Below are 1,033,339 nucleotides of genomic sequence, written 5' to 3' on the forward strand. Positions count from 1 at the left end.
AGATCATCAAGTCCAACCTGTCATCCAACATCTCATGACTAAACCATGGCACCAAGTGCCACGTCCAATCCTTTCTTGAATACTTCCAGGGACAGTGACTCCACCACCTCTCTGGGCAGCCCATTCCAATGGCTAACAACTCTGTGAAGAACTTTCTCCTCACCTCGAGCCTAAACTTCCCCTGGTGCAGCTTGAGACTGTGTCATCTTGTTCTGGTGCTGGTTGCCTGGGAGAAGAGACCAACTCCCTCCTGGCTACAACCTCCCTTCAGGTAGTTGTAGAGAGCAATAAGGTCTGCCCTGAGCCTCCTCTTCTCCAGGCTAAACAATCCCAGCTCCTTCAGCCTCTCCTTGTAGGGCTTGTGCTTGAGGCCTCTCACCAGCCTCATTGCCCTTCTCTGGACAGGATCAAGAGTCTCAATGTCCTTCTTAAACTGAGGGGCCCAGAACTGGACACAGTACTCAAGGCGTGGCCTAACCAGTGCTGAGTATAAGGGCACAATGACCTCCCTGCTCCTGCTGGCCACACTATTCTTGATGCAGGCCAAGTTCTAAGTTTTTAACTAGTAAAATGTGCTATGTGCCCATAGTTCTGTACCTTGTTATGACTAGAATTGTCCGGGCTCTTTTCTACTTCTCACTATTCCCACAAAGTATATTGATTTTATTTTATTTCTTGAGAAGCATTTGAACCAATTTTTGACCACAGCAAACCCATACTATAACATTTAATTAATCTCAGAGTAACAGTCACATCAGTTTTTGTGTAAATCTGTGGTGGAATTACACCTGGTAATATATAAGTATAGCAATAGGGTTGCAGTCCTGTTTTGTGCTCAGTTGTGCATAATTGATTATTTATTGGGTAGAGCTGATGTTCAAGATAGAAAAACACTAGATTCTGTGTCCCCTTAAGTCTCTAAATACTTTCTGTGGATTCAGATCTTAATTTCTCCTTTCTCAAGAGAAGAACATAAACACCAGCCTGGGAAAGAAGGAATGTATGTTCTCCACATTTGCTAAATCTGTAGAATCATTCGGAAAAACACAAAAGTCACATCCTGGGCTGCATCAAATGAAATGTGGCCAGCAGGTCAAGAAAGGTGATTCTGCCATTCTTCACAGATCTGATGACACCTCACCTGGAGTACTGTGTGCTGCTCTGGCACTCCAACATAACAGAGGCATGGACCTGCTGGAGCAGGTCCAGAGGGAGGCCACAAAGATGATCAGAGGACTGGAGCACCTATCCTATGAAGACAAGCTGAAAAAACTGGAGCTATTCAGCCTGGAGAAAAGAAGGCTAAGGGGACACCTTATAGCTACATTTCAATATCTGAAGGGGACCTACAGTAAGGCTGGGGAAGGACTGCTAAGAAGAGCTTGTACTGATAGGGCAAGGGGCCATGGTTTTAAACTGGAGCAGGGCAGATTTCGATTTGACATAAGGAAGAAGTGCCTTACAGTGAGAGTTGTAAAATACTGGAACAGGCTGCCCAGTGAAGTGTTTGAGACCCTGTCCCTGGAAACATTCAAGATCAGACTTGATGTGGCCCTAGGCAGCCTGATCTAATTGGAGGTGTCCCTGCTCCTGAAGGGGCTTTGGACAAGATGACTTTTGAGGGTCCCTTTGAATCCAATGCAATCTGTAAATCTGTGAAAGACTCTTGGGAACATAGGGAAGGCAGAAAAGGGAGAATCACCTAGTAGCCTGATAATTGGACTACTCCTTTGGGATCAAATCCTTAAATCTAATTTCTGCTCCTACAACTGCTTACACATTTTCCATTTCATATTATACAAATAAAATGCAAAAGACACTTCCTCAGATAAATGGTCCCATCAGTTGGTTAAGAGTCAAGGTACTTCTTATATTTTGTTTCATCCTAAAATCTTAAATTCTCAGCTGCAGTGTCAAAGCTCTGTCAGAACAGCTGAAGAGAAAGTTCCCTCCCTTTCCACTGGTTAAGTCACTCTCCAGGGAAATGCAGGTTTGAACTGCCTCAGGCTGAGGAAGGCACAGAAATGAGATCTGTTACATTTTGAATGTGTGCTCTAGGCTGTGATATTAAAGGTGGACAACACTGACACTTCCAGACATGTTTCAAAGGAGGCAGAAGGGAGAAAAGATCTATTTCTCCACACAGAGAAAGACTGTCAGTCTAAAATGGAAAATTTTCACCCTGCAAATCACCATCTTAAATAACCATTGAATTTTGGCAGTGAAGGAGATGACTGAGTTCCCTCTGCTGTTGACTAATTTGTGTGTTCCCCTGATTACTGTGCTAGTTAATGGAAAACTTGTTTCCTAGCCTTGAATTCTTTCCCTAAATTGTATATCAAAGTTTAGCAGCTGATGAGAGATTATATATTTCATTCTGGGAGCTAAATGGGCCTTCTCTCTTCCCCCCCACCCCCCCTTTTTTCCATGTGCATTTTATCACAAGTCTGAAGATTTCACAATGTACCTCTAGGTCCACTTTCTTTCCCTGACAGATTATGTCTCACAAAAACTCTACCTATCTAACCAGGACTGGATTTCCTGCTACCTCTCTAATTAATGGAGAACAGACTGTCCACCAGAAAGGAAGTCACCTCACCAGTAGATTATAGAAGTCACTGTTCAGATATGCCTAGGTCTCTTTTGGGACTATGGAGAGAATATAGATATTTCAACTATGAATGTATGAGTTACTAAATAAGTTCATATACAAACTGTGACCTGATAAAACAAAATCTGAAATTAATCTGTGCATAAATGGTTCAGAACACTCAGTTCTGATATACTGGAGTAGTTAACTAGCACCTCTGTACAGGGAGGTGGTGGAGTCACCATCCCTGGAGGTGTTCAAGAGGGGATTGGACGTGGTGCTTGGTGCCATGGTCTAGTCATGAGGTCAGTGGTGACAGGTTGGACGCGATGATATTTGAGATCTCTTCCAACCTTGGTGATACTGTGATACTGTGAAATATATAATCAATTGACATAAAACCAGAAATATTATATGGTAGTTGGAGATGCTCTGCCTTTGGTACATAATATTGTTTTTTAGAGTTTGTTGTCTAACTAGTAATGAAATAAAATAAATAAATAAACCCCAAACACAAAACAGAAAACAAAACAATAGACAAAAAGCCTAACAAGCACAAACATAAGAAGAATGTGCTATTGCCTCTGTTTCACCAGGAATGAGTAAAAGAAAACTAACATTCTTTTTACAGCAAAGTCATGTCTATTTCTTAACCACTGATGAAAACAATTTTTCTAAATTTTAAGCAGAAATATATGAAAAGCCAAATTTCATGAGATGGACTTGATGCATTAAGACATTCTTTACTCTCTGCTAGTTCTTTTCTACATTGTTTACTATTATGAGTGTTGAAATTCTACTTTTTCATAGTTTCATATAATTGTTCAAATGTAATCAAATGCCTTCAAATGTAATCAAATGTAATCAAATCAGTCTTCATCAGCAGGAACAGCAGTGACACTGCTCTGTCACTACACAGTACTAAAATTGTATGTGCCAGATGCTTATTTTGCACTTGGTCCTGAACACTTTCTTTATGTGAGAGAAGGATATCTCAAACAAAAAGTTTTAAACACAGTTTATTAGTGTGGCAGTGATGGTAGTGATAGAAAAGAGGGAACTGCCTCAAGCTGCTACTGGATAGGTTTAGACTGGATATTAAGAAAAAAGAATTCATGGAAAGAGTGGTCAGGCATTGGAATGGGCTGCCCAGGGAGGTGGTTGAGTCACCAACCTTGGATGTTTTTAAGGGTCATTTGGATGTGGTAGTTGGGGATATGGTTTAGGGGTGAACCTTGTAGAGTAGGGTTATCAGTTGGACTTGGTGATCCTGAGGGTCCTTTCCAACCTAAATGTTTCTGTGATTTCATGATATTCCAGACTGCAATGGCTTTCGAATAAAGCAAAGTCAAGCATCAACTATGATGTTATTAAAGGCAGCCTAGCCAAATTATGAGTGATACAGCATTAGCCTGTCTACACCTCCACCCCAGTATGAAATCTGAGAGTTCTATGTGAGATGATGTATTGTACTTAATTTTGAAATGCCAAGAAAAAAATTATTGAAGAATCATTTTTCAGGAGTAAATTTATCTCATGTTAAAAATAAATACACAAAACCCACAAACAAACACAACAACAAACAAACAAAACCCCAAACCAAACGACTTCTGAACAACAGAAGTTTTTAAAATAAGTTTGTCTTAGATGGTGAAGAAACTCTTCTGTAGGCATCATTCTCAATTTCTTTTTATCCATTTCTGCAAACCTTTATTCAAGCTCAGTGTCTATGAATTGCTGGAGTACTGAATAAAGGCACCCCTCTATACCTGAAAATTAAAAAATAAGGAAAGCAAAAGTGGAAAAAGGCTGTCACTTCTACATCACTTAACATGTTTTTTTATTACAAGTATGAAGGTACAATACTAAAATAAGAAAAAGGCCAGGATTTTTTCCAGTCAGTTGGTTAACATCAATGGATCTCTATCTGGAGATTGAGTTTTTGTACACATAGTCAGCCAGTAAGGCAGAGGGAACACAAAACTGCATTTCTGTCTTGGTCATATCCCGTGGTCAGAAGGCATCAAATAATAAGTGACAATCATGAGAGCACCGGGAGCTTAGATCAAACCCTATCTGCAACGTGTAGATGGTGATCACCCCTGTGGATTCTTCCACAGATGTTTTCTAGCAGGTACCCTTCTTCTGAGGCCACTTCTATTACCTAGTCTTGCACACAGCTTGAAAAAAGTCCAACTGAACAGCAGTGAGAATTGTGACTTGCAAAACTGTGAGTAGGCAGCTTGAAAAAAAGGGCAGTACTACCATCCTCATACATTGCCCAAATGTACACAGATGTGTATACACCCAAACTCTTCTCTTTCACAAGAACTTTACGATATATTTTCTCTAATAAAGTTAAACAGACAAGCAAACAAACATACAAAAAGTAAGAAATGGAAAACATATTTAATTTAATTTCTTATGATTGTGACACTTTTGCTTAGTTCTGCACATGAATATGTAGAATTGGTGAAGCATGTTGTTCACAGTAAATGAGTAATATAATTAGAATCAGCTTCTGCTTCCCAATAATTTTACTGATTTCAGGAGCAGAGATGTATCATTTCTAACAATACAAATGAATAATACAAACCTGTCCTCAGACAGTTAGACTTTAGATGATAGCTAGGTGATACTTAGATATTTAGATTATTTGATGACTATATCTGAGCTCATTGTCTGCAGTTCAGTTGTGGACAATGAAGAAAGGTTCACTTAGAGACACTAGCATATTTAATTTTAAAATGGGCATATTAAAACCACTTCTGTGAGAATTCTGGAGAATTCTGTTTCTCTTCACAAATAATAAAGAGAGCTCATTTCATTTGCACTCCTGACTATACCTGCATCATGGGTTTGTAAAATAGTTTGCAATAAATTGCACTCTAAACTGAGATTGTTTTATTTTCTCCCATTATTAAACTAGTAAGCTGTCATCACTCTACAAAAAAACTACTGCTCTCTATCTTAGTTTGAACTCTCTCCAAAAGTACTTTCCATTGCTTTTAATTTACTTATTCAAAAGGGATCACATAATTTTAAACTGCTTTCCCATCTTGATTTTCTAGGTCATATATCACTAGTTTGTGCTTTCTCTCTTAAGGGAGTTCTTCTGATTCTTTTGCTTATCACTTCTGCCCAATATTTATTTTATTTCTTGAAGTTCACTCTGAGTTGAGATGAATTTACTATCAAGTGATTATTCATACAAATGTAGAAACTTAACCAGCCGATTAACAGCTAATCACCCAGATCAGCTAAACTTTAGTTAGTTTCTGCACCATATGCATTCATTGTTTAGCACAAAAAGCAGACTATAAACTAACTAGTCATAACTGAATGCTAATCTGCACTTTTCTGGAGAAAAAAATATCTTAGGATTTTGCGACTATTATCTCCTCAGTTCCTTGCCTATAGAAAATAGCACTGCTACAGGGAAGGTAAAAGATGTCGTCTGTCTTCTCTCCACTTCTTTCAAGAAGAGAAGAAAAACATATCTGTCACAAAGCAATATTTGGCTGTTTGAAAACATCAGAGACTCTTCTTGTCAGTTTTCATTTAGAGGAATCCAAAGTTTTAAATACTTTAAAAAGTACATTATTTAGAAATGTGTCAGCATTTTTTAACTTTTTATACCAGTTATGTTTTCCTGTAAGAAACAGAAAAACTCAAATTAATATTGCACTGTCCATAAGTAGGGCATAAACCGAAGCCCGCAGATTAGCTCTTCATTAAAGACTTAGCTATGATTTCTATAATTCATTGTGGACAACAGGACATTAAAAAAACACCAACCAACCAACCAACCAACCAACCAACCAACCAACCAAAATAAACCCAGAAATGCCAGATAAACTTGGTCTCTTTTTTATGTGATGATAGATAAATTGAGATCAAATATGTTGTGACGATAATTCACTCAGACTATGTTAATGCTTGACAGAAGTGAACATGCTGTTGCAATTAAAAATATACACACAGTTCATGCACTGTATTTTAAATGAATTAAATTTAATGAATTTAAATTTAAATTAATTTTAAATTCCCTCACTGGTAGAGCTTGAAACATAACTAATTAGGAAATTATCATAACATCAACTATTTTTACTAGAAATCTGCAATAATCTGTGCTTTTCCCAGTGTTAGCCCACTTTTTCTTAATTGCAAAAATTGTGTATCAACTGTTGGACTCCATGATCTTAAAGACCTTTTCCAACTAAAACAATTCTATGCAAAGTTGACAAAAATATTCATAGAGTTGGAATACCAGGAAATATAAAACATATATTTAAACGGATGGAATCCCACCTAGCTCTTCACAGTTGTACAGTCTTACAAATCATCACACTGAATTACAAATCATCAAACTCTCCATGTCATTGTACTATGCTGTATTGTCTACTGCTTTCCACCAGGCCAAAGAACGTGACATGGCATCAATGTTCATTTATTTAATTTGTGATGTATTCTTTTGTGATTGCTACAGAAATCACTGTACTATCTCATTTTAAATTCCTAGGTATTTGGGTGATTGTTTTCTTAAAGCTTTTCATATTTGATACATGAAGACACATTATATACATATCTTGAGTAGTCTGAATTCTGGGGTTAGCAAATTCTTATAAGCATATAGGAAGATATAATAAGTATATTCCTTTGAAGATACTCAGTAACAGTGGTGTCAGATGAATACTGGTCATGAGCTCTTCAGATAATATGTACCACCACAAACTTTTCAGTTCAGTCCTTCACACCATAATTAAAGCTTTCTTTGTCTTTAAAAGGTAATAAATTGATTATAATACTGCTGATATGACCTAGAATGATGACAATGGCATGCACTTAATAATTACAAGCTAGACTTGCAATAGTTTAGAACTGTATAAATTTTGCAGCTTGCAGAACACCACCAACAACAACAAAATGGAAACATCAAAGTTCACAATTATCCTGATAATTGCTAGTGTTGGAATCAAACCTACATATAAATTGCAGGCACCTAGTAAACCATTTCACCCACAATTAATGGCTAAGTTCCCCCTGTCTGCCAAGGAAGAGGGCAGGAGTATTGATTATTGCATTCACCTAGCTTGAAAATATGAATGAGGAGTGCTGTTTCCCTCTATGTAATATTAAATAACTATTTTAATATGTCAGAAGATAAGGTGTTACAGAAAATGCTTCAGTAGCTATATTATATTCATGAATTTGGTTATTTAAAATTTAGAATAAATTCTTCATGTGTCTGTTCAGATCTGGATCAATATTTTTCTGTTGTTCTACATTATTTAGTTTACATAGCTTTTAAAATACAGTCCATTATGGCAAAACTATAGATTAAGCAAAATGATAAAACTCTAAAAAAATAAGGTTCTCTTTAAGCAGCTGGTCAGAGATATAATTATCTGTTATGATGCTAGTTTGTTTTTCATAAAGGAAAGTCTACATTTTATTTGTGGATCATTTAGCAAATTGGCATAAACTGGTATGTATATTTCAAGTGCATTAGTTTTAGACAGTGATTAATTCTACTGATCCACGTTGAAAGAGTTTTATAATGACCACATTATAAATAGGAGGAAAATAACCTTATATTTCTAGCTATTTCAATAATCTGAGTCTGGATATTTTTGGACATGAAGTATGAGCAATTATATAAACAATATTTTTACTGTGAAGTGTCTTAGTGCAAGAATGTGTAATGCCCTTAGTCAAGCAACCAGCACCAGAACAAGAGGACACAATCTCAAGCTGTACCAGAGGAAGTTTAGGCTCGAGGTGAGGAGAAAGTCCTTCACTGAGAGAATTGTTAGCCATTGGAATGGGCTGCCCAGGGTGGTGGTGGAGTCACCATCCCTGGAGGTGATCAAGAGGAGATTGGACATGGCACTTGGTGCCATGGTTTAGTCATGAGGTCTGTGGTGACAGGCTGGACTTGATGATCTTTGAGGTCTCTTCCAACCTTGGTAATTCTGTGATTCTATGAATTTACACAACTGCCACTGAAATAACCAGCATTTCTATTGTGGTTAGGGATGAGAGAGAGCATTGTTTGCAACATTAACAACAATGTTACAGAAACTTTTGTACTGTAAAAGGGGAAATGAAAAAAAAATGACATTAAGCCTCTAAAATTGCATATACTTTTGTCAGCCCCAAAGAATAAAAACATCTATATTCATGTGGGACTTCTTCTGATGTTATTTCATGTAATAGATAGCCATGAAAAACATTCCTCATCCATATTTGAATCTTGTATCTGGAATGAAGTCTTGCATATTAAAATATTTACTAAATAAACCAAGCCAATATTACTAATTGTAATTCCTAATTTCCTCACTTTTACTTATTTTCTTTATGAAGCTTGGGGAGGGTTGAAGGAGGGGAGAAAGAAAATTAAGTTTCCTTTAGAAAAGAAACTCCCTCAAAGCTAATATTGACAGGAAATAACAAAAAAATGTTTTTCAAAATACTGTGGAAAGTTTTGTCCATGTGCAGTTCTCCAAATGAATCAAGTGTGTCAAAAGTGATCATATTCTGTTAGGTTTGGAATTTGGGCAAATCCTTTTTATCTTTTTTTTAATATTTAGGCAAGGGCATTAAACCAAAGTGGCATAAGAAGCTGCAAATTACAGTGGCGTTACCTCTGTCATTATTTACTATAGACGTTTTCATTAGTCCATCATCATTTCCATTTAAATAATCTGTCCTTCACACTTTTGTATATTTGGATTTATTTTTACCAGGTAAGGTTTCACACTTTTGGTGACTGCTTTCTCAGTTAGAAGATTGCATGGATTAACTGTTCCAGACTTAGTTTACATCAAAATTAATGTCACATCTGTAACAAAATAGTACACTCTCCCATTGTCAAACACTGTAGGGCCAAGGTTGGCAAATTAGTTAGTATTAGCATATAGACCTTCTGGCAGCAAAAGAAAGCTTTCTGCTTGGAACTGGGCACTCAGCTGGGTCTGTCGGCTTAAAGCTGCCACTTGCTCATTATCTCATTTGTCTTAGTTAGGTTAAATTGGCAGTTATATCTTCATGGCAAATGTTTGTTTTTACAAATTAGCAATAGAGCAGTGAGTAGAAGACAAAGCAAGAGGTCTTTTTTCCTGAAATTTAAATGGAGAATGTTATAACTAGTGGCAGGCATCTCTGATTTTAATTCCCAAGCAGTTTTGAGAGTTATCCTTCTCTTTCACAACTCGGTAAATGTACTGTAAAGTTATGGAAAGAGAAGTTATGAAACTAATGTGAAATACATTTATTTTCTCTCTCTTTTGTATTTTTTTTTTTTAATAATGTCAACATGTTTTACAATGAAGTATTTTGGAAACCATAACTAGATCAACAAAAAATATTGCCACAGTCATGATAATGTATGTACACCCCATTTAACAGTGTCAACAAGAACAGGCAGGCAGGAAGGTTATACATCTTGTTAAATAACATCACATTACACTTTGGGCCACGAAATGACAATGATAGAATTTTCCAGTTAATCATCATCGAAAGGCATTGCACAAAAGAGAGCTATAAAAGTTACATAATATGCTTTTATGCTTAGTGATATCTGGCTCTGCGATCTCACTTCTAGTCATGTTCTGAAAATGACATTTCTAAAGCTCATTTTAAGTCCTAAGAACAATTTCCTAGCCTAAGAAAAGCCCTTCCTCCCTGATTTCAAATTTGCACACATCTTCCTTTGGAATGATGAGGGCTCTCTGGATGATGGACCGACCATCTTTCTGGACAACTATGTACAACAAAAAAAGTGAAAATGATTATGCAAACCAAAACTTATTGACCACATTTTTGGAAATATTTAATAATGGTGGAGTAGGGTTGTTTTGGGCTATTTTTCCTTTTTCCAAAGTTACAAAATAATGCACTAAGGAAATAAGTATTTACCCTTTATTTGAATAACTTAAATTAATATTTACCTTTTATAAAATATTTCCATGGTTTTATCATTTTTCCTCTTAAGAATACTCTGCTGCCTAAGAGCTGAATCATAGACCTGTCAATCAGGTTTATTTCTGTTTTTCATCCAGTAAGTGCTTAATACAAAACTCATACTGTGCCCAGAAAGCACAGCTGCACTTTCCAAGCAGAGTAGACTAAATATGCTGCTGAATTAGGCTTGGACATTCCCATCACAGGCCTATGAAATTGGAAGGTCTGGAATCAAACAGAATACTATTCCAGTTCAGCCTTCATGACCACTGACAGCATAAATTTTTGAAAGTGAAAAGGTCTCCTTGTCTGTGTTTATTATATATTTCTTATATATTGTATCTACAACTGCCTATTATGAGAGAACCAATTCGATTAAGGTTTATTAGATATGTTGTCAAATTATCTATAAATTTAGGTCAGAATAGAGTAGAGTAGAGTAGAGTAGAATAAACTAGACTAGACTGGACTAGACTAGACTAGAATAGAATAGAAGAGAATAGAATAGAATAAACCAGGTTGGAAAAGACCTTTGAGATCATCAAGTCCAACCTATCATCTAACACTATCTAATCAATTAAACCATGGCACCAAACACCCCATCCAGTCTCTTCCTAAACACCTCAGTGATGGTGACTCCACCACCTCCACGGGCAGCCCATTCCAATGGCCAATCAGTCTTTTTGTGAAGAACTTCTTCCTAACATCCAGCCTAAACCTCCCCTGCTGCAGCTTGAGGCTGTGTCCTCTTGTTCTGGTGCTGGTTGACTGGGAGAAGAGACCAGCCTCCACCTGGCTACAACCTCTCTTCAAGTAGTTGTAGACAGCAAAAAGGTCTCCCCTGAGCCTCCTCTTCTCCAGGCTAAACAACCCCAGCTCACTCAGCCTCTCCTCATATACTTTGTCTAATTTATAAACAAAACTGAAATTCAGTCTAAGAGACCCTTGACTCCTTACATGGCAATATGTAGAGGGAGAAAATTAAGTAACCAATAAATTTGGAAGTCTGAAAGGAGGAAACATAAGTCATGTAAGACCCAGAGGAAAGGAAGATAGAAGGTAGATTTTAGCTTTTCTACTTGACTTCTAAAATGTCTTGGAATTTCTTGAAGCTACTAACAAATGACATTACTGAACAATTTCCTTAATATTTCTTTAATAGTAATGTTTCCTTGATGTTATTTGCATATAACTTATTTCATGGATTAATTCTGTAATTCATAAACAGTACTTTACAGCTTTATTGAAAGGTATGCATACTCTGTTATTGGGCTGAAAAATTATAAATGATGTTTCTTCTAAAATAATTGAACAGCTAATAGGAATTGCATGAAATTTAAGACATTTCAGCACTTTTACTATCTAGAAAAGCTAAGTTTGCTAACTGTAATTGACATTAAGACAAATAATTCAATTTCTTAATTTGTGACACTAGTATTTTTACACAGCTAATTTTTTTGAATGTCATTAATTTAGTATATGTGTATTTAAAATATATATGCATAAGTGTGATACATAAGAAAAACCCTTGAACTGAAACAATTAATATGGGCTGTGCTATTTGCAACTACCACCATTTTCAACAAAACAGGCTTTAAGCGGTTTGACAGTAAAAAATATTATCTGATGATTTGTTACAGAAAAAAAATTGTCAAAGCTGAGGCCAAAATAAATGTTTAACATTTATTAACCTGTTTTATGAACTGATTCCTTAATAGCATGTCCATTATGATTTGTACTCCCTGACTTCTGACCCTCTGGCTAATTTTTTAGAAGCAGCACCAAATACAAAAAGGAACAATACAAGAGGTGGAAGCAGGAAAATGTACACCAGGAGTAATATAGAGACAGCATCCAAGTATAGAGGACTGAATCTGACAAAGCCATAGCCCACCTGAAGTTGAATCTAGTGAACAATACCATGAAGGGCAACAAGAAGACCTGCACGTCTATCCTGAGCAAAAGGAAGACTAGGAAAACTGTGATCCCACTACTGAACTGGGTAAGGAATCTGATGATAAAGTATAAAAATGAGTCCTACATTTTCAATATCTCTTTATCTTAGTTAATTTTTTTCCTGGGGATTCTTAGATGCAAGAGACTTGCGTGACAGGGCAAGGAAGTCTCTCAGCATAAGAGTTTAGGGATTTATTTATTTATTTGTTTGTTTTAATTTTCAGTGACACCTGATGGGCCTGAAACCATTAAGTACTGAGGGAGCTGCTTGATGACATTTCAAGGTCATTCTTGATTATCTTTAAAAAGTTATAGCAAAGTTCCTAAGGACTGGAGTAAAGCAAATGTTGCATCCATATTCAAGAACGGCAAAAGTGATGACTGAGGCCATTCAGTCTCATATTGTTCCCTGAGAAGGTGATAGAGCAAATCATCTTGGAAGGGGTTTTCAGACGCAAGTTTGAGATGACTGGGAGCAGTCAGTCTGGATTCACAAAATCAAAATCACATGTGACCAACCTGATAGCTTTCTATTGATCAGATGAATTGTTTGATGGATGAGGGAAGAACACTGAATGTTGTATTTTGTGTCTTCAGTAGGGCTCTTGACCCTCTCCTATAATATCCTAATAGACAAGCTGATGAAGTATGATAGTTACACAAAAAGTGAGGTGAATTAAAAACTGCCAGAATTGCTGGGCTCAGAGGATTGTGATCAAACACATGAAGTGCCTCTGGAAGTCAGTCACTAGTGATGTACCCCAAGTATCAATGCTGGGGCAATGATATTTAAGAACTTCATTGATAATGCTGATGATGAGACAGAGCACACCTTTGGCAAGTTTGCAGACAATACAAAAGTGAGAGGAGCAGCTGATGCACCAGATGGTTGTTCTGTCATTCAGAGGGACCTGGGCAAGCTAGAGAATTAGGTTAGAAGAAACTTATGAAGTTCAAGAAAGGCAAACAAGTCCTTCAAGTGGGCAAGAATAACCCCATCCACCAGCACATGCTGAGGGACAAAAAAGTGAAATGTTGCTTTCCAGAAAAGGACTTGGATGTCCTGGAGGACACCAAATTGATCACAAGTGAGTAATGTGCATTTGAAGCAAGGAAAGCCAATAGTGTCCTGGACGCATTAGGAAGAGCAGCAGCAGCAGACTGAAGCAGATGATCCTTTGTCTCTTCCCTGACCTGCTCAGACACATATAGAGTACTGTGTTCAATTCTAGGCTCCCTACTGCAAGAGAGATATGGATATGCTGACACTAATCCAGCAAAGGGCACAAAGATTTTTAAGACACTGGAACATCAGACATAAGAGGAGGATATGAGAGAGCTGAGATTGTTCAGCCTGGAGAAAAGAAGGCTCATTGAGGATCTTATCTATGTACACAAGTATCTGATTGTAGACACAAAACATTAGTTTAAAATGTAATCTCTAAGTGGATATTGGATCCAAGAGTAGTATGTCATTGTTCAAATTTGTAAGAAGCAATTGAATACAATTTTGATGCTGGACACTCCACAGAACAGATCTTGACCTCTGAAAAATGTTGGTTGGCAAAACAACAGGATGTAAAGGCTACCTATTGACCTGAGAAGCACTAGTGGACTACAGATTAGGATCAAGTTAAGTTGTTATTGAACTTCTGATTTAAATAGTAGCATTAGTAATCTCTATTCCTTCTCTTTTCTGCCATCTAGTAAATATTTCCTATGTAGCAAGATGCACAGTATTACTGAGCAATTCTGTGGCTTATAGAATTTGAAGTACCTTCAGAATTTGTCTCCAAATCATTCTGTGCCTGGTACTTCATTAAACTCAATGAGTACTTCACTGTATGAAGGCACTAACAAATGCTAATACTTTCAGAATGTTTCTCAAAACAGGGAGGAAATGAATGAATTGTACAATTGTTAAGAAATTGTTGAACTGGTAACCATGTAAAGTAAACCTCTTGTCAGAGAGGGCTTATATCTGTATTCCAATACAAGTTACATCTCCACAAAGTCTGTCTTCATTAAAGACAAAACAGCAATTTCCATATTGATCATATGTCTTATCACTGCCAAAAGGAAACATATTTACAGAAGAGAGAACTGTGCTTAATGAATCTTTACTTTCTCTGAGAGCACTGCCAAAACCAAATGTGCGAGTTCTTTGTGATGTGAGCATAAATAAAGAAGAATCTCACATTGAAACACTGTCATCGCTTGGTTTCATGCAAAGAAAGGAAAGTCATCCAGTGACAAGGACTTGTAGTCAATAACAACTCCTTTAAACAGGTAACAGAAGGTTGGAATATCCAAGATCCCACTTTTCAATATCTTGAATCATTATGTGTTGGTTGTTTTTTTTTTCTTATAGAAAGAAAGCATTGAGACATCATAAAATTTGGAATTGTTTATCTTGGGAAATACAATACTGGAAAATATAAGTCCGTGTGCTAAAATAGTTCTCTTCATTGGAGCAGAAAAGATAGCCAAAACAAAAGGTCCTGTTGCAAATTTCAAACCCCAGATCCTGCTACTTTTATTGCCCTTCCACTATCACTGTATTGGTCTTTGGTGATTTTAGGTTATGCCTTTAAATTTTTTTCACAGATCTTGAGCAGAAAAGTAGTAAAATCTAAATAATTCTCTATTGGGTGTAAAAAGGAAAATAATGATAATTCTGAACAAACCTATTGGAAAAGATAAGGGACTAAAATTAGCTGTACCAAAACAATCTCTTTTCCTTCTTGCTTTTTCACTCTGAGAGAGATTCTAACTTGTTTCTGCTTGACCTTGGCTGCATTGTTTTGGTTAAGTCTAACATCTCTCTGCTCGTCTCTCTTGTTCCTTTTGTAGAGGGGGTAAGGGGGAGGCAGAGAGGGAGAAGCTAGTAGCTTTGATGGGCCACTTGGTGCCATGGTTTTGTTGATTAGATGGTGTTGGGTGGTAGGTTGGACTCGATGATCTTGAAGGTCTTTTCCAAACTGTTTAATTCTATTCTATTCTATTCTATTCTATTCTATTCTATTCTATTCTATTCTATTCTATTCTATTCTATTCTACTCCCCTGGTCCTTGGCCAGGGGGGTTCTTGTGCTGTTTATTAATTTTAAGTACCTGTAAATATTGTAATTACTGTATATTTGTAGATATTCATTGCATTTCATTGTAGATTGTAGTTTTGCTTGTAAATATAGCTTTCATTTGTTTCCAACTGAGCTGGTCTGGCAAATTCAACATTGGGGAGAAATTTCGACCCACCACACAGGCTTTGCTTTAGACAATGTCTACAAATTTTAATTCTTTTATATTTTGATCTTTTCAGAAGACTTCTGAGTTTTGAGAATTTTTTCCTTCTTCTGCAAATGTTAGAATGTTCTAGGCCTTATTGTATGTTTTTGTTTGGTTGGTTGTTGGTTGTGGGTTTTTTTTGTTGTTTGTGTATTAAGAATGAGTTTCTCTTAATGTCATTGACCACAGTGTTTTGGATACGTTAAAGGACTATGTCATGTTTTGTCAGCTGTAACTGATGTATTAACTGCAGTCTTCAGAAGGCCCCCCAGAGCTGTGTTCTTACTAAAGAAGAACTGTGAAAAGCCTGTGTTCACTGTGGTCATTTTATTCATTCCCTCTGTTGTTGCTGTTCTAATAATTATTTGCAGTACTGCACAAAATACTATAAATAAACCAACAGTCTGTGCTACTAGAGGACAATAAGATATTGGATTCAACCCCCAAAATCTTTTTCTTGTATGAAGTTAGTATTTCATTTTAATTTATGACATAGTCTTTAAAGACAGACATTAGGCATTAGTTCTGCTGGGGTGGAGGATTTAATTTTCTACTTGTTCAGTATCCATTCCAGTATGGACATCTCCAGTGTCCAATATCTCTTTATGCAAATGCTTGAGCAATGAAGTGAGGAATTCTGTAATTCTTCATTCCCAGCAATGTCTCTTATAACAGACCCAAGGTATTCAAGTTTTCATTCTGTCTAAATTACTATTTTCTATTTATTGTTTTATCCTTCTCTCATCAGTGATAAATTACTTTCTGACTCTTGCTAAGATTTTGACCTTGATGATATAATAATCCTCATTACATAAAGTTCTTTTTCTATGTAGTCAGCTGCAATCCAATTTGAGATGTTACACTATGAATGTGTGCCTATTTGCATATGCATATATTATTACTATCATTATTTTTTAATATTGTTGCAGACAGAATGGAACCTTGTGTTTTGTTTTAACCTTTCTGTAAGAGTGAGCTCTTGCAGTGCCTTAACAGTAGTTCTTCAAAGAAAAATAACCTTCCTTTACTCCTGAAAGAAAGGCTTACTTTTACGCTCTCTGAACATACTTGCAGAAATATCAGCAGAAATAAAGGAAATAAAAATAGTCATGCAAATTCCAGTTCTGGAGCCCCTATTACAAGAAGCATATGGACATGCTGGAACGTATCCAGAGAAGGGCCACGAGGATGATCAGAGGGCTGGAGCACCTCTCCTATGAGGACAGACTGAAAGAGTTGGGGCTGTTCAGTCTGGAGAAGAGAAGGCTCTGAGGTGGCCTTATTGTGGCCTTCCAGTATCTGAAGGGGGCCTACAAGAAGGCTGGGGAGGGACTTCTCAGGATATCAGGTAGTGATAGGACTAGGGGGAATGGAATGGGAAGATTCAGGCTGGACATGAGGAAGAAGTTCTTCACCATGAGAGTGGTGAAGTCCTGGAATGGGTTGTCCAGGGAGGTGGTTGAGGCTCCATCCCTGGAGGTGTTTAAGACCAGGCTGGATGAGGCTCTGGCCAGCCTGATCTAGTGTGGGGTGTCCCTGTCCATGGCAGGGGGGTTGGAACTAGATGATCCTTGTGGTTTCTTCCAACTCTGACTGATTCTGTGATTCTAAATTCTGTTTAAGACTCCTCTGAAAGAAAAAAATATAACTCAGAAGAAAACCTACTGTTCTCCATCAGACTTTTTTGACATTCGTATGACAAATGTTCACTTACTTTGCAATAATATTTTTCAGTTTAAAACTTCTGATTTTCCACTTTCCAATTAACTAAAGGTACCTTTGAGAGCCCAAAACCGTTTCTGCTCATACAAACTTTTCTACACTATTCACTGTTTAACATCTACTGATTTGTCCCCACTTCAATAATTAATAAACTTAAGGTTGAATGATGCATAAACCAGAGATATATTATTTAAAAAAATCTGCTCATGATCTGCATGCCTATCTCATGACAAGAAGTACCTCACTTCTCCGACTCCAGAGAAATCAAGGAAAATGTATATAAAATTAATTACTATTCATGATAAACCATAAAGAAATAATGTATGAAAAATGTTTATGTGGAAATAATTGATTTATCTGACTTTTTAAAATATAAGTGCTGAAAGTATTTTATATATTAGGCATAACCTTTTGGATCAGTAATAAAATGTTCTACAAATTAACTGTACATGAAAGTAGTTCTCAGAACCAAGAGTGAGCATTGCCGTTCTTAAGCACAATTGGACAAATCTCAATTTGAGTATTTCGTATAGTTTGGATTAGCTATGGAAGAGAACATTAATGAGAATTAGAAAGCTGTAGCATGTGATTGTCCTGGTTTGAGCTAGAATAGAATCAATTCTGTTCTGTGATTTTAACACTCAGCTTAGTCTCTTCTAAATAACTGCAGTTTCTGAAGTTAATGGTATATTTTTGCACACAATGTCTGCTTCTAGAAGTGATAACCTTTGATGTTTATTGCTGCTGCTAAGGATTGGTATGCAGAAAGTCTCTTGCTTATACTTGCTGCTATGGAGACCAAGGCCACTGCTAAATCCTGTGTGCCATATTGGGATGCCCTAAAGTAAAAAGCTGCACCTGTGAGGAGGAGAGGACAGATGACCCAAAACTGACTGACAAGGTATTCCATGTTATACATGGAATATACAGAATCACAGAATCAGCAGGTTGGAAGAGACCTTTGAGATCATCAAGTCCAACAGATCACCCATCCCTTAACTAATCAACCAGACCATGGGACTAATTGCCCCATCCAGTCTTTTCTTAAACACCTAGAGACATGTTGATCCCACCACCTCCCTGGGCAGCCCATTCCAATGGCCAATCACTCTTTCTGTGAAGAACTTCTTTCCAAGATCAAGCTTAAACTTCCCCTTGCACAGCTTGAGACTGTGTCCTCTTGTTCTGGTGCTGGTTGCCTGGGAGAAGAGATCAACCCTCACCTGGCTACAACCTCCCTTCAGGTAGTTGTAGGGAGCAATATGGTCTCTCATGAGCCTCCTCTTCTCCAGGCTAAACAACCCCAGCTCCCTCAGCTGCTCCTCACAGGGCTTGTGTACCAAACCCCTCACCAGCTTTGTTGCCCTCCCCTGGACATATTCCAGGAACTCAACATCTTTCCTAAACTGAGGGGCCCAGAACTGGACACAGGACTGAGGGTGTGGTCTAACCAGTGCTGAGTCCAGGGGGAGAACAACCTCCCTGCTCCTGCTGGTCACACTATTCCTTATGCAGACCAGGATGCCATTGGCCTTCTTGGCCCCCTGGGCACAGTGCTGGCTCATGTTCAGAGTGCTGTGATGGTGGCTACATCATAGTTTTCCTGTGGCACCAAGGCTTCCAGCTCCTCTTGTTTATTACCCATAGTGAGTGCATTAATGCACATGCACTTCAGCTGGGCTGCTGGTTTCACCCCTGGCTCCCACTTACCACCCTCAGACTCCTGCCTGGAGAGACTGGTTTCAACTCCTTCCCCCTTCAAATCCAGTTTAAAACCCAGTACAAAGCCCAGTACTAAGCTGAGTCATCGTAACGGTTGCATCCTCTTTTCCAAAGGCTGGTGTCGCAGTTTTTGTGACTGCAATCCCACTCTGTGCATTCCTGAATCCAGCTACTCAGTGCAGTTCCTGTTTGCCAACCAGTCCAGTTTGAGACTTCCTCAGTGCCTGTCCTGCAGCATCAGTGATGACAGTGACATGATTGCCATCTGAGGAACATTGGGCTCAATATTAGCCTTGTATACATTTAATTGTTTTCATTATTTATGAAAGCTGGTTCAGTTTCCTTTTTCCAGTTCATAAATCTCATTCCCTTATCCCCTTCCTCTGCACTTTCAAAAATAAAGATTATCAGCCATCAAAAATAGTGTATCTAGTGGCCAGCCCTAATTCTTGACAGTGACATAACTACATGAACAGCTCATTATGTGTGGTGGTTTTAGGCTACGCCTTCAAACAGCCTAACTACACTAACTACGCTTTGGAAGAACAGAATTCCTTCCAAAGCTTTATTATGAAAATATTTCTCATACCAAACTGTAAGTACTTTAAAGAAAATTGAAGAATATCTACCCAATGTTGGTAGTAAGAATTTTTGCATTGGCAAACACAAACTTCTCCCATTTTGAAACGTTCCTAATATGGAAGGTCAGATAATCACATGTTTACATACACATATACTTATATACCAGAACACCTTCTTATATGAAAAAACAAGCCTGAATATCAGGTAAAATGGTATTAGAGATGTTTATGTTTTCCTTTGTAGTGCTAGGCAACCATTGTCCTCTGTCTACTGACCTTTACACTGTCATTAAACTCTTTTATATCTGTTTCTGTACTGGTTCTCTCTAAATTGCATCTTCTGACTCATATATCCTTTTGACTGCTGAGCTTTTTGAATGTATTCTCTGGATGTTTCATCAAGATGGGGTCATCTTGCTACTGCATTACTCAAAAAAATCAAAATCAGACCACCAACTTAATCTAACTACAGGTGGTACCAGTAGTGTTTCCCTCTTGAACTTTGCCTTTGGAGGGAATTAGCTAAGTCCTCCTTTTCATAATGTTCTGGCAGCTTGCAGTTTTAATAGGAAATAGGATATCAAAACTAAAGAATCAGCAATTTTAGACTGTGGTAAACTTTCACATCTTCTCTGTTATTGAAAAGGAAGTTTTCTTCTACCAACTTCTAACCACATGATTACTGTCACTTTAAATCTATTCCCTATAATCACATGTAATATGTGCAAGCTAGCCTTTCATCAGTCTCTAGTACTCTCACTATATGCTTTTTACTTAAATGCAGTTTGGACAGCTATTCCACAGTACCACAGTAGCAAGTCTTCATGTGAAATGAATTCTGCCTAATTTAGGAAGCTACCATTCACTTATGTTTAACATGTAGAAAATATCTGTTACTTTTCTACACTGACAGATGAAACAAGCAGTTATTTCTGAGCACCACAAAACAAGAACCTGTATAGCTATATTTAAATACCAAAATGTAGATGTTTGGGTGGGTTTTAATTAATGGAGAATCAAAAACTGCAGATGAACAAAAATAACTGTTTTTCAGTAAATTGGATAGCTGTCTAAACTCCCTTCACTAGTTACTGCTACATCTTTATTGACTGTAATGGTAATGAAAATGCCTAGATAAATGTAGACTTGCCCACTGAGACAATTCAATTTAATTATATGCAATCAACATCTGCAGTCTACAATTTGGGAGCAGGATCTAGTCCCAGGTATGAGAAAAAGCTGCTAAAGAATAGTATTCAACCCTCTCAACCTTTAGATGTATACAGTAAAGATTTCATCTTGAAATCTTGTCAATAAACCCACAGCAAAGTTTAGATTCTAGATGAATCTGGGTATGAATATGAAACTGGGATACCTCCATAGTTAGTGCACAAGATTATTGTTTGTGATGTTCATATTGATTGATAAGAAAAAGAACAGTAGGAAAAGTAGGAACTGGAGACTATGAATGCTGATGTATTAGTGCTAGAGAAAATGGTATAAATCATAACGTAAAACTGTTCAAAAGTAATGTAGTTCACCATTTAAAATCATCTTGTACTCTGCAGAGTTTATAACATCCTATTTTGATCACAGTTTAATACTTTATCCTGGGTGTTTTATGTCTAGAACATCTTATACAGGCTTTGCCCTAATTACCAAAAATAGTTCCCCCCATATTAATGTAAGGATTTCAATTTTACACCTAGGGGATTAAAAAGCCACAACAGCATGCTCTGTGTGTGTGATTATTTCCTCAAACTGGATTTTAAATAATTTTAAGCCAGGCTTAGTCAGTTATTGTGACTGCATTTCTTCTAAATTGTTATAATTAGTACTGCTACTCCTCTTATCAATTCGAGTAGTCATTTTCTGTCATTTTATACATATTGTTCAGTCTTGCTTCTTCCAGAATGTAATGGACAAATATGCAACAGAGAGCAGTGTATAGAGTTATACATTTTCTGTAATATTTCACAATAATACACTGCAAAATTATTTAAGGTTTTGTAATTTCCCTCCCTGATCTGAGGAAATTGAGGCACCAATGTCTAAAGGAGACATTGTCAACCATTAAGCTATTGGATAAGACAGGACAAGATCTCTTTTGTTCTCAGTCTGAGAATAAAGTTTTCTTTATGAGTTGCATCTCATGGCCTTGAGATATCTGTCTCTGGTTTCCTTATCAACACTTTTTTCTTCATCATCTTCTCTGTATCTATCTTTTCAAGTTCTGATATTAAAATTAATTAATTATATCAATTGCCTCTCTTTAGACCCATAAATTGATATGACAATGCCCTGCTCACAGCCCTAGCAATGCCACTCAACCTCATGCTTCAGAAGAATCATGACTTTTAAGTGCTGGTGCCTACCAATTAGCCTATGCTTGTTTTACAATGGAGAGAAATAGACACTTGACCGCTTTCAGAGCTCCATTAGTGGAAAAAATTCTTCACAAGGAGAAGTGCTTTCTGTCTCCCTCAATAATAAAGTGAGTTTAAAGTATCTAGCACAGGTGTAGATGTCCACAATGTATCTATTTTCATGTATCTAAAATTACAACCTGTATTTTCTCTCTATCAAAGTTGCCTAAGCACAGTAATTGACAACCATCTGAGACACCCAGAGGTATATGGTACATGGGCCTGACCCCTCTGTTACACAAGACCTACAAGACACCCTATAACCTACTGCAGTAGCTGCTGGCAGCCAGACTGGTGGCCTCTGCATGTTCTCCAATAACAGTGGTCTCTGTAGGCAACTGAACTGAGCCCAATTAATCTCCTATTTATCACTCCCAGTACTGTAAATGTCTTGCAATCTGTACTCAGCAAATATGTAAACGGTCATGCATCCCTTTTCTCCTTCTTCAACTAGCTGAGCTTCAGATTTTCCTATCTGGTCTCAAAATGAAAATTTGTTCTCTTCCAATCTCAGCTCCCCCCCTGAAATGTTTATACACCAATGGACACAGCATGGGCAACAAACAGGAGGAGCTGGAGGCCATTGTGCTACAGGTAAACTATGATATAGCAACCATCCCAGAAACTGGTAGTATGACTCCCACAGCCGAACTGCTGCAATTGATGAGTACCAACTTTTCAGAAAGGATAGGCAAAGAAGAGGTCGTGGAGTGGCCCTCTTTGTAAGGTAGACATATGAAACCATGCAGGTGAATGAAGGTTGAGTCCTTATGGGTAAGAATCAGGTGTATTGCCAGCAAGAGTGATACCATGGTGGGAATCTCATATAGACCACCCAAGCAGGATGAAGAGGTAGAATACATTTTTTATAGCAGTTGAGAGAGGTTTCACAATCACTGCCCCTTGTTCTCATGGGAGACTTCAACTTCTTGGATATCTGCTGGGAATACAGTATAGCAGGGAGACAGCAGTCCTGAAGGTTCCTGGAGTGTGTGGTTCCTGATGCAACTAGTGAGGGAGCCAACCAGGGAGGGTGCCCTCCTGGGCCTGTTCTGGGAAACTATAGACCTGTCAGTCTGACCTCAGTACCAGGAAGGTCATGGAGCAGGCTATCTCAAGCACTATTACACGTCATTGTGGTGGGATGAAATTACTCTCCCACTAATTTGGAGAATTGCCCTCCAAAATGAAAATTGCCAGACTAGCTCAGAAGGTTTTGGAAGCAAATGAAGTTATATTTACAAGCAAACTACAATCTAGAAATATGGAATGCAATGAATATGTACAAAATATACAATATATGTACTCTCTATATATTTATATATAATTTATAAACAGCACAAATACTCCTCAGACCCCCCTGGACAGATCCAGGGGACCCATTCACCTCTTCCCCCACTCCCTCTCTCTTTCCCATTACCTCACACAGTAATCGAAACAGAGATACTCTGGCAAGGCCACAGAATAGAGAGAGGGGAATGTTGCAAGCAGAAGTGACAGGAGAAGAAAAGAGAGAAAGAACTGTTTATGCCTCTGTTCTATATTCCCATTAGCAATCCAATGAATTATACAGACCTTGTAATTATTTTCCTTTCACATCCAATGGTAATTTATTTTACTTCTTTGCAGTCAAGGACTACAGTAAAATTCCCCCTTCAAACTGTAACAGTCATATAGAGGACAACCACAGGATCAGGCCCAGTCAGCATGGGTTTATAGGCAACGAAAACAGCAGGCCCTGTCTGACAAACCTGATCTCCCTCTATGACAGAATGACCTGACCAGATGACATGAAGGCTGTCTAGTCTACCTTGACTTTTGAAAACCCTTTACTACTGTTTCTCACAGAATTGTCATAGACAAACTGGCTGCTCGTGGCTTGGATGAGCACACACTCTGCTGGATACATACACCTGCTGGGGGAATGGGCCCAAAAAGTGGTGATCAATGGAGATAAATCCAGCTGGCAGATGGTCACAAGTGGTGTTCCTTAGGGCTCAGTGTTGGAACCACTTGTATTTAACATCTTTATTGATGACCTTGATGAAGACATAGAGTGCATCATCAGTAAGTTTACAGATGACACCAAGTTAGGTGAGAGTGTTGATCTGCATGAGGGTAGGGAGGCTCTACAGAGGGACTTGGATAGATTAGATCAATGGGCCAATGTTAACAGGATGAGCTTCAGGAAGGCCAAATGCAGGTTCTGCACTTGGGTTACAGCAACCCCAAGCAATGCTGGAGGCTTAGGGAAGTGTAGTTGGAAAGCTGCCCGGAAGAAAGAGACCTGGGGCTTCTAATCGAAAAGCTGAATATGAGCAAGCAGTGTGCCCATGTAGCCAAGAAAGCCAATGGCATTCTGGCTTGTATTAGAAATGCTGTGCCCAGCAGAAAAAGGGAGGTGATTGTAACCTGATATTTGGCACTGGTGTGGCCCAAATTCAAGTACTGTGGACAATTTTGGGCACCTCAATACAGGAGAGATGTGGAGGTGCTGCAGCGAGTGCAGGTGAGGGCAATGAAGTTGGTGAAGGACCTGAAGAATAAATCTTACAAAGAGCAACTGAAGGAGCTGGGTCTGTTGAGTTTGAAAAAGAGGAGGCTGAGGGGAGACCTCATCACTCTCTACAGCTACCTGGAAGGATGTTGTGGAGAAGTTGGTGCTGATCTCTTCTCACAAGTAATTAGTGATAGAACAAGAGGGAACTGCCTCAAGCTGCTACTGGGTAGGTTTAAACTGGACATTAGGAAAAAAAAATTCACAGAGTGGTCAGGCATTGGAATGTGCTGCCCAGGGAGGTGGTTGAGTCACCAACCCTGGATGTGTTTAAGGCTCATTTGAATGTGGTGCTTGAGAATACAGTTTAGGAGTGAACTTCACAGAGCAGGGTTATTGGTTCGACTTGGTGATCCCAAGGGTTTTTTACAACCTGAATGTTTCTGTGATTCTGGTGAGAACTGAATTCTCTTTGGTTAACTTTTTCTATTCTTCAGACTTCAGATTGGATACCATCTATGGAGCCACTACATGAATATAAACTGGTTTAATGTTCCTCATTCTGTCCCCTCTCTCACCCTTTGCCTTGCGCTGAAGGCAAAAAAAAAGGAACATCAAATCTTTGGAGATTTTGCAGCTCTTACCCTTGAAACAGATCAGGTATACAGGGCACTAAAATGAAACCTCTAATGGCTCTTTACATTGTAAAAGCTGTGCAAATTCTTGAACCACCAGACCATGAGTCATACACTATTTTAAAGACAGGCGTTAATGTTGTTACTGCTTTTTCCATTGTATGTGCCTGTGCCCATTAATTGTTATAAGTTCTCATTTTTTTCCTTCTGCTGGTTTTGTATTACATATTCATTAGTTTCTGATATTGTTTCTGCTTTTTAATTTTTTTATAAAGCCCAAAAACCTAATGTTTCTCTTTCAAGTTATCTTTTATGGAATTTTTTTTCACTATTTTGCTTCCTAATCACACTCCTAAGTTATTTTCTTAATTTTCAAGTTATGCAGTGATATTTTACAGAATAAGCTCAGAAACTTTCTAATTTAAATATCTTTGCACTAAAGAATTTCCTATTTTAAAGGGCAGATATTATACTTGCTGCTGTCTCTTTGATCAGTCTTGCAATATGTGATGCTCATTCTGAGTTGATCAGTAATTTCTGTCTCTTGTAAAGGATTGTTTTATTCATTTCAAAAGTTTTGGGATTTGTATTTCATCAAACTATTTATTGTAGATCTACAAGCTTGATGGAAATTATTTGACTCACATAATTTATATAGACTTGATTGCCTTATCCAACACAATTTTGAAATATGGGAAAGAGAGGATCATGTTCAAAAATCCAGTTCCATAGGGGAATGATTTTTCATGAGTTAGAGGGCAGGAAAGAAGGTAAATGTTGGTTCTGTGGGAAGACTGAGTCTGGATTCCTTTACTTATGGAGTGGATTGACCCCAGCTGGACACCCAATAACTACCAAGCCACTCTATCACTCTCCCATCTCAGATGGAAAGTCATGAAAAATATGACAAAAGGCTCTTGGGTTGAGATAAGGACAGAGAGATTAATTGCTAGTTATCATCACAAGCAAGACAGACTTAACTTTGGGAAATAAAATTATTAGTAATGAAACCTGTGCAGGATAATAAGAAATAAAATCAAATGTTGGAACACCTTTCCCCACCTCTCACCTCTTCTTGGCAAGTTCCTCATGAACTGCTCCAGCACAGACCCTTCCCAAGGGGTGAAGTCCTTCAGGAACAGACTGCTCCTGCACAGGTCCCCATGGGATCACAGGCTTCTTCAGGTGTATCTACATGCTCCAACATGGGGTCCTTTATAGGCTGCAGGTGGATATGTGCTACACAGTGGATGTACATGGGCTGTGTGAGGACAGCCTGCTTCACCATGGTCTTCACCGTGAGCTACAATGTAATCTCTGCTCTGCTGCCTGGAGCACCTCCTCCACCTCCTTATTCATTGACCTTGTTATTTGTAGGGCTGTTTCTCTGATATTCTCTCTTGTCTCCCAACCACAGTTGTGCAGTTTGTTTGGGTTTTCCACTTTCTTAAATATCACAGAGTTGCTACCACAATCTCTGATTGGCATAGCCTTAGCCAGTGGTGTGTCCATTTTGGAGCCAGCTGGCGACTTCCAGCACTTTCTCACAGAAGTCACCTTTACAGCCAAAATCTTGCTACCTAACCAAATACAACTAAATATATTACTCATCTATTCAGCTGCCTTTGTAATCTCTCTGTATGAGGTCCTATGTACTGTACCTTCCTCTGAAATGACATCAACCTGCAAATCATCTCATAAAGATCTTGCAGTTTGGGAGGTTTAGGGCAAAAGCTACACCAGAAGAAAATAGTTTGAAATAAACTATAGCTGAAGAAGTTTTTAGCACTGACCCAGTTTCCCTGCCTTTTGACAAAAATACTTTAGTTATATCTGCCTTTGATCTATAGGAATTTACATAACTCATATAAATGAACAGACATTTGTTGGCCTAAACTTGAATGATACTGAGAGAGATTATCATAGATTCATAGACTTGTTTATATTGGTTAAGACCCTCAGGATCATCAAGTCCAACACAAAAAACATTAAAACATAAAAAAACATTAAAACAATGTCCACATGGAAACCAGTGACAAGCGGAGTTCCTCAGGGATCTGTACTGGATCCAGCGCTGTTTAACGTCTTTGTCAGCAAGATGGACAGTGACATCAAGTGCACTGTCAGCAAGTTTGCTGATGACACCAAACTGTGTGGTGCTGTGGACTCACTTGAGGGAAAAAATTCCATCCAGAAGGATCTTGATAGGCTTGAGTAGAGGGTCAGTGCCAATTACACGAGGTTCAACAAAAGTGCATGGTCCTTCATCTGGGTCAAGCCAATCCCAGGCACAATGTAGCAGTTTGGGCTGGGTGCCTTCTCTTGTGTTTATATAAGGGACACTTCCCGTGTTCTGAAGGAGTCTAGCCCAGTGGGTGGACACAGGAAGCCAGGTATTTCATCCCATAATACCCTGCTCCCCTATAAGATCTCAGTGGGGGTCCTGGCACTTCCTTTTTCCTTCCCTTACCACCACCTGGTAACTGCAGGGGGGGATGTCCCCCAGCCTTTTGGGCCTAGCTAGGCCCAAGGCTGAGGGGATGGGCAGACTTGATAGGGTGCTTGGTTGCATGGTTTAGTTGATTAGGTGGTGTTGGATGATAGGTTGGACACGATGATCTTGAAGGTCTCTTCCAACCTGGTTTATTCTATTCTATCCTATTCTATTCTATTCTATTCTATTCTATTCTATTCTATTCTATTCTATTCTATTCTATTCTATTCTATTCTATTCTATCTCAGATCTGGCCAGCTGAGATTAGCCTAGCCGTGGAGTGGCGTGGGGAAGAAGGAGCCCTTGGGGTTATAGGTGTGCCCCCAGGTGGGGATGGGATATTTCTGGGTATGCTTTGGGATCTCATTTGTCACTGTGCTTCTGGCTCTCTGTAAACATTCACCACTTTCTATTTAAACTCTCCACCACTTTTGCAATCTGTTTGTCTGAGTCATTATTTTTGCCCATGGTGGGGAGGGGGGTCTGCCTCAACCCATCACACACAAATACAGGCTGAGTGCAGAGTGGGTTGACAGTAGCTCGGAAGAAAGAGACTTAGGTGTATTGGTTGATGAGAAGCTCAACATGAGCCAGCAGTATATTCATGCAACCCAGAAGTCAAAGTGCATCCTAGGATGCATCAAGAGAACTGTGGCCAGCAGGTCAAGAGGGTGATTCTTCCCCTTTATTCCACTCTTGCGAGACCCCACCTTGAATATTGCATCCAGTTCTGGTGTTCCCATTCTAAGAAGTACACAGAGCTCTTGGAGTAAATCCAGAGGAGGGCCACAAAGATGGCCAAGGGCTGGAAAACCTCTGCATAGCTCACTACAAATCTCAGAGAAAGTCAGGAAATTTTCTTTCCATCATGATGAAGTTTGTGTCCTGGTTCCCTCAGAATATAACTGGCTCTGTGGTAAAATCTTTGGGGCCTTATTCCAGACTCTGAGCACATCTATTCAAGCACATTTGCTGTGGTCTAACCCCAGACAGCAGCTAAGCACCACATAGGCAGTTGGGAGTTAAGAACAGTTTAATAACTGCAAGAAACAAAAATAGACAAATAACAATAATAATTAAAAAATAATAGTAGTAAAAATAATTAAAATTAATATGGGGGGGGGGGAAATGGTGAGAGAAATAAAACACAAGAAAAGCCAAGTTTCATATTGCTTACCACGCACTGATCAGTCCCCAGTTGATCCACCCATCCCAGTCAACTCCTCCCAGTTTATATACTGAGCCAGATGTTCTGCGGTATGGAATATCCCTTTTGGTTAGTTCAGGTCAGCTGTTCTATCTATGCTCCCTCCCAGCTTCTTGTACATCTGCTTACTGGCAGAGCATGTGAAGCTGAAAAATCCTTAACTTTGGATAATTACTTAGCAACAACCAACATATCAATGTCATTCTCAGACTAAATCCAAAACACAGCACTAAGTTAACTATTAGGAAGAAAATTAACTCTCTCCAAGATAAAAGCAGAATAGGGATTACTGTAAGAGTTAAAGCATATTGTGTCATTTACTTTCATTTATTCAATATTTAAAGGATAGTCCTCTGAAGCATCTCATATAAAATTATCATCAAGCCCTTAAGTCATTTGGGATACTACCAATAATTACAGTCTTGTTTCATTGCAATAAATGTCAAAAAAACCCGAAGAAATATCATCTTATGTATGAGTTCCTTTCACAAACCTAATCTCTGAGTTAGTGCTAAACAAGAGATTCAGGTCCTACTTACTGAGTCAACAGCACTGTCAATGTGAAAGCATTTTTTTCTCTCTTTGAGTTTTCCAAGAACATTCTAGTAGTGTCAAACTTTAATGTTAGCTAACCTACACTATTGACTGAAATGAAAAAGACAGAATCATTGAAGCTGTGAACCTTCAGAGCCAATTACTACTTCTTGGAAACCCTAAACCAAGTCAGTCCCAGGCACAAATACAGGCTGGGGAGTGGCTGGCTGGAAAGCAGCCCAGAGAAGAGAGACTTGGGAGTGCTAGTGGACGATAAGCTCAACATGAGCTCTCAATGTGCACTTGCAGCCCAGAAAGGCAGTCAGACCCTGGGCTGCATCAAGAGAAGTGTGGCCAGCAGGTCAAAGAAGGTGATTCTTCCCCTCTACTCAGCTCTGGTAGAGACCCCACCTGGAGTACTGTGTCCAGTTCTGGAGCCCCTGTTACAAGAGGGATATGGACATGCTGGAACATGTCCAGAGAAGGGCCATGAGGATTATCAGAGGGCTGGAGCACCTCTCCTATGAGGACAGACTGAAGGAGTTGGGGCTGTTCAGTCTGGGGAAGAGAAGGCTCCGAGGGACCTAATTGTGGCCTTCCAGTATCTGAAGGGGACCTACAAGAAGCCTGGGGAGGGACTATTTAGGATATCAGGTAGTGATAGGACTAGGGGGAATGGAATGAAGGTGGAGGTGGGGAGATTCAGACTGGACAAGAGAAAGAAGGTCTTCACTGTGAGAGTGGTGAAGCCGTGGAATGGGTTGTCCAGGGAGGTGGTTGAGGCTCCATCCCTGGAGGTGTTTAAGACCAGGCTGGATGAGGCTCTGGCCAGCCTGATCTAGTGTGAGTTGTCCCTGCCGACGGCAGGGGGGTTGAAACTAGATGATCCTTGTGGTTTCTTCCAACCCTGACTGATTCTATGAAGTCTGAATTCCTATTTATATTATCATAAAATTACCTTCTGACCCAAACAGAACACTGAATTAAAACCTGCACTGATTAACAGTGTATTGTTAACCCACCAAAATAAATGGGAAAATTGTCATTTATTTCAAGATGATTTTTGGACTAGATCAAAAAAGCCTAATTTTCACCATCTTACAAACAAGAAGTAGTTCTTCATGCAGGAATGAATTTCTCAGTTTCATTGAAGGTTCTGAATGTTATCCTGTACATAGTATATAAAATGTTATTCTGTATACATTGCTGGATCCAGGTCAGCTTGTTGTTCACCAGAACCCCTAGGTCCAGGTGCTGTGTCTCTGACCACATTTCAAATTACAATAATTTTGTTTCACTAATTTTTAAGAAAATTGTCTGCACTAAACATCTGAAAAGTTCTTAATTTTCATTCTAGATGGAAATTAATAAATTTCATGAAGGGTTAGATGTCCTGCCTGTCAGCCTGTGAGAAGTTTCAATGATAGAAAGATCATCAGTTTCATATATTTGAATGACAAATTACATCATCAAGGGTGTATCTGTTCTGTCTCCCACCAGACATATGTGAACCGGATGTTTTGAACAGTGAGAAACAGGGAAATCTGACCACATCAGTCTTAACCTACTGAATATAAATGAATTACTCTAAGGATCTGTCATGTGAGGACAGAGAAGTGGGAATTCAGAGTGGATGTAGAGCCTAAGACTTATTTAAGAACCAAGCAGATTAGAGCCTTTACTTCACATTTACTTGCCCTGTCCCTCCCTCCATCCCTTCCTCCTCCTTTTCACTCTTCCTCCTTCCTTCCATCCCTTTTTACCTCCCTCTCCTCCAGCATTATGTTCAATTTGACATCCCTTTCCTGCAGGCAGGTCACTTATGGTCCAGGAACGTTGGACAGAAACTTGTGTTGGTTCATACTATGTTGCTGCTCACAATCACAAGCCTCATGTGTTACTTCTCAAAGTCCCTGTCTATCCCTGAGCATTTGTTTCCACTCAGCTCTGTGATCTCTGGGGTCTTCCTCCATTTCCCTGGTCTTTCCTTCAACCAAGATTTTCACCTTCTTTCAGAGCTCACTTCTTTGTAAATCTACATAGTCAGCACATAAAAGCACAATATATGATCAGTCTCCTGACTTGTAGTTTTGTCTCATGGCACTGTCAGCTGGAGAATTCAGGGTATGCCACCTTTGCTGAGTCCAAATTTTATGGAAATTTTTGCATTCATATTTTAAACTGATTTTTGACCTGTAACAAGGCCTTGCAAGAAATACTAGGGTTTTCACAGTTTCCAATCATAACACAGTATGAACAACTGGGAAAGAAATGCCAGTATTTACAGGAGATTCCTCTATCTTCAGAATTTGCTTTTGACTTTGGCAAGATATATATAATTTTCTAAAACTTCAAAATGCAAGTACTTTTGGAATATTCATATTACAAACTTTCCTTTTGCCTGTGCCAGATAATGTAGTTATATACTCGTAACAAGACGATTTATCAAAATGAAAGTCATTAACACATTTCAATATTTAATCACTGAATAAAAACTGTGTAAGCAGAACAGCAGTTAAAAAAAAACCAAACAAAATAACATCAAAACAAACCAAAACAATAACAACAAAAAAACCAGCAAACACCAAAGATAAAAAATAAGTTATTTTGTTTCAATACAGTGATTCCATTTATAAGCCAAGAGTGAGGATATAACTTGTACTGGAGTGCTTAACCTTTTGGTAAGTGCTCTGTAGGGCACTATTTTAACAATAATAAGGAAGGGCTCCAGCTACTAAAACCCAAACCTGTGTGTTCAGGTTTAGGGGTTATAAAGGAATGATTTGTGATAAATGTCAGCTCAAAATCTATTTGTAACTTTGAATTACATCATGACAAATTTACAAGATAATACAGAATATTGCATGGAAGAACAGTCACATTTTACAAAATTCTGTGTTACCAAAGCTGGACAGTTTCATATACTAGAAAGTTCATATACTAGAAGTTTCATTTTTCTCTTAAAAAAATTCTAGTTCTTTTGTCACATTCTAGTGCCTCAATTTTCAACAGTAAGACAGGAGGACTTCAGGATAACTGGCCTCCTGAACTGGTTGATGGGGTCAAGGAACAGTGTAGTACCCCTGAAATCCATGTGGAATTAGTTCAGGACTTGCTGAACCACTTGGATACTCAGGAGTCCATGAGACCAGATAGGATCCATCCTAGGGTACTGAAAGAGTTGGCAGATGAGCTGGACAATACTCTCTCTCTCATTTCTCACCAGTCCTGGCTCACCGGAGAGATCCCAGATGATTGGAAGCTGGCCAATGTGATGCCCATTCACAAGAAGGGCTAGATGGAGGAACCTGGAAACTCCAGGCCTGTCAGCCTGACCTCAGTGCCTGGAAAGATTATGGAGCAGATCACCTTGGGGACAATCACTGCGCACCTGAGGGATGGCCAAGGGATCAGGCCCAGCCAGCATGGATTTAGGAAGGGCAGGTCCTGCCTGACCAACCTGATCTCCTTCTATGATCAGGTGACCTGCATGGTGGATGTGGGGCAGGCTGTGGATGTAGTCTACTTGGACTTCAGCAAGGCCTTTGGCACTGTCCCCCACAGCAAACTCCTGACCAAGCTGTCAGCCCATGGCTTGAACAGGGACACTGTGCTGGGTTAGGAAGTGGCTGGAGGGCTGAGCCCAGAGAGTGGTGGTGAATGGTGCCACATCCAGCTGGCAGCCAGTCACTAGTGGTGTGCCCCAGGGATCAGTTCTGGGCCCCATCATGTTCAATATCTTCATCAATGATCTAAATGAGGGGATTGATTCCACCATTAGTAAGTTTGCAGACGACACCAAGCTGGGGGCTGGAGTTGATCTATTAGAGTGTAGGAGAGCTCTGCAGGGGGATTTTGACTGGCTAGACAGTTGTGCAGAGTCCAACATGATGGTATTCAACAAGTCCAAGTGCCGGCTTCTGCACTTTGGTCGCAGCAACCCCAAGAAGTTCTACAGGCTGGGGTCAGAGTGGCTGGAGAGCAACCAACCAGAAAGGGACTTGGGGGTACTGGTTGACAGCTCGCTGAACATGAGCCAGCAGTGTGCCCAGGTGGCCAAGAAGGACAATGGCATCCTGGCCTGAATCAGGAGTAGTGTGGCAGGAGCAGGGAAGTCATTGTGCCCCTGTACTCTACATTGGTTAGGCCACACCTTGAGTACTGAGTCCAGTTCTGGGGCCCTCAAATTAAGAAGGATATTGAGACTCTTGAATGTGTCCAGAGAAGGGCAATAAGGCTGGGGAGAGGCCTCGAGCACAAGCCCTATGAGGAGAGGCTGAGGGAGCTGGGATTGTTTAGCCTGGAGAAGAGGAGGCTCAGGGGAGACCTTCTTGCTCTCTACAACTACCTGAAGAGAGGTTGTAGCCAGGAGGGGCTTGGTCTATTCTTCCAGGCAACCAGCACCAGAACAAGAGGATGCAGTCTCAAGCTGCACCAGGGGAAGTTTAGGCTGGATGTTAGGAAGAAATTCTTCATAGAAAGAGTGGTTGCCCATTGGAATGGGCTGCCCTAGGAGGTGGTGGAGTCACCATCCCTGGAGGTGTTCAAGAGGGGATTGGATGTGGCACTCTGTGCCATGGTTTAGTAGTCATGAGGTCTTGGGTGACAGGTTGAACTTGATCTTTGAGGTCTTTCCCAACCTTATTGATTCTATGATTCTATGAACTCTGAAAACACAAGTCACTGTATGATTGAGTGGTCTGCAGGTGAGAAATTCTCTTTGCTGAAAATACAATTACTGCATGGAAGCAATATTGAAAAAAAGAGTCAGAATAGTGTGATGGAAAGTCAGTTTGCTTGATGAGGTTCAGTGCAGGTCAAACACATTTATGTGTATTCAGGGATCATAATTACTCTGAAGCCAATAAGCATCTCTCTGCTTTTTAAAAAACCTTCTTAAGCAGAGCTGATGAGAAATTTATATTGTCCATCTTAGAAAGAGACTTATTTTCTGTATCTTGTAGTCATCCTGAATTAGAAATGTTTAAGGTGATTTTACTTGCAAGGTCACTCAAAGCATCCAGCCAACACTAGAAAAGTTCAAGAAAACCACTTTGCTTCTGTGTTCTCTACCTTATACAACCACAGTATTGTGTGTTCTTGTTTTATTAATCACTTTTATAGACAAGTGCACCATAAGTATTTCTCCTTAAAACTGTCACTGCTTTAAGCATTGTAAATGAATCATAACTAAGTGCTTGGTGTAAATGCTAGGTACACAAGTACCTGTGTTTGGATTCTTCCTCTCTTCTTTCAAACTTTTTGAAAACTTCCAGACTGGCCCCTAAAAAATGACAGATATGTTTTGGGACAGATACATAATTTATTATTCTTATGCTTACCATTGACAATAGAGAGTTTGACTGGAGGAAAGCACATATGGGGTACTCGCAATGCCTCTTCATAGAGAAAACTATAAAAGCTGTGCATTTCAAATAGCACTCTTCAACAGGTCATTTACCTGGCATAAATATCAACTGAAATAAGTTACCAATGTAAATCAAATTCATTTTAGCTTTGTACATATATGCCACAAACATTTCACAATTTAAAGTGATGGGTAATTTTAGTGGGTTATTGTAATGAATATTGACTATTACCAACATAAGCCAGATAAAATTAGTTTAGAAATGTTTAAAGTATGACAGTCAGAATTACTAGTATTTTTAGTGGTTTATTTTTATCTAGAAATGTCTGACTTCTAATAACTCATGGATACATATGCTGGTGGTGTGAATGTGTCCATCCCCTCTGGGGCTGGAAAACCTTCTTTTCTCATCAAAGAACTTTATTCGCCTGCTGAGACATTAAAGTTTACACTGAAAGCTGATAATGAGAGAGAAATAGTTAGAAACATATCTTTGTGTTGGAGTGTTTGTTTACTCTATTACATATATGCCTCATTCAGGTCTCATTCTTGCAATCAAGAGGTTCATTTTACATTTCCGTTTCAGAGATCTATTTGTTGATGAAATATTTAAAATTCAATGCTCTTGAGTGTTACAGAATTATAGAATTGTTAGGGCTGGAAGGGACCTCAAGAATCATCTAGTTCTGAGCCCCCTGAGATAGAACTGTCCTATCTGAGAGATAGGACTGGGGGGAATGGAGCAAAAATAGAATGGGTAGATGCATATGGGATGTTAGGAAGAAGTTCTTCACTATGAGGGTGGTGAGACACTGGAACAGGTTGCCCAGGGAGGTGGTAGAAGCCCCATTCCTGGAACTTTTTAAAGCCAGGCTGGATGTGACTCTGGGCAACCTGTTCCAGTGTCTCACCATCCTCATAGTAAAGAACTTCTTCCTAACATCCCATATGCATCTACCCATTCTATTTTTGCTCCATTCCCCCCAGTCCTATCTCTACCTGACACCCTAAAAAGTCCCTCACCAGATTTCCTGTGGGCCTCCTTAAGATACTAGAAGGCCACAATCAGGTCTCCTCAGAGCCTTCTCTTCTCCAAACTGAACCACCCTAACTCTCTCAGTCTGTCTCCATAGGAGATGAGCTCCAGCTTTCTATCTGTGGCACTTCTCTGGACATGTTCCAGCACCTCCAGATCTGTCTTTTAATAGGGGCTACAGAACTGGATGCAGTACTCCAGGTGGGGTCTCACCAGAGTGGAGTAGAGGGGGAGATTCACCTCCCTTGACCTGCTGGCCACACTTCTCTTGATCTGATTTATTACCAAGAAAAACATATTCATAAGCTCTTAAACAAAAAAAAAAAACAGGGCCAGCAGTGCATCAGAGACTCAGGAAAGATAAACTGTCTCATTTTTTTTGGAATGGGATGGTCACATGAGGGAAGAGAGGATTGCATGTGGAAGGGTGAAGGGGAATTGGGTGAGCTTCTGGAAGATTTAGAAGGCTTGGTCATTAGCTTAGTAATCCTTTTGGTTTCACTGCAGAAAAATGTTTTAACACCTTGTCAGATTTGTTCTATCATGCCTCCTGCCCTTTCAGGATGTGCACTTCAATAACACTTTGAAAGGCAGTGTGAGGAAACAAGGTTCATGCTAATGCAACCTTAGCTCTTCCTCCTGGGATGGGCTGTAATCATAGGATGTTAGGGGTTGGAAGGGACCCTCGAAGATCACAGAATACAATTCTACTGCCAGTGCAGACCACAGAATCTAACATAAGCCACACAGGAATGCATCCAGATGGGTACTGAATATCTCCAGAGAAGGAAACTCTATACCCACTCTGGGGAGCCAGCTCCAGTGCTCTGCAACCCCCACAGTGAAGAACTTCCTCCTCATGCTGAGGTGGAACTTCCTGTGCTGTATTTTATACCCATTGCCCCTTGTCCTATCACAGGGTGCAAATGAGCAGAGCCAGTCCCCTCCCTTTTGACACCCAGCCTTCAGATATTTATAAACATTTATGAAATCCCCTCTCAGTTTTCTTTTCTCCAGACTAAAAAGCCTCAGTGCTCTCAGCCTCCTCACAGGGCATATGCTCCAGTCCCTTCGTGCTCTCAGCCTTCTCACAGGGCATATGCTCCAATCCCTTCATCGTCCTGCTGTTTTCTGCTGGTATCCAGCAGAAAATTCACTCTTGGAGAACTTTTTCTGTTTGTTGGTTAAAACTTGTTATTTTGATCTGAAAAGCACAAATTTTCCTGCCAAGCAAAATGACAATTATGGAAAGATTTCATGGTAATAGCCACCATTGTACTACGTCTTATGAAGTATTGATGGGTTTGTTCTTTTTGCATGGACCAAAGCAAACCATGAACTGCAGTTATGCATTATGGAATATTTTTGGAAAATAAAATTATTTTAAAATCCCCTTCTTTCACCACCACCTCCCCTTTCCCACCACATCTACGCTTTTTCCACCCCACCTGCCCCATTTTCCCCCTTTTTTCCCCTCAAATCCCAGAGCACCTGGACAATGTTGGAGTCTCCTCCCACCCCAAGTGTGGCCACTTTGCCTTCCCTGCCCACTCTGCTTTTTAATCCCCCCCAGGAAAAGCAGAAGCCCCAGGTTGAGCCCAACTGGGCTGAAGGATCCCTTGCTCATCACTGGTGAGTCCCCATGGTGCACACTGGAGTGAGGGGGTGGGGACAAAGGCTGGGGGGCCTGGTGGCCCCCCAGTCAGGTAGGAATAGGGTTGATGGCCCCTCCAATGTCATCCATGGGTGCTGGCTGGGCCTCCTTACTTGGGCTGAGCTCCTCTGTGTGGTATCTTGGCTGGTTGAGGGTCTCGCCCCCAGCTCTGGAATAAGTGCAAAAATGGTGGTGGTGGAGCAGGAGCTGTTTAGGCAGGGTGGAGGATGGTGTAGAGGGAGCAGGAGCTGCTTTGGGAAGATGAAGGCTGGTGGTGGGGGAAGCAGGGCTGTTAAACTGGATGACCTTTGGAGGCCACTTCCAACTCTGGTGATTCTATGATCTAGTTTCATCCCCCTTGCCATCAGCAGGGACACTTTCCACTAGACTGAGTCAGCATCTTTAAGGACTTTCTTTTATTATTATATTTTTACTGTACATAGAGTAGAATAGAATAAACCAGGTTGGAAGAGACCTTCAAGATCATCGCATCTAATCAACTAAACCATGCAACCAAGAACCTCATCAAGACTCCTCCTAAACACCTCCAATGATGACGACTCCATCAGCTCCCCGGGCAGCCCATTCCAATGGGCAATCACTCTCTCTATGAAGAATTTCTTCCTAACATCCAGTCTAAACCTCCCTTGGCGCAGCTTGAGACTGTGTCCTCTGAAAGGGACTTAATCAATGAACGCTTATGACCCGCACTTACTAGGAATTCCTCATTCACGGGGAACAATTGCAATCCCCAATCCCCATCACAAATGGGGTTCAATGGGTTACCCGTGCCTGCCGGCAGAGGGTAGGCACAAGCTGAGCCAGTTAGTGTAGCGTGCGTGCGGCCCCAGACATCTAAGGGCATCACAGACGTGTTATTGCTCAATCTCAGATGGCTGAAAGCCACTTGTTCCTCAAGAATCATAGAATTGTTAGGGTTGGAAGGGCCCTCAAGGATCACCTAGTTCCAACCCTCCTACCATGGGCAGGGACACCTCACACTAGATCAGGTTGCTCAGAGCCACATCAGGCCTGGCCTTAAAAACCTCCAGGCATGGAGCATCTACCACCTCCCAGGGCAACCTGTTCCAGTGTCTCAGGTTCCTCCCTCTCTTCAGGTCTTGCTGGTTTTACTACTGGCTTTTAAGAATTAGAAGTTGAAATACATTCATTGACAAAACCAACCTTGTGAAATACCTTCAGCTTTGAAGAGCACTTGTAATATTGAAGATCTGAATAGATTTCATCTCAAATAATATTTCAGTAGGTAAGTGGTTGAATCAGATCAAACAAAATAAAATATAGGAAACAAAGCAAATCAATAAAAAGATTTAATTGTGAAACAATTTCATACAATTTATTTTTGCAGTGCTTCATGTTATCAATATATGAGGGGCACTTGTTTATACATTTCATTTTCTAATGAATGGATATTGCATGGAGAACAAAACCATGTGAAAACCACTACGAGTACTTTATTATTTTTACTTATGTAGAAAGCATACATATAATAAAGAACAACAGCAGCAGTATTCAGGGCTATACTCACAATGGTCAAACAGTAGAATCATAAACTTAAAATCACAAACAGAAGATGGCACAAGTTCAAAATTGTATTCCTAGGGAGAATAATTTAAAAATCACAGATCCAGTGATTATTCATATTTAAAAGACATACTTTAAATGATTAATTAGATCTGATCTGGAAAGCTTAACTTCTTGCAAGTTCAAGTTCTTAACACAAATTGTTTCCTATAAGACCTCTAAGAAAAGAACTACAATTTAAGAATGAAACTGTTCAAGTATAAACATGATTTAAACTTCAAAAGTGAACTAAAATAGTGAATCACAAATTTCCCACTTTCTTTCTAAAATTCATTTTGTACTAGACCTTCACACAATAAGTGATGTGAGTTCAGAATTTCACAGTTTTTCATACTTTATCCAAAGCCAGTGCTCAAAGAGGACTAAGTCCTTAAAATTATTAAATCATAAGGATAAAAACTAATCCATTGATTGCTAATGTACTTTTCATTATTTCAAATTCTATAAATTTGTTATTTTAATTTATTTTTTTTAATGAACACTGAATGCGATTGCAGACTTTGAATTCTTTCCTATAGCTACTCAAAATTTGCTGTAGATGATTAGTCATCACCGACACATGGTGTTGCTTCTAGTTCTGGTATATTGACTCTAAAGAAAACAATAGAGAACAATAAACAGTATATAAAAAATACACATGTCCATAAGTGAATGCCTTTCTTCTTTAACACATCCAAGTGCCGGGTTCTGCACTTTGGCCACAACAACCCCATGCAGAGCTACAGGCTGGGGTCAGAGTGGCTGGAGAGCAGTCAGGTGGAAAGGGACCTGGGGGTGCTGGTTGATGGTAGGCTGAACACGAGCCTGCAGTGTGCCCAGGGAGCCAGGAGGGCCAATGGCATCCTGGCCTGCATCAGGAACAGTGTGGCCAGCAGGAGCAGAGAGGTCATTCTGCCCCTGTACACTGCACTGGTTAGGCCACATTTTGAGTACTGTGTCCAGTTCTTGGACCCTCAGTTTAGGAAGGATGTTGACTTGCTGGAGCATGTCCAGAGAAGGGCAACAAGGTTGGTGATGGGCTTGGAGCACAAGCCCTGTGAGGAGAGACTGAGGGAGCTGGGGTTGCTTAGCCTGGAGAGGAGGAGACTCAGGTGTGCTCTCTACAACTACCTGAAGGGGGGTTGTAGTGAGGCAGAGGTTGGTCTCTTCTCCCAGGCAAGCAGTACCAGAACAAGAGGACACAGTCTCAGGCTGCATCAGGGGAGGTTTAGGCTGGAGGTTAGAAGGAAGTTTTACACAGAGAGAGTGATTACCCACTGGAATGGGCTGCCCAAGGAGGTGGTGGGGTCGCCGTCGCTGGGGGTGTTTAGGGCAAGGCTTGACAGGATGCTTGGTTGCATGGTTTAGTTGATTGGGTGGTGTTGGATGATAGGTTGGACACGATGATCTCGAAGGTCTCTTCCAACCTGGTTAATTCTATTCTATTCTATTCTATTCTATTCTATTCTATTCTATTCTATTCTATTCTATTCTATTCTATTCTATTCTCATGTGAGTGAGTGTCTACAGAAACATGGTCATTCCCCAGGAATCCTTGCAAGTGAAAACTTCTTCCTGTAAATATTTGCAGTTTGCAAATAAAAGCGGTATGAGAATAGCCAAACCAAGCACCCATCTGGAATTGAAGCAAATATTGATAAATACTATTTTAACACGTTTCTCCATATCTGTTTGCATACATATTTTTGCATACATATTTAACCCTTTTGTACTCTTTTAGTGCAGAATGGAGGTTGTCAAACATTTTTTTTTCAAATTTGCCTCATTCAGTATATGAAATAGATCAAAGGTTTTCTACTAGGGGTCTTGATTGTATTTTTTTTTTCATTCACTAATCTTATGTTTTTAAAACCCATAGCAAACACACCATATCTCTCTGAATGTTATTGTTTTATTCCCTGATTGTTTTCTTATGTAATATGGAAAGTAGTTAAGTCTCCAATTATTGTTGAAAAAAATAAAAATGATGTCATGCAAGATACAAGAAGGGAATTCCTGAATTCATTGACCTTTCAATGGATATCATAACACAACATGATCACTAGACATTCAAATTAGCAATGCAACTCAAAATAGACAGGTAACAGTGAAACTTCAAGGGTTTGTTGCTTGAACAAGTCCACAGCATTCTGGCTAAAAGGGTAAATATGCCTCATGTTTAGGGATGACCTTTAAGTTCCACAGCTGTCTATCATACACCTTGTTAATCAGCACTGGTTTTGGGTTCATCTGCTTATTTTATCCTTCTTTTATGTGAAAGAAGTGTAGTTTTCAGTTAGGTCTGGCATTTCTGCCATGAATGTGGCACAGCTCTGCATGTTCTATTTTATCTTAATCTGGGCTTGCATTCTTGTCTGAGTACAATGTTCAGGTACCAAAACAAAAAACTCTTAAAAACTTTATACTTTAAATGAAATGCAAAATACAAGGGAAATTTCATAATGCTCATTCTTTGATTACATGTATTTCACAGAATCAATAAGGTTGGAAAAGACCTCAAAGATCATCAAGTCCAACCTGTCACCACAGACGTCATGACTACTAAACCATGGCACAGAGTGCCACATCCAATCCCCTCTTGAACACCTCCAGGGATGGTGACTCCACCACCTCCCTGGGCATCCCATTCCAATGGCTAATAATTCTCTCTGTGAAGAACTTTCTCCTCACCTCAAGCCTAAACTTCCCCTGGCACAGCTTGAGACTGTGTCCTCTTGTTCTGGTGCTAGCCACCAAGGAGAAGAGACCAACTCCCTCCTGGCTACAACCTCCCTTCAGGCAGTTGTAGAGAGCAAGAAGGTCTCCCCTGAGACTCCTCTTCTCCAGGCTGAACAATCCCAGCTCCCTCAGCCTCTCCTCATAGGGCTTGTGCTTGAGGCCTCTCACCAGCCTTGTTGCCCTTCTCTGGGCACATTCAAGAGTCTCAGTGTCCTTCTTAAATTGAGGGCCCCAGAACTGGACGCAGTACTCAAGGTGTGGCCTAACCACTGCTGAGTACAGGGGCAATATGATTTCCCTACTCCTGCTGGCCACACTATTTCTGATACAGGCCAGGATGCCATTGTCCTTCTTGGCCACCTGGGCACACTGCTGGCTCATTTTCAGCCAGCTGTCAATCTGTACCCCTAAGTCCCTTTCTGGTTGGTTGCTCTCCAGCCACTCCAACCCCAACCTGTAGCTGTGCATGGGGTAGTTGTGGCCAAAGTGCAGCACCCGGCACTTGGACTTGTTAAATGATACCATGTTGGACTCTGCCCATCAGGATTCATCTGACAGAATTTTAACTTTCTTAAGGTTAACCATCTGAAGAGTCACCAAAGGATTGACACTCCCAACTTATTCAGGGTATTTTACTGTTTGACAAAAGATGAGGCAAAAGAATTTCTGCATAAAGTAGTCTCTTCCTTTCTTTACTGAAGACAAGCAGCAGCCGTCTCTCTGGTGATGGGGAGGAGATCTCAAGGGCAAGCAGGGAGAAGATCTCCAGGAAAAGCTTTTAGAAGAGGTCGCTTCTGAGTGAAGAATTCAAGGCTTACAAAACTTTGTTTTTACAGTGCCTCTTCTATTTGCACTTTCAGACTGCCTGTGGAGGTCAAAGTGCAGCTGTATAATTTCCTTTTTCTGAATCCACAAGATCAGAGGTTTTTGGTCTGTGTGCCTTTGAAATTATGTATTTGTGTATACAGAGACCAGATGCATCTCGTAGGAGCACAGTTCCCCTCTAATCCTGTTCCATGAAAACAAAGGAGACTAATTAATGAAAACCAAAATTGTATCAGAACAAAACAAAGCAACTGATTGACTTAACCAGCTCTTAATATTATGAGGTCAAATTCCACAGGCATTGACTAGAGAAAGTTTGGAAGAACAAGGTCACAACAAACCTAAGGATGCTTGTTTCATGAAGGTCTGGAAAATGTGATTAATTGGTTCCTGGCACTGTTGTTTGAAATGGGTTTGGGATTGCTCTCCAATCCTTAGCAGTCAAATGTCCACACCACTGAAAACCCTTGGCACCAACAAGATGTTAAGGACTGAATGTAATAGGACTGAATGTTGGACAAATTCTTATCCTATGAATTACCTCTTCTGGGCATCCACAGACATATTATTGATCCAGATGAATTTCTACTGTTATTACTACTTTTAAAAGAATGAATTCTTGGTAATATAAATAAAACCTAGTAACTCAGTACTAGCTACTGATTAGCTGACAATCTGAGAACTGCCAAAATAAAATCCCACATCAGCTGACAATATATGACTCTACCTAGCCTGCACAGGGATACAAGAATGCTCCTCTTTAAGGAACACAAGTTAAGTGAGAAAATTTGAGTTAGTTTTCCTTTTAACTGGGGAAACAACTATGGCTTTGTGTACATAAATGACTCTGTTCTTCTAATGTACTTTTTTCCCCCTTCACTGACATACTAACTTTTCTAAAATAAATAATTTTCAAGGTTTATAACATTCATTATCCCCTCTGCTTATCTTGTGTAGCAGGCTTGTGCTTTTTAAAAGGACGTTTTTCTTCTTGCATTGCTGTTTACTTCTCACACAGGATTTTTACAGAGAAAATCTCATGTTGTGAAGCCTCCAGGTAACCTCCATATGATTATTTTTTTTAACCACAACTTTATTTTACAAAAGGGTCTTTTAACAGCAAGCCCAGTTCAGAGCACTGTGGAGTCTGGAAAGAAAACAAAAGTTCCAGACTGAAGAAAAATCAATGATTTTTCAAATAAATCAAGACTAAATCAAATAAATCCAGTTTTAAAAAAGGATTTTAAAGCCAGTGGCTTGGCTTACTTGCTACACAACCATGTGTACAGCAGATCAGATGAATGTAAAATCAGGAGTAAATGGCAGTACCCTCTCCAGCCACATGCTATTAACAAATATATAAACATTGACCTAGCTCCTGCTACCTTCATTCACTGTTGACAACCAATTATTTAACAGGATGTATTTCTAAGTTCCGTGGGACTAGACTTAAAATGAGGTGCTATTTTATATGAGATTGCAGAAATTTGCTTTTATCATCAATCAAATATAACGCTGAGTAGCTGTGAAGTACTGAAAGTCAATAGATATATTCAACATCTCAGTAAAATATTATAATGGCTAAATTGAAATTCAGTAAACTGTTTCAAAATATGCGGCCCTTAACTACTTTCTTTTGCACAGAACACATGCTAGATAATTCTTTAGAATAATATGTCTCATTACACACTGTATTTATTCATCAGTGCTAGTTAGGGCAAAGGTTTATAGCACATAGTCAGCAGTAGGAGAAAAAATATTTGACTTGAACTTGTACATTTGTTCTTACACTGTAAGTGACTTTGTCATTTATAAACTGATTCTTGCTCTGGGCTCTTTAAATCTTAGCTAAGATGCCAAGCTAGTCATTAGCCATATATTTCCCTTTCAACCAAGTGCTCTGCCTGATGTGGAACTTGACACATTAGAGAGTATGGTGAAATTGTGCATACGTGCACAGTCTTGGCTTATTGTTTTAGTTGACATCTAAGCATGGCTAGCTTTTTGAACAAAATAGCACATCTGCTTTGTCAATTCAGTCATCAAAAAATATGTGACCATCAAATCTGAAAGATGTGATGGGTGTTTGCTTTTTTTAAGCTACCTCCAACATTGTTAGCAGACAGCTAGCTCATAGCAGCAAAATATTAAGTTCCAACCCTCTGCTGACAGTTCATAGTTTACAATCTGTCTTGGGTAGTCTAATTTGTTAAATGATCATGACCAGAGTTTACCTTACAAGAGGGAACAGAAGAGATAAGCCCACATTTCACTAATAAAATACTGCTCAAATGTTGCCAGTGAATTCACCAGCCTCCTTAAAAGCTGTCAAGCTGAAAAATATCTGGGTATCTTTAGCCATACAAAAATTTAACATGGAATGTGGGATTCATCACACTTAACTTTATTAATATAAAAAGTCAAGCATCTAACTTTGAGATAGACATCCACTGTATGTTTGGTAGTCCTCCATGACAAGAAAGAAAGAAGGATTAACTTTAGATATCTCATTTTCATATATTAGAATGCAGATAATAAGAAGAATCCTGTCCTTCATTGACATTCTCTTATGGGTCTAGTACACACACAGGTGTTGTGTGTCAAGAAGCTTTTTTACTTTTTTTCAAAATGATATTAGTTTCTCTCAAATTGTAAAGTTCATTTTCAACACATCTATATGCATCTATCTGCATGATTTTCAATAATTTCATCTGGTTAGCCCCTTAAAGCAACAGGAGACACTGTATGAGTGTCAGCAGTGTGCCCAAGTGGCCAAGAAGGCCAATGGCATACTGTGGCCAGCAGAAGCAGGGAGGTCATTCTGACCCTGTATTCAGCACTGGTTAGGTCACACCTTGAGTCCTGTGTCCAGTTCTGGACACCTCAGTTTAGGAAAGATGTTGAGTTGCTGGAATGTGTCCAGAGAAGGGCAACAAAGCTGGGGAGGGGTTTGGAGCACAAGCCCTGTGAGGAGAGGCTGAGGGAGCTGGGGTTGCTTAGCCTGGAGAAGAGGAGGCTCAGGGGAGACCTCTTTGCTCTCTACAACTCCCTGAAGGGAGGTTGTAGACAGGTGAGGGTCGGTCTCTTCTTCCAGGCAACCAACACCAGAACAAGAGGATGCAGTCTCAAGCTGCACCAGGGGAAGTTTAGGCTGGATGTTAGGAAGAAATTCTTCATAGAAAGAGTGGTTGCCCATTGGAATGGGCTGCCTGTGGAGGTGGTGGAGTCACCATCACTGAAGGTGTTTAGGAAGAGACTGGATAGGGTGCTTGGTGTCATGGATTAGTTGATTAGATGGTGTTGGGTGATGGGTTGGACTTGATGATCTTGAAGTTCTTTTCCAACCTAGTGTATTCTATTCTATTCTAACTATCATGGTGCCTCTATGACAATTTGCTATGTGATTATAGGTTGGACATGATGATCTCTGATGTCTTTTCCAACCTTATTGATTCTATGATTCTATGATTAGTAGTAACTTCAGAACAAAAATCCTTGACTTCTTGCAGAAAATACTTCTAAATGCCAGTGTATTCCCAAAGCTTCTGCTCATTGGTGCCTTTTTTCAGTTCAATTTTCCAATGCAGATCATCTTCACAACAGCTGCACTAATAGCCAATACTCCATGCCAGGTCTTATTTTCTGATCCATAGAACACATTAAATCACTTTTACTCACTAGTTTGCCAATTAGGGTTTTTCCACTGGATGAGTTTTCTTCATCAATTAAAATTATTGGTGATCATCTAAAGTCATTTTCCTAGTTCATTGCCTCTGTTTCTGTGCCACTATTAAAGCTGGCACATTATGTCTTTGCCAGCTGCCTTTAATCTATCTACTGGTCTAAACAGAACAATGCCAATATTTAAGTTACAATGCCATATCTCCGTCATGCACTCAGTAACAATTTGGGATCCCCTCAGAATTTACCTTTTTATTCCCTTTATTCCTTTCAGTGGCTGGGTCCTTTTCCCTCCCACATTCTAGATTCTGTCTAGCTTTGATCATGTTAACCAGATTGATCTTTTATCCCATCTCGATTTTTCTCTGATGTGTTTGCTGTGTGATGCAGAGAATACTCTCTGTGATTTAGAATACTCTAAAATTTCTTTTGTATAAATCTTACCTACAAATTTCATGACATGCACAATCAACATTACAAGCAAATACTAATAACATAAAAATCATTGTTTACTCTCATTTTTCTCTTTAATGAAGCCAGCCATAAAAAAAAAAAAAAAAGAAAAAAGCTTGAGTTATAATGATAGTGTTAGTTGAGTACAACTGAAACATGTGTGACTGATCAATAAGTAGTCTCTATTGATGAATCACAGAATAAGAATACATGGTAAGTGTTGCTCTAGGCCCATGCCTAATGAGATGGGGTTTATAGATTCATTTTGGTTGGTTGTTTTTTGTTGGGCTTTTCTTGTTGTTAGCCTTGTTTCTTTGTTTGTGGGTTGTTTTTTTGGGGAGTTGGTTTGTTTTATTTGTTTGTTTGGGATTTTTCTGTTGTTTTCTTGCTTGTCATTTGTTTGTTTGTTTTCCTGAAGCACTTTCAAAGTTCGTCCTATTTTAGCTTTGGTTTTGTTTTGTTTGGTTGGTTTGTTTTTTTATGGTGGTGGGCTTTTTTGTTGTTTGTTTGGGGTGTTTTGTTTTGTTTTAATCTCTTTAGAGATCACTGTGTGGTCTTGGTGCTTCAGGAATCTGCAGCATCAGTGCTTGAACTGAGAGGGGGAAAAAATGGAGGAGAGTATCATTGAGCTATTTATCATTGAAAATGCAGTCAAGCAGCACTGTTCCTTACCTACTGCTTCTGAAATTCATGATAAAACTATATAATAATAAAAATTCCATGAGAGAGAAAAATTAACCTTGATCAAACTGTTTTACATGAATAAATAGCAACCACATGAAGACCACAGGGCAGGTGTGCTCTACAACCTTGGATCTAGAAGCATCCCAGATTTGTGCCAGAAAGACATCTGGATATGCATTGTGCCTCTGTACACTAAAGTTTCCTTTAGAAGAAAACAGTCACACACAGAGTACTACAATGTGTTCCAGTCCAGATGATTGGATGATCTGAATCACTGATACATGACAGAGCACATTTGCTCAGCAATACAGACTAGAGTACAACCAATTGCATCCAAATCCTCCACAGAGGTTACAGACATTTTTGTCTTATCTTGACTGAGCTTCCAATCTTCTTTCCAAAGAAGAAGATAATTGGCTTTGCCATTAATCAAGACATCTTTTTCTGTTATATTTTTAGTTTCTAACCATGAGCAGAAATATTGGGAGATAGAGAGGGTAGTTTAATTCATTTATTGCAGAACTGAAACTCCTAATATTACTTGCAAAGCATATACGAGTGAGATGAAAGTCTTCTTTTTTTAGGATCACGAAGATTACCAAAGGGCTGGAGTACCTCTCCTATGAAGACAGGCTTGAAGAATGGGGGAGACATTTCAATATCTGAAGGGGATCTGCAGTAAGGCTTGGGAAGGACTATGCAGAAGGGCTTGTAGCAATAAGATGAAGGACAATGGCTTTAAACTGGAGCAGGGTAGATTTAGGTTGGAGATAAGGAAGAAGCTCTTTACAGTGTGAGTGGTAAAATACAGGAACAGGTTGCCCAGGGATGTGGTTGAGACCCTGTTTATGGATACGTTGAAGATGAGATAATGTTGCCCTGGGCAGTCAGATCTAGTTGGAGGTGTCACTGCTTACCACTGGGACATTAGACAACTTGATCTTTGAGGTTCCCTTCCAACTCAATGAAATCTGTGAATTTGTAAAATATTGCTGGTGTGTGAGTTTTTATTTTCACTTGTGAAGCATTACTTGTAGGGCAGACTGGAAGTTGTTAATACTGACACAGATCAATAATCTGATTCAATTTAAAATATATATAAAAACAGGTATTTATAAAAAATATGTAATAGAAATCTTTAATGAAGTAGTTTAGCTTCTCATGAAAGTGAAGTTTGTTTCCTCCTTTCTCTTTTTTAAACATTTATACCATTCAATGGCATAGGATAAATACAGTACTAATCAAAACATTTTTTTCCCCTTTTCCAATATGACAAACTGCTTATGAGTGAAGATGAGGACAGGGAGATTACACAGCAGCTCCTATCATGGGCAAAACAAACTCAGCTTGGGGAAATTAATTCAATTTATTACAAGTCAAATCAGAGTAGGATAATAAAAAAATTAACCCAGATCTTAAAACAACTTCCCCTCACCCCTCCCTTCTTCCCAGGCTCAACTTACTAATTGATTTATCTATCTTCTCTCTTTGAGTGGCATGTCGAATGATAAGCAGAGGTTGCAGTCAGTTCATCACACATTGTCTTTTCCATTTCTTCCTTCTCACTTTCATCTCTGCACCAGTGCTGGATCCTTCCCACAGGAGTCAGTCCTCTCTGGACTTCTCCAACGCGGGTCCTTCCCACAGGCTGCATTTCTTCATGAATTTTGCAAACACGGGTCCTTCCAATGCAGTGCAGTGTGTGCTTCTCTCCACAGGGCCACAGGTTCTGGTAGAAGTCTGCTCCAGCATGAGCTTCCCACACCAACTCCTTCAGGTGTTTCCACATGCTTCACCATGGCTGTCCATAGACTGCAGGGGGACAGCCTACCTCATCATGGACTACAGGAGAATCTATGCTTCAGTGCCTGGAGCACCTACTCTGCTCCTTCATTGATCTTGGTTTCCACAGAGCTGTTTTTTTCTCACACTTTCTTACTTCTTTCTTCCAGCTCATGATGTACACAAAATGTTTCCATTTCTTAAATTTCACAGAGGTGCTGCCACATCACTGACTGGCTCAGTTTAAATGAGCAGCTATACTGGACAGAGGCAGCTGCAAGCATCTTCTCACAAAAGTTAATCCTTGTAGCCCCACTGCTACCAAAACCTTGTCACGAAATCAAAATACATCACAACACTTCAGAGCAGAACAATTTTGGTAATGTTCTAAACAGACAAACAAATGCCCTTATTTTTCACTTAGGATGAACACTAACAATGTTAGCCTTGAGTGTCAGGTCTCAGACTGTTGCACAGACATTGGGCCTCCATTCAAAAAACTTCATAAACACTAAACAGTATAAGGCCTAAAAAGTTACATTCTTGATCAGTAATCAAATATTAAGCACTGATTTATGTAATTCCTTTTCACTTATATTGAGTATAGGATCTGGAATTCACAGCAGCCACTGGGGTAGTATTCAACAGAACCCTAGTTAACAATGGTTAAGTGCACAGAAAAGATTTTTCAGATCTCTCCCACATCAACTTTCACAGATCATCAAAAAATACATATTTTTATTCTTCTCAAAAAGGGGTTTAAAATTTGAAATGTAATATTCCTTCAGGACCTCAGGCACTTAAGTGATGCTTCTAAATACAGCAGATGGATCACTATTTCTCTTAAATACAGTTCAGCATATATTCTTACATGGTACCCTTTGTCATATCTATATATCACTCTGTTAGTGTTAGTTCAGTAAACTCTTTATTGACCTTAGATTCATTTTATGTTACATTATTATTAGTTTTTCATGGAATCATAAAATCATAAAATTATAGAATAATTTGGGTTGTAAAGGGTCTTTAAAGGTCATCTTGTCTAACCTCCCTGCAGTGATCAGGGACATCATAAACATCTGACCTGATCTTGAATTTTTTTCATGTTTTTAGTATCTTAGATCCTATTTCTCCCTTTAGTTCTCTCATTGTTAGGTTAAATCTATTATGAATAAACTGCAAGAAATAAAGAAAGAAGGTCCCCATTACAGCTTACTTCAATTTTCAACACATTTTTAGGATTAATCTTTCCCAGGATGATAAAATTTAGATTAAGATTTTTAATACTTGTAAACAACAAGTAGAAATGAGAATTAGAACATTTTTACAGCATGGCAAAGCTACTGCATATATCTGAGGTATTCTAGGAATACTAAGGATTTATTAGGTTATCCTGTCATGTTGCACAATCCCAAGATATAAGTAAGCATTGTCAACTGTCTATTTTAATTTCTTGTAAAAATACTAAATTTTACTGGCTCATGATGAAGAACATACAGTTTTCAAGCATTTTTAAAATAGAAATTGTCTTAGAGATGGTATCTTAAAATATATTAGAATATATTGTGAAGCTACTCTGGGAATGGAGAGTCTGGTCTTAATATCAAAGATCAATTCAAAACCTACATCTACTTTTTTAGTGTTTCTCAAACTAAGACAAATTTTTGTCTGTCTGAATTGATGTGCTTTATAAATTCAAAAATTCTGCTGTACTGGCACAGATACCAAACAGCACTTTATGGGACTCTTAGATTTTACTCTTCAGAATGAGAGAAAATTCCTTTCACTTACTCCATTGAAACTTTGTATTTTGGTGTGAGTGTGACTTACAAGGACTAAGAGGGTGAAAAAGGTAGGATCGAAGTGGATACCATTTTGAGGGGGAAACTAAAGAGCTCAGATCAACATTTCTATATGGGAAAATAAGTCTGTTGATTAGTTCAGTAATCTTCTAATATTCAATATTAGAATCTTAGACTTCATGTTTTCTTTTAAAAGCAAAAGCAAATTTCATGAATAACAAGTCATAAATCCATGAAATAACTATTCTATAGCACTTTGCATGCATCTGTCCTAGAGAATGTAATAAATGTCAGCATGAGAAACACTTTTTCACCAATAAGAACACAGAGGCACCAAAAAAGGAAGCGAGCAACAGTAATTGGTGAGATAAACATGGATGTCAAAGTCCTGTACTAGAAAACCAATTTATAGATGTCACCGAACCAGTTTAGTTACATAATGATTCTTAACAGTGAATAGAAAAAACAAAACAAAACAACACCACAACACTTTTTCTGAAGCAGAGATTCTGAACAATTTTAATGCCTGCCTGACTCCACTGACCATATCAACTAGATTTTATTGACTATGAAATAAGGCCTGCATGAAAAGCTCAGAAGGACACAAGTAAATTCTCCAATTAGTGAGAAAAATCTCACCTGAAGACTTTGAAATCATTATGAAACAGATTAAAGACTTTTTAGATTCATTTATTTTCTTAAAAGAAAAAATAAATTGAAGTTATTGTAAGAAGCATCTTGTTTACTTGAAAGCTTTATGTTGCTGTAGCCTCTGTGGTTATTAGTTTAATTGTTGGTTGCAATATTTTTAACTTCTTTAAATTTTTACCAAGAAATTAATAGCCTAAGAAAATCTAGAGGAAGTGAGAGGGGATGGTAAAGCAAAGCAATTTTAGATCTTTCAGTAATGACTTGATATATACTTTCCTTATGAAATTTTTAGTTTACCATAGTTTGCTAGATAGTTATAACAACAAATTAATGTGATTATTAGTACTGCTTGCTCCTCTTTCTATATGCTTTGTTCCCCTCGTGGATTGCAATATATGCAAATATCAGCCTATAATTTCTCTATGCACCATGAAAGTCATATCCTGTGATAGAATGCTAATTTAATTGAACTTCGAAGTGGATGTTAAGCTGTCATTCCAACAGAAGTTTCAATAAATCTTGTCTAAATCCTCTGTAGTTCCTCAAAGAATAGTCTTCGCAAGCTCAGAAACTTCTCAATTTATTTTTATAGATTTAGACATCACATGAAAACTCTTTGTATCAAAAACTTGTTCAAATATAGATTGTAACCCTAGGGGGCAGGGGGAAGGGAAACCAAAAAACCCTTCAACTATTTTTTTTTTAAATTTTTGTTTAGTTCAGTGATTTCAAGAATATGAGCATTATAAATGGTCTTATCTTGGAAGATTTTGCATGACCCTGCCTCATAATGGTTGCGTTCCCCTGTCCTGGTGTCATTTTCTAGGACTGGCTGGCTTTATCATGAAAGTGTGACTGACTGACAGCACCAAGTATTCATGAGTCTTGGAAAGGTCAACAAGATGCATCTGGAATATATATTTGCAATTGAACTTCTGCTTGAAAGGTGAATTAAAATAATGGAACTGTAAACAAGAAGGCGCAACAGAATATAAATAAGCAAGAAACTCTGAAAGACTTCTGAGAAGTTTCTTCAGTAGGACAGAAAAATGACTTGAATATATGGCATCTATACAAGGATTTATTTCAAAAAGTTTCAGACTGACTCAAGCCTCTGAAACATGGTGTTTACCATTCCTTTTTTTTTCTGCCACAGCATTTTTTTCTGTCATAGTCATAAAATATCTCTCCTTTAATATTCCTATAATTATATGATTTTTCATGCTCAGTTTTGTGGCCTAAAATAGAGAAAACTGTAAGAATGAGAGACTTCATTCCCAAACAATTCTCAGAATATACAGATTTTATGACTGTGGTGGTTTGGCCCTGGCCTGGAGGCCAGATGCCCACCAAAGCTGCTCTATCACTTCCCCTCTTAAATGGACAGGGGGAGAGGGGGTGGAAATATAACAAAAGCCAGTAATAGGATAGAAGCAATTTTAATAACACTAATAAGCAAACATCAATAGACCGCATGGAAGCAAAAAGCAGAGAGAGAGATGTTAGTCTCCACTTTCCATCAGCAGGAGAATGGTCAGCCTCGGGAAGCAGGGCTCTCTAAGCTTGTTGGCTACTCAGGAGGATAGGTACCATGTACGTATCCCCCCATTTCCTTCTTTCACTTCATTCTTATATCTGAACTGACATCATATGGCATGGAATACCCCTTTGGCAAGTCTGGGTCAGCTGTCTCAGCTATGACCCCCCTGAAGATCTTGCCCACCCCTCAAAGTACTCTTGGGGCAGGGAAATGTTGAAAGGACACAGCCTGGATACCTATTCAACAGTAGCTGTGTTATAAAGTACTGCTGCAAAACACAGCACTAGAAAGATGCTGTGAGGAGAATTAACTCCAGCTCAGTCCAACCCTATACAATGACTGAAAGGCTCCATGCTTAAATTGAAAGCAGTACATCCAGAGGAGAGGATGATCTGAGAGACATACTGGTATCTTACAGACACTTCCAGGATAAGTAGCCGTCTCTGTACTTAATGTGATCCTCTTGCAACAAGATCAGCATAAACCAAAATTAATACATTTGTGAACTTGGACATATGAAGTTCCATCTAAACATGAGGTAGAACTTCTTTATGCTGAGGGTGGTGAAGCCCTGGAACAGGCTGCCCAGACAGGTGGTGTAGTCTCTGTCTCTGACCTGGACACCATCCTGTGTAACCTGCTCTAGGTGAACCTGTTCTAGCAAGGAGGTTAGACTTAGATGATCTCCAGAGGTCACTTCCAACACCTGTCATTCTGTGATTTTTGTGTGTTTGTCCTCAAATAAATACAACAGAGATGAGTTAGAAACAGACTCCTGAGAAAGACTGAGAAATAGAAAGGAGAGAATAAAAAACAAGCCCTAAAAGTGCATTTGTATCATTATTACATAAAGTCTACAGAGTTACAGTTACATAAAAGTGCAACTTTCACACTGTCTGACACAGAATCTTCAGTGTCAAGACAGCGTGAACAGGACTTGGTGTCCCTGTCCATGGCAAAGGGGTTTGAACTAGATGATCCCTTCCAACACAAACCATTCTATGATTTAACAACTTCAGATACCTCCTACGATAACTGAATAGCAAGCTGTTTACCCTCAGTTCATCTGTGATATGAGTCAGCTCTGGCAGGACTTGAATCTGTGATCAAAGGGAGAACTTAAATGAAAGTTATTAATGGTACAACTGAAGCAAGTACAAACAAATCTAAGTATTTCCTCATTGAGTTTTTGGGGGGTGGGGGGAGGGGGGGGGGGGGGGGAAGGGGAAGGGAGGGAACACAACTGAAAAAGCCACAGAATAAAAAGCAATGGTTTCCAGTTTCAAAACCTTAGCAAGACCTTATCAAAACCTTCCAAAACCTTACCAAGACCTGACTGCATGTGTAAAAGGTTTATTCTGAGAACACTATAATGTGGATTATTATTATTATATCTTTCCACATCTATTCTGTTCTATTCTATTCTATTTATGTTATTTGACTTCATATGTAGTTGGATGTGTGGATCTTTCACATTTTATGTAGACTAATAGATATAAAAGAATTTGCTTCTGCCTGTTGCAAACTATTCTTGAAATCCCAAATATTTACATTATTTCAAGGCTTAATATCCAAAAACTAAGAAAGATACATTTATTCTTGCTAGTTTCTTATTGAATCTCTTTAATTAAATGCAGCTCCACTCTAGTCAAACATGCTCCAGGGAGCACAGATTTGGATGACTTGAACAGAATCTGGATTTCATATATTGATATTTTCTCATCATCACACTTACTATTGACACTATCTTACACTGAAATTAAAAGCTAAACTTTTCTAGGATGCATATACAGCTGGCAGTTTCTAAACTGCAGTGAGATTACACCCTGTGTCCCGTGGACTTGGTGTTTTCATTTTTCAGATGATTGCTCTCTTCTTGCTAACTTCTTTTGCCTTCTTGTCAGTAATTCCAGCTCACTGCTGATATTTTATGCATTCATATCAGTAAAATTAAATATTATAATTTAATAAAAGTAAATATTTATGAATTTCACCTGGACTAAAATTGTTGTAGATGCTGCAATATACTGTCTCATATTATATAACAAAATTTTGTTTTCATTGCATACATTTCTGAAATTTCTTGGTTTGCATTCTTGAAAGTTTTGAGCAAATGCACAATTACTTCCATGATGATTTTTATTCAGCATAATCAATAGGCATTTTTCTAGACTTCTACTCCTTTCTATATTGTCTCAAAGTGGAGTGCAGCTTTCTAGACATATGGTAACTAAAATGAGACAAAATTCAGCTATGTCATATATCTTATGGATTAAGTGATTCATAGACCAAATATGATATTAAGAGGTTTTTATCCAAGAGCATATTTTTTTTCCATGTGTGTTCAGCTTGTGATCCACAATAACCCCATCATATTTTGCTGTAATACATTGAACCTCTTTCTATGAAATATTACTCTGTTTTTTGGAGCAAAACATCAAGATTTTCCCAAACCACAGTTACCACATGCACACACAGACACATATATAATTAATTCTAACAATTAAGTAATAAATGAAATTATTAAGCTGCTTGAAACTGATAAGATATCATGCATAGTTCATCCTAAGAACAATATGTTGTTATATATGAACATTTACCTTCAGTTAACATACAGACAAGTTGAGGTTGGAATGGACCTCTGGATGCCATCTTCTCCAGCCTCTTACTCAAGCAGGGAGACCTAGAACAGACTGCCCAGGATAGATTTTTACCTGACAGATTTTTAGTATCTCGAAGAAGATGACTTCTAACCTCACTGGGTAACCTGCACCAGCTCTCAGCTACCAGCTGCAGATGTTCAGAGGGAACCTCCTGTGTTTCAGCTTGTGTCCCTTGTGCCCATTGCTTATGGTGCTGTCACTGGAAACCATTTGGAAAGTGTTAGGTTCTGTCTTCTCTGTACACTGCCTTTAGGTATTTATATATCTTAGTAAGATTTCCCCTGAGGCTTCTCTACTCTAAGCAGTCTCAGCTCTTTCATCCTTTCCTCACATGAAAGATGATCTATTCCCTTAATCCTCTGGGGTCTGGAGCATACGTGCTATGAGGAGAGGCTGAGGGAGCTGGGCTTGTGTCTCGGTCCAGAGAGAGAAAGAAGCTCAGTTATTTGAAGATTCCCATGTTATGAAATTAGAGGCACAAACAAGGCCAAAATATCAACAGTGAGTCTATTTACAGAATAAAGTGGATGGATCAGAAGAAGAGAGATAGAAAAGAGAGAGAGAGAAAAGAGGAAAGGAATTATAGTACCACCCCCCAACCCCAAGACAGTTTGGGTCTGTGGAGGAAGAGTGATGCCTTGTTGGCTGTGTTGTCCTCTGCTGGAGGAGGGGAGGGAGAGATACCAAAGTCCAAGTCCAAGTCCTTCTCTGAGCAGCCTCTTCAGCTCCATGAGTTGCAGCAAGTGGAACTTAGGACATGGAGAGAGGGTTCCTCCTGGTCTGTTGCCTCCAGTATACATGGTGATGTCTCTGTCCTTTTCTCTCCTGGTATTTTCTTCATTTTCCTTCAGAGCAGCATTGCCCAGGTCTTTTCCTTCTTCTGAGACACTTGTTGCTCAGGTCTTTTATACAGTTTTTTTATGTATGTGTCCAGGTGGTGAAACCATTGTCCTTTTAACCATCTTCCCTTTCTGAGGTAGCTGATGAGTAGAGATGATCTTGTCTGTGCACTTTTCAGAGAGTCATTATCCAGTGGCACCTGCCCAATATACATCAGCTATTATCTGGGCAAGCAGCAAAGGTGATTTTATCTTTGTTGATTCACATCAAGAGAGACAAGATTTAGTCTCTTACAGCTTGTTTAGCCTAGAGAAGAGGATGCTCAGGGGAGGCCTTGTTGCCATCTGCAACTACATGAAAGGTGGTTGTAGCCAGGTGGGGGAGAGTCTCTTCTCTCGGGCTGCCAGCAACAGAACAAGAGGAAACAGTCTCAAGCTGTGCAAGGGGAAATTTAGGCTTGATCTTAGAAAGAAGTTCTTCACAGAAAGAGTGATTACCTACTGGAATGGGCTGCCCAGGGAGGTGTTGGCATCAACATCCCTGGAGGTGTTTAAGAAAATACTAAATGAGGCACTTAGTGCCACGGTCTAGTTGATTAGTTAGGGTTGGTTGATCAGTTGGACTTGATGATCTTGGGGGTCTCTTCCAACCTGGCTGATTCTATGTGATCATAGAAGGTGATAAAGTTGGTTGATCTTGACTTTCTCTAGGTGAGTCCATGCTGACTGCTTCTGATTATTTTGTTTCCTTTAATGTGCCTGGAAATGGTTTCCAGGGTTAGCTTCCTGGAAATGGTTTCCAGGATTAATGACTTTACTACCTTTCCAGGAACTGAGGTGAAGCTAACCAGTCTATAGGTTCCCAGAATAACTATAACAAGTTTCTCCAAAGAAAGAACAAAATTAATGGCAACCATACAATTATACTTCCCCAGAATAGTCTCCCATATTGAAACAGCTGGTAGCTCAGAAACCTCCTGAATGAGGGATGATGTCTTACTACCTAATACCACACAACAGAATTTTCTGCCATAGATTGTTTTTTTCACATTTTGAACCTGAGTGACAATCACAGACCCTGTAGCACATTCTTAGATTTTGGCAATGAACCATTTAAATATATTCTCTGATAGCATCTGACCAAAAAGTTTCACGTGTGAAGCATATAATCTATAATTTAGACATAAGGCATTGTGTAGAAGACATTACTTTCCTCCCTCCCTTCTGAGAATACTAGAAGAAAAAGAACAACACCATGCCTATTGAGGATTTTGAGTTTTCTACCTACAAGGAATATCAACTTATTTTTAGGGAAAATGAGAATAAGAAATCTTATTTCACCACATCCATGTGGATTATTGCTCATCTGATTTTACTTCTAAGTTCTTGAAAGCAGTTACTGATTTTAATCTTCCTTATCAAGGTCTGCAAGATCAATTGGTAAAAGCAGACTATGTAGGAGTGTGGTAGCAAAAACTATTTTCAATTGCTGTTTAGGTTTTCCCTTGTGCTTCTAATGGATTGCTAGGTGAATGCAGGGAGACATTAGTACTGGATAAGTAAGATCTCTATCAGTAACATATATGAACAAGGATACATTAATTCCATTACTTCTATCATAGTTGTGATTTCAAAAATGTTAAAAATCAATTAGAGCAACTAATAATACTCATAGCTTGTACATAGCTGTTCAGGCTCTGGCTATTCCCTTGGGTATCCTTCACATGCTTGTAATTGTGTAAAGGAAAAAAGGCATGGATATAACAATAAGACTGGAATTCTAATTCAAGAATAGAACTGAATATAGAACAGTGAGGCAAAGGTAGGTGTAGTGGGTTGGGAGACCAATTCTTCCACCACAGGCAAAAGAAAGATTCAGACAAAACAGATTGCAAAAAATGATGGAAAGTTTAAATGAAAAAACAATGAAAGTTTTACAGACAACCACAAGCACCGTGACAAAGAGAGAGATATCCCAAAATATACCCAAGAATGTCCCATCCCCACCTGGGGGTACACCCACACCCCACACCTCCCCTCCCAGGGCTTTTTCTTTTCCCCCAACCCAGCCTTGGGCCTGGGCTGGCCCAAGGGAGGCAGCTCACGCCATTTTACCTAGGCAGAGGCGAGGGAGGAAAGAGAGCGAGAGGACCCCGCGCTTGATGCTTTATAGGGGAGCAGGGCATTATGGGATGAAATACCTGGCTTCCAGTGACCACCCACTGGGCTGGGACCCCTTTTGGAACATCCCAGCTGTGTCCTGTGCAGTGGCATCTGGGCCGGCACCCAGCCTAAACCACCACAGTAGGAAATCTAGGGAGAAATTATATTTACTGGGACTCAGACAGATTAAGAAGTTCACAGCAAACCCCAAACTCTTACCTTCCCAGAGGTATTTTATCAGATATTTCTACATATCTGAGAAGTAAGTTCATTTAATAAGAAAGTTATTGGTGGGAGAAGAACTGAAAAAAAAAGGTGTCTTTCCTCTGTTTAATCCTACTTTATTACTTATTGCATAGACATACTGCATTTTGTTGAATTCACAAATAACCTTCAAATTTCATTGGAAATCCTGCTCAACTGTACATCTTTACAGCCACTGGTATGAGTAGAGTGCTCCTGTAAATAGATGTAGAAGAAAAATGAAACCATTTCTGACCGCTTTGTTGAACTAATAAAATTAACAGAGACATATAATCTCAGCTGTGATGCATTTGATCCTAAAGCATACATGAAACTTTGCACAGCAAGAATGCAATAGTAACAATGACTAATTATTTCAGAAAGCAACAGTCTTACATGACTTATAAAATACAAAAATGGCAGATCAACTAGGAAACAACACTTAGACGATGTGTGCTTTTGCAGGGAAACAACATTGCAGCGTGTACAGGTGTGGTTTATTTACCAAAGGATTTCTACATAACCTTGTAAATGACAACACAGAGTCCACTGAAAAATTATAGCAGCTCTGCAGCTGTTTAATTTAGGATATGATAAATAGCATGCTGTTTGGATTTATTTGCAGCTAGAAAGGACGAGATTCAAAATCAGGATGAGTATCTGCCTGCTCTGCTCTTTCTGTAATTTCACAATAAGGCTATCAGAGACAATTCAGTCTGGACCAATTGAAGAAAGGTTCAGTGTTGTCAAAAATAGGTATCTCTAAAGAAATATTTCATTTCAATCTATAAAGATTTCATTTCAACCAGGACAACAAGTTGTTCTTTGTCTTATACTTGAAATAATCACCAGTAACACATCTACAGAAATGAAATAGTATATGAAAATACTCAGTTAAGTGTGATACATGGTAAGTTCTCCACAGGAACCTACAGGCATCCAGACAACAAGATCTACATGAAAGACAGTGATAATTGTGATGACATTCCTTAGCAACTGCTGTGCAATGGCAAGACTGGCAAAGAACTGAGAATATATAAAAAAAAAAAGTCATGCTTTGCAATAATCAAAAAGAATGTTACATTCTTCTCCCAGGCAGCCAGCACCAGAACAAGAAAACACAGTCTCAAGCTGCACTAGGGGAAGTTTGGGATGGAGGTGAGGAGAAAGTTCCTTGCAGAGAGAGCTGTTAGCCATTGGAATGTGCTGCCCAGGGGGGTGGTGGAGTCACTGTCCCTGGAGGTGTTCAAGAGGGGATTGGACGCGGCACTTGGTGCCATGGTCTAGTAGTCATGACGTCTGTGGTGACAGGTTGGACTTGATGATCTTTGAGGTCTTTTCCAACCTTATTGATTCTATGATTCTTGGGAATAACAACCATCTCTCCAGATTTACTTTATTTTGGTTTTGTTGTGTTTTTTTTTTATCAATATCAAATTATGATGATTATATTTTTACAAGCCTAGAACATGCAGTCTGCCTATACCTCTAATCACTTAATACAAAGAAGAGCATAGACAATCTGAGTATAAGATATCTTCAAAGAAGTTATGTATGGAAGACAAGTTTGGATTCTCCATATATTGGAATGGAGACTGCATATCCTAGCTATCTATTTCTAAATGTCAATTATATGAGGTTTTTCACATATAGAAGTAAAACCACTTTGAAGGGTTTGAAGAATTCTCTTTCCACCTTTATTGAAGCCTTTGTTTAGAAGTGCCTATATATATTTTTGAACAACTGGACTTTACCCCATCAAGATCTAGTTGTTTGAATATTTATAATCACCTTCTAAAACAGAGATATGGTTAGTGTCTCTTCATTATCTGCTGATTTCTGCCAGACACTTTCACTCTTGATAGAGTTGGATGAGTAAATGTTATGAACATTGAGATAAAAACTTGAGTTATATTTTATGCTATTTTCAGATTGCTACAAAATATCTGAAATTCTTTCCTAAGAGAAAGGCATTTTCATAGGAATATGCCTCTGCTTGAAATGGCTGCTTTGTAGCAGTAAACAAATGCGTAGACTAGCACAAAATAATATTGACCTATTATTTGTCTCCATTCTTCATTTGTTTGTCATATTTGTATAAAGCAGTACGAGATAATTAAACTCTAACTCTTTGATCCTTGATCCTGACTGCAACAGACCCCAAGAACTGAAGAAAAGGTTTCTATCAGAATTAACAATTATGACATAAAGAAAGTGTAGTATTTCAGAAAAATGTTTATTTTCACACTGTACTGCTGCAGCTTCTGAAAAAGCATTAGCACAAAAGATCTGTTTCACATTCTTAGAAATCAAATGGCTTCATTATTTAAATTTGGCCAAGGCCTAATAAAAAACTGTCTGCCTAGAGTACCAGCAACCACACATGCACATCTGGGTCTTACTCAAATCTCAATTACATCTCTAAATTAAAAATAACATGATTGGGGTCATTACATTTAGAGCAATTTAAAATCAATATGAGTAGAATTAGGCCAGTCATAAAAAAAAAAAATGCATCTAGTAAGAGTATATAGATTATTTTTATACTCTTTTGACTGACTTCTTAAGTCATAAAGGTATATTTATGCAACATTTATACATTATACTATAGTGTAACACACATCAGGCTCTTTTGTTTGAAGATCTCTAATTCTAAATCAGCTAGAAGGCAACATACACTTTGTTCCTTCTTTAAAGCAGATCTTAGTATTCCTCAGCTGAAAATTACATAAATTACAATTTTAGCTCTAGATCAAAACATGCAATAAAAAGGTATATTAGAGTTCAGATATAGAAAACTTGCCTTGGCCAGCAATAAAGTAAATATTTAATTTTATCTGAAAAAGTATGTTTATATCAAACCTGTGCTTTGACCCCTTATTTCACTGCTATCCATTCTGTCCACAAAACTGCCCTTCAAAAGTAGCGTGTGGTGAAAAACCTGCATCATTTCCCATTTCAATATAGCACTTTTACCAGCTTTTAAAATGTGGAATAAGTGATACAGTGGTCTATGTTTCAAAATATCCTTGCTTTTTTATAAACAGTAATTTTTTATAATTAAAACTTTTTATACTGACTAAGCTCTTTGGTAAATGAAGACTCATTACTCAATGAAAATTCTCTGCAAACATTCAGAGAGAGCATCAACTTCCAATGGCATGAGATTTAACACATCCAAGTGCCGGGTTCTGCACATTGGCCACAACAACCCCATGCAGTGCCACAGGCTGGGGTCACAGTGGCTAGAGAGCAGCCAGTCAGAGAGGGACCTGGGGGTGCTGGTTGATGGTAGGCTGAACATGAGCCTGCAGTGTGCCTAGGCAGCCAAGAGGGCCAATGACATCCTGGCGTGCATCAGGAACAGTGTGGCCAGCAGGAGCAGGGAAGTCATTCTGTCCCTGTACTCAACACTGGTTAGGCCACACCTTGAGTCCTGTGTCCAGTTCTGGGCCCCTCAGTTTAGGAAAGATGTTGACTTGCTGGAACATGTCCAGGGGTGGGCAACAAAGCTGGGGAGGGGTTTGGAGCACAAGCCCTATAAGGAGAGGCTGAAGGAGCTGGGATTGTTTAGACTGGAAAAGGGGAGGCTGGGGGGAGATGTTACTGCTGTCTACAACTTCCTGAAGGGAGGTTGTAGCCAGGAGGGCATTGGTCTCTTCTCCCAGGCAACCAGTACCAGAACAAGAGGACACAGTCTCAGGATGCACCAAGGGAGGTTCAGACTAGATGTTAGGAAGAAATTCTTCACAGAGAGAGTGATTGCCCATTGGAATGGGCTGCCTGGGGAGGTTGTGGAGTTGCCAACATTGGAGGTGTTTCGGAGGATACTGGATAGGGTGCTTGGTTGCATGGTTTAGTTGATTAGGTGGTGTTGGATGATAGGTTGGGGGCGATGACCTTGAAGGTCTCTTCCAGCCTGGTTTATTCTATTCTATTCTATACCTTTGTAGCTGTCATCCTCGGATTTCTGGGGTCCTATGAAGTGATGTGTCCTGCCTTCATCTTTCAACACATGCACACAGATTATATTCACATGCAGAACAATTTATCACGGCTTGAAACTTATCTTTTTCTTCTTTGCTTACCCTAAATCAGTTAATCAGTTATTCCATTACTGAAGCATAGCTACAGTAACAGTTGCAGTACAGTTGAAACGGAGTTGTAGTAAGCTACCTTACAAAGGCCATTGGAATGGGCTGCCCAGGGAGGCGGTTGAGTCACCATCACTGGAAGTGTTTAGGAGAAGACTTGATGGGGTGCTTGGTGCCACAGTTTAGTTGATTAGGTGGTGTTGGATGATAGGTTGGAGGCGATGATCTTGAAGGTCTCTTCCAACCTGGTTTATTCTATTCTATTCTATTCTATTCCATTCCATTCCATTCCATTCCATTCCATTCCTGTGTCCAGTTCTGGGCCCCTCAGTTTAGGAAGGATATTGACTTGCTGGAACGAGTCCAGAGAAGGGCAACGAAGTTGGTGAGGGATTTGGAACACAAGCCTATGAGGAGAGGCTGAGGGAGCTGGGGTTGTTTAGCCTGGAGAAGAGGAGACTCAGGGGTGACCTTATTATTCTCTACAATTACCTGTAGACAGGCGGAGGTTGGTCTCTTCTCCCAGGCAGCCAGTACAGAACAAGAGGACACAGTCTCAGGCTGTGCCAGGGGAGGTTTAGACTGGATGTTAGGAAGTTCTATACAGAGAGAGTGATTGCCCATTGGAATGGGCTGCCCGGGGTGGTGGTTGAGTCACCATCATTGGAGGTGTTCAGGAGGAGACTTGATGGGGTGCTTGGTGCCATGGTTTAGTTGTTTAGGTAGGTTGGATTGATTGATGGGTTGGATGCGATGATCTCGAAGGTCTCTTCCAACCTGGTCTATTCTATTCTATTCTATTCTATTCTATTCTATTCTATTCTATTCTATTCTATTCTATTCTATACTTCACTGTCCTTTCCAGCCTATCATATCTCAGCCACAGCAACATAAAATTAATAATAATATCATTTAAATTGCTGGTTTACTGTACCTGAAACACACAGATGAGTTAAGGCATCATCCCAGTTACCAGACGAAACTTGAAGAGCTAGTGAATATGGCTACAGAGTATATGCAGCCTTCTAGAATATTTGTAGAGGTTTGCCCAGGTCAAAAAGAAGAGCACAGTACATACCCCACATATCTGATATCTATCCAGACACAGGTGGTGTCTATGAAGAGCAGTCACTACTGAAAGCTAAAATTTAAAGCATGCCCAAATTTTACTCCAAAGACAGCTAGCTGACTCTATCAGAACAGAGAAAGCCAGGAATAAATCTTGAGTGTAATTTGCACAGTCAAGAGACCAGTTACTAGAAGCAAAACTGGGAAAGAAACTAACCATAAGGGTTTGTATTGGGTTGGGCTGAGCTGGAGTTAATTCTCCTCAAAAGCATCTTTCTTTTGCTGTGCTTTGCAGCTGCAGTTGATAATACACCAGTGTTTTAGATACTTTTGAACAAGTGTCCAAGCTGTGTTCTTCCAACATTTCCCCACCCCAAGAGTACACTGTGGGGTGGCAAGATCTTGGGATGGGACATAGCTGTGCCAGCTAACTCAAACTGGCCAAAGGGGTATTCCACTCCATATGACATCAGCTCAGATACAAGAATGAAGTGAAAGAAGGAAGTGGGGGGAGATTTGTCCATGCTGTCTGTCCTCCAAAGGAACCAACAAGTGTCGAGATCCCTGCTTCCTGAGACTGACCACTGTCCTTGCTGATGGGAAGCTAACACTAACATCTCTGTGCACTTGGTCTATCACTATCTCTTATCATCATTATTAAATTGCTTCTATTGTATAGCTGTCTTTTGTTATATTTTCCCCTCTCCCCTATCCATTTAAGGGGGAGTGATAGAGTGGCTTTTGTGAGCATCTGACTCCTAGCCAGGGCCAAAACCACCACATTTATTCTTTGTCTTCATGCTGTATCTACTACCTTGGAGTTTAAGACAGCATTTAAGATATCTGCTGCAACTGATGAAGTAATTGATATACAAAGTCACTGACTGAAACAGAATGATGAATCTAGTGAGTCTTAAGAAGCTTCAGCTACTGTGGATAATTTTTGAGAAAATTGACAACTCTTCTGGAGGCTGAATAGATGAAAAATCAACTCTCCCATAATATGAGAAAAATCACATAGCTCCTCAAAGTACAAGATGCAGGTAAGATCTCTTGTTTTCTTTAACAGAAATATGCAGAATGTTTATTCTAGATGTGAGTATGTAGCATCATACATGAGGGTAAAAGAGAAAATGCACATCACTGAAAGAGTCAGGCATAAAAATCAACTACATAATATAGACTAAATAATTAGCAGTTGTACCAATTATTTAAGTAAGATTTTGTACTTTTGATAATCACTGTGCACTGGCAAAAAACCAGGATGTTAAAACCATGTAGGCATCATTTCAGTAATGACTCATGCCATTTCTCTGGTGTTCTGACCTCACTGTACTTCCCTAGATCAAGTCTGGCATTATGACACTGATATCTTTAACACTAACAGCCCTCTTGAGACCAATTGAGGCAGCTTGAGATGATCTCAGAATATTCAGCATCCAGGTCTCAAATATCTTCTGATTCATGAGAAGGATACTTCTGAGACTTGAGCACTCTCCTCAAAAGTGAGCTCTAAGTCTCAGAGGTGGTTAAAAAGTGAAAAATGCAGGTAAAAGTCAGAAAAGCTTGAACCTTCTTTCTATGACACTTGGCCCAGTTAATGTTAGTGAATATGTTATGAACATACAGCAGTCACAAATTCGCAATGCTCTGGTTTTGTGTTCTTCCTATGAGGTTAGAATAGCTTTGTTCATTCCAATTTGGAGGGAGGGGAGGAGGAAGATGCCATAGAAAACTTACATAAGTTCTTTATCACATTAGTGGAGAGACACAAATGATGAGGTTTTCAGCTTTCCATTTGTGTAACTCAAGACCTTGACCTAAATGAAAGTTGCAGTGTAGTTTCCTGTATACTAATAATGAAGACATTTCAACTGAAATATAGAAGTCAAAACAGAATAAAATCAAGACACTTAGTTTGGGGAATTTTTGCAGGCAGATGAAAAAGTACAAAGTAAATAGCAGAAGGCTGAAAAAGATTTTGTCTCCGAGCCAGATATTAAAAAAAAATTATGCTAAATGACCCAAAAATGGGGCATGTGGGAGAATTCATCAGTACTGTGTTGTAGAATATATTTAGCTCGTTGTCTTTAAAAGTGCCAAGAGGTTAGTACAGGCTTTTCCAGTGGTTAGCTCTCTAGAACTTTTAATTATCTTCTCACAATAAGAAACCAAAGCTCAATTTTAGGTGCTCCTATGAGAATGGATGCCTGAAAGGATTACTATGGGTTTTGAAGACAGTGACCTCTTGGCCATCTATTTGAATCTAATTTGGTTAAGTAATAGCAATAAACTGCAACAATCCAATGAACTGCAACAATCCAATGAATGTTTAATGGCATAAATGAAATTACACGTGTATTGTTATTTTTGATTAATGGTCTAATTCTGGTCCTCCTTGATTCTTGGGAAAAAAACAGTTACATATCCATATCAACATTTATGTGCAAATACATTTTAAAAGATAAGTCTATTACATTCTAAATTAGACATAACAAGGACATATAAAGGCAAGGGTAATACACTAAAGAAAAATGGGTGTCATTTCCTCTATACTCCAATGTCTTATAAACAAGTGCTGAGAGTGCTCTGTAACTGAGTAGTAACATCATAATCATGAACTCTTGCTCCTCCTCAAATTCTTTGAGATCATTAACCAATACATCCTAGGAATTAGTCTTATAATAGAGGGATAGCAACAGAATGAGGAGGCTCTTAATTCGCTCTTCACAACTACTCAGCCAGCTGAAAACAAATGTTAAATTAAACCCAGTGAATACACTTATCATATAGGCCATAATTAATTGAAGGTCCAGTCTTAAAGAGGCTGTCTTTCAGGGATCAAAGGTTTCAGCTATTAGAGCCTTTTCAAACTTCATTGCTGCTTAGATGAAAATGACTAAGAAAACATTTAACCCACCTATTTCTGCCTTTTATTGTGACAGACATCCTCGGAGAACTGCAGTGGCTATTGACTTGACTTTTCTCTATATAAAATTTCAATACAATTGTCTGAGGTGATTAATAAAATAAAATATTGATAAAGCTTAAAAAGCTACTTCTGGGACCTTGATGTTGCTGCAAAATATGGTTGCATAACAAAACAAAACAGATGAACATAATTCTTAGACATTTAAGTAGATCAAAGTTTTCTCAATGTTTCAAACCAGCTGACTGCAAATGTCACTTCTTTAATATTTTATTTGCATAAGCAGAAAAGGCCTAGGGGTTTGCTTATACCAGCAACAAATAGAAAGAAAATTATTGTGCTTCTTTATTTGTTTATAACATCTTTTTCAGAGATGGGTAGGAGGCTCCATCAAATTTATCCAGGAAACTCCAATATCATAGAGGTTTTGCTTACCATTGTATCTTTGATTACAATTAAAAACACAAGCAAGTTTCAGTATTTCTTCTTTTTTGAAAGTCAGGAGAAAACAGTGTATCACTCACAGTCTCCGTACAACTTGCTTCTTACATTCATCCAGCTGTTCAACCACTGACATAAGAGTTTGGTAAGCTTTCTCATACATCCTGGATCACTTAGTTCCACATGAAAGCATGAGTTAAAGTCTTGAGCTTTTAAAATTCAAGACTGTTTGAATCCCAAATATATTTTAAAACAAACCTTTGTAAATTTCCTAATTGCATTTACTTAGCCTTGAAAATAGTGAATTATGCTGATCAGAAATCACTAAAAGCTAAGACTGTCAGCATACTGCTTCACTTAGTACATGAAATTTGGTGGCCTGTACTTAGCATGAGCCTCTGGATAATAGCAAGTATAGTCCAGCAGATATTTGACAGATCAGTTATGCTGTCTTAAAACACCCTTTTGGGGTATATAGTCTTAACTAGTAATACACAATATTGATTTTTTCAAAACATACTTTCTTTTACAAGCATGTAGTTTGTCTGTGACTTAAAACTACCTAGGAATGTGAAAGCAGTTTCTCAGGTGTATGCTACTATCATAAGTATGGGAGGAACTTCCTTTAAAAAATTAAATAAAATAATAATAGTAATAAACAAACAAAACCAGAAAAGGGCAACAAGGTTGGTGAGGGGCTTGGAGCACAAGCCCTGTGAGGAGAGATTGAGGGAGCTGGGGTTGCTTAGTCTGGAGAAGAGGAGACTCAGGGGTGACCTTATTGCTCTCTACAACTACCTGAAGGGGAGTTGTAGATAGGCAGAGGTTGGTCTCTTCTCCCAGGCAACCAGTACCAGAACAAGAGGGCACAGTCTTAGGCTGCGTCAGGGGAGGTTTAGGCTGGAGGTTAGGAGGAAGTTTTACACAGAGAGAGTAATTGCCCACTGGAATGGGCTGCCTGAGGAGGTGGTGGGGTCGCCATCGCTGGGAGTGTTCAGGGCGAGGCTTGACAGGATGCTTGGTTGTATGGTTTAGTTGATTGGGTAGTGTTGGATGATAGGTTGGACACGATGATCTCGAAGGTCTCTTCCAACCTGGTTTATTCTATTCTATTCTATTCTATTCTATTCTATTCTATTCTATTCTATTCTAAACAGCTGCTGTTACATAGTAGCTCCATTGTTTCTGATATTGACTGGAATTCTGCTGTCAAAAAGGACAAAATATTAACAGATCCCTAGGTCTTCTTATCCCTCTGGATGATGTTTTCTACAGCTGGATTCTCCTCTGCAGTCTCTCTGTTTGAGACTGATCTACCTTGGAAACCTCTTTTTCTAGTGAGACTTTATGCAAGGCATTGCAAAGTATTTGCTTCATTTCCTGGACTCAGAAAAAAATCCTTTTAATTATCTTCTTCATTTTTCCATACTAGAGTATTTCAGGGTAAAAGTAATATAAATAATTTTACATTTCTTACCCTAGGATGAAATGGAATTTGACTTTAAAAGTTTTTTCTACACTGTTCAACTCAGAAGGCTGTGGGGAGACCTCATAGTGATCTTGCAGTACCTTAAAGGGGCTGACTAGAAAGCTGGGAAGGTACTTTTTACAAAAGCTTGTAGTGGTAGGACAAGAGGGAATGTATTTAAGCTTGAGAAAGGTAGATTTAGACTAGATATTAGAAAGAAATTCCTTACAGTGAGGGTGGTGAGACACTGGAACAAGTTGCCCAGGGAGGTCATGGATGCCTCCATCCTAAAGGTGTTCAAAGTCAGGTTGGATGAGGCCTTGAGCAATCTGGTCGAGTGGAGGGTGTCCCTGCCAAAGGCAGGGGATTTGGAAGTAGATTATGTTTAGGGTACTTTCCAACCCAAATCCTTCCATGATTCTATGAATATATGACATTGATGGTACATTGAGGCTAGGTAACAGAAATTCCACCTGAAGATCCATCTGAGTTCTTACTGGCATTCTACAGGACTAATGGATTGTATTACAAGCCATACATAATCATCTGTTTACTCATCTCCCTAAAAAAAATTAAGTAGCAAGAGGTTATTGAGGTTACTGTAACATGAGATTAAGCAGAAAAACTTGTGTGTTTTTAAGTATCTTTTAAGTTTTACTTGCATTCAATTTGTATAGGTAATGAATTCTAAGATTACACCTTGTCTTGTTCCTAATGAATATGATCCTTGCTCCTAATTAATATGATCAATCTTTTCAGGTAATAGGACATATAAATGTAACCTAAAAATCAATGAAGAATACACAACCATTTACCTGAAAACTGCGTTAAAATAAAGATTAAAAAGTAATATTTGAAGCTACATTTAAATGAACATTTATGTTCCTGTGACTAAAAATCATAAAAAATATTTAAAGCATGGTATAAGATGGGGTTTAGATGTTTCATAAAGATTGGGTGGACACTGTTTTTCAAAAATAGCTAAATAGTGCCCTGGAAATTGGATCTGGAAGTCCAGAATCTATCAGATCTTTGAGCTTAAGATGGAAATCAACGCATTTATAGTAAAAGATGTCTGCCAACACAATTTGAAATTCAGGAATGAGTAGCAGAAACTGGCAGTAAGCAGCTTACGGTCACTTCTAGCTACCAATTTCCCTCTAGAATTAAAGTGGAGCTATTCATGCCTAACACTAAGAACAGGTTTATCTTCTTTATTTGAACACAATAGAACATAGCTGTTTAAATAATCTATGACATGTCTAACAAGCTACTATGAAGCATTGTTTTTTATAAATGCATGTATTGCTATGAATTAGTTAAGGTATGACTGCAATGCAAACAGAGCAGAAAGTCAAGTGCAGTGTAAAAAATTACTAGGTAGCAAGCCTACTACCATGTAGCCTGTAAAGATACATATTCTATATTACAGCAGGCAAACATCTTTAGCGTTCGGTTTACCACAACAGCCATAAAGGGCTAAAGTTCACCAAGCTTTTTGAACATTTATGTAATGCTATGCAATACTACAAAAACAATACAAGTAAGCAAATAAATAAATAAATATTGTAATTATTTAAATGCTTTCTTAGAATGCTTTTGTCAGCTTTATTAAGCAATTTTTCATGGTAGCACTCTGGAGTGAGGTGGGTTGGAAATTCCCCCCCAACATTAAATTTGCCAGATCAGCTCAGTTGGAAGCAAATGAAAGCTGTATTTACAAACAAAACTACAATCTACAATGGGATTGTTTAGAACTATAATTATTTTTCCTTTATACATCCAATAGTGATTTATTTACATTCTGTCACTTTCTGTTCAAGATCTGTGAAAAATTTTTAAAGGCATATCCTAAAACTAGCACATGGAGTTACTGATATAGCCATAAAATTCCAGTCTTTAACCATGAAGTATCCTTTCCTGTCTGGTATGGTAGGCACATTCAGGATGAAAACAGTCACATTCTCTTACACTTTAATTTCTTCCAGGGTATATTTGCATATTTCCAATAATGAAAGCTTAATTTCGGTTTGGTTTGGTTTGGTTTGGCTCTAGCCCAGAAAATATGTCTTTCTCCAGGACTATGTGGAGACTTTGGCCACACTCTTTTACTGACACTTTCCAGAACAAACTATAACCTGTCCTGGAATTACCTATCTCTATGCAACAAAATCAATTTGTTGCATTTCCTAGTGACAAGTGACAAGTGCTGAGCATCATGCAGTAGTCAAAGGAAACGGTACTTTCCAGGAAAATATTTTTTCAGTGTGCATAAACATTAACTCTAATATTCTGTGTTCATATGGTAGCACTTGGATACTGAATCAAAATAAAATATACCTACCATCGGTCATCTGTCAAAAGATGTTTCTTTATAGCTAAATGAATTAGTTTTCTAGATATTTGCCTCTTTGAGTATCTTGTTCTGTTCTACATTTCTCCATGATTTTGCATTTTTCCAGTGGTTCAATAACAAAAATATATATGAAGCAACTATACATTTTTTTTTTCTGGTAACAACATTAAAACAATATGTTCTCTTTAAATTCTACTTCTTTATATGGTGAATTTTCCCCATCTTCACCTGTGTTGTCTGCACACTCGGTGTTGGCTGGTTTTTGTTTGTTTGTTCAGTTTTTCTTTCGTTTACATTGAAGTCAAGTGAGTGACTATGTATAATCCAATTATTTGTGGTACAGTCAACAGTAGAAATTAAAAAATGAAACTTGTTCTATATATTGGCATATATATATATATATATCTCACATTTTTCTGAACAAAAGGATCAGATTAAGACACAAGTCATTATTGTCCTTGTTGTTACCTATGGATCTCTTTAACAGTACTATTGTTGTTATTTCTGGCACTAGAATGCCTTTTATATCAATTTATATCAATTGCATAGTTTCTATGCAATTGTCAGCCATTCCTTCCTCACTAGAGCATCTTATGAATAATTCTTCAGAAACAACAGTGTTTTATCCACTTTGTCAGTTATACACATTCTGTTCTGACACTTGAAATCTTTAATCACTTCCTCTGTTCTTTTGCAGATGTTAAGTGTTGGCTTGGTCCTCTGCTGTGCAGAGTTTTGGATGGACTTAAGCTTTGAATTTCCCATATGTCTCTGTTTCAGTTAAGGAATCCTATCCATTTCCTTTGATTAGCAAATTTTACTTATTTTAATATCATCAGTTTGGTTTCATCCCAGTTTTTTAATGTTTGTTTGTCTTGTATTTTTTAATGACTTTTTGCATTGTATTTCTATTTTATAATAGGAGATTCCAATTACTCTCTCAATTGCAAGACAAGATCTCATCCATAGATGCATTACAAATTTCTCTCTGCCTATTTTAATAAACTCTATTAAAAGCATCTTTCCATCTATTTTACATGAAATGCAGTACTTCTCATTTCTATAGTTATACAGTTAGCCTCCTCTGCATGAATTAACTGAGCAGTATTAAAATCAGGTAATGCTTCAGAAATAGCTGCTTTAGTGCTAAGACTGCCTCTAAATGTCTTCCTTTCTGCATTCTCCCATTTATTACACCTTTCAAGTGAGGTTTAAATCTTTCACACTTCCAAATACTTTTAAATGTAGTGAAATCTTTCATGACTCCACTCTTCTTCTGCAATTCTTGTTTTAAGAAGGGTAGAAAGGAAGACCATGTGAACTATTGACCTTTCAGCCTCACCTCTGTGCCTGGGAAGTCCATGGAACAAATCCACCTAGCAGTTATGCTAAGACAAATGGATGACAGGGAGGTGATTCAAGACAGTCATCATGGCTTCATCAAGTCTTACGTGACTAACCTAACAGCCATCTATCATGGCCTTCTAAATCAGTGGATCATGGAAGGTGTACTCACCCTGACAAAGCTTTCTGGCTGTTGAAACATAACAGCTTCTGATAGTTTTCACATCCTTATTTCTGTGCCCTTATTTTCATGCCTTTACAGTAGCTGGATTCCTTAGCCAATAAGAACCAATATGACCACAGTTCAGACTCAAATGTGGTATAAATGAAGCCCTGCTGTAGAGCTGATTTGAACTGTTTTTTCTTGAAGGAGAAAGTTATACACTCCTCTTGGATCAGAATGCTGCCCAGGATTGACTGACCATTCATCCCCCATTTGGTGACTGAATACTCCTTCTGGATATATCCTTGAGTGAGACCTTTCCCCCTTTTGGGTGAGGGATCCCCTTCTCTGGGTACCCTTGGGTGGGAGGTTTGCCTTTTTTTGCGTGTGTGCACATTTTTGGTCATCTTTCTAAAAGAGGCATTTGTAAAACTTAGAAATTCTTAAGTCAGGTTGTGGACAGTTATATTCCTACCTGATGTATGAATTTGTGGTCTCCTTTGATGTATCAGAGTTCTGGTTAATCTTTTGTTGGAGTAAATGTCATATTCTTGTTTGACATTTACTCTGCTTTGTGGGTTCCTCCACAACATGGACTGGGAAAGGAGCTATGAATATCATCTATATGAACTTCTATAAGGCTTTTGTCATAGTTCCCCACAACATCATTCTCCCTGAATTGGAGAGAGAGATTTCATAAGTGGACTGTTCAGTGGATGAGGAGTTTGTTATATGGTCACATCCAGAGTTAGTGGTCAATGGCTCAGTATCCAAATGAAGATCTGTGACAAATGGTGTTTCTCAGGGGTCTATACTGGGACCAGTGCTGTTCAATATCTTAATCAATGACAGAGACAGCTTGAGAAGTGGACCTGTGTGGACCTTATGAGATTTCAAGTACAAGGACTTGTACCTGGCTTGATGTAATCATTAACATCAATGCAGGCTGGAGGATGCAGGGATTGAGTGCAGCCCTGGTGAGGATTTGAGGATGCTTATTGATGAAAAGCTGGGCATGATTCAACAATGTGAACTTGCAACCCAGAAATCCAAGTATCCTGGGGTGCATCAAAAGAAAGGTGACCAGCAGGTCAAGAGTGGTGATTCTACCCCTCTACTCTTCTCTGGTGAGACTCTACATGGAGTACTGCATCCAGCTCTTGGAGACCTTGGAGTAGAAAAGACATGGACATGGAGTTAGTCCAGAAGAGGGTCCAAAAACTATCAAAGAGCTGGAAAGGGTGAGAAAGTTGGAACTATTAGGCCTGGAGAAGACAAGGTTCCAGTATGACTTTATTGAGGCCTAGAAATACTTTAAGGGAGCTTATAATAAAGATGAGACAAACTTTTCAGTAGGGCCTGCTACAGAACAAGGAGTGATGGTTTTAAACTAGAAGACAGCAGGTGTAGACTGGATAAAAGGAAGCCTTTTTTTACAATGAAAGTGATTTAACACTGGAACAGGTTGCCCAGAAAGGTGAGAGATGACCAATCCCTGGAAATATTTATGGTCAGGTTGTACAGTGCTCTGAGGAACCTAATCTAGTTGAAAATGTGTCTGCTTATTTAGGAAGGATAGGCTAGATGATCTTGAAAAGTTCACTCCAATACAAACTATTCTATGATTCTGTGATTCTGTAAGCTTTTAAAGTAGAAAAACTTTTTTTTTACATGAAGACTATATATATGTTGTAATATCACATAAAAGTATTTATTGAGAACAGTAGACTAAGACATTCCTCAAAACCTGGGTAGAGTGTCAGAAATCTCTCTTGTTGTTTTGTCTTGATCTTATTTTCTCAAAGCCACTTGAGGTAGGTTTATTCTGAGCAATTTTAAGTAGCCAACAATCAGGTTGAAAATACATACACTAATAAGAATATTGGCTACAAAACCCTGTCTTTTCATCCAGAGAACTGTTTACCAAGTGTCAACAAATTTACATGAAGAACATCTAGTGAGGATGAGATCACACAGTTTCTCAGTCAAATATTAATTTAGAAATTTACAAGAACTGATACAAATAATCTTTTTCTGCCAACAAGCCAACTTAAACATTCACTTCATTTAGGAATACTTGGTAGGAAGCAGCAAATGGTGTAGAGTCTAACAGTATTGTCTCTCTTGCTTTTATTCAGTAGTGTGGCATCTGCTACATTTGACTATCTGCAAGTCATAAAATTTTTTACCACTTCTGCATAATGTTTTTTGGAACAATATGAAGCATCATTAGTGTATTTCAGTTCCCAACATTATTGTCTCATGTTGCTTTATTACCATAATAAACTCGCGAATCATAGTAACTAACACAGTAGGGCTCCCATAGTGAATTCATTTTCATAACCTTTTTTGTTATCATAAATGTGATCCAGAAAATTGTAAAGTCAGCAGTTCTATACAGCTTATTAATAAAGCACATTACAGGGATGCATTAAACCCTCAACAGCTGTATTATAATGAAACACTCTACTTATAATTACAATTATGCTAACACTTAATAATAATTGGGCCTCAGTGTCTGTAGCTCATTTGCTCAATAGGAGATTGGGTCTTGTCAGAAGTAGCCATTCCCTCAGCAGGTGACCTGGTTGCAAATATAACAGAGTTTAAACAGTGCATGAAGTTAGTAATGGCATGAAAAGGGCAGATCTGCAGGTGGGGTTACCATCTGTGAGGAGGAAAATGTGAAATAATGAGATATATGGGCTTCTCTCTTAGTTGAGATCATCTATCCAAGGGTGAAAAGAGGAGAAACAAAGATAATGGATGAAAGACAGAACAAGGTAGACAGGTGAAGAAATATCCTGACATGCAATGCACAGCTTGCCACCACTAACAATATGTAGGAATACAATGTCAGGAGTAAACAACTAGTTACGTATGTCCCTGTAATGCTACAAACATTTCTTCTGAAACAGAAAAGTGGTTTGAGAAATCTAGTTTGTTGTTGAATCCCAAATTTAAGGATGACAGCAGGGATCTTGGAGATAGCTAGACTATTGTCTATTACAGCTACTTGGCCTCCACCAAAAAGACACTGATTCACTATTATCTTAAGAAACAACAGCAGGAGTCATGCTGCAAAGCTGCTTCTTGAAGTCTAGAAGTGTAGCCATGTAGTCCAGAAACTCTTATATTATGGGTAGTAGGTTCTTCACAAGAAGCACTTCTCCAGTATGAAAAGGAGTGCTTTGCATCCAAGAATTAAAAGGAGCAGAGACAACTGAAGTTGGTATTCCTCATTATTACCATCCTTACCAAATTACCAGAAGCAGAGGTGGTACACAGTCTTGCAAAATGAGATGAAGTCACAGTTCCTATTGCTGTTTCAGCCTAGATCAGGGCTGCATCTCCTTTTGGAATCATGGTGGAAAGAGTAAGGCAATTCTTATTTCCAGTAGGAGGATATTTACATGGATTTATCCTTTCCCTGGTATTACAAATAAGTTTATGTTGTTTGCATTGTGGAGAAATACACACATTTTGAACTCTTTCAGACAACAGGTGGAAATAATGACTACAGAAATATATCCTCTTGCACTATATTCTACAATTACTGATCTGTCCAAGAAAGGTCTTTCCTATCTTGTGGAAGAGTGATTGAGAGTCGCTGGAGCATAATCAGCTACACATCTGTTGATAATGGGACAAAAATGTCCCTTCCAAAGTCATTATTCAAAACACAGTAAATGTGGTTTGCTGGATTCAGACCTTCTCAGTGTATGTGGAATGGGAAGAGAAACAGAATGTGTCCTGTGCAGAATCTTCCATTTCAGGTATAGGCTTGTTGTCCATAGGGAGAAAGAAAAATTGAGTTCAACATGAAATACTGGTGAATCTCTGAATCACGAAAGGAAAGCAAGCTGACAGCTTGCTTGTAATTTGCAGTTACTTTAAGAAAAAGTGGAAATAATTAGTAAGAGGTTTTCTGCTCCTCATATGTTTCTTCCTGACAAATTGTCTTGGAAAAATGTAAGAGCATATAATTTTGGCTTGGGAAAGTATGAAGAAGTATGTCATGGATTGAGTTGAATCTGCCACTGTTATTCATACCATGTTGAAGTCATGCCAGCATCAAAACAATGAAAGTACTGGAGCAAAGTATTATGGGGCTTGAAGTTCAGACTGTATCATAGTATCATAGTATCAGTCACGATTGGAAGGGACCACAAGGATCATCTAGTTCCAACCCCCTGCCATGGGCAGAGACACCCCACACTAGATCAGCCTGGCCAGAGCCTCATCCAGCCTGGTCTTAAACACCTCCAGGGACGGGGCCCTAACCACCTCCCCGGACAACCCATTCCCAGGCTTCACCACTCTCATGGTGAAGAACTTCCTCCTCATGTCCAGCCTGAATCTCCCCACCTCCAGCTTCATTCCATTCCCCCTAGTCCTATCACTACCTGACATCCTGAGAAGTCCCTCCCCAGCCCTCTTGTAACATGGAAGGCTTCCTGTTCTGGTTTCTGCTTCTGTGTTCCAAGTTCTTTGGTGTTGGGTCTTTTTCTGCAGTCATGGTGGTAGAATGGATGGGAGTTAGGTAGCTGCTGGGTTTGGTTTTCTGTTTTATGATGGGTTTTGTGCTGTATTTCACTGTGCTGCTTCTGCCAATAGACTAAGCAAAGGTAATCATGCATTGTATTATTAGATTAATTAGATTATTAGCTAAGGTAATTGTACATTCTGATAATGATCTCTTATGTTATATTAAACTCTTGTCTCTTTATCTCGACCCTAAGTTGTATGTATTACTTTCCCCTCACTTTTGTGTTGGGGGAACAGGCAGTTTAGCACATGCACTAAACCATTTCAAAGTAAAGTGGGAGCTCAGGAGTTTTTAAGCACTTAATTTCAAGCATATGGAGGCTGGATCACTGGAATAGAATCAAACATACAACTTGAGATGAGTGTTATGTGCCACAGATGCAGAAAGAGAAACATCTGCTTTGACATTTGCCAATTTAGTTAGGATGAATGCTCCTTTGGAGGCATGATTTCCCCTTCTTGGGGAGGTTTATAGAAGTAGCTTAGATTATTGTTTACCTGTTTAGCAGTACATGAATTGAATCTCACACCAGGAACATTGTTGAAGGATGATACATTAATTTATCCCTAGCAAAGAAAAATGCAGGAAAAGTGGCCTTCTGATACTGTAAGGACAGAAATGAATAGAATAGAATAGAATAGAATAGAATAGAATAGAATAGAATAGAATAGAATAGACCAGGTTGGAGGCCATGAGAACCCAAGTATTGATTGTCATCTCAGACTTTCCAAGAGATTTTGAATTAAATAACCTGAATGTGCTAATGCTGGTTTATGTTCGCCCTAAAATGTTTCATAATGCCTCAGCTGTATCCCTTTCTAGTGGAATATTCAGAGCTAGAGAGATCTGGGGCCTTTATTTAGGGTAGTGACTTAGGCACCTTTAAAAGATGAATCTGTACTCCTACATGATGCTCCCACCTAGAACTAGAGTTGTGAAGACACAGTTGGTAATCCCTCTTAGACCCTGTTCAGTTAAACCCACAGTGTGCCTTTCTTAGGATATATGAAGATTATGATTCAAAAAAAGCATGCTAGTGATATGTTACTTCGATGGAACTTTTGAGTCCATCAAAAATTACTGTCAAGTATTTTAATTTTTGTAAGAGGTGGATATAGCAAAAGTGTCACACTTTTTCAGTAGAAAATATTTCTAAGGACAGATTCTGTGTGACAATCAGTGCAATGCTAAGGACTTGGGAAAATCAGAATACTTTAGAGGTATGAGTGCTCTTGTAGGGAACTAACCTAAAAAACTCTTCCCTGGAAAGGGGTATCTGAACTTAACAAAAAATGTATTGAGAGTGTAAGTTAAGAGGAAATGAAGAATGGGGTTTGTTCATAGAGAAAAGTTTTCAAAATATGGACCCTCTAAAATGACTAATATAGTCACATTTTTATTTATCACCATTTTGATCTTGGTTTTATTAGTTAAGCTTTCTTATCACATCAGAAGCAATTGTATAAGAAAAAAAGAAATTATCTAGTAGAATAACTTAGGAAATTCTTTTACCATAAAATTTCTGTATTCAGAAACTGTGCTACCTACTTCTGTGAAGCTTCTCATGTAGTAATCATGGAATCACTGAAACATAGAATAATTCAGTTTGGAAAAGGCCTTTAAGATCATGGAGTTCAGCAGTAAATGCCACCAAGTCTGCAACTAAGCCATTTCCTTAAGCAACACAGCTACATGCCTTTTAAATACCTTTAGGGATGGTGACTCAAGCACTTCCCTGGACAGCCTGTTTCAGTGCTTAACGATCCTTTCTAATATCCAAACTAAACTTCCTCTGGCACAATCTGAGGCCATTTTCTGTTGTCCTGACATTTGTTACTTGGGGGGAGAAACTGACACCAACCTCACTACAATCTCTTTTGAGGTAGTTGCAGAGAACAATAAGGTCTCCCCTCAGCCTTCTCCAGGATAAACAATCCCAGTTCCCTCATCCATTCTTCATAAGATATGTTCTCTAGATCCTTCATCAGCTTTGTTGCTCTACTATTTCACTATTTTATGTGATTTAGGATGCAACACACACAAAGAAAACAAACAACAAGCCAATAACCAAATTACCAAATAAGCAAAACCAATTAACTAATACTAAACCATATATAAGAGCATTGTCCAGATGTTTGAACTCTGACAGGCTTGCTGCCATGGCTACTTCTCTGGGGAGCCTACTTGAGTAGCTAATTCTTAGCAAAGAATGCCCAGTCTGAACTTCCCTGCTGCAACTTCATTCCGTTTCCTCATGTCATAACAATGGTGACTAGAGGGAAGTCAGCAGCTCCCACTCAGCTGACCCCCTGAGGAAGATGTAGTCTGTGACAAAGTCACCCCTCAGCCTTCCCTTCTCCAAACTAAACATGGTAAGTGACCTCAGGTGCTCCTCAAAAGTCCTGCCCCCAAGACTTCTAACAACCTTTGTTGTCCTTCTCTGGACACAATGTCTTTACATTGAAGCTGTCAAACCTCACATACTACATGTGGTGGGGCTGCATCAGTGCAGTGTAGAGTGGGACTATCACCTCCCTTGACCAACTAGCTATGCTGTGTTTAATGCACCAGGTGTCCCTTTTGGTTGCCATCAACCCAAAACACCAGATCTATTTTTGTGGGGCTCCTCTCCAGCCTGCCATCCTCTAATTTGTATATACAACTAGAATTACCCTGACCCAGATGGAAAATCCTGCACTTGTTGTCTTTGAATTTCATATAATTAGTGATTATTCAGCTTTTTAGATTATCCAGGTCTCTTTCTAAGACTTCTGTACCCCTGAGGAAGTCCACAGCTCCTTTTAGTTTAGTATCATCATCAGACTTAATATGCACCTGATTCCTGAATCCAGATCAGTTACAAAAATATTGAAGTGCACTAGCTCCAAAATTGGGCCCTGGAGAAAACAGCTAGTGACTAGACAGCAGTCTGATGTACCCCCATTTAATATAACTCCTGGAACCAACTATTCACTCAACATAACATGGACTTGCCTGACTGTATACTGGGCATTTTGTCCAGATGGATACTGTGAGAAACGGTATACATAATAGACACTGAAATACACTACTGGAATATATGTTCTAAATTTTAGAATAGAATAGAATAGAATAGAATGGAATGGAATGGAATGGAATGGAATGGAATGGAATAGAATAGAATTAATCAGGTTGGAAGAGATCTTTGAGATCGTTGAGTCAAACCTATCATCCAACACTCTAATCAACTAAACCATAGCACCAAGCACCCCAATAAGTCTCTTCCTAAACACCTCCCATGATGGTGACTCCACCACCTCCCTGGGCAGCCCATTCCAATAGGCAATCACTCTTTCTATGAAGAACTTCTTCCTAACATCCAGCCTAAACCTCCCCTGGCACAGCTTGAGACTGTGTCCTCTTATTCTGGTGCTGGTTGCCTGGCAGAAGAGACCAACCCCCACCTGGCTACAACCTCCCTTCAGGTAGTTGGAGAGAGCAAGAAGGTCTCCCCTGAGTCTCCTCTTCTCCAGGCTAAGCAACCCCAGCTCCCTCAGCCTCTCCTCATAGGGCTTGTGTTCCAAACCCCTCACTAACTTTGTTGCCCTTCTCTGGACACATTCCAGCAAGTCAACATCTTTCCTAAACTGAGGGGCCCAGAACTGGACACAGGACTCAAGGTGTGGCCTAACCAGTGCTGAGTCCAGGGGCAGAATGACCTCCCTGCTCCTGCTGGCCACACTGTTCAGAATGCAGGCCAGGATTCTATTGGCTTTCTTGGCCCCCTGGGCACACTGATGGCTCATGTTCAGCTTGCTATTGACCAGTACCCCTAGGTCCCTTTCTGCCTGGCTGCTCTCCAGCCACTCTGACTCCAGCCTGTAGCACTGCATGGGGTTGTTGTGGCCAGTGTGTAGAACCCAGCACTTGGATGTGTTAAATCTCATACCATTGGACTCTGCCCATCTGTCCAGCCTGTCAAGGTCCCTCTGCAGATCTCTCCTACCCTCAAACAGATCAACACCTGCCCCCAGACTAGTGTCATCTGCAAACTTACTGATGATGGACTCAATCCCCTCATCCAGGTCATCAATAAAGATATTAAAGAGCATGGGGCCCAGTACTGATCCCTAGGGGACACCACTAGTGACTGGCTACCAGCTATATGCGGCACCACACTCTGGGCTCGGCCCTCCAGCCAGTTCCTAACCCAGCACAGAGTCCTCATGTCCAAGCCATGAGCTGACATCTTTCTTCATCATGATTATTTTCACTAATGCTTTAATGAATTATCAGAATAGATTTGAGCAAAATTACATAAAATGGTACTTGCTGTGATTAAATTTAGCCTAAACAAGAAATAACACTGTCACAAAAATGTCTTCCATCTGATCAAAATAAGTTATCTTCAGGATTGAATGATTAAGCCTGATTTATCAAAGCTGTAATCAAATTGTCTTCTTTTGATTTTAAGGTATTAGGGAAATTTATTTGAAGATTGTATGACACTACATGGGTTTCTTTATGGTTTTATGGATATTACAACATTTTAATACATCCTTAAGCTTTTTAGATTTAGACTGGCTTGCCTGATATAAAGCCCTTCTTTGAAATGTGCCAGTGTTCAGTTTCGATTCTTCATTTAGTAGATTTAGCATTGAAGAAAACATTTTCTTATTAGCTGGACTGCTTCACTCAGGGTATTGAAATTCCATCTCAGAACTCTCAATATTACTAGATCATCATTCATACATTATTATTGATTATATAATTCAGGGTCAGTATATGGTCCTTATGTTTTAAATCTTCAAAATACATTGTCAAGCATTTCACTGTTATGATTCATACTTCTGCAATATGGTCAACTGCTTTCTATTACTTAAGTCCATCCAAACTCAATATATTTTTATCCAGAATTTGTAATGACCTCTTCTGCTATTGCTTGAAGAAGTGGAAAATGGTTAGCTCAATAAATAGATTCTACATCATTCAATAGGTGAAAATATCTGTTACTATGTTCTAAACGGTGTCCTCTAACATTCAATAGTGTCCTCATAACAAGGAAAAATGGTTATGCATTTCACTGCTCAGCTTTAATATTGAAAATTAATACAGATTCTAAGGAAAATGTGTGCCATATTCTACTGAATTTCAGATTAAATTATCTCATTACTTAAAACTGTTTGCAAGATGATGTGTCCTCAGTGTCCTCACGTTGCAAAGAAACTTTCCCCAGAGTTATCCAAATATCTTATGTTTAACTTTTAGAATAATATATTACTCAGTACACATAAAAACATCAATATGTAGGAAAGTAAAAACCAGGCATTTTTAAATGTCTAAATCACTAAATAATTAATAAAAATGTTTTCTAGCTCTTGACTTTTCTTCATTTTCCTAGGAATTAATTCTTGAAGAATATCTGTGTTTTTTCAATATCGCTGGCTACATCATTGTACTTTCTTCTGCTGAAGCTAAACAGCTATTTGTTATTCTGTTGAAGAGATGGCTGTCATTTGTTTCATCCTTTCACAGCTTGGAAGGAAGGTTTTGTAGTTGACACTAGCCAATTTTTTAAAATTTATATATAGAATCATAGAATTGTCAGGTCTAGAAGGGACCTCAAGGATCATCTAGTTCCAACCCCCTCTGCCATGAGTAGGGACAGCTCACACTACGTCAGGTTGCTCAGAGCCACACCCAGCCTGGCCTTAAAAACCTCCAGGGATGGGGCTTCTACCACCTGCCTGGACAACTTGTTCCAGGGTTTCACCACCCTCATGGTGAAAAAATTCTTCCTAACATCCAATCTGAATCTACCCATTTCTATTTTTGCTCCATTCCCCCTAGTCCTATCACTACCTGACACCATAAAAGGTCCCTACCAGCTTTCCTGTAGGCCCCCTTAAAATACTGGAAGGTGACAATACGGTCTCCTTGGAGCATTGTCTTCTTCAGACTGAACAGCCCCAACTCTCTCAGTCTGTCCTCATAGGACAGGCGCTCCAGCCCTCTGATCATTCTCCTGCCCTTTTTCTGGACATATTCCAGTATGTCCATATCCTTCCTGTAATAGAGGCTCCAGAACTGGATGCAGTACTCCAGGTGGGGTCTCACCAGAGTGGAGTAGAGGGGGACAGTAATCTCCCTTGACCTGCTGGCTGTGCAGCCTAGGATGTGATTGGCTTTCAGGGCTGCAAGCCTACACTGGTGGCTCATGTTGAATTTCTTGTCAACCAGTATGCCAAAGCTCTTTTCTTCAGGATGGCTCCCAAGCCAGTCACCTCCCAGCCTATATAGGAGCTTGGGATTGCTCTGACCCAGATTCAGGAACTAGATGATCCTTGAGGTCTCTTCCAATCCTAATGATTCTATGACTCGGTGTCACTGTCCATGTCACCATCAAAGATGTTATACAAGACTGGTCTCAGTACTGATCTCTGAGGAACTCCACTCGTCACTGGCCTCCACTTGGACATGGACCCCTTGACAGCCACTCTTTGGGTGTGCCCATCAAGCCAGTTCTTTATCCACTGAATTGTCCATTCATTAAACCCATACAGCACCAGCCTGGAGACCAGGATGTTGTGCAGGACAGTGTCAAAGGCTTAGCTCAGGTCCAGGTAAATAATGTCAGTTCTTTGTCTATTAATGTTGTGACCAGGTATGTCAGGCAGGATTTGCTCTTGGTGAATCCATGTTGATTGTGCCTCCAGGGAGATCTGTTCTATGATCTTACCAGGCACAGAGGTGGAACTGACTGGTCTATATTTCTATGGGTTCTCTCTCCTTCCCTTTTTGAAAATGGGGGTTATGTTTCCCCTTTTTCAGTCAGTGGGGATTTCACTGGGCTGCCACAACTTTTGGAATATGATAGACAGAAATTTAGCAACCTCATCTGCCAGTTCCCTCAGCACCCATGGGTGTATCCCACCAGGTCCCATGGACTGGAACTCTTTCAGGTTCATCAGAAGTGTTTTTTTAATTCAAGTAGCATATTACAGCTGGAATGTGTCTTACCTTAGTAGAAACGTTAAAATTAGTTTATTGTATTGTACAGAAATTGTCATCATGCAAATCCAAGGAAGCAGGAAAAACTGTTAAGAAGTACATACAGATATATAGTTTTTCTCCTTACATCTTACAAGAGCAAATCAGATATGGCTTGTATAACTAAATTTTGGTCACAAGGAGCCCACCAATAATGGTGCAGCTCAGATGAAAGATGAATTATTTGGCATTCTTTGAAAAACAGTTTCTAGTCAGTAATATTTTATTACAGTTTTAAGGAATAATCTTTTTTATTAATTAAAATATTTTAATAATAAAATCTTTCAAAAAAAAGATTATTTTTTATCATTTTAGTGAATTGAAGGTTTATCTGCAGTATGTGAAAGTAGTATTTTACTATATAGTGTGGCACTGTAATGATTCCCTAAATTTCTTATAATTCCTGAAGAGTATAATACATTGTTTTAAGATTATTATTAGTTATATATATATCTCACTGGTATTTATAAAATATTAATGTTATGTAGGGCTCACTTTCATGAATTTTCTATTAAAATAGTGACTCACACAGAAGACACCATGTCTTTTTAAAAGAATTATGATTTGATTGGTCAAATTGTAACATATTCAAAAAGCTTTCATGAAATAGATTTGACCATTTGAATATTCTAATGGCATCGCTTACACATAGTTTACAAAATGCTCTGGACAATATTACAGAAAGTTAAAGTGTGAGAAACATTATGAACATCCTAGAATGCATACAAAAATTACTGAGATTTCATCATTATAAATGTCACCTCTTTAAATATACAAGATTTTCTGCACAGTGTCTGAAAACATAAAGACCAAAATTTTGTGGTCATTTGGATCATTTAATAATAATAAAAAACTATGCCTATTTGCAAGCATCACATGTTTCTCTTAAAATTCAGGAGAAGTATGGGTAAACTCATAATAGTATTGCATGATCTGAATATATTACAATTATTGCATTAACAAGTAGTCTTGAATCAAAATTGAAGTTTTCCACTTCTGCAAGAATTTGAATCCTAACAAAATATGCATACTTAACTATGTGTGGTGGGTTGAAGGGCTGATCCTTCCTTCCCTCCCACCATGGGCAGAAAAAATGAGACTCAGGCAAATGGACTGCAGAAGTGGTGGAAAGTTTAAATGGAAAAGCAGTGAATATTTTACAGAGAACCACAAGCACAGTGACAAAAGAGATCCCAAAGCATACCCAGAAGCATCCCAACATTTCCCTCTTCCCACCTGAGGGTGCATGCAAAACCCTCAGGGCTCTTTCTTCCCCGACACTCCTCCATCGTTAGGCTAATCTCAGCTGGCCCAAGAGGCCTCGAGATGACTCCCAGATGACATTACCAGACAGGGACCATCTCCATAGGAGTGGTGAGGGAAGAAAGAGGAAGTGCAGGACTTTGCAGGTGGTTTTTGTAGGGAGCAGGACATTATGGGATGAAATACACAGCTTCCATGTGTCCACCCACTGGGCTGGACCCTCGGGACACTGGAGGTGTGTCTTATGTGGCAGCAGCAGGGGGGCACCCAGCCTGAACCGCCGCACTATGTAAGATCTAAAGAGCAATTCACTGATACTACAACACAGTTACTTAATAGCTTGCTTTTCTCTGTTATGTAGATGTTCAAGAGACAACTTCAGAAACCTATCTGTTAAGTAGATTTACCGTCATAATAAATGATCAGGTTAATAGCAAGTCTGCTTGGAACACGCTTTTTAAAGTTCCTTGTCTGACAGTACACTCTCCTAGCTTCTGAATTTAAATATTTTATATGAAAAAAAGAAGCTTGTATCAGAAAATAAATGCACCATGATTGTTATTTATAGCAGTTTCATATTAATTCTTCAAATTAATCAATGAGTATTTAAACTGGAAGTGGCAAAACAAGTTCACACTTCTTCCTCCTTTCAAAATACAAACAGTAAATCATAACCACGCATAATTTCTGCTGTTATATATTGTAAAGGTTATGTTTATACTATGAGCTGTGAATTAGATTAATGAGGTTTTTCAGCACCATAAACCTCCTCCACCAAAACCACGAGCTAAATTGCAATAAATCACTGTTTATGTTCACATATTTATGGAATGGCTGAGATTTAGAGTTTCTCTATAGGGAAAACTACCCCAATACAAGAAGGAAAAAAACCCAAGCAGCTTCTCTATTGTAAGGTGGATGAACAGGTGCAAACACATGAACATTGTTTTCACTTCACTACAATAATGCCTGTAATTTGTTAAAAATATTTGCTAGAGCAAAGCTTTTTGCCAATGCTTCAGCCAAAGTGGCAATGCACCAACCTAATATGTTTTCTCTTTCTGTGGCACTGAAGATCAAAACTCTAAAAATATAAATCTTTTTACATTATTCTCAGATTATTTTTTGTCAAAAAATATTACTGATGGCATAAGTGAGCTGTATTCTTTACATACTGCATATATTAAAAACTACTTATATGATCTTAAATAGTATTATTTACTTACATAAATTTACAATAGAGTTCAGATTTTTGTGACCATGCTTTCTAAGTACTCTACTTTCTGCATTTTCAGCATTTATTTTCACCATTCTTTCATTCTATATTATTATCTGTCTGAAAGAATAATCTTACGAAGCTCTCTTCAATTTTCAAATAATTTCCCCTCCCTGATTTTTAAGAAATGTATAGTATTTTATTATCTGGTCTTTAAAAAACCAACCAACCAAAAACCAAGACACACAGAGGGAAAAAAATATTCACCTTATTTATTTTCATAGGAATCTTATGCAAATATACTACCTTCAAACATGTATTTTCTATTTATTTATTATTTATGGAGAAGAACCTGAAATTAAAAGAAGAATGTTTTGTGGCACTGCTACTTCTTATTTCTTCCAGCAGCTTTGGAAGGAGCAGTGAATGTTCACTTCCCTGCCCAGATATAAATGCTAGTGACAACAATTAAGGGTAGTTAACAACCACTCCTTTAACATAAACAGTTTCAGAGAAGTTTTCAAAACAATGAAGGAGGACATTCTTATCACAATCATATATTTGTAAACTGTGAAAGTGTTTTTTCTATAATGTAGCAGATGGCAAAAACTTATATGAAATATAAAATCCATCATATATGTTGAAAAACAGATGAATATGCATTAATAGAAATCTTTGCTACTAGAAGTTATATGTTCTTCCTACGCTATAGCTTTGTGTTACAAAACTCTTCTCTGAAACATTTATTATCTGCTATCAGCAGAAAGGAAGTATGAATCTATATGGTCCTTAATTTACATGTTTCTTAACCATACAATAGTTATTATGGCTCTTATTTTGCATTCTTATGCAATGACATTGACTTCTTCATTCAATAACCTGCAGAAACCAATCTGCTGCCCCTCATCTGGCTAACGGTAGTTACAGAGCTTTTTATGCAAGTGGGAAATTGAATGCAAGATCTTTCCTAGAAATAAAAGTATTCATTTTCAATTAAAATAATTGGTTAATAGAAAGTAAGGTTTTGAAGGAAAGATTATTTATTTTGGATTTATATGCAGGTGACAAATGAAGACATATGGTGCTGCTGAGGTGGATTTAATTTTCAAAACTTTGAGAACCACTGTATGCATGGAAATGTGTTGCTATGCTATAGATACTATTTCAGGTTTGTAGTTTATTAGGGACTAGTCATATCTTAGAAAAAAAAAACCAAAATCACAGACCCTTAGAATCTATACTTTTTAGGAAGAAAACAAATCTGTTGCTTAGTGCAATGCATTTCTGTTATTATTCTGTCCCCCTTGAAAATCCTCAGAAAGTTTACACATCATAATTTGATAATTTTAGAAGACTGGAAATTTTAACTTATAGTTAATGAAGAGAGATAAGACCTTCTAGTACACAGTCAGTCTGAGCTCTGATAATTGTATACTTCAGGATGCTCTACCCATGCCCTAGAAGTGCCTGTTCCTGTTCACGATCATAATGTGAGCATACATTCACTATTTCAGACATAGTTGTCTTCAACTGTAGCAGTTTACATATAGTCAAGTGATGACTCCCACCTGAGGAACAGTAGCTGTTTGATATGCTATGTAATCTTACTCATTACAAAAACACAAAGCAAGAAAAAAAAACCTCACTTAATCACCAACGTCAAATATTCTTATGTAGGTCACTTAGTCAGAATAGTGTCTGGCACAGGTAAATTTATGGCTACAGAGGAAGTCAGAGAAAAAAATCTAGTGAAATTTAATTCCTGAGAAACACTACAAATTGCAATATTCAGCTACTCAGTTCATAATTGTTAGGGGGAGGGGGCGTAAGTTACTTCTAAGCCCCTGCACATGAGAAGAAACAGAAGGAATAGAATATTTTCAATTAAATGATTCATTGTCCTGTAAATATAATACAATAGGATCACTCTAAAGGATTGATACTTCTTATCAGTTTTCAAATTAATTTTCTTCTTGGAGATAGTGTCTGCCATGCTGAAAAGCTGTGTAGACAGCTTGAGGTAAGGGACCAATTTATGGATCCCTGTTCGTACTGCATAAACCACACTTCTTGAGCAGAGATCATCCTTACATACTAAATCTATATTATATTGAACAAGTCTTGCCACAGATGTCATAATTTCTATTCTACAGCTAGTGTTCCCACACACAGCAATGTGCATGTTTCAAATTCAATTTTCATCAAAATAGCTGGCAAATTCTGGAAACATCCAGCTCCTTATGGTTTAATTAAGATACTTGTTAGTCATCTGGATACACAGTTACTCATCTCTGCAGTTTTTCTGTAAAAGAGTTAACCACCCAGGCTCTTGGAGTTTTTAGCATATAAAGGCTTGCAAATGTATTCATCACATTAAAAGCAAAATTTCAGGAATATTTAGACTTACCAAATTTCCAAGCTGTGATTTTTCTTCCCCTGGGATGAAGAATCAGTAATTGAATTCTCTATCCTCAAAAGAAGCCTTAAGTAAACTAGGCTTTTCCAATTTTTTTCCCAGTCCTTAAGCTGTTTGTGCACAAATGATGATCTGCCTCCTAGTAGTTTGGTGAAATAAATTTTAATTTTTGTTTTAAAGCCAGTAACATTGTAACTGTTTCATAACATTTTTATTCTCTTTCTCCAAGTAAAACATAATTTTAATTTTTATTATATTGCATAAGAAAGAAGCAGTTGCTTCCACGATACAGAAAACAAAGGAAAATATACTAATGGCAAGGAGGAAAAAAACATGGAAGTTCTGTTTGGTGATTAAATTCCATTAGTTCTGCAACGTCTCTTGGTGTTTTTCTTTACTTTGCTAATCCTATAGCTACTACATAGCTACTATTAATTACTTTGACTAAAATCATGTTAAACTTGCCCCTGCCTAACAAGTCTTCATTTTACTGCTAAAATCACATGCAAAAGTGCTAAAATAATTTCATTTCCTTAGTAACAAGATTTTTTAAATTATTTTTTAAAAAAGAGATATATCAGTACCTATAGCTGATAACATTTGTGTTGTTTCAACATAAAATCATTACATTACTTGGCCTATTTTTCTAATCTTCAAAAAGCATTACACTCAGAAAATACTCCACACCCATTTGTCATGAGGACATAAAGGATTTTATAAGACAAAAGTTATTTCCCTAATTATTTCTTTGTGCATGTTTGCAATTGTATCCCAGTTACTATCTGGACAACTAGGCCATTTCTTAGATAATGGAAAACCACATGCAATTTAAATGTCCAGATTGCCTCATCAGATAACTCAGGTATTACACTAAACCCTAGATGTTATGTGACATATTTTATTATGATTTATGGACAATCACTTGCAGCTAGCTGTAGTTTGAATTGTAATGTACTGATATACTGACAGGTAAATAGGAGGAAGGATAAACAGTCACAGGATGACATTGCATATAGAGAATACAAGTTTTCATCTAAACAATAGTAACCATTCTCTACCTATCCTTTCTTATGGAGGGGTAAAAAAAAAAAAAGGATAATGTACCTATGTAAAGTATTCTCCAGAGAACTACAAATAGAATAGAAGAGTATAGAATAGAATAGAATAGAATAGAATAGAATAGAATAGAATAGAATAGAATAGAATAGAATAGAATAGAATAGAACAGAATAGACCAGACCAGGTTGGAAGAGACCTTCAAGATCATCAAGTCCAACCTATCATCCAACACCACCTAGTCAACTAAACCATGTCACCAAGCACCCCATCAAGTCTCTTCCTAAACACCTCCACTGATGGCAACTCCACCACCTGCCTGGGCAACCCAATCACTCTTTCCATGAAGAACCTCTTCCTAACATTCAGCCTAAACCTCCCCTGGCACAGCTCGAGAGTGTGTCCTCTTGTTCTGGTGTTGGTTGCATGAGAGAAAAGACCACCTGGCTACAACCTCCCTTCAGGGACTTGTAGAGAGCAATAAGGTCTCCCCTTAGCCTCCTCTTCTCCAGGCTAAGCAACCCCAGCTCCCTCAGCCTCTCCTCATAGGGCTTGTGCTCCAAACCCCTCACCAGCTTTGTTGCCCTTCTCTGGACATGTTCCAGAAAGTCAACATCTCTCCTAAACTGAGGGCCCCTGAACTGGACACAGTAATTCATTAAGAAATTGTTTATAAATACTTTATTAGATTTGTAAAAAGAAAAGTCCCCTTTTTTCCTAATTTTGTTTGTATTTAGTTACTCTGGTGAAATAGTGCTGGTAAGTTGTGCTTTAATGTGAACTTGATTATATCTCTTTCTGAAGCACAACTGGCAAAAATCTAAATAGATAGCCAATAGTAGAACAATTTGAAACAGTCTGTCAAAATCATATTCAATTCATGTATTGGAGTTTTTAATTATATTAAGTACCCTCAGCATTTAACAAATCCAAGTGCTGGGTGCTGCACTTTGGCCACAACAACCCTATGTAGAGCTACAGGCTGGGGTCGGAGTGGCAGGAGAGTTGCCAAACAGAAAGGGACCTGGGGGTGCTGATTGACAGCTGCCTAAATATGAGCCAGCAGTGTGCCCAGGGGGCCAAGAAGGCCAATGACATCCTGGCATGCATCAAGAATAGTGCGGCCAGCAGGACTAGGGAAGTCATTGTACCCCTGTACACAGCACGGGTTAGGCCACACCTTGAGTACTGTGTCCGGTTCTGGGCCCCTCAGTTTAAGAAGCACATTGAGGTACTTGAATGTGTCCAGAGAAGGGCAACGAGGCTGGTGAGAGGCCTCAAGCACAAGCCCTACAAGAAGAGGCTGAGGGAGCTGGGGTTGTTTAGCCTAGAGAAGAGGAGGCTCAGGGCAGACCTTATTGCTCTCTACAACTACCAGAAAGGAGGTTGTAGCCAAGAGGGGGTTGGTCTCTTCTCCCAGGCAACCAGCACCAGAACAAGAGGACATAGTCTCAAGCTGTGCCAGGGGAAGTTTTGGCTCAAGTTGAGGAGAAAGATCTTCACTATGAGAATTGTTAGCCATTGGAATGGGCTGCCCAGGGAGGTGGTGGAGTCACTGTCCCTGGAGGTGTTCAAGAGGGGATTGGACGTGGCACTTGGTGCCATGGTTTAGTCATGAGGTCTTGGGTGACAGGTTGGACTTGATGATCTTTGAGGTCTCTTTCAACCTTGGTGATTCTGTGATTCTGTTATTCTCTGTTTGTACCACAATCCTCTTTGTCTAGAAGGAAGTAGTTTGTAACTTACTTTATATAAAAAGGTGATCAGAGCTGCCACCATGCTGATATCATCTTTGGCCAAGCAAGGATCTTTCTCACATTGTTTTTTACCAGCAATGTTTTTTAAGTGGAATAGAATTCCATAAATTTTCATTTACTTTCAGTAAAATCTTTTGAAAACAGAAACATTTAGGGCCTCTGTAAAATGTGCTATGAGGGAATTAGATCATTTTTCAGCTGATATTTTTACCTTCACGCCAGATAAAATCACTAGATGATAACTATTGTACTATTTTGATTTAACTGACTCATCTAACTACTTGACAGAGACATTTTTTTGACATGTTTATGAGTTCTGGAAGCTAGAGGATTTTCTCTTTTTCAACATTTATAACTACAGTTAAGACACTTCCTAGCAAAGTCTTTCTGGATTGTCTGTTTTCCCATGGAACACTCTCTATGGGGAGTATTCATGGCTTCTGTTCTGCTGCTTTATTTATCATCAGTTTGTTCTGGACAAGGAACTATTAGACAATCTGGCCAAACTGTAACAAGTCTGATTAATTTACTGTGATGATTAACTTACAATAACTACATGAAAGATTCGACTTCTTATTTTAACTATTCTCACTCTCTGAGAAAGCAGAGATAAATAAATATGCAAAGAAGCTGATTTATCTCCTCTTAAAAGAGATGCCTAAGTTGGATAACATGTCACCGAGGTGGCCTATCTTCCTCCATTAACCAACCACAGTGGTAACTAAGATAAATACCTTAGGGCAAACTCTTTGGAGCTTTCTGTGGAGTGCTATTTATACACCATAACATTCTGTTCCAACAAGCTTCTTGCAAGTATAAACTTAAAGCAAAAGATGAACCCAGTATTGTTCTTAAACTTTATGATTGGACAGGGAATTTGCTTTAATTTAATTCTGAAGTAACTTGCTATTTTTTTTCTGTAGTGCAGACAGTGATTTTTTAACAACGTGCAACAAAACTAAGCTAGTAACATGCATAATCAACACTTTACAACCTGACAGCTGGCAAATTCTTGAAGCTCAACCCATGTAACTGAGTAGCCTTTCTGAAAAGTACAGTTATGATTATAAGACTCCTCATTCTTTAACACAGATTTTGGGTTTTGTTCTGTTTTCACAGAGACCACAAATTACATGAATTATACAGTTGCTAGATTTGGCATTTGAAGTATTTTGTCTCTGGCTTTCGCTACCTTTGGGACTCATGCTGTCTTAAAGAAGCAGATCAGGTGTGAGAGAGAGTAAAATACAAAGAGCATGAAATAATTGTACTAGCCCTCCAGACTTAAATTACAAATGATGCTAAAGAGATAGAAAATACCTGTGTGAAAGGAGAATCTTAATTGTGACCTAGTTGGTTTTATTAGAGTTAATTATGTCAGTGGAGCTGACCTAATTTTTTAATTAATAAATTGATTCCAAAGGAACACATGAAAATATTGCCAGACTTTCATAAGCCAGGCAGGATAATTACATTTTATAGATTACAAACCCAGTTTGCAAACACTGATTTTTCATTTGATTAACTAGGTTCTTACGCAACAGATTTCAGCTATGCTGTAGTGTAGCTACAGTGTGGGTGGTACTTCTTATGGAGTTTATATAGATATAAACCAGCAACTATGCATTTTTTCATCTACCAGATTCTGTACTCTGTACCACTTGGGAAAATTTCTAAACATATACTTTTAATATCTTTCCTGTATATTTCCAAATAGAAAATACAAATAATTTTAGGAACCAGAGGATATTACCCAAACTGTTGATAAATTTCTCAGGTTTTTTCCCTAATAATGTCTTTAAATAGTAGTTCTTCTTTATACTCAATTTCTCTGCTATTTAATTATTTTCATTTTTATGTTGCCTTAGAGAATATTATATATTCCTAATAATTAGAGGACATTTTAATTGGTTTTCAATCTTATAGATAATCAGCAAGATACTTCCCTGAGGAAAACAAAAAAATGTACACCTGATGAGGTGTTTTGTATTACCAAAGGGGTTCTGAACTTATCTAGGTTATGTTACCACTGAGGCTAAACATAAGTTTTTTACATGTCTTACAATTTGAGAATTACTTATAAAGAAACCATAGGTGGGGAAGTTTGATAATCTGAGTAAGAATGTTCATCTCAAGCGTTATTAAATGCCATTTAGAGAACAACTAGAGGATCAGGCCCAGTCAGCATGGGCTTATGAAGGCCAGGTCCTGCCTGACCCACCTAATCTCCTTCTATGACAGGATGACCTGACTATTGGATGAGGGAAAGGCTGTGGATATTGTCTACCTAGACTTTCAAAAAGCCTTTGACATTGTTTCCCACAGAATTCTTGCAGCCAAACTGGCTGCTCTTGGTTTGGATGATCACACACTCTGCTGGATAAAGCACTGGCTGGCTGAAAGGGTCCAAAAAGTGGTGGTCAATGGAGTTAAATCCAGCTGGCAGCCAGGCACAAGTCGTGTTTTTCTAAGTCTGGAGGAGGAGAGAATTATTAGTTCTTTCTATTAAAACATTTCTGTGTTGTGAAAATAAAGCACAAATGAGTTCAAATATCAAAAGTAAGGCTATTTATTAAAGGATAAAATTAACAAAACAGAAGAAGAGAGAAAATAGAGAAAGAGAGAGAGCAGGAAAATAATTATATTATCACCCTTACACCCTGCACAACACTTTCTGGTTTTGTCTGGAGGAGGTCTGAGGAAGGGTGCTGCCACTTTGCCTTGGAGGAGAGGAGCGAGAAAGAGAGGTCCCAGAGTTTGTGTTTCCTTGTTGGTTTGTGGTGTCCTCTGATGGAGAAAGGCAGGGATTTGCAAAAGAGATCCTAAAGTCCAAGTCCTTTTCAGATTATGTTGTCCAGTAATGTTTCCAGCTTGTGATGTCTTCAGTGGAGTTCTTCTCTCTCAAAGCAGGCAGATCTTAAGGTATGGCATGGTCCTATGGAGGGGGGTGGTTAGGGTTGGGGTGGGAAGGGAGAGGCAGCAGGGGGCAAAGGCATTCCTGGGCTGCTGCTTCCAGGCTGCATGGTGATGTTCCCCCACAAAAGCTGGCATGGCTCAATGTCTTCTGTTCAGTTCTTTTAATGGCAGCTTCCTCCTGGTCCACACCCTAGTCACATTAATGCATGTGTGACTGTCAGGTGTGCCATCTGGTGGGCAGTGCTGACACATCAGGCGGGTCATTCACAACAATCTTATCTTTTTGGCACCTTTCCAGGGGGTCAGTTCCAGAGTGGCCTCTATACCTCTGACTTTTCACCTGTTCACACCACAATACACATCTCTGGGCAGGCCAGGAAGTGCTCTGTCGCATCTTCCCACCATTCTCCCCTTCTGTGGCAGCTGCAGTCTTGATCGGCAGAGGTGACCTTAAAGATAAGGTGACCTTATCTTTAACTGGGTCAAAACAACCCCACGCACCAATACAGGCTTGGGGAAGTATGGCTGGAAAGCTTTCTTGCAGAAAGGGACCTGGCAGGTTCTAACTGAAAAGCAGCTGAATATCAGTGTGTCCAGGTGGCCAAGAAAACAAACAGCATCCTGGCTTGTATTAGAAATGTTGTGTCCAGCAGAAGGGAAGTGATTGGGAAGTGGCCCACCCTTGAGTATTGTGTTCAGTTTTGGGCACTTCACTGCAGGAGAGTGAGTGCAGAGGAGGGCAACAAAGCTGGTGAAGGGCCTGGAGAATAAGTCTTATGACAAGTGACTGAATGAACTGGGGCTGTTTAATTTGAAAAAGAGAAAGCCGAGGGGAGACTTCATCTCTCTCTACAGCTACCTGTAAGCTGTCTGTCTTGCACATCACCTCAGAAGAGACAGCTATTTTCAGAAAGATGTAAGAGATGTTGCCTGCAATATTTCCATAAGAAAAAGTCCAAAAATCAAGAAATCTAAATTCACATAAAAGTTAACATGTACTTGTTATCTTAATTTGTTACACTATCTCTGCTAAGAACTGATATATATATAAAAATATAAGGATGAAAGTTACTTGGTTAAGAGTAAGGAATAATGAATTCTAAGTATATCACAGATATAGTGATATAATGCAAAAAGCACTATGTTCTGAGTCAGGAGAGAAATGCTACCTCCCAGGATGGCTGTTTGTGGTGGTTTGAGCCTTAGCTGGGAGTTAAAAGCCCAGATAGGGGAAAGGCTGAGAATCTCTCCCCCACTTCCCCTTCTCCCCCCAAAACAGAGAGGCGGGGAAGAAAAGGGTAAGGAGCAAATCCACTAAACAATAATCTGGAGTCGGCTTGGAAGTAGAGAGGTGAAGAATTTTCTTTAAACTATATATATATATATGTATATAACAATAACAGGAAAGGTTCACAAGGGGCAAGGAACAAGGATGGATGGGAAAGGGGACAAGAAAAAATAATACAAAACCAGTCCTTCTCTGAGGAGGTGTGGAGGCAGCAGGGAGAAGGATCAGGTCCTGCCACGTGGCTGAGGAGCAGGAGGGCAAATGCAGCAGCTCTCATCCAGCAGAAGCAGGAGCCAAAAAGAGACCCAACAGCTATGATGTCCTGCTTTTTATACCCTAGCTGGGCAGGGAGGGGGGAGTGGAACAGACTCAGCTTCCTAGGGGAAAACGCCCTGCAGGGGAGGGTAAAGTACCCGCAAGCCCTCCACCCAGCTTTGTTTTCAGGAAAAGGCGCTAACCCATCACACTGTTATCCAACACAAAAAGTTGAGGTCACTTTACCACTCTGTGCCTTGGTTTAATTGATTATAAACTGAAACTTGTCTGTATAAACCAGATGTACAGTCAGATAACCATTTACTGCACTACTTCTAGACTGATTGTTATAGTGGTAGTAGCAGTATAAATTCCTGGATATAAACTCACAAAAATTAAAATTAATCTATGAATCCATGATTATCAAAAGACAATAACACTCAGTGAATCAAATTAAGATTTAATTTATTTCCCTTACAAAATCAGGAAATTATAATATGAATCTGATGATAGTGACATTGATCTAAGCTCCTTTAGTATCTTAATAATTTTAAATCTCTGGTAATGCTTTGGGAGTTAGGAACCAACAGCTGTTTCTAGGATGAGGACATGCTCTAGTTTATGCCTTCCCAGTTCTTCAGATTATCCTCCTGACACTCCAAAATATCACTGATACAGTTAAAAGTTGTAATTCATTGTAACATGGCAACAAGCAGTATGTTGGTTTAGACATGTACTATGAGTCAAACCTACCCAAAAGAACTACTTGGACAAAAGGAATCTAGAATTGTATCTGCTCATTATTAGCTCTTAAGATTGCTCTGTCATGCACTGTGAAAAATAAAGAGGCATTGGTAGTTGTCACGGATAGACCTATCTGAAAGCACTAGCCTGGACAACATTGTCCTTGCTGTAACAGTTTAAATCTGCACAGGAAAGACACAAAGAATCATAGCTGAATGGTTAACAAAGTTAGTTCCTTGCAACACTCTTGAGGAGAGACCACAGTATGACAACATCCATGCATCAATTGCTTTAATGTTTTAAGATGTGGGGAAAGTCAAGGGCGCTGGCCTGGGGACACATGAGAGACCTATGTCAGGTGCTATCCAAAACAGTAAGCACTTACATCATTAGTTCCTTGGAGAGGAACTTATCCATGGATGTTAAACACCACACAGAAATCTTATCTAGAGTAGGAACAGCTCCATAGAGAGGCCAGGCTGCTTGCCAGCCCACATTGCCATAAAAATATCAGAATATGTGTCTTGGTTCTGCAATTTTATGGTGCCAGACATAGCTGGACCAGAGGAGCAAGAGTCTTGGCTGGCATGAGCACATTTGTACAGAATGAATGCTTGTCCCATAAATCGTAGAACAGAAATTACTATACACTCACTATACCTCTCATGCTTATCATGAATGGTGTGGTTTGTTCTTGTAGCCACTCCATCTTGCTCCCCTACAATGGCACACTGCTACATGTTGTGCACTTCAAGAAGTACACCTGTAGAGAAAGGAACAATATGGAATTAACGCCATGTAGCTAAACAAAATGCCATCCCAAAACCATTTAAAGGCTCAACGGTTTTTCCCAGTTTTCAGATAAAAGTTCCCCTTGGAACTGAGTCCTGGTGCTATTACCTGGTGCTATTGCTTGCCAGCAAGTTTGTGGTCTAATGCCATTGTTGATGATAAGACCATAGATCTTTTGTGAGATTCATTTATGATAGAAAGGTGTGGTGGGTTTATATTGGCTGGTTGCCAGATGCCCATCAAAGCAATTCTATTCCTCCACTTCTCAGATGGCCAGGGGAGAGAGAATACAATGAAAGGAGTGGGGATTGAGATAAGAACAGGCAGATTATTGAGTAATTATCATCACAGGCAAAACAGACATGATGGGGGGGAGGGGGGGTGCAGAGGGGGGAATTATTTATTACCAGTCAAATCAGAGTAGGATAATGACAAGTAAAACCAAATCTTTGAAAAGAAAGGAGGGGAAAAAAGACGCATGAAAAATTCTTCCCCTCATCCCTGCTTTCTTCTCATGTTCAATTTCACTCTTGAAATTTTTCTTCCCGCTCCGTGGCACAAAGAGATGGGGACTGAGGGTTGTGAACTGTTCATCACACATTGTCACTGCTGCTCCTTCTTCCTCAGGGAGAAGACTCCTTACACTCTTCTCATGCCCTTCAACAATCAGAACCTCCCATGAGAGACAGTCCTCCATGAACTTGTTGAACATAAGTCTTTCCCACAGGAGGCATTTCTTCAGGAGTTATTTATCACTGGCCCTTTCCACAGAGTGAAATACTTCAGGAACAGACTGCTTCAGCATGTGTCCCACCCTGGGTCACACTTCCTGTCAGCAAACCAGCTTTGGCATGAGCTTCTCTCTTCACAAGTCTCAGATCCTGCCAGAAGCCTGCTCCAATACAGGTTTCACGTGGGGTCACAGCCTCCATCTGCTCAAGTGTGGTGTCCTCCACAGGCTTAAAGTGGATGTCTGCTCCACTATGGATCTCCATGGGCTGCAGGGTGACAGGATGCCTCACCATGGTCTTCACTCCAGGTTGAAGGGGAATTTCTGCTCCAGCACCTGCTACACCTCCTCCCACTCCTTACTGACTGACCGTGGTGTTTGCAGTTATCTCACATGTTCTCACTGCTCTCTCCAGCTGCAATTGTCATTACATTTTTTTTACCCTTTCTTAAATATGTTACCGCAGAGGCACTACAACCATTGCCACTGGCTTGGTCAGCAGTGGGTCTGCCTTGGAGTCAGCTAGCACTGGCTCTATTAGACATGGGGGAAGCTTCTATCAGCTTCTCACAGAAGCCACCCCTGTGGCTCTCCTGCTACCAAAACCTTGTGATGGAAACTCAATACAAAAGCCAAAGAGACATCACACAGCCTTTAGAATCTTATTGATTTCTTTTAATCAGTTTTCTTCAAGATAAGCCTTTGAGGGAAACAAAACCATGTTTTCTTTCATAAATCTCACTATGCTTACTAGTACAATTTTTCACTATCTTCCCCTGACTTCTGATTGCATTGTTCCCAAGTTCGTGAGCTCTAAATTTTATTTGTAACCCCTTGGTTACAAAAAGTATTCCTAATCAACAACTAAATATAAAGCTGAGGGAAAATGAAATGCAACAGGGTAAAAAGAGAAAGCTTCAAAAGTCTAGCTGAATGTTATCCTTGGAGCAAAGTGTTACCCTTCACTAGCTATCCATTTCAGTTCTGTAAGATTCTTAAATGTAGGGTTTCTTTTACCCTCATCTCCTCCTTGCAAATTATGACAGCTTTTCCTAAAAACTTTAATTTTTTAATTATTTTTACATCATCTGCTCTCTTACATTTGGGAGACAATAAAGTTCCAAGTTTCTTTCTGCATAGTGTTTCAGATCACACTATACAACAACTCAGGAAATGTTTGTATTAGCATTGGTTAAAAACAATAATCTTTTCTTTCTTAATATACTAAATTAATGAAATTTAATTATTAGAAAAAAAAGATAGAATGTAAACATGATGTGAGAAGGTGCTAACATAGAGAAAAATAGCAAGAAAAGGGAGTGAGGGGTTTATGGGGGTAACAATGGTTAATTTTTGATGGGGAAAAGTCTTGCAAAGTAGGTACAGCTGTAGTTTCTAACCATGAGCCAATGTCCTGGATCACAAGACATTGCGAGAGATAACTAGAGACCATACCATATAGAATAGAATAGAATAGAATAGAATAGAATAGAATAGAATAGAATAGAATAGAATAGAATTAACCAAGTTGGAAAAGACCTTCAAGATCACTGAGTCTAATCTATCACTCAACACTATCTAATCAACTAAACCATGGCAACAAGTACCCCATCAAGTCTCTTCTTAAACACCTCCAGTAATGGTGACTCCACCACCTCCCCAGGCAGCCCATTCCAATGGCCAGTCACTCTTTCTGGGAAGAATTTCTTCCTAACATCCAGCCTAAACCTCCCCTGGTGCAGCCTGAGACTGTGTCCTCTTGTTCTGGTGCTGGTTGCCTGGGAGAAGAGACCAACCCCCACCTGGTTACAACCATCTATCACTCATTTAGTGGCTGGCCCAGCCCTCACCCAATAAGAAATGTCAGTAAGTTATAGCATGTGTTGGGAAAGAGCTAGAGAGTATAGAGAAAACAATTCTATTCCAGATAGTTGTGGAGTTAATTGGTATGGGGAAAGTTTAGAAATTATGGGAAAGCTAAGTAAATTGCATCAAGTATTCATAGATACTAATTTTTTCTTCTTTTTTTTTCCTTTCTTTCACATTCCAGGAGCTTTGGGTGAACCAGTACATTAGATTTGGTTTTGCAAGAGAGATTTTTTTTTGCCTTTCACAATCAACAACTAGCATCAGTGCAAAAGATATCACACGTGCAAAGCTCTACTGTGCCTGTTGTGTCAGCATGATCAGGAAATAGGACGTGTGGTGTAGAGATCAGGCCTACCAGTTCAGAATGGTTTAATTTCTGTCTGAAAAGGAATGAAGTGGCATAAAATCTTTCCCAAAGGACTGTACTTTTAAAGAACTGAATGACTCTAAAGTTGTGTCTGTACAGGGATATGCTAATGGTAATTTCCTTGCTAGTGCCACCTCAAATAGTACACTTGTCACCGCAGTGCTGAATAGCAACTGCCAAAATCAATGCCACTTTTCAGTCACTGACAAAAAGCACTGCTTTGAGCCAGTTTGCAGAACAATGGACCAATGAGGTCAGCAGCAATAAGAAGCTTAAAAGCAGTGAGGAATGGAGTTTCTCCTTGTGCTGTTTTGCAACTCTTTTCATGCCTTTCTGATGTGATGGGAACATTTGAAAAAAAAAATACATAGATCATTTGGCAATCATGCAAAGACTCCAACTGACCTGGGTACCCAAGTATTTATTTTCACTAGGTAAGAACATGAGCCTCCTGATTCATGGAACAATATGTTGCTGTCCTCTAATAAAAATTTTCACTGTCGCCAGTGACAACACAATTTGAAACCCGTGCAAGTCTACATGAGAGTTCTAATTGTTGTGTTCAGCAGCGAATTAAAATAACAAAAATAACAACTTGTATCTGAAATAGACAGGATCAAACAAACAAAGATCACAAACCAAACCAAAATCAAAAAACCACCATTTTTTTCAAGAGCAACTGTACCTTTTTACATTATGCTTTACGGACTCTGGCATTCTGTTAGTTTCCGAATGAAAATTATTAAAGATTACCTTATTAATGGGACAATATATACAACAAATGAAACATCAAAAGAACAGCCCTCTGTAGCAGATCATATTGTAATGCCTGCAAATACTTTGGTACAGTCTAAGATTTTCATACCTATATCTTCATTTTACAGGCAAGGTTGATAATGACTCTGCATATAATGTATTTTATTTGGATTTGTAGCAGGCCTTTGATCAAGTTTTATATGACAGGCTTCAGCTTAAAACTGCAAGCTTCAGAGATCCAGATTAAGACACAGAAAAGGATAAAGAACTAGTTAACAAATAGACTAGTGATTATGTGGTGGGAATAAAAATAACTTACTGTGGTTTTGCATGGGTCACATCTGAAAGCATTAACATGTACAGAACACCTAATTAGCTGCCCTTAAATGCAAGGGTGGCACAGTTGCATGGAAAGGTGGATGGCAGCTTTTCAGGGGGGTGGCAGTGTGAAGGGAGTTGTGGCATATCTCTCTCAAGAAGCACAGTCACCTTTTCCCTCAGTTAATTTGGCTGATACAGACCCAATGCTGGACTCAGGTGTGCCAACAAGTATATTGGACAGCCACATTTTATGACTGAACACCAGGTTATCACTATGAAAAGTTGTTACCTCTGTATGTGCTTAAACCATTTGCTTTCCTGCACACTTTCTCATAACCCCATATCACTCACATGGCCACGAGCGCTGTCCCATATGCTCTGCAGTGGTGCAAGAAGGGAGATAAGGATTTGTGCTGTCACTGAATTACTTCTCCTGAGGGAATAACCTTCAGCAATCTGGATAAAGTATGTTAGTTTATGGCTCAGGGAAAAAAAAAAAAAAAAAGGAAAAAATAAAAAAAAAGAAAAAGAAAAAAGGCAGCACAATAAATTATATCAACATCTACAAGCCTTTTAAAAAATGCTAACCATTCTGAGACCTTACAGTTCTGTTTCTCATTCGTTTATTCATTTATGTGCATTTCTTCAACATAGATTAAGCTCATACATCCAAATGTAAAAATGTGAATAAAAGTAGGCCAGTTGTAAAGAGGTAAAGCTTTTTCACCTTGCACCAGTTTCATCTGTGGGTACCTAGTTCTTAAGAAAAACAAATAATTCTAGTGTAATATTGAGGTACTTAAGCCAAATCACAGAGCTTAAGAGAGCAATTGATCTTTAACATTTGCACTATATTTCACAAGTATGCTATGGTAAAAGACATCACACACACCTCTGTTGTGTGTCTTTTCTGCCAGTTGGGCCTGTCCCAGGGTATCATTCTAGTAGTTTCCCTATGTCTTGCACTCCCCTATAGTCCTCAACCTACCTTTCTTGTGCACTCTCCTGAACTGTTGTGATAACTGCCATGTCATGCCCTGGCTGATGTCTTGTTTGCTCACCCTGACATGTCACACTGTTTGCCACACTCGTGGTTTTTAGCACTCCCTATTTCGTATGTGTGGAGGGGCTTGGCCACCACTACTCCTGGCCTCTCCCAGATCCTACCCACTGCTGCTGCACAAGCTGCACCTCGTGGTGGCTCTCTTGGCTCTCCCTGAGGTTCTCCCCATTTGGAAAACCTTCCTGTACAGCTACTTCACCAGAGCAATCAGCTGCAGATCATGTTGGTACTGGAACTGCTTGCCTCAGCAAATTTGGTTTAGGACTTTCAGAGAACTTTATAAATACATTTTTTTTTTTCCAGCCCAATCAAATAATAAACACAGGAATAAAGATTGACTACAAATCTTTGCAGGTGTCCGCCAATTTGTCAGACAAAAATATGTCCATACATGCTATGTAGCTTATGCACAACGTGTCTCACCCCACCAAGATGGTGTGCAATCTGCTGCCTACAGATAGCCTGTTCATTCACAGCAAACCTTATGTGTCTTGAAAATCATATACATGTGATGGGTAGACCTTGGCTGGCTGCCAGACTCCCATCCATCTGTGCTGTCACTCCCCGCTCTTTAACAGAACAGTGGGAGAAAGTAAGATGAGAAAACTCACAGGTCAAGTTAAAGATAGAGAGAGCACTTACCATGGGCACCACCATGGGCAAAAAAGCCTTGAGCTGGGGAAAATAAACTTAATTTATTGCTAACTAAAATAGAGTTGATTAGTGAAAAATAAAGACAAAAACCCCCAACCAAACAAAAAAAACACTGTAGCTGTCCCCACTGTCCCTTTCTATCAGGTTCAACTTCATTCCTTCCATCCAGCCTTCTCTACATACACTTGTAATGGTGCTGGGGGATGGGAAATGAGAGTTATGATCAGTTCATAACACTTTGTCTCTGCCACTTCTACCTCTTCATGCTGTTCCTCTGTGCCAGTGCATAATTTCTCTCACAGAATGCAGTATTTCACAAACTTTTTCCAGTGTGAGTCCTTTCCCTGGGCTGCAGTTCTTCAAGAGCTGCTCCAGTGTGAATCTTTTCCATGGGTGTAGTCCTTCAGGAACAGACTATTCCAGTGTGGGTCCCAAAGGGCCATGATTCCTGCCAGAAAACATGCTCACTTCATGAGTTTCTCTCCATGAGTTGCAGCTCCAACAACTTCCTCTAAGGGCAAATTCACCTGCTCAGTCATGGGGTCTTTCAATGGCTGCAGATGATAACTTCTCTATTGTTAACCTCCAGGGGCTGCAGTGGGAGGGGCTGCAGTGGGACAACCTGCATCACCAGGATCTTCACCATGGGCTACAGGGGAACCTATGCCTGGAGCACCTCCTCCACCTCCTTCTTCTGTCACTTTGGTGTCTGCAGAGCTATTTCTCACACTTTTTTTATTCTCTTCTCACTTCCTGTGTAACACTTTGCACCTCTTGAGTACGTTTTCCCTGGGGCATCAGTGGCTGTGTGCAGCACAGGGTAGATCCAGCCTCTTCAAGACAGGCTGCCCCTATATCCCTTGAATGCCAACACCCGGGCACCTGCACACAGTAAACATATTGATTCCTCGTGTTGAACATCTTTACTGTACAGACACAGTAATCCAAAGTATTTGTGAACTTCTACCTGCATAATGCATGTGTATTACAAGTATTATAGTATATATTATTACACTTATATGCATTTTATAATGTATGTGCATAAAGCAGATCATTTGTATAATGAATGTGTGAGAAGTAAAACTGAATTGTGCCCTTGTGATAGATATGGCTGACATTGCTGATTGTTTAAAGTTCTCAGATACTTCATGGATCATATTTTGGAGTAGGAAAAAGAAAATTGTGAAAAATAGTCTTCCTTTTCAAGGGTCTGAGCCAAAGAGCTCTTATTTCTCAATGAATAGTCCAAACCTGGAACACTTCAGTATTCCCTTTATCTTCTGAGTTTTTCTTGTCAGAGTACATTCAGTTCCTTTCTTGAACATCATAAATGGTTGTCCTTATCTCCAGATGCTTACCATATTAGCCATTCATTAAAATGTGAATATTTGCACATTTTATTGTTCAATCCAACCTATTCTGTATGATTGTTCCTGTAGTCCTTGTCTCCATCAAAATGACATCATCTCATATAGATTTTTATTTCCCAAATAAATATTTCCTCCATACACTGTGAAAATTTTATTTTCCTTGTTTTTTATCTATTGATTTTCAATATTGCTGGTTGTTCACAAGTCCTTGACTGTGATATCAGGTCGTATTTAAGAATCTATTATATTTTTTCTTTACTGTTATTGTATGTGTTCCTTTCAATTCATTATTAGCCAAAACTGCACTATCCCACTGGACTTCTCAAATGCCTCTAGGTAAATTTCTCTCTGCTTTACAATACTTGCACTTCATGCAAGAGATATATTTCAATTTCTCCTATAGAACTATACCAAATTCTACAGAGGTTAATTACTTTATGTACATTTTCTTTGAAATTCTTTTGGATTTCTTTAAATCATAGTGCAGATATTTTCATCTCTGAGTTTCCACACAATCAATGTCCTTAACACTCTTAAAACTAAAGGAACATCAATATACAGAGAATTAGAACAGAACAGAACAGAACAGAACAGAACAGAACAGAATAGAATAGAATAGAATAGAATAGAATAGAATAGAATAGAATAGAATAGAATAGAATAGAATAGAATAGAATAGGACCAGGTTGGAAGAGACCTTCGAGATCATTGTGTCCAACCTATCATCCACCACTACCTAATCAACTAAACCATGGCAACAAGCACCCCATCAAGTCTCTTCCTAAACACCTCCAGTGATGGTGACTCCACCATCTCCCCAGGCAGCACATTCCAATGGGCAATCAGTCTCTCTATGAAGAATTTCCTCCTAACATCCAGCCAAAACCTCCCCTGGCACAGCTTGAGACTCTGTCCTCTTGTTCTGACTAACTCACTTAGGCCCAGAGTCTACATTTATGCTATTGTACAGAAGCCTGAGACATGTTAAACATTCATATCATTACTGTCATTGCCCATTCTGCCTTTTTTATTTTTACCCTGAGGAAAAAAAAAAAACAAAACCAGCAGAATGTTTAATACCACAGGTCATGGAACAGTGTTGTATTGTCACACATACAATAATTGGAGAAGTATCTACTTAACAAAAAGATACTGGGAAAACATTGATAGGGGTTTGATTAAACCTCTCCAACTCAGTAGGATAAATTGCATCTTTTGTGAAAAATAGCAGAAATTATTAAACTTATTAGGGAAGCCTCCAAATCGAGATAAAATAATCGTAGTCACTTAGCCACTTGAGTTTTCTGGACAGAAGTCCAATGGGATATAATGCTAAAATTATAGAAGTCAGAAAGAATTGAGAAGGATAAAACCAGACAATAGCAAAAATGGTGGGAGGAGAAGGAAAGACACAATCTAACTATCAGATTAAATGCAATTCTGAGAAAGGACTATAAAGATTTTAGGGCACAGTAAGTGACGGAATCATTTTTCAGTAAGAAAGGAAATTGTCTTTTGCAATTTCATTTCTCATACTGTTCAGCAAGTCAACATTTTGTATGGATTTCTGGAAATACAGATTCCTAAATGTAATAACTTATATCATCCCAGACCTTTTAGTGTCTCAGGCAAGAAAAGGGTAGTATTACAATTAAAAAAAAAAAAATCAGAAGACAATATTTTTTGATCCTCTGCAGCATTTATATAAGAAAAGTGTTTTGCACCTGCATTTGGATTCTCATAGGATTTATTCCTCCTCCATATTTGCCAATGTTAATCCGATGAGCATTAACAAGCTAAGATTAACATCTTTTCATGTACAGCAACAAAGAGTTCTTCAGTATAAAGACATATAAAAAGCAGAACATATTTTTATCCTGACAGAATCAGTAATAAGTGAGGGGCAACCAAGACTTCAAACCAGAGCGCAATAATTTTTCAGAACTCTGTCCAGCAAACTAAGTCTTTGCACTATGACACCTGTCCTTCAGTCCTGCCCTCAATCTAGCAACTATTCAGGGGTTCTGTTGTGCATTGTCTTCTCTGAATCTCTAGGAAAAGGGTTGTTTTTTCGCTCTCTTATGAGGAGTGATTATGCATCTATTCTCTGCTCTTCCAAAATATCTATCATCTTGGAGAACTGTGGTAATGGGTTGGACTTGATGATCTTTGAGGTCTCTTCCAGCCGTGGTGATTCTGTGATTCTGTGATTCTTACTTTAGAAGCCATTATTTGGTCTCCTTTTTGGCCTCTTGTCATACTGTTCTGAGCTGCAGGTGCCTCATTATTCCAATTGCACTAATGTTAACATTTCTAAGTCAAATCATACACAGGCAGAATGACATAGACCCAAACTGTAGTATCTACCCCTTTCTCTGGCATTATGCTTAGGCTTCTGCTGCTCTGTATCCTATGGTTAATGTCATAGAATCACAGAATTGTAGAATCATAGAATCAAAAAGACCTCAGAAATCATTAAGTCCAACCTATCACCCAACACCTCATGATGAACTAAACCATGGCTTTAAGTGCCGTGTCTAATCTTCTTTTGAACACCTCCAGGGATGAGGACTCCACCACCAGTCACTCCACTCCAATCGCTCTTTCTGTGAAGAACTTTCTCTTCATCTCGAGCCTAAACTTCCCCTGGTGCAGCTTTAGACTGTGTCCTCTTGCTGGTTGCCTGGGAAAAGAGACCAACCCCCACCTGGCTACAACCTCATTTCAAGTAGTTGTAGAGCGCAAGAAGGTCTCCGCTGAGCCTCCTCTTCTCCAGGCTGAACAACCCCAGCTCTCTCAGCCTCTCCTCATAGATCTCGTGCTCGAGACCTCTCACCAGCCTCGTTGCCCTTCTCTGGACACCTTCAAGTGTCTCAATATTGTTCTTAAATTGAGAGTCCCAGAAATGTCCTCCACTCTTTGGGGTCATAAGTATAGCATGTCCCTTGAAGGAAGAAGTATGATTCTAATGTTAATGGTTTCTCCCTCATCACTCTAGAATCCACTTGGGGTAATTTTTGTACATATATCATCACATTCTACACACCTCTTTTAGCTGCAAGTCCACTATACATATATTATGCAGTGTCATTTACATATAATGGAGACTTTCTTCTTTTTTTTTCTTTTTTTTTTTTTTTTTTTTTTACCTTCCACCCCTGTAACTACTTTTTTCCAACATTCAGGGTTACATTCTTTTGAAGACCAGTAGCCAAGCACTGGTAATTATTTTAAGGACATTGGAGTCTGCTTTCACCTTGTGCCAGTATTTTCCAGGTCATCAACTATGTCTGTATTTCCCCTTCTATTCTAGGTCTGCAGCCTGTCACAGACAACAGCAATAATGTATTTACTGGGCTACAATGCTGCAGATTTGCAACACAGGAATTTCTGATCCAATTTCACATTGAGTAAAAAGGTAGCTGTCCACAAAAAGAATACAGTACTTTGTCTAAAAGAGAAATATTGAATGGTTTTGATGGTGGTTTAATAACATATTAACACTTCCAATTTCAACATTTTTCTCATCTAGCTGACTGTGGTAGCTCAATGTTTTTCAACTATAAATTTTAATCTGTTAATAGGTAATTAAAAATGTATTTCAATGATATTCCATATAATTGTCAAACAAGTCTCCTAAAAAAATGAAGGCTATGCTCTGTTTCTTGATAACAATCATATATTTTTTGTGTTCCCCACAAGTGTAAAAAAGCTATGACAAATATATTTACTAGAAGTTTCTAAGATCTGTTACCCTTCTTGTGCTTCTTTCTCAGTGAGCTTTAGTGTCACTTTCTTTAACTGATAATTTCTAAAAGGGGGGTAATTTTAAAATACACATTTTATTCAGAAAACCTCAAATTCAACAGGTGAACAAAAATGTGAAATGTTTTATTCAATACTTTTGTCTTATAACATCTTTATGCAAATGTCTTTTTATTGATCATGGCTGCCTATGATCTTTCCCATTGAATGCATAAAGCTGGACACACTACCTGCTGTGATTACACAATGATATGGAGCACCAGAGTGGCACTGTATAATGGTAACCGTTGGGTAAACAGAATTTCATTTATGGCGTTTCAAGATAAAACCAAACAATCCTTCATATTTTACAAATCACCAGCAATACTATTTCAGCAGCTTTACACTATTCTTTCAAAAATGGCTGTACTTGCAGAGAGTTGGGGGTTTTTTTATCACTTTGCTCTGGTGATAAAGAAAATCTTCACAATTACAGTCCTTGGTTCAGAGTATTATAGAGCCTCTGAAATAAAAAAGTCAATGCTTATTAAGCAGATGACAGAAAAGAAATGAAAAGAAACTAAAGATAAGGGAAACAACAGGAGGTTGCTTGTGGAACCTAGTGACCTTATTTGCTGCTCTTAATATGCTAAAAAAAAGCGTGGGGGTGAGGAATCCTTTAAAATTCAGGTTTTCAGCACAGTGTTTGGGTATTGTCAGGGTTTTGTTTCCTGCATCTGTTTTTAGCACTTTTATTTTTCTTCCCTCGGGGTAACACTTAAAAATGCAACATGGTGGAAGCCAAAATGAAAGAAAAAACCTGATTATACATCTGTAAGTTATTATTACTGACATGTATGCAAACTGCTAACTAGTGCTGTGTGCCTTTCATTCAGGTTGTATTATTTCCTTGACAAGCAGCACCAAAATTACTTGGGAAGAGTGAAATATAGCCTTGAACTAGTCTCAGAGCTTATTAAATATTTAATAAGCAATAAGAATCCATCAAAGGATGGACTTTACCTTACCTGTGACAGCTGGAGGCAAGAACTGTTTTACAACTTGCCCTGAAAAGTGATTCTGTATGGAAATGACATGACCATAAGAGGCAGGAAAAGAGGAAAAACTATCCTATTACTATCATTTAAACATAGACTAATCTACAAGTAGCAACTTATTGGCTTTTACATTTATTATTATGGGACTCCAGGAGCTAGGAGCTATGACTGCAGACTTAGTTATGTGCACTTATCTGTGTGCATGAGCATGGCTTGAGTAATATGGAAGGCTTTGATCCTGTTTCAGCTGAAGTTTCATCTTTCCTGCTTTTGCCCCTAATGATTTAGACACCATAATATCTGAAGATTTTTAGTGCTGATACTTTGCACTTAATTAAGAGAGAATATGTAGTTCAAAGGTATTTTTGTCGAAACATACATGCAGTCAGTATGGCACCCTTTTCCTAAACAAAAAAAGAAGCCCATGTTTCAGTGAATGTGTCAAATTTTGAATTCATTTGCCATAATTCCTTATCTTTTATAAATCCAGATTATCAATTCTAAGAACTACTTGCAGCTTTTGTAGTATTGGAACATGTTCTTTTAATTACTTTTGTCTGGAGGGGTTAAAAAATGAAGAGAGATGGAAATTTCACCCAAATTAGCAACTTCAAAGTATCCTGATGGAGAGGAAACAGTGGCTAAAAATTATACCTGTGCAGAAAAATCCTTGCAGAAGATAAACAGGCGACTCAGTGCTTCAGTTAGGATTTCTGAGCAACAAGCATCGGTGTTGAAGAATATAAAGCAATCAATCTTATATCATATCATCACAGCTTCCATTGCATTTGTTACATTTCTTTTTCCCATTAAATCAGACAAGGGCTATTTAACAAGCACAGCATTTTAGAACTCTGGCATTCTGCATATAAATAGCAATGTGGGAGGCAGATTTCAAAGACAGATATTAAAAAAAGAAGTATAACAAATTTTTTTTAATGCCATAACTCAAGAGATGGTAGAAGTCATGTATCTCTCACAAGTGATAATAATTGAGGGTGCACTGCAAAAGGGTCTGAGCGTGATGACTGATTGTTTAAAGTGAGGTCGACAATGCTTACTTTAGGATAAGATGGTCTCAGAAACAGGAGATGAAGTTATGCTAATACTGTCTACTTTAAGATGAGTATACTGAGACAATTGGTTCCAGGTGAAACCTTATGAAGGATGGAATCTAAGAGATTCCCAAAACACTGGACCTGCATCCTTGAGCACTAACATGGTTTGGTAAAGTCAGTGAAGACCCCCTGACTGGGGACCTAATATTGAACTTATCTCATTATAATATCATTATAATGTGAAAAACATGCCCCTCCTAACTGGAGAAGCCCCTTACTCAAGTAAGCCACTTACCCTCTGAGGATGCACAGCAAATGGGTTTAGGTTGGATGTTAGGAAGAAGTTCTTCATGGAAAGAGTGAATGGGCTGCCTGGGGAGGTGGTGCAGTCACCACCACTGGAGGTGTTTAGGAAGAGACTGGATGGGGCACATGGAGCCATGGTTTAATTGATTAGCTAGTGTTGGATGATAGGTTGGACTCAATGATTTCAAAGGTCTTTTCCAACCTGGTTAATTCTATTCTATTCTATTCTATTCTATTCAGATGAAGCAAGAAAGAAACTAACCAATGGCTAATTACTAGGCATTGACATTACTCATAGCTAATAAAATTTACTGTACAAATACTTGCTGCATATTTCAAGAACTAGCTTTGCAAACTATTGCCTAGCACCTGTTTCTGCACAGAAGTGCAATAAAAAATTTATATCAACTCCATGTTGACTGGCTTTTGCTTGATGGGTAAATAATCCAGATCCTGGACAATAATTGAGTCTGGAATTAAAATTAGCCCGTAGCAAAGTAACCTTATATTCATCAAGTAAATTAAATTATAATAAATAAATGCATAGAAAGTCCAAAAAATAAACTGACGAGACCTTAAATCATAATTTAATTGAAGAAAAGTCACACAACGTCAAATGAATGCACAGTTCAGAGCTCATGAACACCATCAGTACACCAATTTTATCAAAATGAGGACAGGTTAAGACAATGTATGTAAATAAAAAATGGGAACAAATGCTGTCAAGAATCTCCATTTGTCAACATCTACAGTGAACGTTATGGAAGAAAAAAGGACAGCTGCAGCACCTCTAGCATAGGCGAAATGTATGATGAAGCAATGGAAAACTTCATACGGGTGAACTACCACGCTAACAAAAACCTTTTTTTAAAGCCACCTTTTACTTATTGAAATGAGATAAAGGTATGCAGAATACTGTTACAGCAGAAGTATAATTAATGCTAAAATAAAACTAATCATAGAATCATAGAATCAAGAAGGTTGGAAAAGACCTCAAACATCATCAAGTCCAACCTGTCACCCAAGACCTCTTGCCTGCTAGACCATGGCACCAAGTGCCACGTCCAATCCCCTCTTGAACACCTCCAGGGATGGTGACTCCACCACCTCCCTGGGCAGCCCGTTCCAAAGGCCAACAACTCTCTCAGTGAAGGACTTTCTCCTCAACTCCACCCTAAACTTCCCCTGTCACAGCTTGAGACTGTGTCCTCTTGTTCTGGTGCTGATTGCCTGGGAGAAGAGACCAACCCCCTCCTGGCTAAAACTTCCCTTCAGGTAGTTGTAGACAGCAAGAAGGTCTCCCCTGAGACTCCTCTTCTCCAGGCTAAACAATCCCAGCTCCCTCAGCCTCTCTTCGTAGGGCTTGTGCTCGAGGCCTCTCATCAGCCTCATTGCCCTTCTCTGAATGCGTTCAAGAGTCTCAATGTCCTTCTTAAACTGAGGGGCCCAGAACTGGACACAGTACTCAAGGTGTGGCCTAACCACTGCTGAGTACAGGGACACATTGACTTCCCTGCTCCTGCTGGCCACACTATTCCTGATGCATGCCAGCATGCCATTGGCCTTCTTGGCCCCCTGGGCACACTGCTGGCTCATGTTCAGCCAGCTGTCAATCTCCCAGGTCCCTTTCTGTTTGGCAACTCTCCTGCCACTCTGACCCCAGCCTGTAGTGCTGCAAGGAGTTGTTGTTACCAAAGTGCAGCACCCAGCACTTGCATTTGTTGAATGCCATAATGTTGGACTCTGCCCGTCTGTCCAGCTGGTCAAGATTCCTCTGGAGAGCCTTCTAACAGATCAACTCCTGCCCCCAACTTGGTGTCATCCACAAATTTACTGATGACCGACTCAATCCCCTCATCCAGATCATCAGTGAAGATATTGAACAGGATGGGGCCCAGCACTGATCCCTGGGGGACACCACTAGTGACTGGCTGCCAGCTGGATGTGGCACCATTCACCACCACTCTGTGGGCTCAGCCCTCCAGCCAGTTCCTAACCCAGCACAGAGTGCTGCTGTCCAAGCCACAGGCTGACATCTGACATCTTGGCCAGGAGTTTGCTATGGGGGACGGTGTCAAAGGCCTTGCTGAAGTCCAGGTAGACTACATCCACAGCCTTGCCCACATCCTCTGGGTGGGTCACCTGATCATAGAAGGAGATCAGATTCGTCAGGCAGGACCTGCCCTTCCTAAATCCATGTTGGCTGGGCCTGATTCCTTGGCCATCCTTCAGGTGTGCAGTGATTGCCCCCAAGATGATCTGCTCCATCACTTTCCATGGCACTGAGGTCAGGCTGCCAGGCCTGTAGTTTCCAGGTTCCTCCATCCAAACCTTCTTGTGGATGGGGATCACATTGGCCAGTTTCCATGAATGAAATGTGAATTAAATGTGAAATACAAAATTCCAAACTTCCAATGGTATGCTTATTACTACTAAATGTATGTATAACAAAGATGCATGAGGAAATAAAAAATAAGAAAGACTTTAGTAAACTAGGGAAAAAGGGTGTTATTGGGCTAAAAATACATCTGGCCAGCTAAAACCCTTGATTGATTTTCATATTTGGTACTGTAAAGTTTATATTTTAAATACATATATCCCAGATTCATGTTCCTTGCAGAAGGGACATGTCTTCAAAGAAGTGTTAAAAGTTAATATTCATTGGGTTGACTACACACACACACAAAATGTGTGAGCAGTATGCTATAGTTTTATTTTCTGCTAATATAGATAGCTTTCTAATGAAATAAAGAGTATTTCAGATCTTTGGCAGAGGTTTCCAGAAGTCTCTGTTGTATTCATAATGCAGGTGGAAAGATCAAATTCTCACTGTAAAAAAAAAAAGAGAAGAGACCATGATGAGGGTCAAATAGACATTGTTTTAATTGGTTTCTTCTTTACTGTCCTCTCTTGATGAAGGTGTTAGCAAAGAGAGCTGATAACACAGAGCCATATCCCACAATTCCAACAATAATTTTTAAGGGGAGAATAATAGATCAGTGTTTAATTTCTATTCCCTATATCAAACGTGGCACAATATGTCTGAATAAATATTATATGTTGCATATTCCAGTAAACTGAACTTTTATGTATTTCAGAAGACATAAATGTAAGCTCTAAGAAAAGCAGTACTGTCCTTTTTGCTGGTTTTACCTTTACAAAAGAGCATCTTTCAGTGCCAAGAATGAAAATGTTGTTTGTTCATTGTTGTTTTCTCTTTGTTTTACCCATGTACCAAGGACAACCTTTGTTAGAGAAGCAGGTGTGGTGTAAAGAATAACTAATGAATTCAGGAGGAAGGATTCATTGTGTACCTTCAGTAAAAGGGACTTTCTTATTCAGTCATTCAGGATCTGATCCAAGTCTCATTGAAGTCTGTTTCATTCTTTACTCTGATTATTCAATACAGAATCAGCAGAGACAAAGTAAACAAGACACATCCTAATAAGTTCTACAGGAACTACAGCCTTGCCTAAGGAAATCAATATAACTGCCTGTCTGGTTGTCTCTCATCATAGCCATTGTGGAACAAATACCTTCTGCCCTTCAGATTTAGACACTGAGAACACTGATTTAAGCTAGACATTAGTGCCCCAAGTTCTCCCTGTCTGCTGAGAAATCCCAAATACAGATGATCTTCACAACCTGCAGCCTTCCAGCATCTTCTGTATCTTTAAGCTTCTATTGAAGTGTTTTTTATCTTACAGAAAATGTAGAACTTCAGCTGATTAAGAAGCATAAGTCTTAGATATTGCAGTATCCAGTTACTTGGGATATGGACCACCAAGACTTATTACCTCACATTGCCTATTTATATTTGGCTTGACAACATAATATAAGTCAGTAATTAAATGTGGTGGTTGACCATAGCCAGCAACATGCATGTTGATATGCAGATTAAACAGTTTGTGGAAAGAATGTTTTATTTTAGTAGACAAATCAAGAGCATTTGTCTTTGAAGAGGCACATGGCTCAGAGTTTACCCACACAAACTACACTTCAAATGGTTTTATCAGTCTTAATTTATTGCCTTATTTCATGTTAAATCAAGTACAGGGAACTATCTCTTTTGGTAATAACATAATTTGATAATAGATTTTGTCTTATTCTGAACTGAACCATTGCTCAGAAACAATAGAACTATGTCAGCTGCTCATTATTTCTTTTTTGTCTCCCTTTGAGCCTATGTAAAAGATCCAGGGACAGTCTAGCTCTTAATTCTTGTCTAGGTAATTACTTCCTAAATAAGTTAATCAGCTTTCTTACCTACTAAAGGCATGTATGAGTAAAGGGCAAATTTTGACACTAACACCTTGACATGAGGGATAATGTAAAGTGAACAACATATATAGCAATAAGCCAGTAAGCTGATTCACTTTCTCATTCTTGTAAATGTGATTTTAGATCATTTACAGTTTCTTTTCTTGAACTACAATTCTTTTCTTTTTTTGGCTCCACAAAAACTTATGAAGTACAATTTCTGTGTCTTTGACAGGTAATGATGCTGTATGATGTCTTTTGCTGCTCATTATCTAGTATAACTTTCCAGGTACTTTAAGACTACTTACAGTATTACTATATTGAATCCCTGTTTTCAGATACATTTTTTTGTTAATTTCAATTGCTGCATAACAGTAACAATATTTTGAATGTTTGCATAGAGTAAACTTTATTGGTGGCTGTCAGAAAGACTCTATTCCTATCACAAAAGAGCTGATTACTTCTGTGTTGTACCTTGACTGTACCTTGGTTTGACTCTGATGAACACCAGTAAGACACAGGTGGCACTGCTGGTAGCAGTACACCTGCTAAACAAGACAAGCTAATGAGAATATCTCACACTATCTTGTATTCCTTTATAGTGGATAATATACCTCTTCAGCAGGGGGAATGTGCTTGTCTCTTTTTGAAAAGTCCAAACTCTGTGCAGATTTGTCACAAGCCTGTTCATTGTTTGCCTTGAATTAACAGCTGCAGTTATCGTGCAGCATTGTATAGTCAAACCCTGTATTTATTTATTTGCCTTCCAAATGATACTTTTCAATTCTTTGTATGCTTTTTTAATGCAATTTAAAAATGCTGCTGCACAAACTATACATCTCTTGCTACTTTACCTCCAGACGTGCAAGATGTTCTGACTATTCCTCTCAGATTGCGAGTACACAGCTTGTCGCCATGGATTATGAAAATGATCAGTTAATATTTGCTCACTTTCATGTGAGGAATCATAGACTAGTTAAAAATTAGATAGCCCCAGGAGACTCTTCCATGGTACTTGTCAATCAGCTCTAAAGAGGCATTAGAAAAGTTACACCACGTGAAGTGTCACAGCCTTTGGACAAAGTGTGCTTTTTGTAAAGGACTTCTATATTATGTATGGATATATTTTACAAAACAAACACTTTATTAAATATGCATTGAATAAAATGTGTACGGATTTTTCATTTTCTAACAAACAACTACTGGCAACATTTTATTCTTGTAAGAAAATAGACTATGAATACCTAAGATTTTGGTTAAAAATTGTTTGGCGTCTGAGTATGTGATAAAACCACTTTCCCAATGAATTTTTCACATTAGGGAACTCTAGATATTTTTTATTTACGTAAGTTTTGTGTATGTTGCTTATTTTACCTGATTTCTTACCATTAGTCCTGCATCCAGACTGTTAATAACTAACAAACCCTTCTCATATTTTCAATGAGAATTAACTAGTAGAACAATTTATAGTCTTTATGGGAAATGAGAAACCATTAGTATTTATGTGTACAAACTTTGAATTATAGCTCTAGCAAAAGGGTAAATATAATGGATTTGTAAATTGAACTGTCTAACATTTTCTTTTACATGATTCACCCTAATTACCCAGGCTTTCAGTGTTAATTGCCTGGTATTTCATGTGCAGATTGATTATGACAATATTTTTGTAGAATCATAGAATCATTTTGGTTGGAAAAGACCTTTAAAGTCGTCAAGTCCAACCGTTATCTAACTCTACCAAGTTCAGTGCTAAACTGTTTCCCTTAGCACCATATCCATGTGTCTTTTAAACACCGCCCGAGATGGAGATTCAACCACCTCCCTGGGGAACTTCTTCCAGTGTTTGATAGCCCTTTCTGTGAAGAGTTTCTTCTAATATCCAATGTAAACGTCCCTTGGTGCAACTTAAGACCACTTTCACTAGTATTATCACTTGCTACTAGGGAGAAGGGACTACACCCACCTTACTACAACTTCCTTTCAGGTAGCTGTTGAGAGCAGTCTCCCTTCAGCCTCCTTTTCTCTAGACTAAAGTCCAGATCCCTCAGCAGCTCCATGGTGCTCTCCAGACCTTTCACCAGTTTCATTGCCTTTCTCTGAACCCACCCCAGCAATCCAATGTCTTTCTTGTAGTGACAGCCCAAAAACTGAATACAGCACTCAAAGTGTGGCCTCACCAGTGCTGAATACAGGGCAACAATCAGTTCCCTGGTCCTTGTCACCACACTATTCCTGATACAGGCCTGTTTGATGTTGGTTTTATCAGCCATCTGGGCATATTTCTGGCTCATATTCAGCCAGATGTCAATCAAGACCTTTTCTGATGGGCAGGTTTCCAGCCACCCTTCCCCAAGCCTGTAGAGTTGCATGGGGTTTTCATTATCCAAGTTCAGGACGTGGCACTTAGCCTTGCTGAATCTCATACAACTGACCTTAGCACATCAGTCCAGCCTCCGTAGATCTCTGCATAGAGGCTTCCTACCCTCAAGCAGATCAACATTCCCTCCTAGTTTGGTGCCATTTGCAAACTTACTAAGGATGCTCCCAACTACTTTGTCCAGACTATTGATAAAGGTATTAAAAAGATCTGGCCCCAAAACTGGGCCCCATGGAAAACCACTTGTGACAGACCACCAACTGGGTTTAACTCCATTTATCATTCTTTGGACCTGGACAGCCAGCCAGTTTTTCACCCAGTGAAACTTTCACCCACCCAAGACATGAGCAGCCATTTTCTCCAGAAGGATGCTGTGGGAGACAGTGTCAAAGGCTTTATTCCAGTAAAAAACATCCACAGCTCTTTCTTTATACCCTAACCAGGTCACTTTGTTGTAGATCAGGTTCATTAAGCAGAACCTACCCCTCAGGAACTCTCTGGAATTCTTCTGTATCAGCTTCTGATTTTTGTCTTTCTTTTATAATTTTTCAGCATTAGAAAGCTCTGAAAATTAAAAAAAAAAAATATGGCCAACTTATTGACAGGAGTTTCATAACTTCCAAAATGATTTTTTTTCCCTTGATGCTGTGTAAAGTGGTAGAGGAAAAGATTATAAAAGTTCTTATTAACATACATTAGCTGACAATTACTAAGTTCAGAATGTCATTCTCTAAAGTGATACTTTGAAATCACTTTGGTAACTTAAATTTGAATTTAAATCCATACAGGTCCTGTAAAGATGATTATTGGTTATTAAATAAGTTAGATATATATTTGAAAGTAAAACTTTACACAAATCTTTGAACCTTAACATAACTTACTTGAAATGTATGTATATATATTTAAGGTTTTTATTCTGGAAAATCATTTCAATTTTAATACTAAAGAAGAACCTAGAAACTTAATGACTTGTTAATAGTTACTCCAAACCTGTATTGAGGGAAAAAATAATCTACTTATGTGTAGTTCAGTTCATGGCTTTAGAATAGAATAGAATAGAATAGAATAGAATAGAATAGAATAGAATAGACCAGATTGGAAGAGACCTTCAAGATCATCATGTCCAACCCATCATCCAACACCACCTAATCAACTAAACCATGCAACCAAGCACTCTATCAAGTCTCCTCCTAAACACCTCCAATGATGGTGACTCCACCACCTCCACGGGCAGCCCATTCCAATGGCAACACTCTTTCTATGAAGAATTTCTTCCTGACATAGTCTAAACGTCCCCTGGTGCAGCCTGAGACTGTGTCCTCTTGTTCTGGTGCTGGTTGCCTGGGAGAAGAGACCAGCCCCCACCTGTCTACGATCTCACTTCAGGTAGTTGTAGACAGCAATAAGGTCTCCCCTGAGCCTCCTCTTCTCCAGGGTAAGCAAACCCAGCTCCCTCAACCTCTCCTCATAGGGCTTGTTCTCCAAACCCCTCACCAACTTTGTTGCTTTGTTGCAGCTCTGCTGCCTTGAAAATTCTTCCCCATAACCTTTTAAAATATTGAAATATTAATAGTTTTGTATCACATTTGAGGATATTTTTGTAAAGATAAGGATGTGAATTGAAGAAAACATAGTTTTTCTATGTTTAATGCTTCTAAAGCCTTTTTGAATCCCTAGGAAAATAGCACTGCAGCTAGAACATGACTGCTGCTACACTTGCTTGTGCTTAGCAAATTTTAGGACCTGCCATCACCAACATGAAGTCTGTGTCACTGCATTTGACTAAACAGAAAAACTATCATAGATTTTGTGTCTTCCTGAAAAAATAAGGAGCAAAACATCAATGTAGCAATTATGGCATAAATTGATAACCAGACAATATTTACATTGCAGATCTAGGCTGGATGCAGGTTTTTGAATCACAGAATTACAGAATCACAGAATGTTAAGGGTGGAAAAGAACCTCCAGAAATGACCGAGTTCAATCCAATCTGCCATAGAAGGATCACCTAGGGCATGCCACACAGGAACTCATCCAGGCAGGTTTTGAAAGTGACCAGAGAAGTAGGCTCCACAACCTTGCTAGACAGTCTGTTCCAGTGCCCTGTCACCCTCATCATAAAGAAGTGTCTCCTCATGCTGAGGAAACTCCTGTGTTCTAGCTTGTAACCAATGTACCTTGTCCTATCACTGGGCACCACCAAAAGGAGACTGTCACCTTCACATTGACTCCAGCTCTCAGATATTTATAGACATTAATAAAATCCTCTCCCAGATTTCTCTTCTCAAGACTAAACAGCATCAGTTCTTTCAGTCTTTCTTCAGAAGAGAGATGTTTAAGTCCCTTAATCATTCTTATATCTCTGCATTGGACTTGCTCAAGTAGATGCCTGTCTGTCTTACTGAACTTCATGAAGTTCACTTTTGTCTAGCTGTCTAGCCTGTCCAGATCTCATTGGATGGCAGCTCAGCCTTCTACTGTATCATCCACCCCTTCCAGCTTGCTGTCATCAGTGAACTTGCTGAGGGTACACTCTATCCCTTCATCCAGGTCACTGATGAAGTTATTGAACAAAACTGGACCCAGTATTGATCTCTGTGGAACACCACTGGCCACAGGCCTCTAAATGGACTTTGTACCACTGATGACAACTCTCCCAACTCTGTTGTTAAGCCAGTTTCCAATCTACCTCACAGTCCAACAATCCAACCCACTTTTTTTGAGTTTACCTACAAGGATGATATGGGAAATGGTATCAAAAGCCTTGTGAAGTCAAGGTAGATGATATCCACTGCTCTTCCTTCATCTACCCATTTGATCAAACCTTCTTATAAGGCTATCAGATTACTCAAGCAAGAATTCCTCTTGGTAAATCCTTTCCGGCTACTCTTGATAACCTTCTTTTCTTCCATGCACAGGAACTGGCAGTTCCCATGTGCCAAAAGATGAGCCAGCAGAGAAGGTGACCAGCCTGGATGGGCAAGCAGCTCTTGAAGGAATTAAGGGGAAAAAAGAGGCTGTATCACCTTTGGAAAGGGGGGGAGGCAACTTGTGATATGCTTAAGGATGTAGAAGGAAAAATCAGAGAGGCAAAAGCCCAGTTAGAACTCAAGCTGGCCACTTCTGAGAAAGACAATAAAAAGCATTTTATAAATATATTAATGCTAAAAAGAAGGGTAAAAAGAACCTCCACTCTTTATTGGACCTGGAGGGGAAGCTTATAACTAAAGATGAGGAAAAAGCTGAGGTACTAAATACCTTCTTTGCCTCATGAGGGGATTGATTCCACCATTAGTAAGTGTGCAGATGACACCAAGCTGGGGGCAGGTGTTGATCTGTTGGAGTGTAGGAGAGATCTTCACAGGGACCTTGACCAGCTGGACAGACAGGAAGAGTCCAACATGATGGTATTCAACAAGTCCAAGTGCCAGGTGCTGCACTTTGATCACAAGAACCCCATGCAGCTCTACAGGCTGGGGTCAGTGTGGCTGGAAAGCAGCCAGACAGAAAGGGACCTGGGGGTACTGGTTGACAGCTGACTTAATATGAGCCAGCAGTGTGCCCAGGTGGCCAAAAGGGTCAATGGCATCATGGCCTGCATCAGGTATAGTGTGGCCAGCAGGAGCAGGGAAGTCATTGTGTCCCTGTACTCAGCACTGTTTAGGCCACACCTTGAGTCCTGTGTCCAGTTCTGGACTCCTCAATTTAAGAAGGACATTGAGACTCTTGAATGTGTCCAGAGAAGGGCAATGAGGCTGGTGAGAGGCCTCGAGCACAAACCCTATGAGGAGAGGCTGAGGGAGCTGGGATTGTTTAGCCTGGAGAAGAGGAGGCTCAGGGCAGACCTTATTGCTCTCTACAACTACCTGAAAGGAGGAGGTAGCAAGGAGGTTTTTGGTCTCTTCTCCCAGGCAACCAGCACCAGAACAAGAGCATAGTCTCAAACTGCACCAGAGGAGGTTTAGGCTCAAGGTGAGAAGAAGGTTCTTCACAGAATGAGTGACTGGCCATTGGAATGGGCTGCCCAGGGAGGTGGTGGAGTCACCACCCATGGAGATGTTCAAAAAGGGATTGGACGTGGCACCTGAAGCCATGGTTTAGTAGTCATGATGTGTTGGGTGACAGATTGGACTTGATGATGTTTGAGGTCTTTTCCAACCTTACTAATTCTGTGATTCTATGATTTAAAATGTATATGAAGGGAGTTAGGATTTTTTTTTTTCTGTTGAAATTAACACCATCAATTAAACAACAAATATGAGCATTTGTGACTTCTCAAAAATGAAGTCATGTTTGTGACACTGAGAATTAAATATTAATTAGGATGCATATTTTAGTGATGGCTGTAATTTTCTGCATTTGTTATATATCCCTTCCACATGTTCACAGCAAGCAAGATCAACAAACTATTTGTAGTTGCATCTTCTCAGCCTGATTTGAAATTTATTAAATGAGTATTAATACATTCAGAAAACTCCTAGCTGGTTTTCCAGTAAGCCAGGGTGTATAAGAATAGTAAACAGAGATTTCATTTCATAAACAAGTTCCCACAATTTTAATTAAAGAATTTTCCATCATATGTAAATTAAAAAGAAAAGGTGTCATAAGATCAATCCTTTCAGCTCCTGAATGCTGATAGAAAGAAACATGATAAACTGAAGTGTAAGAATTCTGGTGTGCAATGTGAAATCCAGTTTCATTATAATCAATGAAAAGCTTTGTTATTGATTTCATACATCCCAGGTTTCTCCAGACTCCATTTGTTAAGTACCTGTGCTAATAGGCTCTTACATAGCAGGGGAGATGTGCACTGTCACCAAAAGAGTAAGCAAAGCTGCACTCTTGTCACTGAATAGAGCATAGGTGAGTGGGAAGCAGCCTGAAATGCAGTTCAAACAGCACAAGACCCAGAGAGGCTTTGTGTGAACCTACTGAATGCACTAAGATGCAGCAAAGTAATGTTTAGATTTTCATTTTCTCCCACTGACAAACACTATTTGACAACACTTTCTGTGTGCTTTCAAATTCAGGTGCAGGAGCAATCACGAGTTATTGACATACAGTGACATACAGCATGTTGCCAATGAAACATAGACTCTCTGAAGCAGCTTCTGAAAGCCTCATGGCTTTCATTGGCCTCAGCTTCTGAAACACTAAGCTTCTCTGTTCAGGTATGTTTTTCTTGTAAAATGTTCTATAGAACAGTATCTTGAAGAGTCTTACTTGTGCCTTTGTTATTATTCCCCTGCAACCCTGGGTGGAGCACTTCAAAAATCTTTTATTTTCTCAGCTTGCATCACACACTTAGAAGATGAATGTAAGCAGCACTAGCTCCAGCTCCAAATATTCTTAGCTTACTATTCAAATTACTCCAGATATGCTCTACTTCATTTAAAGCAGCCTACACTTTCCTCTTTAGGAAATAAAAGGGTTTTTATAATGAGATGAGGGAGAAGACATTGTTAATTACTCATTTTCATTTACAATAACTTTGGTTCGCTCTGGGCAAGGGCAACTGTTGTTTACAAAAGAAATAGGTACTTATTTTTAGCTTCAAGTAAGCATAGCATGAACACCTTTGAAAGACCCATTTCAGTATAAACAAACCTTTTAGATGTTCTCACAGAGAGATGGAAAAGTTGAGTTACACCAGAGTATTTCACCAGAGTGTTTGGTGTCAAACAATCAGTTTCTATTTTGGAAAGTGTCTTTACAAATATTTGACTTTACTGGCAGTCTTTGCATATTCTCAAGGTGCTAGCAGGTTTCCATATCTAATTTTTTCATCTTTGATGATATAGGAATCACCATGTTATGATGACTGAAAGAAAGCAAATGTCACTCCAGTCTTTAAAAAAGGCAAGAAGGAGCACCCAGGCAACTACAGACCAGCCAGCCTCAACTCTATCTCTGGAAAGATGATGGAGCAGCTCATCTAGCAGGACATCTCTAACTATATGGAAGACAAGAAGGTTATCAGGAGTAGCCAACATGGATTTACCAAGGGGAGACCCGCCTGATTAATCTGATAGCCTTCTATGAAATTATGATTAAATGGGTAGATGAGGAAAGAGCAGTGGATGTCACATACCTTGACTTCAGTAAAGCTTTTGACACTGTCTCCTATAACATCCTCAAAGAAAAGATCATGAAATGTGGCATAGAGACTGGTAAGTGTGGTGAATTGAAAACTGGATCAACAACAGAGTTCAGAGGATCATCATCAGTGGCACAGTCAACTTGGAGGCCTGTGGCCAGTGGTGTTTCCCAGGGATCAGTTTTATTCAATATCTTTATCAAGGACTTGGATGTGGGGACTGAGAGTACCTTCAGCAAGTTCACTGATGATACAAAACTGGGGGGATTGGCTGACAACCTGTCAGGCTGTGCAGCCATCCAATGACATCTGGACAGGCTGGAGAGCTGGGTGTAGGCAAACCTCATGAATTTTCATAAGGACAGATGTTGGGTCCTGCATCTGGGGAGGAAAAACAGCAGGCACCAGTACAGGTTAGTGGCTGCCCTGCTGGAAAGCAGCTCCATGGAGAAAGAACCTGGAGTGCTTGTGGACACCAAGCTCTCCATGGAACAACAATGTGCCCTTGTAGACAAGAGGGCCAATGGTATCCTGGGATGCATCAAGACGGGTGTGTCCAGCAGGTCTAGGGAAGTTCTTCTACCTCTCTACTCTGCCCTGGTGAGACCACACCTGGAATACCGCATCCAGTTTTGGGCTCAGAGAAAGACAGAAAACTGCTGGAGAGAATCTAATAGGGATGCCATTCTGGAAGAGGCATTAACAAGCCAGCTAGACCTGTTTGAGCCACTGCCCTCTCTCCTCCCTCTCTGTTGCAGCATCTGGATTGAGGTCAAGGAGCCAATAGGCAGGTGACATTAAGGCTACCTGGAGGGGGTGGAAGCTGGACCCCGAGCCTCACGTTTCAGAGAGGCAACTGCACATGCCAGAGGCTATGAGAGAAGGTATGTGCAGTTTTGCTTGCCAGACAAATATTTTGAACTGACTGGCAGGATTTGAACAGCTAATGTGCCATTGGGCTGTTCTGTTTTCAAAAAGGGAATTTATATGGGAAGATTTTGAGAGTCCACATGCTCCTTGTTCATTGTTCTTTTATCTCGCTCATCTTCTCCTCCCCTGCTTGTTAATGGCATTCAAGGTGGCTGCAAGCACCTACTTGCTCCTGTCTTCAGGGCAATTAGCTTCTTTTGCCCTAGCAGGTAGTGCCCAGATCTTCACCACAGCAGCATGTCTCCCTCTTTCTCACTTCCTCTAATTTTGGGTACTGCCCTTTTGGACTATGAATACGAACTCAGAGCATCGCTTCATTCAGCAAAGGTTTTGGTAGTCAGCAGCTCTGCAGTCCATGAGTAACTTATGCTAATTTACCTGATTATTTCTAAGGTTCATAGCTTGTTTGACTATTGGTTAGCTCTGTTGTGAACCCAAGATGGTCCATCTCACCACCCCGGGATAGCATTGCGGTTTGTTTCACATGTATAAGAAGTTTCCAGCTTGTCCCTCTGTATTCCAAGTTCTGATTCTTCTAGACTGTTATTCTCCTGTTTATTAGCCTCCTATTGTGTGTAATTAACCTATTACTGACCAGGCAAATGAACCTGAATCAAATTGGCTTGGAAAAATATTTTTTTATATTTAACAAATCATATTCACATTTTATCATATTTCCAGTTTAGCAATTTGATATAAAACTAAATCACAAAGTTTCAAGTAATTCAATTTTTTTACTTGGATGCATATACCAATAAATATTCTTACTTAAAGTATGAGATTCACTTTACCATACAATCTACTCTGAAATTATTCTTTTTATGCCTTTACTGCTAGTGATAAGCCATTATGAAATATTCTGTATTTATAAATACATGTAAACTTTAGAGTGTTCCATTTAAAATATTTGAGTCAGATAATTTTGAAAATTGTTAAATGGAGTAATGAAAGGAGGAGAACAGTCTTGATTCTGTGCTTGATTCAAGAGCAGCATATTTCCACACAAGAGAATTCAGACACTGGGATGTCTTCTCAACTGATTCTGCTAGCTACAACTTCAACATATTGTTTCAGCTAGCTAGTCCAGACTCTTTTCCAAGTTAACAGAAAGAAAAATAGAAATTTTAGGATGTAATTTGTGTGACCACAGGTGATCCAATGTCTCAAACTGTAAATGTCTTTGCTTATTGTCCACTGATATTTCAGATGTAAATGTGCAGATTTTAAAGATTAACTCTGTTGGCCCCCGTACACCTTCATTTATGCAAGCTATTACAATGAACACTGTTGTACAAATGCCAAAGGCCTTCATTGACACATTAGAATAGAATAGAATAGAATAGAATAGAATAGAATAGAATAGAATAGAATAGAATAGAATAGAATAGAATAGAATAGAATAGAATAGACTAGACACCAGTGACCCACATGTGAAGGCATGGAAGGAGGCAGTATGGCAGCAAATATCTAATTTAACTAAGGATAGACACTCAGGTTCTCAAAGGACTGGATAACAGACACATCATGTAGTGAAGTGCAGAGCTGTGTAACTGCACAGAAACTGCTGCAGAAACTACTTTCCTTTACTTCAAGTTACACCAGGACAGAAAGGCCTGGCCCTTATTGTACCATGATGTTAATACAGATTAACACAGGAATAGACTTATATTTGAGAGCAGCTTGGCTTATCTTAAAGGTAAGTTGTATCTTACTACTAGAAAGTCAATGAAGGCCTGGGGAAGATTTATTTAGAGGGGTTTTGTTTGTTTGTTTGGTTGGTTGTTGTTGTTTTGGTTTGGGGTTTTTTTTTAGAGGGATGCATATTATTTAGACCTAGTTGAAAATGTTTTCAATGCACTAATACCAAGCTAGGAATCTTTGGGGGAGACAGCAAAATTTCAAAGGGTGGCATACATTTCCAACCAAATAGGTGCAAATATATTAAATATATCTCTTAATATGACTGAAAATTTCATTTTAGCTTTTCCTATTTACAGTTAACAGGCACCTTTCACTCAAAGACTAATCTTAGCCCTTAATAGCGCTTCACTGCAACATGAATAACACTTTCCTTTCTTATCCCTAGCAATGGAAATGTGAATTAGAATTATTGGAATAAGAAAATTATAGGCATTTTATATTTGCTGTAGTCTTGTTTTCATGATTTTGAGAGAAGATGGCCATAATTTGTAGCCCTGGTAACAGGGACTACACACCCATTTGTTAAAGCTGACCCAATAAACTGCTTGTCCCTCTGTATATTGGTTGAAGAAAAAAAAAAGAGACAGAGAGGAAAAAAAAGGAGGAAAAGATTAGCACATCATTTGGGAATGTTCTTCTTGCTGTTATTGTTTAATCATTCCAGCAACATTAGAGAATTAAATATTATGGAAGGATTTAATTAATGACTGATTCTGATGAAGCTATTCTCAATCTTAAAATAAAATAATTGTTTTTTAAAAAATAATTTCAATAATGTTTCTGGCATATTCAGAGGGTAACCTCAAAAATCATCATTCATTTAGGAACATATCTGATTTCATCATATGCCTAATATTGTCTATTCAGATTGTTACCTAAGAGCTTATATTTATAATAGTGGTGAATTCAGACCAGTGAGAGTACCTGAATATTATCTGAAAAAGCCCTGTAAAAACATGTGGAAAAAGATGTGGATCATGACTCTGTGTTCCCATTGTGTAGTAAACAGAAATCAAAGTTCATAAGCTCAAGCTTACAAGAGGTGCATCTTGTCTTTGATTAGCATCAGTTTACAGATGAAACATTAGTCTGCTAATTGAAATTGATTTGATGTGATGGAGCAGACTGTATTCTAAATGCTTTTTTCTAAATTACACTCAATTAAATAGAAACTTGTGATGTGTTGATGTGATATCAGTGTCCACAAGCTGTAGGGTTTGTCTGTATTATATAAATGCTTCTTTTTAAAAATAAAACGTCAACCTCTGTACTTCTCTCCTTTGAATACCACTGTTCTATCCCCTGAAATGTTTCCATTGTAATGACCACATTCCATTATCCACCTTTAGTCTCAAGCGTGTTGTTCTCTCTGTGAATCTGTTGTAGCTTTTACCCATTACCTCCCTGCACACATCCAATTTCTCAGTCATTTTGCAAGTAGTGAATTTCATCCTCAAAATTCATTTACCATGTATTTCTTCAGCTCTTAAATAAAACATTCAGTTACCTAAGCAACTGTCAAATCACTGAATTTTGCTAGCCAGAAGAAAATGCATGCACCTATGAACAACCTGCTACACTTTGTCTTTTCTCCCCTGCCTTTTTTTTTTTTTCCCCAGGTAAACAAACCCAAAATTCCTCTACTGATACATATTTTTTTTTTTTTTCAAGACCATATCTTTCTATACCTCTTAATCCTTGTCAACAGCTGATCAGAAATTGCAGAAACCTTTCTTGGACAAATTTGTCCAGGACAAAAATCAAGTTAGATTCTCTTCATGTAATAAAACGCTGAATTTGGTGTGACTGCTAACACTGTAAAAGCTGTGCCTCCTTGAGACACAGCTTTTCACCTAAAAATTGACTTTTAAATTTTGGACAAAAATTTCTGTGCTGCAGTGTAGTGTGGTTCCACAATGACAACGCTCAGGGACAATGCACAGGAAACAGAAGAACCATTGGCTCAGCTATGCAGTTTCTTACATATACCTTCACGGTTTCATATTAAAAAATTAAAGGACAAATTTGTCTAAACCGAAACATCCCAGAAACCATTTACTACTCCTGTTCCTTCAGCAGCGGAATGGCTTCAGGGTTTAGGCTGTATCTTCGAGACAAACAACCTCCTGGCTTTGTTGAACTGCTCACCTGGCTACAGAAGAACAAATTTCCCTGTCTGCACAGAGAACTTTCCCCGTTTAAAACAGCCTGTGACTCCTTTCAACCCCTTGCGCTTATGCCACCAATTTTCCATCTCTGACATGAACACACGCCCTTTCAGCTTCTAGGCAGAGAGTTGTTCAAAGTCAATGGCCCTGCTGCTAGCAAGCCCATTGATCCACTGGTGTAGAGCCATTAAGTGTTGATGGCCCTTGATTGCTCTATCAAAGCTTCCCTGCTATAGTCACTTCACTATGTGTCAACCTCCTGCTTTAAAATTAATGCTCTAAGCTGCACTTAACGTTACCTTCAAAATGAAGTGTAAAACACAACAGGGAATTATACACTGACAACGACATAACCCCAAATCCTCGCCACTTTTCTTGCGAATTAAAAGAATGTCACCTACTCTTTCCGTCAATTAAAAAAACTTTAAAATCTATCAGAAAAAGCACAGTAGAGCGTTTGAAAGAGTACCGCGTGTGTGAGAATGGAACAGAAAAGTGAATCTCTGAGAAAATTGATGGATAATTGTGCTCTGAGTTCATAGCCAAAAGAACAATCTCGTACTAAGGCTGAGCTAAGCGAAGGGCTACAAGCATCTTAAATACTGTCAATCATGTGACGGAACTATCCTAAGGAGTCGAATTTTACATAAGACTTTTTAATGAGCTCAGCTCGCCTGACTCTTTGGCACTGCTCACATGATTACTGATGATTTGCACACTAAATCGATGAGTAAATTTTCATAATAAATTATTGATTTATTTCATCCCATTTCACCCAGTCAGGCATATAATTGCTCACAGTTCTGCAAAAAAAACCCAACACAGACTTGTTAAAATCCAAATATGTATGTAATCACCAGGGCTTCTCAGATTAGTTTTAATCTGCTAACTAATAATGTGCAGGTTGATATTCCAACTCAAACAGCCCTCTCTTCATTGGAAGTATAGATGTACATTGAAAAAGCAAAGGGATTTTATATTTTATCCTCTTAAATAGATGCCAGATGCTCAGCCGGTGTCATCTGCTATAGCTCTATTAAAGGCAATGTCAATTTATACCAGCTGGTCCATGTGACTACATGTCTAGGTGAAAGTGAAATTTTGTTATTTGTATACAGTTCTTTGCTCCACTTAACTTGATTTTTCTGTAATGACAGAAAATTAGAGTCAGCTGCATATGTTGTTTAGGTTTAAAAATAAAAGGTACAGCCTAACGTTGCTTTTATATTTGTCAAAATAGCGAGAAAGGGACAGTTATTTCCCCATGAGAAGTAGTTTTCAACTGAGTTAAAAAGGCAAGCAAAAAGAAAAAGGGAAAAAAAAAAAAAAAAAGGCAGGGGAAAGCACCAGAAATTCTAGGGCTAAAACTCAAGAGTAGAGAAATTTATGCAAAAAGAGTTTCAGTAACGAGCAATTACAGTTACAATGAGCTGCAACCTCAGATGTTTCCATATATTATTTTTTTTCCCCTCTCTGCTTTCAAGAACGACATGAATATATACAATAGACCAGTCTATCCCAGCCCTGTATATGAGGTTGGGTAGGTAGCTTCTTGTTACTGCTTTGCAGTTGCTGTTTTCAAGCTGCTTTTATGTCTCATTTTGATATGCAAATAGCAGAGGCTCAAATGTTAAATCACCAACCAAAAAACATGACAATCTTATTTCGTTCTACCTTTCAAAACATTTTTTTTTCTTTGCTTGTTCCTCTTTACAGGCAAAAAAGCTCTTCCATTCACATGAGAAGCAGAGCTCCAAAGTAGGCTATGCAAACTAATGTTCTGATTTTGAGATTAAGCCAAGTCAAGAATTAAAACACTTTTTGAACAGTATTTTGATAAACACCAAGGTTTTCACAAATATAATAATAATAATAATAATAATAATAATAATAATAATAATAATAATAATAATAATATATTTGAGTTATCTAAACATTGTGTAAGACTGCACTAAGATCATGCCCTAAGATCAAGGCAAGTTCTCCTTAGCAGAATTTTTCTTCCTCTAGCTTTTAAGATATTATTTGCATATACATACAGCGATTTATGATAATGCATCTGCAAGTGGTGTGGCCAGCCAGAAGTGTAAAGTAAATGCATCTGTTCCCTCCTGATATGAAGAAATGCCATGTCAGCCAATGCCTGATAACCAGACAATCACTACACTACAGTGTGAGAAACTACCCCTGACATAAGGCCTGAGTGAGTGGAAGTGAAAAGGCTTTCACAGCTCAGTATCAGATGAACCTGTGTGCTGGGAGAACCTCTTCAAAACCACTCTCAATATCATTCTCAACCAATACTTGCACCAACAGAGGTAAGTTACCAAGAACTATAGTCACAGGTCAATGTGCCTTTGACTGTATATATATGACACACATACACATATATATATTCCTCTGGCTATATATCATAGACTCATAGAATCATAGAATCAATACGTTTGGAAAAGACCTCAGAGATCATCAACTCCAACCTGTCACCCAACACCTCATGACTAACTAAACCATGGCTTCAAGTGCCATGTCCAATTCTTTTTTGAACACCTCCAGGGATTGGGACTCCACCACTTCCCTGGGCAGCCCATTCCAATTACTCTTTCTGTGAAGAACTTTCTCCTCACCTTGAGCCTAAACTTCCCCTGGCACAGCTTGAGACTGTGTCCTCTTGTCACAGGTTGCCTGGGAGAAGAGACCAACCCCCACCTGGCTACAACCTCCATTCAGGTAGTTGTAGACAGCAATAAGGTCTCCCCTGAGCCTCCTCTTCTCCAAGCTAAACACCCCCAGTTCCTTCAGCCTCTCTTCGTAGTGCTTGTGCTCGAGGCCTCTTATCAGCCTTTTGCCCTTCTCTGGACACGTTCATGAGTTTCAATGTCCTTCTTAAACTGAGGGGCTCAGAATGGACACAGTACCCAAGGTGTGAACTAACCAGTGCTGAGTACAGGGGCAGAAGGACTTCTCTGCTCCTGCTGGCCACACTATTTCTGATCCATGCCAGCATGCCATTGGCCTTCTTGACTGCCTGGGCACACTGATGGCTCATGTTCAGCTGGCTGTCATCCAGTACCCCTAGGTCCCTTTGTGTTTGGCTGCTCTCCAGACACTCTGACCCCATCCTGTAGCGCTGCATGGGGTTGTTGTGACCAAAGTGCTGCACCCAGCACTTGGACTTGTTGAACTCTGAGAGAGCCCTTCTACCCTCTAACAAATCTACACCTGCACGCAACTTGGTGTCATCTGCAGACTTAGTAATGGTGGACTCAATCCCCTCATCTAGATCATTAATAAATATATTGAACAGGATGGGGCCCAGAACTGATCCCTGGGAGACACCACTAGTGACTGGCTGCCAGCCAGATGTGGCACCATTCACCACCACTCTCTGGGCTTGGCCCTCCAGCCAGTTCCCTAACCCAGCACAGAGTGCTGCTGTCCAAGCCATGGGCTGACAGCTTGGCCAGGAGTTTGCTATGGGGGACAGTGTCAAAAGCCTTGCTGAAGTCCAGGTAGACTACATCCACAGCCTTGCCCACATCCACCAGGCGGGCCACCTGATCATAGAAGAAGATCAGGTTGGTCAGGCAGGACCTGCCCTTCCTAAATCCAAGTTGGCTGGGCCTGATCCGTTGGCCGTCCTGCAGATACACTGTGATTGCCTCCAAGATGATCAGCTCCATAATCTTTCCTTGCACTGAGGTCAGGCTGCCAGGCCTGCAGTTTGCAGGTTCCTCCATCCGGCCCCTCTTGTGGATGCGCATCACACTGACCAGCTTCCAGTCATCTGCGAACTCTCTGGTAAGGCAGGACTGGTGGTAAATGATGGGTAGCGGCTTGTCCAGCTCATCTGCCAGCTCTCTCAGCACCCTAGGATGGATCCCATCTGGTCCCATGGACTTGTGAGTATCCAAGTGGCTCACCAAGTCCCTAATTACTTCCTCAATGATTTCAGGGGCACTACACTGCTCCCTGACCCCATCTACCAGTTCAGGAGGCCAGTTATCCTGAAGTCCTCCTGCCTTACTGTTGAAAATTGAGACAATGAAGGTATTTAGTACCTCAGCCTTTTCCCCACCTTTACTTACAATGTTCCTCTCCAGGTCCAATAAAGAATGGATGTTCTTCTTGCCCCTCTTTTTATCATTTATATATATATATAAATGCTTTTTATTGTCTTTCTCAAAAGTGGCCAGCTTGAGTTCTAACTGGACTTTTGCCTCTCTAATTTTTCTCTGACATGATCTAACAACATCCTTAAATGTATCACGAGTTGACTCCCCCCATTCCAAAGGTAATACAGCCTCTTTTTCCCCTTATTTCCTTCAAGAGATGCTTGCCCATCCAGGCCAGTCGCCTTCCCCACCGGCTTTTCTGTTGGCACATGGGCACAGCTTGTTCCTGTGCCTTCAAGTGCTCCTGTTTGAAGTAGGTCCAACCATTCTGGATCCCTTTGTTCTTAAGGGCTGCTACCCAGGGCACCCCCCAAATTAGTTGCTTAAATAAGCTGAAGTCTGCCCTCTAGAAGTCCAAAGTAAGGGTTTTGTTGTTGCTCCTCCTTGTTTCCCTGCATATTGAAAACACTCTCATGGTTGCTGCACCCTACCTACCATCTCATGGTTGCTACACACCTCCTACCAACACATCTCCCACCAACCCTTCTCTATTTGAGAACAGCAGGTCAAGCAGAGCCTGACCCTGGGTAGGCTCACTTAACAGCTGCATCAGGAAGCTGTTCTCCATACACTCTAAGAGCCTTCTGCACACAGGAAATTTCACTGTAGCACATGCTGAAAAATCATGCTCCCACAGTTGGTTTATGTTGCCTTTTCTTTTTAAAATGAGAACTGGACTACATATTCTGCTTGAAAGATCTATAAATTCTATAACTGTAATTAGGCAACAGAGGCAGAATAGTTATCAACTATGCCACAATTTACCAGAAATCAGTGCCTATGACATTAAGGTTTTATTCTTTCTCTTGAGTCGTTCACATACCACAACACGCTAATGACTGGCAAATACTATTTGCTCCCCTTTATAAATAGGAGAATAAGTACAGTGGCTCACACAGAGAAAATATTAAATAGGAAATAATTAGCCACAGCAGAACAATACTTATATAAACAAATCACAACAAGCAAGGTTCCACCACCTCTGGAAAGGATCCTAGAACATACTTGATAGCACTAAGCAAACCATCTGTCTGGACAGAAAAAGAAGACTAATGATTTATTTGGTTAAAATTAGGAGATGAGTTTCAGAAGGTAGAAAGTAATTATTTGATTTGGATGGTTTAGCCATGCCCCAGTTATGTGACAGTACTATAGATCTTCTGTTGTCACTAACAAGCAAAGGCAGTCTTGCAATTCACAGATCTGTGCTGGGAGTACAGTATCTGCTTATAATCTTTGTGGGTACTTTACAGACTGTACCAACACTGAAATTCCGAAGCAACTTGAAGATCAGTGCATTAAAATTTTATGAAAGTGGATCGAGAAGATTATTTTAAAAGTTCTTCTGAGAAATGTTTATAAGTATATTCAACATTACAATATAAATTACTGAAAATGAATTTAAGAGTCCAAACAAAGAGCAAACCAAATGCTCAAAAATAATTCATTTTCCTGTATCACTCCCTGTTCAAGAAGTGCACCTCCCTTGATTTTTTTAAGTGTAGTTGACAACTAGTAAAATATTTCATAGCACAGGCCCAGTTGTGCTCTTCTGTCAAAGAAAAATCACTGACTTCAAATAAGCTTGCCAAATTTAGATCAGCAGTGTCAGGAGTAGGAACTGAATCTCAGATACCAGAAAATTTCTTAGAATTACTTAAAATAAAACCCCACCACAGCAATTTTTGGCAATCACAACTCAGATTTGATGATTTCCCTGTGGAGGAAAAGAGAAGAGAAAAGAGAAAAGAGAAAAGAGAAAAGAGAAAAGAGAAAAGAGAAAAGAGAAAAGAGAAAAGAGAAAGAGAAGAGAAGAGAAGAGAAGAGAAGAGAAGAGAAGAGAAGAGAAGAGAAGAGAAGAGAAGAGAAGAGAAGAGAGAAGAGAAGAGAAGAGAAGAGAAGAGAAGAGAAGAGAAGAGAGAAAAGAAAAGAAAAGAAAAGAAAAGAAAAGAAAAGAAAAGAAAAGAAAAGAAAAGAAAAGAAAAGAAAAGAAAAGAAAAGAAAAGAAAAAAGAAAAGAAAAGAAAAAAAGGAAAGAAAATAGCAAAAAGTGGAGAGAGAGAAAGATATGTCTAATTATAGTATCTGAAAAGTGAGTGCTGGTGAGGTAAACCAGACAAAACATAAGGGCAACAGGCTGCACAAAGGATGATGCAGTATACCACCAAGGAAGGAAAAAGAGAGTGAATTTTGAAATTCCGCATCCATATCACTTAGTTAAATTCCAAGCTATGGACCACATCCAATTACCCAAAGAGCTGCATGAAACTAGATAAATGGGTCTGAACAGAGTCAGATTGCAACTTTACTCAGGTATTTTAGTAAACATGTTTTCACATGCAGTTTTTGACTACTCTGTTTCAGGGTCTGGGGGAGAGTGAGACCAGAGACTGTAAATATGCCTAGTGCAATCGCAACAGTGATTCAGGTAATTTCTGTGTTGATGTACCTGACTTATGTGTGATGTCCAGACTGACTACTAAGAATGAAATCTTACTGAGATTGTGTCTTCTAGTCTAAATGGATCAAGATAGCAGGATAGTCAGAAAAAGCCTGTTGTGGGTATTATTAGTAGAGACAGTTTCAAGTTAGATGCTTAGAACTTAGCCTATTTTAAACCACTGCGAATATAGCCATAAACCCTTCTCACTTGTGCTAGAATGCTTTTATATGACCATGTAAACATTTCTGTTGTTATTCTATTCTACAGAACAGAAGCAATACATCTGCAGCATGGTAGCTAGCTAGAGTGCATTGGAATGGGCTGCCGGGGGAGGTGGTGGAGTCGCCATCATTGGAGGTTTTCAGGAGAAGACTTGATGGGGTGCTTGGTGCCACGGGTTAGTTGTTTAGGTGCGTTGGATTGGTTGATGGGTTGGATGTGATGATCTTGAAGGTCTCTTCCAACCTGGTTTATTCTATGTATATTCTATGTACATTGTGATATACACACTGAGTATGACACAACAAAGATTTGACCCACTTGGCAGTCTGCACCTGCCTGATGCAGGATTGATCCACAAAATATCAGAGAACCATCAATTCTCTATCTAAATCTGACTGAAACTGGGAACCCTCGGCAGGATTTTTTCTGCTTTATCTTAGGTGCCTATCATTGGGTGGGATGAATTCCTTTTTGGAGCTCTTTGCAAAGTAAGCTTGGATTACTACCACAGATAGAACGAACATGCCTAGACTAGTGCAAATAAATTCTATTCCTATTGCAAACTCCTCTCTGCTCCCCCATACCCAAAATTATTCAAATGTTTAAACTTCCTCCATGAAGCCTATATGCAGCTTGGCATCATTCTATCATTTAGCCTTCAATTTTGAAATGTCTTCCTTTTCTAAACTGTTATTCTTACAGGAACCCTGTGATCCCTGTGACTGGTGTGATATTAGAAATAACAATATCAAAGGACTTAACACTTTTTTTTTTTTTCCCACCTAATGCATTAGGAGTGAGACAGATTCCTCTGGAAAAGAAAACCTGCCCAAAAGGTTGCAGAGTGAGTATATATAACATAATAGCTGTAGAATCTGCCTTTTTTTTTTTTTTTAAATTGAATAGGCAATAGAGGGAAAATTACTCAGCAATAAAGTTAACTAGGAGTAATCCCAAATGGCAGGCAGAAGGGCACTTCATAGCCTCATAATCAAGTGAAACAGCATTTAGAAAGAACAGACAGCTGGCCCAGTCCAAACATCAGCAGCCAAGTGGGAGAGTTTGTCATTCTGTAAATGGCAAAACAACAAATACCTGACCTGAAGATAATAGGTTAATTACTTTAATATTACATTTTGCATTGATATTTGTTTTAATGTTGTGAGGGATGAAAAGAGAGTTTTTTTGTTGTGTTTTTGGTTTGGGTTTTTTTTTAACGCAGGCCTTCCAGAACTGTAAATGTCTGCCCAGTAGCCTGATGGAAAACATCTCTTAGGTAATAAAATGAGTTGCATGCAAATGACAAGTAGGCTTGATGTGCCCTGAAAATATTCAACTTGGAGTGACCTGTGATCATAAATTACTGGCATGCTGCATCAGATCCTAGACTTGTAATTTCATCAAGATCAACAAGATGCAATCTTGAAAACTGTTTGCATGATGTGAGGACAAATTGATGTCCTTGTCCTTCCAGACTGTTGGATCTGATGCTCAGGAGTCTGACTACTTTGTGTCTCTAAGTAGCAGTATAGGGCCGTTGTAAATAATTAAGTAGAAATTTGTTACCCTTTTGTCAAATGTATTTCTGCTGCTTCTCTTCCTTTGCCTCCATTAAGAAATCCCTTGATTAAATTTTAAAGTCTTAAACAATTTGAAGGGCTGAGAGCACAGGACACAAACTACAGTCTGAATGTTATGCACAGGAAAGTCATATTCTCTCTGGGAGAAAAGACAATAATGTCAAGTATTTAATATGCCATTCTGTGATTCTCTTTCAAGACATGATGCTATAGATCTGATTACCAACTCAGTGGCTGATACTTGTAGGTCACTTATTTTCTCATCTATTTGCTTTTAGAGATTCAGAGTTTCTCTCTCAATACAATTTACAAATGTTTCTGTATAAATAGAATTTATAGCTGAAAACTTAATCTCATATAGCTACATCAAGGGATCAAGTTCATGCAAATGTGGACTCTTCAGAATAAGTACTGCTGTTCATAACTTAAAAGCCACAATTGCACCAATAACCCTATTCTAAGTTTTCTGAAAGAGACATAATATTTGTAGTGGCAAAACCCATTTACTGTGAACTGAATAGAGAACACAATCTACACTCAAGGAAGGAAAAAAAAAGCATTATCAGGGAGGAGTATATATTGTCAGAGCAGAGAGCATAATTCTGGGGCAGAGGACATATTATTAATGGTGACCTATTAATAATATAAAAAACATTGTTGTGCAGGCTGAACTGCTCTCACACAAATACATGATTAAGCATTATATTTTTATTCTGATTCTTTTTTAATGCTTGTACACTCAGTTACAAACAGCTTCTATCTCTTAAAGCTAGATATCATTTGTCACCTCACTGCAGTGAAGCACTAAAAAAATAAAATCATCCTAGTACAGTATAACATTTAAAAAACACTCCCATGAGTGACAGCTCCTCAGTCATAATATCATATTTGCACTCCCTAACTAGAATGCTATGAAAACTGACACTCCCTGTTACAGTTTGATTTATTCCCCCAGTAATATTTGGACACCCATTTAGAAGATTATAGTCATTAATGTATATTGCAGACTGTGTATGTGCTACTTAGACATTGTATTTGCAATATACATGCACTAATTACTTGCTTACAGAAAACTATGACTCATGCAGTTTGTATATCAGAGAGATCTAGTTACATTTCATAGAATCACAGAATCATTTTCCTAACTACATGTTCCCATTTCAAAATTTTGCAGTGTCAGATTAGATACTTCCCCTAGTTAAATACTGTAATACAAACTCGAGAAAACAAATGTCTCTGATTCCTTCTCTACCAGGATTTCAGTATCCCCTGAGTTTAATCCACACTGTCCCTCCAGCTGAGAAGTGTGTATAGTTTCTTCTGAAACAAAGATTTGCTGTTTATAAGAAAACCCTAAGAATACATACATATGTACCACTAGGTATATCTACATCTTCTGACTAAATTACCTGTCTCCTTGGTCAGCATTTTCATCCACTATAATTAGACATATCTTTCTCTCTCTCCACTTTTTGCTATTCTATGTAACAAAGAAGCAGCTCAACCAAACTTTTAGTCTTGTCATCAAGTTAAACACAACAGAGGGGGGAAAAAAAATTCACCTCTCCTTCCTTTACACTCCCAAAACTGTCATACAGATTTATAACCTGGGTCATATAATTTCCTGCAGAACATTTTCTGCAACATTCAAGGGAGATGAAAGTTCAAAGAGTATTCAAGGGTATATGGTCACCTATAGTTGAAATCCAAATTAGTCTATCAAAAGTGTAAGCTTTGTTCCTAGTTATTGCTTTTTCTAAGGGAAAGACCAAGTATGTTTGGACAAAGAAGTTACTTCTAAACTCCAGCAAATGCAAATAGGTATTACAAGAAAAATCTGAGCAACAGTGCCAATTAAAATAACCGTAAAAGCTTGACATTTAATGTTGAAACAGGTAATAAGTGAACACAAGTGAAACCTTTGAGGGGAGTGAGGAAACTGAAGGTGAGTCATAGCACCTGGAAACATCCGTTGATTCTGCATGAGACTTAAAGGACAAATTACATACAGATTATAAAAATATAATTTTGTAATGGATACAGCAACTTGGGTGCTGCAGAGCCATACATCTGTTTTATAGACTGCTGAATAATTTAGTAATGAATTTTAAAATTAGAATGCGTTACAAAGGTCCATTTATATTGCATGAAGCATTGTTGAATTAGATAGTATCAAAATTACATTGTTACAAGATGTTTATTCCAGTAACAGTCAACTATGTTTATACATAGTCACTGCTTTTCTTAATTGTAAGTATTTTAGTGATGTTCTGGAGAGTGAAATCAGCAGATGTTATTTGGTATATCGCTCTTCCAGATGGAGGACACTCCTGCTTTAATAGACTAAATCAGCCTTTTTTCCCCCTTTGTTGTTGTTGGGTTTGTTGTTTTTTTTTTTTTTAAATCAATAAAACCTAAAGCATCACTACAAAACTCTGAGTTTTATTTTCTTGCAACTATTAACTTGGAAAAAGCTTGTAAATGTTTCAGTCTGCCCTCAGAAAGATGACAAACACCAAAACCTTAATCCTGTAAATTTGTACTTGATTACGGTACCCATCTGATTTTCTTTGACATTCCCCAGGAAAAGGTTTGGAAAGTGTGAAAACTACTGCTGTTGAAGAGAACTGGGCCCTGTTTCTTTCTGTATCTTACCAAGTGTCACCATTTTTATTTTTAAAACTGCCATGTTTATGTGTTAGAAAAAAAACACAAGGCCTTCTGAAACAGCGAGAGGAGAATAAAATTTCCTCTTTGATATCCGGATATAGAAGCATGTCTTATGCAGTAAATGGCATTCTAGTAATATGACACACAGTATTATTCTTTAAGAATTATATTGACCACTCTTTATTGATACTATTTATACTGATTAAAAAATAAAAAATCATATATTGTTTTAGTGAATGCCATCTTCATAATATAGCATAATTACTAAAACAGTCTTTTAGATGCTGATAGACTCTTTAATTAGTATTTTCAAAGTAATAAAACGCTTTACATCTGACCCTTTTGGTTCAGAAAGCAGCAACCCTTGGCACAGCAGTGTTGTAAACAGCTACCACTAAGTACTTTCCTTATTGAAGCCTAATTACAGAGATTTAAGTATCTGCCTTCCCAAATAGAAACCTATATTCATTTTGCTGCAATATTACTGTCAATCTCAGCACAGCTGTGAAATATAACAAGCCAGCTTGCTTTACTAATGAAGAAAAGAGCTTTAATTAAAAAAAAAAAAAAAGGCTAAAAATTATACTCAAGCCCAGATTTTGCAGTTGGTATTAGGGTGATGTTATGGAATTTATTGAATAATTAATTAAGATATGGCAAATGTATATTAACAAATACATTAATAGCATTCTTATTAATAAGAAAAATTGTCAAAACTGCATTAAATAGGTTTGGTGTACAGTTAGAATATACATTTACAGTGGGAATGTACAGTATCCAGGCAAATATAACAATTTTACCTGTTTTAAGCAAACCGGAAGGAATAATCACAAGGAGAGAATCCTTGGGAGTGAAACGGCACTCGACCACATGGGGGGAGACTTGACAAGAACCATTAAGCCAAAGAGACAATGAATTAATTACTCACAGCGGGTTCCACCCAAGCAGGGAGTGCTGCTGCTATGTATTAGCTGTTGAGGTTTTTGTGGCGCTCTTGTGCGCCAAGCTTGTCTGGTTGCCCACAGGAATGCCACGCAGTCTCGGGGCTGGTCTGGCTTCAGCAGGACGGTGGGCTGTTTTACAACACTGTCACGAAGGGCTCTTGGCTTTCCTGGGTAAACAGAGGCACAGCAAAATTCCAGTTGCAAGGGGAAGCAAGGCTTGCCTCCAGCTCCTAAGTCCATGGTTTCTCTAGCTTGCAGTGGGTAGGCTTGTGGCTTTTTTCCCAGGTACTGGACCGGGCAACTCAAGGAGAGACAACCTGAGGCAACTTCAAGGAAGGCAGGTCCAAGGTGAAGCAGATTCAAGCAAGGCAAGGCAAAGGTGATGTGGTGGTTTGGAATTTCCCACTACATTAACAAAAGCATGTCTGGCTCAGTCAGAAAGCAAATGGAAGCCGTATTTACAAAGTAAAATCTACACTCTACAATGGAATGCAATGATTATGTACAAATATACAGTATTTACAATATTATACAAGTATTTACAATCAGAAAACAGCACAGAATGCCCCCCTGGTCAAAATAACCAGGGGAAGCTGCTCCACTCCCCCCAAAACCACTTCCTTTCCCCCTATAATTAGAAGAAAAGAAGAGAGTTGTTAAGAGGAATGTTAGTTCTTATCTGCAAGGTCAGCTAGCAGCTATTAAATCTTCCCCAGCCGAGCAGAAACAGCCAAACAGCCAGAGAAGAAGGAAAGGAATGAAGTGGAATGTGTGAGATTGGTAGGGTACATCTCGCACATTTGGCCAATGACATTAGTTTAGAATAATCTTTTGTTTTCCTTTTTGCACCCAACTGTGAATTGTTTCTATTTCTCCACTTTTCTGCTAGAAATATGCAGCTGACTTTGAAAGGCATAGCCTAAAACTGCCACAGGCGACTAGAAATCAGCCTGTGTATATATCTTGCTTGAGATTCAATCGGGCCAATCGTGCAAATGAAGCCAGCATATAGTTACCCAATGAAAAGGGACTCTGCCAGGCTGTGGCCATAAAAGGCAGAAACATAGGCCTGGTCAGGAAGCAGTGGCCAGTACACATGCTCTTACCCCAGAAATAGACTTGTTTACCCAGACATGTTGAGGCCTCTCTTTTGTTCCTCTTCCCACATTATCCTGATTTCTGCAGGAAGGAGGGGAGGGAGAGGGAGCCATGTCTAGACACATCAGGGTTTGTCTGGGTTTGTGCTTGGGCTTGTTTGGCCCTACCATGACAGGTGACTTCCACATTTTCTCACCAGCTAACTACTTGAACCACTTTCTGTTTCTCCAGAGCTCACTGAATCAAATTGACTTTGTAGGCTTCCAGATAGATATCTAGGCATGGCTGCACACTCGTGGGTTTTTTCCCCATACTCCTGCCTCAAAATACAAGGTTGTATCTCCACTCTTCTGTCCCTTGATGGGTCCATGATATAGTGTTTGATCAAACTGATAAGCCAGAAATATGATAAAATACCAATATGATTTAATAGATATCAAAAATTGTTTTTCCAAGCCAATTTGATCCAGGTTCATCTGCCCAGTCGATGATAGGTTGATTACACACAATAGTATGCTAGTAACATGTGGAGTAACACTCTAGGAAAATCAGTACTTGGAATACAGAGAAACAAACTGGAAACTTCTTATAAGCACAAAACAAACAACAGTGCCACCCTGGGTGGCAAGATGGACCACTACGGGTTCACAACAGAGCTAACCAACAGGTATACAAGCTATAAACTGTAGAAATAACCAGGTATATTAGAATAAGTTACTCATGAACTGAGTGAGCTGTTAACTACCAAAACCTTTGCTGAATGAAGCAATGCTCTGAGTTCACAGTTGTAATCCTAAAGGCAGGAATAATCCAAAAGGTAGAATCTAAAATTAGAGGAAGTGAGAAAGAGGGAGAGCACGCTGCTGTGATGGAGATCTATGACTGAAACACTATGCTGCCAGGACAAAAGAAGCTAATTGCCCTGAAGACCGGAGCAGGAAGTAGGTGCTTGTTGCTGCCTTGAATTCCATTAACAAACAGGGTGGGCTCTGAAATCATCGGTCTCAAGCTTTGCCAGGGGAAATTTAGGCTTGAGATGAGGGGAAAGTTCTTCACAGAAAGTTGTTGGCCTTTGATATGGGCTGCCTAGGGAGGTGGTGGAGTCACCGTCCCTGGAGGTGTTCAAAAAGGGATTGGACTTGGCACCTGAAGCCATGGTTTAGTAGTCATGAGGTGTTGGGTGACAGGTTGGACTTGATGATCTTTGAGATCTTTTCCAATCTTATTGATTCTATGATGCTATGATCCCCTATAAAGTCCCATTTTGAAAACTGAATGGCCTAATTGCAGATCACCTATTCAAGTCCCACCAATCAGTTAAAAATGTTGTATGGCAGGCAAAACTGCACACACCTTCTCAAATAGCCTCTGACACGTGCAGTTGCCTCTCTGAAACATAAGGCTCAGGGTTCAGCTTCCATCCCCTCCAGGCAGCCTCAAAGGCGCTTGCCTATTGGCTCCTCAAACCTGGACCCTGCAATGGAGAAGGAAGAAAAGGGCAGTGTCCAAACAGGTTTAGCTGGCTTGTTAATGCCTCTTCCAGGACAGTTCTGCTTATTAACTACCATCATTCTCAAAATACATCTGTAAAGGATTCTATTATTTTTTTTTTTAGAGATTCTACCTAGCACTTGAGAAAAACAACCTTCATTTTCTGCACCCCTGTCTTGACAGTGCATTACCTCTACCTTCTGCCTATTTTGACCTTCCTTATTGAGCAAATATTGATTTTTTTTTCCTTTGCATTTCTTGAGTGAATAGTGAAGGTTCCTCTGTTTCATGTGTACTGTCTGTACTCCAAAGTCCTTGCTGATACAATTATTGTGGTAATGTATCCAAGACTTTCTAAAAGCTGTTTTCTTTCTCCTGTCTGTGACTGAATGCATACCAAGAATAAAGGATTAAAGAATTGTAGTGCTAACAGAGTTCTATATTTTGTAAATTGAACAGAATCTTTAGGATATTGTAAAGGTTCTTTACTGATACAAGAGGAGTAGAAGGGGAAATAAAAAGAACAAATTGTTTTTGTGATGCTAAAATCTCGGAAACTGAATTTGTCCCTAGTATTAAAATTATGAAAGCTCTTTCATCTGTTTGGTCTGATATATATATATGTGTGTATATATGTGTGTGTGTTTATAAGTACATACACACACAGAGAAAAGATGGCAACAGGCAATGGAAAACATAATGTGCAGATTCCTTCAGGTTCTGCAGTTTGCAATATATTGATTCATAGGTGCCACTTAGTTACCATCTTTGTCTGAAAGTAGATATTATGCACCATACATTTTGAAAGTGACAGAAGTTGGAGGAAGAAAGGGAGGGAATGAAAACTTCCAAGCATAATTCTGGTGCAGACAGGAGTTTTAGCAGTAACTTACAAGAATGACTGTGAAAAACAGATGAAGAGCTCATTTGCATCCTGCTACAGCCTGGGAATCTCAAATTTTAAGCCAGTGAGAGAGTTTAGCTTAAAAAAATATATTACTAATGTTAGAACCAGGTGTCTGGTTGATAGAAAGAAATAGGCATTAGTTATAAAACAGGTGTTTAAGATCAGCAGCATTGCTAACTTTAGAGGTCAGACCATAAAATAGATGTCTGTGAAAGAGTTAAATAGACAGTAAGATATAGTGAATACACTAGAGCCATATTTATAGCTAATACAACAAAGTAATTACTGTGGCAGGTAAATTACTGACAATCCCATGTCTTACATAAGTGTGTCAGAGTATGGGTAAATTATCCAAATAGGCTGTCGAGATATTCTGTGAGTCATTCTAGTTAAGCCCTGCTGTAGGAGAGAGAAGGTGGATGGTGCATGCTACAGATACTGACAAAATCCGTTCTTATATTCTTCCTTATTCAGGATGTTTCTAGCTAATCCACAGTTTAATGACATCCTGAATGTGAATGTCTCCTATACTGCAGCTTAAAGCATCATGTAGTCATATAAACATCTTGTAGCTATGTATAATATAGATTACACAGTAATTGTTATATTGCATTAGAAGCACTGTAATCAGGGTAGAAATGATCAAGAATTTGACATTTTTGTATCCCATACCAATAATCCAGTGTTTCTAAATTTTAAGTCTGTGGAATAAAATATGATTTTCAGAAAGATTATTCACATAGCCAAGGCCTGACACTCCCAAAGGCACCAGTTGTAGACACCAATCTAAATGATATGAAATATAACTGAGATAAAATATATGAGAACACCAGGGAGAAATAAAGATATCTCTAGTCACAGATATGTTTTTATGTGCAAAAATTACAGTAAAACTCTATTGAACACTTTTAGAATATCCTTAATTGTAACTCTTTCATGTTAATTCCTAAATGAAAAAGACATCAGTGATGTCTGTACTGTTGTTTATTTAGTACAGGTCCATAGCCTTTGTTATATTTCAAAGCATTATTTGCTGCTTTCTAGATTTGAATTACTCTCTCAATCTTCCTCCAACAGAAATCTACCAGCTGTGACCATCAGTAATTCCTCTTTTTGTCATACCAAAACATGTAGTGCCATATCCACAGATAAATTAGTCTGGTGGGTTCAAAGATTGGAGTCAGCAAAGTTAAAGAAGGAATGAAATACTATGAGTAGAATAACAAGGCTGAGAAAAGACCCATGCTGAGAGTGCTGTGGCACTGATAGATGTACAATGTAATCAGCATAACAAAAATAAATGCTGTACTTTCATCTGAAGTGACTCCAAAACTTCTGTCAAAGCAGTATCAATGAAAACTGCATCTTTTTTAAGGTCCAGACTTTTTCTACCTTCTTGCAAGTTAAAGTATCACTTAGTATTAAAATTATCTCAAATTTTAGAAGACAGTTTATTATTTTTTGTTTCCATTAACCTCAACAGATACATGTTTTGTATACCTACAAGAAGTGATATCCAGTTATGAAAAAATAAGTATGCTATGTTTAAGAGAAATAATATTTTACATATCTGTCAGCTTTGGAGATCAGTTTCAGAGATGACGTCTTTATGGACAGAATTTACCTCAAAAATTTTGTCCATGACATAAAGAACTATACTGATTTACACTCAATGGGTATCTACTGTATTTTTTGATGGAAGAATTCCTCATGCCATTGGGGATGACAGACAGATCTATGATTTTATAGAAAGCAAGCTGAAGTATTTGAAAAATAAGACAAAAAACTACATGAATTGGAATAAAGACAGGGAGATCACTTCCACAGGCAAACTTGATTTGGTATGAGAAAAATAATATATTGCCAACTAAAATAAAGCAGGGTGGTGAGAACCACATAAAAATACCAAAACAATCTTCTCCTTCTGTCTCCTCTTCTGTCTTTTTTCCAAGCTCAATCTGACTCCTTTGTTCTTGATGTGTGGATTAACATGCTCTTCTCTGTTCTTGTCCAGGGGCTGCAGCGGAGTCCCTGGCTCCAGCACCTGGAACTCCTCCTCCCACACCTGCTCTCATCTTGATGTCTGCAGGGCTGTTTCTTCCACTTATTTTCACTCACTCCTCACTGCCAGTGTATCATTTTGCCCTTTCTGGAAACTCTTTTCCCAACTGATCCACAACCTTGGCTGCTGGCCTCAGCCAAACCGTGCAGTGGGTCCCTTGAAGAAATCTGGAATTGGCTGCGTCCAGCAAGGAGGCTGAGGTATGACCCAGTTTCTCCTCACAGAAGTCACCCCTGCAGCCCTGCCCTGCTTGCACCAGTGCACCGACATAGGCTGCAAACAGAAGGAAAGGATTTTCACTATCCAAACTCCACCAGATGTGTACCACTGACACTGCTTATACACATACACATGCTCACTCACAAAGTAGTCCTACAAAGGAAGACAAAGTAATTGCATTAGTTCATTATCAGGATCCAGCAACTAGCACTCATTACTTAGCACTGTTAGGGCCTCATAGTCTTTCAGAGTGGCACTTTGCCTGAACTCATGTCAAAAGTTACATTCAGCCTCTGTCTAACACTGACACCATAGCGCAGTGCACACATCTCACCTGTAAAGAAACATAGAGGAGAGCAGAATGTCTCACTGGACTTCTGAAACATAAGTTGTTGCTCACTAAGGATGTTACCTGACTTCACCAGTTTTATAACTCTAAAGTATAGATATTTACATCTTACCTGAACACATTTGTCACCCTTTACAGTAAATGAGATAAATGGGCACTCTTCAGGTACAAGCCATCTTAACATTGAATAGACCCATTGGCTAGCATTATAATAAGAAATATTCTCTATTTACCTAGAGCTGATCTGGAGTTAGCCTAAAACAAGAAATAAAGTATTGAAATATAACCCAGAAAATTAATGAAATACAAGAAGAAAAAATCTTGTACTATTTCTATAGGGACAGTGCCTCAATAAAACTGAGTAACTAGCTAATTGAAATTCTCATTTTGTTCACTTGTTCACATGCTGCAAGAGTGCATTGAATCCATTAGCAATGTTCAGGTATGACAAAGAGACTATCACAGTCACCGCTGTGTAATTACTTAAGCAGCAAAACCCATTATCTTCATCATGTGCTACCCAGAAGTTCCTAAATTTCTACAGGCTGCATCTTTCTTCCATTCCACCTGTCTTAAAAATGCATAAAACAGAACAAAACAAAACAATTATATTAAAAATATTAAAGATTCAATCTCAAACTGAGAAAGAAGCAGTGAGTCCATTGGTCAGCAACTCTGAAAGACACTGTGAGAAAGAGATGCTTTGAGACACATTTCTGTGCTACTCAGCTCATTCAATAGGATAACAAATTTCTGTTGGTCTAATTCTGCATCAAATGGCAAAATCCTTTGCAAGACTGTGCTGTCTTGGACACTGCACTGAGAAGTGAAGTTCACTCTGCTTTCTTCCTATTCACTTGTTGCCTGACTTGGGAGAACTAGGCATGTAACCCCGATAGTTTTAGGACCTTGACTAAAAATGGTCTCCCAAGGCCAAATTTTGGGCATAAAGTCTAGGAAGGAAGCTGTCTACTGCCATGGGAAAATTTTCTTTCCAAGACATCCAGATGTGTTATAAAACAAATGCTTATGAATGTGTAGAAATACAGAGCTGGACCAGCTGTGAAAAGTGATGGTGCCTTTCAATTATATATGTTGTGTAACTGATAACACAAAATAACTTATCTGGCTTAAGTAAACATGATCCCCAAAGTACCTTGCCTTCACACGTTTATCAATATAAATATGGGCAATTGCTAGCCAACACAATAATGGGATTTTTTTTTCTTGATATACAATAAATGCAATATCAGCATTGTGATAAACATAGACATGTCTTGGATAGTATTTCTGCTCTCAGTTTCTGAATACTTTTCCAGACTGCCTGTCTAAAGCTTTCTGAATTTCTGAAATGGATAATACCATAGAGCTGTGGTAGTTATTACATGGCTAAGGTTATAAGTACCTTCTTGCTTATATATAAGCACCTTCCTTTATAAGCTCACTTAGGCCATTCCATCTAATTTTAACATCAGACCATTCTATTAGAAATTTCTCTTGTGTAATGTTCTGAAAGAAGATGATTTTTTTTCCCCCTAGAAAGTCTGAGGGTAATTGCACAAAGCATTTGTGAGATTTGAGAAGCTGTAAAATCAGTGGCAATTTGTATTTGTTACATTATCCTAATGTATTTCAGAACATCATATCCCTAAAACAGCATGTAGAAACAGCGAATGTGGGTTTATTCTCCTGTCTTTGCTGAGGAGTGAGGAGTTGATGATCTTTACAGGACTAGATAGAACTACCAGGGCTAGGGAAGGAGAAGAGCTTAAAAAGTTCCCAGGAGCTGGGTTGCTGTCAGAGCTTTTGTTTAGCAGGTACTCAGCAAAAACAGGACTTCAGAACATCTTCCTACCTGAAAATATTTTAAAAGACAGAATTAGAAGTGTTAATAATTAGAAAATTAGAAAGATCAATTAGTTAGATTAAGAAAACCTAAAAATCAGAAACTTTAACGTTCTTATGTAACATACTAACACCTCACTTACTTCTTTCTCCTATTCTTAATCACCATCATGTAGCTTTCAGGTCTAGTTCAAATACCATGTATTGACCCAGATTTTTAGGTTATGGTCACCTACTAAGTAATAAAACACAACTGCCAAAATATGATATTAAAATATATACCATAAAGTACTGGGAAAAAATATTACAAATTTAAGCAAGAAAAAAAAAATCACACTTTTATGTTGTTCATTCTCTCTTCCATAGCTTATGAAGAATTCTCTGTAAAGTTCTCAGAACACACACACACACACACACACATATATATATATATATATATATATATAAAGATTGCATAGACATATCTTTATTCTCTAAGGTAGTTAATATACTTGCTAATGTAAATCTCATGGATTCATTTTTTTGAAACAGAGATTTAGAGCAAATGCCATATTATAAGTCTGTAAACTGGGCAACGAAACAGGTATTACAAGTTGAAGACCAGAATTGCCCTCCAACTTACACACAGATAAAAGGTTATATTCAACACACTATTCTTCAATATTAATATTTTATATAACTTACTGCAGGTTTTAATGTACTGTATTTCATATACTTTTCAGTATTATTCATAGAAGATGTAATTATGTCACAGAACTGAGACCAATTATTAATCTACCTAGTATGGAAGGCATGGATAAGAAATTATTTCACTTCAATTCAGTCACCTAAAATTTATTCACCATGTCTAAAGTAGTTATCAAAAAGAGTCAGAGATCATAGAATCATAGAATCAATAAGGTTGGAAAAGACCTCAAAGATCATCAGCTCCAACCTGTCAACTAGGACCTCATGACTACTAAACAATGGCACCAAGCACCACGTCCAATCCCCTCTTGAACACCTCCAGGGATGGTGACTCCACCACCTCCCTGGGCAGCACATTCCAACAGCTAACAACTCTCTCTGTGAAGAATTTTCTCTTCACCTTGAGCCTAAACTTTCCCTGGTGCAGTTTGAGACTGTCCTCTTGTTCTGGTGCTGATTGCCTGGGAGAAAAGACCAACCCCTCCTGGCTACAACCTCCCTTCAGGTAGTTGTAGACAGCAATGAGATGAAGTTCCATTGCCTCAAAGTAGTGATTCTCTGTTTCAAGTGGTTTAGGATACCTGAGACATAAAGATGGGGTTGGTAAACATGATAAAATCTCGCTTATAGAGCCCCCTTTGGAGCTGTTGTTGAAAGCAAAACAAGGCATACCAAGATATTTTAAATGTCACTAGATTAAATGTTTTGGGAACTGTATTAGAACAGAACGGAACGGAACGGAACAGAATGGAATGGAATGGAGTAGAATAAACCATGTTGGAAGAGACCTTTGAGATCATCATGTTTCAACCTATCATCCAGCACTATCTAATCAACTAAACCATGGCACCAAGCACCCCATCAAGTCTCATCCTAAACGCCTCAGGTGATGGTGACTCCACCACCTCCCCGGGCAGCCCATTCCAATGGCTAATCATTCTCTCTATGAAGAATTTCTTCCTAACACCCAGCCTAAACCTTCCCAGGCACAGCCTGAGACTGCGTCCTCTTGTTCTGGTGCTGGTTGCCTGGGAGAAGAGACCAGCCCCCACCTGGCTAGAACCTCCATTCAGGTAGTTGTAGAGAGCAAGAAGGTCACCCCTGAGCCTCCTCTTCTCCAGGCTAAGCAACCCCAGCTCCCTCAGCCTCTCCTCATAGGGCTTGCACTCCAAACCCCTCACCACTTTGTTGTCCTTCCCTGGACACATTCCAGCAACTCAACATCTTTCCTAACCTGAGAGGTCCAGAACTGGACACAGGGCTCAAGGTGTGGCGTACCCAGTGCTGAGTCCAGGGGCAGAATGACCTCCCTGCTCCTGCTGGCCACACTGTTCCTGAAACAGGCCAGGATGTCATTGGCCTTCTTGGCCACCTGGGCACACTGCAGGCTCATGTTCAGCCTACTATCGACCAGTACCCCCAGGTGCCTAGTCCACCCAGCTGTCATGTTTAAAATAAATACAAGCTGCCTTGATTACTTCAGTTATGTAAGGATATTGCCACTCACTCACAGACATAAAGCATAAGCCTAACAGGTGGGTTTGCTGGCCACATGACTTCTTTTGTAAAAATTGTGTTGCCTGAAGAAGAATTAGCACAGGTCTGTCCACCTATGTTGCAGATGTTGTATGATTATTCTGTCACAGTGATACAATGAAAGTATAAAGAATGACTTTTACATCAAGAACAAGCACAGACAGTTTTCAGTCCTTAAATTGTGAAAATATTACTATTTGGCAAAGTGATAAATGACATTCTAAAAACATGTTTTGCAGTCTCATCTGCTTTAAGTATATGCTTAACCTTAGCAATTGCCAAGCTTTTTCTGAGTGAGAGCTTAAAAGATGAAGGATAAACATATGAGAGATAAAAAGAGATCACTGGGAAGAAAAGAAGATAAGAAAGCTAAAAATATTTTCTCTCTGGAGTAATAAATTTTCTTGGAAATACATAATGATCTAACTAGAGTGACGCTCCTCTTACAATGAAAATTTGTTCTTAAATGATTTAGCAATGGCAGTGCATGATGAATAAATTATACATGAAGATTAAGTAAGGCAGCATTAGAGTGGCAACTGCACCATTTTTTTTTTAAACAGAATGAAGTTGAGGGTACTTTAATGAACATTCTAATGTCTGAAAAAGTTGTGAACAATCTAATAGCTCCAATGCACATATGCAGTTTTACACATAGAATTTCACAGTACTCCGTTCTGGGTTCCAGGTTCTTGAGTGTGGGGTCTTTTGTGCAGGCATGACAGCAGAAAGAGCAGGAGTCAGGTAGCTGCTAGCTTTGATTTTCTGTTTTATGCTGGTTTTTTCCCCCCAGTGTATTTTACTGCATTTTTTCAGCAAATGAGCTAAGACAAGGTAATAATGCATTGTATTATTAGATTAATTAGATTACTAGCTAAGGTAATTACTCATTGTGCTTATGAATTTTTTATGTTATATTAAACTCTTCTCTCTTTATCTCAACCCTGAGTTGTGTGTGTTACTTTTCCCCTCACTTCTGTGTTGGAGGAGCAGGCAGGTTAGCCCTTGTGCTAAACCATTACATTATCTCCTATCAAAAGAAGCACTTCAAATCATTTTTTAATGACAGATACTTTTAATGATTGCAATCCACAGTACACAGATTTTGTTTGTTAAGCTGACACATAAAATTGCCTCTACTTTTGCCTTTAAATTCTCTCCTGCAAGCAAATCAAATGACAATAAGTATCAGATAGGAAAATTGTAAGGATAGCCTGAGAAACTAGGATTATTTTAAAAAACATATATTTGCTAGACATTAAAAGGATTATTAAATCCTTCTTCTTTTGCCATTTGGCATAAGCAGTCAAATGCATTTCGTTTTAATCCTTTTTATTTTTCTTTTTTTTTTTTTTTTTTCCTGTACATTAAATGAAACTGAAAAAATGCAGGACAGACAACTCCTCATTCAGGAAACTAATCTGTTCACTGAGCCATAGACCCTGTCTCAAATGAGGTATTTTTTTTCACTTTTCTTACACATCTGAGAGGAATTAAGCAATTTTTCCTACAAAGTGGACTTCCCCGATCCAACAGAAGTACTTTCATTGTATAATGCCAAAATAGCAAGTTACTTTAAGAGAATTATAAGTCAAGGAAGTGCTACATGCAAGTTACATGTGGGCAAAAGTCCATCATAAAAATTCTACTTCTCAAATATCCTCTGACTGCGGGAGTCCTGGACATGGATAGAAAGGGAATTATTTTTTTTGGTCTGGTTTGGGTTTTTGTTTATTTTGATTCTTCAGTAATGCATGGTTGAGAGTTTTAATCTTTGTTAAAGGATATAGTATTTCATGAATGGAATGGAATGGAATGGAATGGAATGGAATGGAATGGAATAGAATAGAATAGAATAGAATAGAATAGAATAGAATAGAATAGATAGAAATTAACGAGGTTGGAAGAGACCTTTGAGATCATCAAGTCCAACCTATCATCCAACATCATCTAATCAACTAAACCATGACACCAAGCACCCCATCAAGTCTCTTCCTAAACACCTCCAGTGATGGTGACTCAACCACCTCCCCGGGCAGCCCATTCCAAAGGCCAATCACTCTTTCTGTGAAGAACTTCTTCCTAACCTCCAGCCTAAACATCCCCTGGCACAGCTTGAGACTGTGTCCTCTTGTTCTGGTGCTGGTTGCCTGGGAGAAGAGACCAACCTTTATTTATAAATGATATGGCAAATATTAATACAGATATTAACAACCTTTTATTAATATAAAAATTGCCAAAATGTATCAAGAGGTGTGATGTACGGCTAGAATATATTTTCAATGGGAATGTACAGTATTTGGACAACTACAACAATTTAAACAATTTTATGTAAACCAGGAGGAATTAACAGAAAAGAGAAAACCCAGGGAGCAAAATGGCACTCGACCGTAGTGGGGGGGGAGACTCAACAAGAACTGTTAAGCCAAAGAGTCAATGAATTGATTACTCACAGCTGGTTGTACCCAAGTGGGGAGTGCTGCTGCTGTGCATTAGAGGCTTTGGGGCGCTCATGCACCAGGCACGGCTGGTTGCCATCAGGAAGGCCATGCAGTCTTTCATGGCTGGTCTGGCTTCAGCAGACAGTGGGCTGTTAATGATGCTATCACATTGGACACTTGCTTTGTCCTGGGGAAACTGAGGTATGGCAAAATCCTGCTTGGTTCCAGCTCCAAGGCTTATGGCTTCTGTCATAGCTTGCAGTGTGTAAACTCATGGTTTTAGTCCAGGCTCTGGCACTCAAGGAAATGCAACTCAAGGCAAAGCAACTCAAGGCACCTTCACACCAGACAAGGTCCAAACAGGTTCAAGCAGACAAGGCTTGAGCAAGGGCAAGGCACCTAGAAATCAGCCTGTATATAACTCTTCCCCAAGATTTGATTGGGCCAATAGGGAAACTGAAGCCAGCACACAGTTACCCAATGATAAGGGGTTCTGCTAGACTATGGCCAGATCACATGCCCTTACTCCAGATACAAGGTTGTTTACCAGACATACATGGTCCTGTTCCCTTTGTTCCTTTTCCTGTGTTACCCTGACTTTCTGAGGAAAGGAGGGTGGGAGTGGGGCCATGTCTAGACATCTTAGGGTCTGTCTGGGTTTGTGCTGGGGCTGTTTGGCCCCACTACAACAATCTTTTACTATAAATCTTCACTTTGTAAGAGGATGTTAGAAAGTGATATACGGTCTGTGAAATGCAGGGTCATATAAAGTAGATGTTCTGTAGACTCTGTACAGGACACCTACCTACAGCTGACAGGGTTTGAACTGAAGTATTTCCAGGTCTTTTCCCATACTATTTCACCTCCAGATGACAGGAAGTGAGATCAGTTCCAAAGATTAATCTCTAATACCCATAAAATATCTGAGTCCAAGTTTTCAGTCCTATCATTGCACCATGAGTCCGAAGAAAACTGTAAATATAAATAACTGAAGCTTTGATGAAGTACTTGAATTAGAGCTGAATCTGAAGAGACAATATGGCATTGATACTGAGGAATGTGAAATTCCACATCTGATGAGGATGAGGAGATAGCTGGCTATCAGTGCTGATTAAAAAGACTTTTTACAGTGAGGCACAGAACTCCATTGCTCTGTATTCATTGCTGAACATGTATTTTGTTAAAAAAGAAATAATATTCTTGTTTATTCCAGTGATTGTTGACTAAAGTCCTGAGAGGACACTTGTACTCTTTAAATACAGAGTAAACCTTCTCAACAGCACAAACTTCCATTTACAATTTTCAGAAGATATTATGTCTTAAATTACAAAGGAAAGTTTAGTCTCAGACATGATAATTGAGCTGTATGTAGCAGAGAACGCATGAAAAGGAAATGCCACAGCAAGAATATAAAGGCTACCCAATACATGATATCTTTCTCTCTGTCAAGGAACTTCTTGTGAAATACTTAAGTAAATTAGTATGAATTATAGTCATGGGGAGCAGAGGGAAAGAAAGATTTTACACTTGTCTTTCTTGCTTTAAAGGTTATTTCTGATTTTTCATTTGATCTCCTTAATGAGATCGTTGTTGTAACCCTAGACATACTTGCCTGTATCAACAAGTGACAGTTTGAACCCCAAACTTCAAATACCAGAAGACAATTGCTAGTGACAAATCTTTTAATGTGAATCATAAAGAAAAAAACCTATCTCAAAGTGTTCAGAGAATTAAAAATGTTCAGAACCAAGTGACCCATTCCTGAGTTTTAAATGTTAATTTCATACAGCTAATTTTCAAAATAAACATATATATGCTCCAACATAAGGCATTAGATACATATTAAATAGATTTACCAGTGAATATATGAGGATATTAAGAACTCATATTCAGTGTTAGTACATAGTTCTAGTACTGTCAGGTGCAAACACCACTTTGAACATGGGCTTTGCATGTCTTTTCTGCTGACTTTCCACTGAGCATTCAGCTAAATCCCATGGGTGGTGTTATGAGAATATTTTGCTTTTATCACAGAGCAGACAACAAGAGTCATTAAACTTTGATTATTTAAATGGGATAATATTCAACAATGAGGTGCATGCAACTCCAAATATATTTGAGTGTGAAAGATAGCATTACTAGGTAACAAATTAACCCATAAAGGCTTTGGTAAAATGTTTGAGAATTATCAGAAAAAGAAAAATCAGTTGAGTTATAGCAAACAATTTTGCCAAGAATCTTCTTTCCAGGATGGGTGCACAACATAATAAACCTCATAGTCCTTGCCCACCAGTTATCCACAGGAAGGTACCTGGCGAAGAGTACAGGAGTTTTCTCTAACCATTCAATTAACTTTCATGCACAACAGCAGATGTATTGGTGAGTCAAGGCCACGCACCCAGGACGACTTCTACTTCTACATGAGAATCTTTCTTGGGTTATTCAGTTCCCATACAGTCTTGTATGACTAGAGTGGGAGACCGAAAGGAAAAACTCATCTACAGAAATTCAAGGATATTTTATGGCCTGGAGGAAATACTGTATGCCAGAAGAAATGTAAAGGAGAGCCTTACACTCTTCTACAAGTGTTTTCCCGAGACTTAAGGACGCTTACCAGTCATGAAAAAACTGAGACAGAGAAGTATGTGTGGGTATTCTTCTATGTGATATGGTTTTCCATTAGCACAGTATAACATGTTTTTATGTATCTCTGAAGACTGACTGTAAACCCAGAATGTACTGTTATGTTTTTGTGGGAAAAGGTACTTACATGACAGCAGAGGTTGTCACCAAACAGAGCAATGACACCAAGCAATGTTACATCCTGCTTATGTGAAGCAATTACAGAAAGAGATGCCAGTGCCCTGAAAGGGTGACAGAGATTATATCTATACTGCTGAATGCACCCACCCCAGGGACTGACCCTGCCTACAGATCAAGAGTTACTGCTTCACACTGCTGAGCATTAGAGCAGACTGGCTATATCCATACAGAGAGAAATCAGTGCTGCATCTTCTCTGAGACTCCTGTAGGCAAGGTGTAATGATTTTTTTTCCTTCCCAGGACAAAGCAAACAATATAAGGACTCTGCTGCAACTCACCAAAGTAATGTTTCTACAGCATGGAAGTGAGGCCCAGCAGCGCAGTTAGGACATCTATGAAATCAGGATAAAACTGAAGGGAGGAGAGAAAGCTGCTTCACATTTGTCTACCACACTTTAAAAAGTAAATAAAAATAAATAAATTCTGGATCTGTTTGGAGGTTGGTGGCTTGATGCATTGTGAGCTTCAGCATGAGTTACCATGCATGCAATCTGGAATGACATGGGACCTGCACACTGGAAAGAACTTGGAGCTGAAACTGATTTAAACCAGAGCTTCATTCACAGTGGGCAATAGGGGAACATTCAAGCTAAGAGAAGTATAGGAGTTCCTATTCCCCTGTGTGTCGGGGGAAAATGTACCTGGAATAGTTAATAACTAATTATCCTTTCAACATGTATCCATTTCATTTTAATTCAGTCTTTCTTAATACTAAGTGATTCCTTTTCCATGGTGACATGAGGTAAAGTTTAATCCTGCCAGAACAGGTACTAAGCCTTGGAGAGGAAATAGCGATTATTATCACTTATAATATTTTGTAACAAAGTACAAGAGCTTTTTGGATATATCTTTTAAAAAAAAAATCTTATAAAGTTTCATGACATAGTAACTGCATTTTATCTCCTTGCCTTGTCACCATATATTCAAAACTTCTCTCTGCATTCATCCATTAAGCATTTAGGTTTAAGATGACATTCATGGTTAAAAAATATTTTCCTCTCTTTTTTTCTTTTTTTAAGAAAGCACAGTTTCTGCATATTAACATTAAATAGAGATAGCCTCTTCTTATTGAGAACGCCCTGATCAATACAAAAGTCCTTTTTGCCAGTAGACATCTCTTCTGTTTCCATTCTTATCTCTAAAATGAGATAATAATAATAAAATGCCTTTTTAAAAAAGGAATCTGCACTGCTCTGACACTGTACTCCCTTTTGACACCAAATGATCATAAATGAGAATGACTTGGGGGAATATGAAAGAGCAAAGGCTTCAGAGTGAATAATTTGATAACATTTAACCTCTTTTCTGTGTGTCAAATGCCCACAAATATCTTAATACTTTCTCAACTATATTCATTACCTTTGACTGATCACCATGTATTTTCTCCAAATATTTATCACATTTTAAATTGTTATTTGAACTGCGTGTTCAAATGCATTATTTTCTTTGACGTAAAAATTATGTTCAATGAATGGATAAGTTCAAATGAAGTCAGATATCTGTTGGAAATAGATTAAAAATTAATAATTTACTCTCTCAAATATTTGCTATGTGAGCAGTAAACATATTTTGTGTAGTAAGTTTTAAGTGGAGTGTTTGCAAATATTGTGAGCAAACTAGAAGACGTTTAATAGCTATATTTTGTTTGTTAAGGTAGTCTCCTAGAATGGGAAACCAAATCAAATCAGATTAACCTAATTCTCCCTTCAGTCTCAGAAAAATACCCCGCCCCCCCAAAAAAAAATATTCATGGCAATATTAAAAGAAACAGGTCTGATATTAATTTTTCTCTTAAAGCAATTTCTTCTGGGTAGTATTTAAGGTTTGGTGATAAATTCTGATGTCTCTGTTTGCCATCTCTTTCTCTAAAGCACTGACATACACACTGAGCAACCTGATCTGTGAAAAGCTGTCTATAGAAGCACAGAGGTCAGCCCCACACTTTGGGCAGGAGTCCTTCGAACAGTACTTTTAAAAGTGCAGTCTGGGTTTTTTTTTGTAGTGTGGGTTTTTGTTTGTTTGTTTGTTTTTATTAGCATATGTGACAGTCCTTTGGCACAACTCTCATAAGCTGTCTCTGCATTTCAAAGCCTTTTACTACATGCTACATATTCTTTCACTAAAACCTAGTTCAGCAGGAATCATCAAAACAAATATTAAAGCCATTTACCTGTTCTGTGGTTGTGCAGTATTGCATGATGGCAACAAGGCTGAAGACTGAAGACTACTGAGCTTTTACAGTGTTTACTAGTACCTACTGCTTTTCAGTTGTATTTCTCTTTTTTATGCTGAACTCATTGATCACGCATTTGTATTGCACATGGACTCAATCAAGCATACACAAGGTTGAATTCCTCCAGGCATTACTACCATGCTTGACCTAAAATGATAAATATATTGCTCATGTGTGTCACTTGCACCCCGTACCCCTTCCTGCCAAGTCTCCTCCCAACCCTCTTTATGTAACTGTGATGCCTGTGGCATTATTTTTCTTTAAATTGTCTGTTAGGAAGACTGAAGTTTGTTTCACCATAAATGCCAAATTCACTGTAAAGCTAGATATGGATATCTGCAACTGATGGACACAAGGTTAGTAAGAGAGAGAGAGGCTGATACAGGTCATTCATTGAATGCACTGTGTGGAGAAGAAGGCAGCTACTGATGCTGTCAACTGACATGCTGACTAAGGCTTAAACTGTTGCTCAGTTTCTTTTTTGTAGGTATATTCACAACATTTAAGTTGCTGAGATTGGTTCCCCTTTCCTTTCACTCCTTTTATTTTATCCTTATCACATCAGTATCTTTTCTTGAGAGATTTGCAGATAGGCTATCACTGCAGCTGAATTCTCAGCATCGCTCTGTTCTTATTGTGTCTATACCTCTACTCTCCAAAATTGAAAATAACCATTTTCAGACCAGAAGAACAGGTCTGAAGGTAATAACCAGGATCAGCCAAGATTCCAGGTCCCTAGACAAGTCTGTAGGGATGGGGAACATTCAAAGTCAAGCTGGGAAATCATCAGCAAGCCAGAGTCAGGATCATGTCTGGAGACAAGAACGTCAGACATATCCCAACAATTTTTGGGCAGGAATACCGTGATGAGACTGGTCTGAGATCAAGCCAGAAATTCAGGTCTCCACTATGTTCTATTTACCCTTTTTATCACTAAACTTTTTGTTCATTAGCTATTTACTCAAATTATAATCATCAGCACCTACAAATTGGGAAATCCAAACAAACAGTTTGACCTGATAAATGAACTCCTTTTTTCTTATCATGTATCTAGCCATACCCTGTGGTAGCTACAATGTGAAAGAAAAGTGTGAACTTTCTCAAGAACATATCTTCTGTATAAGATATTCACAAAGCAAATACTAGAGGCCTGTTTCCCTGCTAGCAGGTACTGCATTTATTTTAGGTCTGTGTTTTGCCTGATTCATAGCCATGTTCTGTATGCTTTTCCCTAAGTATCTTCAGTATTATCCTGCGGAATATTTATTCTGAAGCAAGGGTTCCTCTTCCACTGTAAGCTTCCACTTACTCTGCTTCTTATGCTGTCCCCAAAGTCATTCTCTATTGCAGTTACTGTATTTTATAAACAGCAGATGCTCTGTGCTCCTTGTCTATCTTAAACAACTGTTGTCAAGATGTAGCATCAGAATAGGCCACCTTAGCAACAAAGAAACATAAAATCCCCCCTTCCAAAGTCTATAGGTCATGTTTTTCAGTACTAACTGTTCTGATGAGAGATGGTTCCAGCTATTCTGACTTTTCTCTGTGTTTAAAGAAACAGTGTTCCCAGAAGGCTTGTAATTCTGACACAAGAATTCATGTAATGGATTATGCTCCTACTAAACAAAATCATACATGTCATTAATGGGTAAGAGTCATACTCATACGAATGCAAAAGAACAGTAGAGTGCAAAATATACTGTTTTGCCTTGCTTTCATTCTTCCTAGATTTGTTTTGACCGTGAACTGAAAACCAAAAACAAATCCAAAAAAACCAAACACCAAATTCCAGCATAAGAATAGCTTTTAATCCATCTTCTGCCAGAGGAATTCAAGAGGCTGTATTTGTTAATTATAGGCCAAGTTTTTAAAAGGCATTTGGGGATGCATCAGATTCCCTCCTACGAAGACAGGCTGAGAGAGCTGGGGTTGTTCAGCCTGGAGAAGAGGAGGCTTCAAGAACACGTTATAACAGCCTTTCAGTACTTAAAGGGGGCCTACATCAAAGATAGAGAGGGAGTTATTACAAGGGCATATAATAACAGGACAAAGAGTAATGACTGTAAGCTGAAAGAGGTAAAATTTATTAGATGTAAGGAAGAAGTTCTTCACTGTGAGGGTGGAGAGGCACTGAAACAGGTTGCTCAGAGAAGTTGTGAATACCCCACCCCTGGAAGAGCTCAAGTTCAGGCAGCATGGGACTTAAACTTATCTAGTGGAGGGTGCCCTTACCTATGGCAAGGAGGTTGGAACAAGGTGATCTTTAAGGTCCCTTTCAACCCAAACAATTCTATGATTCTATGAAATTCTCTTACTGACTTATCCTTAGTTTATGCTGGTACTATGAAATTTTACTGGTTTAATTAGTTCTGTTTTCCCCCAGGATTTATCATGGAATCATAGAATGTGTTGGGTTGGAAGGGACCTTTAAAGGTTGTCTAGTCCAACGCCTTGAAGTAAGCAGGGACATCTTTAACTAGATCAAGTTGCTCAGAGACCCGTCAAACCTGACCTAAATGTTGTATTTGATACTTTATTTTCTCAGTGGAAAATTTAAAAGAAAATTGTATATTTTTCTCTTAAGATCTATGTTCCAGCAGTGTACTTCTCAGCATCTACTTCACAGACATTTGCAAATTCAGAAGAGTTAGATAAGAGAAGCAATCTGTGATGTCAGAGAGTTTAATTCTGGACTTTGCATTTTTATTCTGAAAGTGTGGAAGGGGATGAAAATCATTAAAAATCACTGTCACTTTATTCCTTCAGCTATATATCTATTACAGTTGAATCAAAAATTAGTTTGAAGAGTCCCATAGCCTGTGTTAAGTCTGGCAAGATGATTAAGATCTTATTTCCTGGCCTTGGAAGGTACGAACCTATGAGATTACTTATGTGTGGCAAATTATGCCAGTGTAAACCTTGTACCAGCAAACTGAGTTTAGATACAAGAATATTTTTTGTTGTACAGATATACAGTTGTGTATTTCATTTAAAGTTGACAGGAGAAAGCTGATTTTCATGTTTGCATGTGAAGGACTCTGAAGACAATACAGGTCAAATAGACAACTAGCTTGCTTGCACCCTCTTCTTGTCTCCTGGCACAGTGATTGCATCAATTTACAGTCCTTTATACAACACTAGAATTAAAGCAAGCAAAAAAAGGTTCCAAAAGAGTTTAATGGGAAGGGCTCTAATTTAGACAACCTTATGAATAATTTTCGGACTTTGCCCATGGAAATTAATGATGTGGAATGTCTATTAATTTACCTGCTCTGTCTCCTGAAGTACAGTAAATCTACCCTGGCCTTACATAGGTCTGTCTTAGATGAGAAAGTACTGAGAAGCTTGCCTGGCTCACCTATGATTTGGGATAAATTTCTGATGATGCAGAAGTAGAAATACAAAACAGATTCAGATGTGACTCAAAAGTAATTTGCCATTCAAGAGTAAAATATACATAGTGATAGAAGCCCTTCTAATGTGCCGAATTTTGCTATAACATTCATAACAGGGATTACACACAAAAATAATCCATTTCCACCCATTTCTAATTTTCTAACAAGCAGGTGCCCCAATGATTTCACTTATAGAATATTACTGTGAGCTTTTTATTTTACAGTATTTTAGAATATGCTAATTTATAAAGCAAGAGGTGGTTATGTGGTCATCTGTCTTCTGAAATACTTGCCCTAGGAAGCTGCACTGTAGCAGCTGCTTGACCGTTGCTATATGTAGAGTACTAACATTAGCTCAATATTGCCCTGCTTATATATTCAATAGTCACACCAGTTCTTTCAGTTCAATTGTCTTAATGGGAGCTTACATGCAGCTGATGAATCCTTTGATAACTGAAATTATTTTTTCCCAGTCACATACGTCCTGGAACATAATCTCTTACCTTTAATTTATTCAGTCCGTGGCTACAAGTTTGGGTATACTGAAAACATAAATTTGTTTGTGTGTTCCTAGTTTAGAAGCATTCACATACCATTCTAACAAGATATCATTCTTTCCATATTTCTCAGTCTTTATCAGACAATTTTTATTCCATATTGTAATAGTAATGTGAAATAGATGTGTGCAAAAAACCTAAGACCCTATCTATACATAAGGTGATCAGGGGCAGATCTCTGGTCTCTCCAAGCCAAGTCTAATGACAAGACTGCTTAAACATAGCCTCTTGTATAGCAGCTTGTCTACATTCACAGTTTGTGTTATTCCTCTGTCCCTAAGACATAACCACCATTACTATTTGGAGTAAAAAATTCAATTCGAGTATCTGAAGTAATGTGAGAATTGTTTTGCACAGTTGCTTAAGAAGGGGAATGGCCTAGTCAATAGTTACATCCAGTTTGGTAGTATCCTTTGTTCTTTCAGACATAGTAATAATTATTTGGCACTGCACTCTATAAATTTATTAAAAATCAAATAAGCAACAAACAAACAAAACCCCAAACAGACAAACAACCCTCCCCCCCAAAAAACAAACCACAATATCTGTGTAGTCTGGCACCTTCTTTTTTAAGATTATCATTATCGTTGGACTTCATGATCTTTGAGGTCCCTTCCAACCTTGGTGATTCTGTGATTCTAGATTTTTTTTAATTACTGCAGAATCAGCAACTGTATCCATATATTACTTCTAATTCCAGTCTACAGCTACTGTTTATTAATAAGAAGATTAAAAACCAAACCAAACCAAAACACACCCCACATCAACAATGTCCTTCAAAGCTAAAAAATTACTGGAGGCTTTTAAAGCAGTTGGGTGTTTTGCAGTAAATGAAGTGTACTGCTTAGAGAAAAGTAAACGAAGCTAAACGTGTACTTGATATCGATTCGGTCTACACAACAGATGGCAACATGGATGCAAATAAAGTGCTTGTCTTTTTACTATTGCTAGTTAATATTTACATCACTGGAATGCCCAAAGGCCTTAGTCAGAAGCAGAGACCCATTATGCTAGACACTACACAAATATGCACCGGAACATTTTGTTCCAGTATCATCTTTTTCCTGCTTCAAACTAAACTCATTGATGACTCATTTGTATTGCCCAGAGAGTCATTCAGACATACAGAGGGTTGATTTTCCCCAGCTGCGCTGAAAAGTTTATAACCTAAGCAATAAAAGCAGGAAGGAAGAGAAGAAAGCAAATATCTGAAATTAAAAACTTCACTTTGAGGGTTTTGCCTTGTATTTCTGATTGAACAGATGTGTTGGCATACCACTTCATTTTCTTGTCTCTCATATTTCCTTAGTTTTTCACTCTTTCACTGTCCTCTTTCTCTATCCTGTCTCCTTCCAGTTACTGCATTTTCCTTGTATTCTCTACTGCTTACACAGTGTATGTCCCATATCCTCCAAGCCTGGTAAGATACGAGGAGCTACCTAGGAATTACAAAGCATGCAGCATTCATTGGCCAACTGGATACATGCATTCCATTTTCAAATTCAAAATGTTCCACTGACTGTTTCAACCAGTGTGAAGTATTTTAATTATGACAATTGATGTATTACTGCATCATACATGATCAGTTCTACATTACGATTAATTACCACATGAAATCAGTTTTCCTCAGAAAAGTGTCTCGGGCAGTAAGGTTTTGTCTGAGGACCCTTTCTAACAGGTAACAGGAGTGAGTCCCTCCCCTACTTAATCCTTTCCCTCATCAGGTGCATCATTCTGCCTCTCACAATTAAGCCCTAGAGGAGTTTAAAAATAGATTTCAATCAGATGGTCTCTGATCCTGGGGATGGTGTGCCCAGATGGCCAAGAAAGCCAATGGCATGCTGGCATGCATCAAGAATAGTGTGGCCAGCAGGAGCAGGGAAGTCCTTGTACCCCTGGACTCAACACTGGTTAGGCCACACCTTGAGTACTGTGTCCAGTTCTGGGCCTCTCAGCTTAAGGACATTGAGATACTTGAACGTGTCCAGAGAAGGGCAACAATGCTGGTGAGAGGCCTTGAGCACAAGCCCTATGAGGAGAGGCTGAGGGAGCTGGGATTGTTTAGCCTGGAGAAGAGGAGGCTCAGGACAGACCTTATTGCTGTGTATAACTACCTGAAGGGAGGTTGTAGCCAGGTGAGGGTTGTTCTCTTCTCCCAGGCAACCAACACCAGAACAAGAGGACACAGTCTCAAGCTGTGCCAGGGGAAGTTTAGGCTCGAGCTGAGGAGAAAGTTCTTCACTGAGAGAGTTGTTAGCCATTGGAATGGGCTGCCCAGGGAGGTGGTGGAGTCACCATCCCTGGAGGTGTTCAAGAGGGGACTGGATGTGGCACTTGGTGCCATGGTCTAATCATGAGGTCTGTGGTGACAGGTTGGACTTGATGATCTTTGAATTCTCTTCCAACTATGGTGATTCTGTGATTCTGTGAACTACACTGAAATACAAGGGGTTTTTCTCTCCTCTTTTCCTTCTTTCTCACCTCTTGGAAGGAAAAGTTGAAAGACTTTTTTAAAAAGTCTACTGAATGTTTTAATTTTTAGGATCAAAATAAGTATGCACTGCTTGTCAAGTATGGTAGAAATCCATCTGTCTTAAAAGAAGAATAGTTATTATGAATTTAAAATTGAAAAGATGGAAAAAATCAGGCTTCATGTGGAACTCCTGTTGCAGCATAAATGACAAAGTCCTGTGGCAATATCATTGCTAAAAAAATAAATAAATTTAAAAAATCCAAATCTTTAATGCAAAATAAAGTATTCCTTTACAAAATAAAATATTTTTTTTAAATTCAATTATTTTTAAAGAAATATTTCCAATATAATTTTGATATCTTATAAGAAAATGAAGCAAATGTGGGAAACACTTAAAGTATTGTTTAGATGTAATTTTATATACTTCCAAAAGTAGTTAAGTGTTTCTGATAAAATTTAAAGGAACAAAAGCTATTGTATTTGTAGTTAGTCATCATTAGAATTCAGTGTTAATAGCCATACTACTACCTTATACCTCTTAAAAATAGTCACAGATGATGATTTGTGCACAGAATTTATTTGATGAAATTTTCATTAGTTTTACTGCTAGTAGCATCTCTCATTAGTAAATCTTGGGGCTAAAAGAAATATGCATGCATAGACTGCTGATCAGCACATCTTAGTCTCAACTTACACTCTTAGATTAATTAAAACCAGTTAATAAGTATATTCACACTGTGTTTCTTCAGGAACTATTAGCTAACATCAGGAAGTACTGAGATCTACCAATGGTAATTACTGAGGTGATTGTTTGACTAATTTTTGAAAAGAGAAAAACATGTTAAGTAATATCAAACCCAAGGATAATAGATCATGCACAACCTTGATGTAGAAGGTTGAGCCTTCACTATCAGTCCCCTATGCAAGACCTGTAACCTTGTCTCAGTATTATTGTGCTGCACTATTACAGAAAATGAGAATTACTGCAATATTACTCCAAAGAAGACAAGAATGTGCTGTTCCATGCAAATACTTCCCTTTTACTCATACTACCTTTTATTAGGGGCTGTTGCTTCTAAAATAGTTCTGGTAGAACTATATAGTTCACTTTAAGTCAAAGGGAAACACTAGATCAAGTTCTCATCTGGAAAACTGGGGGAAAGTTATATTAATTACCTGTGTTTGATAAGTAATAATTCCTGATTTGGGAGTAATAATTTCAGTTTAGAAAGGAACAAGAAGTTGTGAATGCAAAAATTAACCTAGAAGTTAAGCTAACAGGAGTGGAAAGTTGATTAATAATGGACTGGTAAATAACAGAACAATATTGTTTGTGAAAGTTGCCACCTTGGGATGTTTTGGCAACCTCTACAGGTTCATGACTGTGAAGAGCTGTTGCCATTCAGGCATTATACATCAACTATCCTTCCTTGTAGTTCCCATAGCTTATTCTCAAGTATTGATAATCTGGACAACACCATCTCTTGTCCTTCCAAAAACATGAAGCTCCAGAAAATGAAGTAAAATGATTATAACTATCTGGCAAGGCTGCCTATAGAGAGTTTTCTGTCTTCAAATTAAGCACTCTCAATTTGTTTGAATATTGCATTATAATACTGTCCTCTTATTCATGACCAAAGCCTTTATTACAATACCAAGTGAATGAATAGAATAGAATAGAATAGAATAGAATAGAATAGAATAGAATAGAATAGAATAGAATAGACCAGGTTGGAAGAGACCTTCAAGATCATCACGTCCAACCTATCAACTAATCCAACCCACCTAATCAACTAAACCATGGCACCAAGCACCCTATCAAGTCTCCTCCTAAACACCTCCAATGATGGTGACTCCACCACCTCCCCCGGCAGCCCGTTCCAATGGGCAATCACTCTTTCTGTGTAGAACTTCTTCCTAACATCCAGCCTAAACCTCCCCTGGTGCAGCTGGAGACTGTGTCCTCTTGTTCTGCTGCTGGCTGCCTGGGAGAAGAGACCAACATCCGCCTGTCTACAACCTCCCTTAAGGTAGTTGTAGAGAGCAATAAGGTCACCCCTGAGTCTCCTCTTCGTCAATAGACACATGAGTTATACATGCTCCTAACTAATGAGATAAAAATTTCTCATCACTTCTGGAATAAAGCTTTGGATCAAATCCCATCAAGTATTTCTGGTGTTATCAGTTACAAAACTAGATTTTATGGCCTAGGTCTTTGATTTATCTTCAATTTTGATGCAAGCAACAGTTCTGGAATTCATTTCCAAGCCTTGATTTTTGTAATCAAGTGTGAATTTGGTGGTCTGACTGCTACAAAGGTGCCTTAGAACATGTGCTGTGAGCTGCACATGGTCTCTGTAAGCATTTTGGTAGCACAATATGAGTGCTATAGTAATTGCAACTGTACAGTCAGGCACCTATCATCTATTTCAGAGAAGTAGTCTGAACTCTGTTCAGATGGCATTTTTGGCAGTGGCACATATCTAATCAGAAGTTCTTGCTCCCTAGCTCATGCCAGCTATGGTAATGCCATGACCTCTCACTGACAGTGTTGATGACCTTCCTTTATAGGCAGTCCGATTACAAAAGGCAAAAAACAGGAATGACAAGAACATTGTATAAGGTCACAAATTCAGGTACTAGCAGTAAATCATAGGCTTAAAATGCCAAAAAGCTAGAAATAATAAATGCCACTAATAGCAGCTCTCAATATGAAAAGTTATTTTTAATGTTTTTTAAAACAATGTAAGCATGACTTTAGCACATCATGCAAGCTTATTCTGGTGATGCAGATAGTAGCAGCCTCTGTAGCAAGGACACAAAATTCTATACTGGTTTATGTCAAGAACTCAAAACAATATTCCAGGTTGACACTGGGGGTAAGGAAGGAAGAATCTGACAATTAAAAGCTTGTATTAAAGACAGAACGAATAGTTCCTTGTTAAAGACCTTGGTTTCGATTTGTGTGTAGCTTAGTCTATATTGTCGACATAAAAATATCACTCTTTTGCACTCCACTATGGCTTACTTTAGCTTTATTACAAACCATGTGTAACTAATGTTGTCTTCTTCAACATGGATAAAGAGGACCAGATAGATTTTTGAAATATCTGTTCTGTATTGGTCTAGGACTGCTCTGCTTTTTTATTAACACAGTTCAGCTATATACTGATGAATAACTTACTTTAGGCTAGGATATATGAAAAAAAGGAAGGTTCAAACAGTATGAAAAGGCAAATATAAGGCAGCTGTTGCTACAATGGGTTAGAGGGATTTGTGTATATATTTTGTCATCTTTTTGGAAAGAAAAATGACAAAAAAAAAGACAAAAGTTTTAATATGTTTTTCTGATGAAGAGAGGATTGTTTTCTGTTATGGTACTTTCTGAGCCACCTAATTTGCCATGTGTCACATTTCTCAAATAATGCTTATTAATAAAGTTAATCTTGACTATTGGCTAATTAATCTGAAAATTTTTATCACCCACACATGACATAACCTTTTTCTAAATGTGAGTCATTCACTTAAACTAGGGAAATGTTTGTGGCAGTGTAAAACATTAATTAGTTATCAGTCTAAGATGATCTCAGGAATGACTGTTCAAATTTCTTGTATTCTAACAGATGACAAAGAGATTCAGTCAAATAATTAGCCTTCATATGACAAAAAATGTCAGAGAGGAGAACAAGTCTTTGGTGTATCCATTAAACACAGAGAAATAACTTACAAAAGCAAATATAAATCTAATCAGCAAAACGAGATACAATTATTTCTATACAAAAATGTATTTTGTATTGGATGTCACTCTAGGTACTCTTAGCCCTCAGTCCATGATCCACATGGGTTTTGCAGCATGTGCTAGTGCCAATACAAATCCATTCCTTTTATCATGGCCTGTAATAAAGCATGTTTTGAGGCATGGTCATAGTTTACTAACCCCTATTAAATAATACTATGAAGCAGTGACTCCACATTCCCTTTTCCTTGGTTAAATAATACCCTTGAAAAACTGCAAGGCAAAAATAAACTGTTTCTTCTTAACTAAACAGAGATAGCCCTGTGATGTGAAATTACTGAAAAGATGTGATTTAGGGAAATTACAGTTCCTTGCTTAGTATGTATTGTGCATGCCCTACAGCCTTCCCTAACGAGTAGCTCCCAATTTCATTTAAATTGTAATGATTTCCTTTAAGGACAATTACGTTGCCTAAGAGCAATGCATGCATAATAATGCTGCTTTGGCATGGTTCAGTATGGAACAAGAGTAATAACTGTTTATTAATATGATAATTAACTGTTAATGCTTAGCAACCTAATTATGTCTGTTAAATAACTTACATTTTGAAGCCAAATTCTAGCAAAAATAATTCTATCAAAAACAATAAAAACCTATGAATATCATAGTAAAGTCACAGTTACAGTTGAAGGTGTTGGATTTTGACTTCACTTATATGAAAAAGATTCTCTATTTCTACATACTGTGAACAAAAGAGGCTATGAAGCCTTCCTTGTTCTCATAGGAGATGGCTCAATGATAGAATTTGGAGTGAATTTCAGGGAATGCATGAAAGAACTATGAGTAACATAAAAGAAGAGGAAATTATTGAAAGTGTGTGCAATCTATAGGGCTATTAGAAAGCATTTAAAAGGAGAAAAAGTTCTTTAGCAAGAGCTGCACAAGTGTCACTGATGGCAAATTTTAGTAAATTTTACTATTACTTTTTCACTCTTTGGTCTCCCAACAAAAATGCCTTGATATTAAAAACCCACAAGGACAAACACAGCCCTGGCAAGGTCTTGGCTAGAAGAAATAAAATTCCATGTTGTACCACAATAAGGTGGACTAATTTGTGCCCAGGTGGCCAAGAAGGCCAATGGCATCCTGGCCTGCATCAGGAACAGTGTGGCCAGCAGGGGCAGGGAGGCCATTCTGCCCCTGTACTCAGCATTGGTTATGTCACACCTTGAGTACTGTGTCCAGTTCTGAGGCCCTCCGTTTAGGGAAGATGTTGACTTGCTGGAACGTGTCCAGAGAAGGGCAACAAAGCTGGTGAGGGGTTTGGAGCACAAGGCCTATAAGGAGAGGCTGAGGGAGCTGGGGTTGCTTAGCCTGGAGAAGAGGAGGCTCAGGGGAAACCTTCTTGCTCTCTCCAACTACCTGAAGGGAGGTTGTAGCCAGGTGCTGGTTGGTCTCTTCTCCCAGGCACCAAGAACAAGAGAACACAGTCCCAGGCTGCACCAGGCTTAGGCTAGATGTTAGGAAGAAGTTCTTCATAGAAAGAGTGATTGCCCATTAGAATGGACTGCCCAGGGAGGTGGTGGAGTCACCATCACTGGAGGTGTTTAGGAAGAGACCAGATGGGGTGCTTGGTGCCATGGTTTAGTTGATTAGATAGTGTTGGATGGTAGGTTGGAATCAATGATCTCAAAGGTCTCTTCCAACCTGGTTAATTCTATTCTATTCTATTCTATTCTATTCTATTCTATTCTATTCTATTCTATTCTCATTTGTGATAGTCCGAAAGAAAAATAAGAACGATCAAATACCTAAATGGTACAACCTGCGACAGAAACACTTTTTTTTAGCCTGAAGAAGAAAAAAAAAACTGAGGAGGAACATGACAGTCAAGTCTGAAGTAGGACTGAGCATGAATTGAATTGAGTAGAATTAGAGCACTTACCATGAATAATCATCTTTAACTGAAGAAATACATGTTGAGGCAAGACATTAGAGCATATTTCTAATGATAAGCATATCAAACTCACATAATACTTTTTTCTGAAAAAATGTAAAGCCTCCATCGTTGGAAGCTAGCAGCTCTTAGGAATTACACAGGCTCAAATGACTCTTGAATCAACAGGATGGGTCAGTCAACTGCTAGAGACTCTCCCTGTTCTGAGACACGGATGCATTTTTCCCTCCAGAGCAGCACATTAAGATTGTATTCTGTTTCATATAGTCAAAATTTTGAGTAGCGGCCTATGAGTGGATAGTTTGCATTAATTTAGCCAGTATGTTCTCTGAAATACTGTCACTGCTCTAAAGATATATATATCATTTAATTATCTCTTACTATTCATTAAACCTGCAACCTCTACAGCAAAAGTAACATTTTCCTAATTGTGGCTGATAAATTTTTATTTTTCTTCTTATTATTTCTTGACCATACAACACCTAAACACATTCTGACAGCAATTTTGTTATTCCTGTTCTATAGACTTTGGAACAAAAACTCAGGAAATCACAGAATCACAGAATCACCAAGGTTGAAAGAGACCTCAAAGATCAAGTCCATCCTGTCACCACAGACCTCATGACTAAACCATGGCACCAAGTGCCATGTCCAGTCCCCTCTTGAACACATCTAGGGATGGTGACTCCACCACTTCCCTGGGTAGCCCATTCCAATGGCTAACAACTCTCGCAGTGAATAACTTTTTCCTCAACTCGAGCCTAAACTTCCCCTGGCACAACTCGAGACTATGTCCTCTTGTTCTGTCACAGGTTGCCTGGGAGAAGAGACCAACTCCCTCCTGGCTAAAACTACCCTTCAGGTAGTTGTAGAGAGCAATAAGGTCTGCCCTGAGCCTCCTCTTCTCCAGGCTAAACAATCCCAGCTCCCTCAGCCTCTCCTCATAGGGCTTGTTCTCGAGGCCTCACACGAGTCTCGTTGCCCTTCTCTGGACACTTTCAAGTGTCTCAATGTCCTTCTTAAATTGTGGGGTCCAGAACTAGATACAGTACTCAAGGTGTGGCCTAACCAGTGTTGAGTTAGAAGGGCACAATGACTTCCCTGCTCCTGCTGGCCACACTATTCTTGATGCATGCCAGCGTGCCATTATGCCATTGGCCTTCATTGCCACCTGGGCACACTGCTGGCTCACGTTCATCCAGCTGTCACTCAGCACCCCCAGGTCCCTCTCTGTTTGGCAGCTCTCCACCCACTCTGACCCCAGCCTGTAGGTCTTCATGGGGTTATTGTGGCCAAAGTGCAGCACTTGGACTTGTATGCCATCATGTTGGACTCTGCCCGTCTATCCAGTCAGTTGAGGTCCTTCTGCAGAGCCGTTATGCCCTCTAACAGATCAACATCTGCTCCTAACTTGGTGTCATCTGCAAAGTTGCTGATGACTGACTCAATCCCCTCATCCAGATTGTCAGTGAAGATATTGAACAGGATGGGGCCCAGCACTGATCCCTGGGGGACACCACTGGCCCTCCAGCCAGTTCCTAACCCAGCACAGAGTGTTGCTGTCCAAGCCACGAGCACAGATAAGAATGAATCTTGGTATCTCAAAGGCAATACCATTATCATAGGATTCTGTTCTCTTTCTGGAAACACTTGTTTAAGATGGAAGTGGAAATTCTCCACCTAATTTTGCTTCCTACAGCATCTTCTGCCCTCAAATTTGAGGACTATTATTGTTCACATGTTTGGTCTCACACTAAGCCTTGGTCCAGAATGTCATATTATAAGAAAAAGTCTATTTCAAACTGACAATCCCTATAAAGCCCAGCAAGAATATTATGTGTTTTCCTTTCCCCATCCATTTCCTCTGCTCATTATTATTAAGGTAAATGAGATTATAATGTAGATTAGCATTCATGGGGTTCTTTTTGATCTACTTTGAATAGGATTTTCATAACTCAGATGCTGGTTTTATAACCTACCTCCTATCATCTTAGTTATCATAATCTATAATTCCATTCTTGAGGATACAGAACACAAATGCATTCAGTATATTACAGAATAACAGAATAATAAGGATTGGAAGGGATCTTTGGAGGTCACCTGCTAAAGCAGGTTTACATAGTGCAGGTTGCACAGGATCACATCCAGACAGATTTTGAATCTTGCCAGAGGAGATTCTGTAAACTCCTGTTCCAGTGCTTTGCCACCCTCAAAGTAAAGAAGTTTTTCATCATATTCAGATCGAACTTCCTGTGTTCCAGTTTGTGCCTGTTGCCTCTTATCCTGCTGCTGGGCCTCACTGACATCTGCTCTTTATAGGCATTGAGATTTCCTCTCAGTCTTTTCTCCAAGTTAAAAAGACCCAGGTGGTTTATGGGACTTTCCTTGTGAGAGAGATGCTCCAGTCCCCTTTGCTGGACTCTCTCCAGCAGTTTCTGGTCTCTCCTGAATTGGGGACCCCAGAACTGGACACAGTACTCCAGATGTGACATCACTAGGGCAGAGCAGAGTGGGAGGATAACCTCACTGAAGGTTTTAATAACCAACAACAAATATTTCAATTTAGTTTTGTTTCTGAATGAAGACCAACTGTAATTTGCAGAATAGAGTGTCATACTAGCAAATGTGACTTTGCCAGCAGATAGACACATACCGAACCAGTGTACATTTTCCCTAGGAATTCATTGGAATGCAAATGCCAACATAGAAGGGGCATGCTGAAGAAGATTAAGGACAGTAGGTGATACAGGGTTTGATTCAGAATCCATTGTAGTGATCCAGAAGTTTTACATTCATTCAGTGGATGCTAGATTGGACACTTTACAATATAGACAGTAAAACTGTGCAAAATTAAGATATATCTTAATAATGGTCATTTGAATCACAAAGATAATAGTAGGGGAACTGTCTGACACAAAGTGTACTCTCAGATGTCTTATTAGCCTTAGTGAAGAGACCTTCATTTGTAAGAATTGAAGAAAGCAAAAAGGAACACTGAAATTTGTGACCTTTCATCACAACTGGAATAAATCAACTCTAAAATAAAAGGGCATAACACTAGCACTCTGTATTCTCCACAGTGAGGAACCTCATCTATCTCTTAGAAGAGAAATGGATTCTTGGCAAACCGAGCTGTCTGACAGTGTTCTGATTTGTTTGAGCCAGCTATTTCAGGGTGATTCATAAAGATCTATTAACACAAAATTTAAGATCTCTGACTTTTCGCTTTTTATTTCAGAATTAGAAATTCTGCTGCAGAGAGGTCAATTAAACCCTGTATTATTACCAAGCTGATAAAGTTAAAAAAGACTTTTATTTTCCTTTAACTGATTTATGGATGGTGCAGGCAGATGATACTGAAAACTAGAACTCCAGTCAGAATAAGGAGATTCAGAAATCACTAAACTTATGTCCATGAAACATATATATGCACAAATAAAAATATATACAAAATAATTATGATTAGCATGAATAGCAGCATAATGTGAGTGTTTACCCCTGAAATGGAATTTTGTTTGCATTCCTTCAGTCACTGTGATGCAAAGAGAAAAAGCACTTAGCAGTACATTGCAGATTAGTGTCTATACACCTTGATGACTTGTCCCCACTGGTCTTATTTCATGCCAGATACAGACACCTGGTGCTAGCGGAGTGGCTCACAGATCCTGACTGAAGCATCTTCACAGTCTGTTTTGAAATTACTTGATACAGCCTGAGAAAGATGATCTACAAAGTCATCTTGCATTTGTTAGGGAGCTCCATAAATATGGTCAATAGAAAATACACCGTACATATTTCTGGATGTAGACTTCCCTTCTCATATACAAAAAGTCTCTATCAATCCAGGATCAGAGTCTAAGACTGTTGCTGAAGGTTTGGAGGCTTAACTGAGCAGGCTTATATTCATTAAAGAGTAGATGCCAACAGTGCTCTCTGACTGCATGCACTAACCTCGTAGCTAAGTGCACTTGCTGAAACAGTGAGGGACCTCTGTGGAATTTGCAACACACTCTAAGGAAATTCACATCCACATTTTAGCCTGCATGAGAAGAATTTTGGCTTTTATGTACAGCTGGATGGCTATATAAAAAGGAATGCAAAACCTGTGCTGGCAAGTGAACAGGAGAGAAAGATGACTCATCAGTTAGGTAGGTTTTGAGTGTCTGCTGCTTTTGTGTAGAGAAAGTTGAAATCTGGTCATTGTCACTCTGCTTCTGGTTTTCTAATCCAGCCATCATGCAGTGTCAAATGCATAAACAGTGCAGGACACAGGGATTTTTATGCAAATCTCTTTATCGACCATGTCTCTCATCCATTTATCTGCAAAATCCAGTTTCCTAAATTGTCCCCGTATGGTCCCAGGAATGTCACGTATTTTTTGTACATTGGTGCAGCTGCAACAGTGGGAAATATTAATGACAGAAGAAGATACCATCGCTCTTCCTTCACCTGGAAACTGGAGATATGTCTTAGGAGGATTGAATGGTTTAAATATTAAGCAGAGGGGGAAAAGAAAGAAGGAAGGAAGGAAGGAAGGAAGGAAGGAAGGAAGGAAGGAAGGAAGGAAGGAAGGAAGGAAGGAAGGAAGGAAGGAGGGAAGGAAGGAGGGAAGGAAGGAAGGAAGGAAGGAAGGAAGGAAGGAAGGAAGGAAGGAAGGAAGGAAGGAAGGAAGGAAGGAAGGAAGGAAAGAAAGGAAGAAAGGAAGAAAGGAAGAAAGAAAGAAAAGGAAGAAGAAAGGAAGAAAGGAAGGAAGAAAGAAAGAAAGAAAGAAAGAAAGAGAAAGAAAGAAAGAAAGAAAGAAAGAAAGAAAGAAAGAAAGAAAGAAAGAAAGAAAGAAAGAAAGAAAGAAAAGAAAGAAAGAAAGAAAGAATGAACTAGTTTCGCATTTCTTCTCTAAACTACAAGCTGTTCAAACTAGAAACTACCTGTCTGAGTACTGCCAAAGGGGCACCTTTCCCCTAGCTCTGCCTTTCAGTGGAAATGCGCTGCTTTCTCCAGAGAAGGCTCATACCCTAGGTGTTCTTCAGAAATGCTTTGGGCATGGCTATGTGGCTGGGATTGCCTGAGGTGCCCATTTACCACAAGCCCTGGTTAGGATAGAGCACAGGTGAGTGCTAGTTACTTCACTCCCCAGGAAGTGCTTGTCCTCTGCATATAATGAGCACCCATGACATTTTAAAAGTCAAGCTAAACAAGTGACTAATTGTGTGCTTTTGAGATACATTTCTGCATAGAGTGGGGGTTCTTTTTGGTGCTTACTCTTCTTGGTTTGCACCAGATCAGTATTTTAATCTCCAGACAATGGCCTAATGCTCTTCCTACAAATATAAGAAAAGATTTTGAGTGTATATATACACTCATAATCACAGATGAAGTAATTTTTTTGTAACTTGTCTGTAAAGTACCAGTGGAGTGATATAAATATCTGGGAGAAGGCAAAAATGAAAATCACTTAGTGGTTGATATATTCTTCTCCCCTTTGGTTTGTATCATTGAAAATAGTTTGTCCCTTGGCATTTTTTTCCTAAAAATAGGGGACACCTTATTGCAACTACCTGAAAGCAGTTTGTAGCCTGGTGGGGGTTGGTCTCTTCTCTCAGGCAACCAGTGACAGAACAAGAGGATACAGTCTCAAGCTGCATCAGAGGAAGTTTAGGCTCAAGGTGAGGAGAAAGCTCTTCACAGAAAGAGGAACTGTCCAGTGGAATGGGCTAGTCCAGGCCTGGAGTAGATGGAGTCACCACCCCTGCAGGTGTTCATAAAAGGATTGGATGCGGCACCTGAAGCCATGGTTTAGTTGTCAAGTGGTGTTAGATATTAGGTAATAGGTTAGACTTGATGATCTCTGAGGGCTTTTCCAACCTAGTTTATTCTAATATTCTATGATTCTAATTAGTAAAGTGGAGAAACAGACTTCTCTAACAGACTTGCTCACTTTCATTTAGTGAATGACAAGTGATCCCAAATCATATTCTCTCTTAGGGTCACGTTATTATTTATTGTTGGCTAGAGCTTGTACACAGCAGTTTGTAGAGTACAAATGCAAGCCTGCTTGACACTCCTCAGGGAAACAAAAATCATGTTAATAAATTAATATTAAAATAATATATATAACTCCCAGTTTAAAAAGAAAAAAACCCACTGCTTTATTATTTGGTTTTTTTCTCATAATGTTTTTCTGTCTTGACAGAATTTTCATAGCAAACATATAAAAATAGACATGATTGAAATCATGGGCAACAAAAATTGTGTAAGAAAATTGTGAAGCAGCAGACTATAAGGTTACCTAAAGAGACTGGGCAATAATTGTAGGAAAGGTATATAGAAGTAAAACTACATGGAAGGTAAAATTACTTAAAGGTTTACGAAGCAGTATCCTTGTGAGTGACACATTTTCCATAAATTTATATTTATATATCTAAGTAAACTCCATGTAAACAACAAAAATTAATACTGAGCCATTATTATCATTGATTTCACGCTGTTGAAACAGTTTAGAATAAAAGCAATATGTTCCTCAAACTTGGGAAGAAGAAATATCGTACAACAACCCAGATAAAACAAGGAGAAGCGTATAGCACTTAAAAAAATTAACAAAAGCAAGCCTTCACAGAGAAAGTATTTCCAGTCTGCAAAATGGCAGAGCAGACTGTATAAAACATAAAAATTAATTTAAAAATAAAAGTATTCATGATGATGTGTGTCTACGTACAAAATCTTGAGGTGTTAGCAAAACATTTTCAGTGTGTCATTGTTAATTTTCTACCATCACTGTAAATTAGTACCAAGCCTTTTTTTTTTTTTTTGGAAAAAAAAGTGATATCATAGGTAACAGTGTGTGGAATAATTGTCTTTACACAACTGAAATTGACTTTATCATCAATCAATGTCACATTTGAGCCATAAATATTTGTACAATGTCACAGCTGTTAAATGATATCACAGCAACACATTAACATCATGCAATGCTAAAGAGCACAGGGTCACCAAAGAGTTTTGAGGCTTTACATTTACAGCACAACTTTTTCATCACTTAGAGTGATTTGATATTATGTATTGTTGTGACCCATCCACAAATATGAAAGAAATACACTGATATCTGAACCTGAGTTAATCACACTCCCTAGTCTTGCTTTAGAACCAGTAGAGAAAACCGTAAACTTTCAGCCTGTAATTCATCTCATTTTAAGGTAATGGTCTTATTTCTATGCCTTGGTTAGAAAAGGAGCCTACAAAAGCTGCATCACACATAGGTATCTCCACTGTATATATCTAAAGTGAGATTGATTCCACTAATATATTTGAAATCTTTGTTTTTCTGTATAAAATCCTGGTTACCTGTGTCCAAAAGTACAAATAATGGTCCTGTGAGCACCAGTATTCATTCTGCTTGCTTCATCAAATCTTCCAAGATTCTGCCAAAGCAGCATATAATATTCCAAATACATGTGCATTGAATGGTCTTTAACATTCCAGGTCTCAGTCAAAACACTATTGTTTTCAAGGTAATATTTTCTGAAGAAAATTAATTATTGATATCCTCAGAAAATGATATGATAAGAAAGAACATCTTATGTCACTTGGCTTCAGATATCTAAAAGTTACAGATATAAGACCCTAAATTCCCTTGATAGTCACTGGAAAGAAACTGGCATCTCCAAAGGGTGATCCATCTGACCTATCCTAGGTACTGATCTTAGGATGAGATGAATCATTCCCTTGCAGAGCCTATTTCTCTTCATTGGCCATAAAGGAAGAACAGGATGAATTCAATGGAGAAGTTTATTTTATTTTTTAAATGCTTAAACTAGGGCAGATTAATCTTACCCTAAGAGGAAAAACATTAGGCTGCTTCATAGAGAAAGCTCATAAGTATATGAGGACCCAAACTGAATTCTGTTCAAAACAGAGCAACAGCACAGAATTTCTTAATGTGTACAAAGTGGAATATATATTTAGTATAACAGAACACTTAATAAAACTTGGGAAAACTGTAAACAAAATGGACTTTCTGATCAAACACAAAAAGAAAGCATCTGTCCCAAGGCAGCCACATATTTCATATTCCATACTAAGAATATTTTTTATACCTGAGACTTGAAAATAAAAAATAATAGGCTGAATTGACTTACACTTTCAGAGTAATAAATTAATCCTTCTGGTGCTGGCGCCATACCCATAGGAAAGACTAAAGTAAACATCCTCCCTACATGTAGGAGACTTTCAATAAAAAGACGTGAACTTAAGAACAAATTCAGAGCCTGACCTACAGTGAATGCATATTTGGAAGCCAGTCAGGTTTGAGTGGAGAGAAACAGTAGATTTGGAAGAAACTGACTGGAATATAAAAGGAATAACAATTTTTTGCTCAATTAATTTACAAGAACAATCCTATATCAAATAAATATGTATTTAAAACTTGTAATTGAAATTGCTCCTAAAATATGGAAATTGCTTGTAAGGTAGGAAAATTTATTTTGCCCTATCATGAATTTCCATTGCTGTAACTTGCCAAACTGGGCATGAAATTATTTAAAGCTTTTTGTATGGTTTTGTGGTTGGGTTTCTTTTGGTAATACTAGCTTAAAATACAAATATGACACCTTCATACCAAGTGCAAATGAAACAAAAGCATTCCGAAACTTTCTTTTACCATCAAAAGGAAAAAAAAAAAAAAAAAGATAATATTAAACCAGCTATAATAAAGAATAATGTATGGAGGAATAAAGAAGAAGAATTCTTTACATTGTTCATCTAGATAGTACATAAGGTCACTTTGGACATGTTTCTGAGCAACTTGATTTGTTTGAAGGTGTTCTTGCACATTGCAGGGGAAAGGGTTGACTAGATGACCTTTAAATATCCCTTCCTGCCTAAACTATTCTATGATTCTGTATGTTAATACTTTCATAAATGTACTCTGCAGAGCAAACATATAGAATTGTTGTTGTGAAGTCAGTAGGAACATTTCCAAAAAGTTGTTCAGAGTCAGGTTTTCAAATTGTTCTGGATGTATTTGGACTTTATTTTCTGAACTATTGCTCTCTTCCTTCAATCATTCTGTTCATTATACTGGCTTCTATTTGCACAATGCAAGTAGTGTATCTGATATTTTACTGAAAAGAGACAAGATTTTCTTTAGTCAGGCATGGGGCAGGAAAGAAGGGACACATGCATAAGCATTAGCAGGTGAGAAAGTATAGGAGGAATGACAAAGACCAGGCTGTGAAAAGTGACATCAAGGGAAGTACAAGACTAGCACCATAAATACTTCGACATCTCAAAAACCTTCAGTATCATTTGGTTTTAAAGCATATTCAATTGCATTTAGAATCACGATATAAATGCAGTGTCAGCAACCTATACTGGAAAAAAAATGAAGTGTATATGATTTTACAAACACATTTCTCTGATGGAAAATTAATACTTTAAGAAGTTCTTGGAAACCTCATTACATAATCTTTTAAAATCAGTATCAGATAGGAATGAAATCTACATTTTTCTTTTTCCTTTTATTCTTCTCTTTTTTTCTTTCCCCCCCTATGAAAATCAAGTTTTGTTTTTAAACCCTGACAAACATAACTATGCTTGCAAAAAGTTGCCTAGAGTGTAAGACAAAGGACAGAAGAAAAAGACTTTATCAAAACCTTGAATATATGAAGGAAAGACAGCCTTATACTATGATCCTGTGTTTGGGAGTACCACAGGGACACAGGAACTATGTACAATATGAAAGGCATGACTCAGGATTCTATATTTTCACTCTGGAGCTTATCAAAACTTGTATCAATGCTAACTAAATGAGACGAGGAGTAAAATTTTCCATAGCAATAATCTTGTTTCATGTTTCTTTTTAAGTGACCACAGGGGACACTAGAAGGTGAACACCAGGTCAGATAAGCCACAAGTCAGATACAGTAGTTACTTTAATGGTGCAATAAGTCAGACAGATATGTTTGAGAAGCATAGAGTTCCCCCAGTCCATAGTGGTGCAGGAGCTGAACAGAGCAAGGTAGGGAAACCTGAAAGAAGGATAAAGAGTATATTTGGAAAACATATCAATGTTACATATTTTAACATATAACATTCAAAATAGTCCAGGTGGGACTATTTACTTAACTGAAAACATGTACTTTTATGTAAAATATGTGGGGCCTTTTCTGACTGGACTCAATAAAAGAATCTAACAACATAACATTTCCATTTTACAGATATCACTGCTTTCACAAATCTTTCTTTTACTTTTTACCTACATACTGTATTCAACAGAATGATCCACGGTCTTTCATAGTGGATAAGCACACAAAGGTCATAGACTCAGGCTCCACACCTGGCTGAACCACTCAGCAGAAATGCAGCTGGGCTGTGGAAACCAATTCTGTTAAATTCAGCAGGTGTCCTCCAAAGTAAGTAGCTGGGAACTACTTATTTCACTGAGACCAGTTTCTTTAATTTTCTTCTTCCTGTGCACCACTGATTCTCACAGGCCACACAAACAACCTCCTATAATGGCGAAGACTTAATGAGAAAATGAAACCAATGTTCTGGATTAATGCCTTCCAAAGTCACAGGCTGTTAAGTAGTGCCCAGAACAATTTTCAGACACGTTCTCTAATCATCAAAAGGTCCTTAGTACCTAAGCAATGACCTCAAGCATGGTTTTATTAATGCTTTTCATTAACTTACTGCTACTGCATTCAGTTTTTGAACTGAATGTTGCTGCCAATCAGCCTTAAAATAAGCTTTAAAAATCTTCCTGTTTGTATGAATGTCAGTTAAACTGCTTACAATATTTGATAGAAGGTTTTGACTATGAAATTGGAAAAGCATTGGATGATGATATACCAGAAAACACAGGGCACATAATGACAGTATTTGCTATTGTAAGTGCTAGGGTATACAATCAAACACCAAAATCCAGGGTGAGACCTTAAGAAGGAAAGATAAGAAGTATATTCTTTTCTTAAATAATGTACACTCTTTTAAGTGTAATATACATTTCTTACGATCACTATAGAAGAAGTTGTTTTCTAAAGGAATTTGAATACATAAGAGCTGGTGGTTAAAGATTTGCTGATACTTGAAAATCCAAACATGAGTATTGGTTGGAAAAAGAATAAGAAGATTAGTGCAAGAAGGGAATGAACTAGGTATGAAGGTTAGAGCAGAAAATTGGGGGCAATTAGTCTGGAACACTGTAGAGAAACCATTGTTCCTGGCTAGGCTATTTGCTGAGACTGCAAATCACATATTTATTTATTTCTGCTGAACTAGCCTCCCACGTAATAAAGTGCTGCAAGGGCAAAGCCCAAGAACAGTAACATAATTCATTTGAAATTAAGTCACAGCAACCAGCTTATAGATAAATGGATAAAGAGCTACATATTCGCTGGGCATAAATTGGGTGTAACGTCACTGGAGTCAATAGAATACTGTCATTTTACATCAGGAGAGAATTTGTCCTATGATACAAGCAATAGTTTTGGCAGTTAAGTTCCATTTTCAGTATCACCAAAGCTACAGAAAAATCCCATTTGCAGATTCTTGTTGATTTGTCTAGTCATTCTGTTCAACGTCTGGAAGGGTCCCACAAGAATTAAAAAACAGAAATCAATTTCCCTGCAGGTGACACCCAAAGACAAAGGTATGAAATGAAATTGTGACACCTTTTACACCTGGAAATTCCACTGAGCTCAATGACAACATTTTATGACACACAAATTTAGTACATTCTTTCCTATAGTTCTTTGTCATTTAAATGTCTGAGTATTTGTGTAGTAATAAATACAATATCTGCATAAATGAAGATTTTTTGACACCTTCAACACTGACATTTCCTCCACACAGAGATTGATGAATAAAGTAATGAGCTGGGACACCTTGTCCAGATTGAACATTTAAACAGTTTTATTTCTTAATGAAATTTCCATACTGTTTTCTGTTTAGGCATTTAGAAATTATGTTTCAACTTTAAAAAGTCATAATTCTTTATTTCACAGATTGAAGAATTTTCCAGGAATCCCAAAATGCTTCAAAAAATAATTTAAATGCTTATCTCTGCAGAAGCATTGCAGCACTGTGTTGCTCATATCTTGTTATGTACTTGTTTCTTTCTTGTTATCTTTTTTCCATTGTTATTCATTCTGATATTTTTTGGGTGAAGAAAGAAACTAAATATCCTTGGGAAGGCAGATGAATGTATAAGCAGTATAAGTGTTGATAAGAATATGCCTTTTATTTTAAAGTATTTCTGGTTTTAATTGATATTTCTGACAGCACTTAGAATGCAATAGGAAAACAAAAATGGCTTTTACCAAAAGGGAAGACTTTCACACAGAATCAGGCAGGTTGGAAAAGACCTCAGAGATCATGAAGTCCAATCTATTACCTAATATCTAACACCACTTGACAACTAAACCATGACTCTGAGTGCCACATCCAATCTTTTTTTGAACACCTCCAGGGGTGGCGACTCCACCATCTCCCTGGGCAGTCCATTCCAATGGCCAATTACTCCTTCTGTGAAGAACTTTCTCCTCACCTCGAGCCTTCTGGACTGCCTCCTTTCTGCTGTGTTAAGTTCCTAGCAGAAATATGGCAGGTTGAGTCACCCAGAACAAGGGCTGTTGATCTTGAGATGACCTCGAGGTGTTTGTAGAGTACTTCATCTACCTCTTCATCCTGGTTGGGTGGTCTATAACAGACTCCAACCAGGATGTCAGTTTTGTTAGCCTTCCCTCTGATTTTAACCCACAGGCACACAATCCTTTCATAGAATACATAGAATACATAGAATAAACCAGGTTGGAAGAGACCTTCAAGATCATCGCGTCCAACCCATCAACCAATCCAACACCGCCCAAACAACTAACCCACGGCACCAAGCACCCCATCAAGTCTCCTCCTGAAAACCTCCAGTGATGGCGACTCCACCACCTCCCCAGGCAGCCCATTCCAATGGGCAATCACTCTTTCTGTATAGAACTTTTTTCTAACATCCAGCCTGAACCTCCCCTGGCGCAGCCTGAGACTGTGTCCTCTTGTTCTGGTACTGCTTGCCTGGGAGAAGAGACCAACATCCGTCTGTCTACAACCTCCCTTCAGGTAGTTGTAGAGAGTAATAAGGTCACCCCTCAGTCTCCTCTTCTCCAGGCTAAGCAACCCCAGCTCCCTCAGCCTCTCCTCGTAGGGCTTATGTTCCAAACCCCTCACCAACTTTGTTGCTCTTCTCTGGACTCGTTCCAGCAAGTCAACATCCTTCCTAAACTGAGGGGCCCAGAACTGGACACAGTACTCGTGGTGCGGCCTAACCAGTGCAGTGTACAGGGGCAGAATGACCTCCCTGCTCCTGCTTGCCACACTGTTCCTGATGCAGGCCAGGATGCCATTGGCCCTCTTAGCTGCCTGGGCACGCTGCAGGCTCATGTTCAGTCTACTGTCAACCAGCACCCCCAGGTCCCTCTCAGCCTGACTGCTCTCCAGCCACTCTGACCCCAGCCTGTAGCTCTGCATGGGGTTGCTGTGGCCAATGTGCAGAACCCGGCACTTGGATGTGTTAAATCTCATGCTGTTGGACTCTGCCCATCTGCCCAGCCTGTCGAGGTCCCTCTGCAGAGCCTCTCTACCCTCCAGCAGATCAACTCCTGCCTCCAGCTTGGTGTCGTCAGCAAATTTACTGATGATGGACTCGATGCCCTCGTCCAGATCATCAATAAAGATGTTAAAGAGCATGGGGCCCAGTACTGATCCCTGGGGCACACCACTGGTGACTGGCTGCCAGCTGGATGTGGCACCATTCACCACCACTCTCTGGGCTCGGCCCTCCAGCCAGTTCCTAACCCATCGCAGTGTGCTCCCATCCAAGCCATGGGCTGACAGCTTGGCCAGGAGTTTGCTATGGGGAACGGCGTCAAAGGCCTTGCTGAGGTCCAGGTAGACTACATCCACAGGCCTCCCCACATCCACCAGGCGGGTCACCTGATCATAGAAGGAGATCAGGTTGGTCAGGCAGGACCTGCCCTTCCTAAACCCATGCTGGCTGGGCCTGATCCCTTGGCCATCCTCTAAGTGTTGTGTGATTGCACTCAGGATGACCTGCTCCATAATCTTTCCTGGCACTGAGGTCAGGCTGACAGGCCTGTAATTCCCTGGCTCATCCAACCGGCCCTTCTTGTGGATGGGTACCACGTTGGCCAGCTTCCAGTCATCTGGGATCTCTCCAGTGAGCCAGGACTGATGAAAAATAATGGAGAGTGGCTTGGCCAGCTCATCTGCCAGCTCTCTCAGCACCCTAGGATGAATCCCATCTGGTCCCATGGACTTGTGGGGGTCTAAGCTGCTGAGGAGAGCTCCTATCACTTGCTCATGGAACACAGGGAAACTATGCAGCTCCCTGGCTCCTTCTGCCAGCTCTGCAGGCCAGCTGTCTGGTAGACGTTCTTTCCAGCTAGTAAAAATTGAGGTAAAGAAGGTGTTAAGTACCTCTGCCTTTTCCTCATCCTGTGTTACAACATTTCCCTCCATGTCAACCAAGGAGTGGAGGTCATCCTCTACCTCAAGTTCTGTGGCATTGAGAGATTCCCTAACATAGAGGGCCATAAGGTTTTAGTAATTTCCTAAATATTGCTACACATTTCTTCATGATCTTTCAACAAGATACATGGACACCTGAGAGTCTTGTACAAGCTTTATATTTCTGGTTCATTCTGTTTAAATGCAGATAAAATAGGAAAAGAACAGGAATTTTTCACTGGCAATGCTTCTTGGATCACAGTCAGCTACTTAAAATTATGACAAGCATTTTTTCATATTTTCAGTAAACCAGAAGTCTTAAACTGAGGCTAACCATACCCTGATGTGTAACATTAATGACAGGATAACAGCTTACACTGGAGCCTTCTGGAACCTGGAAACTTGGGGTGGGGCGGGGAAGGTAAATTTGCAATAAATTTAGACTATGCTAGTGATCTGCAACAAACTTATTTGGTGCTGGAAGCACTGTGCCTGTGTTACTGACATACGAGGCTATAGCTGAAAAAGGACTTGCACGCTGAGCACTGACATAATAGAGGTTCTGATGCTACCACACTGCTTTGTTCCTCAGCCCTAGTAAGGCTGTTAAATAGCTGGTCTTACCAGGGACTTCAGATATGGTCAGGTCTCTTATATATTTGAGCAGCATCACACAAAATGCTCTTTTTTTCAGTATCTTAGTAGTCTCCCAGGACAGAGACTCTGAGAACTGAATCCTCACCTCTAACCTGAGAATCCTTTGAGATGAGTATTCTATTACTATATTGACAGTTGCTGGGACTTTTCTGTAGGCTTTCTTGTTGTTCACTTTTTATTTGTCAGCTTTTGGGTAGCAGTGTGCAAAAAAGATGTAGCAGGCTTACAAAAGAGAATTCTTGTATTAGAAAAATTACTATGTCTTCTTGAGGAAGGAGTAGAAGTTCCACGCTTCTCTATCTTCAGTATTTTCTGAGTTTGACTACTTCAGCTTGTAAGTTTCTGTGACACCTCACTCTTTCCACGCATTGAAAAGGGAGAAAATATAATTTGTCTGCAGAGCTTTCAGAAATTAGGCATTGCAGTACCTGAATTCTCTGGATCCCTATCTCTCTGATGACCCAGGGAAGAAGCAAATGGTGCTGTATTTATAGCTGAATTTCAGCAAGATACTATACTATAATTACAGTTTGCTATACAGAGGTGCAGATTGAAGCTATACATTTCTGCCTCACATCTGCATGGAGATCTAAGTGAAATGTCATAGCTGTGCATAATATGCTTCCTCTTTATTAGTGAACAATACACAGTATTAATGAACATTAAACTACATTATTTCCAGTCCTTCTTTAGGTAATATTGATTTTCAAAGTATTACATTGAATTTACGCTCTTGAAGTGTGATAAACCCAGGAATGTATCTGATTTGGCAACAATAACAACAACAACAACTTTTATCTACGTTTCATTCATATCAAATAATCCAAACTCCTTTATAAACAAAGAAAAGAGTTCAGATATTAATGAACTGCAATCACCCATGGGTGAAATGCAGCAGATTTCCTCTTTAAAAAAAAATATAAAATAATTAAAACTTACATAATTATCACAGTATCACCAAGGTTGGAAGAGACCTCAAAGATCATCAAGTCCAACCTGTCTCCACAGACCTCATGACTAGACCATGGCACCAAGTGCCACATCCAATCCCCTCTTGAACACCTCCAGGGATGGTAACTCCATCACCTCCCTGGGCAGCCCATTCCAATGACAAATGACTCTCTCCATGAAGAACTCTCTCCTCACCTCCATCCTAAACTTCCCCTGGCACAGCTTGAGGCTGTGTCCCCTTGTTCTGGTGCTGGTTGCCTGGGAGAAGAGACCAACCCCTTCCTGGCTACAACCACCTTTCAGGTAGTTGTAGAGAGCAATGAGGTCACCACTGAGCCTCCTCTTCCCCAGGCTAAACAATCCCAGCTCCCTCAGCCTCTCCTCATAGGGCTTGTGCTCAAGGCCTCTCACCAGCCTCGTTGCCCTTCTCTGGACATGTTCAAGTGTCTCAATGTTCTTCTTAAACTGAGGGGCCCAGAACTGGACACAGTACTCCAGGTGTGGCCTAACCAATGCAGAGTACAGGGGCACAATGACTTCCCTGCTCCTGCTGGCCACACTATTCCTAATGCAGGCCAGGATGCCATTGGCCTTCTTGGCCACCTGGGCACACTGCTAGCCCATGTTTAGGTGGCTGTCAATCAGCACCCCTAGGTCCCTCTCTGTTTGGCAGCTCTCCAGCCACTCTGACCCCAGCCTGTATCTCTGCATGGGGTTGCCATGGCCAAAGTGCAGCACCCAGCACTTGGATTTGTTGAATGCCATCCCGTTGGACTCTGCCCATCTGTCCAGTCAGTTGAGGTCCCTCTGCAGAGCCCTTCAACGCTCTAACTGACCAACATCTGCTCCCAACTTGGTGTCATCTGCAAATTTGCTGATGATTGTCTCAATCCCCTAATTGTTCAGAACTGGCAATGGAAAAGAATCTTTGAGATGAGAAAAATTTTCTGCAATTGATTTTCCACCCCCCCCCTCTCCTGAGCACAGCAAAACATGTTGTGAAGTTTCAGTGTGAACTAAAGCCATAGTTTCAGAAAAAAGGAAGGCTGGCTAAATTAGGCTCTCCACATAAACAAATGTATGGGAAAAAATGACTTTAAAAAATGCTGATCATTTACAGTTTCTGCTAGCTTGGGAGCTACTTGATGAGCCACTTACCTGGGTAGGGACATGGGACTGTTATTAATAGAGGTATATGCAAAGAAAGAAAAAACATTCTTGTAATGAAAGAGTTTAAGACATCAGTAAGGCCCATGTTTACAGAAGTAACATTAAGCAGTTAACTGTGATTCACGGTTTTAAAAGCAGAAGTAATTTAGCTTGCTAATTAGAATAACAGCTGCAAAATTGAAGAATTCTTCAACTGTTTATGAGGTACGAAGACAAAGCACGGAGATAATGCACTAGAACATTTGACATCCAAACATGAAGCATTTCCTATTAAAACAGTCTCATCTGAGTCCAGCAGAGTCTCACCAAAGGGATGTTAGAGGTAGCATCATGCTTTTCTATTCAGTCCTCTGTCTTGCGTTACAGGTTTAGAATGCTGCTGGTCCTCCAGTTGACTGTTTTAGCACTTTGGCCAGGTGTTCAGCATGTGAAAGGCCTTGACTGGATATTGTGAATTGAATTCTTATATGCCTGCAGAAAGTTTGATTCAATGAAATATCAAGCTCTTTCACAGGATGACCAGGCCACAAACCACAGATGTCAAACAATTCATCTGTGCTGTGGCTTCTCACAACTTTTCTGCACATACCACAACCACAAGAGAGTGGGCTGTGACCTGAGCAACAATTCCTGATGGTCCATATCCAGGTCTATTTTGTCCTACTTTCTTTTCTGAAATGCACTGTTTCTCCTTCATTTTCTCTACAGATGTGAATCTGTTTTCAGTCAAAATATATCATACTATATAAACAAGTAGATGAAAAGCTGTTTCTGTGGTAGGGTAGTCCACATATGTACATTTGTTCACACCCCTACAAATATGCCAGAGATGGTCTGCACACACTTTATGCTTAATAGGGCTTTGAAAATTTCCCTGTATATTTGTCAGCAAAGGCGTGAGATTTCTTTCTCAGAAAAATATAAAAGGTTCATTACTCTGGTTTTGATGCATATACAGATAGAAAAATCTAGGAAGCTACCCTCTGCATAAGGAAGCAATAGTTAAACAGTGCCAAAGAACGTGAAGACACTTTTACATAAAGCTGATCTGAGTCAATCTCACAGGATTGCAAGTTATATTAAAAAGTAGTGCAGGGAAATGAAAACCAAGGCAAGATATACATCAAAGTACTGTTGCAAACTACATAGCCCTTTGACAGCTATCAAGCTTGGGATGCCACTGAAATGGCACTCTCACTAAATACAATAAAACCTTCTAGTGGTCATCCACTGTCATGTGTTGGACAGTCTCATACTAAGTGGTATTGTGTATGCTGTGCTGTCCTTAGGAGAATGCAAACAACTCTTCACAGTCTTTTTCTTCCTGTTTCCCTTATGAAAAAGATTTCTGGGGGGAGAATGTGATAGAAGCTGCTCCTACAAGCTGCTCTGGCCAATACATGGAGTTGCTCTTCTATGCAATAAGTAAGGCAAAGGAAAGAGGTAGCTGGCAGATGCTACCCTTGTGTCTGGGCAAGAGTACCTGGAAATCAGGTTTCACTCAATTTATTACCTGTTGCCTATCTGCCACATTAGCACATTTTTCTTGACAACAATTAACTTTTCTGCCTCAGGAATGAAGATTGTAATTAAATCCACCTTGGAAATAGTCCTTGCCCTTTCATTTTGCATCCTCATTGGTTAAACATTTTGGCTGGGAAGGGCACCTCCACTGAACTTCCTTTTCTGTCCTTTGTACATCTCTATTTTGCCCACCAGCCAGCCTATCTACATGAATAAAATGCACATTAAATATGCAATGGTTAGCAGAGAAGTACTCAGAATTTGCCACTAAACAATGTCACTTAGCTAATTAAGTTAGACTGCTAATAAAGCTAATGATAGAAACAATAGCTTTGGCAACGAGAGACAGGAACTGTGGAGGAGAATGTGATTGTTGCTTGGATCATATTCACCTTTTAAAGTGCCATTTTGATGTTCATAAAGCAAGGACTGCTTGGTGGAAAAAGAGAGTGCTCTCAGAGCTGCATAGATCAGTAATAACTACAGAATCAGCAGATAAAAAAAGCTATTTAAGATTCTGGGTGTCTCTCATGCCAAGAGAGTTCAGAAGCTCACAAACAGGGGCTTCTGGAAAGGTGTCACCTTTGGCTGCTATTGATCAGTACTTACCTACTATTGTGCTAGAAATTCAGCTCACCAGCAACAAAGTGTTGTTGGCACCAAGGGTGTTGCACAACAGTGTACAAAGCTCTGTGATCACTAAGGTAAAGAAACAGAGATCTTTGAAAAAAGGTCAGGAATGACTCAAGGATAACATGTTTTCATGTTAACTGTGAAAGCATCACTATGGCTCAGCTGACAGAGGTGAGAGACTTCTCCAAAACACTGAGAAACATTCACATAGGCTAGTTTGTTTCTTTTTAATACTGAAGAAAATAACTTTCTCTTGTTTATATCTCATAAGTGAACTTGTACTATGTTACTTAAGTTTTATATAATAATACTTTGTGAAGTGATTTGTTTCCAATGTGCCAGAAAAATATTTCCAAAAGGAAGTCTTTCTAAAGTACCAAAACTAGAAGGATATAATAATTTATATTAAAAAAATGAAAATAGTCTGAGCTGACAGTACAATAAAAAAGTTAAACCTATGCAAACAAAACAAAACAGTACGACAAATGGGATTTACATGAGTCACTCAAGTACATACATGCACATTGATTCACTTTACAGTCTAGTCAAACTACAGACTTTCTGCCTAACTTCTTTCCTGGAAACCTATGGACTGTAAGTCTATGCAGTCTAGTCCTCCTTGAATTCAAAGTCCGAAGCACAACTATAAGAAACTATTATTTTTTCTGTATACTCAGTGGAGGGAAAAATCTGTGCAGGTTGCACTTACCTGTTCTCTGCAGCCCCTGAAATCATGGCAATGGTCTATTCAGTCAGTCCTCTGGCAGGCACTAGAATGGTCATTTTGAGATTATCACCTTATCATACTCAAATGGAAGAAATCCTTCATGCTTTGAGTAAACATCTGATTGTTTCCTTGAGAAATCACTTGCAAACCCATACATCTCCACAAAACAAACAACCACAACCCAAAACCCCCAACCAAACAATAAAAACCCAAGCCCAACCCAACCCAACCCAAACAAACCCAAACCAACCACCAAACACACAAAAAGAACAAAAACAAACAAACAAAACCCCACACACCACTACCACCCCATCCCCAGCATGGGACAGAGGGGACTGTAGAAAAAACAATGTTGAAGTGTTCTGGTTTGAGGCCAGGCAGATCCTCTCTTGCCCTTGAGAGGGGCAAAAGAATGACACTAACACAAATGGATTGCAAAGAGATGGAAAGTTTAATGGAAAAGCATCAAGTGTTTTACACAAGCTACAAACATAGTGACAAAAGAATCCCAAAGCGTACAGAATCCCCTATAGCACACCCAAAAGCCCCCTAACATTTCCCATCTCTCCACCTGAGGGTATACCCACGACCCTCCAGGCCTCTTTCTTCCCCCCACCCCTCACTGCTAGGATGGTCTCAGGCTGGACAGGTCTGAGACTGCCCCTCCCCCTTCTCCTCCTGACATTAAGCCTATCCAGGCCTGAGAGGGCTTGAGATACTCCCCCACTGTTTCCTGATAGGGAGCATCTCCCACAGGAGCAGAGAGGGAAGAAAGAGGAAGTGAAAGACTTCGCAGATGGATTTATAGGGAGCAGGACATTATGGGTATGAAATACGCAGCTTCCTGTGTCCACCTACTGGGCTGGACACTTGGGACACTGGAGGTATAACCTATGTGGCAGTAACAGGAGGCACCCAGCCTAAACAGTCACATGAAGTAAGGAGAGAAGACACCATTACTATGTATACACACAGTAGTATGATGTATAGGTACTTTATCTTAGGCCAGAGCTGCACTAGAATAGATTATTCCATCCATCTATTGTGGACTTCAGAAGGATGTATCAGCATGGACATTACTCTTTTTTGTCCAAGTTTCTGCAGATATTTCCCATGTGGTTTCCTCCAACATTTAAAAAAAACACATTCAAATTAGAATCATGTTAGCATAGTCCCCTCAGTTTAAGAAGGACATCGAGACACTTGAACGTGTCCAGAGAAGGGCAACGAGGCTGGTGAGAGGCCTTGAGCACAAGCCCTATGAGGAGAGGCTGAGGGAGCTGGGATTGTTTAGCCTGGAGAAGAGGAGGCTCAGGGGTGACCTCATTGCCCTCTACAACTGCCTGAAAGGTGGTTGTAGCCAGGAAGGGGTTGGTCTCTTCTCCCAGGCAACCAGCACCAGAACAAGGGGACACAGTCTCAAGCTGCACCAGGGGAGGTTTAGACTCGAAGTGAGGAGAAAGTTCTTCACTGAGAGACGCATTCGTCATTGGAATGGGCTGCCCAGGGAGGTGGTGGAGTCACCAGCCCTGGAGGTGTTCAAGAGGAGACTGGATGTGGCACTTGGTGCCATGGTCTAGTCATGAGGTCTGTGGAGACAGGTTGGACTTGATGATCCTTGGGGTCTCTTCCAACCTTAGTGATACTGTGATACTGTGATACTGTGATAGTCATTGTCTAAGTGGTTAGGCTTAACTTTGGGAAAGGCAAAATTACTGAACAGCAGTATTTTTCTTTCCTGTCAACCTCATTTTTCTGACCAGCAATAAACTGACTTCAGTTTGCTTTTTTCAAGGGTATTTTCACTTTGATTCACATTTCTAACTTTCCAACAGCAATTAGAAATGGTTGGACAAAATTTACATCAATGTCAGGCTATTAGTATGTAATTAGTAAAGGCATGTGTGCTTGAGAGCACCTATCTGTGGGAAACCAGGTAATGGGGGTAAGGTTCTTAAAGCCTAAGGCCCAGTCAAACATATGCTGTGTATTTACTTAATGGGGGAAACACTGAGCTATTTACATAATCTGGAAAGTTCTGTAGCCTGCTATTGCAGGAGGCAATTTTCAGCAGGCTTAATAAAAAGATGTGCCCTTCAGACCACTCTCAGTTCGTCCTATCATGTCTTTTTCCATCTTCTGCTTTATAACATTTTCTATGCCTTGTAAAAGGATAGGAGTTCATTTCTCAGTGGTCATACACAGAGGTTAATAAGCTCCCAGCAGCAGCTGACTTGGCACTAGAGAAGAATTACTCTCCCCTACATCCAGTTTAGAAATGTTACCTTCATATCCCCTTCCCTGTTTTGGGAAACCATAGTGATACTAAGTCTTTTTCCACCTCAGTTCTTCTGGATGTAGACTGGCAAAGCAGTAAGTTATACCTCTTGTCCTGTACCTGAGAGGCTGTTTATTGTGCAAGTTGCTGGTCAGTATGATGTGACAGTGAATTGGTCAGAGAAATAAGGTAGGTATACCAACATTATTATTTATGTCAAACTACAAAATATGGCTTCTAGTGTTACAAATAATTCATTATGTCACAGAGTAGGATAACATAACTATTACAATAGAGAAAATAAAAATATTTTGTAAAGGAAGCAGCTTAAAACATCTGCACACAAGTCTCTCCCCTATTCACTGTGTCTGTCTTTCCTTCTGAGCTTTTTCTTCACCCAGCAGTTTTCACTGTGCATTGCATCAGACTCCTTCTGACTGTCTCAGGAACTTTCCTCTATTACCAATGTGTCTGTGCTCTCTGCTTTTTTGCTGGCTTGCACATCAGCTGCAGGCTCCCTGCCCACTTCACCCTGCTCTTGCCAAAGGTTTTCCAGTAAAACCTCTAAGCTCTCTTTCAGAGATAGCACCATCTCTCCTTCCCTTCAGAGGGTTTCAAAATCCAAGACAAAAAAATGCAGCAGCTTTTGACCTTGCTGTCCAGTGCAGCCTTTCAAGAAAACACCCTGCACATGGAAACCACGAACAAACAAGTAACTCAGTCTGTTTAACATGTCACAGTGACAGGGTGGTGAATGTTTGGAAAGGCTAAAAGAATTTAAGAGATTATTGGAGGACAAGAAACTATTCCTATGTGTATTTCTCCCATGTTTCTTACATTGTAAAATGACATTCACTTGTGTAGCCAGGAAACAGAGAACTTGCTTGTTTAAGAAGGTACTGAGGATTTTTATTACTCAGAAGGATTCCTTCGAAGGTGATAAAGGGACATAGTTATCTATACTGGCACAAACAGCAAGGTGTCTCTGCCTTGTAATATTAGCACCAAAATATGACATTTTCTGTGCCTTGAATTATATTTTATTTCTATCTTTGGGAGACATGTTCAAATTCCACTATAAAACAGAGTTTTGAACTGACTGTTGAGAATGTTAGAGGTTAAAAATGTTATTTACCTCCTGCCTCATATATGCCCTGTATCTCTTCACATGCAAGTTTATGCCATAAAATGTTCATAGTAAGAATTTGCTGTTAAGAATGCTATGCATTATACCTGATAAAATGGAATTACAAACAGCTGTGACATACACCTTGAACAGTGCATGACACTGCACTAGGAAAGGTACCTCACAGAAAACTGTAAAACATGTAACGTGAAGCATGGCACCAAACAATCTATGAAGAAGAGTAATACACACGGTGTCTGGCTTTTGTGTAGTTACTGAGCATACTCACATAATAAGGGGCTTTATCATTTCAATGTACTGCACCAGAAAGAAAAGGATAAAAAGCACCCTGTCACCAATTTGGAATGAGGTCTGCTGGAAAGGAAGCAGACCATAAACAGGAGAAAGTGAGATGTCTAAATGGGCAAGGCTTTCTGAAACAAAAATAAAAATAAAATCACCTGGAGGAATAAAGATAATGCTATAGGTTTTTAAGTTTTTTTATCTTTGCTTTTGTTTTTTTTGCTATACTTTTTATTTTTTCTATTGTAGTCCTCAAAAGATTTGGAGACAGCAATTAATGTAAATGTTGAAATGTCCTCAGTTTATTTTTATTTTCTTGCTCCTTGCAGTTTAATACAATAATATAAGCAATGTTGAAGAATTTTTTCCACATTTTCCACTAGTCCAGATCCTCATTTCCTTAAACAATTGTGAAAGCACCAAAAGAAATATTAACCCTTGTAATTTTTCTAGTCTGCCACTCTTCCAACACTCTGTTTTTTAAAGGATTCTTTCTTTCACTGTTCCGAAGCTTTCATAGGTGCAAAGTACAAAAAATTAAACCCTACCTGAACTATCACTCAGTGCATTGAGCCAAATGATAAAAACAGGGTAGAAAGGACAAGGAAGAGACATTTAAAAAAAATAAATAAATAAGATATGATCCTTTTTTTCCAAATGAGATGCTTTTAAAAATGCATGTATACATGGTTTGGTTTGGTTAGGTTTGGTTTGGTTTGGTTCAGTTCAGTGTTTTTTTTGTTATGTCTTCTTTTTTCTAGCTTGATCTTTATAGCACTTAGAAACACTGCAGTATGCCATTTATTTATGGCTTTGGCTTTGCACAAGTGTTTCTCTGCGTTCCAATAAATTCTACTCATAACATGTAAATATCTGGGGCAAAGACCATCTCCCTGGGGTGATGCAGGATGCATTGCTAAGCAACATTTTTTTGAGTTTGCTTTGGTTCTGTCCTTTTGTTCTTGCTTTGAGTTCTTTCTGTATTTTGCTTTCTTACAGTATGAATGCAGAGGGGAGTTCCACTATTTCTGCAAATAATATGCACACAGCTACGTAAAGACTTCAGATTTAAGATAGCCTATGACAAAGATCATGGCATTAATTAATTAATTTTGAATCTGATGCTCAGGAATAGAATTCCACCAAAATCCAGAGTATTTCCACTCTAGATTACTATTAGTCTCTGGGAAATGGGTCTGCTCCAGGCTCAATTCCACAGCAGAAAATTAGGAACTTCTCCACCTTTTCTCCTTTCTCTGCACTTTTCACTTTTTGTGAAAGAAAGCTGACCATGCAGACTACATAGGAGCTGCTGAGCACTCAAGAAGCAAGGACCCTTAACTAGGTGATCAGAGGTGAGGACTTGAAGACATACTGGATTATTCAGTCTTTGACTAACTGTTGAAAACCCCAGCTTGTCTGAGTCTCATCTAACAAAAGATAGAACATGTAGAACAGAGCTCCTTGTATCACTGAAAAACAAGCATAAGTCTGTAGGTGTAAATTTGTATCTCCTTGCTTAAAGCATTCAAAAAGTATTAATGGACTTGTAAGCTATAAAACTGACAACTCAAACAGCAGAAATACAAATTCTCTAATGTTCATGAGTTTGTGGATGTGCAAAATGTTCCCAGTACAGAATACTCTGACAAAAGCTGAAAACACAAACCCAAACTTTTTGGCATATTCCTTACTGGGAAAATAATAATAATAATAATAAAGTACAATTTGCTTCCAAAGCCATATGAGAATAGAACACTTGCAATCATAGTATGTCTTCCTGCCTTGCACTTTTGCAAGGCACTTGTGTTTTTGTTGAAGCCAATATTAGGCATGCATTTTCAAATGGGTTTACGACTAACCAGTAGCAGTCAGAAATGGTGAAGTTCCAAATGTTCATGATAAAATGCATCTCTACAAACAAAGAGAGCTTACATTGGTATTATACCAGCAACTCCAAGGCAACCTTCACATAAATTTCCAGTAAACATATTCTTGCCATTGCTAGCTGTGCTATCCCATCAATTCAGTGCAATTATCTAGTCCAATATCAGGAATCCACATTTAATAGATGGTTCCAGCAGCAATCCTCTGACACCACCAGCGAAAGCTTGTTCTCACTATTTTCTTTACCCTCATCTTTATTTCTGTCTGCAAGAGAGCTTCCTAGTTCCATGAATTGGTATGTAAGGGCAGGTATTTTCTTCATAAACTCCTGCTGTTCCTCAACTGTTTGTCAGTGCAATGGAGGATTTCCAATACAGCATGTAATTAACTATTACTCAGCAAGTAAAAACTGTGGTGAGAAATGTTTGTTGTTGAAGTGTGGCAGAGAAAAATGTGATTTGTCAGGGCTGTTCCTTCCTACAGTTTTTAAATTGCACCATGTCTCTCCTGACAACGAATTCATGGAAGATTATGGTATTTTTACCATTGATCTCTGCTTGTGGAAATGGGAATGCCTGGCTGACATCCAGAAAAGTAAACTCTCTATGAACAGAAACAACCCCAAACATTGCATATGACAGGGCAGTATTGAAGATGATTACAGGATGCTTCAGCATTGCAATAATCCAGGGAGATCCCTACCTGTTTCCATACAAATATTCATTTGTAATGAGCAAACAAAACTGATTTGGGGCAAAAGTTACATTTTAAGAAGTAGTTACATCAAGAAATTTACTCTGAGGCTTTACACTTTGGGCAATTGTATTGGCATGATCTCTCCCAGTGATCAGAGAAAACATTTTTGCAAGCACTGAAGCTATTGGGTGGCAATGGCCTGAGGCTGTAGCAGTGCCTTTAACACTGAACTGTATTGTACTTTAAGGACCCTGGAGGTCAAGGCCACTGACAACTAGATGACTGTGCAACTTCACTCTGAAACTATGAAATACCAACACGGATTAGTTGTAAATATTCACACTAGTAATTAAGCTTGAAAATATGGTTGTATAACCAGTCAAAAATCCTATTTTAATTATACCAAACTTACATAAATGCTGTGCTTTTTCTCTTCCCTCCCCCCCCCCCCAAATTTATATCCTCTCTCTTGGTGTTGCCTTTGTTTCAGCTTCATTCTTGACCTTCCTGACTATAGCCCTTTCTTGTCAGAATACTCCCACATCTTTTGCTACCTAGTGCTTCCTAATCTTTCTATCATCTTTACAGCTACACTGCATAAAGCACTACTTTGCCACCAGAAAAAAAAAATATATTTAAAATCTACTGTGAGCAATCACATTTTCCTATTCGATGCTCCTACAGACCATTTCCTTTTCCCCAGCTATCTAGAGATAGGAAGCCCAGCTGTTTGCTTTTTTCACTTCTTTCATTATAGTTCACACTTTACCTCCAGATATCCTACTAGAGCAACTGCATCTTCCTACACTATAACCCTCTGGAGATGCATAAACATTAGTTATCATGTTAGAAGTACTAACATGCAGAAACTTACCCTGTGTTGTGTCTGCTGCCTCTCACGTTCTGCACAGGGAGCAGTCAGTCTCACATTGCTCCTCTGTCTGAAAATAAAAGAGAATGGATAAAATAAGAAAGCTTCTCTGCAACCGCAGGAACACGTTTGTTTTCTCCTTATAAACACATTTACCAGGCAAACATCCAAATTCAGTGGAGTTCTGCCTGACAAAGCACCTGTCTCTATGGGGGCCATGTTTGCTCTTTCTTCAGGAAGAAGCTCTGAATGCTGCACACTTTCCTCATCCTCTCAACCTTTCCCCTTGTAAATGGGTGTGCTATGAGGTCTTTTCCTTACCTGAGAAAGCAGTCTTTTGGTGATGCAAATGTGTTTTAAATAGCATTCTTCGCTATATTAATTACTGTTACTTTATCACAAAGATGCTTAGCATCCTTGTCACCAAAGTTTGTGAGAGACTCAGGGCAATAGGAAAAGCATCACTTGGTGGGCATCATCTTTCCTCTAACTTCATACATGTTTGCAACTTTGTTTGTCAGGCAATATATGTTGGATGCAGTGGGGTTTTTAATTACCTCAGTCAGCATTCTAATACTACAATTACTCCCATAATATATATCTACATAAACATAAGATTATTGTTGAATGGAAGTGATGTCAACCTTTAATTATAACAGAATTAGAACAGGAAACATGCTTTTCAGCCAGTATTGCCCTGTCAAAGACTTTAACTAGTTAGCTTGACAGCTTTACTGAAACTTTGTAATAATTAAATTCCTGTATTATGTTACTGTTTTGTTTTATTTTATTTCATATTAGAGTTTTTAATAAATTTAATTAACATTATAGCCTCATTAAGCATTATAGCCTCATTAAGCAATTGTATGTTTTTAATGCAGCTCATTTGTAAAACAGATACCAAGCAACATCATAATAGACCCATTGCACTCTAGTTCTAAACAGATTGCACTCTTGCCTGACCCATGACTGAAATGAGAAATAGCCTTAGATGTTTCAATTCTTGCAAATTAATGTGAAGCTATGACAAGAAGAAAGGAATAACACATGAAATTTATAAATCCTTCTTTGTGAAGCAGGAATAGCAGAGAGCTTCAGGATGCTAAGATGTTTGTGGTCTAGATAGAAAGAAAGCAACTTCAATTAAGGTAAAATAACAATTTTCTTGGCAATTTGTTATTTACATGTAGGTGTGGTTTTGTTGGTTTTTGTTTATTTGTTTTTTGTTTGTTTGGGTTTGTTGATTTTTGGGGTTTGGTTGGTTGTTGGGTTTTTTTTGGTTGGTTGGTCCTGGGTTTTGGTGTTTTTTTGGTGCATTTAGTGTTTTGTTTTGGTTTTGGGTTTTAGTAGAAATTGATTATAAAAAAAGGGAGATGAAATGTCAGGTAATTTGTGACCTGATGATGGAATGGGGTTATGTTTATTGTTGCCATTCACTGCATCTAAGATTGGAAATAGAATACTCTCAGTAATGTTATCAATATAAGATGATATTCAAAATGGACTTCTCTTAAATCCTATCAAAGAGCTCATTTCCTACCATAGGCCCCATAATACTGTTTGATGGATTAATATTTACTTGCTCTGTTTAATTATGTTTAAAAAATATTTTTAATGCATTTCTTAGTGCAACACGAATTGCATTATATTAAGCACATTTAAGTAAAGTCAATTATGCACTGGTCAGAACTACATGATAATACAAATTATTCCCTTGTTTTCTGATACAAAATAATATTTCTTCTCCTTAACTGAAGTAAACCAAAGATTCCCAGTAATAGTGGTTATTAGCTTGATTTCTTTAAATGCCTGTGATTAAATGAACAAACAGCCTTAAGACATCCAAGAAGTTTGTTGTGACAGGCTTTCTGGTGTTCTGAAAGCACAGTGCACTCAATAATATTGTCTAGCTTGATGCTTTCACTTTGCTTGTTGAAATCTCTGTAGGAGAGAAGTTGGTTCGGAGGTGACATGCAGTACTTAAAAATATCCTCTAGATGACACTGTTTACTGCATTTAGAAGATGTGCAGGCGTTTATAGTTCAGCTGTGCAGGCTGTAAAATTGAACGAAATGTATTTAACAAGTATTGTTTGAGTTTAACCCTGCTCTCTTGACGTCAGTGGGCAAGATTTCAGCAGGTTCAGTGACAACAAGAAGACCTTCTATATTTATCTAGAAAGCTAAACAAAAATCTCATATTTCTCTTTCAACAGAAAGAACTGCTCTTTAAAATGCAATTAAAATAGCTTTCATTGCATCCTAAGTTATAAAACACACCACAGGAATGCTTCCTATCTACTGAAATTCCTTCTTACATACATACACATACTCAATTATTCTGGATGGCTTTGTTTAAAAATTACACTGTATAAATATTAATCTTTTTTCCCCCCAACTATTCTTTGTTCCATGATCTACACTCATTGTAGCACAGTAAATTTGAGTTCATTAGATCAGTTATTGCTATTTAGATGTAAATGTCTTCAAGGAGGATTAATCACTCTCTAATTCTGACTTTTTTTTTTTTTTTTCTTAAATCAGGATAATGAAGACATTTTCTGTCATTTTTTCTCATTAAAAATCCTCTAGAAACTCCCCTTGATCCTCTGTATAAGACAGTTGATAGTAGGTAGAATGTTGGAAAGCGTCTGGGTAATTTTTATGGGACTTGAGGTAGTAAAGTAGGTTAGACTGAGCTCTAGCAAGCCATTTAGTGGTTAAAATGTCCATGCTCAAGTTGTCTGTCTCTCACAAGGACATCTTCGTTGCCTCTAAAACGTGTAGAGAGAGTGAAAAATTCCAGAGTGCTCTCCTTCAAAAATTAATGGGAATGAAGCCACTCTTTCCTTTAAACTAGGCAGAGAAGAAGGAACTACAACTACTATAGTCATTTCTCTGCAAGCGTATGTAAGGCGTGTAGCTGTACATGTTGCAGCAGTATTTTAAACAACCCCTCTACAGATTCTCTTAAAGAACAAGAAAGCCCTGTTTGGGAAACTGAAAGGAATGCTTTTGAATTACCTGCCTTTCAGAAATGGCAAATTAACCACTAAGGTCACTTGAATCACTGGCTAAAAATTCCTGACAGCTCTTTAAAGCAAATAGTTTGTTTTTCTTCCCCGCTCTGTTGTGTATGATTTCAGCATGTACCATCCTTATATTAGCAGACTATTTTAATCTGCAACTCATTGGTTATTCATGATGGTCAGGCAGGATTTCCTTCAATGACTTTTTCATGCAAGGGACAGACAACAACATTCATAGAGCATGGAATATAAACCAAGAGTCTTATCCGTTGTGCTTGGGAGTCAGCATACGCAACATAACCTGTCCCATTAGGACTTTAACTGTACTATCTGGTACATTTAAATACAAATTTCATGGTTGTGCTTAAGACTAAGGTAAAACAAAATATGTTGCATTTTACACAAAGCTTGATTTTGTAGGCATGAACCATTCTATCCAGTGAAAAGAAGAAAGGAATCTTATTTGTAGATCCTGATAGGCTTGAGATACACATTGCCTGACAGGCCAAGACTAAGAAGCTTTTGAACAGTTCAGCTTCTTACAAAATTTAACTATGTAAATTGAAGCAAGTTATGGGAAGCCTCCTCCACTTTGATGACATATGATTTCAAACTTTCAGGATCAGATGACTATATTTTGTCCATAACATACTTTCAACAGTTAAGATCTTTTTAGACCTGCTTTTAACTATGTATTTCTCAGTGGTCTTATAGTGTTAGGCAAGATCTACTTCAGATCAGAAAAAGCAGTATCAATGTTAAGGAGAACAGAATTTGTGACAGTATACTTTAAATCAGAGATGCCTTAGGCTATATAGGAACACTGACATAATAATTTGTCATGCTAACTTCATACAATTAAAGAAAGAATTATGAGCAAGAGTCTCATGTCTGTCTTTTGTGGGGACAAGATGGGTTTTCAATATCACTTCCTCTTAATACTACTAACACATGCAGTTGTGGCAGGAGCTTCCAAGTGACAGATGGGGCTGGCAGAGGAGTATCAAGGTAGTTGTTCCATAAAGTATAAAGCACTGAAGAATAAAGCGTGGTAACAATCATGTTTATTAGTGGAATGGAGATTGTCATTCATGTTCAAAAACTTAGATTCAAGACCAACTACTTAATGGAGAAGAAAACTGAAGGTTCAGATCTCACCTGGTTTTCTTGTAGTAGCATAGGTACGTGAACAGAGAAAGATTCCTGTAATACCACATGTAAAAAAACCACACATCTCTAGGGCTAGCAGACATTCTCCTCATTCATTTAAATGTAATCATATTAATAAGAATTTAATAGTTTCCTTATTTAAAAAAAAAAAAATATTATTTCTGCCAGTAATGAGCAGCACATTATTCTGTTGAGTACAACTAGCTACTCTCTGCATATCCTGAAGCCTTCTGGCACTCACACTTTAAAAAACCCCAACCAAACCCAAACCTCTTCAGTACGATTTGAGAAATTTCTCAGTCAAGGAGCATCTGACCAGTAATGAATACCAAGCAACAGATGATGTTCATCTTTGAAATGACTGGTGTTCAGTATATGAAGTTTACTAAATCTCACAGGTGTTTTGGGGGATTGATAGCAGTGCAACAGTGGGGGGGAAAAAAAAGGTTTTGCAATTATTTCTCCTCACTGGTATGATAATAGCATAGGCAGGGTTGATCTGAGTTTACAGTGCCTGACATACTTTGCAATGCTTGAAAGTAAAAGTCCTACCAATTAAAACACAGAGATAAACTTACAATTTTTGTACTACCCTTTGTGAGTTTTCTCTTAGCATCATATGTATGTCATCTGAGCTTTTAAGTTCAAGAAAATCTGTAGGTTTCTTTCTGCCTTTTTTTTTTTTATCATACAAATGCAATGTCTTCAGTGAAAAACAGTTACATAGATACCCTCTATACAGAAAAAGAATGTCTAAACAGGACTCTGAATAAACCTGAGTTGCTGTTTTCAAAAAAATTGTATCTCTGAAACAAGTATCCTCTCCTCATCACAGGCCTGAGTTTGCAAGCATGGATATAAGCTAATCAGCCAGAAGGCCTTCAGTCTATCCAAGCTTTAAAAAGATAAAGGGGAAAGACAGAGATATGAAAGGGAATCTAAGCACTGATCCCTGTAAATCCATTTGAAAATAACAACTTTCTGGCATATGTCAGAACAAACTTTCTCAGGAAAAAAACCTCCAACACTTCCAAATGATTCCTAATATTGCATTTTCTGATCCTAAGGTGTTCTCTCTGGGAGGGAGTAATTTCCTTGCTTACATAGCCTGAGTCTGTCCAAGCCCAGTTATTGGGCAGAGGGAAATGGGTGCCTTCTAAGACTTTGGTGTGGACCATTGTGGCACCCCTCTGCCTCTGTTAGGACTAAAAGTAATCTAATCTAGCTGTCTAGACGAGACTTTGCTCTGGTCTGATCCCTCTCTTTGGTGTTGCTTGTGACATCCAGAAATTTGACAAGGAAAGCAATTATTGATCAGTCTGAGGTGTGTTTTGCTGTGATAATTGTCTAAGCATGACTGAGTGATGCCCCTATAGATAGGTGCTTACTTATTTCCTGAGGCATGTCATCCTCAGAGAGACAGAAACATTGATAAGCAAGAGGACAAAATGACTAACTTTGATTGAGTTTGTGTTGAAACATCTGCTGCTTGTCAACATGGGAGGCAGAATCAGTGATTTATTAGTAGTAAAAAAGGAAAATCAATGAAACTGTCTGTCTTATTCTTCCCCTAAACTATTTTCTGACTATGAATGCCAGTAAGTTCCAAGGAAGAGAAAGTACTGCCCCATCATCTGTATATTTCTACTTTGCTTATGTTATAATTTACTGCACACATGATAACATCTTACTCACTTTAAGACTTAGAGTAACTTCTGCCTATTAAAGAACCTGGAAAATAAAGTCACTGAATGGAACACTGAAAAATCTATGGATAAGCCTTTTGTCTAGAAACCAAATATTTTTAGGAAACTAAACAGAACGTAAATGAATGCAAAGATATTCTGTGACATTTCCTATTCCATGAATGCATACCAAACATAGACCTGCAATTTCCCCCCATTGTTTTAATGAGAGTAATTTCATTTGGATTAATCCTTTCTTTCAGGCTCAGCTCTGCATGGTCACTGCACAATTCTGGCTTCCACATCAAGAGGAGGTCTGAGAGAAAGCAGCCTCAAGAAAGCCAAAATTTTATCAAAGTAGAACATGGTGGCATGTACAGAGCTGGGGTACTACTGCCCACAAGAAGAAGACATGCACCTCTTTTATGGCTCTTGAGCCCTGAAGAACAAAGATTCTTTGAGAATCACAGCCATGCCACTGGGACACAGAAAAGCAATGCAGTTCAGGAATCCGTTCTCTTCCCTTCAGTGACTATGCATGGTAAATAGATGGGCATAATCTGCTCAACAAAAGGGTGTGGCTTTTGCAGTCTTTCTACCATGAGAATGCAAAACATACCATCCCTCAAAAGAGAAAACTTCAAAGCCATACATTCCTTGGTTTAACTAAAACATTTAGAAAAAAGAAATACGCAGCAATCGCCACAGCACAATGCTTTTAAACAGAAATTAGTCATTGGTCTGCCTATCTGCAATTTAAAGAATGAAGCTATGTCAAATGAGTATTATTTTTTTCCCTCAGAGGACACAGAGTTTAATCAAGCTTCACTACCTTAGTAACCTTTTGTAAATGGTGAGGCATGACTGACATCAGAGTAGGACTGAAAAACAGAAGATACTGAGGTTCAAATGTGGATGCAAAGATGTCAATCTCACTAATGCAAGTTAGTGTATATATTGATTTAAATTGAGCATTTTCTTTTTCTTGTTCTTTTTTTTTTTTCCCTGTGCAAGCAAGGAGCAGGTCAGAAGCTGAAAACAGAAAAACAAATGCCTGAAGGAGGTCTCATTCTGATCCTGTCAACACTGCGTCAGCATAACTCCATCAATCAGATTTACATTACTGCTTTGATGGAAATGAAAATGCTTTATTAAAGCTTTCCCTTTCAGCCCCCCATCTTTTCCTTTTCACATTTTTAAACAATAAAGCATTGATAAGACATAGGGTTATTTTCAGGTCTCGGAATATTTTCACCTTGCACAAAAGTACACTGTTTGGAATCTGGTTTTGTATTCTGATTCATCAGATACTTTAATTGTAATAAATAACAGGATGACAGCAAAGAATGAAATGTTTTTTCCCCCCTGTTTGTGTCATATGTGACTGCATCTCTTTTAAGTGGACCAATAATTGCATCTTAAATGGCACTTATTTATTATTCTCTTTTTGTCAGATCAAAATTTATTTCTATTTACTAAATAGTTCCCAAAGTCCTGTGAGGAAGAAAAACACTTTGTAAGCTTTCAATCAAGCAATCGAAATCTGTATGTAAATCTGTACCTTAAAAATAACCAAAGCAATAATTAATGGGAGTTTGTCACCTCGCTGTATTGTACTGACAGGGATTAAACACTGGCATTGCGAAATGCCAGTTCTCAGCTTGCGCATTTGTAGATCCTTCAGAGCCATGAACTGACATTTGCAACCTTTGTCAGTCGAAAATAAGTAAATCAATTTTTAAAAAAATTCAAATTCAGTTAAATTTAGTTCTGCCATTCATATGAAATTATCATCTGCTCCTTTCATGATTTGGTTATCCAGAGATTGAGTTCATTTTCCTGAAGAAAGACACATTAAAAGGGCCCAATTCTGCAACTCTTGTCCCATCTGTGCAGCTCAATTGGCTTAAATTATTTATCATTAACTGACTTGGCTACTGCAGTTTGTTTAAGAGCACAGGTTAACATATAGCCATGAACTGTTTGCTTAAGTGTTTTCCCTTTCCTAGAGTGCTCACAACCATTCTGAAAAACAATGAAAGACATTTCAACATAATAAAAAAATAAATAAAATAAATAAATAATTTCTAATTCAATTGCATGGCTTTTTGGAATGCTGTGTTTATGTATGATATGCATTACCCAAAATATTTTTATCAACCTCTTTTGAACTGCTCATGTAATATATACTACAGGTTTAATCCCTACACCACAGAAGAAAAGGAAACCCTGAATCCAAATCACTGGCTGCATAAAGTCTGGACAAAAGCAGCATGCCTCTAAGTAGAAACATGCTTGTATGAATATGCAGAAAAGGCAGAGTTCACAATACTCTCTGTATGCTGCTCCTACTTTTGTGGCATTTTCACCCCTTGTCTTCATAGGTTCTCTGAAGTTTAGAGGGTTAGGAGCACAGTAGATGATAAGCATCACTTTTTGGACCAGCACTCTCGTAAGAAATCAATTTCCTGATGTTACTGTTGAGTGTATTGTGGCAGAATCCCAAGACAAGGACAGAGTAATGGCAGTACTAGTTTGACTAGAACAAGTGCTTTCTCCATGGAAGTGGTCTGCTTCATGGATTAGATACTGCCTATTATAGGGGGAGTCCTTGTTTCTTACATGCCACACTGAACTGCAAACCTCTTATTTTTCCAGGGAAAGATCATGGCAGCACCAGCCGTTTGGTCTTTAATATCTCCTACTGGAGATGAGAACGAGGCTGTATTTGTTTATGATTAAAGCAACATTTAAGAAACAAGGCCTCTAGGGATTATATTAAGGATTGCTAAAGACTTGTTAGTTGAACACACAAGTGAATATTTATAACACATTTTTTCACTGTCCTGCACTAAATGGGTCATGCTACAGGTGCACCACAGGTCAGGTTCCAGTGTTGCAGTGTGAAGGCATGAAGTAAAAGATCAGATTCATTAGCATATGAATCAGCTCTCCATAGAAAGTGGTAGAACTGCAGGAGAGGAAAAGCCATTTTGCTTTAATAATAACAGCCGGTAAGAGGCAATCCCAGGTACAAAATGATCAAGTAACCAGAGCCAGTTCAGCGAAGAACGATAGCATTTTATGCTCAACACTTCAAGATTAAAGTCTTTAGTTAGCTAAGCATAATGTGAATCAGTTTCATGTATAATGTATTGTGTGAGCCTGTAGCCAGTATGATACAATGTAAGCAATTCCATTTACTGCAATTTGGCTATAGCTAGTACAGAATAATTGGAGCCAGTTTCTAGCATGCTAGAATTTGAGTCAGATATGATACGGAAAAGAATTTGATACATAATAATATGGAGGCGAAGATAACAAGCAATGATGCGGATGAATAGTTAATACGCTATAATACAGAAGTCATTTTAATAGGTTATGATGTGATTAGGAGTCCAGTGTTCATATATGCAGACAAAAGCCTAATACATCACAGTAAAGAAAGGAGACCATTAAGGAACACTATAAATAATGGTACATAGCTGCATTTGAGGAGAGTGTAACATCAAATACCACAGTTTTCTCAAATGTAACACTGAGTGAATAAACATTTACTGGAGGATAAAACATGGCTACTCAAGTGAACACGGGGAATGTTTCAGAGTAGCTCCTCACATTTTGGGGAGCGGAATGCTGCATTAGGCAATTCTAGCTCCTGCTCAGGAACTCAGCCCCTTCTATTCATTTATTCTCATCATTAGAAGCACTTGTGACAGTTCTAGCCCTTTTGGTACTCCAGGCCTTTATTTTACAATCTGTTGTGCAAACACTACAGCCTCAAGATCGGTCTCTTCCATGAGGTTAATAATGTACAATTAAAGAACTACAGCATTTTAAAGGGAGCACATAAACATGACTGATCTGCATGCAAACATCTTTGACTTTCTAAAATAACTTTACAAAACAGCAAAAAATACGCTATTATTGTGGCTTCAGACCATGTTTGGTATAAATACAATTCACTGAAATGTTACTTTATTTTTTCTAACTTTTCATGAGACAAACCCTGTGTACATGAAAAGAACTCATTTATGAGCATGTGCTAATCAGTTCTGACTACAAGTTAAAGTCATCCCTGAGCAAACAGAAAACTATTCAGCTTAGCAATAAAGTTAAATAATTATTACCAGGCTATGTGATGCGACTACAATGTGACATTGAAATTACTATGGTGTGATTAGAATAAGAATGTTATATGTCTGTGATGTTACTAGAATGAGGCTATAAAATGTCTGGGATGCCATGCTGCTGTGATATGACTACTGTCAGGAAAAATGTGTGCATTATTAACGCATACATAAACATGCTGTATTTCAGACTCAGGCTGCATTACACAGAATGCTAGTGGTTCCAATTACCTTCTTTATTAATGGCTGTTCTGCTTTGTATTTTAAAAGACAAAAGAATTGCATACTTAATTCATTCATAGAGTTCTTTTTCTAAGTGGTTTGGCATTAAGGTTGCTCCTTCATGTCACTTGCTTGACTTTCAATGCTGGGGCTGTAGCCATCCTTTCTGTACTACAAAATGAACATTTTTCTTAAACTATTATTAGATTCAGTTCCGTTTGCTAACCGTACTTGATGCCATCAAAACCAGGATCAATTTTTTTTCTGTAGCTATAACAGGAGTTTTTTGGACAGAAATACAAAGCACAGCAAAACTAAAGAGTGTTTAATCTTTACACATCATGGGATTACAGGATGCATGATGCTCACACACAGAATGGGTATAACTAGCAAGGGTATGTACATTTATCAGTATGTACTACACAATACCAGGCCATGCAAATTACTGACCTCTGACTGATACAAGCAGCTTCCAGCATTAGTTAATGGTGTGTCATAAGTACAGATGCATATGGAGTCTGAAAGCTGGAGACTGCATCTGAAAATGTAAAATCTTCAAGGTAGGAACTCTTTAGCTGGCCAGTGCTATCAGCTGAAAACATGTAAATTATCTATATAGAGTACTGTGTATACACACACCAAAAAATAATATGCTGATGTTATCTTTGGTTTTTGAATGCATATGTATTTGAAAGGCTTAACCAGAAACAGCAGCCAGCATGGCCAAGTACCTGGGCATGCTGAATCAGATAGGCAGTGTCATACGGCTTGCAAGTTCAAGCTGAGAAAAGCTAGCAACAAAAGCAATCAAATGAAGGTTCATTCATGCTTTAGAACACGTTGAAAAAGGCACTACATATAATGCAGTATAATCACCTACTTGTCACACTTTTGAGGTCACTCCTATCGTAACACATTGGCATTTTATTATACTGGCTTCCAGGCATGTGATGCTTCTTTGGGGCTAGATGGATAATTTACGTGTGTCATTTGCAGGGAAGGTGAAAGTATCACTTTTATTATTTATCAAACCACTGAAGAGGAATGTTTTCCAGCTCGATGTTTAAGCAGATAAACCCCAAACTAGCAGAGCAGCTCTCTCCCTCCTTCTCCAAGTGTCTCGGCTGACCCTTCGGGAAGGGGAAGGAGAAAGGTGTGCAGGCGTAAATGGGAGCTCAGACAGGGCTGGAGTCAGAGCAGCGTGAATTATAGATGAAAAGGCATGTATTAAATATAAAGTCGAAACGCGCGGAGGAGGGCCAGGGCAAGGTGCTTCCTCCGGAGCTGCTCTGCGCGGCGCCAGGCTGCGGCTCTGGGCCCGGCCGCGGAGAATGCGCGGCCACCAGCGCTCCGCGCCAGACACGCAACCGCGGCTCGGAGGTCTGCCTTTCCTGCGAGCTTTCCCCGCGCATGGGGGACAGCGCGCTCTGAAGCACACCACGAAACAGCTCCCTTCCAGCCCACCTCACCAACCCAAACCCGTATCGAACCCTGATCTTTTCCGCAGTGCCCTGATAATCCCTTCTGCCTGTCTCCGCGCCCCGGCGCCTGCTGCGTCCCCAGCTCGGGGCGCTGCGCCCCCGACCACGAAGAGCTGTCTTCGGGTCGCCGTGTCACATGCGCCGCACCTGCCCCCGCACCCACGTCCGTCTCCCCTTCTCCTTCTCCTCCCCTCTCTTCCCCCCCGCCTCCCCCCCCCAGTCCCTACGGCTCCGTACTGCGCGTCCCTCCTGACCCTTCCGCGCGGCGCAGACCCGTTCTGCCGCGCGGCCGCCCCCGCCGCCCGGCCGCCCGGGGAACGACGTGCCCGGCGGCCAATGCCAGGGCCGCGCTCCGCCAGCCCCCGCCCCTGCCGGAGCGGGCCAATGCGGAGCGGCGAGGGGGGGGGCTTAGCGGCGCTCACACCCTCCCTCTGGGCTTATTGAGAGTTATATCAAGAATTTCAGTTCAGAGAGAGAGAAGAGAGTGTGTGCGAGGGAGAGAGGCTGGGAGGGAGGAGGGAAAGCGCCGTCGCTTTCTCCCGTCACTAAAGCAATAACCTATTAGGTTGTGGGTTGGTGGTTTTTTTTTTTCCTGGGTTCCTTTTTTTTTTTTCTTTTTTTTTTTTTTTTTTCCTCTGTTACCCCAGAGAGAAAGGAGAGAGAAGCACCGCCAGACCAACTCTTGTCATTTCCAGTAAGAAGTTGCAGACTTCATGTAGCTGTCTGCTCAGCGGAGAGAGGAATGGGAACCGTGTGCAGTGCAGAGCGGAAAATACCCCCGCTCTGAAGAAGTGCACCGAATTTTGCTTGCTGTTTGTTTGGGTTGTTGCGTGCACGTTAAACACCAGAAGGATCGCCGCTTGAGAGAAATGAAACGTGGAGAGGATGACTAACGACAGAACTGTGAATTTGTTCCCTGGAGTTGCTAATTTGCCATCCCGAAGCAACACATATCTCAGGGAGGAAGCGTTTGGCTGCTGCTGATTTCTCCAAATCTGGTGGTTTACCAGATGCATTGTGCTGTATCTGCTGGAACAGATCATTGCTTAGCTGCAGCAGATCGTCAAAGGTAGACAACCAACGTAAGTGCAAAGTTACCTATACACTGTGATGCATTGCTTTTTAAGGGGGGGGGGGGGGGGAAGGGGGGGGGAAGGGGGGGTTGGGAAACGCACCAAACACGCAGTATTTATCTAGGGAAAGAAACAGTGTTTCAGATTCAGTTGATGTTAGTGGCAAAGGCTCACCTACTCGCTGTCTCTGCATCCCTACCTGCATCACTCTGCTGGAAGTAATCACGGGCATCAGCTATCGAGCAGCTTAATGCAGATAAGATTAGTGCTTAGGGGCTGCCCAGTTCCGCCAAACTGTAGCTGCTGGCAGCCTTGCACCCGGATCATTGGCGGTTAGCAGAGCATGCAAACCAGAAGTCTGTCTGTCGCTTTCCTTTTTTTCCATTTTTTTTTTAACCTGCATTATTAGTCTGCAGTATTTATGTGTGGCAACTGCTAATAACATCCTGAAGAAGGTCAGTGTCAATGGGGAAAGGCTGTACCTCTCTCCTCACCAGAAAATAGATTCTTCCCCCCCTCCCCTAAAAACGTGCTGGCTACTCCTAAGTTGGAATTGGAATTTCCAGCCTCCTGATTTAGGCTGTGTTTAAAAATAAATAAAGAAAGTTTAAGATTGTTAAACAGAAAGAGAAGTATCCAACATCTGGAGAGGAAACATTGAGCTGAGAGTGTAAGAAACTGTAAGTCCTGTTATTGTCTCATCAGTTAACAGGGATGTGAAGTAGCCAGTGACGACTGCTGCAGCAGCAGCACGTCCGGGTGGTTATTTCCCCGTACCATAGCTGTAGAGGGGAATGCGAGGCACAGGGAGCAGAGAAAAATCTGGTTTGCAAGAGCTAAAAAATACGTTCGGAAGCAAACAACAAATTACATTTGGCAGCTGACATAGCAGTTAGAATCCAGAAGTAGTGAAGAAAGATTTTTCACTTGCACCAAACAACTGGCTGGAGGAGGGAAGGGGGAGAAAGCACGTTACAGATTAGAGTGTACCAAGACGTTATTCAGAAAGTATGTGTTGAAACAGTAGCTACCCTTAATCCTGCAAGTAGTTATTTCCATTCTTGCTCTGTGCAAATGCAGCCGATGGGATATTGGTGCATTTGTCCAGAGGGATTGCTTGTGGAAGGAAGCAGTAGGAAAACGTACAGCTCTAAGTGTGCATTGCAAAAAAACAAGTCATAGTTGGAGATTGTGGATTTGTCATGCCTAAAAACAATAACGCTGTTCTGTGTGGTTGTGTTGACAGTGCTGTCTCCAAATAAGAAATGAGATGTAATGCATCCTGCAGTCCATGCATGCTTCCTCTTGCAAATCGCGCATCTTTCCTTTCTGGAAACCTTTAAGTCCTAAAATCAGTGAAAAGAGAGTTAAAACATTATCATGGACCTGAGGGATTTTTACCTGTTGGCTGCTTTGATTGCCTGTTTAAGGCTGGATTCTGCTGTAGCTCAAGAACTTATTTACACTATTAGAGAGGAGCTGCCTGAAAACGTGCCCATAGGGAACATACCAAAGGACCTGAACATTTCTCACATCAATGCTGCCACGGGGACCGGTGCCAGCCTTGTCTACAGACTGGTGTCTAAAGCAGGGGATGCCCCTCTGGTCAAAGTGTCCAGTAACACTGGGGAAATCTTTACGACATCCAACAGAATAGACAGAGAAAAACTCTGTGCTGGAGCTTCCTATGCAGAAGAAAATGAATGTTTCTTTGAACTTGAAGTGGTGATTCTCCCCAATGACTTTTTTAGGCTGATCAAAATAAAAATTATTGTAAAGGATACTAATGACAATGCACCTATGTTTCCATCCCCTGTCATCAATATCTCCATCCCAGAAAACACTCTGATCAACAGTCGCTTTCCAATTCCATCAGCAACAGATCCTGACACAGGTTTCAACGGTGTGCAGCACTACGAGTTGCTAAATGGGCAGAGTGTCTTTGGACTGGATATTGTAGAAACTCCAGAAGGAGAGAAATGGCCTCAGCTGATCGTTCAGCAGAACTTGGACAGAGAGCAAAAGGATACGTACGTGATGAAAATAAAAGTGGAGGATGGAGGCACTCCCCAGAAATCCAGCACAGCCATCCTGCAAGTCACAGTAAGTGATGTCAATGATAACAGGCCAGTTTTTAAAGAGAGCCAAGTAGAGGTCCATATACCAGAGAATGCTCCTGTAGGCACTTCAGTAATTCAGCTTCATGCTACAGATGCAGATATAGGAAGCAATGCAGAAATCAAATATATTTTTGGTGCCCAAGTCGCCCCTGCAACCAAAAGATTTTTTGCTTTAAACAACACCACAGGGCTGATTACAGTTCAGAGGTCCTTAGATCGAGAAGAAACTGCTATTCACAAAGTGACAGTGCTGGCTAGTGATGGTAGCTCTACACCAGCCAGGGCAACTGTTACCATCAATGTCACTGATGTAAATGATAACCCTCCTAACATAGACCTCAGGTACATAATAAGTCCCATCAATGGCACAGTGTACTTATCTGAGAAAGATCCTGTCAATACAAAGATTGCCCTAATTACAGTTTCAGATAAGGACACTGATGTGAATGGCAAAGTGATCTGTTTCATTGAGAGAGAGGTTCCCTTCCACTTAAAGGCAGTTTACGACAACCAGTATTTGTTAGAGACCTCTTCCTTGTTGGACTATGAGGGCACCAAAGAATTCAGCTTTAAGATTGTTGCCTCTGATTCTGGCAAGCCCAGTTTGAACCAGACTGCCCTGGTAAGAGTTAAACTGGAGGATGAAAATGACAACCCTCCAATTTTCAGCCAGCCTGTAATTGAGCTGTCAGTTTCTGAAAACAACCGTCGTGGTCTATACTTAACAACTATTAGTGCCACAGATGAAGACAGTGGGAAAAATGCAGACATTGTTTATCAGCTTGGCCCTAATGCCTCCTTTTTTGATCTGGATCGAAAGACAGGAGTTTTGACAGCCTCCAGAGTTTTTGACAGAGAAGAGCAGGAACGTTTCATTTTTACTGTTACAGCCCGAGACAATGGCACCCCTCCTTTGCAGAGTCAAGCAGCTGTAATTGTTACCGTGTTGGATGAAAATGACAACAGTCCCAAATTTACTCATAATCACTTTCAGTTTTTTGTCTCAGAGAACTTACCAAAGTATAGCACTGTGGGGGTGATCACGGTGACTGATGCAGATGCTGGGGAAAATAAAGCAGTGACCCTTTCCATCCTGAATGACAATGAAAACTTTGTGCTGGATCCGTACTCTGGAGTTATAAAGTCCAATGTTTCTTTTGATCGAGAACAGCAGAGCTCCTATACCTTTGATGTTAAGGCAGTGGATGGAGGACAACCTCCTCGCTCTTCTACAGCAAAAGTAACCATAAACGTCATGGATGTTAATGACAACAGCCCTGTTGTCATCTACCCACCTTCTAATACTTCTTTTAAGCTAGTGCCACTCTCAGCAATTCCAGGATCAGTAGTAGCTGAGGTCTTTGCTGTGGATATAGACACTGGCATGAATGCTGAGCTGAAGTACACAATTGTAAGTGGAAATAACAAGGGGTTGTTCCGGATTGATCCAGTGACAGGTAATATCACTCTGGAAGAAAAACCAACTCCTAACGATGTGGGGCTGCATCGCTTAGTTGTCAACATAAGTGATTTGGGTTATCCTAAATCCCTGCATACTCTTGTACTTGTATTTTTGTATGTAAATGATACCGCTGGAAATGCCTCTTACATTTATGACTTGATACGCAGGACTATGGAAACACCTTTGGACCGGAACATAGGCGACAGTAGCCAACCCTATCAAAATGAGGACTATCTCACAATCATGATTGCTATTGTGGCAGGTGCCATGGTTGTCATAGTGGTGATATTTGTAACAGTTCTTGTTCGTTGTCGGCATGCATCCAGATTTAAAGCTGCCCAGAGGAGCAAGCAAGGTGCTGAGTGGATGTCTCCCAATCAGGAGAACAAACAAAACAAGAAAAAGAAAAGGAAGAAAAGGAAATCTCCAAAGAGTTCTCTTTTGAACTTTGTGACCATTGAGGAGTCCAAACCAGATGATGCAGTTCATGAACCTATCAACGGGACAATAAGCCTTCCAGCAGAGCTGGAGGAGCAAAGTATAGGAAGATTTGACTGGGGCACAGCACCACCAACAACCTTTAAGCCTAACAGTCCTGATCTTGCCAAGCATTACAAATCTGCTTCTCCGCAGTCTGCTTTTCATCTCAAACCTGACACTCCAGTTTCAGTGAAAAAGCACCATGTGATTCAGGAGCTCCCGTTGGACAACACCTTTGTTGGTGGTTGTGACACCCTTTCCAAACGCTCTTCCACTAGTTCAGATCACTTCAGTGCCTCAGAGTGCAGTTCCCAAGGAGGCTTCAAGACAAAGGGCCCCTTACACACCAGACAGGTAAACGAGCACTTTTACTGGTCTATAAGTACTGCATACAAGTGCCCGATCAACCAGTATTAAAAGTGCCACTGTATTGTGGTTTGGTTTGTTTTCTTTTGTTTTTGTTTTAGTCTAATATAACTTGGTTACGTTACGGGAGGAACAAAAAAACAAAACCAAACAGAGTAAAACTTGACCCCATTATTATTTATCTGGGGCTTAAACACTTGCAAAATTCCTGTGATACTTTGATTTTTGAAAGATACTGATTGGTAAAGGACACTTATGCCTCTGTGCCTGTGCACATACAGGTGCGCTTTCAAAAGTGAAAAAACGTGTTTTTTTTTTCTCCCTGCTGTTTGACTGTCTCCACATGTAAAAGTTATTGAAGAAGAAAAGCTGTTTCTTTATATGCTAAATTTCAGTCCGAGGATCTGTGTTTCAAGACTGAAGGGATATGTACATTCAGTTTCAAGTGAATTGGCTTGAGGTTCTTTTATAGTTCAAGCTGATTTGGAACCTTGCGAAGTTAGTGTTACTAAAGGGGTTAATGTTTGGGTTGGTTTTTTTTTTCCCTAAGAAAGACAACTGAATTTTAAAGCTACTTCATCTGTGAAGCATGTGGTTTGTTGGTAGGGTATAACTAAGCCATACGGAAGTCTTCCTCTGTTTTGAGCTCACAATGATTTTGTTGTAACAGATGAAAGTTGATATTGCATAGATGGTTTGTTTCATATTTTTAAAAATGGCCAAAACATGCTTTTGAAAAGAATGAGTTTTCTGAATACGTCTGAATTATGCAGGAAAAAAAAGAAAAGAAAAAAAAAAAAGCCCATTGTAAATATTTTCTCATCTTAGTAATGCATAAGTGATCTGTCATAACTCATTTTAAACTGTGAAATACACCATATGAAGAGGGATTAGGAGGCTGAGAAACTCATATTTCAACCAAATCCAGCATTAGTTTTTCTTAGGTCTAATAATTCCTTGCTAATAAAGATTTAAATGCGGTGCTGTCTAATTTATTTTATCGGTGCTTGTCTTTTGCCACTGAATTGGTGTGTCAGTGTAGCCTGTAGATGGCACTAAGGTACTATGTCGCTTACGCTGGCCCGGTGCCAGCCCTGCAGTAGCTAGGAAAAGGCGGGGGGAGGGAAGGATCCAGCTGATATTGCAGCCAAAGAACCTTTTATTTAATGATAGTTGCACTGGAGTGGTCAGTAGTTAAGTTTGAATGCTTGCAAGGCAGCTTCCTTCGTGCTTCACTTTTGCTGCATCGACTTTGTAGGTGTTGGAAGTTGTGTTCATATTCCTGCTGGTGCTGTACCCTCCAAGTGATGGTGATTTGTTTGAATTTATTAGGTATATGAATCCTAGGGAATCAAGTGAGACACATTTAGGCTTGTCTTTGCAAGAAGATTTTGACAGTAGCCAGGCTTGGGATAAAGTCATTCTCTTGCTGTTGCATTAGCCTTATCTGAGATGAATGTGATGTTCCCAGAGCTGTGTCTTGACTTTGGGTGTCTGTAAGGTGTCACACTAACAAGATGCTAAGAATAAAACAAGCACTTTTTAGACAGTTCTGCTAAAGTGACTGCTCTAAAACAACTCGTACTTACAACAAGACACTGAAAGCATCACAGAAGATTCTCTCAAAACCTTAACCTTTCTAAGGATTTTAAAGCGTATACTCCCAGAGCCATCTCCAGTCTGTCACACCGCACCATGCACATACTATTAGTGTAAGTTAAAAAAAGAACTTGTTAGAAAAAACAAACAAACCAAACCAAACAAATCTATAGAAAAAGCTCTGGATAGTCTGTGGTTACTCACTTGAAGTTTTCTTCCCAGTTTTAGTTACAAAATATAACACCCACAACCCACACAGTCGGTTTCTGTTCTGAGATATTGTTAATTTAGCTTCAATTAGCTTTCCAAACTCTTAGGAAACAAACTTAACCCCCCATAGCACCTTGAGGCACCTAAGAACCCCCAAATTCTTTACCTGATACAATGTACAAGCCCTGTATAGTGAAACTGAGTATGAGGTTAAAGAAAACCTACCAACAACAACAAAAAAACCCCCAAAACAAAACCCAAACAAAAACTGCTGGCAGTGTTTTCAGTTACCTGTATTCCTCATGTTAAATACATTGGTTTCAGTCCAATAATAATACCAGTCATTATACCTGTATATGAACCTGATTCAAACTCCGCTGAAGTCTTGCTGAATCTTTTTTGAACTCACAGGATTTGGATCACTCTGTGCAAAAGTTGTACTATTATATGTAACTGAAAATCTAACTCTTTTGTAGGTAGACATTTTTCTAAACTGAGGCTGTGTAATTTTATTCTGTGGCACAGAAGACAGTGTTTGTTTTCTTTTTCCCAATGATGACTGTTACGGGATATAACCTTTTTATACCCCCTTGTCACTTTTGTCTGGAGCATCCAGCAATGGTAGTAATCATTAGGGTTATTCTGTTTGTAATTCCTGAAATTAAGATGCCTTTTAGCTAATATTCAGTGGCACAGGAGTTAAACACTCTTTCATAGTGTGGAGTTGTTTGGGGGGTTTTGGATTGGTTTTTTTTTTCTAGGTTTGTGATAGGGTATGGCCTTTAAGCAAAGTATTCAGATTTTAAAGTCTCACTGAATAGTGGTGTGTGCTAATGCCACAGTACCTGAAAAACATTTCCTTAAAATTCCTTTCAGAAGAGGTACTTAATTCTGTTCCAGTGTACTGTTTCCTTGAGGTTTAACATAATTAATTTCTCTGTATCTAATGTTAGAAGTTGTATTAAGTTACCTGTATATTCAGCAAATTTCCTTCATGTGGTTTTCAAAGGGTGGAGGAATTGCTGTGGAGGATGTTGAGATAGGGAAAGAAGAAATACAGAATTAATACGCTTTTAAGAAATACTATCGTTCTCCATTTTTACTTGCAGTTTATTTCAGTCCAAGGTAAATACACATGTAATTTATCTTGCAGATACATTAATAGCTGAGACCTAAGTCCACACTCAGATGCCATGCAAGCAAAATCCCATTACTTTTAATTGGAGCTTGGCCCTAGAAATCTGCTAGAACAGGGTTCTAAGTGAGAAAGCTTTTAGAATTCAAAAATAGATTGTTCAGTACAAATTTCTTACTATTTTTTTTTTCTGGGCAATTTCTGTGCAATTGTCAATAAATTTAGTGGAATTTCTGTGGTTAAGTCTTCACATGTCACTTTGAATTGCACAACCTGATGTTTCAGAAGTACTTAGTATAAAAACCAAAGCCTTCTTCAAGTGCCTATCTTGCAGTAAACCTGGTGGATGCTCCAAAAAGAGCATTTTTGAATACTTGAATTTGGGATTGTTCTAAATGCTAATTCACATAATTAGGAGTATGGAAAGGATGTTACACACCACCAGCTTATATAGCTAAGCTTCCAAAATCAGTGTTATGACTCATAAAGAATATTGAAATCTATGCAGGCTTCTCAATCAGTGTTCTTTTCAATATTTGATTGAACTTTAAAATGCACTTCAAATTAGAAAGTTGCTACAGCAAATAGCTACATAGAAATACAGTAGAAGTCGACATGTTTTATTGTTCTGTGTGAAAGGCCTCTTATAAAAAGCAAATAAACAGACAAAAACTCCTACTCAGTATCATCAGATTAGCAGCAGATTAAATAATAAAAGAAATTAGGGTAAATTTACTGTGGTTATCCCAGTTTTAAATTATAACAACTTAATCAGATTTGAATTGCAGCAGTGACAAACAACAGAGGTTTAAAAATATGTATCAGTATGGGTTATGAGTAAAACCTTCAGTCTTCATTCCTCATCATCCGCATTTAGGCATGTGTTTAACTTTCATTTTAAGTGGTATGACTGAAGCAGATCCTTAAAGTCCAAATGACTGTCTTTGAGAAAGATGGCCATAAGCACACTCTAAGCACGTCTCTGAATCAAGGTGACGATTTATACATTTCAGAAATGTCTACAGTTCTCGTATGTTCATGGAAGCAAAATATGTGTTAACACTGTTTATTTCTGTGCTGGGATGGCAGAAATTAAAGATTTGTGACTTGACTAACACATTAAATGCACTCCATACTAAGGTATATTTTTGATCGTCTAGTCAGTAGCGTAAGCTCTGCTTGCTTTACTCCTTTTTCAGTCAATGGACTTCTTTCGTGCCCTAGGAACGAGTAGACAGGCTTCTGCTGATCAATGCACATCACTTAAGCTTTCTGTGGCAAATGTAATTGATGTTATCTTACTCTGGAGTGTTTAAATTTGTAATTTTGGGGTTTATGTAAGAGAAGAGAAAAGCTGAAAACACTAATGACTTTTCATTTGATACGCCGAGAGTGACAATTTCAAGGTCCATAAGTTGATGGACATCTGCATTGGAACAGCAGTGCAGAGTCTACATCACCTGAAAATGTTAAAATTCCATAACCATAGCATTCCATAAGTCTGTGTATGGTATTATTTTTGGTGGCCTTGTTTTACTGTTTAGTATAAAAAACACAATTTAATTGTTTCATATGCTAGCATGGATATTAGTCTTGGGTGAGGACTAGTCACCTGGAAAAATATCTGCATGGAAAATTTAATTGTTTTCTAGTTCTGTATATTTATATATTTATATACCTAAAATATTAGAAATGGTGAAAATGTACAGTGTATTTTTTTTTCTGTCCTTGTATAACTGAAAAAAATAGGTTAACAGATTTTGCTCCACTGTCTAAAGAAATTCATCTTTGAGCTGAGACCAAGCATGGAAAATTTCAGCTGAAAAGAAGAATTTTTCAGAAAGTTAAGAGCATGTGAAAACTGAGGGTTATAATGGAAATCTGAACATAACCCTAAGCTATAATACCATTTTCAATAGTGACAGCAGAAATGCTAAACTAGAGTAGGGAACATTTTGTGTACAGATACAGACAGTAAAAGCTTAGCAAGCTTCATTTCTCTTGAAATGTTTCCCATGCAAAAGATTTTTATCAGAATCACTGGCATCTCATCTGTCCTGAGTGTACAAAGCCAAAGTTTTACAAATGCTAATAAATTTTTGCCACACATGGAAATGAGAAACGGATCCTGAGAGTTGAATACTATTGGAATTTTGCGATAATGTTCTTTTGTATTTAGGAACAAGGGAGGATCTTTTTAGTTTCCATTTCATATTTTCAATTCCAAAGAATCTATTCTTCTAGCACTGCAAAACCATATCAGCCACACTTTATTGACAGCAATTTTATTGTAGCTAGAGGCTTACAGTAAGCTGTTTATTGCTGTTCCCTAACTCAGTTGACAGCAATTGGGGAATTAATTTTCTTGCCCCTGATGTGCTTTCTTGGGTATAAACAGCAGATGTTAAAGATATGAAAACTGTGACCTATTTACATTCAGTCTACCTGTCTGAAGAGCAAGTTCCAAGTTGTGAGTAAGATTGCTTCATTAGTTCTAGGATTATTATTTTTGTAATAGAACTGCTCAACTATATGTGTTGTGCATAGGGACAAATACCTAATACCTCGTGGACCAACCCTTGTCTAGGCAAATTCCCTTCAAGAATAGCTGAGTTTGTTTCATTTATTTCAGAAGATACTCTATCTTCTTACTCTAGTATTTAATTGCAGCAGTCATGCAGAATATAATTGACAAAGTGGTTGTACCATGTTCTGGAAGATCTAATGGGAATTAGAGGCAGTACATGATTTTTTGGTATTTCTTCTCCCACAAAATGCTATGATGATAAAATCTATACTCAGAGGTTTCCTCAGTTGCTGCTCAAGTACAGCCATCTCTTGCATACATTCTGTAACGTCCAGGAAAAACAAACACAATACCTTACTTTCTTTTTCTTTTATTATTACTTTGACTTTTCAGCCTGTGTTGGAATGTACATAAAGCTATTTATCCCAATAGAGTGATCTGGGTATTTAATCAGTTCATTTCTGGTTTACATGAGATAGCATTTCAATCACTTGGAAAAAAAAAAGAAAAAAGAAGATTTTCCAGACTGTAGATAAGAAATTAATGGATGCTGTCATACTTTACTGAAGTTTGGGGAGGGCTACATCTTTTGTTCATTTTGATTGGCAACTTTTATCAAGGCACTTGCAACATTATGGGCTTTAGCATCTTGCCTAACTGAGATTTTACATGCTTGTCTAAATGCAAAATGCATATCATCTTCATGGGTTCTTTATAATTAAAGTATCATACAGAAACGTTCTTTTAGTATAGGTGCAATGATTTTGTTGTAGTGGATTGTATTTTAGCAAGCTATGAACTCCCACTGGAAACAGCAATAACCATTACTGACAGGAAACACCTTAAATTGGTGTTGCTGCAGTATTGCATTGATCATACAATTATGAAATTTGAAATAAATGAAAAAATAAGTATCTTTTGTATAGCAATATTGTCATAACCATACAAAACCATGTGTTGGTTATTTCTAGTACCTAGGGATTCAGGGAAGCATTGAAGTGATTATGATTTGAGTATTAAATTCATACTGATCCTACTAAAAAGTCCAAACATTGAAATCTTGTAATGGTCCAGTCTGCATTCTCAATTTAGTTTTCTCTTTTCATGAGTACCATGAATTATGTTTCACAATACAGAGAAAGGTGTTTAAAAATTTGATTTGTAGCCACACTGCGTTGTCTAAATTGTACCTGTCTCAATGGCTATCCACTGTGTGTTTCTTGTTGTTTTGCAGCTAGTGAGTTGGAGGGGAAATTTAGTTTAAAATCTTGGCACGGGTTGGCCTGCATCCTCTGTTGCACAGAGGGAAAAATGAGTAATTCAGCATTTGTCAAGGTTTGTTGATGTGTAGCATCTGTAGCCTCCTTTAAGCTGATGTTGTAACTTTGCCATGTATTTTGTGAAATGCTAAACTGATTTTTTTTTTTTGTGCACAAATACTAATTTTATTACATGACAGTCGTTCAGGAATATGCACACTTCTTGCTGCAAGAGGAATACAAGGAACCCTTTCTTGAGTAAGAGGTCAGCATGTGAAGCTAGATCCAAACTGACATAAATCTTCAAATTTACACCATCTGCAGTTCTTCCTGATGTTATCTTCTTTATAAAAGCAATAGGATGATGTTGAGATAATATTTCTAAAAGAAAACAAAAAATATGAAAAAATAATTGAGAGTCAAGTGAATTAGAAGTAATTCTATTTTGAGCTGTATTTGATAAAATGTGGAGGATCAGCTGTCCCTCACATTTGCAGAAACAAGAGCTAGGTAGCGTTTTAGTATAGCAACCTCTCCCCACTCCAAAAGTATTATATTGTATATTCTTGCTGGCTGATAGCTGAAAGAGGATAGCTATTGGTACTGATTTGTGAAATACTTAGGAGCCTCACACTGATAATCATCCATTGTCTCTCATTCCTTCTATCCAAATTAAGCGTTAGATGCAACTCAACTACCTTTATTAGTAATACATTGTAATGTTGTTAGTACCTTCAGGGCTTTCATGTGTTACTAGTAAGAAAATTTCTGTGATTGGTTTTCCTAATTATTAAAAGTTATTAAATACCTGCCTGTACAATATTTTTGATCAGATGAGCTACTTCAGCTTGTGCCTTGTATGGTCATACAGCCTCTAAACCACAAAAAAAAATATTAAGAGGAATGTTTCACTTTTTAATGGTATTTGACATTCTTGTATCCTCTTGTTGATTGGTAGCTAGCAGCTATGTCTTAAATGGTTAAACTTGATAGACGAAAATTTCTTCTCATAGTCTGTGCTCCTTCAAAACACAGAAGGTTCTGGAGGCAATTGTGTTTTGAATGTAAAAGTGGTTGTAGGATACATATATGTTCGTATATATTATCTATAAATCGGATTATTACAGGGAGTGTTTGTTCAGATTCCTTAAAGAAATAAAAGATTTGCTACTTCTGGAGTACATCCAGCACTGAGGTTTTTTTTGGAGTCTCCATCTTCTATCAGTATGTTTAGGAAGATACTTATTATAAAGTTGGTTTTACAGGAAAGGGTCTTAAGAGTTCCAGAAAATGGTGTAAACTTCTGAATTTTGATGTAAAAGAACACTTTCTCCCTATTTAGAATAAGGTCCAGAGTGTGAAGGGAAGTGATGTTTAACCCCTGGTTTTAGTAGTTTTGCATTCAGTAGGGTATGCCAGTCCCTCTCCTTGCCGCATGTAATTAATGTATCTTAACATTACGGTTGCTTCAAGTGCCCAAGTTCTGACTGTGGATCTAGACTAATTTCTATAAAGAATGTTCCCCAAAATTATGATTTGTATACTTTTCAACACTATGCTTATTTGGGCGTACCTGTTCATACAGTATCTGATTTTCCTTCTATTGACATTATGGTGGGATTCATCTTGTCTAGCTTCTAATTGTATATAAAATCCAATCTGCTTCATTGGGTTCATGATTTACTGCACCCTAAAGAAAACATGCTGGTTTAAATGGGTTGCAAAAGCTAATGGATACAGTTGGATGAGATGCATCCCACACCAGTGAAGAGTATGATCAAGTGAAGGGCATGATCCAGTCGAGTTTTCTCACTGAAGCTGGGAGGAAGGTTTTAAAGGTATGTCGTTCAGTATTATTTGAATGGTATATATTTACACATATGGGGAAAGTCTTACAGCTTAAATTCAAAGGTTCCCAAATAATCAGAAAGTCTTTTACTGACTTTTAATTAAATTATCTGTCCATTTGTACAACTGTCTATTTCAAGAAGACAGTGCAATGGAACTCTAGTTCCTGTGTTTTGTTGCTGCTCCCAGTATTTCTGGTTTTTTGTTGGGTTTTTTTTGGTGTTTTTTGTTTCCCCCCTCAGTGCTGTATGTTTCTTGATGCCTCCTTTTGTGAATGTGAGCAGAGGAAAAGGAAGTTGTAAACTTTTGAACTCTACCCTTGGTTGTATCTGGCCGTCCACATTATATTGTAAAACCTCTTCCTTTACCTCTCTGGTTTAGGTATGTGTCTATCACAGCAGGAAATTTTGGTCACTTGTCAGATTGTGTCACTTTAGCCATTTCAAAAATACAGGTCAAAATATCAGTGACGTGCTAGCATTCACAGTAAGAGAATTTGAAGATGCTCTCAGTTTGTGACAACAGTACCCTGAAACATGGATTGTATTGAAGTCTGTGGCATATAGAGCAGCAGGAGGTAGACTGTGTACCAATAGCAAAGCTCTAGTTGTCTCCCGTATTTTTAACAACTGCCAGATAAATAAAAAAAAAAAAAAAATAAATGAAATCTGCATCTGTCTAAGGGTAGTAAACTTCTCATGTTGAAATCTGATCTCTCCCCTGTACAGGAAATGAACTTTTCTATTTGAAGTTTCATCAGTTTCATTTCAGAAAGCTGTTACATCTGTCAAACTTTTCACTTTGAAATGAATGCCTGATTTTATTTTACTTTTTTTTTTTTGCCTTTGTATGCTACAAGAGCACTAGGTTGTCAATCAGCAGAAATACAGAATGAGACAAGATAGGTGATCCACTACTGTGATTGGCATTTTATTTTTATTGTACAACACCTATTTTCTTCCTCAAACTGCAATAACTTAAAAATGGCAGTGCTTGTCCCTGTTGTGGAATCAGATGAGAAACATGGACATAGTGAACGGAAGCCACCCTTGGTTCATCCTGATCTATTTTGTCTTCACTTCTAATAGCCATTCTTTAGAGAGTACTGGTACAGTTCAGGTACACAATGAAGTTGAAGGAGACTATTGCAATGAATTACATGAAGCTCATGTGAATGAGATGAAAATACATTGTGGAGATGAGATTTACATACTTCCTTTTTATTTTTCTTGATTTCTTCTCTAGAATTAATACATTGCAACAAACCACATGCAGTCCATAACATTTAATTGGTAGAGCAGGACCACATCTGGGTGGGCTGTGTAGTCTTTCAGAGTACCTCCAGGCAAAGGGGTATTACAGAACCTTCTGCAAGTAATTTGAATCTCATAACATTTTTTGTTGTTATTTTCATTGTTGTTTTAATCTGCTTCCCTGATTACAAATCAAAACTTTTATTTCTTAATGCAATTTTTCAAAATCTCAACTGAAAATGCTAGGTGCTGTTCAGGAGTTTTAAGAGTGATGAACTTCTGTGCTTCTATGATGTGTCTGTTGACAGGATCCCTGGATATCACTACTATTAAGCTTTGGTCAAATCTAGGCTTTGGCCTTCTGTGCTTTAGCAGTTGATTAAGAAATATTATAATCTGATTTAGAGTACCAAGAAACCAATGGCTTGTGGAGTATTTCAGTCTTCGAGTTTCCACTATAAATGATATGAAAAACAGTATAATTTGACTGATGCTTAAATATATTTTTTCCACTTATGAGCTATTGTGGTTATCCTTTCCTGTTTAACTTTTAAATCTCATCCTCTGAGCACATTTTTCATAAAACATATGTGATCTGAGGGAATCTGAGATTTCACTTTAAATGAATACTATCACAGTAAAGAAGTAGCACATTTTGTGTACTTTCTGTTGTAACATACCCAACTCTTAACCATGCATTGCTGTAGGTAAGGACTTTTAATGAACCAACTGGTTTCATTAAGATTCAAAGATTTGAAGCATTTGGAAGTGTATCTGGGTAGAAGCATAATATAGGAAGTAAAACATTTTCTAAACTAGATAAATACTTGCTTTGATTTGTTCTAGTAGACTTAAGAGAATCAAATCAGAATGAATGATAGTTATTAATACAAATCTGAGAAGAAAATGTATTCCTGCAATATGTAACACACATTTTCCCTCTGTAGCTTGGTGGCATGCTATATTTGGATTGCAAAACTGAGCTGAAGGTTTGGCAGAGGAGAAACTAGGGCCTAACTTCATAAGCATGGATTTTTAGAGAAGGTAGCTAGGATGGCTCCTTCTGGTTGTAATGGAGAGCATTGCTGAGGGACTAAATGTATCTAGCCTGAATGTGGATGTCAAAATCTGAAATACATTCCATTTAGTCAACTTGTAGGTACTCCAAGCAGGTATAGGGTGAACAGAGGTTACTGGTTTTGCACTCTTATGCACTTGCATTTGAATATCGAACAAACCACAGAATCACAGAATGTTAGGGTTTGGAAGGGACCTCAAAAGGTCATCTAGTCCAACCCCCCTGCTAGAGTGATCACCTAGTGTAGGTCAGACTGGAACACATCCAGGCACGTTTTGAGTATCTCCAGAGGACACTCCACAAACACCCAGGCAGCCTGTTTCAGTATTCTCTCACCCTCACAGTGAAAAAAAATTTCCTTATGTTTAAATGAAATCAGATTCGCTTGTAATTGATATTATATAGGCATCCCAGATGTGTTTTACAGAGGCATGAAACTGTGGTGTAATGCCTAGTATGAGTCATTTCCTTCAGAGTAGTTAACATCTGTATTATCTACAGCCTCCAAGTCCTCCATATCTATCTTCACCTACAGCTGCTGGAGTACTATGCAATCCTGTGGTACCAGCTAGCCTGCTGGATTTTACCAGCAATTTTTGTAGCCATCTGGTATCTGTCAGAGTTAAAACAAGTAAGCAAAGTAATTCTTATATTATGTTTTGCCTTTTTTTTTTTAAGTTCATAGTTTTCTTACAGATGGCATAATGTATTCACAATTTGTAATTGGTGTGGTATCTCACCAAAACTTGTGATAGAAAATTCATTCTTAAAAGAACAGCAAAAAATGTAAATCAGAAAGCAGAGCAGTGGAGATTACAACTCAGTAACAGGATAGTGCTTTTTGAATTCAGCAATTTGAAAGGGAGATTGGGATGAGAGAAGAAAACATTTCAAAATGGTTAAAAGCTCAGTGTGGATGTCTGGACTTGTAGAAAAACTTACTCTTTTAAAAAGAAACCTGGCAGTGCTGCTGTGATATACAGAATGTCAGTGATCCTTGTGTCTGCTTGTTTAAAGCAGCATGCTGAGCACATTTCAGCAGAGTGGTTTCATGCAATGCTTACTAAGATGCTTTATACATAGTGCAGATCAGCTCCAGACAAAGTACTTCTTGTTGCCATTTATGATTTTTATCTGTCATAAATATGTCATAGGAGTAATTCCCAATTTCAGAACTTTCATTCTTGGATCTGTGGTGACCCCATTAAAACACATTTCTGCATTCACTATCTTGTACTTGGTATTTTTTAACATTTTTGTGTCCTAGTGCTAAATGTAAGGCTAGATTGTATTCAGTGCTCTTGAAGTTCATTTTGGGACGCCTCTAGCTACTGAAGAGTGCCATACCTACTTCCCGCTGTCTTCAGTCAAGATAGTTGGGGGTCAAAAGAGCCCTCTGCACTGTGTGCTGCTGCTTGCTACTGCTCATGACATTTGGAGTCTGAGAGGGATGCTGAGATAGCACCTTCAGTTAAATGCTATAGGCAACATGGCATAACAAAAATACACTTTAAGACTGTTCAACATCATACCAGTGTCTTGACTAGAGTAAAACTAGCGTAAGAATAAACTGGCTATGTTAGCTTAATTGAGATCTTCACCTAAGTGCTGCCCACAAATTTTTAAAACTAGCAGAAAAGCCTAGATGAAATACAGAGGGGCTTTGGTTAAATTTATCACATTTGTACTGGGAAACACTAACAATTCTATGCCAGTTTTAAAGCCTTAAGCATTTGCTGCCTGTTTTGGGTTTTCATTACTTCTATGTGTATACAGTTACACATATGATGAGAAACCCACAAAACCTGCATATCACTGCGTGTAACATCGCTCTGCAACTATTTACCACTTCATTATTTTTTTCACTAGCAAAGATAAATTAGCATTTTGTCATGAGATTTCAGCTGCCACCACATCCATTTGAAGATAAGCCCACAGCATAATAACTTTCACAAAGTGCATTAACTCGTGCACCAGAAGATGCAGTCTTGTAAACACAAAAAAAAAATGATTTTTTATATCTCTGAAGCAAATTTGTTTGGCATTTTCCCCTGTAAATTTTGCTGCTCTTTGAAGTCATTTAAAATACAGAGAGAAATTTAGGCTTTGTGTTATTCTACACAGTTGATACAGATAGATTTGATCTCATTTATGTATGGACTGTTCTATACACTCGTTACTCTTTAAACATGCTGTGCCTTTTTCTCATTTTTGTTAAGATTCTGTCTTTACTGAAAAAAAACGTGTTTTACAACAAGATTGTTATTGTGGGGCATCTGTTTAAATGTAAAATTCTTGTGGAGAGAAGCAGATCTTTCATACCTTGATGTAGCTGGTCGAGGTCAACCCCGAACAATACACCTGGGGTTGGTCTCAACTGGCTAGGTACAGGTGAAGCTACAATACCTTATCATTAGCAGGATTTTATACTGAATTACCTACTTCAGTGTAGAATCACGTTACACTATCTTGCAATGTAAAGGTGCCTTTGAGGATATGAATTACAGGTGAGTCTCTGCCCTACTGTCTGGCAAAACCATGCAATTTAGTCCTGTGGTTGAATTCAAGTCCTTATTGGACTTTCACATGTATCTGTGGTGGTAATACAGGCAGTGGCACCACTACCAGACTTGAATTACCATCTGGTATACTTCCAGCACATTTTCATACCTTATTCAGTGTTGATGCTACCATTTTGCAAACTATGCATGACTGCATCAATGATTGCAGCTGCGCACAATTGCTGTAACTCTGTTATCCCCCCCAAAGTAGAGTAATATGAAGCATCAAAATCAGACATTAAATCAGCACAGGCCATTAAATCATGATCATGATAGCATAGATGTGCCTGTATTCAATTTTTACTTCAGTACATTATGGTATTGTATAGGAAGCATGATCAGAATAAAGCATTTCTTCCACAGTCTGCTCTGTAGAATGAGTAGAATAGGAGTAAATGGTTCTTTGTAAGCTCGGTGAGCAGTCCTGAACATGAGTTGCCTTTACCAGTGCTGTAATTTGAGTCTGGTTGCTCCTAAGAAGGCACTTCTCAGCATATGCCTTCTGCCTTTGCTCAAGTGTCTCCTGAAATTGTTCATGGATTTAGATTGCTGTCAACCACAGGGTTACCATTCCTTTAGGATTTGCTGTTTATTTTAGGTAAGCAGTCTGGATAAATAGTTGTTTGCACTTCTTAAAATGTTCCTTTGCCAGTTTCTCATCTCTTCATTTTTGATCTAAATGCAATGACTTATTTTTTTGCTTTGTACTTCCTACTTTTGAACTTTCTCGGTTATTCAGTTGCCTCACATCCTGCACAGGTATTCCATCTAAGGTTCCTCTCACTTTCAATACATTTTTTTTTAATTATTCCTTTCCTCCACAAACCTGCCTACAAGACCATGTGTTTGGTTCACAGTCAGTAGTTACTCAGTGTGAGACATTTCCTATTCACATGTGATACCTGCTGGCTGCTGCTTCCAATTATGCCATATGCTGATAAGCCAAGCTGTTGAAGTACTGGAGTCAATGTTGTAATCAACTAGTTAAGAAGGTAGCAGTGTGTCTCTTGAAGGATTCTGGACAATGTCTGATTTCTGCCACAAGCAAAATACTGACAGGTCCTGCTTTGTTTTGCTGCTCTTTCAGGTGGCAAAAAACTAGACATACATTCATTATATTGTAAAATCACAACCTTCGAAATCTTGCTGAATCTGCCCTAGAGCTATTTATCACATGATTGCAGGGAATGAAAATAACATTTTCCCTTCTACTAGGAATATGCTGCTAACCTTGAGGCAAGATAGTGCATAATTTTGTGTGCCTAGTCTTGCTGTTATATGTAGACTGTTTTGAGATGAATCAATGTTACCATTTCCGAGAATTTAGCACTAGTGCTTTGCCAGAGCCAAGGAAATTTCATATACTTAGGATTTTGGCTACGACAGTGACCAGGGATCCCAAGTCTGAGTCACATGTACACTAATGCCATTTTATAGTCATGGAAAAAGGCCAAGAAGATGCTAATATATTTACTTCCAAGTTAATCTTTTTTTTTGTGAGGTTAGAACTGCATGTGTAAAAGCTATCTGAGCCCAGTTCTGTGAAATTACAGATTTTTCACTGATGCCTTTGCTTGTAATCAAGAGCTGCGTCCACCTCCTCATGTCTGTATGATAATTCCTGTTTCTTCTTCCCACAAGCAAAGGTCTGTGGAAGACTCAGAGACTTTTTTTTTTCCCTTTCTTGCATCACCCATCATTCTCTTGCAGCTTGTTGAGTAATCTCTTTTAGTATGAGGCATTTATTCACTTCAAATAGGAAGAATTAGGGATCTCAGTCCCTCTCCACAATTTCCAGTTTCACCATCAAGTTGCTTATCTGATGCTGTTACCAGTACGGCTGTAAGGTAGTTGTGTACCTAATAAGTAGCTCTGAGTTTACCAGTTTACTTTGTTCACAGGGTGACCTGCAGCAAGTAGTTTTAAGCACACTGAAATAATTTCTGTTACTGCATGGACCCTTTATGTTGTGGCCCACTTTTAAGCCACTTACACATGTAAACATCACTTTTTAGGTGTTGTCTAGCAATAGACATTTCTAGAATGCTCTTTCCAAGCTGCATAAATTGCATTTCAGATTTTAATCTTTGTGATACTTTTAACATCTTAATTTGTAGAAATTTGTAGAAATAAACTGAGGCATACACTAATGAAAACAGTTGAATATGCAACTCAAGTTACCTCCCTTTTTTAATAGAATAAAACACTTCTGAGCGTAGTTCTTAGGATTGTCTCTCCCCTTAACAGGAACTTGTACAGTTACAAAGTAAGTGCCATTATTTTCTAAGCACAGGGGACAAAAGAATCTCATTTCTAGTCCATGGATCTGTGGTACTTTGAGGTAGTTTAATAGAAGGGTGAGATGTGTAATACTTAAACCCACTAAAGCTTGAGGTAATGCTGTTCTAAGTTGCTGTGTGAATTTTCTTTAGGGGATTCCTAACTGATTAAACTTTGATACAAACAAACATCAGAAGGGGAGAAGTTTGTTTCTACTACCTTATGGGTTGGGATAGCTGTCCTAAAATAATATGTACAAAATCAATAATCCTCTTTTGCAGACTTAGCTGAGGCAAGAAAGATGATAAATTCTGAAGATCATGCTTAGGTAAAATGCCTGTTTTGTTGTGAATTTTTCCTGATTAACACTTGTTTTCCCCTTACCTCTGAATTTCTTAGACAAACTGTGTTGAGTCTCATCTGGTAAAGTAGAGCAAGCTTTTTAATCTGGCACATTAAATAAAAACTCAGCTGGGAAAGGAACGTCTTTATATTTCAGTTGAGTTGAAACTTATTTTAAGCTTGAGCTGTGAGAATCATATGCAAGCAATGTAACATTTATAAAGTCAGGTGACAGATGCTTGGACTGAATACAAGTGTGTGATGGGATATCTCTTTGATGTTAATTTAAAATAAATAAATAAATAAAGTTAAAGTTCAGGCTTCCTTATTCAGTTCTTTGAAGCAACTCAATTCTGACTTCAGCACTCCTGCTGTTTCAAGTCATGGACCTTTCTTTTAGCACAGGCAGTGTATTATGCTAATCTGCATGCTGGGCAAAAGCCCAGCTGAGACTATCTGAAAGTCTGAAAGAAGTCTAACTTTTGATCAGATCCTTGTTTTGAACCAAGATTGATAATGTAGAAAGAAAAGCTCTACAGGTGTGGAGAGGGTCTTGAACCTTTTCGTTACAACTCCAGGCTCTTTTTTTTTTTCCTCTCATTTTGCTTCCTTTCCTCTAGAAAAATTACTTGTATTTTTACCAGTGTAATAAAATGTTGCACTTCTTACTTATAAAACAAATGACCTTTTTTTTCCCCCCCCCACTTGTACTAAGACTTCAGTCTCTGCCAAAAAATCTGAAAAGAAATCACCAACTGTTCTGTAACTCTAAGTAATTATCATTGAATTCACACACTTCGGTTCAAAATGCAATGCATACATAAAACTTCAGTAAGGAAAATCTAGCACAGATCATAAACAAGTAATTGATACAAGTATTAACATACATATTTTTGGTGTTATTACATACAAATTATGAAATACAATGACATGGTTAGTAATCTCATGAGTGCTCTAGTGTATTGTCTTACCACAGGGTGAATGAAGGGCGGCTGCATGTATACTGAATGCTTATAACCTAATTTATCTCCCAGGAACACTGGAAATACTCACTTTAATATATAGAAGTATTTGTTAAGAAGCTTACTAAAACAATATGGTGGGCTTAAACTAAGATCATACCAGAAGGTTCATCTTTCAGTTCTCTCTTTCTGAGTCATAAGAAGAAACAGATTGTGTCAAATAGGAAGCAAGAAATAATGTAATCTAACCAGCACTTTGACAAACTCATTGTGGGCTGGCTGGGGTTCCCTGTCTATTCTCAGCTAATATAAGTACTTGACACAGTACTGAAGAACTAACCATTTTAACTATGAACACATTTTCCCAGAAAGAAAATACCTCAGTACGTTCAGAGGAGTCTTTATTGGTAGGCTGGTCACATAATGCCTCTCAGGGTCAACCAGCAGAGTGAACCACTTGGTTGCATCAGTACTTGCAACACTCATTTAGGAACTGCAGTATTTAAGAGAGTGCAGGAAGAAATAGATACTTCCGTCATAGTTTTTACTGCTTCCCCTGAAGCCTTCTGTCCATGATTCCTTTACATCTCTGACGTCCATTAAGGTTTTTTTCAGAGGCTTGGGAGCTGTGACTTTTTAGAAATCTGTTGATAAAAGTTTTGCAACTCCCACTGTTTTTGCTGAGACTGCACTCTTAGCTTTTCCATCTTAGGTGCTTTGTCTTCTCTTCCTAAATGTAAGTGTTTCAAAACAGAGAACTATTATTGCTATTTCAGGACATGTATTTCAGATATAGAGAAAGAACATCTTAAATGTGACACTTATTTTCAAAACCAAGAGCAGAATGTGGATTAAAGACTATGTATATTAGGTGTGGTGGCCCTTATGTAGCATAGTTGCTGAATTAGATACAACATTGTGATATTTTAGTGGAGGAAAACCTAACAGCTTTAGAAAGCTGAGAATGCCAATACATCAGCAGTTATTTGCATAGTATTGCCAGGGACAACTATTCTGGAGACAATTCAGTGAATCAGAGCTGTTTGTTTAATCAAATCAAGTCTCTGTTGTAGCAATGCAAAGAGGTTATGTCTGCTGGCAATCTGATTTGAAATAAAATGTTTATGGATTAATGAACACAAGACAATTGCTACTAAGCCTCTTTTCAAGAAAAATCTTAGATCTTTAGAAATGTGGATAAGTAGGGAATGATTAACCAGGCCTGACAGTACAAGTGAGAATTTATCCCCTCAAACGTACAATCTTTACAATTAAAGAAAATCTAAGCAATTAAAAGCAGCCAAAATAAAGCAAAGAACAAAACTTACAAATTGTGTTTGTTATTTTATTAGCATATGGTAATGTAAGCAAATTGTTGTCATAGTTCCATTACATTTTAATTGAACAATACACTTAACAGAGCTATGTAATTTCATAACAACCGAGGATCTATCTCACAATCTGCTTTCCAAAAAGCATTCCAGGCCTCATCTTCAGATGGCACTTGCACTTTAATGTGCTGAAAAAGAAATTTTTATTTTTTTTTTCCCCCTAGCAGTTCTTGTTGATTTTAAAGCTGTGAATAACGTGCATATTATAAAAGGAAGTGTGTAATCAATTTAAACATAAGAGAAAGCTGTTTTTATAGAAATTACTTCAGAAATAATTTAGGCACAATTTTGTGTTCCCTTCGGTCTCTTTCTCCTCCAAGAAAGCTCACTGGTTTGGTTTGATACTAAATTATTTGTATCTAAAAGCCACCTTCATTTCTGCCCCCATTGAGCTTAACAGTTAATTTTCCAAGCTAGAATGAAGAAATCTTTACTTTCATATTTTATCCCATCCCCATGGCGCAGTAAACCAATAAGAAGCATGTAGTCCTTACCCAGTTAAGAGAATACGAACACTTCTCTGAAGGAAATTAGCTGGCTTTCACTCGCTACATAAAACCCCTATCAATTAAAAATGGAACCAGCTGCAAATTGCCATCCTCCTTTTGTCAAGGGTGAATATTAAACTGCTCCCTCTTTAGACTTTCCCTTTCTTTAAAGTTTTGTTCAGGTAGTAGTGATAACATTACCTGCACTGGCTTGTTTTTGGAAGACTTGACTATGCTAATATTTGATCTATAAACAGCGGTACTGGCTTTTGAGCACAAGGTTGCAGAATGCTAAATTCACAGAGGGGTGAGACTTTGGAACAGTTTATGGTTAGAAAAGACTTTCATTAAAATCTGTGAGAATTTTACAATTAATAACAAGTATTTTTGAAAAATCTACTTGTGCCTTATGTTAAACTCAAAAGAATCAGAGAACTAAATCCTAAGGGTATTTGTCTGCTTCTTCACCTGAAAGGTGATCTAACTTGGAGCTTAGAACATTTCAAATGGAAATGTTAGTGATACCAGTAGTTATTCTGGAAAAAAACAAATAAACAAACAAACACACAAACAAAAATCAAGACATCAGCCACAGTCATAAAAGTGTAACAAGTAGATGCTGTTTTGTGCAAGGAGAAACTCCATGAACTTTGATCAAGGCTCATAATATCTCATCATCTCAAAGTCATCAAGCTTTTAGTGTGTAATAGTGATTCATTTTCTAAGTGTTTCCTTGATTTCTGGTAATTTTGTTTGCTTGTTTTAGCTATTTTGGTTGTATTTGTTTAGTTAGCCTAAAATAATTCAAGCAAGAATATGATGTCACTCATCATGTTACCTTGTCATGATGTATGTGCATGTCTACATCTATATACACATATGTTTGTATGTACAGGATTATATATACACTTATTGAAATATACTGAGCATTCTGCCTTAAGGAAAAGACACAATGCTGGCTGAAGGTATTATTCATGTTGCCTAAAGAACACATGCAGGTATATAGTTAATAGCATTAAGAGTCATAGGGAGGAAGTTCAAAGTGATTTGCAATATTTTCTAAAAGACCAGCATTACCTCCTTTATGACTGCTGGACAATTTCTTTGTTTATGAAAACAGCTAAGTATCTAATTTAACAACATTTGAAGATTTATTTTGCAAGATAAAACATATGCCCAACATTATAGTGAACTTTCTGAAAATGTAGTGCAATTGCAGTCCAAATCAACATGAAGCTTATCACGCAGAGGCCTATTGCTCGTGTGTGTATGAGGTGAATATATTCTGTAGGAATGTCCTTAGACAAAAGCATGATAGAAGATACAGAGAAGAACAGTTTGCGACTGCCAGGCTCCTCCTTAGCAATCAGTTCCCTAACTGTATCCCTGTTACTTACAGCCTAAATGGAAATTTAAAACAGCTAGGAATATGATAGGAAAGTTTCTAACTTGAAGAGTTCAAGAAGTACTTCTACATGAATATTCCTTTACCTATTAGGTTTACTTGCATGATTTGTATTTGTTTCTTGATATGAAAATCTTTGGGTTTGCAAATACATAATCTTTGCCCTTTCGGTGTTGGGCAGGTATTTTCAAAATCCAGTTAGAGAAACACTACACTGGTACCAAGAGTGAGCTGGCATGTATCACAATTTCCATGTGTCTGAGTGTAGCTCTCTTGCATTGTGCTAGAAGGTAAATTCTTGTCATTAGCATGGCCTTTATGATTGGTTGCAACATGATTGGATCCTGACTGTGATGATGAGAAGGCCTGTCCTGAACATCTATTTAGGTAAAGACTAATGTAGGCAGCTAATATAGGCAGCAGTGCAGACTGCTGTGACTTGTTTTGAAGTGCATGGTCTGCTACTACTGGTATGACCTTTAAAGAGTAGCTGGGGTAAGTATTAGACACCTAAACCTTCTTACCCAGACAGATTTCTCTATCAGATGTTGAATGTGCATCATAGCTCAGTATAGATTAAGACCTCAGACATTAATAGCACTAAGCCTTTCATTTTCATGTAAGAATTTGTATTTTGCAGTTTTACCATAAGAATATTCCACTATTTTGAACAGTGTTACAAGCATATGGCTGTTACTACTAGATAATTTCTGATTTTCTTTAGGATTATAGATGTTGAAATTCAGCAGTGAAATCTCAGCTATTCTTAAAACAAGGCAAAGAAAATTATTCCAATTTGTCTTTAAGTACGGAATATAAGTTTGAGTTAAACTTCAGTACATCTGAAGAAGCTAAAATATGGTTCTTCTGCACAGAATTTTCCACATGCTATGCTCTGTGTACATCCAGACAAACAAAACCAGCTCAGTGGTCTGGAGGCAGTATACGCTGCCCTATGAGTGAGTAAGACTGATTCATGCAGCAGTATGCTAAGAAGCGTTAAGTAATGTGTGGCAAGCATATAGATTGTGTAATCACACTCATCACTGCTGTTCTAGAGGAAAGGATAAGATCTAGCTGGACTCTGAAGGATGAGTATAATACTTCCAAGGACAAGTCAGATTCTAGCTATAAATGTTATAACTTTAAATATCTATCGTAACTAAGAGGGGGTTTATTTCCTCTGTTTTGTGGTTGGTCTTGAAGCTTTGGCTGTTTCACATGTTTTTGTGATGTATTTGATTATTTATTTCCCTATTTCTTTTATTCTGAAATTAAAACAGCTATTTTTTTTTCTTTAATTAAAGATTGTGATTGGATGTATTACTGAATTCAGACCTTAGTGCAACTAGTAAGTAAACAAGCTTTTTTGTAAAGGTTTCACTACATAATCACAAATCTTGGCTGGGAGCTTGTAGCTGTTACTTTTTCATGTCAGTAGAATTAAACCAAGGTTTACAGGTTTTAATTAAGCCGATGAAAGGCTGGGTTTTGTTTGTCTGTTTGTTTTCTTAGAATACAAATGCATTTGACTTTTGTCTGTGTGGACAATAAAGATAGGCATACACATACTTGATTTGGGATAGAAACCCTGTGGCTTTGTGCATGTGTGTGTGTGCACACATGTATGTATGAGGGAGAGAGAGAAGATACAGACAAATTATTTTGCAGTGTAAAAATGTTGAATAAAATAGAGAAATTCTGATGTTTATAGAGAATCTTTTATTTAACAAGAGCAGCCCTGGAAAGGAGCGTTCCCTGTAATCTCTCTTTAGCAGAGTCAAGTGGAAGAAAGCCAAGTTCTTCAGTTGCACAATAGGTTGCAATCATGTGGGAGAGTTCCCAGTTGGGAGTTGAAAACCGAAAACCTGACATGCATAAGTGAATGAAACATCACCGTACGTGATGTGTTGATTTAAGACTTTTTTTTCCCCACTCCCTAAAAATACATCTGGGCTTCCACCTGTGTCTGGGTACTGAAAAGGCAACACGGTGATACACAAAGTTAGTTAAAAATTGACATTTTGGATGTCAGTGATAATTTGTCCTGATGTTATGGCTACTGGTTGTGATTGTGACAAGTGAGTGTGATCCAACCAGGCACTGTAAGAGCCAAATTTAATAGACAACCATTGTAATTTTCTGCCTTGCAGACAGCAGAGACTTTCCAATGTTCCTTCACCACCACAATCAGGGATTACTACATAACAAGGCCACAGGACTGGGGGAGGATTGAAAGGATTAATGGACTATGACAAAATTGCACCTGAGGGGGAAAATCTGTAGCAGTTTTTGTATGGTAATGTGGTACATGAGGCAAATTGGCAATTGAGACTGATCTTTACACATGCATGTCTTCAAATAAAGTGTGTGAAAGTCAAGCAGATACAACTATGTGGCTAAGGCTGTCATAAACATTTATGTCATCAACTGCATAAAACACTTAATGCTAGAGTTTTAAGTATTTTGATGATCAACTGTATTAAGCATCAGTGGATTTTAGGCACTGTACTAAATACTTTTTTATTCTGCTACAACCTCTTATCCTTCTAAAATAAATCCTAAAATAATGATTGAGATAGAGGGTTAGTCTAACCTTTCTCTTCAAAGATAATTAAGGAATACAGTCCCTGTTTAGAAATAATGTTTCTAGCTTTACAACTTAAAAATTGTTTGCAGATTGCATTTGTGTGCTGACTTGATGTTAAACCTCTGTCCCTTTGATAAATATCAATTTAAAACCAACAATATTATCCCCATGTTCCTATGGGAGAGATATATATATATTTAAAAACCATATTTTAAACTGTTTAGCACTGTAAAACATCTAAATTTGGTTAACAGATGCTTGGCTTCTTTTCACACTAGTTTAAACCAAGAGCCCCACCATCGATGACAGTGGTTTTATATGAAGTAGATCCAAGAATTCTGTAAAACACAAAAAGAGATCCATTCATCTTTAGTTTTTTACACTGTAACTTTTCTTTGGAAAGGAACTTATCTATCAGACATGGTTTATTTTGTCTCTAAGAAAAATCTAGACTTGAGAGTATTTTATGACTGAAGTGGAAAGGCTAGCGTTTGTGATAGCTGACCTTAGCCTTTAGAGCAAGATACTTTCCCATTAGGGAAAATAGCAACTAGTGCAAATGGTTAGACTTCTATCTATGTAATCTACACAAGAGAGAGATCATTAAAAAATAGTTGCTGTCTGAGGTCATCTTTAGTGTGCTGTGAATTGTTTAAGGAAATGCTTCTAGATAACAGCATTGACTGAAGGTCATGTTGTTATTTAGATTTTTCACTAGTGGAAAAGCAAATGATTCATTAATCCCATTAGCCATCCTTTCTACACACTGGGAAAAGCACATGTAATTGTCAACTATTCCTACTGTATACTTAAGCTGTCAAGGATCTTGGAAGGCTTCAGTTATCTTCTTTGAAGATAGCAAAGGAAAGGGTGGGCTATTTTGTGTCTTTAAAACAGAAATAAGGGGGGAAAAGTGACAAATAATGCAAGCTACAAGATTCATTTTTAACCTAAAGTGATGCTCTAACACAGAATCACTGGGCAAGCTTCTGACTGGTAAAGCTTCTGGTTATTATTGTTATTTTTTTTTTAAAGAAGTCTTAAAGCACAGCCTGTCAGCATGTCGTTAGTGTTGGCTCTAAACCTCTCGTCTCCAGGAGCCATGCCAGGGACTTCTTGTTTCCCTTCCCTTTGGATCCGGAGGCAATCCATAGGTCTCACCATGCACGCTGCTGTGTGTGGTAGACAAGCAAGCATAGCGTGACTGAAGTCGGTAGGCATGCTGCACTCTTCTTGCATGGTTATTAGGCAAAATGGAGTGCATATTTTTATAGCTTTTCACCATGAAGTTTCTGGTGGGTTAGTGTACAGCAGAAGTCAAAACATCAGGTACCTCTGCAAAACTATTAGCATTTTTTCCTGCTGTTATCAGGGATGACAGCTGAAAGCCTAGTCTACTACATTTAACATGAAAAAGCAAAGAGAGATTCCAAGATTAGCAGCTCAGCCAAAAGTGGATTATGTCTGAACTGGAGTGTTTGCCCATGAACTGATCACTGCTATTAGGTGCTGTTTTTCTGAGAGAGATTATTTTTTTTTTCTCCATAGCAGAGACAGTTATATTGAAAAGAAAGTGAGGCTCTTTGGTGTAAGAGGTTTCAGTTTAGCTATGATAAAGAAGTCCAAGTAAAGTAGGTAAGCAAATCCATGCAGGGTGGATTTTTGTCCACCCTACCTGTGTGTTTAAAAGAAATAGCATGCTCTCTTTTGCAGACCTTAATGTTCCAAGCATCCTTGGTGGTGGTAAAAAACCCCACTGTTAATTACGTATTTTAGCATATTCCTTTTATTCTGGCAATAATGAATGCAAAGCTTTCTTGTCCTTTGCAATACTTTGAGCTGTTCAGATAACACATTGCAGAATGGATGGACACAAATCACATAACCCTACTGTGCTCTGTTTGAAAGGAAAGTACAATTTCTAATTCATTATCGGCTAAATAATTTTCTTGTATGCTTTTCCCACAGTTTTAAATGACAGTCCCACATTCCCAATCATGATTTGTTTATTTGTGATGCAAAAATGTGACTTTCTCTTTAAAGACGTAATTTTACATCCTGATTGTAAAGTAATAGTTCGCTGCTCACTATTCTATCCTGACAAAGGAAATACATTTCACATACTTCTCAAGACATAACTTTGTCAATTGTGCGATGATTTTTCTCTAAAACGTCAAAAACTGTGGAAAAAGAGGTCCATCTGCTGAGGAAAGTTTTGCTCTGTGTGTGATATAATGTAATGAGTAATCATAAATGTAAAAGATTTGATGTGACGATTTCCTATATAATGATTATGCAGTAGATAGTAGCCACAGTATACTATATTACTCCTGTTATGTATTTTGGAGGTGGACGCTATGGGTTCATCATATGGTTTAACTTGTGTAAGTAGTATCAGTCCATCTGAGGGATACTCTTCCCCCAGGCTGGGAGTTACGAATCTACAGTGTTGATTTTTTTGAATCTTAAGAGCCACTACAGAGTGGAAAATATTTAAGGATAGCAGTGTATGTACTTCTGTATGTTACTGAGTGTTAAAGTAAGCAATCAGTTGATTGTTAAATAAACCAATTTATATATAATGCATTATATTTATGCAAAGAATAGCTGCAAAAATCAGGTGAAGTGTTTTCACTTTTATTGTAGTAATAGGCACCATTGCTATGTATTTATCTATGCATAGTTTAGGAGAAAAGAAGATGCTGTCAATATTCTGTAATATTTTCTTCATTGTAGTGGCCATTGAATTGACTAAGAGTTCACTGGTATGTATAGTAATGACTCTTTAAAACTATCATTTCTAATCAGCATTCGACAGTGAAGCAAACAGATGTCCTTTAAAAAAACCAATAAAAATGGACCTTTGTACACTTTGAGTAAAGAACTACCTAAAAAGATTATAAAGTAGTTGTACATTCAAAATGTATTAAATTTCATTTTCCTTTGCTCTATTTTGTAAAACATTTTCATTGTAAACAGTATGCCTCTCACACATGTCAAATCAAAACTCTTTATTTAAAAATTATATATCTAATGTAATTGGAAGCTTATTGCACTCTCATGCAATGTATATATTGTGACTTCAAAAAAGTCTGTACTGAACTTTGCTTAAACTACTAGTATGTGAGTTTCTTTCAAATTTATTTTTAATTAATGATATTGAGGATAAGATCCTTTCTAAATGTACTTTAAAATTCACAATAAAGTTTCAGAAGTTGTTTTGTACAATGTTGAGGCTTTGTGTTGAATTTTCTTGTTGAAATTCTTTTAAACTGCTCCCTTGGCTAAGTCCCACATTCCTGAGTATGTGTAAATCTGTGTTTAATACCATTATGGTTTAATTCAGGTGTGCCATATCACAAAATACAGCATCTCGATTTACTTAAGAGCTGTCTTCAATAAGTGAGGATTTGCTTCTCTGCTGGGCACAGCATCTTCTGGTACCTCCATAATTTCTACTGGAAATGTGGTCTCGATTCAAGAAGCTTACTGTATTGTACTTGAAGGATGAGATAAACTATGTGATGTATGTTGTGTATCAGCTCAATTCAGGAGACAATACAAAATGAGCTGGATGAAATAATGGGGAAAACATGAAGGAAAACATATGCTTAGTTTATAGTATCTAAAAATCTGGCTTATAGCTCCCAATAGAAACAAACAAACAAACAAAAAAAGACAATGTTGGAGAAAGATGCGGTGGAACAGTATACATTCAAATCTGTCTCAAGCTTTTATTTTTATTGCCTTTGCCACTTGTTTTTAATGCTATTTTATGGTTACATAATTCAAGTTATTGAGGTTAAAATCTTGGTGGCCTCCATGGGGAATTTCCCTGAGGAAAGAGGTAATTAAGTTCTGTAGACCTTGGAATAATGATTTTTTTTCTTCATTTCTGTCCTTCCCCATATGCAGAAAAAAGTGACAACAGCTTTTTTTCAGTAACAGAAGTTTCTGTTTAGCTACCTGTTTAGCAGTAAGTGAAAAGGATAAGGAATAAATTGATTTATTTCTTTTGAGGATAAAATATCCTGTTCCTGTAAAATCTACTAGTATTTAGCCGTTTACTTATTTGGAAGAGGATTAGGCTTTTAACTTTATGGATGAAATAAAAAAAAATAAAAATTGTTGTCACTATGAAAATTGTTAGTAGCACAGTTTTAGCTCTGGTGTACATGTTTGACAACCCCATATGGCACACCTGTACTATCATGAGATTGTAATTTTTTCAAGATGCTTTTACTGGCACAGTAGATGTGCATATCTGAAAACATATATAGCTTGATAGTTCCCATTCAGAAATCCCAATATAGCTCCTTAACTGTGGTTAGCTAAATTTTTGTGCATTAAAACTGTAATTCTAATGTCAAGTAAATCTGATTTGAGAATGAGCTAGAAATCCATATCTTTCAAAATTCCCTATTTAACTTGCCTGTTTAAATAGGTAAAAACTCTTCCAGAAATTATTTCCCACTGCAAAGCTTCAACTAAGGTCCAAGGCAAAATTAGACCTAATTATCTTAATGGCAGATAATACTCAGTTGAATACTTTACTTAAGAAATGCCTTAAATTTAATGGTGCTATTCCTACAGAAAATCAGATCTTTCTTTTCAAGTGACTCCTTCATAAAAGACTGAAGAACAGTTCTGAATTATCTTCAAAAAAGAATCTGAAAATCAGGCTCTAAAGAGAGTCCTCAGATCTCTAAAGAGATAGCTTCACCATACTCAACTTTTTTTTTCCCCTTTTTTCCCCAATCTTTAATAACACTTATCTCATTAAAGATCTGCTGTAGGGCTAACTCAACACTCAGTTACGGTGAAGCACTGATACTCCAAATGTGAGAACCATTTTCACTTTTAATTCTGGAAATGGGAGTGGATGTTCAAGTACTCTCATGTGAGGAAACACTGATGACCAAAAGGAGGTAGGATTGTGTACTTTTCTTGTGAATATAACCAGAGACCAGAAATAGTACACCAACATTATCACACAACAGAATAAATAAAACATTCACTGTCATCAGGAATGGAAGTCGCCTCATTGTCTGTTGCCTGTGTTGACACTAGGTATTGCCTACTTTGCTTGTTGGTATTTAAGACCCATAATTGTCTCTTGATGTATGACTTTGTGTCTTTTTGCTAAGTTCACATCTTCACCTTCTCCATTATGAATGATGAATCTTTTTCTTGCAATACTACTGCCAAAGTTAAGTGATTAGTCTAATTTAGAACCTGATTGTGTAACCCGGGCTCGTGTTAGCTGGCAGCAAAATGGGTGAGGGGCCCTGTTAGTTTCAGTAGTACACAATATGCTTAAGTGCTCAATGGCATGCCAGGGGTTGTGTCATCCAGTGCTGAATAGGTGGATTCCCCTATGCAGTATCTGAATTTGGCTGAGATTGAGGGCCCCTGCATTCCTTTTCAAAGACTTTGATCTCAATGACATAAAAATGATCCTAAGTGTCCATAAATGGAAGTCCCATACTGACATTAATTTTATAAAGTTTTGTAATACTGTGATACCTTTGTAAATTCATAGTGAAAACAAAGTTGTATTCAAATTAGGGTATGGTAACTTTCCTCACATAGGACAAAGGTCATGTAGTGGGATTTTTTTTTTGAGAGCTACATGTGAGACTGATGAGTATCAGTTTCTATGCCATATATTCATACCTAATACCATGCGCCAACATGACCGCTATCTAGCTTAATAAGAACCAGTTTCTGGACAAACAATCAAACAAAAGCCTTAGATGTAAGCTATCTGTTGCAGAAGTTGGGGAAGGATGAATAAAAATTTCTTCACTAATAGACAGCAACAAAGGAAAAAAGGAAAACCACAGTTTATTATGAACTCAGGGGAGCAATTTAATTTCTTTTCTGAACATCGATATAACCAATACCCTACAGAAAGAGCTCTAAATTAAATCTTATTTTGATCATATGAACATTACAGTTTTTTTAGGTGATGCAGTTTTTTGTATATCAAGCAACACAACCAATCCCTGAAGTTAGATGTTAAAAGGCATTTAACAGCCAGACTCAGTCCGTTATTTCTGTATGCATGTATTTGTTTCAAATTTCTTAACAGAAGGCACTCTTTTGCTGATGAAATGTCAGAAAGTGCTGCAGTATCTTTACTTTACAGCCTTCTTGAAGAAAGAGTGAATTTTCCAACTGCCAATGTCTAAGTATCTGATAAGAGGCTGCTCCATAAGAAATGAAATAAAATGCTTTTGTCTTTCAAAAAAGGCTTCCCCTAGATTTTTGATGCAGAGCAAGGCTGCTGGAGGAACTTGCTCAATTTCATTCTTGCATATTAACTTTGCATTTAATACAAAATGTTTTCTTGCATGCAACATGAAGTGGGATCTTGTCACAACACTGCAAAGGAAAATACATTAGTGGGCTTGGCATTCCCTGACAATATGCTTTCATTAAAGCTTTCAAATGTAAATGTATGGAGAAAGGCATGTCATATCCCATCACAGCTTCACAGCTATTGCATTTGTTGCCACTAGTATGTGGCAGAGTTGTTTTTCTTTTAATAGCTTGCTTCCCTTGTAAATGTAACTGTATACAGGGGGTTATATTCGAGAGTGAGTGTTTTGCCAATCTTAGTAGTCACTAGGAGTTTTAGTTACAGCTTCATTTAAATTAGTAACTAGTGGTTAACAGGTTTTTAACACTGTAATTTTTATCCCCCCCCCCACCCCCCCTTCTTTCTCAAACTTCTTTTCAGCACTATTTTCAGGTCACTACTCAATGTCTTATCAAAAGGAGTGGGTGGATTAGAATTCAGATACATGAGACATGTTAAATGAATGGAAATTGCTCAGTACTGCTTTGACTATGGCCAGAAATATGTTAATTAAAAACAGTAGAAAACATAATCCTTTTCTGAATCCAAATGGCTATGACAGTTCCTGCAGTTGGGAGGCATGGGACAATCTTTAACCAGCTACAAAGCTATTTAGATGGATCAGAAAATATAGTGTAGAAAGATTATCCTGGTGAATCCAATTCCAGAAGTGTCACATCATCCCTCCTTTTGCTTTTAGTTTCTTATTTTAATGTTAAATACTTGAAACACAATCTATCATTTTGAATGTATGTTAATTACAAAAGATAAAAGCTTATTTTGCTGTCAGAATCGTTACTTTTTTGGTCTGAAAGTACACAGCAATATGCCTGACAATAGCATTAGCAGAAGTTTGTAAAGCTTCAAACAAGCCTTTCCAAAGGCATGTTCAGTTATCACAAAAACAAGTCTTGTTTTGTGCCATAAAATCATACATTCCTTACTAAGAGAGGGTGAGCAGAGGCCATCTATCAGCAACACCTGTCTTAGGACCCTAGTACAGTTTTTCTTCACAAACAGTAATGTCACTGTTCTGTCCTTTGTGGGGGATACTAGTGGATGGAACTGGATTTGCAGTGACAGGACTATGAGACATCATTTTGCAATGAGTACAGACAGTTTTTTATCTCATGTTCACTTTTAAACTATGGTTGTAAAACAATCAGTTTTGCAGTTGATATGCTGCTTCTGAGATAAGACTTACATCTCTGTGGTCGTATACCTTGAGGGTGGTGGACCAGTGGACTGGGTTGCCCAGGGAGGTGGTTGAGGCCCTATCCAAGGTGAGGCTTGAGAGGGCTCTATGCAACCTGATCTAGTTGAGGATGTCCCTGCTTACTGCAGTGGGCATTGAACTAGATGATCTTCAGAGCTCCCATCCAACCCAAACCATTCTATTATTCAATGATTCTGTGATATACCTGCATACCACAGGGCTGGAGTAAGAAAGCCTTTGTGCTTCTTTGTGTTTCCATGTTTTATTTTAAAAAGTGTTTTGAGATAGTTTTTTTTGTTTGCAGGTTTGATTTGTTTGTGGGTTTTGGTGTTAGTTTTTTTCACCTTGTCTCAGGCTGGTCCAGTCTTTCCAGACTTGAGAAGTTATCAATTTATTTGTTTTTCTTTCTAATTAATATTCTTTCTTAAAACAGTCTCTTTTGCTGATACAGCTCTTTTTCAGATGACACAGTGTTATCTTGTTGGTTGGAAATATTGTCTTCAACTCGACTTATGCCTTTAAAAATGGTAATAGTATACTACTATTCTGATCCAAATCACTTTACAAATACCATTGTAAACCTCTTTGCTATAGACCATGACAAGAAATTAGGCAGTCTGTCTTTATGAGTATGGCCCAAATGTCAAGGTAGTGTAGAAATAAATGGTGAATCAGCATTATTTAAGAGAAAAAGAAAAAAATATTCATTCTCACATCCAAAAATAGCTGGTTGCCAAAACCAAATATTTCACTTAAATAAAGACTCCAAGCCTTCTTTAAGTAGATCTATTTTAAGAAAACAAAACAAAACAAAACAAAACACCCCAAAAGAACCCACCCCCCAAAAAAATCCTAAACAAATCTAACAAAAAAGCCCCAAACCCCTAAAGCAATCAGAATTGCCAATAAAAATACAAACTTCAGTAAAAAAAATAAATAAATTTTAAAGCATATTTTCCCTCAAGAGCTCATGACATAAAATGCTATGCAAGTGGAATAGTTTATGTGGAATAGATACTCTTTGCGAGTGCTATCAGTTATCTGATTCTGCAGTTGTCATGTATTAAATTAATCTCACTGAATCATCGAATCACCTGGACACCCTTTATAGTTAGTGGAGAAAAAAAATAAACAATCTGGGGGGTTGATTGATCCCATTTTATCCTGAAGTAAGTCCTCAAAATCAGCCCTGTGAATTTAAGCCTAAATGTCAAGTAGCTCATGTGTAGACATGAACCCTAGCTAGATGAGGTCAGGTTTTTTTAAGATCTCCTGTTTCTTTGAGTGTTCCAAGTATTTCCAGCCTTGACATTTCTTTGTCCAAGGCTGCAAATTCAATATATATAATCAAAGTGATTATTTTCAGTGTGCTTCATTTGGAAATGTCTAAGGAATAGAATTAAATGAAGCTGAATGTTTTCAGTGATGGCAGGCTGAAGTCTTGAGAATCATGGTGATTGCAGTATCTTAACAAAAAGTGTAAGTGATGATCCTGGCATTTCAGTTATTCAACAGTAATATAAAGTAATATGTTTTAATGCCAGTTGACCACATAATGAAAAGTGATTTATATGTTTGTTATTATCTCCTTTGAAGCAGGTGAAGGAGTTAATTTGTAGGATATTTCTGAGAGCAAGCCCTCTAGCCACCTACTTTGACCTATTTTTTAGTTAGGAAAAAAAAAGTCATTACAATAAAATTTTATGCTGAAGAATGGCTCTTTTACCTCTGTTGCCTGCAGTCATTGTCTTGCAGCCACTTGTGTCTGACATGTGTCTTATCTTACTCTATAAATTGGTATTTTTCTAATAGCTAGCCCACAAAACTGAAATCTGAATGACAGGTTAGAATCCTTTCTTATGCATCATCACTAATTACATGTGAGTCAGACTAAATTCTGCAATTAGGTTTATGTGTTTTCCTACTTCTCTGAGGAATTTGTGCCTGTGTGAGGGTTTCCTTGAGATTAATTTTGTTTACTTATTCTAAATGGGTAGGATTTTCTTCATTACTAAACCAGAATGAAAGAAGCTTTACTGAAATATTTCTGGAACTTTCTTTCAAATGTCTCCTTACTGTAACATCACTCCAGAGGGTATGGAGTGGCAGCACAGCCCTGGCCAAGCCCCATCTTCATAACACCTTAACGTACTTAACACCTTTGGTCCAGATGGGTTTCTTTAGGTGTCAAGAATGCTGGAGACAGGGCTACCTTGGTTTCTTTGTTGCTCTCAGTATTGCAGCTTTGAATCCACTTCTTCCATTCTTTTTGTCTCTGAGGTGACAAAGTGGCTTTTGATGACAGTAGCAAAAACCATAATGATAAAGAAATGAAAACGGAAAGAGAAATACAATTTCAAGCATAAATTCTAGAGAGAACAACAAGCCTATAGATATATAATTTCAAAGACCTATAGATTTTCAATAAATGTACTATCAAAATATTTATTTCACAGTGAGATAGGATCAACAGTCTGGAATTTATAGAAGACTCTCAATCCAATCTTTTTTTCCCATCTGTTCTGCCTTTGGGAGCAGTGGATCATTCTGGAAGAAACTGCAGCAGGTGAATCCAACGACTCCTTTAGGGGCATAGCAATGAGCAAGATATATCACCATTTATCTACTGACAATATGCAGTAGGTGATCTTTTTCAAAACTCTGTTACACAGCATTAAAAAGACATACAAAAGCTTAGCATGCCCATGGGGCTGGAGAGTCAGATTATTTCTCTCAGTGAGTTTGTATCCCTAACTTAAGGGCTGTATTCTGGATGTTAGCTTTGTTGGTATAATAAAGTCTCATAAAAGAGAAATATATAAAACTAGATCCATTACCATGGAAATAGTGAAAGGTCATTTCCATGGAAACCATGGGAAGCTCTCATATTATAATTTTGAAGAAGCCTGTCTTGGAAGGTATGATACATTTATACAATGAGCCATGTTTTAAATTAAATCTGTATATGCACAGTGATAGATATTTTGAAAATTCTAACTTAGTACAGCTATTTCTTGGAAAGAGAATGTCAAAGCCAGATGCATTACTTGTTTTTGCTATGGAGAAACTGTTTGGTATCTTTTTACACCTCATGTTGTAAATAGTTGAGCTTTTTCACTGAGAACAGTAACCTTTCAGGATTCAACACTCTTTCTGTGTTCCATGATTTTGTTTCCTGTCTAAGCCTGATGCCAGAACTTCAGCCTCAGGACAATGCTTTCTGGTATATATGTATATATTTGTAATTGGAGAGCTCATTCAGGCACAATGATGAGAAAATTTGCAAGGATCTACCTTTATGAAGAAATTCTAGTAAATTAGTACAAAGAGCACAGTTCTGTAGAAATGGATGTGAAGTACCATGCCAGTTAATTTATCTTAATTATTTTTTCCTCATTATCCATCATCATAATATTTTTTTCAGACAGCCCTATGGGTAGTCTTTTGAGAGACTTTTGATAACATTTCATAACAACTAAATAGAAAATCAGCCTATGCATGTGGTAAAAAAAATCTTACCTGAATAAGTAATTCTCCAATGTGATCTTTTTTTTAATGAGAGAAAATTCACTCTTTCTATAATGCAAGTATAGAGAAGTAGATGGAAAAAAGATGAACACTAGGATGTTTAAAAGTGTGGGGTTTTTTAATTATACTAGAATGCATGCACACCTTCACTGTGGATTTCCAAGCAAATAGGAAGTATGATTGTAAAAATCTTTGAAAGTTTGCTAAACTAGCTTTAAAAAGTAATTCAACTTCAGGATCCTTGAGCACTGCAGGTTAAGAATCCTTACTAAAAATAATTTACATAAAATCATAATGCAGGTTGAAGCCAGACTACTTTCTTTTTATCTTATCTCATCAGAATCACTGAAGCAAAAGTCAGGGCATCTACTTTAACATACCTGCTTTATATTTGAAACAGGAGTAAGCTTTCAGACATCCTACTCCCTAGGGTTGCCTATGAAGTCGATGGAAAGACTTAGTGGTATCTAAGGTTAGGCAGACTGCACTACAGATCCTGCCCACAAAAGTATTTAGGAATCTTTGCCCCATTAAAATCATGGGAATGCAATCATTTAAATGTGCTCTTCATTCTGACTGTGAAGTTTACTTGATTGCAGAAGTGTCACATCCTGGGAGTGCCATCTGAAGCACACTTTATCTTAGAAATAACAGTAGTTGTAGGGCTGTGACTGTGCTTTTCTAGAGGAAGCTCTGGATACTGTCCATGCTTCCTTTCCTGGCAGGTTTTCAAAATGCTTTCTGTTCTGTTAAACCTTTTATCTTTCTGTGTTTGAGGGAGCTAAGGATCAAAAACGTCAAGGCCAGAATTTCTAAGTTTCCATTAATTTAATGAAGATTTATCAGCACTAGTTTTCAAAATGTTTAGGCTTGACATTAGTTTTAAAGCCTAGGAGCTTAGAACAGGTTGTTCTTGCTGAAAGTATTACCTGCTACCGTCTGCATTAACTGAAAATCAATCTAAGTTGTTTATCAAAAGTCTTTTCCACTTGGAAAGGAAGAAGTAATGTAGTGGTCTAATGAATGGATAACTATGAGTAAGGATTTGTTGATTTGACATCTTGCCTTTCAATGTGTGGTTAAACTGAAAGATAAACAAAACCACTGTGAGTTTTCTGCATTATTTGTCATGACAAGGGCACAGCCTTGGTTGGAGTCATCATGGAGTTTGTCACAAACTGTTGTGCAGGCATGCAGTTCAGGCTTCAAAAGTGGGTATTTTTCCAATCAAAACATTTGCACTTTTTGGAAGTAATATTCAGTGAGATGATTGCAATGCAAAGTCTTGCCAGGAACTAGCTGGTGTCATGAAATACTCTACATACAGGGAATACCATTATATTTTTTTAATTTTTTTTTTCTGCATATATGTAATTCTTTCCATTTGGGAAAACAAATATTTGAACTCAGTCAGAGCATGCATTTAATTTATATTAATTTAGTTCACTGATACTCTCCAGGATCTCTCTTTTTTCCTTGGCTTGTCCCAGGATAGCCAGATGAAGAGGTGTGGATGCTGTTATGTAGAAAGTCTGCTATGCTCCTTGATTGACAGAAGGAGTTTCCTAAACATTGTAATGGTGCTTTTTAAATTCTTTCTCAGTGCTACTAATCTGTGCTGCTGAGCAGAAGATTCTTTTGACATGAGGCCATTCAGCTGGGATCTTTCAAAAAGTTCTGCTCCAATCTGACCTTTATTCACTTGATTTAGTTTCATATATGATACAGTAGTCTCCTTTCTTTTTCAAATTATTGAGGTGCCACCACAATCCTGTGGCATTTATCAAAACGTGTCCTGCTCTACAGACCTTCTGGAAATCAACCCAAAATATATTAAAAAATTTAGTCAACAACAACTAAAAATCAGTCTATCCCCTATCTTTTGTCATAACTCTCAGGTATCCACTTTTCTGCACAAAGAAGTTATTTTTAAATTTAGATTTTTTTTTTTTGGCAGGAAAGTTCTGAGCTACATTCAATTGGAAGTGTATCTATACTTTTAAATTTATTCATTTTATTAAACCATCTACTGTTGGCAAGGAGCTCTAGCTGTCCAGTATGTGTTTTCTACATTTGGTCGGATCTGGGGCAAAGTCAAGGGAAGACTCAGAGAAGTTTCAGAGGGCTTTGGAAAGAACTTGTTTCATCTGTGTGCAGCTAGAAATATCAGAGAGTACTATTTGTAAGGGCTTCAGATGACATGAAACCTGGAAAGCCAATCAGATCCTGGGCTGCATCAAGAGAAGTGTGGCCAGCAGGTCAAGGGAGGTGATTCTCCCCCTCTACTCAGCTCTGGTGAGACCCCACCTGGAGGACTGCATCCAGTTCTGGAGCTCCTATTACAAGAGGGATATGGAGGTGCTGGAATGTGTCCAGAGAAGGGCCACGAGGATGATCAGAGGGCTGGAGCACCTCTCCTATGAGGACAGACTGAAAGAGTTGGGGCTGTTCAGTCTGGAGAAGAGGAGGCTCTGAAGTGACCTAATTGTGGCCTTCCAGTATGTGAAGGGGGCCTCCAAGAAGGCTGGGGAGGGACTTCTCAGGATATCAGGTAGTGATAGGACTAGGGGGAATGGAATGAGGAAGTTCTTCACCATGAGAGTGGTGAAGCTCTGGAATGGGTTGTCCAGGGAGGTGGTTGAGGCCCCGTCCCTGGAGGTGTTTAAGCCCAGGCTGGACGAGGCTCTGGCCATCCTGATCTAGTGTGGGATGTCCCTGCCCATGGCAGGGGGGTTGGAAGTAGATGATCCTTGCGGTCCTTTCCAACCCTGACTGATACAATGATACTATGAATCAATCAAAAGGTAAATATTGCAATTATGGAATTTCAGTTAATTTCATACTTGTGAAAAATGGCCTTGAAGTCAGTTGGGATGGGGGAGATGGGAAGAGACACATCAATGAGCGTTCATGTGAGATTTCCTTTGTATCATCTCATAAGTCAGCTTTTAAATACACGGGTGACTTTCCCACTTTGTAAATTATGACTAATTCTAAATCACAATTTGGCTACTTTCAACCTTCCCCACTCCTCTCTCCATCTCTCCCTCCCTCCTCTCCCCCTTTTTTTTTTAAATTCCAGTTATGTATTTAGAAGACTAAAATTAGCACAGTGAGTCACCAGCTAGCCATCATGAGTCACCATCAGTTGGCCCAAGCCTCTGAATTTTACCATTTTCACTGGCGTAGAGGTAGTACTTTAAGTAGCATTATTCCAGCCATTAAAAAAAGGAAGTGAAGCAGAACCAGACCCATTTGGTTTAAACTTATGGGCCTAGTCCAAATCTTCCACAGATCTTCTTTGTGACAATATGGATACCATGATGTACTCTTCACTTTTGGTATTTGGAAATACTAGATCAATTCCATTGCTTACCAGGTTGTTTTTGTTGTTGTTGTTGGTGGTGGTGTTTTTTTAAGGATATGATTAATAAATGCATAAAAATGGTTCTGCATTTCTAAACTAATCATTTTCATCAAAGGAAGTAGTATATGTCATTTGATATCATTATAACTGACTATTTAATTGACATTCTGAGATTAAAAGAAAAATAGTTTTAAATCATTAAAATGGGTCAAATGGTAATTTAGTGATCAGAGCTCAGGAACAAGAACCAGAACAGTATTTCTTTGTATAATTCCTGCCTTTGATGATATGAAAGTGGGAAATTGGAAAATAAAAGTTCGATTTCGTTGGAGGATATTTGTCTGCTGAAAGGTCAAATAAAAGGTTCTCCTGAGATGACATTTTTTGAGCATTATATGAAAAGAGGGATGATAATGATTGTAGAAGGAAATGCAAGGTCTGAAGAAGGTTTATGAAAAGCATAAAAAGAGAATTTATCCATAATTTCAGGGTTTCAGGAGAATATATGCAAAATTGTCAGAAGGATATTCAGAAGGATATTCATTTTAATTATCATTTTATTAGGAAAAGAGATTAAAACCACCATTTTTTCACCTTTTCCCCCCCTTTTTTTTTCTTTTTGGTCTAATTTTGTATTTTGATTACAGGCACTGTTTATATAAACAACAATTTCAAGAGCATACTGTCACAGCCAGATCCCATGTGCCTTGCTCTCTGCATTTGCAGAACATTTTACAGCACTGGCATCAATTCTACAGACAATCACTTTTAGCAAATTAAAGATACTTCTGTGTATGTGTTTCAAGATCAAGTCCCCAGATAAGAAGTAACTCAGGAAAGCAGAGACAGAATTTTGAGTATGTCAGGCAGCAAACAAAACTGTAGGAAGATGCAGCTGGCAGAGAATTTTAAACTAAAAGCTGTCTTCAGTGTGTATTGTATCATATGAATATCAAAAGTGGAAATTGGAGAGGACTGGGCATAAAACAGAGGTTTATTGGTATCTTGGAGTGTAAAGCATAATGAAACAACACCACCAAAAAATGATAGTCATGCCAACATATAAAATCTAGTCTCACTCTAATTAGAGGAGTTTATCAATTACTGCCAGTATTATTTTCTGATAGTAATAATAAATAAACATAGATTTTATATACATATATATTAAACCTGCCTGGATGTGTTCCTGTGCAGCATGCCCTACTTGATCCTACTTTGGCTGGGGGTTTTGACTGACTGGTATCTGGAGGTCTCTTCCAACCCCTAATATTCTGTAATTCTGTGTTATCCAAAGATTAACAGGTGTGATAACTTAATGATATTCAAAAGGATCTAAAGAATATCAAACAAGTCCCTTCAGCTCCAAATGTGACACTGGACTCCTTAGGAGTGTTCTGCATGCAGAAGGGCAGAAATGGGAGCAACCGATAGTGGATCCATTCATCCTCAACTCATGAAAAGCCTTTTGTCAGTGACACAAATTTGAGCTGCCTGGGGAGCACTTGATAAGAGGCTGATGTTGAGAAAGAACCAGGACCATGTTTTTTGTCACCTTCCATATCCTCCCAAGACCGGAGGAAGGATCAAAGCCAAACTAATTGCTTATATAGTATGCACAGTTACTGACACTAGAAAGACCAGCCCAGTTCTCCTCTGACATAATGTGCTGCCAAAAATCCAGGTCAAGTGTAAATATTGAATATGCAACTAAAATATACCAAGACTTCAAAGTTACCCATTAATGGACAATCATCTCATTGTTTGTGAAGATAAGAGATCTTGCTTTTCTATAACACTGACCCCACTGCTTATAGTACTGATAGTAAGATCATAATATAATCAATGATAATACAAAACATAAGGCCCATTTCTTCCATCACTAAAAGATCTGCTGAAGTTAATAAAACTATATCAAGGAAATGTTGGCTTTTCCTGTCCTTTCACAATATAAAAAGGACACAAAATGTCCTGCTCAAGGATCCTGAGGATAAAATTCTGCCAAAGAACTTTCAGCTCTTTTATAAATCATGAATATTGCTGTGCATAAACTATATAGCACAAGATTTGTCTTATTTAATGTTTAGTGTACTTTAAGTTTTCCTTTAATTAATAAAGAACCACTCAGAAGTTTGGTTTATGGAGTATTCCTTAATCTTAGCCTTCAGATCTTAATTCCACTTTGATTTTATTTTAAGTCTTTTTGTCCTTTATATTCTTCTAATAATCCATTTATTTACAAGATTTTACAATTATGGCTTTACCAGGAAAATGACCAAACATGTAGGAAATTAGTAGTTGATGTCTTATATATATCTTATATATCCTTGTATATAATAAACTTGCATAGAACACCCTTTTAAAATCTATGTGAGTGTGAGTCAAAAGTTCCCTGTTCAGGTGAGTAGTTTACCTACATTTTTTTTCTCCCAGAAAATTGTTACATACTTTTGTGTGACTTCCTCCTATAAAATCCCAGCTCACCTTAATTATTTTGTAGTTTTTGTTGTGCAGATATTATAGGTCATTATTAGAACTAGAATTAGAATTAGAATTAGGATTAGAATTGGTATTAGAATTAACCAGGTTGGAATAGAATAGAATAGAATAGAATAGACCAGACCAGACCAGACCAGACCAGGTTGGAAGAGACTTTCAAGATCATCATGTCCAGCCTATCATCCAACACCACCTAATCAACTAAACCATGCAACCAAGCACCCTATCAAGTCTCCTCCTGAACACCTCCAGTGATGGTGACTCCACCACCTCCTTGGGCAGCTCATTCCAATGGGCAATCACGCTCTCTGTGTAGAACTTCCTCCTAACATCCAGCCTAAACCTCCCCTGGTGCATCTTGAGACTGTGTCCTCTTTTTCTGTCACAGATTGCCTGGGAGAAGAGACCAGCCCCCAAATGTCTACAACCTCCCTTAAGGTAGTTGTAGAGAGCAATAAGGTCACCCCGAGCCTCCTCTCTCCAGGCTAAGCAACCCGAGCTCCCTCACCCTCTCCTCCTAGGGCTTGTGCTCCAGGTCTTAGAAATACTGAAGACTTTAAAAAGCACTTTGTTGTTTTTATTTTCAAAAGGAAGAAATAACTATCATGTTCCCATTGATAATAACAGAGATTTTGTGAATGATTACTGTGGGGGCTGGCATACAGGTGTAATACATCTATCCAGATCATCCAAACAGCATTCAGAATCCAGAGTTTGTTGGATCAATCTCCAAGCCAAATTGCACAGTGCAATCAGATATTTAGAACTAACTACACTGAAATCACTGATTTTGTGGAGCATTGAGCTGATAAGTGCACAAAGAGCTAACATATCCTTGTAAATAAGTATTAGAGTAACTGCATTTGGGATATTTTACATCCTTCTTAATATTGGTGTTCATTTCCATCACTCCAAGCAGCAAGCAAATATTTTAGAGAGATAAGATTGCTGGTAATACAATCAGAAAAGTGACTCTGAAAAGCCTGTAAAGTCCTGTACTTCCTTTCAATGACATTCCTGTCAGTGCAGGTAGGAAGTCAAAGATTGCTTTTCTAATTGCCAGCTCTGTGAATACAATATCTAAAAATCGATGTTTCTGACTTCCACATTTAGCTTACTAATAAAAATTCTGTAGTTCAGATTTAGAGAAATAATTTTTCTGCTGATGTATAAGATAGAACAGCTCACTTTTAAATGAGGCATAATCCTGATAGTAAAAACTTGGTATTTATTGTTAAAAGAGACTTAACATGATTTTCACAATGGCTGGGTAGATAGATCCTTATGAGGGGGAAGGTCAAGAATTATTCAGTGACTTTCCCAAGTATACTTTTAAGTACTGAATGTAAAAGACCTGACCTTAAGCCTATTCAAAAGAAGAAAGTCCTGTCTAATTTCAGTCACCTTTGAATGTTGTGCTAATTATAGATTATGAAGCATTTACTCCTTGGTTCTTGAAAGTTCCCTACATAGAATACATACATAGAATAAACCAGGTTGGAAGAGACCTTCAAGACCATCGCGTCCAACCCATCAACCAATCTAACACCACCTAAACAACTAACCCATGGCACCAAGCACCCCATCAAGTCTTCTCCTGAAAACCTCCAGTGATGGCGATTCCACCACCTCCCCAGGCAGCCCATTCCAATGGGCAATCACTCTCTCTGTATAGAACTTCTTCCTAACATCCAGCCTGAACCTCCCCTGGTGCAGCCTGAGACTGTGTCCTCTTGTTCTGGTACTGGCTGCCTGGGAGAAGAGACCAACATCCATCTGTCTACAACCTCCCTTCAGATAGTTGTAGAGAGTAATAAGGTCACCCCTCAGTCTCCTCTTCTCCAGGCTAAGCAACCCCAGCTCCCTCAGCCTCTCCTTGTAGGGCTTGTGTTCCAAACTCCTCCGTTGTACTTATTGACTATGCAGACGTGAGGTCCAGTTACCACATGGTCATGCCTTTTTCAACTTTAGAAACATCTCCATCATATTTTCAACTTAATATATTCCAATTTCATTATTCTGTGAGAAAATAAATTTGCTAATTAGCACACAAGCTTTTCATGCCCTGAAGGAGAGCAACTTTGAATTGAGTGTAGGAGGAAGGTATGAAAGGCAAAAAGTCCTTATAAATAAACTTTTATGCTTCAAAATAGTTTGATGAAATCAAACACTTCTTTGAAATAAAGCTCAAATATGCATTTGATACAATTTTTAATGGCTAGAATCCATGAGTGTCATGAGACATCCCATTTCCCGTTCCTTGGCAGTTTATAACAACTGATGCTGTGTAAGTCAAATCCATCAGAGGACACCTTTCTGCAAATTTCTACCCTGTGCCATTGCAGAGCTCCCTGAGGGCACTGGAGAGACATGAGAAGGGATGTTTATTAAGAGTTTCACTTATTGAAGAAAACAGATCTTGAATTTAGTGGGAGGATCACAAAGACACAGTAAAACTCATAGAAGTCCTTCAGCTCTAAATTTTAAACCTCCCAAGCTTACTTGTTCTTTTATTTGCCTGTCATTGTGCATAGAACAGCATGACTACTGTTTGCCTCCCAAGCCGCAGCTGCTGACAAGGGATAAGTGAGAGGCCCCGCGCAGCACAGGGGAGAGTAGATGTTTACTCAAATCCAGTCTGCTTGAAGTTTATGCAGGAGAAACTGCTATTAGAAATGTATAAAAATGTTAAAAGGCAGGATTGCTTGTCATCTGATGGGGAACTTTCTTAACTTCCACCCTGCTGTCTTTCTGTCTCACAGAGCAAGGGATTCTCCAGATCTCTACAGCTCCACTGAATTTTCTTCAGCTAAAGCTGAACTGGTCAGGTGCCTGACCATGGGCAATCTAGTTAAAGGTTAAAACAGGCCATGTTTGTGGTCCAGTGAGTTGTTTATGAACTTTCTGTGAAGCATGGGCTGCCATTGCTGCTCAGCTGCATTTACTCACCTTTTTAACATCACGTCAGAGTTGTTTTGCCATCAGTGTTCAGGTCACTCTGCAAATGCAGACAGGTCCCCCAGCCTTTCTGGAACTTTCATCCAGGATGGTCACTAGAGATTATGCAGCAATTGCATAATTGTACTCAGCACTGGTTAGGCCACACCTTGAGTACTTTGTCCAGTTCTGGGTCCCTCAGTTTAGGAAAGATGTTGAGTTGCTGGAACATGTCCAGAGAAGGGCAACAAAGCTGGTGAGGGTTTGGAGCACAAGCCCTATGAGGAGAGGCTGAGGGAGCTGGGGTTGCTTAGCCTGGAGGAGGCTCAGAGGAGACCTTCTTGCTCTCTACAACTACCTGAAGGGAGGTTGTAGCCAGGTCAGGGTTGGTCTCTTCTCCCAGGCAGCCAGCGCCAGAACAAGAGGACACAGTCTCAAGCTGTGCCAGGGGAGGTTTAGGCTGGATGTTAGGAAGAAGTTCTTCATAGAGTGATTTGCCATTGGAATGGGCTGCCCCAGGAGGTGGTGGAGTCACCATCACTGGAGGTGTTTAGGAAGAGACTGGATGGGGTGCTTGGTGCCATGGTTTAGTTGATTAGATAGTGTTGGGTGATAGGTTGGACTCGGTGATCTCAATGGTCTTTTCCAAACTGGTCGGGGCTATTCTATTCTATTCTGTTCTATTCTACTCTATTCTAATTGCTTAAGTGCAATCTTCAGATTGCTGTCTGGTTTCTTGTGAGATGGTCACTTTTGAATACACATTACAGGATGTTGGGTGGTACACAGTGTGTCAGTCTTCAAAAAGGTATAATTCACTTCTCCATAGTCACTCAGCAGCTCTAGGGGGCTCTCATAATCTTTCGTGGACCTCCAGCAGTGTAAATAAACATCATTCTCTGTGCTTCCCTGTGACACCTTGATTACTGCCGTGGGTGTGCAAGGAACAGGAGAAACCTTGCATGTAATCTCATGGATGCTTCAGCTGCAGCCTGACCTGTTGTCTCTTTGGATTATCAAACATTATGTGTATAAATATTTGTATTTTTTCTCTAATATGCTAATTTAGAGAATTAGCACATGTGAGCATGTGAAATCCTACTCAGACGTTCTATCACCCAAAAGACAATAACCATGTTCAGGGTGGGGTTCATTTCACCTAAACCTAAAACGACATAGATACTACATCTAAGGTCCATATATGGTAGGTATATACATTTAAGGTCTGTATTACATCTGAGATCTGTATATAGCTGGAAAGAAACAGAGGATAAGATGTTGCAATCCATTTGGAATTTTTACAGCACAAGGTGATCTACAATTCCTTATTTTCCTCCACTGCCTAGCATACTAATGCTGCTGCACACTAATAATTCTTGCAGGATCAGATTATTTGGATTTGATATATTTGATCAGAGAAGGAACTGATTCAGTACAACACATATATGGCATAACAAATTCCCCTAGGCAATGTTAATTGCTTTTATATAAAAAAGTTTGGTGGTTTTGGTTGAGTTGTTTGTTTGTTTTTTAAGAAAACATGTTTGTAATCTAGAGCAGCTATCTTATATACATACATTTTCCTTTATAGCATACATGGTACTTTAAAATACACTACTAGAAACAGTATTTTTATAGCCTAGCACAAGTGTTTCCTCAAATTGCATTGCTTTTTTGTCTCTGTAGTTATTTCTTTTCAAGAGTATTTGTCTCTTTCATACCTGACTGTGTATTTTATTTGCCTATGGTTTATTTCTGTCAGTTTTATCTGCCAGTCTAATCTGTCTAACCTATTTTAGGCTTTTATGGCAGGCTTATCACTACAGTATCTAGGCATTAAATGCTTCAATGCATTTCTGAAGGCTTTCATTTTACTCAAATGCTTTTGAACACACTTAGGAAGTGTTATTAATTAGAATCAGCAGCCTGGTACAACTTCAGGTACTAATTAGACATTATCCTTCCATGAATTCTTTATAACTTTCCTTCCCCCCCATCCGCGCCCCCCCCCCCCCCCCCCCCCCCCCCTTCCGAACGTTTTAGCTAACTGAATAATTTGGAGATGGAGGAAATGATTATATGTGCTTTTGTAAATTGTTACTGTGTACAGACTGAGTATGACATGGTTAGTTTGTTTGTGGGGTTTTTGTTGTCATTGGGTGGTTTTTTTGTTTTGTTTTGTTTTGTTTTTCATACAGAAAGCAAACACGAATCTTAAAGTTCTGTGTTGCCTATTGTGTATACTTCAGTAATTTCTGTCTTTGGACCCTTTCATGGGGAATTTAATGAAGACAGTGAACTTTAAAAGCAGTCATCCAGTGACAGTTTAATTCTAACGTTTTGTTTCCTTTCATGTTTGGTACTGTTTAAAGGGTTTGTTTGTTTTATCTCTTTTATCTCGTAGAAACAAATTATCCAGAATATTTTAAACAACATTTTTCTTCAAAACAACATGAATGTTCTTATACAAGTCCTGTAATTTTGAAGCTGAAATCTCAATAGTGGAACAGTAAATAAAATGTGTAACCTTTTGTGTGAGTATGACAAATTGTTTCATGTGCCTGGTTTTGTATCAGTGTTCCTAGCACAAAACCCTGTGAGAAAGAATTTAAATACTTTAAATATCTTAGAAGATATCATTCTGTTTATTGAAAGCTATGCTGTCACTGGGAACTCGCTTCACTGGAAAGAAAAACCTCCTTTGCATTGCTACAGCAGTTAGAGCTGCAGAGCTTGGATGCACCTTTTGCCACTCAAGGGCTGTATGAGTTATGGATAGCATAATGCTGTTAGGCAAGACTGTCTTATCCTTGATCTCATCACTTGAGCTACATCTGCATGTTCATCCTTTCCCCAGAGGTTCAGTGTCAGGGTTGTTACTACTGATCAAGCATCTGCAATTGTACTTTGCTGGCCTTCTCACAAGATAGAGTGTGGATATTGCATTCTCCTGGTAGTTGTTCAGATAACAAAACCTGAAGTCAAATATGAGAGACTTCAGACATAAATGCTTTCCTTGGCATTTTTTTAACGTGGTAGAAGTACTTGCAGGACACTTCAACAGATCATAAGCACTTAAGAAAATAAATTGACCTTAGGTTATAAACTCGGTGGGGAAAAATACATTATGTTCTTAATATGAACTGCTTTATGTCTAATTCTGCACTAATAGATTTGTGCTGTAAATTGTGAACTGCATTTTTTAACTTTGAGATTGTTACAATGAGAATGAAAATTAGCTGTTACAGTAAATGTGAGGCTGTTTATGAGATGAAACTAAGATAGATTTGCTTAACTTAAAAATCTTTTATTTGCACTGCATTGATCTTTATACCAGAAGTCAATTTTTGCCTTGTTTTTCTAATGTGAGCCCTCAATATTTTTTCCTCCAAACAATTCTGTGAAAACCTGAGCCAGCTTGCTACATTTGAACAACATTGTTTCTTATGATGCATTTTTATGACTTTCTCCTTTTCAATAGGCCTTGTAAAGAACCTTATAAAGTCAGACAAAAATGAGTATATTCTGTGATTAAAATTGAAGCTAATATAGTTTAGCCTCTTGACACAAGATTAAAATGAACGAGTTTCTCAAGTTATTTTACTTTCCATTACTTAAGGTGCTGAAAAAAAGAACAAGAAGATGTGCTCAATTTATTATTTTGCATGAATCAACATTGCAGTGAGGCATAGCCCCAATGTTTAAGCAGAAGCAAAAAAAGAAAGTCCTTCCAACAGTAACACTTAACTGGGCTTGAAAAGTCATAAGAAATTCTTCCCATTATGTTTACAACAGAGTTCAAGGAAAAAGCTTGCAAGACATTCTAGCCTTTCTCAGATTCTGACTAGAAATTCAGCACCAGGAATTTGTTAGCAATGGACTCAGAGCGTTTGGAGAGGCCATATCAAATGCAGTAATTGCTGAGACCATGTTTAAAATTTCATCTGTATAATACCTGAAATTATTATATGAATCTCTAAGGAAAGTGATAGTGCACTTGATGAACACAACTCAAGAGTCAACTGTCTCCAGAAAGGTTTATCTCAGCAGGCTGACTGCTCTACCCTAAAATAAAAGTATGTTAGAAAGGTAGCACAGTCATTTATGAAATATAACAGGAACTGAATTTCATATCTCAGAAATCTTCACATAACCTCTACAGCTATCCCTGAAGTCATGATGCTGAATCCTAAAGAGCTAGGAAAGAAAGCAAGCTCTTTTCAGATGCAGAGGCTTTGCAGTTCTTCAGGAAGGGAGCTTTTGTTCAGCTCAGTGCAGTGAGTTGCAGCTCAGCAGAACTTTTTGTACTTTTTTTTGGCTGACATTGGACTGCAGCTGTGATACCTTTTCAATGCGTCTTTGCTGAACAAAATTAAAGGTTGAGACAGGGCAAATATTTTTATGATATCTCTGGGGGAAGTAGGATCCCTGGAGCAAAAGGAGTGATGATCATAAATTCACATAGTAATCTGACATTCACAGTTCACCTGAAATCTGAACTTTAAACTAAAGGACATATGGGTCACACTTAGTATGAGAAGTGTCATGGCCACAGCATTCCTCTTCTTTCCTCATTACTTCCAGTACAGCATACCATATACACAGCAAGATAAGTGAATCATAGCTTCTTAGAGAGTCAGGTTCCTATGAAATAGCAACTTTTCTTTTAAATTGTCTTAGAATGAGTTCCTTTGCCAGCAGACTACCGACTCTATGTGTCATTCATACAAAGGGATATATGAAGGAGTGATCTGGAAGTCTGAACTGGGTATGTATAAGTTACAGTACAATGCACCATGTGTGCTTCTAGTTGCGTCATTTGACACCAAAGCATGTGTTACTTCATTTTATGTTCAGAATCCATACTAATGAAGAAATAAATGCTACTATTTTCAAAGTGGACATTTAATTCATATTTGTATGTGAAGATCAGCATTTCAGATATAATTTAAGAACTAATGGGAATTAGCTATGTGAAATGAAAAAAAATCATTGCATTAATAAAAATGTAAGCTTAGAAATACCTCACTCTTTCAGAAGACTGCAATTGCATGTATATTTTAAATGTGGAAACCTCTCACTACTGAAAACTTGGTTGATGACAGGCTGCAATGCAGTCTGGGACAAATTCATTCTCTGGGGGTGAAAATTATCTAACTGGTAAGAAAGTTTTCTTTGTTAGAACTGATTGCTTTATTTATTCAGTTTAGTTCAGAAAGTCTTTATTGTTCAAACTGCATGCAAGTTGTTTGTGCTACCATTTTTGTATTCCATCAAGATTTCTCATGGTTTTTTTTCTTGTGTGTTTTGGTTGGGTTTGGTTTTGGTAGTTTTTGTTGTTGTTTGTTTGTGTTTGTCTTCTTAAAAAAAACCCCAACAACACAACAAAAGAAAAAATCAAACCCCAACCTTTTTCTAAAGAGAAATAAATAAATAAAGCAAAATTAGTTCTCCATTTCATCTGTTCCACCATAGTATAGTAGTTTCTCTTGAGCTGAACTTTTAGTGCAGGTTGAAAGAGTAAATCTTCCTTTATTGAAGACAGTAATTTTAATTTTGAAAATGCATTATGAGAAAAAATTGTTTTACAGCTCAATCCACATCCATCTAAGCATTGCAGGGTTGCTGTCCTTCAAGTGTGGATGAAATTCCTTACATTTTAATGGCAAATATGTTAGAAATATGTGGGTTCAATGCCCTGTGCTTTTTCCAAGGCAAGTGATTTACACAACTCTTTTTTCTGGATCTCTCCAGGGATCACTCAGTGAGAAAGATGACAGGTCTAAGCATCCTTTTGGAAACATGAGTTGTTAGCCACTCCATTCTGACTACTTCGCTTCTAGGCATCATAGTCCTTGTAAGCAGAAGTTTGCAAACTCTGAGGTGAACATGACTGAAAAAGATTCACTTTCTTCTGTGTGTCATAGATACCAGAAATTCCTACTGACAAAAGGTTTTCTCTCTGTGTAGACCTAGCTTCTTTATAACTTAAGAAAAAGGGAACTTTCATCCTCTTTGGTTTTGCTTTCGGTTGGTTGGTTGGTTTGGCTTTTGTTTGCTTGGTTGCTTGGTTTGTTGTTGATGTTGTCGATTTTGGAGTTTGGGGGTTTTAATAATTTATTTATTTTATTTTTGCTTAAAAGACAGGAATGGGATGAATATACAACACTTTACAAAGGACTCTCATGGAACTCTAAAACTTTCTGATATCACTTCATTAAAAAACTCATCAGTTCTCTGTTTATCTTGTATAGCATATGGAAGAAACAGTTTACAGCATCATTCCAATTTTCATACTTGTGTCCAGCCCATTATACACTTAATTCCTCAGCATGAGAATTTAATGCCTAGAAATTTTGGATTAAAAGCAGTAACTATTTGACTCCTGCTGCCCCTTTCAGACATTCTCCAGATATTGTAGTATCTCTTAGTTGACATCACCCTAAAAATATACCTTGGATTTTTTAATTTATTTTTTTTTTAGGTGATGGTTTTCTGCTTCATTCTGGATCAAATTCAGTGCAAAGGATGATAATTTATCATTCTGTAGACTGATTTCATAAGATGTCACAGGTCATCTCCTGTGAAGTCAAAATTACTGCAGTGTCTGCAAATATTAGCATCTGGAAGTGATGGGCTTGCAGTGATCTCAAGCCTAGTGAATTAGTATTAGTATTTTTCCCATTCTAGAATTCTCTAAGGCACACTCATCTTCCAGTCTTTTCCCCAAAATCTTGAGGCTTCAAAGAGAGTACATTGTTGCTGAGAAAACAGCTATGTTTCCAAAACAGACACAGTGGCATCATGCCATTGCATCTCGATGGATAAGAGGTCACTTCCACTGTTCTGGGCTGTCACTACGAGGCCTCCCCTTCCTAAGAGGCAAAATGCCCACACTCTCTCTGTCCACTGTTCATCTTAGAAAGGAGGGAGCATGACAATGTCTAAGATGACTCTCTTATTAAAGTCTGGGAAGATCTGTTGTCTTCACTGAATGGTAAAGGAAAGAGAATACTTGCTGTTTATGTGACTAAGGGTGGTTATGAAAGATCCTTCTTCTATCTAGCAGTTATTAGAAATGGTTGCTCTCAGTGCTTTTTCTTGTATGGCAGCAAAGCCATCACACATTTTGTTTCCCAACAATTTTGGCTTGTATCAAATGTGAAGCTGGCTCAGAAATAGCTTGTAAAAGAGAGAAAAGTAAGACTCTTAGCTTCAATGAGTGCCTGAACACTTTTTCTCATTAACTTGGCACGACTATGATGGTATTTCAACTTGACATTGACATGAACATTTCAATGGCTGGACACTAAGCTCTCTGATAAAGCCATTGTTTGACTAGGAAACAAGGCTCTTTTACAAGGCAGCCTCTTCATAGCAATTATAGTAAAAATTAACCTTTCAGAAGTTAAGTTGCTGTTTGAGGGGCCAAAACAAGGAGTGAAAGCAAGGATTAATTTCCCAGCAACAATCTAAGCTCTTTCCTTTCTAAATGAGAATAAAACTCAGACAGGATTTTATGAGGGCTATTTAGATGTATATGAAAATATCAGTCTTTTAGTTTTCCTAATTAGGCTTTGCTTCCAGATATGAACTGAAAGAGCTCTACATGTAGAAACAAGCCTTTCCCAAAATTTGGAAAATACAGTAAAATTAAAGGGAAAGACACACAGAAAGCAGTGGGTTTTTACGATATGACAAGCTTGTATTTTAGGAATAGTCTTTGATAGGAGCTGGAATTGCCTCATTATGCTTGGTATTTTTTGGCATGCAATTTCAATATAGTACTCTTTTGGGGTACACTGCATAAAAACAGAGCTATGATGTGGCTTAGGATGCCTGCTCTGCGGTTCTCTGAATATTTATTAGTTTTGTGTTAGTTGACATTGGGTGCTTTTCCAAAATGTATAAGCAACTCTTTTCATCTGTTTTTCCTTCTTCCTGTTTCCCTTTGTTTCCTTTCCTTTGGTTATAAGCATTTTATATCATCAGCCTTCTGAATCTTTGTTACAATACTAGAGCAGTGCCATAAAGTGGTATCATCTGGAGGTTAAGTAGAGGCATTATGTATTGAAATGATTTCTAAATCATGTGCTCCACATTAAGAAAAATCTGGGGGAATAAAATTTGTGTCATGGCTTGTAACTAATGTGTGAAAAGCTTGCTCAGTACTGTCAGAGAGTAAGTGATAGCCACGGTGAGAGTCCATCAAATTCAGATTATTGGTTTGCAATTTTTTTTTTCCTTTTGAAGGTTTATTAGCAGTTGTTGTACATTCATCCACTTATTTAGGATTAAGTCATCTTCTCTCTGAATATGTGATCTTAAACCATTTATTAATCTGAAGGTTAATCTGCTTTTAAAGAGTACTTTTCCCCTGATTAGCATCAAGCCTTATTCCTTGCTGCTATAGATGAATGCTAATTGTTTTGGTTAGGACTTCTGCCAGTTCCCTTGTTAGTTTTAGAGAAATTCCAGACAGCTCCTTAATGCATGTTTAGTACTGTACATCTTCTATTGATGGTGCATTAATAGCTGTCATCAGAAGTATCGTATAAAAACAGTGATGTCAGCAGTGCTATGCCTAATAGCACTCTGCTTGTGAACAGTCTACAGAGAGAGGTGAAAAGGGAGAGATGATTGTTTTAGGTCCTTGTCCTTTATTTAGAGGAAAATAGGGGTGAGCCTGTCACTTTAAATAATAATTTTCTACTTCATGAGATAGTTTGTTGGTTATTCTCTCTTCATGTTATGCCAAAGTTGATTTATGTGTACTGGAGACAATATGTGGGAACCTGATACATATTCATAATTTTGCTCTAAGGCTAAAGTGCTTTCCTTGTAAATTCATCTAGCTACAGATATCGTGAACACCAAAAGCAATTACTTCACCCCATCAGTTTGCTATAAAAAAAAGAATACCATTAGACTCCTTGTTCTATATTTATTGTTCTAACAGGGAACAAGAACATTCTGCTGAGACACCAATGCAACAACCAAAATTAGGATGCTTTTATTTAATTATATTTGACAAAGCTGGACACCATTTTTTCAATCTGTAATGTAGTAAATTTATATACATATCAAAAAGAATTCATAGAGATCTCCAGTGTTAAACGGTAGGTAAAAAGGGAAGGCCAGGCAAATTTAGAAAAAGAATGCTATGCTTTCAGTTTGCAAAGGAAGACATGAGACTCAAGAAAGAATGCTTTTTTTTTTCTCTTTTATTTCCCTCCACCCCCAAGTTGATATTTCTATTATCTGTTTTATCATTATATAACACCTGGAAACAGGAATCCATTGACTGGGTTCTGTACAGAGATCAGAAAGATACCCTGAATGAAACACTTACACACCGTGAGTGCTGTGTCCAGTTCTGAGGCCCTCAGTTTAGGAAAGACGTTGACTTGCTGGAATGTGTCCACAGAAGGGCAACAAAGTTGGTGAGGGGTTTGGAGCACAAGCCCTATGAGGAGAGGCTGAGGGAGCTAGGGCTGCTTAGCCTGGAGAAGAGGAGGCTCAGGGGACACCTTCTTGCTCTCTACAACCACCTGAAGGGAGACTGTAGCCAGGTGGGGGCTCGTCTCTTCTTCCAGGCAACCTGTGACAGAACAAGAGGACACAGTCTCAAGCTGTGCCAGGAGAGGTTTAGACTGGATGTTAGGAAGAAATTCTTCATAGAGAGAGTGAATGCCCATTGGAATGGGCTGCCTGGGGAGGTGGTAGAGTCACCATCATTGGAGGTGTTCAGGAAGAGACTTGATAGGGTGCTTGGTGCCATGGTTTAGTTGATCGGATGGTGTTGGATGATAGGTTGGATGCGATGATCTTGAAGGTCTCTTCCAACCTGGTCTGGTCTATTGTATTCTATTGTATTCTATTGTATTCTATTCTATTCTATTCTATGCTATTCTATAACAGAATTAAAATCTGAGTAAAATCAAAGGGACAGTAGAAAAAAACACACAACAAAACAAAACCCCAACAGAGCTGTTATTTTATGGTAAAGAGCAGTTATAACTGAAAATTCAAAAAAGAAGAAGAATGGACTAGCTTTCCAAGTGGGTACCTAAGAGCTAAACATACATCTAGAAAGCTATTTGTTTGAAAGTGAACAGAACACAAATGTTGGGCTCATAGGCTCATCAGAGACAGAGGTCAAATTCTTACTATGGAATTACAGTTGCTGTAAAGGTGCAATGTCTGCTGTGAAAGTTCTTGAACATTAAAAAAAAAAATTAATTTATATGGCAAAGTAAATACAGATGAGACAACCTTTAAAAGGCATAAAACAAAGAACATTATGAAAAGCATCAGATCAAGTAAATTTTCATTTGCATAAGTATTTGGTAGTGTGTCAAGATCACAGTTTTTGAGGCAAGGAGGGATTGTGAAGATGTGAGATGAAAAGAAATTATATGATGATTTTTCCTATGTGCTTCAGGAGTTATAATGTACAGATGCTGGTCTGGAGCTAACCTAATTCATGGAGCTGCCTACATTAATAATATAGTGGTTACTGATTCAGTATGTAGTCAGTGGACTGAGGCGTCTCCAAAGCATCATCCACTCTAAATCAAGCAGGTGGAAGAAATTAGTTGAATCATTTTTCAGGGATTGCTAGTGGCATTGCTATACAACTTAACATAAACATCTTGTCATAACATTACGAAAGATGAAAGGTCAGTGTAGATTTTTACTGCAGTAATGCCGAAAGATTCCACACTGTCTTAAAGCCTTGTTGTGCAGGTGCTGTAAAACACAGTCCTTTATAGAAAGCAGCATGTATCTTCCTGCTCATGCATCACACATCTTACCTGAAGACTTCTGAAGCGGGAGGCTTGTGGACCAGAGGCAGGAACTTTATGAGGTGTACCACAAAGAGCTTTTGAAACGTTTCTAAATGGGCTGAATTTTATCCAAAGTTGTTGACAGACCTTGTTTCTTCTTAATTTAGTATAAATTTAAGAAATATTTTTTCTGTCTGGTAATGTAGACAATGTGATCTGCTGTAAAATAAATTTCATTAAATATATCTATATACCATATTGAAATATATTTAAAGTTACATATATATACTATAAAAATGATAGTGAAAAAGAAAATTAATTTTAGAACTAATTTAACTTACTTTGGTTCTTAGCAAGTGTGGGCAGTCTAGAACTGGTGGATACAGACCTAATATCTACAGTTATTGCTTTCTAAAATGTGCTCTAAACAGTCTGAGAGTGTCTATAAATGAATACTTGCAGCTGAAGAAGAATTAAATGCATGTGGAAAGAACATATATCAAATTACACACCAGATAAACTCCTGCCTCAAAGACAAAAAGATTTGCTCTGGGAAATCGGAATTTTCATAATCAATAGTCTTACTGTTTTAAAAATTAACCTCAGGACAAAGTAGCTTCCTGGGCAGCACTCCCAGGTTTATTTTAACTGCTGTGTATGACAGAGATTGTATCACATAGATCTGGTATCTCAAGAAAGGACCCTCCAGAAGCTGAGCTGCTACATGATGGTGAGGAAGCGTGTGCCAACTTGGTGGCATCAGAAATATGGTTAGAAGCTGTTGTTGCCTTTATCACTTTCTCAGCATGACAGTTTGAATTCAGCTATCATTACTGTCTTCTGTGAAACAGGAAGTTGTCCATTCCTCTGAGCTGGCAAACATGCTGGATTAAGTGATTTGGCCAAGATGACATCTGAAATGTGTAGCTATAGTAGAAAATGAACACATCTCCTTAAGCCTATTCAGTTACTTAAGAAGTAAGATCACTTTCTTTATTCCCCTCCATTGTACTCAGTTTTTATTAGGACAGGTATCTTAGTACTATGCATGGAGAAAAGATTTAAACTCAGCTGAAGCTGGGGCTATATCTCACACAATTCACAGAACATAGTAGCAAGGATATAATTTTATAAGATTGGTTAATTTAGGAGAAATGTTTCTACTTAATGTGATGCCTGTAGAAAGGAAGTATTAACTGGAAAGAGCAACATGAAGTACAGGGCCTTCACACTGGAAACTCTCACAGTTCATGTTAGGAAGGAAAGACGTCTTCATCTTTTTGTCATGTTTGGTTGCTGGGTTTTTTATTTCTTATTTAAGGTTCTCATTTGTTTTGGGGGGTTCATTTGTTTGTTTTATGCCAGCTTTCAAAACATAATTTCAAATCCTGATTGGCTTCTCTGTTCCTGACAAAGCTTCCTGCCCAACACATTATGATCTCAACATGCTCTCTGCCTGGACACTCATTACGAGATCTCCTCCACATGGTAGGACACATTGCAGATGGATGAAGGAACATCTTCATCCATCCATGAACCTAAAGACTTTTGTTCCTGCAAGTACTTTTTTCTTTTTAAACAAATTCTTGTCAAGGTCAACAGTTTCTGCCCATGTCAGGGCAGGAATGAGAAATAGATTTGGCTCTGGATGTCTACCTGAAGTATGTACTTCAAAGTTTGGCTTCTATTAATCAACATTAATATTCAGGATATATTTTGTGCATTAACCTCATGCTTTAGTTACATCTGTACTAATGAAAATTCCTCTAAAAGTTTCACGGGAAAAACTATCATTGGTAAATTTGAGATAGGGAAGCTTTCCATTCAGAGCTTCTAATAAATTCAATATTAAAGAAATTAAATGAAATTAGGTCTTTCCTGTGAAGATGCTGCAGTGCAAATAGGGTAGTTACAATAAGCTATTGCAGCCATTGCCAAAAGCCCTTTGAAATAAGATTAGACAATTTCATTGTCGTGCCACTTTCAGTTGGTGAAGGGTAGCTCTGTTTTATGAGGCCTATTTAATATAAAACTTTCACTGGAATTTGAAGGAGTGAAGTAGTAGTTGTGATGATTCAAGATTAGAAATATTTGAATAAACATAGATGATATTTGTGATAGATCAGAATTGTCATTTGAGATTATGTAATCTGATTTATCATTTCACTACAGAATTGCACATAATAGTTCACAATATATATTCATATGTGGTCTTGTTATTGTTTCCCTTCATAAATTATGCTCCTCTATATAAATAGAAATGAGAGTTTTATTTTGCCTGAGGACATGTAAGATTTATGGAAGATAGTTATTTTCTAGGTAGAACTAATACTATTGCCTCATTCACATTGATACATGGAGGGACAGTGACGGTTTTCATGTACTTACTTATATTTAATGCAGTTTGTTTCTCCTTCATGTTCTGGACTTGCTAGAGTAACTGTATTTGTGAAAACTTGCAGTTAATTTAATTTTCAGTTGCCAAAGTTAATAAAACCACTCTAGGAAAATTGCTTGTTTGTTGACCTTTTCTAATGATTATGCTGAATAGACAGGTCATGTCTCAGCTTCTGGAATCAGAGGGAGACAACAAAGGATTCTGCTAGAACATTATAGTTCTCAGGATCACAGGATGTTAGGGGTTGGAAAGGACTTCTGAAGGTCACTGAGTCCAACTCCCCTGCCAGAGCAGGACCGTATAACCATATAATCTAGTGCAGGTCCCACAGGAATGCATCCAGATGGGTCTTGAAAGTCTTCAGAGAAGGAGACTCCATAACCTCTTTGGGGAACCTGTTGCAGTGCTGCATGACCCTCACAATAAAGTTCCTCCTCGTGTTGAGGTGGAACTTCCTGCGCTGTAGTTTGTATCCATTACCTCTTGTCTTATCACAGGGTGCAACTGAGAGGAGCCTGTCCCCCCTCTCTTAACACCCAGCCCTCATATGTTTATGAATATTTATTAAATCCCCTCTCAGTCTTCTCTGGAAAAAAAAAGCCCCAGGTCTCTCAGCCTTTATGCATAGGGCACATGCTTCAGTCCCTTAACCATCCTTATAGCCCTCTGCTGGGCTCTGAAGCAGATCCATGTCCCAGTTGAACTGGGGAGCCCAGAACAGGGTGTAATATTCCAGGTGATCTCAATAGGGCAGAGTAGATGGGAGAGGAGAACCTCCCTCAATTTGTTGGACACACTCTTCTTAATGCACCCCAGGATACTGTTGGCCCTCCTGGCCACAAGGGCACATTGCTGTCCCATGGATAACTTGTTATCCACCAGGACTCCCAGAACCCTCTCCATGGGGCTGCTTTCCAGTTTCTGCATGAGTGGTTTTGCTCAAGTATTTTTACATAGATTTCCCAGTCAACTTTTCAAAACTTTACTCTTAAAATTTAATGGCTTGTTTAACAAAGATTTTCTGGTTTGGTGGTCATGAGTCAGATAGCTATTTTCCCTGCTTGAAGCAGCATTTTGTTTGACAGAGAAGATCTTTTTATCTGAATTCATAATCACAGAGAGATTACTGCAGACAAACGTGCAGTCACTTTCTATCCTCCTGCTACACTTACAGCGGTGCACAGACAATGTTGCACCTTATTTTCCTGATCTACTCAGGCCTGTACCTTTTCATCAAGGGCATCAAAGTACGTCCAATTTTTATTTTCTGATGCAGTCTCCTGCTAACTGAAATCTAGGTCAAAACCCTGTGACCTTACTCTACGTGAATAGTTTTTATGCTTCTGTGCTGTTCGATGGCTGCACCACAAGCCCATAGATCATCTGCTGAGGGGCATGTGGCACCAAATAGCTATGATTGTGTGTGAAATGGTTGTTATAAACCTTTCTTATGCAAAAGCTCAGGAGTTAATATGTTGTCTGTTTAAAAACACCATAGGCCTCCACAGGCTCTGATGCATTTCAGTAGTGATCCAGCAGTGTCTCCTAGAAGAGGAAAATAGCTTTCTAGTATTACAGAAAAGGTTCTGTTTCTGGCAGTGGACAGCAGTCTGTCATGGGAGATCATGGAGATGACCTTCTGAGGTGGGGGTTATTTATTTTGTGCTGCTCCATTCAGAGCAGTTAGCAGTTATTACAGGTAGGAATCAGACCTTCATTTGATAGCACAGGCAGAAGGAGTTAACATGAAATAATGGGAAGTAGAATATGAATCAAGCAGGAGAAATATAGCTTGAGTATCAATGAAACTACTTAGTGGTAAGCTCTATTGCAGAATCAGGCAGCATCTCAAGAAGAGGTGACGGATTTTTATTGCTTGTGGCATTTAAAAGTGAGCTGCACATAACACATGAACCACGTTAAGAGGGATCTCATCATCTCTAGCAGAATGATGTATTAGATGAACATCTCTAGATACAAATGCATCCAAATAATTTCCAGAATAGCTTAAATAAACACCACAGAAACAAAATGTACTAGCTAGTCTTTGTGATTACAACAAGACATTTAGAGGGTTTTTTTTATTATTACTATTCTTGTTTGTCATACAGAAATTACCTTCCTTCTGTGAACTTAGTTTTGCATGTGTATCTTAACCTCTCTAATGGTTGTTTAGTGTTATAAAGGTCATACAATAATCTGTATTCAGTTACATGCTGCTAGATGTGTACTTAAAATATATATGCACTTTTAGAGAACTAGGTGACTGAAAATATCTTGCATAATTTTATTTTACAAAACTAAACTCGTGTGTACTGTATTCTAGCTAATGCCAAACAGTATTTTACACCAACTCTAGCATACTGTTCAATCTAAATAAGTGCTTCATAGCCTAGCCTCTCATTTTAACTAGTCAAATGCATCTTCCTTATGTCATTTAATGAATAATTTGTCCAGAAAGACATACACTGCACAGTGAATTAAAGTCAGAAAAATATGAAACACCTACTGTTAAAAATCTTTAATATGCAGCTACCTACTAAAGTATATAGCAAATCCCCATGTGATGCTATGAGGTAGAAATAAGGCATTTTGGAACTTCCAAGACATCACGGATTTGCCATTGAAGACTGTTTAATGCTTTAGGCACTTAAGTAACTTAATTTTTATATGAGGGAAGAAAGAGATTTAGGTATTGAGAAGATGATGAAGTCAGAGAGTGCTGTGCCAGGTGTTTCAGCTATAGGAAAACTTAAAGCATAGAAGGAACAATGTAGCAGCAAAGCAGACCTGCTGAATAATTCATCACTGTCTTACACACTTCTCCTGCTGTACCATTATTTAGGGAAGAATACTATATTGTTATTGATTACAGCGCTTGCTGACACGTTTCATTTGCTTGGAGGTGTGTGTGCATGCTTTGTATTTCCAATGCTTACACCATTACCAGAGAAACTTTACGTATGAGCTTGATTAAAATTTAAGAGGCTGGATATTATATATACACACACACATGCACAAAGATACTGAGCTTTTACCCCTAACATTCCCAGTTTGGGGAGGGAGAGCTTGATTCATATGTCAGAGGAACAATCTTCCCACAGACAGTGTTTCTGAAGTGATTAAAAACATTTCCTAAGGGAGTAGAAGTGATTTTGCCTTTACCATAACGGCACTGGGAAAACGACTCCTTCATTATACCAACCTGCCACCCTGCAGCCCTACGGGAGCACACAGGAAAGGACCCAGAAGCACCCTCTGCCATGAAAGGCAGCCTCACTGTGCCGTAATCACACAGAGCCCCATTTACACAAGTCAAACCCCGAGGGTGCTCTTTGCTTAGGCTGCTGCAGTTGCTGATACAAATAAACTTTTGCCTGTAGTTGGATAAAGGCCAGAGAAACTTGATGGCTGTTGCAGCTACTACATATTATTTGAACAATGAAATGAAATTTCATTCCTTACACTCCTGAAAACAAATGTAGATAGATGTATATGTGCATGTTTATCTATAGGGAAAGAACTGAATATCTACATAAAATATAGACAGCAGTATTTACAAGTGAAGATAACTGCCATTATTTATGTTTTCAGAGTTATATTGGAATGTTGCAAAATATTTTGTTTTTAGACATCTAAACCAATGAAAGATATTTTTCCTCAGTTAAGGAGAGGGAAAGGGAAGAAACAGGCCAAAAATTATTTTTCTGAATTTTGTGTATGTTTAAGGAAAGTGTGGTACATGTGAAAAAGGCATTGTGACAAAATCCAGATTGTCTAGAAATAGCAATGAGAACATCCCAAGGGGCTGTGGACAGCTTTCCTCTCAAGTGTGAAGCTTGTGGGGGATCCTGTGCCAAAATCTGAACTACAATAGAAGACGACATAGAACAAGCTACTTGTGCCCTGAAGAAAACCCTTTCCTTACCTCTTTTTGCATTTCTAAATCCATAAATAGAAAGAAAAAAAAAAAAAAAAAAGAGAAAAGGGGGGAAAACAATAACACAGAAGACCCTGAATACTTTACTAAAAGAATAAATGGGTTTATTTCCCCTTTTGTAAATCAACTTGTTGGGAATAAAAAAAAAATTATACCAAGATTAATTCAAAATAAGATACTGCTCAAGCAAATATCTACCCTCTCAGTGATTTCAGGAGTCAGAGCTCACTCCTAATGGCCAGTTTCCTCAGGTGACGAACAGTGATTAGAATCATAAATATTTGTTTCATAAATGTTTACTTCTGCTCAGATTTTGGAAGACCAACTCACATTAGGAAGTCTGATTTACTAGATTACACAGTCCCCAAGCCATCAGTCATATGGACACACCGTATCCCCATTTGATGTATGCAAACTGATTTTGCATAGCTTGAATATTTGTAACTCTTGAAATTCTAAATGACAAAGGTTCAGTAGAATATTCAGTGATACCACTAGCAAGTGCTACTTAGAGATTTGCTTTTAGTATAGGGTGACCTTATTGCTCTCTACAACTACCTTAAGGAGGGTTGTAGATAGGCAGAGGTTGGTGTCTTCTCCCAGGCAACCAGTACCAAAAGAAGAGGACACAGTCTCAGGATGCACCAGGGGAGGTTTAGGCTGGAGGTTAGGAAAAAGTTCTACACAGAGAGAGTGATTGCCCATTGGAATGAGCTGCCTGAGGAGGTGGTGGAGTCACCATCACAGTATCACAGTATCACAGTAACTAAGGTTGGAAGAGACCCCAAGGATCATCAAGTCCAACCTGTTCCAACAGAGCTCACAACTAGACCATGGCACCAAGTGCCACGTCCAATCTCCCCTTGAACACCTCCAGGGACGGCGACTCCACCACCTCCCTGGGCAGCCCATTCCAATGACGAATGACTCGCTCAGTGAAGAACTTTTTCCTCACCTCGAGTCTAAACCTCCCCTGGCACAGCTTGAGACTGTGTCCCCTTGTTCTGGTGCTGGTTGCCTGGGAGAAGAGACCAACCCCCTCCTGTCTACAACCACCTTTCAGGTAGCTGTAGAGGGCAATGAGGTCACCTCTGATCCTTCTCTTCTCCAGGCTAAACAATCCCAGCTCCCTCAGCCTCTCCTCATAGGGCTTGTGCTCAAGGCCTCTCACCAGCCTTGTTGCCCTTTTCTGGAGGTGTTCACTGGAGGTGTTCAGGAGGAGACTTGATGGGGTGCTTCGTTGCATGGTTTAGTTGATTAGGTGGTGTTGGATGATAGGTCTCTTCCAACCTGGTCTATTCTATTCTATTCTATTCTATTCTATTCTATTCTATTCTATTCTATTATTATTGTTTGCTTTTTTATTTTTCCTCTCTTTCCTTCTTTGCCAGGAGGAAAATTAGATGGTCAGTTACTATTTGGTTTTGTAGATTATTTAATTGCTTAAGAGTGAGATGACAAGACTGGAAAGAAAGTGGTGTACTTGTAAGAGAAATTTTGAATAGATTTGTCTTGGTCTGAGTATGTAGTGACTCTGTATTGATATTAGATCAATATTTGAATAGAAAATTTGTGAGTTAAATTTTACAAAACTATTATTCAAAATACTTGGCCTTTACTATACCACAGATCCAGAAAAAGGTTCTTCCAGGTTTTGATGTTTATGCATCAAATGTATCTCTTACTTTCACTGATCAGTTATACTGATTTACCTAGAAGAAATTAATGCATAGATTTAATGGGAAGTAGTTAAAATGAAAAGAAATAAATCCCTGAAAGGAAAGGTACATTTTAATCATTGTTTGTTGTCTAGGGCTTTTGATATGCATGATTCATATTCAAGATAAGTGCTGGAAAAAAGGAATGACATGTATCTTTTACAAAATGTTCAGGAAAACTCACAATAATATGGTAGTGATTAGTGCAGAGCAATGCTTACAGCAGTCATATAGTGCCAGAGATTATACTTCGGATCCACTAAAAAAACAAGCTGTTCCTGATGTGCTCCTCAAAAGTAGGACAAAATGTTCTCTATTAGTCTGTTGCTACTTAACATCTTTCTCTACGTCACTTCTTAATTTTTCTCTCATGCCATCTGCAGAAAAACATGTCTCTCAACCCTCTAGATCCTGAGATGGTAATATTCAGAGCTGTAAGAGGAACTGGGCCATGTGAGAAGAGAATCTTTTGATGATGGTATTGTAGAGGGTTTTAAAAGCACACAGATAAAGAACAGTTGTTGGCACTGTTTTTTGTCTTCAGTAAAAAGTAATTATAGCATCATTCACATATCAAATCAAATATAAATTCACATGTAAAATTAACATGTAAAACTTGGGGTTTTATTTTGATCTATTTTAGCTGCCAAACTGTTTATACCTTTTATCCTGGCCTTGCTTACTAATTTTCGGAGAATTGTGAGAGCAGAATGCATGTTGGGGCCAGCTGAATCGTTTTTTCTAGAAATGAAAGTACTTCCTAAATGATTACACATAAAAATGTACTTATTGAGAAACACAGTCCTCTACATGTGTATACCTTGTATTCCACAAACAGGGCTCCTACTAGGTAGGGAGCATCATGGGTCAAACTGATAATCTGGTGTATGCTCCCTTGCCAGTGCAATTCTCATCAGCAGCATGCTGATGAGATGAGCCTGGATCCAGGTGTCCTTCTGGAATGACACCATGGTGCTGAGTGTCCCAGCAGCGCTGGACGCCTCCAGGGACAGCCATGTACATTTTCAGCTCCTTTTATAGCAGTTGAACAAAGAGCAGGAGTATGCTTCTGCTGCAGAGCAGCACTGGGATATCTAGGCAGGTTCATGATGAATATGGAGAGGTAGAAGTGCGGGAAGGACTTGAGTAACACACCAAAATTCACTGGGCTTCTCAGAAAGGGGAGCACTTGTGACCTAGTGACACAGTGAATGGTGGCATTTTTCTATAACATAAGCTGCTGTCTGACATGGTAATGCAGTCTGTGCCTTAAAATCTAATGCTGCTTAGCTACACAGAACAACTTGGCTTGAAAAGCTCACGGTATTACGCTACCTATGCGTAAGAGGGATGATTTGGAAAGGGTTAGAGGCCTTACAGAAGCTCAAGACTGTAGTCCCTAATGCAATGATATAGCTTCACAGTGAAATGTAGTTGTGGTGATGGTAAGGAAGCACTTATGGGCAAAGAGGCAAGGCATCTAGAAAACTTCAAATGGGTTTAACTAAGAAGAGAGAGAGCAAAATATGATGGGAGATGCATCTGAGGATATTATGATGAGCTGAGACATGGTATGATATGAAGTTCAGTTGAAGTCAGTGAAAACTAGTGCTGCTGAGCATTAAAGGAATGTCTTACCTTGCATTCATGTGTCATGTGGCAAATCCCTGAGACTTCTAGAAAATACAGTATTCTCCTCCTTTGGCTCTCTTTTGTATTTCAAACACTCTCAATTTCTCTCTCCCATGTGCCTACAGTTTTCTTTTTACAGTGAGTTTCTTCTCTTACTTAACAGGGAATATTTGATTAGCAGCTACTCAAGTACCATCCAACTTCCACTTCAGGTAGCAGCAGTCTTTTTGTCCTTTTTTATTTTTCTTTTTCCCCCACATCTTTCACACTGGCTTTTCGTCCTGAAAGTTTTTATCAATGCTGCATTTTTGTAATTCTCAGTGGCATCACTATTTTCTTTTTCCACATGCCATTTTATTTTCCGTTCTGCATTTCATTCTGTACTGAGAAGGGAGATTGGCAGATATTTTGTGCCAAAAAAATAAAGGGTAGGAAACAAAGTGCCTTACAGAGGTAGATAGAATTATTTATTGTTGTAAAAATATCAGCAATCTTTTACAATTAATTGAAATACCTTCAGTACTGGAAGTCCAAATATCACAAGGTTATGAAAGAGCTTAGCCTAAAGCAGACTGATGTCAATAGGAGGATCACAAGTGACTTATAGTCAATTGATATTAGAGCTGATTGGAATCTGTGACACTTTGGTGAAAAATGTCCCTCTTTCTGGGATTAACTAGCCTTAATTTATATTTAGAGAGTGACTATAGCTGCTGTTGTCATAGAGTATGATTACCTTTCATATTCTACAATGTACTATGTCATATACTGTACTATATCATACAGCATGATTTTAAAGATTTTTCTGTTTTTCATTTTACACCTTAGAACTGAGGCACATACTGCTCCTATGACATCCTCAGGGTAATATGTGGAAGTCTGTTTCAGTGCAAGGACTTGAATTTCAGTCTTGTGAGTCAGTGCTTTAGCACTCATTTGCTACTCTCTGACACCTCTCAAAGACCAAAAAGTGAAGGGTAAAATGCCTATGGTATATCAATCTTCATCTTGAACAAGAAACAGAAGGAAAGAACCTAAAAAAATAATAATAATAAAAAATCCATCTCATATGTTCTTATTCTGTTGAAACTGGGCCACTTTTGCACCCAGGGATTCAAGATTCATGGATTTAGGATAGCAAACATAAAGGTGCTTGCTGTATATCCTAGTGGTTGAACAACTCCTGAGGATATGGAAGTCTTAGAGATGCACTGTTCAGGCATTTTATATTTGGAAGTTGTAAGGTAAAGAAAAAAGAAGAAGAAGAATGGAAATTAATTCCCACTCCCTGCCTTGAAATATGCTCAAGTTAAATTTTAGGGATAAATGTAAGTTTTATTCTGCATTATCCCTGTGGAAAGTAGGTATCTAAGACTGTTTAAAAGCAAAGTTGAAGACATGCTCACAACAAATGCCTAGGACATGGTGTGACATATACTCATAGTATAGATAAGCCTGATCAATTTAGGCTTTTTAAAAATCCTTTATGTAAATATTGTATTCTTCATTTATTTTCAGTAAAGTTATTTGTGTTTGCTGTGCAGAGAAGAGGTACAATTATGCGTATCCGAGTGACAGCTCTCTGCAGTTTACTGTGTTACTGTGCTTGTGAACATGATGGATAATGGATGCAGAGAGAAAATATGGTTTGCAATAATATTGTCTCTTTAATTAATTTTGCATCAATACAAGAACACATGGACGTGATTCCCACATAAGCTGTAGAGCTACATAGGAGAAATGTTACTGCTTTAAATTCCACTGTCTTATAATAAAGTAGACATGAAAATTGAGAGCCTTAACAAATGTGTACAGCAGCCTTACTTAAGAACTTGGTGTTGTTACAGAAAATGGAGTTTCAACCTCTGAAACAGTATGTTTAGCAAACCTTGGAGGGTGACACTGTTCTTTTGAGCACAATGATCTAGAAAGGTGTGTCAGGAAGTTGAGACACAACCATGTAAAAACTTCACTGAGAAGATAGTTATTTACTGACTCTCTAATTAAAAAAAACACACTAATGCTGTTGTGCTTTTTTTTTTCTTTTCTTTTTCTTCTGTGAATTGTGGCAATATTTGAATATTTATAGAATTAAACAGAACTGGTTGATTTCGCCTTCCCTTTCACTGCTACCTTCTATGTAAGGTGCTTTCCCCCTCCTATGTTATTGTGGTTACTCCTTTAGCAAATTTCATCAAATATTGCTTTGCCAGGATTCTTGACAAGTTTTATTGCTACACTTCAACCTCTTCCTCCACGTAGAGGTAGAATAATGTCAATCATCTTGCTTTCAAACACAATAAGGTAAATGTAATTTCTTTCTTTATTCTTCCTTTGGCAATGTGAAGTTCTCTGTTTTCACGGTGAAAAAAGTGGCTACATCTTGGAGAATGGCCCTGTTTAGGAAGATTTAATACAGAATAGAGGATCATGGATTTTATCGATTTGGACAAAGGACAGGATGATCTGGAATGATACAGTGAGGATCCAAGCAATTACTTGAGTAGATGTGCCTACACTTATATGCATCTGTAATTTTGATGAGTCACTCAGAATGAAAAAAAACAATGCTCAATATCTCTTTCAAGACTAGTAAATAAGGCCCTTTAAGATCATCAAGTCCAATCATTAGCACTTCCAAGTCCACCATTAAACTATGTCCGGAAGTGCCACATCAACACATCTGTTAAATACCTGCAGAGAGGAAGCTATGCCCATTTCCTTGGGCAGCTTGTTTCAATGCTTGACAATCCTTTTGTGAAGAATTTTTTTCCCCTAATATCTAGTCTAAACCTCCCCTAGCACAACTTAAGGCCATTTTGTCTTGTTCTATCACATGTTATTTGGGAAAAGAAATCAACACTCACCTGGCTATAACCTCCTTGCAGGTAGTTGTAGAGAGCAATAAAATAAAAATAAGTAAGATAAAAATAAATAAGAATGCTAAAGACTCTTCTTTATCTCTAAGGACAAGCACAGTTCATGTCAATGAAGCTAGACTGTCTTTCCTGAAGTCAAAATGACCACTATCCCACAGTCTGGGAAGTGTGTCCATTCCAAAGGAACCCCTGAACTATGCCACAGTGTTGACTATGATAGCAGTAGTTGCCCTAAAATTTGCAAGGTCTGTGTCACTAAACATATTGAATGTGCCCTATTCCTGTTTAGTTTATGAAGCTGGGTGAACCTTTCATTTTGTATGGTTCATTGACAGTGAGAGAAGACACACTGCTTACTGAGAAATGAGCTACATATATTATTACAGTTTTCTGTCTGCTACACTGAATCTCAGGAGTATCTGTCTTCTATAGTGGTTGATCCCAGAGGAATTATAATTCCTGGGATTAATCATGGATATTCAGAACTTGTTCTGTAGATGCCAATGCAACTGGGAAGGAGGCTTCCTGCTTCCATAGTGGTTGATCCCAGAGGAATTATAATCCCTGGAATTCATCATGGATATTCAGAACTTGTTCTGTAGTTGCCAACACAAGTGGGAAACAGGCCCCAAAGGGCCACTGCGTTACAGGATAAAACAAGCATGACTGATTCTAACACACCACGTGTGTTTAAAAAGTTGCTAGGAGAATTGTTAGGAGTGCATATTAAGCATTAATATGTCACTATTAAAAAAGAGAGCTTTTTTTTCCATTTAGCTGAATATGTGCATGCAACTAGGGTGCATTAAATTGGTAGAGGTTTCGATAAGTGAAAATTAGTGAATAGCAATCAGAGAGCTATCTTCTGTATATGCTTTTTTTTTTAATTTGAAAGTGGAAAGTGTTACTCAATTTCAGACTTTGAGATGTTTCATCTAATTATATTCTATTGCTTTTTCAGAAGTATCCCCTATTTCTTGTCTTTCCTATTCAATGTTACAAAACACACCAATATTACCAACATTTATTGATGAATATTCCCATGTACCCCAGGCTGCTTCTAAAATAATAATGTCTATTAAAATTCTTATTTAAAAATGTATTTTTTGTCCATAAGTATACATGCATGCTGATGTAGGAACACACTGTGTATCTTCCTTCTTCCTTCTTTCCTTCCTCCCCTTTTTCCTTTCTCCCCTCCTTCCTTCCTTCTCTCCCGGCTCTCTTTCTTTCTTCCTTCAGACATAACCACTTGCACATAGCTTTCCTGTCACACCATTCAGAAGAGACATTAATAATTTTGAAGCTGAAGTTATTTTGAGGAAAAGGCTCAGGACTTTTCATACTGAAAGAAGCTTGATTTAATCAGAGAATTGAAAACTTCTTTTGTCAGCCCATAGATTTGACTCTCCTTATATTGTCACTGTAAAATAAAATTAAAAAATAAAATAGATAAAGAGTTTGTTAAAGAGACATTCCTTCAGTTTTACCTTTTTAGTGATAAAACAGCTTCAATGGCACAACAGGTTCAGAAATAGAAGATATATAACTATGAGAAGTATAATTTTATCATCTCAGACAGAACCAGGCCCACAATTTATTATTCCATTTTGGTACTGGAGCAGAGAGGTTGGCTGAGGCTGGCTTCTGTGTCTTCTTGAAGCCTCCTGAAAACACTCAGGACTTCATCTCTGAATCTGAGAGATGATACTCTCAAACCAAAGGAAGCAGACTATTTATACCTTTTATGCGTTTGGTGTGCTGACTTTTCTTCTGAATGTGAGTCAAAGGAGGCAGAGACAGGACCATTATAAGCTTGGTGACATGGTGTGGCTCTTTAGTTTATCTAAGATCATATTTACATAAGCAAGCTTGATTTTATCAAGCGCACATCTTATATTCATATCCTGGCAGAAAAAAACCCAGAATGTCTAACTGCTTGCGGCTGTGCTGTAAGTCATGTAAGTCCATCCTAATATGCCGTTCCTAGAAGTATTTCCATTATTGACCTCTACATGCCTTTGTTTTCTGACTGAGCTCTTCCTGAAAGTACATGCTTTTCCAAACTAGCATAAAGTCCCTCAAAAACAAACAAGCAAAACCAACCAACCAACCAACCAAAACCAAACACAAACAAACAAACAAAAAACCCCACCCAAACCCAAATAGTTATGGAAGCTTTAAAATAAAGTCAAAACAGGAACCTGTGCAACTAAAGTAGAGTTCTGCCCACTGCTATTCTATGCTAATGCCTTCTTGTTCTGTGCCTGTTGTGTTTCCAGACTAGAAACTCCTGGGGTGAAAAAGCTGTTTCTGTTGTTGCTGTCACTGTGAGCAGTGATAAGTAATAATAGCCACTGATTTGGAAAAGAAAACTCAGCACTGTGATTCCAGATTTCGGCAGACTGCTGTTATGCTAGATTGAAATCCTTCCAATTATTTAATTGTGATGAGTATTGACTTATTTCATGGCACATACTAAAGATTATTTTCCCCATTTTACAAATGACAAAAATTAAAGCTGGGAGGTTAAATGCCTTATGTTCAGCCACAGGCAAAAAAAAAACAGGGAAAAATTAGGAGGCTCAGGGGCTCTTGATGGTTAAGTCTAAACTGAACCTTCCATAAATTTGATAGATACAGCCGACTGCTGATGAGAAAGGAAGCTGAAGGTGCAAGGAAATTCACACAGATTCTTAGTGGATTAAGTGAAGCATGGGCTAAATAAAAATAAAATAAAATAAAAGCCAAGAAAAAATTCCATGCCTTGAAACAGCAGTATATGCTGTTCCTAATGGAGGCATGGAAGACCCCCTTCAAAGTCAGGACCTCTGCGTGTCAGACCTCTGGCTAGAGATCCTGATTGTCACATTTCCTAATTGATGAGATTTGACAGGGTCATCCGTTGCTTCACGGTCACAGTAGGAATTAAAATTACAATGTATAGGTACAGAAGCACCGAGTGGGCCTGCCTATATAGCCTGTTTAGGGAGACCAAGACTGATTTAATCAAGTTTGTCTAGATAACAAAGTAAGTGAAGAAGCTGAGTGAGCAGGCTAGTGGCCCTTTTAACCTTAGAACATAAAACCTTTTGCACTGATCAGCTTTTCCAGAAGGTCTTCCAATGAAAGAGAAAATTTCTTTAGTATTAAATGGTGTAGCCAGCAGGGTGCACAGCACAAGGAAGAGGATTTTGTTAGCCTTTTGCCTAGACTACCTGTTTGGAGTTTCTGCAGAAGGGAAAAGAGGCACAGAATAACAGCTACAGAAGTTGCACAAGCTAAACTGATGTTTCAGAGTTCTACTTTTCTTTCATGAATATTCTAGTTTACAGTAAAAATTATCTATCACATTAAAATAAGTGGTAAAGATTAGTAAGGATTACTTAAAGAAGGTATATAGAATGAACACAGTGTGCTTGCCTCAAATTCCTCACTACATGTGTAGCATTCCTGTTACCTAGGAGAGAATCAGGCACTTATGTAAGGTATAGAAATTAGAAGGAGATGGCAAATACCTATAATTGGTCCCTAGCTGTTTGCAAAAAGAAGGATTTCAGAAAAGAATGATGATCTTGTTAGGCAGTGGCTTTGCATTTTCATTATTAGAGAAAAGGAGAGAAGAAAACAAACAAAAAACAAACCCCAAAGCCACAAACCACAGAAACTACAATTCTTTTGAAAAAAAAAGTCAGAAATACAGTAATCAGCTATAAAGTGTGATGTGCATTCCATATATCTCTATAGATAGACAGATAGATGCATGCATGACTCTATAAATCCTCAGTAGCACTGAGATCTACTGGGCTCCTGAGGACTTACGTTAAAAAGATAGACTTGCATTTAAATGCTGATCTCAACTTTCCACTAGGGACCACTAAAAAGTCTTTCTGTAGAAAAGGCTGGGATCAGCAAAACATGAAATCATTATAGCTGCAGACTTTCTAGACCAGCTTTGTATTAAGCTTTTGAAAGGGACATTTGTTTAAAGATAATGTAGTTTTATCTTGCCTTGAATGTTTAATCTTCCCCTGTGGTAGAATCCCCATATTCCCACTGCAAGGCCACTGAACAAGGACTGAGGTACATACCTGTCTGCCCCTTCCAAACTGACATCCAGCATGTGCTGCTGTAATCCGACTCTTAAGGATGCCTACTTTAGGACTGGTTCCTTTGCTGTGCACATTATTGTCAATGTCTTAAGTTTTAACATGGATTTAACACAGGTGTGGAGGGCAGCCAGGTGAGAACTTACATGGGTGAGTGCCTTAGGGGATATGACAACTTTTTATTCTTTGCTTCCTTTACTGCAAGTAAAGTGAATGTAATACATACATTCTCATAGACTGAGTACAACTTTTCCAGTTTATCAGGATCTTTTTTAATTCCATCATAAATTTGGCCATGCAATGATGATGTAATTTCCCTGTGTCAGCTGAATGAGAGGCTAGCTTAAAGTGACCTCCAGCAGCAGGGTAACCTGTTACTACACATCAGAGTACGTAGCTCCACAAAGAAGGAAACATCTAGATTCCCTAGATGCAGTTATGACAAAAAAAATTAAAGTATCCACATACATAGTAAATTTTTTGGGGCTTTTTGTTTGTTTGGGATTTTTTTGTGTGTGTATGTGTGTGGGGGTTTGTTTTGTTTTGTTTCTTTTAATTGCACAATATGAAGTGTTACTGAGGAATTACACAGAAGCACAAAAGGTATCTCATACCAATATAATCCTGTACAAATTTGAATGAAGAATTGCAGATATTTTTCTGGACTTCACCTGTGGATTGTTTTATCCTTCAGCTGCACTTACGTCATTAAGATGATTTCCAGATCAGGGTGGTCCCTATAGTCTGCAAGTTCCAGAAGATAGAGACAGTGCTGTGAAAAGACAGTTGGTAAGGTGATTTGCAACAGGATTTGTAGAGAGAAAAAAAACATTCAGAAAAGCTGTACTATGAAAGTCAGTACTGTTAAGAGTAACTTTGTTTTCCCCTAGCATGTATTTTTGGAGTTATAGAAACTCTTTCTCCTGACATCTTGCTACATATCCCTTTCACCCGTCAAGAGAGAACTCCACGTTCTTTTCCCACTTCTTCACGATTCTTGAAGGAGTAGCACACTCCAAGGAGCTTTTTTTATACATCCCTTCTGCATCTTTTTATGCTATTTACCTTAGTTATTAGGTTCTTATAAAAACGAATTTTCTGTAGGCAACTTGCCAAATTCATCCATCTCATAAACAACAAAAGTAAGCAAAGCCACAGTAATCACCATGGCTTCATAAGCAAGCTGGTGAGGGATTTGGAGCACAAGCCCTATGAGGAGAGGCTGAGGGAGCTGAGGTTGCTTAGCCTGGAGAAGAGGAGGCTCAGAGGAGACCACCTTTCTGTCTACAACTACCTGAAGAGAGGTTGCAGCCAGGTGGGGGCTGGTCTCTTCTTCCAGGCAACGAGCACCAAAACAAGAGGACACAGTCTCAAGCTGCACCAGGGGAGGTTTTGGCTGGATGTTAGGAAGAAATTCTTCACAGGAAGAGTGACTGGCCATTGGAATGGGCTGCCCCAGGATGTGGTGGAGTCACCATCACTGGAGGTGTTTAAGAAGAGACTGGATGAGGCACTTGGTGCCATGGTTTAGTTGATTAGATGGTGTTGGGTGATAGGTTGGACTCGATAAATTTGAAGGTATTTTCCAACCTGGTTAATTCTATTCTATTCTATTCTATTCTATTCTATTCTATTCTATTCTATTCTATTCTATTCTATTCTATTCTATTCTATTCTATTCTATTCTATTCTTGCTCCATTCTTCTAATGTAACAGTGGATGGACTTCTTCTGAAGTAAAAATGGTGAATTTGAATTACAGATATAGTAAAGCTAAAAGAAGTTGTTGCATGTATGTCATAAGCATAGACATCAAAGAATGAATCTGTTTTCTCATAACAGCCATACACAAGGTCTCTGATTTGTTCACATACAGAACAAGACTAGGAATTCAACATGTTGAAAGGGTCAGAAACGAACTTAAAATCAGTTGCCTGTTTAATATCAGCATGTATTAAAAATAACAGCATAGAAGTGGATTGTTGAAGCTACTCAGTGATGCATGCCATGTATCTGAGTCTATAATTTGACATCTGGTATATAAAAACTGTTCTCACTAGAAGATTTGCTTATAATCCAATGATAAATAGCATAAGAAATGTCTTTTCCTAGAAATGAAGGGTGGTCAAGGAAACAAATCTGAAATCCTTATTCTCTTCCTCCTTTTTTAAAAATAGATGGAATTTCACTGAAGTATTTATGTACCTGATGAATGCTGAACAGGAATATTGTGACAGAAAGTGCTCTGCTTGTTAATCCAACTACTTGGAGGTAGATCATATCTCCTGAGCTTCTGAATTTTAGCTATGTGTAGGTGGAATGTAACAAAACAATGTCCATGTACTATATGCACCAGTGTATAAATAGCCAAGTACTTAAGCTTTTCCTTTTATTTTTTCATCTTTTATATGTGGTAAGCAACATTCTGGATGTAAAAATGAGACAAAGTGCTCTCTAAAATTCTTTCAGAGCATTTGCATTTATAGAGATGTCAGAGAGCTTTTTTTGTTGTAGTTCTGAGGAACATGAATGTCTCAGCCTCTGAACTGATAACATCTCATGCATGCAAATCTAACACAAAAGAATCTATTTACAGCTTGACTTCACAGCAGATTGCTACCATATTAGCAAACACCTTTAAATAGTTTGGAAAAGTGATGATCTGTTATTTCCTCTGGCTGTGCATGTCTCACTTATATATGGCTGTTTTTTTCTCTCTTTTAATGCTCTCCCCATGATCACTGCCACCAAAAAAATTAAAAATGAAACCACAACCTTTAATAACTGCTTCCAGTGCTCCCCCTGTTAATGGATAATGTACACAAAAATCATTTCAAGTGTTGCATAAAAACCCACTACTTTGTCTGTGATTGTTTTTAAGATTTTACAGATGGCTGTGAGACAACCTGTAGAATCTAAATTAGAATGAGAATTTCAATGTGAATATAACTGAATATAAATAGAGTGTGTAACCAAACACACCAGAATAAATTAGTGAATAAAACAGTTTTGCAAAGATTTCCTACATAAAATTTTGTTTAGCTGTCTCTGCTATACATATATTCCAAATTTAATATTGGATCAATTCAACTTCTGCAGTATGGGTAAAAATTTATGTGCATTAATTAGCTTACAGACAACAATAAAAGGAAAGCTGAATGAGCACTGAGACTACTCTCATGGCTAGGAGTGGTTATTTTGGGTCAAGGATATTGTGAAGGAGAGAGCAAGCAAGGACAAACAAGAAAGCTTGCTCATTGCTCCTGTGTTGTGCCTGTTCTAAATTTGGCTGTTTTCAGGGAATTTAATCCTAGAGCATTCAAAAGCAGTGCTGAATGAATAAAAGCATGTCTGGGAAAAAGGGACAAGATTCTTATTTGATGTGAAATATCATGGCTGCATTGACATCAGTTGGCTGGTGACAATATACAATGTTCTAAAAATCACATGCATGTACATATATATTATATATATCTTTAGGCTAAGATAGTTACATTAATAGAGGGGAAGCGGAAAGAGGAATCAGATAAATATTTGCATTTGTAGTAGGCATGGAGATAAAATTTACTCAAAAGTAACACAAAAATATTCTTATAGCTAAATATAGCCTTAGAAATTGAAAAAAAATGCTAAATGTTTCATAATAGAGTTCTAACTTAGTAGAAATTTCACAGTGAAATAGAGGAGAGATTACTTAAATCCTAACTTTCGTGAGCTGGTTCAAATCTGTCCAAAACAATATGTTGTGAGGAATTCTTTGGTGTATGACCTATGAGGAGTGTCTGAGGGAGATGGGATTGTTCAGTCTGGAGAAGAAGAGGCTGAGGGGAGACCTCATCTCTCTCTACAATTACTTGAAGGGATGGTGGAGTGAGGAGGCCACCCTCTTTTTGGTGGCAAGCAACAGGACTAGGGGAAATGGTTTCAAGCTGCACCAGAGGAGGTTTTGGCTGATTTCTCTTATATGAGAAGAAATTGTTTCAAGCTGCGCCATAGGACGTTTAGGCTGATTCCACTTATATTAGAGGAAACAAACCTGGTGAAAATGAAAACTAAAATTAGAGACTTCACAAGAACACAAAAACATTGCAAGGCTGTGGGGAGCCTGTGTTTCTAAGTAGGATGTGAAACAGACAGAACTGAAACTAGTCTGTGCTTGAATTTGAACTTATAATTACTCTTTAATTAAGGTCTAAGTTCAGTAGATGATGCCATTGAGACCATTCTGTGGTAATAAGATGATATAAAAACATTGCATCCTGTGAAGTACTGGTTGCATGTGTGAGTTTCTATTCCCTCTCCTCCCAATACTTCTACTCGTGAACTACCTTAAATTATAAAATATTAAGAGTAGGATGGAAAGAGCAGTCAGAAGGAGAAAAGCTTATGTGAGAGGCTGACATCACAGCTTTTTCAGATATCTCCTGAAGAGACTGAATATGGAAGGGAAGAGCAGGTGTTCATCTGAAATAAGGTCACCAACGAATAGAATACCAGACACAGTTTAACTAAAATTGGGTCTGACTCATTTTGGAACAGTATGAAACATTTTTTTCTCAAAAGGACCAGTTCTCAAAAGGATTTTTCTATGAAGAACTGTTTGGTCAGTCTGCTTTTAGAACATATGAAGGGATGAGGAGTTGAGAAGTGCTGTCATTAAGCCATTCAAGTTTTCATTATAAAACCTGTGCTCTTGCTGTCTTTGTAAGAGTAGCGAAGGTTTGCTAGCATGGTAAAATGATGCTCAAGTATTTTGTCTTTTCAGTTCTTTTATATTCTGTTCTTCCACTCTTCAATCTATTGTATGCCTACAGAGCATTATAAATGTATCAGAATATAATTTACATCTTATCATTGCCAAAACATAGTGCAGCTGTGGTTAGTACAATAAATGTTGGAAACATTAAAATCCGGTACATAATAACAAATCTTTAACAAAATTCCAGATTAAGACTTTCTAGTTGTTTATAAAATGTGATCCTGTGTTTATTGTCATACACAGGCATGATGCCAAACAATTTGTAACATGAACAGACCTTAATGATCAGAGATTTAACAAAGAAGGATATATTAGACTGCCTTTTAAAAGATAATTTCTTCACAGTGCCTGTCTGAAAAGTATGGCTATTAATCAGCCAGACATTGTGAGTAACCTAAACTTCAAATTAAGTCAGGGAACAGAGAAAATACACTCTAGCATGGGAGGTAAAAGAGTTTTGGCATCTTGTGGTACAGTGAAAAAAAAATGATTAGGAGGTTTTGGGAGTTACAGTATCAAAGTATCACAGTATAACTAAGGTTGGAAGAGACCCCAAGGATCATCGAGTCCAACCTGTCTCCACAGACCTCACGACTAGACCATGGCACCAAGTGCCACGTCCAATCTCCTCTTGAACACCTCCAGGGATGGTGACTCCACCACCACCCTGGGCAGCCCATTCCAATAACGAACCACTTGCTCTGTGATGAACTTTCTCCGCACCTCAAGCCTAAACTTCCCCTGGCACAGCTTGAGACTGTGTCCTCTTGTTCTGGTGCTGGTTGCCTGGGAGAGGAGACCAACCCCCTCCTGTATACAACCACCCTTCAGGTAGTTGTATAACAGCAATAAGGTCTCCCCTGAGCCTCCTCTTCTCCAGGCTAGATAATCCCAGCTCCCTCAGCCTCTCCTCATAGGGTTTGTGCTCGAGGCCTCTCCCCAGCCTCATTACCCTTTTCTGGATACGTTGAAGAGTCTGAATGTCATTCTTAAATTGAGGGGCCCAGAACTGGACAAAGAAAGGGTAGGAGGTAGTTGTTCTCAATAAAGATGTTCAAGATGCTTATGTTACATTTCTTGGCTTATTCCATCCCAGTTAATCTCAAACAGCTGTTTCTCATGTTGACCTCAGCCATTATTTATCTTTCATGCTCACACTTTCATTTTTTCCTATCTGTCTTCTCTTTCAAAAGAATTGACTAATGTCTGTTTAGCAAAGAAAAAGCAAATGGAGCACATTAAAGCAAGGTAGATAGTTGGGGAGGTTGGGGGTTTTTTTGCTCCATTACAGCAATATCAGATCATTTGTTAAACAGCTCTTTAAAAATCATGGTGATATGGCTGACATCACCTTTAAAATTGGAATAATTTTAGCTACTTTTGTTTTATTACTTGTTTCCAAATGGAAGGCACACATCCTTTGGAAAACTGTAAAACTGGAACAGTAGAGAGGGAAGGGAACCCATGGCTCTACAGTTTCCTGCAAATCCTACAAAACAAACAAACACACAAAAAAGGCAAATGCAAACTCCTTTCCTTGAAGACTTTGACATTTTTTACATTGAGACCATTTTTGCATTTCAGTTTTGCATTGATTTGCAATTTGCCTACAATTTTGATGTTTTAAAAACATTTAAATTAGCTACTAATACATTTATGTTACACCCATGAATATTTTCAGTTCTGTTGATGCATGTGCAGTTACTGATAAATTATAAAGGAGAACATCCCACGTATAATGTCTTTTACTTCTGATTAGAAAATATGGCTCTATGGTTTACACCCAGATAAAATAAATATCTGTATACTCCACTAGGGGATTTTCTTGCTAGCATTTTGGAGAAATCTGTAGTGTTTATGTTAAAGACATTCAAGTCATTCATAAAGTTGGTGATGTTACCCATATATAAGATTAATTTGCCTTGCAAAATACTAAGGACAAAAGTCCATTTCCAGATATTAAAATACCCAAAATGTTCTGTCACCATTGAATCAGAGAATACTCCGTTGCAAGGGACCTTAAAGATCATTGTGTTCCAGACCCCCTGCCATGGCCAGGGGGTTCTGCTAGACCAAGTTGCTCAAAGCCCTATCCAAGCTGTCCTTGAACATTTCCAGGGGAGAAGCTTCTATGACCTCTTTGCATAACCTGACACATTGGTATCACCACCCTCACAGTAAATAATTCACTTCTAATACCTACCCTAAATCTACTCTTAGTTCAAAACTGTTACCCCTCACATTATCACTTCACTCTCTGATAAAGAGTCTGTCCCCATCTTTCCTGTAGGCTTGCTTTAAGTACCATTTTCAGGAGTAAATCTTTGTGGCTTGAGCTATTTTCCTAACAATCTCAAGGAATTTTAGTATGAACTTGATGTAAAACTTCAAGCATGATTTACCTTCTTTAATTCTTTTATCTTTGTCCGTGTATTTCAGTCAGCCATATCCTCAGCCTGCATTCTGTGTCACAATGTTGGTTTCAATCAGGAGATATGGCTTGTTTAGTTAGAAAAAGCACTCATCTGTATGCCAAAAGCTCTGGTTATTATTTAGAATTAATAATGTTGGAAATGCAATGCGTGGATTTTTCAGGACTTATTTTGGCTCTATTTGAAGGCACTGGGACAAAATCAGGAACGATATGAAAAGCTGTAATTCTATTGAAGCTGGTATATTCAATCCTCTAACTCTGAGGCTAGATTGGCCCATTGCCTATACATTTTACCTTTCAGAGAATCTAATCTCAGAGCCATAGACACAGAAAGCATTTGCCTCTTTCAATTACTTGAGAGTCAGTATAGTATAGTCCTCTATAGCTGTAATTATATTTCTCAAGGGATAGTCAAGACACAGAGCTTTCCTTTCAGGCAAATCTTGTTGCCTCAGGGAGGAACAATAAGCATGCAGATATTCTTAGGCAGCCACTGCCACTCACAATAGCTGTTCCTAGATGTATAGGACCATAATGCTGAGGAATTGCATGTTTTGTTGTAAGGATTTTTTTATGTAGTTGCCAGCCACCCAAAACTGCAAACTAGTCCAAAGATGGTATTCATCTAAGCTCGTATCAGTAACCTATTAAAATGGTAAAGAGAGATGCAAAATAAGTTCATAAATATGCAAGCATTGCACAATTAATTTCAAAATTAGTCTTATATGCCTGACTTTTCTCTTTTAAGAAACATTTTTAGATTAGTGAGAGTTGGAATCTGCTGAGGGTTCCCTTCTCCTGGGTCAGAACTTGCCTACACACTGAGAAAAGCATAAGTAAATCCATCAAAACTACAGAATCACAGAATGGTAGTGGTTGGAAAGTACCTCTGAAGACCATTTAGTCCAAACCCATGCTAGTGAATGATCATCTAGAGTAAATCAACCAAATGTTGATGTTCCTCTGGTGCATGCTTACATTCTCTCTAAGGATCAGCCAAATTTGCTCCTAATTAACTAGGAGCAGATGCCTGAACACCTTAGCACAAAGAACCATGGGCTGTGTCCTCGTCAAATACAGCTTATTGCAGAAATAACAGTTATTAATGGAATTTCTTTGCTACAGGATGCTCACAAGTGGGCAAGGTGGGCCGGGATGCTCAGTCTTGAGTGCCAGCCCATCAGCTCTCTGGCAACTGCAGATAAGACCTTGGATCAAGAATGAGCTGCCCTCACCCTCTGCATGTGACAGTATGACCTGGCAACAGGAAAGAGATAGAAATGGAAATGATCTGTCATTCCTTGTCATAGGCAAATGCTGTTCAGAAATAAGAAAAAAGGTTTCTAAAGTAGAGGCAAAAGTGCATTCCTATTATAAATGTCATTTATTGAAATAGCAGGATCACTGAAAGGGTATTTTATTCATTTTCTTGCTTTTGAAAAATTAAAGGAATATGTCTGAGAGTTTCACCTCAGTGATCAGAGTACAGAAAGCAAGGAAACAGAGGTCAGCTGTTAGTTGTTGGTTTTCCCATTACGTTATACATCAGAAAATTAAGCTCTCTGTGTTTTACCATTTATTTTGTTTATTGCTTTCTTCCAGTTTTGGAAGATCTGTTTGGGATTTTGTTTGTTTGTTTTTAATAGTGTTAAAATGACAGAATCCTTTATTCTGTCAGAGTGTAATTAATTTAGCAGAATTCATAATCAAATTGTTATGATTCTTGGTTCTGAAGGTACCTCGAGTACTGCTGCTAAGCCATACCTTCAGGTAATGTACTGATTATTGGTAGTAGACTCTTTATCCAGTAACTTTTGTAAAGGTCTTTGCTCATTTTATAAAGATAGGAATCTGAGGAACCGATTGCTTTCATCATTAGGTAGAAATTGCTAAATGGATGACAATATTTTTCAGAATTGTATTTTAGTAAGTTTGAACTCTCTTTACAGGATTCAAAACATTTTCCATTCACAGAATTCCCACAGAAGAAATTACCTTAGTAATTTTAACTCCTTAAATTTACTTGAATGACTGGTTTCACATTTGTCCTAAGATCTTACTGTGATTAGCCAAGCCTCTGTGTGCCTAGAGTGAAGGAAGAGTGAAAGGTCTCTGGCATATTCTCTTCAAAACAGTACATCTTCCTCTTCATGTGACTTTATGTGTATGTCTTTGTGTTCAGGACCAAAATGGTTTGAGGATGAATGCATCCTGGCAAAGGAAAGAGGGATTGTCTGGGGAAGGAAAGAAGGATTGTCTGGGGGCCCCATGTGGCCTACATTTATAAAAATGATGACAAAAATGAGGACAGACATGAAAAAAAAAAGTCTCAGGTATATTTAGGGACATATAATTGCTTCACTCACTACTTCTTCTATGGTTATCTATGAATGAAAAGGTGTAAGATTTGAGTTTGAATATTCAATATTGCAGCTCTTCCACTGTAAACTCTCATCTGTGGGTTGTCTGCTATTGTTCTGCTGAGGCAAAAGAGAAGAGGGAAGGCGAATAATTTAGAGGTCTGCTGTGAAAAAATAATGAGCATAATATAGATCTTCTTCAAATCTGGATATGTAGTGCTGCATTGAACATCCTTGTCTGAAAGATGAGCTTTGGAACAGGTAAGCTTGTTTCACAGCTGAAAGGTGAGGGAGATCAAATTAGGAACTCCTGAGAGAAATATAAGTATCTGTCTGTCATCAAAATTCATCTGCCTTGTCTAAACCTGGAAGAAAACATTAACTCAGTCCTGCCTGTCAGAAACATAGTGGAAGGATTTAAGGTTAATTATTCTTAATTTGTGACATATTTTTAACTGCTGAGTGTAAGTTTTTAGTTAATGGGAGCATAATAAACATGCTTCCCTAGATTTGTCCTCATCAAGCAAGTCTTTAGAGGATATATATGCTGTAGGAAGGAAACTAAGATTATTACACTCATTGTTTATGAATTGGACAGAATAACCCAATGAGCATCTCATGCTCTTTAAATGAAGAGGAATAACAAGTTGGGTTTTTTTTCTGGGAGGTTGTTGGGTTTTTGGTGTTTGGATTTATTTTTTTTTTTTCTCCTTTATTTATTTATTTATTCATTTATTATTTAGCCTGAATGGTTCTGGAGCCTTATTGATCACTCATAGTTGAAGTTCTGTTTTACATGTTTATTCCTTTAAATCACTCCGTTTCTTTTTTTATCAGGGTCAGATGAGTGCTGGCTGACAGCGAAACTGTGAGACAAAGACAGATGTTTCTCAAAATTACTTTGTAAAAAATATATGGATTCCCATGGAATTAAAATGCACAGAACTTGCAGTAAATGCATCCTTTATTTTTGAATACCAGTTTAGAGTATCTAGTAAGGAGAAAAAAAAAAAAGAAAAGATATATCAACAGAATTTTAATCTTTTGGTAGGTGTTAGTTTTCTTTATGAGCTTCTTCAAATGTTTCTAACAATTTACAATTAAAATTTCAAATTATATTCTGAGTGTATATCATTTAGATAACACCAGAGCTTTTCTTTCTTTGCATTCATTCACGCCTCTTCTCCATGGTTTGCTGAATGTTTCAGTGCTGTAAAGATCTATTTTACCCCACATCTCTCCTCTCTCAGATGTGCTCTTCGGTCAGTCTTAGTGAGTACGCATAACTAACTTCCTTCACTTTGTTACAAATAAAATAAACTGCTGGAGCCTTTATTTCCTCAAGTCGATAGCTGTATAACTGCATGCTTTCTCCTATTTATCTGATTGTACCTATTGCTTTATTCATAAATACCTACTTTATAGTCTTATCTTCTCAAATATATTTTTATTTTGTCTTCCCAAGTCTTAAGCCGTATACATATTACTTCTCAGACATAATCTGCCAGAGAGAACTAGTTTCGTTAAGAGCTGCCCCTTTCAAGGTGACTCACTGCAGACTCAGCGACTAATTTGTCTTTACCTTCCTCAGGCAAAACAGAGATCACAATTCAGTAGTCTGCTGGCAAGAAAAACAAACAGTGACAACCTCAAGCACTCCAGACTTCTCAGAGAGCATTCGGTGTATAAAAATAACCAAGTTCATGTTTATTTTGTTTGCCTTTTGGTTTTAGAGCATTTTAAGCCCACCTGGGTGATATTTTCAAACTCTTCTCTGCAACTAGGGAGCATGTATATTTTATTTACAAGCCACATGGCCTTCCTCCCTCAAAATGCTCACGGATTCTTATTACTGAGAAACAAAGACCATAGAAGAGGCTACAAACTGTGTGACAGTCCCTGAAACATGATCCAAAGCAAATTTGAAATATGCCACTTCCCTTTACTGAGGAAGGAAAAATAAAGAAGAGGGCATATTTGCAGTCCTTCACTCTTTTTATTCTCACTTCTCTTCCATCAAAGGTGAGACAAAGGACAATTTATCACAACTAAAAATTCGTTGCCATGACAGGAATCTTCACTTAGTTCAATTGGTCTCTTATACAAAACAGACATTAAAGTTCCCTTTTGCAGGTATTGCTTATCCTCATTGTATGAGCCCTTTTTATTTCACTTATGTGACTTTGGGAATAAGCCAGAAATGAATAAAGTCAATATGAGTGAGGATATACATATTTCAAATGGAAGACATTTGTAGGAAAAAGGCTATTTACTCTCTCATTGTATGTACAACTGAAGTGGGGGCAGTTACAATAATGCTGCCTCTTCTGTTGCAGAATTGGAGCAGGGTGTGAGGGTGGAGTGGACTCTACAGAAAACAAAAGTTGGAATCTCTTTAGCTAGCAGAGCCTATGGAAGATAACTTGCATAGCAGAGTGGAACTGTGTAGACATTTCAAGATATGCAGCCCTCTAGTGTTTTAAGATCAAATGCTGTGAATAGTGGGACTCAAAAGCTTTTCTCCAGCTAAGGGAGCTTTTAGCATTTTTGTAATTATCTGAAGTGGAGCAATAAGAAAACTTGATTCAAATAAATTACACATCAGATGCTTGCATGTATGTTACTTACATGGAACAAGTTATAAGTTCCAGCAGCAATATCGATATCAATATCAATGCAGCGGCTCACTGAAGAGGACACTTTGTACAGACAGATTTTTTCATTTATTGTGTCAGTTTCATAGTTGCCAGATATGGTATATTTCGTAATACCTTTTCATATTATAGTGCTTTATGCTAATGCTGGTTTTCATTGAATTTCATTGAAAACAATAGAATTGTGCCCTTTTACTTTCAATATGAATTTGACCCATTAATCTGATTTGGTCCATTCTATTTCATCAGCCACTTCATGCACCAGCTTCTTGAGGCAGAACTTTACCACTGAGGTGCCTGCATTCACATTCTGGAAACTTAACTCAGAGAATACAAACAATCCCCTCACGAAGCCCATAAACCCCCACAATATAGAATTTTACCTACATAAAAAATCACCGGATGGAAAAGTAAAGCAGGAGACTGACATGACACATTTTCTTTCTTGCCTCAGAGTGAAAAGGACACAGTCTCATGGCAGAGCCTGAGGCTCTGAATGTGGTGTTTAAAGGATTATATACAGTTAGACTATTATGTGCTTTAAATAGACCTGAACTGAAAAATAAACAAAAGGACACTTTTAAGTATCAAATCAGAGAAATTTTGAGTAGCGCAAAACAAGCGTGATTGCCTAAATAAACACACAGAGATAATAATCTCCAGTGTTAAAATAAATAACATAAAATAAAATAAATCTTTGGAAGCTTTGGCTTTATTAATTTTGAAAGTAGCCAAGGGTCATATGGCACCATAACAGGGAGTATATGAGTATATATGAAAAAGATGTGATTAACTAATACATTAAGAATGCTTTGTTTCCAACATTTATCTGTAAGTCAGTGGCTGAAAAGCATCTACACATCATATTACTGCAAGTGAAAAAGGTGCTGAAGAAGCTAGGAAGAGAAAAATAAAGCAGCTTTGATTTTTCTCTAGGTTCAGCTGAGAAACTGAAGCCCTCTCAAGTTCCCAAGTGTGCTATGTGTGTTGGTTCTGCTTGTGGAGTGTTTTATCTGTGATGCTGGTAACCTAATGATAAACATTATAAAAGCTGTACAATAAGAAACCAACCAAACCAAACAAACAAAAAATCCCCAAAACAAAACAAAATAATTGTTGGCAGAGCATATGCAGTCACCCAGAGCAACAGAGGGGATTGTTCTAGGAGAAGTAACAAAGTTTCTCCTGCTGTATACTGATTTGTCACTTCCCTTGGGAAATAAATACGTCAATGCACTTACCACCTTATGTGTAGTAAAATACCCTTCCAGCAAAAGAAACAAATAAATACTGTCCTCCTCCTTTCTTCTCCAGATAATAATCAAAACTGAAGTCAAACTCACTTTTTGTCTCCCAAAAATTCCTTCAATAAGAAGTAATACCCTGTAATTTGATTAATTTAAAAAACTGACTTCCATTCTTTCATTCAGTGAGGTAAAATCTAAGCTTATGGGAGAAGGATTTCGAGCGAGACTGTCTTTTTATGTGAGTACAGTTTATTTTGTTTTTACATGCAAGAGAATGAAAAGTCAGGGACAGCAAATTTGAAGTCAGTGTGTGATCTGTGTGTGGGCTTGCACCTCTGCACAGCATGCACAGTATGTACAGTCCATACAACAGGACGGAGTCACACACTACCAAACAGTGTGTTCATTGAGTACTCACTGCAAAGTGTACTCCTCAGGGGTCCAGCAAAACTACACAATCAAGCTTTATGTTCCAACATGACGCATTGCAGAGTTGCCTCACAATATCCATTGCTTGATCTGGGGTATCTCTCTTGCACTTAATTATTTGTGGGGTGGAGGAATCTGGGGTGGAGGAATTTATGCAAAGATGATTTGTGACTCTTTTAGTCTTGCCACACTGAGTTTCCATCTGTTCTATTCCTGTACACAAACACATATTACTGCTATCCCCAATTAAGATATGTAACTGTGATTTCAGCCTGGTTCTTCAGGTGTGCTTTATGGGAAGTGTCTGGCTGTGCTGTAGCACTTCAGGTTACCTCCGTTCGGTCATTTCCATATTGCTGTCTTTAAGGAAACTTTTGGTGGAGTTTGGTGTGTCTGCCAGTTAATCTCTGGGGCTATTTGCAGTTATTTCCATTGCTAAAAATGAAAGCACATACTGAAAACTTGTCTCAAAAATTGTATTCTCTATAAAATGTTTGTTATGAAGGATCAATCTGACATTCAAAATTTTTTAAGACAATTCTGTATTCTCTTGTTCAGAAAAGTGTAACTAGCAGCCATTTTCTTGCACGCTTGCATTAAAAAAAAAACACTAAAAAAAAAAAGTAAAAAAAAAAAAAAAAAAAAAAAAAAGTAAAAAAAAAAAAAATTAAAAAAAAAAAAAAATCTGGGTGGGGAGAGAACTTCTCTGTTTAGTGCCAATCATTTATTCTGGTGTTTCTGCTATACTCAGGAGATAAGTTCTGCCTTTCCACTTATGACTTGTTATTTGACAGTGTCTTAGTTCGGAGTGTTGCATCTTGAAAGCTCTACAGTCATTTTAGACCTTGGAAATCTCTTCATGAATACTTAATTCTGCATTTGTAGGAGAAGAGTCTGTGCTGGAGAGATCTGTAGTACCATTCAATCTGTTGCCGCTAGCTCTCAGTGCAGATTGTGCAAGGCTGCAGAATAAATTAGTATTATTTTGAAACACCATTTGTCCACTGGAATGTCACCTCGTCAGCTCCTTGCATGGAGCATATGAAATAGCACAAGATGAAGACAGTGATGACTGTTTGAGTGTGGCTCTCGCAATTATCGTCATGAAGCTCTCTTGCCTGCATTGATGTATTGTGAGAAGAACAGAGAACAGTGTTGGTTCTTGAATATATATGTGTAATGGATGGCATTTATTTTCATTTCCTTGTTCCTCTAAAAAGGAATTGACTGGGTAGAAGGGAGCTAGTTTTATTTACTTTTGTAAGGGACATCCCAGAGCAGAGGGCAGAGACCACGTAGCAGGAGCCTGTAGCATGAGGACAGGGCAGGAAGCTGGTGCAAAGTGCAAGGAACTGATGTACTACAGAAATGGGGAGGTGATAGGGAAAAAACAACCAACAACCACAAAAAACCAAAACCAAACTTTTAAAGGACCTGCACAGAGTATGATGCCATCCAGATTGAGCAGTTCCATCTGAACCCAAGATCAGATCTGGGATACACTGAAGGGAACACTTTTTATAATCCCAAATCTGAATTTTCTTGGTTAAAAAAATATTTGCTCTAGTGTTAGTTCAAATACAAACTTGCTTTAATGATTAAAAACCTGTTGGAGTTTTTTGAATATTCCTTACATTGAAAGGAAGTACCATTTCAGCACAAGTAAAGGGAGTACTTCAGAGGTCTGCCTGCCTTTGGCTCTTGTCACAACAAATTGATTTTTTCAGAACAGAAATGAATATTTATTTTTTTAAAGAACCTCCCTGAATTACTTGTTCTAAAAATGGATTCTGTAATCATTGAGCTATCAGAGTTGGGCAGATGTAAATCAAGAATGGCATAGCCTCTGCCCTAGATTACTTTTCTTTTTCTCCCCCACCTCTCCTTTTTCTTTTAACTATTTAGAGTTCTGCAACAGAAAATCAAACAAAACAACAACAACAACAAAACCCACACCAAAACCAAGCAACCAACCAAAAACCCAAAACAAAACAAAAAACCACCACCCCAACACACAAAAAAGACCAACCAACACCCAACCCAATGCCAAGTCAGCATGCAAGGTATTGCATTTTATGCCTCTTAGAAGTTGTGCCTTGAAGACACTAATTTGCTTCTGGAAACTGTACAAATAAGCAGTAAGAGGGGAAAAGGGGGGTAAAAAAGAGTGTTGCATTGTTTTCTATTTTTTCCATCTCTACAATAGGAATATCAGAATTAACTGGCTTGTGTTACCTGTGTATGGCATACTTCACATACTGAATGCCACAATCTTAAGGGAAACTGGAACCCATCCTAAAATAATTTAATTAGACAAGACACTTAACCACTTTACCCTTAAGTGTAAATTGTTATGTCAGCTAAACTCAGTGGAATTTTCTGTTTGAGCTCAGTAGTGCTGGTATAGATAAAATGTTACTAGTTTGTGTACAGGTCTTAAAAGTGAGAAGGTTTGACAGCAATTCTGGCAAACATTCCATTTCACCTTCATTCAGAAGTGAATTTCCTGAGGGTCCCATTTGATAGTTTGTACAAAAAGCAGTCAGTCTGTTGGCATCCCTAATGGACTTCCCTTACAAGGGAGACCAAATTGCCTTTTCCTGATACTCAGTTTATTGGTCACAATATCTGGTTTGGATCTGATTTTTTTAAAATTATTTTAATTTTTTTCAGGATTTCTGTAATTATAAACTTCTTGCTAGATAACTCCATTTTCTAAATTTCATACTGAATTATTTAGCTTTTCTACAATTATGTCCTTTTAGTTAGGGGGCTCTGCAGTCACAAATCTTATCTTGGGTCACAACCAAGAATCTAGCTTCTTAGTGATGACACTTGAGAGATATACAGGCCAATATATTTACAGAAAATGCTAACTATACCTGTAAAATATCGGATAATCAGCAGAGCTTAAATATAACCTTGGGGTTGGCTCTGTAAGAATGGCTTGTTTAAAGGCTCTAAGTGATTAAAGCAATAAATACTTAGTTCTTATTTCGGCATTCGTTTGAGTAGATCTAAAAGCTTTTTAGAGGAGATAACCTCGACTAACTGTGTTTTACAGATGGGAAGAGAATGTTGCAGCTCTCTGAACTTCACTGAACAAACCAGTAGCAAAGTTACAATTAGAAATTCAGGCTTGTGGGCTGCCTGTGGGGGCCATCTATGCTAGGTCCTACTTACAGGCAGCAATGTAAAATGAAAGTTGTCTCAGTGTCTGTTCTGGGTGGACAATTATGCTAGTGTCATGTGTTTAGAGAGGTTTGTATCCTTTGACATTTACACAAAAGCATCACAGTTTGTAACATGTGCAAAGGCACCCTGGCGTGTATCAGGAATAGTATGGCCAGAAGGAGCAGGGAAGTCTTTCTGCCCATGTATGCAGCACTGGTTAGGCCACACCTTGAGTGCTGTGTCCAGTTCTGGGCCCCTCAATTCAAGAAAAATGTTGAGTTGCTCAAATGTGTCCAGAGAAGGGCAACAAAGTTGGTGAGGGGTCCAGAGCACAGCCCTATGAGGAGTGTCTGAGGGAGCTGGGATTGCTTAGTCTGGAGAAGAGGAGGCTCAGGGGAGACCTTATTGCTGTCTATAACTACCTGAAGGGAGTTTGTAGCCAAGTAGGGTTCGGTCTCTTCTCCCAGACAACCAGTAGCAGAACAAGAAGACACAGTATCAGACTGTGCAGGGGAAAGTTTAGGCTTGATTTTAGAAGTTCTTCACAGAAAGAGTGATTGGCCATTGGAAAGGGCTGCCCAGGGAGGTGGTGGGGTGAACGACCATGGAGGTGTTTAAGAAATGCCTGGATGAGGCACTTAGTGCCATGGTATAGTTGATTAGTCAGGGTTGGGTGATCGGATAGACTTGATGATCTTGGAGGTCTCTTCCAACCTGGTTGGGATTTGGGAATGTTTAAGTAATCACAGGGAGAGGTGGGAAGTACATCGATACTGCAGCATTATTTGAGTAAGAAGAGTGAGGAGATCAGAGTGGAAGATTGACATGAACTCTCTGGTTTAAATCAAACTGAGAAATGAAAAGATAAATGCAGCAACTAATATTTTCCTAAAAAGGTTAATTTTAATATGAATCAGAGTAGATCCCAATGTAAATATTTTCCATGGAAATTTTAACTAAATCAATGCTAAATTTAAGTTCAGTTACAGTAATTTTTCTGTACAAAGCAAGAGTGATCTTTGGGGCATTCCTGCCCAAAACCCAGGTGGTGAGGAAGTGACTGCTAGTAGACAGAAGACAGTGGATTTTAATCTTGTAGTGTGACTGGGATGTGAATGTGAATTGAAGAAGTCGGATTCAGTGCACAGCCGGTTGCTGATAGACATCTGGACTGCATCTCAAGAGGAAGATGAAGTATGCAGCAGTGGAAGAGAGAAATGGTTTACTATGGGAGGCTTAAAACTGTATTCAATTTAGGATCTCTTGAACCTTCAGGACTTTTGTGAAGACAAAAGACAGAAAGTAAGGAGTGAACAAAAAGTGATGGGAGAGGAAGGATAACTGATTAAAGTGGATACAGATAAAATTGATTAGGACATGAGAGACGATGAAGTGGAGGAAGGATGGCACAAAAGAGAGAGGGGACCATCTTCTGGTAGGGGAAAAATGTAGAAGATTAATTTTAATTTTCCACCCAGCAGTATCTAAGGCCCATGATAAAGATTGCATTATTTGTTTTACTTTTAGAAGTAAGTTCCAAGACTTATATCATTTTAGCACCTGGGCTTGAGCCTGCCCATGTGGTGAGTAATGAGATGAAGGTGGATAGCTCCCAGTGCCTCCTCTCTTTCCACTATGTGGCAGTTTGTGCCATGTAGCAGGCAGAGCACTAGGGGGATGTGGCCACAAGTGGTGCAGGGCTGTAAACCATGTGAGAACTGAAGCTTTGGATGGACTCTGTGAGTCAGGGCTCTTGCAGAGGTGAGGTGCTAGGGCACTTCTTAGAGGTACAATTCGAAAGCGGAAAGGAAGCAGAAGTGCTTGCTAGGTTAGTGATTCAGGGAGGCCATTCATACGTCTGTTCCATCCTTTCTCCCAACACAAGAGCTGTAATATTTTAAACCATCTTCATTATTTTGCTGCTTTCCTCTGAATGGACCTTTTTTTTTTTTTTAAATTAAAAAAAAGGAAATAAATTTCTGCTTTTTGTGACAAGGCCAAAACACAGACTATTTAAGGTTGCTGTATTTAAAGGCTTTATTTTCATTATTGTTCTCTCTTAGTACTCTCAATTCTGCAGGCCTTAATAATATTGTTGGGCTTTTTGACTAGCATTCTACATGGAACAAATGGTCTTATTGAACTGTCCAAAATACTTTCCACATCTTTTTCTCTGAATAGGTGCACTTAATTTAGAACCCATTTATACACAGGAGCAATTCACATTATTTCATCCAGTGTATATTGCCTCTTGTCTACACTGAATTTTATCTGTGGAGTTTCTTTAATGCATAACTTTGTTTAGCTTTTCTGAAGTTCTCCCTGGCCTTCTCTAATCTTGAGTAACCTCCGTCACTTTGAATGTGAGTTTTAAAGGATCCATTAATACTTTAAATGGTTTTTAATTTTTTGTTTTGTTTTGGGATTGGCAAGGCGGTATCAGAGGTATATTGAGAATACCTTTGTTCAGCAGAGCTGCAGTAATTGCTTCTGTCTCTTGTAGTTTCAAGAAAGTGAAATAAAGTGAAAATACCCATTCATAACAAGAAAATGTAAAGTCAAATAGGCACAAAGTTTTTAATATTTAATTTTCCACATTATAAAGCAGACTCTTCTTCTCTGCCTTCCCATAAATGCAGAAATGGATGGGATTAATTAAACATTAAACCATTATTCTTCCCAGAAGAAAAGTCCTTGCTGGTCATGTTTGATACGATATATTCCCAAGGTGATCTTTCCCCCCTTCTGAAGTTTCTCTATCGTTGATTTTAAAATATCAGTGTAAAAAAAAAACAAAACACGCTTTTCTGTCTTGTTGTTCACATATTTTTACTGGAGGAGAAAGAAGAATTATTTGGTACATCTTCCTTTAATTAAATAATTGACTGGAGGACTGATTCCATAATGGAAATGTTGTGTGACATTCAGTGCAGGCAGTGATTCAGAAATGAGACAGTGAATCTGTGGAAGGAAAAAAGTTTCCAGGTCCTTGGGCTCCAGGCATGAAGTATATTTACTTTCTAGACTGTTTGCCTTCTAGAAAAGTAGGAGGAGCAAGGAATGAAACCAACAGAACAGGGCCACTAGCATTTTTAGCTAATGATATGCAGTGTCAAGAAGGTGCTATTTGTATCTGTGATATATTGCTGTGGGCTGACAGAATAAGAAAACAAGAAACATATGAAGTAAACTCAAGAAAGCAATAATATGCCATCCAGGAAGAAGAAATAAAGCAGATGATTCCTTTTCTCCCTCTCTCTCTTTTCTATTTTTTTTTTTAATAAAAGTAAGTCATGCTTGTTTAAATTGCATAAGGATTGCATTTTGTAACTGTAAGCACATGACCATGACTATTGCATTGAGTCTATCCTGTATTCTTTAGTTTATCTCTATTACTAGCTTTTTTATTTTGCAGAGTGTGCTTAGACTAAATGGATATCTCTGGTCTACAATTTAACTATGATATCACTGAATAAAAATGCTAGTAACTGGCATACCTACAGAAGGTAGAGAAAGGCAGAGAAAAAATAAATGTCTTTACAGAACTACCAAATTAGGAGATGGATGGGGTGATAATAGAAGGAGATGTGTCCATGTATTGTATTTCCTGATTTTAAACTGATAAAGAATGAGTTGTCAGGAACTCTCTGGGTTTAGGAAGATAGGAAACATTGAAAAATAATCTGAGCATGCATCTACTGTCTTAATTGTTCCATAGAAGCTCAGAGGATTTCTGCTGATTCTTTAACTCAGAATCTACCTAGTCTCTTTTGAGCAATAACTGCAATTTGTAGTGCTTTCCATTAATCTCCCAATGGAATACTTGCTATCTTAGATCATACGTTAACAGCACAGTGAGTCCCAGAGGAGGAAAAAGGAGGCCTATCATTATTCAGGTGTATAAAACCTTCTCTCAGGTGACTTCCACCAAGATCTTTCTGAAGTGAAACCCAAAGAAGAGTGGACAAATGATACAAACCTGGGGTGAAAATGTCAGTGGGAGAGGAAGTGAAAAGGAGATAGTAGCCCAATCACTGCTGTGACTACAAGAATTCAATCTGAGGTAGGGTCTTTTCAGCTCCCGTCTGCCATAACTTTGATTAACCTTGCAGTGTTTCAGCACAGGGTCATGCTATCCTGTTGACACTTTTTCTTTGAGATGTCAGTCACATTTCAATAACTTTCCAGTGTGGGCTTGTAAGTCCTGTCTCTTCATTGACTTTGAATGAGGGAAGTTGCTTATGAATGCAGCTTGAAATGTCACTCAGATATTCTTGCATGGTGTTATCTTTGATTGACATGTCTGGAGTGGCAGAAGATTCAGGGTATCTAACTGCCCCTGTTTTGACAGTGAGGACCCTCCTTCTTTTAATTTTTATTTTTAATTCCTGAGACTCTTTTGCCCTTCTGATGATAATGAGATTTGGTACCACTTCTTCTATTGCACTATTAACAAGCACAGGAGAGTCCGATCCTGCAGAAGCAGCATTTCTATCTGGAGTTTAGGTTCTCTCATCATGAAAAACATAAGATGCACTAATGGAAAATATACATTAATGATAGCAGAGTGTCATGAGTTGAGCTGAACCTGCTGCTGTTATTGATACCATGCTGCAGTCATACCAGCTTCAAAAATGAAAGTACTTGCTGGAATAAGCTATTTCAGGGTTTGAAGTTGAGATAGTAACACGTGAGGTTTACTGTTCTGGTTGCTACTTCTGAGTTCTGCTTCTTGGGTGTTGGTCATTTCCACTGGGGTGGTAGCAGGACAAGGAGAGGTAGGGGCTTGAGCTTTTGGCTCACTTGCTTCTGTTCCTTGCCTCTTTGTGATGTTCTTTTTTCTACAAATAGGCTAAGGTAATTATGCATTTTGTACTATATTTATCTGATTTTGATCACTAAACTCTATTCTTATCTCACTCTTTTTGTCTCAATCCCAAGTTTTCGTATGTTACTCTTCCCCTCACTTTTATATTGGGGGAGCAGTGAGTTTAGCCCTGATTCAAACCATTTCCACAGAGAAAGTGCTGGTTCAGGAAAGGGCATAAAAGAAATTCCTATCAGTTTAGCCTTCAAAAGCTTTTAGTTTATGTCTGGCTAGTGTAATTCCTAAGATTTAGGCCCAAAGCTATCTGTAAAGGATCAGCAAGAAGGATGGAAAAGCATTTCTAGTTTTTCAATGTTTATTATTGGCAACATAGCCTGTAACTGTTTTTGTGGAAGTTTCACTATGCAGTAGAGAGCTGTGTCCCAGAACAGTGATTGTTCCAAGCCTGTGTTATTCAATAAGCTGATTTATAACATATGACTCAAGTTATAATCCAAGAGTTTCTCCATTTATTTTGAACAAAATAAATATTTCTTTTCTGTAGCCACTTGAGGTTTATAATCTTGTTTTCACAAGCACCCTGGCTCACATAAAAATACTTACCCTCCTTCCAGTGCTAAGAGAAAATACAGGGTCCATGATGGAGGAGGGGAAAATTCTGTAATATAAAATAGTTCATATCTGTTTCATAGCATTTCATAAATCTGGTTCCCAGGCAGTGGAGGAAAATGAATAAGAAGCAGTTTCTTTTCCCCTTTTTTTTTTTTTTTTCGAAGCTACTGCTACAGCTTTTTTGCTCAGCTGAGTGGAAAGGAGTGTATAAAAAGAGCTAGCGCTGGAAACTAGATGTAAAACAATAGCAAACAAAAAACTCTTTAACAAGCATAATCTGTAGTCAGTGAAAGGCGAAGACATCATTAAATTCACAATAGTGCTTATTTTTCTGATGTAAGTTGTGGAGGAAGCAGTCATGCTGAGATGTGAAAAAGGAAGCAAGGGCTGTATCCTGAACATTACTATGCCAAACTCTTGCATGTTTGTGTGTCTTCAAGGCTGAACCTTGGCTAAATCTGTAGCCACCCATGTAGTACACGGGGAAAACACTTTATCTGGGGTGGAGAAAACCATTTAAGCAAGCTAATAGCAGGGAGAATGGGTGCCTTATGTATCTTCATATATGGTTTCAGCAATAGGGATGAAAAATATCCTACCATAACTGATAATCTGATGGTTACAACACTTGGCAATCTGGGTTGGAATACTCTTGAAAGATGATTGAACTGTGTCCTCTCATGTTATGTCAGTGCTTGAGCTACTGGATTATTGGGACCAATGATTCTTTCTGCAGACAGGCTTTATTTTTTAAGTGGCACTTGCAGTGGCATGCTGTACAGACCTTGACCTTCTCCAGGTGCTTGAGAGTGCCTTGATCAAGTCCTCAAAAAAAAGGAGTCAGAAGAACCTCTAGCTTGTTGATCCTGATGGGACTTAAGTCTGTTCTGGGTGTAAAACTGTTGAACTCTGTCAAAACTGAGGGTTTTCTCTATATCTTCAGAAGCAGAATATTAAAGATGTGAAAATCATCAGTGTATGAATTGTGGCAGGTTGATCTTGGCTAGATGCCAGACACCCACCCAGTGGTTCTCTCACTCCTCCTCAGGACAGAAGGAAACTAAGATGAAAAAGCTCATGGATCAAGGTAAAGATGCTTACCAATTACCATCATAGGTGAAACAGACTCGACTGAGAGAAAAGAAATTTGGTTAATTGCCAATCAACATAGAATTGGATGGTGAAAAACAAAGACAAAATCAAACAAACAAACAACAAAAAACCCACAACAAACAAAACCCCACTTTTCTTCCATCCCCACTGAGCAGTGCAGGAGTATGAGGAATGAGAGATATGGTTCACTTGATACCAGCTCTTATGTGTCACTTCTTCCTCTTCACATTTTTTGCTCTTCTTCAATGTGGGTACATTCCATGTGATGTAGTATTTTAGGATTAACTTGCTCTGGCACAAAGCTCTCCACAGGCTGCTCAGATGTGTTTTTCTCCATGGGTTGCAGGGCAATTTCTGTGGCAGAACCAGGAGCTTGTCCTTTGCCTTCTCTTACCTTGATGTCTGCAGGGCTGTTTCTCACACATATTTGTCCCTTGCTCTTTGATGCTTGTCCAACATTTTACCCTTTTTGAAACATGTGCTCTCTGGCATGCAACCATCTTGGCTGCTAGGCACAGCCATGCCCTGCAGTGGCATAGTTGGAGTTGATTTGAACTAGTCATGTCCAGCATGGGGCAGCTCCAGCTTCTCCTTGCAGAGTTTGCTCCTGTAGCCCTCCAGTATCTAAGCCTTGGCACATACTGATGGGACACCCAATAGAACAAGATATAGCATCTGAGAAAGGTAAATGGGTTTTAGATTATTATTTTGTCTTACCTACCAATGAATAATTGTCCAAATTTTGTCTTGGGATCAGGAGAATGCATCTGTAAGAAATGAGGAGACAATATTTTAATTACCTTGCCTTTAACTTACAATAAGATGTTGGACTAATCATTTAACAATGCTCTTTGCAGGTCTATTCTTTTCAGAAGTCTGATTGAATCTAACTCATATGTGCTAAGTGTCTGTGTCTAAGTTATTCTTGTCAGGAGATCAAATCTAGCAGACTTGGTATCATTAGGAAGTTTTCCCTGATATTTTACCAGCAAGGTTCTACAAAGTCTTGCAAGGCAGTGCTGTAGCTACAGGCCTGTGAAACTGTACCACATGCAAGCAGGAGTGAGGTGGTATAATGACAAAAAACATTTCATAATCACTCTGGAAATGAGGGATTCAAAAAACCCAAACCAAACCAAACAAAGAAACAAAACCCATCCAACCTAACAAACAAACAAACACACAAAACAAACAAGCAAACAAACCAAAACCCCACCATTTTATTCTGTCTGACCATGTGTAAATGTTCTTTGACCACTGGCAGACGTCTCTGAGTTGATGACTCTGGAGTTTTATCCTGCTTTTCCAACTACCTCTCATTTGTTCCTCTCCTAATTCAGTAATGATATAGTCATGAAATGCTATTATTGGGTTAAGTTTTTCTTATTTAATTCCACTTTACTTCACTGTATAGGTCATATAATTTCAGCATGAATATCTGCCTGAGAAGGTGGGAAATGGTCACTTCTGATTCTCATCAAGAAAAAAATCACTCCAGCCTAGTTTAGAATCTAGTCTGCTAACCCATTAGATGAAACCTTAACAACTATTCATGCATAGTCAGATTTTTTTGGTGTGATTCAGCAGTGCTTACCAGGGAAACTGTGCTATCAAGCCTCCTTTATGTGTTTGGGTGGACTAGAGAATGTGATACTTGAGAAGGCAAGGAAGTAGATTCCATGCTCAGATCAGATATATGACCTGGATTAAAACAGCCTGCTCTCACAAGCCCCTCTCACCCCACACAGACGGGAGGGAAAGTAACACACACAAAAGTACACCTCTGGGTTGAGATAAGGAGTTTACTGGAAATGATCCAATGCACAATTTACTTAGCTTATTTGCAGAAAAGCACAGCAAAAAACAAAAGCAGTAGCTGAAGACAATGACTTCCCCCACTCCCCATCCCACAGCCCACCCAGTGGAAAATACCAACACTCAAAATTCAGAAACTGGAAGGCGCAACCAGAATGGGAAGCCTCTGATGCTGGAATATGAACTTCAAGACCCATGATACTTTGCTCCAGCCAGCACTTTAATTTTAAAGCTGGCACATGGGAACACAGTATTGAATATTATCAACAGAGTCAACTCAGCCCATGACACTGAGTTACAGAAGGTTTATGATCACTGCACATTCTTTGAGCTTCAACAGAAGCTCAAAGTACTCTTAGCCAGTGTTAATTGCAGTATAATTAGACATGATCTGTTGATGTTGCTCAAATAATTTGTGGTATGTCTCTATAACAAGGTCACTTGAAAGTGTGACACTAGAGAGAATAGCTATGAAGAGTATACTTTTCCTGTAAGTCACACAGGCAGTTCTGGCTGGAGTTTTAGTGACACAGTCATTCCTGGCTTGATTCTCAGCATGCATTTACCCAGGAGCAAATATGGTTTTAATTTCAATAACATTTGCCTTTTATGAATTTTATGTTATTGTATATTGTCACTAATTTTATTTGGACTTTCTTTTCCTACAGAAAAGGTACGTGGAAAATAGAAAATAAATTAAAAAGAATCACACTAGGAGACACAGCTCAATAACTCATTAGGGTTTAGAGATGCTTATTACACATATTCTCAATTTTCATTCACCACATGCAAAGTGCAAACTTCATCTCTCTTTTGACTGCACTGTTGGCAAAATGGATTACATTTCTTCCTTGCACAGGATATATTGTCTATGGAGATCCATGAAAATACAATAATTCCAATGAAATGTTATTGTATCGAGTAAGTGGTTGCTTTTAAAGCCCCACTATTTCAGCTGCATTAATTGCAAAAGCTGCAGAGTTTAATATTTTTTGAAGGGAAAAAAATGGAACTTGTTTGAATTATTCATGTTTTGCAAATGGCCTCTATGACAGCTATTTCTATAACTCATTTTTACTGCAAGTTAGCACATACCAAAACTACTACTGAATTGAGAAATTAGGATAGTTATAATTTTATGCAATGTATTTTCATGTTTTCTTTTACAGAAGAACCTCCCCTATGGGGACAGTCTATGAGAGTTTTGGATGTTCAGCTTGCAGAAAAGAAGGCTCTGGGGAGATCTTATAGTGGCCTTCTAGTAGCTGAATGGGGCCTACAAGAAAGCTGGGAAGAGACTTTTTACAGTGGCTTGTTGTGATAGGATGAAAGGCAATGGATTGAAGCTTGAGGAGGGTAGATTTAGACTTAGATATTAAGCTGGAATTCTTTACATTAAGGGTATTGAGACATTGAAATACATTGCCCAGGGAGGCTGGATTCCTGCCCTGGAATGTTGGATTGAGGCCTTGAGAAACCTGGTCTAGTGGAAGGTGTCCCTGTCCATGGTAGGGGAGGCTGGTACTAGACGATCTTTAAGGTTGCTTCCAAATCAAACCATTCTATGAATCTATGAATAAATAGCTCCCTTACTATTAATATGCTGCACATTGCCATGAATGGGGAACTGCAGATGTATGAAATCCTGTTCACGCTACAAGATTTTGCCTTGCTTAACAAATGGGATAGTTTTCTAACTAAAAAGGTTGGGTTTGGTTGTTTTTTTGTTTGGTAGGTGTTGTTTTGTGGGTTTATTTATTTATTTGGTTGGTTTGGTTTTGTTGGTTTTGTTTGTTTGTTTGTTTTAATTTCTCTTTCCCATTCAGGGGCAAACCTAGAACCCCATGTAAACACTAGATTTGTAATATACAACAAGGAAACTAGTAGCAATATCAAGACCAAGATTTTTTTTCTGGTTTTGTCTGTAGAATGGAAAAGTTGGAAAATTAAACTTATCTTGTCCTCCTATCTTTTGTCCCTCCTTGGACTGCATGAAAATTATTTGATACAAGATCTTGAGCACCTTGGGTACAAAGAGGGAGAACAGCTGAGGAGCAGGACTTTTCTTTTCAGGGTTTGCCTAATCCATCCAGATTAGCGTGGATCTTGGTTCATGCTCCTCATAGTCTGAATCAAACAGCAGCTGGTACTCTAATAGCCTTCTTAGAAAAATGATGCTTGATCCATATTTATTTGATACCTTCTTAGGAGTCTGATTTATGGAGTCAGGATACTGCATAACAGCTTGCTGTTCCTCTGTTGGAGCAGAAATTGGTTTTTGTCCCTGAGTACAGCCAATTTAATAATTTCTTGATATATGCCAGGTTATATTGCTCTTTCCTGACCAAATAAACTAATTTAAATATGTTGCTTGTAATACACTTGGATGCTGACCCTAGTAAGTTGTGGTGACATCCAGAAAATTACTCATTAGGAAGAGGTGTTTAGAATAAATGAGCTGTAGATAGAAGGAGCAAGTGTGCTATAAATCTCTTTTTTAATGTTTGATTTATTTTACAGTCCTGGTTCTGGTCCATCTTTGTCAGGATATTACTTTTGTCTTAAAAGGTTTTTGAACCAAATATACATCCACTTAGCAGTATACTGTGAATATGTACTTACCTTTGACAGACCCTTTAAAGGAAAATAGGAAAACCATGTTTGCCCTAATAAAGAGATTTTTAAAAAGAAAAATAAACCACTAATTTCTAATGAAAAACTGCTAAACATTACAAAAAATCATGCCATATGGCAATTATGCCAAAAGATTGAATTTATTACCAAATAAAACTGTTGGCTTGTGCATTTCACAGTTCCCTACCAGTGTGTTTTTAGAGGTTTTCTGTAGGGTTAGTTGCCCAGACTTCTGTAACAACAACAGTTTGTCCTTATTGCAGGAGGTGTTAGGAAATCAAATCCAACTGGAGCACCAAAGGAAATTACAGACTGGTTTTGTCCCAACTGCATGGCACGTGCCAAGAGCTGATTTTTCAGTACTAACATTTAAAGAAATGAATATGAATTTTTAAGTGTTCTCCAACTGACTCAATTATCCTTATTGTGTTTTTCATCCTTCAGTGTGCTATTTAATATTTCAGCACAGTCACTGTTTGATTTCACCTCAGTGAAAATGTTTTTATGTCATGTTTGCTTTTAGTAAGTAATCTTTTAAGGGAAAAATAACAAATTCTGTAAATCTTGAGTTGGATAACTAAGCATTTGTGTGACTTATTCTATCAGTGATAGCGAGATGATAGACATAATGACATAGCAGCTTCAGATGTGACATATTATATTGTTGCTGTTTTACTGAATGGCATTTTTTTCTTAAACACTATGGGATTTCCAGGCAAAGCAGTCACCAGCATTACAGAAAATTTATGTGAAACTTCTTTAACGTTTGCTGGTCTCACACAGCCTCATCATGAATACTCACATCTCAGCATGATTTTTAATCTTTAAAAATGTGGTTAGGATCTAAACTTCATTGCCATCAATTTCCTTTATTGCCTACAGTTTTAATTAGGTCACACAATGGAAAGTATTTCCCTTCTTTCTCCCCCTCCCACCTACTGCAGTTGTTCATCTGTGAAAGTGGCCATTTGCATTATCACCTCAGATAAGATTTGTACTCTGAAGTTGTGAGGCTAAGATGCAGTTGTTATGCATTTGCCATGCATATTTAGATGACACACGTGTACTTTGCATCCAAATTGTGAAGTGACTTGATTTTTTCATGCAGGCACCTATTGAATGAAGTTTCTCAGTGTGTTCTGCAGTGCTCACTGCATTTAAATTCTATTGACAAAAAGAGGGTGAAGGGATAAATCTGAAAATGTGAGATCCTCTCACTTCCACTTGGGCATGCAGCATGACTCTTGCAACTAAGTTGGCAGAGATCCTTCAGATGTGAAAGGGAATTCTTAAGCAAAGACAATGGTGTTTTTATTTGGCAGTAGGGAAAGATGTGAGGGAATAAAATTAAGGTCCATATTCTTGTGGTAAATGGCTTAATTCAGCTATGTTCATTCACCAATATTTCACTCCTATTTCTGTGATTGACATGGGGAGGGATACAGGAAAACAAGTCCACAGAAGCTCTCTTCTCAAGGACAACTTACTTATCTATAACCTGTCAAATCTGCCAACAGCTTATGCCAGTTTATTAAACCCTTTCTGAACATACTTGCTCAGTTTGTTCATCAGATTGGTTCTGTGAATAGAACTCATCTTTGAATCTCTCCCCTCTCAGGCCTCTCCTAATTTGAAGTCTTTGGCATTTAATGTCAAGGAAATAGTATAATGCGGATTTGTGAAAAATACTGTCAGCAAGTTCATGCTGATAGAGAATTTCCCTGAGAGGCAACATTAATAATGGGTTGGCACAACACATTTACTGGAGTGGATTTGATGCCTTGATTGAGTTTCCGTGGTGCGTTTGTTGTTGCTTTGGGGAACGTGCAGATATTGGGTTCAACAGACCATAGAATTTTGAATTAACCTCTCTTTTTCTCTTCATGAATATAATGGCTTCACAATCTGTTCTTGCTTTAGCCTTTTATTTAAGGGAAGAAGAGAACTTTGATTTAAAAGGGAAAAAAATAATATTCTGCCGTTTTGAGTGTTGTGAAGAAAAATATACATAAGGAAGCATTGATTCATAAGAATCCTTTATGCTAATTTCCCTTGAGTTTCCTACAGTTTCTCTATAAAATATTCAGTTTACCCCTAAAGTGCAAAAGATGAAAGCCATTAGCACTAAGTTCAGATAAAGCAGCTCCAGTTACACCCTTTGTTTAGGAGAAGCCTGTGAAGATTCTCAAGACTTCTGTTAAACTGTGTCAGCCATCTCATTTTAGGTAAATTTATCTTTTTCTTTAGACTGGTAGTTGAATCATAAAATTTTACAAGATGAATATTGAAAAAAAAAGTAATATTTTTTTATCCCCTGTTGCTGTACTTGGAGTATGTTCTGCTTGCCTTTTCAGTCAAGGAATGTGCTTTGAGACTCTCAAAACACTGGAGTAACAGTCTGATCTTTGCATTATTTCCAAAGCCTAAGACACTTCTTTTGTGTGTTTGTCTGAGAGACCTACACACTTGAGTGGGGGAGAGGATAGCTGCTAATAGTAGTTAGAGTGTATCTACATTACAAGGTGAAAAATGTACTCAGGATTATCTTAAGGGAAAGCTGACATAATGCCTCCTAATATCATGATTTCTAAATTGAGGTGCAGGGAGAGTATGAAATCTGGTATTTAAAAATGCCATAACTGCCAAAGTATATCACCTTCTTTGCATACTATTTTTGCTCTTTAGATTGTTATATTGCAAAGAAGAAAAACATTAAGCTTATTCTATCCTCAATATTTCACCACATTTACTCTCTATGCCCTGTTTGCTTATCAAGACACAGGTTCAAATTAATTTACTAGCTGCCTGCTTTAGCTCAATCTCAGTATTTTGGTTGTTTGTCTCAGAAGCAAATATTTATATCTAAGATTTTAATTCAACATTAAGAAAGTAAAATAGCCTCAGATTATATTTAGTTGATTAGATAGTGTTGGATGATAGGTTGGACTAGATGATCTCAAAGGTCTCTTCCAACCTGGTTAATTCTATTCTATTCTAGTCTAGTCTCGTCTACATATATAGTGGTGAACTAGTATCAACAGAGGAGGAGAAGGCAGAGAGTCTCAACAACTTCTTTTCTCTCAGTCTTCACTAAAATCCCCTCTCCTCGTAGCTCTCATGTTCATGGCCCGAAAGATGGAGACCAGGGAGACAAAGACCTTTCCACTGTAACTGAAGACAAGGTACATGATCATCTGAGAAACGTGAAGATATACAAGTCCACAGGACCTGGTGAAATGCATCCCAGAGTCCTGAGGGCATTAGCTGAAGTAGTTGCCAAGCTACTCTCCGTGATGTTGAAAAGTCGTGGCAGTCAGGTGAAGTCCCTGGTGACTGGAAGAAAGGAAATATTACACCCATTCTTAAAAAGGGTTAAAAGGAGGACCCTGGGAACTACCAACCTGTCAGCCTCACCTCTGTGCCTGGGGAGATCATGAAACAGATCCTCCTAGATGCCATGTTAAGGTATATGGAGGACAGGCAGGTGATTCAAGATAGCCAGCATGGCTCCATTAGGGGCAAATCCTGCTTGACTAATCTTTCTATGATAAAGTGACCATGTGAGTAGATAAGGGATGACCTATTGATGTGATCTATCTGAACTTCTGCAAGGCCTTTAACACGGTCCCCCACAACATCCTACTTGCCAAGCAGGAGAGATATAGATTTGATGGATGGACTGTTCAGTGGATAAGGAATGGCTGGATGGTTGCGTGCAGAGGGTGGTGCTCAATGGCTTGAAGTCCAGATGTAGAGCAGTGACAAGTGGTGTCCACAGGGGTCCATACTGGGACATGTACTGTTAATATTTTTATCAGTGATGTAGACAGTAGGATCGAGAGCACCATCAGCAAGTTTGCAGATGACACCAAGCTGAGTGATGCTGTCAATACTCCAGAGGGATGGGATATGATCCAGAGAGACCTTGACAAGCAGGAGAGGTGGGCCCAGGTGAACTTCATGAGGTTTGACAAGAGCAAGTACAGGGTTCTGCACCTGGGCCAGAACAATCCTCCCTATCAATACAGACTGGGGGATGAGGTGATAGAAAGCAGCCCTGAGGAAAAGGACTTGGGAGTGCTGGCAGACAAAGAGCTGGACATGAGCTTAATGCCCAGAAGGCAAATCTCATCCTGGGCTGCATCAAAAGATGTGGGGCCAGCAGATCCAGAGAGGTGATCCTACCACTTTACTCTGGTGAAACTTCACCTGGAGTACTGTGTCCAAGTCTGGAGCGCTCAATACAGGAGGGACATGGACCTGATGGAACGGGTCCAGAGGAGGGTCATAAAAATGATCAGGGGGTTGGAGCACCTCTGCTATAAGGACAAGCTGAGGGAGCTGGGGCTGTGCAGCCTGGAAAAGAGGATACTCCAGGGACACTTAATAACAGCCTCCCAGTACCTAAAGGGGGCCTACAAAAAGGCTGAAGAGAGACTGTGTACAAAGGCCTGTAGTGGTAGGACAAGGGGCAATGTCTTCAAACTAGAGGAGAGCAGATTTAGATAGGATGTTAGGAACAAGTGCTTTACCACGAGGGTGGTGGAACACTGGAAAAGGTTGCCCAGGGAGGTGGTTTGGGCCCCATCCCTGGAGATATTCAAAGTGAGGTTTGACATGGCTCTGGGCAACCGGATCTAGTTGAGGATGCCCCTGCTTACTGCAGACTGGCTTGGATGAGATGACCTTCAGAGGTCCCTTCCAACCCAGACCATTCTATGATTCTACAACTCTATGGTTCTATGATTCTATATTTAAGTGTCTGATATTTAGTTTTAAAAATATCTGATACGAACAGTTTTTCAAGTTTGGTAGTTTTATTTTACCTTAACAGCAAGCCATCGGCACATTCCTGAATGTTCTTTCTACTCAAGTGCTAGTCAGGATTACAAAGAATTAATAAAGCTGGTTTGTACTTTACTGATTTGTTTCCTGACATCCTTGTTCAAAGTTGTGTGGTTTTAGAAAGCAAGTTAAATTGGGGAAAATTAAATTGACCCTTGGGATAGTCTGTATTCCAGCCTTGCAGTAAATAACTTTGGTGAAATTTATTTGCTCTAGGAATTAGCTGAAATTATGCTGACCATAGTTTAGCTCGTAGGAAAATTGCATTTAAGACTTACCATGCTTGCATGGGCTTTTTTGTTTGTTTTTTGTTTGCTTGTTTGTTTGTTTTGATGTGTGGTTTTTTTATTGCTATTATTTTTTATTGGACAGGCCCAAAAAATGGAAGTTTCCCCACTTTGTTTCAAAAACACTTTTCAAGGGTTATTGCATGCACTAGGATTTTTTCAGATTTTCTTATTCTTACTAGTTTGTCTCCATTTTTGGTAATAGTGAGGAAAGGAAGAAACAAATAGGTCTTAGCAGCAAGGTAAGCTTGAAGTAGTATAAGAGTAGGGTGAAGTGGGAGGAGTAGGGGGCACTGTTTTATTATCTAATGGCTTAACATTCCTGCTTTTCTTGCCTTTGCCCCTACCAGCTCCACAGGCAATAACCAGAATTTGTTGTTGGATGGAACTCATTTTCTGAATGGTCACCACCTCTTACTCTAGGGCACAGATAACTGGGAATTCCAACAATCCTGTAAAAAGATCCAATTATTTTAATGCTGCTTTTTCCACTATTTTTATCTCAGCTCTAATAGTGACACAGGAAAATTTTAGCAGAAGTTCTCATGATGCTGCCAAGCCCACACAACTGCTCTTGATTTGGTAATCCAACTTCTTGTGTGACACTATGTGGGCAGTTTTAGTATCCAAAGATCATGCTGCTTTTTTATATGTAAATAGAAGGCAGTTAGCTTGTCACCATATGGAAAAAAAGTAATTACTGAGGATGAAAGGCAAAGCAAGACAATTAGCATTCTTTATCAGGAAGCAACCTTCTATATCTCAGAATGCTGTAATTCAGGTTTCATGATGAAGGTTTTTTGAATGCACCAGAAGTGGTGATTTCAAAGATTTATTCATTTATTGTAGTGATAAATACAATGGAAACGTGTTTCGAGTCTTGCTTTATACTCAATTGCTTCTTGTAACTGATTCATTTATCAGGTATTTGACTAGGAGAAACTCTGTATAACATATTGATGCAGTTCAGTGCAGAACAAAATGTGTTGAATTTCATAGACTTTTCTATGTAACAGAACTGATTATCACTGGATCATAAATGCCAAGTATCGTCTTTGTTTGTACTTACCACCTGCTGAACGTGGTCTTTCTGTTGTGGTCTTACTGCATAGTACTGCAAAATTATAAATGAAAGACAATGTAGGTATGTAGAAGCAATGTAAGGAGATGATTCCTAATTTTCTGTCTTCTGTCATCTGATTTTGGTCAAGGATACAAGACAGGCTATCCATTTGTCCAAGGCAGAGTATTAAAAAGGTGTATCTTCACCTTTTTTAAAAATCTAGATTCAGGAAGACTGGTTCATCTACATAGATTAATTCAAGTCAACAGTTGCATTGCCCTCTTGTTTTCTTCTTAAGCCATAAAGAAAGTGGCCTCACCAAAAGTCCCAGCAGAAGAGTTTGTAACTGGCCACACAAAGAGAGATGTTTAGTCTTGAGAAGGCTGAGAGGGGAATTGATTCAATGTCTAAAAAAATCTGAGGGTAGGGTGTCAAGATGACGGCAATAGTCTCTTTTCAGTGGATACAGGCTAGAGCACAGAACATTCCACCTCAACATGAGGAGACACTTCCTTATGGTGATGGAACACTGGAAGAGGTTATGGAATCTTCTCTGGAGACTTTCAAAACCCATGTGTGTGAGTTCCTGTGTGTCCTGCCCTAGGTGATCCTTCACAGTATCACAGTATCACAGTATAACTAAGGTTGGAAGAGACCCCAAGGATCACCGAGTCCAACCTGTCTCCACAGACCACATGACTAGACCATGGCACCAAGTGCCACATCCAATCTCCTCTTGAACACCTCCAGGGCTGGTGACTCCACCACCTCCCTGGGCAGCCCATTCCAATGATGAACGACTTGCTCAGTGAAGAACTTTCTCCTCATTTCGAGTCTAAACCTCCCCTGGCACAGCTTGAGACTGTGTCCCCTTGTTCTAGTGCTGGTTGCCTGGGAGAAGAGACCAACCCCTTCCTGGCTACAATCACCTTTCAGGTAGTTGTAGAGGGCAATGAGGTCACCCCTGAACCTTCTCTTCTCCAGGCTTCTTTGGCAGGGGGTGTGGACTTGATGAGCTCTAGGGATTCCCTTCCAACCCTTAACAATCTGTGATTCTGTGATTTTTGTTTCGTACCTTTTTCTTCACATTTTTAATATAAAAATAATCTCCATATAAATATGCAGTTTCTGTTAAAGGCTGGCATTTTGCAGCCCTCATGGCCCACATTGCAAGCTTTGATGCATCTCTGTGAGAATTAGGGATCCCGTTAAACTCTTTCTTGCCACAGGTTCTTTAATTCTGAATGAAAAAATTCTTGCTGTGGCATGAAATTCATTTATATCTGGGTTGAAGTCTATCCATTTACTCCCTGTGCAGGGAACATTCTGGCGTTTTCTCTGCCCTCTGTGTTACTTTGCTTCCTGTTCAAGACTCAATGTACTGGATAAGGAATCTAGGGACAATGAGAAATCTGGAATCCAATGTATGTACTTAAATGTTTTAGAAGTCTCCATGTCATATTTCTAGAATATATATTTTGTTGTTGTTGTTGCTTTCTGAAAAATCCTTTCTAATTTTAGTATAATGAATATTCAAGCCTTGTGTTTAGACATTACTATGCTATCTTACTCTGTTTCCTTTCTTGACACAAAATTCTTCAGAGGTGCAAGGTTTGCATGATACTCCCCTGTGACCATTTCGTGTATATGCGTAAATAAGAAGGTGTAAAATAACACAGCAGAAATGTATTTATTTTGAATGTTTCTTATCCAGGAGACCATTTTAAATTTATGGAGTATGTTCATAAAATATGGTCTGCTAGTTATGAAATAACTGAAATATTCTGGGAAAAAAAAGAGACTGTGAACTTAAGTAAAACAATGGGTTTATTTAAAAACAACCCCCCAAAAAATTACCAACCTTGATTGCCTTCAAGAAAATTTGGTTTTATTTCTCAAGCTGCTTCAGCCCATTTGTATACCTGCATTTATATATATATAAAACTTATGTATTAATTATAATACTATAATTAGAAGCCAGGGAGGATATGTTACACACCAAAAAAAAAAAAAAAAAAGAGTTATTTTGTAGTTGACCTAGGTAGAGTAACTAACGACAGAGAAGTTGCCAGCAGAAATACAGTTCAGTTTTACGACTGGCTTTTATGAGAATAGCAGCAACTTGTCCAAAGATTGGGTTTTTTGTTTTCCATTTGTATTTCTAAGACTGCAGCTTTAATTAAGATTTGCAGGATGACTTAGCTGATTTGTTCTTCATTTAGTTAAATTTCTTAATAGTGCTGTTTATAATATAGTAATTTGAGTTAGTTAATTTTACTGCAGTAGAGGATACACTGATTTAGAAATCTGTGTAATAGTCCAATTTTGAGTGGAAAGAGACCCTTTTTTCTAGGCATGTATTGTCAGTGCTGACCTGCAATTCATGTAATAAATCATTTTTAATGCTGGCACAGGTGTCCTTTTGAGTCTAAGTATTCTTTCTGTTCATATTGTCTGCTATAATTTATTATTTTTTTTTCTGATGTAGGGCTCATTATCACATCATTCTGTGCATGCAAGTATTTTTTGTAGCTTCAGCTGTTGTAGCAGTTTCTTATTTCACAGCCGAATTTCCTATACTCGGTTTCTTTAGTATTCAAACTGTATGCGTGAGCTTTAAAATGCCATATTTGAATCACTCTTGCAATTTTTCAGTGAAATTTCAATCTGTCTGAACCTGATTTATTCTCCAGTCTGAAAACAAATGATCTGATCAAGTAATGGTTGAGAAAGTAGCATAGAATTCCAGAGTTCTCTGTAATTTCATATATAGATAGCTACCTATTGTATTACAGTGTTGAGGGCTTGACTCTGCAGAAATTATTTATAGTAATTCTTAAACATACAGGTAGTATTTCTGGTAGATTGTGTGTTTGAAGGAGTATGATACTTATTGGCCACAGCAACCCCATGCAGTGCTACAGGCTGGGGTCAGAGTGGCTGGAGGCAGAGAGGGACCTGGGGGTACTGGTCGATGGGAGGCTGAACATGAGCCTGCAGTGTGTCCAGGCAGCCAAGAGGGCCAATGGCATCCTGGCCTGTATCACGAACAGTGTGGCCAGCAGGAGCAGGGAGGTCGTTCTGCCTCTGTACACTGCACTGGTTGGGCCACACCTTGAGTACTGTGTCCAGTTCTGGGCCCCTCCGTTTAGGAAAGATGTTGACTTGCTGGAACGCATCCAGAGAAGGACAACAAAGTTGGTGAGGGGTTTGGAGCAAAGCCCTATCAGGAGAGGCTGAGGGAGCTGGGGTTGCTTAGCCTGGAGAAAAGGAGGCTTAGGGGAGACCTTATTGCTGTCTACAACTACCTGAAGGGAAGTTGTAGACAGGCGGAGGTTGGTCTCTTCTGCCAGGCAGCCAGCACCAGAACAAGAGGACACAGTCTCAGGCTGCACCAGGGGAGGTTTAGGCTGGGGGCTAGGAAGAAATTCTACACAGAGAGAGTGATTGCCCATTGGAATGGGCTGCCCAGGGAGGTGGTGGAGTCACCGTCATTGGAGGTGTTCAGGAGGAGACTTGATGGGGTGCTTGGTTGCATGGTTTAGTTGATTAGATGGTGTTGGATAATAGGTTGGACACAATGATCTCGAAGGTCTCTTCCAACCTGGTTAATTCTATTCTATTCTATTCTATTCTATTCTATTCTATTCTATTCTATTCTATTCTATTCTATTCTATTCTATTCTATTCTAAAAAAAGTAAATTTTTCTTCCCTCCAATTTGAAATAGAAAAACAAAAAAAATTAGGAAAAATAATAGGGTGATGACCCAGTCCCTTCCAAAGCAAGATCAGCTAGACACCTAGGTCATTCCTGACAGATATTAAAGACACCCAACTGTGGGAACTGCACATCTTGCTTATCAATTGCTGTTAGTGTTTTGATCACCTTCCTTACTGTTAAGTTATCAGCACATTGCTATGATATAATTTCACTTGTTCTTTGTCATGCACAAAACATTTCTCTTTAGACCTGCCTTTTGTATTTTAAAAGATTAATATAATCTTTACCCTCAGTCTTGTCATCTTGAGCTATAAAACTTGCATGTTAAATACCAGATCTTCCCTTGATCAGCCTCACAGTTCTAGGACTTGCATTTGTACAGATTTGTTCCTGCCTTTTAGAATTTTGCATTCTAACTGACCTTCCAACGTACTGGTGAGCCCAGTTATGTCTCTTCTTTAACTGCAGTAAGAACATTCTCTATTACTTGCCTTGTTAAAACTTTAAACAGGCCTGCTAGTGGAAGAAGAATAATAAGAATTTTTAGCTATAGTTATATATGATATATATGAATTTATCTAATCAGTTTTGCATCAACACTATAATAGTACCACTTAGACAAGCTTTTCCTTTTCTCTTTTTTTGTGTATTTGAGAATTTTCTAATACAAGAACAACGCAAATGACCATGCTTGCAACTCACCTCTTCACAAAGCCTGTTATCCTTTTGTGGAGAGATTTAATTCCATTGATATGATTTGTTCTTAAATGTATAATTCAGAACTAATTGATTTTTGCATGTTCCTTACCTACTTTTTGTATTTCCAGCTACTTACAAATCATGTCACTCATTTGTTCTAGAACTTTTCTAAGACTTAATAACATGCAGCCAGATTGGACATTCCTAAACTCCCTGCTTCTTTACTCTTTTAAAGACTAGTATTGAATTTTCATTTTTTCCATTTTATTGATACCTCATGTCCTTCACAGACTGCTTTTCTGATGGCAGCATGGTTCTGAGATGGCTTTACAAGTTCTTCCAATACCCTAGGAGGAAGTTCATCAGGCACATCTGTTCCAAAACCTAATTTACTTAAGTAAGCTTTTATGTCTGTATTCTTACTTGAAATAATTTCTTTCTGGTCTGTATTAATGATAATAGTCACCTCTCTTTGTTGACCTTTTTTATTATAAGTAATGCAAAACAGAAATTAAATACTTTGGCCTTCACAGTGTCACCTGTCAGTAACTTTTTGCTCTATCGAACAGCAAAACAACATCTTCCTTTGTCCTCCTATTAAGCAGTTTGAATAGAGCCAGTTTGATTATTGCAGGATATGGATATCTTAATTATGTTTCATCTTTCTGGTAGGTCAGTTTAAATTTCCATGAAAGAGATTCCTGGAAAGTTTGATACTAGTAAGAAACACTGTACTCCAGAGACTTGACAGTTTTGACTGACACATTCAGTCCCTCATTCAGACACAATGAAAACCACTTCAGCAATTCAAAATCTCTTTGGCATGATCAGTTTGAGGCTTTGGTGGTGTGAACACTCCAGATTCAATTGTCTGCTATAGAGAGCCTCTCATATGCTAGAATTTCTTTTAGCACGTCCAGCAATTTTCAGCCGTAACAGTTGTACCACTAGGTATCATGAAATGTTACAGTACCATGAAAATGGTAAAAAAAAAATAAGAAAATACAAATAACATCCCAATCTTATTTCTGTCAGAGTTAACTCGAGCTGATTTTCCTCCACTTTTTAAAACTTCAGAATTTGTTAATAACCTCCTTTTGGATTTACCCACTACTAAATACTAAGCAGACATTCTTCCTGGTATCTAATGATAGAACATATAGTAATGGTTCAAAGCTGCACAAGGAGAAACTTAGATTGGACATTAGAAAGTATCTTTATTCAGAGAGTAGTCAAACACTAGAGTAGATTTCCTAGAGAGGTTGATTCCCCAGGCCTGCCAGTGTTTATGGATCATTTGGACCATGTCCTTAGCATACTTTAACTTTTGGTAAACCCTGAATGAGTCATGCAGTTGGACTAGATGATTGTTGTAGGTCCCTTCCAACTAAAATATTCTATTCTGTTCTCCCAGCACATTATCTGGCCACAGTTAAGGCCTTCTGCGCTCAAATTAATATGTGTGCAGTACGTTATTGCAAATACATTTATCAAGTTATCACTCGATTGGCATGATCTCAGAATGCTTCTTACAAGAAATTCTCACTAGAGATTTAAAATTCTAAAAAAAAATGCAACCTGGTAATATCTGTGACAACACTTTCTATATCACTTTAATAACATCTGATATTCTAGAAGCAACTGTTCCTTATGCATGCTGACATCACCACAAGTTGGCTGGATATGGTTTAAAGCAGTTAAGTGGGGACACCTGGGGAATTTTCATGAAGAGAGTCCTTCAAATATTTCTCTACCAGTTGAAGCAAAATGAGGTTTTATCACTGTATTTTCAGGCTGCCTATGAGTTGAAGAATAGGAAAGTTGGCAACTGGAATATACTGCTGTGTCCTTTTGTCTTCGGTGTTGAACATGATGATATGGACTCTATTCATATTTACCATTAGTCACTGAAGATGAGCTTTCTGGCTAGAGGAAACTGAAATTTACAGTACTGAAAATGTATTAAATCTGCCCTGGGGAACTTAAAGAAAGACTTCACAGCCAGAGAAGAAATTTGTGTTTTGGTGTCTGTAGGAGGGAAACAACTGGAAGAATGTACTTAAGAGTCGAGCTGAGTCTTCCAACTTACAATATGAGGGCTTCAGGATTAATATATTGACAGGTTTTTATTGGACATATAAGTACAAGGAAATAGAGCATCAGATAGCAGAATATTTTGCATGGACAACGAGGTCATAGGAGATTTCAAGATGCTTTGTTGTAATTAGACAACTTGGAAGAAAAAATTGCCCTTTGTTGGTTGTCAGCAATGCCAGGGCTTTTAATGTACCATAAGCACTTAGAGGCAATTTACTAAAGCTGTGATAACTAGCTTTCATGCCAAGCGTATCTAAATTATTTGTGAGATTTTTAACAGCCTATATATAACTACAATATTTTCTAGGGAGTAGAAAACAGAAGTGATGGTAAATGTAGTCTAAGGGGAAAAAAAAATAATTCAGTAATATCTAAGTAGCATATAGTTATCGCTAATAGGGTGGGGCTTTATTTTATGGTTTTGGTTGAATGCCCTGTATTGCTTGCTGTTGCTTGGTTAGGTGTACCAGGTGCTAACTTGGTGTAGGCAGTGCAGTGAAATGAGTGAGATGCTGTTACAGTCTTTGGCACCTAACATCCATTCTGTTTGTTAGCAGATAGTTAACTGACTGTAGATGATACTAACTTATCACAGCCCCACATATTGCAAGAATGAAATTGATCTCTCCAAGAGAATTCTGAAACAGTTGACAACATATGTTGAACTGTATGTGTTGTAGCTTTCACCTTGCTGTTAATCAAACGCTGTGTACAATTACAGGCAAACAAAATAAATCAATTAAATACAAAATAAACAACAGTTTATTTTATTTAATGGCTTTATTTCATAAAGCACATGTTTTTCAAACCCTCCATCATTCTATTTATAACTTTCTTCCATCATCTTTCAGAAAATACAACCTTTCCAATAGATTTCAGAACTGAGTAAAGGCAACAGAACCATTATCTGTGTTAAAACTGAAAACAATCTACCTTGCCTAAACAAAGTCCCAAATTCGCTTATCTGGGGGCAATGTAGCATAAGACTTGCAAAAACCTCCATTCTTCTTAACCTTGCTTGTCACTTTATTAACTGTTTCAATGTAAATAAAATTCTTTTGAATTAATCTGTTGATTAAATTGCAAGTTTGTGCAAATGCTGAGTGAAGCTAAGCCAATGCTGAAACCTGCAGATAGTGAGCTTTGGGGCCAGTGTAATTCCTTCAGTTGAACTTGATGCTAAAACTGCTTGGAAATCAAAATAAAATCCAAAATTTTCAAGGGGTTAGTAACTATCCAGTATGCGACATGGCACTTGTGTCCAGAGAAGGGCAACAAGGCTGGTGAGAGGCCTTGAGCACAAGCCCTATGAGGAGAGGCTGAGAGAGCTGGGATTGTTTAGCATGGAGAAGAGGAGGCTCAGGGGTGACCTCATTGCTCTCTACAACTAGCTGAAAGTTGGTTGTAGCCAGGAAGAGGTTGGTCTCTTCTCCCAGGCAACCAGCACTAGAACAGGGGGGACAGTCTCAAGCTGCGCCAGGGGAGTTTAGGCTTGAGGGGAGGAGAAAGTTCTTCTCGGAGTCATTCGTCATTGGAATGAGCTGCCCAGGAAGGTGGTAGAGTCACCATCCCTGGAGGTGTTCAAGAGAGGTTTGGACATGGCATTTGGTGCCATGGTCTAGTCATGAGGTCTGTGGTGACAGGTTGGACTCAATGATCTTGGAGGTCTCTTCCAACCTTAGTGATGCTGTGATACTGTGCTGTGATATTATTAGAAAAACATTAATTTTAGTAACCAGTTTTCCTTCACAATATTACCTTTTCCTGTTATTGCATATAATTAGTTTATCAACCTTATTGTCTAGGTATTATTAATATTAATAATAGTAATAATTATTATTATTATTTTGTATTCACAAATTAATTGAGTAACCTCAAAACCAGATAATATTGCATTTTTCACTTTTAAAAAGGAAATGGTCGAAGACAACATATTTGTAACAAGTAGCTTGTTCTAGATGTTGGAGTGTAAATGACAGTTGTTATGGACAGATTATTACAAAGAAGATTGAATAAACTCTACTAGTTCTTTGGTCCTTTTTTGGTCAGGCTAAGACAGGTAGCTTAGTGGTTTAGCAGAACTCTGGAAATTAGGAGGAATCCATCTAGGTGATGCTATCAGGTCCACGCTTGTTCAATATTTTTGAAAAGGACTGAAGTTATTGGATCCTTCACCTACATTCCTAGGATCTGTCCACCTAACACCCATCCCTACAGCAGTTGTGTCACAGTTTAATTTTAATTAAAAACCAAAACAAAACAGCACAACTTAATACATTTCTCTTTGCTTCTGGAGGTTTTTGCATTTCTGTAGTCTCAGTTCATTATTCTAACTTTCCAAGGTAATTCTGAGTGAGAAATATCACAAACCAAACTGCATGGAAAATTACAGTAGATATCGAACATGCTATGTGTGGCATTAGCAGTGCATAGGTCACCATCTTAAGAAGATTTTATTGTCATAGGCTAGGATTTAGTGAAGTAAACTTTAGCACTTTGAATGGTGAAGCATTAAGTCTTGCTACTTGTATTTAGAAATCCTTCCTCTTATTGATTTTTACTTTTCTTGGAGAAAAATAGTGGTAGAAATGGTTTCTAGAATAAATGTAATTTGCAGAGTTTTTCTCCACTGCATAAAATCATCCATTTTTAACTGTTAAATAGCTGGTCGTCTTATCCACGTTATGGAAACAGAATGCTGTGCTGTTAAATTGCAGTTAAATCTCTGGCATAACTGTGTCTTCATGGAGGTAAAAAAGACAGCTAGTTGAATTGGAAATGAGAGAACTTTTTTTTCTTTTTGTGATGATACAGAGGACTCATTAAATCTCATATCAGGCTTGCAGGCACTGTAGAAGGACAGACATTTTGGAGATCTTCAGCCTCTTAGGAACTTTGGAAGTTAATGAGCCAGCCCATAGTTATTATTTTGTGGTTTATTAAGGGTTTGCTCTGGGCTTTTATTTGATTTTCAAATTGTAGTGTGATCTGTGTGTGAGCACTGGATGACATCAGCTCTAGAACTTCTGTGTTTTCTTCTAGTGATGGGCTATACCAAAGTCTTTTGATGCTATTTGAGACTTTTCTCAATACTTTCCAAGTATTTCAACACCATTAAACATTTCAGGCAACAATCCACAGGGTTTTGTTGAGTTCTTCCAAAAACCAAGAGACACTTGGGCCATGGTGAAATCTGTAGCACTGGCTTATGTCAGGTGTACCAGGACCTCCAAACATTCTGGTATCTAGCTGTAGCATAAATAATGTTGCATTTCCTTCAGAGCCTCCACGTTACCTTTGGTCCCATGCTTATCTCAGAAGTGCCTTGTTTGAGGCTTTTTGATGAAAGGCAAGCAGTAAATATTGGGAGGGGGGGGAGGGGAAGGGGTGTGGAATGGGGGGGAGCATAGCTGCCTCCAGTTCATCCTCCTCTTTCCTGGCAGTCTGAAGAAGCCATTATTGGTGCCTGAAGGCCATTGGGGAAATGTCTGTAGTCTAGAGAAAGAAATAGAGAATAAGAAGAAAGTAAAAAGAAGAATACCAGAAAACCTGTATTGTGATATTACTGAAGAATATGATTTTTTTTTATCATTTAGGGCTGTTCACTTGTTTTACTTTCTTGTTTATTTCTCCCTTTGAGACAGAGAGATTAAAAAAAAAAAAAGAAAAAGGCTTCTTCTCTACCTAAAATTATAAGGCCATCAGAATAATATTCTAAGAAAAGATTCCAGTGAAGATATATATCAGAAGAAATGTGAGCATCTGGCAGATGTGAACGTAACCCCTCTAAGGCTAACTAAGAGCACCACTATAGTCACTGGCATTGCACTATTAGTGTAGCTTGATTTGTCCAAGTTGTTCATGTAGACGCAAACCACAACAGCAGCATAACCACTGAAAATGATGCTTTGCCTTGCCTGTACTATGTGTCTGAACTAGCAGGTCTATGTCAGAGGAAGCTGAAGTTCATTCCCACATTAAACCAGGTCCTTTAGACACAACACTTAGAAGTCAGTGGCAAACTTACTACCATCTCCTTGTCTGTGCTTTTAATCAGAAACTCAAGGTTAATTTTCTTCAGCTGTAGGCATACTTGTGGAAGATTTCAGACAAAACTCAAAACTGTTCCTTTCTCTCCTACCCTGCAAAAGTCTGTCCTTTATTCAGAGACTGGTTCTATATTTTGTTCTTAACTGTTTTTGATTACTTAAAACCAGAAGAGCGAAAAACCATGCTTTTATTCGGAAAATATATTTATATATGAGGCAAAATGAGTAGTGGACTTCACTGGGGGTTTTTGAATGTAAATAAGAAGTTGAAGAATGAGAGAGGGTTAAGGAGGTGAGAAACTAAAAAGACATTTATTTTACAGCAATCAGGCCTTCTCATGCTGACATACAGAGTTTTTCCACTCCAACTGACGTGGTTAGACATCCTTGACACCTTAGGGGATGTAAATCAGAGACTCAGAGTTTTAGACTTTTTACTCTCTGGAGAAATGTATCCAGTATTTTAATGATTATTTATCTTTCCCAACTCTGTATTTGTGTAGATGCATGGAGGTTTAAATACATATAAATATGTATCCCCTCTCAAATCTTCAGAAGACAAAAAAAAACCCACAACACTTTATGTATGGCTTGTTATCATTTTCCTATACGTTTTCTAGAGGTGTACTAGGAACAGCCTGCTGTACAGCTGTTCTGCTCCAGCTGAACAGGTTCATAGGGAATGAAGAGCTTAGAGCAATTTGTAGGCAATGAAGCAAAAAGAAAAACCACAAAAAAAGCAGCTGATGTTAGCAGCTTTTAAAGAGATTGAAAGAATAGGGAGTTGAATGTAGAACAGAGAGAGAGAACACGATTTTGGAAGAAATCTGAATTGCTATTTTTCAAAGCCAAGGAGAAGCTACAGTGCTTACCTTATAAGCTGTACTTTATCCTTTCATGCTTCTTTACTGCTTGCTGAATAATATCTTTGCTTAAAATATGCAGACATTAGCCAACTCTTTACCTTATTACACAAGTGGCATGGAGCTTGAAACTGGCAGTCGAAGTTTTGTTACAGCTTTATCACTGACACACCTAGGTCTCAGTTAGAAAAGTGTCTAGGATACGTGAAATTTTAAGCATGTGTTTAAATCCCACTGCTTGTAGTATTAACTTTTGGAATGGAACCTGCAAACCAGTCTTGCAGTGCCTATTTTCCTATTTGTAAGGCAGGAATAATAAAACCCAGTTCCTGTGTGTGTTTTGAAGCTTAACTCAAGACGTTGATATACCACTCTAAGCAAAATTCAGAATCACGATTTATTAGTATATTTCATTAGCATTATAAGAATTGTGTGCATAGTTCAATGAGATGGATGTGCAAATTTTCATGGAATGACACACTACTAAGAATCTTAAAGGAAATACCAACAGTATTAATTGTCACTAAATTAATATCAAAGAGTCAAGTTCGGTTATGTAGATCACATCAAATCACGTGGGGATCATTTCAAGAGACTCTTCAGTGCATTTTGTATGCTTTAGCTATTTACTCTCATATGAAGTAGGTGTAAAATATTAAGAATTAAAATTATATATCAATAAACTGTTTACTTTCCAAAGGGGCCAAGGAACTAAGGAAATAAGGATGAGGTGAGAAAAATTGCGAACAAGGTGTAAGAGCAGCTGTGAGAATCCTAGCTATTTTTATTTATATGTTTTCAAATGGACGTTGCTTGGAAGGGAAATAAATACTTCATGATGTACAGATAACCTGATAAATCATTAAAGCAAAAAAAACTCCAACAACCCCCCCAAACAAATAACAAACCAACAACAAAAAAAGTGAGAGAAAAAATAAAGAAAATCACATTAAAATATTGTGACTGCTGCATTTTTACAATGCATGTTAGTGATTTTAAACTCCCTGTAAGAGTGTGTTTGATTTCCCTGAGCTGTGTAATGGTTATGATGCAGTGTCATGGCACAGAGGGACCCATTATTGTATTTCACTGGTCCTTTTATTACCTAAGGGGGAGCACAGGCAATAAGGTGTCAAACTTGCTTTTAACCTTTGGTCTTGGAAGATGCTAAATTAAGAGCTTAAGTATTTAAGTTATTATCCTTAGAGGAGTCTCTCTCCCTCTCTCTTTGTGAGTGGTGAACATGAATGTTACCCTGTTTGCAATGTCAGCCCCTTACGTTGTACTTTTTCCTTTGCTTTGTGTAATGAGCTATAGGTTGTTTCAGATAACTTCAGCATGATTCCTGCTTAAGGGAGAAAAAATGTTAAAAAATACAAAATTCTCTTCTGAATGACTAGCACATTTTTTTTTTTTTAAACATACACAGGCCATAGATCAGACAGAATTGATACCTATGATTAGGAAGATGAATACACTGTTGTTAAATAGTGAAGAATAAAATATTAGAAACGAGGTGGCAGAATATTCTTCTGTTACAGAGAAATTGTAAGTGTATGTTTGTACGTGCAGTGCTGCTAAAGCTAATGTTGCTAACTGAGCTTCAGATATAAAATGTTTGTGGAGGTTAGACAGAGGGTAAACCAGGCTAAATCATGCCTCTGCTTTAGAGCAGGTCACAACATCTGTGGGGCAGGAGAGCAGGGTAATTAATTTTTTCTTTTTATTTATTTTTATTGGCCATTGGAATGGGCTGCCCAGGGAGGTGGTGGAGTCACCATTACTGGAGGTGTTTAGGAAGAGACTTGATGGGGCGCTCAGTGATTAGATAGTGTTGGATGATAGGTTGGACTCGATGATCTCCTATTCTATTCTATTCTATTCTATTCTATTCTATTCTATTCTATTCTATTCTATTCTATTCTATTCTATTCTAAATTTACTATAAATTTGTAATGCAATCTGAACTATGCATTTTCTCACACTTTTCTACCTGCATCCTCTGCCACACACTCTCCAGTCATCAAATAATGTGAAAAGAACTAATGGAGGCAGATGGAGCTGGGACCACTGTGCTGATAGACTTCTCTTTCTCATCCCTGAGAAATTTGTGTTCACAGTAAGATATGACTTTAACATTAGAAAGCCCTGGAGGTGCTCATAGCACTAAGCAAAGTGATAATATTTTATTACTGCTAACTATTTATCTCAATTTTGTATTCTAGCATTTACATCCATTATTTTATTTTCCTTGACCGACATTTGTTTTGGAGTGGTGAACGATGTAAAGCACTGAACTGTCTACTCACTGAGGCTGATGTCATTAAGTGTGCTAGTCTTTATACCACACACATAATTCTGCCTGTAGTTTTGAGTAAAGCTAGCTCAGCAACAATTATTTTGAGACAACCTTTATGTACAGCTCTTTATTTTACTACTGAGGGCTCTCTGTGTTTAGTGACTCCATCTTGGGACTCCACCTCATTTCTTGGCTGCAATGACCTTTGTGTTTATAATGTTTCATCAGTTTCCAAGCAGCCAGCTGGAGGTGAATGCTGTAGTATTAATGCATTTATCACCAATTCATGTGACCTGAACATAATTCCTTACACCCATCTCCTTCCACCCCTACCCCGCCACCCCAGCCCCTTTCCCTTTTAAGCTTTGCTGTAATGCATTTTGTTGAAATCCAGAGGAACTATTCAGTTCATTGCTTTTCAGACAAAAGTATGGGTTTATGATTTTAGGTTTTGATTGCAAATATATCAGTTTGCACTTTATATAGTTGTACACTATTCTTTCCCCTACTAGTAGTTTGAACATATGCAGTAGCTGTTGATTGTATCATTGTCACAGTGTTTTATCCTTAATATTAAAATAGCAATACATTATTCTGCTTTTCTTAATGCTTTTAAACTTAGATCTGGGAGCAATTACAAAGGAGTTCAATATTTTTAGCCACAGCTTACATATTGGGAAAATGAGGTGCAGGAAGGATATTTGCACCACAGCAAACTCAGAAAGCTAAGTTAGGTCTTGGGGACGGAAGGCACATTTCCTAATGCTCATTACCCTCTTCTGCTTTCAAAACATTGAGATTATTATGTTCTCCTGCAGAAATGCAAGAAGAATCACTCCTTAAATATATGAGAATCCATTTGAACCACATCCCATTGCTTAATTTTGTCCCTAAGTAGAATAGAGTATCCTTGCTTATTTCTAAGGAAATTAAGCACAGGTTATTTAAAAACAGAAACAGAAGATTGTATCTCTATGGATTTTTCCAAATATTTACACATTCAGTTTGAATTATCTGGGTTTGTTTGTTTGTTTCTTTTTAATACTGGAAAATATCCAGGATTTTAGCTTTGTTTTTCATCTGAGTCTGGCTTTTTGCTGCTTTAACAGGGTAAAGTGCTTTGCTATGAAGCACTAAGAATGTTCCTTGTGTATTTAATAAATAACGTTTTATAGCACAAGAAAAAAAGCCATTTCACAATCAACTGCAAAAACATGCACACTTCTTTTTGATGTGACAATGCTTCTAAACTATTACTTTAAATAAGTTATCCATGAAAAAACAAGACTATTTAGTTTTTTAAATAGACAGCCAGTTTACTAGTGACATTTAAAAGGATTAGTGCCATGTTGTCTCTGTGATAGATTCTGGCAGTCAAAGTTCAACAAGAAAATGCATACCAAAACACAATCTGTGTTTGAAACAGAATGAGGTTTTGGTAATAATTTACTGAACTACATTTAGTTAACTGAAAGCTTATTTATATGGAGACTTTCAGGAAAATTAATCTGCAAAAACGAATTTAAAGTGGATTAGTTAAACTTAATTAAGTCCCCGTATAGATGTTCATTCAGAATAAAAATTGTCTTGATTTGGTTTAACTTAACTCCCTTCCAAATGAATTACAACTACCAGAGACTTAATGTAGTTTAAATAATCTACTTTAAAAATTAAATATAGAAAAATATATTGCTGCATGTCTCTGTGTAGACAAGGTCTCTGGGAGAAATCTCTCTGTCTGACCCTTTCCCAGATGTTAACATAGGTGTAGCCATTAACTGAATTTTAAAGGTAATCAGAAATCTTGCAAAAGGTTTTAAATCACTCCATTTCAGAAAGTATCTTTTAGGAAAGGACAGGATACAGACAAATAAGCTGTTTAGCCAGTGTGAACTTCTGGTATGAGGCAAGGAGTATCTTCTGATGGCACTTGATTCCATTACCATGGAGGAAAAGGTAAACATCAGTTTTCAGCCTAACTTTTGGTGAGGTGAACATAGCCCACTCCCCTGAGTTGGAATAAATTTGATAGGATCATCCTCTAAGGGGTGATATCAAGTTTGATATAGTAATTTTCATAACTGTCATCTGTTTATAATGTTCTAACTTCCTTACTCTGAGAATCCTGTTTTGATACATCCTAGTAACCTCTCTATTACCAATTAAGTTATTATATGATTCAGTGTCTGTGTCTTTTAAGACGTTGGCATTTCTTTTGAAATTTTAGACTATCACCCTATACCAGTTTCTGAGTGATGAATGACTTAAGCAGGCACAAGGCCAGACAGATTCCTATAGAAAAAAATAACTCATATTTCTGCCATAGCAGTGCTTGAATGAATGAATATGGAAGCTTGGAGCAATGTAGAAGCATGATCAAAATGAATTTTGAAAAGACATCTCTCATGAATGAGCTTCTCATTGTTTGAAAATAAAGTCTTTTATAGACAAGGAGAGACTTGAAAATGATGATGATCCCTTTTGTGCAAAAGGTCTCATTTGGAGCATTGTATTGAAGTTCTTTCTGTCGTAATCTTTCTCTCCCAGTTGTGCAAGATGTTGCACGATTCCCACACTTTGGCTTGTGGATTCTATTTTTTCACAAGGAGCTTAGGAACCAGAATTACTTAATGCTAAAATATTTTGATCAGTGGTAGATTATCTCCCCTAACTTAAAGCAACAGAAGAATGATGCTTTGGTAAGACCTAAAAATGAGCCAGCAGTGTGCCCAGGTGGCCAAGAAGACCAACAGCAGCCTGGCCTGCATTAGGAATAGTGTGGCCAGCAGGAGCAGGGAAGTCATTGTGCCCCTGTACTCTGCATTGGTTAGGCCACACCTTGAGTACTGTGTCCAGTTCTGGGCCCCTCAGTTTAGGAAGGACATCAAGACACTTGAACATGTCCAGAGAAGAGCAATGAGGCTGGTGAGAGGCCTTGAGCACAAGCCCTATGAGGAGAGGCTGAGGGAGCTGGGATTGTTTAGCGTGGAGAAGAGGAGGCTCAGGGGTGACCTCATTGCTCTCTACAACTACCTGAAAGGTGGTTGTAGCTAGGAAGGGCTTGGTCTCTTCTCTCTAGCAACCAGCACCAGAACAAGGGGACACAGTCTCAAGCTGCGCCAAGGGAAGTTTAGGCTCGAGGTGAGGAGAAAGTTCTTCACGGAGAGAGTCATTCGTCATTGGAATGGGCTGCCCAGGGAGGTGGTGGAGTCACCATCCCTGGAGGTGTTTAAGAGGGGATTGGACATGGCACTTGGTGCCATGGTCTAGTCATGAGGTCTGTGGTGACAGGTTGGACTTGATGATCTTGGAGGTCTCTTCCAACCTTGGTGGTACTGTGATACTGTGTGATACTGTGATACCTCAAGGTGATAAATTTCCAGTACACTGAAGATGTTATCAGAACAACTTTAAGTTAAAAGTACTGTAGGAGGGGGGAAAATTACTGAAACTTAACAGAAAAACCAATGGTTCTACTTATGCAGTAAGTAACACAATGATACCAGATAAAGATGATTTCATTTTCAAAACATCAGCAGTATTATTGTTCTCTTCAATTGATTTTTACATGGCACAGTTTAAAAGCTAGGTTTGTTTCTTTTTGCCTGCTTAGTAGCAAACATCAGTTGAGAGCAAGCTTCCAATTGCTATAACATGAAGTTTCACAGAAATGCTCATTTCAACAGTTATAATTTTACACACTGATTGTACTATTGAATTTTGAAAGAAGAGGAAGTGGAAAAACGTAGAATAGTAAAAGAAGGAAACAACAGAACAATTTCCAGAACTGGGAACTACCTGCTAATGTCCTCCCCATTTCACCTTTATGTGAAACAGACCACAGAACTGTAATGAAAGCCATTACTGTTGCACAAATGTACTTCTCCACACATACGGATCAGCACTGTAGTAACTGCAAACAAAATATAATGGGGAAAAACAAAGTTAAATTGTGCAACTGCAGAACTGCAAACAAACAACTGACCCGTTCAGAAAAGCATCTTCTCTGCTGAGGGTCCCTGGCAGTATGAACCAGCAAAATCTGCCCTCCTTCACCCCCAGGTGCAAGTCCCTAACCTGCTCTGTCTGACCTCTTTGAGCTGTTGCCCTTTGCAGTGTCCACAGGAAACAAGCCATACTGAAACAAAGTAAATAATTCTATTCTGAGTGAGATAAATATGCTTCCTGGGGGGTCAGATGAATACTAGTACCTGCAGGCAAGCTGGAATGGGAATATGTGCCCTGAGTGAAGGGGGAATTAAACTGCTTTTGAATATATCTGAATATTAAGGTCAGGTACAAATAAGAAAATGTTTGTTGTCTGCATAGGTGCATGTTTTGATTGTTCTTAAACAATCAGGCAGCACATCTGAAGTGATGGATCTGCTTACTTCATAACTTTGGAATTGAAAATCCTTTTTCCCTTGGTTTTTGTTTGCTTCATTGTTTTTTTATTGCTGTTGGCTTTTTTTTGGTCTTTTTTTTTTTTTTTATTTAGTTTTAGTTCAGCATCTATGGTAGGTATTGCTCTGCTAAATATTTTCTGAAACTTCTGAATTATTAAGGGATAAATTAGATGATTTAAGAGCAGAACATCACTTGTAAAAGTGCACTTGTCAGTGCTGTGGAGGTAAAAAGAATTAATCCTACCATGACAGTACTCTCTAGGGAAAACCCTACCTTCCTGATACAATCCATGTTTCTTGCAGTTCAGAACACTTGTTAACTGAAATGGGGGGAAAGAGAAGTGCATGGCATTTAAACTTGTTGTAACATAAACCATTTCTTATCTCTTCCCTCGGTCCCTCTCCTCTGCCTCCCTTCTGTCTCCATTTACAACTTCACTATGCCTTCTGCCTCCTGGGACCATAACCTCAACGTAATCTTTGTTCTTTTCGCTTCCCTCTGCATATCTAAGGCAAACGGTTTCTCTTTCTTTTCTTTCTTTCTTTCTTTAAGTCTAAAAAAAAATAAAAAATCCACATTTCTCTCAATGTTTGTGCTGCCACAAGCCCTGTTCATTTTTTTTTTTCCTTCCAGACTAAATTTTCTCCTGTCTTATCTCTCTGCCTCACAATTCCCATATCATCCAGTCTACAGGGCTAAAATCCCAGGCGACACTATCAATTCTACTGCTAGTGACAGCATGTTTGGTTTTTGGTTCTTTTTTGTTGTCATAAGGTGGGTATTGTCCCACTGGGTAGTAGAACTGAACACCTTTATTTCTATTCTTTTCCCCAAAAGACAACTTGAGAGATAATTATGGCCAAATGCATTGGTCTTCTAATCTAGATTGTTTTTTAGTAAACCTGGAAAGCATGTCTATGCCATTATCAATGTATCATTTTACTCACACTTCTTAGCATATTTCATGTTAATTAGACATTTGGTGGTAGTGTAGATATTTGCTTTTTGGATTCCCAACTGAACGGAAAGGTCTTTCTCAGGATTTTCCCAGAAACACTACTATCTTGGAAGAACATTCCAACTTGCACTTTTAGATTGACAAAGTAAGCGTCCTTGTGCCTAAATCCCATCATAGTCTGGTCTGGATAGGTGCTCTGCAAGAGAGCTTAGCACATACAGATAGTGAGTTTAGCTGCAAGTAATCATGACTGAAGCTACTTTCATTCCAAACATGTTTAGAATATAAAGTGCTGTCTTCCTTTTGGAGCATTTGCTCAGGAAGTGACAGAACTTCCATTATGTATTTCACAACATTATTTGCATGTTTTGCAAGTTTTGAGATGTCCTAGTGAAAATACTGTTTAAAAAGATCATAGAATCATAGTACCAATAATGTTGGAAAAGACCTAAAAGATCATCAAGTCCAGCCTGTCACCCAAGACCTCATGACTACTAAACCATGGCACCAAGTGCCATGTCCAATCCCCTCTTAAACACCTCCAGGGATGGAGCCTATTCCAATGGCTAACAACTCTCTCCATGAAGAACTTTCTCCTCACCTCGAGCCTAAATTTCCTCTGGTGCAGTTTGAGACTGTCCTCTTGTTCAGGTGCTGGTTGCCTGGGAGAAGAGACCAACCCCCTCCTGGCTACAACCATGCTTCAGGTAGTTGTAGACAGCAGATGTACAGATTTTAAAAGAAGCTTTGAAGTCTCCACAGTTTTGCATTAATAGTTCTGTATTAATAATTTTGAGGTTCAAATTGATGCTGTTATAAATGGCACCACTTAGATATACCTTCTATGTTCCTAACTGTGCAAGCACCAAGCAAATGCAGCAGTTAGATATCGTATGGCAATTCTATGTGGGAGAACAATGAAAAGTATGAAGTTAATGCAGCTAAATTAAGGACCATTAAGCCCCTATAGGAAAACTTTTTTTGAGAACTAGAGTGCTTAAGGGAAGATTAAACTACAAAAAATAAAGGCATTTTAATTCAGAATGAAAGTATCTACATATAGTTTAATGTGTTTTAATCTCCCTGCATTAACTTCATCATTTTAGTTGATTCATTATAACCTTCCCAACTAGAGAGTCACACATATTACTACTTTTTCCACAGAAGTGTATCCTTGGAAGCCTTCTCCTTAAAATTTTATAGTCTTTTACCCCACTTCTTGGTAGTAACACAAGAAGATATATTTTGGGTGGAAAAAAAAAAAAAGTCAAGTGAAAAAATACTTAGATGTAAGAAATATATAAGCTAAAATTAAATTCATATTTTACAAGTAGAGATTAAAAGTTTAAGGGGAATACAAAAGTTCATGAGTGGACACAAATAACAAAGACAGCAAAAGAAAGACCAAGTTAATAAAAGGCATGATGTACTTGCCCACTGAAATGGAATAGTTGAGTTCAAACATGATTATGGCTGAAGATTTTTGTGTGGTTGCCATCCTATGATAAAAAAGTACACAAAACTGTGCTCTGTTAAAGCTGGATTTCATCCTGTTACTCCATGCAACTTGTCTCAAAAGAAAATTTATCATCTTTACATGGCATCTCCTCAAGCACAAATATCTTACATAGAATGCAAGAAGAGTATTTTCTGATGTGATTTGCCACTTCTGTGAAATATGAAAGTCCTCCTAGTCATTATTGCTGATTTTAGATTGTGAAGAACCTTGCTCTAATGTATTATAATGCTGTTGTTTTGTGAAGGGCAACAAAGTTGGTGAGGGGTTTGGAACACAAGCCCTATGAAGAGAGGATGAGGGAGCTGGGATTGATTAGCCTGGAGAAGAGGAGGCTCAGGGGAGATCTTATTGCTCTCTACAGCTACCTGAAGGGAGGTTGTAGCCAGGTGGGGGCTGGTCTCTTTTCCCAGGCAACCAGCACCAGAACAAGAGGACACAGTCTCAAACTGCACCAGGGGAGGTGCAGGATGTTAGGAAGAAATTCTACACAGAGAGAGTGATTTGCCATTGGAATGTGCTGCTTGGGGAGGTGGTGGAGTCACTGTCATTGGAGATGTTTAGGAGGAGACTTGACAGGATGCTTGGTTGCATGGTTTAGTTGATTAGGTGGTGTTGGATGATAGGTTGGATGTGATGATCTCGAAGGTCTCTTCCAACCTGGTTAATTCTATTCTATTCTAAAAACAATAGCCTATAAAATTAAGATTAGAAAATTTAAATTTTCTATAGTTGCTAGAGATGTTTCTTACTATGCAGTTTGGATAAAGTTGACTCTAAGTAGATTTATGTAATTTGCTCATTATTATTTTTAAACATTTAATTAGACATTAACATTAGGCAATGTGGAGTAATATTTTAAATGTAGTGATGCATTTCATTTTAGGATGACATAACTAAAGTTCAGGGCAGAGTTTTACAGCAGTGTCCTGCTACAAGGAGAAAAGCTAAACAGTTTTCATAGATATATGCCAAACAAAATGCATTTACTTTATCATGAGTTACAGTGGACTGCCAGTCCTGGGGGCTAGTGATTTTTCTTGTTCACTCGTGCATTTTGTTTTTAGAATGTGTTCTCCTTTTAGAGAAATCAATGCTTCCTTCCATCCCCCCCCTTTTCTCCAACTGCTGACCATTTTTCTTGTCAGTTTGCTTTCCCCATTGCTGGGTGAACAGCTTATGAGAAATAAACTACCGAGGCACATCAAACCTTATAAGAAGGCCAGGGCAGTAATTCAGTGGCTGAGTTTTTCCAATCCATTCTCTTTCAAGTGGCTTGTTTAAAAACAACAGAAAAACCTTACAGTGTCTCTTGTTGATATTTAACAGACTATAGAAAGACCTTTTGCCTTAATAATGCCAGTGACATGCATTTTGTTTATCATTCTAATTATTTATTTATAGTTGACATGAAAATGCTTCCCACTAGACATTGCTAACTGCACCAAGCCCAGTTGTGTATTGCTTTTGTGAGACTTTCATTATTATAGCATGATTAAACTAGTACATTAATTATGCATCCTACTGTAAAACTGGATAGAGCAGAGGAAATAAATACCTATTAATAATACATTAGTTATTTATGTGCATACTTGTCATCTGAATGCGATGCAAGCTACTGCATCTTCAGTTTATGAAGACCACCACTCATCTGCTTTTTAAGTCCATGCACATCTCGGTACGATGGAAGGACAAGCTTTTGTTAAACGTCATCTTGTGCTACAAATGAGTAGCCACAAGGTTAAGTGGCCCAAACAACTATATTGCAAAGCTAAAATGTCACTTGATTGTGATATATGGCATTAGCATAACAAAATAGATTGGCCACTGACTAGGCTATAAGCAGTCAACTATTAATCATTAAAAGTGGTATAGTTTATGATCATTACAAGGAAAATACCTTCCTGAAGCAATAGGAGTAATTGTGACCTCATTCAGGAGTTTCCTTGTACTATTGGAAAGAAAACTTTTATACTGAAGGGAAGCCAGGTACAGTTTCCTGAATGGATTAAAAATATTATAGTCTACAGTATTAAAAAACCCCAGTATGTCTTTTAAAGTACATCATGTGACAGAATTGCCTTAATAGATTGTAAGATTGCTGGGGGGGTGGGGAGGAGGAGTGGGTGTTTGGTTGGGTTTTTTTTCCCCTTTTTTATTTTTTTTTGTTTGTTTTTTTTTGTTCAAGGTAGAATAAAAATTAGTTTATGTAATGTAAGAGCTACTTGGCAAGATTTGCACTAGGAAATTAAATGTGCCTGGGACTCTTGATGCCAGTAAGGTCAGCTGTCATGGGGTGACCCATGTCCATATCATTAAAATTTGCTAGTCTGCAAACGAAGGTGAGTAAAGACAAATTGACTGTGGAGAATACTGTTAGCTCCTAATGTCTGTCTAAAATATAATTTTGGAGAGGCCTAGTTGGCCAGGAACAAAACCATGCGAGGGAGTATTTTTGTAATTTAACAGGTGGTTGAGTTTCAGTCCCTCGGTGCCTTTGCTCGTACTGATTATTTTCCTAGTAGCAGCAGTGTTGTTGAATGAATGCTCAGAAGACAGAGTTGTCCAAAGATGTATTTTTTGCTTTCCTCATTAAATGTCTCACATATATCACTTCTGCATTGCACAGAAGTTTTAGATATATTGTAATTATTGGGCCAATGCATATGAAGGGGAAGTTAGATACTTCTGCTGAGACTAAGTTAAAAACAGACAAAATGCTTAGGCTGTCACATACATTATGGTTATGTTTTCACATCATATCTAACATGGAAAAATAGACACCTCCATAATGGATGCACAGTTTTAGAAGTTGATTGGCTTGGTGTAAGAGTTGTGCCAGCCAAGACATGTTAAAATAATTACTATTATTAATAACAATACAACAACAGCAATAACATTATGTAACTTTAACTTGGAATTCGCACCAACAGATCTAGAAGCACATGAACAAGGAAGTAAATATTTTATGGACTGTAAAAGTGAGACAGAATCTAATGAAGTGTCATGACCAGAATCACCTTTTGGGTCATGGACATCAGGAATACGGTGTGGATCTCTTGAATCCCCCAGTAAAGCTCCATTGACAGTTCACTGTTACAGCACCCATGTTTGTCACATAGGTTTAAATTTTGCCCAGATGTTAAGAGAAATATATTAATTATTTATTAATACCAAAAAAAACCCCTCGCTGAAACATATTTGCAATTTATATTTACAGGTTTGGGTATTCGATTATGGTTGATGTTTTGACAAAATGTACATATAAACAATTTAAAACAATGTAAGCAAAAGTCAGACATTTACAAACAGTAATTTAAATTAGGAAAGAGATTTGCAGCAAGCCTGGCTTGCCCACAAGGGGAACTCGATGGCCACAAAACAAAAGTGGCTAGCAAGAGCCTTTGCAGAGACTTCATAGAAACATGGCCAGTCATGACCTGAGCTTTCTGTAGTCTTTCCAGGGATGCAATTTTTATTATCCAAAATACAGTGCAGATGCATGCATGAGGCAAAGCAAAATGGCTCTTTGCTTCATGGTGGCTTTGCTCTAGAAAACTTTCTGGAGTTTTGCAGTTTGGCTTTCTTGGAGCAGTCTTGCTTCCAGAAAGTGGTCTCAGGGAAAGTTTTACTGCCAAGGGCTTTGTAGAGTGCAGCGAGGTGTCTTTCCCAGCTAGCAGAGCGGTGCACACAGAGCTGCTGCAGTTTGGCAGCTTTCGGCAGCTTTGGCTACAGCGTGGCTTTCTTGTGGCCGGTGGAAGCTGCAGCAAGTTCTGCTTGCCAGCTGAGCAAGTGGCTCTTGGCTCATGGGCCTCAGCAGTGGGCTTCTTTCGTGGTTTGTGAAGCCACTGAATCTTTTGCCTTTCAGTAGAGCTTTTCCAGCAGCAGCCTGTCAGAGGCTTCTCTCGCAGGCGGCAGCTGGCACAGTAACTTTGCCAGCTAGGAGAGGCAGCTTTCTTTTGTCTCGGAAAGGTGGCTTTGGCTTGCTGGCTGGGCTTTTCACTGCAACTTTGGCAGTGATGTGCACAGGGACTGCCATGAATATACATACAGAATTAATAAGATTGGAAAAGACCTTTGACATCATCAAGTCCAACCTATCACCCAACACCATCTAATCAACTAAACCATGGCACTAAGTGCCTCATCCAGTCTTTTTTTTAAACACTTCCAGTGATGGTGACTCTACCACCTCCCTGGGCAGCCCATTCCAATGGCAAATCACTCTGTCTGTGAAGAACTTCTTCCTAACATCCAGCTTAAACCTCCCCTGGTGCAGCTTGAGACTGCGTCCTCTTGTTCTGTCATAGGTTGTCTGGGAGAAGAAACTGACCCCTACCTGGCTACAGCCACCCTTCAGGTAGTTGTATGTGGCAATATGACCTCCCCTGTGCCTCCTCTTCTCCAGGCTAAACAACCCCAGCTCCCTCAGCCTCTCCTCAGAGTGCTTGTGCTCCAAACCCCTCCCCAGCTTTGTTGCCCTTCTCTGGACATGTTCCAGCAAGTCAACATCTTTCCTAAACTGAGGGGCCCAGAACTGGACACAGGACTCAAGGTGTGACCTAACCAGTGCTGAGTCCAGGGGCAGAATGACTTCCCTGCTCCTGCTGCCTACACTATTCCTGATCCAGGCCAGGATGCCATTGGCCTTCTTGGCTACCTGGGCACACTACTGGCTTATGTTCAGCCAGCTGTCAAACAGTACCCCCAGGTCCCTTTCTGTCTGGCTGCTCTCCAGCCACTCTGTTCCCAGCCTGTAGTGCTGCATGGGGTTTTTGTGGCCAATGTGTAGAACCCGGCACTTAGATATGAGAAGGTATCACCAGTTTTATCTATGGTGTGACCAGGATTTCCAGGTGGACAAGGCGAGAGCATGCAAGGCAAGAAAAGGATATGCTCTTGTGCTTTCTGGGTAAACAAGGCAAGTAATTTACCATCTCAGTTTCTATTAAATATCTGCCAAGCACTATGTTGGCCAATAGCATTAGAGAAAAACAACAAAATTGAGCCTATAGAATAAAATTTGCCCAAACATTGGAAATTCAAAAGCACGGCACATGGCAAGCCACAGGTGAGTTGCATGCTTCTTGTTTACCAAAACAAGGGACAAGTACAAAACAAGCTCAGGCAAACCCCTGTTTACAGAGACTTGTAGGTGCCTGGCTTTTGTTTACTTTCATGCCAGAAATCCCAGCTCCAAAGGGAGGGGGTAAATGGAGGTTTGTGTTTGGACATGTTTGGACTTGTTTGCCCTCCACCACACATGGACAAGTCATCTTTAAGGGCAGTGTTTCAGATAAATCTTCCTGTCCATTCTTTCTTGTATATTCATATCTTCTTGAAATCATAGAATATAGAATTGTTCTGGTTGGAAGACACTTCTAAGGTCAATGATTGACCTAACACCACCACAGCTGTTAAAACCACATCCAAATGTGCCATGTCCACAGGTTTCTTGAACACCTCCAGGGACAGTGAATCCACCAGCTCCCTGGGCAACCTATTCTAATGCCTGGCCACTCCTTCTGTAAAAATGTTTTTCCTAATATCCAATGTAAACCTCCCTGTCATGATTTTAGGCCATTGCCTCTTGTCCTAGCACCTGATACTAGTGAGAAGAGACCAACACCCAACCTCACTACGACCTTCTTTCAGGTAGTGGTAGAGAGCAAGGATGTCACTTCTCAGTCTGCTATTTCCATGCTAAACTATCCCAGTTCCCTCATTTGCTCCTTGTAAGACCCTTCACCAGCTTTGTTGTCCTTCTTTGAACATGCTCCAACAACTGCAGAACAAAGGCCAGTGATAGCAAGACTTCTGCCAGATGCTTAAAGAATATTTTATCTCTCTTTTCAACCTGGTTGGATAGTCTATAACAGACTTCCACCAGGATATCTGCCATGTTGGCCTTCCCCATGATTCTTGCCCATAAACACTCAACTGTGTCATCAACAGCATCAAATTCAATAAAATCAAAACATGCCCTGATATACAGGACCATACCACTGCCTCTCATTTCTTGCCTATCCCTTCTGAAGAGTTTATAGCCATCAGTTGTGGCAATCCAGTGGTGTGAGAAATCCCACCCCATTTTTATAATGGCAACCAGATCATACCTTTTCTGATAGACAGTGGCTTCCAGCTCCTCCTGTTTTTTTCCCATGCTCTGTGCATTAGCGCAGATGCACTTCAGTTGGTCTAAAGGTCTTGCCACCTTTTTGTAATGAGAAGTCCCAATTTCTGCCCAGCTGCTCTCAGGTGTTTCAGTTCTGTCCTTGGGCTTATTTCTAGACAGCCCAGTTTTGTGCCCTTTCCCCCTTCAAATATAGTTTAAAGTTCTTTCAATGAGCCCTGCTAGCTCCTGGGCAGGATCCTTTCCGGCTTCTGAGACAGGCATACCCTGTCTGTTGCCAGCCAGCCGGTGTCCTGTAAATCAACCCATGATTAACCCAAAGTTGAAAGTTTTCTCTTACAGGAGACTGAGAAGATCATGCAGTCAGGAAAGATGTCTGCCCAGAGACAAGTCTCCTGTCTTATAAACCCTTCCTGATAAGTAATTTATGTGCATTTTTCAGACAAATATCCAGTGATGGAAAATAACAGTCTCTTTTTATCTAATCTTTCCAGTCCGTCATTACCCCTAGTCTTGGAAATTTGTTTCTGGGCTTAATACCTAAGCTGCATTTTCTTTGCTTTGAGTCCATAGCACCCACTTCACAGTTGGTTCTCTTCTTTCTAAATCCATTGTCTTCTCTTTTATGGCAACTGATAACGCATTTGAAAAATGTTAATGAACTTCGGTATGGAAAAATGTGACTTTCAAGTATACCAATAGTAGATCTATTCCTTCTTTCCCCACTATTTGCAAACCTTTTTCTTCACTTTCATTAAAACATTCCAGAAACCTCTTGGTATTTTTCCTTGGTTATCTTCCTACCTTCTGAAAAAACACTCAGTTCCTTACAGTGTAGACCACTCTAGTAAGTGAGATGAAAACACATGAATAGTAGTGAATACCAGCTTGCAAAGAAGGAAAAAATCAAGCTGAAAAACCCCTACATCATAGGGCAGTAACCATTCAGCTGTTGTACTGTTAAATTTCCTTAATTTTAAAACAATGTTGCACAATTATATATTTCCTGTTTGCTTTGTTTTGTAAAAACCCTGGAGTGATTTCTGTGAGAGGAAATTAAATGGTCTGGCTGGCTGCTGAATGCTTCAGCTGCTTTAGGGCATCTTGGTAGAAGTGGGTTTGCATTAGCTGTTTGGATTTTTTTTCCCTTTGTTATTCTCATCCTTTCCTTTTTTTTTTTTTTCCTTTTAAATCGTGTTCGTGCTGTTTGCTAACTTGTATAGCAACAGTGCATTCATTCAATTAGTTTATAGAGATGCTTTGGAAGTGCAGTATTTTCATAAATTCATGCAAATCCATCTGTTTAGAGTGCTAGGCTTTCCTAACTCTCAAAATATGCTAATGGTGCTGTAGCTGACAGGACACAGAAAAATCAAACAGTATCATACAAGTTATACCCTAAGCTGTACACTGCTGCATAGATGCTTTCCTTGTTTAAACTAACTTTTTAGTTGTGCTTAATGTTTATATTTATAATGAAAGCCATTCACAGTTTTTCCATAGGCTGTTGTTTATGCTGCACTCAGTCCTCAAGGTTGATAAGCTATAGAGAAAAAAGCCCAGACAGTTTTAGGGAATCGGTGGTGGAGGGGAAGTTGCAGCCATTTCCTATAAGATGTGGGTAAAAGAACAATGTGTCCTAAGCAAACTTGAATCCTTTCTGTAATTTCAATTTATATCTATACATCTATACATCTGTATCTATATCTATGTCATCTCTATCTAAGATGTATCTCAAGACAGCACAGCTTTGATACATCTTTTCAAAATGCACTTTGAGGGGGAGCTCTGTGGCATAGGTTAAATGACTATGGTGAAAGGAACAGTCTGCAAAGTAATCTGTAGGGTCTGGAGAGAGTAATTTAATTTTATTTTTTTTTATGAAGCTAGTAGAAAGGTGAACTGGAGTTTGACAGGGTTCCTACTTTATACGCTGAACTGAATTACAAGATACTTGTTTTATAATATAGAGCAGCAGAATAAACTTCAGGAGTTAAAGGTTAGGTGGTGGTCATATATGAGATATGAACTTAAGAAATAAGGTTTCTTGATAATTTAGGGTGATTGTTGTCCTCCTTCCCTTCCTTGGCAGCAACTTAGCTTTCTTTCTTTATAACATCTGCGTCTTCAAGGGTTTATGTGGCTGGTAAGGTCACAGATATTTTTAGCTGGGCATCATCGTTACATGTACACACATATATGCAGGTACATAAGCACAGAATGTCTCTGTCTGCTTAGCAACCATAGAGGAGATGTCCACTTGGTCTAATGACAAACAGTCCTATACAAGTGAAGCTACTACTTTGTGCTTTCTTCATACTAGTATTTGGATGGTATGCCAAGGCATTGCCACCCAGGCCTGAGACACAAAGCCTGGAGTGAAAAAGGACAGGGAAAAAAGCCTGATAATGTAACAATGAAGTGAGCTGAATGATATTCCAAGAGGTTCTAGCAGCCAAGAAAATAAACAATGGTGTAATATTCCTCTTTCATTTTCTATTCTTGCTTGTTATCTTTCATGTTTGCTTGGAACTTCTTTTTATGAGGGAGATAAACAAGGAAATGATGATAAGCAAAGTAGCACTGCAGCAGAGCACAAAGTAATCATTGCCCTCACTTATCCTCACTGCGCTTTCAGACTGTTCAGAATGAAACATAAGAATTACACTTAAGATCTCACCTTTGTGCTTTCTGCAGTAGTGCCATACTTGAAGAGTGATGAGCCCTGCTAAAGCACAGCAAAATATTAGGTAATTTTCCTAACATCACTCTAAACAGACACATCTCATTGTTTCTCATTGTGTAGGAAGGTTAAGAGACTAGTTTCAGCTCTAACAATAAGGCAGTGGTTGATTATGAGCTTGAATTTGTGTAGGGTTGGGGTTTTTTTGGCACTTAGTTTATTTGAAAGAACATTATAATATTAACAAACATAGAAAATAACTGTGTTTGGCAGTTGAGGCAAATTATGAGACTGTGGTAACTAATTTTAGAATCATTTACACAAGCAAATCACTTACCTGTATATTCCTTTTCTATTAATATTGAGATTTCTTTATCCAATTCCTTCTCTTTCCACAAGAGACCATCTTTTTGTAGCAGACACCAGTTCCAGTATTGTAAACAGAAAGTCCCCATGACAACTGATTCATCCCCCACATAGATCACACATAGTACATATGAAATGTCTGAACTTACAAAGAGTGCATCCTGTCTCCAGCTCAGGTTTGCAGCACAGTACCAGAGCAGGTGCCAAGAGAATGTGTTCTGGCTTGAACTTTATGGATGAACTAATGTATGATGAGGAATGCAGGTCCCATTGATGTTGCTGTCTTCATTCTCACTACTTAAAGAACAGAGGATCAAGCTTCAGTCCGTAACATGTGATCATTTCCCCCAATACCTGATTTAATGGGAGTAATTTCTACTTACACTGTGCCTTCCTTTTGAGAACCTCACACATTTACATTAATTAAGCTTTATATTCCCTCTGTGCAGCACAGGTAGACTCAGAAATGGAGTGCTTTAACATTATACTAGTGTATCAGTTGGGAAATACCAGAATCTTACTTTCCATATGCCCTGGGGCAGATTCAATGCATGCCTTAAATGCAGAGACTGAAAAAGACCATGTGGTATTGATAGTGCCACTGGGAGCCCTGCTTAGAAGAGCTGGAGTGTATATGGCAATGAAGCAAAGGCAGATTCTTTGTGGAAAGGTGTACACTAGAGCCTGCTGAGGTTCACAGCCTTTCTGGTAGGCCCTGTAGAGACTGTTGAAGTGCCCTGTACAGGTCTAGTCCTGCCTTGTTGCCTTCTCTCAATTCAAACCAAGTAAATTAGAGATATATCATTCTATAATGATTTTCCTAAGATCAAAATGGTGACTGTGTGCAGGTATGGATTTTCTGGTGTGTCTGAAAGGCTAGAAGCATTTGCGTTTGGCATCATGTACTATAGCATATACTCCTTGTCCTGGTTGGACATGACTAGGAGCTGGGGGAGATAGACAAAGGAAAACATGTACCAATAAAAGGCCAGCCAAACCTGTTTGGCCAGTATCCTGACCACTCACCGCTGTGCTGATGCCCAGAAGGTGACTGGCGAAGTTTCAAATTACTTTTCTGCCAGTGGTCAGTTTTGTTTCAAAACAGCAGTTAAATAGAGGGGTTCTTCAGTAACCCGGCCCCCTTTTTCTTCCTTTGGCCCTGGCTCGTCTCCTGCTGGCGAGGTGTGTGCTACTCGCCCAACTCTCTCCACCAGCATCCACCACGTGTACTCCAGTTTCGCTTTCAGTGTTGGGCAACGTGCTTGGATCCTATTTTTTCCTTTTACTTTTCCTTGGCTTTACAAAATTATACCGAGAACAGAGTTCTGGATTACAAACTTCTCTAACCGCTGCTCTCAACATCACATCTTGGACTGGTTCGGAATCTCCGGACTGAATATCGCTTCATAAGTGATTCTGATTATTGAATTCATATAGCATATTGGACATTAATTTCCCTCCTACCCCCTGCCTTTGCTCCACCAGGGAGCAAAGGAGACCAAGTTTGTTACTGGATCAAGAATTGCAGCTCCTCGCTCTCCCTTCGACTGTGAGTTTGATATCAGGAGTGTAGTTACTCTAGATCCAACTAAAGTGTTCACAGCATTAGAATTACCAACATTTTGTGTAAGTTATTCCCTACCGGATACCCGAACCTAAACACATTGTAAATAAGTTTATTAACGTTTGGCGCGGAAAATTGTTATTAATCAATCGATCCCGTCTGTTAATTGATTATCCCGCTTATCAAGCGTTGGTAGCCTTATTTTTTGAATTAATTTAATTCACTCCTGAGGTATGTGACAGCCATCATAGCTCTGGCTAGTCAGGCTGAGTATACACCCTAGTATGGGACAGCCAGTTGAGCTAGGAAACCTGTCTTTCAGTTCTATTACTATTAAAAGTTGTCTAATAAATACTATTTTTTGTTGTTGTTGTTTTTTTTTCCCTCTTTGAAGTCCTGTTTTCCAATGTGCATTAACTTTTGGTTTTGTTTTCTGCAGTAGAAGCTCTTCACAGTATAAATTATTACCTCAGGCACTAGGACACTGTTGCTAAGAAATCAAAAAGACTGTAAATAGGTGTGAGAAAGAAAGGGTTTCTGCATTTTAAGAGAAATGGTTAGAAGACAATTAAGGCCTAGCTTTTCAATCATAGGGCTAGGCCAGTGTATACTGGGACCACAAACTGGAAACGCTGCATTATTTTTAAATGGCTGAATACCTGCTATGGCATCCATAACAATTGCTATTTCTTTAAAGCTGCAAAACTTACTGCAGTGGAAAAAAAAATCTACCTAAAGAGAATATATCTTGACATTTACCCACCATTAAGTATATATCCATACACTTTGGTTTACAAACAAATGACTCAATTAATGTCTCCTTAAAGCCTTCTGGGAGAGAGAGTGGAGGACATGCACTGCTTGAGCAATGGTTGCTGAAGGCGTTTTGATTACTTAAGCTTGGAGAGGCATAATATCTCAGTGTGGGGGGTCCTTATGCCCTGGCAGTGCTTTCTCTTCTCCTTCTGGAAAGTGTTTGCATGCTCCTGCAGTAACTCAGGCTGTTTACTAATCCCCAGGGGAAGGCTGTGGTGGTGCTGCCACCCAAGGAAATACAAGCTCCTCAAGTCTCTCAGTGCCTACAGAAACATTAGGTGCTCTCCTTCTTAATTTTGTGCTTACCCAGGAACCCTGTACAAATATCTCTTTCCTCCAGCATGTACAGGAGCAGTGGAAGACTTTAAAAAAAAATCCCTGGGTAAAATCAAGTTATTTCATTTTTTTTTGGCCTTTAAAAGTCATCAGGGATTGAATTCCTGAGACTAGTATTGATCCACAGCTAGTGTTTCAGAGGTCTGGAAGCCAATGATTTCTGAGACATAGAAGCAGGTTCCAATCTTACCTTCTCCCATTTTTCCCATGTGAAGGGGATCCTCTGCTTTTGCAAGGCTTTTCCACTTTTTTTAACAAGCAGCAGAAAGCTGTTTGCTATTGGCTTTGGAAGTGTCTCTCCCACTGCTGCCCAGTTTGTTGTTCCAATTGGCCAATTATATGTTGTTAGCTTGTCTGTCCTCTTATTACCTCCAGCTAGCAGAAGGAACATCCAAAGATGCAAAACCTGTCTTGAAAACTCTAGTATGCATCTAGCAGACAGTTAGGATTAGCAGAGGCAAACTATTCTGAGTCAGGGCAAACTATTCAGAGCTGCATGCTCTTTAATATCTTTATTGATGATCTGAATGAGGGGATTGAGTCCATCATCAGGAAGTTTGCAGATGACACCAAGCTGGGGGCAGGTGTTGATCTGTTAGAGGCTAGGAGAGCTCTGCAGAGGGACCTAGACAGGCTGGACAGATGGGCAGAGGCCAACAGCATGAGATTTAACACATCTGTGTCACGGGTTCTACACACTGGCCACAACAACCCCATGCAGTGCTACAGGCAGGGGTCAGAGTGGCTGGAGAGTGGCCAGGCAGAAAGGGACCTAGGGGTACTGGTTAATAGTAGGCTGAACATGAGACAGCAGTGTGCCCAGGAGGCCAAGAAGGCCAATGGCATCCTGGCCTGGATCAGGAACAGTCAGCCAGCAGGAGTAGGGAGGTCACTGTGCCCCTGTACTCAACACTGGTTGGGCCACACCTTGAGTACTGTGTGCAGTTCTGAACCCCTCAGTTTAGGAAAGATGTTGACTTGCTGGAATGCATCCAGAGAAGGGCAACAAAGCTGGTGAGGGGTTTGGAGCACAAGCCCTGTGAGGAGAGGCTGAAGGAGCTGGGGTTGCTTAGCCTGGAGAAAAGGAGGCTCAGGGCAGACCTTATTGCTCTCTACAGCTACATGAAGGGAGGTTGTGGCTGGGTGGGGGTGAGTCTCTTCTGCCAGGCAACCAGCACCAGAACAAGAGGACACAGTCACAAGCTGCACCAGGGGAGGTTTAGGCTGGATGTTAGGAAGAACTTCATAGAGAGAGTGATTGGCCATTGGAATGTGCTGCCCAGGGAGGTGGTGGAGTCGCCATCACTGGAGGTGTTTAGGAAGAGACTTGATGGGTTGTTTGGTGCCATGGCTTATTTGATTAGATAGCGTTGGATGATAGGTTGGACTCAATGATCTCAAAGGTCTCTTCCAACCTGATTAATTTCTATTCTATTCTATTCTATTCTATTCTATTCTATTCTATTCTATTCTATTCTATTCTATATCTGAAGTCTGTTTGTGATTCAGAGTCTAGGCACAACTTCGTGGTACAATTAAGGATGGGAAAAAATGGAATTGTTCTGCTACCAGCCCATCCAACATTTCCATAAAAGTGAATTGACTTGTCAGTTTGCTTTGTTAAGGATTTTGCTCATCCTAAAAGGAGACCATTGGTCTAAATTGGGGTATACCAGGCTTTAATATTAACGATTACTGCGGTCATGGAATGAATCCTCTGAGGTAAGTGGAACTCAGAAGGGAAATTACTACTTTTGAAGCCCTCTATCTGCACATGTCATCACTGGCAAAATTCTTGAAAAAAACAACAGAAATCTTTCCAGAACCTTTTGCAAATTCTAATTGTAGTATTAGTGAAACTGTTTTTTTCATACTTCCAGAGCTTCTTGAACAAGGGATTCCTTGTAGTACTCTGCAGATTGCTTGTTTAGATTATGCAGATTCACTAATGTAGATTGTTCCTAGCTGAAAAAAAACCCACACCACAAACAAAACAACAACCACCAAAAAAAAATGTATTTTGATTTCCTCAAGTTACTTCTATGTGAAAGTTTCGTCAGTCTAGTCATCTCCTTTCAGTTTAGTTTGCTGTTTGGTAAGCAATAGAATCAGCAGAGAGGTTTGCATTTGGCAGAAAGTAAATTTAGTATTGTATCTGTGCCATGCTGAAAAGGACTGAAGTAGTACAAAATGAAGGACAAACAAACAAACAAACAAACAAACCCCAAAAACCAAAAAACAAGAGGTTATAAAGTCAAATTCCTCATCTGACTTTGAATTAGAAGCAGAAACATGTTTTGGTTTATCATCATGGTTCAGTTCCACTACTCCAGTCCCCACCTCAGAGATGACTCTATTAATTTTGTTGAAATACAGAAAACTGAAAATACATTTTTGTATTGTAGGAGGAATAAAAATAGCTGAAAGATTAATAATAGAATGTCAATGTGTACATGCAATCCAGGATTGAACCTGAGGGCAGTCCTTTCAAGGAGTTTAATGACATCTGTGTGTAATTTAATAAATGACTGTTGTAAGACAAGTGGAGAAGCTCTCAAACATTGTTTTTGTGTTGATTGCTCTGTTCAATTACTGTAAACAAATAATCTAATGTTATAATAGTCACTGAAATAAATCTAGCCTAAAAGGGTTGGGAAAAGGTTGGAAATATCAAAGCCACATTTATCCATAATTCAATAATTTGGTGCCAGATTCACCTAAAAATAAAAGGCCATCCTTCTATAAGCATATCAGCAACAAGGCAGTAGTAGTGCAAGTGTAGTACTGCAAGTGTAATACTGCAAGTGTAGTACTGCAGATAAACCCTTCACATGAAGAGCAAAATTAGAACAGAACAGAACAGAACAGAATAGAATAGAATAGAATAGAATAGAATAGAATAGACCAGGTTGGAAGAGACCTTCAAGATCATCGTGTCCAGCCCATCATCCAACACCACCTAATCAACTAAACCATGCAACCAAGCACCCTATCAAGTCTCCTCCTGAACACCTCCAATGATGGCGACTCCACCACCTCCCCAGGCAGCCCATTCCAATGGCCAATCACTCTTTCTATGAACAACTTCTTCCTAACACCCAGCCTAAACCTCCCCTGACACAGCTTGAGACTGTGTCCTCTTGTTCTGGTGCTGGTTGCCTGGCAGAAGAGACCAACCCCCACACAGCTACAACTTCCCTTCCCTTCCCTTTAGTTGCAGACAGCAAGAAGTCTCCTCTGAGCCTCCTCTTCCAAAGTAAGTTGCAGGTAACAGTGGCAATTTTTACCTGATGGTTAAAAAGGATTTTTTTTTTTTTCAGCATACATATCCATAAATTGCAGTATCCACAGAAACACTTAGCAACAGGTAGAGATTAAATATATTAATTGGTAGGCTCTTATTTCTATTTACAGTCACTCCTATAAAGAGATGAATGTACAAAGAAAAGATAGATGAACTAAACTGTCATTTAAAATTAAGCTTCTATTTATTTATTTTTTTTTATCTGAAGTAGCCATGTGATTCATTAGATAATAAGCCACATTCCCCTGGAAAGCCCAGTTTTGAGACTTAACACAGTGCTCCAGTTTTTCTTTTTATTTATTTATTTATTTATTTATTAAGTTCTGATTTTCCCACAGACTACAGCTGCTGTCTTCTAATAAAAAGGTATTGTTAGTTGGGTGGATCTCCATGTGCCTGACTTTTTCGTGCCCTTTCACCCAATATTTTCCTGAAACCTCTTACATAATTTGGTTACTTCATATCCCCAGCTTTTTCAGAAGCAGCAGCAGCCTTCCCTCCTTCCCACAAGCTAGCCTTACCCAGAGCAATGTGTTAAGGGTGAGAGAACAGGATGCAGCTGCTCCTAAAAGCCTGTCAATGATGCTTCTTTTTAAGCCACTAAGAACTGCTAGCACAGCTGCACAGTGAGGTGGATTTACACTTTATACTTTTTTCTATATGAGAAATTTCTGAAAAGCTGTGTAGAATAATGAGTTAACTGCTGATGCATGAAGGCAAACGAAGACGCTGCCTTATACTTACTGGTATCTTATGGACAGCCATTTTAGAGACACTATTTCTGAGGAGACATTGTATAGGTCAGGTGGTGGGGACATGTTTTATGGGTAATTTGAGGAGATTCTTAATTTCAGATGTGACAGTCCTAGAGAAGGAACAAATTTAGCATTAAATCTACAGCTTGTATCTTATTTCCTTTAAACACATAATTGCTTCAATCTTGACAGCTCACAGTGTCAGTAGACTGCAGCAAAACAGTTAATTTGGGTCTGTAATTTATGAGTTCTGATGCATTGTAACATCAGCACAGAATCTTTCTATGCAGATCAGTAGCTGGTGGCCTTAGTGACCAGTGTGCCCCCTTTTCACAGCACTCCTCTTTTCCCTGCAGGCTCCATTAGTTTCCAGTTTCATCCAGTCTGAGAAAAGCAAAAGACAAGGAAGCAAACTTGCAAGGCTGCAAGCTGTTGTTTCTTTGCTTGTTTGCTTCCACTCTACCCTTTTTCTTTTTGTTTATTAAAGTTGTAGCTGTCATCCACATGGCAGCTATGCATGGCTGGAGGAGGGCAGCAAGGACAGAGGAAGACCCAGGCAGTAACAGAAGCGATAGTAGAGGCCGATGGATTTTTGTTGCTGTTGTTAAAAATGCCAAGTTAAAAACATATCTTAACATTGCAAATGAAAACAAGTCATTGTGACCTTTGTGCTGGTTTTGCTGGGACAGAACCACAGGCAAGCCATGGGCTATTTGCAGTTCAGGGTCAGTCAGGACAGCTGCCCTGAGTTGGCTCAGAGTTGTAGCCTATACCATGAGCATCACACTTAGAATAGAGGAAGAAATTTGCTATGAGGAGGGGAGTCTCGTGCCAGAAATTTTTTACGCACTCTGTCTTCTCTCTGGGATGAGTATAACTTTATATACTTTGTATTGATGTTGGAACCAGTTTGGCTATTTGATAAATTCCATTTTAGTTTCAAACTGTGTCTCTCCTTTTCCCAATTCCCCTTCTCTGGTGCAGGGAGGTGTTATCAGGTGATAGAGCAACTGCTTTACTTTAGCCCCAGATATGGGCTAAACATAGAGATCTTTCTGTAATTTTCTGCTAGGCTGGTTGCAAAAGAATGAAACATACATTTGATGCAGTAACCCCTGTCTACATTATAGGAAGAGTAGGTGTACAGTTTGGTAATGACTGACATAATGTCTTGAATATTACCTAATGCAGATATTTGGACAGAGGGTTGGGTTGTCCCTGCCTGCATTCTTTCAATACTGAAGCCAGATCGTCAAAATTGGATTCTCATCATGAAAAACTCATGAGCTTGTGAGTTTTGCAAGGAATTATATTAAAGGATTGTATTAAATTCTCTTAATTTCACAAACATCATTACTGTAAGAGAATTGGTTTGGTTTTCTGTTTCTAAACTTGTGTTGAATACATTTATGCTTTTCCATACGTATCATTATTTTTTTTGTTATTTATGTCCTTGTGCTACTGTTTGTGATCGAGGAAGTCACCACTTTTAAATGGGATAATGATTTAATTTAAAAATCTTCTATTGCAGAGATCAAACCCTTTACCTTGAGAAAAGGCTGGAGAAAATTTTCTCTAAATGATTAAAAGATCTTTGAAAATGCCATTCTAACCATTGAAAACAAATTAACTAGTGGCTAACATGATTATGTGTGTTAAAAAGTCAGTGTAAAGTGTGAAACCAGCAACTTCATATAAGGAGACATCAAAGAAACCCAAAACCTCAAAATGTTAAGGAAGTATTTGGAAAATGAATTTAGGGTTGTACTGTAGGTGACTAGAATGCATTTGAAAATTTGTTAAAAGAGATGTGTTGACTTGATTTCAATGAAAGCACTTGCTTTGGTGGCTTTAAGAAATTGGGATTAGCTGGTAAGAAAATATGAAATGTCAGATGCTCTGATGTGATAGAAAATATCACCTTTCAAACACCCATTGGAATTTTAGAGTAGCTACTAATCTGTTACGTTGTCAGCGTTGGGAAGTGATTGCTGTATTTCCAAATGTCATCAGAGTAGTTTTGAGTCATGCCATACACAAGTGAATTTCTGAATATTCTTATGAGCTGTTTCAAACAAGTGAGTTCCTGTGGCTTTGTCAGAGTTTAAATATCCCACAAAGTCACTGAGAGTTTTGGGCTAAAGGACTTTAATCCCTTAAATCACAGATTATGTGAGTATGTTCAGCACTTAGAGGGGAATGAAATCTTGAAAACTCTTCATAGCTGTCATTGTGTTCAAGCCTTTTTGTGCCAAAATATTTGCTGCTGATAAAACCTCCAACACTGCTTCATCAATATATGCATACACTTGTTCATGTACTAAAGCTTCTGGCTTGCTAAAATCCCTGTCTCTTGCATGTGCTATTTTCAAAGCAGGTATTCCTCCTGGGCCACTCTCGTGTTGTCTTTCTTAGATAAGATAAACTAAGCCTCTACTCACCTGTCCAGAGAGTCTGTCACTAGAGCCCCTGCTCAGTATGTGCTATGCATGCTTGCATGGAGAGGTAGAAATAGCATAGACAGTTGACATTCTATATTCCTTAGTTTTGCTGAAGAATTAGAGATGTAACTCCTACTCCTTTTGGAGCACTTGACTGCAGAAGAGGGAGGGCCACACTTTGAGTATTGTGTCCAGTTTTGGGCTCCTCAATATAAGAGAGATGTTGAGGTTCTGGAGTGAGTGCAGAGGAGGGCAATGAAACTGGTGAAGCGTCTGGAGAATAAATCTTACGAAGAGTGAGTGGAGGACCTGGGGCTGTTTAGTTTGGAAAAGAGAAGGCTGAGGGGAGACCTCATTGCTCTCTGTGGCTACCTGAAATAACATTGTAGAGAGGCTGGTGCTGGTTTCTTCTCACAGGTAATTAGTAACAGAACAAGAGGGAATGGCCTCAAGCTATGACTTGGTAGGTTTAGACTGGACATTAGGGAAAAAAAATAATGGAAAGAGTGATCAGGAGTTGGAATGGGCTGCCCAGAGAGGTGGTTGGGTCACCAACCCTGGATGTGTTTAAAGGTCATTTGTATGTGGTGCTTGAGGATATGGTTTAGGAGTGAACTTGTAGAGTAGGGCTGTTGGTTGGACTTGGTGATCCTGAGGGTCTTTTCCAACCTGAATGTTTCTGTGATTCTGTGAGGGAGTGTGCTAGGTACTACCAGCTGAATCTGCGTGGCAGTGCTCTGTCACTCTCACCGTAAAGAAGTTTCTGCTCATATTGAGGTATAACCTCTTATGTTCTAGCTTGTAGCTGCTCCTTGTACTATCACTGCACACCACAGAAAAGAGACTGTCACCTTCATCTTGACAACCACCCCTCAGATATAGACATTAGTAAGATCCCAACTCAGTCTTCTTGGCTATACAGCCTCAGTTGTCTTAGTCTTTCTTCACAGGAGAGAGGTTCAAGTCCCGCAGTCATCCTTATACCTCTCTGTTGGACTCTCTGCAGTAGATCTCTTGACCTGGGGAGGCCAAAACTGGATACAGTATTCCAGGTGTGGTCTCAACAGGGCAGAGTGGAGGGAGAGCAGAACCTCCTGGACACATTCTTCTGGATTCACCCCACAATGTTGTTGGCCCTTTTGGCCACAAGGGCACACTGCTGTCCCATGGATAACTTGCTGTCCACTAGGACTCCAAGGTCTTTTTTCAGGGAGCTACTTTTAAGCAGGACAAGCCCTAGTCTGTGCTGGTGCTAGATGCAGGACTCTACACGTCTTTCGTCTAGCTCTCTAGTCCATATCTCTTTGGATGGTAGCACATCCTTCCATTGTATGTCCACCCTTCCCAGTTTTGCATCATCAGTGAACTTGCTGAGGGTACACTCAATCCCCTCATCCAGGTCCTTGATGAAGATGTAGAATAAAAGGGGACCCACTAATGACCCCTGTGGAACACCACTGGCCATAGGCTTTCAACTGGATGCTGTGCTGCCGATCGTGATTCTCTGAACTCTGTTGTTGAGCCAGTTACCAATCCACCTTACAGGCCAATCACCTAGCACACTTTTCTTGAGTTTACCTATGGGGTTGTTATAGTAGACAGTATCAAAAGCTTTACTGAAGTCAAGATAGATGACATCCACTGCTCTCCTTTCACCTACCCACTTGGTCATACTTTCACCTACCCACTTGGTCATACTTTCATAGAAGGCTATCAGATTAGTCAAGCACGATTTCCCCTTAGTAAATCCTTCCTGGCTACTCCTGATAACCTCCTTTTCTTTTGTGTCATTAAGGGATTACCTCCCAAATTAGTTGCTCCATCACCTTTCCATGGATGGAGGTGAAACCAACTAGTCTGTAGTTGTCTGGGTCTTCTTTCTTGCCCTTTTTGAAGACTGGGGTGACATTGGTCCTCTTCTAGTCCTCAACCACCTCTCTCATTCTCCATGATTTTTCAAAAATGATGGAGAACAGTACAGCAACGTCATGCAGCTCCCTCAGCACTTGTGGATGCACTCTGTCAGGGCCCAAGGATTTCTGCATTTTCAGTTCATACAAGCAATCTCTATCCCAATCCTCACAAGAGAAAGTATATCCTTCACCATTAAACCTTGATTGAAAAAGGCAGCTTTAACTGGCATGTGTTTAAACAACCCAGTGTCCTTTTTCATGGAACAGCATTATGTGATGTTTTGGCAATTCTAGAACCTGCTGAGAAAGGGCTGAATGGGATTTGTGTGGGGCAGTTACCTTATACAATTAACCTGGGAGAAGAGAAATAGTTAAAACTTTCAAGTTTGATACACAGTATTCCCAGAGGCACACATCACTAGAAAAAGGGCTCAAGTTTCATATACAGTCATATTAATTTTGGATTGCTCTATTGATAAATTAGGTACTCACTAGGATGAAGGTTTTTCTTTCAAGGATTTGGTGTATACTTTTGTCTGGAACAGATGAGAAATATGATTTCACGGAGGTAATGTAATCTCATCTTAAATATTTACAGAATGCTAATTTATGCTTAAAAGTTGGCACGAAACCAGAACAGCATTAATTAGTCTGAATTATTTTAAGACAGAGACATGTTCTGTCCTGTTGGCTGCGATGGCATTAGTAAAAGCTTAATCAGACCCGTTCTTTGGCCCTCAGATAATGCAACACAGTTTGCATCTATGTGGCTAAATTCTCCCCTGTCCATTAACGCTTTTGCAAAGAAAGATGGCTTGCTTTGTACCACCCGGAAGTTGCTACTGGTTCCTCCTATTTCTCATGCAATTTTTAGGCACTACCTGGGAGATCCTATTTGGCATGATTAATGTATTGATAGTTGTGTGTAAGTGCTTGACTCCAGATGTTTTATATTACAACTATGAAGAGAACTTATCAAACCAGCACTCAAGGCCAATAGTAAAGGAATAGTTATGGACTTATACTGAATGCAGTATTTAATTCACTGGTTGCCTACATAAAAGCTAGACAAAATTGCATCAGTATGCTATCTCTTTAACTAAAATGACTTTCCAAGAATTATTGTGGATTATGCAATAGGCTATGAAATGCCTATTTCCTCAAGTTACATATTGGTGAGGTTAGGCAGGTTCTACTAAGGATACTTAATCCTGCCTCACATTAGGGAGATGGACCACCTGATATCCTGAGATTCTAACAGTAGTAATTTACCAGAATGCTGTGATATTCGGATGTTTCTTTGAGGCATGTTTGGTATGTATAGGAAAATATTTTCAAGTCTTTCTAGGTTCCAGGGGTTGTTTTTGTGCTGTTCTGGACTTCCAAAATAGTGACCTCTTTTATTTTTTAATCTAAGAAATACTGATGTAAGAAGAGATTCAGGATGGATGCAGATTAACTATTTATATATACATATTATATATATATATACAGAGAGAGTGATTGCCCATTGGAATGGGCTGCCCAGGGAGATGGTGGAGTCACTGTCATTTGAGGTGTTCAGGAGGAGACTTGATAGGATGCTTGGTTTCATGGTTTAGTTGATTAGGTGGATTGGATAATAGGTTGGATGCAATGACCTTGAAGATCTCTTCCAACCTGGTTTATTCTATTCTAGTCTAGTCTAGTCTAGTCTAGTCTATTAAATAGCAAAAAAGAAATTTAGAATTATATGTGTGCATTTTTCTTTGATAACTTAAGGCTGTCCAATGGAATATTTCCTGTTCACAAGAAATTCTGAAAAAGATAAAATGATCAACGAATACTTTCAGAGAAGAAGCCATGTAAACATTTGAATTCATACATATTCAGTATAACAGTTTATGATTCATAAATTTAAATCTCTTAATGTTAATCTCTTGTCTCCTCTTTCTGCTTCCCTCCCTTCAGACACGCTTAGACTGTCTCATAGGAGTATCTCGGGATACACGATACTAGAAAATAAGTGTTGCTCTCCCCTTATAAAATTATCAGAATTTTGGGATGTGACTAATGTGACATCATGATTTATATTTTCCTGATTTACAGAAAGATGGCTTGAAAACTCAGTTGTAGATTCAATGAAAAAAAAGGGCCCTTGGAATGCTAAGCACCAAATCTTATTCAAAATCAGCATAAAAAATGAACATTCATTTTCTTGTTAGTTAAACATCTGACACATTCTATTGCATTATTTCTTTTGTGATCATAAAAAGTTAGAAGCTTCTCAGATGGTGTTTAGTGTTTATAATGCATTTGTCTGGGCAGATGTGCTAGTAAAATTACCAAAGCATTCGAAGTTATAAACATAGTTCAAATAAAGCTTGTTTCAGCTGTGTGAAGGAGACTGATTCATTCTTCTCTGGATTTTCTATAACACAAACATTATTACTGCAGTTTAATGGATGCCACTGTTGTATGTGGAGTGTGACTGCTGCTTCTCCTTGCTTTTTTTATTCCTTGGTATGTTTATTTATAGGGGAGTTATAAGACTGTGATTGAAGTTGGAAAAGACGGTCCCCTTGGGCTTGAAAAGTGACTGACCCCAATCAGCAGGGCTTGTTGTCAGTGATGCTGGAATCTCTTCATGAGTGAGTGGAAAGTAGTTTCCTGTCAAGTTTAGTTAGGATTGTTTGGGGTTTTTTTTCTTTTTCTTTTCTTTTTTTTTTTCCCCCTTTTTTTTTTTTTTCATCATAGCCAGTCTTTCTTTTTATGTACACTGTGATTCTTGCACTGCTTTAAAGAAACAGAGAAGAAAGACTGTGTTTAAAAGAGACTATTACAGCTAAATTTTGGTTCAATGGAGTTGTCACGTAAAAGCTTTCTATGCATCAAGAGACAGATTTCTCCAACAGTGAGTCCTATAAGGGACCCTTAAAAAGCAGAGACATATGATTGAGTTTCCATCACAGCCCGATTTACTTTATCTTCTGCCTCTCCAGTTTGAAACTAACCTTGATTGTGTCTGCATGATATGTTGTACAGGTGATACGTGAGGCTACACAGGTAGAGAGTAGATATGTCTGAAGACAATGTAGTTGGATGAAGGCAGAAAAAAATTGTCTTCTTTCTCCAGTGAAGCAGATGAAGGGGTGTGTGTGTTGGAAAATCAACCAAAAACCCACTCCTCTTCAGTTTTCCATGGACAATTAATAAATGTGACTTCAGGGTTGTGGACAATCTAGAGAGGTAAGCCCAGGTGAACCTCATGAGGTTCAACAAGAGCAAGTGCAGGACTCTGCATCTAGGCCAGAACAATCCTCACTATCAATGAGGTGATAGAGAGCAGCCATGTGGAAAACAACTTGGGAATGCTGATGCACGAGAAGCTGAACAACAGGCAGTGTGCACTTTGCAGCCCAGAAAGCCAATCGTGTCGTGGTCCAGCAGATTGAGTGAGGTGATTTTGCCAATTTGCTCTGGTGAGACCTCACCTGGAGTACTGTGTACAGGTCTGGAGTCCTCAATATAGGAAGGACATGAACCTAGTGGAGCGGGTCCAGAGGAGGGCCGCAAAAATGATCAGGGGTTGGAGAATCTCTGCTACAAAGACAGGCTGAGGGAGCTGAGCTTCTTCAGCCTGGAGAAGAGAAGGCTCCAGGGAGACCTAATGGCAGCCTTCCAGTTCCTGAAGGGGGCCTACAAGAAGGATGGAGAGAGACTGATTACGAAGGCCTGTAGTGGTATAATGAGGGTCAGTGTTTATAAATTGGGGAAAAGTAGATTTAGACTGGATCCTAGCAACAAGTTCTTTAGCATGAGGGTAGTGGAGCACCGTAACAGATTACCCAGGGAGGTGGTTTGGGGCCCCATCCATGGAGATATACAAAATGAGGCTCAACAAAGCTCTGGGCAACCTGATCTGGTTGAGGATGTCCCTTCTTGCTGCAAGGGGCTTAGACTAGATTACCTTTGGAGGTCCCTTCCAACCCAGACCACTCTGTGATTCTGTCTGCCTTTTTCAATTTTATTTTGTTGAATAAGTTTACAGAAACATGCTTTAGTTGGGGGGGTTGGATCCCTTTTTGACAAGACCCCTTTCTAAGAGAGACTTTTCCTTTCAACATTCCTTCTGTAAAATATTTTTTTCTCAGTATGATGATCTGGCATTGACCCTTTACATTTGGCAGAACCAAGCAGAGAGTTCTCAAGTAGCCATTTTATTTCTGGGTGTTGCTGGCTTTTGTTCCTTTTATTGTTCCAGTGGTGAACAACTTTAACTTCTGTCATTTTCCCTCACTAACTTCTGCTTTGGGGAAAAAAAAAAAAAGAGAGAGAGAGAGAGAGAATGAAATTACTGAAGGAGAATGACATTTTTTGCACTTACTTTTGATGGTCAGAGAATGTATTGAAGTGCTGTTCTTGACAGGACAGCTTCAATTGCAATTCAAGTCTGGTCTCACATCTTAGCCAGAGCCTGGATCTGACCAGAACAGAGGGAGTTTTGCCTAAAACCTTCTTGCAGTTCTAACTACACTAGCTACAATCACAGTTTCCTGTTGTGAAGACTGTTATGAGACTTGGTTATTACATTAAAGCACTCCCAGATAAATGATGCTCTGTTGTAGAACTGCCAAGTGTTAATTATTAGTAGAAATATTTAATTAGAACCCACCTTGCTGGTAGTGATCATCTGCAAATCCAGGGGGCACACTCAGATGATTGGTATATAAAATGATTTGAAATTATTTCCCACCCCCCCACACCCTCTCCCCAGGATTTTGACCCATTGTCACCAGGAATTGTACTGCTTTACAAAAAAGCCAAAATACTACAGTATGTCAAAGGATTGCTTTTGTTTCCTGCACATCTCAAAGTAACTGCTTTCCTCTCCCTTTGTTTGCTATCTTTTGACATGCTTACAGTGAGGAATGATTTAATATCTGATTAACATCGCGTAAGAAGCATTTTTGCCCAGTTTTCTGACAAGATGCCAAACCAGTCCAAATCCCTTGAGTCTTATGAGGGAGGTAATCCCACGATCCAATGTCAGCATAATCCCCCCAAGACAGCTTAAATATTTGTAGTTCTTTCTTAAATCAAGAAATCCCTTGAGGTTTATAGCAATCCCAATTTAAAAAAATGACTTGACCTGAAAACCCTGGAGGAATGTTTGAATGAGGTTGTCTTGCCTCTGGCTTCTTGGCCAACTTGCTCTAATAAGATATGAATGAGATATACAAGGTCATAATTTATAATATGATATGAATATTATGCATCCAGTGAAAGGCTAGGAAGAAAAAATAAGGGGTGGCAATGGAAGCAGAGACAGCATTTATTGTGATTACTAGAAAGGGGCCTTAGTGGGCTGGGATTATTGTACTTTAAGTGAAATTGATTTTGTTCATGATTTGATTTTAATCTAGTTTAGATGAATCAAATTCTACAAGGAGCAGATATTTAATTTAGTACATTAGGATGAAAAGGACATCAGTTTAGAGAAGTTTAATGCATATGATGTGATAAAAGCAGTATCTGATTATGAGAGTGTTTTTTATAGTAATTCCCTGTTATTTCATTACTTGGAATTTGGTTTTTTCCTCTCCACATAATATTTTTATTAAACTCAGGCAAGATTCTAGTCTCCTTAATGATCCTTAGGCTGATTGCCTGAACAAAATAAAAAAAAGGTAAAAATTGGAGGAATATAGGAATAAGACAGAATTTCAGATTACCACACTGATTTTTGGTAGAGATCTACTATTGGAACAAACAGAAGATTCTTGCACCCCTCCGAGGCAATTGCTGCAGGCGAGCTCCTTTGCAGAACGAGTCATAGCTGTCTTGTTACAGACTGCAGTTGTAAACAGAAAGTCTGTAGAAACCAATCTCCTGCAATTTTCCAGTCTACTGTTTTCTAATCTAGAGGAGCACAAATGCTTTGCAATTCAGGAGAAGGTGGTTGCTGTTGAAGGGATGTCTCCTGCACTTTAACAGTTAGGACCAAATGAATCTGTTTTCTTAGGTTACACCAGATGTGGGAAAGCCATCCAAGCTGAGAATGCAGAAGAAGTTCATCTGTTGTGTGTATTTTATATATATATATATATGTATATATATACAGACACAAATTTATTTTTCTTACAGAATGATTTCTGTGAAAATATTCCTCTTCCTTCCTTCCTTCCTTCCTTCCTTCCTTCCTTCCTTCCTTCCTTCCTTCCTTCCTTCCTTCCTTCCTTCCTTTCTTTCTTTTTCTTTCTTTCTTTCTTTCTTTTTCTTTCTTTCTTTCTTTCTTTCTTTCTTTCTTTCTTTCTTTCTTTCTTTCTTTCTTTCTTATTTCAAGTGGCCTCTTATTGAAAAAAGGAAATACTGCTGATTCACTGTTGTCCTTGCACCTTTTTCATATTGTTCTTTGGGTTATTATAGATAAATCAGAACTAGTTTCCTCACTGAGGAGTATTTTCTAGTTGGATATTTAGTGAACAAACCTTTTATATGCTTAAGAAAAAGATTTGCTGTGATTGAAAGGACTTCCTATTACCATCTACTGTCACAAAATTCAGCATGGGTCACAGTGATCTGCATGAGAAAACAATAAAAAGAAATTCTGGAGGAGCATTCTTACACCATAGATATAGGGCAGGAATTGGCAGAAAAATACCAGTCTGGGAATACTTGATTATATGTCAGCTTGCTGCTTATGCTTGCATTAAAACAAATTCTGAGTGGTTTTGCCCTCTGTGGGAAAAAAGAAAAGTAAGATTTTTTTTTTTTTCTCATTTGCTGAAATGCTTTTCAGCAAAAGACAAAACAGGAGGAAGTAGAAAGAAATTAATACAAAACAAAAACAAACAACAACGACGACAACCACACAAAAACAAGCAAACGAAAAAGAGGGGGGACTCTATGGGTCTGTCAGCCTGTGCCCAGAGTATGGGACCTTCCCTTTCAATGTTTAAATCTAATCACATGTCTCAGGCAAAAATACATCCCCCTCCAACTCCCCCTTTTGTATAACAAGTTGTTCCAATTTAAAACCAATTTACTCAAACTGGGACACTAGTGGATAATTGTTATATGCCTTCTATTTGGAGATAGAATTCACTCCAGAGAATTCTCTGGAGATAGGTTTACACTGACATAAATGAAATTAAAATTTTAAAAGATTGTTCATCATCTGTAGAATATGAATTATTTTCCCACCTTCTACTATTTTAATGCTGGTACCTACCATCTACTGCCCTGGTCCTAGAGCTGTAGACATTGTGGTTCCCATCAGAAGCTGAGTGTCACCATAGAAACTGGTTGAAGGACATATTGAGAATGTGGTCTGTTATGGTAGACACTGTTTCACTTCCTGGTTTGGAGGCTTCTCTCCTTTTTGGAACATTTAGTAAATAACACTCTGAGGGACTTAAAATCAGCAAAAGTAGCTTGTGTGTGTCTGTGTGTCTTATACAGACACTGTGCCAACAAGTAGATGCATTGTTTCATTCTATCCTTAAATACTTTTGTGCTGTAGGCAACAGCTGCAATTTTATCTTGTTGTTTTAAAGTATAATGCCTTTATCCATTTACATTGCTTTATTTTCTGTCATTGAATAACAGCCATTGGCAAATAAGGCTGAATTGTTTTGGATCACATGAAGTCCACCTGAGGTTTGAATGAAGCAGTGTTAGACATAGTAAGGGATAGAGCACTGAGTTTGGTCTGTGCCTTATCAATAATCTTGGATTTCTACCACCTGTAATAACTATAGTTTCATTCCCTCTCTTGCTTTTTCTTTGAGATACTGGGAACAATCAGCATTTTGTTGTCATTGCTAACAAGTTCTGTTTTGGGATTGCATTAGTTCATTCAGCAAAAGCTTTTTGAGGGACCTAATGGCAGGAACTGATTTCCTTATCTTGGTCTTATTTTGTGGATTCAACCCAAAAACCAGTGAAGGAGGTTGTATGCTCTTATATCTATTTTTAAAAATGACCAGAACATTTTATACTAGAGAATCAAATTTTCTTCATATGTAAAGGTATTTTAAATGTGCTGAATGCTTTAAAAACATTTTTTTTTTCATATTGTAGTGCTAACTGGTATGTCTTTAGGAAGAAAAGGCAGCAAATCAAACACAGATCTGGACATTGAATTGGTGAGATAAACTAATCTGGTGCAATTAAAAATCTGGAGTATATTCTTATTTTTCTGAAGTGGTATTTTGTAACTCTTACTAGGCCTTAAACTGCCTGAAAACTGTGAAAGGCTATATTCAGTGTCACAGATGTGTGCGGGAGAATGCAAACGGGTTGACATGTACTTGTCAGTGTCAGCTGAGAAAAGAGCTGGTGTGGATTGTTTGGTGGAACAATGAGGGAGGTGGCGTCTCTGGGACAATAGCATTAGCTGGCAGAGCAGATGGACTGCTAGCTTGGGAGGTCTAACTAATCCTCTGTCAGAACAAAGAAGTTTATGCTTTACTTGGCTAAACTCCACGAAAGTGAAACAGAAAAATGGATGCATCAGGAATCTGGAGTTAGTGCTTTTTGAAATGCTCCAGAACAAGTAAGTGTATCAGCAGAGGGATTCATTGCTGTTAAGCAAATCCAGAAAATTTCATCACATGGGCAAACTCTCATAAATGAAGTGGTAACATAATTTCTTGAATAAAGAACCTTTCAATAGGGGACTGTTTTCAGTTCCTTATAACTTTGCCAAAATTAAGTTATCTGACATTTTCCCTTGCCAAGATCTGCCTAGGCAAAAATGTCTAGAGGCAAAGTATATTATTAAAATAAAATTTAGAAACCTCTCTTGTAACTCTCTGCTTTGGAAAATGAACCTGGAATTGCAAAAAATATATCTTTCTTTGGGAAAACAACCCACATTTAGTGGGTTATGCACATTTTAAAAATACCCCAGTTTGCCCTGGCTCAGTAACAACATTAGCATTTGGCAGCTAAAGTCTGTGATTTGTGTCTGAATTGATCTTGCTTTATCTCTCAGAAATCAGTGGTGTGACCTGACTGCACATGAACCATCCCTAAATATCTATATCCATGTATATTAGGGTGAGCAGTACTTTTCTTCCAGTACAGTGCTTGCAGAGGGCTCTTGGTCTCCACAGGGAGATTTTTGTATGTGTTTTCGGTATTTGTCCACTTTATGGCCAAACAGAACTGAGAATTACAGTCTGGCTTGGTTGCAGAGAGGTGAGGAGCAGGCATGGAGTGGTAAATGACTAAGGAGCTCCTAGACAAGCTGGCACACAAAAAGAAACAAGGAGTGGAAGAAAAGACAGCTAGAATGGGGGGACATGTAAGGAAGCTGCCTGAGCAGCAAGAGACCTGGTTATAAAAGCTAAAGCTCAGTTAGAGCTTTAGCCAAGGAGATCAAGGATACAGTAACAATTTCTACAGGTATATTAATGGTAAAAAGAAGACTAGGGAAGGTGTGGGCCCCCTCAGAAAGGAAACAGGTGAACTGGTGACATGGAGAAGGCTGAGGTTCTCAATGACAACTTTACCTCAGTCTTCACTAGCAAGTACTCCAGCCGCACTCCTGGAGTATCAGAGGATAATGGCAGGGACTGGAAGAAAGAACTGCCCATTGTGAGTGAAGATCAGGTTTGTAACCATCTGAAGAATCTGAAAGTGTTCAAGTCCATGGGACTCGATACACCCTCGGGTGCTGAGAGAACTGGCAGATGAGGTTGTTAAACCGCTCCATTATATTCCAAAAGCCCTGGCAGTCTGGGGAAGTCCCCACTGACTGGAAAAGGGGAAATATAACCCCATTTTCAAAAAGGGAAGAAGGATGACCCAGAGAAGGCTGTGAGGAGACCTTATTGTGGCCTTCCAGTATCTTAAGGAGTCCTACAAGAAAGCTGGTGAGGGACCTTTTAGGGTGTCAGGTAATGATGGAACTAGGGGGAATGAAAAAAAAAATAGTGAAATGGGTGGATTCAGATTGGATGTTAGGAAGAAGTTCTTCACCATGAGGGTGGTGAGACACTGCAACCACACAGGGAGGTGGTAGAAACCCCATCCCTGGAGGTTTTTAAGGCCAGTCTGGATATGGCTCTGAGCAACCTGATCTATCTGGGAGAGAAGTAGTGGAGATTGGACAAGAACAGTTACTGAGGAAAATGCAAGTAGTCTGGTTGATGAGAAGCTCAGAGTTGAAAAAAAATGAACTCCATCATGTCTACGTGCTTCCTGTGTTGAGGGGACTAGGGCTGGATGCAGTACTCCAGGTGAGCTCTTATCAGAGCTGAGTAAAGTGACAGAATCGCCTCTCTTGATCTGCTGGCTCCACATGTTTTGATACAGCTTAGTGGGTGATTGGTCTTCTGGGCTGCAAGTGCACATTGTTCGCTCATGTCCAGCTTCTCATCCACCAGCACCCTCCAATCCTTCAAAAACTAGAAGTTTTCCTCTGTAGCATCCCTCTGATATTGATAGTGAGAAAGCCAGATCAGCTGCCTGCACCAGATATGCTGTCATCCTCTTCAATGTCTGGAAAGGAAATCTAGGGAAGAACTTTTTTCATGCCTGAAATTAGCGTGGTCATATGTGACTTAACTGAAGCTTTCAGCAAAGTCTTGCTCATTGTGTGTTTGGTATTATCTGTGTGACAGCTTGCAATGCACCAACTCAGATGTGCAGAGTGCCTTGCCTTGTAGCGGCAGCCAAGGCCCAGGGCTATCTGTTCAGAGCCTGTGGGAGGCTGTGGAGTGCTAACTGCTGGAAAAAGAAAGACCCTAGAGCTCTGAAATTTGTTTCACACCTCTCTGGTTTTGGTTTCAGCAGATGCACGTTAGCTTTCCTTTGTGAAACATGCTCAAACATGCTCAACAATGCTACTGCATGCTGCACAGTGTTGTTATGTGAATAAATTGTTCACATTTAGAACTAAAAAGCTGTAGCGGATGAAACAAGAACTCTTGAGGAAGTTAATATTTTGGTATCAAGACATGATCTGAACACAATTTTGGGAAGGATGTGTGGTGTGTTCACTGAATAATGAGGATAAAGTAAACACAGAATAGCTGCTATTTAACTAGCAGTGTCTGATTTGTACATTCAGTGAGGAGAAGCTGCAGATGTCATTACAATAGTTATGTACAGGGTGGGCAGAAGAAAACAGAGCAATTGCTATTTCAGCTTTCCCTGATTTCTCTTACCTGATTTTGTGGTGCTAAAAGTCTGTGTGTTTCCACAGTGTAGTTTTCACTAATATTCAGGCTAGGAGCACAAGCCCTATGAGGAGAGATTGAGGGAGCTGGGGTTGCTTAGTCTGGAGAAGAGGAGACTCAGGGGTGACCTTATTGCTCTCTACAACTACCTGAAGGGGGGTTGTAGTGAAGCGGAGGTTGGTCTCTTCTCCCAGGCAACCAGTACCAGAACAAGAGGGCACAGTCTCAGGCTGCATCAGGGGAGGTTTAGGCTGGAGGTTAGGAGGAAGTTTTACACAGAGAGAGTGATTGCCCACTGGAATGGGCTGCCTGAGGAGGTGGTGGGGTCGCCGTCGCTGGGGGTGTTCAGGGCGAGGCTTGACAGGATGCTTGGTTGTATGGTTTAGTTGATTAGGTGGTGTCGGATGATAGGTTGGACATGATGATCTCGAAGGTCTCTTCCAACCTGGTTAATTCTATTCTATTCTATTCTATTCTATTCTATTCATCTTCCTTACTTCTGACACCTTTCTTACCAACTAATCAAACAAATGAGGGGAAAAAAAAACCCAAACAACAACAACCCAAAATGGCAACCAAACCAACAAACAAAAAAAAACCCCAAAACACAAACCAACAACCCCCAAAAAGAACAGCCCCCACCCAAGAAATAAAAAACAACAAAATGAATAAAAAAACAACAGCAACACAAGACCACCACCAATAAAAGGCCCAAACCCAAAACAATAAAGCAAAACAAAACAAAACAAAAAACCACAAAAAAGCTCCAATCCACCCTGAAACAAACAAACAAGGCCTAGCAGAAGAATGTGTATCTGCTGGGAAGGGGTTAAATAATGCAAGCTTTTTTTTTTTCCTCCGTCTAGTTTGCTAATCTGGACACCATGTTAGATTCACAATTGCCTATAAGGTTATCTCCCCAGCTGAAGCTCAGGAATTTTCAGTGGCACTCATTTGTAGTAATATCTGTTGGGGGAAAGAAAGAGCTTGTGCAATTACAACTTCTCTTCTAGCCATTGCTTATCTGAGTCTGCCTCTGAGTCAGGAAGCCTTTTCTGGCTTGAGCAGTGCAGTGAAGAATGACTCTGCTGCCAACAGAATGGAAACTCAAAATGAGATTGAGTTTAAATCCAGAGCTGGGACTTGAGGGATCATAAGGTCATTGCAGTAAGACAGGGAACGTTCAAGTGTAGTGTGTAAGAAACACATATGGCTTATACTAGATAGTGGAAATCTGTCATGTGCTCTTCAATAGATGTCCATCTTTTCAACCTGCAAATAATCCTCAAGTCCTATGTTTTGTTTTGGTTTAGTTTGGGGTTTTTGGGGGGTGAGGGGAATTTGATATTTTGATTTTTTTTGTTTGTTTGTTTTGTTGTTTTAATGGTCAGCCAAAAATATTTACCTGAATTTAATAGTTATTTATTGAAACTGTCACTTCCAACACAGTGGGAAATGGATTTTCATATTCTTTTCAACCGCGTCCCATGAAATAAGATTACATTGCTCAGGATATCAAAACTCACATCACTGAAGACACATTTTTATTTTTTTTTTAATTAAAAAAAAAAACACCCAGCATTTGGGATTCATTTATATATTTTAATGTCTTGCACATTCAAGATTACATGGTCACTGCAGTTGTTAAAAATACTACAGTAAATAGAAAGGATTGTTTGCAAAGGCAAAGCTATAGTAATAGATAGCTGCAATCTTATAGATTATTTCATTTTTGTAATTCTTGATAAATTCAAATGACCAAAAGAAAAAATACTTCTTTTTAAAGAGTCATTGTAGCCTCTGAAACCAGAGGTGCGTATTAATCCTACAGCAAATGATCCTGCCTGAAAAATACATTAAATGCATTTTAATAGAATCCAAGGTAATAATTTCTAGCTGTGAAGGAAAAGTGAAAGCCTCACTGAGGCAGAAAGCAGAAACTAGTCTGGCTTCAAGGACTTAGGGTAAAACTTGGTACTCTACAGGGAAACAGACACAGGAGCAGATTTGGGAAACTGTAGAGGACTGTGATTGCAGAAATGTAATTTATTAATGAGAGAAGAAAAATCATTGTCACTCTATATAAGGTCTTTGTAACTTCTATAATTATTAATGCACTAATCTCCTAGACATTGGATATGTTTTGTCTGCAGATAATTTATGACACATTTTTCAGATATTAGATACATGTGCAGATGTATGTACTTTATACAATATATAAACTATACTTTCAGACGTCTGAGTTCTCACAAGAGAGCTGTTGAACCCCCTAAGCTTTAAAAAACAGAGCTTGCATGGGATAATTGAAATGCCAGACGTAAAGCCATATTAAACCGGCCTTCATGGGTTTAAGCTTCTCAGAGCTGTGTAAAAGCTAGCAAACCAAGCAACTGGTATTTGAACTTTCCTTTTAAATGACATGATTGATTGTTTTTGTTTTGTTTTTAATTGTAAATAGGGAATAACTAGGAGCTAATAATGCAAAAAATGCACACCAAGGATGGACTAAATGTCTAAAGAACACCATAACAACTACAAAAGGTAGAGCTGAAACCTCTATTGTTTGATTTCAATAGCCTGTAACATTGGAGACTGTTAAAGAAAGGAATTCAGGTTTGGGAATCTTTTTGTTTGCTAAAAAAATCAGTTTGAGCTGGACGAAAAACAAACCCTTTTTCAATTCGCTGAATCAAAAATGAATAAATTTTTAAAAAAAGTCAAGAGTGCTGGCACGTAGTGTTTTGAATTTAAACAGGCTTCCTGCAGTTGCTCAGTGAAGCTGGCATTCTTAACAGACCAGCAAATTCAGTTTAGTGATCAGCTACTTTGAGTTTCAGGATCTGTGGGCCTGATAGGAATCGGGATACTTGAGGTTGTCACTACTGCAGAATGGGAGATAAATACAGCGAGAATCAGACCTCCCAGTGCTTTAAGTCTCCAGGCTTCTTCACAGAGCACCCATGGCATGACTAATTGCCATGGTGGGAGCCCTTAAAATTCACTTTTGGAATTTTCAGCTATTCATCTATTGCAGTAAGCGTGGACCCAAATATTTTGCAGGGTCAATGAATACACAGTCAGAGGAAATCTTAAGGGAAGCTGAATGGAACTCACAGTAATAAGGAATATGTCACTTTTAAATGACTTCCCTGTCTCCAATCCCCCCCCCCCCCCCCCCCCCCTTGTCTTGCAGTAGTGTTTTCTTAGCTTTTCTTGACAAAACTTCCCATCTAGTCCAAGACTATTCTTGAAATTTTACTTTAAATTACACTGATATATTTTTGACTGCCAAATGCAGAGTTTATCCAGTAACAAAAATTTTGGGCCATGCTAATGTTGTCTCTTTTTTTTTTCCCCTGATTCAGAGCTGAAAGGTTATACTCCCCCCTTCAATTAAGTGGTTTATCCATTCTTTATCACAAGATATGATCATATCTAAGTGGAAGCAGAGTGGGAAACTGTTACATAGACCTATGCAGCATCATTCATGGACGACCAAGAATCCTCAAACTCAGTTTAACCTTCACTTTACACAATGTTCTTACCTAACATGTTTTGATATTTTAAGGGTTGTTCTGCCAAGTGAATAGCATGCAACATATTCATAAGGGATATTAAAGCTAGAAATATGGACCTGTGTTTACTTGGCACTACATTTACCTTGGCAAAAATAAGATGAGGTTCTTAAAATATGCTAAGACAATGACCATTAAGCTCCCACCTCTTAACCTTCTATTCTGTCTTTCTATCTTCATGCATTAAGCCCAGTGCTTTCGTTCATTCTGATTCATTTTCATTGTATTTTCCCAGCAGGGTTACAGTAATGCTGCTTTCTGTGGGTATTTTGTGTGTAAAACATGCACTCTTGCAATAACCCAAATTTTATTTATTCCATTTCAGGGCAAGTGTCTTTGAAGAAAAGTACCATGATGGCTAGTTCTCTTATAGCAGGTTGCAAATTATCTTTGAACACTACTGTAGGCAGAAGTGTACTACAACAACAAAAAAGTATTGTTATATGAAGGAATCCATGAAATGTTTTTCTCATTATTTGCGTGCATGTTTCAATACATACTCTGCTCAACAAACTCGTAACTTGTACACAATATGTACCAGCCTTCTGCACTAGCCTTCTGCTTATACACTTGTAAGATCATGATAAATTCCCTTTAAACTGGATTTTCTTTTTCTTCCTTGCTTCCTCACTCTCTTCCTTTTTCCCCCCTTGCTTGTAAGGGTTTAATTTTCACTAGCTTGCCAAAAGAATAATTATGCTTGCTGAATATAAATACCCAATGGAGATCAGAAGAGATGACAGAGAAGGTAATTTTTAGAATTCTTTAAAAAAATTGCAAATATGAACTGAAAGTGCCAACAGGACTGGAAGTGTGTGGGCTGGATCACTGATTTCCACTAGGGCAGGATTCATTCAAGGGGAAAGCTTGGTTAAATTAGGCACACTTAGGTAATGAATTACTTGCATATCTCTAATGAGCACTTGTATTACCTGCTATTAGAATTCTAGTATTCCCAACCTAAATTTGGATGGGATAGTGCCTATAGTATGCTCAGTTTCAGTAAAAATAGAATTACATTTACTTTTTAGCATGCAGGCACTTCATTTGATTGTAGGCTGTTATATGTCTTAATATAAAATGCTGTTTGTCTAGGATTTAACTATATATATACACAGAAAATACGTGCTGGATTGCATGGAGAATCCTTGTTCTGAGAGTTAATTGTGATTCACTGAATTCTGGTGAGCCAGCATTGGCATTGGTATAGCAACATCCCCCCCGAACTTTTAGCAAGCTTGATAATTTTTGTTTGGAAAACAACAAAATAGTTCTCTGTGTTAGTACATACTACTTCTAAAGTTTTCAGGGCATTCATTTATCAATTGTGTAATCTCTGATGGATAGTCAGGACTGTAGACTGGACAGTGAAGTCACAGGCAGTTTATGTTATTTAGAGTTATGATGATCTTTTGAAACACGCTGTATTCCTGTTATCATAGCTTAAATAAAAAGAAAGTGCCTTCAGATCATCAAGGCAGAATTTGTATGGTCTCATCAGAAATCCCCTGTAGTCAATGAAAAGACTCCTGTGAATGCAAAAGGACTTTATATTAGACTGAAAACCTTCTTCAAAGGTCTTCCCAGCTCTGTGGTTTCTCATTTTTATAGATTTTTTTTTTCCTAATTCTCTTTACTACAGAGTGTCTCTTACTGATCTCTTGTTCTCTGTTTTGTCCTAATAACTTTCTCCTTTTGGGCTTTTATTCTAGATCTCACTATTAACTTTTGTAGACTTCTATGCATGAGTTAAGCCACTGTCTTTATTCAAGTAACTCTTCAAAACTCATCCTTTTTATGGAGCCTCTAGGGAGAATCTATTGACTTGAAGAAATCTGCAATGAAAATAATATACTTGGTAAATATATGATATAGTTAATCCCTTTCACTGGAAAACTGTGGTTTTCTATCATAGTTGGGAATATTCTTCTTTCCATTGTGATTTTTCCATATGCCGCTTATTTATTTTTTTTTCCCCTATTCCCTACTGTTTCTTTTGTTCATTGTCATTAAAGAACTTCTGTATTGGATTTATTATCAGTAAGATTTTACAATCTTGCACAAGGTTGCTGACCTTATTTCCCTACAATGTGTGTGGTTCACACATAGGGTTAATATATCTGTGCATATAGAAACCCATTAGATGTTCTTCCTAAAAACGCTGAAATGATGATGTACTGTTATTTTTCACTTTTAGCAAGGAATCATATTTGAAAACATGTACACAAATTTACCTAAATATCTGCCCAAGGTCAGAACTAAAATGCATGTTGCCGTTAGAAACACTAATACATTGTCCTGTAGTCTTTTCAGATTTTTGAACACGCGTTTTATGTTGCTCCATGCAAGTATAATGAACCTTTTCCATTACCTGCTGAAGGGTTCATTAGAACACTGACAGATGGATGGGAATGCATTTTCAACCTCTCTGAATGTACAAAAATGAATAAACTAGTTGAAGGCAAAATATTTCTCAGGCCTTTCTGTATGCTTTTAAATGTATGTCAACCTTTCCCTGTCTGTGTCGGGTCATGAGTGACATTTGAACAGCAATTTCTGTTCACGTGGCATATCTAGGCTCTCTTTGTATTCCCTTTAAATAAAAAGAACAGCCTCTTCTCTCCTCTGCAAACCCAGATCAATTCCATAATGATGCCACTTCCAAAGCCCTTTGTGTTGCTATTAGAAGCAAATATCCAAGTAATTATCTTGTTTTATAGAATAAATACTGTATCTTATTTGCAAGAATTTTGTATACATATAAAGATTATTTTGTTAGAAACAAAGACAATCATCATCCATGTACTGATAAAATGTTTCAAATGTAATTTGTCTGTTATCACCAGAATACTATAATCAATGTCACTCTGTTTTAAACAACTCCAGTAAGATGCTAGATGCTGGCATATACCACCAACAGGAAGGAAAACGGCACTAATTTGCACAAATTCTTTCTGCACATATAATGCTTAAATGTTAAGTAACTTATTTCTACTGATATTTTGCTATGAAAGTTAAAAGTAATAATTTCATAAATTAAATTTAGAAATATTTGAAATGACAGGCTCAGATTCCTCTCAGCTGAGTTAGAGCTCAGAGTTAAATACAAAGAGGTTCTTATGAATCTGCTTATCACAAGTACAAAGAGTAATTGTTATATTTACTTTGCATATGGGTCCTCACAAAACAGCGTGCTATCTCAGGACCCATGTGCAAAGCAAATATAACAGGGTAGTTACTTTAATAAGGCTTACTGAGTCTACTCCAGCAACATTCTTTTTTATCAAATATGTGAAACCAAACGCTTATCTATGACGAAAATATAATGAGAAGAAAAAGTAGGGCTCCTTGGCATAAGATAATATTAAATGCAAGACACTCGCATGATGTTCTCTTCAAGATCAGAAACTTGTTGGTTATCGTTGGGTACATTTCAACAGGAGGTCTGTTTTTTATTTTTGTCTTGAGAGATGTTTCCCTTTACAGCTGACATCAAGCTTTCACATCAAAACTTCACATGAATAAACAAGATCAAAAGTTTTGAAAAACTTTAAATTCTTCAGTCAGCATCTCTTTTTATGAGCTCAGTCATAATGCTGCTTTACACAGTGTGGTATGGCTGTTTTCCCCAGTTTCTTTTAGTTATTTTTCATAACCATGTGTTGTTCTTACAACTTGAGAAATGGAACAGCGTCAGAAACAGGGGTGAAAGAATGGACTGGATCAAAAGGTCTGGATGTAAAGGAATGGTTTTCATGGATTGATAAGGAATAGACAAAATAATTGGAATTGTTGTGCTCTTCCTTTTTACTCTTCAAACTGATATATTTTTTAAGTTCAAAGAAGAGTGGATCTTCATGAGTAAACCTGATACTTAGGTAATCTGTGCAAAACCACAGCTAGAGGCCCGGGGATCAGCAGCAGGGGTGCTCCTGGGAAGCAAAGGAAGTGAGCTGTAAGGGATTGACAGGAAAGATACTAAGGAAGGGGAGTCTTTGTGTTAAATCCTTCTTGTGGGATCACACTAGGTACTTTGCAGAATCCCTTGTTTCATTTTGGTTTCCTTGCTGTATAGATAACCACGGGATCAGAAAATGAAAAATCAGTAAACCTTTACAAATTATATGATGTTTTTGGAATACTACATCATTTCTTCTGTCACTCACAGACCAGATTTTTTGTTAGTGTGACCCAATATGGTTCTATCGACCTGATGGAGTAACTGGCAGCATCGGCAACGGTGGGATTCCAGGGATTTACATCACTTAAAACAATTTCAGACTGAATTCCCTAGTTTTGTTTTATTTTGCCTTCATCTTTACAGACTGTTTTAAGTACTCCTTGATGTTTCTTCCCTGTGACTGTCGCATTTGTCTGACCTTAGAAAAATTAAAGTTGACACTCAAATAGGATTTTTTTTTTTCTTGGTGCACAAGGAACTGTGATACGTGTTGTCTGCTTCCGTTTTTCTAACTTGCTGTATAGTTCATCTAACTTCTCTGAGTTGAGCTGAAAGCCTTGTATCTGGAGCTGTAGCTATCAGCGGAAGTAAATGAGTTGCCACTAGTTACAACACTTCTTTTTTTTCTTCCCTTAAGCAGCAGTAGTCAGGAAGCCAGGGACAGGATGAAAAAAATCAAAATAATTGGATGTTAGAAATCTGAAGGTACAGCAGAGATGTCATTTTTTTTTTTCCTTTTTACAGGTGACTGTAGAATTTGAATAATTTAACCTTTAAAATGTTGTTTATTCTGTTGTGATCAAGAGGAAAAAATGTCACTCCTTTCTTTTGCTGATGCCATTTACAGGGTATGATTACAGATGCATGGTGTAGGTGCTTGTGTACAAGAAGCCTTCATCTCAGTGAGGAGCTTTGCTGTGCAAAAGAAATCAACAAGCACAATTAAAAAAAAAAACAAACAAAGAATCACATGCAGATTTTCTTAGCATCACTCTGGGCATTTTTACAAAGTGGAAAGTTTGATTTGTGAAATTAGACAGGGAAAATCTTGCATAAACTAAGAAGTTTGGGGGTTGTAGTAAAAATCATGGCCATTTCTTTACTTTGTTGCATAGATATTTCTGGCACCCCACCCTTTGTGCTTTGGAATTGGTTGCTGTCTGGGTATTACATGGGAAAGCATCTCTCTGTGGACTGAGTCTGGCAGCTGGAGTCGTCCTCTTGAGAATAGCAGAGCAGAGCCCTACTACCCCAGCTAGGAGCAGGGCAGCTGGAAGGTAGTGGCAGCAACCCTAGCCCTAGGCATCTCACTGGGAACTGAATGAGGCCAAGCTGGGAGTCAGGGCAAAGTCTCAACCAGTGGGAAGAGAGTTGCATGCAGGCAGGGCAGTTGACACAAATACTGATAATGAGAGGTAGCAAAGAGTGCCGGTGAACAGAATAAAAAGTAGTGGTGAGCAGAATAAAATCTGGCTGATGTCACTAGTAGTGTCCCCCAGGGTTCAGTACTGGGGCCAGGTCTCCTTAATATTTTTATTAGTGATCTGGATGGGGGGATTGAGTGCACCCTCAGTAAATTTGCAGATGACACCAAGCTGAGTGGGTGTGCCAGTCTTCTAGAGGGTAGGGAAGCTTTAAAGCATGATCTGGAAAGGTTAGAGCAATGGGCCAAGGTTAATTATATGAGGTTCAGTAAGGCCAAGTGCCAGGTCACTTGGGTCACTGCAACCCCATGGTAAGCTACAGACAGGGATGTGTGGTTGCAAAGTTGCAAGTTGGAGAGAGATCTGGGGGTATTGGTTGACAGTCAGCTAAATATGAGTCAGCAGTCTGCTCAGGTGGCCAAGAAGACAAATGGCATCCTAACTTGTATTAGAACCACTGTGGCCAGAAGGAATAGGGGGGTGATTGTGCCCCTGTACTCAGTGGTGGTGAGGCTGCACCTCGAGAATAGAATAGAATAGAATAGAATAGAATAGAATAGAATAGAATAGAATAGAATAGAATAGAATAGAATGGAATGGAATGGAATGGAATAGAATAGACCATGTTGGAAGAGACCTTCAAGATCATCACGTCCAACCTGTCATCCAACACCACCTAATCAACTAAACCATGCAACCAAGAACCCCATCAAGTCTCCTCCTAAACACCTCCAATGATGGTGATGCCACCACCTCCTTGGGCAGCCCATTCCAATGGGCAATCTCTCTCTCTCTGTAGAATTTCTTCCTAACCTCCAGCCTAAGCCTCCACTATCACTAAAGGAAGGATGTTGAGGTGCTGCAGTTTATCCACAGACGGGCAAGGCTCATGAAGAACCTTGAGCACATGTTGTATGGGGAGCTGCTGAGGGAGCTGGGGTTGTTCAGTCTGGAGAAGGGGATGCTGAGGAGAAACCTTATTGCTCTCTGCAACTACATGAAGGGAGGCTGGAGTGAGGAGGGAACCAGCCTCTTCACCTTGGTGGCAGGTGACAAGGCTAGAGGAAATGATTTATAAGCTGTGCCAGGAAAGATTTAGGCTGGATATTAGAAAATATGTAGGAAAAGTTTATCAAACATTTAAATATTCTGCCCAGGGTAGTGGTGGAGTCACCATTTCAGGAGGTGTTCAAGCACCATATGGACATGGTGCTTAGGGAAAGGGTGCTTAGGGACATGGCTTAGTGTTGACCCTTCAGTGCTGGGTCAGGGGTTGGGCTGGATGGTCTTAAAGGTCTCTTCCAACCAGATATATTCTGGTTATTCTGATACTGTGATTGGCTGCAAGTGCATTAAAATGGTCTGGTTTACATTTTGCAACCTCCTGAATATGGAAAGTTACTATTCTTTTGCCTTTGCTTGAGGAGATGCAGTTCAGACTTTCATTGTATGTTACACTGTGAATTGCCAGTGCTATGTGCTGCCTGGTACTAATCATTGTGGATCTGGGAAGATCTTTACTACAAAGACCCTTATTCATATATTCATACCCATATTGTGCTTTGACACTACTACGTCACCACTGGTGGGAAGATGGAGATGTGGGGCCTATCTTTAATATTCCTATTTTGAGAAAGCAAATAAATGCATTCATGAAAATGTGAGAATAAATCAAGGAATAGATCTCTTACTGAGAACTTTCTACTGGAACTTTGTGTGCTTTGAAATGTGACTGATAGATTGAAAAATGACCTCAAAAAGTGTTATGCTTGTGCCTTCCAGAAAAAATGTTTTATTTTCTGGAACATATTGCTTCACCAGGTCTAGAATAGATTCTGTTATATTCTATGCCACTGCAGATAGCCCACTGAAAATACTTTGCTTGCCTTATGAAGCATGGCCTGTAGCATGCCTTAGGGCATGGCACTTGTGGGGCTCAAGTGATAGCTGAGTTACTGTATACGTACAGTATAGTTGCTTATACTTACTTCAACATAAAACAGTACATTTACACATTAGACAAGCACAAAATGGTCCATGTGGAACTACTTTCACTTGAGGCAAAGTGTCCTTGTAGAGGTTTGAAGTGTGAAGTGAATTTTATCATTTTATATTGTACAAATAAGCAGAAAAGAAAGTTAATTTATATTCTTTTTCCTGTTTCAGGGCAGTCAAGGGGAAGGTTTTCCCTTTTTGTCTGCTTCTTTGGGTGTTTTTAAAATGTTTTAGGGAGAATAGGAGGGCTAAGACAAGTTATCTTTTTTCTTAAGGATGTAAGCCAAAGGAATATAAAATAAAGTACATAGGAGAGTAAGCCTCTCAAACCTACCTTGGCATGTATGATGAGTAAATATATTTTGTGTTTTATTATGTGGAATTTTTGTTTAGATGGGTGGAAAGGGAAAAGGAAATAACTGTGTTGGGTTCATTGTCTATTGGAAAAAGTGCTGTGCATTTGTCTACCCTAGGAAAGCCCTAGCTTTTGGGCATCTAGTTTGTATATTTGAATATATTTCAAGATCAGTCTTACAGGTTCTGTCATTTGCATCCTACTCAAAACACTGGCATGTACAGAGGGGTCGTGCAGCATGGAATTTATTGCTTTAGCTTACAGGTTCTTGGGCAAGCTTGTTGTTCCAGAGAGTTTTTAAAAAAGTTTTGCACATCTTACAGCCTAGCTCATTTCATTCTAAATTCTCACCAAAACATAGTAAACAAGAATTATTTGCATTTAGTGATTCAGGTGTAAGTATCACCAGTGGCAGTGGTGATACTTATGAGAAGATTGTTACCCATTGCTGGTAATCCAAGCTGGCAGCAACGAGCTTGATAAGAAAGGCACCAGGACAATCAAAAAGGAATTCAATGCCCTTGGACAATTGATTGATGGGGCAGGAGTTCAAGTGGTGTTCTGCTCAGCTCTCTTAGTGGCAGCGGTGTACACTGAAAAGAACAGGAGAGCCCATGCCATCAACAAATGGCTCTAGGGATGGTGCCAGCAGCAGAATTTTTGGTTCTTTGATCAAGGGGCAACTTTTACTGCACCTGACCTGCTGGACAGGTGATGGGGTGAATCTATGAAAGACAGGTGGGGGATGGTCTCTTCTCCCAGGCAGCCAGCAACCAAACAAGAGGACACAGTCTCAAGCTGTGCCAGGGGAAGTTTAGGCTCGAGGTGAGGAGAAGGTTCTTCACAGAAAGAGTAATTGGCCATTGGAATGTGCTGCCTACCACAGATGTTTAAAAAAGGATTGGATGTGGCACTTGAAGCCATGGTTCAGTTAGTCATGAGGTGTTAGGTATTAGGTAATAGGTTGGACTTGATGATCTCTGAGGTCTTTTCCAACCTGGTTGATTCTATGATTCTAAGACTGTGATTCATGAACAGCAGCAGTAATTCAGAGGCCAAAATCTGGTCCTTTGATCTTGCAACACATTATGACTTGCAGAGGAGTAATACTGAAGTTTCTCTGTGGAAGGCATTGGAACTACATCTGGGAATGAAGCCACTCTGTCACAGTTATCATACTACAATAGTATGCTGCAAGTAAAATGCCAAATGAAACAGAAGAGTTTTTTTTTTTTTATTTTCATTCCCCCCATGACTATGAAAGCTTTGGCAGTTGCCTTTTCAAATTTGGAATATCTGAATTTCATGGAGAGCTTAGAACTGCTTAATGAGAGGTGGTGTCTACAGCTGACTGGGCCTGAATAGACATGGCAATCTGAAAATAAGCCTCTCTAGCATGTAGTTCACTATGTGTTAAGGCTTCATTTTAATTTACAGTCCATAATATATTTTCTTTGGCAGGGATTCATAAATCTCTATTTCATCCATATGACTGCTGCATGATAATGGAGCTTTCTCTGGTGCTGCCTCTATGTCCACAAAGCCTGCTTCTTAGGGCATGCAGATTTCAGCAGCAGGAATATCATCTGATGCCAGTCCTCTCAGTGTTACTGAAAATGTGCTGGTGCCTCACATAGCTGTGCAAGTCCATGGTCATTAAAGTTTTAAGATATAAACCCTACCATCTGCACTGAAGAGGAATTGAAAGCCTTAGCAGAGGATGATCATGCATTTTATCAGATTCTTCTGAAAGGAAAAAAAAAAAAGCATGGTCAGAGCAGGAAGGTATCAGAATAGCATTCCCTTCAATTTAAATGTAGTATAATGTCAAACCCCTTGAAACTGACATTTATCTACTGTAGTTCATTTTAACAATTTCCCCAAAGTGGCTCAGTGTCTTATGGTTGCATGAGAGTTCAAACCAGTTGCACATGATGTAATTTTCATATGTTTCTCCTGCAAGGAAGATATTCATCAAGTATTTAACAGACAGCTAAAGCAAAGGACATCAAGCTATAGAATATAACATTCATTTATCAGGGGTCAGACTGGCAAATTAGTAGGTTTAGAGGCTAGGCCATTTGTGCTTCCAAGCACTGATTCAGGTAGAAACTGCAGGCAGACAATTAGCCAGAGTATTCCACAGGTAAAACTAAGAAGTTGCAGTTTTTAAAAAGCAAATTACCTAAGCCATTTATTAGACAAACTCTTTTGGTTTGTTGTTAGGAAAGGATCAAATGAAAGGAATTTGGCCTGCTTGTGGTTTTACGAGAATCCTTACTTATCCTTAGTATTTTGCTGTTGTACGTATGGTTTGCTTTTCATTTACAATTAAAAAGAAATTAGATAAATAACAGTGCAAAATCAATTACTGTATTAATATGTAGGAAATGTTTAGAAAGTTATTATTCTTGATTCACTTGAAAAAATATGAAAAAGGTGAGTTTAAGCTAAGTTTTTTGAAGTGATTACCCCTTTTCCCCTACTACCTAAATGTGTATCTTGAGATAACTGGTATACAGAAATTGCACCTAGCTTCCACTGAGGACAGCAAGAGTCTTTCTGAGTTTCTCAGCACTTTTTATATTAGGATACACTTCCCACAGAAGGCATACTCAAAATATAATACTTTGGATCCACAGCTCATTGGCAATTTCAGATTCGCTGATTTGCTCCTAAAGAGAGGTCCATAAGCAAAATTTTCTGGCCTATAACTTACATACTTGTTCCTGAAATGAACAAAGATAAAGACAAAAATAGATCTACTGGAAGTAAAAAATGTTTTCATTCTCATATTTTGTACATGCACAAATTATTTTGGTATTAGGTGAACTTCAATGATTAATGAAATCAGGAAAGGCAAACTCCAATTTTCCTAGAAGGCTGGTATCTAACTGTACTTGCTTTAAAATCTGAAAAGGGGATTCTTCTTTTTTTTTCAGTAAAGCATTAGAACTAGTGCCAAACACTTCAAAGGTACTTAAAAGAAACACAAGTTTTCTCATTATTTGGTGAAATAAAGAAGCGAAATTACTTGTGGTGGGTTTGTGGGGTTTTTTGGGGGGATTTTGGGGTTTTTTTGCTTGTTTGTTTGTATTATTGAGAAGCAATGTTTATGCCTGTGGATAAACAGTGGATATTGTATGAATGTTTCTTCTGGATTTCTTCTTGCTCTTTAATCATAGAATCATAGAATCAATAAGGTTGGAAAAGACCTCAAAGATCATCAAGTCCAACCTGTCACCACAGACCTCATGACTACTAAACCATGGCACCAAGTGCCACATCCAATCCCCTCTTGAACACCTCCAGGGATGGTGACTCCACCACCTCCCTGGGCAGCCCATTCCAATGACTAACAACTCTTTCTGTGAAGAACTTTCTCCTCACCTTGAGCCTAAACTTCCCCTGGTGCAGCTTGAGACTGTGTCCTCTTGTTCTGTTGCTAGTTGCCTGGGAGAAGAGACCAAACCCCTCCTGGCTACAACCACCCTTCAGGTAGCAAGTTCCTACCTTTTTAACCATACATAATAACACAGTGATTTTGTCACTTATGAATTCAAAATGCTTGTGTTTTTCAGCTCTTGGCTTTTTTAATTGTTGTTTTTTGGTTTTTGTTTTTTTAAGAGATGAGCTCACATTGGTTTATTTTTGTCAAGCTAGCTTTCTCTAAACAGAAGTGCTTCGCTTTGTTGGCTTGCCCCAAGTTTACACCTTTGGCAATGGTTTACTTGAGAGAGGGTCTGGCACTATAATGAGAAGATGTGAGGAACCTTCAGACAAACCAAGATATTCATAAAACTATCTGTCCCCTCAGAAAAACAAAACACAACAGAACAAAACAACACCACCAAAAAAACCCCACCCACTTTATATTCTGAACTATGAGGTTTTTTCCTTTCCTAGATTTTTTATAAGAGAGCACTTTTAAGATTTTCTTGAAGCTCAATAAAGGGGATGAAAATGGCAAAAGGGCTGTAGAGCCACCATCTGTGAAAAGAGGAACTGCTTCTTCCAGTGTGAAAATCTCCATAGCTTCATCTTTGTCCACTCTTGCCTTCTACAGTTCAAGCTGTGTGAGGGAGGAGGGTGGCAGTTAGACCATGGAGTAGGCTTCTGCAAGGGCCATCTTTTGGAATTGTTTTTGCAGGTTGCTGAGCCTCAAGCAATAGGAATCTGTGGATTCAAATGTATTAGAAATAAATGAACAAGGAATTTTTGCATTATATATTTCAGTATACTTTTTGTCTTTTTGAGTGCTTTGGATGATCTAGATTTTTATAGGGATAGTAATAGTATCAACCACAAGGATCATCTAGTTCCAACCCCCCTGCCATGGGCAGGGACACCCACACTAGATCAGGCTGGCCAGAGCCTCATCCAGCCTGGTCTTAAACACCTCCAGGGACGGGGCCTCAACCACCTCCCTGGACAACCCATTCCAGGGCTTTACCACTCTCATGGTGAAGAACTTCCTCCTCACATCCAGCCTGAATCTCCCCACCTCCAGCTTCATTCCATTCCCCCTAGTCCTATCACTACCTGATATCCTGAGAAGTCCCTCCCCAGCCTTCTTGTAGGCCCCCTTCAGATACTGGAAGGCCACAATTAGGTAATCATCTAGGTAAGTATTATGAGTCACCTACTGAAAAATAACGGGCTGCTCTTATATGTTAAAAGTATCTGCTATCCTTTCTGAATATGAAGAGACTATATGAAATTCTACCATATGCCAACTTTCTATAAAAATCACTGATCTAATCACTAATCTCTGATTAGCACTTGTTGACAGGGTTGCTATTAAGAGTTTTAAATGAAAAATTTAAAAATATTTCAGCACTGTCAAAGTTGCTCTCCAAATATTGAGAATATTTTTCCCACATGTGCTTGTAGGAATATTTCATATACTTGTGTGCTTGTAGGAATATTTCATATACTTGTAGATGAAGTCTGCTTCCTTACAAAAGAGATATGCCCTATTTTCTTAATGCATATAACCTTTTGAAACTTGTAACTTGATGAAATCTATTTTGGTATTGTTTTCATGGATCTAGATCCATGGTCTCCATACTCTTTCTTTGCTTAGTAACAAGCTGTAGCTCAAAGTCTTCATGAAGCCCTTCAAAGAAAGTACTAGGAGAATTCTCATTATGAATGAGAGATGAAAAATTACTTTATTCAGATTTTAAAACCAGTAAGTATTACACCAAAATATTTGGTAAAGTCACATCAATGTAACAACTGAGTCATCAGTTAATAAAACCCCTGATATGGTCTGACTCAGATGACAAGGTTAATTCTGATTTCATACAATAAAAGTTACACTGAAGTGTAAGTAAATGAGAACACAGCTTTCCCTGCTTTCCATGAAACTTGGCAGCCTTTACTAGGGGTATTTCTACCAAATGCAATTGTCATATTACTATTTCTTGTATTCCCTTAGCTGTGGGAAACAAGATGAGTAAGAGCAGCCTCATAATGTTGAGCACACAAATATTAATCTCTTGAACAATATTTACCATTTGCTTATCACTTTTCTTTAAACATGAAAGCACTTCTAAAAGACTAAGTGGGTCTGTATTTTTCCACTTTACTTATGGAGAAAATGATATAAAGGTTGGGTAAGTGACTTTCTTGAGTCATGACCCCTGCATGGTGAACAAAGTAATCTGGGGAGCCACATACATGGCAGCTGGTGGGTGCCACTTTGACCAGTTTTAGTCAAAGTGGCACCCACCAGCTGCCATGTATGTGGCTCCAAACTGACCTGCAATCACACAGTCTTTACTCATCCCAATGGCAAAGGATGCAGGATGGCCACTAGTGAGAATCTGAGGGGCAGAAGCTCTTGTTGACACAAGTTTGGAGCAATCAAGTCTGAGTGAGAAGCACCAGGGAGGTTGGAACAGGTGATCAATACGGTCCCTTTCAACCTAAGCTATTCTATGATTCTGTGAAGTTCACAGTAGGTATGGGGGTTGCTGCAGTGAGATGAGTAGACAACTGTTGTGAAGGAAGGCAGGCAAACAGCATAACCATACAAATAAAACAGAAATAAACTCATACACACCTTGCTGTTTACTTAGGAAGCCACGCTACACTTGAAGCCATGGTTTAGTAGTCATGAGGTGTTGGGTGATAGGTTGGACTTGATGATATTTGGGGTCTTTTTCTGTGATTCTATGATTCATGCTCCAAGGGTTAAAATCATAGAATCATAGAATTAGAATTGGTTGGAAGAGGAGAGAACTTGGCCAATTTCTCCAACTGTGGTCGTGCCTGCTATTTCTATAAAAGCACTTTTATTTTGGTGTGAGTTCCCCTCTAAATATTTATTTTCTGAAAATACCAGCTTCTATGTTTGTCCTTGTCACAGCTTTTTCATTTCTACCCAGGTTTGTGCCATTTCTACACCTGAAAACCACATACACACAAATTGACCACTGACGATTTCTAGGGCTGAATATGAGGTTTTTGTGTTTATCCTCTTGGTCATGGTGTACAGTCAATCTTAGGAAAAGGTGCTTGTAGGGGAGTCTAGTTCCATACTTCAGCTTTACCAGATGTAGTACTTCATTTTTATCTCTTTCTGCCAGTGCTCCAGTAGTTTTCCAGGGGGCTAGGACAGTGTTTTGTGAGAGATAAGATAATACAGTACACACAGGGTTTCCTAAAAAGTATGCTTTCTAGCATGCCACGTTGATAGCACAGCAAGTAAACAACAATAACTATTTCTCTAGCATACATAACTGCAGCTATCACTAAGGGACACTGCCACCCTAAATGTCTCTTTCCATACAATGCTACACAGCTGGGCATGGGCACTGTAAACTTATGGTCCACTGACTGCAGTTCTAGTTAGCCTCCTTTGAAACAAATCTTGCTTTTAAACACCCAGTTTCTGTTTTGCTCTTCGGGAAAACAAAACAAAACAACAACAACAACAACAAAGCACAAAACCCCCAACCAAACGGGGGGGGGGGGGGGGGAAATTCCACCAGATTTGAGAAGTTCTAAATCCCTTTGTTTCAGTGACAAATATGTCTTCCATTGAGCCCTTTTACATGTCAGGGTGGAACCATACCCAGGCTGATTTAAAGGCAGAAGACAGAAATGGGCCACTCCAGGCTTCCTGTAAACAGTTTAGATGGGAACAATGTGCTAACAGTTCCATGCAGTTTTCAGAGGATGCTGAATTTGCTGGGTTGCTGAGTCACTGACAAGCTGTTGAGTGAATGAGACAATAATTTCTTTCAATTAGGAACTCATACAAGCAGGAATATCTGTCAGATATCACAGAGGTAAAATGGAAATTCAGCTCCATTTCATTTACTAATTCCTCTGCTGCCACAGAGCACACAGCAGGCAATGGAACGGTGCATGTACTTACTATACACATGAAACTTCTTTCCTTTTCATTTGCTTTCTTCCTTTCAGTATTTCCTAACTATCTTTCCTAAATTCATTTTAGTGTTGGCTGTCACTGGTTACCATGGCAACAACCTCTGGTAGCAGCAAGTCTGGGATGCCCGATGTGAGCATCTTCACATCTGAGCCTTGCCAAGGCTAGCTATTAATCCAGGGTTATACATTGGCTCAACACTGTAAGATTGCTCTATTTTTCTTCCCCTTTAGCTGCCTGCCAGTCTGCTTTGTCTGAGTTAGTTGCTTCTCTTTCCTCACATATCTATTAGCCAATCCAGTGATCTCATGTCAATTATTTTGGAGGGCTGGTTAGCTTAAATATATTTTAGCAAAATAACATACTGCCTGACTGCATTAAAGGATCTCTTTTTCAGTATGGTTCTTAATGAAAAAGGAGGATTTGAGGTAATCTTGTTCTTTGGACAAGTATTCACCGTTTATTAGAACAAATTTCAGTTGCAATCTATTTAAATGCTTTGCATTGCATAAAAATGATTATTTTTTTACCAGGTGAAGGACAGATAAATATGTTTAATGGTGGCATGTTCAGAGACAGGCAACTAGTATAGAACAAATGTGAATGATGCAGCACTTAGTGGCAAGTGGAAGGTTATAACAGTCCTTAGGATTTTTTAAACAGGGTTTACTCTCATCGTAAAGCAACCCCTAACAGCAGTTGAAACTTTACTGTAAAGTAAAAGTAGCAAAGTGGTTAAGAGTAGTTGGTTGGGAAATGAGAGCTGAAAGAGAAAACTGCAGTGCAGTGATTGGTTTGATTTGCTGAATAAATTGCTGTGCTCAGTTTCAATTTGTATCAATAAGCAAAACACTGTACACCTCTGCAGATCCTGTCACACTTGGTATCCAAAACTCTGACACAGCTAGTCTTAAACAATCTTTTTACTATTGTCAATAATTAAAGCCAAAACCCCACCGATTCACCCCACAAAAAAAAACCACCCAAACAAACCTCAGCCACTAAACTTACAGTATTCATGGGTTTATTCCATATACATGAAAAAAAGAGTTATGTTTTGTGGGGCTGCTTCCTTAAAGAAACACAATACTTTTTAAAAATATATGGAAATGTTCTGGTATTCTCAATAGATTATTTTAAAAGTAGCCATGGGGCAGTGTTCATTCAGTAGAAGGATTTATCTTTATTAAACGTGACTGAAAGCTAGAAGCATAATATGCTGTCACCTTAGTACAATGGAAATTACACTTTGATAATTTGCAGCTGTGATGTAAAGTGGGTAAATGTGAAGGCTTTTACATTTGCATCCAGGCAAGTCATGTTTATCCCTGTCTGCAATCCCTAAAGCTTTTCAGGACTGGGAATAACTGGTTTCTAGACAGTGTGTTTCCTGGGATTTGTTCTGTTTCATTATTTTTGGTCTCAAACCTTTTTGGGTAGGTTTTGCAGTGAGCAATTAACTCAAAATCTGAACTCTGAACTCTCCATTTTGGGGTGGGTTGTGGCATTTTTGTTGTTGGTTTTGTTTGTTTTGTGGTGCTTGAGGGTTTTTTGGTTTGTTTTGGTTTTTTTATGTGTGGTGAGTTTTTTTACTGAGTTTGGAAAAATTCCTGTTTGGGGTTTGGTTGGAAGTTTGAGTTAAAACTGCTGTGGTGGAAGTTTTCAGGAGAAACAGGACCGAACACTTACAAATGATAGATGAATGATATTTCTGGAGAAGGATGAATTTTGAGAGAAGGTATAATGGCTCCCAGGTGTAGAAGCTTATTCCTCAGGCATTTCAAAAGTTGCAGACCTGACTGAGAGGCCTATCAGCTTAATATTTTCTTTTAGGGAACTTCATTTATTTGAAAGAGTAAGTAGAGTGAGTCTCTGCTGAGTATTTTTAGTCCTGACTCATTGAGCTGTTACACTCATACCTGATTTCAGTCAGAATCCCGTATGTTCTGTTTCTCGTGGTAAACATTGCAGCCCAGCACGAAGTACAAGCTTTGCTTAATTAATTATGGTTGACATTCCTGAGCTTGGGGTTAGGCTACTTTTTGAAAAAAAAAAAAAAAATGCCTACACAGCAAACTTCAAAAAGCATTTTTGGCAGTTGCAACACAAAAGACCTAGGAACAGTTCTATAAACTCATCTTCAGCTTTCCTTAATATTAATTTAAGACTCTAATGTTTAATCGAAGTGTTTGATATTTAAATATTAAACATAGTCATTTTCCTCCGGACACTTAAACCAATATTAAAACAGTGTGAACATGAGCATCTTGTTTAATTATTGTTAAGGATCCAGGCAAATTCCACAACCGAAATATCAGCAGTTCTTGCACATCTGAAGGATATACAATTCTATTTGTTCTTGGTATCAGGTATTTCCACTATATTTTGAGCTGCTCTAGGTTTTTTTTCAGTAGATAATTCCTCTACACTGGAGGGAAGTTTGGTGTCAGGATGAAAGTGATGCTCAGATTTTGATGATTGACAGAAAGTCTCCTTCCTAGTATAGATAGGAGTGACAGCCTGTGATCAGAAGTATACTGTCAATTTGAAATAAATATCGCTGAATAGTCTGGGCTAAATTTTTCAAGACATGTCGTTTTACCCTGTACCTAATGTGAGAATTTCAGATTATATGTTAATAGCCTCAAAAAATATCCAAAATATTATGGAAAATTAGTCTTCAAAATTTGTGCTTCCAAGCAAAACAATATATTTTAGAAGTCATGTGTAACTATTTGGATTTACTGGATCTTCTGCATTTGTAGGGGAAGGAAACAAAACAAAAGCAAGCAACCAACCACCACCAACAAATCAAACAAACAAACAAAAAAGCCAAAAAAAAAAACCCCAGTACCAAAACAACCAAACCAAACATAAAAAAAAAAAAAAGGGAAGAAAAAAACCCAAAAGTCTGGGTTTCAGCAGCGGATGATATCAAGAAGGTAATCTAAGAATAAGAATTAAAAATAAGGGACAATAAAGGGTACAGAGGAAAGTGGGTCTGACCAATCTGTTCAAATGGGTTACACTAAGTTCTTTAACCTCTATCTCTAGCTTTGTTCACAGACCTAGTTAAAATTTTTTGGGTAGGCTGGCTCACCATATTTCCTTCAGGCTACACAGAAGGAACAATTAAACACTCTTTCATGTAGTCACTGCTGGAAACAATGAAGCTGTGCCACAAAGTGTTTGGCTGCATGGCAGAACTTGTACCAACCCACTTGAAGAAATAGAATGTGATTCTGAAACAGAAATTTAGAGGCCAGTGGATTTATCGTTTGCAGCTGTGAAGGTGAGTGGTTAAAAGCAAGAGCAGTAGTCACGGCCATTCAGCTGTGCAGATGACAAAAAAACCCTAAACCAAACTCTTTCTGTGTTCTAGAGACTTCTATATTTTTCTGATAATGTTTATTTCTGTACAAAAGCTGTAATTTGCATCTAGTTTTTAGGTAATGTCAGGTGTCCTGACATTTACTGTAAGTAAACACAATTGTGTGAAGGACATTTCTGATGACTTTTGTTTCATCTAACAGAAACAGCAGGCAAGTTCTCCAGTAATGGCAAAACATTCAAGATAAAATATGCATGACAGTATTAATTGTTGCAATATATTAAAACCTAGACGATTTGTTGTACTTGTGTCATGCTTCAAAAGCATGGTCTTTTCTTACATCATTTTTAATGCATCACTTTGTTAGAAATGCCATGGATATTCAGCACTTGCTGCACACAGAGGTTTGCTTCGCTTTCTGTCAAATCTGTCCATTTATACAAGTCTTTAAGGCACTTTAGCCAAAAGGGATTTGGTCTTGTGGTGCCAGCATGTGCTGTCAGCTTTTATTGTTTGACACTATGTTCTTTGCGAACGAGCTGTCCCCATCCACCTGTGCTTTCAGGGAACTTTGCTCCTTTCAACCAAGTTTAATGAAGGTGAGGAATCTTCCTACACATCTTTACTGACTCTTAAGCTTTTGAATAGAGGAGTAGTGTGCTGAGTTTTGATTTATTATTGTTTTTAGAGCACAAAGACAAGAAGCTAAGACTTACTGAACAAAAGCAATTGGATTTAGATGATGATGCAAATGATTATTTAGAAGAGGTTTTAAATGAAATGCCAATAAATATGATCACAGGTCATACCTCCTCAGCTATTTCATGATCAGTTGGCACAACTCCGTGCATGTTTGCTACACAAAGCCATTAAGCAATTTGTTTGCAGTGAAGATGGTTAAACTGTAAATGCCAAATGCCTGAAATAGAGTTGCTATGCTAGTCATGCAAATCTTCCTTGGTATGGAGACAGCTTCCTAAGGCTGTGGCTTCTTGATAGGTAGGTAAAGAACTACAAGTCAAGAAGAAATAGAGAGGATATTCAAGAACCTTTTTGTTTTTCATGATTATGAGGGAAAAGATAAATGATGAAGAATAGCAAAATAGCTCTAGCAATAAAAGGCAAGTGGCTTTTTCTGCTATGAGATGAACATTTGCTTCATTCATGCATCACAAGTCTGAAGATTGTTGTGAATGTTTTCCTCAGCTTTCCAGTACAAAGCCCTGGAGCATATTCACACTACTTGTTCTTGGAAGTATATTGCAATAATGATTGTGGTTCAGGCTGAGGCAAACAGAAAAGGAAGAGACTTCTAATTTGTAGTGATGAGATAAGCACTGTTCATGAGCTTGCTTCATGAGCTTTTTTATTACCTCCTTCCCTCTTCTTTGCTCCTTCCCTCTTCTTTCCTCCTTCCCTTTTCCTTCTTTTTTCCTTTTTTTTTTTTTTTTCCTTGTTTTTCCTCTGCCCTCTGGTTGTTGGCAAAATTTGAAGGCATTCAAAAGATATTCTTCTTCCTTCAAGGGGTTACCCTTCCTGTGTCACTTCTTCCATTAAACCAGATAGAACCACTCACATCACAGGGAGCTTATGACAAACAATTCTTAAAGTCTGATTTGCTACTGGCTTCCTTTGACACAGAGTTATATAAAAAACCTAACAGGTCTAAATGGTGTGCCCCAGGGCACAGTACTGGGGCAGTACTCAGTACTCAGTTCTATTCTCTTTAATATTTTTATCATTGATCTGGATGAAGGGATCTGCACCCTCAGTAAGCATGTAGATGACACCAAACAGGATGGGTCTATCAATCTTCTAGAGGGATCTGGAAAAGTTAGACTGATGAGCCAAGGTTAATTGTATGAGATCCAAGAAGGTCAAAAGGTCAAGTGCCAGGTTCTGCACATGGGCCACAGCAGCCCCATGGTAATCTACAGACTTGAGGATGTGTGGCTGGATATCTGCAACTTGGAAGGGGAGCTGGGGGTTTTGGTTGACTACATGAGTCAGCAAAATGCCCACATGACCAAGAAGGCCTATGGAATCCTAGTTTGTATTGGAACCACAGTGGCCAGCAGGAACAGGCAGGTGATCATGTCCATGAATTTGGCACATTGAAGCCACACCTTGAATATTGTGTTCCCTTTTGGGCCCCTGACTACTAGAAGAACATAGAAGTCCTGGAGTGTGTCCAGAGAAGGGCAACTAGACTCATGGAGGCCCTAGAGCACATGTCCTGTAAGAATCTTCTGGTGTTGTTGAGTCTGAAGAAGAGGACACTGACGGGAGACCCTATCATGGTCTACAACTACCTGAAAGGAGATTGGAGCAAGGAGGGGTACAGCCTCTTCTCCCTGGTGGCAGTGACAGGACTAGATAAAATGGATACAAACTGTGCCAAAGGAGGTTTATGTTTAATATTAGGAAATATTTCTTCACTGAAAGGGTTATCAAACATCAGAATAGTCTGCCCAGGGCAGCGGTGGACATTGTGCTTAGGGACATGCTTTAGTGTAGACCTTGCCGTGCTGGGTTCAAGATTGGCCTGGATGATCTTGAAAATTACTTGCAACCAAATATATTCTTTGTGATTCTGTGTGAATGATAAGACATATATCTGCTCTTGCAGAGACTGGGGCTTGTAGTTCTAGAGGATGTTTACCTAACCAATAATGTTTCAATACACTTGGCAGATGAATTAGTGAGCTTTCTAAGGTGGATGGCTATAAGAGGATGTGTTGCTTTCTCTCTTTGTTTTTGGATCTGGGAATGGTTGCAGCTGTTAATCTTCCCCTAAAGTCTGTCCCTCAGGTAGCTAGTGTTACTGCCATGCAAAACTTTGGTTGCACTTTTCCACAGGCATTTTGGGATGGAGTCACCTGGTAGTTCTCATTGACTCCCCCGAGAACTCATTTGCAACACACAGTCATTTTAGGTACTTGACAATGATTTGATTGGTTTTTATTTTGCTTCAATCACATCACGTATTGCATGTCACAGCAAATTGAAAAGATTGCATAAACACCTGTTCCAAATTGTGGGTTTATGAGTAAAATGTAGATCTAAAATATTTTTAACCATGATGTTTTCTTCTTATCTGTGGCTGTTTTCTTCTCTTCTTTCTTAATGGGACTCTTTTTTTTTTTGCTGTTTGTTTTGCTGGGATCTTTCTCAATTTCCATTAACTAGATGGGATTTAAGTATAAATTGAGTAATAGAGTTACTCGTTTATGGATGTTAGAGATCTCAGGTGATGGCCACCTGATTATTATTTTTTTTATGTTGTATCACTCTTAATTTGTGTTTTGTTTCTGGTTTTGTTTTTCATTTTAGTCTATATCCTCAATTACCAGATAACATTATTTGCGGTAAGTGGTGAAGGTTGTGGGTCCCACTAGTGGCCATTACCTGCAACTTTTGCCCAGTTTGCATTCTAATCCCTTACAAGCAAATGATTTTTTTAAGTTCATTTTATGTTAAGTGGTTATTGTATTTCAAAATTTAGAGAATATAGGAATTTGCAAAATCTAATGCTTTAAAAATGAAGGGGGAAGCTTTCTGAGTTTCTTTTCATGCTGCTCCTTGCAGAGTGTGAAAACAAACTACACACACATCAAGAAAGCAGTGTATGATAGACATCAAGAAAAAAAATGGATTTTTTTTTTTATCAGATGGTTTGAAAATGTCAAATAAAGGACATATGGTTCTTTTCAATTTAACTGGAAAATTCTCAGCAGTACCAAGGTAGAAAGAAGAAAATATTCATGGGTTGTTGCATTAAAGTCACAGTTTCTCTCATTTCCCAAAATGCACAGCTGCTGTGTCATTTTAGGATTTAGAAGTCACTGCATTTACGTTTTTATGATCAATGGCAGCTGTTGATCTGAGTCATTAATGAGATTTTGACTGCATCTGCATTTAGACTTTGTATATACTGCAAAAGGCAGAGTATGCTTGGAAAATGAAATTTCTGTCATGGTAATAATACAGAGTTTTTTCATGCTTGGGCCGAGAGGATTGACTCTCATGAATCCTCTGCTCTACCCTGTGGAAGGTTACACAGTACAAACTTTCTGTTAAATGAGAAGGAGCAGAGGGAGAACTCTTGTTGCAATTTCAAAAGGAGCCCTTTGGTCTACAAGCACATAGAAAATGGCCTCTGGGTGAAGTATCTGCCACTTCTGTGTTGAGGATAAAATTGTAGGAAAGTCTCCTTAAAGTGAAATGAGATTTTGTAGTTTGCTCATTTATTAAAATGCCATCTATTACTTCCTTTAAGGGCAGTAGAGTACCTTGAGAATGACAGATTGAGTGCATGCAGTTTCGCTTGGAGGATGTTTAATATAATGTCATAGATATTTGGGTGTAGTTAAGCTGCTCTTAAAAATGGCAAATGATGACCTTCCCAAACAATGTCTAAGTTGTAATTCTGATCCATAAAATGCCTTCTTATAATTAGTATGTTCTTGTGTTATTTTAAATTGGAGGTATCAGTGGGTTTCTGTATCAGTAATAACTTGCTTACAGGTCAGTACAGAAAAATATAAATCTTTTCCAAGCAATAGAGTGAATGTCTGACAGGATTTGCCTTCTTGCATACTGCCTATTCTGATGCATGTATTTCATTAGCCTTTGTATCTTTTCACTCAGAGACTTATTATGTCTATTTCATACCCTTGGGAAATTGTTCTGGTTAATTTCTCCTTGCTGATAGGTGGAATTAAAATCCCAATATACCAAAAAGACAGAATTTTCCAAACTAGAACTTGGTGAATATCTCCAAACAAACAGAGTGAACCATGATAAAGTTTTCATGTAGAAGTTCTAGAATGTTGGATTTAGTCCTCTTGAACAAGGAGTATTTATAGGTACCTCATTAGGTCCTTACAAAGCCATATGTTTTTCAGGTGATTGCTAATTATAGTCTAACATGGCCAATTGCTGTTGCAAAGCCCAAATACTGCCCATTAGGGCATGTGAAAAGTATCTTGGAAATCTGTGTGAGGATGATGCCGGGTGCTGCACTTTGGCCACAACAACCCCATGCAGCACTCTGAAAAACAACATTTCTTGCCAGCTACCAACTGGATTTAATTCCATTCACAGAACTCTTTGGGTCTGGCCATCCAGCGAATTTTTTACCCAGCAAACTGTATACTTGTCCAAGCCATGATCAGGTTTCTCCAGGAGAATGCTGTGGGAATCAGTGTTAACAGCTTTACTAATGTCTAGGTAGACACCATCCACAGCCTTTCCCTCATCCACTAAGTGGGTTACTTTGTCTCAGAAGATTGGGTTCATTGAGCAGGGCCTGTCGTTCATAAACCCATGCTAACTGGGTCTCGTCACCTGTTTGTCCTGTAGGTGCCACATGATAACACTCAAGATGATTTGCTCCATAAGCACCAATGTCAGACTAACTGGTCTGTAGTTTCCCAGATCCTCCTTACAGCAGATTTGATATTCTTCTCATTGTTACTTCTTCCAAACCTAATTTTCAAGTATAAAGTTATATCAAAAAACCCCAGTGTGTCCTTTCTTTAGGTGAGATGCTAAAATCTATCCCATTCATATTTCATTCCATGCACAATTCTACCTAATCAAATTATATCTGAAATCCTGACATGGGAAGTTTGTTTTAATGGTAGGGAAAGTGTATTTATTTGCTCATACCAGACACAATGTATAATGATATGTATATGCAATAGGAGGTATAGAAAAATAAGCATAATATATTGTTTAGATTTAATACTCAAAACAAGAACATTTCTGTAACATGTGTAAGGTAAATGTATTGTGGGAAGCCTAATTTTATATAGCCATAATGAAATATTTTATCTTTTATTGTAATAGTTGGCTGACATTTGTGCTTCTTTGCTAAGAAAAGGAAACTAAATTAGTTGGAATAGTTTTCAGTAATTGTGTAGATTTTTCAAATTAATAAAATATTTGACTTCAGGCCACACTTCTAACTGATGAAAAAAATAAGAACAGAGAACTTGACTTGAAAAGGTAGCATGCACATCTAGGTGAAAATTTTCTGTTGCAAAATAGTGATCATTTAACTAAGTCTGCTCTTCCTGATAAGATGTTCTTCTACTTCTTTCACAGTATGAAACATTATGGAAGATGCTAACTTAAAACTAAATAATTATTAATAAAATAAAATAGTCAAAATATGGCTGAAAATAGAGTATTTATGCAACATTAGATAATATCTTTTGCTTTTGTGTAGTATTTAGTATGAAAAAAACCAACAATGCATATTTTCCCAGTAGGTGGCTTTCAAATTAAAGGTATCTTATTGCTTCATGATTGTGGAATTGTTATCAATAAGAATTAAGTCTTAATAAACACTATCCCCCACAGCATCCTTGCAGCTAAACTGAGAAAGTGTGGTCTGGATGATCCAGTAGTGAGATGGATTATGAACTGGTTGAAGGAAAGAAGTCAGAGAGTTGTGGTCAGTGGGACGGAGTCTAGTTGGAGGCCTGCATCTAGTGGAGTCCCTTAGGGGTTGGTACTGGGACCAGTACTATTCAATATATTCATCAATGACCTGAATGAGGAAGCAGAGTGAACTGTCAGCAGTTTTGCTGACAACACAAAACTGGGTGGACTGGCTGACACACAAGTACCTGTCAGCAAGACTTAGGCTGGATAGTTGGGCAGGGAGAAATTGAATGAAGTTCAACAAGGGCAAGTGCAGAATCTTGCCTCTGGGTAAGAACAACCCAGGTGAGGGACTGACCTGCTAGAGAGCAGTGAAGGGGAAAGGGACCCCTTTAGTGTGGGGTGTCCCTGCCCATGGCAGGGAGGTTGGAACTAGATGATCCTTGTGGTCCCTTCCAACCCTGACTGATACTATGATGCTATGATACTATGATACCTGGGGGTCCTAGTGGGTGGAAGGATAACCATGAACCAGCAATGTGCTCTTGTGGCCAAGAAGGCCAATGCCGTTCTGAGGTGTATAAGAAGGGGTATGGTTAGTAGGTTGAGAGATGTTCTCTTTCCCTTCTACTGTGCCCTGGTGAGGCTGCATCTGGAATATTATGTCTGGTTCTGGGCCTCTCAGTTCAAGAAGGACAGGAAACTCCTTAAAAGAGTCCAGCACAGAGCCACAAAAATGATTAAGGGTGTGGAAGATCTTCCTTACAAGGAGAGACTGATGGAGCTGGTTCTCCTTAGTTTGGAGATGACTAAGGAATGGCCTCATTAATGTTTATAAATATGTAAAGGGTAAGTGCCAAGAAGATGGAGTCAGGCTCTTCTTGGTGATGACCAATGACAGGACAAGGGGCAATGAGTGGAAGTTGAGGCATAGGAAGTTCCATGTAAACATGAGGAAAAATGTTTCACTATGAGGGTGACAGAACACTAGAACAAGCTGCCCAGGGAGGTTGTGGAGTCCCCTTCTGTGGAGATATTTGAAATCTGCCTGGATGTGTTCCTGTGTGATCTGGTATAGGTGTAATACTGCTCTGGCAGGAGGGTTGGACTAGATGATCTTCTGAGGTCTCTTCCAACCCCTAACGTTCTGTGATTCTGTTCAAAATTTAAAAGGTGAAGAACAATATCTTGATTGTCTTTAACTCATGTTTGTAAATATTCATAGGCTGGAAACACCTTTCGTATTCCTGTGAGACCATCAGTATTCATGCTTCTTATTATCCCACATAATATAGGGTCCATTTCTTCTAGAATTTTAAAATTCTTTTGCTACTGAATGTTGTACTGCAATAACATATTTATGCCAGAGTGTGTTCAGGGCATGTCCTGTGGGCTAAAAAACACTCTTGCAGACTAGCTGTAAACCCTCAGACATGTCTGAACCATGTAGTGAGTGCAATGCGGATGCCTCAAAACCCATCACTAACACAAATATGTAATCCTCAGAGTCCTTTGCAGTGCTGGCAGTATATACCAGCTCAAGATGGGAAAGGTAGAACATAATTTTTGTGTTCTACTTTAATATTTTTTCCTGGGGGAGAAAAAAAAATAAAGGGAGAGAAAATAATTGTAGAACCATATCTGATTAGTGAGATGTGAGTATGAAAGTTGAAAAAAATGAACAATACAAAAGCAGAGTCAGTGCACAGAATTGCTCAGATTGGACAAGACCTTGAAAGAACATCTGGTCCAAACTTTTGTAGGAAAGGGAGCCTTGATGGTATTATCTAACACCCTGTCCAACTGCATCTTGAAAACCTCCAGAGAAGGAAGTTATTGGGAAAGGAGTACACAACATCTTTGTTTGTAGTGGCCAGTCACATCTGTTAGCTCAACTGGTGGCGGCACATTTCTCTCAAGTATTATCCCTTATTCAGGCATTGTCAGTCTCACTGCAGTGTTCATTTTGTGAGCTCTGTCCGAATTCAGCATCTCTAAAAGGCAGGTACAACCCTCTAGAATTTTGTTCACCCAGCAAGCCCTACAAATGCAGCTGCTCTATGTGCCCTTACCCCAATATCTTCCCTTGCTTTGTATCTACCCTCAAACCTCCAGAGAACCTACCAGGTTTTGTGCTGGGTGCATGTCAGACAATAGTAGCAGGCAACTGAGTCTCTCTAAAGGTACCAGTATTGTTTATCTCCCTGATACCTAGTTTAATAGCTTCTGTTGAATGAGGCTTCTGACAAGTTGGTTAAGTCTGAATCTTTGAAAATTGTAGGTGGTTTTAATGCTATATAATTAAATTTGCTTTTAGTATAATATCAATAATAAATAGACTATAACTGTTTTCCTCCAAAACCTTTAACAGATACTTAAAATACTTACAGGTTTTATTGTGCATCCCATCTTTGAGAATGTAACAGAATTAATAACAGTGGAAGGAAGAATTACCTGAAAATACTTTCCAAATCAATGATCCTGCTTCTACCATGTCTCTTTCACAATATTTTTGATTTGGTTTTCAGTTAACAGCAGACCTGATCTGAGGAGGAGCTCTTTTATTCTTCTGCCTATCATTATTTGCTTCCACTGAAAATCTTCATACAGAAAAAAAAATAAAGAAAAAAAGAAAAAAAAAATCCAACAACCTAGGGAAAGACAAACTACGAAACAGGGGAGAAGAATACCTTGTCTATCTAAGCAGAAGTAGAAAAGAGAAAAATGTGGTAAGGAAACTGCAGAGCAGGAAGCAAGAAGCAAAGTATCTCTTGTTTGGAGGTGCTGCAAAATGTCAATGTCATAGCTGGAAGGTTAAGATAGGGTTTGAAGACAACTAGGACACATGGAATCAATTACATAGCTGCCACAGGAGAAAAAAAAAACCAACAAACAACAAAAAGGCTTCTCTCTCTAGAAATTTTGCAATTAGTCCAGAACATGCCCGGACAATGGTTGTATTTATTGACTAGGGTAACAAATTCAGTCAGCCAGCTCAAGTAAAGTGGAATACAGTAGAACACAGAGAGTGAGCAAAAGGCCAAAGTCCTGATACTAGGTTTTCATGGGAGTTACTAAGGTACTAAGTAGTACTAGGGTAATAGTAAATGAATCTGTATAGTAAGTCGTTATGACAGTCTCCCTCCAAGACTGCCCAGATGACTCAAGGAAAAGTGCAAACAAAACAAGCAAACCAAAGAATGAAATAATTAAATAGCCAGAGATGGGAAAATCAACTTCCAGGAAACTTTTCTCTGAATTCTTTTTTAAAAGTGCTGTCTTTTAAATCATGAAGCATGGCACATAACCTCTTTCTCAAAACTTTCTTAACAGTTATTCTGCATAACATTCCCAAGAATATCAAAAGTTGTAAGTGCCAAGTCCTTCTTTGAATCTTGGTGAAGTCTTGACATCAGTGACACCCTGTGGCATTGAGTTCCATAATCTAATTATGTGATGCATTAAAAAGTATGTCCTTTTATCAGATTTGGAGCTGCTGCTTTTCACTTTCACTTAATGTCCTTTTGTTCTTGAATTATGAGATTACAGAAGCTCCTGATCTATTTTCTCTTTGCCACTTACCATTTTTATACTTTCATCATATCCCTTCCTATTCATCTTTTTTTCTAAGGTTAACAATTCCAATTTTTTTCATTCTTTTCATATGAAGGCTTCTGTATGTGCCTAATTATCACAATCACTCTTCTCTGAATACCTTCTAATTCACTAATGTCTTTTTTGTGATGGGGTGACCAGTACTTCACACTATTACACAGGATGGAAAATTATGACATTATATTTTATTTATTATGCATCTTAACTTTTTACTCTCCTTTTTCCTTACTGCAGCTTCACTTCACTGAAGTGAAGCCCAGATGGTTTTTGTAAGCTGGTGCTCTTAATTGAGACCTCTGGTAAAGTCAATGATTTGCTACAGGGTTTTTTCTTTTTCACCTGTGTACATTACTTTGCATTCAAAATAATTTTCATCTCTTTCAAGATGGCCAATCCATCTAGCTTGGTCATTTACTTCTGTCTTCTCAATATTCAGTTAACAGAATTTTCTTGTGTTATCTGCAAATTTTTGCCACATTGCTGTTAACTATTCTCTCCCCCCCCACACACATTAGTACATTTTGAACACCTGGTCTTTCCAAGGTGCCTTAAACATCCTACTGTTAACTTTTTGCTATAATGAAAATTGACAATTTATATATATATATCATTTATGAGCAAAATTTTACTTCATTTTGCATCCTGTCCCAAATTTATTTAGTCTCAGACTGAGAAGGAGACTAAGTTAGTATCTTGAGAGGAACATTGTTTTCGACACATGTATTCAGTTACTCTAACAAGGTTAAGGAACAAAACTAAAACTTTGAGAGACTGCTAGGTTCTTTGTGACCAAACAAATGGAAATTAAATAGAGAATGGAGAAGTAGTTAATTCATTTGGTATTTGAAACTACAATGGGAACATGCTTTTAGCATATTTCCTTCCACTGTCTTGGTGACAGTAATAAAAACCAGGAATATAATCAGTCTAAATAGACAGGAGCATATGAGTCTACTTCTTCCATCTCAGACTTTGTGTGCAAATAAGGAGGAAAAGGGTAGTTGTTAATTTTCTAGACTTTCTTTCAATATCTGATATGAACAAAGATATTTTAAGATTTGGGATCCCTAAAGTGCTTGCAGAAAAGGGAAGAGGCAAACTTATTTTGAGGCTTAATATGACATCCTCTAGGGCTGCTTATTTCCTGGTATCTCTCTCTCTTTCTCTCAAGTGTTCCCCATCCTCTCCCTGAGAGAGTCTGTCTGCTTCATCAACACTGACTGCCTACAGTATGCAACATACTCCACCACCTTTCTTCACAAAGAAGATTGCTTGCATAGAGGAAGGCTCCTCAGACTGCCTGGGACACCTTGCACAGATGCATGCCACTGCCTTGAATTCAGAACGGCCACTAAAAGCGATCCTGAACATATTGGTGGGAATGTGATCAATCACCTCAGACACTGCCTGTTTGGTAAAAGAGCTATAAGGACAACTAGAACTTCTCACATTATTGCCAAAATTTTATCTGAAGGAAACACAGTATTTCTCATGCCATAGTCCACCCAATCCTACAACCAAACTATTTGGGTGGAATGGAGGTTGGCAACAGGTATCAAGTCTTTCTTCTCTGAATAAGCTTATTAAAATGCTAGTAACCTCTCTACAGCTAGTACTGGAGACTAGTAATATTTGAGGGCAGAACGTGGAATATAATATACACCTGTCTGTGGACCCATTATGCATATGTAAATATACACATATAAAATACCTCTGTGTGTAGATAAGTATATCCACTATATATATTCTTTCTCTTTGAATAAGCTGTTTTGATATAGACAAGTATAGGATGCTGGATTACAAGAGAGTAATGTTAAAACTACCCACCATGACCATTTTTTTATGCACAGTGACACAAAAAATATAAGTGTAATATAGTAAAATCCAAAATATAAGTAGTTTCTTATTAAAAGGAATAATAGAAAGAAAATGAGATGCTCTAATTTTGGAAGGTTCTAAAATACTACAGTGCTTGTACAGCGTAAGACAGTGACAGGAATAGAACATAAACTGTACAGTCACACTCATTAATTAACATAATGCTATATTAATGATGCTTTGGCATAAAATATGAGAATAAAAACTATACTGTCTGCCATTTAGTTAATCTAGAGGCAAAAAAAAAATAATAGTATATACCAAAAAAATATGAGCTTGCTGCAGTGAGCAATTCAGAGCTGAATGCTTTTCACAATATATTTGCAAAATAAGTAGCAACCTAATAAAAAGTTATGCAAGTCTTTATAGTTTGCCAGCCAAACCTAAGAAAACAACTTAACATTAAGTGATTGAAGACTTGAGTTTTGCAGAAACAATGTTTATGGAAAACAGTGAGAATACTATGTCTGCTGCTGGCTTCATACTGAAAATATTCATGCTTTGCACTTGCTGTGGGTTAATCTATCTCTTGAAATGTGTGTGTATTCAGATAATATTGAGAGACAAATATATGCCTTTTTAATGGTGTGTTGCCATTTGGGAAAAAATCACAGAATACTTTTCAACATCTCTAGCAGTCACTAGTTAAATGCAGCCTGTAGCCTGCTATTTTTCATGTAAACCCACCATGATGGAATGTATCAATAAATAAGCATTAAAACACTGTTTCTGAAATAAATTGGTATCCTGGTAATATTCCAGTACATAATCAGTGCATTTTTTCACTTTTTTAAGTTCTCTAGAACCTGCATTAAAAACTAATGGGAACATAGAACAGATCCAGCAGTGTTTTTCAGGCAGGTTTCTTGGTTCTTTCCTTTCCTTAAAACAATGTGCGTCCAGCTGTGTTCTCCATATTTTAGTAGGCTAAACCTATGAGAGATGCTGCATGTTTCAAATGAAATGTTTTAATACCTTTCCTCCCTCCATCCTATTAGTTCCTGGTAATGACTTCTTCATGGGGTGTGGTACCAATGGTTATAATTTCAGTGTACAAGAGAGTAAGTGTAGCAGCACAATTGGAATAAGCCATGACTAGATGATCATTGAGGTGCCTTCCAACCCTAACAATTCTATGATTCTATGAGGGATTGTATGAGCTAACTTACCTTTTTCTTTGTAAGGTCCCAGTTTATAGTATTAAGTTAGTGGAAAGCAACCCATCAGCTTCAGGTCATGGGAGTTTCTGTAACCATTGGGAGCAGGCTTGGGTGGTGTTTGTAGTACCTCTGCAGTTCAAGTACATTGAAATCCTAAAAATCATAATGTTTGGGGTTTTGGGGGTTGGTGCTTTTTTTAGTTTGGTTGGTTTGGTTGTTTTTTATTTGCTTGTTTGTTTTGGTTTGGGTTTTTTTGCTCTAGACTAAGAAAATTAATAGGATTAGGAGGCTGCATTCTTTTTATTCTACTCTTAATCAAATACATACATAGAATACATACATAGAATAAACCAAGTTGGAAGAGACCTTCAAGATCATCGCGTCCAACCCATCAACCAATCCAACACCACCTAAACAACTAACCCATGGCACCAAGCACCCCATCAAGTCTTCTCCTGAAAACCTCCAATGATGGTGACTCCACCACCTCCCCAGGCAGCCCATTCCAATGGGCAATCACTCTTTCTGTATAGAACTTTTTCCTAACATCTAGCCTGAACCTTCCCTGGCGCAACCTGAGACTGTGTCCTCTTGTCCTGGTACTGGCCGCCTGGGAGAAGAGACCAACCTCCGTCTGGCTACAACCTCCCTTCAGGTAGTTGTAGAGAGTAATAAGGTCACCCCTGAGTCTCCTCTTCTCCAGGCTAAGCAACCCCAGCTCCCTCAGCCTCTCCTCGTAGGGCTTATGTTCCAAACCCCTCACCAACTTTGTTGCTCTTCTCTGGACTCGTGGGACAATGTATTGTTCCTGCCCTTACTGGGGATTGTCTGCATATGTACGATCATAAAGACAAACATGGGATTCTTGTACGTAATTCTTACCATTTTTACCTTTAAGTGAATTTGTACTAGTAAAATTCAATAGGGTTTTATTTTTATTATTAGTTCAATGGAACTCAGATTTCATCCACATGTGACAAGGATATAGTTGAAAAGCTGTTTTTATGAACATTTTCAAGTCACTTGTGATTGTGATTTTTTTTTTGGCGATGGCACTCTATTTTTCAAACACATTGATTTTTTTTTTTTCCTGACACATTTAATTATACTTGTCTATATAAGACAAACTGTCATCTTCAAACCATCCAGTCAAAACTCTTAGAGCAGAATTATATATGGTTCCCAGAAGGAAACAGATGAAAACACTAAAGCTAGATGGATGGATACATTAATTATTACATTAACTTAAAATATACTTTTCCCCCATACCAATTCTACATTGAGAAATAGAGAATCTATCAAATCAAGTATTTGACAGGTAATGTACAAAATATCATGCTATGTATCTGTTAGAGGAGAAAATGCTCTCTTATTTGATTAGTTCTAAAAGAAACTTCTGTCTTCAAACTGACATAGATTTCACAAAATACTTAGGTCCTTCCTATGCACAAGATGTGCATATCCTGTTCCTGAATATTAAGAATTATTTCAAGTGTTGATAGCAACATGTGAATGTCAGCAATTGTGAATGTTATGCTTCCCTAGAGTGGATTGCCTTTTAAAAACACAACTATCACAGTGCTTCCTTTGAATTTTCCTCATTGATTTGGAGGTCCAGGCTGAATCAGTGAACTATAGTATTAAATATAGTATTTCAAACTCCTGTGTTGTATTCCCAAGATTTTACTGACCATTCACTGTAAAAGTACCCCAAACAAAAGTGTCATTAGAATTGAAATTCTGGCCTGAAGATTTAAATATTGTATTTATCTTTACATTTTAATGGTGAGTCTTTTTTGTGTAACTTGAAAGAAATTAACTGCCTTGTTTGTTTAAATGCAGTAGTAACTGTCATGGCTTCACTCTAATTTGTTGTGTTTTCATCTGTTTTGGTTTTTTTTTGTGTGTGTAATTTCAGATTTCAGTGATTTTGAACAGTGAAATCAGACTGGCCTTTAACTTTTATGTTCCGTTTCATATTGCATTCAGCAGGTAAAGCACGGTGCCAGTCATGCAATAGTAAGTTAAGGTTGCAGGAGAAAAAACAACAACAGAGCACCTCAAAACAGCAAAAAAATAAAGTTTGCAATGTCTTTTCCCCTAACATTTAAAAGTATATTAATTCAGTGAATTTGTATTTCTAACTTCCAAAGTATGTGCCTGTTCAAGGTGCTGGAGTTTTTTTGTCCCAGATTTATTTTAGGAAAACAATTTCAAGATTTAGAGTACAGCCAGAAGTGATGATAATAGTATCTATGTAACATCACAGCTTGCTGTTTTACAATGCATTTTTTTCTCAACAAAGGGGGTGCGGGAAAAAAAAAGGGGGGGGAAGGGGGAAAGAAGCCACAACTTCATTTATGAAGGAGACAACTGCTAAAGAAATGCTTTAATCCTGTGCCTAACTGTAAAAGAAAACAAAAATAAAAATGAAGCACTAGTTAGCTTGCATGCAAACATCTCTGAACTACTCTGTAAATTTTAGTGAAATGTTTGAAGTTTGTCCATAACATTAACGGAGAAATATGTGGTTTAAAATAGGGTATGTTATGTAATTTCTTCCCACCTACCAGGAACTGGTAAATCTAATTAAGTAGTGTTCATACAGATGCAATTTTAAATAGTTTTGTTCTACTTAAAACCTGCATGGACAGATCTTGCATCTTTCCATGTCCTTGTGGTTCTCTCTAAATGGTTAGTTCCTAGTAATTACTGTGGTGGAAAGCAGAACTAATTAGGAAGGGAAAACAATATTGTGTTGAGTAAAACTAATTCCAGTAATTTTAATTAAACCTTTGATACATAGGAATAAATCATAATTGAAAGATGTAAATTTAAGGAACCATGTGTAGAAATGCTTTATTTCTTTCAAAATCATTCTTTGCATGCCTCTGTCAGCTAAACATTTCCCTGTACACTTAAAATAGATTTTTAGTCTTTGTATTGTCTATGAGATCACCAACATGTCGCCTTTTAATAGAACTCCATGGCAAAGCTTAATGTCATTCCCATGTCTTTTCCCTACCATTAATACACATTTTTATACTGTTTACAGTTCATATTCCACTACATATTGTGTCCTTCTTGTCTCTGTATGTTTTGTTTAAATTACATGCATTCATTTTGCAAGTGAGACAGTAAAAAGAAAGAAGTTCTTTTTCTATCATCACCTTATCACATTTAATGTTTTTTAATTAACTAAATGGATAGTTGATACATATGTTAGCCTAGCCTTTTTTTATGGTTTGCTTATGACTTTCAGAAGCTGATCTTGAAACACCTGGTCTACAGGTGTCGGTATGTTGAATTAGGATATAATTTATAACCAATGTAATTAATTGTGATGTAGAAACAAATAGTTTTAACATTAGATCCTGATATAAAAGGAACTTTCTAAATTTTTAGATCACTTAATTTCCATGAGAGATGATAAAATCAACAATGTACAAGGAGATCATTTAGACACTTACAGCATAAGCTTTCCTGTGTCCCAAGAGTTCAGAAGAAAAATATGCTGGTGGTGCACTTACCACCTTCTCATCTTGAGGCTTACCCAAGTAGTTGTCAGTAGAAGATCTATGTTGAGCCAGTCAGGAAGCCAGTGTCAAGCAAAATGTATGATCTTTGTTCCCTTGGTAACAGTTGTGTTTAGCACAATACAAAATACGTTGCTTTAATCATTGTTCTAATTGTCACCTTTGTTGACAGTCTCATTAAGAAAGGTCAAGATGTGGTTAGGCATGGGATTGATGTACTGTGTTACAGTTGCAGCCTCCTTGGCTAAACACTGCAATTTAGTGTGCCACTATATTCTTTTAAAATTCTACTAATGTTTTACCAAATTTCGTGGGTGAATATCATCTGCATTTCATATTTTTCTCTTCTCTTTTCTCCTTTTCTGTCATATTCTTTCCCCCCCTTTTTTTCATTTTTTTCTTTTCTTTTGTTTTTCTTTTCTTTTCTTTTCCTTTCTTTTCTTTTCTTTTCTTTTCTTTTCTCTTTTCTTTTCTTTTCTTTTCTTTTCTTTTCTTTTCTTTTCCCTTCCTTTCCATTCCCTTCCCTTCCCTTCCCTTCCCTTCCCTTCCCTTCCCTTCCCTTCCCTTCCCTTCCCTTCCCTTCCCTTCCCTTCCCTTCCCTTCCCTTCCCTTCCCTTCCCTTCCCTTCCCTTCCCTTCCCTTCCCTTCCCTTCCCTTCCCTTCCCTTCCCTTCCCTTCCCTTCCCTTCCCTTCCCTTCCCTTCCCTTCCCTTCCCTTCCCTTCCCTTCCCTTCCCTTCCCTTCCCTTCCCTTCTCTTCTCCTTGTTTTCTTTTTGTTTTCTTTAAATTTGTGCTTTCCTACATGTAGTGTGCTTACTGTGTTAAATCTAGGTGAGAGAAAATTGAAGTGAGGTGCTAAGCTAGTTGAAACATAACTGCAACCCGAACACTTCATAAATTCATTTACTCTTGACAGGCAGTGTTCTATACAGTGGAATATTAACACCACCTAGGCCAAGCTACTTTGGATATTTGAAGAAAGTACACATTAAAACACCTAACTTCAAAAATGTCTATTCCATATATAGTCATATTTTATGAAGTAGGCACTCCTAGAGGGTGATTCAGAGCCCTAAATTAGTTGACTAAAGTTAGACAGTGTGAATACCTCCCACAGGAGCAATATGTTGCAAAGGGACAGAAAGGAGACAAGTGAAGGGAGAAAAGGAGGAATGGAGTGATAAGGACTATAAATGAAGTAAGTCTATAGTGAACTTCAGAAACTCTTAGAAAGTAGCAGAATTTTTTTTTTTTTTTTTTTTTGAGAAAAGAGAGATGATTGTACTTGGTATAGCATGTACTCCAAGTAGCATCTTCATAAGTAACTGTAACAGCAGAGTAGGTATGACACTTTCACCTGTAAATATCTGTACATACATTTATTATGTCTGTATCACAATTGTTCCTGGAGTCCCTAGTCAAGACTGGAGAACCAAAGTACCTGTATAAATAATTCCTGCTTCAAAGAGCTTACAAGAAAAATAGGATTCATAGAAAAAACAATAGGAAGGGGAGAAAGAAGAATGAAATTACTTGCACAAGTCACCAAGGATAATAATTCTTTCTCACTATAACATGGTCTGTAATTTATAATCTCAGTGGTTTCCATATGTGAAAGCATTTATAACATGTGCAACTTTTGAGAATTCATTTATTTAAAACCTGTTTGCCTTTAGTAAAAGAGCAAGTATTTACACTCACAAGATACAGTACCACAGCAAACAGCCTCATTAATGTTCATAAGGGTTGGGTAGAGCTCTTGAAAATGTAGCCCTTTCACAGTATTTATGGCTCTTCTGGTTTTGATTAAAATAATTAATTTGGGTTGTAGGCACCTTTTTAAAGAGAAATCAAGTATTCTGCATTCATCTGTCTGTAAATTTATTAGCTCATTAGTCACTGTAAGAGTGGATGGCAAATCTCAATTTTTTATCCTCAAAACCAAAGGTTACTAAAGGACAGACTTCCTACATGTCACAGACTCTTGATTTTTTTAATTTGTATTTAGCATCCATTTAGAAGTTTTTCTGCCATTTAATGGTATTGCCAAGGAACTTTCTAGTCATGGATGGATATGTATGCACACGCACACTAAGGCTTTGTATCTATCCATTTACCTATTTACCTATCCATCTGCTATGGTGTATGGGACAAAAACTTTTGACAGGAAATGATCTATGGGCATTCATATATTTCTGAGAAATTTTCTGTTAGATATGAATATTTTTGTGCACCTTAAAAAAAATAGTTACAGTTTGGGGTGACCTTGAAAGCAAATTTATTAGCAGTTAAAATTGGTAAGACATTATTTCAGCTTCTGTTCTCTTTGGACTTTCACTTTGCTGTCTCACCTTAAAACAGGCTCAGTTGATAATTTTCTAAGTTTATATCCTTAGTTTTGGTAAAGCTAATATGCGAGTCATAGGTTGTAGATTCAGGTTTCTGATTTAAGTACTGGTAGTACAGATGGTCTGATATTGGTCTGTATCTAGTGGATACTTCTGCAGAAGTATACTATATTGGAGTAGAGCAATATATTCTTGACAGTATGTGACTTTCCTAAATTGCATGATATTTTAGTGTTTCAATTTGGCTTAGGCCAGTTGTTGTACACATAATGGGACTGTATATAACATATTGTGGATAAAATTGAGCATCCTATGCCCATTATTACAAGTCCAATCTTAATGAACAGGAAACTTCAGCTTTATCCCTGCTTACTAGCAGAGAACCGTGAATTGCATCTTGAGTTCTTTTATTTGATAACAAGAAAAATATCTAGGTAAGTTATCTTCTACCTGGAAAAAATGAAATAAATGTATATGACCATTTACCCTAGTCAGCAAGAATATATGATCTTGTGGTTGGCTACAGAAAAGGCACAGCCTGTATTTAATATCCGATGGCAAATTTTCTTTAGACAGGCTCATAAATTTTGCTTCTTAATAGAGAGAATATGAACTAGCACATTGTAGTGTCACATACATAGCAATGTGAACTTTAGAACTACTGAATACCAAGATTTTTACAGTTGTAGAAAAAGCATTAAATGTTAAAGCACTAGGAAAAGATTAAAATTTACTTATTATTGTAGCTATCACATTGTAGTCCTTCCTCTGCCTAACTTCTTGTGCTTTTTTTGTCATTTTAATAGAGTACTCAGATATATTGGATTGAGAGTGTATCCTTGGGTAACAAGAGATGCATTCCATCACAATTTGTTCTGGAATAATGATACAAGCCCTTTCATTTTGCCACTATTAAATTTCTCTTCACTCTGGTGAAGATACTATGGATATATCTGTAGAACTGGGCATACCAGCCCTGTAAGTGTTCAAGTCTGACAGCATGTGCCCAACAGGATGCAAATGTTGTATTTTGTCAACAGAAGGACATCTGCTATGTATCTCTTCTCAGTATCCTGATAATCCTTGAAAGGAAATCAGGGCATATGGACAGGACAGAGTATGGAGTTGTCCAAGAGGGTAAGTGTAGATGCAGTAGAAACATTTTGAGCTACTTATAATGTGATTGATTTTCTGCTCCTTTGTAACATATTTATTTGCTTGCTTACGCACACAATCTTGCTTAAAATTAACAGTTTTATAGGCCTGAGTTTCAAAGGAATGCAGTTAAAATGCAGTAGTTTCTTAGAAAGTGCTAAAGCAACCAGTTTCTCTTAGTAGCTGAAACTTTGTCTACAAGAATTTCTGTTAAAAGAAATTCCTTTAAGACTGAATGTCTTCCTTCCTGCCACCAAAGAAAGGTGGGTTGGTAATAAAGCACAAAGAAGGAAACCACTTGTGAAATGGAAGTGGACATTGCAAAGTAAAAAACAACCAACCAACCAAACAACAACAAAAAAAACCACAAAACCCCCCAAAACCCAACCACTCAACCATCCAACCAACCAAAACCCATTGGCAAAAACACCAACAAAACCCAAAACTAAGCACCAAAAAACCCAACCAACCAAAAAACAACAACAAAACTCCATAAACCCAACAGTGTACATCAACCAAAGAAAAGTAGTTTATCTGTTAATTAAAAATTTTATTGTGGCTATCCCCAGCAGGCAGCTCATTCCCACATATCCACACGATCACTCACCCACAGTGGGATAGGGAATTGAATAGGACGGGTTAAAGTATAAAATCTCATGGGTTGAAACAAAGCAAATTTAACAAGTTAGCCAAAATCTGCACACACAAGCAGGGCAAAATAAGGAATTCATTCACTATTTCCCATCATCAGGCAGATGGTCAGCTATCTCCAGGAAAACAGGGCTTCATCAAAGGCTTTCTCAAAGTGATCTGGAAAGAGAAATGCCACAACTCTGAATGTCCTCCCCTTCCTTCTTCCTTCATTTTTAATTTATTGCTGACTATGATGTGATACAGTATGAGATATCACTTTGGTCAGCTGGAGTCAACTGTCTCAGCTGTATCCCCTCCAATCTTTTTGTGCATGCCCAGACTACTTGCTGTTGGGGTGGTGTGAGAAACAGAAAAGGCCTTAAAACTGCTCAGAAATAGTTAAAACACCTGGGTGTTAACAATACTTTTTTGTTCACAAATTCAAAACATAGCACCTTACAGGCCACTATGAAGAAAATTAACTCTGTCCCAGACTGAACCAGCACAAAACTAAACTTCAGGATATTATTGATCTCATCTATTTGCTAAACTTTGTGTATTCTTCAAATAAATATGTACTGCATTACAGTTTTAACACCGGCTTCCTCTCTTAGAGGCAGTGCTGTACATTTCAGCAAAGTTTACTATGTCCAAGTTACTATCCTAATAAAATGAAAGAGAGTAAAAAAAAGGACATTTTATACCTGTTCCCTACATTTTAAGTGGGAAAAAAAACTCCATATAAATATGCAGTTTCTTATATAAGCTATGACTACTTGTCTGAGCGCAATGTATTTTCTTGGGTGAGCTAAAGTCAGATAGTATTAAATATAGTGCAGTTCAAATGTGGTTCTTTTGTCATATTTACAGACAGCAAATTGATCTCACTGCTTATGTTTCCATGCAACCCTGTACCTATGTGAAGTTACATCTGATTTTTTGATTAATAAAGTCCTGGTTTCCTCTCACATGAGCTGTAGGACTCGTAAGTGAGGTGGCAAGTGTCATTAGTTAAGAATATCGTGTATTTAAAACTTATAAGCACAATCATGCATTTTGTTTTGATATTCACTTTCCTTTATATTGTTTACATGCTGGGAAGTTGCATCTCAACTTTCTGGAGAAATGCCAAGCTCAAAGGAAGTTTCATAGTCATTTTTCCTTTTTACCTTCTCATTCAAATGCTCTTGTGCATTCAGCAGAGGGATGCCAGCTGCATGAATTCAAGAGGCACAGGCTGCAGAAGATGTTTTTAGCATAACTCACTGCTCACTGTGGTTTTGTGTTTTGCTTATTGGAACTAGTTCTTATGCTGGCTAACAGCATAACATGTCAATGTGAGGTGGCTACCTATTAAACACCAGCTTTTTAGAGGTCTAGGAAAAAAGGCATGCTAAGTATTTTTTTATTATTAGTCTACAAAGGGGAGATGGGGACGTTTCTGGCAGTTTTAATGGTCATTTGCAATCATTTAGTTTAATGTCTGTGAAATATGTAGTGCAGCTCAGTTACGCTGTGAAAGCCTTTCATTGCTGGAGTGGTAGTGTTGTGCTGTCCTGCCTTACATAAGCCAAATGTTTTTGAAATGGAGCCACTTATGTCTTAGGATGTCTCTGGAGCGATGCACCAGGGCAGGGGCATATTGGTTTTGACTAAGGAACTTGTGACCATTTTTCTTAGCCCAATTAGATATTACTGATGACGGCAATTCTAGGGGGAAACACAAATGAAGGTGTTGCATATAACTGCAGAGGAAGGAAAGAATATATCATCTATCTGCCTTTTACTTTTCGAAGTTTTGCCTTAGAAAATTAAAGGACAGGAGAAAAATAAATTATTAATACTGCTCATGAAATTTTAAACATACAAACATATCCTGAAATACAGTGGCAGGAGGGTGATAAACCCACACCCTTTCTACTTTTTTTTTCCAGCAGTGGACATGTTTGTGCAACAGCACTCAAGCATAGCTTCTTACTGCAGGTGCTTTTCCCATTTTGGGAGTTCACTGCCCTTGTTTTGTTAGCCTCAGCATTTTGAAAGTGTTGGCTCACCCGCAGTGCTTGCAAATATATCACTGTCTGTGCTGCCTTTGCTCTTTGTATTTGCGGGTGTCTTATGCTTCAGGGTTTCTGATGCCCTTGAGAAGCTGTGACCATTCTTTACATCTGAAGGAGTGCCAATTCATTTGCTAAGACAGTCTGTGAGGCCTGGATAAATTTATTCTAACATTTAATAAAACATTAAATTAAAAATGTGAATTATGCTGTGACATAGTCAGCATTACCCTTCCAAGGTTTATATTTGAGTGTTGCAGGGCCTCTCTCTCCAGAAGGTAACATGCTATCAATCTAGCTCTGAGGTGACAAGGCCACTAATGTTTTCCTGTGGTGGTTATTTAATAATTAATTTTTCATTGCTACTGTGTTCAATAAATAGATTGCAACATTTAAGACCAGTTTAATAGGTTTATAGGTTCCTTAAATTTCAATAATGATAATAGTTAATAAGAGAATAATGAATTTGTGCTTGAAGATCTCAAGATCAATCAAGCAAATTAAATTTGGTCTAAGCTGTGGCTGCTGGGGTTGAGAGACGGGGTGGATTTGTTTGTTTGGGATGGTTTGTTTTTTTCCTATAAAATGTAGCCTGTGTGGATAAGCCTTTCTGGTGATTTATTACATTTCTTAGTGTTTAACTTGTCATATTAATTTAAATCTTTAATCTGAGGACGTGGCAGGCATATGAAGTGGCACATTAAATCAATATTATGTTGAAGGCATTGTCTCTGAAGAGGTTGCCATTGTGTTGAGGAATGCAATAATAGGAATAATAAAAAGAAATTGCATTTTGATCTTTCCATATGTATTATTACAATGTTGTTCACTTGGTTTAAAAAAATAGCTCTGCTTGTAAAGGCAATGCCCTGCACAGCACTTTGTCACATACTCAAAAGTGAAAACACAGAATGCAACAACAACAAAGAAACAAACAAAACCAAACCAAAACACAACCACAAAATTCAGAAACAATAAAACTACAACAAAAAGAACTCAGATGGGGAGGGCTTGTCAATTACTGTTAGGTTTTGAGAGCATCAGCCCTAGGAAGAGGGCGTCTATTGCTTAACAGGCATTAGCTTGGCATTTAAAATAGATGGCTGTTGGTCTCGTTAGAGTTCCTGATGGTCAGAGATAACCTCATTAAGGAAGTTAATAAAGGAGGAATGTACATTTGGTTTATCTATTTACTTTATAGCTCATCCAGGGACTGGTTTTCCACTTCTTCTGAAACTTTTCTATATAAACACTTGAAGTGGGCCGATTCTGTTGTTTCACAACCATCTACACAGCTCTTCATTGTGGTAAACAGAGTATGCTGGGAAGGAATTCAAAGTACTGTTATTCATTCCTGGCTCTGAAACAACCTCACTGAGCATCTATGCACTGCAGTATCCATTTTCAGTAAAATACAAATCAAACTGATGACCTCACTAGGATGTTTGGATTAAACATGCTGGATAAAACCATATTATGTGAGATGCAAAACAGTGGGAAATGGGGACATTTATTTTTCCAGAACTTTTGGATCTCACTTAAGATCTTTTAATACCACCATTGATGGTGATGGTGTAAAAGATGTAATACACAAGCTAGCTAAGGTTTTGAAATGGGAGGAGAGAAGAAAGGAGGTAGGAATAGGGAATTAGAAGTCCGGAAAACTTAGATTGAAATTTCAGGTGGCTCACCCATTAATTTGCCTCATGGACTCACATTTAGAGAATCTTGACATTGCTGTGACTGAAATCCACTTAATATTTATTCTCTGAAGACCCATGCAATTTCAGTGAAGTAATTCCTGAAACACAGTGGGAGATTCAAACTCCGTGCATGTGTGTCTACAGAACAGTCACTAAATCCCAAGAAATGTTGTTTTCTACAGGATCGAAGACACAGGGGTGGGTGTCTTGACTGAACATAAGCATATGAAACAGACATAACAAGATTTCTTTTTTTATGTACAACAGGTACATAGAAAAAAACAGCAACAACGAACCTATAGGGAGTATTCACTGGAAAATCAGAAGGTGTAACAGGCAACCAGAAACAGAACAAGAGGACACAGTCTCAAGCTGTGCCAGGGGAAGTTTAGGCTGAAGGTTAGGAGAAAGTTCTTCACAGAAAGAGTAGTTGGCCGTTGAAATGTGCTGCCCAGGGAGGTGGTGAAGTCACCGTCCCTGGAGGTATTCAAAAAAGGACTGGATGTGGCACTTGGAGCCATAGTTTAGTTGTCATGAGGTATTAGGTATTGAATAATAGGTTGGACTTGATGATCTCAGGTTTCTTCCAACCTGGTTGATTCTATGATTCTATGAATTTTTTCTCTACCCCAGAAACTGCAGGAAAAAAATAAATATTAAAGTAGTACTTACTGAGCACAATAATTTGTTGATTTTGGGGGTATTTTTTTTGCTTTATGAAGTTAGCAATAACACTGCAGTGACGTGGGATGATACGTGCAAATGTTCACTTGAATCAGTGGCCCTTTAAAATTCATCCTGATCCTACAGAAGGCAGGCAGGCAGGCATTTATTACTGCATTCCTTATTATTGAAGAGAATTTTACTTGATGAGTAAGATATCCTTTTGCAGCCCAAAATAAATTTTGAAGAGGGGGTGACTAAGAAGTTGTATTTTTGTACCTGTTAGAATTGCAATGAAATAACCCTTAAGAAATCAGCAAGGTATGAGGCTTTTTAAAAATGTAAACTGAGTCGATTCCCATTTCCTACGTACAGAAGTCTCATGCACAATTGATGTTACCTCAGTTACAGTCTGGTGACCTCTAACTCTCCCTCCCTTGGAATTAGTTATTTCAGTGAATCTGGGAGTGGCCAGAGGATACAGTCTCAAGCTACACCAGGGGAAGTTTAGGCTCAAGGTGAGGAGAAAATTCTTCACTGAGAGAGTCGTTAGCCATTAGAATGTGCTGCCCAGGGATGTGGTGGAGTCACCATCCCTGGAGGTGTTCAAGAGGGGATTGGACGTGGCACTCGGTGCCATGGTCTAGTCATGAGGTCTGTGGTGACAGGTTGGACTTGATGATCTTTGAAGTCTCTTCCAACCTTGGTGATTCTGTGATTCTGTGAAATCCCATTGTTGCTGCTACTGACTAAAAGCCATTCTTTTCTCTTAGAGCACTCAGTCCATCATAACCTTCAAGTCAATATTAATTCGTTTAGGGCATGGAATCCTCTGTCACTCCTTAAATACTTTCTGTGGTTGCACATGCTATTTAAACACCTGGGCTTGTTAATAAAATATGGTATGTGAGGTCTCAGTTCACTCTGTTTCAAGTTTATGAAAAATACCATTTCACATCAACAGTATGGTAACATTTGGAAAATGCTGACTTGTTACAGATAACCATTGCATATTGCTGCAAAGAATGCTTTGAAGACATTTTCTTTTAGAAGAACAATCAGGCTTTAGAAAGAAGAAATAGTTCTCCTAACTCCCTCTAAATTATTTCTTCATGTTAGTTCTAGTTTCAGGGACTCTGGAGGTGTTTATGTGCCTACATGAGAAATTTCATGTGGGTTGTTGATGCTTCACTATAAACTTGGCATCAACACAGTGGTTTATTTTTCAAAAATATATTTGCAAGAGAATTTTGCATTGAGTCAGGTTTTCCTTCTGTGACTGGATTCCTGATTTTCAGGCTGTGCCATGGAGGATCACAGCACTATTCTCTCAGGGTCTTTTTTTAACAGTAGACAATGTAAGGGAGAAGTTAAGGGAACTACAGAAAGATCCAAAATGGAAATGTAGCAACAGTTCCACTGAGCTTGTTTTTATCTCACATTTCTAGTATTAGGGTCATGCACGGAAATGTGAGAGTTAATTTTCTTACAAAAAATGAATATATACTGCCCAGTGTAGCAGTTGATGGTCTTGTTACCCACATATAAACATCAAAACCTCCTTTGAATCCTGCTGTCCTCTTAATATCAGTGTTGTCTTGAAGGAATAAGATAAAACATGCTTCCCAACAGGAACTTTATCTCCACTTGGGACTAAGCTACTCATTATTATGAGAAGGTATTCACCATGGTCTTCTGGCTCTGACAGACATAATCAAATACCTTCCTACCAGAGGTGGCCAGCCTCATATTCCCTGGGATAGAAAAAATATGCTTCACCCTCTCCACTCTATTAATAGTGTTTAGATACTAATGGATTGGTCTTGTGAAATTGAATTCATACCTGCTGACAGCTACCCGTTCAGGCTTGATTCAGTCAGCCATACAGATCATTTATGGACCATGGACAGATTCAGGGCAATGCTTCTTCAAAAATAAGTAAGAAATTATGTTATGAACTCTGCATAAATCCACATCAGACTTATAACAGGTGGGTTGAAGTAAAAGTAATTTACAAAAAAGATTGGTGTGCACTGCAGGAATATGCAGATTAATGAAGTAATAAGGACAGAGGGCCAGATCCTTGGGGCGTTATAAATCATTATCACTTAGCTGAAGTTACTGAAGCTATGCTGATTTACAACACCTACAGAATTGATCCAGTAGCAAATCCTGGTAACAGAGTTGCAGGCATCAGAGATGACAGCTGGTTTGTGGGGCAAACTTAGAAAAGAATATAGAGAAAAGACAACATGCGTCTTTACAGAATGTGGGCAACTTAAGGCTGGAGAAGACCTTCTGGAGTTTCTGTGTTCAGTTACTTTTCACTGTTGCAAGCAATGACATCTTATCATACCATTCCATTTTTTTTCTTAGAAAGGAAGTAGTTAGTTGAAGAAGAATGATATTTTAAGCACAGCTTTACTCTGAAAAACAGATTGAATAGAACTTTTATCACATGCTGCCCTCTGGTTTCTATTATGATCACTTTCACATCTTTCATTTGAAGAAAGAAAATTACATACGAAAAGGGAAGGATTTAATTTGTGTGGTGTTTTGTTATTGGCTTGTTGGGCCCACTTTGCTCTTAGAGAGGCTGGGGTTATTTTTGTTTTATTGAGTGTTGGGTGTTGGGGTTTTTTTTGACTGGGCATGTTTGGGGTTTTTGGGTGGTTTTGTTTGTTTTGGTTTGGTTTGTTGATTTGTTTTTTCTTTTTCTCTCCTTAATAACCCTGTAAATCTGGGGGAGTTGTGGAAGAACAAAGTGAAAGGACTTCTGGTTTATTCATCTTTCAGAATGTTTAATAATTATTCTCTTTTTAGAGCATATTTTTATAAAGGCTCAAGACCTACATACACTGTTTATGTAGCTAGAACTGTTAACATCAAGGAACACGTATGAACACACTACAGCTGGAAAATTGACTTGATGGTGCTTTTTACTGCAGAGTGGTTCTGCACTTAACTTTACTGTATAGAGTAAGTTAATGTGGGAACATCCAGCACACCCCACTCCTTTGTGTTGTGTGTACTGAGCAAGGAATTTTTTCTGCCAAAATCTTTAGTGCTAGCAGCAATGTACAAAGCCTGCAGGATGACAGCTTGGCCTGCAAGTAGTGTGCTGAGTCTGCAAGGATCAGATAGATTGAAAAACTGTCTATGGACTTACAACTTCAGAAGATTTGATAGTGAATCCTGTGGCACACTGAAAATGCAAAAGTGTTCTATGCTGTTTATGAATGTGATGTGCAGAATAAAATTGCACTTTAGGTGAACATCGGCTTGTTATGCAGAACTACTTAATAAACTCTGAAAATGCTTCATTAGTCATGAAGTGTAACTTCAACAAAAAAAAAATTGTTTGTGGATGCTTTTAGCTAAAAAATTTCACTTGCTGCAGACAGTTACTATAAGGGTGCTCATGGGATGGTGATGAGCCAGGGTGAGAGCGCAGTGAGGTGGGGGGTTTATGAGGATATGAGAGAAGGACGGAAAGGAGGGCTTTTTGTAATCTTCCAAAATGCAGTTTCCCATAACTGACAGAGAAGATAGCATGGATAAGCGTTTGGTGTTCATTCCCTAAACTAAATCTGTTTTATTTGAATTTATCAAACTTTCCCCATCTCTAGACAAGAATGAAAATGAACATTTTTCTGAGAAATGTTTTGTGATATTTCTAGATGCATTTTTTTTCCCTTGCTAGCTTTGAGAGCCTCTGGGGTGTCTTTTCCTGGTATTTATCAAATTCAGTTAAGGTATCATCAAATCTTTGCAAGGCAATGTATACAGAAATTGACTGTTGTGAAAGACTAATAAAAGTTATCAAGCTTGTTGTCTTTCCAAAACCCTGTGTTCTTATTTTCTTGAACAAATACAGTATTGTGAATGAAAGCTCCTTTATTTATTCAACTAAATTGTTTTGAGACAACAATAATAACAAAAGATTTCTGGGAGCTGTTTTGCTGGAAAACTACATTTACTCCTTCTAGGAAAATATGTAGTCTGCAGAAGAATAGTTATCAACTGTTTGAAGTTTGATGCTAAAGCATTAAAGACAGCATTATTATGGTAAGCAGGTTTAAATAGCTCCATATTTAACTGGTGAGTTTTGGTTGAGTTTATTTATATGGTTTTGGTTTGGATTTTGTGGGGTTTTGCTGTGGTCTGGTGTTTGTTTTTTTTTTTTTGAAGGAGAAAGTGATATTGTTATTTGGCTTTTTGTTGTTGTTTGGATGGGCTTTTTTTTGTTTGGTTTGGTTTTTTCTGTTGTTTTTTTTTTTTGTTTGTTTGTTTTTTAATAACAGACCAAGGAATTCAGGGCACAAGGAAGTTGATAGCAGTAACTGCTAAATAGGAGTTTGAAGACACTGTGTCACATGCAAGAATAACACAAATTCAGGAAACATTTTAACTATTACTAGCACGCATTTTCATTGGCTTGGTACTCCTGAGGAGGGTGCACCAAAGCAAAAAAAATCACACAGGTATTTAGGCACATGGCAGTGTGAAGGAACTTTAAAGGGATATGGGCTAATTTTATAAAGTTCAAGAATAGAATAGAATAGAATAGAATAGAATAGAATAGAATTGAATTGAATTGAATTGAATTGAATTGAATTGAATTGATCAGGTTGGAAAAGACTTTTGAGTTCATTGTGTCCAATCTATCATCCAACACCATCTAATCAACATAACCGTGGCACCAAGTGCCCCATCCAGTCCTTCCTAAACACCACCAGTGATGGTGATTCCACCACCTCCCTGGGCAGCACATTCCAATGGGCAATCACTCTTTCTGTGAAGAACTTCTTCCTAACATACAGCCTAAACCTCTCCTGGCACAGCTTGACAGCTGGTTGCCTGGAAAAAGAGACCAACCCCCACCTGGCTACAACTTCCCTTCAGGTAGTTGTAGACAGCAATAAGGTCTCCTCTGAGCTTCGTCTTCTCCAGGCTAAGCAACCCCAGCTCCCTCAGCCTCTCCTCATAGGGCTTGTGCTTCAAACCCCTCACCAGCTTTGTTGCCCTTCTCTGGATACGTTCCAGCAAGTCAACACTTTTCCTAAACTGAGGGGTCCAGAACTGGACACGGGACTCAAGCTGTGGCCTAACCAGTGTTGAGTACAGGGGCAGAATGACTTCCCTGCTCCTGCTGTCCACACTATTCCTCATACAGGCCAGGATGCCATTGGCCTTCTTGGCCACCTGGGTAAACTGCTGGCTCATGTTCAGCCTACTGTCAACCAGTACCCCCAGGTCTCTTGCTGCCTGGCCACTCTCCAGCCACTCTGCCCCCAGCCTGTAGCACTGCATGGGGTTGCTGTGGCCAATGCATAGAACCCAGCACTTAAATGTGATAAATGTCATTGCCTTGGACTCTGCCCATCTGTCCAGCCTGTCAAGGTCCCTGTGCAGAGCTCTCCTACCCTCAAACAGATCAACACCTGCCCCTGGCTTGGTCTAATCTGCAAATTTGCTGATGATGGACTCAATCCCCTTGTCCAGATCATCAATAAAGTTATTGAACAGGATGGGGCCCAGCACTGATCCCTGGGGAACACCAGCAGTGACTGGCTGCTGACCACCACTCTCTGGGCTCAGCCCTCCAGCCAGTTCCTGACCCAGCGCAGATTGCTATTTCCATTATCAGATGGTTCCATTCATTACTACAAAAAATTAGTTGAGAAATTAATTGCATAGTTTCTTAAAGAGCTTGCACAGATGAAAATACAATTTGTGTAATGAAATCTAAGCTTTGGAATCTGTTTACTAGCTATAGTATTTAACGAATAGCAATAGCAACACCAACAGCCAAAGTTGTTTCAGGATACTGACAAATAAAGGCACTTTTTGCACTTATACTGTGGCATTAAAAGGCTTAATTGAACTGCATTAACCACACCAAGGAACATGAGATTAAATTTAAATCCATGACTACTACATGGATATAGGAATATACTCATTATTATAAACTGCAAACTTTCATAATACGTTGCACTAATGTGAAGCTGTCCTGGTTTGCAGTCTCATGCAAAAACTGTCATCAGTTCCCCTAGTTAGTGAGAATCTCTCTTTGGATGTACTTCTCTCTGTGGTTTATATTGTTCAAGACAACAGCTGGAATAGTTCTGCTGTATGTTGTCTATAGTGCAGAGTACTGATGTGTAAATAGTTTTTTTGAAATAGCACGGGTCGTTTATGTATGGAAAATCTTAGATCATAGACTCATAGAATCATAGAATCAATAAGGTTGGAAAAGACCTCCAAGATCATTAAGTCCAACCTGTCACCCAACACCTCATGACTACTAAACCATGGTACCAAGTGCCGTGTCCTATGCCCTCTTGAACAGCTCCATGGATGGTGACTCCACCACTTCCCTGGGCAGCCCATTCCAATGGCGAACGACTCTCTGTGAAGAATTTTCTCCTCACCTCGAGTCTAAACTTCCCCTGGCACAGCTTGAGACTGTGTCCTCACGTTCTGGTGCTGGTTGCCTGGGAGAAGAAACCAACCTCTTCCTGGCTACAACCACCCTTCAGGTAGTTGTAGACAGCAATAAGGTCTCCCCTGAGCCTCCTCTTCTCCAGGCTGAAGAATCCCAGCTCCCTCAGCCTCTCCTCATAGGGCTTGTGCTCAAGGCCTCTCCCCAGCCTCGTTGCCCTTCTCTGGACACGTTCAAGAGTCTCAATGTCCTTCTTAAATTGGTGCTTGGTCCAGTTGCTTTGTGATGATCTTGTTAAAAAGAAAATAAATAAATAAATTAGCCAGTACGAAACTGATGCTACAAATCTGAGAAAAATACACAAACCAAGTCAAAACCCCCTGAGAAAAACAGGTCAAAACCTTCAAAGAATTAAACTAGGATAAGTAAAGAAAACAAAACAAAGCAAAACAAACAACAATCAAGCAAACAAAAATAGACTCCACAACTTAATACTTTGTAATCATGTAGATCTGTGAATTTGATACCATATTTACTAGATTTAGAACAAGTTATATGATGGAGTCACTGTAGTAAATGTTGATATTAAAAGCACTACAAAGAAAAAGAAAAATCTAGAGCCCTTACACTAAATGTCCGTGGAAAAGTACTTAGACTATTTCTATTTTATTTATTGTAATTCACCATAATATGTTTCTTTAAAATTATACTAACTGGCAACTGAGAAAAATACTTATTTCACATTGATCTGGTCTCTGCCCTTTGGCTCAGGCAAATATCTGCAGAGAGTGTTCACATCACTTTCTGGGAGCTGTTGGACTTTGGGTTGGAGTTGAGAGAGGACAGGGAAAGTGAAAATGAAGAATGGAACTTGCCACATAACCTAGACCTGGAGTTTGCTGGGCACAGCATGGAACAGGTGTGCAGCCAAGTTGTAGGAGGGATTTTGGAAAGGTTGTTCTTTTCTGTTTGTTTGTTTGTTTTCCCCTCTTTATTTTCTTTTCTAAGGGATAATCACTTCTACCATTTTGGGTTTTTTGGTGATGTGATGAGCTATGAAAAGGTAGCTGATCTGAGAAGAAAGCATGTGGAAGAAACACAGCAGGAAAGAGAGATATTTGTCTATGGTCTTTTTTCTGTCACATTCTGAGTTTTTCCCATGTCAATGTATTTGTTTGTTTCTCCAACTTATTTTCTAGTGTCGCACCCAGAGCAGGGTGGAAGAAAAAAAGCCTAATTTTGCCTTGCTTGTAGAATTCACCTGAAGGCAAATGAATTCTTACTTCCAAACTGTTGCTGACTGAAGTCTAAGCATAGACAAAATAAACCAACCCACAAACCCAAACTTGTTAGAGATGTGATGCAAAAGATTCCAGATGGTGAACCCTGACAGCTTTTAGGCTGATATAAGCAGTATGGATCAATGATAGTTACCAAAACATACTAGCCTTTGCATCTAGTGACGTGTTTGTTCTAGATGTAGGTGGAGAATGGGGCCAGTCTTACTGCCTTATTCCATTGTTGGAGGTGTTGCATGTTTCCCTTAGAGAATGGACCACTGAAGGTTTTTTTCTTTCATGAACAGATCTGTATGTGACACTTCAGGATGTCACCATCCCTGGAGATGTTCAAGAGGGGATTGGATGTGGCACTTGGTGCCATGATTCAGTCATGAGGTCTGTGGTGACAGGTTGGACTTGATGATCTCTGAGGTCTCTTCCAACCTTGGTGATTCTTAGTGATTCTATTATTCTCTGATGTCAGGGAATTGTCTAGCTCAAAAATCCAAATTTTATGTTAGCCAGTTTGATGCTATATGCAATGCATGTTGACAGCAATTAGCCATGTCTGATAACCACAATAACAAGCATGATAACTTGGAAGGAGTTTTAACAGTGTATGTGCAGCAGTTTTGAAGTAATTTATGTGGTGCAACTTTGGGAACAGTGACTATATAGCCACCTAGTAAGGAAATATTTTGGATAACAACAACAGCAGGTGAGTTACTGAGTCTGAAAGTCCCTCTGATGAGACCTTAACATAATGTAGTGTATGTGTAGATGAATATTCTAAAATCAGGACTGAAGATTCAGAGTGCATGTGGATGTATATCTTTCTTTCCATAAATGCGAGATTTAGGAAATGTTCTCAGACTTATTCTCTCACTGGAACTGTTCTTTTTAAGACTGAAACAGAATAGAAAATACCAAAATTTCTACCTTCCTGTGCACTCCAGGCAAGTTCACAAGGGCAGGCCACTCTTTGAAAGGTATTTGAATTAATACTTCTATTTACCTTAGGTATTTACATGATTTCTAAAGCGCTGTATTGAGTGGATTTAATGTATTTTATTACAAATAAATCTTCATTTGGATATAGATTGGCAACTAAGGGGAATGAAAACGCAGGACAATTTTATATCATTTGCAGATAGACAATCAGGGCGGTTGAGTAGGGAATGATAAGATTTGCTTCATTTTTTTTCTATATAGTATATTCAGTCCAGAATGGCTTTGTGGCTTAAAGCCTTTTCCAGCCATCTATGAACAGCAATTTTCATTCACCGTGATTAGGTCTGAGTTTGATATGAGGTCAGCAGCTGATTCACTAAGTTGCTTGACCTCCTTTCAGTGTCTTATTTCAATACTGAATCCTGTCCTTTTTATCTTTTGCACTGAGCATCTGAGTTCATATCTCTTTGTTAAGCTTAAAGGCTTTTCTAGTACTTTGTGCTTTTGTTTAGTCAACAGTACTTCCATTTATGTATGCATGACTATAAATATGGCAGCGATTGGCAGGGAGTGGAGCGGGGGAGGTGGCAGTTGCAAGCAGACCAGAGTCGGCTTGTCCTGCAGTGGTGGGGGCTAGCCGCAGCGGGCGGGCAAGTGGTGGCTCCAGCAATCCAAGAAGGTGAGTGGTGGCTTTAGCTGAAAGCTGCTCCTGAGGCTCTGCGAGCGAGTGGATGGCTTTGGCTGGAAAAGTCACTTTGTGGCCCAAGGGGCAGCAGCGGCTTTGATCTGTACTGTGACAGCAGAGGCGACGGTGGCCCTGCCATTCCGTGTATCAGGTGGCAGCGGTTGTGACCTCTCCCCTGATTTTTGGACTCATTCCAAAAATAGCACCTAGCGCCTGGCTTCACCTCTCTTCTTGGCAGGTTGTAGCGCAGCCACTCCCTCTCTTGGGGGAAGGCTGTGTAACTGGATGCGGCTATGCCTCAGTACGCTAATGATCATCAAGGAGTGGAGTGCCTGTGTATGATGCGCATCCATGTAGCTGGGGCTGCAGCAGGAAATGGTCAGCACTGGGCTTGGGACAGGTCCATGCAGCAACTTATGGAAGTCTCAGCATGCTTTTTCCTGGAGGAGTGGAAAAGGAGTTGAAGAGCCTGATTGTTCTGACTCAGTTGCCCAAAGGGTGAAAACATGCAGCTGAGTAGATGTGGATGGAAATAAAGGTTTGGTTGAGAAGTTATGAGGTTTTTCCAGGTGACCAGGATGTCCGTGAAGAGCTTGCGCTGCATCTCTGGGAGGTTCCATCAGAAGAGGGACAAGAACTGGAACAAACCTGAGCCTAAATGAGAGACTGTTTAGCAGCATGGCCAGATGAAGACATGGACTTTGTTAGACATGTCATCTGAAGATTTCTAATTTGATGATATGTTTTGGGTGCAGGAATTATGGTATGAAATAAGGGGTGGCAGTTTAGACTGGGTGCCTCCTGTTCCTGCCACATCAGTTACACCTCTGGTGTCCCGAGGGTCCAACCCAGTAGGTGGACACAGGAAGCTGCATATTTCATACCCATAATATCCTGCTCCCTATAAATCCATCAGCAAAGTATTTCTCTTCCTCTTTCTTCCCTCTCTACTCCTGTGGGAGAGGCTCCTTATTAGATAATGATAGGGGAGTATCTCAAGGCCTCTTAGACCTGACTAGGCTTAATGCCAGTGGGGGAAGGGACAGCCTGAGACTGGCCTTGCAGTGATGAGGGGAATAAAAAGCCCTGGGGGTTTTGGGTGTACCCTCAGGTGGGGAGATGGGAAATGTTGGGCACCTTTGGGTGCACTGGAAGGGACTCTGTATGCTTTGGGGTATCTTCATCACTGTGCTTGTAGTTTCTGTAAAACTCTAATTGCTTTTCCATTTAAACTTTCCATCACTTTTGCAATCCATTTGTGTGAGTGTAATTCTTTTGTCCCTCTCAAGGGCAAGAGAGGATCTGCCTGGCCTCAAACCAGGACAAGCCAGGTAGGGGTTGGTCTCTTCTCCCAGGCAACCAGCACCAGAACAAGAGGACAGTCTCAAGCTGCACCAGGGGACGTTTAGGCTGGATGTTAGGAAGAAATTCTTCATAGAGAGAGTGATTGCCCATTGGAATGGGCTGCCCCTGGAGGTGGTGGAGTCACCATCACTGGAGGTGTTTAGGAAGAGACTTGATAGGGTGCTTTGTGCCATGGTTTAGCTGTTTAGATGGTGTTGGATGATAGGTTGGACACGATGATCTTGAAGGGCTTTTCCAACCTGGTTTATTCTATTCTATTCTATTCTATTCTATTCTATTCTATTCTATTCTAATTTGCAAACACCAAATTACTTCTATTATGACATTATATTTTGTATATTAACTGGCATTTTTCTCTAGACAAAAGAGTCAAGCTCAGGTCCAATAGATGTTTCTTACGGTGACCACATATCTGTGTTAAATTTCTTGATACTTACAAGGGAAAAAAATTGCAATTTATATTTTCAAAATGATTTTGGAAGATTCAAGTTCAATATTTTTAAGATTGACAGTGTCAGGGCAATCTGGCATGATGCTATTTTATGATCCTTTACCAGCATGCCTAGATTTCATACTTTTTTCTTTTTCCTGAATGATTTAATGTTTTTGACCGTAGGTACATTTGAATAAGCATTACAGGTCTTATTCTTCCAGTTTATTTTTATTATAGCTTGTGATGCTCAGAAGTCTAATATTGTGCAGATACAGATTGTATTTTGGATATTCAAAGTCTTGAATATCTGGGCAATGTTTTGCTCTGTAAAATCAGTCTTAGTGAAATCAATAAGACTACCTGTGTGAAGGTATTAGTTGTGTTCTTCTTCTTTTTTTATTACATATATCTATTGTAGTATTAATGAATATAGTTTAGGTTATTGAACCTGGTAATTATTTGTGGGAGTTCACAAAAAGGGCACACTGGGCTGAATGAAATGTTGTAAAACTTTAAAGCAGTCAATAAGCCAAATACTGTACTAACAGTATGTACTGTTAAGCAGCAGTACAGTAACACTGATCATACAGCAGTCATTAATCTGGAAGAGGAATAAGATATTATTGTCTGGGTTGGTTTTTGTTTGTTTGTGGTGGTTTTGTTTTTTAATTAATTGATATGAGTGTTGTGGAAGGTAAGAGCAAGTTTCTTTAAATTATTCTTTTGAAGTAAATCACTTCTAAATAGGTCCCAGCTTAAAAAAAACCCAACAAATACAAACAATGGACATAGGGTAATTTAAGAGATTACTCCAGCTTCTTAAAACACAGTTTGTTTAGGAAATTAAATGCCTATTATACTATTCTGAGTGCTATCAATGGAATTAAGTGACGTTTTTGTTTTCAGTAAATTACAAACTGTGGAGCAGTCTGTGCCACACCCTGCAGTTTCTCTCCCCCTCTGTTTTAAGATTAAGAGCTTCAAGTATCATTAACAATCAAGGCAGGCTTTCCTACAGGAACAGTATCATTACAAACAAGTAGCTTAACACTCTGTGCACGTTAATGCTCAGGACAAATCCTAGCACTGATTTGCTAGCACTAAAACCCATTAGAACACTGCCCCCAAAAGGGACAAATCATTGAAAATGTACTAATTATCAGTCAGGCTCTTCAAAGAGATTTTGGGTCAATGCCAGGCAGTAAAGGTTTTCAGAAAGTTTAGACTGAGTTTTCTGTTTGGTTCTCTGAAAGAAACTTGTAGGTGGAGAATGTGTTTTATGCATATGTAAATTGAAACCTATGGATTTATGGATTTTTTGTGTGTTAAAAAAAATAATCCATATTTAGTGAGTTACAGTGTACTGCTGGGGTAAGAAATGCTAACACACTGTGCTATCTCTGGAACCTATATTTAGCCTACCGTTGGATCTTGAACCTGGCCCAGGTTATATTACCATTGTTACTTGGCTGTCCTTTGTCAGGAAGCCAAAGAACAATCAGCATAAAATAATGGATGAGTAAATGTTTACACCAATGTCATGGCTGGTGCATTGCAGACTGTCTTGGGAAGCGGGGGGAGGGGTTGTCTGTGAGAATGGACAGCATGTGAATTTATGGCTCTGTCAGGTCATTTTCATGGTGAAGGGAATGGGTATAGCGGTTATCGACCAGTGAAGGATTTATATTTAGGATTGGCTATCGTTGTTCAGTACAATGGATTGTTTCTCACATGTCTCATAAATAATGTGCAGCTTTTCATTCAAACTGGTGAGTATACCAAAAAGTTGTATTTTCTGTTTCCCTCTACACGGTATTGAAACCTTGATGACATCTGGCTGCATTCTTCTGCTGCTTTTACATCTAGGTCTGAGAGAGAAATGAACGTAAACAATGAAAGAAGTGAAGCACCTACTTTTTGTTTTGTTTTGTTTTGTTTTGTTTTGTTTTGTTTTGTTTTGTTTTGTTTTGTTTTGTTTGTTGTTTTAAATCAGTCAGAAGCCATCTGTTTCAGTATGAGTACCTACACTCTTATCCCTGGCTGAAGCAGTGGTGGGACTGGGTTCTCTGCACTTTGGCATCTCAAGATGAAAATGGTCCAGAGCAGACGCAGAAACTGAAGGTTCTATTAAGTAAATGGGATGCCCATTAGCTTCAATCAAACTTAATTATTTTTACAGTGCTAGATAGCCTGGCAGGTTCTTTAAAGTACATATTCCTTCAAATAAGCAAAGAAAAAAAAAATCATCCTATAGCTGTTTGCATGTATGAACTGATAAAGGCTCATTGTCAGGTAAGCTCATGCTACCTTTTGGTGAGAAGACCATCTCCTCCACTACTACTCCTTTGGGCTGTGTTCATGGGAGCAGATGAGAGTGGGAGAAGACAGAAGGTGCTTCAAATAGTTGTGGAAATTCAGAGCAGGCTTTTCCAGCCTCTGTTCTTTACTTGTAAGTAGTGCCATGTAGTGGCACGTGTAGTGGCAGAAAATGTTGACAGTGAAACTTGTGTCACTCAGGAGTTACTGGGGATCTCAGATGTCAGTGTTGAAGATCTGGAGCTTCCTCTGATGTGACTGTCCTTCTGTCCTCTTCAGAGCCAAGGCAGTATTCATTCATTTTCTATGCTAATAGGGTCAAATCTCAGATCTTTCTGTCCACTTATTGCTTGCCTAACAATTGTATACCCTGGCAGGCCACCTCTGTGGCAATACTGCAACTGAAGTAAACATTCCCAATTAGCTTGAAGTGAAGGAGCTTTGCTTTTGCTAGCAATGCAGCCATGGGCAGCACGGTGGGAGCTATTTCCAGAAGTGCTTACTCAGCATCTGCTAGATGGGGCAGTCCTTAATGGACTGGTATAATGGATACAGTTATGTAAAAATGTCAGCAGTAGCAACAGTGGTATAGTTTACACCACAGTGGTAATAAGTTTCCTGGGAATTTGCACCTCAAAATACACTTAGGGAGGGCTTTTAGGAGTTTGGTTTGGATTTGGTGTTTATTTTGTTGTGGGGTTTTTGTTTGTTGGTTTATTTTGTGTTTTGTTTGGGTTTTTTTGGGGTGGTTTTTTACTTCTTTTTGTTTGTTTCTCTGTTTGTTTTACTCTTTTGGCTTCATTTTTCCTCTGAATAAAGGCACACTTATTCATAAGTTTATAGAACTGTAGAATTGTTTTGGTGGGAAAAGACCTTTAAAATTGATTCCAGTCATTATCGAATTTGACCAAGTCTGGTGCTAAACCATGTCCCTTACCACCATATCTATGTGTCTTTTAGACACCTTCAGGGTTGGTGATTTAACCATCTCCCTGGGGAAATGTGTTTAATAGCTTCACCAGTGAAGAAGTTTCTTCTAATATCCAATCTAAACCTCCCCTGGTGCCACTTGATGCCATTTCTTCTTATTCTATCACTTGTTGCTAGGGACAAGAGACTAACAACCACCTCACTACAATCTCCTTTTAGATACTTTAGAGTGTGATAAGCTCTCCACTCAGCTTCCTTTTGTACAGACTAAACAAGCCCAGTTCCTTCAGCAGCTTCTCATAAGATTTGTTCTCTAGACCCTTCATATGCTGTGTTGCCCTTCTCTGGACCCACTCTAGCAACTTATGTTTTTCTTGTAGTGAGGTCCCCAAAGATGAATAGAGCACTCAAGCTGCTGTTTGACTGCTTGGCCACCTGGGCACATCCAACTCTTGGTCAATACCCACGAGTCTTTCACTACTAGGCACCTTTACAGCATGTAGCATTACATGGAGTTGTGACCCAAGTGCAGGACCTGGCACTCAGCCTTGTTGAATCTGATACAGTTGGCTTTGGCTTATCAAGCCAGCCTGACCAGGTTGCTCTGCAGAGCCTTCATAGCCTCAAGCAGATCAATATTCCCTCATAGCTTAGTGTCATTTGCAAGCTTACCAAGGGAGTACTCAGTTCCCTCATCCAGATCATTGATAAAGATGCAAAAAAAACCTGGCCCAAATATTGAGCCCTGTGGAACGCTGCTTGTGACTGACTGCCAAATGAATTTAACTCCCTGTATTCCCATCCTTTGGGCCTGGCCATCCAGACAGTGAATAATCCACCCTTCCAAAGCATGAGCAGACAGTTCCTCCAGGAGAATGCTGTGGGAGACAGTGTCAAAGCCAGATAGACAACATCTATAGTCTTTCCTTTGATTATATGGCATCCAGCCCCATAGACTTGTGTATGTTTAAGCTAGATGTAAAGCAGTAGCCTGTTGTGTTCTTCTTAGGAAGAAAATGCCTTTCTACTAATTTCTAATGCTCTGCTTATAGTATTGTGCTTATAGTATTTAAGTACTTCATGGGTTTATATTAGAAGTCATTCCTCTTCATAAGAACAAGTTTGATTTTTAAAAGGCCTGAAGTGGGTTTTAAAACATAGTATTTCCCCCCCTATTTTTAGTAGTAGCTTTAGTTTAGTATTTCTCAGGCATGCTTCCACTGTTGTGTATTAATTTGGATTGTTATTTTTTTCTGTATCTTTGTGAGGACAGTTTGTGGTTGCAGTTGCATTAGATTACTAATCAACATTAAAATGTTTTGCCTGGATTTTGAACTCTTTAATTTTGGGGTTAAAGAATATTTGGATTTGGTTTGGTTCAAATTATTTATTCCTGCTGTTTGAGTAGAATACAATTAAGGCTGAAGCATGATATTCTTTGCTTAATACAGGAAGAACAGTGCGTTCAATATGTGTATCTTTATTCTCAGAGTCTCAGAAGTGAATTCATTAAAAAGGAAACTAAACTAATGATTCAGTGAAAAGGTAGCATGCTTCCACATTGAATATTTAAATTCTTATCTACTGCTTTTTTTTTTCATGTTTTGGAGTAGCTCTTATTAAGCAGATATACTATAATTTCTTAACTGTTTTCCCCTTGTCATACACTGAATTCCTGCAAATGAAAATGAATGCAGAATCTCTATTCAAAGTATGTAACCTATCCAGGAGTTCCTGCACCACGTGTCTGCTTGTCCCATGAGAAAGGGTCATGTTAATAGAAATGCTGGGCAAAACTATTTCTGAATGCGGGTCCAATGTCAACTTTAATGTTAGCATTTTTATGTTTGAATCTGGAGTTTAGTTTTTGTTGTGTTTTCACTTGGAAATATAACCTAACTGAGTTGAACCATAATACTTCACAAGGCCTTGCTGGCTATAGCCTGCTAGACATAGACAGTTCCCTTGGGAACAGCAAACTTCCCTCAGATGCCCCTGAACAGCCAAAATCTCTTTTCTTTGACTTATGGGTTTGATCCCAATCAACAGGGATCCCGGAGCGTAACTGATACTCTTGCCCTTTATCCATCTGGAAGCAAATCTTGCTTCTATACAGCTGGTGGGCTTAGACAATGTATACACATAGAAAGGCTCAAATAAAAGTCATTACTGACCATGTTTGCTTTTCTTAGCGTGATTATTACTTATCTGTATGAAACTGAGATCAAATGCACAGTAGGGCTGTGGACAACCAGGGTCATGTGTCTTCAATGATGAAGGTCAGTAAAAGAGCTGCATCCTGCTAATTGGATGTGGAGGTAAATATGACTTGAGCCCCCATATATTTGATCAACAAAGAGGCTTGGTCATTCTTCGTGAGCCACATCCTTTATGAATTGATATAGTTTTGCCCAGGATAGTACTTCCTCACTGCATAATCAACATCAGTGTAAGTTTTATGTTTAATTCTTTGGATTCTACCAGTGTGTAAGAAATGCATCACATTAGCTCTGTGAAAGCATGCAACCAGTATTTTGAATAAGTAGGATTTATTGAACAGTACTTGTAAGAATCCCCATGCATGGTTATGTGGTCAAAATTGTGTTAGCATACCAATTTCTGAAGAGAAGAAAGATTATGTTCACGATTGACTCTTCTCTCTCCTCATATTTATTTGTGAATTGTTTGTTTCCCAATAGAATAGGTTGTGTATTTAGATGCTGTAATTATATGGATTTTTAATAATAGATCTGATGTTGTGCCACTCATAAAAATAATATGCTGGTTACACACTGCTCTGAGATCTGGTGTTCAGTTCTTAACTTCTTTAAAGATTTTGAATAACCCTTGGTAACTCACTTATCTCTGTAATTAGTTTCACATCTGCAAAGTAAAAGAGAGTCTTATTTTTCTTATATATTTCACTATTAAGATTTATGAAAGAAAGATTATTTTTTTAAAGCATATTTCTATTGAACAGATTGAAAGAACTGTATCTTATCTGGATTTTCGAGTTAATCCTCTAATTTAGTGAAATGAGAATATTAAAAATAAGAATAAGCCCCATTTTTTACTGTTGTGAAACACCAAGTACAAATATAGTCTAATATAATATAAGTGGGAATAATTACTGGGTTTTGTTTGTTTGTTTGTTTTCTTTCTTTTCTTTTTTGTTAAATAGACACCCTTATTTGTACATCAGGATAAGGACAAATCTTACTTTTTTTCCCTTCTTCTTTTTTTTCTTCTTTATTTTTTTTCTCTTTTCCAAAGTCAAAACCACTTTTCCATTTGTACCCCATTAATCAGTTTGGTTTTTACACACAAAAGGCTAGTGCTTGCTAAGATTAATGTGTATTTGCATTATATAGAACAACATATACATTTTTAATGCCTTGCATTCAAATTCTAGCTTAGACTATTTTTATAGCCCTACTTACTATGAAACTCATGTGCCATTTCATCCCATGAGTGATTTAATCAATACAGTCTGATGAAGAAAACAACTAACGTCATAATCAGCAACAACATTGTATCTTCCAGAAGAGCAGTATTATCCTTAAATCACAAGTCTGTCTTCAGAAGACTCGATACAAAATAATGCACTGTATTTGCATCTCAGTGCGTATTGTTGGTAAAGTGAATTTTCAGGCAGCTAAGTAGTTGAGTAAGAGAAAAGCAAAGTGCCAGTATGCTGTCCCAAAATCTAGCAAATATGTTCCTAAATAATCAAATCTTGTGGTAAAATCTGGGAACAATTAATGATCTCTATAGTGGAGGTTCTGCCATAGCTATGCAATGTGGATGCTTGCAGGGTTTGTGATCATCTGAGAAATTTTTTCTTTTTTATAAATTGTACCAAGACACCTGCCTTTTACAATTAAAAAATACAACAATGCCTTTTATTTACTTATTGAGATACACAACCCACTTCAGCTTCCAGCATAGCCTGCAAATAAACATTTTATTTTCAATGTACAGTTTCTTTGCCTTTGAATATAGAGTGTGTCTGAATAAAAGTGGGTTTGGTGACTTAAACTATTAGAAGTACCCCAAAGTATGATTTGAGTTATTATATAATTTCTGGATATTAGTCTGAGAGACAAATAAAAATTCCAGAGCTGACAGAGCTGAACTTTCTAAGATCTTTCATCCTATTTGGCAATAGTGTATCTATATGGTTGTCAGAGCTTGACTTTTAATCTGCTGCTATTCAATACCAGCTTGCCTCATGCCAGCTTCAAAAGGAAAGTGCTGGCTGGAGCAAAGTATTATGGAGCTTGAAGTTCAGATTATACCATGAGAGGCTTCCTGTTCCAGTTGCTGCTTTTGGGTTCTGGGATTTTGGCTGTTGGCTCTCTTCCACTGGGGCGACAGCTGGACAGGGAGGGGTGGGGGAGTAGCTCTCTGGCTTGGGTTTTTAGCTTGCTGTCTTCTGCTTGCTGCTGCCTTCTGATGTTCTTTTTCTACAAATAGTCTAAAGTAATTGTGCAGTATGTTATCTCATTTATATTAAACTCTTATCTAAAATCTTTATCTCAAATCAGAGGTTGTTTTTTTCATGTGTGTAGCTTTCCCTCACATCTATATTGCAGGAAAAAGACTGTGTTAAACTGCCACAATGCTTCAATTTCTAAATCTTGGGACATGCAAAATCCTATATGAAAAGCACTTACTCTGTATGCTCATTGATCAACACTTTCACTGCTAGGACTGCAATAACAATTATCAATGCAAACATTATAGAATAGAATAGTTCAGTTGAAAGGGACCTACAATCAAGTCCAACTGCCTGTTGGACTAAGGTTTGTTCTGGAAGAACTGAATAAATACTTAAAATAGGTAAAAACAGTATTTTAAACATAACTTCATAGAACGATAGATGTCATACATATATATGGATAGTATTTGCAATTTGTGAATTTTATGCTAACCCAGAAGCCAGGATATCTCCAGTATATACCCGTTGGCAAGGCCAAATTGCACAAACAATCTTGGGCTAATTGGAAAAAGGGAACAGATCCAACAGCAAACTGTTTACCTTGCTAAATCAGTTAGTTACTCTGCTAAAGGCAGTGAAAGACTTCTGGGCACATCATGATGTAAAGATTCCCTAAAGCTAGACTAGGATTTGAAAACTAGAACTGGATTTGTCATTTTTAGTTTTTGGTGACTTTTGATTGTGTAAATGCCAGCTTCTCAAACTTCCTGTTGTTTGTTACAGAAGATTAATCCTCATCTTTCATTGCAATAACTATTTCTATTTTCATGCATGTCAGAGCCTTCCAAATCCTTGCTGCATTAAAAGTGTCCTTCCTCTTCTCTTTCCTCCTTTCTTTCTCTCTTTTCATTGTTTCTAAAATATTTACTTCTTTGATCTTCATTACCATGCACAAGCTGAGAGTTGCTACTGTCATCTTTATGAATTTCTGTGATTCTTAGTGCTACAACAGACAGACAATTTAAAGGACCAGAAGAAGGTTTTCTTCTTAAATTGATTAAGGATTAAATTGATTTAGGTGATCTCTTCTGCTAGCACTTCTGTGGGATGCTGAGATCTTAAACCATTGAATCTGTTAGTAAAGTAGTTACAACTAACTTTGCAATGCAAAAAGCTTAATGTATGAGAACAAATAATCACTTCAATTTTTTTAAGGTATTTTTAATAGTTATAGAGATTATTTTTATTTCCTTTGTACCAACTTTATATTTTGCAGGTAAGTTTTTGCCGATATCTTATTTTTTTGGGGGGGGGAATGCTTTACTTTGGGGGGGGGGTTTGAGATTTGTTTGTTTGTTTGTTTTTGTGTGTGCTTTATTATATTTTTCTGGAACAAGACAAAAATGGGAGGCTAGCTTTGAAATTGACCAAGTTTATAGTATGATGAGACTAGAATAGAATAGAAGAATAGAATAGAATAGAATAGAATAGAATAGAATAGAATAGAATAGAATAGAATAGAATAGAATAGAATAGAATTAACCAGGTTGGAAGAGACCTTTGAGATCAAGTCTAACCTATCATCCAACATTATCTAATCAACTAAACCATGGCACCAAGCACCCCATCAAGTCTCTTCCTAAACACCTTCAGTGATGGTGACTCCACCACCTCCCCAGGCAGCCCATTCCAATGGGCAATCACTCTTTCTATGAAGAATTTCTTCCTAATATCCAGCCTAAATGTCCCCTGTTGCAGCTTGAGACTGTGTCTTCTTGTTCTGTTGGTGGTTGCCTGGGAGAAGAGAACAACCCCCACCTGGCTACAACCTCCCTTCAGGTAGTTGTAGACAGCAATAAGGTCTCCCCTGAGCCTCCTCGTCTCCAGCCTAAACAACCCCAGCTCCTTCAGCCTCTCCTCATAGGGCTTGTATCCAAACCCCTCACCAGCTTTGTTGCCCTTCTTTGGACATATTTCAGCAACTCAACGTCTTTCATGAACTGAAGGGCCCAGAACTGGGTGCAGTACTCAAGGCATGGCCCAACCAGTGTTGAGAACAGGGGCAGAATGACCTCCCTGCTCCTGCTGGCACTGTTCCTGCTACAGGCCAGATTGCCATTGGCCACCACTGCTGGCTCATGTTCAGCCTACTATCAACCAGTACCCCTAGGTCCCTTTCTGCCTGGCTGCTCTCCAGCCACTCTGCCCCCAGCCTGTAGCACTGCATGGGGTTGTTGTGGCCAAACGTCACTAAGAAACATAGCTGAAAACAGACTCATACGATCTTACTTGTTATGATGGGTAAAAATAGAGGAACTATCTTAGTAATTTTTCTTTGGGCAAACATTATAGAATGGAATAAGAGATTTAAGAAGCTGCTTAGAAAACAAGCATTAATGTAGTCAACAGATTTTACAGCAAAGTATTTTCTTGCGTAGAGGCTTTTTTGTTGGCTTTTGTTACCATACATCAAGATAGGATAGATAGTTGGTGTCTAGCCTGCCTATCATCTTTCTGGGCAAAATCATATGAGCCTATTTTCAGCTGTGTTTCTTAGTGACGTTTATGGATTTTTCTGTTTTTCATTTTGCAGGTAGAGAGATAGAATGTCTTTCTTGCTTTAGCTGAAGGTAATTATATTGAATCAGATTCACGAAAAACAATTGTATACAAGCCCAACATCACCTACAGCCAAAGTCAGAGTCCTTTAGACTTTCAAGTTTTCTCTCTTATAGTAACTTCTATGTATTTTCTCTGGCAACGTTTAAGATAGCATAACATTGTGTCAAAAGCAAGTGGGAGATTTTGAAATGTGCCTGTAAGTCCCTATTTGCCAAGTGCATAACTTAGTATCAATCTATAGTACAGACAACTGGAGAACTGAGTTGCGAGCATAAAAGAGACACGTGTTGGTGCATTCTGTGAAGCTATACAAGCATGTAAGTTGTAGTCCATGGTCCCTAGCCAAGATGAGAAGTGACATCGCTTTATAACTGTGCAATTGCACTTTTTGTTTTCCATTATGTTTCAATCTGTTTTGAGAATTAATTAGATGAATATTTCAGCGATGCAATTTTTTTTCAGCATCGATGATCTCTCACACATAGCCAACTTTAAAATAGCTGTAACACTGGTTTGATGGACAGGAATGTGATAGGAAAACCTAGATTAGCTTGAATTTTGCAATTAAATAGTGTAATGGAGAACTTTAAGGACAGTGATATCAACCTAGGGCTATATTAGGAGTGACTTCAAAGAATATGTGACATCTTATTTCCAGTCATTTCTGTAGACTCCAGGACCGGTTTCCCCATGTTTGCATATGCTGAGTAAATTTGAGTCCCTAGATATTTTGTCATTATTCATTCTTCTAGAAACTTGAAATTGCTGTTTCTCTTCAAATTTGGCACGATCTTTTGCACAGTTTAGCAGTGCTCTGTTGTCTTCACTGCTGTTTTTTGTTTACCAATATTCTTTCTTCTTCTTCTTTTGTTACTCTATAAATGATGAATTTCAGAAGGTTTTTGAGAAATTAAACCCTAAAAATTGTTCTTTGTAGGGTTAATTATTGTTCCTCTTCCTGTGTCCTCTCTACTGTGGATAGTGTGAGATTATTTTTTTTGAATAGAACACTTGAAAGTGTTGCTGAGGGGCACATACCATGCTGCCTGTTCCTCTTTTGTCTGTGGGAAGTCCTAGTTAGGCCTCAGGCTCATCTCACACATGCACCAAATTATCATCCAGAAGAAGAAAACAATGAGTTTGCTGTTGCTCAGAGTTAGGTTACATTTTAGCATCCTTCAGTTGGAGGTGCTCTGATTCCCACTAACTTGGTGGGCATTTTTATGTAGAATCATAAAAATCAAGACGTGTAAAAGTCTGTTGGATTGTGTAGCATTATCTTCTGCTGTAGCAGGAATTTTCTAGACTAGTTTGAAGAAGTAAAATGTCAAATCAAGTAGCCTTTGCCTTTCACCTTACTAGATCTTGGTTTTTTATATGTGAAATATGGGTTTGTTTGGGGGTTTCTGGTTTTTGTGTGTTGTTGTTTGTTTGTTTGTTTGTTTTTAATGTGAAATCTGGTTATTTGCCCTGTATTTTTTGCTTTTTTTTTTTTTTTTTCATTCTTTGTTTTACTCTTCAAATGACTTTTGTTATATATCTTAACTTTGTCTTAGAGTTTTAAGCCTCCCTCTTATATCGTGATATTGCAAAGCAATGTATTAACAAGAGCTGAAAACATTCTTAGGTATTGGAATGCTTGGAGCAGGGGGTGAGATGTAATTTTCCTCAGTTCAGGGGAACTAGCAGTTATTATTACCAGCTGAAGTAGTGTGTGTGTGTATTTTAGTACATTAAAAACTTTTATTTAAAAAACATGTGTGCTTTCACAGTACATTAAGTAGTATGTAAACCTATCAGGTATTAGTGGAAATGTTAAAGTTGTCATATATTTTGAATTTTCTAGTGCTGATGAAATGAGATAATTGATGAGGCAATTTGTGCTATAGCATAAATATGTAGCGTTCATCAGATGAAAAAGGGTTGCTGAGGAATTATATGATATTTAGCATCATTAACTTTTTTGCCCTTTATATAATGGCATAAAAATGCTTATGGAATGAAAATGGGCCTTTCCTTGAAATATATCCTCCATTAATATTGCTTATAATTTCTGTTATGTATCACCAATTACATCTTGGCACTTTGCCTATCATAGTGGTTATGCTGTTGCAGTTGCAAAACCGTTTCATCTGGAAGACCTGATGGCCTGGAACAGTGCATTACAGTTACAGCTGAGAGAGAGAATTTAGGGAGAAACACAATTTTCCAGAAACTCTTGCTAATGGAGGTTGGATGCCTACCAGAAATGATGCTAAGGAGATTTGAGGTATCAGAGAGCCAGAAAGAGACAGAGACCTTCTGCTCAGTTGCCATTCAAGTTGTAACCTGCTATGACAGTTGTCAACATTGCCCTTTCTGATTTCTCCCTGTTGTATTCCATTTGTTGTAAGCACTTCAAAGAGATGCCTGCTGGGGAATCCAGAGAAGAGTCACTGCAGGAGTCTGGCTAACAGATTTAGTCAAAGATATCTTTGCCCCCTGCTATGAGCAATAATTTAATGATCACTTCACAACAACAATATCAAAATAGGCATGCCCTTTGCTTTCAGCAGAGGGAACAGGTGAGAAGAGTGGGTTTCCAACATGAATCCTGTGTTTTTGCAGCTGGGGTCTGGGCCTTTGTCTTTTTGCCTTGTTACAGTGAACAGAGAGCAGAAGTTAGTTAAAAGCTTGACCTGTTATACAGGATGCATAATGTTTGAAAGCAAATATTGCAGGGTTTTTTAACTGGGTCTCCAAAGATTTTTTTTAAATTTATTATTCTCTTTGAAAGTGAAAGAGATGTGAGAAGCCCTGTATCTATGCAGCTTACTGTAATTTTGAATGGAACATGCATATTGCTAAAACAATAGGCAAAAGCTAATGGACAAATCTCAAGACTGTTTTGTGGAATGTCAGGTAATAATGTTTGGAATAAATGAATACAAAAGTCTCAGGCTGTACCAGGGGAGGTTTAGGCTGGATCTTAGGAAGAAATTCTTCATAGAGAGAGTGATTGCCCATTGGAATGGGCTACCTGGGGAGGTGGTGGAGTTGCCATCACTGGAGGTGTTTAGAAGGAGACTTGATGGAGTGCTTGGTGCCATGGTTTAGTTGATTAGATGGTGTTGGATGATGGGTTGGACACAATGATTTCGAAGGTCTCTTCCAACCTGGCCTGGCCTATTCTATTCTATTCTATGCCTGTAGAATGTGGGAGAGATCTTTTCATAAGATTAGTAATTCTTCTCATGAGACATCTGAGTGGTTTACTCTGCCTGATTTAGAGAGAGGATTCTTATACCCTCTACCAGTACAACCTCTTGCAACTCCATTTTGCTATAGTGGAAAAAATATATAAAATAATGATGATGATGATGATAATAATAATAAATATTGTCTGAGAGTGGCTAAACACAACTGTCTGTGGTACTTCCTAGTAGTGTAATATTCTCCCTTCATTCAAAAAGACACTTCTTAAAAGCACATTTGCACTTCAGTTGAAGGAGTGAGGCTTGATGATACAGTAGTTCTCCAAATATTGTGCAATAATAGTTCCTCCAAACTCAGGTAAAACAACTAAATAACTACTAAAGCAATGCACAAAATACTCATGCACAGATGAATCATCCACTGGAGTAACAAGAAAATAGCATTACCTGGTGAATGGTTATGTATTTTTGTAAAGAGATGGTATTTGCATGCAGAAATATTTATTTGCACTTCTAGTTAACTGTCTAAAATATAAAAAGATGTTAATAAGTGGCATACATTTCAGAGGCACAGACTTGATTAACTTTTGAACCACAAAATTATCCTTGTATCAGATGCCCTATATATTCGTTATAGATCAGTGCCTGCCTTTCTGATTATTCACTAGAGTTTACAAAATCTGTTGTTCTATGATCCTAATCTAGTTTCTTTTCAAAGAGAAACTGTAGGAGGCCATCACCAGTACACTAATATGGGGCAAGCTGTTACTAATATCAAATCAGAACTCATTAAAACACAATGTTGGCGATACCAGTCCGTTATTAAAGTCAGGTTACACCAGTGCACTTCTGTCAATGAAGAAGGTGAATAGTTCACTCAGAATTATGAGCGCAGTTGCTTGTAATTAGCCTACAGGATGTTGAATGTCAGTTTGTTAAGTCCTTAGTCAATTTATGCTCTGGTTGCCTGAACATTCATTTAACATATATAATGGACCCTCCTATTACATACTGCCTTATGTGTTTCCTGGTTCTTTGTTGGTTTGTTGTTTGTTGGCTTGTTGGGGTTTTTTTGTGTGGTTGGTTGGTTGGTTTGGGTTTGTTTGTGGGGTTTTTGTGTGTGTGTGCATTGGTTTGTTTGCGTGCTTGTGTGTTTTTGTTATTGTTGGTTGTTTTCTGGTGGTGGTGGTGGCGTAATTTTTCTTTCAGTGAAGAAAGAAACCTCTTCTTTAGTTGCTTAACAAAAAAAGTCTTTTTTAATGTAAAACAGTATTATTGCAATGAATCTGATCAGTCTGATTTTCTCACTTTTTCTGGGTCCTACTATGACTTTTCAGCTTCACAGAGAACAGACATCTAGCTTTGTAGCTTGTAGGAGTGTGGATATCACTGAGGTCTAGATAACATTAATGTGACTGGGAGTTAATTTGCTTGTCTACGTGCTCTGCATTGTGGGGTGCATCTTTAGGTTTAACAGTTGTGCTGTAAAAGCAGTCTGCCTTCAGAGCTGGGTAGTATGAATAAGAGGAGATAAGAGGATTCACAGCCAGAGTAATTTCTAACTGATGCTGTTAAACCTTGATTTAGGATATTTCTGCACAGCTTGGCCCAGGCTCACAAAATGAAACTGGTGGACTGTGCTGAGATCATAGGCAGCGATTAAACATTTATAGTTAACCGTAGTACACTATGGTATTGCTGCTGCCCAGAGGCAAAGCATTGTAATGCAGATTCAGTATAGCTGCTGCAAGAACTCGGAAACAAAAGGCGACATGGAGCATCTTCTGCAGTACTGGCTCCTGGCTGTTCTCAGAACTACATGTATTCTCATCTATTCTTTATTATTTTGGGGGCAGAAGGAAGAGTAAGTGGAGGCTGCTAACAATGCTTTACGAACTGCAGTTTCCATCCTTTGTCCTTTGCATATGTCCTCTGCTTAAAGTTTACTCCTGTGTACGTTAGGTTACTCTGCTTTTGTCAGCTGCTTTCTGTAATTAAATTCTGTAACCCTAATGCAAGTATGTAGCTGTGCTGGTGGTGATGGCTCAGTCGCAAGAGAGATTAATTAGAATGTCTTCTTGTAGAGGGCCACCATTTGTTAAAGAAACGGGTGCAGAGATTTGGATTTTAAATGCATTCCTGTCATCCAAGGTCCCTTTAGGTGTATATGACAATCATGTTTAAAACTAGGGGGTCTTGTTTGTTTTCAGATGATTATAAGAAATTATTTCTTGACTGCCAGCCGCAGCTGCTATTATTCAAGATTTCTGTGTTTTGCTTTGTTTGTGTTTATTTGCATAGTAGAGACTCCTCTTTGCATAATAAAACCAAATTGAGTTTAAGTCCCTGTATAGCTGATTGCACACACATCACAACGTGGTAGGTTTTTCATGCTGTGTTGAGATCCAGTTCAGCTTTCCGTTTTGCAAAGTGTTGACTTGGAAATGTTCACTGTATTTGAAGTAAATAGCAGGGTCACAGCAACATGCTTTTGATAACTAAGTGTCATAATTGTGTTGTGAATTTCCTGATGCTGGCGGGTCATGGAAGAAGGAGAAAGAAAGGGACTTAAAGGACATAGATAATCACATCTTCACTAAGTACATGTAGCAGTTCAGATAAACAAGCGCTAGTTTGCTGCAACAAAAGACACTGAGGAAAGAAAAATGATTCTCTGCTAAAGTCTGTCAGAGGAGGAAATTCTAAGATGTGCTCCTGTGGGACATACAGAAAATACTTAAACATGGTTTACTCTGCATTTACTTCCACGACATTGGAATTACACTTTTAAAAGTCCCTGTAAGTGTGCATATGATGTTCTTAAAGAGGACTTTTATGATGTGATGATATAACCTGTGATATGATTAGCTAGTACCACTCTTGGACCTAATAATCAATGTGATTTAAAAAGAAGTACCTGCTGGGAAGGCACCTACTGAAGGGGTAACAATGATTTGGTAAGTTCTTTATTCACATACAGCTGAATATAAGCATGTCTGAAAGCTGAGCCTGACCTTTTCTCTGAAAGGTTGGGGATTTCAGCTGGTGTCTTTGAGGAAAACATGGTCTGATTGGCTCCTAAATCGCACAAATGACACCATCATATGAAAGAAATGCTGCTGCTATCCTTACTGGTATTTGTATTTTCTAGGGAATTTAGCTGCCAAGAATTGAGTGGCAACTGTGTTTCACAAACACTTAACTCATGTCACCATTTGAAAAAGGAAGAAATACATATTTGTTGGCTAAAAAAAAGGCAATTAAAGGCAACATCTTGTTCTAATGCAGAGTTTTGAAAACAGGGATGACCTTTGAAAGTTGTATTGTCTTTTTTTTTTAGCTTGTGACAGAATCTATACAAGTCTGACATGTCACATAGCAGTTTCATGTGTTGAGGAGGATTGTGGAACTGCTTGCTGTTGCTTATCTTGCTCTTTTTCATCTTTCTTATTACTTCTTTTTCTGTTTACCCTTTCATTCAACATAAAAAACATCTTAAGCTTTACTGACTTGGAGAAAAAGTGAAGAAGAGTTACAAACTCACATCTAGATGAACATCAGCATGTCAGCAAAACAGACATTCGCATCAGAGGAGGATTAACCTCTGTTTTCTAGGGTTTGGGGAGAAGGGGAAAGAGAGATAAAGCAGCTGCAATACATAGAAAATTAAATGAGGACCTTTACTAATAATGCTATTGCAAAGTATGGGTGTGGTTTAAGGCTTAGGCCAGGGATTTAGGAATTAGATCTTCTGGACATGAAAGTTTCTTCAGCTGATTTACCCTTCACCTTAGACAGTATTTTTGTGTCTTGATTTGCTTGACTATATAATGATTTAGGTGGTTTCTCTTTTGTGTGGATGTGGAGGGAATTGTTTGTTTGAAAAATGCTTTGAAATTCTCAGATGGAGCTAAGTGACTCTTACTGGAGGTGGCTGGCAACATTTTTACACTTGTGTTCTGCGGAGAAATGGCAAAGGTCAGGCAAAAAGTAACGCCTTTCAAATCTGACTTTCACTGCCTCACAATGTGTGTAATCGTTTACTGTAGTGCAAAGTGAGTGTAAAAATGCTACTGAACTAGAAGAAAACAGCATTTTATGCTCATTCCATACAGGCACAGATCACTACACAATGATCAAGACAGTAGCAAATCAGACTTTTGTGGCAGATAGAGGATATCCATGCTAGATAGAGTATGCTGTTCTGGCCTCAAATTCCCCAGAGGAAACATTTGTCTCCTATAAGAAGACAATTCTTGTAGGAAGCCTCTAAGCAATCAGACATTTTTCATTGAATCGTAGAATTGCATAATGAATTAGGTTGGAAAGGATCTCTAAAGGTCATCCAGTTCAACCCCCCTGAAGGGGGGACATCCCCAACTAGATCAGGTTGCTCAAGACTGTCAAGACTGACCTTCAGTGTCTCCAGCCATGGAGCCTCTACCACCTCCTTTGACAACCTGCTCTGGTGTGTCACCACCTTCATAGTAACAAACTTCTAATGTCCACTCTAAATCTACCCTTCTCTAGTTTAAAACCATTGTTCTTTGTCCTGTTGCTACATGGCTTTGTAACCAGTCCCTATCCAGCTTTCTTGGAGGTCCATTCCAGGCTGCTATAAAGTCTCTCCAGAGCCTTGTCTTTTCCAGGCCAACTCTAACAGCCTGTGTTTGTAGGACAGGTGCTCCAATTTTTGATCATCTTTGTGGCCTTCCTCTGGACTCTCTCCATCAGGCTCATGTCCTTCTGGGGTTGAGGACCCCAGAGCTGGTGAGGTCTCACCAGAGCAGAGTGGCAGATTCACCTCTCTCAACCTGCTGGGCATGCTTCTATTGATGTAGCCCCAGATGCCATTGGCCTTCTGGTTGTTGACTCATGTCCAGCTTCTTGTCCACCAGTATCTCCAAGTCTTTCTCTGCAGGGTTGCTCTTTCCTAGCCTGTATTAATAACAGGGATTGTCCCAACCCAGGTGCAGGACCTTGCACTTGGTTTTGTTGAATCTCGTGAGGTTTACCTGGGCCCACTTCTCCAGCTTGTCCAAGTCCCTCTGGATGACATCCTGTCTCTCTGACATATCAGCTGCACCACTCAGCTTAGTGTCACCTGCAAACTTTCTGAATGTGCACTTGATCCCACTGTCTTTATCATTGATGAAAATATTAAACAGCATTGGACCCGGCACTGACGTCTGAGGGATACTACTTGTTGCCATCTCCATCTAAACACTGAGCCATTGATCACTACCATCCAGCCAATTCCTTATCCACTGAGCAGTCCACCCATTGAATCCATATCTCTCCAACTTACAGAGAAGGGTGTCGTGGGGGACCATGCAGAAGTCCAGATAGGTGACATCCATTGCCCTTCCCTTGTGCACTGTCACTCCATTGTAGAAAGGTACTAGTTTGGTCAGGGAGGACTTGCCCTTAGTAAAGCCATTCTTGCTGTCTCAAATCACCTCCTTGTCCTCCATGTGCCTTATTAGAGCTTTTAGGAGGATCTGTTCCATGATCTTCCCAGACACAGAGATGAGGCTGAGAGGTCAGTAGCCTCTCCTCATAGGGCTTGTGCTCCAAACCCCTCACCAGCTTTGTTGCCCTTCTCTGGACACATTCTAGCAACTCAACATCTTTCCTAAACTGAGGAGCCCAGAACTGGACACTGTACTCAAGGTGTGACCTAACCAGTGCTGAGTACAGGGGTGGAATGACCTCCCTGCTCCTGCTGGCTGCACTGTATGTAGTGATTTATTTATTTATTTCTATAACCTGTCATGAGATGGCTCCCAATATGATCAGAAATAGAAAATGACTCGAGGTTTTTACTTTTCAGCAACATCATTGATAGGCTCTGTAAGATGGGGTAATTCCAGTGAAGCTCCATTTGTATAAGAGGTTGTTAAAGACTGAACTTTCTCAACCTAAAGTTGCAGTGCATTCTTTGGGCAATGCAAATTTCAAAAGCTTGGTAGGTGAATTTCAAGCCAATAGGCAATATTTAGAACACATGCCTATGCTATAATCTCTGTATTTTTTTTAAATGACACATAGTAGAGCCATGTTAGGAGAAAGACAGGTGATGGACGCTCTTGATCAAAGAACTGATATTTACATGTGTCTTCTCTGTAAAGGCCCCTTTGAAGTTGGTGTTCTTGCTAATTCAACCCACCCTTTCCTTAGAAGGCAGCTTTGAGAATATCAGTGTTTAACTCTGAGTGAACAATATTTTGTTTGGTTATGACTGGGTCTCAAACATGATAGGATCTCAGTCCTGGAGTCAGATTTTTTTTTTGGCCAATTACTGACTCTAGTTGACTGCTTTCTTCTGTGATGCTGTGAACCATATCAGTATTGATTCATGTCTGCAGTCTCTGACTGTGCTGTAGAATAACTTATTTTAGCCAAAATGTGCCTGGGTTATTCGCCAAAATAAATTTTATTTTAAAAAAATAATCAAATAAAATCAGATAAAATAATCTTGCTTTTGTATGCTATCTGGCAATATAGCCTGTGTGTTATTTGCAGGTTAGGCCTAGTTTTATCAAGCTCTCCTAGTTAGGATGGTAAAAACATCACATTCTCCTTGATTTGTTGCATTTGGTCTGGCTGAGATGGAGTGTTTTCCTCTTAGCAGCTCTCACAGTGGTGTACTTTGTGTTGGTGGATAGAAAGGTATTGATAAAGCACCATTGCTTTTCCTACTGCGGAGCAGTACTGGCACAGAACCAAGGCTGTCTCTCCTGTTCCCCCTCACCAGTAAGCTGGAGTTGGGCAAGACCATGAGAGGGGACAAAGCGAAGACAATTGACCCAAACTGACCATATGAATACTGCTCAATAATACATGCTTACACAAAGGAGGAGGAGGAGGGGGGTGGCATTTGTAACTATGACATTTGTCTTCCTGAGCAACCACTATGTGTACTGAAGCCATACTTCCCAGGAAGTGGATGAACATTGAGTGCCAATAATAAGTAGAGGATAAATCTTTTGTTTTCATTTGTTTCCATGTGTGACCTTTGGCTTCACTTTATTAATCTGCCTTTATGTTGACCTACAAGTTTTTTTCCATCTTATTTTCTAGCCCCTCAGCCTGCTGTGGTTGGGAGCAATAGCTCAACTTGGTGTGTACCTGACACTCAGCCAAGGTCAATCCACCACTGTCATCAGTGTCCAGTTGTAAATATTCTGAGGAGGTTTAGGAAAATCCTGTTAAAAGATAAAGGTGGCACTTGCAGCCAAGTAGTTTTTGGTGTCTGTGGAAAGCTGTGTGTGCCAAAATTACCTGTTATGAAAGTGAGAGAGAAGAAAAAAAAATGTTATGCAGTGCAAATCTGTGCAGTACGATGCCTACAGGAATATAATGCAAGATTTAAGGAGATATTTAATGAACCCACTCGCCTTCTGGGGTATCAGGTTTACCAGCAATAGTCAAGGTCAAATTTTGGCACGATCAATAAATCTTTCTGTCTGTGTAGGAGGGGAGTGTGTGGCTTTTCACTTACATGTATAATGGCCTGAGTTGGAAACTACACCATTTTTTAGGTGGCAAATTTAAATAGGGCTGATTATGAAAACGTGCTCCTGAGGAAATTGAAAATTTGGATAGTCCTCAGATAGAAAATGGTTGTCAGTAGCTTCAGGGATGTTTTAGAAATCACCTGTGCCACGTTTAATGAAACTCTTTGAACTCACTGGCTGAGAAACATCAGACCAAAAAAGGCGGAAGAGACAGGGCAAGCCTACTCAAGTTGTTCAGATACAGTTTTGTGACTAATTTATTGCATTTCTTCAACTCCTTTAAAGGAACACTTTGAGAATTTGCTAGAATAGACTAGAATTAACCAGGTTGGAAAAGACCTTCGAGGAGATCAAGTCCAACACCCAACACCATCCAATCAACTAAACCATGGCACCAAGAGCCTCATCCAGTCTCAAACACCTCCAGTGATGGTGACTCCACCACCTCCTTGAGCAGCCCATTCCAATGGCCAATAACTCTTTCTGTGAAGAAATGTGTATTCTCACAGTGTATGGTTAGCTGTGTTATGTTGATATATGAGCAAATATTATTCTTTAATTTCTTTTTATTCTTAAGAGAGTCTAAGAGATATGGCCCAGAAGAGTTTATTTATCTTTTTTTTTTTTTTAAGTCAAAATAAATTGAAAAGGTAGCAATTTAAAACAAGTTGCATGTCTATATATTAAAAAAAACCCAAAACACCAAAAAAAACCACCAAAAACAACAACAACAACAACAAACCCGCAAAAAAAACTTCAAAGAAGAAATTTGATCAGTTATTTAAAAGTGAGATACTTTGTAAATAGATACAGGACTTGCTATTAAAATAACAAGGCTAAACAAAATACTCCTTTTACTCAAGCATTGGAAATATCTAAAGAAATTGTTATTGTCTCTTAGCTTCCTATCAAAATATGCAGCTCTTTCCTAATCGGTGTGGTTTACAGCTCACAGGTAACAGCAGCATCCTTCTTCTTGTAGAGCAGAAATCTATCTTTTACAGCCCTAAGTAAAGCAAATGGCAACAACAGACAGCGATAAAACAGGCAAGGGTGGTGATTTTTTTTCCAATAAGAACGCCTTTTCAACTTTATACTGATAAAATAATACACTTTCATATAATACAAATACTGTAAGATTTTTTTTTTTGCCAATACAAGGAAGGGGATTATAACTGAATGTCAGTGAAACGACTGCATGCCATTATTAACACTCCATGACAAAATATGTGTTATTGTAACTATATTGTAAATACACTGGATTTTAATAATTTTTTTTTCAAAAGCTTCTTCAGCTTTGTAGAGGTGTAATGGTCTGTGCATGTAGCTAGTGGAGAATCTTATCCTTAGGAATGCAGTTCATTAAACAAGAAGTGGTATAGTAGTCAGTTGTGTACATGGATGTGACATAAGTACATATTTTTTATTATTATTATTATTCATGGCTTTCTTTAATGAGACAATAAAAATTCCACCATTTTATTCTTTTCTGTTTTAAGAGTGATTGTGGGGGGATGTTGCCTCCCTGTGCTTTGCTATTTATTTGTTGTCTTACTTTCTTCTAAGGGTAGTGAGCTAGGAGATACATAGTGCCTGCTATGCTGTGTTTTCAGCTACTATTTTTCAGATGATCTTCATACAGGTCAGACAAAAAGTGGATGCCAATGAGCCACACATGAAGAAGCGGGTCAAGTGAATTAAAAACAAAATACATACACAAATATTCCAGACTTGTAAATAGCTGTCTTTAATCTCTCAACCTCCTTTACTGCTTTTCTTCTCCTCACACACAGAGCTCTTTCTGCACTGGCAGTTACATGGCACAATATAGGAACACTTCATTAAGATATTAGTTAAGATTTATTCATACATATTGAAAATGTCACCATATTCACAACTTTATAGTCTTACACATTAAAAATTATTTTTCTTCATATTTTGCCTCTTAAATATCTCTACATTGTTTTGCATCCAATAAACTTCTTATAATTTTTTTGAGTTTTTAGGAAAATCCAGTATTTCACTTCTGCTTTGCGTACTTTGAGCAAAATATGTGTTCAAACATTTCTTAATCAGTTAATATGAAAATCTCAGTTTTCCAGTGAAGAATTACATATTTCTATGTACATATTTACACCACTTAATCCTAGGAAAAATGCTTTGCATAAAAATTAATTTGGATATTTCTGATTCTGCTTATCTAGGAAGCATGCACAGCAAATAGTGTTTAGATGAAATATAGCGACTTACCTTTCTATCCTTTCTTTTACCTTTCCTTTCCCTCTCCCCTTCCCTTCCCTTCCCTTCCCTTCCCTTCCCTTCCCTTCCCTTCCCTTCCCTTCCCTTCCCTTCCCTTCCCTTCCCTTCCCTTCCCCTTCCCCTTCCCCTTCCCCTTCCCCTTCCCCTTCCCCTTCCCCTTCCCCTTCCCCTTCCCCTTCCCCTTCCCCTTCCCCTTCCCCTTCCCCTTCCCTTTCCCCTTCCCCTTCCCCTTCCCCTTCCCCTTCCCCTTCCCCTTCCCCTTCCCCTTCCCCTTCCCCTTCCCCTTCTTTCTGGCTACGGTACCAAAGCAGAATTTTCAAAATCACAGAAACTGATATCTGTTGGCCATGCCTCACTGTGATTGCCACCTTACAAAGTTCTGTGAGAGTTTTTTTCGTACAAAAAGCATCCTTGGTCATTCTCCTGTGTCATATATATTAACATATTGAGAGAATTTCTGCCCAAATAGTGTCTGAATTCTGAAAGAATACAGTGATCAGAATCCCACCAGAGAAAATAATTGTGATATTTTCACATAGCCTGTGTAAATGAAACATCTGCAGTGGTATGGCTCACAATCTGCAGTAGCTATAGATTAAACACACATCCAGATGAGAAGAAGGTTATCCTTAAATGCTCTTTTTGCAAGTAGTCTGCTGCTTCTGATCCTCCGTAGTCTGCTCCCTCTATTGCAGTGACCTCTTTTGCTATGATTGATTTTATAGTTTTTAAATAAGTAGGTTATCTGAAGTACTGGCTGTAAGGAAAATAGTATGTTTTTAAGATAAGGAGTTCATAAATGTAAAATACTGCCAGGTTCAAGAAGTTGTTGTGGGTTGTGGTTTCTTTTTTGGTTTTAAATTTACATGAACTCGTTTCTCAGAGGATAATTTAAATTCTGTACTATGGAAATACAGCAGAAAACATGTGTTATGGGATGTTTACAACTCTTAAAAGTGTGATGCCTCTATCTTGACAAAAAGAAACTTTCTTTAAGAAATAGGATACCTTTTCCTTACTATATTTGGGGTTGATAAATTTATTCTCCCTTCTGGATCAGAGATAGATTTTACATAAAATGAAACAGATATATTTTTATTGGCTAAATGAAGATAGACCTACCTGAAATTTCAACTATCAAGATGAGTCAGAATGAACATCCAAGTAGAACCTGCTTCTCTTTTATTCTACCAGTGTGACAAAAGAAAGTAACAATTCATTGTGAAACTGGCACACAAAAGTATCTTTAATGTTTGTATTTTATTTGATTTGACAAAGGTGGAAGACTGCTGTGCTTGTAAGCTTATGTCGTCTTCTGCTTTCTCTTTTAGCGTGGAAACATAAGTGGTTAAACATCATCAGTTTCCACAGCTTATTGTTCTTTTATGAACAATGAGATCTATAGCACTGAACAGTGGAATGAAACTCTCTCTCCTGCCTTAAATGTAGGACACTAAGGCTCTGTGCTGTAAATCTCTGACCAACTGCCTTCAAACATACAGTTACAAACTGACTCATATTGTTGTTAGATGATGAGTCTAGCACAAGATTTATGAAGATAAAAGAGTATGACAAAAGTCCCGAACTACTTGGTTTCCTTAGATGAGAAGGAGCCTGCATTTCAAGCAGGCTCTCATCTACCACCAGGTAATTGAAATGGTCTTTATTTTAGGTTGGATTGGTACAATCATTCATTCCTTTGTCATTATAGTGTAGTCATTTTTTAAAAGCAATCATTTTATCTGAAGAGGTTAGCATTTAGGAAACTTTCAGCATTTTATAAGTTTTTAGAGACAGATGTGTCCACTGTGGAGCTGAATATGAAGAAAACTGAGAAGTGTCTGTTTGCTTGTTTTTACTGGAATCCCCCACTTCATAGAAAATTGTGCAATTCCACAGTTGGGTAAGCATAAGTAGCTATTATGTCTGGGGACTTCCTGTAAACATTTTCCCTTCAGTTGTGCTTGCCTCAGTTTGATGTTTCAGCATGTTTTTGAAATCTTAGAAAACTAGTCTGAAGAAGGAGAAGATATGAGTGAAAATTTGAGTGAGATAGAAGATAGAGAAGACACAGGAAATAGAACAGATAGGACATATTAAATATTTTATAGGGCTGTCTGAATCCTCATACATTTACTCTTTTGCAGTCTTTCCAGTAAGTAGCTCTTGATGTGTAAAAACTTGGCACCATGAGTTTATTAACTTGCTTATATTCATAATGGGAAACAGATGCAGTTCCTCAAAGACAAACATCATGAAGGTTTGAATACTTCTCTGCTGTTGCTGGTAGCAGAAACTCCAGTGAGGTAGAAAATATGAGTTGCTATCCAACCATCACAAATTCATGAGTATGACAAGGAGCTTGCACTTGCAATGTATACTTCTTGTCCAATTTATATCATCTTTAGAGCACAATAATTTTTTAAACTTCTTTTCTCACTTATTAAGTACTTAAAGTACATTTCAAAACAGATTTGAAGATAGAGATGTTTTAGATGTTTATAGAAGTCTGAAGCCGAGGATGTGCTGAATATTAAATATTGAATGCAGTGTTGTTCTGGCATACTGAAGCTAGAAATCTTACTCATTTTCCTCATAAAATATTAGTAATCTACAATTAGTACATCAATAATCTACCAGATTTCTGCCACCTCCTAACTGTTTAAGTAAGGTCAGATTTGATTTCTTTAGTGAAAGGCTCATGTATGAATAATGTGAACCTTAGAAGTGGAAGTTTAAACAGGACAGCTTAAAACCAGAAATATACATTAAGCTAATAGCCCAGTGTATTAAACAGAGGTTTTTTGTACATCAAGGTTGATGCCTTCAGATACCATGTTAATTCATTTTAAGCAGGTAACTAATCATTCAGTATTGTGGTTAAAGCTTCTGAAGTGCATCTTGCACTGCTCATTACTTTTAAAGTGGCAGTTGGTATTTTATTTACTATGATTTATGAAGATGCAAAAAATAAAAAAGCAGCCTTCACAACTATTTTCCTTTTACAATAGTATTGACAATCACCTTTTCTGTCACTGGAATCCTGTTCCTGCTGTAAGAATCCTATACCTGTAAAGCCCTACACCTGGCTCAGGGCAAGCCCAAGCACAAATATACGCTGGACAAAGAGTTGCTCGACAGCAGTATCAAGGAGAGGGACTTGAGGTGTCAGCCGATGAGAAAGTCAGCATGAGATGTTCATGTTCTCTTGCAGCCCAGGAGGCCAAACATATCCTGGGATTCATCAAAAGAAATGTGACCAGCAGGACGAGGCAGGTGATTCTCCCCCTCTACTCTATTCATGTGAGAGCTCATTTGGCATACTGTATTCAGTGATGGAGCCTCCAGCATATGAAGGACATCAGACTGCTGGAGTGGGTCCAGAGGAGGGCCACAAAGATGATCAGAGGGCTGGAACACTTCCCCAGGCTGAGAGAGCTGAGGCTGTTCAGCCTGAAAAAAAGAAGGCTCCTGGGAGACCATATAGCATCCTTCCAGTATCTGAAGGGGGCCTATGAGAAAGGCAGGAAAGACTTTTCACAGGGGCATGTAATGACAAGACAAGAGGGAATGGTTTTGAACTTGAGAAGGGTAGATTTAGACTAGATATTAGGAAGAAATTCTTTACAGTGAGGGTGATGAGACACTGGAATAGATTTCCCATGAAGGTCTTCAATTCACCCTCCCTGGAGGTGTTCAATTCCAGGCTAGATGAGGCCTTCAGTGACCTGGTCTAGTGGAAGATGTCCCTGCCCATTTCAGGGGGATTGGAACTAGGTCATCTCTGAAGTCCCTTCCAGCCTAAACCATTCTATAAATCTATGAAGTCAGTAACTGTAAAAGGTGGTAGTCAATATTAATGTAAACAGTTTCACAAAGGATAGACTCATATGAATACTTGGTGAAAAGATGAGTTGTACAAGTGGCTGGGTAGAAAAGCCATAAATTCTATCAAGGAAAGGTAAGGAAAGATTTTACATTGCTGTGCTACATCATCTGTTACTCTTCACCCTTCTTAGGACAGAATGTCAGAACAATTCATTTCTAGAAATTTGTGGTTAGTAGATTGAGATACTTCAAAGTAAAAATAGATTCTTTTTGGAATAAGAATACTTAACTCTTAAACCATAGTCTTGTAATCAAATTCACATAGATGGGAGACTGAGGAAATTTATTTTGAGGATTTTTTTTCAGCTACTGTAAAAATAATAACAATTCAGGATTGTTAACCTGTTCCTTAATCAAACCAAATGCTTTGGTTTAGGAGCTGCAAACAATCACATTGATTCCTGACTGAGCTATTGCTAGGGTAGCATCTTCACTCCAACTACTTTTGGAAATGAGCTGTTTATTCTTGTAAATTTTTATCTAAAATACGTTTTTGCCTCTTCAGCTTGTGGATTCCAAAACAATTCATGTTTTTGTTTTTGGGTTTTGTTGCTTTTTTTTTATCAGACTGAAAGCTTGTGAGGCCTCATTTGGTGCTAACCTGTTAGATATCTTACACAAATATCATTCTTTTATTGCTTTTTTTTTTTTCAAGGGGAAACAGTATCTTCTGCATACTCTCTGTGCATTAGTTGCAAAGAGACTTTTGTACATTAGAAATTAATGACTCCAAGACTTTTCCACTTTTTTTAACCAGAGGAAGATTATTAGAATTCATGTAAACAGACCAGCTGAGGAAACAACATGAAATCTGAGTAACACAAATTTGCATTTACAATAATAACAACATTGTTATAAGTATAAACCCTGAGGTCTTTATTTTAGTATTAAAACCAGAAAATAACCACCAGGTATTAGTGTTCCCAAGAGGCTGTCAGTAAGGGTTTCTAATAAAGTAAATGACTGTGTATATAAACCCATACTTTCCCCTGGCGCATTAGGCAGTGAATGGGAAGGATTTATTGCTCAGCAGTCCACGTGGGAAAGAGAAGCAAGGATTTGGTTAAACAGCTTACGACAATGTTTCCAAAAGCCAGTAACTTCCTTAGCTCTTCTTCCTGGTTTTCTGAAAGGCTGTGCATTATAGTTGCAAAAAGATTGCTTCTGACAGCAATGTTCTTCATATTAGAGCATTGTCAAAACAGGTATATACACAAGGACAAGAAACAGCTGAAATGCATCACTTGCTGAACATGCTTCTGGGCATGCTCAATCTGGCTATACAACTGCACAGCAAAGCTCAAGGCAGTTACACAGCAGATGTAGTGACTATGGGCAATGAATCTATACTGTTGGAATTTTTTTTTTCTAATAACTTTTAGTTAAGAAGGAGAAATTAATCTTCTTATTCACATGAACTGACATTCAACTTTTGTATTTTGACTGGCATCTTTGTACATTCAAATGATGGTTCAAAGTATATTTATATGTATATATATATATAAAAATGTGGCCTGTCTTGCATTCAGTTTCTGAGTTGAATTCATAACTTCAGCTATGAGTCCTTATCTCAGGCTCATGTGGCAAGATTACAGAACAGGTCATCTTGAGTGCAATCACTCAGCACTTACAGGATGGCCAAGGGATCAGCCATCAGCATGGATTTAGGAAGGGCAGGTCCTGCCTCACCAACCTGATCTCCTACGATCAAGTGACCTGCCTGGTGGATGTGGGGAAGGCTGTGGATGCAGTCTACCTGGACTTCAGCAAGGACCTTGACACAGTCCCCCACAGTAAACTCCTGACCAAGCTGTCAGCCCGTGGCTTGGACAGGAGCATACTCCATTAGGTTAGGAACTGGCTGGAGGGCCGAGCCGAAAGAGTGATGGTGAATGGTGCCACATCCAGCTGGCAGGCAGTCACTAGTGGTGTCCCCCAAGGGTCAGTGCTGGGCTACATGCTCTTTAATATCTTTACTGAAGATCTGGAGGAGGGCATTGAGTCCATCATCAGTAAATTTGCAGATGACACCATGCTGGGGGCAGGTGTTGATCTGTCAGAGGGTAGGAGAGCTGTACAGAGGGACCTTGACAGGCTGGGCAGATGGGCAGAGTCCAAGGGCATGAGATTTAACACATCCAAGAGCCGGGTTCTACACATTAGCCACAACAACCCCATGCAGTGCTACAGGCTGGGGACAGAGTAGCTGGAGAGTGGCCAGGCAGAAAAGGACCTGGGGGTAGTGGTTGACAGCAGGCTGAACATGAGCCTGCAGCGTGCTCAGGTGGCCAAGAAGGCCAATGTCATCCTGGCCTGTATCAGGAATATTGTGGTCAGCAGGAGCAGGGAGGTCATTCTCCCCCTGGACTCAGCACTGGTTTGGCCACTCCTTGAGTACAGTGTCCAGTTCTGGGCCCCTCAGTTTAGGAAAGATGTTGAATTGCTGGAAGGGCAGAGAAGGGCAGCAAAGCTGGAGGAGAGGCTGAGGAAGTTGGGGTTGCTTAGCCTGGAGAGAAGGAGGCTCAGGGGAGACCTTATTTCTGTCTACAGCTACCTGAAGGGTGTCTGTAGACAGGTGGGCGCTGGTCTCTTCTCCCAGGCAACCAGCACCAGAACAAGAGGACACAGTCTCAAGCTGTGCCAGGGGAAGGTTTAGGCTAGATGTTATGAAGAAATTCTTCATAGAGAGAGTGATTGGCCATTGGAATGGACTGCCCAGGGAGGTGGTGGAGTCGCCATCACTGGAGATGTTTAGGAGGAGACATGATAGGGTGCTTGGTTGCATGGTTTAGTTGATTAAATGGTGTTGGATGATGGGTTGGACACAATGATCTCGAAGGTCTCTTCCAACCTGTTTTGTTCCCCTTCCCTCCCCTCCCCTAATTCCCAAAATATTCTTCTAATCTCTTCCTTGATCTTTTTCTGCCTCAGTCTACAGATCTGTAGTATCATCAGCAGTAATGACTGTGGGGTGTTTTGAAGTGCTGTTAGGGCACTAATTCTTTGAGGAAGGCACAGAATGTATAGATTACTCATTGTTTGACAGGATTTGTGTGCCCTACTTAACATGGGAAGAAACAACCCGTGTTCTTCCTTGAATCTGATTTACTTGGGAACTGTAATAGCAAAAGCAGACACTTTTCCTGAAGAGATGCTCTTCCTACCTCGCCAGAGCAGACTTTTGTCTATTGCATATGACCATTCCTATTTCTCTTCCCTGCTCTATCATATCCAGGCAAAAGTTGAGCTGCCTGGTGCAGCATATCTGCAGGAATCAATTTTCATTTTCTGCTGGCATGTGAGCATTCACTTGCAAGGTGAGTCAGTGGAAGCTGGCCGTTCCTCTCTTGGAATCAGTGCATGAAGTGTAAAGTGTTGCTGCAGTGTTGTGGCGTGGGGGAAGGAGGGGTCATATAAGTGTAAAAATGTCTGGTTTGCAAGCGGTTTTACTGTAGTTAGCAGAAAGTCACACCACAGTAAAAAAGAGGGGTTTGTATCACTGACTTTCCAGCCTGTGAAAGGCTTTGTGCTTTTGCTCTGTAAGAATGGAGAGCATGGTATGGCCACCTGTCAGCAGCCTGCTACTCCCTGCAAGAGTAGCTGGTGAAGTCAGTATTCATCTGTGAGAACATCTGTGTAATTAAGCTGAATGCCGAAGCGCATGAGAGTTCAAATGATAGTAGAAAGCTTCAAATAAATACATCCTTAAAGAGATTTGATTATCACATGATCTTCCCAGACTTGGCTACGTAATTCAATAGACATTGATCAGTTGATAGGTGCATATGCCAAATGCATTAGGATCTATTATACTGAAGTCAGGATAGAGAAAGAAAGACCTAATCTCTTTAACAGATACTTTCTTGTAAATACTCATCATCCTCACCTTCTGTTCAAATGGGGATTATATGGCTTTGTACTTTCTGTTCCCAGTCACAATTAAAAATAAAATAAAATTTTAAAACCCATATGATTTGTGATATAAAATAAGGATTTAGTTATACTAATCCTTTTTCTTCTTACCAATAAAAGTGTTGTCAAGTAAAAAAAAGTATTCTAATTATATTAATAACTTGTAGGGGGTGCATGCTCTCATTATAACAGTATTAGGTTAAGTATTGGCATGCTCTGCATAAGATGAGAATACCAATGTGTATGATGCTTGATTGCAATATGTTGGCCTTTGCGGAATGTAATTTTCTATATAATGCCTACAGATGTTGTTTTAAAAACAAGCATGGTTCTCAGAGCACATGCTTTCCTGAAGATTAAAAGTGCATACAGCTGTTGAGGCTTGTGCTTATTGGGGCTTGTTTTGTTGTCCTTTTTTTTTCTTCTTTTTCTTTTTAAATCACATTTTTATTTTTAAGAGATTGTGAAAGTCTTGCATTAAGGATTAAACTGAGCTTAATATTAAATGAGAGTCATTGTTTTCTTAAAAATAAACCAAACTAAACCCCAAACCAGTGTTTATCTAAAAGCATGAATTTTCACTTTCTTTTACAATGTGTCAGATTCAGCTGGGAAGCTACTGAATGTGAACAGATGTGAGATAACTTTTGTGCGACTCTGAAGTTTTGTTGGGAACTTTCAATGGCAGCCCATTTAGAAGAAAGGCTACATGATTATTCACTTATTGCATTTTTCTATCATATTGCAATGATACTATTCATGTCACAACTCAATTTCTACTATTTACATTTTAACCTCTAAATATAGTCGATTTTGCTACTGAAAAACACAATTGTGTAGTGTTCCAATAACTTGTCTGCTAGCATAGTTGCTTGCTTTTGATGAATGGACTCAGTCTAAAGGATTCTCTACTATGATGTGTGATACTTCAAATAAATAGAAATATGTTTTTCATCAACACATTGGAAGGAATCATTTATATTGTCACATATGAATGACTCGCTCAGAATGTTATGTTTCCTCTGTCACACTGAGCTGCTCATTTAAAGTGTGCAGGGAGAATTTACTGTGTGAAAACTGTTTTTCAGCAGAACATCCTCAGATATTTAAAGCAAATCAGTGCAGCGTGGCTTTGTGTTGTTTTTGCTTTTAATGGCAATAATACTTCTGGTTTCACTAGCATTCTCAGTAGTGTTGAAAACTAAGAGCAGTGGACAGTCTTTTAATGTCAAAGTATTAAAACTTAAATACTCTGAAAACCATAACAGGCAAAAAAATGTTTCTACCTTAAATGCATTAACATTACTCAGAAGTGCTTGTTAATTAGCACTGTTGAGGGCCAGTTGTTTTTCTTTTTTTATGAAGGCATAACTTGACCTGTAAAAATGTTTGTGTCTGTGTTTCTTTTGTTAGTGGAAGAAAAGTCTAATGTATGCACATGATATTTCTTGTGCAATTAATTAATTCCCTCTTCCTGGTGTGGGGTAGAATTTCTTAAAAACACACATACATCCTCGTCAGATTTGCCTCTCATTTCAATACTTGCATAAAGATTCTCTAGGCTTTCTGATCTTCTCTTTTACATATTTCATTTTCCTCAGATTCTGAGAACTCATTGTATTAAGGGACTCAACTGGCACAATGCCTGCAATTAATGATAAGCCTTTCCTTGTCATTCTTTCTTTGCATCATTGTAGGCATTCATGAGTAAAGTAAAAGAACATAGTATATCTGTGCTTCTGAATGCAAAATCCATCACTTCACCTTTTCTTCCAGGGAGTAGACATGTGTAGTTGAAGGGACAGAGCAGGACAATTGATGCCACTAACAAATGCATAGAAAGCTTTTTTCTTTCTTTTTCTCTTCCATATTTATTTGTTCCTAGGTTGTTTGGGTTTTTTTGTGTGTGTGTATTTTGTTGGGTTTTGGGTTTGTTTTTTTCTGTTGTTGTTGTTTTGTGGTTGGGTGTTTTTGGTTGTTTGGTTGTACTTTTACCTACATTCTTTCCCCTCATAATTAGAAAAAAAGCTTCTGTAGCATGTAGTTTTAGCACACTTACAGAATGTTTTTGTATGAGTCTGTGATTGAGCCTTCACAGGCATTTAAATAGTACAGACTCGTGTCGACAGAGTATCTCAGTAGATTCGGCTTAATAATGCTAAATGCAGGATCATAATTTTTGTGCAGTTGTTAAATATTTGCCTGAAGATCCTGTGGTGTATCTCCTCAATGTCTTCTCTTATAAACAGAATAAATAAATAAATAAATAAGTATTGACCTGCCTAATCTTAGTGTGGTTTGTAGCTCTCTCTGCTTCACAAAAAAAAAGCTCTGAATGATGCTTGTATAGAGAAAAGTTCTGAATAATATACTGCTTGTGGCTTTATGCAATGTCACTTCCATTGTACTTGTCTTCAAGGTCTAGATTCAAATGCAGTGAAGTCAGTAAAAAGCTTTCTTTGTGTTTCAGGAGATTTTTTTATTTTTTTAATTGGCATACTCAGATTTGAATGCTTCTCCTGGGATTGAAATTTAAAGCTCTACAACCAGACTTCAACAGAGAGTCTTTAAGGTGACAGGAGATTTCTTGCATTCTAGCAGCTACTGCAGCTTAAGGTTAATTAGCACTGGATTTCAGATTTTACCCTGTAGATTCAGGGTAATGAATACATGAACATAGTATATGATAACTTTGATTTTTCTGCTGTGAATTATAACAAAGGCCAATAGAAGGATATTTCCCAACTGTAGAATGTGATTTTGGTAGAAGATGATAGAGTTGAAGATGGTAGAGCTGATGATAGAGTCCTTCACTAGGGCAAGGGAATTTTTTCTGACTTTTCTTACCCTTTGAAGAAGAGGGACTGTCTCTTAATGGTTTCACAATTGTGTGATGGTGCTAAGACACCTGTTACACAAAAGAATAGAACTGTTACTAGAAGTATAGCATGAGTTGTCAAAAGCTTAATTTTCAGTAGATTTAATAGATTTCTCGGTTGAAATATGGATAGGTGCTGGATCTGTCAAACTACTAATGTAACCTTGTTGACACCTGGATATGTTATACAGGCTGTGAGGCAAAAGGGATATAAACCCTCCACCCCCAAAACAAACAAACAAACAAACAAAAAAGGAAGAAAGAAAATGAGAGAATTCCCCTACTATGACTTAGCTTCTCTGGAAAAACAATAAGAAATATATATTGTTTTCCAAAATATGTATTGAGGCATGCAGAAAGGGAAGCTTTCATAAATGCCCATCATATGTTCAATATAAACAGAGAAATAAGGTGATACTAGTTAAAGATTCAGTCTTCTCCAGATTGTGATAGTTCAAAATGGTCTTAAAAATAAAATTCCATGGAGTTACTAGGATGCAGAATTTGGAAATAATTTATTTCTTAACATTTTATCAAATCTGAAGTATTATAAGCCACATGTCCAGAGAAGCCACATGTCCAGAGAAGGGCAACATAGTTGGTGAGGGGTTTGGAATACAAGCCCTATGAGGAGAGACTGAGGGAGTTGGGGTTGCTTAGCCTGGAGAAGAGGAGCCTCAGAGGAGACCTTATTGCTCTCTACAACTACCTGAAGGGAGGTTGTAGCCAGGCGGAGGTTGGTCTCTTCTCCCAGGCAACCAGCACCAGAACAAGAGGACACAGTCTCAAGCTGCACCTGGCGAGGTTTAGGCTGGAGGAAGAAATTCTACAGAGAGAGTGTGATTGGCCTTTGGAATGGGCTGCCCAGGGAGGTGGTGGAGTTGCCATCACTGGAGGTCTTTAGGAGGAGACATGATGGGGTGCTTGGTTGCATGGTTTAGTTGATTAGATGGTGTTGGATGATGGGTTGGACACAGTGATCTTGAAGGTCTCTTCCAACCTGGTTTATTCGATTCTATTTAGATTGCCTACTACTATACATGTCTAAGATTTTACTTTGTTGAATACATATGTAGGGACAGTCATAGATAGATTTCAGTGACTTGCTCTACTGAATTGAATATCTACTTGTGGAGGAAATACTACCGGAGTACCACACCTAGCACTGTGTTGTTGTATAATCTATAATCCTGTTGGAAAATTAAGTAGGTAGATTTAAAAGATGCCCATACACCACAGTTATTTTGTTCATTAAAAAAAAAAAAAAAAGATTCCTGTAGAACTGTATTTTTATTTGAACTAAATTCTGTTGAGTTTTTCCACTGGAGCATTTTTTTGCCAGTTGGTCACTGTCGCAGATTTGATAGAACTGTCAATCAATGGAAAATAAAAAAGCAAACAAAGCACAGCAGAACTGTCTGTGAACAAAACCTATGGCCATTCTGATATGATTTTTGTATACTGTGGAAAGGACACCAATCAGAATGCCCTCAATTGGGTGCAGCTGGGTTTCAGAAGGGCAAGGCAGGTGTCTTTCAGGGATCTTAATTTATTATGTGACACAGGTCACGAACTAGTGCAGAAACGTGAGAACAGGGGGCACAGCTCAAAATATCTTTAGTTTCCCCAGAAATGAAAATATTTCATAATTTTTTAGTACTGTTAACCTTCCACACTTGAGATACTGCAGCATCATAGCAGAGTGGAGAGCCTTTTCTGAGAGATGTGAGAGGATGCTATCTGGTTGAATGGGATAACTCAGTGCTATAAAACCCTGGGCAGAAAGGGTGCCATCTCATGACAGGTAGCATTCTACTGGGCTTCAAAAGGAGCTAAGAACTGAAGGTGAGGGCACTGTGTTGAGCTTATATACTAGTTTTGCTTCTAGCTTGAGTTAACAGCAAATGAGAATATGATGGCACAGAAAAAAACAAAGCAAAGCAAACCACCACCAACAATGCCCCCAAAATAAACAAACAAACCCCAAACCAAAACACCAAATCAAAATAAAATTAATACACCCCTTTCCCCAAGACCAAGCAAACAAAACCTCCCACCCTCAAAACCCAACAAAATAGCCCCCAGAAATTACTAGGAAGCTAAGGAGAACTTGGTTAAAAAAAGCAAAACCAAAACAACAGACTCTTGTGGTGTGTCTTTCAAACCTTCATGTTGACAGGTTTTTAGGTTTTAGAGGTAGGAAAAGTCTTTGAATAGACCTGTACATCTCTTCCATTGTTCTTCTCTCTGTGTCTGCTCCTACATTTTCTGTGTGTAAAAGTGTACAGAAAAAACTTTCTCATTCCCCTGGATATCAATTCTATTCTGGTTTTGTGGCATTGTATATTGTTCCTATACAAATCCTAATGTATTTTCCTGTTTCTGTGGCTTTTATTGAAACATGAGCTGTGTTTCCTATACTTAGTTTGTTCTTTCTGTGCTATTCACCAGCACAGCTCTTTTTTCTCTTTTTAAAGCATTTGTATAGAAACAAATCCACTGCATACAAATGGATCTGTGGTGGTGTACGTTCTGCTTGCAAACAGCATAAGGCAGCCAAATCTGTACAAGAGATCAAAGAGTTAGATTATGTGGGTAAAGGTGTGCACTGGAGACAGCATCTGCTTCAGAGTCTTTTGAACTTTCATTTACCACCTCCTATTCACAAGCCATCAGAGACTGTTCTTTCACAAACTGTTATCAGATGTCTGGTGTAAGACCTCAGGCTGTATAATTACAATTGAGCATGGTTAGGGTTTCCACAAGGTATGGTGGTTTGGCCCTAGCTGAGGGCCATATGCCCAGCAAAACCCCTCTGTCACTCCCCTGCTTAGATGGACAAGGGAGAGGGAAAACACAACAAAGGGCCCATGAGTCAAGATTGAAGCAATTTAATTTGTTGAAAAGCAAAAGCAAAGGCCACACTTTGAAGCAAGACCAAGCAAAAGTATTATTCTATACCTCCCATCAGCAGACAATGTCAGTCCACTCCCTGGGAAGCAGGGTTTCAATTCATGATATGTTGCTCTGGAGGACTGACACCATCAACAAATGCCTCCATACTTCTTTCTTTCATTTAATTTTTCCATCTGAGCTGATGTCACATGCTATGGAATACTCCTTTGGTTAGTTCAGGTCAGCTGGCCCTGCCATGTCCCCTGCCAAGATCCTGCCCATCCCTCAGCCTGCTGTTGACGGGGTGGGTGGACTGTTGGAAAAGCACAACCTTGCTGCTTTGTGAGTAGTGTTCAGCATCAGACAAAACACTGATGTGTTACAGAACTAACTCCAGCCTTGCAAGCCCAATACAACAGGTCAAAGTGCTACATGTTGAGTACTAAGTTTGGCACTTGCCAAGTGAAGTTGCTGAAAGCAGATCATGTTCCCATGGGGGAATGGCTCAGTATCCATTTGCTTAGCTAACAAGAAGTAACTTCCTCCTTGTGCCCTGGTTATAACAGTTCTGAGTTGTTGGAAGGAAGTGATATTAAAAAATATCCCTCTGTATTCTAAATTGTTATTTCATTTTCTTGCCCTAGTTGAAATTTTGAAAGAAACTGGAAAGCTGTAACCTCTTTCCTGAGTGACTTGTGCCTATAGCACATTCCAGTGGCTCACACATGTGACATGTGTGCCCAGCTGATTGTGACCGGAGATGAAGATGACTCTTTGTCTCTTCTGTCATGTTGAATTCTAGGACTTGGCATTTAAGAAGCCTTTTTGAATGAGTAGCTTCAAATTGATTCAGTTTGTTGAAAAGCTTGAGACCCACTGAATTGAAAAATAGCATTTAGATGGGAAAAAATGATATATTTCAAGCCGGTATGCAAGCTTTGTGAAACTGGATTTTGCATTGCAGCTGTCATTTAGAGTAACTGCTTGTTTCAGCATTCTTTCAATTTAGTGGCTTTTCCCCCACTAAACTTAGGAAAAATGCCTCAGCATGTATGTGTGTATGTATGTTTCTCTGTGTATGCATGTACATATTAGTAACAGCCGTATGTAAGAGACAATTAATTAGGATATCTTCTAATGTTTAAAAAGGGTTAGAATCCATTTCAATCTATTTTCTGAGCATGTTGCAGTTGTGAATGCTATGTGTATGGATGGTTTTTATACAAATATGTAAAAGCTGCAGTAAATGGCTGAAGCCCATGGTCCCAACTCTAAAAGCTGAATTATAAAATCTGTAGATAATTGATTACCATGAATTACAGATCTATTAAGACATTTCTTTTCCAAGTTTTATTATTTTTCCTTTCCGGAGGTCTTATGGCTGCAGTCTTAGAACATTTTTCTAAGACTGCCATTATCAATCTGCAATTAGCCTTCTGTTTGCAGAAAACCTTGAAGCTGTGCACTTCAAAATGCGAGGTGTAAGTTTTTTTAGCAAGATTACACAATGCATTTATTCTCTTTTTTGGGAAAAGAATCTAGGTGTGATGAGGACCATTAAGGCTTACTGCTTAAAAGTTGATTTAAATCACATATTTTCATGTGCTGTCCATTTCTCTAGAATTTGCTAATTAGAATGAGAGGTTTAAAATAGGATTTGAAAATTCTGTTCTTCAAATGTCAAGGCAATCATCACAGCCATACATCTAACTAAACATTTATTATCCCCATTCCCTGTCCCTCTGTTCTCCTGCCCCAAAAAGGTTGCCTGCTGGGGCAGTAGTCTCAGGCCATGATGACAGTTTGAACTCTGTTGAAGGATTGTAAGAAGTTTTCACATTACAAACGGTGGACAGTTTACAGGCTAGTGAACAATTTGACCATGTGGTTATATGTGTGCCAGAGTTCAAGGCTGTGACCTGCTGCTGTTCACATTACTAGGAATACGTAGCCATTGGGACCAGGATTAGCCATCTAATTAGAACACCGTGTAAAATGCATGTACTGTGTCATTTGCTGAATAAGACCTATATCATTATGCATCTATTATATCACAGTTAAGGAAAAGGAAAGTCATGTAGTATTTATATAGACAATGTAATTAGAATAAGACCTATATCATTATGCATCGATTATATCACAGTTAAGGAAAAGAAAAGTCATGTAGCATTTATGTAGACAATGTAATTAGAATTTTGCAGGTTTGGGGAAGCCACATCATAATTTTTAGTTGTTATAATTTTCATGGGTTGTCTATGTTCAATCACATTAACAGACTCCAGGGTGATATACTTTGAGCACAAACAGTAACAGTTTGGCACTGTCATGTATTACAATTTGATAAAATAAAAACCAGAAGAACAAGGTTATGATGAGTAATGACAGCATGAATAACGTTTGGGATAGAATTCCCCATTTCAAGGCTTATACTAATTCCTCTTTTTTTAAATTTAGGATCAAAATAGGATAGGGAAGAGATGACCAAAAAGATGCCCTGTGGGTGCAGTGGGTTTATTCTGCATGCTACTGGAAACACAATATTAGATTTAAATGAAACATATATTTGCCTGAAATTTTCTTATCAGTTTCCACATTCCAGAATTGAGTCATGTTCTTTTTTTCCAAGGTGGGCCAGTAAGTTTTATAGCCTGCAGACTGTTTCTCTAGATTAAATACCAAGGCTATTCAGACTTCCAGCTGCTAACAGAGGGTGAAGCTTTTGTCTGTCCTCAGACGTTAGTGATGTCTGGTCCAAAGTAATGCTTACACAGAAGAGAGGGGAAAAGCAGGATTATAAGAAAGAAAACAGAATAGTTGCAATAAAGTGCTAGTTTACTTTGGCTACAGAATGTGTATTACAAAAACTGTAACTGTAGTTGCTTGTACTGTAGGTTTTTGTGCATTTATAGATGCAGTGTGCCTAAGAAGCTGATCTAGGCTTGCATTCTTATGCTTATTTTACGGGAAAAATTCAGAATTCACATAAATATGAATAGAATAATTTTCTCCAAAGAAAAAGTGTCATACTTTAAGTTTTATATTTTTCTTTTCAAAATGAAAGAAGCCCTTGGCATAAAATTTATTCAGGGTCACATTTCACCCATAACATGTTTGTTTTCTTTCTTTTTCAAACCTTTACCTAGTTACACTTTAATATTTGCAGTCTCTTTAGATTGTCAACATCATTGTATAATAACTAACTTATTATTGAAAGCAGCAAATGCCATGCTGCCAATCACTTGTCCATCACGTTAACAGGTGCACTGCCACTGTCAGTGTCAGGCTGAATACTGGGGATCAGTTAGACAGGTTGAGTAATTTACTCATCTTGTAGTGGCAGAAGGGGACACCTTATCAAGGAAAAAAGAGAAGTGGCTTCCCTTGGTGCATTTGGTATGTGGCTATATAGCTCAAATTTATAGTCTCTGTGTAAAAACTGATGCTCTAAAGGAGCAGGGTGGGGGGATAGGCAGGATGTTCTTTTAGGTTATTATGCAAGAATATGTTTTTTCTTTCTCTTTACCTTACCCACTCTCATTCTTCCCCTCTCCCCTTTGCCCTCAATCTTGAACCTTTTACTATTGTCAGGTTAGCAGACTGATAAATGCTAAGTCCTTGAAAGATCTGTCAGGGAAAAAAAAAAAAAAAGACAAAAGAAGACAATCTACAATGAAAAGTAGGAATTTTGTGGAGTGAAATATTTCCCATTGTCACTGGGAAATATTTTTGGCAGTGTTTGGAAGAAAGGTGGCCAAAGCATGGTTTGTCATCTCATTAAAAGGATATCAAATGTAGGAGTTATTATAGCGGTACCAATGCCAGTTTTCACCTGTCCAAATCTCTGCAGCCATGACAGCTACTCAGAAACCTGTTTCTAAGGGCAGCAGAGAAAAAGCTGCTTTATTTACCTGTCTTTCTCTGTTACTGTTGGTGTGCTGGACAAATTTTCCAGTATCATCTGTGATCTCCTGACTGGAGTTTTACACATGAGACTTAGGCCTGGTGTGTTTGCACTTGTAGCTTCTGTGGTCAGGTACAACCAGTAATTTCCCAGGCCAGTAAATAAAGCTATTACTTGTAACAGGAATCTATGAATCTTCAAAGTTAGAATGGTAGAAGCAGCCTCAGACTACATAGCAGGAAGTAATAATTCATGGTAATGGTTTCAAAACCTCATTTTTATTGCATCATAGAGAGCAGTGTCTGGTTGGCAGATGAGATACATGGGAAGATAATTGTAATTTATTCACAGAAGCATTGCTGAGAGTACATGTACCCTAGATGGTTTAAATGAACTTTAGCTTGGTAAGTGTTAAGTTTGTTTCGTGTTTTTTATTAGGATAGTGCTAGTAATAGGCTTGACCTGTGGACTGGAGGGGGGATTTGTGTGTGCACTGACTGCCTACTTTAGAAAATGGCTACTATAATCTCCAATTCCATCATCTAGATTTGTAGTTCAGCAATTTTTGTAAAGAGCAGAGCTTTCCCTTCTCTCTTCTCTGTCTACCAAAATGTAAGGGACAGTGCTAAAACTTCAAATGGCCTTGGGCTTGGTATCACATTATTGTTGCAATTACAGGCTCCTGCCAACAAGAATGCTCCCAGCCCTTATGCCCTTGTGTTTCCTGTTGCTTATCTTGCATCCCTTAAAAAGAAAGAAAGGGGGAAAAAAAGTGTTGTTTTCCACTAATCAGTGAGAACCAACTATCTTCTAGCTGCAGGAGTGCTGTGAGTTGAAGAGGACCAGGATTATCTTTTTCAGTGGCAGGCAGCAATTAGGTGAAGGGTGTAACTGCATTCCTTTCCTGTTCTGCTTGCAACCCTTGGGGACTGGCACTCTGTGGAATTCCCCATAATGTGATGCAAGCTGATGACCATCATGCTTTAACTTCTGTGATGAGATTTATTTTTGTTTTTATAATGTTATGAGATTTAACTGTAGTGTTATCACTGTTTATCTAGTATGACATTTACTGCTATTAAAAAGCATTAACCCACCTGAACATTCTTTTATTAGAGCAGCAAGCAACCCCAAAGCCTATGACTGTGACAGATATTTACATTATATTTGTGTGTGTGTGTGTTTGTTCTAATTTATAACATTCAGAACACTTGACAAATTTGAAGGATTGGATCCAGAGTATTTTCTTTTAGGCTAGTATCTTAAAATCCAAGTTACTAGCCAGGATAAACAGCGGAGTGTTTTGCATAGATGAAAAGATGAAGCAAAAGCCCAACAATGATGAAAATAGCTTTTTATACTGGACACTTAAATAAAACATTTTGTTTTCTCTTGAATCCACTTTGTATTTTAAGTTGATATTCTTGCACCATTAAAAAAAACCTGGTCTCAGAAATCATAGATCAAGTTCAGGTTCTATAAAGGAACCCAAGGCTTACGCAAAGCTGCAGGGCTGAACACAATGACTGGTCACGTTCTGACTCTGCAACTAATGCAAGAACTCCATATTCTAGGCTTTCCTCTTTTCTGACCCCTTTATTCCTAAAGCAAGAAAGTGTGGGTCCCCACCCTGACTGGGTGCTGATCTGTATGATAATTTGATAAATCAGCCCCCCAAGACATGCCTAAATGTATGCACCTGCAATTTCTCTCAACATCAGGACTTTTATCTCTGCATCAAGAAAACAAAAAGGGAGGTGATCCCCAGCTCCAGATGGTTTCCACAACAGGGTTGCCAATATGGAACTGAAGTTTAGTGGAACACAAGACTTAGAAATAGGAGAAACTTGGTTTTGGTTAAATGCCATTTTGGCAAAATACATGTTTTAGCAAATGTCACTGCTACTCCTGTTTGAGAAAGTATTTGATGTCTGAGAAATTAAACACTAAGAATGCCCTATAAAGGCATAGAACAGGAAATGCGTTTGCTGTTATTTATTCATAATAAAATGTTCAACAACAAAATAACTACATTTATTTACATTAGACAAGGAACTTCTGCAGTGAAAGACCAAAGGTTTAGATTTTTCTCTTTCACTTGTAAAGAGATTTCAAAGATTAGTGAAGCTATCACAGCTATATTTTCAGATATATTTTGAAAGGTAAATTATGCTGTTCACTGACAATAAACATGCTAGTGTTCTTTGCTGCTTGCAGCTGTCTATAAATGAAAACTGCCTCTAACACTGGCAGTCCAGCTCTTTGCATGACAGCTAAATTCCTCTTTTCTCTCACACAGTTCAATTTCTCAAAAATCCCACCAACCAACCAACCAACCAAAAACAAATACAAAAACCAAAACATACACACACACAAAAACCCAAAACACAAAACCCACACCACCTTTCTTTCAATGCCTTTAAAATATTTCTTCAGTTTCTGCTGTGTAGTACAATCTTTCACCAGTTCTAATATTATGGTTTCCCAACCAGAGATACAATTTTGTCTGAAGTATAACCAATGCTTTCAGATCTGCTGTGTAAAGCTGAGTGTCTGTGCCCACAGTGAATTGAATAAAAATTGCAGTTAAATATACCCCATGTGGATTCTGGAGCTGAGCTGTTAAGTGTCAGGTCTGAAAGTGTTGGTCTCTGTGTTCTGTAGCAATGAAGAGGAGAAGAAAAGGATAATGTTGAGGAAAAATAATGAGGACACTTTGTGTTTTATATTATCAGAATACATTTATGGTGCTCTCATCAAAGTGTTCGTGTGGAAGCATCTCTAGGAAAAAGATTCTTTAACTACGTGCTGCTGCTGCACTAGCAAAGCTGCACTGTAAAATGCTAGAAGTTCTTCCTTCAAGACTGGTTTGCTTTTATGTGTTCACAGAAACTCTAATAATAACTTCATTTTTTTGAGCTCCGTACACATTGCAGGATGCAAGTAGTGCTTTCCACACTTCTAAGGAGCAGTATATAATGTGACATGTTCAGACACTGTTTTATGTGAGGGGTTTTTGTTTGTTTCGGTTTTGTCGGTTTTGTTTTGGTTTGTTTGGTTGGTTTGGGGGTTTGTTTTGTGTGTGAGCTTTTTGTTTTGTTTTGTTTTCTTTGTTTGTTAGAGCAGTGACTAGAGAACACAACTTTCAAAGCATTTAAAGAGTGAATACCTGTCTCTGCTTAAAAATTTGTATTTCTAAGTCTTGGCATAATAGGGAAATCAAAACACTCAGGATATGCAACTTTCCTGATAAAGATATTCTTACCTCCTAAAAACTTCATCTGGTTTTGGGAGTACAGAAGGCTGAAATTTTGCTTCTACAGATGAGATTGTTGCAAGATTGAAACCCCAGAGTCCAGCTTCATGGAGGAATGGTGTGCTCAGGTTGTGGATGTGTGGTGGCTCATTTTTCAACAATTTTTTCAACAACTTGCCATTTAAATGTTATCACATAAAGGCACAGGGGATTTCTCATCTTCCATTGTTAACTTGAGGTGCCATACTGTACCAGCTCCCTATTTTTAGAGTGTATTTAAAAAAGAGATGTCTCGATGGTTTTTGGGCAAAGGTTTGTATTGCTGCCAGCTTACATCTCCCACTGGGAGCCACTGTGGAGCAAGGATTACCTCGAATAGGTTTTAGCAGATTAAACAAGCCACCAAGAAAGCCTGTCTTTGTTTTTTTCTCACTGTCTCTACAAATAACGCAGCAGACAGAAGGGGATGAATTGCAATTTAGTATGTCAACCATAACCAGCCTGTATCTCAGGAGGCTGTTTTTTTGTGTTTTTTGTTTGTTTGTTGTTTTTTTTCCCCAGCTTTACTAACATATGAGTAAGGTATCTGAAAATTCCTAAAGTTAATAGCAAATATGTGTATGATATCAAACTTGCAGGAGCATGCCACTTTTGCTGAGTTTCTGCACTGTTACTACATTGTCATTTTACATTTCTGTTCTCAGCCAAATGTTCTCTTTCTGTTTGCCTCTGTTTTCTTGGACTGAAAAGCATTTAAATTTTGAAGTAGTGTATACTGCCACAAACCAGTTACACTAAACAAGATTTTTGCTAAACAACAGGTTTTGCTTGCTCTTACATTGAAGATGCAGTTGTGACTTTTCGCTTGTTTGTCTCTGACAGCTGTTGAATTCACATGGTATTTTTGGATTTAAGTTGATCATTGAGTTTTAAGACCAAGAAAATGTTGTATATGTGTACTTGGAGCCCACACTTCACCTGGTGTAGAGAAATGTACCTATATAGTCTCTCCTGGTGTGAAGACATGGATCATTGCCGAGCTTCTACCTTTAAATGTCACTCTGTATGAATGAAGCAGAAAGAGCAGAGCATGTTGGAAATTCTACACGGAGAGTAAAATTCTAGTTGAAGGATAGGCCACATGCAACAGATGATATCATGTTGATTTGTTGCCTCATCCTATCCGTGTGTAAGCCCAAGCATTTTTCCACATCATACTGCTACCTTCACTGCTATAGCTGATTCCCTGTTAGAATTCGTAGTCACTCTCACATTTGATTCCAACCAAAATCTCATCTTTCAGTATCTCCATCCATTAAAGGTGAAGTGATGCAGTTTGTTTCACTGATGTCTGATTACCTATTAATCATGTAATACAAAGTCATATTGCTTCAGACACTCTATAGGATTGCTGACATTTCCCCCCTCCATTGAACAAGGATGGGTATATCTTCTTTCTTTTACAAGCTTCATAAACAAATTATTAAAAAAAAAATAAAATTCCTAACTCTAGGAGAAAGCAATTGCATTTCATTTGACTTACAAAAGTGTGTTTAAAGCATATGCTTAAAGTCTAGCTGAAGATTCTCACTTTTCCCCCACCCCACCGCCCCCCAAGGGAAAAGCAATAACTTAATGTTTTCCAGCCCTGAATTACTATAACAAGTACCCAGCAAACAATATTAGTTCCTCTCAACCTTTGTATTTGCTCACTCTGCGTATTTTATAACAGCATTCTTTATGCTGTTGTTTGTGATATTTTATACTGTAAGCAAGAAGAAATGTAAAGCATGATTGCTTGTTGTGACTGAAGTGGGGAAAAACAGTTAATTTCCCCCAAAACTTGGACTAAGCTTCTGAATTCAAACAAACAAACAAACAAAACAAAACAAACACCACCACCCCAACATTAGAAAAATTCCTGCATATTATTTAGGAACTAAATTAACCTTTACAGCAATATAGTTTATTGTGGATTGTACTAAAGGGATACACAGAAAACATGATGCTAAATCATGTTATTCTTGAATGCAGTTGCCGTTAGAAAGATAACTATGTGCTTCCATATTTATTCTTTCTTGCTGATTTCCTTAATAAATATGTTTTACTTCCAAGTCAAAAAATGTATCTTTTTTCCTAACTGCTAGCTGTTGAAACTGAACCTGAGATCTTAAATCTGTCTCTCATCTCTTGCCCACGGAACACTTGTTGAAGCTTAGAAGCCAGTCCTTATTTTGGTGATGGAAGAGAGAGAATCGGACACAGCTCATTCTTCCATGGGGTAGCTGGAGTGACATTACAACTTCCAACTAATTATGACAACTTTATTAGATGAGGAAACAGATGCAATTCTGTAAATAGAAGTTATGTGAACTGAAAATATGTAGTTTTTGCATCTTACATTTTGTCTGTGCATACCAAAGCAGGTTAGAACAAATGTCATGATCTTTCCTTAATTAAAGAGAGAAAAATACAGGTGAGGAGTTGGAAGCTGGGTTATCCAAAGCCACAAAGTTGTCTCATAGTCTAATGCACATCACTGTAATATGGATTCTCTTATCTGTATGGCTCATTACAATCAAATATTTTAACTCCCTGAGTAGTTGTCACACAAGACAGCCCAGCTCCAAGTTGAAAGGTTGTCAAATGGTACTTGTTTATCTGAAAAGGTTATCTTAAAACTCATTTTCATGTACACTGAGTTGTTTGTTCTTTTTTTTTTTTTTCCTATTTTGTTCCTTTCCCATTCCTTACTAATTTTCCTCCAAAACAGAAACTATGAACATCTTTTTAACTTGTCTTTCCTAGAGAAGCCAGAGCCTCTAGGTCTGAGTATGACCAGAGTTATGGACCTGTGTAATGTCTACCAGCTGGTATAATGTACATCATATTTGAAGTCTCCTTTTCTCCCTGCCACCTATCTTTTCTTCCATGTAGAATAATGGGACCTGTGGTGGATTCAGTAAAATGTAAAGATTTAAAATGAAACTTTCAGTTCACACGTTTTCTAAATATTTTGCTTGGCAGAAGCTTCATTACACAATAAATGGGTCTTCTGGAAACAGCCAACTGCTTCACATAAAAACAAGCTCCTGTTCCTTTATTGCTTTCAGGAGAGAACAATGAAAATTCACTGTTACTGGCCACATCAACCTGAATGAAAGCCAAAGAGGAAAATTGAAAATGATTGTCAAGTTCATCATATCTAATACAATAGATGCAAATTAGAGTTATCTACAGCAGCAGAAGTAGCAGCAGATTGCATTATAAATCATCATATCATTGACAGTCAATTACATTCAAAACTTTTCAAGCATGAGGTAGTGGCAGTGTTTATCTACCAACAAACTTATTCAAGCCAGAAAAGACAGTGTGGGTACATGAAGAGAATTTGTCTGGGGTCTTAAGAGTTCCCATTAAACCCCCAAAATTTTTGTCAAAAACATATTCCATGAAAGTTAAGAGAGGATGAAGCCTAGCTTTTTTGTGAAATTACAGCTTTAAACCAGTTTTGCCTTTCTTCCACTGCAGTAAACTCACATTTGCCTGTTGCCTGGGAGAGCCCTCCAGTAATGTCAACATCTCTTCTGTCTTCTCTGCTTCATTACATCTTCTACTTTCACAATACTTCTAGCTCCCCCTGAGTTCCCAGCATTTGCCCTCTTCCCATGTTCTTTTGTTTGTTTATATTTAATTGCAATTTGTCTCCTTCAGGAATGAAGAGTTTTCTCTAAGTTATTCAAAATAGGTAATCTTGTGGTTTGGGGAATTGGTGATTTACATAATGGCTAATGTGATTTTAATTTAATAAATTATATTTAAAAATACAGAATAGAATACAGAATACAGAATTAACCAGGTTGGAAAAGACCTTTGAGATCATTGAGTCCAACCTATCACCCAACACCCTCTAATAAACTAAACCCATGGCACTAAGTGCCTCATCCAGTCTCTTTTTAAACACTTCCAGTGATGGTGACTCCACCACCTCTCTGGGCAACACATTCCAATGGCTCTTTCTGGCACACTCCATTCACTCTTTCTGTGAAGAGCTTCTTCCTAACATCCAGCCTAAACCTCCCCTGGTGCAGCTTGAGACTGTGTCCTCTTGTTCTGGTCATCCTGTAAGTGCTGTGTGTTTGCACTCAAGATGACCTGTTCCATAATCTTGTCTGGCACTGAGGTCAGGCCGACAGGTCTGTAATTCCTTGCCCCTCCTTTTGCCATTAATATATTTATAAAAGCATTTTTTGTTGTTGTTGTCCTTCACAGCAGTGGCCAGTCTAAGCTCTAAATAGGCTTTTACCTCTCTCTTTTTTTTTTCCTACGTGATCTAGCAACTTCCTTAAACATTCCATGGGTTACCTCACCTTTCTTCCAAAGATGATACATCCTCTTTTTTCCCCTTAATTCATTCAGAAGTTCATTGCCCAACCAGGCTGGCCATTTGCCCCGGCGGCTCATCTTCCGGCACATTGGCACAGCCTGTTCCTATGCCTTAAAGATTTCTTTCTTGAAGTAGGTCCAGCTCTCCTGGACCCCTTTGCTTTTGAGGGCTGTTTTCCAAGGTACCTTCTGAGTTAGTTCCTTAAGTAATCTGAAGTCCACCCTCCGGAAGTCCAGAGTGGAGGTTTTGTTGCTGCCCCTCTTAGCTTGACTGCATATTGAAAACTCAATTATGTCATTGTCGCTGGACCCCAGAAAGCCTCCAACCACCACATCTCCCACCAGCCCTTCTCTGTTTGTAAAAAGGTCAAGCAAAACCTTACCCCTGGTAGGCTCATGCAGCAGCTGGGATAAGAAGCTGTGCTCCATACACTCTAAGAACCTTCTAGACTGCCTCCTCTCTGCTGTGTTGAGATCCCAGCAGATATCAGGCAGGTTAAAATTGCCCATAAGAACAAGGTCTGGTGATCTTGAGACAGCCTCTAGCTGCCTAGAGAATAATTCATCAACCTCTTCCTCCTGGTTGGGTGGTCTATAACAGACTCCAACCAGGATGTCAGTCTTGTTGGCCTTCCCTCTAATTCTCACCCACAGGCACTCAACTTGATCATCCTTGATCTCTAGTTCCATGGAGTCTAGAGCCTCCCCGATGTATTGTATAAAAAATACTAAGTTGAGAGAAAAGTGCTGACTGTACTTTAACAGTCAGTTTATTGTACAAACTCTAAGAATTATACTGAACCCTCAGAATTAAATGCATTTTTTTTTTCTCCACTTGAAGTTAAAATGGTTATACTTTATGTATTTTATCACTGTTCCTGTGCACACTCGGAAGAGCCCAGAGCAAGAGCAAAAACTTCAGGCTCTGAGAGGGGGTTTGTGATTTTGCTGTAGTGCAGAAGAAGTGGAAAGTTCTCCATATGATGCTCCATCTACTTTTTTTTAATAGGCATAGAAGCAGTACCAGAGGGCCACGCAGGGGTTAGTATTGATCTTATGGTGTGGGAGATGTTGTCAGGCTTTGGGAAGAAGGTCTTATGTTTTGGGTTTTACTTCTATTTGGACTTGGGTAAATCTCCATAGACTCTTTTTTAAGATCCTTTCAGGACTCTTGATATTTTCAAAATTACTGGAGAAAAATATCAGGCAATAGAACAATGAATTGATGTGATATTAAGTTGGGTAAAGTGTTAAGGTTGAAGGCTGTGTTGGTGTTTTGCAAAATAAATGCTTTTATTTTAAATAAGAGATTTCAGGCCTGAGGTCTTCCTCCTGCAAGAGCTTGCCTTTGTACTCTGAGTGCCACTGTGTCCACTGCAGTTGGATGACTCCAATTATACTGCATGGACACATGCCTGCAATTCATTCTCAGTTCCAGTCCTAAACAATCATTGTCATTAGATACCCAGCCCTTGAGATATCTGAGGGGAGCATGAAGGTGAAGACCCAGCTTCTTGCAGCTACCACACATATCTGCTGAATTTTAGCTTTGCCACACCTAAGAACGGATCTGTTGGCCCCTCTAACATTAAGTAGACAGCTGAAGTGCTGAACAGCTGGATGGTTAAAAGGAAAACAGAGGCAGTTACAGAAGGTGGGTTAAATCATGCTAAGAATCTAGAGCAAAATCTGAATTAATGTAGGTACCTGAAGATAGGTGGGATAGGTGGGGCTAAGATCAAAATGAACACAAACTAAGATTGTTACACTGACATTTCAGTCTGAAGAAAAGGCTCTGAGATGGCCTCGCAGTATCTGAAGGGAGCCTACTAGAAAGCTGTTCAGGGATTTTTTTAGGATATGAGGTAGTGACAGAACTAGGGGGAATGGATCCAAGCTAGAGGAGGGTAGGTTTATATTAGATGTTGAGACAAAGCTCTTCACCATAAGGCTGGTGAGACACAGGAACAGGTCACCCAAAGAGGTGGTGGAAGCCCCATGACTGGAATTTTTTAAGGCCAGTCTGTATGTGGCTCTGGCCAGCTTGATCTAGTGTGAGGTATCCCTGCCCATTGCAGGGGGGTTGGAACTAGATGATCCTTGAGGTCCCTTCCAACCCTGACATTTATGTGATTATTTTTAAATGGCAACAAATTAGCTGAACAAGTGAAAAAGGCTTATGTATATTATCAAAGATTTTTCAGTTTTACTGTGTTCTTCATATAATTCTAGCTGTAAATCATGTATTTATCTATCTCATCTGCCTCTTTAAGCTCTTCATGAAACATCCTTGCACCCACTACTGAAGCACTGAATATTAAACTTAGTGTTTCAGTAGTTTTGTAAAGGATTATATTCCCTATCATATTAAGAAACTGCGACATCTGGCTTGCTTGCTTGCTTTCAATGCTCCTTGACAGCTGGGGTATGACAAAAAAGCTTTTCTGTATGGTTGTTCTGAAATTTTTTTTTAACTTACTTTATCCATTGGCAATAGACAAGCCCTATTGCCCTGGGTTATCTTATATTTGCTTTCACACATTTCACATATTGAGTTCTGTTGTGTGCTTTATTCCAAAGGACTATATCAAGGTTAGGAAACTGATGGATGATATTCTGAGAATGAGTTAAGTCAGAAGAACTTGATAAGAAGAACTTTACAAAGGTATATTTCAGTAACCACCATTAAAAAAAGAAAAAATACTAGATTTCAAATTATGCTTTTGATTTCTGGCAACTGAAAGTTATTACCATTGCATTATCATCAATATAAAAGCAAAATTGTGATAGAAACTTTAGTTACTGTGATTTGATCTCAATAGACTATGCAAATCAGGTTTTTGGTTTTGTTTTTGTTTTCCTTATAAATCCATCATTCAACATCATTAATCCTTTGGGACTGCTTCTCAGCAGTTTTTTTCAGCTGTGCTCATTAAAAAAAAAAATCTTATTTTTTTTTTTCACCTGTACTGAGCTACATGATCCTGCTAGTATTGGCTGAAATTATCAGGATACCCATCTTACTTACTGCTGCCTATGTTCTTTATTTTAAATACAGGTACTGGGTTTGAAAAGCTAATTTTCTGCTTACTAGCTTTAAATGTTTGGGTTGATTTAACGTTCTAATCAGACACAAACATGGAGTTTGCAAAGCAGTTCTGACATTAATTTAGTATTTAGACTGCGGGAATTCATCTGGCAATTTGTTCTTGCTCTCTTACTGAAGTCTGCATATGGCTAATATTTGGGATTATATTCAAATTCTTGAACATATTGAAACCTCAGAATTGTCCTATTTCATATTAATTCATCCCAAATTTCAACCATATTATATGACTTTGTATTATAGTAGTACCTTTCCTACAGCTGCAGGTTCCTGACATTCATCTTTACTAATTGAACATGACCCAATTCCTGTACTTTCAAGGAAAAGTTTTAAAAAGCTCTTCTGTTTAGTAAACTTATGCCATCTTTGTGCGTTTATTTTGGATTTCTTGGTGGATTGGCGTCATGATGGGTTGGGGACAATTGCTTGTTTGCTTTTAACTGCTTCCCAGAGAGAAATGTTTTATCTGTAAAAGGCCCAATTAGCAGCTATGGAAATACATCTATTCTCAGAATTCTGTAGTGTGTAGACAACATGCATAATTCATGTTACACATTTAGGATTTGCACCTTCTTTCTATTATTTCATAGGAAAGGAAAATGATGGATTGTCAAATCATGCTCTGTGTTTAAATTTTTGATAGAAAGAGTGAATATGTTTATACAAGGTCACTCAGCTCCTGTAAGAAAGGTTATTAATGTGAGAAATTATTTGCTGAGGTAAACCACCTCTGTTGGACAGTGAAATTCATCACTCCAGTCTTGTTTAGGCACATACAAGATACACTGTAAATGCTACAACTTCAAGGGAATCAATGCTTTAGCCAAAATGTTTTCAGGCTATCCTAACAGTGAAGCTGGGAATCAATGAGAGCTGGTTTTGGTGATGACACAAACAGTTCCTCTCATGTGATCCAGGCTTTAGGTTGCCAGATAGCAGTTAGAGTATGCTGATATGACTGAGTGTTCTATGACCCCATAGTGTTTCCCCTCCTCCTGTTTACCAAAAAGTAAGACCAGGCTTGCAGTTTGTTATTGTAAATGTGTGATGTGTCATTTTGACATTCTGAAGGCCTGGGTTTATTAGCGTGTGACAAAGGTTTGTGATCCTATCCAACTATCTCAGACTCAAATTTTGAACATGTTTGAATAAAGACCTAGAACATATATTTCACTCATTTGTCATAGAGAATGAGGATAATGGACTTTGACAGACTCTGCATTCTGGTTGAATGCAGTTGCAAACCCTTTTAAGAGATGCAAAAGGGACAGGCAACACCTTAAAATACCATTATGGCTGCATCAGAAGCTCTTTGATTACGTGAATCAGAAAGAAATCATATGAAAATGGAAGAAAGGTATAAATAACTAGGCATAAGAACAGAAATATAAATATAATAAATATCTAATAAAGAAAATAAAGATATAATAAAGTAGTGCAAACTGAAAACACTATGTTAGAAAGTTGGGGGAGGGAGGAAACAAAAACCCAACAAAGTCAATCTCATAGTCATGTAAAAATAAAAGACTAGCACCTTCCCATGACAAAATAAAGAGAAGAAATAAGGAAGAGAGCAAATATAGGATAATGTAGAGAAAGATGAAGAATTCAGTACTGTTATTTGCTTCAGTTTTCACTTACCATCATACAGAATTATTTGACTACATGACCAAGGAAATGTTTTAATGGGTGTATAATGCACATGACAAACCTGAGGACACAGTGTATGATGAGGCACGTGTTGAATTATGGCTGCATAAATGAAAGACTTTAACAGAAAAATACATGAATAAAAGTAAAAATTAATGAATAAGAGCTTCCTCTGAATATTCTACACACTGAGAATTATTGGACTTTGAGAGAGTCCTTGGGGGTTACAGAAATGTATATATATTACTGGGCTTCAAAATAAGAAAAGGTTTCATGGCCAGTCTAACCTGAATTCTTGGGAATAGTCTAGAGCAAGTTATTAATATCTACAAGAAGTGAATTTAACTCTAGAATGGTTTGGACAGACTAGCAGAGCTATAGAAATCTATAGGTGTAACAAACCTTGAGTTCAGTACACCCTTTCATCCTGTCCCGTGTGACGTTTCTATAGGCAGACTTGGACTCATTTTTTCAATGTCATGTTATGTATAAGAATTTACCAGTTACTGTTAGTTTTCCTTCAGATTATGAAGACATGCCAATAGAGTCCTCAGTTCATCTGTTGCCGACAGAATATGCTTTTCTGTGTTTTCATTAATAATTTTAATAACAGGCTACTGCATCCTTGTAAATCTCGCAGATAAAATACAGAGTTCACGTGTTTAGGTGGCTTGTTGGGAATCCGTATTCAATATTTTGGAGAACACCTTCAAAGTCACCAGTTGATATTAATTCAAATATTGTAGGAAATATTATACTTGAAGAGGAGAAATTAACTGCACTAAGCCAAAAATATCTGACTAATTAGGTGATAGTTGATCAGAAATGAAGCAGTAATTCACAATATGATCCTGTAAAATACATGAACAAGATTGCTGTGCGCAAAGATGTGAAAAATAATTACTGAAGCCACTGCTTTTGAGGTCATATGTAATATGTTGTTTAGTTTTGGTCATCATGGTTTGAGGAAGAGCTGAGCAAGCTAGAAAAAGTTCAAAAGAGAAGAGTAACAGAAATGTTGATAGAATTCATTTTATTTAATCTAGACAAAAGAATTGGAGAAAATATGAGATCCCACTTATGCAAAAATTTGTGGCAAACAGGACAACGATCAATGGCCACCGAATGAAAGAGAAGAATAAATTGGGTTAATATATAGATTAAGGTTAGAGTAACAGACATAAGTGCTTATTAGGCAGTAAACCACTGAAATAACTTATTCACAGTTTTTTTTTTTCTTTCCTTGAGTTTTCCTCAAGTTTGACAAATGTCTGACAAGCCAGTCAAGTATAATTGCTTTTCTTCTTTTTTTATGTAGTTGAAGTAGATGGTTTGTGAGATCTATTTGTCATTCATTAATATGAATCCATAATATGTATGTTTATTATGACAGGTTTATTTTGAACTTTTGTGCCTCAGTTTCTTAGATTTAAATTACAATGGTAATTTTTCTGCATTTGGTAGTCATCATGGGAGTATGTGTACGTGAAATATTGAGATTGCTTGGATGCTCTGACAATGGAAGCCATATACACTTGCACTGTAGAGTGATAGACAGCTACTCTATGAAGTCATTGTGACAATGGAATCTCTTTGTCTTGAATTCTTACTTTCTATTTCTGGAAGAATGGAAGATACAGTGGCTTCAGAGTTTTAAAGGAAGTATCTAACCTAACTTGTGCCTCTTGGGACCCCTTGGACAATTTTTGGAGAAGTGTTATTTGCATATCTCCAATCAACTCTTTGGCAAGCATGGGAAAAGTTCCTAGCTGCCAGTTTTGACAGCCACAATTCTGGCAGCTGTAAGTCTTGAAGGGGAGAGAGGAAAGGGAAAAAAAAAAAAAAAAAGTAATAGCATTGGTATTTTTGTAGAGCTTGGGTGACATTTAATATTACCTGCTGAAAAAAATAATAATAAAAAAAGGCACAAATCAGAAGGATAGAAAAGGGTTCCAACTCAGAACATGGATAATAGCAATTTAGTATTTTAAAGCAACTCCGTGACTTAATCTCTGAAAAGTTCTACTTGCAGCTTGTTAAATTGAAAATGGAAATAATAAATTACAGGCTGAAGAAATGGCATTTAAAAGAAATCCTTAAGTGGGCTGACATGATGCAACTTCTTGGGGAAAAGAAGTTTAGCTAATGTCAGTTTTCTGTTGTAATTTTCACAACAAAAGGCCTCGTACTGTTAAGTATTTCTCAAAAGGGAAATTACTTCATTATATAGGTAAAATGTATAATAATAATAATAACACATATTTTAGATATTTGAAGGATTTAAAGACCAAACTTTATGAAAGAGAAAGATAATGCTTCGTACATTTCATTTGTACTTGCAATATTTTGATTGTGATTCTAAACAATAGAACACACTTTCTTTAACTTTTCAATTAACTGCATGGTAATTTTGAAGAAATGATGATGTGACTTGGCACTGGTTGCTGGCCATGTTAGTGGGATTTGTATTTTCATAGTATCATAGTATCAGTCAGGATTGGAAGAAACCACAAGGATCATCTAGTTCCAACCCCCCTGCCATGGGCAGGGACACCCCACACTAGATCAGGCTGGCCAGAGCCTCATCCAGCCTGATCTTAAACACCTCCAGGGACAGGGCCTCAACCACTTCCCTGGACAACCCATTCCAGGGCTTCACCACTCTCATGGAGAAGAACTTCTTCCTCACATCCAGCCTGAATCTCCCCACCTCCAGCTTCATTCCATTCCCCCTAGTCTTATCACTACCTGAGAAGTCCCTCCCCAGCCTTCTTGTAGGTGCCCTTCAGATACTGGAATGCCACAATAAGGTCACCTCAGAACCTTCTATTCTCCAGAATGAACAGCCCCAACTCTTTCAGTCTGTCCTCACAGGAGAGGTGCTCCAGCCCTCTGATCATCCTCGTGGCCCTTCTCTGGACACCTTCCAGCACGTCCATATCCCTCTTGTAATAGGAGCTCCAGAACTGGACGCAGTACTCCAGGTGGGGTCTCCCCAGAGCTGAGTAGAGAGGGAGAATCACCTTCCTTGACCTGCTGGCCACACTTCTCTTGATGCAGCCCAGGATTTTAATTCACTAGGAAACTACAGTTTTCTGAATGTGAATCAGATGTTTTAAGAAATTTTCCTTATATTGGAACCACATAATTTGGCCTGGAGGTCACACTAGATTTTCTCTTGTATTAAAGTATCATGGACAGTATTAATCTGTATTTGTCTTTTGTTTTCTGTTATATGTTAGCATGATGAGTTGCCATTATAATAATAAATAGCCTGTCACCACATTTACTGGACCGCAACCCTCTTGGGATAATCACTGAATTTTCATCAAGACCGCAATGATTAGTGTTTCTGATTATGATAATCAAATAACTAATTAGCTATCATGTTCCAGTAAAGACAGAAAATTAAAAATGTTTTCAGAGTATGGTAAGACTCAAGGTTTTTGTTACTTCTCCTTTTTTGTTTGTTTGTTTTTTAATGAGTTTTAAAGCATGTAAGAAAGTTGCTAATTTTTAATGAAAAAGGAGCTGACTTTATTATTCTGTCTTGATATCTGAAGACTCGTGCTCATATTTCCTCCCTCTGTTTTTGAGCAAAGCTGATTTTAGAATATGGTGAAATTACTACTGGACTGTGTTAACACAAGATAACACATTTTGTTTCTGGGGTTTGTATGTTTCTTTTCTCTTTTCTTTATTTAATGCCCTGTTTTGCAAATTTTCAGAAGTGTTAAAGTACAATTGGAAGTCAGTGTAGAGGCAGAGAGAGATCTCATCTTCACAGATTGCCTCACAGCAGTGCTGCCTAGTGGTGCTGAGATGGTGTTCTTCTCACCTTTATTTTCTCTATATTTTCTCCTTTTCTATTTGTACATGATGAAACCTTGTGGTGTTGTTTCACTCAGATTTCCTGCCTCCAGGAGCGTCTGACTGAAATTTCTGGGGTTTGTGTATTCTGGTTTGTTTTGTTTAATGGTATGACAGAGAGAGAAGGCAACACAAGGAACACTGGATTTTGTTAAAGGATTCGTACAGTTCCAGGTCCTTGCTCGTTCCCAGAACTATTGTTGGATCCAGATACTTGTAATTGCATTGTTTTCCATGCTGTCCTTCATCTGTGCTCATTTTAAATGTCACAGAGAGAGGTGGTGACATTATGCTAATTTGTAATGGATTCCAGTGTTACATTGCCCTATTTCTTTGACCTCAGCAAAGAGCACTTGCTGAGAAGAACAGAGGATGATTACCTCCCCTCTGAGCATGAGCTAGCTGCTATGACTACATGACCTTGGATTTAAAGAATAAACTCTAAAATTGCTGTGCTGAGATTGTACAGATTTTGTGCCTAAAACACAGAAAGGATTTCAAAGAGAAATTTTCCCCATCTGTGGCTGAGTTTATAGATTCTTCCTCATGCAATATATCTCTCATTCAGAAATTCCCCCATCTAAGCTTGTGAGATCAGTTTTCAGTGAATGTGAAAGGAAATGTAGCTCATGTGTATTTAGGATATGGACTTTAAGAGATATCAAGCTTTTATAGGAGAATTAGATGAAAGACTAAGCATTGCAGTTTATTATGAGTTCATGTCTGGAGTTAGACCATACCTGTATCAAGATAAGATCTTGCCTGAAAGATTGCTGTGGTTTGATCCTCCTGTAGCCTAAATGCAGGAATTATTGAGCTCCCAACTACAAAAAGACTCTCAAAGCAGACCCTGAAACTATATCAGTTCTATACAGCTAGAATATAAAAAAATGGTGGCAGGATCAAAGGCATAGTTCAACCATTTCTGCTCTTTTTAAAAGAGAACTCAACAGGGTCATGTGGGAGGACCCTATGAATGGTGGAATTGAAGGAAGATTTCAATCTCCTTTGAAAATACTCTGGCATTAATATGATTTTGATGAACATGAATAAGAAGCTCTATAGTTAAAGCACTGCTGCAGGAACAGTTTTTTTGGCCTTTTTCACATCAGTTACAATTACACTGGAGCTCCAAATAAGAGGTAAGTCAAGCCAGAGGACATGATTCTGCATTCATTCCTCACCCTAAATTCTCCATTATGCTTGGTGGGAACATATGGGGTAGTTTTGTACTATGTGACACTGCTTCACTTCTTGATTCTGGGAAAATAAATCTATTGTGCACTTCCTAATTTATCCTGAATTGACCAAATCAGTACCAAAGAAAGGGGGTGGGGGGGTGGGCAGGGTAGGTGGGGAAGCCCAGTAAGCATGTTAGAATTCCTTTTGGGAACAATGATCTGATTTTCTCCAGAGGTGTTCTGGTACTTTGATTTCAAAAGATTAGCCACTTCACACTTGGTGAAAGTTAAAGGTCGATGAGCTCTGTCCAAGGAATAACTGACACTTTTATGTAATACCCTTGCTTTTGGGTCCTAATTATTGAAACTTATTATTTTATTTTCTCTTGAAAATAGAATAGAATAGAATTAAGCAGGTTGGAAAAGACCTTTGAGATCATCAAGTCCAACCTATCACCCAAAACCACCTTATCGACTAAACCATGGCACCAAGTGCCTCATCCAGTCTCCTCTTAAACAGCCCCAGCGATGGTGACTCCACCACTTCTGGTGGTTATCAGATTGTTAATAGTCCTGAACTGAAATCTTTAGGACTATCAACAACTTGATGACAGTTCCAACCTCTAATGTACTGGGATACTGTGATACTTTTGTTGTTCTTGTTTTATTTTTCTGTCAGCAGAAGAGGAAAAGTAAAATTGTGTCCTGAACAGATGCAGACTGAATGTTTCCCTCCATCTTAAAGACAGATTTTATTTGTCTTTGAGGGAGCTGACCTTAGCTTTGGTACCCCTTTGGGCTTAAAAGACTTTAAAATTGCAGAGAGGGCTAGAATGTTTTGTGGATTGAAAATGAGAGGAAAACAGTGATTTTATTGAAGAACAAACAAGACCCCCAGGCTTTTCAGTCATACTGAACACCTTCTAGTCTTTATAATCAGGATCTTTTTCCCCTCCTGAAAATTATTTGTCATTTCTTGTTCTACAAAGTTGGCAGAGAAAAAAGCTCAAGACAGTATAATAAGATTATTTTGATACTCATTATATTGTTATATTACAACCCATGTTCACAAAACAACTTATTTCAAAATATCATCTTTATCCCTATCTTATCACATTCACTGTCCTAAGATCCAAATAAATAATATGCTCTGTGTCTAAAATCTAAAATGAACACTTCTGTGGGAATGCACAGGCTATGACAGGGGAGGTTTAGGTTGGATGTTAGGAAGAAGTTCTATACAGAGAGAGTGATTGCCCATTGGAATGGGCTGCCCGGGGAGGTGGTGGAGTCATCATCATTGGAGGTGTTCAGAAGGAGACTGGATGGGGTGCTTGGTGCCATGGTTTAGTTGTTTAGGTGGGTTGGATTGGTTGAGGGGTTGGATGCAATGATCTCGAAGGTCTCTTCCAACCTGGTTGTATTATTATTATTATTATTATTATTATTATTATTATTATTATTATTATTATTATTATTATTATTATTATTGTTAGCTTACTATTTACATAAATTTCTAAATATATTTGAAGAAAAAATGTAGTTTACTTACATCTGATCAAATCCATATCAGCTGCTGAAATGCATCTGCTTTTGGGTGGCTTGTGACTTGTGCTTAGAAAGGTATTTTCCATTAAAATTTCATTGCAATTTTATAATGAGAGGTAAGTTTGAACTCTGAGCTAAAATAAAGCTAGTTTCCATATTTAGGCAGGCAATCACTTAATTTAATCAGATATCAATATGACAGTGTTGTACTCAGCTCTCAGAAATAATTTTTTTGTTGAAATACATGACACGGGAGGTTGGAGCCTTTATAGCAGTGCAGTAACATCATATTTCATATTAAGTATATTAAAAAAAATGTACAATACAGATAGTATGTTCACTCTGCTTACAACACTTCAGTTCTTTAGTAGCAGAGTCAGTGTATTTAGAAGCAAATAGAATCAATTCCTTCGGCTATTAATGAAAACTTCTGATGTATTCTTCCTAGGGCAGTCTTTGGACCAAAAGGGCATTCATCTTCATAAGGTTACTAATGCCTACATTTCTTGTCTCAATTTATTTAAAGCATAATGTTGAGGAAATCACAGTGGCCTGTAATGTAGGTCTGTAGAGCCAATCCAGCATGTTATCCTATTGTAATGTGAAGCCTTTAATTGTACTGTTCTTCTATGAAATGCCTTTTTTTTTGTTTTTTTGGCAAGACAATACCTGTATGTGAGGAAGCAGCAAGAAAGATCCTGAGGGCAACAAGGCTGGTGAGAGGCCTTGAGCACAAGCCCAATGAGGAGAGGCTGAGGGAGCTGGGATTATTTAGCCTGGAAAAGAGGAGGCTCAGGGGAGACCTCATTGCTCTCTACAGCTACCTGAAAGGTGGCTGTAGCCAGGAAGGGGTTGGTCTCTTCTCTCTAGCAACCAGCACCAGAACAAGAGGACACAGTCTCAAGCTGTGCCAGGGGAAGTTTAGGCTCAAAGTGAGGAGAAAGTTCTTCACTGAGAGAGTTTTTCGCCATTGGAATGGGCTGCCCAGAGAGGTGGTGAAGTCACCATCCCTGGAGGTGTTCAAGAGGGGATTGGACGTGGCACTTGGTGCCATGGTCTAGTCATGAGGTCTGTGGTGACAGGTTGGACTTGATGATCTTTGAGGTCTCTTTCAACATTGTTGATACTGTGATACTGTGATACTGTGAAAGTATGTTTTGATAAGAATTTTGTTACCCATGCATACCCATGTCAAATTGGTCAGAACAGGGGTATAAAATGCAAATATATTGGTTATGGACCATTTAAACCTGAGAAACATGCACAGGACATCTAAAAAGTGTGATCCTGTTTTAATTTATATTGCTTTGTTGGCTGGAAATATGATAAAATATAAATATGATTTATTACATATTAAAAAAAAAAGTTTTCCCGAGCCAATTTGATTTAGGTTCATTTGTCTGGTCGATTATAGGTTGATTACACATGGTAGAAGGCCAATAAACAGTAGAATAACAGTCTAGAACAATCAGAACTTGGAATACAGAGGAACAAACTGGATTCTCCCTATGCGCGCGAAACCAAACAGCAATACCGCCTCGGGTGGCATAGACGAACCACCTCGAGTTCACAAGAGAGCTAACCAACAGGTAACAGGCTATAAACCGTGGGAATAACCAGGTAAATTAGAGTAATTTACTCATGAACTGCCGAGCTGCTAACTACCAAAACCTTTGCTGAATGAAGAGATGCTTGAGTTCGTAGTTATAGTCCAAAGGGCAGTATCCAAAAATTATAGGAAATGAGAGAGGAGGCTGCTGTAGTGGAGGCCCAACTCGAGCACTATGCAAGCAGGGGGCTTGTCACCACCTTGAATCCCATTAACAAATGGGGGGGAGAGAGATAAGAGAATATGAGCATGCGAGGAATGAGTGTAACAAGCAACAAGTATACAAGGTATTCCCTTATAAATTCCCCTTTTGAAAACTGAATGGCCCAATGGCACATTAGCCATTCAAATCCTGACAATCAATTGAAAATGTTTATATGGTGAGTGAACTGCACACGCCTTCTCTCATGGCGTCTGACACGTGCAGTCACCACTCTGAAACATGAGGCGTGGGGATTGGGTTCAGCTTCCACTCCCCACCAGGCAGCCTTAGTGGCACCTGCCTGATAGGCTCCTTGACCTCAATCCAGACCCTGCAACAGTGAGGGAGGAGAGAGGGGCAGTGGCTCAAAACAGATTTAGCTGTCTTGTTAATGCCTCTTCCAGGACAGATCCATACCACAGTGTTTCTGTGTGCCCTCTGGTTTCTGTTTGAAATTTCATTCAGTTCAGATATAGTAAGAAGTAGAGATGGATAGTAATTGAGTGTGAATGATCTTTGCAGTTGGTTGTTGAAATATAAGATTATCTTTCCTAAGTGTTAGGTTTTGCTTACTATTCTCCAATCACTTGATTCTCTGCAATTATTTTTTTTTTCTTAGCACACTTAATGCCTTGTTGGATATTAGCTGAAATAGTCTGCCTTATATACTGCACATCATTTACTAGGAACCTGCTGTGTTACTTTCAAGATGGGTGCTGTTCTTCAGTTCTTAATTAAATCACCAACAATTTCATTGTAGTCATACATGCAATATATTATTTGCAAACCTTTGCCAGATTATTTTCAATAACTGACAGAAATAGTACTTTATTTTATGTTTCTGCTGTATGATGACTGTTACTAGTGTAAGAAAAACACTGTTAAATTCGAGTCAGTTCTAATTTACTTATTATGAAGTAATACTAGTTTATTTTTTCACTGTTCTTATTCATTTAAAACAAGACATTTTAAAATAGACCTGGTTTAAGAGTAATTTTTTTCTGATATTTTTAGATGTGTTTAATTATGCACATATGCTGTGGAGCTCAATATTCTAAAGATACTCTAATTCAAATGCAGAATGCAATGGAAAAACCCATATCAATATTTGATATCTTTATGTCTCCACTCAGTTTTACTATCACAATTGCAAAGTTAAAGGGACAGAATTGCTCTTCGCATGACATATATCCCTGACTTGATCCTCACCTGCTGCATTATTCCATAACAGTTCCAAATTATCTTGTTTACTCTTTTACTATCAGCATCATAGTAGAAATTTTTCTTGTTGCCCTTGATGTCCATTGCAAGTGTTAGCTTTGGGTGGGCTTTTGCTCTCCTAACACCAGCCTTTTGCATACTGGAAATGGTTCTAAATCGCTCCTGTTGAAGCTTGTCCCTGCTCCAATCTCTTGTATGTTGCCTTTTTCACACTCAAAAAGGGACTGGATGTGGCACTTGGAGCCATGGTTTAGTTGTCAGGAGGTGTTAGGTATTAGGCAATAGGTTGGACTTGATGATCTCTGAGGTCTTTTCCAGCCTGGCTGATTCTGTGATTCTGTGAATATAGTGTTGTACATCTATAAAAGTCGTGCAATGTTTAATTATGCAAGTTTATGCTAATAAATATATTTATTTAAGATGAGAATCTGCTGGTAAAATTGCTTCAGGCAGAAATGAAAACAAGCAAACAAACCCCAGCCCCCCCCCAAAAAAACCAAAAAACAACCACCCACCCACCCTGGAATACCCCAAAACCAAACCAAAAAAACCCTCTGACATTTGTTTATTTGACTTCACTTTGGTGCTAAATTCTTTACAATCATTTTCCATACAAATACACTATTTATTTTTAAGTGTCCTCTAGTGATATATCACTAAAACAAACAAACAAAACCCCCCAAACAGCAGTCATTTTTCACAATGGAATATAATACATTTTTATGGCAACATGTACAGTTGTAAGTTTGACAGGCTTAATTGTTTGGAAAATGTATGGTATTTTTCTGTGATTCATCCTATTTTTGTCAGCATATCTCCTCTCTGACACTATCCTTCAAGCTTTAAGAAAACTTGAATGCTGGTTTCAACACAGCGTTAAGCATCTTTCTAGAGTGTCACATAGCAAACTTGCTGCCATGGGGAACAAAAAAGAGAAACTTGCTACCAACCAACACAGTTTGTTTCTATAGACCTACCAATTCTTAAATTTGTAGTTTCTGTGGCTCGTACATAAACATGCAGATGAACATTCAGTGGAAGAAACTTCCCACTTTGTTTTATAATGACCTTGGAATATATTCCTTGCCTATTCCCTCTACTCCGTGTTCTTTATATTCAGTTTTCTCACCAAAGGAATTGGAAGAAATAAATGCCCTGCAGGGCTTTTAAATTTAGAGCATGGAGTAGAAATTGGTAGTACTTGAAGCAAATAAATAAATAAAACATGGTTTCGTGAGGAATAGCTGGCGTAGTTGAGAGAGTGCTAACTCAGTCCTGATGTCTGTTGGTATTTTAATGCATCCTGCAGCATAAATATTAGACTCCTGCCTCCTTAATTATAGTGAAGATGTTTTGTAATGGTTCTATTGATCTTTTGTAAGAAATGTTGATCTTACAGGAAGGGTAGGTGGAGCGACTAAATAATAGCGTACACTGTTGCTGCTTTTTAGCAGGGGAGCAGCACTGGAGAGTTTCTTAAACAAAAAAATATTTAATTATTTGTGTAATTGGTGTAGCATGTATTTTCAGTATTCTAAAAAGTAAGTGAATATCATTCTCAGTTTCATGACTTGGACTATTATCAGCTTCTGTCATTCACAGGAAATTACATCCTAAAATCTCAATAGATAACATGTAGCTGCTGAAAAAGCTAGTGAAATGAGGTGATGCTATGTAGGCAGTACAGATTGTCTCTGATTAAATACAGATTGAGTGTTGCATTTGGAAGAACTTTTGCCAACCACTGAAAATTGTCATTACATAATTAAAATGAAAGAAATGCCTTCCTGGATTGAATTACCTTTTTTTTTATTTTATTTTATTTTTTTTCTTTTTTTTTTTTTTCCCAAAGAAGGAAACTAATTAATTATCTTAAAATTGCAATGATATTTTCAAGTGGAAGGAGCCTTTGCAGAAAAGATGACACCAAGTTGGGAATAGGTGTTGATCTGTTAGAGGGTAGAAGGGCTCTCCATAGGGACCTTGACAGGATGGACAGATGGGTGGAGTTCAACATGATGACATTCAGCAAGTCCAGGTGCTGCGTGCTGCACTATGACCACAACAACCCCATGAAGTGTTACAGGCTGGGGTCAGAGTGGCTGGAGGTCAGCCAGAGAGAAAGGGACATGGGGGAACTGATTGACAGCTGGATGAGCATGAGTCAGCAGTGTGTCCAGGTGGCCAAGAAGGCCAATGGCATCCTGGCCTGCATTAGGAATAGTGTGGCCAGCAGGAGCAGGGAAGGCATTGTGCCCCTGGACTCAGCAGTGGTTAGGCCACACCTTGAGTCCTGTGTCCAGTTCTGGGCCCCTCAATTTAAGGAGGACATTGAGACATTTGAACATGTCCAGAGAAGGGCAACGAGGATGGTGAGAGGTCTCGAGCAGAAGCCCTATGAGGAGAGGCTAAGGGAGCTGGGATTTTTTAGCCTGGAGAAGAGAAGGCTCAGGGGAGACCCTATTGCTATCTACAACTACCTGAAGGGACGTTGTATCCAGGTGGGGGTTGGTCTCTTCTCCTAGGCAACCAGCATGATAAGGATCATAAAGTACAATCAAATTCAAGTTATCTTTTGTTGCACCACTATCACTTCTCCCCTCAGAAAAATTCTCAGTTCTAATATTGACAAGGGAATCCCTACACTTGATTAGAGAAACTGTTCTTTGTATTAAGCTATGTTTTAAAATTACTGATTAGATATAATAGCTAATCCTGAGATAAAACCCCTACAGTTCTGTAATTTTTTTCCTGGTTTTGCACTGTTTTTCTTATTTAAATAAAGTTTGGAAACACAAGCTGACAGCATCAATTGTATGAAGTATCTCATTCTAAGAGACACAATTCTTCTGACATTGCTTACAAGGGGTAATTTTGCATAATTCAGTGAAATTCAAAAGAGTATTTGATAATAAGTAGAGAAGGTCAAAATCATGGAAGGAAAAAAATATCTTCTTTTTGCAAACAAAAAGCCTGAGTACCTTGTGCCAAATATGCATCATTGTATGAGTGAATGAATTGTGTGGGATCTGACAAGTTCCCAGCACTATTTAATGATATTTTAAACCCCCATGTTTAATTGTGTGGGTTTTTTTTTTCCCCACAAATACTGTTTGTGACAGTTTAGCAGATCCTTCAGAGGAATTACGTGTCCTTCAGGAAAATGACCAGTTAGGCATGTATATTTGCTTGTTCCATTGAGGCCTCTGAATTCATTCTGCCTTTCTCACATGACAGAAAGGCAGCATTGGAATTTCAAAAGAAAACTTTAGGGCTTTTCAATACTGCTGTAAAAATGTGCTGATTGCTGGAGAGAACGTAGAACCCAAGGGTCATATTTGGTGACCTTTGATGCAAGGCATTACTCTACTGAAGCTGGTAAAGATCTTTTGAGCATATTTATCATTATGATGTATTCTTATCTTATATAGCTAATTAAATATTCTATATCACAAGAAAAAAGTGCTGCAAACCCCCTTAAGTATGTAGACTGGGAATCAAGATATCATTTTATGAGGAGCTTAATCTAGGTTTGGTAAGGACTCAATTCTGAATGAGCAAGGATTTTTTTGTGGATTATTTTGTTGGTTTTTTTTTCTTCAGTGAAGCTCATTATTGGTAATCACCTTGAGCTGTGAGTAGCTGACTAGTTTCTCACAATCATCTGACAGTCAAATTTAGTGCAACTCAGTCTAGCAAAAGTGACAGTATTCTTCTCACAACTGTGCTTGAAATCCTGATGTGATAATTTCTTATTTGGCTGAAAAAAAAACACATTATGAGGTATGTTTCTAGAGAATCTTCAGGCTTCTGTCACTCACTTTCTCCTTGATTATTTGGAGGGTTCTCTTTTATGTTACTGTTTCCTCTTGAAGTTCATTGTCATTTTCACATCTAGTTTTTGTGGGGGTTTTGTGATTTATTTGTGATGTCTTCCATCCACAATTGATTTATTAATAGTGGTTATATGAAACTAAACAAGGGGAAAATATTTTACATTAATGTAATGAACTAAAATATTCCTACAAATATGCTGCAGAAATTTTGCTTTTCAGTCAAGCTATTCAAAGTACCGATTAAATTTGGCAACACTTGCTAGAATCCATAGCTGTGAATTTCTTGCAGAGGTAGCTTAGTGCTTTTCAGTTTCATTTCTGTTTCATTCACCCTTTTCTCAGCTTTTTTGTTTGTTCAGGTTTTGTTTAGTTTTGTTCAGCTCAGTAGTCTGATTCCCAGAATTCTCTGGCAAACAACCACTGAGCATGCCCAGGTCAGCTCAACAATGAATTGCAGGTGCATTGGGATCTCAGTACCTGTTATTGGAGGGATGGAATAGTCTTGATTTACACAATAATTTGAAAAGTTTGCTTAGAGCTTATTGGCATGTGCAACGTAGATCTTCCATAAAACCTGCCTATCAGAAATGCTGGTAGAATCAAACTCAATTATCTCATAAAATATTGTAATTAACTTTTTGTGGTGTTCTCATTCTATTTGATTAAAGACTTGTCCTAGAGTACTCTTTTGTTATCACTGCAATTAAAGGATGTCATGGTCTGGAGGGGGAAAGAGACTCAGTTCTTTTGAATATTCCCGTGTTACAAAATTAGAGGCACAAACAAGGCCAAAATATCAACAGTGAGGCTATTAACAGAATAAAGTAGGTGGAACAGAAGTGGGAGAGAGAGAGAGGAGAAATGAAGAGAGTGAGAGTGTGCAAGAAAGGCATTATATTACCCCCACCCCCACCAAGACAGTTTTGGTATGAGGAAGGGTGCTGCCTCTTTGGCTTGGAGGAGATGTCATCCTTGTCAGCTTGTGCTGTCCACCCCGGAGGACAGGAAGGAGAGATTCCAAAGTCCAAGTCCAAGTCCTTCTCTGAGCAGCCTTTAACGTGTGATGGCTTCAGTAAGGATGTCTTTTCTCCATGAGTTACAGCAGGCAGAACATAGGGCACAGCTTTGCTGGTGGTGGTGAAGAGAGGGTTCCTGGACTGCTTCCAGGCTGCATGGTGTCTTCTCCATTTTTCTCCTACTGAGAAGGCATTCCTCAGGTCTTCTATACAGTTTTTTAGTCCTTCATTGTTTACCTGCCCATACACACAATACACATCAGAGGCTAATCCATTGTCCTTTTCACCATTCTCCCTTTCTGGTGCAGCTGATGGGTAGAGATGATCTTGTCTGTGCCCATTGCAGAGAGTCGTTATCCAGTGGCTGTTGTCTGGGAGCAAAGGTGATTTTATCTTTGTTGATTCACATCAAGACAGACAAGATTTAGTCTCTTACAGACGGACACAAATTCTAGGTAGGCTAGACTCTGTTTTCTTTTTGCCTCTGTGTTAGAAAAAGAAAGAAAAAAGCACAACAAAATGCAAACAGAACAAAAACACAAAAAAACCCCCAAACTAAAACAACAAAAACCCAAACAACAGCCCAAATGCCTCTAGTGATATCTGAGGTTGATCGTATAATGTGGTTCAACAGTATCACAATATCACAGTACATGAGAGGTTGGAAAGGACCTCCAGAGATCATTGGATCCAACCCCCCTGCCAAGCAGGATCACCTGGGGTAGTCTGCACAGGAATTCATCCAGCCAGGTTTTGAATGTCTCTAGAGAGGGAGACTCCACAACCTCTCTGGGCAGCCTGTTATAGTCGTCTGTCACCCTCACTGTAAAGAAGCTTCTTCTCATATTGAGGTATGTTGCAGCGTATAGATACATGCCTGGTCAAGCAGATATCAATTTAGCTATGAAATATTACATTCAACGTGAGCTGAAATTATCTTACCCCTCATCCTTTGGGACTGTGGTGGTTTATGCTGGGTGCTGGCCCAGATGCCACTGCGCAGGCCACACCTGGGAGGTCCCAAGGGGTGGGCCCAGCCCAGGGGGTGGTCACAGGGACCAGGTATTCCATTCCCATAATGCCCTGCACCCCTATAAAAAGGCCATGCGGGGTCTGCACTTCCTCTTTCGTCCCCTGCTGCTGCCTAGGTAACATGGCGTGAGCTGCCTCCCTTGGGCCTGCTCAGGCCCAAGGCTGGGGGGGGGGGGAAGAAAGAGCCCTGGGGGGGTTTGGGTGTACCCCCAGGTGGGGATGGGATGTTCTTGGGTATGTTCTGGGATCTCTCTCTTTGTCATGGTGCTTGTGGGTCTCTGTAAAACTTTCATTGTTGTTTGTTATTGTTCTCCTATTTAAACTTTCCATCACTTTTTGCAATCCGTTTGCCTGAGTCGTTATTTCTGCCTGTGGTGGGGAGGGGACCTGCCCCAACCCATTACAGGGACCTTAGGTAGAATGTTCTAGGAGTTAAGAGTATCCTCAGCTCATTCTGCTACCATTATTACACCAGGAACTGTGTTGTAGGCATATGCTCAGAAATGGAAGGAATATATATTTTTTTTAATTTGTAAGAGAAATGTGTTTAAACATCTTGTAGGGAAAATACAGATTGCTGTTTAGGTGTTTGGTTTGGTATGGGGATTTTTTTGTTTAACAAAAACAAGAACAAAGACAACAGTAAGGACGTAGTTGTTTGATTCTTTGACACAGTCAGTTCTGATCAGTATTTCTGTGAATTCATAGATTGATAGAGTGGCTTAGGTTGGAAGGCACCTTAAAGATCATCCAGTTCCAACCCCTCTGTCATAGGCAGGGACACTTTCCCTACCCCCTCAGACCTCTGAAGATACGTTTGTCCAAGACAGGAAGGGATAAACTAAGAAAGTTGAAATAAACTATCAGTGATAAGAAATGCAAAAGGGTTTACTTTTGTGCATTTTGTCTCTGATCAAATGTAACTTACCACTTATACTAATAAGTGACTATGTTAAATGCTCAGTGGCCTAAAATTTCAGTGAAAACTAAAATCTCTGTGTACTCACAAACCTGAAGTGCATTCTGTGGAATATAGATTGATACATTCATGTCCATGCACTTACATTCTCTGAAAGTTTAAGAAAATTTCTCAGCCTCTCAGAAGTTAGTCTTTCTGTCTTTTCCTCACCTTTGTACAGCAAGACATTAGTGAAGTTCTCTTACCTGCCCCCCCTCCACCTCTTCCCCCTCCTTCTCCCCCACACTTTTTATTACATTAATAAAAGTTCTCAACAAACCCCACTTGGCAACAACTTTTACTGCGCACTCAAATGAAAACCAGTATGGCACAGCATGCAAATACAGTTCAATATCTTAAAGTGTGAATTAGGAACCTTTAGACCGAGTTTGAAGACTTGCCATTCATGGAATATAAACAGAGATCCTGTTTCAACTAACAATATTTTGCTTCGTTTACATAGATGTCTGTACAGTGAATAAAGGATTTTAAAAGAATGTATTTCTAAGGGGATCTGTCCTACCTGTAGTAGGATGTAAGGTTTGGTAATAATAAGCAGCAAAAATTCATATCTCCTTTCTCATTTTTTTTTCCAATTCAAAGTTATACAGTTTTTGTATTTAATATACTTTCTGATAATATTTTGAGGGGAAAAAAAGCCCAAACCTGTTACAGTATATTTGCCTTTTGCTGGTGTGGTATCTGAGCAATAAAAATTACAGATGAAGCATTTCACTTTTTTAATATTGAGTTTCTTATGCCTTTGCAGTTGGTTATGTATCATGCTTCAGAATAAAGTGGCTATTACTGTTGTTTTATTTTAAAACAATTACTTCCATGAATGGTTTTCTTTTTAACTTTTGAAAGAAAGCATTGCATCGATCTTCTGTTTTGTAAAAACAGTTAACAGAATCAATTTGGAATAAAACTGAACTTTAATTGTTACTTATCTTAACTAGATAAACAAGGAATCTGCTGATCATGATTATTTATCACCAGCCTGATTTAAGAATTCCTTTTTAATTTCATCTCCTTAAATTACTATTCCAAAACAGGACTTTAAAGATTTTCTCTGGGCTGTGAGTTAACATTTTCCCATATCTCATTTCGTTCAAAGGACAGGACCTCGGTAGCTGCACTTGGGGTTTTCCATGAGACCAGTACAAATTTAACTCAGTCTTAACACAAACAGTGACTTTTTCTATGAACAAGGGTTTCTTCGATGATTGAAGGTGACTAAATCAATTCCAGACTATTGGAAGAAATAGGAGACAATTCAGAGGAACTGAAATCAGATCATTATAAACAGAGAGGAAGCTTTATGGAGGGTTAAGCACTTGTGTAAATGTTTGTCAGAATAGGGCAAAATATGCGTGGAGATAATAAAATGAAAAATCCAACATCAAAAGGATCAAGAATTCATCCCGTGAACTCCAAAGGGATTTTAAATCCTTTTGTAATGTCAGGTCGTCTGCTCTTTACCTGCGAATGTACTTTTAATTAGGGGTCATACCCCTGCAGTATCTGGGTGAATCACAAGTGTTCAAAAATAGAAATCCTTGCAGATTTATAGAATAATGCTTATTTTCAGGAATCTTAATGATATGTGAAAGCAAGTGGAAAATTGATGTAGTTCGCTTTACATCTGGGAAAAATGAAATTTGTGTGCAGTGTAGAACTGGCTAGAAAATGGGTAAAAAAAATACTATTCTACTCTGCTCACAGCCTTCAAGTGGGACTTTTCTTTTTCTGTAATGGATGTTTCTAAAGCTTCCTCTTCTTCCCCTGTTCCCTTCACAGAGGACATTCTGTATTTATTCTTTCTCACCCCTCTTTTTGTCAAAACAATTGTATTTTTGTTTTTCCAGTAATTGTCTCTTGGTTCAAGCTTTGTCCTCTGGCGGTTGCCACAACAATCTATATTTTCAGACATTTCAAATACACATTTGTGGTGCTTCTTCTGTAGCTGCTACCTCATGCTGAATTTTAAAAGGGAGCTTCAGAAATGCACTGAGTAAAAAAATATATTTCTTCCCTTCTTGTTTTTTTTGTTGTTTTTTTTCCATTGAAATGATGAATGAATGAGTGAAAATTCAAGTTAACTAAAATAATTTAATCCCAGTACCTGTCCCTTTTGATTAATCAAGTAGCATTCATAAGAATGGTCCTACTGCATTCTGGACAAGATCTGATCTAGCATGTTATGTGGTTTTCAATAATTACAAAAAAACCCACCACCCTAGCAAACTCTAGACAATCAGGACAAACCTATTGTGTGTATGTGTCACCTGTTTTTGTTGGTGTGGAGTTTTTAGTATCTTTGTTTTCAGCTTCTGTAGTCTGTGGTTTAATTGCCTGTTGGCCCAGGGGCTGCATTTTATCTTTGCATTGTGTGCATCTTGATGGCCTTTTTTTTTTTTTCCCTGTGCATTTTGACATACCAAATCTTATTTTACATTTCACTGAATTCAGTTGACAGCTGAAGTAAGGGAGTTGTTGTTTCTTTGCTATTTCTGTAGTTCTGAGTTGTTAATTTTCATCTAGGAGGTAAAGTGAATGCACTTCGGGTTTTTTTTCCTGAGGTACTGTTATGAAGCAACAACCTAGCAGTGTATATAAGTGATCACTTATTATGTTTTTTTTTTGACAGAACTTTTAAATCAGGCTATTTGATAGCTATTTTGAAATAGAAGACAAGATATCAAATAATTTCATATTGTTCAATCTGGACAAACATTTTGAACTCAAAATACGGAAAACAGACATTATGTGAAATGCTTCACCTTTCTCTAAGACTAATCTTCATTAAAGCTCCACTGGAAGTCACATTAGGCTTTGCCTGAATGCAAGTAGCTATTCCCTGTCACTGTCCTTGATTCTTCAGCTGAAGTAGTTTTACCAACTCATCCAGTGTGCAGTGTATGAGCATCTCTGATAAGACTTCTTCCTTGTAGGGATGAAATCCAAAAAATCAATGTCAGATGGAAATCAAAGTTCTCAGTGTTTGAAGGATTGATGGAAAGGTATTTTAATGAGTGCAAATTTCAAGCTTTACCTTCATAAATTTGGCAGAAAGGGCAAGCATGAAATGCCTGGGTGCAGATGTCTGGGAGAGATGCTTGAAAATAAGGAAGTTAAGAAAATGTATAAATGAAAATCAGGAGTAACATTTTGATAGAATGAAAGAAATATTTTTTCCATATTTTACCTGAAAATGTAACTCAGATTTTGAGGAAATGAATTATATGCCTGTACCTTTGTAAAACTGGATGATAACCACATTCCAATTACCTCTCAGTAATAAGAAGCATAAAACTTAATTGCTTCTATTCAAGGAGCTATTTCTTCTAATTTAAAATAAATAAAAAATTCCATCACCCAGAAAGAGGGTTACAGAAGACATTGCCAAGCTGACTTATTAAGGTAGAAGATCCAAACAAGGAAAAAAATATTTCTGGGACATGAAGAAATATAGCTTACTTTTTTTATTCTTTTATTTTTTTATTTCAGCATGACATCACACAAAACATGCTGTAAGCTAAGGTTAATTTTGTTTGCAATTAATTAGAGCCATAGGGAAATAGAGCCATTTTAATTGTCACTACTGCTGTATCCATATTTTTTTTAATATAAACTCCATTTTTTACGAATGGTTCTACTCTGACTTTTTTCCTGTTGAACCTGGTCCAGTTTCACTATACTAAAGGTTGTGTGCTTGTCTCACATACTGGATACTGGCACATAAGGAAGTAATTTAAACTATGATGGGCAAATCATTCTGGTGAAAATAAAGGTAGTTGCTCTATTTTTTTTATTTAACAGTTTCAAACAGGAATGAATAATAAAAAGAATGGAGAGAAATAAATTGCAAGCTTACTCATTGTAACAGTTGGACTCCATAGTTACTAATTCTAAACCTCAAAATTGGCTTTTTCAAGTATTTACTCTGAAACAAAAATGCAGTTTAGAGACAAATGAAGGAAAAGAGATTTTAAAAAATGACTGCAATGAGAAACTTTTGGGGGAAAGTTATATCTCTACTCAAGGAGGAACTTTGTCCTTTTGGTAGTTCGTTTTCTTTCAGTAGATATTGATTTGAAAACACATAGCCTTATGATCTTGGGCAACAGACATGACTATATTTTGTGAAGTACAAAGACTTCACAGGTAGTGAGAGATGGAAAGACCTCTGCATGCCATAGACATAATCTTTTCCCAGGTGTGATTTTTGAGAGAAGAGCCATTTTGTACTTGGGTGCATGAATTTAATACTGGAATGGGGAATCTTCATCCTTGGAGATTCCCAAAACTTGACTAGACAAAGCCATGAACAACCTGCTCTTGCTCTGAAGTTAGCCTCTGCTTTGAGTAGTTAAATCAGGTAATTTCCCAAGTTCCCTTCCAACTTTAATTATTTTACAATTTTAAACCGCACTGTATTTTAAAATTTGGCATAATGGCTGTGTTCAGACTGCATCTTCCTGATGTGATGTCACCAGGCCCACACTAATGATCACAGCTAAATATATAGTGCTTTAGCTTTGACAGCTGAGATGTCTAAAAACCACTGAAGATAAATATTGAACCCCTCTCTGGGCATCCCAGAACCTTTTGCTCTATAATGACCTAATCAGAGAGTTACTTTGCTTTCTTTGTTACCTTCTACATTTTTGTCTTCTTGAAAAAATGTTCTTGCATTTGAAAGGTTGTGATTTTCACTGCAGGCTGGCTTCAGCTAATTACATGTGCTTGTAGTGCTCAGTATATATGTAGCAAATTTTATTGTATAAGAAAAAAAAAAGAGAGAAAAGAAAAAAGAAACCCACAAGAAATTGAATGCTTTTGGAGGCTACTTATTAGAAATATAATTCTGGGGGAAAGAAGATAATTTGCAAAACCTGTGATCACAAATACAATAGCAGTTACAGGTGTACTAGCTTCCATTTCTTAACAAAATAATAATAATAATAATAATAAAAAGTCAACCTTGCCTTTGAATTTTGTGTCTTGTTTAGCTGTTATAGTTGTGAGTTGTTAGCAGAGGAGTTAACTGGAAAAGAAAAGGCATCGGCTTAGAAAGATCTTTAGCAGGTATGAAACTGTTCTTACTGAACACCGGCAAAGCTTGACCCTCCACTTTTTCTCTACTACTCATACTCTACCATCTTTCCTTAGCCATAACAAGAGGCTTTGCCAGCCACTCTAAATGAGGAGCCAAGCATGACAGCTCAGCTGATGGTGTTGACATAGGCAGAGGACTTGATGGACGGCACCAAACCTTGCCTTGGCCTATCTCCTGCTAATTAGCTGTTCGAAAGAACTCTATGTGCCACAGGCACAGCCTTATCGGAAAAGGACATCTTTGCCGTTCACCCTGACAGCTGTGATGCAGCTGTTCATGGAGTGAATTGAGCATGGAGAGGGAGGGTGGGAGGTGGAGGAGAAGGATTTAGAACAAGTGACAGCTCCAATAACTTTCATTGAAACCATCCTGAGTTATAATAAACAACTGGAATGGAGAAGAGAGAACATGGGAAACAAAATTTATAAAGTGAGAGGACAGGTTTAGGCATAAAAAAGAGGAGGAGTAAGAGGAAGGGAACAAGACTGCCCCATGATGGCTCTGTAAGGCAACTGGGGTTGTATGCCCTGTATGTAATTAATTGCAGGCTGAAGGATTTAACATAGTAACATTTGTGATTTTCTCTACATCATGTGCATATTTATGGATATTAGTGGGAATGTGTACCAGGAAGTCCCACAACTGAGCACAACAGGGAACAGCCTAAATAACTTACTGAGGTGCTATAGATCTGATGGCTTTGGAGACAGGCTGAGGGAAGGAGTTTTGTTGTTTTCTTTAAAGAAAAAGAGAAAGTGCTTGCTACTTGCTTGAGTGGTTACAGGTGGGGAACAAGACAGTTTGAGAAAGTGCTTCTGCTGCTTTTCAAAGCAAATAACCTTGCTAATGCAGAAACTCTTAAGTGGCAAAACACAGTGTTGTTATCTACTTTTTTCTTCAAGCTTGTCATGTGTACTCTAGTCACACTTCTGAAGACAGATGGCTGACTTAGTTGAATGTTAACTAGATGGTACGGAAGTAAAGGCGAGGATGTAGAAAATTCAGTTGAAGCAGTGACATTTTCACTGGTGTACCAGTTATGGCTAATTCCCATTAATTTTTATGTTCCTGCGGTTTGTTCTTTGAAGGAGAGAGTTAGACCAGACATTGGAATTTTTGTTATGATAAAATGATAAATTTACCAGTCATTTTGTAACATAAATTGAGAAGGCAATTTGCAAGGTAGAAAAACAGTTTAGATTAAATGATTGAGATAAGGTTGACAGCAGCATTCACTTCCCTAGGACTCAGACTAAACCCTGTAATGTTGAGTGTTAAGAAAGAAGTTATTGCAACATTCATTTTTTCCCTCTGTGTTTTCTAGAAGCAGAAATACTAAGACAAATATTTTGCTTGCAATATATCTGTCATAGGCAAAGGTAAGAAGTGTTAGATTGCCTATGAAATCTTGCTTGCAAAAAGCTTCCAGTATCATTTTACAACTGAGTGGATTAATTTGTGATAGCATTGAGATTTGGGATGTTCCTGCAAACTAATTCTTTATGAGGTTTTCTCTTTTTTTTTTTTTTTTACTGATTACCTATGGGTTTTACTGCATATAACCTCTCTCTTCTATACTGACATACAAAATAGCTAACAGGATTCTGCACTCAGTAGCCAAATATGTCCCAAAGCAGATGTTTCTGTTATTATGGCAAAGAAACCATGTATATGCTTATACACATCACCAGTGCTTTGTTTTTACATTTACTGCCATGCTTGCTATTACCACTTTTCCTGCACTGGAAAAATCATCTTGAGTTGTCTGAAAAAAAAATAACATATATTCTAAAGCTATCTATGAAAGATGATTTCCCTTATTTATACGTATATAAAAACCAAAACAAAATACTCAGAAAAGATGAACTTATGCTCCAGAGACTTTCTCAATCAAAACTTACGGATCCTTGCTCTACTTTATAGTGGGACTGCTCTTGCAATTTTTATTTGTGTGTCTCTAATGTATCTTGTACCAGTTTCACTCCTGACTTCTGAGGTAATCTCAATTATTGTGCTGAAAACTTTAGATATCTTCTGTAAATATTTCATGTACCCACATAACCTGAGGTTCATCTTACAGATTGTACACAGGCTTAATGACGAATATGAAATAATATTTTGTTAGTGAAGGTGATTTTGTTCATTAAAAAAAAAAATTAATTGCTCGCTCTGAATATTTTTGTCCATTGTTTCTGAAGTTTTGTTTTCATTTTTAAAGCATTCATCATACAGTTTACAAATGTGTGACTGTCTATATTTATCCTGCCAATACTTTTTCAAGCTGTACAAGATTAGTTTTCTGTGGTGGTTTGAAAGGAAAGGCTCTGCTTTCCCTCCCCCACTGAGAAAGAGACCACGGCTAAACCCAGTCGGAGAAATGAGATTATATTTTACAAGGAAACAGATTCTGTGTAACACAACAAATACAGGTATTTTACAGTATATACAGGAATATACAGCCAATGAACTCAACCAGAAACCAGACCCCCCACAGAGGGGGCTTCCCCCTGTGCCCCCTTCACCCCCCTACCTCCCTTCTCCCCCAAAAGAGGTAGAAAAGAGACGAGGACGGTTAACAGGGCAGGAAAGGAAGAAAGGCCTTGCACAGGAGTTAGTATCTTATCTTAGTTGGCCAGAATCCCAGAAGCAGATCCAGCCGAGAGGGACAGCGAAGGAAGGAAGACTGAGAGAAAGTTCCCAGCTCCCCCGGGTCCAATCTGACCTCCCACAATCCTTGGCCAATGAAATTCGTTTAGAATACCAAAATATTTTACAAACATTTAGCCAGTGTGCCCCTTTCTTAAAGGCACAGCGTCAAACGGCCACATTTTCATTGAGTATTTTGGGGTTTACATCTCTTGTGCATGACTGAACACTCAGCTTAATAGTTTGAAAGCAGTATATCGTTATCTGTTTATAACTGATTTAAGTGTTCATTGTGCAACTCAAGATTTTGGAAAATGCTTACTTCCATGTCTTTTCCAGCTTTATTAGTAAGAAAGTTGTAGAGGGTTGCAGATACTGTTTATACCACTACTATTAGTACTGGTTAGGCTGCACCTTGATTACTGTGTCCAGTTCTGGGCCCCTCGGTTTAGGAAGGATGCTGACTTGCTGGAACAAGTCCAGAGAAGAGCAACAAAGTTGGTGAGGGGTTTGGAACACAAGCCTTACGAGGAGAGGCTAAGGGAGCTGGGGTTGCTTAGCCTGGAGGAGACTCAGGGGTGACCTTATTACTCTCTACAACTACCTGAAGGGAGGTTGTAGACAGGTGGATGTTGGTCTCTTCTCCCAGGCAGCCAGTACCAGAACAAGAGGACACAGTCTCAGGCTGCTCCAGGGGAGGTTCAGGCTGGATGTTAGGAAAATGTTCCATACAGAGAGAGTGATTGCCCATGGGAATGGGCTGCCCGGGGAGGTGGTGGAGTTGCCAACATTGGAGGTTTTCAGGAGAAGACTTGATGGGGTGCTTGGTGCCATGGGTTAGTTGTTTAGGTGGTGTTGGATTGGTTGATGGGTTGGACGCGATGATCTCAAAAGTCTCTTCCAACCTGGTTTATTCTATGTATTCTATTCCTGCATTTTGAATTGTGTGCTTGCCATTGCACAGAAAATTGGTATTTTCTTACAAGGGTGGTTTTTTTGGGGTTTTTTTTGGTAACTTTTTACTACTGGTCTAGTTTACTAGAAGTGGACTAATTTTGCATCATTATTTTAGCTATGATTATTTTTGCTATGCTATTTTTGTCACTGGGAAGATTGGTTTATATTTATCTATTTTCCATTTGGCTTTGTGTGGATTGTGCATGATGACCACAGATGAGTCTTTGCACACTATTCTGTAATACCAACATAAAATTAGACTTACTCTTTTAAAGAGTAATTCTTGTACAGGAGGTACTGATGCCTTTCACTTTTATTTTAGTTATGCATTAAGCCAAGATAATATTGGCAGGTTCTTAAGAGCTATGCCTTCATGTACCTTGTGAACTGCTAATGGTTTTTGGATGTGGAACAAACCTAGAAGCTGGGAATGTTAATTTACTTAAAAAAATAAAAGATCTATCTTTAAATTTTAGGCACAGTTGTGCCCAGAAGATGGACAGAGCCTGTCAGTCACAAGAGAAGACTTAGACCTTTAAGGGTTCATGTGTTTAACAGTCCTACTTCATGAGGGTATGAGCTGAGTGGCAGAGAGAGGAGGATGGGAGTTTTTAACCTTGTTACAATGTATAAGTGACAAATCAGTGAGGTGAAAAGTAGTCAGTTACTTTCATTCTGTTTTCTCCGCCTATATATATTGTTTCTTTACTGTTGTTTCTTTACTGCAATTGAAGGGCAGCAGTAGAACACCCCACTAGACAACTGTCTATTAGATGTACTTATGAAGAACAAGTACATCAGTAAGAAATCTACTTTTTTATTTAGCATTTTTGTGGTACAGAGGTTTTCTTTTGGTTCTGTTTTTGTCTTGTTTTGTTTTTCAGTCTGGGATCTTTTTACTGGAGATATTATGATAATTTACAATTCACTGAGGCTTACTGCAGTCATAATCTTTTAGATTTCTTCTCTCTCTCTGAAATTAAAGTGATGCCTCTGGATGCTGCAGATACAATCTTCTTGATGGCATGTCTATGTGTTTATGAGTTTCTAAGAGATGAACAGGAAGAAGTTGTTCAGAGAAGCGCACAACTTTTCATCTAATAAATCTGATACGGTCAGTGCCCATTTCAAAATCATAAGTATATGTATTTTCAATGTAGTTAACATATTTATATAACAGCAGAATTGCTGTGGTTGGAAAGACATCTAAGACCAGAAGCATTGAAATACTTCCCCCCCCTCGCCCCCCCAATAATGTTGTAAGCAGTTATAAGATATGGAGGGAAGTTTCTGTGTATTTTTTTTTCCAGAAAAAGCTTCCATGCTTGCTTTCTCCTCATTTATTTTCCTTTGCATCTTTGTGTTATTCCTTGCTTTCAGTTTCTTTCACACCTTCCTCTGCAGTATTCCTGTCACACCTGTTGCATTCCCTCTCTCTTTTCTACATACATGCTCTCTCTTAAGTACTTTGTCTTTCATGTGCTCTCTTGCACGTGTTTTCAGTATTTTTATTGGCATTAATTCACCCTCACTTTCTTGATCACTTGCTTTCTCTCCTTCCTGCTCTCTCCTATGAGACTTCTTGGGCTCACTCTCACAGTCTCACTTCCCCTTCTGCACATTCTTTTACTTAAGCTTACTCCCTTTTCCACAAATGCTCTTGCACTCTTTCTTATTCCTGTGTGGAGTCTTGCTGTCTTTCTCTGTCCATTTGTTTTGTTCTCTAACTCCTCTCAAACTTATACCTTATTTTTTTCTAAGGAAAATATGTCCTTTTTGTTATGTCCTCACCAGCAAATGGCCAGAGATTATTGATAAATGACAGTTTGATGACCAGGGTGAACACTTGTTTATGAACCTTCTTAATTGGATTCACAGACAAGATATATATTTTTTTTTTTCCTTTAAGGTGTTGTTCCCCCACTTCTTGCTTCACCCCCCACCTCCCCATCACCTTCAATCACATCATTGCTAGAAGGCAGAAAAGTACGGGGAGAGGGGAGAGAAGCTCATTTAGCAGCTCTGGTAGACATAGGCATCACAGCACCAATCAATCAACGCACATGCTTTCCTACTGAGACTCCCCTGTGACCTTGAGGAATGTGACAAATGACATATAGGATGGAACAGACAGAAGGTTTGTGATAAACCCAAAAATTATGTTCTTCTGGGTGATGAAGAAAAATAAAAATGAAGAGTGAGGGTAGATATATATTTGGGTTGAACAAGACTCGATAAATTCTGTAACTACCTTTCACTCTGCTGACTGTGGTTAGAGGAGTTTACTGTCATGGTAATCAAGACTTCTTCAATAAACCTCACTGCAATGTTTACAGTGCTTTCCTATGCTGTACTGCAGTATTTTATGGCTCTGAGCCCTCAGCTGTGGCTGGAGGTTGTAGCAGTTATTGATAACAGATTCTGGAGGCAACATATCTCATCAAATTCATGTTGAGAGAAAATAATCAGCAGAGTGAATCACTTAACCTGGATTGACTTGGCTCATTCCGAAACCTGCAGCATGTCAACTCAGTCATAGGAAGGTTATTATTAATCATAAACACTTGATATATTAAGTGCAGTAGCTTACAGTCTGGTTATAGAGACACTTTCTGAGACTTTTTTTAAAAACACATATATATATTTTTTAGTAGAGCTGTTGGGAGTCAGCAATCTTTTTCAAGCTATTATGTATCTATGTATCTAATGCACTCTGGGAGAAAAAGGGCATTTTCTTGCCCCCACCAATACATGTCTAGTTTTAGCAGAACACTTTGCTAGAAGAAAGGTATCTTTTGCCACATTAATCATTATGTGTCCTTCAGAATGCAGATTGGCATTTCCATTACTGACTCTTGCAGATTCAATTTTTCTCCTTTTACCCTGATGGATATGACTCTTTATTTGCCCTGTGGTAAGCCCCCAGTAACAGCAACTACTATTACAAATTTCAGCCAGCCAAACCACTGATACCTCTGATTCTATACTTAGATTCCTCCTCTTTGCAGCTCAAGAAAAAAATTAGGGACTTTCTTGTTGAGATTGCAGACTGCCAAACATACATCAGTAATGCTTATTTCTCTATATTACTCAATTCATGAAGTCCATACAGTCCATAAAACTGAATTTCTAACCTCATTACCTGAGTTGGTCCCACTGTCTTGCTGTGGGAAAAAGAAGTCTATTGTACACAATTTTGGAGACTACTTTATTAATATTATTATTATTATTATTATTTTAAGGCTGCACTTTCCAATGCAGAAAGAAGTATTTTGGTTCATTAAGTCCAGTAGCAATGCTAGTAAACCAAAGGCTAAATAAAAGGAGGTGCCATGTGTTTGGGGAAGCAGGCATAAAGTGTCATCGTTCTTCTAGTGATATCAAAGCTGATCATATTTTCTGATAAAATGCTCAGTACGCTCCCTTGTAGCAGCCATAATCTCATATATATATGATGTTTTAAGAGTGCCAGAATTGCAAATCAGAAAGAAGGAAAAAAACCAACCAAACAACCAAAAAAACAAACCCCAAAACAAAACCCTTATGGAGAGTTGAAACCATTTAAAGAAATATAATCCAGTTTAAGGATTGAATGACAATTACTATAAATGACAGAAGAAAGCAGTTTGATACTGTTTCCAAGGACTTATGTTGAATTTACTAACAAGGGATATGCTAGTAGAGGGCATCAGATGCATATCAGAAGGAAATTCAGGAAAGTTGAATGTTCCTGGGGCTTTTAATGAGGTCAATAACCCAGTCTTGTAGAACAATTAATTTCTTCAGCACCTTGCTGAATGTAATTCTTTTTTGAAAGAGCTGGGCTCTTTTCTCTCAACATATTTAGCTGCACTTTTCATTCAGGTAAAGCCAAATTGGTACTGTGTAACTTTGCTGCCCACTGATCCTCTCATTTGCTCTAACAAGGGTCTTCAGAGTGGGTCTGACAATGGAAAATGACAGAAAAGTCAGATTATAGGTTAGTCTGATGTAAAAAGGAAAAGGAAAAGGAGAAAAGGAAAAGGAAAAGGGAAAGGGAAAGGGAAAGGGAAAGGGAAAGGGAAAGGGAAAGGAAAAAGTAGTTTAGGTCATAAGCCAGTATGAATTGCATTTACTGGATGCTATGTTCTATTAATATGAAAATAAGACTCTGTAGCTATTAAGTAGATGCTTCAGATTCAAGATATATTAGCAGAATAAAACACTAAGCCATTGAAGGGTTTGCAAGAGCTTCTGTTTTTCTAAGAAAGTTATATTTTTCCACTGGATATCATGCTGAAATATATATTTGGAATTATTTTATTTCAGTTGTATCAAAACTATGTCTGGTGAAAGTAGTTAACTTAAAAAAAACCAACCAACTTTTGAAAGTATCTTCAAGGACAAGGAAGCATCAGCATCTGGGTATTTTTTATTAGTTTGGGAACACAAGTCATGTAGCTTTGTGTCTCAAAGAGATAAGAAAAATAGAACAGAGACTTGAACCCAGGTCATTAAAGCCCTAAGATAACACTTTAATCACTGTACCTATCCATCCTTTGGAAGAAGATTATTAATGCAAGTATTTTCATCTTCTGCTTTTAAAAGTCAGTTTTCTCATAAAACAGCAATACACCTCACTGGAGAGTTTCTGCAGCTCCTGTCTGGATTTAATACAAATTAAATAGTATGTTCTTCATATTATCAGTGCCAAAAGCTTTCAGTCTGACTTCTGTTTTGGTTTATCCTGAAAAAGAAAGGTTAGGACATTTGAGACTGGAATATGTATCTCGTTCTAAAGTTTGTCTTCGTATGGCAGAAATGTGGATCACTTTGGCACATTTAATTTACTGCTGAATGTACGAAATACTGGGTGCCAAATTCTGAGACAGCTATATACTCTATTTAATGGAAATGTGGGTTTTTACAGAGAATGCAAGGTCTGAATTTGTCTTTAAAGCTAAAACTACCTCCGGGAAGTGTTACATATACTTCTAATGCAAAAATAAACACTACGTTATATTGGGCAAAATCAAAGCGTTGAGGGGAGACCACAGTAAGACTACGGCTTAACAGATTAATCCTGTCTTGGTGATAAAAGCTGTATGCACATCAGCTCGTATAGATAAATTTTGCTCTAGCAAGAGTTAATTTACATAAACATTTTGAATCATAGTGATGGAATATTTTTTAGAGTGTGGTATTATAGTCTAATTCTAATTGTCTTAATTTTGTGTGTTAATTGTGCTTTTACATACAGTTATACCTGTAGAAAACCTGCTGTATGTGGCAACATAAAACCAAAGCAAATAAAAACATTCTTGTTTTGTGGTATAATGGATCAGATTTTTTTACTTATTTGTTTTTCCCCCATTGAAGAGGTCCAGTGACAATGAATCGTGGTTGGTTTTTTGTACCCTTTGAATGATTATTAATCTAGAATCACCATGGCTGGGTGAAGGTAAATGAGTAAGTAAAGAGGACCTGAGGAAGAAGCAGCCAATATACTACCCAGTCAATGGTGATGTTGATTCTGAGTGGAATTTCTTAAAATAGGTGCTCAGAAGTCATGAGACCATGGCTGTGTTTAAGGGAAAGTTGTAGTACACTCACTGCCAGTAAATTTAAATTTGAGATATTGGTTAACTTTTTAGCAACATAATAATAATAATAATAATAATAATAATAATAATAAAATAAATCTCATAAAGGTCTGCAATCTGAGTCCAGCCTTTGAGAGAGAAAATAAGAAGAAAGCCTCTCAAACTGTAATGAAATGAATTTTATTTTGCAAGCACTGGGTCCGTGCCATTTCATTTCATTAACAGGATACGCTGAGCGGGCTGGAATCAGCAAGAACTGCAGGCAATGCAAGCTGATGATAAGCATTTCATCATGGCCCTAAACATATTAAATTTTTAGCTATAAATTTTATCAACAGCATCTACATGGCTGGATAGCATTTCCCCCACTTCTTTCTTCACCCATCCTCATCCCTGCCCTCCACCCCCCACTTTTCTTTTGCTCTGCAAATACAACTTGTATTTGACTGTTCTGAAAACAAATTTAAAACAAAAATCAATGAGTAAAAGTACATCTACCATTTAGCTTGTCCAGTAATTATCATTCAGGCTGTTGTTTGTACTGACTGAAAATGGGAAAACAAAATTACACCATGAGCAAGAGTAAAAACAGACAAACCTCATTAGGTTTTGTGACACTCTCCAGAAAATTTTCTCTTAAAAATAATAGCATATCCCTGGAAAACATTTTTTCAGCTGAAGACCTTATTACCAGACATGAGGTCTTTATAGAGTAGAATAGAATAGAATAGAATAGAGTAGAATAGAATAGAACAGAATAGAATAGAATAAACCGGGTTGGAAAAGACCTTTGAGATCATCAAGTCCAACCTATCACCCAACACCACCGAATCAACTAAATAGTGGTGATAGAGAAATAAATGGCATATATCTAAAATAAAAGGTTGTAGATTTTTTCTAATAATATAGTCTATAAAAATTCACCAATTTCAGATGTCTGCAAGGGTTAAATGGCTAAAATCAGAAGCATACTGGAGTCTACAATAATATTTGCAATTGAATTTTCCTGAAGATCAGGACTAGGAGAAAACTTAATCCTATGCATTACACAATAATCAGTGGCAAACAAAAAGGGAACATAGAACTGTAAAACAGAGGGAACAGGTGATTGTTTTGGTTTCGTCTGGAAAAGGGATGGTTTTTTTCTGAGTTACTCTGGGTAACTGTAGTAGAATCTTTAGTGATAAAAGAAAGAAAGGTGCATATTCAAGAACTCTCAAGGCATAATAACCCCGGGGCTGGTTAGAGGCTAATTAGTTTCAGAAGTGAAGACCCTCGAGCAGCTGAGGGAAATCCTAATTGCATTAATAATGAATTCTGTTCTTACATAGTGCTATAGTACTATTCATCATTGAAAATGTGATTTTTAAACAGATACCTTCTTTAAATTTTACTTGATAGTTATAATACAGACTGAGTGGTCTGCTAGGGAAGAAGACCATATGCACAGATACGTTGACTGCCAAAGCCACCATGTCCAGTATCCTGATATGACACAGGAAAACCTGAAAGTTCAACATGTTACGTCTTCACTAAGCTGTATAAGCTCATTTTTGAAGCTTGTAGTACGAGAATCTAGTGGGTGAGAAACAAGTAGCGATGATAATTATAGAAGCAACTCATTGGTCATGTAGCCATACAGAGAGTAACTAAAGATCCTTAAGAAATTTTTAACAAATGTGTACAGCTTGTCCTTTTTATCCTTCTCATCCTTTATAAGGAAACTGATCCTACTTCTCCATGTGGTATTTCTAGTTCCTATTCTTACTGTTAAATATAAAACCTGTTTGTCTGTGAGGGAGTAAGAAGTGACAAGCACTGTCAACTGGGCAATTAATAGGCACACATGTTTTTTTAAATACCACAGTCTGAGAAAAACTAATTGTTGCATTAAGCCTGGGAATATGACTAGAACAGACTTTTCTGATGGTACCAGCACCATATTAATGTAACCATTGCTTAAACTCAAGAGTAAAAAATATTCATTTTCCAATGAAAAAATTACTGGAAAGCTTTTCTGTGTCAACAGTTACATAGAATAGTCAACTTTTCTTTAAATGACATATTTTTTTCCTCTTATTTGTTGATATGAAGTGTAGATTTTATCTAGATTTTATTGGTACGGTTCATCCTATGCATATTGCAAAGTCTGATGTGAATGGCATTTCTACAGGTTGCTTTGGGAAGAGTTCAGGAAATAGCAACTGCCAGTGCAATTCTTGGAAGTGGGAAAATGATTCTTGAAAGAAAATAGGGAATCTAATTTCTAATATTTCTAATATTTCATCGCAGTAATGTCTGAGTTTTTCATACAAGTAAAGCTAACAAAGAAGGGTTTTTTTTCTCCTTTCCTGATGGGAAAAATACAGCAATGGCTCTATGGGGCATGTGGTGCAGCATAAATAATTTGAATAGCGCCTGTGCGCTGAGTTTATCAGATCCTGGATCAAACCCTGTATGTCTGCATCACGTTTTTCTCTATGCAGCATGTTTAGCATGTATAAGGCTACCATAAATAGAGGAGATTCTCCTCTATTGTGTTTGTAGTGGATACAAGAAGTAATTAGCTTAAGCTACAGCATTGAAAACTCAGGGTAAAACTTTCCTCCTTTAATAGCACTAGAGCATCATCATCTGAAAATAGATTACCTGGAGAGACAGAATATTTGTCATTGCTAGAGGTTTATTAAGGGCAGAGTCAATAAATATCAGTTCAAATAACCATTGACAAATTGGGTTGTGTCCTGGAGCACGAAACAAGGGGACAATATCCTGCATCTCATTCTATCCTTTTAATTTCAGGCTCTAAGCAAACATTAACCTTTTTTCTTTCTTTAGATATACAGCTAGAATTTCAGTTACCGGTGTTTGCATACTTCTGCAAATGGCAATCACATCAACTTCTAATTCCCTCCCAACTGTACTGAACTGTAAATTCAAAGATTTTTTTTTCTTTTTACTTTTTTTTCTGTTGTGGTTTTGCTTTTTGTTGTTGTTATTTGCTATTTGTTGTTGTTTGTTTGTTGTGGTTTGTTTTTTTTAAAATCTCCTATCTGCTCAATCAATAAATAAAGAGCAATAACCATCAGGGTTGCTCAGAAATTCTATCCATCATTATCCTAGCTTGCCAAGAGATATCAACTTTGTGACCAAACCACCTCAAGAGGCAAAAAAAAAATCTAGAAAATTCTTTCTTCCATACAAATATTTTTGGTGTTCATCTATGGCACATTAATAAATACTTGAGCTGTTTCTTTTTACTACTCTTTCAAACATCAGCAGAAAAAAACATCCTTCCATTACAACCCAAGGCAGGAAAATTTTAGGAAAGTTTTGAATGTGTATGAAAGTGTGTGAAAGTTTCAGGCAACTAGAAGATGATTAAATTTAGAGAGTGGCAGTGGCAAAATAAAAAAACGATTACATAACCCTACCTAATAATTTCACTTTTGAGTCATGTTTCAGAACCAAATAAGATCTTTATTCCGTGTGTCCTTCGATTTTACTGATTTTTTTTTTTTTTCAGTTAAGATACAGATGAAGATTTTTCGTGTTCACTGCTACACATTGAAATCTTCACATATATAATGCTGCTCTGAGAACTATGGAAACATCACATTGAAAAGTAATATTTTAAAATTAAAAAGTTCTTAAGAAAATTAAAGCAATTATTTGGTTAAAGAGCATTATATAACAGTTCAGTAGGTTCACAATTCCTACAAATACTCCATGTTGCTGTCATAATTGGTGTTTTTCTGTGTGACTTTCAGAGAGCAAAAGCTTTTTATAGGCAGCTGTACTACTTGTCCTATTCTCAGTTCTTCAAGTGAGCACAGTGGAAGAATTCTGTTCTCATGAGCCAAAACTCCCTCAGAAATCATCTTATGCCTATCACGCTTTTTAGTGGTCCTGATGTTGTACAATCCAAAGCATCTTTTCAATTTCCACATGTCTCTGCTGTGCCTTTTGTCTCAGAACTCGTTTTATTTGCACTGATTGATCTTCAGACCAAAGAATCTAAATGTATCTGTAATTGCATGAATTTCTTATGATTATCTTCCATTTTTTTCTGGTGTGTTTTTTTTTAGCAATATCTTTTGTTCTTTGATATGGACATTGCCATTCTAATAAATATACATTTTGAGATATACCATGAGAATTAGATTTTTGAGGACAATTTCACTGTCTCCTGTTTGCATTGCTTTGTAGTGATAGAATTTTCCATATGTTCTTTTAAATGTTTGAAGCTGCCTGGCAAATATAATTTCTAATTTGTCCTTCTTCTCATTGTTACTCTCATTGGTGTCACTCAAAGAGTTAGAAGGACATGTTATTTCATGGAATAATACAGCATTGGACTAGTGAATCAATTTTGCCACTCACCAAATGCTGTTTGAAAGTGCTTTGAGTTGTGGAAAAGAAATACAAAGTTATGGAAACAAAGCCTCAAAACAAATCACCATCTTGAAGACTGTCAATCATTCATATTTTACCTGAAAATTTAGGAAAGCTTGGCCTGTCTCTCTCTCTTTCTTTATTTATGTGAAACTCATTTCTAGATGGAAAATAACGATTTTAGATCATAAGTCCTAAAACAGTTGCCAGCCTTCAGTGATATGTTAATAATTCTGCTTGCCTTTCTGCATCTCTTGCCTTCAATATCCACCTACCCCAAATATCCTGTTGATATGCAAATTACAGTACATGAACTACAAGCTTCTTCTTGTACAGTTATGTGGAATTTTCAGTTACCATGCTAGTCATCCTTATGCATCCGTGTCTTGGATGTTCTAAAAGTGTGATGCAAAACACTGACACTATTACTAGACATTGACAGAGGCTGTGAAAACACAGGGCCTGAAATGTAACTTGATTCTGATGCATGACTTAAAATATGGTTACCATCTATATGTCATAGAGCAGTGACTGAAGGACAGTTACCTAGTTTTAACTTTTCTGAACAATCACCTTTTAAAAATATTTAGTGATAATAATAATATATCAATACAATAACAATAGTAATGTAGTAATAATAATATGTGACCCCAATCTCCTGATCTTTCTAACATTCCTACTGATGCAATCTCAACACTACTAAAAGAAAGAGGAATAGTAACTTGTAACTACAGTGCTCTTAATATATGCTTCATGTCATATTTTCTATGAGATGCACACTCCACCTGGCATCAGCCATAAACTTCAGACTCCTTTAAGAAGGGCAATTATTCAGCCAAGCACTTTCCAGTATGCACAAGATTATATATCAGAACTTTGCATTTTTCTTTATTGATTCTTATAAGTTTTCTATTGGTCCAGTCCTCAAATTTACCCAGAATGTTTTGGACCAATTCCTTTCCATTTTTTTGTGTCAAGCATTCTGCCAATGTTTTTGCCATCTTCTAACTTGTTGAGAATGCTATGAGAATGTTGAGAATCATAGTCTACTTTGTAAATTTACAATATGGGGCCATATGTCAGCTACTGGGATAACCTGCTTGTTACCAACTGCTAGCCAGATGCCAAGCCTTTGGTAGATTTAGATTAGAAATTAAGAAGTGGTTCTTTACTATGAGGATGGCGAGACACTGGAATGGGTTTCCCAGAGAAGTTGTGGTTTCTTGTTCCCTGGAAATACTTAAGACCGGTCTGGATGAGGCTTTGAGCAGCCTGGTCTAGTGGGAGGGTAATATTTAAAGTCATTTCCAACTCAAGCCGTTCTATAATTCTCTGTCGAGAAACTGGAAACTGAAAAACAGGTTAATTTCACTGGGACAAGAGAGGATTTGATATACTGCAGGCATGGGAAAGGTCAGAACCCAAAACTATTAGAAGAACTTTTGTGTATAATACAATAAATTTTAAAAATGTAAAAATTGCCCTGAAAATTTCATTGTTTTATCTTTTCTTCACCATCCCCTCACACCTGATACTGTTTATAGGAACCCTTCACAGTCATGGCAGAATTTTAATTCTGGCCAACACTTGGACATGTTGAGTGTATTTCAGCATTGCTGGCATCTTTCCTAAAAGCAAAAACTGTGACATTTTTATAACAAGACAAAAATAAAAGAGGAAAAAATTGTCCTATTCACCCATTTCCCTGTGTGGAGGTTTCACATTTATGGTTTTAATGCAATTAATCAAAGACTAAACGCATTTGTATTCTCTGAGCGGTTTGGGAATACTTTCATATTTTCTCAGTGCAGCAGTGTGAAATGGTGCAGGATACCAGTGGATAATAGTTCTGGGAAAGATATCTTTCATACTAGGACAGCTCTTATGGGTTTTGTTTTAGATGATGGATTGCAAGTTCTCAGTCATTTGCAAGCCACAGGCTTTATATGTGCTGGCTGAATTATCAGACTTCTTACTCAGTTTGAAAAGTGCAGCACTTTAATTGAAAGGAATGCCAGAGCTTCTTGCTATATCAGTGTGGGAAGGTTGTTAGACTCTGAGAAATAACCTTCTAATTTCACAGAGAAATGAATAAATACCATAAAAATGTTTTTACCTTAGCAACCAATGGGGCTGAAAGGTAAGTTTGAACATATTCAAGTGCAAAATATCAAACAGTGAACCTTGTGCTACCAGGATCTCTTTTTAAATTCACTGACTTGGAAGAGATTGAATATCTGAGGGCTTGGTAATGTCTAACAAGGATGTTGGTCTCTCAAGAGCTGCCATAGAAAATACTTTCTCCTTTGAGGCTAGTTTCAGTGTACGATGGATATTACTGTATCTGCTTCAGTAAGAGAAGGGATCAGTGCAAGGGAATTGGGCATTTGTACAGCAGAAACTCGAAGATCAGATCGGTGCAGCTCATCAAATTGTTGAATTTAAATTAGCTCAGATCTCACACAGTAAAACAAACCTCAGTAAGAAGCAAATGCTCTGGGGACTTGACACTGTGATTTGTCTTAAGATAAACAGTATGCTGGACCGAAAAATAAAATAAGGACTTTATTTGCATCCAGGATGTCTTTTCTACTGGTTGGAAACTTACTTTTTGAATGGCAACATATTCATAGTTTATACGATGTTTAGGCATAACTGCTGATGCATGGGGTTTGTATGTAATGAATTTAACTTCATGGGCTGCTGTTGATGTTCTGGCTTCACTCTTCTAATTCCTGTTGTGACGACCTACCTTTGACAAGTTATTTTCACAGCTGCTTTTGGAAAAGCCAAGAGCTTATTTTAATTGAGATGGAAGAAGATTTTTATGGTTTTCTACAAATGTGAAAACAGTCTTTGAATGTGTTATTTTTCAGATATGTTTTTTGAGTATACATTATCATTTCCAGGGTATACTCATTGCTTGCCACTATGGCATTTATGAAGACATCTGTTTACTAGCTCCTGGATGAGGAAGAAAGCCTTAAAAATGAGATTGAAATATATCTGGAAAAAATACCAGTTTGGGGATCTTCACCTAAATAATCCCTAGTACTTTACAATTTGACTTTTAATTGATTAAATAAATAAATAAATAAAAGATTTAAAGCTGAAATTTTGACTAGTGTTTTCAGGTGCAATATGAAGTTTTATTATGGAAATGTATTTAGCCTAATAGTTCAGTTGTAAGATTGCTTTGTTGCAAGTTACTCTTTCTGCGAAGGAACACCACGGTGTCTCCAAGTCCAGGCACTTATTTAAAGAAGTGGTTACTGATACTGTTCAGTAAATATTCAAGGCAAACAATTTAAATCTGCAGAGTTTCAGTTAAGTAAATTTTCTAAAAGTACCCTTCCGATAACTCAGGTGTGGACCACTGATAGGAAAAAATCATTGCTTTTATTCCTGAAGGTTATTTGGAGTGTTTTCTTTGAATCAAGATTAGTATTAAATGGCTTGTGAATTTTCTTTGTCAAGCCTTTTTTTAAATTTTTTTTTTTCATTGTGATTTACCTCTCATTACTGTGAAATTAGAAGTCATATGGCAGACTCAAAGAGCAAGCAGTTATAGTTTACTGTAAACACTTTGTTTTGGCTCTCTTTCCTTCTTTAAATGCAATATAGGTATAGGAGCCTTTTATGGGCTTTATTTTGGTAGGTGGCTGATGAACCGTTTCTGTAATAGCTCCCAAGGGAACACCAAAGTGACTGCTTTGGTAAGTGCCCCTAACCAAATCCTCTGGTTCTGTGGCTACTCCTGCAGGAACTTTCTCTGTGAGGACAGAGTCTGTGCTTGGCAGGAGGCTTTTGCAAGAGAAAGGTCTGTGAGGTCACAGCTTCCAAGTGGAGTTGTGCTTGTATGACTCTTTAGGAGACCTTACCTGCTGCACAAGACCACTGTGATACTTTCTCTCTACAAATTTTTTTAACTTGTTTTCCTAAGTTTTAAAAAGTCAAAATCCTGCTCAATGTGCCCCTTGTGGAATTATAGCCTAGCTTCCAATACCATAAATCATCAGATCATTGTTCCAGATAGTGAAAAAGTACTGGTGTTAGCTGGCTGTATAATAAAGCTAGTTCTAATGGGAATTCATGCTCATCTCATGCTCTTCCAGTTCAGGAGAATACTGAATGAGATACAGCTCCTGTCATATAATATTCTAGCTTTCTGTTTGATCTCTCAGCATCAGTTTTGACCGCACTACTGCCAAAAAGGCAAGTTGTACTCTTTTCCCTGCCTCTAGCTGTCTGTTCCTGCCACCTCTCTTGTGTCAGCACTAGTGATTGTTCAGCTGTTCTGGGAAAAATAATAATTTGGGGAGGCAGGCCTAGTTTTTAGTCAGTTCAAGGAAATGACATAACTGGAGAGCTATGTGATTTAAGTACTGACATAGCAAAGGATGTGCCCAAGAAAAAAGAAAAAGTGAGGGCTGTCTTTCTGGTGGCAGTGTAGTCTGAGATCATGTAAACCTGATGAAAGAAAAATGAATGGAAAAATTATCTTAAAAAGCTTTGGCTGGAATTTGTGAGTGTTTGCTAAACTCTGGAGTTTAGTAAATGGCAACTGCTTCGTTCTGTTAGTGTCTGCTTTTGGACCCTGCTCTGTTCATTCCTGTTTCCAGTTTGAATATTTCTATTAGAAAAATGAATTTGGGAGTCAGGTTTGTCTTTCCATATATTTATCAACGTATGCTGATGCAATTCTTCATTCATTTGTATGTAAGAATTTGCAAGAGAAAGCTAACATTTTGCTTTTATTTCTGAAAGTGCCTAAATTCAATTTTTCTGAAGTCAACAGAAGGAAGAATACAAATTCTTTCTATTACTCTTGACGCCTTCTGGTGGCACAGTTTGTTTTCAGAGGAGCTTGGTTGTCATGGGAGACACAGTGGGAAAATGTAGTGTTTTGAGTTGAAGACATTCTGCAGTATCTTTCTGCTGAACTCTGTAATAGTGAAAATATCAATGGAATACCAAATGAATATGTTGCTACTATTTGTATCAACTGGACTTCTTAAAATCATTGTTTGTTTGTTTTCCCATTACTAGATGCTTAAAGAGCGATAGCAAAGAGTGCAAAATACGTGCAGTTTGTATCACTAAGCAGTAGCCATCACTGATCACAGAATTAGAGAGAGGGAAATCAGAAATACACCCTAAAGCCTGAAATTATCCTGAATAAGTATGAAATAATGAGAAAAGTTGTGAGATTCTAAATACTATCAGGCTGATTCTTCAAATGATCAGAAGGTGGGGGAAAGCTCGAGAGATGCTGAGGGATTTATTTGTTGAAAATTTTAGTGTGTGGTCTGTTTTCTCAAATAAAGAACAAATTACACATTCATTTCAGACCTGCAAAAGAATAAATCCAGATAGATGATCTGGATAGATTTGGATCCAGAAAGATTCAGATAACTGAGGGGTTTTAAGATTTTACTGGAGTAATTTCACAAAGTTGTCAAGATGGCTGGAGAAAGGATACTGAATAAGGCAGTTCCTTGACCTGAAGCACTATGGCTGTACCATTTCATTTTATTGTTACTTTTCTTCTTGTTGGGGTTATACTCATGTAGAAATGTGATGAGATTAGGTTTTCTGAGTCCCTAGACCTGGAAGCTAGGCAATTCTTGTTTATGCAGTTCTGAATAAAGTCTGACTGTTGTAATTAGGATCACAACACTTACTATAAATCATGCAAGTTCATCCTAAAGTAGTAAATAAGTGGTGTTGGCTTGAAAACCACACTAGACACTTTTAAAAGTGAGAGGGTCTTTGTGTATAGTATCTAAGCTTCACAGAGGATTTTAAAGTCTTAGGTGGCTTAATGTGGATGTTCCGCTCAAAGTTTAAAGTCTTTTGCTTTCAACTATTGATGTTCTCCTCTAGTCCCAAATGAGACTTCATAAAAACGTTTCCTTTTGGTGTTAACCTCATCATTTGTATTTTAAATTGAAGATTTAAAAAAAAAAAAAAAAAAATCTTAAATTGGGAATTGAGTAGATTCTAGGTAATTAAACATAGGAGCTGTATCAGCTGTATTAGCCTGTATTAGTATCTAGCTTGGAGAAGAGGAGACAGAGTCTCCATCACTGGAGGTGTTTAAAAAGAGACTGGATGAGGCACTTAGTACCATGGTTTAGTTGATTAGATGGTGTTGGGTGATAGGTTGGACATGATGACCTTGAAGGTCTTTTCCAACCTGGTTAATTATGTATTCTGTATTATCATAGTACTAACTGCAGTCTACCTTCACAAAATGGACATAACTAATTATGGTGGTAAAATGGATACTGAATTAATTGGTTCTCTAATATTTTCTTAAGATAATATTGAATTTTATGAAAACAATGAAAAAATTATGTTGGATTTCAGAGTTAAAAGCTTCAAGTATTTTTGCTATGTTAGCTGATACGTTACATCAGAGAATTCTGTATCACATCAGGGAATATTGGATTTGCAATAGGACACTAAATGTCAATGTAATATAAAACTAGCACAACTGATATTTTCAGAGTTATTAATATAATAAACTAATTGAGTGAATGATTTTTATATTGTGTTAGTGGCTTAAGTGTAGTGAGGAGGCTCATTTTGATTGCCTAAACTGCAACTGTGTCACAGAACAGTATCATCCTGGTCAGTACTAGTTCTGTATGATTGCCATAGGCAAAAGGAGGGAAAGGATGAATCACAATTTGTTTCTCTGTATTTTCATTCCAGATGCCATAGGTGATGCCATTGTGAGGTGTCCCTGCCCATGGCAGGGGGGTTGGAACTAGATGATCCTTGTGGTCCCTTCCAACCCTGACTATGATACTATGCCACAGACATCAATGATGTAATAGACCTCTAATTTTTACAGACTAAACAATCTTTAGATAGTGGGGATCTCCAAGGGTATTTTCCTTTTCTGTAAGTGCAACACCTCACTACAGGATAGGCATCTTTATGATGACCTGCATTCAAGGATTAAAATAGTTGCTTACTTTAGCATGGTATTGCTAACTGTTAAACATCAGCCACTTAAAATGCAAAAATGTGAAACGAAATCAAAACAGGGCAAGCAGCAGCAAAATTTGAGCTTAGGACCTGAAGTGGAAACAGATGGTTAATCCATCTATGTAAGGGCAAGATAGCTTTATTTGAGAGTCAAGGGAAGGATTGTCTTTAGGATAGCGCACCCATCTTTTCTATTTTCTTGTTTTTCCAAGCAGGAGGTAAACTTTAAAAGTCACAAGTAGCCAGTTTTGTTGCTCTAGTTTTAGAAAAATTATTGTGAGAATACTGACAATTAGAAACATAGGAAATATTTAATACAGTCATGTAAACATGAAATGTCCTTTTGAGAAACTAAGTATACCTGTTAATGAAAATTTCCATTAATAATAGCCATAGTTAAGATTGAGTGTGCTTTCAAAGCAAATCCCGTAAATCACCACCACAACTACACAATATCCCTCCTGCAAAAAAACCCACAAATAGCCCAAAACAAAAAACCCCAAACCCTGACACTTCCTTCATATCTTTGCTGGCAGCAACTGAACTGTAAAACTTTGTTCTGAAATAGTCCATGAAATACATTGACCATTAAAACTTATGGAGAACATTAAATTGAAATGTTTCCACTGTTTTCCATTGTTTTTTAAAAAAAGGAATAAGAATTTCTATTAATAATAAATATTAGAGAAAAATCTGTTTTCCACCTTGCATGATTTAACCTGACAAATCAGATTGTTCTTTAATCTTGTGTGCATTGTACCATAGTGCTAAGGATACTTATTTGCATTCTGAATTTCTTAATAAGCTAATAGTTCTGTACAAAGTGGAAAGGGAATCAAATCAGCCAACTGTCTGACTGTATGGAACATATCTTTGAACACTGATCATAGGATTCCTCTTGCTGAACTTTTCAACAGCAAAATGACAGACACCTACGCTAGGCTCCATGTATAATAAAAGAGGTGGCATTTCCAGAGGCCAGATCAGCATAATACAAGTTGGAAAATTGAGTTACAGACTGTGTTTCTAGCTTTGCCAACAACGTAGCATTTTACTGTAGGAAGTTGGGCACCCTTAAATTATGGTAAGATATGCAGCAAAAGTACATGAATTTAATGTTGGCTTTGGGTTTAGTGAGTTGTTGAGTTTTATTGGTTTGGTTTGGGTTTGAGTTTTTCTGGATTATTTTCTTTTTAAATGGATTCAGGAGGGGGACTAGTTTAGGACAGCATCCAAATTCTACTGGACTTCAGAGACTTTGGATCAGACTGAAGATGTTTGCCCTGCATATCTGTTAATCTACTCTGTTTTCATTCCATCAGTCCCCGCTGAAATGCTGTCAAAATGAGTGGCTGGCTTTTTTTTCTTTTTTTTTTTTTTTTTTTGTTTTCTTTTTTTTTTTATTTTTTTTTTTTTTTTTTTTTTTTGCCATTCAAAGGGTTCCTCCTTTGAAAATGAAAAGCATTCACTGCACTGCTAGACATCTTTTAAAGAAGAGATTCATTTGATGCTGTGCTACCTACAACCCTATCCCAGCCAGCAGTAAATACAGACTATTGAACATATGCTTTCCTGGCTAGCAGTCAGACTTCTTGAGCAGAAGTTCTTTTATGCATACACTCCCTTTTGAGCTAATGGAATAGTGACAACATGTTTTCTAAAGAAAACCTGTGTATGAGAAAATTGCTTAGACATGCATAATCTTTTTTCAAGAAGCTGTCAAGGATTTGTATTGATGCTTAATGGTATGTTATTAACATGCTTATAAAACTAATTTAAAGGCAGCAGAGCAGGGCTGTTTATAGTATGTGTGGTAATGTTGCCACTACTAATTATATTATATTGTAATACTCATTGATAGTAATCAAATGCTGGCAATGTCAGGATTAGTGTGGGATGGTATAACAAGGCAGGGTTTTAGACCTTTCAGTTTGGTTTGGCACTAACTCATTGAAAAATATTTTTTAGCTTGTCCTTTGATGCGAGTGGAACATATTTGCTACCCAAATTACTGCAAAGACAGCATTTATTTATTGACTCATTTTCACTTTAAGCTTGAGTTTTGTAGATTTAGAAATATTTTTAGGAGATTGAAAACTACATTGTGTGGTTTTAGAGGTGGTAATGTGTATGAAGCACAATAGGGAAGCTGTCATTTCTCTTTTCCTTAATATGGATAGATTAGATGATAATGGGATCAATACAGATCAGTTACGATATCGTAGGGTATGAATCAGCCTTTGATTGATTAGGCTAGCAGCTGTGTTAATTGTATTACTAAATATGTAATGTGTTAAACCTCAGCACAACCTCTTCCTTTCCTTCTAATACTAACATCACTTAAGAACTGGAATAAAATTTGTGACATACAGACAGAAGAGAAAATAAGATTAGACTTACTAGAAACAAGGTATATGAATAATTGAATAGGAGTGTCTGTAACAATGTAGGTTCTTTATGTAAATCTTGACAAAGTATTTTCTGAGTTTATGAAAGGGAAGTTACTAACAGTGGGCTTAGTCAATCATAACCTAGGCACTGTAATGAGGGTAACTTCTGAAATTCCTTTCAAGCATTGCTTTGTTGTTGTTGGGGTTTTTTTTGATATCCTGATGATCTTCATTAGGATTATTTTATTACTATTCTTTGTAGTAAGAAAAATAAACTGATCATGAACTTCTTATGATTTTCTTCTGACTATTATCAGAAGTTTTCCCTTATTTTCTTTGAATGGCAACAATAATTAACTATACCCTTCCTTCTCAACCATAAGACTGCTGCTTCTTTCATAATTTGTTCACTTCATAACAGTAAATTGCTGTGCTAGCTATGCAAATCATTACCAGGAAGTCTCAGGTATATTTTTATTCCCAGCATGGATTTAAGCGTATAGAATTCACAGGACTGGAGTAAAAGCATTAAATTGGGAGAAATTAGTATATTGAATCATAATGCCAATTTTGAAACTGAGTCATATCCACCTTTGGGATTTTAATAAAATGTAGGTTCATATGACTAAGAGTCTTCCCACCAGACTCAAGTTCTTTTCTGAGGTATAAAGGATTGTCCTTTGCAACATAATAGGCTGCCTCTGAGAGAAACAGAAAACGAGAGAGAGATTTTATGAATTATAAAGATATATTCCTTTTGGGCTTTTGTTTCCTCTTTATTTTTTTCCCCCATTTTGTTGTTGGGTTTGGATTTTTTTTGGTTTGCTTGTTTAATTTTTGTTTAGCATGCTGCTGTCACTTAACATTTAGAAACATCTGGAAATTACAAATGTATGCTCTTTTTTTCTTTTTTGCCATTGTGTATAGTTTGCTAACTTAATACTGTGGCTGCAATCTATTCCCTGGATGCTGATATGCTTTGATATAGCTGATCCTTCTGTAGTTTCACCTGAAAAACACTCTTGTCAGAGTGTATCCATAGAATAGATGCAGTGCAAGAAACAGCGCAAAGAGACAGCATAGGTTGGGTAGGGGTTTGATCTTTTTGACCTTAGAGTGACAAATAGTCTGCTTGCGTGTGTGTGTGTTGTTTGTGGGGTGTTTTGTTTGTTTGTTTATATTTTTTTCATAGATAAATCACATCTGCTTTGAGCTAAACTGAAATCACCAATTTATTTCATGTGGAAAGTCTAAATAGTGGTCACCTGTTAGCCACTCATTATTGTTTGTCTTAGTTGACCATGTGTTTCTTGTGCCCTTGGGATGAGTATGGAAGACCTCTAAAATCATAATTTTAGGCAACACTAAAAAAGCAAACCCAAACCATAAAAATGTATTTGAAGGATGATAATACAATCTTTTATGGCTAAAACCAGTTACAACCTGTCATTGATAACAGTCCAGATCCATTTTAGTCATAAAGAACTGAACTGCACTAAAAATACCAAGAGGTTTTTAGTTAATGATTAGATTATGTTGTCTTTAAGTGTGGACTGCATCTAGTTATCTGGCTTCAAAATAAGCAGTCTTCTGTTGAAATTACGTATTCAGTACCTTACATAAAGTTTTACACGTATCAAATGGTCTGACATCAGATCGGTGTTAATTAGACATTACATAGACAGTAAATAGATAAGAGCAACAAATTCACTGTAGAATATGAAAGGTGAACTTGATGTTACGTTTGCACTGTCTTTCCAATGTTAGTTCCTCTTTACATCTCATTTTAACAGTTAATAGTGAAGTACAAGAAATTTATTTAACAAAGGAGTCCAGGACAAAGGCAGGGAACACAGGGCTGTGAGGCAGTGGTGGCTAAGTGACATGACTCTAACAGTCAGGTGTTGATATCATAGAGTATTATGTTGTGAGCACAGAGATTGCACACACTCCAAGAATCAGAATTGCACTTTTTGCTTCTGTTCTGTTGGGGTAGGACTTCACTATGATCTCCAAATCTAAATCTTGTCTCCTGATGTGACTCAACAAAGATAAAATCACCTTTACTGCTTGCCCAGACAATAGCTGATGTGTATTGGGCAGACGCCACTGAAACGATGGGAAGGTGCATAGGTAAGAATTTCTCACGAGGCTGCAGCTGTCCTGGAAATTGATACTTTCTGGAATATACATACCTAAAAACTGTATAAAAGTTCTGAGCAACAACCGGCTCGGAAGAAGGGAAACACAAGAGAAGGAAAACAGAAGGAAAAGACCTGGACAATGCTGTTGAGAAGGAAAACACGAGAGAAGGAAAAGACCAGGGCAATGCTGCTCTGAAGAAAAACAGAGAGAATACCAGGAGAGGAAAAATGACAAGACATCACCATGGAGCCTGGAAGAAGCAGACCAAGAGGAACCCTCTCGCCGTGTCCTAAGTTCTGCCTGCTGCAACTCATGGAGCTGAAGAGGCTGCTCAGAGAAAAACATCTCTTCTACAACCAAAGCTGCAGCACTCCTCTACAGACCCTACATCTCCTCTACATCCAAAACTGCAGCACCATTCCTCCACAGACTCAAACTTGGGGGGTGAGGGGTGTGGTAATATAATTCCTTTCCTCTTCTCTCTCCCTCTTCTCTCTCTCTCTTCTCTCTCTCATTCTCTATTGTCTCTTTCCTTCTGATCCATCCACTTTATTTGTGTAATAAATAGTCTAGCTGTTGATATTTTGGCCTCATTTGTGCCTCTAATTTCATAACACGGGAATATTCAAAAGAACGGAGTCTCTTCCTCTCTCTGGACTGAGACCATCTCCAAGACATTTCTCTGCTAGATTTTCTGTGTTCTGTAAGGAGGGATGCTTACACCAGTGCAGTCAGATTCTAGAGTAGGGTCCTGTTTAGGTTTTTTTTGTTTGGTTGGTTGGTTGGTTTTTTGGTTGTTGTTTTTTTGGGGTTTTGTGTGTGTGTGTGTTGGGTTTTTTCCCTCTTTTTTTTATCTTAAAAAAGAAATAAAAGGCAGTGAAAAATGTCCTTAGTTTCTTTATCTAACAAAATGTTCATTTGTCTTTTTTAAAGCATACTTAATTGCTCACACAGGAAAATAATTGCATGTCTTGTGAACCTTTCAGTTCTAACACTGACATTATATTCTTACTTTCAGTCTTTTTAATAAATTGCAATTTGTCTTTCATGATTGTGCTTCATCCTTTAGAAAGTGATTGTGCCTGGGTAGGGCTTTTTTGTTGCTTTTGCTTTTCAAAGGAAGCAAAATTGCTTATCTCTGTAAGTGATGTTTTTGCTGCTTTTAACTTTTGGTGGGTTTTTTCCTCTCCTGTGATGAGCGACCAAGTATTGTTTATGTAATATTTTATTTATTTAATATTTTAATGTGTGGTTCTGAGCCTTGTACATTACAGCATTTAAAAATAAAGGGAAGATGTAGGCAAAAGAATGCCAATGTCAATTTAAACCATGACAGCTGGCAAAGAGAACCCAATTAGTCGGCAAGGACTTAGCTAGTGCTGTGTCTTCAACTGAACATTTATTGTGGAGGTATTTTGTGTGTATGTGTATATGTATGTCAAAGTGCAGATTGCTTCATTATCCTTATTTCTCCTTCTTTCTATCATAAAATCATAGGATCATAGAATGTTAGAGGTTGTAAGCAATCTCCAGAGATCATCAAGTCCAACCCCACCTGCCAAACCAGAATCACCTAGGGTAGTCTGCACAGGAGTGGATCCAGACAGGTTTTGAGTGTCTCCACCTCCCTAGATCTGATGGACACACTTTTCTTGATGCATGCCAGGATACCATTGGCTCTCTTGGCCACAAGGGCACATTGTTGTTCTGTGGAGAACTTACTGTCCACCAGGACTCCAAGATCTTTTTCTCCATGGAGCTGCTTTCCAGCAGGGCAGCCCCTAACCTGTACTGGTGCCTGTTATTATTTGTCCCCAGATGCAGGACCCTGCACTTGTCCTTATTGAACTTCATGAGGTTTGCCTTCACCCAGCTCTCCAGCCTGTCCAGATCTTGTTGGATGGCTGCACAGTCTGCTGGGATGTCAGCCACCCTCCCAGTTTTGTATCATCAGCAAACTTGCTGAGGGTACACTCAGTTCCCTCATCCAGGTAATTGATAGATAGTGAACAAAACTGGACCCAGTACTGATCCCTTGGGAACACCACAGGCCTCCATCTTGACTCTGTGCCACTGATGACAACCCTCTGAACTCCATTGTCAAGCTAGTTTTCAATCCACCTCACAGACCAACCACCTATGCCACACTTCCTGAGCTTTTCTATGAGGATGTTATGGGATCATCTGCTGGATCGTTTGTTTCTTCACTGTAACTAAAAGGTCAATAGTTTGTTATTCAGTTCCTTGTAAATGAAGTGTTACAGAATCTATGCAGATATTACAGTATCTTCACAGGAAGGTATAAACCCGTATAAGAATCCACACAGACCTGTGCCAGTGCAGTATAGCCTCTCACAGACTCTCTAAAGGAGCAATTAAATGCTGTGCTGTCTTGTCAGTTCTCTCACATATTTATGCTGCTATGCTGCTGAAGTGTAAAAAATGAACAAGGCAAATTATCCTTGCTAAAGCCTATTAATGGCCAGCCATAAACAAGTCTCATAGTTTTTCTTAGGACACTGTTGTTAGTATTACCTGATTTGACAAGTTACAGTGGGAGAAAATTGAGAATTATGGCAGGGTAATGATGCTACTGTATTACAGTCGAAAAGACAGTAAATTCTTTTGAATATACAAGTTTCTTACTAGATGTTGTTGTGGTGTTGGTTTGTTTTTTTGTTGTTTGGGTTTTTCTTTTCTTTTTTTGAGGGGTGGGGTGTTTGTTTTGTTCTTGTTTGGTTTTTCTTTGGTTTTTTTTCCTGTTTTCCTTTTATTGTTGTTGTTGTTTTTGTTGTTTGTTTTTTTAACTGCATAAGAATTGTCATTTTCCTGAAATGAATGACCAGCAGCCTTCAAATCAAAGTGATTTACTGAGATATACAGATAAGGACTTCATTTTATTCCTTTTAGGCACTGAAATGTCAGACATAAGTTGCAGCTTCAGTGAGGCTAAATGGGAGAAATGATCACTGAGTCTCAGTGAGAAACAAGGCTGTTCAGAGTCCCTTACATTATGGTCTATTAGTTTCAGAGAGGTTTAGCTGATTAGAAAGTTTGTGTACACACATTTCAGTTGTGTAATTCACTCAGCTTAACTTCCTTATGCACTGTCTGACAATTTCTGTATGATCTCTTTGAAGAGGCCAAAAATAAGTATTCAGTGTGGTGGTAACCAAGGTTCTTCAGAATTGGAGTTTTACTTGTGAGATTGAGATAAACTTCTGAGGATAGCAAAGTATAGCAGACTCTCTTCTTCAGACAAGGTTATGATTTCTAGTCTCTGTAGTTTTTAACACATGATCTTAGCAGAAAATGAGAGAAAAAAGCTAAGAAGTTTGATTAATGGAAGAAGCTTATAAAGAGCTAAGTTTGAGGACTGATCTCAGAGCTCTTAGGCTGGAAAAAATGTCCCATTAATTTTAGTGGGAGTTTTGACTGCACAAGGACTTTCAAGATCAAGTGCTTTCTTGTTCATTAAAGGATAGAAGGTAATTAGAAATAAAGCACAGAAAAGATTTTATATAGTATTGCTTTTGTCAGCTGAAAAAAATCCATATTATTGTAGGAGTTTTAGGCTAATCTTCTCACTTCCTTTCTTGCATAAAATGATGACACAGTAGGTTGTTTTCATTACTCTTAGAGGTCTGTGGTTCTGTTCATTTTATTGGGAAAGGCAATTGGCAAGTTTTTTCTGTATTATCTTCCTTGCTGTTGGATTGCAATCTCATCTATGATGCTGACTTTGTTATTTCCCTCATCCATCCAAATTGTTTAGCTCAAGATATTCCCACAACATTTTTGTTTCTAAAAGTTGGATGATAAATTAAATAAAAAGCCTGTGTGCATTTTGGTTGAAGGATTTTGCTGATGTCAGCTCATGAAATAGAGGAACAGTTGGAAAGGAAAAGATAAAACAGTACTAAGTTTCACAGAAACAAATCTTCCGTGGTTTATGATACCTTAAATTATGTTGACTTTTGAACAACTTTTAGGGAAGAAGCAATACATACTTAAGACCTCTTGTTTCCAACCTTGAATTATAAGTGTATGGCAGTCACAAGCCACTTCAGGAATAACAAATTTAGATGAACTGAAGGGTATACTTTCTACACTGACCTCAGCGACAAGGGACTCATCTCCTGTTAGAACTTCAAGCCATTCTTTGTAATACTATAAAATACGTTTTATGTTACTGGTTCCTTGCATCTGAATTCCCCCTCCTGTCTTCTCCCCTGCCCTGTCCCCTTCCATGCTGCTTCCATCAAAAACTTTTTTCTCTCAGCCTCTAGCTGTAATTTTTTGGGTGAAGAGTATGGCTCAAATGTAATTTCAAAGTTGCTATTGGTTGTAAGACTAAGAGCAGGAGTCTCTTTACAGCTTTCTTCCATGTGCTGGTAAACACAGGGAAGCTGTAGTAAGATATGGGCAACCAGAGTAGTTGCAGAGCCAGCCTGTTTGCTAGCACTCCAATACCTAATGGTCTTAACTCTTCCTGAAAGCAAGGGAAAGGGAGAAGAAATATGTATTTCACTTCTGATGTAGCAGTCATGTAGGGTTTTTTTGAACTTTACTACATAAAGGCTTCATATTTAGTGATGCTATGCATTTGTCTTTTCATTTTGCAATTGCTGCATGAATGGGATTGTATTAGTAGTCCTTCCTGTTTTATTTTGATAGTCTCCCTAAATCTTTCAACTAGCAAAGCAGATGGGAGAAATATTTGTTATTTGTTGTTACTGAAATTATTCTTTCCTCCTGAAATCACTCCTTTCCAATTATTTTCAGGAAATAATGCTTATTATTTCTGCAAAGGTGACTTATTTCTCTAAAGGTGACTTTCTAACAAGTAAGAAAGTATTTGATAGTATGGAATCTACCTTCAAAATGACAGTACTTTAGCAAAGTAGATAAAACTGTGCAATACACATTCTAAAAAGAAAGTTTGATCTTCAGGGACTCGTTCTAGTGGTTTAATTCCATTGCTTTTAGGTGAATTGTTCTTCATACGTAGTCATATAAATGAAGAAAACAATCATATGTAAAATATCAGAGGACATGCAGGCAGATTTTAAAATGAGGCATTCTTTTACCTTCCTGCTAAGCTATACTTTTTAATCTCCATGGGCTGTGCAAGTGCCTTTTCATTCAGAAAATTCAGCCCTTTGATTATTCCCCTTTGTTAGTTATCCAGGTTGGTAATGATGAGGTTGCAAAGAGAAGTCCAAAGGCAATTAAGAAGGACTTCAAGGCATTGTGGTGACTACTTGAAAGCTTGTATACACAGGTGGTGTTTTCATCAATCCCTCAAGTGGTAGGGAAAAACACTGAAGAGAGGGTGGAAAACACACATGGTTCACATTAATGCATGGTTCAGAGACTGGTGTCACCGTTGGAATTTTGGGTTCTTTGATCACGGGGAAGTTTATGGTACCTGGCTGCTGGCAGCAGATGGAGTACACCTTTCTCAAAGTGGGAAAAGGGTCCTTGCACCTGGAGTTAGTGGGGCTTGTTGAAAGGCCTTTAAATTAGACTCAAAGCGGGTAAGAGGATAAAACCAGGCTCACTAGAGAAGAGCCTAAGGATGGCTTTCAATCTGCCATCCCACTTGAGGGATGGATTATGGTAGATAATGTTGAGATAAGCAACAATAAAAAAGAGGGCTCACTCATAGGTTAGTAACCACAGAAGTGACTGGGAATGGACAGGTAGCAAGAGTGAAAACCAATGTCTTAAATCCCTCTCTGAAAAACTTATATACCAATGCATGGAGTATGGGGAATATGCAGGAGGATTTGGAGACCTGTGTTAGGTTGCATGACTATGACATAACTACAATCACTGAAACATCGTGGGACAGCTCCCACAACTGGGGTGTTGTCATGGATGGCTATGTACTGTTTTGAAAAGACACACCAACAAGGCAAGGTGGTGGTGTTGCCTTCTATGTGTGAGAGCAACTGAAATGTATTGAGTTCTGTCTGGGGAAGGCAGAACAGGTTGAAAGCTTATGGGTAAGAACTAAGGGACATGAAAAAGGGAATGAAACTGTTGTAGGTGTCTACTATAGACCACGAAACCAGGAAGAAGACGTTGATGAGGCCTTCTACAGTCAACTGGAGGTAGCTTCTAGAACATACTCCTTGGTACTCATGGGTGACTCCAGTCACCCTGATATTTAATGAAAAGCCCACACAGCTAAGTGCATTCAGTCCAAAAGACTCTTGCAGTGTGTTGATGATAACTTCTTGATGCAGGTAGTGGAGAAACCAACTTAGAGGGGCACACTGCTGGACCTTGTATTAACTAATAAAGAAGGGCTGGTGGGAGACATTAAGGCTGGGAGCAGCCTTGGTGACAGTGATCATGACATGGTGGAATTTAGTATTATACAAGGTACAAGCAGGTCCATAAGTAGGATTACAGCCCTGAACTTCCACAGGGTTAAATTTGTACTCTTCAAAGATCTACTTGCAGGAATCCCATGGTCTAAGACTCTTGGGGGTAAAGGAGTTGGTGATTTTTTTAATACCACTTCCTTCAAGCCCAAGATAGGTGTGTTCCCTTGAGTCAAAAATCAGGTAGATGTGCTAGAAGACCTACATGGAGGAGCAAGGAGCTTCTGAAGGAAATCTCATAGAAGAAAGAAATTTACAGGTCATGGAAGAAGGCACTTGTCACTTGGGAGGACTATAGAGAAATTGTGAGGGCATATAGGAAGGCAACAAGGAAGGCAACAAGGAAGGCCAAAGCCCTGTTAGAAATAAAACTGCCAAAGGAATTAAAAGAGAACAAGGAAGGCTTCTTAAAATACATCAGTAGGAAAAGGAAGAATAGGGAAAATGTGGCCCCACTGCTGAGTGAGGTGGCAGCCCTAATAACTGAGGATGCAGAGAAGGCAGAGTTGCTAAATATCTTCTTTGCTTCAGTCTTTACTCCTAAGACCAGCCCCTGTGAACTCCAGACCCTGGATGAAGGAGAGAAAGCCTGAACAAGGGAAGACTCTACACTAGTCAACGAAGACTGAGTTAGGGACCAGTTATACAAATTGAATATACACAAGTCCATGGGCCCTGACAAGATGCACCCAAGGGTGCTGAGAGAACTGTCTGATGTTGTCGCTCTACCACTCTCCATAATTTTTGCAAAATCATGGCAAACAGGAGAGGTGCCTGGGGACTGGAGGAAAGCCAATGCCACTCCAATCTTCAAAAAGGCAAGAAAGAGGTTCCTGGGAGGCCGGGAGACTGACTAGTCAAACTGGGAGGCTTAGCTGATACTCCTGAAGGCTGTACAGACATTGCCAGGGCTCCCCAGTTCAAGAGGGACAAGGATCTACTTGAGAGAGTCCAACAGAGGGCTACAAGCATGATTAAGGAACTGGAGCATGTGCCTTATGAGAAAAGTCTGAGACCTGGGGCTTATTAGTCTGGAGAGGAGAAGACTAAGAGGGGATCCAATAAATGTATATAAATATATGAGCAATGGGTGTGAAGAAGGAAGGGACAGCCTCTTCTCACTTGTGCCCTATGACAGAACAAGGGGCAATGGATGTAAACTACAGGACAGGAAGTTGAACTTCAACATGAGGAAGAACTTTACTGTAAGGGTCACAGAGCACTGAAACAGGCTTCTCAGAGAGGTTGTGGAGTCTCCTCTGGGGACTTTGAAGACCTGCCTGGGCGCATTTTTGCGTGACCTATGCTAAATTATATGGTCCTGCTCTGGCAGGGGGGTTGGACTCAATGATCTCCAGAGGTCCTTTCCAACCCCTAACATCCTGTGATCCTTTGAACTGTGATATAGTTCTCCAAAACCAAAACTTGTGTGAGATATCTGAGGTACCTGTTGGGAGTACTTTGGGAGAAACTTGTATTTTCCATTGTGAGTAAAACTACTACTTGATGTATAGTTTTCTGAGGATTTTTCTCACTGTACACTGCTGAAGGAGCAGGTAGACTATTCTGTACAGAATACTAATGTCCTTTCTGAATATGGTGCTTGTTTGCAGTTTGGACATATTACTTTCTAGAGAATGGATTTGAAATTGTCCAACTTTCTATAAACATTACTCTTAGTGTAATGTTCTCTCTCTGGAAAGCTTTCTTTTTCTCAAATAAAACAGAACAGCAGGAAAGCCTGGTTCTGGGGTGATACCTGAGTTTCTGACTGTCCTTCCAAATGAATGTGTTGTCATGGCTTAGATTGGTCAGAATTATTACAGTATTCTGCTGTCAGGTTAGAAAACTAATTCAGTTACTCTAGGAATAGGCAGTTTTATAAGTTCTTTGATCTTGGTAACCTACTGAATGCTGCCATCATAGTTCTCTTACAGTCACATATAGAGTCTTTGGAGACATGATATTTTGGGGCATCTGAGTATTATACTCAGGAGAGAACCTGAAGTACATTGTGCTATTTATATTCAGCAGTTAGTAACAGAGCATGAGCATCCATTAATGCTCCCACATTAAACAGAGTTTTAATTGCAGCTTTAAAGATCTGCTGGTTTGGCGTTTTAGAGTCTTGGGGTTGATTAATAATATCTTAATAACAAGTTTAATAGTGCGTTAAACTAAGGGGAAAAAAAAAGTTTCTTATTATGAGACAGCAATTTCACTTGGCAGTTCACTAAGCAGAAGAATAAAACCCATCTGAAAATCTGTTGCCTGGCTGTAGCGAAGTATTACACAATCAGCCTTCAGAAACCAAAGTGATGTGTGAGGTAGCATTTTAAATGTTACCACACTTATGTCTGGCAGCGTTAGGCAGTGGCCTCTGACGTTTGTGAATCCTCATAAAAAGCTATTTATCTATCTTCTGTAGAAACTTGATGACATTTTGCTTTCTGTATTGCCACTATAGGGCCATTGGGGAGGTGGGTTTTCTGAAGATCTGTAGTTAAGAATGACACCTCTTTTTTATTTAAATATTGTTGCTTTTTAGGCACTGAATTTTGGAGATATGCCGAAGTACTTGTGGGAGATTTGGGTACCTGACAAACCATGGGTGGTAAGATATCAGATCAACTGAAATAAATAAACATTTAATTTAAGATAGGCACTTTGGGCCCTGCTGTCACTGAATTCAATGGGCAAAACTCCTGCAGGGCTCATAAGAAGTGCATTACTAAAAATTTATGCAAGTGTGCTTCCGTTCTTTTCAATAATGTCACACTGGTGTGAAGTTGAAGTAATGCCTGTAGTGAACTAGAACTGAGTGGTGGCATCTGACAGGGGGAAGAGAATTGCTCCGCCGAAGGTTATAATAAAATCTTTTATCTTTATTCAGACAAGCAAGTGGTTAGCAGTTGCTTTAAACCACATCAGAGGTAGAAAATTTCCTGGAAACTGGAGTTTCTTATGCCAGGCATTAAATTTAAAACTGTATTTTCTAACTGCCTACTGGGTATTTGACTTTTTAGCCTTAATAGTAGGTTATTTTAGCCTTAATAGTAGGTTTAATAGTAGTTGTTACCTTTATAATATAGGCCTCTTTCACAAAACTAAGCACTCTGTTACACTTGCTTTAAGCTACATCAGAAGAAAATTTCCTGGAAACTGGAGTTTCCAGTGTCAGAGATTAAATTTAAAATTCTATTTTCTAGCTACCTCTGGATATTTGACTTTTTTAGCCTCAGTAGCAGGCTATTCTAGCCTCAATATAGACATTTCAGAGATAAGATAATTGCTTTATTTTTTTTTTAGTGTAAAATATTCTGAATAAAGTCTGTTGAATCTTTCTTAGTGATATAGATACATAAATCTATCTACCTTAACTATCTTGTCTATAATGGTAGAGAATGCTATGGTTATATACTAATTTGGCAACACAAGAATTTTGAAGGAAGTTCTGAATGGAAAAAAAAAAACAGCCATTATACACAAATAGGCAAAAGCAACTTAAAGGCAGCACAATAAGTGGGAATTGTAGCTGTGTAGGACATAGTTGGACTAGGTGATCATTGAGGGCCCCTTCCAACTGAAACATTCTATTCTATTCTATTCTATTCTATTCTATTCTATTCTATTCTATTCTATCTTATGTACTAGAAATTTAGGTGTCTGTAGCTATACATAAATTCTTAGTAGGACAATGGATAACAATAAAACCACCCTAAGATAGAATCAGGCAGTGGTGTATCATATGATACTAAACATCCACTTCAGCTCTTACCTGAGTTCTAAGATGGTTTTTGTTTTCTTTTGTTTGGTTTGATTGATTGATATCATACTAGAGTGCAACATTTTAGCTTCAAATATTTTATTTCCTTGTATATTATTTACAGAGGTAAGAGTTCTGATGTGCTGATTCATTTACGTCTCTGAAAACAATACTTATGTAATACTTCATGGTCCAATTTTTGAGGGAAAGTGTGCTATTCTATATTTTAAATTGTACACTATGGTCTTTCAACTTTGGGAAATTTTTGTGGAGGTTGGATGTTAATTACTAAAAATTAAGTTCTAGAGTAACCAAACAAAGAAGAAAGTTCTAAGCTTTTAAGCTAGTTTTGGGAAGATTTTATGGGAATCTCTCAACCTTTTCTAAGAATTGTGGTTTTTTTCAGAATTTTTTTTGTTTTTTTTTAGTTAGGATCAGTACTACTGGAGAGTTAAATGAATGCAAAAAAATATTTCCTATGCCTTTCCTAGGTTTGCAAAAAAAAAAAAAAAAGTGACAATTTATTCTTTCCTCTGCCAGCTGATACCTGGCATAGAAAATTTTGGGCTTTTTTGCCTAGCTGACAACAGTAGAGTAGCTTATTGGTATATCAAAGCTTCTTTTCCATCCATATGAATCACAGAATCTTAGACTGGTTTTGGTTGGAAAAGACCTTTAAAATTATTGAGTGTAACCATTATCTAACTCTACCAAGTTTAGTGCTAAACTCTCTCTCTTAACACCATATCTATACATCTTTTAAACACCTCCAGTGATGGGAATTCATTCACCTTTCTGGGGAGCCTATTTCAGTGTTTAGTAACTCTTCCAGTGAAGAAGTTTCTTCTAATGTCCAATCTAAACCTCCCTTGGTGCAGCATTTCCTTTCATTGTTTTTAATGTTAGACTCTGAAAAATACTTTCCAATGCTTTTCTTATGGAAAGTATTTTAAGCATTTAAATCTATTTTTATCATTTTGATACTGATAAATCTTCACTGTCTGAGCAATGACAAAGTAATGTTGATGGTCTGTGTCCTGGGTTCAACTAGCTTAGGGTTAATTTTTGTTACAAGAAGCTTGGAGGGGCCATGCACAGGGTGAACCAGCCAATGGGGTATTCCATACCATAAATGTCATGCCTGTTGTATAAACGGGATGGAGAGGCTGATGTGGTCAGTGGCTGGCTGGCAGCAGGTTTTGTCACTTGTAGCAGTGTTGGCTGGGTCAGGTGAGCATGTTACATTTTTGTCTTATTTGTTTCTATTGTTTCTATTCCAGTTGTTCCTTCATTGTTTGTATTATTCTATTCAACTCTCTTTATCTCAACCTGTGGAGTTTTGCATTTTCCTCCCAATTTCTCTTCCCTATCTTACTGGTGGGAGGGAGTGGCAGGGGGCAATTGTGTGAGCTGCTGCATGAGGTTTGCCTGCCAGCTGGGCCTGAAAACATGATAGTCTGTAGACTGAATAACTGCTCATTTTGCAGTGAATTATTAAGAGTGAATAAAGATGTATTTTATTCTTGCTTTTTAAAAAAAGTTGAATTACCTGTGAGTACTTCACTCATCTAAATAGTAATTGCACAGTCTCTTTCTAAAGGATTCTTGGCAAAGCAAATCTCCATTAAGATTGTATGTAATAGAATATAAAAAATGGTCTAAAGAAAAAAAGTTTCAGAACTAATGGATTTTCTCTTAAAGTTAAATGTTAGTTATTACCTTTTAATGTTGGTGGTAGCTGGACGTAAAGATTAGGTGCAGAACTTCTTTCTTTTGTAAGTGTCTGGTGCACCTGCTTAATTAGCAGTTCAAACAGCATGATTTTGTGGGGGAACCGGGCTGAGGTGGAATGGATGCAAGAATGGAAGTATAATAGCCGGTGGTGAATAATCTGGAATGTATTTAGCATGTGGGAGGGATGGTAGCATGTGGATAGCAATTTGTCTTTTAAGAAATCTGGTCTGCAATACACACCCAAGTATGTACATGCACACATGCAGACACCAAACAAAGTTGCATATTGTCTAGTCCAGTTCAGACCAGCATGCAGGCATGATGATGCTCACTACAACTGCACAATGCCTGAGTCCTCATTGTCAGCTGGATTTCTGTGAACATGGTACAGGTTCAGCCTTCTGTGTGATACTGTTTGCCCATGAATGTGTCCTGTAATGGTTTAAACCCCGCCTCACTCAACACTCACTCTTGCCTTGCTAGCTCACTCCTACCCCACTCCTGTGGGATGAAGAGGAGAAAAAAAAAACAAAAAGCTTGAGAGTCAAGACAAAGGACCAGTTACGGTCATGGGCAAAAGACAGACTTGGGGAAACAAGACCAATTTCATTTAAAGAAAACCTCAACTGATACAATCAGAATAGGACAATGAGAAAAATAATTGGATCCTAAAAATACCTTTCACCCACCCCTACCCTCTTCCTGGGATCAGCTCTGCTCCTGCCTCTCTGCTTCTTCCCCCTGAGCAGTGCAGGGGGAATAGAAGCTCCAATCAGTCTGTCCCATGTTGTTTCTTCTGCTCTTTCTTCCTTGAATGGATAACTCCTCACAGTCCATCTCTTGCTGCAATGTGGTGCCCCTCCCATGTCAGTCGTCTCTCAACTTCTCTCACCAGCATGGGTCCCTTCAGTGGCCTGTAATCCTCCCAGCTATGAATCTCTCCAGCATGTTCTTCCAACAGAGTCACAACCTTCTTTGGGATAGGTCCTTCATCTGCTGCAGACAGGATTTTTCTCCACCATTGATCTCTAAGGTCTTCAACAGCTCAACCTGCTGTCTCACCATAAGCTCCCTATCCTTCCTGAGTAATCTCAGATGTCTATATTGTTGTCCCTTTTACCTCCTTCTCCTCTCCAAAACAAAAGAGCTCCCAAAAGAAAAGAAGTAGTCCAGAAGGCTTTTCATCTCTCAGATATATTATCTCAGAGGCACTGGATGACTGCCTTGGCCTGAGGCAGGTCCTATTAAAAGCCAAGGAAGCCTCTTGAAACTTCTTACAGAAGCCATGCCTATAGCCTTGATACCAAAACCCTAACAGACACAGACGCAACCCATGTTCACTCACATGGAGTTATTGCCTTACCTGTTTATTGCTTTAAAAATCACATTGGCATAAGCCAAACTAGTGAGCCATGTGGCTTCACTGGCCACATAGCATCAGGCCAATCTCTTTGATATCATCCATATATAAGACCAACTAGCATTTGTCACTGACATTTTCATCACTTTGGTCTCCCAATCCAAATGTGTTACATAACTCTGAAGTCAGCCACAATTATATGATGGAGTTCAACTAGAGCAGTTTTGGTTTCCATCTCATGTCAGGTTAATTTTATTATTTGCAGATGGGCAGATGTGCTTATGGTCCCATTTATCTGAGCAACACTTTTGGGTAGCCTCTATCTTGTGATGTGTGATCAAAATGATCCCTTCTAGGAATATAATAGTGCTTTTGCATTAATAACATGAACATCTGTTCCTTTGGGGTGAATGTATTAGAGGGAGAAAAACTGCATGGAATAATCAAAAGCAGGAGATGAATTTGTGAAAGAAATTAAGCTTATGACTGCGTTTGTCCTAAAGTGACAGAATCTTTCTTCAAGAGAGGAAAGAGATGCAGAGCTGTAGGAAATAGGCTATGGTTAACTGAAGAAAACTGACACAATTCAAGTATCTTATTTGAGTATGTTTCATACAAATTGGTTTCCAAATAGTAGATCATGCAGGAATATATTTTTTTCCTGTAAAAAAATAAACCAACCAACCGAACAAAAACCACCACAAAACTGAAAACTCAAACAGCTTAGCTTTTTCTCTGCTGCTCAAGCTAGATGATAATTGTTTGAGTCAGGATTCTGAGAAATGGAATGCTCTGTAAATTTTATTTTTTTGGAGGCTGTATATACAGATATTGTTATTAAACCTGACAGAAGTTTTCACAATTGGTATTTTCTTCTGACTGTAATTGTCCATGCTTATTAGATGGTAAAATAGGTCTCTTATCTTGGATGTAATTCAGGGATGTTGGACAAACACTGATATACTTTGTAATTAGATTTTATTATGGCTTTGTTTTCAAAAGTAATCTGCTTTTTAGTTTAGAACTGTCATTACAATTACTTGCGAGGTAGCTCTGTCAGATTAATCAAAATAGACGCTGGTCGATAAGGTCCTATTCTTCTGTCTCAAATGTGGTTGAAGTGGAACTGAGCAACCCCAGGTTTACACAAAAATAAATGTTTACATATATATCTTGACTTCATTTTTCTCCCTAATTAGTAGCAGGCAATGTACCATTCTGATTTTCAGTTCACCCTCTTGGTGCTTACACCTCCCCTTAGGGATACCAGCTGTTTTCCTCTCCTGCTGTAATTGAAATCAAACTCGTTCCAGCCTGTAATTGATAGTGAATCTAACCATCTAATGTGTTCTGTGAGACAGATGCACAGCAGAATCACGTGAAGCAGCATATGGAAAACCAAGTGTCCTACTGGGATGAAGATAGATCCATTCTTGATTTGTTATACAATATTCCAATACTTTCATCAACTAATTCACCTACATTTTAGTAAGTTAAGAGTATGATATGTATAGGAAAATTTGGAGTAAATGTGATATATTAATTGAAATTATTAGGCTAAGTCTGTCCCTGTGAAGAACTGTGCCTTCTATTACATATTATCCTCTTTTCTAGTGCTTTTCTCTTGTGGTAAGGAAAACTGTTCTATTGTCAGTCTGATTGGTGTTATGACAAATCTAATGGCTCATATGGGAATATAAATCTAGATGTTCTGTCTCACCCTTGTTTTGGTGTCTAGTGCAAATCATAATCTTACATAAAGAGTGCATCTTCTTTTTTTTGGCTCTGGGTGAAGACATTTGCTGGGAATCTAATATTGGAAGCAGGATGCTGCTGTCTGTCAGTACTTCGTTATTTTACTTTTTTTGGTTCTATTTGAAAACATATAATCCTTCAATTTTTGGTGAATAAAATAATAGCATGTTCCTTTATCCTATCTCTGTCTCTGTCTGTATGTGTATATAGTATGTAAGGATCATGATTTTTTATATTTAAGTAGTATTTTAATGTGTGTGGGGGGGATGGTGGGTTTTTTATTATTATTTATTTCCTCCTCTCTGTCAAGGATCTACTCTAGTTCCTACACTAGAAGGGCTATATGGTTTTAATAGTATTCTTCTATCTGGCTTCTCTTCATGACACAATATGCAGTAATTAAATATAGAACTAAAGAGAAGTCATAGGTTAATAATAACTTTGTTGGCTGCTGAATTTCTTGAGATATTTTTAAGGCATATTTTCATGGCAGAAATAATGCAATAGTCCCCTCCTTGGATTTCCTCACATCTGTTTTTGAAAAGAGCCTCATGTATTCCTTCTAGTGCTACTGATAATGAAGTGTTATCAGCACATCTGAGTCAGGCAAACTAAGCCTTTAAGTGATTGCATCTGTAACTAAGACTGAAGACTTAGCTTAAGTCAAAAATTACACTATTCTGTACTGTTCCTGACTCTAAATATAGTTGTCCTGTGTAAAGTTCAGCAGGATTTCTCCTGGGTAGCAAAGTTCCTTTAGGTATATCTAAATAAATATTATCTTTCTGGTGAATACTTAAGAAGAGATTTGGAAGAAAGCTAATTATTCTATAACTCCTCAGATTATACCTGGTTTCTCAGGGACCTGAGGAAAAATAGAGGAGAAATTAACTTCCTTACACTGTTCACAATCACAGTGGAGATTTTTCTCATTAAATATTTATCCATCATGGAGGAGGAAAAGAGTTGAGTAATCAAACAGTTGGTATTCATTTAAATGTCATAACCACAATTAGAAAAAAACACCCTTGCAATCAAATTTTGTTGTAGTTTCCCAATACATGTTCTGAAAATACTCTTCACTCAATGACTTCCACTTAGAAGAGTGGGGAGTACAATGTGTTTGATTCAAGTTTCCCGAACTGTTTTCTTTTTCTCAAAATTCCACAAATTTTCTGTGACCCCATGATCAATTTTTAAGATATATTGAGTTAGTTTGGGCTCATCAGTTGCTCCCTGTAAATAGATTTGCCTACAACTTGATCACCCTCTACCCTGAAAGAATGATCTGGAGATATTTGTGTGACCTTAATACAACCAATACAAGTAACAGCAGAGGGAGTTGTGATTTTTGGACTGGTTATGATTGTTGTTCTTTTCTCTTTTTTTAACATCTCCTGCTTGTTTGGGTGGTTTTTTTTGTGGAAATGAAGCCTGTATAGAACATAGTGCAGTTTTTTAATGCTATCACAATGTCAACTCATTTCATACTCAGATTGTTTATCTGATACTATTTCTAATAGCACCATCAGAACACTTCAAGTAGTTACAAATGGTACTGATATTAGTGTGTAACATTTAAACATATTAGTTCTGTATTACTAGTTTTTCTGTGTATTAAACAGAAAAGAAAATATTTACTAGCCATTGAAATGTATAAAACTGAAAAGTACTAAGTATATTAAAGCTAGGCATGTGATTATTCTGAATAGTCACGCATGGAGTAATGTTCTATTATCATGGAGGATCTAAGTTGGAAGGGACCTTCAGAGGTCATTTACTACAATGTCCTACTCAAACAGGGCTAATTTAGAACAGGTCTTTTTAGTACCTTCAAGGCTTGTCACTGCCTCTCTGGGAAGCTTGATGCAGTATTTGATCATCTTTGTGATTTTTTTTCCCTCCATATCAAATTTTCCCTATTGCCACTTGTGTCTGTTGCTTCTTATCCTATTACTGCAAAAAGAGTCTGCCTCCATATACTCCAGGCCCTCCTATTAAGTGGCTAAAACTTCAATAGCTTTCACATATTGAGGCTAAGCACACGCAGGACTCGGAGGCCTCCTTTATACTTTCCAGCCTCCTGAAAAACTTCATGACCCTTTGCAAGGCTTATTCCAGTGTTTTTTCCTGTACTGGAGAGCTCAAAACTGGACACATCATTCCATATGTAGTCTCATACACAGAATCATAGAATCATTTATGTCAGAAAAGACTTCTGAGATCATCTTGTCCAGTGTCCAAAAATGCCACATCTACAAGGTCTTTTAAATATTTTCAGGGTTGATGACTGAACCACTCCCCTGAGCAGCTGTTAATATCGAAAAAAAACCTACACCAAAACATGGCTGGCATCACTTTTCACCTTTTTCAGCAAGGCAGCCAGCTCATCCCAGAAGCCAGTCAGGCTGGTCAAACACTTTTTGCCATTGCTAAATGCACACAGGCTGTTTCCAACCCTCCTTCTCCTGTTTGATGTACCTGTGTTCAGCTGCTGGGAACATTTCCTGATGAGTGATACTAGGCTGACTGGCCTGCAGTTCCCCCAGTGATCTTTCTCTTTTTTTTTTCAAAAATGGGCAATATTTGCAGTTATCTGAAACCTGTCTTGATCACCTAGACTTTTGTAAGACCACAGACAGGGGCTTTACAGTGACATAATCTGTTTCTTGGAGCTGCTGGAGACATCCCATCACGTCCTATGTACAATTACTTAATTGTTTTTTATCTTCTATGGTGGATAATTCTTCAGTCTCCCAGATGTTGGCACAGACTCAGAGGACCTGGTAGGCTTGAGGCATTCCTTCCTAGAAGAAATTGAGACAAAGATGACATCTAGTACTTCAGTTTTTTCTGTGTCCTTTGCTGATACAGTTTTTATCAAGTGTCAGTCCCACATATTCCTTTGTCTTGCTTTTGCTGATAGTATATCTTGCTTTTTAAGCTTCAGAGTCTTCACTAGTATCAACTCTGAGTGAGTATTGGCTTTTGTAAGTCAGCTGAGCTCAGACAAGCTTTCCCCATTATCTATTCTGACCCCATGATGTTTGTTTGATTTCCTTGGCATCATACTGGACTTTTCCTGTGTTTTGAGGAAATCATTATTGATGATCAATCAACTCTCCTGAGCTATTTTACCCTCCAGGGCAGTCTTCCATTAGCCCCCAGAAAAAATTCTGAACAAGTTTAAAACTGCTTTTCCACAGTCTAGGTTTTGGGGTGGGGTTTGTTTTGTCTTTTTGTTTGTTCATTTGGTTTCAGGTTTTCTTTTGGTTTGTTTTTTTTGTTGTTTTGTTTTGTGGCTTTTTTGGTGTGTGTTTGTTTTGTTGTTGGGGTTTTGTCTGTTTGTTGTTGTTGTTAGGTTTTGGTTTTGTGGTTTTTTTTTTTAATAGGGCCAACTGAGTGTCTCCTCTGGTCAGTTTGTCAGCCAAGTGTATACCTGTATCAAGTAAACAGTTCTTGATGCTTGCCAGAAATCTCTTAACATTTTTGTGCTGGACCATTTTGCCCTTTCAGAAGATGTTAAGCCCTTCATTTTTGCTCTGAGATCTACCCTTGTGATTTTGAGGTTTCCTCCGGGAGGCATCATTTCCTCTTCTAGATCAATCAGTCTTTATCAGACAGTCATCACTGCGCCTACCGTGGTCTTGACCTATGGCAAACCAGGACAACCCATGAGCTGTGGATTGGTTGGTCACCTGCTCCAGTGCAAATTGTCCTTTTCCATAGAATACAATCCCTCCTCCTCACTTATTCTGAGGAGCCTGTATGGGTTCTGTGTGATTTGTTTTCTACTATGCATGTGTTTGTGTACAGGTGCTTGAGGTGAGTCACCCAATAGCACTGTGTTCACAGGGGATGTTCTCTTATGTGTCATGCTTGCCCTTGAGCACTTTTCTCGCTCTCTCCTAAGTCACCTGTCCACAACTCCAGATGTTTAAAGGACCTTTAACTAGATTAGGAAGCTTCTCTCTAAGCCTGGGTCTTGCCTCACTTTATAAATACACCATGACACAGAAATATCTCCATATTTATATTTAATGTGTGCATACAAAATAGTTGCATATGTTTAGTACCTGCCCATGTTGTATACCGTATGCAAGTTCATGAAGAGAACAAGATAGTTCATATTGTTATGTGTTTGTGCACAGCATAAGATCAAAATGTAAAAAAAAACCCCAAACTTATAGTAGTGAATAATTATCTTTTTGTTTGGGAGTATTGTCTTCAGCATTTCATCTCCTGTGTGCTTTACTGACACTTTTATCTGTCCGTCTGATTTTTCGAACGGTACAATGTGGTTTAGTTTTTTGAACATCACTGAAGTGTGAAACAGAAAGCAGTTATAGATATGCCTGGCAAAATTGATGGTGATGGTTTTATTCTTCTTTGTAAAGAAGGTGTTATGCTTCAGAAAGACTGGTCCTGTATGCAGATTCAAAACACAAGAATTAAAGAGATACTGCAACTTTCATGTTCTTTTCTTCCAGGACTGTAATCATACATAAAATGAATTTTTTTAATCATCAGCATACAGTATTATAAACACATTTGAAATGCATTACAGAACTGCAATATCAAAAAAAGACATTTAAAAAGGCTCCCACAGATTTATTTAGTTTAAAAGCTGTTTTCCTTGGTGGATGAAAAAAAAAACAACAAACCACACAACCACCAAAAACCCAAACAAAACACATGTTCATGAATCTGAGTATATTAAGGAAGATATAGCTAGTATTTAATGTCACTAGGATGCCAGTCTTTTGGGGGAAGTAGGATGTCACAACAGTTATCAAAGTGGTTTTGTTCGACAGTGTATTTGTATGAGAAGTTTCTTGGATGTGTACCATTGTTCAGGCTATTTTGTTTTCCTAAACCAAAAATTATCGTTGTAGGTTAGAATAGCATAGCATAGCATAGCATAGAATAATATAGAATAGAATAGACCATGATGGAAGAGACCTTCAAGATCACTGTGTCCAACCCATCATCCAACACCATCATCTGGGAGAAGAGACCAGCCCCCGCCTATCTACAACCTCCCTTCAGGTAGTTGTAGAGAGTTGTAGAGGTTAGAGAGGCAAGGATGTATGCATGAGCACAGCTCCTCAGAAGCTTTCTTCATCTGTCCTATACCTGTTAGAATAAATTTATATTTCATACTGAAGGAAATGCTTTCAATTGCATTTTCATATGGAGGAAGAGAGAATTAAACAAGAACATTATGTTCCATAATTTAAGGGGGTTTTGATCTATTGTTAAATACAAAGGGGGAGTAGGATTAAAAAAAGGGTAGAAGTGTGACTCACAATAATATCAATTTTGGTCTTTTTTGGGCATGTGGATTTTCTTTGCTGGAAGATTATAGTGTCACAAAAAGAATGATTCTTTTGTTCTGTTGATGTTTATCTGAGATGTTGCTTAGGTATCCTGTCTTACATGCCTCTAAATGGGTAGCTGACTGTTTAGTGAGCATGCAGCATACTTTGTAGTATCTCATATTTCATAGTATCTCAAATGTTAGCAGACCTCATTTTTAGCCAAATAAAGTCTTAGTACTTTACTGCCTGTAATTGAAGCATACCTGCATACATTGAGGATGCCTAACTGTGTATCTGAGCCTAGAGTAGAAACAGAGTCTTCAACTTCTTCCCAGTTTTTTTGTATGCCTTATGACATGAGCTTATGTCCTCAGTAAGGCTGTAAATAAAACAGCTCACATGGTTGTCACTAAGGCCAAAACTCTATAAGCTTTCAAATGCAGAAATTGAAAAATCAGTATAGGCTAGAAAGGCTGTCTAGTAGAAATAAACAGAAATTATACATTCAGCACCACCTTTGTCAGTGACTGAAGAAGAAGCATAAATAAGGATACTGTTATCCTGATCCAAGTCAGCAGACATTTGCCATTGGCCTTCATAATGCTTCTGGATTTTACTCATTCTTTTTGACTGAATTGGAAGTTGTCCAAGTATGTGCCAGTGAATCCTCTCATCTATAGAAATTTAGTCTTTTCTGAACAAAAGCTTTGTTACTGTTCCCTTCATCAAGGTGAGATGCACAGACGTTACTTAACGGCTTTAAAAAGCTTTCCTCATTTGTGTTGGTTCACATGATTTGAGCAGAGTAGGATCAAACGTTTGTGAATTGAGTAGCCTCTGAGGATCCAAAATATGAATAAGAAAGAGGTTTCAATCTCTTGCATGCATGATGTATCAGATTAATTGTTTCTAGTTTAGGATTAATGAAGCTTCATGGATAGGTATAGAGTGGATGAGCAGTCAGTGATCTTTGTAGGAAAGAAATGAAAAAATATTTTATTCTGAAACATTTCAGTGGTGCTGATTCTTTTAAATCAGTTTCTGGGTTTAATACAGTGCTGTTTTGAGCTGTCATATTTCTTATATATTGTGGCACTGTAAACCCTCATAGCCCAGACCTTCCTTTAGAAGACTGGGTATATATGCTTGGGTACTGAATGCCACAATCAGGAAGTAGCACAAAATGAAATGGCTGCTACTGCATGTACTTCACCATCACAATATTCTGTCGATCACGGTGATTTATTACAAGAGGGATTTTTTTTGTTTGATTTTATTGCATTTGGGTTTTCCTCCTCCAGATAATCTCCATCATGTTGGTTGGGGTTTTTTTGTTGTTGTTCTTTGGGTTTTTGGTTGTCAGGTTTTTGGTTTTTGTGTTGTTTTTTTTCCAGTCCATTGTGAGAAACAGGAAATCCGTTACTAAATAATTCCTTAAAATAGAGTAAAATAAATCATTATGTTTCGCTTCATGCTCTGTTTCCCCTCCTCCCAAAAACCAAGCTGACCTCTACCAACTTTTGTTAGGTTAAGAATCAGAGGCATTACAGAGATGAAAGCTGCCAAGTATATTTGCTAGCAATTCATTTGTACGCTTTTCAATTTACAGAACTGGCCCTCAGTCTCAGTTTTTAATTTGGTGCTTTAGATGAAATCCTATTTGGGGAAATCAATGAGAGGTTAACCAAAGCCTAGGCAGCTGCAGTGGTTAGAAGTTGAAAGCTTTGACTGCATGCCAAACTGACATCTAGGTTTGGGTTTTCTGTTTCACATATTCCTTGTATTCCAGTCTTTTACCATATCACATGACATTATTTTATCAGGCTTTGATACTGTGAGGGGAGAGTCAGTGTGCTTAACAGAGCTTGTTAACTTCTACTATAATTCTATGAAGTAGGAAATATCAAATGCAAAAACTATACAGCAAAAATAGCTATTTGACAAAGAATTTTTGACAAGGTTCCAGCTACTATGTGTGTTACTCTGACACTGTTCATTGCTGCTGATTTAAATCAGGCTAGTGATTAAATTGTATCATTGGTGGAAGGTAAAAAAAACAAAGATGAATTTGTACAACACAAAATTATACATACAAAAATACATTATTCATACTCATTACATAAAAAATTAATGTGGGTCAGTTCATGTTTTCCACAAAATTACTGTATCTTTTTTTTGGTATTAAAATAAGTTTAAATATTTGTGATTAATTCATATGCCAGGAAAATTGAATATTAGTACCATGATGTAAATTTCACTCTTACTAATGAATTTAAGTGCATAGAAAGAGAAAAATAATATAAAACAAGAGGGTTCTCAATTATCTACCTATAGCTATATGTATACATTATTGTTACATATGTTTTACTCCTGTAAAAGCTGTTATACAGACTTGTTAAGAAAGTGAACAGTCATCAGTAGGACTGATTACAGAACCTCGATTTTCTGTGAGCCTTACAGTGCCCAAATCCAATTTACCATTCAAATCCATCCTCCAGACATTTGTAGTACTGAAAACTAGGACTTGTAAACAGTGTATAACAGAACAACTTTTGACAATATTACACTGACAGAAAGCAAAGGTTGAAGGACAAAAATTAGAGACCATGATTTTGGGAGGAAATGGGAGTTATGGGTGCCTGCTTGTAGCAAAGATCCTTCCCAATTCACATGAAGGTCCTTGACAGATGTACTGCACCATACTCATTGCAGTCACGGAATTGTAGAAACATAAAATTATAGAATCATAGAATGGTCTGGGCTGGAAAGGACCTCCAAAAGTCATCAAGTCCAACCCCTTCTGCAGTAAGCAGGGACATCCTCAACTAGATCAGGTTTCCTAGAGCCCTGTTGAGCCTCACTTTGAATAAATATCAGTCGTGGATTATGATGTGTAACTTTGTGTTGAAGGCAAAAAGATTTTGATAGTGCTGTCCCACTAACTAACTGACTAACACTGAAGGGTCTATGGGGGAACCTCTTCTGTCAGGCTTTTATTTTTTTCCAGTTGGCTGAATCTTTCCTGCTGGAAGTAGGTCTAAAGGAAGAGTAGATGTTTGATCTTCCTTTGATTAAAGCCAAGGCAAAATTGGTTTTGAGTTTAACAACATGAGTTCAGTCTGTAGAAAGACACCATTTAAGCCCTTCCAGCACATATATAATATTTCCAATGTGAAATGGGAATTCAGAAAATGAAAGCTTACCAGTTTTTTACTTAAATTTATTTTTGCTAGGCATTTGCTAAGCAGCTGGAGATTGCTTTGACATGCTACTATTCACTGTAAATTTGGAGTTTAATGGAATGAAAAGCCAGAAGCAGTGAATTAAATAACTTTTCTGCATTTCTTACTGTACTTTAAATATTACTTGAGTATTAATCCCAGAACATAAGGCCATGGTGTGGTTTTAAGATAGTGGCTTATAAACTACTCATAACCCACTGTTTCAAAAAAAAATATGTGAAGGATAGTTAAGAAAACTCTAAGAGGTTAAGTTAATTATATTAATGTCAAAGTTATTCATCACTGTGGTTATATCTGGCTGTGTCTTTTCTGTGCCTTTTCCATATTGTTGTCAAAGGAAGTAACAACTGAAATTAAGTACAGTATCAGCAAGAAGTGTCTCTTAGTTTTGGGGTTGGAATTAGTTGTGGTTTTTTTCATAATTCCTGAACATAGTTCTGGGCCCCTCAGTTTAGGAAGGATGTTGACTTGCTGGAACGAGTCCAGAGAAGGGCAACGAAGTTGGTGAGGGGTTTGGAACACAAGCCCTATGAGGAAAGACTGAGGGAGCTGGGATTGCTTAGCCTGGAGAAAAGGAGACTCAGGGGTGACCTTATTGCTCTCTACAACTACCTGAAGGGAAGTTGTAGACAGACAGATGATGGTCTCTTCTCCCAGGCAGCCAGTACCAGAACAAGAGGACACAGTCTCAGGCTGCGCCAGGGGAGGTTTAGGTTGGCTGTTAGGAAGAAGTTCTATACAGAGAGAGTGATTGCCCATTGGAATGGGCTGCCCAGGGAGGTGGTGGAGTCGCCGTCATTGGAGGTTTTCAGGAGGAGACTTGATGGGGTGCTTGGTGCCGTGGGTTAGTTGTTTAGGTGGGTTGGATTGGTTGATGGGTTGGATATGATGATCTTGAAGGTCTCTTCCAACCTGGTTTGGTCTATTCTATTCTATTCTATTCTATTCTATTCTGTAAGAAGTATCAAAATTAGTAATGGGATTTCCTCCCTAAATTTCCTGTGAGATGTCTTCTTCGGCTAGTTGGAGTCATTTTATTTTTTTTAATATCACCTAGAAATTTTAAGTTATCTTCCACATTTTTTTTTTATGACACAAGGAAGTATATTGCTGTCAGCAGAGAACTGTTTATTTATCAAAGTAGGAAGTGTTTGGCACAAGAATTTGGCTTTTATCTAAGGTTGGAAGTACAAGGAAAAATTTGAAAGACTCGTAAAACAGTGAGAGAGAAAATTTCCTGACAGAGATTGGTGTTTTAAGAAGTTAGTATCTAAGCTATAGAAGGCAATTCAAAGTAAAACCAAACCAAATTTTGTTATAGCTTCAGTGCTTGAGGGTCACTAACGTACCTAAGGCTTTTCAAGTATGATTTCTAGATCTTTTAATCTACCAACATGGATGCACAAAGACAGCACCCAAATCAGCTGAATGAACTATTCTGTTGTCAGACTTGTGAATTCCAAATATGTTTAGGCAAAAAGTAGTGAAGCCTGTGAATGATTCCTATGAGAAGATATATGATCCAGCATGTGGATTTCAGGAATGTGTAGCACGTCCTGACCACACAGAGTATGGCATGAAGCACCTTTTCTGTTTGAGGCTGGACAAGGTTAGAGCCAACCTGCAACACAGCACATTGGTTTGCAACATTCTGTTAGAGCAGGGCATGGCGCTCTCCAGGCTCAAGCATGTGTTATGACCTGTCATATAATGATCATAGTGCTCAACATTTTACTTAGCATGCACATAATAAATGTTGTGAACCTATTGTACTTGTTCAGTGAAATTATATTGGGCAATGAATCTGGTATCTTAGGGTACACAGCTTCAATTCTGCATATACTTTGTTATACTGTGCTTATCATGTGATACTTCATGATTCTTTCCCTTGGAACCAGCTCCTTGCATATTCTATTTATACAGGTCATGCTGTGTAATCCACAAAGATTCTGTTGTCTTTGCTTCTGTGAGGAAAATATAAATTAGTTTATTGTGAAACTGAACTATAGCCCAGCACCCCACATAAGTTACATCCTGAATTGCAAGCATTAATGATGCTAGCCTTCCAAACACTGGCAGGATATGTCAAAAGACAGACCTCTGCTTGAGCTTTCTGAAACAAGTTATTGAACTTCAGAAAGCTAGCATGAAATCTGTGGAAGCTTTTTCATGATTTTTGTAAAATGTCAAATTATGCCTGAAGAAAGATGGACAGCTGTAACTCAGTAGGAACAGATGAATTACAAGGTCAAATTTCCTTCTGGACTACAGCACTAAGATTGATTTTATTTTCATTTCTAACTCCACCTGAAGATTAAAAAATAATTAAATTACATTTTCAAGCTTATGCATGAGGCCCATGTGGATGGCCCTTCTCATGAGACTATTTTTATTCTTTTTCTACATGGTTTCTAATATAGATTTTTTTGTTGCTATATCAATGAAGATGATTGAGGAGAATAAAACTTCTGAAATCAGTGAACATCTGTAATTTTGAAGGGAAGAAATTCGTGAGCAATTTCCATGCAAGTTTTCATGTGCAAAATGTAAATGCATATATCAGTTGTACAGAATAAATTTGCAGCAGCCCTATCAATCTCCTCATTCTTGAAAAACAAAATGTGTAAAATTTATGTGAGCTGCAGAGGGGGTGTCACAGAAAAAAACCCCAACACACAAAAAACCCAAACCAACTTATATTATATTTAACCCCTTAATATAAGGGCTGGTAATGGAGTAATTTAACTACCATCTGATACCTTCTGAATTTTAGATTAAATGAGCTGACATCCATTTAGATCCTAGAAAATTGGATATTCTTACAGTTCTTTTCTTTGTTTTTGACAACTTCTACCAGACCAAATGAATGAATTCAGGAACTTAAATATTCCTTCATCATTTCAGAAATGTTGAATCTGATACTTGAGCCTTCTGTTCAAGGTTGGACGCAGGATGTGCATAAGGAGTAAGACTCAATTCGCTTTATCTATTACCTGATGTTGAACCAGAAACAATTAAAGGAATTGCCTAAGAGTTAGGAGACATCTAAGTGTGGAAGATTGCTTGTCATTTCAGGTGTTGTGTGGGGATAATTGCTCATCCAATACATTTTAGGAACTAAGTATAGGCTTGCTCTTTCCTATCTTTGTATACCTAAAAGGTATTTGTACATTCCATGTTACTTATCACAGGCTTTCTCTGTAGCAGATGCAAATTTTCAGAGAATGTTTCTTTTCTTCTTCAGTAAGTTCTAAAAGATAACTGAAGTAAGGTGCTCCAGGGGTCTAGACATTTCCAGCACAAACTCCAGCTTTTGAATATCTAAGGTCAGCTGAACCTTGGCCTGAAAATTGGACTTAAGGCCATACATGGGAAACACACTGTAGCTGATTTTAATCTAGGGTTATTCTCTTTGCCGCTAACAGGTGAGAGCCAGGTATGGAAATAGCACAAAAATTGAACCAAGTCAAATACTAACTTCTAAGTCTCTTTTTGAATAATGCAAACATGGGCTGTGGTTATATGTGGCACAGATAGAAAAGTACATTGGAGGAAGATAACATCTAAACTATAAAGATCCTCAAAGATTAAAATCAACAAATGCAATTGCTCTTCTCACTGGTTCAGAGTTAAGTGTAGTTTAATCCTTGTAACAACAATTAACAAGTGAGTGACACCTTTTGTATCTGCTGGAGTTGATCTGCTGGAGGGTAGAGAGGCTCTGCAGAGGGACCTCGACAGGCTGGACAGATGGGCAGAGTCCAACGGCATGAGATTTAACACATCCAAGTGCCGGGTTCTGCACATTGGCCACAACAACCCCATGCAGAGGTACAGGCTGGGGTCAGAGTGGCTGGAGAGCAGTCAGGCTGAGAGGGACCTGGGGGTGCTGGTTGACGGTAGACTGAACATGAGCCTGCAGTGTGCCCAGACAGCTAGGAGGGCGAATGGCATCCTGGCCTGCATCAGGAACAGTGTGGCCAGCAGGAGCAGGGAGGTCATTCTGCCCCTGTACACTGCACTGGTTAGGCCACACCTTGAGTACTGTGTCCAGTTCTGGGCCCCTCAGTTTAGGAAGGATGTTGAGTTGCTGGAACGAGTCCAGAGAAGAGCAACAAAGTTGGTGAGGGGTTTGGAACATAAGCCCTACGAGGAGAGGCCGAGGGAGCTGGGGTTGCTTAGCCTGGAGAAGAGGAGACTGAAGGGTGACCTTATTACTCTCTACAACTACCTGAAGGGAGGTTGTAGACAGACGGATGTTGGTGTCTTCTCCCAGGCGGCCAGTACCAGAACAAGAGGACACAGTCTCAGGCTGCACCAGGGGAGGTTCAGGCTGGATGTTAGGAAAAAGTTCTATACAGAGAGAGTGATTGCCCTTTGGAATGGGCTGCCTGGGGAGGTGGTGGAGTCGCTATCACTGGAGGTTTTCAGGAGAAGACTTGATGGGGTGCTTGGTGCCGTGGGTTAGTTGTTTGGGTGGTGTTGGATTGGTTGATGGGTTGGACGCAATGATCTTGAAGGTCTCTTCCAACCTGGTTTATTCTATGTATTCTATTCTATGTATTCATTAAAGCTATGAGCATAGCTGCGATTGAAGCCATCATATATATCTAGTCCAGATGGATAACAGTATAACTTGTTTTCTCCCTTGAATTAGTGCACACTTTTTCATGATTTCCGGAAAATACATTATTTGATTTGTTTTTCTGTCAGCTTAGAAGTTTTTTGAAGCATACTGAGCATGCCACTGATGTTATTTGAAAGAGTATATGCCATCGTCAGCTATTCAGCTCCGACAATGAGTTGTTCATGTCAACAGAACTTATGCCTAAAGCCTTCTGTGGAAAATTTGATTGTAGAGATCTTGTTGAAACTGTTTAAATCAGACCCAAAAGATTATCACAGAACCATAAAATTGCCTAAATTGGAAAATACCTAGATTGGAATTGACCGTAGATTCCAATCATTAGCCTAACTCTGACAAGCCTTTGACTAAACCATATTCTTCAAGCACTATCTCTACAAGACTTATAAATGCATCAAGGGGTGGGGACTCCACTATCTCCATGGGCAAGCTATTCCAATTCCTGATAACCTTTTCAGTGAAGAAATTCTTCCTAATAGCCAACCTAAATTTTAGTTGGTGCAACTTGAGGCCATTTTGTCTTGTTCTGTCACTGGCTACTTGGTTGAACAGACCAATGCTTACCTCTCTACCACCTCCTTTCAAGGTATCTGTAGAAAGTAATGTCTATCCTGAGCCTCCATTTCACCAAACAACCCCAGCTCTCTCAGTTGCTCCACAAAAGACTTGATCACTAGAACCTTCAGCAGCTTCACTGCTCCAATACCTAAATGTCCTAATATAATACAGCAAGATGAATGATCAGGGGTCTAGTTGTGGAGGCTGCAATAGCGTTTACCTACTGATATACAAATACATTGTCATGCAACACAATAAATTGTTATAAATTATTAATAACAATTATATTGAACTACAATTCCATAATTTATAAACATTTGCATAATTAAACATAGGTTAAGCCTTTAATAATTTGCATTTGGTAGTTTGTTTTTTGTTTTATCCTACTGTCTCTACTATGAATATAGTACTCAGCTAATGTGCATTTCATTCCATTTATAAGTTCAGCCTACCAGGGGTACTTGTCCCTGGCCATTGAATGAAGAGGAGACTTAAGCAACTAGTCTTCTAACCTAAGTAAAAAAGCTTGAATACAAAAATGAGTATTTTTAGTTTATTTCTTTTTGGAGTGTTCTTTCATAGTTCAGATCTTTCTGTTATACATGGAACTGTAACTCAGTTCCTTAACAATACAGAAAAAAATAATTTTTGCAGAAGCTAGAAGTGGGATGAGTCCTGTGCAGCAATGTGGTCAGCACCTTATAGGAAAAAAATCATTCTCAGCACACTAATTACTAACCAGATCATCTAAATGTATTTTTCTGATTCCCTCATTCTAGCTGCAAACAGTAGTCCCCTATCTAAGCAGTTAGTGCTGGCCTAATATGTTGGCAGATGGCATACTAGTCCTTTTCCAGTAGTCTGCCAGCTCATATGGCTACCACCCACTCCCTTCCTCTTTTCCCCACCTTGCACCTCCTGTATCTTTATAGTACCCTTCCATCTCCCCAGAGCTCTTGGAAGGTGGTATATTTAGAGAAAGGACAATTACATGTTCCAGGAGATTTTAAAACTCTAGCCAACTATGGCTTAGCTGGCATGCTGAAGTTTTCAAGAGCATCTGTCTATAAAATATTCTGACTCTACTTCTTACTGATCTCTGTTGGAGGCTTTGAGGGGAAGCTTGTAGTTCTTGTTCTACAAGCTGGAAAAAAAAATGTCCTCTTATAAAAATAATTCTCAAAATGTTTGAAATTTGCTAGAGTATTTTGCTAACACCAAGACTACTTCAAAGCTACTAATATACCTTCTCCCTCCTGCTCACCATGATTTCCTGTATTTAATTTCATGTTTTTCATGTCCAAAAGTGAATTATAAAATCTGGAATTTAATTAATAAGCATCACCAAGTTAAAGAGGAATAAAGAAAGAAGGCAAGAAAAAAATCAATCATCTCAAATGGTATAGAGCTTTTCTTATATCCTATACAGCATAATAGAAAAGATTACAATTCTAGGCAAGGTCAGAGTCCCCACAGCAAATGGTTGGCTATGCCTTGAAGTCTATTCTATACCATTTACAAGGAAATCACAGATAATGTATGTCAGGATGTGGTGTAATTCCCCATTTAAAACCCTAACATAATTTCAAATTTAGTCTTTATTTTAAAGAGTATTTACCAACTATTAAAAAACCTCTGGGACATCTCTATGAAATGTAATGCTACAATTTTCATAGGCAGAAGAAGTTTGGTGCTTTTACATTTTAGCTTATGGTGCACCTAAAAACTTCATCTGCTATTTGCATGAAAAATGTATCTTTGCATGAAGGTAATTAGGTATCTGTCACTGCCAGATGCTGTTCCCTTTTAGAGATGGTGACATTTCAACATTGGATTTTGGCTGGATTTGAATAAAGAACTCAGGCAGACCTTCTCTATACTACCGCCTTATCATAAAGCACACTGTACCTAGGTAATTGTAGTTTTCTTCATGCCATTTGCAAGGAGTGCTGTTTAGGGTGGAAAACAGGACATGGAATTTGTGAGGAAAGCTGGCAAAAGTTGAAGCTGCAGTTATGACTGAAAGTTGGCAGAGATAGATTAGGGAGTAACTTGTTATGGCATGTCTAGACCGGCACAACTGACTTTACTACTGGCCAGCTAGTAAATTAATGAAAGCAAAAAAAGTAGTAATCACAGTAATAATCTTATTTTAACTTACTTGATAGCTTTAAGTGGATAAAAGCAAGAAATCATATGAAAAATACGATATTACTGCTTTGGTGAATTCCTGTATTCTAATGCAGGTTGCCTGACCAGGTGTGGAGTTTTGTTTGGGTCTTTGGTTTTTTTGGTGGTGTCTTTTGTTTGTTTGTTTTGTTTTGTTTTGCTTTGTTGATGGTGTTGGTGGGGGTTTTTTAATATATGGAAGAGCTGACATACTGTTTTGTACTTCAGTGAAACCCAGGATCTTGAATGCTTGTTACATTTTCTGTATCTGTGGAAACAGAGATCAAAGAAATATTCTTCATCACCCTTATGCTCTGTTTGAAAAGTTAATGGGCTATAAAATATCTTTTTTCTAGATTTGGTCTCTGCAGCAGTTCTTTAGCTGTGTGTTTACATCATGTGGCAATAACAGTTCCTAGAGGCAATGTTTTAAATCCTAAAACCTGTCTTTGAAATGATACAAAAAATGCAGGCTTTCTCCCCCCCCCCGCCTTTGATAGAGGTGTTTTTTTTTTGCAACTTTTTTTTGACTGCATGTAACTGAATAAAATGTAGCAGACAAAATACTGTAATGAGTCAGTAATACATCTAAAGACTTCATATTTCCAGTTTTCATATATTGTACCTGAAAGACATTTGCTGGTTCTGCTTCTGTTGTGTCTGCAGTGGGTTGAAGTTTCCACCACCACCCCCAGCATTAACTTTGCCAGACCGACTCAGTTAGAAGCAAATGAAAGCTGTATTTACAAGCAAAACTACACTTTACAATGGAATGCAGTGAATATGTATAAAATATACAGTATTTACAATATCATACAGATATTTACAATTAGCAAATCACACGAAAATCCCCCTGGTCAGAAACCAGGGAAGCCGTTCCACAGCCCCCCCTGCCCCCCTTCCCCTGTCCCAAGAGAGAAAGGAGCAGAGAGAAAGCAGGGGTTAGACTTAACTAAAACAATACAGCCAAGGTCAGCCAAAAACCAGGTTAATCTCTCCCAACCGAAGCAAGCAGAGATCAGAAAAGAGAAAGAATTGTTTTGGTACAGCCAGTCTTATAGCAGATATTTCTCCAATGAATTTGTTTAGAATAATCTTTAGTTTTCCTTTGTATACCCAGTAGTGATTTATTTATATTTTTCTACTTTTCTGCTCAAAACCTGGAACTAAATTTTAAAAGCATAGCCTAAAACCACCACAGTGTCAAATTATTATGTTTTCAGTCACTTTATAGCAATTTCCAGTGTTGTCATAAAATTGTTAATGACACACAGGATTGATTGACATAGTAGTATTTTCCAAAACAATAATTAATAGCTTTGGTTGTAGTTGTTGATTTTTGCTTTTTAAACTTGTTCCTTTCTTTGAGTGACTGTGGTGTAGTACTATATTTTCAGAGGTGCACAGACAATAAAGGCAATGCCTAAAGTGAAAAGTCTTATAAACTGTAAGCACTTCCCTGCATACTGTACCCTCTCATCTTGTGGTCACTATCAGACCTTTGGGTTTCTAACTACTTATTACAGTTGCCTTCCTGAATAGATTTATCTCTTCATGATTCAAGAGAAATTCAGACCATCATCCTGACTCCAAGCTGCATCTTTTTAGATGTTGAATTTGGGAGATATTTCCTGCTCATCACTGAGGATCTATGTGAGTTGTAGTACCCCAGTAACAGAATCTCAGGTATTGCTGAAAAAGAAGTTAGTGCATAAATTTAGTTTTAGTTCTGCCTCTCTTAAAACAATGGCCACAGAAAAGTGTAGTGAGTGCAGTAATACACACTTCTGAGGCAGAGTTTCACCAGATCTGTCACAGGATGTTAAGCACGTTTATTGTTTGGCATATCTTTATTAAAATGCAAATTCTGGCATTTTCCCAAGCTGGCAAATCCTTTCTACTCAACAGTGCGAAGCAATAAAACCTACACAACTGTATTCAGGGAGAATGTAATATTGCCAGGGCCATTTGCTAAAAACAGTAAAAGTTGCAAACTTGGGTAAAGGAAAATGATCAGAAGATTCTAAAAGGAAAGAAATAAAACAGTAATAGGACTTTCAGCATTGTCATTCTCCTACCATTTTTTTTTACCAGCATTTTCTCAGTATTTTCAGTGTTTCAGTACTGACCTGCATGATTTGCAATCGTATTTCAGTACAAAATGGCTCACATAGTGTCATAAATATTTTTTTACAACAGCTTATCAGTATAAACATTCTAGTTCATATATATTGAAATATAATTTACATAAATTGAAAGACATTTTAAAGTTACATTGTGAACTAAATGAAGATAAAAGGGGGAACATTTCAATAAAAAGGGACTGTGCTTAACTAATGGAATAAGTGCTGAGGTATTCAGCATGCCATATGAAAGGGAGTAAAGTATAGCATATTGAATTACATTACCTTTGATCAAGTAATATCTCTGCTAGCAAAACAGAATTAGTTTAATAGCATCTAACAAACATTTTAACTTTCAAGGAGATTTGCTATCATTAAATAACAGAGTCACACATTGTCACACCAGTGTGAATAGTTATAGAAGTTAGAGAATATTTACAAAGTATTGAAGAAATGAGATCATATTTAGCATAAATAGCGCCAGAGGAATAGTTACTGGTCAGGAGGTCTCTGCTTTATAAAGGCGTGAAAAAGACCTAGAGGGAAGTGCTTAATGATTCTTAACCTGTGTATGCAGAAGTGCAGCATTACAAATGAAAAGAAAGTTAGTCCTCAGTCTTGGGATTATGTTCTATGATAAGATAGAAAGTAGTGGTAATCAGTTATAGGTAAGACTGGCCTAAACTGGTTGGTATAAACGACTGAAATTTCTGAAATGTATGCAAAAAAGTCATAATATCACTATAATTGTAGAATCAATCTAAGCCGTTAAAACCTTGTTTAATGACGGAACAGAAATAACTAGAGTTCTTTTGTAGGACACATTCATTACAAGGCATGATGGAGTGTTTAAAAAAGATTATTGACCTACCCTGGCTTTGGTTTTGATTTGTTTTAGAACCAAATATCAGTGGGATTTAGGGTTGCCAACATGGGAACTGTTTGATTTTCAGCAAACTAATCTGAAAAGAGAGGCTGAATGGAAGGGCTACCTATTCTCGTTAAGATGAAAAGGACAAAATGAGTAGAATTTTGGCTGTATCTCTTGTGGCAAAGAGCCAAACAGGATTTCGAAAGAGCTTGAGTGACGCATGATAAAAAAAGAAGTAATGTTTTAACTAAACATGTAATATGAGAAAAGGATTACTCTATATCTCCAGTGACTGCTTTTACATTTTCACAGACAGAGAAGACAGACTGAGAAAGAAGCTGATTTAAGGATTTAGATCTTTATTTTATCCAGAACGAATGGGACTTTGGCATATCTTTAGTGGAAGGGCTAAACTTTCATAAGCAACAGCTTAATATTGAGAGTGAAATAAATCACTTCAATTTTAATAATTGGAAACTGGTAGATTGAAAGAACTACTACAGGCTTGGGCTAATAAAGAAAAGAATACCCTAATGTCCACAGAGTTAAAATTATTTAACAGACATTAAAAATCTCAACTTATTACATTCATTGAAATTTGGTTGTATGAGTACTGGAGACTATATTTCACGCTCATTCCCACCATCAGGAGAACGTAAAACATACCCTTGAATACATGTGCTGTTAAAATCTTATCAAATGGAATAGTGCAGAGCTAAGGTGGTTTGATAAAGCAGTTTCCATTTTCATAAAAGTGGTCATCAATGTAATTTACACATAAACATATTTAAAGTATGAAGTGACTTTGATGAGGTAGGCCCATGTTTGAACATCTCTGAAATACAAATTATATACAGAAATCCAAGACATTCATACTGTGAGTCAAAGCTAAGTGGTATTAGTGGCAGGTTAATCTTCCTTGCCATGGAAGATTACACTTGGCATACATAATGACTGGAATTCTATAACCAGGAAAAACAAAACAAAACAACAAAAACACAAGAAACAAAAACACAAGAAACCTGAATACTCTTGTGTAAAATGTGAAGTCTAATCATATGATAAGCCTGCAAAACACAATGACTAATCAGGTGTTTTAAGAAAAGAAGTAAGCTGCTGCGTAGAGAATGGATGAGGCAACCAAGGGAAATCACAAGCAAGGCATTACATTCCTGATTGACATTAGGGACATCAGTTCTTAAGAATTTTTTAATGTATTTAAAGTAGGAATATAAAACCATTCTTCTTTATCCTGTGTAGTCATTCAAATAGCTACTGACTATTCCTATGAGTCCATTTTTTTAATATTTGTTTGGGGGTTTTGTTTGTTTGTTGTTTTTTTTAAAACTTTTAAATCTTTTTAAATTCTATTTACTTTATCTTTACTATTTATAATTCTCAGTCCCTTTTTCTTTTTTTTTTTTTTTTTTCATTTGTTTGTTTGTTTTTGTTTTACCATCTCACAAATATTAGGACTTGTGTCATAGATGCCTCTTCCACAAGAACTATTTTCCGTTTGGCTTCTTGCTTTGCATTTATGAGGATTTTTGCAGGTATTTTTAATGCCTCCCTCCCTATAACCCAACAGAAAATTGGTGAACTGTTGTCATAAAATATATATTAGTCTCAGGAAACTGAGAAAAGTCAGTAGGAAGTATGGAACATGTTAATGTTTTAGTTGGGAACATTTTAGCTGTACAGGAATGCAATCAGCATTATTATGAAGGTCAAACAAGAATAAAGCCTTAAAAAGAAACCCTCTCTTAATCAGTATTTTTCCAGATGATAAAAAGAAAGCCAAAAAGATGAAATTGACAAATGTAGCATATAATGGTCCTTCTTGGAGCAGTACTACGGGGGCCTCATTAGTAGACATTTTAGTACAATCATTTTTACCCCTGTGGCTGTCACTTCAGACTACTCAGAAAAGGTGGCTGTAGGAACTAATCACAGCAATGCCTTTCTCAATTTTATTTTCCTTGTAAAAAATGAGGCACAAGAGAGCTAGTAAGTTCTAATTGAAATCAGAATTATCATTGCCATGGATGCATGCTGTGTCTGTAGGGTATGTTTGTGCCAGTGGAAAATTCCCTTTTTTTTCCCCATAATAAGTTTGGGGTCTTTAGACTTAAATGCAAAGTTGTGCTGAAGTCAGTATTAGCATACATTTTATAGCATATTTGCCTCGCTGAATAGAAGAATAGTTGTCCATTTATGCTTAACTGTACTGTGTTTGATCAGAGGAGGGGCAGACTTCAAGAAGATGTGCAATTTACCTCACACTTCAAATGGGCTACCTCTTGCACATAGTTCCTTTTCCTTCAATATTCTTCTGTTTCTCTTAAAAAAATAAGTACCATTTGCTGCTTGCATTTATATACCACCTTGAAAGACACTGCAAGATCACCCTGGCTCAAAAAATTGTTCAAGATCAAAGAGAAGTACCGTAATAGTATTTTAAAGTGGGGGGGAAATTCCATCTTACTCTTCTTCAGAGAAGAATCTTGCTCTAGCAAAAATTCAAAATTATCTTGACCCTTTTTCTCATACAAAACATTAATTCATTAGGAAGCTAAACAGGAAGGAAAAATGGATTAGAAAGTTCCAAGATCCAGTGAAGGTATCTTTTCATCTCTAGTCATGTCCTAGAACTTTCTAGTTTTGGGGGACTTTCCATTTATTAAAGACTGATACATTTACCTAAAAGGAAGGCAAAAGGAAGAATCTCATCTTACTGTGTGAATAACCTTTTAGGTTTTGCTCTGAAGGAGGATGATACCACAGTGAAAAAAGATCTGAATGTCATGGGTTTAGCCAATTGATTCTGCTGAGTATTCAGTACCATGCTGCCTTCATGCCAGATTGAAAAGAAAAAGTGCTGGCTGGAGCAAAGTATCTTGGGGCTTGTAGTTCTGATTGCAGCATGAAGGGCTTTCTGTTTCCAGTTTCTGCTTCTGATTCCCAGCTTTGGGGTGGTGTTCTTTTTCTTCTCATCTGGCTGTGGACCTGGGGGATGTGTGTGTGGGGGTGTCTTTGTTATGGCTGTCTTCTGCTGATGCTTTTTCAGTAAAATAATATTATAATAATAATATTATTATTTCTATTAAACTCCTTATCTCAACTGCAGGACTTTTTGTGTTACTTTCCCTCCTGATGTTTGTGTGAGGGGCTTGTGTGTGAGTGTGGGCTGTCTTAAACTGGGACAATGAGTCTCTGTGGAAATGTAAGATTAATAAAACAAACCTTGCTTTGGTTTTAGGGCAGCATTTTGATAATGAGAAAATGGAGGCTAGACATCAAATATATTTCCACACAGCATTTTGTGCATGTGTTTAATTATTTTTTACCTGTCTTCTCATGTCTGAAAATGTGATTTAGAAGCATCGTGGATTGAGTTGAACCTGCTGCTGTTATTCATACCATGCTTCAGTCATGACAGCTTCAAAAATGAAGATGATACATGGAGCAAAGTAATATGGGGCTTGACATTCAGATGGCAACACGGGAGGCTTCCTGTTGCTGCTTCTGGGTTCCAGGTTTTTTGGGGTGTTGTCTTTTTCTCTGGGATGGTGGTGGGAGAAGGAAGGATGGGGGAGTAGTTTTCTGGCTTGGGCTTTTGGCTCGCTTGCTTCTGCTTGCTGTTGCTTTGTGCCATGCTTTTTCTGCAAATGCATTTTATACCATGTTTATCTGATTTTTGATCAGTAAACTCTATTCTCTCAGTTTCTTTCTTTCTTAATCCTGATTTTTTTTGTATGTTATTTTCCCCTCACTTCTGGGAAAATAGCCAGGTTAACCTGCTGGTTTGGTTTGACCCGTTTTGTTCTGATTCAAACCATTACAAGAAGTTACAAAATTTTTATATTGTACTGTTATTCCTTCAGGACTGAATTGTTAAACTAATTGTAAAACTAAACATCTGAAAGTAAACAGAAACCACATGATTACTCTTTACATCTTAGAAACCAACAAACCTTTCAGTAAGTTAACAAACTGATTTTCTGGTATAAGGGTAAAAGAACTCACTGTGGCACAGCAGTTAAGTGTCATTGCTAGAAACAAAGGAATGCTTAAAAAAAAAAAAGAGAAAACTTAAGAACATAAATTCTGACTGTATGCCATCAGCAAAATGGATATTCACTGCATGTGTTCCTTGCTGAGCCTCACAGTTGAAGAAAAACATTGAAGCTGTTAATTGATGAAAGCTGCAATCAGAATTATAACTAAATTTAGACCTTTTGGACAGCACCTATAACATGGCTACATAATCTCCTCATCTTTGGCCAAGCAAAGAAAATTGTGCTACAGGGTGATAAATGGGACAGAGGAGAGGTTTGGGTTTTGGTTTTGTTTTTTTGAATGCTTCTAGTTATCCAGAGTGTTATTCAGCCAACAGTAAGCAAGGTGTGTGGAAAACAGGTAGCTATAATGGAAACTATTTTTCAACTCACAGTATCACAGTATCACAGTAACTCTAACTGAAGCAGGTGCTACCACGTACTTTCTTGTGATACTGACTTCTGTGGAGGTGCGCATCAGGAGTTATTAACCTAAGGTGTTAATACTGGCTGAGTTGAAACTAAGGTCAACAGAAGTCCAAGCACAGATATTCTGTATGGTTTTATTTTTATTTTTGTTTGTTTGTTTGTGGTTTGGTTTGGTTTGGTTTGGTTTGGTTTGGTTTGGTTTGGTTTGGTTTGGTTTGGTTTGATTTGGTTTGGTTTGGTTTGATTTGTGTGGTTTGTGTGATGTGGGTTTTTTTGGGGGGGGCAGAGGGGTGTAAGATGTGGTAATGATTTCCTAAAGTTTTGCAGGCCTTGGGTTGCTGAGAGAAGTAATTCTAAAGCTGATATCTATAGGGATAAACACAGATGCTGAAATAACTGTTGTAATTGAGATGTAACTGTGTGCTTAATCTGAATGGACAAAACATCTTAGCTAACTGACAGGAAATCACGTAAATTCAATTAATTTATGAATTGTGGACTTCTTAACCAATATGCTGCATAATTTCCTAAGTAGAAACATCTAACATAAAAACACTTGAGTAATTGTTGAATCCATTATGACTGGAGATATCTCAAAAAAGTATAAAGGAAGAACTAATTACATTAAATGAATATATATAAAGGCCTATGTATGATATCAACTGTGTATCAACAGCATTTTATTAACAAAGCATAAAGAATGGAAAATTCAGTTCAAAGGCATGGGAGGAACAAGAAGGAGTGCTTTTCTTACTATTTAACTTTGATAATTTTGATCATTTTTACCAAGATTTAAGTCAGAGACAGAAATAGGAAAAAATACTGTAACCAAGAGATAGGTTAGTAATTCAGGAGTTAGAAATAAGAGAGAGAAAGAATCATTGATCTCTTTTCACATCGGTATGAGACAAGTATCTGAAAATTGTCTAAATTACATGAGAATAGTCCATAGGCTGAAGAAGTTTTGGAGGTGGTAGAAGGAGCTGGAGAAAAGAAATCAACACAGAAGCCTGGTAATACTGTTTCACTTTTTTGTAGATAGTGTGAATGATAATGTCAGTGCTGAACTGACTTTCTCATAAGTGTTCAGGTTTTTGTCCCTGAAAATCTCAATAGCCTTCAGACTAATTTTGTTCATTTATCTGACTAAACAATTCTCGGGTTCCTTCACTCAGTACAGGGAAAGAAGCTTTTGCATTCTTTTTTTTTATTATTTTTTTTCCCTTTTGAGGTCTAAACCTTGTATCATGGAACACTCTTATTATCCTTTCATCTTCTGTTCTTCCATGAAGGTGGGCATGGTAAGAGAGGTATTTGAAGTAGTTCTGTTACAGATAATGGATTATCTTTCTTGCTGCCTCCTCCCCCCCAAACCCTATTGTCCATGTGCTAACCTGAAAATTTGAGTAGTTAAGAAGTCAAGTACTAAAATACTGGTAAGAATTAATTACAAAATTGTTTTAGAGAAAGAAACTGTATCATATACAGATGTCAATCTTCAAGGTCAAAATTATTATTCTCTTGATTTTTTAGGGGGTTTTACATTTTTTTCTTCTTTACAGAATAGCAATATTCTGAATTGTCTTCAGCATTATTTTTTCTATCTTGTATTTTTTAAGGAAAATTTTCTGTTATCACATAAAGTTATATTTACATATATCAGTGTCATGTTAAAGATATGAGGCACAGATACCACGAGCTTTGCGTTGGAGGAGACACAAATTCTTGCCACATCCTTGTTCCCAGGTTGCCTTGAGTGTCTCTGTGTGCTTGATTTTTGCATACTGAAACACTTTTGTAAGTGGGACAGACCTCAATGTGGGCTTACATACAAGTTTTTAATGATTATTTTTGCCCCTCTCATAATTCTCACTGGAAGAATGCTCACTGAGCAGTTTGAGACTAATCTATCCAGTGAAGCATGTATTTCCTTTCTCTTACTTTTAAAGCAAATAATGTTAATAAATTATACTGGCATTACACACTCATGAATACCATGAAGAGCTCTGTAGATCATAGCGATTCCATTTTGATTCCGAGACTAAGTAAGTTGCAAAAGTCATTCCCCAACCTTTGGATAAACAACCATCTATTATAAACCATAGTGTGTAATGTGTATTATTAATGATGTTTTCATAGGGCATTCTCTTGTAAAAAACAAAAAAAAAAAAACAGAGAGAGAGACAAAAATTCTGTTGTCAGAATCACATTCAGAGTGAAGGAAGGGAGGGCAGAAAAGGACAAAGAGCCAGACTCCACACTATAACTTTATATGCTGTTAATGCAGATGTAATTCATCTCTCAAGTTGATTGCCCTGCTGGTGGCTTATGGGGAGAGCACAGACATTAATATTGCCGATAAACCTTATTGTAGTCAGATGAAATTTCAAACAGTTTTCAAGCTGGAAGGGAAATTAGGTCAGGAGAAATAGCCACTACAAATTAATGAGCCCACTGATAGCTTCACCATAGCATCACTATTTCTGTAAACTATTCTGGTGATGTAGAATTAAATATAAAACACTATTTCCCTGAATAAGGAGAAAATATAGTCATTATCTCACTTTCCCCCCCCCCCCCCCCCCCAGTCTTTCCTACACTGAGAAGTTTGCTGCTGGAGCAAGTGAAGTATAGATTTTCTAAATCATTAAATATAGGGGGATAGTTGTAGTTCCTTTTTTCTTCTGTTATGCTTTTCTATATGATAAAGCATTTATTCTGTAGAGAATTAATTGCAAATCTGTCTCAAAGAAGTGCTGCTGAGAAATAGCAGAGGTATCCAGAAAGAAGAGGCAACTCGGGGGAGTGACGAGGAACTTTGACTATATGAATCAATAATCTATAGTGTCAATGGATCATCTAATAACATTTTTATTTTAGAATGCAAGAGAAATATACTCTGTTTCTCCTATTAAAAAGCATCTATGTATCCACAAAACTGATGGTAAACTCTGTGTGTGTGTACATGTACATACATGCAGTGACTTCAAGATCTCAAAAGTGATTGTTCGTATGCTAAAGAAGTCTTCTCAAGCCTAGGTAGAAAAATGAATCCTAATGCTGCTTGCATCTGATGTATATATGCACACCTATATGCATATGGCCACACCTTGAGTACTCTGTCCAGTTCTGGGCTCCTCAGTTTAGGAAAGATGACTTGCTGGAACATGTCCACAGAAAGGCAACAAATCTGGGGAGGGGTTTGGAGCACAAGCCCTGTGAGGAGAGCCTGAGGGAGCTGGGGTTGCTTATCCTGGAGAAGAGAAGGCTCAGGGGAGACCTTATTGCTCTCTACAACTACTTGAAGGGAGGTTGTAGACAGGCAGGGGCTGGTCTCTTCTCCCAGGCAACCAGCATCAGAACAAGAGGACACGGTCTCAAGCTGCACCAGGGGAGGTTTAGGCTGGGTGTTAAGAAGAAATTCTTCATAGAGAGAGTGGTTGCCCATTGGAATGGGCTGCCTGGGGAGGTGGTGGAGTCGCCATCACCGGAGGTGTTTAGGAGGAGACTTCATAAGGTGCTTGGTGTCATGGTTTAGTTGATTGGATGGTGTTGGATGATGGGTTGGACACGATGATCTTGAAGGTCTCTTCCAACCTGGTCTATTCTATCCTATCCTATCCTATCCTATCCTATCCTATCCTATCCTATCCTATCCTATCCTATCCTATCCTATCCTATCCTATCCTATCCTGTATGTTGTACAGCCATATAGGCCAGAACAACAGGTACTACTACCTTTGCTTTTCATTTCTTTTCAAGGTGATCATTTTAGAATAATTTTCTGTAGAAAGGAGAAGGAAAATGAGACAAAATCATGGAACTTTGCAAGGACTACATTACCTTGTAAAAAAAAAGTACAAAGTCAAGTGGAAAAAGGCTTTTCATGACATGTCTTGCTTTACTATGATGAATCTTTAAGCATTTAAAAAATGACTGAAAGTCATGTGAAAATTTAGAATTTGAACATAATGTTGCAATGGAATACTGTGGTCTTTGTATACTTTGGAGTTAAGAGAACAGTGCAATGGGAGTGCGATGGGAATGCGATAGGACAAGACTCTAAATCCAGCCAGTTTCCAGCTTCAAAATGACTCATGACTGGATTGAATGAATTTGTTAATAACGCACATTGCCAGTTGTTAGCACTTAATCACTATCAATTATCCATAACAAGTTTATCTTAAATTAGTTGCAAATGTACAATGCCACTTAAGTGATGCCATTTTAGTTCACACTGATAGCTGTAATCCATCAATCCAGAGAGCAGTTGGAGAGGGAAAGCCAGTACAGAGTCTGGGCCTTTCTTTCCTCTCCATCCTTCCCCATAAAGCACCATTGATGCTTTGTGCTCCTCTGTCTCCTTCTGAAAAGAAAACTGGGTGATCTCAGCTTTTCTTGACATTTATTTTTGGGATAAGAGTTTGTTCTAGTTTTGCATATTCTGCAGGATTATTCTGGTTCCATGAGACACCCTGCTTGCCTGCACTGCAGGATTATTTTGGTTTTACCAGACATTGTTCTTGCCTACTCTGCATCCTTACTTAGTATACTGCAAAATATAATACTTGCACATCTTTTATGCACCCTGTTTGTGCCACTGTATCACAACTCCAGCTGCTCCTTTGCAATTAAGGCAAGATGTTATTAATGTTTTTACAATGTTAAAATAAGATACTACATTGTACCTGGTTATGCTAATTGGTGTGCTTATGTCTGTGTTCCAGGCAAGTAAATTCTAATTTTCTTCCTTAGTAGATGTCTAATTACTTCATGCACAGGCCTTATTTTTGGCCACAGTAAAACCAAATTGTGGTTTGGAGGCAAGAATATCTTAACATAGGCTGAAACGTACTCCCATACGTGCATCAAATTAAGGTTAAATCTCTAGTATAGTTGTAATTAAACTCAATTTGTATTAAAAAGCAGTGTCTTATTAAAACTTATTGGGGTTAAAATAGGACCTAGGTGGTGTATGTAGTGGACTTCACTGCTCCTACAGGAGAATGCTTAACTGTTCATGTCCTAGTAACTTAGTCAGATATGAACTATTTTTCGCTATGTTAGAGCATGAAGTCTAGACGGCAATCACAGAGTTTAAAACAGGACCATCTTTCCCTAAGCAACAATCCAAAATCATGAGAGTTTGTTTTAGTCACAAAGTAGGAGTAATTTTGACAATCACAAAGCTATTCTGAATATGCCTATAAAAAGAGTGATAACACTTTTCTCAGTTTTTTTCTTCTAATTTGTTCATCTAAAGGAGTAAATTGCAATTTTCCAGGTACTTTACTTGAAAAAAAAAAAAATTGATGGAGAGAGTTGGAAAACTGTTGGCATTGGAAAGATGTTGAATTGCTGGAAGGTGCCCAGAGAAGGGCAACAAAGCTGGTGAAGGGTTTGGAACACAAGCCCTATGAGGAGAGACTGAGGGAGCTGGGGTTGCTTAGCCTGGAGAAGGCTCAGGGGAGACCTTTTTGCTCTTTACAACTACCTGATGGGAGGTTGTAGCCAGGTGGAGGCTGGTCTCTTCTCCCAGACAACCAGCACCAGAACAAGAGGACACAGTCTCAAGCTGCAGCAACAGAGGTTTAGGCAGGGTGTTAGGAGATTGATTGGCCATTGGAATGGGCTGCCCAGGGAGGTGGTGGAGTCGCCATCATTGAGGATGTTTAGGAGGAGACTTGATGGGGTGCTTGGTGCCATGGTTTAGTTGATTAGATAGTATTGGATGATGGAATGGATGTGATGATCTTGAAGGTCTCTTCCAACCTGGTTTATTCTATACTGTTATAAAAATGAAGAAACTTGCTAGTTGGAAATAATTTGTGTTATTGAATGTACTGAATCTCTAGTAGCATTTTCAAAAGCCTTACCAAAAATATGTGCATAAGTTAGCTGTATGTGCTTAGCAGACAATTTTAGTTGAAATTACTCGGGGCAAGTAAGCAGCAGATCCCCTGTGGCTGTTTCTGTGTTTGGATATGTTAGCATGTTATCTGTACATGGTTATCCAACCTATTTTTTTTTTCTTTTAAAAAAAAAATTCTATCTTTTTTACTCTTTAGCATTGGACACATGAAGGCTTTTTGTCTTTCCCCCTTCCTTCCTTTCTCTTTTGTGGTGGGTTTGTTGGTTTTGTTTGGGGTTTTTTTGTTTGTTTGTGGGTGGGTGTTTGGGTTTTTCTTTCATTAGAGTACTGTGGATAGCTTGTAAGGGCCCCCACATGAACTGAGGTCGAAGTGAGCAGCTGACAATGCTGTTTGTCTTGATTTGGAATGGAAAATAAAACTGTTGGTTTCAAATTATGCAAACTGAAAGTTCAAAGTCAGCTGCAAATCAGGTTAGAAAAGATAACAGTTACTTTAGAAAAGTGTTAAAGGTTTCCTTCCAGGCTTTTTTGTTTGCCCCTTTTTTTTCCCCCTTTTGTCCAAAGTGGAGCCTATTCAAGATACAATGAATAGAATTGCCAACTGCCTCCTGATTTATGATACTCTGCTGCTCATTGTAAGAGAACATCACAAGATACTCACATTCTCAGAGGAAATTTTTACACCCAGTTAAATGACAGAAGCCCTTGGAGGATTTTCCTGATGTTCTTTTTCACCGTTTCATGATACAAATAATTTAATACCGTTGACCCTCTGTTTGCCGATACGTAAAATAAAATCTTAGAATCATAGTTAATTTCATTGTACCAGCAAGATGCCCATATGGAAATGCATTGGAATGTTTTGGGGAAACAGTATTATAATCAAAGGTTGGAATCATATGTGATTTTTCATGATATTCCCAAGGGTAATTGGAAAAGAAAGAGTTATTGACCTTCCTAATATGCCAAATGGCATGGGGAACATGAAAGAACTATCTGCTTGAGCAGCACACTAGATGAGATTTAGGATTCATAGTGAAGTAAAAAAATAAATAAATTTATACTTATTATTCCTGTAGCACATTTATGCTATAGGGAAATACAAATATTCCTTTGTTACAGAGGTCTGACAGATATTGGAGAAATTATTTACTTGGATTAAAGGCCAAAAAAATCTGTTTACTTCAGTGGAACCAAGAATTTATGAAAGATTAACAGCCTCATGTTGTAAGGGAAATTTCAAGGAAAAATGATTCCTAACTATGATCAGGTGCTTTGTCCTTTTCTTAGACCAATGTTTTGAGATCATACATACTTTGGGCAAATCTCCATACTCTGACAGGTATAAACTGAAAAATTGAAAGACCATTGAAACAATAATAACAAAATGAGGAACACTTGTCACATTTATCTAGATTTAGTGGCATAGATATTTAGAAAAGACATAGTCTTTTTTTGTGCAAAAGTAACTTCAGTTATAGGGAGAACAAAGTTGATTATTCTTACTGTGCCATGAGTATATCCAGAAAACATGTTTTGTTATCTAAAAAGTGCTTTCATGAGTAAAATTACAGAAGAGGTGAGGACAATGATGTTCTGAATATTAGTGTTAGGAAAGATTTTCCATCTTCCTTTCAATGGCAATAAATTGATTCAACTATTTTCAAGCATACATATAATTATTTGTGTGAGATGTGACTTTTTGTGCTAGGTTTTCCTAGAAAAACAAGATTGTGCCAGACAGAAAGGATAGGTGAAATTACCAATAAATCTTTCCAGTTCAGATTTAAGAGTTTACATCTGAAGACTCCCATTTTATATACCCTGTTTTGGTAAAACAAACAATTTGATATCTTCTTTGAAATGCATTTTCAGTTAATATTTGTGTGAAGGCCAGTGGAGTGCTGAGAATGTTGAATGTTCTTTGGCTGAAACACTGAGCACACACCATAGCCATTCCTGCTGTGTTGGAGACCAGCTGGGAAAACGATACGTACTCTGAAGTTAAATAGTCAGATTGGGTCCCCTACTTGATAACAGCTGAGTGCTGTAGTCAAATACAGCTATTGCAGTGTGATGCTATTGATTTGTACTGGACAAAACTGGTTCTTTTATCAAATAGTTTTGTGGCTACTCAGCAGTCTGTGTCAAGCCATAGGCGAAGATTTTCAGGAAGTTCCTGGCATCCAATGAGACACAGAAAACTGGTTATTACACCAGGCAAATTGCTCAAATCACTTAACAGCATGCCTGCCTCAGTCAGATGGAAAGCACATTCACATTATTTGGATTATGCTGGAAGCTAGCACAGCAGAAAGATTAGGCCTCACAATTTTCCAGGTAGTGTTTAAAATCTTTTCCCCAGCTAAAGGATATAGCTGACAGTTCACACTCCAGAGTCAAGTTAATCTGTAACATTATCCGCCCATTTTGCGCTGAGCAGTCCCCAAAGCAGTTTGTAATATGCATATGAACTGAACCATTGTTGTGATCAAATTTTAAATACCCTTGTGAAATGGGAAAAAAGCAAAGATAAAATAAAACCCTGCTGCTCTGGTACCGAAGATTGACAGCAAAAGGAAAAGCATTGCTTCATTGAGTGCATGGCTTTGGCTACAGCGGCTGCATTAAGTTGCTGGTGGGACTTCCAGTCCCTCCTCTATTGCATGGCTAATAGCTCAGCATTAACTCTGTAGAGTAGGGAGATGAAGTTTCCTTATTTTAGAATATTATGAAGTTGTTGTGTTGAGAAATTAGAGTGCTAGTTACTGTAAATTTATTTGGGAAAAAGATACTTGGTTTAATGTAGTTCATGAATGTGTCTTTGTGTGATATTTCCCTGTAGTTCACCACTGCAGCAGCAACACTGCAAAGCAATAGAAATATATATTGCATTTCCTGAATTCCATGGCTTTTGAAATTATGTCTTGTGTTGAGGATCACACATCTGTTTGAAAGTGACAGGAGAAAAAGAGCACAAGGAAACAACTGCCATTATGGCAGAAGGTAGAAAACAATATGTCCTTGTTCAGTCTTTTGCTGGCATGATGCCCTCTCTGAAAGTGGGTGACACCATAATTAATTATATCCATTTGTTTCATAGTAGTGAAATTCACTCCTGACTTTCCTGTGTACTCAGAATTGATCCAATTTGTAAAACTATGTAATTCACTTTAATAACCTCAACACCATCAGTATGCCATGAGATTAGTAAAAGCTGCTAGAGTTTATGACTATCTTGATAAATTAAAGGGCACTCCCTCGGTGCAGCCTCCACAATATGGATGAACTAAAACAAAACAAAATAAAACAAACATAAAAACAGACAAACAAAACCCCAGTAACAGACACAAAAAAGCAAAAAACCAATAATTTCTATTATTGCTGCTGAGATTTTTGGTTCATTCTTTCACTTCATAGCTTTACTTTTTCTTGTCATTGCCTCTCCTATGGTTTGTTCTTGCATGGTTTATTCTCTCCATGTTTCCTCACAAAGCAACAGAGAAACCTGAGAAACCTTCAGTAAACTATATTTAAAGTATTTTTATAAGAAATTATGTTTGTGCTGTTTAGCAGGTTGGGTTTTAGGAACATGTTGAAACATTCTTGCAATTCAAGCAAAGAAAACTGATATCCAATATAACTTGTAGAACCAATATTGATTATTCAGTATTGAGGTGATTTTATGCAAAGGCTGCATTGGAAGTACAAAGACATTCAGCTTTTGGTCATGAAAGCTACTTCTATAAACATCACATCATTTAAAAAAAAACCCTCATGACTGTTAGAAAAAGGATGCAGGCAATAATGTAGCTTCCACCTCCTACTACACATTCTTAGGCTTCGTGATATAAAACATCCAATAAAGTAAAAAATATATATTCAGTATCAATTTATTTTTACATTATAAATTAGAATGATGTATGGTGTAACTAACATGAACTATGTTTTATTCCAAACAAAAAGGTAGTTGATAGAGATAAAAGTCTAGGATACTACTGAGTTTCCTTAATTATAAGAAATTAGTATAAGAAATAATGTCACCTAATTGTGCCAAATCAGCAACTATTAGTTTAGTAGTACTGTGGCATCTGTCCTAACTGATTTACTCAATTTATTGTGGAAGTATTCTTTTAATGTTAATATTCATGTATTTTATCTTGAAATAAGTGTAATTATAAATTCTGACACAAGCCTTATTTGCATAGCAATTGGTCACAAAGAGTAATTCATTAATATTCAATGAAGTGTTAATTTGTGCAGAGCCTAGAGCTATTGTAAACTTCATTTTGCCTTTAGATGGAAATTTGTTGCAGTGCAAATATAACTGTGTATAATTGCATTAATCAGTCCCAAAGAGTATTTGAAGTTGAAACATATATTGTTCTTGTGGTTTTGACCTGCAGTAGTGCAGTAGTGCAATCCAAAGTCAGTATCCTGACAGAGAATGGGTTTTCTAGTATTCTTAACAATCTGCTCTACAAATACAGTTAGAAGTAACTGGGTTACCCTATGCAGACACTGTTATCTTCATTATTAGTTACCTTGTTAGCTTGAATTCAGAGGATTTTCCTTTCTATTTTCTATTAGAAGTTTGCGAAGGAGGGAGAGGAAGGACATAAGGAAGTTACTTTTGAGAGAGACATTTTACTTTTGAGCAAGACATTTTCAGAGCGACATTCTATAACTGATTTTTTTGAGGTCTTTATTGTACTGTGAATATAAAACTTATTTTGTTTCTGTATCTACCTATGCAGCTAAAAATGAATGGAGTTGTGCACTGGCTGCAGGGAACATATATTAGTGTGGTGATTTGACCCTGGCTGGGGGCCAGAAGCCCACCAAAGCACTCCATAGCTCCCCTTCTTAGATAGATTGGGGAGAGGGAAAATATGGCAAGAAGCCCTTGGGTCAAGATAGAAGCAGTTTAACAGGGCAAAAGTGAAATCAAAGGCCATGTGCAGAAGCAGGAGCAAACAAAAATATTGTTCTCTGCTTCCCATTAGCAGATGATGTCTGGTCGCTTCCCAGGAAGCTGGGCTTCAATACACTTAGTGGTTCCTCTGGAGGACCAATGCCATTAATAAAAGCCCTCGCACTTCCTTTTTTTTCCCTTGGATTTTATATCTGAGCTGATGTCATATAGTATGGAATACCCCTTTGGTCAGCTTGGGTCAGTTGGCCCAGCCATTTCACCTCCCAAGACTTTGCCCACCCCTCAACCTTCTGCTGGGTGGGAATGTTGGAAAAGCAGAGCCTTGGTGCTGTGCAAGCACTGCCTAGCAGAAGGCAAAACACTGGTGTGTTATCAACACCTTTTCAGCTACCACTACAAAACACAGCACTATGAAAGATGTTGTGCAGAAATGTAATTCCATCTCAGCCAAACCCAATACAGTTAGGCTCAAATTAATGTACTCTGTGCCTTCTGATAATATGGATTTGTTGACTTTTTATTGGTAGTAATTCAGAAGCAAATATACAATGTGAAGCAAGAGTAACCTAACATACATCAAACATAAAACCCCAAACTGTTCTTCTTCTAACAAGCTATTAATGACTTGTATTACATGATTATAAAACGTGCAAAAATAATGCTGAACATGCTGCATATTGAAGATGCATAGAATGTTTCCACTGCACCTAGTATTGACTTTTCTCTCAGATCTTATATACTTTGTGTGCTGTAAACTCCTGGATTGTCAGGAGAAAATGGAAAATTAAGAGAGAGCAAAAGGTACATACACTGCAAAAATGCCTGTATCTCCAAAAACAATTTGGGAGATCAGCAAGAAGGGATACCGGCAGTTCTCAGCAGTTCTTCCTGGAAGATTACTACCTGCTGAGAAGAAGAAAAGCTTGTATCACTCTAGGAGGACATCATGGAAGTAGGTCAAATGCCCCCAGGTGACTGACCAATATGGATATGTTAATACATAGATCCTGCTTATACATTTTCTTTCTGTTAGGGGTGTGAGTTTTGAGGATTTTGGTTGGTTGGTTTTGTCTTCTTGTTTGGTTTTGGTGGTGGGCTTTTTGTTTTGTTTGTTTGTTTCATTACAGTATCATAATATAGTGGTCTCCTTACAGCTTGCCAGCCATCTGTCATTTAGCAGGTCTTTTGATAGCAGGCTATTTCCAGTATGTTGATCCCTGCTTGTTATTCAACCTGAGTGCTCTATTACCTGACCTTTACTAGTAAATACTGCATATGGTATTTTCACATGAAAGGATAACCTAAAGAAGTCTTGTTCGAAAATAACATGTCATGTTAAAGCAGTTAACTGTGTTGCTAGGATTGGCAAACTAGAATTATTGTTTTTGAAGCTGCAAAGAAATGTAATGGTAGATTCAGAGTTTATTTTTATTATGTAAAGATATCTTGCAAAGGTAATTTCAGTCATTGAACTCTTACAAAATGTAGTTCATTCATAGTTTGTATAAATTTCAGCACTCCAGTTAGGATTAACAAGAGTAGCTCATTTAGAAAGAACTGATCAAAAGAACGTAGGGTTTTTTGATAGACTGAACAATGGAATCAGTGAAGGATTTTATGTGCTCTCAGGTGTTTAATAGTCATGGGCTTTTGGTTCCATGTGGAAAAAGAAAAAAAGAAAAAAAAAAGGCAAAACAATTAAATGGAGATAAAAATCATCTTTTCAGAGGTAAAGTGAAAAGAACCCCAAAACCCAAAAGACAAACAAAAACCACAGTAAAATATCACTGTTATCTGGCTTCTAACTTTTTGATTCTGTATTCAAGATGGTAGAAATGCACTTCTGATCCATTGTTTTAAAATCTAAAATCTCATGTTGATTTAACACAGGAAAACTTTGATCATGCTTAATCGTTTCTTAGAACCAGCTGTTTGGGGGATCTGCTGCACAGGTACAGCACTCAAATCTCTTTTCCCATCAATAAACAAGATTCCATTTAATGTCAGTTAGACTATGCTGTTTTATTCTGGTGGGCTATCTGCACCACGGGATTTACCAGAGGAACGTCAATTTTGCATTTCCTTTGTCATTCAAGCTGGAGAATGCTCTTTTCTGCCCATTCGAATTGGATTTCACCTGCAGAAGACAGAACTACTTTTTACAGATGATCTTTCACTTCTGTTCTAATATGTCCAGTTGAATAAAGGTAGCTTTCATGACAATAGTCCTTAATCCAAACCTGTCCCATTATATATAATTCCTCCCACGTCCCTGAAAACAAACAGGATAGAAAACAAATAATAATAAAAATCAATAAGATAAAACAAGAGGTACTCTATGAAGTGGAACTCCAGAAGTTGTATCATATTAACATTGTTTCATAAGAGTATCATGAAGATCTTCTCTTTAATCTTTTCCATAGCCATTTCCTTACCTGTTCTACACATTGGCCACAGCAACCCCATGCAGTGCTGCAGGCTGGGGTCAAAGTGGCTGGAGAGCAGCCAGGCAGAAAGGGAGCTGGGTGTACTGGTTGATAGTAGGCTGAACATGAGCCAGCAGTGTGCCCAGGTGGCCAAGAAGGCAAATGACATCCTGGCCTGTATCAGGAATGGTGTAGCCAGCAGGAGCAGGGAAGTCATTCTGCCCCTCTACTCAGCACTACTTAGGCCACACCTTGAGTCCTGTGTCCATTTCTGGGCCCCTCAGTTTAGGAAAGATGTTGACTTGCTGGCACGTGTCCAGAGTAGGGCAACAAAGCTGGTGAGGGGTTTGGAGCACAAGCCCTATGAGGAGAGCTACAGGAGCTGGGGTCATTTAGCCTGGAGAAGAGGAGACTCAGGGGTGACCTTCTTGCTCTCTACAACTACCTGAAGGGAGGTTGTAGCCAGGTGGAGATTGGTCTCTTCTCCCAGGCAACCTGCAGCAGAACAAGAGGGCACAGTCTCAAGCTGCACCAGGGGATGTTTAGGCTGGATGTTAGGAAGAAATTGTGAGACAGAGTGATTGGCCATTGGAATGGGCTGCCTGGAGAGGTGGTGGAGTCACCATCACAGGAGGTGTTTAAGAAGAGACTGGATGAGGCACTTGTTGCCATGGTTTACTTGATTAGATTGTGTTGGATGATAGGTTGGACTTGATGATCTCAAAGGTCTTTTCCAACCTGGTTAATTCTATTCTATTCTATTCTATTCTATTCTATTCTATTCTATTCTATTCTATTCTATTCTATTCTATTCTATTCTATTCTACTCTACTCTATTCTATTCTACTCTATTCTATTCTATATTAATTGCATAATATTTTCAAACAAGTCTATGTCCTTGTCCTGTTTTCCTTTTCACAGCCAGAGCATGTGACTGGTGAACAGTAGGTTTTCCTCGTTTACTTCCCAAATGGGAGACAAGTTTGACTTGCAATGCTGCCAACAGTTAAAGCAGGCTGGGGGCAGAGCTTAACTGACTGTTACTAATTGAAGAGAGAAGACTAATGGCTACATGTAATATTTCCACAGTAATGAAAGCACTGTGCTGACATTGCTGTGTGGCTCTGAGAAAGACTAAAATGTTTTACAGGGATGGCAAGGCAGTACTACTCTCAACTCCCTCCACCCACACAGCCTAAATGTCATAATGTAGTGAACAAGCACTTGGCTGAGGAATTTCAAGCTGATGCTTTTCCAATTCAAAATGGGAAGAAAATTGGGCCTAGTGGAAAAATACTGGCCAGCTACAACTCAATGCCAGGAGCAATGCTTAACCAACATCTAATGACAACCAAAAAAATGTTCCCATGTAGCCCACAGTAATTACAGAGCCCTAGTGATGCCATGTTAACACAATTGCTTAAATTACTTCTGAATGTATGCTGCACTGGTGACAGAGATGTGGTTTCACTAGTAAGTGATTAATGCAGCAAATTTAGTGTGAAGAGGAAGACAGGAGGAACTCATTCCACTGAGTTCAGTGTACCAAGAAAAGGCTGGATAGCATCCACTATCTCCCATCAGAGAAATGAACAGGTTTAATTCAGAAAGTTGGAAACAAGTCACTGAAAGATAGCACAGCGAGAGAGCAGAGTTTTGTCTTTAAATTCTCTGAATGGTACTATTAAATAGCTCTGGTCTACACTAAGATTTAGTACAAAATACTATTCCTCAATAGTAGAGTATCCACTGGCTTAGAAATTAAATTTGACAACATGAGGATATTTACCTTTGATTTCAAACTCTTGACCTAACTGACTTTGCAGACAGGTATCTCTGCTACAGAGAAATGTGGACAGCAGATGCATCTGTCTCCCTGCTTTATCAAAGGAAAGGAAGAAACTTAATCTGAAACTTTATAACTGCTCAGAGCAGTATCAGTGATTGTTGTCCTATTCCAAGGAAAGTAATGGGGAGTATAATGTGAATGGTATATTATGATACATGTGATAGAAAAAAAAGAGGAGTTTGTGTTACTTCGGGTAATTTGGACAGGATTATACTTTTAGATATCTATCAGGAAGATGCTCAGCTAGCAGACAATTTACCTTTGTGATCTGTTCTCATTGTGTTCCTGTAGAACTGAAGACATCAAACTTGAAACAACCAAAACATTATCATTAGAATGTCCTTGGTGTTTTAGCACAGAAATGTATTTGTAAAGTTTATTTGGCCCTCCTTGGTTACCAATCTGATAAATTGCTACTTCCAGGCCAAGGACAAGTCATAGGTGCTTATTAATTAATACCTTAGTGTCAGGAAAAGTATAAAACAATGTTTATGTGCCAAAGTATCACACGGGTCTTACTGTTTCTGGAAGAAGATAGATATCAAATCCAACAAGGGTTTTTGCTTGATATTCTCTCTTCCATTTGGTTCTACCACATTTCTTGAACCCATCTCATATTTCGAACATTTGAACATGCTTTAAATGCTAGTTTAAAGGAAAACTGTTTTCCTTTCTGCTAGTTCAACTTAAAGGCCACTAGCTTATAGCTTTTCTCATAGTAGTACTGAAATGTCACCCCTGCCTCAGAATCTATATATCTTCTAGCTTTGGTCCTGTGTGCCTGTAAAATATGCTTAGCTGCACTGATACTTAAAAGGCATGTAACGTGGTCTGTGGCTCTATTTACTTATGTATTTACTTATTTTAATGAGAAGTAAGGATTAAAGGAACAAACAAACAAACCAGAAACATCCCAAACCTTCTTCAAAGTAACCCTGATTTGTTCACTGATAGAGTAAGCCTTAATTTTTGTACTGTACTTATGTATTATTAGTTCATTTGCCAAATTATCTTATTAAAAATGTTATCAATGAAATGTAATTTAGGATTAATGATTATGTTAATGATTATGTTACTTCTGTCTCTTGAAAGGAGAAAATTGCCTGTGGTGTAGATTTGGACATGGTGAGAGGGCTGGTGTTTATGTGCAGGCAGTTTTCTCTCAGTGTACAACATGCAGACATTTGTTTGACAATTATTTGCTTTAACACTTTAAAGAAGTGGATGCTGCTGACAAAAAAAATTTGCATGAGGGATAGTTACTGAATTCATATAGGATGAGATGTTCCAGGAGTAAAGGAAAAAGGACACACAGAATGAGCTGAAAGTGGTGGAATACCCCTAGCTGTTCTCCAGTGTAGATCTCAACCTTAATCCATAAAGATTGTTAGAGCCTCTGGAGGGTCTGAGTGATAGTGGTGACTGTTATCCTAAAAAACAGATGGTAAAGTGAGTGACACCTATAAATGTGCAGGCTGTGTTACTTCACTGACAAGATGCTAAGCCCTTCTGGCACTAAAGTAAAAAGACAGGTGTTTTTGACACAAAAAAGTAGTATTGAAACTATGCCTCAAGCCATGTGGAGAGTCAGAGCCAATTTTTCAAGTAAAAGTAACTAAAAATCTAAATTGGGGTATACATGTAAAAGCACGACAGCTTCAGACCTTTCTCATCAATAATTTTTTGATGAGTTCTAATGCCTGTCTAATGCCTGTAGAATTAGCTGATTGCCTTTCAAATAAAAGTTTAATTTCCAAGGCTTGAATAGCTGGTAGTTCTGCTCTGGAAGTCTTGGGTAGCTCATTTCCAAGAGAATGAAGTGGCAAACACTATTTTTGGGTTTATGTGGTACCACGCTTTAAGTTTGGTGATACGATTTTTAATTACCTTTTTGTCTGCCTTAAATACAGTACGAAGTTAATCAGGTGTTCACATACCACATATTATAATTGTAATTAACAATGTCAGGTTTAGTGATGCATTCATTCAACAGGGAACCCACAATAGTGTAAAAAATGATGTAGTGAGTATACTTACTTTAAGTAAGTCATTATCACTTCCACAGATTACTTTGTTTTAAAAGGGTATTAAAGTTAATAGCATTTAATCTACTTGCTTGAATTTGGCAGTATTAAAACAAACAAGCAAATAAACAAAACCAAAAACAATGAGAATAAAACTTCAGTAGTCGAATGCAAAATCTTCAGTGTGATTCTTTCTCACAAAATTAGGTTTCTGTCTTTTTTGGGGGGGTTGCTTTCAAATTTAAAACACCTATTTATGTTTGCAGATGAAAAGAAGCTGTTAATCAGTAAAAATTTCCTCAGATAGTCACCAAAATAAAATCCACTGTGACCTACTTTAAAAAGAATAGAAAAAGAAGCACATTAAAAAGAAAGGAAAATATTGTTGCCATGAAGTGAATTACCTTCAGTAGTTAAAAACTTTCTTGAGTATACTAAAATAATCAGTGCCAGAATATCCTGTTCTACTTCTGTCTTGTCTCTTTCTGTCATTTAATCAGTGTAGTAATCTTTTTTGACAAGCAGTTTCTTTGTTTTGGCTGGATATCTTATTGTCACAGCTCTGGTGAAAATTGTGTTTAGCCGTTATGTGTTACTGATAGCATGGACACTCCAGCAATGTATTCACACACAGAATCACAGAATCACCAAGGTTGGAAGAGACCTCAAAGATCATCATGTCCAACCTGTCACCTGAGACCTCATGACTACTAGACCAAGTGCCACATCCTATCCCCTCTTGAACACCTCCAGTGATGGTGACTACACCACCTCCCTGGGCAGCACATTCCAATGGCCAATCACTCTTTCTATGAAGAACTTCTTCCTAACATTCAACCTAAGCCTCCTGTGGCACAGCTTGAGACTGTGTCTTCTTGTTCTGGTGCTGGTTGCTTGGGAGAAGGGAGCAACTCCCTCCTGGCTACAACCACTCTTCAGGTAGTTGTAGACAGCAATAAGGTCTCCTCTGAGCCTCCTCTTCTCCAGGCTAAGTGACCCCAGCTCCATCAGCCTCTCCTCACAGGGCTTGTGCTCCAAACCCCTCCCCACCTTTGTTGCCCTTCTCTGGACACATTCCAGCAAGTTACCATCTTTCCTAAACTGAAGGTCCAGGTGTGGCCTAAGTAGTGCTGAGTAGAGGGGCAGAATGACTTCCCTGCTCCTGCTGGCTGGTCTGCTTTTACTGCCATTACTAATACAAGTAAGTCTCTTTCCTGATTGGTTTACACCTTTTCTTTACTATTTATGCATCTCTGTTCCCCACACAATGTTTCTGTTGTGTGTTTGAAGTACCATATGTTACCCAAAGTCATCACAGAATATGCATTTTAGTTTGGACTTGTTTGTTTTGTTTGCTAAATCATTGTCCTTCTTGTCAGAGGCAGTTTATTACTGTAATAGTTCCCCATCCAACAATTGTAAAATGTGTAGCATTGCTCAGGAAAAAGTAATTTTCATTTCATGTCTTATATATATATATATATATTTTTTTTTTTTATAAGAGCAACATGGAACCAGGGACTTGTTTCTCAGCCATCCTCTCTTGTAAGTCTGAGATGTCTGTATGGATGCCTTTTGGATTAATGTAAAATCTGAAACACTCTGTGATGCTAGATCTTCCTTCAGTAGTTGCAGATTTTCATCCATATTATCATTCATAGTATCCCAAGACTAACTAAAGAGAAATTAAGCTTTTCAAATGTGAGTTTTTAATTTGACCTGTGGCCAGCAGGAGCAGGGAGGTCATTCTGCCCCTGTACACTGCACTGGTTAGGCCGCACCTCGAGTCCTGTGTCCAGTTCTGGGCCCCTCAGTTTAGGAAGGATGTTGACTTGCTGGAATGAGTCCAGAGAAGAGCAACAAAGTTGGTAAGGGGTTTGGAACACAAGCCCTACGAGGAGAGGCTGAGGGAGCTGGGGTTGCTTAGCCTGGAGAAGAGGAGGCTCAGGGGTGACCTTATTACTCTCTACAACTACCTGAAGGGAGGTTGTAGACAGACGGATGTTGGTGTCTTCTCCCAGGCAGCCAGTACCAGAACAAGAGGACACAGACTCAGGCTGCACCAGGGGAGGTTTAGGTTGGATGTTAGGAGAAAGTTCTATACAGAGAGAGTGATTGCCCATTGGAATGGGCTGCCTGGGGAGGTGGTGGAGTCGCCATCACTGGAGGTTTTCAGGAGAAGGCTTGATGGGGTGCTTGGTGCCATGGGTTAGTTGTTTAGGTGGTGTTGGATTGGTTGATGGGTTGGACACGATGATCTTGAAGGTCTCTTCCAACCTGGTTTATTCTATGTATTCTATGTATTCTAATACTAGAACGCTTTTTCTTCTGTTTTGCACCTATTTTGACTTGGCAGTCCTCTCAGTGAATGTATTTGTATGTCAAGACTTCAATTGAAATCAAGTTCTTTGTTGTGTGAAAAATCATATTGTCTATAGGACCACGAGTTCCTAAGACTTCAACCAAATGTGTAAGAGTTAATGTATGTAAATCACACCAAGAACAGCCATAAAATCATAAAATATTTTTAGGCTGTAAGGGATCTCTGGAGGTCGAAAACCCAACTAAAACAAAAAGTCGAGCTGCAAACTGGATACATTATTGTAGATAGTGAAAGAAAGATAATAAAGAAAGGCACACACTTCTCATCTAAAGTTCAATCTCATATATCTTTTTGGGAAATCAGAGAACAGAAGCTTGGATTCATCTCAATGAAGCTTCCTCTGTAGTTATGGTAGTGGATCTGAGGGCAAATTCTAACAGTTAGGTGGTGATTTACTTAAGGAGCTGTGTGATTTTTCTTCAAAGTGTAGCTAAGGGGATTTTCTAGAGTAGTTTACAGTAGATGATTAAGTTTAACATCTAAAATTAGATGAAAAAAAAGACCATGTTTGAAGTACATTTCATTTCACTGATTTTTTTTCCTTCTATATTCTATAAAACATTAAACTGCATTTTCTAATGTTTGGGGGCATTTTTTTGGTTGCTTTTGTTTTGTTTGTTTGTTTGGGATTTGTGTGTGTGTTGTTTTTTCTGTTTGGTTTTGGTTTTGGTTTTTGATGAAGCCACAATGCTTAATTAAAGGGAAGGACTGACTGAGACAATGATTAGTGGTTTGAGCAGGTGGATGTGGCATGACAGTGGGGCAGCATCAGGTGGATGAGCTGGGTTGGGCCAGGCCAGGCATTTTGTGTTACTCACTGTATGTATGATTTCACTAGTATTATTGTTCTCTCTGATAATTTTTATCTGTTTCTGCTGTTCTTTTAAGCTCTCCTTATATCAGCCCACTCAGTTTTGCCTTTTTCTCTCAGTTCCCCTTCCCATCCCATCATGGCTTGGTGGGGGCAGTTGTGTGAGCAGTTCTGTAGGGCTTGGCTGCTGGCTGGGCCTGAACACCGGCACCTACATTGACTTAAAAATTAACTTCAGTGTATTTAAACAATAGGCTCACATAGGGGTCAATGCTAACTCTTAAGGAATGTAGTTTCTGCCATGTAAACAGACATTATGTAGGCTTTAATTAGTTCAGCAATTCACTAAAGTTTGTTAACATATGGATGTGATTATTTCTTATTGTTTCTTGTTTATCATGACAAGAGGGGCCATATGATAGTGTGACATGCAATTCTCCTTTACAAAGGCTGTAGGGTTTCCTATTACTGTTTTTTCCATTAGCTGGAATCTCTTTTCTAGAAGAAAATAATTTTCACAGGTTGGAAGTTCATCTAGTCTAAACCCCTTGCCAGAGCAGGATCACCTATACCAGATCACACAGGAATGCATCAAGGTGGATTTTGAGTATCTCCAGAGAGGGAGACTCCACAACACCCCAGGGCAGCCTGTTCCAGTGTTCTGTCACCCTCACAGTGAAAAAATATTTCCTTATGTTTACATGAAACTTCCTATGCCTCAACTTTCACCCATTGCCCCTTGTCCTGTCATTGGTCATCACCAAGAGCCTGACTCCATCCTTTTACAAATTACCCTTTACATATCTATAAACATTAAGGAAGTCACCCCTTACTCTCATCTTCTCCAAGCTAAAGAGCCCCAGCTCCCTGTCTCTCCTTGTAAGGAAGATGTTCCTTAATCATTTTTGTGGCTCTGTGCTGGACTCTTTCAAGCAGTTCCCTGTCCTTCTTGAACTGAGAGGCCCAGAACTAGGCACAATATTCCAGATGCAGGCTCACCAGGGCAGAGTAGAGGGAGAGGAGAACCTCTCTCAACCTACTAATCACACCCCTTCTAATACACCCCAGAATGGCATTGGCCTTCTTGGCCCCAAGAGCACATTGCTAGTTCATGGTCAACCTTCCATCCACTGGGACCTCCAGGACCTTTTCCCCTTCGCTGCTCTCCAACAGGTCAGTCTCCAACCTATATTGATGCCTGGGGTTGTTCTTTCCTACGTGCAAGGCTCTACACTTACCCTTATTAAATTTCATTAAATTTCTCCCTGCCCCACTCTTCAGCCTAAGTCTCCTTGCTTTAAAAATATTCAATGATACTGAAACTCCCAGAACACTTTTCATTATTTTAAAAAACATAATAATAAAACTTACTGTTAAATTATTCACAGAATTACAGAGTGGTAGTGGCTAGTAAGGACTTCTGGAGATCATGTAGTCTAACCACCCTTGCTAAAGCAAGTAAATGGCTTTTATACTGCCTATGCTGATTTTCAGCTTTTAGTCATTTAATATTGCTGTACTTGTGTGTCCCAAATTAAAACATCTCCTATTAACAAATTCTTAATACAGTTAAAGGTTCTTGTTTAGTTTGTCATGATTCTCACAGGTGCAGTTCTTGAACCTTGAAATGGCCTTCTATAATTCTTTGAACTCCTTCATTTTGTTATTGACAAACACAATACCCTAGTAGTGGTCACTCCTGAATAAAATAAAAACCACCTTAATGCATTGGTCATATTTTAATATGATAATGTGTAATAGCCACATGAATCTTCTATATATAATGCGTGGAAGAACCGTGTTAGTCTTCTTGCTCTCTGTCTTGTATTTGGAGTTCATGTTCAGCTGGTAACAGCCCTAAAATCCTCTTGGATGTAGTTACTTCTCCATCTGTCTAAAGATGGTCAACAAGGTTTTCTGTTTGTTTACTGCCCACCAACACTTTCATCTCATATTTATGTGTTTTAGATTTGTTCATGTTACAGTACATAGTTTCCTTGGTCCCAGATTCCAATGTAATCCGAAATGCCTCTGAATCATTCACTTACTGTATTCATTTTTCCTGTATCCTTATGTCATCTGCAAACTTTATTCTTAATTTCTTTGTTTCATACATTCATGGAAATCTTGAATCACAATACCAAGTTTTGGGACCTGAAGGATACCAATAGAAACAAACTTGTTTGATAATGATTTTATGTTTACATTTTGGCACTTAATTAATTAGTCTTTATTAATTCATTTACTGTGTAAAGAATTTATTTTAATGTCTAGTGTCACTAGTAAAATTCTTAAGATAGTTTTCTAAATATATTTTTAAATAGAAACTGATGTAAGGAATATTATTTTCTTGTCAATCTTCCCCCTGCCATGGGCAGGGACACCTCCCACAAGTCAAGGTTGCTCAAAGCCTCACCCAGCCTTGGCTTAAACACTTCCAGGGATGAGTATGTTTATCTGTAAAAATGTCCTGCCGTAGTTGTATTAAACCATCCTTTTCTCCTACAAAACACAACAGCAACATGAGAAAAAAGGCAGGTCAAATCACTACAACATCTAAGAAGTGAGTGTCTAGCATTGGGAGCAGTTGAACCATTCTGGGTTGTACCATTCTGTATTGGGATGGTTTCACATTCAGGTGGTTCAGGTCTGCAGTAAGGAGCTACATATCCGGTGGTCATGGAGGAGTTGGGTAGATGGTTGGACCTGATGATCTTAGAGGTCTTTTCCAACCTTAATGATTCTATGGTTCTAGAAAAGATTTGTGTTATTTTGGCTGATTTATTTTTTTCCATGAACCTCTGCTCTATTACTTCCTTGTTGTTCATGTCTGCCATATTTTTTTTATCTAAATCCCTACAGATGTATTAATTTGGTTAGGATCAGAATGAAGTTGACTTCTACAACATTTTATATCTTCTTGTCCTTTTTTTTTTTCCTGTGAAAAAAAAACAATTTATGGAATATTTTTGGTTTTATGCCATCTTTGGCTATTCCACCATGCAAATCACATGGTGATTCTTTTGAATGTAAGATCCACTTCCTCAAGATATTTTCCCTTCTGTTCTAACCTACATTTTAAAATAAATAATTAGCTTTACTGTGTTTCTTGATCATTGTATCTTTTAAGGCCTAGTAAAGTACTTTTCCCCTTATCTGCTTCTAATCCATTTAAAATTATCTACTGTCTATATGGTGTAACGTGCACATTTATGTGTTCATCACAGAACTGAGTCTTTAGCATGGAAGATAAACTTGAGTTTTGGACATTAATTTCTCTTATTTATATTACTGAAAGACCATAGATCTTCCTAAGAGCATATTATGAATAAAATATTCATCACAAAGCTCTGCATAAAATAATGGTGTAGCTTCCAGTGCATTAGGACAGTCTGTTCCAGATTCATCCATTCACAGCTGTCCCCAATTCAGTATGAATGAAGAGATTGCAGAAGCTCTTATGATACATTATTTCTTCCCTAAATGACCAAAAACTTATCCTGTTAAAGATAAAGGAAAGATTAATGCTCTTAGCATAAAGATAGCACTGTCTCTGCAGCCCTCCACCATTACAAACAAGAGCATAGGAATCTGTAATGATCACAGTTGTTCATGACCTCTTTTATTATCATGTTCTTTCCAAACCAGAGTTTAGTACATTTGGCATCAGGATAGTAAATTGGCATAGTATTCCATGAGGTGATGAGTGCTGTAAACTGTTCAGTCAAGTACGATTATTCAGTTAACTTTTTTAGGCATAAAATCTGTGAGTTTGTAATAAAACTGCTCAAAAACATAATGTCTATTATCATGCATACTGCTATTTTTTTTCTACTTATATCCACAGGATTTTTTACCATTTTTTTTTTTGGTTTTACACTGCTGCTCAGTATGCCACTGAGCACAAACTGCTGCTCCCTTTGTTTTGCCTTTAAATGGTCAAAAATACTATGTTATGCTTTTGGCTGGTTTCACTGAGTATTGTATCAGGTATAACATTTCTGTTAGGTATTTTCATGACTGTGTGTGTTCATAAGGGATAGAAAACAGTTATCATAGCTGATCAGATATGTGTTCACCTTTGCAAACTGCTTTCCACATACCAAGGACAAAATTTAAGTTCTGAACTAATAAGCCCTTAAGAGGTAGAGTCCCTTCTAATTATAATTTTCAGGGCTGCTTTTTTCTTCCTTTGTAATCTTGGTAACCATTTTAACACCTTGTCAGGCATTCAGGAACTTCCATCTGTGCAGCCTAGTGCATTTGTGAAATAAACCCATCTGTACAGCTGATTAAAAGTTGGATGTAGTCCATGTTTTGTCTTTACCCTGAAAGAAACAGTATTGCTACAGCAGTTGTTGATGTAGGCCTGAATACAGAGTGGAATGCACAAGACTAATGGAGTAAAATAGCTTTTCGTGTTTTCATTTGTTTTTAATAATTGTTTAAAATAAAATCTGAACAAATTAAGTGTGACAAGCAAGACCAATTAGAAAGGCTGCAGAGTTCAAGTCAGCAGTTATATGCAGGAAGCAACTAGATTTACTGACATTTCCAGCATGTACTAAACAGGGTGAACCCAAGCAGATATTAACTTCATGTACTCTTCTTACTCTTCTATCAAAGATACTGAAATTTATTCTGAAAGTGCATGTGTGTTTACCATTGGTGTGGTAAGCAGTTTTCAGTTGCATATTTTCAGAAAGGTGGAGGAACAGATGCACAATTCCTTACCTACAAACTAGGTCAGTGGAATAATTGCACCTGACTACCCGATTTACATCCATGTTTGGTAGCCAGAGATGCCATCTCTCCAGTTTCTGTTCATAATCTCACTGCCACTGCTGAAAGTTTTATGGATTAAAAACAATTAAAAAAAAAAAAAAAAAAAAGAAGGGGAGGAGAGTATAAAAGACAGAATGAGGATCTTAATAATGTATTTGTTTAGTATCCTCAGGATAATTGTGGTCTTTCGCCTCTAGCATAGAATGGACACCTACTTTTGGATATCAGGAGAGGTATAACAGAAAGAAGGAATTCTATACTACTCTAGGATAAAAGTAGCATAGTGACATAGGTTCTGGTATATGGATCTGTGAGCTAATGTTCATGAAAGCAAATAAATCTGCATCAGATGTCACATGACCACACAAATGTGCTAGGCCACGTTTTACTGTACAATACACGTGTCTGCGTTACTGATTATTCCAAAGGCATTTCAAACAATGCCTGCTCAAGAAAATATGCCATGTGTTCACTTGTGTGGTATAGACATGCTCATCAATTCACTAAATGACAGGAGTTAAAGTGATAAAATGGTATTCATCATTTAATCCTATTATATTAAAAAAGAATATCATGCAGCCTCATACATGAAACCTCATCTAAACTTCCTGAGCTATGAGTTAGGTCTGTTGCCCTTATTCCAATGTAAGAACAGGACTCATATCCATTCTACCTATCTGCAAGGACTTCCAAAGTCTGTAGACTGAGAGAATTTTTCTGAAGTTACACAATTGCACCCAAAAATTGAACATGACCTTAAGTTTTTTTGGGGGTGAGAAATATGGAGTATTTTAGCAGCTAAAGATGCCAACAATACTGCATAAACTGCCATAGCTCATAAACTGGAGCAACACAAAATTTTATACTGCTAAAACAAAACCAAAAAAGGCCCTAAACCAACAACAAAACCAAAAATCCAACAGAGCAAAAAAACCACAACAAAACCCAAGGCATATGCAGTAATCAACAGAGAAAGAAGATCTAAATTATAATGTAGGTACAGCTGATGATTATATTTGCAGCAATGTCACATATTAAAAAAGCAAAGCAAGAGAAAACCCAAACCTCAGAACACAGATTAATGCTAGAAAGGAAAGGAAATCCAGATGTTCCAATGAAAGAACAATATGGATCAGGATTATTCAGTGAATCTAGATAAAAAATTGTATAAATATTAAAACTAATCTCCTTAGTTCAAGGGATGGATCAAGGGTTTGGGTTTGGTTTGTTTTGTTGGAGGGTTTTTTGTGTGTGTGTGTGTTTGGTGGGGTTTTTTTGGTGGTGTTATTGAAGGTGAAAAATGAAAACATTTAAACCCAGGATGGGAAATGACATCTGTAATTATACACTGCAGAATTGCTGCCCAGTGAGTACTGTTTTGTTGAATATGTTTCACTTTTGGTGATAATAACAATACGTCATTTGGTGAATTGTGAATTCCCTCAAGGAATTTGTGATACAGCCCTGGAGCTGAACAAATCCCAAGTGCTAGTATTTGGCTTAAACTAGATAAATGCAACTGCTTCCTATATAGGATGAGTGTCACTAAAAGATCTTTGAAATACTGCATTTGGAATTACAGTTTCAGGTTGAGCAGATAAATTGGCTTGAATGCACCTGAAATTTTATTTATTTCTTCTTTTCACAGAAAGTCTTTCCTCACACAGTTTAGTAACATGTGAGATGATAGACATAGTTTTCCCCTCCTTTTCAAACACATTGTCTGGTCTAACACAGTGCTGAGCCATCAGCTTCAGGTGTATCATCATTATCTTCTCACGGGTGCAGAGGGTGATTCGTTCAGGTATAATCTAATCATTACCAATATTTGAGGAGGTTTTCCTTAAAGTCAAGGGATATGACTGGTGACTCATATTCTAGTTCTTTTAATAGACTAATATAAAGAAAGCTTTCTCATTCCATGTAGATTGAATGACTAAAGGTGCTCCAGGGAAGTACTGTACTGAAGACAACAGAAAGAATTAATTTAAGCAATGTCATATGTAAATCCCTGTTGCCTTTTCAAACCAGAATGTTAATTCCAGGGATATGTGACCCCACTGGAGTTTGTGTCAGTCTCAGACAGGATAATATAGAGGTATAGCATAAATGAGGGAATAACTTTTAGGTTTGAATAATGGTGACTTCAATATGATAGTGACAAATTCACCAGCAGTTTGCACTGGTGTAACGCAGAATGTCATTTGGGTTATGAATTGTATAATAAAGAGAAGAACTAGTCCCAGTGTTTTTGCATTAATGATAAACAAGGCAGTTTTATATATGGTCTAATTTATTCAGTGCAGTGGGAATGTAAAAGAAAAAAAAAAAAGGTTTCAGGCATCTTGTTTGCAATTAACTAAATTTAAGGGGCTAAAACGTAACATTTATGTTTACTTCCCTCAATATATTTCCTGATCATACATCTTTTTCAGCCAAACCATTTGAGCAGCTGATCCAAACTCATTAATGTAACAGTATTTCAGCAAAAGTCATGCTGATAGCTATTGCTTCATTAGTGCTTGAATCCAGAAGGCATATAGAAATAGAATTGACTGACAATCTTGGCTTCAAATGCGATGCACTTATAAATAGCTTAACAATGGGGTTTTTAGAAATATTTTTGTCTGTCTGAGAGATCAAAATTGTATGGTGTTTAACAAGATTGCTAATAGATCTGCTTTATTATTGTATGTTTATTCCTCACACCAAATGACAAATTAGAAGAATCTTATTAATGTATATATTGTTATCTTACTAAGTCATGCTGTGATACCGAATGTATCACACAATTCCAGTGACTAAAAAGGACGTTGTAGTCATGTCAAGTTTTCACTCCTTGGTATAGTTCTAATAAGGTGAAGCCAGGGAGTATTTTTGGAGATAGGGGGAAAAAAAAAAAAAAATTAATGAAAAAGTTGCAAATTGTGAACTTGGTTAGAAGCCAGAAGAATCATCAGATGACTAGGGTGACCAACAAACCCACCGGTCTGTAGGACATGATGCTGGGATGCCAGTGGTCTGAAAAATTTCTTCCAGCCCTGTTTAATCTTCATCCTAGATTCATGTTACTAGATGGAATTGAAAATGCAGAAAAAGGAGACTCCTGAGCTGTAGCAGCAGGAGAGAGGAGGCAGGGTAAAATAGAGAAGACAAAGGTACATCAAAGCAGCGTCTCAAACATCTCTGCTAATGTTTTGTTTAAATTATTTTTAAATGTAGTGTAGTATTCTCAGGGTGGCTTTCTCTTGAAAGACATGGTTTGACTACAGAAACTATGATAGGGTATGTATGTGTTAAAATAACAGCTCATTTAACTGTAATCACAGAAGGTGAAGCTGTATTTGAACTACTAATGTGCAGAGTAGCTACATGTGGTTTATAGGTCAAAGTATAATAGTGTGAGCAGTTTTTGATTGGTACAGATTGTAACCACAGTTGTCAACTTGGCTCCAAGAATCCTATGCACTTGGGGAAAAATAATAATGTGGCTTTTAACAATGCCAAAGTACTTCAGGATATTGCTTCACCAAATATTAATTCTTCTGTGTGTTTCACTTTCCTCTTAGTGCTGCCCCCAATTAAAGCTTTAAGCACTTAACCTGTAGCTGTGAAAAAAAAGCAGTTTATGATGGGTGTAATCTTACTCCCAGAGGTCTAATTATCTCAGTTGGTTCCCAATTAATCCATGAAGTTGTTAGGTCTTCCTTTTAATTAGATCTGTTCTTTCTGAAGAACAGTTTTATTTTTCATATTTCACTTTATTATTTCCTTCACTGGAACCCTGCAGGGTGGGAATTCTACTTTGAAATATTCTTATTTGTTTGATTGTTGGTTGGTGCTTAATGAAGAGGGTATTCTCTACCCAGAGCTTGCATGAAAGTTCAGTTTGGCGATTGGAATGCAAGTCCATTAAGGATGAAAATTTAATGTAAATATGTACCAAGTGAAGGAGGGAACACTTCCTTTGTTCTGAAGTCATTATTTAAGGTATATTTTTCGTGTTAAGGCACAATTATCTTTGTTATGATCTCACAAAATTGAAAAGGAGGTAATTCTATACATATCCCAAATTAGTATTTTACTGAGATTTTTGGTTTGTTGGTTGGGTTTTGGGTTTTGGTTGGTTGGTTGGTTGGTTTTGTGTGTGTATGTGTGTTTGGTTGGGGTTTTTTGTTGTTTGTTGGCTGGTTGTTTTTTGTTTAGTTGGTTTGTTTCATTTTTATTCCATTAATGCATATATTTCAAATGGGTGCCTACATAAGGAAGTTGGATAGAAAGTCACATTTTTCTTCTCACTTCTCACCTGTGAAAAGTCTTTTTATATGACAGGGATCTGCAGACAGAAATAGAAACTTAATTAAGTGGTCACAAAAACATCCTATAAGTGGAATATTATCTGAAGACAGCTGGGAATTTCACTTACCCCTCCACTCCTGTGTCAGCTCTGCATGACAGAAAACTATATTGGTTTATCTGACAGTGTCCTTTCCTCTGTTGTGTCTTGGTGATATTCCCTTGCTGTATTCCATCAGAAAATCAATCTGTTTATCTATTGGAACTGTGACTCATTTCTGGGAAAAAAAAGTGATCATCTATGGTCTTAATGGTGGAATTTAGCTGCCAGTGAAACTCTAACTGATATGTTACACAGTTTCACTAGCTGAGGTATTTTCTTCTTGTGACGCACAAGCTCTGTTTGGTAACCTATTCTATTCTATTCTGTTCATTTATTGTATTAGTTTTACAGATAGTGAAATAACTATCCATTATGAACTCACTATACCATTTAAGAATTAGTAATCAATTAGTATTCATTATACATAAGTAGTAAAGTTTATGGAAGAAAGAAATATTCACTACAACAGGCATAAAAATAATGACTAAAATAGGATCATAATTATTGTATTCATCACTACAAGCATGCATTGTGACAAAACTGCATAGTCTTCAGAAATGAGAATGGGAATAACTGTTATAGAGGGAAGAGTCTCTGATACATTTTCTGCAGTAATTGGTGGTAGTGTGGTAGCGTAATAGTGAAGTAGTCATCATTTTGTGGTTTCATGAGAAAAAGTGTATAAAATACTGGGTTATCTTTGTGCCTGGCTGTTAGACACCTTTTATTTCTACCAGAAATTAGAAATTAGGAACTGCATTGCTCTACACCTCAAATTTTGAATAGACACTTTATCAGGTGGTGTCCATATAAAGAAAGTTGTGTTGTTTAAATAACTAAAGAGAGCAGCAAGGAAGAGCCAAGAAATTCTCATTGTCCTGTTCTTGACTTCTAGATGTTAAAGGCTGGAAGTCTGAAGGATTATTTCTGCTCTTCAGGTTTTCAGTAAGGCTAGGAACAAGGCTTTCCATACTGGTACCATTCAATCGTTTTGCTAGAGAACTACATGGGCAGAAATAAAGCTTGAAATTCACAGTCTAGTAAATTACCTCCCTGATATTTTGTTTTCTTTCTTTTGCAAGGACCACTGTGATTAGCATCTAAGAGACATATTGTGGCTAGTCTTCTTAAGGGGAAAAGGAGAAAAATATTTGATTTTCTGTGAATATTTCCCCCCTAAGATGAAACAATCAGAAATATGTATGTGGGTATTCTGTATCTCTGAAGAAAACTGTATCTTGAAGAAATTTGCTTACTTAAAGTAATCATATGGGTTTTGCTTTGATATTCTTCAAACTTCAGTTCAGGAGTTTCATCTCTGTTCCTTGCAATCATGTTCTTGTAACAGCTTGTAATTCTGAGACTGCCACAGAGATGTCAGTTATGCTAGTAATGTCTAGCTAAGCCTGTAAAGAAGAAAGCAACTTTACTACTGAACAATCACAATAAACCACTTTTTTTTCCCCCTAAATTACATCCTGTGGCTACACTTAGCATAGTAATTTTCTGCTGAGCTGATGAGCCTTTCTACTCCGTGCAAAAATTGTTTTATTCTTAAAAACAAAACAAAGAAAATGCCAACAAAACCTCCTAAGCCAGACTCAGCATTGCATGTGTTTGTTTGTTCGTTCATTTTTCTTTTCTTTCTTAAAAGCAACCAGCTCAAGTTTGCAGTTTGGCTCTTTTCCCAAGCATGTAGACTTACATCTAATATTATCAAGTAGAGCCACAGAATAGACCACCTTGGAGTGGGGTAAATGATGCTGAGGTTGTGACATATATACCCTATGAATTTTTAGAATATTTCTTGGTCTAGTTCTTTGTCTGGTTCTGTGCTGGATGCCCTGGAACACAGGCGATCAGCTTACTGTTCAGTTGAACTCACCAGATTCCAGTTTGCACAGTTCCAGATTCTCCACACTGTAAACCAAGGCTCAGTGAAAACAAGCTGTATGTTCATTCCTAAAACTAGCTCTTGATGAAAACCAGAAGGCTTATGTAGGTGAACCTCTGAATATAAGAGAAATTTATGACAGTCCAAGAACAGGTAGTATGGATGAAGTACTGTGACCACATTGTTAGTTTTCTGAAAGCTGTACGTTACATGATTTTTCTGCTAATGTGTAGTTAGTTGCAAGCTCTGCAACTAAAATAACTTTTTAACTACTTAGGGGAATTTTAAAATAAAGATTAAAAAAAACAAACCAACAAACTAAATAAAAAGGAAAAGAAAAGGTTTATGGTTAAGTGAATCTGTGGCATGAAATTCAATGTTGTCATGGTTACAATTTTTAGGAACAAATGTGTGATATCACACTGCATTTGTAGTTAAATATGTAAGTGTACCTAGTATTGAAATGCCCCAACATTTTTTCTTGTTGAACTTCACATATTCTGGTCACTGAACATTTTAGAGTACAACTATGCTACCTATTCTACCTTTTTTAATAATAGCTAATATAGATGTATGAATATTCTGTTAAACTCCCTAACTGTCTGACCTGATGTGTCATGAGGTGAAAGAACAGATCAGAAAGCTGGTGTTATAATGGAGATTATTTCACCTTGCTCACACCTAATCCACAAACTTTTGACAAAATGGAGAGGCCTTCCCTCCTTTTCATCTACTCTAATCTTATAAAGTTTCACCATGTTATCATGATCTCAGGTCTTAGGCCTAGCAGTGATGGAAAGGCATTTTAGCTAGTGCCATTGATTTGAAAAACAGGTGGCACAAGGGATGAAACCAGCTGCTACACTTTCTGTCTCCATTAAAAATAATACCTGTAAATGTTGGGGGAAAAAACCAAACAAAGAAACATACAAAAAGATTTAGTTTGAAAAAGCATTGGAGTTTTTGATGACAAATCTTTGGCTTGTGCCCCATACATGTCTAGATGTAAAACTTGCCAGTAGAAAGCATGACCCTGCCCCTCAGTTATCAGCACTCCCTGAAGTAAATGAAGAGAGAAATCAAATTGAGCCCCAGAGCAATGATCCATGAAAGCTAAGTACACTTGAGAGACAATGTGATAAAGTGGAGGCTGTGGCTATTGGCAAGTAGATTAAAAACAAGGAATTTTTAAAATAGGACTTCATTGTAACTGGAAATATTTATACAAACATTGTGAATAGCCTAGATATTAAAAAAAAATATATGTTTTGTGGTGTAGATTATTTATATTTAATGTATGTGGGGGTTTGTTTGATTCTTATTAAAGTAGGGCTCCTAATTGTGAAGTCTAACTTCAAAAATTGCTGTGACAGACCTTTGTTCATTATGCAGTAATTAGAAAGGCACCATTAGCATCTATGCTGTGAACTTTTCAGTGTAGTTCAGGACACATGGTAGTATAGGCAATTAAAACAAAAACATTTAAGTGGGTAAGAAAACTATTAAAGCCGATTCATTAGACCTGCATATTTTAGGGTCAGTGGTATATAACGTGCACATCAAAGCAGAAAAAGCTTGAGTTGCTAATATGCCCCAAAGCCCTGAAGTGAGCAGCATTGCAGATTGTGAATTTGAGAGGTAGGGCAGCCTTAGGGTACTGATTACATTGATGAGGGTATGGTAATGACTTAAGCAGCTGTCAAGAGTTAGAGAGACCAAAATCCACAAGGATGTGTGGCTAAGTAACAGATGCCTTTAAAACTGTCTGCTTTGTTACTGTTCAGTAACTTACAGCAAAACTTTAATGAGGTGACCTCCACAGCTTTTTGTATGTAGATTAGGGTTTTGGTTTTTTTAATGTTTTCAGAAGCCAGTTTTCATTCAGCAGTGGATAAACTCAGGGTAGATCTGAGTTTAAGAACTACTAATACATGTATCAGATCAGAGAGCAGAAACAGGAGAAGAAAGTGATTTAGAAGAATGCTGAATAGTAAATTAATTCAATCAATACAGGGTCTTTTCAATGCCTGATGCAAATCTATTTGAGAGCAGACACCAGTGATCTCTGAAAGTCTCTTTAAGGCTGGTGTTAAGCTGTACAAATGTGGTCAGATTGGTCTAATGTCCAGTCATACATACCACAAGTAGTTCTGACAATGTGACTGAAGTCTGGAGACCAAGAATCAGCAATAGAAAGTGATTGGCCAACCACCTGAAAGAATTTTGTAACTGAAATAATTTTTATTTTCAGAGAAATTTGTTTTCTTTCACAAAATTCAGCTATCTAAAAGTTAGGTGCTAGTTCGAAACTATCAATCTCAGGCTTATCTATGGTGTAGAAAAACAAGCATCTCAATCATGTTGTCCAGGGAACCTGATTTCTGTTGAAATTATTCTCTGGAGGATCTTTCTTTTTTTGTCTATAGAGATGGACTGGATGGGCAATTTAGATTATATGCCTAAAGGCTAAAATACTAGGCAGTGGAATAAGGGTTAAATAATAATCTGTCTGTGACAAATTATCTGGTTAATATGACTGTGTAACTATCTGCCTATATCCAATTCATTTTTCTGTATCCCTGTGTTGCATTACTTGCAGAGCACTTATTAAATATATAGAGTCAACTGTCTTTTTTTTCCCATGCTGTAGTTCCAACAAGTGTTCCACCAATAAAATGAAATTGTGTTACTTGGACAGTATCATCAATAGCAGGGTGCAAAGTAATATTGGCCTCAGGAGTGGTGTGGGGAATCACTGACAGCTGACCTCAGTTAGGCTTATATAGAAGTGCTGAAAAGAACTTATGCTGATTATAATAATTCATCTGGGATCACCATTCTTCCCTCCTGCAGCTCCTGCTTTTAATGAGCAACTGAGTGATCTTGTCCACAGCAAGGGTAGAAGTGAAGGTAGTTGAGAACCAATCAGCAATGTGATTAATCACTGTTACAGAAGAGAAGGGTAGTGCTGACTGTTGGTATGCACTCTTTGATTTGAATGCATTTATCTGGGGAGATGGAGGTCTCTCTTTATTCTGACTGGAGCAACCCTGCTGCTTCCAACAGCTGCTGAAATTGGACATGTTTTACTGCTATTAATTCAATGCAAGCAACCATTATCATTGTGCTGAGGTGCTGGACACCTGTCATTCTTTCTTGTCTGAATTCTAAAGTCAAATTAATAAGACTCATATGTTCTCAGTCAATAAACTTGTACTAGATAGATCACTTTGTCCTGATCAGAGTTCAGTGCTTTCAAAAATTATGTAGGATTTAGTCAAACTAGTAAGACTGAAAAGTAAGTTAAAAAGTGCAGTTTGCCTTTATACCAGACAGAAATAGCAGTTTATGCTGAAATTCTATGTGATAAAAATCAAGAATGATACACAAATGCTTGTCTCTTCCCTGCTGTTTTTGTCAGAACATTTATCAAGATTTTTTCTGGTGTTTTGGCTCCCCTTTGAAGATGACTGATTACTTCTTTTTGTTGTCATCTAGCCACTGAATAACCAATTGAGGCAATGAGAATATAGGACCAAGCCCTTTTACAATTCATAAAGTCTTAAGCTTTTAACTGGGAAGGCAAGAATTAAATCTACTCTAATCTATTTACTGTAGGCTGCTGTCCATCACCTTGGTACGTTAGTGCCTTCTAAATTAAATAAATAGCAGCAGAGAATTCATAGCTGAACAATAGCACTCTCCTTGTTTGAGATAGTTAAAAAGCACACCATGCTCACAAAACCTTTTTAATGCTTGTGGAATGATTTACTTTCTCCTCCTCCAGATTTTTAGAATCTACATTTTCCCTAATAAATTTCAGTGGTACAGTGAAAAGCTTTCTTCAGACAATTTGTACAACTTATTTTGTAGAACCTGTAAAACTTTATGAAGTAAAATTTCTTTATAATCTTTATAATTCTAACTTCTTCTGAGAATGCCTTTCATATCCACCCAGTTTCTAAGTGGTGTTTTGGATTCATGCCCTTCATTATAAACTGTGTACTTATTACAAGGAAAAAAAAAATGTGAAGACATTACATGGCATTTTGAAAAAATCATTGTTTCCGTTGTCATGAAGCAATGAAATAAGGTAAAATCTCAGAATCACCAAGGTTGGAAGAGACCTCAAAGATCATCAAGTCCAACCTGTCACCACAGACCTCATGACTAAACCATAGCACCAAGTGCCACGTCCAATCCCCAATGGCACCAATCCACATCCAAGTGCCTCATCCAGTCTCTTCTTAAACACCTCCAGTGATGGTGACTTCACCACCTCCCTGGGCAGCCCATTCCAACAACCAATCACTCTTTCTGTGATGAACAACTTCCTAACATCCAGTCTAAACCTCCCCTGGCACATCTTGAGACTATGTCCTCTTGTTCTGGTGCTGGTTGCCTAGGAGAAGAGACCAACTCCCTCCTGGCTACAACCACTCTTCAGGTAGTTGTAGACAGCAATAAAGTCTCTTCTGAGCCTCCTCTTCTCCAGGCTAAACAGCCCCAGCTCCCTCAGCCTCTCCTCATAGGGCTTGTGCTCGATGATAATGCATGCAAATATGACTTTGGACCAAAAAAGATAATTCTAAGGATAGTTCTAATTTGCTAACTTTTTATTGCTATTTTGATGTGATTTTGTTTAGATTGGAAGCTTATGCCTTATTTTCTGAATAATTAGAAACTATAAGGTATTGTTATTATTGTTTTCCTTCTTTAAAATAGATGATATTTTAAGTTATCATATAGATAGCAGCTGTACTGTCAACTTACCAGAAAATGTCACTGAGGTGACAGTTTTGTTTGAGTTTTTAGAAATATAATCAAGCTATGTGCTAAAGATTGTTCTGCCTTCTGCCTTTGATAGTATGTAGCAAATGGGAATATTTTGTTTCTGCAGATATTTAGGGATTTATGATTGAAATTTATGAATTCCTGAATTCTCATCTTTAAATTTTCCCTTTGTGTGGTTTTAATGATCTGATCAATACAGAATCCATAAAATGTTGACTTTTAACATAGAATCACAGAACTGTCAGGGTTAGAAGGGACCTCAAGGATGATCTAGTTCCAACCCCCCTGACACGGGCAGGGACACCTCTACACCAGATAAGATTGCCCAGAGCCACATCCAGCCTGGCCTTAAAAACCTCCAGGGATGGGGCTTCCACCACCTCCCTGGGAAACCTGTTCCAGTGTCTCACCACCTGCATAGTGAAAAACTTCTTCCTAACATCCCATCTGAATCTACCCATTTCTATTTTTGGTGACACTCTATTACCTGACACCAGCTTTCTTGTAGGCCACAATAATGTCTCCTTGCAGCCTCCTATTCTAAAGACTGAACAGCCCTAATTCTCTCAGTCTGTCCTCATAGGAGAGGTGCTCATCCTTGTGACTCTTCTCTGGACATGTTCCAGCATGTCCAGATCCTTGCTGTAATAGGGACTTCAGAACTGGATGCAGTACTCCAGGGAGGGGTTTCACCAGAACAGAGTAGAGGGGGAGAATCACCTCCCTTGACCTGCTGGCCACACTTCTCTTGATGCAGCCCAGCATCTGATTGGCTTTCTGGGCTGCGAGTGCACACTGCTGGCTCATGTTGAGCTTCTCATCCACCAGCACCCGAGTCCTTTTCTTCAGGGCTGCTCTCAAGCCAGTCGCTGCCCAACCTATATCAGTGCTTGGGATTGCCCCCACCCAGATGCAGGACCTTGCATTTGGTCTTGTTGAACCTCATGAGATTGGGTTGGGCCCACATCTCCAGCCAGTCAGGGTCCCTCTGGATGGCATCCCTTCCCTCCAGCATGTCTGCTGCACCACACAGCTTGGTGTCATCAGCAAACTTGCTGAGGGTGCACTCAATGCCACTGTCCGTGTCACCCACAAAGACATTAAACAAGACTGGTCCCAGGACTGATCCCTGAGGCACTCCACTTGTCACTGGCCTCCACTTGGACACGGACCCATTGACAGCCACCCTTTGGGTGCAGCCATCAAACCAGTTCTTTATCCACTGAATGGTCCATCCACGGAACCCATCCTGCCCCAGCTTGGAGACCAGGATGTGGTGCGGGACAGTGTTGAAGGCTTTGCTCAGGTCCAGGTAAATGACATAATTTGCTCAGCCTTCATCTATTAATGTTGTGACCTTGTCATAGAAGACCACCAGGTTTTTCAGGCAGGATTTGCCCTTGATGAAGCTGTGCTGATTGTACCCAATCAACTCTTTGATATTCTTCTGCCTCAGCAGTGCCTCCAGGAGGATCTGCTCCATGATCTTACCAGGCACAGAGGTGAGACTGACTGGCTTATAGTTCCCTGGGTCATCCTTCTTTCCCTTTTTGAAAATGGGGGTTATGTTTCCCCTTTTGTAGTCAGTAGAGCCTTCCCTAGACTGCCAGGGCTTTTGGAATATAACAGCAGTTTAACAACTTCATATGCCAGTTCTCTCAGCACTCATGGGTGTATCCCATTGCGTCCCATGGACATGAACACTTTCAGGTTCTTCAGGTGGTCACAAACCTGAATTTCACTCACAATGGGCAGTTCCTTCTTCCAGTCCCTGCCTTTATCTTCCATTATTCTGGGAGTGTGGCTGGAGCCCTTGCCAGTGAAGACTGAGGTAAAGAAGTCATTGAGAACCTCAGCCTTCTCAATGTCACTTGTCACCCAGTTCACCTGCTTCCTTTCTGAGGGGGCCCACACCTTCCCTAGTCTTCTTTTTACTATTAATATACCTATTGAAATTTTTATTGTTCCCCTTGATCTCCCTGGCTAGATTTAATTCTAACTGAGCTTTAGCTTTTCTAACCAGCTCTCTTGCTGCCTCATTCCAGCTGTCCTTTCTTCCACTCCTTATAGAGTTTCCATTTGTGAGCCAGCGTGTCCAGGATCTCCTTGCTCATCCAGGCAGGTCTCCCAGCATTCTCTCCTGCTTTCCTCTTTGTGGGTACACTTTGCTCCTGGGCATGGAGAAGGTGATTCTTGAACACTGACCCTCTGTCCTGGGCCCCTCTTCCCTCTAGGGCTTTGTCCCAGGATACTTTGGCCAGTAGATCCCTGAAGTGATGAAAGTCTAAATTCCGGGGTTGTAAGCTTGGGATATGTCCTCCTACTTGCCCTGAGGATCTTAAATTCTGCAGCAAAGGTTGTCCCTGAACCTCATGTTGGTGACCAGCCCTTCCCTATTGTAAGAACAAGGTCCAGCACAGTACCTTTTCTTGTTGGTTCCTCTATGATTTGGAGGAGGAAGTTGTCCTCTATGAATTCCAGGAACACCCTGGAGTGCTGGTACCTAGCTGTGTTGTCTCTCCAGCAGATATCAGGGTGGTTGAGATCCCCCACAAGGACCAGGGCTTGAGAACACAAAGCTACTTCTATTTGCCTGTGGAGTGCCTCATCTGCTTGGTTCTGCTGGTAAGGTGGCCTGTAGCAGACCCCTACAGCAACATCACCTTCCCCTTAATCTTCAGCCACATGGTCTCAACCAGCTCATAGAATACATACATAGAATACATAGAATAAACCAGGTTGGAAGAGACCTTCAAGATCATCATCTTTTTCCAGGTGGAGCTCCACTGATTCCAGCTGGTCACTGATATAGAGAGCAACACCTCCCCTCCTCCCCTGCCTGTCCTTCCTAAAGAGCTTGTACCCATCTATCACTGCATTCTAGTCATGGGAATCATCCCACCAAGCTTCAGTAATAGCCACTATGTCATAGCATTCCAGCAGCACAATGGCCCTTAATTCATCCTGTTTGTTGCCCAAGCTGTGTGCATTTGCATAGAGGCACTTCAGCTGGGCTGGCCGTGCCACTCTCTTAAGTGACCCCTCCTTGATTCCCTTGGGGTGTCCCGGTGCTTTGTCCTTGGCTTGCCTCAGGGCAACAAGTTGAGAGCTCTTGCTAGCACTCTACCCCTCTGCCTCTGGTGAGCTGCCCCAATGTTTGTCACAGGCAAGCATGAGATTAACAACCTCTTCCCCCTTCTAATCTAGTTTAAAGCCCTGTCAATGAGCCCTGCCAACTTCTGTCCTAGAATCATTTTGCCCCTCTGGAACAGATGCATCCCATTGGTTGCTCGCAGCTCTGGTGCCTTGTAAACTGAGCTGTGATCATAAAATCCAAACCCTTGTCAATGTCACCAGTCCTGAAGTCATGAATTGACCTCTTGGCTCTTCCTAAATGTTCTCTCGTCCATTACTGATGTCATAGGGATGGAGTAGAACACAACTTGAGCTCCTGATCCCTTTAGCAGTTGACCCAAGGTCCTGAAGACTCTTGTAATTGATTGTGAGCCTCTGCATCATCACTATTCACCTGAAAAACCAGAAGTGGGTAATAGTCTGAAGGACTCTCAGTGGTGGGAAGTTTACCTATGACATCCTTTACCCAGGCACCAGGGAAAACAGCAGACCTCTCTATGAAGTGGGTTGGGTCTGCATATCAGGCTCTCTGTTCCCCTCAGCAGGGAGTCACCTACAGCAATGACCCTTTGATTTTTCTTTTCAGGGTCAGTTTTTGTGGCTGGCCTGAGGCAAGTCGGCCTTGGAGGCAATTCTGGCCTTTGTGAGCCCTTGTCCTTGCTCACTACCAGTTAACAGGTGGATGGAGTCTTTTAAATCCGTTACCTGTAGGCTGATTGAAAGGGGTGTTTAACTTATTTTAATTTCCCCCTCTCTTTGTTAAAAAGTGACAGTGAGTAATCTATGCACAAGATCAGGATATATAAAAAGCATTATAGAAATGTAAATACAGCCTTTTACATTCTCAAAAGAGAAAGCTATGAAGCCCAGCTATGCTGAATACCCCAAATAAAAACGTTAATATAAAAATCTCTCAATGTGTGTCTGAAGTTTTATGTATATATTTCCTTGACTGCAACACTTACTCATTGCTAATATTCCTCACATATCCCATGTTCATTTTCTACTGTGTTTATAGCCATTTAAGTGTGTTTTGGTTGGGGTTTGTTTATTTTTTGATTTTTTTTTGTTGTTTGTTCTTTTTTTTTTCCTGCTCTCATAGCTTAAGAACAGTAGGTAATGAAATGCCAACATTTGTATTTAGCAAACATAATAGAATACCTTTTTGTACTTTGATTGACAGATCATTAAAAAAAGTCTCAGTCTGTAAATTCCTAGCCATTTGTCTGGCATAAGTAAAGACAGACTACTAATGCTTCCAATATTTCTTAGAATATCAGCCAGATGGAGACTAGGAAGCACCTTGTAAACAAAAATATGACATACAAGGGAATGTTGGCCTGTTGGCATGAAAACCTGAGTGTACTCTATTTATACAGTCTTTGAATAAACTGATTCAGAAAATAAAGATCAAAACTAGTGATTATTCTCAAGTTACTGGTATTATGTATAGCACCAAGAACAGACCTAGGATTTGACATGTATATTGCAACACTGCTTAGATGAGGTGCTTTATTCAGAAGGCTAAATGAATATTAGATGCCCAGGATAACATTTTGTAATTGAGAAGTTAGAATTAATTTGTAAAGGTAATCTTGAAGCCTCGGTATCTTTCTTAACTCTGTCAGCCTGTGACTGAGTTCACAGTGCTGGGAATCTCCCTCTTTCTGATTTTCCTTTAAGAGTCTGCTGAACCGGTCATAGTTTAAACCACATCACATAAATAGTGTGTGGTGCCTTGGTCAGCTGATGAGCTTTGGCTGAAGCATGGATCAAATCCACATCTAAGACTACACTGCGAGAATAACATTTAACAAATGGCAAATATTAGATTCCCAAATTGAGTGTAGTTTTCAAGTAATTTAATTTTACCAGCTTTTGAAAATGTGGGGTCGTGGCTTAATTTTAAAATTATGCTTAAATAGGAGTTGTTCAGTATCTTTTAAGCCAAGTGTTTTATGAAACCATCTAAATCTGTATTTTAGAGAATACTGAAAATGCTTGCTACCTGATCTTGAAAATGTTGTCCTATCTTTTAGTATACATTTTCCAAATTACAAACAATAATAAGAACAATCTATTTCTATTTGTGAATGTGTATTCTGAAATACCTTTATAAACAGTTAATAGAGAAGGATTTGCATTTCTTTATTTATTTTCTTGTCAAGGAAGCCTTTTCAACACTGTAACCTTTACTGTGTGAATTTTGCTAATTTTGGAGCAGACCTTCATAGTAAATTGTAGTAGCTACATGGCCACTCCTAAACCACACCCAACCATTTTTCTTTCTCTGGTATAGGTTCCGAAAGTTACAGTGCATGTTAAAGAGCTCAAACTTCTAATATTAATTAAAAACACCATCAGGAGCTATTAATGTATTTGGGCTTGATTTGACAAATATTACCTCCTGACATCTTGAACTTTGTCAGTAACTCTTTGAATGCTGGAAGGTATGACATGCTTAAGAACTGCAGCTATTTAATTATGCTTTGTTAATTTCAGTGGAATACTGGGAGGCATATTTTCAAAATGACTTGCTGATACCACTGTTCTGGGAATACATCATGTTTTGCAACAATTACAACATCCATAGGGCAATAAATCAGTTAAGCATATTCCTCTAGGCTCAGAAAATGAGCTAAATCGCTGTTTCAGAAACAACGTTTCCCAAGCTTATTTAAAATGAGGAGGCCTGGGAAGGGAGCATGATTGCACGAATAAATTGAAAGGCCAAGAGAGGTAAAGTAGAAGGGCATTGTAGGGTCTCCAAGCAGAATTCTTTCTGTCGCAGTATACAGCCAGATATAATGACAAATATGTGCTGTAACCAATCTATAGAATAGAATAGAATTAACTAGGTTGGAAAAGACCTCCGAGATCATCAAGTCCAACCTATCATCCAACACGACCTAATCAACTAAACCATGGCACCAAGCACTCCATCCAGTCTCTTCCTAAACACCTCCCATGATGGTGACTCCACCACCTCCCTGGGCAGCCCATTCCAATCCCTCTTTCTGTGAAGAACTTCTTCCTAACATCCAGCCTAAACCTCCCCTGGAGAAAACTAAAGTAAGTTAATAAAATAGGTACATATGTTTTCTGTACTTTAATCAAGATGACAGCTCTGTAATTCTCCTCTAGCTGTAGAGTTGGGAAAAAATAAGAACAAAATTCCTTTGTAAAAAACTATTTTTACCTTCTTATGTCCCTTTGCCCATAACACTATTCTGTTTTACCCATCTAAAAGTTTTGATCTCTGTGAAATACTGTGATGTCCTAAAAAAAATAAATCATTGAGTACCAAGGGATATCAAGAATTGTTCCTTGATTTTTCATACAAGCACACATACATGTACTTACTATGCTCATGTGTGGTTTTGTGTGTATAATTCTATAGATTTTATAAATTTATTTCCCCCTCCCTCCAAAACTTTAATTTAACTCCGTTTAACCTAAAATGACCCAGGAGTATTGTCAGGCAGTCAGACAAAGAAACATAGCCCACTGAAACAGAAAACACAGTAGCAATCTTTATTGTGGGATAGGCGATAATGTGTCATAATACTATGCTGCTTGTGAGTTGTTGGGCTTTTATTTACTGTGGGATGTGTGTGTGCATATATCTGTCATTACATATATATATAGAAGTGAACAGATACATACACATGTATGTTACATGCATGACTATAGACATGAATAGATATATATATATATGCACATATATGCCTATCTACATATATATCATACTCATTAAGGCTAGTCTTCTTTAAAATACTTTAAACACATTTGTATATCCACACACAAATACAGAAAATTCATGACTTTTTATTGAACTAGTAATAGGGAGACTCATTAAGTAAATTCAGACTCTCCCAGGCAAGGGAACTACATACAATATGCAGGAAATATGTCTGGGGCCTTCTTCAACTTTTTGTTTTGGTTTGGTTTTGTTATGTAAGAAAAGAACTTTGAAGTTAAAGATGTTTCATACATGTATATGTAGAATTATCACAGAATGGTTTGGTTTGGAAGGCACCATAAGGAGCATCTGGTTTCAACCTTTCTACCACGGCCAGGGACACCCAGGTTGAAGGCCTTATCCAACCTGGCCTTAAATACTTCCAGAGAGGGGGCTATCCACAACTTCCCTGGGTAACCTGTTCCCATGTCTTACCACCTTCACTGTAAAGAATTTCTTTCTAATATCCATTCTAAGTCTACCCACTTCCATCTTAAAATCATTCCCCATGTCCACTATATTTAAAACACAGGCAAATAAAATAATGACAAATCATATAAATAAAGTGTGTATTTCCAGTCCAGTGTGCCAAATGTGGAGATTGGAAAATGTATCTGCAAAAACTTTAACAATTTGCTGTAGTTCTGGAGATTGTGTATGCTGCAAAAATTTCTTCTAAAATAAGACAGAGGAAAAAAAAAAGTAATTGTCATGAGCATTTCATTGTTTAGTTGCACTAAAGGAAACTGTGAACATGACTGAATCTCTAAAGTACTTAGGCTTCTGAATTTACTGTGTTCACTGATGCAGTGAGAAATCAATTTTATCTATGTCTAGCTAACTTAACTCTTGGGGGGGACTGATTAATATATTTCAATGAGTCCTTTTCATATGTGAAGCTATACCTTCCAGACCTGATAACTAGTCCCTAGAGTTATTCATCCCTTTATAGGTATGTCAAAAGTGCAGTCAAAGGGATGACTTCTCTTGACACACTCAACTGAACTTTCAATTCATTTACTCAGTACTGGGTGATGAGCCCAACACAGTCTTGAAATTTCTTTTTTTTTTGTGTGTGTATGTGTGCTAGATTCCCTGTTGTGACAGTATGTGAGACAATTAGCAAAGAACAGCTTTGTGAGCTGCAGCCATATGCAATCCTCCATACACACAGCACATGCTGCACACATATTTCTCACCAAAGCTGCATGTATGTAATACACATATACATATATACATTGAAACAATGCCATAAAGCATTACAGACCTTTATTTTCTCTTTTTGCATATACTTTGCTCTTTAATTAATGTGGAATTGATTCATAAAGGAGCCTATGTGGCAAACATTAAAATTAAATACATATAAAAATTCTTGTGTTCCAGGAGTCCCTATCAGCTAATTAAATATTAATAATAAAAAATCATCTTGTTTGTGAAAAAGTGCATATATTGAAGCCTCCTACTAATTGGTACATTGCAGTAATTAAAAGTGTGGTTATTATTCCATACTCAATACAATCAAGACCTGAGTTGTCATAGGTTGCCCTGTCTTTCTGTAATAATAAACCAGACTGTAGTACATGAAAAAGTTGTGTTTTTTCCCTAATCTGACCTTTGAGGGGGATGCTTACCATTGTGAGCTTTCTGTACAAAGAGTGGCTTGAGAAACCATACATTTGACTTCTGATATTAGATAACTGAAGTGGTGAGGTTCAATTGATGACAATCCAGACTAGAAAGATATAGACAACGTAAAAAGATTTCACTACAGGCCAACTATGAGAGTGATCAGACTTCTAAAGGAAATGTAATCCATGAGGAAAGTTGTTCAGTTTATATAGTATCAAACAAATGTGGGCATAATAAAGACTCAGCAAAGGAGATTTAGAAATACCTTGTAATAGTAAGGATGCCTAAGCACTAGACAAGAGGTTTGAGGGACTGAGGGAAGTTTTGAAAACTTACAGATGAGAGTTTGTTTTAAATTAGACTGACATCAGCTCAGATAGGAAAAAAGCCAGTTGTTTTGGTAGAGGGAAATGGGATAGAAAATGTGGTTATGTACTTTGTAATTACCTTTTTCTTCTGTCTCCTGAGGGTTGCTTTCAGTTTAAGAAGGACATTGAGGCACTTGAACGTGTCTAGAGAAGGGCAACAAGGCTGGGGCCTCGAGCACAAGCCCTACGAAGAGAGGCTGAGGGAGCTGGGCTTGTTTAGCCTGGAGAAGAGGAGGCTCAGGGGAGACCTTATTGCTGTCTACAACTACCTGAAGGGTGGTTGTAGCCAGGAGGGGGTTGGTCTCTTTTCCCAGGCAACCAGCACCAGAACAAGAGGACACAGTCTCAAGCTGCACCAGGGGAAGTTTAGGCTTGAAGTGAGGAGAAAGTTCTTCACTGAGAGTCGTTAGCCATTCCAATAGGCTGGCCATGGAGGTGGTGGAGTCACCATCCCTGGAGGTGTTCAAGAGGGGATTGGACGTGGCACTTGAGGTCTGTGGTGATGGGTTGGACTTGATGATCTTAGAGGTCTCTTCCAACCTTGGTGATTCTGTGAATTAAGTAAAATATATAGGGATTTCTTTGTCAGATGGAGAAAAATGTTTTCTTTGTGGTGTTTTTACAAAGAATTATTTTTCCTGTATGAATGTGTCCATTGTCACTTCATGTCATTTGCAGATGGGAGACTGGTTAAAATTAGTATTCTTTTTTATTATTATTATTTTGTGTTTTAGAAATGTATAAACTATGTTGTTATTTTCTGCCCTAATAAAAAGTACATTTTAAAATAAATGACATTTAAAGGTAGCCATATTCTAGCTTCTATAACCCTTTCCTTACCACTTTATCCTATTAAGAGAGACATGTTTTGATCTGGTTTCTTATATGTTTATTTTTTCCCCTCTGTATACATGCTAATGAAGAGCACATGAAAATAAATGTTTGGGGCATCTGAAATTATGAACTGTGAAAACAACCTGAAGACGTGACTGAAACATTATTGATACTTTGGCCAATAAAACATGAAAATAATGATGCACTAGAATTCCTTAGAAATCCCTTGTGGGCAGACCTATCTCAACAACGTGGACAGTTCACTTGAACCACAGAACTGTAAAATTTTCTGGGTTGTAAAGGACCTCCAAAGGTCATCTAGTTCAACTCTTCACAGTAAGCAGAGGCATCCTCAACTAGAACAGCTGGATCTGAACTGCTGAATGATATGCTACATCCAGGACAAAAGACATGAAACAGCAGCAGGATAGCTGCCTTTATTTCTCTCCTGTCTTCAAAAGTTTTTCCTAGCCAAAATGTTGTGGGAAGATATGTGGTTTACGTGTAGTGGGCATTAGAGCCAGCCTATGGCTGAATCAGAAAGAATTAAATTAAACAGGGAGGGTAGGAGGGAGTTCTTAGTACCTGAGTTGAGTATTGGGAGGTTAAAGAACTAGAAATGGAAGGAAAGACTGTAAATATTGGTTTGACAGTGGATTGACAGTGGTCTGCAGGTTACAAATTTTGGAACTAATAACCTTCTGATTTTTTAACAGGATTTTATGTTATGCAGACATCCTTTTACTGATGTCTGCATTTTTCCTAGTCAAATAATATTCTGCATTAATGTGACATGTCTGTTTTGATTTGGTTTTAAGGGAACTATTCCAGGGATGTAAATTGAGCAGTGAAATTGCTCCTATGCTGTATGCAGCTTTGTAAGTGATTAGTAAATAATATAAACACCTATTTCATTCAGTTAATTGGCATAGGTCTAAATCGGTACAGTTATACAGATAGGGAAAAATCTCAAGGAATCTAAAAGTAGCAGATAATTATTTTTCCAGAGGCAAATGATGTCTGGGCAGCAAAAATGTAGATAGAGTAGACTTGTCAAGACACAGAAGAAAAACTGTCCCAGGCAGCTGAGGCATCATAGAAAACAAACTCTCCACAAAAATAATGAGATTGTGTGAAAGGGTGGAGATGCACCTCAGAGGAAAGATGACAGATAAGCAAAAAATATAATTAAAACCAAGTCATGGGGTTTTTATTTGTTTGATTTTAAGGAATTGTCTTTTAACTTAAGCCTTTCTTCATTATAAATAATTAAGACTGTTTCCTTTAGTGGTTCTATAGTGTGCAAAGTTTTAACCTCAATATTTAGAATTTTTGCAGCTTATGTAAGTTAAACTGTATTTCTCCCTCTCACAGAAAAGATTGGCCTATTAATAGTGTCCTTTTCAACATTCAGTATTATATTCTGTCAGTACTTAAACAGGACATGGTTCTTTTTTTATCCTGAATCCCACTTGTACTTCTAAACTGATGATGCAGAGTTATCAACATTAATTTTGTTACAGAAATCTTGCCAGATCTTTCTCGTTGCTTAATGATTATCTGTGCTGTAGCTTGTATTCTATCTGTTTCCCAGAATTCAGTGTTCTTTTAACCTTATTGAGTGATTTATTTTTGCACTCAGCAGACTCTGAATATTCATTTTTTGTATCACAGAATTGGATTTTTACTTGCAGGCTAGTTTGGGGTTTTTAAAGGAATAGAAAAATGTGCAGCTTCCTTTATACTGGTTGTGGTCTTTATACAGAAACACACCATATCCTTCCTGATTCTATCACATGAAGGATAGAAATGATCTATTAGCAACTTGCAATCCATGATGTTTACCTGGCTTCTTTTAAATAAACCCCCAGAATATTAAAATACAAATAAAAATAAACCTTATTTCTTGAGCTAGTGGTATCTTTACATAATTAATAAAATCATGCTTTTTGAAAGATTTATCCTATTTCTACATCATTCCCACCTTGCTAGCACTGACAGTCAGGCCAATAAAACATTAAGCTAAAGGTCTACAGTCAGTTATTTTATAATTCTATTGAATGTTTATGAAACATGCAAAAAGCATGCTGATGGCCAAAAATCATATAGCATACACAAACAAAACCTGATACATTAATATTAAGCTAGTTAAGGCATATATGGTAGTGTCTGTTTAGTATGTGATGGGATAAAAACTGAATACAAATTAATTAATTTGCTAGTAGGTGAGGAAATAAAAGAGCCTAGACATGATTTTGGGTTTATTTTTATTTTCTGTTGTCTCTAAATGGGATCCAAAAACTTCTCTGCAGATGTCTGGGCACTGAGGCGGAGGACTTCAAAAGTATTTGACGTAAGAGAAAAGAATCTTAGGAACTTCCGTTGTTCTTAAAGAAATAAACTGATGAGCCTAAATAAGTATTGGAAGCATTTGAGTACTTGGTAAAAGCATTAAGAGCTTTGGTGGAAAACACAAATTTGTAGAATAATCCTGTAATTGTAATGGGTGATATGATAAGGCCATTCCTTATAATTTAACTTGCCAGATATACATTTCTCTGTGTTTCTCTGTTAAGGGAGGTGCTGTCCAGAGAAGGAAAAGTTACTGAAGTAAACTTTAACATTATTGTCCTGTAGATGTTTTTTTTTTTTTTTTTAATTTAACTGAAGTTATGAATAGCTAAAATTAATCCATCCAGTGTGCCTGGTAAAAGCTGAGGGAATCAAAACAGAAGTCATGCCTTTGATACAGTATTGTTATGAGAATTTCACCAACACAAAGTTAGCAGTAGCTTCACCACGCTGCAGTGTGCTTCACCTTCCTACAGACTAATCTTTATGCAAGGTTATAAGCACTGTAGTTTCTGATATGTATGAGGCTCAGAAGTGTGAATAGTGTAGGTTTTTTTGGAGATGAGTAAGACAGTCTTGACCTGTGCTTTTGGAAAGTACAAAAATGCAGAAAAACCTCAAAGGTGTGATTTTTGCAATTTATACAGATACTGTCCCTGTGATTAAAATCTCTCTGGAGCTTGTTCTAGTTTCTTCCTGAAGATGAGAAGTAATTTTATTTCATCAAAATACTTCAACATATTACTCATGGTGAAGGTAGGATATGAATTCATGATTACAGAAATCAACAGTCATTTATAATAAATATATCATTAATATTTGGCACTTACAGATACTAAAAAATCCTTCTACCTCTTAATCCTAAATCAAGTGAAGGTAAATAAAGAAATAGAGATTTTAGTGAGCTTCTTTTCTAACCCTAATACATCATATTACAAATTGAAACCCTGTTCTGTTGCATTTTAAAGCTACAGGATGCTGGAAAATGTTGAAGAGAGAAATCCTCCTTTGCAACAGAGCACTCAAAAATTGTGTGATTTCTTATCTGTGTCAAAAAATATTAGAGATCCTTTTCTTATGTGTCCACTGTGCTGTTGGACACAAACTATCAGGAATATGGGCCTACTGAAAACACAGAAAAGCATAAAATATAAAGGAAATATATATGAACATCAAAAATCTTTGATTCAGGCTGCAAAGAAATATTGAAATGAAATGAACTTTTACTTCTTTAAGACTTCAGTGTGTCTAATGTAATTACAATAGTCTCCTCTTTTCAGTGCGTGAGGTGAGTAAATTATAATTTCAGTGATATGGGTGAGGAATGGATTCATATTAATCAAGAAAGTGCTTCAAAGATGTTGTGTGGTAGGGATTATGTGTTTTTGCACAGAAAACAAGCAGGTTTTTAACTTTTACATAGCAGACATTTTTCCTAACCTTACCTTTGCTCTGCTTTCACAATTACACCTTAAAATAGCTTCATATAGATTATTGTAAAATAAACAAAACCGAGTCTTAGAAATGCATGGAAGTTATCATGAATCTTTTCACGTGTTCTCAGATCAGGATTAGGTGGCTGACTTTTAACAGGAATGTAGTCTTCCAACACCAATTTTCAGTTTTCAGGTTATATTCCTGAAATATTTCAGACTTTTTCTGATGTTTCAAAAGCATGGAAAATAAATTCCCTACTATATATTTCATAAAGGTTACAGAATCACAGAATGTTAGGGGTTGGGAAGGGACCTCATCTAGTCCAACCCTCTTCCACAGCAGGATCACCTATCAGATCACACAGGAACACATCCAGGCTGGTTTTGAATATCTCTAGAGAGGGACCACTCCACAACCCCCCTGGGCAGCCTGTTCAAGTGCTCTGTCACCCTCACAGTGGAAAAATATTTCCTCATGTTTACATGAAACTTCCTATGCCTTAACTTCCATCCATTGCCCCTCGTCCTGTCATTGGTCATCACCAAGAAGAGTCTGACTCCATCCTCTTACAAATTACCCTTTACATATCTGTAAAGGTTAATGAAGTCAATTCTTACTCTCCTCTTCTCAAAGTTAAAGAGCCTCAGCTCCCTTAGTCTCTTCTCATAAGGAAGACGTTCCACTGTCTTAATCATTTTTGTAGCTCTGTGCTGGACTTTTTCAAGCAGTTTCCTGTCCTTCTTGACCTGAGGGGCCCAGAAGTGGACACAATGCAGCCTCACCAGGGCAGAGTAGAAGGGGAGGAGAACCTCTCTCAACCTATTAACCACACCCCTTCTAATAAACCCCAGAATGGCATTGGCCTTCTTGGCCACAAGAGCACATTTCTGTTATTGTTGTCTTTTACCAGCTCATACTTCAGCAAACTTTCTGTTTGTGGAAAAGAGCTATCTACATTTATTTCATTCCTGTTTATTATCTGATAGCTTTTTTTCGGTTGGGCTACTTAACTGAATGTTGTCTGTTGGCTTTGACTCCTCTGTTGGGAATCTAAAAGGCTCAAAAATGTGCTTAGAGCTGTTAATTGTGCAGAGCAATTCTATAAATATAATAATTATCTTAAGCCCGGGGAATACCAGAAAGTTTACAACTCTTGTGTATGATATAAGCAAATTGTGTCAAAGCAAATTCTACATAATTTAAAAAGATACTTAGTTTTAAACCTGCTAATTTCCTTTGGTGGGCTAATAAACTTCCATTCCCTTTAAGGATCAAAAATGTATGGAAAAGATAAATGCATAACTTTAAAAGCTGAAAATAAATACATTATGGAGGACATGGAGATAGGAAATAAGTTAATCTAAAGAAAAGACAGCTGGGTAATGCAGAGGCCTATTTTGCTAGACACTGAAGAAGGGCTTTCAGAATTTTTTTTTTGAAGAATATACCACTTTGGACTGAAAAATATCATAAAAGACAGTAGGTGGTTTGTTCTAATGTTTTAAGGACTTTTTGATTAAAAATATATATATATAAATCCTTACTAAAATTCCCTGATTTAGAAGTGCACAAAACTCATCTCTTCTATTGCACTTTTCCCCCCTTGCAGCTTCATCCTAATGACATTTAAAGCCTCATTATGTTTTTAAAGTGAAAAACTTTGTCTGAAGATGTATGAGCATGACAGAACAATGCTGTGCATTTGTCCTTAGAAGTTCTGGGAAAAAAAAAAAAAAAATAAAGTCATCTTCTCAACACATTTCTTAATGAGAAGATGCTGGTGGAGTGGAAGCTCAGCGATTATCTATTTATCACAGAACATGAGAGGTTGGAAGGGACCTCCAGAGATCAACGAGTCTATCCTTCCTGGCAAAGCAGGAGCACCTAGGGTATTCCTGGATGCAGGAATGTATCCAGATGAGTTTTGAATGTCTCCAGAGAAGGAAGCTCCACAGCTTCTCTGGGCAGCCTGTTCCAGTGCTCTATCACCCTCACTGTAAAGATGTTCCTCCTTATGTGGAGGTGAAACCTTCTATGTTCAAGTTTGTACCTGTTGTTCCTTATCACATTAATGCGCATTGAAAAGGGATTGGCCCCCTCCACCTGACACCCTCCCCTCAGATATTTATAGACAATGATAAGATCCCCTCTCAGTCTTCTCAAGACCTATGAGCCCCAGGTCTCTCAGTCTCTCTTCACAGGGGAGATACTCAAGTCACCTAATCATCCTCTGTTGGACTCTCTCCAGCAGGTCCCTGTCTCTCTTAAACTGGGGAGCCCAAAATTTAACACAGTATTTCAGGTATGGTCTCACTAGGGCAGAGTAGCTGTCTTCATTATGTTTGCTTATTTTGCCATAATTTATTTATGACTAAATAGGTTGGTGGAGTCTCAGGAAGAACAAAAAACCCAAAGAACTTCTGTTTGTTTGGGTTTTGATTTATTTATTTTTTAAGAGAAACAAACAAATGAAAAGACAAACCAACAAACAAACTATCACAGAACCCAACCAAACCCCCCTATTTTAATTGTTAAGAGCTTTAACCATGTAAAGGAAACTTAAAGTGGTAAAAAGAACACCTATGACAAATATGTGAAAGACCTGCCATAGTGTGACACACAGATTACTATTAGTTTACTTATGAACAGATTATAAAGTTGCATGTTGTTCAGATGAAGTCTTATCACCACTGAATTATTTATACTTCAGTTTGGAAAGTAAATAAATACTGAAAGCCTCATACTCTTTTCTTTCTTGTAAAAAGACAAATATAATCTCCTGTAATTGAAAGCTCTCTATCATTTATGAACTAGATTTCAGCTTCATTTGTTTTAAATTAAATTGCTTAATATATTTATACACAATCTGAGGACCCATAAAGGGTTGGGGAAAATGCAGTTTTCTGTATTTAAAAAAAAATAAGAATATTTGGAGCTAAATTCTGCTTGTCTTTATAGTAATTCTCTTGAAGTCAGTATAGAGCTGTATATCATGGAGATACAGTGTAACATGGTGATAGTAGCGCTTGACATAATATTGGCCCCTTTGTGCACAAATAGCGATTCCCTCTTTTGCAAAATCATCCTTTACTCAAATGTGTTGAAATGCTCTATAATGAGCAGACTTTTCATGAGGGTCTGGCACTTGCCAATCTCCATCTGTTTGATTAGCATTGGACTCTTTGATCTGCAAAGTTAGGCACACCTGTGCAAAGTGGCAGACAGAGCCTTATGAGCAGATCTTGTGCTCCCATGAATTGTCATGGTGTTGTTGACTTCACAGGAGCTCTGATAAGTCATTGCCATATCTGGCTGCTGTCTTGTTTGAGAGGACAACCTGATTTAACAGTGATTTACATTGTTTTTACAGGAATGTAAATTATTAAGCAAGGTAGACCACCACAGAGGATCAAGTCTCTCTTCTTGGGAAGACTCCACTGAAGAGACAGTTTTATGATACACATGGTAGAATTTAATACATAAACAAATGTCTTTTCAGTGTAGGTGCTTTCTAATTAGGGTTTTTCAAAGTTACCATTATATAAACTATTTTCTTGGTCACACATGATTAAAATCTGCAAAAAACATAAGAAAAAATTTTACAGTGTAATTATTTCCAAAATACATACTTTTCCCTTCATTACACAAAGCTCCAATTTGTATTAATTAAAGGTACTTCCTGGGTGGACAAAGATACAAGGTAAAAAATTTATTAGGACATTTTACACTATAGCTGAACACCCTGGTGTTTTATTGCTAATTTTCACATTTTCACAGCACTTCCTCATTGCTTTGGTGGGCTGTGAAATGATTCTTTACTCCTACAAAATGAGCTAATATACTGTAGTCTGTTGAATGAGAAATTTTTTTTTCCTGAGTTTGGATTTAAAAGTTCAGTATTTATACTGTTTACATTTTGAAATAGTTTCATTTCTACTCTGCAGGAAAAGAAATTAATAGATGCTATCATTTCACTACGTACACCACTCCTGTTGAAGTGCATTTCATCTGCTGTTAACCTGGTTGAAGTAATGAATAAGTAACACTATCTCAGAATGCACCCATTAACCTGAAGATCCTCTCTAAAGGTTGAAATAAAACAGTCAAGCATCTAATAAAGTAAACTACAAGGTAGCTTGTTTTAGCCTGCAGGCAGTATTGCGAACTCTAACAATTTTCTAAAATGATTGTCTTTTAAAATCCTAGCAAACCTTCCAAACTTTGGCTTGGTACTTAGTCTGTGTTATTTCCTGTGGAACTAGTCTTGTGATAGGTTTTAAATCAAATGTTATGAAAGATAAAGGGGACATTGCAAAACAAATGCAAAGAAAACAAAGGCAAAAGCAAGAAAACTAAACTCCCAAACAAACAAAACTCTCAACACATAAAAAACAAACATAGAAAAAACAACAAAACCCCACCAAAAGCCCAAACCCCACAAGTTTAACCAACCCCTTTGCATTACAAAACTGACCTTGCACTAGCTTCCCTTTGGCAAAGAGGAGATACTATCTCTCAAGAAACCTGCTGCCTCTGATTAACTTGTGTTAGAATTCTCAGTTCTCTTGTCTAAGAATTGTTGTTTACAGTTTGTAAACTAGACATTAGGCATCTCCTATGGTCAGTAGAAAGTTTTTGAATGCCCTTTAAAACCAGGAGTCAGACTGGTGGCAACTGTGTGAAAAAAGTCTTTGGACTGACTAAACAGGTGCCTGCATGTTTAGATGAGACTTAGATGACTAATTTTAGCTGGGTAAGACTGAAATGATTTGTTGACAATGAGCTTTAATCCACCCATTACTGCATATACAGTATAAAACCCAGGCAACCAGCACCAGAACAAGAGGACACAGTCTCAAGTTGTGCCAGGGGAGGTTTAGACTGGCTGTTAGGAAGAAATTCTTCATAGAGAGAGTGGTTGCCCATTGGAATGGTCTGCCCAGGGAGGTGGTGGGGTCACATTCACTGGAGGTGTTCAGAAGGAGACTTGATGGGGTCCTTGGTTGCATGGTTTAGTTGGTTAGATAGTGTTGGATGATGGGTTGGATGCCATGATCTTGAAGGTCTCTTCCAACCTGGTTTATTCTATTCTATCTCATACTTAAGATATTTGTCAAGTACATGGTATTAGAATTCAGGATCATTTTGAAACAGGACTAATTAAAAAAATTATTTGAGAATACCCATTGGAGGGGACATACTTCAGGAAAGAAAGGAAAAATACTGTATCTCTAATAAGTTTGCTACCTTATCTCATATTCTGAATTTCAAGGGAAAACTCCCTTTCTCCTTCCTTATAATATGTGTACTGAGAGGTTGTGTTTTGATTTTTTGGGGGTTGTTGTAAGGATCTTTTGTTGTTGTTCTGTTTATTTCCATAGAATCAATAAGGTTGGAAGAGACCTCAAAGATCATTAAGTCCAACCTGTCACCCAAGACCTCATGACTACTAAACCATGGCACCAAGTGCCACATCCAATCCCCTCTTGAACACCTCCAGGGATGGTGACTCCACCACCTCCATGGGCAGCCTATTCCAACAGCTAACAACTCTCTCTGTGAAGAACTTTCTCCTCACCTTGAGCCTAAACCTCCCCTCGTGCAGCTTGAGACCATGTCCTCTTGTTCTGGTGCTGGTTTCCTGGGAGAAGAGACCAACCCCCTCCTGGCTACAACCACCCTTCAGGTAGTTGTAGACAGCAAGAAGGTCTCTTCTGAGCCTCCTCTTCTCCAAGATAAACAAACCCATCTCTGCCAGCCTCTCTTCATAGGCTGCATCTAGTGTTCCTGGAAATCATATACTTACACTAAGAATATATGTTTTCTGATTAATTTGGTCACAGAAGTATTCAGATCTTTTATTCACTTTTTCCTGTTAGAAAGTTTAAGTAATGAATTGAAATTGCTTTGCAATGTGGGTTTTTGAATACTGCTGTGATAAAATGATTTACCACAGTAGAAAGTATTCTTAATTTTTGCTAGGCAAAACTTGAAAAAAAAAAACCCACTGGTTTGATAGTCTTGGCTAGAGGACTGAATCCTATCCAGCTGCTCAGTCACTACTCCTTTTATGTGGGAGAGTAGAATGAAATCCGAGAAACATTGAGATAAAGACAGAGAGGTTGCTTACCTGTTACTGTCTTGGGGAAAATTTAATTTCTTGTCAATTAAAATAGATTTGGGTAGAAAGAAAAAAGTATTAAGACACCACCATTCCTCCCATACCCAGTTTCACTGTCCACTTGTTGATCTTACCCACCCCCAAGCAGCACAGAAGGAGAAAGGTGAGTAAAGGGGGTGTGTGGTCAGTCCCAACATCTCCTCTCTGCTGCTCCTTCCCCTCAAACTTTTCCTCTCCTCCTTCTCATATGCCATTATTCCTTCAGAATAAATCTGGTCCGGCTTGTGTTTTTCGGCTGGCTGCAGGGAAATCTCTGCTTCACTGCACAGAATATCTCTTCCTCCTCCTTACCTCACTTTGGTATTCATGGGCTGGTTTCCATGCTTTTTTTCACCCCTCACTACTCTCTGGCCCAGTGTTTTGCCGTTTCTTATATATGTTTTCTCTAAGGCACTGCCATCCTGGCCAATGAGTCAGCTGTATCTTGTGGTGACTCTGTTTGGAGGCATCTGGAACCTGCTGTGTGTGTTGCATGGCAGCTTCCCCAGTACCAAATGCTTGCCATTTACACCTGATACAACTGTCCACAGGGGAAAAAAGTAGAAAATGCACCAACAGTGCTGCAGCTATCTGTAAGCTTTTGTAGGCTACAAATGGGTTCTAACTATTTATTTCCTAAAACTGAAAAACTTCTCCGCAAATATTTCCTTCAAGTAGCAAATGGACCTTTCCTGGCATAAAAAAAGATTTGAGACAGAGATGGAAGCAAAGGCAGTTTGCATTTCCCAGGACAATTGTAGTATGAATTCAGCCCCATTTAATTCTCAGGTTAGCAAAGTATTATTTCTGCAAAAAGAAGTGAATTTAGGAGAGGGAGAAGACTGTAAGATATTTCCAGGTTTGGCAATCACATGTGAGGGTTTTCTTTCTGGTTTAGATATCTCTGTCTATGCAAAGAATGAAAGTCTCTGATCCCTGGAAGTAATTTTTCACTCCATTGCTGGAAGAAATGTTGGAGTAATTGCAGTTTCAGCAATAGCCAATGAGTATTGGTAATTGCAGGTTCTGTGACTACTACTACATAGAACCATATATTAACTGATATATAGGGAAACATTCATAGTTACCTGACCATATTTTAAAGAAATTATAGTCTCTGAGACTCATAAGACTCTGCAAAAATACCTGTAATGAATATGTTCTTCCCCTCAAAAAAAAATCTCCCACAAGTAGTACTATGACTGTATGGGGTTGGACAATTATTTTTAGTCCTCTTAGCTGTTACCTTTTACAGAAAGAAATTTCCAGTTTGAACATTTTAATTAAGACTGTTATTGTTGTGAACATTTAATTAAGATTCTGTTATTGTTATTGCAGGGTATTCCCCCCCACACACATTTTTTCTTCTAAAAGGATTGTTTGTGCATCAAATAGTTAAAGAAGCCATTCTGTTATTCATGTCAAAGAAAAGAAATTCCCTTGGTCTTGTCTGTTCCTCTGAAAGAAAGGCTACCCTAATCATATATATTTTAGGCAGTTGACTTGTACAGCTGACATTTATAATGGTACACCTTAAAAGCACAAGTCTTTTCCAAACTGACTTGGTTAGGATTATGATGAGAGTAATAACTCAATTAAGCCTGGTATTAGCATCTTTGGTTATAAACATCTTAGGAATGATTTAATCATTGAAGGGATAGGAAAGCTTTGTCTAAATCTTAATATGTCTCCATGCTGCAAGGCTATGTAATTCAGACAGTGACTAAACACAGTCTTTGTAAAGTGCAAATTGTATTTAAATGCAGCTTATTCTCAAAGTTTTGTGAAGTGGATTTTCTCCCCTCACTGTTTGTCCAAGTTATTTCAGATGGACAGCCAGATGAATTGAAAAAGCAATAGTTTGAGACATGGAAAGCAATCAAAGTAGTTTCCTTTTCTTAGCTAACCTTTCTGAAATCATGCTTGGTTTTCAGAAACAAAATGAAAAATGTTCTCTGCCATTAATATTGAAAAAATATTTCCCTTGGTGTACAAGACATAGCAATTGATTTAAATAACATTGTACATAGGAGAATGCTCAGTGGGCTGTTTGTGCTTCGTGAAATTAGCTAGCATATTATTTCCTGAATAAATATAATGACTAAGTAAGTAATCCATATGCAGGCACTGCCTTTTAAGAAAGTTCATGTGTGCACTTGCAGCATGGAAAGAGGACACTCATGGCCCAGATTCATATCACTTCATATGAGGCACATAACTGAGACAACTGAAACCCAACCCAGAGCTAGGGGCAAGACTCTCACCAGCCAAGATACCACACAGCCCCAGTACTTCTCAGCCCCAGTAAGACGGCCCAGCCAGCCCCCATGGATGATATTGGAGAGATCATCAACAACATCCCTACCTAACCGGGGGGCCACCAGGCCCCCCGGCCTTTGTTGTCACCACCACCATCACCCAGTGCACACCAGGGGCACTCACCAATGATGAGAGGAGGATCCTCAGCCCAGATGGGCTCAGCTTAGGGCTTCTGCCTTTCCTGGGGGGGGATTATATAGGGAAGTGGGTGGGGAGGGCCAAGTGACAACACCTGGGGTGGGAGGAGACTTCAACAGAGCCCAGGTGCTCTGGGATTTGAGGGGAAAAAGGGGAAAAATGCAGCAGGTGAAGGACTTTTAGGGTGTCAGGTAATGATAGAACTAGGGCGAATGGGACAAAAATAGAAATGGGTAGATTCAAATTGGGTGTTGGAAAGAAGTTCTTCACCATGAGGGTGGTGGGACACTGGAGCAGGTTGCCCAGGGAGGTGGTGGAAGCCTCATCCCTGGGAGTTTTTAAGGCCAAGCTGGATGTGCCTCTGAGCAACCTGATGTAGTGTGAGGTGTCCCTACCCATGGCAGGGTGATTGGAAGTGGATGATCCTTGAGGTCCCCTCCAACCCTAACAATTCTATGATTCTAAAATGATTTTGCAGTTTAGGCTGGATGTTAGGAAGAAATTCTTCACGGAAAGAGTGACTGGTGATTGGAATGTGCTTCCCAGGGAGGTGGTCTAGTCACCATCCCTGGAAGTGTTTAAAATGAGACTAGATGAGGAACTTAGTGCCATGGTTTAGTTGATTAGATGGTGTTGGGTGATAGGTTGGACGTGATGATCTTGAAGGTCTTTTCCAACCTGGTTAATACTGTGATTCTACTGTGACCCTGAGCATAGGTGCTCCACATTTCAGTGCTCAGAGTGTGACTGAGGTCTGAATTGGGTTATTGAGATACCTACCTGTCATTACTGACTATCTAGGAAGCCTAGGAGGACAAACCTATGTATTTTGAAAGGTGATCAGAGGTGATGCTTAGATGTTTCCTATTCCAGTAGGTATGGGCTTTTGCTTACAATACATAGATTCATAGAATTGTTTGGGGTGGAAGGGACCTTGAAGATCATCAAGTTCCAACCCCAATGACAGGAGTAGAATGAACTATGATTTATTTTTTTTCTTTCCCCTTAACCATCTGATATTGTTGATACAACAAAAGTAACAACAGTTGAGTTATATCAAGGAAGCGAGCCTGAGAGCTGTGTTTCTAAAACCACTTTAGTTAAAGGTTAATGTTCATTAGTGTGAAGTCAATGGCACTCTGATAAACCTCTTAGTTTAAAGTAAATGACAGCGTAAGAGCTCATAGTGCACTAGTGAGCATTACAATAAAATATGACACACTGCATTTATAAAAATAAAAACAGCATTCTAGAAAACTGGATAATGTTTGCATGCCTTTGATATACTACAAGTGGAGTTATATTCCCATTTCTTCCCTCAGTCTCACATGCAGCATTTCTCTTGCTTAAATTGTGTAATAAATTAGTGCTAGGTTTCATTGCTTAAGATCAAAATATGAGACCTGAATGAATAAAGATGAGTAAATGCATAGGTTAACTCACAACAGCCTGTGAAATGTAGTAGCTTTGGAGAGGGAGAAGAGACAGTGTGGTGCATTTTCTCAGTGCTATAGGAATGCACAGCAGACTTGCCAAGTGCAGGCTATTTGGCAGATGTACTTCAGCAGTGATTTAAATCAAGACAGGAGCTAACCTGAGGAAGAACAAAGCAAATGTGCTCTACACTGAAAAAAAGTAGGAATTTAAACTAAGGGTGTGCAGAGGTCAACCTTCTTTCTAATCTGCATAGCAATCTTTTTTTTCTTTTTTTTCTTCAGACAGTTATTAGGATCTGAGCCCAGATCAAAAAATATATTTTAGACTGAAGCCTGTCAGCATTTACTGGCATGCTAGGTTATCAGCATGATAACATTTTCTTGAATTACTTTACTAATAATCTAAAAGTACAGCAATTGCTTTTTTGAGGATGAACACAGAATAGGAATGAGAAATAAGTAAAACTCTGAGAAATAAGAAGGACCAGAACAGTATGAGGTTAAAATTAGTTCTGTATTTTTAGTTAGGACAACTCAAGTTTCATTCCTACTTTAATACTTCAGAACTATAATTGGTTAAACAGTAAAACTGCAGGGTTGGTTTTTTGGTTTTTTTTCTTTAGCATGGCTCTTTTTCTGTAAGCCATGAAGGAGATTATAATGAAAAAAATCATTTTTTTTTCTTGAGCTGCAAAGGGGTCATGAAAAGTGGGAAGTAAGAAACAGGTATAAAGATAAAATAAAGCTGTTGCTTTTGTAGTTTGGATCAAATCTCACAAATATCTAGGTGTTCACAAGCAGAGGTTAAGTGCCTATTCCAACTGCTGAAATAACAAATAACAACAAATGTTGCAGTCAACTTTAACAACTTCAGACATTTCAAAACAGAAGCACACATAAGAGAGCGCTAAATATTTTTAAATGCAATGCAAGTAAAATAGTAGTATGTTGATCAAAATTGATTATGGTTATGATTATTTGTGGGTCCAACTTTCCACGGTTACAAATCCATTCTACAGTCAGCATGCTTCATTTGAACAGTGCATCCATTTGAAATAACAGTTTTAAATATCACAACATTATGTTTGAATTAGTAACTGGGGCTTCAAGATGTCTTTTCTCTTGGAAACCCCAAGAAGCTGAAAATTTCACAGGATCACAGGAAATTAGGGGTTGGAAGGGAACTCCAGAAATCATTGAGTTCAACACCACTGCCAGAGCTGAACCATATAATCTAGCGCAGGTCGCACATGAATGCATCCAGATGTGTCTTGAAAGTCTCCAGAGAAGGAGACTCAACAACCTCTTTGGGGAGCCTGTTCCAGCGCTCTGTGACCCTTACAGTAAAGAAGTTCCTCCTCCTGTTGAGGTGGAACCTCCTATGCTGTAGTTTATATCCATTGCCCCTTTTCCTATCACAGGGCACAACAAAGAAGAGCCTGTCACCTCCCTCTTGGCACCTGGCCCTCAGATATTTATAAACATTTATTAAATCCCCCTGCAGTCTTATCCACACGAAAAAGCCTCAGGTCTCTCAGTCTTTCTTCACAGGGCATGTGCTCCAGTCCCTTCCTTCATCATACCCATAGCCCTCTGGTGGACTCTTGAGTAGATCCCTGTCCCTGTTGAACTGGGGAGCAATATTCCAGGTGAGGTCTCACTGGGGCAGAATAGAGGGGGAGAAGAACCTCCCTCACTTTGCTGGACACACTCTTTTTAATTCACCCCAGGATACCGTTGGCCCTCTTGGCCACAAGAGCATGTTGCTGTCCCATGGATAACTTGTTATCCACCAGGACTCCCACATCCTTTTACATGGGGCTGCTCTCTAGCATATCACCTCCTAACCTGTACTGGTGCAGTTTATTATTCCTTCCCAGGTGCAGGACTCTGCACTTATCTTTGTTGAACCTCATTAGGTTCCTCTTTGTCTAGCTCTCCAGTGTCTGTCCAAGTCTCACTGAAAGGCCACACAGCCTTCAGGCATACCAGCCAAGCCTCCCAGTTTGGTATCATCAACAAACTTACTGAGCAGACACTGTTCCCTCACCAATGTCATTGGAGAAGATGTTGAACAGGACCCAGCACTGATCCCTGGGAGACTCCACTAGTTGCAGCTCTCCAGCTGGATTTGGCACCACTGACCACCACTCTTTCGACTCTATTGTGTAACCAGCTCTTACTCCATCTCACTGTCTGTTCTTCTATCCCATACTTCCTGAGCTTGCTCACAAGGGAGTTATGGGAAACAGTATCAAAAGCCTTGCTAAGGTGTAGATGTACTACACTGGTCTCCCTGCATCTACCCATTCAGTTACAGCATCATAGAAGGCTATCAGATTAGTCAAGTGTGATTGGTAAATCCATGCTGACTGCTGATGATCATCTTCTTCTCTTCCAAGTGCCTAGAGATGACCTCCAGAATGAGCCAATCCATCATTTTTCCAGGGATGGAGGTGAGGCTCATTGGTCTGTACTTTCCTGGAACCTCTTTTTTTTGCCCCTTTTTAAAGACTGAAGTGTCATTGTCTTTCCTCCAGTCCTCAAGAACCTCTCCTGTTTGCCAGGATTTGGCAAAAATGATAGAGGCTGGTAGAGCAACAACATCAGGCAGCTCTTTTGACACTCTCGAGTGCATCTCATCAGGGCCCATTAACTTGTATATATTCAATTTGTGTAACTGATCCCTAACCCAGTCTTCATGACCATGACATATTTAACTTTCAGGGAAATCCCACAAACTGTTATTGTCTTTTTCAGGGTTGATCTCATTTGAGTTCCTTCACCATGTGTCCTGTATTGAGGGCTTTGGATTTTTTTCTTATTTAGGTACTTAACCTCACATTTTTTACTGTTCATTAAAACATATTTTTAGAGCTGAAAACATGTGAACTCTATTTCCTTTCTGGTAGATACCAACATACCAAATATGGTCTGGCTTCCCTGTTTTACTGTGTATTGGACCAAACTGGGACACAACAGAAGCTAATTCAAAACCAAGTGTGATTTCCCTCTCTCCCCATCCTCCATGTCCCCTTTGCAAACTGTATAGAACAGTGTAAGAGTTAAGGATCAAGGAGGTCTGGTCACTCATCATGAGGAGCAAAGAGAATTAAAGTGTATGGCAAGTATTTTGGTACTGAGTTCTTTCCAAGATGAGAATTAGCTATGCTTTCATGGTATTTTTCAGTTCCTTTTTGCTATAGCTGAATTGTAATTGTTTCCTGTGGGCCCAGAAGTTCATCCTCTCTTATGCAACAACATTGCATTGCACACAAAAGGTGATGTACCTGTTAATATAAAAAGAAATGCAAACATACTCCAAAAATCTTTTTAAATAAATAAAAAGTAATTCTTTTTATACCTCTGTATATGTTGCAACAATTGCAATTGGGAATTAACTACTTTTTTTGTACAGTAACACTGTCTTTAAAACTGTGGCTATTCTTAAAAGTGGACGGTGTGAGTGACCACTCTAGTGACTAAAATAATTTTAATTGTATCACTTAAATTCAGTGACTCACTACAGCACTCTGAGAATTTGGAGATACTAAAAACAATAACAGCAAAACCAAGAAAACCCAAAAAAAACCCCAAACCAAAACAAACCAGAAAAGGCCCCTGCAAATACACAAACCAAAAATAACGCCCAAAACCTGTTTTAGGTTTTTCCATCCACTGTAAATGATGTCCAAAACACATTTCCCTGGTGAGAGATTTGGAGCACAAGCCCTCTGAGGAGAGGCTGAGGGAGCTGGAGTTGCTTAGCCTAGAGTAGGGGAGGCTCAGGGCAGACCTTTTTGCTCTCTACAACTACCTGAAGGGAGGTTGTAGACAGGTGGGGGCTGGTCTCTTCTCCCAGGCAATCATCACCACAACAAGAGGATGCAGTCTGAAGCTGTGCTAGGGGAGGTTTAGGCTGGATGTCAGGAAGAAATTCTTCATAGAGAGAGTGGTTGCCCATTGGAATGGGCTGCCCGGGGAGGTGGTGGAGTCGCCATCATTGGGGGTGTTTAGGAGGAGACTTGATGGGGTGCTTGGTGTCATGGTTTAGTTGATTAGATGGTATTGGATGATGGGTTGGACGCAGTGATCTCAGAGGTCTCTTCCAACCTGCTCTATTCTATTCTATTCTATTCTATTCTATTCTATTGAGATATTCCACTTCCTGGGTGTATGAGAGTTTGCACATGTGCATGCATACATTCATTGTTTTAGGCATTTGTATATATAGTTTTGTGTATCAGTTGATTTTTAAGTCAGTTAGAGGGAAAAAATACAGATTCCATGAATAGTATCTGTAGAACATTTAAACCCAAATTGGTGTTTCTTAAAAATGAAAATAATTTGTTTAACTGGTTAATTTGTGCCCTTTGAGAGTCCCCATTTAATCAGTATGGAATTCTTTATGTTTTGCAACCCCCCTTTTATTTTTTTTTTTTTATTTTGTTGAGGTGTGTGTGAGTTTAATACTGGATAGTGTATGGCCACTCAGAGTATTCAGGCATTTGTGAATGGAAAAGTCAAGTGTACCACTCACACTACCTCTTGCTGCCACTTATTGCGTATGTTCCGATGCCTTGCTAAAAGCAGTTACATTCCTATATTAACCTTACATGTTTGTTTCAGAAACAAATTATTAGGAGTGATTAATTTATTGGTATTATTTTTCTTCACTAGTATTTCTCTATTATTTCTACTTACTGCATGTGACATTTCCACAATAATTTCTCTACTCCCTTTGCTTTCTGGTTTTAAATTCTGTGTAGACAATATGCAAATCTCCTACTGGCATGCCTATTGCTGTTGTCTGAATTTCCTTTCAAGAAAAGGATAATGAACATAACTGAGCTGTGTTTACAGTAAGCTAGAATAGAAGAGAGAGTATTTTCTTTGTATTCCATGGTGCTTCTGTTACTGAAGTCTAAGCTAGCATTGGAAAACACAGAGACAATTTGACTGAGTTGGAATGTTTCAACATCGTTGATAATTAAGTTTTTAGCCACCATTAAATAGCAGTGTTTAGAATTATTTTACTCCATCTGTAGTTACCAAATGCAACTTGTTGTTGTCCATAGTTTCAACTTACTTTATAACAATTTTATCTTTTGTTACAATAAGGTAATCTGTGACTTTTGTTACCAATTTACAAGGATAGTACAAAATGTTATAAATCACCATCCTGTTCTAAGCAGGATATACAAAGCTATTATTATGCAACATTGTCCTTTTCTTAGACTATGTATTTGTTGTTAACTCAAATGACACCAAAACATATTTATCTTCCAAATGTAATTGTTTTCATGCGTTTCCTCACAGGACTTTTCCTGTCCCACCTTCTGTTTTCTATTCTCTGATTAAGCCTTCCAGCAGCTTTCACAACCTAAGAGGTATTAATAAGGGCCACCTGCCACTGTGAGTCATTTAAAAAGTCTCTGCACAGTGTAGGATGAAAATTAATAAATATGTCCAGGCTATGGGGGATCAGAATGGAGCCATGAGACAGCATTGGGCAGCATGATGGGCACTGGTCTCAGCATGAGAGCAACCTGACCTTATGCTCCATTATTCCACTGTGTAAATGCTCAGCAAATGTCACAATCCTGTCCATACACTGGAAGCAGTTTGTGGCAGGTACCACATGCTGCTATAGGTCTGTACATAACCACCTCAGTGTTACCTTTCAAAAAATAATCTTTGACACCCCCAAAAAATATTTCTAAAGAGTTGCCAATGTATTTTCTTCACACCTCCCCCTCCTCCCCCCCAACAACAAAAAAAGAAGCTTCTTTTGTAGATTTTAAATAAAAATATTTCCTTTTCCTATTGGAAGGGAATGGGCATGCCCCTCCCTCCTCTAGCTTTTAAATATTAGTTAGAATAGAATAGAATAGAATAGAATAGAATAGAATAGAATAGAATAGAATAGAATAGAATAGAATAGAATAGAATAGAATTAACCAGGTTGGAAGAGACCTTTGAGATCATTGAGTCCAACCTACCATCCAATATTATCTAATCAATTAAACCATGGCACCAAGCACCCCATCCAGTCTCTTCCTAAACACCTCCAGTGATGGTGACTCCACCACCTCCCTGGGCAGCACATTCCAATGGCCAATCACTATTTCTATGAAGAACTTCTTCCTAACATCCAGCCTAAACCTCCACTGGTGCATCTTTCAGTCATACATGGCTCTAAGCATCCCTAGCTAAACAACTTACTTAGACTACTATTCCTTCTTTATGTTCAGTGCTGCTTCTGGAAAGGTTTACACATTTCCTTAGCACCATTATTCTTTGATGATAGTACCTGTTGCCATTAGATATAGACATTTTAATTGCTTTAACCTACCATGGAGTTGAACAGGATACAAACAAGCAGTGTAAAGCTTTGCCAAACCTTTATGTAGTGAAGGGCATGGCAAAGGCACTTGCCTTTGCAAATGTGTCTGCTTCTGCACAAGTGTAATTTTGTGCATAGCAAAGACAAAGAGTCTATTCTTGTCATGTTGTCTCCCTTTTTTTTTTTTTTCTTTTCAGATTTCTTCTTTAAGTTGAAACTAGATCAGACATTCTTCAGACTGAAGCTAATTCAGTGAATCTGGTTTTATATGCCCAAAAATAATACTTAAAATTAAAATAAAACCACAACAATATTTTAACAATAATTAATGAAACAAACAAAAAAGAAACCAAATGAAAATTGCAAAACAATCAACCCCTCCTCCACAGGGAAAAAAAAAAAAAAAGCGGGGGGGAGGGGGGGGAACACCTCCCAAACAAACAATAAAAAACAGAGCTCTACAGAGAGACTTTGACAGCTTGGACAGATGGGCAGGTTCCAATGGCATGAGATTTAACACATCTAAGTGCTGGGTTCTACACACGGGCCACAACAACCCCATGCAGTGCTACAGGCTGGGGTCAGAGTGGCTGGAGAGCAGCCAGGTAGAGAGGGACCTGGGGGGTGCTGGTTCATAGTAGGCTGAATGTGAGCCAGCAGTGTGCTCAGGCAGCCAAGAAGGCCAATGGCATCCTGACCTGCATCAGGAACAGTGTGGCCAGCAGGAGCAGGGAGGTCATTCTGCCCCTGTACACTGCACTGGTTAGGCCACGTCTTGAGTACTGTGTCCAGTTCTGAGACCCTCAGTTTAAGAAAGATGTTGACTTGCTGGAACATGTCCAGAGAAGGGCAACAAAGTTGGTGAGGGGTTTGGAGCACAAGCCCTATGAGGAGAGGCTGAGTGAGCTGGGGCTGATTAGCCTGGAGAAGAGGAGGCTCATGGAAGACCTTCTTGCTGTCTACAACTACCTGAAGGGAGGTTGTAGCCATGTGGGGGTTGGTCTCTTCTCCTGGGTGGCCAGCACCAGAACAAGACGACACAGTCTCAAGCTGTGCCAGGGGAGGTTTAGGCTGGCTGTTAGGAAGAAATTCTTCACAGAAAGAGTGATTGGCCATTGGAATGGGCTGCCTGGGGAGGTGGTGGAGTCACCATCACTGGAGATGTTTAGGAAGAGACTAGATGGGGCATTTGGTGCTATAGTTTAGTTGATTAGATAGTGTTGGATGATAGGTTGGACTCGATGATCTCAAAGGTCTTTTCCAACCTGGTTAATTCTAATTCTAACCAACAAAAACACCCAAACCCAAATGCCCACCATAACTAGAGAATACTAATGAAAAAAAAAAAAATGCTAATGTCGAATAATTTTTTTCCCTTCTATAAATGACACTAAATAATATGGACAATTTTCTTACATTCTAGAATTTACTTTTTAGCTGACCTGCTCTGGTTCTGGTGTATGCCTTCTACTTACCGTAGTGTATTGCTTAGTATATTGCTTCTGAAGTATTGCAAAGTTCCTGTGTGAATTCCCAAATGCTATGTGAACTCTACATTTCAATGAAATTCTGCCAACTTTGCATAGATGAAACACTGAATTGGCAATAGGTGCAGATTAAATAGTGTGGCATGATAGAGGGAGTGAAGGCTTGTCTGGAAGAGCAAAAGGATGCTCATATAGTAGATAAAACTCTTCTTCCCAGTCTGAACATTTGAAATCTTATTAGTTTTAGAAGCATTATCAATTCTTTGTAATGTCTTTCTCCATGTAGAGCAGATGCTGGTTTTATTCTACTTTTCTCAAGCAATATTTTTCTAGTTTTTATAGTTCTTTCTTTAAGATGTGACTTGTCATTTGAAAAATGATCAAAATCATTCCTTGCTGCCAACCCAACCCAGCCCAACACTTAAAGAACTTTCCTCTGTGCCTCTGGAGAGCTAACTCAGTACAGGTGTTCATTCATTTGGTCCATTTCCTTCCTTGCTGATAAAGGAAACCATGATATTTAGCCACTGGGAGAAATGTCTTTGTTAAGTGGCCATATAAGATATTTCAGGTTAAATGTTATTTAATATCTTCAGCATTTTTTTTTGTTTCCAGCCAGTGATATAAAGGGCATGTTATCTGAAAGACATTTTGTGGCAATTTCCTACTTCATTAAATATTGGTTAGGAAAGCAAAGGGAGATAATGGGGATTTTATTGTTTGCAGCTTCAGCTTGTCAGGGAAGTACAGTGTAAGTGACATATAGTAGGGGTCTCATGCAGCAGAAAAAGATGGAAGAAAAAGATCCCAAATCTATTTTATATGCTAAGTTAAGTGATTGTGACTGAGATGCAGTTAAAGAACCATTGTATTGTTTGCAACCAGAACTTCTTAGAAGGTTTTTGTCACCATTCTGTTGCTTCAGAATAAGCCTTCTTTTTCTGAAATGCTATACAAGTTGTCAAATGTTATAATCAACCAGCTCATCCAGGCTTATGGAAAAATTAAAAAGCCCTGGGGATTTTTTTACAGCTAAAATATTGTGTCTCACTTTTGATCACACCCCAGAATATAATGTGACAAGACTGCTTCTACTTTGTTGTTTTGTGGAATTATAATCAACTTCTCAACCCAACCACCATAAATTTAGTCAGGGGACAAGTTTCAGTCTACAAACTTAGTTCCTCTGAAGCATGTGGAGTCCTGCATGGTCTCACTAGAGCAGGCAGACACCAGAGTTTTAGCTGCGAGGCAGAGCTTTCTGTATTCAGGAGACTGCATCCTTCCCACTTGTAGTGCCCAGAGCACTATTCTAGAATTAGTGTATCCCTAGGGTGGTTTTTTTCCAATATTGTCCTCCCATGTATACCTGTATTCTTTAATACATACAATGTGTGAATGTATATTAAGTTCACGTGCAAGCGCCTACCCATATATATGAATTCCCACAGAGAAAACGCTGTCTACTATACTTTTTCATCTCCTGAAGTTTCATTGCTAATTTCCATTGACTTGAAAATATCACGGTCAGAGAAATGATCAAATAAAGTTTAAAAGTTTAAATATTTGTCCATTAAAATAAATACTTCTACTGCATTTGGTTTCTATGAACATTAATCTCTCTGATTGTCTGTGCTTAGGCTATTTGACTCTCTTGCTATACAAGATAAACACCTCTCGAAAAAGACAAGGAGAAAACACTTTGAAAAGGGCAATAGGCTGAGCAATGCTGCTGTCAAAATACTGAACACCTGCTCTTGTGACACATCCTCTATGATGAGACTCCATTGTCTTTTAGGCTTAATATTAGCATGACCATCAGAGATAACCAGTATGTAGTCATTTTAGAATGCTGCCTCAGACTTGTCCTGACTGGGTATTTATATGTGGGCAAAGAGTAATTCTTCCCCACAGATGAGCACAAGAAGTAACTGAGAAAATTGTCTATAGATAGCAACTGCTGTTTCTCTGCCAGCTCTTGATGGTTGCTCATCCCTCTGTAATTGTTTGTAGTGTTTCATGAAGAGCCTCTTAATCCCTATAGGTTGTGTAAAGTGATTCCCTGTGGATGATCTAATTGAAGCAATTAAGGTGGGTTTATTATCACTGTTTAGTAACTGGACCCATAGACTTTCTGGTGTATTCTCAGACTGAAGCAAATGCTGGCTAGGAAGAGTGATGGGTATTTCTTCTTCACAAGTATGGAGAGAATTAAGTAGCATCAAAGCTAAGCTGATAATCAGGTGGGTGAGTCAGGGGTTAATTGGCAATTAAAGGGTTTTCAAGTTTATTAACTGCTTCTCCCTTAATTAAATTTCTGTTGAAGGTCAGTATTTGTCTTGATGGTCTCTTTATTTTATCTATTAAAAACAATGGCTCTGATCAAAGGGTTTGCTGAAACCCAGAAGGAGCACAGGGAAAATTTAACAGAGCGTATTAGCATGTAAAAGTGAGGGATTCATCTTCAAAGTGACAAATTTCATAAAGTTCTGTAGCTTCAACAAAAGCAAGTGTTAACTAGGCCCATGCTGGTTAAGCAAGTAATGCATTTGGGCTGTAGTATTGTGGTACATGCCCCTGACCTGCTGCCTCACAGAGACTGCTGCTGGTGTGTTGGTGCCCCTTGGTCCTTTAAGCTCTGCCTTTACTGTCTTGTTATGTTAACTATCAGGTATCTCTACTGGATATCTGAAAGTCTTCTTTTTATCCAGTAAAAATATAACAGTGATGACACACTGTTCTTGTCTCAATATTTTTTCTTTCTCTCTTATTCTTTGGAGATGAGCTCTGGGCTGTGAAATGTAATGCAGGTAGCAGACCCCTTCTGCTGGCTTTTCTAAATTTACCAGCCTTTAACTAACACAACTTTAGCAGATTATAATATTTTCCAGATTTCTGCACCCTTTTAAATGAAGTTGGGTCTCCACAAAAATTGCAAATGAGACATTAATAACATGTCAGTAAGAGTCAGTAGGAATAAGTGTGTCTAACATGCTTTTCCTGGTGCTTTTGTCAAAACCAGGAGCTTATACTGTCACACAAAACTTTTTGGAGGATTATGTCTAATACCTACATATAATAGTTAAATGCAGTCTTCAGCCTTATAGATCCAGAGCACTACTATGAAGGCCTTGAAATTTTTATAGGCTCCAATGCACTCTAGTCACCCTTTCTAATCTGAAAATGCTATTGAAATTAGTCTATTTATAGTTTGTTGAACTTACTGCAGAGCCACTTGGACTGTGAATGACTGAGAACTATTCAATGCATGGCCCCAAAATAAGACACATCTGTATTCAGGGTCACATTTTCCAGTGTCTATGTTTCTTCAGGGACATGTTTTCAATGTTTGAAAAAGAAAAAGCAGTACAAACGATTTGCTGTGTAGAACAAGTTGTGGTGCTTTTTTTTTTTTTTAAATCGAACTTAGTCTTGCAAAGCATTAAGTAGGATTTTTTTTTTCCTTTTTATTTTTTTTTCCAGCTTAATTGAAAGAAATTGTCAGCATCCTATTTTCAGTTAGTTACATAAATGAAAATCATTAATAGCTAGGCTGCTGTCAGAAAAGTTGTCCTATATTGAACATTTTGAACTCAACAGCAGAGTTTGGCCTCTTGGGTGACTGTGCAATCTCAAAGACATTCAAGCTACAGGGGAGATAGCTAATCTAAAACAATTAAAATGGGCACATCTCATTAAAGTCCACTTTTGTAGCATTGTTCCTCTCTTGATTTACCTTATTGCTCTCAACAACCACCTGATGGGAGGTTGTAGACAGGAGGGGGCTGGTCTTTTCTCCCAGGCAACCAGCACCACAACAAGAGGACACAATCTCAAGCTGCACCAGGGGAGGTTCAGACTGGATGTTAGGAAGAAGTTCTTCATAGAGTGAGTGATTGCCCATTGGAATGGGCTGCCCAGGGAGCTGGTGGAGTCACCATCATTGGAGGTGTTTAGGAGGAGACTTGATAAGGTGCTTGGTTGTATGGTTTAGTTGATTAGGTGGTGTTGGATGATAGGTTGGATGCGATGATCTTGAAGGTCTCTTTCAACCTGGTTTATTCTATTCTATTCAATTCTATTCTAATCTATTCTGGGCAAAAAGGAATTAAAAAGATAGTGAATCAGGATCATCAGAAAGCTCTGCAACTTTCTTTTTTATCCTGTGAAAATACATGATTTATTTTCTTAAATTCCCATCCGAACCTCTCTGGAACTACAGTTAAGGACAAAGTCAAAATAAAAAAATACCCCTTACTGTAAACCACTCCTGCTCCTGTTGATCTTTGAAGCTGCAGGTGTGAAAGAAGGGGAACAGCAAGGTGCCCATAGCCATACTATTTTTGGAAAACCTCCTGAAAGAGGTCTTGTGTGCCCATCAGAAGATGTGTGTGCTGGATGTCAGGCTTCACCTACCAACTGTTTTCACTACCCTCGCTTTTCATGGTGGCAGCAAGACAGAGCTGTTTTCCTTTTGGCTTCCTTCTCCAGCTTTGCCCCTGCCCCTGTTGCAGGATGAGCAAAATGTTTGTCATACTAAGGGCAGTAAAAATTCAGTTTCACCTGATATCCTGAGAAGTGTTGAGATTGCTCCGGTTAGATGCCAGTTTTCAACCAGTGTGAATTTCAGCTGTGGGTCTGTGTCAATGCATGGCAATATTTGGGGATCTACTCTTGTGTTTTACATGTGTTCATAGAATCACCTGGTTGGAAAATGCTTTAAGATCATTGAATCCAGCCATAACCTAGTATCTCCCTGTAGACAACTGTGAGAGCACGTCCCTAAGCACCTCATCCATATGTCTTTAAACACTTCCAGGAATGGTGACTCCACCAATTCCCTGGGGACCTTGTTCCAGTGCTCCATGACCCTTTAAGTGAAGAAAATTTTCCTAATATCTAATCTAAAGCTCCCCTGGTGCAACTTAGGGCCATTTTGTCTTATCCTATTGTTTGTTAACTGGGAGATGAGGTTGGTCCTCACCTTGCTACCACCTCCTTTCAGGTAGTTATAGAGAGAGATTAGGTCTTCCCTCAGTCTCATCTTCTTCAAGAATTACTACAATTGCACAAACTACTCTCAAGAAGTGCATAAAGGAGCACAAAAAGTGCAGTAAAAATCATGACTGCAAATAAAGGCTTTCCAAAAGGGTTGAGGAGGAGATTTTTTACCTTAATTGTTGTTGTTTTTTGTTTTTGTTTTGTTTTGGTTTTTTAATTCTAAAGGATTTTAATTATTAACATGCTTAGATTCTCATCTGCCAGCCCTTGAGAAAGAAGTGGCATGTGTTCCTCCAGGATAAAATGAGTTGTGGTTGCCATTTTCTTTGCAGTCTTCTTAACTTTGTGGCATTTTCACTGAAATGGTTTTAATTTCCTTCTTTGAGAAATAAGCTTGAAATATTATTTTCCCTGCTAATTCATCTAAGCTTTCCTACAAAATGCAAAACATTTTTATGGTGATGGCTTTGCACTTTCTGCATATTATCTTATGAAAAAAAAACATCAGTGGAGATTGCAAACTTGCATTAATACAGAATATTCAATACAACATGAATGTTCTGTGTGTATAAATATCCATATACACATATATGTACAAATCTGTATGCATATATTTGGAAGATACCAGAAAACCAGCACTGGTTTTTTTTTTTTTTGACTGTTGTGCTTGTCATGTGCAGTTTGAGACCTAGGTTCTGTCTTACTGAAATACAGCTGTATGCTATAGGTAATATAATAGACACCTAGATAAATCAAGACAATCTTTTGATATGTTCCTCTTATGCAAAAATCAGCGATATGTTTAGACATCAGTCTGTTAATAAAAGGGATATTTTAATTCAATTGATTAATCTGAAAAAAAAAAAGCAACCTTAACATCCTTTTCAAGAAAACTATGAACAAATCATTAAAAATTGGAAACAAAATAGATAGTAAATATTTTAAAATATAGTTGCAAATGATGTGTAATACTATGTGATACAGGTACTGTCTTCTAAAAATATAGTCCATTCTAAAATATAGTCCATTGCAATACTCATTTTTTAAAGAAAAAATGTTTCCCTTCCATCTAAACCCCTTGTTGTGGGTTCAGGAAGAGCTGTCTAACCACAGAGAAGTCTAAGGGACGGGACAGCCAAGGGGGGTGGCATTGGAAATTATGTTATTCCATCCCATAAAATTGCATCTTTTTCTCCTCTATATAAACTGTCTGCATAGTCAGTTTTCTCCCCTTTCCTTCTCTCCTGGTCCCAGCACAGACTGTTATCTCCTGTTTGGTATTTCAGGCTTTTGGCCTTGAGCTGATTTTTACTGCGTTATTCAGGCCTGAGTATGGGCTGGGGCAGAGGGGCTTTGAGACCTAGGGTATTGAGGCCTGCTTATGAGGGGAAGGTTTTAGAAGGTAATGACCTAGTGAGGTTTTGGACAAAGCCCAGGCTGGAGAGCTGGACCAAGGCTGAATATGAATTGTTGGGGTTTTTTATGTTCTTGTATTTTTCTGTATAGCTGCGAAGAGTACTCCCATTTAAATTTTCAATTCTTTCAAATCCTGTATGGAGCATATATTTTTACTCCTTTGAGGAGGGCTAAAGAGCATCTGTCCACTCCTTAAACCCCTCTACATTATCTGCATTTTGACCATTAAAAAATTGGTGAAATAAATAACAAAGACTGCCAAATTTACTATTACAAATTGTAATTAAACCAATGCCTTCTGATAAATTTAATTAATAGCATTAAAGAACAGCAGAGGAGGAAAGTGAATAGAATAGAATTAACCAGGTTGCAAGAGACCTTTGAGATCATCAAGTCCAACCTATCATCCAACACCATCTAATCAAATAAACCATGGCAACAAGTGCCCCATCCAGTCTCTTCCTAAACACCTCCAGTAATGGTGACTCCACCACCTCCTTGGGCAGCCAATTCCAATGGCCAATCACTTTTTCTGTGAAGAATTTCTTCCTAACATCCAGCCTAAAACTCCCCTGGCACAGCCTAAAACTGTGTCCTCTTGTTCTGTTGGTGGTTGCCTGGGAGAAGAGACCAACCCCCACATGGCTACAACCTCCCTTCAGGTAGTTGTAGACAGCAATAAGGTCTCCCCGGAGTCTACTCTTCTCCAGGCTAAGCAACTCCAGCTCCCTCAGCCTCTCCTCATAGAACTTAAGCTCGAGACCTCTCACCAGCTTTGTTGCCCTTCTCTAGACACATTCCAGCAACTCAGCATATTTCCTAAATTGAGAGGCCCAGAACTGGACACAGTACTCAAGGTGTGGCCTAACCAGTGTTTAGTACAGGGGCACAATGATTTCCCTACTCCTGCTGGCCACACTATTCTTGATGCAGGCCAGGATGCCACTGGCTTTGTAAATGGGAGTGATTAAATGAAATTATGGTAAATAAGGGAAAATAATGACTAATTTGTATTTGACTGTGAAAGAAGTAAGATTCATCTCATCCATTTTAAATATCTATTCCACCACTTGGAGCGTATTTGTGAATTTTTACATAAATGTGCACAACATGCACAAAGGGTTGTCTCTAACCAAAGCTCCTAAGCTTTTGGTATTACTGAATATCAATTATGGTGCAACTGCATTTCAAAGGAAAATAGAATTGCTAACTCTTGGCTATTAAATCAGATTATGCTCTTGCAGTTTGAAAGGCTGTACATGAAAAAATGTCTGTTTATAAACTTTACCACAAATATTTCTAGTTGATTACTCATTTCCTTTTTAAAAACACAGTGATCATATTGAGCGTGCCTCTTTTCTCACACAATGGTAATAGTAATACAGATTTCAGTGGCAGTATTCTTAATTTGCCCAATGTGAGCAGACAATCAGATTAATTCACCAAAATTATTTTCTTGCCAACTTAGTAGGGAATGGGTTCAAATAATCCTCATTTTGTTGGGCAAATAGTCAGTCTGCTGCTGTGCTATGTAGCCCCTCTGTTCTACCAACTTATTTTTGATGAGCTTCTTAAAAATAGCTTCTTTTATGCCAGTGACTTAGGGTAGGGTTGTCTGTAATTATGCTTTTAGTAATATTGCAAGTATAAAGAAAGATGGGGAAAAAACAAAACAAAACCAAAGACAAAACCCCCAAAACCAGAGGTCTTTTATGGGACCTCTTGTAGGCTTCTGTCTCATTATGTTAACAATCTGCCTGGAGAATGGTGTCAGATTTAGAGAGCAGACAAGATTGATTTACTTTTCAGGCCCTTCTACCCAGCCTAATTATTGCGTTACAAATGGCGATTCTTTCACCCCTCTGAAGGAGCACTTTGATTAGTGTCTGTAATGCAGGTGCCAGGGCTTAATACGGTAAGTGCATGTCAACTAGTTTCTTTCATCACATAGTCAAACTGTATAAACCAGTCATTGCACAGTGGGAGCTGATACACAGAGCTGATACCATAGCTCATATGAGCTTAAAATTGATAGGGTTAGAACAGCTATGAAATTTACCCCCTTATTTTCATTTAATGGTTTCTTTTGTTATTCTGCTAAACAGAACAATGATGGGTAGAAGCAAAATGGAAATAAAATTTATGTGAGTAGGTAGTTCACCATTGTAGAATTTTATTTAAAATTCAGATCAGATTTCTCCCTTCTTCCTGCCCCCAAGACAAGAGTGAATGATTCGTCTCACAAATTAAGGTGTAGTTTCAACATTGTATGGGCTCTCTTCTTTGCTTATGGTTTCATTACTAAGTGACAGCAGAGTGATATTCTTTTAGTTGGTTAATGATTCATTTATAAATAGCACTTTTTTTTAGCAGTTGGCAATGACTAGGTAAATACAGGCTTGGGTAAGTAAATAGGAAGAGAATATTCTAGAGTTAGCACTGATTTCTTTAAAAATTAAGAATTAACATTCATTCCAAATTCAACAGGACTCATGTCAGATACTAGACTTCCCATCAACTTCCTATTGCAATTTCTCACTTTTTTTTTGGTATGTTGCCTCATTTGTTAGAGAAATAGTTTGAGTTTTGTTTATTTTTTTTTCACCTTCTGCATGCTCAAGGGGAAAAGCATACAGGGTAATCACTGTAAGATCCTTTCCTAAATAATTTTATTTAAGCTAGTAATAAAAACAAAAGAAGGGGGGTCGCCAATGGGGAAATTGTAAGAGTGCTGCTGTTCTGAGTGGCACATAAAGGTGAGGCTCTTGAGATCACTGAAGATAGTGTGGTGTTTCTCAAATGCCTCTGCATCTGATTTCTCGGTTCAGAGAACACTAGTTTCTTTGATATCTCTTACCCCTTGGATCCTCATGTCAATTCATCCCCACACATAACTAGAATTACAGTTAACAGGTGTCATTTATACCTCAGATGACTTCACCCTTGAATTTAATAGATGTTCCTTTTGAGTTATTCTGAATATATTCTGAATTATGAAAAGTATTTTGGATCTGCTTTGTAGGTATTTGGTGGGCAATGTGTTTTGTGTAATCATCACAGAACTTTACCTGTAGATATTTCAATAGTAATTTCTTATACAGCAAATGTATCAAATGTCCATTAGTAATGCATGCTAATAATTTATGCTATAGGTTAGATTTATCTACATTTTTTGTTTTTATTGGTGGTTTGGTTTGAGGTTTTTGTTTGGGTTTTTTGTGGGTTTTTGTTTGTTTGTTTTGTGCTTGCAGTATAATTGTGCAGAAGTTTTTAGGAGCCATGAAATCCTGACTTCCTCCTCTTTAACTTTTTTAATTATTATTTTTCACCCCTGTATCAATACCAAACTATCAAATCATGGGGCAAATTTCTTAGGGAACTTCTTTCTTAACAGGTCTTCCCTTTTGTCTATATGTTTGAAACATTTCACTAGTTATTTTTGACCTCATTTCTTAATCCACTCTCATTCACCATGCTCTGCTGAGCTGCAACATTCTATTGCACTCAGATGTGTAGAACAGACTCTTTGGACAGTTAAATGGACAACAGTGAACCTTGATCCTCAATCACTGCAAATCAGAGTACACTGAATTATTTATCTGGATCTTCTCTAAGAACTCTGCATGTTCCTCAAGTCTTAATGTTAATTACATTAACACTGTAGGTATTTTTATGGTTATGCAGTATTTTATAGGTTTAAATATCTCCACAGATAAGACTATGCCTACCTCTTAGCCTGTGCACTATATAAATATGGTCCAAGAATTCCAGAAGTGACAGGTGAAATTAAGACTCTGTATTGCTAAATAAAAAGGACTCAGAGACTGATTGTGGCCCAGAGACTGAGCCAGCATTTGAACTGTGTAAGGGCATCCCCTTCCTTGCAAAACCCTGCAAGACACTTTGCAAATTTTGGCATTTACTTTAAACTTTGTTTTATTATGTTTCCATATTTTTTTGTTGTGGATAAATGTTACAGAATGAAACACAAGTGTAAAAAATTGCTCCCTTTATGTTATATGCCCTTCATAAAAGAATTAAAAGCTTTTGTAAGCATGGAGGAATTAGATCTTGCACAAATCTATTGGAGGATTGTAATGTACTTTGGCAAGCTAGAAACTGAAGCAGAATAATGTGGTATGAACACAGAATAGTTAAAGGGCCATTTAAATGCTATCACTACACAGAGGTCAAAATAGTTCATCCAATTTAAACAAAATTCAACAAACTACCAAACCACAATAACAAAAAAACCCCATCCAGGAATAAAAGACTACTATGTGTATGTTGAAAATTAAAGTCTAAATTTCTCTGGTATCTGTAACCTTATTCTTTTGCTACTTTCTTCTATACTGACTCATTAAGTCATATACAATTTATAATGTAGGCAACTTTAGCTTTTGGGGATGCTATTTATGCTCAGAAGGTTTGGAGAATGTGTATCATATACTTGGATATCATTTAAAAAACAATCATAAAGGGGCAGTGCCACTCTGACACATGCATCTTGCAGCAGAATGAGTTTGGAATTTAGTTTATAGGCTTTTAATGAAGTAGTAGTCAGGAATTTTAATAGACTACACTTTCTGACATATACTCCAGAAACCTTACAATAACTGGAAATAGAATTTTACTATATATTTTCAGCATTTTAAACAGATAAATAAGAAAATTCAACTTAATCTCCAGACTTGTGAATTTTAATTCGAACCTTTGGTTCAGATGAGGCAATTACTTATTTTTTGCACTTATCTGCTCAAATTAAAGTATGAGGAGTTTCAAAGCTGCAGCAACACATTATCGTGCTTGCAACACTAATTACAACATAGCTTTTTTTTCAGTAGCATGAGAACATAAGGATCATCTGTGTCATCATTCTTCCTTGGTGCATAATTATGACCCAGTGCTTTAATTTGAACTGTCCAAAGGAAGGTCGAATTAACTTCCTTGCTAGTAAATATAACAGCTGGGATTTTGTTAGTTCCCTGCAGAGATCTCCAGGCAATATTTATCAGAAATTTCAAGTGCAAAATAAACTGTCATACTACAGCATTCAGTCTGCACCTTAATATATGTACAGCTCTCCTAAGTGGCAATGCACAGTTAAACAGTGTGAATGTGATCCTGTTACACCTCTCCTATCAGTAATGCTTGCACAGTTCAGGTGTTCTCATACAAAAACAATAAGTACAATTTTTGTGGGGGTGTGTATCATGTAGATTTTTCCTACTGTAGAAACTCATTCTATTTGCTGAAGTGCCTTTCAAAAAAGGGGTTAGTGATGGTAACAGTTTATTTGTCTCTCCTTGTTACATAATTTACGCTTTGAATTTTTATTCACCTGTCAAGATTTGTTAATGTGCTTTATGTTCTTATCTTAAGGACATCTTGAAGGTGGGCTAGGTAGCCTTGCACTGGAGTTCCAAGGTTAGGACGTATGAAATCGTACACTTTCGGTCCTGGAGAGACACTTGAAAGTAGTAGCAATAACAATAATAATAATAGCAATAAAAATCGCAGAGCACCACAGCTGTAAAAGCGATCTGCAGCTCCGCAGCGCCGAGCGCCAGCCCAGCTCTTCTTCAGTGAGTTGAACTGTTTTGTCAACAGCTCCATCTGCAGCCCGTGGGCAGCGAAGTACCGAACGTTGCCGCCCTGGGATGTGCTCGCTGAACACAGCTGTCTGTTGAAATTAGGTTTGAAAGGCAACACCTTGAAACACCTTTTTGCGGTTGAAATTTTGGCACTGTCAGGTTTTATATGATTTCTGAGAGTATAGCCGTAGGCTCTGTCAATGGAAACTTTCTAGGAAAGAAGCAGTGAGGGAGCAAAAGTAGGAGCGAGCTATCACTGCTGCTGATGGCCTGCAATCAGGAATAACAAACTCTCCAGTCAGCTGTTTTAAATATGTACACAGTGAATTAATCGGAATCTTTTATATTATTTTTTTTCCCTTTCTGTGAATATACTTTTATTTGCAAAGACCACTTCTGAGCCTTGTCTGCTTGGTACCATCTCCCCTGTGATGGGAGGGGGAGAGCACTATGGCTCATTCTGCCAGTGCTCTGATTTTAGTTGTTTGAATAACTTGGATGCCCAGCAGTGGCAAAGTTAGTGGGTTTTCCGGCAGGGTGTGGGGTAGAAGTTAACATTGCTTTGCTCTGTTTTAAGCTAGGGTATAAAGTCTGGCAACACTAGAGGGCTGTAGAAGTCTTTTCTAGTCACCTACAGGTGACAGAATTTTTTTGGTTTTGTTTGGTTTGGTTTTCTTGCTGGATAGGAAAGTAGTGGTGCGAATGGAAGTACTCGTGCAGGGCAAAAGGTATGAATACACATACTAAACAGATTTCAAACCTCCATTAGTTTTAAATGCCTTTAAATGATCAGAAAGCAAGGAATTTAGTCATGAGTGCAGTTTTATGTCCTGACTTTTAATGGTTAGTAGTTGTCATTACTTTATAGAATCATTCAGCATAACATTTGTCTCTTCCTTACTTTACTTCACACTTTAATTAATAGCTACTGATTGTGGACTTGTGGTTTGCTCTTTTTTTCTCTTTTTTTCTTTTTTTCTCTTTTTTTTTGGGGTGGTGGTGGTGGGGGGGTGGTGGTGGTGGTGGGGAAGTTAGGTTTACTTTTACACACAAAATGATTTCTAAGTCTCTTGTCTATGTACATATATAGCATTAAAACACTGTATATTGTCTTCAGAACACCTTCAGATATCTTTTTTGACCTGTTGGTGCTCCTGACAAATTAAAATGCCATTCACGATGGATAGGAACATTAGTCAGTAGGCATCAGTTGCTCCCTAGCCACAGAAAACAGTACACAGAAAACCTTCCCTTCCCTTTTTCAGTTTTCATGACAGCAGTCCTACCTACATGACTGTAGAGATAGATGGGGTTTTGGTATATTCTAAAGATTAACAAATTTAGATCACTTCAGATAGGTGTGGAAGTGAATTCTGCAGTGAAAGAGCACTCGTATACCTTGTCATTAGCTTCCTATCTTTCATTTGAAGGTGCTTCAGTGCCGTCAGTAATCTTAGCACATGGGGAATGAGTCAGTCTCTCAAAAAAGCAAACTTCAAGTCATTTTAGGCTTTATAGGTCAAAACCAGCACTTCAAACTCCACTTGAGAAACAACAGGCAGCCAGAGCAGATTTAGAGAGCAGATGTCAAATGCTCATAAAGGGATACAAAGCATATCAAGCAGAATGGCACCTTCCTATACCAGATTGTTTCCAGGTTGATTTAGGGTGCAACCCAATGTAAAGTTCATATCAGTAGCCAGATCAGCTGCTTGATAAAGACATGTTTGCAATGCTAAATTATGATAGCACAGGATAACACAAAAATATAATTATGCATTAAAAGAAGAGTTTATCATCAGAATTCTGTGTGTTACGAGGTCATGTAAGATTGCATTCAGAAGGGAGTAATGCTCCTCAGTATACCTAAATTTCACCTAGAAAGATGCCACCTGTATCCAAAATGCCACTCACTTAACATTGTTATTGTCATTGTCTCTTTGGGAAAGGTTTGGGGATTGTAATATACTTCCTTGGAGATCTCAAATAAGATTGGAGGAAATCAGAAGCAGAAAACTTTCTTCTGATGTTAAAGAATTTGGCAACTGTTTTCAGAGTTGTGACTTCACATGTATTATAAATAAAGCTTTATTTTTTTTGCTGTCCAGAACAACCATTCACTTTAAATGAATTTTTTTTACCCTTTTATATGACTTTATTGTTGCAATAGATTTCATTTGATTTTATACTGTCAAGGTAGGGTATACATCTATGTCATTTTTTAAAAACTTCAACAATATTCTTGATTATCTTAAATGGTTCAGGATGTAAGAACCATGCATAATTTTCATATCACCTTTCATAAGAGGCCCTGGTGTATTTTATAAACTCAATCAACCCACACTTATGTTATTTGCAAATCTATTTTACATCATAAGGAAAGCTGGTCCGTAGAGACTGAGAGCTGTTACCCATGTGTATTTGCTTTACATGACAGTTTAAAATAGGAAGTGAAGAATGCAGCATCCAGTCTGCAATATTTCTGATATGCCTTGCTATAATCATCTTGTTAGTGATGTTTTTGTTTTGTTTTCTTTTTTTTTTTTCTATTGCATATTATCAATCAAGTGTCTTTTGTTTCAAAGTATCATAGAATAGCAAAGCTTTTGTTCCCATTTTCAACTGTCACAATAAAGTGCTAGTAGAGTTTCTTATCAGCTAATGATTCCAGGTATTCACAGAATCACAGAATCACAGAATCACCAAGGTTGGAAGAGAACTCAAAGATCATCAAGTCCATCCTATTCATTACAAAAGAGGAAAAATACAGGTACTTAGTTTGGGCAAAGGGAAGAAAAAAAAAATCATGGAAAGCTGGAAGCATGAATCAGAGTTGGCACTATCCCAACCCCCCTTTGCATTTTTCTCCTGTTAGGAAAATACTGTAAAAGGGAAAAGGCTAAACATTCTAAACATTCCAGGAAAAGGCAAATTAAAAATTAACAACAGGTTTCTGCTGTCACTACAGCTAAAAGGAAATTTGGGGGACAATATAGTTCAAGTTTGCTAACTACTATATGATTTATTGTGATTTGGTGGTGCGTACAGTATCAGTAATGCTTGTAGGGAACCTGGGAACCTCCTAACAATCTGATTAAGGAGCACCAGGGCTTATTTAATTATATTTTTTCTTGGCATCAAGCAGGGCTTAATATCCTGTGAACTGACTGTTCTGGATGATCTTGTTGAGCTCTTTGTACCATTAGTTCATTACTGATATGTCCTTGAAGAACTGAAGGTAAAAAGAAATGTTGTGATATCAATTATTTAATTTCTTTTATTGATTTATCTGACTCTGTAGCAGGTTTCCCAGCATCAAGTGTGAATAGCATGACCAAATAGCTTCCTATTTGATTATACAAATAAAGTCAAAGCTAAACTTTTAAATGTGAGTGAAATAAACAGAGGCCATTTGTGCTCCATGTGGGAAAACTGGTCTGGTTTCTCTGTTGCATTGTGTATTGAGAAATTAAATCATAAACCCAGTAGCGATACAGTTTTATTCTGCCATGTAAGTCAGTAAATGGTTGGTAAATAACATAAATGCTTATTCTGATCAGTCTTGTTAAACTGATGTGAACTTCACAGTAAGCACTGTAAAATCCTGTAAATATGGGGCATATTTACAGATGCGAAATTATTGCTTCAGGAAAGCAGTTGCTTTCAAAAGATGAAAACTTTGCAGAGAGAAATGCTGGATAAACAATAGAATGTGAGCTCACAAAAGTGAAAGATTTTTAGAGATGTGGCTATGCAAATATTGAGAAAGACTGAACAGATTATACTGCCCCAGCTCTTGGTATTAGTATGACTATTTCATGAATACTGTATCCTGTTCTGGTGCCATCACTTAGGAAAACAAAACACTGAATGTCAAAGAAGCACAAAGAAATGATTGAAAGAACTGAACCATGTGCTTTGCAATGAAGAGCTGAGCTTAGTCTTAAAACAAAAGAGTGGACTTTGTGCATATTTGATTAGAAGCTAGAAGTACCTAAATGGAGAACAAAAAATAAATAAAAAAATATAAAAAAAAATGCTGGTCTATTAAGTCTGTAGGCAGGAAAATGTCAAAGTATAATGGCTAAAAGCAGAACACAGACCAAGCAAACTAAAAATAAGCTGGATATTTTAACTAATCCTGGAAACTACTTTCTGAGGCAATTGATAGATTTTCTGTCACTAGAAATAAAAATGTGACTTTTACTCATTTTCTTCTTTAAAGATGCAGTTTAAATCAAGTTTAAATATTGAATTTGCAGCAGAAATAATTAAAGTGTAGTATCTACAATATACAGGAAGTCTTAGAAGTGCATTAACCTAAAATAGAACACATGAACATTTTCTGTTTCTTTTAATTTCCTTTCTGTATCCTAACTGTTAAACTATGTGCCAATTTGTTGCCTACTCCTGAAAATACTGTGTGTAGAGAGCTTCCATTTGTGTCAATAAGATTAGAGGATATTGAGGTCATACCCTTAATATGAAATATTATTTATTTGGATATTGGCTATCTTCCAGTGGATACCATAACAAATTCTACTTACCTGAAAGCATAGAGTTGGGTTTTTTTCTTTTCCCTTCTTTTTTTTCACTCCACTCAAGAATGTATAGCATTGCACAATTGACCAAGTGTATTATGGGAGAAGTTCATCTTTCTATAGAGGATTAAGTACTACCCTTCCCCAGAGGCAGAATGCCAGATTGATTTGATGGACCAGTTTACCATAGCAAATTGCATATTCCAGGAGCACTTTCGACCAAGAGTTACTGTCTGCAGTGTACCATCTGCTAAAAGTCTGATATCTCTAAATTTAGATGATCAGTGCAGTCAATTTGGGTAGTAAATTATTCATTTAAACATTGTAGTGGACACTTCACCACATGAAAGCCTGCTTCTGCTTCTGAAATTTTAGTCAAGTAGGATTAAAAAAAGTGGTGGATAAAAGCAAATACATTTTTCACTGCTTTGAACCTATACAATTACTTGCATCCATAGAAAACCATATATCATTAGAACTGCAATTATAATGTGAATACACTGATTTGACACTCAGCACAATAAGTTAAGTAATGAAGGATGAACTCAGGCACTGCAAACTAATGGCACTGTGATTATGTTACTTTGGGATGACAGTTTGGGGGATGTAACATTAGAGTGTGTATGTCTTTAAACTGTTCTATCCTGGGAATAGGGGAAAGCAACCCAGAATGTGCAGCTGCAGATTTTTTTCATTTTTCTTGCCTATTTGTCCGTGTATCCAATAGAGCACTGTGTAACTCCTTTGAGAACAATGACTGGCGACAACCCGATGCTGGTTAAGCGGTGTAAATTGACAGCGTGTCTGGGCTACACTGGTGCTAGGCCAATAGTTTGTGACTGCCCATTGGGCCAAAAAATACAAATTGGAGGTGTCTTATAGGCTTGTCATCAAAACTGAAGTTTTGTTGATTGTGGGGTTTGCAGACAGCCTACTCCTGTACTGCAACGTCCTAAACCCAAAGTTAAGTGACAGCTGCAGCTAGAGCTAACAAGTTGGCAGTTCTCACAGGTATTACACGTTTTGCTGGTTAGTTTCCTGCCGTTTCATTTCAAAGTAGCCTATCCATCAACAAGTTAGAGAATACCAGAGTAGTGAGTTATGTGTTTTGGTTTGGTTTTTTTGCACTTCCTCTTGATAGCCCTTGAAGAAGATGGACTGCACACTCCTGTTTTCTGCTTCTATATTAGCATTTTGCAGGTTGACTTTTCCAGCTCTCTGAAGGAAACTTTACTGTGGACCCAGCTGCCTATCTGCAGATTCAAAACCTTTGTAAGCCTCATATCTAAGAAGGCATTTTTACATAACTGTGAAAGGTAGAATTAAAACACGTGTAGTACATTCAGAAATTTCAGTGCTCTTCTGGGTATAACACATACTAGGGAATTAAGGAAATAGCTGAGAGTTGACACTATTTTTCAGTATCACCCAGAGCAGCTAGCTGATGGTTTGTTGCTCAAGCATATGTGTGAAAGCAGGACAGACAGTACTTTTAGTTAGTGTAATAGATATGTGCTGAATAGCACATATGTATAGCATTTGCAGGCTTTACTCCTTGTTCAACAGAATCTTGCATTATAAATTGTTATTTTTTTTTAGTTCTTGCTGTTAATGGCCATGTTACGCATATGGCAGAACAATATAGTGCTAGTATGGTGTAGTGGTGCCAAGCTTTCTCTTATTGCTGGGGACAGGTTTTTTTCCTGGAAAACATTCAAATCAGGAATGGTGATAGTTTTAAACTAAAGCTGTTGGTTTAGTGAGACATTATGAAGTGAGGTAGTGGACACACTGAAATATCCAGAGAAGGGCAACAAGGCTGGTGAGAGGCCTCAAGCACAAGCCCTATGAGAAGAGGCTAAGGGAGCTGGAGAAGAGGAGGCTCAGGGGAGACCTTACTGCTGTCTACAACTACCTGAAGGGAGGTTGTAGCCAGGAGGGGGTTGGTCTCTTCTCCCAGGCAATCAGCACCAGAACAAGAGGACACAGTCTCAACCTGTACCAGGGGAAGTTTAAGCTCAAGGTGAGGAGAAAGTTCTTCACTGAGAGAGTTGTTAGCTGTTGGAATGGGCTGCCCAGGGAGGTGGTGGAGTCATCGTCCCTGGAGGTGTTCAAGAGGGGATTGGACGTGGCACTTGGTTTAGTAGTCATGAGGTCTTGGGTGACAGGTTGGACTTGATGATCCTTGGAGGTCTTTTCCAACCTTGTTGATTCTATGATGCTATGATTCTATCCAATGCTTATTTGGATATGTGTGTTGCTGAGAGTTAGCCAGTACCATTCTTCCAAAGATGATAAATATGCATCTAAAGATAAAGTAAATAGATGTCAAGTAATCATAAAAGCAGAAATTAGAATGCCATAATGTTTAATTTATGTGAGTGTTTTTCTGTTTACTTTCCTTTCAGATTAATGATTAAAATTATTGGTCAGATAAGAAATTTCTTTCTTTAGAATAAATATGAAAAGAACTGTCATCTGTGGCTTGTTGGGGGGGAAATGGTGGTGGGTTTTGTTGGGTTTTTGTTTACTGGGTTGTTTGTGTTTTGTTGGTTTTGTTTTTAAGTAACTACAGATTTCATGGACATAATTATGAAACACTACTTACTTAAAGGTCACTGAAAAAGTTTCGGATTTTTTACAATATCCTATGGTTTCTTTTTTATAAAGCATAGTAATGAAATTCACTATCAATGAATTTAATGTAGTGTCATTTCACTGCATCATTCTAAATGGAAATGTGTAGAATTTATGCTGGTATAGGTCTTCTTAATTTGCTATTTGCTATTTTTACTGATTGACACATGTATGGAAGACTCCTTAAGAAACAATATAATTAGTCTATTTGCATTGCCTGGAATTAGGTGACCTTTGGTTTTGGCAGTAATTAGACTATCCCTGATGTACACTGTTTCTTGCTGGTACTCACTAACCAGGCAGAAAAGGAGTCCAAGTGGCTCATTTAGTGAGCTACAAAAGCTTTTCAAATGTCATTAAAATGAACAGGAAATTATAATTAATGGTGCAGTATAATTTTATGGGTTCATCCCACAGATAAAACATAGCTAAAAGAAGTTATTTACTTAGACAAAACGACCAGTTTAAATAAACCAGTATTTTCTTGGACACAACTTTGGTTTAATGGCCATGGTGGTATTAGGTTACAGTTGGATCTCATGATCTTGTACGTATTTTCCAATTTAAACCATTCTATGATTCTATGAACTTCTGCAATTCCTAAATCTGGAATTCTTCTGTGCTACACCTTAGAGCATATACACAATTTGAATGTTTTCTATCTTAGAATGTTGTATGTAGGAATATGTGTTGAACCTATTTGTAACCAAAAGTATTTATAACTGGCCTTAGAATAGAATAGAATTCACGAGGTTACAAGAGACCTTTGAGATCGAGTCCAACCTATCATCCAACACTACCTAATCAACTGAACCATGACACCAAGTGCCCTATCCAGTCTCTTCCTAAACCCCTCCAGTGATGGTGACTCCACCACCTCCCTGGGCAGCCCATTCCAATGGCCAATCACTCTTTATATGAAGAACTTCTTCCTAATGTCCAGCCTAAACATCCTCTTGTGCAGCTTGAGATTGCGTCCTCTTGTTCTGGTGCTGGTTGCCCACTCAGCATCTTTCCTAAACTGAGGGGCCCAGAACTGGACACAGTACTCAAGGTGTGGCCTAACCAGTGCTGAATACAGGGGCAGAATGACCTCCCTGTTCCTGCTGACCACACTGTTCCTGATACAGGCCAGGATGCCACTGGCCTTAAAGGTTACTGAAAAAAAAATTACACCATAGAATCACAGAATTGTTTCAGTTGGGAAAGCCCTCCAAGACCATCAAGTTCAACCTTTATCTGACTTCATTTCTTTTGCATTTGAGCATAGCTTTCACAGCTTTATATATTGTTTATATAATCCAGTATATTATTTATGTAATCCAGAGCCACTTGTTTTTTATAATGCTACAATCTCATTAATTATTTTTTTGTGGAAGGTCTTAAAAGGCAATGTGGAACATTTTGGAATACTGCTTTTTATAGTATTCACAGGCACTTCGAAAAATCCATATGAAGCTAATTCTCAGTTGCTTGCATGCTTCATTATATATATATGGGCAATATCTTCCTACACGAATCCAGCCCTGGAGTAAGAGAAATCTGGATTGCCACTACAACACATTGAAGGTTCATGCTTTCATTTCTAGCAGTTAATTGAGGCACCCAGGTTGATAGCCTAGATTAAATAGAGTCCTACTTTAGGTTTCGCTTCTGTGCTTCAAGCTGCATGGTAGAATGAATCAAAATTGTAAGGTACCCATAACAAATGACTCACCAGTACAATTTTTACACAGACTCTCAAGACTGTATTGAAAATCTACCAGTAAGTAGTGGCTGCATTGCATCACTGGGTTAAAATGATTGACCTATGCATTTTTGTGATTGGCTTGTAGCATTGTAGTGCTAGAAGATGAATGCGGTATATTCGCAGGACAGTATTAAAACCCAGAAATCACCATTGTCAACTAACTTCTATGATGCAGTCTTCTTTTGTTGATCATAATGGATGAGAATTAGAAGCCCTATAAATTTAAGAATGCTGAATGCCAGCAAAGACTTTTATTTTCTTCTATTTTTTTTTTCCCCAGAGGATAATTGGAAACCTTTTCAGGGAGGGTTGAAAACATCAATCCTCAAATATTTTTTTGTGAGATAAGTAAGCATTTTCTATTTTTATACGCATGTCAGAAGAGTTATTATCTTAATTAAGTACACTATATGGACACTACAGCTTTACATGTAATGTTTCAATATAAAAACACCAGGTGTTGAAAATGTCATTTCAATTCAAATTAATGTTAAGAGAATGTAGAATTATATACATCTGATTTCAGTGATATTTTAATATAAAGCATCAGATATGTTTTTCACTGCTGACACCACTGCTTCCTGTCCTCAACCACTAATTAACTTGGAAAAGTGAGAAAGGTGATTTTGCTTCTTAGGAAAAAAAGAGTTATTCTACCTTACCCTAAAATTTAAGTCCCACGCCTTGTAAGAATCATCTTTCTGTGGTCAGAGGAGATAAAACAGATACACTTTTCTGTAGAGATCCCTCTTTAACTACTTTTGCCTCTGAATAAAAGCTTGAGGATAAGTTATCATAGATGTCTGATTTCACTTTAAACATCTGATTCTTGAAATTCAGCACATTCCCTAAACCTTAACAGATGCGTCTGAGTATCATCAAAGAGTTCATCTGAAAGAAAAAATTACTTTAGTACCTTACAGAGCAGTGCTGTAGTTAAACCTGCTACCAAGTTCACTGAAAGAAGGCTAGAGACTTGTATTACCATGCTACCCTTGTCTTTCGGTTGTTTGGGTGTTTTTCCCCTCTTCTTTTAATACAGAAGTCAGCTTTTTAGAAGAATTATGCACACATGTGTCCTTAGTCGTGTGAAAGAGTTAACCTTCCCAGTGTCACAGCTCAGACTTCTGATTACTCAGACAACCTGAATCAGTTCTGACAACAACAGTAGACAGGTGGTCACAAAATTGAATAAATTAATTCAGAAAATTCAGGATATGCTATTAAAACCAGAAGACTGACATCTTGCAAACTTCTTTTTTTTTTTTCTTTTCTTTTTTTTTCCCTTGTTTGTTTGTTGTTTTTTTTTCCCCAGGCTTGAAAAAAATCTTATTCTTGACATTTTCCAGCCCTTTGAAACACTGGCTTGGTGAGATGTCAAACTCGTAAATGTAACTTCAATGAAAACCAGTTATTTTCACTTTTTAGTCTCTATTAGTTAATTTGATTTTTTTTTTTTAATACTCATCACAGAAATAATACAGCTATCAATAAAATTATGTCATGTGGATGCACACCTAGAACTCTGTTGTCAGAGGACTAGTCTTTAATAGATTTAGCTGTCTGAAAAATTAAGCACCGTACAGCTGTCTGATGAAGCTGAAAAATATACATAGAATACATAGAATAAACCAGGTTGGAAGAGACCTTCAAGATCATCGCGTCCAACCCATCAACCAATCCAACACCACCCAAACAACTAACCCACGGCAGAGAGAGTGATTGCCCATTGGAATGGGCTGCCTGGGGAGGTGGTGGAGTCGCCATCATTGGAGGTTTTCAGAAGACTTGATGGGGTGCTTGGTGCTATGGGTTAGTTGTTTAGGTGGTGTTGGATTGGCTGATGGGTTGGACTTGATGATCTTGAAGGTCTCTTCCAACCTGGTTTATTCTATGTATTCTATGTAATAACTGTTGCTAGTTCAAATGTATACAGCTCCAAAAGTTTCACATCGTTTAACTGCCACTGGTAAAATGTATGAAATTTTGTCTCTCATGAGCCATGGTCTAGTTGATTAGTTAGGTTTGGGTGATAGGTTGGACTTGATGATCTTGGAGGTCTCTTCCAACCTGGTTGATTCTGTGATTCTATAAGAATGGGAAGAAGCCCTCATGCAGTGTGATTCTTCCTAGGAAGAGTGACATTTGGCTATAGCAATATTTTTCTTCACAAAATATTCATCAATTTCTATACTGAAAAAAAGAAAAGAAAGGAAAAGAAAGGAAAAGAAAAGAAAAGAAAAGAAAAGAAAAGAAAAGAAAAGAAAAGAAAAGAAAAGAAAAGAAAAGAAAAGAAAAGAAAAGAAAAGAAAAGAAAAGAAAAGAAAAGAAAAGAAAAAAGAAAAGAAGTCTGAAAAATGTTAAGGATTCTTGACTGAAGATTGCTCTGATTGATCTCTTCTCACTAGACTTAGACAAACAGTTACTACTTGGCTGAAAAAAAACAACCACCACCAAAAACCACAAGAGAACCCGAAAGAAAGATGTTTGTTGTTTCTTTTTTTTTTGTTTGTTTTCTTCTCTTCCTTTCATTTTAATAACACAATAATATCTCTCAAGTTTATTTTAGGAACCTCCACTATTCAGACAAACCATTTTATTTCCTAAGTTGACAAACGTGATAGTGAGATTTAGGTTTTATAGTAGGAAATTATGTAATACATAAGCAAGGGGCAGGGAGTGAGGCTTTAGACTAACTGATTGAATGCTATGTCATGTTACAGATTTTTGTGTTCACCATTTTACATTTTATTCAGTTTCTCATTTTGTAAGCTGCTGTTGGTTTGCCTACTTTAAAACAAAGTCCTTCTCTGGAGACTTTCAAAGCCAGCCTGGACACTTTCCTGTCTGGCCTGCCCCTAGGTGATCCTGCTTTGGCAGGGGGTTGGACTTAACGATCTCTGGAGGTCCCTGCCAATCCCTAACATTCTGTGATTCTGTGAAAAGAAAAAAATCGACAGAAAAGATTTGGCTAGTGTATAGTGTTATTTTGGCAGTGTTCTGTGGATCTGTAAAGAAACACCACCTCACCCCACTGGCCTTTGTACAGAATCTAAACCTGCCGTTTCATCCGATGATCTGGATGAGGGCATTGAGTCCATCATCAGTACATTTGCAGATGACACCTAGCTGGGGGCATCTGTTGATCTGTTAGAGGCAAGGAGAGCTCTCCAGAGGGACCTTGACAGGCTGGACAGATGGGCAGAGTCCAAAAGCATGAGATTTAACACATCTAAATGCCGAGTTCTACACATTGGCTTCAAAAACCCCATGCTGTGCTACAGGCTGGGGTCAGAGTGGCTGGAAAGCAGCCAGGCAGAAAGGGACCTGGGGGTACTGGTCGATAGTAAGCTGAACATGAGCCAGCAGTGTGTACAGGTGGCCAAGAAGGACAATTCCATCCTGGCCTGCATCAGAAATAGTGTGGCCAGCAGGAACAGGGAGGTCATTGTGCCCCTGTACTCAGCACTGGTTAGGCCACACCTTGAGTACTGTGTCCAGTTTTGGGCCCCTCAGTTTAGGAAAGATGCTGAGTTGCTGGAACGTGTCCAGAGAAGGGCAACAAAGCTGGGGAGGGGTTTGGAGCGCAAGCCCTATGAGGAGAGGCTGAGGGAGCTGGGGTTGCTTAGCCTGGAGAAGAGGAGGCTCAGGGGAGACCCTATTGCTCTCTCCAACTACCTGAAGGGAGGTTGTAGCCAGGAGGGGGTGAGTCTCTTCTCCCAGGCAACCAGCACCAGAACAAGCTGCACCAGGGGAGGTTCAGGCTGGAGGTTCGGAAGAAGTTCTTTCCAGAAAGAGTTACCGGCCATTGGAATGTGCTGCCCAGGGAGGTGGTGGGGTCACCATTACTGGAGGTGTTTAGGAAGAGACTTGATGGGGTGCTTGTTTGCATGGTTTAGTTGATTAGGTGGTGTTGGATGATAGGTTGGACATGATGATCTCAAAGGTCTTTTCCAACCTACTCTATTCTTCAGTACCTTCCCTTGATAATAAGACACAAAGATCTTTCTGAATATTTTGTATAATATACAACCTTTGTGCACATTTCTGGATTGTGGCGTACCTATCTGCTTGACCATCTACATGCTTATAAAGACATGTAAACAGACAGACCACAACCACAGATATATTCACTGCAAAACTGAGGTATTTTGTCAAGTGTATTTTAGGGAAAAATTTTTGTATTATCCTTGAACAACTTACCTGAATTATTCCTGATACTGGTGTTACAGTTATATCAATGAAACACCTGCTAAACCTGTTAAGATAACAGGTGCAGGCTGGAATTTTGTTTAGCACACAAAGTGCTTGCATTTCATGAACACATCATGTAGTATTTATGCAAGTTTAAAATTGCCTCAAATAACTCATATGCAATTTGCATTCAATATTTTCAAATTCATAAAGATGAAAAGATTTAATTTTTTATCACTTTCAGTTTGGACCATTTCTAATTTGATTTCCTAATCAAGGTCTTAAAATATAACCTTCTGGTGGACGAGAAGCTCAACATGAGCTCTCAATGTGCACTTGCAGCCCAGAAAACCAGTCAGATCCTGGGCTGCATCAAGAGAAGTGTGGCCAGCAGGTCAAGGGAGGTGATTCTCCCCCTCTACTCAGCTCTGGTGAGACCCCACCTGGAGTACTGCATCCAGTTCTGGAGCCCCTATTACAAGAGGGATATGGACATGCTGGAACGTGTCCAGAGAGGAGCCACGAGGATGATCAGAGGGCTGGAGCACCTCTCCTATGAGGACAGACTGAAAGAGTTGGGGCTGTTCACTCTGGAGAAGAGAAGGCTCAGAAGTGACCTAATTGTGGCCTTTCAGTATCTGAAGGGGGCCTACAAGAAGGCTGGGGAGGGACTTCTCAGGATCTCAGGTAATGATAGGACTAGGGGGAATGGAATGAAGCTGGAGGTGGGGAGATTCAGGCTGGACGTGAGGAGGAAGTTCTTCACCTTGAGTGTGGTGAAGCCCTGGAATGGATTGTCCAGGAGGTGGTTGGGGTGCCGTTCCTGGAGGTGTTTAAACCAGGCTGGATGAGGCTCTGACCAGCCTGATCTAGTGTGTGGTGTCCCTGCCCCTGGAGGGGGGTTGGAACTAGATGATCCTTGTGGTCCCTTCCAACCCTGACTGATACTATGATACTATGATTCTTATCTTATCTCTTACAGGGAGGTCATTCTGCCCCTGTACACTGCACTGGTTAGGCCGCACCTCGAGTACTGTGTCCAGTTCTGGGCCCCTCAGTTTAGGAAGGATGTTGACTTGCTGGAACGAGTCCAGAGAAGAGCAACAAAGTTGGTGAGGGGTTTGGAACACAAGCCCTACGAGGAGAGGCTGAGGGAGCTGGGGTTGCTTAGCCTGGAGAAGAGGAGACTCAGGGGTGACCTTATTACTCTCTACAACTACCTGAAGGGAGGTTGTAGACAGACGGATGTTGATCTCTTCTCCCAGGCAAGCAGTACCAGAACAAGAGGACACAGTCTCAGGCTGCGTCAGGGGAGGTTCAGGCTGGATGTTAGAAAAAAGTTCTATACAGAAAGAGTGATTGCACATTGGAATGGGCTGCCTGGGGAGGTGGTGGAGTCACCATCACTGGAGGTTTTTAGGAGAAGACTTGATGGGGTGCTTGGTGCCGTGGGTTAGTTGCTTGGGCGGTGTTGGATTGGTTGATGGGTTGGACGCGATGATCTTGAAGGTCTCTTCCAACCTGGTTTATTCTATGTATTCTATGTATTCTATATTCTATGTATTATAAGGTGAATTTGTCTCTAGCTGTAGCCCACAAAAGGTTCAGAATGTTAAGCCTTCTAGAAAGCTACACAAAATTCTATCCACAGAGAATGGATTTTAATTTATTTATATTTCACAATTGTTACTGGAGAAACAGTAACAGGATATGCTTGTATATAGAAGTCTTAGATGTACAGTGAAGATGTTTGCAAATATTTACAAAACTGGGATTTTTCTGTGCACAAGTAATGGGAATTTTTTCCCCCAAAGAAGGATAAAAAGACAAATAATCTGTCTTCAGTGGTAGTTAGAATGATCACAAATGTAGCCCACAAAAGGTTTAGAATGTTAAACCTACTAGAAAGCTACACAAAATTCTATCCACAGAGAATGGCTTTTTTATTTATTTATGTTTCACAACTGTTACAGGAGAAACAGTAACAGGATATGTTTGTATATAGAAGTCTATATAGAAGATGTACAACGAAGATGTTTGCAAATATTTACAAAACTGGGATTTTTTCCTTGCACAAGTAATGGGAAAATTTTTCCCCCAAATAAAGCTGAGAAATAAAAAGATAATCTGTCTTCACTAGTATTTAAAATGATTGTAAATTCATCTTGCTTTAATAATTTAAAAAAAAATATAATACTTACATTTGTTGCAGTAGCTTTTTGAAATTTAGTTTCAGAATTAACCTGAGTCAGAGGAAAGTGTTAAGGAAAGGTTTTATATTATGGCATGAATTTTCTGTTCCTCTAGAAACACTCACAGCTGTATTTGTGTGAATATCTTAAGCACACAAGGATTTGTAAATTATAAACCTGTGAAATTAGGAATTTAGAAAAAAACAACACCAAAAACCACTGGCTGACCCTTAGCTACAAAGGTATCTAAATCCTTTATTAAATTTGCTGCTAGCATTACAGCCCCTGGAACTCTTAAGGAGAGGATTATGCCTATAGTTTTGCTCAGGATTAGATTTTGAAGTGATTTACTAACAGTATCTGAAAGGTGTTGCAACTTTCCACCCCCTGAAGAACAAAACAAGAAGCCAGTATCTTGTATTCTCAAATTTTAGTATCTTTATTTTAGATAATAATAAGTAGTGGAATTTGATCCAGCTAAAACATGGATGCATGCAAGCTATCAGTTCTATTTTTATATGTAAATGTTGCAATTGAAGTAACCTATATTGATTTATATTATTTAGAACAATTACCTCTGAGCTGTTGTTTATTCTTTTAACCTGTGTGTATTTTAATTTGCTAAAAAAGGAACCCAAGGTAGAATATTTAATCTTCAAACATTTCCCCCTTCTGTGTTTCTCATTTCTTTACCAAATAAGAAACAGAATACTTAGAAATTCTTTGGAAGTTATTAAGACAAAGTGTCATTGACAGCCTAAGATGTTAAAATAGAAAGTTGTCACTGACATTTTATCTATGCAAAAAAGATTTCTGATCTGAAGATGTGGAGGTAAAAATGACAGATAAACGATAAATAGAGGTACAGTAAAAAGTTGTCACTTCTCTTTTGCATCTTCAGCTGCTTTCCTCCTCAGCCTTATTCAAATTTATTGCTGATTTTTTTATTTTTTATTTTTTTTAAGGCTATAAAATCCTGGACTGTAACACAACCTCACATAATGCTTCCCTCAACTTTTATAGCAGATGTATGATTTACTATTGCAATAAAACTCTGCTATCAAGTATTTTCTAACTGCTTTTATCTCTTCTGTTGATGAATAAAATGCAAAATGAGATTCCCGTCTGAATATATAATTGAAGACAAAGTTACTTATTGCAAACTAGCTTGGGAAGCAAAATAGATTTAGGTGTGTTAGTTTAACACTGACACAAAAAATACCTCATGGTGTATATAATTTGTATCTTTGATACCCAGGAACCTCAGAATTTGAGCACATTTGTGTAGCCCACAAGAGTTTGACTTGGTAAACATAGGGGCATATAGTAATTTCTCTGTTTGACTTCTGTATCAAACAATTGGATCGTTACTGCTGTTTTCATGATAGAGCTTGAATCTGATTCAAAAGCAAAATCACCCAACCTCTTTCTATGTGTTCTAGTAATTTTTTTTTATTTTTTATTTTCAGGAATTACATTACATTACATTACATTACATGCTAGAATTCTGAATTCATTGCAAAGAAAAAAAGGCATAAAACATTTTATTCATACACAGTATTGCCATGCACCAACAAGCAAAACAGATTTTATACCTGCTCACTTTCTCCTTTATTCATTACTCATTAGTTTTGCAACACTTTCCTCAGCAATGTTGCATGAAGATAAAAGTAGAAGTATAAAATGAAGACAGAAAAAGGAGAAAAGGGGGAAAGAGAACAATACTGCATGTCTCCTCCAGATGTGAGTGCTTCACATCTTAGAATGGCTAGCATCCAGTAAACATGACTCTTTCTGTGGCTTATAAGGCGTTTTGGTTGATAATAAATTCAATTAATTTTTTTCACAGACCTGTATGGTGGAGTTACAGTTTAGCATAAAAAAACATCATGTAGTCTAAAATGTGTGGCATGCAGAAACTCTTAGATGCACATCGTGGACACAGAGAATAGAGTGTGTTCTAACTTCTGTGTACAGGGATTTCTGTATGGAAACTAGGTGCGAATGGAGATGCTAGCATACCCTGCTGAGTTCACTTTTGTGCTTTTATTGCAGTGCTCATGACAGACTTACAGACTTTTTCTCTACTGGTCTCTCTTCTCTCATGAACAGTGGGAACTGCACTTAGCATTTGCTGCCAGTTCTTTCTCTTGTTTGTTGTCTCCTGTCAGATTTATTTGAAAGAATTTTTTGAGCAGTGAAAAAATGTTATAGGGTGGCTGCCATTTATAAGAAGCATTTTTTTATTAGAGCTTTCTGAAGGCCTTTAAAAAATCTTTTTCATGAGTGATCTCAAGCTTTTGAAATGTGTCTTCCTTCTGAATCGGAACTAAATCTGAAAATTCATATGACAGGATTTAAAAAAAAATAATTCCAAATTAATCATTTTCATTTAAATTCTGTATTGTACTGTAATGCACAGAATAATATAAATAGAAAATAGAACAGGATGGCATTTCATGGCTGCCTGTGACAGCATGGGTTTGGATTTGCTAACCTAGTAGATATCTTTCAATTCTATGAATAGTAATTTCAGAAGAAAGGATTAAAGACAGTTGACATCATCAGCTTTTTGCTTCTTTGAAACCAAATTTCAGCAAAATCACAACACTCTGTGAGCTGATTCACTGTTCCGGTAGAAAATGTTTCCATAATTTTTCTCAAAATATTGTAAGTGTTTAATACACATTTTAAAATGTTGTAGAGGTAATTAGACTGGCAATTTTTAAGTAAGGTGTGTGCAGAACAGCACTTCCAGTTTGTGCCGTCTTTTTTTTTCCTCAGCGTGAATTACCAGAAGGTGAAATTGAGCTGCTAACCTTGAATTCCTCCTATCATAACTCAGGAATCCTTATAACAATCCTCTACCTGTATTTTTTTCCCCTTCCTATGAGGTTTTAATTTATACTGAACGAATGGACCATCTCATTTCTGGTGGCAGTTATTAGTGAACTGCGACATTAGCAAACAGGAAAGTCAAGGTGCAGAACCAGAAAATTGTGCACTTGCTGCCTGTGGAAGCTAGGAAAGGATTTGAATTAAGAAATAGAGTAGCAAACTGAAGGACTGTGCTACTCATACTTTTCCAATCCAAGCATTACTAAAAGAATGACAAGAGGTTTATTTAAGTACCTAATAAGTGTATCTCATGAAAAATGTAATAATAAGCTTTTAGAAAGAAAACTTTAATTGCAACTGTTTCAGAAATTAGAACCTGGGGCAAACAAAGGGAAAGCACCTTTTCTGAAGTCAGCAACCAGAGTGGCATAAAACATTTTTAGGCATTACAGTAAATACCTTTTTAACACCAGAGAAGGTGTGTATAAATCACTTATCTCACTTAATCAATTGTCTGCCCTTGCAGAGGAGTTTGGATTGGTAGCATCTGTTTTCACATTTCTGTCTGCCTTTGGCAAAAAAGCTTAGTCTTCTGAGAACTAGACTGCTAACTAAAGTCTTTGGGCTTAATTTAAGAGCTTGTGGGTAAAGCTTAATGGTTTATGATATATGAGAGTTCAGAGCAGATGATCAAATAGGCCCCTTTCACCTTAAACCATATGAAACTATATGTATGCTCCTGAAATATGATAAAGCTAGTGCCAGTGTCACAGATCACTGTTATAAATGCTGAACTAAACCTTCTGCTTGGCTGCAGCCTGAGAACAAGGCTGACTATGAGCATCCCAGTACTGTAAGGAGACTCACCCTGACAATGTATGCCAGAGAAGAGCAGGAGTGAAGAAATCTGAAATAGCTGCACCTCATGTTATAGCCAGCATGTTTTGTGAAAAAAAAAAAAAAAAGAAAAAAAAAGAAAACTGTTGGAAAGTAAACACATATTTGAAAGAAGTACGCTAAACAGGACATTTGAGAGTGTGCCTCACCTCAGTGAAAAGCTCCGAGTTGTTCTCCTCAGGAACAAGAACTGTCTCCATGGAGGACATCCTTTTCAAGTTTTGGGTTATCTCTGTACACATTGAATCTCAAAGAATGGAATGAGTCATTTATGGCCCCTTATTTGGGGAATTTCTAGAAACCACAATGGAAGAACAGATATCCAAAAGGGTCTGAACCCATTTCCATGATATCCTGCATCCAGTATGTAGAAGTGAAAAATGTTGCTGGAGAAAAGGATTGCATGTCCTTGATGGCAGTTTGAGCAGTATGTTTCAACACAGCAGGCTGGAACTGGAGGCTCCACTGAAGTTTGTTGAAAAACTATTGTGGAATAGAAGCTGATTAGAAAATGCCTTGGAGGTGGAATAATTTTGCTTTTGTGGAAATGCCTTCTTTCTGTGTATGTTTTCCAGACAGGGAAACAACTGCTACCACTGTCTGTGTAGATGCAAAATAACAGTAACTGCAAACCAGATCTAGCTCCTGAAATGTGTACAAAGGCATCAGCATCACATTTCACTCTAGGTATTGTCATCCTTTTCCCCAAGCCCCCTCCTTTACTGACCAGCCAGACTGCTTTTGTTCTTGCTTTGAAGATTTGCTCAGCAGGTAGGTCTTGTGATATGGCTATCTTTGCAGCCCTTGTGCAGTGAGAGGGGCCTAATACCTTATGAAGACCAACAGACCTATATTTATAGGAAAAGAATTTTATGGATAGTTCTTTTTCTCCTCCTTTTAACTCACATTTTTATGTATTGTCATTAAAACATATGTAGGAAAATGCAGGTATATGTTCATTGTGATAATGTTCTGAATGGTAATGAATAGAGCAGTACTGCATTTTGTAAATGTGAGAAAGAGATATTGCTACAGTCAAGGAATAAGATAAAAAGATGGATAGGGATTTTAGTTGTGCAGATATAACTGTGAAATGTCTTTTTAAATATATCAGACAGGAAAAAAAAGTCCTTAAAATTTAAGCTATACCTGGTTATAAAGATCTAAAGAAAGGAAACTTTAAATATCATTAGTTGAAGTGACACAGTAAAAGTAAGGAAATCAGATTGCAAAATAAAATGCAACTAACCTTTCCCCATTAGTCAGTTCCTACATGCATACACAACTTCTAAATGCACAGAAATCTTCAGATGAAGATTATAAGTTTATTAAGAATGAGAGATAACAAAAAGAATGTTGTTCTAGCCAAAACAAAGCTGTTTAAGGATAAAAAAAAAATAAATCCATACACATTTATATTTTCAAACACAGGTAAATATTTTCCAGGAACTCCAACTGTCCCTGAACTCCCCTATTTACTGAAAGACTGTAAATCACTTATTCTCAGAAAGAAAATTAAAAAGTAAAAGCATCTTCATGGAAGAAATTATCATCTGGCAAATCTGGGATTTTGATAGATTTCAACTACGTATGCTTGGATAAAATACACTTATTCTACAGAAAGTTATTCTGTGCCTAACCAGACCTTTAGACTGCTTTTGTTGATCCACCTCTTTTCCAGTCTCAGTGAAGATGAGGGCCTTGCATTGTTTGTGATTTCATTGTGACTCTGTTGAAGTCTGTCTAGCCGTGCTAATGCACCTTCTGGCTATATTAGAAATTGATAATTGAAACAGTAAAGTGAAATTGGCCTGTATGGCATAAAATTGTTATCCTTTTAATCATACGGGTCTGTTACAAATATTATGCTGAAAGAATGATATTACGATGAAAGGTGGGGGTTTGGGGAATCTTTGGGGATCTGTGCATTTTGGTGTCTTTTTGCTTATTTTTCTTCCTAGGCAAATTAATAATTATTAATATTTGTCACTATCCAAAAAGGGTGAAAAAAAAACCACCATAAAATTGCACATAAAATAGATGAAACAGACTAAATCATATTTTTACCTTCACATTAAAACTAAATGTTGACTTGTATTTTCAAGTGCACCAGTGTGCAGATAGTGAAATCTTATATATAAAGAAAAGCAAGCCAGAGAATGAGTATCATTAAAAGGCAGACTCCAGCTCTTTTTGCTTTCAGCGCTACTAAATATTAATCAGGAGTTTTAAGGGTTTCCCTAGCAATGTCACACTAACTGAGGGAACCACATCCTTCCCCAGTCAAATACCATCAATACAGTAAGTGAGTCTTGACACAATTTTGCAGAAGTTACTCAACCTGGCACGCTATTTCTTAGATTCTAGGAAGAGTGATTTTCTTGACAGGTTTTCCGGTGATGAGAGTTTTTTCTCATTCTTTGTGTTTAGTAGGCATCGGGCTACAGAATCACTTCACAGATATGTAGTCAAGATTTACTTCTTATATCATCATTATTTTCTCTTAAGTGTGTCTTCACTGTTTTGGGGGCTGTGTGACTTTAATATTCAATCCCACCTTCAAGTTGTAAAAATGAAGGCTCACTGAGGCATTCTATAAGTGTAAATCAGTTGCAATATAAATCTCAGCGTTTTCCTGAAGAATTATTTCTTGCTTCCCTATAAACATGATTTTGCATTTACTACTAGCCCTTTGCCATTTTCTGTTCAGACAGCATATTAGATTTCCTTCTCATGATTGCTGAGTGCAAGGTACCAGTTTCACCAGAATGAAGATACTGATTTACAGCTAGAGAGGTAGAGTCTGAATCATGTAGTACAGCTTCTTTATACACTGAAACGTGTACTTTGTATAAAGATGCATAGATTGGTAATCACAGGTTATGCATGTAACATTATTAGGTTTTGGCTGAAATAACATATATTGATAACCGAGCATTTCGAGGTGATGGTGGGTTTAGGCACAAAATTTTTAGCCTTTGCTCAGAGGAATACAACAAAAAACTTCATTAGATTCAGAGACTTAATGACCTTGTGTTGATAACAAAAGACAACCCTCTTTTTATATACACGGTGTTGTATTTATTAGTGCCTCCTATATTATTAATCAAGAGCTGGAGATAGAATCTGACAGGGGACAGATGAAGTTGTTCTGGAGTTGTCCTATTTTTCCCTTGCTGGGATGAGATACCGGGTAGCAGAGAACAATTGCTCAACCTTCATGAAGGTCCTTTTGCACATGGATTGACTTAATTGACTTTCCTGCTTAATACTTGAGGCAATGTAGTGAGTTGATAGAACAGGTGGTATCTCTTAACAGATGGATACTTCATGCTATCTGTCTTTAAAGAACTGAAGTGATGATTTTGATTTGCTTATCTAGTATCTTACTGTAACTGGGATTTGAATGAGGTCATCCTAATTATGAGTCATTTCACAGCTGAATGACTTTATTTTACCATTAGTAAGAGTGATACTAGTCCTCTTCAGTCACATGTATATGTTACTGCAAGCAACTGTCCTTTCTTTCTTTCCACTCCAATAGCTGAAGTATTTCTTTCTAGCTGCTATTTGTTTCAGCACAGTAAACATCAGAATAAAACAGGCTCAGCTAACTATGTGGGAGGAAGCAGAGGGATAGTAGGAACTCTCTGTGTGCACAAGGTGAATTTCGGTCTTTACCGCATTCAAGCAACATATCCTTCTCTATGCTGGATGTTGGGAATTTGGTGCCAGTTAGTTGATGCCCTCAATTTCTCCATCTAAGGAGGGTATAGAATAGGATATAGAGCAAATAATTCTTCTGTTTGGTGTAAGATTAGAAGTTTGTGAAAGGTGGGTATGCTTTTACAGTTTATCAAAAAGTGAAATTGCATTTACTGGTGGGTAAAAATGTTGAGAACGAATTTCAGCAGCTCATTTCAGACCTTTTCATTTAAACTGACAGAAGCAAATTATGGTGCTACAGCTCATTCATCTATGATTTCACGCTCCTGCACCCTAGGAAACAAGAGGCAAATTGCAACGGGTTTCACCATGGTAAAACATTTTTAATTAGTAAATAATTCTGAAACAGCACATTCAGAACAAATCCTCAGTAAGCAAGCCATATTGTTGCTTCCAATGATAGCACTTTTAGATTTCTCAATGACTGTGTGCATAGGTTCACTTTTCACAGCAGCTTTCTCTCCAAAGAGAGGAGTCAGTGCAGAACACTGTTGTTTCTTGCCAGTTAGACTAGCATACAAATTGAGCCAAGTGTGCCTTTGTGCAAACATTTCAGTCTAAAATCCCTGAGACTTATAAATAGAAACTAAACAATGAGCATTAAAAAATGTGAGGGAAAGTCAGACAAATGTGCATTTGTTTTAATGGAAGTATAATCAAAAATAGTGGGGTTTAGTGATGGCTTTAACAGAGTGCAAAACAGAAACTTGAATGTCTTTGTAATGTCAGTGTGTGGTTTTAATTCTTAAAGAAGAGAAGCAAAATTTCTGGGCTAGGATAAAGGGGATATAAATAAAACAAACAGGGAAAGCAGAACCATATTTCCAAAAGAAATGGTCTTGGCAAAGATGATTGAAATAAGTTGTATAGAAAACATAGATATTGTTTCCAATTGCTTTGATCTTTTTTACCTGTAGCAGGACTATATTTTGTACTTGCATGGATGTTTTGGCAAGACTTCTCTCCCTACTGTTTGCAAGTTGTTGTAATATATATCTACTGAGAACAAGGTCTATTTTATCGTCATTTTAAAGTTGCAGAATCTACCACTCAGAAACCAGTATCAGTGCTGCTACTGGAAATTCAGTTCAGCCCCTCTGCATGTAGGAATTACAATACAATCCTTAATTACCTAATCTTATATCAATCATTATTTTCAGAGAATCTTGATTCTATTCAGCTAACCTCAGTATATCCTCCCTGTTGTTCACTATATGTTGATGTTATTTGTTGCAGTGTTAATATCCTGTTTTCAAGGCAGAGCTATTAGTTTTCTCCTGGAATTTGCGATGACATTTATCACTACTGTATCTCAATGCTCTGGAAATATTTGCACGCTTATTCTTCAGAGCAGGATCAAAAGGATATTAGTACCCTTTGTGGCTTTGAAGAAGTGGAGCATAAGCCACTATTGCATGCATGATCTCAACTCTCAGCCCCTAAATTAACCATTCAGGAAATCAAGAACAGAAACTAAACCTGACTTCAGTAACATTTCATATTACTTAGATGAGGTCATGTAGACATTGGGTTTAGTCAATGGAAAGTAAGTAGGACTGACAGGAAGTGATTCATCCCATCTTAAGGATGATGTCTTAAACATGGCATCCTTGGCAAATATCCATTTCTCCTCACTTGCTTAAAAAGTAACCTATTTCAGCCTAATTGGTCATTTCTAGAAAGTGTAACAACTGCCCTAGCACCACATGCACATTTTGTATGGTGAAGGCAAGGATAAAATCTAATTCAGATTGGGATTTATCATATAGCCTTTCCAGGGGACAAATTTTAATCCTTTCACCTATATCTTTTAGTATGTACATTTGTCACAAATTATCTGTTTCTGATCACTGCAGTAGTTCACTACTAAATTTCTATTAATTCCCAGGAGAGTTTTCTCCTATTACTCTCAGGGAGTGTTTTCTGCTAGTTGCTTTCTGCAATGGATTTCTCCTTGTCTCTTCCTTCTATTTCCTACTCCAACCGTACATGCCAGACAGAGGCTTTTCTCCGAATTCGTTGTAACATCTGCTTCCTTTCACCACCTTCCACTTCTTCCACTGGTAAATGGGAATTGATACCTATTCTTATTTTGTCCTTGGCTTGTCATACAGCCTTGGTCTTATCCACTGTCTTTGTGCTGCCTTTAATTTAATTCTTCTTTCCTGCCTGCAAGTGTCAGACTGCTTCATTGAGTCTAGTCCTCCTCTTTCTGTCAAGTTTCAGTCATTTATCCTTTTATGCTTTAATTTCTAAACTCATCTTCCTTGCTACTTCCCCAGTCACGGTGTATATGTCTTGCATCCTCTGCAGAGATCTAGCTCGTATCCCCATGGCAGTTTAAATATTTCTTCTTACTGTATTGTGGAACAATATAATGCATTAAAAATTACATTCAGGCTTCTTTTCCTGGGTTTTTACTGTTAAATATTGAGACAAATCAAGAAATTAAAAACCCCACAGATTTAAAGACCTTATGAAATCTCGTTGAAAGTGTAGCTGCATTGCTAAATTATCTCCCCCAAATCACATGCTGCAATTTACAGCATTGAAGGACTCCTATACTGTTTACTTTCTTCAGTCTTCTGTAGTCAAAACTGCTGCAGAGCAAAATTAACCTCCTTCTCAACAGTCTCCTACTGCTCAGGGTTTTGAATAGCAGCAGGAAAATATGACAAAAGGCTCTTGTCAATTTTAACTCTGCTGTAGCCTGTCAAATCCTTAGGTTACAGCAGTGGCACTCCAGCTGTCTGCTGATTTAGAAAGCAAGCACAGCATTGCCTTCATTCAGTTTATCATCTGGGAAATTCTTCTCCAAATTTTTCAAAAAGCCTAGATTATATAGAAGTTGATAAGGGCCTGGAAGGAGTGAATATATTCACTAATAACTCAGAGCAAATTTCCAGGTTGACAATTTGATTCACCCATATAAGTGGACTCAAATTAAGTATTACATTGCATTTTGATATCCTGATATTTCTTTATGATGAATATCTCACTGAGTGTAATGAAATTAACCCAAGTGCTAGAAACATCACAAGAAAGTGATCCTGCTGAGTATTCATCTGAATGAACATAGATAGGCAAATTCTCTCTTTTAACATTTGAATGTGCCTCAGAGGATTTTAATTTTTTATTTATTTTTTTAACATTTTTAAGTGACCATCGGCATGTAGGAAGCCAAAGCACTAACCACTTCCAAAATATGCTTGTAAGAATTTTTAAATATCTTTTTTTTTCTCCTGCCTGTACACAGTTCTGTTTTGTATTATTGAGATCACTTAGAGGATTTCATACATTTGATGCTTCATATAAGCACCAGATAGAACCCTCATCTTGAAATCCTATGTTGTCTGTAGCTTTCTTGTCACTTCAAACCAAAATGGCAAGTGAAGGAAGATCTTTACCCTGTCAGGCTTCACTAATGTATTGCAGCTCCTGTAGTGTTCTCTTAAAGTGTCAGAATGCTGTGCTGAATGTAGGCACTATTCACTACCTCCAATACCTATCCTTTAAAGAATTTTAGAAATAAGATGTTGTGTTGAAATTGCTTCGTCCAACTCCTTTAAAGACAACAACTGCAAAGAAATCAAACTGCCCTCTCTCTCCTTGGCCTGGAACGACCTGAATATTCTAGCTGTCTTTGCAGCCACCTTCACTGGAACTTGAAGAATTAGTTCAAAGTTCGATTGTTGGTATCCCAACCCTTGTTAAACTCCAGACAATGCCTGAGGAATCAGTTTCAGAGCAATATGTAGGGTCTAAAGGAGCATGTCTGTTTAATCTGGCAAAAGCCATCTCAGCAGTATTATTAACCCACTGACTGAATTTTTAAATGCTGGTTTCTTTGTTCTTCTTCCTTCTGGCATCTATCCTGAATTGCTCTCAGATCAGAGAGATGTGAAAGTCCCTTATGATTAGGGGTCTTTTTGTGAGAGTGTGTGAGTGGCCCTGTGCCAGACCACTGCCTTTCATTTTGTAAAACTCCTCACCTGCAGATGACAGACAGTGGAGTGACTGAGTGATAGCTGTTAGAAGGAAGGTGAAAGAGAGAAAGCTGTCATTGGAGTGTTGGCAGATTCACAAATATGTGACTATTCTTCCATACTTATCCCAAGCTGAGATAGCGGCTATTGAACTGGATATTGCTTTGTGAAATCACTGCCATCTAGGCATTGGAAGAGAAAAAGACTTTTAGGGATCTGCCTTAGTTAGGAGCTACCCTTGCTGTTTTGCTTTGCTGGTGCCCAATCTGCTGCAAATTGCTGCTTTCAGGTGTTGGTAAACAATTTGACAATAGATGAAGCTATTGGTTAAAGGAAATAAGGCAATGATTAAAGCTTCTGATATCCTATTACTTCAGTACTCAGAATTTTATGTGATGCTGTTGGATCCATATGTTTTGATGTGGGCATCTGTATACTCTGACTCTTTATCTAAATTAGTACATCTTGTATATAGTAGGATTCACTCTTCTGAAAAAAAAAGGGGAAACAAAGCAAGGGCCTGCAACAATGCTTAGATAGTTTTGCTTTTAATATAACATACTGATCTGGTTCTAAATCATTACCGCCTCCTTTGCCTTAAAAGTAGCAAAGCATGGAAACTGACATAGTAATTTCTTCAAAAGTGTGCCTAAAAGATACTAGGCAGAAGAATTAAGGTTTTGCTTAATATTGTTGTTTTAGAAATGCCTGGGTTTCAGCTCAATCCTGTTTCTTATCCTGTTTCTTGTAAGTCTTTTAGAAAATGGTTTTAGTACCAGGTTTTCAGAGATATCTGTGTAATAAAGATGCCAAACCTTTTGGATTACCTATTATCTAGGTGATTTTTTGTTGATTTTTGGTTTTGTGTGTTTGGTTGTTTTTTGTAAACAACATTGACTGGTTCATTGGTTTGGATTTTGTTGTTGTTGTTTTTTCCCAAGATGGATGATGCTTAGTGATACGTAAATGAGATTCTTTCCTGGTTTGCATTAACAAGGGTCCTTATTTTCAATATAGATTTCTATTTCTCAATCAGAAGTCTTAGGCAGTGAGTTTGGTTAAGATCCTTATGTAGAACTGCTACATAAGGATGGATTTTGTATAGAAGTGAACTGAAATAATTAAAATTAAGTACACAGATCATTTAGTTAAAGAAGTTAATAAAAAAAAAAAAAAAAAACCAACCACAACAAAACCAACCCCAAAACCAACCCCAAAACCAACCCCAAAACCAAACAAAGCCCCCAAAAAACATCCACAACAAACCAACCCACAAGCCTTGACAATGGTATGCAAATGTATAAACCTAATCACATTTTTCTTGAGGGCAATTATGTAAAGAGTTTGCTGTCATACTGTGTGTAAGTCATGGAGGTGTGTTTTTCACTTGAAAAGTGATGTAAGCATGCAATTTTTTTTTTGTTTAGAGTATATCTTGCAAGTAGATATCCTTGCTTCTTTAACAAAACTGTGATTCTGTAGATATGTGCATGCGGATCCATAGTCCTCATCAACACGTGCAATTAATTTGTAAGTGCACCCAGTGCAATGCTGAGTAAACACTTCCAACTTCTGGACTCTCTTAATCATGTAGAACAGATTTATTACAGGAAAAAAAAATAATGGGGGGGTGGGGGGAAGTATCTTTTCTTATCTCCAAAACAAATAATAAATTCTGAGAATAGTAAGTGTTCTACTTGTAATTCCAGAAACCTCTCATGGTATTTCTTATTTATTTATGTAGCAAAACGCATGTGAAAATTCCAACTCCCCAATCTAATTAATTCTGCTCACTAAGATTCTTACTGGCAAGTTTTCTCTAAGCTGAGCTTTTGTGGGTTTACTGTTCATATTTCTTAATTATTTTGGTTAAAAAAAACCTCTCTCTGTGCTCATTTACCTCAATTAATTTCACTCGGTTATGACTGGATCCCAAGCAAAAGTGTTTTAAGAAGAATTTTCCATTAGTTTTTGCTTCTTTTACCCTCTAGACTTGCATTGGTTTTGCCAACATGTCTGCTTTTTTGGCACACCTGCTTTTGCTGCCTAGATTGTGTTAGTTCTTTTCTCAGAATCAATCGTGAGCAGCTTGAAACCAAATGCCTGATTAAAAAGTTAGCAGACCTTGAGTGCAATTACTTCAGCTCTATGGCATTCACGCATTAAATCCAGTGTTAATTGTTTCCCATTTTTGTAACGATCCTTATAATAGGATAAAACCAGAAGAGATCATTTCTTGAAGTTAAAACAGCAGGGAAAGAAGAAAAAAAAAAAAGACAAAAAAAAGAAACATTTACTCTGATTTGTCCTCTCAATACGAAATGAAATGAAATGAAATACAATCTTTGTGCTAAATACCAGTGAAAATTTTCATTGGTGCTGTTTGAAGCATTTCTTCTGGAGGCTGGTTCTATGCACACATTAGTCACATTTGAGTTTAGACAGAAAGCAGGATTGAAGAAAAGAGTTTCTATAAAAACAATTAATATATAAAACATTGCTTATATAAAAATATTTTTATATTATTATAGATAAATGCCCATATCATGTACTGTGTATAAATACTCAAAATTTCAGAAAGGAGTAGTTATATGGTTTCACTTGGGCTGCTCATGTATAGTATCATATCACTTTCAGTAATGATTTTTGTATATTTGAGGAAACCTTACTTAAAAATATATTTAAAGCAACAATAAAGCATAGCCTGAAAACATAGTGAGTTGAGTGGTAGCACAGAATAATGCCCTACTCTAAGATTAATACAACTCCTGCAATTATTGGGAAATGTTTTCACAACCATTTAATATGCAGAACATCCTTCTTTCACCATTACTTTACAATGTGTCTTCCTCTGTTTATTTTCTCAGCGACATCCTAGCTATTTACAGGTAGATGACTACTGGAAATTACAAGGAAATGTCTGGAGAAGGGAGGAGTAAATGTAATTTTTATTTATTATTGTTTTAAAAATCAAAGCATGAAAAGGAATATCTTGAAGTAAAATTCATCATCATAAAAGTGAAATGACCATAATGCTTATCATCATAAAAGTGAAATTAATAGGTTAGAGAAAACAGCATTAGGATATGAAAAGAAGAAGGAGAGTATGTCCCCAGAAACAAGCAGAAAGCATAAGGCTTTAGATCCATCAAGCAGGACACAGCTAGCCATAGTAATCATATGAAATTGTTACTGCTACCTTTGTTATTTCTCCATGGTTCACTTGTTGTCATTACTCCATCCAGTCTTCAATCAGATTGTAAATTTTGTGAGGGAACAGCATTCTTTCCTGTAATATTTGAAGACTGCCTCTCACAGTGGCACTCTGATGTTTCCTTTTCTATCCTTCCCCTGCTCATTTTTAAGCCTTTTATAATAATGTGAATGGAATTTATAAGCATCTTTTTACAATCCGAGGTAGAAGAAATGTGTATTCTTTGAACAGTCTTTTCAATCTGAGCATCTTACATTCATTTCGAAGTACTGTATTAGCTTTCATAAGCATTATGCCCATCTGAAAAAAAAAAAAAGTCAATGAACTTTCTCATTTGTCAATAAGCAAAAATATTGAGTGTTTCACATCACTGGCAGCTGACAGAACCCATCCACTAATAGTTCTCAGTATCTGGAACGTAAATCCCAGGTACAAGATTCTATGTCTAATTGGAAACTTTTTATTGATTATTGTGTCTTAGATTTCATTATGATGAAATCTGTCACAGAATCAGTCTTCTGATTTAACCACATGATCACTCTCTATCCCCTGGGTTAGCATGACTGTTTATATCCTCTCACATGTTAGCTTCTCTGTCATTTTCAGTTTATCTTAGAAACTCAATATCATGAATTCTTTAAGATGCTACTTGTCTGACCTGGCCTCTGATTCTAATTGTTAAGATTCAGGCTAGCATTGCAGATGGTCCCCTATACAAGGGCTGCACAAACTGGACCTGGTTGGTGTTTTGCCATATCTAAGGAAAGCGCCAGCTGTTAGTCATTTTCCTCCTTACTGAATTCCATTTCAGATGATACTAGTGGGCAAAGTTATAAATGATATTTGGCATTACTGCTCTAGTGAATATCTGTAGCCAGTGTTATTGAGTAAGCAGTTTTATCCATGCCTTATAGTCATCTTATGGAGGAAAAAAAAAAAAAAGACTAAAGGAGAGAAATCAAGAAATTAGAGCACATCTGTCTGTCTTTTCCTTCCATCTGTCAACCCAGGGCATGTACCGTATCATTTTTTTCCTAGTGAGGGAAACATTTGTCTTCCTCATTATGAAGTTAACTCTCTATAGTTTGATGTTGAATAATTTTTCTTCTTTTGACTGTAGTTACTAGGACTGCTATTCAAAAATACATTATCCAGATAGTTTCTATTCTCAGTTCTAGAGGTTTTTTTTAAGTGTACATTTTCTTAAGAAATAATTATAAATAACCTCACCTCTATGGAGGAAAGTCCATGCCCTCTAGCCTTTTTTGAAGTACACATAAGGCATTTCCCTAATCTGAGATATATATATATATAAATATAAATATAAATACACATTTCAGGCTCTTTTTGCATTAGGTACAGAATTAATTATTTAATCCTTTTCATTGTATTTTTTTTCAATAACAGTAGTTGCAATAAGTGTTATCTATGACTATTCCTATAGAAAAAGATGATTTTATGATAAGAATTTATGTAGTCTTAGCCACTTTATAAAAATTCTTCCAGAGAAATGACTGATAGCAATGAGATTGATCTAATGAGCCTACCATTTTCCTCCAGTATAGAATAGAATAGAATAGAATAGAATAGAATAGAATAGAATAGAATAGAATAAACCAGGTTGGAAGAGACCTTCAAGGTCATCATGTCCAACCTATCATCCAACACCACCTAATCAACTAAACCATTCAACCAAGCACCCTGTCAAGTCTCCTCCTGAACACCTCCAGTGACAGTGACTCCACCACCTCCTCGGGCAGCCCATTCCAATGGGCAATCACTCTCTCTGTGTAAAACTTCCTCCTAACCTCCAGCCTAAACCTCCCCTGGCACAGCCTGAGACTGTGTCCTCTTGTTCTGGTACTGCTTGCCTGGGAGAAGAGACCAGCCTCTGCCTGTCTACAACCCCCCTTCAGGTAGTTGTAGAGAGTGATAAGATGACCCCTGAGTCTTCTCTTCTCCAGGCTAAGCAACCCCAGCTCCTGTAGCTCTCCTCATAGGGCTTGTGTTCCAAGCCCCTCACCAGCTTTGTTGCCCTTCTCTGGACACATTCCAGCAAGTCAACATCCATCCTAAACTGAGTGGCCCAGAACTGGACACAGTTCTCGAGGTGCGGCCTAACCAGTGCAGTGTACAGGGGCAGAATGTCCTCCCTGCTCCTGTTGGCCACACTGTTCCTGATGCAGGCCAGGATGCCACTGGCCCTCTTGGCTGCCTGGGCACACTGCAGGCTCATGTTCAGCCTACCATCGACCAGTACCCCTAGGTCCCTCTCTGCCTGGCTGCTCTCCAGCCACTCTGACCCCAGCCTGTAGCTCTGCATGGGGTTGTTGTGGCCAAAGTGCAGCACTTGGCACTTGGATTTGTTGAATGCCATCATGTTGGACTCTGCCCATCTCTCCAGTCAGTTGAGGTCCTTCTGCAGAGACCTTCTGCCCTTTAACAGATCAACATCTGCTCCCAACTTGGTGTCATCTGCAAATTTGCTGATGACTGACTCAACCCCCTCATCCAGATCATCAGTGGAGATATTAAAGAGGATGGGGCCCAGTACTGATTCCAGGCAACCAGTACCAGAACAAGAGGACAGTCTCAAGCTGCAGCAGGGGAGGTTTAGGCTGGATGTTAAGAAGAAATTCTTCACAGAGACAGTGATTGCCCATTGGAATGGACTGCCCAGGGAGGTGGTGGAGTTACCATCACTGGAGGTGCTTAGGAAGAGACTGGATGGAGTGCTTGGTGCCATGGCTTAGTTGATTAAATGGTGTTGGGTAATAGGTTGGACTTGATGATCTTGAAGATCTTTTCCAACCCAGTTAATTCTATTCTGTTCTATTATATTTTGTTCTAACTGCAAGATTTGTCCTTTAATGAAATATGCCTGCCATTTCATATGGAAAAGTCAGCCTGGCTTTGACTGCCACATAATTTTCTACTAAGTTTTTTTGGCCATTATGTAATTCAGAAGTTGAGGGCATGCCTCCTATGTATTTCATTAATAGCACTTAAGAATTTGATCTCCAGAGAGATAAGCTATTAAATGAATATATATTTAATTGATTCTAGGAAGTTCAAGCACAGTAATCTGCACAGACACACAAAACACTGACACACAAAACACTTAATGTCAGACCTAAGTGATTATTAAATATATTAAAGCTTATTTAAAAAGCCATAATCAGATTTAAATTTTTGTATTCAATGAACACTTTTTAGCACACACTGGAAAAGATTATCTAACACTACAAGGCAAAAAAGTAGATTATGTATGATGACTGTCTTCAGTGAAAAAAGAAAAAGTGATTATTTTAGATTACAGATGTTGGTAAAGTCAGAAATATTGAGAACAGGAGTGTTAGATTCCAAGAATCATAGAATCATAGAATCATAAAATCAGTCAGGGTTGGAAGGGACCACAAGGATCATCTAGTTCCAACTCCCCTGCCATGGGCAGGGACACCTCACACTAGCTCAGGCTGGCCAGAGCCTCATCCAGCCTGGTCTTAAACACTTCCAGGGATGGGGCCTCAACCACCTCCCTGGACAACCCATGCCAGGGCTTCACTACTCTCATGGTGAAGAAGTTCTTTCTCACGTCCAGTCTGAATCTACCCACCTCCAGCTTCATTCCATTCCCCCCAGTCCTATCACTATCTGATATCCTGAGAAGTCCCTCCCCAGCCTTCTTGTAGGCCCCCTTCAGATACTGGAAGGTCACAATAAAGACAAACCTGGTGGTTTTGGTTTGTTTTTTTAAAGTTTTTAGTATTAATAAAAATGCTGTTAAACCAATCCAAAACCTATTGATATCCGCAGGAAACTTTCCATTGGCATTACTAGGTTTTATGTACTAGGTTTACTAGGCTCTAGAATTTATCAGCAGCTCTGGCTAACTGGGGAGGTCCCAATTGACTGGAGGTTAACAAATGTGACCTCTATCTACAAAAAAAGACAAAAGGGATGTTCTGGGGAACTACAGGTCTATTAGGATGACCTCAGTGCTGGGGAAGGTTATGGAGCAGATCATCTTGGATGCCATCACATGGCACATATAGGCTAACCAGGTGACAAACCCAGTCACCATGGATTTATGAAAGACAGGTCCTGCTTGACTAATCCAATCTCTTATGACAAGGTGACTCAGTGGATGAGGGGAAAGCTGTGGATATTGTCGACCTGGACTTTAGTAAAGCCTTTGATACTGTCTCCCACAGCATCCTCCTGGAGAAGCTGTCTGCTTATGGCTTAGATGAGTGGACTTTGTGGGGTAAAATACTGACTGAATGGCTGGGACCAGAGTGTGGCAGTGAACAGAATTAAATACAGCTGTTGGCCAGTCACTAGTGGTGTTCTCCAGGGCTCAGTATTGGGGCCAGTTCTCTTCAATATCTTTATCAATGATCTGGACAAGGAGCTTGAGTGTACTCTCTCAGTAAGTTTGTAGATTACACCAAGTTAGGCAGGACTGTTGGTCTGCTAGAAGGTAGGAAGTCTCTACAGAGGGATCATAAAAGTCTGAATCAATGGACCAAGACTAATTTTATCAGTTTCAACAGAGCCAAGTGCTGGGTCTTGCACTTGGGTCACAACAGCCCCATACAATGCTGCTGTCTTAGGAAAGTGTGGCTGGAAAGCTGCCTACTGTATAAGAAACTGGGGATGCTGGCCATGAACCAGTTAAGTGTGACCCAGCAGCATGCTCAAGTAGCCTAGAAGGTCAACAGCATCCTGGCTTGTATCAGAAATAGTGTGGCCAGCAGGTGCAGAGATTGTCCCCCTGTACTCAGCACTGGTGAGGTTGCACTTTGAATACTGCATTTTGGGCTCTTACTACCAGACAGACATTGAGGTGCTGCAGCATGTCCAAGGAACAGCAATGAAGCTGGTGAAGGCTCTAGAGCACACATCTTATGAGGAGCAACTGAGGGAACTGGGGTTGATTAACCTGCTCTCTAGAACTGTCTGAGAGGAGGTTGTAGTGAAGTGAGTGCTGATCTCTTCTTCCAAGAAACAGGCAATCAGACAAGAGGAATCAGCCTCAAGTTGCACTAGGGAAGGAATTGACTGGATATTTGGAAAAAACTTCTTGCCAAAAGGGTTGTAAAGCACTGGACAGGCTGTCCAGAGATGTGAATCACCATTCTTGGAGATATTTTTAAATATGCATGTACGTGGTGCTGAGGGACATGTTTTGGTGGTGGTTTGGTAATGCTAGGCTAACTTGGACTTACAATATAAAAAGCGCTTTCCAAATAAAACAGTTCTAGGATTTTAAGTTAAGTCCATGTTTATTCCTTCTTCAAATGAAATGCAAAATTGTGTGAAATTCAAAATTAGCCTCCAATGCAGAGAATTTTCTCAGCCTTGAAATGTTTTGCCTGTTCTTTTCACGGCTTTTTTATATTACTAGTAACTGTAATGTAACAACAGCTTCTTGCTCTGCTCATTCTCTCTAAAAAACCAAAACCAAACCAAACAAACTTTCCATTTTCAGATTTTTGCTGAAGTGGGTGTGGTTTTCTGCCATTCTTGACTAGTTATCAACCAACTGGCAGTTCCTGTGGGAATATCTCAGACTTCCATATCTGCGATCTGTCAACAACAGAGAACAAACTAGGGACTTTGAATGCATTCTCTACATGCCTTGTCAACCTGTGAAGACTGAGATAAGGTGGCTTCCACAGGCACTGAGCTCTGTGATCTATTCTACAGTGTGATAACACCTTAAATCTCTAAGTACCACCTTACAGTTTCTTCCATCTGTCATCGTAGTGCATATCAGAATGATCCTGATCTGCTACTATGTGAGAAATTGATATCAAAACAATAATGCAACTCAGCTCAATTTGCTGATAAATTGATATTTTATTTAAAAATCATTCTCATGCTGAATTCTCACTGAGAAATGTGTCCTGTCTGCTCTGTAGATAGCTAGTCATATAGAGTGTATCATGACACAATATCAATATGCATAAACAATTGGTTTAGGTTTAGTCATTGGACTTCTCTTTTTTTTTTGGTAAATATTCTCGGGAAACAGAGACACACAGGGCATTTGTATACACCTTCATAATATTTTTGTGAAGTTCAATTTCTTTCCTCTGTGTCTCTGTTTTTCATGCTTTTATTTAATACTGTTGCATAAAATAAGATGTAAACCAGAAGGTTTGTGCTTGTCAGTTTGCTTAATGCAAAAACCAACATTTGTAAAATGCATATATATTACCCTTGAAATGTTAGTAGATGTTGTGCTCAAAAGTCAGCAGTCTTTGACAGTCTCCATTAATAGATATGGTTGTGTGCTTTAGGTGGAAAGTGCACAAATAAGTCCATCAGTTTTAAACATTTGGATCAAAGGTGATGGCATCCAACAAATTCTGTGAAATGAGAAACACTGAGTATGCAAATCTGGAAAAATATAAGCAGCATTCACTGAATGGTTTGTGTTCAAAATAACTGTCCAATATCTTCTTGTCTCTAGTTTTGTAGACAGATCATGTTGGAGAAGTCACAGGTCAAGATCACATGAAAGTTTGGATACATAACTTATGGAATACATTTCCAGTAGAAACTAAGCAGCAATAGATGGTTATTTGCATCAGTTGATGTAACTTTGAAGACTTCCAGGAAGTTAATTCTTTTAGAGCACTGAAAGAAAGAAAAAAAATTCACCAGTGTGAGTGCACTTTACCACATTACAGTGATCTGGCACAAACCAGGTTAAATAATCAATGCTAGAACATGAACACAAACTATCAAACTTATCTTTTGGGTTATTCCAAGGCAGCAGTTTCTAAAATTATTCAGATGATACTTATAGTTCTTGTTTTTCCTATAAGTTTTTATGTGGCAATACTGAAAATTGGATGAAGTCTCAGGACACAGTCTCAGGCTGCGCCAGGGGAGATTTAGGCTGGATGTCAGGAAGAAGTTCTATGCAGAGAGAGTGATTGCCCATTGGAATGGGCTGCCCGGGGAGGTGGTGGAGTCACCATCATTGGAGGTGTTCAGGAGGAGACTTGATGGGGTGCTTGGTGCCATGGTTTAGTTGTTTAGGTGGGTTGGATTGGTTGAGGGGTTGGATGCAATGATCTTGAAGGTCTCTTCCAACCTGGTCTATTCTATTCTATTCTATTCTATTCTATTCTATTCTATTCTATTCTATTCTATTCTATTCTATTCATAATGGTGATTCTTGAAAACTCCCATTTGACTTCTACATGAGGCCAGCAGAAAATATATTTCAAACTAATTACTCTCACTGCATCTATGAAAGTATTTGCTGTGTTAGTAGTACAGTAATAACACAGTCCTCCATGTATCTGATTTCCATCCAAGAGGGCCTTCCTTTTTCCTCTTTCTTTTTTTTCCCATCTTGTTTGTTAACAAGTGAGACTTTAACTTTCTTATGGAATGAACTGCTGATTTTTTTTTTTTTCATTTCCCCCCCCCAGAAATCTTTGTGTGGGAACAACTTAGTCTGCTCACTGCTCATTTCGCATCTTATTTAGGACCATAATGCAGCAGAGATTTGCCTCAATAGTCAATATGGCACAGGAATGAAAGATCCATTATCAAAACAAAAGAGCCCATTCAGCTGCTAAAAGTCCTAACGTTCTCTGTGGATTTAGTTTTCCAAGCTTTGGCATTGTAAGATTTTGCCAGTCAGATGTACATATGTGTTATATGTGATGGAAGAAGAATTTGTTGGTATTTGTATTATATTGTTTGCTGAAGAATCCAAAGTGAAAAGCTGGGATTTTTATTTTATTTTATTTTTTTAATTTTCTGTAGCATATACAAAATTAAAAGAAAGAAACAAAGAAAACCCACAAAGTATATTTAGAAATTTGCTCTTAGGGGATCAATTCTTAAGAACATCCTGTCCCATAGAACAAAACATAGGATTTTATGGTGCAAATATATTATTGTCTAGCTATTTTACTAGTAGAGATGCAGCTATGTTTTAACAGGGGTGTTTTAATTCAGTTAGAGTGTGTGCAATTGATTGGGATAACAATGTTAGTTTCAAAATTAATGAATTATATAAATTGCATCTTTCCCAGGATGCACCAGCTTAACCATATTATCCTTGAGAGTCATGTCCACTTTCAGCTTTTCCAATGTGAATACATTTATCTAATGTGAACAGCTACAGTGCCCATTTTGTTAATAGATGTACAGCAGCTTTCTATACTCATATGCTCATAGAGCAATGCTATTGCTGGTTTTGCTTTCCATGCTTGCAGAAGACATGACTGCTGACTCAGAACTAATTGTAATCCAGTGACCTGTCAGTGACAGATACCCACTACACACACCTGTACTAGTTTAGGAGACAACGTTCTTATGTACTGTTCTCCCTGCAGCATCCCTAAATTGAGAGCCTCCTTCTTTGCCCTCCTCCTGCCCCCATGCTAATACAGAATATCCTTAGAATCTTTATGAGAATTCAGGGTGTTGTAGTTTGAGCTGGGTGCCCCCCTGGTGCATTCACTTCCTGTGTCCAGAAGTCCAGCCCAGAGGGATGGACACAGGAAATTGTGTATTTCCTACCATAATCCTTTGCACCACTATAAGATCCAGTGCGGAGTCTGGCACTTCCTCTTTCCTTCCCTCTCCGAGACTTGGTAACTGGGGGAGAGATCTCCCGGCCATGGGCCTGATTGGGCCCAAGGCCACAGGGGGATGGGCAGTCTCAGGCCTGGCCAGCTGAGACTAGCCCAGCAGAGGGAGGGGGAAGAAGGAGCCCTGGGGGTTTTGCATGCACCCTCAGGTGGGGATGGGATCTTTCTTTGTCACTGCGCTTTGGGTTTTCTGTAACATTCACTGCTTTCTATTTAAACTTTCATCACCTTTGCAATCCGTTTGCCTGAGTCGTTATTTCTGCCTGTGGTGGGGAGGGGACCTGCCCCAACCCATTACACAGGGATATTTTTCTGAGTACATTTATTCTTGCTTTATTGAGGAGAAATATGATTTTATTAATTTAATTCCTTCAAACTCATATATATAAAAGTGAAGTCTGACATCATGATGTCCCTATGACCATTTAAAGGGCTTCAAATTTTCTTTTTTCTTTTATAAAAGTGTTAATCTGCTTATGTTTAAAGCTTTATGATACAATACTTCCTCCTGGACAGCTGGTCATTTGTTGCTGAATCGGTGGATTTTGAAGGATGTTTTTCTTCCTCTTGTATACAGAATTGAAAATGAAGTATTCCAATCTTCAGGTTCGTTCTAATATAGAGTGAGGGCTGCAAAGTCTCAGACAGCAGATTGCTACCTTTACACAAGAGCTGTATCTTTCTTGATTTCCAACGTTATACGGCATCCTAGAGAATGCTAGCAGAACAGAATACTAAGGTGTTTTTTATCACATCTTTCTTTTTCATGAAGAACACTGGGCTATTTCCTGCTTCCTAGTGCTGCATAACTCTGCATACCTGCTGTAGTGACTGACAGTGATGAAAACATAAATACACAGCACTGTAATCAGCTTCAACAAGGTGCAGTATCAAGAATGGCTATTGAGGTGATACTACATATCTCAATACAATGCCACATATTTACAAATGCAATTAATAAACCTTAGTTGATGAAATAATTCTGTAACTCATTAAATGCTATAAGCATGATTTACTTTAACATTATAAACTGCAAAATATATAACTGCAAATATAACAGTTGTGGTGGGTTGAAATTATGCTCCAACATTAAAATTGCCAGACCAGCTCAGTTGGAAGCAAATGAAGTTGTACTTAGAAGCAGAACTACAATCTAAAATGAAATGCGATGAATATGTACAAAATATACAGTATTTACAATATTTTCAGGTCTTTACAATTTATAAACAGCACAAGAGCCCCCCTGGACAAACCAGGGGAGCTACTAATAGCTTCCCCTTCCCTGCTCCCTACTCCCCTGTACATGATAGAGGAGAGAAAAGAGCAGAAGGTTGTTTGTTAGATACTCAGCCACAAGAAAGCAATGTAGCCAAGGTCAGCAAAGCCAGCAGAAGCACCAGCTAGAGCAGAGGAAGTGAAAAGAGAGAGAAAGTTAGTTTACATTACTAGCTTTATGTTTATTATCTATTGTGACAGTTTAGGCTGGGTGCCTCCTGTTACTGCCACATACGTTACACCTCTGGTGTCCCAAGGGTCCAACCCAGTAGGTGGATACAAGAAACAGTGTATTTCATATCCATAAATCCTGTGCCCTATAAATCCATCTGCAAAGTCATTCCTCTTTCTTTCTTCCCTCTCTGTTCCTGTGGGAGATGCTCCCTACCAGGTAATGGTGGGGCAGTATCGCAGGGCCTCTCAGGCCTGTCTAGGCATAATGCCAGGAGGAGGACAGCAGGACAGTCTCGGATGTGGCCAGCCTGAGACTAGCCTAGCAGTGGGGTGTGTGTGTGTGTGTGTGTGTGTGTGTGTTGAAAGAACCCTGGGGGTTTTGAGTAGATCCTCAGGTGGGGTGAAGAGAAGTGTTGGGGGGCCTTTGGGTATGCTGTAAGGGACTCTGTATGCTTTGGGATTCCTTGCCACTATGCTTTGTACTTTCTGTAAAACACTAATTGCTTTTCCATTTAAACTTTCCATCACTTTCCAATCCATTTGTATGAGTATCATTATTTTGCCCCTCTCAGGGCAATAGAGGATCTGTCCGGCCTTAAACCAGGACATCTATGCAACGGCATTACATAGAATTTATCATGGTGATTTATTTACATTTTACTACTATCTGTTCAAGATCTGTGGAAAAATTTCCAGGCACAGCCTGAAACTACCACAACAGTGAATATTTTTTATATATAACAATAATAGGGTTATTTTATGTGCAGTTTCTAGATAATGTACTTTCTGCAGATCAAAAGTATTCTCAATTGTTTCTTCTCACATTTAAAAAAGTAATTTATAGTTAAAAGAAAGTCCCAGAATCTTTATTACACTGTTCACATTACTGAAGCCATATGAGATTTAAAGAATGCAAATCAGGGCAAATTTAGTGTTATAATTAAACTTGTAAAATTTCAGCAACATCTGTTTCTACAATTTAGTAGTTCATATGCATTATTGATCAACTTATGCTTCTACTAATGCAGAACTCAAAGTGAAGAGAAGTTATGTTGGTCATTGTTATAATTAGTACAGTACTGCCGCAGTTCTCCTTAGAATACATAGAATAGAATACATAGAATAAACCAGGCTGGAAGAGACCTTCAAGATCATCGCGTCCAACCCATCAACCAATCAAACACCGCCCAAACAACTAACCCACGGCACCAAGCACCCCATCAAGTCTCCTCCTGAAAACCTCCAGTGATGGCGACTCCACCACCTCCCCAGGCAGCCCATTCCAATGGGCAATCACTCTTTCTGTATAGAACTTTTTTCTAACATCCAGCCTGAACCTCCCCTGGCGCAGCCTGAGACTGTGTCCTCTTGTTCTGGTACTGCTTGCCTGGGAGAAGAGACCAACATCTGTCTGTCTACAACCTCCCTTCAGATAGTTGTAGAGAGTAATAAGGTCACCCCTGAGTCTCCTCTTCTCCAGGCTAAGCAACCCCAGCTCCCTCAGCCTCTCCTCGTAGGGCTTATGTTCCAAACCCCTCACCAACTTTGTTGCTCTTCTCTGGACTCGTTCCAGCAAGTCAACATCCTTCCTAAACTGAGGGGCCCAGAACTGGACACAGTACTCGAGGTGTGGCCTAACCAGTGCAGTGTACAGGGGCAGAATGACCTCCCTGCTCCTGCTGGCCACACTGTTCCTGATGCAGGCCAGGATGCCATTGGCCCTCTTAGCTGCCTGGGCACACTGCAGGCTCATGTTCAGTCTACCGTCGACCAGCACCCCCAGGTCCCTCTCAGCCTGACTGCTCTCCAGCCACTCTGACCCCAGCCTGTAGCTCTGCATGGGGTTGCTGTGGCCAATGTGCAGAACCCGGCACTTGGATGTGTTAAATCTCATGCCGTTGGACTCTGCCCATCTGCCCAGCGTGTCAAGGTCCCTCTGCAGAGCCTCTCAACCCTCCAGCAGATCAACTCCTGCCCCCAGCTTGGTGTCGTCAGCAAATTTACTGATGATGGACTCGATGCCCTCGTCCAGATCATCAATAAAGATGTTAAAGAGCATGGGGCCCAGTACTGATCCCTGGGGCACACCACTGGTGACTGGCTGCCAGCTGGATGTGGCACCATTCACCACCACTCTCTGGGCTCGGCCCTCCAGCCAGTTCCTAACCCATCACAGTGTGCTCCCATCCAAGCCATGGGCTGACAGCTTGGCCAGGAGTTTGCTATGGGGAACGGTGTCAAAGGCCTTGCTGAGGTCCAGGTAGACTACATCCACAGGCCTCCCCACATCCACCAGGCGGGTCATCTGATCATAGAAGGAGATCAGGTTGGTCAGGCAGGACCTGTCCTTCCTAAACCCATGCTGGCTGGGCCTGATCCCTTGGCCATCCTCTAAGTGTTGTGTGATTGCACTCAGGATGACCTGCTCCATAATCTTTCCTGGCACTGAGGTCAGGCTGACAGGCCTGTAATTCCCTGGCTCATCCAACCGGCCCTTCTTGTGGATGGGTACCACGTTGGCCAGCTTCTAGTCATCTGGGATCTCTCCAGTGAGCCAGGACTGATAAAAAATAATGGAGAGTGGCTTGGCCAGCTCATCTGCCAGCTCTCTCAGCACCCTAGGATGGATCCCATCTGGTCCCATGGACTTGTGGGGGTCTAAGCTGCTGAGGAGAGCTCCTATCACTTGCTCATGGAACACAGGGAAACCATGCAGCTCCCTGGCTCCCTCTGCCAGCTCTGCAGGCCAGCTGTCTGGTAGACGTTCTTTCCAGCTAGTAAAAACTGAGGTAAAGAAGGTGTTAAGTACCTCTGCCTTTTCCTCATCCTGTGTTACAACATTTCCTTCCATGTCAACCAAGGAGTGGAGGTTGTCCCTGCCCTTCCTCTTGCTATTAATATATTTATATATCCTTCAGTTGAGTTCACTTGTAATGTGCATTATCCATCTTGCTAGGAGGACTGCATCACCAAAATCAAAATAAACAAAGAAATTAGAGGTCACTGAAGTTTTTCGATTGCTAAAATCACATATTACAACTAAAGTGCTTATATGTGATATTTTTATTGCATGCTGTAATGCAAACAAGCTCTTCATATAAGATGTGCCAGAGCAACAAATAAGTCAGATAAGTATCTTTTTGTCAGTAAGAAATATTTCTTTGGGTTCTTATATCCTAGATACATCAGGTAAAATTTCAAGTTGAATGTCTGAAGTTGTGTGCCCAGATAGTTATGAACATTGTGCAAGGTGTACATTTTCTTCATGGTAGGTTAACTTTATGAATTTAATTTTGAAAACTCTGAATTCACATCTCTCTGATGTTAAGGAGTATAACAACACTTCTCAAAGAAATTACTTAATGGATTAAGTCTTCTAATATGTGTACTAAGGTTACTTAGTCATCTGTAGTAAAAGGTTAAGTTCAGACACCTCAGAAAGGCACTTTACTGCTCTTTTAAGTCATATATATATTTTAGGACTACATGAATGTTTGCTAAAGGTGCCTTTCTTTCCTAGCTGTAACACCAATTTTCAACAGGTATCTACAAAATTATTTCTTTTAAAACTAATCCTTTCTCAGTACTATTTCCCACAGACATGTCCATAAGAACATGTATAACAATGTATACATGTATATATGTATATGTATATATACATATACATGTATATATATACATGTATAACATGTATACTAATGTCTAGCCCTTTGAGTGAATAATGTTTCTGAACATTAACTTAGTTGTCCGCTCTTAGCACACCTGGCAATTTTCTTTTATGTTTTACTGTGTACAGCAGTTTCCATCTCTTCCCCCCACTTGCCTTTCCATTCATCTGAAGTAGTTATTTACATAATTGTAGGCTTAAAACTGTTTTCCTGAGTCTCAGATAATTAATTCAGGAGGATGGGGGATAAAACTGAAAATATTAGAAATCTATTATCATTTTACCATAGTCCCAAATTGAACAAGATAATACTCTGATTTAGACTAGATTAAACTGTAACACTTGGCTTTCTTTTTAGGTCAAATTTAACCTGAGTCCAAATGACCATAGATAGACAATGATAGTCCTGTGTTTAGTGTCTTTAATTGAAAGCTTGTCAGTCTTCAGATAGTCCAATCTTTACATATATAAATATAAATATAAATATAATAGTAAGTAATCCAATAAAACCCAGGAATAATTTGTAGCACAAAGATTATAGTTTCATGAAACATAATGAAGGAGCATGACTACATAAACAAAGGGAGAAAGTGATATTACAGCAAAACATGACTGAAACTGTAGAGTTTGTCTTCAAGTCTTTCTTCATTCACTGTCTTTGCAAAACTAAGCTCTTCAACAGAAGAGTATGTTTGTTCTCAACATTTAAATGTGCTTGGGACCATCAGGGAGTCATTTCCTCCCCCATCAGTGGGGAGACTGTAATTGATAATATTTTCCACACTGAATAAAAGGCCAGCTCTCTTCAAACTAAGTAGCAAAAGAGACACAACCGATGATTATTTTTATACTTTATGGTAATATGTTGCAGTATAGTTTGCTGAAAATTTAGCACTGTGAAATTTAGCAGAATAAATCAAATTATTATCTGGTATAACAAGAGTAACAATTGCAATTGAATCTATGTCATCCTCAAGTATGTATTCCAATATGCAAATGTAGGGACCATTCTATAAAACTCAATTTGGCTTGCTGTGAAATGGGATGTTTTGTGATTTCCACATGTCTGAAAAATCAAGGATAGAAATCAACTTCCAAATATATTAGGTGGAGAAGAATACATAGAATACATAGAATAAACCAGGTTGGAAGAGACCTTCAAGATCATCAAGTCCAACCCATCAACCAATCCAACCCACCTAAACAACTAACCCATGGCACCAAGCACCCCATCAAGACTTCTCCTGAAAACCTCCAATGACGATGATCCCACCACCTCCCCCAGCAGCCCATTCCAATGGGCAATCACTCTTTCTGTATAGAACTTTTTCCTAACATCCAACCTAAACCTCCCCTGGCGCAGCCTGAGATTGTGTCCTCTTGTTCTGGTACTGGCTGCCTGGGAGAAGAGACCAACATCGTCTGTCTACAACTTCCCTTCAGGTAGTTGTAGAGAGTAATAAGGTCACCCCTGAGTTTCCTCTTCTCCAGGCTGAGCAACCCCAGCTCCCTTAGCCTCTCCTCGTAGGGCTTGTGTTCCAAACCCCTTACCAACTTTGTTGCTCTTCTCTGGACTCGTTCCAGCAAGTCAACATCCTTCCTAAACTGAGGGGCCCAGAACTGGACAAGAGGTCATGTTATTTAAAGTACCAGATTTGTCAATTCAGAAGGCATCCAAATTGGTTAAAATTTAGCATGTTCTGTTTGCAGCAACCTAGCATAGATTTTTTTTTTTAATTACAGCTTGTTCCATAACAATGTCTGTCCCTGGGAGATATTCAGCAATGGAACAATAGTATAATCATTTCTTGTATCCCTGATTAACAAAGACAATACAATAATTGTAGAAAGCTTGAAAGTCTGGTCTGAAACATAAAACAATCTCACCATGTGAAAGTTCCTCTTAATGCTGATTTTTGCAGCTTGCTATTTGACTCAAGCACATAATTGAAAGTAAAATGCATTTTAGAAGCTAGTATACAATGGAAAGCATTGAACGGTTTTGACAACTAGTGTTTATACTTCCTATATTAAAGTTCTCTTTCCATCACAGCACATAACTCATCTGCCATAGGACGTTTCAAACACTTATTATCACATAGCATGATCTTTCCTCTTCAGACTTTCATCACTCAGATCAACAAAATAACTTGCACTATTTACAGATCACTTTCTCTCTATGTATGATGTTTTCTGTGAAAATAAAGCATCAGCAAAAATCTTAGTCTCACAAGCAATGCCCAAACTTTACTGTTATTGTCCCTTTTCATAGAAAACCATGTTTAAGTATGGATTTCAGAATTGTATCTTTAATGTCTTATGCCACTTTCCAAAGCAATAGATTTGAATTGAACGAAATTACAAATTTGTTTATCAGAATAGCTTTTATGTGGCTAGGATTGTCACAAATAAAGCACTTCAGTGAAGAACTATGTTTTCAGCACTGGAAAATTATGAAATTGCTCCAGATGTTTCTAGATTTTCTTTTATTTCCAGTTAGAATTCACAGAGTCACAGAATGGATGGGGTTGGAACAGACCACTCAAGGGCATCTAGTCCAACTCTTCTGATCAAGCAGAGACACCTAGAGGTGTTTGTCCAAAATCATGCCCAGATGGCATTTTAATATCTCCAATGAGGGAGACTCTGCAGCATCTCTGAGCCACTTCTGTCAGTGCTCAGTCAGCTTCCCAGTAAAAATGTTTTCTGCTCTTTAGAACCTCCTGTGTTTTGTGCCCATTATTACGTGTCCTATCATTGGGCACCACTGAATTCCTGAAATCAAGACAAGAGAAGTGAGAAAAATTATGCAGAAGAATATGAGGAAGGGAAAATAATAATTAACCACAGATAAAACTTACTGTTTTCAATTTCAGTATCTCAAAATAAAGTATTGTGATCAAGAAAAATTCAATATGCTATGTCAAGTACAGGTTACAATTTTATGTGCTTGAAAATAAGATTAGGAATATGCATGCCCCCCCCCTATCTCTTTCTATGAATAGCTGGCATTTTCAAGTACCATAGCTATTATGTTCAGTGGTTCCACAAATGACAATTATTAGAAAGTACTAGGTGTGTCTTTGGTTTAGTTGCAGCAGGAAATAAGCAGCTAGAATCCTTTCATGTGTGTTTGATTTGATATATTTTTTTTGGTTGCAACTATGATTAAAAACTGTATCAGCTATTTGACCATCTGAAAACAGAAAAAGAAATATGTTCTTATTAGAGAATCACAAAATGGCAGGGGTTGGAGGGGACCTCTGGAGAGTATCTAGTCCAACTTGCCTTTTAAGTTAGGTATGCCTAGATCAGGTTGCACAGGAATGTGTCCAGGATGGTTTTGAAAGTTTCAAAAGAAGGAGACTCCACAACCCTTCTGGGAAGCCTGTTCCAGTGCTCTGTCACCCTCACAGTAAATAATTTTTTCTTTAAGTTCAAATTACACTTGAACTATCTTTTCTATCAGTACCAGAGCTTTGTATCCTTTATTGCCATTTAAGATACAGAATTAATTATTCTCTCTATCTCCTGTGGGTATGAAGTCACGCTTTACCTGAATGAGCTTTATAGAATCTGTGCAATAGGTGATTAAAAGAAGAATGATTTCATGCAAGTGGTAAGATTTTTTTTTTCCTGATATTAAAAATCAGCCCATGTTCAAAACCCTATTGAGTCAAACGGTTCTGAGATATATATTGAAATTACTTTGAAAAGAATTAAAATCATACTGTTTCAGCTGAATTTTCCTATCCATTTTGAATTTCACATAACAATGATACTATATTTCCTGATTAAAAATAAGGATTGTATGTATTTCAGGATCCAAAGAAAACTCCTATTTCCTTCCCCTTGAGTGATGGTTTATGATTGAATACGTCATGGATTTTAGATTTGAATTTTGGCCAAGTGTTGTGAACCTGAACCATAACCCTACATAATGCTGTTTATAATATTGCATATGTAATAGCATAATTAAAAATTGTAATTACTTGTTATTATTACTCCCTGTGTTGTACCTACTATAAACCTAATTATTCAGAATAGCTTGATTCTGTCTTTACATAAACACAATACAAAGCTGCATTTGGTTTCACAAAAGAGTAGCAGATAAATGCATAGTCTAAGCATGTTGTAGGATTGTTTTTTGTTTGGTTGGGGTTTTTTGTTTGTTTTTCTTCTGAAAGAATAATCCCTGATATTATTGCAGAGGAAAAAAAAAATAAGAAAAAGCTTAGCGCTAGTTCAGGACCACAGCTCACAGCCCATGTGCCAAGTGCCAGCTTCTGAGGGTTAGTGTCTGTGTTTTACATGAAGTAGATGTGTGGGCAGCGCATGCGTAGCTTGGCAAACTCCAGGCTGCACCAGACAGGGAGTAAGAGATCCTGGTCTGGGCAGGGTGGATGGAGGGTCCATGCTGGTTGTGGTGGGTTGAAGGGCCGATCCTCCCTTTCCTCCCACCACCGGCAGAAAAAAAAAGAGACTCAGACAAATGGATTGCAAAAGTGGTGGAAAGTTTAAATGGAAAAGCAGTGAATATTTTACAGAGAACCAGAAGCACAGTGACAAAAGAGATCCCAAAGCATATGCAAAGACATCACCAACGCTTCCCTCTCCCCACCTGAGGGTACACCCAAAACCCCCAGGGCTCTTTCTTCACACCCCCCACACCCCCTCACACCCCCCCATCTTCCACTGTTAGGCTAATCTCAGCTGGCCAGATCTGAGATAGAATCAGTCAGTGTTGGAACGGACCACAAGGATGATCTAGTTCCAACCCCCTTGTCATGGGCAGGGACACCCCACACTAGATCAGGCTGGCCAGAGCCTCATCCAGCCTGGGCTTAAACACGTCCAGGGACGGCGCCCCAACCACCTCCCTGGACAATCCATTCCAGGGCTTCACCACACTCATGGTGAAGAACTTCCTCCTCACGTCCAGCCTGAATCTCCCCACCTCCAGCTTCATTCCATTCCCCCTAGTCCTATCACTACCTGAGATTCTGAGCAGTCCCTCCCCAGCCTTCTTGTAGGCCCTCTTCAGATACTGGAAGGCCACAATAAGGTCACCTCGGAGCCTTCTCTTCTCCAGACTGAACAGCCCCAACTCCTTCAGTCTGTCCTGATAGGAGAGGTGCTCCAGCCATCTGATCACCCTTGTGGCCCTTCTCTGGACACGTTCCAGCACGTCCATATCCCTCTTGTAATAGAGGCTCCAGAACTGGGTGCAGTACTCCAGGTGGGATTGCCCTTCTCCCCGGCCTTCGGCCTAGCCAGGCCACAAGAGGCTTCGAAGATGACTCCCCCTCCATTACCAGATAGGGACCATCTCCATAGGAGCAGTGAGGGAAGAAAGAGGAGGCACAGGGACCTGCAGGTGGTTTTTGTAGGGAGCAGGATGTCATGGGATGAAATACATAACTTTCTGTGTCCACCCAGTGGGCTGGACCCTCAGAACACTGGGGGTGTGTCTTATGTGGCCACAGCAGAGGGGCACCCAGCCTGAACCACCACACTGGTATTAAGGAAATGTTAGTTTGGGGTGCCTGAGGGACGAGTGTGTGAATGTTGCATTTGTGCAGCAAGCACCCAGCTGGACCAGCTGACAAACTGGGGATCTGTGGAGAAGATAAGGGCGAGCAGAGTTCAGTCAGAGGTTCTGGGCAAGCGGAGGGGCTGTGTGGATGCTTGGGGAAACCTTGGATATGCATGAGCTTTTGAACTTGGAGAGTGTTGTGTGTGTGCTGCACTACTGGCCCTCTGCTTCTGCCAGCCCAAGAAGATAAGGGTATGTGGCTGGCTGTGTCTGGTGCAATTTCCTGGATGTGGATGCTGCTGGGGCCAGCACTTTCTCTATGTAGCCACAGATGTGGCTATGCCCATGTTGTTCATGTGAGTGCCTTTATGCATGTGGGATGTAGCCAGTCTTAGTATGGAAGTAGCTATGCCAGTGGAAAGGTAAAATTGGCATATGCATCCCTCAACCTCAGCAGGGACCCTGGGTCCCTGCAGGCAGGAGGGTCCTAGACTGGACAGCTGGCAGAGGTGGCCACACACCAGCACAAGCTCCCAGTAGACTGACTGGCAGTTTCCCTTACAATTAATATATGTCTTAACATATGTAAACAAATATATGTCTCAACTGTGTGCTTTGAATTTCTCTTTGCAGAAGGCTATTCCTCATTGTTTTGATGGCACAGCTTAGTCTAAAGTTTCTTGACAGACTGTATGCTGTCCATTCATCATCTCTGGAATGGGATCAGTGTTTATGTGACCTTTAGCTTTTTTATAATCCTTTGTGATTTGTGGTGTCCTCAGTGGGAGGCTCAGAAAGCCAAGCTGATATATTTTTTTTCTTATCACTTCAAGTATGGATTTAAAAATTTATAGCACTATCAGCTAAGAAGTTGCCAGTATTAGTGTTAGGCCTGTGCCATTTTACTGGCTGACTGGTTCCTGTCAGTACAGAATCAGAGCAGATTCTGAACTTTCCATCTCCTCCCTTACTTCAAGGTTTTATTTTCTCAGTCATTCATATTTTCGCATAGAGTCTTTTAATTAAAAAAATTTAAAGTCATTAGAAAATATTTAAGTAATCTTCTTTTCCTGTGCCTATTATTGATTAACTAGTGACATAAATTCTTACTTTTAAAAAACCAGATCTCTAAATTTAGGTTACTGAAAATAAATGCAGAAAGAGAAGGTTTTAAGCTGTCTAGCTATCTATATTTAGTTTTTGTTCGTGTTGAAGTGGAAGAAATTGCTGGTGATTAAAAAAAAAAACTAAAATTGTTCATGGTGGGAATTCCAGAATGAAAAAGTTATAAGGAAAAGTATTAAATTATGTAGTAAAAGTTTGCTTAGTAGTTTGCTTGATAGTACATAAAGTCAAGTCCTCCGCTGATGTAAACGAGTACAACCTAATGACTCAGAGGATCTATTTGGTTTGGTTTTGCTATAGCTGGATTCTAATCCTGAAGCTAGAAAAGGAACTTAAAAGCAAAATGCTAATTATAAAATCACAGCCAAGAGCAAATAGTACTGCATTTATTTCTATACCCAATCACACAGTAACCCAAGAACTGACTTAATCAACTATCTATGTCCACCCATGGGAGAGGAATGAAAAGAAAACTGGTAGAGGATATTGATCATCCTATAAAATGGTAGCAATTACCATTAACAAATAGTTTTTAATAAGCAAACATACAGTTAGTACTATTAACTTGAGGATTTCCTCATTAAAAAAAAAAAAAAAAAAGAGAGTGGAAAAAAGACAGGGCAAAAGAAAAAAAGAAAAAGATTCAGGGCCTAATACCGATACTGTTAACTTCAGGAAAACTTTCTTGTATTTGGGACACTCAAATTTAACTTTAAATATTAGTAATTAGTGGAAGTTACCTGTTGTAATATCTTCCTGATATTCCTTTCTCACTGTAGAAATCTTGAATCATTAGCTTAGATATAATTTTCAGGTGGCTAACATTGATAAGAAAGTAATGACTAAACTAAACAATTGTTTAAGACAAACTTGGTGAATCTCCTCTTTATTCTAAACCAATCTAGCTAACCAGATCACTCAAGGCTCCCTGCTGCTGAAACTCATTTTTGTGGGAAGATGCACTTACCTTAATTTAACCACTCTCTTGAGGTACTCTTGAACTAGTTGTTTCCAGTGCTTCAAAGATGCAGTATTTTGATCCGTGAAGACCTATAATATTCCTTTCATGAATCCCGCAGTCACAGTTGCTAAACAATTCGCAGCAGTGCTATCAGCACTGGAGCTCATGGGGAATCACTATAGCATTCCATGGCCACAATTCACAAAGTCGGGTTATTTCTCCAGATGAAAGAGGTTTAGAATCAATAATGGTTAATTAATCCAAGTGTGCACTGCAGATTTTTGGTGGCTTTTTTTTTCCTTTGAGATGACTGTGGTTGGTTGGGTTTTTTTTAAGAAGTTCAGGAAATGTTAACTTGGTAGACTCATTTTTGCAGTTTGAATAGTAATAATCCAAGTTTTAACCTCAGAAATATGTGCTTACTGCTATTTTTTTTTATGTTCTTTACTTTTCACAACATAGTTTGCAATGTTCCTGCTTCTCAGAGTTTTTATAGATCATGCTTTTAACATTTTGAAAGCATATATGGGTCCAATGGTCACTTTCTTATGAGAAGTTTACTTCACAGATGAGCTTGTGTAAAACTTTGAAATTTGCCTCTCCTGCCTGCCATCCTCTGTGGAATGTCCTAAATCTAAGCCAAAAGAAAAAAAAGAAAAGAAAAAAAGAAAAAAAAAAATTGAAATCCAAACCAAAACAAACAAGCAAATATGATAAATAAAAATGGCTTCATAAGCATTGCCAGGAATCTAGTTTTATGTTAAAAAATATTTTATTTTTTTTTTAATAAGAAACAAACAACAAAACCCAAAACAGTCAGGAGAACAGAAAAGAAGAGCACTAATCAGTGTGTCCTGTGCTCTTCTTTGTAGTCCCAGCGCCGTGTTACATTTCACCTCCCTGATGGCTCCCAGGAAAGCTGCAGTGACAGTGGTCTAGGAGACCACGAGCCAGTGGGTGGTGGAACCCTGATCTCACACCCTCTCCCTCTGGTTCAGCCGCAGGACGAATTCTACGACCAGGCTTCACCGGACAAGAGGACTGAAGCTGATGGCAATTCTGACCCCAACTCCGGTGAGTCACCATCAGTGCTCTGCTTACCTGAATTCCTTTGGTAACTCGGTTATTTTCTATTTCATCCCTTTGAGCTTTGCAACATCGAAATGTTTTTAAGCATGTGCATGAATATTTTGTCATATAGCTCAAAACAATTGGTAGGAAATACTGCAGTGTGTCTGAAGTGCCTCATACTGTAATTTTACTGTAGAAACAAAAGTATGTCCAGTGAGGAAAAAAATAGCTCCATACTAATTGCACAGTAAGTGAGAAGAGCTGGGAAGAAGAAAGTCCTACAGGGTAGCAATCTTTCCTTAATGTTTGTTGTGCTGTTGCTATTTAGCATTGGACTTTCTTTTAGGAAAGTAATTCTAAACATAATTTTAAAGAGGAAGGACAAGGTCGCACTAACATGGTTAATGTTAGATAATGTTAGACTAACACAGAAAATAGCAAATCAGTGAAGCACTGAAAAGTGTAAAAAACCCAGGTTTCTATCACACGCCTACAATTTTACACAAGGTTTCTTGGTTAGGTTGAAATGGCATGATGTTCTGCTTTTTGGAACTGTAGGATATGCATTTTCATACAAATATTTATGTGCAATTTATCTGATATGGGAATTTCTGTCTTTCCTCTTCTTTCTTTGTAACACATTTACATTATTTAAGTATTTTTGGTGACAGTCAGCACTGAAAAATGAAGGGAAGTCTTAACCAATATTTTGACTAGTATTTTGGTACTGGACCTACCATAAACTGTGAGTGGGCAGCAGTAATAGTGCCCTTAAACCTTTCATTTTCTGTGTAGAATGTGGGGACGAAGGTTAAAAGTCTTATTAGTGCCCTTGGAAGGTAATTGAACTTGTGTTCTCTTGCATCCCAGGAGTATAGAAATAAGTATTAGTTTCTCCCTTTGGTCTTTTTCCTTTTTTGTATAGATGATTAAATTGTCACTGGGCCTGTACAAACCAGGAAAGATCTGGGGATCTGATGAACAATATTAAGGTCCATGTTCTCATTTGGGCAGAACTGGATGTGAATTATGACATTTAAATCATGGCAGATGAGAATGTGAACCGTGACACATTGACCTGGGAAACGTTTACTTCATACTTTCTTTGGGAGGACTGAGAAGGTGTGTTGGGTGAAACTCAATGAAGAGACAATGCGAACAACTCAGAGTCGTGTTCTAGTTTCCTATTCCCCTTTTCTCCTTTCCCTTTCCTTTTTCTCCTAGATATGACACTTGCATTTTCTTTTCTTTACCCAAATGGAAATGTTGTTGTAACTATGATCTTAAATCCTAAATCTGTAGAAATACAAAGTATAAAAGAATAGCAACTATTAATGGATTGATTCTGAAGCAAGAAGGTGTGTTTGCTTAAGCAATTCTCCTAATTCCTGTATGAGACATGTGACAGATTTAACAAGACCAGAGAGGAATTTTAAGGCAGCATTGCATTTTGGCACTCTTACTGGCTTTGCTGACTCTGTATCGAACATCTCTTCAAAATGTGACATAAAAATCCTTCATGAGTTAGGAAAATGGGCTTAGTAAACTTCATACCAAGTTTTAGAATTTTTGTGTCAGACACATTGTGCAAATGTAGTGTGCTAATCATGATGAACTATTTATCCCTGTTACAGAGACTGATAGAAGATTAGTCAGGTGAACACGTTCATAAGAGCTGTATAGGAAGTTTGTGGTTGCACCTAGTTTAGCCCTGGAGGTGTTAAATTCATGGCAAACATGTAAATTTAACTATCAAACTGCATGAATGATTAGTGAGATATCTAAGTATAGATTTTTTTGCCTTTTGTAAGACTGAATTAGGACAGACATTAAAATAATCCATACATTCTATATCTCGTGAAATCACACAAACCAAGAAGGGAATAATATAGTTACAGAAAACCCTAAGCAGGAAGGGAGTAATGCTGCCCATTAGATGGATTTGTCTTTTATGTCTTATTCAGTATCAAGACATTTGTCAAAAGCAATTTTCTACTGCAGACAAAAGTTTTTGGATAAGATATGAAAGGGATTTTAAAACACTTTGTGGTTATTGAAAATCCTGTGACAACGTTCAGAAGAAAAAATTCTATCTGGTGATCGGGCAAAATTTTTTTATGGGGTTAAAATAACTGATGTAGTATCATTTCAACATTGTATCCTTTCACATGTATGCAAATTTATTTCTAGTTCTTTTGCAGTGAAATGTTAAATAGTAGTATTTAACAGCAGAAGGAGCTACAGTTCAGTGGATATTTAAGGGATTGTTGTTCATGAAAATAATTGGGCTATGCTGAGGTACATGATGCATCTATAAAGTAAGGAAAATTCTTAGTGGAATGTACTCTGTGTGTGTACTGATGCCAGTTTTATATGCTAAATGTTTCAGAACAATATTTTACTTTGATTTAAAATGTTTCAACTAAAGAGGAAAAAAAGTGGTTTATGGCAATGTTTTCTTATGATCTCCAAGAAAAAAATAATCTGCACAATAAATGAAGACTTGTCCCACTATCTTTATGAAACTTCATTTTAAGTAAAGGTTTGCTTTAGCTCATGGGAATATGATGTTAATCTTGGTAGTGAAGTCCTTACCTCATGGTGAGAGCAATTTTGGTTAGTTAATTTAATGCCCAATGAATTATGTGTTTGTTATTGTACAGCATGAATTTATGTGAATAAAAATGCAGCCACTGTTTCTCAATATTTGTATGTTACTATTTTAATTCTGTTTGAAGAATGACCAAGGCCTTGGTCTTCAAAACCTGAATTAGAAAAACAAACCAAAACAACAACAACAAAAACATCAACCAAAAAAACCTTATTGAAGCCACAAGGCATGAGAAACTTTATTGACATATTTCTTGCAATCATTAATTTCTACAGAGACATGAGAGCTACAATTGCATGGTTTAATGAAAGAAACATACACAGTGAGAGTGCATTCATCTATCTAATCTTAAAACAGCAATCTCACTGGAAGAAACTAAAATAGACACTAAATACTAACACTTTCAGCCACACACTGTCACTGTGGTTATAAGATGGCAGCAACAAGATAGAAATATGAAGTAAAAAATAACATTTCTAAGAATGTTTGCTAAAATATCTTTTCCATTTTGCCATTGTTAATAGATCAGTATTAACGGATTGCCAGAAAACCACGGTGCTAACCTACCAGTTGCAACTTCTTCATATTTTACCTTTGTCTCATTTGTGTCCTGATATGCTTTATAAAAATTCTTACCTCAGTGAGTAACAGTTCATCATATTTAAAAACAATATAACTTTAAAGACTGACCCCAGCACTGTGGTTTTCCCTCGTATAATTAAATTATGATAACAACAATTCAAATGATAATGCTAACAAATCAACTATGGAAGGAATGAGACAGGAAGTCTCATTATTCAAGAGCTGTAGTTATGAAGACATAAATTTGCTCACAATATTGATTGGTTTGACAAGCTTTGTGTATGTTACAATGTTTTTATTGCATGTAAATGTAGTGATTAACAACTTTACCCTTGCCTTGTTGACCGTGACATTCCCAGAACCATAGGCCGACAGGAAGGGAAAACAGCATGATACATTATTTGTCACCATGATGACAAACAAAAGAGAAAGACTGTAAATATTATAGTGTTGAAAGTCTACTAAAAAAAAAACCAACAACAACCCAAAAGCAGATATCAAAAAGGAGATTCTATAATTTCTTGGAAACTAATGAATTTGAATATTCTGAATTGTGCTTTGTTGTGTGGAGTGCTGACCTTCCATGTTCTCTAAGTTAATACTAATTTTTTGCTTTTGGAAACTTCGTGTATATATTACAATTCTTACAAAAAGTGAAGGAAGATATTCCAAAGTTCAATCAGCTGATTATGTCTTAGTATATCAGATAAGAATTTAGAAAAGTTTAAGTTTCTGTAGGATCTAAAAACCTGCCAAAAAAGAAGCAAACAAAATCACTATAAAATGATACATACTGGTATGACTTTGTAGACCCCAAACCCTAAATTTTAATGTTTTAAGTGTGAATATAGGAAAGAGCACTTATCAAACAAACATCTACTTTATTGTCAGTTGCATTGAATGTGTACAGCTGTCTGACATTTTAATGTCAATTAGTTCTTCAGTAATCTCTCAAAAGAAAATGGTGGCTTTGTCGGCAATCGGGGGCAGAATGTTATTTTTTATTACTGTAAATGTGGCTTTCATCTCAATAAAAAGAATAACCCACCTCATTAGTGAAGAGTTCTTCTTTTGCTGTGGTTTTGTAAAGGTTGTCAGGGATATAAATTTAGGTTGGAATTGTTAACATATCTAGGGGTTACATGAGGCAGAGCTGTGCAGTAGAACTCTATGAAGTAAAAATATGCCTCCTAGTGTAAAAAAAAAGGGGAAAAATACACTTTCTTGAAAATGCTTGATGCATCATATTTTTGGTAACTGCAAGCTGTGGGTGTGATTAGTTTTTCTTCAAAGAGATAAAGAGGAATGGTATATATTTAGTGAAGTGTTAGAACTGCTCTAGGGAGAAAGCCTACTATAGACTGTGGATGAATCTATGCAGTAGTTCCCATGGTTTTAAACCAGACAGAATATATATTTATGACATTAAGTAAATGTTTTCCTAATTTCTACACTTCATTAATAAGTAGAATCAATATACATTACACAACACAAAGCTTTATAAAAAAAAAACAAGGAATATTGTAACAAAAAAATCTGTTCAGGAACTCATCCTTTACTAAGTAAAAATTATGACCTTCAAATTAAGTAGAACATTGTATTATGTCATAAGATATTAGTTACAAATTCCAAAGCAATTCCATATTCTTGGAATACTGTTTGTGGATAGTTGGGTTTTTTTTATTTCCAGTATGTTAAAATTCTATGGATGGATGTAACTGATAAATACCTGAGTTCCATGATTTAAATAAACCTAACACTATGATGGTTTAGTCAAGTGATGTCAGGGGGATTAAATCATACTATAATTCTAGTAATAAGTTGGAATATCTTTGTGGTGGTGGTTTAATTATGATTAAAGTTCAGAGTAATGGCAAGACTGTCTTGTATTACACTTAGTCATATGATAGGGTCCCGAGTGGAGAAGCTAAGCCTTTCATGCAAAGAGCTTTGGTTTTGTGGTGTCACTATCAATACACCCAGTGGGTGATGATGGTTTAACCTTGAGGACCTCCTCTCTGCTTAATCCTGCTTTTCATTTTGCTGCCTCAAAAGTTTCTCGTCTTACTTGGCAATATTAAAGTCCATAGCTGAACATCCTAAGGTATAGGAAGAAATGTTATTCTGTCAATGCTTACCTCTGGATAAGTCAGTGTCCATAGTTCTTCTTGTGCTTTCATAATTTGAGACTCTGTGTGAACTAAGATAAGAACATTTGCCTTTGAGTCATTTCCTCCATTTCATTAAACACAAGTTCATACCTCACACAGACTCTAACACTGTCACATTTAGCTCCAGGCAAGTAGGAGTAAGAAAAACTGGAGTCAAGTTGGTGAATTAGCCTACAGAAGGGCTATAAAATGGTCTGAAGTCTGAATTCAATCTTAACCTATGCATTTATTTCTTTAAAAAGATAAATAAAATCTGAGAGGCAGAAGAAGTACTGCTATCTCTACATCTCTTTGCTGCCTCGTTACAGTAAGGATTTTAAAATTATCTTGGTTTAGAACAGCCACTGTGCTACATCTGTTCATGGTCTACTCTCCCATACACCAAAACTAACTGGAGTGTAAATCAGGATGGCACAGCCACTGAATGAGCAACAAAAAGGGAACTTGTGCCATTTCTTCTCTGTGATGACCACCTAATGCATCTGAACTTTCTAGCTAGTGGTGCCATTCAAGATGAGAAATTGTGAGTCCTCAACAGTGAGCTGAAAGGTTGGATGGGGTATGGGGACTATTCAGACTTGTAAGAAGGGTTAGAGGATTAAACAAAGGAAGGCTGCACATTAATTGAAAGCTGGTGCCTGTGAATGCCATAGATGATGACAGGTAGGACAGTTTAAAACCTCAGATACTTTTGCCAATGGTACACACAAAAATGAAAGATTTATTTAAGGAGTTGCTAAGAGTTTCTCCTACTGGTAAGACTTAGCTCTTTACAAGCCAACTCTTCTTATCACAACAAGCCAAAATCTACTGCAGACATTCATAGATTTTTGAAGCTTCTAAGCATTATTATCTAGTCAAACCTCTGTCATAAGCACAGAATTTCACACAAATTTGTGGAGTTTTTTGTGGATTGTTGGGTTGTTTTTTTTTTTTTGGGGGTTTTGTTTTGTTTTGTTTTGGGTTCTTTGTTGTTTTGAAGATCTAAAGGGAGTGGATAAGTTCATTGAGAAAGAGTGAATAACTTCTTTCTTTCAATTTATCCTTACTAAACAGTACTGAGGATTTCATTGCATAGCTGTATTTATGGAAAATGTCATGGAGATAGCTAGTGAAGGCATACTTTTATATCAAGTAAAAATATCAGTTATAAATGATTCATCCATCTAAAATAACTGGAAAAAATGAAAACCTTCTCAACTTTATAAACATTGAATATTTATTAATCCAGAAAACTCATAGTGTGAATATTTATCACTTTACATGTCCTTCATTGCTGTTTATGTAAAATATATATGTGATGGAATAATTGACCAGTTTTGATGTTTAACCTTTACTGAATATTGACAAGTAGTTTCTTGTTAAAGAGCAGTGGTCAATTACTGAACTTAAGTGAAAGCAACTTATTAGTCAAAACACATAAGCTATTGCAATTTGAAATGTACTTAAAATATGCAAGCACATATTTCACTGTTGCCAAAGACTTAATACTGTAACACAGCAAGGGCATACAAAATTGATGTTTTCTCCTTCATTTTTGCCCTTGGGTGTTTTGGAGTTTTCTTTCTTTGTGGGTGTTTGTGTGTTGGGATTTTGGGGTTGGTTGTGTTTTGCTGTTGTTGGGTTCTATGTGTTTGGGGGTTTGATTGGTTGGTTTTGTTGTTCTTTGGCATGGGAGTTGATTTTAATATATTGGTTTTGCAAAAAAAATAACAAAAGAAGCTGGTTTTAATTGGTATTGTTATTGCAAGGCCCTTGAAACTCAGCCACTTAGTGGTTGGTTGAGTGTGAATGTGATCTGGCAAGCACAGCATAGTCATTAACTAATGGATTGTAGATATGGTCTTTCAACAAAAATACGTAGGTGGTTAGTAGTAGTGTAGTGTTACCAACGATTTTAAAGTAATTTGTAGGTTATTTTGTGAAATTAAAAGTGCAGTCAAAATCTTCCCTAAACTGCTGCCTTTTTCGGCTGAATTAACTGCAGATTCCTTGAATCATTCCAAAGAGGAACCAAGTGCCTTGAAAGTAATCATCCACAGCACAGTGGATTAGTTGTTTGAATGATAGTTTTAGTTTATATATTTCTTCTCATGAGAAATGAAAGGAATAGTATGAGGTAATTGCTTCTTGCCACTACTCTAGGTCTAGTTTTTTGGGGGGGTTGATTGTTGGAGGCTTTTTTGAATGCTATACATCCATGTCCTTTATTATCATTTCATTATGAATGTAAATCATACCTTTTTATTGCAAATAGAAAATTAAAAGTAGAAATTGCTATTTGTGTGAGCAACTACACTCTTTGGAAACATATTAATGACACTTTTTGCAGACGAGTGAAAATACCAAACAAGATATAGATGAGTATCAGGCACTGAGCAAGTGTAACATTTGAATATATGAATATCTTTGCATACTGACATCCACATAAATACCATGGTCAGGCAGGGTACATAGATGTTCAAGTAATTTAGATATTTACTAATGATACTGACCTTTGGCTACCCAGCTTCTCTTCAGCATTTAAAGAGAGAGCATGATCGTAAAGCTGGACATCATTGGAAATAGAATCATAGAATCAAGCTGATAGATCAGTGGTTTTGTTCTGTTGATATTCTGCAGACATTTATGGTCACATTCTCAAGAAATTCTAGCTTTGAGACTGTGTTCTCAATGTCTGTTTCTGAATATATGGACTGTTATGTTAGGCATAGATTACCTGCCCAATTAATTTCTAAGAAAATTAATAAAAAGAGGCTCTTTAACCCTAATTAGACATTATACACACTTAAGTCTATGAGTCATGCCTTCCAGTAGAACAAAATACTGTATTTTTTTAAAACCATGTATTATTACCACTTTCTATCCTGAAATTCCAACAGCAGTTTTGAGCTACTTTCTGTGTACATGGTAGAAGGTCATGTAAAAAGAGGGCACTAGTGTGAAAAAGATACTTGTGAGTTTATCTGTTATTTTCAAAACAATAATAACATCAGTATTTTAGAGTTATACTTTGAAAGAAGTCTGATTAAGCAAAACATACTGAGGAGTCCTAGAATGTCCAAAGAGTAAGTTACTTTGCATGCTTTCTTCTCTTTTCAGCTTAAGAGTGATCAGCTGGTTCCACAAGAACATACATGAACAAATAATAAAAAGCATCTTTTATAAAAACAAAATAAAAGCTAAAGAAACATTAAGAAATAACAACTAATTCTTTGGAATATGTCTTAGTGCAAAAGAGACTCATGAGGCACAGACTTTCATTTTTGGAACAATATATTCTGTGACCTTTTGTAAGTGTGAGATCTGAGTCTGAGATCTGCAACTGCACCAAGGAAGCACCGGGGCAGCACACCATGTGGGCCAGGACATACCCTCCCCATCCTCCAAGCCAGCTTTCCTCTCCTGAGAGGCTGGCATGGCATAGGTGGAGGCTGCTGCAGTGGCAGGTGTTTTCACCAGAGGGAGGGAGGTTCTAAGTCACATGGGCTCGTTCCTGAAGTGTTCTCCAGTTAGGTCACGTGGCCAAGGATAGGGATGGTGGTAACTCACCACAAAGCTGTTTTCAAAAGATCTGTGTTGACCCAAACTGAGGTCAAACTTAAGCAGGCAGGTGTCCAGGCAACTGGCTGCAGAGAGTGCTGGAGTCTGGCACTGGAAATGGGGGGCAGTGGAGATAACACCTGCATTAGGTGTGAGCAGTTTGATTATCTGATTAATCTAGTGGCTGAACTGAAGGAGGAATTTGCTAGACTTAGGACTGTAAGGGAATGTGAAAGGGAGTTGGATTTGAGGAACCAGGCTCTGCAGACTCTTCTAGCAGAGGAAGGTGACCCAAGAAACAGCAGGAAATGGATTCAGGTCCCGGTTAGGAGATGCAAAGTAGAACCCTCACAGCTCCCCTCACCTTCCCAGCTGCACTTGCAAAACAAGTATGGGGCACTGGAAGTTGAGGGTGAGGTGAATGAGAAGACAGAAGACACACCATCTGAGGTGTTGCCTAAAATAATGAGATCATTTAAATTATTTTACTAGACGAAAAAATCCAAATGTTTTCCATTGAAAACTAACTTGGGTTTATCATCTACTTCTGTTATTAACAGTGGTTTTGTTTTGATGCAGTTTATTCCACAACATTGATCATTTGAATCAGCCAGTCACAGATGATATTTTAATAAAGCCCCAGTTTAAAGTAGATTAGAAATGACCAGTTACAGAAAGGAAACTAAATAATTCAAAATAATCTATAGCTTCTTTTTGTAGTTGAGGGTCAACACTGCTGACCATCTGCCTTCTGAAGGGTTTGTCAGACTAGGCCATTGATCTGTACAATAAAGGGACAAACTGCCAGCAACTTGAAAACAGTGCATTCTACTGTAATGGTTGTACCTATAATAGAAATTGGACATCTTTAAAGGAGAGAAAAGCAATAATTTTCATTATTGGGATTCAGTGTGTTTGTTTGTTTCAAGGTGATGCCTTTTCAGGCAAGACATTTGAGGAAAGTTGTCCTTAGTTATCATTGTAAGCACATTTGTTTGATGATCAGAAATAAAAGTTAATTAGCATAGAGATCTAAGCTTCTGGTCTTGTGCACAGACGTACGTGGAGTTTTCTTATCCAACAAATGCAATTTTAGGAAGCACCAGAATGATCAGCTAATTATGAAGCACTTCGGTTATTTCTAGATCTATTTTGCATAGCAGCTTATTTGATACACCGTGCTAATCAAATAATTTGTATTCAGCCATACAAAATGTAATGAAGAACAAGTACCTTATCTATTGCTATCTCCTGTTTGCTCATATCTTTTCAGGTCCCTCTTACAAAACTTTACCATTTAAAGCCTTGACATATCTTCCCATATAACACTTAATTCATAAGGGTAAAAAACAACCTACTGGTTTTATCTTCATTAGTATGTTATGTGGTAAACAAATTTTACATGAGAGAATTTCTCTGTGTTAAGATTAATTCAATCATTAGACTAATATTTGCTGCAGTAGAAATACCCATATCAGCCTATTGAATTTATTATTGAATATCTGCGGGCACTGATTGCTCATTATCAGTCTGAACCTGCTGCATAAATCATGGCCTTACATTGTTTCTGTGATTGGTCCCTGAACTATTTTTAACGTTTCTGGCTCAAGTGTTTCAACTAAATTTAGAAAATATAAATGTTTCATTTTTCATTGTTTAATCTGGACTATAAATCAGAACAATATGGGGGAAATTCTCTACAACTACTTAGAAAGAACCTTTGTCTCATTACTCAGCCTACACCTACCTGAAGGGAGATTGTAGACAGGCGGATGATGGTCTCTTCTTCCAGGCAGCCAGTACCAGAACAAGAGGACACAGTCTCAGGCTGCACCAGGGGAGGTTTAGGTTGAATGTTAGGAAGAAGTTCTATACAGAGAGAGTGATTGCCCATTGGAATGGGCTGCCTAGGGAGGTGGTGGAATCACCATCACTGGAGGTGTTCAGGAGGAGACTTGATGGGGTGCTTGGTGCCATGGTTTTGTTGATTAGATTGGTTGGATTGGTTGATGGGTTGGACACGATGATCTTGAAGGTCTCTTCCAACCTGGTCTATTCCATTCTATTCTATTCTAGTCTAGTCTAGTCTAGTCTAGTCTAGTCTAGCTCTATGCTATGAAAGAGGTGTGTACATCTTTATTTTGCAAAACAGGCATTTTTTTCAACTTCATAGCTTAATATTTTTATTCCCCAAACCCCTGATCCTCCCCCCCCCCCCCCCTTTTTTTTTTTTAACTTATTGGGTGTGGTTTTCATGATTATGTGGAGATACATTTGTTATAGATGCCCAGACACTGGAACTAGGGGCTGCAGGGGCTGCCTCAGTGAGGAGAAGCCCTGGCTACCTTGTTCTAGACACAAGCATTTCCAGCCAGCTCCAAATGCCCCACAACAGTGGGGGGAAATGTATTTTAGAAGGGGTAAAAAATTTTGCTTGGCAATGAGAAGTGGAGGGAAAAAAAAATCTATAGAAATAGCTCTAAAACCAGCAAGGTGAGAGGAGAAAGAGGGTGAGAAGGCCCTGCAGTTGCCAGAGCAGGCACTAACACCCCGCAGCCCATGGAGAAATCCACACTAGAGTAGCTTTATCCACAAGTCAGGAATGAAGGGGTAAAGTTGAGCCTGGAAAAAAGGAAGGGGAAGGTACTGCTGCATGATTGTTTGTTTGTTTGTTTTTTTTAACTTGCCCCCTTTTTTTTTTTCTTTATTTCTCACTGCCCACCTTTATTTTAACCCACAACAAATTAAATTAATTTTCCCCAAGTGAAGCATCTTTTGTCTGTCAAGATCAGTGTTAAGCATTCTTCTCATTTTTGTCTCAACCCATGAGCATTTCTATATTATTTTCTCCCCTGTCTTGTCAGGGACAGGGAGTGAGAGAATGGCTGGATGGGCATCTGGCAGTTTGCCAAGGTCAATCCACCAGAAGGGGTATTTTAATCTAGTTGCCTGGGAAAATATCCTCAGAGTTTAGAGAAAAATGCTATTCAATACTGACTCATCTTTACTCGTGAAGATCCCAGTGAGATTGTTATGGTTAGTTTTTAATCTCTCCTACAGTCTTTTCATTTCTTGTTTTCCACTAGCTCAGTTTCTATTTTATCTTCCTGTGGATGCTCTATTCTATCTAGACCCTACTTGCATATAAGAGAAATTTGTCAGGTATTAACTCTGTGACATGGCCATGCAGGAATTTTGGCAGAAGATGTCATAACTCTTCTTAGTTATACATAATGCAGTTTTAAGAAATTCATATTTTGAATGTCTATATATTTGTATTTCAGAGAAGGATCCTATCATGTCCCTAAGGCAACTCTCATAAGTATAAAATTTCAGAATAGGATCTATGCTGAAAAATGTACTGTTCTCCCCTTGTCTCCTTCTGAAGATGTATTCAAGCTTTTGCTTCCTCAACAAAATCTTTCCATGTGGAACAGCAAGCTGTATTATTCTGTGTTTCCCACTAGGAAGGCAAGCTTCCTTAGTGGCTTACAAGAATATTGAGTCATAAAGCCAAAGATAATAAGCCATGTGTCACCTACAGTGGGGTCATCAGGGAGAGAGAGCAACAAGAAACTGGGAACTATTAATCACAGATAATTTTTCTGTTTTCTTATGTGAAGAAGCTATAGAGTCTAAGTCAGTCTGCCATTTCAACTCCTTACAAGGGCTCTAACCATATAATTTAATTAGAACACTTTCATAGTATAAAGTTTTGCTTTCCATATGAGTAAAAGGGAGCCTGGGAAGGAAAAGCATAGCATTTGACAGTCTGCTTTGTACAACAGAAGCTCTTAAGAGTTCCAGATGACTTGTATTTAATTTTCTTCATGGTAGTTAGCACGAGGCTATGTTTTGGATTTGTGACCAACATAGTATTGATAGCAGGGATGTTTTATCTATATACTAGCAGTGCTTACACAGAGTCAAGCCCTTCTTTTGTGGGTATGCTGGGGTTGCAAAAGAAACTGTAAGAGGTCACAGCTGGTGTAGCTGGCCCCAACTGGCCAAAGGAATATTCCATACTCTATGACATCATGCTCAGCAATGAAAGAGTCGAGGAAGAAGAAGGAAGTGGGTGCAGTTCAGATTTACAGTATTTGTCTTCCCAAGCAACTGTTATGCATGACAGAGCCCTGACTTCCTGGAGATGGCTGAACACCTGCCTGCCAATGGGACACAGTGAATTAATTACTTATTTTGCTTTGCTTGCCTATGCAGCTTTTACTGTCTTTATCTCACTCCACAAGTTTTCTCACTTTCATCCGTCAGATTTTCTCCCCTGTCCCACTGGATGAGTGAGCAGCTCTGTGGTGCTTAGCTGCCAACTGGGGTTAAACCACAACAATCTCAAACACATTACTGTAGGAATCTCACTTCCTGGCTTCCTAAGAAAGAAAAAAATGCTGAGTTTTCATACTTGTGAGTTTGTTTGTTTGTTATTTTCTGGAAATGGAGCAGGAGACATTGTATTCTCTTTTCCTCCATTCCCTCTCTAGTGTAATACCATTCAGAATGACTTCTCCAGAAACTATAAAAAATATTTCTGAATATTAAATAATGTATATCTAAACCTTAAAAATGCATTTTAGAAAACAGTAGGGTTTCTTCAGTTCATATTGTTTAATTGCAATTCACATTGTAAAAAAACTTGTTTTTAAACCAAACAGTAGCATTATCATTTATTTCCAGGTGAGGCTATTTTTATTGAATGCTTGTATCTGGAAAAGTACTCAGATTTTAATTTATTTATTTATTTTCACCCTGAAACTACTGCTTTGACATAGAACTGTGAGCAGCTTAAAAGGAGAGACTGCAAACAGCTGTTAGAAAATGCATTGATGTTTCACAAGCTTTTGCTTGCAAACATTTTTTTTCAAGGTACTGAAAGAGACTCTGCTTATGTTTCCATTATAGAGAGCCTCATTCTCTGTTAAATAGTGTGTAGGTCTTTTTCCCCTGGTGCTTTATTATTTTATCCTTTGGATCTATTTTGCGCTCGGTTGAATAGTCAACTATTTAACATGAGTTCAGATAACCTTTCAAAATGGCTTTTCCTGATGTTTGCTATGCAAGACTTGTTCTCAAAATGCAAGCAACAGCACTCTTGAGAGGAGTTTGTTTTGTTTTAGTTTGGATTTCTTTGATTATTTCCCCCCCACTCTTTTTATTTTTTTCCTATTTTGACTACAAGGCATATTTAGGTGTGTAAGCCTACAATTGCTTATGTCACTTCCACCTTCTGTCTGTGCAACTGGAAATCCTGATGTAGAGTACAGTGAGCAGAATAAAGATGTGAAAAAATCCTAGAGAGTAAGACATAAATGGAGCAGCCTGGTCAGGGTGCTAGGTTTTGTGGTGTTAAGAGAAAGCCTTGGCTCATTATGTTATATTACATTTTATGAGTCAGTAGCTCAATTTTTATAGAGTCTCTTGGGACCTACTCACCCATTGATCAGGAGCATCCTTTAAGCATATATATGTAGATATTGAACTCCCAAGTCATTGTTTTTATTAATAAGACAGTTTAGCTAACCTGGAAGATGTTTTCTGTATCTTCAGAAAAATCTTTAGTGATACATTTTCAAATGGCACACTTCCATAAAGATTCTGCTCAGGTGTTTGACCTTTCTAGATACCTCATGAACCCTCAGGACACCTCCTTTCTTATCAATTGAATGTATTCCTATTGCTAAACATTTTTTTTATGATATAATGATGTAACTAAAAGTAACATTTCAGCTGTCATACATGCAGTTGAAATTCTCGTTTTCTTGTGCCATCAGGATATGGCAAAAGTGTTGCTTGGTTAGTATGACAATTCCATTTTTATATGGGATGTTTCTGTAGTCAAGGAGAGTTCCACAATGACAAGCTAACTTATGGTAGAAAATTGATTCCATCTTTTGATCTGTATGGTATTCCTCAAATGAGATGAATTCTAAGCCATGCAGCAAGAATATTATCTGACTCTCAGCAAGCAGTTAAAATTGGATTATAGATTATCTAGACCTGATACATGACCATGACCACATAATTCCCTAATTAGAATTGCTTAGCCTGTTGGGCTGTACATGAAGATCAGTATTAATTTCATTCAAAACACTATTAAAATAAAGCAGAACTTAGAACTCAGTCATTTGAAAATCATGATTGCTGAAACTAAGCTTTCTAAATCACTCAGTTTATTGCTTTTTCCATTTGAAATTTTGCTGCAAAGAAGTGGCACTGGATTGTTAGGCTTTTTTTCTCCTTCTTCACAGAATTTTGCAAAGAACAGTGTTGTCTTTATTGAGAGCAAAAGCAAGCTAACCACTGAAGATAGATGATAGTGTCAGCTGAATTGTGGTGCATGAAAAGAAAAGTGCTCCTTTAACCAGTCAGAAGCATTATCTAGAAATATAGCTCATGATAGTAAGAAACAGTGTGCTTGCCTTTGTGGTAAGTACTGATGATCAAAGCAAGAGTCCTGAAGATGAGAAAGATACTATGACTCTGCCTACATTTCACAAGGCCAATGGCATCCTGGTCTGCATCAGGAATGGTGTGGCCAGCAGGAGCAGGGAAGTCATTGTGCCCCTGGACTCAGCACTGGTTAGGCCACACCTGGAGTACTGTGTCCAGTTCTGGGCCCCTCAGTTTAAGAAGAACATTGAGACTCTTGAACGTGTCCAGAAAAGGGCAGCAAGGCTGGTGAGAGGCCTTGAGCACAAGCCCTATGAGGAGAGGCTGAGGGAGCTAGGGTTGTTTAGCCTGGAGAAGAGGAGGCTCAGGGGAGACCTTCTTGCTGTCTACAACTACCTGAAGGGTGGTTATAGCCAGGAGGGGGTTGGTCTCTTCTTCCAAGCAACCAGCACCAGAATGAGAGGACACAGTCTCAAGCTGCACCAGGGGAAGTTTAGACTTGATGTGAGGAGAAAGTTCTTCACTGAGAGAGTTAGGCACTGGAATGGGCTGCCCAGGGAGGTGGTGGAGTCACCGTCTCTGGAGGTGTTCAAGATGAGATTGGATGTGGCACTTGGTGCCGTGGTCTAGTAGTCATGAGGTCTTGGGTGACAGGTTGGACTTGATGATCTTTGAGGTCTTTTCCAACGTTATTGATTCTATGATTCTATGTAATCTGTGATTTCTGTATTACTGGTTTACTCTGTTTGAATTTTAAGTTTCTTCTCTTTTTCTCTCTTCCTTCCCCCCCAACACTATGTGTGTATGAATGTATGTATTCCTGCAGTTCTCTCCTTTGAACGTAAAATAAAATAAAATAAAAAGTAATAACGCTGCAAAGCCGATGGGCAAAAATTGATTCATAAATGAGAAGGTGGCATTCATCTCAGTGCTCTTATTGGAAACCTAAATCTCAGTAAATTTGTAGCCTAAGGATACAATGGGCTTAAAGGATTTCTGTCTCTGAAGAAAAATTAGAACGCCTTTGAGGTAAGGTAAATGGAGAAGGTTGTTTGGGCAAACGTGGAGCTCTAGCACTATTAAATGTTAAGCACCATCAGGGGGTATCTCAGTCATTAACAAGAGTGGCATGTTGAAGATTGTTTCAAGCAGGCAAAGAGTTATGGATGGCTGTGTGGAAGTGGCACAATGCTACAGGGAAATTATGTCAAGCAAAAGGAAGATTTTTTTAAACTTATTGTGGGGGAAAAAAATACTGGACTAACTTCCTTTCTTGATGTACTTTAGCCTGCTTTCTGAAGAATGGCCTGCTGTTGTCTTTTAAATGATCCTCCAATGGAGGATGACCTTGTGCATACTAGTCCTTAATCTTTGTCATATTTTGTGTTCACTTGCAGTGTAAGCCTAAGTGTCAACTTCATCCAGACATCAGCATGTTCACTGCAAATCCAAGTAGTGAGCAGTCTTGACTGACTTGGAAACATTTTATGGACCTCGTGTGTTTGCTTTGTATAGAATTAAAAGGGATCCCAGGGGTTCTGTAGGCAGCTGGTAAGTTAAGCTATCTGGTGTGAGAATAATGTGTTGGCATCTAGGGAAGGAAAGATTTAGGAGCCAAGGTAGGATCCCTGTATCAAGCCAACAGAGCTTGAGAAGTGAGCAGACATGTTATATCTCTAGGCAGTAGTTAGCAGCTTTCTCATTACGCTAGCACATCCTCCTGGCTGCTCTGCAGAATGGTTCTGAGATTAGAAGCTCTGCAGGAAGTTATCTGTATTCTCACAGTTGGAAATACTTTGTTAGGATGACAGCAGTTACATGGAAAATGGGCATTAAGATAGTCTTCAGCATCAAGAATATCTTGCTTTCCCAGTTTGCCTTAAGGTTTTGCTTAGAGAGAAAAGCAGGTACTTTGGTCTGTGTTGTAATCCTATTTGAAAGTAAATAGTGAGAAGTGCCATATTAAGTTTGTCTTCTAATTTATAGTATACAACAAATACTGTGGGAGGATTTTAATATTTTGCTCACAGAGTATTATTTATTTTAATATAGAAATACTCTTCCACAGCCACATCATCACCACTTCCTGTACCATTTTTGGTCACATAATATACGTGCAGCTACATGTTTGGCTCATGGGGAAAGGCTCAGGTGCATTGGGGCTTCTGTGATAAGATGCCAGAAGCTGACCCCATGTTGGGCAAAGGCAGTTGCAGCTGCCTCCAAGAATAATCCGCCTCTGGCTAAATCTGAGCCAATCAGTCACATAGGCAGCATTTCTGTGATAACATTTAAGAAATGGTAAAAAATGCTGCACAACAGCACATGGAGGATTCATATCATAGCAGGTGGATATGCCATGAAAGAAGCTGCAGCCTGCAGAGGCCTCAAGCTGGAGCAGTGTGTAGGACCTGTGACCCTGTGGAGAACTCTTCAAGTCCATTCCAGAACGACTGTGTGTGACATGTGGGAAGGACTCATGCTGGAGCAGTTCATGGTTGTATCCCATGAGAGGGTGCCCATGTTAGGACAGAGGAAGAGTGTGAGGAGGAAGGTGCAGCAGGGAGAGTGTGCAATGAACTGTCTATAATATCCATTCCCCATCTCCCTGTGCTGCTCAGGGGGAGGAAGCAGAAAACTGAAGAGTGAAGATGATCCTTGGAAGAAGATAGAGGCGTGAGAAAAAGGTTTTTATATGTGTTCTTATTTATCTTTACCCTGCTCTGCTTTATTGACTGTAAATTGAGTTAATTTCCCAAAGTCAGGTCTGTTTTGCTTGCAATGGCAATAGGTAAGTAATCTCCCTGTCCTTATCTTGACCCACAAGCTTTGTGCTGCATTTTTTCCCTTTGTCCTGTTGAGGGGAAGTGATAGAGTGACTTGGTGAGCACCTGGCATACAGCCAGGGTCAACTCCCCATAATACTGAAGTTAAAGCTTGATTATTATAGGAAAGTTGACAACATGTTACCTTTCAGTTTCCATTGGAATGTCATTAGCAGCTGTGAAGCCCGCAGATTACAAGTTCTTAGTCTTCTTGCTGTTACTATACACTGTTTTGTTAACTGTGTGTTGGGTGTTTTTCTTTCTTCTCCCCCCCCCCCCCCCCCCCCCCCCCATAATGCTTACTTTGGACCTTATTAAAATTGTAGTTGTGGTCCCCTTTATAGTGTTATTGGGTATGTTTAATCCCTTCAAAATGATCCATGAAGTAGAATAGTCCACAGTAGTCCACTTAGCTTTTGTCTAATCATCTCCATCACTTTTGATCTAAGGCAGGTCAGAAAGCCCTTACTTTTCTCTCTCTCTTTTTTCCCTCTTGTCTTTGGTCCACTTGTACAATTAAGTTACTTTAGACCAGACTGTGCAAACTATTTTAGGAAGAGATTCTGAGACTGCTGTTTTATTTATTTATTTATTTTTAAAGTATATATAGACCAAGGATTTTGTCTCATTTTTTTCTACAGTGCTAACAACACTTGACAAAAAGAGGTATATTAATAGAAACAAAATCACACTGATACACCAAATGAAGTATGAGCTAACACAAGACACTGATACAGTAGTTTCAGGTCTTCAAGACACTTACAAGTACCAACAGTAGAATCATCAGTCCTGAAAGAGGCTATGAACAAAGAGGGAAAAGTGCTGGACTATCATCCAGATTACCACATGTTCCCTGCTTTTTCAGATGAAATGTAACTATATGTATCCTGATACTTCTTCACTAAACAGACAGCTTATTATTGACAGCTGCAACTTAGAGGTCTAATTCCTGTAATTTGATTGCCATCTTAGACTGTAGAACAGAGTTGAAATTCATGTTGAGTAATGTAAATAAGTGAATGAAAAGAAATTGCCTTTATATTGAATCTATACTGACATCTCAATTATATCATGGTCTTTTAATAATATTAAGGAAGGAATGAATATGCTTGTTTGGGATACAAGTAGGAAACAAACTTCTTAACAACATTATTACTAAATGCTGCACATATTCAGAATATGTAAACACTTTGACAGAGTAGTACAGAAGGTTTAGTATGACTTACAGTGTATTGGTAGTGGTAGGATGCTGGGTGCTAAATGGAACTTCATTCACTCATTTTTTTCATCTAACATTGTTCAGAAGAAACTAAATTCTGAGGAATGAACACACTCTCATTCATATAGAAAACTAAGGTACTATTTTGCTGGATTTGCTAAGCCATCTTTTGGAGACAAAGTCACTCTGCAGTTCTTAACCAGCTTGTTGAGGGTATTTAATGTCTTTAAAAATTAAACCCCATTATTCCTATTCCATATTTAATACAAGCTTTAGAGTTCAGAGACTTAAAAGCTGTGGAAGAAAAAGATCAGTTTCAAACTAAGATGTTCCTCCACTAATCTGACAGAAACAGATCCAGGTGATGTGAACTTTTATACAGTTTGCTCTTAAACATCCACTTGGCAAGAGAAAGTAAAGATAAATGAATATGTGTAAAGCCCTGAAGTGTTTGAGTCATTCCTTAACTAGAAGTTTTAGGCTACAGATTTAATGCATAGTTTCTGAAAATGTTAACTATCATACATATTAAGGCTATTTAATTCAGATTTAACAGTAGGAGTTTGGGAGGCCTGCCACGTACAAAGTAAAGTGAGAGAAGTAAGCACTCCCCTGATGTTAAGAGGAGTCTTCACTTAAAATCATTTCTACCTAATTTAAAACCATAGATTTGCTTGCTGAAATCCTACAGGTGATTTGTGCTTTTGTCAAAAATGCACATTAAACCCAGAATAATTTGTCCCAATTACAGTATCTATGTGTCAGCATGAGAGGTTTTTGCTTTGCATTTACAGAATTTGAATGAAAATGCCTGGTAAAACCAATTGAGGACATTGCCCCTCATGGGATTTTGTTAAACTGTTATTATTGAATGTAAAGAACAGTGGCATCAAGACCTCATTAATAATAACATAATATATGTTTCTTCCAAGAAGTATGATATTGACAATGAATAGCTGTAGAGCAAACTTTAAATTACAGTATTTATTATGAATGTGACTCACAATTAATTATTTAAGGGATACATTTTGTCCTTATTTGCAGTATTGAAGTTCTCTGGAGTTGGACATGCTCATTAATGGCAAAATGAAACTCTCCATTTAAAAGTTTCACGTGATTCATGTTTTGAATAAAGATGTTATTCTTGAGAATAGAGTTTAAAATACAGATTGTGTGTACAAGAATCAGACACCACTTTTTTTTTTTTTTTTTAACAGTTACACCAAGATAATTTTTTATGCATTTGATTTATAAATACATAAGCATAAAAGAGAATTTAGGCACCTGTATTTGATGGTAGGCTACAGGATTATGTCATTCACAGTCCAGTTTTCCCTGATGTTGCTATAGACACCACTTGGAAGTGTTCTACAGTTCTGTTGCTTTCTCCTTTCTGGTAGATAATAATTTTGGTTTTGCGGCTAGCCATTAGCTAACACAGCTGATGCCCTGTTCAGGAGTTAGGAAATATCTGAGGAATATATCTGATCTTAGGGAGCTGAAAATTTAGAATTAGTTTCCACAATTTCTATATGTAGCTCATGCTAGCAGTATTCAAGAAGTCTGCATGGTAATGAAAACTATACTTAGATTAGGAATTATAAATGTTTAGAACAAAGATTTTGCATGTCACTAAACTTAACTGTCCATTCATGATTCAGATCAATTTTTTACAGAGGGGATGAGATTCACAATTAAAAATCCAACTCTAAGATTGAATGTAAATAGCTTCTGTGGACCCAAACATGTAGCTGAGACATTATTGATGTTGGAGAAAGAAAATAAGGAATGTTTGGTTTGGTTTTTTTTTATAATAGCCTACTAAATAGAGCATCACCCAGGAGAGTGGGAGGTTACATGAGGAATTGCTTTAGGGAAGGAATGCAAAATTCATTCAGTCAGAGAAATGAGTTATTGAAAGATTCCCCTTGCAGAAGTGCAATATTGAAGTCTTGTCCTTCTACAGAAACAGCCTCTGCCTTTCTGTGTTCTTAGAGAGGGCACTGGATACATTATAACAATAAAGATACAATAAGTATAAAGAAAAGCTTTAAGAGAAGTAACAGTCTATTCTTTTCCTGTTTCTGGAGTATTTTCCTAGTTTCTGGAGTAATTTCCTAGGTTGATGTTCTTTACTACATGTTGAAATCTAGATAGAAGAGAGGAAGAATTATGGAAGAAACTGGCCCTGTATAATAGTGAACAAATACTTCCAAGCAAGTAGTAAGTGGGGAAAACAATATTCCAAGTGAACAGGAGAGACAGCAATCATAGAGAAAAAAGTTTTTTTATTGTGTACCTTCCTGGAACATAGATTGGACAACCTGCTGACAGCAGTTCCACAGTTTTATGACATATGTATGATAAAGCCTAGTTATTAGTCTTGGTCTGAATTCAGACTGTAGACAGGTTGGGTGCAATAGGGAGAGTGATAAAGGAGAAAAGAAAGATAGGAAGTAATCTGTAGAAAGAAGCAAAATACATAGCTAACGATCAGGTTAGGCCACGGAATCCAAAAGTGTATGAGTGAATGCTTGTACACCAATCCAAAGAGACACAGCAAAATCTCAGTGCAATGCCAAATAAGTTCAGAGTTAACTAGTCAACAAAAGCAGGACTAATATGTAGACAGTATTGCCTTAGAACCTACCTGAACTGGCTAGGGATAGAAATTTAGCATAAAATAGCACAGATGAGACATGTAAACTGAAGAGACTGGGTTCATAATCTAAAGTACTAAGAACTCACTAAGAAGGATATTGCAGCTTTCAAGACATGCTCATGCAGCTCTTGCTTGGAGTCATCCAACTGGTTGTGAGGCACAGAGCTGGCAGGAATGAACCAGAATTCATCTCCTATGTATATAGCATGGAAGTCCTGCCCAGGGAATGACTGTCCCTTCTAGCCTTCTGTATGCAGGCAGGCAATGATTTATTAGATGGTCACACATTAAACAGAATGGAAATTTTTTCTTGACTGATTGAACTGTTTCAGTTCTAACCACACCAAACTCCTCTGTGGGTTTCACTACACCAAAGAGGAACAGTGAGGATGAAAGAAACTGTGGCTGTTCACTATTCCCTTTGTAAATATATATATTTTCTATGATAAAAAGCAAACTTTGCAGTCAGGGTAGAAACTTGCCAAGGAGGTCAGAAATGGAATTTAAAATCATCCAGCACCCTGGTTTTTCTATTAATAGTTGAGGGTTTAGTCATTAAATTACAATCTCATTAAGGAACAATTTGATAAAAATTCTATGTGGGAAACTTTGAAGTTTTCATTTATCCAGCCTATTTAGCATAATTCCCTTGGGAAAGGTCACAATTATTATGCCATCAATTTATAATTGTGTCATGTGCTTCTCTTCATTTATTTTGTTTGTTTGATTTGGTTTTATGTTGCTCTTCTGAGTTATAGATTCATGCTCAGTCTTGCTCTTCTATTTTTAATAGCATTAATGCTATTTTTAAAATGCTTTAAATAAAATTTATTCCCTAAAGTTTATTAATGTAATATGTAATCATATCATCATCTTTTGAGCATTTCCCTCTGAAACTTATACCACACTGGGCATCAGCAAAGGTTGATGAACATTGGACATCCAAGTTTACAAAGAGTCAAAACTTTTACTCTGTAGACATTTTTCTTTTCTGAAAAAACAACCAACCAACCAACCAACAACAACAAAAAAACACCCAGTAAGTCATCTACTACTATATAACTCAAGTGGAACACCCAATCTTGGTAAAATATGAAAGCAATCTCCTGTTGCTAGAACAGGCTGCTTCCATTTCAGTTGCTATGGAGCTTTACAAGCAATCAAAATGCAGACGTGAGCTATGACACACTGCACCTCATGTGTTCCATTGATAGAGACGAGGGACCCCAAGTTAGTGAAACATGTATGCAGGGAAGTCATACTCCCATATAGGCAAGCCCTAACCTTCAAGCAAGAATTAGTTAACCTTAAAGAAGCTGTTGCACTGAATTTTCATACTATGGGTAATATACTTTTATGCTTGTAAAAATAAATTTATTATGAGTTCAGTAAAACCAATCCAAACAGTGTTTACAGTGTTGTTTTGTTATGGGGCTGTTTTTAGTGAGATTTAGTTGCAGAAGATCAAATACTGGAGATGAGCAAATGAAGTAAGCATACATAATGATGCACTTTTATGTTATTCATATGGCTGGATGCAAATTTCCAAAGTTATTTGAGTGCTTCCTCGTGTTCATTAGGTATCAGCATGTTTTGTCTTTTTATCAGAAAGTTTAAGTCTTGTTCAAGTTTAGGAGTACTTACATGGGTGTATATTGTTCTATTTTCTTTTCTATTGCATCTGTTGTATTTGACAATTTTATTTGTGCTTAGAAATTTAAGCTAAAACCTTGGTAACAAGATTGTGTTGGTTTTGTTTTGCTTTTCTTTTTTAAAGTGAGTAGAAGTTAGGCGTGACATAGTTGATAATCATTATTTTGGTATAAGCAGGTTCTTGAAATGAGACTTGAAATGAGTAAAAAGTGAATGCAGTATAAACACTAGGAGGATAAGCATAATTTTTAATCTAAAATTGTCTCCTAAGGAGAGGTTTTAGAGTATGTCATGCTGAAATCATTTAGTTATTCCCGAAATGTGCAATATATATTTTTTTAGTGTTAATCCCATTTCAATTTTGTCATCTTATGTGAGAATTTAAGAAAAAAAAAATCTTTGAATGGCTTCTTTCTTCATTATATGTTATTTATAAACTCCATTTGATCAACTAGTGAATAATTTGAAAACACCAATAATTTAACAATAGTAGCTGTTCAGTAAATTAGATCTTTTTCTAAGGTGCTTGGAAATCAAAACTATATAAGATGAGAAAAATCAAAATGAAGAAAAATAACTAAGAAGCAAGAAAATATATTTTGTAGTAATAAAAATGCTTTTCACTGAACATTTTCCTAAGAAACAATATCTATTATTATTTTAATTATTATACAGCATCCCTTTCTGACATCCATGTTATACTGGCCTTGAATTTGTTATTTCCATAGTTCCTTTTCTCCAAGTATTTAATGTCATTCAAGAAAGGAAAATTGAAAAAGAGTTAGGCCATGGCAAAATAATTAATGTCCCCTTAGGTTTGCCCCATGAGGATGATTGCATAATGGCCCAAATCTCCTTGATTTAGGTCTCACAGTTTAACTTGTCAATATGTAATTATGGTTCCAAAAAACTCAGATTGCTTCTCAGTTTTAGTGTGGTTTCAACCATGCAGAATGGGCTAGAAACACCTAATACTGGTAAAAGGTATTGTCCTATTAGTAGTTTTTTTATATAAAGACCCACGGGGACTGGGATTAAGCTTGCGTACATCAGTTCAACAATATAGAATCATAGAATCAGCAAGGTTGGAAAAGACCTCAAAGATCATCAAGTCCAACCTGTCACCCAAGACCTCATGACTACTAGACCATGGCACCAAGTGCCACATCCAATCCCCTCTTGAACACCTCCAGGGACAGTGACTCCACTGCCTTCCTGGGCAACACATTCCAATGCCTATAAACTCTCTCAGTGAAGAACTTTCTCCTCACCTTGAGTCGAAACTTCCCCTGGTGCAGCTTGAGCCTGTGTCCTCTCATTCTGGTGCTGGTTGCCTGGTGGAAGAGACCAACCCCCTCCTGACTACAACCACCTTTCAGGTAGTTGTAGACAGCAATGAGGTCTCCCCTGAGCCTCCTCTTCTCCAGGCTAAACAACCCCAGCTCCCTCAGCCTCTCCTCATAGGGCTTGTGCTCAAGGCCTCTCACCAGCCTCGTTGCCCTTCTCTGGACATGTTCAAGAGTCTTGATGCCCTTCTTAAACTGAGGGGCCCAGAACTGGACACAGTACTCAAGGTGTGGCCTAACCAGTGCTGAGTACAGGGGCAGAATGACTTCCTTGCTCCTGCTGGCCACACTATTCTTGATGCAGGCCAGGATGCCACTGGCCTTCTTTTATATATAAGAATGTATATATAATAATATAATAATATAAGAATGTAAAAGAACCCAAACCTTTTCAGATCAATCTAGAAGAATTGAAACTTCCGTTATTAATATTAATACATTTGAAAAACAATGTGGGGGGTTTTGTTTTGTTTTGTGGTGGGGTTTTTTTTTTTGGTTGGTTTGTTTTTTACATACTTGTTGTTTACCTTTCTTTAGCAGTTGTTGGAAATATCTTCCCAGGAAGGCTAGCTGCATAACTTTCTACAGATGACATTTTTGCCATATCAAAGCATTTTCTGTTACAGGTTGCAATTGATTTTTTTTTTCTTTTACAGTGTTATGATGATTTAACATTAGTATGGATTATCAGTAGCAGGACAATTTTCTTAACTGATCCTGGAATCAGTTAAGGTAACACTCCGATAAATATATTTTTAGCAGCTCTGCAAACAACACAGAAAATGTTCATGCTTTCTCAACACTTACTGCTTTTTCAGCCCATTCATCCTCAGCTGAACTCAAAAGTTCTTCACAGGGAGAGATGTTAGCTGTTGGAATGGGTTGCACAGGGAGGTGGTGGAGTCATCGTCCCTGGAGGTGTTCAAGAGGGGATTGGACGTGACACTTGGTGCCATGGTTTAGTAGTCATGAGGTGTTGGGTGACAGGTTGGACTTGATGGTCTTTGAAGTCTTTTCTAATCTTATTTTTCTATGATTCTCTGATTCTATGAACTGGATGCAACCACAACTTGAAGCTGGAGCATTTTAATCCCAACAAAGAGACCTTGTTAAAATGAAGGGTCCCTGTTTGCTGTACTTTGATAGGTTACACGAGTCTGTGGGCCTTCTGTTAAACTAGTCTGATATAAGAAACAGTATCCACAGCAGTGACAGCCAAATACATGTGTGTTTGTTTGTTGGTTTGGGTTTGGGTTTGGTTTTCCTGTCTATGAATGTAACTGCCTAGGGAATGTGGCGGCTCAGATGTGATCATCAATGGGACTGTTGAGCTCCTCTATTCTCTTCCAGTTGAATTACATCTTTTTACACCAAGTAATCTAACAGTTTCTGATACAAGGAAAATTCTCTCTATTATCCACTGCCTAATTTGAATACCAGTGACAAGCATCACTCATACATGTCAAAAATCAAGACCATATGGGATTAAAATTACCTTCAAAGAAATTAGTTTATGTCTGAGTCATTGGCATCACTGAGATTGACTCATGAGCACTTGTCTTCAGGCAGCTTGACAAGCAACAGCTTCAACTAGCAAGTGGCTGGTTAGCAGAATATGCTCAAGGGAAGTCTGTCATAGGGGGTAGAGTGTAAAGGGAATTGAGTCAAGGACGTCCAGCACTATTTTGACTAAATGTGGTTGGTTGAGCATATATGGATGCCAGGTGCCCACCAAAGCTGCCTATTTCCCCTCCCAAACTGAAAAAGGGACAGAAAATACAATGAAAAGACAGGGAGAACACTCACCAATCACCCTCATGAACAAAACACACTCAGCTTGTGGAAATGAGTTTAATTTACTACCAGTCAAATCAGGATAGGATGAGAAATAAACCCAAATCTTAAAACATCTTTGACCCATTTCTGCCTTCTTCCCAGACTTAACTTTATTACTGATTACTGTCTTTACTTGAATGGAAACAATTCCATCTATTTATTGATATTCTATAAACACTTATTTCTTTTAATCCCATATTGTGTTTAAGTTGTTGAATTTTCCCCTTTGTATGCAATTCACTAGTTTTAATTTACACAAATATAATTGTGTAGGCATTGAAGCTGGACTGATTTGTACAGTTAAGGGAACAGGAATGAAAATGCTTTGTTTATAATATATAACTTGGGTGGGTAAGTGTAAAATTTTAAATTTATTGCTATTTTTAAAAGCACATTAATTTTGTTAATAGACAAAGTACAGTGTTGTCCCATATTGTATTTGATTACCTTGGTAACAGCTTTATTCCTTCAGCATAACAAAAAATGTACTGCACTTATTTGGTAGCTATGAAACTCAGTAGGATGTGCATGATAGTCAATTTTCAGATAAAAAATTTAAGTTCATTTTAATTAAAAGTACTTTAACTCCTTTTCAAGTTCTCTAAAACTGTTTTATTGATGCTTCTCCCTCCTATATTTCCTTTCTCAATCTTTTCAAAGAGGGAATAATATCACTATTCATATAACAGTGTGACCATAATATGGATATTTACTTCAAAAATTTTATAACTGTTTCTTAAGTGAACATCCTTATGGGCTCCTCAGTTTAGGAAGGATGTTGACTTGGTGGAATGTGTCCAGAGAAGGGCAACAAAGTTGGTAAGGGGTTTGGAACACAAGCCCTATGAGGAAAGACTGAGGGAGCTGGGATCATTTAGCCTGGAGAAGAGGAGGCGAGGAGGCTCAGGGGAGACCTTATTGCTCTCCATAACTACATGAAGGGAGGTTGTAGCCTGGTGGAGGTTGGTCACTTCTCCTAGGCAACCAGCACCAGAACAAGAAGACACAGTCTCAAGCTGCACCAGGGGAGGTTTAGGCTGGAGGTTAGGAAAAAAATTCTACACGGAGAGAGTGATTGCCAATTGGAATGGGCTGCCTGGGGAGGTGGTGGAGTCACCATCATTGGAGGTGTTTAGGAGGAGACTTAATAGTGTGCTTGGTTGCATGGTTTAGTTGATTAGGTGGGTTGGATAATAGGTTGGATGTGATGATCTCAAAGGTCTCTTCCAACCTCGTCTATTCTATTCTATTCTATTCTATTCTATTCTATTCTATTCTATGTAATAAATTAGTAAGAAATATATATTTCAATGGGATTCTGGTTTTTAATATAGTTTCAGAAAATTTTCTCTACAGTTTATGTTATATTTAATTGAATTAAATTCATTGAAAATTATTATTTTTTTACCAGAAAGCTATCAGACATTTCTTGTGTTACTAGTGCTCTGTAAACCATTACTGCCTATACTTCCATCATCTTTTCGGTGCTTTTCTTGTCAAGATTTTTACTTTGTCTTGCTAGGGACCTCTATCAGTATCACCCTCTTGAAATAATCATTTTATGAAGTTTGTAAAACATTTTGTGTTTTCAGATAATTCTTCCTACTGTCTTCTCTCTAAATTAATGTATTGATAATGTAATTAGGACACAAATGCATTTTGATTAAGTCACTGAGTTTTAAGATTTGAAAATTAATATGTCAGTGTCCTTGAATGGTATTTTAGATCTTTGTGTTCTTAAGATATGAAAAAAACAGGGGAGGATGTATGCATAATTGGTAAAATAAGTCCTAATAAACTCTGATTTAGTCCCATGCTTTACTTTCTGTACAGTTCCTGTCTTGGGGCACCAACAGATATTAAATGCCTACTTTGTTTAAGAAATCTAGTAATGTGTACTGCAGTTAATTTATTTGGGAACAATTACTAACAGGGACTTGGCAGAGAACATTACTACTCCCATCCTCTTGCTGGGGGCACATAAAGGGAATGTGAGTGACAGCATGCTTAGTGATGGTGAGAGGATTCAATCTCTGCTCAGAAGTGGCTCCTCTTAACACCTGGAGGGTGCAGAATGGGCACAGAGAAACACAACTGCCAAGTAATTTACCTTGCCAGTGTGTATAGAATAGAAATATCTTATGAGAGCTGATTCAATCAAGGTGATTTTAGAGTAATATGAAAAGTATGAAAAAATTGTATTAATTCTGAGTGCTTTTGTTGGCACTGGTTTGGGCTGGGTTTTTTTTGGGTTGTTTTTTTTTTTTTGTTTTGTTTTGGTTTGGTTTTTTTTTTCCTTTTTTGTTTGGTGGTGTCTGTTGTTCTGGATTTTTTGTTTGGGTTTTTTGGGGGGGTGGGTTATTTGGGTTTATTTTGTCTTTGAGGGGTTTATAGAGGACACAGTCTCAAGCTGTGACAGGGAAGGTTTAGGCTGGATGTTAGGAAGAAATTCTTCATAGAAAGAATGATTGCCTATTGGAATGGGCTGCCCAAGGAGGTGGTGGAGTCACCATCATTGGGGGTATTTAGGAGGAGACTTGATGGGGTGCTTGGTGCCATGGTTTAGTTGATTAGATGGTGTTGGATGATAGGTTGGACACAACGATCTTGAAGTTCTCTTCCAACCTGGTCTGGTCTGGTCTATTCTATTCTATTCTATTCTATTCTATTCTATTCTATTCTATTCTATTCTATTCTTATTATTATTATTTGTTTGGGGTTTTGTTTTGTTTGCTTGCTTCTTTGTTTTGAGAAAAGACATTTTTGCAATTAATTCTCTGATTTTACATAGCTGTTCTGTATTCCCCTAATTGTTGGGGTTTTTTTCTATTTTCTGTAAGAAGTCAAGCGTTAGAACCAGCCAGAGATTTGATACCTCTGAGATTATGGAAATCTAGGTAGTCTGTTTGTACAACTTCTAAATTTATTTTGCTTTCAGTATTATAATTTACATGGGAACTTTTGCATTAGATTCTACTGCCTTCAGGTGCTTTCTGTAGCATTGTCTTATTGACAGATTCCTCTGTAATCCCTAACACAAAATTAAAATCGACCTGTAAACTCAAACAAGTGTTAAGCACTCAATTCACCCCTCACTAACAACATTCTCCCCTTCTTTTATTAGAATACAAATATTTCTTCCTAAGTACTTCAATGAAATTACAAAGTTCTTTAATGTTAGACTATAAAGATGGGTTAGTTTATAACTTAGTATCTCCATAGGTAACTCTTATCCTAATATTTAACTCTGTTGGGGGCGGGGGGGGAAGTGAAAGAGGTCTGTTGATTTGCCGCACTAAATAGGCTTCTGCTTCTCTAGGAGCTGTGATGTATAAAATACTACAGTATCACCTCTGCTGCCAGTCCATAACTTTTAAGTACAGCAGGAATTCTTTTAGAAATCCTCTCCTCACATAAATAGTGTAACCCATGATCAAAGTGCCATGTAGTCTTTTCACAGGGAACTTAGGCTATCCTAAATCTTTTTAAATTGTTGCTTCATCCCTTTAAAACTGTTTTTCTTTTTTTTCCCCCCTTCTTTCATCCTTCACTTTTTTTTTTTTCCTTTTTTTTTTTAATCACTCTTTTAGAAGAAAGATTTCCACTCATGTACTCATTGCTTATAGCTGTGCTGGCTGGCTTCCCTGATTAACCTCTGTATTGGTACTCCGAAACAAAAACACCAACCAACCAAACAAAAAAACCCCAAACAAACAAAAAAACCCCAAACCACACACACACACAAAGGAGAAACATCCAAGGAAAACAGAAAGATTCACAGACATTAAACTGGGATAGTTGTTTATGTTTTGCAAAGGAACAGTCTCCTAAGAGAATACAACAAGTTTTTGGCATCTGAGCTTCATGACTATGAAGATCATTTAGCATTTCAGTCCTACCTATCTCGCTATGTGCAGATGGTAATCTAGCATAAACACCAATCACAGAAGTATAGATTATTTGAAACTGTTTTCTTTGTCTAGGAAATTTGATGCAATAGGGTAATGCTTTGGATAAAGGTACAACATGTAGCTCTTTACCTGTGGTGGTTTTTTTTTAGACATGACTTAAACAGGGAAACAAATGCCAAACTCTCCCAGCCTGCTACCTTTTTTTATGAGGCAAACTGTGGTTTGGAAGTTCTAACAAAGATTTTCAAAACTGGATTACTATTATCATTGCAAATATTTAATTAAATTTATTTTTTGTAACAAATTAAAAGGAGTATGATTTTCTTCCAGTATATGCCACACATTTGTAGGTGGGTGGCATATTCTATTTCTGTATAGAAAAGTATATAAAATTATGGTCACTTACATTTTAGCAAATATTAATTTTAGATCAAAGACAGACTCAAAATGAGTGACATTTCACAGAATCACAGAATTTCAGGGGCTGGAAAGGACCTCGAAAGATCATCTAGTCCAACCCCCCTGCCAGAGCAGAATCACCTACACCAGATTACACAGGAATCCGGGCGAGTTTTGAGTATCTCCAGAAAGGGAGACTCCACAACCTCTTTTCTGACAGATCCAAGTCAGAACACTATTAGTGAAAAAGTTTTTGTTGTTCAGGTAATTTATTAATGAAGTATTAGCCCATGCAACAATAGGAAGAATGTTTGAGTAAACCCACAGTTTTTAATGTAAACTTTAAAAATTATCATTATGTAATAATTCATCTAATGACTTTCATGACTTAAAATGATAAAGTAAATTACAGGAAAATGACTGTGTAATGAAATCCAGATGGAATGTTTTGTCTCATTGGGATTTTCTCACATTCCCTTTGCTATGCCACCAAACAGTTCTAGCAATTTTAATTTACAAAAGTTCCTGAGGGTAATATCACAGAATCATAGAATCAATAAGGTTGGAAAAGACCTCAAAGATCATCAAGTCCAACCTGTCACCCAAGGCCTCATGATTGCTAAACCATGGCTTTTATTCCCTCCCTGCTTCCCTTCCCTTCTTCTGGTACAGCTAGAAGTGTAATGATATGCTGTACAGAGTATGCATCAGATCTGGAGAGAGCTTTTACTGAGTTGCTTCTAATTTTTATCCAATTATCCCTCAGCCTCAAGTTTTTGATTAAGAACCTTTCCTTGAAAATATAATCCTTGGTTTCTTCTTCCTCTCTCTACTCAGCACTTCTTATTGCTCTTAAAAAAAAATAAAAATCCATCACAGTTTTGGTATCAGTACCTATAAAAGGAAATAATAATGCTTTCATTAGAGGATATTCAGCTGCTATAGTGGAAGAAGTTAAAACAAAAAGAGGCTGAGGGTGCTGGGGTTGTTTAGCCTGGAGAAGAGGAGGCTCAAGGGAGACCTTATTGCCATCTACAACTACTTGAAGAGAGGTTGTAGCCAGGTGAGGGCTGGTCTCTTTTCCCAGGCAACCAGCACCAGAACAAGAGGACACAGTCTCAAGCTGCACCAGGGGAGGTTTAAGCTAGATGTTAGGAAGAAGTTCTTCATAGAAAGAGTGATTGGCCATTGGAATGGGCTGCCCAGGGAGGTGGTGGAATCACCATTACTGGAGGTGTTTAAGAAGAGACTGGATGAGGCAATTGGTGCCATGGTTTAGTTGATTAGATAGTGTTGGGTGATAGGTTGGACTCGATGATCTCAAAGGTCCTTTCCAATCTGGTCTATTCTATTCTATTCTATTCTATTCTATTCTATTCTATTCTATTCTATTCTATTCTATTCTATTCTATTCTATTCTATTCTATATCACATCAACTGGAACACAGGAGAAATCCTTCTGTACAGAAAGGAAACCTCAGGCAGTGGCCTCTCTTATAATTAAAGTCAAAAGAAGGATTGGAATACAAAGTGGTTATATTTGTTGCCAGCTCTAAGTCCTTTCATTTTCTTAAGTGAAGGAATACGTAACATTTGTAAATACATTGGGTTTTTTTGTTTATTTGTTTGTTTTGTTGTTTTTTGTTTGTTTGTTTGTTTTCCCCCAGGAATCAGAATTAAGACTGTTTAATAAAGCAATGGACAACTATAATGATGAAAACACAAACTAATGGTATTGTGCAGTTTGGCTGGGCCTTTTTCAGTTTTTCCTGTAAGACATTGTGTTTCAGGCTGTTGTGTCCATATCTACTAGCAATAGATTGAGCAAGTAATAAAAAGAAGTTAGGTCCTCTGTTTGGTAGCATTCCTATTTTCTTTTTTTCCAAAAAGTCAGTAAGATGCAAAGTTCTTTGTTCAGTACTCCTTCTAGTAGTACCTAGAAAAAAACAGTGGGGAAATTGAAACATTGAGAAAATAAGTCCTTAGAAAGTTTTATTAAAAGCTTCCAGCAAGATTGACCTTTTTTGTGTCATCAGCCCCAATTTTTTTTTTTTTTCCAGAAAGCATTCCTGTCAAGCTGATTCATACTATATTCTTTCCTCAATATTTGTGTTCCCTAGCAAAACTTTTCTAGACTAATACCTGAAACAAAGTTTCACACGCCTTTTAAACATATTTCATTGCAACAGCTTATAGTTCCCAGTGAGCCAGAGGAGATGGCAAATAATACTAATGTGTCCCAGTTTGTTATAGAAGCCAGAAAAGATCAATAATGGAAATGCTGTTTCAAGCTTATGCAGAGAACAGTGGCAGCTCTAGAGGGCAATGGCTTGTTCTTCGCTTTTGGTTAAGTTAGGTTGACAAAACTGTTTCAGATAGTTCCGTGTTGTATACTGATTATGAAGGAATATTGTACTGTATTCTGAGTAATTACACAGTCCTGTATGATTATAGACAGCTTCGCTTTCTAAAATGGCCACTTAAATGATGTATTACCTTAGGTAGCTTAAACAAGGCAATACAAAGCCATTTAATTGTATGTGTTGATAAATCCATTGCCAAAGAGTATTCAACCACATTGGTTATTTTTCTGTATATCTCAGTATAATTAGACTACACATCTTTCTGAAGTTTGTCAGGAGTAGCTACTTCGATTTGGCCTTAAACATTCATTACTTGTTTCTTCTGTCACATTAATCTATTTTGTGCTCTGATTTAGTTCCATTTGATGGCCTGTTATACTGAAAATATATACAAAGCTCTGGTGGTCTATAGGAATTAAACATTTCATGCATACTTACAAATACATAGACAGAGATAAACAGAGACAGACATAAAACATTAATAGAGTCTTAACAGAGATTTTTTTCATTTACTTCAGAAGAATCTAGATTTTCATTACCACAAAAATATTGTAGCAGTAATAAAGATATCAAATATGCATTTTCCTATATTTTTGAAATTTTATTTCTAATGATCTTGGGTTTTATATTGTCTTTATATTAATTATTTGGAATTAACAACAATATTTAAGACCTTTAATATAAATCAGGTCGGACTCGATGATCCTTGGGGTCTCTTCCAACCTTGGTTATACTGTAAATAGATAGCTCAATAATTCTTCTGTAATGTCTGCCTCATTACAGAAAAAAAATAATTAGAAAACATATCTAAGAATTTAATTGAGTGTTTGGTATGAAAACCAGTGTCTAGTATAAAGATGGAAGAAAACCAGAACTATTTACTTACACTGGTAATTATTTAGTCTGTTTTCATAAAAATATGTAGATGCATAAGGTCTGGTAATGAAAATGTTTTCTCTATGTAAATTGTCTCCCGATCTACATGCAAAATGAAAATATTTTTAACAGCATAACTTGGCAGTAAAATAACTCTTCATGTACATTCTTTAAATTGTGTTTTAGCAAAATGCAATTGAAAAAAAGTAATTAGTAAAAAAATAGACATGCTCTTTTTATTTTTTTTTTTAAATGATTGTTTTGCTTCTTCTACCAAAGTTTCTGTGGGTAGGCACTAGTGACTGAAACAGTGTAAGACACTCAAGGGTAGGAGCCTTTCAATTTATGTCATTGTAGGAATTATATGATAACAGCATAAAATCATAGAATCGCAGAATCAATAAGGTTGGAAAAGACCTGAAAGGTCATCAAGTCCAACCTGTCACCCAAGACCTCATGACTACTAAACCATGGCTTCAAGTGCCACATCCAACCCTTTTTTGAACACCTCCAGGGATGGTGACTCCACCACCTCCCTGGGCAGCATATTCCAATGTGGGGGGGTTTGCTTTGTTTTATTTAAATTAATAATTTTTAAATATGCTCTTAAACTGATGGACTGCAGTGATTGTTTGAGTGACATGCTCAACTAAAATTTGGGTGTAGAAGCACTTTTGTTACAGCAATAATTTCATTTGATTCGATGAACTGTTTCCTTCATCGATGTAAAAAATATATCTTCTCTTTATTTCAGGATAGGACACTCAAGGGGTTAACTAAACGTTGTTTCTATGGTGAGAAAAATAATTGGTATTGATCAGAAGTTTTTCTTGCAACATTGCAGGAAGAGTTATTAAAGCCCTAAAGTACCATACAAGACAATACTGAAAGCATCATGTAATCCCTAGACTGTCCTATACTAACCATTCCTGTTTTTGAAATGTCCTCCTGACTTTGCTTATGATTCTCAGGGCCTTTGTTGTACTTAGTGATTTCAAATTCCAAAGAACATTTAATTAGTTAAATGGGGACTAGGGTGAAGGGGAATTACCCACATGGAGAGGCTGCTGTCTTTGCCCTCAAACAAATCTTAGGAGCTATTTCATTAAGTAAGAAATCATTAAAGAAGTGGATCTTACAGCCATATCTTTTATGCAGCTTCACAGCATGTGATAACAAAATGACAGCAGGGAACTGGCAAGTACATTTTTCTTTCTTTCCTTGTTGTCCTGGCTTAGCCCCAGCTGTCAAATAAGTGCCATATAGCCATTCGCTTACTCACTCCACCCCAGTGGAATGGGGGAAAGAATCAGAAGGATAAGAGTGAGAAAAATCATGGGTTGAGATAAAGACAGTTTCATAGGTAAAGCAAAAGACACATATGCAAGCAAAGAGAAACAAGGGATTCATTCACTGCTTGCCGTTAGCGGGCAGGTGTTCAGCCATCTCCAGGGGAGCAGGACTCCATAATGCGGCAACAGTTACTTGGAAAGAAAAATGCCACCACTCTTATCCTCTCCTTTCCTCTTTCTTCCCTGAGTGTTGTGTACTGAGCAAAATACCATATGCTTTGGAATATCCCTTTGGTCAGTGGGGGTCAGTTTCCCCAGCTCTGTCTTCTCCCAGCTTCTTGGGCACCTCCAGCCTACTTGTTGGTGAGATGGGATGAGAAGCAGAAAAAGCCCTGACACTGTGTAACAACTGCTCAGCAATATCTAAAACTTCTCCATATCATCAACACTATTTTGGTCAGAACCCAAAGCATAGATCCATATTAGCTACAATGGAGAAAACAAACCTTATTCCAGAACACTTGTGCAGCTACTTTATACTGTTAGTCAGTGTATCCTCACATTGTGCAAAGAATACATTGGACTTCACATAAATGGTATCCTACATAATCTATTCATATTTGTCACTTACATTTTAAGAAAATTACTTGTCAAGAAATTATTTTAACTTATACTAAATATAGAAGTAGCTCAAGGAAAGCTTGTGTTAAAATTAGAAGTCACATATCATGACTTACATCTCTTTTCACTTAGACTGATGCTAATCCATTTTTTTCTGTATATCAAATTGAACATACTCATCATGACAGTCTATGACTGCTTCAACAAAAATAAATGTAGTTCAGTAAAATTATCAAGCACAGTTAACATATTCAGGGCCCTGTTTAGATACCAGTAGTAGTTTTAGGCTGTACCTTTAAAATTTGCCACAGATGTTGAACAGAAAGTAGTGAAATGTAAATAAATCACCATTGGGTGTAAAAAGGAAAATAATGATAAATTCTAAACAATCTCTTTAGAGAGATAACTGCCAAAAGAATTAGTTTGGTAGAAAAAAATTATTTCTTTTGGCTTCCTTGCTCTGGGAGAGACTAAATTTGTGCTTCTGATGGCTTCTGTTGACCTAGGCTGTATTGTTTTTGGCTAAGACCTAATAACCCTCTGCTCTTGTACCTTTGTGTCCAGGGGAGTAAGGAGGAGAGCAGGGAGTGGAAAGCTATTAGCAGCTCCTCTGGTTTTTGGACAGGGGGATTCTTGTGCTGTTTATTAATTGTAAATAACTGTAAATATTGCAAATACTGTCTATTTTATACATATTCATTTCATTTCATTGTAGATTGTAGTTTTACTTCCAAATACATCTTCATTTGCTTCCAACCAGGCTGGTCTAGCAAATTTAATGCTGGGGGGAATTTTCAAACCACTGTAACACTGAACAGTGACTTAGAACAGTGTGGCTGGATTCTGTCTTGTGCCTGGATCCAATTCAAGAGCTTCACCTGCTAGGTGGCTGCGAAATGTTGAAGAGCAGTAGAGGGTGAAACTGGAACTGGAGGAAATCATTATGTATGGTCCATGGAGAAATCTCAAAGGGACGTTCTAATTCCTGGTTTCTATGCTTGGGTTACCTTTGTTTAGGAAATTCACAGTTGATAAAAGATGAACTACAATTTCATTGAAAGGTTTGTTTTGTTTTGTTGAGGGTTTTTTTGTTGGCTGTTTCTGTTGTTTTGTTGTGGTTTTTTGTTTTGTTGGTTTGGTTTTAATTAAAGTTCTCTTGCAGTAAACCATTGTAATCTCTTAGTAGTATAATTGTTCCAACATCAGTACATTGTTTCCAGAACTTAGCACAACCAACTACTAAAATGGACTCTTACAGGAGAAACTGAGCAAACAAAAAAATGCTGTGTAAAAGCTACAAGTTTCTTTTCTGCTGTTTCTCCTTAACTTGAGTGTACTATGCTACCTAGTCTGCATGAAGTGACAGATTAGAAAAATCTGGTCAAATGTCTAGATTTTACAAGTAGATACAAATGTAGTAACAGAATGTTTATCCATACTATTCATGTTCATATGTATGCATTGCTTCCTTCTTATCAGCATAAACCTGCATAACTATTGTACATTATTGGTGTTACTAAAAATTCATAAATATTAATTTTGCTGCAAGGAAATGAAGTTGATCTATCATAACAGCATTTTTGCTTAACATAAATGAAGTTGTAAATGTACTATTTAGGAGATACTGGGTAGAACAGTAACATCCAAGAATATCGAAGTAATTTAATCCCTTCTTGACGTATATGTTGGGAAGCACTTACCTGTCTATAGAATAGAATAGAATAGAATAGAATTAACCAGGTTGGAAAAGACCTTAGAGATCATCGAGTCCAACCTATCACCCAACACCATCTAATCAATTAAACCACGGTGTGAAGCACCCCATGCAGTCTCCTCCTAAACACCTCCAGTGATGGTGACTGCAACACCTCCCTGGGCAGCACACTCCAACGGCCAATCACTCTCTCTGGGAAGAACTTCCTCCTAACATCCAGCCCAAACCTGCCCTGGCACAGCCCGAGGCTGTGTCCTCCTGCTCTGGTGCTGGTTGCCTGGGAGAAGAGACCAACCCCCACCTGACCACAACCTCCCCTCAGGGAACTGTAGACAGCAAGAAGGTCTCCCTTGAATATATAGTAACATACTACCAGACTACCTAGATTAACTAGTTCACTTGATCAAAAATTTTAATGGGCTAACAATTTGAAATGTCCAATCTACAATAAAATCTACAATTAAATAAAATCTTTAGAAGTTAATCTTCCATAAGAGAGAGGAAATATGTGGTATGTTGAAAATTCCCCACACACTAAAATTGCCAGACCAGGCCAGTTGGAAGCAAAACTACAATCTACAATGAAATGCAATGATTATGTACAAAATATACATTTAACATATAAATATTTACAATATTTATAGGTATTTGCAATTAATAAACAGCACAAAAATCCCCCTGGCCAAAAACCAGGGGAGCTAATAGCTTTCCCCTTCCCTGCTCCCCTCCTCATCCACCCTGGATACAAAGGGACTAGAGAAAGAGGAGAGAATTGTTTGTTAGACTTAGTCAAAACAAAATATTGCAGCCAATGTCAGCAAAGCCAGCCAGAAGCAACTTAGTGTCTCCCAGAGCAAGGGAACTGAAACGAGTGTGCACATCTAACTTTATATCTATTATCTGTCCAATGGGATTGCTTAGACCTCATCATTATTTTCCTTTTTAAACTCCATAGTAATTTATTTACATTCTACCACTTTCTGTTCAAGATCTGTGGAAAATTTTAAAGGTACAGCCTAAAGCTGCCACAAAATGATACATCAGTCATTCATCTTGAAACAGACAGCTTCACAAACACAGAAAGCCAAATGTGTTGGCGGTTTTGTGGGGCTTCATTTTTATGCCACTGTAGAAAAATAACACTTATTTGCAAAGTCTTACTCCAAAACAATACTGTGGTTTCTGATTTGATAGGTGAAGCAGTGCTTATCCTTGTCCTTTGAAGCTATTACTATTAACTGCTCAATGTTTCTTTTTGCAAACACACTTCTACTTGGCGATGCATTACAATATTTCCATTATCATGATGGTACTATGACAGAACATATACTATGATGGCTGGGTGTTCATAGTCCATTGGAACTAATGTCTGCATAACACATATAGGGATCATCAGAAAAAAATTGCTTAACTTCTGTTTTCTGCTTCCCCCTATACTCAGCTCTACTACCTAATATTAATTTATTACTCCTAATTTATTGCAACTTAATTTTCCAGGTATTCCCAGAGTTCCCTCTGTTTTAAAACTAAACCCAAGTGTTGTACGTTGCCGATCATCTAAACTTGTATTCAGTAATGAAAGAAACTGCTGTAAAATGTTGAAAGAATCTAGCAATAACCTGAACAAAGTTGCCTACCTCACATTATATGGTGACAAAGTACACTGAGTACTGAGGCAGAGTATTTAAAAAACATATTCTAAACAAAGGCACAGGTAATGATAAACTAATCAAATACTTTTGTGAATGATTGTCATATAGCATCACCTAAGAACAGACAAGCTGTCAAATCAAACTATTCATTGTTAAGAGTTATTCAAGAAAGACTCAAGAAAGCAATTCATCAGAATCTGTTTCAAGGAAAATAATATTTCTACCAATTACTTCATGAGAAAACATACAAATAGAAAGGTATTCATCCTGGATTCATTTATTGCCATGAAAACAGCCCTTCAAAAATTATTGAGATAACCATAGTCTTCAGTCTGAATATTGGACAATTCACACAGAACTTCTACTGTTAGTTTTAGACAGCAATAAGGTCTCCCCTGAGCCTTCTCTTCTCCAGGCTAAACAATCCCAGCTCCCTCAGCCTCTCCTCGTAGGGCTTGTGCTCGAGGCCTCTCACCAGCCTTGTTGCCCTTCTCTGGACACGTTCAAGAATCTCATTGTCCTTAAATTGAGGAGCCCAGAACTGGACACAGTACTCAAGGTGTGACCTAACCAGTGCTGAGTACAGGGGCACAATGACTTCCCTGCTCCTGCTTTCCACACTATTCTTGATGCAGGCCAGGATAAAGTATTATTGTTCTCCCTGATGGATTTTATCTCTGTATTGTTCCATCAGACTCTCCTTATCACAACCCTTTGGGCTTTGCCTTTTTCTCCCAGTTTTCCTTGCCACCCTACAGTGGGTATTTTGGGGTAGTTGTGTGAGTGGCTTTGTGGGGCTCAGCTGTTGTGACTGAAACACCAAAAAAGGAAGGAGAGATTGAGTTTAGTTATTTAGAACAATATAGCTTTCTCACTAGAAAAGCTGAGATGTGTAGACTTATACCTGTGGTCTGTTATAAATCTACTCCTCCTCCTCCATTGTCTTGGATATGTCATTTTTTCCACACTAGGCTGATGTTTGCCTTCAGCCTTTGTGCTTGATCTCTTGCAGTTCAAATATAAATCAGTGCCATAAGGAGCCTTCTCTTACTTCGTGGCTGCCCAGCACCTGTTATCATTAGAAACTTAATGACACAATAATAAAATAAAACCAAAGCAAACACAAATTAATTGCAAATAGCTTTATCATCCACTCTTTAAATTTGTGTTTGGACAAAGAAGATTATGTCTGGTGAAACTCTACTGTTACTAAGGAATAAGTTGGATTATTATGTGCTCTTCAGATTGACTGCTGAAATGACAAAGCCCACATCTGTAATGGGGATATTCTTTAGACATATTAAATCATTCTATGGTGAATTCTTTTCTCTTTTGTAACTTATGATTTCTGAAAGATGTGAAATGATTTAATCACACAGATAGAAAGAAGATGGGGAAAAATTGTGATAAGCATGAAATCCAATGTAAGATGTAATTTTCCACCAATTTAGTGTCTGCCTTCAAAAGATAGAGTTGGGTAAAGGTTGGGGTTGAAAATAATTAGTTTTGTTGTCTGTGTTTGCAGGGTGAATTGCGACACAATCTGAACAAATGATGTTTCTTGTAAAAATGTATTAAAGCAATTTCTAGAAGAAAATTGTGGAAAAGCAAGCCATTTTGCTATTGGTGCAATGGTCTCAGGAGTTTACAGTTGAAAATATTAATGATTTTTGCATTAGTCCTAACTCTAAGAGATTAAGGGTTTTTTTTTTCTTTTTTTGATTGAGAAGCAAAATAGCAAATTGTGACTTCTTAAAGCATATACTAATTAGATTTGTATAGGTTTCTTTATTTTTAGTTGAGTTTTACTTTTTTTTCTCTAAAGACCTGTAAGCCAGTTCTTAATCATTGTAAGATGTGGGGGGGGGGGAAAAAATGTCATCACCACTTCTCGTTTTATTGTTTCTTTCAATGGGGAAATTTACCTTGCGTAGTCTCTGGCTAGTGTCACAGTGAACATAGTAAAATGAATAAGAACACAATATTACCAGAAAAGGGAAGGCGGAATTGATATCCTTTACGTCATGCAAGTGAAACAATGAAAAGATCTGATCTGTAGTTTTGCTTGTTTCCTCTCCACTCATTTTCATAATTTCAGAAGCATATGCAGTGCCTTTTTCACCCTTGTCTTTATTCTTCTATCTGAAACCCCACGGTTTCATGTTTAAGAGATGAGTCTTGAAGACAGTCTCCAAATATTGCTGGTCGACCTCCTGCTGCTGCCCAAGAAAGGTAGATGTGAGGCACCACATGTGGTAGAGAAAATTCTGAGTTATGGCTGAATTGGAGGAGCAGCAGTGACAGACACAGCACCAGGACACTGAGTGCTACTATTGCTGTTTTACTCTTTTATGTTTGCCTCTTCTGATATTTGTCTAGTGCTGAAAGAAGATAGAGACAATTGAAGTGACATGACCTATCACCTCATGTGTACTGTGGTAGTTGTCTCCATGTGCTGTGGACCCAATCACTCCCTGGGTAGCATAACACGTAATTTCCATTGATTTTGGTGGAAGTTGAAGAGAGGCAAGCAAGGACAAAACTTGGTCTATTGGTTGTCATGATTCTGTGCTCGAAGATTGCAAAGACAAATAAAGCTCTGTGCCATTCCATTCATTCTGAGTAAACTACTGTGTGAAAAAGACTAAAAACCCAGAAACTTACTGCAATGTCGTTATCAGTTTGAAGCCCCAGCTTGTGTCACTGTAAAAAGAAAGGGAACATAAGCCAAGTTTTTGAAAATGTCAGGAATTATCTCTGCTTTGTCAGATTTGAGAGTGGCATCATGGGGCTTAATTAGACATCGTGTAATAGAAAATGCAGGGGTGTTAGTCAGTAGTGAATGTTGTTCACAAAGATATAAACATTCATGCTGCTGCATTATTCAATGTCTTTCCAGTGAGCTTGTGAATGACCTAAAATATAAAGCAAGACTATTATGCTATGAAATGTCGGTCTGATGCTCAGGTATAGATTGTTCTCTATTTGTTTTATGTTTTCTCTAAATCTACTAAAGGAATCAATTGTAATAATTATGATTTTAAAATAGAAAACCTTGCAATTCTTTAACAGTTTTTTTTTTTTTTTAATGGGAAAATAAAATTAATTAAAACCCAAAACAAAACAAAACAAAAAGCCACAACAACATACCTTTGAAGAAACACTGTGCCTTTGGAGAAACTTAGCTTCAGGAACAGATTGTTCTGGAAATTATGTGAAAGAATAACTTTAAAGATCAATAAGTCCTGTTAACTTTTTGTTTGTTTGTTTTGTTTGATGGTGGTTGCTGTTGTTGTTTGTTTTTTGGTTGGGTTTTTTCATCATTTAGGATATTATGTTATTTTTCCTATCTAGACTAGTAGACCTTTAAATAAAATCAGAAGTCTGAATGTTAATTCCAGAGAGAACATGCAGTGCTGATTGTACTGCATTATTTGTCTGTTAATGTAAAGTAGCAACAGATGAACCTTAGCAAAATACCATGGTGGTAACAATGCACTTTTCCTACTGTGATGCTTGAATGGATACTAAACTGTGATGGAAATTTAGAACAGATTTGAATAAGAGGGCTGCTTGTGTTTTATCAGTAAGCATAGAAATAATTAAAAAAATAAGAAGTTCCATTACCCCCAAGGTGAGATTGCACTGATGTTAAACTATGATGTGAAAGAAGCCTCTTTCATAGTACTCAAAAATCTATATGGCTTTCAGTTGCCTTGGTTTACAGAACAGTTTTTGTTCTGTACATCAGCAGTTACAATTTTCTTGAAGTATTTCTGAGTATTCTTTCTTCAGATTTTTGAGATGCTATTTTTGAGATTATGTTGCTCAAACCTGAGATTACCTATTTTATTTAGCAGATTGCTGTAATAAAAACACCTTGTATCCTCACTGATATCAAGGGACTGGAACATTTTTATACAGAGTAGTGTTCTGAAGATTGATCAGGGAATGAGGAAATGTCATCTTCTGGGCCCATATATTTGCATACTGCTTCATGTTCGTTCACTTGATGTGCAGAAATATGAATGACAAGATTATAAAAAATTAAAGTGTACATCATTGTAGTTCTGTGGAGAAATGCATGACAGTATATGTGATAACACCTACTTCTGGGTCAAAAACATCAAAGAAATCCTTCTGAGAATGTAGAAAATTGCGGTATATATACCTGCTTTTTATTAACTTTGACCTATCCATGCTGTACTAGTGCAAATATTCTTACTAATATTGTACCCTTTCACATTTTGCCATCACTGAAATGTAAAGACAGATACTCCAGATGTATGTATGTATGTATACAATTTTTGATACATATAAACCTCATCTTTATAGCGAGACAAATTCTGCTTCATCAAACATGGGCAGATGGGATCGCCCAAAACAGAATGAAGTTATGATCTTCTGAGTGTTCAGAAATTAGGCCTCCTATGGATTAATTATTATTTTAAGACACAGTGCTCCATAATTTGTCACATGTGCTGAAAGATAAAATATTGAGATTTTCATTGTTTTTAGTTCAGTGTTGTTTGCAGTCGTATGCTACATATTACAATGTGGAAGCCGCTTCAAACTTTTGGGGATAAAACATTTTGGAACAATTTATCAAGGTATCTACAGAAATTATATTTTGCTACTATCTAATATTAATGACACTGCACATTCTTCTCTCTTTATTCTCTGATTTTTGTGGTACCCATATTATTACAAGCTCAAAATACCTTGCTGTACTCAGATAAGAGTATAATTAAGTAGTTCCTGCTTCTAGAATAATTTCTTAAATAATTCAAATCGGTTTGAGTCTTTCCATTGATTCCCTTTCTGTCTGTGAAATCTCTGAGGTAGGATCAGGCATTAGAGACATAATTTTCTGTGGCTGATTGACAACTTAAGTCTGCAGACCTGTGATGTGAGAGACTTCCCCCTTCACCCCAACTGTTATCTGAAGCCCAAACTTAACATAGTAAATCAAAAGACAAATAAAAATTAGGAAACAAAACAAAACAGAACCCACCAAATATTTATGTTCTATAATATCCAAGCATAATTACTTCATAAAGCCCCATGAAATTTACTTTCAGACTTTATCTTTTGTGGCTGAAGATTGTATTAAGCTTCTAAAAATGAACACAAGCAATCATTCAAGGAAAAAGGAGTGCTCCATACCAGAAGAGAGAAAAAACTTTTATTTGTTCCTATTCTTAACTGCTGCCAACACATTTTGTGGATTCTAAAATGCTAAATGGGACACAAAGCCAAACAAGGTAAAAGGCAACAACTGAAGCTGCAGCCACACAAAGTAGTTGAACATAGATTTATTTGGATTTATTGACTATTTAACAATTACAGAGGTATGCTTTAGCCTCGCTGGAGTTTCTATTAGAGTGAAATGGAGAAAGCAGTGAAACATGCACAAGTTTTCCTTTTGCTGGCTCATTACAAGGAATGTCTGCTTAGTGATCCCTTCTTTAATTGTTTACACCTTTTAAACATCTGCCACATCTTGAGCAATTCCTAGCTCTTGCATTAGAGATGAATTATGAGCTTTACATAAAACCTGACAGCTTAGGCTTTTCTTCTGCATGGGTTAAAAACTAAAAAAACCCCAAACCATTAACAGAGCAACCAAGAAAATCCACACAGAGAAAGAAAAAAGCCAGACCAACCAAAACAACCAACAGAAAAATCCCCAAACACCAAACAAACCTGAGACATCATTAACAAGCATTTTCATAACAACTGCCTTTCCCCCAGTTTTCCAAATAATATGCTACATTGTAACCTGTCACATTAGATTATATCCATCATGTAGCATTATAGCACCTGACTTGACATAATGGGATATGAAGGCAAGTATTAGATATGAAAAGAAGAAAAGGATATTGTAAATGTTGAGGATATATTTGTGTGTCCGTGTATCCTTACTTATCTTACTATTAGCACATAAAAGTCACATTTTGCTGTGATTTGAACCCACTATACCAAACTCATTTTGAGCACAGAATAAAACTGCGTCCTTAGCTCACCCTGCCACACTACCACACATATTGCCTCTGTTACATAACATCAATCATTCCCTCAAAGACTTGTCTGTTGACACATAAGTGATTTAAAGTACTTTAAACAAACCCAAACAAACCAAAGCAAAATAAAGAAGTAAAAGAGGATATTTTTTCCACACTTTATATCCTGTAGGCTTCAGAGCCACGAGGATGATTAAGGTAATGGAACATCTTCTGTACAAGGGTAGACTGAGAGAGCGGGGGCTCTTTAGCTTAGAGGAGATTAAGAGGTGACCTCATCAACGTTTATAAATGTGTAAAAGGTGAGTCCTTAGAGGATGGAGCCAAGCTCTTCTCAGTGGTGCCCAATGACAGCACAAGGGGCAATGGGTGGAAGTTTCACATAAATATGAAGAAAATTTTTTGCACTGTGAGGGTGATGGAGCACCAGGCCAGGCTGCCCAGGGAGGTTGTGGAGCCTTCCTCTCTGGAGATATTCAAGACTCACCTGGATGCATTCCTGTGTAAGCTGGTGCAGGTGATCCTGCTCTTCCAGGTGGGTTGGACTAAGTGATCTTTCAAGCCCCTTTCAGTCCTTAACATTCTGTGGTTCTATGATTCACTTGTGTGTATGCTTATGAACAGCCCTTAGAAAAGATTGAGAGTCTTAGAAGTACACTCCATTTATATTTCTTCTTCATCGTTTGTTAAAAGTAATAGCAGACTAATGTAATTTGTGTTCAAAGGAATCTCTGGAGGTCATCTAGCCTATCCTCTTCAAAACATGGCTAACTTCAGAATTAGATCTGGCAATATGATCTGACACTTTGTAATGCAAAAGCATTGCTTTACCATATTTGGTGACATTCATACAGATCATGTAACAATATCCAAATTTTTCTCTTCATGATGAAGTCTTTCTTCTTATTTTTTCTTTTTTTTTTTTTTTTCTCTCCTAAGTTAGGGGGTTGCATTTGTGTTTTATGCAGCATAAGCAAGATGTTATGCCTAAGCAAAGGATACATTAATAACATCAAGTAATAAAAATTATTAATAAAATTATGCATGAAAACAATGTACTAGGGTGTTAAATGGAGCAATTTGTTTTATGATTACTAACTGAACCAGGACATTTTTGTCTTGATGCTGACATTAAGTCAAATTGCAAACTGAAGTGATTTTGGTTATTTCTTTAGAACCTATTGAACTATCAGTAGTCTTAGGTAAGGCTGAAGGAAAGTGCTAATCAAATAATATTTTCCCTCAGTAAGGAAGATATAGAACTTTCCTTTAAGCAGTACAGGATATAGTGTCCCTGCTTTGCATAAAATTCAGTCTACACATCTGAGCAGCTTCAGCATCTTTCACTTTTTGTATTTATTCCTACACTTCTCTAAGAAACATTACTCATATTTCCATCTACACAATGATGTATATCTTCAATACAGAAATATGTATATGTTGGAAGAGACTTTTGGAGGTTGTATTTTTTAGCCTCCATAATGAAGTGAAGAAACAGTGACTATAACAGGTTACCTCATGTTTTCTATAGATGAGTCTTGAAAATCTCCAAAGATGACTTCACAATTTCTCTGTGTGACCTGATCCAGTCCTTTACAAAAGCTTTTCCTAATGCCAAATGTAAAGCTTCCAAGTCACAGCTTATAGCAGTTGCTCCTTGCTTTAGAATTTGCCATTGCCAAGAGCTTGACAGATACCGTCATAGATGTCCTTTGAGTACTTGTAGGATTATCCTCCTCTTGCCTTCTCTTCAACAGACTGAACAAACCCAGCATCCTCAATCTGCAGGCACTTGCTAACTCAATGGCTGTCTTCCATTGAATACTTTCCATTTTTCCTGACTCTTGAACTGAGACTCAAAACTGGACACATATTCCAAATGCCTCACTGGGGCTGAATTGAAGAATTTACCTCTGTCTGCTGACCACAGTTTGCTTTAGGCAGCCCTGTATGTGTTTTGTCTCACACTGAGTGCACACCATTCGGCTTTACACCCAGATCACTTGCAAATGGTTTGATACTCAACAGGATGCGTCCCAGTATATTGGTGAATGAGTTTATTCTGTCCTGGATACATAGATATGCACTTTTTCTAAACTTGCAGTCAGATACATCATCAAGTTCTTTTAATATCCTCAGGTGAATGCCATCCAGTCTGACTTATTAGGTCTACATTTGTGAGCTGGAGGATGTATATACAAAATCTGAGGACAAATGTAAACACAAAGTACAGATTTCAGAGTTGGAGGAATATGGCTTCTTGTCTCATCAATGGACAATAGATTTTTCTGTATATCCTCACCTTTACATCTTCCTACTGTGAGCTACCTTCTCCAGTTTCATGCTTCAATCCTCATCTGGCACTCATGAATAAAACAAGTCCAGGCAATATTACTCTTATATATGAACCACAAGGAGAGTTTCATTCCTCATAGGTAACTCAAATCTCAAAACCGATTGAATCATGTAAGTATTTCTTGTGTGTTTGGGCTTTTTTCTTGTTTGTTTTGGCCTTTTTTTGTCCTTTCTGTCCACTCAAAGTGCAAGGGCTATGGCCTTTCCTTGCTTAATATTCAAAGACACATCTTCCTCATTTGAATATTTTTTGGCTAGTAAATAATTCAAAAGCATAGAAAAAGCAGAAACAGACCACTTCAAAAATGCTATCAGATTTATTTATTTTTAATCATTGTATGAAAATTGAATCTGTAGAATATTGTTACTTCAGAAGAAGAAAATAAGTATAGTTTTCCATGAACAGGGAGAAGCCTGATGAGATTCTCTATGATCTGCATTTTTGGTGCATATAGTAATTATAGTCAATACCGAATTCTAAAGCTAATGGTGTATTTTCACTGTGTAATAAGTTGGAGTCTGAAATGGAGAAAAAAAAATGTTAGAAATAATTGGTAAAAAAATCTATGAAAAAGAAAAGTAAATAATGGTAGCTTGGGTGTTTATAACCACTTTCTGTTAATACTAGTCATGACATCAGTATCCATATACAATACACAATTGAACCTTACAGGTGGCAGTACAATGATTAAGTTTATCTGTTACTGAGTAAACAAATCTGCATTTTTGATGTGTCACAGTTTATACAGTTGCACAGACATACAGTCTTTCAAGGAAACAGCTCCTTGTTCAGTTATTGTTACTCCATTACTTCTTCTATTTCATATAATCCTTTTTTCTGTCTGTAATATTGACTCCATCTTTTCTGGAACTTTGTTGCCTTCTTTAACCTCAGATAACCACTAGAAAATTGAGGGAGGAAAAAAATGATGACAGCACTAAGTAGATCTTTCAACTCAGTGAAACTAGATTTTTACTTATGTTGCACTCATTTTATCCCTTTAGAAGTTTGGCTTGTTGATGTTTTGTTAGCAAGACAGATACATAATCTTAGTGCCAGATGTGATTAAAATTGTTGTGGGTTAATGAATTTTTGTATAATAATCAGACAAATTTTGACAGTAAGATTATTTACACTTTTCACTTACTGCCTGATAACTTTAGTGATCTGGAGAAATGTGTCAGGGTTTCTACAACTTGATGAACAACTGATTTCCCCATTGCCTCATGCCATTAACTTAAGAAAAGTATTATGCAAAATGAGAAAAGAAACTTTTTTTCCCTGAAAACTCGGTCATATAAATTGTTTATAACATTTCATTAAACTGGCTGCTGAATATAAAAGACTTACACTGAGCTTGAACATACTGTCTTCCTTGACATGGAAATGCAACTCTTTCTGTTATTTATGTTCAGGAAGGTATTCCAGATAAGCTGGCAACATAATACATTGTGAAATGAGTGTTGGAAAATAGCTAAATGCAGCCACTGCCTTGTTTCCTGTCTGTTTGATGCCTAAACCAGAGACCTGGTCCCATCCCTGGACTTTACTTTTTTGCTAATGAGAGTTGTGATGGCCATTTTTGAATTGTTCCAATTTTACTCCTTCCTTCTCCTCCCCCCCCCCCCCCCCCCTCCTTTTTTTTTTTTTTCTTTCTTTTTGCTGTTTCTCATGTGGTCAAAACTAACAAAAAAGAATCTGTTGCTGTTTTGGGGAGAAACAGAGCATTAACAGTCATTTGAAAGACATTCAGTACTGAATTCCTATAACAACATGTAATTATAACTGAAGGAATATTCTAATGACTAAGCAGTAGTCCATTGCCAATAAATCTCTTTCATTTTTTACTGTTGCTAATATCCTTATAACACAAAAATTCTTATTACTCAGACAGGTTAATAAAATAAATGAAGTATTGTCACAGCACAAATGTTTAGTAAAACAGGGTGTAAGAAAAATATATGTCATTTTTTTCTCATGGGAAAACTTCTGCAATAAGGTTGAGTTCAGCTTCTGTATTTGGCCTTTTGCTTTTGACTTTGTTTTAAATTATTTATATTAATAGTTTGAAAACACAGACAGTAATGAGGTAGGTATTTGACATCAAGAGCTGTTTATTGAGGATCAGAGAAATCATGGGGTTTACTAGGTATCCAAGAGAGCAGAAACAAATGGTCAATGAAACAATAAAATACATCCAAACTGAAGTCAAAATAGCTTGTAATTGAATTCAGTCATGTAATTTACATTCTTTTAAATTGGATGTACCAACTTAAAAATATGTGTATATATGATGTGTAACCATGTATAACTCAAGGAACAATTCAGCTTAACATTTAGATGAAATAGGGGGAAAAGAATCAAGCTTTTAGCATGTATAAGAATAGGGATAGCAATGAATAGAAAAGATATCATAATGCTTTAAATACCTTTCTAAGATACTATATGGTACTGATGAGTCATGTATCTTAAACAATGTGAAAAAGAGATTGAACATCAGGAAATGCAACCTCAAAGAGTGTGGAAAAATTCTGTTGATAGACGCAAACTACTGCAAAAGAAAATGAGTAAATAAGGAAAATTAAAGTCGATTTTCTAGTTTATGTTATAAATCCACATGACAAATTCTGTCTCTGAACACAAGAAAAAGAGGACAATAAACTGCAGTCCAGAAATATTTTAGGGTTGATTATTGTTTTTCATGCACATTTAAATGGATTCTAGGGATCATAAAGACAAGACATGGTTTAGATCAAATCTTGAATAATGACACTGACAACACATTTAACTTCTTGTGACAAATCATAACCCATTGTTTTGAAATTAATGCTTACATCTTAAGGTTGAAGTATTCCCTGTTTTTTCGATTGAACAACACTGGATCTGACTGTTGTAGGTTTCTTACATCTTCCTCTGTCAGAGACAGGATATTGAGCTAAACAGATCTTGGATCCATTCCAGAGTATCAGTTGTCTTTGTGCTCAGTACACATGTGTTTATAGTAAAGCTCTATTAATGCCAAACTAAATGCAGGTTTCCTGTAGTGAGGCACAATTCTTGTACCAGAAAATCAAGCAGGAAAAAGAGATGGGAGTGAAGCCAAGGAAATTATTGATGAAGGGTAATAGGTGGTAGAGGAAATAATGTAGATGGTATGTGTACAGAATTCATCAGTAGAAGCTCAGGTAAAGGGACAGTGTGGGGAATTCAGCTTTTATTTCACTTGATCTGGTCTTCAGTTATACACCTAATAACTAAAGAAAGACACCTTCAGCTTTAAATCCTGTTTCTTTCATTCTATGTGAAGAAGAGAGGGTTACGAGCCAGATATTTCGTTTGTGGTAGCTTAGGTACAAAGCTAATTCCTGGTGTAAAAATTATCATAATTATACATGTCACTAGTATTTGCCATTGCATAAAAAATAGCTTATTTGAACTCCTCTAAGTAGTTTTGCCCAAGTCAGCCCCCCAGGTTTCATTGTTCAGATGATAGAATTTGTCACCTCTAAATAGCTCTTCTGTTGATATATCAGATAGACCTGTGTGCAGTTGCCACATTTGGGGAAAATAATCTCTTGTCATCTTTTCAATTCAGATTATCATTGATTTTTTTTTTTAATTGGTTGGGTTTGGGGTTTGTGGTTTTTTATTTGTATGTTTGATTTTGTTTTGTTTTGTTGGTTTGGTTTGGCTTTCTGCTGTTGTCCGTTTGTTTTTCTTTCTGTTTTAATTTTTTTCCCCCCCAAGTCTAGCTGAAACCTCTCACTCTGTAAAACTTTCGTAAACATTTCTTATTGACCACTCTAATTGCAATGGTCATAGCTGCCATGAAATTTTGCCATCTGAATTTTAATTTTCAGATTTATTCTGTTGTAAGCCTTCTGGTCACTATCAAAGTAAGCAATTAGAAGGCAATCTGCCTATTTCTCTGTCATCAGTGAATGCTGAAGAGACGTTATCTTCCTAACAAGAGGATGGCTTCATTCTTCAAGGAACAAAAGATTTGCTGAGCAGTATTTGATTTCATACAGTATTTCCAAAAAATTGGTAACATGACTTTAGGGCTACAGCCTTCTTCCTCTTCTTCATGTACTTCAACCTCATCCTTCAAAGTGAATCCTGAATGTAACCATTTGATGAACTGGAATTCCTGGTGTCTTTAAAGATTCTAAACCAGTATGTACCAGGCTACCTAGTAGTTTACCAGTATATCTGGCTGATTTGTACACCAGATGTGCTGCAAATTTATTCTAGCATTAATTTTGTGAATTACACCACAATGTTACTATGCTTCCTTAGTATTTGCTGTCTTATAAGCATTAAATCACAGAAAATTTTCTGTCCTGGTTTTGCTAGTTTTTACCTTGAAAAAGTAGATTCATTTTTGGGGACACTGAGAAAGAAAACTTTCACTTCTGTTGTTTTTTTCCCTGAACTTTGATAATTTGTCAAGTTTTTTTGATGACAGGCTAATTTTCTTTTCATTCTGATATGGAAGACAGAGGATCTGAACAGAAGACGGAAGAAAGCCTTCTGATCTCCTAGCTATACTTAAATTATAAGCCTGTCTCCCCCAGGCATTGGTTAGGCCACACCTTGTGTACTGTGTCCAGTTCTGGGCCCCTCAGTTTAGGAAGGACATCGAGACACTTGAACGTGTCCAGAGAAGGGCAACAAGGCTGGTGAGAGGCCTTGAGCACAAGCCCTATGAGGAGAGGCTGAGGGAGCTGGGATTGTTTAGCCTGGAGAAGAGAAGGATCAGAGGCGACCTCATTGCCCTCTACAACTACCTGAAGGGTGGTTGTAGACAGGAGGGGGTTGGTCTCTTCTCCCAGGCAACCAGCACCAGAACAAGGGGACACAGTCTCAAGTTGTGTCAGGGGAGGTTTAGACTCGAGGTGAGGAAAAAGTTCTTCACTGAGCGAGTCATTCGTCATTGGAATGGGCTGCCCAGGGAGGTGGTGGAGTCGCCGTCCCTGGAGGTGTTCAAGGGGAGATTGGACGTGGCGCTTGGTGCTATGATCTAGTTGTGAGGTCTGTTGGAACAGGTTGGACTTGATGATCCTTGGGGTCTCTTCCAACCTTAGTTACTGTGATACTGTGATACTGTAACATTAGGTGTTTGATTAATTATCCATCCTATTGAAACAGAAGAGAAAGCCACATTGCATTAAGATTCAGTCATACTTGTGATTAATTTGACTGTAAGGCAAAGTTTAAGAAGAGATAGAAGAATTAAATGAACTCTTCGTTGTTGTGGTTTTAGAGGGAAGAAAATGCAAATAAAATTAAAAACACTAAGAAGGTCTTTGTCATATCACAGTATCACAGTATCACAGTATCACTAAGGTTTGAAGAGACCCCAAGGATCATTGAGTCCAACCTGTCACCACAGACCTCGTGACTAGGCCATGGCACCAAGTGCCACATCCAATCTCCTCTTGAACACCTCCAGGGACGGTGATTCCACCACCTCCCTGGGCAGCCCATTCCAATGACGAATGACTCGCTCCGTGAAGAACTTTCTCCTCACTTCGAGTCTAAACCTCCCCTGGCACAGCTCGAGACTGTGTCCCCTTGTTCTGGTGCTGGTTGCCTGGGAGAAGAGACCAACCTATTCCTGGCCACAACCACCTTTCAGGTAGTTGTAGAGGGCAATGAGGTCACCCCTGAGCCTCCTCTTCTCCAGGCTAAACAATCCCAACTCTGTCAGCCTCTCCTCATAGGGCTTGTGCTCAAGGCCTCTCCCCAGCCTTGTTGCCCTTCTCTGGACACGTTCAAGTGTCTTGATGTCCTTCTTAAACTGAGGGGCCCAGAACTGGACACAGGACTCAAGGTGTGGCCTAACCAATGGAGAGTACAGGGGCACAAAGACCTCCCTGCTCCTGCTGGCCACACTATTCTTAATGCAGGCCAGGATGCCATTGGCCCTCTTGGCCACCTGGGCACACTGCTGGCTCATGTTTAGGTGGCTGTCAATCAGTACCCCCAGGTCCCTCTCTGTTTGGGAGCTCTCCAGCCACTCTGACCCCAGCCTGTAGCTCTGCATGGGGTTGCCGTGGCCAAAGTGCATATCTTTGTTATGGAAAAAACTGTGAACAGAACACCAAGACTTGAAATAGCTTAACATTGCCAGCACAATACACGGTGCCTAGTGAGAGCTATGGGTGTTGTCTTGCAGAGAATTTTATCAATGTAATTAATAAAATAAGCAGCGCAAGAATACTATCATCAAATTATGAGTCAGGCACCCCATCAATTTCAGTAAAATCTCTAATGTCAATTTTGGAGATGTAAATAAGTTTGTAATGTTATATTCTTACACAGAATCCATTCTGATTTTATGCTGAATCTTCTTGTTGAGATTGTGGAAGTTATCTACTAGGAAGAAGTTAAATTGCTGAGCCTTTTACTTAATAAATGGTGCACAATATTCCATTGTGCCAGACATCTATAACCAAAGACTCATTAAGCCAAGCTAATTAAATAAAAACAGTAAGCCAAATAATTAAGATGAAAGTCATGACCTGCAATGACCCCAGGTCCTGTCTATGACACAGAATTAATCTTTAATCATGCCTAATGGCTGCTTGCATATTTAATGCCTGCTACAGTTACTATCCTCCCCAAAGGGAATCCTCAGTTTCTTTTCTTCTTTCAGTAGTTCCTTTGGGAATATGTGTTAATTGCTGTTACAGAGAGACAAAAGTAGTTCAAATATTCAGAGCTTTCTTTTTTCTTTTTCTTTTTCTTTTTCTTTCTTTTTCTTTTTCTTTTTCTTTTCCTTTTTCTCTTTTTTTTGTGTGTTTCTTTGTTCTGTTTTTTTGTTTTGTTTTTGTTTTTTTGACGACTGTTAGCAATGTGTGTACTAACTTTTACTTGTGTCCTCAGTGATGTCACATGTGAGACTGACCTCAAGAGTTCCTCAGAGAAATTTAAACTTTAGATGTAATGTCAGAAATAACCTAATATCTAGTTTACTGCTTGCATTGTTCAGAAAACATAAGTTACCCTTAATTTGGGTGAATGAAAGTGGCAGTTTGATACATGGTTCAGGACAAATTTCTTGCTGAGATGGATAGATTGGCAAAATAGGCACAGCCATATCAAATGTGCTGTCCTAATCTACCACATGTTTTTCAATAATGTTAGGCGTTTAAGAAATTTTGTTGCCCATCTTGTTTTCTCCTCTGAGCAGTAGGAGGTTGATCAGGTTTTGTGTTCTTTCTTACCTTTATTCCATTTTTCAGTTCTCCTTAGTTTTAGAAGGTGTTTCTTAGAATTTTATATTCTGGTGAGGGAGAATCTGCCCTGTCAGGTTTTCATAGACTCTCACACTGCTAATGAAGTTTCTAAGCTCACAGAACACTTCTCTTCCTTCACTGCTGCAGAGAAAGGTAAGTATGAACTTAGTTTAACTAGACTGCAGCCTTTTCAGGGTAACATATATTTAAAGAAATTGTGATAAAGTTTCATCTTTTGAAGGGATGCTGTCTCCATGGAAAAAAAGTGTCAAGGAGCTAGCAGAAAGAGGTTCTCTTCTTTTAAAAGACAAACTGTTTCAAAGAAGGCTTTTCTATTCTACTGCCAGTTATAACAAAAAAAACAGCTTCTGAGTGACCATTGCTAAGCACTTATTCATCTATGGCAACACAATAATCTATTAATTTGCTAAATCCATTAGTGCCATGGGGAACAGAAGCATGCTGTATCACAGAGCTCAGAAAACACCACCAAGATATGAGATCGTACTTGAAACAATTTTATTTGTTTGTATATCCATGTGTAAGTTAGGGAAGGTTGTTTTGTTGTTTGTTTTTTTTTCCCCTAGTATATTATGGCCTCTGTGATAATGAGGAAATTATATTCAATTCAACACTTTTCTGTATCCTTCTGTTTATGTGGTTTGCCATTCAGCAGTTTCTCTTCAGCCCAGTCTCTAAAGGAGCCATAAGACTTCCTTTGCATGTCTAAAATCAGGTAAGCATACCTTTTACATAAGATCTATTTTTTCCCCTTCCAATTCTGGCACAGAGAAGGTACTTTAACAATAAGTAAATTTCATTATTTTCCTAATTCAGTAACTCATTAAAGCATGCGCTTAGTCTTCTCTGTCTGGCAGTCTTCACATATCAGACATTCAGCTAGAGTAAATTAGCACCATTTCAGTCACAACTGAAACCACTCTGATTTACACCAGCTTTAGAACTGGCTTAGCTTTGGTAGAAAAAGCTGCAGGTGGTTACTGAAGAGACTTGAATTTATTAGTTGTAAAGTGTCAAAGTCCAATAGTTGCTTACTGAGTTCTCTTAGATATTCTGCATGTGTAGGGTGTAATGTTTAATATAAAATTTACTTATTTGAAGATAACAGATGTTACATGAGATTTCTGATTTAGCCCAGTAATACCAAATACCTAATGAAACAAATGTAGTTTATGCTTAGTAAAATACAGTAACTTCAGTATATAATTCCATTACAATACCAGTGTGCTTCCCATTACCAGTCTATAATATGCACAGTGAAGTGAGGTCTACATCCTGTGTGAGCTCTTTGTTTTCCCCCTGTTTTTTCACATTTTCCTATAGTTTAATATATAGGAAGGGGTAATATTTGCACCATTTGACTGTGCAAGTAGAGCAATTTCATATATTTTCTCTTTTCAGTTGTTCTCCCAGGTCATTATATTAATGGGTGTAGATGATTTAGGACTAGAAAGGAGGGGAAAGTAAAATTTAGGCAGAAATATAAAAATATGTCTCAGCTCATTACAGAAGTAATGAATAGGTATAGCACTGGTACAGAATCAAACACAAGTAAGCATTATGAAGCTAAACTAGAACAGAACAGATCAAAAGAGCTGCTATATATTTTTACATCTATACAGAAAGAAAAATACTACCAAAGCATCCCATATCATTGCTTTGGAGTTATTATTTTGTTTCATTGACTTTCAGTCCCCTTTCAAATTGCCAGTTTCGTGAGCAAGCTCTTGATGTTCTGAGGTAAGTCAAAGCATTCAGAAATCTAGTGACCATGCTGTAACATTGGGTGAATTCCTGAGTTCATCCTATACAAATATTTTACTAAATCTGGAATGGAAGATACCCTTCCAAAAGACGAGCAACCTTTAAATGGTAATGATTAGTACAGTTACAACACATGCAGGACCTGGTGATACTGTAATCAAGTGATTGCTCATCCACACAGCAGAAAAAATCATCTTGTTCTAGGCTGAATTTACCTAAGTTCAGGTTCAAGCCATTTTTCAGTCTGAAAAATGCCACTGAAACTTGCCACTATCAAACCACTCTGGATATCCAGGTACTTGCAAACAATGAGCGTCATACCCTGATTTTTTTCTCATAGAAGATCTCTGAGCTGGTTTCTGTGTTTTCTTGTTATTTACTGAAGTGTGAATGCCCGGCTGATTTTTTTATCATCTCACACAGTGTCAAGTGTTTCACGGATTTACAGATTCACGGGTTGCATTGAGTTGGAAGGAACCCTCAGTGTCTCCTGCTTATGGCACTAAGAGCAATTATTTATGTGAGTGGGCTGGCAGTCCTCTGGGCCTGTGATCAGTGGGGAATCGACGTATAGTCTGTTGTGGCAGGACCTGGCAGCCAGAGCCCATCTCATGCCCCAGCTAGGGGCAGGGTAGCCATGGGGCACTGAGCCAGTCCCAGCCCTGGGGTGTTCAGCACTTCACTGGGGATGGGCTGTGGCCAGACCAGGCTGCAGTCCCACAGGTGGGCCCAGCTCTGTGAGGCACATGGCCAGACAGGACAGGGCTGTAGGGAGCTGGAGACTGGTGCTGTTCCTATGTCACTGGAGCAGGGGCTGACACCCTGGGGGTCTGCTATGGCAACCTTGGGCCATGGGGAGGGTATGGGAAGGCCCTGCAGGGCCTGGGCAGAGACAGTGTGTCCTCTTGAGGGCCTTCAGGGCCTTGACAATTCTTTCTAAGCAACTGCTATCTAAGGCTCCTAATTTTTAAGTAAAGCTTGAATTGTTAATTCCCAGGTGCATTAGCTTTTATTTACTCTATTGAAAGGCATTTTGTTCGACAGGTCCTTTGAGCTCAGTGATCTGCACCGCTCTGTAAAAGTAACACGTCCTTAGTATTTATTAGTCCATGAATCTTCTGTGTCACCTGCAAACTTCACTAGTGAAAATGCTACATTTTCCAATAAACATACTGGTTAAAAGTAGAGGAATTGTGTTGGATTGACAAACCCTCTCTGCAGGACCAGAGGGTGACTTGAGTCAGTAAGCCAGCGCTGGCAACAAGGGAAGTAATGAAGAGAAGGAAAAAAAAGTCTTCCCCTTCCTTTTGTGTTTCAAGATGTTGTGTTGTGCTCACAGTGAGGGGAGTTGCTTGGCCACAGATTCCTTTGTAGTTCTTCTTAGGTTTGGGGGCATTTAAGGGGCATCCCACTGTGTAAAATGGAGGCTGAAAGCAAGGAGCTCCATAGTTGTAGTGTGGAGTAGTGACCATGGCTGTGTTTTGAAGCAGTGCATCAATACTGGCAAGCTTGTGGGAATGAGAAAGTGATGATGACGAAGCAGTGTCAAGAAGGTCAGTAAGTGAATTTGCAGTTCTGAATGTCTCTGTCTGCAAGGTCAAATTGTGCTATGCTTTAACCATTCTGTATAATGATCTAGGAGATTTTTTTTTTTCTTTCCTTTTTAGCTAGAAAGTTTTAGCTAGCACCTGTTCACTGCAAGTCACTCAGTTTCCAATACTTTGTAAAACCTATAAGGGTTTTGAAGGATGATAGGCTTTCTTATTTTTTTTTTTTTTTAAGCTATTAAAACTTCTTTAAACTGCTGGCTTTATTTGATAAGAGGTCCTGCTGTCACATGTTCTTGCTTTTTCTAAATCAAATAGAATACACAGAGATGAGCTGTACTTGAGGACTGAAAGAAGAAACAGTGATCTGAAATGTCTGCTATGAACATATCAGCATCTTGAAGACATAATAAAGTACTAGCTGTAGTGGAACATTAAAATGCATATGAGTTTTTATAAATACCTCTGGCTTTTCATATTGTTTCCCTTTGAATGTAAATAGGGAAGAAAGAGTACAACAGTGAGATAAATTAATGAAAAGCATGAGTATGAAGAACATTTGCATTCTCTGCTCATGTGTCATTAGGATAGAAAGCTTTATTTAAGTGCACCTTTGTCTCTTGCCTAGACAAGTAGGAAAAGTCTAATGAGTGTGAACAGCCATTGCTTGTATCTGTATGAACTCTATCTGCGCCTTTTGTCAGGCAGAAAAAATAATGATAAAAAGGAAAGAAGATTAGCCTTTGACAGTGACAATTCTCTATAAAAGGCTTAACAGTCATTGATGGGGTTTAATGTAAAACTGTTGTGGATAACATTTACCTTTACGATGAAACTGCATAAAGAAACAAAAGCATAGGCTTAGCGGGTTTTAGCTGTAGTTGGACATAATATGCTACAGAAATCCCAGCAGAGCCTGCTGTTCAAAGACTTCATTGTTATTCAGTTTGTTAACATGACAATGATCAAAGATACCCAGGCTAAACCACTCATTTATTCTAATTAAAATAACAGTTCCAACTTGTTACAGGTTTTATCTTATAGTGTGCATATCTTGCAAAAGAGTAATTGATAACCTTAAAATGTTACAAAGGCATAGCACATTCTGTCTCCAGGGGCACCCTGATCTGATGCAGAAGGACCAGAGTTTTTAAGAGCAGTCCGTGTTTGCCATGTGTAATAAAAGCATTGGTCATTTACTGAGAGGTGGTCTCCTGGCAGTCAACCAAATAACCTGATAGTTTATTCTGTATTACAGTTCAAAATACAACAATAAGAAATGACACTAAGCATGCTGATATGTCCCTACTTGAAGTTTTCTTTTGTTTCAGGAAAATAAAAAACAACAAACAAAAGAAAACAAAACAAAACACAAACATGCAGAATGTAGGCTTTTTTATGATAGCACAATTGATTTATTCAAATCAGAAACAACTTTGTGGTGTATTGATTTTTGGTACACTTTATTTGCTGTGTGTCATGTCCTGCAAATTATTTGTATTTCATTTAAATTACCTGACCTTTTAGAATTGCAAAATAATTAAGTGTCTTCCTTGCAGTGAGAGATGGGCTGGCACTGATCAGCTTCCTCAGCACTTTGAACATCATCAAAATATTCAACCAACTGCTTAAAAATAAAGGACTGATGAGTGTGCATATTCTTTTCCATTTTATACCAGCACTTACACTACTCTCTCATCTCAACCAACCTCAAGAGCTGTAATTAGGTTTGAGAATGATAAGTGATACTGCCTGCCTACTTTAGGAACCTAATTTAAGTTGTATGATTAAAGTTATGTGCTGTTAAGTGTCCTGGTCTTAAAGCTTTACTTTTGGTTAGGCAAGACTACTGATTTATGTGCTGTGTCCAAATGACAGTTACTGGACAGAGCAAAGAACAAGTTAGGGTGGGGATTCTTTTGGTGAGGAAGTAGCAAGTGAAATTGCCATTCCTCTTGTGGAAGTTTTCTACTTTTCTTGCTTTTACTCAGCAGGAAGTGTTCAGCTGACCAAGTGTCCTCTGAGAGTCAATGTGATTCTCTCCATCTTGGAGAGAAAGCAACACTAGTACAGTATTCATGATTGGTTAAGAGCCCAGGCTCAAACCTGAGACCTGCATCCTACCTACATGGGTGCATGCATTACTTAAGAAGTACAGATGGGCATAAGGCTTATCTGGGAAACTGGACTTTTAGCTGCTACCTCCAATGTATGAAGTGATGCAGGAATACTCATATACTTAGGCTCAGGACTCAGCTGTGAAGTAGCAATACCAGCTGAGATAGCTACAAGCAGATTTTCAACTACTGATGCCTGTAATGTGCCATTCTGTCTATTTGATGTATTCTAACTCAGGAAGCTTTCCTTTAAGCCCAGGAAACCCAGAGAGTATCAAGAGATTAAATTAATAGCCCAGAATTAAAGATTAAAACTATGTTCATTTGGTGAATTAGGGTGCAGACTTGAAGCAAATACTAAGCCGTAGCCTATTTCCTGTCCTTTGCTGCGTCTGAGAACAAACTATAACTAATAGGGAGAATTGCTGTAGCTGTCTAAATTGTAGGTGTCACAATGACTTAATTTGAAGTCTGGTTTGTTTCTTTGCCCTTTGTTAATGAAATTTTAAAAAATATTCTTTTTAAAGCAATAAATTATTTTATTATTTTCATTCAGGAAGAGAATGCTGGTCGACACATTACTGTTCTGCTGAGATTTTGTCTTTCCTCACAATTGTCTAAATGTATTTTCACATATATAAAATCAAGGTTAAAAGTAGCTGCGTAGTTGAAATAATGAAATTGGGGGGGGGGGGGAGGAAAGATGTGTCTAACAATCTTGACAGTGTAAACTTCCCATTTATTTCTGAAATACCAATTATTTTTGTCATGCATCCATTCCCTTGCTCCCTCCCTGCCCTCCCCAGCCCCACATGGTTTTATAGTAATCTTAAGTGGATGCTGTATTTTTTCTTAAAAATTGAACTATAAATAATACTTTATAAATAATACTTAAACTATAAATACTATAAATACATAAACTATACTTAAATACTTAAAATATAAATACTTAAACTATAAATAATACTTTTATTACATGTGTGAAATGCCACTGAGGACAACAAGCCCTATGAGAAGAGGCTGAGGGAGCTGGGGTTGCTTAGCCTGGAGAAGAGGAGACTCAAGGGTGACCTTATTGCTCTCTACAATTACCTGAAGGGAGATTGTAGTCAGACGGATGATGGTCTCTTCTCCCAGGCAGCCAGTACCAGAACAAGAGGACACAGTCTCAGGCTGCACCAGGGGAGGTTTAGGTTGGATGTTAGGAAAAAGTTCTATACAGAGAGAGTGATTGCCCATTGGAATGGGCTGTTGGGGGAGGTGGTGGAGTCGCCGTCATTGGAGGTTTTCAGGAGGAGACTTGATGGGGTGCTTGGTGCCATGGGTTAGTTGTTTAGGTGGGTTGGATTGGTTGATGGGTTGGACGCAATGATCTTAAAGGTCTCTTCCAACCTGGTTTATTCTATGTATTCTATATAAAACTCTGATTTACTTCAACAGATTCGTATGTCAGAGATAAGGTGAACTCCTTGATTTTAGCTGTGTGAAACAGAAGATTTTCTTTGTGACAGAGACTCTTGTTCCTCTAACTTTATCTCTCTGTATTTCTTCATAGAATATAGCTGTGAAATAGTATTTATATTGAATTCCTTCCAATACTAGCTTAACTCTTTTTTGTAGTTTTGCACAACAAATGGCAAAATGACAAGGCATAGAAATCCAAGAAAAGCCTCAAAACCTGAAAACAAACCAGAATAAAAATGCAGCAATGCTATTTATGTTAACAGTACACTGTGATATAATAAACAGACTGAGAATGAGTAATAGGGATAGGAACTATATATTGTTAGGACAAGAATATATTGAAAGCACTGCTTCTCACTGTCAGAAGCAAATCAGTCTTACTTTTACCTGAGTTTTCCATCTTATTTCCCTTTCTTCTCTCCTTCCCTCACCACTTAGGCTTTCAACCCCATAAGTTAGGCCTACAGCAGCTGTTGATAGAAATAAGCATTGAGAGAATGAAACCTAGAGGTAAGCAGGAGCTCAGTGGCAGAGCACAGAGAGATAAGTAGATAGAAACAGAGCAGCGATCTCAAGATTATAATGAGAGATGAAGTGTTTATAAGTGATGAAATGGTAATTGGGAGATGCTTATGGGTTTATGGCTCCCCATGACAGCTTTGTGTTTAGTGTCTACTTCATACGTATTATACTAGAGCATCTTGGAACTGTTCAGCCTGAGATATTTCCTTAGAAGTTTTTCTACATTCTTTTGCACTTTTATGCCTAAAACATGAAATTAGCCAAAGACAAAGGAATAAAGTAGTCACAGAAGTAATTCAGTGGTGCCCTGTGATAGAACAAGGGGGGAATGGACACAAACTGGAACACAAGAGGGTCCACTTCGTCATCAGGAAAGAATTGTTTACTGTGAAGGTGCCAGTGTACTGGAACAGGCTGACCATAGAGGATGTTCCTGTGTGGCCTACCCTAGGTGATCCTGCTTTGGCAGAAGAGATGGACTTGATTCCCAGAAATCTCATCCGACCTCTACCATTCTATGATTCTATGGTTAACATTGTCGCCTTTAAATCACTGTCTTGCAGTTCTGAATCACCACTCTGGAGATGCCTGGTAGCTCCATTAAGCATATGGGGAAATCAGGATCCTGTACTTATTTTCTATCTAATAACCACTTTGGACCTGTATGAATAAATTGGCAAAGGATACAGTTTTCAAATTGTGCACATTCCAGAGTTTTTATTCTGAACTGATTTTATCTTCATTGTTCAGATGTTAGTATTTAGAGTATATTAGAAATATATCTACAGTGGTAAGTAGAGTGGCATACCAGTAGCTCTAGTTTGTTCATGTGGACTAAATACCCATTACTGTTAATCCTTGGAACTAGAGTGTCCTTTGTGTCTAAATTTCATCTAAGAAAAATTTCTGTTTGCATCCTCTAAGTATTGTCTGTGCTGTGAGCCAAAGAGGAGTAAATGGGAAGTTGAAGAGATTTCCTGTTAGAAGTACAGCCCTGGTCAAAACTAAAGTGCTAGTTTGGATGTTCCCTACTTAAAATACTTAATTAGAATATGTGAATTGATATTTAATAGTTTAAATCTTGACTCATATTGAAAACTACTTAACTTAATAAATAGTCCTATTAAAATCAATAATGAGACTGCTTCACAGTGAAGTACTACCCAGTATGAGAAAGAACATTAAAATCTATCTTAAAGTAATAATAGCAGTGTTCAGGATCCATAATTGATGGACTCATTTACAGACCAGAATTAATATATGAGCTTTTGTCATACTGAAAAAGAGAAATTTAAGCTGCTTCACTGTGTACTCTATGGTTCTTATTCATAGATTTTTCTGGACTGTAATTGTTTACGTACCCATGGTTAATACAAACTTTAGTAAAATCAGTCATTCCAGTATTAAGCATTCATGGAAGTGGCTGGTTACTGACAGCAGTTAATGTAGTAGTGATTAAAGAGCACTTTGAAGTATGCTCTCCAAAGCAGAATGTTTAGGACATTTAAGCTTAAAGGCAATGGCCAATAGCGAATAAAAGATTTGTCTTACAAGAAGATTTCTAAAGTCACTAGTCAATGCCAAACAAGGTTGACAAGAATAATAATACATAATTCCTTTTTTAAAAAGTAACCCCAAAACTCAGGTGTTTAATTATTGATACAAGTAATATTTTCCTTTTAAATATTTTCATTTTTCTCCAGAGGCTAAGAGCCATTAGTTAAAGCATCAGACAGAAGCTCTTCCTGAAGGATTAATGAAATGAACTCTTCAGCAGTTTGCAAAAAGGGATTTTTACACAAGTAGATTAAAAAAAAAGAGAGACATGTAAAGCATACTGATTCGCTTACAAAGAATAATAATTACACTAAGCTTTCTTCCGTTCCTCCTTTCCCTGTCTACCACTTCCGACTGATAAGTGGTACATTAGTCTAATCCAAATGGTAATCAATGTTGCATGCGAAAACAAAATCATCTTCAGTCTGAGTCTGCTACCTCTATTCATACTTTATTACTTTACCACCCATTATGTTTGTTTATATAAATAAGATTGAGTAAGAAGATACTGCTCATTTTAAGGAAAGATATCATAATTATGGACTTGATTGTCGCAGTCTTTCTCTTCTTGCGGCTCTTTAGATGTTTGTGAATAAATATTTCACAGTCATCAGTATCTTTATGTTTATGAAGCATATGTAAAGTGTGCGAGTTCCTTTATGGCCATTCTAGAAATCTACACCTTTCCCCCCATTCTGTAAAGTCAGCATAGAAGTTAAAAAGAGCTAGAAACTTTAACCACTTTTTGAGAATCCAATCTGGTGCCTGTCTGTATTTCTAGAAGCCTAACACCTTCAAAAATTGAGTCCAAAGTAACTTTGCCAAGGTATTACTGGAAGAGAAAGAACTTTAACACAGATCTGAAGTTTATAACCCAGCCCTTGGATCACTTCTTGACAGTAGTTTTTTTCAGTCTTTCTGTGGTCACAATTCTTATAAATGTCAGTAGGAGCCAAATTACTAATATTGCAGTTATGAGCGAAGAGGGGGGAAAAGCCTACTTAGATAAATTTTATTTTTCACTCCTGCAAGCCATTTCTCAATAATCCATGTTATGGTCCTCTACACCCTGTTGAACTGTGGGATAAAAAACGTACAGCTGACATAATTCACCACTGAGCACCTAAAGGCAGACTCTCATTTTGAGAGTGGTGAAGTAGGAAGACAAAATGAAATTGGCTTATTTTATGCCTCAGGAGCTGTAATGCTGGCCTATGCCTTTTCACCTAAACAGATGTTTTCAGTGTTTTGTGTAGAATCAAAAAGCATACGTCATCTGTTGTAAAATTAAATAGATATTTTTATGTGGGTGTACACCAGGAGTGAAATTACGGCCCCATTCAAGCTGATGGAAATTTTTGCAATTGGCTTCAGTGGGACTAGGACTTCACCCCAGGAGTGTACTTTCAGGCTAGCTAACATCTTTTTTAATGTACCCCCTACACAGCCTATTAAATATTCTTGTCATTACAGAATACAGAAGAGCCCATTTTCCAATTTGTCACGCTCAGACGAGCACTGTTTCATCGAGATCCCCTCAACCCCTGTTGTTTCCTACTTACTAGTTAGAGCATGAAAAAGCCAGCGGGTCAGAGGTTGCTTTCCCAGTCATCATATATACCTTAGAGCAGCTCGCAGGGTATGAAGGCTTCCTAACGGGCAACCTGAATTTAGTTAGAGGCTTTTGACATATCTGGTCCATATTTTATTTGAGGATTTTATCATAGGCATGGTTTAGTAAAAAAAACAAAACATTGCTTGAAACAGCTGGCCTTTGGAAGTCATAGGAAGAGACAGCACCATGGGAAAGAACAGAAAAAAATGATTTCTGAGCATCTCCTATACAAGCAGAAAAAATGATGCTGGGGGTTAATGACTATACCTTTTGTCACCCCTTATAAAAAAGCCATTTTTAAATTTGTGGTGCATTTCAATAACTCTGAAAACAGATTACTTTGCTACAGTTGTAGAAGCACCATAGAGCCTGTGAATACTGGTGTGTGCTGTCATCTCTGCAACAGTGCTATGGCTATTGCTGTTCCACAACTCTGCCTACAGTTCAATGGAGTGCAGAGGTGAAGGAAAGACAAATAAACCCAGCTATTTTCCTCCAACAATGTTTACTAAGCAATAGAGGAGGGCTGGACCTCATCACAATCAAATTTGAGAGGGTAAAATATGATAACACTAATAATACTTCAGATTTTCCTTGTGAAGGATCTCAAATGCTGAGAACTCAAAGTGATTTAGATTTGATGGGAAAACATAGGAACCTCACCTGCTGTTTTTAGTTAATGCATATTTATCTTCTGCTTGGGTATTTACATCTAAGAAATGTTTCTACTTCTTTATGTAAATAGAGTGAAAACTAAAATTTTAGTTTTAAGTTTGGGTTGCCAGAAATCTCAATTAACTACCTATTTACTTCATTGCAACTGAGAAAATACATGACCCTCTCTTCTTTTAACATTTTTATCATAGAAGAATGTGAAGGGTTGAGGCAGACCCCCTCCCCACCACGGGCAGAAATAACGACTCAAGCAAACAGATTGCAAAAGTGATGGAAAGTTTAAATGAAAATCAGTGAGTGTTTACAGAAAGCCAAAGCACAGTCACAAAAGAGATCCCAAAGCAGACCCAGAAACATCCCATCCCCACCTGAGGGTACATCCAAGACCCCCAGGGCTTCTTCTTCCCCCCACCCCCCCCCTCCACTGCTAGGCTAGTCTCAGCTGGCCAGATCTGAGACTGCCCATCCCCCCTGGCCTTGGGCCTAGCCAGGCCCAAGGCCGGGAGACATCTCCTCCAGTTACTGGGTGATGGAGGAGGAAGAAAGAGAAGGTGCCAGACTCCATGCTGGATCTTATAGTCGTGCAGAGAATTATGGTAGGAAATACCTAGTTTCCTGTGTCCACCCACTGGGATGGACCTCTGGACACAGGAAGCACCCCACATAGCAGAGGGCACCCAGCCCAAACAACAAAGATACATCAAGAACCATATAAATTAATAAAATTAATAATAGCTCAAGAAGACATAACTATTTGCTGCATTTTTATGGACACATTCAGAAAATTAAATGCCATTTGATCAGTTCCCAGAATCTGATTAAGTTTCCTAGTTTTCCTTTCAAATATGTTAATGATTCAGGTATTAAAAAATGTGCATGTCATAATTTGAAGGAAGATAAATAGGAAGTGATTGTGGTTTTAGAACTTTTATCGTATTTGTATTTGTTTGTTGTGTGGTTGGTTGTGGTTTTAATTTGTTTTTTGGAACACTTCATTAACCATATACTTTCAGTATAGTGTTTTCCTCAAAATCAGTCTTGTTATACTGCTCCATATTTTCTCTGATACAGATATGTGCAGGCCAGCACAATATTTTACTGCTTGTGGAGATTAAAAGCTCTGCTTAGGATTTATCTTCAAAGGATTCCACAAACAAAGCATTCTCCTAACTGTGTTCCAGCATGCAATCATTTTTGAAATGAGCCTGAAATTTGTGCTTTATTTGGGTTTTTTAGAGACTGCTTATGTATAATAAAGATGGTTAATATAAAGCACCAGTACAGGTCTGATCTAACAACAGGATAAAAAACCCCTCTGTGACCTTCATGTCCAATGCACTTGACAGTTTTCAAGTCAATATACTCAACATATTGTATTATTACTGTGGTTACTCTACATTATGCTTTCTCACACATGGTCAATATACATGTAAAGATAGAGATAGATATATCCTTAAATCAAAGGGCTTCCTATAGTTTATCTTTTGGAATGTTGTAACTCACTGCTTGAAAACTTATCATAGAATCAATAAGGCTGGAAAAGATCTCAAAGATCATCAAGTCCAACCTGTCACCCAAGACCTCATGACTACTAGACCATGGCACCAAATGCCACGTCCAATCTCCTCTTGAACACCTCCAGGGATGGTGCCTCCCTGGGCAGCCCATTCCAATGCCTAACAACTCTTTCTGTGAAGAACTTTCTCCTCACCTCAAGTCTAAACTTCCCCTGGTGCAGCTTGGTGCTGGTTGCCTGGGAGAAGAGACCAACCCCCTACAACCACCCTTCAGGTAGTTGTAGACAGCAAGAAGGTCTCCCCTGAGTCTCCTCTTCTCAAGTGTATATACAGGATGGATGTATTCAAGAAACACCAGAAACCTCAAATGATATTGCAGCCTCATTGTGTGTGGGGCTATTAAGAAACGGGAAAAGAAAAACAAAGTTTGCAGAAGTGTATATTTCCCTTTTGCAACTAGGAATGAGGTTAGAACACTGGGTTATTCAATCAAACATCTTGTTAAAAATGTGTTCACTTTTCTTCCCAAATACCAGAAAACTGGACAAATGAAGTGACTAGGTTCTTGTTTGAGGTTATGTTTTATTTTCTATTGGGTTGTTGGGTTTTTGTTTCGTTTTGTTTTTCTCCTGTAATTCTAGACTTCTATGCAGTAGACTGCATTACAGCTAATTTTGTAATACAAATCAAACATGTATCTGCCTATATTTTGCCTTGAAAAATAAAAATAAGAACTAAACCATTCAGGATGTCTGGGAACAAACTCTTAATAAAAGCTTAGGCCCTTTTCAAGAACATCATTTTAGCAACTTCATTCCCCTTTGTTTTCATTATGTATCACATTTCAGATAAATGCAACTGGTGGAATAAATTAAGGATGACACCACAGTGATTCTCTGTCCAAATTGTGGTAGCTGGATACTTGAACTGAGATACAGCAATTATATCAGGTCAGCCTTTGCCTGTATTGGTCTGTTTAATGCCTATGTAGTTAATTTAAAAGGATTGAAAAGGAACAAGACTAATTTTGCTGTTGTTAAAATGAAAGATAATTAGTCATTTTGCATATATGAATGCGTGACTGTTTCACATAGTTTTGAAAGCCAGATGGGATGAGAAAGGCACAGGACAGTATTTGGAAGCTCTACTTTTGCATTGAGAACTAAAAAATGGAATTGCCTTTCCAGTAGGCAGTCATCCACCACCTTTTGTATAGCTTTTTTTGTACATATTGACATTCATGAGAGTTAAGGTGATTGTACAGAATTGGTTTGGAAAGACAATGTAACGATCCTGTTCTTTTGATATCAAATTGCACATAGACATAGATGTAAAAGAACTTTGAGTCATTCATTCTACTTAGGAGCACAGGAGCACATTTGCAATCAGAGCTTTGAGAGGTTTAAGTTGCATCACTTTCTATAGCAGTTATCTTTGGTTTAAATAAAATACAATTATTTTTCTTTACAGCCTACAGAACTAATTTTGTGCATCTTTTGGTTTATCAGTATATTTTCTGTCAGATTATTGGTACAGCTAACAGGTAGAAGCACAGTGTCAAGTTGTGCCAGGGGAGGTTTAGGCTGGATGTTAGGAAGAAGTTCTTCATAGAAAGAGTGATTGGCCATTGGAATGGGCTGCCCAGGGAGGTGGTGGAGTCACCTAGCTGTTTTTCAAAGCTAGATTAACTCTGTGGTCCCTTTAAAACTTCTGCAATCATTACAATTAAGAAATGACAATGATGCACGTGAGCCATGAAGAGTAGGATACTGAAAATTTCCAGAGAGAAGTTGCAACTCAGTCTGAGAAATCAGAAAATGCTTGGAAGCCTAGAAATATTTTTAGTAGGGTGTAGAGCAATAGCATTAAACAATCAACATTCTTACAAAGATTGTAGTCAACTTCTATTTAATCAGAATAGTTCATCTAGTTCTCCCAGGCAACCAGCACCAGAACAAGGGGACACAGTCTCAAGTTGTGCCAGGGGAGGTTTAGACTCGAGGTGAGGAAAAAGTTCTTCACTGAGCGAGTCATTCGTCATTGGAATGGGCTGCCCAGGGAGGTGGTGGAGTCGCCGTCCCTGGAGGTGTTCAAGGGGAGATTGGACGTGGCACTCGGTGCCATGATCTAGTTGTGAGGTCTGTTGGAACAGGTTGGACTTGATGATCCTTGGGGTCTCTTCCAACCTTAGTTACTGTGATCTACCCTATTCCATATATTGCATTGCCATATATCTCTCTAATATGAGCATTCAAAGAATGGAAATTGAAAAGGTGATCTTGGGACCAGCTAAATAAGGATTTTTCTCCCCATTGTTACTGGTTTATTATGGGAAAAGAGATGTCACTTGTCATTGTCTTGTTTTCCCAGGGGTAAAATTTACTATATTAACAAAACACACAAGATTTATGGATGAAAGTATAAGTAAAAATTATTATTATTATTAAATATGTACATTTTACAGTATCATTGTTGGAAGCTGAAATTTTAAGATATCACCATTTTAAGGAGAGGGTGAAAACCTCATACATGTTTGTAATTTTCTTGGTGTTGTTCCTGGAAAATATCTATCATAGTACTAAATTGTATGAGTTAAATATAACCTAAGCTAACATTCTTATTCCGATGTGCAAGTCTGCAGCCGAAAATCTATCACAGCTTCTATTTCTGAAATTAGGATTTAAGATAGAAATAATTTAATAAGTATTTCTATTTCCTCCCCCCATATCCATGTGTACAGGAATATGTTAAGGAAGAGCTACCAACAACTCTTCTAGCTTTGGCATTAGGAATTCATTTCAGTTGTATAAACATATTGTGTGACCTAATGCACCTCCAATATCATGTGTTACTGTGGATGCGTCATTGAGACCTCTCAGTATCCGAGTGTTAGCATCAACCCGCCTAAGGTTAGATACATTTATATCTCAAAGTGACTATGTCAGTATTCCTGGCTGTGTCTGTATTACCAGGTGAAGAGAGGGCTTTACTTCATCAGCTTAGTCACCCATTATTTCTGATCACATTCTTTTCTACAAAACAATAGTAAAGTATCAGTGCACTTCCACAATACTTAGAAATTACTGTGTTGTCTGGGCTATTCCATGCTTGGCTGTGGTTGTGTTGGCCAACAAAATTAAATATGCATGCTAACATGCTCAGAATGTTTAGGAGCTTGGACTATGTGGATAGCTTTATATATGTTTGATAGAGTCTAATGTAAATAGAGGGTAAGTCCAACCACAAAAGTTGGCATGTATGCTCATTAAAAATACTGGAAAAAATACTTAGTTCCCCTTCCACAAATACGTATGTTAAACAAAGTGATTTAATACTTAGAATTGCAGCAAAAACATATTTAGAATCTTTGTGTTATTTTCATCAAAAACTGTAGGAAAAAAATATTCTGGTTTATTTGCTTTATCTAAAAAGTGATGTGATTCAGACAAAGCATCTGCAGTAGACAAGGACAAACAGTGAGAGGAAGCAAAACTGATAACCAAGGACATTCTGTCTATCATGATATTATACTGAACTGTCAAGAAAAATTAAATCAAAAAGTTGTCTAATCTCAGAGGAGAATCATACAGAACTTCAACTAATGTATGTGAGATTCTGCCTTATTTTTACTTTTAATCAGCTCCCTCTTTAGCCTGTGCTCTCAGGCAATAGATAAAGAAGGTGTGTGTGTATAAATATATATACACATGTGTGTCTGTGTATACACATATATATATAAACAACTGAACTATTGTCATAGTACATTAATGAGAGAATGTTCCAGTACAAAATACTAGTATGAATTTTCAAATGCTGCATTAAGCCAGTGAAAAATACAACATTTACTTTGGAGAATGTTTGGCATACAGATGAAATTTCAGTAAAATATATCCAATAGATACAAATGAGTTCTATTAATCATTGTTTTAGAAGTTCAGAGAGTCAAATTTTGAGAAGGAGTAAATGCCTACCTAGAAGATGATCTACAGTGAGGATTTTGTGGTTTAAGTCACTTCAGTAAAGGTGCCCTCTTCAAAGATAGGAAATTTTAAATGGTTGTTTCAAAATGGTATTTGAAAATGTTTATGGCTCGTTTCTGAGTTTTATGTGACCCTTCTGTGTCTTAAATAACATTGCTGTATCTTCCCACTAGTACCATCCTGATTCTGTATTCTCAGTAATGTTGCAGTATTATTATGTACTTTACTGATGTCCGATTGCAAGCAACCCTTGCTAATCGGCTTACTCCAGCTTCCATATATAACTTTCAAAGAGCTTATGAAGGTAACCCATTGAGATTAAAGAGGGATAAGGCCTGTTGCTTTCAGGTACCTGACAGGGAGATGGAAATGAACCCACTTTTCCATACAGTGCAGTAAAAGTAGAGCAGCTTTCTATCAGTAATTCTCATTTATCTTTAGTGTGTCAGATTTAGCACTTATCGTCAAACTCACTGCCTTATCACTATTTCGTCTTGTATCAGAAATATACCAAGAGTCGAGTTGCAAGAGGTTCAGAGGTTGAATATTCAGTTCCATATGTGGCAGTATATTTGTTGTTTTGTTTTGTTTTTCTGTAATGATTTAAGGTTGTTCTGTCTGAGATTTCAAGAAAACTATGGCATGGTAATAAATGTTTTAAAAAAACAAATGCGAATATAAAATCAGCGTTTCCTTTGGGGAGAGTATGGAAATAATGAAGGAGAGTGAGAAGAAAACAAAAACCTCTTCTGAAAATCAGCATTTCCACACTGATTATACAACTACTTCAAAAAACTTGATTTGCAAAGTATTTCAGAAAGCATGTTTAATTGTTTCCACCATGTGTAAACTCTTTTAGATTACAGTAAAAGAAAACAGCACTGAGACCATATGATTTCACAGCATTAAACATGCAGTATCTTTAGGGGGTTATGACTCTTACAAAAAAAAAAAAAAAAAAGAAAGAAAAGGGAAAAAAACCACAAAAAATATATGTCAGTATTTTAAAAAGCTAATACAAAAAATTACTGTGCTGGTAGTGTTTAGGACAAATAAACTTTGCTAAAACCCTTTCTAAAACCAGAAATATTTATTACCTTCTTTATCTTATTCCCAAATGCGCATTTTCTTTGCAAGGGGGTAATATTTAAGAAGCTAATATGTTTACTGCACTCCCTTCCTTGGTGGCAAGATATTTTGCTAGAAAAATGTTTTGAATATGTAAATATAAAAATGTGTTTAGGATTTAATATGCCATTGCTGGGCTTTGATCATGTTAATATATGTAATTGAGTAGATGTCCATCTTCAATATAATTACGAGGAAATACTTGTTCTCAGAAATTTTATATTAGAGTATTTGGGGATGAAAAACCCAGGCTCTTTTGCACAGTATTAGAACTTTCATTTTTCTGAACATTTTCAGGTTTTCAGCCTGAAATTAGAAGCCACCTCCCCAAGAAAAATCTTTAAGTGACATTAATATATAGCCATTGACCCTTTGTGTTGTTACCGTGTTTCAGGCTTGTATGTACATAACCATGCTAACTGAAGTGCTAACCATGTCAGCACAAAGTTCAGAGTAAACTCAAGTACCTTATTCTTTTTGGTTTCCTTCTGTCTAGCCAATCAAGAACAATGAGACACGCTTTCTCTCCAACATAAGAGAGATAGGAATATATCCAAGCAGGTTGCCCCTGTCTTTCCTATCCTCCCAAGTTTGAGTTGATCAGAAATGATGACAGAAATTTGGTTTTGAAAGCCAAAACAACTAAACCCAGAGGTGCATCGGAAAAGTAAGGGTTATTAAAAACATGTAAGAGTAATGTATTCTCCTTTCTAGCATGCACGCATATATGCACACAAACACACAAGTGCTACAATGTCCACTGAATGTGACTGTCTACTTATTTATCTTGTAGTACTGCTTGGTGCTAACTTTGTGAGTTTAACCTCTTTGCTACAACAAATATAATGCTACATGTATCATCTATCATATCTGTGACATATGACACTGTTGTTTTGCTATTTTACAATGAAAATAAACCTTGTTTGCTTTATATAAACAAAGCACATTAGACTAACAAAGTTAAACGTTTTGAAGAGCGCTAAGGACACGTAGATAGCAGGAATGAAGTTTTAATTGCCAAGTATGTCAGACTCATCCTTGCATGTTGATTAATTCTAAGGAGAGAATAAAACGTGGCTGCATGAAAGTAATGTTTTGATGCCTGATTGTTTCTAAGATATCATGAAAGGAAGATTATTTTTCCACAGTGGATTTTTTTTGTTGTTGTTATGTAAATAATTGCCGCCTTCTTTATCTGGTCAAATCCAATTACCTCAGATCCTCCAATGCCCAAGAGCTTTTTGCTTTTTGTTTTTTGAAGATATCTCTGTATTAAACCACTATAACTCTTGGGTAAATGTCTCCTGCTTTCTGCTTTTGAAAAGTCTTGAAGTTCCCCTGTGGAACTAAAGTCTTTAATCTAAACCTTTGGAGTCTAAATGTGCTTTATTTCAAATAGTTAAAGAAACTGTAGGTCAGAGATTTTAGTTCTTTCCTTTTTTTCCTTTCTTTCTCATAGTACTATCTCCTCTGATATAACAAGGTTTGGATCCCCTGCTGAGAAGTCTAACTAATAAAAAGAGGGAAAGCACAGGCATCCAAGTTTAATTTACAAAATTCACTACATTTTTTTTAACATGGCATAATTTAAGAGAATTAACTGAAAAGGGTTTTTTTTTTAATTATTTTAAGCTTTTGATTTTATTTTGAGACTCTTCACTAAAACAAACAAACAAATAAGAACAAAAAACCAAAAAAACAAACAACCAACACCACAACCCTCCATCAGATGATCAGCTCTATCCAGCTGATGGTATTTTGAATTGCAGGCAAGACCTCAGCACTGCCTTGTACCCATGTGAGATGAAGGTAACTGCTGTGGGAGCACCTAGGAAATAAGTGAAAATGTGAGTCTCACACTAAACATAGGAGGCTTGGCAGGTTCTCTAACAATTCAGATTAAAATTTTCCATGCTGGCTAGTCATTTCAGGACAACTTGAAAAAATCCTCCAAAATGGTTCAGCTGTTTCCAGCAGCTAGGCTGGAGAAAAGTGTGTTGTTTTTCAAAACTGAATTGTAAGTGACCTTGAAATTTGGCAGAGGGGTGGCATTTGTGTCATGGATAATTTTTTTTTTTTTTTAATTTTTTTTTGCTATCCTGTGACAATCCAAGCAAATTTAGCCAAGTTGAAAAAGCACATATGTTCAGTAGATACTTACCAGGACTTCACTACTATTACCTCCAAAAAAAGGCATTGAGCGTATTCTGGTTTCTTACAGTTCCCCTTACTATTGAGATATTATGCTCAAATATGACAAAAATACTTCATTCATGTCAGAGCTGCAAGGGTGAAACTAATCACACCTGATGCACCTGATTTCAGCAAAGGCTGGTAAAGAACTTAAATGAGAGCAAGTGAATTTGTGTCTTACCTGTTTTCTCTCTGTCCCCATCACTTTTTTCCTCTCCCTTCACAAAGCAGAAAAAGCTGTTGAACTCAGGTCTGTGGCATTTAAACAGCAAGAGAAATACATTGGTAATGGGAGTTTGGGGAAGGTTTGGCTGGGTAAGGAGCAATCAAGGGAGCAGCTGGGCAAAGAGGCAGCAAGTGAACTGAATTAAATTGAATGAGAAATTATGGGACTCAGAACTACCCATTGCAGAGCAGGTAGAAAACAAGGAGGGTATAAAAACCCAGAAGGTTACTTTAAATAATGTATAATAATGATATCTGACATAAGCATGTGCAGCCTCATAACTGATTGCTTTTGGTACACTGTTTCCTCAAAATCACTCCTGTTATTGCTGTAAAGCTAAACTGTATAGCTAGAATTTTCCATTTCTCTTAAGCAGGGTATTGGTTTCTCTGAAGAAATGGTACATTTCAATCCCTCTCAGTCTGTCAGTATTTGAGAAGTTATTAACTTAGTTTTCTTTTTCTCTGCCTTTCAAAATCTGACATGGATTTGTCCCACATCTCCCAGAGGCATCCGTGTGCAATTAGCCGTTGGATTCACCGAGTAATTACTTCATTTTTCATGTAAAATGTGCTTGATTTATTATGTACTTGGGAGGGGTTGGCAAAGATAGGTCAACAACAGTTAGAGGAGATTAGCAAAGAGATTCTCTGCTGCTGTGGTAGCAATCAGTCCCCAGGGAAGCTGACTGCCGGAGCAGTGCCACTAAGGCCTTGGCAGTGGTGCACCATTTGACTTTGTCACTCCTTTGTGGAATTAATATGAATGACTTCCAGGCAGATTTTAATCCCCACCTAGCTATGTGATCCACAGATTGTGAAAGTGATGGAGTTGTTTGAAGCATGTTCTTGGAAAAAAAAACACAGATACTTTTTTTCTCAGTGGGAGTTATGAACTGTTTCAGAAAATATCTGCCAAGCAGAGTAGTTACAGTGTACTGGGGGAAAAAATGTAGACTGTCATATCTTTTCAGACATATTATTTGCACTCAATATTCTGGGTTAATAGCTTTTTAAATAGTGATTTCAAAATAGTTATGCTAGAAAAATTATATGGAATAATGAGACTTTTTTTTAATGAAAAGGAAAAAGCATAGAGGGACCTCTTAGCAAGAAGCATGAACTACTGAAGATATATGTGGTAGATTAAATTCTGTTAAATCAATTAATTATAAATATTTATAAAGTGAACTCTGATAAAACTGAAGGTTGTTTATGGAGCACTCCACATTTGCTGTGTTTTTCTATCAGATGTTTGTGTTGAAAATGATCAATCCTTTGCTGATGATGAAGTTATTTAGCCACAGCTACTATTTGTGGACAAGCATAAAAATTATTAAAACATAGTATGCATTTTTACATAAAGAAGTATGAAAATGAGTTTGGGATGTGAATCTTTAATGCCCAAATAGCCAAATAACTGACCAGAATAGTACTATTTAGCTTTAAAATTGATGTATTTAGATGCTAAGCTTATGCTGTCAGATCATCTCTCATTCCTTTTGTGACAAACTAGCCAGGAATGTTAGATTATAAGGTGGATGCTCATGAGCTTTCTGAAGATAATGAATAAATTTTTTTACATTATTTCATTTTAACTTACTTTGGAATATAATTAATTTTTGTGTCTAATTCTATCAACTTTATAATTCCAATCACTATCAGTGTATAAAGAGGTCATTGCACTGAGAAGGATTTTTGCCATCACATGACACTTGTGATACACAAAAAATTCAATGCGTACGTGTAAACTCAATATTCCACAAAAACTCAATATAAACATTAAGAAATTAGAAATATAGATGCACCAATTATAAAGGTGCAATAAGATGATATGATGTTAATATAGAGAACAGTTCAATACACTCTCCCTATTTAAGTAGCTTAATACTCCAAAACCAAAAGGCAACTTATCCTGAGGATCATCCCCCTCCTCCCCTCCCTAAGGAATAACCAGTAATTATAGTGTTTTGCTCCCACTTACATAAGTAAAGAGGATGACCAGCTAAATCTCTCACTAATGCAGACTTTCTGTGCTCTGAGATTGAACTCAACTTGTATAGGATCCATAGAATTACACAACAGCAGTTTTAAGACATATGTTTCCTGAAAGTTGGCCAATACTGTGATGCAGTTTCATCAAAAAAGCTTTGTTGAGGATTAGTGGGTGTCAGTGCATGTCAGTGCATCGTGCAGACGTGAAAGCCGTCCTGGGTTGGACTGACTAAATCCTATGCACATCCACAGTCAGATAGGTGTAACTGTTATTTTCAGTGCGCGATTGTTATTTTCAGTGCATAATTTTCCACATACTTTTATTGCTATTGTTGTTTTTCTTTAGTAATATTGTACAGCATTTTGTCATTGAGGTGGGTTTTTTATTTGTTTTTTTTTTGTTTTAAATAAAATTTATATAATTTTATTTATTTATTTTATTTATTTAGTTAAAGTTTATTATTTCTTTTCGCCTTTATTCTGAGTCAAAACTTAAAATAGAATAAAAAAAAAAGTTTTAAAAAAAGCCTTCAATATCAGATTCCATAAATTTCTGTGAGATAAAGCACATAATATAAAAGATTGTTAAGTGATGTCACTGAGAATCTATGAGTATCATTTTGGATATGCCGATAGGGTTTGAATGTCTGATTTATGTGCAGTAAATCTAGACAAGTGATTAAAGTGCAAATGTACCCTTTTCTTCTAATTTTGGAACTTTCCAGGTTTTCCTGTGCCATAGATCAAGAAGACAAAAACTAAATTACTGTATTAGTAGTGTAAAACAGCAAAATGTCTTCAAATTCTGAAATGTGAATCTTTTGTGTAGAACAGATAGAATAGAATAGAATAGAATAGACCAGGTTGGAAGAGACCTTCAAGATCATTGCGTTCAACCTATCATCCAATCCACCTAATAAACTAAACCATGCAACCAAGCACCCTATCAAGTCTCCTAAACACCTCCGATGATGGTGACTCCACCAGCTCCCCAGGCAGCCCATTCCAATGGGCAATCACTCTCTCTGTGTAGAACCTCTTCCTAACCTCCAACCTAAACCTCCCCTGGTGCAGCTTGAGACTGTGTCCTCTTGTTCTGGTGCTGGCTGCCTGGGAGAAGAGACCAACATCCGTCTGTCTACAACCTGCCTTAAGGTAGCTGTAGAGAGTAATAAGGTCACCCCTGAGTTTTCTCCTCTCCAGGATAAGCAACCCCAGCTCCCTCAGTCTCTCCTCATAGGGCTTGTGTTCCAAACCCCTCACCAACTTTGTTGCCCTTCTCTGGACACATTCCAGCAAGTCAACATCCTTCTTAAACTGAGGGGCCCTGAACTGGACACAATACTCAAGGTGTGATCTAACCAGTGCAGTGTACAGGGGCAGAATGACTTCCCTGCTTCTGCTGGCCACACTGTTCCTGATGCAAGCCATCAGGATTGCTTTGACACTGCCTTTGTAAAAGCTGAAATATGTCCGTCCATCAGGCATTGGCCAATAGTTGTGACTGTGTGGTGCCAAAGTTATGGTTACCAGATTTTTCAAAGTGTTGATAGTGGGCATAATTTTCAGTGACTTTTTCCATGCTTTTGTGTTCATCATGGAAGTGTTAGGCATATGTTTGGCTGATATGAGGAAAAAAGAGAGTTAAAAAAAATTTGAGACCTTAAATTATAGTGATCATTGTGGGCCTAATTCTTTTGTCAGCTTTAAGTCAGCTTTGCTGGAGATGTATGTCTTCAAATCCATCCTTAACCTTATCCAGGATGTCTTGAAATCGACAATTTTTGGCTGTTCTTCTGAATTTGCCCTGTTTCATCTGATAATGCAGAAATCATCTAGAGGCCCACATTCTCTGTTTTGTAACAGAAGGCTGAATAGTGTTCTGGCAGCTGATTTAAAATTCTGATAACTAAAGTGTTTATCAGAGATGTTAGAAAGAATATGAAATGCATTGTGTATTAACACAGCCATACATTGGTATGTCCTGCTTTATCTGTGTTTCCCTATTCTACTATCCCTGTATTCTATTCTGATTTTTATCATTCTGTGTAAAAAAAATCAGTGTATCTACAATTACTAGAATATTTAATGTCTTGATTTATACTCTTTCAGGATAACATTTTTGCAAGGTATTTTCAGACCTGATTAATCATTTTTAGCATCTATTTAGAAGATTAATTTGTGTAATACTTTTTGCATACATTGCTTCTGATTTCTTAAATACAGCTTTTTGCCCTTTTTCCTCAGCTGATGTCAAATTGATTAGACACTAATGCGCTACTGTGTCCCTAGACTGTTTTCATTCTAGTAGCAGAGGTAGAATAGTCACTTTACAGCCCTCAGAGATGTCTAGTTCAAATGAGTTAATATGCGGAAAAAAATACTAGTGTCCCTCCTTTCTATCCACTCTGCTCAGTCATAAGAACTATTAACCTTTGATTAATCTTTCTGTTAACTATATATTTTCAAATTTCTCGTAAGCTCCCATGAGAACTGTACTCTAAATTTCAGATAATGTTCACACAGTGCTTTATTTTCGGGTAAGTAACCTGATTTTCAACTATTCAGCCATAGTGTTTGTAAAAAGCTAGAGTTTATGGGCCATGTTAACAAAGAGATATTTGGGATAGCTGTGTGTAAAATATAACTAATTAAACCTGTGAATCTGGGGTGCTTTCATTAAAATATGATTCAGCATCAGGTGAATGGTCTTACCTTTCAAGGGGGAATGAATGTAGGATCTTATCAGTACAGGTAAATGGAACTTTGCTTCCTTTGCATTGTGACATAGTTTATTTGGTCCTTACTGCAGGTGACATTAGGATTAGTCTGTTGGGATAAATTCTCCTTCAACCAATGCATTTAACCAGTTCATTTAAATTTCTACATACATTCTTTTGTTGGTGTTTCATTACCAAACCATTCCTTCTTTATGCTCTCCACTAACTTTCTTCTTGCCTTTTCTTCTCTCTTTTTTTTTCTTTTCTTTCTCCTCTTTTGACCTATCTCTGTAGATGATCCATAGCAATTCCTAGTCTTATGTATTATCTCTTCAAATTAAACCCTTTTCACATGTTCTTCTCCAAATATCTTCTTAATTCACTTGTTTGCTTAGTCTTTCTGTCTTCTTTCCTTTATCAGTGTCTCTATCTCTTTTTCTTTTCCTCGTATGTCTCATCCGTACCTCCTCTGGGAATTCGGGACTGATCTTCCCTTCAGAACTGACCGTTTGCAGATAGAGATGATGAATGGGACAGAGGGGTGTCACAGAAGCATCAACTAAAGAAACAAATCACTTACTATTCTTAGTAAGTAAGGTAGTTAGATAAGTAAGTGAATAAATTTGTCAGTCTTTCAGTCATATTATAGAAGAGAAATGGACTATGTTTCCTGAAACTTTCTGTAATGGCAGGACCAATCTTGTAAAACAGTTTATTCTTAACACGCTTGGATAGCCAATCACCCAAAGTAAATAAGCATCAAAAAAAGTAATGAAAACTAAAATCAAAACTGTAATATAATGTATGTTATAAAAGGGCATATTTGGTTCTAAAGGAAATTAATAACCATTGCACAGCATTGCTACTTATTAAATTCTGAGGCTGTATCACAGAGAAATCAAGTACTTTTTTGTTTTCCATTACTTTCCATTTATTTGAATATAGCACAATAATTTATCTAACATGATGATGATAAAGTGAACATGAGCTTTTCAAAAACTCAAACTTACTCATGACTGTTTCATTACTTATGACTCATATTTCTTGTTTACATAACTAGTGATGGATAAATAGATTGCTAAGGTTAGCTTATTATGGGCAAACTTAATCTGCCAGTAATAAACATTCCATACATTGGGCTAGCTGTAAATACCTCAATTTACTTACTTTCAGAAGAACTGTGGTACTCTTCCAGCATGTGATGTTTTCAAGAAAGCTCTTTAAAACTGTGTGATACAGAGATGTTTTCTTCTCCTTTACATCATTTATGTACTGAAACTAGACATGTACAGAAAGCTATACTTGAAACTAGAGGTGGAAAGGATGCTGGCACATGAAAAAATCAAGGTATCAATACACTCTTATCTTGTCTTTGGTGATGGCTGTAAACAAGTCCTACATTTTTTATTATTTTTTTTTTTCCCTGCAGTCATGTATCTAGAAATAAGTGAGTTTGGTATAGAAACTCCTAAGTTGGAATATCTTTGGGCTAAAAAAAACAACCTATTTTTGTGTGAGTCTATACCTAACTGACAACTCCTGATAGGAAAATGAACGTGGATATAAAGTTTCTGTATCCCAGCCCTTCTGCCAGAATGAAAACATACTATTTCTGCTTAGAAGTCCATTACCCAGTGTGGGTGAGCCATGTATTTCGCAGTTTCAACTGATTATTTGTATGATATTAAGCACATTGTCAATACTAAATATATTAAATCAGTTCATGGAAGTGCTTCCTCTCATTTATTTCACAAAGCTCAAGAGCGTGCTTTCAAACAACAGCTGAATTCCACAATAGATAATGCATTTTACCTAACCACCATCACCTGGTAGGCTTGCAACAGCTATATTGTAATACAGTTGTAGTATGTTCTGATTTTCACAGGTTGGCTTTTTCACTGGATAAAATGTGTTTTGATGGAAGATTCTTTACTACATTAAAATAAAACAAACAAACAAAAAAGCACACTTTTACATTTTACTGACAACTTTTTAAACAAAGGAAGGTACAAAAATGTAATGCAGGTGTTTTTTTTGCTGTTTGCTTCATTCAGTTATTTTTTTAAAAAATCTATGAAGTACGTATGCCTCTTTTATTTGAGATATCCTGGGAAGTAAGAAGGGAAATCCATGTCTGACTGTCAGAGTGGCACATCATTTAACTGCAACTCAGTGTCAAAATGACTGGTACCACTGCAATTTTTAAAAAATTTCTTCTATATCTTATCAAGGCACATTAAATTCTTCTTCCTATTGACTCAATGATTCATTGTACCTTAATTAATCTTAACATGTTTAGACCTTCATCAGTTTTAAACTCATCAAAATTATCTTCGGTGATTTTTCTCTTTGTGTAATAAAAAGAATGAAAAAACACCAAAAAAAAACAACAACAAACCCAACCAAATCCCACCAAACTGGACACAGAACTGGACACAGTACTCAAGGTGCAGCCTAACCAATGCAGAGTACAGGGGCACAATGACTTCCCTGCTCCTGCTGGCCACACTATTCCTAATGCAGGCCAGGATGCCATTGGCCTTCTTGGCCACCTGGGCACACTGCTGGCTCATGTTTAGGCAGCTGTCAATCAGCACCCCCAGGTTCCTCTCTGTTTGGCAGCTCTGCAGCCACTCTGACCCCAGCCTGTAGCTCTGCATGGGGTTGCCATGGCCAAAGTGCAGCACCCAGCACTTGAACTTGTTAAACGCCATTCCATTGGACTCTGCCCATCTGTCCAGTTGCTCGAGGTCCCTCTGCAGAGCCCTTCTATCCTCTAACTGACCAACATCTGCTCCTAACTTGGTGTCATCTGCAAACTTGCTGATGACTGACTTAATCCTCTCATCCAGATCATCAATGAAGATGTTAAAGAGGACGGGGCCCAGTACTGATCCCTGGGGGATGCCACTGGTGACTGGCCGCCAGCTGGATGTGGCACCATTCACCACCACTCTCTGGGCTCGGCCCTCCAGCCAGTTCCTAACCCAGCACAGAGTGTTGCAGTCCAAGCCATGAGCTGACAGCTTTGACAGCAGTTTATTGTGGGGGACAGTGTCAAAGGCCTTGCTGAAGTCCAGGTAGACCACATCCACAGACCTCTCCATGTCCACCAGACCTGAGCCCTTGGCCGTCCTTCAGGTGTGCAGTTATTGCCGCCAGGATAATCTGCTCCATCACTTTCCCTGGCACTGAGGTAAAGTGTTGCATGCACGCCTGACAACAAACTTTATCAGTGCAGTACTCTGTATAATATTAGAAACTGGGTTGATACAGAGGTAAAGGTGCAAAGTTACAGAGGTTGCAAAGTATCTTGACTTTTCCCGACCTGCTGAAAAGCCCTCAGTAGGGCTTCTCCACATTGTTCAGGATACTATTTGTTTCATACTACTCAGATGTTTTGTCAATAATTAAAAACTGAGCTCTGTGTGAAAGTGGCATGTCAGAAGAGGTGTGAGCATAACAGACTAGAAAATCTAATATTTCTGGTTTCAAAACAGCATTGTGTAAGTTTCTAGAAATGACTGACAGGAAACTTCTGTCTATAGCCTGGTACAGAAGCTGCAAAACTCATCAAAGTCCATTTACTTTCAAATTGCTTGGGAAAATAAAAGCTGAAAAATGTGAAGGAAATGCTAAAGAACCAATTTTTTACTCTGCTAATAATTTTCTACAAAATGCAAAGCCAAATGCTGTGTTTTATCTCTGTGAGTGTAACTCAAATTCAGACTTGTAAAAAGTGTGAGGGAAAAAGATTTAAACATAGGTCTTGGTTAAATTTAGGAATAGGAGTATTAGGAATAGTGTGGCCAGCAGGAGCAGGGAGGTCATTGTGCCCCTGTACTCTGCATTGGTTAGGCCACACCTTGAGTACTGTGTCCAGTTCTGGGCCCCTCAGTTTAGGAAGGACATCGAGACACTTGAACGTGTCCAGAGAAGGGCAACAAGGCTGGTGAGAGGCCTTGAGCACAAGCCCTATGAGGAGAGGCTGAGGGAGCTGGGATTGTTTAGCCTGGAGAAGAGAAGGATCAGAGGCGACCTCATTGCCCTCTACAACTACCTGAAGGGTGGTTGTAGCCAGGTGGGGGTTGGTCTCTTCTCCCAGGCAACCAGCACCAGAACAAGGGGACACAGTCTCAAGTTGTGTCAGGGGAGGTTTAGACTCGAGGTGAGGAAGAAGTTCTTCACTGAGCGAGTCATTCGTCATTGGAATGGGCTGCCCAGGGAGGTGGTGGAGTCGCCGTCCCTGGAGGTGTTCAAGGGGAGATTGGACGTGGCGCTTGGTGCTATGATCTAGTTGTGAGGTCTGTTGGAACAGGTTGGACTTGATGATCCTTGGGGTCTCTTCCAACCTTAGTTACTGTGATACTGTGATACTGTGATTGCTCATTAATCTTTGGAATAGTTACCCAAGCTGTCTTCCAACTGCAGGGGAGGCAATTGGCTGCTATCATCAAACGCTGCTGTGCACTATTCAGTTCTTCTTTGATACAATATTTAGCCTTTTGTTCAATGTTTACATACAAAAATTATTGAGAAAATATTAGTTAATGAGCTAATATAGTTGGATCAAAGGAATTAGATATTCAGTGTCTACAAGTGGGTAGCCAGTGTGAACCCACTTGAGTTGTTAGATGTAAAGCATAATTATTTCACACTTTTGATTTGATAAGGCAGAAACCTCTGACTCCATGGAAACTGAACAACTGCTTGAGTTGCTGATTCAAAACTAGGGATAAGATGTACAAAAAGCAGATTTAATTCTGAATTAGGTTATGCCTCCCTGAACCACACAAATTTTTCTCTTCTGTGACCTGAAAGACTCTGTGGAATTGTTAGTCTTATTTTGGATTTTCCTTGTGGCTATATCAGCTGTGAATGTGGAAATTATGAACTCTGATGTGTCCTTTCCATAAAGCAGGAAAAGAATTGGCAAGAATGATTTCCAATCAGGACACACATTGTATGCTTGCTTGAGCAGGTGTGAACCTTACTTTTGGCTCATTTAAAAAAGACAGACTATTTTGTGATCTGTATAATTATTTCTGTGTTGACCAAGGCTCTTCTTTAGTTTGTGTGGCAAAGACTGAATTCTTTGAAGGTCACAAAAACTGTTGTGTGATGGTGTGTTGGTTACATTAGAAACCAGACCAAGAACTATCCATGTGAGATCAAAGCTGTTAACTGGCCATTTCCACTAAAACATTTTAGATTAAAAATATCATGGAACAGCCTAAGTTCATCAGCCTTTACCTTATCACTTGGCAGAGAGATAAAATACAGCAGAAAAAAAATAATAGGATAATGTGTTGAATGACAAAATTTCTATTTTTAAGTGGGTATCTGAGATAAAAGCATAGTTCTGTGCACATGCAAAAATGTCAATATGAAACTCTGTTAGTGAATTATCAATCAGAATGGTATTTATTTTTGAGAAATACATGCATTTAAATGTTAGTATTAGCATGATTAGAAAACAGCATACTAGTAAATCCTAAATAAAGAATACGTATGAATTTCAGGACTGCTGGCCTCCTAGTAATTTCAAGGAGCCTGAGGACAAGGACTCTTCATATTATATTCCTTCATATATACTGATTCTGGCAGCAAAGGACAAATTAAGTAATAGGAAACTCATGCCAGTCAAAAACATTTTATTTAGTGTAATCCCTTGTCAGGCTAATGTAAAAGCACATATCTTAGTTTAATGGGACTGCCACTGATCTGTCAAATAAAAAGAGTAAGTTGTGCAGCTTAAGCATGTTAGTTTTTCTGCCTTGAAAAGACACATCTGAGCTATGTCCCCTCTCTGGAGCCATATCACAAAGACATCTGAGAATGGTCAGAGAAATTAAAATAGATGATCTACCATACAATTAAGTCAGAATTAAAATAACTTGAATTAAAATAACAGAATTAAAATAACTTGTTCTGCACTCTAAACAGGGTAATGTAAACAGAATAAATAGACAGGTATTTTCAACATATGCATGGAATTTTAGTTGCTATTACATTGACATAGATCTGTGAAGTCTGTAGAGATATTATATTACATTGGTTATCTATCTATCTATTTATCCATTAATCTATCTATCATATCATTTTGAGAAATAAATAACATTTCATTGGTGAAATATTAATTGGTTGTTGGTTGGGTTTTTTTCTGCCAGTCTGACAAATTTTATAATTTTGCCTTTGAAAATAATCCAGGGCCATTCACTTTTTGTGGTTGGTTTGGGTTGGGTTTGGTTTTGATTTTGGTTTTTGGGTTTTTTGTTTGTTTGATAAAGAGTGACAGCAAACTGTGATTTCTGTAATGGTATTTCAGTGAAAGCCACAGGCTTCTGTTTGAAAACTTGTTCCCATTATGACTGGAATTTTCTGTAAAAATATGTAACCATATTTAATCTAGTGTGGGGCTCTAATTTTGCAGTCCCTCTAGAGTGCTGGCTCTAAGCAAGGTGAGAAATGTATGAGTAAGAGGGAAATCTGACTGTGTGGCCATTTGTTCCGGCTGGGTGGCTTGCAAGCTAGCTGATGAGCTGTAGAAATAGACAATCTTTTATCTGTCTCATTCCAAATAGTCCCATTATCTTTGAGCCTTATTATGCTCCCAACATATTTTTATTTTATCCTTTTTATTGTTTTATGGCTGTCAGAGTAAATGCATGAAGTGATGATTACAGGTATTGTAAATACATATCAAAACATACTAAGCCCTTATTTTACACTACTGTAACTTCACCCTCTGGAGATTGGAGATTTAATGGGAATAATGGGAAAGCTGTTTGTTAGAGATATGACACATTGAAGTGTTCACAGAATCACAGAATCACCAAGGTTGGAAGAGACCTCAAAGATCATCAAGTCCAACCTGTCACCACAGACCCCATGAATAAACCATGGCACCCCCTCTTGGGATGGTGACTTCAACATCTCCCTGGGCAGCCCATTCCAATGGCAAAAGACTCTCTCAGTGAAGAACTTTCTCCTCACCTCGAGTCTAAACTTCCCCTGGTGCAGCTTGAGACTGTGTCCTCTCATTCTGGTGCTGGTTGCTTGAGAGACCAACTCCCTCCTGGCTACAACCACCTTTCAGGTAGTTGTAGAGAGCAAGAAGGTCTCCTCTGAGCCTCCTCTTCTCCAGGCTAAACAACCTCAGCTCCCTCAGCCTCTCCTTGTATGGCTTGTGCTCAAGGGCTCTCACCAGCCTTGCTGCCCTTCTCTGGACATGTTCAAGTGTCTCAATGTTCTTCTTAAACTGAGGGGCCCAGAACTGGACACAGGACTCAAGGTGTGGCCTAACCAGCGCTGAGTACAGGGGCACAATGACTTCTCTGATTCTGCTGGCCACACTATTCCTAATGCATGCCAGGATGCCATTGGCCTTCTTGGCCACCTGGGCACACTGCTGGCTCATGTTTCGGTGGCTGTCAATCAGCACCCCCAGGTCCCTTTCTGTCTGGCAGCTCTCCAGCCACTCTGACCCCAGCCTGTAGCTCTGCATGGAGTTGTTGCAGCCAAAGTGTATCACCTGGCACTCCTGGCCTGTGAACACAGAGAAGTGATACAACATCTTTACTCAGTGAATGCTTTCAGTCTGCAGGTGTGTCCTTATCATCTTGGTTAAATATGAGAACTCTTATGCAAAATTAAAATAAAAACTTTAAAATTGAAATATGAATTATTTTTCATGGTTTCAGACATTCCCAAACCAGTAGTGTGGTGTGGTTTTGGTTGGTTGATTGCCTTTTAAAAAGTCATTCACTGTTTTACTGACTGGACATAAAAAAGGGCATCCTACAGAGGACAGAGACAAAGGACATCTGTCAAAAGTCTTTCTGAAGATAAAAATAGAACAATTACCGTGGAAAAGGTAGAGGGGCAAAATAATGGCATAAAGACTGACTGTGTTTAGGGAGACAAAGTAGTAACCTTAACCTACTAAATAGTTAGGCATGCCATTTAGAATTTTATTGGACTGTTGCCAGTCAGAAGTGCATTTTTGAGTCTGATATTGTTGGCTATCTCATGCCCCAATAAACCACTCTGCAGAGTTACTATCATGACTGTTTCTCACCATTAAACACTACAGCTTGACAAACTAATTTCATCCTTTTTACAGTGCTTCAATTCTCATTGTGTGGCTTCTGACTATACCTCATCATGTGACTGACTGAACCAGTGATCCCTTTTCTTCCAGTGTGCTGATGCTTAGATGGAATATTTCATTGTTGATCCCACTTGAAAAGATAACTCTTAGTATTCAATATGTCTGTGTTGACTGGAGATAAGTGTCAAGCATCATTTCAGTGTAATGATTACAGAGAAGACTGTGCTACCACTCTCCTTTGTGGCATTTCTCTGCTGTACTCTATGTTTCAGTATTTCTACAAATAATCAATATATCATCATGGAAGAAATATTTTAGTCTAAACTACAAATTTCACTCTAATTTGGATTAATAGTAAGGTAGAGACAAATGAAACTATACAGCCAGTCACATTAAAGATATTTTTCAGGTTTCACAAAAGACCTGGCATGCCAGTAATGGTATTATACTCTCTTAGTAGATGGGTTAAGCCAAGGAACATTTCATAAAATATGAAAACAATATAGCAATTGTGGTAGTTTTAGGCTGTGACTCTCAAATTTAGCTTCAGGTTTCGATTCTACATTCCATTGTAGAGTGTAGTTTTTGCTTGTAAATACAGCTTCTAACTGAGTTGGTCTGGCTAAAAGTTAATGCTGGGGGGAAACTTCAACCCACCACAGCAATGTAGACTAATCATGATGAAATGGCAAATGGAATATGGCCTCTGGTATTAACTAAATAGCACAGACAGTGTTTCTGTTTTCTCATTAATATCTTAAGCAATAAAATGTGGAGCAGCAGCTGAACCTACTACTTTGGGAATTATCAATAGTTTTAATCATAGCAGATAAAGAAGTCCCTCAGCTTTGCCTTAGGGTCCATTACTTTCCTAAGCAGTAAAAAGCTGCTAATATAAATGCCTCTGTCTCAGGTCTTCCTACTTAATTGTAACCACTATGTACCATATGTATTCTAGTGTCTCCAGCTGGGTATTATTAATACAGAAGCTCTGCATGTATTATCCATTGAATTGCACTTCTTCAGGGAAATATAAATTAAATTGAATTATTACATACTTCCTTAGGTCAGTAATAAATGAGAAAGAGAAAAGAGAAGTAATCTTTTTTGATACACTAATTCCTTTTAAAACAGAGGGATTCAAATCACATTAGGATGACTGGTAAAGAATTCTTATAATATTAAAAAGATATTTTCTTAGCCTTGGCAAGGATCAGTTAATTTCTCTTAATACCATCCTGTTTTGCCAGCTTAGCAACACTAGCCTCAGAATAGAGTTTTAAAAAAATGAATTATATAATCCACTAGATACTCCTGATTAAACAGGATTTTTTTCTTCCAGTAGAGTACAGAAAGAACATCAGTGTATTTCTCTGAGCACAGTGTTCTAAGTTTGGATTGGTCCTGGTCTGCTGGCACACAAAAACCTTTCCTGACAAAATTTGTCATGTGAGGTTATATGTCTGTCTTTTCATCTATTATTAGAAACTGATGGACTGCATCTTTTTCTGGAACTTAAATTTCAAATGTCTGCATTTCATTTTAAGAAGGAATAAAGGTTATTGGTTCCTAATTACAAGTGGGGTTTTTAGTATGAGGCACTGAAACATTTAGTCCCAGCCTGTCTTATAGACCAATTAATTTGCACCCAACTTTGGGGATGTTACTTAGAGTAGGATTTGGCTTGGTATTGTGAATTTTGAGGAGTATGTGCTCATACTAATTCAAAGGATGATTATTCCACAATTCTTAGATTACAACTTGCACAGAAGCAGCCATTCAGATATAGGGCTGGCTAGATTCTCAGTAAATGCTCAGTGAACATAGTGCTTATGCTTTTGAGTGCCCTTCCTCTAAAACCTTTCCTCAAATGAGATAAATTTGCTAAAAATTTGCTATCACTATATTCACCCTGCAATAATTAAAACATTTCAATTAGTGTATATATATAACATATTTTTGTGTATATTTTATATACATTATATGTACATATGCATGCAAACTCATGTATTTTATGAATAAGAAAGAAAGAAAAGAAAGAAAGAAAGAAAGAAAGAAAGAAGGAAAGAAGGAAAGAAAGAAAGAAAGAAGGAAAGAAGGAAAGAAAGAAAGAAAGGAAAGAAGGAAGGAAGGAAAGAAGGAAAGGAAGGAAGGAAGAAAAGAAAGGAAGGAAGGAAGAAAAGAAAGAAAGAAAGAAAGAAAGAAAGAAAGAAAGAAAGAAAGAAAGAAAGAAAGAAAGAAAGAAAGAAAGAAAGAAAGAAAGAAAGAAAGAAAGAAAGAAAGAAAGAAAGAAAGAAAGAAAGGGAGGAGTGGACCCATGTGAACCTCATGAGGTTCAACAAGGCTGAGTTCAAGGTCAGGCCAACTGCTAGCATCAATTCAGGCTGGGGGATGAATGGATTGGGACTGACCTTTAGAGGTGGACTTGGGACTAACAGTGAATGAAAAGAGGTATGAGATGGCAGTGTGCTCTTGCAGCCCAGAAAGCAAACTGTATCCTGGGCTGCAGAGAAAAGAATCATGGCAAACAAGTCAAGAGAGGTGATTCTAGTCTACTTCACTATCATGGGTCCACACTAGAAGTACAACATCTATCTCACAGAATCACAGAATTGTCAGGGTTGGAAGGGACCTCAAAGATCATCCTCCTTTACAAGAAAGGTATGGACCTGTATTGTAGTGGATCCAGAGGAGAGCCATGTTGGACTTGATGATCCCAAGGGTCTTTTCTAACCTGAATGTTTCTGTGATTCTGTGATAAAGATTCAAATTGTCTTGACCATGTAGTTGCTTGTCTGTGTATATCTGGCACCATTTTCTATCCTGTATTAAATTTTACAAGCATTTATGTAAATTCAGTAGTAACTATGATGGGATATTTCAGATTGTGTTTTTTTAGGAATTACTGATTTTATGAATATGTTCCACTATTTTTTCTTGATGTGGAAGTTATAAGGTCACCCAAGAACTCTGCAGGAGAAACTGGCTGGTCACTGTCATCACCACCTCTTCACAGCCAATCCTTGTCCTTCTAAAGAGGCTTCTGAGCTTGTTTGTGTCACTGGAAGTTGAGTAAACAACCTAAAATATATCCATTCCCTTGTTTTATGAAATTATTTTGTACTATTTGATATTCACAACAGGTTGTTAGTCAATAAAGTGGTGACATATCCTTATTTCAAATGCATTGAATCAATATTTACTTTGATACTTCAGGATACATATTGGACCATATATGGGAAAGTGGGTACAGGACCCCAGAGACAGGTACAGGCACAGCCCCCAGTGTGGATGAAAATTTGCATGAGTTCATGGCAGATTAATTAGAGATACTTCAAAATTATAGATTAATTCAAAACAATAGAAAAAGTAGAATAAAATACATTCTAGATAAACATTAGCTTCCTATTAAAACATTTTTTGCTGCCTCTGATTAAGTGAGGGGGTTGGACTCTATGATCTCTTTGGGTCCCTTCCAACCCCTGACATCCTGTGATGGAATACTGGAAGTCAAATTATTTTTATGAATAATCATATCTCATCTGCTTATGTCTGAACTTTTCACTTTGCACTACAAAATCTCAAGCTCCTTTATAAAGTTCATAGCAACATCTGTCTGAGTCAACACACTCAGTAGACATCTACATGGACTTTAGAAGAGGCGTTACCATCAAAGGACATTTGAGCAGTTCAAATTGTGGATTTCATATCTGCTGACAGAAAACCTGTGCTACATGACCTAAATCCCTGGATGAGGTTTGACCCAGGTCAGATTTGCAATAGAGTTGTCAGGGCCTTTCAAGAGACATCGTCCCGTTATGCCTGTGAATCGTTCCTGGAATTTTCTCTCTCCATCTTAGGAAGTTCTGTGCCAGTAATATTGCTTGTCAATGGTAAGAACAAAATGTTAGCTCTGATATCACAGAAAGGATCTTATCCTTTCAAGAGAGCATCTGCAGCTTGCTATTTCTCATGGCAATTGTTGCCTATGTCATTTCACAGAGAGTGGCATGCAGTTCAGCCAGCATGGTCCCAGTTCACATATGTGTTATTTCAGAAAGCGTAATTCCATAAAATTGGATCTGTTCTTGCACTTTTGCCCTCTGTATCTAGTTTTAAAGATGCATCTCAGCCATCAGTACAGATACATCCAAAGAATCTATATCCTCCTCTAAGAGTGAAACTAAACAAATGTTCACGATCCATTCCATATTAGCATAGAAATCATTCAAATTTAGTAAATCAATAGCAAAGCATGCCCAAAGTTTTATATACAGAAGAGTACAGGCACAAATAACAAAGATGGGTATTACTGCTTTCTTGCAATGCTTCTTTGAGGTCTTTTCCAACCTGGTTGATGCTATGATTCTTTAAAACTGTCTTATTTGAGGAATAATTCTCTTTCTGTCCTATAGACAGATACTGGTGAAGGCCTTTTAAATATTTTTGTTTGTTTATTTCTTTAGTTTTATTTTCCTTTTTATCCTTCCCCATAGGTTTTTGTGCCACCAATTTTTCTCACTTATTTCTACTAGAGGAAAGTTTTTTCATCAAACTTTTTGTTTTCATGATGGAGTAGAGTAGATCCTTTGAAATACTTTAAAATGAAATTCATTAGTTGTTGCTATGCCAGGCTATATGAATGTAAAAACACAGAAATGCAGTGGGGCATCATGTTCAGAAGGTGAAGGCAGACAAATCTGATTTTTAATAGCACAGATTGAAAACCATACTAATATTTTTTTCCCCATATTTTAGGCTTGAAAGACAGCAAAGGATTTATTTTTTGCTAATAGTCTTATTTTGTTCTGTTGTGGTTTGTTTTGTTTTTTTTTCCAAACTGCAGTAATGATTTGAAATGTAAAGTAATGCATTGAAACTTGTTAATGGAAATAAAAATAAGTAATTTCATTAACAGAGGTGTCCTGGCTTGCTTAAGGACATGTGGTAACAAAAGCCCCTCAAGCAATTGCAAACTGTTTTATACTGAATACTGGCAGTAGAGAGAGTCTACAACACCAAATTGTTTAAATCTACAGTTTGTTAAATTACATCCACAAACGGTTAGATGTTTTTGTTTCATTATGGGGCTATGAAAGAAACTTTTTTTATTGAACTTTGTGGGAGGGGAGGTAGAAATCCTGACTTCCACAATTTCAAGGACAAAGGAGACCATAATCTTTTTATTTTCAGGATATTTTTAAGCTAAAGAGGGTCACATCATTTGTATGCTGACATCCTTTCTATTGTTTTCATTAAAAAAAAGAAGAATGAGAGTCTGAGAAATCTTGAGCTGCACCTGATAAGAAATTTTTAAAAGATGACCCTAACCTGTGAAGGATGATTTATGAAATCATGGTTTTCATTATTAGACTTTGTGCTGACTCTCTTGTTTTTGATTGATATGCCTGGAGCTTATAAGTATCTTTTTTTTTTTTTTTTTTTTTTTTTTTTTTTTTTTTGTCTAAAATGAAGAGCAAGGACATTGGAATTTTACTGTAGAGCAAAGTTATGTAAAAGACATCCAGGCACCAGGAACAGGTATCACTGAGGATAAAAGGGCTACAGAGGAAAGTATTCATGCTCATATTCACACTATTTGTGTAATGTATGTAAACTTCACAACTCTAGAGATAACAATATTGAACAAAAAAATATAGAAAAAATTACTTTTCATTCCCATATGAAGAAACTGCAAGAAAAAAAATAGTATGGTAGTCATATTTATTCTTACTGGCATACGTGTGGTGCTGAAAATGACAATATTGTGCATATTTCTTCTATTGGGATTACAAAATTATATAAATACTATTCAAGATAAATTGAGTTTGCAGCAAAATATGTCCTGCATTAAAATGTAGTTTAAATCTCAGAGACAGTTCATATATCCCATTATCACTGTCCAGGTAGTGCAATTTTTCCCTAATTTTTTAAAGTCAGCAATATTGCCACCGGGGGTGGGATAGGGGTGGGGTGTTAGTCCCACAGTTTTGACTTCTGCCAAATTTAGACTAGAGAGGAAGAAGCTTATGTTGTTTGGGGAGCTAAGGGTACAAAATGACTAATGTATTTTTATAAAATGAAATTATTGATTGAGATTAAAATATATTTATGGAAAACAAGATAGGAATATATTCTGTAGTAATATTTACTATAGTTGGTACTGTTGTCCTGTTTGACAGTAATTCTTGTGCAAGTTAAATTATGGAGGTACATAACACTCTGAAAGAAAGATGACATTGCAACTCACCTATCAGGGTCCAACATATATCATTAGTATTTTGTTGTCATGTGATACTTAGATTCACAAGTGCTGATATGTGTGACAGCTGCTGCTAAGCATCATAGAATACATAGAATAAACCAGATTGGAAGAGACCTTCAAGATCATCGCGTCCAACCCATCAACCAATCCAACCCACCTAAACAGCTAACCCATAGCACCAAGCACCCCATCAAGTTTTCTCCTGAAAACCTCCAGTGGTGGCGACTCCACCACCTTCCCCAGCAGCCCATTCCAATGGGCAATCACTCTCTCTGTATAGAACTTTTTCCTAACATCCAACCTAAATCATAGCAGCTGTGGCAAAAATCTTTTACTTTGGAGTTTTCATTTTCAAGTATGTTCAGTTAAAAAATTCCATTTTACTATAGGACCCATTGGAAATGAACAATTAAGCTAGATGCAGAATGAAACTACTATTACAGCCAGATCATGTTACCATGCATCAGTTGCACTGTAGTTGCTGACAAGGAACTTTAAATGTATGGATTGCCTGCAATTGCTGTGGGCTAAGAATGTGCAGATGAGTATTTCCTCACAGATGTATTGATTCACCCATCTTAGTAAAACTTCATTTGCTTAGTCAAATTCCTTAGCCCCAAGTAAGCCCCATTGCACCAGTAAGAGTTAAGCTGCATATCCCCACCTGAAAAAGGAAAAAGGGAATAAGGGGGATGCAAAAAGATGAAAAAATGGAAAATAAAGTCTTCTAATGGGAGCATTCTAATTCTCTTCTTATAGCCTTTTGTGCTTATTTTTGACCATTGTATACATTGTGGCTTTTAGATATCAAAACAGTAATAACTCTCTTATTAATATGCCATGCAATAATAGCTTTACATTGTAAGTCAAAACCTGATAAAATCTGAGCCACTGATTTTTGGGGAAAATAACTGTAGACATGAGTTTCACTCTACACATGCATGTACAGTGTCACTTACAATAAATTTCAATATGATGACAAGAATCCTTGTGTATTTTTAGTATGTGCAAACTTTTCCATTTTGCAAGGTTCAATTTTTGTCAAATCCATTTGAGGAAATTGCTGCCTGAAATGTCACAGATAATAATTAGACTATTGCATAATCTTCTTTGTGTGACTGTCTCTTTGGAGCATAGATTGTAAATAGTGCCCATAATTTCAGTGTTAAGCACAGTAGAACATAATCATTATGTTGTAGTTGTGCGAGTGCGGAACTGATGAACTTCAGAACACTGAAGATAGGTTCTTGACACAACAACTGAATATTAGACCATTAGGATGATTAACTGCATCATTCTTTAGAGCTTATCTGGGTTTTATTGGTTCAGTCATTTGTGACAGTGTCTTCAAAATGAACAGGAATATGTTCACCTTTTTAGTTCTGTTTTGTCTGTACACATGGATTTTCTTTTGGCAGACTAAATGCACATTCCAGGAAACTTATTCCCAATTTTTGTTGTTGTTGTAGTATTTTTTTTGGTCTGGTTGTTTTGTTGTTTGTTTTTGTTTTTTTTTTTTGGGGGGGGGGGGTGGGCAGGGGGCTGGTTTGTTTGCTTTTAATAAAAGAAGCTATTCCAAACATTATTCAATAATGGGTAATTCAAGTATCAACTTCATTGTAATCTACATTCTGGTAAATAAAATCATAGTAAAGTAAAGTGGTTAGCTACTACTATAAAACTGTCTCTGTCCTGGAAAAAACAACAACTATTCTATCCATTTTAAAGTAATTGAATAGGAAATTTGGCTATTTTTTAAAAACCATTGCTTAAATAATATTCCTTCTAATACCAAAGTCACAAACCACAGATTTGTAATCTCGTAACAGTTTGCATGCAGGAATTTAGACAGTTTGTGTATAAAATACCTTCTTTCTGCTACAGAAAAAAATATTACTGAGGCAAAAGATACTTTATAAGCAGGGTTTAGAGAATTTGTCTGGATCATTAATCCACCCCTTTTTTCCCCCCCGCATGAAGCATGCTCCTTCTTGTGTTTTCATAAGGCATCATCATTCCACCACACTCCAAGAAAAGGAATGCCTTCTCTTTCTGATTCAAATCACAGCTCTGTCCAGTCTTAGTAGAAAAAGGTAATTTTAAAGATCTCATATCTCCCTCTCTCTCTCTCTCTTTCTCCCCATCCCCAAATTCTTATGTAAATCAATACATTATTCACTGAATTATAAAGAATACTACATAAAACCAAACAGACTTTGTTTAAGACAGTCAGTATGTGGTAGTGTGAAAGCTTAATCTTCCAACCACATAAACCACAGCTAGACTCAGTTGGAGAAGTGAATGAAAAAGCTGTATTTTACAAGCAGAATTAAATATAATGAATATATGCAAAATATACAGTATTTACAGTATATACAAAACTATACAAGAAAGAACATAACACAGAAACACCCTCCAGAGGAGAATCCCTGCCCGGGTTCCCCCAAAACCCCTTTTCACCCTTCCTCCCCTTTTCCCAAAAAGGATTAAAGAGATAAGTGGGTATTAAGGGAAATTTTGTTAGCTCAAAGCAGTTGTTAAGAAAAAAGTTTGTTTTCTTATCTCATGAGCTCAAGGTCAGTTGCAAGCAGGCTGCCAGGAACAGAAGAGAAAAAAACCTAGCTGACTGAACTCAGACTGAGTTCTTAAAGCCACATTTCTACTGATCTACCAATGAAATTAATTTAGAATTATCTTTGTTTTCCTTTCTTCACCTAAGCATTTCAGCTAGAGAATTCTGAGGCTGTCCTTTTCTTAAAGGCACAGCCTAAAACTGTCACACAGTATAATTATGAACTAAAGAAATGGTACACGGCTTCTGTGAATTCTAATACAACTCTCCTCTATCTATGGAATATCCATACCATTTCATATATGCTGCTTTTTCCTTTTATTTTACAGACCATTATTCTAATTTTCATAACTTCACTGATTTCAGCAGCTTTCTTAGTTCTTAAGATAAAATGGTGACATTTTTGCACAAGCAAAGAAGGTCTTTACTGGTTTTGTCACATTTATAACATTTGAGAAAAAAATCTGTTGCTCTAGGAAAATGTTTTATACAGTCTGAGTTAGTTCAGTCTACATTAAGAGTTCTTAAATTTAGCTGTGATCTATGGAGCAAGACATACTTGATGATATTTATACTAAGGGAAATTACATAGATATTATGACAGTATGACCTTTCCAATCTACTAGATTAGTGTTTAAAACACCTCTGTACTCTTCTCTGGTTTTCTTCATTGATCATAAAGACACTGGCATGATTACTGCACACTTAAACATGTAGCTTGTAAGAGTTCTAAAGTTAAGTGACATGATTCTCTCTTTATGTCAAAAATGATCAATTTAAACTAATAAAAGTGCTGTAATATACCATACGAAGCAGAGAATCCATATGTTGATGAATTTAACTTTTGTTTACATTTGGTAAATGGCAGCACATGCAATCACACAGCATTTACAGAACAGCCAAGGGATCAGGCCTAGCCAATATAGATTTAAGAAGGGCAGGTCCTGCCTGACCAATCTGATCTCCATCTATGGTCAGGTAACCCACCTGGTGAATGTGAGCAGGCTGTGGATGTAGTCTATCTGGACTTCAGAAAGAACTTTGATACCGTCCCCCACAGCAAACTCCTGGCCAAGATGTCAGCTTGTGGCTTGGACAGCAGCACTCTGTGCTGGGTTAGGAACTGGCTGGAGGACTGAGCCCAGAGAGTGGTGGTGAATGGTGCCACATCCAGTTGGCAGCCTGTCACTAGTGGTGTCCCCCAGGGATCAGTGCTGGGCCCCATCCTGTTCAATATCCTTATTGATGGTCTGGATGAGGGGATTGAGTCCATTGTCAGTAAATTTTCAGATGACACCAAGCTGGGGACAGTTATTTATCTGTTAGAGAGTAGGAGCGCTCTGCAGAGGGACCTTGACAGGCTGGACAGGTGGGCAGAGTCCAAGGGCATGGAGTTTAACACATCTAAGTTCCGGATTCTACACACTGGCCACAACGACCCCATCCAGTGCTACAGGCTGGGGTCAGAGTGGCTGGAGAGTGGCCGGATACTGGCCAGGCAGAAAGGGACCTGGGGGTACTGGTTGATAGTAGGTTGAACATGAGCCAGCAGTGTGCCCAGGTGTCCAAGAAGGCCAATGGCATCCTGGCCTGCATCAGGAATAGCGTGGCCAGCAGGAGCAGGGAAGTCATTCTGCCCCTGGACTCAGCACTGGTTAGGCCACACCTGGAGTCCTGTGTCCAGTTCTGGGCCCCTCATTTCAGGAAAGATGTTGAGTTGCTGTAATGTGTCCAGAGAAGGGCAACAAAGCTGGTGAGGGGTTTGGAGCACAAGCCCTGTGAGGAGAGGCTGAGAGAGTTGGGGTTGCTTAGCCTGAAGAAGAGGAGGCTCAGGGGAGACCTTATTGCTCTCTACAACTCCCTGAAGGGAGGTTGTAGCCAGGTGGGGGTTGGTCTCTTCTCCCAGGCAACCAGCACCAGAACAAGAAGACACAGTCCCAAGCTGCACCAGGGGAGGTTTAGGCTGGATGTTAGGAAGAAGTTCTTCACAGAAAGAGTAATTGGCCATTGGAATGGGCTGCCCAGGGAGGTGGTGGAGTAGCTAACATTGGGGGTGTTTAGGAAGAGACTGGATGGGGCACTTGATCCCATGATTTAGTTGATTTGATAGTGTTGGATGACAGGTTGGACTTGCTCTCGAAGGTCTTTTCTAACCTGGTTAATTCTCTTCTCTTCTCTTCTCTTCTCTTCTCTTCTCTTCTCTTCTCTTCTCTTCTCTTCTCTTCTCTTCTCTTCTCTTCTCTTCTCTTCTCTTCTCTTCTCTTCTCTTCTCTTCTCTTCTCTTCTCTTCTCTTCTCTTCTCTTCTCTTCTCTTCTCTTCTCTTCTTCTCTTCTCTTCTCTTCTCTTCTGTCTTGCTTACAGGAAAAAAGAAAAAAAAAAGTGGTTTTTAATTTATTCTGAGCATAATAAGTATATCAAGACATAAAATAAAACCATCCAAAAGGTTATAGCAATGCTTTTATCAAGGGTGATGCTTTTTTCTAAATTATTTTTTAGAAGATCTAGCATAACTTAATTAAAACAAAACAAACAGAAAAGAAAACCACATTAATATAAACCTCAAAGGAAAATCATCTCTCTCTTTTTTTTTTTTTTTTAAGCTATGTGAGACCTTCAAAATTCAGGTTAGAATTATTGTAGGTGTGAGAAAGATATACTTATTATGTAAACCATTGATATGACATGTATTTATAATATCTAGGTACCCAGCTTTTTTTCACTACTGGTTGTGAGCATAGTTATTTTTCTGACAGTTCTAAAGGGTAGGAAATATAGGATGATTCCATGAATTGAGGAAAGTGGTATCCATTATCAAAGACTATTTATGAGTTTCAGAAATCCTGAATCACTTTATAGTACAGACTTGTGCTGAATATGTGAATCAGCTGGAGGGAGATTATAAGTAGTGGCATGACAAACAAGCAACCTCTCTTCCAAGTACCTATTTTAAGATAATTTAGGCTTAGCTGCAGAATGAGAGAATTGATTTGTCTGGCATGTGAAATGGGCATTTAGTAGCTGCATGTTGTTGTTCTTATTATTTCACCTTGGAGATTAAAAATCTGTTGGGATTTCATATACACATGTAAGCTAAGAAAATGTACTGAGGATGCAGGGACAAAGCCTTAGCCATTACTCAAGGATAATTCATAATGCCAGGGGATAAATAATTCAATCACACTACTGATACTTGTAACCTCTTCAGCCAGTTTCCCTTTATTTTAAGTAGGAATTTTGATCCATGAGGAACCACAAACAATTTATTTGTTCTCATTATGAATATAAATTAATAGACAAAAGAAAGTATCTCTAATGACAGGTAAGTTTTAGTATTGCATTTTCTGCACTGGCAGCATTGATAAAAAATTCCTTTCCCAGAATTCATCCCATTTTTATGCTTCTGGTAAGCATAATTAAACAATAATTAAGTATTTCTATCTGTGATGTTTGTCAAAAAGAAGCAGAGATGAAATGTTTTGCAATTAGTAATTTGAGTTTATCCTTTCATAATTCAGTTCTGACACCTGTTCAGGTAGAAGCCAAGCTTAATCTAGAAGTGATTTTCCTACACAATACTTTTCACTGGTAAGAAAAGCATGAGGCCAAGACCTTCTTTCATATAGATGAGAAGCCTGGGGAGAAAAATACTGTTATGTCATGCAAGGAGGATAGGCATGAATGTCATAGATTTAAACACAAGCCTGTCTGGCATTTTAAAATCTTAGAAAAGCAGAACTCGAAAGTATGATATGGATCAAAACCAAAGCAGATCATGAATTTAATAGAAGTTTGAAATTCCTGCAAAAACTGGAATATAATCTAGAAGAACTGTTTTACTGGGTTGCAATGCAGATTTAATGTTATGTAATCATAACATTCATAGATGACAAGTTGACCTAAACCTTCCTAGACTTGGTTACAGTGGGGTTTTTTTATTCTTTTTGACTAAACATCTGAAAATACATATCTCAGTGTTAGGATGAATATTTCAAAGCTTAAGTCAGAAGATCTAAACCAAAGGTTAGAATTTGTGTTTGAATCAGGCTATTGGCTGATATGCTCTTGGAATTTTTGTTTTTATTTTTTTAACTGAAGGTTTGGATTTTATTCTAGAGTCAAGGGGGACAGTACTCACTAAAATAAACAACTATTCATTACAGCCCGTGGTTCTCATTTAAACCCAGTACCAGCCTGAACCCTGAATATGTGTCATATTTTGCTGATTTTCAAAAAATACATTTCCATTCTTATTGTCTTCCTACTGGCAATTATTTTATATCTCAGCTCAACCTTTGCACCTCACTGTGGCAAAGAAAGGAGCAAACTCATAAAATATGTCCAGAATTATCTTCAACATACAATACAAAGTTACCTTACACCGAGAGAAAGAAATGCTGTGCTAATGAATTTTAAAGGGGAAAGGCCTGCACACAGGAATGTGAATATCCAAGAGGGTTGCAATTTGAATGTATAAACATTTGCATTTTTATTTGCTTTCTATTTATTTTCCTGTTTTCATAAATCTAAAAACATCACATTTTCTTATTAGCAATTTGACTTTGTGGTGATAGCAGTGAAAGGTCCAGAGAAGGGCAACAAAGCTGGTGAGAGGCCTTGAGCACAAGCCCTGTGAGGAGAGGCTGAGAGAGTTGGGGTTGCTTAGCCTGGAGAAGAGGAGGCTGATGGGAGACCTTATTGCTGTCTGCAACTACCTGAAGGGAGGTTGTAGCCAGGTGGGGTCTGATTTCTTCTCCCAGGCAACAAGCACCAGAACAAGAGGAAACAGTCTCAAGCTGTGCCAGGGGAGGTTTAGGCTGGATCTTAGGAAGAAGTTCTTCACAGAAAGAGTGATTTGCCACTGGAATGGATTGCCCAGGGAGGTGGTGGAGTCACTGCCCCTGGAGGTGTTTAGGAGGAGACTGGATGAGGCACTTAGTGCCATGGTTTAGTTGATTAGTGTTGGATGATAGGTTGGACTCAATGATCTCGAAGGTCTCTTCCAACCTGGTCTATTCTATTCTATTCTATTCTATTCTATTCTATTCTATTCTATTCTATTCCATTCCATTCCATTCTATTCCATTCCACTCTATTCTACTCTACTCTACTCTACTCTACTCTATTCTATATTGAATTTTTCCATTTTTATATATTTCTCAGTGCTATTTGAGAATGGGCATATTCAAACAGTCATGATCTCTTCCTAAGTTCATCTGCCTCCACTGTTCTGCTGCTTGAAGAGGGGTTAATCTAAGGCTGCCTGGAATTTAGCAGCTTATCAAATTTCTTGACTGTTTTGCCCATGCAGATACCTGCAGTGTCTGTCTCACTCTTTCACTGTATATGTAATGTATATCTGAGTAGAATTTAATAATACAGTATTTTAAATGAACAAATTCTATGCTAGATTCACAGTGTTGGAGCAAGAATAATGACAATAAAACATGAAAACTCTAAATAAAAGTGTTTTGCTTGTTGAACTCTGTAAATGAAGCAAATTTTAAGCCTGGCGGCCATTTTTCATTAATTTGTCTGCAACTGCCCCAAAAATAATTTCTCTTGTAAGGAAGAATCCTTTGCTTCTACATTTCTGGATCAGTGAATTTTCCCACTTTCTGTACGCAGAAGAAATCTCATCTAGAGTGGAATTTAACATTTTATCTTATTTACTCAGACCTTTTTTGGCCCAGTATGATTAAACCCTAAAGTGAGTCTGTACATTGGAAGTTGAGTTATGACATCACATCTGTCTAACTGGACTTTAGTCACTGGACAGGAACCATTTAATTTCAAAGGCTGCTACTTTGGGAAATGCTCACTAGTGTGAGGAGGTTTAGATGCTCCAAATTTAAGCTCTTACACAATTGATTTTAATTTTGTCTGAACAGCTACATGTTATGGGCATCAGTCTGTATGTTCAGGTGTGCCAATAGTAAACCATGTTGAGCGTTTACCTGGCCAAAATTAGAAGCATGCCACTAAGCAGGAAAAGGAATCTCTGTATAAAAGTTTAAGATAAATGATTGTTTGACTGTCCAGCCCTGATAAATAGACATCCTGAATTTTTAAATCTGAAAAAAATTTTCCATGACTAAAGTACATTTTGCCTTGAGGAACTTCAGTCAGTTTGAACCTGAAATGCAGTCCAGGGATGAATATTTAATTTCACTTTCCCTATAAGTGAAGTTGAATCACTTCTACAAGTCTGTGGGTGACAGTTTCAAATTTCAGCTCAGGCAGACAATCAGCAGAGAATAACATTAGAGCAGGGCAGAAAGTTGGTGACTCAGTAATGGCATTTTAATATTACAGAGCAGTAGTAAAGAGATCTGCAGTCCCTTGTGAAAGCTTCTGTTGACTTTCTAATCAATATCATCATAACAAGCAGTATATGTAAAATCGTACAAAGAGCCAGTTGCCTGAGGATAATGGAAAAATGCATTCCTCACATTTCCCTGGGTTTGCATTTTATGGCTTTTTCTCTATAAATGATTCAGAGCAGTACTATTTCAACCTGCAGGATTTTAGAGCTGAGTGCATTACTCCAGGTGGGACCTCACCGGAGCAGAGAGGCAGAATCACCATCCTCAATCTGCTGGACATGTTGAGTTTTTTGCTTTGGGCAGCCTAAGATACAATTGCCTTCATGGGATGAAAGTGTACATTTCCAGCTCATGTACAGCCTTTCCATCCACCAGTCTCCTTCTCAATGAGGCTGCCTTTGTTAATACTAGGGGTTGCCTTGACCCATATGCAAGAACTTGCACTTGGCCTCATGAAAGCTCAAGAGGTTCACATAAGCTCACATCACGAGCTTGTCCAAGTCCCTCTGGATGACATCCCATCCCTCTGATGTGTCAACCACACCACTCAGTTTGGTGACACCTGCAAACTATTTCTATGTCATTGAAGAAGATGCTAAACAGTACTGATCCCAATACAGTCACCTAAGGGACACCATTCATCACTCTAGTTTTAAAACCTTTCATGGATTCGCAATGTTTCATTGTGATGTGGCATAAATAAGAGAAATCTGATTCCTCATGGTGTAGTATCATAATATAAATTGGACACTAACAAGTTGTTATGCCAAAATAAATTATATGATCTCTTATTCAAGTGGAATGTTGCAGTGTGTCTTGAACAGTGACAAAGTGCATAAATATTTATTTGTGTTTAATAAAATAATGAGCTATAATTTAAAAAAAGAATACTTCTATATAAAACAATGAAAGCTGAATAATATCATTTTTAATCCTTTAGAAATGCATCTTTGAGCAATTTGAAATTAGAATTACACTTATGGACAGCTTAGCTCTATTTGGTTTCATAAAAGGTATCTTGTCTGTGTACAGGTATTTGCATATCTAGACTAGGATAGAATAGGATAGAATAGAATAGAATAGAATAGAATAGACCAGGTTCAAAGAGACCTTCAAGATCATCGCATCCAACCCATCATCCAACACCATCTAATCAACTAAACTATGCAACCAAGGACCCCATCAAGTCTCCTCCTAAACACCTCCAATGATGGTGACTCCACCACCTCCCCGGGCAGCCCGTTCCGATGGGCAATCACTTCCTCTGTGAAGAATTTCTTTCTAACATCCTGTCTAAACCTCCCCTGGTGCACTTTGAGACTGTGTCCTCATGTTCTGATACTGATTGTGTGGGAGATTCGTGTGTTTATGTTGAGGGGGTAAACTTATGTACAATTTTCCCTTAATGCTTTCCAGGGGATAGTTTGACTACATTTCTGTAAGATTTCTAAGATGATGGACAGCTTTACCGTATGTATTTCAGAAATAAGAAGGAGAAATAAAGTCCAGAAAATCAAAAAGTGCAAATTGGTATTTAAAAGTAAACCTAATATTAATTTATAATTACTCATGTTAGTTTGCTTCCTATTGTAAAGAATAGAAAGGAACAGAACAGTAATAATGAGGGAAGAGAGGGAACATTATTATTCTTTCACTACCTTGAAAGGTAGTAAAAATGTTCTAGTTATTTGGGGTATTTTTTTGTTTTGCTTATATATGTATATATAGTAGTGGGTTGAAATTTCCCATTACATTAACTAAGCACAGCTAACTCAGTTGTAAGCAAATGGAAGCTGTATTTACAAAGCAAAAACTACACTCTACAATGGAATGCAATGAATATGCACAGTATTTATACTGTACTTACAATATGCAGTATTTACAATATTATACAGGTATTTACAATCAGAAAATAGCATGAAAACCCTCCTTTTATTCCACTCTGGTTTCCCCAGAGAGAGCAGGGAAGCTGCTCCACTGCTTCCCCCACCTTTACTAGAAGAAAAGAGGAGATAGAAGGAATGTTCAAAGAAGCAATGTTAGTGTTCTTATCTTTTCTCAAGGCCATCCAGAAGTGGTTAACTCCCCAGCAGAACAGCTAAGCAGCTAGAGAAAAAGAATAGGGATGAGAGAAGAAGTGAAATGTGAAAGATTTTATGGAATAACTGCCCAGTGAATCTATTTAGAATAATCTTTTGTTTTCCTTTTTACACCCAATAGTGAACTATTTATATTTTTCTACTTTTCTGCTCAAAATCTGCAGCTAATTTTAAAGGCATAGCCTAAAACTACCACAATAATATATTGATTCCTGCAGCTTACTGAGATCAGTGGATATCCTCACATATTCTGTACCTAAAGACCAAGTGCTTTGCTGGATATGATCCCAATGACTTAGCAGAGTCTCTGTTGTCATAAAACCAGAACTTTGAGATCAGCAGATGAGTCCAAATTAAGAGAAATCTCCAAAGCAAGCCCTCTGATTTGAAAAGTGTGTGATTTTAAAACAATTTTTGCATAACTCTTGACTTTAACATAAATCTGTGAAATGTTAATTTAGAGAATACTTCTAATGTGTGGAGTAAAATAATGCTTACTAGCTTACCCAATGATAAAGTGGCTTCCTAATTAACATACCAAATGTGGATGAGTGTCAATATAATAGATCTTGAGTGCATCACAGTAAGGGAAAACACCTGTAAACCAAAATGGAAATGGAGCAAAAATGAAATAACTAGTGTTAATTCTAATACATTTTACAAACTTTGGAGACCAAAGTCTCCAGTACACAACATCCTAGTTAGTGTTGAAAGAAGCTTCAATATAGGATTAGTTTCAACTCTAGAATAAAGGTTAATACATAAGTAAATCTAGGGAGGCTTTTAAATGCTAACATTGATGTGATTTCTTTTGATATTTCTTGCTAAATCCCACTGGTGAATTTTGTGTTTCAAAAAGTCAAGTTTCCTCTTAAAAAATGTGTGGAGATCATGCTCTATGTCTACCTTTGAAGGGTAAGTGTCTAAGTAAAGCAAACAAAATGGAATATTATTTTTTCCAAACAGATGAAGGAAGGCAGTCTTCTTGATGTAGTAATAATTAAACAGTCACCAAGGGGTGACTTGCGCTGAAGTGAACATATTAAAATATTGGCAATAGATCCTCAAAATACATACTGCAGGGGCATTGTTAAAATACAATTTTAGAAGTAATCATTTCTTCTGCTAAGGCATAACTAAGAGGATCTTCAAACAATCTGCTGTACCTTCAAAAACCTTTTAACTATCAGGAGATTTCTATTAATATTGGCACTTACTAAGACCATGCTGCTGCACCTGGAAATGCAGCATTCAGGTCTCCCTTGCCTTCAGATGAAAAAATATATGTGATAAGGCTTTTTAAATTTCTTTCTTTTTATTTTCTAGTCAGGTGTCTTGTTATGTTTCTACACAGTATGTAACTGTACTCAGAAACACAGAAATCTGTTGCCTTCAACTCGTAACATGTCTTGTTGGATTGCTTAGAAAGAGCTTTTTGGCCTTCTGCCATGCAATATTTGGGAATCAAATTCAAGTCCTGTGTGTGTCAGATAATTCTCTACCTTTTCTGAGGCTATGGGTTTGTAGGTGAAGGGTGAACCACTGCATACAATATTTTTAGCTTAATGTTTATGGTAGTCTGTCCTCTTAAGGTTTTCTGCTTCTACTGATAGAATGCTCTTGTGCTCCAGTGAAATCAGCACATTTATGTTGAGTTAGGAACTGAAATATCTGAGCATATTTAAAAAGAAGTTAATAGTGAAAATATCATCCAGATATTGATCCTAATCTCATCACATTAAAACTATTGACATAATTCTCACTTAAAGAGCACTAACCATGGTTCTAGTTTTGCAGCAAGACAGGACAGACAAGTATAAAACCGGCAAATCCTTTAAATAAAAAACAAAGAAACCCCTCCAAAAATCCAAACAACAATGAAAACCCCAAACAAAACAAACAAAAAAAAAACACCCAGCAAACCACAAACCCAAAACCTCACAACAAAACCAAACCAAACCAAACCTCCAAACACCCAACAAAATAAGCCCAGAGAGAATAAGCTTATGTAAATGAGAGTATTGCTAGAAAATAATATTTTATTCTTAGATAGTCTCTTTAACTTTTTCCCCCCTCCACCCAAGAGAGATAAACAGGATATTTAAGTATTACATGTTAGTATGATATTGCATATATATATATATGTGTGTATGTATATACATATATATGTGTGTGTGTGTGTGTGTGTATAATTCAGCTATAACTGATTGTTTTGCACTTCCAGAAAATCCCCAATCATGCTGAATATTTTCTCTAACATGGGAAGTACTGCTATCAAGAAAAAAAAAATGAAAAAAGACTTTGTAAAAATGATCTTACCCTGTGTTCCTCACACTGCAGAAGTCTATACAATGGAGTATGACTAGCAGTAGCAACCATATGTCTTAAAAGATGCTGGATTTTTAATTTCATTTAAGCAAAGATTGTGCATTTCCTCACTAATACTGGAAGCAAGAAAAATCAGTGCTACATTATGCTACATAGTTAACATTCTTAATTTGCATGCAACTATCATGAAACTAAGTTGAATTAAAATGATAGGAAATAAATTTAATTTTTTTTTTTTTTTTTGAAGCTCAGATAATGATTTGGGAGAATTTTGTGGGGCTCCCCAAAGAAGTCTTGCAGTCCATGCTGCATGTATATTTAATAATTTTCTCTCTAAACTGATAACAGCGACAACGTAGAACACATGCAAAATAAATATTCAGTAGATTTGTCATATGGAATGTTATTGTCTGAATGAGCAAGTTGTGAATCTGCCCTAGAAAACCCTGCTTATGTCTGTAAGACAGCTATAAACAAATTCATAACAGCTTCTATCCCAGTTTTAGTTTACCTAAAGGCAGTTCTGAAGTGCAAAGTAACTGGTCTCATCCTGTAGTTGCCTTAAGGTTTTGTATTTCTGTAAGCACACAGTTACGAAGAGCCTCACAGCAACCATTGCTGTGCCTGTAGTAACTATTTTCACTTGATGGCTGGCCAGTCACATTGAGAAACACAAAGGAAATGAAAATCTGTTGTGCACCACAGGAGGTGGACAGCTCGTTTCCATAATCTCTTGACCTCCCAATCTGATCTTGTGTTTTCAACCTTTTCAGAGCAATTTATGTTTTCATGGTATTTGCATAACCAGCCTCCTGTAGAGCCACTATCTCTGGTTTCTGATCTGGATGTGCTCTGCTAGTTTGAGCACTAAACATTTTAAAATTTACTAATTCTGACAAGCAACTGGTGACATTATGATGGAAAGTATATTCTTAAAGCTATTAAGTACTTACTGTGCATATATCCTATATTTCACTTATCATTTGACAGCAGAGTAATTGCAAAATGAACATTTAGATGGGATTGAGGACACCATAAACTAGAACAGCTGTGGGTTGGAAGAAAGACAGGCTCAGTGGTACATACTTTGCAGCATGTCAGAATAAATAAATAAAGTTTGCATGCCAACAGAATGCACAAGGTAGCAACAGTAACTTCTAGTTAAATCTTCATGCCTGATCTTTCATACACTTGCTATATGACAGGTTAATTCCTGAAGTTTGGGAGACTGAAATCGCCTTTTGGTGTATCAGTTGGAATATGTGGTATTCACTGGCTCTTGTTGAGACTGTTAGTATCTCCTACATCCCTTAATTAAGTATCTAGAATGGGTGTTGGTTAGATGACTTGTTTAAGCAGAAGCTTAAGTGTTTTGCTGAATCATGCCTTATGTATTTCTTACCTAAATGTAAATGTTCTTGCTTTGCCAGTTTTAATGTCAAATGTAAATGCAAATATTTTCTTTTAATTTTGGGTTTGAATAGTTCATCTTCTTCCAATGATGTGGGCTATTTGCATCATTAATGTAATTGCAATGCTATTCTGCATTATTATTTTCAGCACTAGGCTGTTTTCCAGCAACAATTGTTATACAAGTCATACTAATTTGTACATTTTCACTGCCCTAATATTCCACTGAGATACTACTTTAATTAAAACATGACCTTATTATTCATAACTAAATGTGAAGCATAACCTTTTATCCTCAAGGAGTGTCATCAAAGGTTGCATCTCAGTTCTGCATCAAATCAATGACTGTCATGCAGAATGAAGCTCCTATCGTCTGTGAATGGCATCCGATGGTAATTTATAACATTACCTGCCAACTCGTCTATCTTTAGAGACACATTGCAGTCGTTCTCAGCCTTCCTTGGATGCTTTCATTTAGCACTGCCTAACCATCACTCCCCAATGATAGTCAGGAGACAATTCATAAAATCAGAGTGAATTACCATGTTTATATGTGTCTGAGTATGAAAGGCAATAAGCAAGTCTCCAAAGGCTGAAATAAGTTTGTATATGCTGTACCATCAATTTATTTTGTTATTGTACCCAGAGGGGAACCACTTTTGTTTTAAAAGGTGAGCAGTTCTACTTCAGAGTTAGGGGACTGTGAAGCAAAACTGAATTGTTGGATCTGTCCCAGAGGAACAGTGAATGGAACACCCTGCAATAAAAATAGCTAGCCTCAGGTCAGCATAAAAATGCACTGCCATGGCAATTGCATATCCGAGGCGGGGAGGGGGAAGGGAGGCAAAATAACCAAATAAAGTGCATACTGCCTATATTAAAGTTAAGTAAGATTTTTTTTTTTCTTAACAAGAGACTTACAAGAGTTAAAGTTATCAACTTGAAACCCCTACCTTGTTCATAAAGGATATCACTATCTTCATCACTCTACGTGGTCAGCAGCTAGTTTCATCAGGCAATCCATCCTTATGCAGTGTCCTTAATGCACTAACCCCCAGGCAGTTTGGGCTCCTGTTCTCCACTCAGGCATGGAATTTGATGAGTCCTTTTGGGGTGGAAAGGATAAAGATGATGGAAGAGGAAGGACTATAAAAAAAAAAAAAAAAAAACCCAACCAAAAACAAAAAGGCCAAAAGCTGGTTTAAGTGTGTTGCTGGATTTAGATAATCATTGCCATTTTGTCCTTGTTGGACATACTTAGAGGGAATTGTTTTATGCTTCCATCACTGCCAGCCAAGACAAAAAGAAATTAAACAGACAAAAAATCCCAACCTAATACTGTTAAAAAAGGTCATTTAATTAAATAATTTTATGTGCTTGTTTTGCTGATTGTTTAATACCAATTGATTACTCTCATTTAATAGGTCTAATCAAAATGTCAACTGACAATTACTGTTACTCTCTGGAACTCAGATGGCTGGAGACATGCAGTGACGGAGACAAGTATTTCAGTAATTTCTTCCAGCTATGAAGACATATTTAATTCTTTTCCTAGTACTCACCATTTCCATGAGGACCATCTGGAATAAGATGGCATTTTGCTTTTTTTTTTTTTGTAGCACAATAAAATAATAATATGGGAAATTCACATTTATAAATTTGCATGAGAATAAAGTTTTAATATTGAAGGAATCTTAGTATAATCAGAAGGCTCAAGAAATTAATGTTGTGGAATATCTCAGCCATCTTTAAATTGACTGAAACAAAAGAAAGAACACAAGAACATGTACTAGTAAATTAAATAATATCTACTTTTCTCTTGCAAATTAATTTTTCCTAAAAAATCAATTAATTTTAAAATTGAGTTTCAAAAATCATGGTGAGAGAAACATTACTTTCCAAGCAATTGGTAAATCACATCATGTGCCTTATCTGAGCTATGTAAGTAGCTATTTTCAAATCTTCCAAAGTACTTGTCTTTCTCTTCTGCCTCTATTTTTTTCAATGTTCAGTCACTGGCACTCCATTTCTTATCCAACCTCCCACAGCTGTGCATCATTCAACAGTATTAGTTATAGTAAAGAAAAAAGCAAGGAAACAACTCTCTCCCCAGCACCCCCCACCCACCCACCCAAAAAAAAGAACAACCCCAAATACCTATTGATATTGACATTGATAAAAAAGGAAAAATGGTGTGTTACAATAATTTGGGCCCCTCAGTTTAAGAAGGACATTGAGACACTTGTACATGTCCAGAGAAGGGCAACGAGGCTGGGGAGAGACCTCGAGCACAAGCCCTATGAGGAGAGGCTGAGGGAGCTGGGATTGTTTAGCCTGGAGAAGAGGAGGCTCAGGCGAGACCTTATTGCTCTCTACAACTACCTGAAGGGTGGTTGTAGCCAAGAGGGGGTTGCTGTCTTCTCCCTCTTCCTCCACAAGGGGACACAGTCTCAAGCTGCACCAGGGGAAGTTTAGGCTTGAGGTGAGGAGAAAGTTCTTCAGTGAGAGTCATTCGCCATTGGAATGGGCTGCCCAGAGAGGTGGTGGAGTCACCATCCCTGGAGGTGTTCAAAAGGGGATTGGATGTGCACTTGGTGTCATGTTTTAGTCATGAGGACTGTGTTGATGGGTTGGACTTGATGATCTTTGAGGTCTCTTCCAACCTTGGTGATTCTGTGATTCTGTAATTAGTATTTTCTTTTTTTTTCTTTGTACAGTTTAATAATGCTTTGTTGACTTCCTTCTACAGTAGTTAAAAAAAGCCCAAACCAAACCAGGTTAATTCTGTGCAGATGACCTATGGAATAGTGTTATGCATTGTAACACTGAACTTTGTCATTGCCCTTGCTTTGATTTCTTTCAATTTTCGCAAGATAACTGTCACATTTCATGTTACTTACATTGCATCTGTTTTGTACTAGTTTGCCAGTTAAGAAGGAAAGCAGTTTTTCTTCCTTCAAGGCAGAGGCTTTCTAATTCTTAGCAGTATGTCATTTTGACAATGTGCTTCAGAACAGAAAAGAAAAATCATAATAAACCATGTAAGTGTTCTAAGAACTGGCTTTAAAAGCGCTATGTCAAGTTCCCTGGATATCTTCTAGTGATCTCATGAAACTATGAAAAATATGTATTTATTTCCTGGCTTTATGGCATTGGATGATCAGTTTGAGCTTTAATTTTGGAGATGAAAATGCCATATTCCAATGTAAACATAGGATTCCATTCTTGACTGAAGTCTTTGAGAGCACAGAAGTAAAGAGGTCAGGAAGAGTAATAAATATCTGTTAAAGGAACTTTAGCCTCCAGGCCACCAGGATTTACGGGTCCTTTTCAGCAGAGCTGCTACTAGGCCTGTCCATCTATACCAGCACAGGGAATTCTGCTTTTGCAGATATAGGTCGATAACCTTATCATTTTTTAATTCCCTGGTGTTCTTTGTGGGCTCTCCTTTGAGCCTATAGAAAACCTTCACATTCTCCAACATATAGATTGTGCCCTCCAGTTCAGTATCATCCACAAACTTCATGAGAACAGATATCTTAGTTAGATTTGCTGTTGTTTACCTGTGATAGATGTAATTAAGTCAATAATCTATGCAATTTTTTTTTTGAGGGTGGTATGACTGCATGTATTTTTAACATTCCTTGGTGATTTGAGGCAACTGTAAGAAACAGAACATTTAGGATGCAACATTTAACTGTTTTTTTTTCATCTTGCTAATTTTTAGAAATTGTAAAGGCCACAAGACTTTCAACATAGGACATTCAAGTTGAAACCGCACTTTGTAATACTTTTTTTCCACCTATACAGCAGAAATAGGTGTTTTACAGCTTAGCAATCCTTTCTTCTACATTCAATTGTTGGTCTGTTACAGACATCAATTAGTACCTTACCTAAATTTCTTGTTTGTTTCTTTATTAGAGCATGAATCTATGAACTGCAGTGTGCCCAGGCAGCCAAGAGGGCCAGTGGCATCCTGGCCTGTATCAGGAACAGTGTGGCCAGCAGGAGCAGGGAGGTCATTCTGCCCTCGTACACTGCACTGGTTAGGCCGCACCTCGAGTACTGTGTCTGGTTCTGGGCCCCTCAGTTTAGGAAGGATGTTGACTTGCTGGAGCGTGTCCAGAGAAGAGCAAAGAAGTTGGTGAGGGGTTTGGAACACAAGCCCTATGAGGAGAGGCTGAGGGAGCTGGGGTTGCTTAGCCTGGAGAAGAGGAGACTCAGGGGTGACCTTATTACTCTCTACAACAACCTGAAAGGAGGTTGTAGACAGGCGGATGTTGGCCTCTTCTCCCAGGCAACCAGTACCAGAACAAGAGGACACAGTCTCAAGCTGTGCCAGGGAAGGTTTAGGCTGGATGTGGGGAAGAAGTTCTATACAGAGAGAGTGATTGCCCATTGGAATGGGCTGCCCAGGGAGGTGGTGGAATCACAATCATTAGAGGTGTTCAGAAGGAGACTTGATGGGGTGCTTGGTGCCATGAGTTAGTTTTTAGGTGGGTTGGATTGGTTGATGGTTTGGACGTGATGGTCTTGAAGGTCTCTTCCAACCTGGTTTATTCTATGTATTCTAACATGTAGAAAGGTTTTCTTCTGGGTTACCAGGGAACTCAGGAGCAGATAATACCCTTTTTTTTTTAATATATAGCACCTTTTTTGCTTACTAGATCCTGCCTAAATGCAGTGTATCAGTGCTTTTAACATTCTGTTCATGAAAATCTTCCCACCAGGTCTCAGTAATACCAGCTAGATCATAAAAGAGCAATTCCAATTCCAATTTCTCTTTTTTATTACTCAGGCTTCTAACATTCATATATAGGCAACTAAAGCATTTTTGTTCAAGCTTCTTGGTGCCTTGATTAATTTTATTCTTGACATCTTGATTTTGTGCTAAATGAGTGTTCATTTGTTTCTCCTTTACACCCTCCTTGGTAGTTGTTAGTTTAATGTCCTTTGACTGGCTGAGTCAGCTGATTCACAAGGTCTGTGTATTCAGATGGATAAATGGACTTGCACTAAAATGGGCCATCACCAATAATTTTTTGTGCATTGTCAAGAGACATATAATCAACTAGAGATACATAAATAATCTTGTATTTATGGTATGAATAATATTTATATATATATATATATACACACACACACAATATAAATCAGGCATCTGGTCTAAACTGCTGTAGTGTGTTGAAATTTCCCATTATATTAACAAAGCACAACTGACTGAGTTGGACGCAAAAGAAAGTTGTATTTACAAGGCAAAAACTACACTCTACAATGGAATGCAATGAATATGTACAAAATATACAGTATTTACAAGATTATACAGGTATTTATAATTAGAAAAGTAGCACAGAAACCCCCCTTGTCAAAACAATCAGGGAAGCTGCTCCACTGCTCCCCCCCAAAAAACCTCCCAGACTCTCCTGTACCAAGAGAGAGAGAGAAACTGGGAGAGAAGTCGTGTTAGTCTTATCTCAAGGTCAGCCAGAACCATCATCTTCCCAGCAGAACAGCCAGACCGGAGAAGAAAAGTAGGAATGTGAATGGAAGTAAAATGTGTAAGATATTTGTAGAACAACTGGTTAGGCCACACCTTGAGTACTGTGTCCAGTTATGGGCCCCTCTGTTTAGAAAATATGTTGACTTGCTGGAATATGTCCAGAGAAAGTGCAACAAAGCTGGTGAGGGGTTTGAAGCACAAGCCCCATGAGGAAAGACTGAGGGAGCTGAGGTTGCTTAGCCTGGAGAAGAGGAGGCTCATGGGAGACCTTGTTGTTGTCTACAATTACCTGAAAGGTGGTTGTAGCCAGGTGGGGGTTGGTCTCTTCTCCCAGACAACCAGCACCAGAACAAGGGGACACAGTCTCAAGCTGCGCCACGGGAGGTTTAGACTCGAAGTGAGGAGAAAGTTCTTCACTGAGAGAGTCATTTGTCATTGGAATGGGCTGCTCAGGGAAGTGGTGGAGTCACCGTCCCTGGAGGTGTTGAAGAGGAGATTGGACGTGGCACTTGGTGCCATGGTCTAGTCATGAGGTCTGTGGTGACAGGTTGGACTCGATGATCCTTGGGGTCTCTTCCAGCCTTGGTTATACTGTGATACTATTCTATTCTATTCTATTCTATTCTATTCTATTCTATTCTATTCTATTCTATACCAGACATTATGTCCAATGAAATTAGTTTAGAATAATATTTTGTTTTCCTTTTTGCACCCAATAGTGAATTATTTATATTTTTCTACTTTTCTGCTCAAAATCTGCAGCTTAATTTTAAAGGCATGACCAAAAAATGCCACAACTACTATACAGGCTTTCTCTATAGACAGTGGAGAAAGGTATGTTCATTCTCCAAAGGAAAAGGCACTCCTAAAATGAAATGAATAATCATCTGGAATCTCTCTGCTGGTGGAAGAAAAAGCCTGGCTAAAGTCTCATTAACTGGAATACCGTCTCTTATGTTCAGCAGTAGGACTCATTTAATGATTAGCTGAGTCATCTGGAAATAGTAATTTATTTTAATTCACTAGTCATTCCAGCACATTGATAGCATTCATAAGTAAAGACAGATTAACACCATTAAAAACAAAATAAAAAATCCGTTCTGTTATCTAGCTCTTAAGGCTGAATACTATTTCTGTCCTTCCCCCCCCCCCCCCCCCCCCCCCAACTCATTGACTTCTTTCTGTTTATGTGCAAAACTAGCCAGGCAACGGTCTTCTGCTGTTTCCTGTTCCTTCCCATGAAATAGTAGTTATTTACTATGTCAAGACCTTCTCCACACATGGAATTTTCCCTTGACCTCTACACCTGTGTCTTGTCTGGCTCATTGCCATCTCCTTCATGTCATCTAGAGTGTTTCCATATCTTCTAACTTGTAAGGATAAGTTGGCACCCTCTTCTTCTGGTTTGCACTCTTTGCTCAGTATCAAGTGACTGTAATTCATAGAATTATAGGATCATGGAATCAATAAGGTGGGAAAAGACCTCAGCAATCATTAAGTCCAGCCTGTCACCCAAGACCTCATGACTACTAGACCATGGCACGAAGTGCCACATTCAATCCCCTCTTGAACACGTCCAGGGAGAGTGACTCCACCACCTCCCTGGGCAGCACATTCCAATGGCTAACATCTCTCTCTGTGAAGAACTTTCTCCTCACCTTGAGTATAAACTTCTTATGGCACAGCTTGAGACTGTGTCCTCCCATTCCAGTGCTGGTTGCCTGGGAGAAGAGGGCAACCCCCTCGTGGCTACAACCACCCTTCAGGTAGTTGTAGACAGCAATAAGGTCTCCCCTGAGCCTCCTCTTCTCCAGGATAAACAATCCCAGCTCGTTCAGCCTCTCTTAAATGAGGTTATCAAATTATGCTCCTCTGAAGTGCTCTTTCTTATTAATGTATATATATGCCAGGAAGGTTTAGGCTGGATGTTAGGAAGTAATTCTTCACAGAAAGAATGATTTGCCATTGGAATGGGCTGCCCAGGGAGTTGATGGGGTCACCATTCCTGGAAGTATTTAAAAACCACTTGGTGCCATGGTTTAGTTGATTAGATGGTGTAGGATGATAGGTTGGACTCGATGATCTTGAAGGTCTTTTCCAACCTGGTTAATTCTGTATTGTGTATGTACTATCCCTTACTTCTGCTAACTACCCATCTTCATTTTGCAGCATAGCCACCTGTTCGTACAAGCAAACATCCTTTTGACTTTAGAAAAGAATTAAAATAGAACATCCCAAACCTCTCATAGGTCATATTCTCTGTTTACTGGTGCAGTAAGAAGATAATGACCATACCTTAAAATTGTATCTTCATTTTTTAGATATTTTGATTCCCTGATCTTGATAGAAAGTGTTCTGCTTCTCAAATTTCTTTTGTGTCAGTTCTGTAATCAGTTACCAGCTTCTGATCTTAAATAAGACTGCAAACTTCTACTATTGTTCATCAGTGTTATCCTTTTGCATTTAAGTGACACAACTTTTTTTTCTGCTACCAACTGCTTCATAACATTCAAGCTTTAGAAGGCAAGGTGGAGTGGGTGTTCATGCTTATTAAATTAAAGCTTCTGATTTCATAAAAGAAGTAGTTGTTACACTCTAGTGTCACAGTGAGGAGAAATACCTGAGACTCTGTTTTGGTGGCTGTACTGGTTGACTTCATTATGTGTCTGTTATAAATTATGTTTTGAAGGAAAAGTTAGTCTTAAATGCCCTGAAATAAGATATTTAAAATAGTTTCTCTTGTTCTGTATGGGTTCTTAGTCCGCTGACAGCATTCTGACAAGAAATCCCTTTGAGTCAGTACCCACTACAGGCCTTTGTAACACTTTTGTTACTCATAACAGTTGGAATTTCCTGGTGTAAAAAAAATAAAATAAATGTTAATAAGCTATTTTGCAAACATTTAAATCCAATCTTCAAGTTTGTTCAGTGCCTTAGTTTCTCTATCCATATGGATTATGTTGATAAGAGAATGCTATAGGAGAGCCAAGCATTACTATCATCCCTATTACGGTTACATTTATAGACTGTAATCTGCATACTGACTCATGATACAAAAGCAATTGCTTTGCATACAGGCCTATGACTGAGAGTATGGTATGAAAGGCAAATATGCAATTATAGATTGCCAACATGCCAAAAAAAATTAGAAAAAAAAATATAAATCCCTATCCCACTAAACCCTACAAAAGTCTTTTCTGTGTGGATAATATATGGCTCAAAGTTTGCCTTTCCCCTAATAGCTCAGTGATGGTGTTTTACCAGTCTCTAGGGGAAACTGAGATCTGCATTTAAATAAAGATATTAATAACTAGAGCTAGGTTTTATTTTGCAAAGATGGTGAGTGTTGTAAAGTACTTTGTATAAGAAATAATGTGAAATGAATACCAAATGACATTTCTTGTATTCTGAAGAGTTCATCTTTTGTCATTTATCACATCTTGTACAATAAATTATAGGTTATATTGTAAGAATTCTAATAAATGCATTATTTAGGAGTTACTGGTGGAATTCTGTTAAAGCAATTCAAGTTTAACTTTAGTGTGTATTGCTAGGACTGCTCATATACTAAGAGGCAGCATAAGTTCATTGAGGCTTGTCATCATTACCTAAGATAAAAATGGATGAAATACCCTTCTCCCCCACCCCCTTAAAAAAAAACCAACAACCAAACAAAAAAACAAGAACCCACAAACAAACAAAAAAATCCAAACCCACAACCAACCAACAACAAAAAAACAACAAGAACAACTGAACAAAATAGCCAATAAAACAACTGTATTGGTGGAAAGAAGAAGCTGAGTAATTTCATCTCAGAATACATGATTGATGTGAAATGAGAGTAACAGCCTTCAGAAGGTTATATACAGGTTAGGCTAATGAGACTTTTGGGTATTACACAAAGAAAAATCTGGTTACAGAATGTAGTGTGAGGAACAAGAAGCAACAGGAGTTGCAGTGATACAGCTCTGTAGGGTGGCAAACAGTGAGTGCAGTAATCCTGTACTATATGTCCGTGATTATCTTTTTTACATCTAATACATTTAGCTAATAGTCCAGGACATTGTGCCACTTTTGGGCCTCTGCATGTTACGAAGTAAAGAACCAAAATCCTCTTTGCTGGTTAAATCTTTGATATTTCATTGCTGTCAGTTCTGAAATTCCATCTTACCCTTCTGGAACCATAGACCTTTTTTAATTTTTTTAATAGTACTTTTAAATTATTATTTTTTTAGGGTGGCCATGAAAGATGTCATTTCTACTTTTAGACTGCATAACTGCTCTGTCCAACAAAAAGTACTGCTATAGATTTAATTATCAGGAAGCCACAGTCAGCATATTTCCTCCTAATTTTGCTTACAAATACTGCTTCCATCTGTGCAAACTGGGAAAGGAAGAACTGGGAATGATCCAAAATCAGATAGTTTATGTTCTGTCAACTTACTATGCCTTTGAGTTCTCATTATTTAAAATGCTTCTAAGTTTGCTGTTCAAGACTGATTTCTCAAGACAGTGTCCAGCAGCACGAATACATTGAGGTGATGTGTTTCATGCTGTATTTAATCTGCTTTCAGACATACCAAGAAAATAGTTAATTAGATGACTCAGCTGCTCACAGGTCTGTCTAGACTGACTTGGAGGTCAGCAAGTGTGGATTGAGATGTCCTGCTGGTGTTTTCACTGCTGGTTGTTGCTGATCAGATGAAGGACTAAGAAATGATGTCTTAGCCTGTAAGTTTCCCTTTGAAGCTGCAGAGGCTCCTGCAGGAGCAGGTGGCTCACTGCCTTCTCAGTGCCACTGTTTCTTGTTTCAGCTGTGTGAGTTGACCAAGAGAAAGAGAATGGTGCAAATTTTGGCTTCGAATCCTATGTGCAGCAACCAAAACATTTGGGAAATAAATACTGAAGGCAGCAGTTTAGATCACTACATAGGAAATGAGAAAACCTATTTTTCTAAACTGAATAGTAAAGTTTCTGAGGATCTCCATCCACCAAGAACCTTGCTGACTTGGTGTTCTTTCCATTGAAGTAGAAATGGAAATACATTTATGCTAAGACAGATGCTAGTACAGTTTAGCAGATAGGAAATCTAGTTTCAGATGAGTTAATCTTATAGGCAATTAATGTTTCTTGGGAAAATACTACTCCAGCACATCTTAATTTCAGTCACAATGAATTCCTGTGGTTGCATAAGATATCAGTATGCACAGAATCAGGCCTTGTCTTTGGCCTGGCTTTGTGCTAATGATTGGCTCTAGCGGAAGCAAACTGCATAGAGCAAATTATTTTTTTTTCTCTAACAATCTGTAACTATTAAAATCATGATAAAAATGAGTTAAGGAATATTGTCACTTTAGTGGTTAAAATAATAGCTGAAAGCAGATTAATTCTTATTCATTCACACACGAGGGGGAGGACAGCTGAACACATTTGAAACTTTGTCTTTTTAAGTTATGATCCTTCTCTTCTCTAGTGAACCTCTAAATAAAAGAGTACCATGCCTTGGCAACCCCTGATGTGTAATATTCATAAATAAAATGACACTAGAATAAAAGATCTTCATGGTATTTTCACTTTATATTATTATTGCTCTCTATATTTTTTTCCTGCAGCACTTTCATTGTGAGACAACATAATATGCCTTTGTCAAAGCACAATGTTTCTTTGTGCTGAAAAAAGGTATATTGCTGTCCTTATTAAAATAAATCACATTGTCAACCACAACTGTATATCTAATTATATAATTTGCTGGCTTTCTCTAAGGAGATGGGGTGAATGGAAATTATTTATAAATCTGAGTCAAGTGCTGTTTTCAGTGTTCAATATATACTGATATATGTCCAGGTAAAGACAGTATTTTCTTAGCTTTATTGTTCTTTCTGTGACAGCAAGGACTCTTGGGGTCAGGCTCTTTGCCTGCATAAATCACCAGAGCTCAGCTTGCTCTTAGGCCCCAGCTTAATTTCTTTAGGAGTTTCTCCAATAAGGACTGATGGTTAAATTATGCTTATAAAATACTATGAAACATACTTGATTGTTTTCTCAACTGTAAAACTAGTCTAACCTACTTAAAGACCATTTTGTTTCTTTGTTTGTTTGTTTGTTTTTGAGTTGCTTTTTTTGTTGGTTGGTTGGGTTTTGTTTTATTTGGGTGGTTGGTTTTGCAGAGGGGTGGTTTGGTTTGGTTTGTTTGTGGGTTTTTTGGTTGTTTTTTTGGGGGGTGGCGTTATTACATAGCTAAAAATCTTGAAAATCAGTAATTAAGAAGCAAAGTTGAGATGGAGGTGGGGGTAAGAAACAAGAAAAAATTGAAAACAAGTGTGAAAAAGTTTAATGAAGGAAAGCATTCTGAAACAAAAATACTGGATATCTTGTAAGAAAAGATTGAATAGAGGAAATAAAGATGTATCATTTCTGTAATGATAAGCCACACTGGGGCAAGAGCTGATCAGCAGAGAGCTGGCTCAGTCTGGCTGCTGTCAAGCCCAAAGTTTTGTTTTCTAATACACAGCTGGAACTATAAGAAGTTATTTTTCAAGAACAAGGGAGGGTTTTGTTAGAAAACACAAATTCAGCAAAATCATCTTTTTTTTCAGAAACATGCCAGTTCCAGTGAAGATTGTCCAAACAAATGTTTCCTGCATCCATTGATCATTTTCAGAAGAGAGGACATACCTACTCTGTAACACTTAACAACTAGCATTCACTCTGATGTAGAGAAAAGTTGGTGCCTCTGCTTTGCCTTGTTAGTGTAACACAGGCCTCCAGGCAGGATGCATAGCGCCAGTCCCTGCTGGCCTCTTCTCACCCGTTGTTTGTTATTCTGGAGTAGGTTGTGCTCTCCCTACTCTTGAGAAACTGAAAGGTCTTTGTTCAACTGTGGTATGAGGAAGTTTATGAAAACTTACAAAATAATTCATGGTGGCAAAAGGATTTCCCAGGCAGTGTTATTAGCGGTCAAGTCTGGTTCACGGCCATGAAGAGCAGTATGTCCCTATCTCAGACCAGAGCTTGCTCAGTTAATACGTGCTCCATAAACCCTGGATTCTTTAGAGAGGAAGTTTAGAGTTTTGGATATAGTATGAAAAATATGCATTTCTCTCTTGCTACTTTGTGCAATTTTGTAATGTTTTTCTAAATGCAAATTACTCCTCATTACATTATTTTTGTGGCTTGTTTTCTGCTGTTCATCCACATGTTTATTTATAAACAAATTGCTATATATGATAGCAATTATAGTGTCAGTAAGAATAATAATCCAGCAAACCAAACCAAATAGTCATTACGAAGAAGTATATAGGAAGGGCTAAATTTATACCAGAAAAGTGTAGTCATGCTACAGTGAAAAAATACCCACTTTGGATCTGTGCTTATGAAAAAGTCTTTAAAGCATTAGAACTACATGCTCACAACTAGAATGTTTGATAGTTAAAGGAAAGGAGCATTAATACTTATTATTACAGCAATGCATACAACTAATGGACAAAATAAAATATGTGAATTAATAATACATAGGAGAATAGCATATGAAGAAAACTTAATGCAAATAGTCTTGGAGGGGAGGATATAGAAGTCCCATTGCTTGAGATATTTGAAATGGGAGAAAATGCAGCACTTTAAAGAAAGCCCATGTGTGGCAGCTGCTGTTCTGCAAACAAGAGCTTCTGGGACGTGTGCAGAGCACAGATTCCCTAATCGACAAATCATGCACCACGAAGAACAAAACAAGAACATTCTATGTGTGCCAAGAAGAGCATCCTGCATGAGGCAGACCATTCGGACATGCTGGCACTTTTTATAGGAGAATGTTTCTAGCTTGTATATGGGGCTAGATTCCGTTGCTTAAATTAAAGATAAGAAAGCATTTAAACAGCTACTTCAGGCAATAGAGCAATACTGGGGGGTTAGGAATGCTCTTAGGGACTTCTGTTAGCTATTTCCTCTGTTAAGGGCTTCTGGGACTTCTGTTAAGGACAATCTAAGACTGTAATTCTGGGGATTCTGCAATGGTGTAATAAATGACTTCTGAGAGAACTAAGATTCTCTGCTCTGCATTTCTGGAGTTCCATTGTAGAGCAATAGTAGGATTTGTACATTCATCACCCAGTGGCCCCTGAATTGGCAGCTATTACACCTGTGTTGCAGGGTTTTTTGTGCTAGACTGAATGCTACACTCTTCTTGCAAAATCACAGGAGTATATACTGACATTAGCAGATGAAGAAGACAGTGTGAGTTGAGTGCTAAGCGCATAGTATCACATAAGTAAGCTGGCTTCAATGAGATATCCTCAACGAGTACCAAAGGAACTGTGATCCAGAACACCTTTTTATTATTATTTTGTTTTAGCAGTGTTAATGACCAGACAACGAAGAAAGAAAAGATTCTTCAGCAACTGCGTAATTTTCAATTTTTAAACTTCCTTCAGGTGATTTGTTTTCTCCAATGACTGTATCAAGGTGGCAGGGCAACTTAAATGCATTTCTTTAAAATTACCTGAGTGCTTTAAGCATCCATCAGAATTTGGATGTGGGTTTGAGTCTTTATAAATCTGGGTTGTTTGACAAAAGATGAAAGAAGCGGTACCTATGGAGGCATATGTACTATCCTTCTGTTGCTATGTGGGAATAAAACCAGAAAGAAAATTGGTCATCAGATTGTGTGGGTTTGCAACACACATTTTCTCTTCTTTCATGTGATAATATATTTGATACTGTTCCCTGGGAATTTGTGGTATAGAATATTAATTTTTAACAGGTTCTCAGGGATTATAATGGATAGTATTAGATATGGCTTGCATACTCAAATATATGCTTGCTTTGTAATATAGTCAATTTGTATTAAATTGCTAGTTTTCAAAACAATTTTGTTTCAGCTTGAACTGACATTTTCAAAGTCAAGGCAATTTAAATTTACCAACCTGACTGCACTTCTTAATTCAAGTGAATGAAAAAGCTGTTACAATAGCTTAACTCTAGCTCAACAATATGAGAGCCAAGAGTAATAGAACGTTGAGGACATTCCTCTCTCAGCACAAGCTGCTAAAATAATCTGACTAAATCTAGCATTTTGAAGGTACACCAAAACCAACCAAACAAAACCCAAATAAACAATCAAACAAAAATAATCCAGATACTTTTGTTGCTTAGCCATTTCTTCAGTGAGGCAAGTCCAGCAAGCTCTTAATGTACCCACACGAAAAATGTGGGCAATTTGTTTTGTTTGGTTGTTTGTGCTGTTTTGGGTTAATCAGGAGGAAGTCTAAAAAAAAAAAAAAAAGAAGAAAAAGGCCTCAAAACCTTTTTCTCTTACACCCATAGTTCCTGCACTGTCTTGATTACATTCAAATGGAATGTTTGTAAAGAAAACTGAGAAAGGAAAACATATATTTGATATCACTGTAACTCTGTGTTGTAGTCTAAAGATTTCTAGATGCAAGAATAATAGAAAAAAAATCTAGAAATAACTTTGATAGAATATTAGACAGGGAAAGTCTATTACATTCCATTTTGCAAGCTGTACTTCTTGCCTTTTCTGATGTTAGGCAGTGTTCTCAATCTATCTTATACAGGAAAAATCCTGTCTTTAATATAGCTCACTCTCATCGAATATTGATAAAATAAAGCAGAAAACAAGAGGAAAAACATAGTATGATGTTGCAGATTCTTCTTACAGAATGTTATTACCCATGGACCTGACATGGTATAAGCACCTTCAGAATAGAACAGAATAGAACACAATAGAATAGAATAGAATAGAATAGAATAGAATAGAATAGGAGTAGAATTAACTAGGTTGGAAAAGACCTTTCAGATCATCGTGTCCAACCTATCATCCAACACTATCCAATCAACTAAACCATGGCACCAAGCACTCCAGTCTCTTCCTAAACACCTTCAGGGATGGTGACTCCACCACCTCCCTGGGCAGCCCATTCCAATGGCCAATCACTCTGTCTGTGAGGAACTTCTTCCTAACATCCAACCTAAACTTCCCCTGGTGCAGCTTCAGACTGTGTCCTCTTGCTCTGGTGCTGATTGCCTGGGAGAAGAGACTAACCCCCACCTGGCTACAACCTCCCTTCAGGTAGTTGTAGACAGCAATAAGGTCTCCCCTGAACGTCCTCTCCAGGCTAAGCAACCCCAGCTCCCTCAGCCTCTCCTCATAGGGCTTGTGCTTCAAACCCTCCCCAGCTTTGTTGCCCTTCTCTTTAACACATTCTGAAGCCTACGTGTATTTATTTTCTGATTTTATAAAACAAAAGTTATATTCTTAATTTCTAATTTTATAAGAAGCAAAATATTGTTATTGTTTTTTTTTCCCAAAAGTTGCTATTTGATGATTTTATATGTTCACTTTAAACCAAGTAAAAGTGAGGTAGACTGATAAATGAGAGAGTGGCTGTAAGTGACTTCATAGTGAATAGTTTGTTGATATGCATGAAGTAAGATGTCCTTACTACTTTTCAGAATTCTGGCTTTTGCATCAAGATCAAAGCAAACATAGTTGGAATGAAGCTAACAATGCTGTGAAACATACAAAACGGGGAGATGGATAGTCCAGTCCCTTCTGGTTGTAGCAGAACAAATCTTGAAAAACAAGTTCTTTCACAGCTACCTAAAATTCAAATAGAGGACTATCTGTGGAATATTTTGACAGTCTGTTTATCAGACATTTGGTGTGTCTGGGAGGAATTCAGGAATTTTGTTTGCATTCTGGTTAACTTTAATACATTAAAGATTTGCAATATGTAAACATATGTGTGGTGGCAAGAAGCTGTGCAGCTTAATAATGTCTCACTTTCTTTTACCCTACAGTTATGTATTTTCTATCCATCATTACAAAAATGGAGAATTAATTTGAAGTTAGTCTGGTGGTGTGGTTTAACCCCCGGCAACAACTAAGCACTATACAGCCACTTGCTCATCCTCCCTGCTGGAACAGAGGAGAGAATCAGAAGGGTAAAAGTCAGAAAACTTGTGGGGTGAGATAAAGACAGTTTAACAGGTAAAACAAAAGATGTGCATGCAAGCAGAGTAAAACAGAATTTATTCATTACTTCCCATTGGCAGGCAGCGTTCAGCCATGTCCAGGAAAGCAGGGCAAATCACATATAATGGTTACACAGGAAGTCAAATTTCATCACTCTGAACATTTCCCCTACCTTTCTTCTTCTTCCACTACCTTTATATGATGAGCATGATGTCATATGGTATGAAATACTTGTTTACTTGGTTGAGATTAGCTGTACTGTCCATGTCCCTACTCAACTTTTTGTGCACCCTCAGCCTGCTTGCTGCTGTGGTGCTGTGAGAAGCGGAAGACTTTGAGTCTGTGTAACCACTTCTCAGCTATAAACTCCCAAGGGAGGCGCTGGATTCCCCTACATCAGATGGTTTCAATGCCCAGATTGACAAGATGCTGGGCCATCTCATTTACACTATATTCTTACCTGGAAAGGTTGGCCTAGATGATCCTTGAGGTCTCTTCCACCCTGGTGTTCTGTGACCCTATCTCTGTTATCAACATGATTTTCAACACAAATCTGAAATATCACCTCATACTAGCTACTATTTAAAAAAAATAAAAAATAATTGTCTCAGTCCCAGCCAAAACCAACACATCTCGTTTGAAAGTATGTGCTTTTGTGGACTTACATCCTTCTGCCTGGGAATCTGAGAAGTATTAATTAATATAGTTATCAAGTCTTGATGAGCAGGTGTTATTGATTTTTCAGAAGACACCACCTATGTCATGGAAAGATTTGAGTCATATTTTTCTTTGGGACAAATTACAAGAAAGCCTATGAAGTTTTCCCAAGGAATTTTCTTGACCTACCAGAAATATTGCCCCAGATATTTTGACTCTCTCTTTCAGGAAAGCTCAGTCTACCTTTGCCTGTTTCAAAGTAGAGATGCAATGCACGACTGACTCCCATTTAATGTGTTAGGCTACATGCTCCTGTCATTTCTTGACTTTTACTGGGATGAATGGAAAAGACACTGAAGTGTTTCATATTATTGTTTGCTTTGATTTAAGGCTTGCTGCATTTGTGTGCCTTCTCAAGACAAACTTCTCTACAAATCTATCAGAATGCAACAATTCATTTGGGAAGTAAGTTAGGGTTAGAGCAAAATAAATGAATCAGAGATTATACTCTTACAAGTTTCTGGACACTAAACCTTTCCTGAGGTATACATCAGGACAGAATTTGACCTTAGCAAAAAACCTGAATAAATATAGAAGATATGAAAGTGTTCAGTTACTTTATTCTCATGGCTGATTTTGTTTAAATGAAAACCAGTGAGAATGCAAATCCATTCCTAAATATGTAGGGGTTTTTGTGAGGCTAGACATCTTACTTTTAAAAGAAAAATAAGAATATCTCAGTTTCTGTGCATAAGACATTGAGTTTGACCTATCACTGTGGTCTCAGTCAATATGAAGTACATGGCTGAAATTCAGAACCTGTGTCATCATTTGAAATTTTCTGTGTTTTGTTCCTGAGACTTAGTTTCAGTGACATACAGGAACAGTCAGTGGTTCCCTGGTGTTTTAAGAAGGCAGAAATCTATTTTGTTGGTACAATTAAAAATAATTTTTTTTTTTCAAAAAGTGAAACTCTGCACACAGAAAAATACATTTCACTTAAAAACTCATTTGTTCATTTCAAAAGTTACTTTAAAAGCATTTACAGTAAAAGTACTGTAAATACTGTAAAAATGCTTCCCTAAAATACTTTCCCATATGATTTAACCCTACATCTCCTCCTGCTCTGACATTTAGATCTTCCTTGATTGTAACAATGAGGTATGAACATCATTTTTACCTCTTGCCTTTCTCTTATGCAGGAGCCCTAACATACATGAATTTATACCTGGATTTACCCTTGTGATTAAAGACAGTTACTTGAAGAACTGAAAGCAGAGTTGCATTTATCTAGTTTTTCCCTTTGAAGATATAGAGTTTCCAAAGGATGATTCATTCATCTTCTGGAAGGATTCTGTATCTTTTCATCGATGTCTGTAGGAGCCTAGTGTGTTCCCAGTAATTCCCTGAAGTTATGCTGGCTAAACTGAGTCTTCATCCCTATGCGAAGTGACTGTGGATAGGCAGATTTGGAGATGTGGTTTGAAAAGGGAAATAGTCATGCAAGGTTCTCTGCAGTGCCTAGCCAGCGTGTAAGAATCCTGAGGCCATGGCTGTGCATGAGGCTATGGCTATGCATGGCTAAGCACTGAATGCTTGCTCATTTGGTGTTTGACACTACTTCTCAGACTGCCAAGAAATGTCACAATTCCTCGGGATGGTTAATAAGAAGGATTAGCTTGGCTACAAGGAAGTTTACTAAGACAAGGCTTTTTAAAGATAAGAAGAAAGGAAGCATCAAGGGACGGCAGGAGCAGGGAAGTCATTGTACCCCTGTACTCAGCACTGGTTAGGCCACACCTTGAGTACTGTGTCCAGTTCTGGGGCCCTCAGTTTAAGAAGGACATTGAGACTCTTGTACATGTCCAGAGAAGGGCAACGAGGCTGGGGAGAGGCCTCAAGCACAAGCCCTATGAGGAGAGGCTGAGGGAGCTGGGCTTGTTTAGCCTGGAGAAGAGAAGGCTCAGGGGTGACCTTATTGCTGTCTACAACTACCTGAAGCATGGTTGTAGCCAGGAGGGGATTGGTCTCTTTTCCCAGGCAACCAGCACCAGAGCAAGAGGATGCAGTCTCAAGCTGTGCCAGGGGAAGTTTAGGCTCGAGGTGAGGAGAAAGTTCTTCATTGAGAAAGTCGTTAGCCATTGGAGGTGCCCAGGGAGGTGGTGGAGTCACCATCCCTGGAGGTGTTCAAGAGGGGTTTGGATATGGCACTTGGTGCTGTGATTTAGTCATGAGGTCTTTGGTGGCAAGTTGGACTTGATGATCTTTGAGGTCTCTTCCAACCTTGGTGATTCTGTGATTCTGTGTGACTAACCAGTCTGGGAAATAACCATTGCTAAGACAATAGAGTCTCCAACTTCTGCACCAGAACTGTTTAATTCTGATGTGTGCATTCTATTCCTTTAGTGTTATTCTGTGTCTTGTAAAGTGCCTGAAAAAATCTTATGAAAATGGGTTGGTGAAAAATGAGTGGGGAAAGTTATGACCAAACTGCTTTTTTTTCCATCTTATTTTTTTGTAACAAAGCTTGTGGGAACCAACTTGATCTTGAAGAAAAGTAGACAAGGCTTGCCTATCTTTCAGCCAAAACATAAACTTTTTTTTTTTAAGTTCAATAATGAAATATTCAGTACAATTCTAGTCTGAAGTCTTCTTTTACTTAATACCCTCACTATTTGAAAGACTGTAATTAAAATATCATGCCTCATTTCTAATTCAGATTTGTCTTTATTGTTGGTTTTAACTTCAAGAAGTCTTTCTGCCAAGAGCAAAGAACAAAAAATGTGTTTTGATAGTAAAGGCTAAAAAGAAAAAAGGCGGGGGGGGGGGAAGAAATGGAAACATGAAAGAGAGAGCCTGAAGCACAACCATCATGAATACAGTGTCAATAAATTTGTATATTTTATCAGATTCAAAAGTATAGATATCAAGGTATCTATTCACATCTTATTAATGAAGCAGAGCTCTTCCAGTTTCATGGAATTTAGATATTAGCAAATGGAACCCTGGAGAATGGCTGTGTTAACCTCAGTTATCCATGTCTTTGTGTATAGTTAGATTTGACTTCAAAAGTGCTGAGTTTACCAAACATTAGAAAAATCAGTTGGGAAAGCCTCCAGATAGTCCATCCACCTTTACCTGTCTTAGAGGATCAATTCTGCACTTGCTGTTGAACTGAATCCTTCCCAAAATGATCCCCTTGAAACTTTTTACCAGCATCGTGTTCTGATGTAGACAAGCAGTTCTATCAATAAGCTAACACATAACAAGGCTGTGAAATGCCTCTTCACATTACTAATCGCAAAATGTGCCTCATGACTTCAAAATTTATGCAAAAATTGAAAGTATGTTACCAAATTTCCCTGATCAGTGGTGATGTGTATCAAATGATCGAAACAGACATGTTAAAACTTCAGCTTGGGCCACTACAGTTGCTGAGTAGATCACATCCTGACTAATTACCAGCACCCTAATTTCATAGAGTTGGAGATTTTTTTTCATTTAAACAAGCAGTTATAGTATTTGCTTCTCTTTTGATAACATATTTTGTATTAATTTTTTTTTCATCCTCATTCACCAGTGTTGGTGATCAGTTCATGTTGGGCAATGTGGAAAATATGGAAAATTTGCCTTATTACATATAATTTCTTTCACATTCTTTTCCTGTGTGCACCACACTGCTTAGGCCATACCCTGAATACTGTGTCCAGTTCTGGGCCCCTCAGTTTAGGAACGATGTTGCCTGGAGAAGAGGAGGCTCAGGGGAGACCTTATTGCTGTCTACAACTACCTGAAGGGAGGTTGCAGCCAGGTGGGGGCTGGTCTCTTCTCCCAGGCAACCAGCACCAGAACAAGAGGACACAGTCTCAAGCTGCACCAGCGGAGGTTCAGATTGGCTGTTAGAAAGAAATTCTTCATAGAGTGATTGCCCATTGGAATGGACTGCCCAGGGAGGTGGTGGAGTCGCCATCACTGGAGGTGTTTAGGAGGAGACTCGATGTGGTGCTTGATGCCAAGGTATAGTTGATTAGATGGTGTTGGATGCTGGGTTGGACACAATGATCTCGAAGGTCTCTTCCAACCTGGTCTATTCTATTCTATTCTATTCTATTCTATTCTATTCTATTCTATTCTATTCTATTCTATTCTATAGTAGGAAAATGTGTTGGAGTACACATGTATAATGTGCACTCCATGTGCAAATGTGCAAATCAAAACTGAGTTCCACAGAAATCAATTATTTTTATTGTTTTTCATTAAAACATCATATAAGGCTATTCCTCCTTTGAAAGTTTGGAAGACTGACCTCAGTCTTTGAAGTCTGTGGTCTGGCAACAGACTTTTTTTATGAACACCATTCTTAAATGTAATCACATGGATTTTATTCACTGCAATAAACCACAAAACCTTTCATGTAGACAATTAAGTGCTTTGTAATTAATATCAACTTTTGACTTTATTTTTTCTTTTTGACTGAAAACTTTATCATTGCCTGACTTAAAAGTATAACTCATCATTGTGTAAAGGGACTGCAGTGAATTCTGTTTACCAATTATATATTGGTGGGTTTTGCTCACAGAATACATTTAATGCACATATAGCAAGATGGAAGTGTAATTTACTTTTCTGTTTTATTTTGCTTATTTCTGGATTAATCATTGAACATGTCCTGAAAACAAGGGTTCACGCCAGTCTCTTCACACAAAATACAGAATAAAAAGCTTCTGCACAGTTCAGTTTAAATCACTGATTTAAAAAACATTTGATGTATGGGAAGCATTTCGTCAGGTTCTTTTAGTGCCTGATGAAACTGGACTGCATGTTTCTTACAAGACTGTGTCAGATACTGGGCTGTGGATATGTTCTCAATGGGAGAAGGGATCAATCCCAAAGGAGGCTATGACTCTGAAGTGGGTCCACACTAGGGAGAACTGTTGCATGTATGATTGCAGCCCATGTAAGGGGTTCATGCTGATAGAAGTTCATGGAGGATTGCTTTCTGTGGGAGGGATGACACATTGCACAGGGGAGGACTGTGAGGAACTTTCCCCCTAAGAAGGAAGGAGTGGAAGGGAAAACATGGAAGAGGTTAAAACTATCTGTAATCCCCATTCCTTGCTCTCCTGCACCATTGAGGAGTGGGACATAGCAGAGCTAGACCTGGGAGGAAGAGAGCAGCAAGAAGGGTTGTATTTAAGATCCAGTTGTATTTATTATTGTCCTGCTCTGATCCAGTTGGTGAATTAGTGGTGGTTTTGATTAAATTAAATTGATTTTTTTTCCTCAAGCTTTTTGCCTATGACCATAATTGTTGAGTGAGCTCTCCCTGACTTTTGTCTTGACCCTTTTGTTGGATTTTCTCCTTCTCATCCCATCAGAGGGGAGGAGGAGTGAGTTGAGCAGCTGTGGGCTTGCTTTGTTGCTGTCTGTGTAGACTCAAACCACAACGTGGTAAATATCTCCAAGTCTGCTGAAAGACAAACCATGCAATAGTCCACAGATACAATGCAAACCTGACCTGCTCTCACATCCAAATAAGCAATTTTTTCTATGGTGGTGAATTAATGTGCACAATGGCAAGACTTCCAAATATCTTGTGGGCCACCACTTGGCAGTTTAGTGTTCTAATGGGTTTGGCTGCAGCATGGCATTTGGGCATCCTATACAATTTCACTTGGTATTGATGCCATTCTTAGACAGGTTTTGAGCATGTACTGCCATGATTTCAAAGTGGAAGGGAGGCCTAAGTGAACAGGAGATATTTCCTGTCAAGATCTCCTGCTTCTGTACTGATTGAGACATACAGGTAGGCAGTTACATGGTCCAAAGTGGAGCTGTTAATGTAAAGTAAGTGTTTCCAGGATATGACAACAGCAAGCATTTTCAAAATCCTGTCTCCAGCATGAACATAGATCAAAACCTCTTCCCCGAGACTCCTTTTGGATCTAGTTTATTATTCTTTTATAGCCGTTGGAACTACCCTCATTTATAACAGCTAAAGATCTGCATTAAGTATGCACTTAGTCTGGACCATTGCATGCTTTCACAGTAAATGTTCACCTGAGCATAGCGTGTGTTTAGCACACTGCGCCTCATGGAAGAATATGGTCTCTGGCATTAATTACTTGTTATTAAATGATTGTAATAATTGCCTCCTAACTGTGAATGTAATTGAGTGAAAGTGACATCTGTATCTCTCTACCTACTGTGTTATTTTGGGTTGAACCTGATTAGTAAAGCAGATCCTAATGCAAGAACAGTGCATTTACAGGTTGCTACTGCATGCCTTGAGGGCTACCACTCAAGCAAACAGAATATTGAGGTTGGTAACACTGACAATAGAACAAGTTTTATATGGGATAAAAATGACAACATGAGAATAGGAGCTTCCAGTAGGGGTATGTTGTGGTTTGAGAGCAGAGAAAAAACCAGGGTTGAAGAAGCAGGATATAGTAGGTTTAATTTCTAAGTCAGAAGCACTTCACATAACAAATGTCCTTTGAAAGTTCACTGTTCTGAACTTCATCTTAACTATCAGCACTGAAATGCTCCCTTTCTTGAACTGGTTTTCCTACCTCTCCCTGCCATCATCTCTTACGATCAACTACTTTAGAAAGGTACTCTTGCCAGTCAATTTGTATTGAAAAACTATTGATTAGTCTTCTGTATGGATTGCTTGGGTAGAATCACTTCAGGTGGGTAAAGCCATTCAGATGTTCCTAGCAGCTAGAAAAAAAAGAGTAGCTTCTACCATAAATTTTTATAAGTATGAGGCAATTCACCTTTCTCTGTCTCTTTCTCCGTGATACATTCTGTTCCCTCATATATGCTAACAGACAACCTAGATATTTTTTTTTTTCTTATTTATTATTTAATCCAGTTTTGGCATTATTTTTTGAGCTATTACAAATATTTATCAGACAAACTGAAAATTTTTCTGTGATGCATTTCACTAAACCTCAAAAAATATAGAAAGTCAGGCATAGTAAAACCAAAACCATAGTTAAAAAAAAAAAAAAAAAAAGGCAATGTAGATTTAAGAATACCAGAATGTCTAATTTCACAGCAAAATTGTTTTTCAGACTTGCTAGTTTGTTTCAAAACTATAACATATGTGTCACTGTATCCAAGAGACTTTCAGGACCATTTAAAGTCAAAGTCCAGGAACAGCTACATTGCGTGATGAAAAAATTAGACCATCAAAAGATATACACTTAGGCATTCATTACACTTTTTTATTATTATTATTTTCCATCTGTGTATGTAATTTTTAATATATGCAGATGTCAACAGTTTGGCACAGTTTTTGATACTGAATTTAACTTGAAATGCAATAGGAAGATATTTACTAATTGCTGTACCACTAAAGACCTGAATATCTGAAATAATGTTATGCTAGAGTATCATATTTTGATGAAACTATGATGTATGAACTTGTGCTAAAACTGCTGGATATTGGCACAGCAAATTAATTTAAAATGTTCAGATACATCTCTATGCATTCATGTACTAATTCTATTGCTGTAAATGGTAGTCTGTTCCATAGTTTCTTTTGGCTAATTTCATACTGGTGAAAGTAGATGTCAGAACTACAGCAATGGCTGAACAAAGGCACCCTAGTATTTTAATATTCTTTTTTGGTACCACTTAAAAAATACAGAGCTTTTGATCATGTCAGATCATGTCAGTATGAACAGCTATGGAGGTGTCACCAAAAATAGCCATTTATTTTGTCTTTAAGTCATACAGAATACCATTAATTATTTTATTTGTCTTTTTATCCATTTCTTTCTGCTCTTATGTACTTGCTGACAGCTGTACTAAGTGGCATGACACACAACCTTCCCTGGAGCAGAATTCTTTGAGCATGTGCATTATTGTGTTGCTCAGCTGGATGGAATCAATTGCTTTAGGTCAGCCCATCCATGTAGACAGCCCCTTAAAGGAGACCCATTCACTTCTACCCGGGATATAGCAGGACCCTTAATTTGTGCTGACAGCATTGTCAGTGCAAAGCAGAGAAAACTCTCCAGCAAAAAAAAGTGCAAAGATTGGTATGCTTTCCTGCTACTCCTTATTTATTATTAACTACAGCAACTGAAGAATATTATTTTAGTTCCACATTTTGTTACTGTATTAGTCTAAATAAAATGTCAGGGATGTTAAAAATTATCATCTGAAAAGCAGACTGTTCAGATGTTGTCAGTAGTTTGGGGATTTCTTCAGGCAATTAGTATACTGAACCAAGTGAGCACATACTAGACAAGTTCTTCATTAAGTTTATCTAAGAAATGCAATTCTACTACATAAGCTGTGTCACTATTATGGGAAGGACATATTGGCTGTTCCTTTACTGTACAAAATGGAGCAGTATTTTCAGCAGCTCATAATTTACTCAGTGAAAATGGTCTTCAGATAATGTTACAGAGTGAATGAAAGTTTTGCCATATTTTTCTGTTGATGTAGCTACATTACATTCAACTGGCTTTTCAATTCAATTGAGATAAGTACTTGCATGTCTCTTGCCTCCTGTTCCACAGGAAGGTGAAAAGAAATGAAGTGAATTGGTAGTCAAACCAAAGAAATGAAGAGTATATTTTCTATTGCAATTTTTAAACAACAAAATTAGAGCCTATCTAAAATGAATAATCTTATTTTTTATGCTTTCATCCCTCCTTCACAGGCGTGAAGGCAGGATGTTCTCTTTCTGTGTTATAATAGCTCAATTATCTTGTAGCTGCTTAGTAGAATAACATTTTGAATGAGTCATCATTTGCTCTGTTTCAGTTTCCACATGATATTCTATAGGAAGACAGTTAGTAATGTTGCAAGAACAGGTTAAAATCTGATTATGTGCCTGCAACATCATTTTTTTGTAGCTTCATCTGAGTGGTAGGGAGGTTTTAGAGATGAAGTGTGCATGCTGTAATATCTGATCAGTATCGGGATTAGGGGGAAAAAAGACTCTTCTTGTTCTTAGCAATTCTTGCATCTTCCTCCATCCCATAAGACTATCATGGCACAATAGTTTTAAGAAGCCAAACATCATGAACTAGTCAGAAATTTCTTAGAGGAGAATACTCTAACAATTGTACTAAATGAAGGGAAAACAGAAAAGCTCCAAGAGGTTTATGCTAAGTACTCTGATGCCTTCCAACAAAACTGTATTTTAAAACGGGTAAATGCCATAAAAGTATATTTTCATCTTCCCATGTCTCTGGCAGATCTTCACAAATTAATTTTTGCTATAAGCATGCAAGCTTCTGCCTCCTTCAATGAGTTTCACCAAGGGCAAATGACTGCTATCAAAGTATTTTCATGCTTCCATAGCTGTGCAACTAAACAGAATGCTATTACAATATTAGTCAATGCAATCAAAATTGTCAATATTCTGTAAGTAGAAGGAAAGAGATAATATTGGTTTCCATGTTTGAGTGAATCCATGTGTGAGGAGGTAATGTGGACATTTGATTTTCTAACTCAAGTTTGTGTTTTCATTCGGTAAATCAATTGCTTCATCAAATTATACAAAACCAGAAATCTCAGCATGATCAATTTCTTTTCACATGCCTGGCTATTTAAATTTGCTTCATAGCTTCATTATCAACAGGAGAATTGTTTTTGAGCACCTTAGTTTTCATTAACAGTCATTGCCTCCTCCTGACAAGGCATTGACGTGCTGGAGGGGGTCCAGAGAAGCACAATTAAGCAGGTGAAGATGCTGCAGAAGAGGTCTTCTATGGAGCAACTGAGGGAACTGGGATTGCTTAGTCTGAAGGGAAACTTTCTCATTCTCTACACCTCCCTGAAAACAGATTGTAGCAATGTGGATGTTGGTCTCTTCTCCCTAGTAACAAGTGATAGGATAGGAGGAAATTACTTCAAGTTGCACTAGGAGAGGTTTACACTGGATATCAGAAGAAACTTCTTTACTAAAAGGGTTATCAAAGACTGGAATAGGATCCCCAGGGTGGCAATTGAATCACCAGCCCTGAAGGTATTTGAAAGACCCATAGATGTTGTGCTAAGAGACAAAGTTTAGTACCAGACTTTGTAGAATTAAATCATTGTTGGACAATGATTGTAAAGGTCTTTTCCAACTGAAATGACTCTATGATTCTAATTATGGCTAAGAAATCTTGAATTCTTTTAGTATGGAACTTAGAATAATTAATTTAACCTCTGTGTCCATCTATCTGTTCATTCTCTTACTGTTCTTTGTATGTAGGTAGTATTAGCCAATGGCCTGTCTCCACGCAAGTCTGAGAATAAATCTCGGGCTCCTGGTCTCAGTCAAGAACTCTGGGGAGATACTATCATACAAAGAAATAATAAATGAAATCTGCAACAAACTTGAGAAATTAAAAGTTTATTTTTTTCATGAGTCAAATAAATTAGGCTTGCAGTCCACTTAGAGAAAACTGCATCAAAACAAGAGGCTTTTGCCTGTTGGTTATTTATCTTTAATTTCTGCTAAGTATATTTTTTAAAACTTCTTTTTCTGCTTAAGAAATATATTATGTGCTCACTCCCACCTGCAGTTACACAGAGATTGAGAAAAAGTTGCTTAAAGCTGCACTTAACTATCCTTCCAGCAGTGCATATCCTTTAAGACATGTGTTTACTGACAACACAGTAAGCAAATGCTGTGAAGGTTAAGCAGAGAAGTTAAACAAAAGGTAATCCTCCTACATGTTCTTCCAAGGACACTGCCAGCAGATAACCAGGGAGTTTGATATTATGTAAAGAAGTGTTCTGGGTGTTTTTTTTCTGTGTTTTTTATTTCTTCCCTTTGCATGCCCATCTTAATGTTAGCATTTTGCTTCTCTCTAACAAATAACGCTTATGATCTGTTATATCTATCGACCGTTGTATGCCTTAAGGCACAGTATGTTTAGGTCTGATTATAGTCAGAGGGGAAAAAAATAGCATTTTGTAGGATAAGTTTATGATCCTGATATACAAATCATAGGATTAATAAGCCACATGACCCATGCAGTATTCATTCTTTCATTCTCAAGATTCTTCAGCAGAAAAAAGCACTTTTTCATAGGACCACTTAATCTAGTACAGCAGGACAGTACATTTTGAGGAAAAGGAAAACCCTGCAGTAGTTTGGCCTTAACCTATATAAATATTTATGTCTAAACTGCTTTGATAAAAATAAAGGACTGTTAGTGTAAGGACAGAAGAGGAAGCAAGGAATGTATTTTGTTGTTATCCATTTCATCACTAGTATTTTTGGTGAATAATTGAAGCAAAGTACCTGCTACCTTGAGGACATTTATGTAAAATGCCTTTGTAAAAAAGACTTATTACCACACTTAGTCCTTATTAGTATGATTAGTTCTGCTAAGGACTGCATTGCAAAGCAATAGGACCTTCAGCTAAAGTTATTCATTGTATCCAACAATCAGGGACAGAATACTTTTTTTTTTTCCCCCAGGAAATTAAAAACAAACAAAAAAGTTTTTTATTAATGAAGTGGAAATTATTTCAATAAGGAGGGAAACTGTAGCACTCTGTTACAGAATACCAAAGAAATAAATCCTGATGCTTTAGTGAAAGTTTGTCATTTTTATGTCAGCTGTAGCGATATATGAAAACTCATTAACAGAAAGGAATGAAAATGGGAAGCAAGTACATTAAGTTCTTTCTAAATACCTTTTTGCTCCTTACAAATGATCATTTACAAAGCCTTGTATTGATGCTTTTTGAATCTCTTTTCCTAGTACTAATTTCTTGCATCTTTAATTATTACCCAAGTCAGCCCAGTGCTTATCTGTGAAATTTAGGTTCAATCAGATTGCTTTAGATAAGCATAACTTCCAAATGTTTGCATTTATTATTAAACTATTATTTATTTTTTATTTAAAACGAGAAAAGTGTCTTGGTATTAACTTTGTGCTGAATCTCTGTGTAAAGTGGTAATTAAGATGCCATGTGAGTGATGAGGATGTTCATTTTCACGTCTACTAGAATGAATTTGTTCTGACTTTCTCTAATATTACTGAGTCTCATTTTGGAGTAGAAGTTTATCCTACCTTAAGAAAAGCCATAGAAGTTAACTGTGAGAGAAGAGTATATAGAAACTGAATTCATAATCACTTTTTTTTTTTTTTTTAATTATAATTATCTTGCCCTTGATTCAAACAATTACTATACTGTTATTCAATAAACTTTTCCTCACTGGCAGTACTATTACATTTAATAGCGTTTTCAGCTAGGTGACATATTTTTCTGTAATACTATTTTGTATCATCACCATATCATCTCATGCAAGAGTGGGTAGTGGAAATTAATATTGTAGTGATACCCAGTGACACTAATTGGACTGGCTTACTTCACTGTTATTGAGGAAAGAGGATTGTCTAAAATTTGTTTAGAGGACTTGCAGGAGAAACAAACACAATGAATTGTGTCTTCATTTGCCTGAGCTACTAGCAGTTTACTTGGCTTTGCCGAACATTATTAAAATACCTAAGTATATGGTGCATAAAATTGCATTTTGTATAGAACTGAAAAGAAACAACAAAAAAAGCCAAGGATTAATGAGAAAGGCTTAAAAGTGAAGGTGTAGAAAGATGAGTGGAAGATCACCACAGGAGGAAAAAATCCACATCAGTTTGAGTGACACGCTTAAAAGTAACTTTCCTCATTGTGACTGCTGACTTGAAAATGCTTTCCAATTTAAAGAGGATTTACTAGTTATATTTAAATTTGATTTTTTTTTCTGTTTTTCATAGTCAAGAATTAAATTGTCTTCCCTGAATACAGCTAAAGGGTCACCTGATAAAAAGACCACTTTATTGGCTACTGATTTTATCATCAGCTACCATGCCTGCAGATAATCCAGAAAAAATTATGGTTTGTGTACATAAATATATCTCCAGACAGTGATAGCCAAATGGTCATTTAAGTGACCTCCAGGGACTTTAAATGGCACTTAAGGTAATATACATCTTTTAAATATATTTATACCTACTGTGGACTTCAATTTAGGCTCACACTGCTAATAGGATCTTGTATTTGTTCATAGTCATAGCATGCATTTGTTACAAGACAGGTGATGGCAATACTTTGTAATGGCAATACTTTTATGTGTAATGGCAAATAGCATTACTTTTTTTTGTCATAAGGTGTGAGTGAAATAGCTCCAGGCTTTTTCACCTAGCAGCATTTTCTCAAGGTACAGGATCTATTTCTTGCTTCACTGAGATTATAGTAATGTTAATGATGGGGGGAGGAGGGAGGAAGACATATCTCCCACCTCCCATCCTCCTAAACAAGTGGTGGGTTTTTGAATTAGATTCCCTTCACCACATATTTGCAAGAGTTGTAGCCTGGGTCTTAGACTCCTAGAGGCTCGCAGAAGCCAAATGTGTCTATTTCCAAGTTACACAATTTTGAGGTTTTAATTTAATGTTTGTGTGTTTTTCACAACGCCCACTAGATTTTGTTTCATTTTAATGTCTTTGTGACTCTTGTAGTAACCGAGCTTTGTAAAAGCTCAGATTTCATTTTGGTCTGAATTTATGCCTGAACTGAGATGAGAGATTGTGCATGTATCCACTCCAGTGCACAGCCCCTAGGAAACTTGCATAAAAGTAAAGATGCTGGAACTTGGAGTAAATCAAAAATCAGAAAACCAGATTAACCTCCTGTGACTGCTAAGCCTCAGGGAACCAGGTCATGAAGAGGCAGCACTAGTATAATTGAAGTAATGGTGTTATGTACTGTAAACAGAGAGCAATGGGACCATAAAAATTTGCAGATGCCCACTCTACTGCAGTTGTGAGGAGGTTAGATGCAGACTTTGCTTTTGGTATGATTGCTTGAATATATATATATACAGTATGAGTGGAGCTTACCAAATTTAGCACAAAAGATGATTCACAGCTCATTCATTTTGGAAATTTTATGTGTGAAAAAGAAAGCTGCCAAGTACTTAAGCATACAAGTAAGGGCTAAGTGCATTGTTATTGCATTTCTGGTACTAGCTGGAAACATTTGCTTTGTGTCTCCTGGAGTGAGGATGGCATAAGCTGGTCTTGCACTGTCAATGCTCGTACGCTCATGCTGTATAGATCTAAAAGACCATGTTGTGTCAGGAAGGATGATAGGCACCAAAAAAAATCACATGTGCATTTCATTTTGAAGTTACTGATTTCCTGTCAATGAACTCACACCTCATGGATTTGGAATTGCTTTTAAAATGAGTTCACATGTTTATCAGAGTTGACAAAGTGACAGGGGAATGAAAAATAATTCCCTGCTGTTTCCCTGATTTGCTTTCCTATCCTTTGCATTAAGATTTCATGGGAGTGACATAGGAACAGGGCTTTCTTTGAGACAAATCAACAAAACATTGAAAAAAATAAAACTGATTTATTCAGTAAAATATTTCATTAAAAAAAAAACCACAATTAACTATCTTATTTACTTTTGATACAAGTTAATTTTTACATTATTTATGCTCAGTAATTCTGCAGAAAATGCACTCCTAACCTACTAACCTATTAAGCATCTATTATTGAATTATTGACTACTACTGCAAATAAGTTGAGTGTTACATGATTATTGCAGGTTTCTCATGTCACTGTGTGCTTCACATCTAGGGTGGGACACATTCACTTCTTACAATTATTCCTCCAATCTTTTCCATTCTGGGGCAATGTTTAATAATTCAGTATAAACATTTCTTAAGTTAGCTTAAGTATAAACAAATCTTAAGATAGCTGGATATAGGAAACTTCTAGATGCTGTCAACAAAACCTTAGAAGAGTCCACTGAATAATACTATGACGTTTCTATTTAATGAGTGAGTTTGGTCTTCTGAGGAGCAAAAGATCAGGTGAGAAAGTAAAATATTTTGAAGTCCACTTAAAATCCTAAGAACAGCCTTCTAATGGCTGTATAGCTTTACTTGAGAATGAGTATTTTCACCCTGTAAAGCAGAAGCAGAATACACTGTACTTTTCTTATTTTGCAACACTTTAGATCACAGAATCAAGCTTTTAGTGACAAAACCTGTCACTACCTGGATACTAATCATATTTCTTTGCTCTTCCTCATTAATGTCCATTCTATTTCTACTGGACTTTGTGCAGTCCCTGTTTGTTTTGTCTCTCTTCCCTAAATGTTCCATCTTTGAAATACAAATTTTTGATACTTTATTCCTCAAGAAAGATACTGCAAGGATACAATCACGAAGAAGACTAAAGCAATCTGGGTCTATGGTGATCAAGGTCAGCTATTTGTTAGCTTTCAATACCTCATTAAATGTATTTATATTTCAATCTGATATATAGAATCATAGAATCAATAAAGTTGGAAAAGACCTCAGAGATCATCAAGTCAAACCTGTCACCACAGACCTCATGATTAACTAAACTATGGCTTCAAGTGCCATGCCCAATCCTTTTTTGAACACCACCAGGGACAGTGACTCCACCACCTCCTTGGGCAGCCCATTCCAATGGCCAATTACTCTGTCTGTGAAGAACCTTCTCCTCACCTCAAGCCTAAACTTCCCCTGGCACAACTTGAGACTGTGTCCTCTTGTTCTGTTGCTGGTTGCCTGGGAAAAGAGACCAACCCCCACCTGGCTACAACCTCCCTTCAGGTAGTTGTTGACAGCAATGAGGTCTCCTCTGAGTCTTCTCTTCTCCAGGCTAAACAACCCCAGCTTCCTCAGCCTCTCCTCACAGGGCTTATGCTTGAGGCCTCTCACCAGCCTCGTTGCCCTTCTCTGGATGCATTCAAGAATCTCAATGTTCTTCTTAAACTGAGGGGCCCAGAAATAGACACAGTACTCAAGGAGTGGCCTAAACAGTGCTGAGTACTTGTTAAATGCCATCTTGTTGGACTACACCCATCTTTCCAGCCTATCAAGGTCTCTCTAGAGAGCCCTTCTATCCTCTAACAGATCAGCACCTAACTTGGTGTCATCTGCAAACTTACTAACGCTGGACTCAATCCCCTCATGTAGATCATCAACAAAGATATTGAATAGGATTGGACTCAACACTGATCCCTGGGGCACACCACTAGTGACTGGCTGCCAGCTGCATGTGGCACCATTCACCACCACTCTCTGGGCTCAGCCCTCCAGCCAGTTCCTAACCCAGCACAGAGTGCTGCTGTCCAAGCTATGAGCTGACAGCTTGGCCAGGAGTTTGCTGTGGGGGACGGTATCAAAGGCCTTACTGAAGTCCAGGTAGACTGCATCCATAGCCTGCCCTACATCCACCAGGCGGGTCACCTGATCATAGAAGGAGATCAGGCTTGTCAGGCAGAACCTGTCCTTCCTAAATCCATGTTGGCTGGGTCTGATTCCTTGACCATCCTGCAGGTGTGCTGTGATTGCCCCCAAGATGATCTGCTCCATAATCTTGCCTGGCACTGAGGTCAGGCTGACAGGCCTGTAGTTTGCAGGTTCCTCCATCTGACCCTTCTTTTCACAGTAGCCAGATTCCAGTCATCTGGGACATCTCTGGTGAGCTAGGACTGGTGGTAAAGGATGGAGTGCGGCTTGGCCAGCTCACCTGCCAGCACTCTCAGTACTCTAGTATCTGTCTTAGCTGCTTGACAGGAATACAAGGCTCTGCATGTGGCCCTTGGGTACTTTGGCTGAGTGACAAAACTGATGTGTACTGAATGGAGGGCTGGAGTTTTGCAGAAACATTTACAAGGAGAATATTTTTGTTGATCCAGTACCTTTCTGATATTAAAACTGTTATTTATTGACTTTTGGGGAGGAGTGAATGCCAGCTCTTTATTACCCACTTTGCAATTGATTCTGTTATTTCGCAGAAGCGATGCCCTTGTTCGTATTTGTAAGCCAGCAGTTTTGGAGTGATAAACTATATGCAAGTACTTTGATACCAATCTTGTCTGCTGGACATAGGAATGTGTGTTCCTATGATCTTGTATTTAGAATATAGAGAGCTTTGCTAGCGATAAGGCCTTATCCATTCTTCGCTGGGACCCCCTATTGTAAAGACGGGAGGTAGTAGAGTAGATTGGAAGCTGACATAACTCCACAGATGATAAATTAACTAGAGGTAGCCCACAGCGCATAATATATATATAGTGAGAGTTAGCTCAGGAACTTGCTGGGCACCTGTCTACCCTTAAGAGGTAGTGAATGATAGCCTTTGCATCACTCGTTCTGTTCTAGTTTTGTCTCTGTTCTTCCACTTATTCTTCACTTATCAAACTTTAAACAACAAAAGAAAAAATCTAGGCACAGAGGTTTTCTTGCCTTTGGCTTCTTTTTCTTCATCCCACTAGCAACTGGGGGAAAAACAAAGAAGCACCTGTGTGCTGCTACTTAGCTGCCAACCATGGTTTACCAACAATAGAGGGGAATGATATAGGGAAGAAAAAAAAATCACACTAATATCTGATGCTCCTTACATGAAGGTGTATGGATTTTTTCATTTGCAGCACATCTACTGAATTGTGAATAAAAATAAGAAAAAGAAAAGAGAAGTGATTGCACTGGGTTTTTTTAGCAGATACTTCAAAAATACAATTTAAAGGAAAAAGAAAAAAAGGCTGGTTTTGAGAAAGCATAGCTTCTTAATCTGAGTTATACAAAACCACATTAATCATGAAACTGTACCTGTTACATCATGTAAAAATTGAATTATGAAACTGATTTTGCAAGCCTTAATATTTGCAGGTTCTTTTGACTACTTAACAGCACTACAGGTCAGTTACCATTTTTGAAATCATCAAGGTGGGGTCAGAGTGTCTGGAGAGCTGCCAAACAGAATGGGACCTGGGGGTGCTGATTGACAGCCACCTAAACATGAGCCAGCAGTGTGCCCAGGTGGCCAAGAAGGCCAATGGCATCCTGGCCTGCATTAGGAATAGTGTGGCCAGCAGGAGCAGGGAAGTCATTGTGCCCCTGTACTCTCCATTGGTTAGGCCACACCTTGAGTTCTGTGTCCAGTTCTGGGCCCCTCAGTTTAAGAAGGACATCGAGACACTTGAACATGTCCAGAGAAGGGCAACAAGGCTGGGGAGAGGCCTTGAGCACAAGCCCTATGAGGAGAGGCTGAGGGAGCTGGGATTGTTTAGCCTGGAGAAGAGAAGGATCAGGGGAGACCTTATTGCTCTCTACAGCTACCTGAAAGGTGGTTGTAGCCAGGAAGGGGTTGGTCTCTTCTCCCAGGCAACCAGCACCAGAACAAGGGGACACAGTCTCAAGCTGCACCAGGGGAAGTTTAGGCTCGAGGTGAGGAGAAAGCTCTTCACTGAGAGAGTCATTTGCCATTGGAATGGGCTGCCCATGGAGGTGGTGGAGTCACTGTCCCTGGAGATGTTCAAGAAGGGATTGAACGTGGCACTTGGTGCCATAGTTTAGTTATGAGGTCTGTGATGACAGGTTGGACTCGATGATCTTTGAGGTCTCTTCCAACCTTGGTGATGCTGTGATACTGTAGCTATCCATGTAGTTGCTCTTAGAAAAGCAGATCATATTCCTACTTGAATGACTACTTTTTCTACATAAACTAAACCAAACTTAAGAAGTTTTAGTGAGCAACAGATGCTCTTGCATTTATCCCTAATATACAAACACACATTTCTTTCTGAACTGCACTAAAGAGATTGTCTTTTCAGTTTAATTTCTTAGTATTAGGCTCCCGCTCTCTGACAAGAAGCTAGATAAATTGTAGAAACTGAAAACAGGCTTGTATAATAGATTAAAAAGAATGTGTGACATTCAGTGACAGCCTGCAAGACAAGATTTTTCAAGTATTTTTTCTTTAAACAATGTTACCTTACTGTACTTCAAGATGGAATCTGTTAGCCTATTTGCAAAGGCCTAGTGTTTCAAAACAAAATAACATCGTAAATAATCCTTTCTAATACATTGCTCCCTCCATAGCTCTTGCTATGTATCTATCTGTTACTTCCTTAAATAACTGCAGCTTTTTTCATATCCCTATTTCCAAACATTGATTTCCCTTTGGCTACCATACTCCATTGGTTCATTAAGTCTTGGTCAAGTTTATTTTTCTTCCATCCTCTTTATGCCTCTTTAACCAATTTCTTTGAAGTGCCCTTTTCTGAACTAAATATGAATTTGTCTGCATTGCTGAAAGCCAGCATATATAAAGTTTCCTTTTTTATTTAACTTCAAGGTTTTTTAAAGCTATCTGAATAACTCCTTTCTCTTAATCCAGCAACAGATTTTACTAGGATTTTTTTTCTTGCAGTATTACTTCTGCTAGATGTAGTAAATAGCAAAGGCCTTCGGGCTTTCTCTGCCTTCAGAAGTAAGAGAGTACTTCATCAGACTAAGCTACAGTCACAGAAAGCACAATATTATTGGCTAGAAAGGATCTCTGGAGGTCCTCTCTCTGACCCTTGCTCAAGGTAGGCCCAGTTAGAGAAAGTTTTTTGGGGTCATGTTTAGTTCCATTTTGAATGTCTTGGTATCACTATGGAGACCCCTCAGTACCTCTGAGTAATGTCTTCCAGTGTTTGCTCACTCATGGTGAAATGCCCCATGTCTCCACTTGGAAATTTCCTATTTTTTAACTTGTGTCCATTGCCTCCAGACAGTCACCATGTACCTCCAAGAAGACTGATTCTATCTTCTCTGTGCCCTTCCACAAAGTACTTGAATATAATCATGAAGTCTCCCCTGAGCCCTCTCTTAAGGCTGGGAAGACCTCACGGCCTCTCACAGCCCCTCCTTGCATAGTATGTGCTCAATTCCCCTTACCAACTTCATGTGCTTTGCTGGACTCACTCAGTGTACCAGTGTCTTGTGCTGGGGACCTCAAAAATAGACACAGCACTTGAAATGTAGTCTGACAACTGGCAATCAGAGAAGGACTGCTTTTCTAGACCTGCTGACTACACTTCTGCTAGTGTATCCCAGATTGAAATTGTCTGCTTCCAAGGTGCACTGTTGACTTGTGTTCAATTTGCCCATTAGAAACTTTAGATACTTTTCTGTCAAGCTGCTTTCTTATTTAGCCAGCCCCTGACCTATTGTATTGCATGGGGTTATTCCCTCCCAGACGCAGGATTTTACACTTTGTTGAACTTCATGATATTTCTGTCAGCCCAGTCCTCACACCTGTCCAGGTCCCCCTGAATAGCAGCCCTTCCCTCAAGCATATCATCTGTTCCACCAAATTTTTGTATCATCTGCAAATATACTGAGAGCACCCTCTCTCCCATTCTCTAGGTTCTTAATAAAGTCATTGAATAATATTTGTCCCAGTAATAATTGTCCCAGTTGACTCTTTTACTGCTATTCACCACTCTTTAAGACCAACAGTCCAATTTTACTTCCACTTTATTGTCCACTTATATAGTCCACAGCTCATGAATTTGACTATAACACAGAGACTGTGACAGATGCCCTGCTAAAGACAAACATACCACATCCACCATTCTCCTGTCATGCAAAGACTCAATTCTCTGATGCCAGAAAGTAGTCAGGTTGATCAGGCATAATGTGCCCATGAGGAGATTTCTGTGATTACCATTATTTCCTGTCATGAGGCTGACTTTTGTGTAGGCTAAAATGTGGAAAGCATACTTTTGTACAAAGAGCAGAGAGATGAAAGGTGTCTACGTTTCCTGGTACTTTTTGTGTGAACATGACACTGGTGGTGAATGGTGACACATCCAGCTGGCGGCCAGTCACTAGTGGTGTGCCCCAAGGATCAGTGCTGGGCCCCATGCTCTTTAACATCTTTATTGATGATCTGGATGAAGGCTTTGAGTCCATCATCAGTAAATTTACAGATGACATCAAGCTGGGGACAGGTGTTGATCTGCTGGAGAGGGATCTTGACAGGCTGGGCAGATGGGCAGAGTCCAATGGTATGCGATTTAACACATCCAAGTGCCGGGTTCTACACATTGGCCACAACTCCATGCAGTGCTACAGGCTGGGGTCAGAGTGGCTGGAGAGCAGACAGGCAGAGAGGGACCTGGGGGTACTGGTCGATGGTAGGCTGAACATGAGCCTACAGTGTGCTCAGGCGGCCAGGAGGGCCAATGGCATCCTGGCCTGTATCAGGAACAGTGTGGCCAGCAGGAGCAGGGAGGTCATTCTGTCCCTGTACACTGCACTGATTAGGCCACACCTTGAGTCCTGTGTCCAGTTCTGGGCCCCTCAGTTTAAGAAGGATGTTGACTTGCTGGAGCATGTCCAGAGAAGGGCAACAAAGTTGGTGAGGGGTTTGGAACACAAGCCTATGAAGAGAGAGTGAGGGAGCTGGGATTGTTTAGCCTGAAGAAGAGGAGGTTCAGGGGAGACTTTATCGCTGTCTACAACTACCTGAAGGGAGGTTGTAGCCAGGTGGAGGCTGGTCTCTTCTCCCGGGCAACCAGACCCAGAACAAGAGGACACAGTCTCAAATTGCAGCAGGGGAGGTTTAGGCTGGAGGTTAGGAAGAAATTCTACATAGAGAGAGTGATTGCCCATTGTAATGGGCTGCCCGGGGAGGTGGTATAGTCACCATCATTGGAGGTGTTTAGGAGACTTGATAGGGTGCTTGGTTGCATGGTTTAGTTGATTAGGTGGTGTTGGATAATAGGTTGGACACGGTGATGTCAAAGTTCTCGTCCAACCTGGTCTATTCTATTCTATTCTATTCTATTCTATTCTATTCTATCACTTGTCAAGTCTAAGGCCAAGTTGTTGTAATAGGGGCCTACATTAATTTGAGTCCCCTGTCCCCACTCAAAGATCTTGAGTAGTGATTAGCCAACTCTATGATTGCTGCTCCTACCCTAAACCAGAGTGATATACTTTACCTTGTTATGTAGATTATCTCTTTATTCAATATAATGAATTAGTTTTTCTAGCTTTTCTAGGATGTGATTCAACTAAATCATTAAAAACATCTACCTAGTTGTGAAATGAGGTTGTACTCTAAAAATACTGTTTTTACTGTGTGAGAGGAACTCTGTCATAGTTGTGGATTTAGTCAGAATAAATCTCACACAGAAACATCTCTTTTGAATTTCCCCAGGATATTTGTTACAATTCAGTTGTTAAGTGGATAGGAGAAAATACAAATCTAGATTTTCCTCATTTCTAAACTATTTCAATACAGATGTCCTAGAAGATTTTGTATAGCTTAAGGTATATTGTTATCATATGAATAAATATATGATTGTGTTTCCTTCTGATACTGTTACCTGTGTTCTACTTGCAACATCCGAGCGGTGTTTCCTTTTGCTGCACCTACCCATTTTTTAGGTATTTTGGAAACATGTCAGCTTTCTAAGGGATCCAATCTAGCCTGTGCCAAAGATAATGGTGTTTTGCTATTGCCTTTGATAAACGCAGAATCAAGTCTTCAGTCTTCTTACTCTAATGTGATTCTAATTATGTTACACTTTTGTCCTTCTGTTCTTTCCCTTGCAATGTTAAACTTAATTTGTTAATTCCCCAATATTTTCAAATTATGAGGCAAATCTGAAACTCATTTTGTTTCCCTTGCTGCTCACTCTGTGTCATTCCTTTAAACAAATGGAGTGATAAGCACATGACTACTTTTTGGTAAACTTTGTGTCCTTTATTAAAGTGTGATGTACAGTGGTCCTCCTTATAGTCTTTTCAGTTTAGTTAATGCAAATTAATTTACAGAATCACAGAATCACCAAGGTTGGAAGAGACCTCAGAGATCATCAAGTCCAACCTGTCACCCCAGACCTCATGACTAAACCGTGACACCAAGTGCCACGTCCAATCCCCTCTTGAACACCGCCAGGGATGGTGACTCCACCGCCTCCCTGGGCAGCCCATTCCAATGGCGAATGACTCTCTCAAGTGAAGAACTTTCTCCTCACCTCAAGCCTAAACGTCCCCTGACTCAGCTGAGACTGTGTCCTGCTGGTTGCCTGGGAGAAGAGACCAACCATGGTTTTGTCCTGATTCAGAAAGATACTTATGACTACAAATATCTGCAGCTATGTTAGGAATAATATGGCATTTAATGAGGCTGATTATGATGAAGTTTAGGTTTTTCTGTAATTACTATTTGGTAGTAAGGACTGTTTTCAGAATAGTCTATTACAACACCAAAGAATGCTGTAAATACTGGAATAGCCATTTACCTAATGGAAGAAATGGTACATATAAAAAACAAACAAACAAACCTAAAACAGTAAGTTTCAAATAATTAAAATGATTTACATGTAAAATTCTGTCATTTACATGTATTTCTTCAAGTATTGCTGTGCACCACATTTCTACTGAGGAAAGGGCTACTGTCAACCACAGATTAGCTACTAAGAATATCTTCTGAAAGAGTATTCAAAATCCTATATTGGAAAATGCCAAACAAAACCAACCTTTTTTTGGCAAGAAATCAAAATCTCTTTACAGATTTTGTCTACCTCTGCTCTATTCCTGGCATTCTTCATGGTGCTGTCAACAAGAATGTCAATTATAATGCAGGTATCTGTACAACAGGAAGTGGACTGAGACCGTAGGATCAATTTCAGTAAACAATTGAATAGCTATCAGTCAGTAATGATGTTTCATATGGACATATTAATGAACTGGATCACATGCAAACTAATGGTCTGACAGAATGTCATAGCCCTATTACAAATCTCTAGTATTCTGAAATGTTTTCTTTAATTTTCCTTCTTTTTTTTTTTTTCTAGTATGTTTGTTTGTTTTTACTGAATTTATTTTTGTGGTATTGTTTTTTAGCTACTTTCTAAGTCTTGTCCTAATCATTGGGTTTTTTACATGATACTTTTTATTCCATATATATACATACACACACACACACATATATATATGTATACACACACATATAGTATCAGGCACATTAAGGTCCTCAAATCCGACTGGATCTCAAACTAATAGAACTAATGGTAAATAACAACTTAATCTCCAGGCAAAATTAGAGCTGAAAAATGAAAGTAGCAATGCTTGCTTCTCCACAATCATCAAAATGGTTCTTTAACTGGATGTACCTTCCTGGAGGTTTAGATCTTAGATCACATTTAGATGATTTCCAGATTTAGTCTTATGCCTAGAGCACAAATTCTCCAGCTCTCCAAGAATCCTTACTGTAACTGCAATGCTGAATTGCATGACTTAAGCCAAGGATTTTGAGCTCGTTCTTCCAAGAGCAGTGAGGATCTGGCAGCCCTACAGCCACAAGTCTGGGAGTCAAGGAATACTCATACAGATCCTTCTACCTACCTGCAGCCCTGCAGCTCAAACCACTGACTATCACCTGTTATCTCCTGCAAAGCATGTGCATGTTGTTATTGAGCATTTATAATCATGAACTAGAATCATATTTACATTTTTGGTAATATTTTCGTGAAACTGGTTTGACTATATTTTGGTCTGCTTCATTACCTCTGGCATGAATTGTAGCAGTCTTAGACTTTATATAATACCATACTTTTTAAATTGCAGTGTGTTGATGTCTTTCTTCTGTCCTTTTCTGGCAACTTCTACAGTCATTACTAGAAGGAAAATTTGCGTTATCATTCCCTTTTGTAATTTCCTTTAGCTGACTATATACATGCCTTACTGTGAGGGTCAGAGTTTCAAAGATGAATCTATGATTTTGTGTATGCACAGCTATAGTTATTTATATAATAAATATGCTTGCAGTCAGATGTATACTCAAGGCCTACAGGCTTAAAAATTCAAGTTTGAGACAAAGCCACCGCATTTTTTATCTTAGAGTCTCATCAAATATGCATTCTTTATCTCCATTAAGCCTAATTCCATGTCTTTTTCACCTGCAAAATAAAGCTCTTGTTTAGTCCCTTTTTATTCCTCCTTCTCTCACTCCTAAATGTATCTAAGGATTCCAGGAATACTTACTGTAAATGTACTGCCATCTTTTGACTTAAGTTGTGCTGTAGTAAATATAGGCATATGTAGAAATTTTCAGTTGCCTTCTTTTCAAGTTTAATTCACATTCTAAACAGGCACCAACCAACTCTTGAGTTTGCCACTAAAATAAAGATTATGTATTCATTTGGCATGCTTATCATATGCTAGCTACTGTTCTGCCAGGGGAACCAGCTGGACTGTGGAATAAAAATCTCATATTGGATTCTCCCAAGGACTTTTTCTTTAAAGATAGAAATAGAAACAATCAGAAGTGGAAATAAAAATAATGACAACACAAGTGTTTACAGCATGAGGTTTAAAATGTGTTTGTCCTTGCTGCTGGAATCACCTATCCTCAAATTTAAACCTGCTGGGTTTGAAGGCATATGATTTAATCTGATATGAAATTCCTATAACTTAAATTGCTCTCATTAGCACATGAAACACTGACTTAAAGTCTCAGAGTTATACAGCAGATTTGTCTTGACTGTAGTTCACTGTATTTCATTCCTTTTATAAAAATCCTCTAATGCACTCTACTCTTACCTGAAAAACAAAACCAAAGCAAAACAAACAAAAACCAACCAAAAACAAAACCAAAAAGACCAAACCCACAAAACCCCAAACAGACAGCAAACCAAAACAAAACCCCAAAAATACACAAACCAAACCCCAAAACATCCCTAAAAGCCTCAGCAACTAGAAAAGGACACTACAATTTATTTCCTTGTGGAAGCTTTCCAATAGTTAAACCTGTCTTTTTATGCCTCTGAGCTACAGCATGCAAAAGTCAGTCCTGGTAAGATATAATTAGAAGTGTGGGATAAATCTAATACTGTTTTACAACTGATGAAATCTACTTCAGCTCTGTCTACCACCTGATTACCATGGAAACCATTGCTGGCCAACAGAGTAATACTGATCAAAAAGAATTATTATTAATCTTCCTAGTCAAGGATGGATGGAGATTTGGACAGCTTATGTTAAAGTTTCTGGTACAGGCTGAAAGGTTCAGCAAGGGTAAATATTAATTCTTAGTGTATTAGAGAGCAAGAGTGTTTTGTTATGAGACAAGTACAACTGGCTGTCCAAAAATCAAGTATCAGCAGATTGCAATCTCGGCTGTGCAGGATCCAGGAATTGGACATAAATAAAAGTAGTTGTCTGGATGTTAAAGAGATACAAAAAAAGCTGACATGAGAAAATGAACTGTCTGTTTCAAGGATATTCAGATGCTAGTTTAAAATCCAGTGCTGGAAGGAAAGGGTAATGAGAATGTCGCACACAAGTTAGTGTTTAGGTAGGTGAATAGCAGTTTTGCCAAAGTATAAGCAATTAGAAAAGAAGCATTTGTTTATTTTGTTGGTTGTTTTGGTTGCTTTTTTTTTTCTTTTTCCTGTGTTGTTTGGTTGGGTGTTTGTTTATTTTTAAAGTATGTTTGATATACAGAGACAAAGCCATGGATTGTAATAGACATTGAAATCTAATATTTTACCAAGTGTTGAGATGTCCCAGAAGCCTCCGTCAAACTTCTGTTATTCAAATAAACATCTTTTTTTGTTGTTGTTTATAGTGAAGCTATCAACACAGAAGAGAGGTCACTGTTTTCCAGGAATTCTTTACCTGTTCAAAGAGTTGCAAATTGGTGTTTTCAGATTGGAGATGTTTTTCAGTTCACAAACTCATGTGTATATCAGACACCAATGCCACCAAACCCACGATACTTGTACAATACTGTACCATTTCAGTTTTCCTGTGGTTCATATTTAAAGGATGTTTAAAAAAATAAGGGTCCAAAAAGCCAGTAAACATCATAAAATTTGATTGAGGAAACAATGTGTGTGGAATCTATATGGAAAATAATAACTGTAATAATTTCCTTATGTTCCATGTAGAAAAAAATTGTATTTTTACCTATTTATCAGTGGTTAACTGATATTTCACCACTTACCTTTCTCTTTTAATGGTAGAAAGACAACTGGGCACTTGGTTCCCACTGAATTTAGTTGCAATGATATTTAGCAATTAGTTGCTTCAGTCTACTCTTCCAGGCAGTTTCTTTAGACAATGACAACAGGTACCTTCAAACAATGATTTAACTCCATCTTAGACCTGTAATTAGCCTGAATTTTGAAGTGGCTTTTATTATTATTATTATTTTAAACTATAAAGACAGCATGCATGATATGTTCAACTTGCTTTTAGAAGACTAACCTAGATGAATGAGTCTTGCACCTCAGGATCTTCACAAATTCTTGTTCTCTTTGTCTCATATTGCCCCAGTAACTTGTAAAAATCACAGCCCACACTGGTTTAATTATTCAGCTGCTTATAGTTTTCTCTGTGGAACAGATTGGAAGATTAGTATCAGGCTGGGATGAAAAGCTGTTGGTAATGACAGGGAATGTATCATCGTTAGTGCAGCAACATAGTAAAGCCATGCAAACCATTGTTTTTAGGTTTGCTTTTTGCTTCTTTGTGTATGTGTGTGTGAATGAGTGACTGGGTTAATATAGACTTTATAAGCATTGCTACTTCCCTGAGTTTTGTATAAATAAAAAATGAAGAAAGAATCATTTCACCTAGTCTAATAATTTGGAAGATAGTGAAAATGTTCATGCACTGGAAGTCAACAACATGGAGGGACTCTGGAACTCATTGTACTTTCAGACTTTTGGTTTCCCAATGGGAAATAAACCAGAATTTCTTTCTTATTGTCTTCACCCTTGGTGTCCAATTAACAGTCTTTTTGGTTCCAGATGAAGACTTGGCAGGTCTGCTCTTTGGCCACAATTTGGAGAGGAATGTAATGAAAGTTAAAGTTAAATTAGAGTTCAGCACCTGTGGCTGGCATGGCTCTGTGTTCATATTTGACATTAAGCCAAGGCAAAGACAGTGTGAGAATATTCTAATGTTATTTCTTGGAAAAGTCACCTTAAATATCAGTTATAACATTTAACTTTACATGTACATAGTTATTTTCAGTGTTTTAACTGCCATCTTGCTCAAAGGGACAAAGTAGGACCTTGGCACATTTCTATTGCCACAGGTTTGGCTGAAAGAGCTATGCAGATTGAAGAGAAATATACTTTCTAAATCAAAAAAATGGAAAATTATTTTTGTTTTCTGTGAAGTCTTCCAATATTTTTCAAGTTTTGTGGTTTGCATGTAATAAAAGTAAGACTTTTTAAACCCATCACGAAGAAATTGAGATCTATTTGCTTTAGGACACGCATTTTCCCTAGTACTTCCATGCTTTCAGAGAAAGGGAAATACCTGGTGGGTTTTGGGTTTGGTTTTGATTTTTTTTGTTGTTGTTTGTTTGTTTTTCTTTCTTTCATTCTTTTTTGTTGAGTTTTTGTTTGCTTGTTTGTTTTTTAGTTTTGGGTGTTTTTTTTTTGCCATGAATGAGGACAAGCAGGTACTCAGAGCTGGCTCTCTAGAGTAAGTAAAACAAATCCATTTATTGACTGTTTTGGGTTGTGTTTCTCTCAGTCTCATTGTGGTTGTCCCTCTTTGAACACTGTATTAAATAGGCACTGGAATAGGATCTTTATTCTTTACTGTGACTGAGTACTGTACATTCTTCATTTTATGTAAGGCAATATTAAATAAATAAATAAATAAAAGAGGTAGGTACACTTAGAGAACAAAAAGGGGTGGTATTTATCTTATGGGCAGCATCTATGCCTGGGCTTCCTATCTAGACTCTGATTACAGGCAATTGTAGGCATAATTCATCTTATCCTAAAGTGGATATCTAAGAGATCAAATATATTTTGTGCTAACAGCATCTCTTTCTCTCCATTGATTATAAAGTAAACTAGACTGATTAGCTTTGTTGCCTATATTGTAGTTCTGTTTCAAGTAGATAATTGTACCCCTGTTGTCTCTGTGGTCTAATGTTTTGACTATCCATTTGGATGAAAAACGGTAACAGGACCATAAAATGATGTTGATACTTTCTAGAGAGATTAGATTAGCAGTAGAAAATGGCTGGAGTAGCCAAGTATACTAACTTGAATGAGGTGTGGTGCTGAAGGCAATTTTCAGATCTCACTTTTAGGAAAACAGTTTAATTTTATCAGACCGAAATATACATAATTCTTGGGGGGGGGGGGGGAATTGTAAACCTACAAGTATGCTATTTAATTGCTTTCTTAACTACCACTCCTATTTTCTTATCAAATATACAAGCTCCATTACAAATAAAGTAGTTATTTTTTTGGTTCTTTCTTTACCTTTATTATTTTCAATGTTAAGCTTAATTACATTATAGAAATTATATGTGAGCTTTATATAATTGTCCTCATTTTGCTGGGAAAATACCACAGGCCAGCCATGGGCTGCAGGCCATTTGCAGTTCTGTGTTAGACAGGATAGCTGACTCAATTGTATTCTCAGATAGATGTATCTGATACCATCTGATCACACTCAATATAACGGAGAAAGTCTGATGAGAAGGGAGCTTCTTGATTGCGTTTTCTGCTTTGATTCTTCTTTACATGGCTTCTCTTCCTTCTCTTGAGGAGTGCCTTCCTAGATATAGTGACTGATGGACATTTACTGAGCAGAATACGTCTATACATATTGTATTGATATTAATTTTTCTATTTTATTAAGTCTGGTTTTATTTCAACCTGTTGGTCTTCTTTTCTCTTCCTGATTACCCTTTTCAGCTGGGTAAGGGTCATAAGGTAATAGAGCAGCTGCTATAGTTTAACCCCAGATACAAGTTAAACATAGAAAACAATACTGTCCTTTCAAAGTATAAATTACTGATATTAGTGATTTATGTAGCATGCACATGTACATGCATTTAAGTATTTATAAATGTGTAGACTAAATGACATAATACACGGGCAAATGTATACTTGCATAGTTACAGGTATATGCTTTCATATCTGTTTTTCCTTCTTAGACATGGGACCTATGGTAATAGCCAAGGCAAATGTTCTCATATTGACGGAGAAAGATGACAGGTTACATGCTTATTTTTCATGGTTATATAATTTTAGTCTTCATCTCAGTCTCTTTCTATGTGAATCTCTACCAATATTGTTTGGAGAGCTGCTTATTTCATTTTTATTTTATTTTCTAGAGTTGTTGGTTTTGATGGGAGATTTTGTGTTCAGGTTTTATTTTTAATCCACTGTTGCTTCTCTTCCTTCAAGGCATTTTTCTTAGGAAAATGTGTGTTAAAAAAAAAAAAAAGAAATCTAACTAGGCACTATAAACTTAGATTGTAGCACCCCAGATTCCCTATTTAAACATCATGCCTAAAATGTGTGTTGAGGCACAATTCTGCTTTCATGCAAATGCTATATGTTTGAGAGGGAGGGGATCATAGGTGGTTTATTTTGTATTAAGATTTATTTGTCCTATCGTAGCTGTAGTCCAGAGAGTGGAATGCTACACAGAACTATTAACACAGCTGACTCAAAGAATAAATCTGTAACTGAAACTTTACATAATGGGTTGCTGCCTCCAAGACTGCCTTTCAATCTGCAACACAGTACCCCTATTACAGCTTCTGCTGAAAAAATTCTGCAGTGAAATTTTTCCTCTAGAAAAAGGAAGTGCAATTCTTGCTATTCAGGAGTAGAGAGCTGAGGACAGATTGTGCTTTAAAAAAAAAAAAAAATCATAGCTATCTTCTTTTTTTTTTTTTCCCTAACTTTGTTCCTAAAGAAAACTATGCCAGTTGTGGATATCTGACACATTGCTTCTCTCTATACCAATTCATCATTTCAAAGTGACAGGTGAGGAAAAGCCTATTCATTCATTCCTACCTCTCCCAGATGTTCAGAAGAAGTTGCAGCCTGTAGAAATAGCCTTTGGGTTTGTTTTACCCTTTCCTGGCCTACATGCTAATGCTGATAATAGCAGGCAGGAGTCTTGTGTGAAGATTCAGAAGATGAATATAGATCATTCCATGAATACAGTCATAGAGAAGCACCTGTGCTGAGCTTATATGCAGCTAAATAACTTTGGTGTACATGCTAAATGAGATATGCATGCTATAGCAAATTTTTCTGTGGGTGTGTGCTATCCTGTGTAAAATTTGTATTGGCTAATGAAATGCACCTAATGTAGCACCAGGAATTTACTAATTGTTTAATTAATATTTGAACTGTCCAGTCAAAATAAAATTATTAGTCAAATTACAGTGCTGCTGATACTTTAAATTCCATTAAAATGCTGTTAATTCTCAGGAATAAAATTTGGATGTGCTAGTGCTCAGTAGTTTCACATATTCATCTGCTTTTGCTGAAGCTGCTGTTATGCTCCCAATGCTCTGCTAGATACTGAGGCAAATGGTTTTGTATCCCTCAAAGAGAGTGGGAGGCCATTTGCATTATGCACCATTTGCATTACATAATACATCCTACATATTCAGTCATAAGAAGTCCCTCTTTAGTAATCTCCCCTCAACTATTTTAATGAGTGGTGATGTGTTTGTGTGAGGAAATTTGATGGCTTCTATGTTTCAAACAATGCTGTTTACTTTTAAACTTGTTAATTTGACTCATGGTATTTTTCATATGCAAATGAATAAACCACAACTGTGGAGCCATGTTTATATATATCATGAGTGATTGTACCAGGTCTAATATATTCCTTAATTAAGGTGCCATGCTTGTATGGTAGTCAGCTACTAGATCAACCAGTTGGAAACAGGGAAAGTACAGAGGACATCATTGCCCCTAATGCACAAGGAGTACGTCAATGGATGTATTTCAGGAACCTATGTTATTACAGTGTCTGCAATATGAAGAGATTATGTAAGACTATCTTTCATTTGACTGTTATATGAAATATAATCATCTATTGTCCTATTAAAGATATGAGAGAAACATTGCAACTGGAAGTGCTTTCTGTCATCTAGTGTAATAAAATATAAGCCTGTATGCTTAGGAAGTTGCTTAAATAATGGGGCTTTTATATGATATCTTTGGCCTGCCTTTTGTCTTAATTATTTCTTTTCAACTAGCATGATATGAAAGGTACTTGACAGCATATGATCTGAGTGCTTTACTGTGCTAGTCAAAAAGGAAGATGCTAATCTCATGATAGTTATTAAGTCTTAAAGTATTATCAACATTTTAACATTATTCACTTCTGTATGCTATTAGGGAGAGGGGAGTTGGCTAATGTGATATGAAACCAATTAATATGACACAGAAGCAAGTATATGATAAGACCTTTGTTCGGAATATTGCTGGCCTTGATAAAACATCCTGCACAGTCATTCAATAGATTCTTCATTGCAATTGCAATATGATTTTTTTTCATCTAGCACAGAAGAACATAGGCATTTGTTTGTTGCTCTTTATACAGCCTGTAGCATTATCATCGATGAAGCAACAATATAGAAAACATTAGATTACCTCTTTCTCTGAGAACATTTCAATCACCAGCCCACATCTGAATCTCAAGGGTAACTGACATGTTTTAACTGTATCTGAAATATTTGTCTCAATCTTATTCCTTCCTTTTTTCACCTGGAGTGAAAGAATTGTCCACCTGCATGCTTCTCTTATAAACCTTATGAGAATCTCATTTTTGGGAGATGTGAAGCTCATGTGTTTCAAATAATATGCATGCTTATAGGCACCAAATATGCCTCTCTAAACACATGACCTTGAACAGATAGTTTGAATGCAACTCTTAGAAAATTTTAGGTACTACTAGGTGTTCTTATATTCACATTCAGCTGTCTATGGTTCACCAAAGAATTTATTGATAAGTAAGAACAAAAATAACCAGTGTATTTCTTTATGTTGTTGCTGTTGCCCTGTGCCGTACGGTGTTTCAGTGATTTCTAAGTGCATTTTTAACACTCTTATTAGACTCTAGGAGTAGTGAAGACTAAAAGGTTAGTTTAAATATAGTTAAAGAAGAATACAATTAAACCAAAAAAGAAAAAGGAGAAGAAAAAAAAAAAAAAAAGGATAGGCAGTGCAGAGGAGGTGAATAATAAGGAAGCTGGATTCTTTCTGTTTCATAATGCAAATAAGCAAGACATTAAAAAGAAATGAGCAGTGGAATGCCTAAAGCTAATGGAAGAAAGTGAAAATTATTCTTTCCATACACAAACTCCATTTTCTTTAATTTATTTCTGATCTTAAGTTTGGCAGCCTGCGCTGGAACAGAGGAGGACTAGCAGATGCTGCCTTCTAAGACATGTTCAAATATGTTCTCAGCTTGAATTTAGAAGACATATCTAACTTGATTTTAAAATTGGGGGAAAGAGATGAATGCAAGGTTTAAAATCTGGGTGACAGCAGTTAAAGGAAGCTAATCATATTTTTAGTTCACTTTTTTTTTTTAATCTGTTGCCAAAAAGAAGTTGTTAAACACTCATTTGCTTTTTCAGAGTAAAGAGTTAAATCTTCCATCAATGTCCTTCTTTTCATGCTTCTCCTTTCTCCAAAACTGAGATGAAATTGGCCTTTCTGAAATAGATGTTGAACTCAAGGAGCCTTGAGATTTAAGCATTGCTATGTGTATTTTAATCCTATTTTAATTACACTACCTTAAATATTTTCCTTTAAATTGTTCTTTTGTGATTTGTATTTTCACTTCACTAAGTTCTGTTCTAAACATCACTGAGCTTGTAATTGTTTGAGGCACAAATAATAAAAGCTAATTTGTTGACATTCCCTGAAACACCAAGGAACCCAGCCGAGACTTAATGGATTTCTCTATCCCTTCCTTAAGAGCCAGTTTCTACTTTAATTCCTTCTCTGGCAAAGTATGTTTCACTGATGCATAAATACAGAGATATAAAGGTTATGAATATAGCTCTTTTCTGTGCTATTTATTCATTCAGGGTCATGATCTTTTTAATCTTTCCGACAAAAATAGACAATACTGTAACCATAAATAATTAATTTCTCTGTAAATGGCAAACACATTCACTAATGGTGTTTACTACATTTAAAAATTTGGTAGATACTATGAGTGAGACCTCCCAAATAATTAAGATACCTGATTTATGCTCACATTAAATGCTAATGTGAATGAACTTCTGGACCTTCCAAGCAACTGTATTTTTTTCTGTGCTTGTCGTCTTCTATACTCTTTAAAAAAAAACAACAAAAACAAAACAAAACAAAACCACACCCAAAACTTCCCTTGATAAGTGTATATATTATTTAGCTCACAAACTTACAAATAGAATAGAATAGAATAGAATAGAATAGAATAGAATAGAATAGAATAGAATAGAATAGAAAGGAAAAGAATAGAATAGACCTGATTGGAAGGGACCTTCAAGATCATTGAGTCCAACTTATCACCCAACACCATCTAATCAACCAAACCATGGCACCAAGCACCCCATCAAGTCTCCTCCTAAACACCTCCAGTGATGGCAACTCCACCACCTCCCCAGGCAGCACATTCCACTGGGCAATCACCCTCTCTGTGAAGAACTTTGTCCTGACATCCAGTCTAAATCTCCCCTGGCACAGCTTGAGACTGTGTCCTCATGTTCTGGTGCTGGTTGCCTGGGAGAGGAGACCAGCCTGTCTACAACCTCCCTTCAGGTAGTTGACAAGAGCCATGAGGTCTCCCCTGAGCCTCCTCTTCTCCAGGCTAAGCAACCCCAGCTCCCTCACTCTCGCCGCATAGGGCTTGTGTTCCAAACCCCACACCAACTTTGTTGCCCTTCTCTGGACACGCTCCAGCAAGTCAACATCCTTCCTAAACTGAGGGGCCCAGAACTGGACACAGGACTCAAGGTGTGGCCTAATCAGTGCAGTGTACAGTGGCAGAATGTCCTCCCTGCTCCTGCTGGCCACACTGTTCCTGATACAGGCCAGGATGCCATTGGCCCTCTTGGCTGCCTGGGCACACTGTAGGCTCATGTTCAGTCTACCATTGACCAGTACCCACAGGTCTCTTGCTGCCTGTCTGCTCTCCAGCCACTCTGACCCCAGCCTGTAGCACTGCATGGAGTTGTTGTGGCCAATGTGCAGAACCCGGCACTTGGATGTGTTAAATCTCATGCCATTGAATTCTGCCCATCTGTCCATCTTGTCAAGGTCCCTCTGCAAAGTCCCTCAACCCTCCAGCAGATCAACACCTGTCCCCAGCTTGATGTCATCTGTAAATTTACTGATGATGGACTCAATGCCCTCATCCAGATCATCAATAAAGATAAGGTCTCCCCTGAGCCTCCTCTTCTGCAGGCTAAGCAACCCACCATAATTACTACCTCTGATGGCTGTAATGATATTTCCCCTGGGTTATCTCAAAGTCATTTATTTATTTGTAATTGATTAGCATTAAGTAGATTTCTTTTAAAATATATATTTATGTCATGTGACTCATTTGGAATGATACAACTCTAACACAAACCTCTAAGGAAAATTTAGAATGTCTTGGTGACTGATCTTTAAATGCTTTCAATCACTGACACTGTAACTATCACTGGTTTTGTAAGTACTAGGAAATTTGAGAGTTTTATATTAAAATTAAAAATTATTATTTTTACTCGTGGTTCATGCTTTTGTGTCGTGTTCATTTAATAGGTGCTAGACAAGAACATTCTGGGTAGAAACAAGGAATTAAATGTTTATAAAGGAACAATGTTTTATCTTTCTTAAACATATAATGACAAAGAGCTGAAGTACTGAAATCAAGCAAGGAGTGGGAATGCTCCACACAATTATCCATCCCATGTTCCTGCTGCTATCTCAAATGAGGAAAAATCACAGATTACAATTGCTAGGAAATAGAAACCTGTGAAGGTATGTATACATGGAAGAAAAAAAACACCCAAGTACTTTAAATGTGGTGTCCACATCTGAGACAGGTGTGAAAGCCTGGAGAAGAGGAGGCTCAGGGGAGACCTTATTGCTCTCTACAACTACCTGAAGGGAGGTTGTAGACAGGCAAATGTTGGTCTCTTCTCCCAGGCAACCAGCACCAGAACAAGAAGACACAGTCTCAAGCTGCACCAGGGGAGGTTCAGACTGGATGTTAGGAAGAAATTCTACACAGAGTGATTGCCCATTGGAATGTGCTGTCTGGGGAGGTGGTGGAGTCACCATCACTGGAAGTGTTTAGGAGACTTGATGGAGTGCTTGGTTGCATGGTTTAGTTGATTAGGTGGTGTTGGATGATGGTTTGGACACGATGATCTTGAAGGTCTTTTCCAATCTGGTCTATTCTATTCTAGTCTACTCTAATCTAGTCTAGTCTAGTCTAGTCTAACTCCCATTCTAGCCAGTGGAGATCTAGCCACAGAGAATAAGCACCTAAGGCTTGCATTTCAGCTGCTCATACAAAGGTGCACGGTTTTCCATATGACCGAAATCTGTATTGGTCAGTCATGTGAGACACATACCTCTGCCAGGTTTTAGGGAAACTTTCTTGATGACTTCCACTGAAATAAACTTTAAAATAATTTTAAAAAAAATAAAAATAATGATCTGTTAGTTTATTCATTTAGCAATAATCAATTTTCATGCTGGCATAAAACTATCGGATTGCACTCCCCTATTTATCCTGTTGGGATCCACATAAGTGCCCTGCGAAGCTAAAATTTCATTTAATCCTTCTTTAATTGCACATTAATTTCACGTAACTTTTACAAGAACATCACTGAAAAGCAAGATAATCTGACCTATTCTTTTATAATTAAAGAACTGCAAACGAAAAAGAAATTGCTGGAATTCTCCTTATACTCATTAATTAAGCTTTTAATCAATGATTATACATTAAACTTGCCATTTAAAGCTATGATAATTGCAATTTAGTTGATAAACTGCCTAATTTTCATTTAATAAATGCATTAATTAAAACATAGCACTTTATCTTTATTTCTGTATGACAGCTATCAACCTAAGCCAATAATTTACCCAGTAAAACATCAGAGAACCTTCACAGTAAGTATATCATTCTGCATATAGTTTAGAGCCATCGTAAAAGGAGGCTTGTAGGCATGATTGCTAAGACTAAAATATTAAACTGCAGTTCTTTCAGTGATTTATTAATCTGCTAAAATTTAGCCTGAAAAACTTAATCTTGCTATACTTTGTCTGTGTCAACAGGGTTTTTCTTTGCCTTCCCACCTGCTAACATCCCACAAAAATGACTGGAGTTTGAATTCAGCTGCTTTTAAAATCTGAAGCTAGATGAAAAATTTGTAAAATATGACCTTGAGATGCCTATGTAAAATGGGAGCTGTGCTGATGTCAACAGGAAATAGTAATCTTTAGGTTTTGATTAATTTACCTGTTATTGAATTCTAGTATTACATATGTGTATGGGGCCTGACTAAGATAGAGTTGACTTTCTTCATAGCCTCTCATATCACAAAATCACAGAATTAACCAGGTTGGAAAAGACCTTTGAGTTCATCAAGTCCAACCTGTCACCCAACACCATCTCATCAACTAAACCGTGGCACTAAGTCACAGAGTCAACCAGGTTGGAAGAGACCTCCAAGATCATCAAGTCCAACTGATCACCCAACCCTGACTAATACACTAGACCACAGCACTAAGTGCCTCATTCAGGCTTTTCTTAAACATCTCCAGGGACATCGACACCACCACCTTCTCAATAAATTATCTAATATCCAAGAGTAGTGGAACATCCTGAAAGTAGCAATATTAAACACCTAGCAATTACTAAAAGTCAGTAATTCATGTTTTAATATTAACACTGGTTTCACAGGCTGCCCCTTATCCACCCCACCTGCCCCATTTTCCCCCTTTTTCCCCTCAAACCCAGAGCACCTGGGTTCTGTTGGAGTCTCCTCCCATTCCAGGTGTGGCCCTCCCCACCCACTCCCCTATTTAATCAGTCCCAGGAAAGGCAGAAGCCCTAAGCTGAGCCCATCTGGGCTGAGGATCCTCCTCTCATCTCTGGTGAGTGCTCATGGTACGCACTGGGTGATGGTGGTGGTGACAACAAAGGCCGGGGGGCCTGGTGGCCCCCCGGTTGTTAGGGCAATGATTGTTGACTACTTCAATATCCTCCACAGGTGTTGGCTGGGGCTCCTTACAAGGGCTGAGCTCCTCTGGGTGGTAGCTTGGTTGGTGAGGGTCTTGCCCCTGGCTCTGGGATGGGTGCAGGAATGGTGGTGCTTCATCCAGTCACTTTTTAAACCCCTCCAGTGATGGTGACTCCACCACCTCCCTGGGCAGCACATTCCAATGGCCAAATACTCTTTCTGGGAAGAATTTCTTCCTAACATCCAGCCTGAACCTCCTCTGGCACAGCTTGAGACTATGTCATCTTGTTCTGGTATTGGTTGTCTGGGAGAAGAGACCAGCCCCCCACTTGCTACAACCTCCCTTCAGCTAGTTATACACAGCAATATGGTCTCCCCTGAACCCCCTCTTCTTCAGGCTAAGCAACTCTGGCTCCCTCAGCCTCTCCTCACAGGGCTGTGTTCCAGACCCCTCCCCAGCTTTGTTAGAATAGCGTAAACCAGGTTGGAAGAGACCTTCAAGATCATTGTGTCCCTATGGTGCTATAGTTTAGATTTCTGACCAACAACAATACTGATGAGATACTAAGATTCCAGCTTTTACTGAAGAGTGTTTGCATGGCAACAATGCCACCGGTTGGGCATCTATTTACTCTTGGAAGGTGGCAAGTGATTGCCTTTGCATTGTTTGTTTTGTTTTCTTCTCTGTTCTTCCACATATTAAATAATTCTTCCTATCATCTTCTCTTCTATAATCTTCTATTTTTGTTACCTTGACCTCAAGTTTTATTGCTTTTATTTTTCTTTAGCTCTTCCCTTGTCCCACTGGGGGTGGGGGTAAGTGAGAAAGGAGGCATGTGGTGCTTTGCTGCTCACCAGGGGTAGCTCAGAATAATAAGACACTTTGTTCTTATCCCCAGGTCAAAAATAAATCATGGCTATATGTTCATGTCTAGTTGGATCACCATGATTAAAAGGAATGTAGAAATACCTATTAAATCCTTTATGATTTTTACAGTTAATGAAAAATCTGTCCAGCTGATCTTATGATTTTTTTTTAAAGAACATTTGCAACCCTTCTTGATTAAATTATAGAAAATGAATTATAGACTACACCAAACTAGATTTATTCTTCTAAAGCTAAACATGTGAGATATGTGAGTGATAAATCACATTAGCTTTGTATTTGTCTTTTAAGTGGAATCAAGGAGAGTTTTAACTATGACATACTTGGAGTAGAGTTCCTTACCAACCTGGCAAAAAGAAATCATACATCTGTCCAATATGCCAAAGCCTTGACAATTCCATGACTACATGATCTTTTGCCACCTTGTTCCTGGTTAGTTTCTACCAGTATCTATTTCAGTATTGCTGTTTTTCTAAGCTTCTTTATGCTTACTTCCTACCCAAACTATTTAATTTTACAGTAGTGCCCTACCATTTTCTCATCCCTGCAACAAATTATCTGTTTCAATTCATTTCATGACCTTTTTGAACCTTGAACCTTTTGTGTGTTTAATACAATGCAGTAGACACATCATGTGACTTGAACATATGTTGGGGGGGAAATGGAGTCAAGACCCTCTTGGCTTATGTGCTGTTATCTCTTTGGTGTATATCTATCCAAATTGCTGCATGCTGTGAATAGCATTTTCAGCACTGTTTTCCTTCAGTGGTTAGTGGGTACTATGTACATGTTGAAGTATCAAGCAACAAAAGTTAGTAAGAGATGATAAAAGTCAGTTTGAGGTCCTTATATGGAAAGCGTGAAACATGCTTTAGAATATCTACTGTAAGCAATAGTGTTTTTCTGGGAACTGTCTAGGAAAACAAGCAAGCAATCAAAAAGAAACACACAACCAACCAAAAAGAACCCAACACCAGCACCACCAAAAAACAAACACACACAACAACAACAAAAACCCAACAAACCAAAAAATACCAAACATGTGCTAAATAAATCAGTAACTGGCATCACCAGTCCTAATTCACTTCCTCAGTACATGTTCATTTTAAGGTGAGCCCTCTGCAGAATGAAAACAACACAGTAGTTACATTTTAATAGCATTTTTAATATCACAGAATTACCAGTCTAACATGTTTACCATATCCTGCATACATTACTTATTTGCACTATCTGCCTAACATACAATTTTGTTAAGACTTTTATTGCATTTAGAAAAACGTATTTGGGAAAACTTAGAATTAAACCATGATTCGTATGACACAAGATAGATGTTTTGTGCCTGTGACTAAGTATCTGGATCATGTAACAGTACAAACCTTGAAAGCTTTAAAGCCAGTAGGAACACTTGCTTGCAATGTTTACACAGTACAAAGAATAAAATCAGTTTTCCTTTAGTAAACTGTGTTTAACATAATGACTACCAGTGCATAAGGGTGGGGGACAACTATTTGCCAGGCCTTCATAAAAGGGTGTGTTGTTAGGAAGTGGTCACAATGTAATATTTGAGAGAAATAAACATTGGTTCTTGCTGTATTCTGGAAATTTCACAGCAAGAATAGTAGTAAAGAAAATACTGCTTTAAAGGCAGTATAGCTTCGTATGTTTAGCAGAAAGTAAACCTCATGTATCATCTCTGCAAAAAAATCCCCAAACATGATCTTCAATGATCCTAGCTAGCCCAGATGTATTGCAATATTGTGCTGTTAGTTATTAGCTGCTGGTATCAGGCTTTGTCTCCTTGGAACCTGTAAATAAGCTTTGCTCTCATGCTAACACAACACAGTTGCAGTTCAGGCAGTTGTGTTACCTTTGATGTTATGTGATAATGGCTTGGCATATGGACACATATATCTGATCCCTATCCTGTGTCATTTCCTATCAACTGTAACCAAGAAAGTGAATTTGAAATTACACTTTCTCTCTGCAGAGAGACACAGTACTTAAATGCTGGTTAGACCTGTTTAATGGCTTATCAGCTCTAATAGATGCAGTTAGTAGGAGCATAAATTCATAGCATTGTACAATTGTTTTTTATTTAATCTTATTTTAATCTGTGCTGAGCTGATGTGCATTAAATACAATGAAATCCTGATCGTGCTAATTTCAAATGAATGTTAAGATTGTCTGGTAAACAAGGAATTCAGACAAGATGTTTGGGACGCCAGTGAATTCCAATTTCTCACCTTGGTTCATGGCTTATCTACAAATTTGTATTCATGAATGAAGAAAATGGCTTCCTTCTTCATACTGCCTCTAAACAGTTTATACTTCTATGGTCATTCTTCTCTACATCTCACAAAAACACTTGAAAAATGCAAATGAAAGTTTGTCAAGGACAGTAACTTCATAAGAAAAAACACATCCTCTGGAAAAGTACTTAGGAGCAGTGACATTTGTGGTTAATATCAATCTAGAAGGTGTGGAAAAATTTCTCTTCTGAATAAAAAAATGTAGTGTAAAATTAAATTCTCAGCAGTATCTAAATGAGATGCTAAAAATATAACAATTCTTGAGATGTTGAAAACATAAACAGCTGGACATGGAAATTAGTAGTGCCTCTCCCAGTGCTGGTCATTTTTAGACCTGTGTTACGATGAAAATATGAAACCTAGGGGCAAGTGAGCTGTGTATTATATTCTTTGTGCAATAATGCTGCTAAAACCCATCAAAGTGGGCAGCCACTCAGCCTCTTGCAAAACCACATCACATCTTTCTAACTAACGATTTATCTAGCCTTCTCTGTAGCATCTGCAATGACAGTGCCTCAACCACCTGCCCTTAAGGAACTTATTTCTGCAACCAATTGATCTTAAAGTTAAGAGCTTTCTCTTATTTACTGCTACCAGTTTCCTATTCTTTGCTTTTGGCCAATGCCCCCTGCCCTTAACATTTTCTATACTAAATAAATTGCTTCTTTCTTTTATATATTATTACCCTGAAGGTAATTGAAGAGACTGATTTTTTTACTCTAGAGTTTCCAGCTTGATAGATGACACTAGATCATTTAGTGTACCTCCACATGGTTTATTTTCTGGTTGCTGTTTCATGTTTGCTACTGGCCCTTGTATTTCTTCATTTCCTTCTGTGCAACTCATTTTCAGTTAGAAACAAGGTTGCAGATACTGGGCAACAGGCTCACGATCAGGACATACTTCCCTGCCTAAAAGGGAGCAGTAAAAATACTTCTGTTAATGTTCAATGTGGGCGCTGGTATGCCAGACAGTTTTTGTTTGCAGATTCAGACTGGTGTCAGATATTTACTCTCCGTAAGCTTTCATCTTCTTTTAAATGCTGCTGTTGATACTCTTCCATTACAGCTAACTACACGTCTAAATGTACACATACCCTTACAGAAGGTCAGGTTAATGTCTACCTTGGCTGCTTCCAAGGACATGTCATGTTTTAGCATGCCTTTAGTGATGAGACTTTGCTGCTCTTAAAAGTGAATTGGCTTGGAAAAAAACAGGCTTGATATGCTTAATGGCCCCCTCAGATGATAGCTTTATAGGTTTCTTGGGGATGAGATAGGTAATTCTGCACTGTCTTTCTCTCTATGTATGCACTTACAGATGTACACTCCTCGTGTACCATGGGAATATAGACAGTGGTGAAATTCCCTCCAACATGTCATGTAAATCTCGGCTGCAGAGCAATAAAGTAGAGCTTGGGTCATATGTGCTGCTTTTTGTTGTTTCACTGTCTTTCTCTAAATGTTTGCAGCTGAGGTGTTGACTACAGTGATGTTGAGTTCAAGCATGAATATTTACATCTAACCAGAAACTAATCTCCAGAATTTCAAGGGAGATTTAAGACTTTTGTGGTAGTATTACAAAGAGAGCAGGTAGCAGAAATATGGTATCTTTCTAGTGCTTCTTTCACCTTTGATTAATTTTTAGCAGTTTGCTGCACTTGCATCCAGCCCAAGGGGCTGAACCCATGCCAAATAATGCAGAAGGGCTCATGTGCCAAGTATCACCCAGGGCTACTTTCTCTCAGACCAAACTCCATCCATGCTACACAGCACATGGTCCTGGTTTTCTGTAATGCCTACAGCAAAGTAATTATTTATTCTGTGCTTTCTCAGTTTGGTGTGTCTGAAATACTGTGAAAGGTATTCTGCAGACTTCAGCATGAGAATTTTAAAGCACAAAAGAGGATGTGAAGATGGTGTCTCCTTTGATGTGGCCTAACAGCAGCCAGAAATTCTGCAGGTATAAAACCTGTGGGAAGTACATTAGCAATGTGTGGGGCAAAGGAAGCACATCTGACATAGTCATGTCTGTACAAATGATCCCTGGAACAAGCTGTCCTCAGAACTATATATGTGTTTTTCTCTTGAGAAACAATAGGTTTACTCCAGAAATGGGGCAACAAAGTTCACACAGTGGTGTTTATTGAGTGTGGTATAAGATGTTAGTTCTTCACTTCTTATCTGTCATAAAGTTGTATTACATAATTTTATCACTTGTAGATTGGGTTGCAGAATATCATTGCACATGCATCAAACTATTTTACCTTGCAGATAAAACAATAGCTCAAAGATATCCCTGGATATCTTTGTGCAGTGTTGTTTAATGATCAGAGTTGTTCAAATGAAGCATCTATTACTTTAACAGCCAATAGAAAATTCCGGGGAAAATGAATATTTTAAGCAAAATATTATCTATGTGTGGGTGTGCCTCAGCTCAACATTTATTACTCCTTATGACAGCTCAGGCAATTTAACATATCCTGCTTCCTACTCTAGTGTCATCCTAGTTCTTCTGAAGAATGTTCGTTCTCTACAGAAAAAACCCCACATATCATTAATCCTGCCTTAGTTCTTGCTTTTGTATATATTTTTCATACCATTCCTATGCAGATTTAAAATCACTTTAGGAAACTGGTATTAGGAAGAATTAAATTGATAATTTCATCATTGTCCCTTATCAAATCTTTTTATCTACATATGGGTTATCTTGAATCATTTGTTTCCAAGTTATCTACTTAACACAGCAGAACTCTAGAGTAACAGCTTAAATATTATAATTATATGTATATATTATTTTTTTGGGGTTCTTGTTCAGATTGTCTGTGGCAAAAGATATCCTAAGAATGTATTCTCTGTCTCACTGTAAGAATCATATCAATGACAAAGTGAATCTTATATTTGTAGAATATTTTTAACTGTGCTTATTTACACAATTGATACTTATCTCACCTTCCCAGCATCTGAAGAAACTCTCCTTAACAGAAATTGTCGGGTATGATTATGGTAAAAATAACAAAAGAGAAAGATGACCACAGTCATTCCAGTTTTCCAAGCTCTGTGGGTTCTCCTGGTTCATCAAACATACCTGAGGTAAAGGGTAGGGTCGAAGTCCTGCATCAGCTGTTCTGTCCAGTACCACTACAGTGCTGTTGGTCAAAAGAAAACTTTTGTTTGTGCAGGGTCAGGCTAGCTTCCAACTTGAGGAAAAAACTGTGCTGCACCTTTCTTATATGGCTGTAATGTAAAATAGATGCTTAAAATTTGATCTAACGATCAGATGTCTGCAGAGCCTCTGCATCTGGCTGTTGTAAATTTTATTCCCTACCTCATTTCTCAGTAGTACACATATCCATTTTACAAACCCATCAATGTAATTTCAATCATCCTCTGTGAGCTGGGTATAAATTTAGGATGATATAGTTACATTCCTCAATAGAGAAAGGGATGTTCAGTGATTATCAGTTGAAAGCCTGCTTAAACTACAGAGAAAGAATGACCTGGGATTTAATACATTACCTATTTCATTTTTAAATGTATAATCAATATAATAATTAATAAAAAATTACTTTAAAATTACTTTTAAAGAATTGCCCCAAATTCTTGGAAAACTTTTTAAAAGAAAATGTTGCTTAGTTCAGTATAGTCCGGTTAAAAATACACTGTCTTGAGAGCTAAATTACTGGAGTTTATTTTTCTCCTTCTACACTTGCCCATTCTTCTTCTTTTCACTGTGACCCATCTTTTCTGCTTCCTCGTAGCAATTCTTGCTTTCACTTTCTGTAGGCTACACAAGTCAAAAGTAAGGCCCACTTTAAAGTTTTATATATTGGTTTCAAGATAACAGATATAATAAATGAGTAGTATGGATCTCCTCTCTTTGACTTTAAGGCAATCCTCCAGCACAAAAAGAAAGATTTTTGATTCCTAACCATAAAAATTCTGTTAAAACCCAAAAGAGCAGAAAGAAGTAATCCTGTACCTTTTAAGTAAATGGCAAAACTTTCAATTCACATCAGCAAAGGCCAGGCTCACTTTTCCTTCATTTTGAGGTTTGAATAAAGCCTGAAGTTACCAAGCTACAGGAAACAGGCCAAGTCTACCTCCTTGGCTGTGTTTGTCACCCCCTGTGTTCCCATGTCCCAGTTGGAAAATTGTGACTAACTGCTATGCTTCTTTACCCGTAAGGAGTCTGTAGAGGAAACACTGATTCAGTGGCACTTTAACACTTATGAGTGTGTGTCTCTCTCTCTCTCTCCTACTGACTTGGTATTTTTAAATGTTCATTGTTGTGGCTTGGAATTTGAGTAGATGTGCAGAAAGATGAACACATCATTACTGAATTCTGAGGGATTTTTCACATAAGTGCTTTAGAAAGCTGCTTAACTAGAAGAGTTTCTCTTACCAAAAAAATAAGAGAAATATCTGTGTAGATGTATGTATGTTTTCAGTCTTCAGAACTGGAGTTTTATATACACTTTCAAGAGAACTGTAGGTGTTATAAACCCAAGAGATAAGACAGTGCTGTAAGAATAAACTAGGGTGAAAGTAATTTCTGGATGAAGTATTCCATGAACTCAGGAGAGTTACATCTGTCCTTATCACAACATTTAAACACCAAAGGAAATTATAATTACAGACTGTAAATATACATAGTACTTTAGTCACAAATAGTGAATCAAGGTTACCTTCTCCAGTCAATTTTTAATGCATTGAGAGACCTAATTACAAAAGTGCTTGTTTCCCCTTCAGCTGACTAAAGGCAGCACAAAAATATCCACTTCCACTGTTCGTTATGTGTCCTAACCTCCTTCACAGTCAACTCATCTTAGTGGAAGAAGTTATAAAACAGGGTGACATTTACAAGACAAAGGGAGATGCAGTATATTTGTGTATTTAGAATTATCTCTATTTTTACATGCTTCAGTTTGCTTAATTTGCCTTCAGATTATTATTCATTTCTCAGGTAGGCAGTGATGACGTTGAAACAAGAGGCCCAAGGGCAATCAAGAGAGGCTTCAGAGCCTTAAGAGGACTTAAAGAGTTAGGAGCATAAGTATTGTTCATGTCCATCCTTTGAGTTTCAGGGAATGATGAGATAAGAAACAGGAAGATAAATATATAGCCTGAATCCTGGTGTCACAAACAGAATGTGTTTGATTTTTTTTTTTTCTTGGTTCTGGTTTTTTCTTTTTTTGATGATGGTTTGATCTACATGACACTAGGCCTGCTGGTGACAGATGAATTACATCTGTCCCAAAGTGGAGAAAGCATCTTTACACTGAAGTGTCAGGGCTCACTGAAAGAACTTTAAACTATATTTGAATGTGGAAGGGGATAATGCTAGACTTCCTGGAAATAAACCTTAAGGTGGCACACCAATGTGTGAGGGATGGTGTGAGAGCAAAGTCCTTCACTCTGCCATCTCAGTGGAGACAGGGGATGGAGATCCACATGGCAGCAAAGACAGAAGATTATTGATGTCTTAGGAACCAGGTAAACATCTGAAAATGGTCACAAAGTAATAAGAGCTTCTGCCCCTCAAAGGTGATGAGCTCAATAGCCCAACTGAATTGCATCTACTTCAATGCATATAGCATGAGCAAGAAACAGAAGTAGCTGAAAGTCATTATGCAGCTGGAAAATTATGATTTATTTGTCTTCATGGAAGCTTGGTGGGATGACTTACACAACTGGAGCGCTGCTATGAATGACAATAAACCCTTCAGACAGGATAGGCAAGGAAGGAGAGGTGATTGGGTAGTGCTGTATAGTTAGGAAGTGTTTTGGTTGTCTGGAGCTTAATAATGATGATGACAGGGTTGAATGTTTATGGGTAAGAATTGAGAGTAAGGCCAAGAAAGCAAATATGATGGTGGGAGTCTGCTATAACCACTCAATCAGGATGAAGAGACAAATGAAATATTATATAAGCAGCTGGGAGAAGTCTCACAGTCACTAAAACTTGTTGTTGTGAGGGACTTGAATTTACCACATATCCAGTGGAAATACAGTATAGCAGAGAGAAGAGTCCAGAAGTTTCCTGGATGGTGTGGAAGATAACTTCCTGCCACATCTGGTGAGTGAATCAACTAGGGAAGATGCCCCACTGGACCTGTTTTGGTTTTTGTGAACAAAGAAGGACTTGTGGGTCATGTGATAGTGGAGGAGCATAGAGATCATGAAATGAAGAAGTCTTCAATTATTGGAGGACTAAGGAGGGGGATCAGCACAGCTGCTACCTCAGATTTCCAGCAGGCAGACAATGGCCTATTTAGGAGCCTGGTTGACACAGTCCCTTGGGAAGCAGTTCTGAAGGACAAAGCATTCCAAGAAGCCTTGACATTCTTCAGGATGGCCTGCTTCTGCACTTTGAGAATTTCCTTCTTGGTGTGCTGATAGATGAGCTGGCAATGATGAAGATAGGCTTGGCTAAACAGTAAGTTTTGGCTGGAACTCAGAAGGGAAGAAAAAAAGAGACTTTATTACCTTTATACCACTCAGGAAGTCTACAAGGATGTTGTGAAGTTAGAAGGGCCAAAACCTAACTAGAAATTAATTTCACTGCTGCCATAAAAGACAATAAAAATCATTTCTATAAACATATTAGCAACAAAGGGAGGATGAAGGAGACTCTTCATCTTTTATTGGATGCAGAAGAAATATAGTGGAAAAGGATGAGGAGAATACTGAAGTACTTAATGTCAACTTTGCCTCAGTCTTTAATAGCAAAATCAATTGTTCTCTGGGTACTCATCCACCTGAGTTAGAGGATGGATGGGGAGCAATATGAAGCCACCATGATCCAAAGGGAATCTTTAGCAACCTTCTGCACCACATAGACACAAGTCCATAGAGCTGGATAGGATCCACCCAAGGGTGCTGAGGGAGCTGGCAAATGTGCTCTACCATACCACGTTCCATTATTTGTCATCAGCTCTGGCTAACTGGAGAGGTCTCAGATGACTAGAAATTAACAAATGTGATGCCCATCTCAGAGAAGGACCAGAAGGAACCAGGGAACTACTATACTTGTCATTCTGATATCAATGCCAGGTAAGGTTCTGAAGCAGATCACCTTGAGTGTTGTCATGCTGCACATACAAGACAACCAGATGATCAAACCAGTCTGCAGACAAACGTTTATGAAAGGCAGGTCCTTCTTGAAAAAGCTTGTCTCTTTCTATGGCAGGGTGACTCATTTAATGGATGAGGGGAAAGCTGTGTGTGTTCTCCACAGACTTTAGTAAAGCCTTTGACACCATGTTCCACAGCCTTCTCCTAGAAAAACTGATGGAAGGGATCTTCCCGTGTACTTGGCACTGGTGAGACAGCACCTCATACTTAGTAATCTTTTCTTGGCTATTTCACAGTATCACAGTGTAACTAAGGTTGGAAGAGACCCCAAGGATCGAGTCCAACCTGTCTCCACAGACCTCATAACTAGACCATGGCACCAAGTATACATTCTTTATATGTAGCTATCTAAAAGTGCATACCACTATTTTAACATGTCTGAAAATTTAACATTGAGGGCCCAAATCTTCCATTAGACATACCTGAGCAACTCCTTTGAAGTCAATAAGAATTAAGTGTGAAAGCATTTGGGGGCTGATCAAGCCTAAATTCTCTTCCTTGAAAATCAAAAAGAAATTTAAGGTTAAAGTCATTTAACTCAATGAGGCTTCAATAGTATATGGAAACAGTAATATCAAGGTAGGATTAATTCTTTTTACTTCATCATAAGCCCTACATTCAGTATCTGATAATATTTCTAAAGATTAAACAGAATTTTAAGTAGTTTTTTCTTATCCCTCATAGTGCAAGCGTTAGCCAGATGTAAGTTTAAATCATGGCTTTGTGGGAGTTAGTTGCCTTTTCTAGCAATAATAGGATAAACATGAAAAACCTAGTCCCATGTGTCCTGAAATACATGTTTTTTATGCACATAGGGGCTATTGCAAGAGAGAAGTTACTGAATGCTTTTTATTTGATATCAGATCACCATGATTGGGATAAAGGATAAGGATACAAATATATTTACTTCTGCTTTCCACAAAAGGTGCCTACTGCAGTTGTCCTTCACTTACACCCCCTCATTACACCCACAACACATGCTCATTGTATAATGCTTTATTGTTCAAGCATTCATTTAACAAAGGTTTTAAGGCATGAATTTTAATTTATCAGTTGTGTAGGATTCTCCTCCTCCTCCTTTCTTCTCTGAAGTAGGTTTTGGTACTTCTTGTGCAGTGATGTGAAGGTAAAAACTGAAGTGTTGTTTTATGTATTTCCTTAGGCTCTCCTTTCACATCAAGATTTTATTATTTTTTTTTTCAGAAGGAGCATAATCCTTTAAAATACTCTAGAGTGGAATACTGTTATCTCTTCCTGTGGAAGCGAGCCAAATTGTGGTGCATAACGATTAATTTCAGTTCTGTTGCTCTTAGAAGTATATAAAGGACTGTATTCAGATTAATATGAAATAAAATGTGAAGTAAATAAGAAATAGAATGTAATACAATCTAAACATTTTTGAGAAATCCAGACCTTACACAGGTATATGGTCTGAATTTTCTGCCTGGTTTTGCTTGCTGATTGTGCCAATATACGGCACTTGAGGATAAAATCTGCTGGTCTTGATGTTTTTCATAGGTTTCCAGCAAAACTGAGAAAAGCAGGTTTATTAGAAAAGTGTATAGAACAAAAACTCTTCAAAAATTCCTACAGCATTTCATGACCTTTGTGCTGGTGCTCTTGCTTTCAATTTATCATCCAAACATGTATTTTTTTTTTCTCATAGCCACTTGTTGAGAAAAAAAGATCACAGCGGTTCACCTAACAGGTTTGTAAGGGTATTTTTTTCTTTCTACAGACTATCAACACCTCACTGCATTGTTCAGCATTTCAAACAAATTTTGTCTTCCTCTGCTGTTCTGTTACATTTTTTTTTCTCACACTTTCAGACTCACTTTTTCTCTCAGCTCTCTGTGATTCAAAAGCATCTTGTCTGAGTTTGGGCATTTAACTATGCAGACCTTAATCTGACTGCAGATATGTGAGGCTACACCAAGCCCTTTCTGATGTTGAGGAAGGGTAATTTAATGCCTCCTTATTTACTTCTCTGAAATAAGGGACTAAAAGTAAGTACTGATCCAGATTAAGATGCCCCAAATGTTTCTAATCCCTTTTTTCTCTATTTTTTTTCCCCTTTACCACCAAGTTTTGTTGTAAGTAATAGAGTGGTACTTTTACTAATGCTTGTGAATAACTGGACTCCCGATCATATGTCTGAATATGAATAAAGACATTATTTGTACACTAAAAAATGCTGCAACATGGTTCATACACTCATTGTTTGGGACTGCCTCTTCTGAGCAGACTGGTTCTGCCTATTCCACACAGCAGCGTGCTGTATGTTTCCTTAGAGCCCCAGCTGGTAGTCATGTATGAGACATTAGTACCAGTTAAAATATTTTTAACTAATTTGAGGGTTGAGATGCAAACCATCAAAACAAAATGCTTTTATGTTGTGAAACAGAATGCCTTTTGCATTTGAGGTGTGAGCATACGAGGTCCTACAGAATGCCAAGACTTTTTTTAGGCTATGAGTCTTAGCCTGAGAGAGTGCTGACAGAGCGCAGCACAGGGCAAAGAAATCCCAAACTGCCATGCTGAATTGACATGGTCCCCTGCAACATCCAACTTGCCAAGTTGGAGAGGTACGGATTGGATGGGTGGACTGTTCAGTGGATAAGGAATTGGCTGGATGGTCACATCCAGAGGGTGGTGCTCAATGGCTTAAAGTCCAGATGGAGAGCAGTGACAAGTGATGTCCCTGTGCTGGGACCTGTGTTGTTTAATATTTTTATCAATGATATAGACAGTAGGATTGAGAGAACCATCGGCAAGTTTACAGATGACACCAAGCTGAGTGGTGCTGTCAATACACCAGAGGGATGGGATGTCATCCAGAGGGAACTGGACAAGCTGGAGTGGTGGGCCCCAGGTGAACCTCATGAGGTTCAACAAGAGCAAGTGCAGGGTTCTGCACCTGGACCAGAACAAACCTCACTATCAATATAGACTAGGGGAAAGCTGATAAAAAGCAGCCCTGTGGAAAAGGACTTGGGGGTGCTGATGGACAAGAAGATGGACATGAGCAGACAGTGTGCACTTGCAGCCAAGAAAGCAAATCACATCCTGAGCTGCATCAAAAGATGTGTTGCCAGCAGATCCAGAGAGGTGATTCTGCCCCTCACCTGGAGTACTGTGTGCAGGTCTGGAGCCCTCAATATAGGAAGGACATGGACCTGATGGAGTGGGTCCAGAGGAGGGCCATGAAAATGATCGGGGGGTTAGAGCACTTCTGCTATGAGGACAGGCTGAGGGAGCTGTTCAGCCTGGAGAAGAGGAGACTTGGGGGAGACCTAATAGCAGGTTTCCAGTACCTGAAGGGGGCTTTCTAGAAGGATGGAGAGAGATTGTTAACAAAGACCTGTGGTGATAGGATGAGGGGCAATGTCTTCAAACTGAAGAGGAGCAGATGTAGACTGGATCTTGGGAACAGGTTCTTTACTATGAGGATAAGGGAACACTGGAACAGTTTGCCCAGAGAGGTAATTGGGGCCCCATCCCCGGAGATATTCAAAGTGAGACTCAACAGGGCTCTGGGTAGCCTGACCTGGTTGAGCATTCCCCTGCCTACTGCAGTAGGGTTTGGACTAGATCACTTACAGAGGTCCCTTCCAGCCTGGACCGTTGTATGATTCAATGAATTCTGGAAAGGGTCCGTGATTTGAATGGCCCTGTGTGCTGGGATTGAGTTGGCAGGAATTGAACTCTGCTGCTAAAGCTTCAGCAGTCACGATGGCTAGTGCTGCAGTTTGCTCCCTACTCTCATATATTTTAACAGCACAAATACACTTTGTATTTGTTTCTTCTTGTCTGTGTATTCCTATAGCACTACTAAACAGTTTCATCACTCCTATTAGAGCTAGTTCAATCTTTGGCACTTTAACTGAGTCTTTTCTACATTCTATACAAAGATATATCTGTACATACCCACGCATAAACCTGGATAAAACGGTGTTTTCTTTACTTTCTGATATCTTTCCATGAACTGAAAAAAAAAAAAAATAGCTTCATACTTAGCATTTAGAAATATGTCAGCATTTCCTGTGCTTCCCCTCTCACTCCCCAGCCACCCTCCCCACCCCACCATTTCTTTTAACATTCTTCCCCTCAGCTCTGGAAACTTTTGAACTATTTACCTAACCCTGGAATATCTGTTTGCACTGTTTCCTGACTTCGTTCATCAGATTTTATAAACCATAAAGTGGATACTTTTAAACCATAAAACAAACTACTGTACTAGGTTTCTCTTGGCAAAAAAAGAGCTTTAATGCTCTAACAGTTTTTCCTTTACAAGCAATGTCCTTATAGCACTGCAGGTGCCAAAAACATCACATGCTTCTTTTTCTTAATCTCTTTAGTAGGACCTAAATTTTAGTTGTGATTTATAGCTTCTCAGTAACTAGTTTCTAGTTTCATACTCAGCAGTATCACAGTCCTCAAGTTGCTGACCTGCTCAGCTAGCAGTTTAGGGAAAAATTGTGGCATCTGGCTGGTTTCCAAGTGTCTCTGGACCTCCATTATTCTGGAACTCCAGGATTCAGTTATTTTTAAACCAAAGTAACTTAACCACAAAAATGAAACAATAATTAAAAAAAGAAGGAAAAAAACCCCAAACCACACAATTAAAACAAACCAACAAAACACCACCACAAAATAACCCCAGCAACAAAAAGCCAAGAACCAAACTGTAATGAGCTCTTAAGTACATAGGATAGTATTTGTGGTATTGTCTTAGATGTCATTAGTGTGGTCCTTATGCCATCTATTGCCATGTATTTTGTCACCCTTGTTAAAGCTGACTTAGAGAAAAATGTGATGTGAAATTCTCTTTTTGAAAAGCTGATTGCATCATTCAAGGTTTTAACCTTTTTAAAGCATTAATATGATTTAGGAATCAAGCTGTAGTCTTCAAATAGTAGTGTACAACTCCATTATAGAAAGACACAAATTACAGAAAAATGCCTTGTTTTTCCTTCCCCCCCCCCATGTTTTTCCTTTTTTTCATTAATGCTTTTTGATATTCTTCATCTCATCAGGAGCTAATATTAAAATTAAAAACTGATTGGATGTGCTGAGTTTGGACTCCTTTCTCTTGAAAGAGAAGATGTGTGTAAAAGTGCCTGCCCTTTGCTAATTATCTGTTACTTAATTTTAGAATATCTCTACCTAGCTGGTTGTAGGAAAGCCTCTGTGCAAGGTACTACACTGCACGTTCTTTTGTAAAAAAAATGTTACTACTGAGGTGTCTGAGACATATGACAGCTTTGTTCAAAGTACTGATTCCTTTTTAATGTAATAAAAATGTTAGGTAGGTTCAGTGTTCAGTGCTGACTTCTTTTCTGGTAGATCTTCACTGCTGCAAAAGATCTGGAATAAGTTTCTTCTGAACTATAGGCATCCACCTACAGTCACTCTCTGTATTGTCAGTGCAGATAAATAGGTACTTGAACAATTCATGTGACTTGGTTTAGACATCCCCTTTAGTATGAGATGAATCACATCTAGGAATTTTCTGTTCCTCTGAAATCACTATAAAGGAGTGTACCTTGTCTTCAGATACAGACACGTCTGTAGTATAGGTATTTAAAGTTATTGGACAGAAATTCTACCTCTTCAGTCTTCTAAAGCCTCAGATTTATCAATGAAGATCGTGCTTAATCTAGGCAGCAGTACTGGTATGGATTTAGCATTTAAATGGTATTAAAAATCTTAGCAGAGTAAGTGAAAGTGCCAAAAATTAATCCACAGTTTTAAGGTTAAAGATTTGTGTGTGTGCTTTACTTATTTGGTAGGAACCAGCTCATGATTAATATTTACTCACAACAGTTGCAGTGACCTCAAATAAAATATTTACCAAACCTAGAAATCTTAGTTACCTCAGACCAGGAAACATTAAAGAGTTTCTCCTTTGTGAATCTTTATTCCACCAAAGCTACAGTAGCATGTATTACCAGTTTCTTGTACTCTGGTTACCCTTCATTACAACACACTAGCTTTCCCATAGTAAACCAACTAGCCCAGTCTTGCCATTAGGGAGAATGCTCAATGTGATTTCACCTAGACAGTCTCTTTTAAAATTTATTTTAAATCACACCATTTTAATTAATTTATTTATTTCCACAACACAAAGGAACTATAAATACATTTTAAAACTACTCATGTCAAGACATGCATAACTTAGGTTTCTTTTGTGAAGTTGCACCCCAGGATCAGAGGCCACGAGAGCTGATGCAGTTTTTAAGACTCAGTAGCTGAGGCATGTGAAACCCTTTCATATGAAGAAAAAGAAAAATGCTACTTAAGAATCAATTCCTTGTAACTTTAACTCTGTGTTTGCTAGCTGACACTATACTTGAAAGCATTTTGTAATAAAGGAGATGGTGTTTGTTTCTTTGAGACATTTTGTTGTGTTTTGTTTAGGGGATTTGTTTTTTTTTTTTTTGGTATAGAATGGAATAGAATAAACCAGGTTGGAAGAGACTTTCAAGATCATAGTGTCCAACCTATCATCCAACAAATAAACCATGCAACCAAGCACCCTGTCAAGTCTACTCCTAAACCCCTCCAATGATGGTGACTCCACCACCTCCCTGAGCAGCCCATTCCAATGGGCAATCACTCTCTCTGTGAAGAATTTCTTCCTAACATCCAGTCTGAAGCTCCCCTGGTGCAGCTTGAGACTGTGTCCTCTTGTTCTGGTGCTGGTTGCCTGTACGTTTGGTTGGTTGGGTTTGTTGTTTTGTTTTTGTAGGGTTTTTTGTTTGTTTGATTGGGATTTTTCTTTTTTCCTTCTCTCTTTTTTTTTTTTTTTTTCCTCCCAAGGCATAAGGAAACATTGCTTACTGTTCTGCAAAATTATTATTGAATATGCTATCATATAAACTGCAGTAGATGGTCAGCAGGTTCAGATAAATCAATATCTGCTCTGATAGCTACTAAATGCAAACACTTCAAGCTTTGGTATTATTTCTAAATATCAGTGGGAATCTTGTTATACATTCAAACAAAACTATTTGCTTGCAATGAGTCAAGCTAAATAATTCATATAAGAGATCAACTGTGATTGTAGAGAGCTTAATTGATTACTTTAGAATGAGGTACAATGAAAATAAACTTTTTTTCTTTTTTTTTCTTTTTTTTTTTCTTCCTTCCTTTCTATGAAATTAGTAAGTTATAACGAAATAGGTAAGGCTATGATGTGTGACAAAGTTCTGAATTATATTTTTCCCTACACTTGGATCACATGTAGGCAGCAGCAGATTTCTCCATGGCTGTTTACATTAGAGGAACAATGCTCGAGGGTAAGGCCATGGAATTCGCTTCCATTGCTTACACAGTTACATAATGTACTTGGAATCGAGAAAGGATGCTTCTTCATTAGTGAATCCAAAAAGCTGTGTCCCTTACTGAACCCAGTGTTTAATATGCAGGGGAGAGGAATGAGAGGAGAAAGGCAAGGAGAGAGTGAGCTGTAGCATAAGTGCCTTTACATAGCTGTGTAGCAGTTTGTGAGCTTGTTTTGGTGTATATTTTTTTATTTTCCTTTTCTTATGCTGTGCTGAGCATAATATTTGCTTCTTCTCCTCTTCCTTCTTAGTTCTTTAAGTACTTCCAACACTGTACTGCACATAACGCCTTACATTGGAGGTGAAAGTGTGAAGGTCAGCTGGTAGTATGACATTACTTTAATGGAAAGGTTTTATCCCCTAGTATTCTTTACACATGATCTTTTCAATTACAGCAGTACAGTGAATTAAGTGGTGGTGGTTTGGGGTTTTTTTTTTCACTTGAATGGATGTTCTGTTTCCATGGGACTTTGTCTCTTTTTGTTCCTTTTTGGGCAGTCTTTCTTTCTAACTGGTGTGTGTAGGTCATGTGAACCATAGAAGTTTTCCTTGGAAGCCTTGGCTTGAGTTTATTTGAATGAGGGTCCCACACTGTTCTATAAGAATGCCATTATGAAAGGCCCATTGTTGAAATTTTGGAACAGAGAAGAATTTTTCAGTGCAGATCTGAGATACAAAGTGTTTGTAAAAATGGTAGCATGGTAATATGTGTTTCCTTTACTCTTTCTCAGGCTGAATTATGAGTCAGAAAGAAAAAAAAAAATAATCTTTTCCAAATGCCATGTCAAGAAAATCAGCCTAGAATTGGTCAGCAAAGCTATGCTGTTTTCTGATGCTGTATACTTTTTTGCTTATAACCAAATTAAAATCTTTATTGCTGTTTAAATTTGACAAGAAATCATGATCATTGTTTTGTATGTGAGCAGTCATGGTAGGAAGCTCACTTTTCTGCAGAAGAAATGAGTGTGGGAAATAATAACAGTAGTCATTAATATGATCCAGATTTACTCTTGTCATTGGTTTCACCTTCTATCTGCTTGGATTCAATGTTCCTGCTGTGCCTTGTAAAAGAATTTTAATTCACCTGGCACACATAAAACCTGAATGACTGTTAGGCATTGAAGAAGATCAAGCATTTGCACTGATATATTAGCTGTCAATGATATACAGATGTCTTGAACAGATACAGGTACATTTTTATAATATAATGGTTGACCTATAAATTGCCTGCTGTATGTCTGCATCAAAAAAGAATGATCTCAAGGATACAAAAAAATGGAGGTTCTGAAAGTGAAACCAAATTTGTACTCAGTTTCTTGTGATTTGTTCTGTTGATAGGATATTAATCTTGGTTAATCCGAGACACATTGTGTTCTTTTCTAAGTTGTGGGGTTCCAATGCTTTAAATGCATTTTGTATGATTAAATACAAACATGATACTGATTTACATTTCTTGGAATGAAGCTTATTAGCATAGATGAGTACAACAACAACTAAAAATATCTGTGTTCATGTATAAAGATTCAAGACTCTAGATTATATTTTAATCTCAAAATTTTGGCATAATTAGTATGAAGTAGCTGGACTGATGAGTAACTATTATAGCTCTATTTGCCCTCAATTTTCAGATCATAGTTTTGACCTTCGTATCTAAATTTTCTTCTGAGATGATGTAGTTTTCCATATGTAGTAAGCAAGCATAAATTTAATTTTATATATCTGTTGCTAAACAGCTACTAATCAGATATTAGAAGTAGGTTGTCACAGACCTTTATTTGGTCTCTAGTTTTACTTACCTGTTTTCATTTTGACCAGTTCATCCACATGTGTGCTTTTTTCCCCTTTGCCTTCAACATTTGGACTTATGGCTTCTTTTGACAACAGCTGGCCTGTGTAACTAAATACTATGAAAAGGTGTATGTAATCATGTTTACATTTTATGCAGTAATACTTCCGTGTTAAAATTATTCAAAGCCTATTTGCTGATTTTTATACCATCAAAATAATTAAAAGATTCATAAAATGTACAAATATTTCTTTATTCCTTAGTGCTATATCAATATATATCCCTCTGTACATCCATCTGGCATTAATTAGTAATAAGTAAATGATTGTAAATTAGCACACACACAAAAAAGTCAGCTATAGACTTCATAATATTACTATATCCACTTATCTTCACCACAGGTGTCACACACAAGGCTCTACAAGATGGAAGAAACTTTATATTTCTTGATATGATATGTTATTGTTTTATTAGCACAAATGTAATATTTGTTTTGAATGAACTATATATAATTATATATGTATAAATTCTTAGGCATACATATTTATGAATTAGCCAAAATCATTCTTAGCATACATATAAATATACATAGATAAACACACATGCCATACACCTACACACACAGAGGCAGAAAGCAATGCATACAGTGACAGTAAAAAAATAATTCTCTCATCATCCTAGAAACAGATTTTATTTTGTGTTGTTCTGAAAAGCCTCTATTGTTAAAAAATCCCAACAATAAGTGAGAAAGACACATTAAACAAGCAAAGGAGTGAAAACTGGGACAGAGAGAGATGAAATAAGTTGCCAGTGATTACAAAGGAAGTCTTTAGCAGTTGAGAAACTGTACTCAGATCTCTACAGTTTGAGTAAGAACCTTAAGCCCACATGTTCTGCATTTGTTTTCTTTCCAGTAAAAGAAGACTCCACCAAAATTAAGTATGTGGTAAATGGAGTTGCCATTTAATTGAATTAGACTAAAACATGAGATCTGATTATTATTAATTGGTGTTTTGTTTTTCCCCTGGAAGCTTATTCATTTACTCTTCAGCAGCAGGAAAAGAAAAAAATCAGAAAAGAAAAAAAAATTAACAAGTGTATTCAAATTCAGCCCTTGTCCTGGAATTGAAGATCGTAGTCAGTAACATATACAGACTGCCACTGATGGGTAGGATGCATTTTGATTATAGTGAGCCAGAAGATTATTTGCTTTTAAGCAGAAATGAAGATCAAAGACAATGGTGCCCATGCTAGAGGAAAGTGATAATTTGTCTAAATCAGGCCTTTATTTAGCCAGCCAATGACAGCTGGCACCAGCTGCAGTGGGATGCATTGAATGGATTGTCTAGGAACTCTGCCTGATGTCAAAGGGGAACTTGGACCCACCTGAACAGTAAGGGATCAAAAAGATGCACCAAGTGGCAACAGAGAATGCTCTAGAAATAAAATTAAACATCAAAACATCTTTCCTGTAACAATAAGTTGGATTTGCATATCAGAAAGTACAAAAAGTAAGAATGTGCATGTTCACTTTCTAGTATGATTCTCTGCTGTTGTGTGGAGATCTTACAGCTGAGACAAACTGATGTCAAATTATTATTCTAAAGAACATTTATTCTTGCCCCCGTAGCTTTATCTGTGTGGTAGTTTCAGACTGTGCCCGGAAAATTTTTACACAGATCTTGAACACAAAGTAGTAGAATGTAAGTAAATCATCATTGGGTGTAAAAAGGAAAATAATAAGTTCTAAACAATCCTATTGGACACATAAAAAAAGATAAGGTATTTGTGCACTAAATTTCTCTCTTTTCAGCTTCTTTGCTCTCGATGCTAGCTCTGACTTCTGCTTGCTTTGCTGACCTTAACTGTGTTCTTTGCTGTGGCTGAGTATCTAACAAACAACCCTCTGCTCTTCTCTCTCCTGTATTGTGTACAGGGGTGTAGGGAGCAGGGAAGGAGAAACTATTAGTAGCAAACTCTGGTTTGTCCAGGGGGGTTCTTGTGCTGTTTATAAATTGTAAATACTTGTACATATATGTAAATATTGCATATTTTGTACATATTCATTGCATTGTGTTGTAGTTTGAGCTGGGTGCCCCCCTGGTGCATTCACTTCCTGTGTCCAGAAGTCCAGCCCAGGGGGATGGACACAGGAAATTGTGTATTCCCTACCATAATTCTTTGCACCACTATAAGATCCAGTGCGGAGTCTGGCACTTCCTCTTTCCTTCCCTCTCCGAGACTTGGTAACTGGTGGAGAGATCTCCCGGCCATGGGCCTGACTGGGCCCAAGGCCACAGGGGGATGGGCAGTCTCAGGCCTGGCCAGCTGAGACTAGCCCAGCAGAGGGAGGGGGAAGAAGGAGCCCTGGGGGTTTTGCATGCACCCTCAGGTGGGGATGGGATCTTTCTTTGTCACTGCGCTTTGGGTTTTCTGTAACATTCACTGCTTTCTATTGAAACTTTCATCACTTTTGCAATCCGGTTGCCTGAGTCGTTATTTCTGCCTGTGGTGGGGAGGGGACCTGCCCCAACCCATTACATTTTTTGGCGCCCAACGTGGGGCCAACTGCAGCTCGGATTGCAAAAGATGGAGAGTTTAAATTTAGTTCTGGGCATCGGTTTGGGTTTGGAAAGTTGGGGCTCATTCTAGATTGTAGTTTTGCTTGTAAATACAGATTTATTTGCTTCCATGTGAGCTGGTCTGGCAATTTTATATTGGGGAAAATTTTCAACCCACCACAAATATTTAAGCCCAAGCACCTGTTACTCATCTGGTAGAAGAGCAATTCACTAGAGAACATACAAAACATATTTCCTCCTTTTACTTATGTATTTGGCTCTACTATTCAGTTTTGTTATCAGTTCTTGTGTTTCTGATCAGGTATTGAGTGGGTAGTGTCAACGACAAGAATGGGTAAAATCTTTAATTCAGTATGGAGTTTTTGTAAAGGTGAGTAGAACTTTCAGGTAACAATGAACTCAGTGGAGCAGTTGGCAAGTGGCTAGTCAATTGAAATATATATATGTGTGTATAGAAACAGAATGAAGAATCTGTGTGGCTCATAGAAAGGAACTGTGCAAAATGCATTGTTCACACTTTAGAGTGGTTATGCTTGACATAATTTATGACACGTTAATAATAAATATACATTTGCATCAATGAATTATCACATCACAGAATCCTAAAGACAATGTGAGTATTATTTTTCACATGTGTAATGATAAAATAAACAAACCTACAAAGTGGAAAACATAAAAGACATTTCACTCAAATTTAAGAACTACTGACCTATTTTTCCAAGCCACCTGAATTTAGTCACTCTGTGCTGCTGCGATACTTTTCAAGGCAAGACGTGGTATCTGTGGGGCAAAAAATAATTCAAGTGCTGTGTTTTGAGGAGAAAAATACATGACGACCAAGCCCAAAAGAATCTCACATTTGTTTTGGCACCACATTGGATTTTTTTCTAGGTTTTTTAATTGTCTTTGTATTGGTTAAAATATCAAGGTCTCATCTGGCATCAAATGTCTTTAAATCCTCCCAAGCACCTACCTCTATCTAGAATGCTATCTGTATAGATAATACAATCCTAGGTTAGGCAAGAAAGCCTTTCATGTAGCACCAGATTGATATAAAATGTTCTTTATATTCTTCCAGTCTTCAGTTAGTTTGTATTCCATGCTGCTTCTTCCCAGGTTTCACATCTTACTTCAGTGCTGCAGTTTTAGCATGCATGGCTTTGGTGATGTAGTTCAGTAACCGTTTTTCCAACTTATTTCAGCCAGTTGGTTTTTAAAATCATTCAAGTACTGATTGAGTTCTTAGCCTGTTTTGGGAAAATGCCTTAAATTTTTGTCTTAAAGTTATTTATTTATTTAGGATTACATTTTTCATAAAACAATCTGATTTGAGTTTGGGGCAAGTTGTGGGGATTTAAGTGGCTTTGTAATTTTATTTATTTATTTTATCCTCAGTTTAGGAAAGGTGGGACATGTCCAGAGAAGGGCAACAAAGTTGATGAGGGGTTTGGAACACAAGCCCTATGAGGAGAGGCTGAGGGAGCTGGGGTTGCTTAGCCTGGAGAAGAGGAAGCTCAGGGGAGACCTTATTGCTCTCTACAACTCCCTGAAGGGAGGTTGTAGCCAGGTGGGGGCTAGTCTCTTCTCCCAGGCAACCAGCACCAGAACAAGAGGACACAGTCTCAAGCTGCACCAGGGGAGGTTCAGACTGGATGTTAGGAAGAAACTCTTCATAAAGAGAGTGATTGCCCATTGGAATGGGCTGCCCGGGGAGGTGGTGGCATCACCATCATTGCAGGTGTTAAGGAGGAGACTTGATGGGGTGCTTGATTGCATGGTTTATTTGGTTAGGTTGGGTTGGACACGATCTTGAAGGTCTCTTCCAACCTGGTTTGTTCTGTTCTGTTTTCTATTTGTTTGTGTGTGTGAATGTGGACTGGTTTGGTTGTTTTGTTGTGGTGGTGGTGTTGTTGCTGTTTTTTCAAAGTTCAATATGGCACATTTCAAATCAGATAAAAGTAATGCAATGTAATCATATGTTTCATGAGAGTTTGAAAAGAGTTACTTAAAGCCTATTTATAAACACTTCTTTGCATCCGTATTAGTGCTCAGTATATTAATGGATTTGTCATTTTACCTCTGCAGTAAATTACAAAGCTGCTATTATTTTGTTAGTGTGTTCCTATTGTATCCTCTAAACCCAAAAGGCTTTGTCTAGTGTCTAGCTTCAGTGCTGAAAGAACTTACCAATTATCTGCTCCTCAGCATTGCTATGAATTTATCGTCTTGCTACTTTCTCTAAAACAAAACAATAAAAATATGAAACAACTTGATCAATTTACATGCTTGAAAGATCAGGCAAGTGGAAGAATTCTGTTCTATGCATACATATATGTTTAATTATTTAAAAACTTAAATATTACACATGCATCATGATAATGTTTGTTTACCTACTTCTTTACCTGCTTCTGAGATTGCGAGTAGGACTGTATCTAAAATTAGTATTTTCTACTCTGTTTATCTGAATCTGCTGTGAAGTTTAGCTATTTTCCTGACTTTCCTATTACTGTTTGTCCATATGTGGCATTGGCATTATCTTTGGAGCATCTGTAGGCAACTGGCTTGTATGAATTCTCTGTATTTTTATACTAGAGGAGTCTCTGTCCAAGTGGCATCACAGGCTGTCCTTACAGAATTTATTTTAGCACTCATACATAATCCTGGTCAGCGAGCTCCTGGCAAAAAAAAAATGGAAATCCCACAAACATGATGGAAATAGAGGCACCAGAGCATACTTGTACGATTTTATGTCCTCACACACACAACCAGTGTTCTCTCCTTCCCTGGATGCCCCAGGTCAAAATAATGCAACATAGTAAGGAAGGGGATGAAAAAAAAAAAAAAATGGATGCTATGAAAAATAAAAAGTCAAATAGTTTGAGTAAAAGAGGATCCATTGACTATCAATATGACTTGTATCTAGAAAGCTTAAGAGGCTCTCTAGTTCCTAGCTAATATAACAAATATGTTTTCTGAATCTCTAGACTAACTGTGTCTTCTCACAATTATGCAAATACTGTGAGACTCGAAGCAAGAATATTTGTATGCTTGCCATTATCGTGTTGGCAAGGCTGGACTCTTAAAATGCATTCCCACACAGTATATGATGAATTATTCTGCAGATTAATTTTGTTGTTTATATGTTGCTGTAGGCCACTCATGAAGTCATGAGCATGGTCAAATACAGAACAGTTATAAATTTTGTCTTCAAAGAAAACACAAACTTCTTGCCATGCAACACTAACTTGAAACACTCAACCTGAATATTAATGTCTGTGACAGGTGTTGTGAAAGAAGTTGCTTTTTCTTATGAAGCAATGAAACATGTGACTGTAACTGACAATTCCTCTTGACAATGATGTGCTTGAAACATTTACTTTGTTCACATAGTACAAGAAAAATGGCAGCAATTTCTGGATCCAGGAAAATTATTAAAATAAATTGTAGTGGTAATTTAAAGAAATCACACATGTGGTGAAAATTGGAGGCCCTTGTGGAATATGATGAAGTTTTTTAACAGATCATATCTCCTTTCTTTAGTGCACTTAGATATTAAAAAAATCCTAAAGATTTATTATTATTATTTTAAATGCTATAATATATGCTCCTCAACTCTTCATAACACTAAGTGCTATGTTTAGCTCTGAGTGATTCTTTATAAGTAATAATGCCATGACAAGAATGGAAGTGCTGGCAAACCCCATCACAATTAAATGATGGTGATGATGGCTGTTCTACAGAGCTTTGCTTAAAACAGAAGTCCTTCTGCATCTGACTGTGATGCTGCTAAGAGCAATGAAAAGCTGGGATGTTGTCTGGGCAGGAAAGGGGTCTTAGAATTTAAAAAGCACATGCTTCATGTAGGTACAGCAAGTCAAGATACAACTTGAAGAATGTTTATCAAATCCCAGATTAGTAGGCTTAGATTTAGGCTTGACTTGTAAATTAATTGTGAATGAAATTTTATTATAATGAGGATATAATGTTTTTATCTAAAGTGGAGTGCAGTTGCAATGTCAAATCTGGCTTTAACAAACTTTTATAGCTCATTATTTCTGGAGAACTTTTTAGTAGTTGCATATTTTTTTACAGAGCAAGGAATATTTGCACAGGAAGAATAGCTATAGAAGCAAACAAACAGGCCATCCTGAAAGTACCTATGGTGCTTTCCCAGCAGGATCTCAATAATGGTATTTGAGTTCAGTGATTGAAGCAGTGAGATCTTCTAGCAAGGAACTCATATGCACTTAGTGACTCCCTTTTAAAAATCCATTTGTAATAAATTATTTCATGCCATTCCTTTAATTATTTACAATATGAAATGGTCATTCAACATTGTGATTCAGGGCTTGATCCACTTAGATAAGCACAGCTATGCACTTCATGGCTTTCAAATGTGCTAGACATTTTTACTTTTCTCAAGCCCAGTTTAAAATGTCATACAAATTGCAAGCAGAGGTCAAAAATGATTAGCTGGTTTAAAATCTAACCCATAACTTAAAACTGTATCATTGAGTGTATGTGTATATTTTATATCCATATTTGCTTATAAAAGTAAATATACTGCATTCAGAATGTTTGTTTTAAATAAATACACAATATTTTTGCACTCTTTTGAAGTATTTTACTTATTCTTCTTAAACATACCTACTTGATTCAAATTATGTACTATAATTAAAATGCAAAATAATACATTCATGATAAACTCAGTACTCTAGATTAACCAGTGAGGCTGCATTTCAGATATTTATATACGTCCTGGAAATTAAGATATGGAGAACTACCAGGATAATCTTCTGCATCAATCCAGTAAGCTGTGGTATATTCTGAAGAAATTGTGCATTCAAAATGGAAATAGACCTGCTTGCAAAGTTGGGTTGTTTCCTGGGATACACAGTTGTGAGGAGAAAAAACCCTATTGTTTTGTTATGTAGAAAACTAGTTAGCATCATTAGAGTTTTCAAATATGACTGTGACAATTGAGATGAGCATTTGGTAGCATTTGATAATGGTCTACCAGTGGAAAGAAAGTAATATATTTCCCCATAATGGTTTATGAGTGAAACAAGATGACCGTTTATTTTCCCAGCTGGGCAGTGTTGCAGATTTGTGTTCTGTTCATTTTGGTGAAGAACTTAAAATGGCTATTAAAGATATATCATTGCAAACTCAGTGTGCTGTTTTCAAATACTCTGTGTGACAGTTCCTTGTGGTAATTATGTTTTAATGTCAAACACTTTGCAGATATATTCATGTAGGAATATATCTGAATGTGCAGAATCCATCTCTTTCCTCTTCACTAGAAATATATGCCTTCTGCTTTCAAAGGGTAAAAGTATAAATTTTCTGTTGTATGCAGTATCCATATGCAATTAAAACAGCCCTTTGGTTTTGCCACCTCTGATGCAAAAAGAAAAAGCTGTAGGGCCTGGATTCATGACCAAATTTAACTGAGCAAAAGCTGCTGAAGTATACACATTTAGGAACTATTCTTAATTATGAATCACTTGTTGCTTTTGTTTCCATTAGTGGTGGCGTGTTTCTGAGTGTAGCAGAAATCCACAACTGTTTGTCAATCATCTAATGTTAGTCTAGTCAAGATCTTGTGCTTCTATACTTGAGAAAGCATCATACTGCTTCCATACTGCAGGAGTATCTGGGTTAGCTCTGAGCCTCCTTGTGTTGTCATAAGATTATGACAGCTTTGTTAAAAGCTTTCTCCTCTTGTCTCATTTCTAGCAGGTTGTGAGGAGAAACTAGGTAATTCCAGTCATCTGTAAGAACATCTGTGTTGAACTGCCAGCTAGGACCAAGACAGTGTGCCAAGAAATTACTAGCAAGTGGTAACTGTTTGTTATTGCAATAGCCTGTATTTGATGATTTAGGAGATAGCTTCTGCTATGCTTTTCCTAGGTAAGATACTGCGCAGAAGACCATGAACTTTGTGCAATCACTGAGAGTGTAATACACTTTGTGGAACTAAGTAATAGTGTATGCTGCTCTCCAGCTTTTTAATTTAAATATATATTTATTTATTTTTTTAAGCATGTGTGTGTAGGCAGGGAAGGTAGAGGCTGAAGAATAGCATGCTTGTTCATGATAAATGAGTTGCTGCAGCGAAAGGCATTGTATTGCTTACTATGTCCTCTTGTTGTTAAGGAGAAATACAGTTGTAACAGCATTTCAGTTTCTGCATTACATGAATTTAAGTGCCTGTCCACTAAGGATGCCTGCTTCCACTGATTCAGGACAAGAAAGTTGGCATGTTATTCCCCATTGCTCTAAACTGGATGTTGGCTTCCATTAACTGCTGCCAGACTGGCAGAACAGTATTTGAAACAAGACTGTTTGAACTAAAATGTAATTGGACTCATTTAAAGTCTTATTACAATGAAATCTGACTTCCTCCTTGTAATTTAACTTGTAGAAACCTCTCAAAAAACGCTACCTTTTGCCACAGGCTGTACATTTAAATTCTGCACTAGGTAAGCATAATGAGAAAAGAAAGTTCTGACATGGCTGGAGATCATATCAGCTCTGGCTTGATTAATTATTTCCATGCAATCAATCAGCACCTTATTTAGATAACTGGAGGCACTCACTAGTTAATTTGTGAGAGTGGAACAATGAGGGCAAGCATTTAGATGGTCAGTCAATACTCCAATTAGTGTTAGAAAGTCAAATCCAGGTTTGAAAGAAGAAAAGGGACTGAAATAAAATAGCAAGTTCTCTGTTCTTATATATATTCTTTTCTATAATTACACTGCAGTGACTCCAGTCACCCTCCCTGAATAGTATTTATTTAGTCTTTCTAGTCATCTGCTTCATTAAAAAACAATAAAATAAAAAGTTTCTGTACACATTCAAAACTAGTTAAAATGAATACCTACATACCAACAGTGCATTCAGACAAAAGCCCTCAAATATACATCCATACATCTACTCACTCAATTTCTGCCCTAACAGGATTCTCATCTGCAAGACAGATACAGTTCTAGGAGGTAAAATCTAGGAATAAAAATGGTGCACTTTAAAGCTGCAAAACATAGCAAGGCACAAGTCATAGAAAAGACCATCTGCTTCTCCATGTACTACCCGATGTGGGTACGGCTCTTGCCTCAGAGAGGGCTAAGTAGCCTCTCTCCTTTCATGCACAGTTCACAGCCTATAGCAGTGCAGCTCTTCTGGGATTCTGTTCTCTGAGGGCTTTTTCCATTTTGCCTCCAGCGCAGGTATCTAGGAGTGTTGATCACTTTAGTCGAGGTGCAAGGCCCAGGTGTGGTCTGCCTGCTAGGACAAGTTCCTCAGCTGCAACTCTGGCAGCATTTGGCTCTTGTTGCTTTCTCAATAAGAACAAGGAAAATTACATACCTTCTCAGATGGTTTAAATACTGTCCAAAGATTGTTAATGCCCACTGGCAACAGAGAAACCTGATAGCTGAATCTATAGAATGGGGCATATCCAAACATGGCCAGGGGTGCACACAGTTCATAGGTGTGATGTAAGGTTAATTACATGTGCTACAGGTTTACTTGGATCATCTGGACCCCAGGAAATGCCCAGGTTTGCACAGTCACAAGTGCTTAGCCCATTGTCTGTGTTGGGGCGTGTTTTGGGGTTTGTCCTTTCATGACACTCCTTTTCTCAAAAGTCTAATTGCAATTATCTGATTATTCTTTATTCTAAGGGATGGTAATTTCACACAAAGCTTGTCATTGGTAAATACCTCTTTAGAGGTCCCCAGTTTGGAGAAACATCATCTCAAAATAGGTGTCTTGTACCTGGAAAAGAACAACCCCATGTACTAGTATAGGTTGGGGACTGACCTGTTGGAGAGCAGTGAAGGGGAAAAGGACTAGGGGGTCCTAATGGATGGAAGGTTGACCATGAGCCAGCAATGTGCTTTTGAAGCACATGGTAAGCAAAGAAGGCAAATGGTATTCTGGGATATAGAAGAAGGTGTTAGTAGGTCAAGAGAGGTTCTCCTCCTCTTCTATTCTACCCTGGTGAGGCCACATCTGGAATATTGTGTCCAGTTTAGGGACCCTCAGTTCAGGAAGGCCAGGAAACTGATTGAAAGAGTCTGGCACAGGACCACAAAAATGATTAGGGGAGTGGAACATTTTCCTTATGAGGAGAAGCTGAGGGAGCTGGGGCTCTTCATCTTGGAGAAAAGAAGACTAATAGGTGACCTCATGCATGATTATAAATATGTAAAGGGTGAGTGCCAAGAGGATGGAGTCAGTCTCTTCTTAGTTATGCCCAATGATGGGACAAGGGGCAATGGGTGGAAACTGAGGCATAGAAGTTCCATGTGAACATGAGGAAAAATTCTTTCACTGTGAGAGTGAACAGTGGAACAGGCTGCCCAATGGGGTTGTGGAGTCTCCCTTTCTGGAGATACTAAAAATTTTCCTGGATGCATTCCTGTGTGACCTGGTATAGATGATCCTGCTCTGTCAGGGGCGTTGGACTAGATGATCTTTCGAGATTCCTTCCAGCCCCTGACATTCTGTGACTCTGTGATATTCCATTCACACACACTGTTAAAACTTACTTTTGTATTTATTGTTGTCACTTGTGTTTAACCTGGGCATGTTAACAGGAGGGGGCTTTATGATTTCCTTGACAACACCTAATCTAACAAAGGCTAAGGATAAGAATTTCCAAGAAAAGCAGAGGAATCTTAGAGAATGTGCTTTTATTTGTACTTGGACACACATTCTAACATTGAGTACCTCTAGTCTATTATCATGGCTACATAAGTTTGTAAAGTAGAATTTGGTTAGGCTTCCTCTGAGAAAGTGAGAATTCATTTACATGATTTAAAAAAATGAAATAAAAATAAAAATTAAGGGTTATGAAAGACCAGAATAAGAAAAGGTTTCATTTTTTACTGTCTCATACATGCCCTCTTCAGACAAATTCTCTTCCAGCAACTCCTGCAGAAACTGCTGATGTACTAATGTATGCCCTTTAGACATGGCTGTATGCCAAGCCATAGGCTTTTGTTATAATTCCCCTTTCCTACACCTCTTACCATATTGAATTTGTCCTTGGAATGGACAGCATCATTAGGAGTGAAGATTTAATTATAGCCACTTAGAGACAACTTAAGAACTGTTGTTTAATTTACTGCAGTTTTAAAGTGGAAGCTAGATGGTAGTTTGGAACTTCAGCAGTTTTAAACTCTGACATGTAAGACACTTAGTCAAAGGTTTATGTAGCACAAATTCATTCTCAAGGAGAAGTGAAAGTAAAGACTCTCAGACTTGTTTGGTTTGGTTTCAGGCAACAATAGATAAATCTAGGTATAATCTGACCAAATCTTTTCCATATAACTGGAAAAGATAGATGAATCTTGCTACTTTAGTGTCTACTTCTAGTATCTCTTTTCCACTGTCTATACATGTGAATATGAACATCAGCATCATCTGTCATACTACTGAAACCATGTCAAACTTCTGGTAACTCCATTAGTCTATGCCAGTTACCTATCAGGATTGAAGCGAGTTATATCAGAGTGGTTATTGTTACTGTTTTTACTAGTGCTGTTGTCACAGTAAATGTTTTTCTCTGTGTAAAAAGATCATGCTGGGCAGTCAGATATCTACAGATATTTTGATATCTCAGTAAGTTAAATGTTCTCCATTTCCCTTTACATACCAAGAACAAGGCAACACAGTGTAACACAATGTGTTTGTACCTTAATACAGAGTAAGATTTCCAGACTGCTCTTGGGCATGTAGGTTTCCATTAAAAATCAGTGAATAATCACAGCCTTAGCAGAAACATTGCCACTGTAACCAGATAATTCCCTGCTCTAAAATATTCAGCATAGAGAAAGAAAAGAATTGAAAATGAAGATTTGATTTTGAGCTGACATATGCCAAACCTCCTTTAGGTAACGTCTGGCTGGTAAATGTGCTTCATTTTGTCGTATTTCACATTATTTTTTCATTCAGTCATTTATTTTCACACCAAAAATACCCCATTTCTATTTAGAAGAAATGCACATCTACAGCTAACCTTGCACTAGGTTGTTGGTTTCCCTAAGTGCGGGACACTGATGGGTTTGGTACTTGTACAGATTTTGTTTCCAGTTTTCTCTAGTAGCAGCAGGCTGTTACAGAAATGGCTTTCCTAGCCTTTGTCAAGGCTACAAGTTTCCATACAGGCATGTCAGAAAGAAAAGTAGGTAATATCAGGTCCTGAGGACCATGAAGGAAATGTTATAATGTGGATTACAGAGGTTGTTTGTTTGTTCCTTTGTTCATTTCAATGTATTTTATAAAGCCAGACATTTCACTAGTTATAGGCTACAAGGCTAGATTCAGCCTAAGAATGAATGTTTCATCTCTGATCAGCAGAGAATGTAGTGCAGAAATTAACAGGAAAGCACATTTCATGGTTTTACATAGCATTTTACCTTCTCTGCAGTTTTCTGAAACTGGTGTATTAATATCTTGAACAAGGATAACTGCTGGAAGCCATGTAAGGGCTAACATCAGAAGCTCACAGGAAGGAGGGATTTGTGCTGTGAACACGTGTTAACTCTATAGCTGGGGAGATGGACATGAGTGGGGAACAAAGTATTTTTAATCCTTTTCTGGATTCTTGTTGCTGCCCCTGCCCTGCTTAGCATAGCGGTGACATGTAATGTAACTACTCAGAATATTCTATAGTTTAATTGAAGTTCTGGTGCCCTTCTAAAAGGTGTATTTCTTTTATTTTTCAATTATCTGCATTTCATATTTGGCTGCTGATAGTGCTCAGAGAACCTTTGCAAATATTTCTTACAAGAAAGTAATAACCTGATACATAATGTGATTAAAATAGCCCCTTACCATACTACACTCTTCTTTTAAAAATGTTTTGTTATAATCAATCAATCAATCCTCTTCTTGGGCCCCTCCAAATGGACATACTATATACAATATATAAAGAATATACAGGACTAACCAGGTTGGAAAAGACCTCAGAGACCATCAAGCCTAACCTATCACCCAGCACCATCTAATCAACTAAACCATGGCACCAAGGGCCTCATCCAGGCTCTTCTTAAACACTTCCAGTGTGCCACTTCCAGAGGCACATTCCAATGCGCAATCTCTCTTTCTGGGAAGAGTTTCTTCCTAATATCTAGCCTGAACCTCCCCTGGCACAACTTGAGACTGTGTCCTCTTGTTCTGTCACTGGTTGCATGGGAGAAGAGACCTGGGAGAAGAGTTTGAGCACCTAACTTCATCTCCCCATCTACTACTCTGCCCTGGTGAGGTTGCATATGGAGTATTGTGTTACAATCATCTTTCAACAACAACCTCAACTATGAAAAATATTTTATTATAAGGGATACTGAAATAAATAAATAAAAATTCCATTACCATTGATTTTTTTTTTTTAATACTGCTCTCATTTGACTTAGTATTAACTGGTGCATATCATCAGTTTTAATGCATTTTAGTACAACTTCACTTTTTTAACTTCAGTTTGTAACTCTTTAAGCATATAATTGAAATCAATTTAAATCTCAGCCTTAGCAAAAATGGTATTTAATGGACTTCTACAATCTGTTCAAGTCTGTTTACAGAATAAAAATATTTTTCTCCATTTGATGTAGAAATGGACTAAGTAAATTCAACATATTTGAAAGCAATTTAAAAAGATGGATCTTTAAGATAAAGCATTAGGCTATTTCTATTATTTCTTAGTAAGAAGCTTGCAAGCATAATATCCAGTATTTTTGAACTACATGATAAATCTCAGACAAATGCATTCTATGCTCACCCTGGGGGATGCTGTTCACCTCTGGAGATCATCTTGATGAGGCTCTGTGCAACCCAGTCTGGTTGTAGATGTTCTTGTGACTGCAGGGGGGTTGGATTAGGTCACCTTTAAAGGTCCCAACCCAAACCATTCACTGATCCTCCCAGCCAGGGTCACACCATATTGGAAGATGTGGACTTGAGGCCTTTTGGTTTACCCCTGTGCTTGCTGCCAGTGCCTGAAGATGATGGAAACGATTGATAGTGGGAAAAAAAGTCTTCCAAAAGTAGTTAAACTCCACTTCCCCCCCCCCCCCCTTTTAAATTCCTGCAGAGTCTACAAATCTTAAAAAGTGTCTGGTTTTGAAAGCATCACTTGAAGTCAGTTAAATGAGCATGACTGTCTCTTTAAAATTCTTTTTCATCTTCTGTTTTGCCCTGGGGTGTTTTTAGATAAAAGTTGTGTTTATAACCAAATTAGTTGTCATTGGTTTTTATTTCTGTCAGGTAATCTTTGAGTGATGCCAGAAATCTGATCACGTACGTGAGCAAATTTCTCTAATTTAGAAACTGTGTCATAAAAAGGTTTAGTACATACTAAACTACCTGAAAGTAGTATTTAGTTGCTGGCAAGGTCTTTTTGTCATCTATAAAGAAGTTTAAAAATTACAGCTGAGCAGCCAGCCTCTTTACAAGAGAAAATTGCAAACTTCCTTTCAAATTCGAGTTACAGAGAAAACTGAGATCCTGCCTCAATGTCCCTGTGTATTCACATGTGACAAAATGTCTGCTCTCATTCTTAAACTAATTTGGTAGATGAGCATAAGTTGTTTTCTGTTTTCATTGTATAGCCTGGGAGATTTGCATGTACTCATGTTTGCTGTATTATTTCGAGAGATGATTATTCACATGGAAGAAAATTTTTGGTTTGTTTCCCCATTCATGTATAGACATAGTAGTATATCCTGAAAGTAATAGCACTAACAGTTGCAAATAACAGTAGTTAGAATCACTGAAATATATTTCTACATGTTCAAATACTCTTTATTTTCAACAAGTAATTATTTTTCCAGGCCTAACATCTCGAGACATGAGCACATGAAGCCTAGATAGCTGCTGTCGAACTGTCATACCACTTAGGCAGTTTAAATAAGGCAGTTTCTCTGCATGCATACTTGTGAGACTAGATTTACTAAGCAATTGGTGCAAAATTATGTCTGTATATTTGGCAGTGGTTATGTATAGACAGAAGACAGTCAAGAACAAGAATATGCTGCCTGAGGTCTCTGTAGTCTATATTCCTAGAGGTTCTAATGACTAAGTGAAGTCTTGAACAATAGTTGCTGATCCTATAGCTGGTGCTACTTTGAGCACAAAGGTGGACTAGAGACCTCCTGAGATCCCTCCCAAGTTGAATTCTGCTAGATTGTTTTTTATGTAAGAGATGTGGTGTGCTCAGCTTCTGCCTTATACCATGTTTAGAGTAGGTCTAGTTAGTGACAGGCAAACCAAATTTTGTCTGCTGGTATTAAAACATCTGATCAAAAGGAGATATTTGCCTGCTCAAGTACTTTGTCAGTGGGAGAACAACCAAGAGTGATTCTGTAATTCTGGGTGTCATTGTGTTCATCCTCATGACCTCATTTCACTGTTTTCTAGCTAGCAGCTGCAGATTTGAGTGGCAAGCCTCAGGTAATGTAATCACTTTAAATGAACATGTGCTGTCCCATTTATTTTCTGGAAGTTAAAAGAGGTCAAAACAGAATGTCTGCATGTCCTATAGCACAGTTAATTTGGCCAAGGACTTCTTAATTTTCTTTATTTTGTAACCAGAAAGATGGTTTTTGCCACATTTTTGTTTAATGTAAAATAAACAAGATTTTTTTTAAAAGAAAGGAATTCAGTATTTATATGGAAGTAGATTTTGACTGAGTTTTATTAGATTCTTGTTCTTGATTTTTCATTGACTCTGAAGTTTCCTCGAGAATAAAAAAGGCTTTCACAGTTGAATTATACTCTAGTAATACTTTCTTTTTGGTGCCTAAATTCTCTCATAAATAAAAACTTAAGAGATGTTTTTAATCATTTTTAAAAAATTACTTAATATATTTTACTTTGGGCATGTCTGAGAAGCCTGTAGACTATCCTGTAAATGCAGCTATGTTAGTATATATGCTCTATTTGCTGTCAGTGTGTCAGATTATACCTTAAAGTGATTGCCTCTAAAGCTAGAGGGCTTTTTTGTTTGTTTCTGAAATCATACAGCTTAGGATATCTTTAGTTCAGAAATCACTGATTTTAATGCATATTTCTAAATAACAATTGAATATATTAATGGTATATAATCAATATACTAAATAATAAATTATTTAATGTATTATTCCAAATAGAAGATCTTTTTCCACTGCAATTTACAAGCACTATGAGGAGAGACTGAGGGAGCTGGGGTTGCTTAGCCTGGAGAGGAGGAGACTCAGGGGAGACCTTATTGCTCTCTACAACTACCTGAAGGGAAGTTGTAGACAGGCAGAGGTTGGTCTCTTCTCCCAGGCAGCCAGTACCAGAACAAGAGGACACAGTCTCAGACTGCACCAGGGGAGATTTAGGTTGGATGTCAGGAAAAAGTTCTATACAGAGAGAGTTATTGCCCATTGGAATGGGCTGCTGGGGGAGGTGGTGGAGTCACCATCATAGGAGGTGTTCAGGAGGAGACTTGATGGGGTGCTTGGTGCCATGGTTTAGTTGATTAGGTGGGTTGGATTGATTGATGGGTTGGACACGATGATCTGGAAGGTCTCTTCCAACCTGTTTTTTTATTATTATTAATCAGAGTGGAAATGTTTATTTTGTACATTTTGTATTAGTAGAGGCCTCAAGTGACTTTTCCTGATTCTGTTCTGTAAAGGGTTATGTTTCATAAGAAGTGAAACCTGTTCAATACTTCCCTAAGAGATCTGTCTTTTATATTAGGGCTTTATGCTGTCATTCACAAATGTCATTGAAATACTTTCCACATACTTGTCTATCAATAACAAATCTCTAGTGGCAACATAGGCTATATTTATACTAAGGAATGTTTCCAGCCACCGGAGCTGAATTGTACACAATGTGAAATTGTTAAATTTGTCCCTCTCATGGTTTTGGCCCAGGCTAAAGATGCCTCATCCAAGCAGCTCCTGGGAAAAGCTCAGTAGTCAGAGCAGAACAGAGACCTTCCCCAGTAGAGAGTTCAGATGTGCCTTGTTCTTACCTGGTTGTTTTGAAGACCAAAAGTGTTAATAGCAGCAACACAGGCTTTACCATGCTCATTGCAGGATATTTAAGTTATAGCTATAGAGCTTGTTCTTCTGTCTTTTCTGTTCCAAAAAATAGCCCAGTTAATACCTTTTTTTCCCCTATTTTTAGTTCATTTGTAATATGATTTCCTCATTATTTTGGAGGTCTTTGGGGATTTTGGTCCTTTATTTTCACCATTTTGAGCTGCTTGTACCTAGCAGGGTCAGATGGTTGAACCTATTGATATGTTATTTAGAAAGACCCCTTCAAGAAGGACTTTACCAAAAGTGGATATTTAGCAAAATATATGCTAGTTTTCTGCTTTTCCTTATCTCTTCTAGATCAAGTCTCTTGTAAATATAAACTTTTTCAGTGTTCCTCATCATTCTACATTCTATCTTGATCTTTGTGGATTGTACTATTGTAGGAAAATTACTGTCGCATGAAGAGGCTTTGAACCAGTCATCACTGTTTAAATTAACATCCTTAATTGAGTAGTAGGAGAACAGCACAAGTGAAATGTTGCTATGTAATGGTTGTATAACTATGTAGTAAACTATGTCAGTAAAGCACATGCACAGAAGGACTTCATTTTTTATTTCTGTACCACACAATAAAGTGGGTAAGCGTAGAAAAAGTGATTTATTCTTCACATGCAGTTTTCTTTTAGTCCCTTATTTATCTGAATATATTTATATTAATTGCAGTAGAACAGGGATGCTTGTTTTTTAGCACTGTTACTATGCAAAGGAAAACCAGAAGTGGACACAGATGAGATCTTAAAGCTGGGTATAATTATGCTGTATCTTGGTGCTAGAATTAAGAGAGTAAAGGAGTGTGGTACGCTTACATCTGAACTTTATGAGTTAACTATTATGTGAATCAGAGATGGATTTTTCCTCTACTGGAGCATCTGAAAAGCCTTTATTATTAAATTGCCAAAGCGTTGAATGACAACAATTACAATATTTCATGTTTAAACCCATTTTCATTTAAACACACAGTTTTGTGCTCTGCTTTCTCCTTCGGGCTTTTCAGCAAAATTATTTCGATAATCATTCCTATAAAGAGGAGTTAAAAATATAGCCCAGAAACACATTTTGAATAAGTATTTCTATTTCTGTGTAATTCAGCTTTCTTGGGAAGCATATTTTTAATATCTAACCCCTTTTGCTTATACAGAGAAAGAATGTAACATCATTTACAGTTTTGTTTCCAAGTCGCCCTCCAGCTGCATTTACTCATAGAACTATTAATATTGCTTTGAAACAACTTTGAAATGCTTGCAAGTGTCTGGACAAAGAGGGAGTTTCGTACAGTTTAGTTATCTTAAAAACTATAAGGTCCTGTTGCCACAAATTACCTTTTTTTTTTAACCTCCCTATAAATTTGCACTGAATTACTCCTATATAAAACTCAAGGAATGTAATCTTGGATTAATGAGGACTACTGTGTCCAGTTCTGGGCCCCTCAATTTAAGAAGGACATTGAGACTCTTGAACATGTCCAGAGAAGGGCAACGAGGCTAAGGAGAGGCCTTGAACACAAGCCCTACGAGGAGAGGCTGAAGGAGCTGGGATTGTTTAGCCTGGAAAAGAGGAGGCTCAGGGGAGACCTTATTGTTCTCTACAACTACCTGAAGGGAGGTTGTAGCCAGGACAGGGTTGGTCTCTTCTCCCAGGCAACCAGCACCAGAACAAGAGGACACAGTCTCAAGCTGCTCCAGGGGAGGTTTAGGCTTGAGATGAGGAGAAAGTTCTTCACAGAGAGAGCTGTTAGCTGTTGGAATGGGCTGCCCAGGGAGGTGGTTGTGTCACCATCCCTGGAGCTGTTCGAGTGGATTGGACGTAGCACTTGGTGCCATGGTTTTAGTAGTCAGGAGGTGTTGGGTGACAGGTTGGACTTTTGATGATCCTTGAGGTCTTTTCCAACCTTATTGATTCTATCATTCTATTTTCCCCATTTTATTTTCCCTTAGGTTTTGAGAGAAGTAACCAATTCTTTACAAATAATTATTAACAGATTCTTAGTCATCTCCTAATTCCACACACTGGCTTAAGAACAACACTAAGTATAGTTTTCATACACTGGTTTCTAAATATTGTAATGAAATGTGGTTTATTTGAGGTTTTCTCCGTCACTTCATTGCACCTTACCAGTATAAAGTAACCACTATTTCTCAGACTTGTTGATCCATGTAAGGGTGTAGTGCAAAAAGTGAACCTGTTCATATAAATTTCTACACTTAGCATACACTTTTTCAGAAACCTAGTCATGATTACCATTTATTTCAGATGTCTGCAGTCTTAGATATACCCTGGGAGATGTTTTGTTAATTGAGGGGTGGGAGAAGAGTTGTTGGTTTGGGAATTTTTTTCCCCCTTTTTCTTTCCATGTTATATGCATAATCTTGTCTTTTGTTTCTATTTGACTTTTGAAATGCAATTCAATGGAAAAAAAATATAAACTGAGCAGTGGAGGGCTCATGCAGCTATTTGTCATATTCTAAAGAACCACTTCCATGAATATTCAAAAGCCATCACTGGAAATTGAACTGCTCAGAGGTTTTGTTATAACAAGCATTCGGACACACATGGTTTCTTCCTAAAAGTGCTGTCTAATTTAAGACCAGAGAAAACAATCGAATGTGATGAACAAGGGCATGGTGAGGAAGGATCATCATGCCAAAGCAAACAACACATGATGGATGTTAGTTGCACCAACTAGTGCTTATATATGTGAGAGAACAGCAAAGTATAAGAATGTACCCAGAACAGCCAACAGCACGAACTGATTCAGAAAGAAGCCAGGAGAACAGTTCAATGGGGAATTCTTCAAACTACGTGCTACTAAATCCAATGCCATGCTGTCAATGATCTTACATAACAATAGATGCCACAATTTATCTGTCGTTGCAAGTCATTTTATATTGTATGAACTTGTCAGTAATATGTTATAAATAGGTTTTTACCTCATTTTTCTTTTTTAATGTTGTACAAAAATTCTGACAAGTTTCAGATGGATGTTACTATTGGTTAATAATATCAGATTTTAAAAAAAAAAAACATTTTCTTGTGAATCAGCAAGTGTAAAAAGTAATTTTACAAATACCCAAAAGCCTAAGCAGTGGAAAACAGTATCTAAAATTTTGCAAAAAATTCCTGCTGGACTCAAAGGTATGGATTACTTCTAGATAAATGTTGGTAGGTTGTAAGTACACCTTCAGTGATATTCTCCAGCAGGGGAACATGGAATTTAGAATCATAGAATCAATAAGGTTGGAAGAGACCTCAAAGATCATCAAGTCCAACCTGTCACCACAGACCTCATGACTACTAAACCATGACACCAAGTGCCATATCCAATCCCCTCTTGAACACCTCCAGGCATGGTGACTCCACCACCTCCCTGGGCAGCACCGTCCAATGGCCAATTACTCTTTTGATGAAGAACTATCTCCTCACCTCGAGCCTAAACTTCCCCTGGTGCAGCTTGAGACTGTGTCCTCTTGTTCTGGTGCTGGTTGCCTGGGAGAAGAGACCAACCCCCTCCTGGCTACAACCTCCCTTCAGGTAGTTATAGACAGCAACTTTCCATTCTTTTCTGAATCATGGTTTAATCATCAGAGATGAGATCACTACTTTCAAGTGAAATTCCAGTGAAAAAGTAGGTAACTACTGAGGGATAGCTTTCTCATTAGGTCACATATTTTTAGTTTTCTATGTAAAACACTATGCACTGCCAGAGGAGATATTGCAAGGAGAAATGGGAAAGAGAGCAAAAGGCTAAAAATAATTAGCAGATGCAGTGCATATGTTGATGAATGATTTACAGTATTTTAGATAGATCAGTATCATTAATATTTCATAAGGGAACTTTGGAATGCAGGGAAATGAGTGAATAGGGTGGGTACATTCCTAGGAATTTTTAAGAATTAAAGCATTTGATGAATGACAAAAGCTTTCTGTCCAATCTGTTACTCCTAGGAGATCTTACTAATATAACATGGATTCCCTCTCTAAGCCACGGTTTGGTGTATCTATGAACTTACCAGTTTGTGCACCTCATTTACTTATGTGTTTGACCACGTATGTAGCTCTGAGTAGACAGGATAGAGCCAGAAAGCTGAGCACATAGCATATTTTGGAATTGGACAACCAGAATTTGTCAATAATATGTTGCAGAGACATACTTACCTTGTTTCATAGCTAAGAATTTCTTATTTAAACCACTTATTGGGCTGAAAGCTACCAATTAAAACTACATTAACTTCTGAGATGCTTTTGGATGTGTATTTATTTACATAGAATAGAATACATAGAATAAACCAGGTTGGAAGAGACCTTCAAGATCATCGCATCCAACCCATCCACCAATCCAACCCACCTAAACAACTAACCCATGACACCAAGCACCCCATCAAGTCTTCTCCTGAAAACCTCCAATGATGGCGACTCCACCACCTCCCCCGGCAGCCCATTCCAATGGCCAATCACTCTCTGTATAGAACTTTCTCCTAACATCCAATCTAATTTATGGGAGAAGGATTGTTTTTGGATAGCTTTGGAAGGCTATAATGAAGATTTGCCTTTGCTTGAATTTGAGAAGGCTGTGTTTAGTCTTTGACTCTGGGAAGAACGTAAACATCTTATAGCTGAAAGAGATAAATTAAGCAGAATTTGGTTGGATGTGTTAAAATAGTGTTTTGTTATTTTGACCTATTACATGCATGTCAGTAGAAAATAACCAATTAAGATGTGACACATGTGCCTTCTGATAGACTATATAACTTTGCTGTATAACATAAAAAACATCTTTACCTGCTTAACATCTTGTCCTGGAAGCTGTGCTCAAGATAAATAAAAAAATCTTTATTACAACATATGTTGTGCACAGGAAAATATTTAGAAGCCTGTAAACTCTAGCTTTTTTCATTATGAAAATTACTGTGTCTGTGGAAGACCGCAAATGAGTGTTGATGATCCTTTCATAATGAGTAAAGGATGATGTGAATAGTAGTGAACACAGTGGAAGGAATTTGTGAATGCTGACAATAAATGACCATAGTTCCAAATGAAGCCTTTGAGCAAATTGGAAATCTCACAAGCCTTTCTTTAAATATTAATGTTCATTTCTTTTTTTCCTTTTTTTTTTTTTTTACTAAATACTCCAGATAAACTCTTCTGGATTAGTTGGTTTTCTTACACTGCTTCTACTTCTAAAATACTACTTCTGATAATATAGGAAAATGTCTAATCTGAAGCCTTTACACATAATTATTCCACAAAATCATAGCAAATGGGTGACAACCAGATCATCTAATTCAGTGTCTGACCTAATTCAGTGAAGTTGTTCTATTTCTGAGTTTAGATTATGTCAGATGAGAAAACATTTATAACGATAAGATTTAGAATTTGATTAATATTTTTCTTGTTCTGTTAGAGTTTTAAACCAATTGGTTTCTAAAAGCACCATGAGCCTTTAATAACATTCTGTTGAACAATTGCTTAATCCATACAAAAATTTTTTTTAGAGAGTAAGTTTGAAGTAGCAATTTTTGTAAGACAAACCGAAGAAAGTATATTTTCATTTTGTTATCAAATGAGATGCTGAAGAACTAACAGTTTTAAAGGAGGAAAATTAAGTTTGTCATTAGCCTATTTTCAGTGAAGCTTCTTAATGGATTATGGGTTGCCTACAGATAGGATTGTCATATAATTAGGCTTAGGTTCATCCTATTACTTGATATCTTGTCAGGTGCCTCAGTGATGTTTATTAACTGCCAGTTCAGTGTTCTGTAACAGAAGATACTGATTCAGATTCGTGTTAGGCAGACCTACTAAAGGTATGCTCCCATTTGACTGTATTTGCTCTTACATATGTCACTTGCCTGAAATGTTGATCTAAGTCATCTTGTCACCAGATTCTGGATGGGACAACAGTCCTTGCTATCAATACAGACTAGGGGATGAGGCTATAGAAGGCAGCCCTGTGGAAAAAGATATGGGGGTGCTGATGGACAAGAAGCTGGACATGAGCAGACAGTGTGAGCTTGCAGTCCAGAAGGCCAATCACGTCCTGGGCTGCATCAAAAGATGTGTTGCCAGCAGATCCAGAGAGGTGATTCTGCCCTTTTGCTCTGGTGAGACCTCACCTGAAGTACTGCATGCAGGTCTGGAGTCCTCAGTACAGGAAGGACATGGATCTGATGGAGCAGGTCCAGAGGAGGGCCATGAAAATGATCAGAAGGTTGAAGCACTTCTGCTACAAAGACAGGCTGAGGGAGCTGTGGTTGTTCAGCCTGGAGAAGAGGAGGCTTCGGTGAGACCTAATAGCAGCTTTCCAGTAGCTGAAGGGGGGCCTACAAGAAGGATGAAGACAGACTGTTTACAAAGGCCTCTGGTGATAGGATGAGGGGCAATGGCTTCAAACTAGAGAGGAGCTGATTTAGATTGGATATTAGGAACAGATTCTTCACCATGAGGGTAGTGGCACACTGGAACATGTTGCCTGGGGAGATAGTTGGGGCCCCATCCAACCCGGACCATTTTATGATTCTATGAAGTTTCTGCAGTAACAGTATCCATTTCTGCAAAGAAATAAGATTTTTAAGCTATTTTGATACTACAAAGCATTTCTAGACAGACCATTTTTTGCTGAGATGTTTTAATCTTAATTTCTACAAAAATATTACATATCCTTGTGCAGCTCTAGTTCTAAATTAGCTATGTTCTGCCCTAAATTACTCAACTAAATGACTCACCACAATGGAAAAAGTTCCACAACACTTAGATTTGCTGAGGCCCTTAAACTATAACATCGTGAGATTCATCTCATTTGTGTCTGGCTGTGCAAATGTTTCTCGCCTAAATTTAGCCTAGTCAGTTTCTTTTTATCATGAAAAGATATAGGCATCTTCATGAAAATCTGATGCTGCATATACATGAAAATCATTTTGGAAAAGAAGGAGCTCCTATTTGAAGGTAGCAGTTGGTCTGCAGTGACTGTGCACTACCTGATGTCACTGTTGACACATAAAATTAAGCAAGATTAATCACATTTATATCTTAAAATATGATTTACTGTACTCTCCGGCTGTTAGTTTTCCCCTTTTGTATTAATCTACACGGAACAGCTACTGACCAGAATGTTCATGGTTGGTGGTTTAATGATCCATTAAATATTCTTCCCAAACTTCAATTTTCTGTATTTATTTTTATTTTTAATTTGGCATTGTAAGCACATTTTCTGACATTCAGCCTGATCATCTTTTTCAGTTATTACAAATTTGCTTTCTAGAAAGTGTGCACACAATTTATCTTCTGGTTTGAATTCACTCAGGAAAGCCATTACTATGTAAAAGTCTAATTTTAACCAAGTTTATTTTTATTATTTTTATTTCTGTTTTTACTTTTACCATTACAATTCATATCTCTGGTTATTTTTCATTAAGAATGATCCTCCTCTTTGTCTTTGCTTTAAGGCTCAAATATTTATGTGTGTGTAAAGGCTTACCTATTTAGTTTATTTTAGTGATGTGGTAAAAATTTTGATGTTTGTTTTTTTCTCTTAATTTTAAAATTTTCTTTTTATCTTTTTTTTTTTTTTTTCCCCTCATAAAATTGGTTCAACCTTTGCAGCTAACCTGAGATTCTGTTGGTGTATATTCAGTTTCCTTCTTCACACAGATTTCCAGTGCCCCTTTGGGCAAATCATTTGTGTCACGCCAGTTCATTTCCTTCTGCTGTGCAGAGGATAAATCCATTAGCCTTCTGAAGGTCTTGCACACAGCTCCAGTATGAGCCAGGGATAATCTCAGGGTCTTTTGCTGTTTCCAATATCAGCCCCAAATCAAAAATGCTGGTCATGATTGGCTAGTTGTGTCTTGCTAAATCTTCTTTCCTGTGTTTGCTGTTCTCAAGGTCACTGGACATTCTTTTCATAATGTCCTCTACCTTCGTGTTGTTTCAAGCTGGCAACTTCTTTTCTGATCTCTGAGAGATAAGAGACTTAAAAACTTGAGCAATTTTTGTTTGTCTGTTTGGGGTTTGTTTTGTTTTGTTTTGTTTTTCCAGAGAGGTAGACAGCAGTTCTGCTAGATTTTTTTTCTTTCATGATAGCCATTAGGAAACACAGTGTAGTCAAAGTCTTAAACGTGGCAACAGAAACAAGACAATAATTTTGTTCCTGCCTATACTAGTGGAATGAATAAAGTCAGGAATCTGGAAACAGGAAAACACTTAGCAATCTGTGGGGCATGGAGGAAACCTCTTCCTAAGCATGGCTATTTAATAAATGTGATTATATAAGGCTTTTTAATATTATTTTAACTGAATATTCCATACATCTGCTTAAGTAGCTGCTGTTTACTCTCATGTTCTGCTCTTTAGGTATCCAGCTACCAATGCCATTTCAATGCTACCTTCTCATTTCTTGGGTTCTCTCAGTTTAATCACTTGCAAATACATGGCAAAGTTCCCCTATCAGGGAAGCACCTCTGTTCCATACAGAGCTTTAATTGCATGATTACATTTATAAGTTTGTGTTTAAGTTTCACAGAAGTCAATGGTTCTTAAAACACATGCTTGAAGAAGAGTGTGTGCTAAGTGCTTCTTTAAATTGATATAGATTTAAATACATGGTTAAGTGCTTTCCTGACTCAGGGATCAAATTATATCCGCAGGTAAACTCAGGTAGTTTTAGTGAGATTTAGATAGCATGCACAGCTTTCAATTTTAGTTCATTCTTTATATTTTGTATATTTTTGGCCACTGTTTCCTCTAGTCTTTCCCATTTGATACTTTGATATTATTTGTGCTCTTTTAAAATTAAGTCTGAAATTGTTTCCTTTCTTTTTGTTTTGTTGGTTTTTTTTAATTAATCATGCTTTACTGAACCTACATAACTCAGCATGTCCCCTGACTCCCTGATTTCTCTTAATACTGCTATACATAAAGCTCTCTTTCATTCCTACCCAACATGGTTTAAGCAAGATGTACTAATGGAAATGACTATGGAGCTTCATACCTTATCACAAAATCAACCAGTCAGGTAACTGTTATCTGCATCCCTCAAAGTATGTTTGGATATATAAATCACAGAATCACAAAATATTAGGGGTTGGAACGGACCTCAAAAGATCATCCAGTCCAACCCCCTTGCTGGGGCAGAATCACCTAGAGTAGGTCACACAGGAATATGTCCAGGAGGGTTTTAAATGTCTGCAGACAAGGAGACTCCACAACCTCTCTGGGCAGCCGGTTCCAGGGTTTTTTCACCCTTACAATGAAGATGTTTCTCCTTATGTTCACATGGAAGCTTCTATGCTTCAGCTTGCACCTATTGCCCCTTGTCCTATCACTAGGCATCACTGGAAGAGCCTGGCTCTATCCTCCTGACACTCGCCCTTCAGATATTTATAAAGATTAATGAGGTCACCCCTTGGTCTCCTCCTTTCCAAGCTAAAGAGACCCAATAGCCTCAGACTTTGCTCATTAGAGAGGTGCTCCACTCCTTTGATTATCTTTCTGGCTCTGTGCTGGACTCTTTGAAGCAGATTCCTATCTTTCTTGAGCTGAAGGGCCCAGAACTGGACACAATATTCCAGATGTGGCCTCACCAGGGCGGAGTAGAGAGGGAGGAGAACCTCTCTTGACCTACTAACACCATCTAATACACTTCAGGATACCATTGGTCTTCTTGGCCACTAGGGGATATTGCTGACTCATGGTCATCCTTCTATCCACCAGAAGCCCCCTGTGCCTCTCCTCTGTGCTACTCTCCAATATGCAGAGATAGGAATGAAGATGGTGAAAATATAAAATTGAAAAAATATTTTAAAAAGAGCATTCTTGTGTTGGATGTTTCAGTGAAAATGAAAGAAGGTTTGAGGGGCTAACCATGTATAAATTCCCATTTATTCTAGATGTAACACCAAGTAAATTCATTGGTATCTAGGGGAATACTACTTTAACATGCACGGCTAAGATTAGCATTAGAGTCAAAGCAGTTTGGAATGCCATATGCACTACATTTATTAAAAGTAGTTCATCACATTTCTGCCTTCTGTCCAAACCCTGTCATCTTAAGTCTGCACCCACCAGTCCAAGTAATTCACAAAACAGGCACTCTCCTAATGGTGTCTTTTTAAAAGTCTGGTTGCTGGCCAGGATTTTATAAGTTTCTGCCACAATTGAGTTGCATGTATGCTCACTCTATAGAACTGCAGTCAAAATTACATTGAATTAAAAGCTGTTGGGGTTTTGGTTTGTTTTGGTACTGCAAGTGAAGCAACTCATCTGTTTAGAAAGTACCTTTAAAAACTCAAAGCCTAGTTCTTCACATGAGACTTTTCACTCATATTCAGCGCCTCTGGCTTACAAGCAAGTGTCATATGGTTGCAATTAAAAGGATGTCACAAAAGCTTCATTGTAAGTAGGGTAACATATGCTCTGAAGGGGTTTGCTTCAGTTTCCAGTGGTTTGAGTCTTTCTGCATTTGGGAGTCACATCTTTCACAGCTAGTCAGCCTTCCTGCTTTAGATATGTCAGCTGACAGGGTGCTAGTTAAAACATCTTCCGAAAATGTTGACAAGTATCTGAAGGGAGAAAACCAACTGCTTCAAATAAACAGAGATGACTGAAGAATAGGAGTGACAAGTTTTGCTCCAGAGGTGGTACATCTATGAGTGAGACTATAGGTGGCATTTGAGAACTGTTTCTTGCGGAGGGACAGCGATGGGAAGGGTTTTGAGTAATTCTATTTCTGCTGTGGGAACAGCCATAGGCTTCCAAACATGAACCACAAATAGGTTCAGTGAGTAATTAAAAAACAAACAAACAAAAACCAAAACAACAACCAACCAAACAGCACTTGCAGCACAGAGATGAAAGAAATATGAGATGTGTGACATTCCTGTTTATCACAGAAGGCTAAAGCTGCACCAATTCGGTCATGTTATAAGAACAAACTAAGTTAGTGAGGGCGGCTTATCCTGCACGCCTGAACTCTAAAACACATAGCTAGAAAATTAGTTGGATGTATTTACAAAGAAATGCCTTGCAGAGCTATTTTCTAATTATGAATTTGTTAGAACAGGAGTAGGCATTTGACTCAAGTTCTCAGTTTGCTTTGGCACATGTACAATCAAATTTTCCTAGATTTCAGCATAATCTTTACATCTACTATGCAAAGAGAGCAGGGAAATCAATCTGCAAATTATGCATTCAAAGGCTATAACAACATATTGCCATTTGGTCTTTCTTCATGCAAATTTTATTCCCTGACAGAGATCTCCCCCTCCCCCCTTTCATTTTAATCCTTTATTTGGCAAATGTGCTTTCTTTCCCCATACGGCTCATGTCTCAGTGTACACTAGTAATTCAGCTCCAGCTGTCAAAAAATTTAGCAATTTAATGTACTGGGCATAAAGTAGCTATTCTTAATTATTTTCCCATATAGTCCAGATATATTCTTTAATTTATGAACATTAGGAAACAAAATAAATCCTGCTGCAGATAAGATTCTATTTCAGTCTGCTGATGACTGAACTCATCATTACTTCCATAAAAGCCTTAACCATATTCTCTTTGCCATCTGTGCTAAAGTTCTTCGAAGGAAGGAAGTGATAAGATTCCAGCTGATATTCATACTGACTAATATTTTAGCTTTGCTGCAAAAATGTTACTTGATTTGTTGGCACTGATGAAGATCATTTGCTAGGTTAGATTTATGAAAACAGTATCTCCATAAGTTGTAGTAATATGAAGTAAAAATAAAAAATCCGTAGCAATGTATAGCAGTAAGAAGAAAATGTTTTTATGAAATTAGTGATATTTTTCAGCAGCGAATTTTGCTTCCATACAGGGGGAAATTCATTTGGAATGGCAAAATTCTGTAATGCATCTGCTTTACTGTCTGTCTTCAAGGTGACAGGGACCATAATATTGAAAGTTTTAATTATTTTGTCCTGTTAATTTTCAGTTGTTTGATTTTGCTCTGCTTCATCCATAGGCATTCTTTATGATTTAAAGATATCCTTACAATATCATATCCTGATATAGCTGTACTAATCCAAATTAGAAAAGCAAGCAAACAAAAATCAAAACTAAACAAGCAAGACGGAAATGCAAAAACCCCCACACTACTATCCCAAGCTACATCCATACACCCACTGAGATTAAGAGAACAAAAGATAATCTGAGGAAGAGTTACACAAGGATAGTTGAGAAGGGGACAATATGGACATCATTTTTTAGAGATAATATTGATATTCATTTATGAAAGGATTATTTTTTTCTTGGTGGGATGATTTTAAAGAGGGTAGGAGCAGAATCATTTTGTGCTGTGCAAGAGTAGTTTCAACAATCAACTTGTGATGGCCTTAGTCAGAAGAAGAGTCCCTCTTCTCACTCAATTTAATGATTTGTAGTGTGAGTATGAGCATATCATATTTGGGGCTCACTGTAAAATATGACATCATGGAACACAGACATGCTCTGATACAGTACATGACTTGAAACCTGTCATGATCTGCTTTCTCTCTCAACTAAAGCTAGTACTACATTTGTATGCCTTTAAATGCTTTGAAGTCTTCTTGGCATACATTTGGGCTTGGTCATGGCTGACAAAGGTCTGCATTTTTAAGAAATGTGTGATAAGACATCTGAACCAAACAATGGACCTTTGAGAGTCTTCAAGAAACAACACAGGAGAGGAATGTTCAGAGTCTAGGGTATCAGATAGAATATAATACAAAATATCTGTATTCCACCGAGGAGCAGATTTTGTAAGGGCCTTAGTACTAGCTGGTGCAACTTACTAAACCATTTCTGTTGCTACAATGCACTTGCTATAGTGGGTATACAAAATAATGCTACCTAGGAAGGATTGTAACTTACTGTTTACTTCAGCAACAATACACTGTAAAAGGCATTAAAACATCTACTCAAATTTTGCAGCTTTATTCAAGCGCAAGTTTTCTTGGGGAGGCAGCATTCTGACATATATAATTTCCAATATTTTGAATCCTTTCTGATCACTGAGGCACATTTAGTAACGCAGCCACAAAGTGTGCATAAAGTACTGTTTCCAGGTTCAAAGTGCATAGCTTCTAAAATCTGGGATTGTGAAATTATATTTTTAGTAACTAAAATGGTAAAGTTAGATTTATATATGATTATAGTGGTGGTGAATGGTGCCACATCCAGCTGGCAGCCAGTCACCAGTGGTGTGCCCCAGGGATCAGTACTGGGCCCCATGCTCTTTAACATCTTTATTGATGATCTGGACGAGGGCATCGAGTCCATCATCAGTAAATTTGCTGACGACACCAAGCTGGGGGCAGGAGTTGATCTGCTGGAGGGTAGAGAGGCTCTGCAGAGGGACCTCGACAGGCTGGGCAGATGGGCAGAGTCCAACGGCATGAGATTTAACACATCTAAGTGCCGGGTTCTGCACATTGGCCACAGCAACCCCATGCAGAGCTACAGGCTGGGGTCAGAGTGGCTGGAGAGCAGTCAGGCTGAGAGGGACCTGGGGGTGCTGGTCGACGGTAGACTGAACATGAGCCTGCAGTGTGCCCAGGCAGCTAAGAGGGCCAATGGCATCCTGGCCTGCATCAGGAACAGTGTGGCCAGCAGGAGCAGGGAGGTCATTCTGCCCCTGTACACTGCACTGGTTAGGCCACACCTCGAGTACTGTGTCCAGTTCTGGGCCCCTCAGTTTAGGAAGGATGTTGACTTGCTGGAACGAGTCCAGAGAAGAGCAACAAAGTTGGTGAGGGGTTTGGAACACAAGCCCTGCGAGGAGAGGCTGAGGGAGCTGGGGTTGCTTAGCCTGGAGAAGAGGAGACTCAGGGGTGACCTTATTACTCTCTACAACTACCTGAAGGGAGGTTGTAGACAGACGGATGTTGGTCTCTTCTCCCAGGCAAGCAGTACCAGAACAAGAGGACACAGTCTCAGGCTGCACCAGGGGAGGTTCAGGCTGGATGTTAGAAAAAAGTTCTATACAGAAAGAGTGATTGCCCATTGGAATGGGCTGCCTGGGGAGGTGGTGGAGTTGCCATCACTGGAGGTTTTCAGGAGAAGACTTGATGGGGTGCTTGGTGCCATGGGTTAGTTGTTTGGGCGGTGTTGGATTGGTTGATGGGTTGCACGTGATGATCTTGAGGGTCTCTTCCAACCTGGTTTATTCTATGTATATTCTATGTATATTCTATTTTGGAAAGATCATCTGCACAACTCCCATTCATATATTAAATTCAAAGCATTGTATTGCTGTGTAGTATACTTCAGTATGTAGAAGAAAGACTGGTTTGAATTATGCAGTTATTTTTAAAATGTGAAACTTGGAACAAAAGAAGGACTCTAGTAGTGGAATTGTGAGATTAGTACTGGTCCTATCTGCTAAATACATGCTGATAGTGATATTGTGTAGATCAAGAGTTGTATTGATGCAGTAGAAACACACAGTAGGGGCATGTTATTATGCAGATTATCTCATCAGCTAGAATATAGTAGATCTTAACTTGAGTATCTGAGAAAGCAGAGTGGTATCCCATTTGTGTGAATTGTTTTCAGCTTGCTCTAAAAGGCTCTCCCTTGTCAGAGATTGTGTCAAAGAATTGGCTTTTGAATCTGTTACCAGTAAAAACTTTACAATTGCAATGAAAAAAAAAAAAAAAAAGAAATAAATTGGTAGGTCTGGAATAATTGTTTCTGGTGTCAGGGTTAAGTTTCCTGGGAATAGAAATAACATATATATGTTTGCATGGTAGCAGCTGGAGAAGATGATACCAGATTCTACAGTTCATACAAGTCACTTTTACCTTGGATTATTCCTTTGTAAATTTGAGTACTTTTCAAGTACATGAGTTAAGGTTGGTTTTAGTGCATTTTCAAATCACTCAAAATGGTTAGCTTGAAATATGTTTTAAATTATGGAAGACTGCAATTGCCCTCATTCTATTGTGATGCAGATTTGTGAGTTCTCTATGTGGAAACATCTACTTCAAAAATATCAAAACCATGCTCTGTCAAGTATAATAACAATGCACCTGTTTTTGCAATCAACATTTGCTCAACATAAAGAGATCTGTGAGATCTACTGTATGGCAGCCATGAATGCGATAACCCCTTGTAAACACCACATCTTGAGATTAATAAACACTCTTCTGCTTTCAGCATCTGGAGTGTGAGTTCCATTTTGCATAGCATGACCTTGGTTGAATCACTGAAGCAGAAGTGTGCATTGCTGAAGTTATAACTTGCCATTAATATCACCTACAAGGAAATAACATGCCTTGCTGTTTTCTGCTTTCATACTTTATCAGCATTACTTTACAGCTTTATTCATCCAGGAGATACACAAAAGTGCATCTTTACCTCTGTTGTTCTCAAAGCTGTTTGTTTTAAGACAGTAAAAGAAACACTATCAAAAAGATGCCCTCATACAATCCTTTTTGTTCTAGGGCCAAATTCAAAAGCTGCTGACGTCAGGAGAAAGATTCACATTGAATTCATTGAGTGTGTAGGCTTTATTAACCTTTCTCCCGCATGAGATAGTCCCCACAGGTAACCAACCAACTGCAATGGACAGTGTTGTAGTGTGATGGTTCAACCCACAGACACCAACAAAAACTCGGCTGAGCGCAGTCAGATAAGAGAATGAAGCTGTGTTTTACAAGCAATAATGGAAAGCAATGAATACATACACAATATACAGTAGTTACAATATTATACAAGAATTTACAAAAAGAAACCAACACAAAAATCCTCCTTGGGAGGAGGATTCCACATCACCTCCCCCCAAACTCTCCTGTCCTTTTTTCCACTGTTAATCAGAAGAAAAGAGAAGAGTAGAGATGTTAGGGGAATTTCAGTTAGCTCAAAGTGTTGTTAAGAAGTTAGTTTTTCTTATCTCATTTGCCGATTAACAGTCTCTGTCCAAGGGCAGCATGCATGCATTCCAGCAGAAAGAGAGTCTAAGAACAGAATGTAAGATCATAAAGCTGCATCCCGCTCATCTACCAATGAAATTCATTTAGAATTATCTTTCTTTTGTTTTCCTTTTTACACCTGACTGTTCAGCTAGAGAATTGTGCAGCTATCTTTTTCTTAAAGGCACAGCCTAAACTGTCACAGACAGTCAACAACAGTTAGCACACTAGTACGTTTTCATTATCATGCGTGTTGATTTTCTGAGTCCATGTGCTTCCATGATGGGTCTTCTGGATGTTTCTTTTTGGATGCAATTCATCTTCATTGGTTCTGTACTGAAATAACACAACCCCCTCACCAATTTTATAGCCAGAAATATGTTAATTTTTTGCCAGGAATGTGCTGCCCAGGGAGGTGGTGGAGTCACCATCCCTGGAGGTGTTCAAGAGGGGAATGCATGTGGCACTTGGTGCCATGGTTTAGTCATGAGGTCTGTGGTGACAGGTTGGACTTGATGATCTTTGAGGTCTCTTCCAACCTTGGTGATTCTGTGATTCTGTGATAGGGCTCCTAAGGGTGTGCCTTTTTTTTTTTTTTTTCCCTTAGGGACATCCTGTGTGTTTTCACTATTATGAATGATGACTTTGCTACACAAGTGGAAAAATTGTAACTGTCATATGTTTTTATAGATTGCGCAAGTGTTTTGATTTATTGCGGTAGTACCTTTCAAACTGTCCTGAAGGACAGGAGTGATATTCATTCTATGTATATGGTCTTCCTCAACTCTTTAGAGTAGATATAATAGATCCATGGTCCTCCAAAACTGGCTAACCCACAGGCAGCAATATTGAGGAAATAGTGGCTGTGATCAGCAATATATTTTTTTTTCTAATTTTGGACTTCTTTTTTTTGTTTGTTTTGTTTTGTTTTGTTTTTTCCTGGGGCAATAAACAGTGTTAGATATCCTATGAGCCAAAGGTGGGGGATCTTTAGAATTTGCATCTTGATGATATAAAATAATATCCTGACAAGACAAAATCACCTCTGCTTAAGAACAGGATGGAGCTACACACAAAACAGAAAACAAAATGTATTCTCAATGAAATAATGATTAGTAAAAGAACTGCATGAGAGGATAGATGTTCTAAGATACAGGGCCTGAATATTTCTCAGTGAAGTTTTTCTTCATATAGTTTGTAGCCAGTGAGTGCTGTCTGATTCATAACATGACTTAGAGATTTCCATCTGTTGAACTGAAGTATTCCACATGGTAAGTTTAATAAAATAGCTGAGTAGCACACTTCAGAACCAAGTCACATAATAAAGCCACACCACTGTGGATTTTGAGACCATCTGTATTGTGAACATAGCAACAAGTCATTCACATCATTTACCATACAATAACAGTCAGGGAGCTATTTTAGAAGCAATGTTCCTTACATTGCAGACATCTAGCAAGAAACTGCAAAATACAATTTATTTACTTCAGTGCTTCACAAAGATTAACTTTATCCTTGGGAGGCTAATAACCCCGGGCTCCCTTAATAGTCCATGGAAAGAAATAAGCTCTTTCAGTTCATGCTAAGCAGAACCCTAACTTGAAGTATGCAGTGCATTTGGAAAGATTACAGAAGAGATCAAGAAGAGATTCTGAAACAATGATCTGTTTGTAAAGACTGGAAATTAGATTTATCATAAAGAGGAGATGACGGTGGGATATGAACCTTTTAAAATACGTTAACAGACTGCTGCAAAATCCGTCCTCCATGAAAACAGTGAAAAGACAAAGAAATTATTCAGCAAACAAGTTTTATATTAAAGAAGTGCAAAAATCTTCTAGCAGCACAGGGAAGCATACTAAAATAATTTATTTGAGTAGATCACAAGGTCTCTGTAACTGATGGGCTGTAAGAGCAGGTGAGACAGACATCTGTCAAAAAGCCACAAATATAACTGATACCACCTACACAAAAGAGGAGATTAGATGACTTCTAGAGGTTTCTCAAAGTACGATGATTTTATAGCTTTCTCAAGAGGGGACCTATTTTATGGGATGGGTTAGGGAGATTTGTCTCCTCAAATGAACTTTAAATTTTGTAACCATTCCTTGGTTAGTGTGTAAGAATATGCACTGAAAGATTGTCAGGATGATGTGCTCCTGACTATAAGAGATCATCGGCCCATGGACTCTGTGTTTGAATTCTACGAATAACATTTCATACATAATGCACTTGACACTATATCATCATCCTACAATATACATATGCATTAAAGCATTTGATGTTACTGCCTTTGGTATTGTTTTAGCTCTCTTCTCTTGAGAAGTTTGATTCCACAGTGATTCTATTTTTACTATGGTAATTCAGTTTACTAATAAAGTGTTCTGAACCATGAGCCAAGTTTTACACTCAGTTTTCATTCTGATATATAAACATTCTTCAATCATTTCTTCATTCACTACTCCTACTGAAAAAGTACAGGCTTCAATTATATCTTTTCAATGCCATGAGTTTATTGTTATCTTTATACATATATAGCAGGCATCACACTGTATTTATTTCTATTTTCACAAATCACAGAATCACAAAAATGTACAGGTTGGAAAAGACCCTCAGGATCACCCAGTCCAACTGATAACCCTGCTCTGCAAGGTTCACCCCAAAACCATATCCCCAAGCAACACATCCAGAACACCTTTAAACACATCCAGGGTTGGTACCCAACCACCTCCCTGGGCAGCCTATTCCAATGCCTGACCACTCTTTCTGTGAAATTTTTTTTCCTAACGTCTAGTCTAAACCTACGCAGTTGCAGCTTGAAGCCATTCTCTCATGTTCTATTGCCAATTACCTGTGAGAAGAGACCAGCACCAGTGTCTCCACAATGTCCTTTCAGGTAGTTGTAGACAACAATGAGCTCTCCCCTCAGCCTCTTTTTTCAAACTAAACAGCTCCAGCTCTTCAAGTCATTCTTCATAATATTTATTCTCCAGACCCTTCACCAGCGACATTGCCCTCCTCTGCACTCACTCCAGTACCTCAACATCTCTCTTGTACTGAGATGACCAAAACGGAATACAATAGTTGAGGTGTGGCCTCACCAGAGCTGAGTACAAGGGGCCAATCATCTCCCTATTCCTGCTGGAGACAGCATTTCTAATACACGTCGGGATGCCATTGTTTGTTTGGTTTTTTTTGGCCACTTCGGCACACTGCTTGCTCGTATGAAGTAGAAAATAGTTCTTAAAATCACTTATTTCAGATTTGTAATTAAATCCTTTTTGGCTCCGTGTGTTAGCTTATAAACAATTTAATGGGTCTTATTCTACAGAATATGTTAGCATGTGCACTTTTTAGGATTAAACTATAATAAATATTTTAAAAGAGAGAGATTAGGATTGGAAATTAAGGAAATGTTATGTGACTACATTCACATTTTAAATTGAGAGAAATAACATTATTTTCTTTAACCAGAAATTGCTTGAAGTGGAAGTTCTTTAGTATGCTTCTTAGCTTGAAATTCTGAAGTATTTAAATTGAGATTTTTGTCATTTCTTAATATTTAAATTAAACCTATACTTTTTGCAGGTAATTACAATGTATACATAAGACTGAATTTTGGATTTAACTAGGCTTTTAATCATGACAACACTAAGTGTTTTGCTGATTAACAGCTTGGTTTGTTTCAAAATTTCTGACCAACATCACTTCTCCTTTTTTTCCTCCTTTTTATTTTTTTAAAATTTTATTTATTAAACTAGGCCATTTTCATTTAAGTGTTTTACCTGAGTTTATCTGGTTTAAAAAAAAAAATCCCTCTCTGCTATAAGCATTTCCAAGTGTGTTGAACTAGAGAAGTATTAAGTAGGGGAATATTAAAATGGTCACGTGCTTGCCCTCTGTGAGTCTGACCTTACAATCCATACTCAGATTTATACTACTGCATTTCAATGAAAGTTCATGAATCCTCTAAAATTACACAAATCTCAGTGCAATTGTAGGCATTTTAAAATACATTAGCTTCCTACAACAGTTTAAGATCATCCTAACCTTGTTCCATTACACTTTTAATATGGCAAAACTATACCTAAGTGTTAAGCAATGTGATTTCTTGTTTCTTTCTATTGTATTTATTCTCTGTCTCTCTATAAATGATGAAGAGCCATTAGGTTGTTTGGTTTTGTTGGTGTTGGTTTTCGTATTTATTTTCCACTTAATAGTGCAATAGGTAGCATTTAAAAAGCCTGCACATCCCCCAGCTCAGTTGAGGTATTATTCCACTATTGAAAGTCCTTAACACTTATGCGCCACACAACAAGCAAACAAATGAACAAGACACAAAAACAAACAAGCAAACAACCAAACAACAATAAAACCCCACCAAAAAAATGATTTGAATAAGTACATGTTGATGCCATTCACTAGAAGGTTTCCTGTATTTTCTTAATAGCAGTGGAAGGCCCAGGAAATTAGAATGGTAAGTTATTGTCACGCAAAATATTAGCAAGTTGCGTACTGTCCAGTAGCGAAGAAGCCATAAATCAGTAATAATAGTGTGGGCAAGAGAATACAAAATTCCATAGCATTCTGTGAAGGAGCTGCAGCAACACTTTCATTATTGTTCTGCTCAGCATTTCTAATTGCTTTGTTCTGTGGGAATGCTTTGCTAAGAAAAGTTAGATGATCTGAATTTAGGCTACAGTAGAATGTTGCATTCTTGGTTGTTTGTTTTGGTTTTTTTTATAATCTTTATAGTCTGTTGAATTTTTTCATCTAAGCACATCATTTCTGGGCATTTCATATAGTAGAAGGTCAAGTGTAGTTCTGTAGGGTTGCATGTTCATAGAATACATAGAATAAACCAGGTTGGAAGAGATCTTCAAGATCATCACGTCCAACCCATCAACCAATCCAGCACCACCTAAACAACTAACCCATGGCACCAAGCACCCCATCAAGTCTTGTGATTGAAAGCTTTTTTTCTTAAAAGTCCAAAATTATAGGAATATGAATGAATATGCAATCTTTCATTACAGAAATATACAAATGTTTAATTATCTTGTAATCAGAGAATGAAACCTCAAAATGAAAAGTTATGTTAAAAACTGAGAGGAAGGCATATCTAACCTATAAATATGACTTCTTTTTTCTTCTCATTTTTCATTTTTTTTTCCCCCATTCTGCTTGCTTTGTTTATTTGTTTGGTGTTTTTTTGGTTGGGTGGTTGGGTTTTGTTTTGGTGGTAGTGGTGTGGTTTGGTTTGGGGTTTTCATAAGCTAGCATGAAGTTTGATCCAGGACTCATGGTTTTAACCATTAGAGATTGGCAGTGCTTCATGCACATAGTCTTCTGGGGAGAAATTTTCTTTCAGCCAGTACATGAACCATGAAATTGCTGAAATCAAATGGAGCTTCAGGATTGTACATAGAGCACAGGCAGTTTTTCTTTGTTTACAGCAGTGGATAAAGCAATGTGCCTGATGAGCTAAGCTAAGGAGAAGCATTTCTGCGGAGATATGTTATGGTTTTGGTTTGGGGTTTGTAGTTATTTATTTTGGTTTTTTTGGTTGGCTTTTTCTTATTTGTTTGTTTTTTGATTTGTTTTGTTTTGTTTTGTTTTTCCTCTTGGACTGGATTAGTGAACCAAAAATTCTGCTGTTACAAATTGTTGAGGATTACAGTTTTGTGTTAAAGTATTGCTAGTGTGCAATCAGTGCATCTTCCATTTTCTTTACTGTTTTTTACTGTCCTATAATTCTAGCCAGGGTCCTCTCAGAATTAAGATTACTATTGGCATATCTGACTTCCTTGACAATTTTGAATCATGACCTCAGAACAAGCATTGGACTATACAGTGTAGCAAAGGCAGAAAACGTTCACTTTTGCATTCATTAGCAATATAAATTATTATCAAGGATTTTCACATGTGCTAAATTTCATTTTACACATACTATTTGCATTGAGTTAAAAAAAAAAACAACCAAAAAACAACCAAAACAAAACCAAATACAACAGCATTTAATTCTATGTGCAAATCTTTTTAGAGACTCTTTTTAGCTGCAAGTGCCACTGGAAAATCTTGACTGACCATACAGGAATAAAAGTAACATGATGAAGAACAATAACAATTTTTTTTGTGGTTGGCTTTCCTTTACAGGGAAAAAAAAATAATAATAAAAAAGGCAGATGTTTGACAACTGCTCAGAGATTTGGAACACTCTCAAAGTGATCTCAGTAGAACAGAATTTGTGGGCCAAGCATAGGTGAGATGATGTACAGTAAATGCAATCTAATTTTACGCCTGTGGAGTTTATTGCATATGTCTCGTCACATCAAATTTAGCTGGAGTACCAACTCATTTGACTTTCTACTTAATATTCTGTTTCTTGCAAATCATCTTTCACTGTCATTTTATAGCTTGCCAAAATGGACTATCTCACTGCCATTGCCTTAGGTTTGAAGCAAGCGTGTAAGAGGGTAACAGAGAGTAGGAGTTCAGTAGAAATTTCATGTACCATGCAGGTCAGGGTCACTTGCTACTGTAACACCTGCGACATAAGACTATAGTTCTGGTGCCAAAGTTTGCTGTTCCTAGTTTAGTTTCCTCTCTCGTGGTCTTTCCTCTTAAGGCAAAGAGGAGAAAAGTGGTCCCACTGCCACCCCACTTTCCCCTCAAATCCCAGAGCACCTAGGCTCTGTTAGAGTCTTCTCCCACCCCAGGTGTGGCCACTTTGCCATCCCCACCCACTCCCCATTTTAATCCCCCCCAGGAAAGGCAGAAACCCTAAGATGAGCCCATGTAGGCTGAGAGATCCTCTCATCACTGGTGAGTCCACATATGCACACCAGGTGATAGTGGTGGTAACAAAGGCAGAGGGGCCTGGTGGCCCCCTGGTTAGGTAGGAAGAGAGTTGATGACCACTCCAATATTGTCTGTGGGTGCAGGCTGGGCCTTCTTATTGGGACTGAGCTCCTCTGCATGGTTTTTTTTTTTCCTTGAGTCCTGTGTCCAGTTCTGGGCCCCTCAGTTTAGGAAAGATGTTGATTTGCTGGAACGTGTCCAGGGAAGGGCAGCAAATCTGGTGAGGCATTTGGAGCACAAGCCCTGTGAGGAATGGCTGAGGGAGCTGAGGTTGCTTAGCCTGGAGAAGAAGAGGCTCAGGGGAGACCTTATTGCTATCTACAACTACCTGAAGGAAGATTGTAGCTAGGTGGGGGCTGGTCTCTTCTCCCTGGCAACCTGTGAGAGAACAAGAGGACACAGTCTCAAGCTGCAGCAGGGGAGGTTTAGGCTGGATGTTAGGAAGAAATTCTTCATAGAAAGAGTGATTGCCCATTGGAATGGGCTGCCCAGGGAGGTGGTGGAGTCACCATCACTGGAGGTGTTCAAAAGGAACCTGGGTGGGGCACTTGGTGCCATGGTTTAGTTCATTAGATGGTGTTAGGTGACAGGTTGGACTTGATGATCTCAAAGGTCACACAAGTTTCACACTTGGTTCAAGCTGTACCACAGAATCATCTTAAAAGAGGTGTCTGGAAGAGCAAATGGATCTTTTTTTGGAAAAACTGAGCACATGAGAGGAAAGAGGCCCTTTAGTCCTCTCTGAACCAAGAGCCACTTGAATTACAGTTACAGCACCTGGAAAGATACCAGACAAAAGTAGCAAGCCATGAGTCCCCAGCTAATTTGCTATAGAACTCTCCCTGCGGGAACCGCAGGTTGCAGCGCCTCTACTTCCAATTTGTATCACTGCATTGGGAATTCACGATTTTGCTTAAACTGTCTTCATATTCCTTGCATGTGGAATGTATTACCCACAATCAAATAACAGAACCTGTAAATATACTTTGTAAATAAGTTACAGCTGTGTCTGAAGATACCAACACCAGAAATGTAAAATACAAATATATTTTATTACGGTCCTGCTGACCACACTCTTCCTGATACACACCAAGATGCTATTGGCCTTCTTGGCCACCAGAGCACGCTCCTGATTCATGTCAACCATCATCTGCAAGCCCTTTTCTGCTGGGCATCTTTCCTGCCATTCTTCCCCAAGCCTGTAGTGTCATGGGATTGCTGTTACCCAAATGCAAGATCTAGCACTTGGCCTTGTTAAACCTCATACAACTGTGTGGTGCGCTACACCCACCGTGAAAACAGCGGGGGAAGGGCTTGTGGGAGTTTTTGCCCTCCATGGAGAGTGTTTTCCCTCCTGGGAAACTGACTTGGTCTGTTCCACTCCCCCACCACTGGCCTTGTCCAGCAGGATGCTGCCCACTACAGGCTTGAACCCACAACCTTGACATTAAGAGTCTCATGCTCTACCGACTAAGAGCTAACTGGTTCCCCCCGCCATTACCAGATAGGGACCATGTCCATAGGAGCACTGAGGGAAGAAAGAGGAAGTGCAGGACTTTGCAGATGGTTTTTGTAGGGAGCAGGACATTATGGGATGAAATACACAGCTTTCTGTGTCCACCCACTGGGCTGGATCCTCGGGACACTGGAGGTGTGTCTTATGTGGCAGCAGCAGGGGGGCACCCAGCCTGAACCACCACAAACTAACCTCAGCTAATCATACCAGGCTGTCAAGATCCCTCTGTAGAGTCTTCTTACGTTTGAGAGATCAACATTCCCACTCAGCTTGGTGTCATCTGCAAACTTACTGAGGGTGTACCCTCATCCAGATAATTGATAAAGATATTAAACAAGACTGGTCATTTTTATACTGCGTTTTAAGTAAATTTTGGAAGTGTTGTATAAAGTGGTTGTCTGTGGTGATTTCTGTAGTCCCATAAAAAGTACCAGTGCCTCTATTAATAAAAACAGGATGAAACCTTTCTAATTATTCATTTTGCTATCAACAACAACAACAAACACACCAAAACAAGCAAACAAACAAAAATCCAAAGGGGAATAAAACCAAACAAAGCCCAAGAGAGACAAGGAAGTAAAACTTTACCAGGCAAGTTATAACAGATTACATTGAGACACAGAAAAATAGAAAAAAGAAATACTAAATACCATCACAGTGATTAACTACAACAAATATTTTGTTTCCCTCTTTAATATGAAAGCCAGATACACTGCTGGCTTCTAAGAAGTGAATTTTCTATTTAGCCCGTTGTTTCTCTTCACCATATTCAACCACCTAGTGACTGATTTGTGCCAGGTGGCATTTTTCCAAATATGTGATATTTCCATGTCTCTGTTCAGGGCTTTCTGGAGACAGACAGATAACAATACACCAGCATATCATTCTACCTGTGGATAGATGAGAATGAATATGATACTGAGACTAATTTAATAGATGCCTGAATATGCAGCAGAAAGCAAGAGTTTATTTATTATATTGAGGTAAATGAAACTGATATTAGAGAGCTAGACAAAAGCTAAGAAAACACATTAAGTGTGTTTGAAAAGGAAAATGTGCAAAACAGAAGGACTGATCCATACTAAACACAATAAATCACTGTATTGTAAAAGCATAAGATACAGAATGCTGTTCTCCTTTATCAGTGTTCATAGTACATTATAATCAACTTCATATCAAGTCAGCTGCTTAAGGTTTAAAAAAAAAAAGCTGCTGGTAAAAACAATTGTCAGAGTGGCAGAACTCTTTTGCTTATTTTAAATTGGAAAACCCAGAAGTCTGTTGCAGCATATATTTCCTCCCTACCTGCTTGGAGCTTCAAAGGTAGGTGTTCCACACAGAACTGCAGAAAGGGCAAGAATTCAGGGTTTCCGTTTTCCTTCTATGGGCTGAAGACTCTCATTCAGGAACATGAGGGCATATCTGGCTAGTGTGACACTTCATCAAAGTGACTTTGTGTTCAGAGAGAAGGAGATTTGCAAGGAAAAAAAAAAAAAAGAAAAAAGAAAAAGGAAAAAGAAAAAAAAGCACAAGGCATGGAGGTGACCTTACCAACTGAGAGAGAACATTTTAATTCCCTTTTTTGGTGATATTAAAAGTTTTCTGAAAGGGCAGATGAAAGATCCTAACTATTTTGCAGATAAGAAGTCCCAGAAGAATGCGTAAGAAAAATGATTCATAAAAAAATTGCCTTTTGTGTAAATTTGCCCAAGAATAAAATTAGAAAAATGATGAGTAATAAATGCGGGTTTTATTGCAAGCAGTTTTGCATCTGAATTTAGTATTTCTTCTTTCCAAACTGTGAAAGCTACTTTGTCACACTGAAGTAAAGAAACAAACAAACAAACAAAAAACAACCCAAACAAAACAAAACAAAAGAGCCGTGCATAGCATACTTAAGCTGTAGTTGATATCTTGTGTATATTTGAAGAACAGGACTAGACTGTAGCATAGCATTAACATGATGAAAGATATTAATTAAGAAAACCTTATTCTTGTTCCTTATATAGTGCTATAGTCCTTCTCCACTGTCCATAGTGTGAAATTAGCTTTTATTAGTACTGCTCAATTACAAAAATACTGTTATCTGTTATTTTTTTAGCAAAGTTCATGGGATTGTCAAACCCTGATGCTTAAAAACTGCAGAAGTTAGATCATTAATGGATTCTGAAAAAATATGTTTTCCTCTTTATTTTCCTGTCTCCAAGGTTTTGTAGCAGTATTGATCTTGAAATCAATGCATCATTATGTAGTTCTGTGAGACCACTCGTATGCTATTGCAATGTAAGTGCAGCCACTGACAAAAAAAAAGGAAGTGTATTTTGAACTAAATAATACTTGCATTTCAAGGAAAATCAAAAGAAGGAAAAACAATAAAAGGAATTTCACTTGAATCTATGATCAATAGTGTTTGACCTTATCCAGTGTTTAATTGGTTGGTTCTTTAAAATGGTGGATTACTACCTTGGTTAGTGGAACTGTTTTACAGCAACTATGTACTTTCCTATTGATCAGGGCTGTGTACCTGGTCATGATTGCACTGTAATGGACAGATTTTTCTTTTAGAAGAATTTGCTGGAGCACTGTTACCTTTAGTAAGTCGCCACGTGTTCACAGTATTGTGCAGTATTGTTTCAGAACTGAAAGATGCTGAAGTAATAATATGACACAATTTCTAAGACAGTGTTATCAGACTTTAAAAATGAAGTAGAAAGGACTAGTGAGCTGTGAAGTTTGATTAAGTTTAACAGAAAGATGTCAATACTTTTGCTTAATTATTCACTTTAAACTATTTCTGCTATCGCTGTATCAAAGTACATATGTGTAAAAAGACACTTATCCATACACGAGTGCATACAAGAGTTTGAATGTGTCCTGTAAGTAGAATTATGATCAAGCAATTATATAATACAAGTCTTGTGCTTTATATGGTCTCAGTGCAGAAATTTATTCTTTTCTTCTTCTAATTTTAGTTCTAATTATTATTCTAGGTTTTCTATCATTGATGAAATTTAGGACTTTGGTTAAAGATGGATAATTACCAGCCACAGACAGAAGACATTCAGCAATTGGACAGAGATTGCCCAAAAGAACTAAGATGCTTATTACTTACAATGTTCATTTTCTTTACTCCATTAAATTGAAGTAGATTTCTTTGGCTTCTGTCATGGGTTGAGTTGAATCTGATGCTGATAATCATACCATACTGCCATCATGCCAACTTCAAAAGGAAAGTGCTGGCTGGTGTAAAGTTACTTCCTCTTCTGTTTGCTTCATTTTCTTTCTGGTTTTGGGATGTTAGTCTTTTTTCCACTAGGTTGATGCAGGACAGGAGGGGTTGGGGAGTTAGTTTGCTGGTTTCTGCATTTTGCTGCACTTGCTAAGGTAACTGTGCATTGTATTATCTCATTTTCTTCATTAAAGCTCTTTATCTCAACTTAGATGGTTGGGGTTTTTGTCGTGTGTTACTTTCCTTCCAATTAAAACAGTTGATTTTGACAAGAGGTGAAAGGGTTGTGATAATGAGAAGCAAGATAACAAGAGGATTCAATTAAGGCTTGAGGCTTGTTAAGAGAGTTTTATAGAAGTCTGCTTTTCTTTTATTCTGTTGTGTTCACTATATTGATGTATTTGCTTTCTGGGGGCAGCTGGTGTCCTGTATGTACTCCTTCTAGTGCTGTGTTACCTTAGGGGAGTGGCTTAGAGCTGTGCTGTTGCTGTACTGGTTACTGGCATGCTAGGTTTTGTTCACGTCAATACATGACTCTTCCAAAAACACCACTGAGAGATCTGTCCCATTGCTGAACAATGGTGAGGGGCAGGGTGTGTAGGAAAATATAAGTAAATCCTTAGGACAGTGGTCATCTCCAGTGGTTTGGAATTTAACCCCTGAAAAAGAGCAAAATCCTGAGAAGCTGGTGAAATGTTTGGGAAAAAAATCTGTGTCAGTCTGCAAGTTTCCGAGAGACAGAAGTCACTGTGATGTACTGGGGCCTGGCCCATGCCTATCAAATACTCATTACTGTTCAGAGCACACAGGGGCAAGAGAATGTTTCTGGACCTACAAACAGACCAACAATCATGGCAGCTGCAATGGAGAGCCAGCTTCTGCCCATATCAGCTGCCCCTGTGTTACAGTAGGGCCAAACGACCCCAGCACAAACCCAGACAGACACTATGGTGTCTAGACATGGTCCCACTCCCTCCTCTTTCCTGCAGAAAGCCAGGGTAATGCGGGAAAAGGAGCAAAGGGGACAGGACCATGCGTGTCTGGTAAACAGCCTTGTATCTATGGTAAGGGCATGTGTTCTGGCCACAGCCTGGCAGAACCCCAACATATTGGGTAACTGTGTGCTGGTTTCAGAGCCCTGTTGGCCCAGTCGATCTTGGGCAAGGTTTATATACAGGCTGATTTCTAGTTGCCTGTGCCTTGCTCAAGCCTTGCATGCTCGAACCTGCTTGGACCTTGTCTGGCTTGAACTTGCCTTGAGTTGCATAGCCTCAAGCTGCCCGGTCCAGTGCCTGGGATAAAGCCACGAGCATACATACCGCAAGCTATGAGAGAAGCCACGAGCTTAGGAGTCAGAGCCAAGCCTGCTTCCCCTTGCGACCAGGATTTTTCCGTGCCTCAGTTTCCAGAGGACAAAGCAAGCGCCTGTCACAATAACATCATTAACAGCCTACCCTCTGCTGAAGCCAGACCAGCGTGGCATCTCTGTCAGAAACCATCTGTGTCTGGCTCACGAGCACCCCAAAGCCTCTAATACCCAGCAGCAGCGCTCCATACTTGGGTACCACCAGTTGTGAGTAATTCATTCACTGCTTCTTTGGCATAACTATTCTTGTTGAGTCTCCCCTTCACTGTGGTCGAGTGTCATTTCGCTCATGTGAAATAGTAGTGTTGGAAAGGAATGAAAGAATCTTCTAGTTCCAACCCCCCTACAATGGCAGGGACACCTCACACTAGATCAGGTTGCTCAGAGCCACATCCAGACTGGCCTTAAAAACCTCCAGGGATAGGGCTTCCATCACCTCCCTGGGCAACCTGTTCCAGTGTCTCACCACCCTCATAATGAAGAATTTCTTTTTAACATCCAATATGAATCTGCCCATTTCTACTTTTTTCCCATTCCCCCTAGTCCTATCATTACCTGACACCACAAAAAGTCCCTCACCAGCTTTCTTGTAGGCCCCCTTAAGATACTGGAAGGCCACTATTAGGTCTCCTCAGAGCCTTCTCTTCTCCAGACTGAATAGCCACAACTCTTGCAGTCTGTTCTCATAGGAGAGGTGCTCCAGCCCTCTGATCATCCTTGTGGCCCTTCTCTGGACATGTTCCAGCATGTCTAGATCCTTCCTGTAATACAGGCTCCAGAACTGGATGCACTGCTCCAGGTGGGGTCTCACCAGAGCACAGTAGAGGGGGAGAGTCACCTCCCTCGACCTCCCTGGCTAGGCTTCTCTTGATGGAGCCCAGGATGTGATTGACTTGCTGGGCTGCAAGTGGACCCTGGAGGCTCATGTTGAGCTTCTCATCCACCAGCACCTCCAAGTCCTTTTCTTCAGGGCTGCTCTCAAGCCAGTCACTGCCCAGCCAGTATCAGTGCTTGGGATTGCCCAGACCCAGATGAGGATGAACCAAGGTCATCATGGGAACAAGAGAAAGAGCCAGGGGTACTTGTTTGGTCTTTATCTCTACTTTTGTAAGATGGTTGAAGACAAGGTGAAAGAAATTACTAGACTAGCAGGCCCCAGCAATGCAGGGGAAGTCTTTCTTCCTCTGTACAGGCCTATTTTTCAGCTGTGAAGAAACTGTTACTGGGGAACATGTTCTATTCCCCACCAGTGCAGTCTTGTGTTTCAGCCATGAAGCACAGGTGCTCCCCTGTCCAAATGAGAAAATCTGGAAGGTACACAGCACAGCATACCCTGTGGTTTTACTTCTGTAACCATGGGAAGGACATGAAGTGGGACAGAAAACCCACTTCTGTCCTGGCTGCATGAGCATATGAATTACAGGGGAATTCTCCTGCAAAGAATGCTGCTTTGATTTCCAGTGGAAAGTCACCCACAAAGAGCAGACAAGCTGATACTGCTTCTGACTCTCCTGAGGGGACTCCCAAAGTACCTTCTCAAGATGCAAGTGATTCCAGTCGGAATTAGAGGGGCCCTGCCTCCAACTGGATGGAGGAGAGGGACAGCTGGGATTACTGGACTGTATGGAACCAATGGCTTGGCAAGCTGAACCTACAAGAGTATAAAGCTTTAGTAGGCACAGGCACACAGTGTAATCTGATGCCATCAAATGATGAGGAGTGGAACCCATCTGTGTTTCTGGTGTGACAAGGGACCTCAACACCAGGATGTGTTGGAAGCAGAGCATGAGAATGCAAGCCATAATTTTCTTTCACTTGGAGGGGTGGAAGGAGTCACCAGAATCAACTGACTCAGGGATGGAAACACAGCTCCTCCATTTAGACTGGTTATGGATTTATACTGACTGTATTGGAACAGGGTGGAGATCAGGAGCATCTGCAATGAGACATCTTTTGTGTACTGCAAAGCAGTCTCATTTTGAGTGAGAATGGTCAGTGAATGATGTGTGATGTATGTTGTTGGATGTTAATTGCTGCTGCACATGACGCTGATGGTATAGAATAAGGGCTGGAGAATGCCATGTGTTGTGTCGAATCTGAAGCAGATAGCCATACTACTGTCATGCCAGTTCAAAATGAAAGTGCTGGCTAGAACAAAATAGTATGGGGCTTGAAGTTCAGTTTGTAATGTGAGAAGCTACCCATTCCAGCAGCTGCTTTTGTTTTCTAGCTTTGGTATGTTGGTCTTTTTCTGCTGAGTTGCGACAGGTTGGGAGTGGTGGGGAGGTTAATTCTCTGGCTTCTGCTGCTGCTTCTGCATTTTCTGCACTTTTTCTGCAAAGCTAAGGTGAATGTCCACTGTATTATCTCATTTTTCTCACCAAAGTTCATTATCTCAACCCAGAGGGTTGAGCGTTATGTTCCCTCCTGCCTGTGTAAATAGTTGGGGATTGGGAAAGCAGATTGACTGCTAACCCATTGCAGCTTCTGTGAAATGTAGTAATTTAAATGAAAAGTTCTTTGGGCTGCTTCTTCTCTGAAGACAGACTATGTCTTTTTATTATCATTAACAATCATTCCTCTATTTACTAAACCTCCAGCTTCAGGAGGATTCTGCTAACATCACAGCCACGTATGTAAATCTGAAAAAGAACCCATTCTCTAAATTGTGTATCCTTGTATTATAATACAAATCATTCAGCAAAACATTTCTGTTATCATTAAACATCCAGCTGGCTCCTACATGCTGCTATGCAACCGTGATCTCTTCAATTGAGGAGGTATTTAGTGTTGCAGTGCATAAAATAAACACAGAACTGTTGACATATTTAGGACAAAAGAAGCATGCATGCAGTATTTCAAAGAAAATATGCATGCTGAATATTTCTGGGTTTGAGACACTATACAATTTGTCCATGTAAATCCTTTGTGGAGTTTCTTTTTCATTTATGAATTCAGAACATACCCTAGAGCACATTCTCATGCAGGAGTGACTAATTGAGGGAATTCTTTCTATTATTCATAGACTTTACATTAGCTCAAAATTCTTCATATTTCATAACCAGTTTCTTTAAGAAGAAAGGGCAGAACCTTGATCTAGATTCTCCAGTTGGATTCTGTTAAATTCAGGTAACCTTACTACTTCTCAGCCTGTGTAGCAACACTGATTTTAGCTGAAAGAGCTGTTCTGAACTGAGTCCATGCTGCATCTTTAATGGAAATATTTTTCACTGGAAACGTGGCAGGACAGCAATTACAGCAAAGATTTGGTATAATGTAGTATGGATTGCAAAGCATCCAAGAGTAGAGGAAACTTAAAGTAATCACTCAAGACTGTTTTGTAGATTGTAGATTCGTATCATAATAAGTGTTCACAACACATCTTAATAGATTTATTCAGAAAAAAAGTCTGTTGTCTTGAGTGAAAAATGATTTGCACAAAAAGTCTGAATATCTGTGAACTTAAATATAAAGGAAGGAAATAAAAGATTTATATATGTTTCCCCCCTCCCCCCCCCCCACACTGGACAGGCAGTGTGTTTTAACAGGGATATCTGCATAGTAGAAGAATGAAAAACTTATTTTCCTGAGGTTATAAGTGTAGCATTTTTTTTTGTCCTACAAGTGTAATTTTATTTACCAGACCTACCTTTTTGGTTTGGAGGACATATTTCTTCTGGGTGACCTTTCAAACAATCATCAGTAAGCAGACAAGTGTAATGAATCATCTTCTGTTTTCACTTTTCAGTTCCACTGGGTATTTGTGACAGGGTACTTCATTATAATCTTTTCTTCTGGAAGTTGCCTCAGACTTTTTTTCCTAAGGAAACACTTTATACCTTCCTCCCACCCCCCAATCAAAAAAAGCCAAACAAACCACAAACCCAAAAAACCCACTAATTAAATAACACCAAGGGTTTGTCAAAAAGTCTTGTCAGAATAGTGTGATGTAAAGGTGCAGTTCCAAGGGCTGACTAAAATGTGACACAGCCCAGGACACCATTTGTGACAGTAAGTTTAATGTAGAAAATGCATTTACATTTACATTGCATTTACATTACCAAAATCTTTGGGGAAAATAAATTTCTTGTCCTTAGACCGAGCTTATTTTTATTAATTGAAAATTGTAATGGTTTACTCACATATATAGCTCCAGATAATAAAAAATACATGTTTTATTAGCAGAAAATTATACAAATTACAACTGAGTCTTTGATGTGGTTTATTGGGTTTGCTACAGAAGCTCCCTCTACAATAAATATGCCCTGGACTGTGTCAAGGCAATAAGAATTACTGGATAGCCAGCATCTAAGTAAGCCAGCATGGTTGTCCTCCAGGGCAGCATACCTGCATGCTGCCAGCTTGCTGGGTACAATCCCTGCCCCATGCTCTCCCATTCACTGTTCCTGGGAGAGGTTGTTCCTCAACCATCCTAGGTGCAATCTCACTCAGGCACTACTGTTTTTTTCTTTAATTTACTGATGGTAAGATGCTAAAATAACCACATTTATTCTTATTTAATATGTATAATCAGATTTATTTTTTTCTGAACACCATGTATGCTGAAAGGTGAAGGCATAGTGACAGAAATTATGTATGACTATGTCAACATGAAAATATCTGAAAACCTGAATATAGGCTTGTGATTAGCTTTAAAAATTGATCTTGCCTAGCAAACATTTCATTTGCTCTGTTTATTACTGGACTTCACAGTCAAAAATACCATGGCATTAAGCAGGAAACATGTTGGTGGAAGATGTTAATTTGCAATTAAAGCCAAGGCTTTCACATTATTTACACAAGTAAACTTGGAATAATGCTAGTGGAGCTCTTTTCAGTTTGAGTTCAATGTCAGATTTTGGCTAAGAATAAAGAGTAACTCAGGTATCTGAGAACATTTTTCTTTAAAACATTTTTTTCATGGATGCTTCCAGGGGGACAAACAAAGAAGAGGGCCAGCTGCAGCTTTCTTCAGATAGCAGAGAGCAGGGAAAGTGTTTTTCTCGTTCTTTATTCATTATTTAACCCTTATTATTTCTTCACATTTTCAAAAGGTCTGTATCATCAGTTACTTTGAAAAATTCAAGTATTTCAAACCTTTTGATTATAGATTGCCAGGAGTGTAGACTTCCATTTGTCTGTTTTACATATCTAATTTGGCTTTAGAGAATCTAAAGGAGGACCTCACAAGTCTTTTTGATTAGTGTTTATAGGATGTGGAAGTCTTGCACTTTTTCTGCTGTCTTTTGAACACCAAAAGCTCATCTGGATAAAAGAAGACTTCTGTAAACTTGCTAGGGTCTGTGGAAATTCTCCAAGGAAATCCTGCGGTGCAACAAAAATATCTGTCTGTGCAAGAGCTATATAAACCTAACCCTCATGACTGCACCACCAATAATTCATGTGAAATCATACATAAACAGTCATTGGGACATAGCAAAAGATATAGTTGTTATTGCTGCACAATGATGGATGGACTTATAACGTCAAAACCTGATATTGATTCATGAAGGTTCTTCTACTTTCAAAATAAACAACCTTGACCTAGCCTTCAAAATTTGGTGAGGAAGGAAAAATTTCCCTTTTTTGGTCTAGATAGATATTTCAAAAAGCTCATTCCCTGATACCTGATATCTTAAAAAATTATTTGTGCTAGCTGTTAGCGTGATTTACAGCAATAGGAATTCAGTTTACATGAGAAATCATTATCTGGAATTAATAGTACAAAGGTGGTATGCACAGCATATAAGAAAACCTGAGGCAAGTGGTGGCCAAGAGGTTGTGATACAAGTTACGTAGGTTTTATTATGACCATTTTACATTCCTTTATGATCTGTAAGTGATGTGATGCACACTGTGAATCTTAAACAATTGCATTTCTATTCCAGCTTTGAGGAGGAAGAAATACTCAGTTCTGTATTAATTGGATATCCTTGGCTCAAGCTTTTAAGTGTGACAAATGGAGATGTGCCAAGCTGCCTGAAAGTAATTTGTGCTGTCAGTGAACCACAGTGGCTGCCAGTTTGCAGACAATTTCTAGTCTTCTTGGGTCTGTCACATCTCTTTCACACTACCTATTTACCATCTGAATAGAGAGTCAGCACTCTGCAACATAAACAAGTGCATTCATCTTTAATATGAGAGTGTTTCTGTGAGGGACTTGTATTACACTTTGCCACACATCATAAACCAACCTGAACTTCTGCAATGACACAACTTGCAGACAGGTCTCCTCAAGCAAGCAACAATTAAAATGCTGCAAGAAGCCAAAGAACATAATCAATAAGCAGACAACTTTGAGGTTGCAACATGATTTTCTCATGTTGGAATGAGGTTTGTATTAGATTAGCTCATTCTCTCCAGGACACCTGAAAGTATATTTGTGATAGAACAAACAACCTGCCCCTGCAGATGCAACAGCAGAAGGCTTTGTTGCTTTATGAGTCTGGTCCAAAGCTGCCTTATGCTCCTTAGTTTACAGGAAATCCAGGGTAAACCTTTTATTTACAAATAGGGAACACTTGCCAGAACAGAATAAAAAAGCAACTGATTAATCAGCATGCAGCTTTCATCTTGAAGGGCCTAACTGCCTGGACATTTTTAACATTTGGAAGATTAGCCTTGGTGAGAGAAATGTTGTGTGGAAATGCCTTTGATAGCTCTGTGATTAAGTCTATCATGCTTTGTATTTGAACAAGTCTGCATGATAGAACAGAGAATGTTCATGGCTGGGGAAAAAAATACATCATAATAGTTCTGTAATGCTGCCCTTTGAAGCAAAATGAGAGGAAGCTTGCTCTGGTACTTCAGCTGATAAAATCTGCTTTTTGGAACATGACCAAGTCTCAACATATATCATCTATGAAAATGTAGTCAGACAAAGGATTGTATTCCTAAATAGGCTTGGAATATCTTGGCAATTGCTAAGAAAACACAAATAAGAAGCAGTGTCCTGCTAGTTCAACCCTTAAATTATGCAGCTGTTCATTACCAGAATTATATATCTCATGCTGCCCTTTGGAAGGAAGGCATGGTGCACAGAGCTGGAACAATTACTGAATTATAGTACAATAAGAAAGACCTCCTAAAGTGTCACATGCATGTAGAGGAAGATAAGAAAGGCCAGCTTAAGTTCTTGGCATTTTAAAGAAGGCAATCAAGAAACCCTTTGAATTCTTTGCTTTTCTTTCCCTCCAGTTCATCTACATTTTTATGCAAGTCTGACAAAGCATCCCATTCATGTGTCAGCACTCTCCTCTCTGGATGCATTAGTGTTTATTGCAGGCTGAATTTGCAGATGCTACCATTTGAAAACAGCAATAGAGCCAGTTGTGTGGCCTTAATATTTATATAATTACTAATGATTTCATGCTTCCCTCCCCAGTGCTTCTGAAATAAAACTAGCTGCATTAGCATGGTCAGGCACAACAGTGCTCAGTACAATCCTGTAAGCCTAAATTGTTTTGCCATAACAGGCTTTGAATTTCACTCTGAAATAAAATATGTTGTGTTAATCAGCTTAGCGTTAATGAACTATTTGAGTGACATATTTGGCACGTTTTGCACATTTAGCTATGATCTGATTTTTTTTTATGCATTACACACGAAATGTATACTCTCAAGAACATGCTAGAATCCCTTGAATCATTTATATTTGTTGATTTGAAAATAATTATGTTGTATTTTTCATATCTCAATAGTTTATGCAGAACTGTGGTCTGGGAACTAGCCTGAAAAAAACCACACCATTATTTGTAAACCTTATGTTTTTAGATGTTGTTTCTCTTCATGCACTTGGTTTGTACTGAGGATACTCATAATTATGCCCATTCTTTAGAAGAAGCAAAAGTCATACAATATTTCTAATTAGGATACTAGTTATCCAGAAATAAGGGCAGTTGCTAAAAAGTAAGAATTGCACTCTCCTGGTACATTTAGTATAACAGTGTTCAATATGGCTATGTGTTAAATGCTTCCTTATATAGACAAGACTATAGAACAGTTACTTAAAAATACATCATGTTCTTTCTTTTATTCAGTTTGTCTGGAGTAGGAGATTTCAGTTATTTCTACATTTTTAAATTTGAGGAAGATGTTGGTAAACTAGGAGAGTATTTAAGGATGCATGCTTTGTTGTTAAGCGGTTGGGTAGTTTTCTATTATTTTTTCCAGAGTTTTGAAAGTGATAGGTTTGGTACATTTCCTGTAAATCAAGATCAAATTCTATGTAAAGATTTTGTAAAAACAGAATTACTAAGGAAGATGAATATTTTATAATCTGTCCCTCTCTTGTGTAAATATTGTGTGGCTTAAGAAAGAGCAAAGGAGAAGCAAAATCTTCTGACTGTAAAGATGCAAAAAGAAATTACTTGCTCCTTAGAGGATTCAGCTAACAGGGTGTATATGTCTAGAGTCTGTGAATGATGTGTGAACACAGAGAGAGCTCTGATATGCTTACACTGTGCCTGTGCCCAAGAAACCGCATTCACATTATTAGAGCTGAAAGACACTTTAATTGCTTTTGTCTCAGATGCTCTGTAACTATGTTGACAGAGTAGCTTTGCCAGAACTTCTAAGGATCATGTGTTTTTTTGTCATATATTCTATTTATTTTGCTTTCATGTAAATTAGCCAGTAAAAGCTTGCACTGCTGATAATTTCAGTAAGATCTGTTGTGTATATTGGGCAGAAGTCCTCTTCCCTTTGCTGATTTCTCAGTGACCCAAGAAGAGGACACTGGAGAGGGGAGAATAATTAACACAGTCATTAAGCCTTGTCACTGGCTACATGAACAAGCACCTAATCACTACTCAAGTAGTAAAGTACTTATATTACAAGGGAAGTTGTAGCTGTCTTCTGCAGTAACAGCTCAAAAAGTCTTTTAATGCTAAAAGAATCTAAGAGTCTTCAAGACATCTGTCCATCTTCTACTCAGTTTGCAAAACTTAAGCAGACCTTTATCGGAAGCAAAGAAAGCCATAAGAAAAATCACCATTAAGAGATTAGCTATAGTTATTTCTTTATCAAAATCATGCTGTGGCGGAGGAGACCCTGTAGGGAGCTCGTGTGCAAGCTTCTGGTCTCGTAGCCACATGCTCACAATGGAACAGTTAGGCACAGAACCTCTTCTGGCTGGTGCTGGGTTGTTTGACTTGCTGCTTATTATTTGCTCATATGATTTGTTTGTGGTCAATAGATCAGGTCAAAAGAAGGGTAACTTCAGGGTTTTGAAAATTTTGTGGAGAATGAGAGAGTTCCTGGAAGAAAGCAAGAGATGAAAGCTTAAGGGCTGAAAGGAGAAGGACAGAGGCTCCTTAGTCCCAGTCCCTTGATTAATTTCCAATAGTTCTGGAATTATTTTAAAAAGCAGGACCTGTATAGTATTAAGATCTTTTAATTGCAGATTTGAATAATCTTTGCAATTACAAATTAAAACCTTTGCTAGATACTCTCTTAGGTTACTCAGTGAAAATTAAATTGGGAAAGCTTGCCATTGCGCTGAGAGTTCTGAAATTTTCTCTAAAGTCATCTTTTTCTTTTTTTCTTATGTCTATATTTATCCATTCTCTTTTTAACTGGTTTAGGAATATGTATGCTGTCATGAAAACTTTGTTTTTAAATAAGATACTTGCCAAACTGGAATAAGGTAGTTCTGGATGCCTTTCAATTGGTAATATTACTAGCTTTCAAGATTCAGAGATCTGGGTTTGATCTTTGAGGGTATAGTTTGAATAATGTGATTTGACATGTTTACATTTTTTACCTTAGTCTCTCAAACTTCTCTGTTTCTTTATAAGATTTTTTCTACTTGCTATGTTTTATTTAGGGTAATAATTTATTGAAACAAGAAGTAAGACTGCAGTGTGAATTCTCTGTGAAGAAAAGACAATCTATTAAAATACAATATCTCATAAAGTCATCCAGTTTTGTTTCTTCTCCTGGCAGTTCTCTGGTTAACAAGAATGTATGTTGCAAATGTATCATTGTAAATAATCTGACCACATTTCATTTGTTTAGATTGAACTGATACTGGGAAGAGACACCCCCCAAATTTAGTGGTGCTGTAGCAGTTAATATAGCTGGGGATCTGGTTTAAAACATCTGTGAGCCATTCTGCCTTGAGAAAATAATGTAAAACAAAACAAAACAACAGCAACAAGAGGGACTTGCATTCATTTTGTGATTCTTTATTCCTATGGCAAATAGAAGGACCTTTTTTCCTGTGAGATCAATTTTAACTTTTCATATCTGCTGAGAAGGAATTTCAGGCATATGGGAGAACAAAAGAGCACATTTCTACGTTATAAGGGTGTTTGCTGGCCAGACACAGAAAACATGACACCTCCTGTGCCCCCCACCCAACCCCCCCCAGATCTGGCTTGCTAGAGGGGTTACTAGTCTGTCATCTCTAGCACAGTTATCTCAGTACTTCTTTTGAGTGACACAAAGACTCAAGTTCAAGCCTGTGAGCCACAGATAACTTTTCCTAAGATCAAACAGAGAAAAGAATGTCTATTTTGGCTTTAAAAATCAGCTTGTAAATATAGTGCTGTTGTTCTTATTATTGGCAAGTACTTCTTTGTACCTATTTCTCTGCACTCTCCAAATTCTATCATCAGCTGTTAGCTCCAGACAACCTAACAGGAATTTTCCTTTTTTTTTAAATATTTTTATTTTCAGCAACTTTGAATGCTTGCCTTCTCTTTATGGCTGCTGCTGCTGTTAAAGTATTTATAGCCTTTATTTTAAATAAATAAGGCTTCTATGTTTTTCTAAATCAATGTGGTTAAAAAACAATAAATTCTTAGAGGGATCTCTGGATGAATGCCAATTTAACATTACAATAAAAAGCTACTTTTTTTGATGGAGGTTTGTAAGCTCTGACTGAAATATGAGTACGACAGTGATTATAGGGTAAATTAGGAGTAATCCATCTGAAGTCAACTGGTATTGGTGGAAATGAGATCACAATCATCTTCTGGATACATGAAACTGCTGGAAGGGAGGTGGTAGCCAGGTGGGAGTTGGTCTCTTCTCCCAGGCAACCACCAAGAGAACAAGAGGACACAGTCTCAAGATGTGCCAGGGGAGGTTTAGGCTGGATGTTAGGAAGAAGTTCTTCATAGAAATAGTGATTGGCTATTGGAATGGACTGCCCAGGGAGGTGGTGGAGTCACCATCACTGGAGCTGTTTAAGGAGAGACTGGATGGGGTGCTTGGTGCCATGGTTTAGTTGATTAGAGGGTGTAGGATGATAGGTTGGGCTTGATGATCTTGAAGGTCTTTTCCAACCTGGTTAATTCTATTCTATTCTAATCCGTTCTAAACTAACACATAACAAGAGAGATGAGTTGCAATAAATTTTTCACTAAAGATTTGAGTGCTGGAAAACATTTCTCTGATAGCTTTCTTAAAAGAGGACAATGAAACTTTCAGAGGATGTATCCTGTATCAGTGGACAATAAACACAAAGGATTCTTTTGTTGCTGAAGCAATTGTTTACTTGCATCATGAGACAAGTAGAACATCTTGTGACAAAAGAGAAAAACATATCCTGTGTGAATAAGAATTCAGGAGTGAGGGATGCCCCCTTTCTCAAAAACACCATTGTCATTGTTATGATTAATCATAGCATGCTTTACACAACCCCATCCTTCAATGGCACTTTGCTTAAGGGAGATGTGAAATGGCCCTTACTGAAAAATAATTAGTTTTCAAGTTTTACTGTCTGTTCTTCTTGGTTTTCTCATTTAGCAGTCCAGAAGAGGCTTAAGTACTTATAGGGCATCTATTGCCATGGTAATAGAGAGACATGTAATCCTCAACCTGCCCTGTAAGGTACAGAAATTCTATTATCCTCATTTTATAGATAAGCAGTAAAGACACAGGGAAACTAAATGGCATGTCTAAGGTCACAGACATTGTCCTTGATTTAGTAGACATTTTGAAAGATCTGTCTTGCGTTGCTTCAGATGTAGAAGTTAAGGATCCCAGGTATACATCTGATCTAGGCACTTTGGGTAATTTAGTAGTCAGCAGGGAGAGTAGTAGGCACTTGCAGGGCACAATTAATCTCCTCATAAAGTAAAACCTGAAGGAATTCAGGTGAATCACATTGTAAAAGATCGTGTTTAAAGAATCCAGATAATTAGCTGAAAAGTATTCTTCAATTGCCAGCATGAGGTCATTCCTACTTCTAGAACCTTAATTTCCTAGATGAGATATTTGGCAAGTATGTGAATGCTGGACAGCATTCATATTGAAAAATCCCACCTTCTTGCTAAGAATTGTTATGTTAAATAATGCATAGTCTCTCTGCAAGGAATTATATTATTTTTTATCGATCTTACATTGGAAACAGTACATTGTGACTATAGTGCCTTAATACTTTATTACAGTCCAAACATCTGTTGTACATCACCCAATAACATACATACATACATAGAATAAACCAGGTTGGAAGAGACCTTCAAGATCATCGCGTCCAACCCATCAACCAATCCAACACCACCTAAACAACTAACCCATGGCACCAAGCACCCCGTCAAGTCTTCTCCTGAAAACCTCCAATGATGGCGACTCCACCACCTCCCCAGGCAGCCCATTCCAATGGGCAATCACTCTTTCTGTACAGAACTTTTTCCTAACATCTAGCCTGAACCTCCCCTGGTGCAGCCTGAGACTGTGTCCTCTTGTCCTGGTACTGGCCACCTGGGAGAAGAGACTAACTGTAGTCAGACCGTGAGAGATTAAATGTGAGAGTATGAACTTCCAGTAATAAGTCTACTGATTTTTTTTTCTCTTTTTGGAACTTCTGCTATTGTAAAGTCTAAACGCTACGAAGGGGTCCAGTAGTCTGTTTTCATAGACACTGTGTCATCAGATTTATTCTCACGACACCACCATCTCTTAATTTGCAATGTCATTTTGCATCTATTTTTTTGCCCCTGCTCTTCATCTTTTTCCATTTTTTTTTTTTTTAATCTTTGGTTTTGTTCTCCTGAATGAAACAAGCTAAAATCTCCAAGTCTTCCATAATAACAAAGTCGTCAGTTTGTGTTTCGTTATTTGTTTTCCTTTCTTTTGATAAGATAACTTGTTCCTTACTGATAGTGTTTCCCAGTTTTGTGTCAGGAGCAGATTGTATCAGCACTTTGAATATACCAAGGTTATTAGTGTAAATATTCAGGATTAGTGACCTGCCTGGTGGATGTGGGGAAGGCTGTGGATGTGGTCTACCTGGACTTCAGCAAGGCCTTTGACACCATCCCCCCACAGCAAACTCCTGGCCAAGCTGACAGCCCATGGCTTGGATAGCAGCACTTTGTACTGGGTTAGGAACTGGTTGGTGGGCTGTACCCAGAGAGTGGTGGTGAATGGTGCCACAGTCAGCTGGCAGCCAGTCACTAGTGGTGTCTCTCAGGGGTCCATGTTGGGCCCAGTCCTGTTCAATGCCTTTACTGATGACCTGGACAAGGGCATTGAGTCCATCATCAGTAAATTTGCAGATGACACCAAGCTGGGGGCAGGTGTTGATCTGTTAGATGGTAGGAGGGCACTGCAGAGGGACCTTGACAGGCTGGACAGATGGGCAGAGTCCAAGGGCATGAGATTTAACACGTCTAAGTGTCAGGTTCTACATGTTGGCCACAACAACCCCATGCAGTGCTGTAGGCTGGGGACAGAGTGGCTGGAGAGCAGCCAGGCAGAGAGGGACCTGAGGGCACTGGTTGACAGTAGGCTGAACATGATCCAGCAGTGTGCCCAGGTGGCCAAGAAGGCCAATGGCATCCTGGCCTGTATCAGGAACAATGTGGCCAGCAGGAGTGGGGAAGTCATTCTGCCCCTGTACTCAGCACTGGTTAGGCCACACCTTGAGCACTATGTCCAGTTCTGGGCTCCTCAGTTTAGGAAAGATGTTGAGTTGCTGGAATGTGCCCAGAGAAGGGCAACACAGCTGGTGAGGGATCTGGAGCACAAGCCCGGTGAGGAGCAGCTGTGGGAGCTGGGGTTGTTTGGCCTGGAGAGGAGGCGGCTCAGGGCAGACCTTATTGCTGTCTACAGCTACCTGAAGGGAGGTTGTAGACAGGCAGAGGTTGGTCTCTTCTCCTGGGCAACCAGCACCAGAACAAGAGGACACAGTCTCAAGCTGCACCAGGGGAGGTTTAGGCTGGATGTTAGGAAGAAATTCTTCACAGAAAGGATGATTTACCATTGGAATGTGCTGCCCAGGGAGGCAGTGGGGTCAATGTCACTGAGTGCCATGGTCTAGTTGATTAGTTACGGTTGGGTGATTGGATATGGACTTGATGATCTTGGAGGTCTCTTCCAACCTGGTTGAATCTGTGTTTCTGTACTGAATTGGGTAGAACCTGTCTCCAGCTCTGTACCTCTCCTTTCAGCACCATCTATTCATTCCCTGAATCAGCCTGCAGATTCTATTAGCATATATTCTAGCTGAACTAGAATAATTTCCTATATGGCACTTCATCTCAGGACATCATGTCCAGAGTAATGAGATTTACTCCATTTTCTTTGCTTCTAAAAATGATGTAATTTCCCATGGTAAACTCACATTATCTACCATTCTTGCAATATATGTGGCAGGTCTTCCCATTCATCAGTTGTCATGATGTTATATTTTCCTTTCTACTTCTGTCTAATTCCTTCAGATCAATTCTTATAGATTTGCGGTAACTTATGCTCACTTTTCTCTCAGCTTGGCTGCACATTTATGACATCCTAGTCAGGTAGCACAGATATTACACTTCACATATTTATAAAACTATTTGATGCTGAATGTGGATTTTTTTCATGCCTCTCTCTCTGAAGGAAATGCCTTCCCAGTAAACAGCAGGTATCAAACAAAAGCATGTCAAGTACAGAAGAACTTTAGGTGATATGCTGCAGTTAGAAGTTTAAACAAGAATTTCTAGTTAATGCTTTGCCGAGGCAGGCATTCGTGCAGTCTTATTTAATCAGCCTTGTCAACAAGATCTTATTAGCTCCCTCTTTTAGCGGTAAAATAGTAGGACCTTGATTTTTTTAAACTCACACAGGCCCAGAGAACACATTGTTAATGAATGACCAGTAGGACACCGAATATTTTTGATGTTAGTGCTTTCTGGAAAAAAAACACTGGGGAGGGGATATAGAAGCTATCAGTGAACAAATTACCAAGATGTTTATGTCATTCCCATGTCCTTTAACAGCACAGGCACAGAAACTTCCTTTGAAAGTTGGACTGCTGAGAAAGTGATTACCTGAGACTGACATAGATTAATTAATAAAGAAAAAAAAATGTGGTACTTAATAAAAAGTTTCATATTCAAGATGTCTGCCAGGTGTTTTCCACTTTCAGTGCTGTATTTCTCCCTACAACACATAACAACAGTTAGTGTTCGCACTTAATGTCTGAATGGGGAACTAAATTCAACTTATGATGTAATTCACCTTTTCAAACCTTTTTGAAGTGTTTGTCACCTCACCTTGCACTAAGAGAGGCCATTAGTATTAGTGGAATTTTCGGTTGTTTACTCTTTTACAAGTTTGTTGGCCTGGCCCACTGTCCTACAGATACAGCTTTGATCCCTTAATACTGCAGAAATCCATACTGCTGCAAAGATCTGCAATACTGTGAAAGCAAATACTATCCCTGGTGTTTCTATGAAATTCCATTCCATTTGTGTGTTGCAATGCAGAAAAAAAAATTAAAAAATTTCTCTAGAGAAGTTGTCCTGAAACTCTTAACTATGATAGTGCAGGGGTCCTCTTCTGTCCAGATAGAATCCACTCAAAAATGACAGAGCTCAGGAAAAATCAAATATTTCAATGGGATTAGTTTTGTAAGTTAAAAAGCCTGTAGTTTGTTAGAGAAATTAGTTTAGGAGAATTAACAAACTATGTGAGGGAATATGCATGTGACCATAAAGAGATCAAAGTGAAGAAGTGTTATGACAAAGCCAAGGGTAGGACAGTTTCAAATGGTAAATTTAGATATCTACAATGAAGATGTGTACATAAGAGTTAAATACCTCAACTTCTCCTTATGGTTAATGAAGATCTAGTCAAAACAGTTTATATAATGTAGAAAGCTCTTAAGATTTGCTTCTGTACATTTGGTTTGGTGAATTACTTCATTGCATTGACTAGCTCAGCAGGATCTCTGTTACTGAAAATGAGTAATTATAATATGCATATATCTATGCATCCCATATAGGTACACGTCATAGACATAGAAATTTTAAATCTCAATCTCAGTTCTTTACTTGCTTCCTTTGCAGCACTTCATCATCTGGTGTTGTGGTTTGGCCCTGTCTCTCTCCCCTTTTTAGATGGACAGGGGAGAGAGAAAATGTAACAAGAGTCCCATGGGTGAAAATAAGAGCAGTTTAATAAAGCAAAAGCAAAGAGTGAACACAGAAGCAAGAGCCAACAAAATTACTATCCTTCCCATTAGATGATGTCTGGCTGCTTCCTGGGAAGCATAGCTTCAATACATGTAGTGATTGTTTTGGAGGACAAATGCTATCAACTAATGTCCCCTGCCCCTACACACACACACTTCTTTCTTTCCTTTAGCTTTTATATCTGAGCTGATGTCATATGGTATGGAATACCCCTTTGGTGAGTTTGGGTCAGAGAGCCTGTCTGTGTCCCCTCCCAAGATCTTGCCCAAACCTCAGCATACTGTTGGGGGGGAGGGGGAAGGGGAATGTTGGAAAAGCAGAGTCTTAGTGCTATGGTAGCACTGCTCAACAGTAGCCAAAACGCTGGTGTGTTAACAATATCCTTCCAGGCACCACTACAAAACACATCAGTATGAAAGATGTTATGGGAAGATGTCTTGTACCCCTGCTAATACAGGTATGCCTAGATCAGGTTGCACAGAAATGCATCCAGACAGATTTTGAAATTCCCCAGGAAAGAGAATTCTTCATAACCTCTTTAGGCAGACACTTTCGGTGCTCCATCATCCTCATAGTAAAGTTTTTTCCTCAAGTGAAACCTCCTGCATTTTAGTTTGTACCCTTGTCCTATCTCTGGACACCGATGAAAAGTTCCCTGCCCCATTCTCATGCCCTCCACCCTTTAGATATTGATGTGTATTGTAAGGTTCCCTCTCAGTCTTATCTTTCCAGGCTAAAAAGCCGCAGGTGTCTCAGCCTCTCCTCCAAAGAGTTGCAAATACACAAGATGAAACCTCTTTGCATAATCAGTTCAGACGGCTGTCTTCAGAGATAAACCCTAGGGTGGAATGAGTCCTACCTTACTTATGATTCCATATTCAAGTAACCTTAAATTTTGGGTGATGTAGATATGTAAGCAAAGGACTTACCGTCTTTAGCATCCAGGTAGCTGAGAAGATAGTGAAAGGAAATAGGCTTTTTTTAGGAAAAAATAAAAAGCAGAAGCTAGAATACTGACAAGACCTGAGCTGAAAACATGTCAGAGAGTAAGCAGAGCTACATGTGAAGAACTTGGGGAAAGTAGAGTCTTGAGCTTGAGGAATCTGTAAAGAAAGAATTGGTGTGGTATGTAGGGACACTAAATGCTAAAAGAATTACTTGTAATTCACAAGGGAATTGATCAGTTTCCTTCAGTGCTCACCATCCTAAATCAGGCTTGCCAGTAAATTAATTTGTTGTTCTGCAGAGACAAAAGACCTAGTTTTACACTCAGCAAAGGCAGTAGCAAAACTCCAACCTATTTCAAAGGAGAAGACGTATGTCTCCAATGAATGTGTGGCAAAACAGCTGTCTCTCTTACCACAGTAAATAAATTGTCCTGGAATACTTCTGCTTGTCTACCAATAAAGTTTTCTGTCATCTCAGATAGGTTATTGTACTCTTACATGTTTGGCATTGTTTCTAAATTACTTGCTATGTCTTAAGTTATCATTTAATAAATTAACTCACTTGATGCAAGGGTAATAATCTCCTTAAATGTGACTTCTAATTCCCTCATAACTACAGTTTTATAATAGTTCCTCTTCTAAAGCTAAGCTGTTGGCACAAAGCCATGCATTACTAGGTGGGGTTTGCAGAGAAGGACTGGGTGTCGTAAACAAATGCCTTTGATCCTTTTCAGCATTCTTCAAATTGAATCAGTCACTGAACCCATGTGCAGGACAAAGTCATTAATGGAACAGTAATTCTTAGGTGTTTTGACAAGGCATTCTATAAATGGTAATTAACATCTGCCTTGCAGTTCTTGTCAAGAAGGTGGAAGAGTGGAAATGTTAAGTGAACTAAATCCAGCAGCTGGAAATCTTAATTTAGGCAAATGGCATCCTGGACTGCACCAAAAGGTGCATTGCCATCAGATCCGGAGAGGTGATTCTGCCACTTTATTCTGCTCTAGTGAGACCTCACCTGGAGTACTGTGTGCAGGTCTGGAGCCCTCAATACAGGAAAGACATGGACCTGATGGCCCAGAGGAGGGCCACAAAAATGATCAGGGTATTGGATCACCTTTGCTACAAAGACAGCCTGAGGGAGCTGAGGTTGCTCAGTTTGGAAAAGTGGAGACTCCAGGGAGACCTAATAGAACCTTCCAGTACCTGATAGCAGTGTACAAGAAGGATGGAGAGAGACTGTTTACAAAGGCCTGTGGTGAAAGGACAGAAAACAATGACTTCAAACTACAGAAGAACAGATTTAAACTGGATGTTAGGAAGAAGTTCTGTACTGTGAGGGTAATGGAACACCAGAACATGTTGCCCAGGGAGATGGTTGGTATCCCATTCATGGAGATGTTCAAAGTGAGGCTTGACAGGTCTTTGGGCAACCTGACCTAGTTGAGGGTGTCCCTGCTTACTGCAGAAGAGGTTGAACTAGATGAATGGTGGAAGTCCCTTCCAACCCAGACTGTTCTATTATTCTATGATTCCACAAATCCATGAAATGACAGTTTTTATAGGTAAACTCCTGCATAAAATTTGCTTTACATGTGAACCACATTTCCCACATTTCTAATGTTTTTGTTCTTTGGTTTATTTTTTTAATTACTTGAAAAAAAAAAAAGCCAAGCTCCCTACAGTCATAAAGGGGAATGTCAAGAGCATATTACATGTGTATGTATTCATGATGTGTGCTCATAGTAACAATTCTTCCTTCACCATCTTTCTCTCAATCCATTATAATCCTCTTACAGATCAACAATATTCATTATTTTTTATTTCTTAAAAAAGTTTGCTCATCTGGAGATGCCATCCAGGATATTCCTCTAAATGTATTATTGGAGACCTACCATATGTTCACTTTGTGCACTGATTTCAGACAGTCTTTTCACTGTATGTTTAGAATCGGATGCAACTTAAAGTGGCCTACTTTCTAGCTTCTCTTGCATGAATAAATATGAATTATGTCTTGATTTCCAATTTAGAATTGCAAAGATTTTTTTTTTCCTCTTCAGTCTCCCAGGTAAGATTTAAAAGCCTGAAAGTAGAGCTCTTGCCAAGGAGTAGAATATGACTGTATGACTAACCAAAAGTATGTGGAAAATACTGTACACTGGCATTTAATTCCATCTTAATTTTCAGTACATTGAATGTAGTGACTAAAAGCAGCACAGATAAATTTTCAATCATGGTTTCATAAAATGTAAGTGTTTTGACTCAGGAACATTTGTTTAATGGGAGTTTTACTGTAAACTATATAAGCTCATTAAGAGACTTATGGATATCTCTTCTGAAAAAAACAATAATGTAAATGAACACAGTTTTTAAAGAAAATTAAGAAACTAGCATGGGTGTAACTCAGACATAATGAAAAAATCTGGTATTCTCTGTGTAATGTGCCTGCAGTTCTGACAACTCAACTGGCACTGAACTGAATTTTACCGAATTAACTAAATGAGATGCCATTATACCAGCAGAATTAGGAAATGGTTCTTTTGTCTCCGGATTAGTTTAATGGCATCTCTAACATCTGCATCCTGTGAAATTTATCAAGCATACTTTTTTTTGTGTAGAATGGAAGACAACAAAATAATTAAGCTTACTAGGCACCTATTTTAAGCACTTTCTTTTGTAATGCACTTCATTTTTTCAGACTCATATAGCTTAAATTAGGAGAATGAGTTCCCAGACTTCAAAAGGTCTCTTCAAGTCAGTTAAACTCCTTATTTACATAATAGCACTTACGCATAAGGCATCTGCCACAAATTTGAAACAAATTCAGTTTAACCTAAATTTGGTTTTGGTCTGAATTGCACTGAAGAAAAATAGGAAAACATGAGAGTGACAAGAAACATACATTAGTAATAGGGCTTCATTAAAAAAGTTGCATTACAATTTAAATTTAAATTTAATCTTTGTTTAGATAGCTGCAATCAACTTAATTACAGAATGATTTTCATATTTCTGTGCAAAAATAGTCTTAATTATACTTCTTAACACTGTGTTTTTAAACACTGTAGCATATGTCTGCATTTTTGTCTTGCTCTTGGATGAATTGCTGTCTGGGGTATAAAATTTGTAGGGTTTTTATATTGTCTTTATTTCCCCATTTGCTGTGTATTTCTTAAAGTAGGAAATCAATTTTTTCCTCTTTTTTATTGAAAAAAAAAAATGTTTCCATCATGCAGAATTTAATCCAGTGCTAAGATAATAGCAAATCAGGAGATAGAATTTGGAATAAAACTACACTGATTGTTCGTGGTGGCAACTTTATGTTGTAGGTTTCTAAAGGTCCCTAAATTAATAACTTGGAACTATTATTCCTGTTTGATCTGAGCAGAAGTAAAACTTGCAGTATTGCAGAAATACAATGAAATCTGGAACCAAATTTCTGGAGGTCTGGAAAGGCTATGGGACAGTGAAGTAAATTGTATGCTTATGGTAAAATAACCTCTTCCATAAATGCTAGTTTTAATGAAGAATGCCACTATTTAAGGTTAAATGAGAAGATAACTCTTGCTGTGGTCCGTGTTTGGGTTTCCTATTTACACATTTCTGTGATGGATAATAAGAACAATAAGGTTATGTTTTGGAGATTCTATAGTTGTGTCTAGTCTTTTCTTATCCAGTTGTTTTGTGCATTCAGCCGACTGCTGTTTCTAAACCTTGCTTGAAAGACCAAAATTTTCTGTAACTTTAAAATGTGGTAACCTTTAAAAAAAAAGTTAAATTTTATTAGAATGTGATATCTCCAATAAAAACTATTCTTGCAATTGGATAAATAAACCCTTATCTTAAGCTGTCAAGTAAATATTGAGCTAATGGATGAGTATTATTATTGATGATATTTCAAGATTACAGGGAAACTGGCAACACACAAGAGCTGGAGATACTTGGGGAGAATTACTGAATGACTCATCAAAGAAAATCCATAGAAACCAACACAGCTACTTAAATTTAATAGATGGTTTGAGTTTCATTAACCCTCTGTATGGACTGAGAATATTCTAGAGATACATACAGTAAATAAAACCATATGTGTATCTGAATATAATACTTGCTCTTAACTTTAAACTCAGATAGATTTGTGGTGCAGGAAATAGGTATAAAATATACTTTTCTTCATCTGGCCTATACATTTAATAATTTTGACTTTTTTGTAGTTTTAGTATTTTCCAGGCTTTTTACTTTGTCTTCTGTCCTGCTTTCAATACTTCAGGAAACCTCAGCAATCACAGTCTTCTGTCTCTTATAAATAGCAACATTTCATAGAATCATAGAACTGTCAGGGTTTGAAGGGACCTCAAGTATTACCTAGTTCCAACCCCTCTGCCATGGACAGGGACAGCTCACACTAGATCAGGTACTGTCCCTATTTCAGGGTCTTGCACCTGTTTCAAAGTATGCAGAAATAAAAATTGTTTATTAATTTTTTGAAAGATAACTTGACTGTAGCAGACTCTCTCCAGTAAGTCTCTTTCAGGCTTCACAGAATCTTTCCTTCCTGAGTATGCTTCAGAAAATGTTTTGAGCTAGATGTAATTGCCATCCACCAATTGCCTTTTTGTCAATGGACAGAAACTCACACCTCCAGAAAATGAATCAGATCTTCAGAGAGCTGAATCACTTTGTGCAAATGCTTCTCTCTGCACTGATTACAGAAGGTTAGGGTGACTGCACACCCAACTTGAGTACAGCAATTAAGTTGCTCATTTTGCGATTACGTGCACTTCAATGTGCATCACTCCACCTGTTCCATTCTTTGTCGAATGAAGATAATGGACATAGATGAATAGATAGAATATATACCTAAAATATATACAGAAGCACAATTATGGAAAATATATCTGGTGTATAGTCAAGTAAAACATATATATATATATGTATGTTATAAAACAAATATTTATGTTTGTACTGGTAGTATAGTTCATCATATCTGTGTATATTGACAATGAATTATGCTATAATTCAGTTATGGATTAGTAAAGCCAAAATTTTCACCTCAATAAAATTACAAAGTATTATGCCTGCCCTCAAGGCATGGTTCATATTTATCAAAAGTCAGAAGATCAAGCTATTACTGTAAGTTATATAGCAATTGAGAAAAACAACTCCTTAATTATTAAACTTATTTTAAAACTTGTAAAAATCAAATTAAATTCAAGTTGGTGGGTTTTTTTCTGCTGTTGAATTAATGGTCAGACGCACGGCAGCTGTATTAAAAAGTTCACAAAACTGTGCAGTGTTGAAAGAAATATTGTTCATCTCAGTTTCACAGCATTCTCCACATTTTTCTCATTGTGAAATTTATTCATATTGAATCCTACCTTTTCTCATACACAGTTTGTAGAAATTGCTCACTAAAATTTGATCTTATGATCAACAAGTTGACAGAATCTTGCTCACTAAAATTTGATCTTATGATCAACAAGTTGACAGAATCTTCCAGATTGAGACTTTAGTTGTTTTTGACTGACAGCAGGTTCATGTTTGGGGCATATTAATAGATCAGAAAATGTGACCATGTCAGAAATGGTGCTGTCTCAGCAGGCTGCCTGTAAATCAATTCGACAAAGTATTTTGATGAAGTATCATAAATATTTACATGTGAGAGAAAAAAGATACTAAATTATTGTGACCATAGGATCCTTCGTGAATATTTTATTGTCATCATCCATCATCACCTTTTGGAAACAGAGCTACATAATGAAATGAAGAGCTACATAATGAAAAACAATGATTAATGCTGAAAATTAATATTATTCCAAATTTTAAACACGGATTGTGCTTTGGCCTCATTAAGTGATCCAATCAAATTTAGAAGGTTCTTTTGAATCCTCCGTGGTGTTTTGATTTGTTAGATTGTCCTGCTAAAATTAAATGTATGTCAGGGAAAAAAAATGCCAGTTTTGAGGAAATAATCTTAGATGAGATAGCATTCCTCACTGGAGTAGCTTCAGCAGACAAGATGGATGAATTCCAGGCCATCCTGAAGATGGGTGCATATTTATAAAGATATGCTGTCTGCTCTTTGTGCACCATAAAGTCTATCTAAAAACACAATATCCTCTCAGGGAGAGAATCTGTGATTCTGGCTGCCCATGTATTTGGACTATCTCCATTTGCAAATGTTGACTTTTCATCTGTGACCAAAGAATGAAATCTGTATGCGACATGTAAAACACTTAATCTTTATTTATTTGTTAACAAAAGAGGGTTTGCTAAATCCTGTTTACACTTCTCTTCTCCCTCTCTCCCTGGAAGGTGACTGTCTGCATCCACAATATGATGCTTCAACTGAGAATACAAATTACAGTCATTTGTGGGGAGTTGTTTGGGTGTTTTGTTTTGTTGTGTTTTGTTTTTTGTTTTGTTTTGTTTTTAATGACAGACTGCATTAAAGCATTCAGCTGAACTGTTTTCAAGGATGTGTTTACATGCGGGGGCTGAGAGATGTAAATGTGGCCTGCCTGTGGACTGAACTTTCCATTTTCAAACAGGCTGGTTTGGAAGACTTAAAAGGATTATTAAGAACTCTAACTATCAAACTCTGCTGAAGATCCTTATATACGTTCTCTAAATGCATTTTTCATGGCATCATTCTAACTTACTCTTCTGACACTTGCTCTGCATCTAGCTGGACAGTAAAGTAACCAGTTTATTCCTATCTACAGAAACAGGCCACAAAAATTATTTCCAAGGAATGTATAGGTAAGCAGGTCTTGGAAACCAAAGGCTATAGTGTCAAAAAAAACAAAAACAAACAATTTTTTTGGAAGGTGTCAGCTCTTGGAAAGTGTCTTGCCTTGGAACGTGTACAAGTAGAAATGCACAGAAATTTATACAAATATGTAAAAATAATTTGAAATAGCAAAATTTAGGCCAGATAAAAATAACATAATGACATCAATGTCATTACTGATGGGGCTCTAACTTCAAAATTGTAATGGTATTTAATTTCCAGGAGGGATAACAGAAAAAAAAAAAAAAAAAAGTAAATATAACAGCCTAAATATTAGAATAGAATAGCATAGCATAGCATAGCATAGCATAGCATAGCATAGCATAGAATAAACCAGGTTGGAAGAGACCTTGAAGATCATTGCATCCAACCCATCATCCAACACCACCTAATCAATTAAACCATGCAACTAAGCACCCTATCAAGTCTCCTTTCCCCTTCAAATGTATCTTAAAGCCCTGTCAATGAGACCTGCCAACTCCCTTCCTAGAAACCTTTTCTGTGGGATAGGCTGTTCTCATGTGTTAGGATTTTGCTCCCTCTCTGGGACAGATGTACTCTATCTGTTGCTAGTAGACCTGGTGACATAGGAAGTTCCCCAAGATCAAAAAGCCCAAAATTCAGTTGGAGGCACCAGCCTCTGAGCCACTTGTTAATTACACCTGCTTTCCTGTTCCTTTCAGTATTCCTTCCTGCAGCTAAGGGTATTGAAAATATTACCTGTGCCCATGATCCTTCAACCAGTTTTCCCAGAGCCTTGAAGTCCTTTTTGATTGCCTTTGGACCTCTGGTTTCAAAATCATTGCTTCCTACCTGCATAACTAACAATGGACAGTAATCAGAGGACTGTACCACAATAGGCAGCCTTCTGATAACATCTTTGCCCCGGGCCCCAGGGAGGCAGCAGAGTTCCCTGCAGGAAGGATCTGGCAACACATGGGGCCCTCTGTTCCCCTCTTTTTTATTATGGGAACAAGTCCTGATGCAGGGGGTGGGCTGTTTTGCTTTAGGCAACACCTCAGATGGTGTGTCTTCTGTCTTCTCATTCACCTTACTTCCAACTTCCAGTGCCCAGTATTTGATTTGCATGTGCAGCGGGAAAGGTGAGGGTACCCATTTCCTGCAGGATCTTGGGCCACCTCCCTCTGCTAGAAGAGTCTGCAGAGCCTGGTTCCTCAAATCCAACTCCCTTTCACATTCCCTTACAGTCCTAAGTCTAGCAATTTCTTCCTTCAGTTCAGCCACTACATTAAGCAGATAATCGAGCTGCTCACACCTAATGCAGGTCTTATCACCATTGCCCTCCATTTCAGGTGCCAGGCTTCAGCACTCTCTCAGTCTGGATCAACTCAGATCTTTTGAAACCAGCTTTGCGGCAAGTTACCACCATCCCTATCCCTGGCCATGTGACCTAACTGGAGAACACTTCAGGAAAGAGCCCACATGACTCAGCACCTTCCTCCCTCTGGTGAAAACACCTGCCGCTGCAGCAAGTCTCCACCCATGCTGCACCAGCCTTTCAGGAGAGCAGAGCTGGCTCAGGGGGATGGGGGAGACATGCCATTCCACAGGGGTTGGTGCCTGGGGTCCTCCCTTGGTGCACTGCAGTTGCAACAGGGCTGTCCAACAAGGCTGATGTAGTTGTAGGAGTCTGTTATAGAACACCCAATCAGGACAGAGAGGAAGATGAAACATTCTATAAGCAGCTGGGAAAAGTCTCGCAGTCACTTTCCCTTGTTCTTATGGGGACTTCAACTTCCCTTATGTCTGCTGGAAGCACAGCACAGTGCAGAGGGAACAGTCAAGGAGGTTCCTGTAGTGTGTTGAACATAACTTCCTTACACAGCTGGTGAGTGAATCTCCTAGGGAAGGTGCCCTGTTGGATCTGCTCATTGTGAACAGAGAACTTGTGGGTAACATGGTGATTGGAGGCAGTCTAGGGGATAGCCATCATTAAGTGATTGAGTTCTCTATTCTTAGAGAAGGAAGGAGGTCAGTAGAACTGCCATCTTGGACTTCCAAAGGACAGACTATGATTTGCTTAGGAGACTGCTTGACAGAGTCCCTTGGAAGGCAGTTCTGAAGGGCAAAGACATCTAGAAAAGCCTGGCATTCTTCAAGAGGGAAATCTCAAAGGTTCAGGAGCAGATTGTTCCCATGAGCTGTAAGATGAACCTGCAGCAAAGAAGACTGGCCTGGATGAACAGGGAGCTCTGACAGTAACTCAGGGTAAAAAGGAAAATTTATTGCCTTTGGAAGAAGGGTCAGGTCACACACAATGAACACAAAGATATTGTGAGGCTATTCAGGGAGAAAATTAGAAAGTCCAAAGCCCAGATAGAAATTAATCTGGCTTGTGCTGTAAAACACAGTAAGAAATCTTTCTATAAGTAAATTAGCAGCAAAATAAGGGCTAGGGAGAACCTCGATTGTTTATTAGATGCAGGAGGGAACATGGTGACTAAGGCTGTGTAAAAGGCTTAGGTCTTTAATGCCTCAGCCTTTAGTAATAGGACCCATTGTACTCTGGGAACCACAGAATCATTGAATCAAAAAATGCACTGGGTTGGAAAGGTTCTTTAGTGGTCATCTCGTCCAAACCCCCTGCAGCCCCTGAGCTAGACAGACTGGGAGCAGAATGATTTCCATGAAATCTGGGATGGGATCGTTGGCAACATGCTGCACTACATAGATGTACACAAGTCCACATAAACAGATGGAATCCATCCAGGAGTTCTAAGAGAGCTGGTAGAAGTGCTCACCAATCCACCTTCCATCATTTTTCAGCAGTTATGGTGGACCAGGGAGTTCCCAGCAGACTGGAAGTTAGCCAGTGTGACACCCATCTACAAGAAGGGCAGGGAAAGAGATCTGGGAAACTACAAGCCTGTCAATTTAACTTTGGTTTCAGGGAATCTGTTGGAGCATATCATCCTGTGTACCATCACACAGCACACACAGGACAAACAGATGATCAGGCCCAGTCATCATAGGTTTATGAAAGGCAGGTCCTTGACAACATGATCACTTGCTTAGTGGATGAGGGAAAGTCTGGGTATAGTATTTCCTTTATTTATAAGTGATATGGCAATATTAATAAAAATATTAATAACCATTTATTAATATGAAAAATGCCAAAATTTATCAAAAGGTTTGATGCATGGTTAGAATATATTTGCATTGGGATGTACAGTATATAGGCAACTATAAAAATCTAACTATTTTATGCAAACCAGGAGGAGTATAACAGAGAGAGAATACCCCAGATGTGAAATGGCACTTGACCACATTGTCGGGGGGAGACTCGACAAGAACTGTTAAGCCAAGAGGCAATGAATTAATTATTCACAGCTGGTTGTACCCAAGTAGGGGGTGCTGCTTCTATGTATTAGAGACTTTGGGGTGCTCATGAGCCAGGCATGGCAGGTTGCTGGCAGGGATGCCACATGGTCGTTGATAGCTGGTCTGGCTTCAGTGGATGACAGGCTGTTAATGATGCTATCGTGACAGGTGCTTCCTTCATCCTTGGGAAACTGAGGCACAGCAAAATCCTGGTTGCAAGGGGAAGCAGGCTTGGCTCTGACTCCTAAACTAGTGTCTTCTTTTGTAGCGTGTGGTGTGTAGGCTTGTGGCTTTATCCCAGGTGCTGGGCTGGGCACTCAAGGCAATGCAACTCGAGGCAATTTCAAGCCAGACAGGTCCAAACAGGTTCAAGAAAGGCAAGGCTTCAGAAAAGCTTGAGCAAGAGTTGAGCGAGGCAAAGGCAACTAGAAATCAGCCTACATATAAATCTTGCTCAAGCTTTGATTGGGCCAATAGGGCAACTGAAACCAGCACAGTTACCCAGTGAGAAGGGGTTCTGCCAGGCTGTGGCCAGAACACATGCCCTTACCATAGATACAGAGTTGTTTACCAGACACGCATGGTCCTGTCCCCTTTGTTCCTTTTCCTGCATTACCCTGACTTTCTGCAGAAAGGAGGGGGCAGCAGGGGACCATGTCTAGGCACCTTAGGGTCTGTCTGGATTTGTACTGGGGCCGTTTGGCCCTACCATGACACAGGCCCAGTCATCATAGGTTTATGAAAGGCAGGTCACAGTATCACAGTATAACTAAGGTTGGAAGAGACCCCAAGGATCATCAAGTCCAACATGTCTCCACAGACCTCACGACTAGACCATGGCACCAAGTGCCACGTCCAATCTCCTCTTGAACACCTAAGGTCACTCTTGAGAACATGATCACTTGCTTAGTGGATGAAGGAAAGACTGCCAATATTGTCTATTCAGACTTTATTAAAGCCTTTGACATCATTTCACACAGCATTCTCCTGGAGAAACTGGCTGCATATGGCTTGGATGGGTGAATGTTTCACTGGCTTAAAAGCTGGCTGGCTGACCAGGCACAAAGAGTGGTGGTGAGTGGAGTTAAATCCAATTGGTGGCTAGCCACAAGTGGTGTTCCCCAGGGCTCAGTACTGGGGCCAGTTCTGTTTAACATCTTTATCATGATCTGGATAAGGGGATTTATTGCACCCTTGGTAAATTTTGCAGATGACACTCAATTGGGTGGAATTTTTTATCTGCTTGATGGTAGATAGGCCTTACAAAGGTATCTAGACAGACTGTATCAGTGGGCGAAGACTAGTTGTATCAGTTTCTGTTATGATTGTGCGGAGGTTATTAATATTCAATAGGAGGAATGATTATGTTAATAAAAACTATTTACTGGTTTGAAATATTCGGTTGTGGAACAGATACCTCATCAGCAGGAACATGTAACAATTTAAACAACATGAGCAAAAATCCAGAAACAACATACAGCAATTTAAACTGTAAAGAAAAAAGAGAACATTGGCGATATGTCAGAGATTGCCCACAAAAGGAGGGAACTCTAGAATTCTCTAGGGCAACAGACCTTTAACAGATGCTTATACAAATCAGATTTTGTAATTACTCACTGATCATGGTACCCCGTGGCACACATGGGGATTTAAAGAAAACCAAATGGCGTTGACCATGTGAAAGCTGCAGGAACACAGCTTCCCTTTCTGTTGGCTTCTGCAGCTTGTTGCTGTGGTACATATAGGGTTTATCTCCGAAGGCTTTGTAGCTGAAAGCTTTGTAGAAAAGAGGTTGCTGCTGAGGCTTGCTGAGGCTTGTTGGCTTGTAGCTTTGCCTGTGAGAAGAGAAGAGAAGAGAAGAGAAGAGAAGAGAAGAGAAGAGAAGAGAAGAGAAGAGAAGAGAAGAGAAGAGAAGAGAAGAGAAGAGAAGAGAAGAGAAGAGAAGAGAAGAGAAGAGAAGAGAAGAGAAGAGAAGAGAAGAGAAGAGAAGAGAAGAGAAGAGAAGAGAAGAGAAGAGAAGAGAAGAGAAGAGAGAAGAGAGAAGAGACCTTCAAGATCATCACGTCCAACCTATTATCCAACACCACCTAATCAACTAAACCATGCAACCAAGCACCCTATCAAGTCTCCTTCTAAATGCCTCCAATGGCAGTGACTCCACCACCTCAGTTTGGAGAGGTTCTTCGCAGCGGTGCTTGTTGCTTCTTCCAATAAAACAGAACTGTTCCAGGCACTCCCAGCTCTTCCTGGAGTTCATCCCCTGGCCTAGTAAGACATGTCTTCCTGCTCCTGAGCTTTACAATGCTTACAGTGAGGGGCCTTGCAGTCTGTCTGGGTAAACTGAAGCACAGCTGAGATTCCAAGCAAGGCTTGTGACTTCTCCCAGCGTTTGGACAATTGCAAGGCAAGGAACTGGCTCTTTGGTCTGGTATTTATAGATTTCCTGAGACAATCATAGCCAGTGACAACAAACATTAAGAGATAAAATCCTGACACTGTAACCTATAGAATGAGTTTTCTCCAAATGTGGCCAAAGGCACACACACCTGGCCCACTTGGACCCCAGGGCATGTTCCTGAAAAACCAGACCTGCTGGCTCCTGCTCCATTGTCTGATTCAGGGCATTTTTTGGGCTTTTTGTCCCTTCAGAACAGTTTCATTAAAGCCAAATGCCAAATTCTGTACTTTGGCCACAACAAGCACCAGCAGTGCTACAGGCTTGGAGAGGAGTGGCTGGAAAGCTGCTCAGCAGAGTGGGATGTGAACGTGGTGATCTATAGCCAGCTGAACATAAGCCAGCTGCGTGCTTCGGTGACCAAGAGGGCCAATGGCATCCTGGCCTGTATCAGGAATAGTGTGGCCAGTATGACCAGGGAATTGATTTTACCTCTGTACTCTGCACTAGTGAGTCTGTATCTTGTGTACTGTGTACAATTTTGGGCCCCTCACTATGAGAAGGATATTGAAATACTACAGTGTGTCCAAAAAAGAGCAACAAAGATGGTGATGGGTCTGGAGAAAAAGTCTTATGAGGAGTGGCTTAGACAATTGGAGTTGCTTAATCTGGAGAAAAGGAGGCTGAGGGGAGACTTTATTGTGCTTTAAAACTATCTGAAAAGAGGTTGTGGAGAGGTGGGGGTTGGTCTGTTCAACCAAGTAACAAGTGGTATAACAAGAGGAGATGGCCTCAAGTTGTGTCAAGGGAAGTTTATATTGGCTGCCCAAGGAGGTGGTGGTGTTCCCATCCCTAGAGGTATTTAAGAGTCATGCAGATGTAATGCTTAGGGATGTGGTTTAGTTAAGGACTTGTCAGTGTTAGACTAACAATTGGACTTGATGATGTTTTCTAGCTGAGGTAATTTTGTAATTTCTTCCTTTCAGAAAATACTTTAATTGCTGCATTTCTTTATTTTGGGTACTACCTCCACATACCCTTACCCTCCTGCTTTCTGTCCTTTCTCTTATTTTCCTTATTATGGTTTCTGGCACCTTACCTCTGAAAAACAGGAACTAGCAGGTGTTTCTTCATCTACACTTGCGTACAGATGATGCAACTCCAGGAAGAGGGGAGAGAAGAAGAAGGTTACAAGGTGATAGTGATAAGTCTAACAAAACTGACAGCAGCAATGGCAGGAATACAGGGGCCTTGGAATGAGGTGATCTGGGGACAGAATGTGATTTTATCAGCACTGACTATGCCAGGTGGAATGACCATGGAACAAGACACTAAAAATATATTTTTAGTAGTCGCAGAATCTTGCTGTTAATTAATAATGCCAAGACATCACATCCATACAGTACAGCATGTATGTGGCTTTGTAGTCTTGTATTACTTTTTTAACAGACCAGAAATAAAGAACAGCCTTTCTCATTTATTTGGCTGATATTTAAAAGAAAAAAAAAAATGTTAAAAGACTCTTACTCATTATAAATGGTTTTCCAGTTTATATATTTAATATATACAGTAGTTGCAAAACCTCTAAGAAATGTAGTAATGACATTTCAGTTTCAATATATGTGGGGAAGGTGGTGAAAATATTTGGTCCCAGAAAAGGTCATTTAGTAAAGTAGCCCAAGAAAGCTGGAAAAAAGACTTCTGCATTTGAGGTTAAATAGAGCTGAAAATGTTGTTGCTGTTGTTTCCCTTTCTTTTTTCTTTTTAAGATGTAATATGAAAAGTTAAATACATATGATTGTCTGAAACACAGCTGTGGCCATGTTCAAATTCACTATATTTAATGTTAGTGCCCTCAGGCAAAGAATACCCATTCTCTCTCTCTTTTTTTTTTTTTTTTTTTTTTTAATATATATAAAAAAAAGTCTCCCTGAGTAGAGCTCGTGGCCTTGACTTTCAGAATTAAAGAATGAATTTTCTGGCTTTCAACAAGAGAGCCTTAACGAAGCAGGTTGAAAAACATCTGGCTAACACACCAGAAGCTAGTTCCTAATTGCAGCAGTAAGTTAATCAATGAAATAGTAGTTTAGCTTCTGGGTATAATAAAAAGAGATAAAAGACCACACAGAAATTCTAGTATTAGGGTATGGCCGGCTCTTGAGTGGCATACATTATTTTCCTCCTTAAACCTCTCTGCTTTTGAGTAGGCAAGTCATGCATCTGCTTGACAGCTATTAACGGAATAAAATAACAAAGAAAAAAACGTGGGGTTTTTTTTTGGCAAGATCTGATATAAATATTTACAAAGACAATTTAAGGGAGGGTTTGTTATTCACTTTTGTGTTTGCTTTCAAAACATTTAACTCCAGAGACAGATGGCTTGTAGAGTTTTATCAGCACTTGTGTCATTATATATTCAAGCAGCCAAGACTGATAACCAGCCTCATGTATTACGGATTGTTCAGAGAACAAATACTTTGGGAAAAAAAAAATTCCCTCACATATCAATAAAGTACTTCACTGTGGAAAAACCTGATAGAGAAATTTCAGTGACATTTTTATGAAGAGGAAGGAAACAAATTAACGTAATTATAAAATTAAAGCAGCACAAACAGGTTTCTTAAGTGGTATGATTTCATGTGGTAATGAAACAGTGTTAGAAAATTGGGTGAAAGGTATTGTTCAGCATTAGTGGAGGAGAAAGATAATTACCATTAAGGCAACACTGTGCTTTCTCAGTACAAAGCAGCCGACTCTTCAGTGTAAGCTACACCCAGGTCTCTCTCCCATCATACTGCTCATGATCATTTCACTTTATGCCGCTGAATAGCAGCCTGAATAATAGTCTTAGAAAAGAATAAACTGTCTATGCTTTAGAACATAATTACACAATACAGAAGCTTAAAAAAACCAACTGTTTTTCTGAAAGACTGTCATTTTATTTATTTTTTTAAATAAATTAAGATCTCTTTTTTATAAATTAAAATCTCTCTATTAAGCTCTATGAGGAGAGGCTGAGGGAGCTGGGGTTGCTTAGCCTGGAGAAGAGGAGGCTCAGGGGAGACCTTCCTGCTGTCTACAACTACCTGAAGGGAGGTTGTAGCCAGGTCTCTTCTCCCAGGCAACCAGCAGCAGAACAAGAGGACGCAGTCTCAAGCTGTGCCAGGGGAGGTTTAGGCTGGAGGTTAGGAAGAAGTTCTTCATAGAAAGAATGATTGGCCATTGAAATGGGCTGTCCAGGGAGGTGGTGGAGTCACCATCACTGCAAGTGTTTAAGAAGAGACTGGATGGAGCACTTGGTGCCATGGTTGAGTTGATTAGATAGTGTTGGATGATGGGTTGGACTCGATGATCTCAAAGGTCTTTTCCAACCTGGTTAATTGTATTCTATTCTATTCTATTCTATTCTATTCTATTCTATTCTATTCTATTCTATTTTTTCTAAGTCTGTTTCTCAGCTTTTTCTTTTATCTCACAGTGAGACATTTATAAAGCCTCCCTAAATCAGAGTAAACATTATTATTTTATTATATATACATAATATTTTATATAAAACATGTTTTTATATATTATATAATCATTATTAGCAATAATATTTACAAAAACATTATGCTGTATCTAAGGCTGTTAACTGAAGATCAGGCGTGACAGGTACCACACATATTAAGAATAAAACTGTCATTTTCATGAATCAGTAAGTATGATAATTCCCTGTGGTAGTTCAACAGTAAAGTATATCATTTTAACAATCTATATTTATAAAAAAATATATATAAAAAAATTGTGGATTTATTTTTCTCTTGTGACAGCCTAAACTAAAATTGAGTAAAATAATGACTGTTAGTTATATATTAGCTGAAGTCCTACAAAGCATTTTGTAAATTCAAACCTTGCTATATTTTACTAAGGTGAGTAAATATTCCCTGTAATTTACAGATTGGAAAGAATGAGTGAGTTGAAGTACTGGAAAATTGCCTACTCACTTGAGTAGGCAGTCTGAACCTGTTCTCAGTTTTGAACTTCTGTTTTAATCATAGAGTTTTACATACAGATGCGCGTAGAAAAGTGTGCTGACTAACACTATACCTCACAGCTATTTGAATAGTTATGCAGCTAAAAGAGTTCTAGAGGTGTTCCTCAGTTATTCACAGTCCTCTCTGTCTGCTTAATCCTGGTGAGACCACACCTGGAATGCTGTGTCCAGTTTTGAGTTCTCCAATTCAAGAGAGACAGGGATCTGCTGGAGAGAATCTAACAGAAAGCTCCAAGGATGATTGCGGGACTTAAGCATCTCTCCTATAAATAAAGGCAGAGAGCTGGGGCTCATTAGCCTTGAGAAGAGAAGGCTGACAGGGGATTTTATTAACAGCTATAAATATCTGATGGGTGTATGTCAAGATGAAGGTGCCAGCCTCCTTTTGGTTCTCTCCAGTGATAGGGCAAGGAACACGAGTACAATCTAGAAGATGGGAGTTTCCACCTCAAAACAAGGAGATACTTCTTCATAGTGAGGGCAATGGAGTACCAGAACAGGCTCCCCAGAAAGGTTGTGGAGTCTCCTTCTCTGAAGACTTTCAAAGCCTGCCTGCATGCGTTCCTGTGTGGCCTGCCCTAGGTGATCCTGCTTCGGCAGGGAGTTGGACTGGGTGATCTCTAAAGGTCCCTTCCAACCCCTAACATTCTGTGATTCTTTGATTCAGTTATTAAAAGGAGAGGATTTCACTCTGTTTACAACTGTCTCTTGATGTGACCTCCATCCATAAAAGAATTTTAACTGGCCCACTACCATGGCCTTGCCTTTGATTGAATTTCTGCATAGCAAAGGTTGACTGGAAGAGGACTTGTACAGAATGTTTAATAAATTTTTGACGTCTAAGTGAGCTAGTAGTACTTCATTAAACTGAAGAAAACGCAAGGAGTTAATTCTGAACAGGAAATCAACTTGGCATTGTTACCCCATTCCTGTCTGCTGCTCAGAGTAATAGATAACTAAACATTTCAGTACTCTTCTTAAAGTTTATTAAGTCAAAGATGGCTAAAGAAAATAATACTTAAAATCCATTCTGAGTTTAAGAGCATTAACTGCCTGGAACTGTTACTAAAGAAAGCAGAAAAATTTGAAATAAATCTTTCAGAGTTTGACATGTAGCTTATAGGCCCACATACATATTTAGCCCTCAGTAAAACCAGCTTATTACTCATTTTAATTTTAAATGGAAATACATACCTTATCTCTTGAAATGTATTTAACTGAATAGGAAAAGTAATGTATCCACTTCAGAACTATAGTACTGAAGGCCCTCTTATTCCCTTGTAGGTTGGAAGCACTGTGCTTCTTAATACATGTTGTTCTGTAGCATAATATTTTCTTTCTGTTCAAGATGGGATTGGACATGGCACTTGGTGCCATGGTTTAGCCATGAGGCCTGTGGTGACAGGTTGGACTTGATGATCTTTGAGGTCTCTTCCAACCTTGGTGATTCTGTGATTCTGTGAAAGTTTTAATTTCTGCCAAACCTTTCCTTCTTGGTCAGCAAAATAGTATTGTATATTAAGAACAGGCAGTTTGAAGATGTTACGTCCCACTTACTCCCTCTGAAAATGGGGGAGGGGAGGAATTATGATTAAATTTCTGTTGTCAAAAAAACCCCACAAAGTTTAAACCATTGGAAATGTTAACAATATAACATGAATACTTTCTTTGCTTATTGCTGTTGGTTTGTGTTTGTTTCTTGGTTTGGTTTGGTTTGGTTTTCTCTAAGTACATGCTTCAAATTGATTATAACTTCACACTGGAAGATTCAAAGAGCTTTATAGGAAAAAGAATCTCTCCCTTTCAGGGAATTATCCCAATTCTCATCTTGGAATCAAGGTTCTTGAGTCTCATTGAAATCTATTAAGCTTCTGCTTTATGGTTGCTTCTATTTATTTTTCCTTAATGATTCTGGCTCAATGATTCTGGCTCAATTATATCACCTTGTATTGATCTAAATGGAAACATCAATTCTGTAAATATTTCACGTTCCAGTTGTCAACAGTAGGACATTTTCTTGTACAAGAAATGAAGAAATAAATTTTGTTGTGGTTTATTATGTCACTTCAACAGTTTGTTGTATATTCTCCAGATATTTAAGAAGAGGAGCTACACAGACATAAGAAGATTGACTAATTAGAATGTAACATTTAGAAACATGCCTGTCTGCATTTTCTATATGTGTGTGTAAAAAACAGTCAGTTGATAATCTGTGGAATTTATTACCATAAATTATTTGCCAGTTAAAAACAATTCCAAGACAAAACCAAAATCAAACAAACACCAAAAACCCCAACAACAAAAACAAACAAACAAAACCCAACCCACCACTGCAACAGGGAAAGGATAGCAATTTACATAAAATTATTTGGGATAATTTAGGTATTCAGAAAAAAAGATCTGTTAATAAGGGTAAGTTATTTCACATGCATAGAATACAAAAGAATGAAATATTATTTGGGATTTTAACACAGAAAACTTTGTTAGTGTGGCCTCACTTATTTTGAGTCTCAATTACATCACTATAAAGATACACTTTTTTTTTCAGATACATCACTGACATTTTTGTTCTGATTAGTACTGCTTTTTAAGATGATTCATAACTGCACTATTCAAGCCTACTTACTAATGTTCTTCCTCAAAAATCAGTCTATAATTTCCTTTCTGTCACTGGGCTATTTAATCAAGGAAATATGTCCCCTTAATATGCCTCCTTAACTCTACACCACTAGCCAGCTGTTTTACTTTGAAGTTGAGAAAAGACACCTCAAAATTCTTACTGAAAATTACAATATGGCCAGCAAAGTATCATGAGAAGTATCTAAGGAAAATGTACAAAGTGATTTTTCTCCCTTTTTCCTGGCTTGTCCTTCCTTATGTATCCAGTTTGATTAGGTGAGCGAGTGCAGCCATTTAGCAATGCAATAAGACTGAAAGGCATTGAGTGCTGCTGAAGACATGGGTGACCTATCTGCTTGATTGCAAGATGCCTGCAGCTGGCCAGCTGTGTCCTCAATAGTGTGTGAAAAATGATGTGGATATTTAATATGCAGAGTAGCTCACCAGACTCCATTTCTGTCTCCTGTAAACTAATATTCCTCACTTACAAAGAACTGTGAGAACAGTTCTTTATCAAGTGCAGGATTTACATAAGTCTTTGTTTATTTGTTTGTATATTTACCCTTTTGGTTTTTTTCATAAACTGCTACATTAGAATAATCTCACATACAGAGCAGTCCTTTGGGAAAACTTATTTTTGGATAGAATAGATATTTCTCTGCTGTGGTAGGCTGTTAGCTCACCAAAGCTCTATGGCAGTAAGGAGAGCTAAAAGCAGAAGAGATTACATCCAAAATGTAGCCTTTATAAACAGCATTAATTCTCACTCATATTCAAAATCTGAGATAGTATGTTTATTCCTCTGACATTTTCACCCACCTAGCATGATTTTTCTTAGTGTAACTGAAAAAGAGAGTTGATTTGTTCATAGTGGGATCTAAGACTGATAACTTGAAGCTAACTGAACTACATTTCCACTGTCTAGAATTTGCCAGCAAAATATTTTGTTGCAGAATCATTGTTAATTGTCTCATGAGATACATGTGTGAATTTAATGCCAAATATCACAATCTAATATGGTGTCTTTTTCTCTCTCTCTCTCTTTTTTTTTTTTTCTTCCTTCTTTCTTTCTTTCTATTTGTTTTTCTTCTCTAGATGGACCTCTTGGGCCTCGAGGACTAGCTGAAGCTACAGAGATGTGTACTCAAGAATGCCTGGTTTTGGGTCACTCAGACAACTGTTGGATGCCTCCCAGCCTGGGCCCTTACCAACAGCCAAAGTCTCCTCTCTCCACCTTTGCACCTCAGAAAGAGTGGGTTAAGAAGGACAAACTAGTTAATGGACACACATTGACCAGGACCTGGAAAGAAGATAGCAACAGAAACCAGTTCAGTGACCGAAAGCAGTATGGTTCCAGTGAAGGCCATTTCAACTCTGGCAGCCACATGACTGACATTCCTCTGGCCAACTTGAAGTCTTATAAACAGGCCTCAGGAGCTGTTGAGAGTCCAAAGGAGCACCAGTTATAAGAAATGGTTACTCTGGACCAATGACTTTAGCCTACTTAGACTTGCTAACGCTGTGTGTGTGTGTCAGAGCTTTATGTATTGGGTAGACCTCTAGAACTATGCTTCACCTAGCAGAGATATGCACATCTTTATATTAGCACCGTGGAAGGTATGATGTCCTGCAACATGAAAGAGTGTTTCTACTAGTTGTGTGTTTTTGTTAAATAGACATAACTAAAATCTGCAGAGATCTCTCCAGTTTGCAAATATCCTTTTGTTTGTTTATTTCCTTTCTGACCCTGGACTGCTGCTATGAACAACAGAAGATGCATTTGGAGAGTGAGAAAGTGAGAAAGTTCAGTGGATTGCAATGATTGAAAAGCATATCCAGTTAGAGAAAAATGTGCTTTTGTTGTCATTGATATATGCTGGGACCATTATACTTGAGATCATATTGCAAACAAAACAACTGAAACTGTAAATGTTAAACCTATTGTGCTATTAACAATATTAGTGGACACTTATAAGTCAATCAGTGTTTTCAAATACTTGTAAATAGAAACAATTATTACTTACAATTTTTGTGTACTTATAGCGTTCACTTGAAAAGATACTGTAGCATATTTCTGTGTTTCACAGCTGCTTTTTACTTTCTTTCATTTGCTTCCTGTTGTTTTGCTTTTATTTTTAGTGATGGTGTTTATGTGTTAGTAGTCTGTCTGACACACAGTGTTCCAAGGAACCCAACCATTTGTGTTTAAAGTGAAAAAGGGAGTGATGGGGTGGGAGGGAAGGTTGGTTGTAGAAGGGAAAACAAAGAGATTTTTCTTTGTATGTAGTAGCAGATGATACCAGCATTCAGGTAGAATTTCTTCTTTCTTCTTTTTTTTTTTTTTTTCTTTTTAATACTAAAAAATTAAAGGACATGTGTGAGGGCTTACAAATTTATCAATTTTTATATATATATATAAAAGATTTAAAAAAAAATACAAACCACCAACCCAAACAACAAAAAACCCCCACAAAACACCAAAACCAACTGCCATTATGTTTTATAAAACATGGAAACTGCAAACTGAAAGGAGAATATTTCAATTTGTGGTAGTGGGTGAGAGGGAGAGCTGTTTGTTTGGAATTATTGACCAAATTAGCCGCAATATGTCATTTAATGAGTAGTAACTTATATTCTTCTCAGCTGGAATGTATGGAGGAAGTTCTACAGAAGGAAAATACAATAATCACTTTTTATTCCAGTTGGGCAGATGTGTGTCTATACCCAAGACAGTTTGTATTGCTGAAACAGCAACATTTGTGTTGATCTTCATCTGCATTAATGTTGTAGTAACACAAGTGTTTTTAGACCATAGCCACAGAATGTGTTGTGCCTTCATGATGTAACAGAGCATTCTCCTGGTAGGCTAGTTGGGGGAACTAAGGGGTTAAATCTCTAATTATTACTGTTTAACTGTCTGTTATCATAGTTGGTCAATGTCTGGCAGGTACCAGTATCATGTCACCTCAGTCAAACCAGCAGAATGACTCCTAATGTTAATAAGATCTAAGTTGCACGCAAAGCAAATCCAAATCCAAATATTTTTAGATGGTCTTTGTTAAGGCATGACAGAAAATTTACACAAAAAAATAGCATGGAAAAAAAAAAAAAAAGAAAACTAAACTAAACTAAGTCCTTACAGAAAAAAAGCAAAATTTACATATGCCACAGTGAAACATCACTAGCAAACTTAGCTAATCTGAAGGTGATTTTATTCTTACCAAACCCACAAACTATTTTTGTTGTTTTTTATTCTTTTGTATATAACAGTACACTTTTATTTTTTATTTTATTTTGTATTTTTTTCTCTTCACAGTACAAAAGGCATAAAAATGGATCAGGGGTGCATTGCTTATTGCAGTACTTATGTCAGTTTGTGAGGGGTGTTTGATGATTTTGACAGAATAAGTATCTATCTAACCACTTATCCTTGTTGCTGCTTTGCCAGTTCAACGCTATTTAGTTATTCAGCTCATGCAATAAATGTTCTGAATTCCTGATTGTGTTGTGTTAGTTCTTGGGCAGATGCCTGAGGGACATTATTCCTTTGAATTTGTCCCTCCCTCCCTCCCACTCTTTCTTCCTTCCTTCCTTCCTTCCTTCCTTCCTTCCTTCCTTCCTTCCTTCCTTCCTTCCTTCCTTCCTTCCTTCCTTCCTTCCTTCCTTCCTTCCTTCCTTCCTTCCTTCCTTCCTTCCTTCCTTCCTTCCTTCCTTCCTTCCTTCCTTCCTTCCTTCCTTCCTTCCTCCCTCCCTTCCTCCCTTCCTTCCTTCCTCCCTCCCTTCCTCCCTTCCTCCCTCCCTTCCTCCCTTCCTCCCTCCCTCCCTCCCTTCCTCCCTTCCTCCCTCCCTTCCTCCCTTCCTCCCTCCCTTCCTCCCTCCCTCCCTCCCTGTTTTTGGTTCATTTGTTTGTTTCATTATGAATTTCAGTTATTTTCCTAAGCATACCATGGTCCATTTCTTTCATATAGATCTGTCTAAGAATGGAATATACAGCAAATAAATCCTGAGGGCCAAATTCTGTCATTCCTATGATAAGTAGGAACTTTAGCAAAATTATTTACTTGAACTGAGTAAAGTGTTACTTATCCAGCACAAAGGTAACAGAATCTAGCCTAGATTTATTAGGCATACTTGAGCACATGTAATAATCATCCTTGCATAAGTCTTTGTAATATACAGTGGTAATGTACAGAAAAGTCATCACTTACCACACCTCAGTCTTTCTTTTGAGAATAAAGTTATATCAATTTACAGTAAATACTTTTTTTATTTGCAAAGGAAATTAATATATTCACTCTTGTTGCAGCACGGTAAAAATGAAAAGGAGATAAAAATAAAACCCAAACAACCTTGAAAATGATGTGTCAATAAAAGTAACCCTTTTTTGAACACCATGAATTTTAAACTTGAGGTGCCCTAACTTCTATCTTAAAACCCCCAATCTCATAATTATTTGAAAATCCAAATAAATTATAAGTGCCTTTTCAAACAGAATATATTTGAAAAAGAAATTAAAAAAAAAATAAAATTGATCATGAACAATAAATAAATTATACAACTATTTCTACAGAAAGACAACTATATTCTGTTGCGACCTTCAGTACTTTGTGCTGCCATCCACCTGTACAGGAGGAGAACAAACAAATATGATTTAAATTTCTACCAGATGAAAATTTGCTCATCTCATTTTCTCAGATTCTGTATAATTTTAGATTCTTAAGCCATTACCCAACTTTGAAAGATTTGTTAAAATATGGACTGGAGGGAAAGGGAAAGGGAAAGGGAAAGGGAAAGGGAAAGGGAAAGGGAAAGGGAAAGGGAAAGGGAAAGGGAAAGGGAAAGGGAAAGGGAAAGGGAAAGGGAAAGGGAAAGGGAAAGGGAAAGGGAAAGGGAAAGGGAAAGGGAAAGGGAAAGGGAAAGTCAAGGCAAGTCAGGGCAGGGCAAGGAAAGGCAAAATCATCACTGAGAACTGTACCTTAATACCACTTAAGTCAAAGGGATATTTTCCAGAGGTTTCCACAGAATCATAAATTGGCTTGAAATGTGTGTTCTGTAAGTGCTCATTCATTTACAACCATTGGGTTTCCTCAATCAGTAATATTAGTGCTCCCATCTGAAACTCACAAATAAATATTATAATAATAATAATAATAAAATCTGACCAAAATTCAGTGATATGTCAGATGGAGAGCTTTTTAAAGAAGACCATTTTAAACTCTGCACAGAATGAGAAGACAGCTGCTTATTGATGACTACTCAAGTTTATTAGCTGTGAGCCTAAACATTATTTCAGTTTATTGATAAACTGGTATGCTATGTATACCTCTCTGATGCCACTTCTAGTTTGTTTGCTTGTTTGTTTTTCAGCTAGGAAGATTGGGTGCCCTTTATTTATTTATTTCTTAGTGCACACATTTGAAGGACTGCTCAAAAAGTAAGCAGAGCTCAAAAGATAAACCAAAGGTTTCTTCAATAGTCCTTTATATATACTGTCATTGACCAAAGCCCTTTGTCCAAATAGAAAATGGAAAGCATGCATAGATACTGTGATTTCATCCTACTGAATCCTATTCTGGGCCAGTTCTTGCTAACAACAGAGTAGCCAGGACCTGTTTTCCAAGGACATATATTAAGGCAAAGAAATACATGGAACAGAATTACAGAGGATACAAAAAAATATACATACATTTGAACAAATATGCATTAAGAAAAATATATTTGCATTACTTGCTTAATATGATTACTAACTTTTAGTGAGTTATTAATAGGAATAATGATCAGAAAGAACCTTAAGGACTTGAGCATGGAGTGGACTAAATGCTAATGGAGAAAATCAAGAAGCTTTAGATACATAAATGGCAAAAGCAGAGTATGAATATCTCTGTGAGATAAAACAACAGAAGTTATAAAAACCTGATGTACCCAATATGAGAAAAGAACTAGGGAAGAGAGGATGACAACTTCAATCAGAAAGTTCATCTTGGGGTGTTTTGAACAAAGGGAGGCACTAGTAGTTTTAACAAAATAGAAGGATGCAGTAAGAATTATGTGGTCATTCTTGGGATGTAGTAAAGAGTGATGTCATGGGAACCATGGAACTCATGACAAGACAAAAGCATAAAGGTAGAGTCTGATAGTTTTAGGCAATAGTGTCTGATACCTCGCAGAAAGTTATAAAAGTATTCCTGCTGGCATGAGGGATGAGAAATTATGTCCAGTTCAGATAGATGAAAAAGTAGTCTGTGATGATGGCTTCCCATGACCTCAAAATAGTCTCCTGATTCAGGTGATAAAACTTTCATCTGGCATGTGTCCTTTCCATAAAGTAAAATAAGCAGTGAGGATTTTCCACAGCACGTGTGCACACATGTGTCAATTCATGCAGTGAAAACGACAGAATACTAATGACATGATGTCTGAATGCTTAGGTCTTTCTTGTTTAATACACTACAGCAGAACTATGTTCCAAAGTCTTGAATTTGTTTAATTTATATGCTTGCAGTCCTTGCTGCTGTGATGGAGATCTTCAGACTGGAAACTAATTCAAAAGCAGAGAAAGTTGTTTTAGTGTACAGAAAACATGATATAATATCACAAAGAGGTGTGAATCAGCTTAGAATATCATGGATAGTTAACCTCCAACTCAATTAAAATTAGTTTTATTAACTTTCACTGCTGATCATCTTAGTGGTCTCATCCAATAAATATAATTACCACATAAAATTATATAATCTTTGACTTCTCTTGTTTCAAAACAGCTCTCATTGGTAGATGTTTCTTATACAAAACTTTTCATACATGACTTGTGTAGATTGATTTGTTTTTGATTTAGCTTCTCTGAAACTTCTACAAGACAAATACTTGTATTATAAACTGCTTTTCTTGTGAGACCACATTCTGTACTTTATCTTCAGTTCTTTGAGCATGTTAAATTGTAATAAAGAGGGACAGATCTGATCCTTCTGGCTTTACTGAACCTCTAACAAAGCAAAATACCAGGACTTGTCCCTCTATTTTTAACAGAAATTATAGAATCATTGAATCAACCAGGTTGGAAAAGATATCAGAGATCATCAAGTCCAACCTATTACCTAACACCTCATGACAACTAAACCATGGCTTCAAGTGCCACATCCAATCCTTTTTCCAACACCTCCAGGGACAGGGACTCCACCATCTCCCTGGGCAGCCCATTCCACTGGCCAATTACTCTTTCTTGTGAAGTCCTTTCATATGCAGTGGACTAGCAAATGCTTGAGAAGAAGCAAATTTGCATTTTCCAGGTTTTTAAAGCAAAATACAGTTTATTTACAAAATGAAGTTAATGCTACTAAATGCACAATTAGAAACTTTTCTTTTTTAAGTTAATATAGACGCATCACTTCACTGAACAGTAGTAGAACCAAATAATGTGCAGCTCTTTTGAGACACTGAGTGCACTTCATTTCTTCAGAATATAGCAGTAAGCATCCTCACATAGGAGAAGCTCAGCATTTCACAGAACTGGGTTTGAGATGAGAAGAATACCACAGACATGCATGTCACATGACAAGTTTTGAAGGAAGATTGCTTCCTCTACCTGCAGCATCTCATGGCTCTAGTTACAGCTTTAAGTTTATACTGCTACCTAGTTGTACAATACTAAAGGTATGTCTTTACCTACCAGAAATTATCTCAAATTCTCACTGTATGTTATGAGAAGAGAGAACTGAAAAAAAATTCCCTCATTTTCAAAAATAAGTTGTTTCGATTTTGGTTGTTTTGTTTTGGGTTTTGTTTTGTTTTATCATGGCCATTTTTAAATCCACCTGTTGTGCCTAGGTATTGCAACACATTCTAATATTGCATGGCATGTAAATAGATACCTTAATTACTCATAATAATATTATTATATACACATATATATATACAGATTATATATATATATACACTTAAATATTATCAATTACATAATTACTCAGTATTATTTAATGGAATTTTGGGACTATGGATTTTGTTGTTTGATGTACTTTAAACTGTATGAAGCAGCATATTCTTAAGACTACCCTCACCAATGCTTTTGATTATTTATTCATTCAATAAAGTGCTTTCTTTGCTTGTTATAACCCTGTTTGTACAACCATGTGATAATGTTAAATTGGGTAAGTACTGTACGGGAAATATAACTGTTTCTTTTTCTTGTCTAAATATATACCTATAACAATATTTATTAGTGATCTGAGTTTTAAGAATGTGTCTTTTTATGCTTGTACTATCGCCTTACACATACTGCAAATTCAAAGGAAGGCTGAGGAGTGGCTTTTAAAATGTCTTTCTTGCCTTTATTCACAACTGAAATTAAGATGAGATCAGTACTTTAAGCCAGCCATACAATAGATACATAATACAGTAGTTAGGGTTTGCTTACTGTAGCTATCAGAAGTGAACCTACATTCTTCATTAGTCAGCTAAAAACATATTAAGCCCCAAATGGGAGATGGAGGAACTCTGTGCTCAGAAGATAATATTTAGAACAACTGACTAATCGGAAGATGTGTCAGAAATCTTGTACACTAAGGAGTGTTTCTGTCATGTTTCACAGTCAGATTTTATTGTTTTGTAGATAGTATCAACTAGAACATATGCTTCTTTGAGGAGATCAAATCTTTATTGTTGATGAAACTGGGAACTACTTTTGGTAACCTATAGTTATATCCAAGGCAATGAGGATTTTCTTGGTTATTAAAAAAAAAAAGCCACTATTTCACTAGCATCTAAATGTGTATTTGTTTGGAGGAAACACATCATCCGCTCTCTTTTCACTCACTGCAGTGTTTAATTGAAAGATTCTTTCATCCACTTTATTGGCTTGGATGTGTTTTTGACAGGTAAGTGCTGCAGTGCCATAAAATAGTAGAGTGAACTTGAGACAGTTGAGGGTTCCTAGTGCCTATCCAAATTAGACAGTTCTTTGGTAAATTCTTAGGGAATGTCAGATGGGCACTATTCCCAGCAGCCATTTCCTAACATTCCCTCCCACAATTTTTTCACATTTGCTGAGAACTCACTTGTGCTTCTCAAAGATTTTAGTATTAAGATGAACCTCTTCTACATTATGTTTCCTTGTACCATATCCTTCTGAGGTTATAGAGATGGATATTAATTTTTTTTCTCATTCAGGTGGGGATTTGAAAGTGATGTCTATGTGGTTCTGAAGCTATGCAGACATTTTTGACATCTTGTCATATAAGTAATAACAGAAAAGAACCCCATTGACCTAATTGTTCTCACAATGGAAAACAGGAGAGAGAGTGTAGCAGAAAAGCTTGAAAAAGAGGTGATAGCAGAATGTATGTCAGGGAAGAAGCAAGCTATGGCAGCAATGAAAAGCATAGGAATAGTGTGGCCAGCAGGAGCAGAGAAGTCATTCTGCCCCTGGACTCAGCACTGGTTAGGCCATACCTTGAGGACTGTATCCAGTTCTGGGCCACTCAATATAAGAAAGATGTTGAGTTGCTGGAACATATCCAGAGAAGGGCAACAAAACTGGTGAGGGGTCTGGAGCACAAGCCCTGTGAGAAGTGGCTGAGGGAGCTGGGGTTGTATGGCCTGGAGAAGAGACTCAGAGGAGACCTTATTGTTGTCCACAACTACCTGAAGGGTGGTTGTAGCCAAGTAGGGGTTGGTCTCTTCTCCCAGACAACCAGCACCAGAACAAGAGGACACAGTCTCAAGCTGCACCAGGGGAGGTTTAGGATGGAGGTTAGGAAGAAATTCTTTACAGAAAGAGTGATTGGCCATTGGAATGGGCTGGCAAGGGAGGTGATGGAGTCATCATCACTGGAGGTGTTTAGGAAGAGACTGGATGGGGCATTTAACACCATCTAATCAACTAAACCATGGCACTAAGTGACAGATCTCAAAGGTCTTTTCCAACCTGGTTTATTCTATATTTGATGAAGCAAGTTAGCATGATAGACCTTAAATTAAAAATGTGTTTTAAGTCTTTGTATCTCTGTAGCACTGTAAAAGCAACCATCTTAGCCATACAAGTTTGCATAGACAGAGCATATTCAACACCATTTTCTTCTGAAAAAGGGATTTCCAGAATGATGGCAAGGCTGTACAATTCTTCAGCTGACTTTTTTTTTTTTCTTTCTGTTTTATATTCACATTCCTTCTAAGAAATACTAGTTTTTTTTGTAAGACATTTTTCTGCTTGCCACATGTAAATTTAGATACCAGAAACAATAAAATGCAAGTTCAGCAGCTGAGCACCAATTTGGAGTAGTGAATTTTTAGTATTAAATTATTATAAAATCATTAACTAGCAATAGCATGAAGATAATCCATAGGCTCAGATGAATAAGGAATTACATGTTACAAATTTTCCAAGGAAAAAAGTAGTACAAAAGAGATTTCACTCCTGGTAAATGACCAGACACTTCTACTACCCACCCCCACTAAAGGGCACAGCTGGTAAAGACACAAGCTTAATGTCATAAAGTGATCAGTGGATTTCTTTTCACGTGCAACATTCTGAAGAAATATCTGGTTTGTGAAGGTGTTTGTGTTTTCGTCTGGTGTTTAAATTAATTCAATGAAAGATTAAAGAACTTCAGGCAAATAAAACAAAGAAAACAATATCACATTAGCAGATTTTTTTTTTCTTTTCTTATAAGTCAGTACTTAATCATCATTTAGCAAGCAGTATATCATTCTTAGTAAGGAGAGTGTTTTAAAACTGTATTGGTCAGGTTTATATATATTACTTTGCATTTTTTGTAATACAAATTTATCGTTTGCTTTCTTTTGGGAAGAAGTTTGAGTTCTGTTTACAGTGTTTGTACTTTGGATTATTATTTTTGTTTAGAGTTTTTTTCAAGAGTATTGTTTACCACAGGGAATGGCATAGGCCTCTGCTTTTCTGCATGATCTTGTACTTCTAGGAAGGGTTCTTCTACATTATTGATAAAGTCCATACATAATTACTGTCCACCATGTGGTGTTACACCCCAAAGAGATGAAAAAATAAATAAATGAGGCAGACACATGAAGACAATTGCTTTACTCCTACAAATAAACCTACACTGTGTTTTAAAAGCAAAATTTACAATGGTCTTTTCATTCAGCCAGCACTACCTACTTGCTGATGCTTACTGATTCAACAACACACTGCTTCCTTTAGGAATAACACTAACTGTAGATGGCTGTACTTCACGAAGAGTTTAAACCTCATTCTGAAAATTATTTGAAACATGAGTAACCTATGGATTTGGGGGGGAATACAATCTTAGGTAGGTCTCTGGCTCCTTAGTTTTAGGTGTATAATGAAGCAATCTTTTCAAATAACCTCAAGTTCCCTACACATGTAAAAGTTATGTTTTAAGATCTACAGAAAGAAACCTTTTATTCCCAAGTTCTCTGCTTTATGGAGAATGTGAGTGCAGAACCTGTTCCAAACTTTGCAGCTGACAGCTGCAAAGTCTCTTGATATTTTACTATGTTGAATTACCCACCACTGCTACTGAAAACCTGCAAACTTTTGTGCAGAACAATAGTGAAAGAGGGAATGAAGTTAATATGTGCACCTTCTGTTAGAGAAAGCACACAAACTTTGTGGAAGGAATGAAGGAAAGATACATTCAAGAATTTTCTTTGTAAAACATGTCTCTTCAAGGAAGTGTATTGCTAATGTGTTTTCTTTGAATACCCTGCTATGTATGGTTCAATTACCATGCTGAAGGCCAAGCTCAATAAACTTGCAAGCAATACTTCTACACAAATATGCATTCAGTTAATATATGGGTCTTGCATGGGAAGTACAAAGAAATTGAGCTTCTCTGCATTTCTAGAATATCAAATGCATGATTACTGTTTATAATAAGCTTGCAGACACAGCCTTTCTAATGCTTTAGTCCTGAACAATTGTACAATTACTAATTCAACTACAGTAGCATTAGAAGTAGACATGGAAGATTTCAAAAGGGATACTACAGATTTAATGAGGTCTCATCATGGTCATTTCCAAAATACAGAAATACTGTTTAGCATCCATTGATGCTTTTGGCTATTTCAACCAATAAGTCAACCAACTGCCAGCTAAAAGAAGCCTTAAAAAGGGAAACTAAACAGAAACAAGAATGAAATTGCATTTTTCATATTACATGGCTACCAAAATATTAGTTTTTCACTAGTTCTCAACAGTCTGTCTAGCTGACTGCTGCTGAATTTGTTGAAGACCTAGAGCTGCTATTGGTGACTATTTTTGTTTTAGAATGATTATGGCATTGTGATTATGCTATAATAAACATGACAACAGGCTGTGGATGCAGGAGCTACTACAAATTCATTGCCCTTCTCTTGCATGTGCCACCTCATATTTTTGTGTGATAGACAGCAGCTGAGCAGATCCTGAGGTTGTAGAGATGGTATTTAGCCAGAAGTGAATAGTTGGAAGTTCTGTCTAGAGAGAAATTTGTAGAATTTAGTGAAACTTTTTTCTTTTTTTCAGTCTTGAAGGTGTCTTTATTCTGCAAAGGTCCTTGTATTAAAAAGCTCCCTTTGATTTCAGTGGAAGACAGATTAGTTGAAGAAGTACTTTTCATGTCAGTGGTCATTACACCAAATAAGGGTGAAAGGATATGTCATAAAATCCTTAAACTCATACATATGTCCTTAAGTAATCCTGCTGTATAACAGACAATTACTTTAAATAGAAGATTTTAACACAGAAAGATTCAGGCTGCCTAAATTACTGCATGTAGTTGTAACTCTACCACACAGCACTACTGCTTCCTATTGGTTCTATAATTAATAGCTCACCTACAGCTTGCTTTGGTTTGGTTTTTTGTGGTTTTGAGCTTGGAGGGGTTTTTTTTTTTTTAGCTTGCAAAAAGGTTCAAAACGTTTTCATGACTTCCTCACATGTTGCTATCCAACAAACTGCTCATGAACTTAGGAAAAGGCTGTCTTTGTGAACACATTGACCAGGTAAAACCAATTAGACTTTTATCTTCAGAACAGGACACCTAAGCCTGAATTCCAGCCCCCAGAGAATGGGGAATTCTTCATCTCTTCAGACAGAGAATGGTAAGCCAAATCACATTTATATTCCAGCCAACAGTCATTCTGAAAGCCAGGCTGAGCAATATGAACTGAGTAAGTGTGCTCATCTTGCTTTTTAGCCCTTCTAGGAACAATCATAGGCAATATGGGAGACAATAACTACATTGCATAGATGTGTTATGCTTTATCAGTCCTGAAATGGTAAGCCTACAATAAGCTGTTTGTTACGTTAGTTCCTACCGTAGATGGCTGCATTGTAGGTGGCAATATGTCATTTGGGAGGACATCCCCTGAATTTTTCATGTCCCTATACAAATATCAACACAAGTGTGTCAAAGGAGCCTCTCTACACTCCCCCTACATCCTGGGAGACATGTAAAATCACTATAAAAATTATAATAAGCATAGAAGTACAGACTAATGTGTCCTCTTCAAATCATAGCACTCTATTTCCATGAGAAGTGCACATACTGCTGCTGGTGAATGAAGAAAGAAAAAATAAGTAAATAGTGAAAGTTTCACCTGAGAGGCCTCCTCAGATGTAGTCTGTGGTATGTATTCTTTACCACATTTAATTTCTGCTAGTGTGTGAAATAAATGCTTTTTTCTTTTGAGGTGATCTGCCTCTTTGTTCCCAGTTTAGTAGCATTTCAGCCTTTTGGCTGCAAGAAATGGATGTTCTTATGTAGTCCTTCACCATTCCTACCTATCTATTGCAAAATTTGCTAAGTATAAATGACACATTCTAGCAATTCATAAATCTCCTAATACTGCAGGGCGTGCCTCTCTCTGAATCTTCATGACATTGGTAGAAAGGTCACTCCTTTTCCTCCTTCAGAGCCTCAGGAGACTTAGATTTTCCATCAATTCAAAGTTTTGCACAAGGTGTCATATATGAGGCTAAACTGTTTCAAGACTTTCTGTAGATTGCCTTTACATTGCAGGTTTTATCTCCATATTTTGTCTCAGTGTGTACACATGTAGACAATTATGCAGAACGTCTGCTTTCACTGTGAGGATTTGAAAAGGAGCAGGGAGACAGGAAAAGATGGGATGAGTTGGACTGTCTGTGAAGAAAGGGGGAGAGAAAAAATGAAGGAGAAAATGAAGATGTTATACTTGGAATTTGTTGTTGCAGGAGCCAACATCAGCATGGACATCATGTCAGGCAACACCAGTCTGTGATATCTGAGACTTGTATGTGTAACACAGAAGATGTAAATACTCATCCACATGTTATAAGTTCCCACCACAAAATGGGGAAGAATATGGAAAGAAGCTATGGTGTGGCTCAGTTGGTAGCACATAAGACCTTTAATGGGGAAGGTCGTGAGTTCAAGCCTGCAGTGGGCACTAGTGTACTCCCTACTCTAGTCATGAGGTCTGTGGTGACAGGTTGGACTCGATGATCTTTGAGGTCTCTTCCAACCTTCATGATACTGAAAGCAAATACTGAAACTCCAAAGACAAGGCAGACCAGGAAAATGTGCAGTCCAGTTTTGGGCTGTCAGATCCATACAGCAGATAGACAGTTATGTATAGGCTTTAAGTGAAGTTCTTCTCCAGATTCTAGAAAGTTAATTGGTGGAACATCAATGCAGCTGGGAGGTGGCAATATACTGGGGAGGATATCCTTGATATTAGTATGGACTGAGAGATGACAAAATTGGGAGCAGCCCTGTAGAAAAGGTCTTGGGGGTACTAGTGGATGAGAAGCTGGATATTGGATGCAGGATATATGCTCTGACATAACAACTGCCACTGGAATGATGGTCATCTCTTAGATCATCACTTTTCTAATGTGTTTAAAGTGCTTCTTGTCTATCTTCCCTTGTTCATGAGCAGCCACCCAACATTTCATTGTCTCAACTTTGCCCTTTCTGATCATAGGTCACCACATATGTTTACAGCCAGATAATCACATTAGCCACATGTTGCCAGATTCAATCTTGAATTTACATTAAAGTCTGCCATTATCTCTAAATAATATTTATCAAATCTATGCCTCTTCTGTGTCAGTAAACTCCACTTCCCTCAAAGCCTGTGTTCTGTTTGTTAAAGTCCTTCAAATATCAGCAAAATTCAGATATCAGAGTAGGCATTCATGGTTGCAGACTGAGTAATCACAGAACCTAGTCGTATCCCCAAAGACTTTACTTTTTATAGTCTTGGTTGGTACTCATAGTCCAGGCAAAAATGAAGTAATAATTATGTAGCCAGTGAAAGCATATTACGAATACATCTAGAAGTGGGATGCTAATTGCAATACACGTGAGAAGGCTAATTTGCAGCTGTTGATATTTTCTAAATCTCAGCATCTCCTTCTATGTGTACATGAGAATGTGGGGAAGAAACAGGTGTTTTGAATCTGATAAGTACTAGAACATCTACAGCCCTAAAGGACATCTACTTTCAGTCAGATGGGACACACCTATTGTGATCATACTTTTGAAATTAAAATAAGATTGAGGGGGTTTTTTGTTTTATTTGTTGTATTGTTTATTATTATTTTTTATTATTTAATAACAGTTTTGCTTTATTTATTTGTTTAGTCATGGGACTAAGGATTTCCCTATGTTTACCAACCTCTGATACTTAATTTCACAATGAGAATGTCAAAGCCAAAATATAAACATAAACAAATGAATAAAGAAATAAGTAAATAACATACAGTATAAATAATATACATTAATTCTTGCACTTAGTGTTTTGAATTTACTATTTTTAAGATGCCACAGAAACCTTTTCTTTTCCTTGTTAGACTGAAGAGTTCTATTGTAAATTCAAAATGCAACTGAGGGCATATATAACCATAATTTAGTTCCATGAATTTAGATATAATGAAAGTCTGATACCAAATCTATTAATTTAATTAAGCCATTTTTATCATCACAAATAAATCAAAGTAATTTTGTGAGCTAATTCAGTAGCCTATTAAAAAAAAAACAAAAACAAAAAACAAAACAACAAAACCAAAACGACTTTTGCTTGATAAACTGAGGCTTTGAAATTAGAACAGAATAGAATTAACCAGGTCGGAAAAGACCTTTGAGATCATCGAGTCCAACCTATCATCCAACACTATCTAATCAACTAAACCATGGCACCAAGCACCCCTTTCAGTCTCTTCCTAAGCACCTCCAGTGATGGGGACTCTACAAATTCAACCTCTGTTGCTTCAACTGCAATAGATGTAGACACTTTAAACTGAGTTTTCATCAACTTAACATGCAACAATTTTCCATTAAAACAAAACAAAACAACAACCCTCTCTGTTATTTACCAAATTCTTTTTGTTACATTGTCCTTCAGGAATGAAAGGAATACCTCTTATGGAATTGGCCTGAAGTATTGTAAGGGTGGACAAGAAAAGAAAAACCCAACAAACAAAAACCCAAACCCAGCACAGCACATTAGTGGGATGTCTTTTTCCTGTTGGTTTCATGTGTAGTCCTAAGGGTTGGTGTGGGATTTGGCTTTTTTTCCCTTTGATGTCTTCTTTCTTTACTGTGTCTGCAACACTTATGCTTAGATGCACAGAATCATAAACACCATAAATTCCTCTGAATTGCCAAGTTCAGATTTTCATTCTGCCTGTACATGGCTGAATCAGACCCAGACAAATTAGCCTTTCCTGACTACAATCTGTAAAGAAAACAGAAACAGAGATTATCAAGGAACAGTAATGTCTTCTTAACTGGAGACCTCTGTCTTTGTCAATGAGTTAGCAAGACCATGCATGTTTCTGTTAGTAAGTTTCAATTCAACCAAGTCTTTTCAAGCTGAACTGTGGTGTACGAACCCTACCTGCCTGACATCTTAGCAATTTTTATTGCTTGAAGTGTATCCTTCCTTCAGTGTATCCTTGAAGCAGATCATCTGTCTGTCCTGGTTACGTTCTGCTTCTTCAAGTCCACAGCACACCAGATGCTGCAGAATGCTAGTGTCTTCTATCCTCAATGTATGACCAGCCCCATGCAGCTGTTCTATGATGATCATGGCTGCAGTCCCTGGAACAGAGCTCTGCTCTGAAACTTTCTTTTGGAAAATTTTATCCTGCCATCTGATGCACAATATGGTCCACAGATGGTGCAGATGACATTTGTCTAGGAGTCATATATGTCCTCACTAGTCCACGTCCTCGAACCATTCAGCAAATTGGAAAGCAGTACTGTTTTATCCACTCTTAATGTGATCTACCATTTAATACTGAGTTGGTATTTGACCTCAGAGTAGCCAACATCCTGAACCTCATGTTGCAGTATAAAGAGTCATATTTCTTCTTGGATTTTTTAGAAGAAAAAGAAACCAGTAGAAGAACGAGGGGAAGGGAATATTGTTGTTTTCTTCTAAAGATTTGATGGGATTTTTAAATATTTTTTTAAAATTTATTTGGGGGTTGGTTTCTTCAGTTTAAAATAGAAAAAATTCCACTTACCTGCTTCACACATCTGTTAATAGTCTGTACATTACAGGTAAGATGCAAGTATTGTATTTCTTATGTCTGTCGTATTTATTTATATAGACTGGTCATGTAAGTTGTCTCGATCCGGAAGTTGGGAAGGAGATGCAGATCTTTTGACAGAGAGTGAAATTAAGACACAAACAAGGTCATGTATCAAGACAAGACTATTTATTAAAAAGAGAGAGTGAATGGAGCAAACAAAACAGAAAGAAAGAAAGACAGAAAGAAAAGAAAGCAAGAAAGGAATAGAATAGAATAGAATAGAATAGAATAGAATAGAATAGAATAGAATAGAATAGAATAGAATAGAATAGAATAGAATAGAATAGAATAGAATAGAATAAACCAGGTTGGAAGAGACTTTCAAGATCATTGAGTCCAACCTATCATCCAACACTATCTAATCAACTAAACCATGGCACCAAGCATCCCATCCAGTCTCTTTGTAAACACTTCCAGTGATGGTGACTCCACCACCTTCCTGGGCAGCACATTCCAATGGCCAATCACTCTTTCTGGGAAGAACTTCTTCCTAACATCCAGCCTAAACCTCCCTTGGTGCAGCTTGAGACTGTGTCCTCTTGTTCTGGTGCTGGTTGCCTGGGAGAAGAGACCAACCCCCACCTGGCTACAACCTCCCTTCAGGTAGTTGTAGACAGCAATAAGGTCTCCTCTGAGCCTCAAGAAAGAGAGGGAGAAAAGGAGGGAGGGAGAGAGGGAGGGAAAAGGAAGAGGGAAGAGAAAAGAGAGAGGGAATGGAGAGACAGCAGTAGAGATAATTACCACCCCATGTTCCTTCTTTGTTGGGGGGGAGGTGGGGGTAGTGTAACTGGACTGCTGCCTCCAGGCTGAGATGTCCCCAGTGATGTTCCCCTCCCGTAGGCTGGCTTAACTCAGGACTTTTATACTGGTTTAGTCATCATAGCTCCACCTGTCCCACATTAACAATGTATATGTGGACTTCCAGTGGGTCTTCCTGTGTGCCTGCAGGGGTGAGCGATGAGAGACCTCTGCCCCTCTTTGCAGTCCACTGTCCACCACACCGCTTGACAGTTTGTGTGGGCAGAGATGACATCAGAGAGTATGCTCAGGATGATCTTATCTTTGTTGAGACACTTATTAATGTAATCATCATGACCACAAGGTGATTTATGTGTTCTAGAGGATTCCCTCATAAGGGCCAGACTTTGATCACAGCAGACATTAGGGAGTTAAATGTCTTATGAATTTGAGTATAAAGATAAATATGTAGACTAACACTGACAGAGGACATCTGCTTATATGTAACAAACATTATACAACTAAGATTATACAGTTTATTTCTCATGTTCATATTATTTGGGAGAACAAAAAAAAAGAAGAAGAAAATTTTAAAGCAAACAAAAACATCACTGCATCTGCTAACTTGTCCAATTTCCCCTCTTTGCTTTGTCTATGGAGAAAACTTACAACATAAGGGGAAAGTTCCATTTCAATGGCTGCCTTTCTTCCATTCATTTGATTTCAATGAAAGGACAATGAGTAAAAGCTCAAGATTGCATAGGTCTAGGCTTTAAAGCCATTATTTCATTGTCACTGTCTGGCTTTAAGGTCCAGATGTGAAAAACCGTCTACCAACCAGATGGATGAACAGCGATTTTTTTCCACAGTGAATGTCAGTCCAGCAGTGAGCTCTTTTTTTATGGGCCCACTATTCTGGAAAGAAAGGGGAAAAAAACTCTGAAAACTCTGCCCTGCATTTTTATAGCCTACCAGAATTAAAAGTTAAATATTATTTATGAATTATGAAATTTCTCCTTTATCTGTTGCTTTTTGTTTGGGTTTTTTTTAGGTTTCTTGGTGTTTTTTTTCGCTTGGGTTTATATCTCTATATATATGTAAAAGACAGTAAAAGAGAACTCCCAACCTCAAGTTATGCTATGCTGATTTGATACTGGTATAGAGGGTACTTTTTTCCTTCAAGTCTGTTACAAACTACATGGTGCTAAGCTTTTAAAATTCTCATATAGCGTTTGTTATGGTGTTTGGGGTTTTTTTTCCTTTGTGGTTCCTGATTATAGTCTATTTTACTGTGGATGATCGAAGCTGGCTGATGTTTTAGTTGATGGCACTGTTAAATCACTTTCTGCTTCCATAGTACTTCTCCTTTTACAATATTTTGGGGTTTAAGGTTTCTTTTAAAAAAAAACTAAAAATCAATTCTAAACTGCAAACTGAACATATGTTGCCAGTGAGCTTCCCAGGTGTTTAGCCTCAGCAAATACAGTTAATTTATAACCCAGAAACATATATGAGTAATTCAGCTCAAATGATTCCTTATGATGTATTTGCCTATAATGCACTTTATCTCTAATTCACTGAATCTCCTCCTCATTCATTTAAATTTATTAGCTCCCAATGAAGTTTCTTCCTTGTATACTTCTCTGAAGATGTAAGCTCATATAAATTGACATAACAAGTACATGGTGTGAGTCAGGCTTCTACTGCTTTTCATACTTGGTTAGCTCCTTTGAAAACTTATCGACACCAGTTCTTTCCTTAAATATGACTACAGCATAGTCTTAGCAGTCTGTGTTTGTTCCTCAGAGGCATATGCTATTGGGGAACCATGCTGTTAACTGCAGAATACCCCAGGTCATCTACATAGGTTTATCAAATGCATTTCTGATGTTTGATCTGTGTGATGAAAAACTCAGAGCTTAATCACTCAATGGCATGTTTGTGTAGACATGTGTGATGGTTTAACCCACCCACATTAACAAAAACTCGGCTCAACTCAGTTGGGGAAAGCAAATGGAGCTGTATTTACAAACAGAACTACACTCTACATTTGAATGCAATTAATATGTACAAATATACAGTATTTACAATATTACACAGGTATTTACAGGAAGAAAACAGCAAGGAAGCCCCCCTGAATGGGGGAAAAACTGCCCCACTTTCCCCCCTAATCTTTCCCTCCTTCCTTTCCTCTGTTTAATTAGGAGAAACAAGAAGAGATGTTAGAGAGAGAGCTGTTAGCTCAAAGTGTTGTTAGAAGTTAGCAGTCTTATCTCAAAGTTAGCTGATAAGGGTCTCCCAGTGAAGCAGAGCAGCGTGCCAGCAGCAAGCAGAGAGAGAACGGAATGAAGCGGAATGTGAGATATTGCTAGGGGTACATCTCACATCTGACCAATGAAATTCATTTAGAATAATCTCTTGTTTTCCTTGTTACACCCAACTGTGGATTTGTTTGTACTTCTTCACTCTCCTGCTTGAAAATCTGCAGCTAACTTTTTAAAGGCATAGCCTGAAACTGTCACAACATGAGCAAAAGTATAGCTCGTACTGTTTTGGGACTGACTGCTCTCCAAAATTCTTCAAGTGTTATTTTCTAAGTGTCTGTTTCAGAACAAGCTGCTCAAAGGTAGTAGGAGTGTAGTACTAGTAAATCAGCTGTCACAAAATTCTATTTATTTCTAGATATATAGTTCATATTACAGAAAAAAAAAATAGATGAATTGTGCATATTTTTTCCAGTAATACAGGATTCAGATAGTTTATTTTTGCTTCAGAAAACAAGAAAAATTGCACCTGTGGAAAATGAAACAATTGTTTCATGTGGAAGGAAGACACTTAAAGTCTGCTTTTCCCTAAAAGCATTTTTTTATGTCCCCTGTGGCAGATCTACGGAGCAAAAGATAGCATATCTGGAAGTAAACTTGTGCTGACTGACTATGCAATAGACTTGGAAAATCAGCTAGTTTTACACTTAGTGAAGAGAGATTACTTGCCTCAGTGAAGTGAGGAGCACCTCTAGTTTAAATGAGTTGAAATTATAGAATAGAATAGAATAGACCAGGTTGGAAGAGACCTTCAAGATCATCGCACCCAATCCTTCAACCAATCCAACCCACCTAAACAACTAACCCATGGCACCAAGCACCCCATCAAGTCTCCTCCTGAACACCTCCAATGATGGTGACTCCACCACCTCCCCAGGCAGCCCATTCCAATGGGCAATCACTCTCTCTGTGTAGAACTTTTTCCTAACATCCAGCCTAAACCTCCCCTGGAGCAGCCTGAGACTGTGTCCTCTTGTTCTGGTACTGGCCGCCTGGGAGAAGAGACCAACCTCCGCCTGTCTACAACTTCCCTTCAGGTAGTTGTAGAGAGCAATAAGGTCACCCCTGAGTCTCCTCCAGGCTAAGCAACCCCAGCTCCCTCAGCCTCTTCTCACAGTGCTTGTGTTCCGAACCCCTCACCAACTTTGTTGCCCTTCTCTGGACTCATTCCAGCAAGTCAACATCCTTCCTAAACTTTACTTACAGTTGAATATTCAATGTATTTTAAATATCTTAACAGATTTCTTGACTGGATTGCAGATGAACTTTTTTCCCAATCATAACATGACAATTGGATTTTCAGAGAAGGCAGATTCTTTATACATTTAAACAACTTTCAATTTCAAGCAATTCAAATGATAAAAATTTCAAATGTCTCATTGAGTCACTTTGCCAATTCTTTCATTGCCTAAAGATGATAAAAGTCCTGACTCATCTAAGTTTCATTTTTAAGGCAGTTTTCATAAGTATAAACACTTTGTGGTGTTTCTAGAGGTTTAGTGATGCGATTTGTCTCTTGTTGAGTGAGACTGCTATACATTTATGTTTATTGTCAATTTGAGTAATCTTATATTTTTTTCCCTGTTTACTGAATATTTCCCAGTAACTGAAGGCTTCCCTAGGACTTTTACTGTGATATTTTATTAATATTCTTTATAGTGGGAGAGCATTTGCAAATTACTTTTTTTTTCTCCTTAAGTAGTGGATAAATTTTGTTGACACTTTCACCTCTGAAAAGCCTTTTGTTCTGATTTGAATCTTCTACTCTTTTGCACAGAAACAGATGCACAAAACAAAAGCATGTGTATCTTAGAAGCTAAAAAAAAAAAGAACCAAACAAGAGGGGTTTTGCTATGATGTAAAGCCATTATTTTTTATTATTTTTCAGGGAAAAAAATCAAAAAGAAGTTCTATCACATATGCAGGTGGGACTGAGATCTTGCTTCCAGATACGAAAGCACTGTATTCATTTTACAGTCTACTCTTATGTCATTAAATGTTGCGTCAATACTATGAGCCAGGAGCTGGAATGTACAATTTACTATGCCCATGTAGTGTGTAAGTATTAGGTTTGACCCTTTTCTGAATGGGTTATAACAAGGATCAAGATTGTTTGATTCAAACATATATTCCTGATCTTTACTACAGGGAAGAAAACAAAAAAAAATTCCTACAAAACCCAACCCAAAAGAAAACCAAACACAACACCACACCAAACAAAACAAAACACAATGGAAATAATGTTAAAAATTGTAATTTCTGTTTTGCTAAGAACTCTAAAAAATGTGGAAGGTCTGGTTATGCTACAAACTGTTTCAGCTCTCTCCCTGTCTTTAATCACAACCCCAGTCAAAACATTCCTCTGCTGAGAAAGGAAAGTAGAGCTGTCAGGTAGTGAAGTCAGAATTCTCAGCCATTTAGGAGGACTGCTGAGCCTTCAACCAGATCACATCCCTGTTTGTTTGCAGTCACCTTTATCTACAGAAATTACTGTAAGAGTGGGAAAACATGAAAACTGTGAGCTGCAGTGGAAAGATATTGTTGTCTCCTCTGGGATATAAAAAAATCCCAGGTCTCTATCATGTTTGTGTTCCTCTTCTCACACAGAGAAGTATTCCTGTTTTGATGAGTGATAACAGAACTGCATATGCTCAGTTTTATTTGACATCCATATCTGTGAAGTTTGCCTGTTGGCGTGCCTTGATCATTAAACATTCTTCAGCATCTGTATTTTATATGACTCCTGAAATGTGATCTATCTCAATCATCTTAGGTTTTGGGGATTTTTTATTTCTTTTTTTTTCTCCAATGTGCTATTTTCTAGGAACAGCAAATATTTTTCCCTAGGGCTTGTTAGGAAGTATTGTTGGTAAACTGTGCTTGTTCCCTAAACTGACGCTCTCAACAGGAAAACATTTGGATAGAATAACTGTCTCAGTGGGATGAATGGTCTGGGGGACAAACAGCAGTGCTCTATCACACCAGAGTAACTTGATGAGGCTATAGAGAGAGTACAGAAATTGACATTTTTTTTCCCCTCTTCTGAGATTTCTTGTAAAATAATTCTGAAACAGCAAGTTGTGATGCAGTAGGATAGAATGGGGACTTTAGAATAGCTCTGTTGTTTTTTTTTTAATAGCAAAATTATTTAATTTCATATGAAGCAGCACTGTGATTTTCATTGTTAAGCTGAAAGCATTGTCAGCATTTCTTCATCATGGTAAATCTGACCATAACTTCCTTGGGAAAAGAAAGTGTAAGATTGCTTACAATGGCAATCATGCAGAGAGACTCTGCAGGCAAACTTCTGGACTTACTCCAGTCATTACACATTTGGAAAGAGCTTCACACAAAGGTATTTTGTGCATGAATAGTCCAGAGGAATAGGTTTCTGGACCAACTGGTGTGTAGCTAATTTTAAAAAGTCAGTTTACCATAACAATTATTTTATGGGCTGTAGAGCAGATCTCATTAAAGCGGGGAGAGAATCATAAATTAAAGTAGAACCAAACACATTAATATGTCTAATACTGCCTCTTCTTAACAGGAATATTACAAGTGGTAATGAGGACAAAATTAATCTTTGTGGGGGATGGTGGTAAATATGGTAAAAATAGACATCTTCTATTCTCAAACACGATTTTCTGATGTTATTTCTTCCGCAATTCTTTTTCCCTGATGCCATATCTAATATGTTTTGAACTCAGAGATCCCTTAATTTTCATCCTAATTATTTTGTTAGCTTATTTTCACATCACATTGCTTTCTCCTTTTTAGAAATGCCTATTGTCTTGATTTTGGTGGGACAGAATTACAGGCCAGCCATGGGCTGCAGGCCATCAACAGTTTGGAATCTGTCAGGACAACTGACTCAAGTGGGCTCACACATGTATCCCATACCATAAGCATCATACTCAGTGTAAATGAAGAAATTTGCTGAAATGATGAGGGATTCCTGCTTGGGTTTTCTCCTTTGGTGCCTCCTTTGGATTCTCAACCCATCTCCTCCTCATTCCTTTCCCGCTCTTCAGCACTGCCTTCCTGCATATTGACATTGTTGCACTTTTACTGGGCTGAGTACAACTTTATATATCTTCTATTAGCATTAGTATTAATTTGGCTATTTCACTAGGTCTGTTTTTATTTCACCTTGTGTGTCTTCTCTCCTTTTTCTGATTCCCCTTCTCTGCTGGGGAGGGGATGATTTGGTAGTAGAGAAACTGCTACAGTTTAACCCTAGATTTGGGTTAAATGTAGGTACCTATGCATAAGTTAACCATAGCTTTCCCTCTGCAGTAGGGAGCATTTATTTCTTATTATTATCCATTCTGTAGTGTATCTCATCTTTTTGTTTTGTATTTGGGGGGGTGAGGGGTAGGGGGCAGAAGGGTGTTGGGTTGGTGTTGTTTTTTCATTTTTCTCATTTTCCAGTAAGTCTTAAAACATCTGGACTCACCTAGCTTTATACCATAAGAACACATGTATATATGTTAGTACACTCACAAGCTATTTAATTGAATTAAAACGTAATAACCCCCCCCAAAAATGACAGAGATATTTGGGTTTTTTTTTGTTTGTTTGTTAGTTTTCTGGAAAGAAGCACATATCTATACAGGTGCTTCTATACATGATTCTGTATTGATAAGTGTGGTGGTTTGAGCCAGACCAGGCCTGACCATGTGGCACAGAAGCAGAAAGCCAGCAGCAACTCTCTCTTAGTCCTTTCATCCCCATGAGGCAGAAGTAAAAGAGAACAAATGGCTGCAGTGTCTTCCTTTTTATAGGGTTGCTGGACAGGGCCAGGGAGTGGAACAGACTAACTCAGTTTCCCAGGGGGCAAATCCCACTCAGGGGAGGGCAAGGCTCTCACAAGCCCTCCCCCCCTGCTTTCAGGATGGCCATAACCCATCACAATAAAAAAGCTCATAAAGTAGCTCCAATATTAAGTAACATGTACATGTTAACCATGCACAATGACTTGTCAAATTTCAAGTCATTTAAATAAATCATAGACTCATAGAATTGTTTTTGGTTGGAAGAAACCTCTAAGTTCATTGACTTCAATTGTCTACCAGCCCCCACCATGCCTATTAAAACATATCCTGAAGTGTCATGTCCACATATTTAATGAACACCTTCAGGGACAGTGACTCCACCACCTCCCTGGACCACTCCTTTGATAAAGAAATATTTCCTAACATCTAATCTAAACTTTCCGTGGCAAAATTTCAGGCCATATCCTCTCATCCTGTTACTAGAGAGAAGAAACTGATCCCCATGTCAGTGCAACTTCCTTTCAGGTAGCTGTAGAGAGCAATAAGGTGTCGCCTAGGCCTCCTCTGTACTAAACAATCCCAGTTCCCTCAGCGATTCTGCATAAGACTTGTTCTCTAGACTCTTCACCAGCTTTTTTGCCCTCTGAACATAGTGTCTTTCTTGTAGTGAGGGGCCCAAAACTGAACACAGTATTTGAGCCTCACCAGTGTTGAATACAGGGGAATGATGACTTCCCTATTCCTGCTGACCACACAGGTCCTGATACAAGCCAGGATACTGTTTGTCATCTTAGCCACCTGAGCACACTGCTGGCTCGTAGTGAGTAGCCTGTCAACCAGTACCCCCCAGCAAAAACTGAAGATCACCTGTATCTGTTTCAGTGTGGTCAATAACCAAATAACCAAATCATTAAGCTTCAGTTCTATTTTTGTTTTCAAGTGCTGCATCTATTCATTTGACTTCTAAAAATAGTAAAAAAAAATAAATAAATTGTGCATATCTGTATATGAATTCCATATGAAAGCCAGAGAAACTTTTCTGGTCCTTTGCTATTCAACTGCTATTTTTCCAGCATCAGTAGTAAGTATTAAAGAACAATAATAGCAGTCAGTGGGAGTTTTCTCATTGATTTGAATTAAATCAAACTTAAAAATGATCTGAGTACTTTTGAAAATCTCATCCACTATTAAACAATTCTGAAAAACACCACAGGGATGCCTACTAATCATCATTTGTCATTCAAAAGGGAGAAAACTCTTCTTACCCTTTTTTAGTGATGATAATAATAGCTATTTTTTTTCATACTGCTTTTATCAGTCAGTTTTAGATCTCTGTACAGAGAAGATTGATTTTATGGACAGAGAGATGGAGGTACAGTGAGGGAAGTGGCTTTTTCACATCAGCATGCTGATCCATGGCCCCAAGGCTTAACAAAAAAAGTGATTATTAAATAAAACAAACAAACAAAAGAGAATTCTGTTTAGAGAAATAATAAGATGAATCCTGAAACATACCTAAAATGAGGCAAAATGATATCTTGGATTGGTGTAAGTGAAAGTGAAGTCAATACTGTAATTATAGTAAAGCTACCTACAGTGCCATTCTCCCGAGTTCAGACTGAACCCTCATTCACAAAGGGCTATTACACAGTGCCCTGAATGCTGTAGGACCTTGAAGCAGTGACTGAGGTGAGCAGGTCTGACTCTTCACAGAGCAGTAACAAATAGGACAAAAGTGTTTAAGCAGTTAGACTTTGTCTGGCTTTCCATTTGGTGTATATGTCTTTGGTGCACTCCAGGTTTGCTCATGCCTAAGTAAAAAAATTAGAATAGAATAGAATAGAATAGAATAGAATAGAATAGAATAGAATAGAATAGAATAGATCAGGTTGGAAGAGACTTCCAAGGTCACCGTGTCCAACCTATCATCCAACACCACCCAATCAACTAAACCATGCAACCAAGCACCCCATCAAGTCTCCTCCTGAACACCTCCAGTGATGGTGACTCCACCACCTCCTCGGGCAATGGCACCCTAGATTTCAATGTTAGGTTGAGAGCAGTTTTGGCTTTTCCACATTGTGGTGACTCTGAACATAACTTTGCCAAGAAAGGAAACTGTAAATCTGTATTTTGTTAAATGGTCTTGTCTTGCCTTCAGTATCTTTCTGTTGCTACCTGAAAATCCTAGTGTGTTAGTCTGGATGTGTAGAAGTATTATGGTATTTGGTAGAAAATTCAGCAGTGAAAATAAACATGAAATAAAGACTGGAGCTGATGTCCAGACATGCATGTTTGTATTTCTGTTTTCCTGTGGTATGCAGGCAAGTGTTGAAGCTTTCATTATTGCCAATGGAGCCTCAAAAGAAATATAGCTTGAGACTTGGTTCAATTACCTAAACACAGATTTTTAGTACTAATTTGAGACTTCCAAAGTCTCAAAGACAACCAACAAAGCTGCATGGGTATGCAAATAGAATCATAGAATCTTAGAATCATCTATACTGGAAAAGGACTTTAAAGTCATTAAATACAACAATTAACCTAACTTTTCCACATGTTACAGAAGACTATCATATGTGACACATGACCTGCATAAACCTTGCACCACACTGAAATGACAGATAGATGCTAGCCAAAATATTCTTAGAGCTCAAATAGAAATAGGCAGAAGTATGTTGTCAGCTGAATTGATCTGTTTACTGAACATAATGCGATCATCTAATTTCAATAGGTAGATAACCACATTAAGGTTTCCTAATTAAAAGTGGAATTTTACCTCCTGTAATGGATATGTTACAGTTTACAGAAACTAGACTGATAGAAAAGGTCAAGTAGTATTCTTTTCTTTTCTTTAAGGAAGATAATTAAGAATAACTCTAATGCTTCTAAATTAACTACTTTATCTGCAAGGAATGCAGACTAGCAGACCCATACTACAGACCCAATGAGCTAAGAGAGTCCAGCCCATTTCAAGAGATCAGCAACTAATGTCATTCCATTTGCCCTATATAGCCTACTTGGACTTCCAATGCCTTTTCCAGAGACTATGATATACCTGTAGATGCTCTTCTATATCTTTCAACCCTGTGGAGATATTTCAAGTAACCTAGACTATTTTAAAAATGCAGTAATTGTGCTTAGGAAACTGAATTAAGCCCTTAATATTTTATCTGCAAAGAAAAAGAAACAATATTGATGTCTGAACTTCTTGAGAAATGATGCTAGAACTAGCATGAAAGAAAAGATATCACATAACAAGAAGTATAAGCATACCCTTATCTAGACTCTTGCTAGGAAGTGTTATTAAAAACAATTAAACAAATAATGCTCAGAGTATGAGGATATTAACCAAGTGCCTGACCAAAGGGCAAATCATGAACTTCAAAGAGCTGACTAGTGTAATCCCATTTAGGCTTGTTATATGTAAGTATGTTAGATGAAATATTTTAAGGAAAATAAAGTCTAAAATGTCCATAAGTTAACACTTGGAATGAGAGGAATATATTGACTGGAAGTGTTTAAGAAAAGACTGGATGAGGCACTTGGTGCCATGGTTTAGTCGATTAGATGGTGTTGGGTGATAGGTTGGACTTGATGATCTTGAAGGCAAGAATTAGAGGGAAGACCGGTAGGGCAGACATCCTGGTTGGAGTCTGTTATAGACCACCCAACCAGGAGGATGATGTCGATGAAGCATTCTATAGACAGCTTAAGGCTGTCTCAAGATCTCCTGACCTTGTCCTTATGGGCGACTTCAACCTGCCTGACATCTGCTGGGATCTCAACACAGCAGAGAGGAGACAGTCTAGAATGTTCTTAGACTGCATGGAGGACAGCTTCTTATCCCAGGTGCTGCATGAGCCTACCAGGGGCAAGGCTATGCTTGACCTCCTCTTCACCAACAGGGAAGGGCTGGTGAGTGATGTGGTGGTCGGAGGCTGTTTAGGGGCCAGCGACCATGACATAATTGAATTTTCGGTATTTGGTCAAACTAAGAGGGGCAGCAAGAAGACCTCCACTCTGGACTTCCAGAGGGCGGAATTCAGGTTGCTCAAGGAAATAATTCAGAGGGTTCCTTGGGAGAAAGCCCTTAAAAATAAAGGGGTCCAGGAGGGCTGGACCTGCTTCAAGGAAGAACTGATGAAGGCTCAGGAGCAGGCTGTGCCAGTGTGCCGGAAGAGGAGCCGCCGGGGCAGACGGCCAGCCTGGCTCTGTAATGAACTTTTAATAGAACTAAGGGAAAAAAAGAGGGTGTATCATCTTTGGAAGAAAGGTGAGGCAACCCATGGAATGTTTAAAGATGTTGCTAGGGCATGTAGGAGGAAAATCAGGGAGGCAAAAGCACATTTGGAACTTAAACTGGCCTCTGATGTGAAGGACAACAAAAAGTCCTTCTATAAATATATTAATAGCAAGAGGAAGGGCAGGGACAACCTCCACTCCTTGGTTGACATGGAGGGAAATGTTGTATCACAGGATGAGGAAAAGGCAGAGGTACTTAACACCTTCTTTACCTCAATTTTTACTAGCGGGAAAGAACGTCTACCAGACAGCTGGCCTGCAGAGCTGGCAGAAGGAGCCAGGGAGCTGCATAGTTTCCCTGTGTTCCATGAGCAAGTGATAGGAGCTCTCCTCAGCAGCTTAGACCCCCACAAGTCCATGGGACCAGATGGGATCCATCCTAGGGTGCTGAGAGAGCTGGCAGATGAGCTGGCCAAGCCACTCTCCATTATTTTTCATCAGTCCTGGCTCACTGGAGAGATCCCAGATGACTGGAAGCTGGCCAACGTGGTACCCATCCACAAGAAGGGCCGGTTGGATGAGCCAGGGAATTACAGGCCTGTCAGCCTGACCTCAGTGCCAGGAAAGATTATGGAGCAGGTCATCCTGAGTGCAATCACACAACACTTAGAGGATGGCCAAGGGATCAGGCCCAGCCAGCATGGGTTTAGGAAGGGCAGGTCCTGCCTGACCAACCTGATCTCCTTCTATGATCAGGTGACCCGCCTGGTGGATGTGGGGAGGCCTGTGGATGTAGTCTACCTGGACCTCAGCAAGGCCTTTGACACCGTTCCCCATAGCAAACTCCTGGCCAAGCTGTCAGCCCATGGCTTGGATGGGAGCACACTGCGATGGGTTAGGAACTGGCTGGAGGGCCGAGCCCAGAGAGTGGTGGTGAATGGTGCCACATCCAGCTGGCAGCCAGTCACCAGTGGTGTGCCCCAGGGATCAGTACTGGGCCCCATGCTCTTTAACATCTTTATTGATGATCTGGACGAGGGCATCGAGTCCATCATCAGTAAATTTGCTGACGACACCAAGCTGGGGGCAGGAATTGATCTGCTGGAGGGTAGAGAGGCTCTGCAGAGGGACCTCGACAGGCTGGGCAGATGGGCAGAGTCCAACGGCATGAGATTTAACACATCCAAGTGCCAGGTTCTGCACATTGGCCACAGCAACCCCATGCAGAGCTACAAGCTGGGGTCAGAGTGGCTGGAGAGCAGTCAGGCTGAGAGGGACCTGGAGGTGCTGGTTGACGGTAGACTGAACATGAGCCTGCAGTGTGCCCAGGCAGCTAAGAGGGCCAATGGCATCCTGGCCTGCATCAGGAACAGTGTGGGCAGCAGGAGCAGGGAGGTCATTCTGCCCCTGTACACTGCACTGGTTAGGCCGCACCTCGAGTACTGTGTCCAGTTCTGGGCCCCTCAGTTTAGGAAGGAGGTTGACTTGCTGGAACGAGTCCAGAGAAGAGCAACAAAGTTGGTGAGGGGTTTGGAACATAAGCCCTACGAGGAGAGGCTGAGGGAGCTGGGGTTGCTTAGCCTGGAGAAGAGGAGACTCAGGGGTGACCTTATTACTCTCTACAACTACCTGAAGGGAGGTTGTAGACAGACGGATGTTGGTCTCTTCTCCCAGGCAAGCAGTACCAGAACAAGAGGACACAGTCTCAGGCTGCGCCAGGGGAGGTTCAGGCTGGATGTTAGAAAAAAGTTCTATACAGAAAGAGTGATTGCCCATTGGAATGGGCTGCCTGGGGAGGTGGTGGAGTCGCCATCACTGGAGGTTTTTAGGAGGAGACTTGACGGGGTGCTTGGTGCCATGGGTTAGTTGTTTGGGTGGTGTTGGATTGGTTGATGGGTTGGACGCAATGATCTTGAAGGTCTCTTCCAACCTGGTTTATTCTATGTATTCTATTCTATGTCTTTTCCAACCTGGTTAATTCTATTCTATTCTATTCTATTCTATTCTATTCTATTCTATTCTATTCTATTCTATTCTATTCTAATTTAATCTCATTGTATTTCTGTATCAAAAATACCTAAATCTGAGCTCACAACTTAGATTGAAATTTATTGCTAATGGAGAGAAATGGATGTTTTCACAGAGCCAGTAATTCAGTCTCTTTTTGACCTTGGATAATGACTTTCCTTTTCTTACTTTCATGATGAAAAGCAGATCTCAAACAATGCAATGATATCCTTCATCCTGTAGTGCTTTCATTTATACAGTCCATTAAAAACTGTTTCTGATTTATCTGTTTTATATGCAGAAGAGAATCGCTGAAAACCTTTAGACACTGTAATTTTAATTGACATGAGCATCCTGAGCGTTCCAAGACAAACCTTTACCCTCTTAGATGTGGCTGCATCAATGAAAATATATGTAAGAATCTGAATGAGTGTCAGCTGAATGAACATCAAATCAAATATAGCATTGTAATGGACTGAATTGAACCTGCTGCTGTTATTCATACCATGCTGCAGTCATGCCACAGAAATGAAAGTGTTAACTGGAGCAAAGTATTTTGGGGCTTGAAGTTCAGACTGGACATGGGAGGCTTTATGCTCATGATATATAATGTTATAGTAAACTCATCCCTTTTTCTCAACCCTGAGTTTTGTGTGTTATGTTTCCCTGGACTTTTGTGTTGGAAGAGCATCTGATTTAGACCTTGAGCTAAACCATTACATGCATAAACAACAATAGGATGAATACGATGTTCATTATGGCTTCTAGTAAAGGAAACATGCTGACTGAAGTCTAGGAAGGGAGAATTGAGGCCTGCTATCATCTTGGACAAGTGTAATTGTCATTAATAAAGAAGAGAGACAATGTGTTTCAAACAGAACCTGTATACAGCATTGTTCAGAAAGGAAGAATATTACTTGTATCATCATTGGGACATCTGGATGCTACAGTGATAAAATAGTAAAGACCGTTTAGCTGATAGTAGGAAGGTTAAACTGTACTTTAGTATTAGCTGACACCAGTCAAAAAGGGGAAGACTGAATACTATTCCTCACTCTTTCACTGCCTTCATATTTTATTAGTAGACTGGTTTGATTAACAGAATGGTTTGAGTTGGAAGGGACCTTAAAGATCAGCTAGTTCTAATCTCCCTGCCATAGTCAGGGACATGTCCTACTAGATCAGATTGTTTAAATCCCCATCCAGCCTGACTTTGAATGCTTCCAGGATTGGAGCCTCCACAATCTCAGTGGGAGACCTGTTCCTGTGCCTTACCACCCTAGTGCTGAAGAGTTTCTTCAGAATGTCTAATCTCAATCTATCTTCTTCCAGTTTGAAGACATTACTTGTCCTATTACTATATGCCTTTGTGAAAAATCCCTCTCCAACTATCCTGTAGGGTTCCTTCAGTACTGGAAGGCTGCCATAAAGTCTACATGGAAGTGCCTCTTTTGTAGACTGAACAACCCCAACTCTCTCAGCCTCTCTTTGTAGGAGAGGTGCTCTGCCCTCTGATCATTTTTGTGGCCCTCCTCAGCAACCTCTGTAAGAGTTCCATCTCATTCTTGTTTTGGGGGCTCCAGCTGAGGTCTCCTGAGAATGGAAGAGAGTGGGAAAATCATGTCACTTGACCCACTGGCCATGCCTTTTTTGATGCAGCCCAGGATACAGCTGATTTTCTGGGCTGCAAGTGTACCTTGATGCCTCATGCTGAGCTTCTCATCAACCAGTACTCCCAAATCCTTTTCCTCAGGACTGCTCTCTATTAATTCTCTGCCCAGACTGTATTTGTGCTTGGTATTGCCCTGGTCCAGGTGTAGGACACTTGGCTTATGAGAATTTGACTCTTAGACTCACTATCCTTAAAAACCTATTTTGAGACTGATCTAACATTTAAATACTCTCATATCCTAACAAGGAAAGGATTGTAAAACTGCTAAATGTGGTTTGATTTTCGTTTGTTTGGCTCTAATTTTTTTTACTGTTTTTTATTTTTTTACCAGAGAGTTTATAATTAAAACAGGAAGCTATAAAGGATGAAAGACTACATGGTCTGAAAGCTAAATGAAAAGACATAGCACTTTCCAACACCAGGAAAGAAATCAATAATAGGATATTAGCTATCTTCACCTTTGCCTGTGTAGTTGGGCAGAATTTATGTGAAAGAAAAATAATTTGGACTGTAGCTAGAGAAATCATGTATGTAGCTGAAATCTAGAAGAAGGATGTAAAAAGAAAATTAAGAATAGAATAGAATAGAATAGAATAGAATAGAATAGAATAGAATAGAATAGAATAGAATAGACCAGGTTGGAAGAGACCTTCAAGATCATCGCATCCAACCTATCATCCAACACCACCTAATCAACTAAGCCATGCAACCAAGCACCCTATCAAGTCTCCTCCTGAACACCTCCAGTGATGGTGACTGCTTGTGTTTTCTCCTGATCACTTAAAAAAAAATAAATCCTCATTTAGTGATATTTAATTATTTTACAAACATACTTGTCTCATTTTTCTGGAGGAAGTATTTACTGGGTTACAAATGGCAAAATATAAGCTGATACATGGATAAAATCAGAAGAGCAAATTCACCTAATAAGAATCCAGAATTGTAGCCTATTTTGTTGTAGTGCTGCATACAAAGTATAATTGCCTTTTCAAAATTACAGACTTTTTGCTTCAGTATTATTCCTTAAGATGAGTTGCTCTAAGTAAATAATACCACATATAATAATATCCAAATATTACTAAGTGGGGTTTTTTTGTTTTCCATAAAGAAGTAGAAATCTTATCATTCATTTGGTAAAGGGTGAAATGGTTAAAGATCTTACAGTAGCATACTTCTTGAGCATTCATTTATTTAAACTGCAAGAAACAAATGGAGCTGAACTTCTTTCCCCCACATTAATTGTGTTTGCTGACCTCTGCTAGGGCCAGGAGTACTGCTGTGTTGTGCTGTCATTTCCTTCACAGTTGCAGCTTGGCACTGTGGCTATTGTCCCTACAGCAGGGATCCCTTGATTTGGTGGAAGATCAGAAGGCATCAGTTACACCTGCCATATTTATAAACTAACATATGTTGCTGTAATTATGAATTTTGACTGTTCAGGGCAATTGAATGAAAAATAACACAGCTTATTAATGCCTACTTTTTAATCATTATTATTTAACTTTCTTTTTTCTTTAAAGTAGTCCACTCAAGTCTATCTCTTGATTTATTCATAACCCTGTACTCAAAATCCTGTTCACACTTGATTTAAATACTGCATTTAAATGTGGCAATATGTTGGATGAAGTAAGTATTTTGGTCAATTCTATCACTTAATACCAAATAAAATTGACAATTCCTACATAACAGTGATGTTTTCATTCATTACAGATTGCTTACCTTACTGGCAAGCAGGATTTTCCTTTTCTTTCAAGATAAATTGATGTTAAGGATTCCTGTATAATTCTGCTGTTGTTCAGGTTTCTTGAAATGTATCTACACACTGTTTATAGGTATATGCTTATATCTAGCAATTATTAAGATGCAAAGTCTATTTGGTTTTAGCCTTTTACTAACACTCACCATTGACATATATATATATATATATTTAGTACCAATTTGAAACTTTAAACTGGGGTTGATGGGGGAAGGGATCCTCAATCCACCCAACATCAAAGCCCATAAAAATAATAGGCACCCTGGAACTGGAGTTGGACCATAGGCTGGGAAAAGAGCACCTCAAATGCAGGATAAGGGAACCCCATTCAGTAAATCAGCTTCAATGAAGCCCCAACTTAAATGTCTCTACACTAACGAGGGAAGGGAAGGGAAGGGAAGGGAAGGGAAGGGAAGGGAAGGGAAGGGAAGGGAAGGGAAGGGAAGGGAAGGGAAGGGAAGGGAAGGGAAGGGAAGGGAAGGGAAGGGAAGGGAAGGGAAGGGAAGGGAAGGGAAGGGAAGGGAAGGGAAGGGAAGGGAAGGGAAGGGAAGGGAAGGGAAGGGAAGGGAAGGGAAGGGAAGGGAAGGGAAGGGAAGGGAAGGGGACTAGCAAGGTTAGAAAAGACCTTTGAGACCTTAGGAAAAAAAGCAAAAGCTAGAATACTGACTAGACCTGAGCTGAAAGCATGTCAGGAAAATAGAATAGAATAGAATAGAATAGAATAGAATAGAATAGAATACAATACAATACAATACAATACAATACAATACAATACAATAAATTATAATTAACCAGGTTGGAAAAGACCTTTGAGATCATCGAATCTGATCTATCATCCAACACCATCTAATCAACTAAACCATGACACCAAGCACCCCATCCACTCTCTTTCTAAACACCTCCAGTGATGGTGACTCCACCACCTCCCTGGGCTGCACATTCAAATGGCCAATCACTCCCTCTGTGTAGAATTTCTTCCTAGCCTCCAGTCTAAACCTCCCCTGCTGCAGCTTGAGACTGTGTCCTCTTGTTCTGATGCTGATTGCCTGGGAGAAGAGACCAACCTTTGCCTGTCTACAACCTCCCTTCAGGTAGTTGTAGACAGCAATAAGGTCTCCCCTGAGCCTCCTCTTATCCAGGCTAAGCAACCCCAGCTCCCTCAGCCTCTCCTGATAGGGCTTGTGTTCCAAACCCCTCACCAATTTTGTTGCCCTTCTCTGGTCACTTTCCAGCAAATCAACATCCTTCCTAAACTGAGGGGCCCAGAAGTGGACACAGCACTCAAGGTATGGCCTAACCAGTGCAGTGTACAGGGGCAGAATGACCTCCCTGCTCCTGCTGGCCACACTGTTCCTGATACATGCCAGGATGCCATTGGCCCTCTTGGCTGCCTGGGCACACTGCAGGCTCATGTTCAGTCTACCATCGACCAGTACCCCCAGGTCCCTCTCTGCCTGGCCTCTCTCAAATGATATCATATTAGGGGTTGCTACAGGCCACCTAACAAGACTGAATGAAGGAGGCCCTCTATAAACAGATAGATGATACTATTCATTCTCAAGCCTTGGTCCTCATGGGAGATTGCAATCACCTGGATATGTGTTGGAAAGACAACACAGCAGGACACTAGCAATGTAAGAGGTTCTTGGATGCCCCCCTCCCTGCAGGTGTTCAAAGCCAGGTTGAAAAAAGCCTTGAGAAACCTGGTGTAGTGGAGGGTGTCCTTCCATTACATGGCAGGAGGGTTGAAACTAGGTGATCTGTAAGGTCCCTTCTGTCTTTCAGTTTCCTTTTGTTGCATTTCATAATGCATTTGCCCAATGAGATTAAAATATAACACTTGCTACTACCATTGTATACCATAATATAAAATAGCTTCTTCAAGTTTCCAAACAGGGTAGGTATTACTTTTATTAACAACAGGTATTTGTACCTGGAGAAGCTAGTATAGGGGTAAAATTGCAAGATTAAATCTTCTATAGTATTTGCAATTACTTGTTGGATACAATTTTATGATGAAAATATACTAGTAGGGAGCAGTGTATCACTGCATGGTTCTCTTACTAGCACTTTCTTCATTGAAAGCTCATTAATGAGTCCAGAAAAAAATATTAATAAAGATATATGAATGCATTTGGCTTGGCTGATCTGAAATTTGTCCTCCTCAGAGCATCTTTCTAGTGCTGCATTTCACAGTCCCTTTAGCTCAGTGTTGATAATACAACAGTGTTTTGGCTACTGCTGAATGAGCATCCAGGCATGAGTGGGCTTTTCCAGCATTCCCCTGCCCCAAGAATATGCTGAGGAGTGAGCAAATTCTTGGGAGGTGACACAGGCAATCCAGATAACCCAAACTGGCCAAAGGGGTATTCCATGCCATATGATGTCAGCTCAGAGATAAGAACTAAGTGAAAGAAGGAAGTGTGGGGATATTTGTCTGTGGCATCTGTCCTCCAGAGCATCTAATATGTGTAGAAGCCTGCTTCCCAGGAGTGACTGAAGATTGTGTGCTGATGGAAAGTAGAGAATAACATCTCTCTGCTTTTGCTGCTACATGCAATCTTTGCTTGCTCTCCAAAGACTTCTCTTAGTTTTTCCTTGCAGCTCTGGGAACCAAAATATTTAATTGTGGGTTGAGAAAAAGATCAAACTGTGTTGGTTGTGCATGCATGTTCTGCTACCCTTCTAATGTTAGAGTGAGGGAATAACACTTGGTGACCTTTTCTTCCCAAAGAACATAATGAAAACTTAATTCCTAGCAGCAATGACCTACATTTTCTTTTTTTTTTTCTTTTTCTTTTTCACGTTTTTTAATTTATTTTTTTTTGAGAAGGGTAGGTATTGAACATTAAATTAAAACAATTTGTTCCAAAAAAGGATTCAGGTACTGTGGTTCTGAGTATTGATGCATGTAATTCTTAGGTGGCTTCTGTCTAGAGTAAAACCTCAAGCAACTGATCCTGAAGCAGTTCACTAGGGGAATTCCAGGAAAAAACACAATCTGGACAGACTACTGATCAGGAAAACTGGGTGGGGCTAACCAACCATGCATGGGGCGATGTCACATCTTCACAGAAAGAGTAATTGGCCAGTGCAATGGGCTGCCCAAGGAGGTGGTGAAGTCACAATTCCTGGAGGTGTTCAAAAACAGATTGAATGTGGCACTTGGAGCCATGGTTTATTTGTGTGGTGGTGATAGGTTGGACTTGATGATCTTTGAGGTCTTTTCCAGCCTGGTTGAGTCTGTGTTTCTGTGACTCTGTAATTCATGTTATTAAATTGCTTCTACCTTATTACCGGCCTTTTGTTATATTTTCCTGCTTCCCCTGTCCATCTAAGAAGGGGAGTGACAGAGTGGCTTGGGTGGACATTTGGCCCCCAGGAAGGGCCAAACCACCACAATGAATCTATATGCTTTCAACTTTACATCAGGTCATATTAGCTGAAACAGAATAACCAGTAACAACAATAACCTAGCTATTTTCACTTTTGGTTTGAAAAATGAGGGCTTGTTAAAAATATATGCTACACTTTAAATTCCAGAACAGGTTTTTTCCACAGCATTACTGTTTCTGAATCCAAACTGCCAAAGATGAACTCCGTCTATGAGCCTCTTTGAGCTGTCTGCTGTTTTTTAGTGTTTGTTTCTTATTTATACATAGAAAAGGATGTGGGGAAAGTGCATTTCTATTCAAATGAATCCACGTCTGCATAATAAAACAAATGCTGCAATGTGGTCCCTTTCAGGCAAACAGCTCAAGAAAGCAACTGGAAGCTTTTTCTTACTTCACTGCTATGCTTTATTGCTGAACTAAAGCACTTTAGGGAGGTATTAAATATGCATGCTATTCTTTTTTTCCCCTAATTTTAGTGTGAGAATTACCCTCAGAACTGTGTTTATACAGTATGCAGAATATAGTAGATCTGTGGCAGAGTGAAGAAGCCCATGTGGAGGTATCAAAGTTTATGCATCTTACTTCAAATTAAATCTCTGTATCAGCAGGGTGTTTTCCTCTTATCTTTTATAGAGGCAAGAAGATGGTTTGAGAAATGTGTTAGGTGCCTTGCGCTTCATTGTCATTTTTATCCTTTACTTTCTAAAACTAAAGAGACTCATTAAAACTGTTCATGATAACCTCTAAAATGTTATTTGCTATCACTTGCTTTTACAGTTCTGTAAGGTATTTTGGTTTTCCAAGGAGCCCTGGTTTGGAACAAGTTTATGTATCTGCTACAGTAAAAAAAAAAAGAAAAAGAAAAAAAATATCATGACTTATAAAGCCACATTTTGTGAGTTCTTAAGATTCCAGGGTTTTTGGAACTAATAGGTTTACTCTGAAAATCTAAGAATGGCAATTCATTACTTATTTCAGGGAAGCATATAAGCACCTGCTTCAAACTGATTAATTAATTTGAGTACCACCAATGTCAGTGGCAGGTAAGCACCTCCTTAAACAAGTATCAATATACCTATGGGCAATGTCTATGTTACAGTTTGAAGGGGGAATTTCAGCCTAGATCCTGACTGCAAAGACTGAACGTAAAATAAGTTGCCATTGATGTAAAGGAAAAAATAATGATAAGGTCTATATAATTAATTGGATTGCTAATGGGAATATAGAACAGAGGTATAAACAGTTCTCTTTTTTTCTTCTCCTGCCACTTTTGCTTGCAACTTTGCTCTCTCTCTCTCCTGTGGCCTTGCAGGATATCTTCATTTTGACTACTGTGTGAGGTAATGTGAAGGAGAGAGGGAGTGGGGGAAGAAGTGAATATGCCCCCTGGAACTGTCCAAGGGGATACTGTGTTGTTTATAAATTGTATATATATAATATTGTACATATATATTGTGCATATGCTTGCATTTAATATTTCTAGATTGTAGTTTACTTGTAAATATAGCTTCATTTGCTTCCATCCCAAACTGAGCTGGTGTATTGTGGTGGGTTGAAATTCCCCACCCCCCCCAGCACTAACTTTGCCAGAGTAACTCAGCTGGAAGCAAATGGAAGATGTATTTACAAGCAAAACTGCAATCTACAATGCAATGAATATGTACAAAATATACAGTATTTACAATATTTACAATTAACCCTTTTGTCCATCAGGACTCCCAGGTCTTTTTCCACAGAGTTTCTTTCCAGCAGGTCAGTCCCTACCTGTACAGACACATGGGGTTATTCCTCTCCATAATCTGGTTATTGGGTTAAAGCTTAATATGATGTTCTCCTGAGTTTGGCTACATTTGAGATAACTTGCACAAGCAGCTGGGAGAGGACAGTCTTCTGACCTGAAGCAGCCAAGGAGATATTAGCCAACATATGACTTCATGTTTATTATATATACAGGGAAAGCTAGCCAGGGTAGGGGTAGGAGGGATTGGGAATGGGTGAGCATCGGGTTCATGGTGGAAAGCAATTGCGTTGTGCATTACTTGCTTCATAAATTCTTTTGTTAGCATTATTATTTCTTCTCTCTTTTTGTTGTCCTATTAAACTTTATCTCAACTATGACTTCTTTTACCCTTTTCTTCTGATTCTTCTTCCTGTCCCACTAGGGGTAGGGGGAGAGGGGTGGGTGGCTCCATGGTGCTTAGTTGTGAGCTAGGCTAGATGTAGCATGTTTATTTTGGTTTAATTTGTTTTGTCTTCTGCACCTAGATTTTTTGCTTATTTAGTGCTTCACATGTATTCCATTAACTCTTAGTTTGAACACTAGAACTGGTTGAAAAGAAGCAATTTCTTCAATGAAAAAATGTCACTAGCATTTCAGAGATGTAAGTGTCTACTGAATGACTGAAAACACATCTATTTCTCTATAGAAATGACAGCCAAAGAGCCTGGTTTCATAACCAGTAATTGGAAAAGCGGAATTTGGATAATTTGGGACTGGCAGTGATCTATAATTCTTCCTTTTGTATTATTGAATCCAATCTGGCCTAAAGCTGTGTTAAATTAAAGTTCTTATTTTGGAAGGACTATTCGGTGGTAGTTAATAATCTGTGTTCTTAGTCAAAATAAAAATAAAACCCTCACAGTAAACAAGAAAAACCATACTAATTTTCACTGATTTGCATTAGTGATTGGCAGTCTTAGAGGAAAAAAAAGCTCATTAAAAGTGCACCTTTGAAAAATATATATCCAAACAAAGCACAGCCATCAGCATAGTTCACTTAACACCAGAATCATACTCATTGTAGAAAAGGCATAACAGTATATTAAAATTAATAATACTTAGGTGTAAGAGATTAAATGTAGATTAAATGTAGGTCCCCTTCATCACAGAATCACAGAATCACCAAGGTTGGAAGAGACCTCTAAGATCATCAAGTCCAACCCATCACCACAGACCTCATGACTAGACCACAGCACCAAGTGCCACATCCAGTCCCCTCTTGAACACCTCCAGGGGTGGTGACTCCACCTCCCTGGGGTGATTAACATGGAACAAGGACTTTTTAAGTGCTGTTTTTAAAATATACATAGAATTTAGAAATTATCTGTATATTAAAACATAAATTCTACACTAAAATATACATATTAGATATGTTCTTTACATACATTTATGTTTGCCACATATGTTTACATATTAGTATATATTTACATGCACACATATGTGTCTTTCCAATACTAAAAGTAGCTACTAGGCTTCTGGTTTTAGTCTGATATTTGCAAAGATAATCTATTAGTTTATAAATAGGTTTCTTTTTGTGTAGTTATGGGGGAGACACATAAGAAAAATCATGGATTTTTGAGAACTCCCTGAAAAATGTAAATAATTAATAGATGAATAGAAAACTTTAGGTACCAATAAGATCCACTTCTTATGTGAAGAATATGTATACATGTATAAATATGTTCCTTTAGTAGTCATAAAATGTAAAGTCTTTTCTTTTCTGAAAGAGACTTGAACTTCTGGAGGTGTGAGATGCCCTCTTAGAAAACTAAGATCTGGTTATTTTCAAACATGGCAAAAGTGAGTGATCTAATAAGATCCTTTACACAGACTGCTGAATCACCTTTATTTTCAACGAGAGATGCGTCCTTCGGCAACTCAGAAGTGCTACAGCAATGTTCATGTAATTGATAGTGATTTTCTCCCATTCCTGTATTTTTGATTACTAACTTCTAAAATCTATGGGTTCTTTTTTTTGAAACTACTTGGAGTTCACAACTGAGGTCCTCCCTCAACTTGTTTAGGTTATGGGCATTATAAGACATTGCCTGATTTAACTGCTTCTTTTCAGAAATTGTTCTTAACTCTCTGATGCAATCCTCTTGTTTTCTAGGCAAATGCAAATTTTTCAAGAACTAATGTAACCTTCTTAATAAATCACCTTGACTGACGTCTTATGGTGAAGTCTTTGTTGATTCAAATTTATTTCACATAACTACTTTAAACGTGTAGTGATAAGAATAGAATAGAATAGAATAGAATAGAATAGAATAGAATAGAATAGAATAGAATAGAATAGAATAGAATAGAATTAATCAGGGTGGAAAAGACCCTTGAAAGCATCAAGTCCAACCTATCACTCAACACCATCTAATCAACTAAACCATGACACCAAGTGCCCCCTCCAGTCTCGTCCTAAACACCTCCAGTGATGGTGACTCCACCACCTCCCTGGGCAGCACATTCCAATGGCCAATCACTCTTTCTATGAAGAACCTCTTCCTGACATACATTCTAAACCTCCCCTAGTGCAGCTTCAGACTGTGTCCTCTTGTTCTGGTGCTGGTTGCCTGGGAGATGAGTCCAACCCCCACCTCCCAACCACCCTTCAGATAGTTGTAGAGAGCAATAAGGTCTCCTCTGAGCCTCCTCTTCTCCAGGCTAAGCAAGCCCAGCTCCCTCAGCTTCTCCTCATAGGGCTGTGCTCCAGACCCCTCACCAGCTTTGTTGCCCTGCTCTGGACAGGTTCCAGCAATTCAACATCTTTCCTAAACTGAGGAGCCCAGAACTGGACACAGTACTCAAGGTGTGGCCTAACCAGTGCTGAGTCCAGGAGCAGAACGGCCTCCTTGCTCTTGCTGGCCACACTATTCCTGCTGAAGGACAGGATGCCATTGGTCCTCTTGGCCACCTGGGCACATTGGTGGCTCATGTTCAGCCTACTATTGACCAGTACACCCAGATGAAAAGAATGAAACAGCTATAAAGTTGTCAAGGAACTAAACTGATTTGACTTTAAGAAAAATAGAGATTAAAAGAATGAAAGTATTCTCAGCTTTACTAAAAGACAGCAAAAAAAGCTTCAAGATAATCCTCTGGTTTTTGCTCAAAGATGTGCTTATCAGAGATTGAAATGGAAAGGATCATAGGAAAAGTATATGTGGTGGTAACAAAATAAAATTAAAAGAAATGTTTACAAAATAAAATAAAAATAAAGCAGTCAAAGTTGATGTGAAATTCTTCCAAGCCTGGTATCTGATATATTGGACTAGAATTGAAGTGGGGATAAGCTATGACAGTGGTATTAAGTCAAATTGCACAAAACATAAATACATGGGATTACTGTGTGCAGACAAAAAGGTGGGAGAAAAAGGATAATTTAAAAAGAACACACTCTTGATTTCATGACATAGACACTAGAGATGGAGGAAGAACAAAGTCAAAACCAAATCTCTATTAATGATAAATCGTAAGTATAGGGTGCTTAGATTGTGTTGTGATTCCAAATAATAGGACAAGATTGTTCATGTCATGGAGTTCAACTGTCAAAAATTCACATTAATTGGAAATTAGTCATTTACAACCCTCTTTAGTGACTGCATTACCCTGAAATTCATTACTTAGTCTTCTTAGCCTGAATGCTCACTTGCCAATGACAATTTACTGTGCCTGCTCAGAAGCGTCTGCTTTGAGGGAACAGGTACTTTACAGATTGAAATTTGGATGTGACTCACATATATGATCCAAGTCCACTGAGAAACACCAAAACATAAATGTGATTTGCCACTGTCAAGTTTGTGTATAAACATTGTGTCTCATTTGATAGCTCTGATGTAGCTTAAGCATAAAATAGGAATTTGTGAGCTTGGTTTTTTGACCCCATCAACTGGAAAGGCTTTGAACTTCCATCTCCTAGGACACTGCTGTGACAACCAATCTGTAGAGTATACTCAGTAGGACATCTTACATTTTTTGAGGCTAGATCTCTGTGCAGTCAAGCATGAGAGTGTAATGGAGATAGGAGGAATGCAGACAAAACTTACACAATTGGAATATCTGTAGAGGGATTAAGAAAAAATACAGTAGGCTCAGATGCTATTTTAAAATTCTGGTTTGTTTTGCGTTTCAATTAGAAAAAGGAGAAATCCCTGACTGACTAAGTCTTATCCTCTGAAGGTTATAAGAAAAATTGATTGAGGTTAAGTGAATATGGTGTGTATTCCTAGCACTTCTTACCAGGTTTTATGCAGAAATTGAAATATGAGTCTTTACTGCCTCTGCAGGGTATTTGATTACTCTTTTTCTTGTGGGCGTCTATATTTTTGGTAGAACAGTATTTAAACTGTGTAGCTAATTTAGGAGGTTTGTGTTCTACCTGCAGTAGTATTTAATTAACTGAAGGAACAGAGTTAATAAACATGCACACGTATAGACTTAGCTCACATGGAATGGGTCAGGGTTCTTCAGGTGCAGAAACCTCTCCCCACAAACAATTGGCACAGAAGCAGTTTAGAGCTATACAGCATACACAAAAAAAAAAAAGCTGAACTGCACTTGGGCAAAAAACTATGGCAACCAACTAAGGAACTACAACTGCATATGGAATTGGAAAACTATAAAACTGCGAGAGCAACTGCTGGACATTTGGAGCTCCCCCACCCTTTGAAGCCTTCAGGGCTGGCAAGATATCACTGCATCTCTGGTGGTGAGTATCCATTGATTTAATAATTCCTTGCTTTTCCTCCTTTTCTATACTTCTAACTTTTCCCTTTTCACATAGAAGCAAAAAATAAGATTAAAGTACCTTTCTCCACCAAGTACTCCGTTCAGTCTTTGTTTCATTTGGGGGATCCTTAAAAGAACCTTCTCTCCCATGTCAGCGGATTGAGACACATAGAACATCAGGTTGGAAGGGACCTCAAGGATGATCTGGTACAAACTTTCTAGTCAAAATCACAGTCTAGACAAGATGACCCAGCACCCTGTCCAACTGAATCCTGAAAGTGTATAGTGCTGGAGTTTCTATCATTTCCCTAAGATTATTCCAATGACTCACTGTTCTTATTGTGAAAAATTGTCCTCTAGTGTCCATTTAGAATCTCCCCAGGAACAACTGGCGCATATTATCTGTCCATCAAGGCTGGCCATTCTAACTGTATGAGAAAAGTTCCTGTGTATTAGTATGATCATTCCTTCAGGGGTTCCAAACAGAATGTCTACATATGTTGTCACTGGTTTCTTGAGTTTAACTCATCATTCATACCAGCAGAGGCTTGCATCATAAGTTCATGCCCATCTTCCTCTTTCTTAGGATGCATTGCTATTGGGCTCAGACAAGGTGATCCCTGAATACTATCCACCTTTCCTGAGCTCCTCTTCCCCCCCAGGGATTTATCCCTTGATACCCTATTAAGCAGATCCTTGACGAGTTCAAAGCCTGCTCTCCTTAAGTCCAAGCAGTGAACTTTCTATGCACCCATCTTTTTGTGCAAAGCATCAGGAATTCAATAATTTCATGGTCACTGCTGCCCAGACTGCCCTTGAGTTTCATCATGCTCACCATCCCCTCCTCATTGGTGAGAACAAGGTCTAGTATAGCACCCATCCTTGTCAGCTCCTCTACTACTTCTAGGAACCTTCTGGACTGCTGATGACTTGCTGTATTGTTCCTTTAACAAATATTGAGGTGTTTGAAGTCCCCCATGAGGATCAGGGTTTGTGAATGAGAAGCCCTTCCTATTTGTCTGTAGGCGGCCTCATGCACTTGGTCTTCCTGATTAGGTGGTGTGTTACAAACCCCCACTATAATACCGCCTGCCCCTGCCTTCTCTTTAACCCAGACTCATAAGATCTCAAACAGTTCCTCATCCTTCCCCAGATGGAATTCCATGGGCTCCGTATGGTCATTGATGTAGAGGGCGACAGCCCCTCCTCTCCTACCCTGGATTTCCTGAAGAGCTTGTATTCTTCAATTCCCGCTCCCCAGCTGTAGCACCCATCCCCTGTGGCACTATTCCCATAACCATTCATTGATTTTTTTCAGATTCAACTGGCCACTTTGTGCACCTTACCATTGACTGGGAGGGTCAATGAAAAGACTGCCTGTGCTCTGGATTCCTTCACTTCTGCTCCCAGTGCTTTATGATCTTTTTTGATAGTCTTCAGATTACTCTTGGCTGTATCACTGGTGCCCACATGTAAGAGCAGCAATGGGTAGTAGTCAGTCGGATGTACAATACGTGGTAGTCTCTCAGTTATATCCTCGATATGAACCCCAGTAAGCAGCAGATCTCCCTAGAGAGTGGATAAGGTTGGCAAATGGGTGCCTCTGTACCTCTTGGAAGAGAGTCACCGACTACTATCACCCTTTGATTTTTCTTTCTCATGCTCAAGATGACTAGATGATATTCTACTCAAAACACAACGTTGTCTGGCTTCATAGAATCTGATCTCAAACTGGCATTACCTAGAGAAAATGTGCAGGTTTAGAGAATAAATCATAGCTACAGGTAAATTGTCCTAATTTTTTGTTTGGTTGGTTTTTGTGTAGGTTTTTTGTTGTGTTTGCGCCCCTCTCCTCCCAGTCCTATTACTGGTATTTTCTGTGTGGCCTACAAGAATAGGTAACAGAGCCCAGAGTCAAAGACTTAAATGAGAATAAATGTGTGCTGAGGGATTGGAATGAAAAGCAGAGGTGAACATTCTTATATGGTTTTTCTACATAGTGCAACTTGGTTGCAACAGTAATTATTTCAGATATTTGTCAGTTTCAGATGGCTTGGAAGTAAGTGAAACATGAACTAAAGACCCCTCTGACAAGAAGTCCTTTCCCTTAAGCACTAACATTTAAAAAATATTTAACTGTAGTCATAGTCTATATAATTATCAAACATAATCACAAATCTTCCAAGTAGAAATGATGAATGTGGGCCTAACCCTGCAGTTTACAGAACATCCCTCCTCTGAACTTCAGAACATCTTGAGATTTTATTTTCCTTCATACACATCATATTAAATAAAGTATCAGAAGATTCTCAGCAGGATGAATTATTTATCAAAAATACCTGATCTGTTTAGGAAAATAGGTGTGAGTTTTTTGAGGTGTAGTGGTTTGAGCCTTAACTGGGAATTAAAAGCCCAGATGGGGGAAAGGCTGAGAATCTCTCCCCCGCTCCCCCTCCTCCCTCCAAACAGAGAGGGGAAAAAAGGGTAAGGAGCAAATCCACCAAACAATAATCTGGAGTCGGCTTGGAAGTAGAGAGGTGAAGAATTTTCTTTAAACAATATATATATAACAATAACAGGAAAAGTTCACAAGGGCAAGGAACAAGGATGGATGGGAGTGGGACAAAAAAGAATAATACAAAACCAGTCTTTCTCTGAGGAGGCATGGAGGCAGCAGGGAGAATAGAATAGAATAGAATAGAATAGAATAGAATAGAATAGACCAGGTTGGAAGAGACCTTCAAGATCATCACATCCAACCCATCAACCAATCCAACCCATCTAAATAACTAACCCATGGCACCAAGCACACCATCAAGTCTCCTCCTGAAAACCACCAATGATGGCGACTCTGCCACCTCCCCAGGCAGCCCATTCCAATGGGCAATAACTCTCTCTGTATAGAACTTCTTCCTAACATCGAACCCAAACCTCCCCTGGTGCAGCCTGAGACTGTGTCCTCTTGTTCTGGTACTGGCTGCCTGGGAGAAGAGACCATCATCCATCTGTCTACAACCTCCCTTCAGGTAGTTGTAGAGAGTGATAAGGTCACCCCTGAGTCTTCTTTTCTCCAGGCTAAGCCTCTCCTCATAGGGCTTGTGTTCCAAACTCCTCACCAACTTTGTTGCCCTTCTCTGGACTCGTTTGGCCACATGGCTGAGGAGCAGGAGGGCAGCTGCGGTAGCTCTCATCCAGCAGAGGCAGCAGCCAAAAAGAGACCCAACAGCTACAGTGTCCTGCTTTTTATACCCTAGCTGGGCAGGGAGGGGGGAGTGGAACAGACTCAGCTTCCCAGGGGAAAACGCCCTGCAGGGAGGGTAAAGTACCCACAAGCCCTCCACCCTGCTTTGTTTTTTTTTGTTTTCAGAAAAGGGCGTTAACCCACCACACGAGGTAAGAATGACAGAAAATTACATAGCATGAATGGTGAATATTAATTTATTACTTGAAAATTTAAAAGTTCAACAATACTTTTGAAAGGGATTGCCTCACTTTATCTTCCTACATCTATATTTATCCTCTTTTAACTTAGCACTCATTACCTGGTTGCTACTACTACTTCATAAACACTTGTCACAAAGTCTGGAAGGTCATGCAAGCAACACAGTTTTGACTGGCCCCAAGCTGCTGATTATTTCATAGACTATTTAATTCTCTGGGGGGTTTTTTGTTTGGATTTTATTTGTGGGTGGTTGTTTTTTGTTGTTGTTTGTGATTTTTTGGTGTTTTGTTTTGTTTGTTTTTTTTTTTTTTAAGGAAGCCATGTGTGCCTGCAAACGAGGTGTAATGTTTTTATTTCTGGATGAATGCACTTAATTATCTGTAAAAATCATTTAATCAACAGATGTCTCCTCCTCCTTCCTTTGTACTAATCATTCTCCATGTTTGCAAAACTTTTTTTGTCTGAGTCCTTGTGTTGCCTTTTTCCTTATCTCTGAAGGATTTCTCCTCCAGGGCAAAGCTCTCTCTCAAAACCAAAAACATGTAGCTGTTTAAAGCACATCGTGTAAAAGCTTTGCAAATATTCCCTGGCGCATGTTTGATTACATCCTTAAAACCTCTACAGTCATCTTAAAAGAAACAAAGAAAAAAAGCCCCAAACAAACAACAAACCAACACAAAATTTTGCACATGATTTTATTAATTGCTGGAGTGTGTTGAAACAGCAAATGCTCCAAAATACCCTACAGTATCTTTAGCACTACATTAAAGGTAAGAGATCAAAAATATTCAGGGTTCACAAATCAGGAGGTGTACAAAGTAGAAGTTGCCCTCATAAGGTCAGCACTACAAATAATGAGTGTATTTTCTAGGGAAAAGAAAATGTAATCATATTTCAAAGTGCAAAATTGCTATTAATATTGTGGAGTCAACTTCATATGTTTTTATACAATTATAACTTTTCAAGCACCGCTACTGCAATATTGTTATAGTAAATGTTAAACGAAAAGAAGTACTAGTAATGAAAAATAGGTGTACTTTGTTTAGAGTGTGAAACAAAACACTGTCAGCTAAAAAAATATCTGCTTTTATGCCTCAGGGAAACACAGGGCTACTGAGGGTTACTGACATGGTTACTGAGGCCCTGAGAAATCCAAGTGAACAGCTTAAAAGTGTTTGCTTCCATTTGAGAGAATTATTTGCTTGCTTCTATACAAATATAAAGACAAAATTATGATAAAATCTGAAAGACATAACAATGACACCATTTTCAAAATCATGTCTTTTTAGAATCTGTTTATTCACAAAAATGCCCCATAGGCTTGTTGACATAGAATATAGTCTAACAGTCAAAACAGTGTTACAGAAATAGAATTCTTTGACAGTAAATCCTGATAAGGTTTTTTTCAGCTGCGTGACCAAGAAAATTACTCACCTTTCTTTTCCCTTAGTGTGACATTTATCAGTTTCTATACATTCATATACCAACCATATCCACTCATCTCAGTGACAATTTCAGACAGCTTGCTATTATAATTTATGCAACCAGCACCAGAACAAGAGGACACAGACTTAAGCTGCACCAAGGGAGGTTTAGACTGGATGTTAGGAAGAAATTCTTCACTGAGAGAGTGACTGCCCATTGGAATGTGCTGCCCAGGGAGGTGGTGGAGTTGCCATCACTGGAGGTGTTTAGGAGGAGACTTGATGAGGTGCTTGGTTGCATGGTTTGGTTGATTAGATGGTGTTGGATGATGGGTTGGATGCGATGATCTTGAAGGTCTCTTCCAACCTGGTCTATTCTATTCTATTCTATTCTATTCTATTCTATTCTATTCTATTCTATTCTATTCTATTCTATTCTAATGTCAATTTATTTTTCTTAGAATCTACATCTCAATATACCTTACAGAAGAGAATGTTATTCCATACCTATTAATTTCAGTATTAGTACTACTAATCATTTTTCCATGGATCAAAACATAACAAGTTTTCACATGATACAAACATGTGGAGGCTTTGTCTACAGAGCTGACATTGTGAAAGCAGAATACATAGGAAAAATGTTTGTTATAAGGTGTATACTTCATGTGATAAAAATAGCAGTATTTATACTCCAGAATAAACGGCTTTATGGACGTTGCCTTCCATCATATTCAATGAAAAGAATTATGTACTCTTAAATTCCAGACCTAATTTAAAGATCTAAACCAATTAAAGGGTAGTGTAACATATGCATGATTTTTTCCCTTCATTAAGTGCAACAGGGGTACCAGCTCAGACAGACTTTGTAGTCTCAACAGTGTAAACTGCACAAAATAAATCCAAGTTGCTGAAAGTATGAAGCTATTCTTAAAGCTATTGCAGGTGTTTCTACAACCAAAAGACCTAATGAAGGAACAAAAACCAACCAAACAAACAAAAAAGGATCATTTGGCATTATATAGCTTAAAGATTTTAATATTTTATGGCATGTTTTCAGTAGAAAATAACTTAAAACCAGATACTTTGTTGCTTTAACTAATTTTGTATGAGGAAATCATACAAAATTGCTTACAGAAGGAGGTCCTTTTTGGCGTACTGTGTCTGTACACATGGTTTCTGCTGATACAGTTATGATTGTATTGCTATTATGGCAGTAGACGTGCTGTAGAATATTCAAACCTCTCAGGGAAACAGTTGCAGAAATCATTAAGGAAATCTAATTTGCATGGGCCTCAAGTTCCCCAAACTCAGTCCCCCTGTTAAGACTTAGTCTGAAAGACAGTCTGATGCTAGTTCACCTTAAATACAAATGTTATGTCTTAGGGAATATGCAATGTCTTAGGGAACAAAGGCAACTATCAAAGAATGAATACAACATTTTTTCTGTATTGAAACATCAGTGTGGCACGGTGTTCTTCAAGACATAATAAAAAAAGAGATTAACTTTTTGTCTGGTGACATAGTAACAAAAATGCTACTCGAGACAGAGTTTAAATTGTTCTGTAGGAACAGGACTATTGTACATTTACCTGACTGTTAAGACATTGCACAAATGATGTGATTATACCAGGATCTTATCCTTTTTTATAGGTCCTAGGGAACTATCACAGAGAGGAAAATCTACTTACTAGCAGCAATCTCATCTAACCTTTTTTTTACAGACAACAGAGAAATAATGGTGTCTTACAGAATGTAAATCATCAGAATGGGAAGAAAGTAGGAGCTCTATAGATGAGAAACAGTCATCTCTTTGTAGTTAGTCTCCTGACATAAGTACTACTTTTTGCAATTATCTTAGCAGTTTTGCACAATGTGGGAATGGTTTGGGGTCCTCCTTAACAGCTTTACCCTGAAGATGATTATAGGTCTTGTTCCTCAGGTACTTGTCTTGAATGTAAACTCACCACCAATATTGAGAAAACATTCTCTATCTTTCCTTTTAAGGTTGGGGACAAAACTGAGCATAGAGGAGTCTAATTCTGGTTTTCTGATGAAACTATGATGGTTAAAGGGAGAAAACTTGGTATCACATGATTCTCTGGTCAGTGTGAAAACTGGAGTGTCTTTTGACTTAGGAATGCTTTTTTTTTTTCTTTTCTTTTCTTTTTTTTTTTTTAATCTAATAATTATATCACTAACTTATGCCTCCTGAAAGAAAGTATAAATTGTGGTTTTGTTTAAAAGAGGGGTTTGGATCACTGTTTATTCATAATGTCCTAAGGAAAGAAATACTAGGGACAGAACCTAGTCACATTTCAAGTATATTATTAAGAAAATTTAGGAGTGGCAACCTCTTCCAGTTGCTCATGGCCAGGATCCTCCTTCTTGGCTGCTGGAGCCCATCCTGGTGCTTGAGGACCTGGGGATTTTTGCTCAAGATAAGTGACATGGCTGCTGCTTCCCCTTTGAACTAATGAAGATTGAAGATGCTTCTGTACTGACACTGAGCATGTAACCCTGCACCCCCACCGCCCCAGACAGGCACACTTACAGACACACATAGGTGACACTGACACAGCAGGTCACACAGTCACAGACAGGCACTGTCCCCAGCACACACATTCAAGACACACCAGACACAGATGCAGACAGCCACATCCCTTCTTCCCCTTGGCCTGTTGGAGGCAGAAGTTCACCAGTTCAGCACACACCACACTCTCCAGGTTCACAAACACATGTATGTCCGTCGGTCTTCCAAACACTGTCACAGTCTCTTTGCTGCTCAGAACTCCTGTCCCAGTGCCAGTCCTCCTTACCCACTCCATGAGTCCCCAACTTGTTGGTTGGTCCACCTTGGAATTTGTCAGTGAATTCACATTCACAATATACATACAACCAGTCTGGAAAAGGTACAGCTTCTTGCCCCCAGCAGCCAGTACGAGGCACACAGGTTGTGACCCATGGTCCTGACCCAGCCCCTCACTCTCCCTGATCCCTTCAAGTAGCTGTTATTAGGGACACAAACTGTTTCTGCTCCAGTGATTGGGGATTGAAGACCTCGCTGTATCCAGTATTTGCCAATGTGGTACCTACAACCCAAGTCTGAATCCAGCAGCTGACCTGCAGTGCCCTCATCCTAAACCCTCAGTAGATGGCAGTGTCTTTGCAGCGCTGACACACCAGACAAGAGAGTGAGAGATCATGGAGAAGTTGTTAAGCAAGGATTTAATAAATCAGGACAGAATGTAGTCATCAGGCACAGGGCTCAACCAGAAATATGTACTAATAGACCTCATTTTGCATCTGTCTCCTTTTATTCCCTTTTCTGTATGTTCCTGCCTTGGTTCTTCCTTACACCTCCAACCCTGCACTAGTTGCCATAGACTCACTGATTCACATCCACCATCACCCTCAGACTCGCAGCCTTATCACCTGCAGTTTTGGTTTGCCTGAAGTTTCTTGATAGCTCACCAGTTACTGTGACTGGCCAGGTTTGTTTCTTGATTTTGTGTCTATGTCTATCCACTTGGCTTGTGTCTCAATGCATTTTGTTCATGCCATTCTCATTTTCCCCAGCAAACCACCCCATAATGTTCTTGATCAGAAATCCTAACAGTTTGTTAGAACAGAATAGAATAGAATAGAATAGGATAGAATAGAATAGAATAGACCAGACCAGGTTGGAAGAGACCTTCAAGATCATTGCATCCAACCTATTATCCAGCACCACCTGATCAACTAAACCATGCAACAAAATAAGCATTTTCACAATCTCACATATCCTTACCAAGTATTGTGACTAACCAGGTTTTGTTCTTGTCAGTAAGGTTTGTACTCTGGATGTTCTTGTTGATAGCTTTTTACTTTACTTGCTTAAAAGAGCAAATGCTCCTTCCACATACATTTATCAATGTGTTATTCAGAGGAATATACCAAATGCTTGGTGTATGAATAATTTTGTGAATCTAGCTTATATTTATAAGAAGCTGATAGACAGAAACTGAGGGAATGCTTACTTAGAGACAGAAGAAAAAAGAAATATAAATAAAATAAAATAAAATAAAATAAAATAAAATACATAGGCCTCATAGGGAAGATAAAAGACACAGAGAGATATTTTACCAAGGTCTGTAGTGCTAGGACAAGGGACAATGATTTTAAACTGAAAGATGATAGGTTTAGACTGGATACAAGGAAGAATTTATTTATTTTTTCACAATGAAATTGGTGAGACAGTGGAGCAAGTTATGCAGAGAAGCTGTGGATGGCCCATTAGTGGAAGTGTTCAAGGTCAACTTGAACAGGGCTTTGAGCAACCTGATCTAGCAAAAGTTGTCACTGCCTGTAGCAAGGGGGTTGTACTAGATGATCTCTGAAGGACAATTCCAACCCAAACCATTCTGATTCTAATACTCTAACTGGAACAATAACATGCAAAAAACAAGAAAATACATGAAGAGACTTTAGATGAGGAATTTCAAGCGGACTTTTCAAATAATGTACTTAATTATACAGGGAAAGATATGAACAGCATAGAATTGGTTTTGAAAGTAAAAATACCTAGCTTAATCTCTGCTTTGTGAAACCTTTTATTGCCGTTAACAGTTGTGGGTTTGCAGTGCTAGGAACCCCATGTTTTTTTGCTTGTACTTGTTTCCAATATCCACAAAATTTCCCTTATGATTGTTATAGCACTCTGGGGTTTTTTTCTAATGTAAGTAATCTCTGCACACTAGCATTCCTTTGTTAGGGCTCTGCTATTTCGATCCTCCTAGAACTGTGGTCCATTCTCATTATCCAAGGACAGTAATTGTGAAAATGTCTCTTTTATATCAGTTTAAATTCAACCTGAACTTACTTCACAAAGGTATAAATAGATATACTTGCTGAAAACTAATGGAGATTCAAGCTCAACTGGTTTTATTTATGCCAACATGATGCAAGTGAATACACCACACAGAGTGCAAGACAATTGAACAGAACATAAAATGCTGGCCCAGCTTTCACAGAATGCATAATAAAGTACTTTCTTTTCTATTTTTCTCCCCTCCCTAGCTGTACATATAAAAAGAAATGGGAGAAGGAATTTTATCCTGGCTTTTCTATTTTAGTAATGTGGGGGAAAAAATGGAATATGATTTCCTATATTAGGCAAATAAGACATCAATGAAAATGAAGTAGGTCTAATTCTGATTCAGATCGTGTACTGTTTTGCAATAACTTTGGTCCTCATCCCTGCCTCTTTTGTACTAATTTTTGGAACTGAGAGCATTATCCCCAGTTGTGCAATAGAAACAATTTGTTCCAGGGTCCTTAGCCAGTAGTGTTCCAGAAACAGGGCAAACTACAAAGCAATTCTCCCAACACATTTGTCAGAACAATGTGATACATGCCCAAGTGCAATAGTAGTAACAAAGCACTGATGATATTTCTAAAGCACTACTTAATTAAGTTGTTGTTCATGCAGTAAATACAACATCAGAATCCCAGGCCTGTGCTACTGTGTTGAGGGACATAAAAGTTACATAGCAGACATTAGAAACAAGGACATGCTTCAAGCATAATGAAGAAACCTTGGGAAAAAAAAATCCATGCGAAGGAGGAAACAAAAGGAATCCATGAGAGATAATACAGTAAAAGATACTGAATCCAATGTTATTTATATTTCTTTTTATGTAACTGAAAGTTCTAAGGAATTTGAGGATTGAGGATTCTACACCAAGAAGAAGACAGTTGCAACAATAAATAAGTAAGAATGTGAATGAAACTAAACCAAACTAAAAATTTTGTTTCTCCTTAATTCCTTCAAGAGATGCTTGCCCATCCAGGCCAGTCACCTTCCCCACTGGCTCATCTTTTGGTACGTGGGCACAGCCTGTTCCTGTGCCTTAAAGAGTTTGAAGTAGGTCCAACCATCCTGGATTCCTTTGATCTTAAGGGCTGCTACCCAGGGTACTCTCCAAATTAGTTGCCTAAATAAGCAATAAATTCTGGTTATACAACTTGGATGTTAAACAGTTAAACTGGTACATTTCATGAAAAAAAAAAACACTGAAAAATTAAATTGTGAATCTTAACCTTTAAATTGACAGATATATTAAGATGTATCAGTGGGGTTTGCTATTTTGCTGTTTCATGTGTGTACTATGTCTTATCATAAGGGCTTATTGTGGAAAGACCTTATCTTGGGAATACTATCATATTAAATTACTGATCTGTGTAATATCATTAACAACAGAGAATCATAGAATTGTCAGGGTTGGAAGGGACCTCAAGGATCATCTAGTTCCAGCACCAGTTCCACGGGCAGGGACACTTTCCACTAGATCAGGTTGCCCAGAGCCACATCCAGCCTGGCCTTAAAAATTCCAGGGATGGATCTTCCACCAGCTCTCTGGACAACCTGTTTCAGTGTCTCACTACTGTCATGGTGAAGAACTTTTTCCTAACATCTAATCTAAATCTACCCTCCTCTACTTTGGATTAATTTCCCCTAGTCCTGTCACTACCAGACACCCTAAAATGTTCTTCAACAGCTTTCTTGTAGGCCTCCTTAAGATACTGGAAAGCCACAATAAGGTCTCCTCAGAGCCTTCTCTTTAAACTGAACAACCCCAACTCTCTCAGCTTGTCCTTGTAGGAGAGGTGCTCCAGCCCTCTGATCATCCTCATGGCCCTTCTCCGGACATGTTACAGCACATCCATATCTTTCTTGTAATAGGGGCTCCAGAACTGGACACAGTACTCAAGGTAGGGGCTCATGAGAGCAGTGTAGAGAGGGAGAATCACCTCTCAACCTGATGGCGACACTCCTTTTGATGCAGCCCAGGATACAGTTAGCAGATCATATTGAGCTTCTCATCCACCAGTACCCCCAAGTCCTTTTCTTCAGGGCTGTTCTCAAGCCAGTCACTGCCCAACCTATATTGGTGCCTGGGATTGCCCCAACCCAGATGCAGGACCTTGCACTTGGTCTTGTTGAACCTCAAGAGGTTGCCATGGGCCCACCTCCCTAGCCTGTCAAGGTTTCTCTGGATGCCATCCCTTCCCTCCAGTGTGTCAGCACCACACATCTGCAAACTTGCTGAGGGTGCACTCAATGCCACTGTCCATGTCACCAAGAAAGATGTTAAACAAGACTGGTCCCAGTACTGATCCTTGAGGGACTCCACTCATCACTGGCCTCCACTTGGACATGGACCCATTGACAGCCATGCTTTGGGTGCAGTCTTCAAGCCAATTCTTTATCCACCAAATGGTCCATCCATCAAACCCATATTTTACCAGCTTGGAGATCAGGATGTTGTGTGGCACAGTGTCAAAGGCTTTGCTCAGGTCCAGATAAATGACAGGGATTCTCTTTTTCTTCATTTTTGATCCAACTTACCTGCCTCAGGGATGGTATAGGGCCCCTTTGTTCTTGGGTGCTATGCAGCAGGTGCTCCCATTTCCATTGCAGGCAGGGCAGAGCCTGCCTCCACCACTCTATCTTCATTTCAGTCTCCCTGATACTTCTAAGCATATATTAAAATATGATATATGAAAAAAAAAGAAAAACAAAACCAAAACCAGCCTTTTTTACCACACCATTTTTTTATAGCCACATTGCTTTATAGGCTATTTTTTGGCTATTTGCATTCATTTTTAGCACATTTATTAGTCTTAGGCTTTCTATGAGTAATTAAATCCTCCAACTTTGAATTCTTAGGCCACTACTTTTACTTAGGCCACTACTGCAGTAAGCTTTTACATGACACATCATATGGTAACTCCAGATAAAAGGGCAATGTTGCACTTTTATATAGCTCCTATCTTCTGTAGAAAATCTGGAACTGCTTCATGGAGATCGCTGCAGGATGATTTTAGTTTTCCCCTTGAGCGATTTCAAATATATATTTTTATTAAATAGCAAATTTCCAGGTGTCTATGACACCATGACAGCAATGTGCCACAGTCACACATGACAGTGGACACTATAATATGCTTACACATGAAACACTATATTGCTGTTATTGAGGTTAAACCTTTGGTGTTTTTGGATAGCACTTAAAATATTTGACTGAAGGTCTTATTCATGTACCTTTCTACCCAGTGCTTCCAAATAAATCTTCAAGTTCTGCATTAGTCTGAGACAGACCTAAGAGCACCTTTTACATATAAAACCCAGAAATTAATGGCTTTCAATTTGTAACAGAGTTTTGTTCAGTAATTCATTTTCTAACTACTTTTCTCCAAATATTTAGAACTACAAAATAGGTAAATTAATACCTGACCAGAGAAATTGTCAAGATAAGGGGTTTATGTGCTGTCCATCAAATTGCACCTACTTTCATTAGTAAGCATTTGAAATGAGTAATTGGTGATATTGTTGGCAGTTTCAAGAACATTTACAAATTAAATTGCATCGTGGTAAAGAACCTATTTCTAGTTCTAATTTCAAGGCAATAGTGTTTGTACTGACTTGATAGTTCTCAGGATGCTCAGAATTCTTCTGACCTAGTCTTGGCTGAACTTGTTTTGTCTTGTGACTATTGCCTAATACTAAGGGAATTACTGGCTCCATATCTAGCAGTATTGACATAGTCTATCAGACAGACTACAAGGAGTTGAAAGAAATGTGTTGCATGCTGCAAAGATAGTATCTGAACCTCATGGTAAGATACAGATGGTAAAGTGAGCAAGGCAAGATTGTGTTCAGCTCAGAATTGAAGAGACATTCTGACTGGTTAGATAAGAAGGATGGTGAGGGAAAGCAACTGAAAGGGCAAAGGAATGAAATCAGGCTGGAATAAGTACAGAAGCAATGTGCAAGTGGATTTGCTTTCCATTAAAGAAAAAAAAGCATGAATAGGATCCCCACATTTTCAGTCCTCTAAATTGTCTTATAACCCAGTTGGATGATAAGCCTCATATAAAAATATATACATATATATATATATAAATTTTAAAGGATACCATTTGGGTTTTTGTAATTTTGCAATGATGCAATGAGATGCTGAAGTGGGATGTGATGGATTTGTTCACGTACAACTTTAGTGACAGTGATATTAAATTTGATCAAGTCAGGCTTGGCAATAGCTGCATATAACCCTAATATGCTTTCCTGAAAATTTCTCAGTTTCCTGGAGATGGGTCTATTCAAACTCCAAAACAAATGGTCCAAGCACACATACACCACCTTCTAACCACCTGTTCTGCATTTTCTCTGTTAGCATAATATAGAAATAAAGATGAAGCTCACAGAGGATGAAACAGAAGCTGATACTCATACACACTTTGATATGCTGGAGGTATTCAAGGCAAGGCTTGATAGGGCTCTGAGCAATCTGATCTGCTTGAGGATGCTCCTGCTACTGCAGAGGTGGTTGCACTAGATGACCTTTGGAAATCCATTCCAACCCAGACCATTCTATGATTCTATACTTCTATGTAAAACCTACTTTAGGGTTCAAACTATTTACATTTACAGAAACCTTAATTAATTAAGCAAAATAACACCTTACATTTTTCAAGTGTTTTGTTCAGTGCACTTTTAAATTTTTAATATATGATAGTGCATGCATCAACAGACCAGATGGTTCAAATTGAGTTAGATATTGATTGGATCAGAAGAGAGCAATGTAAAACTAGCAAGGAACAGAAAAGAGAGCTGAGAATAATGTGCAGCACAAAGCAGCAAATAATCACAAATACTTAGTATACACTCTGTACCAGACAAGGTAGACAGAAGCAGAATAGGCAGAAGCTGTCAATAAGACAGAACCAAGTAGGAGATTTTGGCTGAAAAAACGTGCTAAAAACCTAAGAGTAGAATGAAATACCAGGTTTCTCCTCATTATGGGTTTAAGAAACATAGAGAGGAAAAAAATAAAAATAAAGAGTCCTCCAGAAGGACCAGATAGTCCAGGAGGTGGACCAGAAAGAGTAACCATTGTTATTTCATTTCCATAATCCTGCAACTCCTTTATAAATGTGCATTTCTGTCTGTTCTGCCCCCTTTTCTCTTTCTTCCTGCTCCCAGTGAAGCCCTTACCTCTTGTGATGCAGGAGTTGTAGCAAGTTTTTGTCTATGCAATTTCAGGCCTGGGGCAGGGAGAAGGATGGAGGTGTGGGAGGCTTGGGTTTTGGCTTGGTTGGGGGAAGGTTTTTAGGAAGGTGTTGGCCTAGTGAGGCTTTGATAAGCCCAGGATGGAGAACTGGTCTGAGACTGAATATGAAATTTGTTTATTTTATATTGTCGTATATAGTTGCAAATAGTATTTCCATTTAACTTTCCAATTCTGTGTGTGGATTGTTTTTATTTTACTCCATCGGGAAGGGGTAAATTACCTTCTGTCTGCTCAACCTAAGGCCCTCCTGCAACATTTTAAAACAGATTTTTTTTAAAGAAGAATTTTATAGTGAGTGGAAGAATGAAGTTTTAGTAGTTACAAATTCTTAAGCATTTTTCATCACACTATTTAGGCAGACTAGTTTGTGACAATCACTCTCATGAACACATTAAAACTAATAATTCAAGTTACAGTCAAGTACTTTGTCACTGTTTTACCATGATTAATCACAAAATACAACTTTTCCTCCACTTCCTTTAATCAATACTAATATTTATTTTAAAACTCTTTTGAGCCAACAATAAACATAAAGCTAAAGTAATAAAGCTAACTGTGAAAAAATAAAGCCATAAAAAAAATACATGAGTGCAGTCACTGAGCCAGGACAACAGTGTTGGGTAGACATTTGTATATGTGTTTCTTCATTCTACACAGAATCTTCAGCACCATCTGGTTAGATTAGTTTTTGGATGTTAAATGACTGAGGAAGTTCTCACAGGAAAATTTACTCTTCAACGCAGTCTTTGCACCTTTGTAATTTCAATTGCATATGTTTTCTGAGCTTCCTTCCGATAAATTTGCCAGTATGCATACATGGAATGCAATCATATTGCTTTCACCCACACATTCTCTCTTTGTAACAAAAAGGCAAGGATTTTTTACTGTCTACTGCATCCTTTGCAAACATTCTTTCCACTAGCTGGAAAAACACATTTCTGTTCCAATAGATGAATATCAGTTCTGTGACTGGGAAGAACCTTAGTTTTTGACTTGATTAAGATTTTGCTTTTTTTCCTTTGACTTAGCAGATGAATATATGTTTTTGAAAATGTAAATTCTAATCTGAGTCACTTCTACCCATTATTCATTACTAAGCTGAATCTTTAAAGTACCATGATCTGACAACACAAAGCATATGTACTGTTTCAGTTCTATTCAGCTAAATACAAGAATCTAATAAAATGAAGTACACTAAAAACCTCAGTGGTCTCTTTATTAAGACTGAGACTTCTATTTGTTATTCAAGAGTCATTTTATTACTGAAAATTACTGATGAACTACTCTAGATAAGAGCTAGCAAAAGAAAATTTAAAGACTCCTCAGACACCTAATCTTCAGAGTATTATATATCATTTAAAAGCCACTCTGCACAATTCTTTTTCCTGAATCTCAGCATGTTTCAGAGTGTCATGGAAATCTTCGATTTACATTTTAAAATAGATTACCTATTTTCCAGATATAATTTGAAAGAGAATCCCTATTGCCCAGGAAAGACAGAAAAAGCCATTTTGAACCAGTGTGTCAAAGAGAGTGTAAACAGCAGTTTGCAAAACAAGATGCTGAAAAACTCTTTTGCTTTCACCTGTTCTCTCTTGATATGATCCACATGAATTCATTGATGGAACTTATGTAGAATACATAGAACATGTTTCTCTAATAGATTATGTTAAGCTTTTAGTGGATTTTTCATCTAAGAAGAAGAGAAAAATATTCTTTAAAGATTAATAGCATAATCTCTTGGGTTTTTTTTCTGTGTAAATACACTATATTTCAAGGTTTATGTGACATAAATATCATGTTTGCTTAATAATAAGGACAGTATGTTAATAGAGTTTTGCTGAAGGGATAGAAATATATTTCATGGGTATGGCCAGCGTACCACAGCCAGATGGTGCATGGTTCACCGCAGTCTCATTACTAAATGTTTATTTGAAAGCTGTTGGAATTTTAAACAAATGTGATTGCAGCATATAACCAAGCTGAAGTCAACCATGTCAAAAGATGAGTCAATAAGATGATGTTTAAATGAGATCTTGGATTAAAGGCCAGATCAAGAACAGAGTTCTGATGTTCCAAGATTTTGGAAATTGCTGCCACTACATTCTAACCACAATGTTTAGAAGATTTTCTTTTCCTGAAGCTATCAATACCCTGATTAAAAAATGTTACTGTGGATAAAGGAACTTCAATTTTTGCCTTTATGGAAAGAGGAAGAAAGACTCCAGTCAGCTTCAGACCTAATCCCAAATTATAAATTAATAAAGGAGTTTCAGCTAAAGAAATTAAACTATTAATTTATGTTGGACATTTAAGGTATTCCTGAAATTTTAATTTCAGTTATCTCTGCTAGTATGAAGCTATCTGATTCAACAACAAAGTAGAAATGAGCCTTTTATATCTGATTGTGTTTGTTCTTAAAACTCTGTTATGGCTTCTCATATACTGCATAATTTATCTGATGTATTCATAAATTGCTAGGACTGATCAAAATATATGATATACACATTTAAAGATCTAAATGTGGTTTAAACAGCAGCTATGTTAGCTTACTCTATTGAAATATTGATATAACTATTCAATGCACTGCAATAAAAACACCTATGTCACAGAAACTGCAAAAGTATGTGGTTTTAAGAAGTAAATTAGAACTTTTTGTAGGCATACAGTAATTTTATCACAGTACCACAGTATCACAGTATCACCAAGGTTGGAAGAGACCTCAAGGATCATTGAGTCCAACCTGTCACCACAGACCTCATGACTAGACCATGGCACCAAGTGCCACGTCCAATCCCCTCTTGAACACCTCCAGGGATGGTGACTCCATCACTTCCCTGGGCAGCCCATTCCAATGACGAACGACTCTGTCAGTGAAGAACTTTCTCTTCACCTCGAGCCTAAACTTCCCCTGTTGCAGCTTGAGACTGTGTCCCCTTGTTCTGGTGCAGGTTACCTGGGAGAAGAGCCCAACCCCTTCCTGGCTACAACCACCTTTCAGGTAGTTGTAGAGAGCAATGAGGTCTCCCCTGAGCCTCCTCTTTTCCAGGCTAAACAATCCCAGCTCCCTCAGCCTCTCCTCATAGGGCTTGTGCTCAAGGCCTCTCACCAGCCTTGTTGTCCTTCTCTGGACATGTTCAAGTGTCTCAATGTACCACAGTGTTGTTCAGTTTCTTCCAATATCCTTGGTAGGAAATAGTCATTTCTCTCTCTAACATTTATCTACTACATTAAAAGACGTAAAGACTCAAAGATTTTCAGTTACTGAGACAGACACTGCAAGAAGCCTCTCAAAGGCTTTTGAAAGTACAGCCCCTAGTAAAAACTTTCCCTTAGATATGATAGATAACTGCATTCTCCTAGGCAAACTTCAGAACACTACACTCTAGACAAACACAAGTTACAGGGTTCAAGTCAAATGTAGCTGCATGAACTTTTATAACATACAGGAGGTTAGACTAGTGCAGTGGGTTGAAAATTCCCCCCAACATTAAATTTGCCAGCAAATGAAACTGTATTTACAAGCAAAACAACAACCTACAATGGAATGCAATGAGTATGGACAAAATATACAGTATTTGCAGGTATTTGCAATTGATAAACAGCACAAGAACCCCCCTGGCCAAAACCAGGGGAGCTGCAATAGTTTCTCCCCTCCTCCGTGCTCCTCTCCCTACCCCTCTATACACAAAAGGACAAGAGAAAAGAGCAGAGAGAAGTTGTTGTTAATGCCAGTCACAACAAAAATGATGCAGTTGAGGCCAGTAAAGCCAGGAGAAGCATCAGCCAGAGCTGAAGAAGCGAAAAGAGAGATTGTTTTGTACAACTAGTTTAAGTCCATTATCTCTCCAATGGATTGTTTAGACCTGATTATTTTCCTTTTTATACCTAATAGAGATTTATTTACATTCTACTACTTTCTGTTCAAGATCTGTGAAAAACATTCTAAGGCATAGCCTAAAACAACCAAAACAAGTTATTCTAATAATCTTTTCTGGTTGGAAGAGCGGCCAGGAGGAGAGGGACCTACGGGTACTGGTCGATGGTAGGCTGGACATGAGCCTGCATTGTGCCCAGCTAGCCAAGAAGGCCAATGGCATCCTGGCCTGTATCGGGAACAGTGTGGCCAGCAGGAGCAGGGAGGTCATTCTCCCTCTGGACTCAGCACTGGTTAGGCCACACCTTGAGTCCTGTGTCCACTTCTGAGCTCCTCAGTTTAGGAAGGATGTTGACTTGCTGGAACATGTCCAGAGAGGGGCAACAAAGTTGAGGGATTTGGAGCACAAGCTCTATGAGGAGAGGCTGAGAGAGCTGCGGTTGCTTAGCCTGAAAAAGAGGAGGTTCAGAGGAGACCTTATTGCTGTCTACAACTACCTGAAGGGAGGTTGTAGCCAGGTGGGGGCTGGTCTCTTCTTCCAGGCAATCAGCACCAGAACAAGAGGACACAGTCTCAAGTTGCACCAGGGGAGGTTTGGACTGGATGCTAGGAAGAAATTCTTCATGGAGAGAGTGATTGCCAATGGCATTCTGGCCTGCATCAGGAACAGTGTGGCCAGCAGGAGCAGGGAGGTCATTCTGCCCCTGTACACTGCACTGGTTAGGCCGCACCTCGAGTACTGTGTCCAGTTCTGGGCCCCTCAGTTTAGGAAGGATGTTGACTTGCTGGAACGAGTCCAGAGAAGAGCAACAAAGTTGGTGAGGGGTTTGGAACATAAGCCCTACGAGGAGAGGCTGAGGGAGCTGGGGTTGCTTAGCCTGGAGAGGAGGAGACTCAGGGGTGACCTTATTACTCTCTACAACTACCTGAAGGGAGGTTGTAGACAGACGGATGTTGGTCTCTTCTCCCAGGCAAGCAGTACCAGAACAAGAGGACACAGTCTCAGGCTGCACCAGGGGAGGTTCAGGCTGGATGTTAGAAAAAAGTTCTATACAGAAAGAGTGATTGCACATTGGAATGGGCTGCCTGGGGAGGTGGTGGAGTCGCCATCACTGGAGGTTTTTAGGAGAAGACTTGACGGGGTGCTTGGTGCCATGGGTTAGTTGTTTGGGCGGTGTTGGATTGGTTGATGGGTTGGACGCGATGATCTTGAAGGTCTCTTCCAACCTGGTTTATTCTATGTATTCTATGTATGTATTGCCCATTGGAATGTGCTGCCCGGGGAGATGGTGGAGTTGCCATCATTGGAGGTGTTTAGGAGGAGACTTGATGGTGTGTTTGGTTGCATGGTTTAGTTGATTAGATGGTGCTGGATGATGAGTTGGACATGATGATCTTGAAGGTCTCTTCCAACCTGTTCTGTTCTATTCTATTCTATTCTATTCTATTCTATTCTATTCTATTCTATTCTAGCTGCATCCTCCCAGCTCTGAACTCACTTGTGCATCACAAAAGTTGGAAACAAACATTGCTGTGCCAAAGCAGCATGAACCTCATCTCAACAGGAGCTGCTCAGAGGATGAGGACTCTTTCCAGGCTGATGCA

The 1,033,339-nt window shown here is 38.2% G+C and overlaps 1 protein-coding gene across 4 annotated transcripts; it reads left to right on the plus strand.

Annotated features, from left to right (window-relative positions):
* The first annotated feature begins 211,070 nt into the window (after nt 1–211,070).
* PCDH9 (protocadherin 9) lies at nt 211,071–970,251 on the plus strand. 4 transcript variants are annotated; one of them, XM_009906083.2, is made up of 4 exons: nt 211,071–211,268; nt 212,506–215,675; nt 700,745–700,946; nt 969,007–970,251. In XM_009906083.2, exons 2-4 carry the CDS (start codon nt 212,640–212,642, stop codon nt 969,378–969,380), a joined length of 3,612 nt encoding a protein of 1,203 aa, XP_009904385.2. In that variant the 5' UTR covers nt 211,071–211,268; nt 212,506–212,639; the 3' UTR covers nt 969,381–970,251. The 4 variants fall into 4 exon arrangements, with proteins under 4 accessions (XP_009904385.2, XP_054019008.1, XP_054019010.1 ...); XM_054163033.1 differs by having other exon boundaries at nt 700,871–700,946; XM_054163035.1 differs by having other exon boundaries at nt 213,097–215,675.
* The last annotated feature ends 63,088 nt before the right edge of the window (nt 970,252–1,033,339 follow it).

The sequence above is a fragment of the Dryobates pubescens genome, chromosome 7 (assembly GCF_014839835.1).
Source record: "Dryobates pubescens isolate bDryPub1 chromosome 7, bDryPub1.pri, whole genome shotgun sequence".
In the NCBI taxonomy this organism is placed as follows: Eukaryota; Metazoa; Chordata; class Aves; order Piciformes; family Picidae; genus Dryobates; species Dryobates pubescens.

Bases quoted from the DNA above. Each gene is read 5' to 3' on its own strand.
- PCDH9 (XM_009906083.2), top strand. From the start codon at position 212,640: ATGGACCTGAGGGATTTTTACCTGTTGGCTGCTTTGATTGCCTGTTTA. The intron at 215,676-700,744 runs GTAAACGAGCAC...TCTTCTTTGTAG, and splicing joins GCCCCTTACACACCAGACAG to TCCCAGCGCCGTGTTACATT. The intron at 700,947-969,006 runs GTGAGTCACCAT...TTTCTTCTCTAG, and splicing joins CAATTCTGACCCCAACTCCG to ATGGACCTCTTGGGCCTCGA.